This window comes from Balaenoptera physalus (assembly GCF_965194825.1).
Source record: "Balaenoptera physalus genome assembly, chromosome: 9".
Lineage (NCBI taxonomy): Eukaryota > Metazoa > Chordata > Mammalia > Artiodactyla > Balaenopteridae > Balaenoptera > Balaenoptera physalus.
The window spans coordinates 35,757,221-36,910,653 of NC_138888.1; the positions used below are offsets into that span (position 1 = coordinate 35,757,221).

The window sequence follows — 1,153,433 nt, forward strand, 5'->3', positions numbered from 1 at the left end:
AGTGCAGGTTCAGTAGCTGCGGTGCACGAGCTTAGTTGTTCTGCGGCATGTGAGATCTTCCCAGACCAGGGATTGAACCCATGTCCCCTGCATTGGCAGGAAGATTCTTAACCACTGCGCCACCAGGGAAGTCGCTATAATTAATATCTATATGCTTTTTGCAGGCTTTCTGCTAAATTGTGCAGCTATGGTAATAAATAAAATAGTTTCTGCCCTTAAGGAACTCACAGATGCCCAAATAAGTAAAATACAGTATAGTTGGTAAAATAATGCAGATATTCAAAGCGCATGATAGCATACTCGTGAGGGCACCTCAGATTGCCTTGGGTTAAGGAGGCTTGGTCTGGGAGCATGTCTTCAAGAAGGTGGCACCTATAGGAAGACTTAAGGGTATAGAGGAGTCAGATGAAGCTTCAAAGGAGAAGTAGAAGTTATTTCGATAAAATGGGAATGAGAAATGGTAAACAGAGGGCAGAAGGGACAGAATGAGTGAGGATGGAGGAGAGAAGCAGGAAATTACAAGCGTTGATACTGCTAGAGGTAAGAAGAGGTGAGATACGAGCTGTCAATGTGGAGAGGAACAGAACGGTACTGACCACCACTCTCAGACCTCTGGCCTTTATCCTGTAGTCCAGGGTTTAAAAAAATAGAATGCATTCAGAATAGAATGGTAGGGCTTCCCTGGTGGCGCAGTGGTTGAGAATCTGCCTGCCAATGCAGGGGACACGGGTTCGAGCCCTGGTCTGGAAAGATCCCACATGCCGTGGAGCAACTAGGCCCGTGAGCCACAATTACTGAGCCTGCGCGTCTGGAGCCTGTGCTCCGCAACAAGAGACACCGCGATAATGAGAGGCCCGCGCACCGCGATGAAGAGTGGCCCACGCTCGCCACAACTAGAGAAAGCCCTCGCACAGAAACGAAGACCCGACACAGCCATAAATAAATAAATAAATAAATATTAAAAAAAAAATAGAATGGAAAATACCAGAATGAATCACATTTATTAAGTTTTTTTTAACTTTCAGTTATATTTTTGTGTTGTACTGGAACATGATGTAATGCGTATTTCTAAGGTACAGTTCTTAATGTGAATAAAAAATGTGTAGCAAAAAATGTTAGAAAGTACAATTCTGTTCCTGTGTATAGGCCTAGCATAAACATGCATGTATATTTAACACACGATACGATACGTATACAAGAATACTCATAGTAACACTAATCATAATAGTCAAAAACTGAAAACTGCCTACTTGTCCATGGATAAAGTGCAAAAAATTTTTGATATATCCATACAATTGAATTTTATGTAGCAATGAAAATGAGTGATCTATAAACACACACACTATTAATAATTACCATAAACATTTTATTTTTTATTTATGTACAGTTCAAAGTGTGACAAAACTAATTTAAATAGTTGGAAATCAGGACACCGGTTGCCATGGGTGCAGGCCAGTGAGGGGTGCATGGGGTGGAGTTTAGGGGTAGGTAGGGGACATGAGAAGGGCTCCGGGATGCTATGTATTACTTACTTATTTTTTGTTCTGGGAGTTGGTTACCTAAGTGTGTTTATTTTTTTCTGAGGAATTTCAGAAAGGGAAATCTGGAAGCGAAGAAGAGAATGAATCCCTACAGAACTAAGAGAACAAGGAAAGTGTCATACCAGGAAGTGAAAGGAGTAGAAAATTTTAAGAAGATAATCAATAGTGCCAAATAAAGAGGGGGCTTCAATAAAATATTGTTTGAAAAATATCCCCTTATTTTGTCAATTAGAAGACAGTAAATGACTTTATAAGAACTTTTTAGAAGACAGTAAATGACTTTATAAGAACAGTTTCAGTAGATTACAGAGGATATTAAACTGTAAATGAGAGGTGAGGTAGTAGAAGGAGAAAGTCTATGTAACTTAATTGTCACTTCCTCCTTATCACTCCAATATAGATTGAAAGAAATAGAGGGCTTACAATAGTTCTTCATGAGCTATGGACTTGGTAATTGCCCTTTCTTTGTTGCTTTGAACCAACTCACGCTTTGCTGCTGGCTGCACCTTGTCCCCTTGATCGATTGGATTCTCTTTTCTCTATCCAGGAACCAATAAAAGAGTGAAAGTGGGGGAAGCCACTCTTCTTATAATTACATCATGACCTTATTCTCCACCATACCATCACATAAGGCTGTACAAGTATATCATATTTACTGACTTGTTGGATAACTAAAAGGGATCATTATTATTTTTTAATGACTATTCTTAATGTTCAAAGGCAAAGTCACAAGAACTTAAGTTCTTCATAGGGGATTCCCTTGTGAGAGTCCTAAATTTCTAATCTTGTACCCCTGTTCTCAGGTCTTTGCTTCCTTTTGAAAGGCTCATCCTTCTTCCAAATCACCTTTATGCAGCTCTCCATCACCTCTCACAAAATTCAATCTCCTGGTTATAATGCTTGGCCCCTTCCAAAAATCCATCTTCCTCCACCAGCAATTGCCCAAGTTTGACATATAAAGTTAGACCAGAGTTTCTCAACAGGGATTCTGCAGAACTCTAGGGTTCCAAGATATGTCAGGATTCTACAAGATTGTGACTGAAAGCAAAAATCATCTCTTTTTTAGGTCCTGCATTTTACATGATAGGAGCACTAAGGATGATGTGCATTTACTAAGCATACCACCAGCAATTTTGTTAGTGGTCATCAGCACCATATGGGAATGCATGGGAGGAACATGTTCAAATAGTTGAGTATTTAACTTTTGATGTGACATGGAAGAGGCCATTAATAATTGGTAAGCATGCAGTTGCTGATAATGTAGGTTCCTTTATCCTGGTTTACTGCCTCCATCATCCTCTTAATGTGCTGCCAGTGAATATTCAGAGGCAAACAGGCTCTTCTGGTGTAAAAAAATTCAAGGACACTTCTTATTCTGAAGAAGACAAGTGTATATGCAGTGACTTGGCTACTTCCCTGACTCTTTGCTACTATTGCTACTGTTGCAAAATGTGGAATTTGTAGAAGAGAATTTTATTGTAAAATGTTTGTATTTTTGCAATTTTATAATTTAACATTTCTTTATGCCTATCTCATTTATTTATGATGCCCTATATTTTATTAACGATTGTGTTTTGTTTGCTGGTCTAATTAGGCAATTTTTAAAGATGAGTCAGGACAGAAGTCCTCTTATTTCAGTTGGAAGTGAGATATTTGTGTGCCTACCTCAAATTCGATAAAAAATTGAGTGTTTGTGTAGCACAACTTTCACATAAAGACGTACAACACTTTTTATTCATCTTTGTCTATTAAATTGTCTCATTACATTTTTTATTTATATTTCTTTGACATATGGATTGAGTAGCTTTACTAGTCAACATTGTTAATACATTTCATGTTATAAATAACACTAATTAAAATCAATTTACAGTCTTTATTTAAATTAGTTGCTGATGGGCAACTGTCAAATTAAACATACATACACTCATCCACACACTACACACACACACACACACACACATTTTCCCAAGGACAAATATTCATTCTCATGGATAGTAAAGTTAAACTCAACAGGGAAAAAAGAATATTTTTCTGTGTCTCATAATCTGCAAAGCTATCTCTCTACAATGAGGTAGTTCTTTGGATTATGCTTCCTTGTTTTCCACTCCCATACTGTGCATAATTTCTTGTTAAGATTTCTTCTCTTTGGATAATAAAACACCATTTTTGAAAACTAATTTTTTGGATAGAAAATTATATGTTCTTTTAAGTGTATCAGCATAACATTTGAGGGACTTCCCTGGTGGTCCAGTGATTAAGAATCTGCCTTCCAATTCAGGGGACGCGGGTTCCTTCCCTGGTCGGGGAACTAAGATCCCACATGCCACAGGGCACGTGCTGCAACTAAGACCCAATGTGGCCAAAAATAAATAAATAAATATTTTTAAAAAACACATAACATTAGAAAAGAAATAATTCCTATTGTTATATGTCCTGATCTGTATATGGAAAGTTCATTGGCAAGTTCATAAAATGGCAATTCCACACATCCCTGGAAAACAATAATTATACTATTAAAATTATCCTGAAAGTTCCTAAATTGGTTTTTATTCATCTAATAAAATGTCAATTATTGGGCTTCCCTGGTGGCGCAGTGGTTGAGAGTCTGCCTGCTAATGCGGGGGACACGGGTTCGAGCCCTGGTCTGGGAGGATCCCGCATGCCGCGGAGTGACTGGGCCCGTGAGCCACAATTGCTGAGCCTGCGCGTCTGGAGCCTGTGCTCCGCGGCGAGAGAGGCCACGATGGTGAGAGGCCTGCGCACCGCGATGAGGAGTGGCCCCCCCTTGCCGCAATTGGGGGAAGTCCTCGCACAGAAACGAGGGCCCAACACAGCCATAAATAAATAAATAAATAAATAAAAATAAATAAAAATTTTTTTAAAAAGTCAATTATTTTTAATAGAATGTTATTACTAAATGCTTTTTATTGTATTATTTTTATTGATTTTTATTTAAAATAAATAAAATTTAAAATTTGTGTATAATATTTATAGTAATTCAAGAAGAATATTAGATTAAAAAGAATACCTCATTTTAAGATTCTGCTAGAAAAGAATTCTCTGTATTATTATAGTTTTCATAATCTGCTTTATTTATCTATTATCTATCTACCAGCATATGTGAATACATGTGTGTATATATATATATATGTGTGTGTGTGTGTGTGTGTGTATATTTATGTTCTCTCACTAATAATATTATTGGAAACAGTGGAATAGTTTAAAATGAATGGAATAAACTGCATCAAGTCTGCACTTTCATGCTGGTTAAAAGTTATCTATCTGTAGTATAATATTCAACCTGTCTTCCTACTTCTCCTCAATGCAAATTCTCCTCTCCCAAAAAAGTTTCACTCTTTTTTCTTTCCTCTGTACATGCATTAACAAGAGTTAGAAGAAATCATAAAAATGATTTAGTCTAAAGCCAGCATTGTAAATATGAGAAAAATGAGGCCAAGAGAGGAGGAATTACTTGTCTAAAGACTCATGTCTATTGATGAGAATCTAGAGTAAAACTCAACTTTCATGTATCACATCTAAGGTTCCTTTCACTGAACTCAACCTGGGTATCACACTTACTCCCACTTGGATGCCTTTGCTCACTCTGTTCTCACCACCAGAACTTCTCATTCTCTTTCTGTTTTGTTTAAGCAAAACTGAACTCTTTTGCCTAACCTTCTAGTTTACCCTGTGTCTGCTTTGACCAACTTCTTAATGTACCTATTACCTATTTCACAGTTTCTTGATTATATGAATAATATAATATAATTTATATAAATAGAATATATTTTCAATTCATTTCCATTTTTTAGCTATGTGAGCTCAATTTTAAAAACAGATAATAGCAGTAATGTTCGACTTATTATATGCTAAGCACAACCCTAATAGTTTTACATGCATGTATTTCCTTTCATCACTTCAACTGAGAAACAATTATTATCTTCATCTTATAGGTGAGGCAGCTGAAGCACAGGGGACTGAAATAACTCATTCAGCTTCACACAGAAACATGTTAATTTTGCACAGAAGCCCTATCATGAACTACCATATTTCACTGAGTTTTAACATGAACACTTTCCAATACACTTTTCATCTCTAAATTTGGGATGAATGTTATAATCAGTAGTATTTTTAGTTGTGCCATAATTTAACTGGCAACATTTTCTCTCTTTTAGTGGTACATATGTCAGTGCATCTTATGAGAGACGATATCTTAAATTTGAGGAAATATGGTACTTCTTTTGCATCTCTCCACAAATCAAGCGCTATTCACAAGTAAACACTTATAGGTGAATTAACACCTTAGAAGATAGTGAATGTGAATTAACCTTAATCAAGAGGGTCAAGTGAAAGATGGTTAGGAACAGAAGATATTATAATATCAGTTTATAGTTTGAAGATCCTTTCTTTGCTTGCTGACCTTGCATTATCAACAAATGCTTTATACTTTTGGAGGTGGAGACAAAATGTCAGGAAAGATAGACGCCAACAGTGAAACCCTCCTCACATACACATTAATTGGAAATCTTGTATTGAGAACAAATTATTATATGGAACCATTCATGTTAAAGGTAAATGAAGAATTTAAAAATATATCATATGTAATGAAAGTGACAAAAGAAAAAGAAAGATTGAAATAGTACACTCTTAATTTGAAAATTTGGAATTATTTGAAAAGAGATGACAACCAATGACAATCAATAATGGTAATCAAGCATCTCTGTTTCACTATGTCCTATTATTTCTTAAAATAGAATTAATTTGAAAATTGTCAGAATTCCTGGTGTTCTTAGAGCAGTGAGCAGTGAGTTCTTGGTTGCCAAGAATTGTCTGTTCTTTTAGAATTGTTCAAAATTGTAATGTAAAGGTTGTACCTTCTTTTTGTCATTAACTTCCATCTCGTGTTGTTTATAATAATTCATTAAACTCTAAACATAATAAAAATTAATTAACTGCAGTCAAAGAAGAAATGTTAATTAACAAAATATCAGTTTTGTAAATATTGCTTTATTCATAATTTTTCAATTTTAATGTTTTTATAATTTTAATACTCCTTTGAAACACACAGTATAAGATTTTTCTTTTTAATCTGAAATAAATTACTTTTGTTGTAGATATTTCCAGGAAGGCATTATTCAGAGAGAAGAAAACATGACATGCCAAAAATTTTTGATACCTAAGAACTTAACTTTTAATCAGTGCGTGACCAAAACCTCTTAAAAAACAAATCACTGAGATTTGAGAGAAGTATAAAGAAAGAACTGATAAGAAAGAAAGAGAAAATAAGAATTTATTTTATTTGATGTCACTCAAACTGTATTTTTTTTAAATGTGGTTTAAGTCAACTATGGTTACTGCTAATTTGAACAGTATGTATGACTAATTAGTTTTTGTTTAATAGGGAGTGAAAGTAATATATTTTTTATAATTTTGTTGTGATTTTGGAGATATATATATATATATATATATATAAATGGAAGAAAGAGAAAAGGAGAGAGGAATGAAGACATAAAATATTCTTTTTTAAGGTTACAGCATCTCTAGAAATTGGGTACTATAAGTATCCTCCTTTAAATATGTATACACTGAGACTCTGAAATGTTAAATAATTCCTCCAAGTTCATATAGATAGAGAGAAGCATGTTGAAATCAATCTCTGTAACTGCAGAGCCAGGCTCTTAATCAATATGCTGTTCAACAGGTATCTGCAATGGTGGAGGGGAATGCTTGCTCTAACTACCTAAAAACTCCACATGCCATTAAAGTAGCTAAATTAAAAGAATAGCCAAGGGCTTCCCTGGTGGTGCAGTGGTTAAGCATCTACCTGCCAATGAAGGGGACATGGGTTCAAGCCCTGGTCTGGGAAGATACCACACGCCTCAGAGCAACTAAGCCCATGTGCCACAACTACTGAGCCTGCGCTCTAGAGCCCGCGAGCACAACTACTGAGCCCACGTGCTGCAACCACTGAAGCTCGTGTGCCTAGAGCCCATGCTCCACAACAAGAGAAGCCACCACAATGAGAAGCCCGCACACCGCAACAAAGAGTAGCCCCCGCTCGCCGCAACTAGAGAAAACCCACGCGCAGCAACGAAGACCCAGTGCAGCCAAAAATAAATAAATAAAATAAATAAATTTATATATAAAAGAAAAGAATAACCAATTGTTAATGAGGACACAAAGTAACTGGAACACTCATATATGTTGGTAGGAATGTAAAACAGTACTATCATTTCGGCTGCCATTTTGCAGTTTCTTAAAAAGATATATATAAACCTCCTGTATGGTCCAGCTATTCTACTTCTTTTTATAATGAAAGCATATATTTAAGCAAAGACTGTACACAAATGTTCATAGCAGCTTTGTCTGTAACAACCCCAAACTGGAGACAACCCAAATGTCTATCAACTGGTGAATGGATAAACAAATTGTAACAAATCCATATAATAGAATAGTACTCAACAGTAAACAGGAATGAGCTATTTATGTATGTAATGATACAGATAAATCTCAAAATAATGGTTTCATCACTCCAGAAAATGCAAACTAATCAGTAGTGACAGAAATCAAATAAGTTTTTGCCTGAGGATGGGAGTGGAGGGAGGTATGAATTACAAGGAGCACAAGGAAATTTGGGGGGTAATGGAAATGGGCATTACTTTGATCATGATGATGGTTTAACCGTTTGCATGTGTTAAAACTCACCAAGTGTGTGCATTTAACTGCATGCCACTTATAACTCAATAAAGTTATAAGATTAAAACTGCAGAGATAGGGCTTCCCTGGTGGCGCAGTGGTTAGGAATCCGCCTGCCAATGCAGGGGACACGGGTTCGTGCCCCGGTCCGGGAAGATCCCACATGCCGCGGAGCAACTAGGCCCGTGAGCCACAACTACTGAGCCTGCGCGTCTGGAGCCTGTGCTCCGCAACGGGAGAGGCCGCGATAGTGAGAGGCCCGCGCACCGTGATGAAGGGTGGCCCCCGCTCTCTCCAACTGGAGAAAGCCCTTGCACAGAAACGAAGACCCAACACAGCCAAAAATAAATAAATAAATTTATTTAAAAAAAAAAAACAAAAACTGCAGAGATATTTCCAGAGTCTTTGTGCAAGAATGACAAAAAATTACTATTATAATATTTTAGGAATACATTTCCATAGGAATTATATTATGATGACCCCAAGTAGCTCTGGTTCAGTTAGCAACTTATTTCTAACAGGGCCTTCTCTAGACCCACCAGGAACCTGCGGGGTATGCTTATAAGGTTTGGGAGCCCCCAAATATTTATTAATCACCTACAATATGCCTAGCATAATTTGGAGCCCAGGTGACACATGGCTATGATTAAAACAAGTAACTAGCTTAGCCTCAGGGAGCTCATAGTTTTTAGATAATAAATTGATAACTATTGAAATCAATTTAGTTGATTGCAAACAGCTTTTTAAAAAATGAAATAAAATAGACTATGGTGGAATAGAATAGATCAGGGTGCATCACATGCAGCAGGGCAAATTACGTATGGTAAAATTCTTAGTTCTATATAGGTATATATGTCTATACTGGGTTTATATATCAACTGTACTTATATAGACGATAATAAAAAATTTAATACCACTAGTGCTAGTAGAGGAGGCATGAATGTAAAAAATAATATAGAAAGGAGTAAAACAGATCAAGTAACAGAAGTACACAGAGAAGGTACTATGTACCTTTTTTTTTATCCCAAGGAGGAAAGAGTTGAAGAAGTTGATAAAGAAACAGATGGCGCTTCCCTGGTGGCGCAGTGGTTGAGAATCTGCCTGCCAATGCAGGGGACACGGGTTTGAGTCCTGGTCTGGGAAGATCCCACATGCCGCGGAGCAACTAGGCGCGTGAGCCACAACCACTGAGCCTGCGCATCTGGAGTCTGTGCCCCCGCAACAAGAGAGGCTGCGACAGTGAAAGGCCCGCGCGCCGCAATGAAGAGTAGCCCCCGCTTGCCGCAACTAGAGAAAGCCCTCGCACAGAAACGAAGACCCAACACAGCCAAAAATAAATAAACAAATAAATAAATTTATTAAAAAAAAGAAACAGATGAACAGAGTTGAAGAAGAGACTTGCATTTTTGAGTATGATAGAGTAGTTTATAACAAATCAAATTTCCCACTGAAAATACCTACAAAGATGAATAAATAATCCTTTCAAATCTCTTTAAAGTCATGGAGAGCAATCAAGGCAACCTGGTTTTGGAGAGAAAGCAAACACATTGAGATCAGCCCAGCATTTACTATCGCTTTTCCCCTTCAGGTATTTGTGGTTCAGAAGCAGTGATCCAAGAGCTCAAGCCTAAAGTGGTAATTCAAACATTTCAACTGTCTCACAGGGTCAAGAACACGCAGTTGGAGTTCAGGGCTATCAAGGCAGCCAGGACTTGAGAGACCAAAATTCCAGAAATAAGGGAACACAGATACATGAATGTGACGTTGTGCATTCCTGTTTTTTTGAGGAATTTGCTTATTTCAAAGGCCAAGACAGTCACATTGAAAGGAACAGGTAAAAGGCTAAAAATCAAACCTGAGATTTTTCAGCCTTAACAGGAAGGAGACACAAAGAGGAGAGATCCTGGTAAACACTCCAGGCTTTCACTAATCTATGAGGATAAAAGTCAGAAAAGTAATAATCTTTGAGAAAGTAATGACTGGCAAGGGGAGCCAAGATGATTTTTGGAGCACTAGCAATGATAATTTCTTGATCTGGTAGTACTTACATTATTACCATGTTCATTTTGTAAAAATTCATAAATACATTTGTGATATGCATCCTCTTCTGTGTGTATGTTAACTTTTGAAAAAATGGAAAAATCAGCATCTCATCTTAAAAAGATGAAGTATTGCTAAGGTAGTAACAAAGAAGGACATTTCACCATATCCTTTGTTTATACAAATAAGTAAAGTGTATTTGGTCTGATTTGTCATCCAGACAGGGAAAAGAGTTTGAAAAAAGATGAAAATTTAAAGAAAACTATTTTTATATTTCTCCCTACTATAGTAATTGCATTATGCTTATTTGATGCTTTCATCTAGAGAGTACCCAGTGTTGGAGAACTAATTGGAAAAAAAAAAAAAAAAAGAATGCACTAAACTGACTATACATTTTTAGTATTGCATTTATATAAAAGACATGAATGTCATTTAAAATAGCTGTGGAAACCAGAATAAAGAAAGGTCAGAAGATTAACACAAACACAGGAGGGAAAACTAAAGCTTGAAATGGGCCAGATCTTTGAGTGGGCCAGATCTGTGTGAGAATGCTGTATCATCCAAGAAAATTTTTTATTGCAACATATATCTTATTAGAATCCTAATTGTTTTCAGTCTCCAGCAGAGCAGTAATGGCATGACAATGTTTTTATATTTCTTAAAGAAGTCTTCTAGATTTCTCTTGGAGAGCTGTCTTTAACATTTGGTTTACTTTTGCAGTGGCAATATTTTTTCCATTGTTTTGCATGCTAAAACAGCAATTGATTAGTACAGAAGCCTTGAGCCAAGTTCTGCCCTAGGATATGTATGTGACCCCCACTAACTTCAAATAGAGTTGCACGCACACATCCTGGAGTGGAATTTGGCTTTCTTCCATGATAATCAATGAGAGTCATTGAAATAGATGGGAGCCATGCTTGGATAACTGACAGCTAAATTTGGTCCTTAGGAATTGAAACTCATCTGAACATTTTCTTTGGAAAAAAATAATCAAAGGCTAAGATTTATAATAAATCATAATTCCTGGAATTGAGTAGTTTTATCACCAGTTGAAATCTTACAGTATGTATCTATAAAAGCACTCTAATGATAGAAAGTAAGATTGTAATATATTTGCCATATAATCCTTTGTTCATATAATAATGATTGAAATAAGAAAATAAGGAGACAGGTGATTTTATAAAAAGCACATTAATTGTTGTAAGAGGAAATGCTACTTTTTAAAGTTTTAAAAACTCTAGAGAACATCTTTATATGTAACAGTATCTATTGGACTCCTAGAAGCTTGTGATTGAAAAAGAAATAATTTTTTGGAGTCAATTTTATAAAGCTGGTTCACAAAATGAATAAAAAAGATAAGCTAACTTCCATTCTTATTCTGCTGCACTAGTGTCACCTGAGGGAAAGCTAGCGCTCTGTCTCCAGGGAGTACATAGTTGTCTGTGGTGTTTGTATACTTAGGGACATTCTGAAAATGATACTGTGAGGAACTGACTCTCTCTTGATTTGGACTTATTTCATTAACATACCATCACTTGTAGACAAGGGCAATATCTTTCTGAAGGTAGCAGTTATTTTCCTGGCCCAGATTTAAAAGGATTTTTTCTCAAATTTTCATTATGAAAAATTTCAAACATTCAAAAAAATATGAAAGAATATACAATATACTCCTATAACCTCCCTCTTATTCTATGATATTCTATATTTCCTCACTCTCTCTCTCTTCCTTTCCTTCTACCCTCTACCTTTCCTTCTTTTCGTCCTTCCTATCCCATCTTCCTCTCCTTCTTCTTTTCCTGGTCATTTTTTCTGTTAATTCTCTGATGAACCATTTGAAAATAAAATGTAGACATTGAGATATCACCCCTAAATATTTCAGCATCACTTCCTAAGAATAAGGATTTTCTCCTACATAACCACATTATTATAATGACATCTACAGAAGTCATTAATTCTCTCATAATATTAATTCTCTAATATCATCTATAACCAGTCAATATTCAATTTTTCCCAGCTGCCCCCAAAATGTCTGATGGCTATTTTCAGAACCAGTAGTCAGTCAATATTCATATATTGCTTTTGGCTATTATGTCTCTAACATACAGTTATCTTCCCTACTTTTTTTCCCCTATGATATTGACTTTTTGAAGAGACCAGGTCAGTTGTCCCATAAAACATCTACATTTCTGAATTGGTCTAAATATGTTCTTATAGTATGATTAACTTATTCTTCCACACCCTGTATTTTCTGTACACTGGTAAATGTCAGATATATAATTACAAAATTTAAATGAATTATTGGTTTAATCTGTGGGCTGCAATAGTAAAACAATCTGTAACATATAACAGTAACATTGTTTTCCACTTATGTCACAGAGTCTAAGTATTCAAGCTCTGCTTACCTTTCTCTTTTCAGGGGTACATCAACATGGTATTGATGGCATGCTTGTGGATTGGATTGCATGGGTTAAGGACCATGTATTATTTGTATTTGCCTAATATACCATTCCCACTCTTCTAGTGATAGTTATGCCCTTCCTCTGGGAAACTGACTTTCCTCCATACCATGTGTTTCTGATAGACCAGCCAATCAGAGAACTCCATTCCAACACCATCCTTAAACCTTAGCCCATGGTTTAAGTTAAACCAAATAATTTTCTCTCCTGAGAAAGACAGGAGGATATAATAAATACTTCAGTGTTTGAGGACCATATGGCCTCTGTCACAGCTACTCAACTCTGCCCTATAGTGCAAAAGCAGCCATAAACAATACTTAAATGAATGGGTGTGTCTATGTTCCAATAAAACTTTATTGACAAAAAAAACTTTACAAAAATAGGCAGAGTTCTTGGTGTTGACCCATGGGCAGTAGTTTGCTGTTCTGGAGAGGCAATCCATGAACAGCTGAGCTTGAAATTTTCCTGGATCAACAAGAACCAGCTGTTCAAATCCTACCTCTACTTAAAAAAAAAACAACTCAGCTTTATTGAGATATAATTGACATACAAAATTGTTAAAATATTCAAAGTGTACCTCTTGGTCATACATGTGCACATTGTGAACAGATTCCCCTCTTCTAGTTAATTAACACATCCATTACCTCACATATTTTTTTAAATTTTTTTGATGAAAACATTTGTTTTACTCTCAGTAAATTTCAATTATACAATACAATTTATCAACTATAGTCACTATGTTTTACATTAGATATTCAGATCTTATTCCTGTTATAACTGAAAACTTTTACCATTTTACCAAACTCTTCCCATTTCCCCCAATCTCCAGCCCCTGGCAATCAGTTTTCTACTCTCTCTCTCTATGAATTTGACATGTTTTATGGTTTGGTTTGGTTTTTGAGATTCCACATAAATGATACTAAAAAGTGTTTGAAGTATTTGTCTTTCTCTGTCTGGCTTACTTCACTTAGAATAATGCCCTCAGCGTCCATCCGTACTGTTGCAAATGGCAGGATTTCCTTCTGTCTCATGGCTAAATAATATTCCATTGCATATATAAACTACATCTTTATCCATCCATCTTTTGACAGACACAAGTTATTTCCATAACTTAGCTATTGTGAATAATGCTGCAGTGAACATGGGAGTGCAGATATCTATTCAATATCTTGTTTTCATTTCCTTTGTATATGTAACCAGAAGTATGGTAGCTTTATTTAAAATTTTTGAAGAACCTCCATACTGTTTTCCGTAATGGCAGCACCAATTTATATTCCTACCAATAGTGTGCAGTGGTTCCCTTTTCTCCACATCCTAGTCCACACTTGTCACTTGTCTTTTGATGATAGCTATTCTAACAGGTGTGAGGTGATATCTCATTGTAGTTTTGATTTGCATTTTCCTGATGATTAGTGATGTTGAACACATTTTCGTGTACCTGTTGGCCACTTGTAATGTCTTCTTTAGAAAAGTGTCTATTAAATTCCTCTGCCCATTTTTTAATCTGATTGTTTTTTGCTATTGAGTTGTATGAGTTCTTTATACATTTTGAATATTAACTACTTACTAGATATGTAGTTTGCAAATATTTTTAATCCTGTAATTGTCTTTTCATTTCATTGGTGATTTCCTCTGCTGTGCAGAAGATTTTTAGTTCGATGTAGTCCCACTTGTTTATTTTTGCTTTGGAGTCAAATCAAAAAAAAATTTTAAAAATCATTGCCAAGACTGATGTCAAGGAGCTCACATGCTCTCTTCTGAGAGTTTTATGGTTTCAGGTCTTATGTGCAAGTCTTTATACATTTTGAGTTGATTTTTGTGCATGGGGTAAGATAAGGGTCCACTTTCATTCTTTTGGTGTTAGTTTTCCTAACACCATTTATTTAAGAGGCTGTGTTTTCCCCATTGTATGTTCTTACCTCCTGTGTCATAGATTAATTGACCATATAAGTGTGGGTTAATTTCTGGGCTCTCTATTCTGTTTCATTGATCTATGTGCTTGTTTTTATGCCCATACCATATTATTTTGATTCCCATAGCTTTGTAACATGGTTTGAAATCAGGAAGTCTGATGCCTTCAGCAATTCCACTTCTGGATATATATCCAAAAAAAACCCAAAAATACTTATTCGAAAAGATACATGCACACCAATGTTGATAGCAGCATTATTTGCAATTGCCAAGATATTGAAGCCACCCAAGTGTCCATCAACAGACGAATGAATAAAGAAGATGTGGTATATATACATAATGGAATACTACTCAACCATAAAAAAGAATGAAATATCTCCATTTGTAGCAACATGGATGGACTTGGAGGGCATTATGCTTAGTAAAATAAGTCAGAGAAAGACAAATACTGTATGATATCACTTATATGTGGAATCTAAAAAATACAACAAACCAATGAATATAACAAAAAAGAAGCAGACTCACAGATATAGAGAACAAACTAGTGGTTACCAGTCGGGAGAGGGAAGGGGAAGGGGAAAAATATGTGTAGGGGAATAAGACGTATAAACTATTAGGTATAAAATAAGTTACAAGGATACATTGTACAACATGGGGAATATAGCAAATATTTTATAGTAACTATAAATGGAGTATAACCTTTAAAAATTGTGAATCACTATATTGTACACCTGTAACATAAAATATTATACATCAACTATACTTCAATTAAAAATAAAAAAATAAAAATATTATATTTTCCTAGTGAATTGACATTTTTCTTAGCATGCAATGTCTTCTGCATCTCTAGTAATTCTTCTTCCCCTATAGCCTACTTTCTCTCAGATTAGTATAGCTACTAGAGTTTCTTTTTGATTAGTGTTTGCATATGTGCTTTTCTATCCTTTTTACTTTCAACCCTTTCTTATATTTTTATAAGCATCATTTATTCCTGTTATTATTATTCAATCCAACAATATTTGTCTTTAAAATGGAGTGTTTATTCCATTTAAGTTAACGTAATTACTCATATATTTGAGTATCCAATCATCTTACTATTTTCTATTTTCTTCTTAGCTTCTCCCTTTTTATTTCTTATCTTCCCTTAGATTAATAAAGAGTCTTCTATTATTATAACTTCCAATCCCCTTGTTAATTATAGTTGATTTTATGATTCTTTTAGTAGTTACACTAGAAACTAGAAAATGTAAAAATCTACCTTTAATTAGTACTTCTGTCATTTTCCAGGCACCTCTCATCTTTTGTGTTATTGATGTCATGTATCTAGTTTTACATAAATTTTCCATCTCACACAGTATTATTATTATTATAATTGTTTACATGGTTGTTGTTGTTTTAAATCATCAATATTCATTTTGATTTATTCTCCATATTTACCCTTTTCTAACTTCTAATGTTTTTTTTGTTTTCAGATGCTTTCATCTGCAATATTATTTCTTCTGACTGAAAAACTATCTTTAGTATTTCTCTTAGTGTGTGTCAGCTGGCGACCAATTCTCTCAGTTTTTGTTTGTCTGATCTATCTTTATTTCGCCTTCATTTTTAAAAGAATATTTTAACTGGATGAAATCATTTTACTTCAACATTTTAAGATGTAATTATATTGGTGTCTAACTTCTATTCTGTGATTCCAGTTACAGCAGATCATTTTACAATGTCTCATGTGTCTCTTGTGTTCTGTTATGGAGGATAGGGAAGCAGAGTTTAGTGAGGGTTTTGACCAATCTTTATAATCATTCTTGGGAGAATGGATCATCTAAGAACAACTTCTCATAGTAAGAAATCATAGTATGAAGATAGAATATATATTTTAAATGTGGAAATGTTTCAATCAAAGGAATCTATAATTCATGGAATTTGGGGAGTACAGAGGAAAATCTTTCTTGGCCAAGTAGTTGTCTAACATTTGAGTATACTCTGTATCTCCACCCCCTTTACTCACTCAGAATGTTTCCCCACAGGTAGCCTAGACTAGAGTGAAATAGATGGACTCAACATTGTGTAGTAGCATCTACCCTCATATACCATCCTTATTTTTCAAGTAGTTCTATATTTTCTCCATGATAAAAAAAAAAAAAATTAAAGGAAGAAAGAAAGCAGGCCACAGTAAACAAAGTTATTTTTTAACATAATGCACTTTAAATTTTCAAAGCTTTAATCCTATTCATAGTTTCTAAGACTTTTTCTTTTAATTCAGATTCCCTTAATTTTGATGCTAGGCAAGAACGCTCTAGTCTTGTGTTCTTAATTCATAGATCAAAAAAGAAATATATAACTTCTGTTTATTACAGTATTAGTTTTCACCTAACACCCTAATCAAAGAAACTTTATTTAGTTCCAAATGGCTATTTTCCGAGCTATAAATACATGTTTTGTAAATGCATCCTTGTCCAGGCCTTTGTTGCCTGAGCACATAAATGGCTGCTGCAGACAGTGCTATAAAAGAATTAGAGCCTGGGGCTGGCAATTACAGTATAGGACAATCTTGTTATTTATTTATTTTTTTAGTGCCTTGAGAATTATTTCAACTTCTTTTTGCAGCTATAAGATTGGTTAAATGTATAGAAAAAGAGATCTTGTAACTCAAAGGATTTGGAATCTTAAACTTTTGTATTTGATTACATTTGAATGCAATTATGGAGGCTTGTAATGTAATATTTTCTTTCTACTGGATGAAAATTACAGATATGTAATATGGGTTTACTTACCTGATTGCACATTAACTCTAATACTCTCAGATAGCCTGCGGCATGGGCAAAAATAAAAAGGCTGTGTTGTTTGGCTTGGAACGAAGTCAGGTATATCATTGGTTAAACAATCTGCCTGTTTCCTGCAAAGATGCAGCTTTAATGTAGAAATGGTGCAATATGTATGGTTTGCTTCAAAAGAGAGAGAGAGAGAGACCATCTTAATATCAGAGCAAGGAAGAAATAATCCATAATAAATTTGCAGGTCCCAGATGTTGTAAGTAAATTTTTGATTGGTAAAGATTTTTCTTCACCAAAGCCCAGGTATTACATGATTAGATAATATGAAAAGCCAAGCCTTTGACCTTTGCAGCTAAACTTACAAACTTGAAGATTTCCCAAAGAATGGAAAACCCTCAACTCATTATGGAAAAGGGAAATCCAGAAATTGAATAGTTCTAAAATTATCTCCAGGACCAAAATTTAGAAACCTTAGAATTTAGGGACTTAGGAAGTTCTCCTGGTGGTAAAAACAAGCTGTAGTAATTATAGTATTAGATCAAATAAGAGAAGAAATAATATCTGGGCGTGGAAAACACTTAAATGTACTTATGTGGCATAGGAAAAAAATGTATTGGTATTTACTGTATACAAAGAACTGGGTTAAGTTTTCCGGGGAATTAAGATTTGAGGGACAAATGTGGCTGCTGTCTTCGAAGTGTCACAGCCTGGAGAAGAAAACATGTACATAAATAATGTCCACAGAGTAGATGGTGATGAATATTGCAGCAAAAAGACAAACCATCAGCAAATGGGAATGGTTGGCTATGGATACTAGTTCTGTGTTTTAATATATGTTGAGGTTACAAAATAGTAGGCAATTTTGCATCTCATTTCTTACACCAGCATCTGACTGGCACATGGCTGCTTCTACTAAGTATCCCTGAGCTGAATTTGGCTTGAGGATTGAGTTATGTAAGAAATAGGAAGGTTATTTATTGGACTTCAAAGTCAGAAGTAAATTTATCTGTCTACTCTTAATTCTTTTCTCCTTGTTTGACATTTGTGACTATTTATCTTGACTTTTACCTACGTGACAACTATGTGAAACCTATTTCTATGTGGCTTAAGGTTCTGAATGCTACTCCTTAGGAGAGGATTAGCATGTCATCAGAGTAGAACCTAGACAGCAATGTGAATTCTGAAGAATGACACGGTGGCAGATTGAATAATTAGAAATCTTTCTAAGAAGGACTCTGCAGAACATGAGTCTCTGGCAGGAAGGAGTGCTCCACCACTCATTTTTCCTTATTATCACTTGTCTCCATGTTTAGTTTTGCATCTGCACTTTTGTAATAATATTGACTGTTCTGGTAAGAACTTACTATCTCAAAGAAATATCGCAGTAAACATACACATCTATCAGGTCAGCCAAAGACCAAACTTAACCACATGAATTTAATTTCAATCTAATGGTGGGCATGATATTTAGCATTTTTGTTTTATAGGAGATCTAATCCTTCCAACTACAATCTTCCTCTTTCTTTTGCTCTTCTCCACAAACAACTAAAAGCAATAACAAAAAACACATATAGGTATATCCAAAATATATACATACTTGACTTGAATATAGCTATTTACAAAAATAAATCTTTTAATAACAATTCTAATATTGTGTACTTCTGAATAAAGAATTCAATAAATGAACATTTGAGAAAATCCGTAAATTAACTTTTTCTTTTTTTGGCCACACTGTGCAGCATGTGGTATCTTATTTCCCTGATCAGGGATCGAACCCATGCCCCCTGCATTGGGAGAGCAGAGTCTTAACTGCTGGACCACCAAGGAAGTCACAGTAAATTAAATTTGAATCTAAGAAGACTAGAGCTTAAATATTTTACATGCAATAAATGACACTCATTTATAAATGGTTTTGCCAATCGTGAAAAAATTAAATTCATGATTGGAGCTTTAAACAATGAAAAAAATTCTGTCCTTTTATCCCATCATGATTGTCCTTACATCAGTATTTATTGGACCATACATTTTACCAAGAAGAAAACTGTGGGACACTGGGATATCTTCCATGATCAATTAAAAAAAAATCTAAGAACTATAGAGAAGAAAGTCAAAAACTGAAATACTTTCCCTTCCCCTATGCATTTACCTTCATAATTTATATCTTTATTATTAAAGATAATAATAAATTTGCAACTAAGTTCCTGGAACTATTTCTTGAGTTATTTGATAGATAAGTGATGTTAAAGAAAATATACCTTAATTTCTTGCTGACGTATTCATTAAACGGTGTTTACATTAGTGAGAGACGGCATAGTGCCCGTGTTTAGAATCCATTCACCTTGTAAGATGACAAGAGAATAAAAAGATCACAGAGCAGGCACATGGTTTTCAACTGTGAAGTTCCCTGGTGTTGCATCTCAACTTCAGTGTTGCCTGAGTTTGAGGACAACTGATAATTGGAGTAATTTGATGGCTCTTATCGTCAACTCAAGCAATAATTAATTTTGTGCATGAAGAGATCAAAGGGCAATTAGGTCTTCATTTTCAACCCAAAGAATAAGATTGGATGTATTTTCCTATTATCTCAACTTTTTATTTTCTAAAACTTAACATGAATTTTGCATCAGGGTATGTTTAACTGCAAGTAATAGAATATTTGGGGTGGGGGAGGAAAAAAGGATTCTGGCAGTTCTAGGTTAGTACATGACTCAGGCTTTTTCTATTCTTTCCTTTTACTTTTCTCAGCATTTTGGCTTTTTATCTTTCTTCTAAATTTTCAATTCAGTCACAAGATCACTGCAGCTGTTTCAAGCATCATGGTTTCCAACAACCAGGAGAAAATAAAACAGACAGAAAAGAGGCCAATTTCCAAATATTCTCTAATTTATCAGGGAAATACATCTTTCCCCTGTTACTCCTAGAGCTCTTTGCACAATATTTTATATCTCATTTTCAGAATTAGATATGACCTATATGTATGTGTTTTTCATGACTGGTTGAGACCAAACATGATTTACGTCTTGGAAATAGGGGAGGGGCTTACGCTGTCAGAACACAATGCTGACAGATGAATACTTGAACAAAAGAATAAGTTATGCACATATGTGTGGGGAGAGGCTAAAATGATTTGACTAGATCACTAACAGCATCTACCACAGATAACCAATTAGGGAGTAGAATTCTGTGGGATATTAAGATGGGGAATCTTATTAATTAATATTAAATTAAAATAAATTATACAGTTATTTTCTCCCTGGAGTAGTGTCCTTCTGCTCCAAAGTCTTATGGCATCAATACTTGTTTAATGGCTGCTCTTGCACATATTGACAATTCATTTAGCAAAGAGCCATGATGATATCTAAAACTCCATGAAAAATTAAAATATAAATAGAATACAAAAAAATTCAAGATCATTTTCCAATCTCAGATGTATTGTGATTTTAATGTGGGGAAAATTTTTATGTAAGTATTTACCTTATTGGAAACAGAAGTTCCCCAAACTTCTTTTTGCATAATATGGAAGGACTCTTCTAAGTGGCCTCTAAACTCTAGCAACAAAGTGGAAATTCTCCCACTTAATGGGATTCAAAAAAAAAACAAACCTGATAGCCCACTTCTATCTGTAAGAAGTAAAATTCAGCAACAAACTACAGGTGAAAATTGTAGCAATATTCTTATGTGTGTATGTTTGTTATTTGGGAGAAGTTTGTTTAGTGCTTATAAGGATTTGATTGATTACTAGTTTAATGTATACCTAATATATAGATATTCTGTAGTACTTCTTGAATCACACATCCAGTAATCAGTAGTTGATTTAGTATTTCAGAATGTCATGCCAAGAGAGGGTACATAAGTTTTTAAGATCATATTTAAAAAATCAAAATATTTGTTGAGTAGCCCAGAATTTATTCCTTTAATTTTATTAAAGAGACATTATTAGGGCCTGAGGAAGACCAAATTGGCCTCAATTTTATGGGTACATATTGTGCTATTTTGTCTTGAGACAGTAGTCAAGGCCAAAGTTGAATTGTTATCCTCACCTGTATAATAAAAGATAGAGTGTACTAAGGTGATGGAGCTAAGAAATCCCAGGTTATGAATTCTTTATTTCTCCATTTTGAGCCTAGATTTGAAAAATGTAGTACATAGTCTTGGAAGAATGACAGTCATTAATATAATTAGATCTAATGAGTTTCCAAAATATTTCAATTTAGAATGGGATGGGGTATTTTTAATGCATAAAATGAGTGTAATTCTATAAAACAATAATTTTCAAATGTATTCAAACATTAATTTTCTCATGAAATCTTCCTTTCTTCCTTAATTAAAATATATTTTGATTCTGCTTATCGTTAACAATTTTATCAGATTGCAAAATTTCAAACACCTAAAATGTCAGAAGTGGTTGGGTACACAGAGGGAAAATCTTAATTAAGAGAATTTATATATTCTCTTAATTTATAAATTTATAAGTTGTTAACAATTTATAATATTATAATATTTGTTTTAATATTTAACAACTTATAAATTGTTTTTATAACACTAACTATTATAAATTTTGTTGTCAATATTCATGCTTTTAGGTGGACAGCAAAAGTTTATGTTTGACTGAAAAATAATCTATGGTTTCATTCTAGCTTTTGATTGGCTGTTAAATTGCATTCTTATCTCCTTTGTAATCCTGGTATTGAATCTAAAACAAATAAAGGTATGTTTTCAAGGCATACATAGTCAATGTTCACGCATTCCTTCAATAAACATCATGTTCATATAACTATCAAATGCCAAGTATTATGGATACAAGACAAAGCATTGTGCCGGCTCTTGGGTTGCTTATAATTACTAATCTGGGCCAAAGACACCAGATAACTATTTAGAATACAGTGTAATAAGTGCTGTGATAGAGCTGAGATGCATGTTCCTGTAGAAGGCCAACAAATAATTGTATGAGTCAAAAGGCTCTCATTTATATGCAGGATAGCACATTTGGAAAGGTATTAACAAGTAGCCACAGGAATAGTTTAAACTGTTGACATACAGGATGACTTTTACCTAATAATACGGGGCAGTCTATTTCTGCTAGGACAAAGGTGAGAGATGTCAGTTTCAGGGGTCATCTCCATAAAAGCATATTGACAGAGGATTAGACACAGCATTTTGCAGAGAGATATCCATATGTGAGTTCCATAAATAGATATAATCTAAGTCAAAATACCTATGGGAATTTTGGAGCAGACTCACAGAGAACATTAGTGTTTCAATACAAGTTAATTCAGTATGGTATACAGCTGGCAAAGCAGAGGGCTTTTGTGCAGGGAACTGAGAAGGGAGATTAATAACAAAGTGGAATCTTATTTTCAGCATGTTGGAATGTAGTTTTGATCTCAACATACATGTACATAGCTGATTTTTTGAAATTTTTAAAATGTAACTTGTTCTTGCCAGTAAGAAGTGAATGAATGTCTTTTATTATTAAAGTAACTTAACTCTTCCAACCAACTGAATTCTTACATTATAAAGAGATATACTGAAGTACTGCTGCTGTTTTCAAAATACTGCTCACACTTGTTAGAAACAAGGAAACGTAATTGACAGTGTGTTCACATAATATTTTTCACAGAATAATGAAGTTTTTCGGATTTCTAAGACTAAATCTTACTTTTTCATAAGACTTGTCTTTTGAATCACACTATTTTTTTCTCCCCTGCAATAGTTATTGAATAGAATTCTGACATGGATCTGTTTCTCATTCTCATTCCAGCCCTGCTGTTACTCTTCTAGCTCCCATTCTCTCCCAGGATTGGAGTCCTATTGTCATCCTGAGTCCTATTCTCATCCTACATAGGACCTAGGACTCTCCACTCCACCAACGATGCCTCTTCTCTAAGGATGGGGGTAGAGGGCTAAAGATAAACTGAGAAACGTGAACACAGCTCTAATGTGTGGCATCCCATCTGCACAAAATGAGGATATGTGAAATGCAACCATAATTGCTATCAGTGATGAAAAGCAATCATTTTTATAATTACCCAGCAATAAACTTTAATATACTTTCTTGTGGAAGAATAACAGTGGAGTCATTGACTGATGTTGGTCTCTGAACTCTGCTTGGGAAACTGCACTAAATGGTACCTAATGACCTTAGGGAGTTAACAATCCCCCAAACATGGGTAATTTATTCTCTTCTCAGAGCTGTTCTCAAACATTTTTGAAAATCAAAAAAATTTTTCCATTTAGTTATCCCTAATGACGTGTTATCTCCTTTGTCCTCTTGTGACACCCAATGACCTGGCAATGAGCAAGAAGATAAAATAAGGTGTCCTACCGTGACTGCAAGGAAGCAAGGAAGCAAACAAACAAAAACCCTTACTAGAGCTGATGCCAGCTAGCCAGTTAGCCATGACAGAGAGGATAAGTGAGAAACATTGTGGAGGTGCTGGACAGAAGAGTAGGGTAGAGTAAACTTTAACACTGAGGGCAGTAGTAGTTTAAGAACAAACTTGTTTAGGTGGACAGGTTTGCTTAGGTGGGTTCCCATGTTCCATACCCCTAGAGTATGTCAACAGAGTGAAGAAGATTCTTCCCACGAGTAGATGGATAAAATCTGTGTGGCCATTCTGAAACTAAGAGATTTTGTTTCATCTGGGTAGAGATTATGCTCGTGGCTTTGGCCTCTAGACGAATGCAGAGGAATATTCTTGAGTAGCTATCCATTTATTTTATCATTTGCCACACTGTGTATTGCCATTGTATGAGAAAATCCTTTCTGGTTAAAATGACTGCTTACAAAGCAGCATTTTATATCTTTTCCCATCTGTGAGGAATTTGTCACATCTTGATATAAAATCCCTCGTTGCCTTAAAGTTTTTAAGACCAAACACATTATAGTTCTAAGGGCATGTTTGTTCTTGTCCATCATCTTTTTTTTTTTTTTACTTTTAAAACCATGTTTATTTATTTTTGTATCAGAATATGCATGACTTTGTTCTGACTTCCTTTTTTCTTCTCCCAAGATAGTCTGAAGAATCAGATACTGGATCTCAAGAGGCTTCCTCAAACTATTTTAGAAATGCAAGAAGAAAATGTTTGGCTAGCCCTCATTTGTTGACTTGCCCCAGCGAGTAAGGTTGGTAATAATTGCCCATTACAATTCCAACTAGAAGATAGGTCTCTAGGACTATGGAAACTTGTACCACCAAATATATTCTATATCAAGGATCACGAATATTCTATACGTAGGAGTTTGATGGTATCACCTAATTATGTTTCTTATCTTTTCCTCACTTATAACTTCTTCTCTCCTATTTTTATCTGCTGTGAAACTTCAAAATGTTTTCAAAACCATTTCCATAAAGTCATATAGTCATTCAGTACTGTAGGAGAAAAAGTTTCATATTTTATTTCTAGAATGTGATTTGCTAAGAAATCCTAACCTTGACCATTTCTTTATATTTTGTTCATGGAGTTCAAGTAGAACAGAGAGAGGCAGTCCTTAAAATTACTATTAAATATTGTTAAATTGAAAAAGTTCTAAGCATATAGTTTAAAAGCAAGTATTCATGAATATTTAAAATGTATTTAAAAGTCATAGAACTGCCAAATTTTATCTGGGGAAAGAGGCATTGAGCTCATCATCTCACACAGGGCAGAAGCCCCTTATACAGAGAACAGATCAAACGTGTGTTTGAAAGACCTGAGGTCTATAAAGGCAGTTCATTCCAGTTGGGTGACAGCTAATTATATAAAGGTCTCCACAGAATGAACCAGAAGCTGTTTCCTTATAGTTTTACTTGTTGATTCTGGTGGGCTCTTTTTAAATGATAAGAAGCAAAGCTGTTTGCCATCCTTACCATCTTTCCCCACACGATGTTCAAAATAAAAACACTTAAATCTTTTTTTTTTTTTTTTTTTTTTTGGTACAGCTTATAGATACCTAACCATTTTAGTTCTCGAGTTGCTCTCTGGTGTGTCAGTATTCTTAAATAAAATGCTCCTAATTAAATATTTCATGGCGGTTTCTGGGTGTTTGTAACAATCGAATATGGGATGTTCCCCTTGGGAAAACTAATTATTTCCACACCAAGTGGTAGAGTAATAGCATATCAGAATTCTATTGGTGTAGTCTGCTTCATAGCTATGATGTATATTTTCTCTAAAACCACACTCTTCTCATGTTAAAATATATATACTCTCTGTAACCAATCAATTCCACTTCTAAGAACGTAACAAAGGAAATAATCTGAAATGTCAAATTAAAATATTATGCACAAAAATGAAATTTTAATATTAAGCACAAAAATATATGGATATAAACCATTTAATTGTCCAATGATAGAAAATATTGAATGAATCCATTCAGCAAATGGAAATCCATTCTATGGATATTATGTGGCCAAAAGAATTATTATGGAACATGAACATTATAATCATATGATAATAAAAAACAATAGAAGAATATGTATGATAAGTATAGAAATATATATATTATATACATAGAGAGAGAGAGAGAGAGCGCATACACACACTATTCATTCCAAAGATACTGAAAATAAAAACCAAAATTATAGTTATTTTTGTATGTTATACTATTTCATTTTTTTCTTCCCTATATTTTTATACATTTTCCCAACTTCTATAATTAGCAAACATTACTTAGAAAAATGAAAGATCTCCAATAAACTTTTATTTTTAACTATTGGACATTCCTATATGGAACACAATTTTTTTCAGATGTTTTTATGAACAAATTGTTACTCCCCCTATGTCACACCACTAGAAAGTTTTTGGCTTCATCACTGAATCTCTGAGGTTAACAAAGTGGAGGACAAGGCAGCCATACCACTTGCCCTAGGCAGAGTCTTGTCATGATGGCAAATGGATCTAGTTGGGCTTGCAAAGTACCTCTGAAAACTCATGTGTTCTGCCACTTTATTTTTATTTCTTTATGGAGAAAAGGAGGAGGTGAGAGAGTGACTGAGAGAGAGAGAAAGTGGATGGGGAAAGGCATGAGACAGAGTGTGTGGTAAGAAGGACAAAGAGAAAGCTGATTGCAACAGCTGCTCTGCTTATCTGAAAGTTTTAACTTGACTCTTGTTCACATCCCAGGTGACCAGCTAATAAAAATAATTTAAGCTTTAACAAAACAAGGGTAATTTATAATGTGAAAACTGTAGTCTGGCACTTGTATCAGCACCAGAAACAAGGTTTCTGAAAGTTCCTTAGGGGAATGGAACTAGCAGGGACATACAATTTAATAATAGCCTTCTTTCCACTCAACCACCCCATCCCAGCCCCCCACCCCCTGCTGCCAACTCTACCTCAGCATCGAAACCTTGAATCAAACATATAAAATTCTGTCTCACTGTAGGATTCTCCATATTGTTTTTAAAGCAACCCCCAAATCATATTGTTTTTCCTCTTTACATGAAAATATTTTAAAAATTCAGGCCTTAATATTGTTTTCAGTAAAATTATCGCCACTGCAAATCTAACATTATTCAAGAGACCCAGAGTTTAAGCAGAAATAATTCAATTTTTGAACTAGAATATTTATTGTATACTTCAAAATTCTACTTTTCTTGGAATCAGGGCCTCTTGAAAAGAAAATGTCTTACAAAAAAGACAGATTTTAATATTTTTCATCCTCATTGAATTAGAGCAGAAATTAATTTGCTAAATGGAAAACTACTGTCATATAACATATTGCATAAATGAACATACACTTGGAAATTAATCAAAACAAGCACAACATCAGCATCATAGCAGTGTCATGCTTAAAATGAACTTACATTTTTCTTCTGCCTTGAGGATACACAGATTGTTTTGTTTTAATGGCTTCCAGCCATCTCTATTATACAGCATAAAGGCTCAAAGGGAAAAGCAGATTTTAGTCCTCAGAATAACAACTATAAGGAAGGAGTTTAAAAGTGCTGATGAAGCAAATGTTGTTGAGTTAGTCTGTCTACTTCACAGTTGAGTTTAAGTCATTGTGGGACAAATATTTAACTATTGGAGTGATTGTCTGGACATTATCTAAAACCTAGATGAATCCTGGGCATCTCTGAGGATGCATTTTAAATGACAGGCATAGTTTGCTTAAAGGAAGTCCTTGGTAGAGTTACTAAGAGAGAAATTAACTCTAGTATTAGAAGGCAATAAGTTCAACCAATCATTAAAAACTCAGAATCAAATAAGTTCTAGGAGGCATATGGACTTTTCACTCGGAGGCAACTTGTCTTTCTCTGCAAACTCAGCTGCTGAATTCAGAGTGAGAAACAGAGGATCAAGCATGCTTCTGTCACATAGCTACTGTGTCACCTTCATTAAATCATTTAACTTTCTGACCCTAAGTTTCCTCATTACTGAAATGGAAGTCATAATAATAATTGTCCTAATTCATAGGACTGTTCTCAATATCAAATGAGGTAGTGAATGTAAAAGTATTTCATAGCTCCAAAAAATAGGGAAAATTTTATTCACTATATTAAGGATGAATTCACGTGCATTTGTGCATAACTTTTTATGGATATTTGATAAGGAACAAGAAGGCTAGAATTCTGATTTGGAGTTGGAACACTTGTATTCAGATCCAAGCATTGACAATAACTAGTTCTGTTACAAGGAGCAAGTTAGTGAATTTAAGCCTCCATTTTTATAGACCTAACATGAGTTAACAATAATACTTGCCTATTATACAATCTGAAGATCAAATGACACAATATAAGTAAAAACATTGTCTAACATTACTGTTATCATTGTCATTACCTTTCAAAAATTCTCTTTTGATGATCAAAGACTAAGATAATTTCTACCCAACATGGACCTCAGTTAACTAGATTTGGCTTCCCTCCCCTCCCCTCTTTGTTGAAATTACGTCTCCAATGCAAATTATATTTCTTTTTGGAAACTGTAAATCTTCTACCCAGAACTTTGTGTTTTGTTTAATTCTTTTCTTTATACGTGGTGGCAGAATAATTTTTAGATGATTTACCAAATTCTTAAAGATAATTTAAGGAAACACAATAACTGACAAAATTATTATATTAATGGCAGAGCAGAAGAATCTATGGGAACAGTGTGTGTTTCTGGGATGCCATCCCTCAAACAGCTTGATGCAAGAGCCCCAGCGCAGGGGCAAAGGAGTGAGGTCAACTGGGTTCTAGCTTGGATGTGACAACAGTTCACTGGGACTTCTTTTTTTTTTTTTAATTTGTAAACTGAGAGAATTAGAGTGAATAGTACATAGGACCTTCCTGCTTTGACATTTTCTTTAACCCTTAAAGTCTAAGCAGTTTGCGGATACTTAGGGATAAAAGGGCTGTGACCATTCTAACTGATCAATGTAGTTCAACTAAAAGGCAGAGCTATTTGACTGAGAGCTAAAAGGGTTGCAGCTGCTGTTTGACAATGTTTTAGTTTTGACTCGGAGAATTTACTTTTCAAAACTGCTTGAAAATTTATAGCGATCTACTTAATAATATCCTCACGGTAAGAAAAAACTCATGTGGGTTCCAAAGAAGCGCTACTTAGTTCTAGAAAGAAACTTAAGTTCTGGAAGAATCTGATTCAATAACAGTGAATCAGTGAAGATAAAACAGGGGTTTTCAACTTAACATCTTTTGAAATGGGAAAGTTCTATTTTATGGTGTTTGTCTACTGTAAATTATTTCAAATCTTTGAGAGCAAAACACATGTGCAAATATAGCTAAAATTAGTGATTACTTATTTTAGTGTTTACATACTTAATGCAATTGCAGATATGCAAGGGTTAAATTCAGCAAAGAGCTTCTATTTCTTCTTGATATTATACAAGGACATTGCTGGATATTTTTCATCTTAATACCCCAAATCTTAAGTCACATAAATATGTTAGAAACATTTAAAAACAAAATCCAAGTGAAAATTGTATAATATGAACATTTCTGAATTTTACAATTTTAAATCCCTTCAAATATAGTTTATATTTAAATTTAAACTTTAATTTGGTATCTTTTATCTTATTTGATTTACCCCAAAAAGCTAAAACTTAGATAGTTAATGATACTGATTTTTAGGGATAAAATTATGAGCTGAGCTGTAATTTTCCAAAAAAATTTAAAATAAATTACATCAGTGTTTTAATCCATAATATGAAATAGTTGATAATTATATATGGAGTGTCTTGGTCATTCAATATGCAACATTAAAATTCCTGGAGCCTTTACTTAAATTTGGATCATCTAATATGCAATAATATGCTATTATTTCACTTTTTGCCTAGCTTACGGGAAAAGACAATGATGTCCTTAGTTGCCTAATTTAGATAAACATTTCAAATTTCAGAGCCACATATTGACTGCAAATAATATATGAGACCAAAAATTTGAAATAAAGATAAATCTTCTGAGTTAAAAAATTGTTTTATTCTCTTCAAGATATTTCTCTCAATTACCATATAAAAAGAAGAGTAATTCTAGCTACTTAATCTATTAGTGTTGTTTTTTCTGTTCTACTGGTTTCTGCTTTCCTTCAGCCTTACTGTCCAGGAAAAAAGTAAGGCATGGAGCTAGGGAAAGGCTCCCAAAGAAGCTTGGATAGTGAGTTTTCCCCACCAAATAACAAACCTTCAAACGTTACAATAATCATAATAATAACAATAACCCATTAACCACTGTTCAGAGAAGTTTGTGGAAATAACAAAATGGAAAAGTTGCCTTAGGTTGGGTTCCTCATAAATACTAAAAAAAGGTATTGAAACTCTATGAATTTATAGTTACTTTTTGCTCAGTATCTCCCTGAAATGAATTACATATACATACATACATACATACATATGTACGTACATATACAGGCAAATACTTTGACAACTGAGACATAGAAAATTAAAGGATAAAACCTTTAATTCAAAATGTGTGGTCATTGGCTATATTACTGAGATATAATAGTGGAATTGCTGTCCAAGATTTAAAAGTTTCATTCTATTGTATTTCATGATAAGAAAAGTTCTTGGCTGTAAGCAGAACCAATCAAATCTAGGCACTGATCTCCTTCCAAGAGGTTTTTTTACAAAAGGAAAGAGAAGTGTTTTTGATAAGTGCCCCTCATGCTCCACAAGCCTTAACTGGAGAAGAGCAAATAGAAACAGCGTTTTACCTCAATGCTATACATAATCTATGTAAGTCAAGGCCTACACAGTAATTTCAAATCTTTGCCTTTTTAGAAGTCTTAAGCTGTAACATGGTAACATGGTATAGCAAATTGTTGTTCAGGTATTATGGGGAATGAATATGCAATAAATTATATACTGTTCCTTTTGGCACTCCCAACTTCTTGATAATTAAGATACAAGGAAACACATGTCTTGGGCGTGATCACTGGAAATCAAGTTCTTAATTCTTTTTTGAAAACTGATGAGTCATTATGTAGAATTGTCTCAGTGGGATAAGGGGCTTTTTACCATGATCTTCTTCAGATTACTTAAAGGTACCATCTCTTAAAAATATAACACTACTTGTTTTAGGAATTTTATACTAGGCTTAATAATACAATACAAGGATTAATCAGATAAACTCTTTAGGATGTTTAAAATCACTGTGAATAAGATAAAATTCATTTGAGTTGCAAAATATTCTCTTTTAATTCTGACTGAACAGGGGTCATACATTAATTATTACTCAATTTGATTTAACTAGCTTATTACATGCTTTAGTTACATTATAGTCCATTCTACTTGTATTTACATTTGACCCCTTTGTGTCTATTCAGTTCAGGATTAGATATGATAGTGGTCTTTTTATTAATTTAATTTTGCCTCAGGTGATTGGTCTAGCAATTGATGGTTACCAAATACTCCTGTCCTCTGGCTAGAGACTGGGTCTTGGATAGGCAAGCCTGACTTTGGGCTAATGCTACTGGGAGAGAGGCCTGCTCAGATCTTTGAAATGAAGACAGATTCTCTCTTGTTTTTTCTCTCTTCTCTCTCTGTCCCTCTCCCTTTTTCTTTTTCTCCCTTGCTAAATGTGATACATTTAAAAAGACACATTCCCCAGTGCCTGTGGGCCACCATATTATTATGTCAAGGGAAGTAAAATTTACACTTAGGAAGTAAGTTATGATATTGTTGAGAATAAAAGACATATAAAACAAATGATTAATACAACACTATAAGAAATAAAAGAAGGAAAATATAAGTATGTTTGTTATTATTTATGTCAGGATTTACTTAGATGAAGACTTGAATTGTTTCCTACAAAATACATGTAATTTGAATAATGGATAAAAAGAGAGCTAAAGCAATCCTAGGAAAGTGGGGTATGAAAATGGGATGCAGACTACAGGATCGAATGAGGATAGTGAGGAAACTGGCTTGATTCAAGCTATATCTTTGTGTTGAAGTGTTTAGATTGACAGGGAGAGAGTGCCTTCTGAATTCCTGACTTTATACTTAGTGAACATTAACTCAGCTGTTAGTGCCCCTGTTGCTGGCAACTGGTGGTGAGGGGGTGGAGAATATGTCAGTTATGCTTCTGTGTCACTTCTTTGGAGAAACTGTCCCTCTTTCAGATGGTAGAATCCTGGTAGGACTGTAATCATTAAAACTTGCCAACAGCCATAGGAATGAGTTTATCACTGAAGCTGGACCAATTATTGTTCTGAATTATTTTGGACACAATCATCGTTCCAATGATGGCATGTATCTCAATCAGAGAAAGGTAAAGTATTTTTCAGGGACTGATACATAGACATTCGAAGAAAGAACCACTCTTCCCAGAAAGATAAAGGTCTGGTTCTGCCAGGGTCCATTTTGCTTACCATATGGAGAAAGTCAGCCCACAGAGTGAAGCCAGGCAAAGCAGGAAAGCAGGGAGATGGAGAAAGTGAGATAACCCTAGTGCCCACATTTGAGCTTCTAGTTCCAATTGTGCCTGCAGGCAATAAGTTCTACTGTGATTTCCTAGTTACATGAAGCAATACATTCCCTTTCAATTTAAGCCAATTTGGCTTGGGAGTCTGTCACTTAAACAACAAACAGAATCTTAATTAGTACTATGATTCAACCATTGGAGAGAGGATTGAAATATTAACAGAAGCACAAACGCTGATCATCACCAGACAGTACTTTTGTTTTTATTCATATATTATTAATACTTCACAAATAAGAATATGAGGTTGAGGGGGCTTGGTGGCCAAGAACTGGCTTAAGGTAATCAATTGCATGTCACTTGGAATGGCTTTGATATAATGGAGAAAAAATTAAGGAATCAAACACCAGTATAGCAGGAGCTCTCCATTTTGCTAATCTAATAAATGAATACAAGACAAAGTGGCCATTTTACATTACTGTCTTCAGTCTCACATTGTCACTTGAGAGACTATTTTTTAATAAAGTTTTAGGTTTTAGGAAATGAAAATATGACTTTTTAAAAAATAAAGATATGTTGGAAACAAAGAAATTAACATTCGGGTTGTTATATAAGTCAGATTCTGCCTTCTCACCTCTTGGCTCTGTATATATACTATCAATACACCAGATAATTTCAGTGAGTCCACTGGGTGGGTGAAAAACATCAGCCAAAAATAGTCTGGCTATCTGGCACCAAATAAACAAAATGACTGTTGATGGGACAAAGTTTTCCCTTTTCAGTAAGTAGTTGTATCATTACCCTAACAGTTAAATAAAAGATGAGGCAATTTCTAATGACAAGAACATATAAAACCTCACACTGAAAGGTTCGATTTCTTAGCAAGGAAGTTTTGACTCCAAGAAAATTTGGCTTCAGGTGTGTTGTGTATAATGTGTATGTGTTTTTGAGAACAAATTTCAAACTCTGTACTTTTTACTGGTGTGTAAACCTGTACTAAATAACTCAAGAAACATTTAAATCCAAGCTGAAAAAAACCCTCCCCATTGCTAATGTACAATTAAAATACCCAGTCCCAGCATTGTTGTAATCACAATGCAATTTGAAACCAAGTGTGAAAAGATCTACTTTGGGGGATGGGAGTTTGAGAGCTGCCAGGGGACCTGCTCCTTTGGCAGTGATTAACAGTTTGGTAATGAGGGTCTGTTGTGTGGGGTTGAGAATCCAAACACTGTGTCAAATGGTTAGCTGCTCTTTTAGTGACCCCAAAGTCCACAGCAGCCCTAGAGCTGAGAGAGAGGGAAAGAGAAAGAGAGTGAGAGAAGCTGGAATAGCGTGACAAAGGATTCCAAAATTCTTACCTTTACACAAAGACACAGGATTGTTTTCTGTTCTGGTGAGCACACCAATCCCACACCCTCTGCCTCCAAAAAAGAAGCACTGCTGGCGTCATCTGATAGTAATAACAAAATAACCCAAACAAACAGAAACAGAGATACTTAGGACAACAGATTCAGGAGTTGAATCTATTAACAAAATGACTTTTTTAACTAAAAAAATGCAACTTGAAAAAGAAATAATGTTTAAATGTGGTTTTCAAAATAGCTTAACAATACATTCAACTATCACAGAAACTTTCTCATTTACCCATCAGTTTTATGCCTTAAAAAGTTATCTCTTAACTCAACTTTGTATAAGATAGAGAAAGTGAAAAAAAAACTAACTCCTCAGGAAAATCTGAGGGGGAAGAAAAGCTAACTGAGAACTTCAATGTCTTTATATTGATTGGCTTGAGGTCAATCTGTTATGAGATGTCTTGGACATTGTATCCATAATATCTGTGTTTTTTTCCCTAGCTATACAACCAGAGCTGTGTTGTTCATAGAAAGACAGAAATACCTGGGCATGAATTCCTTGTCTGTTAATTAGTGTGACCTGGGGGAACTCATTTGATTTTGGTTTCCAATAATAATACTATAATAATACCTTCCTCTTAAAGTTATTACAAAGAATGAATGAGATAATATAGTGCCTGATACATAAAAAAATCATGATTAGATACCAGGACCATTTCTTCTCCCTTTTGTCCTATTCAACTTAGGATAGCTTTATGATTATTATTAATTTGGTTGATTTTGTGGTAAAGTGAACATTTTTCAAAATGTATTATCTTTTAGTATGAAGTTACACAGTTTATTTACAACTGTACTTCGATGTATTTCAAATTTTAATGAAACAAGGAACACATAAGAATTTCAGCCTCAGCAATAAAAAAACGGAAAAAATAATTTGCAGGGTAAATATATCAATCATCAAGGTCCTTCTGTTAAAACATGTCTGTAAACAAAATTTAGTATAAATTTTAACTGAACGTAAAATGTGAATGAAGAAAGTACAAGACTCACATGGATGTGTAAACCCCAGAAAATGTCCAAAGTGGATTTTGGCTAAAATCATCTGGACAGTTGCCTGGGTAGTACAAAGCCAAAGCAAAGAGAAGCTGGTCCAAAGGAAGCCTAAGTACATAAACATGAAACTACTGAACTCTGAGGAAATTAGTGAACAAGTTAAATCCTGATCCAGGAGCTCTCTGGTCATTTTTATCAGGGGGATGGATATTCTCCTCAAAGCAAGCATCTGGTCTTCATGTTTTGCAGAAAGGTCTAAAGCTGGTGGGGCATGCTGATAGTGGGGGAGGCTAGGCATCTGTGGAGGCAGAGAATATAGGAGAAATTTCTGTAGCTTCTCAATTTTGTTGTGAACCTAAAACTGCTCTAAAAATCAAAGTATGAATATTAACAAAAGAAAACTCGAAGAGTATGAAGAAGGTAAGACAAGCACGGGCATATCCAAACACTGGTTCCCTTTCCTTCCTTAAAACTGTTCATTTATGAATTAATTAAACCTTATTACATTTTACAGAAGTTAGACATTTTCCTAAGGTGGAATAAATAGGCATCACCTTGAAAAGGAAGTTTAAATTTATTTTTGTAGTAAAAAGATTTTTTAATTTGCTCTCTAACTTGAGGTTTTTAATACTGAGCTCATAGACCCATTGGTCTGGACATGGAACTCAGGATATCTGCGATGGGAAGAAAAATTTCATTTTTGTTTTTCCTATCCTCTTGAATTGTTAATATGGTGTATCATAGCTATCTTTATAGCATATTATGGTTGTTGCAGATATGTTGAAATACCACTTGTGGTCAGTCATTGTTACTTTGAAATTATGGTATTTATTAGACTGCCAGTGGGGTCCACAGCAAAAATAAAGATAAAGACCCCTGCAGTAAACCCATATATTTACATATCTTTCAATTCATGAAATATGTAAACTTGGTGGATATACTGGGTTACTAAAGGAAGGGTGTTTCTCTGTCCCTTCCCCCAACATATTCTAACCTAAACATTTACCAACTCATTCATATTGTCCTCTATAAAGCAATACATTTCAATAATGAAGACCATGAGGCTAGGGACTGCTTCTTCTTTTAAAGCCCTAAAAGTGCCTTGAATAGTCTTAGCATAGAGTTTGATTATGGAGTAATGGCAACAGTTCCCCTAGGCAAATCTGCAGATTGATTCTGTTCCTTTAAAACCCTTTCTTCCCATACAGTGTGCTCCAGCCTGCCAATCAAAATTTGGAAAAGAAGAATGCAGAAATTTAGGTATTTATTTTAAATCTCAGTTGTTTTCATGATATATAAGAGAGCAAGATAAATGAGAAACTTTGTCTTAGGCTAATTTCGTCAAGTGGATAAAAGTGCATAAATGAGATTATCCTGGAGAGAATACACACTGAACAAGGTGTTATCCCCTAAAAATTAAAGAAATTCTGTCACATTGAAGAAAAACTGTCCCCCCATTATTCACTACATACTGAGTGGAATGTGTCATAACTTTAATCATGAAAATGGTGCAGTTAGGGTTGACTTTTATAGTGGCAATAAATATATTTTCAAATCCAACCACTAACTAATTATGAACTCAAATACTCCAAAAATGCCCCATGCCTGTCACATTGCAGGCAATTGAAGTATTTTCAGAAATTTAGCATTGGAAAGAAACATCATTTTCAGCAGATGAATTCTTGATAGGGTTTTTATTTTGTTTAGGAGGGTTGTTTGCTGCGGAATGAAAAGAACTGACTGTTGACTGAGAATCTCAGGATTAACTTTGTTTCCAAACAAGTGGCAAGTCACTGAACCTCTCATGTGTGATGAAGAGATAGGTCCCGTCAAGGTCTACTAAAACTCCAAAAGTACATTGTTTCTATGACATCCAAAATAGAGGTACCCAAAAATCTTTGTTAGAAACCTCCGCTCCCATGACGTATTTTCATTAAAAAAATCAAAAACAGCTAAGAAATGTATTTTTCAATCTTATATAGGACACTCAATCTTACTCAATGTTTTATGACCCTTTCCTTATATTTTGGGGGTAAAATTCCAGTTAGAGGAAAGTTTTTCTTCATAAAAGGGCTGACAGGCAGTGTGGTAAAACTAATGCTGTTGCTAGTCCTTCTCTGGAGACCAGTTTAGCTACACTTTTTTTTTTTTCTATGAGGACCCTTGAGATTGACCCTGGAAGCATTTTCATTTCCTCAATTAAATGTAGAGAAGAAAGTATGGCAGAAAACAGGGCTAGAATTTGTGTTTCTGTTTCCACCCACCTAATAATATAAGCTTGTATAAACAATTTTTCACTATTTGTTCTGAGTCAGCTCTCTGGAAAACAGATACGTATTATCAGTTGGCTAGTTCTAGGAATAAAAGAGGCTAAAAATCAAATCATTTGAGTGAATTTACATCACTGAATTACTGTGATGCAGCCTTTCAGTTAGTGACTTGTCTGAGTTCCTAACCCCCAAAATATCAAGTAATACAAATTCTATAAATCGAATAAATGCCATAGCTTTTTGCTTCTGCTTAGGATATCATTGAGGATATCACATCCATGAAGAAAACAAGCAAATGTAAAAATTTGGTTATGATGAAGAATATTCATGAGGAGCAATGTACTGGGTTGCGTTTTCAAACACAAACTTTGGTTACATGGGGAATCCAATGCCTCAAAAAATAAGTCAAGTATCATCATGCAATTAGAGTATCATGAAATATCATGCCCTTAATAACTTCCTCATGTTTGAAATGATATAACAGCTCATTGATTCTTTTATTCATGAGAGCTTGTCATGGACTCTAGGCACTGTGATACAAAGGTGAACAAGATAGACAAAATCTCTGCCCTCACAGGCCTTACATTATAGTAGAAAATTACAGACATAAATTAATAAACATTCAATATAATTACAGATAATAAGTAAAATGAAAAAGGAAAGCATCCCAGGAGGGTAGAGATTGAGCATGTGTGCAAAGGAGTGGAAGGTGAAGTGGACCAAGATGATGGAGGAGGGAACATTTCAACACTTGAGCAGAGAGATGAACAAAATGAGAAAGGGAGCCACGGGGAAATCAGGGAGTGAGAGAAGAGGAATTCCAGTGAAAGACAGGAGAACATGTCAAGGTCCTGAGGTCTGTTCAAGGAAAGGTCAAAGTGTCTAGACAAAGAACAGGCTGAGTGAGTGGGATAGGAGATAAGCCCGAGGAAAAGAAGGGACGGGCCACTGATGGTCTTTTAGGCCATCTTAAGGTGTTCCGTTTTATTCTAAATGTGATGAAAAATCAATAGAGGGTTTTGAAGAGGGGGGTTAACATTGTCATATTCATGCTTTAAAAAGAACATTCTGACTGTTAGGTTTGAAATATAGCCTCCTTATGTAGTTTATACTTTCTAAAAGAAGTTGTACATCTAAAATTTATACTATCATTAGAAAAAGCAATATAATGCTCCCAGCACCATGGTTTTATTTCATTGGTATCAACTATGGAAATATTTCATAATTATAAACAAAGATGTAGGGTAAACTAATGGATTGAGACATTGGTAACACTTTAATTCCACTATTCAATGTTCATCTGTTCTGTTTTTTTCTTTAAGCTCTATGCTGGTTTCATGAAATAGTGACATAATGTATTACTCCTCTATAATACAAATGGTAGGAAAGTATTGGTTGTAATTATCAATATTATGAGCGTCTTAGTTGAAAAATGGCTTTACAATTATTGTAAAAATTCTAAAATTTGCCTAGCTTTAATAGTCTTGGAAATGTCATTATGTAGACTTAGGAAATGAATGAAGTTAGGACATCAAATTGTAAAAAGGACCTCTGATTTTACTAGCTTATCAAATCTCTTCTGACCACCCAGTATGTGCCAAACATGGAGCTGAACTTTGGAGGTTGAAATCAATTAAGATACTGCTCTTTGCTTTAAGGTATTTGTGGTCTATGAACACAATTGTAGTGAGTGAAATTGAATTTCAACCTGAGAAAATAGGATAAGTAAACGTTTCATAAAAATGTGTGCAAAACAATAAACTCCCCTTCTTAGTCTTGTCTCCAGTAATTTAAATCTTTTTGCCTAACAGAACAGAAGAGAGAGACGTTCCAATCTGGCCATGTAGCAGGAAGCTGTGATGAGGAGGGGTAGCAAAAGGATGTCAAAGACGTGACAGAGAAGCTCTCAGGTTTCCATATAGGACAACACATCACTTAGATCCTCGATAAGGCAGTGTGATGTCATGGAAACACAATTTTCAGATCCAGACATACTACTCTCTATGAGACATTTGAATTGGGGCAGATTTGAGGCCATTTGAGGAAAGTGACGATAACAATAAATTCCTTTCCAGGTTGTTATGATGTGCAAGTAAGTTAACATAGTTCAAGTGCTTAACACTGCATTGACACAGAGTTGGTTAGCTCCTCTTCCAGCTGAACAGCAAGAGTAAACTTCCTTCTGTGGCACCAAACTAGTTGAGCAGTGGACAGCTCTATAGATATTCTCACACTCACAAAATTGCAATGAATGCTAGATCTTGGTTATATGATTCACCCACCCCATACAGGTGTTGGGGAGATTAATTAATTAATGCTTGTAAGGCCTTTATGATTCATAGGTCAAAGGCATTTGTGAATGCAAAGTTCCCTTATTAAATGTAACCACCTGCAGGCTCCAGTGCTTTCCCTCAGAAACACGGTGTGAGTCAAGAGATGCCTTTTTGGAAAGTAAATTTTCTCATCGTTTCCTTCTGCCACCACTGGAAGAAAAATGTGGTATTTCAATGGGAAATACTACCACATTGCTTGTTCTTGAGGGATTTCCAGGAGAAATACCACAAAAATGCTTTTCTTTGAGAGTATTCAGACTGAAATTCTTATAGATTGAGTAGATATCAACACAGCTCGTATGGGTAGTATATAGTCTGGTTTTGTTGTCATTGCTCTAGAAATGGTGCCATGTGGAAGTCCAAGGAATTCCTTTATCTGGTGGAGGATAGAGGGTGAAGAGTCAGCTAATATGAAAAGCAAATTCCTCTAAAACGTTCTGGAAAAAAGCAAACTAGAACTCCCACTTAACAAGGTGAAAAAATCACACAAAAGAGCAAACAAAGCAATATCACTTTAATAATTAATACATAAGCATAAATTTCCCAGAGGAGATTTATTTACTTTTTGAATGCTGATGGTGGCAACAGATTTTATATCTTCCTTCTACAAGTCCTCTTCTTTTCAATAAAGGATGATATTACCACCTTGGTAATTTGACAAGAAAATAGCTATTTTTCCCCTACCCTCCCTGTGAATAAAAAAAACGTTTTATTAATTTGAGCATAGGTAATGGGTAACTGTTGAATTAACCAGAATCATTTAGAGTAACACTAACCCTAAAATAATGGACTCCATCAGTCTGGTTGAGCATCTACTACACGTCGTCCACTGAGCTTGGCAGTGCGATATGCCAATAGGCAGGGCAATGAGAATAAATAGAAAGGGTTTTGTGTGTAGACACCAAAATTCACACTCTTAGCACTTGCCTTTAGCTGTTATATGAGGCTGGGCAAGTTGCTTAATTTTTCTTATCCTCAGCTTCATAGCACAAAAGATGGAGAAAACAATACAACCCCGTCCAATTGTTGGGAGGATTAGTATGAAGTGAATTTTATATAGAAACTGCTCTCAGACTAATAGTAAAAATGATGCTGCTGAAGATGAAATAATATGGTTATTCAGGAGCTTGTGTTTTATGTGGGGCAACAAAACAAACCCAAAAACAGATTTTAAAAATTAGGGATTATGTAACATATTGTAAAATATTGAATTAATTTCATGGCTATGATCATAGATTTAAAATTTTATGATTATTAATAATTAAATTTTACAAATCCAAGTTTGTTTGGTTTTTGTTTTGTTGTGTTATGTTTTTGGCTGCGCCGCCTCCCCGAGGCTTGCGGGATCTTAGTTCCCCGACCAGGGAACGAACCCGGGCCCCGAGGCAGTGGAAGCGCACAGCCCTAACCACTGGACCCCAGGGAATTCCCCCAAAACCAAGTTTTCAACGTGCTCACTTTTTGCAACTTTTTTTATGCCAACAGGTGAAATCTATCAAGTTTATTTTAAAATCGGGGGATTTATTTGGTATTGGTTGATTGGTTAGAATTTTGTTATATTTTGTTGCTTGCATTACCATTTCAATAATCTAATTACTGAGTAATGATATTAAGGTATGAAATTAGGATCTTTCTCCTCAAAAATGTGGTGTGAGATTCTAACTCCAGCTGCCAAATTCACTAAGACTAATTTCTGAGTATTCACTGAAGTAAGGGTCTGGATTAAAAATCTCCTTTGAGCTTACAGATGAGAAGTGATACTTCAAACAGGAAAGACCATGTTCATTCTCCGACACCCAAAGAACATGAAACATTCCATGTCTTTCTAATGCAATTGATGATGCCAAGTTACCCAACTTCAGTCTGTTCTCTTTAAATGAGATGGCTGTGCCTGTGTGTGTGTGTTTTCATTTGCATACCAGATCAGATTAGTTACTTGTAAGACTTGGAGCATCTATAGTTAGTTAAAAAGGCAAAACATAGGTCAGAATTTTTCTCTGTATTCATGTTACTAAAAATTCCTCTTCAGAATCTGAAGCTCAACCTTTTTTCTCTAACCCCAGCCTTGTTGGTGCTGCCACCTACAGGAAGATATGGTGGCAAAACGTGAGGCATCCATGCAAAATCCTGTAACTAAATTCACGTCCTTACTTCTGTCCCTACACTAACCTCTTTAAGCCACCCCTAGCAAACACAAAAAAATTGGTGCCCGCATATGCATGTATGCACACATAACACAGCCCCTCCCCAAAGTTTTCGCACCCAGGCATCCAAGTCCTGATGGCAAACAGTATTTAAATCCACTATAAGTCAGCATCCTAAATTGTAACTGTCTATGCTCTTCTTTGACCTAGTCTATATTTTTGAAAGTAAAAATTGATTTTCTTTTGTCTGTCTTATGTCTGGGTTGGATTTTTATGTCCACTTTTACTGAGACTGAAATGTCAATCTGGACACTTGGAACAATACAGCATGGGGGAAAGGGTTAAGGGACATGGTGACTAAAGCATTGGCTTTTTGCCAGAGAGATACAGGTTTCAATCTGACCTACAGTTCTATACAAAATGAATCGTCTTGTCCTGTCCCTAGGGGACAGTGGTCTATGTCAAAAAAATCTTCTGTATATAATTCAACACAGTAGGCAGCCCTGTTAAGTTGAAAGTTGAGGCTGTATTTGCAAAGAGGATTAAGTACTTTCCCCCTTAGAGAGGGAGAGAAAGGGTGGGAAACTTCTTGCTCAGGGTTCAATTCATTGGAAAGATTCACACCCTACTTGTTTGTGCCTGTCACAGAGAAGCTATGATGCCCATTTTTTAAAGCCTAGTTACAAATATCTATATTCATGTTGATTTTGCTTCTTGCAATTGATCTGGCTATACTCCTGGTAAGGAAGTAATTTGCCCCCAAACGCTTATGCCAATATTACCATGAAGAACATTTAATTCCCCCAGCTGCACCAAGGGATGCGCCAGGGTGGTAAATATGTCAACTCAGATGCCTGTTCAGTTACATTGGTGGTGGCTTCCTAGACAGCTCTGCTGAGAATTCTGGGGTAAAGCAAGAGCTTAGCAGGAAATTGTGTCCTGATTAAAATACTAGTTGCCAGAGGTGGGATCCGGGAAGGTAGTCCTGTGTATCTTACCTAGTTTGCTGTCTCTGGACTAGGTGCTATACAAATAGTTTAGGAAGGGTTAGCCTGAACAATAATTCTCCCACTAGAGGAAAGTCAATAGGAAATAGAGAAATATTGAAAATGGTGATATAAATGTAAGTGTATAACACATTTCCATCATTTATGGATAAGAAAGCAACTATGATTGGCAGGGTGTTCAGTGAAAATGAAATCATGGGTTTTATCCATTTTGATGGGTTGGGGGAAGTTGTAAGTGGGAGAGTATGTATGGAGCGAGGATACTGAACCACATTCCTGTTTAAGCCCTGTTAACAGATTTGCCCGCACTCTAACACGGCTCATTTATTCACACTGGCAGACACTTGTAAGACCACAGCCTGAGACTGGCCCACACTCTGCAAGATTCCTGTCTGAGTAGCAGTTATTTGAGTCTCTGCTCCCCTTTGGTACTGACATCTTGTGGCTACTGATTTGTCTTACCTTTATCTAGATCTCAGATACTCGTATATCTTCTGGTTCTGGACTCCCCAATGGGTTTCTAGTCTCCTCTTTGTCTTGGCAATGTATCAAGTTTTTGGTATCTCTGCAGTGGTCCAAATGGTGCACATATTTGATTTCTATCTCAGAATCTTGATTCTAATGCTTTGCATAGCCCCAGTCTCCTGTACAATGTCAGTACAGCATGTGACAAATTGGGAAGAGAGAGTCACTCTAGCAGAGGAAAGAGTTCAGGAAAGAGACAGAGGCAAAGTAGGGAGAGACAGCGTCAATCAGATGAGTAAATTAGCTTGGAAAACGTGGAGAGGACAAACTAGAAGTAAGGTCTCAGGGGAAATGTTCCGTGTGGTCCCATAAAAAGTTCAAGCAGACAATTAAGGCAAGCTTTGGTCAGATCCATTATGGGAAATAGAGACTATAAAAAATCATTTTCTCAAGGAACTTGGAAACTTGGTGCCTTAATGAACTGTCAAAGGAAATCCTGGGGGAAAATGGTGATATAGTGTCAGGGGACAGTGAGGGAAGGGAAAGGAAGGCATGATCAGGGAGCCAGGAGGGAAACGCAGTCGCATTTGGTAATGTGCCATGCTAATTCTAGGCTGCAATTCCCTGGGGCTCTGGTGACTCTTAATACCACCCACTCCTGAGTCGCTAGATTATTTTAGTGGCAATTAAACCAGGGGTGAGCGAGAGAGAGAGAGAGAGAGAGAGAGTGTGTGTGTGTGTGTGTGTGTGTGTGTGTGTGTGTGTGTGTGTTTTAATAAAGTAGGCTTATGTGAAATTGTTTCAGGGAAAAAACCATCCCCGGAGCAACATGAATTTCATTCCCAGGCCCCTTCTTTTCTCCCTCTAAAAAAAATAAAATAAAAGACTCTGACTGCAAGATCCAGTTTGAGAATGTCTGGTTTAAGTCCTGCTGTTAAGACCTCACACTTTCAGAAATTAATTGGGGCAATCAACATGCCAGGAAGCAGCAGAACAAAGCTGGAATGGCTTTAGTTAAATCCTAACTGGGAAGATGCTTCTTAAATTCACTGTTTCTTGCTTAACACATATACACATAAAAGTACCAGAATCTTACCCATTTCTCTAACCATAAATTTCTGAAGGGTCAGAAAAAATGAGATATTCTCCTGAAACATACAAACAACAGCATAGGTATGTGTTGATGGATGAAGCACCCAGTAAACAAGAGACTCTCCTTAAAAATAATTCTAAAAAGGCCAATTTATTGTCTTCCCTAAAGAACTTCTTAATAGAAGTCAAACTAGAAAGACATCAAGAAGTTTAAACATTTCACAAATGAAGGGTGTATTATAGTTTTTCCATTAAATCAAGTTGCAAGAAATATTGTATTTATAGTGTTATTGTAGTTCCTTTTAGGTTTGAAACTTTTTTGTAAATGATATGGAAAAAGTTATGGACAAGATTATCTCCTAACAACTCACAGATCTCAACAGACTTGGTATCTTCAACTAGCGGAACAGAAGAGTGCAAAAAAAAAAACTACACTAATTACAGAAAAAAAAAATCTTCAAAGTTGTTTACACATATTTTCAACTAATCTAAAACTTCCTAGAATGAGATACAGAAAAAATGCTTGGAATAAAATCTGAGGCCATTCACAGTTTGACTGAGAAGAGAGTCCCCAAATTAGTGTATTATCATTCATCAGGTTCTGGGGTCCCCACTTCATCCCAACCCATCCAGCAACATCCCAACCGCTGGAAATCACCAGAAGGCCCAACAGAGCCCTGAAATCTCACTCGATGCTTGTCCTGCATCATACCCACAGCAGGCAGAATGTAAATACCTTACAACTTCCCTCTCTAAGGAAGAAGTGGAATATCAAGTTGTTAGTGTCTCATTATTTGCGAAGAAGGAAAGAACCAACCGGCAGAGAGGAAAAAGTCCCAGACTCTCTCTAAGAGGAAGAGGAAAGTCCTTATAAAGTTCATCCTAGGAAAAGCACAGTAGCACCGTTTTTACTGAATCATATCGTTTACAAATGTCACCAAATGTAATAAGCTAGACACATAGCATCCTGGAGATCACATGGAGGTAAAACCTTTACCAAAACCAAAGAGATTACTGTGCTGAATAAGGTAATATTTGTAGTAGACAGCTGATCAGTATTTTAATTGTGGCAAAATAACAATAGTTTGGGGGAGAGGGGCAGCCTCTAAATCAGGGTAGATTTCCTATTTCTTTGCTAAGACCAAAGTAGAGTAAAGCAAAATAAATTCCAAGATTTTAAAATCAAATTTTCCTCCCTTTGTTACTTCAGAAAAGAGAATGTATTTAGAGCTGTTTTTTGTCCAATGGAAATTGGTAACGTTGTTTTGGATGGGAATAGTTTAGCTTTCTTTTATACTCATGGTGACCTATGATGTGAAGATAATAAGATATTTAGGTCATTCCTATGCTCAGAGAAGTCTAGGTTGGTCTTGGGTGTAGCTAATGACCTGAGAAATTGCTCTAAACTTCTGCTGTTTTCTATTGTGACTGCCTGGAACAGAAGCAGGAAAGGACTACATGATCCCCAGAGGACACCGTGAGAGAAGTTTACAAGGGGTCATGACACTGCTCTGTCTTGCCCACCAGAATAGGCATTTAGTTCTTTCCAAGGTCCTCTTGTTTCTGGTATTTTGTTTCTGTGATTCTGACCACCTCCTTAATGATAATTTCATGCCCCATATTTTACCACCAGCTTTTTGATTTTTGCCATCTACTTATCTCTCCATCTTCAGGTTTCTATAAGCCCTGCTTTTCTCTATTGACTTTCCATTCACTCAGCTTCTGCCCTGGTTTTGTCATTCCTACTTTCTGGGCAAATAACCTCAATGTCTTTGGTTGGGGAATTATCCCAAGCTCTCATGATACTCGGGACCATGAAACTATCTATGGAACCAAAACTGCTAGAGGATTTGTCCCTTCAGTTTCATAGCTCTATATTTCAGAAGTGAACATTGAAATCACTAAATTGACTAGTATTTTGAGAAATTTCCCTTTTAAAGCACTTATGTAAGTTTCTTTCTGCTCTAAAAATGTACACTTTCCTAACTTAGGCATATTGCAAAACAGAAAGGAATCATCTTAGCACAGCCAGCTTATTTGCTCATTATTGGTACTCATCATAAAGGTGGCCCACATTCAGAAACAGCAACAACAAGAAATGGTTTTGGTCGTAGAAAATGGGAGAAAATTGGGGATAAGATTTCAGCTTAGATTCCTAATGAATACACAAGTTATGATGGAAACTTGCAAAAAGAATTTCAATACTGCCTCAAAGTGATTGAAGGTTGCTTAATCTAAAAAAGTTATCTAAAAAGAGAAATTGTAGGAAAATCTTTCTGGATATTGATGGTAAAATCAAGATTAAAAGGTATAGTGCATGTATTTATTATATAATTAATGTATACATTTAGCCTCTCATGAAAAGTTTTCGATGATCTTGTCATGAAATTACTCAAGGTAGAAATTGTATTATGTATGGTAGAAAAGAAAGTTGTTAAAAAAAAAGGTTTTTATTATCTGTTATTTGTCAATATGCTGTTGAAATGTGCCTTGGTTGTGAAGCCAATCAAGTTTGCATTTTACACAATTAGCTTCTGTCTCCTTCCAAAGAGTAATTAATCCCTCAACTCCAGTTCTCGCTTCAGTTTCAGAGGGCCCTGTGACTATAAACCAGCTTCCCTTTCAAAACAGTAAATGATAAAAGACAGTCCCTTACATTTGCTGGTAAAATAAATTTTAGAGTAAATATATTATAATCTACTTGCATTTCTAATTTTTTAGACTGTTATTTGCTTTCCTACTATGACCACCGTCACCTATATCAGACATTTGGGGACACATTCCAGCTTATCCCATTTTATTTCTACCTCCAGTAATATACATTTCCAAAAAAAAAAAAATTAAGATTTACTGCAGTGACTTCCAGTGGTTTTTCAGATAAATCACAACTCCTTAACACAATCTAAAAGCCTTTATGATCAGCCTCATCAAATTTGTCCAGCCTCATTGTGGGCCTTTCCGCCCCTGCTCTCTTTTCACCAGCTTCTTATGTCTTTTTTCTCCTTGGACACTAAGCTCCTTTTTACCTCAAGGCTATTGTTCATATTGCTCCCAAGGATTGTTTTCTTTGCCCTTCACAGCACCCCTCCTATTCTTGATCATCTCCTACTCCTGAGTCAGGGTCCTCTGATATATCAGCTCTTTTCTTTGGACAGTGTAAGCACATTAATTAAAAATTATCTGAATAATATCTACCTCTTCTTCGATAATGCAAGCTCCATAAAGCAGGGACTATGTTGGTCCTGTACAATCCTCTATATTCAGTCTCATAAGTAGTGAGAACCCAACAGATACTTGTTCAATACAAAAATGAGCAAATAAAGAAAAGAGTGGAAGAAATGAAATGCATCATCTTTTTGTTAATAGAAATATTGCTTTCTCCCAGTGTTTTCACTTTCTTATGTCAAAGTGAAGAGGGGGCTGGCTGCAAGAAGATGTAATCTGTGTCAAAATGAGGTGGTGATAGATGCTTATTGAAAAGAAATAAAGAATCACGAGCATGCCGATCTAGTTGCCCTTCCCTACTAGGTCCCTAAGGGAAATATGACTATAGAGGATAAGGCCAAACAAGGGTTTGTGACCCAAGATTTTGGTGAGAACTTTCAAAACTCAAGCTGTAAGCAATGGAAGCTCCTTTTAGATCAGGCTAAATTTGTCTGGGTGGTCTAAAATTAAAGCAGTCCAAAACCCTTCATTTCTCTTTCCCCACCAATTCTTTTGGATCTTAGATCTCATTATTCCAGTGCCAGAAAAAATCAGTCAAGTGCTCTCAGGCATCAAGAAGAGAGTGATGAACAAAAGATAGTGAGTGGACACAAGGATCTGAGAGCATCTGTCACAAAGCCTAGGTGAAAGGAAGGGGCTAGAAGAGGAGCTCCTGGTGAGGAACTCAACTTTGAGAAAACATTACATTAGTCCTTGAGTACCTTTACAGAACAGAAGTCTAATTAATCTCCATTTTTCATAGACTCTCCAAAAGTGTGTGTGGTTGTTTTTAATCACACATAATATATGAAAGAATAAGAATGCTCTTAATACCTTAAATTCTATACTACTTTACATTTTCCTTTTTCTACATTATAGGAATTTGTATACTTCTGTCAAATGGATGAGTTTTATATTAGGAAGCTTTTGAGTATTTTTACTGGTTCAAATAAGTGGCCATAAGTGATAACTTGGCAGCAATATTTTCAGCTAAGGTCTCTTTTGACTTGTTCCTTCATTCACTGACTATTTACTGTCCTAAATGTTGCTGTCAGTACTGGCCATGGCAGTTGTGACTAAGACAATGCCCTGTTTTTATAAGCTTATGCAGCTTGCTTTTCAGGGATGGAGACAGCAAACAAACATATATATCAGGAAGTAATAAGCACTAAGAGACAACAAAGGCATGTAGAAAGGGGTAAACCGTAACTAAAAGTGACTGTGTATAGGGTCCTACTAAAAGTGTCCAGGAAAGACCTCGCTGAGAAAATAATGTTTGAGCAGAGATCTGAATGCAATAAGGAAGCAAGCTGGATGAAAACTCAGGGAACAGCAATCCAGACAGAGGGAACAGTGAATACAAAGTCCCTGGGGCAAGAACAAGCATGGCATGTTCAAGGAATAGCAAGGAGGCCAGCGTATTTGAAGAGTAGTAAAGGGTAGTATACAAAAGACCACATTAGGGAGTTAACCAGGGACCAGATCATACACAACTCTGTAGGCTAACAGATTTTATCTGAATACGCTGGGAAGCCATTGGACAGTTTATAGCAGGGAAATAACATGATTTGAATTATATTTTTAGAAGCTTTCTTTGGCTCCAGATGGGAAATAAAAGCAGAAGTGGAGATCAGTTATGAGGCTAGTGCAGAGAGGAATCAGAACGACCCCTAGGTTTTTGGCCTGAGCATGTGATAAATGGTGGAGCTTTTTATAAAGTTTGAAAATACTGACATTGGTCAGGGTAGAAATTCAAGGACTCTATTTTAGATATGTTAATTTTTAGATCCCTATTAGACAGCCAAGTGAACACACTGAGTAGGTAGTTGATTATATGAGATAAGGGTTCAGGGGAGAAGTCAGAACAGAAGATATAAATTTACATATTGATGGTATTTAAAACCATGAATCTGGATGAGATTGATGAGGAGAAAGATGAGATCACTTAGGAGATGACTGTAAAGAAAACTTAGTTTTTGGAGAGTGGGTACTCCAGTATCAAAGGATAACACCCACCCCCCATGAAGACCTTGACTTTGGGGAATGCAAGTGGTGTGAACATACCCCTCTTCAGCCCCTCAGGCATTCTGAGGTGCTTTCTATAAGGCTCTTCAGAGGATTCCCAGCAAGATAGAATCCCAGAGGTGATCAGCTAATGAACAGATCAAATATCGTCCTTCCCTCGTGCCTCTTTCACTTTTCCCAATGCCCCAGTCCTGTTCCTTGGGATCATTTGCCAAAATAAGTTACTACACAAAAGCCCTTGTCCCAGGCTCTGCTTTCCGGGGAACCTAAGTTAAATCACTGATATTGTGATTGATAATAAATATATATTTTGGTCTACATCCAAAGTTCCTGGCTCACAGCTCTCAAAACCCATGGAATTTCCTGAGCAATAACAGCAATGGGGGCATCTTTTATTACAACGTTTATTTAGTCTTTTGTCTTCACTTTCTGAAATCCTGAAATCGTTCCAGAGCCAAAAAGGTAAAATGGGTATCTTGTTATTCATAACAAGCCCCTCTCAACCACACTTGAGTTTATGTTAATGAGGTGACTCTTGGAAAGCCCCTAAGTAACTTAAGGATGGAAGGCTGGTTGCCAAGAGAACCAACCATGTGATTAGAGGGTTGGAACTTTCCTCCCACCACACTCATACCTCCAAAGAGGGAAGAGGGCTGGAAACTAAGTTCAATCATGAATGGCCAATGATTTAATCAATCAAGCCTACATAATGAAGCCTCCATAAAAACTCTGATCTACAGGGTTCAGGGAGCTTCCAGGCTGGCATACTCCAGACTCCATGGGGACAGAAGCTCCTGTGTTCAGAGCCCCTCTAGACCTTGCCCTATGTATCTCTTCATCTGCCTGTTCATTTGTATCCTTTAATGTCCTTTGCAATAAACTGGTTATCTAGTAAGTAAACTGGTCTCCTGAGTTCTGTGAGTTGCTTTAGCAAATTAAAAGACCCCATGGAGGGGGTCATGGGGACCTCCAATTTATAGCCAGTCTGTAAGAAGCATTGGTAACAACCTGGACTTGCAATTGGCATCTGAATTGGAGGCAGTATTGTGGGACTGAGACCTTAACTTGTAGGATCTGATGTTATTTCCAGGTAAATGTGTCAGAACTGAGTTTGATTTGTAGGTCACGTACAAATAGGTCTGCTGAGAATTGGAGAATTGCTTGGTGGTATTGGAAAACACACATCGCAGTCACCTACCATCAGAAAGATACACACTAAATTGTTTCCTCCGTGATGAGCAGGATCTTATGTTTAGCTTTTCACCATCTTTTCCTTGATTACTCTTCTAACCAACCACATGGCATTGGAGAAAGTTGTCCTGGTTTAGGGATTCAGACTCTAGCTGTATAGATACAGCGATTTTCTCTGGTGAACACTGATGGGTCCTTCTAGGAATAAGTAATAACTTGTTATCCTTTCTACTTATTTAGCCACATGATTTTACCAAGCAAGCCAATTAAGCCAGGAAATGAAAGAAAATGTGTAAAAATTAAAATTACAAGAAAAGTCCCAGTGACAGCATATCTACTTCCACTGGAATGGTAGATAACTATGCGAACCCTAAGAAGGGAAGGAAATGTGTTGTAGAGACTGGATCCTCTTTCAGCCCTGCTCCCTGGAGTCTAGCTCTCCCTCTCCCTGGGACAGCCTTCTGCTGTTCTTGGCCTTCTCCTCTCAACCAGCTCCAGAGAGCAGTTCACCAGAGAGTAGGAGAAGTGCTTCTTGGCTAACAACCTTTTCAGGTGGTTGGCCTCCAACCTGGACTATTGGGAAGGGCTCCTAGAAATGATCCTCCTGATTATTTTCCCAAGCAGCTGGTCTCTTCCCACTACCCATCTGGGAGGAGTAGACAGAAAGCAGTCAGAACAAAGAAGAACAGCACAGAACACTGTCAGGTGGAAGAGCAGCAGATCCCACTGTCAAGCAAGCATAATCCCTCTCCAGGACTTCTTCCATCCTTGCATCTGCCCACTAAGGGCCAAACTGCCTCCTTGGCCAGCCGGCTTACTTCATGATTCTTGGAAACGTATCTGTATCTTTCATAAAACATTACAGGGAACATCCAGAACATTCATAACATGTTCATAAATATAAATCTTTAAATGAAATAATTTTTTTCCCTTGGATGAAATGAACTTGTTGAAACAAGAAGCATTTGGCATTCCTCAGACAGCTTTGGATCATGTGCTGTTTAAGTAACTGTCAGTTCACTGCTGAGTTCATTGACACTTGGTTCTTTAATGGTGCTTATAGTGAATAATGCTGTCTGCACAGAAAGGGTAAAGGAAACAGTCAGACGAAATTAAAATCTTGTCTGGTGGATGGTGAAAATGAATATTCCTGATATGCTGGTTAAATTTGAAGCCTAAATTCGCTTTACATGCAATCAAAAAGAAGTCAAAATAATTATTTTACCCAAATGCTGTGTGTACAGGTTCAGTCTATTTTCATAAAAGAAAAAAAAAATTCAACAGATGGCTAGAAAGAGTAGTTTAAGACATCAAAAACAGCTGAGTAAACTTTCAATAGTCTGGGGTGAGAGAGACAGAAATAGAAACAAGCTTACATTTTAACATTCTAGCCCGTTATATATTTATTTGCGTTGGGGGTTCATTGAGTTATGTTACAAAATATATTTTAACATATATTCACTGATTTTTAAATGAGAAAATATAATTCAAAAGGAATGATATAAAGCATATAATTATAATCATACATATAATACATACATAATATAATAATAAACATAATTATAATCAAAAATCATTTTATTTTTTATAATTATTTTCTGTTGTAAATAATAAATTTAACCACATGTTAAACAAATAATATTGCTTTAATAGCCTTACCATTGCATAGAAGAAACAATACCCAGGGAAGGATATTTCTATATTAAAGATTATATAATAAGAAGGAGGAGGAAAAGTGTGTCGCTATTGATTTATAACAGCAATCTGGATTTGTTAAAAGTTGTATGGAGAATCTAACCAGGGTGAAATTTTCCTGGAAATTATGACCTCAAAACAGTTAAAACAGCACAAATGTTCTGTAAGCACACAGGTATAAGTTTCAGGAGGCTTGAGTCTCATCCCTGTTCAACCATTAACTTATTTTTGTGACTCTGTGACTCTGCTTAACCTTTCCAGGCCTCAGTTTCAATAATTCTAAAATGAATAGATTGAACCACAAAATATCTTAGTTTCCTTTAGCTCTAACATTTAATGATTCTAACAGAAAGAGTCAGCCTTATCCATATCATGAGTTGCAGTTTAAGGGGAACAAAAAAATTGTCCTCTCCCTGACCCTTTCCTTCCCATTCTTCTTCTTCTATCCCCAAATGTCTTCCTCACCATATGATTGTTACCGAAAACAGTATTAGAAAGAGGACCCATTATTGGCTATCAACACTTTATCTGAAATTAGTTTTAACTACCAGTTGTGGAGAAAACACATATTTAGTGAGGGGTGTGGCTTCCCCAGCATGCTCCATCCTGTGGATTGCTATCTGAGCTCAGAGCAGTGGGAGGGGCCAGGTACCTGGAACACTGGCCGATCAAAACAGTAGAGATGAGGGGAAGAAATGGAATGGGCACTCACCATTTTATTGCTTATAGCAACTACTATGACCAGTATTAGAATTCTCCAGCCAAAAGGAATATATTTTGGAGGGGGCCTCTAACACCCAGTCCCATTTTTACTTCCCGTTACCAAATATTTTGTCCACTGTTCATTGGAAAAATAAAAATATCTTAATTGGAATTGAGATCTTTCTTATGTTCCCTCTGCCATTCACAGAAAGCTCTAGCACCTTCTATGGAAGTACCCCAGTCAAAATTGCTATTAGTATTCAAAACATATCATTTAGTTCATGCAACTTACAACCCGTCAATATTTCTAATCATCAGTATTTATATTTGGAAAAAAATAAACTTAAATTTCCAAGTCTTGAAGTAGATCAGTTAACATCATTAAGATTCAAATACCTCCGACTCTTAATTATTATAGTTATTGAAGTACATTGGTTTAATCTGGCATTAATCATTCTTTTAACCTTGAGATTTATTATCCAATGTCCCGGTCTCTTTCATGAGTCCCACAAATTGATTTTTGTTGATGTGCTAACAGAGATCATCCAGGTATCTAAATTCTTGCACATTCTTATTCATAATGTTACCTTGTGGTTTTAAGCACTGTGTTAGGCCTAATTTCTTAAATGAGTGCTCTTTTGTTGTTGTTCTTGTTGTTAAGACACCACACTATTTTCTTAAGTCTATGGGACAACAATATCTAAATTTTACAGTCATCTAAAATTTGGCTCCTTCTTAATAAATCCAGTACACAAAAATTTAGATTTATTTTTAAAAAAGACAAATTAGGAAGTAATTAGGGATGTCACAAAAGAGGTATTTATTTTATAACAGAATTTCCTAAAAAATCTTTCAAATAGCTATGTTATTTAATTTACAGTAAACTGCTTTAATACTTTCCCAAAATCAATTTATTGCACAAAATAAGATGATTTTATTTTGAGATACCATTGTTTCTAAGCTTAAATATCACTAATAATAAATAGTTTTAGTTACAAAATAGGTCAAAAATTACAAGAAATCCTAATTGCTAAATAATATGACCACTGGGGATGAAAGAATCCCAGGGTTGTCCAAAGTATAGGAATAAAAAAAGGTACTAATTCCAGCTGAGTTTCTTTCTAATTTTAGCATATTTATTCCACCAAATCTGTTTAATTAACACATCACTTGGCAGTTTGTTATCTTGTATGAACATTTGTTAATTTTTACTGGATTCCATATGCAAAATTCCAAGTGATAGATTAAATGTGTTAATTGTATGAAAATGTATCTATTAAATCTAGCTTTTTGTCTACTTTCTCCACTCCTCACTTTTCTTTAGAAATATGTTGGAAAAAAAAAGAATTTTTACAGATTATTTTTGAAACAAAACTGTGTGTGACTTTGAGGAAGGCCCTGGTCCAGCAATATCTGTCTTTTTGTCCACTCCATTATGCTTTGAGTAGATAAGAAACAGTAAGTTAGGGGCTACATATGAGCATGGATCCAGATTCCCCTAAAAAATGACAGAAAGAGACAATTCTCGTATGGCTTAAATTCGACTAATACTGAAAACCAGGTTGCCTTATTGTTCTCTTCTTCATACCACACACTCCATTGCCTTCTCCTTGGCTTATTGGGTGGTTTATTCAGGGCCACATACTGAAGCCTGTAGGGCACCCATAAAAATGGTCTATGTGTAGTTCTAAAAATTCTTCCCAGTCTTTCATCACGCCTCTCTCCTCCCTCTTTCTCTCTAAAGCCTTCCAGAGATCCAGAGCAGGCAATCCTATCGACCCAGTGTCACAGCCAGCTCCGGCCACGTGCAAATGAAAAATCTGCTAATTTAAAAGATAATCCTCCATTCTGGATTTTCACGCTGGCACCTCTCTTTTCCTGTTTTTCCAGATAAACCGGGAAAGATATATACAATATTACCAAGCTAACCCATTATGGAAGTTGCAAAGTTTTATTTCCTGAGAAGAACCAAGGTTTAATTAGCTAAAAAGGAAGTGAACAGACGAATGATAAGTAAAAGTTGGTCTCTGTCTCTCGAGGGAGATTATCCTCAGTACCTCTGAACTCTATTATCCAAACAATGAAGGAATGGCGTGACTTGGAGCCTCCGATAATCTCATACTCATTATTGCTCATGTAAAGCTGTGAAGAGGCTGTCAGCTATTGCAGTGGCTTTGGCCTAAGGAGAGGCAAACCTCAAAAGGTTTGTGATTTGGAAGAAGCTCAGATATGCTTCCAGAACTTGGCTGCTTGTCCAAAGCTTATCCGAACTATCTGAACCTTTCAAGTCTTCAGAATTGGCCTGGACAGTTCTGGCTCTTTCTTACTGGACCTGGCTTGAAACTGCATAAGGATGGCCTTTTATAAAGATTTTTGGCACCTCTGGTTCTGATGCTGCTTACAAGCTACAAACTAAAAATTAACAAATCAAAAAGGCATTTTAATTATTTTAAAACCTTAGTAAGAGTTTGGAGTTTTGTGAAAACAATTTTTTTAATATTAACACTCTTTCAAGATCCTTTTATAATTATTTAACCATATGAACTAAGGTAACCAGTTGTTTCAGTTTGTCAAGAACTGAGAGTTTTCCTTAGATGTGGGATTTTTTCAATTCCAAAATGGGGGTTGTATCAGGTAACTAAGACAAGTTAGTCACCTTAATATGAACATTTCAACAGCAGACCAAATTCTGGCTAAAGTCCAAAGTAGAATGTAATGAATAACATATCTAGTAATGTCTTTTAAATTATACATTTATGTGTGTTAATTATTATATAATTAGAGTTTTCACCTTAGCCAAAGTCTTTAAAAGATAATTGTTTTCCTACTGGTTCTGTGGTATGAGATACTACCCTGTCTGGTTAACTAGTAGATGTAATAAAGGCATAATCTTACATAGAAACAAGTAATGTTATTAGGAGAAAAAAAGTATAATTAAGAAATTTTGGACTTTTACTCCATGTCATGACCATGAACTAAAATTCCATCTTAAGAAAATCAAAAAACAAAAGAGAAATTATATTTAAATAAAACTCCATGGAGTGTTTTAAGATAGTTTCAGGGGCTAAGATACAGTCTAGCAAAGAATAATGATCCTGAGATTATAAACTAGATCACTATCACTGAACTTTTACTTTGCTCCAGAGTGGTATCAGTTTAATATTTTCTTAGAACACACATGTTTTTAGAATCCATGCTCCATTATTTTACTTTTTGGTCCTTATAGAACAGAACTATGGAATTTCCTTTAAATGGTCTTCAGTGAAAGCCCTTTCTTCTTTCCCGTCTCTTTCCAGCTCGTTTCTTCCAAAGATACTTCAACTTTCTTTCCCCAACCATAAGGGCGCTGGGACTACACTGATCATGTAATTTATTACCCTCACCAACAACTTTTGAAAGTGAAGAGGGTGCTATTAGGGACTTCCCTGGTGGCACAGTGGTTAAAAATCCGCCTGCCAGTGCAGAGGGCATGGGTTCGAGCCCTGGTCCAGGAAGATCCCACATGCCGCAGAGCAACTAAGCTCGTGCACCACAACTACTAAGCCTCAGCCTGCGCTCTAGAGCCCGCGAGCCACAACTGAGCCCGCGTGCTGCCACTACTGAAGCCCGTGAGTCTAGAGCCCGTGATCCACGGCAAGAGAAGACACCGCAACGAGAAGCCCGCGCACCACAACGAAAAGTAGCCCCCGCTCGCCGCAACTAGAGAAAGCCCGCACGCAGCAACCAAGACACAACGCAGCCAAAAATAAAAATAATAAAATTAATTTAAAAAAGAGGGTGCTATTAATAATTAAACTAGGATAACAGGCATAAATCTGAGACTATCCAAAGCATACACTGTGAATTGTCACACCCTAAATCTACAAAGTGTATAGATGACCGCTGTAGAATTTGATTCTAAGTCCCTCATACATATCTTTATTTAATTACTAGTGCTCTCTTCTATCCCCTCACCCACAAACATAAATAAATTCTTTTTCCTTCCCTATGTATGTCCTAAATTTCTCTTGATAACATAGATTCTTCAATCAGCCAGTGTTCTCAGGAATCTCAGGAAGTGGGTCTGTTCTGCTCCTGTCATAATAATTGGGCTCTGCTCACTTGCCCTGCCTCACTCTCTCTCTCCTTCCCTGCTTTCTTGCTTTCTATACGTTTTATTTTTAAACTCTAGAATTTGGGTATGGTCATGGTATAGGGGAGGAAGTATTTTTCCATAATGATTACATTTTCCCTTTAATGACCTTTGGATTTTCTGGTCTTAAAATACTTCACTTTTTAAAATATCTTGTAAGTAACTATTTTTTTCCTTTTATACTCAGTCTCTTCTGTGAAATTAGAATGAACTCTCCAGTGTTGAAACAGTCTTCCTTTCACCTCTTAGTGTGAGAATTATAGTCTTTGAGACTTGTGAGTCCCAAAGTAGACTTGGCCCTTTTCTCTCAGGGGGACTTGTAACTTATATGACGTAACCACAACTTGTGGTAGGCTGCTCAGTTTTCCCTGTTCCTTTGTACATAAATTAGACCTCTTCCAAGAGCTCCATGATTTAGCAAGAAAAAAAAACCAGCCTCAATATCAATCCATAGTAAAAGGAAAAGCAAAAATCATCAACGTAGTCACTGCAAAATTTTTTTCAGTTAATATATAAGTAGTTGAACAGGAATTTCTTCTTAATTTCTATATAATGACTCAGTTTCATGATGACATTTGAGATGTATCATGATTAGTTTTTTTATTAGTGTCTAATATATTATTAAAAATCAATCTGTCTCTTCTTCTCTCGCATACACATTACACGTAAACACATAATGGAAAAAACAGTACAACTATATATAAGATAGATAACTAACAAGGACCTACTGTACAGCACAGGGAATTCTACTCAATATTCTGTGATAACCTATATGAGAAAAGAATCTGAAAAGGATGACTATATGTATATGTACAACTGAATCACTTTGCTGTACACCTGAAACTAACACAACATTGTAAATCAACTATACTCCAATAAAATTTTAAAACAATTCATATAAAATTTCAAACCTAAAAAAAAACACAAAACAGTACAGTAAGCCAGATTTCAAGGCTCTTGTCCCAGTTCTCCCTTTAAAATACCCATATATTTGATTTTGTTTACCTAGCCTCATCTTGGAGGTGACAATGGGGCTGTCTTCTGGGTTTTTATCTTCTGCTTCCCAGCCTCCTAAATGTTGTTTCCCTTGTTTCTCACATTCTTTGTCTTTGTGTACCCTTTCATAGTCTTTTGAATGGGTTTTCTGGTGCATTTCAATCCACCATCTTTAACCCAAAGTTTCAATTTAATTTCTCTGGATCTCAGTTTTTTCATCTCTAAATTGAGAAAGTTGGATCAATTTTCTCTGAGATCACTTCCAAATATTCTGAGGCTATGAACTCCAAATAATATGTTGCACAATTATTTTTACAGCAATTAAATTAACCTCAAAATTAACATTGCATTTGCTGGACCCTACATCACACTGCCTATAGAATAAAGTTTTAGTCTATCACTTAAAGCCTCGTATAACCTGATTCAATCTTTCCTTAAAAATAACAATGCCTCCAAAAAAAGAAAAAGGAAACATTACTTTCCATTTGTTTGTGATGTCGACCTCTGTAAGCCAACATAGTTTCTCAAACAGTTGCCAAATGTGATAGCACCGCTGTATCCCTAGAGCTTTGCTCAGTTCCTGGTCTTTACATATGTGTTGAATGCGATAATGAATGAGATAGGTCATTGTTCAGGGTCATGGGTTTCACCAGATAGAGGATATGATCTTAAAACGGATATTTCAGTTAGCTGAAAGAATTAGTGCACTTCCCAAAGTAATGATCTATTTACCAGTCCACAGAGTGGAAGGACCTGAAAAAGTATTTCTTGGATTAAAACCCTATATTTTCAATTTTTGTCTCTTCAGACTGGGAGAGAGTAGTAGGGAAGAAAGAGGAAAATATATTTGATTTAGTCATAAATATCCACTGTTCCCTACATTTTTTTTAAACTTTTTATTTTATATTGGAGTATAGTTGGTTAAAAATGTTGTGATAGTTTCAGGTGTACGGCAAAGAGATTCAGTTATACATATACATGTATCTATTCTTTTTCAAATTCTTTTCCCTTTTAGGTTGTCACTGTTCCCTACATTTTAAATAGCCACACTCTGTTTTGTATTCACAAAGAGGACAGGAGAAGTGAGCAGGGATGAAAAATATATACAATCTTCTTGACCCTGTCCCAGATTACTCTCCCTCTGCACTCCTGTGGGGCCTGAAAAGAGTCAAGGTTCAGAACAAAAAGGAATCAGATTTGCTATCAGATGGGACATGGTCTGCTCCTTACTCCTCAACTCAGTGTCTGCCACTTTGAACAGAACTTGGCCATGTTCAAATGTTGCATTTTGTGTGGCCTATCCACACAAAATGGTATCCCTCCTTCTAGGTGCCATTTGACCTGAGGGAGAGATGATCAGGACCAAAGTGTGTGATGACTGGCACATTATCCATGGCCTGGGCTTAGGTCCAATGGCCGTTGTCAAGCAAATTCAACTAAACTTTTTGTTGCTTTTAGAGCCAGTCTTTGCTTAGCTCTGTTACACAGACCTTAAACACTCTCAACTGTGGAGAAAGGCTGCCTTTCTGGCACTGGATAAAATGGCCTGGCGTATCAAGTGAGCTCTCTAACCCTTAATTGATAATGGCAACAAGTCATGCCAATCATTCAGGAACTCCTCATCCCCATCTCAAGTAACCTTGTGGATGAGGGCTGGCACAGCCCCTTGCCTTTCAAACATTTCAGATACTGTTTCTTGCTTTTTGGCGAAAACTCTCACTGATGCTGGAAGAAGATCAAGATATATCATGTTGTTGCTTTTTTCAATCCTGACTTTGCTTTCCTTTAGACAAAACGCTTCTTGATTTACTAAACGTGGGGGGAAAAAAATCTCCCCCTTCTTTTCATTTTCCCGTCTCATTGGGGGCTCAAGGTGATGTCAGGAATGCTATTAAGTGGCACCTTTTGAGATGGCATACTAGACACATGGTAGTCAGATCCATTTCACTGCACCTTAGTTAATGGGCTTTTTATGGTACACTTGTGCACATAGAGTTTATGGCTCTTTTCCTAAATTACCATTTGGAGGAGGGGAAATGTCTCTCAGCACAGCGTGATATTCTATTGTGTTCAGGCAGGGATACTATTTAGAAAATTTAGCACACCACTCATTTGATACCTCTCATTAAGGTATCAAAATGGAACCACCATACATTAATTTACAATTTCTCACTGAGTAAAAATATTTCAAGGGAGCATTAGCCTAACAGGCAGCCCTCCCAGGTGGTTTCTTGTCACCCATACAAAGCTGCTGTCACCCACTAACTCACACTGGAAATCTTAGAACCAAATGGCACAGCCACAGTACCCTCCCTGATGACCCCAAATAGGCAACTGTTTACCTTAGATGGTTTCATTTGCTTTTCTTGGGCCATCTGAGACTCTATCAATTCTAAGGCCAGATCAAGTTGTAGCTCTTTCCCCTCATATGATCCCATTAATCGAGAAAACTAAAGATTCCCCCTATTTCCTTGTGCCCTCATTCCCCAGAAAAATATTTTATTGCTGGAACAGGGAAAGAAAAGAGTGAAGTCTCCACACCCATCTTTGTCATCTCAGAAGTAGTCATGTGCTTCCCAAGGCAGAGCATTAGGGCTTGTTCTCTGATACCTGATGGCTGAATTTAATTTTGGTTTCCCTTTATTTTCCTTAATCACTACAGAGGACGCTATCATTTTATATTCAATGTTTATCAAAACGTTAAGTTTAGGCACTATTATTATTTTAGGAATAAAGAGATATGACAAATAGGCCTCTCCTAAAAGCGCAGGGTAAGCAGGGAAGAACTAAGGGGTTTTTAAGTGATAAGATGTTAGTTAAGTAGCAAGATTACCAGAGAAAATAAAAGAAATGGAAAATCTCCAGAACTGAGAGAAAATTGTGAGAGAAAAAGAAGGAGAAGAGAATGAGACTAAGGACTGATGATCTGCTAGTTGTATTTCAAAATGACAGAAGCAATTTACGTAGAAACTCTTGGTACCCAGTAAGAAACTCAAGTGTGCAACGGATAGGCTGACTGCCTAATGTTTGGACTCCACAGGCCTTTTTAATCATTAATATTAATAATTAAATGGCAATTCAAAAAGATTGCGCATATTTCTAATCACTTTTCTAATATGTTGAAGTTTAGATAAGTAGAACAAAATTACAGATGAAAAACAATCTTGTATAAGTCTGTCCATTCAATTCCATTAGACAAGTAATTATAAATCAAAAAGGGGGGGGGCTGAATAGAGGTGGAAATTTCTAAAAACTTTTTCTTAGAGTCCTTGAATTTTGGAAGGAAATGGTACAGTCATAAATATCACTGAGAGGTGGTTTGACCAGCTGTTCTCCATCTCCTCTGAGGGAGTAGGAGAAAAAAATAAGTTAATTCTATAAGGACATGATTTAAATTAAATAGATGGGAGATTTATCTTGCAGCAAGGGCTGTGGAGAACTAGAAAAAGATCACTAGGCAACCTTAAATGCCCCTCTGGTGATCTCTGAAATTGAGCTTAACCTTGCTTGGTTTGCATTTGTCTGGGAGTGTTAAGGTACGACGATGGATAACCTCTGTAACTTCTTGGGCTTATTCAGTGAGAGGACTTAAAATTCTATTTTATAAACCAGGGCCCAAGTCAGTGGGCATATTGTTTTTCTCTCTTTTGTATTACATGGTAGATGGCCTAGTCTGGAGGGTTAATTCTCTTCATCATTTTGGGTTAGGTTACTGGCCTTAAATGATTCACTTGGACTGATTCTGAAGCAGAATTTTTCAAATGGTGTTCAGGGAAATTTCTGTAGTTCAGGGTCAATTTTTACTGAAACTTTTCTCCTTTCAGCTTAACTGCTACCTGCCTATCCTCATCTCTCCTGCTTCTGTGTCTGTTGAGATCAAAGGACAAACAGTATCCTCTGAAATTTTTATCAGGGGTTTCCAGTTTTATATTATTAAGCTAGAATTTTTAAAAACTGTGAAAATGACTACCATCAAGACAATGATACTGACTTTTTCACTGAGGTAAAGCCTGAATATTCTGTCTACAACATGTGCAAATTATAATAACATTTATAACAACTTTAATGTAAAGTTCCTGGTTTACCAATTCCCCTAGGCAAAATTCATTCTTCTTTTAAAGAAGAATAAAAACCATCCTTCTGGTTTCTGCAAATGCTAGTAAGCCTCATTTATTGCTCCCTCATCAGATTTTCTCACATTCCCCACTAACTTCTCTCACTGTCCTAAACTCAGATTTTCTAATTGTTTCTTTTTGTCTAGAGAAGTAGAAAATATGACTTAAAAATGAATCAACAATCAATACAATTGATTTGTCTGTAAAGAATATCCTGCTTATAATAGAAACATCTAAAAAGGAAGTCATCATTTAAAATATCAAATACAAATTAATATAACTTTAATATATCTGCACTGTGTATCAGTGCTTCCTACTATAACAACCATTCATGTCACCTGAGGAGCTTACTGAAAACACAGATTTCAGGGCACCACCAGCAGGAGGTCTTCATTCCAGAGGTTTAGGAAGGAATCTGTGATCCTCCAAGTTTGGAAATCACAACCCTTGGTTAGTTCAGCACATGTTGTAGAATTTAAGATCCTAAAATCAGTAGTTAGCAACAACACAGAGAAAATACAATTAAGACAAGAAGCTTAAAAAAGCATTTTCTTAAATTTTTGTTTTCTTCCAGTATACTCTCCTCTTGACCTTCCTTCTACTTTTGGCTGAATAAATTAAATGCCTATGAAGTGGAAGAGATTTTTCTTTTGCAATGGGATTAGCCAGCAGACCAATCAACAATCAATTGACCTGTTTTCCTTCTCTTCCTGTTTGCATTCCAGGCATGTTCAAGTGATTAAGTACCATTTGAACTCTGGCTGGGAAGTAAGGTGATGACAGGACATGAGGAGAAATAAGTCACCTCAACACAGAGCCTGGTATAGCACATAGAAGTGCAGATGTTTACTTGTGTGTTTGAGTTAAAGAAAGCATTAAGTTTCTGATTCCTTCAAGTCTAAATGCAGACTAAATAGCCTTTGGTCATAATGTTAATTCATATAGTACAAAAGTTCATATTTTGGATTTTCTGTTAAAGAATCTCCAGTTTTCTGTATTTCAGGAGATTCTACAGTTGCACTGATTGTTAATTATTGGCACTTATGTATGAGGTACAATGGCCCCTAGCAATGGAAAGATATAAGAAGGAAGAGAGACCTGAGGTTTGACAAGAGGTATTACCTAATAGGTAAACAAGGTCAGAGAACTCTCCCAGCTACCGAGACTGGCCATGGAGGTAGTCAGATAACATTTAGCAATGGGACTTGGGCCAAGATCTCTTTTTTCATAGGTAGCAAGGCCATAGTCACTGGTATAGGGTTCAGGAGTGGGTTTCTAATTTCAAGGCTAGCAGGGAGGAGTGACAGGAAGAGGGGCTGGCCATACTCTTGCTGGGTCATTGCCATCACGGGGCACTGGATTCTGGGTATGGTTGGCAGACAGAGAGCCCAGTAATCAACACCACGACCCCTGAAAACCAAACTTTAGCAGAATAGAGGAAATGTGGATCAAGAGATGTGTTTTATTTCAGCATGTATTGAGAATGAAGGGTAGGATAACCTCTTGGTGGAAAAATCAGTGAGCCAGACTGGGAAAGACAGAGGCAGTGGAGTCAGTCAAATGCTGACAAGATGCCAAGTGTATGTGGACACTCTATAAAACCTTACGCCAATGGTATCCCTATTCCTGTTGGGAACAGAAGTATTTTTAAATGTCAGAAAAGGATATGAAATTCAGTTTGAAATTTTAAGAGGGAGAGAAAGAACTCAAAGCAGACTGAACCAATATTTTAAAAAAATTATATATGATTCACCCTTTAGGGCTAATGTGGCAAATTACATTTCCACTGATGAATTCATATATTGTCCTAACAATCTCTTCTTAACCATGACTATATACATCCCTACCCAAAATAGTTTGCCAATTATGTAGGGTAAAGCCCAGACTCCTCAGTTAGCATTCAGATATGTCTAGGCGATGATTCCAACCTCTTTTCTTATTTCATTCTTCCATAGACCCTATGCTCTGGCTCCCCAACTCCATTCTCCATTTCCTGAACAAATTTCACAACTTCACAACTTTGCTGCATTCAACAGTTCTGTTAACCAAAAATATGCAACTCAAATAGCAACAGCCTTCCATGGCCACCAATCAATGAAGACTGCTTTTTCTTCTGTGTACTTTGATTTGTTCACTTAATTCCTCCTTACAGTTAATTTGTAGCTCTCTTTTTCATAGTTCATTTGAGGCTTTAACCAAGCCAACCAGAAACTGAGCTCTTCTTATGAAGAGATTACTTTTTAGTCATTGTTATAATCTGCAGTGTCCAGGACAGAGGTTTGCACGTGGCAAGGACTCACATTTTAAGTTAAATAACCATCTGTCTGGTATGAATGTAAAATGTATATTCTAATTTTATTTAGTGTTTAAGGAAAGACACAGATCTCTTATTTGGAAATGAAGAAAAATACTTTATTCTCTAATGAATTACCTCCTTCTTCCTTAATGAAATACCTCCTTTGGATTAATCCTCAATCTGTGTTTTCATCATAACACATTAATTATAATTTTTTTTAAACTATGTTTAAATAATACTGCATTTACTCAAAGAAAAAGTCCCCTATTCCAAATGTAGCAGTCCATTCTAATTTTTGAAATACATGGCAGGAAAACTGTGTAGACTCCAAATTAAGCTACTGAGAGTCAAAGATTAGAGTAACCCATTGCCTCTTTTTCCATGAAAGTTTCACTTTTCTCCCTTTATTTCTCGTCTAACCTAGGTTAGAAAGGGAACGTTTCTCTATTCCATGCTTAAAATCCACTTTAGATTTTTTGGCTTCCTTATCTTTGATTTCTTTAGTTAAAGCAGTCTGGAAGCAGCAAGGTCAACTCTTAGGAGATGGAAAAGAGCATTTTAAGTTTAACCATATCTCTGTCTCTAGTCAACAGAGGCTCCAAATTAACGAGCTCTGAAGAGATCCAAGTCTAGTCCCTGCTGGACTGTGCTGTGGGACCTGGAGAGGGCAAGGACACCAACTGAATAATAGAGTGCCTTGGTGACAGTGGAACTTATTCACCCCAGGGATAAAAAAGCACCATTAAAAGCAAATAGCATCTAATTAGAATCTTCTTTTCATTCAGGTTTCTTCTGAAGATGAATTTTCTTTCATTTTATAATAGATTATAGATCCATCATCTGAATTCAAATTGCAATTGCTTTGTGAGACTGAGATGAGATAGATCACTCGGGTTCCCTGCTCACTGATGTCTGCACAAAAGAGTGATTGGAGAGGATACACGCAGAGCACTTTAAAAATGGTCACAAAATTGTTTTATTTATGTTTGTAAAATATATTCTCTCCAGAGAATTCTGCTCAACTTGGAGACAACAGCTCTTTCAGAGAGGTCTTTCTTATTCATATGTTCCAGCTGGGTTGAGCAAAATCTTGAGAAGACAAAGTTATACTTCTCAGGTTGATAGACTTTGCCAGAATGGCTCAGGGAGAGAAAGGTAAGAAAAGGTATTCTGCTTATTTGTTTATCCCAGAGTTGAAACTAGGAGAAAGTAAACAATTGCTTAAAAATTTTAAGTACTAAATCCACCAGCTATAAGAAGCTGTATATGTCACTAAACACATAATTCACAGTCAAGACAATCTGAATATCTCCCTGGAAGATGCTAATATGCAGTGCAGTTCTTTCAAAGTAGCTATTTGAAAGATATTTAGTGATTTAGAGATTGATTTTAAGTGTTTACAGTGTGTTAGGCAAATTACATATATATGTACATATATATGTATATATATGTGTGTGTGTGTATATATATACATATACATATATATATATATATATATATATATATATATATATATATATATATACTTTTTTTTTTTTTTGGCTGCGCCACACAGTTTATGGGATCTGAGTTCCCCAACCAGGGATTGAACCCAGCCACAGCAGTGAAAGTGCAAAGTCCTAACCACTGGACCGCCAGGGAACTCCCAAGGCAATTTACCTATATTTTAAAATTTAATCTGCATGGTAATCCTGGGAGTTAGGTATCAATAGCTCCATTTTAAGGAGGAATGGAGTAGGCTTTAAAGAAGGGAAGCAATTTCACCAGGGTCTCACTGGACACTGGGTTCACACATAGGTTGCCCTTTCTCCAAAGCCTGTGTTCCTTACACTACATCACACTGCCTTTCTAGGAAAAATAGTCTTCAGAATTATTGACTTATTTCATACTGCTTTCTTTATGAGAACACAAAATTACATCAGAGCAAATCTTCTCAGACCCAACCATTATGTGGAAAAGAATTCTATACAAACAGTAATTCTGTGAATGGAGAACTATAAGTAAATCTCCCATTAATATTTCCTAGTAGGCAATTTTTAAAACTTTTTAATTTCACTTAAACAATATAATCTTGATGTTCATTATGAACCAATCCCTTGGCATCCTGTTTGATTAAAAAGCAAATGAAAAGGCAAATCCAATTAAGTACTTGTTTCTTAAAGTTCTTTCTTCATTTGACTCCTAGACAACACACTTCTTTTCTCACTGGTCATTCCTTGTTACTCTCACTAGCTCCTCGTTGTCTCCCTGGTATTTTAACAAACAGGCTTAATCCTCTAACCTCTGTATTTATCCTCACTCCCTTTGCCAATAAATTCATACTTAGTAAAAGATCAGTCTGAATAGTCCCAAATCATCATTTCCATTCACGAACTTTCCCCTTAATCTTTTTTTTTCATCTACAAATACTTCATTATATTTTTTTAGTCTTTTAAAAAACATAATTACAACATCATCATAGCTCAACAAATAAATAATAATTCTAAATTAAAATTTAACAATAAGCCTACATTCCCCTTAATCTTGATACTTATAACCCAACTGCCTTCGCAAGATCTCTGTTTATGTATAGGCATCTCAAATATAAGATGTCAAAAGACAAATTTCTCATTCTCCCCCACCAAAATGTTTCTCTATTAGTTTTTTCTAATAAAAGACAATGCCATCCTTCTAGTTTTCAGCATCCTTGATTGCTATCTTTCTAACACTTTACATCCAATCTTTGAATAAATAGACATTACTGTCAAAATATGCCCAGAGTTTGATGATCTCTCCTGATCTAAGCAATCAATTACAGTAAAGATCTTTTTTCAGTAGCCTTCTGGCTGGTCTCCCTGCTTCTTCTACTCTTGCTCTTTCCAGTTTATTCTCACAAAGCAGTCAAAATAGATCTTTAGAAATACGAAACTTTATTTTTTATGTTTTCCTCTGCTCTAACCCCTTCAACGGCTCTGCATGTCACTCATACAATGCCCTTAAAAATGGCCCACAAGGCTTTGTATGTCCTGACTCCCTCTCCCTTTTCTACACTCTCCCTCGACCATGCCCAGCACAGGCCTATGTTAGTTTCTTCAGTTTACTGTTCCCACAGATCTCTCCATAACTCGCTCCTTCAAGTTCTCTGCTGAAATGTCCCCTCGTCATTGAAGCTGCTCCCGAGGACTGTGTATAAGGCTATTCTTCCCAGGGCTCAGCACTCCCTATCCCCTTACACAGCGTCATTTTTACCCTTTACGCTTTTCACACCAGACATGTTACACGTTTATCTGCACATAGAATGGATCCCCCAACCGTAAGCTAACTGGAGGGCAGGGACTTTTCCTATTTTTCAATACTCTTTTCCCAGCCACCAACAAGGAACAGTGCCTGCCACAAACAAGGTGCTTAGAAAATATTTAAAGAATGAATAAGTGAAGTATAACCAGTGAGATAAACAGGCAATCAGAATGTCTTAAAGTCTTTATTGGAAGTGGCAAGAATCTTCACATGGTCAAAAAACATAAACAGTTTAGAATATTTGGGACACAAGAGGAATAATGTGGCAAAAGAACTGTTGAAAAGCAAAAGTGGAATATTTTACATGGCTTCACTTTAGAACAATAGCTTCAAATCTAGGATCTCAGAAAAAAAATCATGAGCAAAATAACTTAGTTCATCCATTAATAAGCGTTACGCAAAATTAACAACATAACGAAATCTTTCAGTCCACTGGGTGTTATAATTTAACAGAAACCACTTTAGTTTCACAGGTCTTTAAGAGATTTAGCTGATGCTCATTCCAAGGGACCCTTAACAGATAACACACAGATAAACTGAAAATAGTCCAAAAGTTTCTCATTAGAAATGTAACTGGGAGCATTTTTATATAACTTTTAAAATTTTGAGCAAGGCCTGGGTACCAAATCAAATTTTGTCCTTAATAAGCTTTGAGACTCTGGATGGAGTGGCATACAATTCCTTGGAGCCATATTTCCTGTTTATAAAACAAGAATAGATAGCCATTCCTGTATCACGTGGTTGTTATGAGGATCAGATAAGAAACATCTACTAACACAGTGTGGAACGTGGAGTGGAGTCATCAAGATTCCTGAATTTTAGCCCTTGGTCCCCATGTACTTAAGTGTAGCCTTAGAGAAGACAATTGACCTTGTAGGTTTCAGCTCCTATATCTACAAAATCAAGTGGTATAGCTACTTGATCTTCAGGGTCTTTAAATTTTAAGATATGCTACATAGCCTTTGAAAAGCGTTAAGTAAACATGTGAATATTTGGTACTAAAACAAACAGCTGCAGCAAAAATGATGCTTATATCCTCTGTATCTACTCAAGAACAGTTTCTGTGGTGCTAAACCAACCCTGCCCCACACTCACACCTTCTGCTCCAGAGTTATCTACAACACTCAAGGTGTGCCAGTCACCCACATACCCACCCGCCTCAGAAAAATAGTTACTATAAATATTAAGATGGTGAAGCCATAAACCCATCTTGTGATTACTAAACTAGTCTATGCACTAAACAACCCAGCACTGTCGCAAGTGGATCACTTTTTTTTTTTTCCAGAAAATTATGATGCCAGCAATAGACAATGGCAGCTTCTTAAAAACATCATAATTAAACAGCTGTTGTAAATACAGGAGATCAAAGCTTTTTATTTAATAGTGAATAAATCGGTTTGTGACTCAGTTTCCTCATTTGAACAACAAAAAAAGATAATTTGTCATGTTTTAAAGATTGCAAGGAGACATATACTTCAAAATGACCTTTGTGTTTTGAAGAACAATAGTGTAAATGACCTTTTCTCTCACAGTCTATCAACTGTAGATCTCTTTGAAATGTTTCTAATAAAGTGATAATTGAAGCTCATTACTACTAAGTTATTGCATGATCCTAAAGAACACTAATAGTAAAAAATAAATAAATAACTTATAATCAGCAGTGTTGGCACAATGCGCATTTTATCCTTCTCCAATTGTTAAAAATGTGGCTCCCTCATGCAAAAAACCTTTCAGATGTACCTCCAACTTTTCATCTTAAGAATGGTTTTCTTGAGGTAAACCAATTGTGAATCATAGAATAATAAACACTCAGGAGCTAATCTTTATGGTTTGCCTATTTAGCTCATTGAAATGATCAGTGAAGATGCTAATTTTGAAAGTACAATGAATTCTACATTATGTAGTAAAGTCTAGATACTAAGGTCTATTAAGATTGGCAGTGATAACTATGGTTTCTGGCATCACCTGCTGTGAGGTTTTACAAAGAGTAGGGGGAGTAACAGATACTTCCCTGATCTCACCCTCATCTGTGAAATTTCTTTTAAGACTCTTAAATCCTAGCAAATAATTAGTTCTGCAATATGAATATAGCCTTTAATAAGGCAAATAAATAATCCAAGTACACTCTCCAACAACGATGGCCCCCTGAAATAGAATAAAGTTGTTTTAAATCATCTGAGTTGTTTTAAATCATTTGAGTTATGACGGTTATTTCTTTCATTTGTAGTTACATATTTCAAAGGAACTCCTTTTTTGGGGGGGGGGACCAATCTCTTTTAATGGAGACAATAACATCACAAACCTTTTGGAAACACTCAGAATGAAATCATATGTTTTTTTCTTTTTTTTTTTGGTTTGTTTGTTTCCTGTTCAAGAACTTAAATCTTCTTTTATTAACTGTCATGTTTATGAAGTGGCATTGAGGCTTGCCTTTCCCACCGGGCAGTCCCTCTCTTCCCTCCTCTTCTCCCTCCCCAGCCCACCCCCATGACTTTCACCACTCTTCTCCTGTGTTAATTTGCACACCTCACCTGCTCCCCTGTAATTGACCGTTGCTGTGTGTGTGGTATTTGAAGGGGCAGGGAAAGAATAATGAGAGGAATGTGCGTGTCAGCTTCCTTTGCCTGATACACAGCCATCAGAGCTGGGTTTCTGCCCTCTCCTCGGATTTAGTGAAAATACATAAGTAATGATCCTTCATAGCACTTTGAATATCATCCAAAGAACCCAAAGTGCTTTATAAATATGATGCCCTTGACACTAAGTGCCACTCATTATTCTCTTTTGAGAGAGGCAGAGCAGTCCTCATCCCAGAGGCCAGACTTTGAGGACATTCGGTGCTAGATCCTTTGACTCGCACATCTGGGAATGTGAACTGAGAAATCGCTACCACTCAGGCTCTGGATGTATCCTGGACTCAAAAAGTCTGCATGATTAAGCGGGTGAGCAGCAGACAACACCACCACCACCCTCCCCAGGCATTTCCCCTGATTAGCCTGAAATCCAGCCCATATTCGTAATGTGACTATTTTGGTCTGTGGGTTCATATTAGGTTCACAGATGAAAATAAGCAAAATCAAGGTCCAAAATTCCACTTGGAACCAGGAAGACTTTGAATTTCAACTTTAGAATAGTCTTTTGTGTTTGTGATTACCAGTGTGGGTTACCTGGGAATTTAATCGAAACTAAAGTATCTTAAATGAATATTGCATACAATTCTGAAAGTTAAGATTAACTTCCACTGACTAATATGTTGTTTTCAACTTTGTGATTTTGCCGGGAAAATGCCTCAAAGCAATATAAAAGTGTATAGCATCTGTTTGCTAGCTAATACATGGAGGGTCACCTCTGAAATTCCCAAGCTATTGTTTATGATGACATTTATCCTTTATTAGAAATGGTCACTTATATATACCTCAGCCAAATATTATGTACTGGATATTTGTATTAATATCCCAAATCCAGATGCAGAGTCTACATTCTTAACCAATCATCCTTGATATTGTTTGTGACATTTTAGGGATATTTGAAAATCATGGAGCTAGAATATCTTTTGCAAAACCAAAGAAATACAATAAGCAGTTATGAATTAATGATGCTCGTATTTTGACTAGTTAGATAGATTTTAATTTTTCTTTTCTCATTTACTTGAAGCAAACAATCTGGATGAAGAGAAAAAAAGACATTTCTTTTCAAAGTAAAGTATAGTGACATGACATTATAGCTACTCTTTATGGTGTGGCAAAGACTAAGAGTAAAGGGAAATAAAAGAAATTGTTCTTTAATGTATTAGGGATTTATAAAATCTCATTGCTTTATTCCACGGTCACTGTAACTTTTGAAAGTGAATGTGGTCGTTAACCATCTGGTTTACTACGAAGTTAACTAAAAAAGTGTCTCGGAAACGCCAAAACTGGCTTCAACTCCCAATGCTAGTTTATTGCTCCACGGGCCCTAGCATGTCTAAACTCAAGGGAAGACGGTGCTTGTACGGCAGTGCAGCACGGCAAACACCTGGAATATATTCTCCAGAGTGAAAACAGCAGGGAACTGACCAGAAATAACCTCTCTCATATTATTGCTTCAATTAGACCAAAACAACTTTCCCTTTGAAAACTTAATAATAAACACTGCAGGTCATTCACTTGTTTTGAGCCCCTTTGGGAGAGAGGAGCAGATGTATCCCCTTAGCTAGCCCCCTTGCTGTCATAGAGACAAGAGGCACAAATCAGGACAGATATTGATTTTAATTGGAACCAACAGCAGCTACATGCCATATTAATTTTCACATCTTCCTACAAAAAAATTTTTTTTAAATGTTGGTTTCTGGTTCTGTGAGGTTGATTAGACAGAGTGATATAATTAATGCATTTGTAGACTGAACAATACTTAAGCAAACTTAAGTACTTCTAAAAGTCTTACCGTGAACGAAAAGCATAGAAGAAAACATCCTTAATAAATTAGATTCTTGTTTACGACCAGTGAATGGGCATTTTCCTTAATAGCTTTCACTGGAGTCTCGAAAGATGCCACAGATACAGCGAGAACAAGCAGCAAAGAGAAACTTTTATAAACCTAGATGGTTTGTGTTGTTATTTTTCTTCCCTTAATTAGACTTGTCCAATGAAGTTGTTTCCACACAAAACAAAATTGACCTTCAAATGTGCCTTCTTTACCCTCACTAGATCTCAACATCCTCTAAACATAAAAGTAATGCCATTGTCTTTATGAAGAAACAAAATTTCCTCCCAGTTCTATCTTTCCCCACACAGGCTGGGAGGTGCAGTATGTTCTATGCTTATTCTACCCATATACAAATTTAGTTGCTTGCTGACCCCCCTCAGAGTAGTTCTCAGACTTTCCCAGGCTCCACATTTAGATATTCTGTAACAGCAGGTCTAGGGTGGGGCCCAGGAATCTGCATTTATAACCAGCACTCCAGGTCATTCTGATCCAGGTGATCCAAGTTTGGGAGAACACTGACCTGGCAGCTTTGAGCCTAGATAATAATGACACTTAAAGAGATGGAGACTAAAATGGTGCAGTCTCAACTCATTTATTCCCATAGTGGCAAAATAAACAAGCTGGTAAAATTGTAATCATAGATCTCAAAAGACAGCATTTATATGTGATTTAGCTTAATTCATTCAGCTCTCCAACTAATATTTATTGAGAACTATTGTTTGAGTAGTAATGTGCTGGGTATCAAGGGAGAAAATGTTCAACAGGAAAGAGAAGGTTTTCATTGTAATTCCAGGTTACTGAGATGGGTCTATAGTTTATGTGTGTGTGCTCTTATTTACAAGGTTTATATTAAAGAAGAGGAAAAAAATAAGAATAAAGTGAGTTATTTGGCAGGAAAAAAAAACACGAAAACTATCAATTTTTGTCCTCTTACCTTAAAAATCCATATTTTCAATTTTTGCTCTAATATATAGCATTTCCATCACATCTGCAGACAAAAGATTGTTTTAATAGACAGTGATATATCCTTACTATGTTATTGAAATTATGCCTTTGTGTTTAATGATAGAAAAATATTTATGCTGAATTGTAAATTAAAAAACAGATCTCAAAATACTATCTATGTATGCTAATACATTTTTGTGATAATAAATATCTATTGTATGCTAGAAAAAAGGTTCTATCCAGTGAGATTACAGATTATTTTTACTCTTTTTCCTTTGCTTGTCCATATTTTCTACATTTGCAACCATGTATTACTATTTGTTTACATATTACTTTAATACTAGGTTAAAAAAAATGTATTTTCAAGTTGACTGTTACATACCAGCTGGGAACTTGTGAAATAGCAAGGGTGCCAGAAAATAAGACCAGATACAGAACATTCTAGAAGGGAACTTCTTGGGCTGCTTTATCTTCCTCTTTTCTTCAGTACTCCCAGCCTTCCTGGAGAGAGTTGCAAGATAGGACTGTAATTTAGAGTTAAAAGATACGTTATAAATTAAATTAAAAGATATGGCTGAGGCTGAGGCAAACCCTAGATACAGATCTGGGACTAGTCAATCTCCACCAAGGCTGCAAGGAAGTGAATAAAATCTTATTTGAAAACCTTAGGCAAAATGGGTAATAAGAAACTGTCCCTGGGTTTGGAAATATCAATACTTGGAAATAGAAAATACTCACCCTTACCTATACTATATTTGTAAATATATCAGTAGTAATTTACAAATATGTGGAAATTTTCAGAGAAAGTTAAAAAATAGTCCTAACAAATTCTTATCAGGTTTTGTTTATTTTATTGCTGCTTTTTAAACATTTGAACTGACTAACCCTCAAGAACATACTATAGAATTAAGAAAATATGAATAAAATGTAAAAAAAAAAAAAAAGAAGAGAACCAAGGTAAAAAGCAAAGAAAAAGGATACTCAACCCAAGGGTCTTAATATTAGTTGGCTTGCATAAAGACAAAGGGAAAAAAATAATGATGACAACAACAAAACAATAACCACATTTTACTGAGCATCTGCTAAGTGCTGGACACTGCTGGGCAGTTTATATAATCATCTCCCATCTTGACACAACCCTGAAAGGAAGACAATAATAACCACATATACCCGTGAGGAAACAGAATTCAGAAAGATTAAGTGAATTGCCCAAGGCCAGTTCACATCACATAAGTGGTGGAACAATTGTATATTATACGATGTTTAGAAACATGGCTGAGCAACTCCATATTATACCATTCTGAAATGTTTAGAACATTAATACATATCATTGATATATATTTATTCTTCTATTCAATCATTGGACAAACCAGTGAAAAACAAACAGACAAAACTCCCTGCCCTCCTGGCCTTTCTAATTGGAAGAATATCAACGAGTCATTTATGTAGTATGGTAGATAGTGGTAAATGCCACGAAGGAGAATAAGGCAGGGAAGAAGCCTAGGTAACGTTGATGGGGGGCGGGGGTGGGATGGGGGCGTGGGCACCTCCTGGAGGCCTTTGTCTTCCTAAAATTGAGGTACCTTTTAATAACACTTTTTGAGAGGTATAGACATTACAGTACCTTGCTTATTTTCAAAGCAAGCTATACACAATCTTTCTTGGAGGGGGTGAGGGCTAGGGAAAGCTGTTTTCTAGTATAAAAATAGGCTACATGTGATCTGATAGTCCTTTTCCATATTATAGTCTTAAGAGTAGGATCTCCTCAAGAGGAATTCATAGTTCTTTTTACCTCTTTCTTTTGTACTCCTTTTTCTCTCGCTTCACTGATTTTAAGTCAGTTTTGGGAGCTTGGCAAGATCTGTTTGTGCCAAAGCTTCCTTGTTCTCTAAGCAGGTTTTCCCAAGCTCGGGTTTAAAAGACCCCCTGGAGAAGCACTACAAGACAAACACTAATTAGCGTAACAATTTATTAAGGAAGATCTTTGATCTTTTCTCACCTACCCAGTTGCCTAGTTCTGCTTTGTCTCCACAATTATAAAATGTGTTTACATAACTAATTAACACAACAGATTGAGTTTTACTGAGTACATGATAATAAGTGGTCCAAATGGTTTGATCTCATGATAAAGGAGGAAGTGTTGGGAATTAGCACTTCCTAAGAGATCCAAATGGGAGTAACCATTTTGAGTTCCCATAAAACAAAAGTTCTTAATGTTCCCAAATGGGACATTCTATTATAGTAAGGTTCAGTATTTGAACCCTCACTACAGAATGTTTTATAAGAAAAATATGTAAATACAGCAAATTCTGAGCTGTTTTCAGAGATGGAACAAGCTTTTAAAAATATCGTGTTTATTTTCCCCCTGTAAATTTTCCTATTAGTAACTCAAACTAATTTTAGATCAAGTATTTTGGGGAAAGAAAGTTTGCACTTTTGTTTTGTTAAACTCACATGTAAGAGATGAAGAGTTTATAGTTGTAAAGAAGCCCAGTGTGGAGATTATAAAGTCTTTTGTTATAAAACATAACACTAATATTATTCACAGCCATGTTTACTTGTAATTTTAAAGAGTTAGAATCTTCCTGCGTCAGTGGTCATTTAGCACCTTCTACAGTATATTTTAAACTCTAAAAACATTTCTTTCTGGTGGGAAGAATCTCATATTTCCAAGGGCAAGTGAAAGGCTAACATCAAAAGATTTGAGGCAGGGTCAAAATTCCAAAAATCTTTTCCTCTCCCAAGAGCAGGTGAGATATACAGATTTTTGCCCATCCTTGATTTCTGAATTTAAAATTCAGTTCATTCTTCTGAGAGGTTATTGTTTATGCACACTTGGAAAAACTCAACTTTCTGTGGAGAGAGAAAGATAGAGACTTGTGATTACAAAACAGTTTGACAACTTAAGTGCAAATGAATCAGAAACATGTGGATTAAATTTCCCTTGAAATACACATAATTTTTAAAAATTAGGAGGAAAGGGGCTTGGCAACAAGCATTTTAGTTTCTGCCAAACCCAAAGCGTTTGGAAAATAATCCAGATTGTGGTTGGGCTCTCTCCTTCAGAGTCAATTTTCAATACCTGAAGTTTCAAATCACCAATACAACATATACATATAGAAATACTTTAGCACGTCTATTTTTACTATTGTTACTTCCATATTATTTTAGGATCAATAGAAATCAAAGTGATTGTGAACAAACTGAATCAGAGGTGGGGAGAGATTCCTCATTACAGGATTGGCATACATTCCCAAAATAAATGGCGGCAAGCTTATTCTAAAGAATGCTGGCATATGAGTATCTCACACACTGGGAGAAGCAAAGGCATTCAGAGAAAAGGATAGTGTATATTTTAGGATAGTCACGAAAGTGAAGGTCCTGCAGGACACTAGGAAACCTAGAAGAGAGCATATCTTTAATCTATCATGATTTTTTTATACTATGATCAATATTACCGAATGAAAAATACCCTCAGGAATTCAAAGTCTCATCTATACTTACAGGAGATACCACTATCCTAATATTGAGCATTTTCTCTTGTAATTAGAAAGTATTTTTCCCCTTATAGGATAATCCAGACAGTATAAATCGTCCTGTTTACAGACAAGGAAACTTCATTCTTAAATGTCCTACATGCATGAAGCTTTGGATTCCCATATAGTAACTATTTAAAAATCTGTTGACTCCATAGACATGGAAAAGGAAAAAAGGGGAAAAGGAAGGAAGGAAAGAAGAGGGAAAGGAAGGAAGGAAGGAAAGAAGGGAAGGAAGGAAGGAAGGAAGGGGAAAGATAGCAAAAAGAAAAAAAAAAGGAAGAAAGACTGAATTCCTAGATTTTCTTTAAAGGCAGCTTTTGGAGAATTATAACAAAAAAGCACTAAATGTCCCTGGGGTATTTAGGAACAAAACTGCAATCTTAGCAAAGCAAACAGTGACAGCAGAAATAAAACCATTACCACCTATGAGTGCCAACACTGAACCAGACACGGTGGTAGGTGCTTCACGTGCATTGTCTGTTTTAATGTCAACACAAACTCACAGGACAAAAAGTTGTAAGCTAATTAACGCACCTAAGGTTTTAGGACTGGATTCAGAGTCAAGTCCTTCTCAGTCTAGAGCTCAAGCACTCATTCACTTCGTCTCTTTCCCTAACATGTTCCGCAGCAAGCCTCCCTCAATCCAAGACTCATTTGTTCAAACCCTTCATTATCAATTAGGAAACTACTATCTAACGCAGTTACTGAGGTCAGCAATGTGTCCTTCCCGAGAGTGCAGCAGGATCCCTGAAGCGAATCTTACCACACAGGGGTCAGCTGCCTGTACACTCAGAATATAAGAACACTTTCAAATTTAACACACTCTTTTCTATTTATTCAAAATCTGTTCTAATTTTATAAACAGCTGTCTTTTAGGAGATACAAATTAAGTAAGGAGAGTTAACATCATGTTAGTATGGAATAGAACTTCTTTACAGAGAACTTGGGATTTTTAAAGCCATATACATTTTAAAAAATGTATTTGCTCAGAAATCTCAAAAAAGTATATAATTTTCTTATATTGTAGTACTATATATTATTAATCTCCAATTGGGTGATAAGAGAGTATATAAATAGAGTATCAGATATTTAGCCTATTTGATCAGGTCAATAACTTTCAAATGTACCTACAAATCAGTAACACCCACTTTCTTCATAGGTTGGTCTATATTAATAATTAATTATTAAGGTCAGCTTTTTTTAGATTCAACTATTTGCTATTTTAATTCCCAAAACTATTCTAATTGCCACATGACCGAATTTTTACTAAAAAAGTTATTATTTAAGAGAATAAATGTATCTCTCTTGAAATAAAAAATTCTATAGATTAGAAAATTTTCAAATAAAATAATCTTTGGGTCACATTCCTTGTCCCAGAATATGTGCATTTTTGTCTCCCAGAAATACATAATAAAGCCAAATTAGTTCATAAAACCTGTGTTTAATGAAAAACTCTATGAATAGAAAATAATCATTTAAGTTCACTGGTTCAACATTTATTAAGTATCATTATTTTCAAGACATTGTACTGGGGATTAAGTAAATAAGATTTTGTTCTGCCTTTAAGGAAACTGAAACAGACCCAGCAATCTCTCAGTAGCATGTGTGATATAAGGATATATTCCTCAGAATAAAAGAAGCGTTCCTTTCCCCATATTTCACCATGCCCTCAGTAAAGTGTGAACCATTAGTGCAACTCTTAATTGAATGTATTAACTACATCTAGTCCCAAATGTTCCATTTGTTGCTGCTTCTTCTTACCTAAATTGAACCTGTAGAACCTAGGTTCAAACAGCAGAAAAGGAAAGCTGGTAAAGTAAAATTGATGTCAGAGAAAGAGTCAGAAAATACATTTGCTTGAGAGTTAAAATCACTTTGAGGCACTTCCTGTACTTTTTTGACTTAATTCGTTTAATAAGTATGTACGGCACGTCTCTGTTTTAGGCACCTGGGAATTAGAGATGAGCAAGACCGAGTCACTGACACAGCTTACATTCCAGAAGCACTTAGATAGCCTCCCTGTTTCCACCCCATTTGCCTTGGACTTTGCCATTGAGGCAGAAGAGAGCCTGGGGTTCACCTGGAAACACCCCCTCCCTTTTTTTTTTTTTTTTGCGGGGTCTTAGTTCCCAGACCAGGGATGGAACCCAGCCCCGGCAGTGAAAGTGCCGAGTCCTAATCACTGGACAGCCAGGGAATTCCCTGGAAACCCCCTTGTAAAGTTACTTTCTTACATTATCAAGCAGTAATGTTCATGTAATACTTTACTCAAAATAAAAACACTTGAAAATAAACTTTAAGATATTAAATCATCACCTGAGTTTTCTCTGAAGGACTCACAACAACTAAAGGTAACTTGGGGAGGCACATTCTTCTTCCTCCTGCCATGTGAAAGGCAAGCCCCTTCGAGGTGCCACCTGTGGGGTGTGGGACGACCAGCCCCCTTCTTCCACCGTCAGACTACAAGGCTCTTTCTTGCCATAATGAAGAGGCTGATTGATGGAGTCACCTTCCCCACTGCTGACACTCTTATCTTTCTCAGTTTAGCAGTAACAGACATGACCTGCTCCCTACCAGCTGGGCCCTGTGTGAGGGGCCCGTCCATCACTCCATGTCCCCACTCCATCTGTTCGCCCCTCCTCCAAATTTCAGCCCATATGCCTACTGGCAGCAACCAATATGTCTGTCTGTCAGTAGCTCTGTAATGAGACCAATTTATAAGGTCATATAATCCTGACTCGTAAGGAAGAAAAAAAAAGCCTGTCCCAGTTACTGAGAGAAAGTCACCTTTGCCTCTGGTTCTCATGACTGTGGGAGGTCATGTATGAAAAACCAAGAAATAACTTAAAATTAATTTCAAATGGTCTGTTTTCCACCAAATTTCCTTTAAAAGACACCCCTTCTGTTTTGCTTTATTTGTCAGTGATCTTAGCTAGAAGTTGCAAAATGAAAATATTGACCTTTAGGGAGGAAACTAAGGTCGAGAAACAATTTAGCTTACTCTGTCAAATAAGTGAACATTCTATTTCAATTCCAGTAGTGTTTGTGGTTATCAGCACACCCTCTCTCTCACTTGCATAGGAAGTTTATGCACAGGATTTCCAAGGACCTGTCAGTAAGAGTTGCATGTTTATATGGCACAGCAGAATTTTCCCCAGGAACGTTTTGTGCCTTCAGCTGACTAGTGCAAATTAAATTCTATGTCAGTTTTGCCCACAGGCTAAGAGCACCTCATTACATTTTATTGAATTCAAATAATTGCAATCAAAACATATGTAAGCACAATGCAACCAGTGAGTCTTTTTTTATGATATAAGCTGTCATGGGCAGTATATTACTTTTCTTTTCTACAAAGCATGGCACCTTATACCATGCAATTCCCTAGAGATTACACTCAACAACTATTAATTAGTTATGATATGTGAATGTTGCTGTGTTTAACAGGAACAGATGAAGACCAAACACTGGATTGAATTAAAAGCCTTCCAGGATATCTAAACTTGGAGAATTATCGGTTTGTGCTTTTTCGTCATTGAGGGACTCATGCTGACTGATCCAAAAGCCCCTGCTCAGCTTGGTTGCAGAGTTCAGAGTTGATTTCCTGGCTACAGTCATTCCATCCCCACACCCTGCCGCCCCTTCTCCATCACCAATGTAACCCTTAACTAAGAGGCAAGTGTGTGAAGGAGGCAGTCGGTGAAATGAATGCCAAACACTGCCATGCCTCAATGTTTTAAATTTTTAACTCAGCCCATTGCTTACACTTCATTTCTGTATTTCTGACCCCTAGAACCACAACTTCCTACTGGTAGAAATTATAGTTACCTGGTTAATAACTAAGCTTAATTCTAGTTAGTGTTGATTATGGGTCTGGTCATAATCCTCTACAGCAACAAAAAATGTTCAGTTTTATGTAGAATCAGGCACCCGATGAGGGAGAAAAATTACATGTTCTCAACGTGCTAATGCTGTCTTTCTTAGGACTTCCTTTTGTAATTAAGGAACATTTGTTAATTTGTATAAAATATGACAAAATTTAGAACTGGTATCTTCAAAGTTGGGGCTCTTTTTAGTAATTAATGTATATAATAATAATTAAATTTACTTTACCTAAAGCTAAATATTTTGTTTTCTATGTTAAAGTATTAAGCCCAGCATATGACTATTTCTTTTTTTTTTTTTTTGACCATGAATATTACCAGGCTTTGAGATTTTATTTTAATTTAATAAAAATAACCTATTTTCCTTCATATATGTCATTTGATTGGCCTACCATTAAAAAAGAAGCTTTTGTTGAATTTCCAGTAGTGATGGTCCTGTATAGATCTACCCATATTCTTTCACATAATTTCTCTTTTGATTGGCATTTGCAGAACAGCTGGCTGGGTTTGTTTTTTAGCCTATAGCTAAAGAGCAAAATCAATCAGCCTGAAATAGATTTCAGAGAAAAATACATAGAATATTCTATTCAATGGGTTTTGGATATATCTAAATCTCATCATATTTTTAATAAAAATGGGACTTACCTAATTTATATTTTAAGATTATTCATCATTGTAGTATAAAGAATCTAGGAGTAAAGTCTCTAGAGAGAAACTGGTGATTTGAAATTTAAAAATTGCTTTGCATCTATATTTTTGTCTCTAATATAGAGGCTGGAAAAAATGGGCAGTTGTGAAAAATTGACCTATAATCTTTTGAGTGTAACATTGAATAACGGAAGTATTCAGATATATGTAGGCAAAAGCTGTAGATGAAACTTGGAGACTACATAACTACATAACTACAAAAGGGGTTTGTTGGTTTCACCATAACATAGGGGACATATCAGTCTGCTTTCCTGAGACACAGCTTTGTTCAGGGATCCAGGAAGTTATGTGCGAGAGCTCAGGAAAGAAAGAAAAAGAAAAAGGAAAAAAAAGCAGGGACCACTTATGAGAATGAAAGTTGTGCCGTGTCTCTGGAAAGCAGGGTGCTGGGCCTCTGAGCTGAGAACTAGGGTTAGGAAGATTAGCAGAGGCTGGATAGGGAAGGTCCAGCTAAGCAGTTTGGAGTTGGTCCTTAAAGTAACAGCTTTTTAAGAGGATTAACATGATAGGGTTACATTCTAGGAAGAAGCCTCTAGTTGCAACACGAGAAATGAAGGAGTCTGGGGAGAGAATGGAGGTGGGAGAACAAGTACAATAATACTGTTTTGGCAAGAAATGTTGAGGCTCCTGAAGCAGTGTGAATGGAGACAGGGGACCCATTGAAAGCTATTAAAGAGTTAGAGTTATTAGGTCTTGGTGACTGACTGGATTTGGGTGTTTAGAAGAAACAGGAGGCAGGAAGGGATCAGAGGTTTCTGATTTGAGTAACTGAGAGATACTCTTCTATGGCAAGCAGAGGAAAGAACAGGTTTGGAGGAAAATATGCTAAATTCTTTTGGGATGTGTTGAAGTATCTATAGAACATGGATGCAGAGAAACTCAGTGTGCAGCTGAAGCTCTGAAAGAGGAGTGTGGGATAGGATTTGGATTGTAAGTTTCAGGCAGAGAGAAAATATGAAACCATAGAAGTACATTACATTGCCCAGATTTTCTTAACTACTTACTATAAACTAAAACGGGACTCAAAACACACTTCCCTGAATGAATCAGAAGCCCTTTCTTCTACTTATATCTCAGGTATTAACCCTGATCTACCCAAGGAAGGGTTTTCCAGGTTTGGAGGTGAACTGAAGAAAATGTCCTAATGTTCATTTCCCTAGTATGATATAGAAGGCACCATGTAGTGTATCTGTTGTTTCTGGCGCCGCACTCCTGTCAAATCACTCATGCTGTTGGGCAGCTGGAAAATGTCTTTGTGGTGGAATAAGTCAGACACGTAGCCACGGGAAGTTTTCCTAGCTGAGCAACTTGTACCAAGCCAACCTCATCCATGACATCTTCTCTGGAAGTTACCCTTCCATGCATCCACTCTAGAACATTAATAGATAGTTTAGCAGTCAAGTGTTTATTTATTTATGATAAATAAATATTTATGATTTTTTGATGTATGCACTTCCTTTCTTCTCCTCCTCAGACAAGTAAATTGTAAGACACTAGATATCAAGGACTGCCAAATCCAGTTCATTATCTCTGCTCCTTCTTTCTAGTTTCCTCACATTCGGACTCCCCACATTTAGTGGTTTACTATCCCCTTTTCCATGCAACACCAGCTTGAAGCACAAAGAATTTTAGAGGCTTCAATTTGCACCTAGAGGTACCCACCACATACAGCTTAGGGCGTTCTCCTTATCAGCTGCTTCAGGACACAGTGCCTCAAGACTGGCCTTTGGACTCTCAAGCTGTGCTTAGATCCAAGCTCCTCTCATGGATGTTCTGATATTAACCATCTAATTCCTGCTGGTGAGAGCCCAAGTAATACTTGTCTCCATTGCCACAGTTTGCAAGGCTAGAGATGTAATTTTATCCATTTCCAAGTTTCTGTCCAGTCCTCTAATTCCTCTTGTTTTTTCCAATCTTGGAATTGGAGCTCAGGATCTGTCCTCCAGCCCAGTTGCGTCTTGAAGTCTTGAAGCTTTGCTACTTGCAGACACATACAGTTGTCTGAGGACCTTTAAGATTTTTGTATTTTTAGGAATCACGTGGTCAAGAATATGGTCAACAATCTTATTATTCATTGCTACTCCTTTCTCCTCTCCCCTGGATGTTTGACATTTACTGCTTCCTCTCAGGACTAGTGACTGGAAGTGACAGTTAGAGTCCAGATATTTGCATCCATTCATTTGGATTCCTGAGTAAGGATGACCGGGAGCAGAGTCAGTAGGTCCTAACACCCACTAATCTTCAACAGAAAGGCAGCAGGAGAAACAAACCTTTGTTGTTTCCATTCACCAAGATTTTTTGGATTGCTAGCTGCCATAGTGTAAACTAACCTATCCTGAATAATAAAATCACCTTCCTCTCTTTGCTGTTCTTGGGTCACCACTCCTATTATGTTAATTGGCTACTTATCACCTCTGGGGTTGCAGATTACCAGTGCCAGGCTGACCAATATCTTGCCTTGCCTCCTGGACTAAATCTCAGAACAGAGGATTTGACTTAGAGCAAAGAGGAGTTTTCTTGAAATAAGAGCTTTAACGATTATAATTCTAGAAGTTAGAAAAGAGGAGATGGAAATTTTGTTCTTTGTGAATGCTTAAAAATGAGATAAAAGCTTTTGCACAGCAAAGCTTTTGCACTGACAAAATGAAAAGAAAACCTACTGAATGGGAGAAAATATTTGCAAATGATATGACCGATAAGGGGTTAATATTCAAAATATATAAACAGCTCATACAACTCAACAACAGAAAAAAAACCCCAACCCAATTAAAAAATGGGCAGAAGGCCTGAATAGACATTTCTCCAAAGAGGACATGCAGATGGCCAACAAGCACATCAAAAGAGGCTCATCACTAATCATTAGGGAGATGCAAATCAAAACCACAATGAGATATCACCTCATAGCTGTCAGAATGGCTATCATCAAAGAGAACACAAATAACAAGTGTTGGCAAGGATGTGGGGAAAGGGAACACTTGTACACTGTTGGTAAGAATGTAAATTGGTGCAGCCACTGGGGAAAACAGTATGAAGGTTTCTCAAAAACCTAAAAATAGAACTACCATATGATCCAGCCATTCCACTCTGGGGTATATATCGAAAAAAAAAGGAAAACACTAATTCAGAAAGATATGTGCACTCCAGTATTCATAGCAGAATTATTTACAATTGCCAAGATATGGAAGCAACTTAAGTGTCATCAACAGATGAATGGATAAAGAAGGTGTGGTATATATATACAATGGAATACTACTCAGCCATAAAAGTAATGTAATTTTGCCATTTGCAGCAATATGGATGGACTTGGAGGGAACTATGCTAACCGAAATAACTCAAAAAAAGACACATACTGTATGATACCACTTATATGTGGAATCTAAAAAATACAACAAACTAGTGAAATAGCAAAAAGAAACAGACTCACAGTCATAGAGGACAAATAGTGGTTACCAGTGGGGAGAGGGGATGGGGGAGGAGCAATATAGAGGTAGGGGATTAAGAGGTACAAACTATTATGTATAAAATAAACTACAAGGATATATTGTACAACACAAGAACTATAGCCAATATTTTATAATAACTATAAATGGAGTATAACCTTTAAAAATTGTGAATCACTATATTGTACACCTGTAGCTTATATAATATTGTACATCAACTATACTTCAATTAAAAATAAATAAATAAATAAACAAATCACTACATTAACAAAATAGAAATAAAAAATGAAAATAAATAAAAATGGGATATAGATTGGATCAATCTGGAATGACTTAAGGCAATTCTGCCTAAAAGCAATGGGATGGACTGAGGCTGACTACAAACAAAAATTCTGCTACTTAACAAGGGTCCCACTGAATAGTGCATCTCTACAATAATGGCTCATCATTGCAAAAACAGTAAACATAAAGTTTGCTAGACTTATTGCAGAAAAAAAATGTGCTATTTTCGCTAGATAGCTATTGTAGTGATGCACCCTCTAATAAGATGAATGTTAAGTTGATATAACTAATTAAAATCAGTATAACAAAAACTACAAAAGTATATTGGCATGCATGCCTCAGGGAATCACATGGCACCCCAGAGAGCTCACTCTGCATTGGAACCACAATGTCCTCTACATCAAGAAGACTTCAGGACTCTTGCCAAGGACATTGGCACACCTGAATTAACAGAAAAAAGAAGATGGACTGATGCATCTTCTAATGCCACTTCCTAGGAGGACAAGAGTGGAAAATACTAGTCTTAATCCTGCTCCAATCAGTGGACTAACTGTTTTCCTTCACTGAAAGAAGATAGAACCACCTTTCAAAAAATCAGCTTTGTTGAATTATAAATTACATTTTTAAAAATGTACAGATTTTAAAGTATAGTTCAAAGTAAATGCTGTGTGACTACCACCCCCATTAAGGATAAGGAAGAGTTCCACAATCCCAGAAGTTTCCCTCATATCATTTTGCAGTCAATGCCCCTCTCCTTGTTAACTGGACTTCTGTCATCATAGCTTAGTATTTCCTGTTCTAGAATGTCATATGTAATCATGTGGTATGCACTATTTTGTGTGACTTCTTTCTCTCCATGTAATGTTTCTGAGATTCATCCATGTTGTTAAGCCTATCAGTAGTTAATAGAGTTGTACTGCTGAGTAGTATTCCTTATGTGAATGGACCACAATTTGTTTACCCATTCACCTGCTGATGGACATGTGGAATGATTCCAGATCTGGTTATTATAAATAAATACATAGCAGTGAAATTGCTAAGTCATAAGATAGGTTTTTGTTTAACTTTATAAGAAACTTCCAAATTATTTTCCAAATGGATGCACAATTTTATATTCCTATGGACAATGTATGAGAGTTCCAGTTCATGTTAGTTTTAATTTAGTATTTCCTTCATTGACTAATGATGTTGAGCAACTGTTCATGTGCCATTGTATATATGTGTGTCTCTATATCTGTGTGTATCTCTGTGTCTGTGAATGTGTGTGTGTCTATGTGTGTGAAGTGTCTTTTGAGTCTTTTCCTCATTAAAAAAAAATCTGGTTATCATTTTGTTAGTGAGCTGTAGGAGATTTTTAATACGTTCTAGATGGAAGTTCTTTTTCAGATATGTACATCATGATTATTTTCTCTTATTCTGTGGCTTACTTTTTCATTTTTTTAAATATGTCTTTTGAAAAACAGTAATTTTTAATTTATATGAAACCCAATTTATAATTATTTCCTTTTTTTTCTTTTTTCTTTTTTGATGTCCTAAGAAAACTTCGCCTGCTCCAAGATCAAGAAGATACATCATGAAGATATTGTTCTATGTTTTCTTCTAGAAGTTTTATAGTTTTAGGTCTACAATATGTTTTTAGTTAGCTTTTGTGAAAAATGAGAGAGAGAAATCAAAGTTCTTTTTAAAACAAATATTTAGTATTCTAGCACCATTTGTTGAAAAGACTATTATTTCCACATTGAATTATCTTGGTGTGTTTTCAAAAATCAGTTAACTGTATATGACTTTATTTTTAGAATTTTTAATCCTGTTTCATTGATCTACTTGTCTATTCCTATGCCAATACCACACTATCTTAATTAGTTAGCTCTATAGTAAGTCTTGAAATCAGATGTTATAAACTCTCTCTGTTCTTCTTTTACAAAGTTGTATTGTCTAATCTAAGTACTTTGAATTTCTATATGAATTTTGGCATCAGTGTATTAATTTCTATCAAAAAGCCTGCTAGGATTTTGGTGAGAATTGCATGAATCAAGAATTGACCTCTTTAAAATATTGAGTCTTTTATTTCATCACTATGGTGTACCTTTCTAGTTAGTTAAATCTTCCTTAGTTTCTCTTAGCAATGTTTTATGGTTTTGAGGTAAGGAAAGATTGTGAAAAACTGTGGCAAAATATTTAACTACTTTGATAACATAAACAAATTCTTAGGAAAAATGTTTCAAAAACCAACATAAAAAGAAATTTTAAAAATGTAAATAACACTATATAAAAGACATTAAATTCACAATTACAAAGTCTCTTCCACAAGACTTCCCAAGGTCATTGACATCTCTGTATTACTTGTATGCTAGCCCACCCTAAAATTCATATGGAATCTTAAGAAACCCCTAATAGCCAAAACAATCCTGAAAAAGAAGGATGAAGTCTGAGGTCTCACACTTCCTGATTTCAAAATTACTACAAAGCTAGAGTAATGAACACAGTGTGGTACTGGCATAAAGATAAACATAGAGCATTGGAATAGAGATACCAGAAATAAACCCTCACACATATGGTCAAATGATTTTTGACAAGGGTGCCAAGATCATTCAATGGGGAAAGGACAGTCTTTTTAACAAATGGTGTTGGGGAAACTGACGGTCCATGTGCAAAAGAATGATGCTGAACCTTACATTTTACCATATACAAATATTAATTTAATTGGGTCAAACATGTACACATAAGAGCTAAATATATAAAACTCTTAGAAGGAAACATAGAGGGAAATTTTCAAGACATTGGATTTGGCAATGATCTCTTGGATATGACACCAAAAGCAAAGGCAACCAAGGAAAAAAATAGATAATAACACTACCTCAAAATTAAAACATTTGTGCATCACAGGCACTGTCAACAGAGTGAAAAGGCAACACATAGAGTGGGAGAAAATATTTGCAAATAATATATCTGATAACTCATTAATATCCAAAATATATAAAGAACTCCTACAACTCAGCAACAACAATAAATCAATTAAAAATTGTTAAAGGACTTGAAAATATATTTTTCCAAAGAAGACTCACAAATGGCCAATAAACACAAGAAAAGATGCTCAACATCACTAATGATTAGAGAAATGTAAGTTAGGACACAATGAGATACCATTTCATACCCATTAGGATGACTATTATTTAAAAAACAAAACAAAACAAAACAGAAAATAATAAGTGTTGGTGAGGATGTGGAGAAATTGGACCAGTCTTGCACTGCTATTGAGAATATGAAATGGTATAGCCACTATGGAAGACAATATGGCAATTCCTCAAAAAGTTAAAAAGAGATTTATTATATGATCCAGCAATTTCACTTCTGGGTTTATACTCAAAAGAATTGAAAGTAGGGACTCAAACAGATATTTGTACATCCATGTTCATAGTAACGTTGAAATATTATTTGGTCTTAAAAAAAGAAGGAAATTCAGGGAATTCCCTGGTGGACCAGTGGTTAGGACTGTTGCTTTCATTGCCAGGGCCTGGGTTCAATCCTTCATCAGGGAACTAAGATCCTGCAAGCTGTGCAGAGCGGCAAAAAAAAAAAATAATTAAGAAGGAGATTCAGACACATCCTATAACATGCATGAACCTTGAAGACATCATGCTAAGTGAAATAAGGCAGTCACAAAATTACAAATACTCGGTGATTGCATTTATAGAGGTACCTAGAGTAGTGAAATTCACAGACAGAAAGTGAAGTGTAGTTTCCAGGGACTGGGAAGAGGGGGAATTAGGAAGTTATTATTTAATGAGTACAGAGTTTCAGTTTGGGAAGATGAAAAAAGTTCTGGAGATGAATGGTGGTAATGGTTGCATAAAAATGTGAATATTCTTAAAGGCACTGAACTGTACACGCAAAAATGGTTAAAATGGTAAATTTATGTTATATATATTTTACCACAATAAAAATTTCTGACAGATTTCATCAGTGACTCTATCTGAAGCTGGAAGATTTCTTGGTGGGAAGAATTTTAATTATGAAATCAATGCCTTTAATATAGTAAAGTCCATTTAAATTTTCTATTACTTTATGTGTCAGTTTTGGTGGGTTGTGTTTTTCAAATAATTTTCCTTTTTTCTAAATTAACATATTTATTAGCATAAAGTTGATAAAAATATCCTGTTATGCTTTTAATGTCTCTGGGACCTGTGGTGATGGATACACTTTTATTCCTGATATTGGTAATTTATGTTCTCTCTTTTTTTTTGATAAGTTAGCTAGGATTTCTGCTTTTTATTATTTCTTTTCTTCTATTATTATTGTTGTAAATTTTTAAAGTGGAAGCTTAACTCACTGATTTAATCCTTACTTCTTTTCTAATATAAGCTCTTAATGTTATTAATTTTCTTCTAAGAACTGGTTTGGTTCCATCACACAAATTTTGATATGCTGTGTGTTAATTACCAATGAGTTCAAATTGTTTTCTAGTTTCCCTTAAATTTCTTTGATCCATGAATTATTTAGGTGTGTGTTTAGTTTTCGAATATTTGAGGCTTATATTATTATTGATTTCTTTTTAACATCTTTATCTGAGTATAATTGCTTTACAATGGTGTGTTAGTTTCTGCTTTATAACAAAGTGAATAAGCTATACATATACATATATCCTCACATCTCCTCCCTCTTGCATCTCCCTCCCACCCTCCCTATCCCACCCCTCTAGGTGGTCACAAAGCACCAAGCAGATCTCCCTGTGTATGTGGCTGCTTCCTACTAGACATCTATTTTACATTTGGTAGTGTATATATGTCCATGCCCCTCTCTCACTTCGTCCCAGCTTACCCTTCCCCCTCCCTGTGTCCTTAAGTCCATTCTCTACATCTGCGTCTTTATTCCTGTCCTGCCCCTAGGTTCCTCAGAACCTTTTTTTTTTTTTTAGATTCCATATATATGTGTTAGCATACAGTATTTGTTTTTCTCTTTCTGACTTACTGCACTCTGTATGACAGAGTCAAGGTCCATCCACCTCACTACAAATAAGTCAATTCCGTTTCCTTTTATGGCTGAGTAATATTCCATTGTATATATGTGCCACATCTTCTTTATCCATTCAACTGTCGATGGACACATAGGTTGCTTCCATGTCCTGGCTATTGTAAATAGAGCTGCAATGAACATTGTGGTACATGACTCTTTTTTTTTTTTTTTTATGTTTTTAAAAATTTTTTTTTGGTTTTTTGGCCTCGAGGCATATGGGATCTTAGCTCCCTGACCAGGGATCGAACCCATGCCCCCTGCATTGGAAGGCAAAGGCTTAACCACTGGACCGCCAGGGAAGTCCCCCATGACTCTTTTTGAATTATGGTTTTCTCAGGGTATATGCCCAGTAGTGGGATTGCTGGGTCACAAGGTAGTTCTATTTTTAGTTTTTTAAGGAACCTCCATAATGTTCTCCATAGTGGCTGTATCAATTTATATTCGCACCAACAGTGCAAGAGGGTTCCCTTTTCTCCATACCCTCTCCAGCATTTATTGTTTGTAGATTTTTTGATGATGGCCATTCTGACCTGGTGTGAGGTGATACCTCATTGTAGTTTTGATTTGCATTTTTCTAATGATTAGTGACGTTGAGCATCCTTTCATGTGTTTGTTGGCAATCTGTATATCTTCTTTGGAGAAATGTCTGTTTAGGTCTTCTGCCCATTTTTGGATTGGGTTGTTTGTTTTTTTGATATTGAGCTGCATGACCTGCTTGTAAATTTTGGAGATTAATCCTTGCCAGTTGCTTTGTTTGCAAATATTTTCTCCCATTCTGAGGGTTGTCTTTTCATCTTGTTTATGGTTTCCTTTGCTGTGCAAAGCTTTTAAGCTTCGTTAGGTCCCATTTGTTTATTTTTATTTCCCTTTCTCTAGGAGGTGAGTCAAAAAGGATCTTGCTGTGATTTATGTCAAGAGTGTTCTGCCTATGTTTTCCTCTAAGAGTTTTATAGTGAGTGTCTGGCCTTACATTTAGGTCTGTAATCCATTTTGAGTTTATTTTTGTGCATGGTGTTGGGGTCTGTTCTAATTTCATTCTTTTACATGTAGCTGTCCAGTTTTCCAAGCACCACTTATTGAAGAGGCTGTCTTTTCTCCAATGTATATTATTACCTCCTTTATCAAAAATAAGGTAACCATATGTGCATGGGTTTATCTCTGGGCTTTCTATTCTGTTCCATTAATCTACATTTCTGTTTTTGTGCCAGTACCATACTGTCTTGATTACTGTAGCTTTGTAGTATACTCTGAAGTCTGGAAGCCTGATTCCTCCAGCTCCATTTTTCTTTCTCAAGATTGCTTTGGCTATTTAGGGTCTTTTGGGTTTCCATACAAATTTTGAAATTTCTTGCTCTAGTTCTGTGGAAAATGCCATTGGTAGTTTGATTGGGATTGCATTGAATCTGTAGATTGCTTTGGGTAGTATATTCATTTTCACAATGTTGATTCTTCCAATCCAAGAACATGGTATATCTCTCCATCTGTTAGTATCATCTTTAATTTCTTTCATTAGTTTTTCATTAGTCTTATAGTTTTCTGCATACAGGTCTTTCGTCTCCTTTGGTAGGTTGTTTCCTTGGTATTTTATTCTTTTTGTTGTAATGGTAAATGGGAGTTTTTCCTTAATTTCTCTTTCAGATTTTTTATCATTAGTGTATAGGAATACAAGAGATTTCTGTGCATTAATTTTGTATCCTGCTACTTTACTAAATTCATTGATTAGCTCTAGTAGTTTTCTGGTAGCATCTTTAGGCTTCTCTATGTATAGTATCATGTCATCTGCAAACAGTGACAGTTTTACTTCTTCTTTTCTGATCTGGATTCCTTTTATTTGTTTTTCTTCTCTGATTGCTGTGGCTAAAACTTCCAAAACAATGTTGAATAATTTGGTGAGAGTGGGCAACCTTGCCTTGTTCCTGATCTTAGAGGAAACAGTTTCAGTTTTTAACCATTGAAAACGATGTTGGCTGTGGGTTTGTCATATATGGCATTTATTATGTTGAGATAAGTTCCCTCTGTGCCTATTTTCTGGAAGGTTTTTATCATAAATGGGTGTTGAATTTTGTCAAAAGCTTTTTCTGCATCTATTGAGATGATCGTATGGTTTTTCTCCTTCAATTTGTTGATATGGTTTATCACATTGATTGATTTGCATATATTGAAGAATCCTTGCATTCCTGGGATAAACTCCACTTGATCAAGGTGTATAATCCTCTTAATGTGCTGTTGGATTCTGTTTGCTAGTATTTTGTTGAGGATTTTTGCATCTATGTTCATCACTGATATTGGCCTGTAGCTTTCTTTCTTTGTGACATCTTTGTCTGGTTTTGGTATCAGAGTGATGGTGGCTTTGTAGAATGAGTTTGGGAGTGTTTCTCCCTCTCTTATATTTTGGAAGAGTTTGAGAAGGATTGGTGTTAACTCTTCTCTAAATGTTTGATAGAATTCGCCTGTGAAGCCATCTGGTCCTGGGCTTTTGTTTGTTGGAAGATTTTTTTTTTTTTTTTAATATTTATTTATTTATTTATGGCTGTGTTAGGTCTTCATTTCTGTGCGAGAGCTTTCTCTAGTTGTGGCAAGCGGGGACCACTCTTCATCACGGTGCGCGGGCCACTCTTCATCGCGGTGCGCAGGCCTCTCACTATCGCGGGCTCTCTTGTTGTGGAGCACAGGCTCCAGACGCGCAGGCTCAGTAGTTGTGGCTCACGGGCCCAGTTGCTCCGCAGCATGTGGGATCCTCCCAGACCAGGGCTTGAACCCGTGTCCCCTGCATTGACAGGCAGACGCTCAACCACTGCGCCACCAGGGAAGCCCCTGTTGGAAGATTTTTAATCACTGTTTCAATTTCAGTGCTTGTGATTGGTCTGTTTATATTTTCTATTTCTTCCTGGTTCAGTCTCGGAAGGTTGTGCTTTTCTAAGAATTTGTGCATTTCTTCTGGGTTGTCCATTTTATTGGCATATTGTTGCTTGTAGTAATCTCTCATGATCCTTTGTATTTCTGCAGTGTCAGTTGTTACTTCTCCTTTTTCATTTCTAATTCTATTGATTTGAGTCTTCTCCCTTTTTTTCTTGATGGGTCTGGCTGATGGTTTATCAATTTTGTTTATCTTCTCAAAAAAACAGCTTTTAATTTTATTGATCTTTGCTATTGTTTCCTTCATTTCTTTTTCATTAATTTCTGATCTGATCTTTGTTTCTTTCCTTCTGCTAACTTTGGGGGTTTTTTGTTCTTCTTTCTCTAATTTCTTTCTTTAGGTGTAAGGTTTGGTTGTTTATTTGAGATGTTTCTTGTTTCTTGAGGTAGGATTGTACTGCTATAAACTTCCCTCTTAGAACTGCTTTTGCTGCATCCCATAGGTTTTGGGTCATCGTGTTTTCATTGCCATTTGTTTCTAGGTATTTTTTGATTTCCTCTTTGATTTCTTCAGTGATCTCTTGGATATTTAGTAGTGTATTGTTTAGCCTCCATGTGTTTTTATTTTTTACAGATTTTTTCCTGTTATTGATATCTAGTCTCATAGCACTGTGGTTGGAAAAGTTACTTGATATGATTTCAATTTCCTTAAATTTACCAAGGCTTGATTTGTGACCCACGATATGATCTATCCTGGAGGATGTTCCATGAGCACTTGAGAAGAACGTGTATTCTGTTGTTTTTGGATGGAATGTCCTATAAATATCAATTAAGTCCATCTTGCTTAATGTATCATGTAAAGCTTGTGTTTCCTTATTTATTTTCAGTTTGGATGATCTGTCCATTGGTGAAAGTGGGGTGTTAAAGTCCCCCACAATAATTGTGTTATTGTCGATTTCCCGTTTTATTGCTGTCAGCATTTGCCTTATGTATTGAGGTGCTCCTATGTTGGGTGCATAAATATTTACAATTGTTATATCTTCTTCTTGGATTGATCCCTTGATCATTATGTAATGTCCTTCTTTGTCTCTTGTAGTAGTCTTTATTTTAAAGTCTATTTTGTGTGATATGAGAATTGCTACTCCAGCTTTCTTTTGATTTCCATTTGCATGGAATATCTTTTTCCATCCCCTCACTTTCAGTCTGTATGTGTCTCTAGGTCTGAAGTGGATCTCTTGTAGATAGCATATATACGGGTCTTGTTTTCTAGCCATACAGCCAGTCTATGTCTTTTGGTTGGAGCATTTAATCCATTTACATTTAAGGTAATTATCGATATGTATGTTCCTATTACCATTTTCTTAATTGTTTTGGGTTTGTTATTGTAGGTCTTTTCCTTCTCTTGTGTTTCCTGCATAGAGAAGTTCCTTTAGCATTTGTTGTAAAGATAGTCTGGTGGTGCTGAATTCTCTTAGCTTTTGTTTGTCTGTAAAGGTTTTAATTTCTCCATCGAATCTGAATGAGATCCTTGCTGGGTAGAGTAATCTTGGTTGTAGATTTTCCCCTTTCATCACTTTCAATGTGTCCTGCCACTCCCTTCTGGGTTGCAGAGTTTCTGCTGCAAGATTAGCTGTTAACCTTATGGGGATTCCCTTGTATGTTATTTTTTGTGTTTCCCTTGCTGCTTTTAATATTTTTTTCTTTGTATTTAATTTTTGATAGCTTGATTACTATGTGTCTTGGCGTGTTTCTCCTTGGATTTATCCTGTATGGGACTCTCTGCACTTCCTGGACTTGATTTACTATTTTCTTTCCCATATTAGGGAAGTGTTCAACTATAATCTCTTCAAATATTTTCTCAGTCCCTTTCTTTTTCTCTACTTCTTCTGGGACCCCTATAATTCAAATGTTGGTGTGTTTAATGTTGTCCCAGAGGTCTCTGAGACTGTCCTCAATTCTTTTCATTCTTTTTTCTTTATTCTACACTGTGGTAGTTATTTCCACTATTTTATCTTCCAGGTCACTTATCCGTTTTTCTGCCTCAGTTATTCTTCTATTGGTTCCTTCTAGAGAATTTTTAATTTCATTTATTTTGTTGTTCATCATCGTTTGCTCTTTAGTTCTTCTAGGTCCTTGTTAAACGTTTCTTGTGTTTTCTCCATTCTATTTCCAAGATTTTGGATCATCTTTACTATCATTATTCTGAATTCTTTTTCAGGTAGACTGCCTATTTCCTCTTCATTTGTTTGGTCTGGTTGGTTTTTACCTTACTCCTTCAACTGCTGTGCGTTTCTCTGTCTTCTCATTTTGCTTAATTTACTGTGTTTGGGATCTCCTTTTCACAGGCTGCAGGTTTGTAGTTCCCATTGGTTTTGGTGTCTGACCCCAGTGGCTAAGGTTTTTTCAGTGGGTTGTGTAGGCTTCCTGGTAGAGGGCACTGGTGCCTGTGTTCTGGTGGATGAAGCTGGATCTTGTCTTTCTCGTGGGCAGGACCGTGTCTGGTGGTGTGTTTTGGGGTGTCTGTGACCTTATTATGATTTTAGGCAGCCTCTCTGCTAATGGGTGGGGTTGTGTTCCTGTCTTTCTAGTTGTTTGGCATAGTGTGTCCAGCACTGTAGCCTCCTGGTCATTGAGTGGAGCTGGGTCTTAGCGTTGAGATGGAGATCTTTCTCTGTTTGATATTACATGGAGCCGGCAGGTCTCTGGTGGACCAATGTCCTGAAGTTGGCTCTCCCACCTCAGAGGCCCAGGCCTGCCACCTGGCTGGAGCCCCAAGACCCTGTCAGCCACACAGCTCAGAAGAAAAGGGGGAGAAAAAGAAAGAAAGAAAGAGAGAAAATAAATAAATAAATATTAAAATAAAAATTTTAAAAATTATTAATACTAAAAAAAAATTTTTAAGTAATTAAAAAAAGAAAAAGAAAAAAGAAAGAGAGAAGAGAGCAACCAAACCAAAAACAAATCCAGCAATGATAACCAGCACTAAAAACTATACTAAGGAAACAAAAAAACAAACGGACAGACAGAACCCTAGGACAAATGGTAAAAGCAAAGCTATACAGGCAAAATCACACAAAGAAGCATGCACATACACACTCAGAAAAAAAGGAAAAAAAAAAAAATCTATATATAAAAAAAAAAAAGGAAGAGAGCAAGGAAATCAATTAACAAATTTACCAATGACAATAAACTCTAAATACTAAACTAAGATAAACATAAAACCAGAAACAAGTTAGATGCAGAAAGCAAACCCCAGGTCTACAATTGCTCTCAAAGTCCACCGCCTCAATTTTGGGATGATTCATTGTCGCTTCAGGTATTCCACAGACGCAGCGTACATCAAGTTGATTGTGGAAATTTAATCTGCTGCCCCTGAGGCTGGTGGGAGAGATTTCCCTTTCTCTTCTTTGTTCACACAGCTCCTGGGGTTCAGCTTTGGATTTGGCCCTGCCTCTGCATGTAGGTCACCTGAGGGCATCTCTTCTTTGCTCAGACAGGATGAGGTTAAAGTTGCAGCTGATTAGGGGGCTCAGGCTCACTCAGACCAGGGGGAGGGAGGGGTGCAGAATGAGGGGCGAGCCTGTGGCGGCAGAGGCCGGCGTGATGTTGCAACAGGCTGAGGCGCGCCGTGTATTCTCCCGGGGCGGTTGTCCCTGGATCACGGGACCCTGGCAGTGGCAGGCTGCACAGGCTCCTGGGAGGGGAGCTGAGGATAGTGACCTGTGCTTGCACACAGGCTTCTTGGTGGCTGCAGCAGCAGCCTTAGTGCCTCATTCCCATCTCTGGGGTCCACGCTGATAGCCGCAGCTCACACCTGTCTCTGGAGCTCATTTAGGTGGTGCTCTGAATCCCCTCTCCTCGTGCACCCCAAAACAATGGTCTCTTGCCTCTTAGACAGTTCCAGACTTTTTCCTGGACTCCTTCCTGTCTAGCTGTGATGCACTAGCCCCCTTCAGTCTGTGTTCATGCAGCCAACCCCAGTCTTCTCCCTGGGCTCTGACGTCCGAAACCCGAGCCTCAGCTCCCAGCCCCCACCCACCCCGGCGGGTGAGCAGACAAGCCTCTCAGGCTGGTGAGTGCTGGTCGGCACCGATCCTCTGTGCCAGAATCTCTCCGCTTTGCCCTCTGCACCCCTGTTGCTGCGCTCTCCTCCGTGGTTCCAAAGCTTCCCCCCACCACCCCCTGTCTCCGCCCATGAAGGGGCTTCCTAGTGTCTGGAAACTTTTCCTCCTTCACAGCTACCTCCTGGTGCTGTGCAGGTCCCATCCCTACTCTTTTTTCTCTGTTTTTCCTTTTTTCTTTTGTCCTACCCAGGTACGTGGGGAGTTTCTTGCCTTTTGGGAAGTCTGAGGTCTTCTGCCAGTGTTCAGTAGGTGTTCTGTAGGAGTTGTTCCACATGTAGATGTATTTCTGATGTATTTGTGGGGAGGAAGGTGATCTCCACGTCTTACTCCTCCACCATCTTGAAGGTCTCCCCCTATTATTGATTTTTATTTAATCATTTATTGTCAAAGAACCTACTCTGTGTGATTTCATTTCTTTAAAATTATTGACACCAGTTTTATGGCACAGCATGTAATCTGTTTTAGTGAGTATTTCCTATATGCTTGAAAAGATTGTGTATTTTGCATTTATTAGGTATAGAGTTCTATATTTATCTATTAGATCAACTTATTTGATAATGTTCAATTTATACTCATACTGATTTTGTTTTTGTCTGTATGAATGACTAATTATTGAAAGATTATGCTAAAACTTCTATTTTCCCCTTTAGTTCTTTTTTTGCTTCATATTTTATTAAGCCCTATTTTAAGATTATAAAATTTTGTGATATGTTTTATCTACAATCTACAAAGATATTATCTTCGTACTATCTTTTATTATTAAAAATGGTCCTCTTTATTTCTGTTATACATGTCTCTTGAGACTACTTTGCTTGATTTTTAACATAGTCAATAACTTGCTTATTCTTAGTGTTTTATGACATATTGTTTTTCAACATTTTACTTACAACCTGTGTTTGTCTTGGTTATCCTTCTTTAACTAGTTTGACAGCTTCTATATTTTTATTGGAATGTTAATCCATTTATGCTTAATGTGTAGCAAAGCCTACCACATTGCCATTTGTTTTCTATTTATTCCCTTTGTTTTTTGTGAATTTTTCTTTCTTTTCTGTCTCATTTTGTCTTTATTGAGTGTTTTCTAGTATTATTACACTCTATCTTTTCTATTGCCCTTTAAGCTATACTTCATTATCTCATTTTTAGTGAGTGCTTTAGGAATTACAATATGTATTCTTACCTTATTCACAGTTTGCCTCAAATTTAAGTTATATTGTTTTCATTTATTGTGAGAACCTTATTACTCTGTTTACCTGCTTTTCTGCCCTTTTGTTCTATCTTTATTATATATTTACCTCTCTATATGGTATAAAATTCACACTATATTGTTATTATTTTACTTTAGTCATTTGACTTTTTAAAAATAAAGAAGAAAAGAATTTTATATTTACTCATATGTTACTATTTCTAACAATCTTCATTGCTTCCTATACATTCTAATTTCCTTCTGGTATTATTTTCTTTTACCTGAGAACTCCCCCTAGCATATCTTGTAGTATGGGTCTACTGGCAGCAACATCTCTCAGCCTATGTTTATCTAAAAATGCATTTAATTTACTTTCATTTTTGAAAAATATTTTTTGCTGAATATATAATTGACAGTTCTCTTTTTTTTGTCTCTGTAAATATGAATATTCTATTCTATTTTTGTCAAGCTTCTATTGTTTCTGATGAAAGGGCTGCCATTATTTTATCATTGTTTTCTTTTATGTAATATGACTTCTGGCTGCTTTTGAGATCGTATGCCTAATTTATAACAGTTTGACAAATTTGTGCTTAGAAGTGGTTTCCTTGGTAATAGTTCTGCTTCAGGTTCACAGAGCATCTTGGATCTGTGGGTTTTATGTCTTATCAAATTAGAAGGTTTTCAGCTATTAATTCTTCAGTTTTTCTGGCCTGTTCTCTTTTTCTGGGGCTTCTTAATACTGTTCAATATGTCACTGAAAGCTTTTTTTTTTTTTTAATCTTTTCTTTGCTTGAGATTGGATGATTTCAATTGACCTGCTTCAATGAAGTCACTCTTTCTTCTGTTTTGTTCAATTCTGTTAGTCTCATCCAGCAAATTTTATATTTTGGATATCATATTTCTCATTCTAGCATTTCTATTTGGTTGTATTTTTCTCCAAAAACTCTCTAATATCCCCAATTACTTATTTTTTTTACCATTTTATGCATCTTTTCCTGTAGATTCTTTAAAACATTTGTTATAGTTATTTTAAATTCCTTTATTGACTATTCCAACATTTAGTTTATTTAGAGTATATTTCTCCTGATTTTTTTTTCTTGACTACAAGTCGTATTTTCAAATTTTTTTGCATGTCTTATAATATTGTATGTTGGATAGTGTATCTAAAGGAACAGTAGGTGTTGCAGTACATTTTAAAAAGATATCATACACCTAAACACATATTATATTATGTTATATCATAGAATATCATATTACATTATATATCATACATATTTTCTCAATAAGGAACACTATTTCCTATGTTAGACAGTAGGTGGAAAGGCTGATTTAACCATGGATTTAGCTACTTTGGGTCAGGGTTGTGAATTTAATCCCTCAAACAAAATCTTAGAATTCAAGCATCACAAGTCTAACATGCTGTCTCTTTGCTTTTCATTCCAACTCCAACTTTTTCCACAGCTATTGGGATAATTGTTGTTGATCTTATCAGACATTGAATCAGGTAGGGTTTTGGTTGCAGGTTCAGCTAGACTCATTTTCCCTCTAGCATAAGGTGCTTTGAGTGTGATTTCAAGCCTTTTGCTCTAGGATTGCACATTGAGACCAAACACTGTCAGATATCAAATCTGCAAGCTCTTGAGTCTGCTTGACCTCCAAACTGCAAGATGGCTAGATTCCTAGACCTGAAGATAAAGATTTCAATACTACTGGATGTCAAATATGACACATCATGAAACTGCAAGACTATGAGACTCTCAGACCTTGAAAATGTGTCTGCAGAACCTGAAATTGTTCGGTTTGTGAGAGCACAAGCTTTTCAGATCACAAGACTTCAAAACTGTAAGATTGTAAGATCACCAAGATGACAAGTCTGAGAGATTGTTACTTGGAAGAATGACCTCTGGATTTGGAGCTTCTCAAAATTCAAATCCAATAGGCCAGCCCATAGGATTAGGAAAAGCTTATCAGATTTCTCATTTGAACAAAGAGCATCATTCTCTGGCAGCATTGCTTTTCTAACTGCTTCTAATCACAGCAATCTTCTGTTCTTTGCTCACCCATCTCCCTGAAGTTTTGACTAAGTTTTAGTAGTTTTAGATTTCTTGGTGTCCAGAGCTCCTCATTAGTAGGAATTTTTGGCTTATCCCTTGGTTTCTTGTTGTTTTGGTGGCCATGAAGACCTTTCATATCCTTCTACATCTTAACTGGAAGCAGAACACCACTAAAGCTATTTGACAAGGTGAGAGATGTTGAGAAGTTATGTCAATAGCTTCCATTTGTACCATTTTCCACTCTTCCCATCCTGCTATGTTCCCTTGTCCTTTGGCTTCTATTCATTTCAGCCAATGGGAAGAAATTGGGATATTTATTCCCCTGCTTGCCTTGCTGCTGAGCTGCCAAAGGTTAGACAAGTTCCTCAAATGTCAGAGTTCCTATGAGGCAGCCCTTTCAATATTATCCTCTCTGTCCTCATATTCAGGAAGCAGCTCCCTTCTTCATCCCATGGGATGGTAATAACATTCTGCTGTTACTAACTCCAGGGTACTATTCTCTCTCTTGTAGTTTCCTATACCCTGCCCAACCCTTTGTAAGTATTCCTCACAGTACTTGCCATTGTGTTTTGCTGAGACTCTGACACAGCGAGTTTCAAACAGTGTCTTAGAGCAGGAACTGCTAAGATGTATGGTGAGGGGAAAAACAGACTCTTAAAAGTAGAAACTAGAACATGACAATAGATGTGACTTTTGAAAACCGGGGTTGTAGAAGTGGCAAAAGCACATGTAAGTAATGTCAGTATAGTTCAACAAAAGTTTCATTTTGGTCATAACTTGTACCCAGCATGGTACAAAATGATGACACAAAACCGTGATACATGTTCCTAGGAAGCTCAAAATCTAAAAGAAGAGATGCCATTTAAGCAAATGTCACAGTGTACTATATGCAAAGAAAGTGACACTTGCATTAGAACTGATTACATGTGAGAATTATCCAAGGGTCTTTTGGAGAGCAGTCCACAGACCAAACTTTGAAGACTCCTGAGTTTGATAACATTCCTTTCAGTCTTACTGTTTAATGATTAGAAACGATGACGTAGACCTGAATTTATGCCCCTTTCTTACCTGACAATTAGACTCAGTTTAAGAGGTATAGCAGATGGGTGAATTCTCAACTATCATAATTTTTCAACCTTGAAAATAAGTACAAACAGTTCACCAGCACACATTCATCTTTTTCTTTTTTTTTTTTTTTGACTGGTGCCTCCCTCCCAGGAGGTGCACCAGTGGGAAAATGAGTGGGATCAGAACTCTTTTCTACTCACCCAACATAAATTATTACTTTCCATTGGAGAATGGTTATTTGCAAGGTTGCTGTAAATCTTGCAAATGAGTGTTTGCAAGGCAGCAGAGAGCAGGCTCTCTCATTCCCCAAAAAAAGATGGGGGAAGGGGGCCTAGGAAATCATCTCTAACTTCCCAGATTAATAGGCAGAGGGACTTCATAGCTTCAGCTCCCAAAATAGCACGAGAGGAAGGCAAAAAAATAGTTAGGCATGCTGATTGCATTGTTACAACTTAAATTGTACTCAGATGCGAACTCTGACGTGCCAAAAACAGTGAAGGCCCAGCCTGAAAGATCAGAAAAGTGACATCTGGTATTGGATGCCCCAGCAGACATGACTAATGCCATTGGTATTGTGTAGATTCTGCCTTTACTAATTTAATATTCAAATATGAGGGTCAGCCCCACGGTGCTCAGCAATAACAGAAGACACAGGCATCTCAGAAATCACCTCTTGCCCCCAGTAGGGCTATTTGGGGAGACTGGAGGTCTATCTTGTGGGCTGACCAGGATGAGCACTGTTATTTCCACATGTTCGTTAAGATCCTTTGGTTTCATGGCTCTCACACATGGTTGAGCTATGAGGGAGCCCTGAGAACTCATCCATAACTTGTAATAAATAAATAACCTCCTCATAGTTTGCCCCTTGGATATTTGCTTTATGCCAGAACATTTTAGTTTTACACATACACATGCATGCAAATTTATTTCTCCACCGAAAATAGAAACCTGATGTCCCCCCATAACTTTTACTGCTGACACTCAAGAATACCACATTGGCTTGAGGCTGGGGAGTATTCTGACTACATCAACAGAGGTACCCCGGACCCCATGTGGATCTTTCCAATTGTCAGATTTATCAACTTGGCAAATATTTACTGAATACCTGCTAAGTACAAAGCATTGTGCTGCCTTCAGTGGCAGTTACAAAGATGAATTTTAAAATGGCATATAATAACTGTGCAAATTGTCATTTAATCATGCCTTCATGATTCCAAAGAAAAATCAGAACTTTTGAGTAGCTCTGGGCCTTCCTGGCAACCTCCGAGTGCCATTAAACAATAATGCAGCATTTAGTCTTGGAAACATAAAAATGATAATAAGAGCTACTGTTTATTGACTGTTTGCTATAAGTAAAGCATTGCACTAGTCCTTTCACATGTAATATGTCAAAAATCTTACAAGATAGGTAGGAAAATCATCTCTGTTTTACAGTTAAGGAAACAGATTCAGAGAAATGAAATAGCCTATATAAGATCACACAGCTTACTAAGAATTGAGCGAAAACTCTACTTTTAGATTACCCAAATCTAAAAAAAAAAAAAGACACCAACGAACTTATTTACAAATCAGAAACAGACTCACAGAGAACAAACTTATGGTTACCAGCGGGGAAGAGTGGGGTGGGGCGGAGGGATAGGTTGGGAGTTTGGGATTGACATGTACACACTGCTATATTTAAAATGGATAACCTACAAGGACCTACTGTACAGCACAGGGAACTCTGCTCAATATTCTAGAATAACCTAAATGGGAAAAGAATTTGAAAAATAATAGATACATGTATATGTAAAAATAAAATAAAATGTAAAAAAAGAAAAAAAGTCTACCTGACCTCAAAGCTCATGCATTTTCCTCTATTTTTTGTTTTGTCATAACCTCTAATGCAGTAACCTAAGTAGTTAATCTTTCAAGATTCTGAGATACTCACCCTCTCACCCAGATAAGCATATGGAAACTCCCAAGGTTAAGAATCACTAAATTTCTTAGGAAATTTTGTAGAATTGTATTTTCTGTGTTATTACCAAAAGTAACACTTTGTTTTTCACTTGACAAATATAAAATTCTACATTAAAATTTAACTAATATCCACAGTCTTTCTCCTCCCTGCTCCCTACCTTTCCCAAATGCCCAGCATCTATATTCTGCGTGGATTCACTGTACTTGACACACTGTCTCACCAGAGCCCATTTTTTGTAGGTGATGTATTTAGTCTTTTACCCACAAATCTCTTTTCTTTGGTTTCCTGGAATTCTTCTATAATTTAGAATGTAATATTTTATCTCTGTGATTTCCGAGGAAAAATGCAAATACCCCTCAGAGGGTTAGCTTATTAAGTTCATGATACTTAACTTCCTAGCACAGTTTAGATTTTATGAATAGCCAGTCACCTCAGCAAGAACCTGAGAGATCCAGGCTAAGGAAATTTTAATAGAAAATGAGTCCAGAAAGCTCTGGGTCAAAGAGAATGAAGCCCACTTGCAAAGAGCCACTGAGTGATCTAGAAACTCCACTGAGGGCCCTGGATACACAGAAGACACTGAGCACGCTTTTGGGAGTAAAGGGGAGCACACGGGTTCAATGGGAAAAAGAATGCAGAGGGAGGAGAAAAATCAAGGCAAATTTTAAGAAATTGTATTTTGGCCTGCAGATTTCTATCCTCTCGTCTTTGACTTACAGTATTTATGTTGCATTTATAGTACAGTTAGTTCTTGTGAACCTGAGTTAAGCACTTTTAAAAAAAATTATTATTGCTTTCCTTTTAATTTTTTCCCTGAGATAAGGAGTATAGACTCCTTCAGGGAGGGCACGGCTGGCGCCCTCCTTGACAGGGTCCCTGACTATCCCCAGGTGCGTCTGGTGACAGTGATACATCGGGACAATTCAGGGAATTCAAAGCATTCTCCTGCTTGAGGATCCCCACCAGCTCCAGACACGGCTGAGGCTTTGGGCAGGCCTGGCGTGCAGGCTGACCACAGGGACGGATCATTCCACACTAGGAGAATCTGCTTGGGAGAAGAACGAGTCCTCCACTCAGAGATGAGGCAAAGGGGAGACTGGGCTATTTTTTAAGTGGGTGTTGGAGGGGGAATTAGAGGGGGATGGATTGGAAGGGTTAGTGGATTGCGGGTTAGCTTTTAATTTTACGTGGAAGTGTCAGTTAACAATACTTAACAAAAGGAAATTAAAAGCCTGGAAGCAGTTGAGGTTTTTGTTATTTCTGAAGTTACGAAACACATCAATATTGCACAGGCCTGTGTTTAATGTGGTATAACAATGCGACAGCCTTTGTGGATAGGCTCTGGAGCCCTTTGAATGGCTTCCATGAGCAAATCAGCATTCTCTTTATTACTGTGACCCTTGGATTGTGTGTGCCTATGTTTCTGGCTCTTAGAGGGCATAGTCCCAAACGTGTCATGAAATGCACTCAAGCAATGTGTGTTTGGGGATTTGAGGGAAAGAAGAAAGGCCTGGCTGGAAATGTGGCTGTGAAGTTGAGGATGGGAAGAGTCCAGGATTGACTCAGCAAGTGACAGTTAGAAACAACAAAGTGACTGATGATCATTCTTGTGATGAAATTGCCGCTCAAATCCCAAATCATAGCCAAAATATTACCATGCAGTTGTATTTAAATATTTAACTACATATAGAATGTGTTGTGAATGATGGTACAGAGAGGAGGGCTTCTTCACAAGCTTGGTTAGATTGAGTATCCAAAAAAAAGACGCAATCTCTCAAACCCACTCAACTAACAAGTGAGTGTCAGAGCTACTTTAAGCTGTAGAATGTAGCTTGTATTAACATTTATTAACTTTGTATTACTTCTGGGTTTTTTTGTACCAGGAACTCATCTATATGTTTTAATTATAATTACTCATATAAACCTCACAATGACCTGATGGGGTAGATGTTTTTATCCTCATTAAACAGAAGAGAAATGGAAGCAAGAGAGGTAAAATAACTTGTCCAAGTTCACATAGCTAGGAAGTTAGTAATGTAGAATTCATTCCCTGACAGACTGACACCGGTTCCCACACACTTAACCATCACCTCTACTCACAGCTACCCCATATCCTATTACTTAAAAAGAAAGCGTTCTTAAACTGAGAGAAAAGTAAATGGACTTCTACATTACTATATCATACATGTACTTGTCGGACGACAAACTTGACAATTATAAACAGCTTCTTTAATTGAATAATGATTTTCAAATAAAGTTGTATTTTGTTATCTATACACGTTTGGGAATGCTACCTCGATCAGCACCCCATAGGGGTGTATGGTTTCCCAGAACCCATGCATCATGCAAGGTTCCTCCAGGCCCCAGCCCTACGTGATGAGGACGAACATGAAACTCAGTTCTAGGGCCAGGCCCCTGATGATATCCATGGGCCCTTTCCTCTCACACATTCTATTATTTTATGCTTTCTGATGCTCAACAAGTGTTTGCTAGGATTTCCCATGTCCTTAATATTCCAGAAGATGAACCCCCTTAAGCAGTTTTGGATCCTACAAAAGACTGATGAACCAAGAGGGTATGAAGTAGTGAAAGAGGTAGGTAGACTCTAAGGAAAGCATCACCAGCCTGGGTCAGCATTACATTTCTCCCCATTCTCTGTTGAATTTTGTTTAACAGAAAAGGGGAAAAGGCTGAACATGTGTTTCCTTGGAGAATGGCTCAGATTATACAATAGAAAATTATTATATTGTTCCCTCGGTGGGAAAATAACTTTCCTGTATACTCAAACTCTAAAAGAATTTGGCTTTAATCTAATAAAAATCATGTATAATGAACCTCAGTTTTTTTCTGTACCTGTTATTTTCTTTGTCTTTTAGGGGTGTGTGAAAGGCGGATGAATTCCTAACCAATATTCTGAGGACAAACAGAAGGAGAAATGTTAAAATATATCCATTAGTCCAACTATTTGTTGAATACCTAAAACGTATTTGCTGAAGATAAATGATAGGAAAAAATTTTAAGCTTATTCATTTTCCCAACAAGTGTTTGCTAACATGAGATTTTTAATAAGATCGTACATAAAACTATATTCCTTATTATTTAAAAAATATTTTAAAACTTGGTGATGGCAATTTCTCTATTTACTAGAACATGTAATCTTTCCAAAGAGACTATAAAATCTTACCAGCCTATTACAAGGCCCTTTAAATTGACCTTCTTTTTCACCATCTGCCCAATGTAAAAGAGCTTTTGCAGCTACCTGTCTTTGTGTGAGCACTTCTTTATTAAATAAACGTGCTATGTTCCTCATTAGTAAAGGAGATGGAATATCATGGGTTAAATGTTTTCTATCAGGTCATTAAAAATGAGAGCTTAAAGCAAATTCAATTTTGGCAGAAGGCAGAATCAGCATTAAAAAAAAAAAAAAAGGTAAGTGACCTGCAGCAAATATTCAGTCTACCAAATTAATTTAAATTAATTTTTAAAGAGAAAGAAATATAAGGATGTCAAGGAAAGTTTACAATGTGACAAGGCAAGCAGCAGTCAAAACAGTTATTATTAAGTGTAAGGAAAAAGACAAAAGAAACAGAAGAGGTGGTGGAGGGATTTCCTTCCGGTCAGATGCTTGGCAGTCCACAATGTCCTATAGGGACAACGGAAAAGATTGATGACATTGGAGAGACTGAAGAGGTTGACAGGAAACACTGTTGAAGAGTAGTGACTACAGGGGAAAACTTTAAGTTACCTATCTTAAGAACTGTATGAAAAAAATAGCATAGCATTCATACTTAACTTGCAGTAGAGGAGAAATAGCTCCACTTTAACCGATGTTTTTCTCATGATTCACTATGTGCAAAGTGCTCTGAGAATTCGAAGTGTAGTCCTCATCATCAAAGAAAACATTAATAAAATAATATCTTTACTTATGCATAAAAGCTTCAACTCTGAGCTAACTTGTCTTACCATAGTTTAAGAAATCTTGTCACATTCAGGAAACCACACATAGGTCAAGTGGATTCCATTATGACGTTTAGGTTTTGGTTAACAAATCCCATCCAAGTCTTCCTAAAACTCCTACAGATGATACCTGCACCAGAGTGTCCTCCGTGAATCCATGTTCCAACATGAGTTTAAAGCAAACATTCACAGAGAGTGGTGTGGTGTACAGGAGAGAGTACTGACCTTAGAAGCTGAAGGCATAAGTAGTTCGGTCTCCAAAACTTATTGCTTGTGTAACTTTGGGCAAGCTCATCTCTGAGGCTCAGATTTCTTATCCTTAAAAATGAGAAAAATGATGTCTTCAGGTTTCAAGATGGTCAAGCACATGGTCCATTATACAGCTCTGGTTATATGAAGATCAGTGAATGGCAGCTGCTACTGCCCTTCTAGGAGAGTTAACCCTGGTACAAAAATAAAACTGGCATCTATGACATCACTGAAATTACCTAACTAGATCATACTCTTAAGCAGGACTGGATACGTAATTTACAGGGCCCTGTGCAAGATGAAAATGTGAGGCCTCCTATTCAAAAACTGTTAAGACTTACAACACTGCTTTAACAGAGCATTAAACCAAGCATGGAACCCTTCTAAGCTTGCTGCCCTATGTGACTGCACAGGTCACATACCCATAACACTGATCTTACTCTTAAGTGACCCTTGGAAATTTCAGACCTTGCTTCAAAAACAGCGATAGATAAGTAACCAATACCTATTGGTAACCAATATCTCTTGCTTCAGTAGATCTAATAATATTCCAATATCCATACTAACAATCTGGATATATATTGCAAAAGAAAATTGTCAGCCAGTTTCTCTTTCCTAGTTCTGTTTAGTGCCTTGGGTCAAACTTCCCAAAGAAATGCATTTAAGACTCGAGTGTTGATGAGAAAAAGCTTCCATCAACCCTTCTTCATTTTGTAGTACAATCGACCCTTGGAAGCAGAAAATGAATTAGAGAAAACAAAATAAACATTAGAAAACCTGAGGCATTCTGGACAATGATCAGAGGGGAAAATGTGTCAACAAATGTAATTCTGTTTAGGACTGCAAAATGAGAATGCAACTTTCATTAATACTCTGGGTGGAATCCAGGCCTTTGTCTGATTGATATGGAGAATCCCAACTGTGAGGTTGGGAAAGAGATGGAGATTTATGCACACTAGTATTTTCTACAGTTATGTTCATGACTCCAGAGGCTCAGGAAGATTTAATAAATCAGATAAGTAAATAAGCAAAAGAAGCATCCTATGATCACTACTTCATGCAGAGTTTCCACTATTATCCAAGAAATTTCCACATGCACAGCAAGGACAGAAGATGGCTCTCTTGTTACCCACTATCTGAAGAAAAATGTCTAACTTTGATAATGATGTAATATGGCTTTCACCCCCTGAACTTCAGAGAAATCTATTTAATCTTTTTCAATGTCCCCTTATGAGCAAAGATGTATTTTCCACTTTTAATGTTGGTTGACTAGCTTGTGAATGCTTTATAAGGGATATGTCACTGCTTTGGTTTGGGGTTTTTATGTGGTAAATAATTTCAGCTGTGAGAGAGCCTGAAAAATAACTGTACCACTTGGGGAATCATTTTTTTCTTTTTTCTTTGAAAGATAGAGAGAAAGAAAGAGAAAGAGAGAGAAAGAGAAGAAAGAAAGATATGATACTCCTGAGCCCAGCAAACGTCAACTGACAAAAACAAAATGCTTAAGGCTTTTAAAAAAGGGTCACTGAAATTCTGTTATAATTTAAAGAATCATAATGTCATATGGTTTTGAACTGAGAGGCTTCAAAGAAATCATAGGCCAAAACTTTACTTCATAGGTAAAGAAATAAAGCCCAGGGAAATTAATTTACTTACTAAACACTGCTAGTTTATACACTCATTCCAGCTTTCTAGTTACATTCCTGTACTTTTCCTACAAGACCTCCCTATAGAGTTCATTTCAGGGAAAGCTTTAAACAGAACCTCTTCTCCCAGACAATTATGTCCGACCAGGTTTATAAACATTATCCCTGCTAATTCACTCATTTGTTTATTTATTAAATAAATTAACTAAGTCTTTCAAAGACTATATCCCAAGCCCCATGTTACAGTTGGGCCTGAAGCAGAGACCCTGCTCCTGATTGCAAGAGATGAAAAACAAGGGAAAAAATAGAGATATCAAAATGAAGTACAATTAGTAGCTAGGGAAGCCCGTGAGTTTGGCGTGAAATACAGTGCGTATGGACAATGCACGGTAACTACATAGTTAAAGACAGAGAGAAGTTATCCTGAAATTGAGGCATGGATTCTGGAGCCAGGTCACCTGGTTTCAAATCTCAGCTCTGCAGCTTGCTAACTCTGAACTCTTAGAGAAGCTACTTAACATTTTGATGTGCCAGTTTCCTCCTTGGTAAAATGTAGATTAATAGTAGTACATAGCTCATATGGCAGCTGTTAAAAGAATTAAAAGAGTTGATCCATTTGATGGCCTTTAGAACAGTTGCTGGCAAATGGTCAGCACTGGATGAATGTTAGCCTTTTTACGAAGTTACAGGACCTAAACTTATCCCCTGAAATTACTTATACTTGCTCTACAATTGATTGTATTGTATTTTTCTAGCTTCAAAATATATGAATAATAGTATTTAAATCATATCATCCTAAACTAAGGAATAAATAGCAGAATTTTTAAAAACATAGAAATCCTGGCTTTTCTTTATGATTTCTAATAGCATATTTATCAGCCCTAGATCATGAGTACTGTATGTGGTTATTATTTTCTCAAAAAGAAAATGCAAACACAACATCAGAATGTCTTATCAGTTGTCCAGGGCAACTCTTTTTATAAAATAATATTAAAATAAACAGGGTTTATTTTATGGTACAGAACTCAAAGACTGGAGACATCAAAAGCCACTGTGCGCTGCTCCCCTGCATGTCTGTACCCAGGTCGCATAAACAGGAAGCAGCTCTTGCGGAATGGAAGGAACGTGGGAACTAGAGTCAAACGCCTGGAGCCTCAGGGCTGGCTCTACCAATTGCTTGCTTGCTGGAGCATAGGAAGCTGCTTAAACTGTCTGGGCCTTAGTTTCATCATCCTGAAATTGGGGATGATAATGTGAGAGCATAATTTATGCGAAGGTATGTGAAGCCATGAATTTGTGACAAAACTATAAAGCAGTATAATCACTAGTATAGTCAATTTAATTTCTTTTTACTCATTTTCTAGGCTTTGGACTGAGGCAAACTTTTTAGGTTAATAAAGGATGTAAACGTACATGTATAAACAGAGAAAAGGCAAGCAGACAGAGAGAGAGAGAGGGAACTGCCAGCCTTTCTGTTTCCATCTCTATTGCTTCCTAGTTACAACCCCACCCCTTTCCTCTAAAGCAGCAGGAAGTGATCAGATATCATTATTTACATTTTGACTGAGGTTGATTCACACTGAGGTGTTATCTCTCTTAGGAGTTTTGCATTACAACATTGATGTGTTACCTCTCTTACTTATTTGGCATTTGATCTCCATTTAAAAGCATTCGTTACTTTAAAGTGAAGCCACAGATAGATCTGCTTCAGCATTTTGGAGTGTCAAAGTGTAATTCAGAAGGGACTTCAGAGGTACCTGGGGCGAGGGAAGCAGAGTGTCAGTTCCTTCTCCCCCTCTTCACACTCCTATCCTTTGGTCTTAATGTCTCTGAATATTCTGGCCACACACTTCCTCTGTGCTCAAAGTCAGATCCTTTCTTCTGATGTTCTCTCCCCTGGGCTTACCTTCCTGCTTGGTGTACTCCTCCCTATAGGATAAATGGCTCCCACTTCTGGCTCAATGTTTCTGCTAATGAAAATCACCAGAACTTACGGCGCCCACCTCCGAATGAGCCTATGGAGGCAACAGCCCTCTTATTCTGGAGGATGAGAACCTGAAACAGGATCGCATAAGGGGTAGGAGAGGACAGAGGCGTTTATTGGCAAGATTAGAGTTGATGGGGGTCTCAGGCTTGGAAAAGAGAGCAGGCGGCAAAATTGTGATAATGTGATGACATACGTTTAGTTTGGTACTACATGATACTGTGATAAGAAAAAGTACTGAACATCTTGAAATTGTCTCTAATACTCAGCCTCATAATGGTGTTGGGGTATTGAGGTGAGGTGCTCTATACTTGGTGGCTTGTTCTCACCAGCAAGTGTACATACATAACCCATAACCTTAGGGGCAATGTCTACATTGAATCACTTTATGTTTCTGAAGAGGAAATACCAAATTGCTGGGAGTGCAATGTCTAGTGCTGATAGTGTGCTGGCTGAGATGAGGGAAACAAGTTCATGATGACCTGCTGTGAAAATAAGTCCTCTGTTGTACAGAGAAACTGATTGCCCACCTCTGTGTTTAGTAACGGAGATTTCATGTAACTTGTCTTAAAGGCATGACTGTAGCATCTCTAAAAAGAAGTTATCAGGATCTTTCTGATAGCTAGCCCTGCTACTCACCCAGAATGCCACACAGGGCAGTCAGGAGTTCTCTGATTTTGTTTGTTTGTTATTGGTTGGTTGGTTAGTTTGTTGGTTGGTTGGTTGGTTTGAGTGGACTTTTTTCTCTTTATTTTTCTAAATTTTTTAGACCGTTAGTATGTTGAGAGTTTTTGCCTACTTGAGATTTGTGTTGTTTCTTCACTCTTGTTTTTACTGTTTGGTTGTTTTCTTTGTTCTAAGTTTCTGTGTGTTTATTTGATTTCATATCACACATCTTTCATTTATAAATGGAAATGGAAAGTAGTAGTCAGGAGAAGGCCACCTCCTGACTTCTAGGGTCAGAGGATAGATACTTGTTTTTCCCTTGGTGCCACCTTTCAGATGCCTAGTACTGACCTTAAAGGAGGCTTTCAATCTTTAATCATTAAGCAAGGAAAAATGAACAGTGCTTGCTAAAGATCACTGATTTTAGAACTCAGAACAAATCAAGGTCAAATTACCAATGAAGAAAATCAATATGACTATCTCCAAAAGTAAATTTAAGAGAATCAGTTTTTCTTGCAAGATAACTAAGGGCTTCAATGAGAGAATACATAGTCCCCAATACATACAGTTTTCCTAATAATCTTCCTAAGGGATGACATACTAGTAGTTTAACCAAGATGTTTGAGTGCAATATATCAAGTTTAATGTTCAAGAAAAAGCAGCTTAGCTTGAAAAGGGTAAGATTAGCCAGGACATTTATATTCACCTCTTTTCCTTATTCACCTTTAAGACATTCAAAAAAGTAAGCTAAATTGCCCAAGGCCTGATAACTAATAAATAAGTAATTGGATCTGGTGTCAAAACTTGGCCTATATAATTCTAAACCAATGCTCTTTCTGCCTTGATGCTGGTGGAAGAAGGTCTTGTAAATCTCGTTAAATCCCTGCTTTAAGAAGAACAAGGTACCATTAAGGCAGATTGGAAATTATTGATTTAAAGCTCTTGAGTTAATTTACCCACTTTCACTAAGCAAACTTCCAACCCATTGCTTAATAGACTACCCAACAAATAACTCTGTACCATTGATCACTCCTGTCCAATTGAACTTGCTAATATTAGGATAAGAAATAGTGTCAGATGCCTCTTGTTCTCCACTTCAGATCCCTTTAGCCTCACCTCTCGTTCCAGCCACCCTAGTCCACCACTGCAGCACAGACTTTTCATCAGCTTCCCAGGGGGCTTCCATACACTTGCCTCATACAAAGCCTCCAGCTTCTTGTTTCCTACACTCAGCGTATAACCAGACCTAAAGTAATTCTAGTGGCACATGTTCTCTTTCTTGATGGGATGGACTACTTAACCCTACAGTTGAGTGAAATTTAATCTTGTCAGCAGTATCCGGATCAGTATTATATCAGTGTAACACAGAAATCTATTCAAATTATAAACAATACAAGTAAAAATATTGAGAACTAACTGGTAAGATAAAAACCTGAATATTTTGTACAAATTATAATCACTTGTTTAAACGATTTTTCCTTTATGCCTTCTTCCTTGGCAATAAGAACAATGCATATCATTAAATGTGCATCACTTTAACTTAGTAATAACTTTTGTTGGTTTCAACAATAGATTCCATAATGTATATAATACTTTATGCTGAGAGGGCACTACCAGAGAATTATAAGAAAAAAGTCAAGGGCTGAAAGTACCATCGTTTGTCTATATAATTTCTTCTAATTTTCCAGTGTTTCAGTGACTATTGCTGTATAACAAACCACCCAAAGTCTGATGAAAAACAGCCATTATGTTATGCTCACAAATTCTGTGGGTTAGAAATTCAGACTGGGAATAGCAGGAATGGCTGACCTTTGCTCCACAATGTTTGAGATCTCAGCTGGGTAGGCTTTAAGGCTGAAGTGATTCAATAGCTGGGACTAAGATCATCCAAAGGCATCTTCACTCACATGTCTGGTGGTTGGAGCTGGCTGTTGGTTGGAACCTCAGCTTGGCTGAGGACCAGAGAATCTGCATGTGGCTTCCTCATGTAGTCTCTCTCTATGAGCTAGTGGGGGCTTCCGCACAGAATGGTGGTTGCTATGTCCCAAGAGCAAGTATCCCAAGAGAGCAAAGGGCAGGTGCGTGGCATTTTTATGATGTAGCCACAAAGTCACTTAGCGTCATTTCTCCCATACTCTATTAGTTGAGGCAGTCCAAAGGTCTGCCCAGTACAGGGAGAGGAAACATGAACTTCACCATTCAATGGGAAGAGTATCAAGGTTTTGAGGGCAGTTAGAAATGTGATCTGACTTTTGTCTGACTGCCATTGTGAGGAGAGCATGGAGGCCATCTTTGGAAAATACAGTATGTCACAGTCCAAACTCTGGCCATAAAATTTCACATCCCTTCTACACTCGCACATGGCAGATGCACTCATCTCTTCCCTGAGACTTCTTAGTCTCATTCTATTTTGGCATCTGCTTAAAATCTAGTATTTCCTCGTCTAAATCAGGTCCAGGTGCAAATGAGGCTCCTTGGGTGCAATTCCTCAAGTATAGCTTCATCACTAACACTCATCTTGACCTGAAGACTTGAGAATGAAAGAGTTGTGTTATCTGCTTCCCAAATACCCAATACTCAATAATGAGACAAATATAGGATGTCCTTTTTTTCACACTCCCATTCAAAAAGGGGGAAACCAGGAGGCACACAGCAATTATAGGTCCACAGATATTATTCTCACTTTACCTCTCCCCAACAGTTTCACCTGTACAAATACTGTAACAGTATTAATTTAGTAATATACCAATATTATATGAACATTTTTCACTTAAATACTAGCATTTGATCAAAGAAGCCAGAAATTAAACGTAGTAAACAATTTCTGTATTCTTCAATTATTGTATCAGATAGTCACTATGTTAGCCTACAGTGCTTCATTGTGCCACCCTAAAATGTCTTTCCCATAGATTCCATCAATTGTAAAATCATGTGACTTAATAATATACTTAAAAATTTGAATATATACCCTCTGGATACATTCCTTCTTAATCTAATGTCATTTAAAAAATATTGGAATAACTTTAGATATCTCAATGTGGCAGGCTAAAATCTACAAGGGCCCCCAAGATTCCTGCTCTAATTCCTAGGACTATGAAGAAAATGGATTTTACTCTAGTGATTAGGTTATATCATGTGGTGTGGTTGAATTTAAGAAAGGGAGACTATCTAAAAGAGCCTTACCAAATCATGTGAGCCTTTTAAAAACAGGGAGTGCTCTCTGGCTGGTAAAAGAAGAAAGAGACAAGCTGTGACTGGCCTGGCAAAAGGACACATCCATGTTGTGAACCATCTCTGGAGGCCATATGTAAGGAACCTGAGAGGGACCTTGAGGAGCTGAGAGCAACCAGCACGGAAATGGGGACATCAGTCCTCCAACTGCAAGGGACTGAATTCTGCCAACAACATAAATAAACAGAAGGGGGGCTTTTCCTGGAGCCTCCAGATAAGAATTCAGCATGGCCAGCACTTTGATTTCACACTTGCAATAGTCCGAGTAGGGAACCCAGCCATGCCCTGCAAACTTCTGATCAACACAACTGTGAGCTAATAAATGGATGCCATTTTAAGCCGTTAAGTTTGTGGTAATTTGTTATGAAGCAATGGAGACTAATATAGTCATCCAGGAAATGGGAGTCTTAACTGAACAAGGGGTTGTGGATGAGCTCGAGATAAGTAAAGGAGGTGATATGGGATAAAGCAGAACTCACACTGAACTAACTGTCCTTCCCTGCCCTTCTCTCCTCTTACATGCACAGGCAAATTCCTTCACAGTGTCATCAGTGGAGCAGAGTGGGCTGTACTGAGCAGGATATTCACGGGCTTGGTTCTGTCAGACCTGGTGTCAAATGATGGCTCTTCCATGTGACCTCAAGTTAGTTACTTGACTTCTCTGGACCTCCATTTCTCCAAGTGTAAATGGAGAAAGCATCTCCTTAAAGGTGTATTTGGAGGGAATAAATCAGGTAACATATGATAAACATTCAAGTATTTATTTACTCAAAGGCATTCTGTGGAAGTTTCAACCATACAACATTTAACACAAAGGAGATGCTTAGGGAGACCAGGATTCCCAAGTCATTTGGAGAGCAGCACTGCTGTGCCGCCTTCCTCCATTTTTATTTCCTAGGATTCCACTTGCTTAAAACATTGTGGAACAACAGGGAGAAAGTCTTCCCAATGAGCCAACATGTAGTGATAAGATTAAGTTCCTGGGGGAAGGGACCCATGTTTGTTGGGCAGTTAGAAATGTTATCTTTTATTTGACCTGAGTGAAGTGCCTAACACTAGATTTTTAAGAATCAAGTACAATTTCAGACGTTTATTAGTTCACCTGTTTTTAACAAGGAATTTTTGTTGTTGATGTTGGTGGTGGTAGTTATGCTTTGTATTTTAAATAAACACGACATTTTGTGTTACAACTCTCCCTTCATATACTAAAGTGTTAAAGAAGTGCTTATAATTCACATAAAGAAGAGACCATCAATAGAAGGAAAATGCTAAACTTTAACTGTCTGTCTGACTATGTCCTCTAGTTTAGATTATCTTATCTGTTAGAATAAAAATTATATCCTTTGGCAAAAAAAAAAAAAAAGTAGAAGAAGAAGAGAAACATAAAAAGTGTAAATTGAACTTTTGCCTTGTGTTACATCTCCGCTGTTTACCAAAATCAATTTATTTCTGTTTGTTTTACTGTCTATCTGCTGAAAACATATCTGAATCCAACAAAATGTGAAACATGTGATTTTAAATAGTTTGAGAAAGGAAAAAGGAAGCATCCTGTTAAATGTTAAAAATGGGTTCTGTGGTAAATTGTATACATGCACCACATCAAAACTAAATCGAAGTTAAAATAAATAATGTTACACTGAAAGTTGAAAGAATATAGCAAATCATAAAGATGCTTGTATACTAATTGAGAGTATTTTAATTGTTAAAAGATTTAGAGGAATAAACATCTCAGATGGGAACACAGTGCTGAAAGATCAGTGCCGGTTCTGGTTTTCCTTTCTAGTGGCTTGGCACGGCGGCTGTGCTGAGCTCCAGCCTTGCCTTCAGAAACAGAAGCAATGCTGTTCAAAGGATTAATCAGTGGCCCATCCATAGGAGGCCTGGGGACATCCACATCCGCAGGCCCAAAAACTGTTACAGAAAACTTGTGCCCTCAGCCCTTGTTGAGTTGCATTTCCGTCAAGGCAGCAGTTCCTGGAAGGCATGTCCTTTGGGGTTAGGCTTGGTTTGTTTCTGTCGCCCTTGTCTGCAGTGCTATTGACCTCGCCAACTCCTCTGTTCCTCTCTTGTTTCTGTTGCTATGAGTCACAATGTAATACAGCAGTATGACATTTTCCAAACTGGTCTCTTTTCTTACTCATGCTGATCTATATTACATGGTTAACATGGCTCAAGAAAAAAATGTTGTCTTCAGGAAAGAAAGCGTTTAGTTGTATATCCCTTTTTCCAGTTCTGGTGAATTCATATCAATTGAATTGAAGTGCATTTTACAATATAATCTACTAATTTTTGAAGTATGTATAAAACTCTTCTGGGATTCAATGTAGATCTATTAACATTGGTCAGGCTTTGGGTATTCTGGGAAACAAAAATATTTGGGTGTGTGTGTCTTCTAAATTTATATCATATTAATTTTGAATTCACATTCTTTTTCTTCTTTCTTCAAAATTTATCTCATCTTCACCTTCAAGGGTCATGTTAATTGTTAAGTATAGTCAACTAAGACACCAGATAGAGAAAAAAGTCAAGTATTTGTTATATAAGTGGATAATCTATTAAATAAATAAACACCATCAGACATTTCTAACGTCCACCTATGGTATGTCAAGAATTTCTCTAGGGTTTGCATATAATACCGTATTCAGTCCTTGAAGTAACACTATACGATAAATATTAGTATCTCTATTTTATAAATTAAAAAATTAACTTTAGATGTATTAGTTCATTTGCTCATTTTTTCCCCTAAAATATATGTTTTGAATAGCTACTCTATGCCACACACTGGGCAAAGATTTGGGGATAAAATTGTAAGCAAAAATCCTCACGGTTCATTCTCTCATTGGATTTTCAAAACAAAGCAATAATAGTGTTACAGTTATTAGGTAGCAAATCTAATATTCAAGTCTAGTTCTTCTTGATGCCAGAGCCAGGGATTCACCTGCTTTTCTTTATCAGCCTTTCTCACTAAAGGAGAATAAAACTGGTGTCAGAAGCGAATCAGGCATTTTACATATGACCCCCAGTTGTTCCAGATACAGTAGATCCCAAGAGGACAAAGAATGCTTTTTCCTCACTTAGGATCTAGTCCTAGATTCTTAGGAGCATGGGTTTAATATCATCTTCAATGGTTCCATTATCCAATGGAGTGCTCGTTTCAGTTCCAGTAATATCTTTAGTCAACCATTTAGTTACCAAGTAAATAGGTCCAGCAGTATAGATTCTCAATGCACTCAGTAATTAAGGATACTGTTGATGAAAACACTTGTTAGTGTTAGTTTTTATATAAACAATTCTTTTAGTTGTAGTTTCATTTTTGGTCTGTTGACTACATTTTAAAAGATTGCTTATGAAAAGAATGGATTTTTTAAATAGGATCATAAATCTAGAACTTTAGTGTGACCTGAGTCCTCTTCTGCACTTATTTTCCTGACAAATAAATCAATAATCAATGTCATACATAAGTCTAAGTCTAATTTAACAAAATATCTTAAGAACTATTTTATCATTTCTTCTGCACTCCACAACAAGTTCAGGATAGGGAAATAATTCCATCCCAGTTGTGGCACACGCCGGTCAAAAGTCAGGAGACTCACATATTTTGGGGTGATATGATCATTTAGTCACCTATTCACAAGTGGGTTAAAAAAGCACACACAGCTAATAGCAAGTGACAAAGAGAAACCAGAAGGACCCAACTTTGATTATCAGAACCTACCTATTTTCTGTTCCTAATAAAGAACATGTCAATGCTTGCTAGAGGCCCAGATGACCACACCTCATTGTTTCAGGGATGATTGATTAGTGCAGGGTCTTGCTGACCCAACCCCCTACAAAGGAATACCTACCTTCCATTGATAATAGCCACCCTTAAATTTCCTTGGAGGTAAACTGAAAACAGCACCGAAGGAACTTAGAAAATATTTATGCATGCAGTCTTTTGATTCCAGAGCTTGAATGGTTTTGTCTGGTTATTGAAAAGACCAAACATTCTGGAATGAAATTTTGGTGGTTACATGCATGTCAACTTACTTGCTGCAAATAGACCAAGAATATATTGTAAGAGCTGTACATATCACGTACTGGTTCGGCTTACTTTCCTTCCCAGAATTTCAAGAAATGCTGCTCTAGTCTCCACTGGTGCTCTGTTAGTGCTGTTGCAAGACTGAGAGCTACCCTCTCCCTCCAAGCCATGTCAATTACATCAACCTGTATCAGTAGATATGGCACCCCTGAGTGGTACAAAATGCTGCAGTACTCTGACAGTGCGTTTACAGCCAGGTTTGAACACATCATGAAATATACGCCTCTCTTCACTAATGAAAATGGAGCCACATTTGCCTGTTCCTTCAGCCAGATGGGGTTATGATTGGTGTGTGCTTGCCTTTTACATTAATATTTGATTCCATAATAAGAACCACATGAGACAATTTCAGTTTATTAGTTCTTCAGTTGCCAAAATGGCTTTTGTACAAGTAATAAAATAAATAAAAATATTTCCCCTGTGTTTTTTCTTATAAAATACACTTGTTATGTAAAGGATAAGCACATACCAGTCAAAACCTGATCTGGCACAAGCAAAATTGTCTTGCTTTTTCTTATTTAATAGAAAACAAAGGAGACATATTTATTAGTTTCCTAATAGCATGGTTGGCTCACACTGGCCTATATGTACACATCAGATATTGGAGACATTTATCTAGAAAGAAATGGTTTATGCTGACATCTTGGTAAAAATTTCAAAACCTAGTTACTAATAAAAATACATTTCCAGGGAAAGCATAAAATGAAGGAAGTGAAAAAAGTGAAAAACTGCTTGTCCTCTTGGTAATTCAGCCACTATCTCCTCCAGGGTTCAACCCCTAAAAAAGCATTGCTGGTGCTGGGCCTTATCTGCTGCACCAAGAAGTCCAAAGTGAACCATGCTAGCGTGCCTAAGGCCAGTGGTCTGCCATTCATTGAGCCTAGACTCAGATTTTAAGTTGAAATGCTTCCTTTTGAGTACAACTTGAACATAAGTCACACCACCCTCAAACTTGTCATTAGTCATCAGTTTACATAAGTCTTTCTTATTTGGAATATTTAAGAACCAATTCATAAATATTCCCCTTTAAAACATGAGCGCTCAACAGCGCAATGACATAGGAACAGATCTGCAATTGAAGCTGGTTGACCATCTTCTTGGCCATCTTTCTGAGGAAGTACCTATGAGCAAACGATATTAATGGGGAACCACTTTACCTCTGCTAAGACATCACACTTCCATAAGCTGATATTGACCCTCCACCAAGCTTATGAAATCTATCAGAGGTCTTGCTCCTTCATTTCCTATTTTCAGTATTCAGAGACCCTGAAAAGCAAAGAGAGGGTTACAGGGAGTCTTCTGTAGTAAGGCTGGACTTACTAAAGAAAACAAGTGAGTGCTTGAGAAATGACTCTTTCCCCAAAACTGTTCGTTCTTGCAAAGAAGAGGCTACACTACATAAGACTTGAATTATACTGCATAAGACTTGAATTTAATTAAATGGTTGCAAGAAATACTTTATAAAGCTAAACTTCACCCGTCATTTTTAAAAGAATAAAACCTGTCCATGTTGTTTCAATAAATTTTGGTAAAGAAAATTCCGTTTGCTTAAACTCTTCCATTCCCTGGTTTGATCACTTTCTATCATTCTATGCTGAAAAATACAGAAATATTTTAAAAACAAAAGCATTCTTCTACCTGGACCTTATAAAACCCAAATATCATATAAGCATGAACATCTGTCTTAAAGGAAAAAAAATAAGGACATGTACTCTTTAAAGAAGCCCAATAGATACTTTTATCATCATTGTCAGATTTGTAATTGGAAAGATATGGAATATATGAAAAATGATTAAGCAATGTAAGGGAAATGCAGTTTGTTGGGGTAACAGATATATTGCTTTAGCTTCAGTGTTCTGTGTTATGTAAGTACAAATATATATATAAATACACACATATATTTACATATATATTTATTTGTTTATTTATTATTTAATGAGAATAGTGCAAGAGGTGGAAAAGATAGAGTGTACCTGAGTGAAATATCTTAGAAGAAAAGAGTTCTTTCCAATAGGTTTCAAGATTGAATAGAAGGGATAGAATTGATCTGAGTCATTTTCCCACTGCTTCATGGAGCAGACTCATAAAATGAGTTTGATGGGCACTGAGGATTAACTTTGACCTCTCCATGGCTTCAGAGGGTCCAGGTCAACTTGGAGAGACTAGAAGTGTTACTACGCAGGGGAGAGCAACGCGATACAGCCCCAGTGCTCCGTCTCACGCAGCCAGCCAACAACAGCCTTTCACAGCTATGTTGCTTCTCTTTCTATGTCAGGGTTAAGGTCATTTTTAGGGCATGGTGAGGAAATGTGGAGGCCAGGGCTGTCTGCACCACACCTGGACTGTGAGAAACAGGGGGTTTCAATTTCCAGCCTCTGGACACCACACAGCCTAACATTTACCTGCCTGTCCTCACCCCAGTACACAACAAATATAAAAATAAAATCAGACATTTCAGACTAGCAAGATCAAGGGTGGACATTCCTGAAACACAGTAAGGCTTTCAGAAAGAGGTAAGCAATAAAGGCAGAGCTTTGTTATTTAGCTATAGTCACGGTCTCCTATGTTTATTTTGGGGGGTGAGGGAGGGTTGGGGGGTGAATGTGTAGAAACTGAATTTCAATTATTATTTTGGTACACATGGGGGCTGAAATATTGAGCTATTTACAAATGTACAAGTTACTGAGGACTGAATCTGCAAATATAAGCAGTTTCATATCAACTGTAGCTTATTCATGTATTTCCTTTATTAATGGCTCAGTCACTCTCCTGGAATACAAGATAGAAGCAATAAAACTGACATTGGAAGGGAAGTAAACAGAAGCAAGTATTTTACTTTAGGATTCTGGGGCTAGTGAACTCATTTCAGAGAACAGAAACCTAATAATCGAAATCACAGCTATGAAAATAGCATTAATAAAAGTTAGCGTTGACTGAACAGTTATTCTGTGCTGTGAGCTGTTTTTATGCTTTACATATAGTAGCTTGTCAATTTTCATTGCATACCTATGAGTCATTATTATTATTATTATTATTGCCATTTTAATATGATGAGAAAATTGAGATGGTTTTTTCATACTTCATATGATTTTCCTACACTTAACCCACAAAGTGGCTGCATATTCGTAACGTGTTCATGGGGTTCAATAACAGCAAGTGTTATTGCCCCTTTTACAATGAAGGGAATATGTTACTAGTGGTGCTTGGACTTCTCTGAGATTTTTTAAATGTAAGTTCTTAGATTTACCATGCTATGCTAATTCAGAAGTCTTTTGATTGGAAATAATAGAGAAGAACTAATTACCCTTTAGAAATACTCCATAGATTGGTGAGATCCGTGCCACGTATAGGATAAGAAGACAGCTATCAATAAGGCATGGTTTCAGGGGCACTGGAACGTTTGCTTACACTCAGAGATCTTCCTTCCAGAGCAAAGAGCTTAAGCTTTCAAATCAGACAAAGCTAGAATCAAACACTAATTTTATCATAGTTACTGTGACCCTGAACTGAAGTTTCTTAATTCATCCAGGAGTTGTCATGAGGATGAAACAAGGCAATGAGTATCAGTGCTTTGAATGTGACGAGTCTAATAATTTTGTTTTCCTTTGTCTTCCCCTTTCTTCTTTCTCTTTCCTATAATTTAACATGTTAGAAAGGTATTCTCAAACTCTGAGTGAAATAAATATATGAAAGTCTTAGAAACTGCCCTTGAGGAACTCACAATCTAATGTTATATTTTGTGACCTAGTAGAAAAGGCAATGTGAGCTCTGAAACATTTTGAGTATTTTTCCTGGCTAACAATAGAAATAAAAACCTCAGGAATTGACACAAATATTTAGCTATACAAAATGACACCTCATTTCACATTGTTTTAGAAAGGAGAAATTGCAATATCATAGTATCAGTCGATGGTGTTTATTATCTCTTGGTCTTTTCCTGTTTCTCACCATGTTCCTATAAAGTTTCTGATAGTTAAAGAAAATTTGGAGTCTTAGAAACTGACTTTCATTTATAACCTGCTGATTCACCTAGATCAGGTTACTGGGAAGAAATCCAAGTTAGACCTCCTGACCTACCCGAAACAGCATGAAGTATGCCCTGCCACTAAATCCTGATTCCTGTGTACCTCACCCTGTCACTAAATATGATTTAGAGGAACCTTTAGAAAGTCAGGTATAAGGATTTAGTGCTTTACATGTAAGTTACAGCTGCTGGACTGGCTTTTATAGTAACGTAAGTAAGTAATTTATTAAATGGTTCAGTCATTAGATATACCAGACCTTGAAAACATTCTTGTGAGGGAGGCTACTTTGAGTAGTGAGAAGATTAGCATTTCTCAGCAGCAAGTATTTGTGACAAGATTAATGAGGCACAGGGCAGATGGATTTGTTTCCCTCTTTGTGTCTGCTCCCCTGGTTTCCTTGCCCTTTATTTGTCTTTTCCTCTGTGGCACCTGCTGTCACTGACATGGATGAGATGCCAGAACAGCATTCCTTTACTTCAACACTCTTCACACCTTTTTCTCCCCTCTTCTTTCTCCATGGGAGGTATTCCTTTCTCCTCATCTGGGATTGGCAAAGGACATTATTTCAGTTTCTACAAGAAATGTCTGGCAGGCATTTTCACTTTAAAAGGAATCATAGAATTATGAAAAAGATCAGAAACACTCTCAATGGCTTCTTTTATATAAGAAAAACAGTTACGTTGGAGATCATTTAAAAATTACACATCTCTTCTAACGCAGCCTGCATTTTCCTTCAGAATTAACACCACCCCTATTGTGTCCATTTTGTCTTTTAGGAGGATATAACTTGCTTCATGTACTGACCATTTGATAGAATGTTTATGTTCCCATTTTCTTTCTCATGTTCTCAGGCTCAAGAGACAGACACTGTCTGCTTTGTGAGCTTACTTCTCTTCAAAAATATTTATATCATGTAGACTAATAACAAGTGTACTTTCTTTTAACAAAGCCTCCAACTTTGCTTCTGTTTGTTCTTCTTCCAGCTCAATTTCCCCTGATGCCTTCCAATAAGTTGCCATCCTTTTTATCCACAGAAGTCTCCTAAGTGTGTCCTTTACTTTGATAAAACACACTTTTCACATCTTATAAAAACCAATGCAACAGAATTTCCCATTTGTGTTTTTAGAATCTGCCAACAAATTTTTATGATGATCCCAAGCACTAGTTATTTTTAGGTCTAAAGTAATGGCCAAGATATTTAAAGGCTAAGAGATGGCAAGATCTGTGGCTGTGCAGTGGGCATTCCTGCGCCAGATGAGGGCCTGGGAGTCTGGAAAGTTGGGAGATCAGCAAAAGGCACATAAAATACCCGATTTCTACAGTTAATGAGGATGTTTAATGTATATTTTTACAATCTTCTAATTTTATAATTTTGGGTTTAACTTTTTTTACTGACTTTATCATTCTTGATTTGACTATAAGCCTTTTAATATAAGCAAAATCTATAAGTAAGAACCATGAATTCAAAGAAATAAGTTATTTAATTGCAGCAATTATGAAAAAAAAAATCCAGTTTCTTAGAAAATTTCTTATTTACTAGGTACATCTATGTACCTCAAAGCATCTGCAGATGGGGTCATTCAGGGGGTGTTCAATTAGTACTTGGCCAAAACCACAAATGGGATTTGTTTACATGGTTATAGACTCCAGAATAGGAAAAAAAGCAAATAGATCAAGTAAAGTAAAAGTGGAGTTTTCTCACTTACAATGACCAATGGGGCCAAGGTGGTAAAAAGGGAAAGGATCTAAAAGTTACAGAATTATCACTGCAATATATTGAATAATAAAGCCAGCACTGGAGTCACATTTTGTGGCTAAATTGCCAGTCCTCTCAGATTTCTCCATCTGTAACTAATAGTACGAATCACTTTGTAAGGCTATTATAAAGGTTGAATGAAATAATGTATCTAAGTCTCTTGGAACAATGATGGATAATAGTTAAATCATAAACTATTATAATTAACTTAAAAACACTGATTCCTTTCTCAAAGAGTATTTTCCATGGATAAACATAACAAACACAAGAAAGGTAAATAATCACAGATAAGCAGAAGAGTAGGAAAATAATAGTGTTGATAAGAATAAAGCCTGGAATGGGCTGAAAATCAGAAGAATGGAAGCACTTTAGAGCTACTGGGGCTCAAGGATTAAGAAAAGAAAGGAATAGACCATTTGATTGAGATAGGAGGGTATGGTGTTTAAGAAATTGTGAGAAAACCAAAATTCTCAACTCCTATTTCACTCTGCCTTCCCTATGAAGGGAAGAATTTTTAGAATTATTATTTCTCATTTAAGACATATTCTTAAACGAGAAAAGGCAGAATAAACATTTTTAAGAGGAGGTGGAAATTCAAGATGAGTTAGAAGATTGGAAAAGATCCCCTAGCTGATTTTATGTTAATAAAATCTCTGGGTTCATTCAAGATTTGTATAAAAAGTTTTATAATATACCTGACCCTTTCTCCTAACACAACTTGCTTCTCACACAGCCATGCCTTACACAGTATTTTGATTCACCTGGAATGCCTTTCCTTAATTTTTCATTTGGAAAATGCTATTGTTTAGACAAGAATCTAGGCAGATCTAATCACTCCCTGGCCACCATCCCGTCAGTGCATGTTTCTAACATCTGTGAGAATGTATTGCAGTGATAAGTTATATGTTGCTCAGTTCCTGCTGTCCCATTGGGATCTTCCTAAAATACAGACTGTTGAACCTTGTGTTCTAAGATCCTACCACAGAGTATGGCTCATAGTCAGTATTCAGTAAATGTTAATTTGACTTGATTTAACTTAAAGAAAAGGAATGGTTGCAAGAGCTAAGGACTCTTGACGAGAGAAGACTTTCAGGAATGGGATGGAATAACAACTATCTTCAATAAATAACAGGTATTACATGAAAGAAGGAGTAACTTTGGAGGACAGAACCATGATTAATGGGTCAAAGTTAAAATGAAATAACTTTTGACCCAGTATGAGGCTGAACTTCCTATCAGAGTTCTCAGTCGGAAGGGGTTATCTTGCATGGTAGCGAGTTCTCTGCTAGGAAATATGCTTGAGGTGGAAACTGAGTAATCTGTTTGGGACATGGTACAGCTAGTTCTTGCAGAAGATTAAGGTTGGATTTGAAAATCTTTAAGTTTCCTTATATAACGCTAAGATTCTATGATTAGCTTCATATTTATTAATGTCTCAGTTGGAAAGTCAGATATTGTAATAAATTTCTTCTTTCCCAGAGACTCTGCTTATCTCAGCTGTCATCTTCTCCCAGGTAATAATCTCTTCTACAAGTTTGTGAAACTTGTTCTTCACTGCAGGCCCTATTTTTATTAATGTTTCCCTCTCAAAAAAACCTGCCACACCACAGGTACCCGCCATGCAGACTCAGAAACTTGGCACCTCTGAAACCCTATTGCAAAGTTTCCCCTGCTTTGTTTTGCAGTCTTAACTTAGCTGAAAAAAAAAAAAAAACTAATATGTTTAGAAGACTATTTGTATAAACCTGAGTAATCAGAAAGGGGCTCAGTTCTGTAGACAACAATAATAATAATTAAAGTTGGCTTCTTTCGTGTCTGGAATTCCAACTGGGACAAGTTCAAAGCTTTGGTTTATCATCACAAAAGAGCCACAGAGCCCTCAAGAGCCCTTTCTGGGATTCCAAAGAAAATCTACCAAGGCAGAAACTTTTTCTTCAAGTTTTTTTTTATTAAAAACAAATAAAGGCAAACACAAACACATTCCAATACAGAAGCACTTCTGAAGAGCCACAAATCCACAAGGTTCCAAGCCTCTGGCTAGTCCAATCCGTTGCTGTAAAATGCTAGACATAATTTCAGCTAGCGTGGGTCTGCCCCATGCAATAATCAAAGAAGGCAACACTACCACAAAAATCAGGCCCTCTTCTACATTACCACCTACCTTTGTTTATGTCTGCAGAGTTTGTATTTTCTCCTTTTTAAAAAAATTTTTTTATTGTTTCTTGCATGTTTCTTGTTAGATTTTTGAAGTTAATATTTTTATTCTATCTTCAGCTCTGAACTATAGCACATATGTTTTGTTTATCTGTATGGTGGCAAGACAATTTCATGATTTGCCCACAGCTTACAAACTGATCAGTGGGGTCTGTCTCCATGGTGCCGTGACTAATGGACATCTGGAATTGTCAGTTGTGCCTTTGTGAGGTTGAGCCGTGACTTGAACTAAAGCTACAATGTGAGCAGTCATTTGAACTTCCCTGCCACTTGCTGGATAAAAAGGCAAGGAGAGGATAATCTGTAGTATGAAGAAAATTTTCCATTCTATTAGCTTACATATCTCATCATCTGATGTAATGCTTTTACCAATTTTATGCATCTAGTAATGTAGGACATTATTATAATTAATTGCTTGAGTTATGTATTGTGCTGTATTCCAAGGTTTCTTCTGTTTTGTTGTAGTCTGGAAAATCCTCAGAGTAAACTTTAAAGTAAATGTAGTAATACAACATAATTAATTATAGCAGTTTCTCTTCAAAGCATTATGTGTGTCTTTAAAAGAAATGGTATCAGAATACACTAATTTGAGGTAATATTAAGACAAGCAAATATATCCACATGTATTTCTTTTTTGGAACTAATGTGGCAGAATTAATAATTATAATATCTGACATGTATATTTACCATATACAGCACTATTACTTACTCATAATATATTAACCCATTTAATTTACACATGAAGTAAGTTCCACTACCATCCCGTTTATATATAAATAAACTGAGGTCTAGAGAGATAAGTTTGCCCAAGATTTGCCCAAGAATAACTGAAATGCCTTATTTGAAAATTGCCTTTTCAAATAAGACATTCTGAGGATCTAATGTATAACATGGTGACTATAGTTAATAATATGGTATTGTATACTTGAAAGTTGCTGAGAGTAGATCTTTAAGTATTCTTACCACAAAGAAAAAAAGTTACTTATGTTAACTATGTGAGGTTGTTAATTATGTGGTTGTGTTAATTATTTTGATCTTGGTAACCATTCTGCAAGGTATATGTATATACCTTGTATATGTTTATACACTGCTTATATATGTTTATACACTGCTTGCCAAGATTTGCCCAAGAATAAATGAAATGAACTGGAGTCTGGATGTTTGGGTACTATTTTCATATCCAAAACTTCCTAATGAATGAAAGTAAGGATTCAGCTTGAGTTACACATGGGCTTCTACTACCAACTGCTGGGCTTCAGATACACCTGTCAAACAATGAAACAGGCCTGTTGGAAAGATAGTTGTACCCTCTGGAAAAAAATTCGTACCTAATCTGTTGCTGTAGTTCAGACATACCAGTGAGTAGTATTGGTGGAGTGGCTTTCTCAAAGACTTAACACAAGATCCTGAGTAAGTTCCCTGGAAAGGATTCCCCCTGAGAGAAAGTCAGGCATGATGAACTTGACCCAGTGACTCATTTCAGTCACAGGAGAAGAATAGACTTGTGAGTCTATCATGGGGCCTAATATCTGAACCCAAACAAAAGACACAAGGGCCCCAAATAACGCTGCTTTGGACCATATCAGAGAGAAAAACACAAAGGAGAAAGGGCAGCTTTCCCAATTTGGCACCTACTGCCAGGTGGGCTCTGAAGAGGGGCCAGCAGAGAACTGTAGCATCTGCAAGAGCAGGTAGGAATAGGCTGCCCAGCATAGTAAGGTGGAGACTGTACAGTACTTTTGAGGTTCGGTGTGACAGCGCCTCAGATTTGATGGGGATGGAATTGCTGGAAATACATTGGGGCCCCCAAGAATTGACAGGTAAGACTTTGATAGAATGTGACGGTTCTGCTCAAGCAGGTCTAGAGAAAGTGAGAAATCCTGTGTGAAAGGAGCTCAGGAAACACACTGGGTAGTGACCAGCCAGAAAGAGCCATGTTAGGAATTCGGAATTTCACATTTTAATAAAATAAAACAAATTTAATAAAATTAATCTGGAAACAAAAGTGTAGTACATATATAACCTCAAGATAAAGGATTTCCTTTAAATTAAAAATTTAAACTAAAAACGTGAAAAACCTATTCCTTATGTCCTTATTTTACTGAGGACTGGTGAACACTTCATCACAGGCCTGTATAAATTCACTGAGAGGTGTTTGGAAGCAACTAATGTGATGGTAGTTCTGCTGGATCATTAGGTCCACCACATTGAAACTTCAAAAGCTCATTATTACCAGTGCCAAGAGATTATCAGATTTTGAGAGAATGAATCATGTTAAATTTAATACATGTAAGACTGTGGTGGATATCAAAATGCTGATGTATCATCGCAGAACTCCGAGTCCTTTAGAGGGAGAAGGCATGCTTCTCTTTGTACAACTGTACAGATGAGAAATCTTTCTTGAAGCCCACCAGCAGACTGCCTTTATATCTCACATGCCAGGATTGCTTCTGGTCTAAAGAAGCCACTGCCAAGGGGAATGGGAATCAGTGACCAATGTAGACAGTCAAGATTCGCTCCTTGCTTCCAGCCTCTAAGAAGCTCATGATCACTAGCAAGAAGATAGATGCCTGAAAAAAATGTGGGGTATTATTAGGGAGGCAGTCGAGCAAAAGTGACTAAAACAGAAAGCTAAATAATGATCAGATATAATTTTATTGAATTCCCAGGTGCAACCTTTGTAACAGGAATAAGAAATGTTTAATATCAGTGTGATCTCCCTGCACATTTCTATTAGACAGACACTTGTTTGGTGAACATGGGTATAAGCAATGTATTGTTTCATGGCTTCAGATTAAGCTAGGTAGATATGTCCATCTCACAGTGAGGATGGTATTGACAATGGGACCTAAAATCCATTAGTTACAATTACCTACATTCATCTGAATCTTAAAAATATCTCTGCCATTAGAAATGGAAATATTCCAGGTAGAATAGCCAACTTCCATTTCCTTGGACTCTCTTTGGATAGATGTTGCCAACATATACATCTGACACTCACCTCTTTCCTATGTGTCCAGGAGTGACAAATTCCTCTTTCTGAAATGTTCACTCTTTTCTTAGACATATTACCATATTCAGATAGGTTACCAGAGACTCTTACTTCACCTGACATACTTTTTGTACATTCTGTTGATTTGATAGTTTAATTCAGACAAATTTTTAATAATTCAGTTCCAAGCTCTTGGAGCTCACCTAATTAGATCCCAAAGTTTTATTGTAGTCTCCTACAGTAGTAGACAATAGAAAAATATTGTAGAAACTTACAGAGAGTATTGTAATTATGATTATGGCAGGCAGGAATTGATAGGATGTTTGAGAAGAAACAGGAGAGCCAGGTAAAAGGCTCTTGTAATTCAAGTCATGAACCAATGAGAGTTTTGAATATGGAGGCATGAGTAGTAATAAAAAAGAGAAAAAGGAAACACAAGGGAACACAGTGGCTATAAGGCTAAAAGTAGCTGCATAATAAAGATATTTCTTTTATATATTTATATTAAACATCAGGAGTCACTGTTGTTCATTAGTTAGGATCCAAGGTCTCAGAATGGAGGACACACCAGTCAGAAACGTACCCCTCAAACACGCAAGTTGGTATACAACTGACTAATAACCTATGTGGATGTAGTGCGTTCCAGGACGCTCTGTACTATCAGGCATCCTCTAAGCCTATAGGAGCACCACCATAGGTTTCTGGAATGGATATATGTATTCCGGGGCAATCAGCAATATCCAGAAACTGGCTTAGGTGGGACCTGCAGCGAATGAAGAACATTCTTTATTCACTAAGCTTAACTGTAGATTCTAGAATATTGTTCCTCCTATAATGTCTATAGATGTCCAAAAGTTAGACCATGAACACTAACATTCACTACATATTTCAGAGGATCATAGCAGCCTAATAGTACAACAGCACCAAAGAGCAGTGTTGAACACTTGCACAATCCAAACACTGGCAAAAGAATATTCCAAATGTGATCTCTTAATTTTTCTTTCTTTTATGATAAGGCCAAATTTGTTCTCTAACTTGTTACAGTTTTGTCAAAATCCTCTAGTAGGAAGAAGAGGTTCTATTCCATTTTTTGTACTAAAATGCTTACCAATCTGGTCCCATTACATGAAAATTAAAAATTTTCATTTTTAATGAAATTTTAACGAGGTCAATTTTATCGAGGCTAAGAGTGGTTAATTGCTTTTATTCATTCATTCCCTCCTTTGACAAGTATTTGTTCACATCATACACCAGGTACAGTTCTTGCCCCAACTCACTCAGCTAGTGAATGACTGAGTCAGATCTGCCTGACTTAAAAACCCATGCTCTTCCCATTCTACCATGTTATATTAAAATGGCACCTTTTAAAAAAATCTAAAGTAGCACAATCAACTAAGTAAAACAGTAAAACGACTTACTATTTAAAAGAATGATATTCTCACAAAACCACATGCAGACAAAGTCCTGTTTGCCATACATTTATTTTACTCTCCTGCTGGCCAACACCGCAGTCCTTCAGATTAGAAGATTTGGCTGCACTACAGAATACACACTGGAAGTCAAGCAACCCCAAGGCTCCATTAAGGTCATTATTCTTGTGGATTTCTTTTCCTCCCGCAGGGACAGGCATATCAATTTTTCTATATGTTTTGAAGAGCTTAGCCACATGATTTTAATCATTTCTCCCAGGTGGCTCTTAGAACTTGCATGGTGGCCCTATATATTATCCAACAAAGGACAGGTTCCAGTGTGGTTTGATGAATGAGCAGGAGACCAAAATCGGAGAACTGAAATTCTCTTCCCCAAGGAGTAATAGTTTTACCTTCTACTGCTTGGGGATCCTAGGGAACCTGAATATTGAGAAACAGTGTAATTTAAGGTTTTGAGCTGGGCCACAATTTGAGATCATCTAATAATTTTTAGCTATTTTTTTAACAAATGTTCTTGTTTCGGTAAAACCTAAGCTATGTTTTTCTTAGCATCTTTCCCTTCAATTTTTAAATATTCATATATTTTAATGGAAATTTATATTAATTTGTTTACCGTTAACTTATCAAAGTATATTTAGAAACATATTTCCCAATTGGCTTTACAATAATTTTTATAAACTTTAGAATGAATACACACACACACACACACACACACACACACACACACACACGCACTCACGAACGACATGTTCTCTTCCCAGGAAACAAAACAAAAAGAAAACACACAGCACCAAAAAGTTCAGGTTGGGTTCAGATCTCAAAAGCCACAGGTTCCAAATAATTCTAAACTTGGATGATGGTTTCTTCCATCCAAGAATGTGTCCCACATGTTATTGAATGGTGCAACCACATTAACCACAAGTTTAACCTAGTTCTCTTGTACTTTTTAATTGATTTCAGCCCCAAACTTTTCAAAGTGTAGACTTAATTGAACTTCTCTAAAATATTGCAATTAAATGGCATTTTTTTCATCTAACCACTGGCATGGGAGGCAATGTCAATCATCTTTCCTGGGTATCGAAAAATCTCTCTCTCTTCCTATTCATTTCCAGGCAATAGAGCTAGGCGATTTTATTCTGGGATAATATTCTCTTATCTTTTCTAATAGATCTTCCTATCAGCACACTTTGATCACTACATATGTTACTTATCAAATATCTATTAAGCCCCTGTTAGAAGTAGAATGCTTATTTTAACAAAAGTTAATTCTACAAATACATACAAATTGTCTACTGTCTGCCAGCAAAGATAATTCACTGAATGATATGAAAGCAATTATAATGTCAGAGTTGAAAATCTGTGGTATTCATAATGCTGCATCTCCCTCCATGGCTATGATAGACATTGTTAATCAATCAGGTACACTTTCTTGTTGATCTTGTGCATGACATCTGAATTTTCCTCAACAGTGTTCCAGAAAGCCACCGCCTAACTACTGGGGTTGGTACTGCAAATATAAATCTATCTCATACTACATGCAATTACTCTGAGTGCTCTTCATCTCTTACCTGTGTGTGCATTGCTGGAGTGCAGTGATAATAATCCATATAAAATTATTTGTACTGTCTGGATGTTCCCATCATATGCCTATGCAGTCCTTCTCTTTAGTACATATTTCCTAATAACTGTCATTGGCCGTACCCACCACTGCTTTTTTCTAGAGTTTCTTTTTCTCATTGTTAAGATTAGGAAAAGCAGAAACAGAAACAATACCTATCCAACGAAGTGAAAGTTTAAGTCTGTCATATTTATATAAATAAAGAAAAACAGATGAATATGATGTGTTAGAAAGACTAAGGCATTAGGAGCCAGGAGATCAGTATCACTTACCCCTAATTCTCCACGTGTCGCCAGCTCTCTGACCTTCGCTGAACCATTTTTCATTTGCTCATTCATCAGACTAATATTCAAAAGAAATCACTATGTGTCAGGCACTCTTCAAAGGCCTTTGTTGACTCATCTGAAAAATGAGGAACATACACTTCTCTCAGCTTAAGATGTAGACCAGACCAAGACTATTATAGTAGTTCTGCTTCTTGGTTTTTTGGAGGGGTTATTGTTTGGCACTGATCTAGAACCAGCAGATTAAGCCAATTAGGGAATTAGTCTTCATTATACTCCCAGGAATGTTTTCTAGTGATGACCTAAGGGAACATTCTGACCATTTCAGTATTCAGTTCCTACTTTTTCTTTTTTTCCTCTTCTGTTTTAACATTCTCTTCTCACATTTGGATTTATTTCTCCTCTCCTGTACTAACCTGGACTAAACTTCAGAAACACCAGGTCCTCTCCAGTATTTTTCATCTTCCCCCCCCCCACCTATAAATAATTTATCATCTCTATTGTTCAAATTAACAAATCCTGTCAGCTAAACAGATTTGCATTGGGCTACATGATACCTCCCAGACTGCCAGTTATTGAGATTAAAAAAAAATAAAGATCATATATGCCCACAAGGCAAATTTCAGTGAATTAACAACTCAAAGATGATATCCAAGCTGAGTTACAGTAAAATCTACAGTTAGTGAAATATGACATTTCAGAATACATGAGATATCATAGAAAAAGTAGTTAAGTATGTCTTACAATAATAAATAAAAAAAGAATGGAAATTAACGAATCAAGAATTTAGTTCAATAAAATAGAATAGTAACAAAAAATACTGGCCTATAAAATTTGAAAGAAAAATATACAGTAGGTTGAACACATCAGTGAATGAATTAGAATAAAGAATATATCATGCCTAAAGTTAAAACATTAGAACTACACTGTCCAATATAGTACACTAGCCACATGTGGTTATTTAAATTAGTTAAAATTAAATACAATTAGATACTTAGTTTCCTCAGTCTCACTAGCCACATTTCAAGTACTCAGTGGTTACATATAGCTAGTGGCTACCATATTGTGCAGTACAAAATATGGAACATCTCCATCATTGCAGGAAGTTTTATGACAGTGCTGTTCTAAAATTTAAAAAAAGTGCAAAAGCACTTACTAACACAAGCATTAACTGTGTTCTGATCAATGCAATTAGAAAAGAAAAATAAAGAATATACATTTTTTTCAGAAGTGAAATTGTATTGCATTGAGATATAATGTCATAACTGAAAATTTCAAGACATTCATTCAGGAAACTATAACCAACAATAAGAGAATTCAGTAAGTTGGCTGAGTATAATATCAATATAACAAAATCAATAGCCTTCTTACATAAAAACAACTCTTATTATGTAAAACATAATAAAAGAGAAAAGAACCCACCATTATAAATGACAACAGAAAGGATGTAACACACTAAGAATAAACTTAGCAAGAAATGTGTCAGAAGTATAAGAAGAAGGGCTTCCCTGGTGGCGCAGTGGTTAAGAATACACCTGCCAATGCAGGGGACATGGGTTCGAGCCCTGGCCCGGGAAGATCCCACATGCCACGGAGCAGCTAAGCCCGTGCGCCACAACTACTGAGCCTGCGCTCTAGAGCCCCCGAGCCACAACTACTGAAGCCTGTGTGCCTAGAGCCCGTGCTCTGCAGCAAGAGAAGCCACCTCAGTGAGAGGCCCACGCACCACAACAATGAGCAGCCCCCGCTCGCCACAGGTAGAGAAAGCCTGCGCGCAGCAACAAAGACCCAACACAGCCAAAAGAATAAACAAATAAATAAATTAATAAAAAAACATAAAAAAAAGAAGTATAAGAAGAAAACTTAAAATATTACTAAAGAAGATAAGTGTAAATATGTGTTCTGTTCTTTGATAGGAAGACCTTAAATGTGTAGAAAATGTTTATACTTCCCCCAAAAAGTACCAAATTGATTATTTTAAATACATTTAAAACTTTATTTTCAAAAATGAATCTAAGTGATTCTACAGTTTTTAATGGCAAAATAAATAGGCAAAAATAGGTGGTAATGTCTGACAGAGGAGAAATAAAGTCACAATACTTTATCAGATAACCAACTATAATGGAAAGCTTTATTAATTAAAGTAGGATTCATACTGAAATATCAATATACATATCAATGTAATAGAATACTGTGTCTTGATGTAGACCCAAATTTGTGTTGGGATTTCTAAAATGACATAGATGGTATTCACAATCTGTGGTCAAAAATGAATCATTGGGGGGACTTCCCTGGTGGCGCAGTGGTTGGGAGTCCACCTGCCAATGCAGGGGACACGGGTTCGAGCCCTGATCCGGGAAGATCCCACATGCCACAGAGCAACTAAGCCCGTGCCCCACAACTACTGAGCCTGTGCTCTAGAGCCCATGAGCCACAACTACTGAGCCCGTGTGCCGCAACTACTGAAGCCCATGCGCCTAGAGCCTGTGCTCTGCAACAAGAGAAGCCACCACAGTGAGAAGCCCGCACACCGCAGCGAAGAGTGGCCCCTGCTCAGCACGACTGGAGAAAGCCCATGAGCAGCAACAAAGACCCAATGCAGCCATAAAAAAAAAAAGAAAGAAAAAAAAAAAATGAATCATTGGGGGGAGGGATAGATTGGGAGTTTGGGATTGACATGTACACACTACTATATTTAAAATAGATAGCCAACAGAGTCCTACTGTATAGCACAGGGAACTCTGCTCAATATTCTGTAATAACCTAAATGGGAAAAGAATTTGCAAAAGAACAGATACATGTATATGTATAACTGAATCACTTTGCTGTACACCTGAAACTAACACAACACTGTTAATCAATGATACTCCAACATAAAATAAAAATTAAACAAGAAGTGAATCACTGAATCAATTAGCTGGGAAAAATAGAAGCCATTGTAAGATACAATTATTCACTACCTCAAACCTTATGCCAAATAAATTTCAGATGAATCCAGGAATTAAGCATAAAATTTGAAACTATAAAACTATTAGGTCTCAATATGAGACTGATATCTCTAGTTGATATGCAACATACAGAATCCATATATAAAAATATTGATGATTTATTTACATAAATTTTAAAAATACTGCATGAAATAAATGTGATACTAAAAGCAAAAGAAAAATGATGAACTGGGAAATATATGAAACACACATAAGAGATAAAGGGCAATTTACTTAGTATATAAATATATTCTATCATCAATAAAGACAGACCCAATAATCCAATGGAAAATTAGGCAAAGTACATATACCCGTGATGGTCAGTTTTATGTGTCAACTTGGCTAAAGTCCCCTGTTATTCAGACACTAATCTGTGTTGCTGTAATGGTATATTGTAAATGTGATTAACATCTGCAACTAGCTGACTTTAAGTAAAGAAGATTACCCTCAGTAGTCTAGGAGGGCCAGATCCAATCATTGGGAAGGCCTCAAGAGCAGAACTGAGGTTTTCCTGAGAAAGAAGAAATTCCACTTGTGGACTGCAGCTTCAACTTCTACCCAAGAATTTCCAGCTTACCCTGCCTTATGGATATTGGACTTGCCTAGTCAGCCCCTATAATCACATAAGCCAATATATAAACAAACAAACAAAAGGCGGGGGAATGGATGTGTCTCTTTTTCCTTCAGGTTTTGTTACTTTGATAGAATCCTGACTGATACATACTTACAAGTGGAATTTCTTGGTTGCAGGGTATAATGTAGTTCAACTTCACTAACAACACTGACTATTTTCCACAGTAGTTCTTTCTATGTATTTGAAAAATCGGATAGTTTATAAAAATTATTTTAGGAGATTTTATATTTTAGATAATATTCCTTTGCTGGCAATGTGTGTTGTAACTATCTTTTTACATACTGTGCCTTTTTAACTTTTAGAGGTTTTGATCTAAAGGTCATGAGTTTACTATGGTCTGCCATATCCATCTTTTCTTTTGTAGTTAGCACATTTAATACTTTGCTTAGGAAATTTTTCCCTATCGTGATGTTATAAAGACATATTCCCTACATTTTCCTTAAAATTAAAAAAAAAAATTATCTCTTTAGTCAATCAGAAATTGATATTTGTGTATGGTTTGGGGTAGCATTCCAGTTTAATGCTTTCCATACGGATAATCAGCTGTTCCAGCATTGGTATTTTTTTTAAATTAATTAATTAATTAATTTACTTTTGGCTGCATTGGGTCTTTGTTGCTGCACACGGGCTTTCTCTAGTTGCAGCGAGCGGGGGCTACTCTTCGTCGAGGTGCATGGGCTTCTCATTGTGGTGGCTTCTCTTGTTGTGGAGCACGGGCTCTAGGTGCGTGGGCTTCAGTAGTTGTGGCACACTGTTGCACACGGGCTCAGTATTTGTGGCTTGCGGGCTCTAGAGCGCAGGCTCAGTAATTGTGGTGCACGGGCTTAGTTGCTCCACGGCATGTGGGATCTTCCCAGACCAGGGATCGAACCTGTGTCCCCTGCATTGGCAGGTGTGTTCTTAACCACTGCACCACCAGGGAAGTCCCCAGCACTGGTATTTCATAGTCCCTCCTTTCCCCTGTCATTTGCAATGATGTCTCTGATATATATTCTTTTTCATACGTTAATGGGTCCATGTCTGGGCTCTTAATGCTAATTTATTCATCATTTTTAAGCTTATTCCAATACATGAGAATAAATCTCAATAGCTGGTTAGACAATTCCCCCAACATGATTCCTCTGTTTCAGATATATCCTGACTATTCCTGGACCCTTGAACTTCTTCATAAGTTTTAAAATCTGTATGTCAAATTCTTCAAAGAAAAAAAAGAAAAAACAAAAAAAAAATCCAGTTTGGATTTTCTTCATAACTGCATTGACCACATGTACCAATTTGGGGAGAGCTGATATTTTTCAAGATGTTGAGCCTTTCTACTTATAAACATGGTAAAATTAGCTACTGAGTTAAGTCCTCTTTAACATCTTAATCCTCACTGCTTTCTTTTTCTTTTACCCTTGCTAATTTCCATTTTTTAGTGAGAAAATCCATAATTAAAAATTATGTTTGTTATAATTAATGCAGTCTCTAGTTGCAGATAGGTTGGAAGGAACTTCAGAGTATCTAGTCTACTGTATTGCTGGAATAGAAAGTACAATTCTTATCTATCAGATTAACTCAAAAATCATGATCATTTGTTAGTAAATGTTTCTTTTAAAAAGGGGAGGAAGGGGCTTCCTTGGCGGTGCAGTGGTTGAGAATCTGCCTGCCAATGCAGGGGACAAGGGTTCGAGCCCTGGTCTGGGAAGATCCCACATGCTGCGGAGCAACTAGGCCCGTGAGCCACAACTACTGAGCCTGTGCGTCTGGAGCCTGTGCTCCACAACAAGAGAGGCCGCGATAGTGAGAGGCCCGCGCACCGCGATGAAGAGTGGCCCCCGCTTGCCACAACTAGAGAAAGCCCTCGCACAGAAACGAAGACCCAACACAGCCATAAATTAATTAATTTAAAAAAAAAGGGCGTGGGAGGAAAATGCTCCATGCCTCGACCTAGGACTTAATGATTAAAAACAGAAAATAAATAAATAAAAATAAGCATACCAGGCCCTGAAACAAAAGAACTGTGGAGAGGAATGAAACCTTCTAAGAAAAGCAAGAAGTCCTCCAGTTTAACCTCCCAATTGATATAATAATACTTTTGACAGCATACTGTAGATGGCTTTCCAACACTCCAAAAACATTTTACAGTGATGTTCAGTTTGAGTTCTAGAACCATATTTAAAAGATTTTTAAAAAAATATTTGAACCATATTCCTTTTCCTGGTAAACTTATTGATGTAATCCTATTTTCCAAAATAAGTGAAAACACAACTGAACATTTGCCTGAACCTTCAGTACTACAATAATGATGACACCATGGAGATACCATGCCAACACAGTATATCATTTAAAAATCAGAGTACAACTGCATCTTATTTAAAAATTGGAAGATGCTTTCACATCTTTAGATGTTATGTTTCAAATCAATCAGCATATGAACAGTATACTTGGGACAAGCAACAGTTCTGAGCCTACCCTTCTTAGAGAATGCTGCTTAGACCATAGAGAAATATAAACAGAAATAAATCTCTGATTTGGAAATGACTTGATATATTTTATATTAGGTGAGAAGAAATGGAAGTCCTAATTAGAAATGGCATCTGTTTATTTAATAGTCTACATGAAGGGAAACTATGGAAATATGTCTGGTGTTCCAGTGGATGTATAATAATCAGTGTATCCTGACTTAGAAGAAAAACTGAAATTTCAAACTTGAAAGAATAATATGATCCCTATTCTATCAACTAAACATCTCAGGCTTACAACCCTTCTGAAAGTGGTATGTTTGAGGAGCACTGCGGACTCTCTGATGCTCAACCAAATTCCATCTGCTTCCCATATTTCTTAGCCCCCCTTTCAGTTCAGCACTAGCACGTGACCAGTCTTGAAATGAAAGAGAAAGAGAATGAAAGGAAATGAAAGAGAAAGGTATATATATATATATATATATATATATATAAAGAAAGAGAAAGGTGTATAGATATATATAATGAAAGAGAAAGAGAAAGGTATATATATATATATATATATCACTTCCAGGTTGAGGAGATGAAAACCCCATCAATGATTTTCCTGTATTTCTTTCCCTTCCCCAACAATAAACACCTATATGTTTCAGAAGGTGCTGCTACAAAATGGGGGAGCCTCTGTAAACCTGGCATACTAAGTAAACCTATGCAGACTACAGTTCTGTTTATGTGAGTAAGCATAAGATAAAGCACTGAGATTTGGGATTAATTTGTTATAATAGCAAAATCTAGCCTATTCTGATTAATATTGAACAACTACTAGATCCAATATTATTTTTTACAAATTGAAACAGTTTTCAAAATCTATGGTGAGTCCCATAATGAGAAAAATACTTGAACTTTTTCCTTTAAATATTTTTTCAAGGTGGATATAATTCTACATTACATAAAAAGTATTGAATTCTAATTTATGTGCTTTAATTCCACCAATGCTCAGATCCTCACTTAGTCTATTACATCTGCAAAATGGATATGATAACTAATATTATTTGAGAATTATTGACTCATTGGGGAGCCAAAGACCCAGGTACGTAGCATAGTGAGCAAGGCAAGACAGAGTGGGGTCCTTGGGTGGAATGGACCTTGGCAGTGCTCAGGGAAACTGAGAGACAGTTTTTCTGTGCTGCTCTAGACTCTGCCCTGATGGTCTTATCCCTTTCACCTCTGCAGCTTCCTCTCTGACCCCTCTGGCTGTAGTCCCCATGTCCACACTTCCCCAGCCACTGTGGAATTTGGCACAGTCATTGCACTAAAGCCACAAAGGAACAATGTACACCTGTTACTTACTGTAAGCCACTGCCCACTCATGAACATCTTAGGAAAGATAAGGAGGGCCTGGAATAGTTATAGGCCTCAAAAAACAGGAGCCAATATAATTTTTAATATCAGAAACCCCAAATCAGAATACAAATAAGTGGAAATCATCAAGTATCAAGTACAGCCATTCCTTCAACTAATATTAACTGAACATCCACAATTTGCTAAGCACCATGCTCAGCACTGAATATAAAGTAATAAACAAGACTGAATTGTTCATCATTCTCTGCTCTCCTAGAGGGCCTCAGAATCTAGTGGGCACAAAACAAACCAGAGATGAAGAGAAAAGAGAAAAGTTAAACAATCCATGTTGTCCTTCAGGGTAAATATTTATATTAATAGAAATGAATCATACCACTCTGTTAACTAAAATCTTTCAATGGCTTCTCATTGTACAAAAACAAAAGATGAATTATTTACCCCAACCTGTAAGTCATTTTGTGATTGGGTCCCTACCTATTTAACCTCTCTAAGCATCTGTTTCTTCATCTGTAACATGTTGATAATAGTATTTACTTCATAGAAGTTTTGCGAGGATCAAGTGAGATAATCTATGCATTGTGTCTGGCAATAGAAAGCACACAATAAATGTTAGCCAATAATATTGTTATTATCTCTCCTACCTTATCCCATGACTTCCTTTCCTCTCACTGTACTTCACCCACACTGGCCTCTGAAAACTGTTAGACTAGGTCAAGTTCTTGTCTACATATGGACTTGACTTCTAGTCTCTGCCTGGCTCTTGGTCTGACAGGCTTCTTCTCATCCTTTACATTTCAACTTAAATTGTCACTTTCAAGACTCCACCTAAAGTGTTCTCCTGCCCCTGCTTGTCTCCATCATAGTACCCTGTTTATTTCATTGGACATTTAATTATCTGAATTTATTTCATTTATTTGAGAACTTACTCGCTTTATTGCATGTCTTGCCCAGTAGAATTAGGCTCCAAGAGGCAGGGAGCATTTGCCCTGACTTGTCTGTTGCTGTATCAAATATGCTTAGAGTAATGCCTTGCACATAGAAGTTCTTTAGCAAATATTTACTGAATGAATTACTAAATTCACAAATAAATCAGAAGTTCTAATTAGAATAAAGTCTAGGAAGATGTTTTTAAAAGAGCTGAATTCCAAAAAAAAAACACATAAATAGATAAAACAACCTCAAAGTTTTGCCTTTCTCACTAAAGGATTGGTCAAGAAGTGGATTGCACAAGGGTAATAGAACTTCTGCTGTCACTTGAACAAAATCTCACCCATAATATCCAGGTTCTGATTTTAGAGGTTTCAAATCATTAATATTAGTAGATACTTAAGTAATTATTTCTTACAGGTCAATTTAATAGGTACTGAGACTGTGAAGAAGAATGAGAAATCACAAGGGGATTTTGATATAATAGAAAAGAAAAAATATTTATTATAAAATCAGTAAAAGTAAAGGGTGTTAAAATATAAGGTAGTCCTGTCTTAGGCGGTGAAGTACAGTGACGTGGAGATTGCAAGCTGAAAGATTTGACCTTTGCACAAACACTGAGTGCTGAGGAAATGCAAAGTTTGGGCAGGACCCGGAAGGACACGTGCCTTTGTATGTGGACAGAGAAAGAAGAGGTTGGGAGAAGAATGTGAGCAACCTGGGCATCCATATGATACATGAGGGATTATCAGTAGACAAACTAACCAATCTATCTGGTGTTAAAGCTGCACTGACTAAACACTTCCTATTAGACAGTAAGCACCCAAAACAGCAGGGCACTTCAGCTAACATTACCTAATAAAATTGGTAATTCTTTTCATCAGGTATTTATTGAGTACATACTATGTAAAATATTCTATGATTAAAATTGAATAATGTGCCATAGTTTGTTAAGTATTTTCATATCAATTATCTTAACTCACAATATACAGTTAAGAAGATCATCATTTTCTAGGTAGAAGAGCTAAGTCATTTTTCATTTTTCAAGGTCACCAGTTAGTAAATTGCAGACTTATGAGAGTGATCTAGAATATCATACTTTATCTAGTTCAGTGCTCTTTTGCTGTTTCATATCTGTCTCTCAGTTGCAGTAAATATTTATTCCACTTCAAATACTGTAAGTACCTGTGTGCAGAATGAATGTATCAGTCACAGTATTTGCTTACATGATTTAAGTTTATATTTTCCAACCAGTTAAGCTGTTATTATAGCAGAAACATTGCCCTAAATTTTTACTAAATTTCTTAATGAGTATGAAAGAAAAAAATATTTAACTTCAGCAGACATATTTGTGACCAAAGATTGAATTGCTAGAAATTAGGTGTTTCAGTTTTCACTAATTAAAAAAAAGTACAAGAGGGGACTTCCCTGGTGGTCCAGTTGTTAAGAATTCGTCTTGCAATGCAGTGGACGCCGGTTCAATCCCTGGTCGGAGAACTAAGATCCCACATGCCACGGGGCAACTAAGCCTGTGCGCCACAACTACAGAGCCCATACACTCTGGAGCCCACATGCTGCAATTACTGAGCCAGCGCACCACAGCTAGAGAGAAGCCTGTGCACCGCAATGAAGAGCCCGTGCGCCGCTACGAAAGATCCCACGTCCCACAACTAAGACCCAACACAGCCAATAGATAAATAAATAAATTAATTAAATTAAATTAATTTTAAAAGTACAAGGGTATGAATGCTAAACAACTGTGAATTTAATGAGGATAAGTAATTTAGGAATGTCATGTTACAAAGTTAGCCTATAAGAAACTGATTTGATGTCAGAAGTATAATTATACTAATACAAATGTATTATGCTGTTTAGACATTTTTTTAAGAAAAACTCAAGAGTTTAGAATTTCTACTGTTTTAGTTTTATTTCTGTTTTTATCACCCTGGACATTTACACATTCAATTTTACCAAATTTTCACTTGTATCCATCTTAAGGGTCATATTTTGCTCAATATTTTACTATTTGACATTAGCATTATTATTAAGTCAAATCCCTTTATTTCCCATAGAAATCTATAAAATCAAGCAATTTTGAAGATTTTTAAACACAGGAAAATATACCAAATGGTAATTTCTATCAGTCATGATATGAAGATACAAAATAATTACAAATAGATACTGCTTTAATTGAATAGGGAGTTATCGCAAATATTTATATTCCTGGTGACATTTACTCCCTAACAGTTTTCTAAAAATTATTACAGTGTCTTTTGTCCCAAAATTGGAAAAAACTGAAAAATTGACACATGCAAATTTCTTTATTGACTACTATTTTAATGCCAATGTGAACATTTTGTTTTATGCACAACACTTTTCTTTAGGGTGCATTTAAAAAAATAAAACTGAAGGATTCTGTATCTGTTTCACTGGTGATGACAAGTATGTTAATTGCTTGCAGATAACATCTGTTCTAGTGAAATCAAGATGCAGAGGCTGGGTTGGATCTGTGGTGCTAGCAGCTTTCTAAAGCTTTGTCTGGGAGACCCACTGCATGCATTTCACAGACTCTCCAGGCAGCTGGAGGGCTTTTGAGCTTTTTTGAGAAACTTCCAGCAATTGAAATAAAATCTGCCAGGAATCTTGGGTCATCGAAATGTCTCTCTTTGAGCAGTGGACTCACCTTTGAAGCTTCAAGATATCCACTGACCATGACGCCTAAGTGTGCTCTGGCTAAAGCAAGTTCAGGGTGAGCTGCCAACCTCCTGCATGCAAGAGAGGGCCTCTGACTTCCTTCTCTGTTTACAGAGCAGAGTGAAGGGCCCCTCTAGAGGGAATAGCAAGAGCCTAGTCGATATAATGTCAGATATAAAGGACCCTTATGCTCAACAGGCCACATTTACCATTTTACAGGGTTCATGGACTACAATTGCTTACCAGATGTGCCTATGGAGTTGCTAACCATGGCAACATGATGGCTCTGGTCCCAACCTTTTCCGGGCCCTGCATGTTTGCTTCTCCTCTAAGCTATGAGTTTGTGTAGACTCTGATGTACTATTCCTAGAAAAGCCAATGCTACTCATCAATGGATCAGACAGTCATGCTGTCTTGTGCTTTGCTGGAGACACATAGGGTCAGGCCTGGAATGTCCTTTTCAGTATGTGCAGACCCAGAAGACTACATCAACCAAAGCTATGAGGTTAGGGATCTCACTGGGTCTGCAGGTAGACTTATGGTAGTGTAGTTTAAGAAATTTTTAAAATTTGTTACAGGTTATAGAGTTTAGAAAAAGGAGACCAGAGACATGGATGGAAAAAATGAAGAAAGCAAGCACATGAGACACCTGAGAAAGAGAATAGAGACAAAATCACAGGAGTAATAAAAGTGAATGCAGTGAGAACAGAGATAATAATATGATATGTTTACACTATGGTGGAAAAATTTATTTTAAAAATTTACTTCTAACATGGAATTCCTTATTGCCAATACAAGTTTTTAAAATATATTTTCAGTGTGCTTTAACACATCCCATTTGTATAAAAGGTAAAGATGTAATAACTTAAGATAAATGCATTCTGACTTTGTAATCTAGGAGAAATAAGCTCTTTCCACTAGTTCATTTGAGGACCCTCCCTATGTAATAAGCAATAGAACAGCAAAATCATGGTGGAAAGTACATTTCCTCACATGTAGAAACACTTCACTCTCGCATGTTTTCCTGTCATTGCTCTGAACTCCTTCAGTGGATAAATAAAAGCAATCATTTTTACAAACTTAGTGACACTGAATAAGATATACCTATCTGTTAAAAAAAATATAGACGTAAACATCAATACGGTTACCAATAGTGTTCTCAGGACTGTAGTTCCAGAACACTTACTACAGAACAAATTAAATTCATTGATTGGGAGGTGGCATAAAGGGTTTTTGTCTCTGCAGATGGAAGTGAAGAAGTCAGCTTCTGTTGGCTGTTTTTGGCAGCCTACTTTCTAGACTTCTACAGCAAAAGTAAGCTTTATTCTTTCAAGCAAATCCAGCATCAAACAATAAATTTTCAGCCATCTAACACTGTATTCATAAGAATTAACAGGAAGTTTGCTTTTTTTAATGAGTAATTTTTTAAAACTTCAGGCATTTATTTAAATTTAGAATTTTAAAACACTTCAGAAACCTAATTATAAATGTATCTATGGTTTTACAAAAATATAGATTATATATGAACAAACACACAATACATGGTCGTAGAATTTTATCTTTTGATTCTTGTTGGGTGATAGCAATCTCACATAAAACATAGTTGTTAGTTTTTTAAAGAATATATTTATTTGTATTTTTCTAGATAGAATGCCTCAAAATGAGAAGGTTCAAAATAGGCATCAACGTTGCACCTAGCAAGAGAGAGTGAAGCACTTAGAATTCTTGCCTTCATAATTCTATACTGCTTATTATCATTTCTCTACTTTGCTCATATAGTCAAGAGAAGCTATTAAGTTTTTCAGGATGGTCATTTTCAATAGCAGAAGAGAAATTATGTTGCCTGTTTGTGCTATCTTTTACTGATGACTCTTCAGTGGTTATACAGATAATATTCTTGTTCTCTTCCTATCAATCACCAATTTTTTCTGACATTTTACTACTTATTTAGAAAGAATAAGAGCAGGAATAATTTGATAAAAATTTAAAATAGGCTATATTTATGAAATATTACACACTGCAGTAATTGGATAATACAAGTTATTTTCTTTATAGCTAGATAAAATCATACTTGTTTTTCTTATCAACATAAATGAGTAAAAGCTTAGTGTTGGTATTTTTGTGAATTAGGGAGTGACTTTAAAGAAAAAACAAAAGTGCCAAAAATTTTAGACCAACAAACTACATTGAAGCATAAAAATTAAAAAAGGAAAAGATAAATATTGACAATTATCATTGTCATTGAAATTATTCAACAAGGATAGAGATGTTTTAAACTCAACAGAAATAGATTAAGTTGGGAAGGCCATGTTACTGAAACCAAAACAGTTACAGATATTTATTTATCTCTAAAAAAATTACTAAGAAAAAAATCTTAATGTGTATGAGTATAAATCCAGTTTATAATCTGATTTTTTAAATCCTGTAAGTTTTTTTTACAATTAGATTATTGTTCACAGCTCCTTAAACTGAACCAATTGAAATGACTTTTAAGAAATCATCCATTTCAGACTTTTAAAATTAAAAATATTTTGAAAAGATAGTTTCATTTTAAAGATGGTACATATAAACATAATTCATTTTTTTAAAAAAAAAAAGTTATAACCTTTTGTCCTCTAGAACTATGTAGGCCAGCAGGACTCACCAGGCATGTTAATCCTGCCAAGGTAGCTCTTATTTCTCCTTTGTAGAATGTATCCCTCTTCTAAGTAATAAACTATTTGCTCAGTAAGTGCTTTCCTAGTAGACAGTGCACAGCATGAGGATAGGGACCTGGGGTGTTAGTGAGTTAAGTTCCTGGTCCAGAGTAGGTACTCAACTACTATTTGTTAAGGAGAGGAGAGACGGAGAGGAAGAAAGAGGTAGAAGCGGAGGAAAACAGATAGCCTGTGAATATTGCGTGTTAGATCAGTTTGATATCAGGGATGCTCAGTCATCCATCAAGAGAAGAAAAGGGGAGAAGTGCCACTTTCTTTTGAAATCTGATGTGAAAGGCAATGCATTAAGACAGGAGAGAGAGGGAAAAAAAGATTCAGAGCATAACACCCCACAAAAGGAAAACTGGGCTGAAACACTTTAAAGGAAGAAACACGAAGGTTAGAACAGGTAAGACTCAAGAGTAGGCAGACTGTGTACTACCATCAAGGCGAGGATGAATGTAGGAAAGAAGTAAAGAGTCGCTTAGATCAGTGGTCCATAGGCTAGTTCAGGCCCACACTTTTACCTGTCCATGAGGTAAGCACAGAAATGTGAAAGTAAGCATTTAGAAATGTTTATACAATTTGATGGAATAATTTTGTGCTTGTTGAATTCAGTGAAGACAGACTTGGGTTTATATCTGTACATTTTCTATTTGATTTTAGGTGAACTAATTTTAATTGTATGTTTAAAATCTGAAATGGTAAGTTGAAAATGTACAAAATAAATGTTTAAAAATAAAAAATTATAAAACATTTAAAATTTAACAACTAGCCTTCACCAAAGACAGCCTGAGAAGCACTGACATAGACAAAATGTTGGATTTTACTGCTTCTTTCCACCTCCTTTGTGGTTGTACTATTCTACTGTCTTAGAGCAAGTATGCATGAATGTCCTCTGCAAGCTTTCTCACCATGAAAAAATAATCTTAAACATACTAATTGGGAATTATTTTAAAGAGCTTTCTAATTTGTGGCATGTGACAATATATGAAACTTCAAGTAGAATAAATACAGAGGCTTTTGGTTTAGTTTCAATACACAAAGTTAGGGCATTGTCACCACGTGGGCTTAAAACTCTTTTCTGCTCAATTGTTTCTATAAATATTTACATAGAACTATACCACTTTTCAAGCACTTGCAAACTGTGGCTTGCTATGTTATAGGTACATGAAATGTTTCTTTCAGAAAAAACTTGCAAGCAGAAATATTGAGTTTTAAAAATCTACTTAAAGTTCTTCTCCAATTTTCCCCTTCTGTAACAGCACTCTGTATTATAAGTCCAGTTACACCCTTTATTTCCTTAAAAAACTTATAACATATTTCAGACAAGCAAAAATATATTAAGAATGGCATAAGAAGCATCAATATATGTAATACTGAGCTGAATGAATTAAAGTTACAAGTGGAGTTTTGAAAGGGCCCAATAAGCAACATCCTTTCCCCCAGCTGAGTGCAGAACCAAGTAAAAGACAAACACAGAAGTCAGAAGCAGATGAAAAGGCCACCAGCTTTTGATCACTCCCCTGACTGGAACTTCTGACAAAAACAGAACCTGCTCCAACCAACTTACCTTGCGAAGGAGAGCAAATGGTCATTCTTTCTGAGACAGACAGATCTGAAGAGAAAGGAGAGAGAGAGACTGAGCAAATCAAGTACAACTCTTTCTTCTCAAATCACCAATCAGATAACTAACTCCTATTCCCTTTGGGAAAAATGTGTGAGCAGGTAGAGAAAAGCAAGCAGTCAGCCTTATTCTAGAGGTCCCTAGACTTGAAACCTTTACACCTGGGAATGGAAATTTCTCTTCAACATAAACAATGGCCCCCAAATTTTCTTCTACTTTTACTCTATACATAAGTATACCTAAGAAATATCGTGTACTGTCTTTGCACTTTTAAATTTATTTAATTTTAAACTATGTAACTTTAATAACTTAAATTGAAATGCACACAATGGATTATGTATTTTATTTTGATTTTTTCTGGCCGCACCACATGACATGCAGGATCTTAGTTCCCTGAACAGGGATTGAACCTGCGCCCCCTGCAGTGGAAGCACAGAGTCTTAACCACTGGATCTCCAGGGAAGTCCCTGGATTATGTATTTTCTACAATGGGGTTCTGATACTGATTTCTTGTTTTTTTCTCACAGAAGAACTAGGAAAGATTTCTTAGTTCTGGCCAAAATAATATTGTGAATTGTGGTTTGTTTAGTGGTGCCCTCTTTTTGAATTTCCCAATTTTAGCTCATTCATTTCTCTGTACCTCCCTCTATTTAAAAAAAAATTAGCTTGGTTAAGATATAGTTCACATACCATATATTTCACCCACTTAAAGTGTACGATTTAATGGTTTTCAGTATATTCACAGATAGGTACAGTCATCACCACGGTCAACTTGAGGACACTTTCCTCACATCAAAAAGAAACACTGTACCCTTTAGATATCATGCCCCTATTTCTCCACCCCACTCGCATTCCTAAGCAACCACTAATCTACTTTCTGTCTCTGTAGATACCCCTATTCTGGATATTTCTTATAGATGGACTTATACAATATGCGTTTTTTGGGGCACTAGCTTCTTTCACTTAGCATATGTTTTTAAGGTTCATCCGTGTTGTAGCACAAATCAGTAGTTCATTCTTTTTATGCTGAAAAATGCTTCATTGAATGGACATAGCACATATTATATATCCATTTGTCAGTTAACAGATATGTAGGTTTTTTCCACCATTTGACTGTTTTGAATAATGTTGCTATAAACATTCATGTCTAAAATGTGTCTCCTACAAAGAATATACCATTGAATCTTGTTTTTAAATTCAGTCTGACAATCTCTGGATTTTGATTTGTTTAATCCATTCACATTTAATGCTATTATTGATATAGTTGGATTTACATCTGGCATTTTACTTTTGGTTTTCTATGTGTCTCATGTCTCATGTTCCTTTGTTTCTCCTTTATTGCTTTCTTTTGTATTCAGTAAATGTTTTCTGATGAAACATTTAAATTTATTTATTGATGATTTTTAAATTACAGACACACACGCATATACACACACATACACACATGTTATTAGTGGTTGCTCTAGGACTTACCACATATATCTTAACTTACAGAATCAGCTTTAGCTTTATACTGGCTTGATTCTATGTCTTGAGATATAGAAATATATAACTCCTATATAATTCTATTCTCTTTCTTCCTTTTTTGTGGTATTATCGTTACAGTCTATTAATGTTATATATTACATTGATTAATATTACAAACCCAATAATACACTAAGCCAGATACAGCTTTGTTCCTATCCACCTCCTTTATGCTGTTATTGGCAAACCTATTACATTTTTATAGTTATAGGTCCAACATTACATTATACACATATTATTTTATTTTGTATTTCTATTTTATTTTATTATTATTATTATTTTTGGCGGTGCTGCATGGCTTAGGGGATCTTAGTTCCCTGACCAGGGATTGAATCCAGGCTCCAGCAGTGAAAGTGCCAAGTCTTAACCACTGGACTGCCAGGGAATTTCCTATACATATTATTTTATACAATTGCTCTTTAAATCTGTTAAGAAAAGAAAGGAGAAAAATATGCCTTTATCCTGGCTTTAGTAATTACATAATTACCTTTACTGGTGTTCTTTGTTTTTTTGTGTGTATGTAGATTGAAATTACCATCTAGAGTCACTTGCTTTTAGCCCAGAGAATTTTGTTATTTCCAGAAAGGCAGATCTATCAGCAACAAATTTTCTCAGTTTTTACATATCTGGGAATGTCTTTGACTTTTATTTTTGAAAGATAGCTTTGCTGGATATAGAATTCTTGGTTGACAGTTTTTCTTTGAGTGTTTTGAATATGTTACCCCACTGCCTTCTATCCTCCATTGTTTCTGCTGAGAAGTCAGTATTAATCTTATCAGGGTTCCCTTTTAAGTAGGGTGCAATTTTTCACTTGCTGCTTTCAAGATTTTCTCCTTGCGTTTGACTTTCAGCACTTTTACTATGATGTGTTTGTTCACAACACATGTGAACATGTGTGGATCTCTTTGAATTCAGTCTATTTGGACTTCAGTGAGTTCCAGGATATGTAGGTTAGTATTTTTTTTTTTTATATATATAAATTTGGGAAGATTTCAGCTGTATTTCTTCAAATATATTTTTCTGCTTCTTTTCATCTTTCCTCTCCTTCAGGTCCTCCCATTATACATATGTCAGTGTGGTTACCGGTAACCCACATTTTTCTGAGGCTCTGTTTATTTTTCTTCATTCTTTTTTCCTTTCTGTTCTTTTTCTGTTCTGTTCTATCAATGTATACTCAAGTTCACAAATTCTTTATTCTGCCAATTCAAATCTACTTTTAAGCTCTTCCAGTGAATTATTCAGTCTAGTTCTTTTATTTTTCAACCCTAGAATTTCTCTTTGGTTCTTGTTTCCATTTGGTTCTTATATTTTCTATTTGATGCAACATTGTAAACATACCTTTCTTTACGTCTTTGATTGTGTTTTTTTTTTTTTTTTTTTTAGTTATTTGAGTATATTTGTAATGTCTACTTTGAAGTCTTTTCCGGTTATATTTGCTTTGTCAAAAATTTCTCGGGGCTTGTGTCTTTTTTTTTTGGTTGGAAACTGGACATTTAAGATAATACATTGTAGCAACTCTGGATACTGTCACTCCACCTCCTGGTTATTAATATTTGGTTTTTTATCTGTTTAGTGACTGGCTGGATTATTATAATGAAGTCTATTTCTTCCTTCATTGTGTCAAGTCTCTGTTGTTGCTCCTGAGGAAAGCACAGCTTTGGATATGTCCACAGCAATCCTCACATGACAGTGGTTTTTTCAGAGTTCATTTTCTCTTTTTCCCTGGCCACATCCAGATGTTTAGCTCTAGTAATTGTTGGCTGACTGCTGTATTGTTTTCAACAATGCCCTGAGGCATAAATTTCTCTATACATGATTCCAGTCAAATTTTTTCTCCTCTGAAGGAGCAGTTTCCAAGGTCAGTCAGTGTGAAGATTTGTTCTGACTCCAGAAAGTTTCCTCTCAGTTCTCTTTCTCCAGTTTTTTTTCCAGAAAATTGGCCAGTCTATAGTTTAGCCTGCATCTTCATTGAATCTATGAATCTCCTCCCAGTTGACTTTCACCACAACTGCCACTGTTTTTCAGAGCACCCTAAGGCTTGAACTTCTCCATGCTCTATTGCAAATGAAGTCAGTTTTTTGGGAAGAGATTATGAGCTACCTCCTGATTCTCCCCCTCCCTCCAGGTAAAATCTCTGAGCCGGGCCTCTGGAGGTAGGGACAGTAGCACACTTCTCTCTGAATGACATCTCCCTTTTAAGAACTGAGAACTTGGAGATGGTGGGTGTTGTAGCAGCCTGCCTTGGCTTGCGTCTTCCAACATGGAACCATCACCTTATGGACCAAGGGAAGGTTGACTGGGACTGCAGTATTCTCAGTGTTATTTGGCCCACTCTGTTTCATGACTGGGGGCTGGGTAGAAGAAGGGAGCCCTCCCCTCTTAACCACACTGACCTGGAATTTAGCCCTAGCAATAGGATGACACATGCTGATGTCTTACCCCTCCTGGGAAAAAGTCCTTCAATTGGAAGCTGGTGGAAGAGGGAGCCCTGTGTTCTTGGCTGCACCAGTCTGGAGTGGAGTTTCTACCTCTCTGAGTTGAAATAGGGGAGGAAGAGATCAGTCTCAGTTCAAATACCACAGACTCTAGATTTTCTTAACAAATGTTTGTAGATTGCCTTGAATAGATGTTTCTTCATTTGCTGTAAGCTCTTAGGAACATTTTCAGAAGCTGTAAATGGCTGTTCTGTTTTCTAATAATTCTCATCAGTGTCACTGGGGAGTGTGCTGCCAAACTCCTCATGCTGTCATGTACGCCACTCCATTTTAAAACATTTTAATAATGGTATTATACTGTATGTATGCTTTCACAAGCAGATTTGTATCTTAATATTTTGTTTGATAGATTCAACCACATTGATTTTTGTTGCTTCATTTTAGTCATTATGATATTCCATTGAATGATTATAATACCACTGATTTATCTATTTTCCTTTTGATAGATGTTTAGGCTATTTCTATTTTTATGATTACAAACCATTCTGCAATTAACATTCTTGAACACATTTCCTTGTAGTTTATATTAAAGTCTTATAATGCATATAACTAAGATTACAGTTTTGGGGTTTTAGAGGATATGTATACAAATATCACCAAACTGCTTTCTAAAACATTTATATAAATTCGCCCTTTCACCAGTAGTGATATTAGTTTTCATTTCTCCACATTCTCACTATCCCTTGGTGTCTTCAGAATTACAATTCTTATGTGAGTGAACTAATAATTCACTGTGGTTTTAATATTCATTTACCTGATTTCTAGTAAGGCTGAACATATTTTCATATCTTTATTGACCATTTATGTTTCCTCTTTTGTGTAACACATAATTTTTTATTGCTTAGCATATTATCTATATTGAAAACATTTTATGTGCACTTGAAAAATAAATGTGTATTTTGTTTTTGTTGGGGGTATGTCCTATATATGTTAGGTCAAGTTGGTTAATCAAATCTTCTATATCTTTCCTGAATTTCTGTATTATTATTATATAAATTACTGAGAGCAGATATTGAAATATTATCCAACTTTGCAATTCTGACAACCTTTAATCAATCGTTGTTCTAGAATGCAGTTATTTGGAATAAGATTGCTTCTTTTGAGACTTGCTTTCTAGCTTTGTTAAGTCAGATGTAAGAAAGCCTTAATCTATAGCTAATTTAGCCCAACTTCTGAGGTAAGATTCTTCTGAGGACTCCAGCTGATATCTTGTGTATCAGGAAGTCTTTTCACTCTGATGAGTGGGAATAGAAACTATTCCCAGCCCTGTATGTGGTTGAGGATTGTTCTACTTCTTTCAGGCCATTCTTTGCATGAGCTGGATATTTTCCCCACTGTAGCAAAACAGTACTCAGCCAAAGACTCAAGGGGACCCTTCTGCAGTTCCCTGGAGTTCTCTTTCTCTCTGTCTGGATCTCTTCTCTCTCTGATATTTCACCCTACAATTGCTAGCCACCTTGTCCTGCCTTTACTAAACTCTGTCTCCTCAATTCATTGAGACTCCTGAGTTCTCTTTGGGTTCCCATTTCCTGCACAACTCCCCAGAAATATTCTACATAGTAATCTGAGATATTCATAGGATCCATCTTATTTGTTTGCCTGTTGTACAATGTCTGAGAAGCATTGCATCATATCTGTTCCATTTGTCTTCCTTGTTAAGTTGGGAAGATAAATCTGGTTCCAGTTATTCTATTATGGCCAGAAATAGAAATCTCTTAAGTATCTCATTCTTAAATATACATGGAAAAGTATGAATTTGCAGACATCTAAAGAAAGTCTATAACATGAAAGAGAAATACAAAAAGAACAAAAAATAAGGACATAGGAGTAAGCAGAATTAATGCAGGGTGAAAAACGTCAGAAAAAAAAGTATAAATCAATATCCTTAAAATAATAAGGGAATGTAATGCATCTATAAAATATCTGAGAAAAAGCTAAAATGATCTAATTTAAAACATGCTAGTTTTTTTTAAACTTTAGTACAAGAGTTAAAAAATAAAATCAGGGACTTCGCTGGTGGCACAGTGGTTAAGAATCCACCTGCCAGTGCAGGGGACACATGTTTGAGCCCTGGTCCGGGAAGATGCCACATGCCGCAGAACAACTAAGCCTGTGCACCACAACTACTGAGCCTGAGCTCTAGAGCCTGTGAGGCCCAACTACTGAGACCGCATGCTGCAACTACTGAAGTCCACGTGCCTAGAGCCCGTGCTCTGCAACAAGAGAAGCCACCGCAATGAGAAGCCTGCACACCACAATGAAGAGTAGCCTCCACCCACCGCAACTAGAGAAAGCCCACCCACAGCAACGAAGACCTAACACAGCCAAAAATAAATAATATAAATAAAAATAAATTTAAAAAAATAAAATAAACTACATTTTCTAGAAAACAAAGCAAATGAAGAAATAGGAAATTGGATGAAAATGGTAAAATATTTAGAAAAATCAATCCAGGATATCCACTATCAGGATAGTAGGCGTTCCAGAAAGGAAAAAGAGAAAATATAAGGAAGATAATTTCAAACATACAGAAAAAAATTCATATATGAGGGAAGCGATTACCCAATTTCTAATGACTTGGCTCAGTAAATGCAGAAAAAGTACCAAACTAATGCACATTTTTATGCAATATCACAACACCAGTGATAAAGAGAAGATCCAATAACTTCTGGAGAGAATAATGTGTTTCATATGAAGGACATATCAGAATGACATTTTTCCAGAGCAAAACTTGGTACTATGGGATAATGAAGGATCTAAGGGAGTATTTGGAAACATTTATGAATAGAAAAAGTTATATAAGTTAAACATTTATGAATAGAAGAAAGTTATATAAGTTAAAAAATGAGACAATTATTAACTTCAGAGAAAAAAGGTCGCAAGAGAGAAAATTCAATCATAGTATACTATGAGTTTACATATTCACAGTAATGAAAGTACATTATTAACTAATAATTATGGTATGCTATATTGGGAGGTGAGAATCAGCATGAAAGAGATTTACATTCTTTTTCAAAATAATGAGAAATTTATTTCGGATGTTAAAATTGATACGTCAAGGAAAAGAAGTACAGTCATGTTATTTAGGTTTTGAAAAACGGAGAAATAAAGGCTAATATCAAAAGATATAACTAAAAGAATTATTATCCCTTGTAGGTAGTCTATGGGAGGGCAATCCTGAGGACACTGCTTTCAAAAAAATCCTCTGGTACTAATTATGTGCATGAATTACTTTGAATAAAAATTAAGACATACATAATTTCAATAAAATATTAAAAAATATTGACTCTGTATCCTGTGTCTTTGGGGCAGACTTAATCCTCTCTGGAGATTTTAGCCAAGAAAATTCATGTACAATTCCTTGTTTGTCATTTTTTGTTCAGGGATTTATTTTTTGTTTTTAGCAGAGCTACTAAGAGATGAGACAACGTGTCTCCATATTCATTTTATTTATGGTGCTCTTAAAATACCAACTAAAGAAAGTATAGACACATGCCACACCCAAGATATTTTCAAGCATGTATTTTGTTGTTCACTTTTATTCACCACCCAACTCTCATCACCTCTACTCAATATCCCTTCCAAATTTCCTGGTTGCTCTCTTGAGATTGTATTAGTCAAGCCATTCCATTACTAGTTGCTGCACCCTTCGGTGTGAACAGGGCTCTGTGTCCAGTGCAATCAGGGCTTGTAGCTAAAGAGCTCATTTGGACTCTGCTTCACTTGGTCCCCTTCCAGCTATGTTCTTGGCTTACTTTACTTTGGTGGTTGAGAAATTACAGGGACCATAACATTTATCTTTTCTTATCTTACCTGAATCTTCATATATCTTACTGACTAAGACATGTTCTTCTGATTTAGTACATCTTATTGCTATTAAAATAACAAAAAAAAAATTCCAAATATACCTAATCACATTATTATAACTTTCCTTCACACAATCTCTAACCAAGCATATTTTATAAAAGTATTGCAAAACAAAATATAGTTTACTTTTGGCCAATATTATTCATCACTAAGTAGCATGATAAAGGAATAATTATCATCATCACAATATTATTATACAACATTTTTCATGGTTTAAATGCTTTCTATGGACCAGTTAAGAAATTTCTTTCTCTATGTTAAGTAATTCATAAGCATTCTCACAATAGCGCTGTAATGTAAGTACTGTCCCTATCTTATAGATGAGAAAACTGAGATTTAGGGATATTAAATATCTTCCAAAGGTTACAGAGTAAGTCAGAGGTATAGCCAGGAGGTACAAATTCCTGTGGAATCATACAGACTGGAAAGAAAACTTATTCTGCCTGTTAGGAATATAAACGTTTTGAAAACGAGTCCTTAAAAAAGGTGATACCTGAACTGAGTCCTGAAAATAAAGGTTGAATAAAATAAATAAAGAATAAATAAAGATTGGTAAGATAATGTGTGCCAGAAAAAGAGAACAGCAAGAGCCAACATGTAGAATATGGCAACTTAGGGAAGTCACAAAGAGATCAATATGACAAAAATATAGACTGTGTTAACAAAAGGGTGAAGTTTCATTGGAACCCAGCCATACCTATTTGTTATGTGTTGTTTATGGCTGCTTTAACACTATAAAGGCAAACTTGATTAATTGCAACAACGTCCATTTGGCCCACAAAGCTGAAAAGTGTTTGCTATCTGATCCTTTAAAGAAAAAGTTTGCCAACCCCTATTTCAGAGAATCAGTTAAGTTTTAGAGCAATTAAAAGTAAGAAAAAAATTATTTTTACCCTCCTTTCTCACCTTTACAGCATTCTTTATTTATTTGTGTAGATCCAATTTTGATTATCATATTCCTTCTGTCTGAAGATTTCTTTTAAGATTTCTTATAGTGCAGGTCTAGTAGAAGATCACTACCATCCAGTGATGAGCCGGGTTACCAAAATGAGCACAGTCTCACCTAAACACCACGGCTAAGGCTACCTCTGTTTGCTTTTATATACCTCTTAGATCATAGCTCTCCAAAGTTTTTGCACACCATTTTTAAAAACTTTTATTAAAAATATTTAAACCTGCAAGGAAAGTTTAAGAATGATACAATGAACTCTCATGTACACTCACCTACAGTGACCATCATTAATATTATTTTGCCACACCTTCTTCTCTCTACACACAGACACACACACACGTTAAGTATCAGCTGAAACATTTGAGAGCGTCACATATCATGACTTTTCACCCCAAAATATTTGTGTTCTAAAAAAATGGGACATTTTCTTACATAAATCATGGCACTATTAAGTTCAGAAAATTAAACATTAATACAAAATTATTTTACCTATTGTCTCAATGTTGTCCTTCATAGCATTTTTTTTTTTTCTGATCAAGTATCCCAGTGCAGAATCATGCATGTGTTTACTTGTTATATGTCTTTAATCTCCTTTAATCTACAAGTCCTCAGTCTTTCTTTGTGTAGTGCAAATGTCTGACATTAAGCTTTTGATTGCTGAGGCGTTCATTTCAAAGGCATCTATCTTGAATAAACTATTGCCAGCTCTATGATGCAGCTACTAGCAAACACGTCTAGGTAAGGAACGAGGTTGATCCTATCAATGAACTTCCCCCTCTATAAAGTCCTGAGAAAGACAGATCATTGACAGCTTAAAGCCATCCCACTTTTCCCTTCCTGTGTCCTAATTTCCACTCTTATGCTTTAAATTCAGCAATAAAGAGTGAACCCATGAAACCCTAGCCACTCCATCCTTGCGACCCTAACACAAACAGAGCCCCAGGTCCGTGCTCCCTCCCTCTCTCTCTGCCTGTGACCTCTCTGTGTGCCCTCAGGCATGCCATGTACCCTCCAGGACCTGAGAGTAATAAATCTTGTTATTTAAAGTTCCCTGGTAGCTTTGCTGAGATGTGTCCTGTGGTCATAATAAGAACCACAAGGGCTAGTCCAGCCACAACATTGGCCTTGGTGGTGGGGGGCGGGTAACGTTTGTGGGACTTGCTAGAGTAAATACAAGGCCCGGGTGAGAGACTCAGGATTCCTAGCCAAGAACATCACTATCAACAGACTAGGAATGACACAACACTATGTCTTTCATAAAATGACTTTTTTAAAGAATACATGCCAGATATTTTGTAGAAAGTTCCTCAATTTGAATTGTCTGATGATAGTTTTTTCATGATTAGATTCAGATTATGACTATCCTGGCAGGAATACTATATAAGTGATGCTGTGTCCTTCTTAACATAGCATATCAAGAGGCACACACTATTCATTTGCCTTGTCATCGATGTTAATTTTAGTCACTTTGTTAAGACGGAGCCTGTCACATTTTTTCACTGTATAAATGTCCTTTTCCCTTTGTACCTACTAAACAATATGAGGGGGGTTTTTTTTTTTGAGACTACTCCTCAAATATATTCACCTAATGATGAATGATCTGCCAGAGACCTGGTTTCTCAACTTCTGGCCATACTCAGAACTGGTTAGCAAAAAGTGGCTGTAAATCCTCAGTGCCAATACACCATACTCTCTAGGGCTTTTGTTTCTTGCCTTTTCTGTCTTCACGTCTGTTTCCTAAGTCCCTTGAGACTGCAATAGATTTCACACTGAATTTCAAAAGATTTTAGTTTCGATTTCAGCCTCTTACATAGTCTTAGAATATAGCAAATGTCTTTTGTGGAAAATGGTTATGTATCTGTGGACTTCAAACCTTCAATTTTGTCTCTCTATCCCCAAGTTACTTCTAAAGGCTACATTGGTTTCTCCTTCTTTTAACGGTTGCTCTCTGTCTGAGCCAAACCACAAACTTCAGCTCACACCAAGAACTGGCAGATTCCCTCATATAAAAAATCAGCTGCTATTTATCTACTCACCTCTGAATGTTTTTCCTCTCTATATAATTTAGACCAATTAGTCCTCATAGCTTCCACAGTTCCATGATGCATTTTCAAAAGTATTTTTTGTAATTTATCCTTTTTCCTTGTTATGAACTGTGTGAGTATAGGCTTGACATAACCTTTAAATCCTACTTAGAAGTCCAAGAACAATCAATTCTTACTTGCATCTGATAACTCCAATATCTGCATCTCCTGTGGTTCTGTTTCTATTGGCTGTTTTTCCTCTTTGTTCTTTTGTTTTCTGTCTTTATTTCTGCTTAGTAATATTTTGACTAAATGACAGACATTTTAAATAAAAAATTGTAGGAATAATTGAAAGTTCTAGATGATGTTGTCTTCTCCAAGAGAGGATTCATTTTGTTTTAGGCAAACAGGCTGAAGGCAGATAACTTTAATAAGGAATTAAATCTTTTCTAAATTGGGCCTCATTCTTTAGGAGGGTTGGTCTTGTCTGTTTCTCCCTTACTTTTAGAGGACAGCCCAGTAGGAGTCTCATCTGGCAGCTTGGATTATATGTCAGATCCTTCTCTTTGGAAGGTCCTAAAGTCCAACTTTTGTTTCCACATTCTGAAAGGACTGCTGGAGACTGCTCAGTTTCTCAGCCTCTCAGCTGCAGCTCACAAACTGACAAATGTCAAGAGGAAAAGTAGTGTTTTTTTCTGTTATACCACCCTTGAAAAATATTTTTTTCTGTCTTTACCACCCTTGTCTCTGGTATCTTTGACCTTCCCTGAGATCTTTATGCTTAGCTCCCCAGTATCTCAAAACAGGTTGGATACATGTGTGTGCATGTGTGTGTATGTAATTCTTGCTCTTACATTTATGCTCAAAGCAAAGATTGTTCTGTCACAAGCTACATTGCCATTTCTGATAGCATGAAATCCTTGCTTTTGTTTGTTTGCATTTGCCTGATATATATTGCCTACTTGCACACATTTTGTTTACATTTCTTTTAGCTTTTAGGTGTGTCTCATATACATAGCACAGAGTTAGGTTTTGCTTTGTGAACCAATCTAAAAGTCTTTTTAAAAATACTTTGTCTTTTCTCATAGTTTTCTAATACTGGCCATAAAAAAACAACACCTGATGTTGTTTCAACATCCCTACTATGACTTGTATTTTTCCTCTGACCTTTTAATTAGCTAAAAGTATTTGTGAAGATAAAGAGATGAAGTCTATAAATTGTATCATCTCATTGTCTTGGGGCTTTAAAAGCCCAGTGCAGGTACTCATTTTCAGTTTCCACTTTGAATAGACTATGAACCAAATAAAAGTGAGATGTTAACAGGTTTGATCACTAGCATAGGCAGTAACTTCACTTAGAAACAGATATTCTTCACCAGCTTGCTTCAGGTGCCAACACAAATATTGAAGAGAAACCCTTCAGCAAAGGGCTGAAACTTACTGCCACAAAGCTCCCCACTTATGTGTAAAAGAAAAAATAACAATAACCATCCTTAGCATTATTAATGCCATATACAGAGCGACCTGTTCAGTGTGTGGCAAATGATAGATCCGTTATATATAACTGTTAGTGTAAATTTACAGATTCAGAAACCAAGTCTCAGAGATGACAAGTGAACTTCTTAAGGTCAGTTAGTACGAGGCAGAACTAAGATTCAAATACAGCTCTGTCCACTCTACCTCTCTCTGAAAATGTTTTCTATAATGACCTGGAATCTTCTTCAACACATTTGTCCCAGCTATAGCTTTCAAAACACTAAAAATATGTATAATCTCTCTTTAACATAACAGTCTAAAATATCTGAAGGTGGTTACCATATATCACAATAGTCTTTCCTTCTCTAAATTAATATTCCCTTTCTGGTAGTGCACCTTTAATATCACATGTGGCTGACTTTAGAGTCCACTCATCAATCTGATCATTCCTCTGGACATGTTCCCAATTCTCCATGCCTCCTTCTAAAATGTAACATCTAGAAAGTATCAAAACAGTCCAGTTATGTTGTCAGTACTGAGTACAAAGTAGACCATTTAGAGGTCTAACTATTAACTGGGGATGATGAGGAATTGCTGTATCTTGGCTGAACTCAAGTACCAGGAAGAGAAAAAAAAAAAACTTAGAAAAAATATCTCCTTTCAGTTGGGTCATAATATTCTGCTTCTGACAGAAAATGGTCCAAAATAACCACCACTTTTACTGAATTCTGAAGATATAAATATGTTGGTTATTCTGCAAGAAGGCACCAATGTTGAACCCAGGAAGTTCATGGGACAGTCACTATGGAGAGCTGTTTTTCTTGAATTTACAAATAAACCTGTTACTTCTACTAGGGACAGGGAAATCCCTGCTGCATGCCTCCTATAGGTTAAGCACAAGTTATGCTATTTAATCCTAAACACAGTCCTAAGAGTTATGGATGATTGAGCCCATTTTATGTATGTCGAACTGAGGGATGGTAGAGTATCTTAGCATTCATTTATTTATCCTCAGAATAGAAATTGGAGATTTGCCCAAATTCGTGCAGCTAGTAAGGTGTAGAGCCCAGATGCCACCTTAAGTCTGAGGGACTGTCCCTTGAATCCATGTGTTTTCCTACACATCAGGTTACTTCACAAGATGTGGTGCGTATTCTCTAAGATGCTCTCCAATGATTTTCTGCCTCCTGATATTTGTATTTGTGTTGAATTTCCTCCTTTTGGGTATGGGCTGGCCCTTGAAATGAATAGAAAATGGCAAAAGTGATGGAAAGTTAGTTCCAAAATTAAGTAATAAAGAGACAGTGTCTTCCATCTGGGGTACTCCTGCTCTTGCTCATTCAATCACGCACTCTGAGGAAAGCTAACTGCCCTATTGTGAGCAGCCCTGTGGAAAGGCCCATGTGGCAAGGAGCTGATGTCTCAATGAAGAGCCAGTAAGGACTTGAGGCCAGCCAACATCCATGTGAATGAGCTTGAAAGCAGATTCTCTCTCAGGGAACCTTTGAAATGAGTGTGGTCCCAGCCAACACTTTGACTGTAGCCTGTGAAAGGGGCTGAGCCAGAGATCTCCAACAAAGCCATGGCTTGATTCTGGACTCATTGGAATTATGAGATAATAAACGTTTGTTGTTTTAAGCTACTAAGTTTGGGGGTGATTTGTTACACAGCAATAGGTAACTAAGATACCATACTAAAGCAAAGAGAGTCAGTGGGAAAGAAGCAGAATTGCATGAAATCACTGATACCTGTCTTTCACCCACCAGCCATGGAGTATGCTCTAAACATTGTCCCAACTTTGTGCTTCTTTCATAGCTGCTCTAACTACATTCCCAATGGAGTTGAGGCCCACTCTATATATGCATTAAGTTGTGCTGGTTCTAAAACTTTTTTTTCTTAAACCTGATACCAAGGATAAACTTCTCATACTCTCTCATTGCTATCGTTTACAAATATGGCTGTTAAAATGTAAATGTATCGTCTTAGTGACTATGGATTTTTCGATGCCTGTTTTATAAGAGAAAAAATGCTTGGATCACAAGCATTTTGAAGGCTGTTGTCATGGCTTTTATTCACCAATGTATTTCCAGTCCAGCTCACATGGTAAACACCTATGAATATTTACATAGAACACTATCTTACTGACAACTTAATTGTGTTTAGGATTAAAATTAATAAATATGAACCACAATCCAATTGTACTTTTCCTGTTCTTTCTTCTCGGAAGCAATGCTGCAAGAAATTGACACATTCAGTTTGGCCAAAAGACTTGTCATAAGTATTCATGTGCCCTTGCCTCCACCAAACGGAGGTCCCCTCCCAAATTTCATGTACTAATACACAGTTTTCACATAGTACTTACAACTCTTCTTATGAAGAATAAACAAAAGAGAAGCAAATTAAAAATAGGCTAAATTTAGAATTTGATAAAAACTTAAGATGTAATAATTAACTACAGAGGTAAATATTTTGAGTCGGAAAATGCGTGTGCTAGTTGAAATCTCATTATTTAGAAAACTTCATTGTAATGTATGAGATAAGCTGTTAACAAATTATGAATGACTATTAAACATGCCTAAAAACTCAGAAAGTTTTGACTGAGAATAACTTCCTCCCAGGGAATGTAAAGCTAACATAATTCCAATATACCAGCAAAATTTAGAACAGTTATTTTTATCTTCGAAGAACAATGATGAGCATTATAAACAAACATGTTCTCCATTTAAACAAACAGTTCTAGCCTTTCCTTATTGGGACACATACTGCTATTTGTCCACCAATATCCATAGTCTCTTTATTCCTAGGAATCTCAATCCTTTACTGGGCCCATGGTTATTTGGAGAAACGGTAACATTTCTTAGCCTTTCTTGCAACATGGTGCAACCCTCAGTTTTGGCCAATGGGTTGTAAAGAGAAAGTTCAAACAGTTAGGGAGTGTTCACCTCTTTCTCCTCGCTTCTGATGGATAGAAAGGGTGGAGTTTCAAGAACCATCTTGAAACATGAGGGAAACGTTCTAATTATTAGGATCTTTGGTACTGATTTCGTAGAACCCTGGACATGTAAGTAACATATCCTTCATTGCCACCACATCCAACACTAACCTCCCTCCAGTGAGCCTTGGGGAAGCGTGTCCATGGGAACTCTGCCTCTAATCCCCCGTGTCTATCTGCTGCTGCGCCACACTCCAAAATTGCTTTCCTAAAGGCCTGAAAGATAGTAAGTAACCAAATTACCCACTTACTGGGTGGGTCTGAATTAGTAGATACTCATTTCAGTTTACCTGGGCACATGAGGTCAATATTCTAATCAAAGATTTGAACAGGATAGCAGAATAACTTGGGAAAAACTCCCTAATATGTGAAAGGAAAAAAGAAACTTTAAATATATAAAATGGAGGGCTTGTTTGGGTAATAACATTTGAACTAAAGTGTAGTCAAACTTCTCAGCATGAAGATGAAAGTTGTTTTTTTTTTTTCGTGGTATTCAACTTGAGAAAGATGAACATAATTTTCCAGGGGCTTTTTAAGGCTTTTAAACAGTAATAGTTTATGACATAGTGTAAATACAGAGATAACTAAATAATAATTTTGTCTAATTTTGCTGAAAGTTTCCCCCAAAATTTTGAAGTGTTCTTAGAAAAACCCACATTATGTTTTCCTTTTTCAATAACTAAAGATTAAATATATGTTGATGGTTCTGTTTATTAAGCTTTATATTACCTTTAATATCCTTTCCATAAATCTCTTGTTTTATACTTATCTTCCATTTACACAAAATTGGACCTGGTTTTGTCCTTATTTTTTCTCTTATTTTTTTCATGTATCTGGAAATTATATAACAGCCCCATCCCAGGCAGCAAATCCTTCTGTCCTCTGGTAGAGACTGTGGCACTGCTTATGGGACTACTGAGCTAGTCTGTGTGTCTCCTGATATTATTCATCACAGAGTTTTGTGCCAGTTTTTGTCTCCTAGGCCTTTTCAGTTTACATTCCTCATTCAAAGAGATGCCAAAAAAACAGCAAGAAAGCATTTATTAAGTTGGACAGTGAGACATTACAGAAATGAAGGAACTGGATGGATGAGTATTTATCTTTACGAGGCCCCAGCAGCAAAGCTTGTTAGATGCCGGCAATTGCTTGGTTTCATTTGGTGTTCACACCACTTTCTTCCCCCTTCAGTGTGCTGCAATCCTCAGAGAACTAAAGAAAGGACCGTGAATGTATTATACACATGTAACCATTTCTGGGAATGAGTAAGTAGAGACAAAGTCATGCATTTTTTAAACTAAAATCATGACACAAATCTATGGAAGGAAGAAAAGAAAGTGCATTCTTGAATGTTTAGTAAATCAAAATTCATGGTTTACTAGAATATTTGGGTTTAATTCCTTACCACAAGTTGAGAACTGTATAAAAAATATTTCACATGGCTTCTGTAGCAGGGATGGAAGTAGAGCAGCAGTGTTAATGTTTCGTGGTTTTGGTGGGCTTCCATGGCTCAGCTTCTTCTCATCCTCATCTGCCTGAGAAGCCAGAAGTCCCTTCTCATTGATACAGTAAGTTCCAGGCTTCTGACACTGTCAGTAACTTCTTACTGGTTAGCATTAGGAACAAAGTCGTATTTTTTTAATTATAAAATGCATATCTGTGTATCTTCAGCTATACTGAAGCTCCTGCACGTCGAAAGCAAAAGCTTCTTGGACTTTGAGATCTTTGACATCATTTCTGCTTTTCTAGTCCAAGCACATTGGCTGCCTGGAAAGCTAAAGTTAAGCAGCTCAGACAAGGAAATATATGGAGACAGGTGAAGAATGCTGCTTTTTTATCCTCTGACTTTTGTATATCTCCTGGGGCCACTGGGGAGGGATGTTTCATTTTTAAAAATGTTTTGGTTGGTAATTTTGGGATTTCTTTGCAATGCTTACACTCAATCTCATTTCTGTAGTCAGGTAATTTGCAGACCTTGTGTACTTTGGCCTCAGGGAACTTGAGGAAAAATATCTTTAATTGGTACTGGCAGAAATTTCTGGCATGAGATTTCTCTAGTGTCAAAATTGAAGTTTTTCCCAGGAACTCACAACTAGATTGAAAGCTGATGGAAGACAAGGGCTGACTCTAATATAGTCTTATGTTACTCAAAATGTTTAGTATGTTAGTTACTCATGAAATATGAGCCATATATGAGAAATTTATTGATAAAAGATTATAACCAGAGTTTTTTTAAAGGGTAAGAAAATTTGCTTATTACTTGAGCAATCCTACTCAGAGCTAGTTCATCATTCATTCATTCAACAAAAATGTGTTAACATCTTCTGATGTAAAAACAAAACAAAATTTTAAAATGAGTATTAATTTAGAGAATGGCAGTTTAAAGAAGATAAGACATAGCCTCACTCTACACAGTTTTTAATTCGGTTAAAAGGTGATTATTTGGGTAAAATAGAAATCATATAAATACTGTAAAGCCTTGTGATTTATCAAAAAAATTCTACTGGAAAAGATAAATAGCAGAGGGTAGTCACAAATTTCTTACATCTAAATGATATTGGAACTATAAGTGCATACCAACCACAAGTTGTAAAATAGTGATGTTTGGAATTAAATTTCCAATTGGAGTTGATTAAATCTGCTTTTGGCCTGATTTCAATGAGATGATTTCATGTGGAGCATTAGGGGTTAATTTTGAATTACAAATGTAACAAAAACCTGAAGAGAGAAAGAAAAAATAAAAATTGGATATGTACGACTACAAGAGCTAAGGATTCCTCACAAAAGATAGAGATGGCGAGGCACCAGTTTTCAACAGTTGAGCACCTTCATTGATCTGAAGCTGGTGAGCCCCACCGCCCATCTCTCCCTCCAGTCTGTTAGTGAAGAAGGCACACACTTATGCACAGCCTCAAAGAGGTGGAAGTTAGACCCAAGGAAAGCTAGCACATTCCTTCTTTGAGGTTGTGGACCTGACCCCAAGTTTAATGGTTTTGGGGTTGAGTAGCTAATGAATATTTTCTACCCTAACTGTGGGGGGGAAATGAGATTAATCATGAAAGAATAACAATTGATTCTTCCTCTTTTCTCCTTCTTTCTTTTACTGGCCTTTATCTTCTTTCACAGTGCAGTTCTTGCAGGCAGGTTGGGAAAGCAGCCTCTCATGAATGGGAAGGTAAAATATGATATATTTGTGTGTATAGATTCAGATAAAATAAAAGATGGGAGGGGAGAAGCATATCAATATAGAAGTCCCTCTTGCTGTGCACAAATCACAAATTCAGTGCAAAAACATGAACAGCCATAGTGAGGATTCCCAGAAGAAATCACTTTCATTCCCACCATTCCCAATCCCTTTTCACCTCTCTATGAAAATACCCCTAATCTACATTCCAAGAGACAGAAAATTGTTACATTCATCAAAAATCCCCTCTTGCTTCATGCCATCAGACTGAGGATGGGAAAACAAGCTCAGGGAAACGCTTATGAAATTCTTTGGAATGCAGCTAAATATAGGAAAACATGAATTACACTGCTCCATGTAAGTAGTAATTCACTGGGGAAAAAAAATTGTGTCTGAAACCAAAAAGCAGTTGATGATTCTTAAATTTGGCAGCAGAACCATGAGAGCCTAGGCCCTGATCTTTTTGGAGGATCGTTATTACTGATATGAGGGTTAAAAGTCATTAGTTCCCTCAAGTTAACATGCAAAATTTTTCTTACACTTAATTTGGTTTAATTGACTATATCATTTTCAGAACCTTGAATTAATTTCAGTCACATATAGCAAGAAAATAGATAACAATACCAGAAGTGGCGGGAAAAAGAAAGTTATTGAAGGATATGTACTCTGCCAGGTGCAAAATCTTCCCTCTTCTCCTTCTTTCTTTTCTATTATCCATTATGGTATAAAGTAGCATAATTGTGTGTGTGTGTGTGTGTGTGTGTGTGTGTATAACAAGGAAAACAAAAACGTTCTCCCTTGTATTTTCACATTTAGATAAAAATCTGCTTTCATGTTGGATTTGTTTCTTCAGATAATTAAAACATTCATAAAAGCAGGTGCTAAATCAGTCCTATTAGAACAGGGGTCCCCAACCCTTGGGCCACGACAGTTACTGGCCCGCGGCCTGTTAGGAACTGGACTGTACAATGGGAGGTGAGTGGCCAGCGAGTGAGTGAAGCTTCAACTGCCGCTCCCCATTGCTCCCTATCGTTCGCATTACCGCCTGAACCATCTCTCCCAACCTGTCTGTGGAAAAATTGTCTTCCACGAAACCCGTCCCTGGTGCCAAAAAGGTTGGGGACTGCTGTATTAGATTATATGCAATTCTACACCCAGCCTTGTACACTACAGTATGGCTATACGGTCACTAATTATGTAGTAATATAAATGGTCTGGAAGAAAAGCAGTCCATTTTTAAATCAGGTAGTGAGAGACAGAGTAACATGTACATTCTAGAGGAGATGCTATAGAAGAAGACAGGCTGATAAACCTGAAGTGGTGTTTGTTAGACCACAGTAAAAGAAGAGAGACATAGGAAAACAGCAGGCAGACAATAAGGTAAAAACAAAAAGGAGCAGAGAATGTTATTTATAATAAGGGTAGGGGTCGTCCTGGAGTGTTTAGGATTTGGATTGCTGTAAAAGAGGAATTGAGCCTTCTAGCTCCAGAATGGATAAAATAAGGCCTGGAAGTGGAAGCAGACTGATGACTGAAAAAGAAGTTGCATGTTGGAGAGCAGTGAAAAAGAAGGCTGACTAACTAGGAAGACGCCAGATGATGGGTGATTGTGAAAGCCAGGCTGAGCAGATTCAACTTGATATAATAAGAAATGAGAAATCATTGACACAGCATATAGGAAATTTTTTTTTTAAAAAAGGACTTTATAGATATACAGACCTTACCTATTTGATTTTGAACAAATTATCTAATCTCTCTGATACTCAATTTTTTTCTTCCGTAAATAGCATAATACAGTTGACCCTCAAACAACTCCAGAGTTTGGGGCACTGACCCTCTGAGAAGTGGAAAATCCCAGGATAACTTTATAGCGTGCCCTCTGTATCCAAGGTTCTGCATTTTCAGATTCAACCAATTGTGGCTCAGGTAGTACTATAATATGTATTTAGTGAAAATAAATCTGCATATAAGTGGACCCGGGTGGTTCAAACCTGTGTTGTTCAAGGGTCCACTGTCATCTATAGTGTGCTGTTGTAAGGATTAAATATGCTTACTTATGCAAAGCACATGGCTTATTTTAATAGGTACACAATGATTATTAGTTCATCCTTCCTTTCCTCCTTCCTTTAACAGAGTGTTTTAGAAAGTGGAATATTAAGACAATTATTTAGTTAGTGAAGACTGTTAGAAATTGAATTTAATAGAAATAATCAGTAGATAAAAGTATAGAAAAGGTCAGTATTTTAATATGCCTATTGGCTAATGGACTTTTTTTTAATACATTTACTTATTTATTTTTGTCTGTTTTGGGTCTTCTTTGCTGCGCGCGGGCTTTCTCTAGTTGCGGTGAGAGGGGGCTACACTTCGTTGCGTAATGGACATTGTTAATAATTTATCATTGTCTCTAAGACAACTTGATTATAACAACACAAAAAAGTTCCTGCTCATTTCAACCTTAACAGATAGTTCATTTATGTGAATGGTGTCCTTGTCATTTATTTGATTGGTATCTTTGTCCTTTTAGAAAACATAATAACAATGTTTGGTTTTAGGAATATTTGAGTGCTATAAATTATCCTTGCCAAGAACCATTTCTGTATTCTTTGAGCCTTAACAAATCTAGTAAAGAGAACTATTCCTGCTTTTAGCACAAAACATTTCACCATTAAAAGGGTGACCTGCTTTTAATAAATACCAAAGTTATTGTTGGCTCTAAATTCTCTCTATGCAAATGAATGAAAATTTGTACGTATGCAAGTTCTGAAACCTAATGCAGACTGTAAAATGGTCCAAATCCTCTAGCAACTCCTTTTGTCCATACAAATGGTGTCAAGAGAACTCAAAATATATTTCAGAACTTTCACACTGTCTTTGTTATAGCATACCTTTCTATTGTTATACTTTTGTTCAGCTAGGAGTGGAAATAGTATCAGAATTTCATTAATAGAAAACTGACTATCTATATTATAGGAAAGAAAGCTGTTATCAACAATTCCAATATTTTAGAAATCATAGAGTACCCTGGAAAAAAATAAACTGGTAGGTTAATTTTACTAAATTGATATCTTCCCTGGTATCTACTCAAGTGAATTTATATTGAATATTATTGAAAGAAATATTTTGACTTTCAACTTAACTTTTAGTGGTAGAATTAGGCTGATCTGTCTCTTGTCTTAAAATAAATGTTTGCATATTAAAGTAGAAATATTAAATCTGCCATTGAATTTTTTTTCCACACCTCTTGTGGAGAGTCTGATACCAACCTTCCACAAAGTGGATATTAAAACATCCCTATTCTAGACTGAAAGTCCAGTTCCTTGATTAAACCTGCAGGGTGTACATGACATAAGCTGAGATAACCATGTTCTTTCCCCTGGGAATGTAAAAGTAGTACATAGAAACCACATTAAGTTAGTGGTAGGTGCCAGTCATAGAAGGTTATGGAGCCTCAGGTCATATTTCTGGGCAGCTATAAAGGATCATGTGAATACAGTAAAACCAGTTCTGTGAACAGAGAAGCATGAAATAGATGTCCACATATATAAAGAGTCATATGGCCCCAGCTAGAAAGAAGTCAAGAGACTAGCATCCTTGGTTCTTGAACAACACATCAGTCCCTCATTACAGAATCATTTTTGGCTCAGCTCACCCTCCTTCTATTTGGATTCCATGATGTTTTCTTGGTTTTCTACAATATATCTCATTTACCAAATGTAGCTTGAGAGATTTTTTTTCTTACAGTTATATGGTACCTGAGTAACATAAAGGCAATGAGTGCCTCATAGATCTTCCATTTTTAATATGCTACAGTATGGTGCAAAATAATGCTACATAGGGAAAAATTATAAAATTAACATAAAGGTCAAAATTTTACATAATGTCCTAAGCATTGCTTTTCATCAGTTCTCCTCCTCTGTCTCATCCCCTCACCAGCCCCCTGATTCCTACACACAGACACATACACATATATACACACACACCTAGATTCTAGGAAATTCAGGGAAATTGAAACTAGGTGGTCCTGTCATGAGAGTCATGGAAAAGTCAATATAGTAGGCCATTTTCATTCCCAATAAAATAAACACTGGAGCCTTGGGAGAAACAGCAGATTTTATCCATCAATTTATTCCACTCTAGACAACACAAGAGAGTCCAATGTGCATTCAAACTTTGGGACATCCCAGAAATCTTATGACTGCGTCAGTTCCAATCTCTGGGATCTCTCTAACCCTCACTCTAGTTTAAGAAATCAATTGTGCTGTGTGGGAGAAACACAAAGTGAGTAAAGTTTGCAAATCTAATGAAAATGAAATTACAAGTCCACTTTTTTCCAGAATTTTTTTTCTAAAATTAATAAACTAAAGAAAAGAATGATTGAGAGAGATTCCATAAAGTAATAAACAAGGCATACAACTCCAGCATCACACATTGCACATTATGAAGCATTCACAGATGAACATATTTTATATCCTGTATTATGGCTCCAAAATCTTCCAAACTTTGGAGTTTCTAGTCCTCATGTTTTATCTCCAAACATGACTTACGCTATTAGAAAACTGTTTACCTTTCACCCATTTGGGAATGAAGGCTTTGTTGTTGTATTAAAGTCATAGAATCACAAGAAGTCTAGTGGTTACTGAAAATTATTGTGATTGCCTTGTAATAGGAAAATTTCCAAAGTTCTCCCTTAATGTGGTTGCAATTTTGAATATTTGATGTGAGAGAGTCAGTGTGGTAAAGATACAAAATACTTAGATTTCTTTACTAGAATAAAGACCTGGAGGAAGAGTCTTGAGTTGTGCAAACAATTTGTCTTGGTTGGTGCTTAGAAGCTTTATACAAATGTAGAAACACTAAGAAGAGATCATTTTCCTCGTCTTTTGAATGTAAAATATTGGAAGGGAGTTTTGTTTGGCTAAATCTTCAAAAAGCGAGTATCACTTGTGTGTAAACAATACCAATCCAACAGAGGGAGCTAAAGGCACACAGGGATTGAGGAGATGGCAAAGACAATTAGGAAATTATAGTCGGGTACATATTTTAATACCTAACTCTCAGCCTAATCCTCCCTCAGAAGGACCCAATGACATGAGCTGGAATGGACAATTGATTCAGAAGCCAACTGCCTTGCCTTCCCTTATTACTAAATCTTTATTCTTCTCCTTTTTATCCTACTCTTCCATTTGCTTCTCCTGCTTTCTTGATGCAGTTTCTCTCTCTCTTTTTCTTCCTTTTCCTACCTACTACGTCTGACAAAAGCTTCCATGGCTACTATTTATGGCCATTATTAGTGCTTAGGCTGTAGTATAAGTGCTCCTGTGCCCATTAACTGTCCATATTCCTTTCAATTCCAATTTTTGTTCTCAGTTTGTAGTCTATACTGCAGACTCCATGAGTAAAGAATGCAAGGATGAGAAAGGTATTCTAAAGTTATTGGCAACTTCAGGCTACTCAAACAAATCCAAAAGGATTGACAATCAGAGTAGCCCTGTTTAATAATAGGCTGCAGATCAGACAAAGATTCCAAAATAAACTAAAATATATCTGATTAAAAACATGCTTTTGAGCATGATGCTATATTTCAAATTTCACCTATTTGTATCATTTCCATTTTAATAGTATTGAAATCTGGAATATGACCATCAAAAGAGAAAATATGACACCTGCTCTCAAACACTGTACAATCTATATAAGTATAGGCACCTCTTTTCAAGACCCTTTTTAATAGACGCTTACATATAAACATATATATATGCCTAAGAATATAATTTTGCATCAAGGCAAGTCCTGGATAATTATAAAGAAAATAGTTATATGGGTTTATGTATTAACTAGTATTTTATCATCATATCTCTTTAAGGAATTTTAAAATTTTACTCTCACCCCCAGGGGACTGTGTCATTATCAAGGCATTGCAAAATCCATAGTGAGGGAAGCCTGGCCATTACTAAAAGCATTTTATTTGCTACCCTCTGTGGATAAAGGCTGAGAATGAACTGTTACAAATGAAATTTAAATAGGTTTTAATAGAGGTAATGGGATTCAAGAGTGGCAAATACCTAGAAGCAGCTTTTAAGAATCAAAAATAAGGTAAGTGTGGTTATCATACTACTCTTCATGGCTGGATCACTAAACAGAAAGGTTTTAACTACAGGGATCTTTGGCAGTAGCTAATTGATTACTGGGACTCTAGGAATAAATGTAAAGCCTGTCTTCAGTCCTCATAACAGATAGTTACATTCTCTTAACCCTGCTTCATGATTTGATCCAGGCTGTAAACCCAGAATTCTTTAATTGATAGGTAGACCATATACTCTTGAGGAAAAAACCAACATTGTGCATTGTTATCTTCTTTTTTTCCCCAACTTTATTGAGGAGTAATTGATGAATATAATTGTATATATCTAAAGTGTACAACATGTTCATTTGATATATATATATAAATTGTGGAATAATTACCAAGGTCAAGAAAATTAACACATCCGTCGCCTAATATCTCACATAGTTAACTCTTGTGTGCGTTTGGGATGGGAGGGTTGAGAATGCTTAAGATCTACTTTCTGCAACTTTCAACTATAATACCATATTACTAAAATCATCATGCTATACATTAGATCCTCAGAACTTCTTACAACTGAAAGTTTGTACCCTTTAATGTACATCTCCCCATTTCTCCTTCCCCTAAGCCTGACAACAACCATTCTATTCTGTTTCTATGCAATCAACTATTTTCTTTTACATTCCACTTATAAATGCCATAAATACAGCATTTGTCTTTTTTCTGTCTGGCATATTTCACTCAGCATAATGCCCTCCAGTTTCATCCATGTTGTCCAAATGACAGGATTTCCCAGATATCTCTTTGAGACACTGATTTCTTTTCTTTCAGATATATAACTGAGATTCAGATTGCTGGATCATATGGTAGTTGTATTTTTATTTTTTTGAGGAACCACCATATATTTTCCATAATGGCTAACACAATTTTATATTCCCACCAATCGAGTATAAAGGTCCTCTTTTCTCCAAATTCTCACCAACATTTATCTCTTTTCTTTTTGATAATAGCCATCCTAAAAGGTATGAGATGATATCTTCTTGTTCTGATTTCATAACCCTGATGATTAGTGATATTGAGCATCTTTTCACATACATATAAGCCATTTGGATGTCTTCTTTGGAAAAAATGTCTATTTTCCCCCATTTTTAAATTGATTATTTCCCCATTTTTAATTGAATTATTTGCTTTTTTTGCTATTGAGTTGTATTAGTTCTTTCTATATTTTGGATTCAGATATATGGTTTGTAAGTATTTTCTCTCATTCTGTAAGTTAGCTTTTTACTCTGTTGATTGTTTTCATTGCTGTGCAAAAGTATTTTAGTTTGATGTAATCCCACTTGTCTATTTTTACTTTTGTTTCCTGGGCTTTTGGTGTCAAATTCAAAAAAATTATTGAGAAGACCAATGTCAAGGAGCTTATCCTCTGTGTTTTCTTCTAGGAGTTGTATTTAAAGATTAGGTCTTTAATCCATTTTGAGTTAATTTTTATGAGTGGTGAAAAATAAGGGTCCAGTTTGATTCTTTGGCATGTGGATATCCAGTTTTTCCAACAAAATTTATTGAAGAGACTATCCGTTCCCAATTGTGTGTTCTTGGTTCCTTGTCAAAAATTAATCAACTGTATATATGTGGGTTTATTTCTGGGATCTCTATTCTGTTCTACTGGTCCATGTGCCTGTTTTTATGCCAGTACCAGCTCTTTTGATTACTATAGTTTTTTAATATAGTTTGAAGTTAGGAAGTGTGGTGCCTCCACCATTTCCTCCTATCTTAAGATTGCTTTGGCTATTCAGGGTCTTTTGTGATTCCATAAAAACTATAGGATAGCTTTTTCTATTTCTGTGAAAAAATGTCATTGGAATTTTAATAGAAATTACATTGAGTCTGTAAATAGCTTTAAGTAGTATGGATATTTTCACAATATTAGTTCTTCCAATCCAGGAACATTGGATATCTTTCCATTTATTAGTGCGTATTCTTCTTTTCTCTTCAGCTGACTTTGCCTTACATGCCAAACAGATTCCTACTGAATCTGAATAAGATTTCTTATTCTGATTTGAACTTCCCTTTCTACCTTCTGTAGCTAAATTCTACCCATCCTTAAAAAGACAACTTAAGTTTTATTTCTTCCATGAATCTTCCACTTACTCTAACTCACAATGTCTGTGCTTCTCAGAGGCTCTTTTTCCACTCATATTTTCTGAGTTATCCCATGCCTTTCAAACTTGACCATGTAGATACCCAACTGGCAATCTAGAGATCTTAGAAACCACAGAATATACTTACATACTTTCATGGAAATTATTTTTTCTCTAAGACTTTGAGGGCAGAGAAACAATAGAAAAAAACTATTGGATATATTGTAGACTGCAACTATCACGTGATATTTAAAGACAAAACTGGGGTTTCGAAGACATTTCATTCTACTTAATGGCCACTTCTGGCCACATTGCCTGAGGATGTCTATTCTATTTCCCTTTGCCATTTGTAAAGGTTCAATAAAAATTTGTGGAATCCTGGGATTCTTTTACTCTCTTGTCCTTGTCTGCAGAAAGTTCTTTTCCCATTCCTTTTTCAACAGGACTCTGAAACCCTAGAATCTCTACAGGATTGTAGAATGCTAATATGAGAGGAGCAAAAATAACTGAGCATTGCATTACATGAGGAAAAGCAAGCGTCTGCTACTGAACTCTCATTAAAAGTCAGATCAAGTTAGGTGTTTTATATTATGTTGAAACATGTGAAAATGTTATATTTGTAGGTCAAAAAATGGTAAATTATCAGCAGATAAATTATATAGTTCAACCCAAAGGTTTTCTTTCTCTTTTCATAATGCCTGAAGTCTGACAGAAATTTTAATAGAAGAAAACTAGTTGCATCAAGTCTATGAATCTTTCACATACTCTCAATTTCTTTCACGTTTCCTTTCTCTTCTCTCTCTCCCCTATTCCTCTATTTTATTTCAGCATTTAAAATTTTTCAGTTTCATCAATCAACCATCAGGGCAACATTAATTGTGGGTTTTCACTTTCCATTTGAATATATTAATGTGCAGTCTACAATGGAACTCAAAATTTATGACATCTGCTAGCTCAACACATCAGCTCACACTTAGCTTACTTTCAATGGCACCACATTTGTTCTCTGAACCAAATCAAATTTTGATATCCAGTCCTCTAGGATAATACCATGAACATTACCTTTTTGTATAATTAATACAAACCATTTTTTATTAATACGATTTGCATACTGAGTCAAGGTGAGGAATCATGTTGTTATCTATTATGAATCTCTTTATCATAAGTTATTAGACTGTCTACATGTTTAATATCAAAATAGAGAATATCCTCTCAGTCCATTCCACCAACCATGAAAAAATAGCTTAAATTTGCTGACAGGCAAATTAATTTAATACTTTCAAATCCAAGTGAAATATTTTTCCATAGTGTTTTTTCAGCATTTACAGTACGTTTGAGAGTATTTCTCAGATAAGTTCTATATTTCTTTTTCAATGCAAACCTCACAAATGTTAAATTAAATAACATCATGATATGTCAAATTATTATGATACTACTATTATTTTCAGACTTTTTATCTGAGTAATGATAGATTTATTAAAATTCTCATAGATTAAAATTTCCCATCATGCAAGTTTTTATTAAGGTTTTAATTCAAAAATTTAGCAGAAAGAATCATAACATTAAAATTAACCTTAAAGAAATCAGGGGGTAAATTTCGGTTGTGTGAGTTTGGGTCAGAGTTCTAGGAGGCTTCTTAAATTATGTTATTTATTTATTCTATAATATACTAACATATTTAGACAATTTAAAAAGCTAGATTACTTTCTACATTTCATATTATGCAAGTATAAGTTATTATTATTAATCTTAAAATATATATATGATAAATTAATTCATGTAATTATTATTTTAAAAACCAGTATACAACAAAATTTGGGGTGTCAAAATTTACTCAGAGAAGTTTTTTTCTAAATGTATTTTGTCACTCCCATATTAGTCCAATGTTAGCAAACTTAATATACCTTTGAACATTTATCATAAGCAGGATTTATAAGAAAAAAATTTTTTCATGAATTCCTGGAAAATCATTTGCTGAATTTTAGAAATTGTGTGCATTTTACACATTTGGAAAATTAACTATTTTTTGTGCATAACCAACCCAAACTTCTGGTCTTTTAAGAACTGACTATGTCTAAAACAAATTGTCTATTTTATCTTAAAAAAATATGAAGGCCAATCATAATCGACAATTCACCAGGAAGAAACCAGATTTCCATTTATTTTCCAAAAACTCACCATGACTTTTCGGTGATCTTAAGTGACCAAAAGATCTAGGAAAATTTGGTTTGTGAAAAAAAAATACACTAGAAAGAATCAACAGAATAACTGAGGCAGAAGAACGAATAAGTGAGCTGCAAGACAGAATGGTGGAAATAACTGCTGAGGAGCAGAATAAAGAAAAAAGAATGAAAAGAATCAAAGACGACCTTAGAGACTTCTGGGACAACACTAAATGCACCAACACTCGAATTATAGGGGTCCCAGAAAAAGAAGAGAAAAAGAAAGGGTCTGAGAAAATATTTGAAGAGATTATAGTGGAAAACTTCCCTAACATGGGAAAGGAAAGAGTCACCCAAGTCCAGGAAGCACAAAGAGTTCCCATATAGGATAAACCTTAGGAGAAACACACAAAGACAAATATTAATCAAACTAACAAAAATTAAATTCAAAGAAAAAATATTAAAAGCAGCAAGAGAAAAGCAAAAAAATAACAAACAAAGGAATCCCTATAATGTTATCAGCTGATTTTTCAGCAGAAAATCTGCAAGCCAGAATGGAGTGGCAGGATATAATTTAAGTGATGAAAGAGTAAAACCTACAACCAAGATTACTCTACCCAGCAAGGATCTCATTCAGATTTGAAGGAGAAATCAAAAGCTTTTCAGACAAGCAAAAGCTAAGAGAATTCAGCACCACCAAAGCAGCTTTACAACAAATGCTAAAGGAACTTCTCTAGGCGGGAAACACAAGAGAAGAAAAAGACCCACAAAAACAAACCCAAAACAATTAAGAAAATGGTAATAGGAACATACATATTGATAATAACCTTGAATGTAAATGGATTAAATGCTCCAACCAAAAAACACAGACTGGCTGAATGGTTACAAAAACAAGAGCCATATATATGCTATCTACAAGAGACCCACTTCAGACCTAGGGAAACATACAGACTGAAAGTGAAGGAATGGAAAAAGATATTCCATGCAAATGGAAATCAAAAGAAAGCTGTATTAGCAATACTTGTATCAGATAAAATAGACTTTAAAATAAAGACTGTTACAAGAGATAAGGAAGGACACTGCATAATGATCAAGGGATCAATCTAAGAAGAAGATATAACAATTATAAATACGTATGCACCCAACATAGGAGCACCTCATACACAAGGCAAATGCTAACAATGATAAAAGGAGAAATCGACAGTAACAGAATAATAGTAGGGGACTTTAACATCCCACTTTCACCAATGGACAGATCATCCAAACAGAAAATAAATAAGGAAACACAAGCTTTAAATGACACAACATACCAGATAGATTTAATTGATAGTTATAGAACATTCCACTCGAAAGTGGCAGAAAACGATTTCTCCTCAAGTGCACATGGAACATTCTCCAGGATAGATCACATCTTGGGTCACAAATCAAGCCTCGGTAAATTTAAGAAAATTGAAATCATATCAAGCATCTTTTCTGACCACAACACTATGAGATTGGAAATCAATTACAGGAAAAAGAACCTGTAAAAAACACAAATATATGGAGGCTAAACAGTGCACTACTAAATAAACAAAAGGTCACTGAAGAAGTCAAAGATGAAGTAAAAAAATACATAGAAACAAATGACAATGAAAACATGACAACCCAAAACCTATGGGATGCAGCAAAAGCAGTGCTAAGAGGGAAGTTTATAGCAATTCAATCTTACCTCAAGAAACAAGAAAAATCTCAAAAAATCTAACCTTACACCTAAAGCAACTAGAGAAAGAAGAACAAAGAAAACCCAAAGTCAGTAGAATGAAAGAAATCATAAAGATCAAAGCAGAAATAAATGAAATAGAAATGAAGAAAACAATAGCAAACATCAATGAAACTAAAAGGTGGTTCTTTAAGAAGATAAAAAAAATTGATAAACCTTTAGCCAGACTCATCAAGAAAAAAAGGGAGAGGATGCAAATCAATAAAATTAGAAATGAAAAAGGAGAAATCACAACCGACACTGTAGAAATACAAAGGATTATAAGAGACTACTACAAACAACTATATGCCAATAAAATGGACAACAACTAAGAAATGGAAAATTCCTGGAGAGGTACAATTTTCCAAGACTGAACCAGGAAGAATTAGAAAATATAAACAGATTTATCACAAGTAATGAAATTGAAACTGTAATTTAAAATCTTCCAACAAACAAAAGTCCAGAACCAGATGGTTTCACAGGTGAATTCTATCAAACATTTAGAGAAGAGCTAACACCCATCCTTCTCAAACTCTTCCAAAAAATTGCAGAGGGAGGAAAACTCCCAAATTCGTTCTATGAAGCCACCATCACCCTGATACCAAAACCAGACAAAGATATCACAAAAAAAGAAAATTACAGACCAATATCACTGATGAACATAGATGCAAAAATCCTGAACAAAATATTAGCAAACAGAATCCAACAACACATCAAAAGGATCATACACCATGATCAAGTGGGATTTATCTCTGGAATGCAAGGATTCTTCAATATACACAAATCAATCAATGTGATATAACATATTAACAAATTAAGGAATAAAAACCATATGATCATCTCAATAGATGCAGGAAAAGCTTTTGACAAAATTCAGCACCAATTTGTGATAAAAACTCTCCAGAAAATGGGCGTAGAGGGAACCTACCTCAACATAGTAAAGGCCATATATGACAAACCCACAGCAAACATCATACGCAATGGTGAAAAACTGAAATCATTTCTACTAAGATCAGGAACAAGACAAGGATGTCCACTCTCACCACTCTTATTCAACATAGTTTTGGAAGTTCTAGCCATGGTAATCAGAGAAGAAAAAGAAATAAAAGGAATACAAAATGGAAAAGAAGAGGTAAAACTGTCACTGTTTGTAGATGACATGATACTATACATAGAAAATCCTAAAGATGCCACCAGAAAACTACTAGAACTAATCAATGAATCTGGTAAGGTTGCAGGATACAAAAGTAATGCACAGAAATCTCTGGCATTCCTATACACTAACAATGAAAAATCAGAAAGAGAAATTAAGGAAACAATCCCATTTACTATCACAACTATTTACTTTTTGCTATCGCAAAAGGAATAAAATACTTAGGAATAAACCTACCTAAAGAGGCAAAAGACTTGTACTCAGTAAACTATAAATCACTGATGAAGGAAACCAGAGATGACATAAACAGATGGAGAAATATACCATGTTCTTGGATTGCAAGAATCAATATTGTGAAAATGACTATACTACTCTAAGCAATCTACAGATTCAGTGCAATCCCTATCAAACTACCAACAGCATTCTTCACAGAATTAGAACAAAAAAATTCACAATATATATGGAAACACAAAAGACCCCGAATAGCCAAAGCAATCTTGAGAAAGAAAAATGGAGCTGGAGATAACAGTCTCCCCAACTTCAAACTATACTACAAAGCTACAGTAATCAAGACAGTATGGTACTGGCACAAAAGCAGAAATATACATCAATGGAACAGGATAGAAAGCCCAGAGATAAACCCACGCACATATTGTCACCTAATTTATGACAAAGGAGGTAAGAACATACAATGGAGAAAAGACAGCCTCTTCTTTAAGTGGTGCTGGGAAAACTGGACAGTTACACGTAAAAGAACGAAATTAGAACACTCCCTAACACCATACATAAAAATAAACTAAAAATGGATTAAAGACCTAAATGTAAGACTGAACACTATAAAACTCTTAGAGGAAAACATGGGGAGAATACTTTTTGACAGAAACCACAGCAAGATCTTTTTGACCCACCTCCTAGAGTAATGGAAATAAAAAGAAAAGTATACAAATGGGACCTAATGAAACTTCAAAGCTTTTGCACAGCAAAGGAAACCATAAACAAGACAAAAAGACAACCCTCAGAATGGGAGAAAATATTTGCAAATAAAGCAATAGACAAAGGATTAATCTCCAAAATATACAAACAGCTCATGGAGCTCAATATCAAAAAAACAAACAACCCAATTAAAAAGTGGGCAGAAGACATAAATAGACATTTCACCAAAGAAAACATACAGATGGCCAAGAGACACATGAAAAGATGCTCAACATCACTAATTATTAGAGAAATGCAAATCAAAACTACAATGAGGTATCACCTCACACCGGTCAGAATGCCATCATCAAAAAATCTATAAACAATAAATGCTGGAGAGAGTGTGGAGAAAACGGAACGCTTCTGCACTGTGGGTGGGAATGTAAATTGATACCACCACTATGGAGAACAGTATGGATGTTCCTTAAAAAACTAAAAATAGAACTACCATATGACCCAGCAATCCCATCACTGGGCATATACCCTGAGAAAACCATAATTCATAAGGACACATGTACCACAATATTCATTGCAGCACTATTTACAATAGCCAGGACATGGAAACAACCTAAATGTCCAACGATAGATAATAGGATAAAGAAGAAGTGATACATATACACAATGGAATATTATTCAGCCATAAAAAGGAATGAAATTGGGTCATTTGTAGAGACGTGAATGGACCTAGGGTCTGTCATACAGAGTGAAGTAAGTCAGAAATAGAAAAACAAATATCGTATATTAATGCATATATGTGAAATCTAGAAGAATGGTACAGATGAACCTATTTGTAGGGCAGGAATAGAGATGTAAACATAGAGAACAGACATGTGGACACAGTGGGGGACGGAGAGGTTGGGACAAATTAGAAGATTAGGTTTGACATAAATATACTACCATGTGTAAACTAGATAGCTAGTGGGAACCCGCTGTATACACAGGGAGTTGAGCTCAGTGCTCTGTGATGACCTAGATGGGCAGGATGGGGGGTGGGGTGGGAGAGAGGTCAAAGAGGGAGGGAATATAGGTATACATATAGCTGATTCACTTCATTGTACAGCAGAAACTAATACAACATTGTAAAGCAATTTTACTCCAAAAAAAAAAGTTTAAAAATAAGAAAAATAAAAGCCTGGAGTCACAGTTTGGGAAAGCAGAAAAAAAAAAAAGTCAGTTTGACATGATGAGGAAAATTTTTGTGTTGGAAGTATTGACAGTGGGAAGGAGACTGATTAAAATTAACCAAGCCAAATCGTGAGAGAGCATGGTCAAGGGACAAAGATTGAGAAGACTCAGCATGCAATACTGAAGAGAGAAATGCTATTTTTTGATAAGCACTAGCCAAAGTAGCTTCTTTAAATAATTAAATTAACTGTTAAGTCTGAACATAAAATGAAAACCACTTTAATTTAATGATGAATAATCTCAGAATATTAACATGCTTTTATTTTGTCTTTAATTTTATTTTAGAAAGCTTTGTAACATGTCATAGACTCTTCACCCCACATTTAAAATTTTTATAAGAATTAAAATCAGCTTTCTAGAGTAGTTAATTGTCCATATATAAAAAAGGAATACAAAGAAAGACAGTAGATATCATTCAAACCTTTAATAAGTTTCACAAAATGAAATCCAGCTCTTGATAAGAACACATTCATATTTGAGAATGTTGTGAGAATCAATATTATAAAATTTGCTATTATTCATCTATATTGATTTATTTTCTTATGTATCATCTCACTTAATTGAAGTAGAGTGATGGCTTCTATTATAGTATATTAGAATAGTACTTTAGACTGCATTTCAATTTTATGAGCTATTAATGTCTGTTCATTGTAAACTGATATATTAGAGACATATTATAGATACGCTTGTATTTGGCTTAAAATTTTTCTTCTAACTTTATCCATATGTAGAAATAAACAATTATCTACAAAGAGATTAAATTTTTAAAAAGAAGAGGAGAGAGTGAACAAAATTCCATCCTTGAAAAGAACCTTCAAAGATAGCATTTCTTTTTTCTGTTTTTAAAGGATAAGACTACTTAATTTAAAAATTTCCTGATCATTCTTTTTTTTTGTTTTCCTCTTTTTCCTCTGTCTTTATTCATTAACTGTGTTTCTTAGTAACAAGTCTTTGCTGTATAATAATTTTCAAGTTTGCTACAAACTCTGTTTTAATTTGCTAGTAATCTGAGAAGACAACCACAGCTGCAATTTTGAGGCAGACAGTGATTCCTGATACTGACAGTTTTCCACAAAAAAAAAAAAAGGAAAAATAACTATTCCCACAAGTTTACCGCAAATAGTAAGCCTGTGGCAAATTCTAAAATTTGCATACAATTACCATTAAGTTGAACAAAAACATAATTATCCCTAACAATAGCTGTCTTAAAGTGCTAAAATAGGAAAATTTAGCCAAGTCCAGATGTATAACATTTTATGAAATATTTTAATGAGAAGACTTTAATGGAAATCAACAAATAAGCCCAGTGTTCCTCAAACTGGGGTCTGTGGATTCTTCAGGGAAATATAACTACATTCTTAGCACTCATGAGTCCTCGAGTTTGAGAACCACTTATTTAAATCAATTAGTGAACAGTTCTGATATATATGAAATTTCTTAAAATTGCATTCTTTAAAGAATAATTCATATTTAATCTTTTACCATAATACCAACAATGTGCTCAGCCAGTATTTAAAAGTTAATAATTTCAATGATAAAACTGTATATTTAGCATTTTGAGGGACTGCTTAAAATATGGTTTTAACATGTGAGTAATTTCTACCAAAGTAGAGCAACTAAATAAAACTAGATAATTGAGCCAATGTTTATTTTGAAAAATTACTGATTCCAGGTAAAAATGCCTGGATAAAGACCAAATTCACAGGGTTAGAAGGTCTCTCATCAAGAGGAATGTGAGAGGTGACATCAACAAAATGGCAGAATAGGATGTCTCAGTCTACATACCTCACAGAAACACTGATTTAACAACAGTATATGGATCAAATACCTTTATGTGAGAAACAGACTCCAGTTAAGAAGTTGCTGTTCCACAGATAAGTACAAAACCAAGAACAGCTGAATTGAAATGGGTAAAAAAAACAATTTCACTTTACCTGTGCCAACCTCTCCCACAAGCCTGTACAGCTCACACCAAGAGAGATCAATTTGGCCCACAGTTTTGCCCTGGAGGGAAAGAGAGAATGAAGTGTGCATTCAGTATCGTAGGCTTTTTAGTCAACTGGCTAAGGACTGGTTTCTGTCTTACTTCACACAGAGCACTGACAGAACTGGCAAGTCCAGATGTCTGGAGGAGCTAAGAGCAAAGAAAAGGGGAGGACAGCTTACGCCTGCCAGCAGAGCTCTGTGAGATTGCAAGAAGATGCACAACTCTAAATATTTCCCCTGTGAGTGAAGGAAAGGAGTGAAGTGTGAGCATCCATAGATAAGGTTTGAGAGGCTCCCAGAATGTCTAGCTAGGCTGAGTGGTGAAGGTCTTTATCTATCGAAGCCAGCCCTTAAAGATGAGGGAAAGGTGGCTGTTTCCTTATATGTGCAGACTCCAATGCAAAGTTACAAGGAACATGAAGAATCTGGGAAATATGATACAACCAAAAAACATAATAACAAAGCAAAATAACAAAATAAATCTTCACTAATTGACTCTAAAGCAATGGGAACTATGAATGACCAAACAGAGAATTCAAAATAATTGTCTTAAAGAAGCTCAGTGAGATACAAGAGAACATAGACAACTAAGTGAAATCAGGAAATGAGAATATGAACAAAATGAGAATATCAACAGAACCAAACAGACATTCTGGAGCTAACGAATGCAATAACTGAACTGTAAAATTCAATAATTTCAACAGTAGGTTAGTTTAAGCAGAAGAAAAAAAACCAGCTACCTCAAATACTGTTCATTTGAAATTATTCAGACAGAGAACAAAAAGAAAAAAGAATGAAAAAGAGTGAAGAAAGCCTATGGAACTTATGGAAGCCATCAAGTAAAATAATGACCTCATTATGGGAGTCCCAGAAGGAGAAGAGGGAGAGAGAGAGAGAGAGAGAGAGAGAGAGAGAGAGAAAATGGGACAGAAAGATTATTTAAATAAATAATGGCTAAAAACTTCTCAAATAGGATGAACTCAAAGAAACTGACATTAGGACACAATCAAATTGTCAAAAGTCAAAGGCAAAGAGAGAATCTTGAAAGCAGCAAGAAAAAAGTGACTCTTCACATACAAGGGAACTCCCATTGAGATCTTCAGTGGATTTTACAGAAGAAACTTCACAGAAGAAAATGGGATGATATATTCAAAGTGTTGAAAGCCAAAAAAAAAAAAAAATTCCAACCAAGAATATTATATCCAACAAAACCGTCCTTCAAAAATGGAGAGATAAATACTTTTCCAGACAAACAAATCTGAGGAAGTTCATCGCAACTAGACCACTAGACTTGCCTTACAAGAAATGCTAAAGGTAGTTCTCCATGTTGAAATTAAAGGGCACTAATGAGCAATATGAAAAAAAATGAAAGTATAAATCACATATAAAAGTAAATATATAGACAAAGAATACTGTAATCCTGTAATGGTGGTATGTAAATCAATTTATTTTTAGTGTAAAAATTAAACGAAAAGATTAATATAACTATAACTACAAATATTTGTTAATGAATATAAAAGATGTAAATTGTGATATTAATAACATAAAGTATGTGAGGGGGTATAAAAGTCAAGAGTTTTTGTATGCAAGTTAAATAGTTATTTGCTTAAAATAGGCTGTTATAACTATAACATGTTTTATGTAAATCCCATGGTAACCACAAGGAAAATACCTTTAGAAGATACACAAAAGAAAAAGGGAAAGGAATCAAAGCATATCATTACAAAAAAAAAATCAATGAATAAATGAAAATATAGAGAGAAAAGAAAAGGGGAATAAAAGAACTACAAGACAGACAGAAAAAAATTAACAAGATGGCAAAAGTAAGCACTCTTCTATCAATAATTACTTTAAACACAAATAGATTAAACTTCCCTTAAAATAAAAAAACATAGAGTGGCTGGATGGACAAAAGGACAAAACTCAACATATCCTGTCTACAAGGGATTCACTTTAGATTTAAAGACACAAAAAGGCTGAAAGTGAAGGGATAGAAAAGGATATTCCATGAAAATGGTAACTAATAAAGAGCAGGGCTGGCTATACTTATATCAAAAAAAAAATGATTTAAGTGAAAAACTGTGACTAGGGACACGGTAGGACATTATATAGTGATAAACTGATCAATTCATCAGAAAGATGTAACAATTATACATATATATGCACCGTACATCAGAGCACCTAAAATACAAGGCAAACATTTACGGAACTAAAGGGAGAAATAAACAGCAATACAATAGCAGTAGCAACTTTTTTTTTTTTTAATTAATTAATTTATTTATTATTTATTTTTGGCTGTGTTGGGTCTTCGCCTCTGTGCGAGGGCTTTCTCCAGTTGCGGCGAGTGGGGGCCACTCTTCATCGTGGTGCGCGGGCCTCTCACCGTCGCGGCCTCTCCTGTTGCGGAGCACAGGCTCCAGAGGCGCAGGCTCAGTAGTTGTGGCTCATGGGCCCAGTTGCTCCACGGCATGTGGGATCCCCCCAGACCAGGGCTCGAACCCGTGTCCCCTGCATTAGCAGGCAGATTCTCAACCACTGCGCCACCAGGGAAGCCCAGTAGCAACTTTTTAATACTCCACTTTCAATAGTGGATAGAACATACAGGCAGAAAATCAATAAGGAATCAGAGAACTTGAACAACACTATATATCAAATGTACCTAATAGACATATACAGAACATTCCACAAACAGAATAAACATTCTTCTCAAGCACACATGGAATATTTTCCAGGATAGATCACATATTAGGTCACAAAAGAAGGCTTAACAAATTAAAGATTGATATTATACCAAATATCTTTTCCAAGCACAGTGGAATAAAACTAGAAATCAACAGTAGAAGACAAATTAGAAAATTGACAAATATGTGGAAATTAACACATTACTGAAAAGTCAACAAATTTTAAATTTCAGTTCTAGAAAGAGAGGCTTGAGAGTAGAGGAAGGCAATATCCAAAGAGTTAGTGACAGAATTTTTCAAAATTTCAACACAATTCCTCAGAATAAATAAATGATTAATTAATAAAATGATTCTCAACATAATAAATAAAAATAAACCCAAACTGTATCAGTCATCTTAAGCTAAATTATACTGCAGTAACAAATGACTAAAAAAATCTTAGTATCTTACAACAACAAAGGTATATTTCTTGCTCATGTAACATGTCCATTATGGGTTTACTGTGCCTTAGGTTCATGTGTGCACTCCAAAATCTAAATTGTTGGGCATTTCTTCCCTGGGGCATTGTTGGTCTTGTCACAAAGGGAAAAGAAAATAGTGTAAAAGCATATAATGACTCAAAGTTTCCACTAAGCTATTGCACATGTCACTTCTGCTCCCATTTCACTGGCTGAAGCAAGTCACATGGCTAATACTGATTTCAATGGGACAGGGATGTATAATCTTCCCACATTAATGTAATCTACTGTGTTCTCATCTAGAGTGTATTAATTAGTATCTATTTGGGAAAACAGAAACAAAACTATTGCAAACAGAAGTATATAATATAGAAAATTGTTTACAATGTGTTTGAAAGCTAGAGGAGCAAAAGGGAAGGTAGTGTTATCTAGGTGTTTCTGTTTCTGTTTCTGCTGGTACCACTAAGATACAACCATACTGCCAGAATCCAATAGCTCATACTCTTAAGGACAGTGAAATATCTGGGAGCCCACATTCCTACTGTTGGTGCTGCCAAATCCATGCTACAATTGTTGCCTGCTACTCTTACTGCTAGAGATTGGCTCCTGAGGGTGCTGGACAGCAGACGCTGCCATTGTTGGAACCAGAAGCCTGAGGTACTGAGTTCGTCAGAGTGCTGCTGCAAACACGGCCAGGACAAGAAACAGAGGAATGAAAATCAAAGACAAAGAGGATATAAAAGCAGTCAGAGAGAAAAGGCACACAAAGGAACACTTAGATGAGAGCAGACTGCTGAGAACCACAATGGAAGCCAGAGACAATGCAATAACATCTTTAAAGGGCTGAGGAAATATAAGTATTAACTTAGAATTCTACATAAAGCTAAACTCATTCAAATGTGAAGCTTAAATCAATATATTATCAGGAAAACAAAGGCTAAAAGAGAATTAAATTTTGCAGACTTCGCTGTACTGTAGGATGAATTCTAGTAAGAAGAAATTAAAACCAGAAGAAAGATTACAAAAAGACATTTGTAAAAATATTGGCAAATCTAACCATGATTTGACCAATAAATGCAACAATAACAGTCACTATAGATAGATTAAAAATAAGATGGCAGGCGAGAATTCTACCACTGAACCACCGATGCCACTGCTAGAAGCCCACGTACCACAACGAAGAGTAGCCCCCACTCGCCACAACTAGAGAAAGCCCGTGCACAGCAACAAAGACCCAATGCAGCCAAAAAAAAGCCAATTGTTTAAAAAAAAAAAAATCACATATTTGGGAGATGAGAAAGAATAATGAGGGTAACAGACACTAAAACATCCCAAGTTTATTATATACATAGAAATGTGGAGATAGCAATATTTTTAACCTATATTTAAACCAATTGTTTCCTAAAACTTTAAGAATAACAAATGAAGAATCAAAAATAAATGTACAGTTTCAAAAACAATAGAGGGAGAAAAGTAGGTGAGGTTACCACCTAATAGAAATTAGGATAGGAGGGAAAAAAAGATATCAATTTTGTTGTATTTGGCTCCATTTATAACCCATGTACAGTGACTTAAAATAGATTATTTTTCTCACATAACAAGAAAACAAGAGGTAGGCAGCTACTAAGTACTGTTCTAAGGCTAACCATGTCTCTACTATTCTTTTGGTTATAAGATAGCTGCTGTAGCTACAGCTAGCACATCTGCATTTCAGTAAAAAATTAAAAATATTTGGAGCTACATAATATTTTATTTAATAAATAAAATGTTTAAAAAAACACTACAAATGAAAACATTTGGGTGCAACTAAAGCAGTGCTCAGGACAAGTATATGGCCTTGTTTCTTTTAGAAAAGGATGGGGGCTGAAAATTAGCTAAGCATTTAAATATGGAAGTTTAAAATTGAAAAAAAATTAAAGTAGTAGAAGGAAATAAGAAGGAATGAAGATAAGAGAAGAAATTAATAAAATATAAAATATAAAAATAAAACCATAAATTTTCATAGAAAAATTAATAAAACTCTGGGAAAACTGATTTAAAATTTAAAAAGGTACATACACACACAATATTGAACATAAAAAGTGAGAATTAATAACTACAGGTAAGAAACAGGTAATAGAATACTACAAACAGATTATGGCAGTAAATTTTAAAACATGTATAAAAGGATCAAGTTCCTAGAAAAATATAATTTATCAAATTGACACAAGTGGAAATAGAAAACACAAAGTATTGCTAACAATTAAAGTAAGTGAAACTAGAAATTCTTCCTCTAGGACTTCATTCCTACAAAGTGTTCTGATAGATCTCAAGAGCTAAGAATATTTTCTGCACAGAGATGATATGTAAAATAGAATTATAAAAGTTTTACACCACACAAACAGAATTATTCTTAAAAGCAAAATATTGAAAACAACCTAAATGCTCAACAACAAGCATATAATTACGAAATTCTGGATTCTTTTCCTCAATAAAATATTAAGTAGCCTTTTAAATATTGCAAATTTTTCTTTCCTTCTTACATTGCATTTTCTGGTAACCCTTAAATTCTGACAATTTTTATTACCTGTTAATTGCCTGGTATTTCTTATTTGAGAAATTTAGCATGTGTTCATTCTTGAGGTGCGGCAGTTAGGACAGAATTAATGCAGGCTGGAAATGCTGAGTATAAGGTGACAAGAGGAAGCAAAAGTTGGGTAGCAGCCTAGAGTGGATAGAGCATTAATGTGACAAACGACAACCAGGATGCATGTGAGAACATATGAGCATTCCTCCTGGACCCCAGAACTACCTGGGGAACGGAGCCTGCTCAAAGACTTCCTGCTAATTGAAAAATGTGAGATTCTGGGCTATTAATACTTGGGTATTAACGTTAGAATCTGGAAACCTCTCTTTTACACATGAAAAATGCTTGCAGCTTAGTCCTAAATGAAAAATTAATCTGATACTAATAATGATCATATGTTTTTGTATTGATCTGATATCATCATGATCATGTTTTTAAAGCCTATATACAAAAGGACTTTATTAGAAGGAGACAACATCAACATGGTAACAATACTTGCATGTGTGTGGTCAAATTGACACTTTTCTTCCTTCTTTTGATTTTCTTTATTATTCCAGGTTTTTAAAATCAGCACATAAAGCAATACTCATTAGAAAAATTTCAAAATGATCCCATTGCCCAAAGTGGGCAAAAGAGAGAAAGGAAAAACCCTTATAGAATGGTGCCTGACCAGGCACCCTTCCCAAAAGTGAATGCTCTACACTATGCAGCCTTTTACCTTTGACCTAAAGAAATAAACAAAAACTCAGTTTGTGCTGAACCAGTTTTACTTTTAACTTAGTCTTAAGCATGATCCGTGCTGCTGGCTGTTTGCCTCTTATAATGCATTTTCTGAAATAGTCACAAAAATATGTAACACAAACATTATTTTTCAGAACCCATCATTCATAAGATAACCATAATGAATTCCTCTGTAACAGACTCTCAAGGAACATTAAATTTTCACTCTGAAGTAAAATAGAAGCTTGTATTACAACAGCCTGGCAATTTTCTGACTGCATTCTGGTGGTTGCCAACAACTTTCTTATCCTGGGCTCTGAATTCAGGACCAAATGCAAACCACAGAGAACTACAGAGACCCCAAGCTGCACTGCTCCTGGTGGCAAAAGAAAAACTTGACTGTTGGCAATTAATAGAACAGAGGGATGTCACATTCTCACCACTCCCACATCATGACCAAGCAACGCGACTCTGCATTTAGAGTATTGGCTGGAATTGTAACAATGGCAAATATTGACATGGCTTAGTGCTTCCCACAGAAGTATCTGGCAGAGTTAAAATATTGGTTATTGTTGTCTATTTAGGCCACCAAGCCTTTGATTTTTCGAGCTAATGTTATTCAGTAGAGAGGAACTGGTCTACATGATACTTAATCAAAAACAGCAGCTACTGAAATACTGACCTTAAAACACCCCTAGTAATAGCATCTCTCTTGCTCTAGTTCTGTGTGTAGGTGACTGTTAAGAACTCTTGTTCAATTGCTCCAGAGGAAAATCATTGATAGATATATATGACCTTAAATCATACCTAGTTTTATATAAATATGCTACTTCCTCTCCATCTGGAGAACAGTTCCATAGATTTCCTTATAATTAGATATTCCATCGACATAGAGCAGGTATGTTTTGAAACAACTAACTTAATCCCTGCACAACCTTTAAAAAACACAGAACTGTCTTTGGTGTTTATAGTTGTGGAGCAAAAAATCCTTACATTTGAAATATATAACTTTTAGTTGTTTTAAAATTAATTGGAATTTGAAATAAACTATTGAAGTGTTATTACAGGGAACCACATTAATGGGTAGATAAGAATATATATCAAGCTCTATATTTATTTTTTAATTTATTTTATTGAAGTATAGTTGTTTTACAATGTTATGTTAGTGTCTGCTGTAAAACAGTGATTCAGTTATATATATATATATATATATATATATATATATGCTATGTATATAAAATATAGAGCTTGACATATATATGTATATATTCTTTTCCATTATGGTTTATACAGGATATTGAATATAGTTCCCTATGCTATACAGTAGGACCTTGTTGTTTATCCATTCTATATATAATAGTTTGCATCTTATCAAACTCTATATTTAAATGGATGCTTCTAAATTGTTTGAAGAGCTCTTTCTGAAAATATTTTCTTTTGCCTAGCAAAACCTTTTTTTTTTTTAACTGATAATGTAAAGGTAATTTTTTCCTATCTAAATTACAGGTATTTCAAATTTACAACAGTTTTCCTTGCAGGGTCTTTCATGTTCTAATCCTACAATCACAGTGAATCTCTTCCATGTGTCCTTATTTAAAAAGAGGTTACTGAGATCACAGATAATCACCAAATATTAGTCAAATAATAATTGTAATTCTCCAGCCATTTGTTTCTATGATGACTTCTAATTTCAGTGAATCCATGCTATACTCCCTGAATTTAGGAACTGTAATCTAGTAAAATATTAAAACTCATGATTTTAGAATGAATACTTTTCTAGCTCTCCCAAACCCCGTATATCTTATTGTTTAAAGAGGGATGAAAAAACATTTTACTCTACTTCTGAGTACTCTGTTGCCTGAAAGTATCTGAAGTGCAAAAGCTCTAAGTGCCTCATGTCTGCTTCGGAGCAGAAACATTTTCAGTACAGTCTGTTTCATACCCAGGCTTAATACTTAACAGATTGCCTGGTAGTGCAATCACCCTTCTGCTTGCAGAAAACCAAAAGGTTCCAATGACATGAATGACACTGTAAATCTACACAGCTATTCATTTCATACTGACTTTCAGTGCTCTTAACCTCATCAGAGAGCCTGATAATCCTCAAATAATTTTGTTGCCTTTTTGCACTGTTGCCTGGTAATGAAAACAGAGCCCTCGTTCCAGCCATCAGCGTTCACATCACCCTTTGGGAACACACACACACACACACACACACACACACACACACACACACACACACATGTTCATACACATACTAGATATGTTCATATGACTCTGTTTATTTGGGGGCCTTGATTAACTTTTCAGATCAAATCAGATCATCTCTTTGGGTCCTTTGCCTTTGAGTTCAATAAGCTAACTTAACAAATCACATACTTGCTTAAGTCTTTTTTTAATGAAAAGAAAATGATATGGAAAAAGTTGACTTTTTAATATCATTAATCTATAGCTAACTCAGCTTGCTGTCTTATGCAATACCACGAGAAACAGCTGGGCCCCACTAACCAGAAAGCACTTTTATGGTTTCTCTTAAGGGCCATTAAATCAATGTGATGAGAGCACAGCTGGACTGGATCCTGAAAAATTTATCAGATCCCACACAATACATAAAGGAAGCATGCCGTGCTATTGCAGACTCGGCACCAGCCCTCTTGCTTAGACTGCAGGTGGAACTTAACAGAAAAAGCAAATTCCCCTACTGAGCCCTTGAAAATCTGATTTTTCCCCTGTACCTCTCCCCTCTGTGTGGGTGTCTTCTTAAAATACCAGTTACTCATGCAACTATTAAAAAGAATTTTCTGGCTGGATTTATTGGCATGACTAGGACGTACAAGGACCTGCTTGGCTGTCCCAATACAGCTTTCAACACCAAGAGTCATGTTTTTTGCTTAATAAATTTTAGCACATGGTGGGTCCAAAACTACAGCTCTTATGAAAATTTAGAGAGCACAGTAACTGAATAAAGGCTTTCAGTTAAGGGCCAATGCACGAGTAACAACTTTTACCTTATCAAACTGAAGCAAATAGGACAACTGCCAAAAATATGCATCATTTTTTTTTCTTTTCTAATTTTAACTCAATTTTCTCCAATGCTCTATGTATACTGAATGAAATTGTAAAAAATCATTATTATGTAAAGGGTATGGAAAGATTTTGTAATGGACCAACAAGCACATATTAGGTAAGACAGTGAGAGAATTTAAAAATAGAAACTAGACCACTCAAATCTGTTGACAATCAGGCATAACTGCTTAAGGGGTCCAACCCCATGATCTCTGTTCTCTTAATCTATATCATAATGAGAAAGACAGAAGCATTATATAGCATGAATTTAAATCTAAACTATGAAATCATATCGCCAATTTTATAACCCTAAGCAATGTATTTAATCTTTGGAACCTCAGTTTCCTCAACTCTAAAAAGAAAATGATTAGATAGAGTCTCTCTCATCTGAGAATTAGAAGGAAAAAGTTAAATAATGCATGTGAAGTATTTAGTTCAGTGTTTGGTATATAGTTATTGCCTGCTGTATCTTCTTCTCTTTCTATCTTTTCCTCTTCCTCTTCCTTTTCATTATCATCATCATCCCTACCATCAATTTTCACTGTAGCACTCATCACACCCACAAGATTGTGAACTCCTTGACTGTAGATAAAGTATCTTACTTATTTCTACATCTCTCATAACACATTTAATGTTTAATGTATGAAAGCATTATTTAATCAAGCCTTGAATAACAGATCACTTGCGGTGCTCTGCTGGATGAAAATGTCCCTCAACTTAACATCAAATCTCATCCCTAACATATGGCTTGAGAATTTTCCATGCTATAGAACTGACAAGTTCCTTTTAAAATCCACACTTGTCAAAATATAAATTCTTATGCTATACTTAATAGTGATTATCATATATCATGGATGTCCATAAGGACATATTTTTAGCAAAAGATCAGATAGTAAATGCTACATCATGACATGATTAAATCAACTGTTCTTATGTAACATAGCCATACTAATCGTGGCCACACTCATATCTGTATGGTTTGAGGAATCTGCTCTAGGGTAATTTATTGTCAGAACAGAGGTATCACATGAAATATAAAATAAGAAATAGCAGCTAAAAATCAACCAGGAAAAATCAGACAAATAACTTAGTAAGATTATCTTCCAGAAAACACTAATGATATTTTGCCTATTATGGGCAGTTCAGGAACATAGATTTTTTTTCTTCTTCTTTTTTTTCCTTCTTATATTAAGATCAAAAGTACACTCCTACTTCCTTTCCTCTCATAGTTATTTTAAGCTTAGCCAGATATAATAAGGACACCCTCGAGCAATAACAATGAACAAACTTAAATTTCAGAGGTTTACATTTTTTATTCAAGTTGAATTTTCTTCAGCAACTTCCAGAAAACTCAAGTTAAAACTACTTACAATGAACTTTTCATGCCTTCTTTTATAATACTCTCCTACCACCCTCCCAACACACAAACATATCATATGGCAGCTAGAATACTAGAGGCAAGATACATATCTTGTGACCTTATAACCTCTACAAATGAGGGTCCAGCAATCACAATGTTCTTGCATATAACATGAAGATTCCTTTTATTTATAGTATAGTTTTGAATCATACAAACTCTGGTTTTAACCATCTGAGTACTAATCATTCATGTATGATTTTTATGTTTATAACATAGTTTACCCTATTTAAGTTTGGCACAAAATGAAGGATAAAACCCAGGCCTGTTTCCAATTTCAATCTAGTTAGTGTCTCAGAGTACTCTGAGTTTGGGTCTTCCTATGATTTTCTCATTTCATGCTACAGCATTTTATGTGAATTCTATATTCTGTCGCCATCATAGCTCAACAGCTAAGGAATAGTTGAGGAAAAGAAAGAAGTAATTGAGTTACAGTATAGGAATTAAAATCATTAAATAAAAATTAAGCTGAATTTTCTCAAATTTACCACCCTACAACAAAAGGGCTCTGTCAGTCCTTTGATGGTGGTAATAATTAAGCATCTGATCCAGATCAAAATAATATTATGAATAATCAGTATCACTGTCTTCTTTTTCACTTGAATTAATCCACCAAAGTCCCCATCAAACCCAAGTCTGGACAATTTTATAGATTTGCTATTTTAACTAAGATTCTTGTTGGCGTTTAGAACATTATTAAAAAGTAATGGGGGGCTTTCCTGGTGGCACAGTGGTTGAGAATCTGCCTGCCAATGCAGGGGACATGGGTTCGAGCCCTGGTCTGGGAAGATCCCACATGCCACGGAGCAACTGGGCCCGTGAGCCACAATTACCCAGCCTGAGCATCTGGAGCCTGTGCTCCGCAACAAGAGAGGCCACGATAGTGAGAGGCCCGCGCACCGCGATGAAGAGTGGCCCCCACTTGCCACAACTAGAGAAAGCCCTCGCACAGAAACGAAGACCCAACACAGCCATAAATAAATAAATAAAAGTAATGGGTAGTGCCATTCATCTCCTTCTGTCAGCCTGGGGTACTTTGGAGAAGTGCTCCTCTCAGTTAAGGGATGTGGAACTAAAGAAGGAAAAAAGTTGTGTATCTGAATCAGCAGCAGCTGACACAGCCAAGGGTTCTCACTTCCACCTCCTTTCTGGTTCAACATGCAGAATTTTTGAGACTAATGTAGAGGAATAATTAAAGGCAATAGTGAGCTTCCAAATGGGCCCCCTTTGGAACTACATAAGCCTCCAGAATCCTTGTCTAAGCCATGAAGGCCACACCACGTTTCTAGTAAGCCAGTACTACAGCAGGCTTCGCAAGATGTCTCAGCTCTTTCCTCTCCACTTGATTAAAGCTCAGCGTTATTTCTCCTGGAATACCCCTTCACTGAAGTAGTCTCCAACGAGGCAGCTGTACCAACTGCTCTGTATCTTCATCAGTCTTCATTTGAGATCCCTAATTAAGGACCTCTGCCAACAAGCTGGGAGATGGCCAAGATACCTTCTGGCCCGCAAGACCACCCACTGATCCACAGGGGGCCTACCTCCAGGCAGATGCAGACCCTCCTTAGAGCCATGGCTAAGGGAGGACAGACTGTATTCAGCCCCCATTGTCATCCTCAGCCCAGTGCCCTCGGGCAGAGAACAAGCTCCACAAGTGACTGCAGAGGCCCTGCTGCCCAGAGGTAATTTTAATCCAATCCATTAGAAAACAATGCCACAGGACTTCAGATGGGCCATGCTTTCTTGGAGGAATATTACAATCACTGTCAGTGCACCACGCAGCAAAACGGTGCACTAAACTTAGCCTGGGTTAAGTAAATGCAGTAAACTTAGCCTGGGTTACTAACCAGAGCATCAGATGGAGTGCGCTCCTGAAACAACCACCCTATTTGCTCCCCAGTAGAGTGGAGCAACTCCCACAAAGAGCAGAAGATAAGTCTGTAATGATAGAAGATAGAGTGGGAAAAGCTGTAAAGGAAGCACCAAAAAAGTACCTCTGTAAGCATTTTGTAATATTAATCTAAGTTCAGCAAATTCTCCAAATATTGAGAATTTGCTTTTTGGATACAGTCACTAATAATGAAGCAAGATGGTAGCACTAAAAATCTCATATCTTAGCCTGGAGTTGCTTAGGAGCTGAGAACAATAATTACCAATAGCTCTCCTCCTTTCAACACTCTGGAGATGAGAGTTCAAGAAACTCAGCGTGAACAGCTACTATGTCTCTAGAATTCCCTGTCACTTTCTGAATAGTGTTGATGAAATAGATATGGTAAGAACATCAAACAAAGCATCATACCTCATGGAAGATCTGCTTCCCGAACTATCCTGAAGCTAATCCTGGGACAAATATGGATATTAGAACACTGAAAGAAGATTACATGAATACAGAAGGAGAGAAATATGTCAATTCTGCAAGAATTGTGTCTTCTGCCACCAAACTAGATAAAGAAAACCTTATTTAACATCCTCAAGAAGACTACATTCTAAATCGGTGAGGAATCTAAGGAGTTATAATATCAGCACCTGAATTCTTGAACAAGGTAATTGTTGACATCTGCCTGAAGGCAAAGGGAGTGAGGGAGGGAGGGAGAGAGGGAGGGATGGAGGGAGAAGGAGAGAGAGGGCAGGGAGAGAGAAATCCTCAGCAAGTTGTTTAGATTTAATATTTTGGTCTCTTTTTGATGTTGTTATTGCTGCTGCTAACAATATATTACTGACTTCTTTCATAGTTGCTGTAAATGAACAAACAAATTAACCAATTAACCTTAACCTTTTTCTTTTGCTGTTTTAACTACTGTTCCTTTAGGTGGCTCAGGAAAAGAGCACATTTGGACAATAACTGCCATTCATTTTGCCTTTTTGTGTCCACGTAATATTTTAATGAAATGCTCAGATTTGGAATATTTTAAGTGTAACTAAGGTAGCACACAAAAGACATGCATGCATCTAGATTACCTGAGTTTGATAATAATTTTGGTATTCATAACATTATGAAGCTGGAAGGAAACTTAAAGGTCAAGTATGTTTTGAAACATAGTTGGTCTTCCCGTTTAACTTGAATATGCCTTGAATTCTCTCAAAATCTATTGGCAGCATTCCAGTATGGGCCACCATTAACTCTCACATGGACTATTCTCTCTTGCCATCCTGCAAGTCAATTGCTCCCTCCTCTCAGCACCTTTCCACTGTCATTTTCTCTCCCTGATACATCACTCACCCTTCAGGATTCAACTTAAATATTATCTCCTTTAAGTTTTCCTGATCTTCCCTCTCACTCCTCCGCTCTACAGCACTTGTCCTCGATTTTAGCCTATCTTTCATTCACTGGTGTGTTGGAGCCAAATCATTCTAGTTCGCCAGACTCAATTGTGAACATTTATTCTCAATTTCATGTTCAGTAACCACACATTGGCAGCTTGAAACTGGCCAATGTGGAAGTATTTAAATCACATAAATTGGAAAATGTTACAAATTAAAGCTTCTTCCCTGCCTCCCTCCTTCTCCACTGGTCTTATTGTTCCTATTACATATTCACAAAGAGCTTTTAATTATTCATTATTATATATTTTATTGTGTGATCTTTGTTGACTATTTTTTCTGCCTTCTCGTTAGATGGTAAATTTCACAATATCACAGACCTTATCCCTTACTGCTAATTCCAAGCCAGTGCCTAGAAAATAGTATATGGTCAATAAGTGTTTAATAAAACACAAGTCACTATTTACATAAAATACTTATAAAGTATTCCAAAATTAATAACTTATTATTGTAAAAATATTGGAAAATACCACATATGGCAAATAAAGTAAAAAAAATGCAGAGTCTACCACAGAAGCAATCACTGTTTAGATTTTGGTGAACATCATTTAAGACTTTTTCTTATTTACAAATATACAGTATGGATATATGTGTGTATTTTATGATTTTTACACAAATTATTATGTTTTAAAATACATTAAGAATGGTTCTATGTGTTGTGAATATCTTTCTATGTTTATCTATCACCTGTTTATCTATGTGTATATATATATTTACATTACCAATTTAATGTCTTTTGTTTTTTGTTTTTTGTTTTTTTTTAAATTGTATTTATTTTTTTATACAGCAGGTTCTTATTAGTCATCAATTTTATACATATCAGTGTATACATGTCAATCCCAATCTCCCAATTCATCACACCACCATCCCCAACCCCCCACGGCTTTCCCCCCTTGGTGTCCATACGTTTGTTCTCTACATCTGTGGCTCAACTTCTGCCCTGCAAGTCAGTTCATCTGTACCATTTTTCTAGGTTCCACATACATGTGTTAATATATGATACTTGTTTTTCTCTTCCTGACTTACTTCACTCTGTATGTCAGTCTCTAGATCCATCCATATCATAACAAATGGCCCAATTTTGTTCCTTTTATGGCTGAGTAATATTCCATTGTATATAGGTACCACATCTTCTTTATCCATTCATCTGTCAATGGGCATTTAGGTTGCTTCCATGACCTGGCTATTGTAAATAGTGCTGCAATGAACATTGCGGTACATGTGTCCTTTTGAATTATGGTTTTCGCTGGGTATATTCCCAGTACTGGGATTGCTGGGTCATATGGTAATTCTATTTTTAGTTTTTTAGGGAACCTCCATACTGTTCTCCATAGTGGGTGTATCAATTTACATCCCCACCAACAGTGCAAGAGGGTTCCCTTTTCTCCACACCCTCTCCAGCATTTGTTGTTTGTAGACTATCTAATGATGCCATTCTAACTGGTGTGAGGTGATACCTCATTGTAGTTTTGATTTGCATTTCTCTAACAATTAGTGATGTTAAGCAGCTTTTCATGTGCTTCTTGGCCATCTGTATGTCTTCTTTGGAGAAATGTCTATTTAGGTCTTCTGCCCATTTTGGGATTGGGTTGTTTGTTTTTTTAATATTGAGCTGCATGAGCTGTTTGCATATTTTGGAGATTAATCCTTTGTCCGTTGATTTGTTTGCAAATATTTTCTCCCATTCTAAGGGTTGTCTGTTCATCTTGTTTATGGTTTCCTATGCTGTGCAAAAGCTTTGAAGTTTCATTAGGTCCCATTTGTATACTTTTCTTTTTATTTCCATTACTCTAGGAGGTGGATCAAAAAAGATCTTGCTGTGATTTATGTAAAAGAGTGTTCTTTCTATGTTTTCCTCTAAGAGTTTTATGGTGTCCAGTCTTACATTTAGGTCTCTAATCCATTTTGAGTTTATTTTTGTGTATGGTGTTAGGGAGTCTTCTAATTTCATTCTTTTACATGTAGCTGTCCAGTTATCCCAGCACCACTTATTAAACACACTGTCTTTTCTCCATTGTATATTCTTGCCTCCTTTGTCATAGATTAGTTGACCAGAGGTGCATGGGTTTATCTCTGGGCTTTCTATCTTGTTCCATTGATCTATAGTTCTGTTTTTGTGCTAGTACCATATTGTCTTGATTACTGTAGCTTTGTAGTATAGTCTGAAGTCAGGGAGTCTGATTCCTCCAGCTCCGTTTTTTTCCCTCAAGACTGCTTTGTCTATTCGGGGTCTTTTGTGTCTCCATACAAATTTTAAGATTTCTTGTTCTAGTTCCATAAAAAATGCCATTGGTAGTTTGATAGGGATTTCATTGAACCTGTAGATTGCTTTGGGTAGTATAGCCATTTTCACAATATTGATTCTTCCAATCCAAGAACATGGTATATCTCTCCATCCGTTTGTGTCATCTTTGATTTCTTTCATCAGTGTCTTATAGTTTTCTGAGTACAGGTCTTTTACCTCCTTAGGTAGGTTTATACCTGGGTATTTTATTCTTTTTCTTGTAATGGTGAAGGGGATTGTTTCCTTAATTTCTCTTTCTGATCTTTTGTCGTTAGTGTATAGGAATGCAAGAGATTTCTGTGCATTAATTTTGTATCCTGCAACTTTACCAAATTCATTGATTAGCTCTAGTAGTTTTCTGGTGGCATCCTTAGGATTTTCTGTGTATAGTATCACGTCATCTGCAAACAGTGACCGTTTTACTTCTTCTTTTCCAATTTGGATTCCTTTTATTTCTTTTTCTTCTCTGATTGCCATGGTTAGGACTTCCAAAACTATGTTGAATAACAGTGGTGAGCGTGGACATCCTTGTCTTGTTCCTGATCTTAGAGGAAATGCTTTCAGTTTTTCACCATTGAGAATGATGTTTGCTGTGGGTTTGTCGTATATGGCCTTTATTATGTTGAGGTAGGTTCTCTCTATGCCCACTTTCTGGAGAGTTTTTATCATAAATGGGTGTTGAATTTTTTCAAAAGCTTTTTCTGCATCTATTGACATGATCATATGGTTTTTATTCTTCAATTTGTTAATATGGTTTATCACATTGATTGACTTGCATATATTGAAGAATCCTTGCATCCCTGGGATAAATCCCACTTGATCATGGTGTATGATCCTTTTAATGTGTTGTTGGATTCTGTTTGCTAGTATTTTGTTGAGGATTTTTGCATCTATATTCATCAGTGATATTGGCCTATAATTTTCTTTTTTTGTAGTATCTTTGTCTGGTTTTGGTATCAGGGTGATGGTGGCCTCAAAGAATGAGTTTGGGAGTGTTCCTTCCTCTGCAATTTTTTGGAAGAGTTTGAGAAGGGTGGGTGTTAGCTCTTCTCTAAATGTTTGATAGAATTCACCTGTGAAGCCATTTGGTCCTGGGCTTTTGTTGGTTGGAAGATTTTTAATCACAGTTTCAATTTCATTACTTGTGATTTGTCTGTTCATATTTTCTATTTCTTCCTGGTTCAGTCTTGGAAGGTTATACCTTTCTAAGAATTTGTCCATTTCTTCCAGGTTGTCCATTTTATTGGCATAGAGTTGCTTGCAGTAGTCTCTTAGGATGCTTTGTATTTCTGCAGAGTCTGTTGTAACTTCTCCTTTTTCATTTGTAATTTTATTGATTTGAGTCCTCTCCCTCTTTTTCTTGATGAATCTGGCTAATGGTTTATCAATTTTGTTTATCTTCTCAAAGAACAAGCTTTTAGTTTTACTGCTCTGTGTTATTGTTTTCTTTGTTTCTATTTCATTTATTTCTGCTCTGATCTTTATGATTTCTTTCCTTCTGCTAACTTTGGGTTTTGTTTGTTCTTCTTTCTCTAGTTCCTTTAAGTGTAAGGTTAGATTGTTTATTTGAGATTTTTCTTGTTTCTTCAGGTAGGCTTATATAGCTATAAACTTCCCTCTTAGAACTGCTTTTGCTGCATCCCATAGGTATTGGATCGTCGTGTTTTCATTGTCATTTGTCTCTAGGTATTTTTTTGATTTCCTCTTTGATTTCTGCAGTGATCTCTTGGTTATTTAGTAACGTATCATTTAGCCTCCATGTGTTTGTGTTTTTTACATTTTTTCCCCTGTAATTGATTTCTAATCTCATAGCATTGTGGTCAGAAAAGATGCTTGATATGATTTCAATTTTCTTAAATTTACTGAGGCTTGATTTGTGACCCAAGATGTGATCTATCCTGGAGAATGTTCCATGCGCACCTGAGAAGAAAGTGTAATCTGCTGTTTGTGGATGGAATGTCCTATAAATATCAATTAAATCTATCTGGTCTATTGTGTCATTTAAAGCTTCTGTTTCCTTATTATTTTCATTTTGGATGATCTGTCCATTGGTGTAAGTGAGGTGTTAAAGTCCCCCACTATTATTGTGTTACTGTCGATTTCCTCTTTTATAGCTGTTAGCAGTTGCATTATGTATTGAGGTGCTCCTACGTTGGGTGCATATATATTTATAATTGTTATATCTTCTTCTTGGATTGATCCCTTGATCATTATGTAGTGTCCTTCCTTGTCTCTTGTCACATTCTTTATTTTAATTTCTATTTTATCTGATATGAGTATTGCTACTCCAGCTTTCTTTTGATTTCCATTTGCATGGAATATCTTTTTCCATCCCCTCACTTTCAGTCTGTATGTGTCCCTAGATCTGAAGTGGGTCTCTTGTAGACAGTATATAGATGGGTCTTGTTTTTGTATCCATTCAGCAAGCCTGTGTCTTTTGGTTGGAGCATTTAATCCATTCATGTTTAAGGTAATTATCGATATGTATGTTCCTAAGGCCATTTTCTTAATTGTTTTGGGTTTGTTTTTGTAGGTCCTTTTCTTCTCTTGTGTTTCCCACTTAGAGAAGTTCCTTTAGCATTTGTTGTAGAGCTGGTTTGGTGGTGCTGAATTCTCTTAGCTTTTGCTTGTCTGTAAAGCTTTTGATTTCTCCATTGAATCTGAATGAGATCGTTGCCGGGTAGAGAAATCTTGGTTGTAGCTTCTTCCCTTTCGTCACTTTAAGTATATCATGTCACTCCTTTCTGGCTTGTAGCGTTTCTGCTGAGAGATCAGCTGTTAACCTTATGGGAGTTCCCTTGTATGTTATTTGTCATTTTTCCCTTGCTGCTTTCAATAATTTTTCTTTGGCTTTAATTTTTGCCAATTTGATTACTATATGTGTCGGTGTGTTTCTCCTTAGTTTTATCCTGTATGGGACTCTCTGCGCTTCCTGGACTTGGGTGGCTATTTCCTTTCCCATGTTAGGGAAGTTTTCGACTATAATCTCTTCAAATATTTTTTCGGGTGCTTTCTCTCTCTCTTCTCCTTCTGGGACCCCTATAATGCGAATGTTGTTGCGTTTAATGTTGTCCCAGAGGTCTCTTAGGCTGTCTTCATTTCTTTTCATTCTTTTTTCTTTACTCTGTTCCGCAGCTGTGAATTCCACCATTCTGTCTTCCAGGTCACTTATCCGTTCTTCTGCCTCAGTTATTCTGCTATTGATTCCTTCTAGTGTAGTTTTCATTTCAGTTATTGTATTGTTCATCTCTGTTTGTTCTTTAATTCTTCTAGGTCTTTTTTAAACATTTCTTGCATCTTCTTGATCTTTGCCTCCATTCTTTTTTCGAGGTCCTGGATCATCTTGACTATCATTCTGAATTCTTTTCTGGAATGTTTCCTATCTCCACTTCATTTAATTGTTTTTCTGGGGTTTTATCTTGTTCCTTCATCTGGTACATAGCCCTCTGTCTTTTCATCTTGTTTGTCTTTCTGTGAATGTGGTTTTTGTTTCACAGGCTGCAGGATTGTAGTTCTTCTTGCTTCTGCTGTCTGCCCTTTCAATTTCATGTCTTTTGAATGTACCATATAATTTTACCAATACTTCGTTTGGGAAGAATTTGAATTTTTAGATATAATCAATAAATTTGTAATCAATATTCACATCTGTCTTTCCTTTTATAATTCTTTGAAAATTTCCTTAACATGGAGTACAGTGATTACTGGCTTAAATAGGTTTTTCAAATATGAATTTCCAAATTACCTTCTAGCAATTAGATTTCTAACTTCATTGCATATAAGGGTTTTTTTCCTTCAAACCGTCTCAATCACTAGATATTGCCTGCATGTCTCCCATAGAGAGGAACCAAAAATAAATCTAGCTTTAATTTACTTTTCTTTAATTTGAAGTAAGGTTGAGTACATTTTTCAAAATAAAAAATTATAACCTAAAATAATAGAAAACCCCAGAAGATAACCCATCCTGTTATTTGGAGAATATACTCTTTATCTCTCCATATAAATCTGCTAAATTCTTTGGAGGCAAGACACTCTGTCAAGATCAGTTCTGAAGATCTGTCTCTGCAATTTTGATGAGAAAAACAAACTTGATGAGAAATAATACGTTAAATGGGAATGATAATTTACTCCTTAGTGACTAAGTAGAGCATGTGCAGAGAATTTCATCAACTAGGAGGAACCAATGGCGACCTCCATAAGACGTAGACTTCAGGGCTACTGCCATTTCTGGGAGCTATCCAGGGTACTGGACTGAAGTTCTGTCTGACCTAAAGGAGCAGAGCTCTGGGTTTCTATGATTATAATCTCTGTTGTAGTTCCACCTTGACTTCCCAAATTCCAACTACCACTCCAAAACCAAAGATATTCTGTACACAAGTAAGTTAAAAAAATCAACCAACTGATTTTCTCAATCGTGTCTAAGGAGATTTTGCCTAATTGTTGTGTTTACTTGCCTACTACTTGTTCCTATAACCTGTCATTTATGTCCCCAAATAGACAGCCTGATTCCCTAGCTGAGTATCTGAAACAAGCACTTTAGTAGTGACTGCCATTTTCAATGGAAACCTTCATCTAGCCATTGTTCACATCTACTTGTCAGGAAAACTTGAGAAGTCTGAGCAGGTTTGCAAAGACCAGAAAAACTCCCATTGCCACATGGGTCTTCTTTTTTCCTATTTCACCATCAGCAAATTATTTCCCCATGACTTCAATTATTGATATTATGTTCCCTTCCTTTTTATCCAACATATTTCCTTACTGCCTTCAAGCTTGCCTTCTCTGGCTCTTTTAAGAAGTATTCATTGTATTATATCAGCATTTCAAAAGTCTCCTTAAATATTAGTCTTCTTCTGAAAACTGGATAGAAGGAGGAACATATGAAGTGTGGTGAACCCATGGGTTGAAACAGTTGTGAGTGTATTTCACATATTAAATAGCTAAGAAGACTTATGGCACCTCTAGAAATTTGGGTCTTTCACTTAATAATGACAGTGAATTGGTCCCCAAAGAGGGTTGAAGCCATTGCTTTAGGTAACAAGACATTTTTTGCTTTGTTTTGTTTTTTTAAACTAACTGTAGAATGCTTGTCTTGGCCTTTTTTAGGGGCAACTCCCGAAAAAGGAGAGGAAAATAAATACACTCATTGTCTACTCTTTTATATGAAGACCACAGCAGCTATATTTTTACTTCTAGCAAATAACCTAAGAGAATAGATCTCTTTACTATGTCATGCAGGAATCCCCCACATAGCCAGCACCCCACTCAATCATGCCAAAGCAAAGCCCACCAACTAAAATGTCTAACAACATATATGGAACCCATAATCAGCTTTTAAAATCTTACTCTTGCAAAAATGAAAAGACAAAAACGTATAATAAAAAATCTGACAAAACCTAGAATAAAAAGCATAGAAGAGGATCCTGGAAGACAAAATTCCTCTGATTAGGATAATATTGCATTCATAGAAAGGAATGACATAAATAGCAGGATATGAAAATATTAAGAAGGACTTTTAAAAATTTAAAGCATTTACAAAAATAAAACTTTCTAAAAATAAATAAATACATAAATAAAAGATTTTTTAAAAATCATGACATTTCAGAATATTAAAGACAAAGAAAAGATGCTAAAATCTTGCAAGAATGGTTAATGAGGAATTTTTTTAAAGGTATCAGCCAATTAGTAAGTTACTGTAAAGACTTTCGGGACAAGTAAGGAGCCAGAAAATCATCATTGCATAAGAAGGTGCTTGAAAATACATACCATCAAAATGAGATGGTTGACGAAAAAAGAGAATGACATAAGATTCATGAAACAATGAATTCAGCCTAAAAAAGCCATCAAAAGAAATCACAGGATGACAACTGCATCAGTCCTTGATAGTAATTGGTGCAGACTGGAGCACGTCGACGGATGTATCTGGGAAAAAGTCTTGGAATACAAGGCTACTTAACAGATTATATGATATAATGAAGTTCTAAAATTAAAAAATGGATGAAATCTGACTCAAAGGCACGTATATTTTAAAGCTAGCTATACATATTTCCACAGTTGTGCCAATTTACAGCTTAAATTATAGTGTAGATGAGTTCCAATTTGTCACACACATGCCCATATCCTGGGTATTACTAATTTAAAATACACATTTAAAAGCCTGAAATTTTAAAAATAGCCACAAACTAAAACTAAATTAAAATTAAAAGGAAAGTACAAGATCATTTAAAAACCAAGAAAATAAAGTACAATTAAATTGGAGATTAAACTAGGAGAAGATAATTCTTCATGACCAGATAATTGTTGCAGGGGGCTGTCCTGTGTGTCATAAGATGTTTAGCAGCATCCCTGATGTCTACCCACTAGATGCCAGTAGCACCCTCCTTGAGTTGTGGCGACCAAAAATGTCTCCTGACATTGCCCATGTCCTCTGGGGGGCAAAGTCATCCCTGGTTAAGAATTATTTTATCCTTATCATCTCTCTATCTAAACAAAAGTTACAATTTATAACACATTTATTTGAAAGAATTTAATTAGTAAGGTTATACATCTATTTGACAATATTTTAAAAGCTTTCATTTTTTTAGCCACATTGCATACTCCTACTAATCCAAACTGATCTTGTACTCAATTTGTTTTAATTAAAGACCTTGCCTGTGTTTATAGAGGTTAATCCTTCAATGCAGAGAGGCAATGATGTGAAGATGAGTATAACTCTGCTAAAAAATATTTTCTGTGTACCTTAACTAGCTCTTAGTTATGATATTCGGATAGACATGATTTTTAAGATATATTTAGAGACTATAAAAATATTTAGTTATTAATTTTATTCTCACATTAAACTATTAGATCCAAAAAAAAAGAATTCACAGTCAAGGTCTCAAGTGCTGGGATGGCTTAAAAAAGATTTTTTTTTAACTTCAGAAGTAGCATGTGCTGCTTCCAACAAGAGGTGTGTGTGTGTGTGTGTGTGTACATATTTCCCTTCTCCCTATTCCAAACTCTTTCTTTCTTTGGAGACTCACCATTAATAGTTTGGTATGACCATTTCCAAACAATTTTCTATGCACAAAGACATAGGTATCTTAATAGCTCCCATGTAGAAGAATTATGAAAAATTTCAGTTTCTATGCTTTCCTCGTGCACAGGTTTCTCTATTAGACAAACATATAGATTCCAAAAATAATTGTATTCTCCTCTTGCCACTCCAAATTTCTCTTCTTGGGAAAAAAAGAGTGGAAAGAAATTCAAGAAAACCTTAACAGAATCATGTTTGAAAACCGGTGCTGTGGCTGATTGTTTTTTCCTGTTTTTCTACTGTTCCACACTACATTTCAAATGAAAACCTAAACATTTTTAATATGAAAATAGTACAAGTCGTCTCTAAAAGAACTGTCAAATAGTAAAAAGAAAATACAAAAAGAAAAAAAAGAAAGTTATCCACATATTCTACAGTTAAATTTTTTAGCGTTTTACTTAATGAAATATATTTGTAGCCAATTAAAAACTATCACTTTAAACCTCTCCGTAACATTTTTTGACCTGAGTTGTATATGCCAGAAGTCTGAAGCCAAAAGCAATGGAGCCAGTCCAAAGATAGACATTTACAGACAGCTCTTGTCAACACAGTGTTTCATTTTGTTTTCCCCACACACATGCACCTCTAATAAGCTTTACAAATGCATGTTAATTCCCCTGTGCAGAATTAAAGCAACAATCACATTCCCAGATCTTAGGAAAAGGAAAGTTTTTCTAGTACTGCTACCCAGTGGTGACTCATAAAGTTTCTAAGAAAACAGGTATTTTAATCTCATATCTTCCTTTCCACTTCATGTTCTCTTCCCCGTTCTCAATCAACTTTATAACCATAATCTTGTCCTCATATCTGTCTTACCTCGTCCTTTAAAATCCAGCCTTCTGTAGACTGCCCATCCAAAAAAGATTTTCTCTCCTCTGCATTCCTGAAAAACTATGATTTTTATAATACTAATCCAGAATTAAGTTCTATTATGATATTAGTTATTGTTTTAATATTACTTTTCCCTCTTCAACTTGATTATAAGTTCCTGTAAGTAAGACTCTGTTAGGTTCTTCATTGTTTCTCCCACTACATTCTCCCACAACATTGCTAAACATTCAGGTTCTGCTAAGAAAATTCTATGTGGAAACTTCCATTTTTTTCAAAAGTAACTTTCTTGTCTCTTTCTGGCGTCTCAGTGCCTCTCCCTCTTTTCTTTGCAAAAATTGACCCCTAGCTTCTTCTTGGCAGTTGCTTTGCTATTTGCTTTCATCTGATCAGATAGAAAGGCTGTAAGAGGTAGTCAGCAGGATAGGGTGGGTAGGACTTCTCAGATGTCTGCATTTTACTTTCTATGAATGTGGATGCATTTTTCAGGAGGATCCCTTAGAGGGCGTTCACTAGAAGAGCTATGCAAGAACATGCCACATTGATTAACCCCTCTAATATTCAGTTTCCTATACTTTGAAATAATAATAATAATAATAATACCTATCTTCCTTAGCTGTCAGGAAGATTAATTCAATAACAATATTTAAAAGAATTCAGCAGAGTAAATGGCCCAGAGTTAGCATTATTACCACCGACACTATCATCATCATTATCGCCATCACAAAATCATAAAATAGCCATACGCTCTGTCTTTGCTGTGAAATGGTTTTTAAAACAGTATTATCTATACTTAGTGTCTTCTATGTTCCTCTTATATAATTATGTTTTCTAAGAATAGACTCCAAATGTAATTTTCCCAGATGTCTCTCCAAAAGAATTGTAGGAAGGTCTTAGTTAAACGTACCATAGCCTAGAAAAAATGTCAAGTCACTTACCCAGAAGGTCTAGTGTTTGCCTGGGATTGCAATGTGAGTTGTTGGGACTGAGTATTAGGTTGTCTAATTCACAGAACACATTTTCTATGTGTGGGAGGAAGGTTGAAGGAATAGGAGTGAATTTAAAGCACTGCCAAAACAGTAAAAAATGAATCTGCCTGTCCAAAAAGTAAGAGGTAGAAAAATGTACTATTTGAAAAGCAAAGAATTATACTTGGAATATCTATTAAGTAATATATACAATTACATTAATTTGCTATTTTAAATAAAATTAAGAATTAGTGAGAAAATATCACATCCAATAAAATTGTTTCAAATCCACATAAAGAGCAGAAATTCAAGAAAATGTTCCAAAGTTTTGAAAACGCCTAAAGCAATTAAAAAGACCTAGCATGGTGAAGATACTCAGCTGATACTTTTACAAATTAATATTATAGTTATACAAAGCAATTTTTCACATTTTAATAGGCTAAAATTACCAGAGTGAAATGCATATATTTTAGGTGTACAATTCAATAAGTTTGAACAAATGTATACATCTGTGTAACCAATCAAGACACGGAACATTGCTATCACCTCAGAAAGTTTCCTCCTGGCCCCTTGTACTTAATCTCCATTCCTCATAAACACAACTCTTCTGATTTCCATTACCACATATTAGACATGCTGATTCTTGAATTTAATGGAAATGAGATCATGCAATAGGTACTCACCAAAAGAATTTTTAAACCTGACCTTAAAAGAAACCAAACCAGTTCAAGTAACTGTATTGTGGCAGTGTTGTTATTATGATATGTGAAATGTAATGTTTGACCTATCACAAATACATTTCACTAATATTTGTTTGTACATTGCCCCAGATTATGCCATATTATTTTCTTAATTCTGTTACTTGCATTAGGGTAGGAATAGCTAAACAAATAAAGGTTAACATAATACAATGCCGCAATTTAGGGCGTTCAGTGGAAAATCCTCCTCACTGCTGCAGAATATATGAATCATGGTAGTCACTTTCAAAACTACCCAAATTTGTATAATGCCATAAAAGGCATAGGCAAAAATGGGTATTTGCTAAACAAGTAACCTGAGGAACCTCACTTGTGTAATGACTATAAAAGTGTCAACAAAAAGACACTAAAGGGGCTTCCTTAGTGGCGCAGTGGTTGAGAATCTGCCTGCCAATGCAGGGGACACGGGTTTGAGCCCTGGTCTGGGAAGATCCCACATGCCGCGGAGCTACTAGGCCCGTGAGCCACAATTACTGAGCCTGCGCGTCTGGAGCCTGTACTCCGCAACAAGAGAGGCCACGATAGTGAGAGGCCCGCGCACCGCGATGAAGAGTGGCCCCCACTTGCCGCAGCTAGAGAAAGCCCTCGCACAGAAACGAAGACCCAACACAGCCATAAATAAATAAATAAAATTAAAAAAAAAAAAAAAGACACTAAAGGTGTACAAAGTTTAATGCACAACATGCAAACTCAAGTGAAGTGGGAATGGCGTAGCACTGGGAATGGAGCCCGGTAGGGAACGAGGGTGGGGCAGTAGGGAGAACTCCATAATGAGGAATACAAATTGATGCTGACAGTCCTCAAAGAACCCAAGTCACTCTTCCTAACCTGTCACCATCCCCTTCCCTAAAATGAAGGCACACGGAGAAATCTTTGCAGAGGAAGAAGGAAAAATATCAGAGACTCTTAGAACTGGGGTGGTGGTTTTGGTAGAAGAACCATTGTAATCAGAAAGTATGTCAATAAGTTAGATGGTTAATACAGGGCTTAGCCCCTGGGAGTGGACATTGATCATGAAGCAGAGAATAGCCCTGTAATCAAGAATACAACCATCCCCCCTTATCCTCGGGGTATATGTTCCAAGACCCCCAGTGGACACCTGAAACTGTGGATGGTACCAAACCCTATGTATGCTATGTTTTTTCTTATACATACACACCTATGATAAAGTGTAATTTATAAATTAAACTTTAGGCACAGTAAGAGATTAACAGCAATAACTAATAATAAAATAGAATGATTATAACAACATACTATAATAAAAGTTATGTGAATGTGCTCTTTCTTTTTCTCTCTCAGAATAACTTACTGTACAAATTTAATGCCTTTTCCATCTTAACTAAGCACTTTTCACAGTGTAGCCTTAACTTTCCCAGTTTGAGGTGTGACAGGAAAACTAGCACAAATTTCTTTTTCCTTCCTCACAAATTTCATGGATAGAAGACTCATTCTTACTATAGCTCTTAGCAACCTCAGCATACATTTTTTTTTCTTTCCACATTGAATTGAGAAGTTTCACCTTTTCACTTAAAGAGAGAACTTCACGGCTTCTCTTTGGCCTATCCAAATTGCCAGCATCACTACTCTTGTGCTTTGGTGTCATTATTAAGTAATATACGGGTGACTTGAAAAAAAGCACTGAGATACTGCAACAGTCTATCTGATAACTGAGGTGGCTACTAAGTAGTGACTAACAGGCAGGATATGCCGGACAAAGGAATGATTCATGTCCCAGATGGGACAGAGCAGGATGGGTTAGATTTCATCACACTACTCAGAACTGTGATCAATTTAAAACTTATGAATGGTTTATTTCAGAGATTTTCCATTTAATATTTTCAGACCACAGTTGAATGTGGGTAACTGAAACCTTGGAAAGCAAAACTGCAGATAAGGGAGGACTCTGCACTGACCTTCCAGATTCTAGGATGGCAAGCACCATCCTCCACTCCTCTCATATCCCCATTCAGTTTGGTTTTCTTGCCAATGCCAATGAATTATATATATATATATATGCTTAGTGTACAACTAGTAAGAAACGAACGTTTTAGCAGAATTTTAGTATTCTCAGATTTAATGTTCATTCTACATATTACATTATGTTTTTTCTCAAGAAATTGAACTTGATTACCAAGACCAGTACCAGTGCTAGCCAGCAATGCTAGCAAGCTACACTTTGCAGCAGCAGTTTCTAGGAGTCCTTTGGTGTGTGTTTGGGTGATGGTTGTGGGAGTGAGGACAAGCAGGGGGTAGAAGAAGTGGCAGTGGGTAGGGAGTGGATTAGGCTAAAAGGGTTATTGCTAAACAAGTAACCTGGGGAGCTTCATGGGAAGATTATGACTGTCAAACATGGTACATAAATTTGGTTCATTTATATGCTAGGACATCTTAGAATTACAAAAGCTTTGCTAGCCTAAACTTCTCTAAGGTAAGACCGTAAAAATAAACACCAATATTCCTTGTTTCTAACTCATCATTAATTATAGCTAGTTCAAAAAATATAAGCACTTGTAAGTGTAATTGAAAACTTGAAGTACCCCTCATTCACTTTCTAATTTACACACCTAAGCAAAGATTCAATTTAAACTTGAAAAATAATCTCAACATAACTTCATAACAGCATGGAGATCAAAGATATTTATAGAATCATTAATATTGCAAATATCGTAAGCTGCATAACACTTAAAGTTAATACAACTTTGGAAATGTTTTAAATGTGGTTTCACTGCTCTTCTCTTTACTGGATAGGAGCCATTTTGGTGCTGACTTCTGAAATCAAAAGACAAATACTCTACATTCAAGAGGAAAACCAGAATGATCTTTTGTTTAAACAGCCTTTGATCTTTTCTTTAGAAAACCTTATACTACAAAATAAAAATCCCATTACCAAACACCCCAGAGATTGGTTTGTACCCTCCTGCAAAGCTACCATATAGGGGAAATGGAATTTGAAATTGTTTTGTCCTTTTCTTTCTCAGATGTAGATCACAAGGACCCTTAGAAGGCAGCAAGCAAAAGCATTTTGAAATTAAACGACTCGTTTTATTAAAGCAAATTTTACTGTGAACTAACAGACATTCTTAGCCACAAACTCTCACATAACACCTCACTGTTTATTTGTTTGAGAAGGAAAGTAGAAGTTTCACCTTCTTGAAAGCTAAACTGTGTACAGCAGGAAAGCTGCTTTCTTTAAAACAACCGTGACACAAAGTTTATAAGAAAGATATTTTTCTAACGTTTAGTACATGGTAGCAGAATTTATCTCAGGGTGGAATTGTGTTTATTTATTTTTAATGGTGTGTACTGCACTGCATCCAACCTCTCCTCCACTAGAAAGAATTCTCCGTGTTGCTCACAGATATACCACTTTCAAAGAGGTAGCTGCTAGCTTGGAGCAGCCCGGAAGAGAGTGTGCAGAGTAGTGCTGCCATGAATGGGGTTCCCGAAAGTCCCTGTGCATGGGCCACTTTCATCCCAGAGGCTGGACTGGTTTAAGAACTTCACTTAATATGTATGTTACCCAAAGGGCTTATTAAAAGAAAAAAATTGTCCAGAAATTTTGGACAATCTAAACTGAAATTTCATGTGATTAATAGTACTCTTGCTGCTTTCTGCTCCCAGTTTAAGGCTTTAGCATTAGATATTGGTCCCAAAATCTAAAATAATGATAAAGTTGATGATATTGATTGGATCTCTATTACAAAGTAAGATGACCCAGGCTGAATTTAATGGTAACCTACTCTGCTATAAGCCAGTGTCTCTGTGTGTGTGTGCACGTGCACAAATGAGGAAAATAAATATTGCTTAAAGATCAATTCTCATCTGGGTTTGTCCACTTTGTATACTAAAAACCTGACTGAAATGAACAGGTACAATGTACTTAGTCCAGAATTCTAGAAATGATGGTGACTCTTACCTTAAGACCTTATGAATAAAATCAAATAAATCATTGAGAATGACAAATCCAAATTACAAGATCAAGAAAATAAACATTTTACTGTACTATTTCAGAATAAATATACCAAACAATGCCTGAAAGCTATACAATAGAGTTCTGACATAAAGTTCCTTCTTCACTACAAATCTGGAGAAAAATTTTTACACAATGTGGCTAAGTGAATAATCTCTCTTCTGGTCCAGGTTGTATTTCTTTTTTCTAAGATTTGGCTAATACTCATCGATGTACTGCATGAAATTGTAGCAGGACAGTTCCTGCTTTATATTAAGCCTTCAGTTTCATTACTGCTTTATGAACTTGTTCAAAGTTCACCTTAAGTATAGCTTTATCACTTGATTTTCAAGCCATCTAGCTTTCTCCTTTAGGCTCTGAAAAATACCAGTTTTTCTCTGTATAACCAGGGACATTAGCACTCTTTCTCTGTTCTCCACCAGGATGTAGAAATGGGGAGGGTGGCATTCCACTTGTTTTGTTGGAAGAGTAACTCTCTGGGAAGTTCATACAGAAATGTTAATATTCTATTTTGACCTTTCGAATTACTATCATGTCACTCATAAACACATCACATAGGACCAAATAATAAATCCAACAGAAATAGTGGTTTTGCCTAGAAGATTATGTCACAGTGGCCATTTTTCATTTACCGAAACTAGATTACTTAAATGGGCTCAGCATTTGTATGTTAATGTAATTTAGGTAATCATAAGCAGCAAATGAAAGCTGGATTTGACATGGCACATCTAAAGCATTTTGCTCTGGTAGCTATTTTGCTTTACACTGATAGGATTTTACGAAGTGCTATTAATTAAGATTCATAGTTAAAACCATTGGTGGTATTTGTAAAGTTAAAATAACAAAGTGATATTCAACCAAACCATCCTGGGAGACCTTTTGATACTAATATACATTTCCATTTTTGTTTTTACTTACAGTGTAATGTTCAGGTTGGTCTTGCTTTAAATAACAATGATTTTCTAGAGAATATTCATTTAAAAAAAGAAAAATGTATAGCATACTATGAAAGAACACTTACTTGATATTTTTTGTTATGGTGAAGCTTGTTTTTATTACAGCTATAGTCACGTCAATACGAAAAGAGAATAGTAAGGAAGATAACGCTAAAGTATTTTGCCCACATGGCTATCGCTAAACCATCTGCTTTATCCATGAGTCACCACAGGTCCATACTACCATATCTTTAGACGAATGTTTCACCCGATGAAACAGGGTCTAAACTTATTATTTTAAATATCTAAAAAACAACTGGCTCCTACAAATCAACTTAATTTCCTGGTCCAATTATAACTTTGATACCACTGAACATACTTCCACTTGCAACAAAAACAAGTTTCCCAATAATACAAAAGTAAAAAAAAAAAAAAATAATAAATAAATATATTTTTGCTGTCATTGTTATACTTTTTTGTGGGGTAATAACTTTAAGACCGTATTTAGAATAGAACATGTGTATGTTGGCTAAAAACAAAGTTTGATGTATAAGTTTGAAATAAGTACAAAATATACAAAAGATTTTTTAAAAACCTTAAAATCCTTGATTTTTGCAATAGAGAGTTATTATTGAGACTCCTAACAAGGAACATGATAGTGAAGATGACAGCAACCCCCTAACCCAATCAGGGAGTCTTTGGTAAGCAGCCAATATAAGGGGCATAATATATAGATGCTTATTTACAATATTAACTAATCTTAACTGAATAAAGCTGAGTAACGCCTTTAAGAAATCATCACTCTGACAACCACATTTAAAAATCCAGTCACAGGCATTTTAAATTATTTTTTACAACTAAAGAGAAAAGTCTTTGTTAAAGGCAATTCTATAAAAAGAATACTCAAATCAGTACTTGTTTTCCAATTGCTTGAGGCTTCCATAAAAACCAGTTTCAAAATAGGAAAGTAAAATTTCCACAACACGATGAAGATTGATGACCCAGAGGATGGAATCAGCTTTCGGTCTAAAAGAAAACTTCATGCTCAAAAAGGTATACTTATTGGTTGTGTCAAACATTTTAATATACTTATATACTATTCCATTACTTAGTTCTTTTACCTTAGAGTTAGAGAAAATCATGGGGAACCAATAATTTGGACATTTAATTGTTCTTTGATTAAAGAAGTTTGAATTCCTTTTTCACCACAATAATTTTTAAAAAATACTTAAATAGTTGGTTTATTTAGTAGATATTATATTGAGACAAGACAAAGATAATTTAAAAATACATGGTAAAATTTTAAATGTTTTGCTTTTCTCCTTCCATTACAAATATGTTAAGTGAAATTGAATTTGAACATTGGATGAAGAGAGTTGATTATGAGAATGAGTGGTTTGAAATTTATTTTAATTTATATGAGATGGAAGTGACAGCATTATGGGTAAAATAAAGCCTATCACTAACCACCAGCAAATTGTCCTTTCCCTGAGTCCCTGTCAATCTACAGTATCATGCAACGGCTGAACCTCTCAGGAAGAAGACAAGGTTATCAATACTTCTATCTAAATAGGTGAAAAATGTTCTACAGCACATTTGCAGTACTAGTCTCAGTGCATTGTTTCACTGACTGTCTCTGCACGGTATCGAGAAGAGAAAAAGTAAGTTGCCATCTGAATGTGTATATTTATATGAAACACTGTGTACTCAACAGATTATGACACCTAGACCAAAAAGCAAGTAGAAGTTGTTCAATGTTGAACCTGAAGTGAGTGTCAGTTCTCTCCAATTCAACCCAAATGTCTGAAGTTGACAAATCCAATGAAGAAAGAATCCTATTCATTAGCCAAGAAGTATAGTAAAAAAAAAAAATATCCTGTTGGTAATTATTTTAAAATACTGCTTTCTCTTAAAACACACACACACACACACACACACACACACACACACACACACACAAACAAACACTCTATGGAATATGATGCAATTTCTATATGAATTCACAGAAATTTCTTGGGGTATGTATTAGTCAGGGTTCTTCAGAGAAACAGAAGCAATAGGAAATATGTAAGGGAGAGATTTATTATAAGGAATTGAGCGATACAATTATGGATGTGGGTAAATCCCATGACCTGCAGGGTGAGTCAGCAAACTGGAAACCCAGGAAAGATTGAAGAGAGGCAATTTAATGGATGATTCTAAGGCTCAAAGAAGAGACCTAGACTCTAGATAAAAAATTTTGAATCAATATATGGAAATTATTTGAAGGCACAGGAAAGAATGAGATTACATTGGCAGAGAAGGTACAGGATGAAGCTTACCCGTTCTCCAATATCTGGAGCCAGGATAGACAGAGGAGGAACTAGTAAAGATTTCTGAGCAGTAGTAGTGAGGGAGGGAAACCAAGAATGTCAGAAGCCTGGAGAGGTATGAGTTTTATCAAAGAGGCAGAGTCAGCCTTCACAGGTGCTTCTGGGAAGTGAAGGAAGTTGAGGATAAAAAAATTGCTGGCTCTGGCAAAATATAAATAGTCACCTTGATGAGAGCTATTTCAGGGCAGCAGAGAGAATAAAAGCTTTATTGGAATTCTGACACTTTCACTTCGGGGTCCCTGTGCCAGAGATGTACTAGGGATCCCGCTGTCCACGTCTCTCTTCCCAGAGCCAGTAGGCACTGCCACCCTCCGCAGCCAACTCCATCATATTGAGGCCCTAGTCTTCCGATTTCAGGAGCTAGGCGACCCCAGCACCCTGAGCTGATTCGGGTCCAGCCAGAGAGCAATGACCACATTCTACCTGGCCAGCACACTGCGCCCCAGCGCCAGCCGCAGCCCCACGCCTTGCCCCTGGAGCAGCGTGTACACCACACCCTCCCCGGCCTTTACCTCAACAGTGAGTTCAAGAACACTGGCACCAAGGAGAAGGTGGAGCCGCAGGAGCTGAATGACGGCATCTCCTAACCTACGTCGCCAACGTGCACTTCATGGCACAACAGAATGCAGGCCCAGCTCAAGGGCTAGGGACGTCATGCCTAGGGACCTCTATAGAAAGGAGATGCAGGAGCTGGGCCAGAGGTGAACCTGTTTACCAATGACAGGTAGGCACAGCACGGCAACCTGGCCAAGGAGGTCATGCAGCTCTGGAAGAAGTTGCAAGAGGAGATGCTTCAGAGAGGACCTCAGAGGGAAGAAACTCAGAGCACTCTGTAAACTTTCAGACAGGAGGTTGACAATACTTCTTTGGCACTCCTTGACCTCGAACATAAAGTGGATTCCTTGCAAGAAGAGATTGACTTTTTAAGAAAACTGTGCAATGATGAAAGCTGTGAGCTGCAGGCCCAGATTTAGGGTAGCATGGGCAAACTGGGGTGCATGTTTCCAAGCCAGAACTCACGGCTGCTCTGTGTGATATGTGGCAGGAGAATGAAAGTGTGGCTGCCAAGAACCTTTGGGAGGTTGAAGAATGGTACAAGTCCAAGTTTGCTATCTCTGTGAGGCTGCTGATTGAACTAAAGCAATTATGTCCTGTGGCAGGTGCAGCAGGGGCCAAAAGGGTACCAAAGCCAGGTTCATCTCTTACCTGGCAAGTGCATGGCTTATACTACCCAAAGCAATCTACAGGTTTAATGTGATCCCTATCAAATTACCCATGACATTTAACAATAGAACAAATAACCCTAACATTTATATGGAACCATAAAAGACCCAGAATTGCCAAAGCAATCCTAAAGAAAAAGAACAAAGCAGGAGGCATAACCCTCCCAGACTTCAGACAATACTACAAAGTTACAGTAATCAAAACAGCATGGTACTGGCACAAAAACAGACATCTGGAACAATGGAACAGAATACAGAGCCCAGAAATAAATCCACCCACCTATAGTCAATTAACTTTTGACAAAGGAGGCAAGCATATAAAATGGAAAAAAGTCTCTTCAGCAAGTGGTGTTGGGAAAGTTGGACTGCCTCATGTAAATCAAAGAAGTTAGAACACACCCTCACACCATACACAAAAATAAACTCAAAATGGCTTAAAGACTTAAACATAAGACATAACAGCATAAAACTCCTAGAAGAGATCATAGGCAAAACATTCTCTGACATAAATATTACCAATGTTTTCTTAGGTCATTCTCCCAAGGTAATAGAAATAAAAACAAAAATAAACAAATGGGACCTAATCAAACTTACAAGCTTTTGAACAGCAAAGGAAACCATAAAAGAAAATGAAAAGACAACCTACAGAATGGGAGAAAATATTTGCAAATGATGTGACCGACAAGAGCTTAATTTCCAAAATACACAAACAGTTCATACAACTCAACAACAAAAATACAAACAACCCAATTGAAAAATGGGCAGAAAATCTAAATAGACATTTCTCCAAAGAATAAATACAGATGGCCAATAGGCACATGAAAAGATGCTCAACATCACTAATTATTAGAGAAATGCAAATCAAAACTACAATGAGGTAACACTTCACACTAGTCAGAATGGCCATCATTAAAAAGTCTACAAATAACAAATGCTGGAGACGGTGTGGAGAAAAGGGAACCCTGCTACACTCTTGGTGGGAATGTAAGTTGGTGCGGCCACTATGGAAAACAGTATGGAGTTTCCTCAGAAAACTAAAAGTAGAATTACCCATATGATCCAGCAATCCCACTCCTGGGCATATATCCACACAAAACTATAATTCAAAAAGATACATGCACCCCTATGTTCACAGCAGCACTATTTACAATATCCAAGACATGGAAGCAACCTAAATGTCCACAGACAGATAAATGTATAAAGAAGATGTGGTACAATGCAACTAGAGAGTATACTAAGTGAAATAACTCAGAAAGAGAAAGACAAATACCATACGATATCACTTATACGTGGAATCTAAATATGACACAAATGAACCTATCTACGAAACAGAAACAGACTCACGGACATAGAGACAGACTTGTGGATGCCAAGGGAGAGGAGGCTGGGGGAGGGATGGAGTGGGAGGTTGGGATTAGCAGATGTAAACTATTATATAGAGAATGGATAAACAACAAGGTCCTACTGTATAGCACAGGGAACTAACTACATTTAATATCCTATGATAAACCATAATGGAAAAGAATATTTTTAAAATGTATATATATGTATAACTGAATCATTTTGCTATATAGCAGAAATTAACACAACATTGTAAATCAACTATACTTCAATTTTTTTAAAAAAGTGCATGATTTAAAAGAACTAATAGGCCTCTGGAGCTCCACATGCATGAAATGGAAGAGAACTTTGCTGTGGAAGGTGTTAACTACCGAGACACTCTTGGCCTCCTACAGAATGAGATTTTCCTGTTCTTCAGAACAGGAAAGAAGATATTCCTTGCCACCTCTGAGAATATCAGGACCTGCAAGATGTTAACACAACTTTGATTTTCAGATCATCACCGAACAGGAAACTGCTGGAAGGCAAGGAGAACAGAGTTTCTCTAACTCTCCCAAGTTTTTCTTCTCTGAACCTGAGAGAAAGCATTCTGGATTCACTTCTTCTGGTTGACAGCCACTCAAAACGGACAATTCTGATTAAGAAGGTTAAAACTAGAGATAGGTTTTCAATGAAACTTCACAGCATCACGGTGATATTGATGAAAATCGCACATACTCAAGGCAACAATATATTTCCAGCAAGAATAAAAAGAGAAATCCATATCTTACAGAAATAGCTTTCTAATGCCCTTATGCCATTTTTCAGTAGCACAAGATAGATTTGGAAGAAAAATAAGCCCTAGTTCTTAAGAACCAACACTCTCAAAGAATTTAGAAAAAACGTTTACAACATAATCTAGTTTACAAAGAAATCTGGTGCTACATTATCTCTTAAAAAATACTTTGAATACCATTGAAACTTCTTTTTTTTCCCATCAAGTATTCAACCAACTTGTTTCTCCTTCAATACATCTTTGGAAAAACAAACCAACAAACAAGCAGGAAAAGAAAAGATTTTATTGGAATGGGTTGAAGAGAGAATGGAAAGGAAGACAGTGGAGAGGGCAAGAATAAGTTCACTTTTTCAGGAGTTTTACTGTTAAGAAGAGACTCCCAGAGCAGTAGCTGGGGAGAATGTGGGGTCCAGATATGAGCTTGGTTTTTGTTTCTGTTTTTTAAAGATGAGTGATATCAAGATGTGTGTGAGCTAATTCTGTATCGGGAGAGAAACTGGTGATGTAGGTGAAAGGGGGGGTGGGTGATATAATTGCAGGAGCAAAGCCCTTGAGGAGAAAGGGGATGAGGTCCAGGGTCTAAGGGGGGAGATGGCCTGGGGAGCAGAGACACTTTCTCTTTCATAACAGGATAGAGAGATGAGTAAGTAAGTGCAGGTGAAGGCACATTTTCAGAACTGGTGGTGGAAACATGAGATATTATTTTCATCAGCTTACATTTGTTTTCTCTGTGAATGTTCTGAGAAGTCATCATATGAATGTTAAAAGGGAAGAGCTTATTAAAGATTTGAAGGAAAAAAACCTGGAAGGTGAACTTACGAGGAGAGTATAGTGGTATTCTGTAAGTGTTGTAGCATCCCTTCAAGATTTAGATTAAGTCCAGTTTGAGCACTTCTGTGCTTTTCTTTAGCCAAGTTTTGCTATTCAAGTGTACTTAGAAAGTAAACAGAAAATGTGTTTCATCAGCTCCAGGTTTTGTCAGATGTGTATGATGACCATGGAATCTAAGAGTAGGAGGATAAAGGTGAGATCATAAAGAAGCAAAGTATCCATACCTGAATATTTGATAATTGACTTTATTTTCTCTCTGCTGTCACACATGTATTTTCTAAAAATACTAGAAAGCTGGCTCAGATATTGAAAAATAAGCAAGTTAGTACGCGTGGCCTTAAATCTTATTCCAATTCAAACTTTGCCTCAAGTTATTTGAGCACAGACTTTGAATATCAAGATAAATAGCCTATATACTTTGTGCTAAACCATTTAGAACACAGATCATACAGATCAATTGAAGAATGCATTTATAAATAGAACTGTTTAAACAATGAAAATTGGAAGGAAGAAGCTAGAAGAATGACAAAAAAGATAATACAAAAGCAATTAGAGCAGATTCAATAAAAGGAGATAAAAAGGAGACAAAGGCTATGTCTAAATAATGCCAAAACAAATAGTTGATAAGAGAAATATCTAGTCAATCAGCTGGATGTTTTGTCTACAGGGAACCTAGCAACTGACTTGACTGATTTCTTTTTTCACTGAATTGACTGAATGAAGTGGTTGTTTTGGAAGCATGTTGACATATACATAATGACAGAGGCAGGGAAGAAAAATAAAGGCTGTATTTGGAAAAGAAAAAATCCCTGGGACTCTAAATGATAGGTGATTAGATGAAAATTGAAAAAACAGCAGATTTGTGGGAGAATGAATTTAGTTGCATAAATTTGAATTTGAAATATAACAAACAGTAACTTATTTTCCAAAATTACAGGAGACTTGTTTGTGAAACAATGGAAAACTTTTAAGACTAAAAAGATATAGAGATTGTAAAGTCTCCACTTTTCATCTCTTGCACTGAATCCTTCTACATTTATTACTTGTATTTCCTTAAAGTGTAATTTATCCTCATTGAGTTATAATTCAATTTACTATTACAATAGGGTTCATTTTCCCACCCTTCCTACTTTTAAATATAGATGTTTGAGCTGTTCCCCCTAATACTATATGACTATACTAACACTGATAGGGATAGAATAGGATACAGATAGTTGTAGAAGTCTCAGTAGGGGATTATAGATAGAGAGGGAAACCTAGGAAACTTTGGGAGACCACTGTAAGATAATGATCGCTCAAGAAAGCTATCGCAACGTCGTGGAATGAAGCAGTCTTGCTTAACTATAAAGCCATAAATAAAAGCATGAGATATGCCCCAGGTCATTAGGTGAAAGAAAAATGTTACCACTCTTCTACTGATTTTAATAAGTGCTATGACAGTCCTAGTTTGACCTCATAGGGTCAGACACTCATCCGCCCCATAAGAAGGACTTAGTGATGTAAGCCTGACGTCCAATCGAACAAGGCGGTCTTTTCCCCCTTCCCCACTTTCCTTTGATTATAAAATTGTAGCCCACTTAATCCTTGGGGCAGAGCCTCCTCACCTGCCCGCTTGCATCTCTCACAAGTGTCCTATATTAATAAATCTACTTCTTGCCTATCACTTTGCCTCTCGCTGAATTCCTTCTGTGCTGAGACACAAAGAACCTGAGCCTCAGCAAGTCCAGACACCAGGTGAGTGATTCTAATTAAAAGACCGTGGGTTCAAGTCCCAATCTGAGTTTTGGCTGGGTTCAAGTCCTGACCGTGTGGGTTTGAGTCCCAATCTGAGGTACACAGTTTCAACACAGCCATCGGAGTCAATATATGTAATTTTTATTTTGTCAAATGGGTGTATGGGAAGACATTTTACAAACTAGCATGAAATTTTAAAATATCAACTCATAAATTTTCCAATGGCAAAATTACCCCTGAGAGAGCAATTTCTATTTAGGAAGAGATACAAGTCATAGTATGCATCATTTTTAATATATTCTATTTGAGAAGTGATAAATTACTAAAGGAGATGCATCACCCTCTTAGGTCACATGAATAGTAAGGAGAATGGAGAAAGATGCTCAACACAGTAAAATACTTTAAAAGAAATACTCTTTTACGACATCAACATTTACATATAAATGAAGTTTAGACACACACACAATTATTTTTTCCTTCTTCAAATCTATCAAATCTGAGATCAGAAACTCTTTATGTATATTAGATGAAGATTTACAGATTTCACAGGAAATAATATATCACTCAATTAACTCTGTAGTACAAGTGAGACCAACACTATGTTGAACTTTTGCTGCTGTTTCTGGTTTATCTTCCTGGATATTTTATTCTAGATTCTCTTAAAATGGCTCATTTCCAATCATTTTTTAGACTCCATCAAAGAATTATAAGGAAATAACTTGACAACAGGCATCAAACACATCGATCCTGAACTGTTTTTCCAGTGATCATTTGTTGGCCTCTGCCTCCTAAGGATCTGTTCTGTGAGGTTCTGAGGCACTGTCTGCATGTCACCCAGAGCAAGTTCTCTTTCAGAATTCCCTTCTGTCCCACTCTGTAACCAATATCCTCTTACCTCCTGGGAGGCCATGTGGCCTATTGGGAAGAGCACTGTCTTGAAAAACACACAGATTCTGGTTTTAATCCTGGTCTTGCCATTTAATAGCTTTATGATTTTGGAGAAGTTGCCTAAATTTTCTCCTTGGAGTCAGATAGATGATTAATGGGTTAAATGGGATAGCATATAGAAAGCAACCAGTACTTGCCTGATTTTTCTTACGGTTTTTACTTTGCATCTTTAGACCATGACAGATTTCAAAATCCATTTTATAAAGTACTCTACAAAAATGTAAGCTGTTTCTTTATTCATAAAATAATTATGTCAAATTTGTTAACAAGAAATCCCTATGTATGTCTTACAAAGAATAAATTCATGTTTAGTAACAGAAACTGGAGTTCAACTCCATCTTGCTCCCCAAAAATAGACTCATATTTTTTTTTTTGCCCAAAATGCCCCTATTCAGATTTCCCATGTTTTTTTAAAATAATCTTCAGGTAAGTAGTTGCACTTATCATTCAAAAGTGTAATAGAGACTAATACTTGGAGCTCAATACATTTTGAATCATCATGTCTAAATTAATTACTGCTCAAACTGAATCCAAACAGATATTGCAATTTCAATCTCTGAAGGCTTCCCGGCTTCCCAGCCTTGTACAAAATATAAGATTTTTCACTAACTCTTATACAAAATATATGAGTAATTAGGGAATCATTTCTACTTTCTTAATCAGATGCTTAACTAAAAGTTTGTACCAAATATGATATAAATGACATACTTATTTAAATAAAGGGCATATCATTTTAAGAAGAAAAAATCAAAAATCTTCACAAATTTTTTTCTTTTTTGAGACAGTTTTTAAGTACTAACTTTTTCAAAAGATTTGAAATGATTTTAAAAGCAATAGAAATGTTTTCTTCTGTTAATTTGCTAGATCTCCCTTCAAACTCTCTTTATTTTCCAAAGTACTGATCATAAGTAACATCTTCCATCCATCACAGGCTGTCATCTGAGGAGGAAAAACAAGGAATGTTCCAAGTTTGTTTTGAGAGTACTGTGGAAACAAGTTGTTTAGACAGAGTAAGAGGTGTTAAATAGGAAAAGCAGCCAATCTTGAAAGAGAGGTGTTGCCTGTGCATTAGGGCAAAGAAAACAATAAACAAACCAAAAAATCCTTCAGAATCCATCCTGCTCCTAATAAAAAAGTAAAAATTAATTGAATAATTGAATGAAATTCTTACCTCATCAATCAGGTGAAAAAGTTCAAAGTTAAATAAACTTTTGGACATTTCTCTTCTTCAGGCAAGAGACAAATATGACGACAATTTGGCCACACTCTTTTGGTAACTGAAAGGTATGTGCTCAGGAATGGGATATTATAAAAAATAAATTCATTCCCAAATTTTGTAACCACCAAAAAGTACTATGGATTTGGGTCAGATTAAGAAAAGCCATCAGATAACATTTGTATAAGATCTATTAAACAGTGACAGAAATCCCTACTACCCTCTACTCCCCACCACTTCACATAAACAAAAGACTAGAGATATTTGAAGAGATTCCTTATGTATGTATACACATACATGATTGAGCTACAATAAAAAAAATCATCTAATTTTTCAGCTGAAAATCTACTTTTGCAACAAAGTTGCTAGTCTGCATCTGTCCATGTGAAGTTGGGGAGAAATTCAGGAAGGGTAGAGAATTTGAGTATATGGCAGAGTAGAGAGACAAGGCAGTATATAGAAAGAAAAATGCAATGAGGCATCCTGCACTCTCCTTTCTTTGGGTGGCAGTAAATATGTGCTTCAATGATCAGATGAACAATATGGAAGGTTACTGAAATTTACTTTGGTGTTCCACCAAGAGATCCTCGTGAGAGTTTAGGGATAAGTAGCCAGAAGTGAGATGATCTAAGAAATTGTACAGAAGAGATCAAGCCAGAAAATAATCTTCCTCATCTCTGAATGATGAAATGAAGGATTTCCCAAAGGTACCTCCAAAGAACCAACTCATGAGACACTTAAGAGACCATCATTTAAATGCCTGCCACAAAGAGGGCTTCAAAGGAGGAGCAGGACAATCAACAAAGAGGGGAGTGTGCTTTTCTCCCTAAACTATTCCTCTCTATGTCTGGATAAAAATGGACCCAAAAGAGGGAGAGAAGGATGAAGTAAAAAAACAGCCCTTACTGGTGCCACCACTGGTCCTTGGCCCAGGGTCTAGTATTAATTTAGGGAGAAAAGGATATGAATTTGAAGTTCTAAACTGGATTAATTAGACTGGACTAGATTTTTTTTTATATTGTAAAATGACCAGAAACCTATGGGATCCACTCAAGATATCATTGAGAGATGGGAAAAGGAGATTTGTCCTCCTATGGTCAAAGGTAAAAATTGGAGGGAAAAGAATCCTGCTTCATGTTTGCACCCACAAGTTTAGACTGTTCAATAAAATGGTCACTTTAGTTGAGTAGTCAAATTTAATTATACTCCAAAAAACTTGCTCTTCTAAATTAAAGTTTATATATTAGATTGCTGACTAAGGTTTTTTTGCTTCTCTTAAAACATTTAATAAGAGAAGCCCTAATAACAAAAACCAGTGAAATAAAACTCCAGGTCCTGATTCCATTTGTATTTCATATTATTCCACATGAAATTGGTCCCTTGGTCACTGACTTTCTCATACTGGTTTTTCGATGATAGATCACATATATTTGCATTAATGCTTTTAAAAAATTCCATGGAATTTGTTTATTGTTCTTATTAATGTTTTTATTTTGAGTCATTTTATCAAAATGTGCTTACATAAAAGAGGAACAAGTATAATACACTTATGTAATTCGAATTAAAAATTATTTTTAAATTGAGTGTATTTTTGAGGGTTCATAAAAGAAATTGTAGTAGTTTAGGAAGAAGAAAAGGCTTAACTAAAGTTCAATGCATTGTGTAATATAAGTATTTTATTAATGAGTAATTATTAAAAACTTCACAATTTCCATTTTTACTTTAAAAATTAATTGAAATTAGATAAAGGGGCATCTCATATGATTTTCAACTAAATTTTTACAGATTGGGAAGGTTTTATAAAACTATATAAAGTTCGATCTATTGTCTGAAACTAGTCAGCTGTTACATAATTTTGTAGCTTGCTATTAACAATCCTTTATCCAGAAAAGTGTCCTAAGATAATGTAGCAAAGTAAAACCATATGATACCAAAATTGTATTGATCGGTTCAAAGGAAGTGAGATAAGAATGCCCCAGAAACAATTCTAGACACGAGTTCTGCTCAGAGCAGCTTGGTTCTGATTGACATTTTTCGGTAATGAGAAAGAGAATTATTGTTTCTTTAGTTTTCTAAATTCCCTGGACTGGATCTACCCTCAGATAGAGAGGTCTATAGACAAGGTAGATAGGTAAAGAGATAGACAAAGATAGAACTACAAACACAGATACAGATATAGAAGCTATAGATATAGATATGGATATAGATATAGATAGGTATAGGTGACTGCCACTAATGATCAATGGAACATGTCCAATTTTTTTAAATAACGTCCAATTTTGAAGATAGTTTTTGCTTCTAGATATGCTGTGTTTGTTGACTAATTCATTGATCAAATTTGTAAAAACCAGGTGTTTGTGAAACAAATGGCCATTTTAATTGAAGTCATAGTATGAGCATATATATGGGAGACAGTATCTCAGAACATAGAAAAAAGATTATGTAAATACTACATAATAAAAGAGTTTTATTGCAAAGATATGGATCCTAAGTTTTCATTGGTATTTTTGACATATAGAATATCAGGATTTTTCTATTTAAAAAAAAGAACATTTACAACATTCATTCAATCAGCCAACAAATATTCATTGAGTGCCTACTAGATACAAGTTGATATTTGAGGGCTTGATATATCAGAGGGGAAAAAGTAGACAAAGATCCCTGCCCTCATAAGACTTACATTCTAATAAAAGGAGTCTGACAATAAGTAATTTAGCTACAAAATACGTAAATGATACAGTATGTTAGATGGTGCTGAAGCCAGGCATGGGAGTCAGGAGTGTGGCAAGTGGGAGAAGGCAGGTAGCACTATTCAATAGCATGGTGAAGTTAGGCCTTACTAAGTAGGTATAATTCAAAGAAGGTAAGGGAGTCAGTGAAGAAGATATCTGGTGGAAAGAGGATTCTAGGCTGAAGGAACAGCTAGGGCAAAATTCCTGATGCAGGAGAAGGACTAACTCGTTGAAGGTAGAAGCCTGGTGGAATTGAAGCAGAGTTAACAGGAGGATGGTTAAGAGATGAATTGATACAGCTAAGGGCTTCATAGGTCATTGGAAAGACTTTATTGAAAGGGGGAGCCATTTCACAATTTTGAGCAGAGGAATGACATTATATGACTTCAATTTTAAAAGATTCACTTGTTTAAAACTCCTGTGTTGATGATAGATAGAAGGACAAGAGCAAAAGCAGGGAGACCTGCTTAGAGGTTACGGCAGTGATCCAGGTAAGAGGTGATTTGGACCAGGATGGACATAGTAAATGCAATGAGAAATCACTAGATTGTATTCAGAATGTACAGCTAAAGGTGTTTGTTAATGTGAAGTCTGAGAGTAAGGAAGCAAGGATGAATCCCAAGGCATTTGGCCTGCACCTGGAAGGATTGAGTCACCACTTACTAAGAAAGGAAAGACTGAGTGGAGCAGATTTAGGGGAAGATCAGAAGCTCAGTGCTAGGTTTCAAATGTCTGTTAAAATCCACTGGAGATTATAAATGGTCAGTTGGATATGAAATCCAGAGTTTGGGACAGAGACCATGCTGGAGATAAACTACTGGGATTTGTCAGCATATAGATGGTGTTTATAACCAAGGGACTAGATGAGTTTACAAAGATAATGAAAGAAGACAGAGAAGTCAAAAGGACTGAGACTAGGACACTGCAAAATGAAGAGGTCAGAAAGAGGAATCAGCAAAGAACAATGAGAAAGAGCCAACGATGAGGAAGGAGGAATCCTAAAACAGTCAGATGTCCTTAACCACACACTTGGGAAAGTACTAAAACTTATAATGAATTAGTTTAAATCCCAAAATCCTATATTTAAAAGTAATGAATTAAAAACAGAAAAATTATGAGGAAACAATATAGTATTTCTCTTTAGATATTATTCTAAGGTAAATAAAAAAGCACTTTACCAGCTAACTTTTTTTTCCAGTTAAATCCAAACATAGTGTGTGTCTGTTTTATGTGATTTTATCTAATGCTGTTACCAATAGCCTGAATAATGGGGGCAATTTCCAGTGAGTTAAAATATTTAGGCTTCATTATAAAAGCTAGGGGGGAAAACCCAATACATGCATTCAAGAAAGAAAAATAAAATTTTCAAGCATCTCTGACTAAAAACCATGAATCAAAAGGGAATAAAATAATAGAACTGTAGCCTTGGACTGAAAGAGCCAGTGCACAAAAAAAAAAAAAGAAGGGAAAAAAAGCAATTCAAGTCAAAAGGAAAGTTTAGACTCAAGAAATCTGAAATACCATTTATTAAGTTTGTGCAATATCTATTAAATGTTAATTAAGTATCTGTTACTGTGTCAAGTAAATGTTAAATGTTAAGTATGTGCCATACCTATTAAATGTACTAGGCAAAAAAAAAATGTACTGGGCAACACAATTTTAATTAATCAACACAACAACTTTATGAAATTTGTTATATACTCCATATTTTACAAATAAATTCATTGAAAAATAGACACAATAAGTAACTTTTGAAGGATCCACAGTTAAAATGGCACATTCAGGATTTAAACAAAAAGCACCCAAAGCTATTTGATTCAGGCAAAGACGACGGTTTCCTATTTTCTATGTTGTTTAACTTTGTGTTTCCATGTGAAAGACCAGAGAACTTCCTATGCAGAATATAATTGGAGTACTTGGTACATTGAGTTATAAATCAACCCAGTGTTCTTAGTAGGAGAGCCCAATAAGTAGGAATAGCACTTACTCCTTGAGAAAAGTCAGATTAGACTAACACCTCACTACGTTGCAGGATTACTATTAACATCCCTAAACCAGAAGAATGTACATTGTGGTTTCTCTGTTATGATTCCTACACAGTTAAAGAGAGGAGGGAAGGAAGGAAGAGAAAACTACTTTAAGGAACAAGTGGATGCTATTTATTTCTTTAATTTTTCATTAGAGAAAAAAAATTGGCTCCCACAGATTACTACAACTTCCTGCTCTCCATGTTTTATTTACAGGTATGATAATACACTCAATTTTGTTTCCCAAAACAGTAAGTTCCAGAATAACACCAAATAACAAAAATTCAGTTTTTTTCATAATTTACAGACACTCTCCAGTTTTATATATACATGTATATGTATATTGTGTGTATATACATACTTATACACATGTATATATGTGTATATATATATATTTATATGTAATTTATATTTATGTAACATTTGCAACCAAGGAACATGGATTTGTGGTTAAAAACAGAAAGCCTGAAGCATAAGTTCAAAATGAGGAAAAGTAAACATGATAATGAGGGCAATTCAGAACAATCTGGGATCACCAAGTATTGTGACAAAAGCATGGTTGGTCCTGAGGCTACCCACTGTATACTTGACTGTAGCAAGGATGACATCACTATCCCAGCCACAGCTAGGGAGTTAGGAGAAAGCAGCAGCCCTCAGTCTTTGAAATAGACTATGTTTGTAGATGCTAGTGTAAAATGTGGACATTATTATTGAGGAGATGCAAATGAGCACTAACTTTGCTCAAGAAGACCCTGAGCAATAGCTGGATAAAATCATTACATATATTGAAAAGCAAAGCTTCCATCATACAAGATAAGTTCTAGAGATCTGTTGTATAGCACCATGCCTATAGTTAACAACACTATATTATACACTTAAAAATTTGTTAAATGGGTAGATCTCATGTTAAATCTTATTATAATATAAAATTACATCTATAATCATATTTAATATCCCATCATGCACATATAGAAGGAAAATAGCCAGAATTTCCTAGACTCTTAATCTCCTTTGCTGCTTCTTTTCCTCCTTTACTTTATGATACTGTATTGGAGTGCCCAGGACTTATTCTTCAGGCTTCATTACTTTTCTCTCCATTGGTCATCTCATCCAGTCTCATAGCTTTAAATATCATAGTATTTAAATTCCAAATTTATACTCTCTATCTAAATCTTTCTCATGAACACACGCTTTAGCAAAGCATTGCACTAAAACTTATAAGACCTGGACTCTAGACGTCATGTTTTAGAAATAAGAATAATTCTAAACCACAAAGCATAGTTTGCTCCTCCTTTAACTAAAATCAATGACTGCTAATTAACTAAAGGTTTAGGTTCAAATTTCTTGGCATCACCTATAGTTTCTTTTAAAATTTGATCCATGTCTACCTTTCTAACCCAGTCTACCAATTTATATAACAGGTATCCATTGCTCTGGTCTTCACAACACACTTACAGTTTCCTAACATTATCACACTCTTTCCTTCCTGCTTACCTCTGCATGTACTATGTCCCCTCCTTAAAACTCTCTCTCCCAATTGGTTTTTGGTCTTTAAGAATCAGTGCAGGAATCGTAGAAGTGAAAATAATTAACACTTTTCTTCCTTATAATTTTTTATCCAAATTTTGTACTGTGAATCAAATTAATTTTATAGTTTATAAAAACATTTTGTAGGCTCAGGTAACTTAGCATCTCCTCCATGAAGCATAAAATTCTCTTTCTCCCCTTATTATAGTACTTAGCATTTTTATGTGATTGTTTCCTTACTTATATTTTTAGTAGACTGAATATCCTTAAAGGTAAGGGATCTCGTTCCATTATTGGTTCCTGGTTGTCATTCTATACCAATCATTTTGACTAGGTCTTTGTTTAAAAATGTATCCACTATAGATTTAAAACTATTAATTATCTTAAAGAATTCCTCTAGTATCTTGAGTTTTATCTTGAGTTTTGATTAGTGGGGACAAAAAGTATTTTGAGTAACTCTTTTTTTCCTTTTTCTTCTTGTCATATTCCTTATACTCTATTCTTTACCTGGAAAGAAGAGAATTTATTATGAATATTATTGTATTTGATTTTGAGTTATTCTTTTTAATGAAATTTTGAGGTAGAAATGTTAACATTCAGCTTTTAATTCATCTGCACATGATACAAAGCAAACTCAAATACAACTTTTTTTGGTTGACTCATAGCCAAAATAAGGAATTAAACAATTAAAAATTAAAACCACTTCTTAATGATTACTTTAATGTTATACATAGGACTACACAAACAACTTTTATAAGAATTAAATTATACCATAATCCAATATCTATTATTCTGTCTCATAATTTAAGTTTAATATTTTTGGCATAAATATGATACTATGTTCTTCCTTAAACTATATGGCTAATACTCCCTGTCTTATTCTTTGTCCTATCAACTGATTTTCACATTTATTTAACTTTTTATCAGTTTTTAATAATTGCTTTTATAGATACATTTAATAGCTTTAACAATCATCAGTAACCATCTGTACCAGTTTTTCTTTGCACTAATAAATAATATTTACACTTTTACCAAATGATAAAATTTCAACATATAAAGCACAGAGAGGAATTTACAGAGCATGATGACAGAATAGGAAGCCCTGGACTCTCCTTTCCCCCATGGATATACCAATTCAATGACAATATATAGACAAATTCTCTTTGTGAGAAATCTAGAAACTAGTTGAGAGTCTCAATTAGTCACCCTAGGTGACAAGAAAACAAAAAGGAAGACTGCAAGAGAGAAAAAAATGGGAGAAAAGAACTCCTAGAGAGGCAGAAAACATTCAATGAAATGGATAATTATTTTAAGTGTAAATGGATTAAACTTTCCAATCAAAAGACATACAGTGGCTAAATGGATTAAAAATCAAGATCCAACTACATGCTGCCTACAAGACAATCACCTCATATTTAAGGATACACACAGGATGAAAGTGAAGAGAGGGAAAAAGATATTCCATGCAAATGGTAACCAAAAGAGAGCAGGGGTGGCTCTACTAATATCAAACAAAATAGACTTTAAGTCAAAAAAATGTCACAAGAGACAAAGAGGACATTAAATATTGATAAAAGTATCAATTCATCAGGAAGATATACCAATTATAAATTATATACCCACCCAACTTCAGAACATCTAAATATATAAACAAACATTGACATAACTGAAGGGGCAAAAAGATAGCAATACAATAACAGTAGGAGACTTCAGCATTCCACTTTAAATATTGGATAGAACATCCAGACAGAAAATCAGAAAGAAAACAGTGAACCTGAACATTATAGAGCAAGATTAAAAGACATATGCAGAACATTTCACCCAACAGCAAGAGAATAAACATTGTTCTTAAGCACATATGAAACATTCTCCAAGATAGATAACATATTAGGTCATAAAACAAGTCTTAATAAATTTAAGAAGATTCAAATCATACCAAGTATCTTTTCCAATGAAAACAGAATGAAATTGAAATCAATAGCAGAAAAAATCCTGGAAAATTCACAAATATGTTTAAATTAAACAGCACAGTCCTGAACTAATGGGTCAAAGAAGAAATTGAAAGGGAAATCAGAAAATATCTTGAGACAAATGAAAATGAAAACATGCACACCAAAACATATGGGATGTAGCAAAAGCAATACTAAGAGGGAAGTTGATACTAATAAAATTCCTACATTAAAAAAGAAGAAAGATCTCTTGACTTGCCTGGTGGCACAGTGGTTAAGAATCCGCCTGCCAATGCAGGGGATGCGGGTTCGAGTCCTGGTCCAGGAAGATCCCACATGCCGCACAGCAACTAAGCCCATGAGCGACAACTACTGAGCCTGAGCTTTAGAGCCTGCAAGCCACAACTACTGAACCCACGTGCCTAGAGCCCATGCTCTGCAACAAGAGAAGCCACTGCAATGAGAAGCCGGCGTACCACAATGAAGAGTAGCCACCACTCGCCGCAGCTAGAGAAAACCCACGCATAGCAACGAAGGTCCAACACAGCTAAAAATAAATAAATAAATAAATAAAATTTAAAAAAAAAAAGATCTCAAATAAACAACGTAATTTCACACCCTGTGGAAATAGAAAAAGAACAAACTAAGCCTAAGTTTAGAAGAAAAGATATAATAAATATTAGAGCAGAAATAAAAAAAATAGGGAATAGAACAATAGAACAAAATCAAAAAAACTAATTATTGGCTTTTTGAAAAGATCAACAAAATTGACAAACCTTCAGCTAGACTAAGAAAAAAAAAACAGAAATTAAAAGAGGCATTCCAACTAATGCCACAGAAATTAAAAAAATGTTCATAAGAAACTACTATGAACAATTATACATCAACAAATTTAATAAGCTAGAATAAATGGATAAATTCCTAGAAACATACAACCAACTATAACTGAATCAAGAAGAAATAGAAAAATTTAAATGACCAATAGCAGATAAGGAGATCTAATCAGTAATCAAAACCTCCCCAGAAAGAAAACTGCAGGACCAGATGGTTTCGCTGGTGAATTCTACCAAATATTTGAAGAAGAATTCATGTCAGTCTGTCTCAAACTCTTCCAAAAAATTAAAGAGGAAGGAACACTTTCTAATTAATTTTATGATGCCAACATTACCCTGATACTAAAGCCAAAGACACCACAAGAAAAAAAAAAGCTACATGCCATTATCCCTGATGAATATAGATGCAAAAATCCACTACAAAATACTAGCAAACCAAATTCAACAACACATTAGAAGGTTCATACATCATGACCAAGTGAGATATATTGTTGGGATGCAAGGATAGTCCAACATATGCAAATCAGTAAATGTGATACACCACATTAACAGAATGAAGGATAAAAATCATATGATCATCTCAAAAGATGAAAAAAAGCATTGACAAAATTCAACATCCTTTCATAAAAACTCTCAACAAACTATACATAGAAGGAAATCACATCAACATAATAAAGCCATCTATGAAACACCCACAGTTAGCATTATACTCAATGGTGAAACTGAAAGCTTTTCCTTTAAGATCAGGAAAAGGAAAGGAAGAGCCATGTTTTCAGATGACATGATCTTATATGTGGAAAACCCAAAATATTGCCTCAAAAAACTTTTAGAACAAATAAACAAATTCAGTAAAGTTGCTGAATAAAAAATCAACATACAAAAATCAGTTACACTCCTATACACTAAAAGTGAATTATCTAAAGTGGAAATTAGGAAAACAATGCCATTTTCAATAGCATCAAAGATAATAACATATTTAGGAATAAATGTAACTAAGAAGGTGAAAGATTTGTATGCTGAAAACCACAAAACATTGATGAAAGAAATTAAAGAAGAGACAGATAAGTGAAAATGTATCCTGTGTTCATGGATTGGAAGGATAAATATTGTTAAAATGTTCATACTACACAAAGTGATCTACAAATTCAATGCAATCTCTATCAAAATCTAAAGGCATTTTTTACAGAAATAGAAAAACAATCCCAAAGTTCAAGAACTACAAATGACTGAATACCCAAAACAAATTTGAGAAAGGAAAAAAAAGCTGGAGACATCTTAAGTCCCAATTTCAAAATATACTACAAAGCTATAGTAATCAAAACAGTATGGTACTGGCCTAAAGATAGATGTATAGACCAATTGAACAGAATAAAAAAACCAAAAATAAACTCATGAATATGTAATTAACTGATCTGTAACATGGGTGCCAATAATACACAATAGGGAAAGAACAGTATCTTCAACAAATTGTGTTGGCAAAACTGGATAACCACATAGAGAAGAATGAAATTCAACCTTTATCTTATACCATACACAAAAATTAGCTCAATGGATTAAAGACTTAAACATAAGACATGAAACTGTAAAACTCCTTAAAGAAAATATAAGGAAAAGCTTTGTGACAATGACATGGTTTTGGCCTTAGCAATGATTTCTTGGATATGACACCAAAAGCACAGACAGTAAAAGCAAAATTAGACAAATGAGACTACATCAAACTAAAATGCTTCTGCACAGCAGAGGAAATAACAGAGTCAAAGGCAACCTATAGAATGAGAGAAAATATCTGCAAACCATATATTTGATAAGGGCTAAATATCCAAAATATATAAAGAACTTATACAACTCAATAGCAAAACAAAACAAAACAAATCATGTTAATTAAAAAATGGGCAAAGGACCTTAACAGACATTTCTTCAGAGAAGATATACAAAAGGCCAACAGGTACCTGAAAAGATGCTTAGTATCACCAGTCATTAGGGAAATGCAGATTAAAACTACAGTGAGTTACCACCTTACACCTGTTAGAGTGAGCACCATAAAAAAGACAAGAGATAACAAATGCTGGCAAGGATATGGAGAAAAGGAAATCCTTGTGCACTGTTGGTGGGACTGTAAATTGGTATGGTCACTGTGGAAAACAGTATGGAGGATCCTCAAAAAATTAAAAATAGAACTACCATATGATCAAGCAATTTCATTTCTGGGAATATATTCAAAAGAAAGAAAAACACTAACTCGAAAAGATAGCTGCACCCTCATGTTCATAGCAGTATTATTTACAATAGCCAGGACATGGAAACAATTTAAGTGTCCATCAATGGATACAGAAGTTGCGACACATATACACAATGAATATTAGTCATCCGTTAAAAAAAACAAGCAAACCCCAACAACGAGGAAATCCTACCATTTGCAACAACATGGAGAGACTTCAAAGGCATTATGCTAAATGAAATAACTCAGACAGAGAAAGACAAATATTGTATGATCTCATTTATATATGAAATCTAAAAAAGAACAAAAACAAACAAACTCATAGAAAAAGTGATCAGACTTGTGGTTACCAGAGGCAGAGGGTGGTGGGGAGGGGAGATTGGAGGAAGATGGTCAAAAAATACAAATTTTCAGTTATATGGTAAATAAGTACTAGGAATGTAACATACAACATGATGATTGCAGGTAGTGAGGTATCTGTGGATCACACTGCAGGGGTCCACAGAAAACAGGGTGGAAACACTGAAAAGGAATGTGGAAAGAGTACTGGACCCGGAAACAGAAAATCTGGGTTTTCAACCCACCACTGAGCAGCAGTGTGGCCTTAGGTGAGTCACTAAACCTTTCTGAGTTCTCCTCGTCGACAAAAAGAAGAAAATGATACCTGTCCAGCCTACCTCACAGAGTAATAATACACACCAAATAATAGAAATGTATGTTGAAGTGCTTCATCAATGTTAATACACTATCTGAGTGCAATCTCTAATTATTATCATGAATATGTTTTGGTGTCACAAAATAATGTATCACACTTTCAGTGTTTCTATGAGAAGACAACAAAAATACCATCATTTATTGAAGAACAACCTGAGGTAAAAAATTATGAGTTGACAACACCTAAGAGAAAATAAAAATATCAAGTAACAATCAGAGAAATACATTCTATTTTGGCCAAAATCCTGACTGCAAGACTGTCAGTATTAAGATAATTGCCTCAATTTTCCACTTGGTTTTGTAAGTGAAGACTCAATTTGGGTTTGCTAAAATGACAACATCAACAAAAAATAGCCACAAAAATGCTAACAGAAAATAAAATGTGACTATCAAAAATCAAGATGAAACCAAATATAATGCCTGGTCCACATTCACCTATAGTTCATACTGAAGTAGAATGTTAGATTGACTCTTCACTACAAAGTGATATCTGATATTAAGAAAGTAGCACATATATTACCTCTGTCAATTTTAAGGCTTTGTCATCTAAAGTACTGTAGTATTCAACATAAGGATATTCATTGCTGGTAGTGGAGAGGCCACAAACATTGGCCCCCCCTCCCTGCTCTACCCTTACAGTTACTTTCCCTCTCCCCACTTTCTTCCTTGTTCCTGGGGACCATAATGGAGACTGTGATGCTTCCCAGCCAACTCTAGCTCTTGCTCCTTATTGATCTTTTGGTATGCTTGGTGTAGGCTGGCAATAGCAAAGTAGATGGAGACAAGGGAGAAAGGAAAAGAAAGGCAAATGCAAGCAGTATTTTTCTTTTCTTAGTCTCTAGCCCAAATCCATTGAATTCCCTCGTCTTTCCTCTGTACCCCCATCATATTTCACACACATGCCACATAGCACATCCTCCCCAATTTCTATCTAACTCCACATACAGACTCCCTCAGTTTTCAAGGCATCATTTTGTCTTCCCTGAGATCCTCACCCTCTTTCTCCATGGAACAAGTGTCTTAATCTGTATTCACCAGAACTGTACAGCAAAATGTCTTTTCAGATTTTATTATGTGGCCAGTCATGCAGGTTATTTAATTCAGCAGCAAGTAACTTAATACACATTTCAGCTCTTACAAATATGCTGTGAGGAAATTATTATTACATTTATTTTACAGATGATAAATACGTTAAATAACTTGCTCAAATTGAAGAGTTGCAGAGTTGAGTCAAATTTGTACCTGGGTATGTATCATTCTAGTATGTTTGCTTTTCCCCAGGGCCTCCCAGTATTTTACTTCTCGGTACAAATTAAACAGTTTTCTGCAGACTGCCTGGAAACCTACCCACTGAGTGTAACACTGTTTCTATGGGAAAATACATTCAAAGTTTCAAATCACCAATTTACAAATGATAGTTTAGCCCACAATCAGTTCTTAAACTGTGGATTGCCTGAGCTACCAGAGTGTGCAGAAATATGCTCTTAATCCAAATGATGAATCGTGTGGCTAAGAACTGGTCTAGGAAGCAAGCACAAATTTTCTCTGACCTTTGGGTCTCTACCTTCTTCTGCTCTGCTGGTGAACCCTTGTTTTTCTACAAAATAAAAGCTCATTACTCCCTAAGGTCTCATTTCCCTTTTGAAATAGGGCAAGCTGAAAAAAAAGTAAATAAGTTGTACCAACTCTCCAAATTTTGCCACAAACTAACTTGATAAGGAAGGTTTGAGAGTTGAGTAGGAAGCTTGACTATCTCCTCCAATGCAAATAAAGTTGAAAGCCTTGATTTTCAAACTTTAGTGCATACAAATCAACTAGGGATCCAGTTAATATGTGGATTCTGATTCAGTAGATCTGAGATAATGTCTCATTTATTTTTTTTCATTTCTAACAAGCTCCCAGATGATTTCATGTGAAGATTTTTCTGACTTAAACTATCAATATAGTAGCTGTCAATTAATATTTGTTGGTTTTAATTAAGTAAAAATACTACACCTAACATAAAAATCTTATATAATTGAGACATACCACTCCAGCTGACTTACTATAGTCTTTTAATGAGTACAGTGTCCCTGGATAACCATGTAATGATATTTCCTAGCCCATTCAACTTGATGATGTATATACATTTCTAACTTGCTTGCTCAGAATTTTTTCTCCTTAAAGAAAGAAAAAAAAACCTGTGTTTTGATACTTTCTGGATTATATGTAAGTTACCAAATGGAGGTTTTTTCTTGGAGAAGAAGGCATGAGAAACATGCTGGGAAAGAAAACTGCTGACTATAATATCTCAATGCCTATGTGAAACATAAATGCTTAATCTACATATATGTCAACTCAAAAACCCACATTTCTTATATGGCCCCATAGGGCTTTATTGATGCCTAGTCAGTTTTTTATTGCTACTGAATAAAGTCTTTCTGACATAAGTATTTGACCTCTGACACTATCAAGACTCTCTCTTGGTGGTCATGAGAACATAAATTCTCTCACACTTCAGTAGATGACGTAGAATTTATTATTTGGCAGAAACAGACAGCAAAAGTAGTTGGTGGAGATGGATATTGTATGGACTCTACATGTGACTTGATTAAAGTTCATAGAATTCAATTTCTTTTATAATTTCAGCAAGTTATGCAAGTAAAGAAAGACTGTCCTGAATGTCTTTAGCAATATGTAAGTTTTTGCTCTACATTTGATGATGGCTTCTAATTCTTGAATACAAATTAATGCCAACTGATTATGAATACCTGCATTGATACCAGCATATAATTTATTTACTCCTGGTTCTGTTAAATTTGGAGGAAGCCTTATTTTTCTCATTTTTGTGGCCAGGTTAACAATGCCTTCTTTAAAATGTGACCAAATAGGCCACACAGAAACTAAAGTATTTACTTTGAAAGTATACATCTTTTACTACAGGTTGTCTCTACAATTATAATCCATAATTTTAAGCCTTGAAATAATAATAATACCTTACATTTGTGTTTACATGTCCCCACATCAGTTTTTCATCCATTTCCTTATTTATCCTAGACATTTACTGTAGATTTACAAAAGCTAGGAAAGCCTGTTATTGTTTCCTCTCACACTAATGGCATTTCACCCACCCATTAGTGAAACATTAGGCAAATCAGTTGGAAAAAGGAATCTCCTATTGTCCAAACCTATCCTCTGTTACCAAAATACCAAAGATCCTGTTTCTCTCCAGTTTTATTTACACATTAAAGGCAGGAGCCAAAGGTTAAAAGGAGGTCAGTTACGATGATCTATTCTCACATTATGAACATTGATATCTATCTGCTTTTGTTTCTTCAAAGGAGAATCACTGTCTTAGACCAATAGTAAATAAAATTATAATTAGTAAATAGCAGAAAAAGATAAAAGAAATGCCTAATATCCTGGGCAGTCAGTGGTCTCACCTTGTTATCTACTTGTCTCTGGTTGTTGTTATTTTAATAGGCACCTTTGATTTCTGATGCAGAAAAAGGTACTGTAATGCCAATTGCTAATGTTTAAAATTATTACTTAGAAGAAGTTGCAATATAAAATAGTTTATTAGGTCCTGTTTTTCGACTTGTCATCTTAACTGCTTTCACCTATTTGAAAATGCTATTTATTGACATTTCATCTGTATTATTTCCCTAAAAGCCATTCATTACCTCTTTTATTTTTCCTTAATAGGTCTTATTTTTAAACTCTTTCATATTCTATTCTCTATCCTTCAGATTCAGGATCAGATTAAAAAACGGAAGAATCACCTAATGTCTTTCTCTCTCTTGATATAAAACAAAAGATATTATAAGACACCTTTGGAGATGGAGTAAGCTTTAGATTCTGAAACTAGATAAAAATAAAAAAAAGGCGGGGGGCAGGGAGGCTCAAATTGGTAAATCAATCTTCCTAAGAATTTGGTAAGGTTCTTTGGATGATATCTTTACAGTATTTCTAAGATTTAAATAAACTTATATATCTAAAATATAATAAATAAAATTATCATACTAGTCAAAGTAAGACAATAAATATTGTATACTTTCAAAACATTTTATCAGTGATTTACTTAGAAATTTTTAAATGCTCCCAGGAAATGGTTTTTAAAACTTCATATCAAACGCTGCAAATAGGAACCAATAATGATGAGGCTCTGATAAGGCCAAATGATGAAGGGCAGAGCATCAGATCAAGAAGGCAGCAGATGAGCACTGAGATTAATTTCATAACTCCTCCACAAGAATCAGTATGAAGGTTTCTACTTCTGCTACCCTCTTGCCAAGGGGACCCTCTTGGGGACTTTATATTCAGTGATAGGGGTTTCTCTCTGTCTATAGTAAGAATGCATAACAGAGAACTAAAACAACTTTAAGTCTAAATCAAGCCTACTTTTCCCCCTATTATGTTACTATTACCTAAAATAATTCCAAAGAGTGGAGTGATAAGCTAGGGCACATGCAGACACTTGATTTGCATTAATCAAGATCACTGTCTCCAGGCTTCCCTGGTGGCACAGTGATTAAGAATCCAGCTGCCAATGCAGGGGACACGGGTTTGAGCCCCAGTCGGGGAAGATCCCACATGCCGCACAGCAAGTAAGCCCATGCACCACAACTACTGAGCCTGAGCTCTAGAGCCCACCAGCCACAACTACTGAGCTCACGTGCTACAACTACTGAAGCCCACGCACCTAGAGCCTGTGCTCCGCAACAAGAGAAGCCACAGCAATAAGCCCATGCACCGCAACAAACAGTAGTCCCCACTTGCCGCAACTAGAGAAAGCTCGCACGCAGCAACAAAGACCCAACACAGCCAAAAATAAATAAATTTATTTTTTAAAAAAAGATCAATGTCTCCTAGACTAGATTTGAATCTTCTAGGAAAGTGCTCTATGCCTGTTTGGGATCATAGATATCTTTGATAATCTGATGAAATCTATATGTCTTGAATGCAAATGTCCTAAAAATTAACTACTGAACATTTCAGTAGCATTTCTAGATTCCCGAAGACCATGATGCACAGACTGTGGATTAAGGAGAGCTGGAAATAGAAAGGAGACAAATGGTTCATTTAAATATCTTTGATATTTTATTTATGAATCTTTGAATATAACTTTCTTCTCAGATATGGTATATTTTCTAGCACAAGTCATAGTTTGTCCAAATACATTCTCCATAAAATGGATAGCCCATTCATAAGTCTCATACATTCTTTTATTTTTTTTAAATAGATCTTTATTGGAGTATAATTGCTTCACAATACTGTGTTAGTTTCTGTTGTACAACAAAGTGAATCAGCCATATGCATACATATATCCCCACACCCCCTGACTCTTGAGCCTCCCTCCCACCCTCCCTATCCCACCCCTCTAAGTCATCGCAAAGCACTGAGCTGATCTCCCTGTGCTATGCTGCTGCTTCCCATTAGCTAACTATTTTACATTTGGTAGTGCATATAGGTCTATGCTACTCTCACTTCACCCCAGCTTCCCTCTCCCCTTCGTGTGCTCAAGTCCATTCTTTATGTCTATGTCTTTATTCCTGCCCTGCCGCTAGGTTCATCAGTACCATTTTTTTTTTTTTTTTTTTAGATTCCATATATATGAGTTAGCATACGGTATTTGTTTTTCTCTTTCTGACTTACTTCACTCTGTATGACAGACTCTAGATCCATCCACCTAACTACAAATAACTTAATTTCATTTCTTTCTATGGCTGAGTAATATTCCATTGTATATATGTGCCACATCTTCTTTATCCATTCACCTGTTGATGGACACTTACGTTGCTTCCATGTCCTGGCTATTGTAAATAGTGCTGCAATGAACATTGTGGTACATGACTCTTTCTGAATTATGGTTTTCTCAGGGTATACGCCCAGTAGTGTGATTGCTGGGTCATATGGTAGTTCTATTTTTAGTTTTGTAAGGAACCTCCATACTGTTCTCCATAGTAATTGTATCAATTTACATTCCTACCAACAGTGCAGGAGGGTTCCCTTTTCACCACACCCTTTCCATCATTTGAGCTCAATATCAAAAAAACAAACAATCCAATTTAAAAATGGGCAGAAGACCTAAATAGACATTTCACCAAAGAAGACATACAGATGGTCAAGAGGCACATGAAAAGATGCTCAACATCACTAATTATTAGAGAAATGCAAATCAAAACTACAATGAGGTATCACCTCACACTGGTCAGAATGGCCATTATCAAAAAGTCTAGAAACAATAAAAGTTTCATACATTCTTATTAGACTGTATGGGAAGTCTAATATGTATGGGAAGGACCTTAGACTGGTCCTGCCGGGAAGCTTACTATCTGGGAAGTTGAAGTTCAACTCATGCAGTCACACAGGTTTTGTTTTTATTTTTAACTACTTAATTCTTTTTGTGAGAAAACAAGCAAAACCCAGAGCTATAAGTAGGGAGCTTAAAGTTGTGAAAAAATAAAACTAATAAAACAAACCTTTATAAGATTAAAGAGGAAAAATCATATGACTATCTCAATAGATACAAACAAGTATATATCTCACATATATTCATGAGTTTTAAAATACTCTCAGCAAACTAGGAATAAAAGGAACTGAATCTGCAAACCCTGCAGCTACCATGATACTTAGTGGTGAAATGGTAAAATATTTACTCTAAATTGGGAACAATGAAAGAAAAACACTCACATCATTTCTATTCAGTGTTGCATGTGAGGGTCTACTCAAAGAAATAAGGCAAGAAAAAGAAACAAAAGACATAAATATCAGAAAAAATAAGTAAAACTATATTTATAGATGATACAATTATATGTACACAAAATCCAAAGGAATCTTCATGACAAACAAAATTCCTACTAAGTGCAGTAAATGAATTCATCAAGGTCTCAGAATATATAGTCAAATACAAAGATCTGAGTATTTCTATATACAAACAACAAACAAAACATAATTAAAAAATTAATTCCATCTAGAATAACATTAAAAATAAATAAATAAAATTTACTTTATTTTAGCCAAAGATACAAAAGAATTGTTTAGAAGATTCAATATTGTTAGAAAATTCAATATTATAAAGATGTCAATTCTTCCTAAACTATTCACAGTGCAACTCTGATCAAAATCTCAACAGGCTTATTTGTAGATACTGACAAGATTATTCTAAAATTTATATGAAAATCTAATGATCTCAAGTAGTCAAAACAATCTTGAAAATGAAGAACAAAGTTGAAAAACTTGTACTACCTGATTTCAAGATGTTATAAAGTTATAGCAATCAATACAATGTGGCATAAGGATAGATAGGTAAATATAGCAGTAGAACAAAATAAAGATGAAATAGAAGCATACATATATAGTCAAATAATTTTTTTACAAAACTTCCTATGTAATTCAGTAGAAAAAAAGAATTTTTTAAATGAGTGGCACTGGACCACTGGAAACTAGATAAAGAAAAAATAGAAACTTGATTCATACTTAATACCATAGCCCAAATTTGGGATGGCTTACAGACCTAACTGTAAAAGCTAAAAATATCAAGCTTCTAAACGAAAACATGGGAAAATATTTTTATATCCTGGAGATAAGAAAAGATTTCCTAGACACACAAAAACATCAATAACCAGAAATGAAAAAAATTATAAACTAGACTTCATCAAAATAAAAAATGTTGTTCAATAAAACACACCATGAAGAAAGTGAAAAAGCAAGTATGAGGCTGGAAGAAAATATTCGTGACATGTGTTCTGAAAAATGACTCATATCATGATTATATAAAGAGCTCATAAAAAATAATAAAAAGACAAGCCATCAAATACCAAGACGGGAAAAAGTTTTGGACAGACACTTCACACACACACACACACAAAGTATAAACAAACAGCCAATAAACACACATAAAGATGTCCAACATTGTTAGTCATCAGAGAACTACAAATAAAGCCATAGCTAGTTACCACTACATGCTCAAGAGAATGGCTAAAATTAAAACAATAATTTAAAAAAATTTGCAACACCAAATACTGGAGAAGATACAGAGCAGCTGGATCTCTCATTCACTGTTGGCAGGAATATAAAATGGTACAACCACTATGGAAAATTGGTACTTTCTTCAAGTTAAGTATACAACTACTCCATGACCCAAAAATTTCACTCTTAGCTATGAAGAGTGAAAATAAAATAAAAAAACATGTCCACAGACACCTGTACTAGAATGTTATTGGAGGTTTATTCATATTAACAAAAATTGGAGAAAAGCCAAGCCAACAGGAGAATGGATACACAAGTGTGGGTTATACTGTATACCCATACAATGGAATACCACTTAGCAATAAAGAGGAGAAAACTACTGATGCACAGGTGAATCTCAGAAACATTATGCTGAGGGAAACAAGCCAGAACAAAAGAGTACATACTGTGTGATTCCATTTTTATGAAGTCCAAGAATGGCCAAAACTAATCTATGGAATGGAAATTAAAACACTTCTTGTCTGTAGTTGGGAAGGGCAAAGAACGAAAAGGGACATTAGGAACATTCTAGTTGATGGCAATGCTCTATATTCAATTGGTGTGTGGGTTACATGAGTATATACTTTGTCAAAATTCACAGAACTCTGCGCTTAAGATCTGTGCATTTACTGTATAGTTATACTTAACTTTTTTACATGAAGTTAGAACTCTAGGATAGCAAAGAAGAGCTTCTTGCACCTGGTTATTTTTTTTCTCCAAAAGTGGTAAAATTGGCAGCTGTGTGTCCTTGTGGGGAATTTTGGAAAGACTAGGAAACTATAACTCAGTGGTTCTTAAATTGGCTGCACTTCGGAATCACCTGGGGAGTTTTAAAGAGCAGCGGTGTCTGGGTCTCACCCTCAGAGATTTTTATTTGATTGGTTTTGGGGGTGGCCTAGGCATTAGGATTTTTAAAAGCTCCCCAGGTAATTCTAATGTGCAGCCAAGATTGAGAATCACTACTAAAACTGTTACTGGAAGCACGCTGCACTGCCTCTTGCTTCAGGTAAACATTTCCAAACAGATGACAGTATTCTTTGTCATTACAAAGTCTCATGTAAACCATGTCAATTAGCATATTCCTGTTCATCATATTACTATGTCACTGTGATTCCCATGTACATGTAAAACCAAAAGAACACAAACAATAACAAAAAAAGAGGTAGCACTTGATTTCATAATATCAATAAGCTGGGATCTCCTGGCCTATGTTTTGCCCCTTGACAACTACTCCCATAGCATCCTAAATTCTTCCATTCATAGTATTGATACCTATTAGACTTGTAATATGTTTCTTCCACCATCTTGAAACTTTTAAAAAAGAAGTGGCCATGCGTATCTTTTTAACCACTATATCCACAGTACCTGACATCGTATGGAGGTTCAACACATATACATTGAGTGACAGGATAACCTCCACTCACTTGGCACTAAGTTGCTCATTGGAATGATGAGTGTTTCTCTCATCTCCTGCTCATGATACAGTAGAAAATAAAGACATGCTAAGCTATTCTCCCTTTTACTCAGGTCCATGGTGAAGAAGTAAGAATGTGGTAGGAGAAATCTGTTTCTACACCTGTACAAGACTCTATGTTGTCTTAGGGATATGTGAACCACCAATACTACAAGTCATGGCTGAGTGGAAAGAAAAAGACTGTGGGGTCTGTGAAAGGGGCAAGTGGGGAAGGTAGATTGTTTGGACTGCTGTTAATCGTGATTTACTATTCAGCGGCTATTGACAGGGCACAAGCAGCTCACTTCCCAGAAAGATAGGCATGCAGTCCATTCTTAGATTTCATAAATTGCCCAAGAACAACACAGCACATCGGCATTTCATGGGGAGAGCTCTTAGAACAGACAGCATAATTTAATGCCAGCAAATAGAAATGTCTAGCACAGTTTAACACTCCTTAACCTTCACCTCATTAGACAGCTGTCCTGCCATTTATTGTTCTTTCTGTTTTCTTGGTGTTGTATTACTAGTAGTAACTAAAGAAAGAGTGCTGATGCCGCCTTATGGATCTACTTCCAATCATGCAGACTGGGACAAAGCCACTGCAGCGTCGTAAGTAGAATGCTCCAGGAATCAATGCGGGGACACATTTTCTGGGGTGGGAGATGTACACATTTGCAGCTTTTCAGCTCTTCAGCTTTTCCCATACTGCACATTGTGAATGCTTTGGTACCAGTAATCATGATGGCTGGATGAAATACCTGGCTTAGCCCAATCCATCCCTCCTACACCACTCTCAGCCAAAATGGCAATCAAAGACTGCAAAGAAATTGAAATTTTTATTTTAGAACATACCAAATATTTCCTTTCACTCAAACGAATGTCTTAATTATTATTATTAAGACTAGCTCCTTGAAAGAAATGTCAGAATGCTACCCATGTTATTTATCATTGATAGTTTCAGTTAGTTTCTTGGCATTTTCTGGAGTTAACATACGCCTTCTTAGAAATAACAATATAGAGTGAAGGGATGATTATTTCTAAGACTAAAAATCTATGCTGTGGTGATATATATGGGGTTTTTTGGGGCTTTTTTTTTTTTTTTTTTGGTATGTGTTTTGTTTTGTTCTTAGAACAATTCTAAAGTAATGAGCCATTTCAGAAGCATTACATATGTTCCACTGGCTATAGTACAAAGAAAAGCATCCCATATTTCTAATATATAGTACATACTGTGGCCTGGGTCTATCCCAAGAAAAAGAAAGGTGAAATAATTTATAAGTCAAGAAGGACTCATAAGAGTGAAGAAGGCATTCAGTGTCTGTTTATAAGACTTGTATTGAAATAACCATGATATAATGGTTAGAATAACATGGAAACTGCGACCACATTTTTCTAAACGTAAGAGTAGGATTTTTGCTTTAAATCCATCATCACATAAAACATAATGAAATTTTAAGCAATAATAACACCTTAGTAAATGGCATGATTATTGTTATTGAGAAACAGATTGAAGCAGTTAGGAGACTGTTGGTTGACCTGAAACATTTTCTACGTAAAATGTAAACGTGGAGGCAGTGACCAAATTTAATTTAATATGACTAAACCATTTGAATAGAAAGTGAATACTTCTGTGCCAGATTCTAACCTGAATAGTTAGGCCAGTTGTATTAGTTATTTATTGCTGCATAACAAATTACCCTAAAACTTAGCAGCTTAAAAATAAGAAACACTTATTGGCTCAGTTTCTGTGCGTCAGGTATCCGGGAGCAGATTACCTGGGTGTGCCTCTGGCTCAGAGTCTCTTATTCTCATGAGCTTGCATTCAGGAGTCTGCAGGGACTACAGTCATCTGAAGGTTTGACTGAGGAAAGAAATCCACTTCCAAGCAGTCACTCACATGCCTGGCAAGTTAGTGCTGGTTGTTGGCAAGAGGCCTCAGGACATAAACCTCTTCATAGGGTTTCTTAAGTGTCCTCATGACATGGCATTTGACTTTTCTCAAAGCAAATGATCCAAAAGGAGCAAAACATAAGCCACAGTGTCTTTCGTGACCAGCCTCAAAAATCACAAATCCCTCATTTCTTCAGTATACTTTTAGTTACATAAGACAGCCATATATCATGTGGGAAGAGGCAGCACAAGGGTGTGAATATCAGGAAGCATTCAGAACCATTGGTGGCAATTTGCAGATGTTTAGTAGGATTCCTGTCCTCTACAGACTAGATCCTAATAGCAACTTCTCCCCTGCATCCCAGTTTTGACAACCAGAAATGTCTACAGACATTGCCAAATGTCCCCTGAGAAAGAAGCCACCCTGAACTGAGTACTACTGGGCTAGAATAATGAAATGAATCTAACAAAATGAAACTTGCCTAATATAAATACTTCATGAGGTAAAGAATGCACTGTCTTTCTGGTTTAAATTTTTATGTCTTGTGCTGTTGGATGAATAAATAAATGAATGAGTAAATAAATTATTAAAAACCCAGTTCTGAACTTATATTTAAAAAATAGAATAACATCTCTTCAAGACGAAGAAAATCCAACTGAACAAAAAATGTTCTGTGTAAAAGACAAAATTCAGTTCAACATGAGTCGATATTAATATCACTCCTGAAAACCAAAACCAAAGCAAACAAACAAAATGAATGCAATGTTAGGATGCATTAATAGAAGTGGAATATCCAGAACAAGTGCCATGATATTACACTGACTAAAGTATGGCATTCAGTTCTGTGACACACAAAGAATAACACACATCTCAAGAAAATAACAGATTAGAATGATTCTAGGAGTAACTACAGATGAAGTTTCTGAAAAACATGTCATAAGATGAATGGTTGAAATAAATAAGGTAGTTTAGCTTTAAGAAAATGTTATGCTGGGGGAACAGGAAAATTTCAGAGATCTGAAAAATAATCATGTGATTAATAAATTCTGTGTATTCCAGAAGACTGAATTAGAATAAATGTATCAAGTTTTAAAGAGAGGTTTGGATTCAAAGGAAATAAGGACCTTTTAAAGATAGAGCTTTTTCAAAAATGCAGTGGTCTGTCTTAAAACCTCATGACTAGCTTCTATTTCTGAGACTCCATGAGTCTTTAATGATCACATTAATAATATCCTCAAATTACTCTGATATTCAAATAATGATGATATCCACATAGCTATATTAACTGTACTGTGATCAAAATAAAATATTCAAAAGATATCTAGATTCAAAATTCATTTGCTGTATTTTTCTTTAGAAACAATTTGAAATCTTTAATTATAATCATTGGTACAATAAGAAAGTCAGCAACCTTTTTTAGAATTTCTATAAAATGAAAGATGTTTCAGTCTACCTTCACTGACTAAACAATGATTTGGTAAGAAATATCAGCAGTGAGTAACCAGAAATAACCAGAAGTGGTGAGCTAAGCTAAGGAATGATCTGATGTGCAAATGTTGGAAACAAAACAAAACAAAACCCTGGAGATACAAATGGAAGCAGAAGGGAGTAAGAAAGAGCAGTCCTCAGACACCCACTCAAAAGCACAGGGCTTGGCCTGAATCGCCAGGGTTAGTTCCCAGAGAAGAGAGCTGTATATCAGACCCTCCTGCCTAATCCTGTTACAGCAGCTCAAGGCTTCACTTGTTCAACTCAGCCCATGTAGTCTCCTCTGGTTTTAAAGAAAGTTGGCCTATTAAAGACAGAAGGAATGTTTTGTATGGACCAGGCATTCCTCAGGTCTCCCCAGAGAGGAAGATTTACCTCTGCACAATAAACTAGGAATTTCCTTGAGGACAAGTGGGAATTATTACTCTGAGTTTCTTAAGATTATTTCTATGATTGGCTTCCAGCAATACACTTCAACAGTGACCCAAGTCATTGATAGATTTATTTAAAAGAAATATTAGAAGCATAGGAGGCTTCACAAGAAGCATTGCTTTCCTATAAGTCATTATCTGAAGATTTTTAGCTACCACCATTGCTATAGTATCTTCAAATACCCCTACCACTGTCTGTTCAAACCCTACTATGTTCTATCTTTTTTTGACATTGGCCTCAACTGCATCTATTTCACTGCTACGTTGTCAGCTGAGTCTGTACTGCTGCCCTGTGGCAGCTACTGTAACATCTACTAAAAGTTGCTTACTGATGCCAGAGAGCAGCATTTCTTCTCTTCACACTGAAATCTGCATTGCCCCTAAACCTAGACACATACATAGACCACCTGACTACCACCACTAAAAAAACTTTTTTAGTACAGATGTTTTACCAAAAAGGAACTATGGACCCAGCAGACTGGTCTTCCTATAGATATTGCAGAAACCAAGAAATATTGGGTTCAACAAAACACAGTTCTTTAGTATGCTATTATTTTTTGTTCCAAGAAAAAAAATAGCCAAAAGAAATGAGAGGAAAACAAATTAGCTGCCTTAAAAAGAACACAGATTTTTTTTTCTGCCTATAAGAAACAAGATACGGAGGGCATATAATGACATAAATTAAAGAGAATCACATATGTTGAGAAACTCAGTAAGGTCATGCCTCAAAGATGGATTCTGTCCCCACTGTCATTTAAATCTCACTGATTCTTTGGCAAGGACAGAATTGACAAGAAAACTATAATTATGCCTCCATCGTAAGGAACTTTAATACTTCGTGGAATGAGGAAGAAGCAGAAATTACTGCTTCAGACAAATCTTTATAAGATTCAATCAGTGTTAAAGAGTGCTAAATTTTGGGAGTTGTTTTCCAAGGCTAACCTCTGAATCTATTGACATTTGTTTATTAACAGGACAAACTAGTTACTAACCAGACTTAGGAATGCATCCCGAAGAATTAAAGGCTCCTTTTAGTTGACAAAGTTTATTGTGAATTCAGTATCATCTACCCTTAATCCCAAAGGATTCCTCACACCTGGGCAATCACCCAAGTGTTATTTAAATTCATGTCTCCATTTAATTAACTTATGCTATACGTAATGAAAACTAGCAGCCCACCAAATAATTTTACTTCATAAACATATCTAACAAGTGGAGGAAGGAATTTTTGTTTTTTTATGACCCAAAGTTTCCACTCAATGTCTCAGACAAGGCTACTTCAACACGTACAAAGGATGACTAGGAAGAATGAGACTCTCATAAAAGCAGAATAATATCAGTCAGTTTTTCCTTCTCAAGTAACAATATTCATGTCATGTGCTTGCCAAAACCCATTCATTTTGGAAACATTTTTCTCTTGCTGTTCTCTCAACATGCATCTAACAAAATACAAGTTTGCTAAACAACAGGATAACTCCAGTGGTATAATATATAACAATGACAAAGAAAGGAATTCCCCACACACACACGTTATGTCATTGGTCTTAAACCAAACTCAGCCCAGACCAGCCTCATTTTTTAAAACCATATTTAACAGGACATCAGGAAAATTTCCAAAGACAAAGACAGTACATGTCCTAGGAGAACCAGCAGTTTTTTAATCAGCAATATAACATTCTCAGAATACATATGTTGTGTTGATCCTGTGAAACACGGCACTTACTAATAAGAGCTGAGAAAAGCAGGGGAAACCCTGTGTGACCACCCTGCTAAAGGTTCCATTGTGATGGCTACTTCAAATCAAAATCAAAATAATAATTCTCAAATGGTAAAAAGTAAACACAGACTCTCAGGAAAAGTACACAATGTGAGCCATGTTCAGTTGCTGAAACTTCCATAGTAATAATTTTCTTCTCACAAACACCACACAAGAATGGAGAACTTTGACGTAGTAGGCAAGTCCTGGGAAAGCTGAAAGGATCTTTCTACCCAGCAGAAAAAAGCAAAGGATTTTTAAAAGTACCATTTTCTGTAAGGCATTGTTGTTTTAAGTATTAACTGATATTGTACGTATAAAATACATAGTTATATATATCAAGAATTTATATAATAGGAATTTAATAAATGATAGTGTTATTCCCCTAAATATACTACTTAAAATGACATATATTTAAGCTGAATCTTTTTCTTAGTTTTAAAAGAAAAATCAAGGATCTTTTAATATTAGGTAGCACATAAAACAGAGAGATCCTCAATTGTTTCTCCCAACAAGGAAAATAATAACCACGTACAGTGTCTATGGTAACTGTGTCAATGTGTAACTTATTTTTAACATGTTGATCTGAGTTTCTAAACTCCTAGGTCTAATGAAATAATTTAATTCCCAGAGTCCCCACATGTATAAAACAACATGAGGGCTTCACAAGTGATTTTGAGAGTGAAAACAATATAGTAAGAAAAAGCATACACAGTCTCAAGTTCACTGCTGGTATTAAAATCTATATCTAACTCTAGGGTCCCTCATTAACTTTAAATGTAAGTTTCAGGGAAAATTCAATGGAATTCTGGAGGAGCAACAATTTCCAAAGAATTTTAGAAGAACAGAATAATAATTTTTTTTAATAGTTTCTTTTATTTCAGAAACTGAGGCTTTAAACAGTACATACAAGGCTTATCAAGTATTACCTTATTCCATGTGACTTTGTGTTTTATCTGAGTACATATTTTGCACCTGTCATATGAGACAATTTAGTCTGCGAAAAAAATCAAAGTTAGGTTTTGAATAACAACATCATAATTCTAGTAGGATGCCCTTCTAATATAAATCCTTCCTCTGTTACCTAAAAATCAATGGCTCATTCTAAATCAATTAAATAAAGCATCCATAAAACCATGTATATTTTGCCAATCAAATATCTCTCATGATACATTTCAAATATTTGATTTATATGTTAAACTATATTACTTAATCACAGAAAGTATCAGCCTTAATTTGAAGCTACAATGAATTCAAGATTTAGTGGAGGAACAAGTATGAAATGGTTTACTAAACTATCTTACACAAATAAAAAGAATATTTTTAAAACTACTGAGTCACAGTGGAGTCTCAGGGAGCATGCTTAGAAAGGAAGAAGACATGATGAGTTTTTCATCCTGGTGAGCTCTATCCACAAAGGCCTGAAGAAAAGGAAATTGACTTGAAAATTGACATGAGAGATTTCAGTTAGACACAAGAAAAAATGTCCTAGTAGTAAACATCATGAAACCATTGAATGTTAATATGCGTCGCTATTCTTTCACATTTGATCAAAATTTATAGGTCAAATCATATCTGGCTTGGTGTTCAGTATTATTTCACATAAATTAAGATGATCTAATTTATAAGTATTTACAAGCATTCACAACAAAGGAATTTAAGAAAGTATTTTGAAGTCACTTTCAGCCATAAACAAACAAAATATTTGTGGTGATCTTTCCTCTGGCTGGGTTAAACCCTCCCTCTGAGCCCTGCAGCATGCTGTACACATCTCTATCACTGCATTTACCAGATTATCTAATGATTTACTTAATGATGTACCTGGTTGCTCAGCTAGATTATGAGCTTCTTAAAGTATACAACTATGTCTTAATATGTCTTGTATCCCCAAGGTTTGTGGTCTAATACAGATTCAATAGTTATTGAGCTCAGAATGTAAGTATAAAAGATCTACATGGGGGGAAAAATATGCCTATCACCCAAACATCTGTAGCAAAATGGAAAAAAATGTCATAATCCAATGAAAAATAGATGACTTCCAAAAGATATATCTGGGCTTTTATAATATCTATTTTATAACAGAAGACACCTTATGATTTGGTGATTTTATTTAAACGTTAATCTGGATCATAATATGCTATTCCACTTAGGAAAAAAAAAAGCAAAAAGGAAAGCAGTTGCCTTCATCCAATTTATATGAAAATACTTATAGATATATTTTATGAAGAATGTACATAAGGAGAAAATATGTTTTAAACCCACAAAATAAATATATTTTTTTTAAGCTAGATAGAACTTTAGAAATAGGTGACTTCAGGTTCTCATTTTAGAGTCGAGTAAAAACATTGAGAAACACTAAGAGGCATAATGGATGGGCCTCTGTGCAAATCTCAGCTCTGCAGGACTATGACTCTGGGTAAATTATTACATTTGCAATTTAATTAATCATTCTGAGCTTTTAAAAATAAAATGGGGTTAAAAATATTTTATAGGATGTTGTAAGGGTTGAAATGAAAGAACACACCAGGTCCATAGTAAGAGCTTAATACATGTTACTTATGAAGGAAAATACATATTACAGAAGAAAGAAATTTATTAGTTATTGAACCACTGGCAAATTACTTTTATCCCTCTGAATCTCAGTTTACTCATCTGTATAATGAAAATAATCAAACTTACTGGTTTAGGTTGAATAATGACCACCCAAAGATATCAAGTTGTAGTCCCTGGAGCATGTAAATGTTACCTCATTCGAAAAAATAATCTTTTTATATGTAATTAAGAATCATAAAATTAAAAGATTAACCTGATTATCCAGGTAGACCTTAAATACCATCACATGTGTGCTTATAAGACAGAGTCAGAGGGAAATTCCACACAGAGAAGAAGATAAACAAAGAGGAGGGAGCAGTGTGAAGATGGCAGCAGAGATTAGAGTGATGCAGTCAAAAGCCAAACAATGTCTGAAGCCACCAGAAGCCGGAAGAGCAAGGAACGGAATCTCCTCTAGAGCCTTCAGAGTAAGCATGACCCTGCCAAAAGCTTGATTCCAGGCTTCTGGGCTCCAGAATTATGAGAGAATAATTTTTTCTTGTTTTAAGCCATCAGATTGATGGTAATGTTATGGCAGCCACAGGAAACTAATATAGGTGCCTTGGATGATTTTTGCACATACAAATACAAGCCCATCATGATGGGAGAGGGGGCTGCAAACATCACCCACCCATACCTATAGTACAAAAAACTCAAAAGGGATTCTAAATTCTGACCAGATAAGTCCCAAAGAGTCAGAGTCAAAGAAACTTGAGCAAGTAGGGTTTATGATGGGGTTCTAAAGCTCCATATGAGATCAGACAGTCAGCTGTAGGAATATCAAGGACCATCAAGAAGAAACAGGCAGGAGGGAAGCTCATCTGAGTAAACACAAGACAGTGAGATGATATTTCACCTGTTCTCTGAAGTGTTCCCATTGGTTTGTTGCAAGGATAGGCTATATTCATTTCTGTAGGGTCTAAAAATCAGACCCATTTACTGCTGGGGAGATTAAATCTCAGGATGAACAATTGAGGAACATAACTATTTCATTAAAGTCTGCATATGACCGTTAGGTCCCCCAAAAAGTGGTAAATAAATATAATAAATAGTGGTGCAGTTATTACTGTGATTATTATAACATCAAGTTATAATCTGTTATTAACATATTAATGGAAAAGTAGAATAAAAAGAAAAGCTGTTCTGTCCAGAACTCTGTGCTCTCCATTTCATTATGCTGTCATCTATACTCTCCTTTATTTTTTTTTATTTTTATTTTTTTTAAAGAGGAACTTTATTAATTAATTAATTAATTTATTTTTGGCTGTGTTGGGTCTTCGTTTCTGTGCGAGGGCTTTCTCTATTTGCGGCGAGCAGGGGCCACTCTTCATCGCGGTGCGCGGGCCTCTCACTATGGCGGCCTCTTTTGTTGCGGAGCACAGGCTCCAGACGCGCAAGCTCAGTAGTTGTGGTGCACGGGCTTAGTTGCTCCGCGGCATGTGGGATATTCCCAGACCAGGGCTCGAACCCGTGTCCCCTGCATTGGCAGGCAGATTCTCAACCACTGTGCCACCAGGGAAGCCCTATACTCTCCTTTATTTTTCATACAACTTATGATATGGCTTTAATCTACTTTTCTAATCTCATTTCCTGCTACTCTTCAACAGATACATACACCCTGTGCTCTAGCCTACCTCCTACACAAATAGCTTCTGAATTTTAACATCTGCAAGTCTACAGTCAAGTTTTTAACAGCTCCCTCTGCCTGGGATCTTCTACTTTCCTCACTCTTTACTTGGTGAAATCCTGCTCTAAGAGATCTTCCTGGTCATTGTCTTATCACCTCCATCACATTCCCAGTTTAACTGACATCTCCTCTTCTGTGCAAGTATCATAGCTCAGTCATTTAACCAGTGTTTACTGTAGGTCATCTATGTGTTCTGTTCTTTTCTTTTTCTTTCAAGGCTTTATTATATGATTGTTCATATAATAGTATATAATACTATTCATATTCATATATGATTGTTCATATAATAGTATAGCTTGTAGTCCCCGTTAGTATGAGTTCCTCAATGACAGGTATGCTCTTTTTTGTTGTTGTTGATTTCCAAAGCAACTAGACATTGCTTTGTCTAGGGCAGACATTCAGATTTTCCAAATCCACCTAGAGTTTCAGACGTGGATGGTAAACTTAAAGCTTTACACTCGACAGAAAGCCAAAAAAGAGGTCTTTGAAGAAGAAATAGGAGTATTGTAATATCAGGCAACGTAACTATGTTATACTCAATCCAAAAATGTACTTGAATTTTCCAAGTGAGAAAAGTCCCAAGACAAGCTTCTTTACTAATTTTTTTAAACGAGCAAGTACAATCATTTAAAACATGAATGTTATTTCTGTACTTTCAGTTACTAATGCTAGCCTATCAAATATCAAGTAGAGTACTCGCAGAGAGAGACAACAGCAGGAGATTTTACTTGCTTGTCAATACGTTTTGGAAACACCGGAGCGCTCAGAGTAAGGAACCAAGAAGCCTAGGTTTAAGAGCCAGTTTGTTTACACTGGTGAGTCTATCTGCAGCGTGAGTCACAGAGTACAGCCAGGGATGACTGAGAAGAGAAGAGTGTGAATAGAATTTATCTGTACAAGCCCCCGAAGCACCCTTGGCATGATTTGTGTAGATCTGCAGTTCTGGGAGGAAGAGGCATGCTGTTACTCAGGCCTGAAGCCCATTTCAGGGAGCTCCAGAGACTCTCAGGTTGGCCTCCACCCTTAAAACCTGAAGTAGAGGGCTTCCCTGGTGGCGCAGTGGTTAGAAATCCGCCTGCCAATGCAGGGGACACGGGTTCGTGCCCCGGTCCGGGAAGATCCCACATGCCGCGGAGCGGCTAGGCCCGTGAGCCACAACTACTGAGCCTGCGCGTCTGGAGCCTGTGCTCCGCAACAAGAGAGGCCGCGACAGTGAAAGGCCCGTGCACCGCGATGAAGAGTGGGCCCCGCTCGCCGCAACTGGAGAAAGCCCTTGCACAGAAACTAAGACCCAACACATCCACAAATAAATAAATAAATAAATTTATTTATTTAAAAAAACAAAAAAAAAACCTGAAGTAGGACGGTCAGTTGCCCAGATCAAGCCTATGGGAATGAGTCAACTTTTCAAGACCTACAGGAGAAAAAAAAAAATTTAGGAAATTTGTCCAGCCTTGAAAAGTAAGAATGAAAATAGGCACCTATTATGAGAGCACTGCAGGGAAAAAAAATCTTTCCGCATGGACGTCTATTCTTCAGTAAGGATTTATTCCTAAAAATCAGACCGATTTACTGCTGGGGAGATTAAATCTCAGGAGAAGCCATTTAAGGACTCCTGGAATAAGATTCATACAAAAATTAAGCAGGGGAATTCATGAGTAAAGAGGAATACCTTAACATCACTAAATAGTCTAGACAGAATAGTAATAGCATGCACATTCTTTTTTTTTTTTTTTTTTTTTTTATTTATTTTTGACTGCGTTGGGTCTTCGTTGCTGTGCGCGGGCTTTCACTAGTTGTGGTGAGCAGGGGCTTCTCTTTGTTGCAGTGCACGGGCTTCTCATAGCGCTGCCTTCTCGTTGCAGAGCATGGGCTCTAAGCTCGCGGGCTTCAGTAGTTGTGACACACGGGCTCAGTACTTGTGGCTCGTGGGCTCTAGAGCGCAGGCTCAGTAGTTGTGGCACACGGGCTTAGTTGCTCCGCAGCATGTGGGATCATCCCAGACCAGGGCTCGAACCCATGTCCCCCGCATTGGCGGGCTGATTCTTAACCACTGCGCCACCAGGGAAGTCCTAGCATGTACGTTCCTAAGTAGTCCTTATTCTGTATTAACAAATCATGTAAATATATAAGATTTAGCAGGTACTTTTCATTCAAATTTTCTCAGAAAATACAATAACCAACCTCTCCTTAAATTATTCCTCAATCACAGTAATTTGTGTCAATCATTTCTTTCTAAAAATGGCAATATACTGTTACTATAGTTAAAACCAAGAGTGGAAGCTGCCATACATAGGTGTGAATCCCCCTTCTGCCACCTACTAACTTAGGACCTTGGGCAAGTAACTAAATCTTTCTTGAGTTTCAGGTTCAGTTGAAAATTAAAAGAATAATTCCTAAATTGAAGAGTTGTTCGAGAATTAGCATATGTGACACTATTGTTAGTATATCCAGCACATAGTAGGCACCTAATAAAAAGTAGTTCTCATATTATCAATAATTAATTATGCTAATACTAGCTGTAGTAACAAATAAGTCCCCAGATTCCATGGGTTAACATAATAGAAGCTTATTGCATATTATCCAATTCAGATGTCCCTCACTGGAGGAGGAGTTTTTTCACTATGGTAACTTAGGAACCCAGGCTGTTTCCATTCTGTGGGCCACTCATTCCCTAGGATTGGAATCCTTTGTTCCAATTAAGCAATAAGGGAAATAGGCTGGAAAAGTTTCAGCCACTATTTTAAAAGCCCAGTCTTATAGTGACAAATATTACTTCCATAGATATTTCATCAGCTAAAATTAATCATATGATCCACCTGGGTGCAAACAGGATTGGACAATGTAGTTCAAGGTGGAATAGCTTGCTTCTAGTGGTAACTCAACAGTATAGAAGAGGAAACACAAATTCCATGTGGACCACTAGCCACCTCTGCCACAGTCAACACCTTTGACTATTAAATATCGTTGTGCACTTTTCTTTCCCACCAGAACACAGTCACCCCTGCCCCAGGATATGTAATTCCAAGTTCCATCCAATCACAGCATCCAGCTCAAAATCTAGGAGTTCTGAGAAATACACAGCCATCTCCATCAGATCCATATGTGGCAACTCATGGTCTGGTAACCTATGAATCAAAAAGCAAGTTGTCTTCCTTCCACACCCCTGATATCCAATATACAATGTTGCAGCAAGAACAGGATAATCACCATAAAAACTCCCACTGGCAAAAGGGAATGATGGAAACACATGGTATCCCTGGTCCACAGCAATCATGAAATCCTGCCAGGCAGGCATTGTGAAGACCTCTACCCTGGCAATGATCGAAGTTCTCTGATTAGTCTCTGGATCAAAATTCCCTTGTCAATACAATTCTTTCAAAGTTAGTAGGCTTCTGATCTGTTTGCTTCTAGTGAATTCCATGTGTCAATAACGGCAGCCAAAGTTCTTTTATCTTCACTACAGAGCTGAACCCAACTGTTTAGTTGAAGTCTTAATGAGACTTTCTCAATCTTATCTCATCCAATTGGGGTCCAGAGCCTTAAGCTTTTCCAACCCTTGTGAGGTCTGAGATTTCAGGATTTTATCTATTCCCTTTTATTTATGCTCTCAAAACCCAGTCAAGTTTTGCCTGAATTCATCTCTTTCTTATCTTATCTTATAAAATGCAGCAAGTAACAGCAAATACAAACTATACTATTCTGTTTTCCAACTTCTGGCCCTAGAGCCACAGGCTTGGAAGGCATATGGCCTACCTTCAAAGTCATCACAGGCAACATTTTATCACAAGTTCTGCCACTGCAAAACATGCATCTCCATTTCCCCAGCCTCTAATAACTCTTTTATCACCACCCAATCTTGACGTCAATCCTACATATTTATGCTTTTTGAAAGCAGCAACCCCATTTCCAGTACCAATTTGGTTAGGTAATACTAGCGGCTATAACTAAAAACAATTTTGTTAACAGTAGATGTTCATTTCCCAGAAACATTCCAATTCTTATTAAATGATAAATCTGTGTCCCAGTCTTATCAATCAAGTGGTTCTGCTAGCAGATGGGAAAAACTATATAGAGATGCCCTGTCAGCTTCTTAGAGCCAAGGCCTGAGTGTGACACAGACCATTGCTTCTCATATTCCAGTGATAAGAATGAACCATATAGCTATACCTGGATGCAATAGTAAATGTGAATTATAGTCCCTGGCTGGGCAGCGATCTACCAGACTATCTACCAAAGGGAGAGCATGAATTTTTGTTGATTAGCTAGCTTTTGGTTTCATAAATAATTAATTAATAGCACTAATATTATTATTATAGAATAACTGATCATAATACAAGAGCAGGATATAGGATATTAGAACACAGCTCAACGTATTGAGTCTTTCTAACCTGTAGCCAGAAACAAAAGATTTTTAATTTCTCTAGGAAAACAATTTTCCTTTTAAAAAGAGGTTAGGCTCTTGAGATTCATCAGGGAACAAATCAAAGGTCCCTGCCCTTGTGAAGCTTATACCTAGCAGGATGTTTAATATTTTACAGATAGCATGAATCCTGTAAACACAGTGTTAATTTTCGAGGCAGTATGTCTTTAAGATTGGGGTCAGCCCCAGTCTGCCCATTCTTATCCATACTCTGCTTATTAACAGAACTGTATCCTTGGGCAAGACATGCAGCCTCCCCAATCTCTAAAACTGAAAAAGTAATATCTCTCCTTCTTACTTTATACATTTGCTTCAAGGGTCAAAAGTGATATTATATGTAGAAAATCATTGAACATTCAGGTGTGTTAAGAACCAGTGATGAATAACCTGTAGGCCATCCAGCTTTGAGAAACGGAGAGATATCTAATTCAGGGTAAGAGATTATAAATCTGTCCAGATTTTAAGATCTTCTTTCTCTAACCAAAATTCTTGGCATGAATTTATTTCATTCTTTCTTATCTCACAGTCATTCCATTAGAATTTCTGCCAGCACCCATGTCAAAATATACTAGTATCTGGATACTTCTTACCACTTTTATCACAAAAATCCTCATTTAAATACCCATTATTTTTCACAGGTTAGTTTCAGCGACCTCCTAACTAATCTCCCTGCTTCATTTCTCTCTTATGGCCGCTGTCCTCAGGGTAGCCATACTGATTTCATTCACTGTTTGTCAGAGTTCATCATGAGTATTCCTCAAAAGAGACTTATTTTCCTCAGAAGTGGTGGATAAATAATATATTCTCTTCATCCTTTCACAAAATCTATCCAGAATCCTAACATTTTTTACCACCTTTACTGCTCTCATCCTGGCCCTGAGCCTTCTCATCATTCCCATGAATTGTCACAATGGCCCCCGTTTAGGTGTCTTGCTTTCATTTTGCTCTATAGTCCATTCTCTGCATAACAAGGAATTAGACTCTTCTGCTCAGAATCCTTCAGTGATTCCAGATCATGCCAAATAAACTCTGAAGTCCTACCCATGTCCATCAAGACACCTGTGATCTTCCCCCTGGCTCCCTCTCTGGCCTTATCTCCTTCGGTCCTCCCCCTTTGCTCACTCTACTCCAATTCGGCCTCTTGGTTTTTTTCTAGAACACTGGCTCAGGTGTGGCCTCACTGCTGCTTCCTTTTGAAATCTTGGCTCCCAGATATTCACAGGGCTTTCTCTCTCACTCTGCCCAGAAACAAAAGGAGGCCTTCCCTGACCAGACCCATAGAAAGGAACATTTGTTTGGAACTACCATTCACTATCTCCTTATCCTGGTTTATATTACATATAGAATTTATCCCCATTGCACATGTGTTGTATTTATTTGTTTATTGCCTATTTCTAACTTCCACCAAGAATATAAGCTACAAAGAAGAGATTTTGTCAGTTTTGTTCAGTCACTAGAATAGTACCCAACACATAGCACATGCTCAATAAGTAACTTTTAAATAAATAATTGGTCTTTGAGAATATCAATTCCTATTCACACTGTTCTGTTTAATAAAGTATGTATTCTAAATTATAAGAGAATGATCCCCCCTTGCGCACTCCCCCCTGAGCACCCCCCCACCCCTGGATTCTGCAGAGATATTTTTATTTTATTATTTTTTTTAATTTTTATATAATTTTTTAAAACATCTTTATTGAAGTATAATTGCTTTACAATGGTGTGTTAGTTTCTGCTTTATAACAAAGTGAATCAGTTATACATATACATATGTTCCCATATCTCTTCCCTCTTGCATCTCCCTCCCTCCCACCCTCCCCATCCCACCCCTCTAGGGGGTCACAAAGCACGAGCTGATCTCCCTGTGCTATGCGGCTGCTTCCCACCTACCAACTATTTTACATTTGGTAGTGTATATGTGTCGATGCTACTCTCACTTTGCCCCAGCTTCGCCCTCCTACACCATGACATCAAGTCCATTCTCTATGCCTAACTCTTTATTCCTGCCCTGTAACTAGGTTCATCTGTACCATTTTTTGTGTGTGGTTCCATATATATGCGTTAGCATACGGTATTTGTTTTTCTCTTTCTGACTTACTTCACTCTGTATGACAGTCTCTAGGTCCATCTACCTCACTACAAATAACTCAGTTTTGTCATTAACATATATTTTTGAAAGTAATTTTTTCTCTCAGAATTTGGTACTTAATTGTTATTGCTTCTTTGTGTCATATAATTACTGGAAACTCCTCACCAGATTTTGCCTAATTTAGTTACTCCTGTAATTAAATTTTCTGTTGAAATTCTTGGATTTTTGCTATCAATTGCCAAATATAGCGCATTTCAAGAATGCAATATCAGCAAGCAAACAAAATTAGCTGTAAGATAATCACTGCCCCCTTCCCAAAACAGAAAAATGAAGAATACATGGCAGATTAGCTCCCAAAATATACTCTCCATGTCAGAAACCTGGGCTCTGCATGTTAAAACACAAACTCTGACATTAATAGAGTCCCCAGAAGACAATGCTGAAAAGACACTGGACTTCTGCTTCTGGGAGCCACATTGGCTCAAGTGTTATGAGACCATTAAAATCACTATTTGAGGAATGAAACAACTCATAGGTTCTAGATTATAGATAGCTGTCCTTTGGAACACTATTTTAAAATTTAGAAAAGTTGGGAAATATTTTATCCCCCAGTAAGAACTAAACAAAACAAAAATCTATGAGAAAATGGAATGGAAAAAACCCTTTCTATTTGTCTAAGTAATTTGATTACTTTGGAACTCATGTTGTGAAAAAGAAGTAATAAAACAATTAAAGGTACAGCTGTTCTAGCCATACACTTCTTAGATGGGATTCCTACAAGCTGGATCAGAAAAAATAAAAATTCTGTTGACCAGGCCCCTTGCTTCCTTCCAACCCCTTTGATGCTGTTTACCTATTGGCTCAGCTCCTCATTTTCCCTCCCATCCCATTCAAAATCACCCCTACCTGATTTTGTAGCATACCAAATTGAAAATGCTTCTGGGTTGGTTTTTTTTTCTAGTCTCTTCCTGATGTCATTTCTTCGCAATCTCATTATATTTAGCTATCTAAAATATCTAGCTATATCAAATATTTTTTCCCAGTATGGCTTCTTCAGCATTGACTCACTCTATCTCCCTCACTGGCCTATATACACTCAGCTGATTTCAATATCCCCTGTGATTCTCAAAACAGAAGTTACAAGAAAGCCACATCAAAGGAGCTTTGATATAATTGAAAACATTTCCCTTTTAATATATATAATTCATTCGTGCATCTAGTTAATAAATGAGCTTTCTGTATTTGGCACTGTAAGGCATATAAACTCATGGAAGACATGGTTTCTCCACATCAGCACAATTATAATTATGTCGGCAAGAAAAATGCTCAGAATCTATCTAAAAGGTAGTGTCAGATAAGTGCTATAAAGTGGTATGAGCTAGTTCTTATAAAGGTACAGAGGACAGAGAAATTTCTCTGGCTGGGATAATTATGGGCAATAGCAAAGGAGAGGCAGACTTTTGGTTCAGCCTTAAAGGAGGGCTAGACTTTTAACAGAGGACTTCATAATAGCTGAGAGATAGGTGTGAACCAGAGAAAAGAGTTGAGAAATTGCCAATTTAAGTGCCCAGAGAAGGGTGGTTAATCTACACAGACTCAGGCTTGCTTCCTGATCTATGGTAATAAAATAAAAATGTCAGACAAGAGTGACATAAATGGCAAAACCCCAGGTAAATAGGTTGGGATTTAGCATAGGATAGTGTTGTTTAAACTTTTTTGTTCACAAACTACAAAAGAATTTTGAAAATTAGATACCCCCTCACATATTTTTTAAGTTAACATCTAAAGTAGTCATTACAAATTGAAATAGTTGAAGAGGATAAAATTTCCAGATAATTATATATGTTGGCTTTTAAAATAATGTCACATCACTCTTTTAAACATATCCAATAAAACCTGAGTGACACTTAGACATATACAACTATCATCCATTTAAATAAACATGGACCATCTCTTCTTTAAATTTTACATTGTTCATATTTTGTCTCGAACTTATGTCAATTCCCCTCTACAACATAACTTTACCTAATACAGCTATATGCTTGAAGGTAGCATTGTTATTCCAGCACCATAACCCTTCTCTGACAAAAAAACATGAATATAAATAGAAAGCAATGGAATCTATTTCCCTTGTATTTGAAGCCTCTAGGGTTAAAATTTAGTGTTCTATATTGAGTTATTAATACTAGTAGTAGTAAACAATTTGTCAAAACAGCATACCTAGATTACAAATGTTGATAAATAATTATTAAACATAAAAGCAATTTCTTTTTGAAATTACTCCCTCAGTGACACAGGTTTTCTTCAACTGGTTCATTATTAAAAAGTAAATATCATTTTTACTAGAATGAAACCAGGCACCCATCAATTCTATCCTATTTTTCACCTTTAGAAAGGTAGCATAGGAAAAGTTCATAAAATAAGGAGATGGGAATGGAAAAGTTGTTTTCATAGCAATGTCACAAACTTCTTTGAACTCTATCAGTGTTTCATGCTAAAATTCACATGGTGATCTATCAACAAAAATCATTTTTAATGATCTACCAGCTGACAACAAGATTAGGTTTTCCTTCAGTTTTGTTGAATAATAGGAAACCACCTGCCTTGAAAAAAGGATGGGGGAGATCTAATCATGCAAAGAAGCCCTGTGACAGACTACAAAATTAAAGAGCAGGACCCAAAGGGCACTTTCATCCCTGTGTATCCAAACTGGAAAGAATGTTCTCCTATCCATTTCAACTCACTTCAATGTAAATGCCAGCTGCAGCAATAGCAGAAGCAGCAGTACAGCCATTTGTGAATATAAGTGATAATAATATGCATCTAAATGCTTAAATTAGTGAAGATGAAATAGAGTTTGAGTCATCTTTGTCATTCTATATAAGATAAAAACCACTGTTAAATTGCAAAAAGGAAATAAACACTTCTTTATGAAAGCTTTCACATTAAAGAGAAAATGTATTTCTATAATTTTTTTTGAATTTCAGTTATCTTTAGTTTACTCCTTTCCAGGAAAACATAAATCACACAATTACATTTTTTTTTTTTTTTGGTTGAAAAGGTGGTTTACAATGTGCAAACAAGATTCCTCTGTGAAATTTATTCGTGCCTTCAGAACTACCAAGAGAATTGAAAATAAAAGCAAACCAAAGTCCCATAGCTAAGTTGAGCCAAACTAATTCTGAGATGTGCTCCAAACTTAGAGCAGACAATTTTTGAGTGAACTGTATTTGAAAGTTGGCAAAATAACTTCACTCCTCTTCCAAACAGAGAACAATGAAATTTGACTTGGACCAGTAGTCTCATACATTCTTACTTTGTGACTAATTCAAACTAGTTTCCCACCACCTTACTCTGAGAATTATTCATTTTACTAAGGATTAAAATGTAGCATTTTTATTCCAGCACTTTTTACAATATTTTAAAGAGATAGACATGGACTCCCTAGAAAAAGTAAAATGAAGCAATCTAAGGAAATTTTACTTCCAAGAAGAATAACAAAATATGTGAAAGAGAAATAAAACTATGGCGAGGAAATGTGGCAGCATGCAAACTGATTTACATTTCCTTCTATGCCAATGTGCTAAACTTTCCAAATTAAAGGCCCTCTGGGGTACTTTCCAACTGAGTGCTCCCAGATCTACCAACATTATCAACTTAATTGAATTTTCTTTGCAGAAAACTAGCAGGATTTCCATTGTAGACTCAACTAGATCTCTCAGTAAATTCCAATATCGAAAATTAAGGAAATGAAAGATGAAAAAGTAAAAATCCATTTATTGTTAATTAATGCTTATAAAATCCATATTTTAGGAAATTGAAACTTTTCATATGAACCAAAAAAACAACACATAACTGATAACTTGGGGCAGTAAGTGTAGCGTGTTTTTTACATTATTTTTTGCACTTTTATGAAATTAATTTCTCAAAGGAAATAGAAAGAAAAAAAAAGGAAGAGTAATACATTGCCCTCCCAATATCTAAATATGTCTAACACAAAACATATGCACAGACACTTTCTCGTCACTGAAAATAATTCAAAAAGAAAAAGAGCGTATGTCTACGCAAAGATTCAGAGATGATAGGTTTGATTTGATCAATTTAAAAATACTTCACCATAAACCATATCAGATCTGCATCTGTCTGTGAATTCATTTGATAAGGTTCTAACTGTGGCATTGATTGATGCTATTCTACCAGAGAAATTAAAAATCTTTGTTCTGGGTTATACAGAAGGAAGATGTTAAATAGATCAATATATGCGGTGCTGAGAGAGCTATTGGAATTATACACCTCTGGAGGATTCCCTTTTAATTAATCAGACTCTTCACAGAAGGAATCCTGAAAGAAAAAAAAAATCCATATATCCAGATATTATTCATTTGATTTATGGAAAACTAAGAAACATGAATTTGCCTAAAGTTATTTTTAGATAAAATTGAAGTTGTTGGAGAACACTCAGTAGTCTTAAAGCACTCAGAGAAATGTAAAACAAATGAAAGATCTGTTATAAAATTTATATTGCATGTAGAGATATCTGATATAAAAACGCTGAAAAAAAGTATGAATTAGAATAGAACAGAGTGACACAAATGTAACTAAGTTTTGAGTCTGATTCCAGCATAACTTTAGACAGACGGATTACCCAATTATATTTTCAAAATTCACATGTTTAGTTCTCTTTAAAAGTACATATCCAACAAAAGAAACGATCATAGTTTGTCTTACAAAAAGAGAAAATAAATATCTCACACCACAGAAGAGATCGCTAGGGCCTTTCAGTGATTACTGTATTTCAGAAGCCTTGAAGAAAGATATGGATATAATTAAGCAAACACAGCTCTGCACATTGACTGGTTCCACCATCCTCTGTAAGTATCCCGGGTTTTCGTTAATAATGTTCTCAGAAAAAAAAATCTGTTTCAATTTCTGTGAAAATACGTTCAGTCCCGTGTGTGTATCTTGGTTAGTGCTCTCAAAACATTCAGGTTTGGTGCCCTTCCAAATACTTTTTAAAACCCCACTGCTCCATGACACTGATGGATTTAAACACAGGGGACTGGTGGCAAAAAAAAAGGAAGGTGTAGTGATTGAACACTATACACAGTTTCCAAGGTAATCCAAGTAAAAGCCTTAAACCAGCCAACATGAGATAATTCAGAATCTCATGGTTATTGCCAAAAGTAAGGCTTAACTTATTTTAATTATATTCATTTTCTGTTGTTGTTCAGAGTTTCTCATCAGTCATAAGATTATAGCACAGAGGAAAAAAAAAAACCTCTGATCATGTTTTACCACAGAGTTATAATTCATGTCGTCAATAATCCAAGTCATGTGAATGAAACACATGCACTAATTGAAAAATAGCTAGGACAATACCATTAAATTTTTATGTGGACTAATTTCTAGCTGATAACACACACTTCATGTATAACTCCAGACTCCCACCAAACCAAAGAGATGTCCCAGCAGGGAATGCTTGCTTACCAGAGAAAAAAATACTTTAATGACAGCACATAATGTATACCCCATGCACAACCCACAGGGAAGTCTGATTTCTTTTAACCCCTTTAGATAATCCACAGTCAGTGGATTAGTTGTTCTTGTATGCTTCTGAATTCTGAGAGTTTTCCTTATGTTTTTTATCCCCTTATTGACCTCAAGTTACAATTTTTAAGGTATCTGTATCTTATAATTCTACAGAAGTTCTGAGCATTAAAATAGTGGACACATTTTACTGTGAGTTTTAACTCGTAACAGTAATGTTTTCTGTTTATTGCACTTTCTGACTATATTTAACTGGCTTATTGTTTGCTAAAGTAAAAATAGAACAGCCAGACTTGTCTATTCTAGCTATCGAAGTGAATTTGGCTAGCTTAGGGTTCTCTTAGTTATTCAAATCTAAGGCCTTGGGTGTAGTTGGAGGTGGAAAGGAAAATCACGTTTATATGCTGAAGAGAGTTCACTTAAGAATGTGTTCCAGCTCTAGATTGGCAAAGGTAGCCATGCTGCAAGGGCTGATTGAAAACCTCAGGATTATACAATATGTTATCTTCTGTACCAGAATAACATCCCTCACCCACCACTGGGCCATGTCAGCTCTAATCTGGGGCCTCCTTTAGAACAGCTTCCTGATTTGTAAGGTAGCTGACTTGGAGACAAGGATATCCTTTGTCATTACAAAGAAAAACTATTTATCTTCTGTGAAAACTGGCAAGTAGTGGAACTTTGTGTTTTAGTCCACCTTTGACACTCACACTACACTTTTTATCTCAGTACTTAAGCACTTGTGAAAATACATCATTGACACACCCCTGGTGTGAGGCAAACAGTAGAGTCATTTGGCAGCCCTGTGAAAATGGGTTATAAGAAAACTGGAAGATGCTTATCTTTCATATTTACTTTTCTTCCAAGGCCTTTTAGGTGCTTTCTGTCTTGTTCATTCTCATAGCGTTTGCCATAACAGTGAACACACACTGTTTGTTGTGGTCTTACAGACAGACTGGTTTAATCACTCTGCTCAAGCCAGAAATATCATATCACATATTAAGTCTCCTCCTGCTCTTACATTGAGTAAACAGATATAGGGCCTTCAAATTTTTAAGTTACATTCTTAAACAGTGGTATGTTGCTAAGAACTTTGCATTTATCAAGGGTGACTGTACAGCATATCTCTCAGGGACATTTTAAGTGTGATCCTGGTTGATGGCACGGGATGACCAGGCAAACAAGCAGTGCTCCTGGGGTGAAATGCCACATTTAGGTGACCTCTCTTCACTGTCACTCCTTTACCAAATGCTATGAACCCCTTCATAAACTTTGTGTGTTTTGACAATATCCCCTTTCTTCTCTCACATACCATCCTTTAAAGTAAAGGTGGGAGAAAATCAAAATGAGTTATTCCATGAAGAAAACATATCTGAGTACACATTCTACTCTAGGAGAGATTGTGTTAAAGAAGTTAGTCAGAAACCATCCATTTATGTCTTGATGGGGAATAAAATGTCATTCAGAGCAGCTCAATACTTTCTGAATTCTCAGTCCTTAGCCTGTTCTCAGCCCAGCCTTCTTCTTGGGTGGCTATCTCAAAAGACCTCATTCTTCTAAAACAGGCTTTGTTTCTATTCTTTACTTCAGTTCAAGTTATCTCCCTGCCTCCCTCCTTTCTTCCCCTTCCTCCACAGCATTTCTTGATTAAGAAAATAAATCTTTTTCTTCCTTCTTTTTTTTCTTTCTCCCTTTCATCCTTCTTCCTTCTGCAGCATGATGGATGTGATTCTAGATCCCAGGGATAGGAAGATTAATAAGACAGGATTTGCCATTTTCTCTCCCTGACTGGTGTCAAATGACTCCCTGAGATTTCCATGGACTTCCACAGCCATAGACTCAAAGGCTAAGCCAAGGCATTGAACCATAGCTCTATTCAACTCAGCACAATCATGAAGCCTTTGTTGAGTACTTACTACATACCTGGCCCTCCGCTATTCACGAAGAATACTGAAATTATGGTACAGTGAGAGAGGCAGGCACTTAATTAAAATAAATACAGTAAGTGTGATAGAAAATTATATGGAAACCTGTAGGAAATAAACAGGGACCACGTACGGAGTTTTGAAGGAGATGACTACTTGATCTAACTCTTAAATAATGACAAATGGTTAACCTGAGAAGGTGCAGTGAGCGAGGGGGAACATACTGTGTATGAGCATTATTCACAAGGGAGATAGCATGAGCAAATGCATCACGGTAGGAAAAAACACCATGGTGGAAGCAGGCAATCACAAGCAATTTGGTGTTACTAGCACAGGTCACAAATTGATAATCTTGAGCCAACCTTCCCCTGAAGACGTACTGCTCTAACACAAATATATTCAAATGCTTCACGGGGGACTTGTATACTGCAGATTGCCATAGTTCCCAGCATCCCTACTTCTTATACTCAGTCCACTTCACTTATTGAAGTTAACTGTCTAGGCCCTGAAAGAGGGTCTAGAAACATCATAATAGTGGCTAGATTTTATCTTCTAGGTAATGCAGAACCACCTTAGGAAGGAAAGTGATATGAACAGCTGAGAGAGAACATTTTGTCAGTTGTATAGTAAACAAACTGAAGGCAGGGAGACCAGGCTCAATTTACTTTGCCTAAACCGAGGAGGAACATGTGATTGAGACCTGAATTAAGGCAAGAAGAAATTAAGAAGAAATGCAGATTGAATGGGGATTCAAGGAATATTTTACAGGTTAAATTTGGCAGAATGTGGATGAAGAAGGGTGAGCAAAGGAGACCCAGTGGGAAGACAGAAGTAGAGTTATCTTGGACAGGTTTATTAAGACAAAGAATGCAAAAAATTATACAACAGCTAAGAGAGCACAGAGTAGAGGGTGAAGGCTTCAGTGGTAGAAGGGAGAGAGCACGTTTACAGGCGTCACTTCTTTGTGACTTATCAAAGCTAGCTAACTCCAATAACTACATACTAACGTCTAACTTCCCTTTTTCTCCAGTTGTTACATACAAGCCTTGAGCCTTGCATTTGACTTATTGTCTAATTGCCAGCTTGAATCCTGGCCAAACATATACCCATTTCAAATTAGCATATACAAACACATTCACTTACAGGGCAACCTCTTCTTCGAAATATAACCGAAGACAGCCCCCCAGAGACTCTCACTGGATAAACTAAAGCCAGCCTGATATTTGAATAATTACTGTAAAAAGTTTTACTAAAGACTTCCACAACTATCATATAATATTTTAACAGCTGAGGAATATGTAATAACACAAACCTAATGCAACATTCTACAGTGACAAAGTTCTCATTTAACTTATGATAATGAATTATCACATCTGATTAATAGTACCATTCTACTTAAGAACCTGTTATGGTGGTAGAACAGAAAGTTAAATTGTTTCTATTTCATATTTTATATTGTTTCAGTCATAGCCAAAGAAAATTGAAAGAGAGGTATTCACAAGTTCATGTTGAATATAGCTCCGTTTAACCATTACAAAGTTCATGGAGAGTACAGGAAGTGAACTACTTATTGCTTACATTGAAAGGAACACTTGATGTACTCAGCCCCCTCCCAGATAGATGTCTAAGCTGCAGAGAAAAGGAAATAAAGCAGATATTTCTAATACTAATTAGTTTGTGCTATATAAACACTTTATACTGAGAAAGGGCTTTGTCATTTGAATTTAGGGACATTTCAAATCTATGGCTCTTACTAAAGGAGATAACTTTTGACAAACACCATTGTTTGATTTGTCCTTTCAATGTTAATTCTCCTGTGCTGGGCTTCTTAACTCTTGATTTATGCACCACTCTCAGTGAGTAACCAGGTTATTTATACTACATGTAAAGTTAGATGAAACGATCATTAATATCCAGTTCTTCAAAAGATGATGATCCCTAGGAATTCCAATCAATGACTCAGAAAGTAGAGGTACCCTCCTCTTGTTGCTAATCAAGTTCATCTTCCAGTTACAAGTGGGAAAATGTTGATTAGTGTACCCTATAAATTATCAAATGGTATAGCACTAAATTATTCAGAAAGAGAAAAGATAGATTTTCCAGGGCAGGAGAAGCAGCTTTTTTCCTTTCACAGAAAATTCTAGCAACATTATGATAAATTCACATTTATTTATAAATTGTTGATACTTCATATTTCTCTCAAAGTATCAGACATCTCTTAAGATAGTTGTTCAAGCTTATATAACGCTAATTTCAACTATTGTTCTTATCTAAATCTAAGCCAATGTCTTCACAAACTTGATCCTAAAATCTGTGAACTCTAGGCAGCCTTTGCCCAGTTACATGGCTCTCAGTTTCCAGGTCAAGTCAGAAAAGCTGACATGAACAAGCCTCTCCGTGTTTCCTTCATTTCTGGCAAGAACTTAGGAGGAAAAAAAGTGAACAGGGTAAGATTAGAGTCCCTTTGAACCCCAGTATGATCCGAGACTCTGGTTTGAGTGAAAGTGGCTTCGGGTGATGATGTCATTTACACATCAATGTCTGTTTCTCCTGTTATCATTGTTCCACAGGGACTGTTTCTGTTAGAACTTCAAAAAGTCCTTTATGGTTTACAAGTGCGTGCAAGCTATCAACAGCCGGTTTCCTTATTTGTCCTTTTCTCCCTTGGCTCTTTTTCTTCTCTTGATTATTACATTAAAACAGACTTGAGCTTACTGGGTAGTTCTGTTCTAATAATGCTAGCACACTCTGCTGTACACTGGTAACCTCACAACACACTCAGCACTTACTTGGACATTATTCTGCAGCTCAACATAGCTGATATTCATCCATCCTTCGGCCTTGGCATCATTTCAGTAACCTTTTTTTCGTTGTTGTTCTGGCTAAATGATCATGTTTTATAACTTTTTCTAGCATGATTTTTTGGTACAATTTTCTCAACATGATTTGTTAGCATCAGATATAAAAATGAACAAGTCACTTTAGTCTTTTTCATCACCCTATTTATTTTGTCTTCTTAATGAGATGTATCACCACCTAACTGACTTTCACTTTCAAATCTCCTTCTGTCCTTTTATTTTCTAGACTCCCCAACGCACCCACACATTTAAGCATTCTTTACTAGAAGAATGCTACAGCTGGTTGTTTCGGTGCTTTAAACTAAAATTCTCTCTTAATAATATCAAGAAAGGAAAACTAAAAATTTTTAATTACTTTCAAGAGTAATGTCATGGAAACTTTACCTGTTAGAGTGTAATGTGAGGAAGGGTAGCCTGACCTATTGACAGATCTTTGTTACCAAAAAATCATGAGAGTCACTTATTGAGACTACACATTGGATTCTTCAGATATATTATCAATGAATATTGCAAAATAATTCAAATGAAGAATGTATACCTTTCATTTGAAATCACCCTAAACCATTAATAAATAAATCTAAAATAAATTCATTCAGAGATACTGAACAGTACATCAATCTTCCTCCCCTGTACATACTTCTACAGATTATGAGAAGGAAAGTGAAAGTGAAATAGATAAGGTGCTATGAGAGATGGTCAATGGAACCATAACTCTGCTTTTCTGAAGTACATTTCCTAGACTCAACATCACCAGAATCTCATTATTAAAAGGATCAAGGTCTACGTTTAAAGATCTTGTAATAGGTCAGACCATGCTGTAAATCCCTCTGGAATGAGGTAAGCTTATGTAGAACAAGATCATATATCTGTTTTATATTGAATGTTTTTAAAGAATGGGCTCCAATGAGTAAATCTCAAACTACTTGTTTTGAGGATGCAAAACACATAACAAAATACAACGTATCAAAATTATTATATCAAAAATCATAGTCAGAAGCATTGTTGCTGAGCCAGCTAATGAGGGCCTCTGCTCTGGCTCTAACTATGCCAGGTGGCACCAATATGAATAGGAGACAAAGATGTTTCATTTCCTCCTCCTGGAAAATCATTACAGCCCATCTGCTAAGCTTTCTCGTCTCTAGTAAACATGATTTCCAGATTCTTACTTGCCCTGTTAGCAAATCTTACAGCATTAAAGAATCTCTTCTGTCTTGGGAGTACTAAGAACAACTATAGTACAATCATGTCATTTACCAGCAAAACCTCAAAATTTCAGCATAAATATTGATAAAATTAGAGATGCTAAAGTGGTTGATATCAAGTCACTGATAATCAAAAGATGCAAATAAGAAAGGATAGCAGTACTGTGACCTAACCAGAACTATCTCAGATAATGTATATACAGAGGCCTAACATAATCCCTGGCACAAAATCTAACATCTCCCATCTCCCATCTGAAACAGCCCTCAAAAATGCTTTAAACTAAGAAGACATTGAGTAGCTTTTATTTCTTCCTTGTTTGAGAAAATTAAATAGCTTTAAACAAAAAAGTGTTGTTCAATTATTCTGCCAACCTATAGCTTTTAATTCAAGCATTTAAATCAAATTAAACAACTGAAGTATGATCTGAATAATAGCTGGGACTATCTCAGACTCAAGACAGTTAGAATACAATTTACCTCTCTACAAAATAATTATAAACTTCTTAACTGACATGATTTACTGCTCACCAGAAACCTGAACTCAAATGTATATATTCTTCAAAGAGATACAATAATAATAAAGTAGTTCAGGAAGAATGCCACCTACTAAAACAAAAGGATGATGGGGAAAGAAATGAGAAAGTTTAATGGGAAGGTAGATATTTCTGAAATCTGAAATGGCACTTTACATTACCAGAATACACTTCGATAAGAATCTTGGCCCCAGGCAAATTGAACCATGAAAAATCAGCTCCCTGAATGTTCCTGTCAGAGGCCAGTGATGGAGGGATCCCTGTAAATTCTTAATCTGCTTTTTTTTCGGGGCAGGACAATATAGCTTTGCTGAAAGGAAGGTCGAGCTGCTGAACTTCCACAGTAGGTAACCCAGAAAGCAATCAAGCTGAGCTGGCAGGGAGTGGATTCCCACTGAACTCTGTAGCCAGGGCTTTTCTCCCCCTCTGCAGGTACCATACAGAAGGGAAGATTCCTAGGACCTGTGGCTTAATTTCTCTGGCTACCGCGCTAATCGCACGCATCTTGTAATTACTGTCTTTCTTTCTTCCTCCAGACTGTCATTCTTCTGTCTCTTTGCTCCATCCCACAGGCAGGCAGTATCTGTACAAAGGCCGAGCTAGTTAGCCAGCCACCTGAGGGAACTCTGTACCTCCACTGCGCTCACCCATGCCTTTTCTTCCCCCTTCACTTTTCACCCCTCCCAGCCTCCCTACTAAAGAATATTTAATTTGCATTCTTTCCCAGCTAACACAGAGTTAAAGGGAATTGCTTCAATAAATGAGACGCCTGTGCAGAAAAGCCTCAGCAATCTTTGCATTAAGTCTGGATTCCTACGGAAATAACCACATATCTCAGATACAGCCAGGATACCACAAAGAGATGCCCTCAGCTGCCTCGAGTGGTATCAGAGCTAGCACGGCCACGCCATAAGCATCTTAACAAGTGTGACCTGTAACTCTTATCCCGACCTGAACACTGGAAGGCTTTTCACATTGATTTATGGCTTTTCAATGGTCACAACTGAGAATTTTCTAGTCAAGCTTGTAAAGAAGTTATAACAATATGTGTGACTATAAAATTGAACAGGAGTGGGGCTTGTGCCTTGCCTACCAGGCCTAGTTTGCTTTCCGTGGGTCATGAACATCCTTCTCAGTCTATGTAAGTACAGGAAGAGGCTAACAAAAGAAAATTCAAAAGGCTCTGGCTTGGAGAGCCATATACATCTTTCAGTGTCGTTGCTGTGTGTCTTCCTAGGACCCTGGGGTAGGTGTGCTAACCACTTATGTAAAAGATTGATTGGTTTCCAGTCCTGGAGCATCTGGAGGCATTGTGGAGACAGTTTATGGTAGCCCTGGAGGTGCAAAGCACCTCATACCGTGCTGAGGTGACCCCATTGGTAAAGTGTTAATTGGCTCTGAAGGGAGCCTCATCTGGTCATCCCAGATGGAGATGCAGATTTATCTCCCTAGATTGAAAATACCACAAAAATGCCAAGCCACCTTCTGAGAAGAATGGAATTGATGCTAGGCAATAACAGATTGTCAATATAATGAAAGGTTAAAGAGCAATCAAATGACTTGTACTTCCCCCATTTACTATAATGAACAAAGCTGAAGTGCTCACAGAGCATAAAAGCCACTTAACTCAACCGTTCTGTTTAATTTTGAAAAATATTTTAAATGCCCATGTCAATCAACTCTTGGGTTGTGGTCAAAACAGTAAAGTATACTCAATAATTATAAATAAGTCAGAAGGAAAAATGATGCATATAGACATAGTTTAATTCACACTAGACACCGCCTGTATGCTTTAAGTCAATCATCTAGAGCTCGCTTAGAATAGCATATACCTCAGGAAGACATTAAAGTGCCTTAACTCTGGCTTCCCCTAAAACTAAGCCTAAGAATTAAGAACCAGTTGTTGCTTAATTTTAAATATTACTGTTTTCTTGTTAAACCTCTAACTCCTCAGGTTTGAGAAATTATATCGTAAGACACCTGACACAACATCATCAATGTAAATGATTACAACAAATCTTGACATGTGGCACTAGGCTCAGAATACGGAAGCGGTCATCTTTATGCTCAAAAAAGAATTAGAAAATAGGTAAAGCGGTGAGAATACATCCTCTTCCATTGAGAGCACCTTTCTTCAAAAAATGAATTTCATTGTGGCTGGAAGATAATGATGATGATTCACAACTATTACTTATCCCTCATCAGTCACTGAACTAAATATTTTCTGTAGGTTTATGAAATCTCTAGCATCACAACCACCCCTCAGAGTAGCTATTATTAACCCAATTCAGGTATCTAGATCTCTAAAATCTTCAAAAGGTGAGAAAATATAATAAAATGTTTCAAATATTGATACCTTTAAAGAATTTCTTATTCTGCATTACAGAGTAACATTACTTATGACTCTTTGCTAGTACAAGTACATGTCTGTTTTTCCATTTTAACACCAGACTGAACATGTGGGAAAAGAGCCACAAGTTTAATCTTTACTTAGGTGACTTGTGAACAATACTTACAATAGAACAAGCTATACTCAGCTCTTGGAGACAGATGGGATCAGCTACCACTGAGAGAACAGAGACAAGTTGGGACACAAAACCTCGACTATCCCTTTGACCCCTTTGATGTTATCTGCACTCCAGCTTGGATTTACACAGTGAAAGGGCTGGTACAATCCTGTCTGTTACTGCTGCTTCAATATGCTTCAGGCAAGCTGGCGAGGAAATTTTCCTTACCTTGACTATTCCGCTCAATAGAAATTGTTTGGGAAAGGCTTTAACTTGAAAAGTTGATGTGGAATTTGATCAGTATGCTAGGCTCACCACAGAGGTTTAATTATTTAGTATTCTGTTTGTTCATGTGAAGAAAAATTAAATGTGTTTGTTTGACATAGTTTCTCACTGCTGCACAGCCTCAAAAGCAGCGTAATAACTAAGAATGGGACCACTGAAGGCTGCATTTTCTATGACCCGTTTTCTCCTCATCCTTATATACAGGAATTCATTTTAAGAAATAGTTTCTTGTTTTTTGGTTTTATTCCCTGCAGAATTAAAGTACTTCTTCACTCATCTAAGTATTCCAGAGAAATAAGTATTTAACATCTAGATGAGTTTTCTATATCATTGAAGCTTACCCCTGTTAAAGCCAAACTTTTTTAAAAAACCAGTTTTGATCAACATTTTTCTAAAACCTCCATCTGAAAAATTAAATCTTTTGAAATTAACTTGAATAAGAACTAGAGAACGTTCATATATAATCAGTCATGTCCCTTGTAAAGTCTTTCTAAATACAAACTGTATATATTGAATCTAATTTTCCCAATAAAACAATAAGCCAGTTTTATATCCTTTACCAAAGCCCCGAGGTTGATTGAGGCAGCATCATAATCATGATCACTCACACACTTTAAAACAGCAACAATAACGAAAACAAAAACAAATTTAGGATGTTACAGAAACTTAAAATAATGTACTACTCTATAATTAATGTTCACCATATACTGTATTAAGCTCATATTGTTTTGTCTATAAAAAGAAAACATGAGATAAAGTAACACTTTCAATCAGAACAACTTTGGGGAGATTTTATAGCAATCATCAGGGAGGGTTTTACCAGGGACATGAGACTAGTTACAGCACTTTTTAACACAAGCTCCAGAACACATATTGTGTTGCCTTTTAACATTCTCATTGCATGTTTCTTTTATGTCAAGTGTAGACATTCAAGATAAAATCATTTTTTCCACCTTTGAAATAAATGTTTTTTATTCTTATACTGCCCTTTCATCAGTATAAGCAGCTTTACCTTGTGCCATTATGAAAGTGAGTACTTCATATGAAAATCATATTTGCACTCAATTTTATATCATTTGGTTATTATTATTGAATCGCCTTTATAGGCAACTCAAAAGAATGTGATATTGGGGTTTCCCTGGTGGCGCAGTGGTTGAGAATCTGCCTGCCAATGCAGGGGACACGGGTTCGAGCCCTGGTCTGGGAGGATCCCACATGCCGCGGAGCAACTAGGCCCGTGCGCCACAACTGCTGAGCCTGCGCGTCTGGAGCTTGTGCTCCACAACAAAAGAGGCCGCGATAGTGAGAGGCCCGCGCACTGCAATGAAGAGTGGCCCCCACTTGCCACAACTAGAGAAAAGCCCTCGCACAGAAATGAAGACCCAACACAGCCATAAATAAATAAATAAATAAATAAATAAAAAGCATGTGATATTGAATTTAACCATAAGTCCACAAAATCAAAAGTCTTTGCCTCTTAGTGAAGCACTTTTGTACAGCCATTTTAAAGAACTATTAAAGCTCAGTTACGTTGCGTCATTCTAAAGTACTGAATTATTATGAATAGTCCAACCAGACCACAGAACTGGATAGCCTATGAGAGGCATTAAAGGTAAACAGGAGACAGTTTTGGGGGGGGTTGTTTGTTTGTTGGCATTCCTGTTCACATCTTTTAAAAAAATCACATTTTGGGGAACTTCCCTGGTGGTCCAGTGGTTAAGACTTTGCCTTCCAGGGCAGGGGGTGCATGTTTGATCCCTGCTTGGGGAGCTAAGGTCCCACATGCCTCAGGCCAAAAAACCAAAAACATAAAACAGAGGTAATATTGTAACAAATTCAGTAAAGACTTTTAAAAAAGTGGTCCACAATAAAAAATCAAATTTTGTGATTATGATGGTCTAATTTTGAAGATGACTCCTCACAAAGGAAACTAAGGTAAATGCCTTAAATACTTATATACCTAAAAAATATTCACAGATAATATCAAGAATCAAGAAGGAAATAGACCAGTTAACTTAAAGCTACTATCACTAGGAATCCTTGACAAACTAAATGCCCAGCTGCAGAAGCCAAATAAGTTAACCATTCAGCCACCACAGATTGTCAGGGGGTGTTTCCAGAAAGAATCACAAAGATCTATAATCCCTTATAGAGTCTTGAAAGTATTGAAATCAAAGTACTGGTTCTATGCACTGCAGATATATACTGTTTTAATTCCTGTACAAGATTCCAGACAACCATGTGTTAAGTTTAAAAAAATCTGTATTTTTGAAGATGGTACAAGAATTTGGAAAATATCCCCCTAATCTTTGTCTTTGAGGGAACAAATCATTCTAAAACACAAAGGAAAAAATAAACCAAGACAGAAGCCAAACAGAAAAAATTCAGAAGTAGCAGAAAGAATAATCAAAGTCAAAAAGTTTGAGAGTGAAGAAATGTGACACTATGACAGATATAAAAGCAACTGAGGTTAAACAATATTAGAGAAAAAGTATGACAGAAATCCCTAACCTCCAGTTATGGCAAGACAGAGGTATGCCTCAAGTTCTCCTGCTAAAAATATATAGAAGTGCAAAAAATAATAATATAAAAGTATTATAATTATTTTGCTGAGTTTTCAAGAAATAAAGGGGAATACCTAGGCTAAAAGGAAAAACAGAAAAGGAGGAACTGAACACAATAGCAGTCAGCTACATCTGTGATTTCTATAATACAAGGTGGTGAAATGTAGGTGAGAGGGTTAACATGGGGGTGGTAGTCAGTATTTCTAACCCAGAGCTTTTGGTTGTAAAGTTTACACATGACAAGGAGAAGAGACATTGTACCCCCCTGAGGGAGGAGTTGGAACACATGAATAAAGGCAGGACCCTCAAAGGGACATGTCCTTGGTATAAGGATGGACCAGAGAAATTGTGCCCACCACCACTGGGAGATATTGAGGTAGGTGTTTCTGTCATGACTTCGGATGACCAAAATAAAATTAAAAAGTAATAAAAATAAAAGCTTCTCTGAGAATTCTGTACATGTGCCCCATGTTAACTTGAAGTTTAAATTATAATCTCTTTGTGATCTGGAAAACCTTAAGTCAAGAAATGAATTTTTAAATTTATTTTGGGCTCATAATAACACTGAGGCACATGGAGAATGTGAAGCCACTTCAGAGTGATAAACCATTAATTCAGGTCACACACAATTCCCATTGATAAAGTCACAGTGAACATAAGTCCACAATTAAAAATCACAAAATGCATAAGAAAACAAACACATGATAATGAGCTAGAGTAACAGAAAAAACAAAAAAGCAACCAAGAGGATTAAAAATTCAAGAACTTGAGATGGCAAAATAATCAGTTAGATATTATAAAATGTGTTTTGTTTTTCCAGTTTTATTGAGATACAATTGGCATACAGCCCTGATAAGTTTATGGTCTACAACATAATGATTTGACTTACATATATCATGGAATGATTATCACAATAGGCTTTGTAAACATCCATCATCTCATATATATGTACAAAGTTAAAGAAATAGAAAAATATTTTTCCTTATGATAAGAATTCTTAAGACTTACTCTTAACAGCTTTCATTTATAATGTACAGCAGTGTTAATTATATTTATTATGTTGCACATTATATCCTTACTACTTCTTTATCTTATAACTGGAAGTTTGTACCTTTTGACTGCCTTTATCTAATTCCCCTTTCCCCCACCTGGTCTCTGTTAACCACAAATCTGATCTCTTTTTCTATGAGTTTATTTGTTTGTTTGTTTGCTTGTTTTTGAAGTATAATTGACCTACAACACTGTTAGTTGGTACACAACATAGTGATTTGAATTTCTGTACATTTCAAAATGGTCACCACAATAGGTCCAGTCATCATCTGTCGCCCTACAAAAAAAAAAAAGCCCTACAAAAGAAAGATATGGCCACTGAAATTTAAAAATAAATAGCAGAGTAGACATAGTTGGAAAGAGGATTAATAAACTGGAAAAAACAGTTCTGAGGAAATTACACAGAACAAGTACAGAAAGATTAAGAGACAGTAAACACAAAGAAGAATTTAAGAGGTATGGAACATAAGATGAAAGGATCAGCTTACTTCTAATAGAATTTACAGAAGGAGAAAAGAGATAAATGATAGGAGAGAAAATATGTAATGAGATAATAGCACAGTTTCAAGAAGGAGCACAAGTCCTATATTGCATAAATAAAACTGAGTTCCTTTCTAGACACATTGTAATGAAACTACTGAAAACCAAAAATAGGTGTTAAAACAATACTGAGATAAAATAAAGATTATATATAAAATAATGATATTTAAATTCATAACCAATTTTTTACAACAACAGTAGAGAGTCAAAGACAACAGAAAAATAGCTTTATAACACTGGTGGAAAATACCTGTCAACCTTGAATTCTACAACCATATAATAATTGTCAATTACTATTGAAGATAAAATTAAGATGTTTTCAGTAAAGACTATGCTTGTTATTCATTATGATCACCAAAAACTGCTAAAGAATGCACTTCAGGAGTAAGGAGAGAATAAAAGAGAGAATTCAAATTAACAAAATACAAAATGAAAAACTAGAAAATATCCACAAACACAGCAATTAAAATAATAATAAATATTATGACACAAATATAAGCCAAAATTGGTTTTGTGAAATCCAAAGGAATAAACAGAGACTCAGTGCAGATCACTTAACCAGCTTTCTGGGTAAAAGAAAACTCACAAATATTAATCAACCCACAAATATAAATATTGTCCTCCACTCTCAGTAACCACCTAGAAATATAATAAAAACTAAGATGCCACTATCAAATGCAACAAAACAATAAACCATCTACAAATTAATACAGCAAAAATCCTCATGGAGAAAATTTTTAAAATCTTTGAAATGGCATAGAAGTGGTTCTTAATAAATGGAGGGATATAGCAGTCATACAGAGCTACTTGCATCTCCTAGCCTATGAGCCTGACCCTCTTCATGCTTTTTGTGTTTTTTAACTGATGTATAGTATTCAATTACAGGAAAATAGATGTTTAATTATGGACCTATAGGTCCAAACCCAGTACTATAAAGGTATTATCCTTGAGTTCATCTTAAATTTTAATACTTTGATTTTCAAATTTACTTTTAAATAATGTGGAATTGATACTTTGTGTATTGTTAAGATAGATGTGTAATTTTATTTTTTTTTACTTTTGAAAAATTAGTTTTCCCAGCATCATTGATTGACTATTTCATCCTTTTACCACTTATTTGTAGTTTCTCTTCAGTCATAAATTAACTTACCATGAAGTATTTGTTTGTTTCTCTTTCCTTTTCCATTGGTTTTAATGTTTACTCCTGTACCAATAGCTCACTTTCTTAATTATGAAAACCTTACAAAAACCCTTGATGTTTCTCACAAATTATCCTGATCTATTTCTTCTTTTAAAAAATTGCCTTAGTTATTCTTCATCTTTAGCTCTATTTTACAAATTTTTAAGAGGAGCTTATCAAATCCTCTCCTTCCCCCACAAAAATACTTTTGTGATCTGAGTGAAATTACATTTAATTTATAATTAATATGGAAGGAACTCACATCTTTAGAAGATTGAGTCTTCCAATTTGTGAACACGATATGGCTCTCCAATTGCTCAGATTTTCTTTAATGTACTCAATAATTACATTTTTTCTAGAAAGTACTTAGAGGTTTTGTTGCTATGTGAGTACTATATCTATAACATTTTCAAATTAGTCATTACTAGTGTTTAGGAATTCTGATGATTTTATTAAATGTTGGTCTTCTGTATATGTACAGCAGTCTCATTGAATTCTCTTATTAGTTCTCAACATTTGTCTGTAAGTTCTTTACATCATCATCACCAAATAATAACTTTTTTCTCTTATTTTCCAATAAACTTTCCTATTTTTTTGTTTTTGTTTTTCTTTTCTTATTATTTGGGCTAGGGACCTACATTGAAATATTTAATAGAGCAATGATAGCAGGCATCCTACTCTTGCTTTTGCCTAGAACTCTTGGTAAGGCTTCAACATTCCCAATATGATGATTTTTGACAGATCTATAGAATCACTATGTTGTGCACCAGGAACTAACATAGTGTGGTAGGTCAATTATACTTTAAATGAACAAACAAATGAAATCATAGAAAAAGAGATTAGATTTGTGATTACCAGAGGCAGTGGGTACAGGTAGGGGAAATTGGATGAAAGTGGTCAAGAAGGTACAAATTTCTAGTTATAAGAAAAATGAATACCAAAAATGTAATTACAAGATGATAAATATAATTAACACTGTGGTACGTTATATATGAAAGTTCTTGAAAGAGTAAACCCTAAGAGTTCTCTTCACAGTGAAAAACTATTTTTTTCCTTTCTTTTCTTTTGTATCTATATGAGATTATGGATGTTCACTAAACTTATTGTTTAATCATTTATTATGGTAATCATTTCACAATATATGTAAGTCAAATCTTTGTGCTGCACTCCTTAAACTTACACAGTGCTGTATATCAATTATATCTCAAAACTGGAAGAAAAAAATAAAATAAAATAGCAATACTCAGCAAATGGGATCAAGGGAATTTTTTTCAAGCAATAAATGTGCTCTGAAACTGGATTGTGGGAATGGTTGAACAACTGCATAAGTTTACTAAAAATTATCAAACTGTACACTTGTAATGGGTGAATTTTATGGTATGTAAATTGTAACTCAATAAAAAATGTTACAATTAAAGGGACAAAAAGAGATGTGCTATCAAGTCATGAAAAAACATGAAGGATCCATAAATGCATATTAATAAGTGAAAGAAGCCAATCTGCAAGGGCTATATACTGTATAATTCCAACTATAGGACATTTTGGAAAAGGCAAAACTATGGAGACAATAAAAAGATCAGTGGTTGCCAGGGGTCAAGGGGAGGTGGGGTGGGAGAGATGAACAGCAGAAGACAGAGCATTTTTAGGACTGTGAAAATACTCTATATGGTATTATAATGATAGATATATGTCATCATACATTTGTCCAATCCCATAAAATGTGCAACACCAAAAGTGAACCCTAAGGCAAACTATGGAATTTGGGTGATTATGATGTGTCAATGTAGGTTCATCCTTGGTAAAATATGTACCATTTTGGTGGGTAATGTTGACAATGCAGAAGGCTATGTATGTGGGGTACCACGGGATATAAGGGAAATCTCTGTACCTTCCTCTAAATTTTGTTGTAAACCTAAAACTGCTCTAAGAAAATAAAGTTTTAATTTAAAAAATCAGTTATTCACCATATTAAAGGGTAAAACAGAAAAAACCTTATGACAATCTTAATAGATGTGGAAAAATAATTTATTAAATTCTATACTTGTTAATGAAAGAACCATATGATCTCAATAGATTCAGTAAAAAGCATTTGATAAAGTTCTATACCTATTTGTGATTTTTTTAAAAACTTCAGTAATTAGAAATAGAAGTGTACTTTACTAATCTGATGAGGGATCCAGGAAAAATACAGTAAATATTAAAATTTGAAGGCAACTGAACAGGGGTAAGGAAACAATATCAATTATCAGTGCTTCTATTCAACATTTTACTGGAAGCCCTAACCGATTCAATAAGGCAGGAAAGAAGATATAGAAATGCAAGTCATTACTCAGAGATGATTTGATTATGTCTGTAGAAAATCCAGAAGAATCTACAAACTATTAAAAGCAAGGTCACTAGAAACAAGGCCAAAATATGACAATTGACTATATTTCTCTATACTAGAAATAATTGAAAGATATAATTTAATAGAAAAACAATACCATTTACAATAATATCTAAAACATCCACTACTTAGGAACACACATATAAAAACATTGCAAGACCTTCTACTTGAGAACTACAAAATATTGGTGAGAGAAAATAAAGACAAAAATAACTGGAGGGAAATACTATATACATTGGTTGGAAGACTCAGTATTGATAAGATGCCAATTCTCTCCCAAATTAAGTAATCCCTTTCAAAATCCCAGCAGGTTATTTTGTGCAAATTGACCCTTTATTCTAAAATGGAAATGGAAATGTAAAGACTTAATATAGCCAAGGCAATACTGAAGAAGAAAAACTAAACTGCAAAAATTATACTACTAAATATCAAAAGTTATTGTAAAGCTAAAAATAATGACAGTAATGAATTAGCACAATAATAGCTAAGTAAACCAATGGAACAAATTAGAGAGTCCAGAAACAGACCCACTCAAAAATACTAACCTGGTTTGGATAAAACCCTATTGCAATTCAGTGTAAAGGATTATCTTTTCAATAAGTGGTTCTGGGTCCATAGGAAAAGAAATTAACCTTAATCCCTATGTAATATCATATATAAAAATTTAATCAAGAACCATCAAAATCTGAATGTGAAAGGTAAAACAATAAGGCTTCTAGGAGAAAACATAGAAGACTATTGTTATGACGTTAAGGTGTGCAACCACTTCTTAAACAGGATATAAATTGCACTCACCATAAAAGAAAAGATTCGATAGTAAACTTATATCAATTAAAATCTTCTATTTATTAAAAGTCACCAATGACATAGTAAAACCACAAGCCATATACTGGGAGAAAATATTTGCAATATATATCTGACAAAATAATCATATATATATATACATATAGAATGAATGTAAATATATAAGTAAAAACAGACAATACAATAAAAAGTGGCAAGGAGACTTCAATAGGAACTTCACAAAGTAGTATATCCAAATAACCAACAAGGATATGAAAATATGTTCAATATTGTTAGTCACCTAGGAAATGCAGGTTAATACCAAAATTTAATACCATTACATATTCATCATAGTGCTAAAATTAAAATGACTATACCAATTGTAGTGACGATGTGGAGTAATTTGAACCCTCAAATGTTTCTGATGGAAATTTCAAATTGGTTCATCCACTTGGAAAACTGTTTGGCAGCTTTACAGCAAAATGTGCCTAACATAAGACCCAATAATTCCATTTCTATATATTCACCAAATAAAAATAGTGCTTACTTATATCAACTACACAATTCAAAATATTCAAAAATCCAGAATTCCATATTTGAGTTCAAATAATCTGAAATCAGAGACTTCAATGAAGTATATCCCAATAAATATGAGAAAAATATAGGGTGCGGTAGAGAGAAAACAAATACAATGCTGAAGTAATGAAATAAAAAAAGTAGTCATAATCACAAAGGAGAAGTCCATTAGACATACTTGTAATACATGTATGCAACAGTAGTGCAAACTGAGGCTGGCTCTATTTGACCCAATGATCTTATTACCAAGCTATGTATGGTGGTTGAAACTTTTGGTATTCTCTTGTTCCCTGGGGTAAAGAAATTTAGAGTATAAATGTTTCACCTCTGGTAAAATATAACACATTGAATGTTAATGTACTTGCTGGAAGGCACTCACCTGGCTTTAGAAGATATGCTTATTTTATTGAGGAGATCATATATTGCCCTCCGAAATGCTGGACTGAGAAAAATCAAGCTTTGTCAAATAGCCCAAGAAAACTATGGCATCCAGTAAATTTAAGAAACATGCAAGTCAACGTACATTCTCTGAAATAAAAGTTTTCTACAACAGAAAAGGCATTTAATGCTAGGGAGTTTGCCCCCAACATTTGGGGATGTTTTTAATGAGTACTTGCAGAGTGTTCATCTTCCCATTCATTTTGTGGTATTTGAGGTGACCTATCAATAACAAATTAAATATATTATGATTCTAAAGAAATCAGCATTTCTTAGATTCCCAACTAAACTTTAGTGTATTATTTATTTAGCTGAACTCTCACTCAAATTAACAATCCCTATGTCTACTGGAAGTCATGAGGTAAGTGAAATGGGGGTATCAAGCAATTTGTCCATGGCCACCCACATAGTTGTCCTGACCAGTATAAGTTAAGAAAGCTTTACGATTCCCTACCCGCTGTTCATAAGACCACAAGACCATACCTCATAAACCAAAATGGTGAAATTAAGTATCATAAATGAAAAGAATATTTTTATTTCCTCTAACCTTTTCCTTGTTACCCTGGAATTCCTTTTCTCTGTATGTCTGTGTAGATAAAAAACTTTTTTTTAAATAATAAAGTTAAATAATAAACGGTTTTCTTTGCCCTATCTTTTTGTCTTATAAAAACGGTGGTAAGGAGGGGGAGTGGGGTGAGGTAGGAGGATAGGAAGAGAACTCTAACCACCACTAACCCTTACATGTACGCTCGGGATGGGCCTCTGGTTCACACCCGTGTCATCAGTGCACGGTGGGAGGTCAGTTTGGTCAGAAGAGTACTTATTTTTAAGACATTGAAAGCTATATATTAAGTGGTTGTGTAAGCAGTAATAGGAAAAGCGTTAGGAAAGTTTTCTCAGGATGTTAAGAAAAAAAAAGGTAAAAAATAAAATAAAATGATGGAATCTGGAAGAAACTTCTTAAAATTATAGTGTTCTCATGTAACAAGTGGAAGATTATGTATTATAGCAAAAACCTGAGAGGAATTAAGATCCAAATATAAATCCTTGCTTGCTAAAAAGAAAACCAATCCAGAAAATGGGATTTGAAAATGTAAGGGAAAGAGGTCTGTGTTCCCTTTCTCCCATACCACTTGCCTTTCTTAATATGCTGAAGAATATTTGGGAAATAAAAGTACACATTTTAGAGACCGCTAGAGTACAATCTAGAGGGGAAAAGGAAACACAGATGTGTCCCCTAATGTTTCTGGGGCAGGGCAAACAGATGAATGATAATGACTACTAGTGGGAGAGAGAATTTGAGGGGAAAGAAGATGAAGATGATGAGGTCGCTTTTAATGAGGTAGAATCAAGATACTCATGGACTACCCAGGTATGATATGTATGTAGCAAGTTGGTACATGTGAGGGTCTGGAGCCCAGGACAGAGATTGGTGTTGTAGATAAAAACTGTAAAGTTATTTGTTTAGAGTTACTATCTGATGACATAGGGTAGAATGGTGTTGCCTGTATAGGAGGTCAAGTAGGAATAGAAATGGATTAAAGACACAGAGCCCTAGGACAACCACCTTTAAAGGGAAAGTAGAGGAAGAACAGCCTACAGTGAAGACTGGCAAGGAGAACCAGAGAGCAAAGAGATAAAACTAAAGAAGTGTGACACATAAACCAAGCGACAGTTGTTCCAAGGAGGAAAAAGTACACTGCCTGCAGCAGGGCCAGGACTCAAATGTATGCAGGATTGTCTGAAGAGGTGGTAGAAAGGGACATGAGAAAGTTTATCCAAGAGATTTTGGCTAAAGAAGAGAGGCCTTTCTTCACATATGCACCCTGTCAAGAGAGAGGCAGCTGCAGAAGCCAAAGGAGTTTTCATTAGGAACTCTGAAACATGGAAGACCAGCTGGGCTGCTTTTCATGCCCAGATAACAAAGTGAGAAAGAGCCAAGAAGATGCTCCGACTTCACAAATTATAGCATGGCTGTGGGACATTTGTGATATCATCTTCACACAGACATCAAGGGTCCAAGGAGGACACCTAGCAGTGAGCACTAGGTAGGGAAGTCAAGTCTCTTAAAAATGCAAATGACAGAAACCCAACTGCAGCAAGCTTAAGCAACATGGCCTCTGTGGCTCACAAACTAGGAAAAGATTCGGGGACTCACATACTGCTTTCAGAGCACATTTCTTTTTCTCCAACCCTAGTTTCAGCTGTCTCTATAGGGCTTCATTTCTTTATCTTCAAATGGTTTCCTCCTTGTACTACAATTACGTGCACGGATTTGTGTGTTTGTGTGTGTGCATTCTATTTGGAAGGGGGTGGAGACAGATGGCTTCTGGCAGACCTAGGTTCTTCTTCCAGGTTAATGACCTAGACAAAATATGGGTATTTCTCTTCCTACTTTATTATTTAGTAATCCCAGGGAAATCACCAATTCACTCACATTGGCCACTTCTACTAAATAATTGTCCGACAGTTTGACTGAGTAAACTCCCCTCCCCAAGTCAAGGGAGTTAGGGAGAAGCTGTCCCCGCAATGGAAGAGCTGGATGTAGAAGAATGAAATATAGGTTATTCCTGGAAACATGACCAATTGGCATCCACAGCCTGGTGAAGCCAGGGGAAGCTTGTATTAAGAGGGTTAAGTTCTGGCTGGGTCAAGTAAGGCAAGAATCGAAAAGGACCTGTAGAATTAAGCAATTAATGGTCATTGTTCATCTGTAGACTAAGCAGCTTCAAGCAATGGTTAAAGCAAAAGCCAGATGGCAGTGATCTGAGGAGTAAATGGGAGGTGAGGATGTATAAACACCACCAGAAAGGACTCTTTCTAGAATCTAGAAACTTAGCTATGAAAGAAAGCAAAAGGGACATGCAGAATCAAAAGACGATTTGGGGGAATTAATTTTGAAACATCTTGTAAATGTTATCATTTAAAAGTTTCCTAAAACTACAGTTGATCCTTGAACAACATGGGTTTGAACTATGCGGGTCCACTTATACACTGAATTTTTTCAATAAATATACTGAAAAAAAATTTTGGAGATATGTGACGATTTGAAAAAACTCACAGATGAACTGTATAGCCTAGACATATTGAAAAAAATAAGAAAAAAATAGGTATGTCGTGAGTGCATAAAAATATATGTAGAAACTAGTCTATTTTATCATTTTTTACCATAAAATATACACAAATCTATTATAAAAAGTTAAGATTTATCAAAACTTACACAAACACTTACAGACCATACATGTGCCATTTACAGTTAAGAGAAATGTAAAAAAAAGTGTAAAGATATAATATTAAATCAAAACTGCATAAAGTTAACTGTAGTACACACTATAATAATTTTGTAGCCACCTCCTGTCGCTATTGCAGTGAGCTAAGTGTTGCGAGTATTCACTTAAAATGCTGTGTGATGATAGTCATCTCAGCATGAGCAGTTCGTCTCTCCAGTAAATTGTGTATCACAGTAAAAACTGATCTCTTGCAGTTCTTGCATAATTTTCATTGTGTTTAGTGAAATACTGTAAGCCTTAAATAACACCATGGGACTCAAATGAAGTGCCACTAGTGATGCTGGAAGTGCTCCCAAGAAGCAGTCATGACATAAGCTGGATTGCTTGATATGTACCATAGATCGAGGTCTACAACTTTGGTTGCCTGCCATTTCAAGATAAATGAATCCAGCATAGGGACCATTGCAAAAAAAGAAAAGGAAGTTTGTGAAGCTGTCCCCGTAGCTATGCCAGCAAGTGCAAAAACCTTGTACTTTTTGCAAAATACTTTTTTACCTTGTATTGAAAATGCAGATTTTATGTGGGAGCAGGATTGCTATAGGAAAGGCATACCTATAGTCTCTAATATGATTTGAGAAAAAGCAAAGATATTATATGAAAACTTAAAGCAAAAGGAAGGTGAAGGATCTAAAACTGGAGAATTTAATGCCAGCAAAAATGATTTGATAATTTTAGAAAGAAGTTTGGCTTAAAAAATGTCAAGATAACAATAAAAGTAGGTGCTACTGACCAAGAGGCAGCAGATGAGTACAGCTTTTTAATGCAGACAAAAATGCCCTATTCTGGGGGAAAAAAAGGCTACAAAGGACATTTATTAGTAAGAAAGAGAAGTGAGCACCAGGATTTAAAGCAGGAAGGGTGATTCTAGGCTGACTCTACAGTTTTGTGCAAATACAGTCAGGTTTATGATCAGGATGGCCCTTATCTATAAAGCTGCTAACACTGAGCCTTGAAGGGAAAGAATAAATACCAGCTGCCAGTCTTTTGGTTGTACAAGAAGACCTGGACAATGAGAACCCTTTTTCTGGATTGGTTCCATCAATGCTTTGTCACTGAAGCCAGGAAGTACTTTGCCAGTAGGAAACTGCTTTTCAAAGTACTTTTAATATTGGACAATGCCCCTGGCCACCCAGAATCCCATGAGTTCAATTGAGTTCAATACTGAAGGCATCAAAGTTGTCTACCTCCCCTCCAAACACAATGTCTCTAATTCAGCCTCTAGTCTGGGGGTCATAAGGACCTTTAAGGCTCATTACACCCAGTACTCTATAGAAAGGATTGTCAATGCTGTGGAAGAGAACCCTAATAGAGAGACCATCATGCCAGCCTGGAAGGATTACACTATTGATGTTGCCATCGTTGTTACAGAAAAAGCTGTGAAAGCTACCAAGCTCAAAACAATAAATTCCTGCTGGAGAAAGCTGTGTCCAGATGTTATGCATGACTTCACAGGATTTATGACAGAGCCAATCAAAGAAATCATGAAAGAGATTGTGGATATGGCAAAAAAAGGTGGGGTTGAAGGATTTCAAGATATGGATTTTGGAGAAATTCAAGAGCTAATAGACACCACACCAGAAGATGTAACAGAAGACAGCTTGAGGGACTTCCCTGGTGGTCCAGTGGTTAGGACTCAGTGCTTTCACTGCCATGGCCTGGGTTCAGTCCCTAGTCGGGGAACTAAGATCTTGAAAGCAGCATGGCATGGCCAAAAACAAAAACAAAAAAAAATAACAAAAAACACAAAATGACAGGTTGATGGAGATGAGTGCTTCCTAACAAGTGCCAGACAATGAGTGAGGAAGATGACGAAGAAGCAGTGCCAGAAAACAAACTGACATTAGACAATCTGGCAAAAAGGCTCTAATTCTTCAGAGCCTTCTTTTACAACATGGGCCTTTCTACGATATGGGTGCTGAAACTAAAGCAAAAAGTGGAAGAAGAATTGGAACTGCATGAAAACATTTTTAGAGAAATGAAAAAACAAAAACATCAGCTGTATCTCCATCAAGTCACACAGAGTGTGCCTGTCCCTCCTGCCTCCCCTTCCTCCTTCTCTTACACCTCTGCCATCCTTGGGACAGCAAGACCAACCACTCCTCTGCCTCCTCCTCCTCAGCTTACTTAACATGAAGACAATGAGGATGAAGACCTTTATGATGATCCACTTCCACTTAATGAATAGTAAGTAATCATCATGCCATAGGTAATAAACTTACCTGTTGTGTATGTGTGTGAGCGTCTTTATGTGAAAGTCTAATAACTGTATGGCAAGAACTGGCTGAGATGTTTTTGTACCATCCTCCTCCTCCTCCTCCTCCTCCTCACTTAAGTATTCATGTGTAGAACATCGTGTGCAAGACGTATTGAAGTGGATAACCTATCCTTACATAGGTATAAGTTGAGTGGTGCTTAATATAAATTCAATAATGTGTTGGTTTTCTCACTCTTTTATAACTTTGCTTTCAAAAAATTACATTACCATACCCTATGCCTCTCTCTCTCATATTTGGAGAAACTGCATATCAGCCTATCATCACAGGTAAGTTGGGTTTTTTTAATGTAACAATGTTTCCAATACTGTATTATGAACATGACTGTAATAATGTATGCCATAAAAATTTTATAACGATTCATTTATTATGAAGCAATCGTATTGCTGCTTCTGCATTATCAATGCATGTCATTATAAATTTTCATCTTATTTTTTCATTTTTGATGTCTAGTGTCAGTAATACGTATAACATCTAGTGTTTTGTACCATATAAAACAATGTTGATGTAGGTACTGACAGACAATTCATCTTGCAAACAGATAATGTAAACTTACAGTATTGATAAGTACAGCACAGCACTATAAAAATATTTTCTCTTCCTTCTGATTTTCTTAATAACATTTCCTTTTCTCTAGCTTACTTCAATGTGAGAATACAGTATATAATACATATGACTTACAAAATATGTGTTAATTGACTGTTTATGTTATCTGTAAGGCTTCTGGTCAATAGTAAGCTATTAATGTTAAGTTTCCGGAGAATCAAAAGTAATAGATGGATTTTTGAATGTGGGAGTTGGGGGGTTGGTTCTCCTAATCTTCATGTTTTTCAAGGGTCAACTGTGCTACTATCACAATTATTTTCTTCACACATACAATTCAAACCTTTACACTTCAGGCTGTAGATTCCATTAGACTTTGCTCAAATTGTAAATGCAAAATTAAGCTAGTCATTTAACCTCTTCGAGTCTGCTTCTTTATTTGCAAAATGGAATAATAGTACTTAACACTGAGTAGTGTATGAGAATTAAATGAGATTAGTGTATTATTTGCCAGTAGAGAATTATTAAAAATGGTTCAATAATCTATCATAAATTTGCTCATATAAACATAATATGTCATCAGCTCAGGGACTAAAAGTTGAGCATTAAAGAAAAACCATTAATAATTATTTTCATTTTATCAAGCTCCTTTTCTATTTGTTCCCATGGAAACCTATTTCGGATGTGATAATATACAGTTTTGCCATTTATTAATGCTCTTAATAGTTACCAAGAAAGATAGTTTTTAATTCTATCAGTGATTCTTTTAGGGAAGTAAGCAAATTTTATATTGACATTGTGCACAACTTAAGGGACAACTAGTGTTTGTTCAATAATGCATTGGAGACACAGAATGTTGGCAAAATCAAGGTTAGTGGGCAAAATGTGACCCAGACTATTGAAGATAGGCTTGAATGTTCTTTAAGTCCCTGTTGTCCTCATGTTTGGAATCTGGTAATACTGTATTTTTAGCTTTTATTTCTCTAGTAAACTTCTTTGGTTTTTAATTCAGTATAGTTCCTTTTCTTGCTTCCCATATATAGAGAACTGATTTAGAAGAGCCACCCATTTAAACTGGTAAGGTTTCGCTTACCCTCTTTTACCCATATGGCTTTAGATACTTCCAGAACTCTGGTTCTACCGATCACACAGATAGATATATAAGAACAGCTACAATCAATCTCTCAACGCAGCTGTCTTTAAGAATGAGAAAAGATTATCTAACTTATGAAATGTCTCCTTCAGAAGAGGTTCAAGTGCACTGATCTTTTCTCAAACTGAGATACTGTCAGTGCTGCAGTATAAGAAAACACAGATGGGAAATCTTACACACAATCCCAAATCAGAATTGCAAGGTCTTTGGAAATCAGAAATAGGGTTCTAATGAAAGCCATTTTTCAATCCTCAAAGTAACATATAATGTGATTTCTCTAGTAAAAAGACATTCAAAGTGTATTGTCAATGCAGAATGAATTTCATGAAATCAAATACACAGTGATAGAAATATTGCCTCCAGATGAGTCATGCTAAACATTTTGGACAAAAGCACTGATTTTCTCATAATTTTGAGTCAAAATGGAGTTATAAAAAAATAGATCATCACTAACATTAATAGAAAAACTTTTAGAACCTTTCAGTAGAAAGCTAAAGGACATGCTGACCTTCATATTGCATGGCAGTTTAAATTCTTGCAACTTAATATTTTAAGAAAAAAATAACACTGGGAAATCATCACAAAGCTGCAATTGACTACAATGCACAAGACAAACAAATAAACAAATGTCAAACTATCCTCCAGTTAAGAGACAACTGTCCCTACTGGGTGACCTGAACATGATTTTACCAGATAGGAAAAGTATAAGTTCTGATGGGAAAAAGTTAATCACATGTTTTGTTGTTTTGTTTGTGTGTGTGTGTGTGTGTGTGTGTGTGTGTGTGTGTCTTTTTGTTTGTTTGTTTGTTTTTTACTTCTATAGGTAAAGTAGAACATTTTACTGGCAGTAATGTAGAAAAAACAGAAATTAGAGCCAGGGATTTGAGTTCTGGTACCAGCTGTACTGCTAATTCACTATGTGACCTTGCATAGCTCTTAACATCATGATGACAATTTCCTTTTATCTATAAAATTAGGGAGTTAGGAGGCCTTCAAGATGGTGGAAGAGTAAGTCGTGGAGATCACCTTCCTCCCCACAAATACATCAGAAATACACCTACATGTGGAAAAACTCCTACAGAACACCTACTGAACGCTGGCAGAAGACCTCAGACTTCCCAAAAGGCAAGAAACTCCCTATGTACCTGGGTAGGGCAAAAGAAAAAAGAAAAAACAGAGACAAAAGAATAGGGACAGGACCTGCACCTCTGGGAGGGAGCTGTGAAGGAGGAAAAGTTTCCACACACTAGGAAGCCCCTTCACTGGCGGAGACTGAAGGGTGGCAGAGGGGACGCTTCGGAGCCATGGAGGAGCGCGCAGCAACAGCAGGGCAGAGGGCAAAGCAGAGAGATTCCTGCACAGAGGATCAGTGCCGACCAGCACTCAGCAGCCCAAGAGGTTTGTCTGCTCACCCGCCGGGGTGGGTGGGGGCTGGGAGCTGAGGCTCGGGCTTCAGAGGTCAGATCCCAGGGAGAGGACTGGGGTTGGCTGCATGAACACAGCCTGAAGGGGACTAGTGCGCCACCCCTAGCCAGGAGGGAGTCCGGGAAAAAGTCTGGAACTGCCTAAGAGGCAAGAGACAATTGTTTCGGGGTGTGCAAGGAGAGGGGATTCACAGCACCGCCTAGACAAGCTCCAGAGATGGGCACAAGCCGCAGCTATCAGCGCGCACACCAGAGACGGGCATGAAACACTAAGGCTGCTGCTGCAGCCACCAAGAATCCTGTGTGCAGACACAGGTCACTATCCACACCTCCCCTCCCGGGAGCCTGTGCAGCCCCCCACAGCCGGGGTCATGTGATCCAGGGACAACTTCCCCAGGAGACCACATGGCATGCCTCAGGCTGTTTCAATATCATGTCGACCTCTGTCTCTGCCGGCTCGCCCCACACCCTGTACCCCGCCCTCCCCCTGGCCTCAGTGAGCCAGAGACCCCTAATCAGCTGCTAATTTAACCGCACCCTGTCTGAGCAAAGAACATATGCCCTCAGGCGACTTACATGCAGAGGCGGGGTCAAATCCAAAGCTGAACCCCAGGAGCTGTGCGAACAAAGAAGAGAAAGGAAAATCTCTCCCAGCAGCCTCAGGAGCAGTGGATTAAATCTCCACAATCAACTTGATGTACCCTGCATCTGTAGAATACCAGAATACACAATGAATCATCTCAAAATTGAGGCAGTGGACTTTGGGAGCAATGATATATATATTTTTTTCCCCTTATTCTCTTTTTGTGAGTGTGTAAGTGTATGTTTCTTTGTGTGATATTGTCTGTAGAGCTTTGCTTTTACTATCTGTCCTAGGGTTCTTCTGTCCATTTTTTTGTTTGTGTTGTTTTGTTTTGTTTTTGTTTTTGTTTTTTTGTATAGTTTTTAGCACTTGTTATCATTGGTGGATGTGTGTTTTGGTTTGGTTGCCCTCTTCTTTCTTTCTTTCTTCTTTCTTTCATTTTTTTATTACCTTTTAATTTTTTTATTTTTAATAATTATTTTTTATTTTTTACATTAATAACTTTATTTTATTTTATTCTTTCTTTCTTTCTTTTTTTCTCCCTTTTCTTCTGAGCCATGGGGCTGACAGTGTCTTGGTGCTCCGGCCGGGTGTCAGGCCTGTGCCTCTGAGGTGGGAGAGCCGAGTTCAGGACATTGGTCCACAAGAGACCTCCCAGCTCCATGTAATATCAAAGAGTTAAAGCTCTCCCAGAGATCTCCATCTCAATGTTAAGACCCAGCTCCACTCAACGACCAGCAAGCTACAGTGCTGGACACCCTATGCCAAACAACTAGCAAGACAGGAACATATCCCACCCATTAGCAGAGAGGCTGCCTAAAATCATACTAAGGTCACAGACACCACAAAACCCACCACCGATGCACACCTGCCCACCAGAAAGACAAGATCCAGCCTCATCCACCAGAACAAAGGCACTAGTTCCCTCCACCAGGAAGCCTACAAAACCCACTGAACCAACCTTAGACACTGGGGGCAGACACCAAAAACAACAGGAAATACAAACCAGCAGCCTGTGTAAAGGAGAGCCCAAACACAGTAAGTTAAGCAAAATGAGAAGACAGAGAAATACACAGCAGATGAAGGAGCAAGGTAAAAACCAACCAGACCAAACAAATGAAGAGAAAATAAGTAGTCTACATGAAAAAGAATTCAGAGTAATGATAGTAGAGATGATCCAAAATCTTGGAAATAGAATGGAGAAAATATAAGAAACGTTTAACAAGGACCTACAAGAACTAAAGAGCAAACAATGATGAACAACACAATAAATGAAATTAAAAATTCTCTAGAAGGAATCAATAGCAGAATAACAGAGGCAGAAGAAAGGATAACTGACCTGGAAGATAAAATAGTGGAAATAACTACTGCAGAGCAGAGTAAAGAAAAAAGAATGAAAAGAATTGAGGACAGTCTCAGAGACCTCTGGGACAACATTTAACACACTAACATTCGAATTATAGGGGTTCCAGAAGAAGAAGAGAAAAAGAAAGGGACTGAGAAAATATTTGAAGAGATTAGAGTTGAAAACTTCCCTAATATGGGAAAGGAAATAGTTAATCAAGTCCAGGAAGCACAGAGTCCCATACAGGATAAATCCAAGGAGAAACATGCCAAGACACATATTAATCAAACTATCAAAAATTAAATACAAAGAAAAAATATTAAAAGCAGCAAGGGAAACACAACAAATAACATACAAGGGAATCCCCATAAGGTTAATAGCTGATCTTTTAGCAGAAATTCTGCAAGCCAGAAGGGAGTGGCAGGACATATTGAAAGTGATGAAAGGGAAAAACCTACACAAAGATTAGTCTAGCCAGCAAAGATCTCATTCAGATTCGATGGAGAAATTAAAACCTTTACAGACAAGCAAAAGCTAAGAGAATTCAACACCACCAAACCAGCTTTACAACAAATGCTAGAGGAATTTCTCTAGGCAGGAAACACAAGAGAAGCAAAACACCTACAATAACAAACCCAAAACAATTAAGAAAATGGTAATAGGAATATACATATCGATAACTACCCTAAATGTAAATGGATTAAATGCTCCAACCAAAAGACATAGACTGGCTGAATGGATACAAAAACAAGACCTGTATGTATGCTGCCTACAAGAGACCCACTTCAGACCTAGGGACACATATAGACTGAAAGTGAGGGGATGGAAAAAGACATTCCATGCAAATGGAAATCAAAAGAAAGCTGGAGTAGCAATTCTCATATCAGACTAAATAGACTTTAAAATAAAGACTATTACAAGAGAAAAAGAAGGACACAAAACAATGATCAAGGGATCAATCCAAGAAGAAGATATAACAATTGTAAATATTTATGCACCCAGCATAGGAGCACTTCAATACTTAAGGCAAATGCTAACAGCCATAAAATGGGAAATCGACAGTAAAACAATAATAGTAGGTGACTTTAACACCCCATTTTCACCAAAGGACAGATCATCCAGACAGAAAATAAGGAAACACAAGCTTTAAATGATACATTAAACAAGATGGACTTATTGATATTTATAGGACATTCCATCCAAAAACAACAGAATACACTTTCTTCTCAAGGCCTCATGGAACATTCTCCAGGATAGATCATATCTTGGGTCACAAGTCAAGCCTTGGTAAATTTAAGAAAACTGAAATCGTATCAGGTATCTTTTCTGACCACAAGGCTATAAGACTAGATATCAATTACAGGAAAAAAATCTGTAAAAAATACAAACACTTGGAGGCTAAACAATACATTACTAAATAACCAAGAGATCACTGAAGAAATCAAAGAGGAAATCAAAAAATACCTAGAAACAAATGACAATGAAAAACGACGACTCAAAACCTATGGGATGCAGCAAAAGCAGTTCTAAGAGAGAAGTTTATAGCAATACAATCCTACCTCAAGAAACAAGAAACATCTCAAATAAACAACCTAACCTTATACCTAAAGAAAGCAATTAGATAAAGAAGAAAAAAAACCCGCACAGTTAGCAGAAGGAAAGAAATCATAAAGATCAGATCAGAAATAAATGAAAAAGAAACAAAGAAAACAATAGCAAATATCAATAAAACTAAAAGCTGGTTCTTTGAGAAGATAAACAAAATTGATAAACCATTAGCCAGACTCATTACGAAAAAAGGGGAGAAGACTCAAATCAGCAGAATTAGAAATGAAAAAGGAGAAGTAACAACTGACACTGCAGAAATACAAAGGATCATGAGAGATTACTACAAGCAACAATATGCCAATAAAATGGACAACCCAGAAGAAATGGACAAATTCTTAGAAAAGCACAACCTTCTGAGAATGACCAGGAAGAAAAAGAAAATATAAACAGACCAATCACAAGCACTGAAATTGAGACTGTGATTAAAAATCTTCATACAAACAAAAGCCCAGGACCAGATGGCTTCACAGGCGAATTCTATCAAACATTTAGAGAGCTAACACCTATCCTTCTCAAACTCTTCCAAAATACAGCAGAGGGAGGAACACTCCCAAACTCATTCTACAAGGCCACCATGACCCTGATACCAAAACAAGACAAAGATGTCACAAAGAAAGAAAACTACAGGCCAAAATCACTGATGAACATAGATGCAAAAATCCTCAACAAAATACTAGCAAACAGAATCCAACAGCACATTAAAAGGATCATACACCACAATCAAATGGGGTTTATCCCAGGAATGCAAGGATTCTTCAATATACATAAATCAATCAATGTGATACATCATATTAACAAACCAAAGGAGAAAAACCATATGATCATCTCAATAGATGCAGAGAAAGCTTTAGACAAAATTCAACACCCATTTATGATAAAAACCCTCCAGAAAGTAGGCATAGAGGGAAGTTACCTCAACATAATAAAGGCCATATATGACAAACCCACAGCCAGCATCATTCTCAATGGTGAAAAACTGAAACCATTTCCACTAGATCAGGAGCAAGACAAGGTTGTCCACTCTTACCACTATTGTTCAACATAGTTTTGGAAGTTTTCACCACAGCAATCAGAGAAGAAAAAGAAATAAAAGGAATCCAAATTGGAAAAGAAGAAGTAAAGCTGTCACTTCAGATGACATGACACTATACATAGAGAATCCTAAAGATGCTACCAGTAAACTACTAGAGCTAATCAATGAATTTGGTAAAGTAGCAGGATATAAAAGTAATGCACAAAAATGTCTTGCATTCCTATACACTAATGATGAAAAATCTGAAATTAAGGAAACACTCCCATTTACCATTGCAACAAAAAGAATAAAATACCTAGGAATAAACCTACCTAAGGAGACAAAAGACCTGTATGCAGAAAACTATAAGACACTGATGAAAGAAATTAAAGATGATACAAACAGATGGAGAGATATACCATGTTCTTGGATTGGAAGAATCAATATTGTGACAATGACTATACTACCCAAAGCAATCTACAGATTCAATGCAATTCCTATCAAATTACCAATGGCATTTTTCACAGAACTAGAACAAAAGACTTCACACTTTGTATGGAAACACAAAAGACACCAAATAGCCAAAGCAATCTTGAGAAAGAAAAATGGAGCTGGAGGAAGCAGGCTCCCTGACTTCAGACTATAGGACGAAGCTACAGTAATCAAGACAGTATGGTACTGGCACAAAAACAGAAATATAGATCAATGGAACAGGATAGAAAGCCCAGAGTTAAACCCATGCACATATGGTCACCTTATTTTTGATAAAGGAGGCAAGAATATACAATGGAGAAAAGACAGCCTCTTCAATAAGTGGTGCTGGGAAAACTGGACAGCTACATGTATAAGAATGAAATTAGAACACTCCCTAACACTGTACACAAAAATAAACTCAAAATGGATTAAAGACCTAAGTGTAAAGCCAGACACTATCAAACTCTTAGAGGAAAACATAGGGAGAACACTCTATGACATAAATCACAGCAAGATCCTTTTTGACCCACCTCCTAGAGAAATGGAAATAAAGACAAAAATAAACAAATGGGACCTAATGAAACTTAAAAGCTTTTGCACAGCAAAGGAAACCATAAACAAGATGAGAAGACAACCCTCAGGATGGGGGAAGATATTTGCAAATGAAGCAACTGACAAAGGATTAATCTCCAAAATTTACAAGCAGCTCATGCAGCTCAATAAGACCTAAATAGACATTTCTCCAAAGAAGATATAGATTGCCAACAAACACATGAAAGAATGCTCAGCATCACTAATCATTAGAGACATGCAAATCAAAACTACAATGAGGTATCACCTCACACCAGTCAGAACGGCCATCATCAAAAAATCTAGAAACAATAAATGCTGGAGCGGGTGTGGAGAAAAGGGAACCCTCTTGCACTGTTGGTGGGAATGTAAATTGTTACAGCCACTATGGAGAACAATATGGAGGTTCCTTAAAGAACTAAAAATAGAACTACCATGTGACCCAGCAATCCCACTACTGGGCATATACCCTGAGAAAACCATAATTCAAAAAGAATCATGTACCACAGTGTTCACTGCAGCTCTATTTACAATAGCCAGGACATGGAAGCAACCTAAGTGTCCATCGACCGATGAATGGATTAAGAAGATGTGGCATATATATACAATGATACATTACTCAGCCACAAAAAGAAACAAAATTGAGTTATTTGTAGTGAGGTGGATGGACCTAGAGTCTGTCATACAGAGTGAAGTAAGTCAGAAAGAGAAAAACAAATACTGTATGCTAACACATATATATGGAATCTAAAAAAAAAAAAAAAAACTGGTAGGGGCAGGACACGGGTAGAGATGCAGACATAGAGAATGGACTTGAGGACACGGGGAGGGGGAAAGGTAAGCTGGGACGAAGTGAGAGAGTGACATGGACTTATATATACTACCAAATGTAAAACTGATAGCTAGTGGGAAGCAGCCACATAGCACAGGGAGATCAGCTCGGTGCTTTGTGACCACCTAGAGGGGTGGGATAGGGAGGGTGGGAGGGAGACACAAGAGGGAGGAGATATGGGGATATATGTATATGTATAGCTGATTCACTTTGTTATAAAGCAGAAACTAACACACCATTGTAAAGCAATTATACTCCAATAAATATGTTAAAAAAAAATTAGGGAGTTAGTGGCAACTAGATAATCTCCAAGGTCATTTTTGGCTCTGGCATTTCATGTAGAAAGGTGCCAACACTATCAAGAGTGGTATAAGCCAAAGAATGAATAAGCGACCTCAGATACTATAGCCACATAAATAATAATAGCATTTTTCAAGGCCATAAAAGGCCTATGTCAAAGAATTTTTATATACTATTATAATTTTTTAAACTATCTTGCAGGGTAGTAATCCACATACAAATGAGAGAATTTAAGCATGAGAGAGGTTAAGTGATTTACCAGAAATTGCTGATAAGCAACAAAACAAGGCTTCAAACTTCAAAGTGCTAGATATAGAGCCATTGTTCTTCCCAACATATCAAATATTTTGCCCAGCTTAAGGAGATAGTTGACAAGGCCTGATTAAAAATGACTCTTTGTATTCTAGCCTTTATACATTGAGAAAATGAAATCGGACTGCAACTCATAGATTCATAAGACCTTTCATTTCTCAATATAATATTTCCTGGTAATTACAACCAGTATAGAGTTGGGTGTCACTCATCACTTGTATTACTGAGAAGACATTCTCAAGTTTTGAATTTTAAAAGCAAATATTATTGTTAAAATAAAATCAGGTTAAAAATAAAAATAAGTAATTCTAGAAATATTTAATTTCAGAACTTTTTGTTATTTTTTTTCATAAACAGATGTTCAAAAGGACTGGTTGCCTGCAAAGTATTCACCTTCCACATGCCACATATAATGTGATTATGAGCCTTGTATGATATGCAGGCTGGTGTAATACAACCTTTCCCTTAACAGCATGCACCTAAAATTTGCTTTTGTATGTAGGAAAATAAAATTTATGGAACCGGATAATGTAGCCATTTTATTTCAAACTGCTTTATTTTTACTATCGAGGACTAATAAAATATTCAATGGATTCCACATTTACTTTTAGAAATCTTTACATGCCTCCCTAGTTAGAGATCACAGGTGAATAAACAGCAAAACAAGTGAATCAGAGGAAATAGATGCCTGTTGTGTTGAAAGGTAGTGAAACTTTTTGCATATGATTTAAATTATAAAGTATTTGCTTCAGAAGATGATACGATATTCTGGCCAGTGTAAGAATGATAGTAATTTACTATCTTAGAGACTAGAACCTTGGAGAGATGATTGTCATAGGAGATAAAAGATGAGAACTCTTTCCACTGGCCCTAAAAACTCTTTTAGGAACCACCTGTTATGAAAATATTCTAAACCTTTTTCACTCTGGGACACATACAAGAAGACCCTATGCCCTTAGTGAGAAAGATATATGAAAGCTGAGTCACAGTGTGGTCTCTCAGTAATTGGTTCAAACCCTCTCCAGAATTTCTGAGCTTTTAAACCCACAAGATTTTCTTGTGGAAAATTACAGTATTCTGGATCCTTAACAGGAGTGTAAAAACATTTAAGAGCCTAATTGCTCTGGTAGGACTCCCAGCACTGTGATGAATAAAAGTGGTCAGAGAGGACACCCTTGCCTTATTCCTTATCTTAGAGGAAAAGCTTTTAGTTTTTTAGTGTTAAGAAGATGTTAACTGTGGGCTTTTTATATAAGGCCTTTACTATGCTGAGGTAATATCTTTCCATTCTTAGTTTGTTGAGGGTTTTTGTCATGTAAGTGTGTTGAATTTTGTCAAATGCTTTTCTGCGTCTATTGAGATGATCATGTGGTTCTTATACTTCATTCTGTAAATATGGTATATCATATTAATTGATTTGCACATGTGGACCCATCCTCATATCCCAAGGATAAATCATGATGTGTGAGCCTTTTAATGTGTTATTGAATTGGGTTTGCTAGTATTTTATTGAGAGTTTTTGCACCTATGGTCACTGGGGATATTGGCAGGTAGTTTTTTTGTAGTGCCTTTATCTGGCTTTGGTATCAAAGCGATGCTGACCTCATAAAATGAGTTTGGAAGTATTTCCTCCTCTTCAGTATTTTTGGGAAGAATTTGGGAAGGATTGGAATTAATACTTTTAAAAATATTTAGTAGAACTCACAAGTAAAGTCATCTGGTCCTGGATACATAAATAAAATGTGGAACATACATATAATGCAATATTATTCAGCCTTAAAAAAGAAGGAAATCCTGCAATATGTAACAACATGTATAAATCAGGAGTACATTATGCTAGGTGAAATAAATCAGTCACATAAGGACGAATACTGTATTATTCCACTCATATGAGTTATCTAAAAGAATCAAACTCACAGGAGCAAAGAGCAGAATAGTGGAATTGCCAGGGGCTGGGAGTGGGGAAATATGGAATTGCTATTTAACCAGTTATATGAATTTTCATTTAAGCAAGATGAATAAGTTCTAGAGAGCTTCTGTACAACATCGTGCCTAAAGTTATCATTACTGTATTGTACACTTAAAATTTTGTTAAAAGGGTAGATCTCATGTATGTTAAATGTTCTTACCACAATGAATGAATGAATGAATGAATGAATAAGTGAATAAACAATTAAAGGAATAGGTGTCAAGAATAGATCTTTGACTTACAAAAGATAAATATTATATATTTTATATACATAATTTCAAACCAAGAGTCAACATCATGTTTTTGGATAGTAATCCTAGAAACATTTCTGTTAGAATCAGGAACAAGTCAAACATGTTCATGATCACTGTAAATATTTAACATTGTTTTGGAAATACTTACACAACTTAAATAACATATACTTACACAAGAAAATATGAATTTACACTATGAATACTGATAGGAAAAAAATTCAAGAGGTTTGGTAACTAAGGACTAAGTTCTCTTCCTTCAAGAATGTTTATAGTGGATTGACTAAAATGGAATAAAAGCCACGCAGTAAAGCATCTATCAATTGCTTCCATCTCTAGTAGCATGTAGTGGCTTGCTCAAGAGCCAGTTCCTAAAAAAACTTCCTATAACAGATGGAACATTATAGAATGCACTACTGCATTTCTGTTTTGCTAAGTTAGATTGCTTGATTCTTCGTTTTTTTCAGAGCAAATGTTCTTCTGAATAGGGTCAAATGTTTAACAGAAATTGGCAAGATCTCATATTCATCGTCATAAGACATCCAGGGTTTTGGTATCATGGTAATTCTGGTCTTATAGAAAAAGTTCAAAAGTATTCCCTCCTCTTAGATTTTTGGAAGTATTTCTGAAGAACTGGTATATTTCTTCCTCAAATGTTCAGTAGAATTCACCAGTGAAGCCATCTGTACCTGAAGTTTCTTCATGGAAAAAAAATTAACTAAAATTTCAACTTCTATAATAGATACAGGGCTATTCAGATGATCTTTTTCTTCTTGAGTGACCTTTGATAATTTGTGTTTTTCACAGAAGTTATCCATTTTACCTAAGTTGTCTAATTTATTGGTATGAAGTTGTTTACCTATTATTTTATTAATATCTGTAGAATTGCAGTCATCTTTTAAAGAAGACAATGCTTGTCTTTGTTATTTCCTAAACCATAACCTAAAAGTCAGATTTTACACGTGTGTCAATGAGAAGATACTTATATGTAAGTCACACTCATAGATAGGCTACTTGCCGCCATGTACAGCCCAGATTTTTAGAACTAAAGTATTCTACTAACATCTAGGGTTTTGGTCTTGTGAGTTCAACCCAAGTAGAATAATGACAGTGTAGAAGGGAGCATAAAGGTTATGTGATTTAACAAGAGAGGAATGTGTCTGTACGCATAATGTCACACAGTAAACTGCGAACAGAGCCACAGCTAAAAATAATGACTCCAGACTTTATACTTAACTTCTTTCCACTATGCTATTTACTAACCTTGTTACATTAAACTGTCATAGTGTTACCCAAATTTAATATCCTACTACAAAATGAAACATTTTATTTTTTTACTTTATTTATTTTTTTATATAGTTTCCTGTGTTATACAGTAGGACTTTGTTTATAAATTCTGTATATAATAGTTTGCATCTGAAAAGCTAATTTTAAATCACAAAATGCCAGCTCATGTTTAGGTTCCCAAGGAAGAGTTTTGGTTACTGATAACTTGATTAAATCACAGAGACCTGGTGATTTTATTTTCTGTCTTTCTTTCCTTCTTTTTTTTATTAGTTATCTATCTTATACATATTACTGTATATATGTCAATCCCAATCTCCCAATTCATCCCACCACCACCCGCCTACAAGCTTTCTCCCCTTGGTGTCCATACATTTATTCTCTACATCTGTGTCTCTATTTCCGCCTTGCAAACTGGTTCATCTGAAACATATTTCTAGATTCCACATATATGCATTAATAGACGATACTTGTTTTTCTCTTTCTGACTTACTTCACTTTGCATGACAGTCTCTAGGTCCAACAACGTCTCTACAAATGACCCAATTTCATTCCTTATAATGGCTGAGAAATATTCCATTGTATATATGAACCACATCTTCTTATCCATTTGTCTGTCTATGGGCATTTAGGTTGATTCCATGACCTGGCTATTGTAAATACTGCTGCAATGAACATTGGGGTGCATCTGTCTTTTTGAATTATTGTTTTCTCTGGATATAGGCTCAGTAGTGGGATTGCTAGGTCATATGGTAATTCTATTTTTAGTTTTTTAAGGAACCTCCATACTGTTCTCCATAGTGGCTGTATCAATTTACATTCCATCAACAGGGCAAGAGGGTTCCCTTTTCTCCACACCCTCTCCAGCATTTATTGTTTGTAGATTTTTTGATGATGGCCATTCTGACCAGTGTGAGGTGATACCTCATTGTAGTTTTGATTTCCATTTCTCTAATAATTAGTGATGTTAAGCAGCTTTTCATGTGCCTCTTGGCCATCTGTATGTCTTTGCAGAAATGTCTATTTAGGTCTTCTGACCATTTTTGGATTGGGTTGCTTGTTTTTTTAATACTGAGCTGCATGAGCTGTTTGTATATTTCGGAGATTAATCTTATGTCTGTTGATTCGTTTGCAAGTATTTTCCCCCATTCTGAGGGTTGTCTTTTCATCTTGTTTATAGTTTCCTTTGCTGTGCAAAAGCTTTGAAGTTTCATTAGATCCCATTTGTTTATTTTTGTTTTTATTTCCATTACTCTAGGAGGTGGGTCAAAAAAGGTCTTGCTGTGATGTATGTCAAGTGTTCTTACTATGTTTCCCTCTAAGAGTTTTATAGTGTCCAGTCTTACATTTAGGTCATTAATCCATTTTGAGTTTATTTCTGTGTATGGTGTTAGGGAGTGTTCTAATTTCATTCTTTTACATGTACCTGTCCAGTTATCTCAGCACCACTTATTGAAGAGACTGCCTTTTCTCCATTGTATATCCTTGCCTCCTTTGTCATAGATTAGTTGACATAGGTGCGTGGGTTTATCTCTTGGCTTTCTATCCTGTTCCATTGATCTATATTTCCGTTTTTGTGCCAGTACCATATTGTCTTGATTACTGAAGCTTTGTAGTATGCTCTGAAGTCAGGGAACCTGATTTCTCCAGCTCCGTTTTTTTCCCTCAAGATTGTTTTGGCTATTTGGGGTCTTTTTTGGCTCCATAAAATTTTTAAGATATTTTGTTCTAGTTCTGTAAAAAATGCCATTGGTAATTTGATAGGGATTGCATTGAATCTGTAGATTGCTTTGGGTAGTATAGTCATTTTCACAATATTGATTCTTCCAATCCAAGAACATGGTATATCTCTCCATCTGTTTGTGTCATCTTTGATTTCTTTCATCAGTGTCTTATAGTTTTCTGAGTACAGGTCTTTTACCTCCTTAGGTAGGTTTAGTCCTAGGTATTTTATTCTCTTTCTTGCAATGGTGAATGGGATTGTTTCCTTAATTTCTCTTTCTGATCTTTTGTTGTTAGTGTATAGGAATTCAAGAGATTTCTGTGCATTAATTTTGTATCCTGCAACTTTACCAAATTCATTGATTAGTGCTAGTAGTTTTCTGGTGGCATCTTTAGGATTTTCTACGTATAGTACCATGTCATCTGCAAACAGTGACAGCGCTATTTCTTCTTTTCCAATTTGGATTCCTTTTATTTCTTTTTCTTCTCTGATTGCCAAGGCCAGGACTTCCAAAACTCTGTTGAATAATACTGGCGAGAGTGGACATTCTTGTCTTATTCCTGATCTTAGAGGAAATGCTTTCAGTTTCTCACCATTGACAACGATATTTGCTGTGGGTTTGTCATATATGGTCTTTATTATGCTGAGGTAAGGTCCCTCTGTGCCTACTTTCCAGAAAGCTTTTATCATAAATCGGTGTTGAATTTTTTCAAAAGCTTTTTCTGCATCTATTGAGATGATCATATGGCTTTTATTCTTCAATTTGTTAACATGGTGTATCACATTAATTGATTTGAGAATACTGAAGAATCCTTGCATCCCTGGGATAAATCCCACTTGATCATGGTGTATGATCCTTTTAATGTGTTGTTGGATTTTGATTGCTAAGACTTTTCTGAGGATTTTTGCATCTATATTCATCAGTGATATTAGTCTATAATTTTCTTTTTTTGTAGTATCTTTGTCTGGTTTTGGTATCAGGGTGATGGTGGCCTCGTAGAATGAGTCTGGGAGTGTTCCTTCCTCTGCAACGTTTTGGAAGAGTTTGAGAAGGATGGGTTTTAGCTCTTCTCTAAATGTTTGATAGAATTCACCTGTGAAGCCATCTGGTCCTGGACTTCTATTTGTTGGAAGATTTTTAATCACAGTTTCAATTTCATTACTTGTGATTGGTCTGTTCATATTTTCTATGAGTTCCTGGTTCAGTCTGGGAAGGTTACACCTTTCTAAGAATTTGTCCATTTTTTTCAGGTTGTCCATCTTATTGGCATAGAGTTGCTTGCAGTCGTCTCTTAGGATGCTTTGTATTTCTGTGGTGTCCATTGTAACTTCTCCTTTTTCATTTCTAATTTTATTGATTTGAGTCCTCTCCCTCTTTTTCTTGATGAGTCTGGCTAAAGGTTTATCAATTTTGTTTATCTTCTCAAAGAACCAGCTTTTAGTTTTATTGATCTTTGCTACTGTTTTCTTTGTTTCTATTTATGATTTCTTTCCTTCTGCTAACTTTGGGTTTTGTTTGTTCTTCTTTCTCTAGTTCCTTTAGGTGTAAGGTTAGATTATTTATTTGAGAATTTTCTTGTTTCTTGACATAGGATTGTATTGCTATAAACTTCCCTCTTAGAACTGCTTTTGCTGCATCCCTTAGGTTTTGGATTGTAGTGTTTTGTCATTTGTGTCTAGGTATTTTTTGATTTCCTCTTTGATTTCTTCAGTGATCTCTTGGTTATTTAGTAACGTATTGTTTAGCTCCCATGTGTTTGTGTTTTTTATGTTATTGATTTCTAATCTTATAGCGTTGTGGTCAGAAAAGATGCTTGATATGATTTCAATTTTCTTAAATTTACTGAGGCTTGATTTGTGACCCAAGATATGATCTGTCCTGGAGAGTGTTCCATGTGCCCTTGAGTGTAACCTGCTGTTTTTGGATGGAATGTCTTTTAAGTATCAATTAAATCTGTCTGGTCTATTGTGTGTGTGTGTGTCCTTTAAAGCTTGTGTTTCCTGATTAATTTTCTGTCTGGATGATCTGTCCATTGGTGTAAGTGAGGTGTTAAAGTCCCCCACTATTAGTGTGTTACTGTCCATTTCCTCTTTTATAGCTGTTAGCATTTGCCTTATGTATTGTGGTGCTCCTATGTTGGGTGCATATATATTTAGAATTGCTATATCTTCTTCTTGGATTGATCCCTTGATCTTTATGTAGTGTCCTTCCTTGCCTCTTGTAACATTCTTTATTTTAAAGTCTATTTTATCTGATATGAGTATTACTACTCCAGCTTTCTTTTGATTTACATTTTCATGGAATACATTTTTCCATCCCCTCACTTTCAGTCTGTTTGTGTCTCTAGGTCTGAAGTGGGTTTCTTGTAGACAGCATATATATGGGTCTTTTTTATCCATTCAGTGAGCCTGTGTCTTTTGGTTGGAGCATTCAATCCATTCACATTTAAGGTAATTATCAATATGTATGTTCCTTATACCATTTTCTTAATTGCTTTGGGTTTGTTTTTGTAGGTCCTTTTCTTCTCTTTTGTTTCCCACTTAGAGAATTTCCTTTAGCATTTGTTGTAGAGCTGGTTTGGTTGTGCTGAATTCTCTTAGCTTTTGCTTATCTGTAAAGCTTTTGATTTCTCTGTCGAATCTGAATGAGATCCTTGCCAGGTAGAGTAATACTGGTGGTAGGTTTTTCCCTTTCATCACTTAAATATATCATGCCACTCCCTTCTGGCTTGTAGAGTTTCTGCTGAGAAATCAGCAGTTAACCTTATAGGAGTTCCCTTGAATGTTATTTGTCATTTTTCCCTTGTTGCTTTTAATAATTTTTCTTTGTCTTTAACTTTTGTCAATTTGATTACTATGTGTCTCAGCATGTTTCTCCTTGGGTTTATCCTGCTGGCACTCTTTGTGTTTCCTGGATTTGGGTGGCTATTTCTTTCCGCATGTTAGGGAAGTTTTCAACTATAATCTCTTCAAATATTTTCTCAGGTCCTTTCTCTCTTCTTCTTCTGGGACCCCTCTACTGTGAATGTTGGTGTGTTTACTGTTGTCCCAGAGGTCTCTTAGGCTATCTTCATTTCTTTTCATTATTTTTTCTTTATTCTGTTCCACAGCAGTGAATTCTACCATTCTGTCTTCCCGGTCACTTATCCGTTCTTCTGCCTCAGTTATTCTGCTATTGATTCCTTCTAGTGTATTTTTCATTTTGGTTATTGTATTGTTCATCTCTGTTTGTTCTTTAATTCTTCTAGACCTTTGTTAAGCATTTCTTGCATCTTCTCAAGCTTTTCTTCCATTCTTTTTTTGAGGTCCTGGATCATCTTCACTCTCATTATTCTGAATTCTTTTTCTGGAAGGTTGCCTATCTCCAGTTCATTTAGTTGTTTTTCTGGGGTTTTATATTGTTCTTTCATCTGGTACATTGTCCTATGCCTTTTCACTTTGTCTGTCTTCTGTGAATGTGGTTTTTGTTCCACAGTCTGCAGGATTGTATTTCTTTTTGCTTCTACTCTCTGCCCTCTCAAAATGAAACATTTTAGATAAAATAATATTCTAATTTGTAAAATAACACAAATTCAAATTATCTTTTTTTGAAATTAAACTTCATACCTTCAGTGTGTATGGCCTCCACTTAAACACATGTCAACCAACTAATCCAGCAGTTGATTTTATAAGCATTTGTCCTTTCAAGACTGCCACATAGCTGATCTCATTACATCAGTTACAGGCAAAGCAATCAAAACTTTTACATATTACAATGGAAGGGTTGTTACTGTTCTTTTTTTTTTTTTAACACACACCACTGCTTTTTATTTTTTAATGTCTTTATTGAATTTGTCACAATATTGCTTCTGTTTTATGTTTTGGTTTTTTGGCCACAAGGCATGTGGGATCTTAGCTCCACAACCAGGGATTGAACCCGCACCCCCTGCATTGGAAGGAAAAGTCTTAACCACTGACTTCCAGGGAAGTCCCATTACTGTTCTTTTTTTTAAAAACAATTTTGATGGAGAATATTTTATATATCAGTTTTATTTTATGTCTGATAATGTTTAAAGAAAACTACTAGCTATTTAATTTAAAGGAATGAACATAGAGATGGATAGAGATAGAGATGATAGAGGGAGAGGGAGAGAGAAATTGAGAGAGAAAGGGGTGGAGGGAAAGAGTGAGGAAATAAGAGACAGTTTTTATTTACTTTCAACATGAACTAAAAAAATGTTGAATGATGTTCTGAAATGTTCTAAAGAATCTAAACCAAATCAATAAAATGCGTCTTCAGAGAAGCTAAAAACCTTTGGGTTGTATTTTTTATCAAGTTAAACTTAGTTATAGTAAGTTACATAAGTAAAATTTTATGACAGGGACACTAGAAAGATGTCCCTCCTGCTCAAAATCATTTCCCTTACTGATATCTGAATGTATATTAACAGTCCTCTCTTTATTAAGGTTTTCAACATCCCATCTCTCTTCTTCTTTTTTTTTTTTAATGAAAAACTCTCCTAGGAGGGATAGCATGCTAAGTTCCTAATATTTTAGTAAGAAAGAATCTACTGGTCAATTTAGTTACCTTACAAAGTTTTTGAAATGAACCTGCTTCTGGGTTATAATTCGTAGGGAGTATAACTCAAGAATGTCACCACTAGAAATCTTACAGATCATTGAGTTGGGCCTTCTAATTTTATAACTGAGACTGTCTTAAATTCACATAGTTAGTGGAAATTTTTCATTACATTACAACTCTCTATAGCTGTTATTTAAAATACAGGTTAAAGCTGTATGACAGCCATCATTCTTTATGTGGGAAGCAGCCTGACCCAGTGGAAAATGTTCTAAAAGGTAAAAATGTAACAATGTGGCTACAATACAGCTACTTGAAGATACTGTTTACATTTAATCCTCACATAGACATTTTTAGCTAAGTATTATTATCCCATTTTAAAGATGGGAAACTAATCCTCAAAAACTACATAAATGTTACATGGTCACACAATTAGTGTTAGATTCAAGATTCAAATCCAAGTCCGTCCAGCCCCAAAGCCAGGATTATTTTTTTGAAAGAAGTTAGTATTCTAACATACTTAGTACCCAGCAAATGCCACTACCCTATCCCTAACGTATTACTTCAAAAACAATCACTGAATACCCACTACGTGCCATCCACTAAGATGGCAGTTAAGAAATGAGAAAACAGACAATAGATATACTCTGAGCCTTTAGGGAATCCTCTTTCTAGTGACAAAGACTCTCTCTTTGACAAAACTTTAGTCAGTTTCTTGTAAGTCCTCTAAGCCTTGACCTTGGTGTCCATCCTTGTCCTTGTCAGGCTTGTATTGCCTAGTTGTAGCAAGATCTTTGCTAAGTCAGTTCAGAGAGAATCCCCCACCCTTAATATCTGATCACTCTCCATATCCGATCAAATTGCTCATCCCCACCCATGATATCTGATCATCTTGGCCTGCCTTCAGCATGAATTCTGTTCAGTTGGTTTGACTAGAATTCCCATTTACTCCTGATATTTCCTCTTAGTAATTTTCTATCCACTGACTCCCATCCTACACCTTGACTATAAATCCCCACTTGACCATGCTCAATTAGGAATCGAGACTGGTTCTATACTGAGGTCACTTTTCTCCTATTGGAACAGTTTCTGAATAAAAATCTATTTTTCCTGCTTTAAATATTATCCAACTCTGGATTTCTTTAACACAAGTAAGGAGGTAAACATAGAAATAAGCTATAACGATATAATAATTTAAATGCTGAGTAGGAAGAATGACACTTTTAAGCACACTGCAATAACACTTTCAAGCACACATAAGGGGGTGAGATGTTAGGGAGAACATTTACAGCCCAGGCTGGAAAGATGGAGAAGACTTCCCTTCCTTAACATACTTGCATTACACAAGAAAGTAACTGTGCAAACATAGATAATAAATTCAAATTCCCATGATTTTCAGGCCAAATTCTTTGAAACATCAATTTGAGTATTAAAGAGCCTTAGAAAACAATATTGGGTACATTGGTACTCAACAAGAAAGACTTTAAAATAAAATCTTATATTAAGGGTGTCAAGTGTAATTCAGGATCCCTTACTTAAGCAAATTTAAAACAAGTCCCCACCTCCTGAACCAAGTTGTTTCCACATTAGCACATGTGGTTTCAAGTTTAGAGACTCTCATGATAGATATAAATAACAAATTAAGTTACAGAAAATTTGGTTTAAATTTTTAAACTCAGAATTGTCATCACTTGTATGTTTTTCCTCCAGTTTGAATGTGAACAGCAATCTTGCATCTTTGTTGAAAACACAACAATTACTCACAAAAATAAGATTTATTTATTCAAAAACAAATAATTAAAGTTCAACCACTAAAGAATAAAGCTTTCCTTTAAAAAAATGATTGGAAAAAAGGACATATTGACATTGACAGGACATTATTTTCAGGCACCTAATAGTGGTTAATGCTTACAATTAGTGTTTTGGTCTGAAAGAGATAATCATCCTAAAGTTCCAATATTTTAAGGGAATTAGTGAGAAGCATAAAGTTAGGGAGAAACAGAAACTGCTTAATGACCTGTTGAGTAATCTCATTTCATACTTTGGTTGTTATATGATTTGAATTTGCTTACAACAGGGCTAACTCACTGACTTGTTCTTGAAATTATTAAGATAAATTTAATTCCTCAAAAAAAGAATGTTGCAAATTAGCTGGAAATAGACAAGATATTTTGAATACACCATACCTTATTTGACCCAACTCGTGTGTTCCTCAAAAATAATTATAATTTTTGTTAATTTTCTTCTTGATAAGTCAATTCACAAATTGCTGTGTGACTTCTATATTTAAAAATCCTTTTGTAAGGTAAATAATTGCTCAGCCCTGCTTCTAATACATTAAATATGATGGGTATTTTCTAATTCTTATTTTTTAGTTCAGCTTTTAAAGTAAATCATACCTGCATTCACAAATCATTACCCACCTTTTAACCTTTACTCTCACCATCCTGGAGTTTATTGATTCTATATCATTTTGCTTTACATTGCTACTAGTCACCTAAAATGTAGACATTATAGTAAAGTTTCTTCATATAAGGATTAGAAATCTGGGTGTAAAACAGCAAGCACAGAGAAGCTAAGGAATCCATTGATACTGGATGAGTCAGTGAAAATCAGAACAGAAAGAGTTTGAGTGTGAGATATAAGGTAATTAAACAGCAATAAAAATGATTTAGAAATAAATGACAAAAATCATGGTACAGAAAATACATGTTATAGAAATCTGGACATAATGGAGATCACCGTGTAACAGAATAATTAGAGAAAACATCTTAGAGAATGTAGTTTCACTGGTCAGTGAAGAAATCCTAGGTAGGTATTCACACAAATAAGGAGACTACATCATTCATCACTTCCTGCTTACATCAAAAAGGGGTCTCATCGAACTCGGAAATTGAGGGAGGACAGGAGAAAGAGCTGTGGTAGTTTGCAGAGACAGAAGATATGAAATATTTTTAGAGAAGGGAGAGAAATTGGACTAGGGACATATAGTATGATTGCATAAAAGCATTAAGCACCCCCTTGAGGATCATGGCCATGAATTTAAAGTGATACCAGTCAGGGTGTCAAGCCACATTCAGCTGCACAGATGCAAGTGGGAAATGTGTGGAGACTTAGGTTTAAACAGGAGTGTAATTTTGCCAGAAGAATATAACAAAAGTGCAATAAAGTCAATGGGCAAGGAAATGATTAACACTGACCAGAAAATGTAAGCTCTGTAAAGGGAAGAAAAGGTAAGTGAGCTGCAGGTATATAATGGTATTCCCAGTGGGGTCAAGGAAAGTTGAGATAAAGATTCCAGATTAAGCATAAGGGAGAGGAGTTTCAAGATGGTGGAAGAGTAAGACATGGAGATCACCTTCCTCCCCACAAATACATCAGAAATACATCTACATGTGGAACAACTCCTACAGAACACCTACTGAACGCTGGCAGAAGACCTCAGACCTCCCAAAAGGCAAGAAACTCCCCACGTACCTGGGTAGGGCAAAAGAAAAAAGAAAAAACAGAGAAAAAAGAATAGGGATGGGACCTGCACAGCACCAGGAGGGAACTGTGAAGGAGGAAAGGTTTCCACACACTAGGAAGGCCCTTCGTGGGCGGAGACTGCGGGTGGCAGAGGGGGGAAGCTGCGGAGCCATGGAGGAGAGCGTAGCAACAGGGGTGCAGAGGGCAAGGCAGAGAGATTTCTGCACAGAGGATCGGTGCCGACCAGCACTCACCAACCCGAGAGGCTTGTCTGTTCACCCGCCGGGATGGGCGGGGGCTGGGAGTTGAGGCTCGGGCTTCAGAGGTCAGATCCCAGGGAGAGGACTGGGGTTGGCTGCGTGAACACAGCTTGAAGGGGGCTAGTGCGCCACGGCTACCCTGGAGGGAATCCAGGAAAAGGGCTGGAACTGCTGAAGATGAAAGAGACTTTTTCTTGCCTCTTTGTCTCCTGGTGTGTGAGGAGAGGGGATTAAGAGCACGGCTTAGGAGCTCCAGAGACGGACGGGGGCTGCGGCTATCAGTGTGGACCCCAGAGATGGGCGTGAGACGCTAAGGCTGATGCTGCAGCCACCAAGAAGCCTGTGTGCAAGCACAGGTCACTATCCACACCTCCCCTCCAGGGAGCCCGGTCAGCCTGCCACTGCCAGGGTCCTATGATCCAGGGACAACTTCTCCAGGAGAACACACAGCACACCTCAGGCTGGTGTAATGTCACACTGGCCTGTGCCGCCGCAGGCTTGCCCTGCACTCCGTACCCCTCTCTCCCCCCGGCCTGAGTGAGCCAGAGCCCCCTAATCAGCTGCTCCTTTAACCCCGTCCTGTCTGAGCAAAGAATAGACGCCCTCAGGCGACCTGCATGCAGTGGCGGGGCCAAATCCAAAGCTGAACCCTGGGAGCTGTGTGAACAAAGAAGAGAAAGGGAAATCTCTCCCAGCAGCCTCAGGAGCAGTGGATTGAATCTCCACAATCAACTTGATGTACCCTGCAACTGTGGAATAACTGAATAGATAACGAATCATCCCAAATTGAGGAGGTGGACTTTGGGAGCAATGATATATATATATTTTTTCCCTTCTTCTCTTTTTGTGAGTGTGTATGCGAATGCTTCTGTATGTGATTTTGTCTGTATAGCTTTGCTTTTACCATTTGTCCTAGGGTTCAGTCTGTCCGTTTTTTGTTTTTGTTTTTTGTTTTTTTAGTATAGTTTTCAGTGCTTTTTATCATTGGTGGATTATTTTTTGCTTTGGTTGTTCTCTTCTTTCTTTCTTTCTTTTAATTACTTAAAATTTTTTTTTAATAATTGTTTTTTATTTTAATAACTTTTTTATTTCATTTTATTTTACTTTATTTTATTTTAGTTTACCTTTTTCTTTATTTTTTTCTTCCTTTTATTCAGAGCTGTGTGGATGACAGGTTCTTGATGCTCCAGCCAGGCGTCAGGGCTGTGCCTCTGAGGTGGGAGAGCCAAGTTCAGGACATTGGTCCACCAGACATCTCCCAGCTCCACGTAATATCAAACCGTGAAAATCTCCCTGAGATCTCCATCTCAATGCCAAGACCCAGCTCCACTCAACGACCAGCAAGCTACAGTGCTGGAAACCCTACGCCAAACAACTAGCAAAACAGGAAGACAACCACACCCACTAGCAGAGAAGCTGCCTAAAATCATAATAAGGTCACAGACACACCAAAACACACCATCAGACGTGGACCTGCTGACCAGAAAGACAACATCCAGCCTCATCTACCAGAACACAGGCACTAGTTCCCTCCACCTGGAAGCCTAGACAACCCACTGAACCAACCTTAGACACTGGGGGCAGACCAAAAACAACGGGAACTACAAACCTGCAGCCTGCAAAAAGGAGACCCCAAACACAGTAAGTTAAGCAAAATGAGAAGACAAAGAAACACACAGCAGATGAAGGAGCAAGGTAAAAACCCACCAGACCTAACAAATGAAGAGGAAATAGGCAGTCTACCTGAAAAAGAATTCAGAATAATAATAGTAAAGATGATCCAAAATCTTGGAAATAGAATGGAGAAAATACAAGAAACGTTTAACAGGGATCTAGAAGAACTAAACAGCAAAGAAACAATGATGAACAACACAATAAATGAAATTTAAAATTCTCTAGGAGGGATCAATAGCAGAATAACTAAAGCAGAAGAACAGATAAGTGACCTGGAAGATAAAATAGTGGAAATAACTACTGCAGAGCAGAATAAAGAAAGAAGAATGAAAAGAATTGAGGACAGTCTCAGAGACCTCTGGGACAATATTAAACACACCAACATTCGAATTATAGGGGTCCCAGAAGAAGAAGAGAAAAAGAAAGGGACTGAGAAAATATTTGAAGAGATTAGAGTTGAAAACGTCCTTAATATGGGAAAGGAAATAGTTAATCAGTCCAGCAAGCACAGAGAGTCCCATATAGGATAAATGCAAGGAGAAACACTCCAAGACACATAGTAATCAAACTATCAAAAATTAAATACAAAGAAAAAATATTTAAAGCAGCAAGGGAAAAACAACAAATAACATACAAGGGAATCCCCATAAGGTTCACAGCTGATCTTTCAGCAGAAACTCTGCAAGCCAGAAGGGAGTGGCAGGATATATTTAAAGTGATGAAAAGGAAAAACCTACAACCAAGATTACTCTACCCAAAAAGGATCTCATTCAGATTTGACAGAGAAATTAAAGCCTTTACAGACAAGCACAAGCTAAGAGAATTCAGCACCACCAAACCAGCTTTACAACAAATGCTAGAGGAACTTCTCTAGGCAGGAAACACAAGAGAAGGAAAAGACCTACAATAACAAACCTAAAAACATTAAGAAAATGGTAATAGGAACATACATATCGATAATTACCTTAAATGTAAATGGATTAAATGCTCCAACCAAAAGACATAGACTGGCTGAATGGATACAAAAACAAGACCCGTATATATGCTGTCTACAAGAGACCCACTTCAGACATAGGGACACATACAGACTGAAAGTGAGGGGATGGAAAAAGACACTCCATGTAAATGGAAATCAAAAGAAAGCTGGAGTAGCAATTCTCATATCAGACTAAATAGACTTTAAAATAAAGACTATTACAAGAGAAAAAGAAGGACACAAAACAATGATCAAGGGATCAATCCAAGAAGAAGATATAACAATTGTAAATATTTATGCACCCAACATACGAGCACCTCAATACATAAGGCAAATACTAACAGCCATAAAAGGGTAAATCGACAGTAACACTGTCATAGTAGGGGACTTTAAAACCCCACTTTCACCAATGGACAGATCATCCAAAATGAAAATAAATAAGGAAACACAAGCTTTAAATGATACATTAAACAAGATGGACTTAATTGATATTTAAGGGCATTCCATCCAAAAACAACAGAATACACTTTCTTCTCAAGTGCTCATGGAACATTCTCCAGGATAGATCATATCTTGGGTCACAAATCAAGCCTTGGTAAATTTAAGAAAGTTTAAATCATATCAAGTATCTTTTCTGACCACAAGGCTATGAGACTAGATATCAACTACAGGAAAAAATCTGGAAAAAATACAAACATATGGAGGCTAAACAATACACTACTTAATAATCAAGAGATCACTGAAGAAATCAAAGAGGAAATCACAAAATACCTAGAAACAAATGACAATGAAAACACGACAACCCAAAACCTATGGGATGCAGCAAAAGCAGTTCTAAGAGGGAAGTTTATAGCAATACAATCCTACTTAAGAAGCAAGAAGCATCTCAAATAAACAACCTAACCTTACACCTAAAGCAATTAGAGAAAGAAAAACAAAAAACCCACAAAGTTAGCAGAAGGAAAGAAATCATAAAGATAAGATCAGAAATAAATGAAAAAGAAATGAAGGAAACGATAGCAAAGATCAATAAAACTAAAAGCTGGTTATTTGAGAAGATAAACAAAATTGATAAACCATTAGACAAACTCATCAAAAAAAAAAGGGAGAAGACTCAAATCAATAGAATTAGAAATGAAAAAGGGGAAGTAACAACTGACACTGCAGAAATACAAAGGATCATGAGAGATTACTACAAGCAACTATATGCCAATAAAATGGACAACCTGGAAGAAATGGACAAATTCTTAGAAACGCACAACCTTCTGAGACTGAACCAGGAAGAAATAGAAAATATGAACAGACCAATCACAAGCATTGAAATTGAGACTGTGATTAAAAATCTTCAAACAAACAAAAGCCCAGGACCACATGGCTTCACAGGCAAATTCTATCAAACATTTAGAGAAGAGCTAACACCTATCCTTCTCAAACTCTTCCAAAATACAGCAGAGGGAGGAACACTCCCAAACTCATTCTATGAGGCCACCATCACTCTGATACAAAAACCAGACAAAGATGTAACAAAAAAAGAAAACTACAGACCAATATCACTGATGAACATAGATGCAAAAATCCTCAACAAAATACTAGCAAACAGAATCCAACAGCACATTAAAAGGATCATACACCACAATCAAATGGGGTTTATCCCAGGAATGCAAGGATTCTTCAATATACATAAATCAATCAATGTGATACATCATATTAACAAATTGAAGCAGAAAAACCATATGATCATCTCAATAGATCCAGAGAAACCTTTTGACAAAATTCAACACCGATTTATGATAAAAACCCTCCAGAAAGTAGGCATAGAGGGAACTTACCTCAACATAATAAAGGCCATATGTGACAAACCCACAGTCAACATCGTCCTCAATGATGAAAAACTGAAACCATTTTCACTAAGATCAGGAATAAGACAAGGTTGCCCACTCTCACCACTATTATTCAACATAGTTTTGGAAGTTTTAGCCACAGCAATCAGAGAAGAAAAAGATATAAAAGGAATCCAAATCAGAAAAGAAAAGTAAAGGTGTCACTGTTTGCAGGTGACATGATACTACACATAGAGAATCCTAAAGATGCCACCAGAAAACTACTGGAGCTAATCAATGAATTTGGTAAAGTAGCAGGATACAAAATTAATGCACAGAAATCTCTTGCATTCCTATACACTAATGATGAACAAACTGAAAGTGAAATTAAGAAAACACTCCCATTTACCATTGCAACAAAAAGAATAAAATGCCTAGGAATAAACCTACCTAAGGAGACAAAAGACCTGTATGCAGAAAATTATAAGACACTGATGAAAGAAATTAAAGATGATACAAATAGATGGAGAGATATACCATGTTCTTTGATTGGAAGAATCAATATTGTGAAAATGACTATACTACCCAAAGCAATCTACAGATTCAATGCAATCCCTATCAAACTACCACTGGCATTTTTCACAGAACTAGAACAAAAAATTTCACAATTTGTATGGAAACACAAAAGACCCCGAATAGCCAAAGCAATCTTGACAAAGAAAAACGGAGCTGGAGGAATCAGGCTCCCAGACTTCAGACTATACTACAAAGCTACAGTAATCAAGACAGTATGGTACTGGCACAAAAACAGAAATATAGATCAATGGAACAGGATAGAAAGCCCAGAGATAAACCCACGCACGTATGGTCACCTTATCTTTGATAAAGGAGGGAAGAATATACAATGGAGAAGAGACAGCCTCTTCAATAAGTGGTGCTGGGAAAACTGGACAGCTACACATAAAAGAATGAAATTAGAACACTCCCTAACACCATACACAAAAATAAACTCAAAATGGATTAAAGACCTAAGTGTAAGACCAGACACTATCAAACTCTTAGAGGAAAACATAGGAAGAACACTCTATGACATAAATCACAGCAAGATCCTTTTTGACCCACCTCCTAGAGAAATGGAAATAAAGACAAAAATAAACAAATGGGACCTAATGAAACTTAAAAGCTTTTGCACAGCAAAGGAAACCACAAACAAGACGAAAAGACAACCCTCAGAATGGGGGGAAGTATTTGCAAATGAAGCAACTGACAAAGGATTAATCTCCAAAATTTACAAGCAGCTCATGCAGCTCAATATCAAAAAAACAAACAACCCAATCCAAAAATGGACAGAAGACCTAAACAGACATTTCTCCAAAGAAGATATACAGATTGCCAACAAACACATGAAAGAATGCTCAACATCATTAATCATTAGAGAAATGCAAATCAAAACTACAATGCGATATCACCTCACACCGGTCAGAATGGCCATCATCAAAAAATCAACAAACAATAAATTCTGGAGAGGTTGTGGAGAAAAGGGAACCCTCATACACTGTTGGTGGGAATGTAAATTGATACAGCCACTATGGAGAACAGTATGGAGGTGCCTTAAAAAACTACAAATAGAACTACCAAACGACCCAGGAATCCCACTACTGGCTATATACCCTGAGAAAACCATAATTCAAAAAGAATCATGTACCACAATGTTCACTGCAGCTGTATTTACAATAGCCACGACATGGAAGCAACCTAAGTGTCCATCGACAGACGAATGGATAAAGAAGATGTGGCACGTATATACAATGGAATATTCCTCAGGCATAAAAAGAAACGAAATTGACTTATTTGTAGTGAGGTGGATGGACCTAGAGTCTGTCATACAGAGTGAAGTAAGTTAGAAAGAGAAAAACAAATACCATATGCTAACACATATATATGGAATCTATAAAAAAAAAAAATTGTCATGAAGAACCTAGGGGCAAGATGGGAATAAAGACGCAGACCTACTAGAGAATGTACTTGAGGACACGGGGAGGGGGAAGAGTAAGCTGGGACAAAGTGAGAGAGTGGTAGTGTATATATGGACATATAAACACTACCAAATGTAAAATAGATAGCTAGTGGGAAGCAGTTGCATAGCACAGGGAGATCAGCTCGGTGCTTTGTGACCAGCTAGAAGGGTGGGATAGGGAGGGTTGGAGGGAGGGAGACGCAAGAGGGAAGAGATATGGGGATATATGTGTATGTATAACTGATTCACTTTGTTATAAAGCAGAAAGTAACACACCATTGTAAAGCAATTATACTCCAATAAAAACGTTAAATAAAAAAAAAAGATTCCAGATTAAGAAAGTTGGAAAGGTGAATGTGATAAACATAGAGTCCTATGCATGAAATTGAGATTATTGGGTGATGACTTCTGTCCCTTGTTTCTGGGACAGACATATTCCTCCCAAGAGAAAAACTGCACCATAGAATGGTCTGCAAGGCAAAGTATATACTTCATCTTGTAAGAAAGAACCCCATCCGTCTAGAGTGTTTTATCCCAACAGGAGCCATAACTGAATCTTTAATAAGCCATTTCTCCTTTCAGTTAGGACAGCCACTACCAGATGATGGTATAGGTGAGAAGACCAGTTAATTTCATGGGCATTAGCCCGTCAATGTACTTCCTTTGCTGTGAAATGAGTTCATTTCAGAATGGTATGGAGAATGTCATGACAGATGATAAGGCCTTCTCTGAGTGCACAAATGGTATTACTGGCAGAAACATTACAGAAAGGGAAGGTAGATCCATATCCAGAATATGTCTTTATTCCAGTGAGGACAAATATCTGCCTACTCTGTAAGGAAAAGGTCCAATGTAACCTCCTAACAGGTGGTTAACTGCCCAACCCTCTCTGTCAAGGATGGTATAGTGGTCGAGCTCCAAGGTTGAACATCTCAAGGGACAGGAAATGGAAGCTGTCAGATTCAAAAAAGCTAATCACAAAAAATGGCACACTGTCACTTGCTTCACATTCTATTGGTCAAGTAGTCACAGAGCGCAGAATCAAGGGAAGGGAACATAGATCCCACCTCTTAATGGAAAGAGCTACAAAGAATTTGAGGGCCTTGTTTTAAAATCTATACATTAGCTTTATTACTTAACAAAATAACATGAACATCTTTCCGAGTATATATATATATTCAGTCGTTCCCCAGGCACTCAAACTGACTCTTGTTTTTTTTTTTATATTTGGAAACACTAATACAGTAAACATTTTTATACATGTATATTCATACTCTTATTTTTTATCCCACAAATGGGATAGCAGGTCAAAACTGCATATTCAAAAATTTAACATTAGCAAGTTATTTGCCAAAAAAACTGCAGTAATTTACAGTCCTAACCATGTAGACTCTGCTCTTAACAGCCTACTCAGTACTAAATGTCACATATTTTTTAAAAATTATAATCTGATGAGAAAGCAAAACAGTATCTCCTTTTATTTCATGGTTTCTAGACTACAAATCATGCTAAACATATCTTTATATGTTCCTTGGTATTATGTTTTCCCTCTTTTATTCTTTGTCAATCTAGCTAGAAGTTTATCGATCCTTTCAAATTAGACATGCTGGTTTCACTGCTTTATTCTTTTTTGTTTTTTATTTCTTTGATTTCTGCTCTTTTTTTTCTTATCTATGTTTGTTTTAGGCTTATTTTGTTCTTCTTATTCTAGTTTCTTAACATGAAAGCTTGAATTATTGATTTGAGACCTTACTTCTTTTCTAATGAAAGCATTCAGTGCTATAAATTTTCCGCTAAGCATTACTTAGCTGTGTTCCAAAATTTTACATGTTGCATTTTCATATTCAATTCTATTCAAAATATTGTAACCCATGTCCCCTGCATTGGGAGCACAGCGTCTTAACCCCTGGACTGCCAGGGAAGTCCCTGTAATACACCTTTAGATTTCTTCTTTGTCCTGTGATTATTTCGAAGTGTGTTGTTTATAAGTTTTTGGAGACTTTCCTATAATCTTTCTGCCGTTGATTGCTACTTTAATTCCACTATAATCTGAGAACATACTTTGTGTGCTTTAATTTTTTTTTAACTTGTTAAGGTTTTGTGACCCATAATATGGGGTATCTTGGTGAATGTCCCATGTGTACTTGAGAAAAAAATGTGTATTGTGCTGTTGTTGGATGGAGTATCTTAAAATATCGATTAGATCCAACTGGTTGCTGGTATTGTTTAGTTCTTCTATATCCTTGTTGATTTTCTGTTTCTATCAATTATTGGGAGGAACATTGAAGTCTCTAACTATAATTATGGATTTGTCTATTTTTCCTTTCAGTTCTGTCCATTTTTGCTCTGTTTTGGGCTATATACACATTTAGAATCATTATGCCTTCTTGGTATATTAAAATTTCTATTATTATGTAATATCCCTTCTTATTCCTGGTAATTTTCTTTTCTCTGAAGTCTGCTTTTCTGATATCAATAAAAACACACCAGCTTTCTCATATTACTATTGGTGTGGAAGTCAGCTTCTAAAGTGGCTCTCAATGATCCTACCACGTGATATTTATTCCCTTTTGTAATTTCCTCCATTTGTGTGTGGGTGAGACATAGTATTTTATTCTAAAAAATAGAATATGGCAAAAGATGGAATGTCATAGATTAGGTTATAAAAGACTGTGACTTTTATGTCTGTTGTTCCTTCCTCATTCCTGCTATTTGAAGTTCCATTCTGTATCATTTCCCCTCTGTCTGAAGAATTTATTTTCACTGTTCTTTTAAAGCAGGTCTGCTGGTGGCTCTTGTCTTAGTTTTCCTTCATCTGAGAATGTCTTTATTTTACCTTCGTTTCTGAAGGAATTTTTTGCTGAGTGTAGAATTCTGGGTTGAGAGTTATTTTCTTTTAGCACTTTTCAAATGTTGTCCCACTTCCTTTTGACCTCCTAACCTTCTGATAAGAAATTCACAGATGTTCAAATCATTATTACCCTATAGGTAATGCATCATTTTTTTCTCTGGCTGATTTCAATAATTTTTTCATTGTCTTTGGCTTTCATCAGCTTGATTATGTTTCTGGGCATGGATTTCTTTGGGCTTATCATGCTTGAGGTTCACTGAAATGCTTGAATCTATAGATTTATGTCATTTGCCAAACTTGAGAATTTTTCATTGTTCTGCAAACTTTTTTCAACACTGCACTCTTTCTCTTTTGGGGACTCTCATGGCATGAACGGTCAACATTTTATCACTGTTCTATAGGTCCCTGAGCCTCCTTTCATTTAAAAAAAATCTTTTTTCTCTCTGTTCTTCTGATTACATAATTTCTATTGATCTATCTTCAATTTCACTGACTCTTTCCTCTGTTGATAATAAGAGCTTTTCTCATTATTTCTCATTATTGGTTACTCTATTTTTCATTTCTAAGATTTCCAATTGGTTTTTCTACATACCTTCCATTTCTTTGCTGAAACTTTCTACTCTGCCTTTCATTGCAAAAGTGTTTACAATCGTTTGCTGCAGCATTTTTATATTAAGATGTTTAAAGTTTTCATCAGATGATTCCAACACCTTTGTTATGTTGGTTTTAACCTCTGTTGCTTGTCTTATTGATGCAAATTGAAATGTTCTTAGTTCTTCATATGTCAAGTAATTTTGGATTGATTCCTGGATGCTTTGAATATTATATTATGAGACAGCAGTTCCAGTTTAAATCTTATTGAGAGTGCTGATATTCTTGTTTTAGTAGGCAATTGATCTGGCTAAATTCAGACTGTAAGTTCTAACTCACCTTCTGTGCCCTATACTTCCAATTTCAGTTCAGTTTTCAAAGCCTTTGATGTTTTGTTTGTATCTTTCACACATATGCACCAGCTAGTGGCCATTCTGTGATCTGGATGGTGGTCTGTTGGTAAGTTCACTTCTCAAAGTCTTTAGTATAGTGATTAGGCTCAGATCCAAACATGCACAGCTCCAGGGTGAGCCCAGGAGTTAATAATCAACTTATGGAATCATTTTCCAAAGCACCTCCCTTTCCATGGTTTTGTCACTACTTGCCAATTCTCTTGGGCTTCCCCATTCACACTTCTCACTAGAAAGCTGGAATTTTAGTTACTCCACCCTTCCACACACTTCTGTGATTGCACTGACATCTAGAGCGAAGTGCTAAGAGGACAGAAAGGGGGCAAAAAAATGATGGGGGAGTGTGGTCAGTGGAAAGGGAGTTTATCCCACCTTCTTGGATTAGAGAACCAACTCTGCTACTTACTAGATGTATGATATCAGGTCACATTACATAACTGTCTTTAGACTTCAGTCATCTTGTGCATAGAAAAAGGGTTTCAGATTTGGAATGACAAGACTCATCTTGAATACTTAGTAAAAATGCTGACTTCAGGGGCTTTACCATAAGATTTTGATTCAATAAGTCAGGCCTACAAAATTGCATTTTAACAAACACCCAAAGTGATCTAATGCATGTTCCTTAGCAACTACTATTTTAAAAATGTAGTCAAATATTCCAATTTCCTTCTGGTTTTATCTTGAGACTTTTTCTTAGAAAACAAACAAAAGCAGGGCTAAATTTTTTTTTAAATTACACATAGTTTCAGTGTCCTTGGAACTTGGTCACAAAACTAATGAATCTCCTGACTCAATTTTTGAAGTTGATAGAAATTTTCATGTGTTTTAAAGACTTTTACTTGAAAGGCACCACTAGGCATTGTGAGGATTTCAAACATAATATGCTTGGGAATTGCAAAAAGTTATTAGGTTGAACCATAGGGATTTGTTTATATTCAATCATTTTTCATCTACAAAAATAACAATTTCCTATTATTCAACTTGGATCATTTTCCTTTAGTTTGCCACTTCCCATAATTTAGTAGGCATAATTTCTTTCAGTATTTCTGTCCTTTTTCCTAGATTAGTGAGCAAGACTATTTACAAGAAGGCTTGATGGATAGGAAATTATTCTGAGGTTTTAAGGTCATTACTTTTAAGAGTTGAGAAGGGTATGTTTGTAGTGAGGTTAAGATCAAGTTTAGTTATTTTCTTTGTGAAGTTGTTTGCTAGTTTCACCTAATCCACAGTCTCTTCTGACAGAGTAGAAAAAATGAATAAATCTGCAGGGTTTAATTGGGCCCTGCTATATCAGTCAAGTATTTTCTTAAGGGTTTGAACTCTGAGTTATCTTACTGGTTAGCCAGAAGTTTGCTTAGCAATAGTCTAAAGGGAGACAGGATGAACAAGGTCACAGTATTTGGAAGGAGCAAGGAGATCATCTATTTTTTCATTCTATAAATATTTATTGAGGTTTTGCACGGCACCACTAGGCACTGTGAGGATTTCAAATATAAATAAGATCCAGTCTTTGTTCTCTAGAGGCTAACAATTTAGTGGGAAAACAGACACATGTACAAGTAATACATTACAAGGTAGATTGTGTGATAAGGGTTATAATTTTAGTAGCATTTCTAATGAAATAAATATGTCTACTCATTCAAGCAGCATCCAGTGGAGTTACAGTATATTTGTTCTTACTTTTCTTTTTAATAAAACCCAATAAAAAGTTGTGATATCTTTAAAAGCGATCAAAGCGGGTTTGCTTCTTACACAGATTATGAGGTAAATATTTGCAATTTAAATCTCTAAAGATAACATTGCATTAGTTTGACTCATTATTCAGAAATTGTAGTTCATGCTTGGGAATTTATAGTAATGACAAATAAGACGTCACAGACTTTCTCAGCAGAGCTTTTGGTTACCAGCAAGATAGTTTTAATTGAATATTCAGTTTGAATATTCAATTTGAATCAATAATAAAAGAATACATATTGATACCCTGTTCCTCTAATTATCCTACTTTTGTGGGAAAGGGATGCGTGTAGACTTAGTGTCGTTTTATTTCTATTATTTGGCTTATTTCTTTTTGTCTTAGCACCTGCTTTGAGAGTGGAGCCATCATTTGTAGGGAGTTATATGACTGTCATGTTAAAATCTTTTACAGTACCAGTGACAGCAAAGCCTACAATATATGGATGCTTCTTTGACCCTGGGATTTAACCAGAGGATCTCAACAGGTTTTATAGGCATTAAGTAGTCAAGCCTAAAATCAGCTCTGAAGCATGGATATTACACAGGGTTGATGTTATGAACCAGAGGGGCACTAGGAGAAATATATTTAAACAGAAAGTCCTTGGGGAACCATCAAGCTGAGACTGAACAGGACTGTCTCTCTCCTGTGAGCAGGGCATGTGTTAGTGCCAATGTTCTCCACATTTGTTTTGCCTAAAAATCATTGAGGCGATTTGTTAAAAGCACAGTTATCAGACCAGAACTTCTAAAACCTGGGTATTTTTTTAATATACAGATTCTGTTTCAGTAGGTGTGGATCAGACAATACTTTAAGCACGAAAAGCCAGCACTAGCATCACTCAAAACCAGGAAGTCAGAGTGGGGCCTTACTTGTTAAAACACAGATTGCTGGGCTCCAAGACAGAGAGGCTGGTTCAGTAGATATGGGATGGAACCCAAGAATTTACATTCTTAACAAGCTCCCAGTCAGTGGCTGACGCTACTTGTCTGAGGCTCACACTTTGAATAACACTGATCTTGATTGCTCTCCAGAACTATCGGGGTCTGAATATTCTTGTTTTTAACATACTCCCCTGGTACTTAGAGTGAACATAAAAATTTGAGAACCATAAAGCCCATAGAGACTGACCCTGGATTAGGCAGCAAACATACATACCCCCAAAAGCCAGGTGTTACTTCAGGCAATGTCAAAAGGCACAATACAAGAAGTGGAACAGTGAGTGAAGATAACAGGTGAGTGTGAACACAAAGGAGCCAGGCTGACCTTGACTCCACTTCCAAAGTCCTAGCACTTCAAGGCTCAGTAGTGGTAGGTAGTGGGATGGGAAACCAAAGGACAAAGCCAGATCTCAGGACTTAGCAGAGAAATGAGTCATAGGGTGACAAGCTAGGGAATCTGGAACATAAAAGTATAAAGTAGTTTGGAGCCAGCTGCTCGGGACCGACACCCAATTGTAAGTTATACTGGCTGGCCTGACACCTTATCTGGAAGAGCTGAGACAAGTTGATGTGGACTTTCAAAACACTGTGTCTATTTCTTTAGACACTAATGCCTACACACCCTTCTTTCTGTTTTAACTTGAAAATCCTTATAGTTTACAAAACATACTTCCATTCTCTATTTAATCATTCTTCCTTCTTCACCCATCAAGGTACCTGTCATTTTCATCATTTTTGTTCCTATTTGTCCCAACTTTTTTTCTGCTGATGTTTAGAGCACAATTGCTAATAATATTTTTCAAAAAATAATTCTACCCTGGACACTAAAGTTCCCAAATTGTTCTTAGATATTTTACGTGGCTAAACTTCTAATTATTTCCCAGACTAAAGTCTAAGACAACCTACAGCATCGCATGTTTAAAATGCAGATTCTTGGGTATCACCTATCAACCTGAATCTCCTGGGGCAGATCCCCTTGAACATGCTTTTTTTTTTCACATCTTTGAGTATAATTACAATGTTGTGTTAGTTTCTGCTATACAACAAAGTGAATCAGCTATATGTGTACATATATCTGCATATCCCCTCCATCTTGAGCCTCCCTCCCGCCCTCCCTGTCCCACCCCTCTAGGCTGTCACAAAGCATCAAGCTGATCTCCCTGTGCTATGCAGCAGCTTCCCACTAGCCATCCATTTTACATTTGGTATTGTATATATGTCAATGCTACTCTCTCACTTCAACCCAGCTTGCCCTTCCCTCCCTGTGTCCTCAAGTCCTGAACATGCATTTTTAAGGGGTTCCCCTTGAAATTTCTATGCACACAGAAGGTTGGGAGTTAGTTATTATTGCTCTTTCCACTCTTTCTCTCCTCTGGGTGGGCCTCAGCTGTTATAAATTTAGTAACCTCAGTTATTCCTTTCAGGTGAATAATTCAAAAATAGATTCTTAAAGACACAAGATCTATATCATTCCTGGATATCCTAAAACTACTCAAAAATAGGGGGAGAAAACATTAAAAAACACTTAAACACAATGAACAATTTTTTCTGTGTTAAAATATACAATGTAAATATTGTTTTAGACCAGATCTTCATAGTATCAGACCAAATAGAATTATATTATTGGATACATAAAGGGAAAAACTACCTCCAATGTTAATTTGCGGTAACTATCAACACTGATATCTAAGAACACAAAAAATAAATAAAAGCAGATATAAAGCTGAGTAACATTGTCCTCTACTTTGTAACCCAGAACATCATGTTCAGTCATTTATTTATTTATTTTTGGTTAGGTTGGAAGGATAAGCCCATCACAGTAGCCTCTGGGCACATTTACAGCATTTTAGAAGAGACATTCTACAGTTTCTGTATAAATTCTGAGCAGCTTAAAATGAATACTAGTTCTGTTATTTAAAAGGATTTCTGGTTTGTTTCAACTTGAAAGTGATTTAATAGGAGGCCCACAGAGAAAATCTGTCTCAGTAATCAAATTATAACAAGTAAGGATTAAAAGTATTAAGAAGTTTAAGCAAAATTTTCAGCGGCCCTGTTTTTTCCCCTGGTAGGGGGTGGGGCTGAGGTGGAGGGTCACTTGAAGTTGACTGTGGGGATAAGTACAACAAAATTATAAAAAGGAAAAACACAGAAACTGCAAACATTTTTGGGTTCATCATGCATCTCCAGCAACAATGTTTTTCAAACACTTGGGTTTGGCCAAACTCTAGCAGCCTTTTTCCCAAGGACATTCTGTCTCAGTCTACTACTTTCTTTCTGAATTTATAAAGCCAACTATATTTTACAGGTAAATTTAATTTACACTTTAGGATTCATTTGTACTTAATTCATCAAAGTGTTTTGTTGTGTGGGCCACTGGATTTTGGAAAAGCCTTGTGATCTTTTTAATAGACGTTTAGAACAATTTTTTTTTCCTTTCTTAGAAACAGGAAGTCACTTTGGCCAAAAGCAAACAAGGTTAAACTCCAGAGTGTCCGATTTGGGCTTGACATTTAGAAACCACAGATTGAAATGGGTTTTGAGTTAGGCAAAACATTCTTTCTCTTCTTTATTAGGTGAGAAGAAAGCATTTAGGGTAAAAGCAAAATTATTAAAGTGGGAATGCATTGCTTTAGTCTTTTATAAACAAAAATAAATCCACACATTCTTTTTCTACTTAAAAAAAAACACATTTCTTTTAAAAAATTTGTAAACCTAGTAATTTCTGATATGCTTTTTACTATATACTACATAAACACATAGTACCTATAGTAAATTTATATATGTATACAAAACACACATACATTTATAAAGTTATAAATATATTAATAAAGTTTCTATTAGTTAAGAATTTATTTATCTACTGCTTTTGTAAAGTGACTAAATTGTATTATGTAGGATATAACAAAGGCAAAGGATCTCAAAAGAGCATATGGTTGAATTCATAGACTCCTAGCAGGTCAGTGCCCCAAATATACAAAATGATTGCTAATTAACCTGCTTTTAAAACTCTTCAAGAAAAGAGTTCAAATCCTCTTGCAGTCATGAGATAAGATTAAGAATAAACTTAGTTTTTTAATCTTTCCAAACCTCCAATAAAAATAGAGAAGTTAGGGCTTCCCTGGTAGTGCAGTGGTTGGGAGTCCACCTGCCAATGCAGGGGACACGGGTTCGAGCCCTGGTCTGGGAGGATCCCACATGCCGCAGAACAACTGGGCCCGTGAGCCACAATTACTGAGCCTGCGCGTCTGGAGCCTGTGCTCTGCAACAAGAGAGGCTGTGATAGTGAGAGGCCCGCGCACCGCGATGAAGAGTGGCCCCCACTCGCCGCAACTAGAGAAAGCCCTGGCACAGAAACGAAGACCCAACACAGCCAAAAATAAATAAATAAATTTTTTAAAAAAAGTTTTAAAAAAAAAATAGAGAAGTTAGAATAACAAAATAAAATTTTATGACCAACACCTACAGCAAAATTTGAAGAAAGGGTATTCCTGCACCCCCTAAACTCGGATCTGCCATCAGGCACACGTGGTATCAGCAACTGTATGGGAGAAAGTGGAAGGAAGAAAGAAGTACTTCTGATGAGTGTGAAATTTAGAAAACAAATTCCTAATAGGTATATGCCCCCAAAATGAGATGTCCTCATTTTTGTGTAAAAAGCTCAGTGAGCCAATTTAAAAACAGCAGACATGCCTGGGAAGGGCCTTCAGAGGCTATGATTGATAGGTGAGTTCAAGGGACCACAGAATGGACTGATTGTACAGGGGAGTCTCCATACCAAGAACTTTCCAAATTGACCAACCTAAGGCCCCTTTCAAAAAAAATGCCCAACCTAAGGAGAACACCTGAGAGGAGAAACTAAACAGAGCTGGGTAGGAACACTAAGGCAAAGGAAAAAGAAGCTCCAGAAAAAAGTATGGGGGAGAACGCTTGAGGCATGAAGCTAGGAAAGCTTTCTGGACCATTCTGTTCTTTGAGTACAGTGAAACAATTATCACTTAAAACCAGCAAGAGGAATGAACTGTGGACAGAACCCATGTAAAGTTTTTGTAAGGAAAAGGAATAATGAGCAGAATAATATTCATATTGACAATAAAGGCATGCCAGAAAACATCCCACAAAACTGATAAAATATTCCCTAATATTTCAAAACAAGCTAAAAGAATTTCAGAAAATAATAGAAACTGTGAAAGAATGCCAGAAGAATTAGAAACACTCAGAAATGAGCTGATGGAGAGAAAAAGAATATTTGAAAAGAAAGAGGAAAGAACTCAAGAAAGACTTAAAAATAAAAGTAAAAATCGTTTCAGAAATGATGACTAAACTAGAAGGAACATAGGAACAAATAAATGGATTTGGATAATGGGTAATGCCCTTGGATACATTTGAAAAACAGAATATAGGAAAGAGGAGAGTAAAAGAAGATATAAAAGTGAAAAAAAAAAAGCAATAAAACAAATTAAAAGAAAGTGATAGAGGGAAAAAGGCAAATAAAATACACCCTTTATGTAGTAGAAGTCCCCAAAGAAGACATATAAGCAAGAGAATAGACTCAATACTGAAATGTAAAATTCAGGAAAACTTTTCTGAAATAAAACAAAATCTTTAATCTGTAAACATATTGAAAAGGCCCAGCACATACCTAGAAAAGTTTAACCGAAAGAGACCACATATTATTTTAGTAAAACTAACTTTAAAAAAAGCCCTTTGAGAAGACTCAGATCAATAGAATTAGAAATGAAAAAGGAGAAGTAACCACTGACACTGCAGAAATACAAAAGATCATGAGAGATTACTACAAGCAACTCTATGCCAATAAAATGGACAACCTGGAAGAAATGGACAGATTCTTAGAAATGCACAAACTGCCCAGACTGAACCAGGAAGAAATAGAAAATATGAACAGACCAATCACAAGCACTGAAATTGAAACTGTGATTAAAAACCTTCCAACAAACAAAAGCCCAGGACCAGATGGCTTCACAGGTGAAGTCTATCAAACATTTAGAGAAGAGCTAACACCTATCCTTCTCAAACTCTTCCAAAATATTGCAGAGGGAGGAACACTCCCAAACTCATTCTACGAGGCCACCATCACCCTGATACCAAAACCAGACAAAGATGTCACAAAGAAAGAAAACTACAGGCCAATATCACTGATGAACATAGATGCAAAAATCCTCAACAAAATACTAGCAAACAGAATCCAACAGCACATTAAAAGGATCATACACCATGATCAAGTGGGGTTTATCCCAGGAATGCAAGGATTCTTCAATATACGCAAATCAATCAATGTGATACATCATATTAACAAACTGAAGGAGAAAAACCATATGATCATCTCAATAGATGCAGAGAAAGCTTTCGACAAAATTCAACACCCATTTATGATAAAAGCCCTGCAGAAAGTAGGCATAGAGGGAACTTTCCTCAACATAATAAAGGCCATATATGACAAACCCACAGCCAACATTGTCCTCAATGGTGAAAAACTGAAACCATTTCCACTAAGATCAGGAACAAGACAAGGTTGCCCACTCTCACCACTATTATTCAACATAGTTTTGGAAGTGTTAGCCACAGCAATCAGAGAAGACAAAGAAATAAAAGGAATCCAAATCGGAAAAGAAGAAGTAAAGCTGTCACTATTTGCAGATGACATGATACTATACATAGAGAATCCTAAAGATGCTACCAGAAAACTCCTAGAGCTAATCAATGAATTTGGTAAAGTAGCAGGATACAAAATTAATGCACAGAAATCTCTTGCATTTCTATACACTAATGACGAAAAATCTGAAAGTGAAATTAAGAAAACACTCCCATTTACCATTGCAACAAAAAGAATAAAATATCTAGGAATAAACCTACCTAAGGAGACAAAAGACCTGTATGCAGAAAATTATAAGACACTGATGAAAGAAATTAAAGATGATACAAATAGATGGAGAGATATACCATGTTCCTGGATTGGAAGAATCAACATTGTGAAAATGACTCTACTACCCAAAGCAATCTACAGATTCAATGCAATCCCTATCAAACTACCACTGGCATTTTTCACAGAACTAGAACAAAAAATTTCACAATTTGTATGGAAACACAAAAGACCCCGAATAGCCAAAGCAATCTTGAGAACGAAAAATGGAGCTGGGGGAATCAGGCTCCCTGACTTCAGACTATATTACAAAGCTTCAGTAATCAAGACAGTTTGGTACTGGCACAAAAACAGAAATATAGATCAATGGAACATGATAGAAAGCCCAGAGATAAACCCACACACATATGGACACCTTATTTTTGATAAAGGAGGCAAGCATATACAGTGGAGAAAAGACAGCCTCTTCAATAAGTGGTGCTGGGAAAATTGGACAGGTACATGTAAAAGTATGAAAATAGAACACTCCCTGACACCATGCACAAAAATAAACTCAAAATGGATTAAAGACCTAAGTGTAAGGGCAGACACTATCAAACTCTTAGAGGAAAACATAGGCAGAACACTCTATGACATACATCACAGCAAGATTCTTTTTGACCCAGCTCCCAGAGAAATGGAAATAAGAACACAAATAAACAAATGGGACCTAATGAAACTTAAAAGCTTTTGCACAGCAAAGGAAACCATAAACAAGACCAAAAGACAACCATCAGAATGGGAGAAAATATTTGCAAATGAAGCAACTGACAAAGGATTAATCTCCAAGATTTACAAGCAGCTCATGCAGCTCAATAACAAAAAAACGAACAACCCAATCCAAAAATGGGCCGAAGACCTAAATAGACATTTCTCCAAAGAAGATATACAGATGGCCTACAGACACATGAAAGAATGCTCAACATCATTAATCATTAGAGAAATGCAAATCAAAACTACAATGAGATATCATCTCACACCGGTCAGAATGGCCATCATCAAAAAATCTAGAAACAATAAATGCTGGAGAGGGTGTGGAGGAAAGGGAACACTCTTGCACTGTTGGTGGGAATGTAAATTGATACAGCCACTATGGAGAACAGTATGGAGGTTCCTTAAAAAACTACAAATAGAACTACCATACGACCCAGCAATCCCACTACTGGGCATATACCCTGAGAAAACCATAGGTCAAAAAGAGTCATGTACCAAAATGTTCATTGCAGCTCTATTTACAATAGCCAGGACATGGAAGCAATCTAAATGTCCATCGACAGATGAATGGATAAAGAAGATGTGGCACATATATACAATGGAATATTACTCAGCCATAAAAAGAAATGAAATGGAGGTATCTGTAATGAGGTGGATGGAGTTAGAGTCTGTCATACAGAGTGAAGTAAGTCAGAAAGAGAAAAACAAATACAGTATGCTAACACATATATACGGAATCTAAGGGGAAAAAAAAAAAAAAAAAAAAAAAAAAAAGGCCATGAAGAACCTAGTGGCAAGACGGGAATAAAGACACAGACCTACTAGAGAATGGACTTGAGGATATGGGGAGGGGGTGGGGTGAGATGTGACAGGGTAAGAGAGTGTCATGGACATATATACACTACCAAATGTAAAATAGATAACTAGTGGGAAGCAGCCGCATAGCACAGGGAGATCAGCTCGGTGCTTTGTGACCACCTAGAGGGATGGGATGGGGAGGGTGGGAGGGAGGGAGATGCAAGAGGGAAGAGAAATGGGAACATATTGTATATGTATAACTGATTCACTTTGTTATAAAGCAGAAGCTAACACACCATTGTAAGGCAATTATACTTCAATAAAGATGTTAAAAAAAAAAAAAAAAAAAAAAAAAAGCCCTTTGCGTATCTAAACAAAAAGACAAAGTCATTTATAAGGAAAAGAAAACCTGATTGTTGTCATGCTTTTTAACAGGAACACTTTATGACAGAAGACAATGAAATATCTTAACATATTTGAGATACTCAAGGAAAGAATGTGTGAGCTAAGTCTTTTATATGCAAAGTGACCTTCAAATAAAAATGCTGAACTTTCTATGAACATACAGGAATTCAGGAAATACTGCCGTATGGAGCCCTTCCTGAGTAATCTACTAGAGAACAAACTTCAGACAACTAAAACGACTAGAGAGTCCATGGCATAAGGACTGGTTGGTGAGAATTCAATACATATTTACCTGTAAAACTGAAATTAAATGATGGATACAAGGAAAACATTGTAGTACGTAATGGCTATATGTTCTCATGATGTACACACAGCACAATTATTAAATGCAGGGAGAAGGAAGAAAGAATATTGAAAATAAAATAAACTTGCTAATTACCTTAAATAGCTGCTATAAATGAAGGTATCACAGAGTTAGAATATCATTAAACCTTCATGAAATAATGCATGTAGACAATAAATATTAATGGCAGTTAAAACCATAAAGAGAAAAACCAGAAAAAAAAAAGCCAGACAACATGCGCCTCCTGATAAAAGTACACATGACCATCAATGACATATTTTTGTTATCCAAAAACAAAAAGAAAAAATCAAACCTGAATTTGAAAGTCTTAAATCCCGTTAGTTGATAGAAAATAAAGAAGAAGAAGAAAAAAAAACATGTTAAATAACCCCACAAGGGTACATTGAGAAAAACCCAGACTGTGGAAAATTCTCCAAGACAAATTAAAGTGGGTTTATAGATCAAAAGGGACTTAAGATACCTGTCAAACAATTGCAATGTAGAAACTCTGTTGAATCCTGATTTGAACAATCTTAAAGAATAATTACAAAGCAACTGAGGAAATATGAACACTCTTTGGATATATAATGATATTTAAAAGTTAATGGGGAATTTTAAATATGTTGCAGTTCTGTTTCTTAGAAAATAATAAACAACTGACTATAAAAATTTCTTCCTTATCTATCACATAGTCATATTATTTAACCTACCAATATGCTAACATAAAATTACAGTAGAGCACCATGGAGCCATTAACATATTACATTGATCAAATAGAAACTTAGAAGTCCTGTAGTTAAAATAAAAAACTGAAATGTAAAGTTTGTCAGATGAGATCTGATCTAATAAATGATTGCCCGGCCCCAAACATGTCACTTTAAGGATGTTCAGTGATGAAGCTTTTAACTTCACTAATTAATCTATTCCATAGAAATAATTAGTCTTCTATTAAACTATTTTTTGTGTGTGTCTAAAATAAGCCCTCTTTGGCTTACATTTGAATCCATTTCCTTTACTTGGCTTTCTTTAAAATGGTCATATCAAGACAGACTTGGAATTGACTACTTTTTTGTCAGTGACCACTAGATGGATTTGAGAAAGGGCTTCAAGGAGTAGATGTAAAGTTTAAATCAGATAGTATTTAAAATGCTGGCATGTGGGGAATTCCCTGGCGGTCCAGTGGTTAGGACTTGGCGCTTTCACTGCTAGGGCTGGATTCAATCCCTGGTCTGGGAACTAAGATCCCACAAGCTGTGCAGCACGGCCAAAAAAAAAAAAAAACCATAAAATTGTATTAATAGCTGTATCCTGCAGGATCCTAACTCACAGAAAAAGTAATTCACTATACTAGTTTTAGAAGAAGGGGGTTAAGTTAGGCAGTTTACAGAATCTCTGGGAGAATCAAAAACTGAGTTTCAATACTGCAGAGCCAGGAACAGAGAGCATCAAAGAAAAATGTCCAAACCTCCATGAGTTATTCTAGTGTACCACGACAGCTAGCCAGATATCACCTTGTTGCTTAACACCTAAGACACCACGGACCTGTTGCAAGAAACTCCAGAAACTTAGACTTCAGTGTGTCTTAAGAGCCAAGTGCCATTATCAGGATTGGCAACTGATCTGATCTCTTCAACAAAAGCATTACTGCTCACTTCTGTCTCAGTTGAGTGTATCTACCTAGGTCACAAGTAGAACACTTGCTGCAAAGGATTTTGAGAAATACAGCTTTAGCCTTCTAGATTCTGCTGTACAAAAGTTATGCTAAAAGGGAGTCAACAGCTTACTAGGTGAACTAAAATAAGTGTCTTCCATTGTTTTCTAAAATACTTAAATTCAGTCTATGTGTTCCTTCTTTAATTCAAGCTCTGCTGACTCCTCTAAACTTCCTTAAAGGGACCATTCTTTCTGAATATCTTTATCTTTACTAGGCTTCTTCAGTCTTTCTAAATCCTCTCTTTAAATGTTATTAAGCTTGTCCCTATATTCTAATGTGTCTAACTAATGCCAAATAGAGGAGAAGGATGACTTTTTAAGAAGGCATACATTGGCTAAAATATCCCACTGTATTCTGACCTTTATGAAAATAAATTGACTTTGCAAATACATGTTTGACTTGTTTGGTATTTTTCTTATGTAGCCATCTATAACATAGTGCATATATAGTAGCATATATTTCTTTAATTAGATATATAGTTTGGTTTTAGATTTTTTTTAAGGTCATTAAGATAGATAATTATCTTTTTAAAAGTATTTAAGGTATGTTAAATGCTACTTTTAAAAAGTATAAAACAGCATATGTATCACCAAATTATTTTTTCAAAAATAACAACCCCCAAATGACAATTTTGCTATAAAACAGGGCCAAGTTCCAAAATTCATATTCTTTAAAATGAAAGGTCTGGGACTTCCCTGGTGGCACAGTGGTTAAGAATCTGCCTGCCAATGCAGGGGACACAGGTTCGAGCCCTGGTCCAGGAAGGTCCCACATGCCACAGAGCAGCTAAGCCCGTGTGCCACAACTACTGAGCCTGAGCTCTAGAGCCCGCGAGCCACAACTACTGAAGCCCATGCGCCTGGAGCCCGTGCTCCGCAACAAGAGAAGCCGCCGGGCTTCTCTTAGATAGGAGAATAGATAAATAAAATCTGTTGAGGACCATGAATTGAAGGATAGAAAAATGTGGAAAGAGATGATGGTAGGAGTGAAGGAACTGCTTGAAGGCAAGGATGAATGGTTTGAATAGGATACAGAAGATAATGAAGAGCAAATGGTTTAATGATGCCAGGAGAACAACATGATCTTGGTTATAAAATTCTGAAGTGTCCTGGAGTATAAGAAGTGGTTAGAAAATATTTGGCTCCATTGCCCTAAAACAGGTATGTTTCAAAGTTTTCCAGTTTTAATAAATATAGGCTGTTTTTAAGTGGCCAAATAATCAATTTTGTACAAATATTCATGTACAAATATTAGTAGACAGTTGTTCAGAATAGTGGCAATCAGTTGATGGACTGAAACTAACCAACATGATAAAGAAATAAACATTAAAATCAAGGGAGGGAAGAAAACTGCAGAATTATAAAGTGTAGTCTTTGCCCCTAAGAACTCCCAGAGCCACCCTCATAGAAGGTAACAATGTTCAATAGGCCAGAAAAAGATTGGCACTTTTCAGGCTTCCTTCATGCTCTAAGATTATTGGGCCAATGTCACAGACAATGACCAATCTCTTTCAAATTGTCCCAGAGGGGTCTGGAAAGCAAAGTTCAAATCTTTGGAGAATATTTCCATCCTTATGATGAACTACAGGCTCTGTTTGTGTTTACCATATGGGTTTAGTCTTCAGTTAATGAAAAGATAAGCAGCCTCAGAAAACATATGGTACATATTCCACAATAATTTAGAGAAATTATGCAATATATCTTCCATAGAATCTACAATTTAACAGAGAATAAAAATCTAAGGTATAGTTGCACGAAACTTGCCAGCATCAGATTGTTCTTAGGTACAAGCAGATATATTTATTTCACCATTCTTAACAGGAGAAAAACTGCAGACCATCCAGTATAGTTGGTATACTGCATTTTTTTCTCCTTTGAAGACTAGAGAAATATATTCTTTTGCTAGCCATAATATAACACACAATGTACACCCTTTTGTACCTATGTAAGCCACCTTCTTCACAGCATGAAATAGTTTAAACAGTTTTTGTCTATTTTGCTCTGAAGAAACCTATGAGATAGTGATTCTATCAATTGATGTTGAAATATTCTGCTTATTTAAAAGTCTATCAGTATGCAAATGCCTTTAATAATATTTTCAATTATTCTTTAAGTCCTAAATCACAAGCACGATTTTAAATCATAATATTTTCCTCTGAATATTAAAAAAAGACAGTTTACAAGGTATGTCTATGTAGTATACTGAAGAAAGTATATTTGGGCACCCAAAGAGGGTGAGAAGATCCCTTTAATTTACAATGTAGAGCAACCATGGTATTTTACAGCAGGCATTCTTTTTTACTTTTCTCCTTGTCTTTATTTTTAGTCCTTATGATGTTTTGTTCCCAGATGTAGGAATGTAGCTGAACAAGGGCTGCTGCTAATTACTGAGGAAATATCCACATGAAGTCCAGATGTTAATGTGTGATCATTTTTTCTATCAGCAAATAGATTTCTTTCTGTGTCATGTTGAGATCAGATAAGACTCTTCCTATACTTTACCTTGGTCATTTGGAGCCCTTACTTTATTTAGTTTTCTATCAGTCACTTATCATTCACCTACACTCTATATAAATCTTATGTCCAAATGAAATAACTTCATTTATATTTCTTATTTTGTTCAGAAAAGTCTAATCTAGGTTTCCATAGGAAAAGAACCTTTTAAGAAAGATATTTTATTTGCAATTTATAAAATAAAATGTTGAAACTAAGCACAAAGTGAATGTCTGGAGAGAAAAAAAATAAAGACTATGTTTTGCTAGATGCTAACATCACATGTTTTCTTCCAGAGTGGTTATTAATAATAGAAGAGCAAAACAAACCCTAAATTAATTATAGAGATTTTTTAAGTCTCTCTGCTGGAAGAAAAAAACAAAACAAAACAAAACAAAAAAACAGTCAATCTCACAAGGCTTGCCAATGGATCAATACATGATCACTTTATAAAAATGTTTTTATAGTTTAACTCAAAATTTATTTATTGAGTCTATACTTCAGAGCAATATAGCTGTTTAAATAGAGGCAGTTACCACAATGTTTTCTAAGGCTAACCTCCTATTGTAAACTGACAATTGTAAAAAGTCAATGAGCTTAAAACTGTTATGATAACTGCTACAATTTTTTTTTTTTTTGATTCTTGGAAACATTGAAAAATACTTTATTAAAGTAAGTCTCAGCTACTCAGTAGATACATAAATTTCTTTCCATTTGTAGACAAAACTGGGTGAAGAAGTCCAGGAGACACCATAATTTCAAACTGTATTTCTGCTCAAACTAAAGTTATAACATTGCAAATCTTCCCACCAACCAAGGAGCCAAAAAGGCTGTTCATTGTCTGATTTGGCTCAAGTAATGGGAGCCATTGTGTTGGCCTTCAGCAGAGTTGGTGGGAAACCAATTTCAACTGGGTCAGATTCAAAATTTGAGCATAATACTGATACTTCTGATTGTTTTATGTAAGAATTTATGACATGGAAAGATTTTATTTTGAGAGATATTTAAAGGTAAACTGGCTTCACATTATTTTTGAATTTTCTAACAAATTTAACTTGATTTTGCCATGCCAGGCAATTTTCAACATATTTGTTCATGAAACTTTGCTTAAAGGAAATGAGCCATTCAGTCACTCAGGGAAAACTTTTGGCATTAAAATAAAGTCATTATCTGCAGACTTACTCATATACAGGTTAACTGCATGTGTTTTACTAATTAACGAGCCAAACACTATGAACGAAAAAGGTTTAACATGCATTATAGACTTTTGCATCAGGTTAACATTAGAACACTAAATTTCCAACTGTAAACTACCACTTCTTATATCTTAACAAATAACAATCACGTGAATTAATCCATTAATCTGGGACTAGAAAGATAGCAGGCCATGTGCCTAAAAGAAATGAGATGGTATATCTAAAAGTTCTATTTTCCTATTAGTAAACTGATATATTTAACAGGAATAAAAAATTAGTGGGAATATCTGTTTGTTTTTTGTTTTTTGTTTTTCATTTAGCCTAATGGCATATGGTGAAAAAACGGGGGGGAGTTATGATTAGATATTACAAAATATGAGCAGGGTTTTAAATATTTTAAAGTAAAGTAAAATCTTTATGAGGTTATAGATCTTTTAAAATATTTCCAAAAATGGCCATCTTTGGTATTATGCTTCACATTTCAGGAGCTTGAACCTCAATCTGCATCCCAAGAATATGGAAGTATTTGCAGTATTAGATTTCCTTACAATGCCAAATCTATGTCTACAATTTAGGAAGAAATAGCATATCTGGTGGAGGCTAGTAAGGAAAGCTTGGGTTCACAGTCCTCCCTAATGATGGAGCCCCTAAAAGACACTAATTATTAATATAGACGTCATAGAAATTATGTTTCAACTCACAGGATCACGATTGTTCACTATCTTTATGGAGCACTAACAATCTAAAAATAAATATTAATTTTGGCAGATTGAAAGTATCGTATTAAAAATTACCATTTCCTTGATTGCTCAGTTTTATAGAACCATAGAGCAAAAAAAAAGTCTTTCTAAAATGATTAGTATGCCTACCTGATTCCAGACAGGATTACACATAGATTATCTATTGAATGTAGTTCGTGGGGGAAAAAAAAATAGAGAAAATACTTCGAATGAGTTATGATCATTTCTAGCCCCCAAAATTTTATTGTTAGGAAATACTTCGCATGCATCATTATGAGCCTTCTTATCCACACTAACTCCAGAACACTAAACTCTGGACAATAGGGTTGGTCCTAGGATGAATCGTTTCAACTGATTGTACTGAGTCATTTATAGGCCAAGTTTTTAATGTTAACACAAAAGCACTGAAACATTATTTTTATGTCAGGAAAAAAAAGTATTATTTATTTCCCCAAAATTTCCACTGAATTTGTCAGTATATTTTTTTAAGAACAGAAAGATGAAACAGTTAGAGTATAAAGATTAATCTACATAAATAAAGTGAAATATTAGCAATGTGGCCTTGTGGGAAGAGCAGTGGTCCAAAGATTTCCAGATGACTCTGACTAATAAGTCATAACACTTTAGGCAAGTGACTTGGCCTCTCACTTACTATGTTTAAACAGTGAAATTGGAATAATAATGGTTATCTGAGAAAATTAATTACATAAGTAATACAAACTACAGAATTCATAAAGATGTTAAATCCACCTTTTTACTCAATAGCAGGATATGGTCTTAAATTAACTACCTAATTTCCACAATAGATATGGTATTCTGAGAAGTCACAAAATTTTACCAAAGCATCTAGAATTTCTCCCTCCAAATAAACAGATGTAAGATAAATGGAGTCTAGCAGAACATCAGAGAGTCAGAAAAACAAAAGATATTGTAACCATAATGGCTGAGAGGTTAAACACTCTATTGGTATAAAAAGCAAGTTTAATATGAAAATAAATATATAGACTTTCATAAAGACAAGAAAGATAGTGTACTTGTCATTTTTTTACACTTTCATTTAAAAAGCTTTATCAAATTTTAGGTTTCCCCCTTCTGAAAGAGGCATTGAAAACAAAATTTCCAAAGGCCAAGAGAAAACTATTGAAAAGACAGGAAGCAATCCTTATTACACATAGTTAAAGGTGGGATGGTTTAAAATGAAGAAGAGTATGCTTTAACCTACTCTCTTAATATAAAAGGTCATTCTGAAGAGCATATAACTGATCTGTCTACACCGTAAGATGAAAGTATTTTAAAACATTGGCAGAAATACTTGTAAAATTTAGCACAATAGGCCACAACTGGGATTATTGTATAATGTTTCATTACGTGGATAAGCATTGAAACAGACTAAGACAAGGCATGTAACCAGGATCTTTAAGAAAAGAAAAGGTAACAATTCATCTTGAATGGTTTGGCCTTACCTTTGTTAAAACTTGGGTACTTGGCCATTGACATTTGAAATCACTTCCGGTACTTGCAATTTATAGTTTATTCTTAGGAAAAGAAACGGACATTCTTAGATTGACTGTGATTTACAATTTCTTGTTTTATTACACTTATTGTACTTCTAACACACCATTTTCTGCCAAGTTAATTGCAATATTTTAGAGGAAGATGAGAAGCTCTGTACTCAATAATGAGCTTAATGCCAACTAATCACTTTTAGCAGGGCAGTTTTGACACAGATTAGCTATAAAATGATTGAATTTCTAACTTAGTTTAATACACACAATAAATACTAGTGGGTTTTCATTTCTAAAGGTAAGCATAACTGCACATGTCTGGCCAGATATAATTAAGTCTGAAAAGCTGAAACATTTTAGCCAGTATTCAGAGAAAGAAATGTAATAGTACGTGTCCATTATTAAATGTTACATACCCTATAAAATGCCACAAAAGAGACATTTCATTTTTAAAATATTATTGGTTATGTTCAAAATGACCTTCTAGACCATTAGGTAAAATTTGTTTCCTTGGAGAGCTGAAAGTGATATAGCCCTCGTCATCTAACTGCTGATCTCTTGGTTCCCACAGATTCCAGAACTAGAATTTGGCCTGCTGAGTTTTGGCAAGCCTTATGTTGGTATCAAGCAAACTCTCTTCCAAAAAAGTGTTGGATAGCACTACCATAACTCTGAGTTGTACTGAAATCCAAATGTGAATTTCCTGGAACACATATGGGAACATGTAGTCAACAGATTTCTGAAACTGCATACCAGCACTTTGCTTTGCCTCTACAAGTGCTTGCCTATCTTGGAAGAAAATCTATTAAAATCTTTTCCAATGGATTCAGAGAGAAAATACTGCAACTAAAATGGCCACTTCGCTAGCTAGTCAGCTTCAAAGTTTTATATCCTGACTCTCATATAAAGCTGGGTGAATATAAAATGTTTATTACGTATATACGAAGGCATACTTCCGATATAGCAAAAGAGTAGATTGACATTAACAGAATCACAATCATCATTATCCTCTATGCAAATTTCCTTAAACTCAGCCTTTTTGCTTCCTATAATTAGGAAAAGGTTGACTCTTAAGACTCAAATTTGCTATTTTCTCCTTTTGTCCAATTAGAGGTTTTTGCTAAAGGCTGTTTTACGTTGCATTTTCTTAAACTACCTGACTAAAACATTGGTTTCCAAACATTTAAAAAACTTTTTACTTATTCATTTCCCACCACCTGCCACCTCTTATTTCTAAAGAAATTCTCTTGTTTCTTACCTGAACATGTTCTCTACTCTTTAGATTTCAAGCACCACAAAGTCAAGGGGACAACCCAGGCACTTTCTAATGTGTCAAACCAATAGTCTGAGAAAGTCAAGTTAACTTGAGGAATGCTTAATCTTCTTTCCACAGGTAAACAATGAGTCTCTGATGGATGCTGAGTATTCTACACTCGGAGCCTCTCAGGTAATCCTCGGCTTCTTTAATTAAGACAAATCCTGGTACAGCACCTAATACATAGTAAAAACAGGGAAGGACAGAGGGAGTTAAATATGGAAATAACTTTTCTAGAATCTGAGGAACTGCTAAATATAGTAGAAATGATACCTCTCCTCAGAATAAAAATTATTTAAAAATAGGAGCATATATTTTCCTAAATGAAATTTGTCATGCATAATCTAAAAAACATAAGTGAATTTTTGAAGATAACAGACCAGTACATAGAATTGACATTGATAGAGATGCGCCTCAAAGGAAAGAATCAGGACTGACAGGCCTCTGATGAGCAAGCTAGGCAAATTTACATGAATCCAGTACAGTTGGTACAAAGTCACTGTTTTCTCTTACCACTTCTACCCCCAAAGTTTTTTTTTTTTTTTTTTAATGTGTTTTACTCACAAAATGACCACTTGGTAAAATGCCCCATGATCTGAAGTAATAGAGCAAAATGTTATTTTAGATCGATTTGAACCACGTTTATGGCAATGGCTACGTAATGGATGGAGAGAGAGACTGTCAACATGCGAAAGGTCCCAGGTAGAGCCTAGGAAGTGTGCACAGCTCAGATTCAAATAGATGTGTTCAAGGCTGGCAGACTTTGGGTAAGCCAGAAAAATGTTTATTTGAATGAGAGGCAAAGGACCTCCTTGGACAGAGTCCATTTTAATGGAGGAGAGAACCAAGTTCATAGACTAGGACAATAAAAACAACTGAGTTGGTCAATGAAGCTGATACTAAGTGTGATAGTGAGTACAATAAAGAGTCCACTACTAATCAGATTTGCCTTCTGACTCATCATGATATATGAGTTTTAGGGAGATAGAGACTACAAACTGGAAAAAAAGAGCTGTTAAAAAAAAAAAAAACAAGTTTGTAAGATGTTGACATTCAAGCCAATCCTTGAGTATATACCCATTGCGAAAAAAATAGTACTAAGACAACAGAAAGATATACTCCTCAATGGCCTTGCAGCATTGTGGGGTACAGGATATCAGCTATACCCTAGCTCTGTGGGGAACGAGATGCAGCACACAGCTAACATGCCTGCAGTGGCAGTTCCCAAAAGCAATGATATTGGGGATGGAGAGGGTAGACCATGACTACCTGCGGAGGCTGAAAACTTGTTAGCATATGTATGTTAGCCAGCATAATTCTCAGATATAAGCAAGAAAAACTTTGAATACAGTCAAGTCTCAAAACAGCAGATGAAAATGAGAGCCAAGGAAATACTGTTCATTTCTAATAATCCATCTCTATACACCCTCCTCCAGGTTGCTCTGGCCTGGAACAACATGGGCTGTATATTTATCATACATATTAGCTAGGGCTTAGAAGTAGTTTAGGTTACAAGAACTCAGGAAAAATCTGATTCTTTGCCATTTCCAAGTAGAGCAAGCAGTTTGTTAGAAGCTCATAAAAACTTATTACTTGATAAACTCACTAGCTTCATTTTGGAGCAGGGGATTAAATCAGAAAATTGACTAAAATATCAAATGCTCTTAGCATTAATCACTACTTCCTTATTAAAATTCTTTCCTTGGTTTCTATAAACCTGATTTTTATCCTAACTTTCTGGCCCTTCCACCTTGGACTTCTCAATTTCTCTTTCTTCAGCCTTAAGTGACCATATGCTCCAAAGTTCCATCTTTTGTCCTCAGATCTTTCTCTGTATATTTTCCCTGGGAGAGTAAAGTTTAACTTAACAACGTATGTGCTGACGATTTTCTTACATAGTTAATATAGTTAAGAAACAATCATTAAACAAGTTTTCAAATGTCAGGGGAAAAGTGAGGATTGGGAAACTGGTGAGTAGAAGTAAAAGTAGGAGAAAGTTCAGGTAGGTTAAAAAAAAAAAAAAGAAAAGAAAAAGTGTGCTTATACCATGGTGTCTACAATACCTTTTAGATAACTGGGCTGTTCAAAAGACAATTTACATGAAAGCGTTAACATTCTTAACCAAGGAGAGGCATTTGTATTCTTTTCACCAGTATAATCAGGCCCAGTGTGTGTTTGGAGAAACAATCCCCAAATCTCATACATTTTGTTTAGCCAGGAAAAATCCTTGAAGGATGAGGGAATCTCAGCCATTGTTCTGTTTTATTTCACTGGTTCAATTGCACATTTTTAAAAAATATGATCCAACATTAGCAGATTCAGAAAAAAACACTGGGGTCAGAACACTTGGGAGGTAAAAGAGAAAGTCAGTGTTTAATATGCCAAACTCAGGCCCCAGAGGAAGGTCCTCCTTCTAATCATCCAATGGGTTAGAAGATTATGTACTTTAAATCAACAGGTGTTTATCTCATAAAATCCAAATATTATACTTTTAACAACCTCCTTGGCTGCCCTTAAGATACTTAGGATAAAATAGGAGGAAAAACTCTCTTTTCCCAGAGGCAATGATTTCAGCTGGTTGACCAGGTCTGTGTGCATGTGTGTAGAATAGTGGAGAGGAAGATAAAGTGAAAATGTGGTCTTTCTTATTTTGCAAAACATTCACTAGAAGAACTGAAGACATCAACTATACAGATGTCAACATTTGGCCTCTTCCAGCACCCATTGCTCTGAAGAGAGTTCAAATCCTTTCCAAATCAGTGGGAAGATTTGGTCCTCACCAAGACCCACAGTAAGGAAATCTTAGTCAGTGCAAGCCACGTGTTCAATGCCTAGCAAAGATACCGGCAATGAATAGTGTAAATATGTAAATTACACTGACATGTCTTTTACATTTTATTTGAATATATATGTATATATATATATATTCATATATAAGCAATCTTATAATACTGAATTAAAGTTTAAATATATTCTAGGAAAATAATTTTTTTCTGTATTGAGCACTGGCTCATCTGACTTAAGAGAGTTATAAAATGCCAAATTGAGTTTTACTTATATTTCCCTTAATGACTTATTTGTAAGTTAAAATTTAATATTTACTGCATACCTGATATGTTCAAGACACTGTGCTAATAAATCAAGTGTGGGAGGAAGCAGGAGAGAAATAAGATGTGGTCCCTGCATGAAACAGCCCACCATCTATTCCAGATACAGACACAGGTCACTAACCCTAAAGCCAGCATTCCATGATAAGTGAGATAACAGGGGCCACAGAATACTGTGGGAGAACAGATACATGAGCTGACCTTGGAATTTGAGTACAAGTCTTCCCTAAGTGAGGAAGGATATTGCAGGCAGAACAAGCATGGTCAAAGGTATGGAGGCATAAAGAAAATGTACCAAAACGTAAATACTTCTTTTTCTCTTTGGCAAGAGAGGAAACAAATTTGGGGGATGAGTAGAGGGGCATTTTCAGGATTGTTTTTCCTCTGTTTACTCTGGGGAATGCTTAGATCCCTGTAGAAATTGTCTGACACATATTTAACCTGCAAAGGAAGAAATACAAATCACTAATAAATATATTTTAAAAATTCAACCTAGGGGATTCCTTGGTGGCGCAGTGGTTGAGAATCTGCCTGCCAGTTCAGGGCACACGGGTTCGAGCCCTGGTCTGGGAGGATCCCACATGCCGCGGAGCAGCTGGGCCCGTGAGCCACAACTGCTGAGCCTGCGCGTCTGGAGCCTGTGCTCTGCAACAAGAGAGGCCGTGATGGTGAGAGGCCCGTGCACCGTGATGAGGCGTGGCCCCCGCTCACCGCAACTAGAGAAAGCCCTCGCACAGAAACGAAGACCCAACACAGCCAAAAATAAATAAATAAATAAATAAAAATTAAAAAAATTCAACCTAACTGGATAGCAAAGAAACACAAATTAAAATAAGATATTTACTTTTCACCTACTGAATTAGAAAATAAAAGAAAATAATACTCTGATTTGGCAAGAGTGTGCAGAAAATGGACATTTTTGTATATTTCTTTGGCTATGTCCTAAGGAAATAATCATTAATCTTCAAGAAGATATAATAACAAAGAGAATCATGGGGAAATTATTTAGTTAAAAAAAAAAAAAAACTTGGAAAAAAACTAAATGTCCAACAATAAGAAACAGGTTAAAAAATTAGTGTACAAACCTATAATAAAATATTGTGCAGTCATTAAACATACTAGAGAATAGTTAATGAGATGGATTTACGTTTACCCTTTATGTTAACTGAATAAAATCATGTCTATGTATATATAGAGACAGAGAGCTATGAGAATACACACAAAAATAGTGGCATAAATTATATCAGTGGTAGATATAACGATAGTTTTTGTTTTCTTTTTCTGCTCATCCACATTTTCTAAAATTTATAAAATGAGTATACAGTGATTTTATATCAAGAAATATTATGCATCCAACTTTACAAAAAGCAGAGGCACAGTTATTGATTCTTATATTAGGACAAGAGCAGAGTACTTAATTGTCGTGAGCACAGTCTTCCTTCTACCAGTGAAAGGAAACATTTGGAAGAGAAAGAGGCCTTTAGACTCTCCTCATGAGTAAAAATCACTTATTATAGTGTGAAGTTATTGACCTCTCTCATTTTCCTAGTCACTCCATGTAGCAAGGCTGAGTGCTCCCATGTGATTGTGTGGCCACCCACAGAATCTGCCCCACACCCAGAAATGAATAGACAACTTCCAGGGAGTTCTCTTTTCTCCAAAATTGCCTTCCATTTGATCATTTTGTTAAGGACCTAAGGGAACACATTAATTCTTTGAAGTTGCTAGAGTATGTCTATACCTATACCATGGCATAAAACAGATGTTCAACCAAGTAGGGGGAAATGTTCAATTCTATGACATTATTCTTTTAACGTACTTTTAAATATAGTCAAACTCTCTGCATTTTTCCTCAACATTTAACAAGCCCTGTAGTTTATTGATTACAGAGGAAGTATGATCTCTTGCAGTGGGTTTAGCACGTGACTAAGAAATAAAGGTCAGGACTTCCCTGGTGGCACAGTGGTTAAGAATCCACCTGCCAATGCAGGGAACACGGGTTCAAGCCCTGGTCCAGGAAGATCCCTCATGCCTCAGAGCAACTAAGCCCATGTGTCACAACTACTGAGCCTGAGCTCTAGAGCCCATGAGCCACAACTACTGAGCCCGTGAGCCACAACTACTGATGCCTGTGTGCCTAGAGCCCATGCTCCGCAACAAGAGAAGCCACTGCAGTGAGAAGCTCACACACCACACGAAGAGTAGCCCCCGCTTGCCGCAACTAGAGAAAGCCCGCTTGCAGCAACGAAGACCCAACGCATCCAAAAATAAATAAATAAATTTATTTAAAAAAAAGAAATAAAGGTCAAGACAACATATGTGCATATGTGTCATTATGCAGGTATGTGGGAAAGTGAGTGTAACCCTGATAATCAGGGCCTTGTGGCAAATAACATAGAAATAATGCCAAGTTTTATAGTTTAGGAAAAATATGATTTTCCTAAAGAATCTTAATGTTGCCAAAAAGTAAGCTTTTCTCTTGGGGTGAGACTCATTTTGCTAGTTCAGAGCATTTGGTAACTTTGATAGGACAAAGGTAAGATAATACCAGTATGGTTTGGTTTTAAAAGATCTATGCTCTTCCTCCTTAAAATGATAGGAGAATATAAATTAAAAAGCACAGTTTTATTTTTGACATTCAATAGTGAAAAAGTAAAGATAGTTTCATAAAAACAAGCTTGTTGATTTCAACAAACTCCATCCATTAGTGTACAGTGAGTTCTGCTACAACATACATATGTATTCCTAAAAATCTTCATTAGGAAAAATTGTTCAACAAAAACACAGGACTTATGAGGAAAATGGGGTGAGTGGCACATTACTCAAAAAACTTTGTTAGCATAGAAGACAAACTTATGGTTACCAAAGGGGAAAGGAGGGGAGGGGTAAATTAGGAGTTTGGGATTAGCAGACACAAACTACTATATATAAAATAGATAAACAACAAGGTCCTACTGTATAGCACAGGGAATTATACTCAATATCTTGTAGTAACCTATAATGAAAAAGAATATATATATGTATAAATGAATCACTTTGCTGTACATCAGAATCTAACACAACGTGAATCAACTATACTTCATAAAAAAATAAAAAATAAAGTTGGAACTGAAAAGGCAAAAACAAAAAACAAAATAAAACAACAAAAAACTTTCCTAGTTATACATTTTAAAGAGATAGAGACCATTCATATGGATTTTATGCAATCCCAGTCAAAATCCCAGTAAATTTTTTTGTGGACATCGAAAACCTGATTCTCAAGTTTATATGTAGAGGCAAAAGACTCATAAGAGCCAACACAACAGTGAAGAAGAACAAAGTTAAAGGGCTGATGCTACCCAGCTTCAAAACTTACTATAAAGCTACAGTAATCAAAATAGTGTGGTATTGGTGAAAGAATATACAAATAGATCAATTGGACAGAACAGAGAGCCCAGAAATAGACCCCCATAAATATGGTCAACTGATTTTTGACAAAGAAGCAAAGGCAATGCAGTGGAGCCAAGACCTCAACAAACGGTGTGAGAACAACTGGACATCCACAAGCAAAAAAATGAATCTAGACAGAACTTCAAACCCTTCACCAAACTAAATCAAATGAATCCTAGATTTAAATGTAAAATGCAAAACTATAAAATTCCTAGAAGATACTATAGGAGGAAACCTAGATGGCCTTGGATATAGTGATGCCTTTTTAGATACAAAATCAAAGACAATCCATGGAAGAACTAATTGATAAGCTGTACTTCCTAATAATTAAAAACTTCTAGTATGTGAAAGACAATAACAAGAGAATGAAAAGACAAGCCACACACTGGGGGAACATATTGACAAAAGACATGTCTAATAAAGGGCCATTATCCAAAATATTCAAAGAACTCTTAAAACTCAATAAGAAAATAAACAACCTAATTAAAAAATGGGCCAAAGACTTTAACAGACACTTCACCAAGGAAGATATATAAATGACAAATAAATATATGAAAAGATGTTCCACATCATATGTCATTAGGGAAATTCAAATTAAAAAAATATAAACTTATTGGCATAACCAAAATCCAGAATACTAACAACACCAAATGTTGTTGAGGATATGAAGCAAATGGAACTCTCATTTATTGCTGTGGGAATGCAAAATGGTACAGCCACGTTGGAAGACAGTTTGGTGGTTTTTGCAAAATTAAACATACTTGTCATACAATCCAGTAATTGCACTTCTTGATATTTACACAAAATTTTGAAAAATTATGTCCACACAAAAACCTGAACATGGATATTTAGAGCAGCTTTATTCATAATTGCCAAAACTTGGAAGCAACCAAGATGCCCTTCAGGAGATGAGAGAATAAATAAACTGTGGTATATCAGACAATAAAATATTACTCAGCACTAAAAAGATAAGAGCTATCTAGCCATGAAAAGACATGGAGGAAACTTAAATGCATGTTACTAAGTGAAAGAAGCCAATCTGAGAAGGCTACATCTTGTATGAGTCCACCTATATGACATTCTGGAAAAGGCAAAACTATGGATACAATAAAAAGATCAATGTTTGTGGGGGCAGGGCAAGGGGCAAGGCAGGAGGGAGAGATGAACAGGCAGAGCATAGAGGGTTTTTAGGGCATTGAAAATAGTAATGTATTATAATAAAGGATATACATCACTATACATTTGTCCAAACCTATTGAATGTACAACACCAAGAGTGAGCCCTTAGGTAAATTATGGACTTTGGGTGATTATGATGTGTCAATGTAGGTTCATCCTTGGAAAAAAATGTACTATTCTGGTGAGTGATGTCGATAATGCAGGAGGTTCTTCATGTGTGGGAACAGGGGGTATATGGGAAATCTCTGGACCATCCTCTCAGTTTTATTGTACATAAAACTGCTCTAAAAAATAAGGTCTTTAAAAAGAATATAGAAACCTAATTTTAAAATGGTAGCATTTGTTAAATGGCTAAAAAGTATATAGTATTACAATAAATACGGTACTTTACTTTGAAAAAAGACTTGAAGTTTTCTTGTGCAAGTGGGTATCTGAAAGGCTAAACGTTGTGAGTTATTATGAGCCACTGGAATAAAGTTTATCTGGAATTGGACTGCGAGTTTTAATATAGGTTTAGATGGATGTGGCTCATAATACACAGAGTAAACTGAGTTAGTTAGATGTCTGAAGTGTCCACATGTGTGCATTTTGTGTATCCTTATGAGGCTTTGTTTAGATTTCCCAGAGAATGCATAGCTCAGCTGACACCTTGATTTTGGCTCAGTGAAATCCATATCAGACTGTGACCTCCATAACTACAAGACAATAAATTTGAGTTGTTTTAAGTCACTAGGTTTGCGATAATTTAGTGGCAATAGAAAACTAATACTCTATCGGACATTTTTCTTATTTTATTCATTTATATATCACGTGTCTCCCCTTACTAGAATGTAAACTCTACAAGGGCAAGAGCTTTGTTTATTATATCATTCCAGTTCTTAGAGCTGTGCCTAGAACACAGTAAGCACTCAATAAAATTGAATTGAGTGAATAACACAAAATTGCATTTTGTCTGCCAAAGAATTTTATTCTTTCCGTAGACTTCAAAACTTTATGCTTTCTAACTGGAAAAGGAAAAGGAAATGTTTGGCAGAGATAAAAGTGCATTGGCCATTTTAACCTCAATATCAGAGGATTGTCATGCTTAGCGTTTGCTATACTAACAATATGTTCCTTCTCGTTCTGATTCAGCTCCCTTATAAAAAGGACATATCTGCCTCGATATTTACAATCCTTTTCCAAGGCACATGCTGTTAGATTTTAATTTGAGTCTTTAGATCTCCATGTAATGTATTAACTGGAGAGCTGACATCATTATTTTTTTTTTTTTTTTTTTTTTTTTTTATTTATGGCTGTGTTGGGTCTTCGCCTCTGTGCGAGGGCCTTCTCCATTTGCGGCAAGCGGGGGGCCACTCTTCATCGCGGTGCGCGGGCCTCTCGCTATCACGGCCTCTCTTGTTGCGGAGCACAGGCTCCAGACGCGCAGGCTCAGCAATTGTGGCTCACGGGCCCAGCCGCTCCGCGGCATGTGGGATCTTCCCAGACCAGGGCTCAAACCCGTGTCCCCTGCATTGGCAGGCGGATTCTCAACCACTGCGCCACCAGGGAAGCCCTGACATCATTATTTTTAGAGCTATAAATGGTGGTGGAGCTGCCATCAAATTATTGGAGTTTATTTGGAATTGAAAAATTATTTCATCATTGGTTATTTTTCTAGGGATATGTGAAAAATTCCTGGAAATACTAACTTTAAAATACATTTCAATATTTGTAGGTTTTAGCATGTAAATATAGGGACAACTTTGCTTCTATTTTTAGTCTAGTAGACACCATTTATGAACTTTCATGAGACGGATTCAGTAGCCCATATCAAAAACAATTCCAAGTTTCCTTAACCACTGACATAATTTCCCCTGGGCCCATATATATCCAGAGCTGGGCTGGTGGGATACAGAGTTGAGAAGACTGAGAGGGGGTGAAGGGCTTTCAGCTTAAAAGTTATCTTTTGTTGACTAGAAGATTCTCATGAGTTCTGTTCTCATAGATTACACTTACTTCTAATCAAAATCTTATTGTCAGTGATTGATCTCAGTCTTGTCTATATCCAATGTTTATAATCCAATGTTTATATCCTGGTCAAGTAAGGCATATTGAGAGAGAAACAAACAACAGCAGCAACAAAAACAAAAAAAACTCTAACCTTAATTAGATTGTCAATGAGAAATTCAAAACAGAACATTAAAAAGGCTATTTGGAAACATTAAACTTAAATATTAGAAACTTTATTTTGTCTCCAAAAGCCTAAGTTTAGGCAATACTTTTGGTAGACTTTGGGCTTAACCATGAGAATCAATAACAAGAGACACATTGGGGAGATATAAACCACCCATGTTATAGTTGTATTTTTTTAAAAAGAGGATTGCAGAACACAAGTTTCAATCAATGACTGTGAACACTAATTCTCTCAGATGTATAATTTCAGTTTATTATTTAAAATTTGTTAAATTCTTCTATGGCTAGATCAGTTATTTCTCCTTTCATAGTTTATCTGAATAAGAATATTAAATAAAACACAAAGAGAAGCTTTTTGCACCAGATTTGCTCAGAATCTATTCCAATTCAAGGACTCCAATATAATTACTCCCCTTAAGCCCAGGGCCATAAGCATCCTACAAAATTTCCATGTAGCAACCTTCTTGACTCTTGTTGACTCAGATTAGGTACTTCAAACTCCACCTGCCATCCACCCTCTCATAACCTTTTACTCTCATGATCTCTCCAATATTCATCACTTTGGCTTCATACTAGAATTTTTCCCCTCATTCTATCCATTTTGAACTTACGAATTCTGGCTGGTTTCCCTTTCTCTCTCTCTCTCATTCATATTCTTTTTTTTTCTCTCTCTCTCTCTCTCTCCCCCTTTCTCCTTTTATTAAATTAATACTAAAAATTAAACAATAAAGCTGTTACCAAAAACAAACAAATCAACAAACAAAAACAACAGCACTAGCGCACAGATGGTTGTTTTCTTTTCAGGATTCCAGTCTCAAGAATTCAGCAGGGGCTTCCCTGGTGGCGCAGTGGTTGAGAATTCACCTGCCAATGCAGGGGACACGGGTTCGAGCCCTGGTCTGGGAAGATCCCACATGCCACGGAGCAACTAGGCCCGTGAGCCACAACTACTGAGCCTGCACGTCTGGAGCCTGTGCTCCACAACAAGAGAGGCTGTGACAGTGAGAGGCCCGCGCACAGCGATGAAGAGTGGCCCCCGCTCACCGCAACTAGAGAAAGCCCTTGCACAGAAACGAAGACCCAACACAGCCATAAATAAATAAATTAATTAAAAAAAAAAAAAGAATTCAGCAGGATAAACTTGCAGCTGATTCATGTAGATAATCCCAAAAGATGTTCCTCTTCAAGTCTCCTAGTCTATTTTTACTGTGAAGTTGGCCCATTTCTTTTAAAGAATGGTCAGCTAGTGACTTAAACCATCATATTCACTCTCTTATGGTTCAGAAACTTCCTGGCACATCATTTGATAATCTTTATATTCTGAATACTTTCAAGTCACTTAGTGGGATTTTTCACTCTGGTAATTAAGCGGATTGGTTTAAAAAGAAAGTAAAGAGGGGGAAAGGGTGATGCATACATAGGCTTTGCTGGAATTCATTCTGGATTTTCACAGACAATGGAAAGGACTAGTGCCTGGCAGAAGTCATTAGCTTTGCTATATGCAATATGGACAAAAGAATTACTGCAGGCAGTTAACTGCTTAATTGCTGCTACTGCTTTGGAATGGATTTATTGAGATATAATTGATATATCATAAAATTCACTCACTTAAATCATCACCATAAGCAGTTTTAGAAGATTTTCATCACCCCAGAAAGAAACCTCATGCCCATTAGCAGTCATTTCCTATTTCCTTCCAACAACCCTCCCCTATTCCCAGCCTTGGCAACCACCAATCTAGTGTCTGTCCCTCTATAGAATGATGCTTATTCTAGACATTTCATACAAATGAAATTCACACAATGTGTAGTGCCCTTTAAGACTGGCTCTTTTCATTAAGCATAAAATTTTCAAGTCTCCGTTCATGCTATGGCATGTATTAGTACTTCATTCCTTTTCTTACAATTAATAGACTTTGTATTGTTAAAGCAATTTTAGTTTTATTGAAAAATTAGGTGGAAAGTACAGAGAGTTCCCATATACTACCTCTCTCATTCCTCATACACAGTTTTCTCTATTATTAATATCTTGCATTAGTGAGGTACTTTTGTTAAAACTGATGAGTCAATATTGATACATTTTTAACAACAAAAGTTTATAATTTACACCAGGGTTTACTCTTTGTGTCATACATTCTACAGGTTTTGACAAATGTATGATGTATATGCACCATTACAGTCCCATATAGAATGGTTTCATTGCCCTAAAAATTCTCTGTGTTACACTCATTCACACCTCCCTCCCTCTCTCTTCCAAACCCCTGACAACCACTGATCTTTTTACTGTTTCCATAGTTATGCCTTTTCCAGCAAAATATAATACTTTGCTGAAAATATTCCACTGTAAGACAGGTATTTTCCAATGGTATGATATACTGCATTTTACTAATCAATTCATCAGTTGATGTATGAATATTTATGATTCTATATCATGGCTGCTTTGTATAGTTATGTACAAGTACATGTATGACATCTGCAAACAGTGACAGTTTTACTTCTTCCTTTCCAATTTGGATGCCTTTTATTTCTTTTTCTTATTTGATCACTGTGGCTATGGCTTCCAATACTATGTTAAATAAAAGTGGTGAGAGTGGGAATCATTGTCTTGTTCCTGATCTTAGAGGAAAGGTTTTCAGATTTTCACCATTGACTGTGATGTTGGCTGTAGGTTTGTCATAAATAGCCTTTATTATGTTGAGATATGTTCCCTCTATACCAACTTTAATGAGAGTTTTTAACATGAATGGATGTTGACTTCGTCAAATGCTTTTTCTGTGTCTTTTGAGATGATCATGTGCTTTTTATCCTTCCTTTTGTTAATGAGGTGTATCAGTTTGATTGATTTGCAAATATTGAACCATCCTTGTATCCCTGGAATAAATCCCACTTGAACGTGGTGTACAATCCTTTTTATATGTTGTTGAATTCAGTTTGCTAATATTTTGCTTAGGATCTTTACATCTATATTCATCAGAGATATTAGCTTGTAATTTTCTTTTTTGGTAGTGTCTTTGTGTGGTTTTGGTATCAGGATAACAGTTGCCTCATAGAATGAATTTGGGAGTGTCCCTTCCTCTTCAATTTTTTGTTACAGTTTGAGAAGGATCGGTATTAGCTCTTCTTTATATGTTTGGTGGAATTCCCCTGTGAAGCCATCTGGTCCTGGACTTTTGTTTACTGGGAGTATTTTTTTAATTATAAATTCAATTTCACTATTGGTGATCAGTATATCTATCTCTTCTTGATTCAGTCTTGGAAGGTTGAATGTTTTTAGAAATTTGTCCATTTCTTCTAGGTTGTTCAGTTGGTTGGTATATAACTGTATAACTGTCTGTAGTATGTTCTTATGATTTTTTGCATCCATGTGATATTGTTATTTCTCTTCTTTCATTTCTTGTTTATTTGGGTCTTGTCTCTTTTCTTCTTCATGAGCCTTGTTTATATTTTTGAAAACCAGCTCTTGGTTTCACTGTTTTTTTTCTTTTTTTTCTTTTTTTTTTTTTGGTCTCTATTTATTTTCTCTGATCTTTATTAATTCCTTCCTTCTGCTTTCTTTGGGCTTTGTCTGTACTTCTTCTTACAGTTCCTTTAGATAGTAAGTAAGTTAGGTTGTTTATTTGAGAGTTTCGTTTCTTGAGGCAGGCCTGTAGCAATATAAACCTCTTAGGACTGTTTTTTTGGGATCCTATAGATTTTGGAAAGTTGCATTTCCATTTTCTTTTGTCTTGAGGTATTTTTCATTTCCTCTTTGATTTCTTCATTGACCCATTAGTTTTTTAGTAGCATGTTTAGTTTTCACATGTTTGTGTTTTTCTCGTTTTTCCTGCTGTAATTGATTTCTAGTTTCATACCATTGTGGTCAGGAAAATGGTTGATGTAATTTCTATCCTCTCAAATGTGTCAAAACTTGTTTTGTGGCCTAGCATGTGATCTATCCTGAAAAACATTCCATATGCGCTTGAAAAGAATGTGTATTGTGCTGTTTTTAGATGGAATGCCTATAGGTATCTATTAAGTCCAACTGGTCCATTGTGTCATTTAAGACCACTGTTTTCTTACTGATTTTCTGTCTGGATGATTTGTCCATTGAGGTATATGTGGTGTTAAAGTCCCCTACTACAATTGTATTATTGTCAATTTCTCCCTTATGTCTGTTAATATTTGCTCTACATATTTAAGTGCTCCTCTATTAGCTGCAAATATGTTCGTGTGTGTAATATTTTCTTCTTGTATTGATGCTTTTATCACTATATAATGCCCTTTGTTTTCTTTTGTTATGGAGTTTGTTTTAAAGTCTATTTTGTCTGATATGAGTATTGCTAACCCTGCTTTCTTGTCATTTCCATGTCCATGAAATATCTTTTTCCACCCTTCACTTTCAGTCTGCATGTTTCTTTCACTCTGAAGAGGGTCTCTTGTAAGGAGCATATTGATGGGTCCTATTTTTTTTTATCCAATCAGCCACCCTATATGTTTTGATTGGCTCATTGAGTCCACTGACATTTAATTATTGATAGGTATGTACTTATTCCCATTTTGTTACTTGTTTTCCAGGCTTTTGTCTTTTCTTATTTTTTTTTAATTTTATTGAAGTATAGTTGATTTACAATGTTGTGTTAATTTCTGCTGTACAGCAAAGTGACTCAGTTATACATACATATATATATATATATATATATATATATATATATTCTTTTTCATATTCTTTTCCATTAGGGTTTATCACAAGATATTGAGCTATACAGTAGGACCTTGTTGTTTATCCATCCTATATATAATAGTTTGCATCTGCTAATCCCAAACTGCCAATTCTTCCCTCCCCCACTCCCCTCCCCTTTGGTAACCACAAGTCTGTTCTCTATATCTGTGAGTCTGTTTTGTGAGTCTGTTTCTGTTTGGCAGATATGTTCATTTGTGTTGTATTTTAGATTCCACATATAAGTGGTATCATATAGTATTTGTCTTTCTCTTTCTGACTTACGTCACTTAGTATGATAATCTCTAGGTCCATCCATGTTGCTGCAAATTTCATTCTTTTTAATAGCTGAGTAATATTCCATTATATATATAATATTCCATTTTATATATATATCACATTATAAATACAATATTCCATTATATATATATCACATCATATATATGGATGGATTATATATATGGATGGATATATATATGTGGATATATATATATCACATCTTCTTTATCCATTCATCTGTTGATGGACCTGGGTTTTTTTGTAGTTCTCTGTTTTTCCTTCTTTTTTTTCTTCCCTTATGATTTGATGACTTCCTTTAGTGGTATGCTTGTGTTCCTGTTTCTCTAGTTTTTGTGTATCTATTGTAGTTTTTTGATTTACGGTTACCAAGGGGTTCACATATATTGACCTATAATTATATCTACTTCTTTTAAACAGATAGTCTTTTAAGTTCAAACACTTTCTAAAAGATCCACATTTTTTAATCTCCCTGACATTTTGTGCTTTTTGATGTCATATTTTATAACTTCATGTTTATTCCTGATAATTTACTGATTATTGCAGTTATACTTAATTTTACATTTTTTTGTCTTTTAATCTTTGTACTAGCTTATTTAAGTGGTTGCTCCTTGACCTTTACTACATATTTGCCTTTACTAGTGGGATTTTCCTTTTCCTATAGATTCTTACTTCTTGCTATAGCCTTTTCTTTTCCACTTAGAGAAGACCCTTTAACATTTCTTTTAGGGTAGATTTAGAATTGATGAACTCTCTTAGTTTTCACTTATCTGAGAAGTTTTTATCTCTTCTTTCATTTTAAATGATAATCTTGCTGGGTAGAGTACCCTAGGTTGCAGGGGTTTTTTTCCTATCAGCACTTTGAATATATCATGCCTCTCTTTTGGCCTGCAAAGTTTGTTTAGAAAAGTCAGCTAATAGCCTTGTATATAACTCTTTGTTATTCTCTTGCTGCCTTTAGAATTCTCTCTTTAGCTTTTGGCATTTTAATTATGATATGCCTTGGTGTGGGTCTGTTTGGGTTTATCTCATCAGGGACCCTCTGCACTTCCTGTACCTGCTTATCTGCTTCCTTCTTCAGGTTTGGGACGTTTTCAGCCATAATTTCATCAAATACGTTTTTAACACCCCTTTCTCTTTCTCCTTCTAGGACTCCTATCATGCAAATGTTATTATACTTATGTTGTCCCAGAGATCCCTTAAACTGTTCTCATTCTTTTGTTTTTCTTTTTTGCTCTTCTGATTGGGTGATTTCCATTATTCTGTCTTCCAGATCACTTATGTATTCTTCTGTATCATCTAGTCTGCTGTAATTCCTTCTGGTGTGTTTTCCATTGCAGTTATTGTATTCTTCAATTCTGACTGTTAATTTTTATATTTTCTAGTTCCTTGTTAAATTTCTCACTTATTTATCTATTCTTTTCCTTAGTTCAGTTAGCATTCTTATTTCTAGTGCTTTGAACTCTTTATCTGGTAAATTGTTTATGTTCATTAATTTTTTTCAGGGGTTTTCTCTTGCTCTTTCAATTGAAACAAATTCCTCTGTCTTCTCATTTTGCTTACTTTTCTCTTGTCTTTATGAAATTAGGTGAAACAGTTACCTATTTTGGTCTTGAAGGGGTGAGCATCCCTATAGAGTCTGCAAATGCCCAGTGACTTTGGTGGGAGAGCTGGATTGACATGAACACAAGTTATGTCTTTCCTCAGGGTGTGTTGGTAGCTGTCACCTTGGTAGGAAGTGGAGATGGAGATGGAGTGGCTGGGGCCAGAGCCAGGTGTGAGCAGGGGCTTCTCCTCTTTTCAGTGGCTGTCACTGCCCTATCAGGGGCAGGTACCAAGTTGCTGGGGCAGAAGTGCTTAGGGTCAGGTCTGAGCTGGCTCTGTTCCCTTTAAGTGTGTGCTCTCCCCGCTCCCAGCACTGGCACCCTCACCTGAGGATAGCAGTGCTGGAGCAAGATTGGCTGGTGTGGGTGCTCAGCATGGGTCAGGGAACAGGCTGTGGCACTGGGCCACAGAGAGAGATTGGGACTGCTTCTGATGCACTGCCTGTGTTAGCACCAATAATGCTGCTCCTACCATGCTCAGATGTCCCTCGAGTCTGAGCCACATTTGTGTCTCACAGCCAAGGTCTCTCCTCAGCTGCAGCAGCCCTCACCCCAGTGTCAAGCTGTGTCATGAAGCAAGTGAGCCTGGAGCAGTTGCTCGGCTTAGGCTAGGAGGCAGTCGTGCAGCAGTTGTGGGAAACTGGCCAGCTACCCGTACAGTTTTAATCCACCCTCTCCACCCTGTTCAGAGAGTAAGCAAGCTTGTGTGTGCTCTTTACAAGTGGAGTCCAGGCTTCCCACCGCCCTCCTGTTAGTCCCACAAGCCCTCCAACCAGCCAACAGGACTTGTCTTCCCAGTGTCAGAACCCAGGGCTGGGGGGCCCAATATGTGGCTTTAACTGCTCACTCCACAGGAAGGATCTCTGCCCATGTAATGTCCCTTCTTTTCTGAGTCCCCTCCCAAGGGCTCAGGTCCTAACCTGATCATGTCTCTTCCCTTCTAACCTAATTATGTATGTATCTTTAACAGCCTTGGCTGTACAGGAGTCTCTCTGCCAGTCTCCAGTTAGTTTTCAGTGAGAACTGTTCCACATGTAGATGTATTTTTATGTGTTCATGGGGGGAAGTGCATTCCACACCCTCCTACTCCACCATCTTGATGTTACTGTAGTCTTTCAATTTCTTTAGGTCTTCTGTTTCTTTCAACAATACTATGTAGCTTTCAGAGTCTGTTTTACAATCCTTTGTTAATTTGTTAATAATGTAATTATTTATTTTCTTTCTTCACACATTATAATAATTCATTCTCTGTTATGCTCCCTCCTTTTCGGTCCCTTGCACAACTTATATCTTCACTCCCCCATGCTCAGTAGGTCCATTATTCACCTTGTCAGTGGGGAAGAGTACTTCCATGAATGGATGAATAATTTGCTATGTCTCTTGGTGTGTAATCCCAAACAATAATGCTTTCCAATAAGGAAATATTCATACTAATTTATAAAAGTTTTATATCTTTGCCTTTAAAAATATACTCTTTTCTTTTAACTAATTACTCATTAAATGAGCTCATATACCCCCAGATAATTAAGAATTGGACAAAATACTTTTGTGCAACTTCCCAAGTATTCTCTGCTTTATCCAGTACAAAATGGGAAATAAATGACGGCACATACAAATGACAGTAAAATATTCTATTTGAAGCTAAGTTGATATCATTTGAGCATTGGCAAACTCTCATTTAAAAAAATTAGGATCTGCTGGGATGAAGTAATAAGAGTGAGATTTCCAAACCCAATACCTTTCCATTTACTTGACATTAGTCTCATATTGATTTAAAGAATCATTCGATCTTTTTTATAACAGAAAAAGGAAAGAGAGGAACTAAACAGAAGCAAGTACAATATATTCAGTGGAAGGGAGGAGTAGGAGACAGTTTAGATAGTAAAGTTCATCTAAGGGGAAATACTAAAGAAATTATGAATTTTTAGCCTTGAAAAGATTCAGTTGATTATATAATTGTCTTTATATATTAAACAAAGTGTAATTATCTGTGGGTTTCCTCTTCATTGGGAGAGAAAATGGCAACAAGAAAATTATATTTCAGGAAAAATAGTTATTGTAGGTATAAAGGATACATTGACTTTAAAATGATTAGAAACTGAAAATAAATGATATAAAAGTTTTTAAATGTTTTCTAGTGAGGACTATGATAACACAGTAAATGGATATCAGCTGTCTTCATGAGTGGCTTAGGCAGTGGTGGTAAGTTTCAAGCAAGATGGCTCTGGCACCTTCTTCTATCACTAAGGTACCCCAATTCATCTGCATTATACTCAGTTAGCTTTCAAATAGTGGTTATATTTTTAAAGTGTAATACTAACCCCAAATTCATTATCAGAGTTATTACTAAGTAAAAAAGAAAGCAATCACACACACAAAAGCCTATATACATGGCACTTTATTTCCACATTCTGTAATCCATTTAGCTATAAAAATAGTCCTTATTGGAAAGTAGGAAAGAATAATTTTTTTATAATATATTTGTTAGGATTCCAAAAATATTTTAATACAGCAATTCTTCCTGTGTCTAATGTGTTTAGTTACAGTAGCCATGGAAAAACCTCAAAAAGTGTTAGATTTTGCAGATTCAGCACATTTTAATTTTAGAATCAAAAGAACAGCCAAGAATCTAATTTCCTACCATAGCACTTGGAGCTGAACATAGCATTTGGAGCTAAACACCAGAAAAATCACTTCTCTAGAGCATGACTTCATAGCATTACTGTTTTACCCAGAAGAAGATGAACAATCTGTGTTATCTGATACTAATAATAGATGATTATTTGGGCTGCATAATTATCCAAAGTAAAAACACACAGGTCTACAGCCACTGAGTCTTATTTTGGCTATTAGCAATTTCATTAGCAAATTTAGTGTCCAATTTAGTATTTAGATGACTGTTATTGGACAAAGCTATAACCTGTCTTAATTTGCATGATGTTCAGATGAATTCAATTAAATTAAAAATTCAAATGCAAAATATTTTAACTGAACCACTTAGGTAATTAATGCAAGACAATATTTTTCTCTGTAGATAAATTAGCTGAACGTTCTTATATATCTCACTCTCATTTCAATAACATTAACGTGATTTCTGCTTGTCTTTCATCATCCCTTAAAAAATGATGAAACCTTTTATTTACGATTACTTTTTTCCAGTAATATTGTAACAGACTCAGGACCTCGTGGAATATAAATAATGGAAGTGAAAACTTGTAGTGCAACATCTTCTAAGAAAGCTTCTAAGAAACCATGAAAGCTGCATAATAAGGCTTTCACTAATTCTCTATAGCCCTAAAACAAAATATTCCAGTAGAGCATACAATAAACTTCTCCTTTCCTCTACAATTATATAATTATCTCCAATTCACCATGCTAAAAGAGGTTGCCATAAACTAACATAAAGAGATATTATCCAGTACTTTATAGGGTAAAAAAAAAAGGCGAGAGTGGAAGGCAGATGACAGTACATATATCTGAGGGCCATTTATCCACTTATTGTGCCCTTCCCTCCTTCCATCTTATTATATTGGTATGATCTCTATATTGTTTTATTAGTGCCAAATAAACAATAGAACAATAAAGTGTTCTATAAAGTAACAATGAAAAAAAAATTCTTCTCACTTTGGATAGCAAAAACATAAAGTATTAAGCATAGAGATTGTCTCTTTTATTTGCACTGACCAAATATAATGGTGGTTAAAAGTTCAAGATTTGGTGTTAGATAAACCTATTTTTCAATCCCAGGCATTTCACTTATGGGCTCTGTAAATTTGGGCATGTTACTTAACTTCCATAAATCTTAATTTTCTCCTCTAAAAATGGGACTAATAATAGACCCTACTTCAGTTAAGGACATATTTAGTCTTTCATTAATTTATCCAACCAATATGTATGCAGCACACACAATGTGCCAAGCACTGTAACACTTTCAGGAAAATGAGGACAAATAAAGCAGCTAAAATCCAGTCTCTATTAGGTTTTATTCTAATGAGTGTATACAGGCAATAAGCAATAAACTAAAAAATATACACAAGGCAAATGAAGATCCAAGAATATAATCATGTGAAACAATCAGCCCAGTACCTGGAACATAATCAATAGTCAACAAATACTAGCAATAGTTATTATAATTATTCCTACTAAGAGACATCTAGGTGATATTACTTCTGGAATGAAGACATGAAGAATTCTGCAGACTTCTCCCCAGAAAACAACCACAACTGGTGAAATTTATTTTAAAACAATTATTTAAAGTTTCTGGAAACTGTCTTAAAGGAATAGAGGAAAGGAAGAAGTATTTATTCAAAAAAACTCTACTAAACTCAGTAAAAAGAGTGAGAATCTGTGGTACTTGAATCATAACCCACTCCTTTTTCACCAATCTCCACCTCGGTATGATGGAACCTCCACTTCAGGCAGGTACAGCCAAGATAATAGGGCTCCCTTTCCTCTTTCCCATTCCATGTTATCTCCCTGGGAAAGGTAGGCCACCCACATTTCTGTCTCCCGCCTCCATGTTTCAGTGACTAAATGCCAAGCAAATGCAGCTGAGAGGACAAAGACTCCCTTCCTTCACTCAACTCTAATTTGTAGGGTGGAGTTCACTCCAGGTATTGCAGGCTAAGAGTCCTTGACCTTCATCAATAGCTTTTATCCAGATCACTCATTGGGTGATGGTTCCATGCTAGCAGAGACAAGCTCAGAAAACCAGAAGCTACCACTCATATCCAGCACCCTGCTCTTAAAACTGGGGTATTACTCTAAGGTACCAGCTGCAGAGCAGAGGTGCAGAAATATTGTCCAGAGAGAAAGGCAGGTCATAGGGGTGGGTGGGATAGGGAGGGTGGGAGGGAGGGAGATGCAAGAGGGAAGAGATATGGGATCATATGTATAACTAATTCACTTTGTTATAAAGCAGAAACTAACACACCATTGTAAAGCAATTATACTCCAATAAAGATGTTTAAAAAATAAATAAATAAATAATAAAATAAAATTATTAATGGGAAAAAAAAAAAAAAGAACGGAGAGCTCTAAAGTTCTGCCCAGAGGAACTAACTTCATTTGAAACACAATGTGGAGAAGTTTAAGCCTAATAGTACTCTCAAAGACAATGGAGGTTTTGGTGATAAACAATTAAGAGGAAAGTGATAACTTCATGCGAATAAGCTAAATCATGGACCAGATAATTTACTCACATGGACACATTTTAATCAAAGTGTCAAAAGCAAAAAACAAAGAGAATATCTTAAAAATGGCAAAAAAGAAGTGACTCACTACATACCAGGAATCCTCAATAAGACTATCAGCCTATTTCTCATTAGAAACCTTGGAGGCCATGAGGCAGTGGGTTGATATAGTCAAAGTGCAGAAAGAAAAAATAAAAGATCAAACAAGGAGCCTATATCCAGCAAGACTCTCCTTAAAAATGAGGGAGAGGGAGTTCCCTGGTGGTCCAGACATTAAGACTTTGCCTTCCAATACAGGGGGGCAGGTTCGATCCCTGGTGGGGGAGCTAAGATCCCACATGCCTCGTGGCCAAAAAACCAGAACATAAAACAGAAGCAATACTGAAACAAATTCAATAAAGACTTTAAAAATGGTCCACATTAAAAAAAATATCTTTAAAAAAAATGAGGGAGAAATTAAGACATTCTCAGATAAACAAAAGTTAAAGGAGTTGTTTTTTAACACTGGGCCTGCCCTGCAAACAAATGCTAAAGAGAGTATGTCACACTGAAATGAAAGTAGTCAATAACTCAAAGCTGTATAAAGAAATAAAGACTTCCAGTAAAGGTAAATATATGGGCAATTATAAAAGCTAGTCTAATGGTAATTTTGTTTTGTAACTGTTTTTAATTTTCTACAGAAGTTAAAAGATAAATACATTTAAAAAACAGTTATGAATCTATGTTTGAGGGTATACAATATATAAAGATGTAATCTGTGCCATTAATAACAGAAAGGAGAAACATGGAACTGTATAGGAGCAGAGTTTTTATATGCCATTGAAGTTGATATAAATTCAAATTAGACTGTTATAACTTCAGGCTGTTAAATGTAATCCTCATGATAGCCAAAAAGAAAATATCTGTAGAATATATACAAAAGGAAATAAAAAGGGAATCAAAAGATTTCAATACAAAAAAATCAAGTAAACACAAATGAAGTCAGTAATTGAGGAAATGAGAGACAAAAAAAGCTATAAGCCGTATAAAAAACAAGTAATAAAATAGCAGAAGTAAGTTCCTTTATATTAGTAATTACTTTAAATGTAAATTAATCAAATTCTTCATCAAAATACAGAGACTGGACGAACGGATTTTTTAAAAAGCGTGATTCAATTATGAGCTGTCTAAAAGAAATCACTTCAGATTCAAAGGCACAAAGAGGTTGAAAGCAAAGGTTGGAAAAGATATTCCATGCAAATAGTAACCAAAAGAGAGCTGGTCTGGCTATACAATTTTCAGACAAAATAGACTTTCAATCCAAAAAAGGTTTCAAGACCCAAAGAACATTGTATATTAATAAAAATTTAAGAAGATAAAACAATTATAAACATTTATACACCTATTAATAGACCCTCAAAATACATAAAGTAAAAACTGACAGAATTAAAGGGAGGATCATTCTACACTAATAGTTGAAGACTTCAATATCCCATTTTCAACAATGGATAGATCAATCAGACAAAAAATAAGTAAGGAAATAGAGGGCTTAAAAATCACAGTAAGCCAACTAGACCAAACATACACATACAGAACACTCTACCCAACAACCACAATATACACATTATTCAAGTGCATATGGTACATTCTCCTGGATAGACTATATGTTAAGCTAAAAAACAAGTCTCAATAGATTTTAAAGATAGATATCCAAAAAAAAAGATAGATATCATACAAAGTATCTTCTCTGCCCAAAGAAGGGGTAAAGTTAGAAATCAGTAACAGAAAACTGGAAAATTCACAAACATGTGGAAATTAAGGAACATACACTTAAACAATTGGTCAAAGAATAAATCAAAAGAGAAATTAGAAAACAGAAATAAATAAAAACAAAAACACAACATACTAAAGCTTATGGGATGTAGTAAAAGCAGTGCTCAGTGTAAAATTTCTAGCTGTAAATGCCTATGTTGAAAATCAAGAAAGATCTCAAATCAACAACCCAACTTTGCAACTTGAGGGACTAAGAAAAAAAAAGAGCAAACTGAACCCAAGGAGCAAAGACAGCACAAGGAAGGAAATAAAACAGAGTAGAAAAATAATAAAGAAAATCAATTGAAACAAAAAGTTATTTTTTTGAAAACAAATCAACAGAACTGACAAACCTTTAACTAGATAGACAAAACAAAAAAGAAGATTCAAATTACTAAAATCAGAAATGAAAGTTGGAACATTGTTCCCAATTCTACAGAAATAAAAAGATTATAACAGAGTACTATGAACAGTTGTACAGCAAAAAATTGGATAACCCAGAGGAAATGGACAAATTCCTAGAAATATAAAACCTGCCAAGACTAAATCACAAAGAAATAGAAAATATAAATGGACCTATAGCTAGTAAGTAGATTGAATTAGTAATCAAAAATCTCTCAACAAAGAAAAGCCTTGGACCTGATGGTTCCGCTAGTAAATGCTACCAAACGTTTAAAGAAGTTCTAACACCAATTATTCTCAAAATTTTCCAAAATATTGAAGAGGAGGGAACACTTTCTAACTCATTCTATGAGACCAGCATTATCCTGATACCAAAGCCAGACAAAGACAGCACAAGAAAACTACAGATCAATATCTCTTATAAACATTGATGCAAAATTCTCAACAAAATATGAGCAAATAAATTCAGCAATATATTAAAAAGCATTATTCACTATGACCAAATGAGATTTATTCTTGGAATGCAAGGATGGTTCCACAAAAATCAATGTAATACACCACACTAACAGAATGAAGGAGAAAAACAACATGATCTTCCTAATTCACACTGAAAAACCATTTGACAAAATTCAACACCTTGTCATAACAAACTCACTCAACAAACTAACTACCTCAACATAATAAAAGCCATAAATGAAAAACCCACAACAAACATAATACTCAGTAGTCAAAGACTTAAATGTTTTCCTCTAGAATCAGGAACAAGGCAAAGATGCCTGCTTTTGCCACTTCTGTTCAACATAGTACTAGAAGTTCTAGCCAGAGAAGTTAGCAAGAAAATGAAATAAAAATCATAGAAATTGGAAAGCAAGAAGTAAAATTATCTCTGTTTGCAGATGATATGATCTTATATGTAGAAAACCCTAAGTATCCTACCAAAAACCTGTTAGAGTTAAATAAGTGAATTCAGAAAAATACCAGGATACAAAGATCATCTGCATTTCTCTACACTAACAATGAACAATCTGAAAAGGAAATTATAAAAAACAATTTCATCTACAATAGCATCAGAAAAAATAAAATACTTAGAAATGAACCTAACCAAGGATGTGAAAGACTTGTGCAATAAATACTACAAAGCATTGCTGAAGGAAATGAAAGAAAACATAAATAAATGGAAACACATACCATGTTCCTGAATTGAAAGATTTAATATTGTTAAGATGCCAGTACTACCCAATGCAATCTATAGATTCAATGCAATCCATGTCAAAATCCCAATGATGTTTTACGCAAGAATAGAAAACCTATCTTAAAATCCATATGGAATATTAAGGGGCCCCAAATACCCAAAACAATCTTTAAAAAGGAAAACAAACCTGGAAGACTCACACTTCCTGATTTCAAAACTTAATATAAAGCTACAGTAATCAAAACAGTGTGGTACTAGCATACAGACAGACATGTAGAACAATGGAATAGAACAGAGAACCCAAAAATAAACTTCCTCATATATGGTCAAATAATTTTTGGCCATGGTACCAAGACCATCAACAGAGAAAGGACAATCTTTTCAACAAATGGTGCTAGGAAAACTGGATATTCACCTGCAAAGAATGAAGTTGGACTTTACCTAACATCGTGTACAAAATTAATTCAAAATGGATCAAATAGCTAAATGTAAGACATAAACTATAAAACTCTTAAAAGAAAACATAGAGCAAAACGTCACAAAATTGGATTTGGCAATGATTTCTTAGATATGTCACCAAAAGCTCATCAACAAGAAAAAAAATTGACAAATTGGACTTCATGAAAATTTTTAAAAAGTGTTCATTAAAAGACAATATCGGGGCTTCCCTGGTGGCGCAGTGGTTGAGAATCTGCCTGCCAATGCAGGGGACGCGGGTTCGGGCCCTGGTCTGGGAGGATCCCGCATGCCGTGGAGCAGCTGGGCCCGTGAGCCACAATTACTGAGCCTGCGCATATGGAGCCTGTGCTCGGCAACGAGAGGGGCCGCGATGGTGGGAGGCCCGCGCACCGCGATGAAGAGTGGCCCCCGCACCGCAATGAAGAGTGGCCCCCGCTACGCGATGAAGGGTGGCCCCCGCTTGCCACAGCTAGAGAAAGCCCTCGCACAGAAACGAAGACCCAACAAAGCCATACATACATACATACATACATACATAAAAAGAATGTAAGCAGACAAGAATAGCATTGAAAAAAAAATTAAAAAAAAAAAGACAATATCAACAGAGTGAAAGGGAAACACAAAGAATGGGAGAAAATATCTGCAAGTCACATACTTGACAAGTAATTCATATCCAAAATATAGAGAGAATTAAAAAAACAACAATCTATTTTAAAAAATGAGCAAAAGACTTGAATAAACATTTCTCTAAATAAGGTATACAAATGGTGAATAAGCACATGAAAAGATGTGCAACATCAGTAATAATTAGGGAAATGCAAATCAAAACTACAATAAGACAACACCTCACACCCATTAGAATGACTACTACCAAAAAATCAGAAAATAAAAAGTATTGGCGAGAATGTGGAGAAATTAAAACACTTGTGTATTTTTGGTAGGACTGTAAAATGATATAGCTGTCAAAAAAAAGGATGGTAGTTCCTCAAACACTTAAAAATAAAATTACCATATGGTCAAGCAGTTCCACTTTTGGTTATATACCCAAAAGAATTGAAGGCAAGGTCTCAAAGAAATATTTGTACACCCACGTTCATACCAGCATTATTCAGCTAAAACGTGGAAGCAACCCAAGTGTCCATTGACCAGTGAAGAGAGAAGTGAAATGTATTGTATAGTATAAACGTATAATAGAATATTATTCAGCCTTAAAAATGCTACAACATGGATGAAACTTGAGGACATTATGCTAAGTGAAAGAAATCAGACAGAGAAAGACAAATACTGTATGGTATACTTAGGTGTGGAATAAGAAAAAAGACAAATCTGGTATAATTCCATTTATATGAGGTATTTAGAATAGTTAAAATCACAGAGTCAAAAAGTAGAATGGTGGTTGCTGGGGCTGGGGGGAGGGGGATGAAAACATTGTTTAATGGGTGCAGAGTTTCAGTTTTACAAGATGAAAACAGTTATGAAGATGGATGGTGGTGATGGTTTCATAACATTATTAATGTATTTAATACCACTGAACTATACACTCAAAACTTATTAAGATGGTAAATTCTGTTATGTGTATTTTACCACAAGAAAAAAGAAACTGCAAAAACTAATGTCTAAAAATAAGAGAGAACAATCTGGCGGCATTGTGGATAATGGATCATAAGAAGGAAAAACAGATACGGGAAACCAATTTTGATTTGCTAGAGCTGAGTATTATGGAACTCAAAAGATTAAGCCATGAAGACAATTGGTATAAGTTTATATATACAAACTTCATTGCCCTCACAATGTAATCTAGTTTGAGTAGATTGGATGAAGCTGAGTTTCAGAGAAGAAAGAGAAATGTACCCTCCTCTCTAGGGACATAACTGGAAGGAGAAGTGGTGGACAACAAATCCCTAGAAATGGTTTGGGGAAATCTGTGCCTGGTTTCCTAAATGAAGACTAAGGAGATACAAACCTCATGGAAAAGTCTTCCATTAAATAAAGGAAAAAAGTATGGCTTCAGTAACATTTAAAAACTTAAACAGCCCCATCTGCAAGTGTCTCCCATACAGTCCCACATCGAAATGTCACGGCAGCAGCAGAGATGGCTGGAAATTATCCTGTGCTGGAAGGGAGTTGGAAGCAGTCTTGGCATCCATCAGTTACAGACTGACAGGTAAAATTTAGCAAATGCACGCACAAATATTATGCTACAGTTGAAAGAAATAGATCATATAAACAAAGAGCTACAAAGAAGGATCTTAAAACAATAGGGTTTAGGGAAAACAGGAAACAGAATGAGATCTACAACTTTACCATTCATATACTACTCATCCACTCCCCTCCATAATTATCAAGTCTACAGAAACTCTTTGAATGCTTGCTTTTCCATCTATTCATTAAGTAGATATTTAAGACCCTACTATGTACCAGCCCCTGGGCTATGTGCAGACTATTCAGCATTGAATAAGACATATTGTATACCCTCAAGAAGCTTAAAATCTAGTAGCAGATGCAGAGAAGTATATAGTCAATCGCAATGCAATTGAGTAATTAACTTTTATTCATTCTCTTACCTTTTTCATCCTTTTTTCCAGGTGACATGTCAGTTTAGTAAATGATAAAGGAATTTTCCAACTAAGAGGCACCGTATTAGTGCCTAAGAGCTCAAGTGGCTATAATAGCCTCTAAGTATGTCAGCCAAGTGAGCAATGTCTTATACATTATCTCTTAGACAGCTGAAACTCATTAGCTGTCTTGGACAGTCCCATGAAATACGCCCTCCACCCAAACATGAACAACAGTAGGTCCTGACCTTAGTCAGAAAACAGACAACCAAATGTCCTGTGTGCTATCCATCTGGGGTACTCACTACGACAACAAGAACCACTTCAGAAAACAATATGTTGCATTTGATAAAATAGAAGGTGCTGGAGGGAAGAGGCCATCAGTTCAGTGAAATTAGATCCAGCTGCAAGCCACTCAGGCCACAGTTATCTGTAAATCGCTTTTTTCCCTGCCTTGTACATTATAGCAATCTACTACAGATCATAAGAGCACAGCCAAAAGCCATATGTTTGGCATCATGTGGACAGCATCTGGTATTTTTTAAGATACAACTAAAAACGTTGAAAACACAATAAAACAACTGTCATTCACTTAATGCTTGTGCTTATATCTCAGCTCATGGATGGTTTTATGAGAAATAAACAGTTGTATAAAGTCTCAGTTTAGTCACCTTCCTTTATATATTTCTTTCCTTGGTGAATCACACTTTCGTCTCTCATTTTGGCTTGGTCCAAGTGTACTTTTATATATATGTGTATGTGTGTGTGTGTGTGCTACTGTAGAAGGTGAAGCATTGCTGTATAAGCAGAATGAAACTGTCTTTTAAGATAGCTTCAGCCAAGTAGTCTACATGATAATAAATATTATTCACACTCAATTCTGTTTACTAAAAGTCAGTATGAGTCTAGCTAATATGTTTCATAATGTCCAGAATTCAGGCGTATATTGGAGTAGTAAGGGAGAAACACATGTGGTTGGCACTTGGGAAAATGGACATGGGCAAGGTTGTTGGCCCTTCTGAATGATACATGAACTATCATTCTAGATCCAGTCTACCCTCTTATTTGAAAACTCATTTAAGTATTCTGACAAGTATACCTGTTAATAATTGGCAGCCCCAAAGCAGTTTATGTAAACCTTGGAGGAGTTGTAAGCCTCTTAGTTACTGGTTTAGGAAGACACAGCCCCTTGTTAGAACAAATTAATGACATTGACTAATTCACTTCTTCTCTGCATCTGTTCATACAGTAATGCTGTTAGCTTTAAAATTCTAAGGTAGGGACATGTTAGCTTTCTCACTTTGGATGCTCATTCGTAAAAAGGATAAGTATACTAATTGCCTTTGAAAACATTTAATATGTTGTTTCATATGCTGAAGATGTTAAAGTTATTATGACAGGTTTATAATTTTAGTTAGAAAACCAAGGTTAAAAAATAGAAACTCTCTTCTGTAGAATTTGTCTGTAATTTTGAAAATCAAAGTACACTGGATACTGAGGTATACAAAATCAAGGAACACCACATTTAAATTTATTTGATTCCTCCAACCACTTTTTCATACTTCAGATTTCTTTTCTCACTGTGATTTATTTGGGAGAGTAGCCAGGATGTGGCCTGGTCTGGGGCTACATAGATTTCATATCCAAAAAAGATTTTGGTAGAGTTCATTGGGAGCTAGTACAAAAAAAAAAAAAAAAGGAATTAGGATAGGTTTTTAGTAGAAAGTAGAAAGGTTCAGAATTTACTTGTAAGGAGAAAAACTAGAAAATCATTTTATTAGTTTAGTTAATTCATAACTAAAATTAACTACTCATACTCTGGACTTATTCTTTAACTAGACACCAAGTTCCTTACCTCAGTTATATCTAAAGAAATCAGTCATTTAAAAAGATGTAATTTATCTGTAGTAAATTATAAGTAATTGTTTTTAAATTAGTGGTAATGTTTAATAGTGTTACTACATGGGCTAAAATCCAAAAAGTTTGCTTCATTCAAGTGGAGAATGTCATTTCTAATCTTGTTGCTTCCCACCTTTATGCTTCCACACACTTCATTTATATACTAACCATAGTACTTATCAAGATGAACGTTAATGACTATTAATAGACTATTGATTCTTCTAGTGTCTAGTGTCAAGGCCATGTCTTATTCATCTTTGTGCCCCTAGTATTGGCTGGGGGAAAAAAAAGGCATTGAATGAAAGAATAAATTATTTGAAAACAAAAGGAAAAGCCAGTCAGTTTGGAGACTGTTTGATGTACACTGTCCAGCTATTTAACCTATTTAAAAATATAAACACTAATCTGTTTAAGGTTCTTGCCCTCCTGAAGCATAGGCCCATTAAAATGGCAGAACACAGTATAGAGGAATATGTGTACACTCACTGACCCAGTATAGAGGAATGGATCCAAATAACAGTGAAAACTGATTAATGGAACTGATGACCATTACGTTCTAAGTGGAGAGTCTAATACGGTCAGTACAGGGCATATTGAATAAGGCACTTTGCTTCTTCAACTCAAACAGCCACTGCTGGTTTGAGAAAAGAATGGGGCGCTGCAGTAGACTGACAACATTGACAACATTCCCCTCATAGGAATTTTCTCTCTCCATTTGCTATACACTGGAAATTTGTTCTGTAACTGGGAGGCAGTGAAACAGTATGACTGAAGCAGATTTCACAGGTAAGAAAGAAGAAAGTTTTTGTTTCTTATCTGACCACCTAGACAGGATTTGAGCTCTTATTATTAAAGGGTAGATGCCCAAACAGAAATTAATTAAATTTAATGTAGATCATGTGCATGGTAGAAAAACAAAAAAACAAAAAACAAATTGTACAGAAAAATCTCACTCCTTAGGTAAAATCACTTTTACCTTTAATAAAATCACATATTTCAAAAGAATGTGTTTATACTGAAGTTTCTTGATTTATGAAGTTTATGTATTATTAATTGAATTTTGGTTGTATGAAAGTTTATTAGCTTATTTACAAAACTATCTCTTCTCCTCCTTCTTCCCAATGTGGTAAGTGGACAGAATGATCATGGGGAGGCAGGTACGGAAGATGGGGTGGGAAGGTGTATGATGGAGGAGTATGTAGTAGATGGTACCAAATGCAGCATTTTGAGGAGATGCCAAACTAAAAACTGGGCCAACTTCCCAAAGACATCATCAACACAAAGAGCAAATCAGAGGGAAAGATCCTGGAGCAAAATCAACAGAATAGAGCCTGGGAAGCCCAGTCAAGAGAAAAGATGAGAAGCAAAACTGGGGGTGGGGGAGGTGGTGGGAAGGGAGGGGTGTGGACAGAGAGAGGTGCAGTCTCTGCACCCACAATAACCCCTGGCAACTCCTACAGAGAGCAGAACTGGACATTAGAAAACCAGCAGAAAAAGAAGAAAAAAAAAACCAGCAGAAAAAACTACAGTAAACCCTTGAAAGATTTTTTTCTTAGATCACTTCAATCTTGAAATAATTTATGAAAAATATGTTGGAAACACTGTAAAGTCTATTACCAGATAACCAGCTATCCTGGTGAAACTTAACATTTGGGAGACCTGGGGCAAGAATATAAATGGAAGCCAACATACTATGTATATTCTATATATTTAAAAGTTATAAATCAAGGCAACTTTTAAATAAGATATAATCTATCTGCTTACTTTGACAAATATAATTTCATAACAGAAAGAAAATGTACAAAGCTAATCTTTTTTATATATGACTGAAACTCAGCAAAATAACAGAGAATTAAATTTAATAAGTATTATAGCTGTGTAAGTGGTCTGTGGATGGACTGAGTAATAAAATAAAGAAAAAAATCCATAAATTATTTTTTTAAATCATTTTTCTCACCTTCATTTCAGCAAAATCACTGTTACAGTGATACAGTCAAGATTTTTACAGTCTGTGCTATTTCTAAAGTAATCATTTAACAGTTAAAAATAAAACATTATCAAAATATAAATGTATTCTTATAAAAATGTAAATTAAGGTAATTTCAAAAATCAAAATATCAAAATTATCCTACATGCATATTTTCAAAAACATTTTCTTCTAAAGTATTCAAAATTATCTATTGGAAGTGAAGGGCAAGATACAAATTGTAATTCATATTAAAATTATATACATGAAATATTTGAATAATGAGGAAATTTTATTTTTGAAAGTGTAATTAAATGTATTAAATATTTTAATAAAAATGAAACTATTAGCAATTCTAACACTCAGTAACAATGTAGTTAGAACTTATATCTTGCTTTAGGCATATTACATGTATACCTACATACATAGAAATTTAAGTGAAATATGATTAAATATTGCACAATATTCTTCAACTCCCTCATACAAGTGTTGTAAATATGATGCTAATTTGTGAGTACTTTCAGAATCAAATTGGAACACAAAAGCAGCAAAAAAACAAAAATAGATGTTAGGCACTACTGGTAAATGAAACTTTGTTAACAAGAATTGACTTAATTTAAGTTATCTAAAAGATTTGACAAGTTAATTTATCTAATTACCTAAGTGCTTCTTCCACTCAAATGCATAATGGAGGTGATAGCTAACACTATGGTGGTAATCATAGCGCAATAGGGAAGTGTATCAAATAAACACGTTGTACACCTTACACGTTATATGTCAATTATATCTCAATAAAGCTAGGGGGGAAAGTCTTTCCTATACCCTGAAGCCATACCAATCTCCTAAGAACAGCAGCACAATCCACAAACTCACCACATTCAGATATAGTTACCTTTTGTTTCAAGAACACAGAGCAAAAAAAAAGTGGAAAACCATTTCCCTGGGACCTGAAAAATGTTAGTCTTGAGAGTAGATGTTCAGGATGTTTAAGGTTCCTGGTTGCTATATCAGGGCTGGACACTAGATTATGTGTAACAGAGGTGCCCATATGTACTTTAATAAATTGTGTGTGTTTGTATGTTTGGTCAGTAATCAACTAGATCTCTAAAGCAGTGTGAGGGCGAGGGCTGAGGCCCCTCTTGCCTAGTTCTAAAGGTGGTACTGCCAGCAACAGAAGTGACTCAGATGCCAGTGAAGGTCCTAAGACAACATATAGAGCTAATATCACTGCTAAGAGTAACTCTTAAACGTTCCTATATTATTGTTATCATTATGTCGGGACAAATTAAATAAACAAAATTAAATAAAGTTTATGAAATTAATAAATTCAACAGTGGCCTGTGGAGGCCACTACTAGTTTACCCTGGACACTAGATGCACCATACTTGGTGCATAACAGAAGCTTAATAAATACTTATGAAATAAATTAATGAACTATTTTGTGCCTACTATACATTATGTGATGAGCTAGCATTAAGACAGGCGGTGCCCCCTGCCCATGACCTCATGGAGACACCTGCCCATGACAAGATTCACACGCCAGAGAATTTATCAACCTCTTCAGTCCTTTGAATGACTTCAACAGCTCAACCTAAAGCAGAGAGAACCCCTTCTGCCATGACCAGTGTTAGAGACAACAGCAGGGCCATTGCTCAACACTAAGCTCATAGGTGGGTTTCTGTATTAAATCAGTACCAGATCTGAGGTCTCATTATTTCAATTCAATACACAATTTGAGAGCAGCCCAGTGAATCTAGGAGAATGTGTTTCAGTACTATAACAGCGTTATTCTAGCATCAGCATGGACTTTGGCTCCTTCTCTCTCTCCCTCTGCTCTCAAGCTTAAATCAACTGCCAGTTTCTGTTCCAAATTGGAGTTGTGCCATAAGCATTTCCCCTGGCAATGAGTCACTTCACCCATGACTTTAGGGGTTGGTGGCACAACCCATGAACTCAATCTGGAGGATGGGTCATTTGAAACTGGTAATGAAACTAGTTTCAGTTCATGAGCTTCCAAGCTTTGACTGAAATATTTAAATCCATCCATCCAAGTTTCAGACAATTTATAGGGACTTTAAAAAAAGAAACAGAAAAATAAAGATTGTTACAATAAAATGAAACACATTTTTGGAAAATGCCTACTTTTATAACTGTCAAAGATTATAGTTTTCATGGAATTATAATTGTTTTGATTTTTCTTTCTCCAGAATAATCACACTTACCCAGACTGCCAGCCCAGGTAATTACATGAGTATGTCGACTCATTTAATGACAGCATGGAGCTTTTACCAGTTATGAGTAAATAATGTATTAGTACAACTGGAAGTGATTTGCAACAAATTTGACTTATCAAGCAATACCGAGTTTAGCACTGATAAATATTAGTAAAATGTTGGATGGAATTCAGACCACATTGGTTGGAATAAATCAGTGTAGGTTTCGGGGGAAGCAGAATAGCATAATAAAAATCAAGAGCATTAAATTCACCTAAAAGGCCAAGCTGACAGCACTGGAGGCCAGTATCTTTTCTTTATTCCCAAGGCACATATAATGTAGATGTCAGGCTCAAGAATCAGTAAAATCTCCTCCAGCATTCTTCTGATAAACTTACCCATTTTCCATGAAGGAACATCTTATAAGGAGAAAAAGGTAAAGTTTCCACCTCATAATTTAAGATTTAATCTTAAAATTTTTCAACAAAAGAATTGTTTCCTGGGATTATGGGCACCTCCACCTCAAGTTTCATCATTTGGCACTCCTTGGAGACAGTCTCTTACCTGTATAATCCACGTCCCGCCAGAGAGGACTTTGTAGAATAATGGTGCTCTGCCTATGCTTAGTGAGTGGATTTATTAGTTACTATAACTAATTCTTTTTTCAGCACTAAGTTTTTTATTTTTCAATCTCAATAATAAGAGTTAACACAGGATTAGCAATCAGCATAAAAAGGCCAGATACTGAAGTGCCAATTATTTACCTACCAAAAAGAAAATGCTCCCTGAGACATAACAATGTAGTAAAATAAAATGTCTATTTCTTCTACATTTAATATAAGGTCAAAATTCTTTAAGTTTCTATATAAAATGTATTTCCATTTACAACACTAGTAGTTAACCTCTCCTGCTTCTTCTTTATTCACTTATTGATACTTATACATGAACTTTTCCCATCAAGAATATGAGATGGATTTCCTTTTCCTCCGAGGAGTATAGCTATGGGAATCAGTAATAATATTTTCAAATTGTCACAGAAATATGCCTGACATTCTGCATTCTATGGATCTTGTTGTGTTCACACAGCTCTGAGGTTTTGGACTTCAGTTCATACATTCAACATAAGATAAATAACTCCTCCCTGTTTTATGCACCCAGTGTGCACTGGGCAATCTATCACAGCAAGAAATGAGTCCTGAAGCACTATAATAAAATATCTCACCATCATAGCTTTATTTTATTCAGGGATAGAGTGTTTAAGGCCAGTACATTATTATTTGTTTTGTTTCCATCTGTACTGGTTGAAATAAACTTAATGTTAGAAAGAAGCTCAAGGGACTTCTCAACTTTAATGGCCCTTGTATGTGGAGTTATATAGCTAAGTGTAAAACTACTAAAATGAAGTTGGTGTACCATGGTTTTAAGGTACTATAACAATTACTTGGGAATTGCATCCACGCTGGGAAACTCCACAAGTGATCAATCATCCTGGGCTCTTCAGCAGAAAAGCACTAAATAAATATATTTAAAAAGTGTATCGATGTATGGAATCACTAAAAGTCAGCTAAAAAATGCTTACATGGCTAGAAATACAAAAGAATCAGAAACAACGATGGGGGGCAGAGTCAAGACGGCAGTGTGGGAAGACGCAGAGTTAGCATCTCCCCACAAGTAGGGTGCCTGCCGGCTGCTAGCTGGGAATCCTGATGCCCAAGGAGACAGGAGGAACCCCAAAGTGAACCAGATCTTGGTTCACGAGCCAGGGGTCGGGCCAAAGCTCCTGCGGTGGGAGCTCCAAGTCTGAACCACTGGACTAACAGAGAACCTCAGACCCCAGGGAATATTCATCAGAGTGAGGTCTCATGGAGGTCCTCATCTCAGCACCAAGACCAAGCTCTACCCAACAGCCTACAAACTCTAGTGTTGGAAGCTTCATGCCAAACAACCAGTAAGACAGGAACACAATCCCACACATAAAAAAGAAAGGAAAGAGAAAGAAAAGAAAAGAAAAGAAGAAGAAAGAAAGAAAGAAAGAAAGAAAGAAAGAAAGAAAGAAAGAAAGAAAGAAAGAAAGAAAGAAAGAAAGAAAGAAAGAAAGAAAGAAGGAAAGAAAGAAAGAAAGAAAGAAAGAAAGAAAGGAAGGAAGGAAGGAAGGAAGGAAGGAAGGAAGGAAGGAAGGAAAGAAAAGAAAAGAAAAGAAAGAAAAAGAGACAGTAAAAAAACATGTCACAGATGAAGGAGAAAGATGAAAACCTACACAACCAAATAAATGAAGAGGAAATAGTCAATCTACCTGAAAAAGAATTCTGAATAATGATAGTAAAGATGACGCGGAATCTTGGACATAGATAGGAGGCATGGGTTGAGAAAATACAAGAAATGTTTAACAAAGATCTACAAGAACTAAAGAACAGAGATGAACAACACAATAACTGAAATGAAAAATACACTAGAAGGAATCAGTAACAGAATAACTGAGGCAGAAAAACGAATAAGTGAGCTGGAAGACAAAATGGTGGAAATAACTGCTGAGGAGCAGAATAAAGAAGAAAGAATGAAGAGAATTGAAGACGATCTCAGAAACTTCTGGGACAACATTAAATGCAACAACATTCGAATTACAGGGGTGCCAGAAGAAGAAGAGAAAAAGAACAGGTCTGAGAAAATATTTGAAAAGATTATAGTGGAAAACTTCCCTAACATGGGAAAGGAAATAGCCACCCAAGTCCAGGAAGCTCAGAGAGGCCGATACAGGATAAACCCTAGGAGAAACACACCAAGACACATATTAATCAAACTAACAAAAATTAAATTCAAAGAAAAAATATTAAAAGCAGCAAGGGAAAAACAAAAAATGACATACAGAGGAATCCCCATAAGGTTATCAGCTGATTTTTCAGCAGAAACTCTGCAGGCCAGAAGGGAGTGGCAGGATATACTTAAAGTGATGAAAGAGAAAAACCTACCTCCAAGATTACTCTACCCTGCAAGGATCTCTTTCAGATTCGACAGATAAATCAAAAGCTAAGAGAATTCAGCACCACCAAACCAGCTTTACAACAAATGCTGAAGAAACGTCTCTAGGCAGTAAACACAGACAAGAAAAGGACCCACAAAAGCAAACCTAAAAGAATTAAGAAAATGGTAATAGGAACATACCTATTGATAATAACCTTGAATGTAAATGGATTAAATGCCCCAACCAAAAGACACAGACTGGCAAAATGGTTACAAAAACAAGACCCATATATATGCTATCTACAAGAGACCCACTTCAGACCTAGGGACACGTACAGACTGAAAGTGAAGGAATGGAAAAAGATATTCCATGCAAACAGAAATCAACAGAAAGCTGGAGTAGCAATACTCATATCAGATAAAATAGACTTTAGAATAAAGACTGTTATAACAGAAAAGGAGGGAAACTACATAATGATCAAAGGATCAATCAAGGAAGAAGATATAGGACTTTGCTGGTGGCACAGTGGTTAAGAATCTGCCTGCCAATGCAGGGGACACGGGTTCAAACCCTGTTCCAGAAAGATCCCACAGGCCGTGGAGCAACCAAGCCTGTGCGCCACAACTACTGAGCCCGCGCTCTAGAGCCCGCGAGCCACAACTGAGCCCGCATGCCACAGCTACTGAAGCCCGTGCGCCTAGAGCCCGTGCTCCACAACAAGAGAAACACCGCAATGAGAAGCCTGTGTACTAGAACAAAGAGTAGAGCCCGCTCACCGCAACTAGAGAAAGCCCAGGCACAGCAACGAAGACCTAACACAGCCAAAAAATAAAACAAATAATTTTTTAAAAAGATTAAAAAAAAAATAAGCTATAACAATTATAAATGTTTACGTACCCAACATGGGAGCACCTCAACACATAAAGCAAATGCTAACAGCCATGAAAGGAGAAATCAACAGTAACACAATAATAGTAGGGGACTTTAACACCCCACTAACACCAATGGACAGATCATCCAAACAGAAAATAAATAAGTAAACACAAGCTTTAAATGATACATTAAACAAGATGGACTTAATTGATATTTATAGGACAATCCATCCAAAAACAACAGAATACACTTTCTTCTCAAGAGCTCATGGAACATTCTCCAGGATAGATCATATCTTGGGTCACAAATCAAGCCTCAGAAAATTTAAGAAAATTGAAATCATATCAAGCATCTTTTCTGACCACAACACTATGAGATTGGAAATGAATTATAGGAGAAAAAACTGTAAAAAACACAAACATGGAGGGTAAACAGTGCACTACTAAATAACCAAGAGATCACTGAAGAAATCAAAGAAGAAATACAATACATAGAAACAAATGACAACAAAAACACGACGACCCAAAACCTATGGGACATGCAAAAGCATTTCTAAGAGGGAAGTTTATAACAATTGAATCTCACCTCAAGAAACAAGAAATTTCTCAAACAATCTAACCGTACACTTAAAACAACTAGAGAAAGAAGAACAAAGAAAACCCAAAGTCAGTAGAAGGAAAGAAATCATAAAGATCAGGGCAGAAATAAATGAAATACAAACAAAGAAAACAGTCGCAAAGATCAATAAAACTAGAAGCTGGTTCTTTGAGAAGATAAACAAAATTGATAAACCTTTAGCCAGACTCATCAAGAAAAAAAGGGAGAGGATGCAAATCAATAAAATTAGAAATGAAAAGGAGAAATCACAACTGACACTGCAGAAATACAAAGGATCATAAGAGACTACTACAAACAACTATATGCCAATAAAATGGACAACTACAAAGAAATGGACAAATTCTTGGAAAGTACAATTTTCCAAGAATGAACCATGAAGAATTAGAAAATATAAACGGACCTATCATAAGTAATGAAATCAAAACCATAATTAAAAATCTTCCAAAAAACAGAAGTCCAGGACCAGATGGCTTCACAGGAGAATTCCATCAAACATTTAGGGAAGAGCTAACACCCATCCTTCTCAAACTCTTAGAAAATATTGCAGAGGGAGCTACACCCCCAAATTCATTCTGCAAAGCCACCATCACCCTGATACCAAAACCAGAAAAAGATATCACAAGAAAATTATAGACTAATATCACTGATGAACAAAGATGCAAAAACCCTGAACAAAATACTAGCAAACAGACTCCAACAGCACATTAAAAGGATCATACACCATGATCAAGTGGGCTTTATCCCAGGGATGCAAAGATACTTCAATATATGCAAATCAATCAATGTGATACACCATATAAACAAATTAAGGAATAAAAGCGATATGATCATCTCAATAGATGCACACAAAGTTTTTGACAAAACTTAAAAACCATTTATGACAAAAACTCTCCAGAAAATTGGTATAGAGGGAACCTACCACAACAAATAAACCCCATATATACAAACCCACACCAAAAATCATACTCAGTGGTGAAAAACTGAAAGCATTTCCACTAACATCAGGAACAAGACAAGGATGTCCACTCTCGCCACTCTTATTCAACATAGTTTTGGAAGTCCTAGCCACAGCAATCAGAGAAGAAAATGAAATAAAAGAATACAAATTGGAAAAGAAGTAAAACAGTCACTATTTGCCGATGACATGATACTATACATAGAAAATCCTAAAGATGCCACCAGGAAACTACTAGAACTATTCAATGAATTTGGTAAGGTAGCAGGATACAAAATTAATGCACAGAAATCTCTGGCATTCCTATACACTAATGCGAAAGATCAGAAAGAGAAATTAAGGGAACACTTACATTTACCACTGCAAAAAAAATAAAATACCTAGGAATAAACCTGCCTAAGGAGGCGAAATACTTGTACTCAAAAAACTATAGGACTTCCCTGGTGGCGCAGTGGTTGAGAATCTGCCTGCCAATGCAGGGAACACGGGTTCAAGCCCCAGTCTGGGAAGATCCCACAGGCCGCGGAGCAACTGGGCCCGTAAGCCAACTACTGAGCCCGCGCGTCTGGAGCCTGTGCTCCGCAACAAGAGAGGCCACGATAGTGAGAGGCCCGCACACCGCGATGAAGAGTGGCCCCCGCTTGCCACAACTAGAGAAAGCCCTCGCACAGAAACGAAGACCCAACACAGCCAAAAATAAATAAATAAATTTTAAAAAAAAACTATAAAACACTGATGAAACAAATCAAAGATGACATAAACAGATGGAGAAATATACCATGTTCTTCGATTGGAAGAATCAATATTGTGAAAATGACTATACTACCTAAAGTAATGTACAGATTCAATGCAATCCCTATCAAAATACCAATGGCATTCTTCACGGAATTACAACAAAAAATCTTACAATTCATATGGAAACACAAAAGACCCCAAATAGGCAAAGCAATCTTGAGAAAGAAAAGTGGAGTTGGAGGAATCAGTCTCCCCGAGCACAAACTATACCACAAAGCTACAGTAATCAAGCTAGTATGGTACTGTCACAAAAACAGAAATATAAATCAATGGTACAGGATAGAATGCCCAGAGATAAACCCACGCAAATATGAGCATCTAATTTACAACAAGGGAGGCAAGAACATACAATGGAGAAAATACAGCCTCTTCAATAAGTGGTGCAGAGAAAACTGTACAGCTACATGTAATGAAATTGGAATACTACCTAACACCATACACAAAAATAAACTCCAAATGGATTAAAGACTTAAATGTAAGATGAGACACTATAAAACCTTTAGAGGAAAAAATAGGAAAAACACTCTTTGACATAAACCACAGCAAGATCTTTTTTGACCCATCTCCCAGAATAACAGAAATAAAAACAAAAATAAACAAATGGGACTTAAACTTAAAAGCTTTTCCACAGCAAAGGAAACCATAAACAAGACAAAAAGACAAACCTCAGAATGGGAGAAAATATTTGCAAATAACACAACAGACAAAGGATTAATCTCCAAAATATACAAACAGCTCATGGAGCTCAGTATCAAAAAAACAAACAATCCAGTTCAAAAATGGGCAGAAGTCCTAAACAGACATTTCACCAAGGAAGGCATATAGATGGCCAAGAGGCACATGAAAAGATGCTCAATGTCACAAATTATTAGAGAAATGCAAATCAAAACGACAGTGACGTATCACCTCACGCCAAACAGAATGCCCATTATCAAAAAATCTAAAAACAATTAATGCTGGAAAGGGTGTGGTGAAAAGGGTAACCTCCTGCACTGTTGGTGGGAATGTAAATTGATACAACCACTATGGAAAACAGTATGGAGGTTCCTTAAAAAACTAAAAATAGAACTACCAAATGACCCAGCAATTCCACTACTGGGCATATAACCTGAGAAAACCATAATTCAAAAAGAGACATGGCGGGCTCTGCTGGCTGCAGCTGGAGTGAGACCCGGGAGGCAGCAGCGGCTGGATTCCAAGGGATGGCAACCAAGATGGCGGAGTAGAAGGATGTGCTCTCACTCCCTTTTGCGAGAACACCAGAATCACAACTAGCTGCTGGGTAATCATCGACAGGAAGACACTGGAACTCACCAAAAGATACCCCACATCCAGAGACAAAGGAGAAGCCACAATGAGATGGTAAGAGGGGTGCAATCACAGTAAAATCAAATCCCATAACTGCTGGGTGGGAGACTCACAGACTGGAGAACACTTATACCACAGAAGTCCACCCACTGGAGTGAAGGACCTGAGCCCCATGTCAGGCTTCCCAACCTGGGGGTCTGGCAACGGGAGGAGGAATTCCTAGAGAATCAGACTTTGAAGGCTACTGGGATTTGATTGCAGGACTTCAAAAGAACTGGGGGAAACAGAGACTCCACTATTGGAGGGCACACACAAAGTAGTGTGTGCATCGGGACCCAGGGGAAGGAGCAGTGACCCAAGGGAAGACTAAACCAGACCTACCTGCTAGTGTTGGAGGGTCTCCTGCAGAGGCAGGGGGTGGCTGTGGCTCACCATGAGGAAAAGGACACTGGCAGCAGAAGTTCTGGGAAGTACTCCTTGGCATGAGCCCTCCCAGAGTCTGCCATTAGCCCCACCAAGGAGCCCAGGTAGGCACCAGTGTTGGATTGCCTCAGGCCAAACAAGCAACAGGGAGGGAACCCAGCCCCACCCATCAGCAGTCAAGCCCATTAAAGTTTTACTGAGCTCTGCCCACCATAGCAACAGTCAGCTCTACCCACCACCAGTCTCTCCCATCAGGAAACTTGCACGAGCCTCTTAGATAGCCTCATCCACCAGAGGGCAGACAGCAGAAGCAAGAAGAACTACAATCCTGCAGCCTGTGGAACAAAAACCACATTCACAGAAAGACAGACAAGATGAAAAGGCAGAGGGCTATGAACCAGATGAAGGAACAAGATAAACCCCAGAAAAACAACAAAATGAAGTGGAGATCCACAACCTTCCAGAAAAAGAATTCAGAATAATGATAGTGAAGATGATCCAGGACCTCGGAATAAGAATGGAGGCAAAGATTGAGAAGATGCAAGAAATGATTAACAAAGACCTAGAAAAATTAAAGAACAAACAGAGATGAACAATACAATAACTGAACTGAAAACTACATTAGAAGGAATCAATAGCAGAATAACTGAGGCAGAAGAACGGATAAGTGACCTGGAAGACAGAATGGTGGAATTCACTGCTGGGGAACAGAATAAAGAAAAAAGAATGAAAAGAAATGAAGACAGCCTAAGAGACCTCTGGGACAACATTAAACGCAACAACATTCGCATTATAGGGGTTCCAGGAGAAGAGAGAGAGAATGGACCAGAGAAAATATTTGAAGAGATTATACTCAAAAACTTCCCTAACATGGGAAAGGAAATAGCCACCCAAGTCCAGGAAGCACAGAGAGTCCCACACAGGATAAACCCAAGGAGAAACACGCCAACACACACAGTAATCAAATTGGCAAAAATTAAAGACAGAGAAAACTTATTGAAAGCAGCAAGGGAAAAATGACAAATAACATACAAAGGAACTCCCATAAGGTTAACAGCTGACTTCTCAGCAGAAACACTACAAGCCAGAAGGGAGTGGCATGATATACTTAAAGTGGTGAAAGGGAAGAACCTACAACCAAGATTACTCTACCCGGCAAGGATCTCATTCAGTTTCGATGGAGAAATCAAAAGCTTTACAGACAAGCAAAAGCTAAGAGAATTCAGCACCACCAAACCAGCTCTACAACAAATGCTAAAGGAACTTCTCTAAGTGCGAAACACAAGAGAAGAAAAGGACCTACAAAAACAAACCCGAAACAATTAAGAAAATGGTCATAGGAACTTACATATCGATAACTACCTTAAACGTGAATGGAATAAATGCTCCAACCAAAAGACACAGGCTTGTTGAATGGATACAAGAACAAGGCCCATATATATGCTGTCTACAAGAGACCCACTTCAGACCTAGGGACACATTCAGACTGAAACTGAGGGGATGGAAAAACATACTCCATGCAAATGGAAATCAAAAGAAAGCTGGAGAAGACATACTCATATCAGATAAAACAGACTTTAAAATGAAGAATGCTATAAGAGACAAGGAAGGACACTACATAATGATCAAGGGATCAATCCAAAAAGAAGATATAACAATTATAAATATAGGAGCACCTCAATACATAAGGCAACTGCTAACAGCTATAAAAGAGGAAATCGACAGTAACACAATAATAGTGGGGGACTTTGTAACACCTCACTTACACCAATGGACAAATCATCCAAAATCAAAATAAATAAAGAAACAGAAGCTTTAAATGACACAATAGGCCAGATAGATTTAATTTATATTTATAGGACATTCCATCCACAAACAGCAGATTACACGTTCTTCTCAAGTGCACACAGAACATTCTCCAGGACAGATCACATCTTGGGTCACAAATCAAGCCTCAGTAAAATTAAGAAATTGAAATCATATCAAGCATCTTTTCTGACCACAACGCTATGAGATTAGAAATCAATTACAGGAAAAAAAACGTAAAAAACACAAACACATGGAAGCTAAGCAATACGTTACTAGATAACCAAGAGATCACTGAAGAAATCAAAGAGGAAATAAAAAAATACCTGGAGACAAATTACAACAAAAACACGACGATCCAAAACCTATGGGATGCAGCAAAAGCAGTTCTAAGAGGGATGTTTACAGCAATACAATCCTACGCCAAGAAACAAGAAAATTCTCAAATAAACAATCTAACCTTACACCTAAAGGAACCAGAGAAAGAAGAACAAACAAAACCCAAAGTTAGTAGAAGGAAAGAAATCATAAATATCAGAGCAGAAATAAATGAAATAGAAACAAAGAAAACAATAGCAAAGATCAATAAAACTAAAAGCTTGTTCTTTGAGAAGATGAACAAAATTGATAAACCTTTAGCCAGACTCATCAAGGAAAAGAGGGAGAGGACTCAAATCAATAAAATTAGAAATGAAACATGAGAAGTTACAATGGACACCACGGAAATACAAAGCATCCTAAGAGACGACTGCAAGCAACTCTATACCAATAAAATGGACAACCTGGAAAAATGGACAAATTCTTAGAAAGGTTTAACCCTCCAAAACAGAACCAGGAAGAAATAGAAAATATGAACAGACCATTCACAAGCACTGAAATTGAAACTGTGTTTAAAAATCTTCTGACAACCAAAGTCCAGGACCAGATGGCTTCACAGGTGAATTCTATCAAACATTTAGAGAAGAGCTAACACCCATCCTTCTCAAACTCTTCCAAAAAATTACGGAGGAAGGAACACTCCCAAACTCATTCTATGAGGTCACCATCACCCTGATACCAAAACCAAAGATACTACAAAAAAAGAAATTTACAGATCAATATCACTGATGAATATAGATGCAAAAATCCTCAGCAAAATACTAGCAAACAGAATCCAACAACACATTAAAACGATCATACACCATGACCAAGTGGGATTTATCCCAGGGATGCAATGATTCTTCAATATACGCAAATCAATCAGTGTGATACACCATATTAACAAATTGAAGAATAAAAACCATATGATCATCTCAATAGATGCAGAAAAAGCTTTTGAAAAAATTCAACACCCATTTATGATAAAAACTCTCCAGAAAGTGGGCATAGAGGGAAACTACCTCAACATAATAAAGGCCATATATGACCAACCCATAGCAAACATCATTCTCAATAGTGAAAAACTAAAAGCATTTCCTCTAAGATCAGGAAGAAGACAAGGATGTCCACTCTCACCCCTATTATTCAACATAGTTTTGGAAGTCCTAGCCATGGCAATCAGAGAAGAAAAAGAAATAAAAGGAATATAAATTGGAAAAGAAGAAGTAAAACTGTCACTGTTTGCAGATGACATGATACTATACATAGAGAATCCTAAAGAGGCCACCAGAAAACTCCTAGAGCTAATCAATGAATTTGGTAAAGTTGCAGGATACAAAATTAATGCACAGAAATCTCTTGCATTCCTATACACTAATGATCAAAAATCTGAAAGAGAAATTAAGGAAACACTCCCATTTACCATTGCAACAAAAAGAATAAAATACCTAGGAATAAACCTACCTAAGGAGACAAAAGACCTGTATGCAGAAAACTATAAGCCACTGATGAAAGAAATTAAAGATGATACAAACAGATGGAGAGATATACCATGTTCTTGGATTGGAAAAATCAACATTTTGAAAATGACTATACTACCCACAGCAATCTACAGATTCAGTGCACTCCCTATCAAACTACCAATGGCATTTTTCACAGAACTAGAACAAAAAAATTTCACAATTTGTATGGAAACACGAAAGACCCCGAATAGCCAAGGCAATCTTGAGAAAGAAAAATGGAGCTGGAGGAATCAGGCTCCCTGACTTCAGACTATACTGCAAAGCTACAGTAATCCAGACAGTATGGTACTGGCACAAAAACAGAAATATAGATCAATGGAACAGGATAGAAAGCCCAGAGATAAACCCACACACAAATGGTCACCTTGTCTTTCATAAAGGAGGCAAGAATATACAATGGAGAAAAGACAGCCTCTTCAATAAGTGGTGCTGGGAAAACTGGACAGCTACATGTAAAAGAATGAAATTAGAATGCTCCCTAACAGCATACACAAAAACAAACTCAAAATGGATTAAAGACCTAAATGTAAGGCCGGACACTATAAAACTCTTAGAGGATAACATAGGCAGAGCACTCCATGATGTAGCTCACAGCAAGATCCTCTTTGACCCACCTCCTAGAGAAATGGAAATAAAAACAAAAATAAACAAATGGGACCTAATGAAACTTAAAAGCTTCTGCACAGCAAAGGAAACCATAAACAAGACAAGAAGACAACCCTCAGAATGGGAGAAAATATTTGCAAATGAAGCAACTGACAAAGGATTAATCTCCAAAATATACAAGCAGCTCATGCAGCTCAATATCAAAAAAGCAAACAACCCAATCCAAAAATGGGCAGAAGACCTCAATAGACATTTCTCCAAAGAAGATATACAGATTGCCAACAAACACATGAAAGGATGCTCAACATCACTAATCAGCAGCAAAATGCAAATCAAAACTACAATGAGGTATCACCTCACACCAGTTAGAATGGGCATCATCAGAAAATCTACAAACAATAAATGCTGGAGAGGGTGTGGAGAAAAGGAAACCCTCTTGCACTGTTGGTGGGAATGTAAATTGATACAGCCACTATGGAGAACAGTATGGAGGTTCCTTAAAAAACTAAAAATAGAATTACCATATGATCCAGCAATCCCACTACTGGGCATATACCTAGAGAAAACCATAATTCAAAAAGACACATGCACCCCAATGTTCATTGCAGCGCTATTTACGATAGCCAGGACATGGAAGCAACCTAAATGCCCATCTACAGATGAATGGATAAAGAAGATACGGTACATATACAGAATGGAATATTACTCAGCCATAAAAAGGAACGAAATTGGGTCATTTGTTGAGACGTGGATGGATCTAGAGACTGTCATACAGAGTGAAGTAGTCAGAAAGAGAAAAACAAATATCGTATATTAACACATATATGTGGAACCTAGAAAAATGGTACAGATGAAGCAGTTTGCAGGGCAGAAATCAATACACAGATGTAGAGAATGTATGGACACCAAGCGGGGAAAGCGGCGGCGGGTGGGGATGGTGGTGTGATGAATTGGGAGATTGGGATTGACATGTATACACTGATGTGTATAAAACTGATGACTAATAAGAACCTGCTGTATAAGAAAATAAATAAAATTTAAAAATTAAAAAAAAAAAGAGTCATGTACCACAATGCTCATTGCAGCACTATTTACAATAGCCAGGACATGGAACCAACCTAAATGTCCATCGACAGATGAATGGATAAAGAAGATGTGGCACATATATACAATGGAGTATTAGCCATAAAAAGAACGAAACTGAGTTATTTGTAGTGAGGTGCATGGACCTAGAGTCTGCCATACAGAGTGAAGTAAGTCAGAAAGAGAAAAACCAATACCGTATGCTAACGCATATATATGGAATCTAAAAAAAAAAAAAAAAATAGTACTGATGAACCTAGTTCCAGGGCAGGAATAAAGATGTAGACATAGAGAATGGACTTGAGGACACGGGGTGGGAGGGGGAAGCTGGGGCGAAGTGACAGTAGCATCGACATATATACACTACTGAATGTAAAATAGCTAGTGGGAAGCAGCAGCATAGCACAGGGAGATCAGCTCGGTTCTTTGCAGTGACCTAGAGGGGAGGGATAGGGAGGATGGGAGGGAGGCTCTAGAGGGAGGGGATATGGGGACATATGTATGCATATGGCTGATTCACTTTGTTGTACAACAGAAACTAACACAGTATTGTGAAGCAATTATACTCCAATAAAGATCTATTTAAAAAAAAGAAAGAAAGAAAAAACGGCATGTATCATTCACATACCCACTCCTAGTTTCATTCCAGCAGGTTAACAATTAGAAGTATTTTGGTGGAAAAGTTTGTTTTCTTTGAAACAAAGGAAGAGATAATTTGTAGCACTCAGACCTTAAGGGTGCTGGGTACAGCCAAGGCTGTAGCTAATTTGGGGTTTCAGAGATGGAAGAGCATCCCCTGGTTATTTCATACCACTTCCCCCTTTGAAGGAGTTCTTAAACAAATGTTTACCTTGTCGTCATGTGTAACTTGGGCAATATGTTCTGAATATTATGGGGTTATGTGCTCCCCACTGTGGGTTATTCACAAAATTTCCTGAAGTTGTGCAAAGCAAGTTACTGTGTGTGAAGGTTCTCCAAGGTTCTGGTTGACTTATGTTTGGAATAAGTCTTTTGTTGTTATTTGCTTTCTGACAGAGGAACTGGAAATTGTCTGTAGTTTGGAACTGACTTAGTGTTGTTTGGATAGTGCTTTTAAACTGAGTGGTGTGTTAGCATGTGGTTTACTTATGCAAAACAAGTCAAAAGATGGATTTAAAGTACATTTCTTAAAGTAGGAGTGTTTTTGAGAAGAGTTCCCAACAGTCCCAATTTTGTGGTACAACAGACTCACACTGGCTAAAAAAACCTGGCAAGGTGCTTAACTATCACGTTCTGCAACCTGAGTTTAGCAATGCTGCAAACACTGTTACTAAGTTTGTTTCTCCCTTCCTCCCCCTCTCCACTTATTAAAAAAGGATAGTTTATTTAAGAACCACATTTTGAAAATTAAGTAGACAGTGATAGCACTTGCCTGCTACTACATTTACCGAGGATTAAAATATAGATTTTCAATAGCAGAGACTCAAACCTAGCTCTATTCTGTAGCAAATAATTCCGGACTGTTTCCTTTATAATGCGAGGCTAGGGAGTAAATAAACCGATGAATATGTAAAGCAGTGAACAGTTAATTGGGGATGCATGTTTCCATAAAAGGACACACCCTTTATCTTAAATTGTGAGTATCTCTGTAACCATCTGTATAACTTTAGTTGAAGAATAACAGTTTAAATGTGCTACTCTTTGTGAATAAAGGTCTAGGTCAGAGGGCTCTCCTGCTCTCCCCAGTTCACGTGCCCCCCTTTCTGCACACAACTAGGGCGAAAGACCCTGCATTCTTTTATCCTCTCTCCCCATATTCTGAAATTTAAAAATAAAATTTAATTAAAGAATGTATTTAATTGATGTACTGCTGAGCTCCTTCACCAGCAAAAATAGAACATCACCCTTACCTAAAGATGTGTGCACACAGGCTGAAGTACACACATCGGATAAATTAATCTTGTGGCGGTTTTGTCACAATGAGAACCAATGCACCAAACACAGCCCCATCCCAGACACACAGAAGCACCAGGGTGCTCCCATCAGCACAAGGCGCCTCTGTGTTCTTGTCTCCTCTCTCCTTTTATTAATTAATGGCACTTTACTTATCATGTGGAACACTTTTCTGCTGTCAATTCCTACATTAAGGAAAAGTATTACATGCCCTTCAGTTTGCCTTTAGGGAATATTTAAGTGTTTTAATAATACAGCTAGAAACATGATTTGTATGGCAGAATTAGCCACAGAAATTCTGACAGTGGCCATTCCTAAGAAATGCCCAGTTCCAGAACCTCAGTTGTAGTATCTACTCGGGTTCTGCTCTCTTAGCTGTCCCAGCCCCTGCCCTGTTAACTCTATTACTGTTCATAGGATATCTAACTGGCTGAATTGCTACCTCCCAACATTAGTGACAGGAATGACAAAAGAAGCTATTACTAATGTAGTATGTAGTGTTATAAGGTAGGTGGACTCTCAAGTCAGGAGTATGTTGACCTTGAAAGATGCCCATTCTGTCTCAGAAGGAAGGTGTGCTGCCTGGCATACTTGTATGCCTAGGTCCCAAGAACTGGTCAGGGATGTGAAAGCCACTAAGGTATAAATTTTTTCAGCTATACAAGGATACAAGGATATATACAAGGATACATGGTTATCAGCTTGTGTAGACGAGAAAATCCTTCCTATTCTGCACCAAGTTCTTATTTCCATTTATTCATTCACTCATTTATTCAGTCACTCCCAGCACCAAGCAAGACTCTTAAGCACAGCCATATCAGAACTGGGTTAGTATCTCAGCCAGTTCCAGCTTCAGGACATGCATGCTGTGTTTACTGATAGCTTCCTATTATAAGCCACTACAATTTGAGACCTTTTCAGTGCTAATCAAGGCCACAGTGAGAACTAGTTCTACAGGCCCCTGTATAGAACAGGAAAACCAGATCAGAATATTTTAAATTTCCTAGACTGAGTAAATTAGAAAAGACTGGACCCTTCATTTGCCTCCTCAAAGAGGTAAAAAATTAGACTCATCAGTGAATGGGAATAAGGTAGCCTTTGTAAGGCTTGCATAGAGCTAAAGTAATGATGAGTGAGAGAGAAAAGGGAAAAATCAGAAATGAATGGTATGGGGAAAAAACAGGAGAGGAAAATGGGCAAGAAACAACAGTGGAGGAAGTACAGTAGGAGAGAAAAGAAGTGAAGAGCTGTGAGACCCAAGACAGGCACTCACCAACTCATTGACAGGAAAGGGGAAATATGTGGAGAGCAAAAATGGGATGGACAAAGGGATGAGGGGTAGAGAGCATCCAACTTCTCACCAATTCTCTACTTCCACCTAATCCAGGTTGCTATCATCACTGTGGACTATTGTAATAGCTTCCTGACATCCTCCTGGCCCTTGCTCCTCTATACTTTCTATTAAGAATCAGAAATGAACCTTATAAAAGGTAAATTATAGTCATGTCACTTCCCTGCTCAAAACATTCCAACATCTTCCCTCCCCACTCAGAATAAATTTCAAAGTCCCTATTATGGCTTCAGCTGACACCCATTATCTGTCCTAACTCGTCTTTTCTTCAGCATGTTACAGGCAGGCTGACTTTCTCTTCCTTGAATACATTAGGTTTATTTTCTTCTTCAAGGCTTTTGTGCTCCAAACAGATCTTAAGGCTGAATCCTTCTCATAATATAGATCACAGCTCAAAAGCCATTTTGACTGTGTCTAACTCATAGATGGAACTCAATAAATGCCTGAACAAATGTGAATTATGAAAGCTTCAGCATAGCATTAACAATTGAAGAATCTGGGGAAAAAAGAAGACTTGGTCAGTGGGAATGTTTGTTTCTCCAGGTGATTTAGGAATATCTTGTAGAAGAGATTAATTTATATTCATCTAGATCACAGAAATAGTGTCAATGTATGCAAATAACAGGAACATTCCAGCCTAATAAAGAACTTCCTAAAAATTAGAACAGTTTATACTTCATTGTATTTCCTCAGTACTGAACAATTCATATAGCAAATAATCAACAAAAGTATTTTAAAAATGAATGAATGGAATTATTTATTATATACCTGAAGTTAATTTTGTTATTTAAATTCCAAAGTGGTGGCAGTGCTAATGATTTGCTTTATTAAGAATTCATACAAGACTCTTATTTCACAGCATACATAACTATCCTAAGGTCAAGACTTATTTGTTCTCAGATCTGTACTGTTGGCTCTCTGAGCTATCAGCTCTCACTTCAGTGCTGATGAATGTAAGCTCAGTTGCCATGAACCTGTGCTCTACCAAACTTAATCATCCAGGAGGCAAAATTTCCAAGCCATGTCTATACCTGTCTTTTCTTACTTGTCCTGCATTCAAGTGGCATGCTGCATTAGGCTGGCATTGTCCAGCTGCCTGAATAAAATCTCAAATCTGATAAAAACCAACAGAAAATTCTTCCAAATCAAATTTTGCCATCTTATTTCTAAGTTCAAAATGATCCAATTTTTAAAAGTCACTGATTCTGTTTTTAAAGAATATGTTCCATATTTAGAATTGCATCAGGTTTTTAAAAACATCTACTTCCTGTGCATCTTCACCAGTTCTTTCTATATTAACTGAAATAGGCAATGTTAGCTCTGATGACTATTACTTTGGGCCAAATTTTTTATTTTTATTATAGCTCTTATTAATCTAATGACTTTGTTTTTCCACCTATGTACTTTTGCAAATGCTATGCTTCTTGAGGATCCCACAATTCCTTCCCTCGCCCCCACCTTCCCTGACATCTCCTCTATGCCCCTTTTCGACTCAGGAAAAAGCTTTAGCTAATCTTTGGGGACTTCCTTAGTCACGCAAATTCAGAGAATCCTCCATTTCTTAGAACTCCCAGAGCAAGGCCTAGACCACTAATTAGGCAGTGTGCTAGCTAATCTCCAAAGATGGCCTCCAAAAATACCTCATTACCTATCTGCTGTTCCTCACATCAAGAGCTTATTCCCCCACCCCAACCCACCAGCACGGCTGGTCTTGTGACTGCCTTGACCAACAGGGGGTTAAAATGGATATTCTGGTACTTTTGATCCAAGGACTTAAGAGTACTCAAAGTGTCTACTTCCTGACTCTTGGAGTCTTAATCCATGATGTAAAGCTGCCCTATTGGATAAGGGGGTCACATGAAGATGTTCTAGGGGATGAGACATTATGGGAAGAAGGAATCAACTTGGAAGAGACCTGAGGCCCAGATACATGAGTGAAGAAGTCATCTTGGACACCCTAGCCCAGCTATCATCTGACTGCAACGGTATGAGATTTCAAGTGAAACCAGCAGAAGAACAGCCCAGCTGAGCCCCAGCCAACCCAAAGAATCATGAGGAACAATAAAAGTATCACTGTCTTAAGCCATTACGTTTTAGGGTGATTTGTTATACAGCAAAAACCAAAACAGGCAATATGTTAGCAGCATAGACTTTTATGGCTGGAACAGCTTGAAATATTAGTGAAGTGTCCTGTGTCATGAGTTATTCTCTGGGTTATTTGCTCAAACTATAAACTTCTTAAGGGCAAAGAATGTGTTTTAATGGTTTTTATGTCCCTCACTCTCTAGCATAGTGCCCTAAAAATACTGGGTGCTGAAATAATATTTATTATCTTGTCCACAGACTAAGTACCTTAGAGACCCAGCGAATTAATTTTGGCTCTCAAGTTTTAGAATAAAGCTAATTTTGTTATAAAATCATTTCCTTACATACAGAAAAATCTTTGTGAACATTATTCACAAGATTTCAGAATCCAAAAACATTATTTTAATATCATTTATATCTTGTACCTTTATTATTTTTCATATGTGAAGAAGCATTGTTTACAACTATTAAACTATTATTCAACTATAATAGTATAGAAAAATATAATTACTTTGAAGCCTTCCCTAGAAACCAAAAAGAAAACTGACTCAGCTACATCTAGAAATAAAGTAACATTTAAAATTCCAAATGACTCAGAGTAACATTTTATTTTATTACTCAAGGGCATAGAATCTATATTACTGGTAATATCCCAAAGCACTTTAGAAGACTTATGTGAGTAACAATGAAATGATTGCATTTCCAGAAAGACACTTAGCAAGTTTATTGCTGGTTCTTTCTGCACTTCTTCAGTGATTCAACCTTTTGGCTAGACATTTTAACTTCTGCATCACTGGAGGCTTATCCAAAATATATTTCAAATAACCACATACCTTCAGAGCATCATTCTTAAAATTTTTAGGAATATTTCACCAATTCAATGATCTCACTGGCTAAATATCCTTAGCTATACAATTCTGCACCTACATCACATATCATTTGGGGGTAAAAGTGTACTAGGTACACTGATAATCTACCTGGCTATGTTTATTTCCTATTATTGAATTGTTTTAAGTATACTGGTCATTTAGTTTGAAAGGTACTTCACCTGGGATAACAGGTGGTATTAGAAAGCAAGAGAGTAAAATGACACACAATTTTGAAAATATAATTTAAGATGTTAAATGTTAAAACTATAAACATGAAATATAATTTTTTTAATTTAAAGATGTTTGAAACCACATATTTATATATTAGTTTTCATATTTATAAGTTGGTCCTCAGATTACATGTATTTCCTACACTTTCTCACTGGTAAAATCTGGGTTTCCTCTGGCCACACAGTTTGAGAAAGCAATAGGATCAAAAACAGTAACAAGTGTCCTGACTCTGTATTCAAACAGCTAAAAGAATGCCAGCCTAATATGTAAAGGTTTTTAACTTAATGATTTCATACATTTTTTTTGTAGAATCAGTGGGTTCTACAAAATAGCTCTTCTGCCAGAGACACATACCTAATACATGCCTCTTCTTCCTTTAATGACAAAATCTTGATTGTGTTCAGAGAAACAAAGTGCCAAAAACACTAATACTTGGGAATAAAATTTAACCAAGGATGTGAAAGACCTGAACACTGAAAACTATGAGATATTGAGGAAATAACCTGGAGATATAAACAAATGGAAAGAGATATCGTGTTCTTGGATTGGAAGAAGCAATTTTGTCAAAATATTCATACTACCCAAATTAATCGACAGATTCAGTGCAAGCCTTATCAAAAGCCCAATGGCATTTTTCACAAAAAAATAAACTATCCTAAAATTTGTATGGAACTGCAAAAGACCCCAAAAAGCCAAAGCAATCCTAAGAAAGAAGAACAAAGCAGGAGGCATGACACTTCCTGATTTCGAGCTATATTACAAATCTATAGTAATCAAAACAGTATGGTATCAGCATAAAAACAGACACATAGACCAGTGGAACAGAAGAGAGAGCCCAGATATAAACCCATGCATATATGGCCAACTCATTTTTGACAAGGGCACCAAGAACACACAATGGGGAAAGAATAGACTCTTCAATAAATGGTGTTGGAAAAACTGGATATCCACATGCAAGAGAAGGAAACTGAACCCCTTTCTTATACCACACACAAAAATTAACTCAAAATGGATCAAAGACTTAAATGTAAGATCTGAAACCATAAAACTCCTAGAAGAAAACACAGGGAAAAAGATCCATGACATTGGTCTTGGCAATGATTTCTTGGATAAGACACCAAAAGCACATGCAAAAAAAGCTAAAACAAGTAGGGCTACATCAAACTAAAGAGCTTCTGCACAGCAAAGAAAACCATCAATAAGCTGAAAAGGCAACTTACAGAACGTGAGAAGATATTCACAAACCACATATCTAATAAGGGGTTACTATCCAAAATATATAAAGAACTCATGCAACTTAATAGCAAAAAAAACAAATAACCCAATGAAAAAATGGGCAGGACCTGAATGGGCATTTTCCCGAAGACATATAAATGGCCAATATAAAAAGTGCTCAACATCACTAATCACCAGGGAAAGAGAAAACAAAACCAAAATGAGATCTCACGGCACACCTCTTAGGATGGCTATTATCAGCAAGAAGATAACAAATGTTGGCAAAGATGTGGAAAAAAGGGAACCTTTAACACTGTTGGTGGGAATGTAAATTGATGTAGCCATTATGAAAACCAGTATGGCAGTTCCTCAAAAAAGTTAAAAATCAAACTACCATATGATCCAGCAATTCCACTTCTGGGCATATATTTGAAGGAATTTAAATCAGGATCTCAAAAAGATATCTGCACACCATACTCATTGTAGCATGATTCACAACAGCCAAAATATGGAATCAACCTAAATGTCCTTCAATGGATGAATGGATAAAGATAATTTTATATATTTAATATAATTCAGCCATAAAGAGAATGAAATCTTGCCATTTGAGAAAACATGGATGAACCTAGAGGGCATTATGTTAAGTGAAATAAGCCAGATAAAGACAAATACTGTATTATCACTTATATGTGGAATATAAATTTTTTTTTTTAAAGCTGATTTCATAGAAGCAGAGAATATAATGGTAGCTGTCAGGGCTGAAGGGAGAAATGGGGTGACATAGATCAAAGGGTTCGAATTTTCCGTTATAAGTGCTTAGAATCTAATGTACAGTGTGGTGACTATACTTGGTAACACAGTACCATATACTTGAAAGTTGCTGAAAGTAGATATTAAGCATTCAAGAATTCTCACCAAATAAATAAATAAATAAATGAAAATAACTACGTACAGTGATGGATGTTAAGTATCTTGCTATTGGTAAGCATTCCACAATGTATATCAAATCATCATGTTGTACACTTTAAATATATACAATTATACTGGTCAATTATTCCTCAGTAAAGTTAAAAAAATAATTTTTTCCAGACTCTACTTCAACCAGAGGTAGTCATATGACAAGTTCAAGTCAATAAAATGAAAAGCTTTTTCTCTCCTGATGCAGGCACCATCCTTTCCCGTTTCTTCATTTTTCTTCTAGTATGGAACACAAAAGTGATATCCAGAGATACAGCAGCTACCTTGAAACTACTGGAATATGCATGAATATGAAGAAAGGCCTTCACCCCAAGACTGAGAGGAAAGACAAAAAATCCCAGGACTTCGATGAAATATTTAAGCCATTGCAGTTTCCTAAACTGCTCTCTTCCCCCTTTTTGTCTAAGCTGCTATATTTGGGATTTCTATAGCCTATATCTTAACATGCCCAAAAGTCCTCTAGATCATGGTTTAAATCAGTTATAATTTACCAATGTCTACTCCTAACTAAATGTTGAAATGACTTTTAGACACTAAACAAAAGACTTTATATAATTTTTTTTCCTTTGTGAGTTCTTCCGGATCTAGTATCTCCTCTTCATTTCAGAGCTTCGAGCCTTTTGTGGAATCACTTCACATCTGATCCATTTCAAAGTAGTTTCACTGTCTATTATCTCTTAACCCACTCACAATTACTAGAATAATCTCCAAAAAACCATTTTCTTTCCTTACAACCCCATTCAAAGAACCTCACTGACAATCCACTATCCCCGGCACCGACTCTAAAACTTCTGGCTCAAGTTTTCCACCATTTGGAAATCTTCCAGACAATCTCTTCAATCTCATCATACATGCCCCTACACTCTAAACTTGGGTTCATCTTATGGTTTATTCCTTCCTCCTTGTCTGTGCCATTTCCTATGTATTTTCTGCCAACTTTCAACCCTCCATTATCCTTTTCCACCAAGTCTGAATTTGGTGATCTCTGTGATTACTATGACCTTGATTTCTAAAATTTTATTTGCAAATATTTAAGTAAATTCTATATAGTAAATACTCCCAATTAAATAAACTTCTTGAATGCAGATCTACTGTCTCTCTTTCACTCTGAGTGCTCAGCATACAGCAAGTACTAAATAAATGAACATGTCCAACATGATTATTTGAGTGTATGGTATACATTAACAAATCCAGAAACTATTCACAACGCGACACTCAAAGATGTTATTAGATCTCAAAGATACCATGCAAGTATGGTTTATTAATACCTAATTTAATCCACTTAGAATCTGAATTGACCAAAAATATACAAAGATCACAGAAAATAAATGAGTTCATTTTATTAGAATAGGAATGTTCTTTCCCTCTGGGCAACCTGAATGGTCCAGTTACAAGAAAAATCTAAGAACAGCTGTTTTCACAGTACAGGGTGCTCTATGCACGAATTTCAGGGTTAGGAGCATTTAATCAACGTACCAATCTGTCTCACCAATACACCCCCTCCCACTCCTCAAGTGCTCTATACTGGGATTTGTAGCTAAGAATAAGTATGGTATATTTAAATACTATATGACAATTTTAAAAATAGAAATTTTAACAGTTTAACTTACAACTAAAACCTCAGTTAAGTTTTCTAAAATAATTAAAAATTTTATATAGTGTTGAAAATTGCCATTATTTTATTGATATTAACCAAACTATGTAAGGAAACTAATGAAAGACATGTATTCTTTTTATATTTTGGACTTCATAATATAAAGACTAAGGTAATTTCTTAAAAATAACTATAGAGTAAAATTTTATAAGAAAAAAAGTTATCTTTAAGGATCTAACTTGAACTTATAATACAAATCAAATGTAACTATACTATACATACATCAGATTGCATTGTTTTTCTCTGCATAGAAAATATTTCTTAAAATAGCAACTTTATTTTCAAATTTGAATTATTTTTAGTATTTATACTTTACAACTGCAAAGTCTTAAAATTTAATGTCAGTAGGGATGAAAATGAGCGTTTTTGCTCCTCATTTAAATCTTGGCAGCCTTAACTCTCAAAACTCAGATATAAAATTTGATTTAAAAGCCCACTAAGAACAAATTGCTTAATCAGAAATCTGGACTTCAAAATTAAGGTATTTCGCCACTCACAAAATACAGGGAAAAGAAACACATATGGCCACAAAACATAAAAATGCTCATTTTCATTTAATGCTTTGTGGATCAGAGTTAGGGAGAAGAAAAAGAGACATGTTTTTCTTGCTTAACCAATTACTGAAATCCCTAAACAGTAGCTTTGAATAGCCTCTTTTCATCATAAACACACACAGATAACATTGTTTCTTTACACTGTGCTATCCTAGTTGTGGTTTGATCCCAACTCACATATATCTCTGAAAATGTATAATTAAGTCACAATTCCATTTTAATTATCCCTGAACCCCAAGTTTACAATATTTAAAGATTAGGCTAGGTGATCTAAATTCATTATAATGCTACCACCCCAATAATCTGTGCCTCTACCTGAAAATTAAGAAATTCTAGGGGCTTCCCTGGTGGCACAGTGGTTGAGAATCCGCCTGCCAATGCAGGGGGCACGGGTTCGAGCCCTGGTCTGGGAAGATCCCACATGCCACGGAGCAACTGGGCCCGTGAGCCACAATTACTGAGCCTGTGCATCTGGAGCCTGTGCTCCGCAACAAGAGAGGCCGCGATAGTGAGTGGCCCCCGCTTGCCACAACTAGAGAAAGCCCTCGCACAGAAACGAAGACCCAATACAGCCATAAATAAATAAATAAATAAATTTTAAAAATAAAATAAAAAAATAAAAGAAGAACATTTAAATAACCAAAAAATCATAAAAAAAAAAAAAAAAGAAATTCTAGTCATTTCACATCACTCAGATCTCAAGACCCACCAGGATCTTTTTCTTCAGCCTTTTTGTCTGTTTGAAAATTGTCCAGCACAGGCAATTTTGAGAGTGATTATGAGCACCAAATTACTTCTCTCTGAATCTTAGTTTCCTGATTTACGTTTAAGCACGTAATTGTAAATAATATCTATCTTCCAGGCTTCTAGTAAAAACAAAACACCTCAACCATCATGCCAACAGGGTGTCTTCTGAGCTGCTTTAACTCAGTCACAATTGCCTGGATACTAAATTTACTTTATATATCCCACAGTATTTCAGTAATTCTTCTTCATGCCTCTCAATCCTGGTCAAGTGGGTCAAAGAGATTTGGAAGGGAACGAGATAAGAAGGACATTAAATTTCCTTGATCCAAGTTTTCTTTGACATGTAATAATGTGTAAAACTTTATTCACCCATTCACAAGAGAGCTGATTCTCATGAGAAAAGCAACCTTGATAGGAAAGTTACATTTAGAATGGATAGTGGGTGGGGATAGCACCAGACATAAAGGGTCATGTGGTCACCAGAATTGGGATGCCTGGAAGCTCAGGGCAGGAGGGGAAGAGGAAGAGCTATTAAACACTGAGGAAAAAATGGTGTGACAGTCCTGTGGTGAGACTGAAAGAAGCAGAAATTTTCAGAATTCATAAATAGAAAAAGTAAAATCTGAAGAAAAACTTTAGAAGCTTTCTGGGTAAAATGCTACAGAAAACTGAATACTGTGCCTTTAAGAAAGCCTAAAGTCACCTTTAGGTAAACTTTTAAGACAGGTTTCTATTCCTTTAAATGTGACACAGTAAAGATGAGACCAAAAGAGGCTGGGTTTTAAGGTGTTAAGCGATGGTGTCTATCGCTCATCCATTCAACAAGTATATATATAATTGAGTGCTTAATTGATGCAGACACGGTAGTACACTCTGCAGGGCTACCATGCAGAATTCTAGACCTCAGATTTAGTACCAGATGCCTCTAGGAGGCAGCCTAGAACTAAGTCTAGAGTGCATTTCACCATGCCTGTCAAACTCGTAGACTCAGGATGCAATGGACTGAATGTAAGACAAATAGTGTGCACTATTATGGTTCCTGGTACAGCATTATAAAGGAAAAAGAGACATTACTGAGGTAAGTACAATCTGAGAAGGTCCTTTTTGGTGCTGAATATACAGAAAAGCAAATCCTATATAGCACTATTATCTGTGCACCATATGAAGGAAGTCTAAGAAACTCCCTTAGAGTTGCAAATTGGACATGAGTTTTGATCCAACTTACATGGATACAGGAAATCTTAAGATATTTCAGTTCCTTTTGGATGGGAGAGGTGAGGTTGATGGGAGATATGCTTGAACGGGCTCAAATACTTTGCCCTACTTCTATTGCCCAAGACCAGATTCTTTAAGAACCTGGCTGCTACTATTGAACTTGTAATTGAGCAAGCTTTGTAACCAATGATACAAAGCTAAGTGCTACCAGAAACTTGAGAAAATTTTGGAAAATACCATGTGGAGAAAGAGAACATAACTGAGTCATAGCTAGAGCATGCACTAAAATTGGCCAGGAATGTCAAAAGAAGTGCCAATTTTTAAGTGTTCAAATGGACTGTGAACTCGAATAACTACAGAAATGCAGCAGTTAACATAAGTAAGGCAGGCCTGACTAAGTGGAGTGAACCAAAGAATGTCTTCATCTGAAAGAAGTTATTTAGGTCCAACTGACTGTGGCTGTTTTATTGCCATATTGTGCAATTTTTCAAAAGAAGCCAGAAATTAAATTTGCATGTGGAATTTAATTATTAAAATGTAATCAACTAATTCAATGCTTAAAAACTACATGGGTCAAACAAAACTTCTCTGTAGGCCAAATACGGTACCTGGGACACGGTCTCTGGTTATTCCATTATAGATGGCCAGCTGTGAGTCCAACAAAGAATCTTCAAGATGAGACTTAATAGATACAGGCCATTCTTCTTTTAAAATATATTTCTATGTTTTGTTTTTTAAAATAAAATTTGACTATACAAGCCAAAACTGTCCCAACTTCACCAAGATGTATCCTTGAAACAACATCTCCCAGCAGTTTTTCTCTCCTTATTATATTTACCTTTAGATAAGAACAGTGATTCTAGTATGAATCTTAACTCCAAAAAGCTTGTTTTCAGTACAATTTCTAAAGAAAATCATAGGGGAAAAATCAGAGGTGAAGACAGAAGAACACAGAAAAATTGAATGCAACAGATTTAACAAAAGTTATCAGTAAAACAGCTTCTCTCTTTTGGCCTCTTATACAAACACAATTAAAGATATTAGAGAGCTCAGGAGTATTATAATCACGTGTGGTTCATAGACTTAAGATTGCCTTAACACAGGATATACTGGCCAGATTGAACTCTTATTTGCACACAGACATTTCTGATCAATAGACAAAGATTTTGAAGTAAAAATAAATAAATAAATAAAAAGGGGAGAAAATAAAATTAGTTTTATAAAACAACTCCAACTCTAGAGAGAAAAAGAAAACTATTTCAAAAACAAAACCAATGATATTACCAACTTTTTGCTTAGGAACAATTAAGATAATGATTAGATGGTTTTTAAAAATCTTTTGTAGGTATAATTTATAAATGGAAATTATTTGCATTTTCCTGGAACACTATCTTATTCATGAAAATATTGGCTAAAACAATTTAATAATTTAACATATAATGTCAGTGTGAAAATTAGTCTTTTTCACTTGAGTTTTATTAAAAACACCTTTCTACATATTAGTTTCATGCTAAATTAGATTTACTAACTTCTGTTTCTGGATGGCTTGGAATTAGGTAACCAACTGTCCCAGTTCGCCTGGGAAAGAAGTTTCCTGGGATGCAGGATCATCAGTGTTAAAGTGGAACAGTTGGACAAACTGGAACAGGTGGTCATCCTAGTTAGAATACATTTATGGCCAAACAGTGTTCCCTCTGAGAGCAAAACAAAACTAGATAATATAAAGAAACCATTTATGTGAAGACAGATGAGATCTGCTAAGGTAACAAAAAAGGGAGATACTACAACTCCAAACTTGAAAACCTTACAAAAGGTGAGCTAGGATTTGCAGCTGATTTTACCTTGGAGGCATTTACCAATTCTAAGCAAAGGAAGGAGGTTGAGACTCCAGACTGCTGTAGCAGAGTTTTTGACAGCAATCTAGGACTTTCAATTACAAGGGGAGTTTTCCCTTCAGGACATTTACAGAATTCTTGTCCTACGTGGAAAAGACTCTGAAAAGTAAAGCAGAGTTTTTGGCATTCTCATGTGTCAAAGATTAGCATTCAGTACATGCCAGAAGAGGGAACACACACACACACACACACACACACACACACACACACACACACACACACACACACACACACACACACACACACACACACACACACACACACACACACACACACCCCACCCCCCCAAGCTCCCAGTTAAAAGACCTGGAGGGCCAAGGGTAATCAAGAGGTGAACTAAGTTTCTTTAGAACTTAACCTTGAATCAACATAGCCACTGATTAGATTAAGGTGATCCGCCATCACTGTTGGCATAGTGGAGGAAAGAATGACCCCAAGGAGAATTTTTTTTTTTAACAAAATATCCAATTGAGCAAAATTTATTAGGCATGTCATGAGACAGGACCTCATGAACAAAAACCAAGTGAAAAAACAAGTAACAAAGGAGATAATCCAATGTTGGCATTAACTGACACCACCTTAAATATAATTACCATATCAGAATAAAGGATAAGCAAAATAGATTTAAAAAATATTAAGAATGTCATCAGATAAAGCATGCAAGGGGGAAAAAATCTGAAATTTAGAACACCTTAGATGGGTCTGAGAGCAGATCAAACAGAGCAGACAAAATTAGTGAACTCAAAGACAATGGAACAGAAATAGTCAAACTGAAGGAGAAAAAGTGTAATGTAAAAAATAGAAGAGTGTAAGAGATGCGAGGCATAGTCAAAAGTCCAATAATAATACATAATTGGATTCCCAGAAGAGGAGAAAATGGGGCAGAACTAATATTTGAAAACAGCCAAGAATCTTCCAAAACTGATGGAAGACATTATCCCACAGTTTCAGAAAGTTCAAGAACCTTAAGCAGAATAAAACAAACAAAGCAAAACCTAGGAAAATTAGTCATAGTAAGATTACTGAAAACCAGAAAGAAAAATCTTTACTAACAGAAAAAAGATATATTGCTTTAAGACTTGCAAACTTCTCAAAAAAATATGGATGCCTGAAGATATGGAATAATATTGATATTTGTGTTATAATAAGCCAACCTAGAATTCTATACATAATGAAAATATCAAATTTAAAGGTAAAATATTTTTTCAGACAAAAACTGAGAGAATTTATTATCAAGAAACATACACTAAAGAAAATATTAAAGGAAGTTCTTCAGGTGGTTGAAAAAAATGAAATTGAAGAAATGATAAGCAAAGAAAATGGTAAATATGAAGGTAGATATAAATACTTACTAGATACTGGTAGTATCAAGTAATACTAATAATAATTCTAATGTCTTATGTAGTTTAACATATGTAAAATTAAAAGGCAGAAGTAGATAAATGGAGTTAAAGTGTTCTAAGGTTCTACAGATAGTCAAAGGTTCATGTTATAGCCTGTAGTAAAAGACTGCACAAATAGCTGATTAACAAAGGATATATTACAAGTCAATGATGCATATTATAATCCCTCGTATAAGAATATATAACTAAGGTAACTGAAGGTAAAATGAATCATAAAAGTTAATTCAAAAGAAGACAAAAAAGAAAAAGGCACTGAAAGCAGCTGGGTCACAGAAAACAAATAGTAAAATGGTAAATATAAGCCCAAATGTATTCACATTAAATGTAACTGGACTATATACCCCAATTACTAATATTATCATATTGGATAAAAAGAACAAAACCCAAGTATATGCCAATTATGAGAGATACATTTTAAAGAATATAGAATGTTTCAAAGTATCATGATGGAAAATATTTATCATACAAATACTAACCAAAGAAAACTCATAGCTAGTCAGACACATGGAACTCTGAGACTCAGAAAAGGAAATTGCACATAGTCAGAGGTGACAATATCTCAAGAAAACAAGGCAAATTGGTTTTACATGTGATAATAAGAGTATCTCAAAACTGTATCCCTCACCACATGGAATCAGGATAGTACTGCACTTCAATGTAGCTGATATAAATAAGGAGGAAACTGCAGCATGTCAATGGGTCCATTACGTTTTATTGATAATATTTAGAAATATTCGTTGGATAACAAGATTTGACTATATGCCTCATATAAGATAAATGATTTTAATGACAAATTAATGAATATCTATCCGTAGAGTAGAGAGGGGCAATTCATTTATCTACTTGATGGAAACTCTAGTAACCATTTCTTATTATATTTTGTTTAAATACCCAGTGGCTAGCCTACTGCCATGTGTTTGTTAAATGAAAGAGCTGGGTAGCTACAAACTTACACGTATTTGGGCAACCATGGAAGCACAACTAGCAAGGAAAGCGGACTCTGAAGTAGCAATTCCTCTTCTTTTATCTGAAATTTTGGCAACTTGAATTTACGCAATATAGTCAGATTAGGAGAATTATCTAAAACAGGCATAGCAAATTTTCTGTAAAGGGCCAAACAATAAATATTTTAGGCTTGCGGGACATGCAGTATTTATTGCAACTACTCAACTCTGCCATGATTTGTAGCACGAAAGCAGTCACAGATAATAGGCACATGTGTGCCTATATTCCAAAAAAGCTTTATTTATAAAAATTTTGATCTAGAGCAGTTCTCAAAAGTGTGGTCCCTGGATGAGCAGCATTAACATCAGCTGGGAACTTGTTAGAAATACAGATTCTCAGCTCCACCCCAGATCTATTAAATCAGAAACTGAAGGGAACTGGACCCAACAATCTATACTTTGCAAGTCCTCTAGGCGATTCTGAAGCTTGATTAAACTTGAAAACCACTGATTAGGGAGCATGCTGTCATGAAACTCAAATCCAGTCTCCTCCTGGACTGCATGTGAAGATTTAAATACCAAAGAAATGGAGAAACCAAACACCCATCCTTAGGTCCCATACCTACCCTCATGCTCAGCAACCAAGGCCTAAAAGCAGTTTAAGAATAGAGTGGTGCAAACTATTATGTATAAAATAAACTACAAGGATATATTACACGGCTCAAGGAATACAGCCATTATTTTATAATGTTATATACAATGGAGAATAATTTATAAAGATATAGAGTATAATCTATAAAAATGTTGAATTACTATGTTGTACACCTGAAACTAAAACACTGTAAATCAGCTATACTTCAATCAGAACAATAATAAAATAAGGAAGATACTAACTCTAAATACATTAGTTCTAATTGTCCTAGAAACAAAATTCCTTAGTTCAGCTATTATTTTAAAATAAAGTCAAATGAAAAATAAGATTGATATTACATACGTTTACAGAACGCTTGAGTATTACAGATTCTAGTTGCATTTTTTGTTCAAATTTACACTCATAAGAAATCCTAATATTTACCTATAATTATCTTTACATTAAATAATTTCATATCAAAAATGTGTATTTATATCACAAGTAAGACATTGAAATCTTGGCACAACAATGCTTTAAAAGAATTATTAACTTTTATGTCAAACTAAGAATCCACGAGGCCTTCTGTCCAAGATGTACTACACACATATATTCTTTCCCTCCTTAGACTCCATTAAAATAATAAAGTATAAAAACGTATAAGCCAAAATTGAAGAGCTAAGATGTAGACTTCAAGAGAGTTCAAGCAACTTCTAGATGCAAAGAGGACATAATGAGTGCTGAGGAAGAGTCAAGAAAGAAGCTACAAGCAACAAGAGGAGTAGAAGATGCTGCAGCAGAGGCAGCTGACCTACCCAAGCAGAACTCTGGGGCCTCTCCTGAGTCCAGATTGCCATATACAAAGGAGGATGAGTGAGACGGGGCAATAACAAAATGATTAATTGAAGATCTAAATGTGGGACAGTTTTTTCTCAGAAAATTTATCCCAGGGCGGGCAAGGGGTGGGGGAATTCTTCTCTAATGAAATTACATAAATTACAGAGAGATAGGCCACTAGGATGGGTGTGGATAGTTCGTGACAAAGTTCTCCATGTTCTGAATTTTTGGAGTTCCCTGGCATAATACCTGGTTCTCTGCTCACTAACCCACTTACCTCCAAAGAAAGCTTGACAGAAAATAATCCCTGCCTATATACACATTATCTCTTAAGTCTGTACCATATCACAAATAGTGTTATATATCAGACTCAGAAGTTTCATTTTAATCTAAGATGATAAACCACTGAAAGATTTTCAATAGAAACATGACATGATTGGGTTTACATTTTATTGAAAGACAATTCCAATACGGTGGAGATGGACTAGAGACTGGATGAAGGTAGGGTAGGAAACTAGAGTCAAGGATACCACATAGGATGCTGTAATAATGCAGGTGTTAGGTACTTATTTCCTGTATTAGATATTGAATGAAGAGTCTGAAATGAAGTGGTGGGGATGGAAAGGGGTAGGAACAGACTTAAGATTCAAAGTCAGATCTTGGTGACCTATTTGGTTGAATAAGGGAAGGAGACAGATGACTTTGAAGGAGAATGAGTTTTAGTTGGTTGCAGGTTTTTAGTTTAGATAACTGCAAGAATGACAACATCATGCAGTGCAACGGGAAATAAAGGGTTTGAGGGAGAGGTTGAGTTCAGATTTGCACACATTAATAAAATAACCGGAGTTAAGGTTCACCTTATCTTGCCTACAGCTTTGTTTCTGTATGTCCTGTACACACTAGTTTACTAGTACAACAAAAATGATGCATGCCTTAAATAAAGGAGCGCTATAGGAATTCAATGGATAGATTTGAGAAGGCTTACTAAGGAGGTGGTAAGTTGGGTTTTAAGGAACTTAAACCTGTGAAGTGGGAGGCATTCAAAGAATTATAATTGCACCTGAAAGAGATATGTTCCCCCCCAAATGGATAGGAGGATAAATACAATTTCCCACTAATTTATATTATAAAATGTGATACGTTCCTTCAAAGAACTTATGTGTTCCAAGCCATGTGCTGGACAATAGAGGAAGAGAAATGCTAGTCAACTATGTACTGGATGCTAGGCACATTTTTAAAAAAATGTATAAGATAAATTCCTACTTCAGGCTGGTGGTAGGTTTCTACATCTGCCAATGCACACCAGACAGTACAACAGAGGAAAATAAATAATGCTGGGAAGGGCTGAGGCATTTTCCAACATAAAGAATATCAAAATGAGCAAGCCAAAGCTGCTTAACAGTTGGAGGACCCAATTTTCAAAAGAAAAAAGTTTCAGTTAATCTCAAAGGGAAATTATTTTGTAAGTACATTTCAAAAATCTCAATCTCCTTATAATAGGATATCCTAGAACTTTCATTTTATATTTCCAAATTGTGCTAAACAATTATAATTATGTAATTCCAAAAAAAATGATTTTATTCAACATATCATCATTAAATAAAATCAAGAGCGAACTCCATGTTGGGCACTTTTCAGAATACTTCAAAACTCTGAGGAAACCAGAACACAAATTACGAGTTAAGCAGGACAAAATTCTGATTTACCTAGCAAGCAATGATTTAAATATTAATGATATTAAGAATTATCTATTCTAATAGTAAAATTCTAGGTGGAATTATATCCAAAATAAATCTAAATGGATTTGTGAATCATTAATTAGCATTCTCAAGCCTATCTACGAACCACAAAAGCAGTACTTTTGGGTATTCTGGCATTCATCAGGGCCAAAGGTATACTATAAAACTCTGACAAATTCCAAACTGGCACTGGGGTTAATGAGATCATTTTATGTGACAATTTTCAAGCAGATGAATTTTTTTCCATTCATAATATTAAGAATAAAATATTTTACTTAGCTATTGGTAACTTCATTGAAGTCTTTACTTAAATAACTATTAGGACTCCTATTTTTCAAGAAGATAGAGTAAACATATATATGTATGTAATATAAGTCAAGACAGAGGACTAGCTACAAACTTAGGACCAAAGGAAAAATACAGTGCTGAGCTCCCTGGGTTTTCTTGTTGTTTTTTTTCCTATATCAGACTGGATACTAGAAAAGCTGGCAACTTAGAAACGCCAAAGGCCACAGACAAGAGGGGGAAAACAAAAGCACCCCCCCAAATCTACTCTAACCAGAGAACAAGGGGCATCCTAACAAGACAAAACATTTTCAGACAATAACCACTTTATTCCCACCAAACACCAGATAAAAACTGCAGCCCCTACTCCACACCCCCATCAGCAATGGTCAAACAGACAGCTTAGGTTTTTACTCTTGCCAGGCCATAATGATGCACTCTCAACCCCCCTACCAGGGTGGTGTAAGAGCAGCCAAATGGGAAACTAGGAATTTCATCCACACCCAGCAGTAACAAGGCACCCCATCCTTCCCTTGTTTGGAAGTATCAGAGACCTACCAGAGAGGCAGCATTTTCACCACTCAGCAGTAACAAGCACATACCCTCACAGTTTCAGCAAAGACAACATGAAGTCCGGTATTCTACTCTAATGATGTGGTAAAACAAGGAGTTGTCCATTCCCCTCCTGATTGGGTGGTATCAGAAACTAGTGGAGTGGGGACTTTTCACCATTGCTCAGGGGTAACATGGCCACCCCCCCACAACATCAGTGGAATACAGGTATTCCAAACAAAGTGGCCCAACCAGGATGGTACCAGCAAAGGTCTAGTGGAGAGCCTGAACTCCCACTTCTGCCCAGCAGCAACAAGGAGAGAGAGCCCCCTCCATCCTCACTGCTGGTTGTCAGAGGCTCAGTGGAGAACATGGACTTCTACTCCCAACAGCAGTAACAAGGCAGTGGTTTCATCCACCAGAATGGTGTAAGAAAATCTGTGATACCACAGCAAAGATATAAAAGATATAACAAATGGAACTTTGAGAACTAAAAATTATAATAACTGAAAAAAAACCCTCAATAAATCAAAGGCATAATATGGAAGACAGAAGAAATAATCAGTGAATTAGAAAATAGAACATACAAATTATCCAATCAGAACAACAGAAAATAGACCAAAACAAAAAACCCAGGCTCCAGGACTTTGTGGATTTAAAAAAAAAAAAACTTACATTTGTGTCATCAGAGACCCAGAAGGAGAGGAAAAAGATGATGGGCTAAAGGTACTCCAAAAAAAAGCAATGCCTGAGAATTCCCCAAATTTGGCAAAAAACAAACACAAAGATTCAGTCACCTCCAAATAGGATATACCCAAAGAAGATCTATGCCAAAACACATCGTAGCCAAACTTCTAACTGCTAAAGACATAAAAAAAAAAAAAATCTTGAAAGTAGCCAGAGAAACAATGCATTAACTACACAAGAAAAACATTTTAAATTACAACAGATTTTTCATCAAAAAGCATGAAAGCCAGAAGGAAGTGATACATTTTTTAAGTGCTAAAAGAAGTTATAAAGCAGAATCCTTTATCCAGTGAAAATATGCTTCAGAATGAAGAGAAATCAAGACATTCTCAGAGGAAGAAACAAAAATCTGTCACCAGCAGACCTACCCTAAAATAATGACATAGTGAACTTCCTTTTTCATTTTTTCATTATTTTATTCATTGATTGAAAGACTCAACATAGCATAAAGATGCTAATTCTCCCCAAATTGATATACAGGTTTAATGCAACTCCTATCAAAATTCCAGCAAGGTTCTTTGGTAAATACAAACAAGATTATTCTAAAATGTATGCAAAAGGCAAAGAAACTAGAAGAGCCAAAACGATTCTGAAAAAGAATCAAGTGAGAGGAATTATTCTTACCGAATTTCAGGACTGATTGTATAGCCACAGTAATAAAGACTACGTGTTATTGGTGGAGCGACTAAAACAAATCAGGGGAACAGAGAACCTAGGAATAACCCACACAACTATGACTGACATATTTGTAAAAGAAGTACAGAAAAAATTCAAAAGAGGAAAGATACTCTTTTCAACATGGTGCTGGAACAGCTGAATAATGAGGGATTTAAATGTAAAACAAGCTATGAAACTTGTAAAAATATAATACAGGAGGGTAGAAGGAGCTTCTGACTGTGGCTGCCACTAGGCTAGTGTTTGTGTCCCCAGAGTAAGCCACAGCCACCCCCAGTCTCTCCAGGGTGACTCTCCAAGACCAGCAGCCATGTGGCTGACAGGGCCTTGGTGCTCCAGCCAGATGTCAAGCCTGAGCCTCTGAGGTGGGAGAGCCAAGTTCAGGACACTGGACCACCAGAGACCCCCCCAGCCCTACATAGTATCAATTGGCGAGACCTCTCCCAGAGATCTCATCTCAACGCTAAGACCCAGCTCCACGCAACAACCAGCAAGCTACAGTGCTGGACGCCCCATGCCAAACTAGCAAGACAGGAACACAACCCCACCCGTTAGCAGAGAGATTGTCAAAAATCATACTAAGTTCACAGACACACCAAAACACACCACCGGACGTGGTCCTGCCCACCAGAGAGACAAGATCCAGCTTCATCCACCAGAACACAGGCACCAGTCCCCTCCACCAGGAAACCTACACAACCCATGAACCAACTTTACCCATTGGGGGCAGAAACCAAAAACAACGGGAACTATGAACCTGCAGGCTGCGAAAAGGAGAACCCAAACACAGTAAGTTAAGCAAAATGAGAAGACAGAGAAATACGCAGTAGATGAAGGACCAAGGTAAAAACCCACCAGACCAAACAAAGGTAGAGGAAATAGGCAGTCTACCTGAAAAAGAATTCAGCGTAATGGTAGTAAATATGATCCAAAACCTTGGAAATAGAATGGAGAAAATACAAGAAACGTTTAACAAGGACCTAGAAGAACTAAAGAGCAAACAAATAACGATGAATAACACAAGAAATGAAATTAAACATTCTCTAGAAGGGATCAATAGCAGAATAACTGAGGCACAAGAACGGATAAACGACCTGAAAGATAAAATAATGAAAATAACTACCGCAGAGGAGAAGAAAGAAAAAAGAAATGAAGACAGTCTCAGAGATCGCTGGAACAACACTAAACACACCAACGTTTGAATTATAGGGGTCACAGAAGAAGAAGAGAAAAAGAAAGGGACTGAGAAAATATATGAAGAGATTATAGTCGAAAACTACCCTAATATGGGAAAGAAAAGAGTCAATCAAGTCCAGGAAGCTCAGAGAGTCCCATACAGAATAAATCCAAGAAGAAACACATAAAGACACATATTAATCAAACTATCAAAAATTAAATACAAAGAAAAAATATTAAAAGCAGCAAGGGCAAAACAACAAATAACATACAAGGGAATCCCCATAAGGTTAACAGCTGATTTTTCAGCAGAAACTCTACAAGCCACAAGGGAGTGGCAGGACATATTTAAAGTGATGAAAGGGAAAAACGTACAACCAAGATTACTCTACCCAGCAAGGGTCTTATTCAGATTCAAAAGAGAAATTAAAACCTTTACAGACAAGCAAAAGCTAAGAAAATTCAGCACCACCAAACCAGCTTTACAACAAATGCTAAAGGAACTTCTCTAGGTAGGAAACAAGAGAAGGAAAAGACCTACAATAACAAACCCAAAACAATTAAGAAAATGGGAATAGGAACATACATATTGATAATTACCTTGAATGTAAATGGATTAAATGCTCCCACCAAAAGACACAGACTGGCTGAATGGATACAAAACAAGACCCGTATGTATGCTGCCTACAACAGAACCACTTCAGACCTAGGGACACATACGGACTGAAAGTGAGGGGATGGAAAAAGACATTCCATGCAAATGGAAATCAAAAGAAAGCTGGAGTAGCAATTCTCAAATCAGACAAAATAGACTGTAAAATAAAGAATGTTACAAGAGACAAAGAAGGACACTACATAATGATCAAGGGATCAAACCAAGAAGAAGATATAACAATTGTAAATATTTAGGCACCCAACATAGGTGTACCTCAATACATAAGGCAAATGCTAACAGCCATAAAAAGGGAAATTCAGAGTAACACAATAATAGTAGTTGACTTTAACACCCCACTTTCACCAATGGACAGATCAACCAAAATGAAAATAAACAAAGAAACACAAGCTTTAAATGATACATTAAACAAGATGGACTTAATTGATATGTATAGAACATTCGATCCAAAAACAACAGAATACACTTTCTTCTCAAGTGCTCATAGAACATTCTCCAAGACAAATCATATCTTGGGTCACAAATCAAGCCTTGGTACATTTAGGAAAACTGAAATCATATCAAGTATCTTTTCTGACCACAACGCTATGAGACTAGATATCAATTACAGGAAAAAATGTAAAAGATACAAACACATGGAGGCTAAACAATATGCTATGAAATAACCAAGAGATCACTGAAGAAATCAAAGGGGAAATCAAAAAATACCTAGAAACAAATGACAATGAAAACATGACGACCCAAAAACTATGGATGCAGCAAAAGCAGTTCTAAGAGGGAAGTTTATAGCAATACAATCCTACCTCAAGAAACGAGAAAAATCTCAAATAAACAACCTAACCTTACACCTAAAGCAATTAGAGAAGAACAAAAAAAAAAATCCCAGGGCTTCCCTGGTGGCGTAATGGTTGAGAGTCTGCTTGCCAATGCAGGGGACGTGGGTTCGAGCCCTGGTCTGGGAAGATCCCACATGCCGCGGAGCAACTGGGCCCGTGAGCCACAACTACTGAGCCTGCGCATCTGGAGCCCATGCTCCACAACGACAGAGGCCGCGATAGTGAGAGGCCTGCACACCGCGATGAAGAGTGGCCCCCGCTTGCCACAACTAGAGAAAGCCCTTGCACAGAAACGAAGACCCAACACAGCTAAAAATAAATAAATAATAAAAATAAAGGAATTCCTTTAAAAAAAAATCCAAAGTTAGCAGAAGAAAGAAATCATAAATATCACATCAGAAACAAATGAAAAAGAAATGAAGGAAACAATAGCAAAGATCAATAAAACTAAAAGCTGGTTCTTTGACAAGATAAACAAAATTGATAAACCATTAGACAGACTCATCAAGAGAAAAAAGGGAGAAGACTCAAATCAACAGAATTAGAAATGAAAAACGAGAAGTAACAACTGATACTGCAGAAGTACAAAGGATCATGAGAGATTACTACAAGCAACTCTATGCCAATAAAACGGACAACCTGGAAGAAATGGACAAATTCTTAGAAAGGTATAACCTTCCAAGACTGAATCAGGAATAAACAGAAAATATAAAGAGACCCATCACAAGCACTGAAATTGAAACTGTGATTAAAAATCTTCCAACAAACAAAAGTCCAGGACCAGATGGCTTCACAGGTGAATTCTATCAAACATTTAGAGAAGAGCTAACACCCATCCTTCTCAAACTCTTCCAAAATATAGCAGAGGGAGAAACACTCCCAAACTCATTCTATGAGGCCACAATCACCCTGATACCAAAACCAGACAAAGATGTCACCAAAAAAAAAAAAAAAAACCTACAGACCAATATCACTGATGAAAATAGATGCAAAAATCCTGAACAAAATCCTAGCAAACAGAATCCAACAGCACATTAAAAGGATCATACACCAGGATCAAGTGGTTTTATCCCACTTTACTGAGGAATGCAAGGATTCTTCAATATACGCAAATCAATCAATGTGATACACCATATTAACAAAGTGAAGAATAAAAACCATATGATCATCTCAATAGATGCAGAAAAAGCTTTCGACAAAATTCAAAACCCATTTATAACAAAAACTCTCCAGAAAGTGGGCACAGACGGAAGTAACCTCAACTTAATAAAGGCCATATATGACAAACCCACGGCCAACATCATTCTCAATGGTGAAAAACTGAAACCATTTCCACTAAGATCAGGAACAAGACAAGGTTGCCCACTTCCTCCACTATTATTCAACATAGTTTTGGAAGTTTTAGCTACAGCAATCAGAGATGAAAAAGAAATAAAAGGAATCGAAATCGGAAAAGAAGAAGTAAAACGGTCACTGTTTGCAGATGACATGATACTATACATAGAGAATCCTAAAGATGCTACCAGAAAACTACTAGAGCTAATCAATGAATTTCATAAAGTAGCAAGATACAAAATGACTTCACAGAAATCTCTTGCATTCCTATACACTAATGATGAAAAATCTGAAAGAGAAATTAAGGAAACACTCCCATTTACCACTGCAACAAAAGGAATAAAATACCTAGGAATAAACCTACCTAAGGAGACAAAAGACCTGTATGCAGAAAACTATAAGACACTGATGAAAGAAATTAAAGATGATACAAACAGATGGAGAGATATACCATGTTCTTGGATTGGAAGAATCAACATTGTGAAAATGACTCTACTACCCAAAGCAATCTACAGGTTCAGTGCAATCCCTATCAAACTACCAATGGCATTTTTCACAGAACTAGAACAAAAAATTTCACAATTTGTATGGAAACACAAAAGACCCCGAAGAGCAAAAGCAATCTTAAGAAAGAAAAATGGAGCTGGAGGAATCAGGCTCCCGGACTTCAGGCTATACTACAAAGCTACAGTAATCAAGACAGTATGGTACTGGCATAAAAACAGAAATATAGATCAATGGAACAGGACAGAAAGCCCAGAGATAAACCCACACACAAATGGTCACTTTATCTTTCATAAAGGAGGGAAGAATATACAATGGAGAAAAGACAGCCTCTTCAATAAGTGGTGCTGGGAAAACTGGACAGCTACATGTAAAAAAAATGAAATTAGAACACTCCCTAACACCACACACAAAAATAAACTCAAAATTGATTAAAGACCTAAATGTAAGGTCAGACACTATCAAACTCTTAAGAGGAAAACATAGGCAGAACACTCTATGACATAAATCACAGCAAGATCCTTTTTGACCCACCTCCCAGAGAAATGGAAATAAAGACAAAAATAAACAAATGGGACCTAATGAAACTTAAAAGCTTTTGCACAGCGAAGGAAACCATAAACAAGATGAACAGACAACCCTAAGAATGGGAGAAAATATTTGCAAATGAAGCAACTGACAAAGGAGTAATCTCCAAAATATACAAGCAGCTCATGCAGCTCAATATCAAAAAAACAAACAACTCCATCCAAAAATAGGCAGAAGACCTAAACAGACATTTCTCCAAAGAAGATATACAGATTGCCAACAAACACATGAAAGGATGCGCAACATCACTAATCATTAGAGAAATGCAAATCAAAACCACAATGACCTCACAACGATCAGAATGGCCATCATCAAAAAAATCTACAAACAGTAAATGCTGGAGAGGGTGTGGAGAAAAAGGAACCCTCTTGCACTGTTGGTGGGAATGTAAACTGGTACAGCCACTATGGAGAACAGTATGGAGGTTCCTTAAAAAACTAAAAATAGAACTACCATATGACCCAGCAATCCCACTACTGGGCATATACCTGAGAAAACCATAATTCAAAAAGAGTCACGTACCACAATGTTCACTGCAGCCCTATTTACAATAGCCAGGACACGGAAGCAACCTAAGTGTCCACTGACAGATGAATGGATAAAGAAGACGTGGCACATATATACAATGGAATATTACTCAGCCACAAAAAGAAACGAAATTGAGTTATTTGTAGTGAGGTGGATGGATCTAGAGTCTGTCATACAGAGTGAAGTAAGTCAGAAAAAGAAAAACAAATACCGTATGCTAACACATATATATGGAATCTAAAAAAAAAAAAAGGTTCTGAAGAACCTAGGGGCAGGACAGGAATAAAGATGCAGACGTAGAGAATGGACTTGATGACACGAGGACGGGGAATGGTAAGCTGAGACCAAGTGAGAGAGTGGCATTGACATATATACACTACCAAATGTAAAACAGATAGCTAATGGGAAGCAGCCACATAGCACAGGGACATCAGCTCGGTGCTTTGTGACCACCTAGAGGGGTGGGATAGGGAGGGTGGGAGGGAGACACAAGAGGGAGGGGATATGGGGATATATGTATACATATAGCTGATTCACTTTGTTACACAGCAGTAACTAACACAACATTGTAAGCAATTATACTCCAATAAAGATGTTTAAAAAAAAAACTGCAATAACAACAAAAAAGGGTAAATTTAAAAAATAATACAGGAGAAAATCTATAAGATGTAGGGCTTGATGAAGAGTTCTTAAACATGACACCAACAGCATGAAAATAAATAAATAAAAAATAAATTGGACCTCATCAAAAGTGAAAATCATTGACCTTCGAAAGATACTGTTAAAGGATAAAAGGCAAGCTACAGAATAGAAGAAAATATTTGCAAACCACATGTCTGACCAAAGACCTATACCTAGAGAACTCTCAAAATTCAACATTAGAAAAACAAATAGAAAATGGGCAAAAGAAATGAAGAAACATTTTACTAAAGAGAAAAAATGGATGACAAACATATGAAAATATGTGCAACATCATTAGCCATTAGGGAAATGTAAATTAAAAACCATGATGAGACATTCGTAGCAGAACAGCTAAAATAAAAAATAATACCAAATGTTCATGAGAAGGAGAAAAAAATGACTCTCTCATAAACTGCTAATGGGAATACAAAATGGTACAGCCACTCTGGAAAATACTTTGGCCATTTCTTTTTGAAAAACTAAACACATACTTACCATTAAACCCAGCAATCACATTCCTGGGCATTTTTCCCAGAGAAATGAAAACTGTATAAAAACTGGTACACAACTGTTCACAACAGCTTTATTTGTGATAGCCAAAAACTAGAAATAATCAAAATATCCCTCAATGAGTAAAGCTGTACAAACTGTGGTACATAAATACCATGGAATATGATGACTCAGTAATAAAAAGGAACAAATTGCTACATGCAACAACTTGGAGGATCAAGAGAGTTATGCTAAGTGAAAAAAGCAAATTCCCAAAAGTCGTAACCTGTATGATTGCATCACAATGGCAAAATTATAGACATGGAGAACAGTTTAGTGGTTGCCACGGCTTAGGGATGGTGGGAATAGGAAGGGGAGTGTTGTGTGTGCAGTGGACATGGGGAGCTGGCTGTAATTTATAAAAGAACAGCAAGATGGAGAAGTCTGTGATGATGAAATAATTCTGTATCTTGACTGTAGTGGTGGTTACACAGATCTCCAAATGTACTAAAATGGTACAGAATTATACACACACTGTACCAAGTCAAATTCCTGGTTTTGATATTATACTGTAATTATTTAAGATGTAGGCACTGGGAGAAAACTGGAGATAGAGTACATGTGGACCTCTCTGTACTATTTTTGCAACTTAAAGTTGCAATCTATAATTATTTCAAAATAAAAAGTTAAAAACACAACTATTAGATGATATGCGATAAACTTCTAAAAAATTTCTTGGGGGGGAACAAATACCCATCTATTAAATCTGTGTGAGTTGAAGAAAATAAGTCAATTTGCTCTGTAATTTTTTTTTGGTTTTGGAGGGAAATAGGTTTTTGAAAACACCCTGCTGGTGTTTACAGTTGAGAAATTATATTTTTACAGTATTGGCCTAAATAAAAGTAGACTGCATTGCTTATGCAAAGGCATTAAACAGTTAAAATATTTAAAATACACCTAGATTTGACTGCACATTGTCTTCCTTCAGAGATTAAATTGATTCCATAGTTAACTGTGGCTAAATCTAAATACTTATAAACTTAATTCTAAGAAATACATCTCTTCAAGCTACTTCACACACTAAGATTTCATTTTTGATATGTAAAACATCTGCAATACCAACAAAAAGGGAAGTAGCGTGAACTAAAGGCCACTTAAAATGAAACAATTCCTTAAAAACAAAGCTTATATAGCTCTATGTGTATACTTGAGATATTTCAATACCAGCAAAAAACATACAAACACACACATCCTTCAGCTAGCCAATATTTTAATACACAATATTAACTGCTATATAAAAAGTGCTTTTACGATCTGTTACCACCTAAAATAATACATCATATAATTTTCAAAAATGTGTTCTTTGACTTCTAACCTCTGCTCTTCTTTAGAATTACCTGTGAGGGGGAGAAAATGAAGATTCATATTATACCTATGCCAAATAAAACACAATTCCTCAACAAAAAGTTTAAAAGTCCTATGTGTATAGTATGCAAGTCTCTGAATTTATAAAACCCAATTTGGAATGTGATTAGGGAATCTTTTGCCTTATAAACGGTTTTAGACTTCTCTAAAATAGTATAATTCTCTCAAAGAATGTGAAACATGCCTAGATTCTCAAAATCTGGTTTTATAATAGTCACTTCTAGATGTTAATTTCTTCAATTGTGCCAAAAGTGTCCAGATTAATGGCTCCCAACTTGAGGTTTATAGACAATTTAGTAATTCGGAGAGTTAAGGAATGTTCCAAAACTTGAAAATCCTATTATGAATCAGGCATTTAACAACTATAAAGCAATACAAATCCACTGCAACACCAAATTTCTTGTATTCAGGCTGGAATTATATCAGAGACCAAGACTAGTCATCTCAAGCTGAAAAGCTTGTTAGGTAGATAATTTTTAAGACATGAAGCCCATAAGAGAAATTAAACAAAATGAGATCTTAAGTTGTAAAAGACAAGGAACATTAGAGACCAGAATATATCCAAAAATATTTTAAAGAACTTACCTACTTTTAGGTAAGTACACTTATAATTCATTAATAAAAACAAACCAACCCTAAATTTAAGACACACACATACACTCTTCAAGTTCTTAAGCCTTGCTTTACCTGCAGAAAGCACTTATATCAACTTTAATAGTACAGAAACTTGTTGAAATGTTTATAGTTGTAAGAGAATTTAAAGCCCCTTAAAAAATGCCAAGGCATGCCCATTTCTAGGCTTCCACAGAGGTCACAAAATAGGTTTATACCCTAGGCCAGTACTTCTCTGTTCTACAAGAAGTTAGTATAGGGACTGCAAAAGAATACTATGTACTCAAATGAATTTACAAAATTCTAAGTATATTATACACCCAAATTTACAAAATGCTAAATTAAACAGAGTTCAACAAATTACTGGTATATTTCTCATAACCTTTCATAACTTTACATAAATATAGTTATATAAAGACATTACTGTTGTGGGAAGTTGGATAAGGTACAGTGGAACTGTCTATACTATTTTTGCACCTTCTGTGAGTCTATAATTATTTCAAAAATATTAAATGTTAAACAAAAAAGCCTATAAAGAGGTAAACTGTCAAAAATAAGTCTCTCTCTCACATCATCCTCCAGTCAACCATGTGCCAATTTCTTGCATATTCTTACAGAAACAAGCTCTCTATACATAACATTGTGACTATTCAAGGAGGTATAGTATGTTAGGTTATATAAACTTATCTGACCCCAGAAGCCTTTCCTATTGGGGCATCTATTAACATCAAGTGAAAATAATCTTGGGAACATATATGGAAAAAACTCTGCCCTAGGCATCATACTATTACATTATACAGAAATATCAGTAAGAAGCAATCTTCTCTGCTTATATAAGCAATATGATTAAGAAGTCACTCAAATCTCAAAACAAATGTAGAAAAATCATTAGCTAAACTTAAAATGATCAAGAAGAAAGTTTTGATAAATTTCAAGGTAATAAACCTTCTCAGCTATATATAGGCTACTACATATCTCACAGATTAGCAGTCAAACATTCATTTTCCCCTAAATGGCAATAAAGCAATGGCCATGAATCTTTCCATCAGAAATCCATAATATACATAATAAAAAAAAATCTAACTCTGTAATTAAAACCCGTGAAAAGCCAAGCATCAACTCATTCAACAAAACTGAATAAGGAATCTAAACCAGGCAGAGGTGACGAACTAGGTGGTGTTTTAAGGCAACTGTGCTCAAGAAAAGAAATTCAGATCTTACCTTTGCTGCAGCCAGTACATGCTCCTTTTTAATGACTCCACACTTATTCTCACAAGCATTTGTCCGAGCCTCTTCTGCTAATCGATGAACAAGGAGTAAACAGTTCAGATGCACCTTTAAAAGAGAAAATGCAAAAGGATTTTTAAGCTCAAATACTGATGTTTGGAAATAATGACTTTTAAAAAGAATACCCCCGGGCTTCCCTGGTGGCGCAGTGGTTAAGAATCCACCTGCCAATGCAGGGGACACGGGTTCGAGCCCTGGTCTGGGAAGATCCCACATGCCGTGGAGCAACGAAGCCCGTGAGCCACAACTACTGAGCCTGCACTCTACAGCCCACAAGCCACAACTACTGAGCCCAAGCGCTGCATCTACTGAAGCCCGCGCACTCTAGAGCCCATGCTCCACAACAAGAGAAGCCACCACAATGAGAAGCCCACGTACCACAACGAAGAGTAGCCCCCGCTCGCGGCAACTAGAGAAAGCCACGCGCAGCTATGAAGACCCAACACAGCCAAAAATAATAAATAAGTAAAAATAAATAAATTTATAAAAAATTTAAAAAATTAAAAAATAAAAATAAAAAGAATATCCCCAATTTTAATGCTGTACTATTTACTACTGTGATTACATCAATTAACCTTTATTTAAAGTAACAGAATTCAGTTTAATATATGTCCATCTTAAGATTCCATAAAAAAGAGACTTAGTTATTACAATACATGAAACAAGTCTATGTAAAGCTGACCAAAGGCTATATATAGACAATAACATTACTCTAAAGGATCATTATATCAAAACTTAGGTAGGTCTCTATTAAGAAAAAATATTCCTGTTTCCCATTCCAACTAAATTTAAGTTTCCAATATAATTTAAAATTTCCCCCAAATTAAAAAAACATATCAAATATTGTACTTAAGGCTAGTCATCTCTCATTCTACAATCCAAGGTATAAAGATTTTGTAACCAGATATTTAATGTGAAATATCTAATCAAAAACATGTTAATAATTGAAATTTTAAAAGTTTATCGCATTTATATACAAAGGTCAAGTTACTTGTCTTCCAACAACATCAAAATAATCATATCTACTATTAATAATCTTAAAATTTCTTAAAAAGTAGCCTTAAACTACATAAAATAAGCAGACAATACAAAATTCCAAAGTCCACAAAGAACTGTAATTATATAAGATATTAGCATTGTGGGAAGCTGCATAAAAGGTAAGGGGAATTCTCTACTATTTTTGCCACTTCTTGTGAACCAATAGGTATTTCAAAATACAAAGCAAAAAGTCTGCAAAAGGATAGACTGACAAAACTAAGTCTCTCTTCCACATCATCCCCCAGTCAACTATGGTTGCCAGCTTCTTGCATATTCTTATAGAAACAACTTCTACATATTAGCGAAACATATACATGTACCATAATATATGTGTACATATAACATTATTTAACCTCACTATTTCAATATGTACATTTTGCTAAATATTTTACTCAAAATTCACTACCCTAACCAAAAAGGGCTACTCATTCTATATGCATATATATATAGCTTGAAAACAGCTGAAGTAGAGCTCAAACCCAAGCAAGAGAGAATGTAAAGTGAGTTGCAGTCCTATCTCATTTCTCCCTCTAGTATCACATCTAGTGCTCTTTTATTTAAATTACTGGTAACATCTCTATCCATTGCTTCTGCCATGTGCCTGAAGTCACTACCAACCTAGGTCCAATTAGATAGTCTCTTTAACATATAATTTATTTGATCATTTATATAATAGTACACACTCTTTGCAGTGAGAACAATTAATTAATACATAACACTTGGCAGAAGCAAGAAACTAAAATCCTGCAGGCTGTGGAATGAAAACCACATTCACAGAAACAGAGACAAAATGAAAAGGCAGAGGACTATGTACCAGATGAAGGAACAAGATAAAACCCCAGAAAAACAATTAAATGAAGTGGAGATAGGCAACCTTCCAAAAAAAGAATTCAGAATAATGACAGTGAAGATGAGCCAGGACCTCGGAAAAAGAATGGAGGAAAAGATTGAGAAGATGCAAGAAATGTTTAACAAAGGTTTAGAAGAATTAAAGAACAAACACCTAGAAGAATTAAAGAACAAACAAACAGAGATGAACAATACAATAACTGAAATGAAAAATACACTAGAAGGAATAAATACCAGAATAATTGAGGCAGAAGAACAGATAAGTGACCTGGAAAAAGAATGGTGGAATTCACTGCCATGGAACAGAATAAAGAAAAAAGAATGAAAAGAAATGAAGACACCCTAAGAGATCTCTGGGAAAACATTAAACGTAACAACATTCACATTATAGGGGTTCCAGAAGGAGAAGAGAGAGAGGAAGGACCCAAGAAAATATTTGAAGAGATTATAGTGGAAAACTTCCCTAACATGGGAAAGGAAATAGCCACCCAAATCCAGGAAGCACAGAGACTCCCAGGCAGGATAAACCCAAGGAGAAACATGCTGAGACACATAGTAATCAAACTGACACAAATTAAAGACAAAGAAAAATTATTAAAGGCAACAAGGGAAAAACAACAAATAACATGCAAGGGAACTCCCATAAGGTTAACAGTTGATTTCTCAGCAGAAACTCTACAAGCCAGAAGAGAGGCCACGATACATTTAAAGTGATGAAAGGGAAAAAGAAAAAGCTACAACCAAGATTATGCTACCCAGCAAGGACCTCATTCAGATTTGACGGAGAAGTCAAAAGCTTTATAGAAAATCAAAAGCTAAGAGAATTCAGCACCACCAAACCAGCTTTACAACAAATGCTAAAGGAACTTCTCTAAGTGGGAAACACAAGAGAAGAAAAGGACCTACAAAAACAAACCCAAAACAATTAAGAAAATGGTAATAGGAACATACATATCAATAATTACCTTAAATGTAAATGGATTAAATGCTCCACCCGAAAGACACAGGCTCACTGAATGGATACAAAAACAAGACCCATAGATATGCTGTCTACAAGGGACCCACTTCAGACCTAGAGACACAAACAGACTGAAAGTGAGCGGATGGAAAAAGGTATTACATGCAAATGGAAATCAAAAGAAAGCTGGAGTAGCAATACTCATATCAGATAAAACAGACTTTAAAATAAAGAATGTTGCAAGAGACAAGGAAGAACACTACATAATGATCAACAGATCAATCCAAGAAGAAGATATAACAATTATAAATATATATGCACCCAACATAGGAGCACCTCAATACATAAAGCAACTGCTAACAGCTATAAAAGAGGAAATCGACAGTAACACAATAATAGTGGGGGATTTTAACACCTCACCTACACCAATGGACACATCATCCAGACAGAAAATTAATAAGGAAACACAAGTTTTAAATGATACAACAGACCACCCAGATTAAATTGATATTTATAAGAATATTTATCATATTTATAATAAATGGATATTTATTCCATCCAAAAACAGCACAATCCACTTTCTTCTCAAGTGCACACGGAACATTCTCCAGGATAGATCACATCTTGGGTCACAAATCAAGCCTCAGTAAATTTAAGAAAATTGAAATCATCTCAAGCATCCTTTCCGACCACAATGCTATGAGATTAGAAATCAATTACAGGGAAAAAACATAAAATACACAAACACATGGAGGCTAAATAATATGTTACTAAATAACCAACAGGTCACTGAATAAATCAAAGAGGAAATCAAAAAATACTTAGAGACAAATGACAACAAAAATATGACGATCCAAAACCCATGGGATGCAGCAAAAGCAGTTCAAAGAGGGAAGTTTATAGCAATACAATCCGACCTCAAGAAAAAAGAAAATTCTCAAATAAACAATCTAACCTTACACCTAAAGGAACTAGAGAAAGAAGAACAAACAAAACCCAAAGTTAGCAGAAGGAAAGGAATCATAAAGATCAGAGCAGAAATAAATGAAGTAAAAACAAAGAAAACAATAGCAAAGATCAATAAAACTAAAAGCTGGTTCTTTGAGAAGATAAACAAAACTGATAAACCTTTAGCCAGACTCATCAAGAAAAAGAGGGAGAGGACTCAAATCAGTAAAAATTAGAAATGAACAAGGAGAAGTTACAACGGACACCATGGAAATACAAAGCATCCTAAGAGACTACTGCAAGCAATTCTATGCCAATAAAATGGACAACCTGGAAGAAATGGACAAATTCTTAGAAAGGTATAACCTTCCAAGATTGAACCAGGAAGAAACAGAAAATATAAACAGACCCATCACAAGTAATGAAATTGAAACTGTGATTAAATATCTTCCAACAAACAAAAGTCCAGGACCAGATGGCTCCACAGGTGAATTCTATCAAACATTTAGAGAAGAGCTAACACCCATCCTTCTCAAACTCTTCCAAAAAATTGCAGAGGAAGGAACACTCCCAGACTCATTCTACGAGGCCACCATCACCCTGATACCAAAACCAGACAAAGATACTACAAAAAAGGAAAATTATGGACCAATATCACTGATGAATATAGATGCAAAAATCCTCAACAAAATCCTAGCAAACAGAATCCAGCAACACATTAAAAGGATCATACACCATGATCAAGTGGGATTTATCCCAGGGATGCAAGGATTCTTCAATAAAAAATCAATGTGATACACCATATTAACAAATTGAAGAATAAAAACCATATGATCATCTCAAAAGATGCAGAAAAAGCTTGACAAAATTCAACTTCCATTTATAATAAAAGCACTCCAGAAAGTGGGCATAGAGGGAACCTACCTCAACATCATAAAGGCCATATACGACAAACCTACAGCAAACATCATTCTCAACAGTGAAAAACTGAAACCATTTCCTCTAAGATCAGTAACAAGACAAGGTTGTCCACTCTCACCACTATTATTCAACATAGTTTTGGAAGTTTAAACCACAGAAATCAGAGAAGAAAAGGAAATAAAAGGAACCCAAATCGGAAAAGAAGAAGTAAAGCTATCACTGTTTGCAGATGACATGCTACTATACATAGAGAATCCTAAAGATGCTACCAGAAAACTACTAGAGCTAAGCAATGCATTTGATAAAGTTGCAGGATACAAAATTAATGAACAGAAATCTCTTGCATTCCTATACACTAACAACGAAAGATCAGAAAGAGAAATTAAGGAAACAATCCCCTTCACCATTGCAACAAAAAGAATAAAATACCTAGGAATAAAGCTACCTAAGGAGGTAAAAAACCTGTTCTCAGAAAACTATAAGACACTGATGAAAGAAATCAAAGATGTCACAAACAGATGGGGATATATACCATGTTCTTAGACTGGAAGAATCAATATTGTGAAAAATGACTATTTTCTATGACTATGACTACCCAAAGCAATCTACAGATTCGATGCAATCCTTATCAAATTACCAATGGTATTTTTTTTTTTTTTTTTTTTTTTACAGAACTAGAACAAAGAATCTTAAAATTTGTATGGAGACACAAAAGAGCCCGGATAGCCACAGCAATCTTGAGGGAAAAAAACAGAGGTGGAGGAATTAGACTCCCTGACTTCACACTACACTACAAAGCTACAGTAATCAAGACAATATGGTACTGACACAAAAAGAGAAATACAGATCAAGGGAACAGGATAGAAAGCCCAGAGATCAACCCACGCACCTATGGTCAACTAATCTATGACAAAGGAGGCAAGGAGATACAATGGAGAAAAGACAGCCTCTGCAATAAGTGGTGCTGGGAAAACTGGACAGCTACATGTAAAAGAATGAAATTAGAACACTCCCTAACACCATACACAAAAGTAAACTCAAAATGGATTAAAGACCTAAATGTAAGACCAGACCAGACACTATAAAACTCTTAGAGGAAACCACAGGAAGAACACTCTTTGACATAAATCAAAGCAAGATCTTTTTTGACCCACCTCCTAGAGTAATGGAAATCAAAACAAAAATAAACAAATGGGACCTAATGAAACTTAAAAGCTTTTGCACAGCAAAGGAAACTATAAATAAGATGAAAAGACAACCCTCAGAATGGGAGAAAATATTTGCAAACCAATCAATGGATAAAGGATTAATCTCCAAAATATATAAACAGCTCATGCAGATCAATATTAAAAAAACAAGCAACCCAATCCAAAAATGGGCAGTAGACCTAAATAGACATCTCTCCAAAGAAGAGAAACAGATGGCCAAGAGGCACATGAAAAGATGCTCAACATCACTAATTATTAGAGAAATGCAAATCAAAACCACAATGAGGTATCACCTCACACCAGTTAGAATGGGCATCATCAGAAAATCTACAAACAACAAATGCTGGAGAGGGTGTAAAGAAAAGGGAACCCTCTTGCATTGTTGGTGGGAATGGAAATTGATACAGCCACTATGGAGAACAGTATGGAAGTTCCTTAAAAAACTAAAAATAGAATTACGATATGACCCAGCAATCTCACTACTGGGCATATACCCAGAGAAAACCATAATTCAAAAAGACACATGTGCCCCAATGTTCATTGCAGCACTGTTTAAAATAGCCAGGTCATGGAAGCAACCTAAATGCCCACCAACAGACAAATGGATAAATAAGATGTGGTACATATATACAATGGAATATTACCCAGCCATCAAAGGGAACGAAACTGGGTCATCTGTAGAGACGTGGATGGACCTAGAGACTGTCATACAGAGTGAGGTAAGTCAGAAAGAGAAGAACAAATATAGTATATTAATGCATATATTTGGAATTTAGAAAAATAGTACAGATGAACCAGTTTGCAAGGCAGAAACAGAGACACAGATGTAGAGAACAAATGTATGGACACCAAGGGGGGAAAGCGGGGGCGGGGATGAATTGGGAGATTGGGATTGACATATATACACTAATATGTATAAAACTGATAGCTAATAAGAACTTGCTGTATAAAAAAATAAAATTAAAGAAAAACACACAATACTTAACTCTCCCCAACAGTTCACTAAATGTTAAATAACTAGGTAATGTGGTGCTTTAAATTATTATGCGGAAATCTTTAGTGGATTGTTATAGATGCTTAAGAATGTTTTAGTGATATTTGGGGAAAGCAGAGGAGTTTGGGAATTTAAATTTAACATGATAAAGAACCTATGGAAGGAGATATTCTTTTGGTACTTTTTTGATGCACTGTCTTGTTTAATTCTCACAAAAACTCTGAGCTAAATCACCCAATCCTGATTCTTTACATTATACCATGTCATTTAAAATTTCTTTAAACTTCCAATGATATACCATTTCCTTCTGCAACAAAAGTACTCCATAACATGGCTCCATTTCCTCCGTTAATCTGTATTTTCTACTTCTAAAGCTAAATATCTTCCAGATGCCTCATGAAAAATTCCAAATTCCTTAATACTAAACCCCACTTGACTAGGCTTTTCTAATTTCATCTCTCACCTTTCCCAACTTTCAGTTCTATACTAGGTCTTTTGAACTTCTTTCAGTATTCAAATACAAGTTTGCCTACAGCCATGCTACTGGTTTATAGACTTCTCTAAAAAGCCCAATTCCTCCCAATATGTAAGGTTATATAGATCCATGGCACCCTGAACTTCTTATCACTGTACGTACTACATACATTAGGCAGCAATTTCTCACCTGTCTTCTTCAATGTACTATAAGGGCAAAACCATGTCTATCTTCCCAGACATTATATCCCCAGTGACCTTTAGCCCATGGCCCAATATGCAGTAGGTTGTCAATTATTATTGCATGAGAAAAAGATCTATCCATATCTCCCCAAATTAGGCAAAAAAATTTTTTAGCCAATCCCAAATAAACCACACTCTGTTTTGAGGCTTGAGTCCTTTACTCTTCATGGGCATGAATCATAGATACTGAATTAATATTACTTTTTTTTAATGTCAGAATTTTTTTTTTAAACAACCTATTTCTCTGTAATAAAACAGTTAATTGAGTGGTGTCACTCAAGTGCACTAAGGTTTAAATTAAAATGGTCAGAACAAAAGCAAATTTTATGGTTTCAGCTAGACATTCAATCCTGAAAGCCATTCCATCAAGAACTTACACTTTGGAAAAATAAAAAATCAGCTTGCTTGAAAGGTAAACCAAAAGATAATTTACAAAGAGGTATCCCTTTGACAGTCACAGGTGACCAAAAGACTGGGCCAGCCTGACTTCCTCCCCACTTCCTCACAGCACTTCTGAGTTTTACATAAACTGTAAGTACCCAGATATTTGCACAATATTCCTTAGTGATAAATCTAAAAACTGAGTCACAAGAAAGCCGAACAATTTGAGATTAACATACACTCACCAGTATTGGCCCTGCTGATATACAATCAAATAAGTCATAAAATAAAACAACAATAAAAAGCCAGTGCAGAAGAATATGAAGTAACACAAGGAAGTTATAAGTAAAATGTTAGAAATATCAATCCGCATATAGTCATCATCACTCCCAACTTTAATTGTACACTCAGAATGTTCAAGGTATTATGCTAAACACCAGGAATACAGTAAGTTCCCAATTCAAAGTTCCCAGTCCAATGGGAGAATGAAACCTAATTAAAGACAAATGTGTTACAGTAGATGATACTGGAAGGTAAGATTGATCCTTTCTAAGACCATGAAGGAAGGCTTCACCGAATAACAGCCATTTGAACTGAATTTTGAAATAACTGAAGTTTGAGAAGCAGAGTGGAGTGAGGACATCTTCAAACAGAAGAACTATCTTATGCAAAGACATCATAAAAGTAGATTAGTTCTGTGTTAAAGATAATGGAAGACACAAAAGGAGATACGTATGGTTCCTTCCCCTCAAGAAGCTGCATACCGCACTGGGAGACAACACTGACATATAAACCTTAGAGAACAGTGTCAGCGTCCCAGTAGCTAAACTGTATGATGTACACTCTTACGGCTATCAAAGTTCAGAAAAAAAAAACAGACTACCTTAATTGTAGAGAAGTTTATGGATGATGTGGGACACCTGCTGGGTAAGATAATTAAGTACCAATGGCAAGCAGAAAACCGTAAGTAAAGAAACCAGAGTGATGCATGGCATATACAAGACGGTGAAGGAGAAATAATCAAAGCCAAAGACAAGCATACAGTCTAGTAATAGATGGTAGCAAAAAGAACTTCCATTCCCCTACCACTGCAAATGCTTAGAATTTCACCTCCCCTTCTTTCCTGTACCACCTGGATCCCACTCCACAATCGAGTCCTCCTGTCCAGGGGTCACTTGGGCCAGGCAAGTGTGGATGTGGGAGGAATCTGACTACTTGAGAAATTTCTGCCCAACAATCTACACCAACTGGTAGTATCCCAGATTCTAGAGCAGGTACATTTCCTCCCCCCTCCATTTATTGAGAGAACCCCAGCACCAGCGAAAACTTCAGAATAAATTACCTAAAATTCTTTTGAAAATCAATTTCACTTTAATACAGCTCACTTGTGCCACCTCAATCACCACCTTGGGGAAAGGAGGGTAATAAAACAGTATATATTGTCTTTTCTTACAGGGTCTAAAAAAAGGAACAAAAAAGGACAGGAGATATTAGAAGGGCTACTTTTCCAAGGAAAAAAAAGTTGTTTTGCCTCAGAGAAAGGATAAGTGAAGACAATTCTATAGTAATTTAGCAAAAATAGAAACCCTAAAATTAGAGGAGGCAGTAGAGAGTGGCAGAGGCTGTAGAGAAAAGAGGTGGGGCGGGGGGGGGGGGGTACAATGTAGCTTAAGAAGAGATGGAATGATGTATTGTGAAGCCACCCTCCATGCCATATATCCCTATTATCCACAATTCTTCATCCTTGATCTCGGGGAAATTAGGTGCCCACCTGTAGTGGCTCCTTACTCAAAGAGCTCTTGTAACAAACCACAGGAGGTGCCTCCTATGGTTTAAACCTAGGGAAACAGTGTTCATTCTGCTAGAGGGATATATATTCCAGGCATTCAACATAAAAACTCTTAATTTATTTCAAAACAGAAATATTACACAGTGGTTTGGTTGTGGTTATTTATCATGTGAGCATTATGCTGCAGTTACTATGAGTCAGAGAAACTTTTAATGGTTGGGCTTGAAAACTAAACTAACAGGTGTTCTATTTGTCTAGGAAAACGAATTCACGTTTGGGAGCATACTACTTACAAATAAACTTTTGGGTCAGGGTTCTTTAGTAAATAAGCTAAAGTAGAGGAAACGGCAATATATTTGTTTAACAATGTAAAAAGAAGGGGAAGAAAAGAAGGCAAGGAGAAAGGCACTTTTGAAAGGCATGTCAGTAATGCCTTTTACAATATTTAAATGAAAATAACCCAGCCTGAATTCCAAAATCTATTTTTTTTTTAATGTATCCTTTGAACCTTTGCAAATTACACTAAGCACAGTACCAGACTGTGCTCCTGAATAGCGATATTGAAAAACTATAAGCAGGAACTTAACGTTAGTTTTCTCCTTAAATTGATGTGGCTAATAGCCTCCTGTAAAAAAAGGTCAGGATATCTACATTTCAGAGGACCCCAAAACAACTCAGCATCAGGAATACTAACTGATATGCCAGGCTGGGGCAAACCCGCCCAGTTTGCTGCGAACACCTCAAACGTAGGCCTGAAAGCTAGACTGGCTGGGGGCGGCGAAATAAAGGCTGGGGGTTATTTCCCCTGTCTCCGCCCCACTTCCAGTCCTAGAAGGGACAAAATCTCACCAGTAGGTCGCTATTTGTCTCCAGACGGAGGTGAGGCTTCCGTTGCTTGAAGACGCGCTTTAGAAAACCGCGGGGAGCCTTCCGCTTTATCAGCTTCCTCTGCGAGACTGTTGTCGAGAGCGCCATCCTCTCCCTCCAGCTCGGGCACCACCCGCCTGAGCTTCCTAGGTCCTCCCTGCGGCGTACTGCAGCTCACGCCCGCGGGGACACCGAGAACCCCCGACTCCGAAGCTTCTACAGGCCCTGAGACCAGGCCGCAACGTTTGAATCCGCCGCCAATTGAGCGCGCCTGGCGCCCGGTAGTGACGTCAGCACGCTCAAGCCCCGCCCCCCTCGGCGCCTGGCTGTTGATGGAACACACCCTCGGTGAGCGCCCCGTGACGTAATAGACGGGAGAGGAGTGCGGCTTTAGCCTTTAGCACTAGCTCTTTGAAACAATTTCTCCAGTGTTCGATAGAGACGTTGGGAAATTGTGGAAAATGTTGGTATGCCAAAGCAGCCACACTTACTGTCCCAGCTTTCATTCTCTACTGAGCCTAATACCAATGAAAGAAAAAGTAGATGAATAGAAAGAAGTCTATGATGTTTCATCAGGATTCTTGAAGAACCAGTGGCTTCCTAGCAAGGCATGCTTTTCTGATATTAATAGCTAACGTTTTTCACTTTTACGTAATTTTATGTTATCTTATCTGAGGTCTTTTCATGATTCAAGCTTTTCTTTACAAATGCTGCTCCCTTTAATTTTAAGGCCCCTACACTTAACCTTGCAATAACTTCTGTTGTAGTTTAAATGCTACCTCATTGAATCCTTCTTTTCCAAGCAATTAACTCTTCCATCTTCTGTGCTACCCCTGTAAGTGGTTCTCAGACATCATCGTGCATCACCTGAAGCACCACCCCTTGGTTTCTTGGTTCAGTAGGTCTCAATGGGACTTGAGAATTTGCATTTCTAACAAGTACTCAAGACATGTTGGAACACTGTTAGTCTGACCACTCTGAAATCACTGTGATGTTATTTGTAATTACCTCTACTACTAATGCTGTAGGAGTTGTTGTGTTGTGCTTTCAATATCCACATAGATCCTTCTATCTGGCCTCCCACTTTCAAGATCTCCTTTCTGCCAATAATCTTATCTTTCATCCTATAAGCCATTTACATCTGTGGTCATACACTAGGCCTTGTCATTACTAATACCCTTCCATATTCTCAATTCAGTTGTCTTACTCTTCAACCTTATCTCTGGAACTCACTTCCTCCAGTATCCCCACTTCAACAATTCTTACATGCTACTGGATCACTGTCCTCTCTGTCTCTACCATGTCCCTAACCTTAATCTATTTTTTATTCTCCTTCCTGTGGCCTATTGTACATCACCATAATATCCTCTTGCATTTATCCTTAACTCTCTAGTCAGGCTCTTTTTTTCCCTCATACTCAATTGACAAAAACCCAACCCTGCTTATGTTAAAATCTCAATTCATTCTGTATTTGCATCTGTACATTGATGTTGTCTTAAGAAAAACATGCAAGTTTGTGTCTGGTCTCAATGTAAATACATGACCATTTTATTGAGCCTCTAAGTACTGCCTGCAGTCTTTTGCTGTTTCTGAAGTCCATTCATTCACCCATTCTCTTCTTCAAGTCTCCCTACACTCCCTACCCCATCCTAACCCTCAGTTGATGACATTGTTTTAATAACAAAATAGAAGCACCCCATAGAGACTTTCCACATGCTCCCACCACATCTACCCATCAATCTCCATCTGCTCCCATGGATGAACCATCTGTCTAAGGCCAACTAATCCACTTGTGCCCTAGATCCCAGTTCACTCCCTTTCTTAAGGACATCCTCTAGCGAGTCTCCCCTATTTTGCTTCATGAATTTTCCTTCTTTGCTGAATTTTCTTTTCATCTGCATAAACACATGCTATAATATCTCCAACCTTTTGAAAACTCTTTCTGGATCTTATATTTAGCAACTTCCTTTTCATTTTTTTCACAGAAAAACTAGACAGGATTGGCTAAATTTTATGTCTCCAATTCCTTTCCTCCCATTCTCTCTTGAAGCCACTGCAATCAGACTTTAGTACCTATCTCTCCACCAAAATTATTTTGGTTAACATGATCAATAACACTTTTAAATCCAGTGGTCATTTCTCAGGCTTCAGTTTATTTGACTAACCAGGAATATTTGTTGGGTTTTATGATTGTTTCCTCCAAGAAACATTTTCTTTAATTGGATGCTATTCTCTTTTGGTTTTCCTCCTACCTGATGGCCTTTTAGTCTCCTTTTCTGGTTTCTTTGTGTTTTTTATCTCTAAATCCTGGAGTATCCCAAGACTTAGTCCTCAGATTTCTTCTCTTCTCTATCTACATTCACTCTATGACCTCCATCCAGTACCATGGCTTTAAGTACCAAATGTACATCTCCAGTTGATTCTCTTCCCTAATCAGACATGCATATTCAATTCTTCATTGAACTGGAATTTTTTAAAGTCATCTTAAATTTAACACATTCAAAATTAGCTCTTGATACATCCCTGTACCCCCAAACTGATTCTCCCACCATCTTCCCAGTCACAGCTGATAACACTTTCATCTTTTCAATTACTCAAGCCAAAATCTTGGAGTCAACCTTGGCTCCTCACTTTCTTTCCCCCCATATTCAATTTTTCAGCAAATTCTGTCCCCTCTACTTGCAGTATCTTATCACTTTTGGCCAAGCCACCATCATCTCTCACTTGGATTATTGTGCAAAACCCTCCTGTGTCTCAGCCTGTTTCTATTTATCCTCAACAGAAGAGCCAAATTTAACTCAGATTATGTCACTCTTCTCCCCAATCCCCTTCCATTTCCCTCAAAATAAAAGTCCCTACAATGACTTATGAAGCGTTATCTGTCCCCTAAATGCAAAGAAACCTATGAATATACAGTTAACTCTTGACCTGATCTCCCACAATTCAGCAGCTCACTCTCTTCCAGCTATATTAGACTCCTTGATTGCTCTCAGACATACCTGAAATCCAGCAGATATGCCAACCACCCCCCCATCAGGTGTTTACACTTACTATTCCCTCTGCCAAGAATATTTTTCCCCATTCATCTTCGTAAGTGTCTCCATCATCTTTTTCAGGTCTCTGTCAGTATCACAAAGACCTTCTATTTAAAATAGGAACTCCACACATATGTACTTAGAAACACACATGTGCACACACATACCCGGATCCAGTAGTGTGCAGAAACTGACATATATTCCCAGCTCTTGTGTTCAGTGACGTTACATCAGTAGCTAGAAATTGGTCATGGTAGAAGGATTTACGTCACGGGAACTGGCAAATTTTGTTTTTTTCTGGAAAGCAAGTGGTTAAACATTTACCAACATAACACTGCACATATCCCTGCCAACCTGAACATCCTAACACTTTCAGTGGGTTATTTTTCTCTGTAGCACTTTTCACTATCTAATATTAGCTTCTGCATATGGAAAAATGTTATTGTAGCTCTATCTATATAATAGAAATAATTGGAGACAACGTTAATAAAGGGGGGAATGGAAACACATATTGTCATATGTATGTTTCCTATTGCTATTATCACAAACTTAATAGCTTAAAACAAAGCAAATGTATCATCGTATAGTTCTACAGATCAGAAATCCTAAAATCAAGGTGTCAGCCTTCCTCCTAGAGGCTCTAAGGGAGAATCTGTTTCCTCGCCTTTTCCACCTTCTAGGGGCCACTTCCATTCTTTGACTCAAGGCCCCTTCCTTTATCTTCAAAGCACATCACTGTACCCTCTGTTTCTATCAGCACATCTTTTTCTGACTCTGATCCTCCTGACTTCTTCTAAGAACCCTTGTTATTAAATTGGGCCTACCCAGATAATCCAGGATAATCTTCCCATTTTAAGATTCTTAATTTAATCAAATCTTCACATTCTCTTATTCTCTAGTTAACATTTTCAGATGCTAGAGATTAGGGCACTGACATCTTGGTGGAGAAGGGCATTATTCTGCCTACCACAGGCTCTCTTCCTGGACTTAATTCTAGAGTAGGGCTGTTCAGTAGAAATTTCTTCAGTGATGGATGTGTTTACCTTCTCTGTCCAATATAGTAACACGTGGCTGTTGAGCATTTGAAATATGGCTAGTGTGACTAACAATATTAATCTCATTTAAATGTGATTAATTTACATTTAATAGCCATGTGTCACTAGTGGCTACCATAGTGGGCAGTGCTGTTAGAGCAAACTAATAGGTAACTCTAACAAGTCATTCTCTGCAATAGTTTTGTAGGTTGGTAGAAGCCAAGGAACAGGAATCAAAGAGAATTTTCAATTTATCTGCATTTTTCATAACTTTTACAATGAAAATACCGTTTTTAAATTTTTTACATATTTAAAAGAATAGTTGAATAGAATATGAGGGTAATAACTGTATTTATCCCTGTAATGAAGCATGTCCTTGTACATTATCTTATTTGATCTTAACAAAACTATGACATTAGTAAGGATGGTATGGATGTTATTATTTCTGTTTTACATTAAATTAAATGGTCATAGAGTTTGAGTAGCTCAAAGTAGAAGAATTTATGTGGAAAATTTAAGGCATTAACCTGTGTTTTAATTTTCTGATATGTCATACTGTCTTTAAGTGTAAGAGAAGCATCTAAATTCTGCTTAGTTGCTTTCCTAAAATAAAGTTTTTTATTTATTTTTTTATAGACTTTCACCTTCATTTACTAAAGAATCACAGAGGAGGGGCTTCCCTGGTGGCGCAGTGGTTGAGAATCTGCCTGCCAATGCAGGGGACACGGGTTCGAGCCCTGGTCTGGGAAGATCCCACATGCCGTGGAGCGGCTGGGCCCGTGAGCCACAATTACTGAGCCTGCATGTCTGGAGCCTGTGCTCCACTACAAGAGAGGCCGCGACAGTGAGAGGCCCGCGCACCGCGATGAAGAGTGGTCCCCGCTTGCCACAACTAGAGAAAGCCCTCGGACAGAAACGAAGACCCAACACAGCCATAAATAAAATAAATAAAAATAAACATAGAATAATCATTTAAAAAAAAAAAAAGAATCACAGAGGAAAACATTGGAAAATTTCATCATAACCTAAATTTTCAAAATGGCCTCCTTTTCTTTTACAGTTTTTCGGTAATTTAAGTTCCTTTGATTCAACGGGTTAAAAATCATGAGGCAGCTAACCCTATCCCACACAACTAGAATCTTCCCCCAAAACTGGAAGTGCCTTGAGTGATGACAGCACTTGACTCCACATCCAGGGAATGTAAAAGGGAGACTAGATAGGAAGGACAAGATCTGGACAGGATCTTGACACCAGAAGGATAAATACATCCCTTTCTTTATCCCAACTTGTTCTTCTTCTAATGTAAATTTTGCCCTCATCTGAAAAGGGCAAGGCCTCTTTGATACTGCTGTTTACTTTGGGAAGACAAAAATAAAATGTATTCAAGGAAAATTATTGAAGGATTTCCCCCCTCTCATGCTATTCTAAGGACTTGCTGTACATGAGAAACAATTATATTAAGCTATCAAGAATTTTTGTCTTTTGTTGATGACATTTGTTGGTGTCTATTAAGATTCTTTTTAAAACAATGATGCACTTGTTTTTCAGAATCTGTCCTAAGGAAATTACCCCTAAATATAAGGTACATTTTATGCACAGAGTTTTTAAAAAATTTTTTTAAACATGTCTAATGTGTAAATTTGGGTGCATACATTCAGTTAAGTATTATTATGGCCATATTAAAAATGACATTTATGAAAGTTGTTAATAGCCTAGAAGAAGGTCCATGTTAGGGCCAAGTGGGAAAAAAATACCTACATACCAAATTAAATATAATATGATCCCAAGAATATTGAATGCATGCACACACACACAACACTGGGAGGAAACATACCAAAATATGAACAGTTTTTAGGTATTGGGACTATGGATAATTTTGTTTCATTATTTTAAATGTTAACCAATATTCTGTAATAAACATACTTAAAACAAGAAATAATAAGATGTTTCATATTTTAGGTAATTGATGTTGTATATGGTTTAAGTGTTTACTGAATGAATTTCATTAAAATACATTAAAAATTTCATTAAAGTACTTCATTTAAAATACATTAAAATAAAGAAAATTATTTACATTAGAAAACCTAAAAACTTAATTGACAATACTTTCTGTTGTTTGACATAATCTTGGAAAACAATTTGATTTTACTTTTCATAAATTGTACTAATGCATACATATGGAATATGTTACTAGGTAATGTATTACTCTGAATCAACATTTTTGGATCATTTTAAATGAAATGAATGACTTAGAAGATTATTTCTGACTTGTACTTTTGTGCTTATCAGCAAAACGTTACAAAAAGTGTTGACAGTAACTAACACTATTTAGGTTGAATCATAGTTTGCAAAAGGTTTTGACACATTGTGTTGTTTGGTCCTTAAAATATCGTGTTGATTATAATAATGATTAAAATAAAAATTTCAATCAGCTAGATGAAGCACAGTTGCCAAAAATTTCTGTAACTTTAAAACACCTTTGTCAGGGCTTCATTCATCATTTGCGAGATACAGAATTTCACAAAATTTTGGAACGTGCACTATTTCAGTTTTTTATCAGTCCAGTGGTTTATAAGACAAATTACTCCAGGAGGTTTGGAAATTTTCACCTAACTTGTATGGTCTCTTAATTAATATTCATATTTCAAATGTTTAGCTCAGCTAAGTACATCTGTTCTTCCCCTCTTCCCCTCACTGATTACCTCATTTTTTAGATTGCATATGGAGTGGTTACAGGGATACAAATCTCTTTTCCAGTATTGATGAAAGATATTGGCTTTGAAACGAATTCTTGTTATGAATGCCAGAAAATTTAGACTTCTTGATGTATTTTCCATGATAAAAGATGCCTTCGAAGTAGGACATAGTAATCCATAAGAAATGGATATTAGGAAATACTAAGTGGAAATAAAAATCGTAACTTAGAGTAAAATCTACATTGCTAACAATAATTTTTCTGTAACATTTTATTATCAGTTTATACACTATGAAGAATAACTGCTACTAGAACATTATTTGGAACAGGATAGGGCAAGAGAAATACTGCAATCTAACAATTTTACTCAGCTGGTAATAGGCCCATATCTAATCATCAGTATTTTTTTTTTTTAATTTCATGACTCCAGAGAGTTTTCAAACTGGCAACGCTTTCCATGAATAAATTAATAAGAATTCTGTAAGAAAGCTAAATGACATCAATTGGTTAATTGTCAAGAAAACAAGAATAAACTAACCATTTATTGCCAGGTAATACTTTTTGTCTTAAATCCCTAAAAAAGCCATGACATTTATCTGGGGGGAAAAAAAAACACAAGAATTTTTAAGAAAAGGAGGAAAATTTCAAATTACTTATTATTTAGCAACTTTTATTGGAAAGTTAGAGGAGAAAGAGACCAAGGCTATAATGAAGAAAGTAATACACTTTCCTCTCCCACTCCAGGCTTCCCAGTCTGGATCAGGCATAAGGGAGAGAGAAGCTTTAAACTGGGTAAGAGTTCAAAGTTTTTATTTTTTCTCTGGATTGAATTGCAATGATGGGATGATTATGAGACTAGACTAGACTTTTTATCATCAAAACAGAGGGGCTTTTAGTTTATTACCTAAGAGAGACAGTAAAATCCTGAGATTTCCATCTAAGAAAGAAAAAAAAGAACACGTTTGGAGGGAGAACGAGAGAAGGGATAAAGTTAGTTTCTGCTTACACTTCATCAAGTCTGTCTTTTTCAGTCAGTTCAGCCTTAAAATATATAAAAAAGAAGTTTTATTCTTTGTATTTACCACGTGTCAGGAATTGCTCTGAACACCTAACAAGCAAGATTGAATTTAATCTTCTCTAGGCCTTTAGAGGTTAAGTGCCATCATTATCTTCATTTACATGGAAGGAAAGAGAGACCCAGAGATAACTTTCTAAAACTTGCACATTCAGTATATGGTGGAAATGAAATTTATCACCCAAAAAACTGGAAACATAAAATGCCCAGTTAAATAAATGTAGTGTTTCCATGGAGTGCCATGCACTCACTTAAAATAATGATTTTAATCACCAGGTAGAAATATGTAATTTGCTTTATATCTTTTGTTTAAAAAAAGCTTATTAAAAACGGCTAGAAGAAAAATCACAAAATGTGAATAAAGGGTATCAATTTATGGGTCATTTTTTTCTCTGTAATTTCTTACTTATTTAATGTGGTGACATTACTTCTCTATAGGAAAATACATTTATAATAAAATGGGGAGAGGAATTCACTTTTTAAAATTTTGATCAAATCTAGTCAAAGTGATTTATATTTTAAAAATTGATTTAAATGAGGTTTTTCGTACAGCTGACCCTTGAACAACATGGGTTGAACTACTGGGGTCCACTTATACGTGGATTTTTTTCCAGTAAATACGTACTACACAATCAGATTGAATCCATGGATGTGAAACATCCGATAAGGATAATTTACCTACTGTAGTGACCAGGATTTTCGACTATGGTGGGTGTCAGTGCTCTTAACCACTGCATTGTTCAAGGGTTAACTATATTATGAGACTAGCAAAGGCAGTAACAAAAATGTCTTACTCGTTATGGAAAACTGATTTTTTAACATGGACACATCCTTAAACTTGATCTTCTGTAAGCACATCAGTGCTCCAGCAAGAACAAAGGATTAAGTGGAAATGAAGCACATGCCCCTTTCTTTAGGGTCAGTATGTGAAAGTCACATATACAGTTGGCCCTCCAGATCAGCAGACGTGGAACCAGCCCACTGTACTGTGCCATTTTATATAACGGACTTGAGCATGGGGAGTTTGGTATCTGCGGGGAGGGGAGGGTCCTGGAACCAACTCCACCCCCTCAACTGAGGGACAACCATACCATATCATTTCTATTCCTCTGGACAGAACTCTGATACATGACCACACCAAGATGTAAGTTGGGGTAGAAAATGCTATTTGTATTTGGGCTACAATGTACCTAGCGAAAAACCAAAGAATGTGTAATAACAAGCAGCCTCTGACACTGGAGGTTTTCCTGGAAGTCAGTATGAGTAGAGATTAAAATGGATTTTGAAGTCAAATAAACTGGAATCAGAGTACACATCTGCCACTTATTAGCTTTGAGAACTTGGGCAAGTGGCTTAATCTCTCTTAACATGAATTATATTATCTTAAAAGGGGGAAATACCTAATACTATCACTATAGGGTACATTTCCCAGATTTTGGCTACCTTACTGTTTTTGTAGGAAATAATTATTGTGTGACTCTTGTAAAGCTGTCCTCACATGGACAATTTTCTGTTTATATCAAGTGCTCCCATAATGGTTTGTCATTATGTTCTCTAAGATATTTTCCTACCAAAAATTAATTAAATATTAAGTTATATGATTAGTTCAATTATCATAATCATACACCAAACATAAAGATGTGCTTTAAAAGAAAAAAGCTTGTATTTGACTGCACAGCAGATGATGACAGCAGTATCCTTGTATTATCCTCCAAGTTTCTATCCTCTCTACCCATTTACCTCTGTACATAAATTTATAATGCAAAATTAGAGAACATGTAAAGAAACTAACCAAGAGCAGCAAAAACAAGAGAAGTAACAGTCACCTGAAGTAGAGCCTGAAGAACATCAGATGAAGAAATGACTGAATAAAGATATAAATGTTTAAAATTTTTAAATTAAAATTAACAAGTCATTACCAAAAACTGAAGCCAGCCATATTTTTAAAAATTAAAATAACAATACATTTTAAAAGAATATTATTTTAAATTAAATAATTAAATAGGACATTAGAAACAGCAAAATAGAAAAGTAGTAACTTGTAAATTGAGGAAATTATAAAGTGATGGAAAAGATGAAAGAGAATTTTTAAAATATGGAGAAAAATTATAGGAGTTCCAGGAGGAGAGAATAGACAAAACTGAAGAGAAGAAATAGTCAAAAGATAATGGCTAGAATTTTCCAGAACTGAATTTTCACCTTCAAGAAACATGCATCTCAGGCAGGATAAATAAAACAAAATCTACACCTAGAAACATGTTAGAAAAACTGCTTAGTATTACCATTGGCAAAGGAAATATGGTAAATGCATCTAGAGATTAATCACAGCCTACAAAAGAAGAAAATTAAGCTAAGAATATAATTCTTGATAGTAAGCATGGAAGCCAAAAGATAGTGAAAAAACAACTTCAAACTATTTAAAGCTAATAACACTCAATGTAGGATTTTATAACTAAACCATCATTCAGAAATGAGGGCAATAAAAAAGACATTTTCAGACAAACAAGAAAATGATCATTACCATCAATAACTTTTACAGAAAGAATGCCTAGAGGATGTCCTTCAGGAAAAAAGAAATTAAAACCAGAAAGAAGAAATTGTATATAAACAGTAATACACAAGTGGATAAATCTAAACAAACATTGATTCTATAAAGTAATAATAATACTCAATTTGGGAGAATTTAGTGGAAATTAAATCTTGGACAACATTGACATGTGAGATAGAAGGAAGGATAATCAGAATGAAAATATTTTTATTTTTTAATTTTTTTTATTTTTGGCTGCATTGGGTCTTCATTGCTGCACGTGGGCTTTCTCTAGTTGAAGCAAGCAGAGGCTACTCTTTGTTGCAGTGCGTGGGTTTCTCATTGCGGTGGCTTCTCTTGTTGCAGAGCACAGGCTCTAGGTGTGCAGGCTTCTGTAGCTGTGGCACACGGGCTCAGTAGTTGTGGCTCACGGGCTCTAGAGCACAGGCTCAGTAGTTGTGGTGCAGGGGTTTAGTTGTTCTGCGGCATGTGGGATCTTCCCAGACCAGGGCTCGAACCCATGTCCCCTGCATTGGCAGGTGGATTCTTAACCACTGCACCACCAGGGAAGTCCAGAATGAAAATATTTTAATGTTCTATTGGGGGAAGGAAAGTAGAAATATTGGACAACTTTATATTTTATTAAATATGTATATTAAAATATTAAAGCAATGTTTTTAAAAGAAGAGGAATAGGAAATATAACTTACACACATACACACACACACACACACAATCCAAAGAAAGCAGAATTAGCCAAAGTCAGAAAGTACAAACAGCAGCATTATATCCACAAGTATATGAGACAATAGAGCAAAAATTTGAAGGAGAATCAAAATATCAGTCTTAAAACAATTAAAGATAGAATAAAAGCTAAAGAGAGTTATTTAACTGGAAAATAGATTTAAGGAAATTACCTAGAATGTGGAACAGAGATACACTGTATGTAAAATTGTGGAAATTACTCAAGGGAAGTTAAGAGATGGTGAGGTTAGAATGAAAATGTCCAACATAAATTAAAAATGAGTTTTAGATTGAGGAACTAGAGAGAATAAAGGAGAGGCAATACTTTTTAAATGCCTTAGAATTTTCCAGAGTTGACAAAAGATATGAAATCTCAGATTCCTAAAGTAGAAGCAGGAAAAAATAAATTAATATACAGCGAATGCACCACAGGAAAACTGCAGAAAACCTTAGAGATAGGAAGATATTAAGAGGAGAAAGATGAAAGGGAACGTTTCTTAACTTTTTAAAGGAAGATAGTGTAATTTTAATATAAAACTAGATAAGGACAATAAAAGAAAAAATATATAGGAAGATCTTACTTATGAACTAGACAGAAAATTCTAAATAAAAATCTTACCCAAAAAATCAGCAATAGATTGAAAAATATATTTAACCCAGTAATATAAGGATTATTAACTTTGGAATAGCTACTAATAAAAATTTATCACAATGACACATTAAAGGGGAGAAAATATCATATGAACATTTCCATAGAAGTAAAACAACTTTGATAAAGTTAATCACATTCATAACTTAATAAAACTACTAGCAAACTAGGAGTAGAAGGAAACTTCCCTCCCTGAGGAAGGTTATCTATCAAAACTCACAGCAACTTTGAAACATTATAAATAATTCCTTTATAATTCAGAAGCAAAGATGGTGATATAGACAATCACTGCTTCTAGTCAACATTATATTAGATGATCTTTCTAGTGAAATAAGGTAAAAGAGTTATAAAAAATAGGTTGTAGAAGAAAGAAAAATTTTGAAAACTGTCACTATTTGTAGAAAATATTGTGAGAATGCAGGTAACATCCGTGAATAAAAGAGGATAGCAAGTTTGTTTGATATGAGCTTAGTATATAAAATCAGGAGTGTCAATGTACCTGAATAACAAATAGAAAAATATACTTTTAAAAAGTTATCGTCTACAATGGTAACAAAAACCGTACATTTCCTGAGAATAAATCTAATAAATGAGACACAATTACTTTTATGGAGAATATAGCTAAACATTACTTAAGGCATATAAAAGTTTTAAATAAATAAATGCTATAACATGTTTATGAATAGCAATCATGAATAATAAAAATGAGTTTTCCCCAAAATTAATCCATAAAATTAATGCAATTTCAATCCACGAGATTTTTGTGGGACCTAACAAGCAGACCCAAAATTTAAATGGAAAAGTAAAGAGTCAGGAATAGAAACTGAAATAGAAAATAAACATAGGAAAATATGCCTAAAATCTTGGGAATATAAATTTAAGTAACGATGAGATACAATTTCAGAATCATCAGATTGGCATAAACTACTAGGTTGGAAAATATCAAATTCTTGTGAGATGCAAGGAATACATTCCTGGAGAGATGGTAAAAAGCAAAACAAGATGCATATACTCTGCTAAGCCAAAATTATTCTGGGTTTCTGCCCTTGATAAACTTTCACATGCATGCACAAAGAAATATGCACAAGGATGGCCACTGAGCACTCTTTGCAACAACAAAACTTTGGGAAAACACAACTACATCTCAATAACTGGTTTACTCATGCAGTGGAAGAATGCAATATAGCTATTAAAATTACTGAAATAAATTTACATGTATTAATAAGGATAAATTTTAAAATATAATGTATAAAAATGGAAGCTGCAAAAACTTACATGTAGCATGATAACACTGATATAAAAATGTTCAAATATAAAATGGCACTATAGTTTTACATAAATAAAAAGGCATATATAGCACACAGTGGAATGACATACCAACTTCAGGGTAAGTCATTGCCTCTAGAAATGGAGGGAAGGATAAGTGATGGGGTTTTAGCTATTTCTATTTCTTAAAAGAAACAAACAAGGTACTTGCAAAGATTGAAACAAGTAGGACAAAATATGAAAAGCCATTTAATCTCAGTGGTGAGGACATATTCTTGTATGTTTAATATTTGATAATTAAATTTTTAAATTCATACATGTGTATAAAGCTGTATGTACATAGATTTTTATGGCAGCATTGGCTGTAATTGCAAAAAAAGTAGAATCAATCTGAACATCCATAAATAGAGAAATTATTAAGCAAATTATAGTATTGAATACATCATACCCAGGAGAGCTATCAAAGTATAAACCTATATGAACGTGTGTTTGATTGATTGCATTGATCGCCCCAATTCTTTACTCTTCCCATCAAAGGCAGGGCATTCTGCCCCACTCTTTGACTCTGAGCTAGACACAGTACTCACACTGGCCACTGAAATGTTATCAGACAGAACACAACCAGAGATGAGAAAAGTTCTTGTGCATTGGGACTCGCTCTCTTGCTGCTCATCCCTGGGCTAGCTTGCTAATGTGAGGAACACCTGGAGGAGAGTTGAGTCATCACTATGCTGACCATCCTATACCAACCTGGCCCCTCAGAGCCTCCAGCTGACTACAGATAGATGTCTGAGAGAATCCCACTGGGATCAGCCAAACTAAACCCAGGTCAGTAAAAATGCCTAGCCGACCATAGACTTGTGAGACAAAATAAGTTGTTTACAACTTACTGTTTATTTACAAAAATAAACAGTAAATTACCAAGGAAAATTCTGGTTGGAAAAGGACTGTCATGGAATATTTACAATGTCATTTTCTAATCAGAATTTTTCCTGATAATGTATCTTTTTGATAAAAGAACTGAAACAATTCTCACCATTACTTCCCCTTAAATGTCTCCTTCCTTACTTGGCTCTAAAGAGAATTGTTTTGACCTGAAACAAACAGACTGCCAGATAGTTCTCCAGCAAAGATGGATTTCTTTGGAATGAGCAGAGAGTTGCAACTTGGGGTCTGCAATCATGATGAACTACATGCAAATCCCCTCAGGGCAAGGGAAGGAGCACACTTTATAGAGGGGGAGAAAGGAGGCTGGGAGGGCTGCAGAGAACACAGAGTCCGTGGCGTTTCATTGGCTGAGTCCTTGTCAAAAAAGAAGAGGAGTCTTACCTCTTCCTGTTGGGCTCTGTTTTTGTCAAAGGGCATGAGAGCTTCCCATTCTGGTCTCCCATCTCTATTTAATTGAGGTTTCTGTTTATCTTTTTTTTTTTTTTTACAGGATTGAATGTGCATTCAGCACTCTAGTTACAATTAGTATCTAGAAATTTACATTTGCTAAAAGTTTAGAGTTAGAAAACCTCAGCTTACATCAGAAACATATTTCTGTAAGGACCAGTTGCTTCCAGAATATAACATTTTAACAAGCAGTTAAAGAGAATTATTAACAGAGTTTTAAAAAGCCTAAAGCAGCTTCTTCACATTAAAAATGTAAATAAAATTTACAATTGTAGAATCATAAAATTGGAAGAATCCACAAGAGATTGGTTTTGACACATGATAAATAAGTTCAAATTTTAAATCAGCATTCATTTTAGGATATGAGTTAATATGTGCATCACTTTTACCTCTGCTCTCTATTTTATTAAAATACTATGCTATCCAGAGTAGAGTCATGATTTGCTTGCCAAACTTTTGCAAAGCAGGTACTCTCTTAGCAAACAAATAGCAGACATGTTTTTCTATTTAGGTAAATGTTAATAATCACAGCTGGTTTGGTAATTCAGTTATTTGGCAAAGACATTATAAACTACTTGAAAAGAAACCATCTGGCTTGCAGTTGTAAAACTGAAACCAATTAAAACACTTAAATGGCATTTTGTTTTTCATTTTAATCTGTAAAAATATATTTTGCAAGTTCTAATAAGTGGTTGATATTTCTCTATTACTTTTATAATATGAAGCTGACTCTCAAATAACTTTTAAGTTCAACAAAGCTGTTTCTATAATTATTTTATTGGGACACCTGGTAAGCTAAATGATAAAGAATATAAAATATAAATGCATTGATACACATAGACACAAATAATGTAATACACAGAATTTATCTGTATCAGACCTGATAAAATAGAACAACAGATACCACTTCACAAGAACTGATTGGTTAGGTATAGACTAAGAACCTGAAAATTCAGTTAAGGGACTATCTCCGTGAAAGAAAGAAAGGAAAGGAAGAAAGGAAGGGAGAGAGAGAGAGGAAGGAAGTGAGGAAGGAAGAGAGGAAGGAAGGAAAGGAGGGAGGAAGGGAGGAAGGAAGAAAGAAAGAGAGGAAGGAAGAGGGAGGGGGGAGGGAGGAAGGAAGGAAGAGAAGAAGGAAGAAAGAAAGAGAGGGAGGGGGAGGGAGGAAGGAAGGAAGGAAAGAAGAAAAGAAAGAAAGAAAGAAAGAGGGAAAAAACAGAACTCAAAGATTGTAATCAGAAATATACATTTTTCCCCACCCACTCTCCCTTAAAATTTATTCAGTGATATGAGCTCTTCACTTTGCCTCTGGAATAAAGCACAAGTAGCCCATGACTCTTCTTCTCACTTTCAGATAATAAAAAGAACTATGACCACTCCGGGTTTGGTTCTATAATGAAAGCCTGGATTTGGTACTTAGAACATCCAGTCTCATGCTACAGTCGAAGTATCCGACCACATTTAAAATTAGAGCTACTTCCAGTCCCCCAGATGGTGCCTGTAGGCCTGTTATAAGCAAGAAGCCAGTAAAGCAGGGAGGGATACTAATTTTGTATCTTTTTATCTCTGATTCTTCCCTTTAGGTCTCTCCTACACCTCCATCTTGCTAACCATGATTTTTGAATCTTCCCTCCAGAGGCAATGTGAGAGGAAGGACAGGGGATGAGCTGGGGGCAGGAAAATTCTTACTTGACTGCCACTGTCTTAACTTGCCTTCTCTTTCTCAAGGGCTGGCAGATGTTCAAGGTCAACACTTTCTCCTCCGGGGAAATTCTGTATTTGTTTGAAATGCCCTAGCCTACCCTCTCCCCATTCCAGGTGGTCTCTGATCTGCAGTTCCCCTGACTGGGGCAAATGCGCTCCATTTCAGTGGTTGCTTACTTCTCTGCCATAATGAGTCTGGTGATTCACCTCTAACTTCTCCTCTTGAGGCTTGTTTGGCCTCTCATGGATGTTCCTTGTACAGTATCTAATAAAGCACCTGCTCAGCTCTCTCTCTCTCTTAACCTCATACAATGTGCGGAAAACACTCAGGCATCCTTAACCCCACATACCTAATATAATGTGACTTTCATTGCAGCCAACCACTCCCTTACCCTCTTTATTTCCCTGTGACTCCCTAACTGCGGGGCCATAGCTTAGCCTTTTTGAGTAATCCTGTTAGAAATCCTCTCTCTCAAGATGAAGAGGGAATCATAATTTTGTTCAAAAAAATCCTTTTCGCTAATCTCCTCTCCCTTTCTGCTTTCTTTACTATCTATATTTCCAATGAGAGTAAGCGGTTTTCAGAGTCAAGACATCCTTTTACAGACACTTCCTTTGAAAAATTTCATCTTGGCCTGGCATCTCACTTTAAAATCTCATAACCCATTACATTCTAATGTTTCAGTTAAATTTTCTCTTTAACATTTGGCCTCAATAGTGGTGCTTTCTTTTTTCTTTTTTTTTTTTTTTTTCATAATAATCCCTTGCCAGAGCAAATATTTAAATGTTGTACAGACACAATATTTCCACCTTTAAATTAATAGCACCGTTACAAATATTTGACACCTGATACAAATCATCATTTTTTCTATAATCTCTATTAGATGTTACAGAATGAGGAATAAAAGGTTAATAAAATAAAAGTGATTGGTTTCTTTTTGGAGTGGCTATTGCCACTGATGGCCTGGTATCCCTGTCATCATCCTTTGAAAAACAGTCCCATATCTTGACCACAGAGGTTATCATGTGACCCAGGCTGGATCACTTATAATTTGCTTTAGTTGTGGCCACAGGGATTGGTCCAGGGATGGGTATATGCGGCAAGGTGAGCCAGTCAGAGTTCTTCCCAAGGATTTTTTTGCTAGAGATGATAAGAATCTTTCTTTCCTCCCTGATTGTGAAGCTCAAAGTCTGAGACCCCAGAACTTCCCGCAGCCATGTCCCTAAAACCCAGAAAGAAGCACAGATTAGAGGGAGAGAGTTTCTGACATCCCTCAGGCTATCCTAGCTCCTGATATCTTCCTTTATGTGGTCTATCCCAGCTTCTTTCCTATAAATTTCCTTTTTCACTTAAGCTAGTTTGAGAGCTGTTTCTATCACTTTTAATCAAACACAATAGATTCTTGATTATTAATTTCACAAAGTGTGTATGGTATCTGGGATCTTAAAGTGTTTAAACCCAAATAAATAGGATTAAGCTCAATTTTAAAGGCATAGACTACCATTAATACTAAAAGTAGCTACAATTATTCTAAAGGCATGGACAAAGAATAAAACTAGACATTCCACTATTAAACATTCAAAGGAATGAAAATGACAGAAGCAATGAAAAACAATAAGCATATTTTTTCAATTTCTTGATTTTTGTGATATCTAAGTGACTGATGCTCCTGTTTCTTTTAGGTCTTTGGGGGGATTAAAGGTCAATGTAGCAAACTCAGATAAACTAATTAATAGTTAATGAGAGCATTGTTTTCAATTATAAAATATATATAGTAGGAAGAAAAATATGTAAATGTCTTCTCAACAAAAACAAAAACATAAGAGGACATAAAGAGCATTAATTACCTAAATCCAAATATTTAAAATATATATATCTGCTATTACCTGTTTGTTACTCTTCTCATTCAAAAAAAGACTTGAAGTTGCAAAGGAGCAAGCACTTGTTTTCCAAACTTCCAACAATTTGAACACTCTTTTCAAAGAGCCTCAAAAATACTTAAGACACACTGTGTTCATGGAATCATCTTATAAATAATTTCTCCATTATTACTTGCTTCTGGATTCAGATACTTTTCATAGAAAGAGTAAAAGGTGAAGTCCATTTAATTCTCTCAGAATTTAGAAACATTATCACATAAGCAATATCGTTTCATATTTAAATAGCAAGCTGAACTGAATTATATTTCTCATTTTGCTATTAAATGAATTTTAGATTGTGAGCCTAGAAACAGGTTCACGTAGAGTGAAGATCAAGAGTTCACAGGATGAACCTCCTAGAGTAATGGAAATAAAAACAAAAATAAACAAATGGGACCTGATGAAACTTAAAACCTTTTGCACAGCAAAGGAAACTATAAGCAAGACAAAAAGACAACCCTCAGAATGGGAGAAAATATTTGCAAACGAATCAACGGACAAAGGATTAATCTCCAAAATATATAAACAGCTCATGCAGCTCAATATTAAAAAAACAAGCAACCCAATCAAAAAATGGGCAGAAGACCTAAATAGACAGTTCTCCAAAGAAGACATACAGATGGCCAAGAGGCATATGAAAAGATGCTCAACATCACTAATTATTAGAGAAATGCAAATCAAAACCACAATGAGGTATCACTTCACACCAGTTAGAATGGGCATCATCAGAAAATCTACAAACAACAAATGCTGGAGTGGGTGTGGAGAAAAGGGAACCCTCTTGCACTGTTGGTGGGAATGTAAATCGATACAGCCACTATGGAGAACAGTATGGAGGTTTTGTAAAAAACTAAAAATAGAATTACCCTATGACCTAGCAATCCCACTCCTGGGCACACACCCAGAGAAAACCATAATTCAAAAAGACACATGCACCCCAATGTTCACTGCAGCACTATTTACGATAGCCAGGACATGGAAGCAACCTAAATGCCCATCAACAGACGAATGGATAAAGAAGATGTGGTACATATATACAGTGCAATATTACTCAGCCATAAAAAGGAACGAAATTGGGTCATTTGTAGAGATGTGGATGGACCTATAGACTGTCAGACAGAGTGAAGTAAGTCAGAAAGAAAAGAACAAATATTGTATATTAACGTATATATGTGGAATCCAGAAAAATGGTACAGATGAACCGGTTTGCAAGGCAGAAATAGAGACACAGATGTAGAGAACAAACGTATGGACACCAAGGGGGGGAAAGCGGGGAGGGGGGTGGTGGTGGGATGAATTGGGAGATTGAGATTGACATATATACACTAATATGTATAAAATAGATAACTAATAAGCTGCTGTATTAAAAAAAAATAAAATTCAAAAAAAAGAGTTCATAGGATGAGTAACTTATCTGTGATTTAGGGTGCCAAATTAATTTTCTCCTAACTACTTTTCATCAGTTCATTTACTCACTCACTTACTCATCACATATTAATTGGATTTTTTAATTTAATGAGTGTACAATAAGAAATTTTCCATGTCGTTCCATGATCCCATACAGAAAATGACCAGGCAAACTCAGGATATACATTAAAATGTGGGCATGGCTCCAGTGCAAGTGTGTGTGTGTGTCCAGGGAAAATGTAACAGGATTGCAGAGGAGGGAGACCTAAATTTAACTCAGTTGAGGTGGGATTAGAAAATTGAAGAAAGCTACACAGAAGAAGTAACATTTGATTTGAGAAATGAATTCAATTTTCAGTTTAGGCATGAAAAGCTTATGGCTTGTGCAGAAGTGGTTTTAGTGACCAAACTACTTTTTAGGAGTCGCTATAGTTATATTTACATAGTTAGCGGGAAGGATGCTGGATTCCGGTTGGAGGGGGATAGTTCAATGTAAATAGTAAGTATTCAGTATAGGCTGAGTGGAAGGTGGTTGCCAGCTGAGCCACTTGAAGTCTACCAGGACTTCATAAAACATGTGGGGCTTCTTAATGGGGACCTTACATTTCTTAATGCATTGTTTAATTTTTTAAATTATATTTTATGTTAATTATGTTAATTATAAATGGATATTCTTGAAGTGCTAATTTGTCCAAATATACTGCTAAAATTAAAAAGTATTTTTATTAGACATTTATTTTAAAGTAGTTTATTTTTGGAAAGAAGACAATAGTTTGCCAGAATCTTATCATTATAAAGTAGCTTTTGTTGTTAAATAGAAAAAAAGTCCTTAAATCAAATATAATAATTTATCTTTTAAATTTACATTTTCTCTTTGTAAAGCAGAACATTCAGAACAGAAGAAACTTCAAACTCTATTGTCAAACAAACATGTATCTATTACCTTTCATATGTTTCTCATAATCCTTTTAACTATCCGAGACAATTGTCAAAGCTATTTATATTTAAACAGGGTTTTGCTTCCTCCTAGTTTAAGTTCTCCATCTATTTGATCCTAAAGTGAAATGGTGAATTTGTGACATCAAAACCCGATCTAAGGCAACCATTTATTATTGTGGTCAATCACGATTTTATGATCTCACTGTAAGAAATAAGGGGAAAAATGCACAAAAGAGAGTACTTGTACAAATTGTTCTAACAGTAGTAAAAAATTATTCTCATAGCAAAAGAAAATAATAGCTAACATGGTTGCTTCTTTATTATAGTCCTCAGTTTCTACATTCATGGAAGTATAAAACATCCTCTTTTTAAAAATTAGCACCATCACTTTTTTAAAGACCATATTCTTAAATATGTGCAAATATATGCAACTTGTATGAAAATCACCATGTAATGTTCCCATTTGATCAGATTAAATATTGAAGTTTGTGGGGGGACAGCGAGAGGCAAGAAAGGAGGTGAGTTGGTCATATCTCCCAGAACTCTGAACCACATTTTTGGCACCTAAAACAAAGACAAACGTATTATCCATTGCTGCAGTACTTTCCTAGGAATGTACTTTATGCACAAGGGTCATATATTTGTATTTTTCTCTATTGTAATGGATTAAGTTTGAATCCCATAGCACTATGATATTTGTATTTACAAATAGAAACCATATTTATTCTGAATACATTTGTAACTAAGTACACAATTTACAGCTTTATCACTTGTTTTATGAGTCCCTTTGGCTTGGCACAGAAAAAAAAATAATTAAGTCTGTGGATTGCAGGGCCTGGTGTTTATTTATGCAGAAACTGCCTATTTATTAACATTAAGCATCTCCCATTTGGTCTCAAAGAGATGTATAGCTACATGGAAACAGAACAGCTTTCAGTAGATGATTGCACAACTACAGATGCTTTTTTCCGACACTGTCACAGCTGAGGAGGTCCAACCAAATGAAAAACAGTTCTGATGAAGTGAGAAACAGAAAAGCGGTACCATGCAAACGTTATTACATAATAAAATGCAGGCCAGCACACATTTTTTAACTTTCTTTATTAAATTTATGTGAATCAAGAGGAAAGGGTGAAAAGTATATTTACTGATGATAAAAATTATTCTCTGGATAATTTCAGTCATCTCATTTAAAACTTCTTCTTTATAAGTTTTTAGTTTTCCCTGCTTCCTTTTAGCTCTCTATCATCTACTCCAAAGTTAAACTTTTTGGATTTAAAAAAGAAATAGAATTTGCAGGTGGCATGTTCCTGAACAGACAGTCTAATATCATGATGTTACAAAACACTTAAATGAAAATTAGTAGGCTGTCCTCACTAATCCTAGCCTTAATATATTTTCAGATGATTCATCTTAACCTGTTTCAATAGCCATGTTAGTGTGTGTGTCTATCCTGCTCCACTGGGAACGATGCCAGCCAGAAAATGAATTAAATCATGGGATGTGTTATGATGCTATCCCTGAAAGATTTCTAGCCTAAGCTATACACACAGCATTATACCACAGGGAAACAGGCACCCCAATAGATTCTTACAGTACATGCAGATGTGTGTTTCTGATTATGCATAGCTAGAAATATTGCTTATCCTTCTGATGTGCTAATATAGAGACAGATACAAATATTAGAATTAGTAATTGTAAAACATATATAAATGGATTAAGTGTATTCATTTCATGCTACCAAAAGCATTTTTTCTCCACTACTTTGTATATATGCATAATTGTATACATGTTTCTGTGTGTATATATACAAAGTTTTGCCATGTATTCTACTGTTTTAGTTAAAGTAATTATCTCTAAGCATATTTCCTCATATTCAATTAGTGTACCTACACTGGGATCAAAAATAATTTTTGTTCTTTTCATTTTCATTAACATTCATTAAGTGCTTATTATTTGCCAGGAAAGTGTGTTGAATGTTTAACATATATTATCTCACTTAATCATTACAATAACCTTATGAAGGTGGTATTTTTACATCTGTTTCACCAATGAGGAAATTGTGCACCTGAGAAACTGGAGAATATGTGAGACAACTGATTAGTTAATAAGTAGGGAAGCCAAAACTCAAATTCAGGCTCTAGTTCCAAAGCCATTGCTCTTAACCAGTATTTCTTTCAAGTCAGCTAACCAATCAACTAACTCAATATATTAGCACAAAAGGGATATAAAAAGGATTCCAATTAAGTATGTTTCATTAAAAGATTGTAATAAATGAATAGAACACATTCATTTTAACTAAATGCAGTAGGAGGGAATGTATTGCTCTACTGAGTCTCCAGCCCTAAATGTCTTCCTGTTCCCTCACACCAACATTCAAAAATATTTGAGAGAAATTTAAATCTATCATAGGGTCTGAGCTACTTTGATGCTTTACATTCCTATAGCATTTCTTTAAATATTATTAATTATTTAAATTTCTATGGCATTGTTATTTGCTCAAGTTAAAGTCACCCAAGAATGCTTTGCATACTGTTCCTTCAAGAGATTGCATCACACATTTAATTTCTGTACAGTGAGTTCTATTCTTCTGTCATATATTTCCCCTTTTGCCCTTTGTACTCTCTTCAGAGGTGCATCCAAAGATAGAGAAGATAGGAATGGAATGAAAAGGGCCGATTACCATAAACTTCAGAGAAAGCAGAATAAAATATTATCAAAGTTTGTTATTTGTTTGGATTTACTGGTCATCTGTAGTGTTGTTTCTAGCATAACCATTTCTAGTTCTTTTCCAGAGGGAGTAAAAGAAAATGAAGCCAGCATTTATTTTAATATAAGTAAATCCAGAGTCAGCCCTTCACATAGGCAAGTAATATTTGAAGCTCCAATCTACTGGACTTGTTAAAGTTCCCATCATCATTCTTTTTTATTAGACAACAAAAGTAGGTGTGATCTTCACCCAGCATACATAAACAGGTCAATAAAACATACTTTGATTCTACAGCCAATGAGACTGTTTTTGACAGAGTAAGATAGAGTCAATTCCTTTTTCAAAACGTGGGAAATCAGCTAAATAGTACTGAACTTGTAAGGCTTCTTCTTTCTTCCTCTACTCCAAGTGAATCTATATAACCCTTTTCTCAAGGACAGAGAGAAATCATGCAAAGAGAGAGAGCAGTGCAAAGAAAGAAGGTTAAATTTCATAGCAGATATTTTCCAACTTGAGTGTTGGAGAAGAGTAAAAATATTTTTATGTTGTAATTTTGCACATATATTTTCTGTAGCAATCTGGGAACAATAGTAGCTTCAGTCATAAAAATGCAATTAAATGTGACTGATATTGAACTCCAAGCAATAGCAGATCAAGGGATTATGAATTCTTTACAGTAACTATAAAATCATGATAAAATAATGTAATCATTCTGACATTGTCTAGCCTGAGACACATTGTTGAAACTAAAAGAGAAAGAGTACATGACTTGGAGGCAGTATGATAAATGAAGGGTGGAATCTAGACAAGAGTAGGACAGAGCTTTCTCATAACACATCCAAACAAAAGTCTCATCATTTCATGGGAATGAAAAATTAAAAGTTAATACAAATTTGTACTATCAAAATTACAAGTGTTTGTACCCTTTGAACTGGGCTACTAACTATAGGAGTTGACATATATACATGGTTATCCACTGTGGTATTCCTGAAACAACAAAAGATTGGAAACAAACCACATTTCCATCAAAGGGCACTCATTTTCTGTATGCATACAGTAGAATACTAGTAGCTATAAGAAATAGTAAGGAATCTCTCTATGCACTGTCTTAGTCAACTTGGGCTGCTATAACAAAATGCCACAGACTGGATGGCTTAAACAATAGACATTTGTTTCTCACAGTTTTGGAAGCTGCCAAGTCCAAGATCAAGGTGCCAGTAGATTCGGTTCTTGGTGAGAGCCCTTTTCCTGGCCTGCAGACAGCCATCTTTTAGCTGTATGCTCACAAGGTGGAGAAAGAGAGTGACCTCTGGTCTTTCCGCTTCTTACTAGGACACTATTCATTATGGAAGCTCCACCCTCATAACCTCATCTAAACCTAATTACCCCCAAAGGCTCCACCTCCAAATATCATCACATTGCGGGTTAGAGCTTCAACATATAAAACAGGGGGCACAACATTCAGTCCCTAGCAGGACTAGATAAGGAAAGCTTTCCAAGATCTATTAAGTGAAAAAAAGCAATGTGCAAAACCACTTTATAGACTGCTATGTGTTTAAAAGGTTGAGCAAAATGAGAATATACATTTTAGAAGCTCAGAAAGCTTATACTGGAAACTAATAAAAGTATCTATCTATGGAGAAAGAGTGGGAACTGGGAAGATAAAGAATTGGAGTACTTAGTACTTTTTAATATCTAAATAATATAACTATTAAGTAACTATTTTATTTAAAAACAGAAGGGAAAGCCAGTATTGAAATTGGGCATTGCCTATAAATTGCAGTTGAATTTGTGACAAAATTCAACACCCATTAACGATACAACTCTCAATAAGCTAGAACTAAAAGGAAAATTCCTTCACCAGATAAAGACAGTCTAAAAAAATCTTATAGTTAATATAAACTTAACTGTGAAAAACTAAATTCTCCCCCACCCCAAGATCAGGGACAAACCAAGGGTGACCAATCTTACTCCTAATAAATACTGTACTAAAAGTCTTAGGGAAATAAGGCAAGAAAAAGGAATTTAAAGAATACAAATATAAAAGGAAGAGGCAAAATTGTCTTTATTCACAAATGAAATAATTGAGTACGTAGAAATTTAGAAGGAATCAACAAAGAAAACTATGAGAATAAGTGAATTTAGTAAGGCTATAGGATATGAGTCCTATGAAACAAAATCAGAATATATAAAATCAATTGTATGAGTATATGCTATCAAAAAAATGGAAATTCAAAATTATAAAATATCATTTATAATAGTAGCATAACCATAAGATAGCTAGGATAAGGTTAGCAAAATATATAAAAGACCTGTACCTGAAAATTATAAAACACTGCTGAGAGAAATTAAAGAAATATGAAGTAAATGGATTGGCATGCCATATTTATTGACAGGAAGACTTACTACTGTTAAAATGTCAAATCTGCCCAAATTGGTCTATAGATTCAATGCAATCTCAACAAAAATACCAGCCAGCTTTTTGTAAAAATCAACAAACTAATTCTAAAATTCTTCTGACAACATAAAGGAACTAAACTAGTGGAGCCAAAACAATTTTTTAAAGGATCAACAAAGTTAAAAGATTTATTCTACCTGACTTCTACACTTACTATAAAACTCCAGTAATATAGACAGTGTGGTATTGATGTAAGATTAGACATATAGACCAATGAAACAGAATAAAGAATACAGAAATAAATCCACATTTTATGGTCAATTGATTTTTTTGCAAAGATTCCAAGGCAATTCAATGCAGAAAGGGTAATCTTTTCAAAATACAGTACTGGAACAATGGAATAGCCATATTTAAAAAAACAGTAAATAAGGGAGTCTTGACTCTTACCTCACACCATATATAAAATTAACTGGCAATGCTTCATAGGCCTATTATAAGAGCTAAAACTATATAACTCTTAGGAGAAAAGAGGAGAAACATTTGCTCTATTGGGCTAGGCAAAGACTTCTTAGATTGTACACAAAAAGGAGAACCATAAGATAAAAGATTGATAAATCAGACTTTATTGAAATTTTAAACTTCTGCTCTTTCAAAAATGTTGCTAAAAATAAATAAAAAGGCAAGCCGCAATAGGAAAAATTCAAAGGACTTATATCCAGAATACATAAAGACCCCTTACAACTCAGTAATAAGAAAACAAATAACTGAAGTGAAAGTGGACACAATATTTACACAAACATTTCACAAAAGAAAATAATCGCCAATATGCACACAAAACAATGCTCAACATCTTTATTCATCAGTGATAGCCTGGAGGTAGGGATGGGATATTGATTACAAAGGGGCAAGAGAGAATTTGGGGGAGAACTGATGTGTTTTATGACTTCAGTTAGAATGGTGGTTACATAGATGTGTAAGCATTTGTCAAAACCAACCAACTGTATGCTTCAAATAGGTATATTTGATTTTTTGTGAATTGTATTGCAAAATTTGGTTTTTAAAAAAAATTACAAAATAAGGAATCTATAATGTGAAGAGGGGGAGGAAGGGTAACCAAGGAGATAAGAGAAAACCCAGGAGAATGTGTGTATTGGACACCTCTTGAACATCACCTAAAATACTCTTGGCCACACCTCTTACTACAGCCACTGCAGCAGTGACCAGCTCTGTGCAGTCTTTGACCAGCTTTTCAAGTTGCAACCTGAAAGCTCCTCACTTCAGCCTGTGCTCTGGTCCTATAATTTCTTGCTCACTCTGGCACACTAAACCACATTGGCACTAACAATTTCTCTACCCAAAAGTGTAAGGAAGTTAATGTTCATGGAGATATCTTGACCATTAAGGTATGACAGACAATGAACAAATGTAGTCAGTTTCAAAATGTATTACCTAAGCTCCCATAGAGATGGCCAACCTGGTAATATATCTTTGTGTTAGCTTTTCCTCATTTTTTGTTTTATTCCTCTGGTTCCTCACTCCTTCCCTGGGATCATTTCACAATAAACTGCCTTCATACCAGCTCTGCTTCCAGGGAAACACAGGCATGATAGGAAGTCAGGTAATAATAAACAACGATAATAGCTAAAAGGTATTATGTGCTTACTATGTGCTAGATACTACTTTAAGATTTCTATGTATATTAACTTATTTAAATCTAACAACCCCATTTTCTATATGAGACAACAGAAGCAGGAAAAAGGTAAGGAATGGACAGGAAAGTGGTCAACACTGACAAACGTCACTAAAAATTATGAAATTCAATGGATTTTACAAATAGACTATTATTGATGAACTTTATGAAAACAACTTCAGTGGAGTAATGAGAACAGAATTCAGATATGAGGAGACATTTCTTTAACCTTAACTGAAGATCAATCCTCAGTTGTGCAGCAATATGAACATCATAACCTTTGGAGAAATAGTAAGAAATACTGTGGTGGATAAGCTTAACAAAGCCTTCATTTCCACTCAGATTCTAAGCTTTTCTAAATGTTTTCCACACAGTGAATTTGATATCGAGAACTTGAGTTTTCGATATCAAATTGCCATACAGGAATTTTTTTCTGGGACTTCCAAATGTATGGGTACTGTAGTTGAATAAAGTGGAACAATAATAAAATGTGTTGGTGATATAAGAGAAACAGTAGGATTGAATACAATAGTAGTTAGAAGAAATCCAAATATCAAGGCCAACTTTGATGACCTTAACCCATTTATCATGATAGAACATTTGTATCCTAGAGTGAATTCACCAAAATAATATATTTCAAATTTTAGTGTTCTTTGTAGCAATGCTGGATTGTATACTATTGTTTCTCCACAAATGCTCGATAAAAAAATAAAAGTATGAACACGAATTCCAACAAAGGACTATAGGCTACATTGTTGGTCATAAGTAAACTTCAAGACTTTAAACTTTCGGTAAATGAGTGTGTCACGTTTATAAGGAATTTTCAAAGTTATAATTATTAATCATCTTTTTCTGCTGTATAATTCAGTAAGCTGGTGATAAGCTACATAGTTCAAAACGCAACAAGTTCTAAACACTCAGCCTCAAAATCTTGGCCCCTTGCTTTGACTCTAATCAGTGCAAAGTTCAGTTTTGAAAGTCAGCCAGTATGTTCAAATAAAATCTCAATAAATAACTCAGCAGCTGATATTTGTAGTAGACTCATCACAAGTGGTATCTATCCTCCATCTCTGTTGGCACAGCATTCCAGCTGATATTCTCATCATAACAAATGCTGTCATTTATCAGGTGTTCATCACATCAAAATGAAACTAAACTTGAAAAAATCGAAAGCAAAACTTCATAGTACGTCTGTACATGCTAGAAATAGGAAGATGCTTTGCAGGAATAAATATGTGCTGGCAACACATCTCTTCTCCTATTTCAAGGACAAAATTGAAACCATACTTCCATGGGGTACAAACATTGATTGCTATATGTTCTTATAAACAGAGAACTACAAACAGTACTGCAGCATTCTCTTGATCCTCCTTTTCTTTTATGTGAAGTCCAAAAATGCATCAGTTAAAGGAGGCTTCTGAATTCAATTCAGAACACAGACAGGGATTCATATGTCAAGAATAGAGGCAGAGCATACTCTAGGTAAGAGTAAAAACAAACAAAACACAGTTGTGTTCAATTTGAAAGATTTAAAACTATTACTCACTAATGGGTATGAAATGAGTAAGCACAGATTATAGATTATCTCAAAGTTTCATTTAAATTGGGAGTTTCATCCTTCCATTTCTTTTCCTCCTTCCACTAATGGTCAGGCCTGGTCATTCAGTCCTACGCAGCCAAAGTACTTCTTAATCCCTCTCCACTTAATTCCCTTCAGATGCTTTATCATCACCTACAAGGCACTGCATTGTTTAGCTCCTACCACCCTTTGAAGCCTCAACTCTCAGCACTCTCCTTTCTCTAATAAGCCCCGGCCACACTGAATCTCAGTTCCAAATGCTCCCGTAGTCTGTCTTCTTAGGATATTAGCACGTTACTCTCTCTGCCTGAACAACCATTTCCATTAGAGTTCACCCGGCTAATTTGCATGCATGCATTGTTCAGATTTTAATTTCTATGTCACTCACTCCATGAAGACGACCCCCCCAATCAAGATTGTCTCAAGAATCCTATCATGTTCTTTCATTACGTTCTTTGCTTCTTTATAGTACTTACGTTTAGAGCCAAATCATTAATTTTGAAATTATTTATTAATTGTTTGAGTGTAGGTTTCTTAAAGCCTGATATCTGTCTTGTTGGTCATTGGGTCCTAAGTACCAAAAGTAGTGCTCTGAATACTTACGTGCATGAAAAATTATTTGAGAGGGAAGGAAAGTAGGTAGAGAAGGAGGGAGAGAGGGATAAAGAGTGGCGGAGAAAGAAAATAAGAAAAGGGGAAGGGAGAAAAGAGAGAAATGGAAGGAGTGGGAAAAGGAAGGAAGGAAGAAAAGGAGGAAGAACAAAATGGAGGAAAAATTGAGTGCCTGTTAGCCATGTTCTGTTGTGTGAAACCAGAGGGAAATTATCAAATGTTATATATAAGGATTCAATCACCAAGTGGAAAATCATGTTTAAAACTGATCTCAAGCAAGTGTCAAAGGTCCAGGGAAGAAAATCAGAGAAGTTAGAACTCAAATAGCAGCTAGTGGGAGCATAGAGTGTGATGGTAATTTTTATGTGCCGACTTGACTGGCCATGGTGTGCCTAGGTTATTTCCAGGTGTGTCTATGAGGGTGTTTCTGGATGTTATTAGCGTTTGAATTGGTGGACTCAGTAAAATATACTGCCCTCCCCAGTGTGGATGGGCAACATCCAATCCACTGAGGACCTGAATAGAACGAAAAGCAGAGGAAGGAAGAAGTCACCTTTTTTTGCTTCCTGCCTACCTGCTTGAGTTGGGACATCTCATCTTCTCTGGCCCACAGACTGGGATGTAAACCACTGGCTCCTCTGATTCTGAGGCCTTTTGACATGAACTGAATTATACCACTGGCTTTCCTGAATCTTCAGCTTACAGACAGAAGATTGTGGACTTCTCAGGCTCCATAATCAAATGAACCAATTCCTTATAATGAATGAATGAATGAATACACATACACATATGTGTCTTACGGTTCTATTCCTCTGGAGAACCATGACTAATACATAAAGGCAGAATCCAGGGAAGGAGAAAACAAGGAAGGGCCAGTGCCTGCAAAGAAGATTTTACACACTGTCTCAGATTTTATTTTTATGATGCTTGGTCCATAAACAGGCCTGCATAAAGTAACTTTAGGCCATTTTTTTCCATCTGGATTTTGATTCTGGCCAGCCTCAACAATTTGGTCAACATGTACTTTACCTGGTTGTTTGTCAAATGTTAGACATGTGAATTTTAACTTCCAGTAAAGAATACAAGTTTTTAAATTAAATGTTATAGATCCAGAAATATGGTCAATGAGATTGGAACTGAGCAGGACCCTGTGGGGCTCTAGGGTACAACTTTATGAAAACAAAGAAGGATTCTGAGAATAATTGCACTCTGTAGTTTCTGTTCTCCCAAGATGGCTGCTATCAATTCTTTCCTTCTCTATCTGTACATGCCACTCCCCTATGGAGAGGTGAAGTTTATTTCTCCTTCATTTGATTCTGGGCTGACCATGTACTGATGTGACAGACAGAATGCAGTAGAAGTGATAATCTGGGACTTCTGACCTTAGACTTTAAGACTGGCAGCTTCTGTTTCCTTCCTCTTGGAATTCTTGCTCTTGGGAAACCCTCCCACTACCACCATGGGCCCAACGGACTTGCTATGAGAAGCCAAAGGCAGAAGGAAAAACCATATTGCAGAGAATGGAGTCACTCAAGTTGACAGTCCCCACTGAGTTTCCAGCCAGCCTCCATAACTAGCCATGTGAGTGAGCATCTTGTATGTTCTAGCTCAGTTGAACTCCAAGATAAGTGCAGCATCAGGAGACATCACGTAGAACAGAAGAACAACCCAACTGAGCCCAGTCAATCCACAGAATGATTAAAGATAATAACATGGTTGTTGTTTTAAGACACTAAGTTTGGGTATCATTGGTTCCACAGCAGTAGATAAACAAAAGCATACAACCAAGAAATTTATTTTACTCTAGATTTAACCACCACAGAAATATATGCTACAAACTTTGCATATTGTATACAGAAGTTCTGATTTGCATTTTTAGTTCCCCTTATTGATTAATTCATAAATATCTTCAAACTCTTTAAGAGTAAATATTCTGTTTGGGTTCATTCTAGATTTTGTGGAGTCTCTGCTTCCCCAAGTTCTGTTGAAGTCCTGCAATCAAATCCCAGTAGGCTTCAAAGTCTGATTCTCTGGGAATTCCTCCTCCCATTGCCAGACCCCTAGGTTGGGAAGCCTGATGTGGGGCTCAGAACCTTCACTCCAGTGGGGGGACTTCTGTGGTATAATTGTTCTCCAGTTGAGAGTCACCCACCCAGCAGTTATAGGATTTGATTTTATTGTGATTGCGCCCCTCCTACCATCTCATTGCCGCTTCCCCTCTCTTTTGATGTGGGGTATCTGTTTTGGTGAGTTCCAGTGTCTCCCTGTCGATGACTGTTCAGCAGTTATTTGTGATTCTGGTGCTCTTGCAAGAGGGAGTCCTCAATTTTTAATTTGCTGAATTACTGTAGCATTAAAAAGTGTCAGTGCCATGATTTCTTTTACTGATTTTTTCATACAACAGGCATTCAGCAATGTCAACTGTGCAAGGCATATAGTATGTGCTCTCCAAGCAATGAAATATGATAACCTACCCTGAAAGGGGCTTCTTTAATAACTTTCTGGTTAACTCTTCCACAAGTCTCTTTTTCTCCTAAATTACTAATGATAAGTGAATGATACTGCCTTCCACTCAGGCACCAGATTCAGAAGCCTGGGAGGAGCTTTTTCCCTTATTGTCTCTCTTCTACCCTTACGTCAGTTCAGCATGGCTTCTTTTTTTCTATATCTCATAAATACTCCTTAATATATTTCCTCTTGTCAATACTTACTATCTTACTTTCAACTTTTATAATTTCACCCTTGATTATATCAGTAGATTGTATATATCTCTTCTTGTCACCAGCTTAATCTTTCTATCTATTGTCTCTACTGCTTCCAAATTGCCATGTCTCACAAAGTAGGTCTAAGCATTTCTTCCCCCATTTGAAATCCTATAACACCCAAACATCTTTCTTATAACATCCAAAAATTTTACCAGAATCTTACAGGCTAAAGTAAGGCAATTAGATCCTATTTTAAGTGCAGTAAGAGTCACTGAAAAGTTTTATTCAGGTGCATGTAATAATCTGATTGACATTTTAATGAAATCATTCATGCTGTGGGGAGTGAATAATAAGGTGGAAAGATTGGAAGTAGGGACATTATTTAAGGAGGCTAGCAGTCCAGGTGATAGGGTCCAGGTAATTAGTCCAGGCATGCACTAATGTATGGATTGTAGAGATGGAGAAGTGAACAAATTCAAACTAAGAGAAAATAAATTTCTGCTGTTTAAGCCACTGGGCTTATGGTATTTTGTTATAGCAACCTGAGCTAATACAGACATCTTAGTAGGATAATAGTTTAATTTATTACCTGATGCTTACTTTTATCCTTTCTCTAACCCCTATTCAAACAGCCATACCATTCTGTATGCAATTGAATCAAGGTAAGGCTCTGATTGTAAAATCCAGAGAAAAGAAGCAGACTTCCTGGCTTTGGGTCTTTTTAGAACATAGAGGATTCCTAGCATAGATAAAATGTGAGAGATATAATTAGGCAGATCAGGCCTTTGCTGCACCATGCCTTACCCAGTAGCCAGAAAAGAAGAGATCCCTGGAGATAAAAAGGAACAAAGAGGGGCTTCCCTGGTGGCACAGTGGTTGAGAATCTGCCTGCTAATGCAGGGGACACGGGTTCGAGCCCTGGTCTGGGAGGATCCCACATGCCATGGAGCAACTGGGCCCGTGAGCCACAACTACTGAGCCTGCACGTCTGGAGCCTGTGCTCCGCAACAAGAGAGGCCACGATAGTGAGAGACCCGCGCACTGTGATGAAGAGTGGCCCCCACTTGCTGCAACTAGAGAAAGCCCTCGCACAGAAACGAGGACCCAACATAGCAATCAATCAATAAAATAAATAAATCTTTAAAAAAAAAAAAAAGGAACAAAGAGATGGAAGTGATGAGAGTAGAAAGGTTGTGGTATGGGTCAAGAGGACTAGACCTAGATGGGCCACATGGACAGAAATGGGGATTAGCTCATCAAAGGGCCAGTGAGGAGCATTGTAAGTCTTGTAGGAACCATGTGAAAGTCATCATCTGATGAGTGTCCTGGCCTACTTTTATGCAATCACTGTCCATCCCTTGTGCCCATAGATTATGCATACTGTTCTTTTCATCAATGTCTAATAAAGGTATCTCTTCAATAGTCCCTGGTACTGCTCCCAGCCATTGCTCAGCAGGAGAGGTGCCTGTTAGTGCTTCAGATTTTGTTTGATCCTTCTCTGATTTACCCCATATGGACAAATAGACATATCATTTTGAAATATTCTAGTGACTCACAATACTTGAGAAAGCCCTAGATACTGAGTGGGGAGATGGTGATGTGGAAGGGAAGACTTCCCACACCTGTAGTGAGTGGAGTGGAATGCAAAACGAGGCCATCTTGTGATGCTTCCTAAACTGAGTCAGTGGTGAAATACATTCAAATAAGTTGTTAGATATGAATCTGAAGCTCAAGGGAGTCATGACACAACAGAAAAATATAGTCATGGAAATGGATGAGATCACATAATAAGAGAGTTCGGCCAAAGAAAAGGTAAGACCCAAGTCCTGAAGCACAACAATCGTTAGAGAGAGCACCAAAGAAGAATGAAAGGAGTGACCAGTGTGGTAGGAAAACAACCAGGAGAACAGATACAGAAGCCACAGCCAAAGAGGGATCTGAGAAGGACCTGGATGTCATGTTGTATTTTGCTGAGTTGTCTAATAAGATGAGGACAGAACAGATTTTATTGGCTTCAATGACATAAAGATCAGCATCAGTGAAGATATGGGGATGGAGCCAGGATGGAGGAGATTGAAAAGTAAAGGAAAGATGAGGAGGTGGAGGCAGAGTGTGTAGACAGTTTTTTCAGTAAATTTGGATATAATATGGCTCAAAGAAATGGGTTGGTAGTTAGGGAGGGTGCTTAAAGGATAAGTTTCCTTTCTTTCTTCCTCCTCCCCCACCTCCTCCATCTTTTGGTTTTTCGACATGGGAGATGCTGGAAGATGTTTAAGCTGGTGGGAATGCTCCAGCGGAGAAAGATTATTAAGTAGAAGAGAGAAGCAATAGTAGAGATAAATTTCTGTACAAGGCAAAAGTGCAGGCACTTGCCTTTGACTGACGGAGGGACACTTCTTCCAAGATAATAGGAAGGAGGAAGACAAAGATGGTGCAGATGTAGGTAGCCTTTAAGTTTGGTGGTGGGAAAATGAGGGAGTTATTAGAGGGTCTTCTATTTTTTTTTAACAAATGAGGAATGATTACCAACAGACAGTGTGTATTTAAAAGGTGGGAGAAGAGGGAGGATTAAGGAGAAGAGAAACTGGTAAGAGTTGTCTAACAGAGTTCCAAATTGAGTCTAAAGAAAGACATAATAGAATTACTGAGTATCGTTGAGACCTTATTTGGAGTACGTAATCACAAATTTAAAATGAATCCACTAGCCTAGTTGTGTGATTTTTCTCCAGTAGTGGTTTGAGTCCTGAAGAGATAAAAAAGGATGGATTTTTTTTCAGGCATGTGGTGGAGAGAGAAAGGCAAAGAATCTGAGGGTATTTCACGACTATACTGAGGAGATGACTCTCCTCTGAGATAACATTACCTCTTGTGCATACTTTCAACATACTTGCTGTTACCCAGAACTGTGATTGTATGTTATGTACATGCTTTGTTATTAGACCATGAGATTATTTTGAATAGTCTGTATTTCACCTTCACAGTTTCAAAAATCAATAGGCACTAAAATGTTTGCTGAAGGAGTTCATAGAAAAACCTTGGGAGACAGATCGATCTAGAAAAAGACATTAGATTACTTCAAATTCCACAAGATAGAAGGTGGACTGAAGCACCTGTTTCCATGGAGAACCTGAAATGATCAAATTTTAAAAGAAGAAATATCATCAGGGCAGAAAACACTGAAAAAGTATGAGGCCCAGGAAGAGCAGTGATCCTTGAAGACTAATGCCTTCGTCAACATGGGCAGGGGTAATGTAACTTTGAGAAAACAATCCTCTGATGGTTAACGGCTACACGATGTTTCAGCATGCTGTGGTTTCAGGGCTAAGGAGCGTTTTACAACCACCAAAAGAAGCTCCTTGATATAATACAGCAAGTTAAAATACGCTGAGCACAGGATTTTAATTACAAGGGATCGTAATAGCTTACTTAGCTTGTCTGACCACAGGGAAAAGTAGTTCAAGGGAATGCTACAGGAAACTGGACACTGGAGGAGGTGGGGTGGGGAGAGTGAAGTGTCTACACAATAAAATCAGTTCACTTCAGTAGATATTTATTTAGTACCTACTGTGTTTCAGGCATTGTATTCAGTTTTAAAACTTCAAAGTATACAGCTTATGTCAAAACAACCTGCTCTACCTAATCAGGGGCAATGTGTTTATTGTTTACACCTCTGTGTGTATAATAAATTATATTTACTTACATTCTATGTCAACTTTCCCCAAAAAATGTTCCTTAGAATATTAGAGTCCCATGAGATATTAATAAATGTTCTGGGGAGAAGAGAGTTTCCAAACACAAATAACTTATGGAAACATTAGGTTAAACAAAGTTAAATGGGTTTCTTTATGGCAGGACTTCTAAAAGACTTTAAAGGGCTAATATGTGTTAAGTTTTCTTAAGAAAGGGGGAGTAAAATTATAGTTAAGCATTGTCAAACTTATTTGATTAAGAACTCTTTTCATGAAGCAACTTTTAACACCTCAGGGGATTGGTGTTTCATTACTAGAGAAATTCAAAATTGTATAATATTTTATGTATTATATTAAATATGTAAGGTGTATATTATAGATGTATACTCATATGTGTTAATTACCTTCTTTTCCAATTCCCAGCCCAAACTTTGAACAAACTGTGGAGATATTTTACCATCTGTTTATTTTAAAAAGATAAATCTTTCATCCTAATTAAATTTAGTTATTCTAATCAACAACAAATAGCTGTATTTAAAATTATACATATTCTTAAAAAGTTTATAAAAAGGACAGTGGAGTAAGAAAGAAAGCATGAAATATTTTCTCTCAAACTAGAGCACCAAGTAAACCTTTTTCAAGTCCCAGGGAAGGTACATTTCAAAATATCAAGCTGAGTATTTTACAATACAAAGAATGTTAAGATTATTTCAAAGTTTTGGACATTCAGTGAAACAATACTATGCCTTATCCAGAGACTTTTATCAAAAAACATCATAGTGTTCTACAAATATTTCTTAAGTCTGCTTACAAGTAATTTTCAAAACTCATTATGCCCACAGAAACTTGGTTTGGCCAACATAGTTGGACCTGTCCACATGTACTAATTTTAAGTTTTTATCCCTCTAGACATCCCCATGTTTCACATGTTACATCAGCCATGTTCAGCTGTGTAGAACTAGCTAAAGTGACCAAAGAGGTGTGGCAATTAGACAGTTAATGTAAATGCACGGACTGTCCAACCGAATGATTCGGGAATCCATGTTACATTTCATGATTGAGTTACCCTCAGGGATTATATTTAACATATCTTTCACTTTGGCACAATTGGCATGGACTTAAAGGCAGTTTATAATGAAAGTAATTCAGAGTCAAAGAGAGGGTCAATGAGGTCCTGAAGAGTATAAAAATAATGATACTCTGAGGAAGCCCATAAGCAGGCCATTTAAACAAAACTATGGAAGGATATGGAAGAGATTATATACCATATATTCCTTTTTAAACACACTGAGTTTTTAAAAAAATTATCATTAGTGATGAAATACCTTTAATGGTTCCCCATTATCTGCAGGATCAAGTCCAGACTTTCTGACCTGGCAAATAAAATCTTTCACCATGTACTTTTTCCGTCTTCTTCCCTCTCATACTACCCCTTTCCTAATTTTTCGTTTCCTGGGGCTGTACTAAGTTTCTTTTTGCTCCTCAAAAACACTCATTTTTTTGTTCCAGACCCACAGTTCTTTTTATCTAGGATTCTGTTCCTTCTCTCTGCTGTTCAAGATTCAAGGTGGATCTCACCTCTTCTCTGAAGATCTCCCTGATTCTCCAAGGCAGTTTCTTTCTTTTTTTTTCACCCACAACAATTTGAATATTTCTCATCTGTGACTTTTTTTTTTTTTTTTTCTCTCTTACTAGACTGAATTCCTTGGAAACAGGAACAAACGACTTACTCATCTTTGTGTGTCTATCACTTAGGCCAGTGCCTGGTCTACAGAGGAACTCAACCAATGTTTGATAAGCAAATATTGAATAAATGCTTAAATGAACAACTTGAACTAAAGAACAGTCCTGACACTTTTTATTATTTAGCTATAATTAATGAGTAATTTGAGATATAAACAGATAGTACATACCTGAAATCACATCATCACTTCCTAATGATACAATTTTGTCAGGAGTATAAGTATTTTCCTCTCCCTGCTTTAACTCTATCTAAAATTATATTTTACCAAAAGACACAGAAAAGAACTTCAACCGATTTTAGCTTTAAATTTTCTACAATGTGTTAACAATCTAAAAATTTCCTCAAATTATGTATTAGTTCTTCAATGACACAAAGAATATGCAAATTTAGAGACTGTCTTAGCTCAAGTTACTATAAAAAATATACCATAGACTGGGTTTCTCTTAAACAACAGAAATTTATTTCTCAGAGTTCTAGAGGCTAGAAGCCCAAGATCAGGTGCTAGCTGGTTGGGTTCTGGTGAGACCTCTCTTCTGGGTTACAGACTGCCAACTTCTCCTTGTATCCTCACAGAGTAAAAAGAGAGTGAGCTACCACTCTGGCTTTTTTCTTTTTTTTCTTTTCTTTTTTTAATAAGGGCATTAATCCCATTCATGAGCTCCACCCTCATGACCTAATTAACTCCCAAAGGTCTCACCTGTAAATAGTATCACATTGAGGATTAGATTTCATCATAAGCATTTTGAGGGGCCACAAACATTCAGTTCATAACAGAGGCCAATGTCTTTGATTTTGCTTCAATTCTTCTTAACAATGACAATGACTAAGGTAGTCTTGTTCATCACAATGTTCCCACAAGACAGAAATGTAAAGCCTAAAATTATCTCCAGACCTTAGTGTGAGTTTCTCTAATTCTAACTCTAAAGCTTTCTGATTCTTCTCTTGGATCTCCCAAAGCTGTCATCTCCTAATTTCCCTGAAATGTCACAAGACTCTTCATTTTCCCAAAGATGAGGCTATTACAAGATTGTCATCATGTACTCAGTCTTACTCTACTAGTTACATGAAGGTTACGGTGTAATCCCACTAGTTATCCTCATCTGCCCTAAGCAGTTCTGAAAAGCCTAATAGCTTAAAACATTTGTCTAGAATATGTGTTGAATGTTTATTCTGGATGGTATAATTTTAGAATTTAATATTCATTTAGAGTAATAAGTGGGGAAAGTATAGTGGAACAGTTAAAGCTATTGGTAATAGAGTCAGTATGTAAAGCCAATAGTCAGCTGTGATAATGTACTGATACTGTAAACTCTCCTCATGCTAAATAATCAATTCTACTATGAGTCTAGCACATGCATATGTAAGTGAATATATAAGAAGCATAAGAATAATGACCACAGAGGTGATGATGATGTTGAAAATGATAATAATGACAAGGATAATCCTCTACACAGAGAACTTAAATTATGTCACTAAGGTTGCACATGCAGTACTTTCTCCGTGGTGGAAACTTAATAAATTTTTGCTTTATTTGAACTTTCTTAGACTCATACTTAAATTAGGAAAAAAATTACAAATATTTGTGGAACTTCCTGGAAGACATTTTATTGTAAAGACTGTGAGGGACAAAATAAACTTTTCTACCTTATTTCAAACCCCAAAAAGCCCATGACAATTCTGGACATATAATAGATACTCAAGAACTAAAGTTTATCAAATGTTGAATAGCAAATATATGCCTAAAAAATTTGCCTATTAGAGCTAGGGGAGTAGTACATCTTGTCTTACATTTCCTTATATATTAGTCTTTTAAGCTCTTGGAACTAATATTTTTTGGTTTTCACAGTATGCCAGCAACTATGAAAGGACCTGACTTATTGATAATTTGATTTTGGCTTAGGAACAAATTACAACTAACATACCATGGGCTTGGTTCACTAGATAGAGCCTAACCTACTAGCAAGCATCCACTTTTCGATGTAATTAATTATTCTCTCATTTTAACAGAAATAGTGAAACTTCTGAAATCATGAAATTTATTTCTTGGGAAAATATCTCTGAAAATGAAATCAACCCCTAGTTGTCACGATGGGAGTGAAGTCTAAGCATGGTATTGAGTGGAGCATGTGGGTATAAGAAAACATATCCTGGTGAGACAGGGGTTCAGGATAGTGCTAGTGAGTTTTTTTCCTCTCCACATCCACATTTCACAAAATTCTTTTTTCCTGCTGTATACTGATAGTGATCAGGGATGAAATATAAGTTTTAGATAAATTATGAGAGCAAATAGCAAATTTGCTGATGGCTCTATTGTGTGAATGATTCTACTGTATTTTCTTTTGGAAATAAGAAAGTAATTTGTGAAATTACTTCAATAGGTGTTTTAGCCTGGCAAAATTATAAGTAGAAAAAAAGTAAATATTGTAAAGATGTTAGTTTATAAGAACGTATTCAGCAAACATATGGATCTCAACATAAATTTATTTGGGAAGAAGTCAGGAGCCTGTAGAAACATGTCTCTAAAACTGCAGGTGGCATATTACTAGTTAAGGCACAGGAATAATTTTTTTTATCATGCAGCAAGATTTTTTTTAATTTGGAGGACCATATAACTTTGCATAACGTGAAGTAAACTGGAAAGGCAGAATCTTTAGACCATAACCCCTTACATATGTTATCCTCCTAAGCTAAAGAAACACATGAAGAAGGCTAAAATAACATTCAGCCCAAAATTAAACTGGTTGGAAGAAACTGCGTTGGTGAGAATACCCAAGGGAGAGACAGTACAAGTTTTCAGGTGCCAAAGTCAAACTGCCCTTGAACTTAGGGCAGTGCAGTTGATAGGGTAATTAAGCCAGGCTTATTTACCATTCTGCAAAATGCAGGGCACCAAGAGGCCAGATTTCCTTGGCAGATGTATATGAAAGTGTGCATCATGGTAGATCTCTTTTGAGACTGGTTTAATAAATATTTTAGCTAAAAGTATAAAAATATATTACTTCCTATAACTGTGAATTTAAGGTTCTGCTAATAACATAACAAATATGCATAAGCTCTTTCATTTTTACTGCTGAGTGTCAGTTAATATGGTGTTCCTTTCCCCTAATATCATGACTCTCTCCCAGCTTTCCAGACCAAGGCATGATGACATAAACACTATGGAAAAAAAATCTAAGCACTTATGCCAATATTTGGAAGAATGAGAACATTCTTCTCTTACCACATTGCTAAATGATTGATGAACATTAAGTCTTTAGTGGGTGAGATGAAATCTGAAAAGTGAATTTTTTAGAAAGCCAAGTGGTTGAGGGCAGGGTTCCATCCACAGATGATAGTGTGATGCCCATTATGAGTTGTATAGGAAGTGAATGGTGAAGATTTTGTGGGCAACATTGTAGGTCATGAAGAAGAGCTGGTTAAAGGTGCAGAAAACCAGGCAATCTGGTTTCAAAGTGGCAACAACTACAACATTAAAGAATTAGAGCAAGCTATTCTGGATTTTTGAAAGTATGCTAAGGCCCTTCAATATGCAGATGCAAAGCTACTAACACATAAATGTATGTCATAATTAATAAACAATATGTTAGCTACTTTCCAGGAAATGCAAAAATAATCGCCAAGAGCAAAATGGTACTGCCATTCATAATATTCCTTAATAACCTAGCATTTCACTAGCCGCTTCCCTTCTGGTATCCTTCCATAAAGTGTTTTACCATTTTATCCCTCCTATTCTCTGCCACCTGCTTCTTCCATGAAGGTCAATGTGGCTGCCTCTGCAGAAGGTCAGAAGGCCATTGTTGAGCAGTTGTGACCCACTTTTACCTGCTGTACGATACATTTCACCATTGCTCTCACCCACTCTCGACATGCGTTATAAAAGAGAAATTCTCATTTAAAGTCACTATTGTCAAATAAGGTTAAAGTTAATATTACAAAATAATAATGTTTGTTATGTCATGTACAGTTTATTTTATGGCACAATTTATGTAAAAGCTTTGGAAATGGCTTCAGCCCTGTATTAATAGAATCGTGAATGGTCAATGTGATTCACAAATTTCCAAGGATATAGCTCAACGGCACACACACTAGAAAAGAATAGCAATTAACCTTCCCTGCTATCCTTTTGGAATGAAAATAGAATCTATGCACACTGTCCTTCCCTTAAGTTTTATAATCCTGTTTTCAATTTGTGAATGGAAACCATATTCCTCAGAACATAAAGTCCTCCTTTACATCATGATCCACAAAAGTCGTACATTAAAATGCTTAAGTAGAGGACGGAAGTATTTCTACAGCCTGAGTATTTCATTTTAGTTGATACTGTATTTTCATAACTGTTGGATTTTAGGGGTAAATCAAGATTTCTCTTTATCTCCAAACCCACCCATCTTTTATCTCCACTTCTCTCTCAAGGAAGAGCAGGATTGGTATAACTGGTCAAATTCCCAGACCTTACATTAGTTACATTTGCATTGGGTAGAGTGTTAAAGGGGATAAAATGTAGAGCTTCCTTAAATGTGGGCTTTTTGAGTGCGTCCTATTCTCCCACGTAGCTTTGTAAAACAGGAAGCACTGGTGCCCCAGTCCACTCTGCTCTTGGAACTGATGTAGGCTCTCTCATTCATTTTCGTCTCCCCTATCTTCCTTGCCCCTTCCTCACCCAAGAGCAGCAAGACCAAGCTATTTAGGTTGAGTCTGCAGAATGAGGTAGGAACTAAGTGGTATATTAGCTATCAAACTAAAACATATGAAGAGAGAAAGTGATCAGCTCCTGTGAGAAATGAGAAAGTGATTAGGGTAAAGTGATTAGAGGATTTTTAAGTTTTGCTATGTGTGACGCAATGTAATTTCCCCTTTGCCACTTCCTCAGGAGATCTGCAATAAATATCCACCTATTTTTAAAGTTTCGTGTAGTTAAATTAGTATTTCTTTTAGACACTGTGCTAATACTGGCCTAAGACAAACCATTTTTCTTCCAGTTTTGTGGGAGAGCCTGAGAGCTTGGCCAAATACTGTTATCCAATTTTAGCGTTTCTTGTATTAGCCATTTGGATTAATGTGTTCTGAAAACTCAAGTCCAACATCATCATTATTGGTACAAAAAGTACTAAAATATAGGGATGATGTAAGTTATTCTACTTTAGAAGGTGGGGGAGTGCTTTTCTATAAATCATACTTAAAAAATTTTTCCATATATTAGTTATGGTTATTTAGGAAGTATTTTAACAGCACATAGCAATATGACTACATCCCATCCTTAACTAAAAGTTGTATATATTTATAGCATATTTATTCTGAATTCTGATTAAGCAGCATTAAAATTAAGAAATTAAAAAATACAACTCTCATTTGGAATCACAGTCTGCCCTGCTTGCCTTCATAATGGCGGTCAATTGTGTACATAAACCAAAGAACAGACCATGGCCTCATGAGTTTCTAAACATTTCAGGCTCCTAAAGGATTTTGCTTGGAAAATAAATTATGTTGATGTAAATTATTAAAAAATTAAACTCCCAGCTTGATAAATATAAAATCTTAATAAAAGATTTGAGACCTTACCCTGTGTCAGCCACAGATCTAAGTGCTGTACCTACATTATCTTCTTTAACCCTTTCAACAACCCAGCTGAGGTAGATTCCATTTTGACTCTATTTTACAGATGAGGAAATGGGCACACAGAGGTGAAAAAGCTCACCCAAGGTCACAGTTGGAAAGGAACAGAGCCAGTAACTAAAGCAGTTTAACTGACTGCCGACCCAGAACACTTAACTATTACCTTATGAATGTTGACTTCTAAGAATTGTTTAAAATAATTTCTGGTCCCATAGATGTATCTATGGTAATATATAATAATACCCATGTCAAAACCAATATTTGATATGGGTACAACTATTAAAATATAACGTATTTAGTCATTTTAAAAAAATCTAATACTATGCCAGTTATTGATTCATTACCTCTCTGCTCCAAATTCACCCTTTTTGGCATGCTCTGTGAAAACGGGCCTGGATCCTTTAAATACTTTGTTCTTTGCCAGCTGGCACTGAAGCTCTCTCAGTAGAGGGTGCTGGAGAGGCATGGCAGGAGGAAAAGCGTTTCCTTTCTTAGTTTCCATATTCTCACTAGGCAGGAACCCACAGCACCACAGCACCAGGCTCCTACAGTGCGGCAGCTTCCAGTCGTCATCAGCTTTCCACAGCACAGCCCTCAGGTTTCTGATGAGACACCTCCCCGTGAAAAGCTTTCCCCAGCACACAAAAGGGTGGATTTCTAGCACCTTCCACGAGTGTGGCATCATAGTGACTTCTTGGCCATCCAGTAAGCCATGTCTCTGCACTCTCCAACAAGACGTGTATTTCAAACTTAAGAGAACGGGGATTTTTCATTGAGTATCTCTCAGGCTTAGGAGTAGAGTGCTTGCTTCTTATATCTGCTATTCATATATTCTTTAGAGTTCTCTCCACTTCTTACTTAGCCAATCCCACACTACACCAATCCCTGATATAGTTAATAATCTGTTACTTTAAACTTTCTCTATTCAAATTACTGTGTGGTTTTTCTCTCCTAATGAGATTCTGACAGAAAGAGACACTTATCCCAAATGAGAAATCTTATTGAAAGTACTCTTGTGACAAGTGATTAACTACATGTATTTTATTAAATTAAAAAAAATACTTAATAGGAAATACACACAATAAAATATTGTTTACAAATAAATGTGTAATTATTTTATTTATAATTATTAATTTACCTGAAATGTTAAATGGAATAATCATCAATCAAGTTGAAATCTGTAATATTTTTATCTTATAAAAAAGAAGTCTTTTGCCTATTACTTTGTTTCTTATTTATTACAATATTTAATGGGAGGTAAATAAGGGAAATACCTGGCATACTGATTATGACTAAATATTATAAAGCATTTAGGTTAATAATTATTTAAATTTATTCAAATAAACCCAAATATACCAAATTTAATAGATGTATGCTGTAATCATTATCTGACTCTGCAACTTAATATGTATTTGAATGTCTTTTTTATTTTGACCATAAATATAGCCTGAGCCCACATTTCACAAAGCCTTGGGAGTCTTTCAAGCCAAAAAGAAATAAAAAATATTAGTGGAATTTAATTCCTTTCAGCCAGTTATGCCTAGGGAAATACATATTGGAATGTAGAAAGTCAGTTCTCTTGTGTTTGAAGTGAAAAATTAATCAGAAAGCAGCAAGTTTGTGGAACTAAGTAATACATCTATTGGTAACTTTAAAAATCCATAAAATTTATGTCTAAGGAAAAGTTGGCAGAGAGCAACTGATTTTCAAATATGGTGAGTTTCATCACAGGTCTAGCCTATTCAGTTACCATGACTGAAATGCAAATGTCTAGGAGTGCTTACTGAGGAGTTCATTGCCCACTGAAAACATATGACTCTTAAAACTTCTGTTTATGCATAGAAGTGTAACTTTAAGGATTGGAAAAAATCTATGTTAACAAAAGCTAAACTTTTCTGAAACTTAAGGCCACCCTGTGCTCTGACTTTCTCAGTCCTCATAAAATAAATCAGGTCTTACTTTGTCATTACTTGGAAGGAAGACCACCAAAGAAAATCCAAGGTGTGCCTACATGCAATGATTCAGTAAATAGGCCTTTTTGTGGAATCAACATTTAATATTACCTTCAAAATAGTGTTCAAAGCTGTCCCAACCACACACAGTCTACATGGACTGCTTTGGTTCTCTGATTCTGATTTAGACTTTGACCCCTTGGAGATTGTGCAGAAGTCAACGATTAAAAGTGAAAATGCTGTAAGATTGATTCAACTCTAAAGGTGCTAGGAAAGTAGCCAGTTTGGGTGTAATGTCTGTGTGCAGATCATTTCTCAATGGAATCTTTGCTCCCTCAATTGGTACTGTTAGCTTTAGGCAATTCACTTAACATTTCTGATCCTTGGTTTCCTCATTTGTAATACAGAGATAATAATTTCAACTCATAGAGTTCCCATGTGGAGTAAATGAAATAATCTATGTAAAGTGTTCTGCACACAGTAAATGTTAGTTTTTTTCCCCACTCATCCCCATTCCTGAGAACATATTTTTGCTGAACACCAGTTCAAACGATCTGGCTAGAGTAAGGTAATAACAAAAAGGAGGTGGAAAGGAAGGTATACAAGCCATGAAAATTAGAACTAAAAATTGGGGAGACAAAAAGAGGACAGTGGAGGGTAATGTAAAAGACAAAAAGAATTTTTTGCTGTTCTACTCAAATTATTTTTTTCCTTTTTTATACACTGGGCTTTCTATCACTCACTGTATTACTTGACAACCAATAAAAACTTGCAAGAGAAAGCAAACAATATACTTCATCAACAATCAAAGAACATTTTACCGAACAAACCACTGGTCTCAGGTGGTGTTTTTTATTTATATAATACAGGAACCTTCTAGGTTAGTAGGCAAAGAAATGCCTGTGTGATGCAAAAGATTCTGATTATTAGAATGCCTTTACTCTGTTTTAAATTATATGGCATAAAACCAGTCATGCTAACATTCTGGAAACATACACATTTCAACATATGTATTATTTCATTTATTCCTTTTTCATAAAGTGTTTAACATTAAAAAGACCTCACTAATCCATCGTCAAGAGTTAACTTTAAGACAATATCAAAAAAGTCAAAAAACTTATTTTAAAGTAAGTCAAGTCTTATAACACCTATATTCAAGGAACAAGATATAATATATAGAAAATTTTTTAAAAAAGAAGCCACTTGGGGCTTCCCTGGTGGCACAGTGGTTGAGAATCTGCCTGCCATTGCAGGGCACACGGGTTCGAGCCCTGGTCTGGGAAGATCCCACATGCCGCGGAGCAACTAGGCCCGTGAACCACAATTACTGAGCCTGCGCGTCTGGAGCCTGTGCTCCGCAACGAGAGAGGCCGCAATAGTGAGAGGCCCGCGCATCGTGATGAAGAGTGGCCCCCGCTTGCCGCAACTGGAGAAAGCCCTTGCACAGAAACGAAGACCCAACACAGCCATAAATAAATAAATAAATAAATTTAAAATAAATGTGATTTGAATAAAATATAAAAAAAAAGAAGCCACTTGAACATGCAATTCTGAAGGAGGGTCACTTACTTGGTCTGGTTTACTTTGGGCCCAGAATTTTGGCTATAAAGCAAGCTCTGCCCAGTCCAAGCATCTATATAAAATATTTACATATGCTTTTAAGTAGGAACTTTATAAGAATGACTAAAGGATTAATGACTAAACCAATATTCTATAACAGTAGTGATTTATGTTTCTAATTTGTACTTTTTAACTTCATTAGAGTATTTTTGCTTTACATTGTTGTGTTAGTTGCTACTGTATAACAAAGTGAATCAGTTATATGTATACATATATCCCCATATCCCCTCCCCCTTGCATCTCCCTCCCACCGTCCCTATCCCACCACTCTAGGTGGTCACAAAGCACCAAACTGATCTCCCTGTGCTATGCGGCTGCTTCCCACTAGCTATTTATTTTATATTTGAAGTGAATATATGTCAATGCCACTCTCTCGCTTTGTCTCATCTTACCCTTCCCCATCCTGGTGTGATCAAGCACATTCTCGACGTCTGCATCTTTATTCCTGTCCTGGCCCTAGGTTCTTCAGAATCTTTTTTTTTTTTTAGATTTCATATACATGTGTTAGCATTCGGTATTTGTTTTTCTCTTTCTGACTTACTTCACTCTGTATGACAGATTCTAGGTCCATCCACCTCACTACAAATAACTCAATTTCATTCCTTTTTATGGCTAAGTAATATTCCATTGTATGTATGTACCACACTTTCTTTATCCATTCATCTGTCGATGGATGTTTAGGTTGCTTCCATGTCCTGGCTATTGTAAATAGAGCTGCAATGAACACTGTGGTACATGACTCTTTTTGAATTATGGTTTTCTCAGGCTATGTGCCCAGTAGTGGGATTGCGGGGTCACATGGTAGTTCTATTTTTAGTTTTTTAAGGAACCTCCATACTTTTCTCCATAGTGGCTGTATCAATTTACATTCCCACCAACAGTGCAAGACGGTTCCCTTTTCTCCACACCCTCTCCAGCATTTATTGTTTGTAGATTTTTTTTTTAAATTTATTTATTTATGGCTGTGTTGGGTCTTCGTTTCTGTGCGAGGGCCTTCCCCAGTTGCGGCAAGCGGGGGCCACTCTTCATCATGGCGCGCGGGCCTCTCGCTATCGCGGCCTCTCCCGCTGCGGAGCACAGGCTCCAGACGCGCAGGCTCAGCAATTGCGGCTCACAGGCCCAGCCGCTCCGCGGCATGTGGGATCCTCCCAGACCAGGGCCCAAACCCCTGTCCTCTGCATTGGCAGGCCGACTCTCAACCACTGCACCACCAGGGAAGCCCCTGTTTGTAGATTTTTTGATGATGGCCATTCTGACTGGTGTGAGGTGATAACTCATTGTACTTTTGATTTGCATTTCTCTAATGATCAGTGATGTTGCGCATCCTTTCATGTGTTTGTTGGCAATCTGTATATCTTCTTTGGAGAAATGTCTATTTAGGTCTTCTGTCCATTTTTGGATTGGGTTGTTTGTTTTTTTGATTTTGAGCTGCATGAGCTGCTTGTAAATTTTGGAGATTAATCCTTTGTCAGTTGCTTCATTTGAAACCACTTTCTCCCATTCTGAGGGTTGTCTTTTCGTCTGCTTTATGGTTTCTTTTGCTGTGCAAAAGATTTTAGTTTCATTAGGTCCCATTTGTTTATTTTTGTTTTTATTTCCATTTCCCTAGGAGGTGGGTCAAAAAGGATCTTGCTGTGATTTATGTCATAGAGTGTTCTGCCTATGTTTTCCTCTAAGAGTTTTATAGTGTCTGCCCTTACATTTAGGTCTTTAATCCATTTTGAGTTTATTTTTTTGTGTGGTGTTAGGGAGTGTTCTAATTTCATTCTTTTACATGTAGCTGTCCAGTTTTCTAAGCACCACTTATTGAAGAGGCTGTCTTTTCTCCATTGCATATTCTTGCCTCCTTTATCAAAAATAAGGTGGCCATATGTGCATGGGCTTATCTGTGGACTTTCTATCCTGTTCCATTGATCTATATTTCTGTTTTTGTGCCAGTACCATACTGTCTTGATTACTGTAGCCTTGTAGCATAGTCTGAAGTCCAGGAGCCTGATTCCTCCAGCTCCATTTTTCTTTCTTAAGATTGCTTTGGCTATTTGGGGTCTTTTGTGTTTCCATACAAATTGTGAAATATTTTGTTCTCGTCTTGTGAAAAATTCCATTGGTAGTTTGATAGGGATTGCATTGAACCTGTAGATTGCTTTGGATAGTATAGTCATTTTCACAATGTTGATTCGTCCAATCCAAGAACATGGCATATCTCTTCATCTGTTTGTATCATCTTTAATTTCCTTCATCAGTGTCTTATAGTTTTCTGCATACAGGTCTTTTGTCTCCTTAGGTAGGTTTATTCCTAGGTATTTTATTATTTTTTGTTGCAATGGTAAATGGGAGTGTTTCCTTAATTTCAGATTTTTCATCGTTAGTGTATAGGAATACAAGAGATTTTTGTGCATTAATTTTGTATCCTGCTACTTTGCCAAATTCATTGGTTAGCTCTAGTAGTTTTCTGGTAGCATCTTTAGGATTCTCTATGTATAGTATCATGTCATCTGCAAACAGTGACAGCTTTACTTCTTTTCCGATTTGGATTCCTTTATTTCTTTTTCTTCTCTGATTGCTGTGGCTAAAACTTCCAAAACGAAGTTGAATAATAGTGGTAAGAGTGGACAACCTTGTCTTGTTCCTGACCTTAGAGGAAATGGTTTCAGTTTTTCACCATTGAGAATGATGTTGGCTGTGGGTTTGTCATATATGGCTTTTATTATGTTAAGGTAAGTTCCCTCTATGCCTACTTTCTGGAGGGTGTTTATCATAAATGGGTGTTGAATTTTGTCAAAAGCTTTTTCTGTTTATTGAGATGATCATATGGTTTTTATCCTTCAATTTGTTAATATGTTTTATCACATTGATCAATTTGCATATATTGAAGAATCCTTGATTCCTGGGATAAATCCCACTTGATCATGGTGTATGATCCTTTTTAATGTGCTGTTGGATTCTGTTTGCTAGTATTTTGTTGAGGATTTTTACATGTATATTCATCAGTGATACTGGCCTGTAGTTTTCTTTGTGACATCTTTGTCTGGTTTTGGTATCAGGGTGATGGTGGCCTTTTAGAATGAGTTGGGGAATGTTCCTCCCTCTGCCATATTTTGGAAGAGTTTGAGAAGGACAGGTGTTAGCTCTTCTCTAAATGTTTGATAGAATTCGCCTGTGAATCCATCTGGTCATGGGCTTTTGTTTGTTGGAAGATTTTTAATCACACTCTCAATTTTAGTGCTTGTGATTGCTCTGTTTATATTTCTATTTCTCCTGGTTCAGTTTCAGAAGGTTGTGCTTTTCTAAGAATTTGTCCATTTCTTCCAGGTTGTCCATTTTATTTCCATATAGTTGCTTGTAGTAATCTCTCATGATCCTTTGTGTTTCTGCAGTGTCAGTTGTTAATTCTCCTTTTTCATTTCTAATTCTATTGATTTGAGTCTTCTCCCTTTTTTTCTTGATGAGCCTGGCTAATGGTTTATCAGTTTTGTTTATCTTCTCAAAAAAAACAGCTTTTAGTTTTATTGATCTTTGCTATTGTTTCTTCCTTTCTTTTTCATTTATTTCTGATGTGATCTTTATGATTTCTTTCCCTCTAATGACTTTGGGTTTTCTTTGTTCTTCTTTCTCTAATTGCTTTCTTTAGGTGTAAGGTTAGGTTGTTTATTTGAGATATTTCTTGTTTCTTGAGGTAGGATTGTATTGCTATAAACTTCCCTCTTAGAACTGCGTTTGCTGCATCCCATAGTTATTGGGTCGTCGTGTTTTCATTGTCATTTGTTTCTAGGTATTTTTTGATTTCCTCTTTGATTTCTTCAGTGATCTCTTGGTTATTTAGTAGTGTATTGTTTAGCCTCCATGTGTTTGTATTTTTCACAGTTTTTTCCTGTAATTGATATCTAGTCTCATAGCGCTGTGGCCAGAAAAGATACTTGATACGATTTCAGTTTTCTTAAATTTACCGAGGCTTGATTTGTGACCCAAGATATGATCTATCCTGGAGAGTGTTCCATGAGCACTTGAGAAGGAAGTGTAATCTGCTGTTTTTGGATGGAATGTCCTATAAATATCAATTAAGTCCATCTTTTTTAATGTATCATTTAAAGCTTGTGTTTCCTTAATTTTTTTCATTTTGGTTGATCGGTGAAAGTGGGGTGTTAAAGTCCCCTACTATGGTTGTGTTACTGTCGATTTCCCCTTATATGGCTGTTAGCATTTGCCTTATGTATTGAGGTGCTCCAATGTTGGGTGCATAAATATTTACAATTGTTATATCTTCATCTTGGATTGATCCCTTGATCATTATGTAGTGTCCGTCTCTGTCTCTTGTAATAGTCTTTATTTTAATGTCAATTTTGTCTGATATGAGAATTGCTACTCCAGGTTCCTTTTGATTTCCATTTGCATGAAATATCTTTTTCCATCCCCTCACTTTCAGTGTGTATGTGCCCCTAGGTCTGAAGTGGGTCTCTTGTAGACAGCATACATACGGGTCTTGTTTTAGTATCCATTCAGCCAGTCTATGTCTTTTGGTTGGAGCATTTAATCCATTTACATTTAAGGTAATTATCAATATGTATGTTCCTATTACCATTTTCTTAATTGTGTTGTGTTTGTGTTTGTCTTTTCCTTCTCCTGTGTTTCCTGCCTAGAGAAGTTCCTTTAGCATTTGTTGTAAAGCTGGTTTGGTGGTGCTGAATTCTCTTAGCTTTTGCTTGTCTGTAAAGGTTTTAATTTCTACGTTGAATCTGAATGAGATCCTTTTTGGGTAGAGTAATCTTGGTTGTAGGTTTTTCCCTTTCATCACTTTTAATATGTCCTGCCACTCCCTTCTGGCTTGCAGAGTTTCTGCTGAAAGATCAGCTGTTAACCTTATGGGGATTCCCTTGTACGTTATTTGTTGCTTTTCCCTTGCTGCTTTTAATATTTTTTCTTTGTATTTAATTTTTGATAGTTTGATTAATATGTGTCTTGGTATGTTTCTCCTTGGATTTATCCTGTATGGGACTCTCTGTGCTTCCTGCACTTGATTAACTATTTCCTTTCCCATATTAGGGAAGTTTTCAACTATAGTCTCTTCAAATATTTTCTCAGTCCCTTTCTTTTTCTCTTCTTCTTCTTGGACCCATATAATTCGAATGTTGGTGCATTTAATGTTGTTCCTGAGGTCTCTGGGACTGTCTTCAATTCTTTTCATTCTTTTTTCTGTATTCTGCTCTGTGGTAGTTATTTCCACTATTTTATCTTTCAGGTCACTTATCCATTCTTCTGTCTCAGTTATTCTGCTATTGATTCCTTCTAGAGAATTTTTAATTTCATTTACTGTATTGTTCATCATTGTTTGTTTGCTCTTTAGTTCTTCTAGGTCCTTGTTAAACATTTCTTTCATTTTCTCCATTCTATTTCCAAGATTTTGGATCATGTTTACTATCACTACTCTGAATTCTTTTTCAGGTAGACTGCCTATTTCCACTTCATTAGTTTGGTCTGGTGGGTTTTTACCTTGCTCCTTCATGTGCTGCATATTTCTATGTCTTCTCATTTTGGTTAACTTACTGTGTTTGGGGTCTCCTTTTTGCAGCCTGCAGGTTCATAGTTCCCGTTGTTTTTGGTGTCTGCCCCCAGTGTCTAAGGTTGGTTCAGTGGGTTGTCTAGGCTTCCTGGTGGAGGGGACTGGTGCCTGTGTTCTGGTGGATGAGACTGGATCTTGTCTTTCTGGTTGGCAGACCGCGTCCGGTGGTGTGTTTTGGTGTGTCTGTAAACTTAGTATGATTTTAGAAAGCCTCTCTGCTAATGGGTGGGGTTGTGTTCCTGTCTTGCTAGTTGTTTGGCATGGGGTGTCCAGCACAGGAGCTTGCTGGTCGTTGAGTGGAGCTGCGTCTTAGCGTTGACACAGAGATCTCTGGGAGAGCTCTTGCTGATTTTTATTACATGGGTCCAGGAGGTCTCTGGTGGTGCAATGTCCTGAACTTGGCTCTCCCACCTCAGAGGCTCAGGCCTGACAGCCGGCCGGAGCAACAAGACCCTGTCAGCCACATGGCTTTTTTCTCTTTTCCTTTGTGCTTCGTCTAGTTTCACTTGCTCATTGATTGCAGCGTGCAGAGGCCTTGCCCTGGGCACTGCAGACCAGAGTTCCTAATGTGAAATGGCTGCACTGAACCTCAGCTCCATGGGTGCGTGGAGACGCGCTGCTCCTGGCACTCCTCTAATTTGTACTTCTATATAAATTAACTATATAACATTCAGCATTCTGATAGTTGTCTCTAGTTTCTCCTAAGGAACTGGTGATAATCTATACCCAGTGTGGGTCTGGAAATAGTCCTTGTCCCCTCCAGATCATCTTTTGAATGTCCTGTGTTGTTCTTGTCTAGTGCAGTCTGGCCTTTACGATTCTTCTTCTTGGTTCTGGGCCCTAAGCAGTGTACACAGAAAACTGGTCCTACTTTTCTTTGACTCTCAGACAACTGCTCTGAGTTTGCATTCTCTCTGAAAGTTAAGCGTCCTACAGCTGTTTTACTTGTGACCTCCTTGAGGTCTTGTTTTTCAAGCTGCATAACTTTGGTGGAGAATTTTTATCCTCTCTTGCTAGGTAAAATAAAATCATGACCTTCCTAGAGTCATAATTGAAAATGGATCCCCTTTTTACTCAGCCCCTTGACACTTCACGTGCAATCCATTTTACACTCTTTGACAACAGTGTTGGTCCCTAAATGCCCAACGTTATATGGATGACATATGTAAGATGTTAAATCCAATATTGTGGTAAATAGCCTATAAATTTTCTTTTCAGCAGATTTTAATAGGATACATTTTTACTATATTTATCAAAAATATATTTTTGCCTGTGATTTCTCTTGGTATATATCTTTAATGGCCATTAACATTCTATAAGAAGTTTCAAACATGGGTTATCTATATGTAAACCATTTGGAAAATAAGAAATAAAATGATTGGAAGTAGAAATTATTAAAATACGTCAGTCTTGCCCTCACGTTTTAGTAAAATTCCTGAAATCTATGTCCCAAACCAAAACCATGTGATTTACTTTCTATGGGACAAGACTTTATTCTTGAAAAAAACGTGTGCGGAGAACATGTTTGGAGCCAATTAAGAGACTATCCTTCAGGAATACTTGTTTTATGTGTATACAAAATTAAATCAATAAATATATGAAAAATGCAACCAAAAGAATCAGAAAATGACAAGCTCTGAAAAGTAAGAACACATGATTTGCTTTTCAAGTATTTACAAACTCACAGAAAGGATAAAGGTTGAAAAACGTGAGAGAATAACAAAGTGAAATAATGATACATAAATGCATATTATTTTTCTTGGCAAACAAGATATGAGGGAATAAATTCAGAATGCTATATGTGACTTTAATATGTTTTCCTTTTAGTCCATGATCCAGTCTAGGATCATGTATTGCACTGAGGTGTCATGTTCCTTGAGTCTCCTTTAATCTGGAAAGGTATCTCTGCCTTTCTATGTCATTCATGGCATTGACATTTTTGGAAAAGATGTATATTAGAAACCATGGGGTCATTCTGATACCACCAACTACAGTCCAACCTCACAAGGTTTCTCCTTGCCATTCCTGTTCTATATTTTGTCACCCTTCCTCCAAAGTGAGAACCCTGGCTCCCACCATCAACACATGTACCCATTTGCCTAATTCTTTAATAACAACAAGTAGTTTCAGAATTGTGTAGAGTTGGAAGTGTCTCTTCAGAGTAACTTCCTAAAAATGGGATTGCTGGGCCAAAAGGTAAGAGCATATATAGTTTTGTTCAATTCTGCTTTATCTCATATCAAGATCTAGCCTTCTGATTTTTTTTGTTTGTTTTTATGTGCCTTGTACATTTTTTCCCATACCTTTATTTCCATTCTTTTTACTGTCTATATGTCTCCTATAAACATCGGTTGCTTTATCAACAAATTTGAAATTCTTTTTTCCATTAATAGGTGATTTAGACCCATTCACATTTTTTATATGACTGATATGTTTGTACCAACTCTACCATATTATTTTATGTTATAATTACTTGGTTTACAATGTTGTATTTACCATTTTTCCTTCTCCTAGTGGTATGACTCTTGCTATATTTTAAACTTTTATTTGGTGTAGGAAGTTTATTTTTGTCCTATATGCCAAATTTTGGGTTTTAGCACCCAATTTTCACAGAAAGTTAATGACAATAAGCAATGAGTACTTCGGTTAAAATTGTTTCTGAACGCTAACAGACACTTTTATAACAGATTACAAACTTAGTTTTAACAGGACTTGGGAGTGTAGGCCAGCTACTGCAGCAGGATGTCCCAGCTGAGAAAGAATGAGGCTACAGTCTTGCCCAAATTTAAACCATGGCATTCATGGACCAAATTCTTCTTGATTGCATCAAGCTCAGTTTGCAAATAAATGATCTCAAAGGATGAGAGTTCAGGACATTTCACATAACCTGTCTGTACACCCCCTTACCCCAGCCTCTTCTTTGCTCCCACACTGTTATTTTGATACAGCTAAAAGCTCAACTCCAGTCTCTCCTAATGAGGGAAGCGTAACACTATCCAGGCATCTCCCAGCACAGAGATCCGAATGTCATTGCTCTGCACAGTCTGATTTATATCAGCTTGGTTAAAAATCACCCACATGCTGGAAACCCCCTGTGGAGAGGTGTGCACTGGCCCCAGGCCATAGCCCTCTTCTTTTTCTTGTTTTCGTCTCCCTGGCCTAAATCTGTAGTTGGAGGGACCTGCTGTGTATTTGTGAAATTATCCTCACAGGGACACAGAGAAGAACTTTGGCCTCCTTGAAATAGTTTACACCTAACTTAGTTAAAGGAGCATAAATGATGGGACTGCCTTGTCCCATCAATAAGAAGCATCACTTGCAATATTTTTCATGCAAGGTTTGAGCACACACAGCAAACACTTTCTATCTTCTGGGGCTAGAAAATCTCTGAGTAAGAGATTATTTTTGACAATATGGTTCTAAATCCCTGGGAAAAAAAAAGTCAGGGCAGATGGCCTGGAGCCAGCCAGGAAACCCTTAATCACCCAGAAAAACAAGGAACTGGAGAGGTCATTATTCTTAGTGGGCCAGACTATAAAACAACGTTTTTAAGTCTTCAGATTTATAGCAAAGCACCTTGAAATATCTCAAGCAATTATGAAGAACAAGACTGCTCCAAAAGGCATTATGCAAAATTTTCTTGTTCATTTTCCTTAAACAAACAGAACTGCCTAACCATCTCCTAACTCAGTACAGAGTTTTCCTATTGTGTCTCTCACTGGATTCTTTCACCACTGTAGGTTGAGCACAATGACTAAATTAATCCTAAACATCATAATAATTTAATGGAAGGAGAAATTAACTGGGGACAAGATGCACACACATTCATTTTCAAGCACATAATTTGGCTATAATATCTTCCACCTGCAAGTGTAAAAAAACCCGTAAGAAACACTACAAGGCCTTCAGGTGGGTGGGCCATAATGGACCACGAGTGAAAAATCCTAACATTAAAGGCAGCAGTAGAGATTAATCAGAAAATGAAATTAATACTCGCTGAGCCCTGCAATGTGTCAGGCTTTCCAGTAAATCCCTTTATAATATCATTATATCACATATACATTAAATCATTTCACACTTACAACTGTGATACAAAAGTTTATTATTCATGTTTTTACAAATGAGAAAACTGTGACCCCCAATTGTTTACACGACTTGCCCAAGCTTACACAGCTGGCATGTGGCAAAGTTAAAATTCATTCCCAAAGGCTATGCTCACTCTGGAGTTCCAAACTAGCAATGGGCAGGCTGCTATGGGAAACCGGGCCTAAAACTTGAAATACCAAAATATGTAATAATATTTTACCACAATAAAAATCAATCATAATAATAATGAACTACTTACATGTCACTCTTATTTCCAGTACATTTTCACCAACACATTCATGATACTGTTTTATCTGTACAAGTAAAGGAGGCAGAGTGCAAAAGAAGATTGTCTATAATCTTTAACTCGTTACCTGTGCTGTCATGAATCTAACTCAGACTATAAAGAAACTATGATTAGGCATGAAAGGAAGTCATTGTAAAAGAACAATTCCCTTTTAGATACAGGATGAAGCCAGGAAAAATTGGTGAAACCTCTAAAAGCAGTCAATCACTAAGGCAATGAAAATAAAATTGGATTCTGTTTGAGACAATATTAACATGCAGTTTAGAATAGTAATACAACATGAGAGGAAGAGACATTGGACCTCATTTGTTTTATTCCTTACAAGATAAAAAGATGGATAGCTTTTATAAAAAGGAAACCCCACACAGAGAACAGTCTTATATTAAAGAATTCATACCTAAAATAAGAAGAACTGAAATAAGGGTTTTGCATCAAGCACAGAAATAGAGAATTTCTGGGATGTCTAAGTTAATAAGACCTTAAAATGCTTAAAACAACACAAGAAAACTTGCCACTAGCTGTTAAATTATTGGTTAAGTACAAAAGCCTTACAGTGAGCGCACCCAGGCAGGTACGTTAGAAAGCTCTGACGCTGAATGGGAACATGGTAAGAAACTACTTAGGTCATAGATTAAAAGTTTATTATTCACATTCTAAGCAACCAAGTAATATTTCTGATTTTGGAGTTTCTCAGGAAGGCAACACACTCTCTTGAAGAAATAACATCCACTAGAAGTCAGACAAACTGTGTTTCAGTCCAGCTAAATCACCCTACCTGGGCAATAGTTTCTTTATCTATAAAATATTTTAGGGCTTCCCTGGTGGTGCAGTGGTTGAGAATCTGCCTGCCGATGCAGGGGACACGGGTTTGAGCCCTGGTCTGGGAAGATCCCACATGCCGCGGAGCAACTAAGCCCGTGTGCCACAACTACTGAGCCTGCATGTCTGGAGCCTGTGCTCCGCAACAAGAGAGGCCGTGATAGTGAGAGGCCCACGCACCACGATGAAGAGTGGCCCCCGCTTGCCACAACTAGAGAAAGCCCTCACACAGAAACGAAGACCCAACACAGCCAAAAATAAATTAATTAATTAAAAAAAAATTTTTTAAACACTAGATTATTGTTTATATTAAGTAATAATTATTATTTAAATAATAATTAGGTTAGAGATCATCTAAGATCATTTGCAATGGTAAAATTCTGATTGTGAGCTATATTTTGGCAATAAAGAATTTTTGTTTAAAAGAGTGACTCATAATTCTGAGTTCTTTAGACTCTGTTACATGAAAGGAAATCAGGCTAAAGGTTTATGGAGAAGAGATCACTTTTAGAGACAACTCCAACAAATTACAGACATATGTTCCTTTTAACCTTAATATTTACAAAGTTATACCCTGCCAATGTGGCTTAAAAAAGAACATATAATATCTCTAGAACATAATTCTTTTTTCACAACTAGCATACAAAGGTGAATATTATTGATGGTAAAGTCAAATTTCCTGGCTCTGAGCAAGGATCATTGCATTTGTATTAATTAACCTGGTAAATTTTTGTCAAATTAGTAAGTAACTGCTGTTAAAAAGAAAAAGAAGATTAAATTTATCAGGTAAAGTTATACATAAAAGGTAAAAACTATAAATTATAAAACTATAAAGTGATATGTAGTTAAGGTTACAGGAAAAATTTAAATACAAAGCTTATAAATTATTAGAAGAAACACATACCAGTCAATGTGAAAGAGAATACCTACAGATAAAATTGTGAAGATTCTTTATGGGAACAACAAAAATAGAAAGTTATAACTTAAATTATGCTGAAAGAGTTAAGACCACATGTCTATAAATCAATAAATCAATACGGGTTAAACTAATATTTTAGAGGGGAAAAAGCTCTCATTTTGGATCACAAAGTAAAACCCTAGTAAATGTTATTTACGTTAAACACAAATTTTAAAAACTGATTCAGAAAGCTTAATAAGGACAATTTTAGACACAACATTTTTAAAATGTACACAAAAAGAAAGCAGAGTATGGTAACCAGAATTCTGAGATAGCTCCCAAGATTTCCTACACCTATGATCAATTTTACCCCCATGATTATGTTCTGTGGCACAACTGGCCTTAAATAGAGAAATTATCTAGGCTGGCCTAATCTAATCACACAACCCCTTTCAAAGCACAGTTTTCTCCAGCTGGTGAAAGAAGACTTAGAGACCTGAAGCACTGGAAGGATTTAATGCACCTTTTTTGGCTTGAAAATGAAAGGAGCCACTTGGCAGCCTCTAAGAGATGTGAGCAGCCCCCTGCTGACAGCCCAAAAGGAAACAAGGACCTCAGTTGTACAAACACAAAGAACAGAATCATGCCAACAAGAATAAACTTGGAAGCAGATTTTTCTCCAGTCTCCAGACAAGTACTAAGCCCTACCTACACCTTGATTTCAGCATTGAGAACCCAGCAACACTGTTCCAGATTTCTGACATACAGAAATGTGAACTAATAAATGGGTGGTATTTTAAGCCACTAAGGTTATAGTAATTGTTATGCAGCAACAGAAAACTAATATAGAGGAAACTATTTTAATATCAATTTAAGATTGAATTTAAGCCATCAGATAGTAAACAACAGCAAAAAAGACACCTTATTACAGAAATGAATATATATTCACAATGAATATATAAAGCAGGTATGAACACATAACAACAAAATAACCTGCTTCAACATTCATAGGGAAAAAAACTACAGTCAATACAAAGATAAATATATATAAACACATTAGTAAAAGTAAACTTCACCTCTTTCAGTCCCTATTGGATCAAGTGGACAAAAACTAAATAAAGATATAGAAGACCTAGTAACATAATTGGTGGAATAGTTCTAATTTGATATACTTGAACTCTGTTTCCTAAAAGAGATAATATAATTTCCTTTTAAGTGATTGTGAATGGGGTTTTCATTTTAATTTCTAGTTTTAATTACTTGTTATTAAAAAATTTATCTGTGTTTGAATAACATATGGCCAATTTTTGTGGATTCTACATGATCACAAAAGAATATTATTCCCATTATAAGTGTACTAATGTTAATTGAAGTCATCAGTAGAAATGAAATAATCTCACAAGAGAGTAGAAAATGATAAAAGGATCTAGAGAGGTGCTTGAGGAACCCCTGTATTTGAAGAAAGGAAGAAATGAGGGGCTGAGAAGATGTTTCCAGATAGGTAGAAGGAAAATCAGGAACTTAAGCTTCTTACACATAGCAAAATTCTCAGGAAGGAGATTGTATGAATAATATCAAGTGCTGCTGAAAGTTCAAGAAAGGTTAGGGATTTTAAAAGTTCTATTAGATTTATTGACAACGTTATTGATGACCTTAGCAGGAACATTTTAGTGGAGAATGTGAGGAAATGGATATGGCAACTTTTTCCCAGAAATTTGATAACTAAAGGAGCAAAGAGATTGGAAGTAGCTGAAAGGTAAAGTGGTGTCAAAGGAGAATTATTTTTAAATAGATGCAGAAGATCTGAGCATATTAAATGCCTGTGAAAGGGATGTAGCAGAGAGATAGAGAGAGAGACAGAGAGAGAATGAGAGAGATAGAGAACAAGAGAGAGAGAAGATTCATAAGAGGGAAGGGCTAATGGAAGGGTATCTTGAGATGGAACAGCATGTTCACTCAAAGGTCTCTCAGTGTCTAGATGTGAAAAATAAACAAGGCTGAAGATTAGAACCAGTACTTGTGGCCAAAATGGAAAAGACAACTTCAAAGGTGGTAGATTCAGATTATTCCAAAGGCCATTTTGGAGGGTATGAGCAAGAAGCATTTTTTCGTGGCATATTCTTCAGTAGTATCCGTGTCCTTACCATGGTAGAATTGGAAAACTGAATTTGAGAATTAAACAGACACAGGTTTATATTGTCCTACACCACATTCTAGATGTTTGATGTTGGACAGACCTCTACAAAATTTAAGTTTCTCTTCTGTAAAATGTGGATGGTAATTTCCATCTCACAATACTAGGTAATTAAGGGGATAAACATATGTGGCATATAAAAGATGAGGAAAAAATACTAAATATACACCAACCATTTCCCTCCAACATACACACACCTAAACTCTTTAGCTATGTTACACACCCTAGTTTTGACCACTATGTCTCACCCAAATTGTATTGTTTGTCAAGCATAAATCTAATCTGAAATTGATATAACAATCTGGAATTGAAACAGCCATGATATACCAAAAAAAAAAAAAAAGACAGAGATTGAAAAACAGCTACATACCTAGTTAGCAAGATAGATAGATTAGTAGCTACAGGTAATATTACTTTAAATTTTCCTTATTTAGGCAATTTTTAGTGGACCTTTGAAAATAGTGTTCTAGAGTTTTCCATAGTATTTCACTGTTGTTTCGTATCTTAATTTTTTCTTTTTTTTGGTTTAGATGCTTCAGTTTCATAGTCATAAGAGTACATGAGAGGGGGAGGAGTCAAGATGGCGGTGTGGGAAGACACAGAGTGAGCATCTCTCCACTTCTAGGGAGCCTGCCGGCTACAGGTGGGGGACTCTGACCCCCAAGGATACGGGAGGAACCCCAGAGTGAACCGATAGGACACAGGGGGACCAAGGTGGGAGGAGAAGTGGAGGCCAGACAAGATTGGCGCCCCTGAGGCAGGGGAGATCAGGAGAGGCAGGTGGGAGGGGCCATCCAGGAGGAGCGGGAGAGGACTGGAGGGTGATTGCCCCACTCACTGGGGCCCAGGGAGCCTGCTGAGCTCCCAGGCTGACCCCCTGCCATCAAAGGCACCCCCTTCCCCCCCCACCACCCGCATTGGTCCTGGGGGCATAGGAGGGAGGGCGGGGAGATCAGGAGAGGCAGGCGGGTGGGGCCTTCCCATACCCCAGAATGAAGGAGCAGGAGAGGAGAGGAGAGGAGGGCATTTGCCCCATCCACTCGAGCCCAGGAAGCCTGCTGGGCTCCCAGGTGAGGTCTCCTGCCCTCTCAGACCAGGGGTGGGGGGCACGCCTACACCCCATTGTTCCTTGAGCCTAAGCCCCACCCCCACAGCCCCCAGGACCTTTTCCAGCCCTGTGGGTCCTGAGCGCTGGCCCCGCCCACCATCCAAACCTTGCCCTTGTTTAGGCCCCGCCCACCACAGCCAAGGCCTTCCCCCACCATCCTTTTTTTTCCTTTTCCCTCCTCTTTTTTACTTTGTGGTACTGATGTACCTCCCCTTTGTTGATTCATCTATATTTTTATTTTTACATTCTTTCTAACATATCTGTTAGTATCCTAGTCTAATTTTATTTTTTACTTTGTTATTGTTCTTTTTTTTTTCTTTCCCACCCCATGTGGCTTGTGGGATCTTGATTTGTGAGCCCAGGGTTGGGAGGAAGCTCCTGCAGTGGGAGTTCCGAGTCCGAACCACTGGACTAACAGAGAACCTCAGACCCCAGGAATATTCATCAGAGTGAGGTCTCACAGAGTTCCTCATCTCAGCACCAAGACCCAGCTCTACCCAAGAGTCTACAAACACCAGTGTTGGAAGCCTCAGGCCGAAAACCAGTAAAACAGGAACACAATCCTATTCATTAAAAAAAAAAAACAAAAAAAAAGAGACAGCAAGAAAATATGTCACAGATGAAGGAGCAAGGTAAAAACCTACAAGACCAAATAAATGAAGAGGAAATAGTCAATCTACCTGAAAAAGAATTCAGAGTAATTATAGTAAAGATGATCCAGAATCTCGGAAATAGAATGGAAGCACGGATTGAGAAAATAAAAGAAATGTTTAACAAAGATCTAGAAGAACTAAAGAACAAACAAACAGAGATGAACAATACAATAACTGAAATGAACAATACACTAGAAGGAATCAATAACAGAATAAGGGAGGCAGAAGAAAGAATAAGTGAGCTGGAAGACAAAATGGTGGAAATAACTGCTGAGAATAAAGAAAAAAGAATGAAAAGAATTGAAGAAAATCTCAGAGACCTCTGGGACAACACTAAATGCACCAACATTTGAATCATAGGGGTGCCAGAAGAAGAGAAAAAGAAAGGGACTGAGAAAATATTCGAAGAGATTATAGTGGAAAACCTGCCTAACATGAGAAAGGAAATAGTCACCCAAGTCCAGGAAGCACAGAGAGTCCCATACAGCATAAACCCTAGGAAAAACAAACCAAGACACATATTAATCAAACTAACAAAAAATAATTTCAAAGAAAAAATATTAAAAGCAGCAAGGGAAAAACAAAAAATAACATACAAAGGAATCCCCATAAGGTTATCAGCCGATTTTTCAGTGGAAACTCTGCAAGCAAGAAGGGAGTGGCAGGATACTCTTAAAGTGATGAAAGAGAAAAACCTACAACCAAGATTACTCTACCCAGCAAGGATCTCATTCAGATTCGATGGAGAAGTGAAAAGCTTTTCAGACAAACAAAAGCTAAGAGAATTCAGCACCACCAAACCAGCTTTACAACAAATGCTAAAGAAACTTCTCTAAGCAGGAAACACAAGAGAAGAAAAAGACACACAAACACAAACACAAAACAATTAAGAAAATGTTAATAGGAACACACATATCGATAATTACCTTAAATGTAAATGGGTTAATGCTCCAAGCAAAAGACACAGACTGGCAGAATGGATACAAAAACAAGACCCATATGTATGCTGTCTACAAGAGACCCACTTCAGACCTAGGGACACATGCAGACTGAAAGTGAGGGGATGGAAAAAGATATTCCATGCAAATGGAAATCAAAAGAAAGCTGGAGTAGCAATTCTCGTATCAGACAAAATTGACTTTAAAATGAAGACTGTTACAAGAGACAAACAAGGACACTACATAATGACCAAGGGATCAATCCAAGAAGAAGATATAACAATTGTAAATATTTAGGCACCCAACATAGGAACACCTCAATACATTAGGCAAATTCTAACAGCCACAAAAAGGGAAATCGACAGTACCACAATCATAGTAGGGGACTTTAACACCCCACTTTCACCAATGGACAGATCATCCAAAATGAAAAAAAATAAGGAAACACAAGCTTTAAATGATACATTAAACAAGATGGACTTAATTGATATTTATAGGACAATCCATCCAAAAACAACAGAATACACTTTCTTCTCAAGTGCTCATGGAACATTCTCCAGGACAGATCATATCTTGGGTCACAAATCAAGCCTCAGAAAATTTAAGAAGGGGCTTCCCTGGTGGCACAGTGGTTGAGAATCTGCCTGCCAATGCAGGGGACACGGGTTCGAGCCCTGGTCTGGGAAGATCCCACATGCCGTGGAGCAACTGGGCCCGTGAGCCACAACTACTGAGCCTGCGCGTCTGGAGCCTCTGCTCCGCAACAAGAGAGGCCGCGATAGTGAGAGGCCCGCGCACCGCGATGAAGAGTGGCCCCCGCTCGCCGCAACTGGAGAAAGCCCTTGCACAGAAACGAAGACCCAACACAGCCAAAAATAAAAATAATAAATAAATAATAAATTAAAAAGTTAAAAAAAAAAAAAAAAGAAAATTGAAATCATATCAAGCATCTCTTCTGACCACAATGCTATGAGATTGGAAATCAATTATAGGAAAAAAACTGTAAAAAACACAAATACATGGAGGCTAAACAGTGTGCTACCAAATAACCAAGAGATCACTGAAGAAATCAAAGAAGAAACAAAAAAATACATAGAAACAAATGACAATGAAAACACGACGATCCAAAACCTATGGGATGCAGCAAAAGCAGTTCTAAGAGGGAAGTTTATAGCAATTCAATCTCACCTCAAGAAACAAGAAAAATCTCAAATAAACAATCTAACTTTACACTTAAAACAACTAGAGAAAGAAGAACAAAGAAAACCCGAAGTCAGTAGAGGGAAAGAAATCATAAAGATCAGAGCAGAAATTAATGAAACAGAAAAGAAGAAAACAATAGCAAAGATCAATAAAACTAAAAGCTGGTTCTTTGAAAGGACAAACAAAATTGATAAACCCTTAGCCAGACTCATCAAGAAAAAAAGGTAGAGGACACAAATCAACAAAATTAGAAATGAAAGAGGAGAAATCACAACTGACACTGCAGAAATACAAAGCATCCTAAGAGACTACTACAAGCAACTCTATGCAAATAAAATGGACAACCTGGAAGAAATGGACAAATTCTTAGAAAAGCACAACCTTGTGAGACTGAACCAGGAAGAAATAGAAAATATAAACAGACCAATCACAAGTAATGAAATTGAAACTGTGATTAAAAATCTTCCAACAAACAAAAGTCCAGGACCAGATGGCTTCACAGGCGAATTCTATCAAACATTTAGAGAAGAGCTAACACCCATCCTTCTCAAACTCCTCCAAAAAATTGCAGAGGGAGAAACACTCCGAAATTCATTCTAGGAAGCCACCATAACCCTGATACCAAAACCAGAAAAAGATATCACAAAAAAAGAAAATTACAGGCCAATATCACTGATGAACATAGATGCAAAAATCCTGAACAAAATACTAACAAACAGAATCAACAGCACATTAAAAGGATCATACAGCATGATCAAGTGGGATTTATCCCAGGGATACAGGGATTCTTCAATATACGCAAATCAATCAATGTGATACAACATGTTAACAAATTGAAGAATAAAAACCGTATAATCATCTCAATAGATGCAGAAAAAGCTTTTGACAAAATTCAACACCCATTTATGATAAAAACTCTCCAGAGTGTGGGCATAGAGAGAACTTACCTCAACATAATAAAGGCCATATGTGACAAACCCACAGCCAACATTGTTCTCAATGGTGAAAAACTGTAACCATTTCCACTAGGATCAGGAACAAGAGAAGGATTTCCACTCTTGCCACTCTTATTCAACATAGTTTTGGAAGTCCTAGCCACAGCAATCAGAGAAGAAAAAGAAATAAAATAATACAAATTGGAAAAGAAGTAAAACAGTTACTCTTTGCCGATGACTTGATACTATACATAGAACATCCTAAAGATGCCACCAGAAAACTACTAGAACTAATCAATGAATTTGGTAAGGTTGCAGGATACAAAATTAATGCACAGAAATCTCTGGCGTTCCTATACGCCAACAACAAAAAATCAGAAAGAGAAATTAAGGAAACACTCCCATTTACCACTGCAACAAAAAGAATAAAATACCCAGGAATAAACCTGCCTAAGGGGGCAAAAGACTTGTACTCCGAAAACTGTAAAACACTGATGAAAGAAATCAAAGATGACATAAAGAAATGGAGAAATATACCATGTTCTTGGATTGGAAGAATCAATATTGTGAAAATGACTATACTACCCAAAGCAATCTGCAAATTCAATGCAATTCCTATCAAACTACCAATGGCATTCTTCACAGAATAGAACAAAAAAATCTTACAATTCGTATGGAAACACAAAAGACCCTGAATAGCCAAAGCAATCTTCAGAAAGAAAAATGGAGTCAGAGGAATCAGGTTGCCCGATTGAAACTATACCACAAAGCTACAGTAATCAAGACAGTATGGTACTGGCACAAAAACAGAAATATAGATCAATGGTACAGGATAGAATGCCCAGAGATAAACCCATGCACATATGGGCACCTAATTTATGACAGAGGAGGCAAGAACATACAATGGAGAAAAGGCACCTGCTTCAATAAGTGGTGCTGGGAAAACTGGACAGCTACATGTAAAAGAATGAAATTAGAACACTCTCTAACACCATAAACAAAAATAAACTCACAATGGATTAATGACCTAAATGTAAGGCCAGACACTATAAAACTCTTAGAGGAAAACATAGGCAGAACACTCTATGATATAAATCACAGAAAGATCCTTTTTAACCCACCTCCTAGAGAAATGGAAATAAAAACAAAAGTAAACAAATGGAACCTAATGAAACTTAAAAGCTTTTGCACAGCAAAGGAAACCATAAACAAGACGAAAAGACAACCCTCAGAATGGGAGAAAATATTTGCAAATGAAGCAACTGACAAAGGATTAATCTCCAAAATATACAAGTAGCTCATGCAGCTCAATACCAAAAAAACAAACACCCCAATCCAAAAATGGGCAGAAGACCTAAATAGACATTTCTCCAAAGAAGATATACAGATTGCGAACGAACACATGAAAGGATGTGCAACATCACTAATCATTAGAGAAATGCAAATCAAAACTACAATGAGGTATCACCTCACATCAGTCAGAATGGCCATCATCAAAAAATCTACATACAATAAATGCTGGAGAGGGTGTGGAGAAAAGGGAACCCTCTTGCACTGTTGGTGGGAATGTAAATTGATACAGCCACTATGGAGAACAGTATGGAGGTTCCTTAAAGAACTAAAAATAGAACTACCATGTGACCCCGCAATCCCACTACTGGGCATATACCCTGAGAAAACCATAATTCAAAAAGAGGCATGTACCACAATGTTCATTGCAGCTCTGTTTACAATAGCCAGGACATGGAAGCAAGCTAAATGTGCATCGACAGACAAATGGATAAAGAAGATGTGGCACATATATACAATTGAATATTACTCAGCCATAAAAAGAAATGAAATTGAGTTATTTGTAGTGAGGTGGATGGACCTAGAGTCTGTCATATAGAATGAAGTAAGTCAGAAAGAGAAAAACAAATACCGTATGCTAACGCATATATATGGAACCACACACAAAAAATGGTACTGATGAACCTAGTTGCAGGGCAGGAACAAAGAGGTAGGCATAGAGAATGGACTTGATGTCATGGTGTAGGAGGGCAAAGCTGGGGCAAAGTGAGAGTAGCATTGACACATATACACTACCAAATGTAAAACAGTTGGCAGGTGGGAAGCAGCAGCATAGCACAGGGAGATCGGCTCAGTGCTTTGCGATGACCTAGAGCAGTGGGATAGCGAGGATGTGAGGGAGGCTCAAGAGGGAGGGGATATGGGAACATATGCATGCATATGGCTGATTTGCTTTGTTGTGCAACAGAAACTAACATGGTATTGTGAGGCAATTATACTCCAATAAAGATCTAGTAAAAAAAAAAGAGTACATGAGAACTGAATAATCAGATAGAATTATGATTATTTTAACAGTAAAAAAATTTTGAATATTTTCCATGAAGCCAAAATTTGGGGGAAATTCAGGAAAATATTTTCAATTATTAGGATTCAGGTATAAACCTCAGATTTTAGGGATAAATTTAGCCAATAATAATGCCATAGGGGGAAAATATTACCATTATGCAATAGTAAGTATGGTGAAATGAGTCTATCGTCACAAGATTAATTATATGTTGAGGACAAGATTCATCATTCTCCTTGATTAAGGAGTTCCACAGCAAAAGCCAAAACTTTGTAACTCATACACATATAAACAAGACCACATAGCACACACTCAATAACTATATATTGACATGCATACAGGTGTACATGTGTATATGAATGTAAATGTGATCATATAATTCACATTTTGACAAACTGAACTATAAATTCATTCAGCAGAAAAAGAAAAGTGTTTATATAAAATGAGATTTGGTGCAAGCCTCTGAAAGTTAACAGAATGAGGTCTGAGCCTTGGCTTCCCCACTTACTAGCTGTATTAGTCAGGATTCTACAGAGAAACAGAACCAATAGGATGTGTGTATATATATAGAAAGAGATTTAATTTTTAAGGAGTTGGCTCACACAATTGTGGAGACCTGGAGAGTCCAACAGGGGATGGGAAGGCCTGCAGGCTAGAGACCAGGAAAGAGTTACAGTTAGAGTCTAAAGGCAATCTGCTGTTGGACCAGGAAGAGCTGATGTTACAGACGAATCCGAAGGCGGTCTACTGGCTGAAGTCCCTCTTGCTTGGGGAGGGAAGTCTTTTGTTCTACTCAGGTCTTCAACTGATGGAATGAGGTACCCACATTATGGAAAGCAATCTGGTTTACTCTAGATCCACCAATTTAAATGTGAATTTCATCCAAAAGCACCCTCACAGAAACATCCAGAATAATGTTTGACCAACTATCTGGGCACCATGGTCCAACCAAGCTGACACATAAAATTAACCATCACACTAGCTGTGTAGTCTTGAGCAAATAAACAGCCCTCTCTGAACCTCAGTCTCTGTAAAATTAGGTTAATAATATCTACCTCTTAGAGCTGTTGTGAGATTATGCACATATAGTTAACACATAGTAGGCGATTAACAAATTTTAGTGTGCTACATCTACATATTCATATGTTCAAAATCCCTCAATTGTAATTGGTGTATTTAAAGTGAAATGAAACTGTAAAAATGAAAGAAAAAAAAAGTGTGTTTTGAATATGTGTAATCCTCACAGTTGATAAATAACAACACAGTAGAGAATAATTTATTCTTGTTTACTCTCTGTGCTTACAGTGGACTATATTTTACGGTGTTCTTACAGCTTGATTGAAGGCTCCATTTGGTGTGATGCCCCAAACCAAACCTAGGTATGTGTCAATGATCAGTGACATGCACTTTACCATTTGAAGCAATCATATGCTGTCAAATTCTTACCTGTGTCATGTAAAACCAGCAGAGTTTCACTTTTTTAAAGATGTTTCATTATATTTCCCAGACAAAAACAAAGAAATATTAATGACCTTTCATTTGGAAGATTAAAATAGGATTTTTTAAGGCTGAATGAATGCAGCCACATAAAATAGAAGCTGCTCATAATCCCTAACCTTTGCTACAAATTTAACCAAAGCCTCTTTCTGAGGTTTGAGGAAGTTCAGTGTTTCCCCTCAATTATTCTTCATTTTTGCCTCTCTCTGCAGTTTTGGGTTCCAGCTGGAATCAAACATACCCAAATACCCCAGATGAGACTGTTCTCATAGAGATGTCCAGCCCAGTTTTCAAGACTTGAGAGGTTCAGATAGTTCAGATAAGGTTTGAGATCAGCAGCCAAGCACTTGGATGGTTATCTGAACTGAACCTTCCAAGTTTTGCCTGATATTAACTCCTATAACTGGAGATAAATATTACCTCTAATTAGCTCTTCATTTCTTAGGCACATCTGGATCTCACACAACATTAAGATATTACACATCTGACATTTTGCATGTTTTTGTGGAGATTTTTGTTTTGTCATATTTTAGTTATTTAAATTACAGTCAAAAGAGGAAATAAAGAAGTGATAACTGATTCATTTCTATTTTTGCCAATTACACATATTATTTTATTAAAGACATACAAGTTTTAGATCTAGAAATGGGGATCACCTAATTCTATGGCAGATGGGGGCATAGGATACAGAACAATGATTCATTATTTTTCCAATATAACCAGCATGAGTAATGTTTCAGAATCCAGATGGAAAATGAAGAACATTAATTTGTTTTTATTTAAAATTTTAAAAAAACAAGCATAATTGCTCAAGATGGAAACTAAGCTGAACACAACTTTCCTTTCCTACTAGAGAGCCCAATAAAATGATAGTGAAGGATAAACCTTTGACAGTGAAGAGAATAGGAAAGGGATAATAGCAGTTAGGAGGCTGTAAAAAATGGATGCAAATCAGAAATAAGATGGAAGTGTGCTGACGTGGTCAAAACAGAGCAAGGAAGGGGCAGCCCAGAATATACAGGAGGGGGTTACAGTAAGAAGAAAGCTGATCTTCTACCCAAATGCAAAATGGTTGTAGGCACAGGATCAGCAGATGCTAAGTCAGTTGTGAGAGTGCGAAAGGAGGCCAAAAATGTGGGCAATGTTAGTGTTGTGATTGATCTGCCACAATCATTGCTTACGTTATCAATGATCTCATTTCTTTCAAAGCATAGCACTACCCTGAAGAACCCCAGTGCGAGTCCATCTTCCAATTAGTAGGTCTTATTCAACATCTAGGTATGATTCTCTACCCACGAGGGAAACCTCTGCCTCTGTTGTAGGAGGAAGAAAAGGGAATGCTGTAGACCAAGGTCAAGGCAAAAATTTACAAAAAGTAAATCATCTAGAGGAACATATCACAGTTTAAGAAATGAGTAGCATTATCAGACTGTTGAAGAAGAGAAACAGTCCTGCTTCTGATAACTTTACTATTTTTTTGTGACTTATAAGTATTCCCTGACTAAGCCATTGGCTCTTGTTTTGAGTGACATACAGCAGTGTGAGGCAGTGAGAGACAGAGGAGCTAGGTTCTTGTGCTGAAGCTGTCAATTAACTAATTAATACTCACACAGATATCTCTGGGCCTGAGTGTCCTCAACTTTAAAATGAGGAAAGGGGATTGGTAGGTGAATTTTCCTCTAAATTCTCTAGAGCTCTGACAGTCAATTATCCTGAAAAAGATAAATAACCAACACATTTTATAAATGAAAAGAAAAAAGATATTAGAAACTGAAGGCTATTGAGCATGATTATAAGGTTGAAGGTTATTGAGCATGATTATAAGATTCTTTCATGAATCTTGCTCAAAAGTCTGTCAAGACTAAAAGAGGGCTTAGGGTAACAGATATTCTTGAGAGGCATAAATAACCAAAGAACTACCTGTCTCACCAACTACAACCAAAGAATTTAATCTAATAATATTTATTAAGTACCAAGTATGTGCAATTATTTTGTTAAGACTAGGAATATAGCTGCAAACAAGGTATTTTCCCTACCCTCCCGGTGCCTACCAACAAATGTAGAAAAAGAGAAAAGAAGCAGATGATATGTGATCAAGGCCATGATGAGTTAGTGTAGGGTGCTGTGGAAGCATAGAGGGAGAGTATGTAACCCAGGCTTAAAGTGTCAGGAAAGGCTTCCCAGAGAAAATGTTGTAGAAGGTGAGACAGGAGTTAGTTCAGCAAATAGTAGGGAAGACTGCTGGAAAAAATGGTTAAGACTGATTAAGCAGTTTCTTGCATGTTATCTCTGTATGACAACCATCAGTTGAATAGGTGGACATTTTAATGGCCCATTCCATGGATTAAAGTAAAGACAAACTTACTAAGCAACCCACATTTACTTTACCTTTACTACAGAGAAGTGTTACCCTGTAGCAATTTAAAATTGCCTTACTACATGCTACAGATTAAATGCTTTTGTCCCCCAAAATTCATATGTTGAAACTTAATCCTCAATGTAATGGTATTGATACTGTGACCAGAGGTTCTTGGCCTTCCCCAATCAATGGAAATTGACTAGAGGCCAAACAGGAAATTCAGGCAAGGCTTTACTGGGGCCTCTGCTGCAGCAGGTGGGGAGCAAAAAAAGTAACAGGTTCCCTTGCTTGCTCCCAAGGTGGGGCAGCTGGTTCTTTATATGGGGTGAGAGTAGGGGTGTGTCCAGGGGTCCAGCCGAAGGGGTGGCTTAGGTGTTTTGCCCACCCCTCTGGTGTTGCTGAGTGCAGGGGGCATGCTCAGTACACTGCTTTTGCTCCCAGCTCTTCAGAAGTGGCAGTTGGTATTTTTTTTGTCTTTTCGTATCTTTTATCCAGAATTTGGCACAACTGCAGGTGCATGTAGGTATTTTTAGTCCCATATTGTTTCTTTGTGTTTTGTTGCTGGAGGTGTTTGTCCAGGTGCAAGCATTGCAGCACTTGCAGCAAAGGGTCCCAGGTCCCAGCCTGACTCAGTATTTGGAGATGGGGGCCTTTGGGGTGATTAGGTCATGAGGGTGGAGCCCTCATGAATGGCATTAGTGTCCTCACAAAAGAGACTCCAGAGAGCTCCCTTGACCCTCCCACCATGTGAGGACACAAAGAGAACACGGCCATCTATGAACCAGGAAGCAAGCCCTCACCAGATACCAAATCTGCTGGTGCCTTGATCTTGGACTTCCTAGCCTCCAGAACTGTAAGAAATAAATTCCTGTTGTTTATAAGCCACTCAGTCTAAAATTCTTTGTTATAGCAGCTCGAACTTACTAAGACACAGTGTAATGTTCTGATGCATAAACTCTTCAAGGGAAGAAGACCACAGTCATGTGAAGAGATGAAGGGGCAGAGAGAGACAGATGTCAGAAATGAAATTTTCCTGCTCTGTTAAAAATCAGATGAGGAGAGAGTTTTCCAATAAGACAAAATATTTCATTATAAGAAATAGCAATACCTAAAAAGGTCTGTTGAAGAAAAGACAAACTAAATTAAAAAGACCAAAAACTAAAAGCCAGGATTGCATTGCCAAGATATATACAAAAAAATTTCTACTTATAAAGTAAAAACTTGTAGAATTAAAGGATGAGCAATATAAAATACTTAAAATCTTGCAAGAAATCTTTTAAAACATGTCAGAGACTATGCCTGATCTCTGCCACTGCAAGAGGCTTTGAAGGTAGAAGTTCCAAACATCAGACAGAAAAGAGTGCAAAAGCTACAAAAAGGTTTTCATGGGGATTTGGTAAACAAAAGAGGGAGAATTAGATGAAACAAGGAACACTGGACTAGAACTTAAAGATCTCTGTAATAGACATGGAAAAATTGCCATACACTTTCCAAAAAGCATTGGCAAAAGATCCAAAGGGTAAAACACATTAGAAAACCTGAGTTAATTCCATACATGGGAAAAAATTTAATTTTTTAAATTTTTAGAAGAAAAATACATGCATAATATTTCCAGAAATATATTTATTTCTTTGATAATAAGGAAAGAAACACATTTCATAAATAAAATATTTTAGAAGAACAAATGGGGTAATAAATGTGAGAACATTTTGCAGTGTATGAAGTAGAACACAGATGTAGAGCATTGTCATTAAAATACATGCTGTTTGATTCTCAGGTATTTATCATCTATAGGTAAAACTCACCATGTACTGTGTAATAGTGCATGGTGGAAAAGAAATGGAAAAGGAGAAAAGAAAAAGATTGTATCTTGTAAACCTCAGATAGCTCAACAATTAATTATCAAATTACAGACAAACAACACGGCACATCTGCAATCACTCAGAAAGTCAAGCTTCATCAGATTAATAGTTGCAAGATATGGCTGCTGGTGGTAAGACAATTATTTATTAAAATAAAACCTCCTTTCAAGAATTTTTTTTTTGTTTTGGTAGCATAAAATTGTCTTCAAGTTAAATTCTAACCAATAGAACTTTCTTAGATATAGTCATGGCATCTTTGCTTTTCTTCCCCATTGCGCTTTTCCTAGACTCTCCTCTTTGTATCAAACTACTTCTCTGCTATCCAAGAATAAAGATAGAACGGGGGCAGGAGAGTCATGCCTTTTGTTCTTCAAGTGTATCTATTAAGCTGCTGATTATCCCAAGCTCTAGTCCAGGTGAACAAGAAAGGCAAGGTCCCTGTTTTAATAAATCACACATGGTAGTGGGAGAAATAATAAATGGAGATGGAAAGATAGATAGGTAGGTAGGTAGGTATAAATGTGAAGAATATTAGAAGAAAATGCTATGCAAAGAATTAAAATAGAGTGACCAGAAGACTATTTCAAACAGGGTAATCAGGGCAAGCGTCTCTGAAGAATGGCCAAATCTAAAGTATAGCAAGGAGCAGGCCATGTAAAAATTAGGGAGGAATTAATTCATGTAGAAAGAAAAGAGTTAGTGAAAAGGCCCCAAGGTGAGCAAATGTTGTACTTTTAAGATGTACAGAGTGGGACTGGAATGTTCCTGGGATAGCGGATGAGTGGGAAGATGGGACGCTCCTAGTGTGGGGTTGAGGAAAGATCATGTAGGATTTTGTAAGGCAGGGAAAGGCATTTGGGTTTTATTTTAAGAGTAATGGAAAGCATTTTTGGGTTTTTAACAAGTAAATAGTAGGATCTGGTTTACATTTTAAAAAAATGACCCAGCCTGCTCTGTGGGACAGAAGAGGAAGCCTGAAGACAAAGTAGGAGGTACTAACAGTGCTCAGGTGAGAGAAGATAGTGACACACTAGGGTGTTTGTAGAGCAGACAAAGGAGACAGATTTGGAGTTTTTTAAAGGTATTTTATTAGGAAATATGTCATTTAGTGCAATATGTCAAATTGAGATACACCAGAACAAAAATAAGGTCTAGAAAGTGTACCAACATCATTTGCCCATAGAGTTTTCTGTCACAGAGTGTCTTGTAGAATTAGAGTTTAACAGAGAACTAGTAAAAACTGAAGAATCTACTAGAATCATCTAACTTGCATGTTGGACAATAGACCAATTACCAGTTTTCTCAGAGTGGCAGGAATTATCTGATTTTGAAGACCTAGTGTTTCAGATTATCCCTCTGAGTACAGTTTGGTGGTCCCAGGATCAGATATATTAAATTGTCAAAATTGATAAGGATAATGAAAGCAAGGCTGATGCACATTCTTTTTTTTTTTTTTTTTAATATTTTTATTTATGTATTTATTTGGCTGTGCTGGGTCTTAGTTGCGGCATGTGAACTCTTAGTTGCAGCATGTGGGATCTAGTTCCCTGACCAGGGATCGAACCCAGGCCCCCTGCATTGGGAGCGCGGAGTCTTAGCCACTGGACCACCAGGGAAGTCCCTGATGCACATTCTTGAGTACCTGCCTTTGCCAGAACTGTGCTCTGTATTTTTTCATGTATTCCTAAGAACCCTGGAGGTAAGTATTATTATCCCCATTTAATAAGTGAGGCTTAGGGAAGCTGAATAACTTACCCAGGTTCATAGCTAGTAACAGAGCAAAGATTCTAAACTGCCTAAATCAAGAATCCAATGCCTTTCCACTGTATTACTCCCTTTATCCTTTTAGTAGAAGGCCTACAATTTCTAGCAAACGTTCTCATATAGTTTGTATCCATGTGATGCCAAAATATTCAATCAAAAAAAAAAAAAGAATAAACTAGTATATTGTATTTATGTCAATGTCTTAAAAATAAAACCATATCAGCCTAGTGAATATTTTATCAAACTGTATTTTAATTACAAATTTTTTCAGTCAATTTTTCAAAGCTGTTAGTCTCATTAGAGAAATCAGTGCTTTGAGAGTGGCCAGAATAAGTGTTGGCCCAGGTATTTTCCCTCTTTTTTATACATAAAATCAGTATCCCATAAAATCCTCACCTTTTTTCCCAAATCCTCACCACCTTCTTCCTTCCCTAATGACCTCCCAAACTGTGAAGCTAGAGGAGAAAGGGTTTAAAGTTACTTTAAGAGATGAGCCTACAGAAGTGGCCTTCTATGGACCTCAAGTGTTTGCTCTTCAAAATTGTTGCTCTAACACACTGCCTCTTTTAGTATGATGCCATGTTCACTTCAGCTAGTACTTCTAACCTTTAAAAAATTATGCATAGTGAAGATTCTCAATTAAGAATATATATTCTGTGACTCTCGTCTATAAAAAGAATGTAAAAAGTAATGAATAGTAGATAGTGAATAGTAATGCCTCCTTTTTTCCCCTTTTTGTATTTGAAAGAGCCAACAGGGCTCCTGTGTGCAGGAACACTATACAAATATTTATCTTTAAGAAAATCTGACGGACTCTTGTTAAAAATGTTTGCTCAGATTCAATGTCTTTTCATGCTCCATTTTCTTAATTCGTAAAGATTTGGTCCACATTCGTCTTCCCTACCTGAATCATTTCCAAAACCTTTGCCTCTAAATTTCTTCCTTCCATAACTTCTACCCAAACTGGGATGCCAAAGGTTGAAACCATTTTTCAAAGAAAAGGTTTTAAAACTAAACTTGATGTTATGTCCTTCTTTTCCAATCAAAACAAACAAACAAACAAAAATGATCTCTGCTCCTGGATTTAAAAACATTATAAAAGACACTTGGGATGATTTGACCATGGACTTGATATTAAATGATATTAAGCAATTACTGCTAATTGTATCAGGTGTGCTAATGCTATTGAGTCCAAGCTCACTCTGCTCGCCACCCGACAGGCCGATGAATCAGAGACGAGGTGTTGAGGCAAGGAATATGACTTTATTCGGAAAGCTGGCAGACCGAGAATAAGGCAGACTAGTGTCTCCGATGAACCATCTTACCGGGGTTTGGATGCCAGTTTCTTTTATAGCACAGAGAGGGGGAGGAGGTGAGGAAGTAAAGTAAAAAGGCCGTACGTTTTGCAAATATCCCTTGGAATGGCCAGCCTCGGGGAGGGGATGTGTTAATTTCTTCTTCCTTGCAGCCATCCACAGGTGGGCAGGGTCAAATTGTCTCCCTGTGAGCTGAACAGAGACACTTTAGTTTAACATTCAGGCAGAGGGGCAGGGTTCCCTGAGGCAGGCCATTATGTATGATTACAATAACAAAAGCAATAAAAAGCAAAGGTTAAAGTCAAAGAAACAGATCAAACATGGAGTCTGGTTTAGCTCTTCCCTGTTACACTAATGGTATTAAGATCGGAATAGAAAGCATCTTTATTCTTAGAAGAAGTATGAGAAAATAGTGATGGATGAAGTTTTATCATGTTCTTAAATTACTTCTAAATAATTCAGAAAAAAAAGGTCTTACACACTTACAGAAAGTTAAAGGAAACATGGCAAAAAAATGTACTGTTGAATCTAGGCAGTCAGTATATGTGTTAATTAATTTGGTTAAAAATGATTTGGTCAAAAAATACTGTGGAATTAGAAAACTTTTGCTTCATGTGGCTAAGTGGCAAATCAAAAGTCAGTGATATTTGAAACACAGGAAAATAATCCCATCAAACTATAGTAAAGGTCAGTCCATAAATTAATTTGCATGCCCATCTTCAAATTTTAACATAATCATGTTATAGAATGTTGTCTGTCACAGTGCTCTCAATATACCCACAGATCACTAAGGGATCTTGTAAAAAATGCAGATTATGGGTCAGTGGTTCCAGGAGGATCTGACAGTCTTCATTTCTAACAATAATGCTATCGCTGCTGGTCCACGAACCACATTTTGAATTGTAAGGGTCTGTATTATGCCAAATAACCAGTGAAAGTCAAATGCAAAGAGTACCTATTTCCCACCAAGTTGTTTATGGATGATAACGTCTTTCCCATGCAGAGGCTTGTAGATACTCTATGGGTCTATATATTTGGGATCGTGGAATCAACATGCACAAATAGCTGAGATTTCCCTTTTCGTGCATATGTCCATCGACACGGAGTTGTACTCAGTACTGCCCTCTATTTAGATTAACTATATACTGTGCAAATATAAGTATAAAACAAAAATTCAACTTTAGTATAATTTTATATAATGTTCTAAATGGAAGATTAAAAAATGTGTATTATTCTGAATATTTGGTAAAATTCTTCTCAAAGATTCAATATTTTTAAGGCAAGTCTTTAACATTTGCTCTTATATTTTGGAATTCTATTAAATTAAATGTTTACCATTGATTATAATAGTAAAAAATGTATATTTTTATTAAATTACCTTCAGTTATTTGTCAATGCTATATCCATGATTCCTTTAATTTTTCGATAAAATTAGTAAAATTTGACAATCTACTTTTAAAATAAAGTTATATATAATAGTTTATATATAAATTTACTCACAATAGTGCATGTGTGTGTGTGTATGTGTGTGTGTGTGTATATATATATATATATACACACACACTATTGTGAGTAAATTGGAAGCATATTATGTATGGCTTGATGTGCCTGAGAATGTTTTCATCCTTGACATAACTTAAAGCTTTAATGGCTATGGCAGATTATATTTTTCCAAAAATGGAAACACCTATACAAATCCCATCCACGTGCTCTTTTTACAATGAGGCTGACACTCCTTCCACGAAAAGGTGATATCTATGTTTCCTCTTCCTCCCCTCCCTTAGATCTTCCTGGGAGCTTGTGACTGACCAGACCAATGTAATACATCAAAAGTGATACTTTGTGACTTCCAAGGCTAGGTCATTAAAAGGATACAGTTGCCATCCAGCTCTCCAGATGCTTGCCTTTTGGAATCCAGCCACGATTTTGTAAAGAAGTCCAGGCCACAAGGAGATACCACATGTGACTGTTATAACCAACAGCTCCAGCTAGACCTAGAGCCAACATTCAGCATCAACTACTAGACATGCAAATGAACAGGTCTTCAGATGCTTCTAGCTTCCAACTTTTGAGTCTCCTAGCTGAGACCCCAGACATCATGGAGCAGAGAAAAATCATCCCCTCTGTGCTGTGAATTCCTAACCAACAGAATCTGTGAGAAATAATACATGATTATTTTGTTTTAACCCACTAAGTTCTTGGGTTTTGTTACAGAGCAATAGATGATTAACATACATTTTGGTATCTGGAAGTAGGGTTGCTGCCATAACAAGAACCTAAAACTGCAGGAGTGGCGTAGAAACTGCATGATGAGCAAAAACTGGAAGGACTTTGAGGAGATTGTGAAAAACCTAAAGAGTCTTGAACAACTGATGTGGAGTCTGAGAGTCTACTACAAGGTTATTAGTGAGGGCAAAAATGAAATAAAGAAAACGCTGTTGGAAAAAGAAAGAGGATCTTGGTTATGCTGTGGCAAAGGGTTTAGCAACATTGTTGACTATGATTAGATGGAAATATAAAAATTGTAACTAATGAACTCCTGAGCCCAGGAGATTTCCAGGCAGTGTTGAAAGTGCCCCCTGGCTGCTTCTTCTGCTCATAGTAAAATATAAGGCAAGAGAGAACCGAAAGGAACGACTGTTAAATATTTTAAAAGGCAGGATTTGCAGCCTCTCCAGTCTGCAAATAATGTGCAGTCTTTGGGATCTTGGAACACAGAAGGAATTCAATTAATGTTAGTTTCTTTCTCCTTTCCCCGTTTACTTCATGAAGAAATGTTTGAAAATGCATAAAGAAACTTAGAAGTTGGTATGACAGTACGTTCAGTAGTCTGAAAACGTTCAATAAATAAAGTCATTCTAAAATCCTAAAGACAGGCTTCTTGAAATTGTCTTGAATCATTTATGCATCACTAAAATGATCCCTTTCTTAAAAATCTTTTCTCCACCTGCTCATAGATTCTTGGTATTTCTTCTGTTCACTGTTTGGTTTTTTTCACTTCTTATGCTCTGTAAAGACAAAAATCATCTTAAGCAACTGATGAAGCATTGTGACTATGTTAACCACAGCCACGAGTTTGCGGACACTCTTCCCATTGAGAGGTTGCCTCGGTCCCCTCTCCTCAAGTTGTGGTGGGCTTTTTGACTTCTTTTATCAATAGAGTATGTTGGACATGATACTATGTGAGTCCCAAGGCTAGTGCATAAGAGACCATGCAACTTCCCCCTTGGACTCAGGGAACACTCACTCTTAGAGCACTGAGCTGCCTTATAAGAAATCCAATTACCCTGACGCCACCATGATGGAAAAGCCACATGTAGGCCCTCTTGCTGACAACCCCAGGTGAGCCTTACCCTCAGCTGTCCCAGTCAGACAGCAGACGTGTGAAGAAGCCATCTTCAGAGGGAGCCTCCCACTCCCAGCTGTCCCAGCCCTGACATCTGAGTCACCCCCAGCTATCTGAGTCCTTCCAGCTGAGATCCCAAATGTATGGAGCAGAGAAGAGCAGCCCTTTCTGTGCCTTTCTGAATTCTTGATCCTCAGAATCCATGAGCATAATAAAATGGCTTTTACTCCACTCAGTTTTGTGGTAGTTTGTTACATAACAATCACCAACCAGAAGAAGCATTTTCAGTCACCGGCATCTTATTCATGCATTTAACATTTATCAAGGGCCTAATGAGGCAAGACATTGTACTAGCTTTATCTCAGGTTGGATGAATTTCTCTGATTCCTTCTGGAGATCAGGTTTTGCTGGAAGTTGTATTGTGGAGGCACTGGACACTGGGCAAGATGCTAAATATATCCGGATGCTAGGCATGAATAAGCTGAGGGGCAGCACAAAGGACAGAGGATAGAGGACGAATGGGAACAAGAGAGAATAGCGGCCCAGAAAACCCAAAAATTATCTCAGATTTTTTTTCCCTGACCTGATCTGACTGTGCAAATTGATATCTGGCCCAGAAAGCCACCCTGAAATGGCAGAGGTACCTTGGTTTCATCCAAAGAGTGACCTAGTTACTAAAGACAATCAAGCTTCATTCAGTAGTTATTTCTGGATGGCAAAGATAGATGGTTTATCAATTTAGCACATTTGTCATAATGACTAAGGACTGGAGTTTAATGTAGCATAACTTTATGAAATGAAATAAAACACTGATATTTCACTTTTCACAAATATGTGTGAATAGTCAGATATAGTCAAAGACTCCTCAATCATGTACAATATAGAGACATAATTACTTCTCAATAGCTTTAAAAGCCTCTGTAGAGAGTGTCTACAAAAGGCATTTCTGAAAGAGTGGACTAAAGGGAGGAAGACAGGAAAAGCCTTAAAACTGTAAAAATAAGCCTCCATAAAAATGTGTTGGATGCTTGCCTCATCCAAAATGGAAAGATGTAGATATAATCTTTTCTTGGAAAAATCTTTATGTGACCATTTAATGCTCTTTATATATCATGATCCTTTCATTTTAAGTTAAAGCTATTCAACACGACACAGTCTATTTTACAGTCTAAGTGATTATTAAATGTCTCTCCCTTCCCTTGCTCATCACAACTTCTTGAAAATAGTTTACACTTGTATCTGCCGCCGCTACTCCTCTGTACTCCTTACTGAGAAGGGGGTTCCCTTGCGATCTTACTTGTGTTCCTGCCATCTATGGGAGTTGCACGCGTTGGGTCTCTCCCCAGCTGCAAATCCAATGAACTCTTAGTTCTTATCTGATCTAGCATTTACCTCTGTTACCTATACACCTTATTACCTAATAGTACATATATATCATTAGATATGTAATTTTTAGTCAATGACAAAATAATGTATACTTATTGCAAAAAAAAAAATTGAAAACTATACTGAAGAGTATAAAAAGTCCTCTCCTCACTACCCCTCCATCCCACTTGGGGGAACCAATGCTCACAGCTGAGGCTCATCAGACCAGACATTTTTCTGTGCACATCTAGTATATAATCTAAAATTTCAAATCCAAACTGAAAGAGGATTTGAGACTAAAGAATAAACTATCCTTCACCCTCAATCCTACTCCTCATTTTTGATAACCACTTATACAAATTTATGTTTCTTTTGGTGGTTATATCCATAATGTTTATATTTATTCATTTATTTATTTATCAGTTTAAACTATATCTAACTGCTACCTATACCATGAAGAATGAGGAGTTTTGCTGACTTACACTGCTTTCTCATTTCCCTATTCCCACAAGGATTTCACACCTTAAACTCTAAAGGTCTATTTTTATTTATTAAGTTTTAAAAATTTGCTAATGTGTGTCTTCAAATAAAACACAACCTTCTATTTCTTGACTCATCCATTTTAGGCACTGTCTCATACTTTGTAACATCTGATTTTATATCATTCGTCTTCTCTTCTTAGAACTAAAAGTAACTAACTCTGCTTTGTCTGTAGGTTAATCAAAAAACCCCAGCATTTACAATATTATAATTATTTAGATATAGCTCCCTGCAAAATCAAACAGTGACTGGACAGTGAGTGGAGACGGGGATTGCAGGGGCCATTAATTTTGTTCAGCTGGAAGGAGCACATAACTAACAAACAGGGAAGGGGGCAAGGCACATTGCTTATGTTTGTTTATTTTTATGATGCTATACTTTCTTTTTATCACTAAGGTCACTTAGCTTCTTAATCACATTTTATTACAGGAAATTATTTTTGGAGCCATCTTATTCCCTGTTCTAATTTGCACTCTAAACCTACTATGTCACTGTCATCCTGGAATTATTTTTCCTTTTTTAAAATCTTCTGCTACCAATCCTAATATTTTTATTGATATCTTGTTCTGAAAAAAAATAATGTAGCAAACCATCTTCTCAATACTCTTAAGACTGCGATCTAGCATTTGAAATTTTCCTCCCTTGGACTGACTTGCAGAAGACATCTCATTTTCAAGAAAATCTCAGGGAACAATAATCTTACAAGTGGTGTTGGAGTAGATTTCTTTTCACATAGAAATTGAAGTGAAAATTTGTAATCTCAGTTAATAGGCAATATTGAGTAGTTGCAATTTTAGTATTTGGAAAGCATTAATATTTTATAAAGAATGACATTTTACTTATTACTAGTGTTTGTAATAACAAGATTATTAGTTCACTCAACAAATATTTATCAAGAACTCAGTTTGTTCTTGGCAGTTTTCCATGTTCGGGGGATACAGCAATGAAGAGAGCTCCTCACAAATTTTATTCCAGTGGTGAGGCAGAGGCAAAAGATAAGAAACATATAAATAATCGAATAAATTTTTACGTACGTCAACTGTTGATTGATGCTAGGAAGGTGGGATAGAGAGTGCTGGGGAATGGAGGATGGGGATGGAGTTTTAGGTAGGCCATGCCTTGGGTGAGGGGGCTTGTTTTTTAACCTTGTATAGTCTCTTTTTGTTTTTTTTGTTTGTTTGTTTTAATTTTTTAATTTCAAAATAATCACAAAGTTACAGACAAGTTGAAGGTACAACACAAAGCATATGTTTTTCTGAATCATTTGAGAGTGAGTTGCTGACTCAATTTTCTATCACTTCTGAATGCTGTAGAGTATGTTTCCTACAAAACAGGGATTCTACTACACAACCATAATATAAAATAGATTAGGTATTCTGTTTCATGGATCTCATTTTCTTTTCCCTTTTTCTCACATTCCTTTGTTGCTTTGTTGGATAAATAGAGAGTAAGTCTTCCAAAGAGGATGGTTGACAGGCAGTAAAATTTTCTAAGTCTTGCATATCTAAAAACGTCCTTAGTTTACTGGAACTCTTAATTGATAGTTTGGCTGAGCATTTACTTCTAGATTACAAATCGCATTTTTCTCAGACCTCAGTCTTCAAGCATATAGTGTCTCTGATGAGAAGCTGGATTTCCATTTATTAGAGGCAGTAAGTGGAGGCTTTTGGGATCTTTCTACTTTTCCTGAATCTCTGTCTAGGTATGGTTTTTCTTCTTCATTCATGTCCTCCTCATTCTGTGTGCCCTTTCAAGCTGAGGATGCATGTGTTTATGTCTCAGAAATATATTTTCATCCATTATTTCTCTGATAATTTCCTTAAAATAGTCCCTTTTCTTTCTGAAACTTTTTTTGCCAGATTGTAGTTCTCCTAGATAGATCCTTTAAGACTTTAAAGTTTTCTTCTATACATTCCTATTTTTCTTTTAGCCTAATTTCTTGATTTCCTCAGGTTTTTTTTCCAGCACTTCTTTTTAATTTTTCTTAATTTCAGACATATTTTAAAATTTCCAATATTTCTTTATTGTTCCTTAGTATTTATGAAGATATATATGAAATTATATTCTGTGTCCTGAATAATCAGTTGCTTTCAAAGTTGATTCCCTGGTTCATATTGGCACTGTGCATATGTACGTATGATTATTTTTCCTCTAATATGATATGTGTCCATTTAAACTCATGAACTGAGGACTACTTACTTGGTACACGTTGCTGACCTGGTTTCCCTCTGCTGGCATGCAGTTCTCTTCCCCACCAGGCCTCTCTTCAGTGAGACGATGGACTGTGAGCTCTGAGCCCACAGACAGCTTTCCTTTAAACTGTGTGCGCGGACAGCAGGGAGCAAGCTAGGCCCACACCACCTGGGTTTTATTCTGGGAATCCCAAACCAATTCCTTTGGCAAGCAGTGCTTACGGAACAGGTGCTAACTTGTACAACCGGCTAGAGACAAACATCAACCTTGATATCGGAGCCACACCCCCTCGTGAAACTGGAGCTTTTATCTCTAGGTTGGAAGCATTCTGGAGGCACCACCATTAGGGAGCTTGGCTCCTGCCTCCACAGCAGCCTCTGGGTGTGCACATCTGGCTGTGCTTCTGCTCCTGTATTCCTTAATATATCACATATTTTCCATCTTCCAGAAATTCATTGAGGTTAATGGTTTGCGTATGTCTCTGCCTCATTGGAGAATTGTTATAAATTTCTTACCCTTGGTACTTTTAAATTTTATTTTAATGGGATTTCTGGAAGAAGAGATATATGTATGTGCAACCTGTCATCTTGAACCAGATGCCTCACTTCCCCAGTTTCAAAGTCCTCTCCCCCCAGCCTGCTCTCTGCCATTTCTCTGACATTTATTGGTCCCAGTTAGTTCTGCCTTCTTTTCTTTGATTCCTCCCTGAAGGTTGATGCTCCATCCTTGTCTATCTCCTCTTTTTCTTCTATTTGTTTTCTGTGGATGATTTTCACTCACTCCCATGAATTTAACTACCACTTTAAGCCAGTGAACCCGTTATACATGACAGCTCTTATCTCTCTTCTGGACTCCAGTTTTGTGTTTTCTACTCACTACGGTCATTAATACCATTTTAATTTTTTCATCCAATCAGGAAATGGCATACAATCAATCCTATTGTAATTAATTAATTAATTAACTGGTGAATGCTTAAAGGATCTAGAACTGGTTTTAAGATAATCTTTCTACTACACCATAGTATTTCCCAATTACTTTTCACAAGTTCAATAATTGATGAATTATTTGCTCATCTTGGTGTGAGGCCAACCCTGGGGCTTATCTTTACAAAAATTTTTATATAATCTATTTTCCAGTAATACAATATATTCAAACTTCATATATGCCTCCCTCTCAAAAATTGGTTCTTTGCTTGGGAGGAGCAAAGAACCACACCTGTTTTCAGTTTCCAGTTACAATATAGCATTGTAATTCTATTTCTAATTTCAGTTATTATAATCAAACTTCTGTTATATCAAGTTTTTAAAGCTAAACACTCAAAGCAGAAGTTTTCACTTACCTAATTGGCTACCAATACAAGAATAGATTCAATCCATCTGTCCCTAAGTGGATATGTGTATCTCTGCAAGTCTGCCCTTTGTTTTGGGTTTAAATTACCCTTTTTAAGCCTGATTTCTCATGGAAGAAAAGCTAATAACATTTACTCTTCTAGTCTGAGCATTTCAACTATAATAACTTTTGATACTAGGCATAGATTCTATCCAATCTGTCAGAATGAGGAAAAGCTTCAAATTAGCTAAGATTCCCCACAACTATGGATTCTTTAGGTGCTGAAAAACAAACAACAAAAAAAGGTTTTTTGTCCACACTGCCCCTAATAAATTGGTGTAGTGTAGACAGTGATAGCTCTTGTTCCAGTTCTAATCACTAATGGGTGCAGCCAATCTGCCCCCACAATCAAGGGTTCCAAGAATGATTACTCACATATTCTCCCAATTACATCATAAAACCTTTCTTACATTTGAGAAACTGTAGGCAGATAGAATTTTCACAGATTTGGAATCATACGTCAACATTTCCCTGGATATTCTAAATAGAAAACACTTCATATGAATAATAGTAGTAATGTTAATAAAAGCTAAAGTATTTTGAGGGCTAGGCACTACTCTAAGCTCGTTACATAGACTATTCCATTTAATTTTTGCAATAACTTTTTGGGTAGTTCTTATTATTACTCCATAAAGAATTGAGGCTTAGAAAAGTTAAATGTCTTGCCCAAACTGTTTCCCCAGTTCATATATGATAGAACAGCGACTTGAACACAGGCAGTCTGGTAACAGAGCACACTTTTTTAACCACTAGGCAAGGATATCAAACAGATTTCATCTTGTATGTCAACTGTGATTGATAGTGACTACATGGAATAACTGTTGAAAAAACTTGGTCACCAGACTCCAGGTGACAGAGTGCCAAAATGAGCAAAGATGTCAACTATGAGCACATTAAATTTGTGGACCTTTTTCTAGGTACTTGCCCTCCTGGGATATGTGAAAGAGAGAGAGAGAGAGAGAGAGAGAGAGAGAGAGAGAGAGATTGACTGACTGATTATTGACCTGTGTATTTATAAACAACTCTCAGAAAAAGCATAATTTAGGTTAGAGAAAGTCACAGAATGTACCAAACCCTGTCAACAATTTGTCTTTCTCTACGTTAGCTTATAAGAAAAAACTACTAGTGAGTTGAATATTTTCTTTTTTTGGAACTTTATTAACCTTTGTTTCAAACTTTATTCCCAGGCTTCTTCAGCTTAATTAGCTGCAAAGAATGAATTTGTATTAAGCAAAAACTGAAAAGAGCTGCAGTGTCCAGGGGCTTGGGCTTAAAAATATTAGAGATCTAGATTTTTATCAGATCCATAAACAAAATTTTAAAAAAGCAGTCATAATATAAAATAGCAGCTCCCAGTAACTTCTTCAAGACTTACCTTCTTCAGAAGTTGACTCAATTCCATTTGCTTCTTTCTTGGAAGCCTCATCAAAATTCTCCACAAGATCTGGAACTTCATCATCATCATCCTCTCCAGTAGCAAGTGGTGCTTTTCCATCCACAGATTGTTTGGGCAGAGCTTCAGCCAGTCTCCTTAAACTGGTCAGACTGTCTGCGCCAAGCTAGTTTAAGATGCTGGGTAGCATTTCTGTCAGCTGCTTTGTCTCAGCATGGCCTGTAATGGTGAAAGTGTTTGCTGCCAGAGATGCCTGCACTTTAGGGTTGTTAAAGTGAATCACTGTTCCTTGGTTTGTGAACATAGTCACCTCTTCAATACCAGAGATATTGTTCACCCCTAACTTCTTTAAAGAGAACTGACATTTTCTGTCATCTTCTGTGGCTGTTCTATGAACCACCTTCTTTCTGCGAGCAGTTCCTTTCCCACCAATGCGCACTTGTGCCTGCAGTTTGGTGAGTTTCTCTTGGTTCATGATAGCTTCACCTTGTTGGAGCAGAAATGGGGCCGTGCAGGGGACTAGGGTAGGCGATCAGGGGGTCTCGGGCAGACCAGCTCAGATAAGGTGCACACACGCGGGGACGCAAGATGGCAGCTAGAGTGATTTGAATTTTTGTTCTACTTTATTTTCCTTCTCCCACACACTTATGGAGTTTTTTGTTTTTGTTTTTTAATGAAAGAAGTAGCATAAGGGAGAAAGATAAGAGACAAGATGCTTAGAAAACCATCCCTTGGATGACTGAATCAACTGGTTCAATTCCAAGGAAATATCCCAAAAAATAGAGATTTTAATTTTCTTTTCACAGGCTCAGATAGGGGTAACTTGTATAGACAATTAAGACCTAAATGTGGTGGGATAGTACTTCTGTGATATTCACCCATGTTCCTTTTTTCCTTCCAGAATTTCTTGCTTTCCTTTTCCCTAATTTGAGCAGATCGTCTGCTCCACGTTCCTTGACTTAGGGTTGATTTAAGGAAAGTTTTCCTAGTTGTTGTTAAAGAGATTTTTTTTTAATTGAAGGTAATCTGACTTTTATCCAGACTAGAAAATCTTTTTTCCAGCAGGGGAGATGGAGAAAGATGGAACAGAGGTCAAATGAGAGCAAAAACCTCCCTGGATCCCAGAGAGAGGATCTTGTACCCCACTTCTCAGAGGAAAGCCCAAGGGAGACAGAAAGATCTGAGTGTTTATGGAGCACTGAAACAAAAGGTACCTGGTTCCTAGGAAAAGCTTCCAGAAACAACAAACTGTCTATACTTGTTCTAAGAGTTGTTTATAGATACACACGTCAATAATCAGTCTATCAGTCTGTCTCTCTTTCTTTCTCTAGGTAGACAAGTACCTAGAAAGGGAAAGGCTCTGTTACACCTTCAGTTGAAGAGACCATGAACAGCCTCACAGAGATGGCTGAGAGAAGCAGAAAGATTCCTTGCTCCTATGAGTGATACAGAATCAGGAAAAAGAGCCCTCACAACCAAAGAAAGTATGCCTAGGGAGCTGAGGACATCTTGGCAGCAAACCAAGTGGAGTGATAACTTAGGACAAATTAGGAGAGTAGATATCTCATTTGCTATCTCCATGCAAATATGACAGAGAGGGCTTCCCTGGTGGTGCAGTGGTTGAGAATCTGCCTGCCAATGCAGGGGACACAGGTTCGAGCCCTGGTCTGGGAAGATCCCACATGCCACAGAGCAACTAGGCCCGTGAGCCACAACTACTGAGCCTGAGCATCTGGAGCCTGTGCTCTGCAACGAGAGGCCGCCATAGTGAGAGGCCCACGCACCGCGATGAAGAGTGGCCCCCACTTGCCACAACTAGAGAAAGCCCTCGCACAGAAACGAAGACCCAACACAGCCAAAAAATTAAAAAATATAAAAATAAATATTTTAAAAATAAATAAATAAATAAATAAATAAAAATAAAAGATATTCTAGGGCACATGTATTTTAAAAAAAAATCTTAGGAGAATGCAAAGAGATCATAAGCTATTCTTCTAGAAAAAAAAATATGACAGAGAGACCACATGGATCCCCTCTCCCAATGTCTTTTATCCTCTCCAAATTCTTAGATATATTCTTAAATATATATCCTAAAGAAATGTGAAGGAGGGGAAATCCCAAATTAATGGAAATATTCTACCTCACTATAAGAGAAAGAGAGTGCAACATAGAGAGTAAGCTGAATTATATAAAAATTTTAAACATATATATATTTTTTAAATAAATTTATTTATTTATTTTTGGCTGCGTTGTGTCTTCGTTGCTGCACGTGGGCTTTCTCTAGTTGCGGCGAGCGGGAGCTATTTTTTGTTGCGGTACACAGGTTTCTCATTGTGGTGTCTTCTCTTGTTGCGGACCACAGGCTCTAGGCACGTGGGCTTCAGTAGTTGTGGCACACGGGCTCAGTAGTTGTGGCTCGTGGGCTCTAGAGCACAGGCTCAGTAGTTGTGGCACACGGACTTAGTTGCTCCGCGGCATGTGGGATCTTCCTGGACCAGGGCTCGAACCCGTGTCCCCTGCATTGGCAGGAGGATTCTTAACCACTGTGCCACCAGGGAAGCCCTCAACTTATATTGTTACACTCAATTTTATAGTCAGAGATTCATCCCGACTACATCTATTTTTACAATCTAAGAAGTGATTAGGAAGAATGGGTGTTCATAGTAATTAATGGTAGAATAATTTCTTACCTTATAGTGACTGAATACAAGTTAGATACAAAGAAGTAAAATTAAATTTATATATTAATCAAGTAATCTAATAAGGTAATAATAGATTACAAGAATGTGAAATCATATTCATGATGAAGTGGAGCCCACATCACTCAAGGACATAAACATTAGACCAAACCAGGCAATGAAAGGTTTCAAGGAGAATCCATCACAGAAGGGCCTGTAGTTTGTTTAATCTTGCCTTTCTATACTATGTTCTATATCCTATACCATATTAAATACTTAAGGGCTAATGCAAATATTTTCTAAACCTAAACTTCCAAACAAGAGAAAGTTTACTTCCCAAGTATAACTGGGTAAGTCCATTCAGAGGAATTTTTACTCAGGTCACAAGTGTCTACCTAAGGAATCAAAGTAATAAATTATTGAATAAGACCCCTGTGGCATGTGCAAATACACATACTTCAGGTACCAACACACTCACACAGAATAATTTAACAAGCTCTGCCTACAGAGCCAAGGCAGAGAGAAGGGGGACTCAACTGTCAAGCATATTTTCGACCAACCAAATTCCTGCAGATGATTCCAAATAGTCAGGCCAAAGAAAACAGCTATCCTTGCCTAGTTGGAAGAGATTGGTTAGAGCCAGTAAAACTGCTAAGTACTACTTGGTTGCCAGGGGAAAAAAAAGTGAATTTGTTAAGCTTTGAAAGCAGGGACTCAATTTTGTTTAAAATATCCACTCACCAAAAAGAGTCTTTAAAAAGTAATGTAGTATTCAGGCATTTTGACACTTGCTCTTTTTCTAAGGACATAGGAACATGTTACAGATAACCTAAGTTCTTAAGGATGCAAAATTATGATAATGTACTCAACTACAAAGTAAAGAGCTTTACCGAAACTCTGGTTTAGGTGAGCTCATCTCTAGATACAATCATGAGATAGAGTCTCCTCCTCAGTAAGCCATGACTCTTACATCATAACGGGCATCTGGCTATCTTCTAATTGATTGTGTGAGGGTCTCTTGCTTCAAATGGCCCACCTAGGTATTCATACTATATGCAGTATTCATGTTCTGAAGCTGGATCAGGTGGAACGTGATATTAAAATATTTACAGTGGTACTTTAAATATTTAAAGTGGTACTTCTCAAACTTTCTTACTGAAATAATTTTAAGGACAAGGAAAGTAAGAACTCTATAGGCAGACCCAACAGTTTTCATCCACATGTTGAATTTCTTTGAATCCATTTTTTGTTTTTTGTTTTTGACAATTCATGTGGATATCTTGCTCTATTCCACAATATTTTTGTAATATACTTTAATGTAAATATAATAGAGGGTAAAATTTCTGTCTCAGAAAGATGTATTGTGTTGAGCCTGTGATTTCAAGCACTGATCAATACATCAAGACTACACACTAGCTTGGAAAGCAAGGCTTTTGGGTCATTTTAAATTATTAGAGGTTTAATCACAGTCTTTGAAGAAAGCATGGATAAAATAGGTTGTCATTGTAATTGCTACTGATATGATTGAAAAAAATATATACTCATTTTTAAAGATTTAAATACTGATATTTACAGAATATTACATATTAATAAACATATCCCAGTTTCTTCAGTAGCACAAATGAGTTGCAATTACTGGTTAAAATTTCTGAAAATACAAAGAACAAGGGTGATACAGACTATCCTTGTAAATCTGGTATCTTTTCAATTCCCTTTTAGAAGTACATGCATTTATTACATGATTCCTTATCCCTGGGGCCTGTTCTCAGTCAAGAGACAACCATCTTACTCAATAAAACAAATTCTAATGAGTTGTAACTGCTAATTGATTAATATATTTAAATTTAAAAATTATAATTATTGTGTGATTCTGGTTTTAAAAGTCACTTAAATTATTTAATTAAATAAATATGAAAACAGTAAATAAAATCCCACCTTGCCATGGAAATTTTGTAGACATTTATCTTTCTGGGTAGATAAAGATCTAAAATTTCACATTCTGTTTTGAAAATTTTTTCAAATTGTGTGTTGAACTTTTAACTAGGGCATCCCAGGGTCAATGTCTTAAGCCAAGGAATGTCTCTAATAGGGCAAGTCAGTAGATGAGAAATTTGGAGACAAACATGCCTTTTGGTCAACCTCAAATTAGGCAGCCTGTCTCCGCATTAGAGATGTAGATAGGACTATATATGGGAGAAGAGGTTCACTGGAAAATGAGATGACAGTGATAAGTTCAGAAAAGTTAGTATCTTCAGAGCAAACACATACAACAATGATAATATAAGAATTAAAGTAAAAATGACAATGAAGGAAAAGTAATTATCTTATTTTGTTCTATAATATCTCTACCTTTCAATACCATATGGAAGGTTTTATTATCATCCCTATGGCTCAGTCTACATCATGGCTCTGTGGTCCATAGGTACTTTTTCTTTTGTGGTCCTCTTCCTTTTTAAGAAAATATTAAAAATTATATTTTATGACTGCAGTGGAATAAAGGAAAATATAATACAGGCTGGATTCCATTATCATATATCCATTATTATCATATTCATTTTTTCTCCTGATTTTAAAAGAAATTAAAATTAAAATCTTTTTGTGGACCCCTAAAAGTATTGTAGGCATAAGGTACTACTGTGCCTACTGGCTAATATATGTCAACCCTGCCTATAGCAGATAATGCTAGTTAATCCCCCAAAGCTATTCACCTTCTTCTAGAATAATGAAACCCCCAGTTTTTAGCCAGGCACATGGCCATCCAAGATAAAGTCTACAGTTCCCAGTCTCCCTTGCAGCTATGTGCGGCCAGATATCAAGTTTCATCAATGGAATGCGAGCAATGGTCACAAATTCCAGGTCGTGTTCTTTTTCCCTGCATTTGGAATTCAGCTGTGGTAAGAGTGAGTCAATCAGGGGACTTCCCTGGTGGTCCAGTGGTTAAGACTTTGCCTTCCAACCCAGGGGGTGCGGGTTCAATCCCTGGTCAGGGCACTAAGATCCCACATGCCTCGTGGCCAAAAAACCAAAACATAAAACAGAAGCAATACTATAACAAATTCAATAAAGATTTAAAAACTGGTCCACATCAAAAAGAAAAAAAAAAATCTTAAAAAAAAAAGAGTGAGTCATTCAGGCTATGGAAATGGGGACAACACTCTAGGGACACTGGAACAATCAGACAGCAAGAGCCTGGGTCTCTGATGTCTCATGGAGCCTTGATGACTTCCCAAAGCAGTCACAATACCAGCCCAGAGTTTATATGAATGAGAAATAAATTTCTATTCAGTTCTATTCAGTTTAAGTCCCGGCTATTTGGGGACTTGGTTACATGCAGCCAAACCGATATTCAAACAGAATCACCTTTCACACTGAGGAAACTGAGGCACAGATGTGATTTTTCTCAATGTGATTTAGTACAAACTAAAACATAGCAAAGGTCAATCCTGACCTATCCATATTCAAAACCTATGCTCTATTCACTGCCTTCCCATACTGTCTTCTCCCCGAGTCTGCCATGAGCCCCACCAAAGAGCCAGGTAGGCTTGAGTGCTGGGTTGCCTCAGGCCAAACAACCAACAAGGAGGGAACCCAGCCCCACCCATCAGCAGACAAGCAGATTAAAGTTTTACTGAGCTCTGCCCACCAGAGCAACACCCAGCTCTACCCACCACCAGTCCCTCCCATCAGGAAGCTTGCACAAACCTCTTAGATAGCCTCATCCACCAGAGGGCAGACAGCATAAGCAAGAGGAACTACAATCCTGCAGCCTGTGGAAAGAAAACCACATTCACAGAAAGATAGACAAAAGGAAAAGGCAGAGGACTATGTACCAGATGAAGGAACAAGATAAAACCTCAGAAAAACAACTAAATGAAGTGGAGATAGGCAACCTTCCAGAAAAAGAATTCAGAATAATGACAGTGAAGATGATCCAGGACATTGGAAAAAGAATGGAGGCAAAGATCGAGAAGATGCAAGAAATGTTTAACAAAGACCTAGAAGAATTAAAGAACAAACAAACAGAGATGAACAATACAATAACTGAAATGAAAAATACACTAGAAGGAATCAGTAGCAGAATAATTGAGGCAGAAGAATGGATAACTGACCTGGAAGACAGAATGGTGGAATTCACTGCTGTGGAACAGAATAAAGAAAAAAGAATGAAAAGAAATGAAGACAGCCTAAGAGACTTCTGGGACAACATTAAATGTACCAACATTCTCATTATAGGAGTCTCAGAAGGAGAGGAGAGAAAGAAAATATCTGAAGAGATTATAGTTGAAAACTTCCCTAATGTGGGAAAGGAAATAGCCATCCAAGTCCAGGAAGTACAGAGAGTCCCAGGAAGGATAAACCCAAGGAGAAACACACCAAGACACATAGTAATCAAATCGACAAAAATTAAAGACAAAGAAAAATCATTAAAAGCAACAAGGGAAAAATAAATAACATACAAGAGAACTCCCATAAGGTTAACAGCTGATTTCTCAGCAAAAACCCTATAAGCCAGAAGGGAGTGGCACAATATATTTAAAGTGATGAAAGGGAAGAACCTACAACCAAGATTACTCTACATGGCGAGGATCTCATTCACATTCGACAGAGAAATCAAAACCTTTAAGAGAATTCAGCACCACCAAACCAGCTCTACAACAAATGCTAAAGGAACTTCTCTAAGTGGGAAACACAAGAGAAGAAAAGGACCGACAAAAACAAACCCAAAACAATTAAGAAAATGGTGATAGGAACATACATATGGATAATTACCTTAAGTGGGAATGGATTAAATGCTCCAACCAAAAGACACTGGCTCGCTGAAAGGATACAAAAAAAAGACCCATATATATGGTGTCTACAAGAGACCCACTTCAGACTTAGGGACAAATACAGACTGAAAGGAGGGGATGGAAAAAGATGTTCCATGCAAATGGAAATCAAAAGAAAGCTGAAGTAGCAATACTTATATCAGATAAGACAGACTTTAAACTAAAGACTGTTACAAGAGACAAGGAAGGACACTACATAATGATCAAGAGATCAATCCAAGAAGAAGATATAACAATTATAAATATATATACACCCAACATAGGAGCACCTCAATACATAAGGCAAATGCTAACAGCTATAAAAGAGGAAATTGACAGTAATACAGTACTAGTGGGGGACTTTAACACCTCATCTATACCAATGGATAGATCATCTCTATACCAATGGATAGATCATCCAGACAGAAAATTAATAGGGAAACACAAGCTTTAAATGACACAATAGACCAGACAGATTTAATTGATATTTATAGGACATTCCATCCAAAAACAGCAGATTACACTTTCTTCTCAAGGGCTCATGGAACATTCTCCAGGATAGATCACATCTGGGGTCACAAATCAAGCCTTGGTAAATTTAAGAAAATTGAAATCATATCAAGCATCTTTTCCGACCACAACGCTATGAGATTAGAAATGAATTACAGGGAAAAAAACATAAAAGAACACAAACACATGGAGGCTAAACAACACATTACTAAATAACCAAGAGATCACTGATGAAATCAAAGAGGAAATCAAAAAATCCCTAGAGACAAATGACAATGAAAACACGACAATCCAAAACCTATGGGATGCAGCAAAAGCAATTCAAAGAGCAAAGTTGATAGCAATACAATCTTACTTCAAGAAACAAGAAAAATTTCAAATAAATAATCTAACCTTACACTTAAAGGAACTAGGGAAATAAGAACAAACAAAACCCAAAGTTAGTAGAAGGAAAGAAACCATAAATATCAGAGCAGAAATAAATGAAATAGAAACAAGGAAAACAACAGCAAAGATCAATAAAACTAAAACCTGGTTCTTTGAGAAGATAAACAAAGTTGATAAACCTTTAGACAGACTCATCAAGAAAAAGAGGGAGAGGACTCAAATCAATAAATTCAGAAATGAAAACGGAGAAGTCACACGGACACCGCATAAATACAAAGCATCATAAGAGACTACTATAAGCAACTCTATGCCAATAAAATACACAACCTGGAAGAAATGGACAAACACTTAGAAAGGTATAACCTTCCAAGACTGAACCAGGAAGAAATAGAAAATAGGAACAGACCAATCACAAGTAATGAAATTGAAACTGTGATTAAAAATCTTCCAACAAACAAAAGTCCAGGACCAGATGGCTTCACAGGTGAATTCTATCAAGCATTTAGAGAAGATTTATCACCCATCCTTCTCAAACTCTTCCAAAAAATTTCAGAGGAAGGAACACTCCCAAACTCATTCTACGAGGCTACCATCACCCTGATCACCCTGATACCAAAACCAGACAAAGATACTACAAAAAAAGAAAATTACAGACCAATATCACTGATGAATATAGATGCAAGAGTCCTCAAGAAAATATTAGCAAACAGAACCCAACAACACATTAAAAGGATCATACACCATGTTTAAGTGGGATTTATCCCTGGGATGCAAGGATTCTTCAATATACGCAAATCCATCAATGTGATACACCATGTGACCTAAATGAAGAATAAAAACCATATGATCATCTCAATAGATGCAGAAAAAGCTTTTGACAAAATTCAACACCCATTTATAATAAAAACTCTCCAGAAAGTGGGCACAGAGGGAACCTACCTCAACATAATAAAGACCATATATGACAAACCCACAGCAAACATCATTCTCAACAGTGAAAAACTGAAAGCATTTCTCTAAAATCAAGAACAAGACAAGGGTGTCCACTCTCACTACTATTATTCAACATTGTTTTGGAAGTCCTAGCCATGGCAATCAGAGAAGAAAAAGAAATAAAAGGAATACAAATTGGAAAAAAAGAAGTAAAACTGTCACTGTTTGCAGATGACATGATACTATACATAAAGAATCCTAAAGATGCCACCAGAAAACTACTAGAGTTAATCAATGAATCTGGTAAAGTTGCAGGATACAAAATTAATGCACAGAAATCTCTTGCATTCCTACACACTCACAATGAAAGATCAGAAAGAGAAATTAAGGAAACAATCCCCTTCATCATTGCAACAAAAAGAATAAAATACCTAGGAAGTAAACCTACCTAAGGAGGTAAAAGACCTGTATGCAGAAAACTGTAAGACACTGATGAAAGAAATCAAAGATGACACAAACGGATGGAGAGATATACCATGTTCTTGGATTGGAAGAATCAATATTGTGAAAATGACTATACTAGCCAAAGGAATCTACAGATTCAATGCAATCCCTATCAAATTACCAATGGCATTTTTTACAGAACTAGAACAAGAAATCTTAAAATTTGTATGGAGACACAAAAGACCCCAAATAGCCAAACCAATCTTGAGGGGAAAAAATCAGAGCTGGAGGAATCAGACTCCCTGACTTCACACTATATTGCAAAGCTACAGTAATCAAGACAATATGGTACTGGCACAAAAACAGAAATATAGATCAATGGAACAGGATAGAGCGCTCAGAGATAAACCCACACACCTATGGTCAACTAATCTATGACAAAGGAGGAAAGGATATACAATGGAGAAAAGGCAGTCTCTTCAATAAGTGGTGCTGGCAAAACTGGACAGCTACATGTAAAAGAATGAAATTAGAACACTCCCTAACACCATACACAAAAATAAACTCAACCTGGATTAAAGACCTAACTGTAAGACCGGACACTATAAAACTCTTAGAGGAAACCATAGGAAGAACAGTCTTCGACATAAATCACAGCAAGATCCTTTTTGACCCACCTCCTAGAGTAATGGAAATAAAAACAAAAATAAACAAATGGGACCTAATGAAACTTAAAAGCTTTTGCACAGCAAAGGAAACTATAAACAAGACGAAAAGACAACACTCAGAATGAGAGAAAATATTTGCAAATGAATCAATGCACAAAGGAGTAATCTCCAAAATATATAAACAGCTCATGCAGCTCAATATTAAAAAAACAAGCAACCCAATCAAAAAATGGGCAGTAGACCTAGATAGACATCTCTCCAAAGAAGAGAAACAGATGGCCAAGAAGCACATGAGAAGCTGCTCAACATCACTAATTATTAGAGAAATGCAAATCAAAACTACAATGAGGTATCACTTCACACCAGTTAGAATGGGCATCATCAGAAAATGTGCAAACAAAAAATGCTGGTGAGGGTGTGGAGAAAAGGGAATCCTCTTGCACTGTTGGTGGGAATGTAAATTGATACACCCACTATGGAGAACGGTACGGAGGGTCCTTAAAAAACTAAAAATAGAATTACCCTACGACCCAGCAATCCCACTCCTGGGCATATACCCAGAGAGAACCGTAATTCAAAAGGACACATGCACCCCAATGTTCATTGCAGCACTATTTACAATAGCCAGGACATGGAAGCAACCTAAATGCCCACTGACAGATGAAGGGATAAAGAAGATGTGGTACATATATACAATGGAGTATTACTGAGCCATAAAAAGGAAAGAAATAGGGTCATTTGTAGAGACTTGGATGGACCTGGAGACTGTCATACAGAGTGAAGTAAGTCAGAAAGAGAAAAACAAATACCGTATATTAACGCATATATGTGGAATCTAGAAATATGGTACAGATGAACCGGTTTTCAAGGCAGAAATAGAGACACGGATGTAGTGAACAAATATATGGACACCAAGGGGGGAAAGTGGGGAGTGGTGGTGTTGGTGGTGGGATGAATTGGGAGATTGGGATGGACATATATACACTAATATGTATAGAATAGATAACTAATAAGAACCTGCTGTATAAAAATAAGTAAAATAAAATTAAAAAATAAAAAATTTCCAAATACAGATCCAGTTGTTTCCTTCTAACCCTCAGGATATAGGTTCATCCCTCCTGGGTACTTTTTTGCCTTATCAGTGTGTCCATCAGGGTGAACAGGACCCCTGCCCAAACAGCTACTTCTGTTCTTTGAATACACGAAACAGTCTAGTTACTAACTGAATTTCACTTTTTAAAAAGTAAGATATTTCATATATACACCTGAGTCTTGGGTCTTTTCTTTCAAAGCAGCCAGGAAGAAAACAAAGTTTTCTACTATTGTATAAAAGCCACATTCTATTTAAAAGGGAGTCTTTCAATGAGTCTGAAATGGGCAGGGGGGTTCTTCCATTCACTGTTCATTAGTGTAAACAAAATGAAAGAACACAGATGGCACTTGCTCCCTGGGGAATCTCTTACTTTATTTAGGCAAGTCCAGATCATCTTAGAAGTCTTTTAAAAAACTGAGTTTCTCCCTCACATATATATACATGGAATATGCAGCATTCAGCTATATTTACTATATTTCCAATAATAAATATTTTCAAACCTCCAACTTTTTTTTCATTTTAGATATAGCAATAGGAGTATCACCAGAAGATTTACATTGTGATTATATATTTTTATCTCCTAAGATCAAAGCTGATCCACAAAGACAGAAAACCTCTAACCGAAGTCTATCATTGCCCATCCTGTCACAAAGACTCTCTGGTGGCCAGAGCCAGAGCTTGGTAAAAGAATGAGAGGCAAAGATACTCTTCTCTCCAGGAGTAGCCCCCAAAGTGGCATTAAGGAAGATAATTTGTTATAGTGTGGGGAAAAATATTAGAACTTTATCTTTTATCTAAGCAATAAGAAAGTAACTACACTTTATTACATGGATCAACACCATTCCCCTTATTCAGTCAGTATGCAGAGACTTCTACCGCATGCAATGAGCAAGATATCTAGAAATAAAAAAGGGACTAGTTTCAAAACACATCAGGGGTGACAGCAATGTACTGCCTCATGTGCTTGTTTCCAGTGTATTCTATTGTTATAATTTTTGTGGATCCAGTTAAATGAATTTAAAAATTATTGGGTTTTGAATGAATCTAGCCTCACAAAATGTCAAGTAGATTAAAAAGTTTCAGCAAATAACCCATGGATTGAAAAATGCTAGTAATTTAAATACAAGCAAACCACCAGAAAATGGCAAAATCAGTATTTCAGCTCCTAGTATTATTTTTTAATCAGCCACATTATATATTTTTAAAAAACCGTCTAGTCCTGTGTAAGAAGATCTGTCTGAAAACTTCAAAATTATCAAGAACGCTATTTGAAATATGGGTTTTCTTTCATTATTTTTAACAATGAACAGCCACAATTTTCATCACACAATGAGCCACAATGAGTCTCATGTTAAGGCACATTGTACATTAAGATATTAACTCATGATGTAAGCATGTAAAATATAGCATAATCATTTTTTTCAGCAATGTTTAAAGCCATGCTATCCTCAAGCCACCAGTTTATAACATTTTACTAAACTTAATGATCAGTATTTAGGAGCCACTTTTGTGATTCCTTAGTTAATAGTGAAAGCCACATACAATTGGGGAAACACTTTCTCTTCCTAATAAAAATGTATGATACAATTTATAGAAATCAATATACTGAACAAGCTACAAAGCACTCCTTTATCAACAAATAGATTTGGAAGGTGCATAGAAAGCATTGTTAAAGATCTGGCCAATCAACCATCAGATCACGTTATGAAGTATAAGAGGTTTGCTTTGAGTTGGATGAGCAGAGTAATATTCCCTCATGCACAGCTTATAGTATCTGTCAGATTTTGTTTAAATGAAATACACAAAGAACTACTTCTTTTTATAAGCTATCAAAGGAAAGATGAAACAGAGAAGGTAGATTCTCAATAGTACAAAAATTCTTTAATAAAACAATGCCTTATACAACTGTATAATACAGTCATTGCCATTGCTGAAGCCACTGCCTCTACTAGAATATAAGACTTCAAGGTTAAGCTTACAGAGATAGCCCTGTACAAGGGACTGCTTCCCGCCTCATTCATAAGCCAAGTGTGGTAGCAAAGAAATGAAAGCCAGAGATGCCCTTCAAGACATAGGATGTCAAAAGTATGATAAGTTCTGTAGAAATAAGCCTTTTTAAAATAATGGAATTTTTAGAATATACTGCATGAGGTAGGAAAAATCAAGAAAGTCTTTGGCTCTCAAAGTTTTGCTTGTTATCTCACGGCAAAGTTCTTAAAAGAACTGTCGAACTTAAAGACAGAATATATTTCTTTAAATGTGTAAAATTTGCCAAACTTTTTACTGTGATTATGATGACTGCCCATAGTGTCCTCCCAAGAAGATTTTTTAAAAATATAAACACATATAGTCTGCCTGTTGGATTTGAAGTTGGATGAGTGATTACTTTTCAAAAGCAAATCTTGCAATGGAGACAGCATTTTGAAAAAGGTATTTGGAAATATTTCTACTCTTACAGAATTCTATTACTAAAAAAAAAAAAAGTGTCATCTATTTGTAAAATGTCCCTAAATCTTTTCTTTACATGTTGATTGGGCTGGAAAATGTCCAATACATTTAAAGTTCTTCCAAACAAAGACTTCTCAGCAAGTTTTGAACTCCTGTTAAAAATGTTAAACTATAACATTTTTTATTAGTTTACAAGAACTTATTAATGTCCGAGAATACAGAAATACGGTATACCAAATTTCATTAAAAGATTATATAATTGGAGAATGCTATTTAAAACATGAGTATCTTGATTTAGAAACACAGCCCAGATGTGCTACATTGGAGCCACATAGCTTCATGAATTATCTATTTCTTACTGTAACAGCCATTAAATCTGCCAGAAGATGCAGTAGGCATTAAAAGTACCAGAAGTAACTTGAACTTAGAAGCTGACCACGGAAGAATCACTGCATTGCAAAGAGTTAAACCAAGATTTTCAGTGTTAATGAGAAAGAAGTTATAGTAGCTACAGGAAACCCAAACCTGTATAGTCCTTTTAACTGTCATGCCCAAATGCTTGTGAAACTCTGAGGGCTTGCTTTGGTTTATTGGAAATCATTAAAATGGTGCACTCTCCCCAGCTGATATTAATAAGGCCACACCATTCTTGCTGCCTGCAATGCCTCTGTGTAATTCGCTGCTGCCCCCAATTATCTGTGGGCGATCTGCAGGTCTGTGGAGGGGGTTCCACATGGGCAGGCGCTTAATGAACACACTGGCTTATAAACACAGGCTAATCTCTCCCACATGAGCACCTGAGGAGGATCACAAGTGACAGCTGTTTAAATTTTCAGGGAAATTAATGACCCCTAAAGAGGCAGCGCTTATCAGGCTTGGAGTAGGTTTGATAGAGGAGAGTCACCACGGGGCAAAATGTTTATAATCGTCCATAAGTGCCTCATTCTATGGCTTCATCTTGGGAACTTTTATTGACACGCTCTTTTCTATTAATGCTTGTGTTGGCAGAGCATCTTGGTTCAATCTGTTCCTGATATCGGGCTCCTACAGCCGCTAATGAGCATCTCCCCATCCTCAGATCGCAAGCCATTTAAAATGATCAGGACTGTGGTTGGCATCCTGACCACTTAGGGAAAATCCCATCAGACACATACATTTTTTCGGTCCACAAGGCTTTTGTAATGCATCAGCTCAGCCCCAGAGCTGGGCCTCGCAGAGGGAATGGGGAATAGACTGGCCACACTGCCTGGGGAATAGGGCAGGAACAGGTAATTAAGTGCAGATTGGCCAAAGGGCCAGAAGTGACTTTTAAAAAACAGATCTAGAGGGAAACAGCACATCGCAAAACTCAGCACCCTCTTCTCCTACTCATACACATATACCCCACCCCCTGCTCTGGTGTTTTATGGCTTTTATGTATCTTTACAACAGAACACACTACATTGTTCTCAGTTGTTTTTACATGCCACAGACCCCAGGATCACTTAACAGGAAGTAGTCTCATTTCCAAGGGGGGGGGGGTGGTTTTGCAGAGTCTAGTGTCATGTGAAAGGAGATATAACAGAGAGGCAGACAGACAGATAGAGACAGAGACAAATAGAGATGAGAAACAGATACGCTGGCCTGTGAATAGTGTTAAAGTGGGAAGGCTTAGCTAAACTAAAATAGAGGAGGGGCTAGCAGCGTCAGGTAACAAAACAGAAGCACACTGTAAATATCTTCTGGGGAGTTAATTTCAGAAGGAAGAAGGGAATTTTATTAATATTAGAGAAGGTGAGATTAAACTTCTCTTCAAAACACACCATCGGATTTTTATGCAATTTTCTCAAATGGTTAAATAGCCAAATGTTCTACAGAGGTACGTAAGTATGCTCAAAATCAGGCTCTATGGTAGAGAGGAAAGATCATTCTGCTTGGATAAGATGCTCATATATCTCTCTGGCTCATTTCAGTGGGAGTCTCCTATGTTTAGCTGAGATTTAAACTGGTCCTGGCACCTAGAATTCTGGAGTACCAGGTACTGACAATGTCACTCAGAAAAGACAACCTGATCTCTCAGATATATTCCTCTCCCCATGGAGAGGAAAAATGGCACATTTGCCTGCTTTTTCTATGAAGGAAACACTGAAGCCTGGACTATAAGCCTTTATTGCAGAGCTATTTTAGTCCCTTGTGAGGTTTTGCTAGTTATTTTAGCATTTACCTGAGGATATTTTAAAATAAATAAATAGTCTTACACTTTGGTCCATTAAAAATGTACCTGTGTAAATTAGGAATTCAAACTAAAAAAAAAGTATGCTAGCAACAAATGAACACATGAATGCAAACAATTTCTTCTGTATTACCATGTTTTATTGAGTTTTATTTATTCTTCTTCTATTCCTAGTGAAAATATGTCCCAGATATGTTATTCAACTACTGTAATATTTGTATTCCTATAATAGGCAGCAAACTTCATTTGATAAACATTTACATGTAGGAATAATTATAATTCATCTCTCTTTGTTACCAAGGGAAGAAAAGTAAGAAAAATTACTCTAATGTGAGCACAGAAGATATTGTTAGCAGGTAATATGACCGTTTCAGCAAAATACTAATGTTTACCAAATGTTCATTGAATACATAACAAACCATATCCTTAAATAATTGAGATTGGAGTTAGTAAGGTTTATTTATTTCTTTGCTTGAAATTCTGTATTTTGAAAAAAGTATTTTCTGTATTGACAAAATAAATCCTAATAAGTCATGAATCAAAATCACAAATTTATTTTATATAATATTCAAAGGCTAGTACCTCACTAATAAAAACACACTCAAGCCTCCCCCTCTTATTCCTCTTATCCCATGGTTAAAAAAAACCAAAAAACAAAACTAACTTTTTTGCTTTACTCTATTATGTAAAATACTAGTTTTGGATTTTATTTTCATAAAAGCCCAAATGAACTTAGAGATTCAGAGATAATTATTCATCATCTTCTCAAACTCATTTAATAGTCCAAAGTAACATTACCCAAGGAAATGTTTTTCTGATTGAAAAAACAGAAAGCATAACAGACTCTTGCAAACCAAAGGTAAAAACAACCAGAAAAAGACTTAAATAAGATCAGCTTTGTTTAAAGTTTCTGTTTCAGGATAACATTTGGCTACATAGACTTGACAAAATCATTCTTTATCTACAGTGTTTTTATATAAGGGTGGTAGAAGTGGACTCTTTCAAAAGAACAGAGGAAAAAAAAAAAAAAAAAGACTGCTGGTGTATCAGCTTCTGGCCAGGGTCTTCCTGAAAAAAAAGTCTTCATTTTTGTTATCTTCAGGGAGTGAAACTCTGGCTAGAGCAGCAATTGGCTTCACTCCTCTCTTTTGGGAGCAAAAGCAATGATAGAAACATGGTTAACCGTTTATTCCTAGAATTCTCATGAATGTTTAGGTCCCAATGTGGACAAAGAAGAAGAACATAGAACTCTAGGTGGGGGAGGAGGAAGTCAAACTTCCCAGATTCAAACCCTGGCTTCCTCACTTTCAAGCAAGTTGCTTCTCTCTATGTCTGTCTACTCATTTATAAAATGGGAATAATAAATGTGGTAGACCAATATTTTATCCAACCACCAGTATTTCTGATTCTTTTCCTGCCAGGCACCTGAAACGACTGTACATCTCTGCCCCTTGCCATTAGACATGGCCAGGTGACTTGCTTTGCCCTGGTGTGACACTTCTGGACAGAAGCATTTAAAAGCTGGTACATGATTCTCCATCATTTATCCTCCCTGATGCAATAATTGTGGAAGCATGTGTCAAGATGGGGCATTTGACCTGGTTCCCTGAGTAACTATGATAAAGACTTCTACCTGCTAACCATAATTATGCGTGAAGCGTAAGCATGAAGCATTAGGTGATGTTACCTCTGGATTTGAGGGTTATCTGTTACCACAGCATTGCCTAGCTTATCCTAACTGACAGAATAATCCTACCTGGTTCATAATATTTTTGTTAAGGATAAACTGAGTATAAATCACTTAGAAAAACACCTAGAACATTATAAATGCTTCATTTATTCATTATTCAGCAAATATTTGAGTACCTACCATGTACCAAATCCTATGCTAGGTGGAGGGAATATGATGAAAGCAAAAACAAAAAGTACCTATTCACATGGTATTGACCATATACTGGGAAAAGCAATTGTTAGTCGAATGATGACACAAATATAAAACTGCAACTTTGCAAATCGGAATCCCTAAGGAGCAGATGGCACAAGAAAGCGTATGAGATAACTGACCAAAGTAGGGAAGTCAGCAAAGGCTTCCTTGAGGATTTAGCTTAGATCTGGAAATCACAGAGTGATGTTAATTAGGGAAAGTTGGGAAGGAAGAGCCTTTCTTGAAGAAGCAACTTGTATGCAAAGACCTGTGCAGGTGAGGTGCACGGTACCTACAAGAGACTAAAAGTCTCCAGCTGGAGTGGTGACTAAGGGAAAAAGAAGTACAAAATTAGGATAGAGGGTGGTAAGGGCCAGGCTTTATAGGCTAGTGAAGATTTGGGTCTTTATCCAGAAAACAATGGGGAGATGTTTTAAGTGGGAGAGGATTACATGTGGAAAGGTCACTCAGGCTGAAGAGTAGAGAGTGGATTATAAAGGTTATAAGAGGGCATGGTGAATACAGAGGTTAACCAGCTAAGAGGCTATTGCTAGAGTTCATGCCATAAATAATGAAAACTTGTAATAATATGGTGGTAATGGTGGTGGTAGAGATGGAGAGAAAAGATAGATTAGCTGGCTTTTAAAAATATATATCCTTTCACCTAATCTATTGTAAGCAAAAAAGGGATATATCTCAAGGTATTAGGTAACTTACAGAATTTCTAAAAGGGTCAAATCACCAAGATGTAATGCTCCACTGCCAGAAACATTGCAACAAAGAGAAACATCCAACCACACAAGACTGATTGCTCTAGTGGAACTGTTCTAGTCACAGCCCTCAAGATGCTAAGGACCAGATAGTACAACTCCTGCCATAGCCGCCCCAGAAAAACCAATCATCTCCTCAACATGCTTGATAGATGGTCTGTATTTCTCATACACAGCTGCCACTTCTCACTGCTCATCTTACCAAATTCACATAAATTCATCTGTCTCACAGAAGCTAAGTGTCATGAGAAATCTCAGCTACAAAGAAAAATAAATGTTATCTTTAGCTTGTCATCTTTGAAAGTATAACGAAGGCATATTAGATGGGGATAGAGTAGATGTTGAATGAATCAGACTAAAGTACTTTCCACAAGGAAGTGAAATAAATTGGAATTTTTGATGCACTGGATATAAAGTATAAATCTGAAAAAGGTATAAAAAAATGACTCCTAGGTTTTTTGCTTCTCAACTTGAGGGATAATAAATGCTATTCACTGAACTTGGCTCAAGAGTAATGAACATGAGTCTGGTATCGGGCACACTGAACCTGAAATACCTTTGAGACAGCCATGAGAAGAGGTCAAATAGACAGTTGGATATGCAAGAGAAGGTCTTGCTGGATATATAAATTTATGAGTCATCTGGTGATAACTGAAATCATGTTGAATTAATTTTCTCCTGCTTCATCACAAATTACTACAATTTAGCAGCTTAAAATAACATCCATCTATTATGTCAGTTTCCATGAGTCAGGAGTCCAGGCAGGGATAAACTGGGTCCTCTGCTCAGGGTTTCACAAGGCTGCAGTCAAAGTGTCAGCCAGGACTGCAATCTAATCTGAGGTTCAGGGTCCTCTTCCAAACTCACTGGTTGTTGGCAGAATTCAGTTCTTTGTGATCATGGGACTGAGACCCTCAGCTCTTAGAGGCCACCTAATGTTTCCTGCCATGTGACCCTCTCCAGAACATGGCAGTTTGCTTCTACAAGGTCAACAAGAGAGCTTCCAATCTCTCTCATTTCAAAGCTCTCTCAATTCAAATCTCTAGACAATTTGAATCTCTGAATTTTCAAGGGCTCACTCGATTTGGTCAGGGCTGACCAACCTAATATCCCTTTTGATTAACCAAAAGCCAACTTATTAGGGATCTCAATTATATTTGCAAAATTCTTTCACCTTTGCCATTTAGCATAACTTAATCATAGGAGTGAAATCCTCCATCATGTTCACAAGTCCCACCTATACTAAGGGGTGAGGAATATACAGCATGTGTATACTAGGGGGTGGGAATCTTGGGGGCCACCTTAGACTTCTGCTTACCACGCATGTCCAAGGGTGAGATATCCTAGAGAGAAAGTATAGAGTGAGAAGAGCACAGCACCTAGGAAAACAACAATTATGATTTCCTGTATTTAATGATGAGATAGAAGTATCTGAGATTGAGATAGAGAAGTAGAAGCTCTATTATTTTTGTTATAATTTAACATCCAACATGCTTAACCATAACACACCCAAATATCTGAAATAATTGATCTATTTCAGATTTTGCAACTTAATAAAGAAGTTTGATATGACTGAGGTTATCAATATTTTAGACTCGTAAATAGAGTAAAAGTCAGAAATGACATAATAAAACCTCCTTCCTTTACCAATAAGGATATGGATAATAATGATTTTGCCCAAGTCATTCAGCCGGTGAAGGGCTGAACCACAGATCTCCTGACTCTGAAATCAGTTTGTTTATTTTTTTCTTTAACTATTAAGTCTGTTCCATGAGATTAAGATTGGTCATAAAGCTTTATGCAGAATATTATAGTCAATAAAATTAAAGTTATTTAAGAGATACAATTCCTTATTTTATCCATACCTTAGGATACAGCATGGAAGCCCTAAGATTCTCTGTTTTCTAGAGACAATCCTCATAAAATTCCCTCTCTCATCTTACCAATTACACTTTCAAATGGCATGCAAAGGGTCATACAAATATACCATTTTATAGTATATTGTTAACATACTCTAAACTGATTATTTGAAAAGATTGAAAATCTTTTTCCTTACTGTTCCACGAACTTTTCCTCAATAATTTCCCTTATATAACTCATCCAAGAAGCCATAAACATTAGTTGATTATATATTATTCTATTCTATGGCAAGAATGTTGTCCCCATTTCTCCTGCAAACACTTGAACTATGTTGTAAATTCCTTTCTATTGCAAGTATATTGTATCTATTTCTGGTTAAAACATTTGAATTATGTTATAAATTATCTATATTAGTCTCCTCCCAGTCCTTTATTTATATGGCACTCAGTAGCTATTTGTTGCTCATCTGTGGAGGACGAGAATGCTCACTGACTTGGAAACAGACAATAGTAGATATGAGTCCAGCATATAACAACCCTGTGGTTTTTGAGCAAGTTGATTCTCTGTATCTGTTTTATCTGTTAAACACGTATAAGAATGCCTAACTTGGGGCTTCCCTGGTGGCGCAGTGGTTGAGAATCTGCCTGCCAATGCAGGGGACACGGGTTCGAGCCCTGGTCTGGGAAGATCCCACATGCCGCGGAGCAGCTGGGCCCGTGAGCCACAACTGCTGAGCCTGCGCGTCTGGAGCCTGTGCTCCGCAACAGGAAAGGCCGTGATAGTGAGAGGCCTGCGCACCGCGATGAAGAGTGGCCCCTGCTTGCCACAACTAGAGAAAGCCCTCGCACAGAAACGAAGACCCAACACAGCCATAAATAAATAAATTAAAAAAAAAAAAACTGAGCAGTCTTTTAAAGAATGCCTAACTTATAATACTTTATGATAACTTAATGACAGATGTTATGTACTCCATAGAGTACATCATAGATTCTCAGTGTGTTGACCACATTCCTTCCATTGCTTCTTGGTTCTTTCATGGGCAGCTATAGCCTTCTGTCATACTTGTAGACATTTTTGTAAATAATGGAGCCATTCTGTCCTTGTTTGCATTATGTATGCTTTATAAATTACTCCATTTTTCATTAAATAAGAACCAGCTTTCTTATTGAGTCTGAATTTATCAGTCTTTAATAAAGTTTTACACATCTGAGAAACATTATACATTCCCATTAGTAACCATTGTTCCCTTATTGAGTTCTCACCTGAGAGTGGGATTTGGCGTGGGAAAAAACAGTCCCTAGAAAAGCCTATAAGAAGCTCCAAAAAGGGGAGTGAGGAAAGCAGCATGTGTAGTCTGGAAGCCCTCTGGGTGATTCAAACATCTACCCCCAAGTATGTGCTGCTTATTCTCCTTTCCCTCTTCCTCACTGAGGTCCCTAGATACTATTAGTAAATGTTCTGATGCATGTATTATTGAGAGTAAAATAAACTCCAGAGTACTTTTTCTTCTTTGTGGCAAATCATCACTCACCAACAATCCTTTGTTTCCATTAAAATTGGTCTAAGCTGCTTTTCTTTTTCTATATTCAATCTTACAATGGCCTGACCTCATTTACTTTTTGAGCCAGGAAGATTTATTTTTCTATTTCTTTAATCAGTGTCTTTCATTTAAGGTTAATGTTCATTTTATGCACTTTGTATTCAAAATGTTCATCTTCATTCAAACTTGTTGTGACAATAACAGTGATTATTATCTTTTATTTTTCAGCCCTTTGGTATCACTTACTAATGTAATGCACTTGCTGGCAAACAAAGACAGGTTTCAGTTGTTCTTCATTAATTCTGATTCTTATTTGCAAATCGAGTTTACACACACTGACGGCAGCACGGCCATGAGGTACAGCAGCCTCACTGAGATACCTCTTCAGTTTACTGTTTTAAAGGAATGTGTGTTAGATATTTAATAGGCTTCTTTTTAACAGCTCGAACACCAACTCAAATTGCCTTTATACTAATAGGAAATTAATGGCTCATGAGATCTGAGAAGCCCAGAGATTTGAAAGAAGAGCCAAAGGGAATCAGGACGACTCTGAGATCTTCAGTGACTTAGAACTACTAACTCAATGTCCCTTGCTCTGTCCCTTCTCTATCTACCTGTCTCTCATCTGTTTGTCTCTGAGTGGCTTTATTCTCCCCTACAGAATCAGTAGCTTCTTGCTTTCTGCTTCACCTCCTAGCAGCTGCACGGCCCAGATACAATGCACTACACATGCAGCTCCAGACAGAACAATTCCCAGGAGGCCTCTAACTGGCTCAGGTGGGTCACTTACCCTTCTTTGGACTAAATCATTTTAGACTGGGGAATACAGCAATGCAATTGGTCATGTGTTCACCGTTGTGGATACAAGGCAGAGCACCACAAAAGGAAGCCCTACCAGAATCACTTGATTACAAGTGGAGAGAATAAATTCTCAGAGAAAGGGGTAAGTACCTTGGACAAAAGACATCGTATCCATCACAGATATTAAACATCATAGACGTGAAAGTTAACATTAAATTATATGGCATGAGACCTTCAACTTCTCCTGTCAAGAATAGAGACAAGGATACTTGGCTAAAAGATACTGTTTTAATATATTGGGACGGCCAAAAAGATCGTTTGGGGTTTTGTACCTCTTATGGAAAAACCTGAATGAACTTTTTGGCCAAACCAATACATTTTATTTCCTCAATGAAATAATTCTTACTTTGTTACACTCAAAAAAAAAAAAAAAAAAAAGAGTGTAGGTAAGTTTCCAAATCAAAACAGAGTTTAATTCAAAGTTATGCTTACTTAAGGTGAATTTCCCTTAAAGACATGACTAGTGGTCAAATATTCTCTCATTGACAAGGTACCCAGAAGCCTATTTACAAACACCTGTGTGCTTTGGTAGGAAGCCTTGCTTTGGCATAGAGACCAAATCCAAGAGGGGACTAAAGAATCCCAGAAGTATTATGAGTTCTGAACCAGCAGCACTCAGCAAATAACTCACTGCAGATTAAAATTAGCTTCTCCACCAAGGCTGTAAGCAAAAATATGACATGTTTTGAGTGTTAGATGACTAGGTACAGCCAGGCTTCATATAATCTTTTTCACTTGCCAACCCTACAAGATATTGAGAATACCAGGAACAAGATAACTGAACAGCTCTTGTGCTGTGAATTAAAGTAGAGCAATCCAATCCTGGCTACTCAAAGTCTGTGGTCCACAGACTGGCCACATCTGTATTACTTGGGAGCTGGTTAGAAATGCAGAATCTAGGGCCCCAAAGACAAGATTCCCAGAGACATTAAAGTTTGAGAAGCACTGATCCAGAGTAAACCTAAGGGATGCAGGCATCAGCTCAAAGGCAGGCTAGGTTATTACGTCAAGCAATCTAGACTCACCTGGACTTTGCCAGCCTGACAAAGAATAATCAGAAGTATGACATTTTCTAAGTTACACTTCAGGTTTTAAAAGGCAGAGTTCTGAACAGAAACAAATCCCAAAAAGAATATCAGGGATCACTGTTATTAAGACAGTATTTTAAGGGGACACACCTACACACTGACACAGGGAACCACAGTTAATAACAGTGTTTTGAGTGGGAAGCTCAACTCCTGTGTGTGTGTGTGTATACACATGTTCACACATACACACATGTTCGAGTGTGCTATCTATGTGTCTGTCTGCAGTTTCTGCCATCTTCCTTTTGCCTCTCCCATCCCCATCTCCTAGATGTCCTCCATAACTGCCGTCTTCTAGCACAACTTTCCCTCCAACTTGTGCCAGGAAGAAATAGACACAAGGATACCTGGCCAAATAATATTGCTTCAATTTATCCTTCACTATACCCCTAAAAAAGAGTCTATGTATTTCCTAAATCAAAACACAGTTTAATTGACTATAATTCAAATCAATGTTATGATAAAGTAAATTTCCCTTAATGACTAGTGGACAACCATCTTTGAAATATAATGTGCTCCTATCTTAACTTTTTAAAATAAATTTTTTCTACCTTTTTTCATCCTTGGAGATGAAAATGAAAAATGGCTGAGTCTTCCTAGTCTATCTCCCCTCACTATAAATGCACTTATTTCAAACTTGTGTATCTGTTCAAATCTAAACTGGGGTCTGAGTACTCTAGCACTAAAATCCTATTAAATTATTGTTAATTGATAACTGCAAAATTAAAATAGAATTTTCAAGGGAATCCTAGTACACTGTTGGTGGGAATGTAAATTAGTGCAGCCACTATGGAAAACAGTATGGAAGTTCCTCAAAAAATGAAAAATGGAAGTACTATACAATCCTGTAGTTCACTCCTGACTATACATCTAAAGAAAACGAAAACACTAATTCGAAAAGATACATGCACCCCAATGTTCACAGCAGCATTATTTACAATTGCCAAGATATGGAAATAACCTAAATGTCCATCAACAAATGAATGGATAAAGAAGATGTGGTATACATATAAAATGAAATATTACTCATCCATAAAATAGAATGAAGTTTTGCCATTTGCAACAACATGGATGGAACTTGAGGGTATTATGCTAAGTGAAATAAGTCAGAAACAGAGAGACAAATACTGTATGTTATTACTTACATGTGGAATCTAAAAAATAAAACAAACAAATGAATATAATAAAACAGAAACAGACTCACAGATATAGAGAACAGACTAGTGGTTAGCAGTGGGGAGAGGAAGCGGGGAGGGGGAAGGTAGGGATAGGGGATCAAGAGGTGCAAACTACCATGTATAAAATAAATAAGCTAAAAGGATATATTGTACAGCACAGGGAATATAGCCAATATAATAATAATAACTTTAAATGGAGTATAATCTATAAAAATATTGAATCATTATGTTGTATACCTGAAACTAATAAAATATTGTAAATCAACTATACTTCAATTTAGAAAAAGCAGAGCATGAAAGAAAAGGGGCAAGAGTAACAACGATCTGACCCCCAGAAGAAACACAGACGATCCAGAGAATAGAAAAAAGTTTAAATAGATCAGTTAGGGAATGAATGCTGAAGACCAGCTTGGCAGATTGCTTCTTGGTAAATGAGTATATAAGTATTTAATCTATACTGCTCTAAACATAGAAATGATGGATTAATATATTGATAAAAAAGGGGGTGGCTTTCCTGGTGGTGCAGTGGTTGAGAATCTGCCTGCTAATGCAGGGGACACGGGTTCGAGCCCTGGTCTGGGAAGATCCCACATGCCACGGAGCAGCTGGGCCCGTGAGCCACAACTACTGAGCCTGCGCGTCTGGAGCCTGTGCCCGGCAACGGGAGGGGCCGCGATAGTGAAAGGCCTGCGCACCGCGATGAAGAGCGATCCCCGCACCGCGATGAAGAGTGGCCCCCACTTGCCGCAACTAGAGAAAGCCCTCGCACGAACCGAAGACCCAACACAGCCAAAAATAAATAAATAAATAAATAAAGTAGCTATAAAATTAAAAAAAAAAAAAAAGGGGGGGGGGGAAAGACACATATAGGTTGAAACGTTCTATGGATCTCTATTGATCAGAAACAGAATAAAAATGCAAAACAGTGAGGAGGACAGAAGTTGCAAGCTGGGTGGATAGGCCTGCTGGGCTAGGAAGGCCACAGGGCACAGGCACAGCTCCTGTTACTTGATTTGTAACTGGTTTTGCCACATCCCCAACATTACTGCAGAGTGGTGACTCTAAATTGTCATTATGAGACCTGCTTTGATCTGGGGGCCCCGTGGGCCAGGTAGAAGCAGCTTTAGATCAATTCCAGGGTAGGAGGTGGTAGTGAGTACAGAGAGAGAAAGGGGAGGTACATAGGTGTATAACTTGACATAAAGTTTGATAAAAGTTTAAGATAAGAATTGAGAAGAGTGGAAAAAAAGCTGGAAATGGGGAAGAGCCTATTCCATTGAAAACAGCTTCAAATGGAAGCTGGGGAAAGACTGGGTGCCATGAAAATTGTTTGGGAAGTGTTACGTAGGGTTGATGAGCCAGAGAATTAGGCGAACATGAGTGATGGAAAGCATGGGAAAGAATATCAGGAAGGTAAAGCAAAGAAGCAAAAGAAAAGACAGAATACAGGTGGGTGAGAGCAAGTGGGATGGGGGTATGCCTACTGGGATTAACTGTGAAGTAAGTAGGGAGTAATTAAGGGCCAGGAGTGGGTGAGAGGAAATGTGAAGGTTCTATAAGCCCAACTAAACTATATAACAAGAAACCTCATATTCTGAGGAAGATGCTTCCAAAACATGGCAATGTCACTTCGGCAGACTCAGGGAACTGGAATTCTTATGAGAGCTGTGTAATCTATGCCATTTTGGTCCAAATGAATATAACAAGTATGTTCTGTTTCATTTCAGCATTTAAAATACACACCAATTCAAGGACTATGAGAAGGTCTGCGTTAGCAGGGAAAATGAGAGGATTTATCTTTTAACCGCTTTGAGTGGTCTTTTTTGCATAGGATGGTTCTGAGAAGAGCTCTGAAATGAGGAGGAATAAAATCAACTATATTAATTATAAGTGACAAACAGGAAAAGAGATACGGAGGTATAGTTAAATAATATTTCTGCTGTAGGTTTTGTAGATACCGCTTATCAAATTAAGAAATCTCCTTCAGTTACCTAATTTGCTAATTTTTAAAATTATGAATAGAGATTAAATTTTTTCAAACCCTTTTTCTAAAGCTATTGAATGACTGTATTAATTTTGTCCTTTAACATGTTAACGTGAATTACGTTGATTTTCTAATGTTAAGCCAACCTTGCAATCCTGGAATAAACTCATTTGGTTATGAAAAAAAAAGTAGAATTTTCATCATTCATTAAAATATGTATATTTTTATATATATAAATATATATTTATATAAAATTTAATATATATATTTACCAAATTTCCTCAGATGTCTTTTCTTAAAAAAGAAATGTTTGTTTAGATTGAATGGAAAGAGATGATATCCCTAGCTATTAATATTTTACAATAAACATTAACAAATCCAGTTACCATAAAGATTCTAGCAAAAAGCCAACAGGTTTAGACAACTAGACCTGCCCAACTTGCTTACTAATCCCTGGCTCAAACAGGTCTTGGTATAGCTGGAGACAAAGCTATAGTATATGATATTGTCATTAGTTGCTACATAGTGTACACAGTACATAATGTTGGCAGAAGCTTCAGGCAGAAACAATGAACCATAACTCACCTCCATCAACACCCAAGGAAATGAAATTTGGCCACCACGAGACAAGATGGGCTCTTGCCAGCCTATCATATTAAGCTGTAATTGACCTACGGAATCAAGATCTGTTAGGAGGGAACACATACATCTAAGTACAGACAGGATGATTTTATAAGCTTTCAACCTTGTCACTGCCCTCTAAGGTAAAATTCAGAGCTAAATGGACTGTATCCATCAGGATAGCCTGTGGTGGTAGGAAAAATGGAAAGAATATAATACTCATAGGCCTTCTAGTATATACAGTAACTTCTCTTCCTCAGTGGTTATGAGAGAGAGCCATAGTCTAACAGCAGAAAATAAGGATCTGTTCTGGAATCCTTTCATCAAGCTGGCAAGCAGTGTGCCTCACAGATGGGGGCTTTGCCACTTCTCTCACACCTTTATGCAGTAGCAGCTGAGCTGATGCACTCTGCACCTGCCACAGCTTCTGGAGAAGTTTCTGAGAAAGGCCAAAGAACAGTAAATTATAGCTGACTAACTAAAAGTACATGAAGACGATATCTTCAATGGGAAGAAAATAATATCCTATTGAAACTTTCTCTTTAACACATGGTTGTTTCTTCAATGCCTATAGTTTATAAAGAAAAATAATAAAAAGTCATAGATTTCTTGAGCATGGAAACAAAGTTTAGCAATAGATGATTATTTTTGGTTTGCTTTTCTCTTGTTTTGACTGAATTTTTTGCTGTTATCTGTATGTATATTTTGTGTTTTTTAATTGTAGTTGTTTACAATATTATATTCATTTCAGGTGTACAATATAGTGATTCAACATTTTTATAGATTATACTCCATTTAAAGTTATTATAAAATAATGGCTATATTCCCTGTGCTGTACAATATACCTTAGTTGCTTATTTATTTTATACATAGTTTGTGTCTCTTAATCCCATACCCCTATCTCACCCCTCTCTCTTCCCTCTCCCAACTAGTAATCACTCACCTATATCTGTGAGTCTGTTTCTGTATTGTTATATACATTCATTTGTTTTATTTTTTAGATTCCACATATAAGTGATAACAGAGTATTTGTCTTTCCCTATCTTATTTCATTGAACATAATACTCTCTAGGTCCATCCAAGTTGCTGCAAATGGCAGAATCTCATTCTTTTTTATTAATATTTTTGCTCTACAAACTTAATCTAGAAAAATTAGAATGTATCAATACGCTAAAAAAAAAACTTATCTCACCACCCAGAGATAATTACCTTGTGTTAGACAACTTTGTAAACTTTTTATCTATGCAGAGATTTTTAAATGTATCATGCTGTATATAGTATATTGTAATATAATTTTAATATTTAGTAGTATACATCTACAGTATCATTTTAATGGCTACTTCATATACCATCAAGTAGCATGTAATTTATTTAATTATTCACAGATAGACACTTAGATCATTTCCAATTATTTACTATTATTATGAGTAATATTGTAAAGTACATACAGTTTTGCACCATTTATCCTGTGGTGGAATTACTGAGTTAATAGGTATGTATATTTCAAGGTTTTTGAGATACAACAGTATAAGTTGGTTTTGAGGTAAGCCTTTCATTAACACCATATAAATTGCTTTTCACTGCCAAAGAGATGGATTGCTCTCAACCAGTGGTGACCAGGGTGGGCTGAGGTAATAAAACAGACTCTTAGTACATCTGGAAGGTCTCAGATAAAAGGCTACACTTTCACTAATATTTCTACTCACCCTTTTGGAATCTTTCTTATACTCTTAAAACGGTTATGGAAAATCCAAGTAGTCTTCCCTAACTTTGAAGATGGTGTGAAGGGTAAGTCTTAGCAGAACCAGCTAGATAATTTGCAAGACTCACTGCAAAATGAAAATGTAGAACACTTTGTTCAAAAATTATTGACAATGCTAAGATGCAACAACAGAGCATTAAACCAAGGCCAGGGCAGCCCTGTGCAAGTGTACAACTCTCAGGTGCAGAAAATGGCCCTAGGCTCGTGCTCACCCAGAAGTTATCTGCCATGATCACTTACTTGGTCATACACCACCAGTTTTCAGATCATCTTTTTCATTCCTCAGACATTCATGCCTGAAGAGCAGGCAGAATTCTTTATGTAATTGCTGATGTAACCATTTGTTACTTCTTAATAATATGCGACTACACTTTCCTTACACTTCACATAGGGGAAAAAAGCCTTCATTCTATAAATGAATAATGTCCTCATCTGTCAGTGAACAGTTTAAATTTACAGTAAATGCCCTTAACCCAGTAAAGATGAAGCTTCTATAAAAATAACACTGAAACACAAACCTCATTCACTAATGCTATTTTTCCACACCCTGCAAATATGTGTATGTTTGTAAGTATATGTTTTAAATCAACAAACACAGTATACTTTAACAAAAAATAGTTTTTAATTTAAAAAGTCCTGGTCTGTGTATTCACAATGAATTAAAGAAATCAACACAAAACTAAAGAAAATCAGGCAGTGGTCTGAAGTTTGGCAGCCAAGAGACATTTTATATTTAATGCCTTCTTTTTCTAGTGCTTTTGGCTTGGTTTCCATGGAAATGTATATTTGCTGCAAGCCAAGATTTTTTGTGGTCTTAACTACAGGAAAAAAAGTAGGAATACATGTAGATACATAGTCAAAAGAAATGTTGATTTGAAATATGGGTGAGGCACATGCAAGCCTTAGAAAGTGAATGAAATTCTGACTGGCCCATCAAGTTCCCAATACTCTTTGAGAGTAAAACAGTTTCTAAATATGGGTATATCAACCTAAAAAAGACAGAATATACATTTATGTGAACAACAGTATGTTAAAACAGGCTTTAGGTGTAATCTTGGACTTTGATTACTTATTTATTAAACAGACCTTTATGGGGTACCTACTTATATCAGGTACCATGTTATGCACCAGGGTTACAGTGGAGTTTAGGTTAGTTCATTTCTGTGGCTGGCAAAAAGGTTAAAGAATGTTAACTTATTCAGCATTCAGCCAGCATTTATAGGGCATTGTCTCTGTGAGGACTTGGGCAAAATACAAAGACAAACATAAAAACAAATAAAGACTATTTTTATGGGGTATAAAATGGAACAGTGGAGGAGAAGGTAGAACATTCATAATTACAATTTAATGCTATAGGATAAGGCTCCATTGAATGGGCTATACATGGCCACAGTTATACTCCTTACAATTTAATGCAGAATATGAAAGAACTCTAAAATAGAGTAGGCAAAAAAAGAAATAACAGAATCATGTGAGTAAGAAAATGAGAGAATGAAGAAGAGGACAAATAATTTAAGGAAAAAAAGATAAGCAAAGAGAGAATAGAAGAAAAAATTTCTTGAAGTGTAGAGAAGAAGAGGAATAAGGAGAAGAGGACCAAGATATAAATTATCATGAACAATCAAAGAGACTGGGGTCAAATGCTTCAAGGAGGAGAGAAACAGAGAAAAATGGAGGTCTGTGAAATATCATTTGAAAAAAAACAGGACAGTAGGCTTATTCTATAATTTCCTGGGTCCACTGTGGAATTGAAAGAATTAGAACCAATCCACAGGGAAAGATATCTGTGGAAAGGCTCTCCAGTTCTTGGAAGGCGATGGTCCCATATGGAGTATGTAGGATAACAGCACATAGAACAGGCAGCATGCGGAACGTACAATCTAAAGATTGCATTCCTTATAACTGCCAACTTTTTACACCTTTGTTTTATCTAAGGAAAATAATCCCAAAGAATAATTTAGAATAAAATCTATGTCAAATTTTTCCTATTAAGGTTTTCTTTTTATTAAGAGAAGCAAATTTGAAACATAACCTTCATTATTTAAAATCAATGGCCAATATTCAACATTTTTATGATGAGCACTGTCATAGCTGTCCCAGATATAGAGAAGCATTTGTGCATGGACCAAGTAGTTACCAAGGAGATTGAATCAATAAATATATCATTTGTTACAGATGCCAAGATTTCTTATGGAATATGATATTGGCAGGCAGCTCATTTTGGATAGTTACTTGAGTTTTCATCTAAAACCATGTTAGCAGACAAATCCCCACGATCTCTGTCTAAACACTCCCTATTCTCAATGCTTTTAAGAATATGTGTTTGCACCATTATCTAAAAACCACTGCCTCAATAGAGAGAACTACTCTCAGTCAGAAAAATCAGGACAAGCCAGTGATGAGTCAGTCTTTCTTTATTAATGTGTATTAGATCAGAATGGAGATTTAAACCCTGAAGAGTCATATTTTGTCACTACATATGTTGCTTAGCAGTGAACTCGTAACTAGGTATAAACTCCAGAGATTAAAACATGGTGGTGGGTCTTTTTAATTTCTGACTTTTTGTATTTTAAAATAACATAATACTGCTGTTCTCTGGAGGAGAAGAAGGTAAACACTAAGGCCAGAGAATATTATTATAATTACAGTCTACCACTCGATGTGGTTCTCTTTTCTACTATATCAGCCACACACATACCCCTTCAACTACCACCACTGACACCATCAGGACTTTTTGCTAGTTTTAATTTCTCCTTGATTTATAGGAGATTAGCAACCCATAATATATATCCATAACAGTCACTGTTTTCACTGAAGTAAAGTTTTGTTCTGTGACAAACTAAATTCTGTAATTTAGAACACACTTTAAGAGCTCTGGATGATTCTAACACATTTGGACTCTGAAAGCGACTTCAAATCGTTCCAACTTGGGAGAGAAGAAAATGTGAACATTGGGATGTGTATCTGATCTTTGACCAAAGCAAACATGATCCTTGAGGACGTTCAAAGAGCAGTCTGTAGAGCCACAGGCCTAAGGATTGCAGAAAATAAATCACCCAGAGCATCTTTCATCTAAATACAGAACTGAAACGGAATGTTTGTCACCAAACATATATATATGGATGTTTCTACCACAGTGCTTTTCCTATAAAGCAGGTGCTCATGACATCAGGTGATTGTGACAGGATATTAGAAGTGCTCAGTCGTCAAGTCCTTCATTGGCTTTGTGCTCACATCTGTTATAGGAACTTTTCTCTGTTAAGCCATTTTTATTCCCAGCTGCACACCAATTATTTAATGGATGTTCACTTACATGAACATGCTATAGAAAACCATCCTTTGTTTCTCCTCCTAGAACTCAAAGTACTTTGGTTAAAGTCCTCCCAGTATTAGTGTCATTGGATCCAGAAACACAAATTCTTTAAACATGGGGAGGGGGGGTGAATTGGAGGGTGGACGTCGGGAAGAGCCTTCTTTCTTGGTAGTCTTAGTTACACATGTCAAGATTCTTGGAGGTTATGGTGCTTAAATTTTGGAAGGAAACACTGTGCTCTTCTCTTTCATGATGATGATTTGAAGAATTAACTGTAGAGATCCTTCACCCTGAATAATATCCCTAAGGTTTCTCAGAGAGAGAGAGCTTATGACAGCGAGTAGTTATTTTTTACCGTCTCTCTACCCATAATGCAGAAAGTTCTCACATTTGGTCTGCAAATTGCATTTGCTGAATTTCTGTGGCAGCCTGTCACACAAAGAAAGAAGGGTTTTTGTAAACTGAGATTAACTAAATAGTGTGGTCTAATCCTGCCTAGTTTGTGTTTATGCATGCTTCACTGTGGGATTTACAGCCTTAGCTCATAGAAAGACAGAATAAGCGTGGTGAACACAAAGAAACCAGGCTTTGTGTTTCTGGAATTAGGATCAGGTTCAGGTAGGAATCCATTGGAAGGTTTATCTGAAAACAAGATACAGAAATAGAGAAAAGAAGAAGAAATCAAACTTCTTCTTAGCTTTCATAAAGACCCACTTTAAATTATCTGAAAAAAGAAACAGCAACAACCTTACATGTGCTCACTATAAGAATGGACACACTGACAATTTTTTTTTTTTTTTTTGATAGAGAGCAGTTCTCAGGCTCGTTCTTTCCCTACAGTGGTTTCCTCCCTTTCTGGCCCTAAGTTCCTGAAACCAGAAGCACCACCCCAGTATTAGAGGTCTATTTTTTTCCTCTGCCATGCATCTGGAAGATTCTTGTACTTATAACCCATCAGACTTGTCAACGAAGAGATGGCAGTAATTGACAGAGGGCAGTGACTGTGTCCTGAAAGGTTAAGAGTAGAATGTAAGCTATGTCTAAAATGTTCCCACCAAGTCTATTCTGTCTTATTAAGCTGCTTCAAAGACTGCATTCATTCTTCTCCACTCAAGATCAAGTTGACTGATAAGGAGTTTTATTATTTCTTCTCACCTGGATAAGAAATAGTCTACTTGTTATGAGAGGCCCTTTTGTTAGACTGGTGTATGTCCTTTGTGTTCATGTTTTCCCTTAGTCCTTCATTGCCTTCTGGATTTTACAAGCTTGCACCTTGGGAGAGCTGAGGGCAGCTGGGGAGCAGGATTGTGATACCTCTAACCACACAAAAGTGATAGGATATGACGCTCATAGGAAAGAAGTCAAAAAAAGAAAATCTACATATTTGTGTCCTTATTGCATTCCTATTCATAAATGATCTCGTCGGTGATATAATAAAGCTGATTTATGTGGAAGGAAAGGAAAAGGAGCAGGTCTGCTTTGTTTGAGACAGTGAAAATAACGGATAAAATGATCTAAGGAACATGCAGAAATCTTTATGGATTGGACCAGTCATTAGAAATTGCACTAATAATCTCCCATAATGTGAAATACTATGTAGCCTTTAAAATGTGTGATGATCAAGGACATTTAACAAAATGGGGAAATGTTCCTGTTATATGCTTAAGTGAAAAATATAAATTAGAAAACAGTTTGTCAACCTCTGCATAAAACATGGCAGACAATTCACTTACATTTGTTTCAATCTGAAATCCCATTCAAATTACAATAAAACTTTTTTCTAAGGTATAAATCCAAAAAGTTGTCTAGAGCAGATTGGTAGTCCACTCTAGGTTCTAAAACCCATATTAATTACATTTGTTAATGTATCTGTAACTCAGTGAACGTCACAGGGTTGAGATGAATAAGATAAGCTTTCAGGGAGTATGCAAGAGGAACGAATTTTATGAAGAAATAATTGAATTGTCATATAAATGATCAGTGACGTGTATCATCAGTGAAATTGGTAAGTAGCACAAAGGAAAGAGTGACCACTCGACATTTCCACTGCTTGGAAAGGAAGGATCTAACATCAGGCACCAAAGCAAACAGAGAATAAAAAGCAGCTATGCACACTCTATGCCAAGTACTGTGCTTTTAGGTACATCAACTCATTTGATGCTCCCAAAACCCTAAAGTGATGAAACTGAAGCAATGAAAATGTTAAATGATCTATCCATGGTCACAGAGCAAGTACGCATCAGAACTGAAATTTGAAGCCAGGCAGTGTTCATGTCTTTTAAATGCTACATACAACATACTGCCTCAACTATGCTAGGGTATTAGATATATGGAGACAGTGTGGTACACTGAGGAGAAAAGTGATTTGATGACTAGGTGGACCAGGGTTTGAATCCTGGCTACATTACTTATAATCTTGAGCTATTCTCTTAATCTCTCCAAGGAACTAATTTTAGTCCTCAATAAAATGGGGCAATAAAAACTACTTAAAGAAAGCCATTGTAGGGTTTAGAGGCTATGTCCATCAAGTAACTAACACAAGACCTTGGCCAAGTGAAGACACTGATAAGCTACTCTGCAAGAAAAGCACTTGCTGCAACATAGCCCTAAATTGACGAGTACTACAGAAATACAGATGAGGTTAAAAAGAGTGCCAGCTATCACACAAGCTCTTCCAGATACCAGGGTCCTCTAACAAAAGTGATTTAAAAGATAAAGTGCTGTGCAATCTGTAAAAACATAATACAGTTATCTATATCTCATTAATGACAAGAGTAAAAGATGTACATAAACACCAGAGATTAGAAATATATAAACAAACAATGAATGTTTTGAGGGACAAGTAGGAATTTGGGATTATTAATGTTAAATATTTAAAAAAATTTTTGGCCACACCTCGCAGCATGTGGGATTTTAGTGCCCGGACCAGGGATCAAACCCGCACCCCCTGCAGTGGAAGCACGGAGTCTTAACCACTGGACTGCCAGGGAACCCCCAAGGATTATTAATGTTAAATTATTATACATGAACTTATCTTGCAAATCTATATAATATGTTATTATATTGCTAGACCAGGACTATCCCAACCCTGCTCGACCACAAAAAAATTCAGAGAATCAATGTTAGGAACTACAGGCAAAGTAAAATCTGTTCTTACATTTATTGGCCATTTAAGGAACAGAAACCTCAGTACCTGATGCAGGTACATGGGGCCTCATTTTCCTAGCCCTCAGGGAAATAACTAAGTAAAAATTTTCTCATTTTCTATAAAATTTTATTGGGAAGCACAAAAGAAGATTTGAATAAATAAAGCAATAGGATGTTCATAGATTTATTTTTTAAAGAACTGTAAGATATTTTTGCCTGTCAAATTGACAAAGATTATAAAGTGGCACCACCATCATCTTCTTTAGGATTTGAGGCACTCATAAACTTACTGATAAAAGAAAATTCAAAAGAAAACACAGGGACTTCCCTGGTGGTCCAGTGGGAAAGACTCTGTGCTCCCAATGCAGGGGGCCCAGGTTCGATCCCTGATCGGGGAATTAGATCCTGCATACATGCCACAGCTAAGAGTTCTCATGCCACAACGAAGATCTACGTGCTGCAACTAAGACCCAGGGCAGCCAAAATAAATAAATACACAAATAAATAAATACTAAAAAAAAAAGAAAACACAAATATATCTTTGTGAGCATTTGTAGACATGAAGTCAAACACAATGAAAAAGCTATATCATGAATGTTCCATTGTAGGGATGGATGTTCTGCTTAAGCTCTACTCGGGCTTCTTAAATTCAAGACCAATGATTTCTGATCCTTTTGTCCTGGTAAATCTCACAGCAGGAAACACTAACATTCATCATTGTTAAGTCATTCATCAAGTCATCATCACTGACTTGCAAATTACATTCAGAATTAGGGACATCTTTCTCGAAAAACTTCATTGCCTATTTGATGTGTTTCCCAAAATCTCTGAATGGGAAATGTTGACAGGGATTTTCCATGGTTATTTCTCCAATTTTCTCCTTCTACAAAGTAACACACACACACACACACACACACATACACACACACACACACGCACACACACACACAGAGGAAACTCCGGAAAAGTCATTGGCTCTCATCAGAGCTGTACATTGAGTGAGCTGAGTGGCCACAGGGTTTGCCTGCTGGTCAGCTTTACCACCCACTAGGCACTCCAAATCCATCATCACCAGGCAACTTTACACACCTTTTTCTTTTATTGATACATTTTGCTCCCTCCCCTGCAATGGCCTCCCCATTCTGTACTAAGTAACTCCTTTCTTTCAAGGATAAAGAGCCTATCTTTACTACCCAGGTTAAATTAAGAACTCATCCTGCCCTAATGTTTCCATTGCACTTATCACATTGTATTGTAAAAGTACTGGGCTGTCTCCCAAGTACATTATACGATCTTTAAAAGAAAGGAGTCTCAGTCGTCTTTGTATGTTCAGTATCTAGCAAAGTGCCTTAACTTGGCAAAGGCCCCAACTCTGGCTGTTCAGTGAGTAAGAGAATAAATGCCAGTAACAACACACATGGGAATACCATGAAGCCCCCAGGATCCCTGACATCATTTCTTAGATGTCATCCAGCTTTCCTCTTCATTCCCAAGGAGTGTCTTTCCTCAGTAAGGTCCTTCTTTTCAAGTACCTCTCATTTCAAGAAAGTAATTTACATCTCAGGAGAAACTCCCACCCCTATGTTCCTCCCTGCAACCCTGTAGGATATATATAATTGTAAAGATGAAGCTGAAGCTCAGAAAACTTAAGCCATTTGTTTGTGTGATCAAAAAGCCACAACAGAGCCAGTAATATATACTAATAGGACCAGAACTCTTTTGTATACAGATCCAAAGCCACTCATACTGCTTTCTAGTATAGCTTGTTTCCAGGTGCACATGTATGGTTTTGTTCCAGAAATCCTCAATGTGTTTCTGTGGCATTACAGAATAAAAATACCCAGGTGAAAAAGACTGACTTGGCCAAATCTGTGCAATTTTCTCTGCCTGGTGTTTGGAAAATGCCAGGATAGGAAGTTGTTTAACCAATCATATATTATAATCATTAAAAATAAAATTAATATATTCTGAAAAGGGTTAATTTGGTTCTCTGGGGCTGTATCTATTTACATATGTGAACTTAACATCACAAGAAGCTTTATTCATCTCTCAAACAAGAACAAAAATCCTCAGACCCTCAAGTTTCAAGTAACTCTATGCTATGGCTGTGAGGTTTAAGAACAGAGGCTACAGACAGATTCAGCTGTCAAGTTTGTAAACTTTTCCTACCATCTATTATTATTTTTAAGTCATTTTTGAAAATTGCTAAACTGATTTAACTTTCAAATCATTACATATTTTTTTAATGAATTAGTGAAGCAAACGTGACATCCTGGTAAGATTTGGAGACTTTCTGGTTCTTAGTTTTCCTTAATCAATCAGCCTTGAATCTCAACTGAGAGGCAAAATTTTATCCTCGGAATTCATTCTTGTTTCACTAATGAAGGTGCCTCTGACAGGCTACCAATCTCTAAGTACTCAACAAACTACCTTAGCCATAAGTGTCTTATGCTCAGTTCACCTTGGCTAAGACTCTGATACTAATCAGAAGGAAGATTTTAGTTTATGATAAGATTGACAATTTAGTGAGCACCTATAATATGTGAAGCACCATCCTGAACATCTTCTAAATAAAACCTCATTAAACCCCACCACTGCCCATCGGACCCTGCATCATTATACATCAGGTAACTGAGCCCATAGCGGGTAAGCAACTAGTCTGCATTCAACTAACTGGTAAATAGAGAACCAGAACTCTGCTCTATCTGACCCCACAGTACATCTCTTAACCCCTTCACCAAATCATCCTTTCAACCTTTTGGCACTCAAAGGCTCTGCTTTCAGTCTCTGTGTGAAAGAAACCAGAAAGAACCAATCCCTAAATATTAATTAATTGATTGATTGATTGATTGATTAAATGTAAAAATCTACAACTCCTATGACTTTTGTTTTTAATCAGAAGGAGAGAGTTGTTTCCTTTATTTTTTTTTTAACCTTTCAAATTAATTTCCTCCAGGGAGAACAGCTGGCTGATATGAATATAACAGCTAGATTTACTAAGAGCATTTGCTCAACTGTAAAATGTACCATTGATTCAATAAAAATGCCTTTGTGAGAAGCTCAATCAGTTGTCAGATTTATTTTGAAATTGGTTGTAAGATAACACATGTGTTTGGGAATCAAGAAAATATGGTAAATAACGCTAGCTATCTGGTGGCTAACTGAACGAGTCTTCTGTTTGCAAACTGTCTACATGCTTCTTAAAGGCAAGAACTTTGTTTTACCCATCGTGAACTCTAAATACATAGCTGTTGGTAAGTGCATGATGAATAAACATTTTCTAGAAAAAAAAAATCACATAAATTGAATTGTTCTGAACAGAAATTTAAACTTATTTCACAATAGCACCAAATTAATTCTAGTTGCTCCACATCCTTACCAACTTACAATTTGGGAATTGTAAAACTGTTTTATTTTAGCCATTCTAGTGGGTACAAAATGATATCACATTGTGGTTTTAAAGTGCATTTCCTCATTACTAACAGTGTTGAACCATTTTTATGTCTATTGGTCATTCTTATATCTTCTTTTGTGAAGTGCTTGTTCAAGACTTTTGCCCATTTTTTTTACTGAGTTGTCCATTTATTGTCAATTTGTAAGAAATCTTTAATTTGTAGGAAATCCTTATCTATTCTGGATGTGGGTCATTTGTCAAACGTATGGATTGTGAATATTTTTTTTACAGTCTGTGGTTTACTTATTTATTTTTTGGTTGGTGTCTTGATAAACAGATTGTTAATTTTGATGAAGTTTATTTTATAAATTTTTTTCTTCCATAATGTGTGCTTTATGTGTCCTAAGAAATCTTTGTTTACCTCAAGGTCAAAAAGATATTCTCCTGAGTTTTCTTCTAGATGTTTGATAGTTCTAGCTTTTACATGTGTAAGTCTATGACCCATCTCAAATTCATTCTTATTTATAGTGTGAGGTAGAGGCTGAGGCTTACAATTTTACACATGAATACCCAGTTGTTCCATCCCCATTTGTTGAAAAGATTTTCCTTTGCCCAGTGAATTCCTCACTGACTGGGTGCCTTAATGGAAAATCAATTGACTGTATTTGTGTGAGTCTATTTCTGGGCTCTATTCTGTTTTATTGATATATTTAATTTATTCTTCCACCAAAGCTTCAGTGTCTTGATTATTGTAGCTTTATGATGTGTCTTGAAATCAGGTAGTATAAATCTTTGTACTTCGTTCTTCAAGATGGTTTTGTCTATGCTAGATTCGTTTCATTTCCATATAGGTTTTAGAATTTGCCTACTTTTTCAAAAGTTTTAAAATTTATTATTTCTTTTAAAAAGTTTATTTGGACTGTGATTGAGATTGAGTTGACCCTGTAGATCAGTTTGGTGAAAATGGGCATCTTAATGTTGAGTCTAACAATCCACAAAAATGGTATTTCTCTATTATTTTAGGTTTTCTTTCATGTCTTTTAGTAACACTTTATAACTTTCAAGGTAGGGTCTTGCACATTTTTCATTAGACTTATTCTCAGGTACTTTGTTTTGTTTTGTTTTGTTTGTTGCAAGTGAAAGTGGTACTGCTTTCCAAATTTTGTTTTCTAATTGTTAACTGCTAGTATATAACAAGTCAGCTGATGGTTTTATATCAATCGTATATCCTGCAATTTGGCTAAATTATCTTATTAGTTCTTGTAGTCTTTTTGTAAATTCCATAAGATTTTCTTTATACATGATTATATCATCTACAAATAAAAACAATTTTAATTCTTCCTTTCAAATCTGTATATACTTTTTTTTCTCTTTTTTTATTATACTGGTTAGGACTTTAGTTGAGTAGAAGTAACAAAAATAGATATCCTTGCCTATATCTCAATTCTAGGCAAAACTATTTAGTATTTCACCATTATATAAAATATTAACTATAGGCTTTTTTATAGATGCCTTTAGCAAGCTAATAAAGTTTCATTTTTGTCTTAATTTGCAGAGTATTTTTTATCTAAAAAGGGCGTTGACTTTCTTATTAGATGTGTATTTCTTCTTTTATCCCTGAAATTCAAAATTCAGGGTTATTTTTCATTAATTTTATCCAGCAGTCTATGAGTTCTTGTGATCAGAAAACTAAAGATCATGAGGGATTCATTCAAAGAGCCAAATGCAGAATTTGGAACTGTTTCAACAAATATAACATCAAGGAAAAAAGTGATTAGACATTACGAAGGTCTACGGGGGATATTTAACAAAATTCCTACAACATACTTGAAAGACTCCTAGGTAGTAAGAAGATAATTTTGCTATATACTAGGGTAAGATTTCTAAGTTAATATAATTAAAATAGCCATTATGCTAGGTGATATTTAATTGTAATTTTTCAATGTTCAAGTCTACATTTTGCAGACACCTGAAAAATGCAAAGAAATTTTTTTTTTACCTAACCTCTGAAGCCTCAGTTTCCTCCCCTGTGAAATGTGAATGATGATCCCATCTCACAGGGTTGCTGTAACAACACCCAGTCTAGTGCCTAGCAAATGGGGATGGCTATTAATCCACCACTAACTATTATTATTCTCAGCCTGTGAGGATGGAAGGTGGGGGTCCTGTCCTGAGATTAGCTGGACACAGTCCCAGTCCTGGAGCTTGACCTGTCAAAGAGCAAAGGTCTCCACCACCCACTCCATCTGCCCCCCACATAAACTACATAAAGCAATAGGCATTTGCTCAGCTAGCAGACCCTGGGGCAGGAGGAGAGAAGAAGCAATGCCTGTAACCCCCATAGGAACATTCTACCCAGTGGCCATCCTGACAGAGAATGAAATAGGAGGTTCTTGCTGGGGTCCCTTATCTGGGTTCTCAGTTATGAGGGTAATGGAGGTAGGATGTGACCACCTGGCACCTAGCCAGCTGCAGAGCCCTCCCCAGGGCTCCAGGGGCCCCCAGGGCTGAGCAGGACAGACCACATCTCTCCTTGCCCCACCCCACCCACTTTTAGCCCTCCATGGGGGTGGCCACTTTCACAAAGCATTCCCCTCCACCCTTTCCCCTTACCAATTGCTCCTCTGTCCTTTCCAGTGGCTCTCCACCCCGGTCCCCTTCACCTTCTAAACCCAATTCCAGCAGCTGTGAAAGTTAACAAACCCTTTCACCCAAATTAATTGATTTTATTTGAATTTTACATCCACTTAGCGAGACAGTCAGGAGCAGATGAGAAACTGTGGCTTAGAGAGAGGAAGTGACCAGATGAAGTCACACAACATAACAGATGCTTCCTAGTCGCAATGAAAATATTACATTGCTTTCTTTTCCAAAATCATTATTTGGTATAGCTTTTTAATTTAATATCCTACTTCTTGCACCATAATACATTCTAGGAATTCAGTTAAACTTTTTTTTTCCCTTGAGAAAGCCATAATTCAAAAAGAGACATGCACCACAATGTTCATTGCAGCACTATTTACAATAGCCAGGACATGGAAACAACCTACATGCCCATCGACAGATGAATGGATAAAGAAGATGTGGTACATATATACAATGGAATATTACTCAGCCATAAAAAGAAATGAAACTGAGTTATTTGTAGTGAGGTGGATGGACCTAGAGTCTGTCATACAGAGTGAAGTAAGTCAGAAAGAGAAAAACAAATACCGTATCCTAACACATTATATGGAATCTTAAAAAAAAAAAAAACAACTGTTGTTTTTGAAGTTTCATTTAGATATTCTTGTAGATCCCAAAGAAATGTAGTTTTGCAATTTAATGAAGAAAATCCTGCTGTATGCTTAAGTTAGATGAAATGAAATAAAGATATAGTTATCCTGGGCCCAGGATACATGTGTCTAACCAAAATAAATGGAGATGCTCTGTCCTCTGTCTTATAAACCAGTAAGCTGCCTGTGTCATGTTTTCTGGCAAGCCATGGAAGGCCTCATTACCTCACAAAAAACAAAACAAAACAAAGGAAAAAAACCACAGGACCCAAAGTCTCGCAATTGAAGTTAATCTTTGGGATTACAGCATCTCCTTCAGAAGACTCTTTTAAAAATGCACATGCCAATATGGAGGGCTAACTAAACCCTAAAGCTATTACCTTAAATTATGGTTTCATTTATTAAATCAGCAAGTGTTACCCTGGGAAGCAGAAAGGAAGACAATAGAAGAACATTAGATAGGAAAATTAAGTATTAACGAATAGGAGAACTTTTTTAAATTAGAAAAGCATATCAGTAGGAGAAAACAAGTGACTCTCAGAATACACAGGCTCAGAAGACTTGCAATATTTATTTTTAGGTGGATGTTGAGGGCAGCCTGGGGCTAGGACATGCAGAGGAGGGCTGGCTCCTCACCAGATCATTGCCCACCATTCCAGAAGGTGAAGGGTCTCCAAAAAGGAGAGTAAAGAACACCAAGGGGAGATTTGGGATGGCATCCTGAGGAAGATTGAAAGAGTAAGATAAACTTTGCTGACCTTAACAGCTTAGCTAAGCCAGTCCTACTGACTTTACTCCTCACTTAGAAATAAATGATATTACCAAATAAATATTTCAAAGCAAATCTAAGTTATCTGCAGAACATTTTGAATAAAGGTGACTTATTTCCAGGGACTGTCCCAAGATACTTCCCCTACTGACCTACTACGTTTTCTCCTCCTTCTTGACCTTCAACAACTACAGTTAGAATCATTCCCTTGAATTAGAACAATTTTCCTCAAACTTTAGTGGGCCATGAAGAAAGAGATAATTTCAAGGATTCCAATGTTGATACTAGATATACTTAGTGTTTTTTAAATATGTGTGAACATAAAACCAGATATAAATATTTTATATTTATAACTCTTAAACTTTAAAGTATAAAGTCAATTTAAACTATGAAGCCAAATACAACTTACATTAAGTTAAATGAAATAATAAGCCAATGAAAATCAAATTTACAACCTTAATTTAAAGGTTAAAGGGTTTAATTTAAAGGGATGGACACTAGTTGCTAGTCAAACATCGATATACATTTATTCCTATGGCATCAGTTCTTTTGAGTCCAGCATGCCTGAAGTATAGGGCACTGAATGGTGGCTCAATTTCTCCATCACTAGTCTCTACATGAAGGACTGTGAAATCGTCTATAGGAAATACGTATCACAATCGATAATCTGAGACAGACAATAAATTAAAAATTTAATTTCTATATCTCAAATTACTTTCTGAGTGTAAGAAGCCCATTCCACCAGGCTAGCAGCACAAATAAAACCTCAGACTTCCAGGAGATCACCCCCTGGAATAGTGCCACGGGGTGTTTTGTTGTTCAAATGCATCAGGGAGGTAGGGAGATGGACCCAGCTCTGGAACATCAGTCCTCACAGATTGCCACTGGAAACTCCGTCACTCCTTTCTGCTTGATCCTAAACAAGCTACCGTCCGTGTGCCATGCTTTGGGGCAAGAAACTCTTTTCTGAGGTTACATATGGTCTGGCTTCACCCTACTAACTATGCAGCCTCTCCTCTTGGGGAAAAACTTCTCCTCCATAGCAACACTATAGGAGAGCCAGGTACAGTTTCCCCTAGTTCCTAGAATCCACGTATCCTACTGAATCCTCCTGCAACGCTCACAGGGCCTATACTCTTTCCTAGATACCTTCCTCCAATTCAGAGAACCAGAGAAGGTCTGAATTCTGAGCCGGAGGGAGAACTGAGAGAAAGATACACAGAGAGAGAGAGAAGGTCAGCCTCGACCACATTCCATCTCCACCCAGTTGGCTTGCCACTGAGCTTTAGGTGCTTCCTCTTCAAAATGAATAACAAATGAGATGATGTATGTAATGATTCTGGCACAGTGTAGCAGTTCAAAAATATATAATTACTATCGTTATTATACTCTGGACTTCAGAGTAAGAACATTGTCTCCTAAGCTGCACTAAGCAATATTCATTAAGCTGTGGAGAATTAGAGCCAGATCCATAGCAGCTACACAGTAGATACTTAATGTTCTCCTTGCCTTCAAGTACTCTGATGAAGGAAGAACTCTAGACTATCTAAACTACAGCTGTAGTTTAGAGGGGTGTAGAAAGAGGTAGAAATAAAAATTCCTTGGTTCTTGACCCAGTTTGCACTATGTATTTGCTGTGGTTCATAAATTAATCATTTGACTGCTCTGAGTCTCAGATTACTCCTCTTTAAGGCAGAGACAAGTTTTCTATTTCACCTACCTCAAGGATTATTATAATGCCAAATAAGGTGTGTTGGGGCACTCAAAAACGTAAGAAATCAGCAGTGATTTTGAAAATCAAAGTGATATCTTGTCCAATTCCCTTATTTTACAGAGGACAAGACAGAATCCCAGAGAGCTGAGACTTGAACTGAGGATTAAAGATGCCTCTCCCAGGGTGTGGGCATCAACCATCCCCCAAACTCTCTCTCTCTCTCTCTCTCTCTCTCTCTCTCCCTCTCATTAAACAGACAAAGCACCAAGTAAACAGTAAAAATTAATCTAGATTTCTTGTTTAAAATGCCAAGGTGATTGAGTAGGACAGTAATCAGAGTTTACAGTCAGGGAAGGTTTCATAAAGATGAGTTCCCACAGCAGGTGCCCCTGCAGCTCACAGGATCTCCTTTCAATCCCCTGTCCATGGCCATTGTTTATGAGCACAGCAATAAACTTCCCCAGCACTTAGCACTCCCTGGGACCTCTTTAAAGGGCTCCCCGCTCTCCTACTATGTCCAAGAAGGCTAATTAGTAAGCCCATCTCAGCTCCTTTCCTGGAAACTTTAAGAGAACTGCATACTTTGTGGACCCATCAGTCGTTTCCTACTTTTCATGAGGTGGCTTATTTTGGTCAATGCGACACCCTGACACCTCAACCCACTCATGAAAACTCTCACCCTGGCTCCTTCGGGCCTTGTTTACAGGAGAAAGTTTTACTCTCAGTACTTTTGATTTGGAGCACTATTTGGAAAGACTCAGCTCATAAAGTCTTAACAGTTCCTTTGTTGGCCTTATCATGACCTGAACATATTGTTAACAAAGCACCCTGTTAATGTTTTGACCACAAGAACTAATGTGTTTGGGGCTGATGGTGTTGCCAACGTGGAGCTTGCTCCTAAAAAGGGAAAGTTTTAATTCTATTTTCAAAATAAGTCATCTCACCCCTGCTATATTAGGAAATGCCATCAATCAGTCCAAGAAGCCTGCAGTTTGGGGGTGAGTGGTGTTGGGGGAGGGATGTGTGAATTTTCTTGTTGTTAAGTCTTCCCAGTGTCACCAACCTCATCACCCTGCAGGGGGGTAGGTGAAGTGCAACATCCCCAGTTTTAAAATGGGCTTGAAATTGGGCTTTTTAATTACAGAACATATAAAGGCATTCTCAGTGTGTGCAGCCAGGCTGATCCTCAGTGACTGGGCAGAGACTGTAAAATAATAAAGGTGATCTGAGGGTCAAAAGACACAGACAATGATTCGATTCATTTCCTGAATAGGCACTCTCAGCTCAGGACGTGGCCTGAACACTAAGAGTCATAAAAATGATTCCTCTAAGAGTGAATTTATAAAGCTGTCTACCTACCTGCACCAGGAGTGAAAGCAGAGATCTCACATCAGGAGGAAGGGTATTGCCCTATTACAGGTGCCCAAGGGAAGGAGTTTAAATCCTCAGAAGAGGAGCCATATTACAGGGCAAGGGGCTCAAGCAGGCATGCTGTCTCAAGCACATACCACAGGGGAAAATGACATAAGAGTGCTCCCAAAGGAGACTGCTGGAGACATCAACAATCAAGTCCCATTAGCCCATGTGCAAGGCAAAGCAATTCTGTTCCAGATCCCCCTGAGTGGTAGGGGGAGTCCAAATTCTCTGGAGAAAAAGACCACCAAAAAGTGGGGAAAGAAGAAATCTTGCCCCAAACAGCAAGGCTCTGGGCATAGATTAACTTCCTTAACACTTCTGCTCTGTTGGGATTTGCAGATCATCTAAGGATACCCTTGCCTTACTAAACAATACCTCTTCCTTCCCCAAAAGCTTTCGCTCGATCCTGTAAAATCATATTCTTTCCCTCTCTTTTGTAGAAACTTTTTCAACCCCATTCTGCTTTGATGAATCTGTGCATTCTAGAGTTTATGTCAGTATGTAATACTTCAGTCTATAAAGTTATAAAACTTTCATGTTTTACATGCCTTATTTATGAGTTGGTTGTCTCTTCCTTATCTCCATCAGTTTGTAAATTCATTGATAGTAGAAACTGTCTACAGTTTCTTCTAAATTTCCCTCCTTACCCCAAGGAGTCTGCTCTTAAAGTGTCTGTTGTCCAACAGGATGACTTGCTGTGTTTTTGGTGGATCTTATTTCTTACCTCTAAGAAATAAGTGTTGACAAAAAGTCATTAAAATGAAGGAATCAGTGAAGAAAAGAAAATAATAGTAGTGAGAACCCTGGCTCAGTAAGCTGTCTCAGTTGCCTCAGTTCTCCTGAAAACAGGCCAGATCGCAGAATACTCTCAACTCACAGGATACTGACATTAACCAGTCTTGGGAAATACTCCCTGCCCCACTCCCAGGGCCAGCATGGCTGACAATCTTTTCTATTAGCTACCACAATCACAATCCCACAGGAACAATGGTACCCTTCTCTTATAGGTTAGAGTTCACCTTGGTCAATTTACATTCCTGAACCTTTTAAGATTAAGTCTTCTTGCTCCATGGTCCAACCCACAAAACACTTTGATAGGTAGGAATCTGTATTAAGGTGAAAATAGTTGGTAATGACCTGAGCATGACCCAAGATGCCTAAATTGAAGAGAAATTTCCCCATCACTGGAAGTAATCAAACAGAATTTGGGTGATAATATTTAGCGAAGTAATTGTCATGGGAATTAAAAAACAGGGACAGGAGTGAGACTACAGGTCATCACATGCATTTCCAACTATTAGGGCTCTGGATTATGAATCTTTCTAACAAAAAGAAGATAGAGGATTTAGGTGAGACATTTCTACCAGCTCAGGTATTAAGCCAGAAGGAAATTTCATCCATATACAAAACTTAAATTCAAAGTAGTAGTTCAAAGAAGTAATTGAGGATGAAAATACTTCTATTGTTAATCTTACAGAAGAGATTCAAAAAATAATCTACGGCAAAATTCCAGTAACATCAAGCAATGAAAGAGTTTTATGTCTTGAGCCAGAACTAATCAGTAAAATATTCCTTTTAAAAAAACTCATCTTTCTAAATGTGTGTCCTATTTACGGAACAATGAGCAGTTTAAATCTTGAGAAAATTGTGTTCTTGTAAATTCTTATTACGTAAATAATGAACATAAAGTAAAATATAATTTGTTTAAAATTTTCCAAATAAAAGATTTTATTGCATAGGGAATGCCCTTTGCGCTTTAAACTATTAAATTAAATTTTGTAAGTAGTTGGGTTTTGTCATTCAAGCCTTGTTTCTGTTACATGAAAAGACAATGGGATAGATCTTTAACAGTCAGATTAAGACAAGCAATTTCCATAATTTATTAACCATATAACTCTGTGGCCAAGTGACTGAAGATTCAGCACCTGTCTCAGACTCATATCACTACATGCATATGCAATTGTTGAAGAGAAATAAACAACTACTCATTAATTTTACAATTGTTTGAAAGCATATGTATCCTTCTTGCTTCTACATGTTATAGCTCTGCACTAAAGTTGTTCCATTCTCTAAATTAATCAATTTAAGAACTAACATTTTAGGAAATATTTTGTTTATAAACCTAACGCTAAAGTTCCCATGCCAGTGTTTCTTTGCTGTAAACATGATAAACTATCCAATGAGTGAAGGTAATATCAGGTTTACCTAGCTAATGGCAACAATTACTATGGTTTGGGTTTCAGGGAAAAGTCACGTACTAATGGTACACAATATCTAGCTCTCAGGTGCACATTTCATTTTGAAAGGCATAAAATATAGTGGTATGTATTTAAAAATTTTAAATACATATTCACAATAGGTAATCTGTGCAGATTATCTAAGATAACCAAATATTTCTCAAAATATGATTTCATAGGTCAAAGATCAAGAAATACAATCACTGATTTTTTTCTAATAAAGTTGTATTTTATCCTATTTCTTTCATTCCAAACTACCTTTAATCACTTTATCACATAGTGTATTCTATTTGAACAAAGCAGGTTTGAATTTTTAGTACTGATTCAAGCATGTTGGTTCTTACTTTTACAAAGTTTATAAAAATTCCGTTGCCCTTTCTGGTATCAAAAACAGTTTTGACAAAATTCTATCATTTACAAAAATTATCTATAACTGAAAAGAAACTCAGAAAAGCATAAGTCTTAATTTGTGTTTTTTAAAGTTTTTTTCCTTAATTATTATAGATCAATAAATAAAAATGTGTTCATATTTTCAAACATTTAGATTTCATGATATTTCAGAAATGAGAAATTTTAAATTCATTTTCACTTGTTTGAGTGCTAAATGAATACCTTTGAAAAGAGAACTATGTTCTTCGTCTTTACTTGTGAATTGTCTTAGTTAATCTTTGTTGTTTGTTTAGTCTTAAAAAGAAACCTTAAATTAGAAATCTGGCATTTAATCTTTCAGATGTGTCATCTAAAGATACCTATCCTGGTTAATATTGTTTACTAGAACTGTCCTGTTTTGAGGGGGTTTTTTTCATGTTAAGTTTGTCTTTGGAAAAATGAGAGATTAAAAAGCATACTGTGAGAATGAATAGCTAGCAAAGTAGGAAGAAACCAGGCAGTTGTGTTGTCCTGGAAGCCAACAAGAACGTGTTTCTAAAAAGAAGACATGATCCACATTGTAACATGCCATTGATTCGCTATAGTAAGAGTATTCTGATTGATTCAAATTAGTTTAAGCAAAGCCTATGTGTATACCCATTCTCTTTCAAGCTCCACTTAAATAACAATAAAGAAATAAAAAGAGAACTGAAGCCACTAAAACATAGAGAACAGAAGAGACCACAGCAAGTGAGCAATATCAACAAAATGTTGGAAGATGGAAAGTTGATGGATAAACAGTGACTGACTTAGCTGAGAGGAGAGAGCCCCAAGTTTACAGAGGGAAGGCAGTCCACAAGAAGCAACATGATTCCTACTGCAGTACTTAGAAAGGATCAGGTACTAGAGGAGTTCCTCTGGAGGGTCGGGGAGCTGAAGACAAAGTAACTGGGTGAAAACTTGTATAAGGAAAAGACAGATGCCCCAAATAACTTCCCAATCCCATACACCTTGAGAATGCCCCTCCCACACTCTAGTAGAAAATAAGAGGAAAGAGTAAAGAGAATTCTCTAGAGAGTTCATAACAGAGAAATTTAGTAGATTTGCCAGGCAGAGCTGAAATTGGAGCTGAGATCCCAGACGAAAAACTTAGAATATTACATTACAATGTTTATACTAACAGCGGGACTCCCAGCTCTTTCTGCCATTAGGTCCTAGAAAGCTGCTACCCAGGTTTATGCTCTCGGAGCAGGAGAAAGGAGGAAACCACCTCGGGCCAAAAGACCTACAGACACCAAAGAAACAGCTGGTTCCCTGGTTTCTACCTGGTGACCCTAAGGACACATGTGCCATGCATACTTAAGCTTCCCATCAATTCAGCTTTCAACTAAGATCAGACAGAAGGTAGCATGAAAGTCAAAGTCCAAAATGAATAAGCAGAATAAAGATAACTTAGGAGAAAGAGATATGCTGCATGGAGAAGAGAACAGTTGCAGCTTTGCTTCCCTGGGAAGCAGACTCTAAGATGGAGTTAAGTGGGCAGGATGCTTACTACAGAGTATCCTTGGAAGGGACGAAAGCAAGAGTGGGCAGAGAGAAATCAAGCTGCAAGGGCAGACCCATGACAGACTCAGCTTCAGTCTCAGGGGCTACAACAGCCTTTCAGGGTTATCCAAAGTTGGGTCACGATGCCCAAGCATTCATACCTAGTATGGAACACTCTTTGGAGGTGGGCCATCCCAGAAAGGGGAGTGATCTTTCATGAAGCATCTCTCTGCAGCTGAGATGATCCTTGAAGGGCCCACAGCTGAAGATTCTCTCACACCACTCCCAGAAGTGGGGGCAACAGGTCCTTCCTTGGAGGGGGACCTGGGTGCCGCATCCCATTTGCCACCACAAAAACATCAGAGAAATTGTAATAAATATTTTTAGAGTCTAAAAGAAGCTATTTCTACATCTAGTGAAACACAAAAAAAGAATGCTATGGAGGTTTCGTTTTTTGTTTTTAACGCGGAGTATTTTGAGAACACAAAAGAGCTCTTGAAATATAAAAATATAATAATGGCAGGAATTCCCTGGTGGTCGAGTGGTTAGAACTCGGCACTCTCACTGCTGGGGCCCAGGCTGGATATCTGGTCAGGGAACTAAGATCCTTCAAGCCACGTGGTGCGGCCAAAAAAGAAAAAAAAATTTTGGAAAAAAAAAATTAAAAATTTAAAAATTTAAGAAGTATATAATGACAGAAATTTTAAAACAACTCCACAGAAAGGGTAGAAGATAAAGTAGAGAAAATATTCCAAAAAAATAAAATAAAACAAGAAAGATTTGGCAAATAGCTTGAATAAAAGGAACTTGAAAAATTAGAGAAACAATTCAGTTCTAATATCTGAATAATGGAAGTTCTAGAAAGAGAGAATGGAGAAAATGAAGCAAAGAAATTATCAAATAACTAATACATAAAAATAACACCAAAAAATCACAAAGGGCATGTGTTTCCAGATTGAAAAGTCCCATTAAGTCTCCAGAACAATAAATGAGAGGAAAAAGGATATATTTTTTGTGTGAAATTTCTGTACTCCAGAAATAAAGAAAAGATTCTAAAAACGTCCAGAGAGAAAAAGTAAATCCCATGTGCAGCATTATTAATTAAAGTAACATTGGGCTTTATAACAACAAAGTGGAAGATAGAAAGTAATTGGAACAACATCTTTAAAATTCTGAGGGAAAATAATTTCCATCCAAAATACCATAAGTAGCCAAGCTTTAATAAAATACGAAGGTAGAAAAAAATACATTTTCCTCTCATCCAACTTTTCTTAGGAAGTAGCTGGAGAATGAATCTCCCAAAAAAGGAAAGAATAAACCAGGAAAAGCATGTGATTCAGGAAACAGGAGCAAAGACAGAAAAGGATAAAGAGAATCCCCAGTTTGATAGTGAAGGGAAAACCCAGGACAAGAGCTTAGCAGTAGGCGTAGGGAATGGCTTGTGGAATTGAGGAGACAGCCAGAGGGCTTGGGGGGTAAAGGTAGGGATGGTCAAAAAAGGAAACTCATGTTTTGATTCTGTTGAGAGGGGCTGTATACTTCTCTCTGCGATTTAAAGGATGAATCAGTACTAAGTACATACAAATAAGTTAATGAAAAAATGATGCAGCGCTTCATTTAGGAAAACAAAAAGTTGAAAGGTCAGAGCACCCTGCTTAGCTTAGCTGTGTACAGCATTTATATAGTCATAATAAAGTTGACGCTGAACACAGGTGAAACTAAAAATGATGATTTGACTATATTTAAAGGATGAGGAAATAGGAAGTATACGTCAAGTCTTGTGGAGAGAATTGACAGGGCTGGATTCTTTCCTACTATAAGTGGAAGCAATAGAAAATATCTAAAACTTAATCACACATATACAAGAAAGTACTGTATAAACATGTTATTTAGACATGTGGAGTTATATGCCAGAAGAAAAAGCTAAATAACTCAAAAGTGGTTTTATCTGTGCATCAAGAGTTGGGCATAAAAAGTGGTGGAAAAGGATATTGCTGTTTTTCATCATAAATTTTCTATTATTTGACTCTATACACTATATATCTGCATTAAATACAAAATAAAAGATTAATTAAAATTCCTGTTTCTATAATAATTCTACATATAATCCCTTTGAAAATTTTGATCTATAATGCTGCAATTCAACCCAAGAGGAATGATCCCAAGTTCAAGTATTTTTTATGATATCTGGGAAAAAAGAAATCTGTGAACTGATGGTGTTTGCACAGTAAAGTTGGCTTTAATGATTTGATTTCCCATCTTGGCTCTGATGAAATACAATAATTTTGCTGGACTTGACCCATTTTACCATTTATCTCATCTAACTTTTCTTCAGCCACCATTAAACAAGAAGAAACAGCTGTTGGAATCTAGGTAAATGTAACTTTAATTTTGATTTCTCTCCAAATTCTACATTTAACCTGGGTGAGTGAATGAAGGGCTGAAGGATCATCACATTCTCATGTTATAATTTATGTTTATGTCAGGCAAGGGAACACTGTTCATATATCAAACTGTCGAGTATTGTCACCTTAATAGAGTAAACAATTAAAAAGAAGAATTGTAACCACCATTTTAATGGGCTTCTTGTTCATTTATTTCATAAAAAAAAAAAACTAAAATTGATTTGTGAAAATAAACTACCCATACTTTGCCCCTTTCTCTCTTTTTAAAGTGATCCATCAAACAGACCATCACAAGTGTTCAGTAAATCTATTTTATTTCCTGTATTTTAATAGGAAAATTAGAGAATGGATCCAAGTGGAAAAAAGGCCGTCGTCTGGGTTCCTGTTATCTCTTTGTCACCCATAGGGCATAGGAGATTTTCAAAGTTCTTAAAATTGTACATTATTAAAAAAAAGAACTGGGTTCCTATTTTCCAAATAAGATAACCCACCACCTCCCTCAAGTGGTCAGTTGGATTAGTTTTCTGTTTCCAGAGCTGACTTGTGGTTTATTTCCAAGAACTGTAGAGTCATGTATAATGGCTGGGCCAAATGGATTCTTTTTCTTTAATAAATTCTTTGGCCTTTGGGATAAAGGGGGAAGGTTACATTGAATTGTGCTAGTATTTTTAACTTCTCTATGTCAAGATAAAAAGATATTTAACCAGGGGCTAGCAGTTGTTCACGGGGTCTCCAACTCAGGGCTGCCCTCCCTCCAATCCTCTCCTCTGTTTAAGGGCTTAATCCAAACTCCATCATTTCTCATTACTTAAGGTCTTGTACCAGTTTTTTTTTTTCCCCACTGGACTAGAGGTGTTAATTCCTGCTTCCTGAACAAATTAGCCTTTCAGTGATTACCCACCACCCACCAAAACTTGTTTAGTAATGTTATTTCCTAACTCAAACTGAATACTTTTAAAAATGTTTCCTCAGTTAATCTCTGAGAGGGGTAGGTAGGGAACGAGAACAGAGACTGAGGCTGTCTTTCTGATGAACAACAGTGAATGAAATTCTCATTAATATCTGTAGTCAAATCAGTTCCGGGGCATTTAGTACCAAAACTTCATTTCAGGAGACACTTACAAAAGTCACTGCTCTAAGTCATTAGGCTAATTTCAGTTCTAACAATTCCCCAGAATAAAATATGCCAACAAGAATGCCTGTGGGGTATTAACTTGAAAGAAAGTACATGAGTTGATGTTACCATGTAGTTACCATTCAAAAACATGAACTTTGCTGTCCCTGTTCATGCTTTTGGATGGTAACTAAGTGAAATTCCTTTTCTAGGAGGTTCACTCCTCAGGCTTCTAGTAAGATTGAAAGGAATGAAAGCAGTCAGCCTCGAGCCAGGTATAAAAGCAGACACAGTTGAATAGATTTTTGTTGCCTTTAGTGCCTAAACAATGCTTATTCAAAATTTTCAGGTTGATTTAGATAACCTAGAAATCAGCTAAATCAGATTTTGGGGGAGAGGGGTATTTCTAAGCTTTTTCTCTTTCAGCCCTAAACAGAAGATAAACTAACTCCTACTACAAAAATGGTCAGCCTCTCTGGTATTTTTGGCTCCTCATCTGACTTCTCAATGAAGCCAAAAGCCTAGGCATGAAAAAATGTCCACACGTGCACACAAAACATACTAAACCTATGTCAAAAAAAGAGCCAAGTGTGTAGGAGTGAAGAGAATCCTGGACACTTTAATCTCAAAATAGACCAAGCTAGAGCAAGGTCTCATTCTTCTATACCTTGGTCTACTTCTGAAAAACTGCCTCTTGACAGGAAGACCTGGGTTCATTATTGTCACAATACTATGAGTTTGAGACTGTTGATGGACACAAGAAAAGTAATTAACAATATAAAACATTCCAAAATATATGTCCTACTGTCTGAAGATCATGTATTAATATCATGATTGGATAATCTGAGGCCAACCTGGGAAAGCTGCCTCAACCTTGCAAACATACCGTTTTCATACAGTGTTCTACAAAAAATCACTTATCTTTACTTGTGTTGGGGCTCAACACAGTGCATCATTCCTCTCATTCACTGTCTTTGCTTCTCACTCTCTTGCTTCTCAGTTTGCTCTTGCACTGTAACTGTTTCTTCTAAAAACCCCCAAAGCACAATTATAGCATAAAACTGCAAAGGTGGCTTTACCTTTCACCCACAAAGATCTAGAAGGGCAGGATCATTCAAGGTGGGGATATACCCCAAGGAGGAAATCCCTTTATCTAGATAAAACTTTAATTGAAGAGTTTTCACTTCTACTCAAGAGGTCTGTGATAATCAAAAGAACTCAATACCGTTTCTATTTTACAAGAAGGGAAAATTCACTTATATTAACTTCCAGGGAACTGATATCTTGATTCATTTTTTTGTGTAAAGTGTTATATAGGAAAGTGTGGTTAGGGATAGTATTCCTTAAGGGGCTTGAGGTTGAGACAAACATCAGCGATTTCCTCATTTTATGGGTAGAATGCCATAATGAAGTTTCCATATTTTAGTAAATTGAAGGTCATGGCAGCCAAACAGATGTGAAGAAGTACAGATTCAAAATTCATACCCTAACATGTCTGGGGGCTTTTCGTGGGCTTCCTGAGGTTTAACCAACAAAGACTCTAGATGTGTCTGAAATGAGACCATTCCTTTGTTTTCTGTGACTTACACTGTTCTGGGTTTGGAATACTGGCTTAATAAAGAAGAACTGAATGCTTGTGGCCTATTGCCTAACCCAGAACCCCGCCAACGCCATTCCTGACAGTAGCCTCTGGGGAACGGGGGACAGTGGGGAGTGAGAGGCACAGAAAGGTGAGAAAAGAAAAGGCATTGCCTGGGCCAGTACTCCAAACTTAACCTCCTGATTCTGGGGTGGGATGTGAGATTCTGCATGTCTCATAAGCTCCCAGGACCACATTTTGAGTAACGAGGACCCTGGATCAGGGCTTCTCACGTTACCTATTAAGAAGGAATAGTTCCCCCACCCACCCAATCCCATGCAGGAGCTTGCTCCTATTTTTCTCAGACAAGAGAAAATTTTCCTGGGCCAGAGAAAGAGCCCACAATAACACACTAATCACTTCTGCAGCACACGAACGACCAGATGCACGGCCAGAAATTCTGCTGCGTTCCAGGATGGGTGTCTGAGAAAGAAGACAAACCAAGTTCCTCACTTTACTGCTTGAGGCCACACGGCCTCTGTAACACATTGGGGAATGTTGAGTTCCTTTGGTTTTCCTGAAAACAGCCGCTGACGCTAGCTTGTATTTAGAGTAGGATTTAAAATCCTCCACAGACTATTCTTTTCAAAGAAGCAAATCATGAAGTTGACTTTCCATATGCTTCTCATCTCTGGGGTCTCCTCACCAATTGACTCCTCATCGTGTGTTTGCCCCTGCTGCCTTTCAGTCTCTCCAGATGAAATTCAAGATTCTCCTGTAACTGTAGCAGGACAACTCCCCAGAACAATGACCTTCCAAATAACCTCCTCATTCCTCTCATGTTCAGAGAATGGGGAAGGGTGCCAGAGAGCAATGTGAGGGTGAACGAGGGCCAGAATTGTAATTTATATCTATGACCGGACAGAAAGGTGGAAACGGAGAGAATGTTACTCAATGCTTTTTCCCCCACTGTCTTAATCTCTCCTTAAGGATGTTTTGCCAAGACAAAGCATATATTTTACATGACACATCTCCCATTTAAACTTCTTTGCCATAAACAGGCATTTCAAACTTAACAAGGGCAAAAGGACCCTTTTACTAGAATGTTAGCTCCTTGAAGGCAGGAATTCTGTCAGCTCATTCACTGCTGTACCTCCAGCACTCAGAACAATGCCTGGCACGTAGTAGGTGCTCAGTAAACACCTGTTGGTAGCTGGCTAAGAAATACACAATACTTTTATGGCACATTAGAGCTAAGAAATAACTGAGAATCACCCACTTTAAAAACTCATCTCTTCGCGATGAAGAGTGGCCCCCACTTGCCGCAACTAGAGAAAGCCCTCGCACAGAAACGAAGACCCAGCACAGCCAAAAATAAATAATAAATAAATAATAAATAAATTAAAAAAAATACATCTATGCGTTTAAGGGAAAAAGAAGCAAGGTGCAAAATGGTACTTATGATCCCATTAAAAAAACAAAAACAAAAAAACTCATCTCCTTGGGGTACCCCTGGGCTGCCCAGTACCCCTTTTCCTGCACCACCTACCAAGATCTGACATCTTTTTACAGCATCCCATGTTCTGGACTCTCCCTTTGACTCCACAAGCAAAATATACCTCTCCTGCGTCCCCTCCTTTCAGAGCTCTTTCTAAGAGCAAAATAATCCAACCTATTAATCCATGAACAAAAAAGCATTTGGTCTTCTCAGATACCTATTTGCACATTACCAATGACACTAACTAAAAGGAGAGGCTCTAAAGATGGGACCTTTAAGCCTGCAAAACAAATGTAGGGGAGAGCTTTATTGCCGATGTTTTCGCTACCTTCAAATAGCACTAGGTAGTGCCACGTGGATTACTTTTTCTATCCCAAGTGGAAGAGGCTCCCAAACAAAGGACGGCTCCTCCTGACACACCTGTTAGGTTTCTTCTTTGAGCAGGACTCTGGTTCAGAGACGTGTGAATCAGAACGCTGACCGTCCTCTCCGCCAGCTCTTGTGCTAACAAGTCAGGCAACTCAAATACTTGAACCTGACAACTAGACAAAAAAATAAGCCACCCTGTTTCAAACTTTGAGTCCATTATTTCATACTTCCTTCTGCAGCCTGGAAACAATGGAAAAATCCCACCATCCAGTGAGAAACCACGTGACATGGAATGGCAACTGAAGTTTTCATTAACCCACATCAAATTCCAAATGTTCTCAGAAGAAATCACATTCTAACCAGCACCAAGCCTACTTTTGTTGTTCTCTAAATTTTCCACAACATTAATGAGGGTATGAGAATTTTCATAAGCCTCAAGTATGTTCTAACTAAAGTGGTAACACCACAATTCAGCAGCAGCCTCAAGAAAAAAAGCACTAGAAGTAACTTATTAAATGCTTCAGAGTTTGTTGGTCCAGATCACTGGTTCAAGCTAACTACTTTTGCTATCTGTTGATGTACAGATTGACTCAAAAGCCATGATTATAAATTTAGAAGGTATTAATAATTTACAATCAGAAAGATTCCAGACCCATGAAACTGATGTTTGCAAGAATCAGTCTTATCGTTAAGATATATTATATATATATACATACATATATATAGTTTTGAGTTTTGCCAAGACAAATTGTATATTTTACATGAAGCAGCTCCCATTTCAACTTCTTTCCCATAAATAGACATATATATGTATGTATACTTACGTATAATACAACAGGTATTGTATTAAATGTAAGATGGAGTTATCTGCTATTTTTTTTCATGTAGCTAAATTTTAACATCACAAAACATACCTCCATCTGACATCATGATTTCAAAGACTCAGAAGATAAAAAATAACCTAAGAATTGAAGTAAGGAAAAAGAATAGTTCTGATTTGTTTGATTTCCAAGCTTAACCCATATTTCTGCACCACCTACCACTCAGGTACCCCCAATACCACCACCTCCTCATCCTATCTCAACAGAAACCTGGGAAAGATATTTTCTATTTAGAAAGTTCTAAGAAAATGGGGAAACTTGACACTTTTATATAGCTTTAGAATATAGATTATTTTTTAAATGAGGGGTAATTTTTTTTAATTTTAGAACTTTTTTCCCAAAATCAAATAAAACAGCCATACTGGAATGTCCCAATTAAGTTTTTGATGGAAAGCTCTTCAACTTCCTCCTCTTTACAAAAGAATTGAAAAACTGAAGAGATGTATCAAACAACGTAAAAAAAGATCTTCTGTCCATAAGAAAAATATGTCAATTTAGAGATTTCTTTATTGAGAAAAAAATGAATAGTAACAGAGTGGCTTGAAGAAGTTGTTGCAGTGATTCCCTACATTAGTTCTAAGTAGGACAAAGATGCAGCAGAAGGGAAACAAAGTAGTGCCAACATTAGGGAGACATGTTTCAATGAGAGAGAGGATACAACTGAAGAAAATTTTCCTACTTCACAATTTTGACCAGGGCTATAATAAATCTTTGAGGAAATATTCATTGAGTCTTCACGAGACTCTGAGCAATGTATGAAGTAAGAACCCCATAACTACCAGAGACTCTCTGAAGACCTGACATAATGAGGCCACAGCCCAGCCTTGACTAAAGATTCTGCTTGGGGTTCTGTCACACTGTGGGAAAGACAGATGTCCAACCAGATCAGTATTTCTCCGCTCACATAACTTCTTGGAGTAACACTCAAGTAACAGACCAAAATGACATCTTATTCTGCTATATCTCTTCTTTGATGTGACACCTCAGAAATTCCCCACGATGACCGAATTTGGACCCCTCAGCTAAACTTGATGCAGAAATAATTCAGGACATGAAAACTGAGAAAAGAAGGTGGTGTACTTACTAAGCGAAAAATGTTTAAGGAAAATACATTTTTTCTTTACTCTGATCAAAAAATTTGATCACTCCAAAAATGTAATCATTTGCTCATGTTTCTCATTAAGCACTGGAGAAAAAAAATAACCTTAAGGAAAAGTAAACAATCTTTACAGAAAATTCCTCAAGATCTAACTTGGAAAACTATAACATAAAAGATTTCCCCATAATGGTATAACTTCCACTCTTGTGACAAACTATTTGATGACTATTACTTCCCCGGTTCTCACACTAAAAATATTTTAATGGACATTTTAGGAAAAAAAAAAAAATCTGTTGGTTTCAATTTTTCTTAAATCAGCTATAGTTCAACAACCTAAAGTAATTAAAAGTAAATGGGAACTTAATGTTTGGTAACCCAATCATAGCCTGTGGCTAATTGTGCTGACACAGGCAACACCAAATTATGATGAAATGAAACCATTCTACTGAAATATCCACCCCCATTCCCACGACTCAGGGTACAATGTCATATCTATCACTCACCAGGGGTTCCTTCCTTCTTGTTACCACAAACACTCCCATTGTCAGCAGAAGTCTGACCGAGGCTTGAGGAAAAAAAAAAAAGTGAACCTTGCTTTTTGCTCCCACAAAGCTATAAAAATGTATATAGTCACCTTCAATAATTATCTCCTTAACTCCTTATCCTCCCCAGAATAATTTTTGGTGGGTTTAAGTAGGTAAAAAACAAATAGTTTGGAGTTCTTCTCTTCCCATAGTAATTACTTCCCATCCAAAGGAAAGCAGTGCTAATGGTATCAGAACAGGAGGTAAAAGTTTCAGTAGTACACCTGAGTGGTTCTCAGTAGGCTCATTAAAATCATCTGGGCAGGAACAAATACCATCCCCAGAGTTTCTGAATTAGTTGATCTGAGGAAGGACCCCAAGGCATTGGCCTTTTATCAAAGATTCTTGGGTGATTTTTACTGTGCCCTGTGAGCAAGGTAGTTTTCACTTTATTTTCCCACTTACTGTCACTTATTAAAATAAGTCTGCGCTTATTTTCAGCAAAGTTAAAGCTGGAAAAACCCTTGAAGATCACCGAGTTTGCTTCTCAAACCTCCATGAACAGACAAATCACCAGGGGATCTTGTAAAAGTGCAGATTCTGAGTCAGGAAGTTTTGGGGAGGCCTGAGCTTGTTGTAGTGCTAACAAGCTCCCAGCTGACTCTGATGTGGCTAGTCAGAGGACCAGAGTTTGAGTAGCAGGGAAGTTCTTCCCCCCCTTAGCTTTCACAGATGAAGAAAAGACCCAGAGACACAGTGGCTTCTTGAAGGTAACACAGCAAGTAAAGGGACAAAATAGCATCAGGGCTGACGTGACGACTTGCAGCCCAGGGTCATCAAACAGCAGAAACCACGTGGAAAGAACATTCATTCCTTAAGAGACAAACAAACTTCTAACTTTCTATAGAAAACTGGGGGAAATTTTTATTTCATAATGGGATTTTGGCAATTTAGAGTATAAAAAACTGATTTACAATGTGGAGTTAGTGTAAAGAAATTAGGAAGAAAACTGTAATTAACACAAGTAAGAATCCATATTGTGGTTTGTTTTTTTTTTTTTTTTTTGGTTTGGTTTTAAGCAGGAGGCATAACTAAACAGTAAGAGAAGAAAACAAACTGAAAAGAAGAGAGAAATTAAGCAGACCATGTAAAATAGCACATGAATGAGGGCACCAAGAGGGAGAAAATGAAACAATAGACAGAAAATAAAAGAGACTGGGCTGACAAAAGGAAAATAAGAACAAAAGTAGAGAACTGGAAAATTAAACACAGATTTTAGAATAAAAGGAAAATGCAGCATCATACAAAAAAAAAAAAAGAACAGAAAACCTAATGAGATGGAAAGATTCCTGGAAAAAGACCATATAAAATGAATTGCAAGAGAATAGAAAGCATGGGAAGGTGAAGCATTTAAGAGAGTTAGAAACAGGGACATGTATAAAAAAAAAAGTTGTCTCATTTAGTATTAAAAACCAGAAAACAGGTTGCATTTCATATATCATGATTTTTATATTTTTTCTAATCATATTTGCAAAAAAATATATAATTTCTCCATAACCAGAAATTATAATTTCTCTGGAACCTGAAAGAAGTCTTGGGAGAGGAAGCAAGAACTCCTCTCAGGTGACCATATCCTCTATGGAGAAGGAGTTGAAGAGAGAATAAAAATTAACTAAGTCCAAGAGCATCCCGTTTTTCTTGTCCTGTGTAATATTACAAGACCCAGAAACTTTCTTCCCTCGCTAGGCGACCATAACGGGATACAGGCTCCTTTAAAGCCATAGTTCCAGGCACTAAATACCAACACTACCATCTTCTGGGAAACATCTCCCCTTGCAATATATCTACAGACTAAATACGTACTGCCTACCTAGTTCTGGTGGTTCTGTCTGTCTTTCAGACATGGGAAACACTGAACCAAGTTATTGTTGAATGTACTTAATGGTAGCTCTAGGGAAGCCCACTTATTTATACATTTTCACTGGCCATTTCCACTCACTGGCTGTGGCTCATTTCCAATTAAAAAAAATTTTTTTTTTAATTAAAAAAAAAAAAACACTTCAGAATCCCAAGGAAGAAAATGAAAATTGTTGAAGCTTGCTTTCCTTTCCTATGGACCAGGCACTGCAAATTCGAATGCCTTCAAGGACGGGGCTGGTCGTGTTAATAATGAGTAAAGTTGGCCTGTATTAATAAGAGCACATGCCCGCCTTAAATGTGGCTCCAGTGTGTTGCTGCCATGCAGAAATGCAGGCCTGGTGCTGTCACAGGCTCGTTTTATAAGAAATACAGATTCTTAGGTGTAATCTCCTGATTTCTAAATGTTGATAACTAGTTTTTGTTTTGTTTTGGTTTGGTTTGGTTCTGGAATAACTATTTGCAATCCTCCTTTGGATTCTGCATTTTCTTTAAAGAAGGTGGAAAGTTGTACCAGGGGGTCAAAAGATAAAGGGGTAGACATGATGGTATGGGACAAGGGTATTCACCACAGGTAGACCCCCCCTATAAAATAAAGCAAGAGTGAGTCATACTTTTATAAGACATCTTTTCATCCTAGGAAAGTGGTAAGATGGCAATTGTCTGTGATAGCCTGTAGGATCGGTGGGACGCTGTTGGCAAAACATTAACCTACCTACTAGCATTTGTTCCTATAGTTCTCCTATACATTGGGACCATTTTCTTTCCACTTACCAACGATAGGTCATTCATGTCAGTTATAGGAATAATTTGGTTCTTGGATTTTGACTTGAAATCCCCTGGGTGAACTCTTTTTATTTGGAGTCAAAGCGTGATGGAGAAGCCACAGAGAAGAGGTCACCCTGGCACTCATTCTGACTATGCAGGTTGTCTGGGAGGCCCAAGGTTGCCAGTGGAGGTGGAGAATTTCCATGGCCTCATTGTTCAGTATCCATATTCACTGATAAAAAGAGATGTGTTTCTTAACGTGATAACCTGCTCCAGAGTCTCCTGGGGCCCCACTGTAGCTGATTTCCAGGAGGCCCACATCAGTCTTCCAAAACACATCTGACACCATCCAGTGCACATTCCAGGTGTAAATGGGAGGCACTGACCCAAGTCCAAAGAAAAACAAAAATCATCTAAAACCTCCCTTCTTTGCAACATCAGAGGCCTTTGAATGATATGTTTAGATTCTCCCACGCTGGAGTTCCTCCAGACAGGGTTGGAGAGCTAAGTAACAGTTGAGTATCTCAGCTGACTGATTAGACATCAGCAAACCTGCCTGCAAACACATGTCTGAGGTGTGAGAAAGAAGGCTGGCCTGCTAAGAGTATAAAAACTAGGAAACACACTTCTGTGCTGATCATCTGCATAAATTTGAGAAACATTAATGATTAAACACAGACATAAACACAAGAACATTACCTTCTCAATATTCACCGGTTCCCACGTTTATTTTGTATCTAGACTGTCCACAGAATAGCAAATTGATGTTTTAAGAACTAAAATAACAAGTTTACCAGGTGGTAGCTATCAATGTTTTTACCTTTTGATTCACCTTGGTTTGTACCTTTGTTTCAAAAGTTTGCTTGAAAGAAATCATCTAAATCAGTTTCCTGACAGTGTCCTGTCTCCCAGTTACTTCTGTTAAGCTTTACCTAAAAGAAGGCTGTTGGTTGGAGATGGAGGTGAAGTTCTAATTATCATGTGTCTTTAACACCTTTTATAGCTCTCAGCAGAAGTATTAGTAACAAACAGTAGTGTCCGTTGTGTTCAGGTTAAGATTAAACGTATCTGGTCGTGTCTGCGGGGGTGTTAGCAGGAGGATCAGGAGAGAAAGAAGCGGTTCTGCCAAGAGAACAGTTGACTAATGAGCCCCCTGGAAACAGTTTATGCTAAGCAGCCGGGTGAACAGCAGGTAGAACAATGCCCAGACGCAAAGCCTGTCCATGGTTGAGAGGGCTGTCATTGTTTACCTCTCCATTACCATTTCTGGCTTCCTTCCAGGCCTCCATGGACTGGGGCATGAGTTCTAGAAAGATAGGGGCTCTTCGTTCAGGAGAATAAGTTGTTTCCAAAAAAAAAAAAAAAAAAAAAAAAATTCTGAGATACATTGGGTGAGGTACAAAGGTATGAAAAATAAATTTTCCCCAAATCAGTCAAGTTCAGCATGCCACTGACATGGTCATAGTCAAGTGTGCATCAGTAATAAATAAATCCCCCCCCCGCAAAATATATAATAGCTTTTTGTAAATTGAATTGAGTTGCCCCAAAAGATAGGTCAAAGTCCAAACCCTTGGTAGTTATTTAAAAATAGGGTCTTTGCAGATGTAATAAAGATATAAAATTAAGATGAGATCATACTGGAGTAGGGCAGGTCCTTAACCCAATATGACTGTTATCCTTATAAGAGAGGAGAAGAGACACAGAGACAGAAACACAGGGAGAGTGTCATGAGCCAATAGAAGCAGAGACTGGAGGGATGCAGCTGCAAGCCAAAGAACACCAAAGACAGATGGCCGCAACCTAAAGCTAGGAAAAGGCAGGGAAGGATTTCTTCCCTACAGGTTTCAGAGGAAGCACAGCCTTGCAGACACCTTGATTTTAGACTTCTATACTTCAGTGTTGTGAGACAATAAATTTCCATTATTTTAAGGCATCCATTTTGTAGTTGTTTGTTATGGCAGCCCTAGATAACAAATACATGAGTCAAATACAACAAAAGCTGATTTCTCTCTCACATGACAGTTGAAGGTAGGTGGTCCTGGTCAATAGGCAGCCTTCCTCCATACTTAGTATCCAAGCTCTTTACATCTTGTGGCTCTGCCAGGGCAGGTGCCAGCAAACTACAGCCCATCCACTGTTTTGTAAATAAAGTCTGATGGGAACACAGTCACACTTACACATTTACCCACTGTCTTCGGCTGCTTTTGCACAATAACAGCTGAGTTGAGTAGTTGTAACAGAGACCATATGACCTCAAACTCTGAAATATTTACACGCTTGCTTTTCACAGAAAAAATGTACAGAACTTTGCCCCAGAGCATCATCGTCATTTGCATCTAGCCATCACAAAGGGAAAGCGAACGCGGAGGGGGCACAGCAGGCTTCCCAGAAATGGCACGTATCCCTTCCAAGTATCTAGCATTGTCTAGAAATCAGTTATGTGGCCACAGCAATTGCTAGGATGACTGAGTAATGTAATATAGCTGTATATCCAGGAGGAAGAGAAAACAGATATTTGGGGAACAATTAGCAGACTCTGCCCCTGGGCATCAGTGGAAGATGTCTCCCACATCAATGCAGTAGCAGCAGCCATGAGAGGCCACCGATGTGGGGTTTCATGGACTCCAGAAGCTTTAAAGAAGACATCACCAAAGGGAATCAAAGCTGGGCAACAAGGGAAGAGGCAGAAAGATGTCCCATGGTAGTTGAGAGTGCTGTGTTCCAGAGCATACAGGAGACACCACCTGGGGACTTCCAGTAGTATCCGGTGAGAGGAAGAGACCTTTGTAGGAAGGAGAAGTGCCACAATAGCAGGTGGGGGATAGACCCAGAGAAATTGCTTTTTCCCTGCGATTGTCACTCTGCATTTGCTCCAAGCTTGATGTAATCTTGGCAACCTAGTTTATACCAAATACAAAAGTAAGTAAAGCACATCTAGAAATTGTTTTAATTGTTGTACCATTTGGGAAACCTTATCTCCTATCTGCCTGAAGTTTTCGGAATCTTGCATATATATTAATGATCCGGGTATGAGAGTGGCACTAGAGAGTATAGTATATAATCGATTTAGGCACTATAAACATCAACAATTTCCAATGTCATAAAAAGACAATCAGACATTATGTGCCTCCTGTAGTCTTCCCAAACACCACCTCTATTCTTGCGGAAGAGATTGAACTTGAGTCTAATATTGCCTCTGGATCCAACTGCCAATTTGCAGAAAATACAAGAGGACAAAGGAACATACTAAACTGCACCATGAGTATGCAATCAACAAAATCCAGACTGTGGGAAACTTTACAGATCCAACAGTCCAGGTCTTCAACAGAAACAAGGAAAAGAAAGAGGTAGAGGGAGGAACCATAGATTAAAACAGTCTTAAAAACTTATCAAATTTTAAATAATGGGAAAAACTAAACTCTAGTGTCTAAGGATGCACATTTGAATGTCAAAACTAAACATACACACAAGGAAGTGATTATAAAAGTCAGGATAATAGTTACATGTAGCAGAAGGGAGGGGTGTAGCATAGAGAGGGAACTTTTGTGTGGCTGGCAAAGTTCTATTTCTTGTCATAGTGATGGTTACAAAGGTGTTCACCTTAAAATTTATTAAGAAATTCATTAATGTATACACACATTCACTTGCAAGGGTGTGTATCTGCATTTTATTTTATAATTTAAAAATGTAAAGTCTAAATTATAAAAGAAAGAAATGGCTGAGTAACAGCAAGGTAAAGAAGACTATAGTGACTCTTTCACAAAATATACTGTTCATTAATAGAAATCCAAATATGAGTTTCATTCCTTTTCATCAGACCCATCTAAAAAACCTCCACGGTAAACTGGTGACTTAGGGATGATGCTGTTATAATGGGTATAATATTTTTGCACTATTAAACCAATGTAGTTTCATCCCCGGTAAGCCTTACATCCTCATGTTCCTGTAGTTTTCCCCATATTCCCCACACCCCCTTAATTCACTGGAGTTCACTGCTTCAAGAAAAGGGCAACATACAGCCAAGAACAGCAGTCATCAATCAGCTTACAATTTTACAATACGAGATTTTACATTCATAGCAAGACTACTGCCTGAATGCAAAAGCTTTCTTGAAGAAGAAAATAATTTTACTGAAACTTCCCAAAGCTGAGCATCTTGTATATAAAAATCAAGCCTGAAGGACTCAGATCAAGAGTTAAATGGTCTAGAGCAGAAAAGAAAGAGGCTATGACCCAGAATCAATTTCTAGAAGACAGAAATTGTAAAGGAAAAACCATTTCTGTGCTAGAAGAAATAGCAAGAGCAAGAAAAAGAGAAGGACAAGGAATCAGATGTGAGAAGTCCGCTTCCCAACCGAGTGCCCAGGGGTCAAATCTCAGGGACAGAGGGTAGCACCCACTTAGGTTTGGGGGCACCTGAGGAGCCATTACTGAGCCTCTGCTTTGCAGGGCAGAGACTGGACCCAACACAAACCTTCCTTAAAAGCTCTACATTTGAAATGACACAGCATTCAAAATGGCTACAGGAGGGTGGTGAAATACAGTCTCTGCAGCTGAGGAAGGTGCCTATATGTGAATTTTAGGACCAGCCCCAGGGGGTTCACACACTCCAGTGAGGGGTGGAGAAAGAAACCAGAAGTCCTAATGGGGAATACTGAGGTGCTCAGGACCTGAGTCCAAAAAGGACCCTCCACACTGATCAAGAGTCTCAGTATCAAAGGTGCCTAAGCGTAAGTTACAGAAATGATCAGGACGCTCAAAGAGATGAGTCACGTGCTGGAACCAGGCAAGTCAGGCACTGCAGCGTGAGACCAGCATGGACTGGGAGGACAGCTGGTCCACTGCCACTGCCATGATGGTGACGACTTCTCCCTTGCGCCCAGACGCCACTGAGGAAATGGAAAGAAATCCTTCCAGCTGCCCTTCGCTGAAAAGCAACCAAGCTTCGAAATGAACGGTGCCTAAGATATTTAATTTTGGCTGAAAATCATTGGATGAAACTGAGAATACTGGGCTGGGAGAAATTATCTTGTCATTGTAGAGCAGGGCCTCACGAGTAAAACTGAGACTCTAATTCTAGAAAAGAAAATCACATTTCTGCCTTCTTAAGTTGTGGTGTATAAACTTCAATCTGCTACAATAGATAGAAACTTTTCCATACTTGGGTTAATGCTATCACCTGTCAAAAAGTCATTTCGCCTACTCTTTAAATTTCCACTAAACACACACACACACACACACAATCACACACACAATCACACAAGCTTTGCTGCCTTTTAGCACTGATATTTGACCTATCAGGACAACAATACTCTCATAAAAATTGCTAAGAAAACTAAATATGACACAAAGAAATTTAAAATCGCATGAACTTTATAATTCCATGTGTTAGATGACAATACACTATAAAGGTTGAAAGCTCATTAGATGAGTGGTAGTAGAAAGATCTGGTTTTATTTATTCCCAAATCAGGAAGCTTTTAAAAAGAGGCAGATATCAAGGGAAAGTTTTAATTGCCAGTAACCTAAGCGTGGCATACACTCCTCTCTAGCGCTAGTGGTACTGATGTGGAATAAACATGTTTGGCATCTGCCAGGCAGTCTCAAACACATCAGACTGCACATGGAGCTCCAGTGTCATTGCAGTGAGAATGACTCACTGACAATAGCCCAGCCTGCGTATGTCACTGGGAAAGGAATTCTGGTCACACATCGGGTCTTTGCAGCCACACTCACACACACAGATAACAATCAGCAGCAGGACATCATTTAAAAATACAATGTGCAAAACATGCAATGTGCAATACATTGCTGAAAAAGTTAAATTAGGCATTAATAAGACGAGATGGTTAGGTGGGTGAAGACTGACAATTTGAATGTTTTTTTCTCACTTTATCATCTGTGATGTGGTTGTGTGCAGATTTGGTTTAACAAGTTTATAAACAAATCAGTCTGCCCTTAGCAACTAAGAGGTTAACCCAGCTAAATAAGGAAAGCACAACCACTAAACGGTTTCCTAGTATTTTTTAAAGAAAGACTTAAAGTAGCAGTAGTATCTTGTAGCTACGTAGCTATATTTTTTATATTATAATTTTTTTCTGTTATCAATATTTATTCATTTTGTGGTTTTAGCCAAAAATGAAATATACCAATATATTTTGTTAACTTTACTTCCCATTTTTTAAATTGAAATATAGTTGACATACAATATTATGCTAGTTTCAGGTATACCTACTTAGTGACTTGATATTTGCATCCATTATGAAATGATCACCACGATAAGTCTAGTAACCTTCTGTCCCCATAGAAAGTTATTACAATGTAACTGACCATACTCCTTAGGCTGTATACTACATCTTCCTGGCTTGTTTATCTTGTAACTGGAGGTTTGTACCTCTTAATCTCCTTTACCTATTTTGCCCCCCTCCACACCCCTCCCCTCTGGCAATAACCTGTTTGTTTTCTGTATCTATGAATGAGTCTGTTCTCATTTTGTTTTGTTTATTGTTTTGTTCTTTACATATTAATCTTATGTCAAGTGTAAGTACATTATCAAAATGTGGCTTTACTCTTACAGGAATTTCAGAACTGAATGAAATAACTAAGACAAAAGCTAGATCAGACAACTTCATTTTTAGTTTACTTCAACGGCAAGAGTTTTGCCTGTTGATTCCTACGAATTAGCAATGTTTGGACTAAAACACACTTTAAGGACATGTTTAAGCGTTTTATGTTTTATATTTAAATTCATTTTATTATTCTTAAATAAAAAGTTCTTAGACCTTTTAAAATGAAATCAGTTGTCCCAACAGGGTTTGCATAAATCTCATAAATGTTAGAGGCTTCTTAAAGGGAAGACATTCATGAACTTTCGTCTGATATTTCCAAGATATAATATCATTGAACAATTAAATAGATTTTCAATGCTTCCAATTAATATGTTTGTAGATCTCTGTGAGGTTCCTACATTTTTAACAATATCTGGAATTGTGAAAATCATCTAGCATCATTCCCTCCATTTTGCAGATGAAGAATCTGAGGTCTGAGATATTCAGTTGCATTCTTTGGGTCAGAAATGGGTTTAGACTCCACGTCTGTGAAAACCAGTCCAGAGACCTTACACTCTCTTCCATAACTGACTCAGGTACGATTCTTACATCACTCTTCACTATTTGAATTGTAACAGCAGTGACTGAGGACGGGCAAAACGTGCATGCGTTAAGACAATAAATTAAGACAGTTTTGAAACAATATCCAAATCACCACGACTGCCATCTTTCTCCTTAGACTAATATGCAGAACCTAAAGACCTGGAGTCAGAGGTAGAAAGAATGTTTAAAAGCAACCTCAGCTCCAGCACCACTCCAAACTTAGGCCTGAGGAATAGTTGTTCTTATTTCTTTTGTAAAGTATTCAACCTTGGAAATACAGTAAATACCACTCTCTATTCATTGTAGTCTCTTAATTCCCATTGTCTTCTTTGAGCCCGAGGCAAGTGTGTCTCAGTAATCTTTCCATTCAGTAACCTTAATCTGCAATCTCTCCTCATAATACCAGTAATCCTTGGATTTCTCCCAGGGAGGAGGGCAGTGACTTCCCAAGTCAATGTCTTGTCCTTTTCTCAAACACATTATCAAGTTAAAGATAATTCTCTTTACCCACTTAGAGATTGAAGTATACTTACGTCCACTGTCTGTTTATTCATTATACATTTTCTTAAGTATGCTGATTGATTTTTTTTCAGCCATTTGATGAAACTACATTAATTCAAAAAGAACCAGTACACCACAACCTAATCCACATTTTAGAATGCCATAAAGTTTCATTCAGCACTTTTAAACTTTTCTGTGTGGAAACACATACCCCACCACCATACTGCCCTCATCCCAAAAAAAGGAGAGAGAGAACACAAAACCTGAATATATGCTGCCTGCAATAGAAAAAAAGAAAGAAAGAAAGAGGGAGAGACGGAGAGAGGGAGGAAGGGAGGGAGGGAGGGAGGAAGGAAGAAAGAAAAGCTTTAGTGAGAAAAGGTTATAATAGTGAATAAAAGGATGGGAAAAGGTGGGAGATAGCAGACAAAAGTGGTCATTTTTTTTTTCAAGAAATTGATGAAAGAGGGTATTAAGAATATGGGAGAAGTATAAGGAAAGGTGAGAGAGAAGTATAAGGAAAGGTGAGAGAGAGGGTGAGCAGATTCCATAATGCTGACTGTCTAACCTAAGTTAACAATCTTTACTTGGGTCTACCCTGACTGCTAAGCCTAAGGCAATAATTATAGTGAGAAAGTTAGCAATTTCATGTAAGATATAGAAGAAAGTAAATAATGAAGTTCCTGAAGAGAAAGAAAGAAAGGAAAGGGGAAAGGAGAGAGGGAGGAATGGAGAATGGGAAGAGGGGAGGGAGGGAGAATGGGAAGCGGGGAGGAAGGGAGAAAGGAAGAGGTGGAAAGAAAAAAGCATTAAAGTCAAATAACTAGGAATCAAGGATGTTTAGTTCTTATGTTAACCCCTCAACTTACTTGCTAAGGGATCTTAGGCAAGTCACATGACAACTGAAGCCTCATCAATAAGATGGAAAATTAGATAGTTCTTTTTCAAAGCAGGTTTGAGGTGTTTTAATTAGTAAGAAAAAGTGCCAGTGCCAACCTGAAGTGCTCCATACATTAAAATATATGAAAGCCTATTGGAATGATAAGAAAGAGGAAAATAATGCTGATGTATATACAAATGCCACAAGGGAAAATAAATACTCTTTCAAAGTTGAACAGGTAGAAAATGAGAACTAACAATTCTGATGAATTAAAGGGTCTGCTTGAAAAATCAGATGTGGTGCTTTTACTCTGGCCAAACATTCTGAAAACAGATCCTGAGTCTGGTAATAGCGCTATCACTCAAAGTACCCAGGGGGGAAATGGAGCTACAACTTAACGGAGCTGAAGTGAAAACTAATCCTTGTAAGCCAACAGTCGCTTGGCCAGACTCAAAAAGCAGAACTTTACTTCTTAGAAGGTTGCTGGTGACCTAATGAGAACCCCAAGTTATCAGAGTATTTCCTCAGTCGGGAAAGGAGCAAGAATTCAAGAATGAAAACGTGTGATGTACTTAATGACCACTGAAACACTAATGTTTTCTATGACAAACTAGGGTTTCTAGAGATGGGGAGGAGGTGCAGTAAACACAGATTCATGCTTTCAAGCTTGTTTCCTGGGCTTTCTAGATGACAGAGAAACTGCTATGTCCTCATATTAACAAGTGTTATTGAGCACCTACTAGTAACCAGACTCTTCGCTGAGCACTGCAAAACCAGCAATGAATAAAATGGTATCCACGCTTACGTTTTTGTGGTATGGGATACAGTGATTAATATATTGTGATAAGGGTTACAAAGGGCATATAAACAAAACACCTAAAGAAAAACAATGTAGTCTTGCTTGGAAAGTAAGGGTTGGGTTTTCCTACATTGTAAGAAGTATACAAGTGAAAATTATAAAATATAACTACTAACACAGCCAGGGCCCCTTTTATCACTTCAGAAGAAGTCAGGAGAGATGTTTCTGAATCACCTAGTCCCTTGTCTATCAATAAGGGCACTACTAGCATTTCACGTGGGACAATTTTTCATTGTCCTATCAAGAGCACCGTGGAACATTTGATATCCATGGTCCCTACTCCCCAAATCCAGCAGCACCCCATCACCCCAGTCACTGTGACAATCAGAAGTTCTCCAGTCCACTTTCAAACGCTCCATAGGGAGACAGCATCTGTCTCCACTGAGAACCACTCCCCTTTCCTGCCCTTTTTCTACACTTGTGCTTAAACAACATGAGCACCAATGAACTAAGGTAGTGGAAAGGAAAAAGACTTAGCTTCAGTTTGATAAGAGTTTTAATCCCAGCTCTACCATTTACTATTAGGCAAGTTAGTGAGCCTCAGTTTCCTTGTCTGTAAATATAGGTGATAAAGCACATTTTAGAGGATGGTTATAAGGATACGGTTAAATAACACAGGTAAAACTGCCTCAAAAAGTATCTAGCTTAAAGTGGATGCCCAGTGAGTTTATCCCAACAGAGTTACAAAAGTAGAAAAAGAAGAAAGAATGTTCCTTAGCAAAGTAATTTGTTTAGAAGTTGACTAATTCTGGAATTCCATGGTAGCTACAACAACGCTAGAGTGACAACAGTGACTGTGCCAGGCAAAGGAAGCACAACTGGAAGCTGCTCCATCAGCCTTTCTGGACACAACATCCTGCTCCATTGCAAACCATCCGTTTGGCTCTCCAGAAACACTGGCCCGAACTCTTAAGAGATGAGCACTCACCAAAACTCTGTTTTGCAGATTCTGGTCATTTAAAGGTGAGAAGTGCTACCAGATACCTTCTACTTGTTTTCAGCTCTGCCATAATACTTATTTTACGGTTTGTAAAGCACAGCCACACCCAGTCTCTTACTTAATTCTCACAGCACATGTCAGTGTAGTTCACAGCATCAATCTATAGGGAATATTATCCTCACGTTACAGATGAGGAAACCAATAAAAAATAAATGAATCAAGCATTATGATAATAATTGTAGCAGTAGCTAACATTACGTATTTTTAATGTTAATCACTATATTTATTAAACAATAAATTAATAATGCAAATATATTAATACCTACATTCATAATTAATAGTCACTATTATTATCTATTATCAATCTCATTTAATGGTGATTCACTATGTATCAATCCTTCTACTTGGTGACTTAAACTTTTAATCTTTAAAAAAACTTTGCAATAAATCCTGTTATTATCCCTATTTTACCAGGGAGAAAACAAGCTTAGATAGCTTAAATAACTTACCCCAAATGTTACAGCTAATAAGTCGTGGAGACAAAACTTCAAGTCATATCTGTTTAGTTTCAAACACATTAAACTATATTGCCTCTCCTAATATACTTCCAAGCGATGCTGAGATACAGTGGCCAGCAGAATCTTTCATTACAGGGGCTTTCATGGAAAATAAAGTACTTTTGGAAAGAATTATGTAATTAAATAGATCACATAACCCCCCCCTACATTTAATTAAGGAGCTAAAGGTAAAAATGCGTTTGTCATATTTTCTGTCCATTCTACACTTGGGTGGATAGGCTGGGCGTTGAAGGAGACCATGTTGCTTTGCCTGATGAGTCCATGTTGGTCAGGATACCATGGGCTGGCTGGCCAGGCTCTGGTCATGAACCAGGCTAACTGCGAGGCCCACGGGGCAACACCAGGAGTGGCAGCAAACAATATTTCAGTAGAGTACAAACTAAATGAATAAATCACTAGGTACAATTTAATGTTACCTCTCTAAATTTTATCATACAAAGCATCATACAATCTCAGGATTTTTTTTTTAAATGCCTCCCTAATCTTCCCTTTACAGCTGCAAAGAGAGAAACTCTGGTTATGTTTTTAACTCGCTGCATTTTTAGGGTCCTCAGCACACTCCCCCCACCGCCCCTGCCCCCCCTCCCACCCCGACTCTCTGGATGGTTCCACTTCTTTTTAAATCCCCACCTCCGAAGCTTCCTTCACAGTTGTGACCATGGGGAAACGCTGAGGATACGAGGTAACTGTAGGGATGGAGCATTTCGGTAGCACCATGTCTTACTACAGTAGACTACTCATTATCATTTCCTTAATCAGCGGAGGAACAGCCAGCACAGACACTAGATGTTGCTTACTGTTTGTTGAAATGCAATGCTTTTCCTTAGAAATTTAATGTTGTCCCTAGGAATATAAACTCTTTCTATTTGCCTAGCATATATGCAATAATGCAAATATAGCTTTCAAGAATTAATTCCAAGATGGTATTCTTTAAAAGCAACAGCTGAATAGTAAAATGCCCAAAATTCTTAAGGATTTAAAGTGATATAATATTATGAGCATATTTATTATTTTGGCACAGGTAACAGCTAAAAAAAATTCAATGAAATTTAATAAAAGGCCTCTCATAAAAAAGAAAAAGAAGAGAAAGAATAAATGCTGCCAAATAACCCAGAAAAATAGGTCGGAAACCCTGCCATTTTTTGTTATATGCTTACTCATACTTTGCTCCCTGACCTCCTTTCTCTTGAACCTTAAATCCCCTTTTGTGTATTCTAAATTCTGTCTACTCTTCTAGGCCCAATTCAGTCCTCACCTCTTCAGGGAGGTCTTCTTTTCCCCATCTGCTGGTCCACATAAATCTTTTCTTCACCTGCGTGCCTGTAATTGAAAATATGGTTATTATCATACAGTTTAACACTTAAAAATCCTTTAAGTATGCTCTAGGTGATTAGCATCTGATAATTTTAACCTGTAAACAAAATATAAGCACCTTGAAGTTATGGCTAATAGTTATTAATAACATAGACAATCATAATAAAGCCAGCAGTTACTGTTTACAGAGAACTTATTAAGTGCCAGGCACATATAAAATGTCATTTAGTTATCACAACAATCCTGTAAGGTAAATACTATTATCTCCTCATTAAATACGTGAGGAAACCAAATTATAGTTAGAAGACCATTTTGCTAGAAGAAGACAAAGCTGGAATTTAAATCCACTGCCTAATCCTGCCACTTTCTTTCCCTCCAGAGCAAGTAGGCCATATTACACAAAATATGTCTCGTGATTAGGATACTAAGTGTCTTTACTAGAGCTTGACAACTTCTACCAGGAAAGGTAGAAAATTCCCAAAATGCTGGATTAAGGATGAGGTTGAATTCATAAGAACAATAAGCAACTGTTATAATTCCTTCCTTATTTTGGAAAAACTCTAAAAGTCCAAATTACCCCAAAGGTCACAATGAACAAATGCATACTTGCCATTATGTGTATCTAAACTTAGTCATTGGTACATAAGAAAGCAACCACTGGTCATTTTGGTGAAGGTTAGGTTCCCCAGAGGTAAAACATTGAAGGAAAAAACCGTTAGTAACTTATAGTTAGCATAGTTAGAAGAGGATCTTAATGTTTTTTTTTAAAAGGACCACACTTAGCTAAAAGAAGGAAATAGAGAGCTAGAGATACCCAACTATACAAAACACAAAACGGAAACGAAAAGAGAATAACAAACAAATACAGAAGGCCAAGTGAGAAGGCTGTAATCTAACCTGAAAAGGACTAAAGGTGCTACTGTCCCTGAAAGCCTTTCCTTACCCTCACCGGCAACCTTCCCTTTACTCCTGGGTAGCCCCTTCTTCTGGGAACAAAATGCCTGGCAGCTGGAGAAGCAGTGCTGCCAGGTCTACGACAAGGATAAACTGCCTGTTCTCCACTGGGTGCCTGGTGCTAAGTGGAATGTTGGCTGTAAATATCCTGAAGCCCCCTCTCCCTTTTCCTCTCTTAAAGCTTCTCCCAACCTGCTAGCCCAGCCTTCTCCTCTCTTTTCCAATGTGGCTCCTGTACATTACCTTCTACTTCTATCCTGCATTCTCTTCCATTGCCCACTGCCCTCCTCTGTCCTGTGGAGTTAGGGGAGGTGAGGGACAGACTGAGGAGACTTGAAATCCCAGCACTCATGGATTCAACTTCCAAAATGCTAATTCACACTTAAATGTTAGTGCAGTGTTTAGGTAGTGTTCTGTTGATTCACACCAGAAGGTAATTTCTTTTGAACTTTTCAAGCCTGTTTCTTCTGATTTCTCCTTTCTAGAGGACTTTAGTAGTGGTATTTATTTGATCTTCTCCTACTATCTTTAAATTACTTCTGTTTTCTTCCTAAAGCCAGGACCATAAAGATACAATACTTTTGTTGGCAGTCTTTAAACATTATCATGGAGATCTGTATTTTTTTTGACATGGAAAGATGATCACTTTAAAGTGAAAAATTATTTTAAAGCATACTCACATAAAATAGTCACATATCAAAGAATATAATTATATAAAAACCAGAAGATCTGCTTTAAAGTGTTGAAAGTCTCTGGTTGGTGGGAAATTGGCGATTTTTCCTCCCATTTTCCACATTTTCTTGAAAAATAATTTTAAAGAAATATACATGCATAGCTTGATTGACCAAAAAGAAACAATCAAACAAAAAGAATGAAAAAAATTGTAATCCTTTATTACCTTCCTGACAAGGAAAAGTGTCTAAAAATTGGGTGGACAAGCGGGAAGCAGAGTGTAAGAATGTAGACATCCATCTGACAGTGAGACAGGGAGCTGGTGACAACACTCAAGTAAAAACTGGGGATGTTGTCATTGTTTGGAAAGCTTTGGGGAGAAGCAAATTACTGTGTATTATAGAGAAAAGCCTTTCGTTATAACAGCCACTCCAGCCATACAAACTGCTTCCTTGCAGCCTCATTAATGTTGGTTCTAAATAACTCACATAATCCAAAAAGGGGGAAAGGAAAAGTTGGGGCTGTAACCAAGACAGGGCTGAGATGTCTCTTCGCAAGGAGCACGGAGGTTCTCAGTGAGAAACGAATTGCCTAAGAACCTCCAATTTGGATGTTAGTCCCGTGTGAGTGATAATAACCCCATCAAATCCCCAAGAGGAAACAGCTATAGAAATAAAAGGAAAACACCACAACAATGTTTAAAGCTGAAGAACACAAAACACTGGGCTGAGCCTTACAAAACGGAACAATGGTCCAAGTAAACCCTAAACAGCGGGAGCGCCAGACTGTGAAATGGAGAAACAATGTGTGCTGGAGTGGGACTGAAGACTCAAAAGCATCTATTAATTCAAACAAGATCAAAACAGAAATCAATCTATTCATGGGATTTCCAAAAGATCATTAAAAACTAATTACTTTCTGTCTACCTCAATCGCTTTGTTGCTTGGCTAGTAGATTGTTCTTCCTCACTCTCCATCTAGATGGCTGTGGAATAAAACGGGGTGTTCCAACTCAGATCACAGGGAGTCAAGGGGCCCCATCCTGAAGCCCAGAAACTAATTTGAGGTATTTCTAAGCATTATCACAGACTCTCCACATATCAGCACAAAGCTTATGTATGCAACCAAGTGACACCTAATCACGTAAAGTGATGTCATGTGTTATTCCAATTTCCAGAAAAAAAAAGAAAAAAAGGATTATGAGGAACATGCTGAAATTTCTCAAACTTTTATACATAACCTAATTTTGAAAACAAAAGTCAAACCCTTCTTTTCTATGGCTCTGGTCAGTGACTTGGCTTGTTGGTAAATCAGTTCTATTGTTCAAAAGAGGCTACATGACAATAACAGAGACAATTCTTATTTCTTCTCCAAATCTGATGCAATTATCAAAAAATAAAACAAAAGAAAATCTTATGCCACTCAAGCAAATTTATTCTGTCAAGTGACATTATCCAGACAATTAGTATCCTAAAAAAATAATAAAATAAAAAACTTCTAACAATATTCATTTTAATTTGACCTTGCTAAATAATTCCATATCCTTTCAACCTAAAAATTTCCACTTATTTTCCTTCAAAATAAAACTGATTTTTTTCTTGCCCACACACACACACACACACACACACACACACACATTGTTTTTCCCTAGGAGAAGATTCAATGTGCTCTTAGTTGTTTCTTGGGAAGCTAAGGGGATTTCAGTGATCCACAATTATATTTGTAAAAGAATAAATGTCAATAGTCAGAAAAAAATCATTTTTTAGAATTCTGTTTGCACATGAACTTAGAAAATGACCAAGGATAAATGTGATGAAATATGATCTTGGACACTAAGAACCCCTCTTTCCTGAATGTTTATCTATTGTGTGTTTTTGTGGTAAAATACAATATATACAATATCAGTGCCTGAATTAATACCTACTTAAAAGAGAATAGCTTCTATTTCCTTAGTACTCTATAATTTTCAAAGTTTACTGCATATTAATTAGTTTCTCATTTGATAGCCACACAATTTCTCCAAGACAGATCTTTCATATGGGAGCATACTTCTTCCCATTCTACAGTTAAGAAAACTGGAGCTTGGAACATTTATGGGAACTACCAAGGTGATATCATTTGTGAGAAATAGAGCCTGGAACAGAACAGTCTCCTGTTAATGTAGCTACTGAGAAAAAGAGGAATTAATAGATACTGAGAGTCTTCTATGTGTTAGACACCTTACTGGTGCTTTAAAAAGGATTTTCATTTTATCTTTATAATAACTCTATGCGATGGATTATTATTATTCTTATGAATGTGTATACCAAAATTCAGAAATTTTGAGTGACTTCATCAAATTTACCCAGCTGAAAATATGGCAGAGCTAGAATTCCAGTGTGGATTTCTGACTATACAATCCATGTTCTTTCCATTATTTTTTGATGCCAATTCTACCTACAAATTGGAAGTTACAGTCTTTGTTGCACAAAATTCAAATTTAATTGCTTAGAAAACTCCACTCATTTTAACACTATCTATCACATATTATTCTTTTCCAGGGGTGAAGAGTTAGGTGAGATATAGAAATCTGCTGGTCACAAAAAGGTCAGAGATCCCCACCGATAAAATTTAAATTTATTACTAGGTGATACAGTTTAACTTTCTTGAGGAGAATAATGCAAGGAAGTATAAAAAGGACACAAACTTCTGATCTCGTAATCTTGTATCTTTGATCTGAAGTTGTAGTCAGTAAGACAAATGGTCCTGCTAGGAGAAATTGGAAGCTCTTTCCCTGGTAGGGTTTAACAGAGAAAGGAATACTCAAATTGACAAGAAAATCGAGACAGAAAGAGTCTTGGAAAAATGAAGTCTAAGGCAATGCTACCAGAAAGAAAAAGTTACTTAACTAGACTGGATTTCACTTACGCTCAATATAAAAGACGCTTATCTTGTTAAGAACTTAAAGATAAAGGGCAAAACCAATCAAGCGTTGCTAAAGAGAGGGTGTTGAGCTGATACTGAATATAACCTCCTTTTCCAAAAGAATGATTTTAGTTAGTTAACTGTGTGTCCCAAACTTAACAGAACACCTAGTTTAGCTTCTTGACTTCATCTCCTGAACTTTTCTTCTCACATCACCTTCACTGTTTGCCAAGCTTAGGGTAGAGAAGTTTCTCTCCATGCCAAATGCATTTTAACTTTTGCAGCAGCAGAAAACCTATAGATTTATGGCTGAACAATATCTTCAGACCTGCTACTTTCATACAATCACTAGTAAGTCAGCAAAATCATCCTCACTGATCTAAGATGTGTGTAAAAACACAAATACTTTTGACTATTTAACTTACTTATTGAATTGATTAGAACTATAATTAACTAGGTATAATCACTTTTTGTTTGTTTTGCTTTTAATTAATCTGGCCAGTCTACTTGTTTGATAACTCAAATTAGACAAAGTAGTTAACTTTACACTGTTAATTAAGATGATGAAACAACAGCCCAAAGCCCCAGATTCAATTCTAATTGCTTATACATAGAGGAAAACTCTTAGGCAAATAACAGTTTTCACTAAGTACATTTTCTCTAAAGCAGAGGGATATATTAATAAAAACCTATCCCTGTAACTTAACACACACAAACTTTGGATGGAGGCTAGTAGAGTCATTATATACTTTAACATAGCTACCCCTATGAGATAGCAAGGTATTATTTTCAATTTTATTGGTGAGGAAGTACAGAGTTTAAGAAAATTAGAAGCATTTTGGAAATCTCTGGTTCTTGACTCTGGAGTTAGGGGTGGCATTATTTAAATGCATTGCCACCTGGTTTAAAAAAAAAAAAAGCAAAATGTCCTACAGTTATTTGATGGCAAAATAACTTACTTCATTGTAAACAGAACAAAAACTGGTTGTTTTGTTGCTACAAAAGTTAAATTTAACTCAGCAAGAAAAGCAATTTATCTACTTCTAGCTGGTGATGTGGGAAAGAAATAATGCATCTTTCATTTTCAGGTGGCAAATTTTGCATGCTTAGATGAACACTTAGCTGAAATGGACAATTTTCCAGAAAAGATATGTGGATCACCAAACCTGACTCAAACAAAAGTGTTAAAAAATTTCACAAATCAATAACCACTGAAGAAATTAAACTAACAGCCAAAATATTGTAGTTCAAAAGGCACCCAACCTAAGTTTATACTTGGAATTTTATCACACCCTTAAGAAACAGGTATTTCTTATATTATATAAACTTTTCAGAGCAAAGAAAGAGATGACAAGTCATCTGATCCATTTTACTGAGCAAATATAGCACTGATACCAAAACAAGACAAAACGTGAGAAAAGAAATTATGGTCCAATAACACTTATAAATGAAGATATATACACCTTGAATAAAATACTAGCAAACAAGATTCAGAGATGTATTTTTACAAATTAAATATTTTTATTTATATCAATCGATACTCACTGGTATAAGTACCATATACTTTTAACAATATAGAAACATAACACACATTTTTATACTTTACTATGAAATAAAATCTTATTAATTTTTACTGACTTCTCAACTGAAATAGATTTTTACTCATATGTTCACTCAAACATGAGAAGAAAAGCAGAGTGTTGACAACTCAACTCACTCCAGAAATGTTGATCAAAGAATTCTGAGGCATGTGAATTGAATTGTAGAACATTTTTCTGTTGTTGTGAGTCATTCATTTTCACTGGATATTGAGGCTCAATGGACAAAATTTGTTTCAAAGTTGCTCAGTTCCTCCCTGAAATGATGAGACTTTAACATCAAGTCATTACTGATCTGAATGGCTTTATCACCCTCATAACTATTCAGTGACACTGCCCAGTATAAGGCATATACTGACTTTCTTGAAATCTCTTCAGGAATATCTTCAGGACTTGAACTTCCTGGGAAATACTAGACAGATGGGCAATCCTACTACATGTTGCAGAAGATATAGACAACAGTAGCTCCCCATCTCCCTGAAACACAGCAGAAGGAGCATTGAGAGACAGAGCAGGCAGAAAACTCCATGGAAATGCAGGTGGGAAAAGAAAAGGCAGCCTGAAGGTCCCAGTTTATAGCTCTGCATCAACTTCAGAAGGAGTGTAGAGCTCACTCTTTGTATATTCTCCTTATTTTTTTTTTTAAGTTTGAGTAAATGTTTATTGAACTCAATCTGTCCTGTCACCTAATTATGGAGCAGCAAAAGGAATTCTGTTTAAATGAGAGCTCCAGTGAGTTATATCTGAACCAATGAATAATAGAATCTTATTATTCTAAGGGCTAAGAGGACCCCTAAAAGTCACCTTGTCCAATATCTCCAACAATGCCGAACTTCTTCTATTGATACAGTGCCCTTGTGTCAGCTGGTTATCCAGACTCTATTAAACACTTAGTGATGGGAAGCTTATTACCTCTGGAATTAGCTTGTTTCATCACCAATAACCTCAGAGTTTAAAAATTCTACAGTTTAGCAAAAATTTATCCTCCTTTAGCTTCCACCCAGAACAAGTCTGTTAATCCCTCTTTCAAATATTTCAAGACAGTTCATGTTCCCCAAGTCTTCTTTTTTTCAGGAAAAACATCTCCAGTCTTCCAAATGTGACTCACATGATGTGGCTTTGACTTCTTTCTCCATACTCCAGGGATAGCCTGACCACTGCAGAGTCAAGCAGGTCTATCATCCCCCTTGTCTTTCAGTCTACATTATAGTTACATTAGTTCACACAGCTCAGGATACAGTCATTATATGAGTGGCTTTAGCACAGTGTAGACTAAACCCCCTTAATCTTTTTTATACTAGCTGCTGCTAAGCCAGACCCCTCCACCCACTACCCTGAGGTCATGCAATTAGAATTTTTTAGACTCAAGTGGAGAGTTGGTTTATTCTGCTAAATTTCATCTTGTTAGGTTTGACCATTGCTCCAGCCCTGTCAAGACCTGAATCCAGGTTCTGCCATCCATTGTGATCACTACCTTTCCCTGTTTTGTGTCACCTGCAAACATGGTGAACAAGCAAGTCAGTGACAAATGTCAAATGAAAAGAACTTTGTGACAAGCCATCAGAGACCTCTTCCCAAATTCATTCCATGCCTGCCCCTGCACTTTACCAGTACCCAGCTTGTGTTTGTGTGCTATTATTCCTGCTTTCACTGTGCGAAGTCAGGCCAGAGTTCTACCTGGGGCCTTAACTTACTTCCCATCTGGAAGGCCTTGTCTTCATCAGCTCATCCCATAGTCAGCGCCAAATGGCCTGAGTGGAGAGGCCTTTCTTGAGGGCAGTTTCCTCAATCCTCTCCAAGTAATATATACTGAGCAGAGGTAAGATGCTTTGAAGTATTGGGCCTGGGAGGGCCCACACCCCGCTTTCCAGAACCCCCATATGGGCGCTCACCGCCCGCCCACACAGCTCGAACAAGGCGGGGGGAGCGCTGGGGCCCGAGGCCGAGCTCTTCGCTGGCGCCGCCTCCCGGGACGTGGTCTCCATGGTCGTTGCCGCCGCTACCGCACAGAACCAGCAACTCCAGGCGCACCAGGCCTCGGGCGCTGGCATCTTGGGCTCTCCTTATTTTTTGAACTTGCTTTTATCCTTTACACTAAAGAAGATATTTTGAGCAATACGTATTAAGACATTTAACTGGGAAATAAAGATTTAATAGATGATCAAATTTAGCAGCTTGGCCAAAGCATATTTGTACTTAGAAGAACTAAAAAAGGGCAAGAAAATAACATGCTTCTTCCAAGTGAAGTTTGGTGGCTCTCAAAAATATTGTACATTCTCATTTTTCATCCAAACTTAATTATTTTGTGGGTTCCATTTCTGTTTCCAGCAAAACACAACTTCCTAGTACTGCGGAAGAAAAGACTTATAAAATGAGTCTTGTGGAGCTCAAATAGCTCTTAAAAACAATATCTTGATGACTTAAGTGTAAATGAGCCAAAACATATGGATTAAATGTCCCTTTAAATACACATGGCTTTAAAAATTAAGGGAAAAAAGGTTTTGGCAAAATGTGTTTCAGATTTGGTTGAGAGAAAACATTTGAAAGAAATAGTTTGAGGGACTAGACTAACCCAAAACATACCTGAGCTCTTCTAACCTCCTATAGTGCAACCAACTCTAAAACATATGGGTTTTATACTACAATTCCCCTACCACACCCACCCTGAGTTCTGAGTTCTTAGCTTTTCTTCCTATGTTGGAAATCATTAAAAACAGTCATGGTATCATTAGAGTGTTGAAGAGACAATAACCTACTACTGTGATCAGTTACAGTCATATAGAGTGAATGGCTTATTGGTCATCACTCTCCAAAAATAACAATAGTTGTTTTTGTTTCAAACTCCTAATATATATTCCATATTAACCCCTATTAGACAGTAAGACCACATCATAGATACACATTGAGATAGATATAAGACCCAGCCAGAATATGAAATGACAGGATATCCATGTTGTGACTCTGTACTTAACCAAGGTCAAGTAACAGGCAAAAGGTCAATGGGAGAAACACCACACCACAACTTGAATCGTGTCAAATAATTTTGAATAGTTCAAAATGTACTCATTTGATGCAGATGACTAGAAGCAAAAGCAACTGGCCAATCCAGAAGTGGGTCCATCAAGTGACAGGTCCTAGAACCTGTGCCACCCATGTCTTACGTTTGTCTTCAAAGGTGCCACTTCCCACACACAGATGATAGTGCTATCATTAAACTCTGCAGTCAATGAGATTTACTTCTAATGTGTGGTTGGGGCTAAAACCATTAAAAATTGGTAGGTATCAGATAGACAAACCATTAGCTTTATGAATTTGTGACGTCATCTGTGTTGTTATCCCATTTTTTTCCACATAAACCCATAGGATCTCACCATCTCTAGTGAAGAAGCTAGAACGGTTATTTATTGCCACTCTCTCCCAGGTTACATTTGAAAAACAACCAGCAACACGAATAAATGACCCTAGTCATTATGCTAAGTTGCCATAATTAGCAAGCACCCTCATCTAAGCAATCTAGTTGTTATGCCACTAAGGTATATTGCATTTATTCAAAGACTGAGGGATTTTTTTCTGTATTTTCCACCTTTTATTGAGTTTATTGTACATAATTAACATACAGCAACTGCGTAAATTTTAAGGTGTACAGCATAATGATTTGACTAACATATACTGTCAAATAATTACCATAATAATTTTGTTAACATCCCTCATCTCATACAAATACAAAAAATACGAGAAAATTTTTTTTCCTTGCGATGAAACCTCTTAGGATTTACTCTCTTAACTTTCATACATGCCATACAGCAGTGTTAACTATAGTCATCATGTTATACACTACATGCCTAGTACTTATCTATCTTATAACTGGAAGTTTGTACCTTGTGACCACCTTCAACCAATTCCGGCTTCACCTGCCCCCAGCCTCTGGTAGCCACAAATCTGATCTCTTTTTGAATGAGTTTGTTTTTATTTTGGTTTGTTTTGTTTTGGAGTCTATATATAAGTGAGATCATACAGTATATGTCTTCCTCTGTCTGACTTAATTCACTTAGCATAATGCCCTCAAGGTCCATGTTGTCACATATGGCAGAATTTCCTCCATTTTTCTTTCTTTATTCCTTTCTACTTTTATTTATTTATTATTATTTTACTTATTTATCATTTATTTTATTTATTCTTTTTTATTGCTGAATCTTATATATATATGCAAATATATATATATTTATCTATCTCACAATTCCTTTATCCATTCACCCATCAATGAGCACTTATGTGGTTTCCATGTCTTGGGTATTGTAAATAATGCAATTATGAACATGGGGGTGCCGATATCTCTTCAACATAATGTTTTCATTTCCTTCAGATGTATTCCCAGAAGTAGAATTGCTGGATCATACGATAGTTCTACTTTTAATTTTTGGGGGAACCTCCATACTGTTTTCCATAGTGACCATACCAGTTTACAATCCCACCAACAGTGCACAAGGGTTCCATTTTCTCCACATCCTCACCAGTCTTTGTTTTCTCTTGTAGAAGACTGAGGTTGTATCAAATCTACTGAGGTAGATCAAATCTACCTTCCTAAGACCATTATTGAGGACTTCCTTTAAGAAAAAGAAATGATAACCAATGTTTAAAAATGTGTCAGAACAAAGAGTTGTGACCTGAAACAATTTGCTAGAGAAACAATGTCTAAAGAAACAATCCAAATTGCAGTATGCTATTAGGGGCCTAAAAGAAAATTCAGGAACCTGAAACCCATGTGGTGGTGGAGGGGGTGGGAGGGGAGGTGAATGTGCTTTCAGTGAAAATGATAGCCTCTCTAACATGTGACTAAAACAGACTGACAGGGCAACTGAAGAGATAAATGGTGGATTTGTCTCTGGGAGGGTCAGTCTGGCCTCATTCCCGTGCTAATTTCCTTTTAAAGGCGTGGTGTAACTGCAGCTTTATGTGTTGAGTTGAGGATTTACTTGAAATATACTTAGACATACTGCTTCTACCCAAGGGAATTGATGTAAGTTCTTAAAATTCCTGCAGTTCTTCTCTTGGGGAGCAAACACTCTATAGCTAAATCCCATAATACGCCACCTTGCCAGTACTGCTAAGCCCCAGATCAGTTATCTCCTCTGTGGACTGGGGTCTGTGGGAGTGGAAGTTTTAAACCTAAGAGTTATCCCGACTGTGACAGGGTCAAAATTTGCTGTAACAGCAATTCTCTTGTCCAGGATGAAATAATTCCCGTATATTTTATGCCTGTCTGTTGTCTTCAGACATGGAAGCTATTATTATCCTTTCTGTGGTAGATTTTTTTAAGTATATTCCGCTTTGTTTTTCCACAGGTTTTAAGGGCTTTTCAAAAATGTGTTCGTCCACGTCTGCTAAAGGAAATATATATAAATATCTATAAATATCCATGTAAATAGACTTGACTCCAAGAAATAACATTTCCCACTGCATGCTGAGTAATTTACAGCAATTCTCCCAAAGGCTAATAGATAGTCACCAAAATTGTTCACATGATGTCTTTCAAACTTATTCATGGAAAATACTCTGATGGTGGCTTCCTCTTATGGAAGAGCTAAGGTTCAAATTTACCTCAGATTCGAGCACTCATTCAGAGTCATTTGTCACTGCTAATTTTTTCCCATGGAACAGGACCGCCTATGGGGAGAAAAATCCCTCTGCTCTTCTAGAGGAAGTCTTGAGAGTTGACTGCTGTGTGGTTAGCAGGAAGGCTGTGGTAAATGTTGAGAACCACCATCTCATAATCATATGTTTGAAGCTTTAAATCATGACTCTGTCAAAATTCATAGTTGGAAAATTGTGGATCACTTTAGAGAATCAGAGATGTGCTGCAGACTAACAATAAAACCAGTAAAATGTACTAGGAAGCTCTACATTTTACCCAAGGTTTCTTTGGCAGAAATGTCATTACATTCTCCTCTCTGAACACCTTGAAGAACACACCCTAGAGTCAGAAGTCCCAAGTTCACATTCTGGCTTGGCTACCTGCTGGTACCTTATTTAAACTCTCAAGTTCAACTGACCCTTTGATTTAAAAAATCAAATAATACTGATAAAGGATTAAAGGATATTACATGTATTAAAGGATTTTGTATGCAATGAGTTTCTTTGTGTCAGTAATCATGTTCTAAGGCAAACTGTTCTCAGAATACCTAGAACACCACATCAAATAAGACTGCAAACTCTTTAAGACCAAAGGCCCCACTGTTGTTTCCTTCATAGCTTTCTCTCTCCAACCTTCAGTGGAATATATTTCTTCACATTCACGAAACTAGAACAGAGCTCATCACAGATCAAAATGCTCAATAGATTTAATTAAGCTTCTAACGTATTGAACTGAAATGACTGACCTTCCATTATGGCAATGTAACATCATGCCCCAAGCCAAAATAAAGGTTCTGGAAGATCAGTGCATTCTCATGCTGAACCTTCCATTAGACTCTTAGACTCAGATACTCCAAAGACACCATCTCTTGTGCCATATGTCTCCATCCATGCTGCTGATGAGTTCTATGAACATGGAAATGGCAAGGCCAAAGTCTCTCCCAGAACACAGGACAATGAGCCAGGAGCCAAAGTTTGGTTGTGTAAAAGCAAACATGCTGAGCATCACAGAGTAGGAGATGAAGATAGCAAATTGTGAACCAGAATGAGTGAGTGATCAACATATTCTAAGAACAGATGGAAATACAACTTTATATAATGCTTCTTGAAAGAGGAATGATAGAAAATAGATTTAAAACCCATATTGGGTGTACTCCCTGTGCCAGGCACCATGTCAGGAATTCATTTGTAATTTTAACAGTTGGTGATGAGCTAACATATTTTCAGCAAAGTAGCAAAATAAAAGAGCTAACATTAAGTTGGTGCTGCTTCTGCATCACTGTTTGAATACTTCACATGCATCAACTCATTTAATTCTGATCACAACACTAAGAAATAGGTATTCCCCATCTGATAAGTTAGGAAGTTGAGCCACACCGAGGCTAAATCACTCGTCTGCAGTCGCACACATTGTAAAGAGGGTAGAGAAAGGGAACAATGTCTGCCATAGGGGGAATCTCTCAACTTACTCTCAAGGAATATTAGAGCTGGTAGGGACTAGAAATCCAGTGAATTTCAGCTCCTTTGTCTTATGGATGAGGAACCTAAGACCAGAAAGACTCAATGCTTGCCCCGATGCAACATTGCTAATTGGTAGTAGAGCTGGGACTAGATTCAAGGGTTCTCTGTTCTTTCGCAACTCTGTATAAGCGCAGGAGACAGTGGCTCCAGACCACAGGAAAAGGCTGGCCCCTCTTTAAAACTGTGTTTAAAAAAAAAAAATCATATGCATTTCCTTTTCAGCCATGCTCCGACATGTCCAGAGCCATCAGGTTTGTCATCTTTTCACATAATGGTAGTGATCTATAACTTCCAAAGTGAGTTCATCACAATCTCACAGGAGCTAGTTAATGAGTGCTAGCATATTAACTGCTAGACCAGACTTGTGGTGAATAAATGGAATGAGCTTATGATAAAAATCATTTAAAACCACAAACATTTATTGAGAATCACTTCATGCAGGAGAGGGTAATAGGTGTTGTGGAGATTACAAAAATGTACAAGACAGATTCCTTTTTGTCATCCACAGGGGGCAACAGACATGTTCACAAATGGCCGCTCCCTAGTCAAAACACAGGAAGTGGTCCAGGAACATGGAAGAAAATGGAAAGAATTCAGATTGAGAAGGTTAGGTAAGGCTACGGGGAGAAAAGTTAATAAGGCTGAGGTTCATCCAACATGATAGAGATGAGAATGAATTATTCAATTATAAGTCCTCCTAACTAGATTGTCCAGATTTACCATATTCTTAACTCTCAGCAATAATATGAAAAGAGTATTTATATCTTTTTTCTACTAATTTGGAAGGAGAAAAGGAAAAAGGAAGAGGAATAAATGTTATTTTTAACCCAGAAATTGTGGCCAAAGCTGACATTTGTTATGTTCTTATCTTAATCGACCAAGTGATTAATTTGTGGGGGGAAAAAAGCCAAATTTATTTCAACGTGTTGTGGCACTTCTTGACAAAAAAAAAAAAAAAAAAAGACGTCTAATCTGCTATATGAGTAAATAGAACATAGTCATACATTAATATTTTATTATTCCCATTATAATAAGCAGAAGTAAATAAATTCCTAGGTTATGTAAAAACATGCCACAATACTGTGATTTTAATTTTTTAATGTGCAGGAATCACCTGCCATGACAATTTCAAACACTCTAGTGTCTCAGGATAAAAGGAAACTTTAAAAATCATCTGGTCCAACCATCCCATCAATGAGTCAATCCCTTCTACAACATCCCCACCAAGTGGTCATCCACTTTATGCTTGGTTGCTTAGAGGTCCAGAATATTCTCCCTGGGCAGCAAATTTCAGCTTTAAACTATTCTTCTTAAAAAAAAAAAAAAAGCTCAAATATGTCTCCCTAGGTTCCTACACATTGACCCATCTTCAATTCCGTGGAGTCATCTGCCCTCTCTTCCACATGGCAATTTGATGGTTCTGGTGATAACTACATTCCTTGTCCTCTCTCAAACCATCCCCAAGTCTTCTCTTCTCAACCTTTCCTCACATAATATGGCTTTGGGTTCCCACAATTTATCCTAAAGTTTCTCGTGGTGACACCCTTTAGCTTAACTACCTCCCCCTTATTTGATGGTGTGCAGGTGGAAACACAATGCCCAGAAGTGGACTGAACACTGCAGGGAAGAATGAGACCAGCCTCTTTCTTGTAATATTGTCCTCCTACTTCCACACCCTAGGATCATATTTGCTTTTATTAATCTCGTATCTCTTGAAGGAATCAGGCAAAATATAAGGGCACCATATAGTATCTAAAGAACAAAGATTTATTTATTTTTCCTAAGGAGGTGAGGAGAATCAATCCCTCTTCATGAGTTTCCATAGGTGGAAACCAACCATAAAGTTTATTTCAAGTGTTCAAATCTATCTTAATATCTCAAGAGTGCTTTGCTCAATGTAACTATCATAGGATCCTAGGGTTACAGGATGTCTGAACCCCCTTTTTTGATCTTGGGAGGGGTGGGCCTCAGCAGGGCTGAAACAGCTAACATTCTGCAGAGATGCAGGGGCAGAGTGAACAGTTCTTTTGAACCACCAAAGTTAATAGGAGGCAATAGGGACTGGAGGAATAAGCCAGGCTAAAGTCTTTAAAGAATATTCACAGCCAACATACCATGGAGAGCAAATATGAAGACTGGTTCTGAAGGGAGAGCATGAAATTGCACAAATGGAGTCATGAGTTCAGAACTGTGTGGAGACTACATGAAAATGAAAACAACACAGAAACAGTTTGGAGGGGGCTATAGACCAGATCAATTGTGGACAGTGATCTGGCCTAAAGAGCTGGAAATCAGGTAGATTAGGGATTTCACAGATACCTAAGAAGGCTGAAAACCTGTTCAGAATCCACAACCTAGTCATTAACAAATACTGGTGGAACAAATATTGAAATACATTTAAAAATATATACAAATAAATACAGTTATATTTAGGGATATCTAACTAATAATAGAAAAAGAATATGATTTGGGAAAAGTAATAGTATGTCTCATGTCTTTGAAAGTTACGGATTAACTAAATATTCCTTAGGAATATTTTAAATTTTATTTATTTATTTATTTATTTTTGGCTGTGTTGGGTCTTCGTTTCTGCGCGAGGGCTTTCTCTAGTTGTGGCGAGTGGGGACCACTCTTCATCGCCGTGCGCAGGCCTCTCACTATCACGGCCTCTCTTGTTGCAGAGCACAGGCTCCAGACGCGCAGGCTCAGTAGTTGTGGCTCATGGGCCTAGTTGCTCTGCGGCATGTGGGATCTTCCCAGACCAGGGCTCGAACCCGTGTCCTCTGCATTGGCAGGCAGAGTCTCAACCACTGCGCCACCAGGGAAGCCCCGGAATATTTTAAATACAGGTCTCCAATTTCCTAATTTCCAGAGCATGTAGAAAACTCAAATGCCCACAGAGGCCAGGCAAATACTGTAAACGTGTAAAACAGACAGGTGTATTACAATGCGAGGTTGTGGGGACCTTGGCAAATGAGACAGATCATACCCTATCTAAAGAGGTAAGCCCCTGGAATTCCATGGTGGTCCAGTGGTTAGGACTCTGCGTTCTCACTGTGGAGGGCCAGGATTTGATCCCTGGTCGGGGAATGAAAATCCCACAAGCTGCGTGGTGCAGCCAAAAATAAAATTAAAAATTAAAAATTAAAAAATAAAAAATAAAGAGGTCAGCCCCTATGAGTTCTGCTTAACATTGCCATGCAGGAAGGTGGCCCGATATTGCAGCATCTTTTGATTTTTCTAAAGAAGTTGGAAATCAGAATGTGTACGTGTGTGCATGCATGATTATGCACGCTTGTGTATATGTGTTAGAGAGAAAGAGAAGAGTAATCCTAGTTTTTAAACGTTAACCAGATATTCTAATTTATTTTTAGGACTCTGCACTACACTGAAGATCCCAAGAGTTAAAGAGGGTAAGTTACTGCACAATAGTTAAGCTGACAACTATGTGACTCCATTCTTAAACTGGCTCAGCACATTATAAACCCCAGTGAGCAACGGAGGTAGCTGTTGGGTGACCTCAATAATAATTACTAGGTTGGCTTCCCTGGTGGCGCAGTGGTTAAGAATCCACCTGCCAATGCAGGGGACATGGTTTCAAGCCCTGGTCCGGGAAGATCCCACATGCCACTGAGCAACTAAGCCCGTGAGCTGCAACTACTGAGCCTGCGTTCTAGAGCCTGAGAGCCACAACTACTGAGCCCACGTGCCACAACTACTGAAGCCCGCGTGCCTAGAGCCTGTGCTCAGCAACAAGAGAAGCCACTACAAAGAGAAGCCCGCGCACCACAACGAAGAGTAGCCTCCGCTTGCCGCAACTAGAGAAAGCCCGCGCGCAGCACAAAAACCCAACACAGCCAAAAATAAATAAAAATAAAAACAAATAAATTTATTTAAAAAAATAATAATAATATTTACTAGGACAATGCAGAAAGAAGTGTTCACGGCAGACAACTGGTAGATCTCTATGTTGTAGGTTCCTTGAGAAGAGGAACCACGCCTATTTTGTTCTCCACTGTTTCACCAGTGCTAGCACAATACTTGGTCCATAGTAGACCCTTGATAAGTAGCCACTGAATGAATTAATATATGAGATTCAACACAGACAAGAGAAAGCATTAGTAAAGGAGTCAATTATCATTATACTATTAAATTATTCAGAGAGATGTTTATAATCATATCATTTAGCACCCTGAAGTAAAGCACACCTAGCAGATGAACAATCACAAGAAAACAACAAACAACAAAGCAAGACATAGAATCAGGGAGGAAAAAATAAATAACTGGAGATATTTCTGGCTAAACACGAAATTGAAACACGCATTTATCCACACTTCCTCCTAAAATCTTTCTATGTGAGAGGAAAAGAATTAAAGGAGTTTAAACCCCAAAGGACAGAATGAACCAAGGAGGATTGAAGGTAGAGAAGAATGAGCAGCAAAATCTCAGACACTGGAAAGTGGATGGGCAGATGACTTAGCCAACAGGAAAAGGCCAAAACCTGGTGCCTACGGAGGGAGATTCAAAAAGAAACAACTCCACTTATGACACAGAGCCCTGGAAAAGCTCAGGAATCATCACATCAGAGACACCTGAGTATGCGGCCCAGGGTGTGACTCAAGAGGATCGGTTGAAGATTAGTACAAATAAGGTGCAATTAATCAACCCAGTTCCTTTCTGCTGTATATAACATGGTGACTTACCCCCAGTCTGGGCAGAGGCAAGAGGTTAATTTCTGAAGAGGTTTGCAGCCCTGAGGAGGAGGGTGAAACCCTGTAGCAGCAGTTATCTGTTAATGGCGATAATGCTTTGTAACAAAGAACCACAAAACCACAGTGGTATTCAACAATAACAATTCATTGTTTATGAATATGGAGTTAGCAGGAGATGCAAACACATTGGGAGATTGATTGCCTGATCTAGGCTCACTTGGGCTAGGATGACCAGAGTGACTCTATACTGATCTACAAGCCTCTCATCTTCCAGCAGGAAAGCTCAAAATGTCCTCGTACTGATGACAGGTATGAGAGAACAGGCCAAAATTCACAAAGTTTTTGGAGTCCTAGGCTTGGAAAGGCCACACTTTCAATTCTGCCATAATCTATTGCCCAAAGTAAGTAACAAGCCAGCTCAGATTTAACTCATGGAGAAAGAGACTCCACCTCTGAGGTGAGAGGAACTGCAGAGTCATACAGCAAAGGGCATGAACATAGGGATGTATAAAGAATTGGTGCTGTTATTCAATCTGTCACACCTGACTAAAAAGTGAGGACAATTAGGTAGAAGTCTGCATACTGAGGAGTGAGCCTCTCGCATTCCATGCCCACATTCAGCTCTGAGAATGCTAGCATTCAACCTTATACCTCCCAAACAGTGTAACATTCTTCTTCAGAGACTGAAAGAGAGAAGAACTAAGACTGGGACATTTTGGGGACTCCCGCCTCCCATGAGAAATCTGATTTACTCCCTTAATCTTCTGTGAATCACAATGTCAATATACCTTTTTATTGTCTCACAATTATGAATGGACAACCTAGGTTCACCAGATATTTGAAGAAATCTCCTAACACAAAAGGCAGAAACAAACAAACAACAACCGAAAAAAAGCAGAGGAAGAAGAGACAGTGTGGAGAAGAAAAAAACTTAAAAACCTGTTAAATAATCTGTCAAATTATAAATTAAAAACTATAATAGCTAAAATAGATATTCAATCAAAGTTTAGTAGATTATTAGGTTTAAAAAAGACTCAAAAGAAGGACAACAGACAAGAGGTAGAACATTAGGAGAGAAAGAAGAAAAAAGTCTGATAGATCATTAGAGGAGATTCAATATCTGAAAGTTAAGGGCTAGTTACAGGAAGACAGTCCCTGAAACATCAAATGACTTAGCCATAATGTACAGATCTGGTAATCAGAGCAAATTACACATTTTCTTTATTTATTAAGATCAGGGAGATCCAAGAGGGAAGAGATATGGGAACATATGTATATGTATAACTGATTCACTTTGTTATAAAGCAGAAAGTAAAAAAAAAAAAAAAATCTCATCCACTAAATACTTAATATCTGTGTATTTGATTAGACATTAATTATATCCAATTAAAATATACCTAACGTGCAACATTCTATTAGAAACCACCTGACTAAAGACATTTTGGGCTCATTCAGACCAAGGATCTGTAGTTTGAGACCCCTAGTAGTAAGTATATTTATACTAAGAATCTAAACACAGATTTTTTTATGACCATTATGTTTTGAGTTTTAGTCTTCTCAACTGAAGAATAAGTACTGTGGAGTTTGTGAGGGTGAATTTGTTTCACTGATATTTATATCTGTGGAACTTTCATTGTTTGTCATCATTGGAATACCATTTTGTACATTAGCATTTGGTCTGTTGGTCTTTGTTTGATATATTAAAGGTTATTGATATTAAAAAAAAAAACAAAGATCAGATAATCTAGTTACTTGGTTATCCACACAGGCATACCACTTTATTTCCAATATATGAAATGCCCGTGTTGTAAGTAGAGGTGGAAATTACATTAGAAAGTAAAGATGTTCCATTATCAGGAAGTTCCTGTGTTTATTTATATGGTCAGCAGCAACTGAAAAAAAAATCAGTGATGTCAAGATTGAAGGACAAGACTTCTTAGGCAGAGCCGTCACTTTCCTTGTCTATTTGTTGGGAGTGTTCAAGTCTGTCACTGCTCACAGGATGCTCCTTATCTCATTTGGGGTCTGGCAACCTTTTCAGCACACTGTGTTCCTTGACTAGTGCTGTTAACAAGTCCAAACCACTGTGAGGCACAAGTCTCCAAAGTATACGCTCCCTTCCCCCCCCCCAAAGAGGACACCAGGGCTACAACAAAAGCTTCATTTCAATATTGGAATACTTGGCTCAGCATGGTCCTTGAAGAGCTCCATCTTTTAAATCAATTGATTAGGAGTTGCTAGCTTTGGTGGACCGCTTACCATGTGCCAGGCGCTGTTCTAAATGCTTGGCAGACATACACTCATTTTATCCTCAGAGCAGCTCTTTGTGGCAGGTATTTTATTATTACTACTATTATTATCATTAGTTCTTGTTAAAGATAAGAACCTCTCTCAGAAACAGAGAGGGTCAACACAGCAGCAGGACGTTTAACCCAAGCAGTTTAGCTCTGGAGCCCACTAAACTCTCCTGCTTTGAGTATAAAAAATTCATACATTACATACTTATAGCTAAATAGGCTTTTAACTGCAGAAATTTATTCAATAGTCCATCTCGGTGTTCCCTCACAATTTTCAAAAGGGGCCACTGTTTGGGGGCCTGTATTATGTGAACAGTAATTTCAGAGCAACAGACCCAGAAATTAAGTAAATACTGCCCTGCAAATTCTAGGGAGCTTAGCCCTGGTTTTCCAGGAGGGCATAAATTGTCCAGGACATGATGGATCCTCTGCCCTCATGAACGTAGAGACTTAAATCTGTGTGCCAGACACTATGTTAAGTGCTTTCATGCCTAATTTCACACAGTCCTCACAACAAGGCTGGGAGACAGCCATTAATTAACCTCACATGTTACAAATCAAGAAACTGAGGCATGGAGAGGATAAATTATTTACCCCACTGCCAATAAACGTCAAGGTTAGGTTCAACCAGTTCTTTCTAACACTAAAGCCCACATCATTCTTCCACATTATAAAGTTAAATAAAACATGGTAGAGAGCCCTGGTAACTTAAATCATGAGAAGTTTGTAGCTCTGCACTCCATGTTTTTCATCTATAAATAGTTTACTCTAGAAAGATACCTCATGGAGAAGTTTTGAAAAATTCATTGTTACCTTTACTTGTAGTGACTTTTTTGAGCTGATAGACGGGCATCATATCTAAATTGCATGAAGGGAGGAAGGGAGAAGGGAGACATTGGGCCAGCCAAATTAACACCTGATTCATTAAATAGATAAGTTTAATTCTGCCAAGATGGGCAAGGCATGGGGAATAAAAGATAGTAGTCCTTGTGCTTAAAAAATTGACAATCTAATAGAAAGTTAATGTAAAAACACACTATGTGTGTCATGGAGGCTCAAAGGAGGAGGGCGATCACACTCGTTGGGGCAGCAGGAGAGGCTTCAAGGAAGAGCTCTCATGTAACTTAGGCCTAAAGAACATGAGAGGGGATAAGTGTGAGATGCATTCCAGGTGGAGGAAAGACCACCAAAATGGTACCAAGACAGTGAGTACAGATCCCCTCCTCAGATATATCAAATGTGCCTGAAACATGAAAAGCAAACCAAACTTAGGAAAAAGAGTTTGATGACCCAAGTCCATGTCCAGTGAATAAATGAAACCATTACATATATGTTTGGGCTGAGACCTAACTCAAAGCTTCCTCTGCTTTTCACATGTATCTGCCATTGTCCAGTTGTAAGAAAATGGCTTAGAAAACTAAACTCCATCCGATTTGTTTTTAATCTCAAATTTGGCCACAGCAAGCTATAATACTATCCAAAGTCAAACATTCGGTGCCAAATTTCATCCTATGTAGACATCTTTATGTAGACTTATAGCCCTTGAATATAAAGGACCCATACATAAGGGAAAGTCTGACAGATCTTTAATTATCCACTGGGAAATTGCTATACAGCAATAGACAACCTCCTCAGAGGACACTATATTTTAGGTTTATAACCTTGACACAAATATTCGCTTTTGGATGAATTTCTTAATAATATTTTTTTCTGTTTCTAAAGTAATAAATGACCATTGTAGAAAATTTGGAAATTACAAAAGGAATAAAGAAAAATGACAACCACTAATTAAAATTCTATTCTTTTATCTATGCATATGTATTTTATATGCTTGAGATCATATTATTAGTATATTTTTTATACTGTTTTAGTCATATCCATGACATAAATTCATTCTCATAGTATTCATTCTCCTATTAATAAACATTTAACTTGTTCGATTATTTTTGCAATTATAAGTAATGTCCCAATGAACATCTTTGGGTCCAAATTTGCTCACTGCTGTTTACTTTTTAGGATAGAGTCCTGCAATTGAAATTATTGTTTCTATATATATGAATATTATTTATCCCCTTGATAAATATTTCCAACTTGTTTTTCCAGAAAGATATTCTCAATTTACACTCAGCCAGATGCTCATGGGAACATTCCAAAGGCTAACACAGGGCATAGGCATATTGAATCCTCATTCATAAATTCAGGACATCTGATAGAGAACCAGGCTGACTCTCATCGGCACAATGGCACTTCATTTTCCATTCTGTGCATCATTTTTCTTCTTCCAACATGTTTTCCCTGCCAGCCATCCAGTTTTCTCATCCTACCCTCTCTCTTTTGTCAAAGGAGAAAGGATCTTAGATGTCAAGCACACTAAGGTGTCAGGACCTTTCCCGAGCTATTGCCATATTTTAAAGAGAATGGCCTGGAAAAAACAGATTTAACCCACTTAGTGACACACTATTTGTGAAAATTTAGAGCTCAACGGGAAATGTACTTGGGACAAAGCGTTCAAGATTTCTCAAATCACACCACATAGCTTTTAAGGAAAACTGGACCTGTTCTTACTGTAAAGGACAAACCTTTGCTTCGGGAGCTTTTACTTTGCAAATGACTACATTCCCATGTTTATCTAGGGACTAATGCTTGTGCTGAAAGTCTCATCAGAAAGGACTCTCTTAGGTCAACCTTCAGAGGGATCACACGACCAAATGTAGGAAGTGAATGGCATATATTTTGACTCAGGGATTTGGATTCAGAGCTCTGTGGTAATGAAGCAAAAGTCCACGTCTGTCAACTTGGTCCTTTCAGAAAGTATATAAAAATCATACCTACCTGAGGAAATGTTTATAAAAGAGATTTGGCAGCCTAAATAGTTGTCATTTTTCTATTAATGAATACATGCAATTTAGATTTAAGAAAAGGGAAAAGAAATGTCTCCACAGTGAATACTGGTTGAAATACAATAGAGATCTTCCTCTGAGCTTTGCCTTACAAACACAGTACCTTCTATAATTTTTCATTTGGTAATTTCTTAATAGTCAGAATTTCTATTATGGAGAAGATAAGGAAAGTTTGTTTTCACACTCTTCTTAAAGAATCAAAAGAAAATCCATTAGAGCTGAATTCAATTCTTGAGTCATGTTTCTGAAAGCTAGTAATTTCTTCAAGAAATAGGAAGAAAGGAAGTAAATTTGTCCATCTTCCTAGAAATCAATGCTCATTTTCTAAATGCAATCGCTTCACCAGCCCTTTACCCAAAACCTGCCAGACATCAACATTACTACAGCTACCTACTCCATTCAGATGATAGAACTTCGTTATGACTTGTATGCCTATTTGTTCAGTATTGTTTTGAAAGATTTTGTTGTGGGGAGGGAGTTCTTTGTTTTTTTTTGTTTTTTAATAACAAACATGCGATTCCCCCCTCCCCAACCCAGGAACTTTTAGAACTCTTAGAAGATAAGGTAGCATCCCCTGAACTACTAGAAATTACTAAGGACTGACAGCCACTTAAAGTGTTATCGTCTTCTGAGAGGGCCTGCTGCTGCTTTTGTGGGCACTATCTCCACAGTAGCAGGCACTTAGTCATTCAATGTTATTTGAAGAGGTTTAAGAGGTGCTACAGCTGCTGCTTCTCAGGGTTCTATTTTTAATTGGGATGAACTTAACTGCGGCCTGAATCTCTTCAAGAGAGAGACTCTTAGGAAGCATTTATGGTAAATCTACTGACAGCAGTGGAATATAAAGATAACTCAATAATCAAATCCTCTGAAAATAAAGCCCTTTACCAGAAAGTCAACCTGCCTAGAAGAGTTGGGGAATTTCCAGGCTCTTAAGAGTTCATCGTCTGTGAGGTAGAAGAAATGCATATTATAACTTACATTTTGCATTATAGAATAGGAAACTAAGGTTCAGAGTGGTTAAGTGAAATGCCCATGGTCACACAGTTAATAAGTAGTAGTACTTTGACTAGAAACTCTATTGACTCCATTTTCAGTGATCTTTCTCCTATTCACTGCTTCCTGGTGGCAAATATTTTGAAGGGTTTATTATCATTGTTGTTTTTTTTTTTTTTTTTTTCCCAGTCAGATGGTAGGGTTACAGTTAGTCATCCATATTCCTTTTAAGTTAATGAATGGTCCTGCAGAATAATCACAGGTCAGAATAAAAGGTTCAGTTGAAGGTCTTGAAGGTCTCCATTACACTATGCACTGAAACTAACATAATCAACGTAAGAATAAACTAGACAATATTAACAATGTGGCTCAACGTACCCATTCAAGGTGAGAAAAAAAGGATGATTGTTTCCTGGATGTTATCATACAATAGGGAAACCATTTTCAGGTGACAAACAGGAATTGACTCTCCCTTTCAAAGAAGGTACAGAGCATCCCTTCCAACACCTTAGAGAGTGCTGATCATACAGAGAGACAGACTCATCAAAGAATAGGCAGAGGAGGTTCTTTGGATTAGGAAAAGAAAGCTGCAGTATTGCTCAGCCAGTTCAACAGATATTAAGACTAAAAATTTTTCTATAATTAGTAATAAGCATCAGAAGCAAGAAATAAAGATCTTTTTAGAGGCCAGGAGATATAGAATTCATGGTAGAGGATCTAGGCTGTATTAAATTTCCCCTAAATATACTGGCGAATAGTTATCCCATTTCTTTAGCATGAATATAAAAATTTAATATATAATCTTGACAGTTGGTGCACTTATGGCAAAGTAGCACCCAGACATTCTTAAAGTTAATATTTGTGGTTTCAGTTATTGATAAGTAACCCCACCAAAATTCACCTCTGCAATTTTTTGGCGTAACAATCTGAATCACAGGCTTGAGCCTGTGATTCAGAACCCTTCTAGGGTTGAACCTCTAGACTAGCTGTTGATCCTAGGTTCTGCATCTTAGTAACATTTGCTTTTTCTTTACATTGTTGCATATGCAAAAATATACTCAGGAGGTGATTATATTTGTTCAGTTTTAGCACAAAATAACTCCAAAAAAAGTTAATAATAGCAAAGTCTCAAGACAATGAAACAGCATAAGAAAGTGGTGTGTGAATTTAACTCTCCCTCATTAATGCCCAAAGTTCACTCATGACAGTATGTGAGTCACCTCATTGCTTATATAAAAATGGTTTTAACGTTAAATATATTAGATGCGGTAGGGATAATTGGACCAAATAGAACCCACCTTATTTTTAGAGTTAAGATACTGCTGACCAAAATAAACAAATCTGAGAAAGCAGAACCTAAATTTTTGACTTAATGAAACATATCCAAATGGATTTACTACATGTTATGTAAGAACAGATAGGATGGTCTACTCTTAGCAGTAGGAGGAGTGAATCGCACATCCAAAAGAAGATTAGCAATTTGCACTGCCCTGTGATTAAGGATGAGACCACAAATACAGAAAAGAACTGTGGGCCTATAGGAAGGAAAGGGGATGGAGGACATAAGGTTTGTATTACTAACAAATGTCACTGTGGATTACTATGGATTCTTCCTTGCTTACCATTTATCTCTGATTCATACTCCCAGAGTTTCTCAGCTAAAACAGATCAAGCAAAATTATGAAGGACTGTACCCAGTGTACTTTCATCCCCCATGTCTGTCCACCTCTTCTTCATTCTCGCATCCTCTCCCCCAGTTTTGGCCCCTAGGAAGATTTCCAGCACACTAGCATTGCCCCAGATGGAGACAAGCTACCTGAGCCTTCTTGTTTTTTGCCTCCCTTGAAAGCCCACCTCATTGTAGAGCCATACTGGTTAAACTGGATAATCTGAAGACTAATTTGAAGTAAGGCAATTTAAGAGTCAGATCCAGTCATAGAAGAAAAGAACAGATATTGCACACAGTAATTTAATATAGGAAACTGGTTAAACAAGTATTGAAAGATTTTTTTTCTTAAGACACTAAAGCAACACAGGTAATAACTACAGGAGATTACAGTAACCTAGAATCTTGGAGGAGATGCCCACAGGCTGGGATCCACACCTGATTGCTGCCAGTTCCTCTCAGAGGGTGCAGTGAGACTGATTCTGGGAGCACCCAAAGAAGCTGGAAACTAATACCTCCTGCCACTCCAGGGCGAAAGGTCAGTGCTGGGGTGATGCTGAAGGAACAGAAAGCAGACAGGAAGAAGCAAGTTCCTCCTCCCTCCCACAGGGTCTTCCTCTAGCACCCCCAAGGAGCCAGATGGCTAAAAATTGTCATTTGTAGATTCCCAGCCCCAGCATCACCGAGTGGAATATAAAATGGTATCTGGAAGGTAAGAAAATAGATTAATAACCAGCACAGGTGAGAGGTTAAGTAATGATTTAATGCCTTTTCCCCCTTGGGTAACATACATTCTAACTGCTTTACCTCAAACAGCAATATGAATACTGTCAGATTTGGGCAAGGCTAGAAGAGACATAAACATATTTTGAGTGCTGAAGAAAGTTCTTGAACTTTAAATATGAAGTGGCTTCATTCTCTGCTTAAGCAGTTGTTCTTAATTTCACTGCACATTGGAATCACCTGAGATTAGAAACAGCAGCAATCACTGAAGCTGGAGAGGTAGGTCTGGTGGTGGGACTGGTAGGGAGAGGAAGCTCTGTGCCATGAAGGCTCCCCAGCTGCAGCATAGAAAAAGCTGATGCCCTCGGTAAGAGTGGTCAGAAGATAGATGTTTAGACCATGTTATTACAGCTCCATAGTGATTTAGGGGGCAAAGTATATGGAAAAAAACACGCACGAAGTAAGAAATGCTTGACGGTAGGAGATAGGGTTGACACACAAAACTTTTGGAGAAAAACCAAAACTTTAAGCAAAAGGAATGGAAAATAAAATAATACAGTGTAAAAATCAGTGCCAAATGTGAGTTGCTATGCAGTATGATGCCATTTAGGCCACAGTAGACTTTGTTCTTCACAGAGTTGCTATTTATCAAACCTGTTCACGTGTGTGCCTTCTAGAACTATTGTTGCACAGCTGACAGCAAATACTCTGCAGAATAAGAGAAAACATTTATTGAATGAATGAATTTACTGAATACCTACTTTTAAGTGTTGAATTAGACATTAGAAAAAAACAAAGATGATAAGACATGGTTCCCAGTGGATGAGGCAGAAAGGACTTTAATGGCAACATACGTATGTTGCGTAGTATGAAGGAAACAAAAGTCAGGGTACACAGGAAACTCCTGCTATGGTACAGGCACTGTTTTAGCCTCTAGCAATAACACACAGGCCCTGTCTTCAAAGAGTTCACAGTCCAAAATATCTGGTCATGCAAAAAAACCCTAATGTTGGGACTTCCCTGGAGGCGCAGTGGTTAAGAATCTGCCTGCCAATGCAAGGGACACAGGTTCAATCTGTGGTCTGGGAAGATCCCACATGCCATGGAGCAACTAAGCCCATGCACCACAACTACTGAAGCCTGTGCGCCTAGAGCCCGTGCTCCACAACAAGAGAAGCCACTGCAATGAGAAGCCTGCGCACTGCAACGAAGAGTAGCCCACGCTTACCGCAACTAGAGAAGCCTGTGCACAGCAACGAAGATCCAATGCAGCCAAATTAATTAATTAATTAATTTAAAAAGAAAACCTAATGTTAACTGGCACATACAGTTAAACATGGTATCTCATGACCTAATCATCACACAAATTGGTACCCTGATAGAGAATGTCCCTAGCACCAATATCCTACTTTTCCCTGGGAGATTCCACTAGGATTCTGGATGGTTCAGATGTTAACAGAATCCCTTTTGGGTGACCTCTATATTCTAGCCTGCAATCAGCTCTGAGCACTTCATTCTGTGCCTAGGTAAGCTTGTCTAGAGCAGTTAATTCAAACTTCTATTGGCTTAGACCCACATTAAGAAATACATCTTCGATTCACAGAAAGATAGACAAAATGAAAAGGCAGAGGGCTAGCTACCAGATGAAGGAACAAGATAAAACCCCAGAAAAACAACTAAATGAAGTAGAGATAGGCAACCTTCCAGAAAAAGAATTCAGAATAATGATACTGAAGATGATCCAGGACATTGGAAAAAGAATGGAGGCAAAGATCGAGAAGATGCAAGAAATGTTTCACAAAGACCTAGAAGAATTAAGGAACAAACACCTAGAAAAATTAAAGAACAAACAAACACAGATGAACAATACAATAACTGAAATGAAAAATACACTAGAAGGAATCAATAGCAGAATAAATGAGGCAGAAGAACGGATAAGTGATCTGGAAGACATAATGGTGGAATTTACTGCCACGGAAAAGAATAAAGAAAAAAGAATGAAAAGAAATGAAGATAGCCTAAGAGACATCTGGGACAACATTAAACACAACAACATTCGCATTATAGGGGTCCCAGAAGGAGAAAAGAGAGAAAAAGGACCCGAGAAAATATCTGAAGAGTTTATAGTCGAAAACTTCCATAACATGGGAAAGGAAATAGCCACCCAAGTCCAGGAAGCACAGAGAATCCCAGGCAGGATAAACCCAAGGAGAAACACGCCGAGACACATAGTTATCAAACTGACAAAAATTAAAGACAAAGAAAAATTATTGAAAGCAACAAGGGAAAAATGACAACATACAAGGGAACTCCCACAAGGTTAACAGCTGATTTCTCAGCATAAACTCTACAAGCCAGAAGGTAGTGGCACGATATATTTAAAGTGATGAAAGGGAATAACTTAAAACCAAGATTACTCTACCTGGCAAGGATCTCATTCAGATTCGATGGAGAAATCAAAAGCTTTACAGACAAACAAAAGCTAAGAGAATTCAGCACCACCAAATCAGCCCTACAACAAATGCTAAAGGAACTTCTCTAAGTGGGAAACACAAGAGAAGGAAAGGACATACAAAAACAAACCCATAACAGTTAAGAAAATGTTAATAGGAACATACATATCGATAATTACCTTAAATGTGAATGGATTAAATGCTCCAACCAAAAGACACAGGCTTGCTGAATGGATACAAAAACAAGACCCATATGTATGCTGTCTACAAGAGACCCACTTCAGACCTAGGGACACATACAGACTGAAAGTGAGGGGATGGAAAAAGATATTCCATGCAAATGGAAATCAAAAGAAAGCTGGAGTAGCAATACAAATATCAGATAAAATTTACTTTAAAATAAAGAATGTTACAAGAGACAAGGAAGGACACTACATAATGATCAAGGGATCAATCCAAGAAGAAGATATAACAATTATAAATATATACGCATCCAACACAGGAGCACCTCAATACATAAGGCAAATGCTAACAGCTATAAAAGAGGAAATCAACAGTAACACAATAATAGTGGGGGACTTTGTAACACCTCACTTACACCAATGGACAGATAATCCAGAGAGAAAATTAATAAGGAAACACAAGCTGTAAATGACACACTAGACCAGATAGATTTAATTGATATTTATAGGACATTCCATCCACAAACAGCAGATTACACTTTCTTCTCAAGTGCACACGGAACATTCTCCAGGATAGATCACATCTTGGGTCACAGATCAAGCCTTGGTAAAATTAAGAAAATTGAAATCGTACCAAGCATCTTTTCCGACCACAACACTATGAGATTAGAAATCAATTACAGGGAAAAAAACATTAAAAACACAAACACATGGAGGCTAAACAATACGTTACTAAATAACCAAGAGATCACTGAAGAAATCAAAGAGGAAATCAAAAAATACCCAGAGACAAGTTACAACAAAAGCATGACAATCCAAAACCTATGGGATGCAGCAAAAGCAGTTCTAACAGGGAAGTTTATAGCAATACAAGCCTACCTCAAGAAACAAGAAAAATCACAAATAAACAATCTAACCTTACACCTAAAGGAACTAGAGAAAGAAGAACAAACAAAACCCAAAGTCAGAAGAAGGAAAGAAGTCATAAAGATCACAGCAGAAATAAATGAAATAGAAACAAAGAAAACAATAGCAAAGATCAGTAAAACTAAAAGCTGGTTCTTTGAGAAGATAACAAACGTTGATAAACCTTTAGCAAGACTCATCAAGAAAAAGAGGGAGAGGACTCAAATCAATAAAATCAGAAATGAAAAAGGAGAAGTTACAATGGACACTGCAGAAATACAAAACAGCATCATAAGAGACTACTACAAGCAACTCTATGCCAATAAAATGGACAATCTGGAAGAAATGGGCTAATTCTTAGAAAGGTATAACTTTCCAAGACTGAACCAGGAAGAAATAAAAAATAGGAACAGACCAATCACAAGCAATGAAACTGAAACTGTGATTAAAAATCTTCCAACAAAAAAAAAGTCCAGGACCAGATGGCTTCACAGGTGAATTCTAAACAACATTTAGAGAAGTGTTAACACCCATCCTTCTCAAACTCTTCCAAAAAATTGCAGAGGAAGGAACACTCCTAAACTCATTCTATGAGGCCACCATCACCCTGATACCAAAACCAGACAAAGATACTACAAAAAAAGAAAATTACAGACCAATATCACTGATGAATATAGATGCAAAAATCCTCAACAAAATACTAGCAAACAGAATCCAACAACACATTAAAACGATCATACACCATGATCAAGTGGGATTTATCCCAGGGATGCAAGGATTCTTCAATATATGCAAATCAATCAATGTGATATACCATATTAACAAATTGAAGAATAAAAACCATATGATCATGGCAATAGATGCAGAAAAAGCTTTTGACAAAATTCAACACCCATTTATGATAAAAACTCTCCAGAAAGTGGGCATAGAGGGAACCTACCTCAACATAATAAAGGCCATATATGACAAATCCACAGCAAGCATTATTCTCAATGGTGAAAAACTGAAAGCATTTCTTCTAAGATCAGGAACAAGACAAGAATGTCCACTCTCACCCCTATTATTCAACATAGTTTTGGAAGTCCTAGCCATGGCAATCAGAGGAGAAAAAGAAATAAAAGGAATACAAATTGGAAAAGAAGAAGTAAAACGGTCACTGTTTGCAGATGACATGATACTGTATATAGAGAATCCTAAAGAGGCCACCAGAAAACTACTAGAGCTAATCAATGAGTTTGGTAAATTCGCAAGATACAAAATTAATGCACAGAAATCTCTTGCATTCCTATACACTAACAACGAAAGATCAGAAAGAGAAATTAAGGAAACAATCCCCTTCACCATTACAAGAAAAAGAATAAAATACCCAGGTATAAACCTACCTAAGGAGGTAAAAGACCTGTACTCAGAAAACTATAAGACGCTGATGAAAGAAATCAAAGATGACACAAACGGATGGAGAGATATACCATGTTCTTGGATTGGAAGAATCAATATTGTGAAAATGCCTATACTACCCAAAGGAATCTACAGATTCAATGTAATCCCTGTCAAATTACCAGTGGCATTTTTTACAGAACTAGAACAAGAAATCTTAAAATTTGTATGGAGACACAAAAGACCCCAAATAGACAAAGCAGTCTTGAGGGAAAAAAACGGAGCTGGAGGAATCAGACTCCTTGACTTCAGACTATACTGCAAAGCTACAGTACTCAAGACAATATGGTACTAGCACAAAAACAGAACTATAGATAAATGGAAAAAGATAGAAAGCCCAGAGACAAACCCATGCACCTCTGGTCAACTAATTTATGACAAAGGAGGCAAGGATATACAATGGAGAAAAGACAATGTGTTTAATAAGTGGTGCTGGGAAAACTGGACAGCTACATGTAAAAGAATGAAATTAGAAGACTCCCTAACACCATACACAAAAATAAACTCAAAATGGATTAGAGACCTAAACATAAGACCGGACACCATAAAACTCTTAGAGGAAAACATAGGAAGAACACTCTTTGATATAAATCACAGCAAGATCTTTTTTGATCCACCTCCTAGCGTAATGAAAATAAAAAAAAATAATAAACAAATGGGACCTAATGAATCTTAAAAGCTTTTGCAAAGCAAAGGAAACTACAAACAAGACAAAAAGACAACCCTCAGAATGGGAGAAAATATTTGCAGATGAATCAACGGACAAAGGATTAATCTCCAAAATATATGAACAGTTCATGCAGCTCAATATTAAAAAAACAAGCAGCCCAATCAAAAAATGGGCAGAAGACCTAAACAGACATTTCTCCAAAAAAGATATACAGATTGCCAACAAACACATGAAAGGATGCTCAACATCACTAATCATTAGAGAAATGCAAATGAAAACTACAATGAGGTATAACCTCACACTGGTCAGAACGGCCATCATCAAAAAATCTACAAACAATAAATGCTGGAGAGGGTGTGGAGAAAAGGGAACCCTCTTGCACTGTTGGTGGGAATGTAAATCGATACAGCCACTATGGAGAACAGTATGGAGGTTCCTTAAAAAACTAAAAATAGAATTACCATATGACCCAGCAATCCCACTCCTGGGCATATACCCAGAGAGAACCATAATTCAAAAAGACACATGCACCCCAATGTTCATTGCAGCACTATTTACAATAGCCAGGTCATGGAAGCAACCTAAATGCCCATCGACAGATGAATGGATAAAGAAGATGTGGTACATATATACAATGGAATATTACTCAGACATAAAAAAGAACAAAATTGGGTCATTTGTAGAGACGTGGATGGATCTAGAGGCTGTCATACAGAGTGAATTAAGTCAGAAAGAGAAAAACAAATATTGTATATTAACGCATATATGTGGAACCTAGAAAAATGGTACAGATGAACCGATTTGCAGGGCAGAAATAGAGACACAGATGTAGAGAACAAACGTATGGCCACCACGGGTGGAAAGTGATGGGCGGGGGTGGTGGTGGTGGTGGGATGAATTGGGAGATTGGGATTGACACGTATACACTAATATGTATAAACTGGATAACTAATAAGAACCTGCTGTATAAAAAATAAATTAAATTAAATTTAAAAATTTTAAAGAAAAGAAATACATTTTCATCAAGACAGTACATATATATGTGTGTGTATATTAAAAGCTGAGACAAGTTTCATAAAATAACACATCATCATGGCATGAAGGATACTCCAATTTTTTTCTTTTCTATTCTATTTTAAAATAGTTTTCAATGGACTAGTCTTTTTATTTTTTCCCCCAGATATGTAGTCAGCTCCTTGGGGAGTTATTTTGAAACTCAAATGGGTGAGGGAAAAATGCTTTTGGAAACTCGTACTACTGTTGAATCTATTTATTAAAAGAACACAAAGAGGCTGGGGCAAAGGATTGTCTCCCTACATTTGATGTAAGCTGAAAAAAGTACAGTATTACTGCTGGTGAGAAAGGTGAACCAGATCAGGAACCTACCCCATTGCCTCAACCACTTATGTAAATCCAGGCAACTCAAAAATGATTGATAAATACCAATGTAACTGTTCCTCAACTAAACTAGCCTCATATATTGGTCTTTGATTTATAAATAGGAAAACCATGCAATTTATCTTTGAAATAAAGACACCAAAAGTGAAAGAGGACCCTATTAATAAATCAGAACTGCTGGGCAAACAGAGACATATAGTTCCTCTAGAGGAGGTCAAAATACTATAGCTTGCTTCAGATGCATATGGAGGCAACATCACACCCCCAAAAGCCACTTTGTTTATACTTTAGTTATAGCACTTAGCACATTGTATGGTGGTTGTTTGTTTAAATGCCTAACTTCCCAAATGGAATGCGAGTTCTTCAAGGACAGAGAGGGGGTTTCACCTCTGTTTCCAGCTGCAAGCCTACTGCCTGACTAGTTGAGGCCATATGTTCAATAAGTGTATATTGAATGGATTTGATAGTCTAGAAATGCATAGCCTACTTCAGTAATAGGTTATTGGGCTCTAGCAGACATAGAAAAACAGAAGAGATGAGGAGATACTGATTCAAGGGGACTCAGTTTCTTTCCCTTACAACGGAGGAGGACATTAAATCTCCGGTTTAGTGAAAAATCACAGTAAAAGCCAGAGGGTGAAAGACAGACAATGAAATAGAGGTAAGTAGGCAGCTAAAAATCAGTAAAGGATTTGTGGTAGAAATGGCAGATGAGAGAATGCCAATAGAGCCTAGACATAGTTGCCAGCAGCCAAGCAGAAATTGAGGGTAATTAATAAAGTTCACATTTTTAGACAACCAATTATGTACCCAGTGATTGTTATTACTACAACAAATGATCGTTGCAGATAGCAAGGCCAAGCTATCTGTAACTTATCCCACAGCTAAAATACCCTGGAGGAACTCTTGGCTGGCACTTAGCCAAGCTGTGTCAGTTGAGGGAAACTCCATATCTCCACTCTGTCAGAATGGAACAGGCCGTTTGAGGAGAAACAGTATTCAAGTAGAAAGCCCTTGAAAAAACAGAAAAGACAGAAAGAATTTATAGATCCAAAGACGCAAGTTGATGTAACCACAGGAACTATTTCACAGATCTGGAGAGGCTGAACCACTCCTGCCATTTCTAGTAGACCTCAGTAAAGGGTTGCTGACTGACTTATCAGTTTAGTCAAGCTCAGTTCTGGGGTCCAGAGATGTACATCCCTCTACAAATAGCCCAGTTCTCCAATAAGCAGGTGGTGGCACCAGTTCACTAACCAAGGGGGGATGGGAGGAATAGTTAACACCAGGCAAATAGTAGTTCTCATGACACAGCAAATCCCCCTGCAGAACGTAGCCCAGTTTGAGCTTTTAATTCTGGATTTAGAGCAAGGCTGGTATATATGCCATCTTTTGTGCCTTCTCAGTTTAGCATTCAAAAGCTTGAAGGAACATAAAATGGAATGGAAAGAAACTAAGAACCATCATTCATTGACAACTTACCCTATGCCAAGCACCCAGGCACCATCTTGTATCACACCATTTGAGATTCAGAGCCACACTAGAAATTAGGACTCATTATCATTAATTTATATACAGAGAGCCAAGAGACAGAGAAGCTACTTGATGAAGATTTCACATACTAAGTAAGTTGCCATACCAGGTCTCTGAACCTGGGTTGTTTTGGCCTCAAAACTCCATTTGAAATTTCCCCAAAGTTATACAGGCAGGTGAAAAGGGAAGCCCAACTCACTCCATTCAGTCTTGAGATGATGCACCCTGCAAACCCAGATGGCAAATTCCCTGTGTGAGCTGCAGAAATAACATGTGAAACTTGCAGTTTATTATTTCTGTCTTACTCTTAAAACACATGGTGGCCACAGCAGTTGGAAATAAACAGGAGGTGACGGGGTCCTGGGAAAGTGAGCAACCATGTAATTAGCAAAGTTAATATTGTGCAGTTTCCATAAATAACATGCAGTTTACTTTTGCTATTAAGAGACATTTAATATTCAAAAGTGTAGGGGGTGTCTGAGGTAGGAAAGAGATGGTCTGACGTACATGTTAAAGGGAAAAAAAACTTATTCTAAGAAATTTTATCTTTATTTTTGAATGACATTTACATCCTTAAAAAAAACCCTCAGGGTTTCCCTCCCAGTTTGAGGACTGGATTATTTGCTGCACTGGTTATGCGAAGAGCAGAGTAAGACTTCCACCTGAAAATCTGCCACAGAGAGGGCAGCTTGTTATTATTATCCAAGACAGGGAGTCTCCTCATCAAGACTCCTCCCCATGGGGTCTGAGCTGTGGCAGAGGAGGATTAAAGTGTTAGGTCATGCAGTCTCCATGGTCCCTCCCAGCGTTCTTGGAAATGGCTGCAAACCATCCCTAAGCTCTATATTTAAGTCTTCGCACCTACCTTTTCTGGGAATGCATTATTCAATATTTCTGTTTTGGAAGTATTATCTTTTTCCATTTTGTGGCTTTGCTATCTAGTTTCAAGCATAAATTCACTAAGCAGAGTTGACATTTAATTCCAGGGTCTTGTCCAGGGGACTATAGACTTGCAATAAATGTTAAATCATGATGACAACAACCCTAGATTCAAATAGCAGTGTGATCACAATGAAACACTTCTTTTTCCCAATTGCATGAGCCCTGCAAAGCTTTGACCCCAAAAATGCTTTATATACACACACGCATGTGTTTCTATGGGTTTCCATTGCCCCATTTTATGTTTATACAACTCTCTAGGAACATTGCTTAAATTAAATGAATAGGAAATGTCATGGGAGAAGAAAGGGATTTTAAAAAAGGAAGCTGAAAGGGAACAGAATTACAGAGGCAAGAACGGGCATTTTTTTTAAAAGCAATCATTTTCTTTTTTTTAAATACATCTTTATTGGAGTATAATTGTTTCATAATGTTGTGTTAGTTTCTGCTGTACAACACAGAGAATCAGCCATATGCATACATATGTCCCCATATGCCCTCCCTCTTGAGCCTCCCTCCCACCCTCCCTATCCCACCCCTCTAGGTCGTCACAAAGCCCAGAGCTGATCTCCCTGTGCTATGCGGCTGCTTCCCACTAGCTATCTATTTTACACTTGGTAGTGTATATATGTCCATGCCACTCTCTCACTTTGTCCCAGCTTCCCCTTCCCCCCCGACCCGTGTCCTCAACTCCATTCTCTATGTCTACATCTTACCCAATTTTTTTTAAAGCAATTATTTTCTAAAATAATTTTATTCTGACAGTTCTTTAACAATACGTATTTCATTGAGCATTCTGGTTTTCTCCTTCTACTGTCACCCAACTCAAATGTATGGAAAGAAAACCATGTTTCTCAGTCTTAAGGTATTTCTTGGAAGGGTATGGAGACCAGACCAAATCATGCTATGTGTTTCTCAGCCCCAACACATTGCGCAAATGATATGTGATTGAAGGATAACCTTGAAAGAGAGAAATTTTCATAAAATGCAAAAAAACCCTACCCCACCCAATAACAGTGCAACCCTAAGGTGACTGTAGCTTGGTTGAGGTGAATACAACTGCTCACACTGATTGCCTAAATGCTGATTATGTGCCTCAGATCTTTAACAGCATAAGCCATCACACTTGGTCCACAGATCCTGTGCCCTGCTTCTCCACCAGCTGAAATTCTCTGTTTCTTTTCCTCAATCTCTAAGACCAGACCAGACTTTAGGCTAAAAATTTCACTAGTTCTCTAGCCTCTCTGTCAGGAGTCTCCTTCAAGTGATACTTAGTACCAGCCCAGACTTGGTTTGTAGTCCAGTTCTACAGTCTTCTGATTTGTTTCCCTGGGCTGGAGTACCAGTCTGTGCATCTGCTTAATGCCCCAAGCCCTTGACAGCTGGGTCCTCATCTGCCTTTCCTTTTCTAATTTTCTTCTCTATCTGTGCCACCCCCACTTACACACCTTCCCCATTTCCCCATGACACATACAAGCACACACACACACACACACACACACACACACACACACACACACACACACACACACACATACACGGGCTGCTGGTAGACCCAACTGTCTGCTGTCTGGACACCTCCATCATTTAATATAATCCCCAAATGTTCACAAGTAGCACTATCCCTTACTGCCTTCCAGGAGATGATGTTCTGCCAAACTGAGCTTCCTCCATTTCAAGGAAGGTTGCCGTTTCAGATGTCAGCCCTTCCCACTTAGCCTAATCTTGCTGCAATGAATTGGGCCTTCAGACTAGATAGGAAGGCATCTATTTTCTTGTCCAACAACAGCTCAGAGCTAATTGATCACACCCCCCTATTCCCACCCCAAGAGCAATTGCTCTAGCAATTACTCTGCTCACCCATAATCTGAATCTATGGTAAAAATCATATTTTGTTTTAACATAGAAATATTTTGATATTTCATGTATCTATTAAAGATTCACCAAATACCAAGACACTTCCTAAGTACCAACAGAAGCACAACCTGAGATTCTGGTGACAGGGGTGGGATTTAGGTTAATTCTCCCTAAAGGAATATCTCAGCTGAATCACCACTTTTTGCAATGTGTTCCTGAGATTTAGAGATCAGGAAACTAGATTTTTCAGAATATTCAAAGTTGCTCAGGTAATGGACCTTCTTTGAAACAAATTCCCAGAAACCAGCATCTAAATCAAATTTTAACTTTAATCCATTGAAAAATTGCAACTTTACACTAAAGAAACCTGTTAATATCAGCAGTAATGGGACAAATTAGTATCATGTGCCTCCTGACACGATGCACTGAGAAGAACACAACTTTGCTTCAGTGTTATTCCCCCCCAAAGTGTATAACTTCAATCCGATCATGAGGAAACATCAGACAAACTCAAGTTGAAAGACAGTTCACAAAACAGCTGACCTGAACTCCTTTTTAAAATGTTAAAATGGAAAAAGACAAAGAAACTGTTCCTGACTTAAAGGGACATGACAACTAAATGCATCATGTGATCCTAGGTTGGTGCTGGAACACACCCTCCCAAAATATTTTTATTGGTACAACTGGTGAAATATAAATAAAATCTATAGATTGGACATTAGCATTGAATCAGTGTTAATTTTCAGAAGATAACCATTATAATGTGGTTATGTAAGAGAATTTACTTATTCTTAAAAAAATGTACACCGAAGTATTTAGGGGTATAGCGCCATTGTGTATGTAACTTATTCCCAAATGGTTCATAAAATAATATTAAGTATCTAAAGAAAGAGAAAATGATAAAAACAAATGTAAAATATTAATAACTGGGGGAGACTGAGTAAAGGAGTATGAAGTTCTCTGTACTTTATTTATAACTTTTTTGAGTCTAAAATTATTTCAAAATAAAAAAGTACTAAAAAATATGTAATCCTCTATAGCATAAGTTTGTCCTCTTCTAGCGATCAGAATGTGTGAATGACCCACCCACATCACTGCCCATTAACAAGGCACCTGAGAAGACAATTCAGTTCAACAAGAGCCAATTGTGTGACTAAGATTCCCTCAGTTCCACTCTTCGTAAAACTCCATGTTATTCCTCTTTCCACATTTAACATTCTTTCTTCGCATCTTCCTCCTATCTTCTCTGTTACACTCATGCTTTCTAAGGCATTGCATTCAATGAACTACAGTGTCAGAGATGGAGTGCAATGCAATGGGTAAGAGCAGGATGTTAGGATGCAATTTCTGGCTCTTCTGTTTATAGCAGTGTGTCCCAGGAAAATGATTTTTTTTTTTCATCTCTAAAATGAAGGTGATACTAGTTCTTACCTCATGATACTAGTTCTTACCTTATTTATGATGATTAAGTAAGATTAAAATGTAAGATGCCTGCCATATAGTAAGTATTCTACAAATGTTACCTATTTGTCTTATTAGGTTAAATATATTGAGGACCTTAAAGAAAATGAAAATTTGACTCTAATAAATGAATAATTGGTGCTATCCATAATGTGTTCACATTGTTAGGACACTATGGGCTAGAACTCAAAAGGGAATATGAATTCACGCAACTACATAGCCATGACTGAATTAAGAAATGCCCCAAATCCAAAATAATAGAAGGCATGAGCATAAATAAGCAAACTAATTCCATTATAGAGCTGTGACAAATCTAAAACAAAGTAGAAATTACAGGCAACAGCTTAAGGAAAAATAAAACCAAAAAAACAGTACTTTGCCTCCCAGGGGGAGACTTTAAAAAGATAGGGAAGAATATTTGATTATGAGACAAAAACATGTGTAACTTTCTCATTTCCTGCTCACGAGATGCTCTGGCTGCCATTATTTAAGCTGTTTTGAGGATATATAATAAGAGACTAAGCAGATATAAATGTTCAGCTGGACGATTCTTTATAGCTCCTTGGCACCCCATGCCAAACATTAATAAGGTTTACGAGAAGCCAGTGAACGCTGTAAATTGCTCTGCTTCTAATCTGAATCATGCTGCAGACTTCATTTGTTTCCTACATGCTGATCTGACAATGAGAGATAAATCTGATAAAGTTCTCTGACTTGGAAAGAGATTTGTTTTCTGTCCAGGGAATATATCTCTGTGAGGAAAAGGTTATTGGGCATGGAGCCATGGGCAATAATATGTGTACCTGAATGCCCCTTTGATATTCTGAGTGTTGTCACACAGGATACTTTGCTTATTCAGCCTTTTTAAATGGTCTTGAAGGAATGTTTTTGTGCAACTACCTCAGCTGCAAACCTGCCTGCAGTGAAGTGATTTAGGGCTGAAATGTTATTAGGTAAGCCATATTTGACCAGCAAAGGCTGGGCGGCCATCACTTTAGATCCACTGTCACCCCGAACTCTACTGCTTATTTATGTTTTTAATATTTAGGGGGTAAATATTTCCAAGACACATATTCCAGTTCATACCTTGTCAGGGTATCCTGCAAGCAGGTCAAAGAAAAGGCAACTGGCTTCACCTTGATTTTCAAGTAGTATTTCAGACAGTTTTGCATTCTTGACCCTAAGTAATATTCTTCCTTAAATAGTAGTGTGTTATATTATAATTGCATGTAGGCAAAGTCATAACTGACAACTACTGGGATAAAAATTTCCATGGGAAAAAAGAGATACCAGACCCTTTCTATAGAGCACTGTATTCTCATTCTTTCTCAAAAGCCTGGAATCACAAAAGCTGTATTTCAGAATAACAAGAAATTGAAGTGACACTCTCCATCCAAAATGGTGAGGTTCTTTAAATATCAGAGATACTCTTTTCTTTTAATGCAAAGATCTCAAAATATGCCCTGAAAAGCTAAATAAATGGTTAAATTAAAACTGAAACAAATTTTACATAGGACAGTAGTTACACTGCCACAAAGGAATCTGAATTTCAACACAAAAGTAAAAACTATAGCAAGTACTGATGTATACACCAATACTACTAATAATAATTAAAAATAAGTCATAGCCCACATTTACTGAATATTTACTATATACGAGCACTGGGCTAAGCACTTGACATAGATGATCTGTTTGAATCCTCGTTTCTACCCTAAGAGATAAGTACAATTATGACCCCCACCATGCTATACAATTATGACACCCCCCCGCCATTCAACAGATAGAGAGAGTGAGCTTAGCAGAGGGAATATTCCACCCAAGGTCACAGTGATTTTAAGATGTATGCCCAGGTCTCACTCCAAAGCTCAAGTTCAGCACTCTGCCATACCACTTCTATCTTCTAATTCTGTCCTGTTTCTCCAGCAGCAAAACTCTTTCCAGGACTGTGAGTACTAGTGATGCCGTAAAGCTAGCAATTTCTTAAAAGACCAATCTGGAGTTCTAGTGAGGAAGAACACTAAGATATAAAAATAAAGATTCCAACTGGACTGGGAATGGACACAGGGAAATTCGAACATCCCAATGATGGCAAGTAGCCCATTTGTTGGAAATTCAACAAATATGTATCAAATACCTACTGTGTGTCTGGCACTGTTCCAGGCACTTGAATTCATGGAGGAAACACACCTTTGGATTCTCTGTGTTCATTCAATGCTTTTATTATTGAATGCTTTTATTATTATTTAGTATCAGGTTCTATACTAAAAGCCAGGGTTTCCAAGTTAAATAAGACGCAGCCCCTGGTTTCCAAGACCTCACAATCCAGTGCAAAACCAACAGACAAAAACCAGGAGTGCTTTGTTCTTTACTACTATTGTGCTTTCCCCTAAAAAATGAGAGTTAACCACCCACATTCAAGATAGCACATCAAACCTTTGAGATATATCTTGTTGGGTTTCCTAACTGCCCTTTAAAAGAAGCAACATGCCAAGAACCATCTTCAAGCCATAGAATCAAAATGAGTGACAGCTAAAAGGAACCTTAAAAATCACCCATCTGTACCTACCAATTTCTGAGGAAACTGAGGCCTGGGACTCAGGAAGCCACTCGCAGATCCCATGTCATCTGGCTCCAGGGACTTTGTCCTTCCCCAGTGCGTCGCGCTGAGCTACCTCCCTCGTGATCAACCAAGTCCCTTCTGCCTGCCAGGAGAAAATGAAAAGTTTTATTACTCATAATTTTGGATAGGTTGTAATACTGTGGGTTTATATGAATTCACTCAAAAATTATACTCAATAAACCCCAGTGAGCAATTTAAAGGCACGATACCACCCCCCACTCTTGCTGGGAGGGCAAGGTGATGATGGCACAGAAGGGAGGAGAATGGGGGAAGCTCATAAATTATGAGAAGCAAAGGAGTGATTTCATCAAAGTGCCAAGCCCAGTCCATGGAATGTTTCAATTGTATAAAATTTATAGTTTTCTGAGGGGGATGATTTACAGGCCCTAATTTTCCACAATAAAAAGCTCAGTGGGGATTCTGTGAATGAAATATCTTTTTAAAAATAAATAAAAAATGTAATTCAAAATGAGGGTCAATGGTGCCATGTCTGGAGAATAACTCCTTCTCGGACCAGTTCCAAAAATGAGTCATGGGAGAAAGACCCTATAAAACATGTGTTATTTTAAAATGTATAGAAAGTTGTAATAAATAAGCAATATGCAAAAAAGCATATCTGATACAATTTGTTCAATCGATAGGATTATATCTTATCATTAGATTTTCAATGAAAAAAGAATAAGTGGATAGTAATCCAAGGATTTTAATAAAAGTTAAAGTGTTTAAAGAAAAGAAGAGAAAGGAAGATGGAAAAAGAAATCATTAAAAATAATTAAGAAAATGTGTCTTATATCCAGAGAAAAACAAAATGCAAATATGTATTGGATCTGACAAATTTGATCAATATGGAATCAGAGCCTACATTTCTTGAGATAATTCTCAGCTTCTCCCTTCAGTGAGGCCCTCCACAGGGAGTACATTAGGAGCCTTCCCTCTGCCCACAGATGCAGCCAAATGCTAGTCCTGTGAGCGAGGAATGGGCGCAATGAGCCACAATCCAACCTCCACCCCACATGTGTGTTTCTCCATTCTTCATAGCTGTGGCTCCACCTCAGCTTCCTGTTAGCAGCTGAATCCTCCACTAGGTTATATCCCGGTCCTTTCAGGCTAAGGTCCTGACAAACTAGTTGGACCTTTCCAACTTCTCTCTCTGAGAGACTGAATGAACCGCAACCTTAATACACTCAGATCTTTGCTGCCCACTCCTGGATAGATGACATTGTATCTCAGCTCCAGCAAGAGTGAAGTTCGAGTTGACCACACCACTTTGGACAGTGATTATTCACAGCAAGTTATCTCCCTCAACACACACCCCTAGTTGATTAATTCCTGGGCTCTGTCTCCACCAGCCAGAACTGACTATGAGGCCAAGGGCATTTCACTATTGATGGTGATGATTTAGTAGTTAAAACAAGATCAGAATTGGATTTCTGAATTCTACTTCAAGTACTATTATTGATTTGCTAGATGAATTTGATAGTCTCAAATATTTGTGCATTTTCTGCTTCTCTCACTTTTGCAGTAGACAGACTCTAAGATGGGCTTCTCATGATCCCCAACTCGTGTTGTTCAAGCCCTTGAATAATTCTATCCCCTTGAGAGTGAGCAGGACGTGTGACTTGCTTCTAACCAATAGAATATGGCAAAGATGATGGGATTGTTACATTATGAAAGACTCCATCTTACTAACGGACTCACTCCAGAGGCTCTCCGTTGCTTGGCTTTGAAGAAGGGAACTGCAATTGTGGAAGAGGATCTATGGATGAGAACCATGTAGCATGGAACTGGGGGCAGCCTATAGGAGCTGAGAGTGGCTCCATCTGATAGCCAACAAGAAGCTGGAGACCTCAGTCTTACATCCACAAGGAAGTGACTTCTGCCAACAACCTGAGTGAGCGTGACAGCATAACCATCACCACGCAAGCCTCCAAATGAGAACTGAGCCCCAGCTGACACCTCAGTTGCAATTTTACAAAGGACATAGTCAAGATGTGGCCAACTTCTGGCCCACAGAAATTGTTAGATCACAATGTTTGTGGTAATTTGTTAAGCCCCAATAGATAATGAATACAACTTCAATTCAAATAAATTTTAAAAATGATTACAATGACAGTGTGGTGGATGCTATAGAAGCCTTATTTTTATGATTCCTAAGACAAAGCCTCCAACTTTGAAGGAGTTTACAAGCCAGATGGAAAGATTAAATGAAGTTAAACAGTATTGTGTGATAAGTGAGAGCTTAGGGCAGTTCATAATTAATTGCCATATAAATGAGGCAGGGACAAGTGTTCTAGGTGTTATTTGGAAAGACAGGTCACTGGGTCCCAGGAAGAGTTTCTGATGGAAATTGAGCCAGTCCCACAATTCTTGCAGGATGAATAGGGTTTGCCTTGGCAGAGGTGAAAAGTAACACATTTGTGACTCGAAGTACACCTCCTTTAGAGAATGGTTAACACATCCCCATCTCTGTAGAATGAAAATGCAATTTTCTATGGGATCAACAATTTTATGATCCTACAATTATATGACCTTGACAAGTTATTTTATCCTCGAAACCTCAGTCCACTTCACTGTAATTCAGGTATAAGAATGGTATCTCTCCATTAAGTTGTTTTGAAAGTCAAATGAAAAAAAAAGAATTAAAGTGCTTAGCACATGTAAGTGCCTGATAAATACTTGCTCTTTTATTACCAATAGGACTGTTAATACCTGCTAGAAGAAGAGACTGCAGTTCAACAGAGAGCTCTCTTTTCACCAGATCTTTTAGCCAGCTCAGAGGCAAGCTAAGAGTCTCAGCCTCTCTCCCAATACTGGGGCCATTTCAAATAAATGTTGCTTTCCACTCTGGCTTCCTGCCTTGTGTTGTTAGGCACTTTGATGGCAATGAAGTTTCCCTGTACTAAACCACGAGTGACTTGTGGACAAAGGCCTATTTCATCTTAACTCGCACCAGGTCCCAAAAAAAGCTGTGCATGTAGTAAATCCTCCTAAAGGGGTTTTGTTTTGTGTTTTTGTTTTTTCAATGATGATTAGGGCAGCATCTCAGGAGTTGGGAGGGGGTTGGGAGGTGGTAAAGACATTTCTTACAATTCTAGCCTCTATCCTAGGTCCTTTGAAATACTTTGCTTGAAGTTCCAGAATTTAAGCCTACCCTGTCCAGCCGCAAGGAATTTTCCTGGCCCAGTTAGTATATGTAGTTCAACCTTTTATTTTTTTGTAGCATATCTATTGTCTACCACTTACACATTCTTCTCTTCTTTTCTTTCAGGATCCGTCTTGAGAAATGTTCCCTGCTTGCAAGTTTCTCCACAATAATCAATTGCTATAATCAATAATGACAGCAATAACCTGTTGAGGTCCCATCGATTTGTATTTTTGCAAGCTCTCACTGCCTCCATGGAGAAAGCATACAACATCTCTATCATACTAAAAAGTCAAATTTAGACTGCATTACATCTATTGAAAATTTATAAATATGAGGTATATGTGAGTCTTCTGGTTAGGTGATGGAATTTACAGTCTTCCTGTTGTTCGGTGCTGACACTGGAACGTAAGTACCCAGGAGTTTACTTGGGAAAGTTACATATGGTCAAATATTACGCATACATTTGGCATCCTGGTGTATTTGAAAAGCAGTGTGTCTTCACACAGACAATTGGCATCTGGCTTGACTGTTGAAGAGTATAGAGGGAAATAGAGATGCCAATAGGAAATCAAATGAAAAGAGAAGCATGGAGAATGGCCTTTCTCCCAACCAAAAGAGAAATGGAAACACTATAGCTCCATCAGATAATCAGCTGTCCAAGTCTGAAAATTCAGTGTACCTCTGGGGTACTTTTACTTAAAATTAATCCAGAATGTTGTTTCCTTCAAATAAATGAAAAAGACCTAAACAACAGAGTTGATTTATTTTGAGAATTAAAGCCTCCAGGAGGAGGATGTGGTGGTGAATGCATGAGTTCCATCTCTGTAACTTACCAGCTGTGTGTCCTTGGGCAAACTGTAACCTCTCTGCACATCGGTTTCCTCATCTATAAAATGGGAACAGGCACACCTGCCACTTGACTGCATCAAGTAGTTGTGATTTGGAATTAGATCATGTAACGTATACAGACGGTTCCTGACTTATGATGATTGGACTCCTTTTTTATTTTATGATGGTGCCAAAGCAATACACACTCAGTAGAAACTGTACTTCAAATTTTGAATTTTGATCTTTTCCTGGACTAGTGATGTGCAGTATGATACTCTCATGATGCTGGGCAGTGGCAGTGAGCTGAAGCTCCCAGTCATCCACGTTATCAGGAGGGTAAACAACTGATAGACTTACAACCATTCTGTTCCCACACAACCATCCTGTTTTTCACTTTCAGTAAATATTCAATAAATTACGTGAGCTATTCAACACTTTATTATACAACAGGCTTTGTGTTCAATGATTTTGCCCAACTGTAGGCTAATGTAAGCGTTCTGAGCACATTTAAGGTAGGCCAGGCTATGATGTTCAGTAGTTTAGGTGCATTAAACGCATTTCAACTTATATATTTTCAACTCCTGATGGATTTATTGGGACAAATCTCTTCGGAAGTTGAGGAAGATCTGTATAGCCTCATAAAATATTATTATTATTATTAGCTTCATGGAATCATTTTGTAAGTGGGGAATACATTATAATAAATACAAAATTATTATTAACTGTAATAAACATTTGTCGGCCAAAGAGAATACCTTCTTCTGGGAACTTCTGCCTCAGATCCCCCCTGCCCCTCCCCTAGCCCAGACTTCATCTGTAGTGTGGAAGCCACCATGTTGGTATAGGATGAGTCCTCCTGGCCACAGACGATTGGGACAATGTTCCTGAGGCTCAGTCCCATTCTTACCCTCAGAGTATGTTAAGTCACCCCCACATCTATACAGTAGATTCCATTAGCAAATTTTGTTTTGCTCAAGCTTGTTTAAGTTGGGTTTCTGTCACCTGCAACAAGAAAGGTTTCTAAAACCATAAGGAAGACAATAATGAGATAAGGATACAAAGAAAAGGGGAGAATTTCAAAATGGGAAGACTATCAAAAAGAAGGAATGTTAACAGATAAGAAATGAGACTGCCTAGAGTATCTGGCTACAGCTGTTGAAATCTCAGCATTGTGACTTACTAGTTATGTGACATTGAGCTAATCACAATTTTAATCCTAATCTATAAAATGGAACTAGTTTGAAATGCTTATAAAATTTTGGGTACAAATGAGATCCTTTCTCTTATTTCACCAGATAGGATTAAAACGAACTCAAGAATCTTATACTGGCTTCATCTTCTACTTCACCTTCTTCCCCTTCCCCTGCATTATCTGAGAACCCCAGGTTTACAAAAACCAATTAGGAGGGTCACCTAACTTCCAATCCAAAGCATGCAGAAAGTGCCATAGGTTGCAATGGCCTCTGGAAAAAAGGGAAAACTGTCAGCAGCACTACCCTCTTGGCACCGCACTCCACCCAGGCTGCCAGACCTGCCAGGCACATGCTCAGCTAGGCCCTTCCAAAGTCCCTGCTGCTCTAAAGGCTCCATGCCCAGACTGGTACAGAGGCCCATCTTTTCCAGACCCACAACCACATGTTTCTTTCCAATCCCAAATATCACCTCAGAAGTCTGATTGATTTCCTTTTCAATCTCTGGAATTAAAAACAACAACAACAAAAAAGTCTTAGGCCATTTCTTCCCTTGATTCTGGAGCTACCCATGTACCACCCTCCTTCATTAAACCTCCTTCCCAGAGTAGCTACCTGGTCTGTCTTCCCTTGTTGAAGTACCTCCACTTTAAGCATTAACCAAATTATCCTCCCTACCCTCTTCCTGGAGACCAGGAATTTGGAATTCCTCTCATAGCTCAGATCTTGAGGCTTGTTCCCCTTCTAAGACCATGAGCTCCCTGAAAACTGGGAGAGCATTTTTATTTTTCTTTGGGTCAAACCATACCCACCACCACCAGCGACCAAAACCTAGCCAAGTGCCAGGCACATACTCAGCTCTTAAAAGTGCCTAATATGAAACCGCAAGATCTTTACCAAAAAAGAGAGTTGGTTTGTCCTGATACTCCTCCAGCTACTTCCTCGATCATATCGAGGTGTGGCTCACTCTTCATGGGCAGGGGTCAGTCTTCTTGTTGACCTCAGAGAGGTAAGTTATGCTGCCTCCCCTTGCATTTTTGTTTTTGGCATCAGATGAGAACAAAGAAGCATGAAATGGAGGGTATAAGGTGTACTCACATGAAGGGCAATGCCTATTTTCATCATGATTTTCAAGCAGAATTAGAAAAGACAGCTTCTGTGCCTCCTTTTTGATAATATATTTTGCATTCAAGTTTGACTCTCCATGTACTATTTTATCCTCTACTCTTACCCAAGAAACTTTGTAAACATCTTATCTTTGGTCTTGGTGTCTTCACTGTAAGCAAAGAGCTTAAAATAAAAGGTTGGATCGTATAGACATTGTAGAGTCCTTTGGACCTGATACACAGTTTCCACATCATTTTACATCCATAAATTATTATGGTTGTGCTTCAGAAGTGAAATTTCTGGAATTACAACATATTCATGAATATAAATCTAGCTTTTGTTTTCCCTCAAAAACTATACTTCAGAAATGAGAGAATCATCATATACTGAAGACCTTACAATATCTCTCATACTGCAGGGCACTTTCTCAATTGTTTTAGTTTGAACAAAAGTAATGTTGGCTGAAATTGTATCAGACAACGCTTATAGAGGTCACCTGAAAGAACTGATTTTTAAAAATTAGGTAGGAGGCAAAGAAACTTAATACAGATTTAACATTGTAAGTAGGCTTTTTGAAAATAAGTTATTATAATACAGAAATTACAAATAGCGTAATATTTCCAGTATCGGCATCATATACTAAATCGAACAATGTTATAACTCAATAGTTAGGTGCAGGTAAATATGAAATTGTTGGGAAAACTCTGATAGGTGATTCAAAGGTTCTTCTAGTGATAAAAAAGTGATGTTGAAGATGTATGTGAAGCATTTAAGTGAAATTGTTTCATGAAAAGTAAGTGTGGAAAAAATCATTTCTAAATCAATATACTAGTTCATGTATTATTTCATATCAACATATTGACTCTAAAATCAATATATTATTTTATTTCAAATATGCATGAACAACTTATTAATCAATCATTATTACAGGCACAAATTACCTATTTTATCTATCCCTAAAAGAGCTATGTGTTCAAATTGGCCACAAAACTGATTTTATTATCTTTTCATTGGAGAAATGAAAAATGGCCTAATACTTGGCATTGTGTAATAATTAGACTTACACAATATATCAAAATGAAGAGAGATTTAATAATATCTACAGGTTTTTTTTAACTAAGATCGAAACCCTGCCCTCCTTGTTTTTGCACTCAGTGTTGCAAAGATGTGGGAAGGATTTCACAATCCTTAAAGTATTTCGTTTTCTTTTTCCTTCTCAAAATATATTGAGAAAAAAATTATCTTACTTTACCTTTATTACGTCTCAGATGTTAAAGAAGAATCTGATTTTTCTAACACTCCCAAATACATCCACTAAATTTGACTTGCTATCATTATGACTTAACCTAAGTTTTCATTTCATCAAATGTAAAACTGGGAAGAAAATGGACCCATCCTCACAGGACTAGCATAGGTTAAATGAGATACTGCACATAAGCCCAGCCTAGTTGACATCAATAAATTTTAACTGCTATTATTATCAGGAAAAGTACAGGGATCCAACTTCCCATGCACGAAGTTGATCAGAATTACCTGGCAGATCTCAGCATTAAGTCTTGTTTAGCAATACATAGAAAGTCAATTACATACAGTCTATTAGTTCTTATATCAACTCACAAGCATGTGGACAAATTTTGAGTAATGAATAAAATTTATTTTCATTTTGACAGAGATATGTGGAACAAGACATCTAGACAGAGAATTTTGCTGAACAGGTGGTGTGACTGGATATAGAGAATGTGAAAGTAAAGGCTAAGAGGTATGGTATTAATATTACACCAAAGAGTAGGGCTTTACTGAAATCTGGGGAAATTTGCCCTCCTGAATTCAAAACACAACACATTCGAAGCAGAATACACAAATGCAATATATTCTTAAAAGGCAACAAAATGATGTGCATTGACTACAGATAATTTAAGGGTGCTACCAAGTTCCTAGCAGTGAGAAGTAACTCCCAGAAGAGGGAGGTTGGGAAGCAACTCCTCGGTAGATTTAATGCTACGTGAGCAGCTGCCTAATTTAATTATCTGCCAGCTGTGTCTGGCACATAACTGGTACTCAATACATACTTGTAGAGTTAATGAATGTTGAACACCTACACTTTCTAAATTAATTAGTAGTTTAAACCCATAAATTTTTTACCCATCCCTTTAAAAAAAAAAAAAGAAATCCCCTTTTTGGACATTTCTTAAGCTGCTGAAACATGAAAGAGCAAAACAGTGTAGGCATCTGTTTATGTAGGCCCATTTGATCAAGAGGGAAACTGATCACTAAAGTGAGGGACTGGTACATATTAATATTCCTTACTGGGCTTCTACTAACTATACTGTTCTCCAGCTTGTCCTGCCCTGCCCCCTCCTCTCTCTCAATCTTGTTTCTCAGATCTCTACAGGAAGGCTAAAGAAAGGAGATGATTGCAACTATGTTGGTGGAAAGATAGAATTGCTGCAGAAGAGAGAAGCAGGTTGAGGCAGGAATGCAAACGGGTTGTATGGCACCTGTGGCCTATATGGAGTGATACAGGCACACTTATAAAAAGCTCAGACTTTTATGGAACCCAAAGTAACCACCATTCATTTCTTTGCATTCCAATAATGCATCTGACGCGTACTCTTAATTAAAAGGCAAGTATATCTAAGAGGAATATATATGAATAATTGAATAATTCTTTTAAATTTAAATAGCACCCAAGACAAAGAGAAGACAAGTCGTACGTAATGGGAAGTTCAGAGTGGGCAAGACTGAGAGGAGGCCTTATAGAGAAAGTTTCCATAGTGCAGTAAGGAACACCTGTGCAGAGGCTGTGCCGCACCTGACTAGGGAAATGAGGGCAGCAGCAAAGAGGACATGGAGGGGAGCAGAGACAAGAGTGAGTGGACACCAAATGCAATACGTAATTACCCCAAATAATAGCCTAGAGGGCAGGGGAGGCAGAAGGGTTCTTCAATGAGAGGAAGGAAGGACAACTCCTCTGGGGTGGCCTGCTGAGTCTAGAGGTGTGATCTGTCCAGAAAAACAGTGCACAAACTCCAGACTAGACCACATGCCCTTCCATTTAGTGTTCTGGAAGAAATTCTGAATAATTCTCAGGTCATTAAAATCCAGGGAAAATTTCAGGGAAATTATCCTACCCAGCACTTTGTAAAACCACTTACCATAAGAATAAACAAAGAGAGCTTGGAGATGTTTCTTTAAAAGGATAAGAGGCATTTTTAAGTGCTTCCCTCCACTTCCTCTCCTTACTGCCCACACTCCTCAGCCCTTGCCCCAAGAACACACACATATTGAAATGTAAAGAAATTAAAGTGTTCAGAAATAAAGAGCTTAAACAAATTTTAGTCTTCATAAGCCAACTAAATCTCTAGAGGCAAAAGAAGATGAGATGAAGAAATCTTGGCTCAAGTTCAGATTTTTTTAAAATTTCAATTGATTAAAAAGTTTGAGAACACCCAGGATATTACAAAAAAATTCATGAACCATGCTTCAGAAACCATTAAAAATATGGGAATGTTTCACACTCAATATGCATGCAATAAAATAAAGATTATGTCATATTTCTCAGACAAGTACCATAATATACTATTGCCCTAAGGAAAGGAAAGTTAAAATGATGTAAAATGCTCCTTTTATTCATCAGCTTGGCACATTAAAAACGTATTCTCTGGAATTTTGCTTTCCCTTGAGTAGTATTTAAAATAATTATCATTTATTACTATATGGTCTTTTTAATACAGAATGGAGGTCCCATGATGTAAACATTATTTATTGCTGCTGCTTTTTAGCAGCTAATGAGACACCGTCAGTGCTAACAAACAGAGGGTGAGTCAGGAAGATTACCTTCCCAAGAGAGAAAGTTATTTTCCAATCTAGATACTCTATTAGAACTCTGAAGTTAATAACTTTTCTTCTAACAATACCATCAGAAGGTTCCTCTGTTTCATAGCCATCACCGTCAAATCACACAGTTTGGGGAAAACATAAACCCACTCATTTATGTATCTAGTCATCTTTAGTTTTGATACATTAATGTCAAATAAAAGTTAAGCTGTTTGAGAGGAAGAAAAGCCTGCAAGTCGGAATAGTCTGATGAAACAAATAACATTCCCTGTAATTACAAATGGTTCCAGCCATTGACTGTGGTTATAAACCCCAAGCTTATATCTGTAGCAGTGACTCACTGCCTTGTGTTCTGTTCTCCAAATTCTAGCCTTTCATAGCTCTGATATAACAAGCCTCTTCTTAAGGAAATTCTCCAAGAGAGCTGGATCAATTTAAATCAATTTCATATTAATAGGTAATGCAAAATAGCAAGAGAGATCCCAGATGCAACCCAAAAATTATTTATAGAAGAAATATGATTGTGAAGTCATCATTTGGTGAATAGTTACTGAGCTCCTACTACATGCACAAGACTAGGCATGATGGGGGGTGAGGGGGGGAAATACAAAGTTTAATAAATCCCATTTCCATTTACAGAGGTTTAAAGACAAGGCAACAAACAGCAACAATGCCCTCATGGTCATGATCACCATGCTAGCTAAAGTATTTGATTCTCATGAGAAAGAGACTGAAATCTAATTCACATGGGCTTTTGAAATTAGAGATAGCATGACGTCTATAAATAATTAGTTAGGATTAAGAGGTTCTAGAGTCTAACCTCAATCTGCTACCAATTGAGAGTTGGAGATAAGCTGATTAAGGACATAGGAAACATCACAAAGGGATCACCAGGAGGGTATTCCATTGTGCAGATCCAAAAAATACAGTTTTGTGGAATTACCCAGAACTGATCAGGCCCAAAGGAGACTGAAAGTATCAAGACTTAGAATAGACTGAATTGTAAACTAGAACACTACTTTACCTATTTGCACTGATCAGGTTACTTGCCAATGAACCTGGAATTCTATGGGTGTACTGGACCAAGAGAAAAACTACACTAAAAACCAAAATACTCTACTCTGTAGTCAAGAGTTAATTTCCAAGACAACCAGAATTCCCCTACTGGTTAAATATAGCAAACTCTTCTCCCTTTGTTGGCTCATCATTTGATGCAGAAAAACCTTGGCCTGGGAATCAGTCACTCGATGTCTGATGTCACCTTGACTCCAGTTTTATCTCTTCTTTTCTCCCACACCTGGCCATAACCCCCCAAAAACCAAGCTCCAATCACACGAAATCTGTCATTCTTTCCTTAATAAGCCATGCTTTCTCATGCCTCCATCCCTTAACAAATGGTTCTATTTAGAAAGTTCTTCTCCCCTTCTCATACTGTAAGACTTGGATTAAGTATTACCTCCCATGTGAAAATTTTTCTTATTCCTTCTTTCCCACTTAAACCTGGGCCCAGAAGAGTTAATTGCTCCCATTACAATCTGTTCATATCTCTGTTATAGCAGGTATCCCATGCTAAAATAATTATTTTTTACGTTTGATTTATCACCCCCTCCCCCACCTCAAATAGGTCATGAACAAGGACAAGGACAGAGACCACATTGCTCAACTCTGAATATATGGACCTAGCATTTGGCAGACTCAAAAAATTTTTTGCTGACTGAATAAGTGACTCTACATGAAAAGCCAAGTTGGCATTGAAAAGTTATATGGCAAACAAAGAAAAAAAGCAAGGGAATTAAATATTCTTAATGAACAGGAGGTCATCCAGCCATTCTAGCATTATGCAGTCAACTCCATTCTAGACCATTACCTCACACAAGGACCAGGGTGACCACAGCTTCCTCTCCCTTACAGTATGTTTAAAACCTTGACAGATTACTGCAAATAACGCAACTCTTCATCAGTCTTCAGTAGGCAATACAACTGAAGAGATTACTTTCCAGGTCTGTACTTCTCAGTGAAGGCTTCATGCTTAAATAATCACATAGGAGGGCCAGTCTCATCCATTACACGTGGATTACCACTAGTATCTGTTTACCAACACTGCTAGTATCGACATTCCTAGCATGCTGTTTTTAAATTCTATAGGTGAATGCTATAAGCTCAGAGACAGCCCTAACTGCATGGAAAAGCATGATCTTGAAGAAATAACTTAACTCTCTGTGTTTTATGAGTTTATCTTTAGAGAGTAGAAATATCATAATGAGAGTTTTAGAAGTATCTTAAACATGAGGAGATTTAGGCCATAAAATTAATTACTAGAATCTAGATCTGATTCTCAATCCAAGCTTCTTTAGCTACCTCAAAAGGCAGATCTCCACCTGCCTCACAAATTCATTGTGAGGGTAAAATAAGGCAGAATGTGTTGGTGGAATAAACATACGTGAGAGTTCTTTGAAAAGACTCTACATAATGTACTTGTTTTTAATTAAGTAGAAAATAGACCACAGTTAATGTGACCTACAGTGTTCACCCCAAGCCTGTTCTTGAACATTCAGCTCACACATAGTAATTAAAAGGTACAAAAAAGAACCATCGTCTTTTTTCATTCTATATTCAAACCCAGGTCAGGCCTATGAGATCCCTGGCATTCTCCATGCCCATCAGCCAGGGAATAACCTTTCCTATGACATGTCTACTGTGTCCCAAGGTTTGGGCATAAAGCCTTTGGAAGACACAACAGACCAAGGGTTTTCTATTTCTCCATGACAAAATCACAAGTATTGAATCCCGGCAACCAGGGCAGTAATTTTAAAGCTCCTTGAGACTATGTCAACACTGACATATAAATATATAAAATATATAACATTGCAATAATTTTAAATGAGAAAATTTCCCTTCTAAAGGAACATCCCTCTCCATCCTACTAGATGTATGCTCTTCTTTGACAGAGTTTCTACTTCCACACAGGATTAAAGGATACAACCATGCTCAAAATGACACATGAGAGTTTATTACTCTGAGAAGCACAAACAAAATTAAATGACTATGAATATGAGAATACCACCTCCCCAGGCATACTTCACAAAAACATAGTAGTCAGAGAAAACTCAACAGACAGCTCTACTAGTTTGCTTAGTGATGTCCCATGTATACCATCACTTTTTCCATTCTACCACTTAAATAACCATGAATCAAGGAAAAACTGTTCAAGAACATACCACCCTGAAAGTCAGCTCAAAAACAGTTCCAGAAAGCATTCAGTCCTCCTGCTGCTTACATCACACTTTGGAAAAAACTCTAGAGCTAGATGAAGCATCCTGGATAAGTCTACTAACTCAGAAAATTTGCAATTATTCATTGCTAGTATTTAGAAATGTAATTTATTTTTATATATTGACTTTATGTCCTATGAACTTGCTAAATTAACTTAGTTGTAGGAGATATATATGTTTTGTAGGCCTCAAGCTACTCAAGTACCTGATTAACTGTACTCTCCCACTAACCTGTGTAAATTCTGTAATTTAACTCTCTAACAGAGTTCCTCTTATTTTCTGTTTCTAAGTTCTTAAGAAAGTTGCAGCACCCAACTGATCATCCAGTACTAGGGGGAAAAAAAAATATGTCCTATTTTCTGTACTAGGGTACCAAATGAAACAATCTTGGCCAGTGTACTGAAGCCTGAAGCAGCATTACCCCTAGTGTGTCTGGAACCCAGTTACACTCAGAAGAAAGGAGTTATAAGTCCTTTCTACTGGTCTCCAAACTTCTCATCCTACATACTTACATTGGAATTATCTTTATAGTTAATTTATCTTGACATTCCAAATATATAACATACAGAGAGTGTGCAACAAGGAAAGAAATCTTATAGTGTAGAAAACCAGAGCCAATGGCGTTTACATCTTCCTCTCAGGTGTCTGAAGTTCAAAGTAGGCAATGTGATGGAGTTGACATGTTAGGAAAAATCACTAATTTGTTATGTGTTTTTATCTTACCCACATAACTCAGATTTGTGATCAAACAAATGTGAGGATAACTCATAAAACTCTCAAAATTATACTTGGACTTTTAAAAAGATAATTTAACACCTTTCTGGGAACATATCTCCCTCTTTCCACCTCAATTAAATAAGCAATGTGGAAAGTATTTCATAAGTAAGAAACAGTTCATGGAGCAGATTAAAATGTAAGATTCCTTTTCACACAAACTCTAGCACATACGAGATTTGAGTGAGGGGTCCAGAGTACATTGGGGTAAACTTAGAACTCTTGTACAGTTTCTAGAACTGTTTCATTTGGCTCCACCAAGATTGGCAGAGCTCACATACTTTGAGTCACAAATTAAGAATGTGTCATTTTTACTTATTTGTGAGAATTCCGGTATCCAGTTGATCAGCTAACAAATAAATCTTTGGAAGTAGAAACACTGAATTGGTCAAAGTCCCTGAAACTTCTAGAAATCACCAAGACAAATGCAGAATTTCACAGTCACCACAGACTCAAAATATCATAACAAAATGGTACAGATGAACCCGTTTGCAGGGCAGAAACTGAGACACAGAAGTAGAGAAAAAACGTATGGACACCAAGGGGGGAAAGTGGCGGGAAGGGGGATGGTGGTGTGATGAATTGGGAGATTGGGATTGACATGTATACACTGATGTGTATAAAATGGATGACTAATAACAACCTGCTGTATAAAAAAAAATTAAATTTTAAAAATTTCATAACAAAAATAAAGAAATAAACAAACATATGGACCAGCCACCACAGCGAAGAGCAAAAGGCCTCAGATTGTATTCACTGTGTGCTTCATTTCCTCTAACAGTTAGAAAACCAGGTGTGGTACTTAAATGAAAATGAAAACTAAATCTGCACAGAGAATTCAACCACTATGAGCAAGTAATTATGATTAATCACACCAAATAAAGTTTTTATAAGACTAAACTTGAATCATCTGAATAACTACCTTAACTGGCTATTTGTTTCTTGCACAGCTTCTTAAATTTTGAGATCATATGATTGTATATAACTTAAATGCTTCTTAGGACTTGTAAACACAGTGATGAGTTATTTTTAACTTCTCTCTTCTGAGTAATTTAAAAACATGGAATATGAATTAATAAGTTAAGAAGCCAGAATTTGAGCAAACTGAAAAAATCTCAAGATATTGAATGAATTTCCATACAGTCATTTTAAGGCCAGAATATACTGATGGAAAGCAATTAATGTGTCATCAAAATGCACAATATTCTGTAGACTGAGATAACTGTTTGAGTTTTAACATTTCAACCCCAAAGAAGGTAACCAGTGCTCCTTAGGCTTCTATGTAAACAATCAAGTTGCCACACTAGATTACCATGCCCTTTGAGGTTGAGGACCCTCACAGTGCCAGGCAGATGGGACCTGACCCAGTGTACCCAAGAGACATTGCCCCAAATATCTCTCCTCAGTGTGAGAGAGCACATCTGTTTCAAAGGAAAGCTTTGAAGAAGATGGATTCAGATGCTGTTTCCCATATTAACAAACTAACACCCACACCCCACATATATGGAGTCTCTCTCAAAGTTGTTATTTTAGTCACAGAAATTGCACAGATGAATGTCAGGATGAACCAGTCTTATGTACTAGAGCAAACAGTGATATAAGGATGTCTTGGTTTACTAAATTAAATTAAATATCAAGAGATAAACAGATGACATGAGATAAAGACTTACATTCATACACACCCACGTACATAAGCATTGCTACCAATGGCACTGTAAATCAACTAATTGCTTTCAGAGAAGGCTTTATCTTTGATCAACAGTAAATGTGTTTATTTGTATATGTATACCTATATTTCCCTTAAAAAATTTTTTTGGGGAGGCAACAGGTTTTCAAGCAGAACAGAATTCTAATCAGAAATGGATGGAAGCTTCGCTCTACTTGCACAGCATGGTCTTTTTGGTCAATTCCAATTTGTCTAAATCGCAATTCATTCAAAAATTCAACCATCCATCTCCTGAGCACATACCCTGTGCTAGGCACTGTGGATAGACAATCAAGAAACAGTTCTGCCTCAAAGAAGTTTCCCAGGAGAGACAAGTGAGAAAGGGCTGTCATGAGAACTGTAGAAACTAACAGAGAAAGTCATGAGGTCTAGGCTGAATTAGGGAAACAAAGAAAAAATGTTATTTAGTTCCCTGGCAGGTAGTAGTGAAAAGAGTTCAACAAGGGGAAAGATGCTTGAGCATCTTGGAGGATTAGCTGGAATTTGACAAGTAGACATGACCAAGGATAGCAGGGCATAGGGCCTGGTAGTGCAAACAGCATGTGCACATTCACAGAGGCAAGAAACAGCACAGCATGTTCAAGAACCAGTAGTTGAACTGTCATTGGATTTAAATACAGAACAGTTGTGTTAATATATTCTATAATTTCCTTATAAATAAACCATACATTAAAGCCACATTGTGGTTTTTCCCCATCTTTTAATACTGAGAAAAAAAATCCCATGAATTTTCTTTGAAATTTTACAAGATCATCCAAAACACATTCTAGGGGAAAGTTACAAACACAATTACAGTAGATATAAATTCACAAATGACTTACAGTTGAACTTCAATAGGAAGAAACTCCTCCAATTTATTTCTTTTCCATCACCCTTGGATTTCAGGTTAAGCATTTAATTCAATTCTTTGCTCAGAAGCACCATATGGTAGAAGTTATTCCTGAAGCACAGTGCAAAGATTAAGAACTTTGGACCTGTTCCCACCTGGGTTTGAATCTTGCCTTTGTTTCTCAGTAAGTATGTGACCCTAAGTTTCTTACCTTTTTGAGCCTCCGTTTCCTTGTGTTATACCAACACACGCCTCAAATGGATAGTCTGATAATTAAATGAGATTATATGTAAAGAGCATTGCAGAGAGTCTGGCATGTAGTAAGATTTCAATAAATGATTTAAAACTAAGAACAAAACAAGACAATACAATACTGGTCTGTAACTGCAAGCAAGATTAGGAGTTTATGTAAGCATCCAAGTAATTGTGAACTAATTCTCATTTTTGAGAAAACAGCTATTTTAGATATTTAAAAGGATGTGGGTTTCAGATGAAAATGGTTTGGGGTTTGGTTTTTCTAGCAAAGTAAGTCAATTCTCTTTTTTCTTCTAAGTGTATAGAACCAACCTAAACTTCTGTTCTCACTAAACTCCCTAAACTTCTTGAATTTTGGTTGTACCAAATTCTCTTTAGTTAAACGTTGCTTGTATTGTTTATTATAAATAGATGAGTGAAAGAAAAAGTACCTATACACCAAAGAAGGGGATATTGAGATATTTGAGAAGCCTAAAAACTCATGAACAGCATGGCACACTTAAAAAAGGCAACCAGTAGAAGCCCACAAGAGCAGTTTCCAAGAGCACCTTAATAATTAGCACTGTCAATTGACTGACTCTTCAACTGATGCAATTGCACAGTGTTTTTTAAATCTGGCTATATTAAAATCACCTGGGGATCCCTTTATGCTCCCTTGTGCCTTCTGGTTGAATTGGTCTAGATAGCAGCCTTGGTGTCTGCATCTCAAAAATTCCCCACTCAATTCAAATGTGCATCCAAGATTTAAAACCACTGGTGTGGCATAATGCCCTCTTATAATACTGAAAACAAGAAAGAGAGAAAAGAAACTATTTGTTATATACAGGGACACTTGAAGATGGTCATGTTCTGATTTTTGGTTCCGTTAATAATTTTGCAAGGGAAAAATAATGTCATAAAATGTCTTTTGTTTAATTTAATTCAATTTAATGGCAATGTTTACTGAGTGCTTGCTATGTGCACTGTACATTGTGCTAATAACTGTCAGAAATATTTTTTTAAAGTCAGTGACACTGTTCTTGGCAGAGGCAATAATCTGATTGGGAAGACAACATTCACACACAAAAACATAATTAGTGATAGCTATAACATAATAATATGAATAATTGAATGGTCTGATTCTAGAGTCTCAGGAAGGTCAGGAGAAATGACCAAAGTGGCTAAATTTCTAGGGAACGCTTCAAGGACACTGGGGGAAAGTGACACAGATCTTTAAAAGGTAAGAATTGTAAAAGCAGAGAGAAAAGGAGAAGTTGTTCAGCATTTCTTTTGGGGGATGTACATTGGGAAGAATCCAGTTTTCAAGTCATCTTTCTAGCTGGGCTTATTTATCATTGTCTAGTTTAAAGGCATACCCAGCCTGCCCTTGGCCTCCAACAAGGCTCTCCTTTCTTCACAATTTGGTGCCTGTGTAGGATATGAACAGACACACACCATGATAAAATGACAGCCATGGCCTCTTTCTGCAAAGAAAAAGTCTCTGATATCAGTTCATAGGGAAAAGCAAAACCAAAAACAATGGAACAACCCTGTAGAAATCAAGACATTTTTAACACTCTTGAGTTTATTTCATTTTCACTCACTCCCAAGTGGGTTTCCTGACATTTTATTTTCTTGGCTAATGTTCTTTAGTTTACCATTTGTCTTCAGTCTACAGTCTTGCTCACTGGATGTGGTTGTGTCCTGCCTTTAAAATGCTAGCAGTATTTACTTTAAAGGTTTTAATATTGGTTGAGGATTTTTCTTCTTTAATTTGCAATTTGTGGTTGGGAAATGATCTGTTTAATATTTTCCAATATAATATTCCTTCTTGCACTTCAGTGGGTCCATTTACAAAATATTTAATGTCATTTGTGTCTTTGAAGAACAGTGTATTCAGTTAGAACAAAAGCGAGTTCTTGCATTGAGCTTGTGATGGTTTATAATTGGAAAACTACTAACAACTAGGTTTGTGAACTAATATAGAATAGGAAATTTTTGGATGTACACTCTATTCCTTTTATTCATTAATTTATTTACTCAACAAATGTTTACTGAGACACCTTCTCTGCATCAGGCACCAGGTTAGGCACAAATAAGGCTCAGCTCCTGCCTCCAGAAAACTTATGATTCTTTTTGGGGTGGGGAGGAGACAGAAAAATAGAGAGTGCAAACACAATGTGAATAATGGCATGACAAAGGTAAGCACAGGGAGCCATGCTTAGGTAAGCACAGGGAAGCCCAGAGGGAGGATAATCCCATCCCTGAGTGGTGCCTCAACTGTAGTAAAAGCAAAGGGTTTTAGCTGCACAAATAAGAGAGAAAAGTCACCTCAGGCAGAGGAAGCGGTTTGTACAACGGCCTAACGTCACAAGAGATCATGAAGCTCAAAGCATGGAAGAAGTAACCCAAGATAAAACTGAAGAGATGAACAAGAACCAAGTATGGAAGTATGTGGTACCAAAAAAGCATGAACTTAACTCTACAGACAATGAGGAATCACTGAAGAAGTTTAAGTAGGAAGATGCATGATCTGGCTTAATATGTCTGTGATTTGGAGAACAGACTGAGGACAAGGAGAAGAACAGATGAAACAGATGCAGTGATCTGAGGGAGAAATAAAGAGACTATGAACCAAAAGAGTAGAAATTCATACGTAGAAAAAGGGATGAATTTGAGAGGCAGTAGAAGATAGAATTGACAGAATACATGGAATGATTCGATGAGGATACATATGGGAATGGAAAAAAGGCAGTCAAGGATGATGTCTAGGTTTCCAGCTTGAGCAACTGCCCACTGTGGCACCACTAACTAAACATTCCTCTCTTACACTCATTGTGGCTTAAGGAAATTTTGCCCAGAACTAAGCTAAGCAAATGTGTTTAAGTAATAATGGGAATTTAAGTAATTCACTCATGATTCAATGCATAAAATGGGAAAAATTTCATTTGTGATTCTATTTGGATTATATTTGTATTGAGTATTTCTTAATTTGAATCCATTACTTTTCAATAAATCAGCACAGGAATTAGAGACTAGAAAATGTACCCTTCTCATGTGAGTAATCTAAGGACATTTTCCTCCAATTGTGAAAACCATAGACCTCTGAAACCATTTGTTTAACCTCTGAGACCAGAAAAGGGACAACAGGCAGGCATCACCTTGAACACAGCCAGGATGTCAACTGACTGAAGAAATCCACTGTGTCAAGGATTGGCCTATTGTAGCTTACTGATGCTATAGGCCTTCATGAGTACAAAGAAGACATGGAGACACATTCAGGGCCACAAGGAGCAGCCTTCCTCATATTAAATATGTTATGCTACCTCACAAATCAAAATTTTTCTAATGTTTGATATGCTTAGAAAATAAAGGAAATTGAAATGGCAAGAGACTGAAGGAAAATGGTAAATGGGCCTGGTCTCCTATGAAATAAGAATGGGTAACTACCTATTGCATGAATAACTAATACACTAATGCATGAATAACTAATGACTAACTAAACCACTTCCTGGCATATGTTAATCAGTACTATGTGTCAGGAACCAAGTCAGATTCCTGCTCTAGTGGAACGTATAGGCTAGTGAAAAAGACAGACATTTAACCAATGATGAAAATCTGCTGAAAATTTGGAAAATGGTACCGAGGACAATGGAAGTAAACAGTGGAGGACCTCACTTAAGGGATCAAATCTAGTGCAAAGGGTCATAGAAATCTCTCAGAGCAAAATCTCTGTGAGCATATTCATGCTCAGACTCAGGTAAATTGGGATCAGGGAAAAGGAAGAGTACTCCAGGAACAAGGAAGGGCTAGAAACTACCACTGATAAACTCAATAATGTGCCTCGGAGAGCCTCATAGAGAGAGATGATGATGGGATATCAGTTTGTCAAGGTCTGAAAGCGTATCAGATAAGTGAAGCTCTCTAAATAAGCTGAGGCTTCCAAAAAGAATGATCAGCAAAAATCATGGTTAAAAACAAGATCAGTGGATGAGAGTGAATCTTTCACCTGCTTCTGCATTATGCATTGAAAACAGTGATCTCTGAATTGAAACCTAGAGAATAATTTAAATATGAGGATATGAAATTCCAAAATGTTAAAAAATAAAATGAAATAAGAGTCTCTTGGTTCATTTCTAGAACACTGGGAAACCTGATATAAAGTAGATCAAAATTGATAGTAGTTAAAGAATGTCAGAGAACACAGGACATGCCTAAAGACCAAGTTTCAAAATGAAAAGCAAATTATAAAAAATGAACATGATCATAATTTGGTGCAAGATTCCACAGTGTGGTAACCAAGTCTTCAAAGAAAAGAACACAGAGCGAATGGTTAACTGATATTACATTATTACATTTATATTAACAATATACAATTGATGTTACAATTCCTAATATTGAAAATACAATAAATACCCAATAACATATTGACAATATATTACAATATAATATATCACAATAATATCATCTATTGTATTATCCAGGTTTCAGAGAAACAGAAACCTGCTGACATATTTATATGTCAGAGTCACCCCTAAGTAGGGGTATAATGATGCAGCTGTCCAACTTCGGTGGTATTGGCATAACATGCAGAACCGTCTGTAAACTATGCTCAAGATTTTTCTTCTTTGTTCAGCTGGCTTTAAAGAACTCCACTGGAGGTCACAGGCGTGAATCGAGGATGAGGACTCAATTTTGAGAGTCTGAACAACATGCTAGAGCAACTTACCAGTACCTTCTAGACCTGCCCGAGCTTGGTTTCTTATATATCATTTTCACATGATGATAGACTGCGCTGTACACACCCAACTTCGTGGGTCAGACAACATCCAGTTCATGATGGGAAGCTCAAGCCACATACTCACTTGGTGTCCCGTGGTTGAACTTTCAGTCTTTACATGGTGCAGTAGCAAATCAGTAGCTTTTTCAAAAGAATAATTACTTGTAGAGGAAGGCACAGATCTGCATCAAAAGCCTAGAGATCTACCTGCCAGAACTCCATACAGCATCCCTATGTGCTATGTACACATTGTCACTGGATCTCCTGGATCACAAGGCTCAGGTGGTGGAGCAGGCCCTGAGGCTGGAATCGCTGCAGAGCCTTCTCGTGCTCTGGTTCACATTCAAAACTGGCAGCCTTACGGCGTAACTCTGCACATAGCTAGGAGCATGCTCAAATGTGGTATATGGGACCTCAGTTTTTTTTTTTAGAAACCACACACCAAGCACTGTACCTCTTTTTTTCATGGCGGATGGTGCAAGGTGCAGCAACTTATCTTTCACCTTACTCTAGACCACTAAGCCCCCAGAAACTTCACTGAAATGTTGGGCCTCTGAATTTTTGTGGGATTTACGTCCCACTCTCTCGTTTACACATTTTTTTTACTAAGGCATCTGATTTCTACTTTCTGCTCCTTAGATACAATCAACATGATATTATGTAGAACACCAGTGTAACGTTTTGTTCAATGTCATGACAATCTATTTCTCTGCAAACTATCTTACAGCAGAGAGCAGAATTGACATAGCCCTGACTCAAGAGTGTGAAGGTCCACTGCTGGCTGTGCCAGATAAAAGCAAACTGCCTCTGGTGATCCTTGCAAAATAGTTTGGAGGGAAAGGTATTATTCAGGTCAATAGCTATATTCCAAGCTCCAGGGCCTGTGTTTATTTGTTCTAGTCATTTTGGGACAGCAGCTGCAGTTGAAGTTACCACCTGTTTAAATTTATGATTCACAGTCATTCTCCAAGATCCAGTCAATGTCTGCATAGGCTAAACAGGTGAGTTAAATGGGCACGAGAATGGGCACTATGCACCTTTCAAGCCTTTGATAGTGGCACTAATCTCTGCAATTTCCCCCAGGGATGTGATATTGCTTTTGGTTTACTATAGTTGTAGGGGTGGGAAATTCCAGGGGCTTCTACTTTGCTCCTCCTATTGTAATGACCCTTTTTCCATGGGTCAGAGAGCCTAAGCAGGGATTCTGACTGCTGCCAATTATACATTCCAATTTCTACAACTATACATTCAGGGGAAATAACCACAAAATTGGTCAATTGAACAACTGAGCTCACAGTGAGTTAAGCTTGGGCTCAGATTTCATCTGTCTCCTGACCACTGAAAACCCCTATTTTAACTGGTGGGCTATGGTGGGTAGTTTAGGTCATAGGAATTAACATAATTAAGAGCCAGTATCTAGTAATTCCTGAAAGACCTAGGTATTTCTTTTTCCTTTTCCACAATGCACCTTCATTCTATCAAATGGCTGCAGGTCCCTTTGGGAAAAGACTTGCAGGAAGTCCATGGTATTTACTAGAAGCAATAATGAAGTGTCCTTGCTCAAGGGGGCCTGGCCTTTCCTTCAATCAAGGGACTCTGAATCTGTGAACTGGATTAGGTTAGAAAACTTGGTGAGTGGCCTTTACTCTCCACTGTGGCAACTCAGTCAGGCTTTTGGCTACCCGAACTAGAGTTTTTCTATTATATAGATCAAGCAATACTCTAGTATACTGCTCATTCCTATTTCATTCCTAGGGACACCATGATCAATTAGCCATCACCAAAGATCTCTGCAGTCCAATGCACTCTGATGATTACTATGTCCCTGCTGCCTACACCTTCAGTAAAAAGAAACCCCATATCATGGGGAGAAAAAAGAAGGAACTGTCCTATCGTGTCCTGGGATTTTCACAGTAAAAATGATTCTCTCTTTGGCTACCTCATGCAGGTCTGAGATTCTGATTTATTCTACCTTTATGGTCCAGGAACTCCCCAGTCAAAAAATTAACAAGCAACTATACCTTTTTAGGGTCATAGTTTGCTCATCTGAAAGATGTAAATAATATTTACCTCCCTCAAATGGTAGTTGTAAGGATTAAATGTGATAATGTATAAAAGTAATACATTTCATGATGCAGAGTATATAGAAAACATTTGAGGAATATTAGCTATAAGAGAAGAATATTATGCATCAATTCTACACACAAAAGTGCACCTCAGCCACCATACACTGTCCAGAGTAGCAGGACAAAAGCATGCAAACTTCCAGATGTCCCCGGGTCAGTTTTTGCCACTTGTCTTTTCTGAAGCAGCTGTTCCCCCTCAAGCTGACTGAAGTTGTATACCTTTGGCTCCTCTGGCAGGGCTACGTGCATACCCCTCAGTGCTGGCCGAGTTTGTCCTCAAAGCAGCTTGACTCTCTAACCTTAAGTAAACTCAGCGATCCAGGGCCTATGACAAATGCACAGTAAGGACGACATTACGACAGAGGAGCTGCTTGATTTATTGTGCCTTATGAAATAGAACCCTCCTCACATCATGGGAATTAGTGATGGAATTTTTAAAAGAATAACAAAATGAAATCATGAACGGAAGAAAAAAATGCCCGGATCCAACTCAAAAAAAAAAAGTTTCTAATAAAAAATGCAAACCAGATGCAGTTAGAGATGACTGATAATTAAGGATGATAAATGACTAATGTTTTCTATTGAATTATCCGGTGCACACTATTGTTTCTACATGAGGGAACAATTTACATATGGCTGCTGGGATATCTTTTTACCTAAATTTGATTTCACAGGCAATTCTCCCAATCCCAAAGTGCCCTCCATCACTGAGTCCTATACTTCCCTCAGGAAAGTGACTATCTTACCTTTCCAAGATCTCTTTTATAAGAATAAGAAAGAATAGGATAGACTATGCATAAATATTCTCTCCAATGAGCATAAAATGTACGCAACGAAGCCCCAATAAGTAGGATACAAATGCTGTTTCCTTGGTGGGGATGACACACTAGCATGAGGCTTCCCATATTCCCAAACCAGTCTACCTTGTGACTAAGGGTGTATATTGTTCAGGCACACATAGCGGGTGAGGTGCACGGTCTGTGATTAAACCTTTCTTAAATCCCAGAACAATCCCTCACTCTCACTGTCAATATATCATGACCATAGTTTGTTTTCTGAGCTCCTAAAGAGTTTTAGTCTATATCACATAACACAGTTTTAGTGGTATGCTGCCTTTTACTAGTAACCATTAATCTGTGCTAGTATTATCTCAGCAACTAGATTACGATAAGGTAGGGACTTGATCCACTGCCCCCATCCACTTAGTACCATGTGAGCATGAAGGGTATCCTCAACAAATACTCAAAGGATGTGTGCTCCATCCCATATGTCCATATATATGCTAATACTCAACTGAGACGACTAGATTCAACCCAGACTTGGTTTATGTAACTTCAGGATTTTTTAGACATGAGGAGATTATGTTAACCACATAAGAAGCAGAGTTGTAATGAAGAACAGGCTAATAGTCAAATGATTAACACTCTCTCTACCCCTAGAGAATCCCACTTAAAGTTTAACATTAGCCTTTCACAGTTGAAGTTGCTATAGATCAAGTATTGTCATTTGAAGTTTTCAGCTGAGTTGTTAAGTCTCCACTCTAACATAGGGAAGAAAATAATGTTTACTTTATATACGTTGAAGGAAAAACAGCCCCAATCTGGGAAGAAAAGAAATGTCTTCTAAGAGGAAACTTGATTCCTCCCACTCACCCCTCTAGGGCCAGTAACACTTTCTGTCCAGCCAGTAAGAGGATTTTGGTTTAATTCAACTTATTACCTGAGGAAAATCTATGGGGAGGGATTTAGGGGATTTTTTTCATGTGGATTCTTATTCAGTTCATTTAACTATCTTGGACAATAAAACTTTCTTTACATTTGCTGCCTTGCTTGTAAAAGAGGAGGAATTCTGTTTTCCAGGTAGAGGTTTCCAGCAAACTTTAACAGATCAGATGAAAGAAACTACATAAGAAAGGAAAGTGATCTGTTGGAGCCTCTTATCTCATTTTGGTTGTCCACGTGTCTTGTTTGATTTCCTAATCATACTCTTCAAAGCCCAGATGTTGCACATCTGAAACAGAGTATGTTGGACACTGTGGTGATGACAATGTTAAAGGAAAGTCACTCTTCGGTTCCACATCAGACAGCCAAATTGCTCTGTTAGTTTTAAATTTAAAAATTGGCCCCAGCTGCTTCAACTTCTTTTGGCTCCTGACTGAGAACACTAAATAAAGATAAATAATTAATCAGCCTATTGGAAAGAAAGTAAGCAAATGTCATGTGATTTAGAGACTGAGGTTACAATAGTTTGGGTCACCAGAAAGTTACTGCGTATCTTCTTTCAGACTTTTCTGCAGAAGTGTTGGGTTAAATAGGACAGACACCTGGGCCAAATCCCCCGACACAGTCTGCAAAGTTTGGTTCTGGCTATGGGATCTATACCTTTGTGGTATTGTGGCCAGAGAAAACATTACTCAGATTTACTTTAGATATTTGCAAAACATTCTATTAACTAACAGTCTGATTTTTGTGGCGGTGATAGGGATGGAGGGGAGTTTCTCCCTTAATATTCTTAAAGCTGATTTAAATATTTGACTTGTCACAAGTGGAAATAATTAACTAACAGAATTAAATCCATTTTGACTCAGATAGTAATCAGCCAGCTAGTAATTATAACAACTAATAGTTGAACTAGGATTAGAAGAAACACATATAGGACAATTAGTCACTCTTCATTTATATGGTATCTATATTACAAAAGCAACACTTCTGTGATATAAATGTATGGGTTATAATTATCAGTACTTTCTTAGGCAACTGCTAGTTATTTGGGTTTAAAGACAAAGGGGTATAAGGATGCTATTTTGGAGTTTTGTAGAGTGATAATAACTAGCTCTTCTCTTTTAGTTGCAAGTTACAGAAACCCAACTCATCCTAGCTCAAACTAAGGGAATACGTGGCTTACATAACTGGTAAAGCCAAGGCATGAATTGGCACTGCTCGTTCCAGGGGTTCTATCAAGGTCATCCAAATCCTGTCTCTTTTCTCTTGCTCTACAGTTTCTTTGGCTTCATTTTCAAGCAGACACATCCAATGATGGCACTGTATTGGCACAGTTATTGGCATTATAGGCGTATAGAGCACTTAAAGCTAGGGAGGCCTGAAAGAAGGGCTCTCCTGTCTCATGCTGTCTCTGCTTGGTCAGGTGTAGGGCACATGCTCAGCCCTGGAGGGAAAGGAAAGGTCAAGCCAGAGCTATATGAACCAAAACTGGAAGACAGCTCGTTCTCATAAGGAAATGTGGGTTCTGCTACCAGATGAGATAATAAATATCTACAACCTGTGTCTTCTTTTCCTCAGTTTTTCCCCACCTCCTACTCCTACCTCATCAACTTTAGTAGCATATTAAGCAGGCAGAAAAAGGGGATGAATGAAATCTAGGCCAAGACAACTAAGACTCATGTGTCTTTTCCATCTTCCTCCGTCTTTGCAAGAGTGACCTTGGAGACTCTGTGGTCCAGATGGGATGGGACCAGATGGAGAAGCTCTCCCCGACCCAAATTGGACTCCGTGTGAGAAAGAAACAAACTTTATTGCATTAAGTTACTGAGATTTGGAAATTTGCATGTTGCAGCACCTAGGGTTAATTACCTAATATATTACTATTTCCTAGCAGTAGAGAGATGAGAGGTACCATTTAAATAAAGCCTTACTTATGGATCTCACATAGTCATTTACTCTCTGACTTCTTGAAAATGGAAACTTGAAAGTTTCCTTTAATAAGAGAGTTAAAAGCAATTGTTTTAAGGTGTCCTGCATATGTCTCCATGATTAATTTATTGACAGTGTTTTCTTTATACAGAGCATTTAATTGGCATTTAGCACTTAACTTAGGAAACTTGATTCCCAAAATACGATGTTCTGTTTACATTTAAATGATTTTTTGAGTTTTTATTGAGAACCTTTCTAAAATGTATTATTCCTCTTATCAGCCATTATTTTTCAAAAATTAAGAAAATTTTGATGATATAACATCACCATGAAAATTGATTATTTGTATTTACTTCAATAAATGAAGAAATGGATTGAATGAGCACTGACCTTCAGACTTTTTCTGGCAGCCTGTCTTGAAAATAATTCTTTAATTACTTGCTCTTTGTATTTTTCCCCAAATTCTGGTTCAGGTAGGATCCAGTTAATTAAGGATTCTGCCTATTTAAGTTCCTATTTATCTGGGTTTCACTGAAATAAGAAATTAAGAAGTTGTTATTTTGGATGCAGTGTAGAAAACAGTGTAGAAAAACAGACATTGTTCCAGGGATCTAATAGTAAAAAAAAAATGGGATAACCGCTAGACCCTAATGCCTTTTCTCTCCATTGCAATGGCCCTTCTGATAATTTCTTTTAGCTATAGGTACTATTCAAACTATTTTAGCTTATATATACTTATCCCCACCCCAAGAAGTCCATTTTGCTGAGAAAAACCTACACATCATTTATCCATTCAACAAATAGTGTGCTGCTATAATAAGTAGTCTGTGCCAGTGGGGCACAGGATTATGAGCAATTATGGTGTAATAAGTGCTAAGTGCTGTGTAAGCCATATGCACAGGAGTACATGCAGCAGAAGCGTAGACAAGACCTTCTGGCAGAAGAGATACCTCAGCTTGTCCTCGGGACTAGCCTGGTAAAAATGCAAATTTAGGGCACTGAGGCAAAGAGCACAGGCACAGAAGTAGAGAGAGGAAGAAGGATTGGCTGTTTTTACTTATTAATGTAATCAGCCTTGGAATATTCAGGAATACATTTGCAACCATGGGCATCTTTACAAAAGAGGATTTTAAGGCACAAGTTGTGCCTTTTCTCTTGGAAGGACAATTCACAGCATGTTGCATGAATCCTTGGTTTGAAATCTCGTGCACAAATTGATCCCAGGAAGCTGAGATATGGCATTGTTACCCCTGCAAGGACTGTTAGGATCCCCAAGAGAGCTAGCCAGAGGGCAGGTGGAAATTCCGCAGGCTAAGCTGATTGGCTCCACGGGTTAGCATGCAACTAATAAGAATGAAACTGGGCCTCAACACTGTGCGGACCAGTGAGCTTTCTGCCGATCCCCAAGTGTGGGACCTCTGACTGTGGAGTGGAACTTTGTCCCAGCTGTGTCAAGACCTAAGTGTGGTACAGATCTGCCACCCTCATGAAAACACCACTTAGAGACCATATTTTCTTGTGGATAGGTCGGTAATGTATTTTGATATGAAGGGTGGCCTATATATGAAGGATATATATTTTATTCATTTCTCCATCACAAACATCATTGCTTAGGGAAACTACAGGGGATTTCATTGTATTTTTCACCTTTCGTTTGATCACGATCATTCCTTATCAATCTGTATCTAGTCACCAGATACAGGTTCGTTTTTTTAAGTGTGATTAATTCACATTTACCCTTCCTTGTTCTGGAAGGATTTTAGGTAGTTTAAAAGATACATAAACACAGAAGGATAGCATACATTAAGAGTAAGCGATGAGAGACGTGCTGTATAAAGAAAAAAGTGGCTTATAACACAGTTACATACTAATGTGCCAATTTATTAGAATAGAAATTTGTATATATGTATAGAAAAAGACTATAAAATATTCTGGATTTGTTGTTTTTGCTTTTCCATATTTTCCAATTAGTCTAAGATAAACAAGAACAGTTTTACAATTATAGTCTTTTTTATAAAGTACATGAGAAAGGAATAGGAAACACACTCACACACACACACACATACACACACACACACACACACACACACACACACAGGCAAAAGCACATATCCTGTAAGTTACCTGACTGACTAGTCACAAATAGGGCCCAAACTGTCTAATAGCTACTGTGAGCGTGGAAACTTGGTTAGCAACAATTTCACACTGTTTAAAAGAAACCAGTTGTTCAGGAAAAACACTGATATTCCTGATATTTATATCCAAGAAAAATATCTCCCTAAGACACTAAAAAAGAATATAATAACATACTCATAATAAAAAAGTATCAGTTTATTACTTAACCAGTCAACTTTTTGATACTCACTAACTGTACACAGGATAATAGAATAGGAATTATTTTATATTCATGTCACATGAACTGAGTATGAGGCAAGGAACTATTTCCAAAGTGGGTTTATGTTGTAACTTTGCAATTCATGTTTCCATTTGAGAATGGATAACAAGAGTGGGTCGCACATAATGTCTCATTAGAGGACTTCATTTATTAACTAGAGAAATGAAGGAACTTGCCCTAACATTCAAAAATAGAAAATGGAATTATCCACGTGTATTTGGTGGCAAGGTGCAGTGATTCAGACTATATTTTATAAGAGAATGGTTTCAGTAATCTCTCGTTGAGTCCTCACGAGCGAAGACTCAGGGAGAGTGCTCATTCTCCTGGGTTCAGAGTGAGCAAAAATCCTTCTGAGGTGGTACTCAACTGGGGCACACAGCGTTTCTACTATGACACAAATCTGCATTTCCAACAATGTTCAGGATCCAGCCATCAATGGCTACAGGGAAAAGCCTCCCAAAGAGGCACAGAGCCAGAAGGTTACTCCTAGAAATCCTGGTAAGGGGAACACTAATACCCCTCAAATAGGATCCTCTATGATCTGAGCCCCAAATGCTCAATCATTACATTCAACTTTTATAAAGATTGAGGAAGACAGATAATTTCTTCTCCCAATTCTGTATAAATTCTAATTCACATATAAAGTGTACAAAATTCAGATTATTTCTATCTACACAAAGGCTATAATTTAACAGATGAGTTCTTGGCACCTAGTTTAAATTTAAAATCCAATGTTTCAACTTAATAGCATTTATTGAACACCTATTAAACTTAACACATTCTATTAGGTGCTGTGGCATACACAAAGACAAGAACACAGGGCTTCCCTGGTGGCGCAGTGGTTGAGAATCTGCCCGCCAATGCAGGGGACACGGGTTCGAGCCCTGGTCTGGGAAGATCCCACATGCCGCGGAGCAACTAGGCCCGTGAGCCACAACTACTGAGCCTGCCCGTCTGGAGCCTGTGCTCCGCAACAAGAGAGGCCGCGATAGTGAGAGGCCCACGCACCGCGATGAAGAGTGGCCTCCGCTCGCCGCAACTAGAGAAAGCCCTCGCACAGAAACGAAGACCCAACACAGCCATAAAATAAATAAATAAATAAAATTAAAAAAAAAAAAAAAGACAAGAACACAAGTATGTGACTTTCAGAAATAATAGTGTTTTCTTTTCAGAATATAAGTGCTGAAAGTAATTATCAGGCTTCATGCGCTAAGTTCAACATTGCTACATGACCTTATACTGAAGAACAGCATTAGTTAATCCTTAGAACTCCCCAGGAACAATGAAATAAATATTTTTATCAGCTGGGATCCCAGCAGATGCTATTAGATATATCACAGTGGTTTTTACAGTGGTTCCTAAACCGGCACTAGACTAGGTGCAAGTGATTCAAGGAAAAAGACACAAGACACTAAGAAGTGTTCAGATCACAGAGCTGGATAGCACGGAGCTGGGATTGTAAATTAGACCCTTGAAATTTGGTACCTGCCCCAGCAGCATCAGCATCACCTGAGAACATCAGCAGTGCAAATCTCAGGCCCCATCAAAGACCTACTGAGTCAGAAACTCTGGCCTGGGGCCCAGCAATCTGTGCTGTGACAAACCCTCCAAATGATTCTGATACATGCTGAAATTTGAGAACCACTGATATGCCAAGATGTGGAGAAAACTTTAGCTGACACTTGATTTTTCCAGCTGTGGCCATTATGTTCTGAACCTGATCTGATGTTACATCTTAACACTAAAGGCCAATTGTAATGTGACTTCTAATCCCATATTCTTCTCCCCAACTCTTGGAAGAGTTCATTTTAGCTTCTGAGAAAAAAAATTCTCCTTCACTGATCAGTATGCCAGCTTTTATTCTTAGAACCAGGCCTGCATTGAATTATCTGCAGAGATTTCAAAGATCTTTAATAGCCCACCAACATATGGGAAAATAAACTACTGACAATGTGTCAATGTTTTCTTTTGCTTTTTTTTTGCTTTGCTTTTCTGTGATTGAGTTACTGAAAACAATGCATAGCTTTTGCAATCCTGAGGTCTGTGGACTTACAGAAGATCTACTAAAAATGTCATAAATTCAAAGCAATTTGGTAAAGGAAAATAAGAATTCAAGCTATCACACGAATACCAATGGCCCAAGTGGCTTATGATTAAAACATGACATTGGGACTTCCCTGGTGGCGCAGTGGTTAAGACTCCGAGCTCCCAATGCAGGAGGCCTGGGTTCCATCCCTGTTCAGGGAACTAGATCCCACATGCATGCCACAACTGAGAGTTTGCATGCCACAACTAAGGAGCCCGTCTGCCGCAACTAAGGAGGCTGCATGCCGCAACTAAGGGCCCACCAGCCATAACTAAGGAGCACACGTGCCACAACTAAGGAGCAGGCAAGCTGCAACTAAAGAGCCTGCCTGCTGCAATTAAGACCCAGCACAACCAAAAAAAAAAAAAAAAAAAAAACCATGACGTCTACTTTACATGATTTTTACAGCTAATTAGAAAGATTTATGGGCATCCAAAGGAAGCCCCCCAGAGGAAACAGGGCTGCACGCATTGATTAATGATAACCAGTTTTTACTTAAAGTGGAAAACTACTACACTCCAAACACTCATGTCTGTCAATGAGAATGACTATTTTTTCTGAAGGGAAAGAACTGATCAGAATTGAGGGCATAATAAGGCCATAAATGACACTCACTTGCCTACTTCCTCCATATATTCTTCACCAACTCAAGTCCCATCAACTCCACAAAGCTTCACTCACTGGCATTTTATTTCCTTCTTTTACAGACCGAATTATTGTAGCCTGTAAGTCAGAGTGTAGGGCTGAATTATCAAAGTGGTTGGAAGTCAGACCAGTTTGGATCCTCCACTTAGTAGGTGTATGGTTATTAGGCAAGCTCAGCCTCTCTCGGCCTCAGCTTCCCCATCTGTAAAAATGTGGGAAATAATACTACTAACATCACAGAACTGTTGTAAGAATTAAATGTAGTAAAACATATAAGATGCTTAGCACATTGTTTATATAAATGCTGAATAAGTGGTGCTGTTATATTGCCATTATTGTTCAAATTTGGTTTATGTGTGATGATGTAACCAACTAGAATGTTAAGTTCCTGGAAGAAAAGCACTAGGTCTATGATTCCTGTAGGAAAAAAGGGAGGCGTGGAAAAGAAAGGGGGAAAGGGAGGAAGGAGAGAAAAACCATACAAACTTTCCCACCAATTGGATGATTCCTGGAATTCTACCTTCAGAGCTTCATTCCTTTATTTTTGGTTTTTGATCTCACGAATCCATCTGGTTTTGCAAACATCTCTCCCTTAGGATGAATGTAAGATCTGAAAGTCAATTTTTATTCAAATTTTGGAGAAAGAGAACATGTGAGAATACCAGGTACGTGATATTGGGCCAAAAAACAAGGGAAGAGGGTGTCTGTGCAGCAAGGATAAGCCTTGCAGCTTCCAAAGTTCTCTGGACCCTAAGCACAAGCAGCAAACTGGAAACTGCTATGGAAGCCAACATGTCTCTTGATTCTGATATGGAAATCCTAGACAGAAAGCAAGAGAAGTGAAAGTTCCTTCGTTCTCTGATGGGCAGCACATCTCCATCACTGTCTCCAGAGATTAGACCCCCTCTCCTGACTGAGTTTCCATCCAGAATTCAGAAAAGGAAAGGGACCCATGGCTACTATTTATTGTGTCATCTGTTGTGTTTGCTTGTATTTTGATCCATGTGGTTCTACTTTTGTAGGACTCCCTAATTGCCCCCAAGCCCTCCCAGAGCGATCCATTGGGAAGTAGCCATACCTTAACTCCTCTATTTGACTCTTCAGAAACAGAGGTAACTTTAACAGGGCATTTATGACAGATCCTTTTCTGTTTCAATGAAACTAGGAAGAAACCTGCTTCATTTACAGAAACCAAAGGTATCACTATTGTCAATCTCTCCCTCATGTCCACAGTTACGGCCTTCAAAAACAAAAGAAAAACTGTTCCTTAGAAGTTTCCAATAACCAGAGAAGACGATGCCTTTGAATGCTGGCAGGTCCTAGATGACAGGTTCCGGAAACAGAGACACCCTGCTGGCAGCAGCAGATGGAGAGCTCCCAGCATGAAGCTGTTAACAAAGGGGAGCTGGGATAACATGCAGCTTCGCAGCTTGCCAGCTGTCTCCAATTGCAGGGCTCAGACAGGTCCAAAGCAACTAAAACAGCAAGAACGCTTAGGTACAATTCAATGTTGAAGTTTTATTGTTTCTTAAGAAGTTTGCTTCTTTTAAGAAAAAGAAACTATGTAGAAACCACAGAAACCCAAATGATTATTGCTTTAGGGATGTTTTCAGAATTCTCCCAGGAACAGTAAAGGTACAGTCAGTAAAAGTTTGGCATTTTAGTGGTTGCTCACAGCTTTGTCTCTTTGGCATCACAGACAACACATCTGCTCAAAGGAATTTCCTATATCTGATCACAAACTACCAAGCCATTGGTTTACGGCTGCCTATCATTTGTATCCTAGTCCTGCTATGTGTTCAGTCAAGCACAGCCTTTCAGGTAGTTGGGGCAAAGCAAGAGAAGGGAGGAAGGTAACTCATTTACTGAACATCTTCTGTGACTTGGCATTGTTTGGTGCTGATAGAGACCCTTCACTCTTTCAGTTATCAAGGAATTAGAATGATTGGATTTCACCAGCTTCCAGGCACACACCTTGATACCTTAAATTACAGTGACTCCAAGTTCTCCCTCCCCAAACTGGCAGACTCTCTCCTTTTCCTGTGGTCCTCTTCTCATGTGTCCAAGAATCCCCAGATATGCTGACTCATCTCCTAAATGAGTCCTGGCTCTTCCCATAGGTCAGGAACTCCAACAGCCCTCAATTCTGGATAACTCCACAACTGCTGGTCTGGAGGTTGGCTCCTACAAAAGCCAATGCCAGACCGCAGTCACCACCATCATAGCTGTAGTGCCTGGAATACGGTCACTCACAAAGTGAGAAGAAACAATTCTTTTGGGATCCACTTTGTAAAACTGGAAAAAAAAACCCCACAAAAATGAAAAAAAGAGGGAATGAAGAAAGTCTTTCAGTCAAAATTCTAACAGACGCTTTTGTGGGACTTGATGAGATGATTTTTAAATTCATAGGAAAATGCAAAGAGTTAGAAATAGTCAAAATGCTCTTTTGAATAAAAACAAAAAAGAAAAGAGAAGATGACTTGCTTTTGCAGATATCAAATATCAAATCATATTCTAAGGTTACAGTGACTGAGACAGTGAGGTACTGGCCCAAACATGCACAATTCTATCTATGGAACAGAAAAAGCCTTAAGCAGACCTGTGCATAAATGGATACTTGGTTTATGTCAAATGTTGCCCTGCAGAGCAGTGGGGAATGGATGATGTTTTAAATAAACAGTGCTAGGAAAACTGGATATTTTAACAGAAAGAAAAGAAAATTTGATCTCCTTAACTCACACCATACACTAAAATTATTTCTGAGTGAATCAGAGCTCTAAATGTGAAAGGCAAAAGAACAGATTTTCTAGAAGATAATGTAGGAGGCTAACTTCATGACCTGACTTAGGAAAATACAGTATTTCTAAAACAGGACACATAAAGTTCTCACCATGAAGAAAAAAACTGTTGCATTTATATGTAACAAAAATGAAAACAGCTGTTTATCAGATAGTAATGTTAAACAAGTAAAAAGCCACAAATTGAAGAAAGGTTCAGACTCAGAATTTTTTAATAACTCCAATGAAACAATTAAAAAAAGATGGACAACACACCGCCAAAAATGAGGCAGAGACTTAGACACATCACAGATGAAATCCAAACGATCTATAAACATGTGAAGAGGTGCTCATCTACTAGAAATCAGGAAAATAAAAATTACAAACAATAAGTAATGGTTACACAATTCTGTGAATATACTAAAAATCATTGAACTGTCCATTCAAGAAATGAGTGAATTGTGTGGTATGTGAATTCTATTTCAATAAAACTATTATTAAAAAAAATTGTTGAAACACAGCACACTTAGCACACACTTACCAAAATGACTAAAATTAAAAAGATTGTATTGGTGAGAATGTGGGCAATTAAGTTCTTAATCACTTCTGGTGGGAAGGTATATTGGTACAACCACTTTGGAAAATAATCTGGCATAATCTGTTAAAGTTGAAAATACGCATACAGTATAACCTAGCAAGTCAACTCCAAGGTATAAACCCGACTAAACGAATGTATGCGTCTATCAGCAGACACATAAAAAAATATTGGCAGCCGCATTATTCATGAATGCCAAAATCTGTAAATAACCCAAATGTCCATCATTGCTAGAATTGATAAATACTGTAAACTATAGTATATTCACACAGCAAAGAACATGAACAAACTTTGGTTAGATGCAACAATATACATGAATCTTACAAAAGTGTTGAGCAAAACAAGCTACCAAACCACGGTGTTTGAAGATGCACTCTTAGGTGGTAAATCTCTAAGGTAAGCAATGAAGCGCTTACCTGAAAGTCAGGGTATTGATTCCATTTAACAGGCACCAGGGCAACTGTGTTGGGAAAGTGGCACATGGATGGCTTCCTGTTTGGGCAATATTCTATTTCTTGATTTAAGTGATGGTTACATGAGTCATGTGCGTTTACTCTGTGATAATTTATTGAACAATATACTTATGTTGTACACATTTTACTATGTATATTTTACAAAACAGCAATTATTTTAAAAATAAAGTTTTGAAGGGAGTTGCTCAGGGCCCCCAACATTCCAGCCATTAAGCAATGCACCTTGTTTTCACCTTGGCTAGTGGAGCCAATGTTCTGGCTGTTCAGGTAGAGGGCACTTCAAGCCTCACCTCTACTGCACCATGTAGTTTGCCCTTTGTCTCACCCTCAGGGTAGGTCTGACAATTAACCCGGGGTTTCCATCATCTCTAGGCAAGAGAATGTAGTATTCCGATTGAGGAGTATATTCAGTCCACAGAGAGTCACGCCAAACAGCATGGGCCTGTGATTCACTCACTACAAGGCAGGAGAGGATGAATTCTGGCCCCCAGGGCACCCCTGGCTCACCCTGGCCAGCCGGCAGAGGCCAGCCTTGATACTGGCCTGCAAAATGTGTTTCTTCCAGAGGGCTTCCTTGCTCACCTACTTTTACAGTCTGGCCTTGATCTTGGTCCCTGGAGCCATCCAATAAGGGAGGAGGTCTGAATCCTAGTCCATTTCTCTAAGGAGTCTCCACTCCTGTATAAACGTAAATGTGCAGGCAACTCTGCCCAATACCATCTGAGTTCCACCTGCCCATAGTCTGAGCATCTGCCTCAGCATCCATCCTTTTTTACCCACAATAAGCTCATGAAATAGGTACTATTATCCTCATTGTACACATAAGGAACAGCTTCAGAGAAACAGTACAATCTGCCCTTGACTGCAGAGCTAAAGAGTAATAATAATATAATTTTGATGATGAAGTATTATCTTTTGAGTACTTACTGTGTGCAGGCACTCTCCTAAGCACTTTACATGTGTTAAATTTATAATCCTCACAACAGCCCTATGAGATAGGTACTATGATTATTCCCATTTCACAGTTAAGAACACTGAAGCCCAGAGAGGACTAAGTAAGGTGCTGATAGTAGTGAACAGAGGCATCAGGAATTAAACCAAGCCTGCTTAATCACAATTTAGCCAGTGGTTGTCCAGAATTAAAGGAGAGATTATTTTGTTTTCTGGTTTGGAGTCTTCCAATGTACCAAGAGAAGGTCACTGTCAGTGGATAAAACACAAAGGGGGCATCCTTTACACTGCTGGGTAGCAGGGCTACATGAGGACTCAGGCTGGTGGGATTCAGCTCAGTCCTGCCTGCATCTTACAGGAGCCCTGTAGCTTCTCCAGGCCCAGGCTCAGTGGACATGATGAAAGAAGAAACAGTACTCTAGTTAATAGATTCCCTTTACAGTACTCTAGTTAATAGATTCCCTTTATAGTAGGTGGTCTTGTCAAGCTATTTACTTAACAGTAAAAAAAAGAAACTTCAGATTCAATTATTTGGGTTTTTAGAGCTCCTTTTCATAGGCAAATAGTTCATGTCTTTTTGTGAGTGAACTATGGTCAGTGGTTTCTAGCTTTGGGAACTAGTTTCTACCCTTTCACTTTCTCCTTCTGTCATCTCTGTCCCCTAGTGAGTGTAAGTGGTGACTCTGTACTTATCCGCAGATGAGGATCTCAGCTGAATCTAGATGCTCCTAGACTCAAAGCAGGGGCCCCACCCCCGCCCAGGGGATCAGTCTTCACCTCCAAAGTAAATGCAAGTTCTGCTCTAGTATCAAGTTAATTATCCTTTGTAACTATCCCTGCTCTGCATCAAAGGTAGTAAGCAAACATAAAACAAGTCTTTGAAACAAACAATTAAGAGACAGAATGAGAACCACTGAGCCTCCTAACTTACATGATTCTTTGGCCTGCAGAAGCCATGTTTTTGACCTGGTGTTTGCTCTCAAAATAGAATTTGCTCCTTATGGTTTATTGACCATTATTATCTTGTCAGATATTGTCACAGTTTATTAAACACAAAGTTTTAAAAGATTGTCTCCAATCTTTAATTGTGACTTTCTTTGTATATTGGAGGCAAATTAATTTTTTCTTATAACACTGCCTTTCAGCTTCAGGAGGCAAGCTGATTGGGAAATGCAGTCTAATAGCTCTTGCCTCTATTTCCCCTACACAACCTCAATCCAGGAGCCCACGGCTCTGGGTGACTCTGGCAGCAGTGTAGTTAATGTACTCTAATTCCCATTTTGAGAAGAGAAGATACTAATCCTTCTGGAACTGTTCCCATGTTCTTAAACGGGGTCCGCAGAGCTCTGGTTTAATCCAGGGTGTCAGCTGGCACATAGGCAGGCTTTCAGAGATGCCTTGGGCTGTCCTCAGATACCCCACAGGTCAAGGGTCCCAAATTGTTGCCTGGTCCCTCTGTCCCTCCACTGCAGGCCCACCTTTGCTCAGGAGTCAGCACCAACATCAGCCGTCACCATCACCTCCTCCCTCCCCTCCTCCCATGCTTACAAGCTGCCACTTCTCCCAAAGTATCCTCTCCAAATGTGGCCAACCTCTAGCTCTTTCTAATCCACTGGCTGAAGGAGACCATCAGTGGCATCTTCAGGAATGTTATATCAAATAATATTGCAGGAACAGCCATGTCAGTGAAGCCAAGCAGGATCCTGTGGGGCTCTCCTGGAAACAAAAGCCTTTCCATGTCCCCCATTTCTTGTTAGTAGGGAAAAGGCTTCAGCCTCCTAAACCTTCCCTGAGTTCTAAAGGGCAGATTCAAATAATTACTAATTAGGGGAGCAGTATTTCTGAGTTCTTCTACAGGAACTAAGGCTCCTATCCAGGTGGAGGATGATAGCTTCAGGCTGAGCATAAGCGCGTGGACCCAGAAGTCTGCTTCCTGCAACACCACCCTGTTACCTCACTACCGTCCAATCAGAGCAAGGTCACACACACTGCCTTCCTCTTCCCAAATTTTGCCTATAAAAACTCTTCCCTCAAAATCAGTGGCGAGTTCAGGTCTTCTGAGCACAAATCACCATTCTCCTACCTTGGCCCTGAAATAAAAATTTATCTGCTCCAAACCCCGATGTTTTGGTTTGTTTGGCCTTACTGTGCATCCAGCACACAAACTAGGGTTCAGCAACATCAGTAGGATGGTCTCCCTCCTTGCACGGTCCCCTCTCGACCCACCTCCCCATGTTCTGATCCACCATCTCATCCCTCACTCCTACTCCTAGAACTCTGACCTCAGTTCCACTCTGATGAAACCTTCAAGTCCCAGACCCAGAAGGCTCAAATCCTCCCAGCTTTCTGGCCTGGACTCTAAAAGCTTTTGCTCAGTGATTGTTTATTTTTCCTTGGCTTGGAATGATTTCCAATGTCATTAAGAATGACAACTTCGGTCTAGAGACCCTTGCCACTCAAAGTGTGGCCACAGACCAGCAGCATCGGGCTCCACCTGGAAGCAGGATGGAAATACAGAATCTCAGGCCTCACCACAGACCATCTGCATTTTCACAAGATCCCTAGGGGATTCACATTAGGCTTTGAGAAGCTCTGGTCTAGAAAACAGAAACCTCTGTTCTAACACAAGTTTAATTTATTCTTTTTTTTTAATCCCCAATTGCAGGATGTTTTTACAAAATCAGAACTGTTGCAGAAATATTTTCTTAATTTAAGTTCCACTGAATGTGGTTAATTAAAAATAAAAGCTAATAAGACTTTCCACATTCTCAGGAAAATTTAGTGTTTTTGTATATAATTTCTACATTGTATAACAAGGTTTAGTCTATATAGCTAATCCTTGACATATCTCCCCATATTAATTTACACACAAAGTTCACTGAGTCTCTAATTTATTTTTAACTAAAAATAAGCTTTTCTTGTTTTCATGTTATGAAAGCAAAACATGTTTTTATAGAAAAATCAGAAAAACACATAATTGGAAGGAAATAAAACAAATCAATAAAATAAGATAAAACTACGCAGAGATAACCACTGTAAGACACTGCAATATTTCTATGTATATGTAACATCATTACAAATAACAGATGATAAAATGCAATCACATGGTACATACCCTTTTTTCATTTATCTATCATGGACAACACATGTCCAATAAATATTAATCTACAATATTTTTTAAATGGCTGAAGAGTACTGATTATTTATTTAGGACATTAAAACAACCAATGTTTCACCAGGATCCATTTCTATTTTCTTCCAAAGGCATTTAAAAAATAAGTAACTACATGTTAGCTATCCTCTGGGCTTGATTCAATTGATTGTTTATAAAGCAGTATCATTTATTCATTTGATTAATTTGTATCACCTTCAGTCCTTTGTGTTCACTAATACAATTAAGAAATACATCTGGGGCTTCCCTGGTGGCGCAGTGGTTGAGAATCTGCCTGACAGTGCAGGGGACACGGGTTCGAGCCCTGGTCTGGGAAGATCCCACATGCCGCGGAGCAGCTGGGCCCGTGAGCCACAATTACTGAGCCTGCGCGTCTGGAGCCTGTGCTCCGCAACAAGAGGCCGCAATAGTGAGAGGCCCGCGCACCGCGATGAAGAGTGGCCCCCGCTTGCCACAACTAGAGAAAGCCCTCACAGAGAAACAAAGACCCAAGACAGCCATAAATAAAAATAAATAAATAAATTAAAAAAAAAAAAAAAGAAAGAAATACATCTGTGGGAAAAGTGTGTGAATTTCTATGCAGCTCTATGAATAGATAAAACCAAAATCTGTCCACTAAGTAACATCCTTTGATGGTCGTTAAGTGGATTGGCCTATACTAACAGTATTGTTTTCTGTACAATAGATTGATAAGCTATACATGTGTTCTTTCTTTCCCTGGGGTTAATTTTGAACTCACTTAGGATGTACTAAGCGCACATGAAAACCAAAGTCATAAGTTTAAAAACTAAAAAACACACTGAGGTTAAGGTTGAAGTTGCCACGGAAGTATCACCTACCTGTATCCTGGTGATTACTGATCAATATTAGCCTTTGCAAAGACATACATATATACAAAAAACTACAACAAGGTACAGGATAAAAGTTATAAATAACATTTAAACAACCTTAAAATCTTTTACACCTGGCTACAGAACACAACCCAGTCAATGAAACAAAGTGGAAAGTTGTGGTGATTCATAAGCACCATCCCTCCTCATTAAAAACAAAATTGGTTTTCCACAACATGAAACATATTTAGACTCCTTTGCTCAGCCAGAGTTCTTTGGTTTGCATCAACAGAAAGGAACTCTGGCTATCTTAGGCAAATAAAAATGGACTATATTGTAAGAACATGGAATAGCAAGAGAAGAAAAAGTTGAACAGCCAAGCCTCAGACAGGATGGTAATCCAGAAACTCCGGGATCTAGGCAGCAATGGTCCTCTCAGCTCTTATGATAGAATAAATGAGCTTCAGTCTCACAATCAGAGAGTGCCTGATTGGCCCTGCTTTGGTCACACACCAACTCACTTGGTCACTGGAGGGGAGAGGACCTTGATTGACAGCCCCACCAATGTGGAGGCCTCTGATGAGGAAGACGTTATTATGAAATAAAAGGGAAATGGGCCTCTGGGCAGGCAAGACCAACAGCTGTTCACAACAGCCATTATCCTCTAACAGTGTAATGACTACACACTGGCTATTGGCGGCAAAGAAGGACACCAACAAATTCAAGTATCAGACTGAACTGGTTACAGGCATCAGCAACTGAAAGAACTGACTGATCCTTGGTTCATTCTGAGGATTGTGAAGCGTGTAGGGAAAAGAAAAGAAGCCTGTGATTTACTGATGTATAATAAATGGTTTTGGAGAGAGTAGGCCATTTTAGTTTAAATAAACAAATAATTAACCTTGATAACAAAAGTTTACGAACTATGTTAATGACTTTAGTCATCTTTCTTCTCTGCTATTAGACAATAGTTGTTACATATGTGGTATTAATGGAAACTTGTTTTGAGTTTGGAGCAGTGCTTATCAAATTTTAATGTCCATATAAATCACTTGGGGATTTTGTTAAGATGCAGATTCTGATTTGGCAGGTCTGGCGTGGGGCCTGTGATCAGGCATTTCTAACAAGCTCTGGGGTGATAACAGCAAAGCACCAGAGGGCTGAGCCTCCCCCTACCTTGCGGCTCCCCCATGGCCGTGGCCGTGATTCTCCTCTCACATCATGCAGTCCTTCATTAAGCCCCTGCACTACTCACCAGCACTTCCAAGTGACAAGAGGCTACTTACCTTTTGGCAACTTTTAGAAAGATATGGTGAGGAAGAAGATTGAAACTACCCATGAATGTGAGTCTTATGGATTTCACTTATATAAGTTCAATGGACTGAATGTTTGTGTCCCTCCCAAATTCATTCTTTGAAATCCTAATCCCCAATGTGAGGGTACTAGGAGGTGGGGCTTTTGGGAGGTGCTTAGGTCATGAGGATGGAGCCTCACGAATGAGATTAGTGCCCTTATGAAAGAGACCCTAGAGAGCTCCCTTGCCCCTTCTGCCGTGTGAGGACACAGCGAGAATATAACAATCTATGAACAGGAAGTGGGCTCTCACCAGACACCGAATCTGCTGGCACTTTGATCTTGAACTTCTCAGCCTCCAGAACTGTGAGAAATAAATTTCTGTTGTTTATAAGCTACCCAGTCTATATTATCCTGTTATAGGAGCCCAAACAGACTAAGACACCAAGTGATTCCCTTTCCCTGAGCACAGAAACTACAATCCATTTGTCCTCTGATCTAAAAGCAGACCACAGTGGTTTATGTTGCATTCTCAAAATGTTGCTCAACTCAGAAATCTAATATACTGACTTATATCAGCCCTTAAAATGGGGCATTGTCTGTCATCAGAGTTGGCGGATTCATTTCTGGATCAAAAGAAAAAAGGGAAACTTTGAAACAAATCTATTGTGTGCTTGCTGGACAGAGCCCAGGCCTTGTCCTCACCTCTGGCAGTGACTGGCCACATCCTGTGAGCAGGGCCAACCCAGACCCTCCGGATGCTGTGAGGTGCTTTTATCTGTACCTTGTCACAGATGCACTGAGTGACAGAACATGGAGTGAATGGTCTATTCTCTCTGTAGAGACAGAGTCAACAGTGTTCTTGTAGCACACTTGGCCTTACTTGCCTGAAGGAGAGTGAGGGCACCACACACACCCCCTCTGGCATTTCACTTCCCTCAGTGGACAGCTTGAGCTGGAGAGCCAGTGATAAGATAAAAGTAAAACAGAGACAGCGGATGTCAGGTTCTGAGGCGAAGCATTATTTTTAGAGCTTGTAGGTAACAGAGGAGCTAACCCTAAGGGGAAAACAATTCCTCAATTTTAAAATTTGAGTTCTTTACCTAAGGTTTTGAATTTAAGAAATATGACAAAAATCTTGCAACCAGGTCTAGGTTGGGTCTACAGCATGAAGAAAGGAAGAAAAAAACAACCTGCTCACAAAAAGTAAAAAGTGACAATGCATTTGAAGTAAATCCATAGGGTTTATATAGTTTTTCTCTGAGTCTTGATGGTCCTTGTCCATTCATTCTCACTAGAATGCTGGTGAGCAGAGGGCTCGTGAAAACATCATGGCCAGCAGAAACAGTGCTCACCCACATTTCCATTGACCATGATTTTTTTCCTTCCTTTCCTCCAGATAACTTTTCTGAATATATTCTCAGAGCTGTCTCTGGACATGACAATGTGCAGTTCTATGTCAATGGAGAAAAGTTTCTTGAGAACAGGATTTAATTGCATACAACCAGACAATATGATTAGGTATTAAGAACACCAAAATAAATGGGCCAGAGGCCTTATCCTGGAGAAACCTATAGTCCATAGGAGAACAGAGTTAATAGCTATTGGCAGACCGTAATGGTCAAAAGTACAGACGTCATCAGTCAAATGCAGGTTCAAATCTAACATTATTCACTGTTAAACCACTTACTTCATTTAGTCTCCATGAATTTCAGTTTCCTCATCTGTAAAATGGCATAGGATGGCCATGAAGATGAAATATTCCATAAAAAGCACTTATTACAATGTCAGCCTATTAAATATTTGGTATATTCGAGTAATTATTATCATTAGCATTGCAGCTCACTGAATTTCCTCATGCTCGGCCTCTACCTTCTATCCTCTGTTTCTCCTACTACTCATGTTTTTGGTCTGTTTATAAGAGCTGTCACAGACACTCATTTTAGCCACACAATCCCTGGTCCAAAATACACTGAGAGAATAGGGAGGAACACCCTGAATTGTGTGATGTATGATTGGCTTGTACCACCTCTGGGATCTTTCTGGGCCCAGAATCTTAAAAGTGAAGAGAAACTTAGAAATCTAGTAGCTAACCCTGTTTATAGTAGAGCTGTTACCTGCCACATCTTTGGCCATCAACAGGGAGATAGAGTGGTGCTGATAGACAGCAGAGATGCAAGGACTCAATACATCCAGAGGCATAGAAGGGAATAACCTCAATACCCAAGGTAGGCTCCTAGACCCATCTGAGGCACGATAACAAAAATCCAGCCAGCTCCATCATCTGCACTGGCCATATCCTTTTGAAATACTACTGGGGAGATGGAGCTGCCCAGCTAAGCCTCTCAATCCTCACCTGCCCTTTAGCAAAGATGCTCTAGTAGAAAGACTTTGAAGACAACCAGGGCCATAAGGAGGTAATCTCTTAGGCCACTAGGGCTTGACCTATGTGCCTTGAGTTCCATTGCTGTGAAAAAGCTAAAACCATCTCACATACAGATGGCAGGTTTGATTGCCTGAAGACAGTGGTGTAAATGACACATTTTCTGTGTTTTTCCTGAAGACTAATTGCTCCCTGCACAGAAACATTTTAACTATTTTAATTATCACCAACCCCATTACAAAACTCCTGGTGTCTGTGCATTTAAAGCAACTTTAACCAAGCTTGTTTTGTTCACTGGTCACTATGATTTCTCCTAGAATTACAGTGTTCAGAGCTCTGATTTATATTCAACACTGACCAAAAAAGCCACCAATCCCTTCCAATCAGTGGGGACTCTAAACTTCTCCAGAGATCCCCTAACAGAGCAAGGAATAGAAACAGTATGTCCACCCAGATATCCCAACATGATTCACCAAAAGACTCTCCCTGAAAAGTATCTGATTTTTCCCTAATATATGGAAGATAAATAACTTCAAAGAAAACTTAACACATAAGACTTAATTCCCAGCACCCGAAAGTCAAGACATAAACCACAGACACCATCAGGCAGTTACCTGTGGAATAAACTTTATTTCCTGCCACAGAGGGACGGAGAAGAGTAAAGAGGGAGATAGGGGGCAGTAAAGTCTTGCAACCTTGGACACTCTCCCAGGCATCCAGGGGCTTTGCTTAGGCTGCTTTGTAAAGGAAAATCAATGCTCAAAACAAGTTTATCATTTATTGAGTATGTACATATTAATAATTCTCTTAAAAAAAAAAAGTCTACGAAGGGCATAAGATGAGGGATCCTTTGATAAAATGGCACCAGAATTCACTGACCAGAGGACACCGGTCTCGTCCACATAACTGCAGGGCTATTTGTCACTACACAAGACTCAGTGGGCTGCCTACCCAAGCTGCTATCTGCACTAGACACAGCCTTTCCGGGGCCAGGTGCAGGCACACACACATCAAAGCCCGCCTTATCTCCGTCCCTGCTTCTTATCTTCTGTGGATAAACAAGGGCTCCAGCCCGGGCTCTCAGGCCAAGTCCCCTTCACACATGCATATTCAACGGCACACCGGGTCCGCATTCCTTCCAGAAGTACAACTTCCTCCCAAGTAAAGGGCACGCCTTGCCTCAGGGAGGATGGTGACATCCACCCTGAAGAAACAGTCCTCCAGCAATCTATCTTTTCTCCCAAACCCACATGTTTTTCAAAGTAACCCTGACCAGATCTCTTCTCGATTGGAAACCACTCCACGAACCAGAAAGGAATTAAGCAGCCCAGGAAATAAGCCTCAGCTGATCCCAAAGGTGGCCGATCAGGCAGCTACAAAAGGAGTCGCATTCTTTGGTTAGTTATGCACCTAAGAAAGGGCACTGCCTCCACTAGGTCATGGGAGAACTCAAGAAAGAATCTGAAAATTGACAGGAAATAAATCCATCCTTTCCCTTTCCCTACTGAGCCCAATAGCCCCTCCACGTCTCTTCATTGGAAGTTTTGAAGTCAAGTGAAAGACTTTCTTGGACGATAGCCTGGAGGATTTGACTCTTTCCCATGACAAATATGCCTGATGGGTTTAGCTCTAGGCTCTGGGTTTTCTCTTCCCTTACAGAACAATCTTTTAAAATGCATTTATACACATCATCTCAATAGACTCTCATTCCAAGGGAGATAGCTAAGGAAACATTATTATTATTTTTAGGTTAACAGTGAGAAGTAGACACAGATGAAGTCAGAGCTGTCCTGATGGTGCTGGGAGGGACCCTCTCACTTCTGGTTCTTTTGTTACCGGCAAAGCCCATCAACAATTCCTGGGAAATAAAAATAGAATCCAGGTAATAAAGTCTAACCTTTTGTTTTTCCTTTTCCTTTGTGCTTGGTCTAGTTTCACTTGCTCACAGGGTGCCGCGTGCAGAGGCCTTGCCCCGGCCCTTCAGACCAGAGGTCCCGGTGACAAAAGGCTTTGCAGACACCTACCTCATTCGGCCACCTTGCGCAGAAGCGCTGCGCTCGACACCGCAATTCAAGATGGCGGCGGGCGTGTGCGGAGACGCTGCCCGCCCCGCCCCCGACCCCGCCCCCCCATCCCCCGACCCCGCCCACCCCATCCCCCGCCCCCGCCCCGTGACCCGGAGCCCCAGCAGCACAGCGGCGCCTGCGCCAGGGCCTGACCCGTGAGAGCTCTGCTCCAGCCCCTCCCCCGGCCAGGAGAACCCTGTAAAGCAGCCCTGATCACGGCCTGTCCGGGAGGACGTAGACTCTAGAGCGCGAGCTCTCACCTCTCCAGTCTCTGATCAAAGAATAAAACTGTCCTTTGCTTCTGAACCGAACTCGGTCTCTTTCTCTCAGCTCAAACGACACCGGGCAGGAAGACGCTTGTTGGGGTCCAACTGGAAAGGGTCGGTCACACTTTGTTCTTGCCATGTTCCACATGTGTGTTGCAATGATGGCTTCACATTTGGACTATCCTATGTTGTTTGACATTGAGCTAAGCCATCTGTGACAGTGGTTGTCTCCAGGGCAGGGAGCTGGGTGGCTGAGGCACCCACGGGGAGGGAAAGAGGGGAGAGGGAAACTTTTCACCGGCTATATCCTTTTAAACTGTTTTGAATTTTAAGCCATGTAAACTTATTGCCTATTCACCAAATTTAAAAAAATGTTTAAAGGACTGTGGAACTCTATAGAACACAGAGGAAGCATGCAAAAGATAATTGTAGAGCTTTATAGGCGGAAACATGAACATTTAAAGAAAATGGTTAAGGGATGAAAAGAAATATACACTAAGGGACTTCCCTGGCAGTCCAGTGGTTAAGACTCCGCGCTCCCAATGCAGGAGGCATGGGTTCGATCCTTGATCGGGGAACTAAGGTCCCACATGCCCCACGGTGCAGCCCAAAAAAAGAAATATACACTAAAGGAGAAAAACTTTCAATTCTTTTAAGACTGACTATATCTCCCAGCCTATCTCCCCACCATTCCTAACCTCACTAGTTCCTCAGCAAGAGAACAGTATTATATTGAAAGTGGCACAGTCTAGCTTTGTGTTTGATATTTTTGCTTGTTTTTTTTTAAAGTACCAGAGTTTGGAACTCAGAATATGATTTTTAATAGTGTAACAAAAATTAGCTTAACCAAAGACTATGTATATAGCTTCTCAGCCCAAGAAACAGGCTTTTTATCATCTTTTTGTCCAAGGTGGTTGGTATACATTAGGCATTCAGTAAATGTTGAAGGAGAAGCAAGAAGGGAATGATGGAGGGGACTGGAGAGGAAAGAAGGATGACAAACAAATGCCCTCCCTCTCATCCTCGTTATCGACGGGTTTTTAAGGGTCATCAGAATTTGGTGACAAAAAAAAAAGAAAACACACTGTATGCTCTGGGTAGGCTACTTCAGGGAGATGGGAAAGACAAGTGCTCTGGGTTCTGAACAATTTTCCTTCAGGGAACACTCCAGGTCTTAGACATCAGAACAATGGACCCCAAGGCAAAGCTCTGAAACAAGGAACAGTGTTTGAATCACAAACCGTTTTTTATTTATGAAAGATTCCTTGAGGCTGATCAATAAAATATCCTTTATGTCTATTGCTAGGATTTCACAATCATGACACTTCAACAGCTCATTTGTCTTGGAGTGAAGAAGCAGCTCCCGGAGACAGGGTTTGTGTTTGTCCTTGGAAATAAGGACAAACGAGCCGGCAACTCAAGTCTTTATTTTCGTCAGCTTGCTCTTCTGCAGGCTTACACCATCAGCACCGTGTGAAGAGTGAAACCAATAAAAAGCATCTCCCTCAATGCAGGAGGCCAACTCAAGACTGTTTCTTGGCTCTGAAGCAAGGGTCTGTCAGTCAGGGTCAGGGAGGTTTCTGCTGCATTTAGCTGGGAAATCTTTCACACAGTGTAACTGGGAGCCTAAGATGAAGAAACTGAGGCTCCCAGGTAGTAATGCTTTGCTTCAGGCCGCCTTAAGTATGTGGCTTGCCCCACTGAGCGGTCATTAACTGAGACCCAGAACCAAGAAAGGGACAGACCCTAGAGCAGGGGCAAAGCCACAAACTCCACCACCATAGGACCTTTGTCAAGGAAGTCAAGCATCTCAGCCACAGGGTGCCATTTTGCAAGAAGCTACAACTTCCTAAAGAGCCTTGACAACAGTATAAAGGGAACGATCATGGTAGGGAAGGAACTTCTCCCAGTTGTTCAAGCCCAGACTCTGTAGAAAGGCATGTAAGTCCTTTATGATCTGGCCCTCATTTCCTCTCCAGCTTCATTTCTCTTCACCCAACACTTTTAGTTTAGCTCCAAGTATCCGAACGACTTGAACTGTTATCCAAATGTGCTTTTCCCTCTGCCTGGAATCCCCCTCTCGCCCTCACACAACCTGACGTCAGCTGGCAACTTGCACTGCTTCTTCTTCAGGAGTCTACTTAGATGTTATCCTCTCCCACCCCTTATATTTTAAAATGTAGATTTTATGATTATTCAAGTAAGCTGAGACCAACAGATTAGAATATGATTGCCATTGAAAAGATAGTTTGTTCCTCAAAGTTCCCAAAAGAGAGCATGTCTTGCCATGCAGGGGCACACAGGTTGGTCAGAAGGCAGAGGGGAGTGAGGGGAAAATGTGGGCAAGAGCCTTTGCTGGGGTTCCCACAGGAACAAACTGTGAAGTAGGGTAAGCAGGCTTGGGATTGGCTAGTTTGAATAGTTTCAGTGGGCTCTGGGGTGTAAGGTCTGTCCCTAATTGTCTGTATCTGGCCCTTGAGTGATTATGACATGGGAATAGTGGCCCAGAGTGTAAGGGGCTGAGAGAGGACGTAGGGGTATATGGGCTCTGAGCTGCTTAGTCTGCATATGAGAGACACACTAGCAGGCAAGTCCTTTACCGCCTCTAGGAATTGGCTGGCCCTGGAAGGAGTAGTCTCTCCAAGATCAGCAAGGTCCCACATGTCAAAATATCAGAAACACATGGTTAATACACCCTACACTATTCGAAGTAGTTAAATGCTCCTCTTACATTCACCATGGACTAACCCTCTGGTAAGACTGGCGACTATTTGAATTGACTACTTACCTCCTTGTTTACTACCACTTGTAGCCCCACGACTATAAGCTTATTGAGGACAGGGGCTGTGTCTTTTTCATTGCTAAGAATGGCAACAAAGTATACAGAGATCAACTTGATAGGCTTCGAGGTCTAACCCTTGGTTCTGGTGCACTAGGTGACATCACCTGCTGCAGGACTGAGTCTCCTGGACCACTCACAGCTCGTGGAAACGTGTCACGTCTTCTCCGAGAAGCGTTGCTCATTACACAGCACTCATCTTGCCCTTCTTTCCTCAGGAACCCACTTAGCATCATGCAAGTTCCTCTCTTCGGGTTTAGAAGCCAGACTGGAGTCAAAAACAAAGTTCTGTTGTTTTCAGGTTCTTGATCTGTTTTTCGAAAACTAAGAAAGAAAACAAACTAACAAAGGCATAAATCAAAAAATAAAGTTTTATTCTCTATTTTGCTCCAAAAGATAAGACTGTTTGTAGAATTAAATGTCAAGGGATCTTATGACATTTCCTGGCAGAATTTGTGTGAAGCTTTCGACCAGTTAGTTTAATCCAAATTAGTAGGAGCTTCAGAAAAGGCTTTTGGCCCGTCCTCAGCTGGGAAGAGGTTTTGTCATGAACTCTGCCAAATGCATAAGTATATATAAAAAGGGAGTAGAGGGAAATTGGGATTTTGGCCCAACTTTTTTTAATAACGAAGAAACAAACAAAATCCCCAGTTTAATTAAAAATTTCCCCATTCTGGCCTACCCTTTAATTTTTATGTTGCTACCCAAAAGTTATTACATAGTTACTTAAAAAAGAGAAAGGGGAAGCATTTTTAATTTTAAAGGATAAGGAGAGGAGGAAAAAAACTCTTGAGTTTTTCTTTTTCTATATCCAGAGTCCAAACAGCAGTGGCCTGTGTTTCTTTAGCAGGTTTGTCTTACAGGCAACTAACAACAGCCTATCAGTTTTTAAAGTTCTAATTCTATGATGAGGCTCACTAATGTATACAACAAATGGAGTACATGCACCCATCCAGTCGTACAGAAGCACATCACCCCAAAGCCCGTGTTGCTCTCTGCAGCTTCTAGTAGTACAACGTAGTAATTTCATCTCATTAGTAACTCGAATATAAATTTCTTGTAATAACTTTGGAATTGCCTGATCCAGTCTCATGGGTATTGGGTCGTGCCAATTCTCTTTGCTAAACATACATATCATGCAGGGGGACAATGCAACACAACGAACCTTAGCACCGTATGGGGTATCTTCACTCAGTAGTTCTTTGTCTCATGCAGGGATCTTCTGCTCCTCACGTTTGCAATCACTATCCAGCTTCGGCCTTGAATACTCAACAGCCTGCTGTGCAGGTCTCTGTGCCTGTTCCATAGGCTTCTCAAGTTCAGGATGTCTGTCCGATCCTAAACACATCCTCTTTCCACTATTTTCTATTCCAGTTTGTGTCATGCCATCCATGCAGTCACCCAGTAGGAACCCTGGACATCGTCCATTACTCATCCCTGTGCCCAGTCAATCACCAGGACATGCTCATTTCATCTTCTTAATATTCTCCATTCAATCTTTACTACCACTGCTCTAGTTGAGATCCTTACATCTCTAACCTGGATGGATGACTGCAACAACCTTCTGACAAACATCCCAGCTTCTAGTGTATCTGCCTTCACTCCAAACTACTACCACTGGAGTGATGGTGATAGACCAAGCCTGATAATATCTCCTTCCCACTAAAAATCCTGAGGTAGCTTCCCTTCCTCCCCCAGAGCAGAGGGAGGCAAGGTAGAAACCCCTCCTGCCATAATCTCTAGCCTTACTTTGTTGATTCCCAGGTCACACATCACCCTTCAGTGATTCTAAACCACATGTAGCTCCCCTACACACCATGCTCTTTCTATGCCTTGGCATCAACCAATCACCAGCAGGCAAGCCTTAGAACACGTATAATAGGGAAAATAGAGTAGCACATACAACTGCTACAGGGAAAAGCAGTTACCACTAAAATAAAATAGAAAACAATTTTTGTTTACATTTTTTGGGATCTAGAGGAAAATGTAAAGAGAAGAAAATTAAAGATAATAAATCAGCTGAAATATTGATTTCCCGGCTTCAACATCAGGAATAAAGCATACTAGGTAGAGGAGTCCTTTTGGACTGGACTGTCACAGCTCCCTCTTTGGTGCTGGTTTTGGAAACCTTCCCAGCCTGAGACTCAAGCTACTAATCAACAACTGTCTCTGAGTTGAAACCCACCAATTAAAAGACTTAGGTGTCTGACAAAGGACAAAACACTGCACTAGTCAGAGCTCACTCTGGAGCAATTTACTAAGCCTTTCTGAGAAGGCTTGGTAAATGACTGCCAGAGAAAACACAGAACAATGTAGAGAAAATTTCCAAAGCTCAAAAATTCCAGATGCCTGTGGATGGTAGGGAGCATGGAAAGTCTACCAGATACCTTGACTATCAGTCCATGGTTGAGTGGCTTTTGCAATGAAAGGTATAATACCATTGTCATACCAAATGGTCCAGAAAGCCAAACATGTGACACGAATTAGTCTCAAGGGCCAAAGTGACGTGGCTGGAGTCAACTGAAGAACAACACTGTAACCCGAGAAAGTGCCAACAGCTCTGAGAGTGGGGCAAAGATCTAAAATAATCAATCGGCCAGAAGCAGGCTGGACAATACTCCATGCAATGTGGTCTCCTTCACCACAAGGCAATCAGGTCTACCTTTGGCAGGAGTCACAAGTCTGGCACCAAATGGTAACTCCGCATCAGAAACATAGTCCTTTACTTTGTGTCCTGTCTATATAATGGTGGATGTGCTGCCATGTGTGGGACAATGATGGATCCAGGGAACAATGACGGCAATCTGGGTGGTGCCAGCCCAACCAACAGCTTTATTCTAGTTGGTCTCATCAGAGAATGACCCAGACAGCTCTGTCAGCAGCCACAGTCTGTTTCCATTATTTGTAGCCCCTAAGGAAGGGTATCTTTAATCACCTAATCTGTAGTTTCCCAAGCGACAGAACAAACGGTAGGTCATTAGCAACAGCCTAAAAGTCACTAAAAATGTAACAAGGCTCAGCAAAGAGGGTATTGGCTGGAGTTATGAGAGTAGCTTTTTCTGCCCATGGACCAGGCCAACCACATCCATTTTCGGGTCTGTGTACCTGGCGCTGAGTTCGAGCAGCCACAGCAGTCCATTGGACACCACTGGGTTTCAGTTTGGCCAATCCATCAGTGAACAAGGCAGAAGGCATTTAGAGGAAACTCCTAATTGTAACCTAAAAGTATTTTTAACCCACCCTAAATGTAACCTTTATGAATCAAGGACACCATTGAGCCACTCCCTTTGTTTCAGGCAGTGGAATGGGGGGTAAAACTTTCCCCAAACAGGATAGCTGCCACCTTTTCATCTAAATCCAAGATGCAACAAGGGCTAAGCCAGCTGCATTCCTGAATATACCAATTCCATTGGACAAGTGAGGCTTGTTGGGCCCTTCTATCTTGGTAGTTGTGAGTCTGTTTGATCCACTCCACTTTGGAAGTATCAGGTTGGATGGCTCAGGTGTTCAGTTTTGAAAAGAGCCCAGTAGTCAGCTGATAGTTAGCAGACTATTAGCTAGAATAACAGTCAGAAGAGGGAGGAGGCAGGGGAGGTGGAGACACTATCTTTATCTTTCAAGGTGCTCACACTCCACCAAAAGACAGTCTACGATGCAGGGGGTCAGTGCCCCCTTTAGTAAGGTATACAGAAATGCAAGGCATCTATGGAGAACTGTCTCCCAAGAGGTAAAAACTATAGAAAAATAATGCAAAAAGAAGTTTTGCTGTTTGTGCTGGAAGCACTCAGACTTGTGGTGAGATACTCCAGTCCATGATTTATAAATAAACAGATATTAAAGAGGTTTTACAGATTTTTAAAGCTCACCAATACCAGCTCTGACCATCCTGATCCACTTCACAAATGTACAACACATTAGATACAATACTTGGGCAGCCCATCAAAGCCCAACCCAAGTACCATTTCATTTCCAATTTTAATTTTCTCCTCAGCCACTTTAAAAATCTGACTAACTTCACACATAAGCCCAGCTAAGCTCCACTGCTGGATGTTAGACAAAATAGAGTTCTTCTGATAAGCCCTCAGGAGAAAGTCAGGAAGACTTGATTAAAGGAGAGATTTTAAAGTCATAGAGGTCAAAGCAGATTCCTTTTTAGGTGATTCAGTTTGGCATCATGGTGATATAATTATCTTAGTAAGAACATTCAAATTCTAGAACAAAAATATACTAAGCACGTCCTAATATCCCAAGAAATAGGGCTAGCAGTTACATAAAGTGAAGCTGGCTTATCTTAACATTCATCTTTTAAGCCTATTTTGTTCCATGGCCCAGGCTTCTTAAGAGACTGCCATGAGAATTTAGCCTCCATCCCCCTAAGAGCCTGTCTACAATGGCTTATAAAGCAAGGGATAAGAGCCAAATTCCAGGTTGGCCTCAGTTATGTCTAAATGTCAACTTGCTTATCCCACATAGTGAAACATATGAACATCCTGAGGCAGACCTCTATTAAGGGAATAGAGTCAGGTTTGCCCAAAGGACATCCAGGAATGTGCTGTCTCCATGATTCTATGGCTAGATAGAATCACAGATATGTTTATCATTCCATTACAATTCTTTACACTCTAGACCTTATGTTCTTAAACCACTCTGTTTTAGAGACGATCTCAATGTTTTAGTAAAGTACAAACATCATCAGCCTAGTGTTATTGTGTCCATGTGTATGTTCTGGATTAAGGCACTTTTCTTTTTTTTGGTTTGTATTACAAACCACATTACTTGATAAATATCTGAGAAAAATGGGAGTGGGTGAGTTGGAAATCAAAGTAGACTTTGCTTATTCTATGAATACAATCCTTCTAAGAAAGAAAGATTCTTACAAGTGTTTAGTTTTCTAAATAACTTTATAATGGAGAAAACCCATGCTCTTGTAAAAAGAGCCAAAGTCCTTATTCTGGTATAATTTACTCCCTTTTGGTCAAACAGGCAAATCAACAATAAGGTCATCAATATTCTCAGCAACACCAACCTCCATTTCTACCCCTATGTTCCATTAATGAATTTATGCAGGGCCAGTGCCTTCTTTAGTATTAGAACCATGAACATCAGCTTAGTTCCACTGTGGTTTTACGAGGGAGATTAGAATGGTGTAGAAAGATCACTTCCCCCCAAAAATGTCACCTTTGATTTTCTACACATAATGTTTTATTACATATCTCTTTGGATTAGCAATACTTGATAATATTTCCAGCATGGGTTAGTTCTCTTAACCCAAAAGGACTAAGGCCTTTGATTCAAGAGTCAGATTTGCTTATATTGGCATCTAGATAACACAAACTTAACATCTAATTTCCTGATGTTAAAAAAAAAAAGTCATCCCTGATTGTTTAATTATAAGAGTATAAAACATATTACCTTAAAAGTTGTTTCTGTCCCAAACTTTTAAAGCACATTTTTCATCCAATAATGTAAACACATTCACTACGATGCATTTGGTATGTTAACTCATACTCTACTTTTCCCTACCAAACTTGAAATAAAGTTCTTTAGTTGTAATCACCATTCTTCTTAAATATGTAGGGTATATCAAATTTTAAGTGAGTTTCCGCCATAAGGAAATAATGGTAACACTGACTTAACCTCCCAGAGTTTAAACAGTTTGAAAATGTTTCATTGCTCAATCTCTGTACTTAAAGAATTAGTCATAAGGAAGTTAGTGGCAAACAGGCCTAGACCTGGGTCACCCTGGGCAGGAAGTGGCTAGAAATTTGTAGATTTGAAACTTTTTTTAATCTGTTGGCCACTTTGGCTAAATACCCCAAAGACCTCCTATTCCACTATTCCTTCCCAGCTATCACAGCAAAAAAAAAGAAAAAAAGAAAAAAATCCACCAGAATGGATAGGAAGGAGGTTACTTATGATGAAACACCACTAAGACAGTTACATCCGTAACCGTCTGTATTTTACGGATGTTTTAATATATGCCAGAAACAAAATTATAGTCTGTCATATTATAAACATTAAATAGGCCAGCCCACAGACCACCTAGGGTTCACTCACAGATTACACTGTAAATTCATACTACAGGACTACCTAAAATGTAGGCATTTTGCTAGGTGATATTCCTGCTGGTAAGTGCATGAGGAATACACATAAAACTAAAGCAATCCCGGAAATGATCTTCTCCAACTTATGCAGAAGTAGTAAGATCCTGATGCCAGAAAATAAAGTCTCTTTTTTTAAAATAAGAGGGCGTGTTACCTGCACTAAAATCAAAATCGGTTGAAAGTGATCAGGTTTCTTTTTCACTTCTGAGTACCAACCTTAAAACAACTGCACAAATGCACACTCTGAGTCCAGTGACATTTCAGGAATGGGAAACTGAACTTATTGATATATATGAAAATAAACCTCACAACAATGAAGAATTAAAGATTAGAAGGCCTCCACTAATGGTAATAAGAAATAATTTGAAATATTTTTTTAATGTTGGATAATTTTTAAGAACAAAGTGACTAAAATTAATGTTGCAGCTTTTCCAGATCTAATTTGGAACTAATTTGGACTAATTTTTGTGACAACCAAAAAATGGGGCAAGGCTAAAATCTCATTCCAAATTTAGTCAGCTACAAAGTTGCAAACTCACCCCCCATATAACCTCAAAAAATTTTAAATAAGTCAGTTTACAACAGAAATACTGAAAATAAATCATCCTTGAATACTTTTAGATTTTCCCCAGTGTACCACAAATCACATCCAGAAACCCAAACAAAACAATCACTGAAATGTTTGAGATCTGCTGCTGAAATTCAGAGCTGCAGGACAAGAAAAGGAGGCAGAACTAAGCGGATGGCCTGCTCTCTCTCTTGGCTTGGGCAGCACTGGTCTTCTGGAGGTCCTAAGCTATGCACGTTCAAGTTGTGAGTCCATAAAAGCCAGCAGTAACACTAAAATAATAATAATAGCATAAATAAAAATAGGCTCTGGTTAAAGAGAGAGGATTCGTTTACTGCCGTCCTGCTGAGGTACTCTGATCACCGAGAGCAGGAAAGCTATTAGCATCCTGAATTAATGGGTAGAGTGGTTTTCAAACAAGATATTTTCATGATGGACACAATGTGGACTCAGCAAAGTTTCTCCTTCAAGAAAATACAGCTTCTATTTCAAAGAGCTCTGATTAGACTTAATACCATTAGGGAACCATCAGGGATTTGTGTTGTTGTTACTGCTTTTAACTATCAGTTACTTTCTAAACCAAAAATTGTGGGTAGTTAACTTGACCGACAGTCAAGGTTTAGGAATGCAGAAGCAAATCCAAGGTACAGACGAGCTTCAGATGTGGACAGGCCTCAAGGAGTTTGGAATCTTTTTAGGTTGTCAGGTCCTAGCCTTTCTCATCATCACCATTATCATTGTGATTACTTACTTGTCTGGGATTTATAAATAAAAATTCATTTCCTTCATCACATCCCCTCCGTATACTACACGATTTTAGGAATCCTCAGTAAGCTTTATTAGTGACAGTGTAAAACAATTACAATCAAAAACAAAATTAAACAAGCCTACCTAATGAATAAATTCTCAAACACTATTAATGCCTATAACACATCCAGCAGATATCTGTTTAAAAAGTCAACACCATTTGTAAATTAATTACCAAAAATATAACTGTTTTCAATTTCCATAATACTTGAAAGCATAAATATAAAGTTCAAAAGACCACATCCAACAAAATAGTCTATAAAACAAAGCTAATGTTAAAAGAATTGTTCAGTTGACTTTATAGCATTTATTTTGTTATATAAAATTATTTAAAACAGTACATTTCCTGTACCATACATGAAAGTTCACATCCAGATGTCTTTTCTATCAAATCCTTATTCTTTCTCCATCGTCAAAATCCTAATTTTCACTCCTGGTTCGATTTTTCTTCCTTGGCAATTCTTTTTGTTACCCCACTGAAATATTTCTCACGGAAGGAATTATGACCTTGGTACGGCAGAAAGTGATCACTCAGCAGATGTGAATACTGGTCCCGGTTCTGATTGGTTGGAAAATACAGAAAATAAAGATGTTTGAGTTATTTCTTTCGTTAGCCAGCAACCAAAGCAGTCATTTACTTTAAGGAAAATCTCACTCTCTGGTACACATTTATTTTCCTTTATTACATGAACGAGAAATACACCACCACTTTATATCTGTATCATGCCTGGGTATCCAAAGTGTTTTCACTTACTTCACCTCATCTGATCCACACAACAGTCCTCTGCACAGAGAAGACAAAAACTTTTACTGGGAAAACAGAGACCCAGGGAATGCAAAGAGAATCATCCGGGCAACTCGAGTTGGGACAACCACCTGCATCTTCCGATTCCTAGTTCAGCACAAACTGAAACCGTCTTTGACTATAAGAATTATCAAGCAAGGAAGCTTCTACTCCAATGGTGTACAATAACAAATTATTACATTTGTATGATGTCATACAGATCAGTAAAACTGTCTGGGGGTACATGCACGTTCAGTTAATGAAATAAACTATTCCTGGCAACTTTAAGTAACCTCAGTAGATGAAGACACAGGATAAACAAGCGATTTTCACACTTTTAGACTTCAGAGACAGGTGAGGACTAGTGCTTAGACTGACATTTGGAAACTGGAAATATTAACCTGGGATAAAATGTCATGTTTCAGCTTAGAAAACTGAGGATAAGAAGACTGACAGACAACACTGAGACATCAGCTTCTCAGCCAATTTCACTAGCCACCTTAAGCTGTGGAAAAAAAATCTAATTAGAAATAAAATCTCATTTCCCGTGCGTTTCTGTAAATTCATATTCAAATGTACAGGGATTAATGTGATTTTGAGAATAGGCGGGAGACATAATTAGAAAATATGAACCTTAATTATTTATCCTGGTTTCAGTATCAAAATGATATCTACAAATATATCAGCAATGTAACAATCCTCAAAATATTTTTGTATTTTTCCTCATTCCTGTATGAGATGAATACTTTCATTCTCTCCCTCATATCTAATATTAATAAAAGCCCAGGTTTAGCCAAAATAAAATTATGTTGGTTGATTTGTTTATTCAGAAACTATTTTGCCCCAGAATGCTTTTTTTTTAATTACACAAAAAAAGAAATTATTAAACATGCCCAGATTTCCTGATTCATTTAAAAAGAAAAAAAGTGGCTATTTAAATTTTATGGCACTAAGTATACTACAGTTCCAAATTCTTGCAAGCACGTGAAAGCATGCCAATGGTTACTAACTTCAGGCTATATAATCCCCAAAAGATAAAAAGTTAAAGAATACCAAATGAAAGGTAGTATTTATGGGGTATTTATTATGGGCCAAAAACCATCCTAAATGCTTTACATGCACTAGCTAATATAAACCCATCAGCTCTAAGAGATAAGTACACTATTATTACCATCTACAGATGAGGAGTTATTTAAGAGTACAGGCCCAAGATAATACAGCTGGTAAGTGACAGAGCTAGGATTTGAACACAGGTCTACCAGACCCAGGGACTACACCCTTTGACTATAACATAATGAGGTTTTTTTTCCCCAAAAGAGCTAACTCTTTCCTCAACTCAAGAAGCAGGAGTATCTCTGGGAATAAACATGTGATGAACAAAGTCTTCCCAGAAAGGAAGAGACCTGGATCAGAAATGCTATTAACTTAGTTCTAGCAACTAAGAGGATTATTTCAATGACACAAAATTTTCATACTAGAAGGAGATATAAGGAGCCACAGGATGCCTGAGGGATACCATAACCCTAGCAGTACTGTCGACTGGACAGGAGGACTCAGCGCCCACGTCTCCAGGCCGGACCTGGGAGAGCAGCAACACAGGGCAATGGTCCAGCATTTAGCCTTGCCTTGTGCATGCCAACTTTTATCAGAAGTCTGACTGAAGAGTCATAGGAAAGGAAGGGACTTGCCATCATCTGCTCTTCCAGGCGTTCTACATTCTGTCCTTATATCAAATAAGATCACTAGAAAACTTGCCTACTTTCTGAACTACATTAGCTTAATCCTGGCAGAAATACCTTTACTTGGTTATGTGTAAAGCTATGTCCAGAAGCGACATCTCTCCTGCTACAGTACTTCTCACAGCTCTGCATCATTCCCCACCCAGTCATCAAAATCAGAAACCTGGGTCAAATCGCTCTCCCTTTTCTTCTTACATTAAGTCGGTCCTAAAATCTTAGATTCTGCATCCTGTATTTCTCACATCCACTCCTCCTCTTCATCCATAACTCCAGTACTATAGTTTAAGCCTTCCTCATCTCTCCTTGCTTTTTTTCTAAACTGCCAGTTGCCTTGCCTTTGTGGCTCCCTCTCTATTCTCCATAATGGGATCAAATGCAACTTATTAAAATGCAAATCTAATATTCCAGCATTCTGGCTAAAATCCAAATGAGTTCAAACTTTCCCCAATTCTGAGGCTTTTCCCTTAACATTTCCGAGTGAGATTCAATTGCACATCCGTTTGCTGAATGTTTTCTCACTTTCCTCTTCTGTACAAGAGGGATCAGAACACTGTCAGGCAGTGAGATCCTTCCCAGCTTTGCCCTCTGTCCTCTCTTCTCCCTGTGACTCCTCTAAGCCATGCAAGAGCACCTCTACATCTCAAAATGCACTGCAGACTACTTCAGTGAATGTCCTGGGGCTGCAGTGGTATGACAGGACAGAAATGTGTGATCCCAGAGTGCTAGCTTAAAAGGTAGAGGCATGGTAAGACAGCTGAAGACCAGGATGGGCTGGGGACTGACTCGGGCTCAGTTACTTGTGTGCCTAACCCACCTAAACTGCCAATTAGGCAGCTCACTGGGGGAAGCAGGAGAGAAAAGCCGAAGCACAATGGAAGGTAGGTATCCTCATAGACCAAAGTGGGAGCTTAACCAAATAGTTTGTCTTCGACTTAAAGGATATATAGGACAAACTGAGGATGAAGAAGAGACTATAAAGACCAGAGGCAGAGAATGAGAATGAACAGCAGAAACCTGGAAAACCCAAAAGTAATGATTAAAACCTATGCCAATTAATGTTTATCAAGAAAACATATACTACCTATGGCATTCTTTATCTAACTAGTTTAGACTTCAAGATTCGCTCAGAACATATAGTAGTAAAAGCAAAATAAGGCCCTAACAGACCATATATTCAGTGCTACAGAGACCCAGTGACAGAGAAATACATGCTACGGGAAAAGTGGGGAAAGACTATTAACCTTCGAAATGCAACCTCTGGGGGCTGGGGGAAATCCTATTTATCTCCCAGGGAGTAGAGAAGAATCAATGTGAGGTATGTGTTTGGGTCCTATACTGGAACGCCTCTTTCTATAAGATTGATTGCCCCCTAACTGTGAAATAAGACATTCATAACAAAAACTCCTGGAGAACCCAAAAGCTCCAAATCCCTTGTGCAGCCAGGGACCTGGCAAGAGCCATTCTATTACTAGCAGCGTTAAGTCCTGCTTCGGGATAAGCCAGACACTCCAGAGACTCTGGCTACCATTTTCATCTAAGTGGAAAAGACATGGTTCATAAAATGTTCCACATAAAACATTCAGTACATTTATGGTCCACATATTATCACATACATATCATATATGTAAATATCATTACCTATGAACAATACACATTTAACATATACTCTGGTCCTTATGAAAAATACCATTTGCAGCATTCAGAACTTATGTTACCTTGATGCTGAATAAAATGGCAAACTCGCTATTTTTTTCTCTCTTTTCCCTCTCTCTTTCATCCTATCTTTAGTTTAGTTTGCCAGGGCTCACACTTGAGATGATGATATTCAACTCTACATATTTTTCATCACCTTTTGATAACTCTTCTCTATTCACATTCCCTGCCCATCTCAACCAAGAATATCTGCAGATTTTTTTTTTTTTTTTCAACTCAGTATCTCAAAGGCCAAGGGTTTACTTAAGAGGAGAAGAGTATCCTCAAGCAACACAACCCTTGATGTCCCTCACTAACTCAGTCTTGCCCCAATGTTTGATTTCTGGTTTCTCTAACACTTCCAAATCTGTCTATCACTATCAGTCATGATATCATCTATGTATCATAAAACCTGAGTTCTGCCAATCTTTAGTAAGCAAGAAATACTTCATGGAAAATAAAAATACACAGAGAATTAGGAAATGCCAAGAAAGAAAACTATGGCAATGAAAGCTTACAGACCACCTTTCCCAAATTTCATAACTACTGGTTAAATTTTGGCACATGGCAGTACTTAAGGAAATATGAATAAAATATTAAGATTGTTGATTACACTATCTACTGTTTATCATTTTTATAACCAGAAATCAAGAACTTCTGTAGGAAAATCTGTGCTAGCTACAGATGGCTACATAATGGAAATACACAGCTTTCAGACCTATCACTTAACTTTGTAAGACAAACAGCAATTGTAAATATGACGAGAAACATACAAGTTCTGATTCAAGAAAGCAACTGATACATATTTGCAACTATGTGTTTTACATAAGTGAATTATTTAATTTTCTGCATCTTTTCACAGCAGATTATTATCTAAATTTTACAGATATGAAAAGAGACTAAAAGAGTTTAAATTATCTGCCACAAGTCACACATCTAGTAAGCAGTATTTCCAGAATTGTAGACTAGATCAGCCTTCAAAGCTCATGCTTTTTCCGTCACACTTTTTTTTTTTTAAAGTAGAAATTACATCAAAACAATGGTTAAAGAGTTAACTTCCCACATGGTAGATTAGTGGGTCGTTCAAAATGGAGTTTGACATTTAGAGGACGTTCTTCACGGAACAGCAACATATTTGGTAGCACATATTTCAGATCTAAACTTTTAGACAGAACTCCTTTAACCACTGTCCCACCCAGCCAATTTCCTGTCCTATCAGTACTGCTAATTCTAAACATAAACCACTCGAGGAATTTTAACACACTTGCCAAAAAAAATCAAAGGAAGCTTTACAATTGGTAGTGTACTTTTATGTGTACAGTGCCCTCTGCTGGCTGAAGCAGATAAATCCTTCTTTATAGTATTTCCTGCAGTGGATAAAGATAGTTCAAAGCAGAGCTGACCATCATGCATCCGACAGTCAGGAGCACTCTATCTCCCTCGCTGTCTCTAAGTCCTGATTGTTGTAAACGTCTAGAGTTACAGAGCAGCAACGTGATGGCCATTTTCCTTCAGAGGGCACTGGCATTTATTCACACCATTTCATTTTTAGAAGAATAGTGTGGAAATATACAAATACATATTTACCTTAGTGACTATAAAGTGTATCATTGTCATTTATGTCCATTTGCAAATTATTCTCGAGAAAAATAAAGGAAAAGTACATAAACTAGACCTTATTCAAGTTAATCTTTATTTTTACAAATAACTCTACATCAAAAGTAGAGCATCAAAAAGAACACAGGAGACATTAAAAGGAAAGTACTTCAGACACTTGTAATTTAATAAATGTTAATCTAAAGGGGAACAAATTCTCAAGAAAAGAAAAAAAACTGTATGTTGTGTAGTTACATCTGAAGCTGACACTTTGAATGGAACTAATGACACTCCGGATTACACTGGGAGAATACATATATGTAAGAGCGTCCTGAACATCATAAAACTGCTCAGACTTTAAAGAAACTAAAGTTGACAACTCCATTTAGGTAAAACTATCCTTCTAATTACTGCCTTCTCCCAGAAATCTGCCATTCTTTGTTATCATCTCCTCCTTAAACAGAAGGAAGGTGTTATGATTTTCCACAGTATGGCGATTCAGCTGCTTTTTTGGTTTGCTTCTCATGAGAAATGAGGCCTAGGTATGATGGGATTAAAATGTTTCTGTACCACTGACTTTTGAAAAGTGATATCAGGGTAATGATAAAATTCAGTGTATTTTGAAACAGAAAACTTTTAGCTAGCCATAACTATCTATTCCTACTCTTCTTTCAAATGGATGATTTAAATGCTGTTGAATTTGATTGTTTTTATTCTAGAGGGGCCCAGAACAATCACTGAACAATTACTATTCATTCCATAAATATTTACTGAGTGGTAAGCAAAACAGTCAAGCTCCGTGAATTCACAGTTATATACTAGCGGGAACAGACATTAAACAATGTATACCCAAACATATATTTACAAACTATGATTAAACACTGGGAAGAAAAGGGTACTATAAGAATATAAGGAGACACCTAGTTAGATGGGGGAGAAGAGAATGGATAAGAAAGGCTTCCCTAAGGAAGTGACATTTATCTGAGACCTAAAGGATGAATCAAATTTACTCGTAGAAAGAGAGGAGAAGAAAGCATTCTAGGGAACACATTGTGTTCTAGCGAACACAATGAGGGAGGAAACACAATGTGAAAAGACTCAGACTAGAAAGAGGTAAGTAAGTACATTCTGGGAACTGAAAGCAGGCTAGTGTGGCGAAGGCTTGCAAAACTAAAGGGAAGGTGGCACAAAATGAAACTGGAGAGACAGGCCAGAAGTCTAAGATCAGGCCGGCCTCGAAGGTTATGCGAAGGATTTTGAATTTTAGTCTAAATTTCACAGAAAGTTATTGATGACTTTTATGCAGGGGAGTTTCGTTATCTATTTACATTCTGAAAGATATTCTGGCTACCGTACAGGAAATGTAATGGTAGGAGAAATTCCAGAGGCAGGGAAACCAGCTGGAAGACTACTGCAGTAGTCCAGGAAAGCGGCACTGCACCATGTCCTTTGGGAAGCAGGGAGGAAGGATAAAAATACATGCACCTACTCAGCTACCCCAAGCCAGATTTCTAAAAGTTATCCTTAACTCCTGTCTCTCTTGCCTCAATTACTCAATTAGTCATTAGGTCCTGCCACATCTACCCCCCCGGAAGCTCTCAATTCCACTGTCTCGCCCACAATCTCCAGTTTCTACCTTTCTTAGTTGACAGCCTCATCATCTTCACATGACCATGCCAGAAGCGTCCAGGCTGGCATCACTGGCATCTTTCCATAATAAAAACTTGCCTGCATGTTAAAGCCCGGGTGACCTTCCTAAAACAAGAACTTCTGCCACTCTCCTAACTCACATTCCTCAGGGCTTGCCATCACCGATAGGATAAACTTGAAACTCTTTGGTATGTAAAGACCTTCAACACTAGGCAGGCCTTTGGTTTCCCACTTCTCAAGCCACTCCTCCCCACATACTTAGTATTTCAGTCATGCCTAAATGTCTAGGGTTCCCTGAATGCACCATAACCCCGCTCATGTCTCTGTACCTTTGCTGAAAATGCTGGCCTCTTGACTCAAGCACCATCTCCTCAGGTAGGCGCTCTCTGGTGTTCACAGAGCAACGTGCACTGATCACTACAGAACCAAACACGTTATGCTGGAATGGGTTGGGTCATCGTTTCTCCCACATGCAAGTTCTCTAAGGATAAGGACTCTGTTTTATCAGTCTGTTCTGTCTCAACACATGACACAAATGGTCCCATAAACACATGGTGAGTGATGAAAGCCATGGCTTTCCCCTCAGGGAACATGCAGTCAAATCAGAAAAAGAAAACATACAAAAATATGAAAACTACATGAATGTAAAAATCAGTAAAAGACAGTTTTCCTTCTTATTTCTCATCCTACCTTTTCCATTCACTCTCAACAAACACTTACATCCTTCTTTACAGAGAAAAAAAAAGGAGTCATCAGGTATGAATTTTCTCAACTTCCTTGCCCGCAGCCCCCCTCTACTACAAACCGGATCCCCTTGCTCAACTCTACAGTCTGTCTCATCACACCCAACCCACATTCTAACTGAAGCCAAAATTCTCTCTCACGGTATCCCTTTACTGCCAAAAGAGTTACTTTCAAAGAATCCCCCGACAATATACCTAAGAATAATCATCAATTTATAAAAATTACTGTTTAAAAACAAGAGCTTTCCCCTAGAAAAGGTGTCACTTTGGGGATGAAGTTGAAAACCATCTGGAAGAAAACCAAATGGCTTCTATTTTAATTATAGGTCAGGTTTAAGTTGTCCTTTCACTTACTGACAGCTCCTGATAATGAGATAATGATTTCTTCTACCTCACTAGTATTAACCTTAAGTCATTTATATTCTCAAAGTGGCAGCAGTTTATACAAAACAGCAGTTTCACTGCAAACACTTGAATACAAATGGCTTACGAACTTATTCTATGATAAGTGGAAAACCAATGATGCTGTCATCGTAAGTAAAAGCCATCAGACTGGTGATGCTCACCTAATTCTGTCGAGGATTCATGAAACAGATTAAAGGTATAATACACATTCTTTAATAAGGTGAGAGGAAGAAGGCAAAGAGATGGAAGAGGAAGACAGTGAGTAGATTTTCCTTCTTATAATCAGCAGAGAGTGAAAATGAAATGTAAATGACAGTACTGAACATAATGGACCTCAGTTCAGCTTCAGGGTAATTATCCATGTCCTGCTTTTGTTTAAAAATCCTGCTCCCCTTATCAAAGCTTCCCAGTGTTCTACATCTGGTACTGGACAGTAGCTATAGAAACCACCTGTGCTAAAGTTATACAACTATAAACAGCACTAGGCCATTTCCAAACCAAGGACAAGCAGGTCAAAAGTCTGGCATCCAATACTATTAAGGAAAAAAAACCTCTAGCACTATTCTTAATGGGAGCAAGGTAAGGGTTGGAAATCTTCATCCCTAAACTAGGTATTTACATATAACCTGTACTTGTAAAAAGTTTAATTACTCTGTAAGATATTAAGTTACCTAAAATTTGTTAAAATATTTTAATATATATAAAAATCTTTATATCTAGAGTTTTGAAAATGAGTGACATCTAATGATTGAACTTTGACATCTGGCACTCAACACATAATTTCTTTCTAACTAAAAAAAACCATCATGGATATTTGTGCTATCATGATGATACAGAACTATGAATACTTTCTACATACTCGCCACTAAAACCTATAACTCCGTAAAATTCAAAACTTAACCTCAAACATTAAAATACAGGCCAACACAGGGGATGAAAATGTAATGACAACTTATTAGTTACTATATCTAAAAGTCAATTAAAGTTAAGAAGAACCTTACTTACCCTAAGCAGCAGAGGATGAGTAACAGACCAAAACACGCATAGACATGAACATACATACTCTTGCTTTAACCTGGAGACAATTCATCTCCTAGGTGACTTCTTAAAATCATCAACAATCCATTAAAAGAAAAATTAATTAAAATACACATGCATTTATATATGTAAACATCAAAACCAAACAAAATTATTTTGCTTAGGGATGAATTCGAGAGTGATAATATTACAAAGGAAAGTAAGGAAGTGATTACCATAAAAGTCAGATTAGTGGTTTTACCTGCAGGAAGAGGTGTTTATGATCAAAAATAGCCACAGAAGGGGGTGCTCCAATACTCTGTAATTCTGACCTTGGTGGTGGTTACAGAGATGTTTACCTTACAATTATTCATTAAACTGTACCCTTAGGTTTTGGGCAAAAAAATACACATTAAAATCTCAGGGTTGGGTTCTTGGTGGGTCATGGAGTGAGAAGAAGACACTAGTTTGTGTCTGAATTTGAAAAACACTAGAAAGATAGTTCTAAATTAAATAACCATATGATAAATAAATAAAAATACAAAAAATAGAAAATGTGTCATTTGAGAATTGTAAAAAAAGCTCCAGAGGATTATGCTGACTATGAACATAAACCTCCCATTTCCCTAAACTATTCATGCCTTGGACTCCTAGATCATACTTGATATTTTGCAACTGACCTCTGCCTAAGATTCTGTAACAGCAGTTAAAGACTGTTTTACTGCCATGGTTTGAAAATATGAGCATTAGAGCTGGAATATTAAGATGGATGCTCTCTCTGCCTTCAGAAAACTGTTTTTTTCCTGCAAATAAAAGAGTCATATCCAAATAGCATCATAAGTAGAAGGATCCAGGTATCTTAAATGATTCCTTCTTGGAGCTAGTAGGGGATAGACTTTTGCTTTTTCTTGCTTTACCAGAAATAGTAATTTAAAACTATTATGACAGCATTAATTTAACAAAAAATCCAGTTTGGCAAAGTCATTTAGTTGCAGAAGTATAAAAGAAAAAGTCAAGTGATGACTCTGTAAAATTTAAATTCAAGGAAAAGTACCATTAACAGCAAAAGTAATTCATTCAGAACTAAGTAGATGGCATGATCCTTAAAACTGATTTAATACAATATGATATGCAGCATCAGGCTTCTTTCTGTTTTTATAAGCCTTTTTAAAATATCTCAAGTTGAAATATAATTTATAAATAATACAAATAGCTTCCTTCTGATTTCTAAAGCAAAATAATTTAAAAGACCCTCTCTTTCTCCCTCTCTCTCCCTTGCCCTCTCTCTCTCTCACACACACACACAGAGACACACACACAGACACAAATTTTGATGGTAATGAATACTGTATTGTACTACGACCTAGACTCAGTTCTTATCCAACTATCATGTTCTGACTTAGTGTCACCCTGTCTTATTTTTCTCACTGATAAATGAAGTAGCATCTATTGCCCACCAGGCATGTTATAAGATTGAAATACTTCATACCTAATCTCTAATCTTTCATAGCTCTAATCAAAAGGAAAATACCCAACCATCCTGGCAAGAGACAGGCAAAAAACAAAGTATTTCAGAAAGAAAGGTCAACAGGAAGAGACCACCTTTAATTCAAATGGCTGCCAAAGGAAAAAAAATTGACAACATCGATCCTGGGAAAGGATAATGCATGATGGAAACAGGCACAAGCATTACGTCAGCAAAACACCACCGTTTATGATTAGCAACACTACTATCATTCTAATATGGAAACTACTTATACAAAGACTAATTTCTTCCACTTCAAGCCATTCATAAATCATTTTCTCAAACAAGTGACCTCAGTTTCTCTTCTCTCTCTTCCTCATTTAAAACACTGTTGTTGTTGTTTTAATGTTAATGGTTCTTTTCTCCCTCCACAGCTTTAAAATCTTTCAGTCCTTTAGTCAAGTCTTTCAGTTTTGGCCACCTTCCATTCTGATTAATGAAGCATTCATAGGCTTCATGTTACTGGACTCTTTCATTTGGTCCAAAATAAAAAATTACATTAACTTTCATCACCTGCTACTATGACCTCCCAATATTCTCTACTTTAAATCGTGTGAACTATACTGGCTAGCTATAAAAAAAATAACAACTGATTTACACAATATTATAACTTTAGTCTAAATTAATGTCCATATGGTATCTAAAATTAAATTTATCTATACTTCAGTACTTCTCAAACCACCAGCAGTGTAAAGCAGGATGTCAAGTAAATAAGCCACAAAACAAATAGGGCACATGATGGTCCATTTAGTGCAATGACAATTTAAGATAATTTTCTTATATTTAACCAAGTACTATAGCATATAAAAGTTGCATGAATGTTTAAAAAAAAAATTTCAAGCAAGTCTTGAAAATGGCTGCTTTGGGTACCCGTTTGTCTATCCAAGTACATTGGTATAAAACACTGAGAGAGTATTATTTTGGGTACTTCACTGAAGACAAACTACTACACTTGATTTCTGAACTGTTCTGGACAACTCTAGAGATCAGCATTTTTCTCCTAAGAATTTTATATGAGAAAAATGTTTTATAGGAGTAACCACTGTGACCACAACTATATACAGCAGCATTGACTACATGTTGTATCAACAGGAAAAATAAGATCTAGTAAAAACAAATCACATTCTGCCATGGCCCCATGAGTGATGAGAAAAAACTGGCTTTAAAAGAAACTTGTAACATGCTACTCAAGAACATTTGCCTTTTAATCTTAGCATATTCTAAAGGTAGAATTGTGTTTTGGTAAAGAGGCAACATGATCTAGAAAAAAGGATAGAGAATTTCAGGGACAAAGAGGAGTTTTGGTCTCAAATTGGCCACTTCCTATTTAAGTGGACTGGGCTAGGCCTTGGCCACTTCCTCATCTCTAACAGAGGCAAAATAATAAGGTCAAATGGATGTGAAACCGCTGTAAAAAATAAAGCATTAAAACAGTGTTATTTGTCATTCACTTAGCTTTCAGACTATATCAACAGGGAATAATGACAGAAAACTAGCTTTCCTTAATCAGGCATCTTCATAATTTTAACATGGTTAGCAAGAATTTTCTCCTTTACTACTAATGTTCAGTAAGTCTGAAAACTATAGCCAATAATGTAAAGATACAAAGCTTTATGAAATATCTATATTCTTTAGATATTTTTTACATTTATAACTTATGTTTACATTTTAAAAGGGAGGGGGAGGGAGAACACTTTATAACAACACATCCAGTGGGTCAAAAGTTATACTGAAGTTAAACCTAACAAGTAACAAATCAAAAATGAAGAGACACAGTATACAAAAGTGTAAAAATCTAAAATTAATAGTCTTCCACTGCCAAAATCAACAACACTGAACAAGGTCGAGAATAATTTGTTAGATGTGCATGAGAACTGTTTGACAATTTTATGTCATCACTTTCATTATAAAGGACTGGGATCTTGCTGCAATTACATACACTCCTCTCCATACAAACAGAAGGTAGAAATGAAGTAATTAATTAAAAGCCAAACACGACTAATTTAACATGACAAAGTAATTTCAGTTATAATAAACTCCATACAAGTTAAAACTCACTGATTAAATTTGATCTTATAAAGTGAAGGCCATTTCAAAATATTACTTGAGCAACAGGCTTTCCTTGTTTTATAAATTAATTTGAAAGGACAAAAGTAAAATGATAAAAAGCAACCAAACAAAAATTAACACTGCCTTTATAGGTTTAAAAATATCTAAGGTGAGTGCCCTTATTTATCATTTTTAGATAGGAAAAAGCATTGTCAGAAGCATTCTTAGATCATTCTCTATTTCTTCTTCTGTGTATCAAATTTGCTTAGGGAAATATTATAAATCTACCAAAAAAAATATACTAGACTTTCTTAAACAAATTAAACTCAGGGAAAAGCAAATGTGAAATTGTCCACAATGGGTCTTAATTTTGTCACTAAAACAGAAATGACTGGTTTATTATGGGGCTCCATTAATTATTAAAGCCTTTTCTCTAGATTTTTCTCCTTCCAATTCTTTGGAACAGTGCTTCAAGCCCTCATAATCATCATATGGTGCAAGTACTTTTTATGGAGGCCACAAAATAAAGATTGCTGATGTCATTCACTGTACTTTCTAATATCAAGACTTAAAACTGCAAAATTTATAGGTAATATTTGTTTTTTAAATGTATTAAAATAAACATTAAATAACCTAACTTTATACCTCAACAAACTAGAAAAAGAAGAACAAACAAAGCTCACAGTAGAAGGAAGGAAATAAAGATCAGAGAAGAAATAAGTGAAATAGAGACTAAAAACATAATAGAAAAGATGAATGAAACTAAGAGCTGGTTCTTTGAAAAGATAAATAAAGCTGACAAGCCTTTAGCTAGACTCACTTGAAAAAAAAAAAAAAAGACTCAAATAAGTAAAATCAGAACTGAAAGAAGAAACTTTAAACTGATACCACAGAAATACAAAGGCTCATAAGAGACTACTATCAACACTTATATGCCAACAAATTACACAACCTAGAAGAAATTCCTAGAAACACACAACCTTCTAAGATTGGGTCATGAAGAAATAGAAAATCTGAATAGACCAATTGCTAATAGAAATTGAATCAGTAATCAAAAACTTCCCAACAAACAAAAGCAGAGGACCAGATGTCTTCATTTGTGAATTCTACAAAACATTCAAAGAAGAATTAATACCATCTTTTTCAAACTCTTCCAAAATATACAGGAAGAGGGAACACTTCCAAACTCATTCTACGAGGCCAGCATTACCCACAACCAGACAAGGATACCACAAGAAAAGAAATTACAGACTAATATCCTTGATGGATATAGATATACAACTCCTCAACAAAATATTAGCAAACCAAACTCAACGATACATTAAAAGAATCATACACCATGATCAAGTGGAATTTATTCCAGGGATGCCAGAGGAGTTCAATACAAGTCAATAAAATGTGATACACCACATTAACAAAAGGAAGAATAAAATTATATGATCATCTCAACAGATGCAGAGAAAGCATTTGACAAAATTCAACATCCATTTATGATAAAAATTTGTATGGAACTGCAAAAAAGCCCAAATAGCTGAAGCAATCTTGAGAAAGAAGAACAAAGCTGGAGGTATTATGCTCCTTGATTTCAAACTATATTACAAAGCTATATCAATTACAGCAGTATGGTTTTAGCATAAAAACAGACACATAGATCAATGGATGAGAATAGAGAACCCAGAAGTAAATCCATACTTTTATGTTCAATTAATTAATTTATGACAAAAGAGCCAAGAATATACAATGGGGAAAGGACAGTCTCTTCAATAAAGAGTGCTGGGAAGACTGGACAGCCACATGCAAAAGAATGAAACTCTATCCTCTTACATCATACACAGAAATTAACTAAAATGGATTAGAGACTTGAAGAAAACACAGGTGGTTTCTTGACATTGATCTTGGTGATGATCTTTTGGATATGACTTTAAAAATAAGGCAACAAAAGCAAAAATAAACAAGTGAGACTACATCAAACTAAAAGCTTTCTGCACAGCAAAGAAAATCATCAACAAAATGAAAAGGCAACCTACCGAATGGGAGAAAACATTTGCAAATCATGTATCTGATAAGGGTTAATATCCAAAATATACAAAGAACTCATACAACTCAAAAGCAAAAAATTAAAATAAAAAAAAGGGCAGAGGATCTGAATAGACATTTTTCCAAAGACAACATACAGATGGTCAACAGGCACTTGAAAAGATGCTCAACATCACTAATCACGGAAATGCAAATCAAAACCACAATGAGATATCATCTCACACCTATTAAAATGGCTGTTATCCAAAGGAAATAACAAATGTTTGTGAGGATAAAAAGGAAAGGGAACCTGTGTGCATTTTTGGAAGGAAGGTAAATTGGTGCAGCCATGATGGAAAACAATATGAAGACCCCTCAAATTAAAAACAGAACTAACATATGACCCAGCAATTCCACTTCTGGGCATTTACCTTATGAAAATGAAAACCATAATCTGAAAAGATACATACACCCCCACATTCAGTGCAGCATTATTTACAACAGCTGAGATATGGGAGCAAGTTGTATGTTCATCAATGGATGAACGGATAAAGCAGATGTGATATGTATAATAGAATACTCCTCAGCCATAAAAAAAGAATGAAATCTTTCCATTTGCAACAACATGGATGGACCCTGAGGGCGTTAAGCAAAGTGAAATAAGACAGAAAAAGACAAACACCATATGATCTCACTTATATGTAGATTCTAAAAAACAAAACAAACAAAAAAACGAAGCTTATTAAGACAGAGAACAGATTGACAGTTGTCAGGGGGTTACAGGTGGGAGACAGTGGAGGGGGTCAAAAAGTACAAACTTCCACCTATAAAATAAATAAGCCATGAGGAGGTAATGTACAGCATGGTAACTAGTTAATAATAGTGCATTGCATATCTGAAAGTTGATAAGAGAGTAGATCTTGAAAGTCCCCATCATGAGAAAAAAAAATTTGTAACTATGTATGGTGATGGATGTTAACTAGACTTACTGTGGTGATCATTTCATAACGCATACAAACATTGAACCATGATGTACAGATGAGAAATATGTCAATTATACCTCATTAAGAATGCTAATGTCACTCACTTTACTTTCTCATTTCAAGCCTAAAACTACAAAATCTATAGGTAATATTTGTTTTTTATACGTATTACTCATGTGGCTGGCACATAAATGTTAGCTATTATTCTTATTATTACTAATTCAAATAAGTACACTAAGTGCTGTGATTTCTAAGGGCCGTAATGTTACTATCTGAATTATCAAATGTCTTACTACTTCCCTCAAAATATAAAAGACATGAGAAGTGACTGGGAGAGTATGAAAAAAGCATACTCTAACATACAACAGAAGGCTTTTATTCAATGTGACAGATACTGATAATCAGTGTTATGCACTGAATTGTGTGCCTCAAAATTCGTATGTTGAAGTCCTAATCCCCAATATTTCTGTACTTGGACATAGGGCCTTAAAGGAGGTGAATGAAGTTAAATGAGGCCATCACTGTGGGGTGGCAATCCAATAGCACCAATGTCCTTATAAGAGGAAGAAACATCAGCAGTGTGTATGTACAGAGGACACAAAGAGAAGACGGCTGTCTACAAGCTAGGAAGAGAGGTCTCATCAGAAAACAAACCTGCTGGCTTTGGACTTCCACCCTCCAGAACTGTGAGAAAATCAAGTTCTTTTATTTAAGCCACTCTGTCTGCAGTATTCTGTTATGGCAGGCTGAGTAGACTACAGTTAATTTAAAAAGTCAGTAAAAGCAGGAAAAAATTAAAATGCTTTGTTAATATATTAAACATCTTATTTCAACTTAAAAAATTGTATATTCAGGGACTTCCCTGGTGGTCCAGTGGTTAAGACTACGCTTCCACTGCAGTGGGCGTGGGTTCAATCCCTGGTTGGGGAACTAAGATTCCACGTGCCGCGTTATCAATCTTTTGATACAGAATTAAGACCTGCAAAGATGCCCAGTTTTGGCTTCTGTAAAATGAAGCAAGAACTTAGACTCTTACAAAGCAACCTCAGTACAGAAACCTGGATTGCAGTAACTTTTTTCCAACCTGTTATAGTTATCTCAACCATTTCCAACACAAGACTCTAAATTTTTTAGCAATTCACTTTGTCCTATCTTTCTAAAGCATTCATATTTGTTTCTACAGAAATGACAACTTTATTCTTCCATTCATATTTCACTGGTCTAACTAGTATTTAATTAGATTATATAAATGCCATAGCAAATATAACTGGCATAAACAGCTCACAGGAAAAACACAAGTGACTCACAATAGACAATTCATCTGTAAGTACAGAAGTATACAGATATAGTAGAGACCAAGTAACTCACTAGCTCAAAGTATCTGACCTATTCTAGGCATCACGCATTGTGTTTTAGAGCAGGAATAGCCAGTACTGGTTAATCAACTGAGTTTGAAATGAGGTTAGTTAAGAGGGCTTCTATGGTACAGTCCTCCCTTGGCATCCACAGGATATTGGTTCCAGGACCCACTGTGGATACCAAAATTGGCAGATGCTCAAGTCTGAGAGTCGGATCTCGGCATCCACGGGTTCTGCATGCTCAGTTTCAACCAACTGTGGATCGTGTACCACATTTAGGATGCACAGTTTGGCTGAATCTGTGGATGTGGAACCCTCGGATAGGGAGGGCTTATTGCATATCCAAATAAATGGTGGCCATTTTAAATGATCGCTTTGGAAGGTTGTCACTGTGTCAAATAATTTGAAAACTCCTCTTTTGGAATTTCTGAAAACTGCTTATGTTTTAAACGTTTTATGGTAAACTGTCATCCTTGGAACGAGATTTGACTTCCAAAAAACATTAAGTGACCTGTCTGGTATAAAATGTGAGCAGCAAAGTCCAGGAATATAATTTGAAGAAAAGCAAGGTGTACTATAAAGTAAAATAACTGTGTAATATATTTCTTCTTTAAATGTAAATCTAAAAGTTTTAAGAACATGCTGAATAATTATGACATAAGTATACTGAGTACAAGATGCCACTCCAAGAATATCTATTTGCATATAAACGTCTAGTATTTGTTTAAAATGACTATCAGACACTCATTTTAATTACATCACATATACCTTTACATATGTATGTATGTGTGTACACAAATACATACATACACATATACATAAGAGTGGACACCAATCAACTTTATACACACCCACACACACACATATGTATATGTATATATACACATAGCTTAGCCTTCAGAAATGCCCTGATACTGGAGCCCAATTATTGAGGAAATTTTGTCACATTGAAGATTCTGAACCTTACTCTGTCATAAAAATGAGTCACTAAAATTTTTGCATCAATAAGTGACTTAATGAATGCAGTGTTTTAGGAAGATTTATTTAACATGTAAGAACTAGAGGTGTGAAAAATGGAAGGAGAAAGGTAATTTAGGAGATTATCAGCATAAACCAGGTATACGGTAATAAGGGTCTAAATTAGAGACAGACAGGAAATGGAAATTAAAAGGACAAAAACAAGAAATATGTAAAATAATATATGCAAAAGGGACTGTACAAACATTAGTTTTTATTATTGTGAAAGAACCCATAAGCTGTGAAGTAGATGAAAAAAATCAAATGCAGAGTAAGGATGAGTAAGACAAAATCCTCAGGCAGTAACATCCTGTTCTTTTCCCCTTGCCCTACAAATCCAAAACAAAGATGGGGCTTACTCAAATTTCTAGTGAATATGGAAGAGCTTTAGTTGTCAATCAAGATAAGTACAGCCCAAGGAGCATTCTGTAGATTTAATTAAGCTCCATTATGAGGTATTATTCATATCAATTCTGATCTGGATATGAAGGAACAGATGTTTTGTTCTTTCTTCTCAAGCTTAAATGAATTATGTGTGGGGGAGAAAGAGAAAGAAAATGAGAGAGAGAACACATGTCGGACCCTAACAGATGGGGGCAAATTACTTTCTCCTTTATACAGAGTGACATTTTCTCTTTAGTATAGTCTGCAATCAAGTAGGTTCTGCTTTTGGAAAGAAACAGTAACTAGTACATTGCTAATTAGACAATGGTTGTTTAATTAAGAGTGCTCTGTTTTATAACTGCGTTAGCCCAAGGATGTCAAATAAGCCTGAAAAGTAAAGGTCAACTTTTATTTCTAGCCTTCAACTTCTATATTCTATTCCTACCCTCTAAACTCCACCAAAGGCCACAAACCTGTTCAACTTTTGCCTCTTCCTGAACTCGTCGATAATTTTTTAAAAAATCAAGGACTAACATTTCCAAACTTCATTAGAGGAAAACTAGAAAAATCTACTTCTAATTCTTCCAGAATTTATCTGAAAAATACTAGGGTAATTTACCTCAAATTCCTTCACCTTTTCCATCGTTATCAAGCGCCTTGATGTGTGACTGGAAAGCTTCTGCTCACAGTTGCTGATGAGTTTCAAGCAAGGGTGCCAGGGTACCATCTCTTCAGTGTATCTGAAGAAAGAACAGCTGACTGTTAGGAACACTCACGTGTGCGCCCCGCAAAGGGTCACCATGGGGGTTATCCAGGGCGGTATGGGACGTCCTCCCACTACATGCTATACCATTTTATTTCACATACGTTAATCGTCCATATAATCCATAAACAATCTGCATTTTTAAAAAGCAAAGTATTTAACATTACCACATCCAAAGAAAGTAGTTTAATTTTTTTACCTGTATAATGAGGATGAGAGAGAACACAAGTATGTTTTATTGAAGAATGCCAAGCATTTAAACCACAAAAATACAAGATGACAATTCTACCCTAAAGGATCCCACAAGAGCACATAAGACAGACAGAAATACATTCCACAACAACCCCCTAACATTCATGAGGGACTGATTCAACTGGGGATTTTTATAAATTCCCAAAGTAAAGTCCACTACAGCATATACCCCTTTAAAATGAAATGTCCCTGCAAAATTTTTTATGACATCTTGAGACCTCTATTAACCTTGTTATATAAGATTATTCAGATAAACTACCACTAAACTAAACACTACAGATGACATCAATCCTCTGCCATGAAATAAAACCAAAGTTATGATAAAGAGCAGTGGTGCCTGCTGCTGTACAGCACATGTACTTAGTGAATGAAGATGACGACACCTAGAAAGCAGGACAGTCAGGGTGCAGTAGTTCAGAACTTCATGTCTGATAGGTTGTTGGCACTAATCTTGGTAGAAGAAACAGGTAACAAATGTGGGGGAAACAGTTATGGAGCAGAATTCAGAACAGCAGGAGAGAGGGCTCACTAGGTAGGGGCACCTTTAAGAACACTGTGACTGCCAGTTTTTATTTTTCCTTTGCAAACCTTCATATGTTTCTAGATAAACAGCCTGCAAACATTTCTTATACGGGAAATCTTAAAGCTCTGATCCAAAACGGGAAAGGTGCTGATCAGCGCTTCCTGTAAAGGACCACCATCCGACCAGCCAATTCTAATGCATCAATACTGTCTTCCCCACCACTCGTTCACTCATTTCTCTAGGTCCCTGTGACCTTCAACAAGCTCTCCCTCATTACCTTGACCACATGCTCAAAACTTTCAGCACCCACTTACCTAGCAACATTCATAATGCACTTCACTTCATTATCAGTGGAAGGAATTCTCTTGAAGTCATTCTCTGCCTCCCTCCTTAGGCCTTTCCAACAAATAATGGCCATTTCAGATTTCATCTCACCTAATAATTCTCTAATGTTCACTATACAGTCAGAAATGTGCTCCTATAACATTAAGTTGATGTCAAATTTGGAGTCTTCATACAAAGCATTTATGATATGAAAGAATACATTCTACACCATAGTTGACAGACTTAAGTAATGGTAACAAAGAGAAGATATAGTTTTGACCTTAGGCTTGCAAACATCAGGGTTTATAAATGTCTGAAATTGTCAAATTTAGTAATGTACCCTTTTTTAAAGAAAAAAAATCTTATTTCTTGGCAAAGGAAAAGGTATTCTTATTAAATTTTATTTATATACCTTTTATTGACAAGGTATTTTTATTAAAATGTTTCTTAAATGTATACAAACATAAATTCCTCATGCTTATATAATTTATATAACTATAAAACCCAAAACAAATTTATAAATTAAATCAAAGTACAAAACCAATACAATTTTAATTAATATTTATGACATGAATAATGCTAAACTGGTGAAACTAAGTCACTGGCATTTGGCTTAACAGCAGAAAAACATTTACACGTTCTAGATTATTTTTTGACTTGATCTTTGAGTTTAAGCATGAAAGGACATCATTTAGGTCATCATTATCATTAACAAACTTGTTTTTAACCACTACTCTATTATATGAATGAGCCAAACAATTTAACAGTGTACTCCCAAAATATCACACTAAAAAATAAAAAACAGCAGTTAAAAATTATTTACTATATATTTACTAACATATTTCATACTAATGGACTGTTTGCAATCTGTTAAGTAGAAGCTATAAATCTGTACTATGCCTAGACTATTATGATAGTATGGTATCTTATCTTAATTCCTTGTTTTTAGTACTATTCCCCTATAACCTAAGCATCTATTTAAAATCTAAATCAGCCAGAATAGGTAAATCCACAGAGATAGATAAGTGGTTGCTAGGGACAAGAGCAGTAGTGACTGCTTATGCATACAGGGTTTCTTTTTGGGATGATAAAAATGTTCTAGAGGGCTTCCCTGATGGCGCAGTGGTTATGAATCCACCTGCCAATGCAGGGGACACGGGTTCAAGCCCTTGTCCGGGAAGATCCCACATGCCGCGGAGCAACTAAGCCCATGCGCCACAATTACTGAGCCTGCGCTCTAGAGCCCACGAGCCACAACTACTGAGCCCGTGCACCACAACTACTGAAGCCCGCACGCCTAGAGCCCATGCTCCGCAACAAAGAAGCCTGCGCACCGCAACGAAGAGTAGCCCCCACTTGCTGCAACTAGAGAAAGCCCACGTGCAGCAACGAAGACCCGACACAGCCAAAAATAAATAAATAAATAAATAAACTTATTTAAAAAAATGTTCTAGAATTAGACAGTGGTGATGGTTGCATAACTTTGAGGTTATATTAAAAACCATGGAGTTGTACACTTTAAAAGGGTGTATGGTATACAAATTATATTTCAAGCTTTTTTAAAAAAGCCAAAAAAAAAAAAAAAAAAAGTGTATAGGTCCCTAGCTTTTCCATCAATCAATTTTGACAGTCATTTATTTTCCTGTGAATCTTCATGACTCAAGCTAACTCTTCCCAAATGTCATTAGAGTTTCACTTCGCATTTGAGAAACAGATTTTGTGCTGATTGGAGCACTTACTGAAAACAATTTAAAGAATCACTTTTCTGTTTCCTGTATGAAAGATGAAAAACAACATGTTCTGTTCTGTTTTGTGTGGCTCTGAGCCACCACAAAATTCATTTTATCACAATTAAAATTTATCCCCAAATCTTACTTTGGAGTACTTTATTAGACTTCTTCACTTTGTCATCATTTTTATCACAAGCACTAGCAGTTGGATTTCTAGTAAAGGACATCCTTCACAAAGAAACACAGTTTCTAATCACTTCAAGAGCATTATCTGTGTATAAATGACAATTAGAAAACAACACATAGGGATATGTGGAACCTGGGCAAAAAGCTACACTCACTCAACAGCTTAGCAACTCCTATAATATCAAATAGACGAGTTGAATGTATGCCCTGCCCAAATCAATGTTACACAGATCTTCAGGGTCATTTGCAAATAGTTGAAATTGTGAATAATAAACTCACAAATACCAAAAGTCAAGAATAATTTTATGTGGTAAGTCTCTATGAGTAATAAGTAAACTACTAGGAGAGCACATATGAAGGATTGATGAATTCTGCTTAGAAGGTTTCAGAAAGTGTCACAGAGGTGGTAACAATTAAGCCAGGCCTTGAAAGATGACTAGAATTTTAGGGCTGAGGAAAGAAGAAACAGTATATCAAGCAATGGGTACAGAATAAATAAAGGTTGAAGGACATAACATATACAGAGTGTCTTGATGCTGGCCCAAAGTACAATATACTAGAGTGGGGAGACTCTGCACTAGAGGAAGCAGAAGTTTGTTGAGTAGCAGTTTCTTCACCACAATTTAAATTACCAAATAGTGAGAAAATCCTTTTTCAATCATCAGTTCTGACAATTCTTCACAAATAACTAAGCTGTTAGGTAGTATTTTGTTTTTATCGTCTTATACCTTTCAAAATGTCTTGGGTTTTAAAAAAAATAAAAATGTTCTGGGTTTAATGAATAATACCTTAACTTGATTATAATGTGCAAGTCTTATTTTTAAACTTCAATCATATAACAGGATTTGGCTGAGTAAATTAATTCAATAGTAGGACTAAAAGCCTACATTCACTATACCAAAAATACAAAAGTTTTCAAATTAAGCTGTGCTAAGGTACAATTTTTAAATGAATTCTTTATTCCTAGTCTAATAAAAAGCTATATTTGCAATACAACATAACCAAACTAATTCTAAATTGTTTAATTCAGAAGCAAGAATATTATTTCAAACTTTTGCAGATGACTTTAAAGTTCATCTAATACTGTGTTATTTTAAAAAGAGTAAATACTTTGGATTATGTTTACTGCAAAAGTGAAAATAGTTCATTCCCTAATATAAACTCAAGACAAACTAAGCTCATTAATAAGATCACTTTGAGTTAAGGGGAGGAGAAGGCACAAAAGAAGTCTAGTTATGAACATCAGAAGACCTGACAAATAAGTCAGGGAAGTAAATGCCATAGTAGTCTTTCCATGTGTGTCCTAGCCTGGATGAAATTTCTCCTTTGATAAAACATCTAAGGTAAAAAAAAAAAAAAAAAGGGACAAAAACATGCTTCCCTTTTTTACTTCTAAAAAATCCCTTTGGTTATATGGACTTGGAAATTTCCCCTTGTCGAAAATTATTAAAAGAGAAGTCACAAGAAATATCCAGTGGCCATTTTTTAAGGTCTTCAGAAATACTAAAATAGTTGAAAGTGCCTCCAGTTTCACTTTCTTTAAAAAATAAATAAATAAAAAAATTACACAAGATATTCATAACCACATTTAATTTCAATTATAATTAAATAATAAACTACAAAATAGTGGAAAGCCAGAAATGCCAGAATATAAGAAACACACAAAAACTAATGAGGATATTTCAAAAGGACAGAGGAGCCACCTCAGAGGGACTCCTGCTGATCATAAATCTGGGACAATTTGAACAACAAAATAATGATAGTAATAAATTATAACCCAATGAATAATATAGGAATCTATGACTCCATACCAATATAAATTAATAAATTAATGGGAGGGAAGGGAAAACTAATCCTTATAGTAGAATGCCAACTTAAAATGCAGAAGGAATGATGGAATAGAAAAGTCACCATTATGGTGGTTGTCAACAATAGAGTTGTCAATGTGAGTAGTCACCTGATGAAGAACAAGATATTGGTGTAATCTTGTGATACCTCCCCCTGGGAAATAGTAATCGAGAAGAACATGATAACTCACAGCAGAGAAACCTGACAGAGAACAACATGACCAGATGATCAAGTTTAAGACATCCAGTAGAGGTTGGCTCTGTGTGCCCCACAATGCAGTGCACTAAGAGCACAGTATCATTTTTGTGGTATTTCTACCAAGAGCATTGCCTGAGTCTGGTCAAGGAAGAAACATCAGATGGACCGGGTTAGGGGTCAACCTTCACAATATAAGCCCTGTACTCTATAAAACTGTTAAGGACACAAAAGATAAGGACAGATTGAGGAAATATTCTAGACTGGAGGAGAACGACATGATGGGTCAATGCAGTACATTTTCCTAGATAGAATGCAATCAGTAATATCTGACTGGGGTCCATGATCTGGACAGCAGCACTATCAATGCTGATTTCCAGACTTCAGGGGTTGATGGTGATTTGACAACAATGCTCTTGCTTCTGAGAAATGCAATGAAATATGCAGGAGTGATGGGGCATCATATCTGCAACTTCTCAAATAGTTCCAAAAAAAGATTAATGATAATGGGCATGTGATTAATGTAATGGGTGAGGAAAGGGGGGTAGAGGAGGTGTATGTTAATAGTTGGAAATTTTGGATGGGAGAGAGATGGGAGTTTTTTGCATTTGAAACTTGTCTGTAAATTTGAAATATATTTCAAATAAATTTTTAAAAATTCCAGCTCTGAAAACTTGAATTAAAACAAAAAGACAAGTTAGTTTGCTGCTGGAGTTCAGCTTGTCTAAGGCAGAAACCACTTTAGAATAAAAATAAACAAATATGCTCTTCTCTGAAAATATTAATAAAACACCATCTATCACTTCACATACCAGACACCTGAGATCTTGGCAAGATGTTGAATTATGTGAACAGCACTAGGAATAATAAAAACAATAAACTAGCTAGCTTTTAACTTTAGACAAGTCATTTCACTCCTTGGAATTAATTTCTCTTATTTCCAGAATTAAGAAATAATTGATTTCTTAACAGAACATAAGCCCTGTGTTAAGGGGTATGGGTATGAATGTGTACAGTCTTATTAGCTGATAAACAAGATGCAAAACTAAAGTTAGGTCATGGCTTCCCTGATGGTGCAGTGGTTAAGAATCCGCCTGTCGATGCAGGGGACATGGGTTCGAGCCCTGGTCCGGGAAGATCCCACATGCCGTGGAGTAACTAAGCCTCTGCGCCACAACTACTGAGCCTGTGCTCTAGAGCCCATGAGCCACAACTACTGAAGCCTGTGTGCCTAGAGCCCGCGCTCTGCAACAAAAGAAGCCACCCCAATGACAAGCCCGCACTCCGCAACGAAGAGTAGCCCCGGCTCGCTGCAACTAGAGAAAAGCCCGCGCGCAGCAACGAAGACCCAATGCAGCCAAAAAATAAATAAATAAATTTATTTAAAAATAATAATAATAATAAAATAAAGTTAGGTCATGGTAGCTCCCAATGAAACATTTATAAAAGAAACAACAAAAAAGCATAGCTTCCAACTGCTGAGGGACCATCCACCATTATGAAAAGACAAACAAGATATCACTGGTCTAAAATGCTTTTTGTACAATTATGTATAGTAAATATAGAAATTAAAATAATTTCTAAAAAAAGATATCTATAGCATATTGAACAAATAGCCAAATTTTCAGCTTGACACTGCCTTTCAAATCTAAAGATCCTGTTTTGTCAACACATCTTGTCTTTCATTGTTGGTGTACACAGCTCTGTTTATAATTAATAATTACTGAATAATAAAACCCAAACCAATAATGTTGAACCTAATCAGGGTTTTAAATATATGCATAGCTCTTAGTTTGTTTGGTCTTAGCTTTTAAAAAAGATTTTACTGCACTTACGGTGATCATAAGAGCCAATATATATTCAAGCTAACTAGCAGTTGATAGATGAATCACTCAGCTAAGTTGTTAAAATTTATCTAAGTTTATGGCCTGGCAAAAGAGCTATTGAACACACAGGCCCCGAGCTAAGTATGGTATACAACAGGGGCAAACTTTTGCTCTTACAGGCCAGATAGTAAATATTTTAGCCTTTGTGGACCACATGTGTTTCTGACACATATTCTTCTTTGTTGTTTTTTTCTTTTCTAACAACCCTTTAAATAGGTAAAAACCAGTCTTAGCTCAAGTGCCTTACAAAAACAGGCTGAAAACCATATCAGGCTCACAGGCTGTAGTTTGCCAAACCCTGATGTAAAATAAAAAGTTCAAAGCAATTCAATCAATAAGAAGAAGGGGCCTGTTTTATGCAGCGTGTTGGTAAATGAAGGCCATCATACACATTAAACACAAAGATATTTACTCTGAATATGATTAGAGACAGGGAAAAAAAGTATGCTAGATATACAAATACCATAAGAAAAAGTAAAATTATTTAATATTTTAAATAATTAAAAGTAAAATTATTTAATATTACATACTCTGGTGTGTACACTGGTAACCAATAGACTAGTCTTCCACCTAATACGAGGGTCTCAGCTGCAAAGTTTAACAGGTCAAAAAACATATCACTCAGATGATAACTCAAGGAAACAGGAACGTGGCTTTCTGGACTAGACAAAGAAAACGAAATTTCAAAATCAGTGAAAAACTTAAAAACCAGTGAAAAACTTTAAGACTATTAAACTAAGCTAATTAAAAAAAAGCAATATGCTTCTTCCCAAAGTAGTAACATACCATATTTAACTTTTACTTACCATTTTTCTATCCCCTTTGGTATTTCCTTCTGTGAACCTGTTCTTCTTGTAGACTCTCTAATACCATATGGAGCTAGACAGAAAACAGAGGTAACACGGATAGTCAAAAGTCACCTAATCACCACTGCGAAGCAGATGGACATCATGTGCCTCCAGATGTGACACCCTGAGAAGGACACATCACCTATGCAATATTCCAGCTGAGAATGAATAACAAGAGGGACATTCTATTTAAAACACTGGGAGGGCAGGCAAGCAGGTGACTGTATTCTTCAAAATGTCAATGTCATAAAAGACAGAGAAAGGTCGTGAAAATGTTACAAATTAAAGGGGGGTTAAAAGATATGACTACTAAAGGCAATACCTGACACTAGGCTGGATACTGCACTTCAGGGAAAAACATGCTATAAAGGATATTACTGGGTCAATTGACAAAACTGGATGAGAAACTACAGATTAAAGAATTAGCGATTCACTGAAATTGGTAACTGTACTTTGGCTATCTAAGAGACTATCCCTATTCTTAGGAAATATACACTGAAGTATGGGTAGGGTGAAGGGCCATGATGTATACAACTTACTCTCAATTGATCAGGAAAAAAATTACGTATTTTTATAAATACACATAGAGAGTGAGAGCAAATAATAAAGTAGATTATTAATAAAAAGTCACTCAATTTTCAAAAGTATATTCATACTGATATTCATACTTGCTAATTTTTCTTTTGTTAGATTTGAAAATATCTAAGTTACCAAAGAACTGAAAAGGTCTGAGATGGAAGGGTTGAGATACTATATGCCACTATATACAGATTTACTGCCAAATACTATAGAAAAGGCAGATTTATTCTTAGATAGGATGCCTGAAAAGCCCAAGAACTCACATGGCATGAGAAAACAAGTTCTCATGCACATTCTTGAAGCTCAGTGGGTTCACAAGCACAGTGGGTCACACCCAAATTTCTTGTAACTCTAGAAAGGAGATGCCAGTTACAACGGGCACAACAAAAAAAAAAAAACATAAAAGCTTACACATAGAGAAATGGGAGATATCTGAAACTTTCTTCTTCAAATCTGATACCATAATTGCAAATGACATTTTGGCTCCAGTTGCTATACTAATAACCAATTACGGTCAAATATAAAACTAATATAAAAACAAATTTATGTCTTAAAAAATAAGCCAAAGAGAAAAAGGGATGACAATTTAATACATATAGTTTAAAAAATCAAAACCACTGAGCTAAATTGGTGTCCTGCCCTACATTCATAATTTTTTCCTTCTAACTATGTGAAGAAGTCAGGGGTGAGGGGAACACTAATACAAGTTGGCTTTTTTTGTTGTACTGATAAATTCTGTACTTTAAATGTAAGTGACTTTAGGAACCTAATCCTACTCCTACTTTTGTATAAAAATAAACTTACGATCAGTGATGACTGCATCAAAATATGTGCCCTTCCTCCAAGAAGGTTTAGATGCATCTGAAACCAGGACATCAAGGTAATACTTCTCTAAACCATACTGACGAAGATTTGCCCTAATGTTTTCATCTGGTCCTCTCCATTTCTGGTTTTTCCTACTAGCCTTTCCTGAAGGGAAAGAAAAAGGAAGACAGAACTAACAAACAACATTCTTATCTCGTCATTTAGCTAAAAGTAACATTTAACTTATCTAAACCTATATTTAATCAAATAAAACTTGCTTTCATTTAAAATCTTAATTTTATTTATACAAAGAACAATTACTTTTATTTTAACTTATTGCAAAAAATATTTTGAAAAGTAAACTGTACTGATGTCTAACTATCCTTTCACATAAAACTGCCTTAAAACACTCATTCAATAATTAATGCATTCAAAGCATACTAATAAAGATACAGAGTTAAACAGAACATGGTCCCTTTCCTCTAGCAGTGTACAAATACTGAGGAATTAGATAAATGGAACAGAAATGAAGAGAGCTAACTTGGCAAATGCAGGAGCTGTGACCATGGACAGAGGAGGTAAAACGAGAACACAAGAGATGAAAAGTTAAAGTGGGGGGCTCAAGGAAGAAGTTCAAAAGTTTTAGTTTAGGAGACATGAGTGGATGATGATACCATCAGTTAAGATCTGAGAAACCAAGAGGAAAAGAAAACCTAGGAAGAAAGATGAGATTCATTTGAGATATATCAGTCTTGATATATACCTTGAGGTACCTACAGAAGCTTCAGAAAGAGATATTCAGCAGGTAGTTAGAGGCCAGAATATATATACTTGAGAGATATCAGTATATAAACTTAAGTTAAATCTATAAGAATGAATGATATTTCTGATTAACCTAGGTGGTAATTACATAAGTGTTTGTTCGATAATTACTCTTGTTATTTTAATAAACTCTTCTGTATTATGATCTACTTCACAATAAAAACAAAACTTAAAAATCAAAAGAAGAAGAATGACATGACTCTGCACAATATGATAAAAGGGGTCAACGAGAGATGCCTGGAGAAAAGCAACATATAAACAGACACAAGAAAACTGCAGGGCCTTCAGGAGACTGAGGTGGAAACAAAGAAATCAAAGTACCACCCAATGAAGCCACTGTCTAGGAAACCAAGGGATGCATTATGAAGGTCAACACTGCCAAATACTGTAGATCTGTGGCCTTAGTAAGATTTTTCAGTAGGCATGCAAGCTGAAAAATAACAGGCAGAAGGCAGTTAGAGATGAAGAAGAGGAATAGCAAATAAACTAGTCTTTTTAAGAAGTACTTTGGGGGACTTCCCTGGTGGCACAGTGGTTAAGAATCCGCCTGCCAATGCAAGGGACACGGTTTGAGCCCTGGTCCGGGAAGATCTCACATGCTGTGGAGAAACTAAGCCCACGTGCCACAACTACTGAGCCTGCCCTCTAGATCCCGTGAGCCGCAACTACTGAAGCCCTGGCGCCTAGAGCCCGTGCTCCGCAACAAGAGAAGCCACTGCAGTGAGAAGACCACGCACCGCAACAGGGAGTAGCCCCCGCTCGCCACAGCTAGAGAGAAAGCCCACATGCAGCAACGAAGACCCAACACAGCTAAAAATAAATAAATAAATAAATTTATTTTAAAAAAACTAAAGAAGCACTTTGGGGACTTCGCTGGTGGTGCAGTGATTAAGAATCCGTCTGCCAGTGCAGGGGACATGGGTTCGAGCCCTGGTCCGGGAAGATCCCACATGCCAGGGAGCAACAAAGCCCGTGCACCACAACTACTGAGCCGGCGCCCTAGAGCCTGCAAGCCACAACTACTGAGCCCAAGTGCCACAACTAGTGAAGCCCGTGCGCCTAGAGCCCGTGCTCCACCACAGAGAAGCCACTGCAATGAGAAGCCCGTGCCCCATAACGAAGAGTAGATCCCGCTCGCCACATCTAGAGAAAGCCTGCACGCAGCAACGAAGACCCAACACAGCCATAAATAAATAAATAAATAAATAAATAAATAAATAAATAAATAAATAAATAAATAAATTTTTAAAACTCAATCTCTTAAAAAAAAGAAAAAGAAACACTTTGGTAAAAGGAAGAGGAAAACAAAGTAGTATAGCTAGGAGGGTCCCTATAGGATTGATAGAAAAAGTTTTGTATTTTTAAAATAGAAGAAACTTGGAAGTATTTGAGAGTATAGTAAGAGATTAGAAGCATAGGAAACAGAGGGCATATCTAACAGCATCTTGGATAAGCTCTGAGGAAACTCTACCTCAGTCAGAATTCTACCCAAGTAGACTGAAAGGTTATCACATAACTTTTAAACATAACTCTAATAAATAAAAATTCAAATGAATTATATAGGACAATATCCTTAAAGCAAACATACTGCTTCTACCAAAAGCAAACAGGAATAATTCTTCTTAGCACTTTGTCTACTCTAACATACTGCAGACAAAGACTATCTTTTTCTGGTTAGCCCATTTAGGCGAACTTTATAAAATGTTACTCATTCTCCTTATAGTACTAAATTCCTTATAGCAAGGTAGGAAAAAAGTTCATCAAATACAATATATCAAATTACTTAAGCAAAAGAAAATAAAGTCTAATAAATTCTCACCTATATAATAATTTACACTGGGTGAGTAAAAGGAAAAGCATGTTTTATAGGCTGATTCTAGTTACAACAATGAAATACCAGCATAAATACAATTTCAAAATCAAAGAAACTTTACATTTTTAATACTATTCAGCTATGAAGAAGTATTTTCAGTTTGATTCAATTTCATCCAATCACACTTCATTAGCAAAGCTTCTAGATTTTTAAAGTATTTTCCAAAATTGCCTCAAAAGCAAGCAGATGCTTATCTCAAATTACTCTCAGTCTAATGCAGAATCTTTACTATTACTGTCACCTTAACTGTCTCAAAGATGTTTTGGTCAGCTATGAAATTAAAAACATGTATGGTATTCAAGGACTAGAAATTAGAGTATACATATATGACTGCTGAATAAAAGAACGGTGATAATTTTTAGGTAGAAACTCTATGTTTTACTAACATGAATATGCTAATTAAAAATGACTAGTCCCTCTCCAACTTCCTTCCCAACCCGAAAGTTTTACAACCTTATTGATTGCCTAGTTTTTAAAAATCTAAGACCAAAAATAGCTCTGAGAGGAGGGATTTTTTCCTACTCATCTTTGTGTTTCCCCGGGGGGTCATTTTGCTCACACTGGATCACTTCATAAAAAGCAGATACCCAATGAAGTCTTATTGTTGTAAGAATAACTAAAACTACATCACAACTCTTTAACATTAAAAATAGACGTATATTCAGACTATACTACAAAGCTACAGTAATCAAGACAATATGGTACTGGCACAAAAACAGAAACATAGATCAATGGAACAAGATAGAAAGCCCAGAGATTAACCCACGCACCTATGGTCAACTAATCTATGACAAAGGAGGCAAAGATATACAATGGAGAAAAGACAGTCTCTTCAATAAGTGGTGCTGGGAAAACTGGACAGCTACATGTAAAAGAATGAAATTAGAATACTCCCTAACACCATACACAAAAATAACCTCAAAATGGATTAGAGACCTAAATATAAGACTGGACACTATAAAACTCTTAGAGGAAAACATAGGAAGAACACTCTTTGACATAAATCACAGCAAGATCTTTTTTGATCCACCTCCTAGAGTAATGGAAATAAAAACAAAAATAAACAAGTGGGACCTAATGAAACTTCAAAGCTTTTGCACAGCAAAGGAAACCATAAACAAGACGAAAAGACAACCCTCAGAATGGGAGAAAATATTTGCAAATGAATCAACGGACAAAGGATTAATCTCCAAAATATATAAACAGCTCATTCAGCTCAATATCAAAGAAACAAACACCCCAATCCAAAAATGGGCAGAAGACCTAAATAGACATTTCTCCAAAGAAGACATACAGACGGCCACGAAGCACATGAAAAGCTGCTCAACATCACTAATTATTAGAGAAATGCAAATCAAAACTACAATGAGGTATCACCTCACACCAGTCAGAATGGCCATCATCAAAGAGTCTACAAACAATAAATGCTGGAGAGGGTGTGGAGAAAAGGGAACCCTCCTGCACTGTTGGTGGGAATGTAAATTGATACAGCCACTCTGGAGAACAATATGGAGGTTCCTTAAAAAACTAAAAATAGAATTACCATATGACCCAGCAATCCCACTACTGGGCATATACCCAGAGAAAACCGTAATTCAAAAAGACACATGCACCCGAATGTTCATTGCAGCACTATTTACAATAGCCAGGTCATGGAAGCAACCTAAATGCCCATCGACAGACGAATGGATAAAGAAGATGTGGTACATATATACAATGGAATATTACTCAGCCATAAAAAGGAACGAAATTGAGTCATTTGTTGAGACGTGGATGGATCTAGAGACTGTCATACAGAGTGAAGTAAGTCAGAAAGAGAAAAACAAATATCATATATTAATGCATGTATGTGGAACCTAGAAAAATGGTACAGATGAGCCAGTTTGCAGGGCAGAAGTTGAGACACAGATGTAGAGAATGGACATATGGACACCAAGGGGGGAAAACTGCGGTGAGGTGGGGATGGTGGTGTGCTGAATTGGGCGATTGGGATTGACATGTATACACTGATATGTATAAAACTGATGCCTAATAAGAACCTGCAGTATAAAAAAACAAACAAAACAACTAATACTAAACTTTCATTGGGTTATTTGTATGGAAATATGTTAATATAAATGTTTCAGACATTACATGAAATTCCTAAAAATCTTGTATTTGTATTTGTATGGAAATATGTATGGAAATATGTTAATATAAATGTTTCAGACATTACATGAAATTTCTAAAAATCTTATATTTGTATTTGTATGGAAATATGTATGGAAATATGTTAATATAAATGTTTCAGACATTACATGAAATTTCTAAAAATCTTATATGTTCTGGTATAATGTTATAAGTAATAATCCTAGTTATTACTTTAAAATGTATATCTCAGAAATAACTAATTTTCTTGTCAACTGCATTATTATGAACTTTCATCAAATCTTTTACCGTGGTCATTTTTAAGTCTTTTGTCATTTACAGACAGTTCTGGGTGTACTCTGATGATTTTGCAAATATGTTCCTATAAAAGGGTTTCATCTTCAAGAAATTCATGGAAAAGACTCTGACAAGTACAGGTTTCTGGTAACTGACTGTACTGCTGAACTGAATGAATAAGCATTTTCAGAACTCTGATGAAAAACTGATGAACTCATAAAAGTGCTAACAAAAGATCAAGATGAAAAAAAACAATTAATTACATGGGACTGAGTGAACTGATGAGGATGAGTATAATTTTTGTGACTTTCTGTCTGAATTAAAAAAAAAAAAAATCCCACAAGGACTCAGAGGCAAAGAATATACAAATCAATTTTCACTGCAAAGTAAAGGAGCTGTTACAGTGGAGGATTACTGGACTGAATGTCAATATTATGACATAGTATGAGTGTGTTTCATGTTTGGTAATTGCAATCATTGTTGTTTTTGTTGTGGTCATCCATGTACAATGCTTGGTGTCAGTCTATTTATCTCTTGTAAAAATAAAATACAGTGTGTGTGTGTGAAAAAAAAAAAAAAAAAAAAAAAGAAGAATTATAACCTGTGACTGCTAAGAAGAGCCTAAAAAACAGGAAAACTAAATGTAATATGGTTTACTGGAGGGGATCCTGGAACAGAAAAATAACATTAGGTAAAAACTATGGAAATCTGAATGAATAAATTTGAATAAAGTGTGGAACTTAGTTAATAATAATGTATCAATAGTTGTTCATTAATTTTGAAAAATATATGATACTAATATAAGATGTTAATAATAGGGGAAAATGGATGTAAGATATAAGGAGACTATCTTTACTATTTTTCTGTAATTTTAAATCTAATATTAAAAACATATTTAAAAAAAAAAAAAATAGACGTATAATGCCATATATAACTATTTAAGTATCTTAAAGGCACATTTGGTACAAGAGCAAAGACTGTAACACTGTCTAGAACCACTACTCACCCAAGCCATGAACGGTGTTGTAGTCTATGTCTGTCCCATATACGTATGCACCAAAATGAGCAGATGCTATCAGAAGGCCACCTGAAAAAAATCACACAATTGTGATCTGTTAACCAGAAAGTCCCAGACTCTTATTTCTTCCCCTATTTAATCTGATCCAAATTCTTACAAACCAGCTGTAGGCAGAGTACCCTAGAATGACATTGGTTCTGGCCATATTTAGTAGGTTTCAGAACTGAAAAAACAAACCCCTAAGCTGTGCTCATCACACTGGTCACAAAGCAGGGAATTAATATATGTCCTGGCATTATTACTTTAAACAGCACTACTTTGGGAAAATTATCCTTTTTTTGGTCAAAATAATGTGTATTTAGACATTTTCATCTTATTTTGAGAAGTCTATACAAAAGCATCTTGCTCCTTTCTTACAATGAACATACAAGGCTGCTACACAAAGAGCTGGCAATAAATAAGTCTGACAATTGGGCTTAATTCTCACTGAAGTCAGAGTTTCAAATAACTTAAAGAGGGCATAATTAATATATGAGATTAATTCTTACAAAAATTAAAATATGAGGACAACAAATAGTTACTCCTATTATCAGTGAGGTAATTATCTGATTTTAAACTGTAGATACAAATTTCTGAATAACTGTTATCAGACATACACAAAAATAGGTAATACAACGAATTTTATGTTTACTTAGTGCTGTGAACAAAGAAAGAACAAATGTCCTAACACAATTTGACTAGACTAAGTAATTTGGTAGGTGTGACCAGTTCACATATGAAGGAACATCCTTATAAAGATTAAAAATTAATGAAATCCTTTAAACTAAAAGGTATAATATTTTTAAATTGTTTAAGAATAAAAATTCACAAAGTTAAATATCTTAATAATTGTTTTTCTCAATGAACTTCACTTTTTTAATTATCCAAATTAAAAATGTTCTTAGTACTTGGGTAAGTCCTAATAGCTATACTGCAGAACGATCTGTCAGCCAAACTGAAATCAGAAATATACAGAAAAATATTCTTAGCCTATGCACAAACTTGGATATGGGGAAATAACTAGGGCTCTTTCCATTATATCCTTTTGAAATGTAATCTCTAAAATTAAGATGGGTAGTGCCTCCAGAGGGTCAAGGTCTATAAATTAATGTGTTCCTTCCATAGCCATTTAAAACATAGTTTGGTAACACGTACTTAAAAATACTTTGCTCAATGAAAAATATTATAACTGACTACTACCTAATGGAGCCATGAATAAGAGAAATGGAAGACTAAAAGTACAGCAGAAACCAAAACCTAGGTTCCCTCATACTAACTACAAAAAGCATTTGTTTGAGGAGGTAAGGTTAAGTAAGACCTCATAGTTCTTAGCCTATAAATGGAACAGTCCATATTTAGGAAAGGTACTATATTTAGTAATGACTTGAAATACAAAAATCACTTCACCCAAATTACGAGGAATTACTACAATTCTGCCAATTAAGGCAGATACTCACCTAGAAGAACTAGTTGTCAAGGGGAACAGAAAAGCTTTCCTGTGTTCCTTAAACAGAACCTTATCCATTTGGTTAGAGTGAGTTTTGAGAAGACCCAATTTAGAGTACACTGCTGAAAGGAGATGAATAATCTGTTAGACTACATCTGTTAGTTAACTTTGTGCCCTTTAAAAGCTTTTCAAGTTTCAAATAAAATCACTATAAATTAGCTTCTCTGAACTGGTCACTGGGTAATCACTGTTAATCATCCAGTTGTTTTTTTCAATTAAATTGAAGCATTTTCACGTTTAGTTATACCTCAGTTGGAGTTTCCTTGGAAGCTTTTTGGTGGAAGAAGCGGTGATAAAAAAGGAGGGGGTGAAGTGTTGAGGGGGCAGATAACATGACTCACCCGATTTCTTATTAGCTATCAAGTGTAAAAATACCACATATGTGATCTAGACTAGCAAATCAGTATTTTAATGTTTTATTACCTAAATAGTAACCAGTTTAAGGTTAGGGTAATATCTTACAGGTAAAAGGACACAATAACTGAACTTTTATGATATAGAAACAAATTTATGAGTTTCATCTGTAGAGATTTAAGTGGAAAGCCTTATAAAAATGTGAAAATGAGAACTGGGCTTTGGTTTTGCCGAAAGAAAAGAAAGAAAAATTGTAATACTATGTCACCTATGTAATCCTTAAAAAAACCAAACAAACAAACAAACAAAAACAACTCATAAATTAAGCTAGCAGCTGAAGCAAAAGTATATTGCCAGAAAACAGAAATTCTACCAAACTATGCGACTCAGGAAAAGGGGTCTACAAAGAGTTGTGGATAAAATGGGAAGCAGAGATTTCCACAAAGACCTACAGAGATCCATTATCTCTCTCCTAACTTTCTCTTTTCCTCCTCATAGTCTCCTCCCAGAGGTAGGACAGTGGGTTTCTCAACACCTTGCTCCCATGTCTATCATCTGCAATGACAAAATTTCAAAGTTTTACTCCTTTCCTTAAACCTATGAGCCATTTGAAGGTAGAACAGGCAAGGAGTACACAATAGTCTCCTGGGTATATTCTCAACTACTAAAGGAGTGGACTCATTTGAGAGAGGGGAAAGGGAAAAGCAATCAGAGCTAGGGCTGCAGAACTACGTCACTGCACCTACAGACATCGGCACACACTTGTGCCAATTATTTTCACTATGGACAAAGAATTAGAAGTTTACAATTTTAACCTTCAATTACCTTGCCTGCTGCCATAATTTGCCAATAGTTGCAAATTATGAATATCTTGGAAATCAGCCAAAGAAGGAAATAGAAAATGAATTCATGGCCAAATTGTTCATCATCACCATTCAATATTAGCTATAGCTAACATCTTTCACCAAAAAGGTATCTAAGTGCTTAACAAAATAATTAAAAAATGATAAACAGTATGGTTAATTGACTGTCTTCCATCCATCATACAATTTCATAAGAATTTCATATACATATATTACCTCATTTAACCTCACAATATATTACTTATTACCATTTCACAAATGATGGAATTGAGGCCCAGACAAGTAAAGCATCTTGCTCAAAGTCACATAGTAAGTGACAGAGTAAGGATTTAAAACTCACTCTCTTTGCTCTTATAGTACACTATACTATACAACCTCCTTTAGTGTCAGCAGCAATTGAAGTAAGTATTCATTAGCCTACTAATTAGATACACAGAAGTAAAATTTGTTATTAAACAAATTAAATTAAGTAAGGCTGCACACTCAGTTAATAAGAGTTGTATACAATTCACGAGTCTCGTATCACATCACAGGCAGGCCTGTGCCATTACAGGTATTCAACTTATGCATGCCGATCATTCCTTTAGCAATGTTCATATTAGAACAGCAGTACTTCCTAATTACTGACAGCTGACCCATGATATATATCTTCCCCCTTGAGAAAATGGAGATGTACAACTTAAAATAAATGTTACTATAATGAGAATCAATGTATTTGCTAAAATGGAAATGAAAGTGTGTTTCTGTAGCTCATAATGTCATTCTAGACAAGAGAACAGACTGTCTAAAAGAAAAAGGAAAGGTATTTAGGCAGGAAAAGATTATATCTCTCCTTTCAACTTCCCAGAAGCTTTCTAACCTACTCTATAACCTTGAGACTATCACAAGCCATAAGTAGTCTGTGGGTAAAGCCTTCAGGAAACTAATAAACATCAATTTTGTACCTTTAGAATGGAAAAGGGATATCATACATTTGAATTAAAACAAAAATACTAAAAAAGGAAAAAGGAAAAAAATATCATCCAATACTTTATGAAAAACTATGACCATGGAGGAGGGCACAGGGCTACTTATTTCTCCAATCCTTCAGAAGGTACTACCCATCGAAGAGACAAAAGGTCCAGGAAAGAGGACAAACTGCTTAAGAACTGTGCCTATTCTCAATTATTAGCCATTACCAGTTATAAAACAAAAGCACCAAAAACTAGCTAAAGTCTTAAAGCTATGCTTAAACAACAAACACAGATTATGAAATGTATTTTAGCAGCATCTTTGCAAAGATCTTCCTCTTGCAATTTTCCATTAACTGTCCTACATATTGCAATTAATTTTCCATTAATTGTCCTATAGAGTATAAACGGTCAAATGACCAAGATATGCTACCCACCCTAAGGAGCAGCCTTAAAGCAAATTAGGGGCAGGTCTGCTCACCCCTTACCACACTGAAAGTAGTCAACACCTTGATTGCTATGGAAGTTAGCATTTCATAATATGCCCAGCCTCGTCTACATCAAGGGAAGGAAATTTTACCCATACTGGTAACTATTTTTAAACTTTATGGTCTGGTCTATGAGTATGTGTGCATACTAAACACGTACATGTATGTATCTCAAAGAATCACTTCACAGGAAAAGGTTTTAGAAGTCCAAGAAGAAGATTAAGAATTAATAGAGGGTTACCATTTGGAAAAAGATAAATTAAATCCATTCCTCACGGCATATAAGAAAATAAACTCCAAATGCATTCGAGATCTAAAAGGAAAATAATCAAAACTACTAAAGTACCAGAAGAAAACAGAGCTGAATTCCTCTATAACTTGGATACAGGGGGAAAGTTTTTGCCTGGCAAAAAAACAATTACATGCAAAGTCAGAACATAAAGGGCAAACTGGGAGAAAATATTTTACATATTTATATACATAAAACAGGAAAAAAGGGGGAGAGTGACTAAAATATAAAGTATTTTTAAAAATGGGGGGGGAATCAAAAAGTCTACAGAAAAATAGGCAAAAGACTTGAAGATAATTCCAAAAAGGTTATAAAACTAGACCTTAAAATAGAAAAAGTGATTAGATCTCACTTGTAAGAGAAATACAAATGAACACTTCACTGAGATAACGTTTTCACCCAACAGATTGGCAAATTTCAAAAGCCTGACAATATACTCTGCTGTGAGGCTGTGAGGGAACAGGGGCTCGTATATCGCTGGCGAGAAGGCAAAATGGTATAATGGAGAGTAATTTGGCCACATTTAACAAAACTACATACGCTTACATTCTTCAACCCAGCAATCCTAATTCTAGGAATTTACCCTGGAGCTATACTTCCAACACTATGAAAGTATATATGTACAGATTATTCACTGCAAGCATTATTTGTAACTGTGAAATATGTGAAACTACCTATATCCAAGTTTAGGTGATTGTTTGAATAAATTACAGTACATAAACCCATGGAGTACAACTATAAAAAAGAACGAAGATAATCTCTATGAACTAAAGGAAGTGATTTCTAAGAAATACTGTTAAGTGAAAAAAAAAAAGAAATCTGTAGGGTTAGACCAGAGTTTGTAGTATATGTGAAAACTCACAATTTCTAAAATATGTATATGTTTGGTTGACCCAAAATAAGGAACATTCTGGATAAAAAATAAAGAGAGGAGGGATAGTATTCTTCAAAATTGTAAGTTTTATAAAAGAAAAAGTAAGATTTTGGATATACTCCACATCAAGGGATCAAAGAAATGTTAACAACAAAATACAATACCTGGAAAGGAAAAAAGATGGTATAAAGGGACATCAGTGGGTCAATTACCAAAAATGGAATACAAACACTAAAGTACTGTATTAATAGTATATTTACTAACACTGGAAACTATACTGTGGTTATGTAAGAGAATATCCTTATTCTTAAGAAACATATTCAAGTCTTTGAGAGGTAAAGGGATGTAATGGATGCAACTTACTTTCAAATGATACAGAAAAAAAATACCTTGTATATAAACATAATGAGAAAATAAATGATAAAGCAAATGATGCCAAATTTTAACAACAGTCTACTCTGGGTCAAGGATATGTATGTGTTCTTTCTTCTATTTTTAATCTTGTAACTTTTCTGTAAGTTTGGCATTATTTCCTGTAAAGTTCAAAAAGTTGGGGAGGCACTTAGGATAATGAGGATAGGAAAGAAAGGAATAGGTATAATAGTATGTTGGGGGTGGGATATATGAAGACAATGGTGGAATAGCAGAAGAGAGACTCACTAAGATTAATTCAACAACACAGGAAATAATCCCACCAGTTAGAATCTCTTGACCTTGATTCTATGTGCTCCTAATGACATGGGATTGTATTCCTCAAGTTAGTTGATGGTACCATAGCTGGCTGGCAGATCCTAAGGCTGAGAGAGGCAGCATTATGATAGTAAAGAGCACGAGCTCTGGAGTTAGACTGCTTGAGTTTGAATCTCATGAGATTTCTACACTGTGTAACCTTGACCAAGTAACTTAACCTCTGTCTGTGCCATAATCTCAGGAAGATTTTTTTAAGCATCTCAATTTCAGTAGTTGTAAGAATTAAATTAGATAGTAACATTATAGTGCATAGCTAGTACCTGACATGTTTACTATTCAACAAATAGTAGCTACTGCATCATCACTGCTTACAAAGTTACTGATGAGTTTCTGATGGGGAAAGACCACTACAGGAAGAAACTCCAACCATGCATAATTTGTTCCTAAACGATCTGAATCATAATGAATTTAGCCAGATGAACCTAAATGTGAGTACTCCTTAAGTATAGGCAAGATGGAAAAAAACGGGTTGAAGCAGGAAAACGTCTTCAGAGTCAGATGAAATAAACTTGGACTTTTAGGACTTCCACACAAAGTTAATTATGAGGACATCCAATCAAGTGCATACAGAACCCAGGTCATAGCCTCAGCAGCCAAGCTCTAGTCCATTGATACTTAGTCACTTTTCTTATTTTCAAACTTCACATATGAACCTCCACAAACCAAAGGCACATTATTTTTTTCCATGTAAGTATATAATTATCAATTTTAAAAGATGAACACTTTTTAAAATTTTGCCACTCAAGTCTTTCTTCCCCCCAAGAGTTTTCCTTTTTTTTTTTAATTGAAGTATAGTAAGAGTTTTCCTACTTAAATAAACTATATAGCTTTACAACATTTCTACAATGTATGGTATACTTCCCTTAGTGGTTTACTTGGGGAAAAAAAACCCACAAAATTCTTTCAGCATCCTCTTTGGATGTGGCAAAAGTGTTAAATATTGGCTACTATACAAATATGTGGTTGTCTCTTATCTAATGATAAATAAAAGATTATTTTATCTTTTAGCAAAAATATTACTATGACCTTAACTAATATAAACAAGCAATATCTCTATACTAGTTTAACAATTAAATAAAAATACCTGTTCCAACAAATGGATCAAATACAATATCATTTTCTTTCACTTTTCCGTGGTTGGCCATGATGAATGATAAACCAGCATCCATGCTTGTATTTCCAATAAAGTGTCTCTTTTTGACACTGTATGACTCAATAAGCTCTCTCTGCCCATCTGCAATCTAGATTAGAGATAATTTTCAATTTGTGTAAATGTACAGAACAGGTTTAAGATAATTATTCACAATAAACCCACAGTATCTTGATAATGAGAACTTCTTTCCATTTACCACTGCTTCACATAAATATGTGATTAAGGCAGTTATGGACAAATACCTTTATTTCTTAGTGTGTTCCCATTTACTTTTGCTTTTCAAAGCAAATTTGAATTGAATTTGAATGCAATTATTCCAGGGCTTGGTGGTGAGCTCTAGCCACCTCTTTTTTTCTCCTAAATAACAATATTCTGTAACATAAGCCACAGCTTCCTGCCTCAGAGAAGTGGGCAGAACTGCTCTGCAGTAATTTCATTTCTCTTCAGAATGGAAACCTAGATCAGAGAGCTCCACAAATGAGAATCCTGCTATCACAGCACTCTGCCTTTTCTCTGCTTTATTAAAAAAGCAGTTCACACTTTCCAGTGAGTCTTAAGGCTACCTGGGCCCCATATCTAACAATCCTCTTGCATTTCATCAGAATCTCTGGAAAAACAAACAAAACACACAACCACATATTTTCCACTGATTTTAATTCATACAGTAGTTCTGACTCTTCAGCTCCTTTAAAGTTTTACATATAAAGAGTCAAATCCAAAGGCCTACCACTTAGCATTTTTTCTTTTTTTGCAATTTTTATTGAAGTATAGTTGAATTACAATGTTAATTACCGCTGTACAGCGAAGTGATTCAGTTATACATATATATACATTCTTTTTCATATTCTTTTCCATTATAGTTTATCACAGGATATTGAATATAGTTCCCTGTGCTATACAGTAGGACCTTGTTGTTTATCCATTCTATATATACCAGTTTGCATCTGCTAATCCCAAACTCCCACTCCTACCCTCTCACACCCCTCTCCGCCTTGGCAACCACCAGTCTATTCTCTATGTCTCTGATTTTGTTTCTGTTTCATAGAATAGGTAAAAAGAACACTTGCTTACCCATCTACCAAAATAGATATTATGTGGATTCTCAGGGATGCAGTTTGGGTCCAAACCATAATCCTCCAAGATAGAGAATATATGTTGTGGCTTCTTTAAATTCACTTTTCCTTCAAATGGCAGAAATTCAAGTGCCTAAAAAATAAAAGTAATTCTAATGTCCTATAAAAATTTAAAAGAAAACATAGTGCTTATATAATAAAACCAATCTTGTAAGTCTGGTATCAGCACTAAATAAGACAAAACATGAAAAGTACTTAGCACATAATGTGGTACAAAAGAAGCACTTAGTAGACATTGCGGATATTATATATCAACAGTGGCTATATTACATTAATCTCATAGGTTTTTGGTTTTTGCTAAATTCACTTACATCTATCCGTTTGACTTTTTCTTCTTGTGTCAACGTTTTATTAAATGTGTGAATCTTTATTTTATATGTAGAATCTGAATGCAGAAATGGAACCTAAAATAAGAGCAGATAAATTCTTTAAGCTTAGTAATTCTACAGTATCTACAGATATGCTTACAGAAAACCACATTTCACTACGCACCATCTTATCCACAGGGTAGTTTTTCAAAGAACTATACAGCTCCTCTGGAGACTTTCCATGACCCCATAGTTCAAATATAGACCTAGGAAATAAATGATTGACATTAACCTCAGTAAAAAAAAAAAAATGGGCTCATTCAGTAATATGTAACAATTATTTCACTGGTTCTTTATGCTTGCTCCACTAAAACAATTATTGCCTATGTTTTCTAAGCTATAAATGAGAAATATGCATCCTGGAAACAAATATAGCTTAAGTCTAAATTAACACAGAAGTTGAACTTTACACAGAAGAAGGAGAATTTATAAGTCAAGATTTTTTGAAGTTTTCATCATAATCATTTCATCATTTTTTTAAAATTTTTATTGGAGTATAGTTGATTTACAATGTTGTGCTATCACTTCAGCATTTTTTAACTAGAACACAAATGATTCCATAAAATGACTTGTGATTTTAGTGAAACAGTAATAAAGGTGCAGGAAATTCAATCATTTCCATTGTCTTCTGAATAAAACAAAAGGAAAAATGACCAGATAAAAATGTTACCATTAATATTTAGCCATTATTTAATAACATTTAGTAATAATTACTTTTATGACTATTACAAAAACAAAATTCTTACTATGAAAAAATCTCAAGCGTCTATCAATTTCAAGGAACATAAAAAATTAAGCAAAATTTCATTGTAATCAATCAAACAATTCTTAGAATTAGTTATAATGGAACTTGATCTACATATTAGCACAATTTTGTGCATCTGAATTCAACTACTTTATGATTGTAAGTAATGCTGCCGTTAGGACTGAGTATACTATCTTCTGAAAATGAATTCCTCCCTTCCCTTGTAATGAATTATAGAAAAAGGGCCTCTACAGTAATACTACCCTTACTTAGCTAAGTAAGAGCTAACAATATAACTCAAAGTACCAGGGACTGTTCCAAGGCCATTTAATATTAATTCATATATTCCTCACAGGAATCCTATTAGGGAGCTGCCAGTATCATCATCCATTTAACCAATGAGGAAACTGAGGCACAGAAAGATTAAATAACTCTCTCAGGTCATACAGCAATTGGTGAAGCTAAGATTCAAACCCAATCCATCTGACTCCAGAATCCATACACTGCTTCTCAGATATAAATATGCAAAAAGACAGGAACTCCAGGCCATTCAGGAAAGGCACAGACAATTCCATAAATCATAATTATCCCTAATGAACCATTATACAGTAATTTATAGGAACTAATGCTTGTAGTGATAACCTAGAATCAGTAAAAATGAAATAATACTCCCTACCCTCTTTTTCAGAAAGAATTTATATAACATTAATAAATTTATATTTAAATGGCAAAATAAAAATATTAGATATATAACATCACAAGCTTCAGTTATAATTGGAACACTGGAGTAACACCTTTTGTGATTTAGATTTGAGTAAATGGTTTTCATATATATGACTGCACTATTATGATCCCTATTTTAGAGATTATAAAACTTATATGAATTGCCACATCTCATGGGTGCTATATAAATAAGCATGGATGTCAAGTTACTAATATAACATCAATATGACCTAAAATATTTCACTGATTATAGCAGTAATAATGAAACCTTCTGACAAATAGAAATGCTTTAAGAAACTATGCTTTGAGGGAAGAAGGGTAATAGAATGGGGAAAGATACACAAGGAGCACCAATGGTTTCTGTCATGGTTTTATTTCTTCAAAAAAAAAAAAAAGCTGTGGCAAATATCTCAAAATGTTGAGATCAAACAAGGTAGGTACCTAGGTGTTTGTTATATATCACTGCTTGTGGTATGTTCAAAATAGTTCATGTTAAAAATAAGTCAAATAAAATCAACTTTCAATCCCTATTCTACCACAAAAAAATTTGAATTTAAGTTAGCTTTGAATGCACAGTTCTAAAAGTCTATTAGTTCCAGAACAATTAATGCTACAATTAGAACTGTAAATTTTATCCTCTGAAAATGAATTCCCCCATTTCTATTAAATTTATAGAGAGAAGGCCTCTGCAGTAATACTGTTCTTACTTAGTTATCACTTAAGGTATAACCATAGCTATGCAAAATATACAGAGACTAAAAAGCAGCCAGGGACATTATTTCATAATGTTATACAACTATTACACAACTATTTATTGTACCATTACTCAAATACATTCATCAGAAGATATGAGTTTTGAAGGAAGTATACAAGTTCTGGTTCTCAAGTAGCTATTTTAAACCTATAAGCTTTATCTTTGGAATTCAAACACTTCTTAGAGCCATAAATTTTAATACGCTAATGTAAAGTAATAATTATTCAAAGGATAAGTTTCTTAGTTCTGTTTCCGCTTTCTAGTCATTTTTATTGACTAAGTAAGACCCATCAACAAGCCTCAATTTATGAGATTAGATTCAGCACTGCAGTTAGTTTTCAATAAGATAAATTTAATATGGGGGTTGTAGTCTATTCAATAATATAGCAATTATATACTATGCTATAAAGTATTGCTAACCATGCTAACAAAACTAGATATATGTAAGTTCTTATTTGCACTGCATTATTAAATATTGTAATTTCTAAGCAAAAAGAAGTTTTCAGAAATGTTTGGGGGCAGGGGGGCATGTAAAAAAAAAAGCAACTCAAGGATAACATAAGTTGTTCAGTTTTCAAAATGGTAGCTAAAAATGCAGTTTAATTTTCAAACCCAAAGATAGAATTTTCCAACAATAAAAAAAAAATGAAAGAAAGAAAAGAAATGAAAAAAGAACAGATACTAATGATAAAAGCTAGAAAACACTCAGGCAGGATAAATGAGGATGACATCATTATATTAATCCATATCAAGATATGATAATCAGAGTTCCTCTAACAAATAAAACAGAAAACATACTTTATGGTAGTCCTCATTTTTTGTCATCTTACACTTCACCAATCTGTTCATCTAACTAAAAACCATCTATAAGAAAAACATTTTTAGGTTTTCAATACTTTGGTTATAATTAAATGTGGCATTTATCCTATGTAATAACATAGCATTTACATCTTATACCATATGCTTGCTTAATGCAGAAGTTTAAAAAAATTATTCTAAATCAAGTGTTTCTGCATTTCACCACTGAAATTCTCTCACCCTCAGTTTCAGCAGATAACTCTCCTCTGTTCTCCTACCACCATCCAGTGGCAAATACATGTAACTACAAGCTAAGCTGAGCTCCCCCAACAATCAACCCCTTCTACCTTCTGCCAACATAAGCAAAAAGTAGGACAGAGTAGTTACGAGAAGTCTGGTTTACACTCATGCAGGAGGACACTATAAGTTTTTCTTACTTGGCACACACTGTCCGTTTCATTAAGTTTCTGGCAATATCTTCAGAGGGGATGCTAAGAATCCAAAAAGGAGACTGAAAGAAACAACAATATATGGTTTTATGGCCTCATATGCTTTCGTTTAAGAAGTCAATAAGGAGAGATTCCTATCTGCTACTTTTATGTAAGAATATCTGATTTGACACTAACCAAAATAAAAATTGCTCCAATAGTAAAAAAAAAAAAAAAAAAAAAAAAGTAAATTATTTTAATAGGTAACCTGTTAAGATAATACAGTACAATATCAGAACACTTTTATAAATGACTGTATAAATGAAAACATCAGCAAATTTAAGGATATTTAAACTTCAGGTTAATTTTGTATTTGCTCTTATATAGTTTGATCAAGAATTAATGAATATTTTACCCCAAAGTATAATTTCAGAATTTTTTATTGTTGCTAATTATTTCTTATAACACAGCTATTTTATTTTTAACTACTAAGTAATGTATTTCTTTGAATGATCCCTTTTTTTTCTAGGTAGTTGTGGCCACCCGAGGGGGTGGGAAACATAGTTATTGTCTCTGCAATAACTATGATGGAAAATATACAGTATATTATTAAATTATCATTTATTTTTATTATTTTATCTAAGGAAAAAAGTTCCAAGTGCATCAGCGGGTTTTAATACCCAAGATTATAGGCACTTCTGTGCTCCACCCAGATAACCACTTGCCAGAATGCAGCAAAATGTAGCAGGATCCTAACCTCAGTTTAACACCCTCACCCAATTATATCCATACTCTCCCTCTTTTCCTCCTCCCTCAATAAGTGAAATTCATTCAGGAGTACAAGTCCAACACCAGGGGACTTTCAACTTAAGTTCTCTCATCTTTTGTGAAAAGTCCTCCCTGCCACACCCAGCCTTTATTCCAATATTTACACTACCCTACAGAAAAATTCAAAATAATCCAAACAGGAAAAAAGATGGTCATCTTAGTATTATTTTTATTAGGAAAAATTTTAAAGCAACTTGAATGAAATGAAATCATTAGATAAATTACAGTAGAGCTAATCGATGGAAAATATTACACAGCCCTGTTAATAATGAAAGCTATGCAGAAATATGTGCCTATATTAATGCTATCAAATGAAAAAGAGATGCAGAAGTTCACTGGTAGCATTACCACTGAGGGGAAAAAACGTATATGAAAAAAGACTAGAAAGCAGTATCCCCAAATTATAAGTCATGTCAAGGAAGAATTGTGAATGATTTTTCCTTTTTCTATTTTCCAAACTCCTCTAATACACTGATAAACTGTCAAATACAAAATATATAAATAAACTCACAATCTCACACATGCACAATTACAAATTTTAAAATGAGTACCAATATAAGCCTGAAATTCAGCTAAATTCTAAATTCTAATTATACCTCATCAATAGAAGACAGCCCTTTTCCCAATGAAGCGACACATATAAATTATGGGATAACTGTTGAACTACAATTTAAAAACTAATAAAATAAGTGAATACTGGAAATAAATCTAACTTTCCAAAACCAAAATTTCTCCAAAATATCCTTTTTATTCAATTGCCCCTAAAAACAGACACAAGTAACCATAAAAATATAAATTTAAGATTTTCAGTTCTTCTCTTCAAATCCAAGATTCTATTTATAAGGATACTACATATGGTCTAATGAAAAATACAAATTCAACTTACCTTTCCATAAGTTTCCTGACTACTGGTGAACTGACCTCCAAAAAGTGAAAGCAGAGACTTTATTTCCTATGTTGAAAATATCAGAGAGAGAATACATTTTAACACAGGGAACTTAAAATCTATTAAGATGCAGTTATAACACACACACACACACACACAAAGAGCGGATTATCTACCTAATGTATTTAAATGTCAATACCAGACAAATTACAACTCTGGGTTCTAAAAAAATTTTACAGTCACAATCATGGTAAGTAATTTCTAAGAAATTTTAGAAAAAAAAAAAAAGCGTTGCCAAAAAACTTTGAGAAAATGCCCTGATTTTTAAAAGGAAAAAGCAGATTATAAAAACAATAGATTAGTAAATCTGACAATGGATCAATACAAATAAATTAGATGATTTGAGGATGTTCAGAAAAGAAATAACATGTTTGTAATGATGTTTAGAATTCCTGTGTCTTCCCTTTGAATATTAATATCATAAACATTTTCTTCCTTGGCATCAGGATTACAAATTTTTCAGTAGGAAACAATATACTTTATGTTGGACATTTAGGTGTTTTCAATTTTATCAGTTTAAAACAAAGGTAAATACTTATTTTCACAAATATATGGCTTTTTCCATTTGAGATTGTTTCTTTAAGGTAGCATTACTATACTCAGAGATGTGAAAATTTTTATGGCTTCTTAGAGTATATGTGGCCAAAAACACTTTTTTTTTTTTAACATCTTTATTGGAGTGTAATTGCTTTACAATGGTGTGTTAGTTTCTGCTGAGTAACAAAGTGAATCACCTATACATATACATATATCCCCATATCCCCTCCTTCTTGCATCTCCCTCCCACCCTCCCTATCCCACCCCTCTAGGTGGACACAAAGCACAGAGCTGATCTCCCTGTGCTATGCAGCTGCTTCCCACTAGCTATCTATTTTACATTTGGTAGTCTATATATGTCCATGCCACTCTCTCACTTCGTCCCAGCATACCCCTCCCCCTCCCCATGTCCCCAATTCCATTCTCTACATCTGCGTCTTTATTCCTGTCCTGCCCCTAGGTTCTTCAGAACCTTTTTTTTTTTTTTTTTTTTTTAGACTCCATATATATGTGTTAGCATACGGTATTTCTTTTTCTCTTTCTGACTTACTTCACTCTGTACGACAGACTCTAGGTCCATCCATGTCACAACAAGTAACTCAATTTTCTTTCTTTTTATGGCTGAGTAATATTCCATTGTGTCACATCTTCTTTATCCATTCATCTGTTGATGGACACTTAGGTTGCTTCCATGTCCTGGCTATTGTAAATAGAGCTGCAATGAACGCTGTGGTACATGATCCTTTTTGGATTATGGTTTTCTCAAGGTATATGCCCAGTAGTGGGATTGCTGGGTTATATGGTAGTTCTATTTTTAGTTTTTTAAGGAACTTCCATACTGTTCTCCATAGTGGCTGAATCAATTTACATTCCCACCAACAGTGCAAGAGGGTTCCCTTTTCTCCACACCCTCTAAAGCATTTATTGTTTGTAGATTTTTTGATGACGGCCATTTTGACCGGTGTGGGGTGATACCTCATGGTACTTTTGATTTGCATTTTGCTACTGATTACTGATGTTGAGCATCCTTTCATGTGTTTGTTGGCAATCTGTATATTTTCTTTGGAGAAATGTCTATTTAGGTCTTCTGCCCATTTTTGGATTGGGTTGTTTGCTTTTTTGATGTTGAGCTGCATGAGCTGCTTGTATATTTTGGAGATTAATCCTTTGTCAGTTGCTTCGTTTGCAAATATTTTCTCCCATTCTGAGGGTTGTCTTCTTGTCTTGTTTATGGTTTCCTTTGCTGTGCAGAAGCTTTTAAGTTTCATTAGATCCCATTTGTTTATTTTTGTTTTTATTTCCATTTCTCTAGGAGGTGGGTCAAAAAGGATCTTGCTGTGATCAACGTCATGGAGTGCTCTGCCTATGTTATCTTCTAAGAGTTGTATAGTGCCTGGCCTTACATTTAGGTCTTTAATCCATTTTGAGTTTATTTTTGTGTATGCTGTTAGGGAGCATTCTAATTTCATTCTTTTACATGTAGCTCTCCAGTTTTCCCAGCACCACTTATTGAAGAGGCTGTCTTTTCTCCATTGTATATTCTTGCCTCCTTTATCAAAGATAAGATGACCATATGTGTGTGGCTTTATTCATCTCTGGGCTTTCTATCCTGTTCCATTGATCTATATTTCTGTTTTTGTGCCAGTACCATATTGTCTGGATTACTGTAGCTTTGCAGTATAGTCTGAAGTCAGGGAGCCTGATTCCTCCAGCTCCATTTTTCGTTCTCAAGATTGCCTTGGCTATTTGGGGTCTTTTGTGTTTCCATACAAATTGTGAAATTTTTTGTTCTAGTTCTGTGGAAAATGCCATTGGTAGTTTGATAGGGAGTGCATTGAATCTGTAGATTGCTGTGGGTAGTATAGTCATTTTCAAAATGTTGATTCTTTCAATCCAAGAACATTGTATATCTCTCCATCTGTTTGTATCATCTTTAATTTCTTTCATCAGTGTCTTATAGTTTTCTGCATACAAGTCTTTTGTCTCCTTAGGTAGGTTTATTCCTAGGTATTTTATTCTTTTTGTTGCAGTGGTAAATGGGAGTGTTCCCTTAATTTCTCTTTCAGATTTTTCATCAATAGTGTATAGGAATGCAAGAGATTTCTGTGCATTAATTTTGTATCCTGCTACTTTACCAAATTCATTGATTAGCTCTAATAGTTTTCTGGTAGCATCTTTAGGATTCTCTATGTATACTATCATGTCATCTGCAAACAGTGACAGCTTTACTTCTTCTTTTCTGATTTGGATTCCTTTTATTTCTTTTTCTTCTCTGACTGCTGTGGATAAAACTTCCAAAACTATGTTGAGTAATAGTGGTGAGAGTGGGCAACTTTGCCTTGTTCCTGATCTTAGTGGAAATAATTTCAGTTTTTCACCATTGAGAACGATGTTGGCTGTGGGTTTGTCATATATGGCCTTTATTATGTTGAGGTAAGTTCCCTCTTTGCCTGCTTTCTGGAGGGTTTTATCATAAATGGGTGTTGAATTTTCTCGAAAGCTTTTTCTGCATCTATTGAGATGATCATATAGTTTTTATTCTTCGATTTGTTAATATGGTGTATCACATTGATTGATTTGCATATATTGAGGAATCCTTGCATTCCTGGGATAAACCCCACTTGATCATGGTGTATGACCCTTTTAATGTGCTGTTGGATTCTGTTTGCTGGTATTTTTGTTGGGGATTTTTGCATCTATGTCCATCAGTGATATTGGCCTGTAGTTTTCTTTTTTTGTGGCATCTCTGTCTGGTTTTGGTATCAGGGTGATGGTGGCCTCGTAGAATGAGTTTGGGAGTGTTCCTCCCTCTGCTATATTTTGGAAGAGTTTGAGAAGAATAGGTATTAGCTCTTCTCTAAATGTTTGATAGAATTTGCTGGTGAATCCATCTGGTCCTGGGCTTTTGTTTGTTGGAAGATTTTTAATCACAGTTTCAATTTCAGTGCTTGTGATTGGTCTGTTTATATTTTCTATTTCTTCCTGGTTCAATTTCAGAAGGTTGTGCTTTTCTAAGAGTTTGTCCATTTCTTCCAGGTTGTCCATTTTATTGCCATATAGTTGCTTGTAGTAATCTCTCATGATCCTTTGAATTTCTGTAGTGTCAGTTGTTACTTCTCCTTTTTCATTTCTAATTCTGTTGATTTCAGTCTTCTCCCTTTTTTTCTAGATGAGTCTGGTTAATGGTTTATCAATTTTGTTTATCTTCTCAAAGAACCAGCTTTTAGGATTAATTATCTTTGCTATCATTTCCTTCATTTCTTTTTCATCTATTTCTGGTCTGATATTTATGATTTCGTTCCTTCTGCTAACTTTGGGGTTTTCTTGTTCTTCTTTCTCTAATTGCTTTAGGTGTAAGGTTAGGTTGTTTATTTGAGATGTTTCTTGTTACTTGAGGTAGGATTGTATTGCTATAAACTTCCCTCTTAGAACTGCTTTTGCTTCATCCCATAGGTTTTGGGTCATCGTGTTTTCATTGTCATTTGTTTCTAGGTATTTTTTGATTTCTTCTTTGACTTCTTCAGTAATCTCTTGGTTACTTAGTAGTGTATTGTTTAACCTCCATGTGTTAGTATATTTTACAGATTTTTTCCTGTAATTGATATCTAGTCTCATAGCGCTGTGGTCAGAAAAGATACTTGATACGATTTCAATTTTCTTAAATTTACCAAGGCTTGATTTGTGACCCAAGATATGATCTATCCTGGAGAATGTTCCATGAGCACTTGAGAAGAAAGTGTTATCTGCTGTTTTTTAGATGGAATGTCCTATAAATATCAATTAAGTCCATCTTGTTTAATGTATCATTTCAAGCTTTTGTTTCCTTATTTATTTTCATTTTGGATGATCTGTCCATTGGTGAAAGTGGAGTGTTAAAGTCCCCTTCTGTGATTGTGTTACTGTCGATTTCCTCTTTTATGGCTCTTAGCATTTGCCTTATGTATTGAGGTGCTCCTATGTTGAGTGCATAAATATTTACAATTGTTATATCTTCTTCTTGGATTGATCCCTTGATCATTACGTAGTGTCCTTCTTTGTCTCTTGTAACATTCTTTATTTTAAAGTCTATTTTGTCTGATATGAGAATTGCTACTCCAGCTTTCTTTTGATTTCCATTCCCATGGAATATCTTTTTCTATCCCCTCACTTTCAGTCTGTATGTGTCCCTAGGTCTGAAGTGGGTCTCTTGTAGACAGCATATGTACAGGTCTTGTTTTTGTAACCATTCAGCCAGTCTATGTCTTTTGGTTGGAGCATTTAAGCCATTTACATTTAAGGTAGTTATCAATATATATGTTTCTATTACCATTTTCTTAATTGTTTTGGGTTTGTTATTGTAAGTCTTTTCCTTCTGTTGTGTTTCCAGCCTAGAGAAGTTCCTTTAGCATTTGTTGTAAAGCTGGTTTGGTGGTGCTGAATTCTCTTAGCTTTTGCTTGTCTGTAAAAGTTTTAATTTCTCCATCGAATCTGAATGAGATCCTTGCTGGGTAGAGTAATCTTGGTTGTAGGTTTTTCCCTTTCATCACTTTAAATATGTCCTGCAACTCCCTTCCGGCTTGCAGAGTTTCCGCTGAAAGATCAGCTGTTAACCTTATGGGGATTCCCTTGTATGTTTATTGTTGCTTTTCCCTTGCTGCTTTTAATATTTTTTCTTTGTATTTAATTTTTGATAGTTTGATTAATATGTGTCTTGGAGTGTTTCTCCTTGGGTTTATCCTGTATGGGACTCTGTGCTACCTGGACTTGACTATTTCCTTACCCATATTAGGGAAGTTTTCAACTATAATCTCTTCAAATACTTTCTCAGTCCATTTTTTTGTCTCTTCTTCTTCTGGGACCCCTATAATTCGAATGTTGGTGCGTTTAATGTTGTCTCAGAGGTTTCTGAGACTGTCCTCAATTCTTTTCATTCTTTTTTCTTTATTCTGCTCTGTGGTAGTTATTTCCACTGTTTTATATTCCAGGTCACTTACCCGTTCTTCTGCCTCAGTTATTCTGCTATTGACTCCTTTTAGAGAATTTTTAATTTTATTTATTGTGTTGTTCATCATTGTTTGTTTGCTCTTTAGTTCTTCTAGGTCCTTGTTAAACGTTTCTTGTATTTTCTCCATTCTATTTCCAAGATTTTGGATCATCTTTACTATTATTACTCTGAATTCTTTTTCAGGTAGACTGCCTATTTCCTCTTCATTTGTTTGGTCTGGTGGGTTTTTACCTTGCTCCTTCATCTGCTGTGTGTTTCTTTGTCTTCTCATTTTGCTTAACTTACTGTGTTTGGGGTCTCCTTTTCACAAGCTGCAGGTTCGTAATTCCCGTTGTTTTTGGTGTCTGCTCCCAGTGGGTAAGGTTGGTTCAGAAGGTTGTGTAGGCTTCCTGGTGGAGGGAACTGGTGCCTGTGTTCTGGTGGATAAGGCTGGATCTTTTCTTTCTGGTGGGTGGGGCCACGTCCAGTGGTGTGTTTTCAGGTGTCTGTGAACTTATCATGATTTTAGGCAGCCTCTCTGCTAAAGGTGGGTTTGTGTTCTTGTCTTGCTAGTTTTTTGGCATAGGGTGTCCAGCACTGTAGCTTGCTGGTCGTTCAGTGGAGCTGGGTCTTAGCGTTGAGATGGCCATCTCTGGGAGAGCTTCTGCCGTTTGATATTACGTGGGGCCGGGACATCTCTGGTGGTCCAATGTCCTTAACTCGGCTCTCCCACTTCCGAGGCTCAGGACTGACACCCGGCCAGAGCACCAAGACTCTGTCAGCCACACGGCTCAGAAGAAAAGGGAGAAAAAAAAAAGAAAGAAAGAAAGGAAAAACTAAAATAAAATAAAGTTATTAAAATAGAAAAAAATTATTAAAAATAAAAGAGCAATAAAAAAAAGAAAGAAAGAAGAAAGCAACCAAACCAAAAAGAAATCCACCAATGATAACAAGCACTAAAAACTACAGTAAAAAAAAAAGACATTCAGAACCCTAGGACAAATGGCAAAAGCCAAGCTATACAGTCAAAATCACACAAAGAATCATACACATACACACTCACAAAAAGAGAAAAAGGAAAAAAATATATATATATAAAAAATTTAAAAAGGAAGAGAACAACCAAATCAATAAACAAATCTACCAATGATAATAAGCTCTAAATACTAAACTAAGATAAACATAAAACCAGAAACAAATTAGATGCAGAAAGCAAACCCCAAGTCTACAGTTGCTCCCAAAGTCCACCGCCTCAATTTTGGCATGATTCATTGTCTATTCAGGTATTCCAGAGATGCAGGGTACAGCAAATTGATTGTGGAGATTTAATCCGCTGCTTCTGAGTCTGCTGGGAGAGATTTCCCTTTCTCCTCTTTGTTTGCACAGCTCCTGGGGTTCAGCTTTAGATTTGGCCCGTGTCTGCATGTAGGTCGCCTGAGGGCATCTGTTCTCCGCCCAGACAGGACAGGGTTAAAGGAGCAGCTGACTTGGGGGCTCTGGCTCACTCAGGCCGGAGGGAGGGAAGGGTACAGAATGCGGGGTGAGCCTGCGGCAGCAGAGGCCAGCATGACGTTGCACCAGCCTGAGGCGTGCCGTGTGTTCTCACAGGGAAGTTGTCCCTGGATTATGGGACCCTGGCAGTGGCGGGCTGCACAGGCTCCCGGGAGGGGAGGTGTGGATAGTGACCTGTGCTTGTACACAGGCTTCTTGGTGGCTGCAGCAGCAGCCTTAGTGTTTCATGCCCATCTCTGGTGTCCGCACTGATAGCCATGGCTCGCGCCCGTCTCTGGAGCTCATTTAGGCGGTGCTCTGAATCCCCTCTCCTCGTGCACCCCAAAACAATGGTCTCTTGCCTCTTAAGCAGGTCCAGACTCTTTCCCGGACTCCCTTCTGGCTAGCTGTGGCACACTAGCCCCCTTCAGGCTGTGTGTTCAGGCAGCCAACCCCAGTCCTCTCCCTGGGGTCTGACCTCCGAAGCCTGAACCTCAACTCCCAGCCCCCACCCACCCCGGGGGTGAGCTGACAAGCCTCTCGGGCTGGTGAGTGCTAGTCGGCACCAACCCTCTGTGTGGGAATCTCTCCGCTTTACCCTCTGCACCCCTGTTGCTGCACTCTCTTCTGTGGCTCCAAAGCTTCCCCCTCACCACCCCCGTCTCTGCCAGTGAAGGGGCTTCCTAGTGTGTGGAAACTTTTCCTCCTTCACAGCTCCCTCCCAGAGGGGCAGGTCCCATCCCTATTCTTTTCTCTCTGTTTTTTCTTTTTTCTTTTGCTCTACCCAGTTATGTGGGGAGTTTCTTGCCTTTTGGGAAGTCTGAGGTCTTCTGCCAGCATTCAGTAGGTGTTCTGTAGGAGTTGTTCCACATGTAGATGTAATTTTGATGTACTTGTGGGAAGGAAGGTGATCTCCACGCCTACTCCTCCGTCATCTTGAAGCCACTCCCAAAATACTTTCTTAAAGGACTGTTCTAAATTATAAGGTCAGAGTATCACTTTGCCTTCACTACTGCTCAGTTGGATGTTGTACTGTTTTTGTTAATTAAGTAGATTAAAAAATAGTACTTTTAACTTGTTATTTTAATTTTTTGATTACTAGCACAGAAAATTATTTTTACTATATTTGTTTACAAGCTGTATTTGGAACCATTCTTTTTCTAGAAACTAAAATCATTAGTAATGTATTAATTTATGATTAAAAGACTAAAAGATGAATAATAGAATTTTACCAAATGTCAGGAGTCCCTTTAGAGATTAACTCTGCTGTCTTGTCCAGTTAATTAGATGAATAAATATATGTTAAATTAAAAAAAAGAAAAGTGATGAACTAGGGAGCATCACTGTGGATTCATTATGTACATGTTATGGTATGTTAACCTCCTTCCTGGATAAAATTACAGAACTAGAAAGAGAATACAAAAGCTACTTTAAAACATCAGGTATGCAAACTGAAATCTGTTCAGATAGTACATACGGTCTATGAAGCAATCACTGTGTACTGATAAACACAGGATGATTATACAAACTTTACGATTTATACTACTAACAAATTTTGCCTCCCCAAATAACATAAAGCAGGTAGAATCCCACTCCTCTGTATAGGTCTTACAGAGGAGTAAACCTAATGAGAGATAAGTGTCCCCACTGCGGGGTGCCTACAATCCCCTTTCATCCCAACTAGGGGAAGGAACGTTTAACACCAAGCCCACCATGAGCCACAGCCACCATGAGAGAATGTACACCCAGACCATGAAAGTCCTCTCCCTCATGACCAAGAAGAATGGGAGCTTTGAACAACTAGTACCTTCTCTGTTTTCCCTTTTGTCTATGCAACAAATCATTTTTTTAATCCCTGGCATTAGAAGGTGCTGAAATCAGTTGAATCACATGGACAGACCAAGAACTAGCACAGACTATCAGTAAATCACTGAAGGTAGTCCAAAAGTCATTTTGCAACATGGGTGACACAAATTTGAATAGGAGGCATCACTGGACCTCAGAGTCAGACCACAATTTGTTCTTCAGTTCTTCCAAATAGCAGCTGTGTGATTTTTTTTTTTTTTTACAAGACGCTTAACTCCTTTGACCCTCAGTTCCCCAACCTATAAAACAGGAATCAGCTACCTCACGAGGTAAGGTCTGTAAAGAATGGAGCAAAGAACCTAGGCTGTTATTAAAGGAATCAAGCTGATGATGACCAACACTATCCTTGAAGTCCAGTGAGTCAAGAAATCAAGCGAGACTGACAAAGTTATAATACTTAAAAGAAAAAAATGAAGTTATAGATTGTCTCTTGACCTAGAATGATTATTGTTCATTCTGTATTAAACCATATTATGAAATCAGCTTTACATTTAAAACAGGAAAGTTTGCTGCTCTTGGAATACATTGTTAGAAATTAGCAACAGGTTAAAGCACAAAGGTTCTAAGAGGTTTTTTTAAAAAGTGAGGATTATTGGAAATCTTATGGCATAGGATTAGCACCATTACCTAAAATCTAAGCAATGATTTAAAAGTGAAAGTAAATGATAATCCAAGTTTCAAATTTCAAAGCAAAACACATATTAAACTACAACATCAACCTACTTGGAAAAATCAAAACACAAGATTTTTATTCATCATATGGCAAATTCACTTTCCAGTTGAGAATCTTTTTACATCAGGAACAGAAGAATTTATATTAGACATTGGATATAAAAATATGGCATGATCTGATGCATACCTGATGCATTAATTCACATGAGCTTTTCAGTTCTTTAGCCACTTTCATCCATTTAGTTTGCTTCAGAACCAGCAATAAAACCCAGGGCTCTGAACTTTACTTTTAGTATAATAAGGCAGCTGCCAACTAAAACTGGCCCTGATTAACTGCATAGAGGTAAAACCAGACCACATTTGCACTCAATCTTTCATTTTAAATCATGAAGGCAGCTACTCATTATAGCTTTCCTGCCTAGCAGTTCTCATACAGTAAATGGGTCCAAAAGTGTAGACTGTCCTTTTGATTGCCTTCCCTGAAGAGATCCTACTTCACTCAATTCAATATTTATTAAAAAACTAATATATGCAAGGCACTGAGCTATGTAAAGATAAATATATATTTATCCTGAGGGAGCTTAAGCTCTACTAGAACTAACATTTAATCCAGTAACTGAAAAGTGAGGTGTACAACAGTGAGTGCCCTTAAAGAAGCAAAGAAATATTGTACCAGAGTACAAAGGAAGAAAAGATTACTTCAGTTTTAGAAGAAAAGTTTCAATGGAAACTCACTTAAGCCCTGAAACACAGGGAGAATCTGTACAGAGAGAGGACTTTCACTTCCAATGATGGTAAACTAGGTGATTCAGATTAAGCCTCATGCTGAAAAGAATTTTAAAAAAACCCTGACTTCTGCTTGAAGGCATCAAGAGATTACAAGAGGGCGGCTTCCCTGGTGGCGCAGTGGTTGAGAGTCTGCCTGCCAATGCAGGGGACACAGGTTTGAGCCCTGGTCTGGGAAGATCCCACATGCCGCGGAGCAACTAAGCCCGTGCGCCACAACTACTGAGCCTGCGCATCTGGAGCCGTGCTCCGCAAAGAGAGGCCGCGACAGTGAGAGGCCCGCACACCGCGACGAAGAGTGGTCCCCGCTCACCACAACTGGAGAAAGCCCTCGCACAGAAATGAAGAACCAACACAGCCAAAAATAAATAAATAAATAATAATAATAATAAAAAGAGATTACAAGAATTACCAAGCCAAGATCCAGGAGAGGACAGAAATCTCAAGGTGCAGCCACTCTCTCCCTGGGACATTTACCAATTCCAAAAGCAGCTGTGAGGGTGGACAGCCCTTTTGACAGCTTAATGGAGCTAGAGGAACAAAAAGAGTATAGGGCCAACAATGAGAAGGAAAGGAAGTTTGATAAACTACCCAGTTTAGATTGGCATCCCCAAAAGCTACACACACTAGCAGTATGTGCAAATCAGAACAGAAACAGAACTTAATGGCTGGAAACAAGTTCAAGTGATCCTAGTGTGTTAATGCTCCTATAGTCTTCAAGAGGATTTACATCATCCTAGCCCTCAATTATTTTTTCAAATAAATTTTCAAATATATCTGGCATATATTCAACAAACATCCAGCACACATATGAAAAAGAACCAAGAGAAACAATACATAAAAGAAACAGACCCACAGGACCCCTTTTTTCAATTACATACTTTAACATAACTGTGCTTTCTATATTGAAGGGGATAAAAGACAAAATTTAGAATTTTGGTAGAGGATTAAAAAAAAAGGAAATAGCATATTTGAAAAAGAATCAAGTAAAAAATATAAACCTGAAATAAACAAATATGTGGGCAAATCTAAATGAATATTGACTATATAAAATAGGTAAAATGAAGAGTGGGATAGGAAAGACCCAAACAAGAGGGCATCATTCAGGGAATAATGGGGAAGTCTATTTTGGCTGCACTGTTTCTGGGAGGAGGGGGTGGAAGGGTACAGAGGAGAAAACCATGCAACTGCAGGCCTTGAATGCCAGACTAGAGTTTCAGCCTTGGGACAATGGAGAAAGAAAAGAGGGCTGAGCTTTTGGAAGATTAAACTGGCACAGGGGAAAGATACTAAGAAGAATTTAAGAAAGAAAAAACAGGTAAAACCAGCGAAGACTAGGGATGCTATTTTTAAGACTGCAGCCTAACCACTCCATTCTCCCTGCATTATCTGACTATAGGCACTCACCCTCCTTGGCTTCTCTCTAATTCCACCCCAGTATCCTCTAAGTGGTATCCTTTCTCTTGTACTCCAGAGCTATCTTTGTAAAACACAAGCGCAGTGGTGGAGAATCTGCCTGCCAATGCAGGGGATACGGGTTTGAGCCCTGGTCTGGGAAGATCCCACATGCCGTGGAGCAACTAGGCCCGTGAGCCACAAGTACTGAGCCTGCACGTCTGGAGCCTGTGCTCCACAACAAGAGAGGCCGCGACAGTGAGAGGCCTGTGCACCGCGATGAAGAGTGGCCCCCGCTTGCCGCAACTAGAGAAAGCCCTCGCACAGAAACGAAGACCCAACACAGCCAAAAATAAATAAAAATAAATAAATAAATAAATCTAAAAAAAAAAACAAACACAAATGATCGGAGTCACTTAGTGATTTAAAAAGAAAAAATGTTTGTCACTTTCTGGCTTAAAAAGGAAAAAAAAAGTCAATGGCTCTCCATTAAATCTAAAACAAAATCCAAATTCCTTCCAATGGTTTCATAACACTCCAAAATCTGGATCCTACCCACCTCTCTAGCCTCAGTGCCCATTACTTCATCCTCCTTCCCCTCACATCTCACACACAAACCACCATAATCAACCATCCCTTTGTGCCTCTACACTTGCTTTCGTTTCTCACTGAAATAGACTTTCTGGTCCTCTTCATCCCCAGAATATCTCCCTTATCAATTAAGATCTAATTAAAATATTACTTCTTCCATGAAACTCTATGTCCTTGCACCCCATCTTATCAACGCACCTGCCCAGCAACACATTAGTCCCGAATCAATGCCACAATCTTCCTTCAAAACTCCTAAGGCCAGTGAGTGGAACACAACTGAAGAAAATCACAGAATCTTGGCACAATTACAAATACATGCTCTTCACCCTCAGCTGGGTTTTCAGCCTCGCTCTAACACCTGAGTTCTTCTCTACTCAACTGTTGTAGCTCATCAGCTCCCTCTTTGCTCTCAATGATTATTTCAGATTTTACTATTTTTCTCAATTTCTCCATTCAATCGCTTGGTCCCCCATCTTTCAAGAAATAACCTTGACTCATTCATTACCTAGAAAACAGGCCCTCAGGCAACTATCCGCACCCATCTTAAGCCTCCTCTGCCCACGCTCCCCTTCTACTGAAAGGCCAACACCTCCCACTGTGTCCTTATATCCATTTTCCCCTTCCCTTCAGCCTACAAACATGCCAATTTCTCCAAGAGGGATAGGGATCCTCCCTTGACTCTAGGGCCCCCTCAAACTGTTAACCAATCTCTTACTTTCCCTTCTTATGTTAAGAGCAGTCTATCTCCCCTTCCTCATTTTCCAGTGACCACTAAACCAAGCAATCTGGCTTCTTCGCCTAAAACTACACAACCACTCTAGCAAAATCCTAAAACTTTACCCTTTTGATTTTTATGGTCTCACATACTTCCTATTCTGACACTTGCCTATCTTCTTCATGACCTCCTTTTCCCAATTCCCCTTAATATCAATGCTTCCAAGTACCTGCATTTGGCCCACCACTCTTTTGAAGCTATGCTTTGTCTGAATAATTTCATTTTCTCTCCTAGAGTTCATATACAGAAGACTCCCAAACATTAATTACCAGTACATGCAGCTCTATTAACATCTGTGCATACTCATATTCACTGTCTCCTGGTCATCTCCATTTGATGTTACACAAGCATAACAAATTCAGCATAACCAAAATTTAAATCATACAGCTGCCTGTGCTCTCTATTTTAAGTGGAAACACCCTTATAGCCATCCCAGGAATCATCCTTGATTGGTCCCTCTTGCCCCCACCTTCAATCAATCATCAAGCCCTGATGATTTGATCACCTAAATATTTCCCCAGTCTATTCCATCCTCTTACCCCCTGCCCTAGTTCAGGCCTTCTTAATTTATTAACAAGACTATTCCAACAGACTCAACTCCTAACTCCTTATTCCTCTCAAATCCATCCTCCGTACTGCAGCCAAAGTGATTTCTTTAAAAAAAAATCTGATTCTGTCACTTCCTTAAAATTCTTCAATAAAGTCCCCTTCTAAGATCCAGAGTATTTAAGGCTTTGCATTTTCTGAACCCTACCCTCCTCTCCTGCTCTCTTCTTGTCATTCTTTGCTACATATTTGGTAATCCAGTAATAATGAATAGCTTGTAATTCTAATTTACTTATGTCTCTCCTTGGCCTGGCTAACTCCTACTCTTCTTTTAGGTTACAGTTCAAGTGTCATGCCGTCCTGGAAGCCATCTTAATGGCCAACATCACCCACCCCTCAGGTGGATCATATTTCCCTTCTATATGCTGCTATTTCCCTGCCTATCTATCACTGCACTTACCAACGTTATTTCATAGTGCTATGTTTATGCATCTGCTCACCCCTTAGCCTAAACAGTAAACTCCTTGAAGATAGAAACTTTGTCATCGTTATATCCCCAGCGTCCAGAATATTCGATTACAGATACTCTGAAAATGTTTCTTGAATGAATAAATAAAACAATTTCCCCAACTTTTCCATCATCTAACCCTACCACCCACCATCACCACCACTACGCCAACGCCCACGAAACCTGACCCGCATATTCGACACTTAAAACACTACCCTGAGTACTTCTGTCTGCTGTCTCGATTCTCTAGATGAAGAGCTCCAGGAGGGAGAGGACCGGTCATATTCACCTGCCTGACTCCGGTATCTGGCACATGGGCTGAAGAATGAATGAAAATGCTTAGCAAGGCTGAGAGGCTGTCTCGGACTTCTCTCTCACACCTTACGCAGAGCTCAGACCAATCCCAGGGGCCGAGGGACTCGGGGGACGCGTGATCCCCCCGACAAGCACAGACCCCCAATGCCCGCGGGCTTGGACTGCGTGGGTCGCCTCCGCCCGCACACCAACCTCCACCCCGCCGTCCTCTCCAGAAGAAAGAGGTGGAGGTCACTGCGGCGCTTACCGGCAGGCGGAACTCCAGGTGCTCCTGTGCCATGAGCAGAAGATATCTGTTCACGGCTCCCGGCAACGCCATCACATCAGCCCACGGCGCGCCTGCGCCACCGAAGGTGTCTCACTCTTTTCTTCCCCTACAGACCGCTTCCGCTAAGGCGGAGCCTGAGGAGCCAGAAGCGGAAGTGGGGAGCGTCGGTGCTGTCCGGAGGTTCCCGGCTTGCGGGGTTTGAGCCCCGCAGCTCCAGGAGAAGTTTCCTTCGCTGCCGGGTGCGTTCTGTTTGAGGTCCCGGTGTACCAGGAGCTGGTGTGAGAAGCTGTGTTGTGTTCAAGAGCAGGTTGCGAGGAGACAGTGTAGTTCCAATGATCCTCCACCTGGAATGTACTTTTAACTTCCCCTACAACTCCTGAAATTCTAGGTCTTCGAAACTGAACTGAAATTTCTGTTTTTTCCCTGCAGACTTCTCTAACCACTCCAGGCTTTGGGGACTGACTTAGCTGGACTTAGCTATACTTATTGAAGTATAGTTGATTTACAATGTTGTGTTAGTTTCTGAGGTACGGCAAAGTGATTCAGTTATACATATATATATTCTTTTTCATATTATTTTCCATTATGGTTTATTACAGGATAGTGAATATAGTTCCCTGTGCTCTTAAGTAGGACCTTGCTGTTTATCCATTCTATATATACTAGTTTGCATCTGCAGTTTTTTCAAAAACTTGTATTGGAAGGGGCAAAGAGGTTCAAAGTCTGTCTTCTGGAAAGATCCAAAGCTCCATCTGCCCACCAAGGCAGATCTCTTAGAGACCTGGCTCCTCTTGTGAGATTACTATTGTGTAAGCATTGGAGCCTCTGGTATAGGCTGCTGCTTATTAAAAAACCAGAGGTATTCCTGGGAAGGACCAGGAATTGGAAAGGAGAATTTTGAGTTCTGGTTATAACAGGTCACTACAGTGTTGAGACTAGTAGGACACAGTCAGTGAAGAAAGGAAATTAGCAACTTAACAGGTCCCAGTGGCAGAAGTCACGTGTAATGTCAAAGTTGCCCATACATCTGACTAAACATCTATCACTTGAAAAGGGTTTAGGTGTCCCTATGGTTTAGAACCATAGGGATTTGTGAACCAATGAGAGGGAGAAAAGCTCTCTTCATACATAGTAAGACTAGATTTTTGCAATGAGTAAAAAACAAGGGGGGCTTCCCTGGTGGCGCAGTGGTTGAGAATCTGCCTGCTAATGCAGGGGACACGGGTTCGAGCCCTGGTCTGGGAAGATCCCACATGCCAAGGAGCAACTGGGCCTGTGAGCCACAACTACTGAGCCTGCGCATCTGGAGCTTGTGCTCCGCAACAAGAGAGGCCGCGATAGTGAGAGGCCCGCGCACCGTGATGAAGAGTGGCCCCCGCTTGCCGCAACTAGAGAAAGCCCTAGCACAGAAACGAAGACCCAACACAGCCAAAAATAAATAAATAAATAAATAAATAATAAAAATAAAGTAATTCCTTTAAAAAAAAAAAAAAAAAAAAAAGGGGTTTCGGAACAGTTTGGAGAGTAAAGTTTTATTGTAACAAGTCATATAAGAACTATGGAAACTTCACTATAGTGAAGCATTCCTGAGGGAGTTCTATTTCACAAGATTCCAGAAGGGTCCTCAGCATCTTCAGTCTTAATGAAGATAATTCAGGAAGAAGAGAAGAGAGGAAAAAACACTGGCTGCTCTCAGGAAACAAAACTGAACAAGTTGGGACTCTGAGGCACCTGTTCAGACATAAGCAACTGCAATGGATTTAAATATGATTCAGCTCCTTGAGGTCAAATTTCCAACAAGCAAGAACTCCAGAAGTGGAGAAAAGTAGATCTCATCCTCTGGTGAAAAGACTCCCCAGAACAAACCTGAAGCCCTAACTGCAAACTAGACCAACTAATTTGCTTCCTGTGAAGCAAGATCTGTGCATAGAAAAAAATGTGAAGGAAAACAGGCTGGAGATTCAGCCTTCTCTCCTGGTCATCCTTAAACTCTAATGCTGCCACAATTCTAATAATCAAGGGTTATACATTTCCAGGCACATGTAAGATGGCAGCATAACTGAGTTAAGCTAGAGGAGACCAACTCTCCCCAGTCTGAGCAACTGTATGAAATGGAAACAGCTTTCCAAAAGGAGCCTAACCTAGGGCCTGCCAAAATTAGGGATGCCTTTCCTCTTTGGGCCGGTCCTTAAATTGATTCTTTTGTTCGCAATGAGATCGAGATTGCAAGATACCAATAATAGTATCAGTCTTTTATTCCACTTCAAATACAAGGCCATGCAAGACCTGGATATCATCTACGCTGCTCCGGGCTTCAGCTTTGTAGCTTAGGTAGCTTTGCACATCTTTGAATGGAATGCCATTTACTACTTCTCTTGGGCAGAAGTGGTGTATTAGGGATAAGTTTACAGTGCATTTACTTCATCTGAGCCAGATCATTTGTCCTTCCTCTTTTCCTCCTCATTTTCCTTCTCTCCCTTCCTTCTTTCCTTCCTAAAATAAAAGAAGCAAATATGATTTCTAAAGAAAGGCTTTTGACAAGTAGTTTGCAATATTAAGTCTCAAAGTAGGTGTGCAGCTTTCCTAGGAAAAAACACACAGATTCTTGCTTAAGCACAATTCCCAATAATCACCATCTCTTGCTCCTAGTTGCTTCCCATGAGTAGGAAAATAATTATATATAGTATAGATAGCCTCAAGTCCCATAAAAGGGATTTTCCTGAGCGTCTACTATAACAGGGCCCAAAGAAGAGTTTTATTCAATCCCCTAGGGCACAGGTTCTCAAATTTAGCTGCACATTGGAATTACCGGAGGAGATTTTAAAAATACAAGGCCCAGAATCTATCCCCAGAGATTCAAATTTAATTTATCTGGTATGTGGCCTGAACATAGACATTTTTAAAAGCTCCTCAGTGTTTGACTTAATCTGCAGTCACCAGCAGCATCAGTATCACTTTGGGAACCACTTAGAAATGCAAAATCCTGTCCCGCCCCACCCCTAAATCAGAAACTCCAGCGTGGGGCCCAGGAGTCTGTTTTAAATAAGCCCACCAGGTGGTTCTAATGCACACTAAGATTTGAGAATCACTGCCTGGGAGAGAGCTGTGTGGGTGGATGGATGGGCTCTGATTCCCTGGTACCACAGATAATAGCATGTTTTGCTTTCTTCACACCCACTTTGGGGAGAGAATTTATGTGATAAATTTGCAAAATGCTGCAAATATTTTTCTCAGCAGAAGATATAACAAGAATATTCCTGTCTTACTAGTCAGAATGAGAACCTAAGATAATCTCCTTAGCTGAGAAAATACCTAGTATAGCCTCCAAAGTTAGGTGATTTCCTGTGGACCAGGCATGTTGACTAGAACTAAGGCTTCAGAGGAAGTTTTTAAAATTCCAGAGTGAAAATAAGATAAATGTATTCCAAAAGCAAGGAGAGGAGAAGTAGAGGAAAAGAGAGTCAACAAGATGGCAGGAGCTAGACGACACTTTCCCCTTGCCCTGCAAAAGTTTGGTTATTAGGTGTTTGAAATGCTTGGCGTGGGTGGATTTTTTTGAAACTCAACGAGATTTCACACCTGAGTTATATTGGTCATGGATACTGCCATGAAGGACATAACGTCAGGGGGATCTTGACATCTAGGTTACACTCTTGATTTTTGGATTGAACGTTGCCTGAAATTAGGGTAATCATTGTGTTTGATCTGATTTTGGTTTGTTATGGTAACGTTTTAAGGGACTGAGAGATTAATATACAACATTTACTGACTAGTAATATGGATCAGTCACTGGGTTAAGGCAATGGGAATACAAAGATAAAAAATTAGATCCCCCAACCCTAAAACAGCTCTAAATCCAGTGGCAAGAAATATACCATTATTTCCTGGCTAGACTGTGTAAGGTCTATGCTAGGAAAATGCCATGGGTCACAGCTGAAGGAATATTTACTAATGCTGTGGTTGGGGATGGGAAGTATTAGAGAAGACTTCCCAGAGGAGGTAAAATTTTTACCTGGCCTTTAAAGGTGAACAGGTTTTCAAAGGTGTGCTCAGTTTAGTTAAAAGAGTAAAAATGTCTGGCATGTGGAGTATAAGTACAGGAGACAAAGCTGAAAAGGCTGATGAATAATCTTGAGGGTAAATGGTGAGGTTTTCATAAGCAAGAAAATTGCATAATCAGGTCAGCAATTTAGAAAGAACTCTGATGGAGGCTGTGTTAGAAAGGAAGCAACTGGAGGCATGAAGCCCAGTCAAGAGATTCTAGTAATATTCAAGGCAAGAGAGGATGAGTGTCTGAAAAGGCAAAGACTCTGGGCACTTAAAGGAATGAACTGATTTCTGTTTTAGGTCCCTTTAAGGCAACATCCTTATGCCAAAACTTTTTTGTGTCTATCTGAGGGGAAAGTGTTTGGAAATTGTGGGCCTGAGAGAACACTCAGGCATACATGTTCTATTTATTGAATGTATAAATATGTTGAGAATAGACTGCAGGGTGGGCAAGGACAAAAGCAGGGAGAAAGTGTGGAGGCTAACTGCAATAATCTAGGTAAGAAACGCTGAGAACTTGGCCAAGATGACAGCAGTACAAGTGGTGAGACGTGGTCAAATTCTGAATATATCTTGAAGATACTGCTGACAGGGTTTACTGATGGGTTAGATATGAAGTGTGAGAGACAGGAGTCAAGATTTTTGGCCTGAGCAACTGAAAGATTGCAGTTGCCATTAACAAAGATGGGGACGACTGAAAGGAATGGGTAGGAGAAGGAGAAATTTTAAGCTTGAGATGCCTGTTTTATATCAACAGAAAATATAATACATGTATCAATACCTGAAAGGTATTTGACTTTGGGATTGGTTTAATTAATGGATGATTGTTAATTGTGGATCCATCTCTACCTAGGTGGCTTTAAATAACTAATCGTACAACAAGGATCTGATTCTTCTTAGTCAAAGGTACACTTAGCCATTTTAATTAAGTTTATTTAAGGTGAATCAGAGATCTGGTTTTTTGTATTTATATTGCTAAAATAAAAGCTGACTCATAAACAGATGAATCAACAGGTATCAGCTTTATTTTAGCAACTTAGAGTACTGGGCACTTAATGAAAGTGTGGGCATCAACTTTTGTAGATGACCTTTTGACATCAAAATCTAGAAATGTATGTGTTGCAATAATAAAGACTGCACTCTTGACTTTGGGTTCTTATATGAAAGAAGAGGTATGTCTACATCTCTTGACAGTGAACCACTCCTACTTTAGGATTAGCCAATTTATTAAACATCTTTCATTTGAACCTCTGTTTATAGTACTGCTGAAAAAGTCCAGATGACCAAGTGGGATTTATCCCAGGTATGCAAGGCTCGTTCAGCATCTGAAAATCAATTAATGTAATCCATCACATCAACAAACTAAAAAAGAAGAATCACATGATCATATCAATAGATACAGAAAAAGCGTTTGACAAAGTCCAATACCTATTTATTATTAAAAAAAAAAAAAAACCTCTCGGGCTTCCCTGGTGGTGCAGCGGTTAAGAATCCGCCTGCCAGTGCAGGGGACACGGGTTCCAGCCCTGGTCCGGGAAGATCCCACATGCCACGGAGCAACTAAGCCCGTGCACCACAACTACTGAGCCTGTGCTCTAGAGCCCGTGAGCCTCAACTACTGAAGCCCGCACACCTAGAGCCCGTGCTCCACAACAAGAGAAGCCACTGCAATGAGAAGCCCGTGCACCGCAACGAAGAGTAGCCCGCGCTCGCCAGAAATAGAGAAGGCCCGCGTGCAGCAACGAAGACCCAACTCAGCCAAAAATAAATAAATAAATTAAGAAAAAACCTCTCAGTAAACTAGCACTAGATAAGAACTTCAAATTTGACAATTTTTACAAAATATCTACAGCTAACATCATATTTAATGATGAGAAACTCAAAGCTTCCCACTGAGATCTGGTACAAGGCAAGTGTGTCCCCTCTCACCACTGCTTTTAAACATTATAACTCCAAGGTTTAGCTAATGCAATGAGACAATAAAAGAAAATTAAAAGTATACAAATTGGGAACAAAGACATAAAACTGTCTTTGTTCATAGGTGACATGATCATCTATACAGAAAATCTGAATCAATGAAAAAACTACTGAAACTAATAAGTGCTTACAGGGCTTCCCTGGTGGCGCAGTGGTTGAGAATCTGCCTGCCAATGCAGGGGACACGGGTTCGAGCCCTGGTCTGGGAGGATACCACATGCCGCGGAGCAACTAAGCCTGTGAGCCACAACTACCGAGCCTGTGCGTCTGGAGCCTGTGCTCCACAACAAGAGAGGCCGCGACAGTGAGAGGCCTGCGCACCGCGATGAAGAGTGGCCCCCGCTCGCCGCAACTAGAGAAAGCCCTCGCACAGAAACGAAGACCCAACACACCCAAAAATAAATAAATAAATAAATAAAAAAAAAAAAAAAGTGATTACAGCCAGGTGGCAGAATACAAACTTAATATGCAAAAGTCAATTGCTTTCCTATATACCAGCCATGAAAAAATGGAATTTAAAGTTATAAACACAATACCTATTTATATTAGCACTCCCCCCCAAAATGAAATACTTAGGTATAAATCTAACAATATATGTACAAGATCTATATGAGGAAAACTAAAATACTCTGATGAACAAAATCAAAGAAGGACTAAATAAATAGATACTCCATGTTCGTGGATAGGAAGACTCAATATTGTCAGGATGTCAGTTCTTCCCAAATTGAGCTATAGATTCAATGCAATTCCAATCAAAACTCCAGCAAGTTATTTTGTGGATATTGAAAAATTGCTTCTAAAGTTTATATGGAGAGGCAAAATACCCAGAATATCCAACACAATATTGAAGAAGAACACAGTTGGAGGACTGATGCTACCCAACCTCAAGACTTACTATAAAACTACAATAATCAAGATGGTGAGGTACTGGTGAAAGAATACAGATAGTTCAATGGAATTAGACTAGAGGGCCCAGAAATAGATCCACATAACTATAATCAAATGAACTTTGACAAAGGAGCAAAGGCAATACCATAAAGTAAAGATAGTCTTTTCAACAAGTCGTGCTGGAACAATTGGATATCCACATGCAAAAAAAATGAATCTAGACCCAGACTTTATACCCTTCAAAAACGTTAACTCAAAATGGATCACAGACCTAAATGTAAAATGCAAAACTATAAAAGTCCTAGAAAATAACAGGAGAAAACACAGATGACCTTGAGTATGGCAATGACTTTTTAGGTATAAAATCAAAAGCACAATCCATGAAGAAATAACTGATAAGCTGGACGTAATTAAAATTAAAAACCATTGCTCTGTAAAAGATCATGTCAAGAGAATAGAAGACAAGCCACAGACTAGGAGAAAATATTTTCAAAAGACATAACTGATAGAGGACTATTATCTAGAATATACAAAGAACTCTGAATACTCAACAACAAGAATATTAATAACCCGATTAAAACAATTGGAAAAAGATCTTCTACCAAAGAAGATACAGAGATGGATAATAAGCATATGAAAAGATGATCCATATCATATGTCATCAAGGAAACACAAATTAAAACACAAGTGAGGGCTTCCCTGGTGGCGCAGGGGTTGAGAATCTGCCTGCTAATGCAGGGGACATGGGTTCGAGCCCTGGTCTGGGAAGATCCCACATGCCGCGGAGCAGCTGGGCCCGTGAGCCACAACTACTGAGCCTGCGCGTCTGGAGCCTGTGCCCCGCAACGGGAGGGGCCGCGATAGTGAAAGGCCCGCGCACCGCGATGAAGAGTGGCCCCCACTTGCCGCAACTAGAGAAAGCCCTCACACGAAAACTAAGAGACCCAACACAGTCATAAATAAATAAATAAAATAAATAAAGTATTAAAAAAAAAATACAAGTGAGATACCACTACATACCTATTAGAATGACCAAAATCCCAAACACTGTCCACACCAAATTCTGGCAAGGATGTGGAGCAACCGGAATTCTCATTCATTGCTGGTGGGAATGCAAAATGGTACAGCCACTGTGGAAAACAACTTAGCAATTTTTTACAAAACTCAACATACACTTACCATATGACCCAGCAATTGTGTGACTTGGTATTTACCCAAAGGAGTTGAAAACTTTGTCCACATAAAAACCTGCATATGGGTGTTTAGAGCAGCTTTATTCATAATTGCTAAAACTTGGAAGTAACCAAGATGTCCTTCAGTAGGTGAATGGATAAACTGTGGTATTGCCAGACAATGGAATATTATTTAGTGCTAAAAACAGATCAACTATCAAGCCACGAAAACACATGGTGGAACCTTGAATGCATAGTACTAAGTGAAGCCACTTTGAAATGGCTATATACTGTATGATTCTAATTATATGACATTCTGGAAAAGGCAAAACTATGGAGACAGTAAAAAGATCAGTGGTTGCCACGGGTTGGAGGGAGAGGGATGAATAGGCAGAGAATATAGGACATTTAGGGCAGTGAAAATACGTATAGTCTGTATGATACTATAATGATACATGTCACTATATATTTGTCCAAACCCATAGAATGTACAATACCAAGAGTGAACCCTAAGATAAACTATGGACTTTGGGGTGATTATGATGTGTTAGTGTAGGTTAATCATTTGTAACAAATGCACCACTCTGGTGGGGAATGTTGATAATGGGAGAGGCCTTGCATGTGTGGGGGAAGGGTATAAGGAAATCTCGGTACCTGTCTCTCAATTTTGCTGTGAACCTAAAACTGCTCTAAAGGAGTAAAGTCTTTTAAAAAAAAATTTTTTTTAAGTCCATAGGCAAAATTTTACACAGTATTTTTCCATATTGATTTAGCAGAAATTTAGCTAAGTAAACAGTTTGAAATAGTTCATTATTAATAATTTTACAATTCTGCAGTTAAAAAAAAAGTATCACAACATGCATAAATAATGCTCTTGATACTATTTTAAACATTTTTAAGACAGGTTATGAATTAGCTTTGTACTGAGCTAATGTTATAGATGACTAGAGAGTTACCAAATAATTGAACTACTGAAAAGGCTGAGTGAATTTTGTCATAATTTGATTATTAATCTTTACAAGAGAAGAGCCACTGAAAATGTAAGGTTCCAAGGGTTTTCCAACAAAGGAGAAAAACTTACTATGAGAGGGTATAATCTCATATAAATTAAATCAAATGGCTAATCACATTTTTAAGAGGTCCATAAGCCATTTGAGAATTCCTTAAATACCTTACATATCGTTATCATAATACGGTCAATTATATCACTATAAGTTCACATAGTACAACATGTTGCACATGTTGAAAATTCCTTTTCTGAAGCTGATCACAGTTGAACTGATTTATTGAAACATGTAACTGCTAATCTGCGTGGGTGCTCAGCAAGCTACTTAACAAAGCAGTGCTGAAAAACCTGTAAATCTAATTTTGAGAGCCCATAACCCCTACTTCCAAATTCCTCTCTCCACCTTCAGTGAACAAAATGGAATTTGGATCTTCAGTTGTTAAGTAAATAATAATGGAAGCAGAACGCAAGGAAAGTACATGTTGGTCTCTCAGCCTAAACTTCCACTACCTACCTGCCTAACATTGAGTCTCAAATACTCAGTTCTACTGCCACCTGCTCTCAAAATTGTTTCCCTCTCCACAGCCTCTGCTATGGACATTTTTGTACTTAACATACCAAATTGTACTCACTGGTTTTGTCTGATCCTCGTATTAGCAATTAAAGGCAGACTGTCCTTTCTCACTTCTATATTTCCTGATCCTGGCAGTGTCTGGTACATGTTAAATGCTCACCGAATTTTTTAAATTTTTGGCTGCATTGGGTCTCCGTCGTTGTGCGCAGGCTTTCTCTAGTTGCAGAGAGCGGGGGCTGCTCTTCGTTGTGGTGCGCGGGCTTCTCATTGCGGTGGCTTCTCTTGTTGTGTAGCACGGACTCTAGGCACAGGGGCTTCAGTAGTTGTGGCTCACGGGCTCTAGAGCGCAGGCTCAGTAGTTGTGGCGCACGGGCTTAGTTGCTCCACGGCATGTGGGATCTTCCCGGACCAGGGCTCGAACCTGTGTCCCCTGCATTGGCAGGTGGATTCTTAACCACTGTGCCACCGGGGAAGCCCACCAAATGTTTTTTGAATGAATTAATGAACAAATGAACTAAACAATATTGATTCCAGAGGTTGTAACTAAGTATTTCATTACTTAAAACTATGTTTAATATCATCCCCCCAAAAAAAGGAAAAAAAAAAAAACTACTCTTCTCAGCCTGTTTCTAAGATCAATACTTTAATCCTTATGTTCATTTATATTCATGTACATGTCACAGTTATACACTGGCACAATGTAAGATTAGCTTTCAGTACTTATTTTTCATTCACATTCACTATTGTTAGTGTAGATTAGCACCAAAAGACAATTCCTAAAGAAATATGTCTCATGAAATGATTTATAAATATACTAATGTTGTTATTAAAATAAATTTTCTCATCCAGCCTATCTCTACTTTCAAATCAGGACTTTTTCCTGATAAAAGACAGGTCTAACCACTTTTTAATTCTGATTTTCCTTTGGTACAATAAACAAGCCATAAAGCAACAGTTTCTGCCAGTTTTAATACATTAATGTAACCACTTATGTTTCTTCCCCATTTATGTTCTTACAGGTAAAATTCCATTGCAATGAATTCTCTTGGATAGCCAAATTGATTGTTATAGCAAATTCACTGTTATAGTGAAATTATTTTATATATATTACATAGCTTCAGGATCAATTTATTACAAAGATGCTAGGATTCAAGAAGTGAAAACCAGTATCTGAAACCTGAGTAAAAAGTGACACATACACAGTTCTTTCCATCAATAAGATCAGAGATCACTGTGTAGTATGGTACTCTTTATTTTGAAATTTTATGTGTAAAATTATAGAACAATCAAGAAATAATTTCTCTTTCTCCTTCATATAATAAAGGCTCCAACAAAGTACTTTTTATTCCAGTTTATTCTTCATAAATAAATCACTATTACAATTGACTATCTATTGAGAAATAAAAATGTTTGAACTTTAAAAAAAATACAGAGCCCTTCTTGATTAACAGAATTTGTTTTAATGGGATTTTATCTATAGTATCTTATACCTTAGACAAGGAACCACTAAAACAAAGTCAATGGCAAAATATTCATATAACTATATCACAGATTTCAGGAAACAAACATTAAGAAACAATTTAAGACTACCCAGTAATAGCTTCTCATAAAACCCAATTGTAATTAGACTTCAAAGAGACCAGAATATTAGTTTATGTTGAGCCAAAATTAGGAAAATCTTCCACTGTTGACATTTTCACGTTCTTAGTTTGTCAATCAAATAATCAGGCTGTAATGAAAACATAACACATTTTTTTATTCTAGTTATCATAGTCTACATGAAATAATTCTACTGGCACCCCTATTATAATAAGCCACAGCAGAAGAACTGGATACTACATATTCTGTTCCTAAAAATATCTTACAAAAAACTCTCAACATAATAGTTTTCAAACTATAGTAAAGGTGTTTATTCTATACTGTATATAAATAGGCAGATTTTTATCCACATTGCCTTTTTGTTAGATAGTTTCAATAAGGAAAATAAATATAATACTAAAGACATGGAAGAACCTGAAATGCATTTTACTAAGTGAAAGAAGCCAATCTGAAAAGGCTACATACGATATGATTCTAACTACATGATATTCTGGAAAAGGCAGAACTGGAGACATTAAAAAGATCAGTGATTACCAGGGATTAAGGGGGAGGGAGAAATGAATAGTCAGAGCACAGAGGATTTTCACGGCAGTTAAACGATTCTGCATGATACTACAGTTGTGGATATATGTCATTATACATTCATCCAAACCCACAGAATGTACACCACCAAGAATGAACCCTAATGTAAACTATGGACTTTGAGTGATAATGACATATCAATGTAGTTTCATGGATTATAACGAATGTATCACTGTGGTGTAGGATGTCAACAGTGGGGAAGACTGCGAGTATGTGGGGACAGAGGGTATACGGGAACTCTGTGTACTTTCCATTCAATTTTGCTGTGAACCTAAAACTGCTCTAAAAAAATAATAAAAACAAAAAGAATAAAAAGTAAACTAAAGCCTTCTAGTTACATCATTTCAGATACTTTTCTCAATCATTATATATCTGAAAAATTATGTAAGATTTCAGAATAAACGTTAATATTTTTATCTTGATTTTTTTTCAGTCTCATAATATATACTTAAATACCTAGATTTAAGGAGAGTTCAGATTCCCAGGATGAACCATTAACAGATCTCATAACTTTGTTCATTCATTTTTTCCCAACTAAAAAATCATGTAAGGAAATACAGTTTAAAAAGTATAAAAATGTATTTCTAATTATTTTTTACTATAAAAGCATAGATAGTGTAGAAACTTAGAAATACAAATAAGAAAAAAATATGTTTTTTATCATACTGATTTTTTAAAGAGACCACACCAGCTTCCTACAAAAAGTCCCACTTTTTAATTTCAAATATATACACCACATCCCTTAAATATATTTTTAATAAAATAAAATCATCTGGACAACAAGTTGAGGAGAGAGATAATAAGTTTGAAATATGAAGTTTGTAGAAATCAACTGCTTTTTCATTTCTTGTGTACTATGACTATAATAATAATCTGCATTAACTAATGGTAATTACTTAATTTGCAATTTGATGGTTTTTCAGATATAGCAACTATAGGTCACCTTATCATCATGGACACATAAAATAAGAAACATAAATTACTAGTCAAGTGGCCCTGGAAGGACAGAGTCATTTAATAACTAAAGCTTGACTGTCAGGTTACAAGCCAATAATCAGTTGAATTCTATTCTACTTTTGCCCTAGTAAAGCAGAATTCTGCAATTTTTTTAGGCTCAAAGCCTCAACTTCAGATCTAGTAGCTGATGCTACTACTTGCATCAATTTCTGCAATGAGGTTGATGATGACAGAGGCAGCAGATAACATTTACTGAGCCCTCACTATCTGCAATGTACAGTTTAAGTGCTTTACATGTTAATTATTTCATCAATCCTCTTATCAACCCTAGATGTAGGCACTATTACCTATACGTCGGTAGTAGATAAAAAAACTTGGGCCTTAAAAAGTTTAACTAACTTGCACATGGTCACTCAAGTAACTAACAGAGCCACAATTCAGAATTCTGAACTATTAATGCCATGAACTTCTATATCATATCCTCTGTTTACAACTGAGAGACTTTGCCATAGTATCTCTTCCTACAGATTTGATGACCTGGAAAAGTACCCCAAATTAAAAATATTATTTTAGATATGTGCAAATAGAATGTTAAAACAGATGATCAAGTCTATAAGAGGTGTAAGTGCCCACTGTTGCCAAGAAAAGAAAAACTACAACAAAAAGGACAAATATTTTAAATATTTTTGATGCTGCTAGCATAACAATAATACTTACTGTGATAAACCAATAGGAATTCACTTTATAAATCAATTTTGATAAGAAGCTAAGCTGATCGGCTGGTGCCAGAACATGAAGGTGCAAATGGGAAATGGAACAGAATGGTGGCACATGGAAACCCATTCTGAAACAGCAAGGTAAGAGATAATTAACAAATTAGTTCTACAATAGTTTAAAACTACATTTTCAGGTTAAAACACATAAATATTAAAGATATTCAAAACAGGTTACCTAAGGTAGACAGATTACCACTCAAACATCTCTTTCACTGTTTTTCTTTATGAACTTGAGAGTATTCACTCAGTTCATCTTCATGTTGAAGTTCACAATAAGATAAACTCTTCATTGAGAAAGGCTTTCACAGAATATTATGCCTCTGTATAACCCTTATGAATTCTGAGCTGGCAGTATGTCTTATTACTTCAGTTCTTATCATATTAAGCTTTAACTCTCCTAAAAGATGCCTCTGCAGTGAATCTTAAAATTACTGAACGCTGAAGTAGAAGTAGGATTCCTTTTTCCAAGACATAGCCAGTAGATGGCGCGCTTTCTCCTTTAATGAAGTGGTCATTTCCTTACCCTCACTAAAAAAATTTTATCATCACTTAAGTTTCTTGAATACTAAAAATAAGTTAGATGATAACTATTCATAACTATTTGCTTTATAAAATATTTACAGGAGAATTCCTTTGGTAAAATAATTTTTTAATATGATTTAACCTCTTAAAAATCCATTTACAAACAGTTTTGTAAGTCTACTTTGTAAGTGGAGCAAGGCACACCTGTAACAATAATTCAAGCCTAGAAATATTTGCCTGTTCAAACTAGAAGTAAGTCTCAATTTTTAAAAAAAGACTAAAAATGACTGGGAATGTGGGAAGAAGGCAAGGAGAGGTGCTATAATGCAGCAATACAGGACAGACTGTGGAGTCAGATCCGTAACATATTGAAAAGCTTCTACCACCACCCAGAAAAGGAGACTAGGTTTTCCCTCTATGAAACAGGAGTCATATAATGGAATCAAGTAATCTAAAAGCTAGAAGTAACTCAAGGGTTCACTCAACCTTTTCATTTTAAAGATTTTAAAGATGGGGAAACCAAGATCTAAAAAGTTGAAAAGACTTCCCAAGGTCACAAAGTTAGGCAGTGAGTGGTAGAGCTAGAATTGAAACTCAGGGCTCTTGACAACCAGTCCAGTGTTCATTCTTCTAATGAGCACTTCTATGACTGGGAAGGGAACGTGCTGATTTTGACCACAGGGTCTCAAATACCATCTGTTCCTTGTCATTATCACCCTTGGATATAGTTCATAATAGTTTTCACAGGATTTTCACACATTCAATCTCATTTTAGACTACAAGTAGGCAGAGCAGGTATTATCTTGGAGAGTTTAAATGACTTGTCTAAAGTAACACAGCCAGTACAACTATAGTAGCAGCAAGTAACACTGGTAGCATTAGAATTCAGGCCTCTGAATTCCAGTTCAGAGGTGTCAGAAGTAATCACTATACCTGCCTTGGTACTACTTTGATCATACAAGGCAAAATCGAAACCTTTTAAAAAGAAAAAATAAATAGATTAATTAAAACAGTTACCAAATTGAATATTGTATGCTTTTACTCAAACTTTGGTTAATGTCAGAGTTCAGTTCAACAAATTCAAGTTACTTTAATGCTAGAAGGGTAATAATGTATTTTTAAATCATATAGAATAAATTTTTTCTAAGGAAATTCAATTTACTCACAATTTTATAGGAATGCACATATTGAACAAAGAGGACTAAGTAACTAATTTTACCTACCCACTGCTTCAATATACTTGTCTGTCCAAAACTAAAAGTGGTGATTATTAGACGATGTTGAGATGTGAAAAAAAGTTTTTTAATTAAATTTACCAATGAACAATATATTCACTTTCAGGAAAACTGCATTTAAACCATGAATTCCGCCATCTCTACTTTCATTTTCCTGAGGAAATAACATTTCAGAAAAACCAACTGCATACAAATCAATTTTCACTGCAAAGTAAAGGAGCTGTTACAGTGGAGGATTACTGGACTGAATGTCAATATTATGACATAGTATGAGTGTGTTTCATGTTTGGTAATTGCAATCATTGTTGCTTTTGTTGTGGTCATCCATGTACAATGCTTGGTGTCAGTCTATTTATCTCTTGTAAAAATAAAATACAGTGTGTGTGTGTGAAAAAAAAAAAAACCAACTGCATATATTGGTTTTTATCTGGAAGTATACATACCTCATATTTTTGAAGTCAGTGAAATTATTCCTTTCAAGAATGGTTTTTCCAACAGTTACCATGTTCTCAACTACAAAACAGTAAAGAAACTACATTACACTATAGGAGACATTAAGTTCACTACCTAGTTATTAACCCGAACTTTTAGGGTCCTAGTAAGAAGTCGTATCAAATGGATACACATTTAAAGACTCATCCAGTAGCTCTAAGTTACTAAGAAGTTTGCTTATCAACAACTGAAATGAAGGTTCAACCCATCACAAACTATCACACATGAGCTGACTTTGAACAGCTGCTGAGGGATATTATCAAGTGACTGTTTAGGACATCTGATCCTACTGAGGTCTAATTCTAATCATAAGGAAACCAAGTAATTAAACAAAAACTGTTTGAGTTAAGAGGACAAGAAAACTTTGAATTTGTCTTTGAACTCAAATTAGGAATATGACATCCCTTCATGTTGGCCCAGCCGTGACTAGCTAAATGTTTGTTTTGGCTTCCAAACTCTCATTTGCCTTAGCATCTTTATTGTCTCAATGTTTTATGGCCTTCCGGTGGGAATATACTTCTCCATTAAAAAAATTTTGGTAACCCGAGGTCTTCAAAGCACAATGCCAAACTTTAGATCTCTTTTGTTTCTGAATGGTGTAATCAAGCATTTGAAAAGAGAAGAAGTGAGAGAATCTGCAGAGGACAGTTGTTATAAGGAGGCTTATAAAATCATTGCTAACAGTTTACTTCTCTAAGTCAGGCTTGAGTGGGAAGGCTTCCATGACAAGGCCAGTACCACAAGGTCAAAAAAAAAGCTCATGTTACTTCGAGCCAGACTGTATCTTGTTTTCTTTTAAAAATACTCCCAAGATGCAGGGGTTGGGGGGAGGGGTAAATTATGAGGCTGGGATTAACATATACACACTACTATATATAAAATAGATAACCAACAAGGATCTACTGTATAGCACAGGGAACTATACTCAATATTTGTAATAACCTATATGGGAAAAGAATCTGAAAAAGAATATATATATATGTGTCATTGAATCACTGTGCTGTATACCTGAAACTAACATGATATTGTAAATCAACTATACTTCGATGAAAAAAATTTTTTAAAAAAAGAGATGGTAGAAGCATGCTGCATTCCATGTAACAAGATAGAGAAGGATTTTCAGCATCATAAATCTAGAGACTTTAATTGGATGACAAATTAAACTGAAAATAATCAGAAGAATGTTGACTAGTTTCTGGTTCAGTATGGAGACTTGTGTGATTATTCAATTTGCTTTTGCTTTCAACATAAAACCATCCTTGAAAGTATAACTTGAAAAAAAAAATACTCCCAAGATGCCAAACATTTGAGTAAATAAAAAAGATTGTTTTTTATTTTCATTTCTTTAAAAGACATATGATTATTTAACAGCACCATGGCATTATAAAGTATATAGATGAAATATAAATGACAATAACACAATGTGTTGCAAAGTTTCTCACATTTTACATGAATTGATACAATGTTAACTCTAAGTAGGCTGTGATAATTGCAGGATGTGTATTTTAATTTCGCTAGAACAACCACTTTAAAAAAATACAAAGAAAAATAGCTAAAATGGCAAGAGATAAAGTGGAATACTAAAAAATATGTTTGATCAACCACAAGAAGGCAGGAAAGAAGAAACAGGGCAACAACAACAACAACAAAAATGGGACAAATAGAAAACAAATGGCAAGACAGTAGACCTAAATCCAACTATGTCGGTAGTTATATTAAATGCTTCTGAACTAAATGCTCCAATTAAAAGAGATTTTCACATTACATTTTTTTTAAAAGAGTCAGACCCAATTATATTGCTATCTTCAAGTCTTTAAATATAAATATTCAATTTGTAAGTAAAGGATAGAAAAAAATACCCAATGCAAACAATAAGTAACAAGAAAGTTGGAGTATCTAAATTAATGTCATACAAAATAGACACAAGAAGTATTTCCAGACATAAAAAGGAACATTTTACAATGATAAAAATGGATCACTGAGAAGACATGACAATCATAATTATGTATTCACTTAAAATCAGATCCAAAATACATGAAGCAAAACCTACTGTCTCCTTCCTATTTCATTGATATCTACTCTACTATTTCCTTCTTTATACTTTATTTTGATCTGATTTGCTTGCCTCTTTCTAGCATCCTAAACTGGAAACTTAGGTCATTGGTTTTGTACCTCTTTTTCTAATATAAGCACTTAAAGCTATAAATTTCCCTCTAGGCACTTCTTCAGCTACATTCTACAAATTTTGTTATGTTGTATTTTTATTACCAATCAGTTCAAAATATTGTCTTTTTTTACCTATTTATTTAGAAGTTACTTAAAAGTGTTTTAACTTAAAAATATTTAGTGCTATTCTAGATTTTATTATTTATTTTAATTCCATTGTCATCAGACAATGTATTTTATATTTTGATCATTTGAAATGTATTGAGACTTATTTTATTGTCCAGAATATGGACTATCTTGGTGAACATGTGCTCATAACAAAGTGTGTATTCTATAGTTAGGTGAAGTTCTGTTAATGTCAATTATAGTCACAGTGCTTGAGAGTATTATTAAGCTCTTCCATATGCTTATTATTTTCCCAACTTTATAGACTGTATAAAAATATTAATTGCAAGGACTTTTAAAGTTTTATTATGGAAATATTCAAATATACACAAAATCAGTAAAAACAGTACATATAATGAAATCCCAAACACCCACCATGCTGCTTCAAAATTAGTTAACATTTGATTTGCAACTGTTATAAAAACTTTTAACAAGAAAAGAAATACTAGAAAAAGAAAAGCAAGCATAAACACATTTCTCCCTCCTTAAGAAAAACAGTATAAAAGGAAATACTTAAGGCTATGGTGGCTGTTGCCTAGTACTAAATACTGCGTGTATATTGGCCTCCCTCTGTTGGAATGAGCATGAAACATACTGATAGAACTTAAGATGACTAAGGAATTTCACAATATCTAGAAAAAACAGTTTAAAAACTGGTAATTCAGTAGTCTAAACACTAATAAACCACATATCGAGGTTTTCATCAAAGAGATTTCTTAGTCACCTTCAAAAATCTGGCCCAATTTATCTATCTTGCCAGCTACCTTAAAGTATTGACCAAACATCCCAGACCCTGATGACAATGGCTATTGAAGCAGGTTTGAAGTAAACTTAGCAATGTCTTAGTAAACCGTAGCTGACAAGTCACAGGAAATCATGTATAGGAAAATACAGGATACGCCTGTAAGAGACAAGATTTCAGGATCTCTTTTTCAGAGGCTAAAAGTTCATCACTAAAATCTCATAATTAAACTTTGGTCCTACTTCATCTATACAGGAAATTACAAGGCAGGAAACTACAAGGCACGTACCAATATGGTCTCACTCTCAGGTAATATGTACTCATATGCCATACTATAACTTATTTGTTTATAACTTTTTTAAATTAATTTTTATTGGAGTATAGTTGCTTTACAATGTTATGTTAGTTTCTGCTGTACAGCAAAGTGAATCAGCTATATGTATATATATATCCCCTCTTTTTTGGATTTCCTTCCCATTTAGTTTACCACAGAGCACTGAGTAGAGTTCCCTGTGATATACAGTAGGTTCTCATTAGTTATCTATTTTATACATAGTAGTGTATATATGTCAATCCTAATCTCCCAACTCATCCCACCCCACCTTGCCCCCTTGGTATCCATACGTTTGTTCTCTATGTGTGCATCTCTATTTTTCTTTTGCAAATAAGTTCATCTGTATCATTTTTCTAGATTCCACATATAAGTGATATTATATGATATTTTTCTCTTTCTGACTTACTTCACACTGTATGACAGTCTCTAGGTCCATCTACGTCTCTGCAAATGGCACAATTCCATTCCCTTTTATGGCTGAGTAATAGTCCATTGTATATATGTACCACATATTCTTTATCCATTCTATTTGTTTATAAGTTTTCATATTATCTTTCACTTTCAGAATCAAGAAAGCCATCATTTAAAAAGCATAAAGAGGCATTATCTTTTAGAGATTTTAAAAATTAAATAACATGGCATCTGAGATTTGCTTAAAATCCACTGTGGGAGAAGGTTAATACATGTAAAGAGATTGGCCACGAGTTAATAAATGTTGAAGTTGGGTGATAAATACATGGAGATTATACTATTTTCTTTCTTTTTGTATATATTTGAAATTTTTCATAATGAAAGTTTCAAAAAGCCATAATGCTCCTTTATCACAATACCTGGCTAAACTGTTTCTTTTCATTTGTCACTGCCATCACTGATGTCAATTCAAGATGATATAACCATGAAGAATACTGCCATCAACTTACCCAGTTCTATTTGATCTTTCTTTAGATATCTGCAGTTTCCAATATGCATCTTTGGCACCACAAGATAATGATGAGGTGCTGCTGCCTTGGTATCTTTGAAGCAAACTAGGTCTTCATTCTAAAGGAAAATGTCATTTGTTAGTGAATTTTTAAAAAGAATTTCCTAATGCTGTTCTGGCATGTCTTAAACATCATACATAAATCTCAGTCTGATAGGGAAATTGTGCTTATGTTACAACTAATCTCCATTGGACAATTTTGTGATTATGCATTATGTCCATAAAGACAAGCTTTAGCTTCCTTCATGAGATGCTCATTTATTCCAGAGAAGAAAAAGACTTATATAAAATCAATTTCAGGAAAACAATTATGAATGAAGTTCATTAAAACTTCATTACCATAATCCCAGAGTTTTTTTTAAATTTCATTATATATTTCTCCATCTCTACCCTAAGGTTTTTCTACTCCTAATATGTACTTTTAAAGGTTCTACCACAGAATCATAGCAAGATTGATAAATTCTTTTTTACATTTAATTTTTTTCCAAAGTGCCATTTTCTTCATTTATAACATCATCTAGCATCTATATATCCAGGGGTTACATTTTTAAACATTTTTTACAATAATTATAAATACTTTTTCTTTATGTTTACTTGCCACTTTATAGCATTAAAAAGACTGTGAAAGGGCTTCCCTGGCGGCGCAGTGGTTGAGAGTCCGCCTGCCAATGCAAGGGACACGGGTTCGAGTCCTGGTCTGGGAAGGTCCCACATGCCGCGGAGCAACTGGGCCCGTGAGCCACAATTACTGAGCCTGCGCGTCTGGAGCCTGTGCTCCGCAACAAGAGAGGCCGCGATAGTGAGAGGCCCGCGCACCGCGATGAAGAGTGGCCCCCGCTTGCCACAGCTAGAGAAAGCCCTCGCACAGAAACGAAGACCCAACACAGCCATAAATAAAAAAAAAAAGACTGTGAAATGCTGAAACAAACTCTAGTATACTGTACTAAGTTATGTGTCCAGTCCATTATATGTATGGTATCAGTTTTCTGGTTTCTATACTCCACACAGTAATGTAAGGAAAAAAGAAAAGGAAACAAAAAAGTGAGTCTTTCAACCTATTAACATTTGAGTTTCAAGTTTTTTCGAGAGAAAAATCTATATTCCCTAAATAACGTTATTCAATATCTTATATTAAAAAATTAGTCAAAATTAAATAAAATCAGTATCAATAAGCATAGTTTCCCAGAATGCACTGTTGCTCATTAGTTCCCCATTCCAAGAACTAAAATTCAGTTGGAACAAGGGCCTCATATCCATGCCAATGATCTTGATTTCAATGAGAATAATGATGAAAGGCAATTGTACATACTGTACCACGAACTTCCTTACCAGTATCCATACTGCTCATCTAAGCTTCAGGTGACTGACAAATTGACCTGCAGTGAGACCACAATTCAGTGAATGGGACTTTTTGTCTACTTTAGCCCCCAGCAGAGCCATGACTGAAACGGAGGGCAGCAAAAATACGGTATTACATGTCCCTTTCCTACCTCAAGGCTTCTATAAAATGTCCACAATATCACTCTATTAAAATATTGCTTAAATATTGATTTTGTTGCTGTCCTCATTTACATACCTTCAACCAAGAGCTGCTAAACTGTGGAGGCACAGCAACACAAAAATCTCGATTATTTTTCCAGCTATTGAGTGTAACCTGCCTATAAGATGAGAATAGAGAGGGGGAAAAATTGTAACTTTTAAGACCTTGAAGTAAACAGTGATGGGTCAACTGAATGTAGCATGAGCTATGAGGAAAGTACACAAACAAGAAATGAATTGAGGTGCCTGCCTACAGAAACAGGGATTTATGCTGTGTTTAAAGAATATGAGAATCCTCTTGCCCCCAAACTTTGAGGAAAAATCTATAGCAGCTGTTGCTTTGTGTTAATATATCAGGAAAATGAAAGGAAAAGAATCTGTTACTCTCTTCGGCTGATGCAAGACAAAGGTTTGAGGATGAGATAGAAAATTTAGTAGAAACAGAAAATCATGAGAGGTGACTAGGGATAATGCATGCAGCATACTCCCCCCAGTGCCGAGAGGAAATCTTCTGATATACTGGGGAGCGTGATGGGTTTCCTGCAATTCAGGGACAGAGACTCAGACCAGGTGTTGTGTGTGTGTGTGTGTATGTGCATAGTAAATTTACGTAAATATGTATACATGTGTATATATATGTATGTGTGTGTTATATACACACACACACACGTGTGTGTATAGTCCCAGAAGGTTGGTTGACTTGGGGAACCCCAAGAGCTAACCCTAACCCTAAAATAACAAGCATGACAATTATTTCCATTTTTATTACGGTTTTTCCGTCTAGTAGTAACTTTAAATATTCATATCCATGGAATGTTTTAGAAAGGGATAAGATCGAAAGGGATAAAACTGCAATGTTTTTGAATGTTTAAAGTTTTCCATTATTTACTTAATGCTTCCAGCTGAGAAACAACTAGTATCGGAGGTCAAATCTAGTACAACAAAATTGTACTTCCCAGACTGATTCATAACACAACAATTTTATATGTCTTTATTTCCCCCTCAATTATGGCATTAACTTTTAAAAAATCCAGAGGTAATTCTTTCTGGTACAGAATACATCCCGATTAGAATTATTTTGAGATAATATAGCTGAATTCTACCTCAAAGCAGGAGTACCACTTCTTTAGATTCATGGAACTACAAAGTGCCAGTCTAAAGGATAACAGGAGAAAAACATTAAAGAAGCTCTTAAAAATCTGCTGTCTTACATGACTCAGCCGTAAGAATGAACAAAATGCCCAGTTCTGTCTTCATCTCCCAAAACCCTATTTTGAAAGGTTCTGTTTACTAAATGTCATGTGTGAATATTTTATTTTCCCAATTCTCGTTAATTAAAAAAACCTACCAATTGACATAACTGTCATCATCACCAGTAGATAAAATTCCTGTCAAAAGCAAAGAAACGACGTTTTATTTAGCCTATGCAATCAATGATTGAATTAGATTTCCATTAAGCTTTCTAAAATACTGAAACTGGCTCTCTGATGTCTCTCCTCATTGCTACTACTGATCTAGCCAGTATTTAGACTCTTCATTTAAAAGAAAGACTGTCCTCCCATTCCACAGATAAACAGGCAAAAAATATGAAATGATATTTGTACAAGGCTATTCTTTGCAGCATGATTTATGATAGCAAAAGACTGAAAATAACCCAACTGTCCATTAAATTCAACTAAGACTGGCTGAATAAATTACAGTAAATCCATACAGTGGAGTATTGTGTAGTTATAAAAAGGAATGAGGAAGATCTTTATACACTTATGAAATCATTTCTGGAATAAATTCCTAAGGTAAAAAAGAAAAAGCATGGAACAAGGTTAAGCTATCTTTTGTGTAAGAAGGTGGAGTATAAATATAAACACACGCATACATATCTACTCACAAAGGAAAGATAAACCAAAAATATTTTTTTTGGTTTCTTACGGGGAAAGAGGTACAGGGTAGAGATAACAAGAGAATGGATACTAGACTTCAAATGTACTTTGCTGTACAACTTTGATTTTAAAAGCATGTGAATATTTACCATACATTTTTGGACTCAAAAAGAAAAAAAAAAAAAAGTAGTCCTTAACAATGGAAAACAGAAATGAGTGAACCTAACTATATGTCATGTTGGTAGCATAATTACACAAAGAAAAGATAATTTCAAGTGACTAAAATACAGAATTTTGACTACTTATACCTAGTGACACCCACTAAAAGAGAATTTTTCATTTCAATTCAGATCATAGGCAAGCTTCTCAAGTCTAGGACATGCCATATTCATCTTCGAGCTCCAAGTGAGTAACACATATCAATAGTAAGCCTGCAAAAACTGTTCAGTAAATGGCAGTTGCTTAAATAGAAAGATAAAACTACCGATATTCCCTTATCTACCCCTTAAAAAAATGGTGTGTCATTAGGGTTTTCATATACTTTTCCACAGAAATGGATGACCTTCGGGCTTCCCTGGTGGCGCAGTGGTTAAGAATCCGCCTGCCAATGCAGGGCACACGGGTTCAAGCCCTGGCCTGGGAAGATCCCACATGCCGTGGAGCAACTAAGCCCGTGCGCCACAACTACTGAAGCCCGCATGCCTATAGCCCGTGCTCCACAACAAGAGAAGCCACTGTAATTAGAAGCCCGTGCACCACAACGAAGAGTAGCCCCCACTTGCTGCAACTAGAGAAAAGCCCGCGCAGCAACAAAGACCCAACTCAGCCAAAAATAAATAAATAAATTTATATTAAAAAAAAAGAAATGGATGACCTTCTTAAAGTTGGAATTATGGCCATTGTTTGATTATAACAGCGTTTCTTAAACTTTTCTCATTATCACCCTCCTAAGGAACATTTTTAGACTTTTTCCTAATTGCCCTCCCATGATATGTTAATATCACAAATATATTGTGTATCTCTCACGTCCTATATGGCATAGCTGTACTTTATATATAAAGAGTAAACCATATACTTTCCTCCTTCACCTCCTTCAGGGCTTCATTCAAATGCCACCTTCTTAGTGCAGCTTTTCCTGACTAAAAATTTAAAATTGCATCCCTTTTCTCCTTTTTTGTTCCCATCTAATGAACTATGTATCAATATTTTGAACTATGTAGCAATATCTATTCGCTATATAATATTTTACTTATTATTTTGCTTACTGTCTATTTCCTGTGAGTAGAATGTAAGCTCCATGAGGACAGGGATTTTTGCACATTTTATTTACTGCTATATCCTAATGCCTCCAACAGTGCCTGACACACAGAAGGCACTCATTCAAATACTGAGTAATGGATGAGTGACTGAGTTTCCTCTTTCTCAGGGACAAAGCTCTACCACCCTGGGCCATTTTAAACCTCTCTCCATTGGCACCTTCCCATTAGGATTTAAACGCACCAAAGTCTTCACTGTTTTAAAAAGCTTTCTCTTGGGCTTCCCTGGTGGCGCAGTGGCTGAGAGTCTGCCTGCCAATGCAGGGCACACGGGTTCGAACCCTGGTCTGGGAGGATCCCGCATCCCGCATCCCGCATGCCGCAGGGCGGCTGGGCCCTTGAGCCACAATTGCTGAGCCTGCGCGTCTGGAGCCTGTGCTCCGCAACAAGAGAGGCCGCGATGGTGAGAGGCCCCGATGGTGAGAGGCCCCGATGGTGAGAGGCCCGCGCACCGCAATGAAGAGTGGCCCCCGCTTGCCACAACTGGAGAAAGCCCTCACACAGAAACGAAGACCCAACACAGCCAAAAATTAAATAAATAAATAAATGGGAAAAAAAAAAAGCTTTCTCTTAACTCCATCTCCTCCTGTAGTTACCTTACCTTTTCCTTTCTCTTACCTTACCTTTTCCCTTCTCCCCAAGACTGCCAAACTTCCTTCAAAAGTTGTATTTGCTGTCTTCAATTTTTTATCCTTCAGGTTCTTATCAACTACAATCTGCCTTCTGCCTCACCACTGCACTGCAGTTGCTCTCCTCAAGGTCAATGACCATCACTCTGGGGACAAAACCAGTTCTGATATCTAAGTTGCCCTCTCTGCAGGCATATTGGAGAGTCACCTAACCCAGATTCGAGGATTAGGGAAGGCTGATGTTGCTGCCAATTCCTATCTTCCTGACATACTCCCTTCTCTTAGCTTTCCTAGTTATCCCTCTGTTTCTCTCTCCTCTTTTCAGGTCCTCTTCCTCTGCCTCTCTCTTATGATGTTAGTGTTCTTTACAGTTCTGTGTGGGGAGGGGCCCCTTCACTTCTTACTCTACATATACTTCCTAGGTGATCTCATTAATTTCCCTCTTTTCAATTTCCATCTATAAGCTGACAGTTCCTATAATCTGAGCTAGAGATGCATATCTCTGCAAGTGTCAGACGCCTAAATATCCTTAAATTGATTGGCTTTTCTTCATTCCCACTACTACATCTTATTTCAGGCCATCATCAGGCTGGATTACTTCAACAGCCTCGTAACTGATCTCCATGCCTCCAGACTGGTCCTCTCTAAATCATTCTACAATGGTGTCAGATAATCTTTCAAAGATCAAACCCTTTCATATAACTTCTCAACCCCTTTCTTCCAACCCAGCATTAACAGTAGCATTAAACACTGTAGAGCTTCCCTTCACTCTTCAAGTAAAGCCAAAACTCCTTAACATGAATTACAGTAGCCTTAATAACATGGCCCCTTGTCTACCTCTCCAGCCTCATCTTTCACCACTCATCCCCTCAAACTCCATGCTCCAGTTAGACTGAATTTCTGTTCTCCTGTGGCAGAAACCAAACCTCCGAAGGTGCTCTTTACCAGGGGTATCTTCTCTCCTCCTCACCTGACCAATGCCTACTTACTTTTTCATGTCTCACTTCCTCTGGAAAGCCTTCCCTATCCTTTCAAATCTGGGCCAGATGCTCCTCCCACCAGCCTTGCAAAATACTGCAGGTGGTAAAACCATCTCACCATACAACAGGGAACTGTTATCAGCTGCCTCTTCTGTCCCTTTAGATTATAAAATCCAGACAGGGACTATCCTTTACCTTGCTCACCAATGAACAATGCTTAGAAGGAAGTCAATTTACTTTTAACAAATGAATGAATGATTACTACAAAAACAACAACAACAACAACAAAAAACCACAAAGAAGCCCAGAATCTTTGGAGCTGAGTCTTTCAAAAGATGTTTCTTTAAAGGCAAGTCGAGCTGGTGGAAGAAAGTGCCTACCAGATCATCTGTTTTAAAATATCTGGACAAAGTCTTAATGCTCTGAAAATGTCCACATATCCTAACTGATAACATTTCTAAGGAACTGGACCCTTTAGTGGAAATCAGAATCTATTAAGTAATAGTTTGACCTCCGACCCACTCCTGCCAGCCTATTTTCAGTCAATATAACAAACAGGCTTTTCACAATTACCATTATCTATTTTCTACTGGTTTCTCTTCAGTACCAGTATTAAGAGTGCGGAATGTAAAAGCAGTGTCTAGAAAGGCGGGGGGAGGGGGGGTCCCTTTAATAAAATCAGAGGCCATACATGGCTACTGTCCACTAAATACCTCGGCAGCTGCAGAGAGACTTTACCACTACATTTTCTCCCCTTAGAATAGCAAAGAGGTGGCTGGTGACACTCCCCGCGCCTAGAGAAGCAAGTCTGTCATTATCACTAGGACACCCAGCCTCCCCCAGCCCCATTTAACAGGACCCTCCCCACCCGATCCAGGAGCGATCGGGTCCCCGGTCGCGCGTCGCCGCCAACCTCACAGTACAGGAGTTCAGTGCTGGGATCCTGCTGCGCCGCGATCCGGCAGAACACGCATTTGCTATTGTAGTTCTCGAGCTCCGGCGACTCTGCGGCGACGGCGGTGGTCTCCGAAGGGGACCCCAGAGGTTCTGCAGCCGCCGCTGCCTCAGAGTCGGCACATGACTTCCTGAAATCGCATTCCTGCTCCTCCGCCATCGCCTCCGCTCCAGCGCCGCCGAGAGCCTCAGGATTCTCCCGGACAACAGGGCCTACACAGTTAGCCTCCCGCACCTCCTAGATTTTACCTCGAGGCGTCGCCCCTCGCCTGGCGCTGGGGCGGACAGGGAGTTGGGCACGCGCGCTGATCTCGGGCTACGCTAGACCGAAGGCGACTGACTAGCTGCGGAGCCGCAAAGCCAGAGGCTCGCCTGCACGCCGGCTGCCACCAGGGGACGTGCGAGGACGCCACACGGAAGAGCGGTCGGCCGCGGCAGTCGCCCATCCCTCTGCGTCTCGTTGGTAACTACGCAGGACTTCCGCCAAAACGCAGGCTCGTGCCCCACGTCGCGGTGACGTCACGGGAGCGCCCTGTCCTCGGGGCGGAATGGAACCTGTTGACGGTACTGAACGTCGTTTCCCTGAAGCCTGTAATGTAAGGTGCCCCAAGAGTGTATAACGATGTCTTAAAAAAAAGTGTTTAAAGTTTAAGTTTTTAAGCTTACAAATTCGTAGATTTTAAGAGAATGAACAAAATTTCTAGAACTTTGTTTTCAACAAGATCATATTTGATGCTTTGCGTACGCATTTTCAGCTATGATAATTTTAGGTGCTAAGCTCAAAATGTGAAACTGAACTTCCCATCTGTCTTTAATTGTTGTTGTTGTTGTTAACAGCACCAGCTAGATCAAAATAGCGCGCTTTATCTCATTCTTCATACACGGGTAAGGCGGAATCCTGTAGTTTATAGTCTGAAATATTCCGGAACTTTACTGCCTGTGGCTCATTATGCCTCACCTGGACCACTGCGATATCCTTCCAACTAGTTTTCCTCCTTGAGTTTTCTGCCACTCAGGCAAAAACCGTGTGTTACCAACCCAGGTGCTTGGACTCTTTATAGCTTTTCATAAGGAGTCTCAGACTAAACTTTTAAAAGGCCTCTCAGGGCCAGGAAAGCCATGCCAAGGGATTATCACAGATTTTGCCTAACAGATTTGGATGAATTCCTCCCTTTTTGAGGTTCCCCCCAAAATACCTTGAAACTCTTGCATTTGTTTGGAGGTGGCCTTCCTTATATATTGGATAAAGTTTCTGGGACCCTCTGAGTTTCCAATTTCTGGAGGGTTCAGGTAGAGAGAAAATATAAATGTTTCAATTCTACTTAGGGGTGTAATTTACCAAACTGCTATAAATCATTATTAGCTTGAGGGGAAGGGTTTCCTTGTATCAGGAGGACACAGAATAAAAACCAGTAATATCTCAGGCGAGACCGAAAAATTATAGCCATATCCATCAGTTTCCTCAATCCCATGTAATTAATAGTTTTATAGAGCCATCTGGTTTACCCAGTTCAGCGGTATGATATGAAAGTTATCAGAAACTTGTACTTGTCAAAAAGCCCTTTCTATGAACCTTCCTGAAATGAAGCATTTTTGTTTTTCTAAATTTATTTTATTGAAGTATAGTTGATTTACAATGTTGTGTTAGTTTCTGCTGCATAGCATAGTGACGCAGTTATGCATGTATGTACATTCTTTTTCATATTCTTTTCCATTATAGTTTGTCACAGGAAATTGAATATAGTTTCCTGTGCTATACAGTAGGACCTTGTTTATCCATTCTCTTTGTAATAGTTTGCATCTGCTAATCCGGAACTCCCAATCCACCCCTCCCCCACTTGGCAACCGCAAGTCTGTTCTCTTATGTCTGTAAGTCTGTTCCTGTTTTGTAGATAAGTTCTTTGTGTCATATTTTAGATTCCACATATAAGTGATATCATATAGTATTTGTCTTTCTCTTTCTGAATTACTTAGTATGATCATCTCTAGTTGCTGCAAATGTCATTATTTCATTATTTTTTATGGCTGAGTAGTATTCTATTGTATATATGTACCATATCTTCTTTATTCATTCATCTGTCAGTGAACATTTAGGTTGTTTCCATGTCTTGGCTGTTGTGAATAGTGCTGCTGTGGACATAGGGGGGGTCGCACCTGTCCTGACGATGTCCCTGGTGATACCTGCGATTGCTTTGCTCACTTACCTGTTACTTTCAAAAACTTGCTTCCCATTCCCAAACCCTGGACTTGATATAGTTCCCTACCATGGAAGTGGGAGGAGCAAAACAAAGTATTTGAAAATTGTCTGGAGTATATGTCCTGGTGTGGGAACAGGCAAAAATATAGGCATTGTGTGTGCACAGACAGAGCTGCTACCAGGTGGGGTTCTGGATAGCTCCCCTGAGAAACAGCAATTTGAGTTGTGTGACAATAAACTAATTTTAAATTTTATTTGCGAAATGGAGTGCTCTTTTCTAATTTCAAAAGGTCACCATATGGGCCAGTAGCACCCCTGCTTCAGAGCAGGCTCTGGAGTTAGACAGCTGTACAACTTACCATCTGTGAAGACATGGGCTAAGTTTTTTATCTTTCCCTGAGAGAGAGATATATATATATATCTGAAGCACTCTGTTGCACACTTGAAACCAACACCTTGTAAATTAACTACACTTCAATCAAAATAACCAATATTGAAAATAACATACAATATGAATGTAAGTCACATTACTGTTATCAGTAGCAAACATTTATTAAGAGCCAACTCTGAACATCATACCATACTAAAACAAGCCTTTATTTGTCTGTGCTTTCCTCATCGCTTACTGATCCATTTCTCTGCTCTCCTTTGCAACCAAACTCCCCCCCAAAAGTTGACTGTACGCTTCCCAATCCCTCTCCCCCTCGTCTCTCACACTGTCTCCCATCAAGCTTTCACTGCCATCATCCCGTCCAAACTATTCTGTCAAGGTGACCAATGACCTCCATGTCACCAAATCTAATTGTCTCTTCTCAGTGCTCATCTTTTCAGCAAAAGTTGGTTATTATCTTCCTCTTGAAAAAACTTTTTTTTCCTCTTGTTTTCCAGGACACCACACTTTCAGCTTTCCTCCTACTTGATTGGTTGTTCCTTCTCCAGTCTCCTTGGCTTCTTCCGCTTCTTCCAAACCTCTCTCATCACTAATGGGCTTTGGTCCTAGGTTTTTCTGTCTCTCTCTCCCTCCTTCTCTCTCTCCTTCCCACTCACACATAAAAAGCTGTACATATTTAACATATACAATTTTTATAATACTCTTCTCTTTAGCTATACTCACTCCTTTGGTGATCTCATGCAGCCCAATATCATCCCATTAGTCAGTGACAGAGCGGAGACCCCAGCCCAAGCAGTCTAACGGGAACCAGTGCTCTTAAATCATGGTACTTTGACATGTACATGTGTTCAGATATGTCTAGTATGAGTCATGTTTATTAAATATACATATGAATTTGTAAGAAAAATGCCTGAAAGAATACATACCAAATATATTTGCATTGTGATCTCTGGATGCGTAAATTATGTCTTGATGTTTTTCCTTTTTTTGGTTTACCTGTATATTTTACGTCTTCAACAATGAAAATATAGTACTTTTGTCATAAGGAAAACATTTTAACAGATTTTTAAAATTCAGGATTCCAAATAAACTTCATTTCCTTTAATCATTCTCTGTTTCATAAATAATCTCATTCTACAAATTTTTGAGTTGTTCAACCCTGATGTCAAAAGCCATGAAGCATTTTTAGGCAGATTTCTTGGTGTTTTGGGGAGAGACAGACAGTGGAGCTACTACAACCATATGTCTGATACAGTGCAGTATTTAGTCCATTTTGCGGTGAGGATATGGAAAGTGTGTTGGTGAGTTTGTCTTAATCTTATAAAGTATCATCTCGACAGTAACACCCCTTTTCCACATCCTAAATAGAAATTTCCTGAACACAAATACAAAAACCTTCTCTGGCTTATATTTAGTAAATAGGAATAACTTTTTGCTGTTTCACCAGTGTCTCAAGAATTTTAGATTATTCTGAAGGTAAAAGAAAAGTGTGGACACATTACCCTCTCCTTAAGAAAAACAGTATAAAAAGGAAATACTTAAGGCTAGAGTGGCTGTTGCTTGGTACTAAGTACTGCATGATTTTGGCCTCCATCTGTTGGAGTGAGTGAGATGTCTAACAGGCAAAAGAAGGGGAGGAAGGACTGCTTGTGTGTGGGAAAGGAGGGAAATTTCCAGTTTCCGATTATTAAACTGCCTTATTTAGAGCTCACTTTGAACAAATACTGGCAAGTGGCCCAGAGTCCCGACTTGTGACTGTTTGAGCTTTGCTGAAGGACTTTAAGGGAAGTCCTGATTTGTTGTGCTGAAGTGGAAACTGTGTAAATTATTTGTAATGAAGAGAATGATAAAAGAAAAAAAAAATCCCCTCTCCTTATAGCAACTTTCCCATTCCTGCTGTTTCCCTGGTAAGTTATTTTGTTTACTTGCCTACAGAATATAATGCAGACACTTCTGCTTTTTTTCATAATACTTTCCTGAGAGCCATGTCTTCAAAGCATTGAAAATAATTTCTACTTTTATCAGAAATAATATTACACTTAGACTTTGCATTTCTCATAAAGAATTCAGCATAAACAAAGTTTGATGTGACTAACACCATAATAGTACTCCCTTACCTTTGTCTGGCATTTTGCAATTTTCTAAGGCACTTTCATGTATGTAAATTAATATGATTCTCATGACAAATCAGAGAAGTAGATTTTATTACCCCTATTGTAGAAATGGAGAAAATGAGACATAGGAAGATGAATCAGCCTACTCACGATCATTTAGTTGGTGGATGATAGAGGGATTCAGACCTTTAGTGGAACCAGACCAGAGGCACTTCCTTTCTCCCTCAAATCAATAGAAAACAGCTACCACGTAAATCAGCCCACCTCCATTCTCTTGAAGTTAATGTAAATTTTCTTGTCAAATTCACACCTGTATTTTTTCATAATCTCAAGGCCAATAAATCTCATCTTCACCATTCATTCTTTTTCTTTTTTCTTTTTTTTTTTTTTTTAACATCTTTATTGAAGTCATTCTTTTTCTTGTTAAAAAATTTTTTAAATTTTTCTTAACTGATACCCAAAGTGTCTTATGCTTCTTTTTCCCCTAACGTTTTTCCATCTCTGACCTCTTTGAATCTCTTTCCACTTTAAAAGCCACAGTTTCTTTGTAAGCACCCTAATCTGTATCCTCAACTTCCTCACAGAACCATACCTTCACCTTCTTGCCTTAACTGAAACCTGGCATTCCCCCAAGGATATCACTTCCCTTGAGTATTGACAAACAAAAACTGCTTTTTCTCCCCACCTTCCAGCATGCTGAGAGAGCTTTGGAAGCAGTGCTGGCATTCTCTGGCTTCTAACTGCCACTCCAGGGGATCCCATTCCCACCTGTATGCAGCTCCCCACCCTCTGCGCCCTTTCGAGTATCACGCTATAGCACGAAGCATAATCACGTCGTGCACCAGCTTCTTGGTCACTCCCCCAGATTCACAGAGAGCTTCAGGACCTGGCCCACAAATGCTGCCAGACTCCCACGTTATCTCAGACAACCTCAGCATCCGTGACTCATAGCTTCTCAATCACACAAAGGAATTCCAGTGCCCTTTGCCTCCATTCCTCTTTAACGCAACTCATTCCTGTGGCAAAATCCTAACTTGACATTTACCCAGATGCCCTGAAAACCTAAGCTTTAATGACTCTTCACACCTCTGAAAGCACCTGTCCTAGCAACTTCCTGACTTTTTAGTAATTTCTGTTCTTGATCTTTCTTCAATGCTTTCTGTTGCATTCCTCCCTTCACTTCCTTCCCTACACAGCATAAACCCCAAAAGCCCATCATTTCCCAGAATTGCTTCTGGGCACCCACCATGCCCTCCCTCTATTTTTGCTGTACTGCCACTAACTTGCTATCGCCTATGGTTATCTAATTGGTTAAAGACATGGGCTGGGGAGTCAGACTCCCTCAATTTCTACCATTTAGTAGTGATTCCACCTTAGGTAAGTCATTAATTTTTCAGGGCTTCCGTTTCCTCAATTGGGAAATAATAATAGAGTACTTATCTCATGACCGTCACAAGTTATTGTAAAGATTAATTGCGATAAGATATGTAGAGTGCTTAGGATAGTACCTGATGCATAAGCGCTCAATAAATATTTACTATTTGGATTGACCAAAAAGTTCATTTGGGTTTTGAAAAACCCGAATGAACTTTTTGGCCAACCCAATATTATTACAAATAAACTGCTTGATGCTGCTTCTAAAAAAAAAAAAATCACATAATCAAATTAGTAAGTGCCAATACATGCCTAAATCTGCAAAGCAAAACACAAATCAAATATTTTTTCACCTCTCTCCCTAGATATTGCCCACTTAAGGGAGATGCTTGAGAAAATACCCTTGTAGGGCCTGAGGACCTCTGATACCATCATGTTATCTATTTGTCCTCCTTATCAAAGGTAAATGGGATTAACAGACTGACTAATGTCTGTTATTCTTAAGGTAGTAACAACAAGGATTTTGTGTGACCGCTTCCCAGAAGACAGACTAGAAGAAATAGGCATAAGATGTGAATAAGACATCTCACAAAGGAGAAAACATAAATGGCTAAGAAATACATTAACAGATGCTCATCCTCATTAATAGTCAGGGAAATACAAATTAGAACTACAATGAAATAACATTGCACATTCTTGAAATTGGCAAAAACTAAGAAATCTAACAATATCAGATGTTGGACAGAATATTCTAATAGGCATGTAAATGGTACAATCACTTTGTGAAACATTGAGGGGTTATCTTGTAAAGCCAAATACTCACATACTCCATGGACCAGCTGTTCCATCCCAGTGAAGCTCTTTCTCATGGGCCTCAGGACAATGGTTAGAGCCAGACAAAACTGCAAGCAACTCTGTGCACTGACAGGAGAATGGATTAAATAGTGGTATATTGGTACATTCACACAGAAGAATATTAAACCCACACACAAATGAAATATAGCAGCAATAACAACATGAAAAAATCTTAGAAACAATGTTGAAGGGAAAAGAAAAAAGCACATCTCTAACAAGTAAATGTATATATTGAATAGTATAATGACATTTTACATCTATTAATCCATTTAATTCTCCTAACATCTCTTTGAGGAAGGTAGTATTGCTTTCATTTTACAGATGAGGAACCTGAGGCACAGAGAGTTTAAGTATTGATAACTTGCTGATAAGTGGAGGTTCCAGGATCTAGCTGACATTTACTTCATGCTTACACAGTACCACACACTTGCCTAGATTATTATTTTATGAAAAATGCTCCACATAAAATGTCTTTGATTTTTCTGCCTGATTTAATCTTTCTTCCAAAATCAACACAATGATTTAGAACTGGAGAATCCAGTTTATCACATGCCTTTGCACTCTTTCAACCTTATCACAAAAGTGCAAGCTCACTGGATAGTTTGATCTTCCTAAAATGGTCTTCTGAACTATTTTCTAGATTTCACATGTGGAAACAGAATGTGACTCACTTTCAATGCCCTAAATTAGCCCTGAGGCCTGGAACTTCCCTTCAGTCTACACTTTTCAGAATGCCAGTAACCAAGAGATCTGAAAATGAAGGAATTCGTTTCCCAGGAAGCATCCACACACACCACCACCACCACCCTACCCCCCAGAAATCTCTTCCTCAGTCTTTACTTAATACCCCTAAGACCCAAAGGGCAGAACTTGAGCAGCTAGAGGAAGAATCATTTCTTCTTGCCTCACAGTCTTAAGAATAATGCTTGTAAACTTGTGACTAAGCACTATATAGCAGGGAGGGGAGGAGAGCCAGGAATCCAGAACCTTTGTTTTATTCCCAGGTTCTTCTGCTTAGCTGTGCAATGCTGGGCAAATTCAAATTCAAATTCTCTGGGGTTCATTTCCTTTAGTTATGCACTTTGCTCAGTGACAAACATTTATCAAATGCCTCCTAGGTGCCGTGCACCCTGCCAAGCACTGGGGCTATAGGGGTGCATAAGACGTCGTTAGCCACAGAGGACCTCCCAGCCATTAAAGAGCTGTCTTTCCAGAGTGGAAAACTATGGATCTTGGTGCCTGAGGTGGTTAAGCAGAGTGTGGGTAACCTTGTGGTGGAGATGCAGAGACTACACAATGGTCAGCATACTGTTGTGGTTAAGAGCTCAGCTCCGGGGTTAGTCATAACTATACATATCCTGGCTTTAACCCTCATGAACCCTGTGACTTCAGGCAAGTTACCTAACCTCCTGAAGAATCAGTTTACTCATCTCTAACACAGAGATAATAATTACACTATATTCGATTTGAGGATCAAATATGATAAATTCATATAAAAAGGAGGGTGAAAGTCATGATAAATAAATGTTACCTGTCTTCCTCATTCTCCTCTTCATATTATTATTGTTAATACATCATTTGTTTCTCAGCAAGGCGTTGTTGCAGGGTTTGGAGATTTAGAAGTCGTCCATCAATCTTGCTCAGCTCTAGCTAACTCACTGGAGGATGGTACTTTAGATGGATATTCAGATCTTGTCCCAAGACCTTTCCTGAAGATGTTGACATGTGTTAATGGGATGATTACAGGCCAGTGCAAAGTGAAGTTGACCTTGGAGGTGGTTACTTCTAAATGTTCTGAAGTATGGGGGATGGTGTAATTAAGCATAGAATAAACAAGAGGATGCATTTTAGATAAAGTGAGGATGTGTTAATACATTCTATTGGGAGAGGTTTAAATAAAGTGAAAATCATGCTGAATAAACTTGACTTGATCTAAAAAATTATGGTCCAGAAATTTTATCAGGAATGAATGATGAATATGACTACAAAGAAATTGTAATTAACTTCTCATGTATTAAAAATGCATGTATTTCAAAAATATAAGCTGAGCGAAATATTTGCTATATTTTGTCATCTATGTTTATGACAAAGGGCTAATTTTGTGAATATACAAAAGAAATCTTACAAATCAGTAAGATGACGAATAACTCAATAGAAAAATGGATAAAGGACTCGGACAAAATATTCAGGAAAAAAGACACAAATCTGGCCAATACATGTGGGAAGATGTTCAACATCATTCATGATTAGAATATGAAACTTAAGATAACATTCAGCAAAGATTAAAAAGAGATCAGTATAACCAATATTAGTGAGAGTGTGAGGTAACTAACTGGCATACTCATACACAGTTGGTGTAAACTAGTATAACTTTTATGGAAGAGTAATTAATATCTTTTAATATAAAAAGTACATATACTCTGACTCACTGCTATAAGTTATCTTACAAATATACAAATTCATAATGCACAAAGTTCTATATGCAAGGATGTTCACTAAGAATTATTTGTAATAGCCGAAAAAAATCCATTAGTGAAGAACTGTTTAAACAATGACAGATCCATGCAATGAATAATGAGGTAAGTCTACCTATATCGATAAAAAATGCTGTTCATAGTATATTGTTAAATCAGAAAGACAACTAAAGAACAGTGTGCATAGTATGCTTCTGTTTATATGAAGAAGATATAAATAAGGATATATGCGTAGAAATGCCCTAGAAGGAAACACAAGGAACTTTTGTGGTTGTTACCTCTGGGCATATAGGGGAGGAAATGTTTGTCTTTTACTGAATTCCCTCTGTACTGTTTGAAAACTTTACCATGAACACGTATTACTTTTATAATTAAAGAAAGAAACAAAACCTCAGTTTAAAAATTCTAAATAGCAAATGGGAACCATTGAATATGTCTGAAAGTAGTTTTCATAACTAAGTTGCTCTCTTAGAAGATGAACTTTCCTTTGCAACTCTCACATCATTAGTTGATTCCTCCATTCAAGGGAAGTATTTCTTCACTCATTTATTTATCTAACCCTTAGCAGTGCTTACTTTACGTCAGACACTATTTTAAGTGCTCTAATCATGATACAATCATGGGGTGGTTATTATTATCCCCATAATGGAGATCAGGAAAATGAGGCACATAGAGGTTAAACTACTTAACCAAGGTCACATAGCTAGTAAGCTCTAGAGCTGAGATTCAAACCCAGACTGTCTGGCTCTAGAGAATCCATGCCTTAATCCATGTTTTGTTGCCTTTCGAAGTCTTTAGAAGCTTTGAGTTCTACCTGGGTGATCTGGTTGTATGATCTGCTGAGAGGGACATATGTCATATACCCCCCACCTCTCCTTGGGACACCCCAGGTCAAACCTACCCACTTTTCTGACCCTTTGGAGGATCTAAGAGGGAAACAAATGCTGTAAGAGAACAAGACTAGGCCTTGCTGGGTATGGAGTAATAATGGGGCCTTTTAACAGCTCTCAAGGTCAACACAGTACCTCAACACAGCATATCTTTGTAGAAATATTCTTACTGTTAATTGGAATCTTCAGAGATGAAAGGGCTGATCTCAGTCAGCTGTTAGGTAAAATGTGGCTGATCCACCAGCCTGTAGAGATTGTGGTTAAACCATGGACTGCTGTGGGGATTAAAGGCTGAATTGATTGGCTGAATTCCCATGTTTTCAAAATATGTCAAGGTAAGGAGGATTTTTTAGCTGCAGAGACATGAGAAGACATGCCTTATCATCCAAGTTTGTTGAATGTGAATGTTTCTTGTAGGTGTTTCTTGTTTAGCATATTCCTCAGTGTAACCTCAGAGTTATATTAAGCTAGATCAAGGTTACTTTTTGTAACCCTAGAAGTGGAGTGGTTGATGAAATGATGGGCTTTTGTTGATCGGGAAATAGGACACCAAGATTATCTAATCGTCTCTTTTCTTATGCCTTTTGATTGCCCTTCATTCTAACAGGCTGATATTGAAAACTCTCTCCACAGGCAGTCAGGTTCTCTGGGTGTGCATGTGGCCATTGGGCATCCCAGCTGGCAAGCTTAATAAGGAAGATTGGTTACTGACTAGAACTGTTTGAGGCATTTTGGGCAGTTCATTATTCCTTGATGATTCTGAAACTGGTTGCACAATTCTGTGTAAGGAGTGAATTGTTTTTCCTTCCTGTGGCTCATTGTGATTGTGATGGGTGCCTGGTGAGGGGTATGGCTCCTATAGGACTGCCATGGCAGTAGAATGTCCAGTAGGGCAACAAAACACATACTGATGGCCAAGGCAGGAAATGTTTATTTGAGACAAGGCCTGGGCACTGGGAGAGGTTTTTCATTATTTTTCATTGAAGACGAGGATCAGTAATCCTATAGAGATCTAAGTTTTCAGTGTGATCAGGGAACTGAACCCTCTGGTCACTTTATTAGTTGACGACCTAAGCAGTGAGACACAATGTTACTTTAGGTGGTACCACGTTTTGTAAGGATCCATAATGGCAGGGACAAATCAAAGTACCGAGAACTAAAGGTTCTCTGTGGTGAGGGAGTAACAGTCTGAGTTCATTGCTGATGACATAACGATTTGGCTGTGCCAAATCTTGATCTCAAGTTGTGCTGTTCAACATGGCAGCCATTGGCCACATGTGGCTAAACTTAAATACTTTAAGATTAAATAAAATTAATAAGGTTAAGTGAATAAAATAAAAAATTCAGCTCCTCAGTCATCCAAGTCACTTTTCAAGTGTTCAACACCAGTATGGTAAGCTAGTGGCGACTGTAAAGGACAACGCACATTCATGGAACAGTTCTATCAGAGTAGAATGTTCTGTTGAGCAGCACTGATCTAGAAAATAAATAGGTCTCCAAAGATATTCTATCAAAAAACACCATTTGGATGCTTGCTTGACCATACCATGGAGTCTCTGTCTGGTTTTTATTCTGAACCACTAGAGATCTGAAGTAGAAGGGTGGAGGCAGTAGGATTTTAGATTTTGGTGTGAATTGTAAAGTCTCATTTTTTCAGTTAAGATACCTTTTGTTGGCAGATCACTATGGATAATGGTCATAGGCAAGGAGGTAGGAGGATGCGATGCTCTGAGGTTAGGGCTTACCCTGAATGAGGAGTGTGTGACCTGATTGGGCAGAAGGAAGTAGTCAAAGGTACCTTTAATACTTGCACAAAGGGCCAGTACAGCTGTTTAGTTTCTGGAACTTCCTTTGGTTTCTGACCTCCGTACCTTTATCATCTGATTATATTGGTAAAAATAGGTTAGGCATCCTAAGAAGAACATGAATCTCAGCTTCCCTTTCTGGTTTAAGAGATTCTTATTGCCTTCCTCAAAAGGCAAGTACTTCTTTTATTAGTCCTGTTTCATATGCCTCTAAAACTTCAAAAGGATTTAAGGAAAGGGAAATCAAATGAAGGCCAATAATACTTCTCACACTAGTTCAGGGTGTTCCTGGTGGCTTGTAGCATGGGGTTGTATCTAAATCATTTTCAACAGAGTCTGGTGAGACATTTGGTTGCCCCCTCCCGTCCACATCTCTTGATGTAGACTCATGAACTGAGGAATTGGCAAGGAATGAACACTGTTTGAGGTCTTCATCTTTAGGGGCTAGGAGACAGGATGTCAAAGAAAATCAGAGGGTAAGGTAAGGTGTCTCTCATGGAAGTTAGGAAGTAGGTCAAGAGAGAGATGTTAAAAAGAAAGTCACTATTCAAAGAACAGCTAGGATTAAGAACAGAGAAACTGCTAGACAGAGCCAAGAGTTTTCTCTAGTAACTGTAACAGGAGCAGTTTTCATGAACTGATGAAAGAATAGGAGAGTGGCTACAGGGAACAAAGAGGGAATTTCCAAGGCAGCAATAAAAACACGAGCACTGGACCTTATTTATTTAGTCTTGGATATTTCATCATTCTCTCATGCAAGTAAAAGCTCTAGCATGCAATAAATACTTGTTGAATGAATCCTCAGGAAAGAAAGTCACACTGAATGCATAAATTCCTTTATTGAAAATATTGGGCTAGCACTGCATTACATATATTCAATATCCATAAATGAAGGGCCACACATTTCTGATTGGACAATACTGTTTTAAATAGAGAACACAGCATCTGGATATGCTCTCACAAGTATAATATCATGGACTAAACTAGGTAGGAGTGAACTATATGCAAAATGACCATTTCGTTAATAGCATATGGTTGCAAATGGCATAAATGGTAAACGTGATCATCATGAGACATTCCTGGTATCTCATACCAACACATCATTTAACAAGCAGATTAAGGTTAAACTGCCAATAAGTTGTTAATCAAGAGTTCTCAATAGGAGAACTTGGGTGAAAGTACACCCAGGCTATAGACTTAAGATTTTATAGCGTTCATTTAAACTTGCATGGAATGTGGGTGGAGTAAAGTAACTGTTGATCTGACAGGAGGCCACTTGGCAATTCGTTTGTTCTCTTTTATAAATAGTCTAAAATAAGAGAATAAGCTAAAGGAAATATTCTGCCAGCTTAAGGCCAACATTCTAAGAACTGTTTACTTCTTTAAAATGCAGGTATATAAACACTACTTTTTATTAATTTTTCCTTCAAAGATCACGGGGTATGTAACTTATGACAGACCACTTTCTCAGCTTTGGCTATTATTTAACATTTTTTTCCATTAGCAGTCTTTGGCTTTCATAAAAGTCTGACAGTCAATAATATTTGTTAAAATTTAACAAGTCTTTATTATTAACTTTAATAAAAGAGTGTTTTATGATGTGAAAGTGAGTTGATATTAAAAAACAAGTTTTTATTCCAATTTTGGTATGAATGTATTTCTTTGCATTGATTTTTCTCAAAAGAGTCTAGAAATCAAGACAATTGGGATAATTTGACATTTTTTTCATTTGATATAAAATATACAGAAATTAAAACAGTCTCATTTCAAACAGAGGCCTGTTCATTAATGCAAAAACTTGGGGAAAATTATGCAAAAAAATCCAATAAAAATACAATTTTTGTTATTAACACGTGATTTTATAAGAAGCAAAACATTTTCTTTTCAAAAGCAGGGTTTGTTCTAAATCTAGGATCATAAAGGTATACATTTCTGTAAATATCAACTTATGACTGAGAGAAATAGCTTATTCTTCTTTACACAATTATGTTCTGAGTAAATAACTAAAAATGTACCTTTTGAATGACTAAATGGAAAGCTGGCCTGCAACAGTCAAATCAATAAACATTGGTATTGAGTTTTAAAAAATTCAGAATTATGTGTGTATATATATGTGTGTATACATATATATATTTGGACATTAAGCAGCACATACATATACATATCACCCTAAACAATCAGGGCAAAAAAAATTTAATATAAAACTATATAAATCAAATGGGTTTGTTGCCAAAACATAGCACAAAATGTGTACATTTCTTTATTTCAAGATTTGACATATTAAAAGAAAAAACTGCCAACACATTTCAGACAATATACTAGAAATAATAAATAGAACAGTTTTTAAAAATCATATATTCCCTTTAAGTGCTGCGCACTTTGAATTTTTCTAAATGAGACTAAACTTTTCCATGGCAAACAATAGTATGCTGTACATTTTGGTAATGAAAATTATATTGATAAATATACAAGGAATGTATATATTTCCACAGTATTTTCTTTTTCACAGTTACCAAAAATAAAAATTGCATTCAACTCACATCTATAAATATTCTGATTCCTCACTGTATGGATCTGAAGGAAGTGAGAGTATAAAGTCTTTCAACAATCTGGACTTCAGATTTCTTTCTTCATCGTCTGCCTTCCACATGTACCTTTCAGAATCTCTCTGCAATGTGATCACACGCTGAGATGATGGCAGAAAGAAAGCACTATGATGGGATGAGGCAGTCTGGGCTGGGGCTTGGTCTTCCAGCCAGCTTTCGCAGGCCTGATTGAACCCAGTCTTTTTAATGTTGTATTTTAAGGCAGTCTGAATTTCACTCAAATGTCCATACCTCGATATCTTGAACTATGAAGTCTTCCTTTTTGGAAAGAATATCATTATTAAAAGTGCTGCAGGAGTTGCTTCTTCCATGGTATAAATCAGCATCTAGCCATAAACCAAATCGTCCCCTGAAAAGGTTAATAAAACAAAATGGTGAAAACATTTCAATTTTATGTGCACACTTTCTGTCCTCCCTTGCCCCAACTTCTTTCTTTTATGCTATAGACAGACAAAAGCCTAAACTGCTTGTAAAACAAAAGGTACGTTTCCTTTATTTCATTTAAATGACCCATCTTTCCTAAAAGACGGGTGGCAGTAGTCCCTCATTGAGAGACATAAGTAAGTGATTTTATCTTCAATTCTTAGTGTCATGTGTTAGACCACACTGTCCTAAATAATCGAAGCACATGGGCTAGCTAAAATCCCCTGACACCAAAGTTTCAGTTACCTGGGTCAAAACAGACTCACTCAGGTCAGGTGGTAATTAATAATAACAACAACCTTACCCTCCACCACCAAGTTCCAAAGAACTTATGTCTCCATTGATAAAGTATGAGTTTTCTCCACTCCACTTAAAGACCTTAGGGCAGAAACACAAGACAGAGAACAGACATTTCAATCTGGAGAATTCGCAAAGAGGGAGTATCAGCATAGTACCTGTGTGTGTGCAAGGGCACTACCCATTGGCTGAGGAAGCTGACTGCCAGACCTCTCCCACACCAGGATGAGATCTCCAAAGGGGTTATGAGGTAGGAAAGACCTCTCAGGCACATGTTGGCTCTGACTTGCAACCCCTCCCTGACCTTAGACCATGCAAAAGAGCAGTTCCCAAGGCCTGGGGAGGGAATCTAAGCAGTTTCTGTGCTGCAGTCATGAAGTGCTGGCCAGGCTAGAGTGAGGCCAGAGGAGGTTACAGGATGGGACAGCTGCTGCTCCAACCACAGCCCCCCACCTCCAACCCCACCGACGCTCCTGACATTGTGACACCAGGAAGTTGGGTATTTCTTTCATCTAGGTACCTTGAAGTTAGGGCTAAACGTGTAGAGAAAAGTTTCGCCTGTGCCATAATAGTGATCACTGAACTTGAAAGGATGAGTTGCGTATGCTCCAAAAACCTGTCAAAAGAAAACAGAAACCTTATCTACTTTCAACCAGAAACCTCCCAAAAAAAAGACTTTCTGAAATATTTTAGCACAATCCTATTCTGAGATCTCATTATATCTCTTTCAGCAAAGATCATTACTAAATCAGAGTTCCTGAATAAAAAAGACCACCATCAAACAAATAAAATGTCCCCAGTTCTCATTAGAACCCAAGTGGCTTAGAGAACTTATCTGTCAAAGGCCAACAATTGCTCCAGTTTTAAAGGACTTCCGAAGTCCACTATAGAGACAAATTTCTTTTAGTGAATACAGAGGACATACTGGAAACATTAAATAACAAGATGCATCTTGCACGCAGAAATGAGTGGTTGAGAGAATGAAGGCCTATCTCTGATGTGTTTTATAAGTAAAATGGTGGCCAGAGATTTCCCTGGAGAAAATAATTTTTTCTTTCCTTTGATTCGTAAAAATGAGTTTTCAACATACTTATTAAAACTGCATCCTTAACATGACTGATCCAATATATCTTAGTTCAAAATGGCTTTTAAGAAAAAAGTAACAATTCCATAATACTGTGGGCTTTAAAGGTGGTTTAGATGTATCTGAATCAATGATTTTTCTATTATTTCTTATTGGGGTTGGAAGGAGGAGTGTTTTCAGAACACGCGTGTCCACTGCTACAGCTTCCTGTTCTCTGCTCAGATCCTGACCAGTGTGTGCAGGAGTGAGGACTGGCAAGAATATATATTCTGGAAATGTCCCTAGGTGATTCTGATATATCTTCTCCAAATCCCACTTGAGAAACAATGTGGTTTTTTTTTAAACATTTATTTATTTATTTGTTTGTGCCAGGTCTTAGTTGCGGCATGTGGGCTCCTTAGTTGCAGCTCGCTGGCTCCTTAGTTTTGGCATGCGAACTCTTAGTTGCGGCATGCATGTGGGATTTAGTTCCCTGACCAGGGATCGAACCCGGGCCCCTGGCATTGGGAGCATGGAGTCTTAACCACTGCGCCACCAGGGAAGTCCCAAGAAACAATGCTTTAAATGGAGTCTACCTGAAAAATGCCTTATAAGTTTTCAAACTAATTTAAATTGGATTATCATCATCATGGAATCTCTTCTTTACCAAGTACACTCAGTTCCTAGCTCCTTGAAATACTAAAAATTAGGTAGAGTAGAAGTCTAGACACTCTTTCTAACCCGTGTTCTTCATACCAAAACCTGTCCCTAGAGCTGTTAAGAACAAGGAAAAAACAGTAACAAATTTTCTTAGCAATCATGGAAATCTGTTTAAGCACTGGAGATATGATGATACTAAGAAATTACTGTTAATTTTTTAGGTATATAGCGTTATGGTTATGTAAGAAAATGTCCATTTTATTTCTTTCTATTAATTAACTTAGGAAGAAATTGTAGAATAATGGTATTGTTGGGTCTATACCATCGAAAATTTTAACATGTTTGACAGTAACAGAACAAAGGAATCCAGGGGAATGAATGAAGATAGCCCAAAGTGGTAAAAGGAAGGTTAATATGACAAAACCTATAAATGTATAATTGCTCTCCTTTCTTCTCTCAGCTTTCTTAGTAGATAAAAATTATACAAACAACTATGTAACAATTTATTGTTGAGTTTGTAATATATATCAACATAATATAACAAAATTACCACAAAAAGTGGAAAGATGTAATAGAGCAATATAGGAGTAACATTTCTATATCTCACTAGAATTAAGTTAATATAGATCGGACTCTATTACCTGATGATCGTTCTATTATTTTCCACAATGCTTTGTGGTATAAATTACTCCATGGTCTCATTCAATTAAATTTGGGCCCCTTTGCAGGGGTAGTTTCTGTGGCCAGTCTATGAAGTTTATCCTGACTCCAGGAAGGCTCTCCTTAGCTGTCTCTTTCCCCGGTTCTCTCTGGTAAACTAGATGGTCTACAGCTTAGTTTGCTGCCTTCATGAAACTATCAGCCTCCTCTTAGTTGTTTACCACCAAAATTTTCATTGTTCTCTAGAGTGCCCCTTGGCTTGACCTTCCCCATGTTCTTCTAAATAACGTCAGTTCCTTTGGGGAGAGCTTCTGAGCTATATGTTTTATGGTCCGCCTCTTCCCCTGGAGCTGGGGGCTGGACAGTGGCCTGCTTTTCTCAAAGGTACAATCCTGTTTTATGAGCAGGGTGCTGGGCAGGGGCAGTAGCCACTGGTCTTGGCTCCGCTCACCTGACATGGAACTTCTGCCCTATGTGCTGGAGCAAGGGCAGTAGAGACCCCTGTATTCTCGGCCTGCCACGCAGAAGGTAGAGCAACTGTCCACTGAGAAGGGGCTGGTCATAGGAAGAGAGCCCTGAAATTTAGCCTCTGAAACAGAGATCTTGGGTAGGGGATAAGACGTGCTGGGGACCTGCCCCTAGAGGAGGCATATCATAGTCTTTGCCTGGGAGCTGGCGGCTGAGGGATCCTCATCTTGTCCACACGTGCCCAGAAGGAAGTTTCTGTCTGAACAGGGGTTGGGGGAGGGAGCAGGCTGTGCCTTCAAATGCCACAGAATCTCACTATTATTACTGGGCTTCATTAGATTTTCTTAAATAAATGGTTCTTCACTTGCTGTATGCCCTTAGGGCAATTTCCAGAGACTTTAAGTGATTGTTGTTTTTATAATTCCCACCAGTAATGGTTGTTTCACTGGGGATTGATTCTGTAGAACTCCTCATGCCTGCCATTCTGCATGTGTAATGCTTTTGTATTAGAACTTTATATAATTCATTTCCAGATAAATTTACAGGTGTTGTTCTATCATGTTCCCAAACACAGCAAAGCCGCATCCTTGCCTTAGGGGTAGATGGGGTGGGGAAAGCAGAGTTGGTGTCCAGGTGCCTTCAAATAACACAGATGCCTCCAGGGCACCAGATCCAGTAAGATTATACCTCTAGACAAACAGTGTAATCTTCAGGTATAGGCAGGCCTCCTTTACATATCTGCTGATAGGAAGCTGAGTAATACTGTGCATCATCAAAACCTGCTCTGTGAGGCCAACACATTCCCCAACAAGTCATCTTTTGGTAAATCAATAGAACTAATCTATACTTATGGTGCAGGTACGTGTGTGTGGTCTAAAACCATCTAGCCCTATCTCATCTAAAAAGTAGCACCTAACTTTGCAAACATTTCACTAAATCCCTAAGTAATTCCATTTTAAACCTTTGTTATTATTATTTAAATTTTTAACTTGACTCTCCCTACTATTCAGCTTGGACTATGATTGAATAAAGTGTTCTCAATCAGTAAATAACAGTAGTTAACAATGATAATAACTAAACTATTCCTCACAACTCTTAACCTACTTACAGGAAAGATCACAGTTGAGAAAGACAGTGCCTTTAGTACCCCCCTTCTCTCTGCTAATTTTTCCCAAGACAAATTATGACAGCAAAAATCTATTTCCCCCAAAATGATCCCAATTATATGGCTTCTCAGCAAGCCCCCCAATGCTTAATAGTGCCCCACATCTAACAGACACTCATTATACATTTTCTGAATGGATGAATAAATAAATGGTTGTCAAGTAAACCCTGTTTCCAAATGCCAGGAAGAGAAAATAATGACACCTACATCTTAAAAGTGTAAAGAAATTTCTTCTTGCTATAATACAGACCAAGTTGAAATGAATAAAGAGCAGACTTGAAAGATGCTTTCCTTTTGTGAAGCAGAAGTCTGCCTGGATGGTACACGAAAGAAACCTGGACAGATTCCACTCATACTCCAGGCTGACCGAGGGAAGAATTATTAGCCTAGGGGAGATGGGGGTAATATCTAGATTTCACCAGTGCCTCCAAGACCGACAGCAACGTGGGTGAAAGTGCACTAAGCAATGGTCCAGAGCATTTTCTCCTGTTTCGTAACAACTGGGCCCTTCAGGTACAACACACCATGGCCTTAACTGGCTCTCCATCTCAGCAACTATGCAGGCAAGGTTGGTGGGCACTACTTCAGCTACCTGGAAGAAGTTCTGGTATGGCACTGGAACTTCTTTCTGCAACTATCTCCAAATCTAGATTTGACTTTTCTTCCAGCTTCTCCAGTTTTAGGTTACAGAATATCATTATAGCTTCCTACTCCATGATGAGTACAGGAAAAAAATTCCTTAGAATGTGACTATTTGGAGATGCGCTCCATTTTCTTTTTTAGAGATGCATTCTGAAGTATGTAGAGGTGAAATGACATAATAATTGGGATTTACTTCAAAATACTTCAGGGAAGAAAAGCCAACAAAGGAAAGAATGAAGTGTATGTGGCAAAGTCCTGCTAACCGTAGAATCTGAGTGATGACAGGTCATTGTATTTGTCTCTCTACTGTTGTGTAGGTTTGAAAAGCTTCATTAAAAAAATCTTCCTCTATAAGAGGAACAAGCCTCACCTGATTATCCATATCTTTGATGACCAATAGGACAGGACTGTCTAGTGATGCTGACTTCCGGTAGAGAGTTTTCAAGCTGGTCCCATGCTCTAATGTGCTGTATACGAGTCTCCATGGATACCCCTGTACCCTTGCTGGAAGGCGTCGGGCCAGCTGTGAATCCAAAGATGAAGATGTAAATACACAGTCTGCCTACAAATCACTCATGAACTTGTAGCACAAAACAGATGCCTGTGGCTCAAACTCGATAATTACACTACTTCCATATTGCTCTCCTATACTCTAGCAAATATTTGCCACTATAAACCAAGAAGGGAAAATCATCCCTTGGCAGGGATGCTCCCCAGAGCATGCATTCCCTCTCAGGGATGGTCCTGAAGGGTCACTATGCCACTATATATTTGAAGATATAGCACCTAGCTTGATAAAGAGGTATGAATTAGACACATGCTCTCTTGTTTACATTTCAACCTGACTTTCACCAAGCAGTTCATGTTTCTCGAATTGTTCTTTCTAAACCTTAAAAGGCTCAGAGCTGCTACTGACAGCTGTAAATTCCCACCAAAGTGAGAACAAGAAGACACGGGTGTTTTATGCTAGTAATCAGATGTAGTCTGTCCTCATTACACTTGTATCTTTCACTTACATTAATATTTAACTTAAACTTGGCTGCCATAAATATCAATAATGCATATCTCTTCAAAAATACACACAAAGGAGGCTATATAAAATGTTGAAGTCCTCAAGAATGCTTGACATAGTTCTAGAATCAGCATGAACTCCATCCCTGTAACTGCTTGGTCAAGTCGCTTAGCTTTCCTGGGCCTTCACAGATGGCATTTGTAAATTGAGGGACTTGAACTTGATGATTCTTTAAGGTCTCCGAAATTCAGGCTTCTAAGCTGACTGATGGGGGAAGTACAAGAGGTCCCTTACTAAAGTTCAAATACAAGCACATAGTATTTCATAAAAACTCAAGTAAGAGATGTTCAGAAAATAGAAAGTAAACAAAAAAAAAAGTACAGAAAAAGGAAAATTACTCCTAGTGGTAGGTGGTTTTCATAAAGCAAGTAAAGTGTACTTGCTATATGACTTTTACTGAGCTCAATAAATTGAAACCATCGGAACTTTGCGATAATCATTAGGATAAATTTGGATCCTTTTAAAAGACATTAGGACGGGGCTTCCCTGGTGGTGCAGTGGTTAAGAATCTGCCTGCCAATGCAGGGAACACGGGTTCGAGCCCTGGTCTGAGAAGGTCTCACATGCCGCAGAGCGGCTAGGCCCGTGAGCCACGACCACTGAGCCTGCGCGTCTGGAGCCTGTGCTCCGCAATGGGAGAGGCTGTGACAGAGGCCCGCGCACCGCAATGAAGAGTGGCCCCCACTTGCCGTAACTGTAGAAAGCCCTCGCACAGAAACGAAGGCCCAACACAGCCAAAAATAAATAAATAAATACATTTATTTAAAAATAAAAAAGAATCACCTGGGGAGTCTTCTAATACAGATTCTTATTCAAAAAAAAAAATACATTAGGACTATAGTAGGACACTTTAAAAATTGTTTTGAAGACAAGGAATGGCTTTTTGTTCAGGTTTGGGGAATGGATGTAGGTGTCTGGCCAAGTCCTCGCACTCCCAAGAAGGTGGCAGGGATGCTGCCTTTCAGAAGCAGAGAAGGGCCCTGGTTAGGCTGCTGGTGTTCTTCCTTTAAAGCTCGGCTTGTGCTTCACCCCAAGTGAGAAGAGCAAATGTCAGGGGTGGGAAATGTGTTCTAAGGTTGGGGAGACACCCATCCTAAGTCCCCAGGAAGAGCCCACCTGCTCGACGTGCATGTTCTCCAGCAGCGCACTGCGGGGCTGCAGGATCGGCAGGGCTGCCTCATCCTCATCTTCGTAGTAGCTACACGTGCTCTTCCTGCGTTTTGCCTCCTCAACGGTGATGATCTGAAATGGAGAAGACAAATAAACCAAGAAAAACGATATTTTTGCTTTTCCTTCACCTGCTATAAAGGACCTCAGGTACACAGTTGCCTGTAACAGGTAGGGTTTTAGCAGCAGGACATAAGTTGAGCCAGCACTTTGGGGGAAATGGCTAATCACAGTGTCCATTTCAGAGCAAATGGAGAATTTAACACAGTACAGCTACAGCACTTAATATGTACAAATTAAAGTCACAAGTTTTCCAGTTTTACTATTGCTCAGTCATCAAGTAAGAATTATGTATAACTCCACAAGCGACTTATACCCTTGAAATGCCCTAAATTATTCTCCATTAGCCTGCCTCTAAATTTGAATTGTTAAGGGACTAACAGATATCATACTATGAGCAAGTCTTCTATAAATAGGGAAATTGGGAAGATAAGGATAGTCCTTTAATCAGGAATCCTAATGTTTTCTCTCAAGGCTGTTCGTAGCAACCAACCCTGACAGAAATAGCGAATGATAACATCTACGGAAAGCAACAATACAAAGAGACACGAAGCTTTAGTCTAAATTACAATTAGGTATGATTCTTTATGGAGAGTTGAGAAACCATCAAAATAATCTTTCCTTCAAAGCTGAGAACAGAAACATGATGTTGTACACAACATTTATTATTTCATCATAAATACACTTATAAACTACCAGGTTAAAAATCTTTTTTCTTTTGCCTCTCTGAAAGTCTGGATAAATCACTAAATTATTTTGAAATTGAAGGATACAGACAGAAGGTGACTAATTCACCAAAATTCCTGAGTACAAATATTAATGACTTTTGCATCATAGAGAAAAAACATTTACATTACATTTAGTGAAGGTTGTCAGACAATGACTACTTATTTCCAAAATGCTGTCATCTGAGCCGGATTTACAGGTAAGGAAATTAGCCCTTAAATTTTACCATCTTCTCAAGGGGCATTTACTTAAAGAAAACACTGTTGAAGAATCACAGATCCAGCATTTTAAATGTATTAAATAAAGCACATATTTTGGGGGAACTCTACATTTAACACAGGTACAAAGTGGGGCTGTGGAATGAAAAAATCAGTATAGAGTTTTGACTCCAAAGGGAAAAGGCAAACTACACCATCTCTCTCTCCAAAGTGAATAAAATACCTGCTCTGGCTGAAATATCAGCACGATCCTTTCTAATTAGAAAGAATTTCAAAGCATCTGAGCGGCAGAGCTTGGAGGATTCACGGGCACATGAGCCCTCAGGACTCCAACATACCTTCACAAAAGGCTCTTGGTCCGGTCTGGCACAATAGAAAATCTGAATGTCCAGGGGCAATCTTCTCATCGTGAAGTAGTGGGAACTGCCTGCTTGCTCTCTAAAGAGGTGCAGGTTTTTTCTCTTATCTGCCTCCACACCACTGTTACTTACAGCCACACTGAGCTACAACTGTTTATGCAGTATCTAGTTTCCTGCATGATTGAGTTTCTGTTTCCCTTAGGAGAGAGTTCAATCTTTCTACAGGAACACACCCAAATTAGGATTTAGAGCAAACACACACTTCCTGTTAGGCATAGCTGTGAGGCTGTAAGAAGACACTTTCACCTTTGAAACGGTGGTTTCCTAACAGCACAACAAAACCTCAGTGTTTTGTGTTTTTTTTTTCTTCTTCTCCGTCTTGTACTTTTCTTCCCAATTGTCCTCCAGCTGGCTGAGCTAGCTTTTCTAGCCCTGCCTTTTCAGATTTTTTTTTCTGCATCCTAAAGCGAAACCTTCATTTTAAAAGTTTATGTGTGTTCCCTGACATCAGTTTGAATCTCAAAAGAAAGATGAAAAGGAGCCTTTACCAGAGGTAGGTTCATTACGCTTAGAACAATGGTGTTTCACTTCAATACCGTCATGTTTGTTAGGTATGAGAAACTTCAAAGAACTGAAAGAACATCCGGTTTATATGAGGCTGAGAAAAATGTTAGTTTAGATTCAGTTTTTCTAAAGAGCTGGCAAAGTAATATTTACCTTTTAACCTTTCAAAATATTAATCTTAATGACTAATAAGCATGATGAGTCCTCCTCTACTGCCCAGATCAGATATCAGCGGGTTGGAAAGAAATGTAGATTACCACTGGATCAATTTTCAGGGATCTTTCTGTGAGTTTTCCAGATCGAAAATGGCCTCTTGGTCTCCGGTACCCCTGGGAGATCTGGCGCCACTACACAGCTCATCCAGGGTGTCAGTTCTAATGAGGCTCTGGGAGATAATTGGTGACCAGTCTCAGGTCAGCCAGAACTTATTCTCAATGCAAGAGCCTGGACACAATCTAGGGCAGAATCGCTTGGATTTTGTGCCAGTGAGACAGCATTCTTTTCAGTGCCTGACACTTCATGACAGCTAACATTTACTGAGTGCTTTCTATATGATGGCAAGTGCCAGGTGCTTTGCCAGGCATGTGGCACAAACAATTCCAATATATCATTTATCAGCTTTTCAAATTAGCAAAAGTTTTAAGAAAGGGATAATAGAAATAGTACTTTCTGTTGCCAGAAGCACAATGAGAAGAAGGGTATTCCTCACATTTCTGGAAAATTGTCATCATATAAAAGATTAGGAGCCTTAAAAAAAATCAATACCATTATACTAAGTAATATCACTTCCAGGAAATTAGGGGAATAGTCAGAGTTACAGATCATCTCATCCTTGTGAAAAACTTGAACCAACACGATTCCTAAAAGTGGGGAATTGTTAAATAAATTCTGATTGAGGTTTAAAATATTATGTAACCATTAAAATGAGGCTTCAAAATCTTTAATATGATACAATTCTCACAAGATGTCAGGTGAGAAAAGTCAGATACCAAACTATACATAGAACATTATCCCATTTTGCAAAAATACTCTCCCCACCCTTACCCCCTAGAAAACACCCTAAAATAGAAAAAAAAGAGTCAAAAAAAATGTACAAAAGTGATAAGTGTGGTTAGATATTATTTTCTAAATGTTCTGCATTGTGCTTTTCTGTAGTTTCCAAATTTCCTATAATAAAAGCAGGTGTTACTTTTATAAAATTAGGAAGTAAAGCTTATTTAAAGAGCTTGGGTGTGGAGGATGGACTAGTGGCTGGGTTGACTGGAGGTGCCCTAGAGTTTAAGTGAAGGGTGCAGACAGCTGACTAGGGCAGTGGTCCCCACCCTACGTAAGATCAGAATCAACAAATTCTAACTAGAGATGACTGACTACATATGATGATGAAAGAGAAGAATCTGGGTTGATATCTAGGCTTCTGGCTTGGGGCACCACTAATTAAGATGGGAATACATGAGAAGAAGCAAGTTTTGGGGAAAGATGAAGAGACGTTTTGGACATGCTGAGGGTCAGACACCTGTCAGGGAAGTGAAGGTTCCTCTTCCCCACCCACAGAGAAGCAATTCTATCACAGTGGCCTGGCCTTAAGGTAATGCTAGTAAGCAGAATTTGCTCCTGCATGGGAGGGAGCTTGGACAGCATTCTTCTCCTCATTGTACTTTTGGACTTTCTCTTCCATGTGGCAAGAAATAGGGATAACAGTCCAGTCACCTCTCTCTCCAGTTATCTTTTCTTTCCATGTCCCAAGTGTTAACAAGTACACTAGGAGCTTGCAACAAGCCAACCCATTTCTTCCTCCTTCTCCATCCCTTCTTCTTTTCTTCCTCCTTCTCCATCCCTTCTTCTTTTCTTCCTCTTCCACTACAGGTCTAGAGACACCTTCTAAAGGGATTTTCCCTCTCATTCTCCTCAGTGGCTCAGTCTGAGTGGCTCACTCAAGCCCACTCTACCCTAGATCCGGAAGGAGACCTTTCTCTCTCTGCATGCCCCTTTAGCTCCTTTTCCTCTGGTGCTGGTAGGTGTGGCCTTTTCTCCCACAGGAGTTGTCAAGAGCTGAGATTCAAGGTTGGGATTAGTGGAAAGATGCAGAATAGGCCTAAAAGAGGGCTGCTTCAGTTCAAGATATTCAGGCCTAGTCGGGAAAGGATTAAATCCCCAGTGAAATTTAAACCTTCTCTCTGGCCCTCCATATTGGGCAAGAGACCATAGCCTCACTAAGAAAATACACATTTCCTAGCTATGCTTCCTCTGTGCGCCTATCTCATGGGGGTGGGGGCCTCTTGGGCACAGATGGTTAGGCGAGGAGGACGGGAATTGATATTCTTTGACGCCTTGGCCAGAATGCCAGTGTCACACCATCTCTGCCTCGTGGAGACCCAGTCATGCCTGTGGGGCGTCTATGTGCTCTAGAACAGCAGCCTGGAAGAAAGGTGTGTGGAGGAGACAGAGGTGGGAGTCAGCAGCAGAAACCTCGAAAGCCGATGAGCTCGTCCAAGGAAGATGTAATAGACGAGAAGAAAAGAGAGCCAAGGATAAACTAGGGAACACCATGAGAAAAGGGACAAGCAAAGTATACTCAGAAAGACTGGCCAGAGACAGAAAAAAACAGAGTTGATATGAAGAGCCAAGGGAGGGAGAGCCTAATAGGCTTAAATATTTTTAATCAATGGTTTCAAACAAGAAGCTTATGAACTGTGGGAAGACAAACATGCAAACAAGTAAAGTGCTGAGCAATACACTACAGAGCTATGAGCTACGGGCTGTGGAAGGACAGGAGGAGTAACTCTGGCTGAAAGCATCACAGAAGTGACAAATGAGCTGGACCTTGAAGGATGACAGGAGTCTGACATGGAAAGCTGTGTGTGTGCATGCACACATTCGGGCTGGGAGGGAGTGAATGAGAAAGGGACGAGTGAGGGCAAACACACATATGAAAGGACCTGGCATTCCAGAAGGAGCTAGACCCAAGGGGCAGGCCTCATCACCCTTAATCATCCCAGTCTGACAGAGTTCCAGCCTGGGAAGATCTGACTGCCCACTTGACGAATCTAAACCCAGACTGGGAGTATTGCTGGAGAAAACCCGCCCTCACTGCAGCCTGGTGCCAGACCCCACCAGGGCTTTCAATACCAGACAGCCATCCTACTGCAGTTCTTCAGTTGGTATTTTTCCTAGTCTCTATAGCTGCTACTTCAGACCTTCTCCGTATTCCTCTAAGTCTTCCCTCCTTCACTTCTAGGAAATGCTCCCTCCTTCTGCTGCAAAGAAATAATCAAATGAGCAATGCCACAATTTACCACCACTGAGTCTACATTCTATATGCACACATCCTATTCTTTTCTGCTGCCCGACCACCTAAGACCAATTCTATCCCTACCCCCACATTCCCGGCCAATTCTCGGGGATGCAGCCTCCCGCTTATTCCCTCTCCTATTCCCTTATCTCCTGTACCTTCTGTTCCACCGTTCCCGCTGACCTCATCCAAAAGGTTACAGTCTCCCTCACGAGAGGGAAAACCTCCCCACCCTCACCTCTTCTTCCAGCCTTTCATCTCATTTTTATTCTCCAAAACCAAATTCGAGTTGTTTGCCCACCTTTACCAGCTCCACTTACTCACCCCCAATTCATTCACTGAACATTGGTAGCTACATTTTGAAGCTACCACTTTAATGAAACTGCTTTTTGTCAAAGTCACCAACTATTACCTCCTTGGTTTTAAATCCAAAAGACATAGCTTAGTTCTTACCTTTTGACTCCTCTGCAGCATTAGACATTTTTGACCACTACTCCCCTCTTGAAACATTCTCTTCCCTTGGCTTCTAAGACATGACTTTTCTTGTCTTCCATGCCCTCTCCTGGCTGTTCCTTCTCAGTCACCTTTGTGGGCTCGACTATCTTTGGCCCCTTAGTGCTGGCATCCTGAAGGGTTCTCTCCTGAGCCCTGCTCCCTTGCCAATGGACACACTCTCCTAGGCTGACCTCACCTACACTCACAACTTCAACTTTGCTAATCACTTCCGAAAGTATATCTTCAGATTTTTTCCTAAGTTTTATTCTCAGTTGCCTCTTGGACATTCCACAGACGCCTCAAATTTAGATTAAAACCAGAACACAGAGCATTTTCTGCTGAATCTAATCCTCTTGCTATGCTCCTTGTCGCAGTGAAGGGCAGGTACCTCGATCCCTCCAGTTCCCATTCTAAAAACCAAGAGATCAACCTTGACATCTTCCTTACTTTCCACATGTAATTAATTACTCTTAAAACCCTGTTTTCCTCCTTCTAACTATCTTTCAAAAGCACTCAATTTCCTCTATCTGCACTGCCACTCTTTCAGCAACTGTTATCTCTCAACATTGATTACTGCAAGAGACTCCTAATGGGTCTTCAAGCCTCAAGGGTTGTCCAACTCCATGAACATCTGCCAGCAAGAGCAAGCTCTCCAAAATGTGTATCTGTATTTATTTCTCCAGGCTCCAAACAGCTCCTACTGGTTGAAGCTGTTTGAAGACAGCTCAAACTGCTGCCTTCCTACTGCCCTTAGGAAAATAACCAAACCAAACCTATGACAGTTCATAGGTCCTTCGTGATCTGCCATTTCATCATCTCCAGCTTCGTTTCTTGCCACTCCCTCAGCTTTGCACTCTATGATCCAGCTACACTGAACTCTTACTAGTTCGTCAAAAGCCCCACACTCTCTGTTTCTCCCCTGGGTCATTCCTCTACACAGACTTCTCTCTCTGGCCAGAACATGTTCCATGTTCCATGTCCCACTTTCACCCCAATTGCCTGTCCTCCCACTTCTGATCTCAGCTCAGATTACTCCTTCTGGGTCGCTTTCCCTGATCCCCTAGCTCCATTCAGGTGCCTGGGTACATGCTCCCATAGCACGTGGCACTTCACCTACAATGGTAATTATCTCACTATATTGTAATGATTATCTATACTCCTTGATGCTAAATTCTACTTATCTCATCCACCGTGCCCCTAACATGAGAAGGGTGTGGTAAGTGCTCAAAAAAATTATGAACAGTTTTTTAGGCCAAATTAAGAAGCTTGACTTTCATCCTGTACGTAACGGAGACCCTGCAGCAGTTTCAAAAAAGAGAAGTGAAATTACTGGGTTGTAGGGGTGGAGATGAGGTCTTTCTGACACACATAACTAGCTTCAAACAGAGGAATAAGGTTTTTTCCCCATGTGATTTCAAAGAGACACAGGAAATCTGACTTCTTGCCAGCCAAGAAGTTATTGGAATTTGGACACAAGAACATTTTGTTTGTGGACTGGACTTTAAGGGACAGTCTAGCCCTCTCTTGAGTCTCACCTCCCAGCTCTTGGTGGTCGGCTCACTGAAGAAGTTGTCAATCATATTCAGTTCTTCTTTTTCCACCACCACAAAGCCTTGCTCTTTGGCATCTTTCCCATAGACGTCAGGAGACCACTGAACAAAGAATGTGTACAAGTGATCCACCCTGAAAAACATGTTCATCACAGGGGTTAACACCAAATCTACTTTCCTGGCAGGCACCAGTAGGAACTTGGGCATGTACAGCTATCTTTTTCCTGCTTGGCAAATCCATTTTGCTAATTGGGAAATCTCCCATGTTGAAGATAATCTCTGCTAATGCATTCCAAACTTTGAAAATAAGTCAATAAATGGAAGCTAAAGTCCACAGACACTGAAAAAATGTCTTTGAATCTGAGGGAAAGATCAAGAAATGGGACATAAATGTAAAAAACAATGAAATATTTACACCAAATGTTTTTTCCTCATTGGGTGTTCATTTATTGGACACCTGTATTCATGGGAAAAAAATTAATCTGAAGCTTTAGATGGGAACAAAGATAAGCAATATTCCAATGGGTCTTATGTAGATTGAAGCATTATTATATCATAATTTTAATAAAATATCTTTAATAACTAGAAAATATCAGGGATAGTATTAGCTGTTATTTTAACATTAGAAAGAGACAATTTTATTGATATCGGAATGCAGTTTGCTTCCAATAGCTCTGTTCTCTTATACATATTTAACATCTGAAGCATCTTTCCAGACTTGATCAATAGAGAGGTGGCTAGTTCCTGAGCAGAGGGTGGGGCTTTTGGTCCCAGCACCTACAATATCCTCCCACCCCCTGCCCATGTAGAACAGTCAAAAGCTCTCTGACCTTAGATTCTACACCTGCAACCATCACCGTGGGGGAGTGGAAGATAGATAGGATCAAATGATTCTTAAAGTCTTTTCTAATTACAAACTGGTAATTTCAATTTGAGGCTACTGTTTGGGACAATGTTAACTTACTGCTAAGTTTTTAAAAGTTATAATTGTAAAAATATTATAACACAATTGCTATAGATTGAATGTTTGTGTGCCCCTAAAATTTGCATGTTGAAATCTAATCCCCAGTGTGATGGTATTTGGATGTAGGACCTTTCAGAGGTGCTTAGGTTATGAGGCATGATTGGGATTAAAAGAGACCCCACAGAGCTGGCTAGCCCCCTGTGCCATGTGAGAACACAGTGAAAAGACCGCCGTCTATGAACCAGAGTGAGCCCTCACAAGACACCGAATCTGCCAGCACCTTGATCCTGGACTTCCCAGCCTCTAGAACTGTCAAGAATAAACCTCTTCTTTATAAGCCACCCGGTCTATGGTATTCTGTTACAGCAACCTGAACAAACTAAGACAAATATTAATTAAAACAAAAAAGAAATGTCACTATAATTCTAATATTCCCATCGGTCAAACTGTCTTTAGGTTTCTATAGTCCTATCTGTTCTTGAGCACATGTACACAGTTTTCTTTCCATTGTTATCAGGGCTAAGACATAATTGTTTGTTATATGTAACATAAAATAATGCATATTTGCCATGTTGCTAGCCCTTGTACTGACTTCTAAAAAAAAATTATTTATTTATTTATTTATTTATTTATTTATGGCTGAGTTGGGTCTTGGTTGCTGCGCGCAGGCTTTCTCTAGTTGCGGCAAGCATGGGCTACTCTTCGTTGCAGTGCGCGGGCATCTCACTGCAGTGGCTTTTGTTGCGGAGCATGGACTCCAGGAGTACGGGTTTCAGTAGTTGTGGCACGCAGGCTCTAGAGTGCAGGCTCAGTAGTTGTGGCGCACGAGCTTAGTTGCTCCACGGCATGTGGGATCTTCCCGGACCAGGGCTCAAACCCGTGCCCCCTGCATTGGCAGGCGGATTCTTAACCACTGTGCCACCAGGGAAGCCCCTTGTACTGACTTTTAATGCCTACATTTCATGAAAGTAATAAACCATAATTACCCAAATTCCTATGCCTTTGGGATATTTAGGTTTTTTCCATTTCTTTGATTATACAAACAACGTTACGATGAACATCCTCATGATCTATGCCTTTTGCCACCTTTTGAATTATTTCCTCAAGATTAGTTCCCAGAAAAGGGATTATTAGGCCAAAGGGCATGATTTTATAACTTGTGATTCATCCTGCCAAACTGCTCTTGAAAGGGTGACTAGTTTACTCTGACACGAGCATTGCAGTTTGCATCTAAGTCTCCTAACAATCCTGCTTATCCTTCTTTTTCTAAATGAATTTAATATATATTTTAAGTTTTACCCGACTCACTTTGCATTTCTTTGAGTGGTAGTGGGTTGAACATTTTTTAAAAGTTTTCTTCCGGGCTGCTTTCATGAATTGGCTCCTTGTGATTGTGGAGTCAATGTTTTTCTTTTCAATATGTGGGGGCCTTTATATAATGTAAATTAACCACTATCAAATGTATTTCTAAGCTGTTTTTTCCTTTTTATATTAATTATGCCTTTTCTTCCATAATATAGAATTACCAGTTTTCATATATTTTATACACACACACACACACACACACACACACACACACATCCTCTCAGTTCCGTTTCTCTCTTGAGATCCTTGACTAATACAATGGACTACTCTGAAAAGCTGTATAAGAAACTGATCAAAATGGTTATCTCTGGGGAATGGAATGAGGTAGAAGAAAGACATATTACATTTTATATATATATATATAGATATATAGATATAGATATATAGATATCTTTCCATAAATTATTTAAATTTTTGGACTAGGTAGTACATTTTATAATTTGAGAATTAAAATTATATTTCAAAAGGCAAATAATGAGAAGTTTCCATCTCACTCATATCCCTGTCCGTCACATTCTGGGTCCACCTTTTTCCCCTATAGTTGACCACTTTATTATTTCCTTGTGTGTTCTTGTAGTGTTATTTTTGTAGATAGAAATAAATATGAATATAGATTCTCTTTGTCTTTCATTTCTACAAAAGATAGTACTATTCTCTATCTAGCTTTTTTCACTAAACAATATAGCCTGGATATCCTTCCACAACAGTACAGAGATGGCTTCCTCATTCTTTCATAGCTACACAGTACTTTACTGTGTGGATTTATCATAGTTTATGTAACCATCCTCTCCAGCTGGACACTTGGGTTGTTTCCAAGACTGTGCTTTTATAAACAATGCTATGATGAGTAACTTGGTATGTCATTTTTGCACGTGTACAGGTAGAGCTGTAGGACATATTCCCAGAAGTGGGACTGTGTTATCAAAGGAGCAATTCACTTATGCTTTCTATATATAATACCATGTTGCTGTTTTTAGGGATGGAATCATTTTTTGCCCTCCTACCAGCAATATGTATACTCTTTTGAATCTCTGAACTATTATTAACATGTAGTATGACATTTCCTATTAAAAGTTAACTTAGAAAAAATCATGACTCCAGAAAGCTTTGATAAATATATAATTCTAGTGCTTCCCTGGTGGCGCAGTGGTTAAGAATCCGCCTGCCAATGCAGAGGACACAGGTTCGAGCCCTGGTCCGGGAAGATCCCACGTGCTGCAGAGCAACGAAGCCCACGCGCCTAGAGCCCACGCTCTGCAACAAGAGAAGCCACCGCAATGAGAAGCACACACACCGCAACAAAGAGTAGCCCCCACTCGCCGCAACTAGAGAAAGCCCACATGCAGCAACGAGGACCCAACACAGCCAAAAATAAATAAATAAAATAAATAAATTAAAAAATATATATATATATATAATTCTAACTCTTTTAGTTTTCTAACACCTAAAATTTAGTCCATCCTAACTGTATTTTAGAAAAAAGTTGAGAACCAATATGCTTCACTTTAACTTTTGGAAAAGGACACATTTATTACATGCTTATCCACATCAAATAAAATGGCTTCCTAAATATTTGTTGGCTAGCTTATTTGTGAGAAAGAGGAAAGCAGTCCCTGATACGTGGGAGCTAGCCTGCTCCTATCGGCCAGGCCCCAGTGTTGGGAGAAACTGGCCTGGCACTCACAGCTAGGCCCTGGTATTCTCCCGTTGAACATTAACAACTTCACAAAACATCAACTTCCGGCAAAGCCAGTCTATCACCATGACGAATCATGACAGAAACGAGACCACTGGGGTCTGATATCTAAACACAAACATTGTCCAACCACAAAAATGACCAAACATCTCTCTAATCTGGCTAATATAAATGACTGTGCTTCTTTACCAATTATGGCACTAGCCTCTCTAGTTTTTCCTCCTTCTACATAGGATTTATAATATATTCAATCACAGAATGACTTTTGCTTCCTGACAGCTTCCAATCTAGAGCAAAGTCCCACTTTTTTAAGTTATCCCTCGAATCACCTAACATAAACCTACATCCTGTGACCCCTTTCAAGCACCCTCTTACTGAGATGGCCCTCGGTCCCATGCAGTGCATTCTCCCTCGTTGCAACAAGTCAACCCAACACATTCAATTTCAGGTGTGTTCCTGGTTGTCCCTGGCTGCAGCGCATCGCTTCCTTCAATAATACTCCCTGTGTACCCACTATGTGCCAGTGACCCTGACCTTGAGGAACTACCTTCTGGAATATTAGGGTTGGTGGAGATATAGGATATCATTTAATCCAACTGACTCTCCTTAGAGGTAAGCCCCCTTAGATGGGGGCTCTGAAGTCTACTATCAGCATCACAGCCAGGACTAGATCTCCTGAGGTGGCAATCAGGGTTCTTTGAACCACACTACAAAGTCCTCCCCTTATCCCACACTGATTTCTGAATTGTTTCCCACTTAACTTCCTGGTTATGACACAAGACACATTTTTATCACTTTTTGAACCTACTTTCCATGAAGCACTGCTCGTTTATCCTCTAACATTTTACTCTCAAAGGAGAAGTCATTGTACAAGCATAAACACTGAAAAAGCATCCCAAGAAATGCTGAAAGCTCATGCTGACATATACCCCTGTGTAAGACTGCAAGGGAATGAGGGATGAGGCACAGATTTGAAGTTAAGATTTCATTTCTTCTTAGATATTATAAGAAAATATCAATTGTGAAAACTGCAGGTCAATACAGATTTTAAGGTGAGATCCGATCTTAGCAATTGCCAGTCACTTCCCTTTTTGGTGACAAAGACATTAAGTTGCTTGGGGAAACCATCTGAGCAATCCTTTTTATTATGTAGATGCAAGGTGAGTAGGACTTATTATTCTGGAGGAAGTTATAATTGAACATTCCCTGCTTGAGGAAGACAACTCGTTCCTCCAACCCACTGGGCGGGTGGATGGGATGGAAGGTGGGTGAGAGAGAAGATCTGTATAAGAAGGAGGATGTCCTAAGAAGGAGGAATTGTGTGCCTAATACCTCTCTTTCAAAGTTCAGGATTATCAGAGCATCTCTGATGAATTAACGTGGTCCTAATACAGGTAAGACCTTGGGAAAGGATAATACCCCTTCTTCCACCCCATCCTTCTTGACGAGAAACTATTCAAGGGGGTGGGGGGAATGGCCTGGTCTAGACTCATGACCCGGGATCCACATGAATGCCATGGTTATCTTAGGAGCAGGTGAATGTGGGCATGGTGTGCTGCTGGGAAAACAGTGGGCATACTATGGAAGGAGATGGCTACATATGTCATACACATATGTGTGAGTTCCCAGGAGCTGTAACAAGTGAGGGGCTGGGGGAAGGTGAGTTTTGGCACAAAGTATTCTTGCCTGCCCTGTGCCTTTCTCTCTAGAAGAAATATGTCAACCCGGGGCAAGAATCTGGGATGACCAAGTAAGAGAGGATTATTCCAAATCTCTTCTCTTGGGACTGCTGGATTTCCAGTGAGTGGTGAATCAGGCCTCTGGGATCGTCTGTTGCCAGAGTGAGTGGCCTATTTTGCAGCAAGGTCAAGAGCAGCTAGGGCCAGCACTGGGCTTGTTGAACTTACCACAAAAGGAAATATCTAGAAAGGAGGGAAAAGGCATTCTCAAAATACCACAGAAAAGAGGGTCAAAGTCATAACAATTTTAATGTTAAACAGAGAAGCAACCTTCTGTTTTAAGCAATGCTGATGAAATATGTCAGCTACCTGAAAAGAAAAGACGTGATTCCCTGCCTTGAGGACTTCACATTGCACAATAGCTCTAAGAGGCAAGTGTTACTATGCCCAGTTTAAAGATAAGGAAACTGAGGCTCAGAAGATTAATGTGCCCAAACAGCCCATCTCTGGAAATGTTCCAGCCAGTCTAAGCTGACTGCCTCTTCTTTTGTGAATGCTGAACCCTAAGGGGGGTGGTACATTTTTGTACCTGTCCACAGACAGAGGTCTCATACTATAGGTCAACTACTTCCTTGGCTTTGGGTTTTATTAACGAAGCTCAAGTAAGTGTGAGATGCCCTGAGTGGCCCTTAGGTCACGTGCGGCCCACCCCCCATTCCTGCTTGTCCACGTTGCACGCACAGGCGCCCATCACCGCCAGCACTGCGCTCCACGCTTGGGGAACATCGCGGGGCAGCCGCCTCGCCTCAGCCACGCTCCTGGCAATGGTTCTCCACTGGCTGCAACAGGCAGGGCAGCAGCCCTGGACCACCTCCCACCTCCCTCAGGTGGTGGGCTTTATCTCTGCAGCCAACGAAGTCGCCCCAGCCTCGAGAAGCCTCAGGTGAGATGGCAAACCTCCGAAGTATGTTCTGCTATGGGGCAACCTGATGGGAAGTGCTCGTGTCTCTCCTCTCAGACATCCAGGGCACTGGCACACCCCAGTTTCCCTCAACTACAGCCTCCCACATAAAATCTCCTCATTCTCTCATGTAGAGAGGGCCCTCACGCTATGCCTCTGGGGGAAAAGCGGGAGTGGACAATTAAAATGGCCTGTTCCACAAGAGAAAATTAAAGTTCACTTGGAGCTAATCTTATTGCTTAATTCTTAGGCCCCTGGAGACCAAAGAGAAGAGGATGTGACTTCATCTTTTCTCCTTCTAGATTAGAGTGGCACTAAGTTTATTTAAGTTTATCTAACCTAATTCTTGGAATGGCTCTTTTTGGCTAACTTAACTGGTTTTTCCTGGTGGTTAGTTCCCAGAACTGAACCCTGCCCTCTGGAAACAGGCCTAAAGTTCTGAAAATTCCCCTCCTAGTCCCTCTGGGTTCACCTCGCCCACTCCTTCCTCCTGACTATACCAGTTCCACTCTCACCTTGACCCTCAGCCCTCCTCTTTCCCCAGCGTTAGCCCCTCCTGGATTCACACACCTCCAGGCCAGTCTTTCCACCTCACCTGCACCGCCGCCCCCTAGAGGCACACAGCTTTGATCCTTCCATTGCACTTGCCCTTCCAAATGCCTGCCCACAGAAACAAACATCATCTTTCTAACCGCTCTCTTGGGATGATGCATGTTGCTGAGTTTGCTTATTGGCGCTTAATGGATCCACTACAAGTCAAGGGCACCTAACACTGGCCAGGAGAACTCCTCCCTCGTGGGATTCTCTACTCCCCTCTAGCTCTCTTCCTTCACTGCTTCGCACAGCAGCTATTCCAGACCTCTACTTTCTCAAGCTCTCACCCCCGCTCTCCTACCCACCCACCCTCCCTGAACAGAGGACTCTCCGTTGTACCATTCTAGTAATGCACTCCCCTCTGCTCACCTCTTAATGACCTTTCTCTTCAGAAGAAGGAACTACTCTCCCGTTCTAACCCTCCTCTCTGAACTTTCAACAGCCCCGCTCCTTAGTGGATTCCCTCCATTATTCCCACCCCACTCCTCCATCCCTTTATCTCCTTCACCTTAATCCACAAACTTACTTGCACTTCCTTAAAAAATAAGCCTCAAGATTTTGTTTCTCCCTAAAGCCTCCTTCCTATACCTCATCTTCCCTTCAGATTGTACTGTTAACATCTGGGTTATGCATTTTTTTCCAACTCCTTTTCATTCCTGATTTTATTAACCTTTTAGTATATGCCCTTTCTTAAACCTGCCTCAGATACTGTCTGGAAGGAGGCAGGGTTTTTAAATCTTCTTCCCTCCTTCACTACTTTAGTGAAGCTGATTTCCTCAAACTCGACCTATTGTGAGTTCTCAACAGTATCTCAGTTATCATTTCTCTTGATCTCTGAAAACCTGTTGATGGCTTTTTTGAAACTCAGTGACTCACCCTGTGGTCTCCATGAGTCACTGAGCTTCTGGCTTCAGTTACCTCAGGACACTATCTACAGCCTCTGGCCAAGCCAACACGATTACCAGTAATACCACCATGCTAGCTACTATGTGGTCATGAAGCAATAAATGCAGTAACATGTGTGAGCACGGAACTCACAGGTCAGGTACTGGGTCCTGGAAAAAGCTAGTACTTAAGGAAGAAGCAGTAGAAGTGGTCCTGGAAGGAAGCCAAGAGAAAGTGGCAGGGAAGTAGAAGTGAGCTGATAAAATGCAAATCTGATCACTTTACCCAGCTGTGTAAAATCCTTCCAACATCTCCCTGTAGGTTTTAGGATAATTTCAAACTCCTTAGGCCAATCTCCCAAATGTGCTCTTTGCTCCAGCCATATGCTCTTGTATCTCTGCTCCAACATCCATTCTAATTATTATTATTATTATTATATACATAATTATTATTATAATATACAATAATTTTTATTATTATTATTATTTTAAGAAGAGTGATGACAAAGGTAAGCCCAGTGGAGAATCATTTCACACTGGGGTCAGGGACGGCTTCCCAGGGGCCAAGGGCAAGCTGAGTTTGTTTGTTTGTTTGTTTGTTTTTTGGCTGCGTTGGGTCTTTGTTGCTGCGCGGGGGCTTTCTCTAGTTGCGCTGAGCGGGAGCTACTCTTTGTTGCGGTGTGCGGGCTCTAGGCACGTGGGCTTCAGTAGTTGTGGCATGCGGGCTCAGTAGTTGTGGCACATGGGGTTAGTTGCTCCACGGCATGTGGGATCTTCCTGGCCCAAGGATCGAACCCATGTCCCTGCATTGGCAGGTGGATTCTTAACCACTGCACCACCAGAGAAGCCCCCAAGCTGAGTTCTGAAGTAGGAGAAAGAGCCAGTTACTGGAGGAAGAGAAGTGGCATTCTACTGGAGGGGACATGCGCAAAAAGACCTGGCATCTTAAGGGCAGGGTGATGCCGGAAGGAAGTCAAACTGGACATGGCAGAGGGAAAGAGGGGCAATGCAATCATGTCACTGGTGGCTTCTGACAGAGGATTCTGTGATAGGGAAAAGCTGCTGAGATGCAGTGCCTGCCCAGAGTGATCCAGGCCCTGCCCTAGAGCAAGCAGGTTGAGAGAAATAAACAAAAATTCCTAACACAGTTCCAACAATACAGCCAGTGGGCATCTGAGCTGGGATGTCCATGTTGAATAGAAACTCATCAGGCAGGGGAAGAATTCCTGACAGGTAGAATGAAAGAGCAAGTTTTACTCTTTGCTAATGGAATGGCAGGAAAGGAAAAAAAAAAAAAGAGCCAGAGGGGCCGGGTCACTGGGTCAGAGAAAGCCCTGGGCATGAGATAAAATGCTTTGACCTTATCCTGAGGCCACTGTTTACCGAAGTGCAGCAGGGGCAGCTCCACTGACTTCAGGGGATACACAGAGAAACCCATTTTCATAGTTACGTATTTATCTAAAGAGTATTAGGAGGAAATGCAACTAGCATATTATATACTTCAGATTTCACAGATATTACTGCTCAGGAAAAGCCTAAGTAAAAAAAAAAAAATGATTTGATCTAAATCCTTTGAAGACAACTATTAAGTAAACAGTAGTACAGATGGTTCGCAGATACGGGGATATTTGGAAAGGAAGTGAATGACCAAAGCCTGAGAAGCACCACTAGGCAACACCCAGGACTCCAGCAGGGAAGAAGCCTGGCCAGATCTTTAGTTTAGAAAGATTGCGGTGGAGCCAAGTAGGGAAGGTCAGGAAGAGATAGGACTGACTAGAAACAAAGGCTCTGTGGAGAAGGCGACAAGGTGATCCAGCCATGAGATGATCAAGGCCAGAGCCCAGGCGAGGCAGTGGAGATGGGGAGAAGGTTGCCATCCACACTCCTCCAGGCACAAAAATAATCCCCACCCATCCAGCAACTGGTAATACCAAAACCCAGCACTCAAGCTTTGTTCAGGTTTTCTGTCTAACTACAAATTTGGGCTTCATCAGATTTCTTCAGAAGCCTCAAGGCTCCTTTAGAGATTCACCCCAAAGGAGACACCATATTCAAGTTACAAATCCCCATTTAGCAGATAAAGTTGTCATCTCTGAAGAAGAAATTATTTGAAGGTAAGTGATAAAGGTCCTCAGAAGGCAGCAGGCTTACCTTAGAGGCAACAAAGCACTGCCAATTATAGCAAAGGAAGCAACAGCAGCAGTAACAACTAACTTTCATTTAGTGCATGGACAAGCTTATTTGTTTCTCATGATAACCTCAGGAGGTAGCCACTGTAATTATCTGTCCTATTTAACGGTGGAAGAAACAGATGCTTACACAGATTAACTAACTTGCCCAAGGCCACACAGTATGTTAGGGGCGGACCTGGTATTAACCTCAGGTCAGTTCGTGGTCCCTACCAATATGCTTCACCATTTCCTTTATGGTCAGTCCCTCTGTCCTGGTTTTACTATTTCATAAAAGCCCATCACTGACAAAGCTGTACGGTTGAGGGATATAAAAACTGATGACAAATCTGAGTTGATGCTTGGAACAAAACATTATTCTAACTATTCATAGATCAGGTGTATGGGCTTTAGGTATGATTGTAATCTATGCTATCAAACAAGACTACTAGTTACGGTGGGATTTTATTTACTGTTGCTTTTTTCCCTTTTTTTTTTTTTTTAACATAATTGTGAGGTAAAGTACAAAAAGCACACATTTCTAAGTTAAAGACCTGACCTCCCAAGTTGGTGCCACTTGTTATCAGCTGGAAGCTTAGAGAAAGGTCCTTAATCTCCCTGAGCTTCTAAAATGAAGATAAGAAAACCTAGCTCCTCATATAGGTATCTGGAGCATTAAATGTATAAGTTCATTCTACTTTCGAACAGACCTTTTAGAAAGTCCCTTCCATGTGATTCTCTAAAATCCTGCTACCACATAAACCAACAAACTTGACCAAAATGACCCAGAAGCAGTTAGGCACTCTTGTCTTATCAAAGGTCACCTGACCGGTAAGAAAAGAAATTGGAGCAATACACAGCAAGATATAACCCCTAAATCACCCACTTGATTTCAAAACTATAAGCAGGAACCACTAAATAACTTAATAACTATTTCATTAAAAATATACTTCAGAGTACATTATGGCACAGAGAATAGGAAATAAGATAAGGAAAGGGAAGAAGAGAGAAAGAATGTGACCTAGAGAATACTGAACTGTATACGTATGCAGTCCCACTGTTCACTTGTATTGATTGTAAACTAAAGATATTTCAAGGCACTTTGGCCTAAAACCTTCCCAGGCTCCTCCATTCTGAATACAGCCACAGAAACCCAATAAGGCAAAGCACTCTTGACCACAGAGGTCGTTACTAGAAAACTATCACTTTTTAAAACCCACCCTCAATGGCCTGACCCAAGGTCCTTATATGAAAGGGGTCATTTTAGGGACTTCCCTGTCAGTCCAGTGGTTAAGACTCCGTGCTTCCACTGCAGCGGGCGCATGTTCGATCCCTGGTTGGGGAACTAAGATCCCGCATGCCATGTGGCGTGGCCAAAATAAAAAAAAAGAAAGGGGTTATTTTACTTGCTTGTAGGGCCCCTTCTAGAGCCAATATTCTACAACTCCAGATGAAATCAACAGTTAGTAATGCCCTGATGTAATGCCCATTCTTAAAGGTTCTTTGTGTGTCTATGAAAGGAAAACATTATTTAAAAAGCACCAACTAAACAAGCTTCTTTGTTCTAGTTCACCAAAAATAATAGGAATCTTTTGAGAATCACTATCAAAACAAAAGTTATAGTTACAAAAAGGATCACTCAAAAATAAGTAAAAACTGGGACTTCCCTGGTGGCCCAGTTGTTAAGACTCTGCACTCTCAATGCAGAGGGCCCGGGTTCGATCCCTGGTCAGGGAACTAGATCCCGCATGCCTCAACTAAAGATCCTGCATGCAGCAACAAAGATCCCGCGTGCTGCAACTAAGACCCGGCACAGCCAAATAAATATATATTTAAAAAAATAAGTAAAACCCAAAAGTTTATGTTAATATCAACGCTGGAGGCCTTCAGCTGGCAGCCTGTGGCTTGGATTCAGCCGCGGATGGGTGCTTTTTAGACTGCTCACCATTTTTTTTTCTTAAACAGTGGCTAACACCGTAAAATTGGGGAGATTTGACACACATAATCCATAATTCAATTTCTTTTGAAAAAGATGGGAAAATGTAGCAACACCAGGCTCACGTTCCCACATAATAGCATTAGGTTGGAGGTCGTGAGTTACCGAGCAGCTGATTCCCAGAGCAGGTAGTTAACACTGGCCCCTGAGCTTCCCTCCCTCCATCCTTCCATCTGGCCCCTGCAAATATTTAGGTTGCAATAATCACTGTTTCTGCATACTTACTCCCAAACGCTATGTGCAGCACCCATTGGCAGGGACTAATTATCCTGCAGTGGAAACAGGCGACAAGCTACTCTCCAGAGCGCTGGCGCTCGCTCCTCCACCAGAAAGCACAGCCACGACAGTAGAGCACTCGCTTAAAAAGGGGGTTATTTTTTCACGTGCTTAGGTCTGACTATAGAGTCACTGATTAACTCAAGGCATTTGCCAAAGCTGGTTAGTGAAGTTACTGATGGGTGGCTGCCTAAGAAGGTGCTTCTGGAAAACGATGACGAAATTCTAGAATTTTAAGTCAGTGAAACAAAGGTAAAATGACCAGGAAAAGAATGAGAGGAAGAAAGATCACTTCAAACCATTTTAAAGTGTTAAAAAAAAAGAAGTGAGAATATTTATATAAGTAACTAATAATCCTATCACTTATATTTGTTCAGTAGTTTCCTCAAACTTAGAACTTGTGTTAAACACAAAGAGAGAAAGATAATTCCTTTAAGGAATTATTCTGGAGACCTTTTTGAATTTTGTCTTTATTAGTGACATTCTCACTTTAAAACATCATTATAAGACTACAGTATGACATAAAAATCACCAGGTTTGTATTCTGAAATATACCTAGCTTGGCTAAGTACGGCCTAAGTTGTTCTAGAAACTATAGTACTTTAAAGATTATTCAGCACTATGGTCTTCTTGTCACAGACAGTTATTAAAGATTTCAATTTAGCTCTGATCCCATTAAAAGATAACTTTTGATCAGAAAATCGGGCATTAACTATGGTTAACGATTTCATGGTAGAAAACTAGGTCAGTCTGTGATTCCTTTAATTCACCCTTTTTTCTCTAAGGAAAATGTAAAGAGCATTTTGCTTAGTCTTCATGAGGGTCCTTAGGACTTGGCTATCTTCCCATTGTAAAGCGAGTTTAATAGGAGAATCAATTTTTTTAATGATTTTACTTCTCGTTAACAAAAGTAATGCATGCTCACTAAATGCATGCAGATAGAATATTTAATGGCAGAGAAGGATACTCTTAAGTAAAAGCAGTTTACAAAAGAGTGTGTGTATATCTATATATACACAATTGTATATATATATATATATATACACTATTATTACATTAATCCATCCATAGAAAAAGGCTGAAAGGCTACAAAAATAAAGATAAATTGTAGTTATCTTTGTGTAACAAAATTATAAACATTTTGTTTTCTTTTTGCTTTTTTATATTCTTCTAAATACTATATAAAGTCTATGCATTATTTTAATTATAAGTGATGTTATTTAAGCATTTTTATCTATTAGACTACAGGCTAATTTATTCACGCACCCATCCAACTAACATTTAGGAATATATTATATTCTAGACCTTATGCTGTTTCTAGGACACAGTGTCATAAGACTTGGTCCCTGCCCTCAGAAGGTTAAAGTCCAGTAGGAAAAAGCCACAAGTAGTCCACATTTGTAGAAGAGTGTATGATAAGTGTTATGATAGAGGTGAAAGTATAGGGGAGCGGCATCTAAACCAGACAGGGGAAGTTCTTAGAGATGATATTTGAACTAATTTGTGCACTTAGGTGGGGTGGGTAGGGGTGTGGGCACGCAAGCAAGCAGCTAATAAGTCTGATTCATGTTTCTTAACACTGAAACACAGAAGGGTCATAATGGGAGCAAGAGATCCTAGAGATGTTAAATGGATAGAATAAGCTGGATGTGGTGACTGAGCAATGTGGGGAGATGACTGAGAAGCAAGATTATGCCCATATTCTGGCTTTGGGGACTGAAAGGCTGGTGGTACCAGTTACTGTGATGGAGAAAACAGGAAGCAGGAGTTAGGGGGACAGTGGCAGGGACAAGGATGGAAATAAGGGGACTTCCCTGGTTAAGACCTCGTGCTTCCACTGCAGGGGGCGCGGGTTCGATCCCAGGTCGGGGAATTAAGATCCTGCGTGCCGTGGGTAAGACTGAAATCCTAAGGAAAATGAACAAAATTTTTCTTAAAAAAAATGGAAATAAGAAGCCCAGTTTAGGGCATGATCTGTTTTGAGTTTGTTTGATCCATGGATGATCCAAATATTGAAGGTTACTAGGTATATATGTGTTTGGGGCTCAGTAGAAAGTTCTAGACTAAAGATAGCTGGAAATGATTGGCACATAATAAAAAGAATTAGGCGCAGGCAATTGTATATACAATGAGGAAGAGAAAGAGTCATTTAAAGGGTAACACTTAATGAAGAAACAAACTAGGAAGGGATGATAGAAGGAAAGAAGGTGTGAAAGAAATGAGGGATGGTCAATGGAGTCAAATGCTGCAAAACGTTAAAGTCAAATAAGAACAAAGTAACGCCCATTTGTTTATCACAAAAGGGAGAATGCCTTGCAGATTCACCAATCCAAAGCAGCAGGATGCTCAGGGAAGGACCTGGGTACTTTGTATGTTTAAAGGCTTCTAGACGACTTTATTACAAAGCTAAGTTTGGCACCCATTGATCTAAGCCATAAATTCTTTGTTAATGCCATATACTTTCATATCTGTGAAACAGAATACACTCCGCCACAGGCTTCAGTCCCCAACACGCCTGAATCTAGAAACTGGGGATGACCACTCCTGTGAGGGGAAAAGGTGCCGGACTTCACTTCCTCTCCCCAGTGCCTCAGTACCTGAGGGTTGTTCCCCTGTCAAGTGCAGGCTGGGAAAGGGCTGTAACTGTCAGTCTAGGGAGGGATCACTGCAGGGTGTATTGTTTGGGGAAACAAGGATTTACACAGAGAAAAGAAGGGAACCACCTGAATTCAAGAATATAGTATTTTTAGAGGTGCCAAGCTAGAAAGGTCCTAGACTTACTGCGAAAAGCCCACAAAATGACTAATTAGAGTAAAACCCCAGATTCAGGCAGATCAAGAAAAAGCTAGAAAGGTAGGTCAGTCTGCAAAGAGCTTTTAAAAACAAACAAGGGGTTTAGACTTGAATCCTGAAGGCTTAAGATATTTTGGGGGCAATGTGACGAGATCAAAATATCTTTTTAGAAGATGTGGCCATAAGGTACAAAATAGATTTTAAGGGGGGACTTCCCTGGTGGTCCAGTGGTTAAGAATCCGCTTTCCAATGCAGGGGACGCGGATTCAATCCCTGGTCAGGGAACTAAGATCCCACAAGCCATGGAGCAACTAAGCCCACGTGTCACAACTACTGAGCCTGCGCACCACAACTAGAGAGAAGCCCGCACACTGCAGTGAAGATCCCGTGTGCCGCAACTAAGATCTGATGCAGCCAAATAAATAAATAAATATTTTTTAAAAAATAGATTTTAAGGGAGTAACTAGAGAAGCGGAAATTATAGTTTACGTATAAAGTGCTGTGTTCACAGTAATAGTCATATAAAATAAGGTACCTGGATCTTCAGAAGATGGAATATTATGTGGTTTTTTGTTTGTTTGTCTGATTTTGGTCAGATAACCACTGTAGCACATAAAAGTTCATTCTAATAATAAGCCAATGCTAGAACCAGCCTGAACTAAGTTAAGACATCTAGTATCAGAGAAAGGACATTTTAGTCAAGCTCTTTATTTCCATACAATGTTCTGATTAGACTACTTCAATTCAATTAATGGGCACCCATAGAGTATCACCCATAAAATACCAGTCACTTCCTCTCCCCATAACCGCTGAAATATATCTAGCCAGACGGAAGGCACTTTATCAAAGTCCGAGTTGAATAAATTTGAGGATACTGCAAATTTTCATTTCCTCACTAGCCAAGAAATGACTTTGACTGTATGAAGTATCCCTTTCCCATTCCCATTTCAGTGATTTGTTAGCCCAAAGAGTATAATCAATACAGTTTCGACTACTTGCTCTGGAAACTGGTTATGAGAATGGGATTTGAAATCAAAAAGATTTGAGTATAAATCCTGGATTTGATATTTGCCGGTTTGAACAAGATGTTGAAACTCAGTGTGTCCCAGTTTTTGTATTTGTAAAATGGGGAATAATGCCACATGGTTCACAGAACCATCATGAGTATTAAGTGAGATAACCCATGCAAAATAGCATCCAGAGTACCGTGCCCAGCTCAGAGTCAAGGAGGGCATCGAGTGCCCTGCCTGCCCTCTTGGCTCTCTGACTTAGAGTGGGGAAATGGATAGTTCAGCTGGTGAATTAGTTTCTTTGATACTCCCCTCTGAGTTTCTAAGAGTGGCAATCCTACTTTAGAGGATGAAGATATCATAAAAGCATCTTTGTAAAGGTAGGTGCTCAACCAGAATAATCTGATGCATTTTACAAAGTTGCAATTCAAGCACCAGAATTACATCAGGGTCCAAAGATGCTTAGACCCATAGTTTGAAAATGAATAAGATTTCAGATAGATAGCACATCATGAAAAGCTCAGTACTCATGACTTTCAGAATTTATTCTAAATATTCCAAAACTAAGACAGAATACTTTTAAAGACAAAAGGAAAATACAAAGAAGAGTTGAAATGTAGATCCTGACTAGGATCTGACATCAACCAGTCCCTCCTAACAATGTAACATAGCTTTCATGTCCAAAAGGTTACATAAAGTGTCTTTGTGTCTTTGGCTGCTACTTCTAGAAATGTGAAAAAGGGAAATAAATCTCAATTTGTATTTACTATAGTATAAAACCAACAAAGATTGGACTAAAATGGTCTCTAGATAGATAGATAGAGATATCCAAGTATCTCATAAAATTAAAATGTGATTAGAGACAGATTTTTTTTAAAAAAATCAATTATATTCCATTATATCAGTACAAGGAAAAACAGTAAAGAATAGAAAATAAAATTAAGAAATTCCTACAAAATCCTATTTAGAAAACAGTAACTATGAGCATGAAACTCTAGATAGAGCTAAGGACTAGCAATGAAACATATTTAATATGAAATACTTATTACTTACTTATCCATGGGATGAGCTTTCCACTGAATATCTTTGGGGGAAATGCTGACCTAAAGAAAAGGCACCCTTCCTAAAAATGGGGGCTTGAACACTTGGTTCTACCCTTTGAGGTAGGCAACCATGGAGAACCCTGGAGAGAGAATACACACACTTGCAGGAAGTACCTACTGCTCACAAATTGGATCTGAGAAATATGCATATGACATGGATAGCACCTTTTAAAAGGACAGACACCTGTGTGCTCATGGGTACATAACTTAAATTTTGTAAGTATTAAAAAAAAAAAAATCCCAACCATTACAAAGTGCTTGGGAGCTTCAGTTATTCTTGACATTATGTAAGGAAATACCACGCTTTCTAAAACAGAATCAACTTAACATATATGATGAGTTTACTCTAAATGTGGGCAGGCACAAAATGTTAATTATCCCACGTAAACCAAAGGGCTTGTTGATCTCAATTAGAAGCAGATTACAGAAACATGGTATTTTAGAATAATTTTTAACAAATATATATTACAAAATATAAATATCAAGGTATAAATTGATTTCTCATTAAAAGAGTCACACAGAATAAAAATCCCCAGGCCACTACTGACTTGACTCCGTAACAAATGTTATATAACAAGTGTTCACTCAACTTTAAAATAAAACATTTAAAAAGCTACATTTGCTTCCTTTCTCTTCTACCAAATGGACAAAGAATCATACCGCTTAGATTTCCCAGTATGTGGGGCAAAGGGCACTCATGCTGGTGGTGTATAAATTGCCACACACTTTCACGTGCAACCTGTATTTAAACGCCTTAAACGTATCCTTTGGTTTGGTAAGACAACCTGAAGACTTTTACAAAGGTGTTTCATATAGCATTGCTTATAATGGAAAAAAAATTGGAATAACCTTCTATACAAAGCAGAAACATAATTAAATCAACCAGGAAACATAATGGGGGCTACTAATTATATTGTTCATATACATATAATAGTATAGTAGTACATAATGTGGAAAATATGCATGACATATTAAGTGGGGAAAAAACCAAATTGCAAAATAGATTCTACCTTCCTCTCCCCTCCTGCTTATCAGTATGTTCAAGTGTTGCTAAAACTATCTTACATAATTATTTTCAAGTTTAAACACATTTAAAAATACCCACGGGCTCTCTCTTTCCCCCTTCCCCTCTCTTATTAGTTTACTTATTACACAAATCACACTAACCAATTAATTCATCTTGGATTAAACATTTATATATGATTTGGTAAATTCTACATAATTCCCACTGTTAACTCCATTTCCATCTTATTTATTTTAGAAGCTGGATATTATGAAATCAATTATTATGAAACATTTCAGAGATTGAGGCCATAAATAATTGAAAATAAGAAAACTTTTAATTTGAATAGGAATTATTGGTTCTTTCTAAGAAAGGAAATATCTCAGTGTTAAGAAAGGAAAAAAGACAATTGTATTTTTTATATAGAAGAGTATCCAAATGTTTGGAATACAATCTATATTGTCTCTAGAAAGTGCGAGGAACTGTTTTCATAAGTCTTATTTATTTATAACTAGCCCAGTGCCTGCCAGGACGTACACACTCAGTAACTGTGCAACTATGATCTAGTTACTTAACCCTCACCACGACCCGTTTTTCAAATTAGGAAATCATGTTTCAAATGGATAATGTATCTCATTCTAGGGCCCACAATTCCTAGGGATTCTCATTCATCTCAGTCCAATTTGGGGGCTCATTATCCCATTGGCCAGAGCCGGGCAGCCCAAGGCTCCACACCTCTTCCAGGGCAGGACACGATTCTGTCTTCTTAGACATCAGATAGCTTCTGGCACAGGCTCGCACAAAGTAAAGGTGCAAAAAATAGATGCTTGTCAATAACAACAACCTTATTGCCTGTGGTACTTTATCAATTTAGGATTATCTTCCCCAATTAAATATTCCTTTAGGAGCAATATTGTTGGGTTTTTTTTGTTGTTGTTTTGTTTTCAAATTGAAGTATAACTTACAATATTATATTAGTTTCAGGTGTACAACATAGTGCTTTGGTGTTTTATACATTAGGAAAGGATCACCACAGGAAATCTAGTTACCATTTGTCACCATACAAAGTTATCTATTGTAGATTTCTGATTTGTGGTTACCATGGGATTCATGTATGTTGACCTATAACTACATTTACTTGTTTTAAGCAGGTAATTATTTAAGTTCCAACACATTCTAAAAGATCTACATTTTTACCCCCCCCATTTTGTGTTTTTGATGTCATATTTTACATCTTCATGTTTATCCCTTAACTGTTTATTGTAGTTATAGTTGATTTTACAATTTTTTGTCTTTTAATCTTCTTACCGGGACTTCCCTGGTGGCACAGTGGTTAAGAATCCGCCTGCTAATGCAGGGGACACGGGTTCGAGCCCTGGTCCGGGAAGATCCCAAATGCCGCGGAGCAACTAAGCCTGTGCGCCACAATTACTGAAGCCTGCGCGCCTACAGCCCGTGCTCCCCAACAAGAGAAGCCACTGCCATGAGAAGCCGTGCACCACAACGAAGAGTTGCCCCCACTCACCGCAACTAGAGAAAGCCCGCACGCAGCAACAAAGACCCAACGCAGCCAAAAATAAATGAATAAAATTAAAAAAAAAAAATCTTCGTACTGGCTTATTTCAGTGGTTGATCCACAGCCTTTACTATATATTTGTCTTTACTAGTGGGATTTTTCCTGTTCTATAAATTCTTCTTGTTGAAGCTTTTCCTCTTCCACTTAGAAAAGATCCTTTGACGTGTGCTTTTAGAGTTGGTATAGTATTTATGAACTCCTTGCTTATCTGAGAAGTTCTTTATCTCTCCTATTCTGAATGACAATCTTGCCAAGTAGAGTACCCTCGGTTGTAGGTTTTTCTCTTTTAGCACTTAAAATTTATCATGCCACTCCCTTCTGGCTTGCAAAGTTTCTGCAGAGAAATCAGCTGATAGCCTTATGGGGATTACTTGTACATGACTCTTTTTCTCTTGCTGCCTTTAGAATTCTCTCTTTAAGTTTTGCCATTTTAATTATGATGTGTTGGTGTGGGGTCTCTTTGGGTTCATTTTGTTTGAGACTCTCTGTGCTTCCTGTATCTGGATATATGTTTCCTTCTTCAGGTTTGGGAAGTTTTCAGCCATAATTTTATCAAATACATTTTTGACCCTTTTCTCTCTCTTCTCCTTCTGGGACCCCTATAATGTGAATGTTAGTATGCCTGGTGTTGTCCCAAAGGTCCCTTAAACTGTTCTCATGTTTTTCTTTTTGCTGTTCTGATTGCATGATTTCCATTATTCTATCTTTCAGATCACTCATGTGTTCTTCTGTACCACCTTGTCTGCTGTTAATTCCTTCTAGTATGTTTTTCATTTTAGTTATTGTAATTCTTCAGTTCTGACTGGCTTTTGTTTTCTAGTTCCTTGTTAAAATTCTCACTCTGTTCATCCATTCTTTTCCCTAGTTCAGTTAGCATTCTTATTACTAATGTTTTGAACTCTTTATCTGGTAAATTATTTATCTCTCTTTCATTAGTTGTTTTTTCAAGGGAGTTTTCTTGTTCTGTTGTTTGAAACAACTGTCTCTGTCTCTACGAAATTAGGTCAAACAGTTACCTATCCTGGTGTTGACGGGATGCCCTTGTGTGGAAGCATCCCGACACAGTCTGCATGTGGCTTTGGTGGGAGAGCTAGATATGAAATGAGCACAGGTCATGTCTTTCCCCAGGGTGTGCTGGCAGCTCTCACCTTGGTGGGAGGTGGAGCTGGCGATGGAAGCAACAGAGCCAGAGCCAGGTGTGAGCTGGGGCTTCTCCTGTGCTCAGTGGCTGACACTTCCTCACTGGGGGCAGGGGCAGGTCCCAAGGTGCTGAAGCAGAAGCACTGAGGTTCAGGTTTGAGCTGGTTCTGTCCCCTCTAAGTGTGTGCTCTCCCTGCTCCCAGCATCTGCACCTTTGCCCCAGAGGAGAGCAGCACTGGGGCAGGCACCTGGAGTGGGCCGGGGCAGCTGCTGGGGCAGTCCCAGCATGCCAGTCAGCGCTCCAGACCACACTCAATCTGCCGGCTCCATGAGCACCAGGAATGGCTCCTCTTTCTGCATTCAGAGGCAGTGCCAGGTCCAAGCTGGCTCCTTCCCCACAGCTGTGCACTCTCCTCGGCAAGAGCAGCCTTAGCCCTAGCGGGGAGCTGCATCAGAGAACAAGAGGGGCTCAGACGTGCACTGGGGTGGTCATGAGAAACTGCCCATGGGAAACCAGTCAGCATCCTGGGCAGCTTCATCCGTCTGCTTCCTCCGCCTTGTTTCAGGAGAAAGCAAGTGTGTGCGTGCTCTTCAGGAGCAGAGTCTAAGTTCCTCGCAGCCCCCCTGCTATTCCCACTGGTCTTCAAACAAGCCAACGGGTATCATCTTCCCTGTACTGGACCCCAGGGCAGGGGCACCCAATATGTGGTCCAAACCACTCATTCCTCAGGGAGGATCTCCCAGCCCATGTAATCTCCTTCCTTTTCTGTGTCTCCTCCTAGAGGCACAGGTCCTGACCTGATCGTTTCTCTTCCCTTCCTGACTTTGTGTGGATCATTTTTTACAGCCTTGGTTGTACAAGAGTCTTTCTGCCAGTTTCCAGTTTGTTTTCAGTGAGAATTGCTCTACATGAAGATGTATTTTTGATGTGTTCGTGGGGGAAGATGAGCTCAGTGTCTTCCTACTCCATCATCTTGAACTTTAAAATTATTACACTATTATTGACTATATTCCCTGTACTGTACATATATCCCAGGACTTACTTTATACTTGGAAGTTTGTACCTCTTAATCCCCTTCACTTATCTTGCCAATCCCCATGGCAACCATCCAGTTTGTTTTCTGTATCTGTGAGTTGGTTTCTGTTTTGTTATGTTTGTTCACTTGAATTGTTTTTTAGATTCCATATAAGTGAAATCATACAGTATTTATCTTTCTCTGTCTTACTTATTACACTTCGCATAACACACTCTAGGTCCATCCATATTGTTGCAAATGGCAAGATTTCATTCTTTTCTATTATGGCTGAGTGATATTCCATTGTGTTTCTTCCTTACCCATTCATCTATCGATGGACACTTAGATTACTTCCATACCTTGTTTATTGTAAATAATGCTGCAATGAACAATGGGATGCATATAACTTTTTGACTTAGTGTTGTTTTCTTCAGATATATACCCAGAAGTGGAATTGCTAGACTGTGTGGTAGTTCCTTTTTTAATTTTTTGCAGAACCTCCATACTGTTCTCCATAGTGGTTGTACCAATTTGCATTCCCACCAACAGTGCACGAGGCTTCCCTTTCTCCACATCCTCCCCAACACTTGTTACTTCTTGTCTTTTTGATGACAGCCATTCTGACAGGTGTGAGGTAGTATCTAATCATGATTTAGAATTTATTTATTTATTTTTGGCTGTGTTGGGTCTTTGTTGCTGCGTGCAGGCTTTCTCTAGTTGCGGTGAGCGGGCGTCTCATTGCGGTGGCTTCTCTTGTTGCAGAGCACGGGCTCTAGGCGCTCGGGCTTCAGTAGTTGTGGTGCACAAGCTTAGTTGCTCCGCGGCATGTGGGATCTTCCCAGACCAGGACTCAAACCCGTGTCCCCTGCATTGGCAGGCAGATTCTTAACCACTGTGCCACCAGAGAAGTCCTCTAATGATGATTTTGATTTGCATTTCCCTGATGATTAGTGATTTGAGCATCTTTTCACATGCCTATTGGCCATCTGTATGTCTTCTTTGGAAAAATGTCTATTCAGATCCTCTGCCCACTTTTTAACTGAAAATTTTTTTGATACTGAGTTGTATGAGTTCTTTATGTTTGAGTTCTTCATGTGTTTTGGATATTAATCCCTTATCAGACATATAATTTGCAAATATCTTCTCCCTTTCAGTAGGTTGCTTTTCCATTTTGTTGATCATTTCCTTCACTGTGCAAAACCTTTTTAGTCTGATGTAGTCCTATTTGTTTATTTTTGCTTCTGTTGCCCTTGCCCAAGGAGACATATCCAAAACAATACTGCTGAGACCGATGTCAAAGAGCTTATTGCCTATGTTTTCTTCAAGGAGTTTTATGGTTTCAGGTCGTACATTTACATCTTTAATCAATTTTATTTTTGTATGTGGTGTAAGAAAGTGGTCCAGTTTTCCCAGCACCATTTATTGAAGAGACTGTCTTTGCCCCCATATTCTTGCCTCCTTTTTTGTAAATTAATTGACCATAAAAATGTGGGTTTATTTTGGGGCTCTCCATTCTGTTCCATTGATCTATGTATGTTTGGTGCCAGTATCATACTGCTTGGATTACTGTAGCTTTGTATTATAGTTTGAAATCAGGGAGTATGATGCCTCCAGCTTTGTTCTTCTTTCTCAAGATTGCTTTGGTTATTTGGGGGGTTTTGTGGTACCATACAAGTTTTAAGATTATTTGTTCTATCTCTATGAAAAAGACCATTGGAATTTTGATAAGTATTGCATTGAACCTGTGGTATGGACATTTTAACAATATTATTCCAATCCATGAGCATGGGATAGCTTTCCATTTATTTGTGCCTTCCTTGATTTCTTTCGTCAGTGTCTTATAGTTTTCAGCATTTAGGTCTTTTACCTCCTTGGTTAAATTTATTCCTAGGTGTTTTATTCTCTTTGATACAATTGTAATTGGAATTATTCTCTTAATTTCTTTCTGATAATTCATTATTAGCATACAGAAACAACTGATTTTTGTATATTGATTTTTGTATTCTGCAACTTACTGAATCATTTATTAGTTCTAAGAGGTTTTTTTGTTGTTGTTGTTGGACTCTTTAGGGTTTTCTATATATGATATTGTGTTATCTACAAATAGTGACAGTTTTACTTCTTCCTTTCTGGATGACTTTTATTTCTTTTTCTTGTCTGATTGCTGTAGTTAGGACTTCCAATACTATGTTGAATAAAAGTGGCAAGAGTGGGTTACCCTGCCTTGTTCCTGATCTTAGAGGAAAAACTTTTCAGCTGAAGTGAGTCTTTTGTATGCAGCATATAGACAGGTCTTGTTTTATCTATTCAGCCACCCTGTGTCTCATGATTGAAACATTTACTGCATTTATATTTAAGTGATTATTGATAGGCGTGTACTTATTGCCATTTGGTTCATTGTTTTCTGGCTGTTTTTGTAGTTCTTCTGTCCCTTTCTTCTTCTCTTGGTCTCTTCCCTTGTGGTTCAGTAATTTTCTTTAATGCTATGTTTGGGTTCCTTCCTCTTTATTTGCTTGTATCTATTGTAGATGTTTGTTTATGGTTACCATGAGGTTCATACATATTGACATGTGTGTGTATGTACATGTATATACATATGTATACATAGGCATACACATACATGTACATATACATGTGTATATATATATACAGTTTATTGTAAGCTGATAGTCATGTAAGTTCAAACATATCCCAAAAGCACTACATTTTTACCACTCCCCTCCATGTATTATGTTTTATGACATCCTATTTTACCTTTTATTTTGTGTATACCTTAACCATTTATTGTAGTTATAGTTGATTTTACTCCTTTTGTCTTTTAACCTTCACAGTAGCTTTTTAAGTGGTTAATCCACTGCCTTTACTATATATTTGCTTTTATCAGTAAGATTTTTTTCTTTCATATATATTTTTATTTCTAGTTATGGTCTTATCTTTTCTGTTGAAAGAAGACCTTTTAACACTTCTTGTAAGACCTGTTAGTTCAGTAGTGATGAGCTCCTTTAGTTTTTGCTTGTTTGCTCTGTATCTCTCCTTCAATTCTGAATGATAAACTTGCCAGGTAGAGTATTCTTGATTTTAAGTATATTTCCTTTCTACACTTTAAATATATCCTGCCACACACCCTGGCCTGCAAAGTTTCTGTTGAAAAATCAGCTAATATCTTATGGGGCTTCCCTTGTATGTGACTAGTTGTTTTTCTCTTGCTGCCTTCAAAATTCTCTTTAACTTCTGCCTTGTTAATTACATCTTGGTATGTATCTCTTTGGGTTCATCTTGTTCGGGACTCTCTGTGATTCCTGGACTTGGATGTCTGTTTCTTTCCTCAGGTTAGGAAAGTTTTCAGCCATTATATCTTCAGATAAGTTTTCTGCCCCTTTCTCTCTTCTTTTTCTGGGACCCCTATTATGCAAATGTTAGTGCATTTGATGTTGTCCCAGAGGTCCCTTAAACTACCTGCATTTAAAGTTTTTTCTTTTTGCTGTTCTTATGGGGTAATTTCCACTATATTATGTCTTCCAGATCACTGATCTGTTCTTCTGTATCATCTAATCTGCTGTTGATTAGGAACAATAGAGAGGAATAGTGAAACATGTTTGTGAACTTATGTCAACAGGAAAACATTAAGGAGCTGTGGTGCATTGCATGAGCCAAAGAGACCTGCCCATGAGAGTACACTGTCACACAGAAGGTCTATGAGAGCATCTTATGACCTAGAAAGAAAGCCACTGCTAGGGCGACTTTACTCTGCTGCTGAAACTCCAATGATATGAACACCCATTAAATAGAAAGGCAAGAAGAAATGCTCAGTTTGATGTAGCAAGGAAATCCAGAAATTATCATCAGAGTGAGAAAAGCACTGCACGCCACTTCCTAGCTCCTTAAGGACTTCACTGAGCTTAAAGTCCTGAAGAATTTCATAAATTGGAAATAAAAATGAACTTTTATTTCTTGTGCACTTGGAGTTCTGGGTGGGAGCTAACTATAGAATTTCTTCATCTTTCTCTATCTTAAACTAAAATGTAGCTTTTCTTAAGGGTAGGTAGAGATGGAAATACATAAAGGAACAACTGAAAAAAAATTCCTAACATCTACACAAAAAATCATTAACATAGTGAGATAATGTCTCCCAGAAAAATCTTTGGTTAATTAATGATTAGCTGAAGAAAGAAAACTAAGAATGTCAGGTTATTTGTTAGCCAAAGACAAATAAATCATGGACACTATAAAACACAACGTAATAGAATTCAACAAGTGACCTACTTTAAAAAGCTCACAAAAACCATCTCTGTATGAGGTCAAAGAGAAGTACTATTTCAGCATTACAGACTTATTCTGGGTTAAAGAATGACAGTAAAATAACTACATGTGTGAGATTGCAAAAAATTTACTCTAGAAGATTCCTTGGTATTCACAAGTCTCATTAAAGATAATAAAATTGAAAAATCCTAATGTCCTTATATTATAAACAGTACATTTCTCCAGAGAAAAAAACATATGATAGGTAGTTTTCCTGACGGATGAGGAATCCACATAACCTAAATGTGGCTGAAAGTTTCAGTGCTTTGTTTTCCCCACCTTTAAAATCAGTTTGTCCATCTATGACATCTGATTCTAGAACTCTGATTTTAACAGGGTTTCAGAAATTTATTATTTAAAAATATTTCAACAGAAGAAATGTGAAAGACACACATTTTCTTTGTATCTCCTCAGTGTCCCTAGTTTAAAGTTTCGTGGAGATAGCACTGGGGCTGCAAGCACAGGACAGGAGTGTATTTTGTAAGTAGGAAACAGATTATGTTTAACGTCTATGTAAACATGGGTCTGTGTCTAAGACAGAAAAAATATTAACAAATTTGTTCATTAAAATCCTATTAATTATCTTTACATTAAACTATGATTTATTAAAATCAGGCAACTCGATGGGAATTATCATTCTGGGTACTAATCAGCCAGAAGGTGTGCTCGTGCTTGAAATTTAATTTTGCTTTATTAAAAATTCATGCTTAGGAGTTCCCTGGCGGTCCAGTGGTTAAGACTCGGTGCTTTCACTGCCATGGGCCCGGGTTCAATCCCTGGTTGAGGAACTAAGATCCCACAAGCCACACAGTGCAGCCAAATAAATAAATGAAATGACCTCTTCACTACTGAGATATCAGGGGGAAAGTTCATTTAAAAAAATAAATAAAAATTCATGCTTATGGAAGCTCAGTGAGTATTTGTTCTTGGTAGGTATGTTAGCCAAAAAGTATGCCTTGATGACTAGTTAGGAGAAGGAAAAATGTGTGGATTTAACAATTTTGAAAACTAATTGCAAGGCCTTTGTAAAGAAATTCTTATTCTATTACATACAAAAGAAAAACAATTTTTTCTAAAAATAATGTTTCCTAAAAATCTCTATTATAAAGATGTCTTCAGTGATGTACTGCTGAAGAATGTCTATGTCACTATCCCTGCTATCCTAGACTGTCACATCACCAATAAATTTTCTTCTTTGGCAATTTAAAAATACAAATCTCTTTAGAGGTATATAGCCCCTCGAGCGCACCCAGGTGATCTCATGTTACACTTCTCATGCTGCTGAGTCACAGATACTTTTCTCCATAAGGCGAAAGTAATCTTTAGTCCCCCCAGAATAACAGGCACTTTAAAATTAAAATCATGCCTCTCTATTGCACTTGGGGTTTGGATCTGCTCCATCATATTCCTTTATTCCCAACAGAATAGCACTTCCAATTACTGGCACTTTAGAATATCTCAATCTTCCTTCATTTAAAATTCAACTGGGTAGAAAGTTTTGAAAGTGGTTCGGCACACAGTACCTATGATCTCAAATTTGCTACATTGAAAACACCCTTTAGCAGAAAGCTACTGAAATAATATCCTTCTAGAAATTCTAAAATGTACAATTAAGAGAAACCTATTATTCAAGAATAAAATTATTTCAAGATTAAATTAAAAATCAAGATGCAAGTAGAATCTACTTGACCAACAGAATTCCCATTCTAGCTCACACTCACCTCTCCCGAGGAACAGCAAACCAGTACTCTGGTTGCTTTCTTCGTTTGCCATACTGCTGGACCATGGCTGCAGTGTGAGTGGCAAAGGACTTTCTCATTGGTTTTCCCACTTTAATGCACAGAAACATGGGTGGAGTCTTGCTTTTCTCTTCTTTTGAAGGAAGTATATCTGAATCACACATGAAGAAAATTTCCTCATTATTGACGATATTGGTGATAGTTGGCATAAACATCATACAACATTGTCATATTAGGACTAATTAAATTTTTCAGATCTTCTTTAGCACAAAAGGAAAAAGCTTTGGACGTTTCAGGTTTGTCTATATCACATGAGATGCTACAAACTAGGAATAAGGATAAAAACCAACACACAAAACAGCAAAGGGTGGAGAATTGTGACAACCCACAGGAATACATATTAATGAACAGTACTGAGGACCCAACCATACCATAACGCAATTCAGTTTAGAACTGAAATACCTTCAAAAACCTTTTAAAACTCCTTTAAGATTTAGAAATTCAAAGTGAAAAAGGAAAGTTACCTGAAAGATGTAAAAAAGCGAACTACTTTTGAAATAGAATTCTATGTCATAGTTTAATGTTCAAAATAGATAGCATATGTTGTTAATATTTCCCAATTACAGTTGAGCCCTGAACAAAACAGGGTTTAGAGGCGCTGACACCTGTGCAGTTAAAAATCTGTGTATAACTTTAGAGTCGGCCCTCCATGGATTCAACCAACCATGGATGGCGTAGTACTGTATTTCGTATTTATTGAAAAAAATCTGTGTATAAGTGGACCTATGCAGTTCAAAACCTTCTAATGTAAAGATATACCCTACTGAGAAAATACTGTTCTCAAATAATTATACTACTTTTTCTATTGCATGTACAAGTTTTAGGAAGGCAGCTATACAGGCATACCTTGGAGATATTTGTGGGTTTGGTTCCAGACCATCACAATAAAGTGAATATCGCAATCTAGTAAGTAACACAAATTTTTTGGTTTCCCAGTGCATATAAAAGTTATGTTTATACTATACTGTAGTCTGTTAAGTGTGCAATAGCATTATGTCTAAAAAGGTACACCTTAAAGAATCCCTTATTGCTAAAAAATGCTAACCATCATCTGAGCCTTCAGTGAGCTATAGCAGTAATATCAAAGATCACTGATCACAGATCACCATGATAATGAAATGAAGTCTGAAATAGTGCAAGAATTACCAAAATGTGACGCAGAGACATGAAGTGGGCAAATACTGTCGGAAACAAGGTGCCCATAGACTTGCTTAACACAGGGTTGCCACAATCTTCAATTTGTAAAAAAAAAAAATAAAAGAAAAAGAAATGCAATATCTGTGAAGCACAATAAAACAAGATATGCCTATACAACAGAATATAAAGAAATTAAAAATGGCTTACCTTCAATGGGTACCTGAATTCTCTTTAAGAGCCATAACTGAATTTCAGATTTATTATCCATTTGTGCACCTTGGCAGCTGTTGTCCAGAGTAGATTGCAAAGAGGAGTCTGGATACGCTTTATTCGTATTTTCTTCTGTAGAAGAGCCTCGTTGCAATGGAAGGGGTGCTCTCTCTTTCACCCAGGTTTTAGCTGGCTGTTCACTGCCCTCAACTGGGGGATCACCTGCCTGGGGAAGAGAACTGCTAAGAGTGATGTCTATTCCCACTGGCTCAATGCTTTTGCCATCACTTGATTCTGCCTTCTGCAAGTTATCAGGTAACTGTGACCCTTCTTTGTTCTTATTAAGGTAATATTCAATGAGTTTAACTTTATCTAGATCTTCATGGATGTTCAATGTGTTTTCCACCTGGCTTTCTGGGGAACCAGACTGCTTGTCCACCTCTGGCATTATATCTTGCTTCTCACAGGTTTCTAAATCTAGGGTCCCCTTCAATTCAGCATCACACTCTGTTCCTGAAAAGTTCAGGGCTGACTGCACCTGCATTTCCGTAGTAGAACTGATTACTTGTGATTTAGTCTTCCTTAGCTCTGCTGGGTCAAGAGAAAGGCACTCCTTTGAGGTGTCTCTTTTGTCCGTTCCACTATCATTTTGAGAAGAAACTTCTTCCAAGTCAACGAAGTCGTCTTCTTCTCCTAAGAGAGAATTTTCTTTGGCTATAGATTCAAACGCAGCCTGAGTGTCAGAAAGTTCCTTGCTAACTTTAGCTACTGCAGTAGACCGTTTGATTGCCTCTGCAGAGAATCCCAGTTTCTTTAACTTGTCTGACACAGAGCTGTCTGAGGGCTTCTTTTCTGTGTATTCTGTTGACTTCTCCAAAGGTCTTGTTGTTTTGGAATCTGAAGTGATGGTTCTCTCTCCATTCTGCTGCCGTTTTTCTTTGTTGAGAGATTTGAACTTACTGAATGGGTTGATATCCTTTTCTGAAGCCAGGTCTTCCCATTCTCCAGGCCTGTACAGAGGACAAAGATCCTGAGGTAGGTCACTGTGGGGGGAAAAACGGTGGGTGCACATGGAATGTTAAAAACAAAAACAAAAACGAAATGGATGAAAGGCAAAAACCAAAACAAAACCCAACCAAAAACCAAAACATAAATATATTACAACTTAAATTTATGTTTAAAGGACTTTAAAATAAGGAAATGAAATCCAGAAATTGACTTCAAAATGAAAAATAAAATCAACTATAAAAAGTGGCAAAATAAAGAACCATGACAGTTGCTCGCATATCCTATTAGAAGCAAATGAATGGTATTTGAGGTCATTTATGAACATGGAGATGTCACCCACCAGATTTTTAATGATGAAATAATGTTTCTGATTTTCATGAAGGACAAAGGAGAGGGACTGTTTCAGTACTATGACTAAAATTCCTTAGATATTCAAGGCTTTTCCTTTTTTATAAAATAGTACATAAACCAACTACATTAATTCTGAATGGCTCATTGACTGAGTAGCTACTCATTTAACTGCTCTATAAAATGACTGACACTGAACCATAATTTTGGAAGATCCGATGCTTCCAATAAAAGACATCCTTCTACTCCTGAAGGAGATGCAAGAGGATTATTTCCACTATTATTGTGGATATATAGCACCTGCTCCATTTTACAGTTTAAAATTTTATAGTTACCTGGGACACAGTCAATTGTTTTTCCTTAATAACAGATGCTTTACTACCCAGATTTGAGGTTTTATCAGTTACTCATTGCCATAAAGTAAAATTGATATTGTAATAAAAGAGTTAAGAAAGTTATACTAATTATTGTAAGTAAGAGCTCATTCAATTTACTTTTCTATAAAATTTTAAACTGGGACACAGTTAATTGTTTTTCCTTAATAACAGATGCTTTACTACCCAGATTTGATTTACACAGAAAATATTGATTAAACATGCTCTCCAAAGTGCAAAATAAATTGTCAAGAAACACTTCTTTAAATCTGTATTTCTGCTTACCTCAGTGTCGATACTGGGTTAAATAAAACACAGAGGTATAAAAACCCTATTTAAAAATAACATTTTTGGATTTCAGAAATAAATTTTCTAAAAAGGCTAGATCGTATTCAGGTAATACTTTATTATTCTGGCTTTGAAATACTTATGACAATACTCAACTCAGTGCCAGGAAGTTCATGTTACTGAACTTGAACTGTCTCCCCAAAGTTACTGAATAAATCACTTGCATGGAACATCCATGCTTTTTCCGATACAAAATAAAAGCCTATGTAGTTGTTAGGCTCTGACAAATGCTTTAAAAGGCCTCTAATTCATAATTCATTACAATTCAATAATCATTCATCGAGCCCCTGAACGCCATATGCTAAAAGACAATTGTGACAGTATCTCTGCTCTGCAGGAACCTGCACATACAAAAGTGTTCAGCTCAACATGAGCATCTCAGGAGATGTTAAAGATGCTTCAATCCTAGAGTCCAATAAGTTAGTGTAATGTAGTATAATTTCCATTTTCAGACCCAAAATTTCATTTGGCACATTAAAGGCCAAAGTAAGTCCTGTAACAAAGAAGCCCAGCTTTTCACATACTTAACTAGCAAATTAATAAGCAAAACCATCTTCCATGAACACCTAGGCCCCTTCCTCATCTCTTCCTTCTCGAGCTACCTTGACCCCCACAAAGAATGCATTCGACTGCACTCTAATCAGCCTCCTATATTACCTTCTTGTCTATCCCTCCCTTCTTGTTCTACCTAATCCAAGCCGGGATTAATTCAGCCATCTCTTTTTCTGCATCACAACTGCCAAGCTCTGCCGGGGCAAAGCACATAGTGGTGTCAACTGGCTCTGCTGTTAATTAATGTTTTCTAGACTCAGCCAGAGACCTAATGCTGACCAATAAGCCTTTCGGTGGTTCTGTTCCTAGTCTCCATGGCAGCTGGAGTTACAAAATGTCTTACACAAAATATATAAAGCCTGAAGGTGAGGATGGAGAGATTTTACACATGCACACACACACACACACACTCTTTTAAAAACTATTTGCACGTGGCAGCTGATAATTTGCACTTCTTGTTTTACCATACAACTTCAAATAATGAAATTTAAACTACTTTAAACAATTGATGGAATTCTGAGGTCAATACCAAGTTCATTTCACACTGATTCCACTACCACATTCTATTTTGCTCATTGGTGCACATACTGTTCATTAGCCTAAGAAGTCTTTATATACCTGCATCCATGGTAGCAATCACTGTACAATTCTGAAATAATTTCAACATATTAGGAGCCAATTCTCAACTCCTCTCTCTCCCCCCATCTACAGCATTAGGCCCGGATCATGAAACACAATCTCACATTTAGAGAAATCTTTCTGTAAGAATGTACCTTCCCTATTATTAAAAGAATACTTAACATCCTAAGCTGAAGATATGTAACAGTATTACTCCACTAGAAGCCATCATTGGGCAATAAATGCCCCTATCTGCCTGTCTATCCACTTCCAAACTTAACTGTATCTTTACCTACTCTTATCTTCTTTCCTCTTGTCACCCCATGTTCACAATTTCTTCCCAAAAGTAACTCTTTCACTCCCTCTCCTCCTTCTCATCTAAGATTCCAAGGTAGCTGGACACTCCTTCACGTGGTTCTCATGGAATGCCGTGTGCATGTCTATATCTACAGTGCTGTTCAATTACCACTTCTCTCCACCTGTCACACCCAGTAAACTGCAGGACAGGGGCCGTGACCCACTTATCTTCATATCCTTGCCACACAAGAGACGCGCACTAAGATGCATTAGAAGCCTCAATCTGCGTGAATAAAAGATTCCCACAGAACAATGATTAGAGTTTCAGATGTGAACTGAAGGTTCAAATAAACAGCCTATGCTTATTAGGTATCAGGTTATTTTCTAAGAGTTTTGGTATATCAATGCTTTTAGATCTTGTAACAGCTCTGCAAGCTGAAGAATACTATTAATTCCATTTTACAGATGAGAAAACCGAGGCTCAAGATTCAGTCACTCATGAAGGTCGTGGAGGCATAAGTGGCAGAGCCAGGGAAACCCAGGTATCATCATGCAGGACTGCCTGGTCTGCTACACTGCCTCCTAAACCTCTAGGCACTTCTGCCAGAACTTGGAAACTACCCAGTGACCATGCTCCAGTGGTTCCTTCAGTGGCTGGGAATGTAAGGGTCTAGTGGATCAGATGCTAAGGACTGTAGAAGTCCAGGGGAACCTGCTGGCATAAACCCCTAGGGATGGTGTCTGGGTTAGTTCCCTAGTTACCTTCCCTTCTTTTCCTGAGTCCAAGGGGCTAGCTTCCCTTTGTCCTGTTGGACCCACTGCTTTGCCTTTACCTTGCTATCACTGAGAGTTTCTAAAGAGTTTTACTGCTAGCACATATATAGTATACAGAAATAGGCACACTGGCAAAATGACAGAAAGAGTCAGATTATCCCTACAAGTGAATCGATTCTCTGAGTTTTCTTAAACTCTTTCTTCATGGGGAGCTTCTTTAAATCAAAAAACTCAGTTTTAGAAGGCAAAAGTAATCAGGACTAAAGTAATATCCATCTACATTTCAGAGACAAAACAAACTACTATGACAGCCTTTGCACACCACTTAAGGTATTCTGGCTACAGGGGCAGTGCCTCTGCACGTCCACGCAAATCTCTCTCCACACGGGATTAAGGAAATAACACGAGCTGGGAAGATTGCCTATCCTAGAATTTGAATGAGGAAGAATGTAACTCTGCTTACCAACTAAACCAAAGAGAAAATACTATTCTCTTATCGATATTCAGACAAATATTTTCAGAGAAACTTCATTTATTCTTTCATAAATTAAGAACATGCATTGCTCTTCAGAACAATAAGCCAAAGAAATACCATTTTTACGTGATTTTTTGATTTGAATGTTTCACTCTTCCTTATTGACCTTATCATTTCCATTTCCTCTCCTTTTTCTATTTTTTAAAATTTAGTGCACAAATATTCTACCTTCAAATTCACCTCTACACAATCTCTCACTCCTGCCAATGCCCTCACTTTTTAATTGCATTTAATTCTCCCAATACCCCTTTTTCTGGTAAACAAAGAAAGATCTCTTACGATGGCAAGGCATCTTTGATCTTCATGTGGGAGATGTCATTGTAGAGCGCGATGGAAACAACCTCTTCCATGGGGCAAATGAGGCCGTACTCCTCACACCCATTTTCAATGACCAGGGGATCGGACTTATGAGGGTCAAACATGATATTGTTAGGAGTAACGATCATGACACCTCCGACCACACCCTGAAGAAAAAGACAGTACAGAGTCGCTACAGGCAAGATGCAACCACCATAGCAGCTTCAATGAACTTATGTTGCCATTCCATTGACCTTCTGAACCACGGTATCCAACAGGGCAATTGCATCCCCTCTACGAGGGCTGGAAAAAACAGGCTGACGAAATACAACGTTGGGTGCGGCATGCTGAGCAGAGAAACAGGCTTGCCTCGCTGTGGCAATCAGCTGAGCCTGGTTCTAGCATGGCTGCCGCAATAGTACAATTGTGGTAGGATCTTGGGTCTCACATGTATGTCTCAGATTTGCCAACTCCCTGTCTGTAAAATGAGAAGGGCTGTCCCAGGTACCTTCCCAATTGAGAGCTGGGTACTCTACAATCCACTCAGCACATATTCACTACCTGTCCAGCAAGTGCCTGGTACTGTGCTAGGGGAGTGGCTGTACTTCTAATATTTTGCTCTAAGATGCTTAGAAAGCCCACATTCAGCAAAATTTGACACAAATAGGAGTAGGAAATTTTTGCAGACAAAAGTGAATATATCCAAACTATGGAAACCGAAAGCAAAGAACAGTAGCTTGGTGGGTACTTAAAGTCTGAAACTTGGTCAGTTTACATGGTAGACCCTGTTGGCCACAGGGATGTTATCTACCAGGGACAGCAGGACATAAACGACTCCCTTTAGGTAAGTTATTTATTTTGATACTCTTAATGAGTTTAGTGATCACCTTGGCAAAAAGTCTTGCCTTTCAGCATTACTTAGTCTTGGTTGCAAAAGTTTCAAGTGCATATCAATAATGTATTTTCCTACCATTTGAACCTGGCATGAAGTTTCTACTATGAGCACAGGAATTCGCTTTATATCAATATCACCCCTTCTTCAGAGGCTCACAAAATGTCAGATTTGTTCTTTATACAAAACACCAACAACCAAAAAACTGAAACCACGATATAACAGACATTTTTCATACCAGAATTTCTAGCGGCAAATAGGTTGAGAACTTAACCATCTTCCAGGTTAGGTGCTAAGCTCTTCTTTTAATACCCTATTAGTTAAATTTTATTATTGTTCCTACTTTATAGATGAGGAAAAATGGAAGCTTAAGAAATTCAAATACTTTGCCCATCGTCTCAGAGCTAGTGGTGGCAGAGTTGGAATTTAAGTTCAGTGAGCCCGACTCCAGCATTTGCTCTTAAACACATTCTATACTGTCTCTCTAACAATTTACGGGCTAAGAACTGAAATATAAGTAATAAATCCAAGGTCACAAAGAATCACATTTCAACGTGATGATTATTATTCCCTCAGTAAGTAAAATGCCAGGCATCCAAGAGGGGAAAACTAATGGACAGTTGTGAAATCTTAAAGCTGAAACTTTGGGTAAGATATTTTAAAGTAGCCTGCCTTCAGTAATTTGGAACTAGTTTAGTTTTCCATAGACTCCAAGAAAAGGAAACAAATTGCATAGCCATATACCTTTCCATCGGTGAAGTAGCGACAATTCATTTTTAAAAATTTTACCACGCCTGGCTCGTCCTCTTCAGAAGTGGATGATAAGACTCTCTCAATGGGTTTTAAGGCCTTTCTTGCTAAGTCAGCATCCTTAAGAAAGCAAAAACTTCCAAAATCAAATAGAAGCACTTTTTCAAAAGATTATTCATTTATTTGAATAAAGCCATCTACGTTCCCTGTAAGTAACCTGTTCCTATTTAACTTGAACATAAAAAAAGGCATATGTCTTTCAACCTTCAAAAATATCACCCAAATCAAACTAAGATTTTTAAAAAGCACGTTATGTATGAACCCATAAAAATGCCTCATCAAGTGCCTTTAGAAAATACCTTAAATGAAAGAATTTATATTGGACTCATGGTTCAAATTCTTTAGAAAAAAGAGTAAAGTAGTACAGATAAATTATTGGTCTCATTGAGAGTTTAACTTCATACTTCTACATAAATAAGACATGCATTTCTGCCTTTGAGACCTTAAATGTGAACAGGTTTCTTCTCTCAACTAATGACAAATTACTTAACCCCACCACCTTGTCGAGGGAGGAGAGTTTCAGATGAACTCTTGTGAAAAATAACATGTAGAATTCTGCAATAACTCAAAACCATTGTTGAGAAACATGAACTTCAGCGCATGAATGAAATACATACAGGCAGTTTATCATATTCTGCATCTGATGATGAAGCAGAGACAGTAGCACCAGGACTGGATGAAGATAACCTTAAGGTACTGGAAGGAAAGTTGGCATCTGGCACAAAAAGAACCTGAGAATGGGAAAGACAAGCTAGGTGAGTCCCAGGAATCGGGCAAACCACAAGGCAGTGTTTAGAGCAATTACTCTCTGTACAGTATCATGCTGGGTGTGTGACTAAGACCTAGCTGGCTGTCACAGAACTCATGAGCCACTTGGGGTCTTCCAGACTAATCCATGAAACTATACTCAGCAATATGAATGTGTGCAGGTGTGTGCAGTGCAAAGGGTATTGAACACACTGCAGGAGCTCACAGAGGGGAGAGGAAAGTGGGAGAGTATTCTGCAAAGGCCACATGAAGCAGCTGGGTCCAAGTGAAGCCTTGGACAATACATAGGATTTGGATAGGGAGGGAAGAGCCTTCCAGGGCAGGGTACTAATAGTACAAGGGAATAGAGGAGAGAGCCGCATGGCATGCTTCTAAACATAATTCCTGTGTCAGGAAGAAAGGGGACACATCTAGGCTTCCTAACTCTAAGCAGGCCCTGAGTGTTAACGCAGTAAGGTCCTTATATGATAAACTGTACAAGATAGTATCAATGTACAAGATAGTATCAATAATCAAAACTTTCTCTTCCATCACTGTTTAGGTTATCTAAAAAAAAGTAAAATAAAATCCCCTAAATTGTACTAAATAGCTTGCTTCTGTAAAATATTCTGGTTCCCGAAATGTTATTGTGATCCTGTTATTCAACACTCTTTTCACGCGACATGGCTACATTCTGGCATTATATCAAAAACGGTCTTAAAATGACCTCTAATGTTATAAAACATAATTCAGAGCAAATCATGTAACAGCTGTTCAACAGTGTTATTCACTCTTCTCCAACCTTCCAGTCATCTCTCTATTTTAACTTTAGTTATTTTAAATCTCTCTTCAATCCAGAAAAAATGAGGCAACAACAAAAGACACATTAAGATAAAGGTGGGAAAATCATCATCAAGGAGAAATAAAATGAGGACTGATTATACTGAAAATGTGCTCCAAAGTTACCAAACATTCACGGAGAAGTGGGCCATAAAACTGGCTCTAAGTTTCCAAATAACCAATGCAAAGAGATAGACATCATGAATTAACAGAATTCAATGTCCATAAAATAAAAACAAACCAGTTTCTTAGAAGTACAAGTATTCTCCCATGAAGTCTCATTAAAAAAAAAAAGTGTCTCACGGTGAACTCTTTGTCCTTGATGACACACTGACAGTAAATACAATAACCAGTTTTGGAGGACTGTTCTTCATAACAACTTCAAAATGGGTCAGTGGAAAATGTCAGAAGTTTAGAGTTCCATAAAAGCAATTTACAGAAGGCTAAAATTACATGGTCTTAGTATACAGCTCTTATTTATCGTATGTATCTAGGCTAGAGGGATGGATAGATGTCATTTCTTCCAAACAATTCTCCATTAATATTTTTTTTGCACCTGAGCTCTTGACAAGCAGTAGGCAACATAGTGTGAGATTCTACTGTCTGACATTCTAAATGTCAAATCAAAGGGATAATTCCTATGCATAAACAGTTCACTGCACTGTAGATAGAAGTAACAGTTGAACACTGGGAAGCTCAGTCAGAATATGTCTTACTTCAACATGGAAGTGAGCCTGGATCACTCTTCTCAGTTCCTTATCTTTGCCAGAAAAATCATGAGTAGAGCTAGATGCTGGGACAACTAACAGCACATAACTGTTTAGTTATATGAGGGCTACACAGCACAGTAAAGGCTAGAAGGGACATCCGAGATAATGCAGCCCAACCCCTCATTTCAGAGATAAGGAAACCAGGGTCAAAAAAGGAAGTGACTTACCCAAGTCAAATAGTTACTAAAGCGGCAAAGGAAATGAAGCTTTGGGGCACCTATTTCTATCTTTTTACCCTTAAGTAGGCATATTAAAACAGTTCCTATATCTCCTATTAACTACTGGACCTTAATCCAGTTCACTTAGTAAATGAATAAGGAATCATCCTAAATTATTTTACTAAGTTCCAGGACTACAGTCTTCAGCCTTGAATTAGTAAGCCTAGGTTCACTGCTATGGGTCAGTTACACATTATGCAGCGATACCCCAGATTATAAGAAACCCAATAAAAGTGCCTGAAATCTAACTTTCCTAGAGATAAAAATTTATTAATTTTTAAAAAGTTTTAATTCATATTTCCCCTCAATTACCTGGTATCGGCAATATAGTAATATCTCCTTTTGACAAGGACATAAATACCAAAAGCATGATAGTACAAACTGGCCAATTTATGGTCTGTTGGTTTCATTTGCTGCCCTTGAAAGAAATGCAAAGAATACCACCATTGCCTGAATGAAGTTATACTTAGAAGAAGCAGTATACATCCTGAATAAAAATGTCACTATAATGTAGAGATGCAGGAACATGGTCTAGTAAGTCAACAATGGAACCGGAATGTGCTCATGGCAACCAAGTAGTTCTATAGATGGGACTGGAAACTTGGCCTCAGCAAGGATCTGCCTATGACTGGGCCATTTACATTTATTGGCTAAGTGTAGTTTTCAAGTAGAAAGATAAGAATATCTTATGCAGAAGGTATTTAAAAAATTGCTGGATTAACCGAGAATGGCAAAATTATATGACATGTCAATTTCATTTAGTTTAACAAAGTACTAAAAGCCTGGGAAAAAATGTGTGGCTTTTTTTTTTAATTGAAATATCATTGATTTATACTATTGCATTAGTTTCAGGTGTACAGCAAAGTGATTCAGTTATATATATTTTTTTCAGATTATATTCCACTATAGATTATTTCAAGATATTGAATATAGTTCCCTGTGCTATACGGTAAATCCTTGCTGCTTACCTATTTTATGTATAGTCATTTGTATCTGTTAATCCCATACTCCTAATTTGTCTCTCTCTCTTTCCCTCTCTCCTTTGGTAACCATAAGTTTGTTTTCTACATCTGTTAGTCTATTTCTGTTTTGTATATAGACTCATTTGCATTATGTTTTAGATTTCATGTGTAGTGATATCATATAGTATTTGTCTTTCTCTGTCTTATTTCACCAAGTATAATATTCTCTAGGTCCATCCATGTTGCTGCAAATGGCAATATTTCATTCTTCTTTATGACTGAGTAATATTCCACTGTGTGTATGGGCACTTGGGTTGTTGTTTCCATGTCTTGGCTATTGTAAATAGTGCTGCTATGAACACTGGTGCATGTATCTTTTTGAATTAGAGTTTTTGTTTTTTCTGGATATATACCCAGGAGAAGGATTGCTGGATTATACAGTAGCTTTGTTTTTTAAGGAACCTCCATACTGCTCTTCATAGTGGCTGCACCAATTTACATTCCCACCAAACAGTGTAGGAGGGTTCCCTTTTCTCCACACCCTCTCCAGCATTTATTATTGTAGACTTCTTAATGACAGCCATTCTGACTGGTGTGAGGTGATACCTCATTGCTGTTTTGATCTGCATTTCTCTAATAATTAGCAATGTTGAGCATCTTTTTGTGTGTCTGTAGGCTTTTCTTGATGGTCCCGCTGAATGTCTCCACCTTTGGCTGGATTGACTTCTTTTGTCATGGTATCAAATCAAGACCAAAATGACAAAAATTTTGCCTAATTTAAAACAAAACAATGACCATAATGTACCCCAGGAGTGGACTAAACTGAAACTTGCAATTCTAAATTAAATATTCTAAGAATATCTGTATGAAATTCTACAGGGAAAAAAGTTACATTAATTTAACTTCTCTTGATGGAAACATCTATAACACAAATGATAGTTTGTCAACTGTGTTAATCATTTGCAAAGCATTCATCTCTGAACAGTTCATAAGTACCAGGATGCTTTCAGAAGTCTTGGATCTAAATGGAAGACTGAACCAATGCACATTATCACTGATGATAATCCTGTGACACTAAGAGTGAGTCATTAAAAATGGCAACAAAAATAAATGCAAAATTTCTAAAGTAAAATTCAACAAGAAAATCATTACCTGGCCTGGAACAATAGTATGTGTGAAAAGCTTATTCAGTTCCACTAGTTTATTGGGAGTGATGTTAAATTTCAGTGCTATGGAGTTTAGGGTGTCCTGGCTTCCAGCCTAGAATAATCAAACAAACAAGATTCAATACACAAAGCAAAAAGCAAACAAAACCTTCCTCTTGATAGTCAACATTAATCTATTTGTGATATGAGTGAATAAAAATGTAACACATACATCCAAATGTATTATGAAAAAAGCGAATACATTCTCAATTCTTAACAAAAATGTCTTAGATATTATTCATTTCTGGGCTCCCTTATCTTCAAATTTCACTGTCCACTAATAGATTTCTAAACTTACTCTGGCACAACTTAGGTGTATGGAGTAGAGGGCGCGTGAGGTATAATATAAAGCTAAGAAGAAAAGAAACATTACAGACAGTACCACTCCTAGGGGTAAAAGGACTACTTTCTCTCTTTGCATTTTTCTGTCTATTTGCCTGTTTCTTTACTGCACTTCAGGCTCCTGGATTGTGGCCTGTTAATGGCCTTTTCCCCCACAGTGCCTGACACATAGAAGGCACTTAAATATTTGATGAATGAAAAAAGTGCAAGGCAGGGAAATCTAAAAGAACTTCAGATTAGCTACAAAAATTGTTCACTGACATTAAAAATGACAATTTCCCATGGTCAGCCAAATTAGTGTTATTCTCTAAATCTATAAAACCTGTGATATGTCTCAGGTGTACATGTTTCTTTCCTTCTCTAATAGAAGGGGAACAAGAATAAAAAGGGCAGTAAGAAGATGTGAAACTTCAGTGAAAAAGCTCCACCCAAAAAGAAGTCTGCTGCCTCTGGTAAGGTCAATATCCCAGGACAGGCTCCCTCTCCAGGGTCACTGGATGGAACCTGTTAGTGGGAGGTCATTCTGGCGAGTGTCACTGAGAAGTTCCCAACTATAGCCCTGGGTCAACGCCGGTGGCTGACCCTGTAAGCAGAACTGGCTCCACCAGGGGAGCCGTGAATTATAGGTGGAAATTTGAGGTGGCTGCAAGAGGTTGTGGACAGGTACAAAGGTACAGATGTAGAATTCAACTTACCACTCACTGCCCTTAAGTGTCAAAAACCCACCAACTAGATGAACTGTCTCAGGCTAACCAAGTTCATAGTTACCGACTGCATTAAAATTACCTCAAAGTATTTCTAGAACAAGACATAAATACGTATATTTTTTAAAAATCATTGAGAACTTAACCTATGCCCCTACCTTACCCTGAGCAAAATCACCTGTACTAAAGTGAAAAAACTTCTTTAAAATATATTTTTTTAAAATATATATTTACATAATATATTCAAATCCGGGGGGTTTCAGGGTTTAGCATCAGTATAAGACACAGATTGATAATATAGACTAGAGCCAGACTGCTGGACCTGAATTCCAAATCTGCCACTTGCCAGCTGTGTGATCTTGGGTCATTTGTTTAACTTCTCTGTACCTCCGTTTCTTCATCCAAATTGAGATACATAATTGTAATTTCTAATTCAAGAGCACTTACTTCATGGCAAGTGATCAATAAATTGGCTTCATATTTTTACACAAAAACTTGAAGATACTATGTATAGGGGCTTCAGGAAAGGAGAAAAATTTTAACAATCTGCCGTTATTACACAAGGATAGGACATACATATGGAACCAAGTTACAGACCCTGGGAGGGATACTGGTATCATTAACTGTTTGAAACTAAACAGAATGCTTGAACATCCACAGCTCTGGGGCAATATAAGCAATCGGGTAAGTGGTTCTGGTCCTGGTCCTCTAAACACGAAGTTATGGATCACCTTTTATTTCCGACGACAAGTGCACAAAGTAACTTGCCAACTAAGACTAATCTCCATAACATAAATCAATCAGGTGGACAGATCTGAATTACTAATTTGATCACCTGCATATATGAATTAATTTGGGGTTGATTTTCTTTACTCTCACTGCATTATTTAGTACATCCTATGTGAAGCATCTCCTAGCAAAGATACTTCTCATTTCCTTGGAGGGGCTCGTGAATCACACTGTAGGATACACACATGGCTTTAGAATTAATATTGTTATTAATGATAAATAATCCAACACTTCCTCAGTGTCTTCTAGGAGGTAAGGAACTGTGCTAGGTGTTATGGGGATCAACAATATATTGTAGACAGTGGTAATGTGAGATATATAATCACCCCCAAATCCTTTCTGGAAAGGACCAAGCCTATAAACCATAGAAAGATGCCAAGGGATGTTCACAGAGCACTGAGCATGAAATGCTGGTGCCAGGGCTCTTCAGTGTGATGCTATAGAAGCTTGGAGAGGATTCACCATTCCAGAAGAAATGGCAGGGAGGGACAGGCCTTGCTCCTTGCCTTATATAGGGCCTGGCATGACACACAAATAATGAGTAGAAAATAAATACACACGAGGAAAACACAGGGGCAATGGCAACAGCACTTAATTTCTTTCTAGAAGTCAGAGATCACTCTTCAGCAATGCTAGCTCAAAGTGAATTAAAACAGATCTATAACTGAGTGCACACTTTATGCCAGGCCTAGGATAAGTAGACACAGCTCCTGGGCTCCAGGAGCTCATGGCGCAACGAAAGAGACAAGCACATTAATGTGGAGGTGCAGTAACGGACACATGCATTGCATTATTCATGTGTTGATTCAACCATATGGAGGCCTATACCCTGCAAGCACCAGAAGTAGAGTGGTGACCAAAGAGGGACCTAGTCTCTCTCCGTGGGTATATGAATTAAGGCACAATCTAGATATAACAATCACACTAGTGAATCAATATTGTTAAACTGAGATAAACTATGTAAAGGAACGTGATTCCATGAGAGAGAAAAATGAAGGGATCTGGCCTAGACTTGCTGGATGGTCATGGAAAGGAAGACTGAACATGGAGAGTAATGGGAAGAAGATGTTAAGGCTAAGGTTCTGGTTTGTAGAAATGTATGGGTGATGGAGCCACTGCTTCTTGAACAAAGACCAAGCACGGAGGTCTAAGTTAATGTTTGAGTAGACAACTGAATCTTTGGTTTGGGAACTCAGAAAGCATGTCTGGGATGGACATCTAAAATTGGTCATCCTTGGCATATCAAAAGGTAATTCAAGTAACAGGTATACCCAGGGAAAAAATAAGGAAGGAAGAGAAATGACTAAGGGGCAGGATGTGTCAGGGAGAAATATTATGTAAATCTAGTGGTATGAACAAACTTTCATTCTACCTGTTTATACTTACAGTGTATTCCATAGTACCCTGGGGCTTCTGAACCACCATCTTCTTTTCTTTTTTATCATGTGTTTTGTTTTGATTGTCATCTGAAGAATAAAATGTATATAAGTGAATGATTTCATTTTCAGAAATTGAGGATAGGGTAATCTACAGTATATTAAAACCCACTTTTGAATTGACTTTGAAAAAAAAAAGATTAAAAGAAAAGTGGACTAAATGTACAAACAGACCAAACTCATAAAAACATATTGTTCATCCATGTGTACTTGAATAAATGATTAATGTTAACTGTGATCAAATAGTACAAATAACAATGAGGTTATGCTTTATAGTTATTCAAGTATTCGTTTAAATGATAATGTATAAAGACGAAGTTAAAGTAAAACTAGTACAGTCATGATATAAATGATGCATAATGATGTATAATGTAAATCAGTACAGCCCTTTTAGAAGGTGATTTGTTAATATGTAACAATAGCTATAAAAATGTTCATTCTTTGACTCAGTAATCTTTCCCTTATTTATCCTAAGGAAAAATTCAAAAGAAGAAAAATGCTATGCACAGCATATGGTTACTGCAGTATTATTTATAATAATGAAAACTTGTAAAGACCTACATGTTCAACAACATATTAAGTTGGACCACAGATTTTGCTATTTTTAAGGGTCAAACTGGTCAATCTGATAGTTTGGCAGCTGCATATGATTCAACCTAATTGTTATGATTAAATGCATCAACCCAGACACTGAAAACCAGAGAGACCTATATCAATGGATACAAATTAAGTGACAAAAAGTACAAAATTGAATTAACTATGAAAAGATGCTCTAACTTGTATGAGATCAGAAAAATGCAAATTAAGACGTAGCATCATTTTACATCTATTAGCGTGGCAAAAATCAGAAAGCTGGATAATTCTAGCGTTGGCAAAGATGCGAACTGCTACTAGCAATGTAAACTGGTACAGCCATCCCAGCAAATTAAGTATATATGTAGCCCGTATGAGTCAGCAAACTAACCCACAGATATACATCCTCTCCCAGGAGATATCATGAAGTAACCTGCTGGAGGGTACACCGAACAACAGTATCTGTGGCAGTGGGGAGCAGGAGGGTAAGCAAAATATATCTAATTACTGCCTAGAATCCCAGCGCAAAACAAGCCAGAAGTATACACTGCGACATGTTTACATCGAGAGAAACAGAATGAGAGGTACAGAATGGTATCATTATGTATATCTTAAAAAGCTGTCCACAAAACAACTACACTCATTTTTCAAGGCCACATCCAGACAAAAGCCTATACACACTGAACACAATAGAATGGAGTGGAGCGGGGAGAGAAACGGGAGTGGGGAGTGAGGATAAAAAGGAGCTCATGAATAAATAACGAAGGGCCCAGCTCTGACCAGTGATGACAAGCCACGCACTCTGAAGTGTGATTAACGCATCCCTCTACATCCGAGGTCCTACAACTCCCCACACCCACACGGAAACCAACAATATCATTTCAACTACACAACAAATGTGGGTGAACTGGATAAGAGCTGGAAGGTAACACAGAAATATGAAAATAGTTCATTCACATGGGATTTACTGCCTTTCAAGTATTTCCTTTACCTTATTTTAAATTAAGAACCAAGAAAAAAAATAGATGCTGCTATTAGTATCCTTTTCTAGTCATTTGTAGAACCAGAGACACCCTGAAAAATCCCTCTGCTGTAAAAAATGACCTCCCTTCTGTCAGGTGACCACATCTAAATTACTTCAGGAAGGTGAGCCTGTACTGACTGTGGTTTTCAGATCTCCAAATTCTGCAGATCAGGAGATTCCACAGAGCCTACTGAAAAATCCAATCACAGTATTCTACAACTCTTATCATCTACCTGGTGTTCATTCTTGTTAATATCTCAGCTCCACTCTCTGTCCCACACTCCTGCCCTTCTCTTTGTCACCATAAACAGCTGTCCCTTTAGGTTCTCGTGCTTTCAGCACAGTCTCTGCATGTCCTTCTGTAGGTGCTTCCTATTTCTAGAACCTAAGCTGCTGTTTCCCATCTGTGGCAGCTTCAGCCCATGCCCTTCCATAGGCTGTGCATAATCATCTCTGGTCCCAATGGGGGCACTGTTGTAAGCCACCAAATCATGAGAGTTTCCATACTGTTCAGCTGCCAAAGAAAGACAGGTGCTGGCTGAACTTTCAGGATAAACTTAACTATGTACACCTGAATTAGTACAAAAATTACTTTCCTTTGGCACAAGTAGGTAGGCCAGAAAAATGGCAATCACAGTAGTATTATTAAAAGAAAACAAAAACCCGCCGGAGTCTAAGATTTTGAAATACTTGAGGTAAAGATCGTAATGTACCCATCTTTGAGCATCCTGTGCCTTAATATGATACCCGTTATATATGCTTGCATGAACTTTCCAATATAGATCAATGAGCCTGACAAGTTTGATGGTGGGTAACATTTTCACTGATAGAGCATCACACCAGGAAAATCATCGGAACCAATCAAAGCCACGACCCGAACACTAAGTTTTACAGTTGACTGAATACAGAAAGCAGAGAAGTAACTGGCACATTCTAAGGACCCAATGTCTTCATATCAGTATAGCCCAAGGAAAGGCTTCATATTACTTCCTAAATATTTTCTTGCAGTAAGTTTTCAAGATGGCCGGCTGCGTGTCTCAATAAGCGAAGTCCTGGATACCTAGGACCCTGGATGGGTTCTGCAGCACATGGTCCACAAGGCACTGGGGAGAGCGGGGAAGAGACCCGAGCCTCCTTGGAAAGAGCTACTTTGCTGTGCTTGAGGAGGGGCTCCGCCTCCAGCACTTCAGGTGAGGACTCATGGCCATCCACAAGGATGGAATTATCTCTCAATGACACCTGACGCCTCTGCTTCAAGCTTTAGGCCTCCTCAGGCCCTTTACACCTATCCAAATTCGGATCCTTCCCCTGCTTACAAAAGCCTGAAGCAAACGATGTAAAAGTATCTACTGCCAGAGGAGAAAATTGGCCAGGTCATCCTCAGAAGCCATTCAGAACAAAGCAACTATACCTCCTCTTTGCCCCACCTTTGAAAAGTTTCAGAGCCAGTTTTTCCCACCCAGTAAGAATGTAACTGGGACAAAATTGACCAAAACCCTAGAAGAATGAAACATAAGCCCTTTTGCCTAACCTGTCTCGTTTCTCATAAATCCTGGAGGGGCTGAAACAGGGAACGGGGAGAACCCGTGTTGACCTCAGGTGGACCTGGTGCCCTGCCCACAGCCCTGCTTCCTCCTCCCTTCCCAGCCCACAGGAGGGCCAGGGGTGTCTGGAAAACAAGGCTCTTGCCTCCTGCATCTGAGGAGATGCTAGATATGTTTACAGAAAGACTCTTCTCTCTCCATGTGTTGGGGCTAAAAGAAGGTGATGTTCAGGAGAATGTCCAGGGCCTGAAAAGGCATAAAAGTCGGATGTAAAGGAATCCTTTCACTAGGTGATCTGTGAAGTCGTGGAGGTTACAACTGCCAAGAGAATATCCGAGGTTTGAGAACAGAACCTAAGGAAGGCTTAGATTTGGGGGGCGGGGGGGCGAAAAGAAGTGTGGCTGATTGGCGGGTGGGGAGGATTGAAAAGAGAGGAAAATGAGTGTAATGTCACAAAGGCATGGAAAAAAGTTAAAGCAAAGTAGTACTGACACTGTCAAATGTTACCCTGAGGATGAGAGATGGAAACCTGGAAACAGGTAACTGGGAGGTCACAGAGGTTCTGAGGTGAAAAGTGGAGGGATCTCAAGACAGATGGTGTTAACCCTATCAGTAAAGTTATTTGCTAAAATGTAAGGAGGTGAAGACAGAACTGGGGGTTTAAGGGGTTGTGACATTTGGAAGAGTTATTGTGGCAAAGATCAGGTTTTAATAAAATGAATACCGAAAGAAGCAACAAGAAGAAGCAGTAAGGGTTCCCCCAGGGGTGGATCTCAACATCAAGGTGACAGACCATGCAAGAAATAAGCAAATCCCCTGCTGTCATGGCCACCTCTGGGATTAGGACATGCAAGCAGGGCAGCAGGAGCTCGAGGAGTGGTAGGTGAGGGGCACCGAGACGGGGTTAGGAGAATGACATGATGTGTTAGCTTCCTATTGCTACTGTAAGACATTACCACAAATCTAGTGGCTCCAAATAAAAAATAGACACAAACGTACTCTTACAGTTCTGTATGTTCCAAGTCTGACGTGGGTCTCACCGGCCAAAATTCATGGCGTCAGCAGGCAGTTCTTTCCGGAGGCGATAGGGGAAGACCGGTTTCCTGGCCTGTTCATGTCAGAAGTAGCCCACTTTCCTCAACTCAAGGTCCCTCCCTCCATCTGCAAAGCCAGCAACACCAAGCCATGTGCTCTCATGCTGCCGTTTCTCTAGATCTTTCTCTTCTGCCACCTTCTTTCACTTTTCAGAACCCTCATGTTTATACTGGGCACCTGGATAATCCAGGATGTGCTCCTCCTTCAGGTCAGCTGATTAGCAACCTTAATTCCATCTACGACCTTAATTCGCCTTTGCTGTGTAACCTAATAGGTTTTGGACATTAGGACACGGATATCTTTTGGGGAGGGTGGGAGGGCACGAGGGCATTATTCTGCCTACCACAGGTGGAGAACAGGTTTATGGGAAAAGATAAAAGAGGTTCAGATCCAAAGAGGGGATTTTTGAGGATTCAAGTAGTGATCTCAGGTGTGAATGTGAGTGTGCTGGGGAGAAGGGGGATAGGGGAAGGTGGATGGCGGTGTTCAGGAATGCAGCTCTGGTTATATGTTTCAGTTCTGGAAAAATTCCAGCAAGAATGAGACAATGTCAATGTCACTGAAACCTGAGCATCTGGCTCCTGGCACAGACCACTGGGGACTGAGTGAAGTCAGGACAGTGGACATTATCCATTACTGTACTTGAAAACAGAAACAAAGAGATACCTGTGAATTCCCTGGATCTTGATTCCATAAGCTCTACATAGATAGAGGAAGGATAGAAAAGTCAGTGTGTAGCTTTGTTTTTTCTATTATCAACTATCTGAACAAGCACAAACAGAACGTTGAAAATTATCAGGTTTTCAAATTATATCAGAACCAATTTTTCTCTGGCCTTACATCTACCGGGTGTGTGTGCCCCTTCTTCCCTTACTCCTCTTGAACAATCAATTCTCTCCCTTCCTTCCATCTCTATCATAAGACCATCTGAGTAGGTACACGAAGCTGAAAGCACAGGACCCACTACACACTTGTCTGAAGAGGAAGGATGGTTTCCATGGCATCCAAAAGATGTGGATTCAGACAGCAACAACTGTCTATGTCTCTCTAGATCTAAGAAAAGGGTACCCTGATTTGTAAACAGGAAAATCTGTTTCCAATGACACACATAGCCCTAAACTGGGAACAGATGCATTTGGTTACGGCAATCTGATGATATTAATCAAAGTCAGGTCATGTGCCATTTCCCTTATGTCACCCAACATTTTTCTGATTATTATTTGGTTTTGGGGTCAAAACAAGCTGGGTTCACCAAGCAACCCTCATAGCTGTGCAATGTTAAACAAGTCACTTGAAATCTTTGTGCCTCCGTTTCCTTATCTGTAAAATGGAGACCTCACAATGTTGTTCAAAAGATTAAATGAGATAATGGGCACAGTGTTTATCTCAGAGCCTGGCACAGAGTAAGTGTTTAACAAATGCAATTAATAATACTGCAGTCAACATAAGTAAACAGCAATTTGAACAGAGTAGGGTGTTAAAAGAATTATACCATAAGCAAAAGGTTTCATTCCAGAAATACAGGAGTGATATAGCATTAATGTGACAGATGATTATAAATTGCTTAAAGGAAAAAAACCATATCTGATCACTCTGATACATGTCAAAAAATCATCTGATGAAATTAAACAGCCATTATTATATTTTTAAAAAGAATAAAATTTTTAAAAATCCAACCGTTAGAAAACTAAGAATAGGAGTGAATTTCCTTAACATGATGAAGAATGTTCAGTTGCTCTTTGATATTAATGAGAAATATGCTTCTGAAAAAGCAATGAAACCCTAAAGGTTGTATACCAAAAGCAATTTCCCCATAAGAACGAAAACTAAATGACTTCATGACATCACTTCCAGGACTGCAGTGCCTGGTTAGTTACCTAAATGCAGCCTGAACTAACACACTAGTGAGGCCGCCACCCCAGCCTTCCAGAAGATTCCAGGGTATGCAGTGGGAGGGATACCCACAGGCACTGCACAAGCTCCACCCATTCTTTTTATTCCTGTTGTTCTATGAAGACAAGTGCCTGAGAGCACTTCCAGCAAAGCTTTTAAGGCTTCTGGGCATAGTATCTCCCAGTCCACTAAATTACAACAAAGAGGCTAACCTAATGTGAGGCAAGGCTAAACCACAAGTACTCAAGGTCATAAAAATAAACTCTGTAGTGGAGATGAAAGCAGAAGCACTTCAAACATAAGGAGACAGCTTGGAAATCCCGAGGAGGAAGAGGGAACCCCTGCCCTTTACTGGAGGCCACCTTTTAGAGCCCTGAAAGGCAACATGTGTGCAGAATGGACTCCATGTGCCCACTTGTTCCCCAATGGTCTCTAGAATTAAGCACTATAAACACTATTCTAAATCCTCCTAAAGCATGCCTGAGTAAACAGATGAATTCTTATAGCAGAAACCAAAAGCAAATATAAAAAGTAAAACACTAACTAAAATAAATACAGGAATTCCTACTATCATAGTTTATACTCCACTTTGTTCTGGAATCTCTAGTCATAAAAAAGTTTTAAATACTGAAAAGAAAGAAATGAAAATTTGATTATTAGCAGATGAATTAATTATCTGCCTCAAAAGCCAACATCATAAAAACATCCAGAAATCATAAAACTGTTCAGTAAGGTGACCAGATGTAGCAATCTTTTATACTTGTGATAAAAACTATTTGGAAAAGTTCCAGCATAATGGTATCAAACAAGAAAATATCTAGGAATAAATACAGCAAGATAATGGCAAGAGATATATAAAAAAAGTTTTAAAGGTTCTCTGAAGTATATAAATGGAAGCTTGAATACAGGGTGGTGCATATAATGTTCCTAAATAGGAAACATCATTCTTGTGAATATTTCACTTTCTCTTCAAATTAATTTTTAAATTATATGCGATTTAGGTCAAAAATTAAAAAACATTTTGGAGAAGGGAAACATGTCAAACTGTTAACCAGGAATAAATATATAAGACTAGAAGCTAAATACATTAAGACTATCCAAAATTATTTTTGAAAGAGAAATGAGGGTAGGTATACTGTATTGTTGTTAAAACACACAATTATAAAGCCATAGCAATTAAAACATTGTGGTGAAATAACTAAAAATCAGAGCTGTATTGAAAGAATTTCATGTAAAATAAAGGAAACTTTATAAACCAGAAAAGGCTGGGTTTTCACATAAATGTCTAACTTATTGCTATAGAGGAGACTCTGGCATCAGGCAGACAGAACAAGTCCTTGAGTGCCCCTGGCTCACTGTGTTACCTTGAACAAGTGACTTTACTTAATGAAAGCAGTTTCCCAGGGAATGCCAACTGGACTCTCACAGAGAGTTCCTGTAGGGATTAGATAAGGCAATTCGATCAGGTAAAGCACTCCACAATGTGCGGAAAAAGGGCTCAGGAAACCTTACGGATTATTATTCAATGATGTTGGTGAACACGAACTAACATTTAGAGAAAAACCCAGATCACCCTCAAATCAGTGCAGAAGCATCAAAGATTTAATAGTAAAAAGTAAAGTCATAAATGTCTTTGAAGAAAATACAGGACTTGTCTTTTTAAAGAAGTCACATCTTCTCTATTACACACTTCTCTATGCACACTTCCCATATTATTGACCTGCCTCCGTCAAGAGTGCAATTAAAACATTCCATATGATTATTTAGGATTCTAAGGGTAACTTCTGGAATACCTGATCATAAACTGTTAACAATAAAAGTTTAAACAGCTGTGCCCTGAGGAGCCGTCCTCTCCCGAGCCTGGAGAGGGTGGGAACATGAGGAAGAACTCTGTACTCAGTGTAAACTCCATGTTTCATCCTCAGTCGACACAAAGGGAAACAGCTTGCGGTAGACTTTATTTTCCTTCCTTCAAGCACATCACAGGCACAACAGTCCTTGATTAAAATGAGTCACACTGAAGTAAAACCTAGACTGTAAGAAGGGCAGAGGAGTTGTCTATCACGGAACGTTTTACCTCAGAGCCCAATGCCACCCTCAGCTCTGAGCAAGCCCTCAACTGTCTGTAGAATGAATGGAAGGTAGCTATGCTCACCACTGTACCACCTATGCTGTACTGTGGAATGAATGAACTAGTCTCACGCTGACTCTGGGGAACCAGGTTATTTCAGTTGTTCTCTCAGCATTTGATTTCATTGTAAAACCAGTGAGTGCTCTGAATGTAACTACCTAGGTGACTAGGTCAAGTAGTGAAGCCCAGAGAGAACTTCCAACCTTATCATCACTCATTATAGCTCAGGGGAAAAGGTAATTCCATGTACAGTCAACTTTTTCTTCCTTACTAAGATACAACAATGCTCTTGAGGCAGTGGACAAGACACTAAAATGTGATTTAACTTTCGCCTTATTTTTCTCTCAGAGTTGATTCAGGAGAAGCAGAAAGATGGGGGAGGTTTCACTCGGGCTTTGGTACCAGAGACCTTGGCTTAAACCCTGCTTCATGCTGAGCTGTGGTGGGAGCTTCTGCAACTTTTTCAGCTTCTAGATTTCCTCATTTATAGAATAGGCTACTACTGCCTGCAGTAGATCGTGATAAGTAGACAGTTAAAGAATGAAATAAAGCATCTAGCCCCCAGGAGACACCCACCCAGAATCCCCACAGATTCCTTCTGCTCTCCCTCGTGTCTGGTGCTGCTTCTCCTCTCCTTCTCACCTTCCTTCCCACCCTCTGAAAAACTCTTTCAAAATGTCTTTTTTCTTTTTTATAAATGGATCAAGGGCTTAACTGAGTGAGTTTAAGCTTTAGGAGAAAATTTAGGAAACATGAAAACCAATTCTATATGAATCAAAACTATCTGTGGTCATTTTAAAATACAGTTGAATGAAAGAAGAAAATACCAATCACCCATTTCACCCCCATTCAGAGAGAAACAATGTTTGCATTCTGGTAAATATACTTCCAACAGCTCTCCTTCTTTTACACAAAGATGGAATTGTAGTCTATACACTATTGTCAACCTGCTTTTCTACTGTAACAATATTTTGTGAAAATTTCCCACGTCATTAACTGTTTTTCTTCATCATTAAAAAACGGTGGGACTTCCCTAGTGGTCCAGTGGTTAAGAATCTGCCTTCCAATGCGGGGGACGTGCTTTTGATCCCTCCTCGGGGAACTAAGATCCCACATGCCGCGTAGCAACTAAGCCTGCACACTCTGGAGCCCGTGCGCCACAACTAGAGAGCCCGCATGCCGCAACTAAGACTCGATGCAGCCAAATAAATAAATATTAATAAGTAAATAATTATTTTTTAAAAAATATATTGAAAACAAAAAAATGGTGCATAGTATTCCATTTAAAGTTATTTTAATTTTCCCACTATTTTAAACATGCAATGATAGTCGCTGTGGTCAAATCCACTACGCTCATGATCATTTCCTTAGGGTAAGCTTCTGCAAACAGAATTGTTGGGGAAAAGGGTGTGCAAAAGTAAAGCTCTTGATAAAAATGGCCAAACTGCCTTCCAAAAAGATCCGACCACATTCCTCCTATCAGTGTTTTCCCCTTGCACTCTCCCCAGTTCACTTCTAATTTGATTTTTCAAAATCACTCAAACTGAAAAATCACTAACCCTATTTAGTCTAATCTGTTGTCCTTCCCTTGGCCCCAACCACATCTGAGTGTTTCTCTAAAAGTGAGATTTCTCATAATACGAACGTGATATCACACGACGGACTGAGCAGGAAACAAGACTTGCAAGATGCAGACCACTATAGTCATAAGAGGAATAGACTCTCAGCTGGAACTAATACAGCAGGTTTTGTCAAACACAGCTGCTGCACTAAGTGACTAGAATGGATTACAATATACTGCATTAACGGGAGGGCTGGAGCTGTGAGGCAAAGGAAGGAGGTTCCCTTGAGCGAAACCCAGCCAATTAGCAGGGCCTGGGGGCTGTGGGAATGGGGAGACGTTGGTCAGAGTACAAACATCCAGCGATAAGATGAATAGGTTCTGAGGATCTAATGAACAGCATGGTGATCATAGTTAAATACTGTATGCTATACTTACAAGTTGTTAAGAGAGCACTTCTTACATGTTCTTACCACATAAAAGAAATGGTAATTATGTGACCAGATGAAGGTATTAGTGAATGCTAGGGTGGTAATCATTTTGCAATATATCCATGTATCAAATTAACACATTGTATACATTAACCTTACACAATTTTATGTCAATTATATCTCAGTAAAGCTGGAAAAAAGAATTATGATGCCTTTTTATATTCCTACTTATAGTCATGTTTACAGTCATTATTATGTATTTTTAATTTTATGTTTTATTAGTTGCAATGCTGACCACCAATTCTTTTATAAAATGACTTTTTCAGGACTTCCCTGGTTAAGAATGAGCTTGCCAATGCAGGGGACATGGGTTCCATCCCTGGTCCGGGAAGAACCCACATGCCTCGGAGCAACTAAGCCCGTGCGCCACGACTACTGAGCCTGTGCTCTAGAGCCCACGCGCCGCAACTGCTGAAGCCCGCGCACTCTAGGGCCCACATGTCGCAAATACTGAGCCTGCATGCTGCAACTACTGAAGCCCATGCACCTAGAGCCGCAATCCACAAGATAAGCCACCACAATGAGAAGCCCTCGCACCGCAATGAAGAGTAGCCCCTGCTCGCCACAACTAGAGAAAGCCCGCACGCAGCAAGAAGACCCAACACAGCCAAAAATAAAAAATAAATAAATAAATAAAAATGACTTTTTCATTCTTGAGGACTACATTTTGACATGTGTCTCAGAAAAAAACATCACTCCCTCTCAGTAACTTTATTTTAAGAAAGGTATGATACAAAAGGTATGTTTCCTGAAACCTTAGTATGTCTGAGGATGTCCTGTTGTCTTTGAGTCTGAAAAACAACTTTTACTTCACAATTCTGAAGGAGATTTAATTCCTCTGGTGTTCACTGCTGTGGAGAAGTCTGTGCCTCTCTTCTCTGCTCCTTTGTAGGGAACATTTTGTTAAGTTTTTTGTGGTTTTTTTTTTTTTTTTGCCTGTTTGTTTTTACCATTTATCCATAACCTGTAAACATTTGCCACATTTAAGTGCAGAGTTTTCCCCTTAATTTTGCTTAAATATGATGAGCTATTTGATTTCAAAAGTCAGATACGAGTTTCAGCTCATGAAAGCATTCTTCTTATCTTACACTGTGTCTGATTACTGCTTCCATTCCCATTGTTCTGACCTCCTCACCAAGAACACCTTTGATTCCTAGGCCCTTCACTTATGCCTCCCATATCTGTCATCTTCTCTCTTAACGCTTGCATTCTTTCTGTGATGATCCTTTGCATTCTGGGGGCACTTGTCAGATTGGACCTGTTCACCACCTAGGCTTTCACGGTATGACTTCACTTTAAACATTAGTCTGACTTCCTTGATGGCCCCAAGAAGCACAAGCCTAATTATTTCCATCCTAATAATTTCAATTTATTTTATACCCAAGTCTCTGAAGTCTTTATACACTGCTTGATTAAAAAAAAATGAATAAGGTTCTTGATATTCTCTTTCCACATCAAAGTCCATTTTAATCCTTTAATTTGAGCTCTAAAGCACTAGAATGATCATTACTTTTGAACAGAAGAGTCATGCTATTGTATGTTTGTGGTTTGACCTACTTTTATGTTTAGGAATTAATTTATCAGAATAGCACATCTTTGGCTTTCTGAACTTGCTAAGTGAAACAAAGATAAGCAACAGATAGGAAATCTTCACACACGTGTTTAAAAAATACCCTAAGAAAAAGTAATCTGTATGAGGAAAAGTGTCAGAGTTGCCATCATGAGAAGTAATTCAATAGTTGGTTACTTTCATCCTGTAGCAAACCCCAAAAATGTTTAACGAAGGAAAAGTGGAGAATTTCATTTATTTTACTCTTGTTAAGTTCCTTTTGAACTCAGGAGGGAAAACTATGATGTGAAATGACTTAGACATTGCAGATTTATTACTGAAAAGCTAAATTCATTCTTTACACTACAGAGGTTTTCTCTCTAAATAAATCTTTATTGCAATAACCACAAAACTGACCAAACTCTTACCTAAGTGCTTTCTGTTTGTTAAAATAACCTCCCAATTCTCTTACAATATCTACTTTACTACCCAGGATTCTTAGTATTAACCTTTTATATTAAAACACTACAAAAACATAGTGACATATTTTATCCCAATTTAGGCTTGCCTCCCGTATTTATAACATTTCTCTATCTCTTTCAGGTCTTACATCTAGATATCTGTGTTTCAGTTAAAGAACTTCCCACTGAGACATTATCCACATTTGTAAAATTCCCATTCCTATCTTCTCCACTTCCATAGAAGCAAAGATGTATACTATTCTAAGATTAAGGAATAATGTATTCCTTTAATGTAAGAGAATTTTGAGATATAATTCATGCAACTTAATATATTTTGATACTGTAATATGGACCAAACATCTTTTGAAACATATGTAAACATTCCTACTACTTGTGTCAAACTTAACTATAACTTAATAGCTAATTTTGAAAAATACATTAACATTGTTAAAATATAAAATTATAAAAATATATTATCAAACAATTCCTTAAGGGTTTATATAAATAAATAGAATAAGTGAATAAGGAGCCCTATATATCAGTAAATACAAGTGCAAGCATAGAAGGGTTGAGTTCACTTATGTTAGAAGTTTTCGTGTGGAACGTGTGCCCCGTGCTACACTAGGTGCTAGGTCTAGATTTATCTGATGCCATCTGCCTCGATGTAATTAATCCACTTCCTTTCTCCTACTTCCCTTCTCAAAAACAAAACACTTTTTGAATTGGCACCATTTTGTTACAAGGCAATTCTAGTGACTCAGTCTTTCCATAACATCTTTTATCAGTATCTTAGCTGTAGTGTTTTTCGAAGTGGTAGGAGAGAGTAATGAATTACTACCCAAGGCTTACATGAGGCACAGATAAATCTAATTTAATAAGTAAAAAACATTATTTTGTCAAAATATGCTTCCTTAAATCAGGTAGGTAATGTTATAGATGTGGAAATAGATACCTACAGAAAGTAATCATTTTCTTTTATATTGATGATAGAACTTTACATTTATCTAATGTTCTTTTTCTAAAGCCCTTGGGTTTGCTCTATTACATTATTCAGTTCTCTATAATGTTCTGATTAATATTAAAAATAAATTTAAACTGTGTAATGTGCAAAAACATAAAGAAAACAAAACTCCTTTGCAATTTCTGTACCCAGAGAAAACAATAATCAACATATTGTTATGGATCCTTCCAGTTTGTTTTTCTATAAGTTATCATTTGTCATCCATTAACTTTTTATTTATTTATTTATTTTTGGCTGCGTTGGGTCTTTGTTGCTGTGCGCGGGCTTTCTCTAGCTGCGGCGAGCATGGGCTACTCTTCGTTGCGGTGCATGGGCTCTAGGAGCGTGGGCTTCAGTACTTGTGGCTCACGGGCTCAGTAACTGTGGCTCGCGGGCTCTAGAGCACAGGCTCAGTAGTTGTGGTGCATAGGCTTATTTGCCCCGAGGCATGTGGGATCTTCCCAGACCAGGGCTTGAACACGTCCCCTGTATCAGCAGGCGGATTCTTTACCACTGCGCCACCAGGGAAGTCCCTCCATTAACTTTTTGTTTTGACTTTCTGTGCGTTCCCTGGATTACTTCTTTTACACATATTTACCTCACACCTTTAAGAAGCAATTTCCAGGCCTTTCACCTACAATCCAGGTCCCTCTAGACAAATCCATTTGGTACCTCTAAAATACCTCCAAACACAAATTTATTATTTTCCTTCTTTCTTCTTGAGTTTTCCAGTTTGTCAGTTCTTGACTCTGTTCTTTTTCTCCCTGACACACTACATTGGTCACCAAATACTGCTGTTTCTATGAGCAAATCTCTCCTTAGGGTGCTGTTTCTCTTCTGCCCCAGTCTCCAACCTGCCTTCAGGCTCACTTCCACCCATTGTCCTTAGATTTATCCTCTTAAAACAGACAGTTAATGGAGTTCCCCCAGCAGCTTCCCACTGATACAGGATAAAGTCCAAATCCTTAATGTGGCTGACAAGATCCTCCCATTTTAGCATCTCTCCTCCCCAGACTAGAGCCACCAAAAGAACTTGGACTAGAATTACTTTTGACTTGAGGTCTAATACTCCACCTAGTGGTACGGGACAACATTCTGGGATGGGAATCTAGGAAATATGCCACATCAGCCCTATGAGATCAAGCAAACCTGCCAACACAGCTGTCTGTCAGCTAGAGTCAGATGCGAAAAGGGACAAGGAACCCTGGCACTCAATGGCCCACCTAGTAGTTTTCTCTAAGCACTGGATTCTCCTAAGAAAATGCCTCAAACCTCCAAACCATTGTTATCATTGCCATTCTTGAGAGAAAATGAAAAGCTACAATGGCATCTCTTTACTTAACTGTCACCAAATAAAATCACAGGATAATTCTGACTCAACTATTGTAATGTTGCCTACATACTTCCAGAATTTTCATGAAACTCAGACAAATCACAGTATTCGTTCATCTATGTACGTCATCCATTCAATGCACATTTAAAGAGCACCTGTAATGCAGATACTACACAAAGCTAATAATACAGGGTCCAAGCCAAAGCAGCCTGTAAACAGGAGAGCAGATAAATAAATCCATGATGACAATGCAAAAGGGAAGTCTAACCTGTTCAGGGACAGGGAGGGCTTCCTGGAAGAAAAGATGACTGAGGTGATTTGGTGAAGTCTAGTAAGAGTTAGTTAGGTAAAGAGCAGAGTGAAGGGTACTGTTTCACATTCAAAGTGTTACACATGCAACAGAGTGCAGCACGTTAAAAAGCTATCCCAAAGCAGCATCTGCAGTTAGTACAGCATCATGAAAAAAGAAATCTCAATGGATAGGATTCTATCAACCTCCTTCAGGGAAACCCTACAGAGCAAAATGTCTCCATTTAAAAATACTTCTTAAGCAGCAGCATTTAAAGTAGGATGAGAAAAGATAGTATTTTAAACTGCACAACTGTAAAAACCACACATTTTCAAATGTCCAATGTGTACACTGTAAAAGATGTGAAATGCAACTTTCCTTACTCCTCTTTCCCTTTTAGGGATAATACTCAACACTTAAAATTTTAAGAGGAAGTTTATTAATCACACAGAAGTCTCTTTCAATAGGTTGACAGTTACAGCTTTTTATAAAATGCTGAATGGCTTCACATTAAAAGCATCCATGAAGCTATGTAATATATGACATAATCACGGGAACCCACTGGAATACTACAAACCACAGGCTTTCCACTGCAGATACCTCATCTGCCTCTGTTGGAGCAATGCCAGCAAAACCTCATTTATAACCATCCCAATGGCAGCCCACCTTTATCTTTGATGAGCACTAGTAGAGAGTTATATTAACACAGAGACAAGATCTGTCCCCCGGTAACTTTGGCGTCAACTGGGACCAAGTGCCTGCTACCAGCCCAGGTTTCATATACTAGACTGCAGTTTGTTCTCAGAGACCTCCTTAGTCTTCTGTCTCTGAGCCTAGCAATCTCAAGTACACTGTAACCCATGTGCCGCATCAAGTTTCATCTCCTGGTTCCCTTTCTTTGCATTCTTTCTTTTTTTTTTTTTTTTTTTTGGCTGCGCTGGGTCTTCGTTGCTGCGAGCGGGGACTACTCCTCGTTGTGGTGCGCAACCTTCTCATTATGGTGGCTTCTCTTGTTGTGAAGCATGGGCTCTAGGTACACAGGCTTCAGTAGTTGTGGCCCACGGGCTCAGTAGTTGTGGCTTGTGGGCTCTAGAGCGCAGGCTCAGTAGTTATGGTGCACGGGCTTAGTTGCTCCGCGGCATGTGGGATCCTCCTGGACCAGGGTTCGAACCCATGTCCCCTGCACTGGCAGGCGGATTCTTAACCACTGCGCCACCAGGGAAGTCCCTTTGCATTCTCTTTTGAACATACTCCAGGCCTGCGTGCGATAGGAGCAGTAGGTATGAGATGGATGGTAAAGTAAAGCAGGGTCATCACCCCCATCGTGCTAGACAAGCCACCTGTGCTAATGCAGCTGCAGATGCAATGACCGTCCTCAGAAACTACATGATACTGTGGACTCATTTTAAGATTCCCCTCAGCTACAACTCTCAAGTCATCATCATCGTGGTCTTTTTTTTTTTAACCAGTGGATGCTAGGCCATTTCTCCTCCATTTCCTATTGCCTAGGAAACAGTGCAGGCATTTCAATCAACATTTTTATGGACATGTCTATAAATATTAAGAAAAATATTTCTCATACAAGGAAAGTGACCATTCATTTAATAAGTATTTATGAGCAGACACAATGTGCTAGACACTGTGTTAGATGCTGGGAACATAAAATTAAAGAAGACACACCAACATTATTTAATTGTTATTCCCTTTAAACAAGATTATATATATATATATTATATATATCTTTACACAAGATTTATATATATTTATATAAATATAAATTATTATATAATTGTTGTTCCCTTTACACAAGATTATATATTATATATATATATATATATATATGTACACACACACATAGTAGCTGCTCAATAAACTGTTACTATTATTATATATTATGACCAGTTACAAATTATCATTTTTTAAAAACTATTACAGATTTTTTAAATGAAAATACTGCAAAGTTGCCACCAATACTCACCAATACTATAATATCTCTTTAGTTCTGTACGCCTGATCTCCTTTAACTGATTACTTTTTCTCTTTTTTTTCTCATCAGTAATATATTCCTCTTCCACAGCAATGTTGCACATGTCTTGTTCTAAAATGACTGTACTAGCATCTTCTTTTCCAGAATGAGTCCTTGTAGCCATAGCTGAGGCTGTCTCTGCATTTTGTTTGGCTTGCTTTTTCTTTTTCAATCTAGGGATGAGAAAAAAAAAAAAGGAAAAACATTGGAGAAATAATTTGCTAAGAGAAATCATATTAATTTCATGCTACTGGGCTTTGAGAAACTAATTAACTGATATTGAAAACTCTTTATATTACTGTTAATTACACTTTCCTGTTATTTTTTTTTAATCACTTAAAAATTCTTATGTGGAGATCTGTGGCCTTTCCTCAGTTTTATATCCTGCATACTTATGTCTCAAAAAAAATCACTGGGAAATGCTTTAGACCTGAGGAAATACTAGATTCTTCTATAGGCTATAAAATGTTGGGTATTTTTTATCAAGATATGCAGCTACCCTACTACAATGCCATGTTTAGGTGTTACATTTTTTTTTTAAGTGTTTCTGGTTTCAAGGGTACCTTTGGACTGATGGGCAAGCACATTTATAAAAATAAATCCTTTATAATTGGCTCACACACTGAGTAGAAAGGTTTGGCAGGGTATGAACTGGTTCAGGTCTGAGTAATTCCTTTCCTTTACACATATGATAGTAGTCGTGAAGAAAGAGCTGCATTTCCTGAGATAGAAAATGCCACAATGATAACATATAGTTGTTATGATTACTAATATATTAGCTGACTGATATATTAGTTAACATATTTGATGTTTTCAATTCTTCATTTCTAAGTCAAAGACGTATAACAGAAGAAATTTATCATAATTCACTGAAATCCAGTAACTCAAAATATTTTCCAGTTGATGTATCAATCTGGTTAACCGACGTGTCACTCTGTACTCACTAGTCCTTCTTAAGAATGTTTTTACCGCCCCAGAATGTAAAGAATAAGGGCCTTGGCCTCTACTATATGTGGCAGTCTGGTCATATATAAACATTTTTAAAATTAGGATCATTTTCCCCCCTTCTATCTTGGCACAGTTGGCGTTCTCACACACGTCTATTTCCTTTGCTCTCTTGAGCATCTATACAATTTGATGTTGGGCAATGGATGAAATGTTTTGGGAGAAAAAGGAGATAACTGTAGGATCAAACAGGGACTAAGGTTTGATTTTATGCTGATTTGCTCTGTAATGTTGGAAAAATTAATTTAACAGTCTAAAGAGGTCCCTCACGAAGGCTTAGCTGTCTAACGGGGTCTTTTATTAGGATCAATTGAAAAAATATGTGTCAACAGTAAAATACAAACAAACAGAAACAGTAGAATATACCCAAATGCAATCACAGGATGACATGAGAACTAAGCATGGTATAGTTCATGCTTAGTTCAAAAAGTTCATGGTATAGTTCAAAAACTCAGCTTTTGAGATAAAGGTACCATACCATGTGCTAACAAAACATTTCAACTAAGCTGTTATTCACTGAGCAGCCAAGTTCTTATATTTTCATTAGCTAATAAATGAGTATATGGCCAAGGAGAAAGGAGAGCTGGAAAAAAATCATAAATGAATATATTCCCCATCTCTTAGCTTAGCTCCCTCTTTAGGTTTACTTGTTAAAAAAACAAATAAGAACACAAACCAAGCAAAATTGGAAACTCATAAAAAGGAATTATATCCAGTAAGCATGTTTTTATTTTCTATCCTCAGATTTTAAACTGTTTTTTTCTGGTGAAAGAGTAGGTGGCTCTTTGCAAAGGTGAGTCAGATAATGCTCCTAATAAAACAATTTCTCTCTCGATCAAGATTTCTGTATGAGGCTGAAATTAATATGCAGTAACCTGGATATCACACAGAGATCAGCTCTTTGCTTAGGGAGGTCTATGCAAAGAGCTGATCGCTGTATCCAGAACGACATGCTGATCTTGTTCTGATATACTGGTTTAACAAAAACATGCTTGAGATGAACGTTACTGCCCACTTCCAAAAATGATTCCTTCCAGGGAGGAGAGAAAAAGAGACTTCAAAAATTAGTTCTGTGCAGACTGAGATATGTTGCTGCTTCTTAATCTCCTGAATTTTTCTACTGTAAGTTAATTTAAATGTCCTCATTTCACTGTTCCCACTATAATTAAACTCAGATCTAGGGCACATGTTTTGATGAACAGCAGCACTGTTGGAGACATCTCATTAGAGACTGATTTTCACACGTGGAAATAACAAAATGGGATACATTGTTTCATTCATTTTCCCCCCTTTCCACACAGACCATTATTGTCAACCCATACAGCCAAACATAGTTGTTATGTCAGAAAGAAAAAATAATGCTAGATAATAGCAATACCAAACTTGTTTAACAGAAGACAGTACAATTTAACACTTCAGTAATTTTACAATCAGCTACATCTTTTGCTTTGACTAGAGAACTCATGAGAATTTGTTTCTCTGGAGGTTATCAATACGAGTGGAACATTCTGATCTTCTAACTGGAAATCATATGTGAGTTCTGGAAGCCCACTGTAAAATCCTTCCCCAAAGCATGGAAATACATTGTTAACACTTTTCTAAGGGGGGATAACTGCCAGTCTGATAAATGTGGTATAGTTAATGCTCTTCAAACATTCCTTTTTAGGGCTTTTATCTTTTAAGCCTTCCCTTTTGTTCTTCGAACCAATATCATTCTAAGACATTCTCACAAAAGGGTTTTGTTATTACTAAATTGAGATAACTGGAAACAAAAAGTTACATAAGAAAATAAACTCCCTTTATTTCACCAATGCTTTTTTTTTTTTTTTGGTTGTGTTGGGTCTTCGTTTCTGTGCGAGGGCTTTCTCTGGTTGCGGCGAGTGGGTGTCACTCTTCATCGCGGTGCGCGGGCCTCTCACTGTCACGGCCTCTCTTGTTGCGGAGCATAGGCTCCAGACGCGCAGGCTCAGTAGTTGTGGCTCACGGGCCCAGTTGCTCCGCGGCATGTGGGATCTTCCCAGACCAGGGCTCGAACCCGTGTCCTCTGCATTGGCAGGCAGATTGTTAACCACTGCGCCACCAGGGAAGCCCTCACCAAAGCTTTTTTAATGGCCCCAAATGTACACATTTATATGGTGGACTAAAAAAATTACCTGGGTGGCTTCCCTGGTGGCGCAGTGGTTGAGAATCTGCCTGCCAATGCAGGGGACACGGGTTCGAGCCCTGGTCTGGGAAGATCCCACATGCCGCGGAGCAACTGGGCCCGTGAGCCACAACTACTGAGCCTGTGCGTCTGGAGCCTGTGCTCCGCAACAAGAGAGGCCGCGAGAGTGAGAGGCCCGCGCACCGCGATGAAGAGTGGCCCCCTCTTGTCACAACTAGAGAAAGCCCTCGCACAGAAACGAAGACTCAACACAGCCAAAAATAAATAAATAAATAAATAAATAAATAAATAAATTACCTGGGGCTTCCCTGGTGGCACAGTGGTTAAGAACCCGCCTGCCAATGCAGGGCACACGGGTTCGAGCCCTGGTCTGGGAAGATCCCACATGCTGCAGAGCAACTAAGCCCGTGCACCACAACTACTGAGCCTGCACTCTAGAGTCTGCGAGCCACAACTACTGAGCCCGCGTGCCACAACTCCTGAAGCCCGCACACCTACAGCCCATGCTCCACAACAAGAGAAGCCACCGCAATGAGAAGCCCGCGCACCACAACGAAGAGTAGCCCCCGCTCGCCGCAACTAGAGAAAGTCCGCACAGAGCAACAAAGACCCAATGCAACCAAAATTAATTAATTAATTAATTAATTTAAAAAAAATTACCTGTCAAGTCATCTTAAACAGATGAGTGATTGAAAATGGTGAGACATATTTAAAATTTGATTGCTGTGAATCCAAAAAAAACCCCAAAAAACCAAAAAACTAAAAAACAAAAAACCTTTTGTGATGCTCATTTGTCTTTTTTAAAAGTAGATCACAATTTCATAAAACAAGTGTTTATTACACAATCTCCTCTCACTACTGTAACCAAGCCCTGTCAATTCTATTTCCTAAATCTCTCCCTCTCAAATACACCTCTTTTTCTTGGTCTCTGCTCCCATGGAACGATTTCAGGCTTTCATCATTTCTCTGACTGAACTATTTTTTTACAATATAATTTATTGTTCTTTGTTTTATTATGAAAATAATATGTGTTCATACTAGGAAATTTTGAAAATGCAGAAAAATAAAAATAACACTTAAATCAAATGAAATGCTAACACTAAGAGGCAATCACTGTTTGGGGGAGAAAATGTAAAGGTAGGGGCAATTACACTAGGCAGACCTTCCCCAAGGGCAGAAGAATGAGGCAGTGTGGCTCACCATCGCGATTCTGAGCTTCTTATACGCACCTTTCCATAAAGGATATTAAAGGACTATATAAAATAAACAAGGACCTACTGTATTGTACAGGGAACTATACTCAATATCTTGTAATAACCTATAATGGAAAAAAATCTGGAAAAGAATATATATATGTATGTATGTACGTATAACTGAATCACTTTGTTGTACACTTGAAACTAAAACAACATTGTAAATTAACGATACTTCAATTTTTAAAAAAGGAATACTAAAGGGCTTATTTTGGAATCTCTTGGCTCTTTTTACATTAAAATTGTGTGCACTTGTAAGACATATGCACACCTCACTTTTTCCCCCTACTTTTATCCTAACCCAGAGATAGCAGACTACAGAAATAAATAAGGTGATACTGCTAAAGAAAGCATTTTTTAGTAGCTCAATGAAAACTGTTTTCCTCTGAAGCTTTTTCCTTTACTAAAGGAAATAAGTTTAGAGCACTGGCGGTCATCAAAGCCAAGGGCCTGGAGCAAGTTCCTTTCTTTGTCTCTGTGGAGGTCTCCCCTGTTGCTTGCTGACCGCCAGTGGAATGTAACACAAAAAGGCACCAAATGGAGAGAGGAGGCTTTCATTAGCACTAGAGTGAAAGCTTCATGAGGGCAGGGACTTGTTTAGGTTTTGTTAATGCCATACTCCCAGGGCCTATGCATGGTACACATTAGCTATTCAATAAATACTTCTTGAAAAAATAAATAGATAAATGAGGTTACATTCTGATTTGTTTGAGATCTGCTCTCCTACAAACATGCCATTTCACAGCTTTCTTTGATTAGCAACATGTTCTCAAAAATAAACTCTCATCTCCTTATCTAGATACTTAAAAATATATTAGCCACATATAATTAAAAATATATTAAACTATAGACTTATTTCATTAATATTAACTTAGTGGCTCTCTATGACTCTTTCCTTAATTCCATAATTTGAGGTCCATGTGTTTCTATAAAAAGTGCCATAGACATAAATATCTAGCACAGCACAGTCTAATATGGTAGCCACTAACTAGCCACCTGTGGTTATTAAATGTAATAAAAATTAAATAAAACTTTAAATTCAGTTCTTCAGTTACAAGAGTCATATTTTAGGAACTCAACAGACGCATGTGCTAGTGGGTACTGTAGTGAACAACACATGTATAGAACACTTCTGTCATCACAGAAAGTACTGGACAGTGCTGACCTAGAGCTGACTCAACAGACAGCCCTATTAGCAAGAGACTAGAGGAAAAGACTGAAGACAGAAATCGTTTCATATTTAAAGCTTATCGAGTGTGTGCATAGAATACGTCTACAAGGGTATAACAAAAAATTTGTAAAGTGAGTTTCCAGCTAAAGAAAGGTAGTAGCTGTGGGGAAAGAGAGAGTAAGAAAAATTACTTTCCACTTCTCTTTTATATATTTTGGATTTTAAAACATGTACAACATCTAGTCCCCGCCAAAATTTTTTTAAGTATTTAGTCTTTGAAGTCTCCTTCCTACAATAATTTAACACATATATTGTCACATTTTTAAAATTGAGTTCTACTTTTTAAAAAAGATTATTACGAAAAGTTTGAAAGAGCTTTCTTCAAACAGCAACTACTATTGAGTTGACTAATGAACCAGCCACTGTGTTATGTACTTTATAAATATTATCCTATCCTCACAAAAGGCCAAGGAGGTAGGCAATCTTATCTCCATGTTACAGATACGAAAAGGAAGCCTGAGAAAAATGAGGGCCACTTTGCAAGGTCACAGGGCTTGGTTAAGTTGTGGAGCAGGAATTCACAATGGCCACAGGGCCTCCAGGATCTCTCCTAAAGGTATGTTATGGCATATATATACCTTGACTTTAAAATAAAATCCACTGGACTTCGGAAATTCTCTGAACTATTTGAGGGAGAATGGTTTGGCAACCTGGTGGGCTTCAATGGAGAACATGCTCACAGGAAGGAAAGAGGTTCTGGGCTTGGCTGTCTGACAGTCAGTTGTGACCTTCTTTGGAAATAAGATAAACTCTCCAGGACTTCTAAGGTAAACAAAAGCAAGAGGTTGACATGATTTTCAAGGTCCTGTCTGCCTCTAACAGTTGGCTGAGCTTAGGAAATGTGCTAAAGCTCTTTTTGAGGTTAAAAAAAAAAAATCTTTTAAATCCAAACTAAACCTTCCTAAGAGTCTGCACTTTCCTGTGCTCCCTCACATCTGATTACATATTCCACTGCAGAGCTTCCAGCCCTGGGAAAATCCAGAGGTTAAGAAAGAACACCCTTCATATACAAAGGATGTTTAAAAAAAAAAAAAAAAAGGCAAAGAAGCTCTGCTCTACAATTTGGAGCTAATATCTCCATGAAGAAAAGTAGAAAATGTCAAAACTGAGCAGCCATGGAGGCAATATAATCTTCTTTTTCTTTTGCCTTTTTTTTTTTTAAGTTTTTTCATTTTTTAATTTTCTTAAGCATACCCCTTGGTGTCTCATTTCATCCAGTTACAGGTAAAGAGGGGATGAGATTTGGTCTGTGGAACTCCAGAGAACATATTAATGAGCAAGAGGAAGTCACAAAAAAATAAACATTAGTTCAATATAACTTTCTAACAGAGCAATCCAATAGTGGAACTGGCTGTTTCACCAAGAAGGGAACTCCCCGTCACTGGAAGTATTCAAGCAGGTCAGGTCCAAGTTGTGACCTCCCAAACTGCATGTAATAGTCCTGCATATTTTTTTATTGGAATATAACTGACATATTATATTAGCTTCAGGTGTACAACATAATGACTCAATATATGTATATAGTATGAAATGACCACCATAATAAGTCTAGTTAACATCCATCACCACACATAGCTACAAATTTTTTTTTCTTGTGATGAGAACTTTTAAGATCTACTCTCTTAGTAACTTGCAAATATACAATACAGTATTTTTAACTACAGTCACCATGCTGTACATTATATCCCCAGAACTTATTTTTATAACTAGATATTTGTGTCTTTTGACCACCTTCACCCATTTCACCCACCCCCCAATACAGTCTTCTTTGATACAAATTTCTCCTCAAAATTGCTTCTGTATGGAAATAGGAGTATTAACATAAAAGATGTAGATGTAATATTATTTCATTTAAAAAGTTACAGAACAGTATTATAGTATGACCCTATTTTTGTGAAATAAAACAAAAAATAAAAGAAAACCCTCCAAGACCAACAACTATTCCATTTAGCTATATATGTACATAGGTTTAGATATATAGGTATGGAAAAATGGTTGGTCAATGGGGAAAGAGAGAAGAGGGGTAACTTTTACTTTACACTTACATAATTTGGCGTTGAATTTTTTTATACAGCAAGCATATATATTAATTTTGTAATTATAAGGCAAATACATTTTAAAAAACTAAACATCTATAGCTATGACAACATTTTGCTAAATCTCGTTCAGAGGTATATTATTTTTTCTGAATCCAGCTAGCACAGTAAATTGCTGCACTGCAACCCCAATCCCCTTCTTCATCAAGGCAGAGCTGGTCTGTGGCCCTCAGGGGACCTTCTCTTAGTTCTTGATCTTGGCTGTTCCACTGCAACCTTGTCATTGTACTGTTCTGACCTTCAGAGCCTTGGCTGTTTTTTCCCGGTTGCCTAAACCAGGCTCTTGCCATTTCCAGACTCAGGGAAATGGGTGTTGCCACAGAATAAGTACGGCCTGTGAGGCAGAAACATCTGCGTTTGAACCCTCATTATTCTTTATTAGGTATGCATCTTCAGGCAAGTTACTAAATCTCAACTCAGGTTCCTTGTCTGTGAAAGGGAAACAACAGCCTCAGATGGGGTTTTTTGATGATTAAACTAAGTAGTACACAGAAAGCTTACCTGTACTATTAAACACAACCTGTTCCTGGCTCTCAGTAAAAGCTCAATAACCAGATGTTCCTACTTGGTTGTGCCACTGCTGTTGTCACTACTTGGGGATTTCTCAAGATCCAAGAAAATGAGGTAACATATAAAAAGAGTATAACACAACAAAGAAGGTGTCTGAGAGATTCTAGACATTCTTCTTCTCACTGTACATAAATATTAACTTTAGTTAACTGTGCTATGAATTTAGACACCAGCACAAAGCTATTTATTATTTCTGGGAGAACATCACTTCTGGTATTCCATTTCATTTTGTGATTTCACAAATGGAAGGTCAGTTTTCCATTTCCACCGCAAATTCCTAACTGGGATAAATGCCAAATAAAATCAAACTTAAAGCCGGGGGCGGGGGGGAATCATTGAAAAACAAAACAAAACAAAACACTCACCTAATGAAAAGTCTCTCTTGGAATTATGATCAAATAAAACCAAAAAGTTCAGGCGTAATCCCTGGAAAAATCTGTAGATGTACCTGATTCTAGTGCCACCCTTTGAAATGTGCATTCATTTTTTTCATTTAGTCTAATTTTGATCCTGAAATCCCCCTCTCCCCCAGGAGAATTCATCAGTTCAAATGGAAAAACTTTGGTTCCATAGAACCAACACAGTTAGAAAATGAAATCCTTTGGCTTTGAATTCACTAACCAGCAATACAACCATCCAGATGAACACAGGTAACAGAATTTCCCTTGGCTTCAAGAAACAACTGCGTTCCAATAAAGACTGCTAAATACAATGCCAATCAGGGACACGCCACAAAATTTTCCCTTTACTAGGATTTCTTTGTACTATTTTAACAGTGGTGGAATCAGCAGATCTGAGGGGACTCTGGTAATCAAAGTGCAGGTGCCAGGAGTGGACGTAAACAAATTGTCACACTTTCAGAGAAGGCTTGGGGGGTGGCTTCATAAGGGACATTTCAGAGAACCTTACATGCTCCTCCCAGTACCAGGATGACAATGGTACTGCCACAAAATGGATGCCTACTGTGTAGAATGTTTGCCTTGTATTTATGAAACAAGACAGGCTTTTGTTGCATATATAGCGTGCCCGTGTGGGAGTCCGGTTCCCTTTTCCAAAAATCAGGATGCTGAGTCACAACCTGAAAAAGTCACATGGGAATCAATAGTACGGACAATAGCAATATATACCTCAGCCATAAACTGAGGAAGGGAACCAGAAAAGGGAACTTGCTCTGGGAGATAAGAGAATTGCATTCTCCTAAGAGTAATCGGCAAAGTCCTGTAAATATAATATAATATTTAAATATTAGGAATTTTACTGCTTATCAGTCAAGAATAAGCTGATAAACACCGCAATACAGAAATTAACCAAAATCTGCAAACAGAAGCGTTAAGAAATGACTAAGTATTTGGCAGTTTTTAAATTCCCTTTTGCTTTATAATGGTATTATGTATGTAGTTTATTTAACTTAATATCATCAAATTAACCAGCTGTATTAGCTTCCTATGGCTGCTGTCACAAATTACCACAAACTTGGTAGTTTAAAACAACACACACATATTCTCTTACAGTTCTGAAGGTCAGAAGTCCGAAATCAGTCACGGGGCCACACTACCTGCAGACACTCTTTCCTTGCCTTTTCCAGCTGCTAGAGCTGTATTCCTTGTGGCCCCTTCTCCCATCTTCAAAGCCAGCAGCACAGTTTCTCGTTTCACTGTCACACATTCTTCTCTGCAGTCAAATCTCCCTCTGCCTCCTTCTTACATGAACACTGAGATTGCATTCAGAAGCCAACCCAGATAATCCAGGATAATCTCCCCATCTCAAGAGCCTTAACCTAATCTTATCTTCAAGGTCTTTTAGCCAGAGAAGGAAACACTCCCAGGTCTAAGGATTAGAAGCTGGATATCTTTGGGGGTCATTATTCAGTCTACCACACTGGCTAAATTAGCTTTTGCGTCATAAATAATTGTAAACTGAGCAGCATATCACTGTAGTGTCTTAGTTTCCCATGTCTAAATCATTTCTGCATCTATGCAATGTGTTGTCTACGTTACTTGAAAAAGTTCACTCCTCAGTGACCGGCAGTAAGCAAATATTTCTCAAGAAAAAATAAAAAGTTTACTCAGGACCATCTTGAAATCTAAAGGTGCAATGAAAACACCACAAGCATGAGCTCTCATTTTATGTTGGGTGACTGCAAAACAGACTCTTGGAGGTGGAGATAGTGGAAGGAAAATTTTTAACAGGCAGGATTTCTAAGGAGTTCATCTCATTTTCACATCTGATTTCTTTGATCTTCACTGAAAACAGGTATTCACTCTTTATGACCAAAGCCAAGAAGTCCTCCAAATATTTTTTTTTTCTTTTACTAGAGCCCCTTAGCATGCCCAGAAATCTTTTTTTTTTAAGTCAGTTAACTATTTTTTAAAATATCTTTTACTCAGAATGAATCATATGCTCAGACTCCCCAGTGACATTTACAGAAAAGAGCATTGGGATATATATTTCAATGACATATATATCTCAGCATAACAGCGACATATTTCAGTGACACAATTCTGAAGAAACAGAAAATTTTGATTTATTGAAGTCATTTAAGCAAAACAAGCAACTAATTAAAGAATACTACTCTGAAAATTTTCAAGCAGAAATACGAAGATGCCAGGGATCTTGTTCTCAGATTTTAACCTAAGTCCCTGTTAACTGCTTAAACTACAGAAACATGGAGAAAAATAAGGCTGAAAAAAGACAATCCTGAAAAAAAATCAGTTTAGTATATAAATTAACATTTTCCTGAAGGTCTAGTGCGTGAAACACAACATTTATGATCAGCAGAAATGGCCTGCTTACAGAAAACAGTTAGGAGTGGCATAAAATTATAACATGCTCTAACTCAACTTCTCTCACCCTTCCGACTTTTAAAATATATTCTAATAATTTTTAACTGCTTTTAAACAAGTTTAGACACACACATATCCTTTTATGATAACGTTATTTCAGTGTCATAAACTAGACACGGGATCATAACTCCTCCTATCATTATAGGTACTTTCAGAAAGAATAACCTTATATCAGGCATGAAATTTTTTGAATTATTTTGGCAGATGCCCATAATTTAGTTGGTTTACATCCAGTATGTAGATGTATTTCTTCCAATTAATATATACTGGTCATGTCCTTGGGAAGTGACACTGCTCAAAAATAAAATTCAGGGAATGGGAGACTAGTAATACCTACTTTGAAATTTTTCCCTACTGAAATTAGTGTAGAACTCTGGGGTAATTCACTTGTGTGTAAGGGTGAACCAAACATAGATTTTTGAAGAAAAATCCTGGCCCTGCTTTCATGTATTTGAGGGCCCATCTTCCAACCACACGGCAGTCTTGGTCAGGGTCTTCAAAAAACCTCAACAGTGGTCGTCTCTCAAGTACACTAGTTTGCTTGTAACCAACCAAAATAAACACCTGTGGTTTAATAAAAAATAATATTTGATCTTTTTCTTCCTTTGGTTTCTGGCACAGAGTTCCCAGAACATCTGGTATCTCCTGAGTGATGAGAATGTGTCTGTATGCTAATGAGATGACTCTGGTATGCGTGGGGAGGAGGGGTAGGGAGTGAGGGGGCCCAGACAGCTTCAAGATAGGGCTTGGTCACCAGAAACACCAAGGCTTGATTAGAAGCTTGGAACTTTCAGCCCCAGCCCCAGACCTTGAGAGAGGGGAGAGAGTGGAGGGGCTAGAGATTGAGTTCAATCACCAATGGCCAATGATTCAATCAATCATGCCTACCCCGTGAAACCTCCGTGAAAGCCCTTAAATGACAGAGTTCAGAGAACTCCCAGGGTTGATGAACACATCAATGTTCTAGGAGGGTGGCACACCCAGAGAGCACACGGAAGCTCTGTTCTCCCCACCCACATACTTTGCCCTACGCTTCTCTTCCACTGGGCTGTTCCTGAGTTATATCCTTTATAATAAACTGGTAAATGTAAGTAAAGTGTTCTCCTGAGTCCTGTGAGTCATTCCAGTGAATGAGTAGGGGATCATGGGAACCAAATTCATAGCCAAGTTGGCTGTATGTATGGGTTGACTCGGGATGTGGAACTTACAAGGAGCATCTGGGGTGAGGGCAGTCTTGAGAAACTGAGCCCTTAAACCTGTGTAGTCTGACACTTACTCAGAGCTGTCAGTGTGAGAATTGAATTGAATGGTTGGATACCCAGCTGGTATCGGAGAATCCAAGAATACCAGATGCTAGACTTTGCCAAAGAACCAACCTTCAGCACAGCAGAGAAGATGGAGGTGAGACTGATAAAGAACTGTGTGAAAAACATGCAGGCTCCCCCTTCCTCTGATGAGAGTTGAATGATTGAACACCTGCTGGCAAGTTCTGCTTGGCCCACAAGCACTTTCTAAAAATCCAAATGACCTGATGGTGAGCATTTAAAATGGGGACATCTTACATTAAAATCCAGATTTCAGGCTGACCTTGAAGAATCAGAAGCCACAACAGCACTGTACTAGAGCCCCACATGGCAAAACAGGATGGAGCAGAGCGAGAGCAGCCCCCCTCCTCTGAGAGGGCACGTGCCACGCGGTCACCAGTCTCTTCCATCCGTGCAGCACCTCCACGCTCAAGGCTGACAGCCACCATGTAGCATGCACTCATTTACATCACTGCTATGGTTCCTAAGGTCACTGTTTGCATTTTGTGCTACAGACAACATATAGTTTTATTCTTAGGTCAATTCAGATCATCAGGAAGCTGCAGTCTTGGACTCCACTGTGTTGGCCTACTGCAGAACGTCTTTAAGTCACGTTTTGGCTTCATATCCTCTCTTTTCACTCATAGTCGCTGCAATAAAATGCTCTTATGGATGTTAAAGACACTACCACTAAATTTTTAGTGTTCCTTTTATCTAGGACGTGCAGCCTATGTAATTTCAGAATTAAAGGCTAGGAAGGGCTTTGTCACCTGGGGAACTGGCGTGCTCCGCTCATGATTAGGGAGAACTATGGAAAGGAGTCCCTTTATATCACTAACCATGAAGTAGTCATCCCTCAGTATACATGGGGGATTGGTTTAGGACCTGCAGCCAGATACCAAAATTCATGAATGTTCAAGTCCCATAGTCGGCCCTCCATATCGGCTAGTTCTGCATCCAAGGCTTCAACCAACCCTGGATTCTATATTAAGCTTTTGATCCACAGTTGGGTGAATCCAGGGATGCAGAATCTGCAGATTCAGAGAGCTGAGTGTATTTATTGAAAAAAAAAAATCTGCATATAAGTGGACTGAGCAGTTAAAACCCATGTTGTTCTACGGTCAACTGTAGTTCTGAGTCAACTACACAACTAATAACATGCCATTTAGTGTTCTATTTTTCATCTCAATTTATATGTTCCCTAGCCTTGACTTTCAGTTTTTAATTAGTATTTTACAATTTTTTTTATAAGGGTAACACAGAGAAAATATATGAATATGTGGATAATTGCAACCTCATTCCTTGTGCTACCTCCTAAGGGAAACTCTGGGTTTGATTCTCAGCTTTTTCCCCTTTCCCTGGTTCTGGGCTTATTGACACAAATGTGAGAAATAAATTAGCAGGAGGAGAGAAGTGGAGAAGAATATACAGTGAGAGAGGAAATAGAAGAAAAGATACCGGAACTTCCCTGGTGGCGCAGTGGTTAGGAATCTGCCTGCCAATGCAGGGGACACGGGTTCGAGCCCTGGTCTGGGAGGACCCCACATGCCGCAGAGCAACTAGACCCACGCACCACAACTACTGAGCCTGCGCTCTAGAGCCCGCGAACCACAACTGCTGAGCCTGTGTGCCACAACTACTGAAGCCTGTGCGCCTAGAGCCCGTGCTCTGCAACAAGAGAAGTCACCACGAGGAGAGGCTTGCACACTGCAATGAAGAGTGGCCCCCACTCGCTGCAGCTAGAGAAAGCCCGCATGCAGCAACGAAGACCCAATGCAGCCAAAAATAAATAAATAAAAACAAATAGATTAATTAATTAATTTTAAAAAAATAAAGAAGAAAAATACCTAAAAAAGAAGGTGGAAAGAAGGAGAAAGGTAAGGACTGACTGGATTTGAGGAGACCCTTTGTGTAAATTTCAAGACAGAGAAAGTTTGGGGAGATAGCTGACAGCCATGTAAAAGTTCAGAGAGATGGGCAAAGAGGATTTTTTAAAAGTTCTATTATATATAATGCATTTACTCCCCTTTTGGATGTTTTCTGAGAGGTGAACTAAGTATTTGAATTATTTTCAATTATTTTCACTGTCATACTTATTTCTTTTTTTTTTTTTTTAATTAATTAATTTATTTATGGCTGTGTTGGGTCTTTGTTTCTGTGCGAGGGCTTTCTCCAGTTGCGGCAAGCGGGGGCCACTCTTCATCGTGGTGCGCGGGCCTCTCACTATCACAGCCTCTCTTGTTGTGGAGCACAGGCTCCAGATGCGCAGGCTCAGTAGCTGTGGCTCACGGGCCTAGTCGCTCCGCGGCATGTGGGATCTTCCCAGACCAGGGCTCGAACCCGTGTCCCCTGCATTGGCAGGCAGATTCTCAACCACTGCGCCACCAGGGAAGCCCCTTATTTCTTTGACTATGACTTAATGCTGGGACTGGACCACAACAGGTCTGCTTATATATATGGGTTACACAAATGTAGTTTTTATAAGGTGCCTCAAATCTCTATGGAATAAGATGGGGCATGAATGAATGAATGAACAGATAAGAAATAAACAAACTTCAGTGCTGCAATGATAAAGCAGGCTAATTATAAGTTATCTATGTCAAATTCCACAAATTGTTAAAATCCTTGAATCCCACCATGTCACATAGACTAAAAGGGACTAATACGACAAGTGAAGTTGCTTGATACCCTTACAATGACAGAAATCAAACTCTGCCCAACACCAATGTACTAATTTAAAGAATATAAGGTGCTCTGAGGGGGACAACTACCCTGAAACCTAACAACTCCCCTACCACTCGAACACCTGCCCATTTCCCCAGATAAAGAGAACTGGACTTTTCCATCATTCACTCTTCTTCATACTTAATATGTCACTTGGCACACGGAGGTGAAACAAAATTCATTATATGCCATTAACTGAGTAATCAAACCACCTTCTCTAAGAGCAGTCTTTACCAAGAAACTTTCACTTTGATTTTATTACATTTTCTTTTTGATTTTTTAATAGTAGTTGATAAAAGGCAAGGTAATTTCATATAGATTTGCATTTGTTTATGTAGTTTTAATTGTTCTGATCTGAGAAATTCCTTTTAATTTTCGTACACATTATGGAACTCTTTTACACCTATGTAATATTGGAATAATAGTCATCCAAATTTCCTGTGGATTTCCATGTTCCTGTGTTAAGCCATAAGAAAACTCAGCTGGACTTTATTTTGGCTGAGATTGAAGAAGCTTCTGAACAAAACCAAATTATAATGATAACAATATTTCATAAGATGAGGGAAAATAAATATGTTTTTAACTATCACTGAGATGCTCTGCAGGGAGTATACTAGCTGCAGTTCAAATGAAAGTCAAACAAAGGAAAGTTTCATTGCTGTTTATATGGATTAGCGCAAAGAAGCCCCAATCAGTAAAAAGCAAGGCTCAATATTTAACCCATGTATTACACATAACAATTTCACAGCAACATGAGCAAAAACTAAAATTCAGCATTTGTCAACTATTATATCCTTAGTAAAACTATTATACACACAAAAAATAAGGAGTTCTTCATCAATATATATTAATTCCTCTATATTCAGATATTGTTTTAGGGGACTTGTGATGTTAAAGCACTAAATTGAGTTTTCAGAATTCTACATAAAGCTGTCACAATATTAAAGATTCTAAAATGGTAAAATAATAATAATTTAAAATGATAAAATAATTACCTAAGCTAATAGAAAATTTATCTTTTCCATCTTGTTTTCCAAGAAGCACAAATCATAAAATTTCAGGTAGGAAAGCTCCTTAAAAGTCATCTCACTGAATTATCTATCCAGTGATGGGATTAACTATTATATTTACAGACTCTTTCCAAACACTCCAGTGCCTAGAAATTCACCAAGACTCAACATATATCATTCTTCTTTTTAAAACTCAACTCCAGTGCCTAGTTCAGTATCTGATGCACTATAGATAATTGTAGTAGACTTTTGTTGACCTCCCTACAATCTTTTCCTCCTTGTTTTGCCATCAAGCACCAATTTTCAATAAATATACCCTTCCCCCACTTTTAATACCATATCTGGGTAGGGTTCCACCCCAGCTCCAGGGACGAAAAACACAGTTGGTCCTTGAACAATATTAAGTTTGAACTGCACAGGTCCACTTACATGGGGATTGTTTTCAATAGGTAACACTACAGTACTACATGATCTGAGGTTGGTTGAATCTGTGGATGCAGAACCATGGACACATCAGAACTGCAGATATGGAGAGCCAACTATAAATTATATGTGGGTTTTTGACTATATGGAAGGTTAGCGCCCATAACTCCTGTGTTGGTCAAGGGTCAACTGTATTTAACCCAGGCCAATCAAAGCACTGAGGCCCCTCTTGCACAGTTGCCCAGAACCAGCACATGATCGAAGCTGGTCCAATCAGAGTGAACCTCAGGACTCACGTGGACTACAGGTAACACACTCACTTTGCCTACTGTTGCACAGGGGAGATCCTGTGTTGTCAGTGTTTATCAAGTAAATCCTGGGAAGGAAGACAAAAGAATGGAAGAGCTTATATACAGAGAAACTGAGTCATGACGACATTATTTGGGCCCCAAATCAAGGTATTCTTTAAGTCAAATCTAAATCCCAGGACTTTTTAACTTATGGGTGCCAGTAAATCCCCCAACTCCTTTCCCCCTAAGCTGGTTTGATCTGTTTTCTGTTACTTGACACCACCCACCCCTCAAAAAGAGAGTTCAGACTATTATGTAAATTTACACGTGAATGACCCCCAAATGTGGACTGGCTGAGCTGAGGCTGGATAGCAGCTGGGAAGTTCGCCATCTTTGTCATGTGACGATAAAATGGATGTCTGCTGTATCCTAAAACTAGATCATGTGTCTATCAGGACTGCATCATTAGGGGACTTAAGAGAATTTTTAGGATTCTAGAGTAAACTGTCTACTTATTTAGCCTTCAGTAAGGTCTTCCAAAAAGAGACAAGTTTGGGCTGTAATTGATCTGCTGAAAGTAGAGCCAGATGAAAATACGATTTCACGAAGAGAAAACCTTTGTTTGCGGCTAAGAGTGTGGTGACCTAGAGTCTTGCAGAGGTGGGAAAGCCAAATTATCTGCCCCAAACTAAAGTCAGTACAAGGAAAGTAGGGGACTTCACTATTCTTTTGTTTAAGTCTTTATTGAATTTGTTACAATATTGTTTCTGTTTTATGTTTTGGTTTTTTTGGCGTGAGGCATGTGGGATCTTAGCTCCCTGACCAGGGATGGAACCTGCACCCCCTCCAATGGAAGGCAAAGTCTTAACCATTGGACCGCCAGGGAGGGACTTCACTATTCTGAGATGAGGATTTGTGAGAAGCTGATCTTCCTCAGGCCCCTTACCTCCAGTTATTCCCTCTGCCAGACACACGTGATGATGGCCCCATTGCACAAATGCAGCAGAAATACAGCCCAGGGCTCCTAAGAAGGAAATCAATAGTGCCTCCCCAGCTCAGGTCACTGGTTTTCACTGCCCTGAAGCACAGACACAGAGGGTAGTGCTACTCTCAAGGCTAAGGAGATGGGATGAGTACCAGCCCACAGCTGAGAGACCAAAATTCTCAAGCCGAATTCTATCTTCATCCAAAGACCATGGCTCTGCCAAGTCTACGGTTCTGGTTTCCAGCCATGGTGTTTGGCCAATGAAAACAGAATGAAAGCCTGCTAAATTTTTTAATGGAATTGTATTGCCAGGAAAAGAAACCCTGATTTGTCAAACAAAATGGACTTGTAACTGCTCAGCTCCCAAAGGAATCCCTTGATCCCCAAATCTTTGCCATCAGAAGATGGCTACTAGAGAAGTCCGGCTCCCAGAAGGCTCCTCCTCCATGCTGTCAAAACAGTGGATGAGAGTAAGCGGCTCTGAGCAGAACTGGGGCTGCCCTAAGGCTGTCCAGGGAACCGATCCGCCGCCAGAGCAGCAGAACCTGCCCTCCGGCCGAGTACAGCAGACCACTGGCCACCGTGTGTGCCTTTCCCAAACCGGAGTTTTTTTATTTTTATTTTTGGTTTTTTCCAAATGGGAGTTTTCACTTAGGGAGACTCTAAGCTGGACAACTAGATGAGCTCTTTCCCACCCAGGAAGGTGTGAGGCTGGAGCTGAGGCAGTCTGCTTGTCACCACATAATGAGGGTTCAGAGCCACCCTGGCAGCTCCCTGTGGGGTCCGAGAATGGAGAGGAAACAGCTGAGAGATGTAGTGTATGAACCCACTTAGTGCCCTGTCTACTCTTGGAGATTTTTTTCCCACTTGCATGAAAAGGAACACTAAACAATGACGACTTATAAGTAAATCAATGGCATTTATAAAGTTCTGCGTGAGACTGAATGCCATATTCCACCTCTGAAGTTTCTATCCATTGGTTTGACTTCCCGCTTGCACCAGAGAACTAAGATTTCTGCTCCTTGTGGCAGGCCTTTCAAAATGTGAGACAGAGAGCACACCCAACCCTCACACCAAGTTTTTTTTCTTCTTCTGACTAAATACCTCCAGTCTTTTCCATTTCTCTTCACACAAGATATGCGTATGCTCCTACCATGCTCATTGCTCTCAAACGAACACAGTTCAGTGCCTGCAGAATCTCGCCTGGGCATGGGCAGGCAGGCATGGAATCTGCTATCCTCTCCTCAGGGTGACACTAGCTGCTTAGGGCTGTCACAGCACACTGTCCAGTGTGGAACAGCCTCTTAGAAAATACTGGTGACTGGATGGATGGTAAAGGAGGAAGGGAAAAAAGAAAGGAAGGAGAGAAAGAAGAAAAATAAGAAGGACATAAAATGAGGAAAGACAAAAAAGACAGGAAAAGAGAAGGAAGGAAGGGGGAGGGAGAAACTTAATAGACCAAGACATCCCCAAGTAGCAACTTTTAAAAGCATGTGTTTTACAGCAGAATGGTAACATCCTATGAGAAACACTGCTTGTAGCCGCATAGCACAGGGAGATCAGCTCCGTGCTTTGTGACCACCTAGAGGGGTGGGATAGGGAGGGTGGGAGGGAGGGAGGGAGATGCAAGAGGGAAGAGATATGGGGACATATGTATATGTATAACTGATTCACTTTGTTACAAAGCAGAAACTAATACACCATTGTAAAGCAATTATACTCCAATAAAGATGTTAAAAAATAAATAAATAAAATAAAAATTTAAAAAAAAACACTGCTTGTGGGAATGCAAACTGGGACAAAATTTTTGGAGGGCAATTTGGAGTAATTATCGAAATTTTAACTGTACATAGGCTTTGATGACTGCTAGAAGTTTATTCTACAGAAATATTTGCACAAAAACACAAAGATATGTATAAAATGCAATTCAATGCAACAATGTAATAGCAAAAAAATGGAGCCATCATGGAAAGATGTCTATATTATATATAGCATTAAGTTTTCAAAAAGGAAGCTACAGCAAGTAAGAGAAAACATAATTATATATGCATGCATATTTCTGAAAGGATAGGCATGATTCTATTACCCAGGTTACCTTTGAGGAACAGAAATTGCACAGGAGGGGGGAAAAAAGAAGGTCAGAGGACTTTAAAAATCATGTGTGCTACACTCTTTTATACTGTTTGAATTTCTTATTGTTACCACTTACTGCTGTTTCAAATCATGAAAAAAAGGGTGAAGAGGGAACTCTGCTCATTACTCCGTAATGACCTATACGGGAACAGAATCTAAAAAAGAGTGGATATATGTATATGTATAACTGATTCACTTTTCTGTACAGCAGAAACTAACACAACATTGTAAATCAACTATACTCCAATAAAAATTAATTTAAACAAAAAAAAAATGAAAAAAGGGTGAGTCTCTGCCATTAGTAAAAACCGTGTTCTTTCTCAATTACTCTTCTGTTCCTCTAGTCCTTATTTCTCATTCTAACAAGAATAATGCTTCAGTGTGCAGTGCCCTTGACCAGTTAGGATACCAAGCTTCTTGATGGCACAGATGAATTACACACTCATCCCAGCCAGCGACACTGCAGTCACAGAGCAGCTGGCTTCAGGAAATGCTCCACGCAGGGTGCAGCAGAGATGGAGCCAGCAGAGGCTGGGGGCTGTGAGGCTCCAGTAGACGATTTCTAATTCTGGTCTCATCTGACCCTTCAGCTGCAATCAACACTACTGACCAGACATTTTCTGGCCTTCTTGACACCACCTCCTCCTGGTGTGGAGGGGTCTCTCCATCTCAATCCCCTTGTGCTTGTGTTCAGGAGGAAGGTCGCCGGCGACAGGGAGGTGGTGCCCAGGTGAACACTGATGAGATCAGAGAGACTGGCAGAGGCTGGGACACACAGGCTTTCTACCAGAATAAGGAGTTTAGAGTTTATTTCAAGAGCTATGAAAAGCCATTGGAAGATTTAATGCAGAGAATGAGATGATCTGATTTGTGTTTTAAAAGTTTTTCTCTGGCTCCTACATGAAGAATGGGTTGTAAAGGGCAAGGATGGAAGTGAGGAGATCACTTAAAGGCTATGGCAGCAATCCAGAAGAGAGGTGATGGGAATTAGGAGATGAAGTGGATGGATTTAGGTTATGCTCTGGAGGTAAGGTCCACAGGGCTTGCTAATGGATTAGGTATGGAAAGTGAGGGAAAGAAGGTTAAAACTGACTCCTAGATTTTTGGCTGAAGCTAATGGGAAGCCTTGCTTACTGTGATGGGGAAGATCAGGGAGGGAGCAGGTTTGGGACTTGTCTCCTCACACTCTCTTCTCAGAAGACTCACTGCCCATGGCTTCCATTTTTATTCCCAAACTCCTGACTCTCAACTTTATACCTCCAGTTCAGAATTATGCTCCGAGCTTCTTCCCTGTGGATCCAATCACCTACTCCACTTTTCTATGTGCTCTTCTCACAGCACACCAAACTCAAGATGACCAAAACTGAGCCTGAAAGTTGCCTCCCCAAATCCTGGTTTCCCTGAGGTGAAACTTACCACTGTGTACTTACTGGAGTACATACCACTATTCATTAAGCTGTTTACATAGAAACCTGGACCCTGCATTCTGCTCCCTTTCGATCTCCACATTCCACCATTGCTATTTCCTACTGATTTTACCTTCCTTCTACCTTTTTTTTTTTTTAAATAGTAATCTTTTATTTATTTATTTTTTATTTTTGGCTGTGTTGGGTCTTCGTTTCTGTGCGAGGGCTTTCTCTAGTTGCGGCGAGCGGGGGCCACTCTTCATCGCGGTGCGCGGGCCTCTCATTATCACGGCCTCTCTTGTTGCGGCCTCTCTTGTTGCGGAGCACAGGCTCCAGACGCGCAGGCTCAGTTGCTCCGCGGCATGTGGGATCTTCCCAGACCAGGGCTCGAACCCGTGTCCCCTGCATTGGCAGGCAGATTCTCAACCACTGCGCCACCAGGGAAGCCCTCCTTCTACCTTTATACAAGCTCTCCCTCTACCGAGAATGCATCCCATCACCCTTTAGCTACCTCATCCCTATCATCCCTCAGAGATCAGGTCAAACATTACTTCCTCAAGAAAGCCTTCCCTGATCCTCAGACTTGGTTAGGTCTCCCAGCTATAGACTCTCTGCTGCCATCTATCAATACTTTCTCTTTGCAGCACTTAGCAATAGTGTAATTGAGTAATTATTACTTCAATTAGCTGTTTAATAGCTGGCTCCCCCCATTAGAATGTAAACTTCATGAGATAAGGGACAGTGTCTGTTTTAGTTATCACTGAAGGCTCAGTGCTTTGCACAGTATCCAGGCTATGCAACAGAACCAAAATATACATTTGTGGAATGAGTGAATGAATGAATGAAAATTCCCTAACTAGCCACTAACTGACCCTGGTTAAATAACAACCTCTCAAGACTCAGTAACTCATCTCTACCAAGAAGTTAGCTTAAGTGGTTTTTAAGGTATTTTTTAGCCCTAAATATCTATAAAAATAAAAAACTAAGTAAATAACAAGCATAAACCATATGGAGATTCATTATTCAGAAAATAAAAAATCTTCATTATGTTTTTTTGAAATTTCTTAGAATTTTCTTATAGCTGCAGAGGACTATTTTATGTCCACATGTATTTAATAAGTATTATTTATATCAATATTTTTAAGTCACTTTAGTTGTATCTAGTGATTTCAGATAAGTGTTTCATGAGAGCTTGCTTTCCATGGTTAAAGCCAAACAGGTTTGTTTATTAAACACAAAAACAAAAATAACCCACTCACAAGTTCCTTTTAATACTCTCCCACTGTGTATCAAAGTACATCTTATTTTTAAAGATTCTTTATCGTTTCTCGATAATCTGCCTACCAAATATTTTTGCATGCATTATGATTTTTAAAGAACAATGAAAACTTCACAGCTTAACATAACAGTTTTTTTTTTTAAAGGGCCATTATTATTTCTCAGAGGAAACAATTTTGTAGAACCAACAAAAAGGAAGGAAGAAACAGAGGGAAAGAGGCCCTACTTATGCTAGTGACTGCTCTATAATTTCTCTACAGGAAGAAGCAAGGGGCAGAAATGAGATTTAGAAAGCTTAAGGAAGACTTGGGGACTTGTGTTAAAGCTGCATCTTTTATTAGGACTACACATTTCTTTGGGGTGGCATGGAGGAGTACTGATGGCAGTGGCATGAGGGAGGATGCCAAAGCCCCCAAAGCATCCTGCCTCCGCCCAGAATGACAGCAAAGGCCTGCCCCACTTATTTCTTCTAAGCGTTTTAGTTGTCTGCCTAGACAACTAAATATTTTATGTGTCTGTGCGTGATCTTCACTATGAGCACATTTGTCTTTCCTGGTTTCTGCTTTTTCCTTCATTTATCATGTTCTCCACGATGAGGTCAAACTATGAGAATCACTTAAAATTTATGACCTCGAATTAATAAGTCACTAAATTTCTAGGACCAACAGTTTTACTCTATGGTCACACAGATTGGAGCAAAATTTTATCTTGAAAAAAATTAGTTTCATTAAACACAATTTCTAGAAGGTGGAAAATAATTTACATAAGATGCAAGAAAGAAAGTTATTCAGTGGCTCCAGAGAGAAACTGAAACTAGTAACAGAATTTTGGTGGGCAGAACATGTGGCAGGGGAGAGAGCAGGCTCAGAGACCATGCCACATTGGGGACACAGGATGATGACATCACACTGGTGTGAGATCTGGACCAGCCTGGCTGTGGAAAACCACAGAAGCTTCTGAGATCCTAGCTGTCCTTCATGAGTCCTGCCAAAGAACTTCCCATTCATAGCAGCACTTCCCCAGGAGGTAAACTTGGTGCTGTGTCTCATTATACCTGGTTGTGAATTCTGCGTAGCCCATCAGCCAAAGCTGATTTAAAAAACTCAACTTCTAAGTCAGAAAGAGAATGACAAATACCATATGATATCACTTATATGCGGAATCTAAAATATGATACAAATAAACATATCTATGAAACAGGAACAGACTCACAGACATAGAGAACAGACTTGTGGTTGCCAAGGGGGAGGTGGGTGGGAGAGGGAAAGATTGGGAGTTTGGGATTAGCAGATGCAAACCAGTATATACAGGATGGATAAACAACAAGATCCTACTGTATAGCACAGGGTATATTCAATACCTTGTGATAAACCATAATGGAGAAGAATATGAAAAGAATATATATATGTATAACTGAGTCACTTTGCTGTACAGCAGAAATTAACATGACATTGTAAATCAACTATGCTTCAATTAAATTTTAAAAATATTAAAAAAAATTAAAAACTCAACTTCTGAGCATCTTTGGTACCCTAGACCTTCATGGGCCATAAATGAAGCCTCTTTACTGACCAATGACAAATGGGACTTGTTAAAACTAATTGTTTGTGGGCTTATGGACTCATTCTTCCTCTCCAGAATTCAAACTTCAATCCTTCATTAGCATTACCAATGAATTAGTGTGTGACTTCTTATCTAGCAAGTAATAAATTAATTCAGTGCTTGTCTTATTGATTGCTATAATAGTTAAAAGAGAAAGAGTAAAGTACTGGGGGCTCCCTGTAAGGGAGGGGGGTTTGAAAGCAACCAAAATTTGACCAGGTTGGGTTAGTTAGGACAAAGTGGCAGAGAACCTCCTAACAATTATCAAAACCATCAGTCAAGAGGAACTTGTCCAGACACATGGTCAAGGGATTGATCCACAATGGAAAAAACCTGAAATGATTCTCTAGTGACTTGGAAGTTCTGGGTAGGAATCTTGTGGATTTGGGTCTTCAACGATGTTTTCCCCTTACCTTTCAGCTGAAGATTGTGACTGTAAATCAAAAGGAAGATATCTAAGTATACAGTAGATAGTGCAAGACAACTCACCCAAATGATCTAAGAAAATCTCTCTCAGTGTCCCAGTCACATGCAATCCCATGCACTTTCATGTGACCATGCATCTACACCGTCTTCCCTCCTTCATTCTCTCTTCATGGTGTCTGAAGACAGCTCAATGTCACCTCTTTGATGATGATGCCCAAGCTCCTTTGGACAGTCACTTCTTTTGCCCCACACTCATAGCACTTGGCAGTCACACCGGTTCCAGTACTTATCCCATTGTTACTATCTTATAAGCATCCTGTTATTGCACCAGACCATGCATTCTTACAAATGTTTGCTGAGGGAAAGGAAAGATGAGTATGACTTCAAGGCCAGAGTCTAAAAGGGAAATGGCTCAAGAGGCATACGTTCTTTCAAAACAATTCTGCCAACTCCATCACAGACGAGCCTGTTGAAGAGGCAAAGCAGAAAGCATCTCCAGAAACAAATGTTTCCTGATGAACCTATGTTTTCAATGGGCATAAATAAGGGATGGCAGAAAGGCACATAATGAAACTCAAACAAAAGCAAAAAACAAATGACACAAACCTATAAGAACAACAATGGACAGCTGAAGATCAGAATGAATAGAAGTTTGTAAACAATGCAAAGGAAAAAGTAACAAGGAAATTCTATGGATGTTGAGAGGATGAAGGGATGAGAAGCAATAGGCCCGCTGCCTATGGCACCCAGGATGAAGTTAACTTACAAGAGAGAGAAAGTAGATCTAGTCCAATCCTATTTTGCAGCTCTATCAAACAGACTAGGTAAAAAACTAAAAAGCATAGAGCATCCATGGCTAAAAAGAAGATGAAATCCAGGATGAAGTCTCTAGCCCTATAAGAAGCAACTCCTTGAGTGGTAGAACCGTTACCAGTAAGAATCACGGAAAAAGATTAAAAGAAAAAAAAAAATCCTGGTTAAAAAAAAAAAACAGAGATTCTAGAAATGACACACTAAAAGCAACTCGATACCAACTCCCAAAAAATAAACTGACAGATATTAGACAAATCATTTGTGATTACTTAAAGATGAATTATTGGCTGCTTGGAGCCACCATTGGTATGCTAAAATGAGTGAATACAAACTAAAATAATTATCTTTTTAATAGGGCTGCTAGATTTGGCATATTGATGAACATGTCACAGGAGGCAGTATATCAAGATTTCACTAGGGCTCTTGAAAATGTCTGTTGCTACCTTCTTAAAAGTAAGATGGAAATAGCTGAGCTAGAGAATTTGGTTAAGTGAACTTAGAGAAAATTGATTTACAGCAAGTAGAAAGACTTAAAGATAATTATTTAACTACTAATTGTAGTAGTTAAATACTGAATATGCCAGACTGCATAAAGCTCTCCAATCCAGCATTTTTATCGACTATTTGGATAAGGACATAGAAGGCATGCTGCTCAGGTTGTATAATTTGGCCCAAGCTGGAAAGGACAGCAAATAGGTTTGATGTTGAAAATCAGGCTTCAAACTTCCTGGTAATTGAATAATGAATGGAAAACAAGATAAAATTAAAATTACAATTCACAAGGAAAAACACTCTTTTCCCTCAGTGTGAATATGATTGTCAACAAACTAATGAAATATGATGCTGTATTAACAAAAGTAAGGATAACAAGTAATATTCCTATAAATACATTATTCAAGACCATACCAAGATGGTAAAGAATCTGAAAACTATTTTATGTGAAGAGATTTAGAAACTTAGGATAGTCAGCCTGGAAAAGAAAAGGTTCAGAAAGAATATGATGTTTTCTTCAAATATATGCGATGCTAATATACAAAAGAGGGATTTTATTTATTTTGTGTGGATCCTAAGTAACTGGGAATGAGAAGAATAAGTTGAAAGGAAATAAATTTTAACTAAAAATTAAAAAACAACTGTCTACTAACAAGAGCTTTTCAAGCAAGAAACAAGTAGCCTTGGGAGTCCCTGGGACATTCCTCTGGCTGGCAAAACTCAAATCCAGGCTGGAAAAGGCCTATTTGTCAGATGCAGCGGAGTTGCCGGCCATGGCTTGGTAGCCCAGATGACCTTTGTCTTTCAACTAAAAGATTTTATGTTTCTGAACTTAGACATGGTGCCTGTAGTAAGATGAAGAGTGGAAGAAAAGGAGATATCAAGTTTATATAAACTTGACACTTATTTAAGGAAATGCTGTCTTTTCTTTCTGATCTCTCTATCACTTCTTTCACGCCCCCAGGACATTACCTAGTTACTATATTACCTGGTGCTTCTACATCCCAGACCTACTCTTAGAGAGGGGCTGAAGTTTCTCATACGATGTGCCTATAAAAGAAACTGTGTACTAAAAGAAAGTCATGGAGACACATTAGATTTCTGAACGCAGGAAAAGAAATTTCCCAGCTGTTATCCAAGTCATACAGGCTCTCCACTGCACATTATTATTTACTAGCAGGAAGATTAGCTAGTGCCTTGCTTTCTGTACACAGAAGAGGATACTTCAACAGGCCCAACCAGCCCTTCTCATCAAACATACTGTCCATCAAGTTCCTATACAGATGTTACTGCCCACAGCATTAACATTAGCATTTTTCATTTAAAATAGACATGAACGATTGATGCTCACCTACAACAGAATAATTATATTAAAACATTAATATTTTAAAATTCAGTCACTTTTAGTTTATTTTTAAATCCATATTGGTAAAAAAAAAAAAAAAGTTAATACCACCAAGGTACTCTAATTCCAAGCTGGTACATCTGTTTCTTAAAATAATACCCAAAAGTTCTATAAACTTAAACACTTAGGAATTCTCCAACTACTTTTGGATATATACTCCAAAGAGGGCACATTCTAATAAATTATTTAAGTAACTGTTAAAAAACCTTTTATGGGAAAATTTCTATAAAGTTTTCAATGAAGATATTACAACTGGACATTTCTATTATGGAACAGATTTATTCTACTTTTATATTATACTTGGAGGGTGCTATGGGGGTAGTGGTTCATGAAGGCTTTGGAGTAGGACACAAGAAGGAAGAATTCCTGGCTCCATTACTTGCTAGCTGTATAACTTGGGAAGTCACTAAACCACTCTGAGCCTGTTTCCTCATCTGTCAAAATGAGGAAAGTACCATCATCTAGCACAGGGGTTGTCCTGAGATTTAAACGAGGTCATATCTGTAAAGCTCCTGGCACACAGTGAGCGATCAGCAAAGGAGAGGGTGGTATCATCAATATACACAATAAAGTCGTCACAGACCCTGGATGGACAGGGTACAGGCGACCTGGTGTGGCTCATCTCCTGCTTTATTGCTTTGCTAATATTCTCATGACTTTACACAAGGGTCAGTCATTAAGTTAGCCTCTCTGAGGGACCCCCCTGCCTGAATGATCATATCCATTACCTGACAGACATGCTCAAATAGCTTCTCTTCCTCCTCCATCTTCAAAAACGTACTCTTCCTTGACCTCCACATCTCCCTCCTACCATGGCCCTAATTTTTGGCTTCCCTTCCCAGACAAGTTCCGAGAAGAACTGCCTAGAAGCTCTGCTTCCACTCTCTTATTCCCCATTTACATTAAACTGGCTTCTCCCATCATGGTACTGCAACTGCTTTTATTCAAATCATCAGTGACTTCGAAGCGGCCAAACTTAATGGATACTTTTCAGCCCACATCTCAATTTACCACTCTCTGCTTTCAAAACTTCTGATCATTCTCTCCTTCTTCAAATGCTTGCTCTGTTCTCCTGACTACTGTGATTCCACTTCTGCTGGATTTCATCCTACTAGATCACTATATGTTGGGTTTACCCAATTCTGTTCCCCATTTCTTCTGTTCTCTTTTCACTTTACACTCTCCCTACATGATCTCATCCATTCCTATGGCTGGGGCCAACAACTCTTCAATTTCTATCTCAGCCCAGACCATTCTGTTTTCACTCCAGATTCACATACCCAATTAACTGCACATACAATGGTTCCACTGGGATGTCTCATAGACATCTCAAACTTAACACATCCAAACTTAAAGTCTTGAGATTCCCTCTCAAAATTGTTACTTTTCTAGTTTTCCCATTTCATGTCATGGCACCTCCATCCATGCTTAATCCTTATTCCCAAACATCACCAACAAGGCCCTGAATGACCCACCCTTCTTGTGCTATCCTCGCTAAACGTACTCTCTTCCAGCCACACTGACCTTCTTGCAGATCCAAGAACCTGCCAAGCTTTTTCCCACCTTAAGGATGTGAAGTCTAAGTGTTTCCCCCTACTTAGAATAGTCCCTCCCTTCCTTTTTCCCCAGTCCTTCTCCTAAATACATAGATCATGTGGGAAATTCACTCTCATACCCAAGATCTGCTTAAATGTCATTTTTCTCCAGAGTTCTTTCTTGAACATCACTCTTGTCTAATGTGGATACTTCCCTTGCAATTCTTTCATAACATCCTGTTATTTTCCCTCAGAGCAAACACTGCAATTTCTATTGACATATGCATTTATGTGTTTCTTTAATGTCTTTGTGAAAAGTAATCTCCATAACAGCAAGACCCACATTTGCTGTGTTTGGCACTCTGTCCTCTGGGCTTAACAGGTGCAGGCACATAAGGTCTGTCTGAGATATAAGCAATGCATAAAGTTCTCCTCCTAACACAACACTATACTTCATTCAATGATAAACATCAAATGACTCTAATAAAGTCTTACCTTTGATTAGATCAGAGAACTAGGGGATGTCTTAAGTATCTACTTGTATCAGATAATATAAAAACCAAATTCAAAATTAGAGAAAGATTTTCCTATGCATTAAAAATAAACAGGAAGGTAAAGATTACATAGATTAGGTTTATAACTCAATCAATTTTATAATTTTAAGTTTTCAATGACCTGTTAAGACAGTGCAAATTTCACTTAAAGATAAATACATGTGTTAATAACTATTTCTTTTATTTAAAAAATCCATATACTCTTATAAAAGAAAAATTATGTTTTCATATATATAATATGGACATATTATTCATTTTTACATTTAAAATACATCTACTCTTATAAAAGAAAAAATATCCTGAAATCCTGATTACATAAGCTCAGAGTTGCAGTTAAAAAAAATCAAATTTCTCTCAGTATCTAGTGAAAGCAGTTGATTTAGCAAAGTAAAAGGAATTACCCCCCACTTAAAAAAAATGATGGAGCCATTGAAATGGAGATGGCTCAGTCCCCAATGACCTCACCAGCATCTGCTTCAATTACTTTCTGAAAATGAAATAACCAAATTACCATTCAGCTTTCTGCTGTGCTAACAAAATTAATCTGAAATATCAAAATTCATCTGCTTTAAATTATATATTACACAACTTCTAAACCAAAATCTCCTCAAGCTCTAAACTGTGAAGAACAAGCACTAAGGTTGTCATAATCAACAGTAACATTTTCACATACACAGGAAAAATTAATGGAAAGATTAATGACCTAGCTCAAATCAGCCATGACAGTAATTTGATTCAAATCATGCCACCTAAAAAGCAGGATCAGTCAATTTTGAATCTATTCTGCCTCGTACAACAGATGTGTTCTTGAACATGTATGTGCAAACTGTATTTCAAATGCCAGAGTGATTTAGAAATATAATTAGGTTTCATGGTTGCTTTTTTTCTAAGTATAGAAAAGAATATTTTAAGCACGAATAACTGGTCTCTAATTTAACCATTTCCTAAGTTCACAGGATCGTATTTTGGCCATCTAGTTTGTCAAGTATTCCATAAGTACATTAATAAATACCATTTTTAAATTGTGATGTACTCCATAGCCTTGTTTTCTGGTTCTTCTATATGTACATCATACTCTCTGTTCACACCTAAAGAAACCTTGTCTCAAAACCACCAAGCTACATTTCTCATTTCAGTACATGATATATCCACCTCAAAGTCACCTTTGATTCTTCTCCAAGTGAAATCAGTTGCACGGTTCTAGTAATGGAACCATTAAGAAAAGCCTTCCTTGCTCTCCACCACCTTCTGCCTCAGCAGATGCTAGATCATGTCTTGCTTTGGGAAGAGATCCAGGTCCCCCAATCCAACTAACATTTTCCCTTCTCATCCCTAGGACACTCAGATTCATGCTCTGTGGTGCTGACTCATCCATCTGTTTTATTTGGTGCCGAATCACATTTGCAAACCATAGGCCACCCTACGTCTTGCCCAGTCTCTTTAAACCTGGCCCACTATCCTTTTCAATACTGTTTTCATTTACATGTGAGAAGCAAAAAGCTAAAAGTAGGCAAGCCTGCGGCATGTTCACTGGCATAATATACCACAAAATGAGTACAGAAAAGAAAAATGGGACATTAACCATTTTGGTTATGCAAACTTTATTTAAAATGGTAAATGAAGGAAGAGGGAAGTAAAAATGCATGAACACATGCCCTGTGGCACAAGAACCAGGTCATCGTCTTTACAACAGAAGTGACCAAGCTGGGAGATTTTCACCTGTTAGGGCCTCCAACTCTGACTTAGAGAAGAAATAATAGGGGAATCCTTGATATACCCCCAAACTATAGAGGAAGGTCAGGAGATTGCTGACTTTTTCACTGGTATGTAGGGACTTACAAAGTTTCCTTGAAAGAGCAGAGATTCCTTAACTTGTTCCAAAGTTCCTAATAATTCCTCTACACTGAAAATCAGAAAATATCAGTTTAGTACTTAAACACATTTAATTATTGTATCATTTAGATCAGTGAGTCCTACTTATGGGTAACTGATAAGGTTCTATGAAATTCAATTCAACATAGTTTAATGAAGAATATGACATAATAATTAAGATTGTGGTCTGTGAGGTCAGGCATACCAGGGTTGAGTCCTAGATCTGCTACTTCATAATTATGTGACCTTGGGCAAATTACATCTATGATATAGCTTAGCATCTTTGTCTGTAATTAGGATGATACCAGGGTAATTATGAGATTAGACAAGTATACAAATCAATCTCTGTTAAATAGTACATGTTGGTTATCACTCAGAGTGGGTGACTGTTAGGTGCAGGGCATGAAGCTAGACCCTGTGAGGAACACAAAAACGAAAAAGAACTGACAATAAATAACACGAGCAAATAAGGCAGAGAAATGAGAGTGCTACTGGGTGTATCCAAAGACAGACTATGTTAAGGGCCCCAAGAGAAGGGATAAGGAAGCCTAGCAATGCCTTGGCTCAAGTGGCAAGGGAGGGCACATCTAGTTATGTGCGTGGGTGGTGGTGAAGGATTAAATGAAACAGGAAAGGCCTCAAGGAGACAATGTCATAATTAAAGATGGGTGTGCCAGAGTGATGGTTTTGACATCACTGTAAATAAAAAGAGGATCGTGAAGGGCAGTTCTTTGTATAATGAAAGCAAAGTTCTGAGGGGGCAAAGAGTAAGACATGTATAGAAAATCGAAGTAGGAGATAAAGACAGAAAGGTAGGAATGAGCCATATTGTGCAGAACCTCAAATTCAAGAGAAGAATTGGGGATGCAGAAGTGACATATCTGAAGTGTACCTCAGGAAGACTAATGTGGGAGGATGTGAGGGAGGAAATGCAATCAGCATTTGACTTATGAGTTAGAGGGGGTGAAGACTGTAGGAATTTTCAGATATGAATTTGTGTGCGTGTGGGGGGCGAAGGCAGGAGAATTTCTACTAAAATCACCAACATGCCAGACTACAAGCATAAGCGATAAACTTTCAGAGCTGTGAGCACAGAGCATTTTCTGGTTCAGAACTCAATTTTCTCTGGCTGAAAAGTTGTTGTACCAGCAACAGTGAACGGTTTCAAATGCATGTGACAAGAGTATCTTGAGCCAGTCGTGTCAAATTTAAGTCTAAACTCAGGAATGAGTTCAGCTGAAGTCTTTCTTGACTGTCAGCAGCAACATTTAAGAAGGAGGGAGGTGGCTTAAACCATGTACTTTTCACGTGCTTTGGTCTTTCTGTGTCTTGGAGTCATGTCTTGGGTCTTTCACTGATGGCCATGACTAGAGCATGGACAAGTTTCAAGGGATAGATAAACTCCCTGAAATGTACACAAAATTTATGCTTATATATTTATTCTTGCTTTTTCTCAATTTCTCATTTATTCCTATATTCCTTACTTAGGCAGCATGCTTTTATATTAAAATTCATTAGTGCTTACTTTTCAATAGTGCTTATTACAAAGACTTTATACATTTTAATTCAGTCAACCCTCTCAACAATCTTAAAAGGTAGGTACTATTATTATTCTCATTTAAGAGAAAAGAAAACTATACAGCTCCACATAGTAAGTAGTCTTACAGAGAAGAAACCTCCAGGAGGCCCCAAAGTGGAAGTTGCCTAAGCTTAGTTCCATCTGGTGGTTTTGTTGAATTACAGTTTCCTTGGGTCTCGCTCTAGGATCTGGGACAGTCCAGATCGGCAAGGGAATTTCAGGTTAAACAGAGACATGCTTGTCATTTATCCTTAAAATTAGTTAGACCCACTACACTGCACTGTGGGAAAGTATATTTATATAACAAGTACCTTATGTACAGCTTTCTTTGAACAACTGGTTAATGTGTGTTAGATCAAGGAAATTTGTTTTTCAGTGAGGAAAAATAACCTCACTGCCAGTATACTAAGCACCAAAGAATTCTCTAAATCAATGAGTCGTTGTTCGATATGGCCCACAATAAAAAGAAATTTTTAATTGTGATTCAATATAAACATCCTTATAAATATTTAAAAGAAAATTTTCATGAAATATTATTTATTCTGACTACATACAACACATGCTGATATTTTCTATTCAGTCTAGCTCAGTCCAGATTGATCTATCCTATTCCATTCCATTAAAACAATGCTGGTTCCTATCCACTAAATTGATTTCATGATGCCCCAATGGGTTGGTAACCTACAGCTTGAAAAGCAGTATTCTCCATGGAATTAAGTCAAGTAACTCTGCCTGTTCTTTAAAAATGAAGCCAAAAGCATGAGTCTAACTGTTAATGGCTAAATGTTTATATGCATTTTTTTTTAATCTGTAAAAAAAAAAGTTAATGATTTCCTGAAAGCATTAGCAGGTCAAACTTGGCCATGGCTGTTTTTCCCAGTAATGAGTGACAAGCAATATGTAAATATTCCCTTAAGAGCCACTTGATTTGAATTCAAATCAAGAAAATAGGAAACATAAGCCTGAAACGAACGACATTACAGCTCAGGCAAGAGTTTACTTGGTAATTAGTAATATTTTCCAATAAGGCACACACAGCTTTTTCACAGGAAATGGTTTTAAAATATTCTCAATTTTTTTAAGATAAATAAAATTCCTGAATACTGAAAAATTTATAGTGACAAAACTTAAGACTCACAAACCATTTATATCCTACATTAAAGAAGCTGTTTTAAATATTCTCAGTCTGTCAGTTGGTCAAAAAATACTTAACACTTGTTACATGTCAACCAGTACTTAACAAGGCACAAGGAAAGAGCACTGAACTATTGCTGAGTCCCTTCCCTCCAGATGGCCCATCTGGGGGGGCAATGACTGTAAACACATAAACAGCAAATAGGAGCTCAGAAGGTCACACACGAGACTGTCCTTGGATAGGCCTATGGATCTCTACAGGCATGTGTCCCTAACAGCGCCAACAGCCCTCTAGGATGGTTCTTAGAAGCTGAAATCAGATATGGTTTCCAATAAAGTTAACTAGAACATTTACTTCCAAATCCATATACAACTTCCCCTACTTATGATGCTATGAATATGTTCTAATTCCCCTCTCAGACAAAGTAAAAATTAATGTTTAATGCTATTTAAACCGATACAACATGGAATGAAGAAAAATAATCAGAGATACAGACAAAGCAGACTGGGGTTCAGGGCCCAGACCCTGCATTTCAAGGCTAAGTGATTGGAGGCAAGTTATTTAACCTTCCGAACTACAGATTCATCATCTGCAATTCTATCTACTCATAGGATCATGGTGAGGTTAAAGTGAGGGAATGCACAGGAAAGCACTTTAGAAAGCACCACAAGTGCTATTACTATTAACTTTAGAATCGGTAGGCATAGTAAAACTGAGAAGATATTAACCAAATATTAAGAAGGTATAGAGTTAACATGTACCAAGCACTGAAAATGGGTCTATTTGCTTTTCATACACCGACTCAATTAAACTCTGCAATATGACAATATCTGAATCCAACAACTGGTAATAATAGAGTTTTTCCTCAAATCTGGGACATACTAAGTTTCTTCTCTAATGGTCCTTGGCTAGCAGGAAAAAACAATTAGAGACTGTTAATTAAAGGAAGGGCAAGAGTTCACACCACACCACTCCACCCAGGTGGTATATGCATTCTTAGCCCAGCTGTACCGCAAAGAGAGGGCTCTTCCCCTAAAGTTCAAAGACTGCCTCTGTGGGGCTGGAGCTGGAGATCAACTGGCCAGACACATCCAGGTGACGCCTTCCACTGGATCTTAGACTCTGTACTTGACCAAGAGGGTAAGCTGAGATTTTCTGTCCAAATGTTATCTCTGCATTCATTTCTATTATGGGCAACTACTCTTTTTAGACAAGATGCAATCCTAGGGTGTAAAGTGGATCACTGTAATGCAAACCACTGACTTACACAGGTGGGGTTTACAGACTGCATGTTTCCTATTGCCTTGGTTGGTTAATAGTCTGACATTAACCATATTACGGATGGATAAAGTATATAAGACATGGATTATGGGATGTCTTCAAGTTATAAACAAGTTGTTTTTAGAAAAGGTCACTTAGATCTTTGGAATCCAGGATGCATTTCTGCACAGTAATTTACAGTGGTATAAATTAATGTTAAGCTGCCAGGACTGCCCACAGAAATCTACTCAACCCACAATGTGAGTAGCATGAGGTCAGGTAACCTGTGTTCCATGGGTGCCATTCTGCCACTGAGCTGCCACATGGCCCCGGGCAGCATCTAGAGCATAAGCTGTGGATGGAGAAGGACAGAGTTGGGCTCAAACGCTGCCTCACCCACCTGCTGTGTAATCTCATTGAAGTTATTCAAACCCCTTGAGTCTAAATTTCCACAGCAGTCAAATCATATTTGGGGATGAAACATACATACAAAGAGCACAAAGGGACCTACACAAAAATCACTAAGAGGGTACTAAATTCTGCAAAAGCCAAATAATGTCAAAATGAGCGTGGAAGAAGGGAGCCCTTGCAGCACTTCTGAAAAAAAAAATACCTGCATTCTAACTACAAGGGAAGAAAGAGGGAGCAGGGGCCATACTGAATAACGATCACTCCAGAGGATAGTACAGAAAGTATAATTTGCTTTAATAATTCAGTTTTTCATTTGGTTTCAAGACTTGTCAAGTATCAAGGAATTAATACACACATATATAATGTACTAATTTTGTACATACAAATTATTTGCAAAAGCATGGAAAAATGTCTCATGAATCATTTGATCTGGAATAAACAACTGGTATAAAACACTGAAGATGGTGAAAACCAGGTGGGGCAGAGCCAGGAGATCCTGAAAACTCCGTAGGGCTTATCCAGAATAGATTTATCTAGTAGTGATGCTGAATCACATGTCCATGTAGATCTACACAGGCATATTTCAAGATAAATTATAAGAAAGAAAGTATTGGGTGATCCTCAAATCACTAATTTCAATCCAAATTTATTAAAATGGGGCCTTTTAAACTTAACTTTGCTTTGATGTTAACTTCAGAGAGAGAGAGAGAGAGAGAGAGAACCATCAACAAAGGGGGTGGGTAAAGGATTATTTACTACATACAATCATACAATGTTTATGAAACCACAGGGTAAAATAGTGCACCACGAAAACAGACTATTTAAACACTCAGAAGGGTAAAGGGATGGGGGGGTGGTTAAAAGCAATTTTTAGGATTTCTGATACATATTGTGGTAGCAGGCAGAAATCAGGGCAAATCTTCCTTTTGCTCTCCTCCGCACACTAGCAGAGATTTGCGTAAGGTGGTATGGCTGCACCCTTGGCCTGCCTCTTTATATTCCTCCCTAGAGATCTTGCTTGGAGGGCCCGTATACACACACTCCAGAGCAAACTGCCCTAGGTTGTCAGAAGCCAGCTTTCAAGCAGGTCCAGTTGGTGATTTCACTTTATGGAATTCCACAGTTTAGTCAGAGGCAGTTGAAAAGATTTATAACTTTGGCTGCCTCTTTTCTGATAATAAAGTTTTTGGAGTTTTTGTTTTTGCTTTTTGCTTTTAATAGCTTGACCATTTTGGGCTGCAACTGCATTACAATAGCTAAACTGCAGGTTTATCTTTTTTTTCTCTCTCTCATTTCCTAGTAACTAATCACGGTGATTTACTGTTTTAATAGTACCACTGACTACTGGCCTTGTCCTGCTATCCCTATGCTCCTAGGATCACTCTCCATTTTTGGATATGTTTTTCTTTTTCACTGCTAGAATACTTTTCACAAGAGGTCAAGGCAAGCATGACAATTAAATTTTGTATTTCTGAGTTGGAAAAAGTATGCTGTTCTTCCAGAAGTTTCATCTTGCATTCTCAGTTTAAGGGGCTCCCCTCACTCTACATCTTAGGAACAAGACGTGGTTAACTCTGAGCAGGTTGTTCATGAACCACAGTCACCTTTACTGCTGGAATCAGTTTGGAAGCAAACTGAGAAGGCACTACAGCTTTTGAAATCACTATATAGAGCATCCCTAGGCAAAAAAAAAAAAAAAGAGAGAGAGAATCTTGACCTAAATTCACATCTTATATAAAAATTAACTCAAGATGGATCACCAACTTAAGTATGAAACATAATACTATAAAATATTTAGAAAAAAATGAAAGAAAATCTTCAGGACCTAGGGCTAGGCAAAGAGTTGTTAGACTTGATGCCAAAAGCACAATCCATAAAATGAAAAACCAATAAATTGAATCATTAAAATTAAAAGTTAAAACTTTTGCTTTGCAAAAGACTGTTTTAGCAAGTTGAAAAGAAAAGCTACACACTGAAAGAAAATACTGGCAAACCACATATCAAAGGACTAGTATCTAGAACGTATAAAGAACTCGCAACACTGAACAGTAAGAAAACAATCCAGTTAGAACACAGACAAAACACATGAAAAGACATTGTGCTGAAGAAGATGGACAGATGGCTAATAAGCACATGAAAAGATGTTGAACCTCATTGGTCATCAAAGCAATGCAAATTAAAACCACAATGAGATATCACCATACACCTCTCAGTATGGTTAAAATAAAAGAGAGTGACAATACCAAATGCTGATGAGGATGCCAAGAAACTGGATCATTTATACATTGCAGATGGGAAGGAGTAGAGAATGGCATAGCCACTCTGGAAAAGAGTCCGGCAGTTTCTTATGAAATTAAACATGTACTTATCATTTGACTCAGCCATTCCATTGAGCCTTCATCCCAGATAAATTAAAACTGATACTCACAAAAAAATTTTTACACAAATGATCCTAGCTTTATTTGTAACAGTCCCAAACTAGAAACAACCCAAATGTCCTTCAATGGGTGAAGGGTTAAAAAATTGCGATACATCCATAACACGGAATACTACTCAGCAATAAAAAGGAACAAACTGTTGATACATGCAACATCTTGGGCAGATCTCAAGTGCTATGATCTGAATGTTTGTGTACCCCCAAAATTCATATGCTGAAACCTAATGCCCAGTGTGATGGTATTAGGAGATGGGAGTCTCTGGGAGGTGACTAGGTTATGAGGGGCAGAACTCTCATGAATGGAATTAGTGCACTTACAAAAGAGGCCTGAGAAAGCTCCTTGCTGCTTTCACCACGTGAAGTTACAGTGACAAGGTGGCCTTTGATGAACCAGGAAGGGGGTTCTCACCAGACATAAAGCCTGACCATGATGGCTCCCTGGTCTTGGACTTCCAGCCCCCAGAACTGCGACAAATAATTTCTGTTGTTTATAAGCCACTCAGTCTGTGGTATTTTGTTACAGCAGTCCGAATAGACTGAGATATCAAGGGAATTGAACTAAGTGAAAAAAAAACCTCAAAACATTAGATACTGTATGATTCCATTCATATAATATTTTTGCAATGACAAATTATAGAGATGGAAAACAGATTAGTGGTTGTCAGGAGTGATGGGCAGAAGGAAGAAGGTGAATATGGCTACAAAAGGGTAGCACATGGGATCTTTTTGATGGAATTGTTCTGTATCTTCATTGTGATGGTGGCCACACAAATCTACACGTAATAAAACTGAACAGAACTAAATATACACACACACACACACACACCCATACACAAATGAGTGCTTCAGTGCTTGTAAACCCTGGTGAAATCTGAATAAGGTTAGTGGATTGTATCAATGTCAATTTCCTACTTGTGATATTTATTATACAATAGTTACATAAGGTGGGAAACTGGATGAAAGGTATAAGATATCTCTGTATTATTTCTTAGAACTACATGTGAATCTACAATTATCTCAAAATAAACATTTAGTTCTTGTTTATTCTAAGTGTCCTATCTTTCTATGGTTCACCCATTAGATGCCTGATTTCTTCCTTCCCCAAACAATCTTGCTACTCTCTGGGGTCCTAATAGGAAAAAATAATTCACTAAAATTAGTAGTATAACTCTTGTTTTCCAAAAATTCCTATTCATGGTTTACTATTACTAAGTGAAACATGTCCTTTGGATACAACCCTATATTTGAATACTGACTCTCACACTACATGAAACGGACAAAATACTTACTTTCTGAGTTACCTCATTAATAAAACAGGGAGAAAACCTATTTCACAAGTTTATTGTGAAGATAAATAAAATAATAAGTAAAGTACTTGGCACATAGTAGTTCCTTAACAATCTAAAACCTAGCTTAATTTCTGAATAAAAACATCAACGAAAAACTTTGTTTTTCAGTTTCCAACACTTATATTTGGAAAACAGGAAGTGCACATTTAACAAGCATATTGGGGCTGGGGATGTGGTGAGGCTGAATTAGTTCTTAAGAAGTATTTCAGTTTAGGAGACCATAATGATCATTTTAAGCCTATGTTCTCACTCTGAGTTTGAAAACATTCCAGCCATCAAAATGATTTATAAATGTTTTAGTGTACCATTCATGTTATTATGATTAGTGAGTGGCTGCCATACAGATGTTTAAATCTGTAAATAGTAACCAATAATATAGTAGATTACTCCTATTCAGATACCAACACATGTACATATGATGGACGAGTTCAAGGTTTAAAAATGACAGGTACTACAATGATCCAAGGTCATCCATTCCATTTACCTACAAAAATACTTTTTAGTAATAGACACCCCACAAAGTAATAAGCTTTAAATATGTCATAGATTTTTAGTTATAACTCAACTAATTAAGCTACAGAGCAGCAGGAACTAAGTACTTAGGATTTAAAATTCAATGTAGGTTGTTAAACACGGGATTCTGAGCAATCTGCAGTGCAACGCATATAGAATGTTGGATTCCCTGAGCAGCACTGGCCTGAGAGAACTGTCAAGGACAGAAAGAGAAGAACCAATCAAATGTGACTTCTCTAGTGTAAATAAGAAAAAGGATGAAACAAAGTGCATTTAACTTCTACTGGTTACCTGCTCTGTTTATGAACAGTCACAAGTCACAAAATGCCAAGTAATACTTAAGAACAAGGTCCCCTCAAACGTTTTTTAAGCACTGATATAAATTTGCAAAATGAATGCTTACCGAGCAAAGTAACTTTGTTTCCGTTCCTTCTTCTCTTCCTTCGTATCCATAATATGCAATCAAAAGTGCAAAATATTTGAAAAATTCCTTTTTAATCAATGAGTCATCACCCTGTAAAAAAATAACAAAGTGACTGTAAATTAAGAAGTTTATAACGGCCAATATGAAGAATGAAGCAGGGTGGAGCTACATGGCCCCAACAAATGGAAGCTAAACTTTAACCAGTAAGCATAGTCACATGAGTCATACATGAAATACAAATGCCCCCGCGGGAAGGGGAGGGGGGCAGGAAACTACAATTAGAATGGAAGAGTTAAACTATAAAATAAAAAGTGGCTGGAAAAATAAACTGAACTATTTTCCTCATAATTAACAATTATTTCAAAATGTGCTAAAACAAAAACCACTGACTTTAGAAGGCTTTAGGCTAGCTATGCAGAAGCTAATTTTTTTTTTAATATTTGAATTCATAATCACTCTTTTGAAGCCATTAATGACATATGTCTCATACATAATGAGGAAAAATGGATCACTTAGGTGTTTTACAAGAATGTTCTTTCTTTAAAAACAAAAATAAATCAGTATTCTATTTTACTTCGGAAACATGCCAGCGAGTACATCCCACTTGAGCAAATGTGGAAATGAAAGTACAAAGCCTCAGGAAGCTATTCTTCAGAATGGCTTTATATGCTTGTCTCTGCCACTCCTTCTTTCCCACCCCTGCAACCCTCACCTATGTTTCCCAGAAGCAACCCGATTTAAACCTGTAATAAGAGGTTGTCTCCAGATCAATCTTCCTTAAATACCACTTTCATCATGCCATGCCCCTGCTCAAAAATTCCCAATGTCTACTTACTGCCTGGTTCACTAATCTAAACTGTCTGCACAGCATTCGCCTTTCCTAAAATCTGTCTTTTCACCCTGAATGAGTCTCAAAGTAAAAGCAAAGAATTTTCATTAATCAAAATTATTTATTAATCCACCTCAACTCCATAAACAATTTAATTCACAATATATATTACAGGGAAGGTACTGTGATAAGTATCAGAGACCAAAGATAAATAAAACATGATATTTGGCCTAATGAAATTCATTGTCTTGCAAGGGAGACACTTAGGATTTCAGGTCAATGGGATACAAATCACTATGAAGAAGGCACAGGGCCTAGAGGAAGAACACTTAGCCTTATGCAGGGCCCACCCCACTGCAATCCCCACATACACCAAGATCTCAAGGATGAGTATGGGTTCCTGGTTACACGGTACAGGAAGCAAGTCCAGCTTGAACAAAAGCAAGGAGACACAATATTTCTCTGTTGCTCCAGGATCAAATGTGAAGCAGGGCAACAGCGGGAGATGAGGATGAAGACATGGGCAGGACTGGGGTCATGAAGACCTTTCATGTCACGCTGAAGAGCTTGAACTTAATCCTAGCTATGCGTTATGCGTTGCCACCCCCTTCCCTGCACCTATGTCAGCACCTATGTCACTAAGTGATCATGCTGACCCAAGGGCACCACTCCCGGCAGACATCACCAAAGGGAAGGAGGGAGCGTAACATATACAGATCACAGAGGATGGACTTGAGAGGATTGAGAACGGGGAAAACAGACGCACTAGAAAGATATTACAGTAAAACTAGTAGAGAGAGGAGGGCCCACGCTTTGGCCAGCAGTATTTGACACAGAAAGAGGGGGCACAAGTTCAAAAAATATTTAGGAGGCAAGTGAGTTCAGATTTGGTGACTCATTCCATGTAGACAACATGGGACAGAAAGGAATGATAAATGCCTTCCAAGTTTCCACTTCAGGGACTGGGTAGACTGTGAAACCACAGATATGATACAATCTACAGGAAGTGGCATGCATTTGGAGGGGGGAGCAGAAACAGATGAAAGATCAGCTTTGGACACACTGCCTTTGAGCGCTCATGGGATAGTCAACTGGAAACATTCACCAGATGTTTGATTTCATGTAAAGCACAGGAGTGCAGTGAGGGCTAGAGAAAGAGATTTAGAAATTATCAACATATGGTTGTAGTTAAGGAAAAAAGAAAAAGAAAAGAAAAAAAAAAAACCAGTACAATGATAACACCCTGCAGGTATGACAACTATGCACAGGGTCCTGTATGGAAACAATGGATGACACAGTTTCAACTCTTACTGCTTTATCTCCATGTCTTTGACATGGTGGCGCCCTCAAGGGATTTACCAACCAGTAGGGAAAATAAAGTGAGTGTCAGGTCAATGGGATACAACCGTTAAACTAACTCCACAATAAAATGTGGAGTTAGTAACCTGGAGCTGTCCAAACAATAACACTAAGAATCCGAAAGACACAAAGTTCAATTTTGATTGAGGTGACAAAGTAAACCTTCTAGGGTGGTGAGGATTTCAATAAGTAAAGAGGAAAAAGAGACAGCATTGCAGAAAGAGGGAATACCTGAGCATAAGTATGGGCATGAAAAGGGCAAGATGGGCAGAGTAGCTACTGGGCAGAGAAAGGAAACCAGCCACGATGCTTACCTTCTGTTAAGTCACTATTTCAACGTATTATCCCCATGTTCTCTCTTTTAATCCTTACACCCACAATATGAGTTAGGTATCCTTACTTCCATTAAACTGAGGCTGAGAGATACTAATTTCCCTAGTTCAACATTACCAGCCTTGGTGGAGCAGAGATTTAAATCCAGTTTGGTGTACATTTATTTCAATGTCTTTCAATAACCTTTGGAGCCAGAAAGCATTTGGAGATGAGTTAGAAAGAGTGGTCTGGAATCAGCAGCTTCCAATGCCTCGGCGTAGACTCTACAGGTTAGGACAAATGTACCTGGCCATGAGTGGGATGGGGGTCACTGAGACCTCCAATAGGACTGCCTCAGTGGAGTAATGGGGATGGAAGCCATGCCTCAGTGAATGAGGGAAGTACTCATTCAAGAACTGTGGTAACAAAGAAAAGACAGTGGCCGAGTGTCCAACTCTCATAACCTCCATTTCACATGTGGCCTGAACCCACTGGGCTGCTCCCCAACTCTATACCTTAATCCTTACTCTTTCCCCAAGCTTGAGGTAACCTTGCTACACTCCTCCTTCTGACCAGATCCAGCACAAGGGCCCAATTCTGCTTCCCCGACCACTCGTGTGCCCTTCTCTCTCGGCCATATAAGCGTACTTCACGTGTCACTTATCGCTCACTGTGAGGCACTTAATCGTACGCTGTGTGACAATGCCACTTCACTTAGCCTCCTCAGCCCCAAACAAACCAAAGTTCCTCCAAGTCAAAAACCATCATGTTTCATACTTTCCTTATACTTCCCTAAATACCTAACACAGAACTAGGCAGAAAGGCCACATAAAAGCTAAGCAAGGAATTAATCCAGTCCTGGGGATAAGATCAATTACATGGCAAACTGATATCAATCCAAGGATTCCTCCCAAATTAACAATTATTTGGAAATGGAGAGTGTAGATTCAAGCCAGCCTCTCTGGAACTCCAGATAGAATTAGAACCCTGGCTTTCTGCCCTGCCCTGGCCAGGTGGCTTATTTTAAAGTTCCTCTCCTGCATGCCACCATATGTGATGATCTCTGTTTATTAGATTTCCCCTCATGAATAAAAATGAAGTCATAACAATCTAATTGGAAAATTTTTATATTGCAAGCTGAGCCAGAAACTAATATGTGGTTCTAGTGGAAAAATATTGACAAAAATAAGTACAAGAGAAAAAGATTAAATGATCCAAGAACTGACATCTGGTGCTGCTGTGTCTGTTTAGAACTGGCAGAGCCCTTTTTCCATTTTCTATTTGATAAATTAAAAAAAATCCAAATCTTTGGTTTCTTTTAAATTTCTGGGAATTTATACATTTCTTAAACAAGACAGATGCAGTTCTTTCAGGTCTAGACACACCAACAGATTGACCAGAAAGAGATCAGCAAAGGATGCTATAAAAATGATTTGCACAGCGCACCACCCAGCAGCCTTCATGCTTCAGTGAAGAACCAGAGCTCCTTTAAATCAATCTCTAATGAGAACTACATCTTCCATTATAAGTGGTTATAATGGGCTTCTTAAAAGCCCTTTTTTCATTTAATGCTGACTTTCTCCTCACATCAATAAACCCCAGACTCGTCCAAACACTGAATTACAAGAGTCTCCTGCATTTACGGTGTATTACATTTACGGTGTATTACAGAATTACAAGAGTCTCCTGCATTTACGGTGTATGAGGGAACACAAGATGTATCTTCTATCTAAATATTTTTTTGTAATCTTAAATCAGGATGGTCAATTTAAACCTACATTCAGTTCATTATTCAAAAAAACAAAAAAAACAAAAAGAAACCGGCACATACAAAATCCTTACTTCATAAGAGCTGTGTTGAAGACGAAGTATTTTCTGTGTCACCAGCAAATGTTTGATGCTCCCCATGACGCCACTTAGAAGGGATTTAAGGACAGAGCTACCAGACTCCCTAACTACATCAAACCAGCGTGGACCCACACAGCCCAGGGTGGCTTTCTGGCTTCACAGCTACACTGCAGCTCCTTGTTCATTCAGGTATAACCAGCGAGGACTAGAAAAACACCAAAGCACCCATGGTGTCCATCAACTGTTTCCCCAACAACAGGTTTCCTATTATACAAATGAAACAATGAAAACAACATGCTTTAAGCCTTGGTCACACTAAATTTGGCCACATAAGGAACAGACCAAAATGTACCGTTCTATGCAGACATTTCCTCCTAGAAAATACTTAGACTTATACTGAAATATGACAGGTGTTCAGTCTTTCTCAAAGCCATACTGTCATCTAAACACATAAAGGGTATTCAAATATCAGTGTTAACCAAGGTCAGAAATTTGAATACTCTTTTGAACAAGAAACCTGGGAAGAAAGACACAGAAATAGAACAAAAGTCTGCCACAAACATGTAGGGGGAGCATCTAGGAGATAACACCCCCAGATAAACAAATGTGTGTCACAGAAGCAAAGCAACAGAAAACAGAACTTAATGGCAGCAAAGAACTAAAAAGTTATGCCTGAATCAAGATGATGATCAAGGACAGGCCAGTGGTCTATCACTTGAATGAGACAAAGGCAATGGATGGCAAAATGACTGGAGACCTCATCAACTCTTACTCCATTATTCTTTGCCTAGGGAAATGAAATTAGACCTGAAAAGAATTAAACAAGTGTGGGTTTCAGTGCTCTTTTACCTAAGATGAGTACAGAGGTTTCATCAAATCTCCTAGATACTCTAAATAAAGAACCAACTCTGGGCTAGACAGATCACTTTATAAGTTCTCTCTAGGAAGAGAACGTGCAAATGAGATTTCTAAAACATCACTGGCAGGGTCAGGAGTTGTTGAATATGTGGAAAATGCCAAAAGCCTGACAAGAGGCAAATGCTTTTTAATTTTCAACAAAATAGAAAAGGGAGTGTGCAAATTACACACTGGAGAACATCACATAGATCCGTAGCAAAACTTTAGACATGATCATTAAAGGCAGCTTGGCAAGGACTTAGAAGAGGAGGCAGTGAACCCTGAGATCCAGAATGTTCACAGACAACCAACCATTCAGCAGAACAACAACAACAAACAAGCAGACCCCTTTTTGAAGCAACTACCGTGGACCAAGTACTCTGCTGGAGATACAAAGATGAAGACAGAACTCACAGGCCAGGAAGCTCAGGTGGAACAGGCAACGGACACCCATCAGCTGGTAAGACGAGTGGTCCGATATTGGTGGGTACAAGGAACCACACAGCACAGAGTGGAAGCAACTACTCTGCCAGGAAGGGAAGGAGGGTCAGGGAAACTCCACAGATGATGGCAGAGCTGGACTATGAGGGAGGAACAGGAGTTTGATCCTGAATGCAGAAGAGGTTGGTCTCACTAGGCAGAATGAGGATGTACGAGCCATCGGGAGGGAATACATGGTACACAGGGAGGCCTGCGTGGTCTGGTGTGGCTCTCGTATAGGGCTGGTAGAGGGGAGGAAGTTCACAGAATGGTGGCCTCGCCAAATTATACTGACCTAATTTCCCTCTTGGACATAGTAACTGTTCTAGTGCATCAAGGAAATTAGGTAACCACTGTGTAACTGTACTTAAAAGGCACTTCGTAAGTTTCTCTTCATCTGCTTATGAATAAGATTGAGAAATGTGGCCTAGACATGGATGGATGCTTCTATGATTAGATGCATTACAGAAAGCACTGAACCACTGTACCAAGAGGTATGTGCTGACCAACTGACTGGCCTCAACCCGGAGCTGGGAGCTGACCTCCAACTTCAACCTGGAGGGAAAATGTTAACAGCTTAATGCAGTGTTCGTCCTTAAGCCTGGTCCTCATCAGTAAATTCACCACTGACTTGAATGAAAATAGGGGCCTCATTAGACTTTTGGAGGGATAAATAACATCCTGGATAACAGCATTTCAATTCAGACAGACGTCAGCTGTCTGTAGATTAATTTGGGGTTCTACATCTGGGAGAGGTGCTAAGGAATGAGAGAAAGGGAGAACCCAGCATGAGCACAAGTAAATATGACCTGCAGTTTGAGGTGACAGTAAGATCCACATACCCAGGGGTGCGATGCCACTGCTTCCCAACCCCTCCCACCCCACCTTGGCAAAAACAAAACAAAACAAAACCACTAATGCAATCAACCCAGAATAAAAAAGACTATGGTGGTCTGTCCCACCCTTTTTGAGGATTAGAATATATCAAGATTACTGCACTTAGCTCTGGGTCTCCCACTACCGTATAGGAGAAATATAAGGAAACTGGATCAAACAGAATGATTAAGTAACATAAAATTAAACTTTAAGAATAGTAGTCAAAGGAGCTGGTCAGGGTTAGCATGGAAAGAGTTGGGAGGAAAGGACAGCTATTTCCAAATACCTCAAGGATCTTATCCGGTAGAGGATTTAGCCCTGTACCAATAGAACTTCAAGGGTGTGCCTAGGACTAGGCACCGGATATTGAGGGAGAGGCGTCTTGGCTCAACATAAGGGCTTGATGCAAAGAGCTGTCTCCAGAGACAGCAGCTTCCTAATCGCCAAAGATGACTGAGCACAAGCTGGACAACCATTTTGTGGGGTCGCTGTAGACTGGCAGTTCTCAACCTTATCAAAAAATCAACACCCCTCACCTAAATAAATACAGTTGCCCCTTGAACAACAGGGGTTTGAACCTCGTAGGTCCACCTATACTCATATTTTTTCAGTAACTATAGTACAGTCCTACAGGATCCTCGGACATAGAGGAACTGCATATACAGAGGGCCCACTGTGAGTTATACACATTTGTTTACCTACATGGAGGATTGGTGCTCCTAACCCCCCACATTTTCCAATGGTCAACTGTATATAAGTATTTTATAACATGCCCTTTATAATGCTGAGATGAAGTTGATAGATAATATAACCCATTTAACACACTGAATTTTATGAAGTCGATGTAATGCCCCAAAGGAAAGTAATTGATAACAGGTAGTTCAATATGTAAATTCTCAGGTTTCAAAAATCAATATAATGCCAAAAGAGAAGTAGCTTACAACAGGTAAGTTATAAGTTAATAATTTATAATAATAAAGTAAATTCTCAGGCACAATTTCATTAGAAGACACAACAAAACACTCAGATGCTTATACCAACTTATTTAGGGCAAGTTTAGCTATAGGTGAAATAAGATCAGAAATAATTTCACTACATATGAGAAGTACAGGAAGATGAAAGAGCAGAGGTGAGAGGATGGGAGGGGGTGGGTAATGGGTAGGTGGGAGTGCACAGAACATTAGAATAAAAACTAGTGCTATAAATAATAACCAGAATTTCTATACATAGTAATTTAGAACGAATCTCTTTCTTTTCTTTAGAATGTCCCAATAAATATTCATGTAGGTCCTACAGATGACATGAAATTCGAAATATAAGGACAATTATTTGTTGTCTAGGACTGTCCTGCTCATTGCAGGGCACTTGGCACCTCTGCTTCCCCCAACTAAATGCTAGTGTCCCTCCCCAGGAACCATGCCAACCAAACTGCACCCCAGCGGGGAACACCACACTCACTGAAAACCACTGTTACAGAGGAAAGTCAAGTTCCATGGATAAACTAACATATTTAATTAAAATTTTTTAATTTCAAAAATTCCTTCAGGGCTTCCCTGGTGGCGCAGTGGTTGAGAATCCACCTGCCAATGCAGGGGACACGGGTTCGAGCCCTGGTCTGGGAAGATCCCACATGCCGCGGAGCAACTAGGCCCGTGAGCCACAACTACTGAGCCTGAGCATCTGGAGCCTGTGCTCCACAACAAGAGAGGCCGCGACAGTGAGACGCCCGCGCACCGCGATGAAGAGTGGACCCCGCTTGCCGCAACTAGAGAAAGCCCTCGCACAGAAACGACGACCCAACACAGCCAAAAATAAATAAATTAATTAATTAATTAATTTAAAAAAAATTCCTTCAAAGCTGAGATCTTACAAACTCCACACACCTGAGTCGTTCTCTGTTTTCAAGATTCTCTGTGCTTTACCTGACTAACCCCTCGGACTCTTATTATTAAGGCAGCACAGCACCCTTAAAGCAGGACAAGCCCAGTTGGAATCCAGACTCTAGCATCTCCAAGGTATGTAGCCTTGGGCAAGTTACTCAATTTCTCTAGACCCCAGTTTCCTTATCTGTAAAAGGCCTGGTATAGAGATGAAATGTGTCCAAGAGGTATCTATCGAGTCTAGCACCCCATGGAACAGAAAATTCTCTCCACTGAGCTTTCAACAAGCCCAAATGTTCCTGTGTTCATGAAAGTTACACCTACCTTCATCAACACCTGGAGAGCCAGATTCAAATTTGCCCCTAAACAGAAACATTAGATCATGAACTAACTCAAGCTAGGCAGCCCGGGTGAATGAATGTAGAGATGACAGCAAGCAGCAACAGTTAAAACATTTATTGAACATTAACCATATGCACCAGATTTTTTTGTTCAATGCTATTACACACACTGTTTAATCTTTATGACTATATGAGAGTTCATATTCTCAATCCTTTTTAGATAAAGAATCTGAAATTTAGAAAGGCTGAAACATTTATTCAAGGTCAAACAGCCATAAAAGTTAGAGCCAGAATGATCAGCTTTATCTAATGCCAAAGTCAGAACCACTCATAATGGCCTCTAATGAGAGGCAATATTACTACACAGAATTTTCATGTCAATTGCCTGGTTCTTTCCAGATTTACCCACCATTAAAAGAACAAGAGGGTGAACACCAGTTTTCTGGTCAATTGTCTTTTAGGACATCGATCCTGAACTGTATTCAGGTTAGTCACTGCTATTCATTAATAAATGCACTGCACTGAACATGTTCAAGCATTTAATAAACATTTATGGCACTGAATTAGACTTTTAAAGAGCTAACTGGAAAGCACATTCCCTTAATTCACTAAATTAAGTGAATTACCTCTTAAGTTTTAAGGACAGAAGTAACAATATAACTTTGAATATGCCAGAAATATTTCCCTTAGCAGTTGGCAAATTTTTTTTTGTTTCTGTTGTTTTGAAAAGTAATCTTCTGCCAATCCAATTATTTCCCCGCTGAAAACGAAATTAGTAAATACAAAGAATCAGAATTTAAAAATGGAATTTTTGGAATTTTGATCTTTTTAAAAAATGTTCTTTATTGATTTTAAGTTACAAAAGTCCCTTTTTTTTTTTAGGGGCTAAAACTGAAGGTTCTTTTTAGAACTAAAAATTATGATTCTATAAACTTCTACCGAGGTTTTTAATATACTGCATGCATTCTCTCATTAATACTTATAAGGATATAAGAATTCAGTCTTGTACAGTTTTCTACCTGTACACAAAGACAAATTAAACAGGAAAAATACGCAGAAAGTCATATAAAAAGTTATTGGAGACAATGAAAACAGAACAGAGTCTGCTCTGCTGATCTCACATCTCAACCATAAGAGGAAACTTCCTCTTTCTCACCGTTAGTCACTATTTATTGGTTGTCTGCTCTGTGCATATGATTGTCCCTACCCTCACAAGAGTTGAAAAAGATCTGATGCCTGCATCCCCACAGAGGTAGTTTCTAGGGACACCCCCTACTATTGCTCCAGTACTGTAAGATCACTGCAGATCATCTCTAAGGTGAGTCTAAAGGTGGTAGGTTCCAAACAGCATCAATAAACAAACAGGTGACATGGGAAGAAAAGTTTGTCTTCAATTACTTCTGGAATTCATTTTAATATTATTCGACAGACCCACTGCTAAAATCCTAGGATCTCTGGCCTATTTGACTTTTTTTGCAGGTATCTTCTAGCCCTGGCCAAAAAGGAATTTAAAAAAAAAGAAAAAAGTTCCACAGTCTTCTGGAGTCTCTACTAGTATAGAACTCAAGCCTATTCCCCAAGGTCTTCCAGAGAGTAAGCACCAATGTGAATCACTACACCAGCTGCCTTTGCTCACAGCAAATGCCATCACTGCTGCAGGGGTTCTGGTCTTGCATCATGCCCCAACTCCTTCAATTTTAGGACAGAAATAAGTGTGGCCAGTGGTTACTACTAATTATTATTATTATTATTATTATTATTATTATTATTATTATTATTATTATTATTATTTGATGGAAGGTATCTATTTGATGGATCTGAATTAGGGTTAATTGATGCAAACAAAACCAATAAAATTTGATGGATGAAAGATGTAATAAATGGAATGCCTTTCCAAAGAACATACAGTATATGGACTGCAAACACGAGTTTCCAAGAATTAGAGTGTCTTTTGAGACTGTGAAGAGACATGAAGTTCACTTTACCAGGTGAACTGCCATTTCACTGAGGAAAAGTCACATGCTTCTTTGTTCTCATGTGGATGGTACTGGCAATTGAATGTTATTTTCAAAATACACTGGCATATACCCAATATGTGTAAAAATGCAAAATAAAAAATAATTGAATTATCACCCTTTTTAATACGCTTTCAGCATATTTATTTACATGGAATGTACAGGTGGCAATAAACAATTTACACTTACTCCAAAATAGTGCCTTGTCACATACTGACAAGCAATCTCTTCAATCAGTAAGCTTACTAAGAACCTGTTTTATGCCTATCACTGTACAATTTATCTAAAACCTATGCATATAAAGAGGACTCAACACACTCTGAGAAAACTTCGATTTTTGATAAGGAAATAAAATCTACAAAAGTAAAACAATCAGAAGAAAAGGATATGATAGAAAGTAATGCCAAATAAAATTTGTTATGCACAGAGAAGTACCAACGGAAAGAAAAGGGTCAGGTCACATAGGCCAGTGTTCTTAGGGAAGGTGTTTGAAGTGGGACAACACCAAAAACCACCATTCCGGTTATAGTTCAACAGTGCTACCCAATGAACAGTCATGTCTGTAAACCAGAAAGAGTTTTATCCTTAATGAAAATGTTCTCTATCAGAGCATGCGCAAGAGGACTGGAATTCTACCCTACCCTCGGATGCGTAAGGCAAAAATGGAGAGGCGCATGTAGTGCTTTGGTTGGTACGGCACAAAATGTGGGAAATATTCAAACGTGGGTTCAGGAAGAAGCACAGTGAAAAGTGCTACGGGGCAGGAAATCTGCTCAACACAAAATTAAACCAGCATCGGGAAGTACTGTGACCTCTTCTTTGAAAAAAATTATGCGTATGATATTCAATTCTACTTTTCCAAGAGATTGGGTTAAGAAACCAACTCTATGGTTTAAGTATGTTTTCTTTTAAAGGTTTATTAAGTTGTTTGATATAAAAGTTCTTGCAGAATTCAAAGGAAAATGGGCTCGTTGGCCATTTGGCCAGGCTGGATTGTTGTACTCAATTAAGCACTCCCGCCTTGTAAGAGAATTACACATGCAAACCCTCTGCTATGCCACTTTGTGGTGCTTTGCACTAGTACACAGAGTATTCTTCTCTACCCAGTTGGCCATGTGGCTTGTTTTAACCAACAGACTGAGGACTAACAGTGTACCCATTTCAACTTAAGGCTCTAAGAGGCCTGGCAAGTTTCTGTTCTCCACCAAAAAAGTATGCCTCAGGTAGTGGCTTTCCCTTCTTCAGCACAGGTCCCAGAATGAAGATGTGTGGAACAGACCTGAACTCCTACCTCAGCTTTGGAGTCCAGCCCAGCCCTGCTGGACCCACCCAACAGTAGCCAAACCACAGTCAACCTGCAGATTCATGAATGTGAAATAAATATTTGTGGTTCTAAGCCACTAAGATTTGGAGGCTGTTATGCAGTATTATTACAACAAAAAACCCAACACATCTTTAGAAATATCCTAATCCACAAATTACTTTGTGAATTTTTACCAGGAAGATCAAAACCACACAGTACATGTTACTATCTATAGCCATAATTCTACCGAGGCCTGGAATACCAAAGCCCAGAGACAGAAGCAACCAATTAACAAAAACAGCCAAGAAAGCATCCCTTCCTTCCAGTTGTCATTTACCTCATAACCAATGTGCATGGCTATGGAAGTTTAGCTATAAGGAGGCATCACTTGACACCAAGCGTGACTTATGTACATCTTGGTACATTCACCTACAGACTTTGATATTATTTATTGTTACGGATGAACTGTGTCACATCACCCCCCCCCAAAAATGTTGAAGTTGTATCCACTGTAACCCAGGATGTGACCTTATTTGGAAACAGAGTCACTGCAGATGTAATCAGTTAAGAGGAGGTCATACTGGAGTATCGTGGGCCTCTAATCCAATATGACTGGTGTCCTTATAAGAAGATGGCCATGTGAAGATCAAGACACACAGGAAGAACTCCACGTGAAGACAGAAGCACAGATTAGTTAGGCAGCTACAAGCCAAGGAATGCCAAGGACAGACAGCAAATCACAAGAAGACAAAAGCAAGAAAGGATTATTTTACAGGTTTCAGAGACATCGTGGCCCTGTCGACACCTTGATTTTAGACTTCTACCCTCCAGAATTATAGACAATGAATTCCTGTTGTTTTAGGCTACTCAGTTTTTGGTAATTGTCAGAGCAGCTCTAGGAAACATTCACTTATCTTAAATCTTATACACTATCACTGTTCCAAAAGGATACTACCTCAAAAATATTATTACTTCCCCATCATGTCTATTCTGCCACTTTCTCATATAATTTAAAGGAAATGTTGGCATATGATTGAGAGTATCGGTAAATATTATTTTGAATATTAGAGCAGAAAGCTCACATAGTTAACATCTGTACCCAGGAGACAATTCAAGCACAGCTTATTGAGTAGATGGACTAAGAACTGACCTGATTATCAGGGAAAATTCTTAACATAAAATGAGTTTTGAAATCTTCTGAGAATGTAGCATCACCATTGTGGCATGCCACTCTTACCACACTTTAGCAATTTTAATCTAACAAACTCATACTGCTACATTTCTCACACACACTTATGCTATCTTGTACCATTTTCTAATTAATGGCTCCTCATGCCCACATTCCTTTCAATCAGACTGTACGCTCTCAAAAGGAGTGTCTCATGTTCTACATGTATGAGCAAGTGTGCATGTGCACGCATGCACGCACCCACGGTGACATACATTACAACTTCTAGTTCAGGTTAGACATAGGATTTTTGTTTAATAAGTTGACTTTTTATTTGTTATGGCTAAATACATAACAGAAACTGACTTTGGTTATAGAACAATAAGGTCTTACCTTTTATTTAGATTAGTGGTCTCCATTTTCTAAAGTTATATTCCACGTCAATAAAAGCACCCGAGCATAAAATCCTAATACGTATATTTTTCACATAAAAAATGTCTTCTGCACTAATACATGCATTATAAAACACATAACAAAATAGAAGTCATGAAAAGATGATACAGACATTCTAACAATTTCTTCCCATACCCTCAAGGGGCTCATGAACCCCACTGGAGAACCACTGGTCCAAACTATGAGACCAGACACATGAAAATATTTCCTAGGATTTGGTCCTTTCTAGGAAACACAAGACCTATGAGAATCTAAAATATTTACAAACTTTAAACACATTCTCTGGCAAACTCCTGAAACTCTCTTGATCAAACAAGCAATATTTTACAGCTGATGATAGTTATCCTTGCAACTAGGATTAGTCTGTATATTACTGGACCCTAACTGTAAATGCATTTAGTAACTGTGATGTTCTTTGCAATTGAGTCCTTTAGTTTTTAGACTTTAGGAATGAAAATCTATTATCAAAATTTCAGGCAAATATCTGTAAGACTGAGAGAACCAAATGATATAACATTCTGATCTTGAAAATAAAAGAATGAGAAAGATGGGCAAAGAGGAAGATGGAACAGAAAACTCATAAACCATCTCCTAAGAATGTTATCAACACAGCAACATCCAGTCTTCTTGTGTTCCATGTGCATGCATGTGGACAACCATGTGCTAGAAACCTGAAGGGCATAGAGTAATACAATACACAACCCCTACAAGCTAACTGTAAGAACAACTAAGTCATAAAGCAAGCCTATATTTAATTTGCAATACAAGATGCTACCAGAAAACTACTAGAGCTAATCAATGAATTTGGTAAAGTAGCAGGATAAAAAAATTAATGCACAGAAATCTCTCGCATTCCTATACACTAATGATGAAAAATCTGAAAGAGAAATTAAGGAAACACTCCCATTTACCATTGCAACAAAAAGAATAAAATACCTAGGAATAAACCTACCTAAGGAGACAGAAGACCTGTATGCAGAAAACTATAAGACACTGATGAAAGAAATTAAAGATGATACAAACAGATGGAGAGATATACCATGTTCTTGGATTGGAAGAATCAATATTGTGAAAATGACTATACTAGCCAAAGCAAACTACAGATTCAATGCAACCCCTATCAAACTACCAATGGCATTTTTCACAGAACTAGAACAAAAATTTCACAATTTGTATGGAAACACAAAAGACCCCGAATAGCCAAAGCAATCCTGAGAAAGAAAAATGGAGCTGGAGGAATCAGGCTCCCTGACTTCAGACTATACTACAAAGCTACAGTAATCAAGACAGTATGGTACTGGCACAAAAACAGAAATATAGATCAATGGAATAGGATAGAAAGCCCAGAGATAAACCCACACACATAATGGTCACCTTATCTTTGATAAAGGAGGCAAGAATATACGATGGAGAAAAGACAGCCTCTTCAATAAGTGGTGCTGAGAAAACTGGACAGCTACATATAAAAGAATGAAATTAGAACACTTCCTAACACCATACACAAAAATAAACTCACAATGGATTAAAGACCTAAATGTAAGGCAAGACACTATAAAACTCTTAGAGGAAAACATAGGCAGAACACTCTATGACATAAATCACAGCAAGATCCTTTTTGACCCACCTCCTAGAGAAATGGAAATAAAAACAAAAATAAACAAATGGGACTTAATGAAACTTAAAAGCTTTTGCACAGCAAAGGAAACCATAAACAAGATGAAAAGACAACCCTCAGAATGGGAGAAAATATTTGCAAAAGAAGCAACTGACAAAGGGTTAATCTCCAAAATATATAAGCAGCTCATGCAGCTCTATATCAAAAAAACAAACAACCCAATCCAAAAATGGGCAGAAGACCTAAATAGATATTTCCCCAAAGAAGATATACAGATGGCCAACAAACATATGAAAGGATGCTCAACATCACTAATCATTGGAGGAATGCAAATCAAAACTACAATGAGGTATCTCCTCACACCGGTCAGAATGGCCATCATCAAAAAAACTACAAACAATAAATGCTGGAGAGGGTGTGGAGAAAAGGGAACCCTCTTGCACTGGTGGTGGGAATGTAAATTGATACAGCCACTATGGAGAACAGTATGGAGGTTCCTTAAAAAACTAAAAATAGAACGACCCAGCAATCCCACTACCGGGCATATACCCTGAGAAAACCATAATTCAAAAAGAGTCATGTGGCACAATGTTCATTGCAGCTCTATTTACAATAGCCAGGACATGGAAGCAACCTAAGTGTCCACTGACAGATGAATGGATAAAGATGTGGCACATATATACAATGGAATATTACTCAGCCATAAAAAGAAACAAAATTGAGTATTTGTAGTGAGGTGGATGGACCCAGAGACTGTCATACAGAGTGAAGTAAGTCAGAAAGAGAAAAACAAACCACCGTATGCTAACACATATATATGGAATCTAAAAAAAAAAAAAAAAAAAGGTTCTGAATAACCTAGGGGCAGGACAGGAATAAAGATGCAGATGTAGAAAATGGACTTTAGAACACGGGGAGGGGGAAGGGTAAGCTGGGACGAAGTAAGAGAGTGGCATGGACATATATACACTACCAAACGTAAAACAGATAGCTAGTGGGAAGCAGCTACATAGCACAGGGAGATCAGCTCAGTGCTTTGTGTCCACCTAGAGAGGTGGGATAGGGAGGGTAGGAGGGAGATGCAAGAGGGAGGAAATATGGGGATATATGCATATGTATAGCTGATTCACTTTGTTATAAAGCAGAAACTAACACACCATTGTAAAGCAATTATACTCCAATAAAGATGTAAAAAAAAATTTGCAGTACAAATAGTTAAGTGCCAAAATAAACTGAAATTAGGGGTAGAGCAGATGTTTTGGAAAGTGTTGATGGAATTAAGTATCAACCTGGTGCAGAATATTGGCTTTTAAAGGAAGAAATGTGTAAGGAAATTCAGATAGAGCGGGCAGCCAAAAGCCTGAAGGCAGGAATTACCCCATGTGCGTGAGGGGTACCGAGGACCCTTCTGACCCTACTAAAGTGCTGAGTTTATGCAGGTGAGGAGTGGGAGATACGGCTGAGTGCCTGCAATGTGGAGAGGATACAGTATCATTATCACCTAAGCAGCGTTCTCTGGCTTAAATTTCCAAGAGAAAGCCACTACCATGAAAAATCTCATAAATCATTTCACTTACTCTACTTATTCTTGAGGAACTAGCCTTGGGGCTGATCTATACATAAAACAAGCAAGCAAGCTAAATGCAAGAAAATACCAAGCAGATGGCGTGTGGGTGAAGATGTGGAGGAAGTGAAATATTAGCAGCTTTGAAAAGAGGAAGAGAGAGTAAAATATGTCAAAATGAATATGCATCTGATACAGAGAAGTCAAGAATATAAGAATCCTATGATATATTAATTTTAATTATTTCTAACAATTATCATTGTAATATATACAGATAACAAATAAAATGTGAAAATAGAAATTGCCTATGATCCCAGCAATGGAGACAAAAGTCTCAATATTTTGTCACTTTCCTGTCTTTTCTTCCGTGAAGCTGCATTTTAAAATCAAATTAGGGTCTTTTTGTACATACTGTTTGGTATACCATCAAAAAAGACTCCATTGTTGGATTTGTCTCCAATTTTTACAATATCAACCTTGCTAATAGCTAATACTTATATAGTTGCTTACTCTGTGACAGAATTCCAAGTGCTTTACATATATTAACTTATCTAATTCTCAATACAATGTGAGAGGTGGATACTATTATTATCTTCATTTCACAGATGAGAAAATCAAGGAGAAATTAACTTGCCTAAGTTCACCTAGCTGACAAACGGTGGAAAAGGACTCCAAGCCAGGCAACAGGCTCCAGCAGCCCTGCTCTTAACCCATCTACCATACCACCTGCCTCCCAGAGACAATGTGCTCACCACTGAAATTAAGCCTCATCTCTGATTTTTTTAGGATGTACTCAGAACAGAATCACGAGTGCCAAGGGATTCTATGAGTTGAACTGCTCTCCATCAAAGGCATAATACCCCCATATAACCTCTTACCATCTGTGAAAAGGGAAAATGACCCAACTTCAACTTGCCAGCATTGTTATGGACTTTTACAATCTAATTATAGTCTGCATTTCTTTGATGCAATGAAGTTGAATATTTTTTCATGTTTTGGCCATTTGTAGTTCCTGTTTTGTGAATTTTCTATTCCTGCCATATAGATTGTTTGTGTCCCCCATCCCCACCCCAAATTCATACGTTGAAAACCTAATGCTCTAGGTGATGGTATGAGGTAGGAGCTTCAGGAGGTGATTAAAGCACCCTCATAAAGGAAGCCCAGAGAGATCCCTAGCCCCTTCTATTAGATGAGGATACAGTAAGAAGTCCATGACACCCTGAAAGAGGGTTCTCACTAGAACCTGACCATGCTGGCACCCTGATCTTGGACTTCCAGCCTCCAGAAACGTGAGCAGTAAATTTCTGCTGCTTCTAAGCCATCCAGTCTATGGAATTTTGTTCTAGCAGCACAAATGGACTAAAACGATTCCTTCCTAGAATGTTTTTTAAAGAGTTAAAGTGTGTTAAATTGAAATTATTTTAGAAGATATCAGAGGGTTGTGAACGAGCTGTTTCAGTGGGAGCCTAGAGACCGGCAAGTATTATACCTTGGGGGAATCACCAGGAACCAGGGCTGAGGACTCAGCTGTAAATACCTGGGACCATAAGGGTTGAGCAAGCCCTCCCAACAGACTAATAGCCTAAAATTGTGCTTTACAGCATACAGCAGGGGCTGTACCTATTGGATGGCTGGAATAGTCATTACTGCTACTCAAGACACACTCAATTCCTCATATCAACATGTCTGGGTAAACAAATTAGTAAATTTGATGTTTGCTTAGTGAGGTCAGAATTACAGAAGGAAAATGAAAGATTTCAAGGGATCTCACACCTATGGAGCAGTCTTACAGATTTTCCCTATCCTACATGGCTAGTTTGGTTAGTGATCAGAATCATCCACTAGCCAGAGGATTCCACAGGAACAGTGCTGAAAAAAGGCTATTAAATTCTTACTGGCTAAATCCTCTGTTAATCAGTCAACAGCAATTTACCTCGTGTCAGGCACTTTGCAATAAAATCAAGCACAGAGGACGCCCTCTGATTACTTGGCCTGGAAAGAAAAATACCATATTCACATACTTAGGAGTCACTTCGTAGGATGGGCTACTGTCTCCAGATGGTTCATGTCATCCATCAGGGTTGGTGGTTAATACTTTCGATGTTTAAGAGTAACACCACATTCGGAGGGTTTCACTCCTTTATGTACCAACTACAGAGGCAAACCCAGAGGCAGAGGCAAAAACAAACAAACACTCTCTTAGGTGAGGGCCATAATAAATATGAACTTGTGTTAACAGTGTTAACACAATGTTTCGAGAGAATTAGTAAAATAAGGCAGGGATGCTAAAGAAAATGATACAGACACGTATTCTACGGAGGATGGGGGGGAGCGGAGTAGAGGAGGGACGAATAGTTAAATAAAAGCTTCAACCTTGGGGTTTTTTTTTTTTGACCAATCATAGCATGTTATCCAAAATCATAATTAATTTTTACTAGAAGGGCAATTTTGCTATTTATGAGAAATGCCTGTTGCCAGTATGGAAGCCTACTTGGGATACTACATTACATGTGGAAGGCTCCATGAGTTTCTAGAATCTCAACCAAGAATGGCCCCTAGAGATGACACCACAACTGAGTGTGGCTTGCTAATGAAAATAGGAGGACCGAGTGTTCCATGCAGAGGAAACAGCGTGGAGAAGAAAAATCATATGCAGCGCATGTGCAGGAAGTGACAAACAGTTTTATGGTACCAACATAGAGATTCTGAACTTGGGGTCCATAAACAACGACATGTAGGCAAAATGGTGTGTTTAGTGTGTGATGAGACCATGAACTTTCATCAGATTTTTTTAAAGGGTCCACGATTGGGGATGGGGAGGTAAGTTAAGAACAACTGTGAGTCAAATGCATGACAGGGAGGGGCAGGGGACAAGAGATGAATTCCTCAGGGCCCAGGAGACCAGGCTAAGTAAGATTCACGGAGGACTCCTTCCTGCGCAGGATGGGAATCCTTTAGAAGGTTGAAAAGGGAAGTTTAGAAGGAAGACTGGCTGAAATGTAGGGGAAAGTAAAGTGCAGGCAACAGTCCAAAGCATCTGAGGAGCCATAAAGAACAGTGGGAATGGAGAGAAGGCAATTAGAGAAATGATTAGGTGATCAAAGGAGCAGGCTGAATGTTCACATTTGCTTGTATGTGCACAAAATGTCACTGGAGGATTCTCAATTAACTGATAACTCCGGTTGCCAGTGGACAGGGGAAGCATGTAACTAGGAAAGAGGATGAGAGGGAATCCTTTCAGTGTTTACCCATTTGTACCTTTTGAATCACATGAAGGTATTGCCTACTACAAAAATAAAACTTTTTTTAAAAAAGACTTTTAAATCTTTAAAAAGATTTAAAAAGAATCATTACCGGAATGATATGCCTCTGTGTAAAACTTTGCCCACATCTCTCTCCAAATCCCCTCCTCAATGTTCCAAGTTGCACTTTTGAATTCAGATTATTTTTACCTCAAAAGCTCCTGGACTGCACCGATCACTATCCCTTGAGAAGGGCCAGTCTCTCTGTGGACCGGGGTGATAAATGTATGAAAATGAAGTTGACACCATACAGATGTAAATAACTATTTACGTGGTTAAATTCAACCAACTTAACAGGTAGTTGTCAAAATACCAGAATGAAGAAAGTCTGATCAATTAACTCAGGGAGCTCAATCTTTTAAATTTTATGGTGAATAAAAGAGGCTCTAGGAAGAATCTCTATGATTTATTAAAACAAAGATGAATCAAATAAATTACTGATGTGAAAGAGGTCAGATGTGAGGTCCAGTGTGGTGAGTGTTAAGCTAATTTAGGCTAGCCTTTTGGCTAAAAATGACTTTTTTTTTTTTTTTTAATTAAATAGAATGAATCTCCTGGTCAATCCAGAACTGACTTAAACTGAATGGTTTTACCAATCTTAAATCAGTCAATAGTAGACATAAATTTAATAGTTAAAAAAAAGTGGATCTTAGTTTTGCAAAACTATGTAACATTGTTTTCCAAAACATTTCCATTGTTTTCTATATAAGCGTAAATATACTAAACTTGCAATATTTGTTCAAAGCATATTTAATGGACCCTATTAAACTTGTTAATCAAAACATACTGTATCCATAGATCAATTCTGCACATGTTTCCATTTATTGGTTTCATGTTTTATATTTTTCCTTGTTCTACAAAAGATGTGAGTCAGCTTAATAAATTCAATAAAATGGGAAAATATACTTAGATTAAAAATATCAGAAGAAAAAAAAACAATGTAGAACAGAAATTCAAAACCAAAGGGAAAGTTAGAACATCAATAATAGGCCATAGGTTTTTACAGGGTTATTAAAATTAAGTTGTAAATTTGACTCTGTGTTTCCTAGTTGCCAAATCAGAAAGGGAAATATAATCGACTATCTAATTCTATTTTTGCATGATGAAAAATGGACGCTCCATAACTGTTCAGGGGAAGTAAAGCTTTTCTCTGGCATTTAGAGTTGAATGGAATTTCTTGCAAGAGTCTTCAAGCAGGAGCTGTAGAAGGAACTATTATCTTAATAACCACATCTCTTAAGTAACATAACAGTAGGTTTCTTGTGACTGTCTTTATTAATAGAATGCTTCAGTGTGAGCACAATTTGGGGGGAGGGGTGCAAAGGATGCAAAACAAGGTAACCAAAGTATACAGTTTCTGAAGATCTGGCTAGACTCCTGGCATAACACCTAGAATCGGAGGGGCATGGGTGGACATTATGGCCTTTGTTCAGCCAACTCTCTATAAACATTCTTTCAATTAAGCTTCTGGTCAAATTTATGAGCAGACAATTCATTGTCTCTGGCATTCTTTGCCATTTTTAAAGGGAGGTTAGTATACAACAATTATTCTTCATCCACTAGTTCCCTGTATTTGAAATTCCAGGTTATACAAATTTTCTTTTCTATACTTTTTCTGCAACCATAACAATTTTGGTTCTAACATATGTGAAATTGAGTGGATCTTACTGGATATAAACAACAACAACAAAAATCATGGGCTGGGACAAAAAACGGTGGGATAAAAAAGGGACAGTAAGGGACATTTAGCGAGGAAGGGATAGGGGGTTTGGTAATAAAACCTTAGGAAAGATATAGAAAAGTAAGATAGAGTAAATCTAGGTCTTAGGATTTCATTCCAGTGGTGCATGTGGAGTCAGGGTACTGGGGGGCTCACTTGTCAGGACCCAAGTAGTGAGTCATTCAATTGCAGGGGCGCTGTGCATTTGGATGCAGGACACACACAGAAAAATGCCTCTTCCATTCTGACATTAGGAACTGATTTCAAGGTCAAGAGTGCTAGCACAGTCAAGCGCTCAACTTCTCTTTGTCAAATGAACAAATAAGTGTTTATTATCTGCAACAAAGTAAAGAGAGTTTACTATAACCGTAGGGGAGGGCTCTTTTGAGAAGTTTAAAGTGAGCAAGGAAGAACAATATAAATTAACAGCTCAATATCCTTGACTACAAATATAAGATGTGTAAAATGTAATTATCTCTATTTCATGGGAGAATTTTTGCTCTGTTTGAATAAATCATAACATATTTTTCATAAGCTCCCTCCCACTGCTGGTTCCCCCAATCTCACTACCTTTTACATAAAAGTGTTATTTCCTCACCATCTAGGAAGAGCCCAAGTAGGCTGGAGAAGCAATAGTAATAAACTAGGGCTTAACATAGTTTTGTGAAAATAAGTCTTTTGGGTAATACGTAGTAAGGATGGTGAAGAGGTATTAAAATGACAAAAGAGAAAGAAAGAAAATAAGTGACTGGACCACTCCCAGATAATTCTGGGAGTTAAACAAAGTGACTGAAAAAAGGTTAATACTGACTCAGAAAACTTACGTAACAGGAAAATAAAAACAAAACAGGAAATATTGTATCACAGTGCAAAAATAAAGCAAGTGAAATGTGATGCAGTTATCCTTGATTATTTCAAGATAACATAAGATTTAAAAGCAGAGAGGCACCAAACCTTCCAAACCTGCAATGTCACAACCACCCTGGGTGTCAAACTTGAAAACCGATATGTTTATATACTGAGGAAAACCATGCAGTTGAAAATGTGTATCTATACCATGTATTTTGAATCATTTAGGAATCACAGACACTTCTAAATGCTTTATTTCCACTTTTACCTGTAATAAATACATTATAATTAGGTCAGCCACAACAACTCAACTCTAAAATGAGTTAATATGTCACTTATTAACCAAATCATTATTACCTCTGGAGTAACCTAGAATTTCCTTTAAACATGAATTGTACTTTTTAATTGTGTTTTAGAGTTTAATTAAAATAAGTTTGATTACCAATTAGAAAAAAAAATTGCAAGCTTAGAAATGAAATTAACTTATATTAAGAGTTGGGGAGAATTACCTTATTTAATAACACATTAAAGAAGGAAAACATATGGTCCTAAAAATGTCAAAATTCAACTTAAATGCTGGGATAACCGAATTTGACTATTTATACAAAGAAGTAATTTTTAAAATCCAGTTAAACTTCAACGGCCACAGGACAAACACATTTTAATCCTAGACTGTCTTTAGATGAAGCTTGAAACACAGTTCATTCAACAAATAACTAATGAGCGCCCACTATTCATCAGACTAGGGGATTACAGGACTGAACAAGACGAAGACTCTGTCCTCCTGGAGTTTACACCGGTTCATTTTCCAAAGCTCTAAACCTTAATACGTTAATAAAATTGGCGCTTACAATGATCCACTTTCCAAAACTCTAAACCTTATTGCTTAATACGAAATTTAAAAATGATGGCCTGTGAAGAGATAATCTTGCCAAAAGCTCTGATGTATGAACTTTACACTTGGGAGAGGAGAAAGAATTTATAACCAGCTTCTCAGAAATACAGACCTTATTAACATCTAGTTGAAAGCTAGGCTGCGCCCAAGGCTGCCTCTGCTGGCCGACTCCGTGCACCCTTCCAGCAGATTCTCAACTCCCTACACCTGTATCAAACTTGCCACGCTCTTCACGAAAGCCGAAGGCTCCCAAGTAGGCAGCACGAGAATTCCTCAGCCTCATCTATCTCTTGAATATTTGACTCCTAGAGGAGCCTTCTCTAACTGGCCCTAAAATGTTGACTGTAAGGGTTGGAGACATCAATTTTATATATCAGCCAGCCAACTCTGAAATACACAAAAATCCACAGCGACTTCTCTATGCTGCTGAAATAACGCTGTGCGTGGCTACATATTGAGAGAAAACAGGAAGAACGCATCTGTTCATCAAGCCGAAAAAATACGGTGACATATTTCCACCTGAGCTGCTGAAAATTCAACGGTATTTCCCCCTTCACCCCCCAGGAATCCACACAGCAACCCATCCTCCCCGCCCCTGCCCGAAGAGCGCACCCCACCGGGCCCTGGGTGTGGGCGGGGAAGGGTCAAGCTCTCCTTCGCCACAGCTGGGCCTCCCGGGCTCAAGAAGAGGCTGTCAGGTTAACAGGGGGCTGCGCCCAACGCCATTAGGACACCTCCGAGGGCTGCACCGAGCTCCAGCGGGAGGCAAGTTTGGCGGGTCCTGGCCCCGGCCCCCCGCCCCTACCCAGCGGCAGCATCAGCAGCGGGAGGCTGCGAGGGCTAGTCCCCGCCTCACCTACTTACCTACAGGGCGGGGGCGCCAGCTCTTCGGGTCCGGGAGAAAGGCAGCCGGCGCACGCATTTCTGGGAGCGGTGGCCTCTGCCGCTCGGCGCCTGGGAGCGCATCCTCCAGGGTGGGTGGGAGGAGGGGTCGGGGGAGGACCTTGCGGTGACGCGATGCTGGGGCAGGAGGGAGGAGCGCCCAGGAGCGCGCCCCGGGGGACCGGCGTCCGGTGCTACTGGACGCGGCCGCCGCCGGGACTCCTCAGGCCTTTCCCCAGGCGCGGTGCCTAGCCAACCCTGCAGATGCACCCGCGGTCAGGACATCGGCCAGGACAGGCTGCCGGGCCCGGCCGGAGGCGGGGAGCTGCGGGTGGCGCGACGCGGGGCAGACGCCCACCTCTAGCTCCGCCCGGCCCGCGCCACGCTCTGCGCTCCTCCGCTGCGGCGGGGGCCGGGGAGCTCGGCGGCTCCGCTCGGCCGCTCGGGCTGCAGCTGCGGCATCCTCCCTGCCCCGGCGACCTCCGAGCCGGCGGTCTGGGCAGCCGCGCCACTCCCTGGCGGCTGCAGCCTCCGCTGCCCCGGCGCAGCCCCAGCCCGAGCCCGGCGGCTCCGCCCCGGAGAGCTGCGCGCGAGGCCTCCGCAGGCCTCAGCCCTTTGTGACGCTTCCAGGGAGCGAGCTCGTTGCGACTCCGGCGGCCGGACGCCCGGCGGCTAAGCCTGGGAGGGTCTTCTTACCTCTCCCCGGGCTGCATCTCCTACAGCTGGCTCGCTGTGGCCACCACTATTCGTGGGAATAAGGCTCTGAGAGCAGAGCTGGAGTTAAAAGAGTGTCTCCCCGAGCTTTAAAACCTTGAGTTTCCTTCCAGTTCGGAGACCACTGGTCACAATAAATTCATCCTTCTGTCCTTTCCGGCGTTGTGTTTCTCAAAGGGGCCCACCATCTCCTCCCCCCTCCCGCTCCCATCCTAGGCACAGCATCCCGGATGCTGCCAAGTTGCTATCATTACAGCAATAGGGACGTAGCAATTGAGCCCTCCAGGACGACTCTTGGCAAAGACCCGAGAGAGCCTGGGTTGGGAAGATTTGCATCAGCTGCTGGGCAGTGCCTGTGAACTTCCCATCCCCATCTGGGAGCTGTTCCTCCTACGGTCCCATGACCAGCACTGCAAGATGACTAGGAGGATTTGGCCGTGAGGTTTTACCCTTACGCACAGAAAAAAACTTCATGGTGGAGCCTGCAGCTGGTGCGATAACATTGGTGTGTCAGAGGCCAGACACAGGCACACTAGATAGCGGCCTCCTCTGGCTCGTTGATGCTGCTTAAGCTGTAACAGCCTCTCGTGGAAGACTGAGCGAAGCATTTAACAGTGATGGCTTTGGGATTTCAGTTGCAAGTGGTCATGCTATATTATCTTGCAAAATATGGAATAATCGCCCATGATATACTGAGCATGTATAAAATTGGACCTCAGGTTTACATCTTTTTGGTTTGAATGTGAAGAACTGGGTATTTTACTCTTTTTTCTTTAGGCATTCATTATGCTATCTGCAAATTATTTCCAAGGGAAAATTAGGCTTCTAAGGTGTAAAGAGCTGATTTCATTGAATCAGAAGAGCATGGTTTGGGATCACCAGAGAAAGTGAGCTGCTCTCACACTTCTTTGATGATTTTGAAATCTAAGATGAATTTTTTAAGAACAGGCAAAGAAGAGACATGTTCCATAGCAGTACAAACTGATAAAATTGCTAAGACTTCTTGAGATGAGTTCTTTTAAGTAAAGTGGACATCCAGTGGGGAGCAGGGTAGGAGCTGCATTGTGTATGGATCAGGAAACACAGGGCACATGACTTGGTTACTTCCAGAGACTCTGATTTGATCTAGAGCCCCAGTTTATTTTCAAAAGTACCTATTATTATTCATCATATCTAGCCCCATATTCAGAACGAATTGACTATAGGAATCTATATGTATATATGTGATGAATAAGTGACAAAACAAAGTCACTTAAAGAGAATTTGGCAGTTGCTGAGTCTCACATTTGTAAAGAGGTCTGCTTTAGACTGTAGTTTCTGCATGAAATATCCGTTGAGTTGCAATTCTTGACTGTTTCCATCCTTTCACCACCAAGAGTTCCCTTTTGTTTTTCTCTCTATGGACCCCAGATTTTGTCAAGAAAATAATTAAGCAGTGATCTTTTTTTATTAGGCAAAGATATAACTATGTGTTTTAAAAGTAGTAACCATCAATTATAAATGGTTTGTCAGCCTTTCAAAAACATTGCTTATAATTTAAGGATCCTCTTTACCATCTTCATGAACTGCTCTAGGACTGCAGGCTGTATCATATGCTTATTATAACATTTTATTACAATGAAAGTCATGGTAGAATAAAGGTTTCTGCTCTACAGTTTAAAGAGGGAGAAAATTCCCCCTTACTGATTGTTCATTTATTCTTTTTCATTAACTCAGCATTTATTGATTTGCCTAAACCTTGTCTTTATAGAGAAATCCAAAGAAATGAAACCATTTCCTTATCCTCTAGATCTGTGCTGTCCAATACAGTACCCTCTAGCCACATGTGGCCATTTAAATTTAAACTAAATTAAATTTAAAATGTAGTTTTTCATTTCACTAGCCACATTTCGAGTGCTAAAGAGCCACACGTGGCTAGAGACTACTTATTGGACAGCACGGAATAGAACATTTCCGTTATTGCAAGAAATTCTTCTGGATAGCACTGCTCTAACTAGAAGGTGAAATTTTAATTGGGAGAATAAGATATAGTATATAAAGTTATTTGGGAAATCTTAGTACACTACAGATCAAACCTCATTAGAAAGTGTACTTCTTAAGAACAGGGTAATCTCTAAGAGTTCGGGCTCTGGCTTCAGACTGCGGCTCCATCACATGCTGACCTTGGGTAAATTACTTAACCTCTGTATCTGTAAAAGGGGGATGATAATAGTACCAAATTTCAGGGTGGATATAGGGATTAAATGAGATAATCTGTGAATGATGCTTAGGCTAAAGTCTAGAACGTGACCTTCAAGAAAAGTTAGGTATTTTTATAGCAATATACATTATTATAATACAGGTTTTCTTTTTAAAAAATTGTATCCTTAGCACCCCTCACTGTACTTAGCTAATAGAAAGTGCTTGGTAAATGCTGAGTTGATGAAAAATTATAATGCTACAATGATTTTATGGATATGAGGGCCTCTATTAAAAATGAAAACTGATCTTTCTATTTCTGTTGAAGGGTAGAGGCCATTTTAGGGCAATTTAGGCAGAATTGTCATCTCACTTTTTCTGGGGTAAAGAACCCTGTATGATGAGACTTTGAGGGTAGACAGAGAGAAGCAGAAAGGCCTTCAGCTCTTAAAGGAAGAAAAGAGAGTCACTTGCCCTCCTTTTTTTTGCTCCTCAGGGCAGGAATTGGATAGTGGGAGACAACTGGATCCCTGAGTTCAGGCATCAGGTGTTCACCCAAGGGACTTCCTGGAGGAGGTGGGTAGGAATTCCACATCTTTGGGAACATCACCAAACAACAGCAACCATTATTGCAAATGTGTTCTGTATTTTTCTTACATATCTATCCAAGAATAGTTTTGTAATGAAGTATGGCTAGTATGTCTGTTTCTAACCACAGCACTGGTAACCTCTCATGAAACTGGAGTTCCAGAAACACTGGCAAATACTGCTGCAACACCTTGTCAAAATGAAAGCTCCCTGGTAAGTAATGCGCTCACAACTACAGAAAGAATTGAAACTTCTTTGGGAGTTTTCTCTGTAAAGATGTTGAAGAGATTTTTGTACTGGTTGGTGAGTTTAATCTACCAGCACCAAGAAAGTTCATTCTCTAGTGGTTAAACCCATCCTGCTTTTCCTAGCACAAAGAGAAACACACCTCCTTGCACACACCTGACGTAGGCTAGTTGAGACGCAGGAGTTCCATGGGAGGGAAACACTGATGACATCTTGGAGGTCTGTGGGGAGCCATCTTGCACCTAAAGAGGCAGAATAGAGTTCACTGTTTAATAGTGTTGAAGGCAGTAGCTCATTTTCACAACTGGGGTCATTGGTCCAGAACATCTTAGATACCATCTTGAGTTTTGAGAAGAATGTAAATAGGTTCTTTTGTGGATAGGCCTAGGTTCAGTGCTTCTCTCGGCTTGTTATGAAGAAGAGGTAGAAATCTTGTCTAAACAGGAGGTAGAAATCTCCTTGTCATTTGAAAAGAGAAAGAGCCTGCCAGAGTGTATTGAGAAAGAAATACTGACATATATAGGAACGGATTGCTGTCTCGGTGCCTGTTAGTAGGTAGAACTTATGGCTGCTTATTTGGAATAAGCCCCCCAAAATTTGTCCTTTTCTTTTATTCACAGTTAATTAAAAAGTATGTACCCTTGGACAGTTTCTGCTGCCTTATTTCTGCTAAAAATAGTCTATTCAATAGCTTGAGAATTCTTTTTTTAAAAAAATAATTTCTGAAAAACTTATTTAAATAATCTAGTGCTAAGATACAGTGCTAAGATATAATTTAAAATTTTGAAATGAATCCCTAAACTCAAAGTGATGTTAAGTGGTGATTGTTTATTGGACTTAATTTGAGTGAAAGAAAATTACAGTGCAATAAGCTGAAAAGGGAGTTTTTCGAAGGAAATAGAGATTCACCAAAAGTTGCAAAAAATGTACAGGGAAGTCCCAGGTTTTCCCCCCCGTTATCCCCCAAAGATAACATCTTGCATAACTACAGTAAATATCAAAACCAGAAAATGACATTGGTATGATCTTTAGAGCTCATTGAGATTTCACTAGTTTTACACATGTTCTTGCCTGTGTGTGTGTGTGTGTGTGATTTCTGTGCAATTTTATCATCGGTATAGATTCTTCTACCACCACCACAATAAGCTACAGCAGCGGTCCCCAACCTTTTTGGCAGCAGGGACCGGTTTCATGGAAGGCAATTTTTCCACGGACCGGGTGGGAGTGGGGGAGGGGATGGTTCAGTGGTAATGTGAGCGATGCGGGGCAATGGGGAACGGCAGATGAAGCTCCACTGCCTGCAGCTCACCTCCTGCTGTGCGGCCCAGTTCCTAACAGGGGGGTTGGGGACCCCCGAGCTACAGGACTGCTGTATCACTCCTACAAAGGTACCACACCTATTCTTTTACAGTCACCCCCATCCTCCTCCCCACCCCATCTAATTCCTGTCAGTCACTAATATGTTCTCATCTCTATCATTTAAAAAATTCTAAATAAATGGAATCATACAGTGTATAACCTTTTGGATTGGCTTTTTAAAAAAATTCAGCATAATTCCCTTGGGATCTATCCAAGTTGTTATATGTATCAATAGTTTGTTCTTTTTTTTGATAAATATTCCATGGTATGGGTGTACCACAATTTAACCATTCACCCACTAAAGGATGTTTCCGTTGTTTCCAGTTTTAGGCTATTATGAATAAAGCTACTATACACATTCATGTGCAGATTTTATGTGAACATAAATTTTCATTTTTCTGGTATAAATGCCTAAGGGTACAACTGATGGGTGCATAATTAGTTTTATAAGAAACTGCCAAACTATTTTCCAGAGTGGCTGTACATTTTACATTCCTATCAGCAAAGTATGTGCGATAACTAACATGTTTTTAATGTATTAAATGAACTTATTAAATTGAAGTATAGTCAAACGTTTCTTTTACTATCCACTACTCTACTAACTGTAATTGCTTGTTTACTTGAACCCTGCCAGACTAAACTTCAAGATCAGGCATCCTGTGCCTAACATAGTGACTTACATATAATAGACAGTCAATAAATATTTGTTCAGCAAATGAACAAATTAATGAACAGAAGAATAGCTGAGTGAGGTTGAAATCAAATTGAAAAATTAAATTGCCCATAAATTATAACTAGAACTGAATTTGAATTGGATGCCATGATTTTTCTTCCAATATGTAACATTTTCAAGTCAGAAATTGGCAGTCCATAAGGTAAGTCATTTGTGGGTCAGTTAATAAAAACTAAATGCCAATTATGTGGCACCAAGGTTATTTGTTGTAGTACTTTGGTAACAGCAAAAAATTGAAAATAATCTGAATGACCAATGATATAAAACTACTTTAATAAAATCTCTATACAGTGGAATATCATGCAGTTATCAGAAATAATGAAAAAACTCTTTATGTAAAGAATGGACATGCTTCAAAAGAAATTAATTTAAAAAAAGGTTACAGAAGAGTATGTAGAGTAATGCCCCTTCTCATGTAAAATTTTAAACAAGGAAATTAAAAGAGAAAAGATACATGCGTAAAGATGTTAATTCTCCATAAATCAGTTTATAAAGTAGAGGGTGTGCCTGCACCATCTTATGCTAGAAAGTAAAGAAATGCTCAAAAATTTATAGGGACATGTCAAAAGAATACAGGAGCCAGCTTAAAGGGACTCCTTCTGGCCATATTTGGAACAATTTAAGTATTAATAATGACAGCAGTAGATTATAACACATTGACTAAAACCACACAAAAAAAGAATATGAGTCCAAACTGATATTTTAAAATTAAATAAAGAATAAAAAGAGGGAGGACAGAAAGGAAAGTTCTTTACACGTGAATGATAAAATAACACCGTTTTGCAGTCAACATAATAGTAATTGATTCAGGCAAGCATCATCGGTGGATGCTAAAACCATTGGGCGAAACTTTGCGGAGGAACAGAAAATTCATACATTTTCAAAGTATTACTTCCATGGGTGATATTTGCTTTTTTTTTTTTTGGTATTTGTTAATTACAAGTGTAAAGGGTAACTTTACAATGGAGGAATATGGCAGACACCTTCACCGAATGATCAGACTTACTGTGTTTGTTTCCTATTGGTGCTGTAAAAAAATCACCACAAACTTAGTGGCTTACAACAGCACAAATTTATTATCTTACGGTTCTGTAGTCCAGAATTCTGACATGGGTCAGAATCTAGGTGTTGGCAGAGCTGCTTTCTTTCTGGAGGCGCTGAAGAGAACATTTTCCTTGCCTTTTTCAGTTTCTAGAGGCTCCTTGAATTCCTTAGCTCATGGTCCCCTTCCTCCATCTTCAAAGCCAGTTAAAGGCTGGTAGAGTCTTCCTGGGATCACATCACTGGGACTCCAACTCTCCAGTCTCCCTCCTTGACTGAAAAGGACCCGTGTGATGATTTCTGGCCCACCCAGATAATCCAGGATAATCTCTTTCTCAAAATCCTTAATTTAAACACATCTGCAAAATTCCTACTGCCACGTGAAGTAATATTCATATATTCTGGAGATTAGGACAGGTACAATCTCTGTGGGAGCCATTATTCTGCCTACCACATTTACCATTAGAGATAACACAATACATCAGCATTATTCGAATTATGATATAATGCACTGAGAAGGACATATCACTTAAGGTAGTTTTCCTGACAAAAGAAATATTTGTCTAAATTGAGGGACTTTCTGAAGCAAATGTCCTCCACTATTCAATGCTGTAAAAAAAAAAAAAAATTGGGTAATTGTTTCAGATTAAGGAGACTACAGAAACTTGGCAATTAAATGCAGTGTATAATCCTTGAATGGATCCTGGATAAAAATGAAAAAGTATAAAAGGTGTTAGGACAATTGAAAAATTTGACTATGAACTGTATCATAAATAATATTGTATTAAATTTAAATTTTCTAAGTGTGATAATTGTATTGCTTGTTTTTAGGAAATATATGGTATAGTTTTTCGAAGTAAAGTATCATGGTGTCTGCAACTAACCTCAAATGGTTCAGAAAAAAGATCAAGAGAAAGCAAATATGGCAAAATATTGACAACTGGTGAATCTAGATTAGTACTATAAAATAGAAATATAATGCAAGCCATATATATATATATATCAATAATTTAAAATATTCTAGTAGCTAGGTTAAAAACAAAAAAAGAAAGTGAAATTAATTTTAATATTTTAACTCATATTCAATTAGCATTTAAAATTTACTCAATGTAAAAATTATTAATGAGATATTTTACATTCTTTTTTTTCCATACTAAGGCTTAAAAATCCAGTATGCATGCAACACTTATAGAACACCTAAACTCTTACTAGCCACACTTCAGTGCACAAAAGTCACACGGTGGATGCTGGTACTACTAAATTAACACAGGTCTAGATGAAGGGTGTATGTGTGTTCATTGTTCTATACTTGGAGTTTTCTGTAGGTTTGGAATGTTTCAAGATAAAAAGTTGGGGGAAAAGGAAATAGATATTTCTAGGAAATAAAAAAATAAAATAAAATTTAAAATAGCATAGACAATTTCTAGGAGGATACAGAAGAAACTGGTCAACTCTGGGAAGAAGAAATGAAGAGTGATAAAAGAGTGATGGTTCTCGCTGTACCCTTTCGTACCTCTTGTACAAGACTGTGACTAAACCTATTAGAACAAATTTAAATTATTCTGAAAGTAATATCTACTTTATCTTTTAATTCAAAACCAGATGCTCTTTCATGCTAAGCTCTGAAAACCCCCAGTTGAGAGGTAGACGCTCCACCTACTGCACTCGAGTTCCTAAAAATTCCTTGATATATAGGAAAGGGGTGTGGGTCCCACCTAAAATATAGTAATTGTTTAGAAATTTCTTCTGGTGATGTTTCCATCTTTACTTATTAGTCTTAATAAGTCATTTTAATCTTCCTGTTTGCATATTATTAAATAATTTTAGATAAGTTTTATCAGTAATCTAAACTCCATTTCTGAGTTGCTGAAAACAAGAAAAAAAATTCTAGCTCAGGCTCACCTAAATTCTAGGTGATGGACGAAGGCTGTAATTCACAATGGCGCCGGAGGTTGTGCGCAAGTTCATTACAAATTTATATCTGCTTTACTTAAGCCTCCTTCCATCTTGCAGCGGAGCGGGGTCTCTAGGGTTACATTTGTCCAACTGTAACGGTTGGCGCTTTCAAAGCTGAGTTACATCCTATTGTCTTCTGCTCGTATTTCATGAGGGCTTCCGAACTGAGGCTGGGCTGGAAGGTTTCTTGACTCCTTTGGTAATTGCATCATTTCCTGGCCGTTTCTCATACATAATGCGGAGAAGGGAAGCACTTGCCCAGATAATAACAGTTTGAAAAACAGGAGGATAATGGAAACAGTGCGTTTTAACGGTTTACTCCGATCCGGGTGCAGATGCCCTGGTTCTTCACTAAGCAAATTACCCACAGCCCTCCCCGCTTCGTTAATCTGACTCTCAAATAAGTAAATTAAGTAGTCGCGTCCTAAAGGCCACGAGGCCCTTCATCACCCGCACTTACACAGTATCTGCTCTGTTCAAGCTCTACACCGGGAAACGCTCTCCGCCCGTGGCAATCTTACCGTTAGATTTAGTAAAATGTTTAGTGGGATTTAACATCTGCGTGAGAGGGAAAGACAGAAAGACATACACAGAGAAAGAGGTTAGATTTAGAAAGAGCAGCTACATGATTGAGAAAATGATAAAGCAAATTGCAAGGTTCTGGACAGTACTTTAACATTGTCTAGGTATAGATATTTACATGTTACATAATTAGGATGAAATCCCAGGACGTCTTTTCCAGCACGGCAGTCGGAAGAGGATTCGATTATGGAGGATCCAGCCTTTCCCCTTAGGAGCCGCCGCGGAGATCGCCTGAGAGCGCAGAGCGTTTGCCGGGTTTAGGCAAGTGAAGAAATTCTTCATTTCTTCTTCCTAGAGTTAACCAGTGTCAACAGTTTCTCCCGTATCCTCCTAGAAATTGTCTATGCTATTTTAATTTTATTTTTTATTTCCTAGAAGTATCTATTTCTTTTTTCCTCAACTTTTTATCTTGAAACATTGCAAACCTACAGAAACCCAAAACAGGAACGAAGTGGGCAGGGCTTAGCGGCAACAATCTTTTTTTCTATTGGCCAGGTTTACGTGGCGATTTCTGAAGACACAAATAAATCGAGAGAAAGAAGCTACCAAGTTCCCTGGTGGTCTAGTGGTTAGGATTCGGCGCTCTCACCGCCGCGGCCCGGGTTCGATTCCCGGTCAGGGAAACTAATTTTCTTGCTTGCAAATGTGTTATGATGGTTGTTACCAATTTTTTTCTATTATAAAAATTCAATTAGCTTTAAATATTATTGAACGTAAGATTTAAAATACGCCATACCTTTTTACAGATATTTGCAATCAAATAAACAACAAAATGATCCCTGATTCTAAAGTACTCTAAATACAACTAAGTCACTTATAAATTTGCATTTTCCACCTTTGAAAATAATTTGGATGTGTATACAAGCATTACTTTATTGAGCCTTTGTTAATCTGGAGCTTCGTTTGACTAATAAGAGGAGGAAAATAATTTTAGGAGGGATTATACCTATTTTGCATCGTGCTGAGAGTCAAGTTTCATATATTCAGATTATGTGCTTTGTAGATTGCGTATGTTGGAGCTGTTCTTATCCGGTTCTTCTTTATGAATCTAAGATCTTTTCTGAGATATATTGTTGGTTAATTATCAAGTAGCTGCTTTATATTTTCTGTTACTAACGCACTGTAGTAATTACTTTACCTGTTGTATTTTAACTTTTCTCAAAGACCTTCACGCAAATACGGCAAATTTCTTGCATCCAGTGTGTCGATTCCCTGTAGGTTAATCATATAGGTCTTTCAAAAATAGTTAAGTATCATTTGGAATTCTTACATTCAGGGCAAAGAAGGACTCTGGGAATTCCCCAAAAGAGAATATGGAAATGTTGGAGTCAAAAAGAAGATAAAATGGTGCTATATAGACATTACATTTATTTTAATCCTGAAATTTCAAAATCATTCTAACCTTTGCTAACTTTTAAGCTACTGGGTTTTTTTGACCATTTCATTTTAAGCCTGAAATTTCACAAAAGCATAGAAATAAACTAAGAGCTTAATTACAGCTCCTGTGGCTTTGTCTTACTTTCCTTTTAGCTGTGCTGAGACTAGTTTGGAAGAGGAAAAGGAAGAGTATTTATTAATGGTCCAGGGGGTAGGAAAAAGCAGAAGTGTTTAAGGAGTCTTTCACTGAGGAATTAAGACAGAAATATATTTGTTATTATTATTGCCATTAACAAAAACAAAGGCACCATTCCTTGACTATTTGCTATGTGGTAAGTACTTCAAATAATTGAAATATGTAATGAGGGAAGGGAGAAAGAAGTGGATATGAGAATGAAAATAGGACTGGAAAACTGGTTCCCAAAATAACCTAGAGGCTAGCAGGATTTGGAAAGCCTGAGAAAGTGGGAATGGGCATTTAATCTTAGGGGATCCAGGATGACCAAGGCCTGGGCATCCAGGATGGTTGTACCAGGCTGGCTATAGAAGGGCACCTGTGCTAGGGAACAGTGCAGGTCCAGGTAAGACAGGTTAGTGCAGCCAGATTATGGAGGACCTTAAGACAATCTATGGAGTTACAAAGGGAATGCAAGAAGCCTTGGTATTTAACAGGATAGAAAAGCTTAAGAATAATAGGGAAGAATCAGTAATGACACTGTGAGTTGTGTTCTATGTGGTTAGTAAAGTTGGAGTGGCACGAAAAGTGGTAGGGAGGTTGAGGTGGGGAAACAGACTTGGGACAGAAGTTAAGTTCGGTTGGATCCCAGCTGTGGCAGCACAGGTAAATGGTGGTTGGAAATACTGGATGGAACTTAGGAAGGTAGGGATTTTGGAGCTATTAGCTTAGAAGTTTGAGAAGATGTGAGCTCTCTCAAAAAGAGAATCTAGAAAAAGGACAGAAGACCAAGGAATAAACCAAGGTGAGAATATATTGTAGGAGAATGGGAAGAAGTAGAATAACTATAAAGAAAACAGCAAAGGAGCAATAAGAGAGTTTATAACCAGATCAGAGAAATTCAAGAAGGAAGTAGCAGTGAAGAGAATAGGATATTGTAAAAAGGTCAAGGAGAAGATGAAGGAGAGTAAGTAAAGATGCGTGGTGAGACACGGCTGTTGGGTTCAGAATAGACCAGTGGAAGCCAGACCACAGTAAGCAACTCTGTCTAGGAGGCCATAGCTTTAAACATGACTCTACGTGCTGAGGGTCTGGACTAGTGTGAGAAAGAGACAGCAAACCTATCAATAACTAGATATTGCAGAAGAGCAAATATGGAGAAGAAAAAGAGGTCTTAGGAAGGCAAAGAAAACACTCTTGTTCAGGAGCCAGAGACTGTGAAATAATCCTGTCTGCCAATATCAGCTGAGTTACCTTGGGAAAGTGACTCAGCTTCTCTGAGCCTCTGGATCTTTTTCTGTACAATGGAGATGCTACTGGCTCCCATGCATGCTTCACAGAGTTATTGTCACTCATTCATTCATTCATTCATTCACTGATTTAGCAAACACTTCTGTAATTCTTACTCCATGCCAGTCACTGTTGTAGGCACAGGTAAAAAAGGGCAGTAAGACTGTTTATCACAGTTGAGTAGGAATCAAAGGGGAAAATGATTAAGGTTTTGATTATGGCCTATTAATTTGGAAAGGGTGTTGATTCAGAGAGAGGCACAGCAGGAAGTCAAGTTGCATTTAGGTTTGGACTAAAGAGAGGGCATCCAAGTGAAGCTGTCCTATGCATGGGTTGACATTTTTGACTAATGATGATAGATTCTGAGGAGATTCATCTTGGAATTGAGAATTGAACCCTCAAGAATGGAAATGCATGCCAAGAGATTGAGTACAGCAAAATGAAGAGCGGAGGTTTGCAGGCCTGACTGGCTAGAGGAGGACAAAGGAGGAAAGTCTGAAGGAGCAGAGTCAGGATAAGTCAAGGTCAAAGAAGTCAAAGAAGAAAGAGTCTGGAGATTGCAGGGTAGTCATTAATAGTAGTAGCATATTTCTCTTGTTTGATTTATTTTTTTAATGGAGTTTTATTTTGTTATGGTTAGAATAATTTTGTGTTTTATCTATTCTACTTTTTTTATGTATATATACCACTATTTATTTATTTATTTATTATTTTTTAAATGTAATTTTTTTTTTTTGGCCACGCTGCACAGCTTGGGGGATATTAGTTCCCTGACTGGGGATTGAGCCCCGGCCACCACAGTGAAAGCCCTGAGTCCTAACCACTGGACAGCCAGGGAATTCCCTCTACTGTTATTTTTAGTCAGTTTTTCTACATGACATTGTCATTTAGACGCAGAAATATATCATATAACCTACACATAGTATGAAATTACTGCTTCATAGAGCCAGAATATTGTGTTCCATTTCTGTGCTTTCGAAGAGTGGGGAAATGCTGAAGAACTGTCTGCAGAAATACTCGACATATGAAGAGGCTCCTTAAGGGTAAAGGAATAGAAATTATTTAACCTGCACAAAATATAGCAGGGGTTATTTGCTGTATACCAAAAATATATTTCTGGACGTGTCAAATTACTTTATTTAAATAAATAATCATCATTCATCCAGGGTTGGGGTACTACAGTGGACCTTGATTGGGCTGACAAATACTAGAATTATAAAGGATGTCTGAGAGTAACTAAGGTAGGAAGGAAGGGAAGGACTTTCAACAGCATCTAGTACAGTGCTTGACATATGGTTGGTGCTAAATCAATGAATTAAATAATCAATTAAACCAAGAAGTGGATTGCTAGGACTTCACTTGAAAGCTAACCCCTCATAATACTATTTTTTATGAATCACACCGCTATATTTCTGCTGAGAGCAGAAAGCGGAAAAAGAATTAAACTGAGTCATCCTGAATAATGTCTATCTCTTATTGTGTTCTTTTAGATGAATTCCTAAATTATTTCTATGAATTTCTATAATATACATAATATAATATATAGTACTTTTAATAATTTGTGTAAGTTATGGTTTTGAATGCTGAATCCACAATATTAGAATCAATTCTTACAATTATCCTTGCTTTGTAGTTTAGGAAACTTAGAAAGTTTATAACTTATTTATAAGTTATACAAGTATGTCATACAAGTATGTCGGGGAAACAGGATTCCAGCCTGGATTTGCCCAGCCTAAATCCTGTATTCTATAAGACTCCCCAGCTACAACAAATTTTCTGGTGGCACTATGGAGTGTTCTTTAGAGCAGTCTTTACAAATAGGGTGGTTCATGGGGAGTGTTCCATAGAAGGAAAAAGGAATTATATGATATCTCAAGTTCTATTTCAAATGAATAATTGAACTCTATGCATTACAATTTTGGTGAGAGTCAATCCTAGTAGCTGCTTATTGGAGGTTACCAAATTCCCCAGAAAGTCGGGGAAAACTTTCAATTAAGAAATAAATTTAACAGCAAACACAACATACTTGCATTTATTGGATAACCATGTTGATTTGTGAAAGTGTTTCTTTCTTCAGTATAATTTTTATTTAATTAAAACTAATCTTTGCCACATCTCCATGTTGATCACTATTATCTTATTGACTTAAATAAAAATGGTTCTTTTTTTCCATTTTCCTCATTTAATGAGTAGGCTATAGAAAAAAATGTTTTTACATTAGTTACATAAAAGAAAAGAAATTTAAATTTAAACCATGGACACACTTGATCAATTACTTTTTTCTGCTTATTACATCCTCTGAATTTTTATAATATATGTAACATAATATACGGTACTTTTAATAATTTCCTATTGTTTTGTGTAAGCTATGGTTTTGTAAATTCCTTGAAGTTTGAGTTCATAAAATGTACTTCTGTCTTACCAAGTGATAATCATATAATTGGTGCTCAAAATTGTTGTTTTTTGGTCTTGATTATTAGTATGATCCCTGAAAACAATAATGATAGTAAGCCAGGAGCTTCATGAGGACAGGGTCTACATCATATTCATCTTTGTATCCTCTAGACAATGACACTACTTGGCACATAGTAGCAAATCAAATGACTCGAGTGGATAAATGAAAGAATGAGGCAAAAAATTGAAACTGGCACTTTTCAGAAGAAACATGGTCACCAATAAACCTTTGAAAAGAGCACTGACTTCTTGTGTAACCAAGAGATGCAAATTAAAACAAAAGAGATTCCGATTATACCCATAAATTAGCAAAAATGGAAAAATCTAACAATATCAAGTGCCGGTAAGGATATAGACTGAAACTTGTATACGCTAAAGGTGGGAGTGTAAATTGGTGTGATAAAATAACTTTGAAAAATAATTTGTTATTATCTAGTAAAGTTGGAGGTTCTCATGCCCAGCAATTCAACCCCCTGGGAGAAATCCTGCACGTAAGCTCCAGAAGACATATACAAGAATGTTCACAGTAGCACCATCATAATAGACCCAAACTGGAAGCAACCTAAATGTCCATCAAGAGTAGAAGAGCTAAATATATTGTGGTATAGTCATAAAATGAAATACTACAGAGCGGTGAAAACAAACGGATCACAGCTCCTCTTATCAACATGATGAATCCCAGAAAAAGACTACTTAATTTAAAAAGCAAATCAAATACAGAATGATCTCATTTCATATGCAGTTTTAAAATGCTAAATGAAAACTATTGCTTATTGATATGTACATGGATGGTAAACTATAAATAAAAGCAACATAGTGGGTGTGCCTGGTTAATAGAGAAGATGGAGAAAGGATTCAAAGAGAAGCGCACAGAGCTCTTTCAAAGTACTGGTAGTGCTAAGCTGGGTGGTGAGTACACAGGTGTTAAGTCTCCTTTGATTATTTATAACACATATATTATACCATTTTTCTCTACCAATTCAATATTTAATTAAAATAAAAAACAAAAAGGAATGAATGATAATGTTTGAATAAAGTCTTTGGGATAATGACATGCAAGCAATATTTAGATGAGCAAAAATTCCACTCCTCTCTATTGCTGTAGTTTTTTTTTTTTTTAAACATCTTTATTGGAGTATAATTGCTTTACAATGGTGTGTTAGTTTCTGCTTTATAACAAAGTGAATCAGCTATACATATACATATATCCCCATATCTCCTCCCTCTTGCGTCTCCCTCCCACCCCCCCATCCCCCCATCCCACGCCTCTAGGTGGTCACAAAGCACCGAGCTGATCTCCCTGTGCTATGCGGCTGCTTCCCACTAGCTATCTAGCTTATTTTATTTTATTTTATTATTTTTTTAATAAATTTATTTATTTATTTATTTATTTTTGGGTGTGTTGGGTCTTCGTTTCTGTGCGAGGGCTTTCTCTAGTTGCGGCCAGCGGGGGCCACTCTTCATCACGGTGCGCGGGCCTCTCACTGTCGCGGCCTCTCCCATTGAGGAGCACAGGCTCCAGACGCGCAGGCTCAGTAGTTGTGGCTCACGGGCCCAGCCGCTCCGCGGCATGTGGGATCCTCCCAGACCAGGGCTCGAACCCGTGTTCCCTGCATTGGCAGGCAGAGTCCTAACCGCTGCACCACCAGGGAAGCCCAGGGAAGCCCAGGGAAGCCCCTGGCTATCTATTTTACATTTGGTAGTATATATAAGTCCATGCCACCCTCTCACTTCGTCCCAGCTTACCCTTCCCCCTACCGGTGCCCTCAAGTCCATTATCAACGTCTGCGTCTTTATTCCGGTCCTGCCCCTAGGTTCATCAGAACCATTTTTTTTTTTTAGATTCCGTATACATGTGTTAGCATACGGTATTTGTTTTTCTCTTTCTGACTTACTGCACTCTGTATGACAGACTCTAGGTCCATCCATCTCACTACAAATAACTCAAATTCGTTTCTTTTTATGGCTGAGTAATATGCCATTGCATATATGTGCCACATCTTCTTTATCCATTCATCTGTCAGTGGACACTTAGGGTGCTTCCATGTCCTGGCTATTGTGAATAGAGCTGCAATGAACATTGCGGTACATGACTCTTCTTGAATTATGGTTTTCTCAGGGTATGTGCCCAGTAGTGGGATTGCTGGGTCGTATGGTAGTTCTATTTTTAGTTTTTTAAGGAACCTCCATACTGTTCTCCATAGTGGCTGTATCAATTTACATTCCCACCACCAGTGCAAGAGGGTTCCCTTTTCTCCACACCCTCTCCAGCATTTATTGTTTGTAGTTTTTTTGATGATGGCCATTCTGACCGGTGTGAGGAGATACCTCATTGTAGTTTTGATTTGCATTCCTCCAATGATTAGTGATGTTGAGCATCCTTTCATATGTTTGTTGGCCATCTGTATATCTTCTTTGGAGAAATATCTATTTAGGTTTTCTGCCCATTTTTGGATTGGGTTGTTTGTTTTTTTGATATAGAGCTGCATGAGCTGCTTATATATTTTGGAGATTAACCCTTTGTCAGTTGCTTCTTTTGCAAATATTTTCTCCCATTCTGAGGGTTGTCTTTTCATCTTGTTTATGGTTTCCTTTGCTGTGCAAAAGCTTTTAAGTTTCATTAAGTCCCATTTGTTTATTTTTGTTTTTATTTCCATTTCTCTAGGAGGTGGGTCAAAAAGGATCTTGCTGTGATTTATGTCATAGAGTGTTCTGCCTATGTTTTCCTCTAAGAGTTTTATAGTGTCTTGCCTTACATTTAGGTCTTTAATCCATTTGGAGTTTATTTTTGTGTATGGTGTTAGGGAGTGTTCTAATTTCATTCTTTTGCATGTAGCTGTCTAGTTTTCCCAGCACCACTTATTGAAGAGGCTGTCTTTTCTCCATTTTATATTCTTGCCTCCTTTACCAATATTGCTGTAGTTTTTAATGGTGTTTTTTTCTGAAGCAGGAAAGTTCCAGGCAGGTTGAAAACGATAAATGTGAAAATAAACCACAAGGTGGCGTCCTAGTCTCATGTGTCTCATTCAGACACGTTTAATCCAAGTAACCCATACTTACCTTGGAAACGTTGGATATAGTCAAAACTTAGAGTTTACTGTATTCATAAGGAGCAATAGAGGATTTTTTTTCTTTTAGCTTCTTTCTTCTCATTTCATATGCTTGATTTTACTTGCATATGTACTGTGCTATCAGATTAAATTTGGGGGGAAGCAATTCAGATAAACTCAATACAACAAGTATGCAGGTCTAGCATATGACATTTATTCATTCATTCCTCATTCAGTCAGTCATGCATTCATGTATTCAGTCACTGAACTAACATCCACACATATTTTTTTATTGAACTTCTCTTCTGTACCAGACACAGGGCAAAGAGGCCCTGGAAACAATGATGAACAAAAACATAGTCACTACCATTTGCTTTCAGTGTAGCGGTGGAGACAGATTAATCATATAATCACAAATTTAAATTGCCACTGACAAATTCTGCGAAAGAGAAGTGTGTGATTCACAAGATTCCACAATATGGTTTTGAACCAGTTGGAGATGTTCGAGGAGTGATCCATCTCTCGAGATCTGAAAAATAAGACGAGTTACCTAGGTAAGAAGGAGAGAAAAGAACATTGTGAGTAAAAGGAACATGTGCAAGGCCTTGTAGCAGGAGAGAGCAAGGAAAAAAAGGGCTGGAAAAAAGGGGGATGGCTGGGTAGCAATTCAGAGGTAGCAGAGATAGGTGAGGTCTAAGAAGTGGGCAGGGGACAGATCTTGCATGGTCTTGTGGCTTGAGGTTAAGGATTTTGTCTTCATTCTAAGAGCATTAGGGAGGCACAGAAAGGAGGGTGGGAGCAGCTCAAAGTCCCTGCCCAGTCACTGGTGAGTCAGTAGCTTCGTCAGGGTTTATGACAGATTCTGCCCTAAGTGCTAGACAGTGGCACGACTCTGTCCGCCTATGTGTGATTAGCTTTTTGATAGTGAAGGACATCATTTAAAAACAGTAATATAATTTCAATCTCGGCTGCATTTATTAGATTTAAGATTTTTCTTTTAAAGAAACATGACTCCATTGTATTTATTTTGGATCAAACGGAAAGCCATTGCTTTTTGAAGACAGGAAACATAAAGTGTGCTATCTTAACAAATAAATAGATCTATTTAGCTCATCCACAACAAAATAAAAACCCTTGGCACCTAAAATATAAAAGGGATGAAAGAAAATGTTTCGTTTATGGTCATACTGTCTCAGAAAGAACCATGTATTGGCAATTAGGAGACCTGGGTTAGGAGATGACTGTGGGGAAAGATCATCGAACTTGACTGAGCTTCTGCTTTTTTCACCTGCTAATGAAGCACTGGTCTAGGTTATGTTCTTCCAACTCTGAAATTCTGTGAATCTCTAAATATATTCAAAAAGAAATATGTACGTGCTATTAATTTAAAGAGAATGGGTATTGGGGGACTACCTGGGCATGTATTTGAGTAAAGTTGTGTGAATGGGACCGAATGAGACTTATTTTGGATCTTAAGAGTTTTTTTTTTTTAACTTTTTGGCCACACCACGTGGCACATGGGATCTTAGTTCCCCCACCAGGGATCGAAACTGCACCCCCTGCCGTGGAAGCATGGAGTCTTAACCACTGGACTGCCAGGGAAGTCCCTTAAGACATTTTCAACGGACTAAATTTGAATAAGCTACACTACCATTTATTGATAGTATACCATGTGCCAGGTCTTATGAACATTATCTCATTTAATCCTCCAAAAATCCTTGTGAGATAGGTGTTGCTTTTTAAATCCTATTTTACTGATGAGAAAAACAAAGCTTACACAGATACAGAAATTTGTCCAGAGTCACACAATTAATACATCTCAAGATGTATCCAGATCTGTCTGATTTCAGAACTTGTCCTTTTAGTCATTATACTATTTATTATACCCACTGAAGAGCTGAGGTTTTACAAATGACTTATAAATATTGAGTAGAATAGAGAGACATTGACTAGAATTATAAATATGGAGTTCAAGTTATTTGTAAGTGATTTGAATAAGTACCAAAATTTTTAATAAGCTCCCACATCTTAAACAAAACTGCTTAATAGACTTGATTTAGCTAAGTTAAACATGCAGTGTCCTAGATAGGGCTGTGAAGCGGCACTATCATTTAGCAAACCACCTCCTTGCTAATATGTCTTTACTGTATCAATAGGGGATATGCCTACAGAATTAAACTTCTAATCTGTACATTTAAAAAGAACAATTAAATAACTTTTACAATTCTCTCACTTGTCATATCCTGAAAATAAACAGTGGTGAACTTTTTTTCTCCTTCTGTCTCAAGCTCCTGATACCCAAAGCAAGTAAGCTGCCTGCTGGACCTCGGTGTCTTGAGAAGTGACTAAAGGCACTTACATTGAGTTATTGCTCCTGTGTTGTTTTGTCTGTGGCTCCTGCTGTTGGGCACGCTTGGGGTTTGACAGTCACATCAAAGCGGTAGACTGTGTTGTAAGAGTAGTCAGCGTGGGCCAGATAATTCATGGGTTTATTGCTGAGACCTGTTCCCATGATAGTCATGGTCAGGTGGTACTTGGTGTTTAAGTCTGTTCTCTTGGTGTAAAACATATGCCTTAAGCCTGCTGAATGACTCAGCAGTTGTTGACTCATGGATATTTTTTGGGGGGCTTTCTGAATTTTGAAAGGGGACACAATGGCCCATCAAGCCTCCTTATTGTAGCAGTAAAGGATGTTTGTCGTCATAGGCGATGCTTGCCCACTGAGCTTGACTGTACCCTCATCTGATGTCACCAGGCTGTCTGTGAGTTTTGATGTTACAGCACTCAACCATTTGTACTATGCTATGCTTATCTTTCTGCTGTCAGAAATATGTCAAAATAACAAAATAAATTTAACCGTGGCTGCTTGTGAGACAAAAAAGTGACTGGCTTAGTTCCTGTTTAGGAAGTGGCTGGTGACTGTGACTGAGAAGTGTGCTATGATGACAATAAAATATGGCCTGTGTGCCTCTGTGTTTTGCCCTCCTGACTGTGAACACGTCTCCGTCATCTTGCCAGGCCCCAAGGGAAGCCTATTTAAAGCAGCTGTGCTGGGACAGACTGGCTAGGATATGGGAAGAGGCCAGCCATTGCTGGCCCAGGAGAAAATTTACACAAACAGAGCTACACGAAGCTCTCGTCGTGTTGTTTTGGTGGGAAAAAAACAAAATAAACAAACAAACAAAAAACGCTGTCTTTGGGTTCTCTGCAATTAAGGGAAAAGGCTAAAAAAAAAAAAAAAAAAAAAATGAAAGACCTAGGCAGCAGGCAGAGTTTTATAGTTTTACAGTATGATAAATAATATTCAGTTCAATAGCTTATAATCAGGAAAGAAGGGGTTAACTCAAGATGCTCAGTTGTTTTAGGAGTTTATGAGCAATATAAAATTTATCACCCTACTTATACAAGTGAAACATTATGAATAACAGCCATTCTTTGCAAAGTAGTTTTTCTTCCGCAGGAGAAAATTTGACTGTTTTCACAGCAATGAAAACATAAAACTATTACAACGCAAGCTTAATGCACGAAACTTTAGAGTTAACTTGCCACTTTCTATCCCTTAAAAAATAAGCTTATAAGGCATTCTATTACATGCATATTCCATTTCATATGCATAAATCTCTTCATTCCCACAGACTAACAGAATGACAGCAGAGGTCAAGGAAACAGAAATATTCAGTTCTCAGAAGACTAAGAATTTAGAGGCATATAAAAATATATCTCTGGATATAAGATTTTTGCAAAATTATACACATATAAACTGTTAACTGCTATAGAAAGCATGCTTAACTGCAGGCCGAAGAGTTTAGGTTAGTTAAAAACCCCTTCCTGATAACAAGACTTGTTAAAGTGAATGGATTACTGAGCAGGTCTTCATAGGCCAAATGAAGAATGTTGTTTTATGACATGATGGACCTGGAATGTATAAACATGCAGAATAATCCAGCATTTTTCCCTCAAAAAAACTCTTATCTTTTATATCTAATGGAAGACAGGATTTTTTTTCAAACTCAATTTACTCAGCTATCTAGTCTTAATATGTCACTATTTTGCCTCACTTTTGTCAACCACCTTGACTGAGATTATAGAATATTTTTGGTAGATTTAACAGAGGGTAACTTCACTGATTAAGATAAGTAATTTAAAACTTTATTAACTCTCAACTGCTTGACAGGTGAAAGTTAAAACTAGGGAACTGTCAAAATAATTTCCTTTCATGTTGCATTACAGAATAAAGTGGAGTTTTTTTTATCCTTTCATATATTAAAAGGGAGAGATGGTGGAGATTTTTATGCTAATTTACTCGTATTTAGCTCAAAGTGATCTCAGGCAGGTTGAGATTCTTGGTTAGTCTGAATGAGTGAGTCCAAAAGTACTGCCAGAAGCCACAGCCTAGAGGTCAAAGGTATGGGCTTAAGAATCAGACAGGCCTGGGCTGAGTCACAGCTCAAACTGCTAGGTATAACCTTGGACAATCAACCTCTTATTCTCTAATTCCTAATATGTAAAGATAATAAGACTATCTACTCTATAGGAGAGTTAACCAGGCTTAAGTGAGGTAACAGATTTCAAGCACTTAGCATGGAGCTTAGCACAGAGAACCAAACAACATTAATAGTTAGTACTACATTTTATATCCGTTTCTAGACATGTGACTTAAACAGTGTGTGTTGGTTCTGTCAGTTCTAAAAGAGGACCTGATTCCCTAACCAGCCAACCCCATTCATGTCTGTTCTTCTAAAGTTAGATGTGAGGGAGAAAGTGCCAACTGGGACCTAAGGAACCATTTCTCATCTGCCTCTGGTCCCTCATACAAGTTTGTCGATGGAAGCCAAGGGACTTTTCTTCTTTTAAAGATCTCTCATCCAAGTTCAAAGACTAATCCTTCCTTCCAAAGAATATGAGCTATAGTCACAGTTTATGATGTCATATTTGCTGTAATGCTTTGTTGTAGTTGCTGAAATGCTCACAGCCTCAGTTATTGCTTAGATCTTAAAAGAATTACAAGGGGAAGTCAAACTCCATTCTTCAGTAAAATGCAGAACTAGGAATAGTCCCATTGGGCAATAAAAACATGAAAAGCTTAAAAAATATATATCTATCTTTAGATCATTAAGCCATTACAAAGTCAACCCAGATTCTTTGATTTGACTAAGACCCTATGCTGGTATTTTTAAAGTAAGCTAAATCACCCACATTTTAATCTATGTATATTTCTAGCCATGGATTTTAAAAATCACATTCGAATATAATATTATAGTAGTGCCTCAAATCCAAGATACAATTTTGAAAAAAAGTTTTACACTTTGGAAATTGGGATGTGTAAAGTTATTTCATGGTGGTACTTTTCCTTAAAAACTGACCTTAAACTAATAGTGTATCTTGTAATCGATGGAGTCTTAGACTTACGAAATTATGAAATTCTAAAATTATCTTGCTTTGTGATGATGTTACCTGAGGTGATTACTCTTACTTTGTGTTAACTTAATTACTGGCAAAGGCACAAGATGAATATACAATAAGGAAGATAATTTAAAAGGCTTCATTAAGACTGATGATACATAAGTACATGTGGATCATACGACCATCACTCTAGTTAATATTTGAACTATTTTATCTTTGAACATTACTTTAAAAGTCCCTCAGGGACTTCCCTGGTGGTGCAGTGGTTAAGAATCCGCCTGCCAATGCAGGGGACACAGGTTCGAGCCCTGGTCCAGGAAGATCCCACATGCCGCGGAGCAACTAAGCCCGTGCGCCACAACTACTAAGCCTGCGCTCTAGAGCCCGTGAGCCACAACTACTGAAGCCCGCATGCCTATGGCCCGTGCTCCGCACCAAGAGAAGCCACTAAAATGAGAAGCCCGAGCACTGCATCGAAGAGTAACCCCCGCTCGCCACAACTAGAGAAAGCCTGCGCGCGGCAACGAAGACCCAACAGCCAAAATGAAAAATAAATAAATAAATTTATATAAAAAAATAAAAGTCCCTCAGATTTCTCCAAATATGATAGGAAATATCATATTTGTAATTGCCAAAGATCCCAAGGAGAGAAAAAGCTTCCCTGGCTAGTTCCTAGGAACCCCTTTCCTCATTCTCAGGGCACCTGCTTCTTTTGAGGGTCCCTATGAATAGCTAAGGTGGTAGTCATACCCATCATTGTCAGGCTGTGGGATCCCATAACATTAGAAAGCTGATGTAGACAGCACAATGCTAGGCACACAGTAGTTATTCAATAAATACTTTCTGGCTCAATGATGTGAAATATAAAACTGGGTTCTAATTAGACATACATATAGCTTTCATCATTTGGGGAAAACCAAATTTCTAAAATAGTCCTCCTTTTTCTTTTTTTTCCTTCCCCCCCCCCCCCACCAAAAATCCTTTGAGTTAATTTTGGGACTAACTTTTACACAAACAAAATCCACCAAAAATCAAACCCTAAAAGTTCTTTTCCCTTGAACTATAAACAACATTTTTCTTTTTTCTGTTTTGGTAGTGAACATGAAAATTACCACAACTAAAGGTGAAACACCACTTTCACAAAACATTGGGTCAGAGATGGAAAACTCAATGGTAAAGTTAATAGAGTGAAATATGATGTTAAAAACTGAAGATATGAAACATTGATCAAGAACCAATGAACTTTAAACAACTGAAATTACTGACAATGATGATCTTTAGGAACACTGACACCCTTAGCAATTATGTAGCATGTTGGCTGGCAAATATTTTAATCAAATGATTTGAAAAATAATAACCCATATGTAACTGGGAAGAAAAAAAATGTAAGAAAAAAAAAGGAAGAGGATAAAAAGAAGAAAGAAGGGGATTTATCTTAAAATATTTAATCCAAAAAAAAAAAAATCCCGATCACTAAAATAGTTTACATTCCAAAAAAAGAAGTTATTTGAATGCTGACATTACAACAGGCACAGAATCAACTATTAGATCCTAAATCAAAATTATTTCTATGCCTGCTATCCACAAATCATGATTAAAAAGCAAACTCCAAATACCACTAAATTCATTTTCTTATTTGTTACTTAATTCTATCAGCGCTAAATGACAATAGTCACAGAGCTTACAGACAAGGGGAACAAAGGTGATCTGTTTTTGCTCATTTTTTCACCCACTTATAGAAAAAAATTAGATAAACTATATGCTTGATTTTGCAAAACTAAAATAATGTAAGAGGCTCCCACTTTTTCCTTTAACTTTGAGCATAATTGATAAGCATAAGAGAAACATTTAAAAAAAATTCTTCTCATCTGTTTGGCCCAACAGCTTCAGAAACTCTGAAATAGTCTATTTTAGGCTTCACTGAAGAAGGAGGGATACCTGCATAATTTCTACAGCATCAAAAGAAATCTTGAGGTAGGTACAGAGGATTTATCATCAGGAGGCATATATATATATATATATATATATATATATATATATATATATATATATATAAACAAATAAATATATATATATATAACACACATATATATACACACATACACACACCTATCATGCATGCATGTGATGTTTTAAAAATACTCTATAAATATTTCTGAGTTCCAAAATGTATGACACATTCTAGCTTATTACCATATGTTCGGTATACTGTTATTTAACCTTCTGGTATTTGCGCTTTTCCAAGAATGGTTAAGAATAAAAGGCAGAGGAAACTGATCACTTCCTGCCTCCAAATGATGTCATACTCACCTATGCTTAATTGGTTTACAAGCTCAAATACATGCTATTTTCAAGGCTGTGAATTATATCAAATGAGTTTGAAAGAGAAAAAGAAAAGCCATGGCTTAATTTGTTAGTGAAACAAGGCCTTGCTTGAAATTCACGTCAACTTTCCATTCTGCAAAGCAACTCATCCACATAAAAATGGTCAAAAAAGGACTTCATTTAATTAGTGATATGTAGACTTTTGCATAGAAAAAGGTTACAAAGTAATACAAAAAAGACTAGGTACAGTAATTTTAAAACAAATATTTAAAAGTATAATTTTGCATAATGTTTAACATTCTCATAATGTTTATTGCTTTCTCCACACAGCAGAGAAATGAAGTGCATAATAATACATGCTGTGTCTTTGTCTTTCAAACATAAATTCTCACGTGCTCAATTTCAAAGTATTAAGAGATTATTTTGTCATTAAACAAAATAAAAACAACAAAACCAAAACACCATTATGTAGCACTAGTCTAGGCATGGACAAAAATAATTTATGTACATCCCATTGCATACATTCATCTTGATTTGGGATCAAATACAATCACAAGCTTGACAAAGGACATTTAAAAATCGTGGCTTTTCTCTTCCCATTGTTCTCTCCCTGCCTCATCACTTCCAGAAATGCAACTTCTCCCCAAAAGGTGACAAGACTAGATTTTACATGTTATCGGGATGAAATGAAGAGGATAAATATGCAAAAATAGTCCAAATGAAACTGAATAAATTAAACTTTTACAAACTGGAGAGTTTTCAAGTTGGCATGAGTCAGATAGCCTCTGGTGGGCACACAGTAGGCAACTGCTTCTAGGTGCACTCTATAAATGCATGTTTTATATAAAGAAGCACCATATTTTGAGCCATAAAAAAAAAAGTGCCTGGGGGTTTGCAGGCAGGGCAGAAATGCTTGTTAATCTGAGCACTGACGTAATAATTGCTTATACTAATACATTGTTAAATGTCACAACTTGGCAAGTTTGTACAAAAAAAGCAAACTAAGATAAAACTAGGTTTCTCAACTTGAAAATTACTTTCAGCAATCCTTTTGGCCAATAAAAACCTGTTGATTTCAACAGAGTGCTCTTTTCTGGTATTTGTACTAAAATGTCTGCAGCCTAATGCAAGACTTCTGTCCCTTATCCTTTCTTAACCTAACCTCTATGCTCTTCTTTACTTGTGCAACGTTGTATGTTCAAAAGAAAACTTTACTAGCTCAGGCACTTATGAAACACGAATATTTTTTTTTCCATTTAGTTTCAAGAAAATTCAGTCAGGGCATTTTTCTTCCCCAATTCAGACATCGTGATGCACTGCTGGATGGTTCAGTCCATATATTATTTTCCAGGAGACTTCTAAATGAAAACAAGTGTGACATTTTCAAAAGTTGCTGATGTCAGTTACCAAATTGCCTTAAACCAAAACAGAGAAAAAAGATAATACCACATTTCCACTTCTGAGGTTTGTGTCTCAAATAGCTTTATTGTTCCTTTATGGATCCGCAGACATCTGTATGGCTACTTTCAGGGTGCAGAGGTTTTAAGCTGACTCTGAAATGAAGGACATTCAGTTACTACTGCAAGAAGTTCAATGAAAACTTAAAAAGCTCCCACTTCTGTCCCCCAGGGTCGGTAAGGTTTACTGTTTGTTCCACTGCTTGTCTGCTGAGGGCTGGACGTGGCTGATACCGACAAGGGAGGGCTGATGGCTGTGGCAGCTGCCACTGCTGCAGCTGCGTTTGGGGGGAGCATGGGGAACGCCCCAGCGAAGGACAGAGGGAAGCTGTGCGCAGCTGCCGTGGCTGCTGCAGCGGCCGCGTGGACAGTGGCTGAGAGGGACAAGAGAGAAGTGGAGAGAGGCGGCACACAGGGGGCGACACTGCCTGTTGACGGCATCCGAAGGGCAGAGTCTGCGTGGGCAAACGTGGCCGTGAGGAGGGTGGAGCCGTGGGCGGGAGGCACTTCTGAAGTGGTGGAGAGGCGGCAAGGCGTGGGCTCCGAGGCGTGGAGTCCGCTGGGTTGGAGCAGGGCTGCCGGAAGGTGGTGGAAGGCCGCCGCCCAGTGGTGCGGATGCAGGGGGTGATGGTGGTGGGCCAGAGACGAGGTCATTGCCGCCGCCTCTCGCTGTGAGGCACACGTGCTGAGATGAGAGACCAGGCGCACCCGCAGTGGATCGGAGGAGTCCAGGCCTTCCACAGAGCTCAGGTACCTTGCCACTTCGGTTAAGCACTCTCGGAATCCAATGCTCATGAAGTCCATGGCAAGAGCGTGGGCGTCAAAGTAGCCTGAAAGGAGGTTTGAGCAAAGCGGGGGCCAGGAGAGACAGTGAGAGAAAGAACGATACAATTATGAAGAGTAGCCACAACCTACGTTCCACCCTGACCTTCAGAGATTTAAGTAGAACGACGATCCTTTCTGAGAACGTTGCCAGCTATTTATGGTTGTAATTTTTGCAGAAGTTAAGAAAGTGCACTTTGCAATTCACATGTGTGACAACTCTGGCAATGCTATGTACTGCAGTTGTTCCTGCAACCAAATAGCACAGTGGGGAAAAGAATTAAGAACATCTGTGTTTCAAACATTTCCAGAAAAAAAAAAATCGTGTCTCTTCTTTTGTATTGTGGGATAGTGAAATTTTCTAGTAAACGTTTCCACGGTATAACAGAGTACCAGTCTCTCTGTCTCTGTCACGTGAATTGGAGATTAAAGGGTTTATCTGAAACATCCTTACTCTCTTGGCATTTATAACCGAGATGTGAAATGCGTATGAGCAGTTTGAGGACTTTTTTTAGAAATGTGCCAGAACTGCTTAATAAATTCATAAATGCTTCTTGACTCATAGTGTTTTTCATCAACAAAATGAAAACACCATTACTTTGTATGGAAAAAAGTTAAAGAAGCAAAATGATTTTTAAAAATTTGGTTACTAATTTGAAGATCTTATTTTTCTATCAGGTAATATAACATTACTATAACTCCTAGTTTTCCTGAAGTCCAAATATACATTTCTTTCATTGGTTAGCTTACTTTTTTCTGGCATCCTTCCAGGAAAGAAATGTATATTAATTGTGTCAGTGTGCATGCACATACCCTTACACCTAAGGTTACTACCATTAAAATGGCTAGAGCTGGTCACATTTATGAGAATCCCTTTTTATCCAAAGATAACACATTAGAATAGAAAATAGTAACATCTGATTAGTATCAGTGCCCATTTAGGGTACTGATAATAATCAGACATTTGGGGAAATGTCACTACTTTGAATAAGTGATCTCTAATGTGTATAAACGTATCCTTTTTAGACTTTTTTTCTCATTTGCAACTTTTTTTTAAAACAATTTTCAAATTAAAATTTAGTCTACTCACTTCGGGGATGTGTATATACATAAATGAGAAATATCACATTCAAACAAGGTTATTTTCATCTAAGGCATTTACTACATTCCCTTTTTTATGATTTTGTAGATCGAAGTATTACCTGTTTTGTTTATCATGTATTAACAATTAGACTAGCACTTTGGAAAATAGTAGTCACAATATTCAAAGTCCAAGAGCTAGAATTTCAACAGAAATTTGGAAGTCCCAAAAAGAAATTTGAGGAAAACATATACACCATTAAGAGAGTAACAACAACAGCACAAAGCTGACATAAGAGAATATCATGAAATGTGGAAGATCAGCAACAAAAAGAGTCATCATCCCAGGACTTCAGCATGGTTAGCAATAAAGCCCCTGGCATTAGGAGGGAAAGTTCTTCCTGAAGAAGACACCTCCAAAGAAAGACTTCCCATGAGAGTCCTCAGGGTTCTCTGCAAGGCTTTGCAGACTGCTGACTTCATGAGAGAAGGGAGATAATCATCAGAGTAGACAAGAGTCCGGAAACCCAGAGGGATCTAGAAATTTAGGTTACTCTACTAAATCCTCTCTAGAAACTCCTGTAATACCAAGACAGACTAAAGAATGGACCAACAGAATTGTACCCCAGGAGCTTCCAAGAATCTTCATGAGTCGGCATGAAGTAACTGAAATTTGTGATTTGCCAGCTGTATGTGGTTGTATATGGGTGAGTTCTCTGTTGCATCTTAAGGAATATAAATTATGTAATTCCTATACTGTTGCTGAATGCAGAGGGAAATGACGATGAGCAACTGTTTCCTGCGACCGCACCTTGGGCCAATAATCATAGCACAGGGGTCCACACCACTTCCATCACTGCTCTCTGGGCTTTAAGTGAATAAGCTCACGACAACCTTACGAAGTGAACACCATCACTGTCCTCATTTTACAAATGAAGAAACTGGGGCTCAGAAAAGGTCAGTCCTTTATCTAGGGTCACAGACCAAAAAAAAAAAAAAAGAGGGGCTTCTCTGGTGGCGCAGTGGTTGAGAATATGCCTGCTAATGCAGGGGACACGGGTTCGAGCCCTGGTCTGGGGAGATCCCACATGCCGCAGAGCAACTAGGCCCGTGAGCCACAACTACTGAGCCTGCGTGTCTGGAGCCTGTGCTCCGCAACAAGAGAGGCCGTGATAGTGAGAGGCCCGCCCGCACGCAGCGATGAAGAGTGGCCCCCGCTTGCCGCAACTAGAGAAAGCCCTCGCATAGAAACGAAGACCCAACACAGCCAAAAATAAATAAATAAAATAATTATTAAAAAAAAAAAAAAAAGACAAGAAAAACGAGCCAGGATTTGAAACCAGGCAAGCCAAATGCAGTGTCTGTCCTTCACCAGTACATTTTGAGGCCCCCATAGCAGCTGTGAGTCTTTAATAATTCGAGCCCACACTGCCAGCCCCCCTTCTTCAAGGCCCACACGTTCTCCTGCGAGGTGACCTCTCTAATGAGCTGGCAGTCAGGCGACTTGTATGGAGCTTGCTCGGAAATGTCTGTTCACAAACTATTTTGGGATGAATTTTAGGACTGTTCAGGTAGCCAAGAATAGCAACCAAGATGGAACTTAGTGTTTATAATAAGGCATAAGAACAATATTACTCTTTAGAAGTATAGCTCATGCCAAATATTTGAAACGCTGATAAAAATTCTTAGCCTTGTGGCTAACAATGCCAAGGGAAGTAAAGCAATCAAACAACTTTCCCTGCACGATCACTAACCCGATCAGTCCCCTAACATCCTGAGGGAGCAGGTGTAGAGGCAGAATCCTGGGGCGGCGGGGGGCCTTGAGGGCTCACAGTGCTAGTACAGGTCTCCCTGTGCAGCCCAGCACCTCTGTCTCGGCTTAAAGGTGGGTCAGTGGCCAAGCTGGGCTGGATCACAGGCTTCTAGAATTTCATCCAGTTCTCTTCCCTATTACGTAAGAATATTTGCAGCCTATGCTGAGGGTTACACTTTAAAGAGTAGAAATCACAATTCCATACCCATTCAGGATGGTTATTCAGGCAGGACGGCTCCTTGAGAAGGTACAGCAGAGGGTAAGTCACACCGTGTGTGAGGGTGTCCCTTTACAATGATCACCTCCCCACCTGACACAGGTAAAGGATGGTGAAGGTCAGGGCTGATGCTCCACAGGTCCTCAGCTGGAGTTAAACACTGAAATACTTCTGTACCAATTGATAAACAGCTATTTCCCTCCAATGCCCTGCCCCTGTCCTGATCTAGGGCAAACTCTGATACTACGTAATAAAAGGCTAATGCTGAGCAGAGATAAGCGTTCAGGGTGTAGCTGCAGCACTTAGCCCCTGTGGTACCCTCTCCTTACCCAGTTATCAAATATATGGAACAGCACCCTTGGCTAAGATGAATACCAAAGGCCTGCCTGAAGGGTGAAAAAGATATAAAAGGGCAAAATCAAGTCTGAGTGATGTGTGAGAAGTGGGATAATGAAATCTGAATGAATACTACATCGTTTAGGATCTCAAATCCATTCATAGCATGAAGTGAGGGTCAGTCCCTGACCCTCTGGACTGTTCTTCCCTAAATCACTATCCAGTACAGAAGACATCTCTCCACAGCACTGGGCCCAGGGCTCCTGCTCCTGTTTGCTCTTCACAGGAAAGACTGCTCCATCAGTGGTTTCCAGGACAGAGATTCACTACCTGCACTTCAAATGCTCTGTGTGGTCTAAATACAAAATCAACCAAACTCTGAAAACAACAATGAAAATTCACTTCCTTTGGAATAGCTGCATTATAGTGAGTCCTATCCCTGATTTAACGGGGGACTGGGGAGAGGGAAAGAAGAAGAGAAAAAGATTGCCTCTAACCTCCTGTTTATGTTTGGATGTTTGTGTGTTTGTTTTGTCTTTCTGTACAAATTCCAGCATGCACTTCTGAAAGTCCCAAACAAACCTCTGACCAGGCTGCTGTGAATGAAGCTTTACTCCCACAGTATTATAAAAGCAAACACAAGCCCAGGGTCAAGTGCTTCTTTTGTTCCAGAAGTTCTTTCCCACGAGTTCAATCCTGCCATTAGCATTGATTTCCACGGCTTTAATCTGGGACCTCCTATCTCAGCTCGTTAAAGAACTGTTCAACTATGACTTCCTTACAATCTTAGGGAGAAAAAATGAAAAGAGAAAGGTAGAAGGGGCGGGGGGTGGGGATGAAGTCACCTACTTACCTTTACCCCCAGTTGCCTGGAGCATCTTTAAATGATCGACTGTCATTTGCAGTATTTCAGCTTTTTCTAACTTTGCAGATCCCTGAATAAACAAATAATAAAATCTTATAAGTCCTATGGAAATGAATTTGGAACAACTTACCCTGAATTTTTAATTTTCCCTCTCACTAGAAAATTCTAAGTTTAACTTTTTCACAGAAAAATATGAATTCTTCCGGAACTTTACATGAAAACACTAATTGCATCACACCTAACGACAGATATTTGCCATTTTAACTTTTAAAGACTAAAAGGCATAATAAATAATTTTTAAACACACAAAAATAATTATACTAAGATCACTCTACCCAAACTACTACAACTGCAAAAATCTCAAACTGCATCAAACTGGTTAATAATATACTTTATTTTATCAGGGGATATACAATAGTCTTATATAATGCTGAAGTCTAGATCAGTTGAATCCAACTCTGGAGGAAAAGCAGACAGGATCTCAGCAAATTATTGTTAAAAAGCATATTTTTCAAAAATAGAAAATTCTATTACGTCTTTAAGGTAATTCATACTACACCACTGTAAGTATAGAACCAAAAGTGCGATGGGAAGACTTTCAAGGGTTTTTTTTTTTTTCCCCAATAATTACCAGCAGGTGTCACTGTAAATTCCAAGATCATAAACAAGGAAGCATAATCTAACTTTAATCTAATAAGCATCAAAAATGCTTAAGGATATTTGAACCCTTTAAAATAGTTCTTAATAAAATTGTCATTATATTTTTATGCCCCTCCCCCATTTTAAAACAAGGCAACCTCTGGAAACCAACTGAAATACAAATGTGCCACTTCAAACTGTCTCAGAGGGCTGTGGGTGGCTTCTAATTTCTTGGAAGAGCTAAATAATTAAATCAGTATGTTTTCTTGAAAAGGAAACTGCAGTTTATTTCAGGTTCCTATGCTTTACTTGTTTTGTGAAAATTGTCAGCACCCAGTGCATGGTGAGAGTGCCAGAGTGATTTAAACTGCTTGAAAGAACACTCTTCTAATTACATTGTGACAGGGCCAGCTCTCTAGGGTTGGTCGCCAAGCTCAGCAAATGGGAAAGCCTGTGTTTATGGTAACTAACTGCCAAACTACTGAGGTTTGCTTTTAAGGTTTAAGTCGACATTTAAGAAAAAAAATCTAACGAACTCCACCCCCCCAACCCCCCGCCAAAAAAATCACCAAACCGTTTCTCATAACTGTAGACATTTCAGCACTGAAAGTAAAAACGTCACTGATTACTGATATTTTCATTTTCAACGTATTGTCATGGGAAATGCTAATAATCAAAACTACAATTTGCCCATTACATTTAGCTCATTAAAGACAGTTTCAGCATATAGAGCGGTGCCTTTTTTCTCCTAAAAATGTATAGTCAATAGCATTTGACAACTTGTACTTCTGTCAATGTTCAGTTTTTCCATGAATATGTACAGTAGTTTCAGTGAAAGTGACTAATAACAAAACTGCAGTTTCTGGATAATTTCCAAGGGCTTTGTAGGGCTTGCTTTATAATGTTTGTGGTTCATGAAGTAAACAACAAAATGGAATAAACAAACAACAGCTGTCTTATACCCTATTTGAATTTAATTGAAAGTTATTTTCAACAAGGGTATGATGCCATACTCTTTGAAAGATGCTCTTTGAAATCTATCAGCCACGGCGGCAGGAGGAAAAACACAACTCTTCCAAAATGAAAAGGAAGATTTAAACATTTGGCTTCCTACTTTACTAAGTGTGCAAATCTTTTTTTTTCCCTTCCTTCTTCTTTTTTTTGTAAAGGAATACTTTAATTCTGAAAAGGGGAATTTATGGCTAGTTTGATTTTTACCAAACTTCCACAAAGATGCCTCAAAACAAACCTCATTCTATTAAGCCAGGGATTAAAAATGAAACCAAGTGGTTTTGTAAATAAATTTTGTTAGTATTATTGTTTAGGAAATAGAGCTAGAGGTGTTACTTCCTCGGCTTTGATTATTTTTTAAAATAAAAAGCTTACTTTTTAAAGAATAGTTTGAGACAAAAATGAAATTTCAAATAGATATCTTTTCTGAAGAAGAAGAATACTACATACAGCTCAGTTTTAAACAAAACCACTACTGGTATTCACAGAAGGAACAGAGAGAGCATGAACATGTTACCCTTAAGGGGAAAATAAGCTAGAGAATGGAAATGTTTTTCAACTTCATGATGGATTATGTTTTTAATAGTTTTGCCACAACAAAGCATTTTATTGAAATAGCTGCTCTGTGCCAGATCACGGCACATACACCATTATTTTAATGAGCTTTAAGAAGAACCCACGTTGCCAGATGAGAGAATCAGCTTTTTTGAGCTCACTGGTGGGGTGGTCAGGATGGGGGGGCAGCTTACTTGTTTTTCAAAAGCGGTTGGCACCAGTCGTCTCAGCTCAGATAAACTGTTATTTATCCGATCTCGACGCCTTTTCTCTATTATCTATCCGCAAAAAGCAAAACAACAACAAAAGTTCATGAATACACAAATGATAAAATTACTTGTAATGGAAAAATACAACTGCTACACATTAGGCTGGATTACATGAAATAAAAAGACAAAAAAAAAAATCACATACCCCTCTCCTTTTCTTTCTTGCCATAATCTGAGATGTCGTTGTTGGAGAATTCGATCTAATCACAGAACTAGTACTTTGTCTACGAAATAAGAAGAGTTTGTCAGGTGCTGCATTAACATAACAATTGTTTTCTTCTGGGTGCTTGATGGCACCCATTAAATATTCAGAGTGACAGCACCGTTCAGATCAGCATTATTTTATTTTTAATTCTTGCTCTTTACAGACTTTGCTTTCAGCCCTTATATCTCTTTTCAGATAGGAATCATGCCTTTTTTTCTTTTAATTTTAATGAGTAATCCAGATGTCAAATCCACTGGCAAAAACATCCCTAAACTTTTACTGAGCCTCCCAATGAAATAATTATGGGCAGTCAGGGTGAGAAGTTAGATATTAGTACTTCCTAGTTCCACTCATGAATGTTTCTTAAAAGTCAATTAATCTCTAATAGCATCCCTCCTCCTCCCTCTGGTAAGACCCACTGAACAAAGCAAAGCTATTTTAAAATAATTACTATCAAACAGATATACAGCCACCACATGTCAAACTGTTGTCCCTAGATGCAGTCTTTAAAATAAACAGAAGTTACCTTACTATTTCAAAACTCCAAGTAGTCATACAAGAAAAAAATGACAAATTCAATGTTTTCTATATTAATCTTCCAAAAGAATGACCCCAAATTAAATATGCCACTAATAGAAAAATTAAAATTAGATCAACTACTAGGTAAATGTTTTACTTTGAAAATAAAACTCTAGGTGAGTATCTCTCAGCCTTCAATCTAAGCTTAAAACTCTCAGAGTTGTAATCCATCTTGAGTTTGCTAATGAAAAAATATTTTATATCAAAAGTTCAATCAAATCACTTTATTGTCACATAATTTTTATGATCCTTTCTAGTTTGTATCTGTTTCTCTTCATAATTCATGGATACTCTGCTTCCTCATGTTCTCAAATTCTCCAGGTTCCTGTTATTTGTTCTCTTTCATTATAGAAATATTGCACACACCAGGTTCTTATTACCTCACCTTCTCACTTCTGGATCTTATTTCTGAATTAACTGTTCCCCTCATTCCCACCCCCTTCTCAACTGGTTTCACCTTTCACATGACATCTTTTGTTTTTCGGATCTCATTTTTTAAGATGACACAACACTTTAATAATTAGAAGATACTTTGCAAACAACGTTTCAAGTAAATATCTTTGCTTTTGCTGATTCCAGGCTAAGGTTTGTACATATTAGAATAATAATATTGAAAGAAAACCAGTTTTCCAAACGTAGAATTTTACTCTTTGAGTGACAGCTGCAGATAAATAATTAAGGTGCTTCTGGGGATGCCAATTAGAAGCAATTATCATTTGACCCGCCTTGGCACTAAAACGCCTCCATAACCTCCCTCTGTCACTGGAAAGTGGAGGTCTGGCTTCCGTGATCACGATCTCAATCTTCTCCAGACTCAGGAACAAGCAAAGAGATGATGCCTGAAACGATCCTTCATCTGTCACTCACACTCCCGTCAGCAAAGTCACATACGATCAACCTGGAAATCTCAGCCTACTTAGCCTTGACATCGCTAATTGCTTTAATGGCTCCAAAAAGCAAGTCATCTTTTAGTCTCTTTAAAAATAAAAAAAATCATTTTTTTCTCTCTTCGCCTGGCCCATTTTGAAAGTGCTCCCAAATGCAGTTTCGGTGGCGGGGGCGTCGCCCGTCGCCCGGGCGTGCCAGTCCGCACGCCCAACGCTGACAGCCGGGGACCCTCCTTCGCCAACCTCTGCACACTTTCAGCCGCCCCACCCCTAGAGTGCAAACCCACATGCCTCGCCCCACCCGAACACGCGCTCCGTGAGCGCCCACCCCTGAAAGTTTTTCGGGCGAAACTTTCCCCGCTCGGTTAGAACGCGGCGGAGAGGAACCTCGGGATTTCCAAGGAGCCGCTCGTACACAAAGCTCCCCGATGCCTCGGGCTCCGGACAGCTCCCGCCGAGCCCGCGCTCACCCCGAGTAATTGTTCTCGCTCCCCACGTCGATGGTCTCGTCCATGTCGCTCTCAGAGGTCGTCTCCTCGCAAGGGCGCTTCATCACGGCGAACACCGCACGGGGTGCAGCCGGGCCGGAGCCTCGGCCACCGAGCCGGACGCAGCGCCCTCCCTGCTTGCCTCCTCCCTCCCGCCCTCCCTGGGCCCGGGCAGGCGCGGCTCGGGCGGCGGCGCGGTCGGCTCCTCGCGGCTCTTTCCCACGCTGCAGCCCAGCTCGGCCGCAAGAGCCGGCGCCGGCCACGCCTCCCCGCGCGGGCGGGGCCCCCTCACCCGCCTCCAGCGCGCAGGCCCCCGCAGCTCCGCCGGGCACCGCCTCCTCGGGAGTCAGCGTGTCCCGGGATTGGCCGGAGCGGAGGGGCGGGGCCGCGCTCGCCGAACCCCGCCGCGGAGCTCCGGCTGAGGCGTGGGAACGCGGCCGCGCATCTGGGGCCCGGGAGCTGAGCGCGGGTGGGGAGAGGCGGCGGCGAGCGGGAGCGCGAAGTCGCTACCTCTAGATATGGAAGCGCGCGGACGTGGGCACAGGGGCCGGCGCCGGCGCCGGCGCGAGCGCGGCGGGGGCGGGGGCGGGCTGGCGAGGGGCGGGCTCTGGACCTCGGGTTTTGGCGCTCCTCCGCACCCCGCCGTCTGCCGGTGAAGTTTCAGCCCTGTGTTTAAAGAATAACCCCAAGCGCGTGGCTGAGTGTGAGCGAGCGTGTGTGACGTCGGAAGGCGCCGTGGCTTAACCGAACCGCCCCACTCGGCTGTCCCTTGTCTGGACCAAAACTGCTGACTGACTGACCCTGGCGGTCACATTTGCCCTCTGGGGTTTTCGAAAACCCTAAATCAAAGTTGCTTTTCTCTTTGGCAACTCCCAAGGCTACTTCCGCGGCCTCTGGGCTGTGAACAGATAAGGACGCAAGTTTCCCCGACCAGGTACTTAACAGCTGGCGGTCGGAGGGTCTGAGAGACCGGCCACCAAACGATTTTCGATTTGCACCTAATCAGTTCTTTGCATTTGGCCACTGAGGCTGTGGATAATAGATCCCGCTGAGTAGACCGTGGGCTGGAGTTGTGTCTACTCTGGTGGCAGGAAGGACTAGAGCAATGATGAGGGTATTTCAGGACACAATTTTAGTAGTTTTTCAAGTTCGAGTTTTTCGGGCTTGGATTATCCAGGTAATTGCAATTCTCCACACTCCCTGGTTTGGGTAGTCGCAGAGGTAGAGTTAAGTAGAATCCCGGACGTGAAAAAAAAAAAATTGCGCTTGGAAATTTAATTTGTTTTCTAAAAGACGAATGCGTGTTCAGTTTTTAGTGCATTGGACAGCGTGGGTTGTATAAAACTCTAGATGTGCTTGTAAAACATGTTTTCAAGCTGCTCTTTCCCTCCATGCTCTGAGGTATTTTTTTGAACCGGCTACGCAGTTGTGTCTATCCGAGGGCAGCGGGAGGCGGTGGGCCCGCCGGGGCGCCGCGGTACCGGGAGGCGGGCGCCGGGTTGGTTGGGGTCGAGCTCGAGACTCCACTCGTTGCGCCGGGACAGCTCGGTGCTTAGGGCAGAAAAGCCTCTGAGAGAGAGGCGTCAATCAGTCGCCACAGCCCTACGCCACGACGGAGTCTTAGTTTTCTGGGGATCTGCTTAGCGCGTCCCCCTCTGACACTCCATTCTCTCCTCACACAAGACCGGCGCGGGGCGGGGAGGAGAAGAGGAAGGGATGAGACTTGAAAAGACGGGGCCCGGGTCTGGGCAGGGCAGGGGGAGAGCGGGAAGGACCTGCAGTCCGCGGGTTAAGCCCTCGTTAAACCACAAAACCCCTTCCCCACACGCCCTCGTCTCTTTTGTGCGGTCCCCACCGCGGCGCCTGCAATAACCGTGTGAACAGAAACCCGAAACGTTCCGTCCTGACTTTTGAAACTTAACACCGGGCAAAACACACAGTCTTCGGGGGCCGGGCGGGGCCTGGTGGGGATGCACCCGGTCAGCTCGAGGCCGCGGGGGGCGGTGACCCCCCAGCTCGGCTGTGGGCCTCCCCTCCGCGCGGGTCTCCGGGCCTTTGCTTCGCTGCAGCGCTGGCTGCCTGAGCGCGCTGCGGGGAGCCGAGCGGGCTCGCCTCCCTTCGGCTCTGACCTCCCCCGACGTCACTCGGCTCTCGGTCCTCACAGCCCGGCTAGGGAAGAGCCAGATCTGCGCGGGTCGCCCGTCCCACCTCCCCGGCGGATGCGCCCGCGGCCAGTCCGCGCAGGCCACGCGGGGACACGCCGCCTCCGGCCTGGGGCGAACTCAGCCTTCACGACTTTCAGCGAAGGGTGCGCATTTTTCTGAAAGCGAATGTCTACAGATGCAATTAACCTTGGCCACGCGATCAAATTAGCGGGCGCTTCGAAACGCCGGGGGCAAAACCTGAGATCATCACTGAAAAAAAAATTTAAGAGTTCTTTCTCACTATCTTACTGTATTTAATTATAATAATTGCGAAAAATTGCGAAGAGGGAAATGACTTGCTTGAAATAAAGTTGCAGCTGGTTAAAGTTTTTCCATATTTGTCTTTGAAGACTTAACCACTGTACCATGCTATAAAGAAAAATACGGCAGGGACGTTCGAAATGCACACGCAGATTTACTGTCGCTTAAAAATACTTCTTAAGCAAAGAGGGTCATATTTTAAAAACGTTTAGAACAGTGCCTGGTACGTGGTAAGCGCTCTATACGTCTGTTAAATAAACAAGAAGGCATAAGGCAAAAGACCTCGGCGTTTTGAACATGACCAAATTAATAACATGCTAACTTATCTGCAAGATACTTGATCGCAATTAGGCAGCAAGAGATTTTTCAATTAGGTCTTTTATTCCCCTCGAATATCCCATTTGCCTATGCCCTGGTCAGGCGCCTTGTCTAACACTGAAAGTGCTTCTCGGGTCAGAGGCAGAAACGGAGGAAACTCTTTAAAACGCCCCAGCATCATTAAAAACGGTGGTGGATTCTCTGGAGTGCGGGAGCGAGGTGTAGGGGTGGCGTCTGCAGAGAGAAAGAAAAGAGAATGAGAAAACCGCGGGATTTCAAGCTTCATCGCCCCTCAGCGACATCCTTTTCAGTGAAAGTTGGTTGAAGGCTTAGGAAGAACTCGGGCAGAAGAAAAGATGTCCGCGCGCAGAGCAAACCACAGTTCGTTCCTTTTCAAAGATTTGTACAATGAGATAATTAGACCGAAAGATACGAAGAACTTCCCTACAAACGAAATGCCATTAGGAAAGAAAGCCCAGAAAGACAGATCTGAACGAAATGGAGGAGGGAAGACTCAGCTGTCTTCCCGAAATTGGTCCTTTCCTCCCTGTTTTGTCCTTCTGGGATTTAAGTCACTTACTGACGTGAGTGAGATGTCGAATGCTGAGATCTGGAAACATCAAGCTCAGTGGTCCTGATCTGCCTCCCCAACTCTTCCCTCACTCATTTAATATAAAGTTACAGTTTTTGCACCTGTGTTTTATACATCTGGCCATTTTGACCCTGTTATAGCTTGTCCCACAAAATTTGAGTTGTGTTGCATAAATTAATGAAGTGATTACTTTGCAGCATTCTAAAATTCTCCTTGCAGCATTTTTGGAAGGAAAGTAGGATTTTTTTTTTTTTTTTAATTCTAGGTCTGCTTTTTTCCTCATTAGAGCACTCTGATTTTTCAAGATCAGTGGTCACACTTTGTTACTTGTTACTTCTCTGAATCCTTTGAGGTACTGCTTACAGTTACTTTAAAAAGTGTCAGCCACTCCAGTGTTTGGGTTCGTTAGAAAGTCACTAAGACATGACACCACTTTAAAAAAATGTTTTAACTTAGCTTCACAGTGAAATACAGGCAGCTCTGTTATTTAAAGACCTTTATGTTAGTCTGAGAAGACTAAGTGCACATAGTTCATATTGAGAAGTCCAATATTTTGCCCTTTCTGAAATATACTTACACAGCTTTCTCTTGCAAATGGAAGACAAGCAGGTCGCCGCAAGATGTGCTAGTCTATTTGCAATTGCTGGGGCAGGTGACATGCACGTGCATCTGTGGGCAGCCTTGCTGGGCTGGCTTCCCTGACTACAAGGCTATTGTGAGCTGGCAACACTTTAAAGTGTGTGAGAATGCTGCGCCCTGAGAGTGGAGGCCAAAGGCAAGATCCTTGTAAATTTCAATACCTTTCTCAACATCAGTCTGGCAGCAGGCAGGCCAACCTAGGGTCACTGTGTGACACATATTTGCAAGCTAGTAAAGCAAAACAAAGCTGAAAGCAAGGGCAAATTTAGGCCCACCAACCTTGAAGTCATCTATAAAAGGGAACTGCTTTACCAGTTAACAATTATCCTTGCCTGGTTACCCACAAAAAGTGCATCGTTTTTTCTTGGCTTGCCCCAATAGGTGCTACTTATTTTTTACATCAGAAGCTTCAAGGTAGGAAGTCTAAGACCCAAAGGCCCCTTTCTTGGAGATTAGAATGTTTAAATTGATCTCTGTTATTAAGGGGCAATTTATTTAAAAGCTTTTATTTCATGAGTGATGTTATTAGTACCTAGCACATGCCCAAGGAGGAAGGCTGGTTTTATTGCAGGACACTGGAGAAGAGGGCTGTATAATTAAGTAACTAGTTTTCCATACCCCTGTAAGCAACAGTCAAAAGATAACTAAACTCACTATATTAACTTCCTCTTTGTGAGTGTTAAATTGATGTTGGCAGGCTTTTCTATTAAGGAAATTCTTTTAAATTTTCATTTTCTTGAAGTTGGTTTGATTGAGAGATTTTTTTCCCCCTCTCTCTTAGGAATACAATAAGAAATATTCACTCCTCTCATGGAAATCATCTTTTAACTAACTTCATCCCCATCCTCTAGAATAGAATAGTGCCTGACACATAATGGATACACAATAAATGGTTTGTGAATGAATTTCTTGTCAAAATTAATGAACTCCTTGCTTCTTTCCATATATACAGAATTTAGATACATCAGAATAATAAAATGGAAATAAACAACCGTGAAGTAAAAAAAATCATGAAAAAAATTGAAAAGAATATACTTAAACATGAGCAGGAAACCATTTGCTGTGAATGGGCCCTGAGGTCACTCCTGAGCTTCCTGGAAGCCAAGTCAGAAGAAACAGAGTGAGTTTTCTAGTTCTTGTAATCGGAAAAGAGGAAGCACATTATTTGTCAAAAAAGAAAAAGTTTATCCAGCTGCTGAATTCTAAACAAGCTACGTGATTGCCTTTTTCACAGATTTAAAATTTTTATTTTGTTTAAAACAATTATTTTCTTTGTCTAAAATTCTTCCCCAAGTATCTACATTAATTATTGCATGAACATTCGTATTATGTATAAATGAAGACAATAGTTTATCTCCTAATAGCTGAATAAGTCGTTTTCTATGCTCTCACGATTAATAAACTGGCATTAATAGGACCAGTGCCTCACAGAGTTACAAAAATGTGGATTCTCCATAGGAAAATTTCTTTCAGTTTTAGAAAAAGTTAAATCAAAGATTAATGGATCTGGTTGGTTGGTATTACTTGATGAAAGTGAAAGAGACTCTACAGGTTTCTGAAATATCAAGTGCTATAGAAAAGTTTAAGACTAAAAGAATTTCCCAGTATAATGCAAATGACCATGTATATTTTTCTTCACGTTTTTATTAGGATACTTTTATTAGATGTGTGCACATTTATGCCCTTATCTGCTTATTTTTAAATTGATAGAGACTTTATGGGGAAAAAAACCCCCTCATAGATTGGAAATAAGAAGTTGCTAATTTTAGATTTATTGTAGAAAAATTGAAGGCTATTTTTGGACCTTCATGTTTTGTAAGCCTATTGAAGTAGTAGTATGTTACAAGAAACAGAAAAATAGCAAGTTTGGCATCTATTGTTTGAAGGGACAGCACAGAAGTTGTTTTTTTTTTCTTTCTGGCTTTAGACTTCAAAATAATTTAATAACGTCATAATGTATTGGGAACATATGACTAAAATTTTTTAGAGATAGATTTTGGTCTTAAGTAATAGCTCATTCCATTTCTAGGGAATGAATAAAGAAAACAGTTCTGTGACGAACTGCAGTATTCATCAGGGCAGTGCAGTCTGTTTGGAAACAAAATGTCATGGTGCTTAGTAGAGAGCAACCATGCTCAGCTGCAGCATGGAGAAGCTGTGCACTCTGCCTTGAATATGTAAGAAAGGTACATGGAAAGTACGTTTCCATAGCATTTTTAATCTGAGACTCCTAGGGCATTATTGAATCATGAATCTAAACTCACAGCACTGCAGTACTTGTCAAGGCTGGCTATCAGGATTTTGCTAGAAAAACAGTCTCAACAGAAGCATTAACAGAGTCTGAAAATAGAAGGCCAAGTTATGGATAGAAAACAAAAAAACAATAAAACGGTGTATGTGGGTGTATATGTATCTGTCTCCCTGTATACAAGTGGATAGATAAAAGTATCTGTATCTAGACAGATATAAAAGGCACACAATAATTAAAGGTTTTTTAATTGACATGACTTGATCGTTAGTTTATAAAAGGCTATCGTAATATCTGGCACTGACCAGTAGCTCACATCACAGAGGAAAATGCTGCATTTTGTAATTAAACCACCATTTGTAACATGAAATTTACAAATTGTATATTTTTGTGTGTATTTTCTCCACTTTTAAAAATTACATTCACTGTATTCCAGTTTATATTATTTTAGATACTGAAATATGTTATCTTTTATCTATTCTATCATCTACATTTAAAATTAGTTTCCTTATGCAATTTAAAAAATGTGGATCCTTAGAAAAGCAGACTAATAGTTGAACCTCTTGGTGCAATGTTATGTTAAAGCTTTTGTTATGTTAAAGGGTTGGGAGAGTGATTCTCTCTGGTGTTCAGGTGAACAACTGAAAAATCGTGTTCTCTGTACATGAACGCATGGAATATTGATAAATTAACTAACTATATACTTGCGTGCATAGCTTCTAGTTGAAATAACAAAGGTTTGAACAAAATTTAAAATGAAAACATACTAACCATAAATTTATTTTTTTGTGTGTGTGCGAATTGGGAAAAGGATGTCCATACTTTAATTTTAACAACGAAACTCTTTGTTCTCATTCAAAAATGTAGTTTGCGAACTAATACATTAGGAACATCAGAGTGGGGACTAAATAAACAGAACTGAGGGAGGAAATGATCTGAAAATAAAGCCAAAGAGATTATAGACAGAAATCACTGACAGAACTATTAGTGTGTGTACTTGAAATTAATAAGGCTAACTCATTAACCATGGCTTGATTTTTCAGACTGTGCCCCTCAATTTGTCTGTTCTCATTTCCAGGCCACTAAGTATTGAACACCTACTTCGAGTAATGCTCTCTCTCTGTTAAGCAGTGTGAGTGATACCTGGTGAGTAAGCCTCAATTCCTGCTCTCAGGAAATAGCAGGGGAAATAACACGGCAGTCTAAACGCAAACAACTGTTACCGAGATGGGATGTAGTCAAGGCCAAAGTAAAAGGAAAACTGCACGCTATGGGCACAAAGAGAGAGAAGATTCATTTTTAAAGGGAGATCGAATCAGAGGCAGTGCCAAAATTTTTGTATAAGATCAGAGGTAGCAACCCTGTTGGAAGGGTGGGAGTGGCCCAAAGACTTTTGTCTTCAATTTCTGTTTATACGACAATCACACTATTCTTATTTAGATATTATGTTTATTGAGATGTCTTTGTATTGCTCTTAAGCATTATGAGAAGGGGAGGTTTCTAACCCCTTACCTCTCCTTTGGTGCAATCATAGGATTAAGGGAAAAAGTGAGCAGAGCCTTGAAGGATGTCCAGAATAACTACACTCACAAATACACTCTGCTGGAGAAGGACCAGCATTTGCAAAGACACCTGAAGAGTGCAGGCGGTTCTTAGGGGAAGATGGATGATCCTCTGCTGGAGTGAAGGATATGGAGGAAAGGTGGGTGGAAGGGAAAGAGTTAGTTGTCTTGGGAAATGAATTAAGCTGTAGCCAAGTCCTGGTGGAGCTTGCATGCCAACCTGCATGTCTTGAAGTCATTTGAGAGTCACTGGAGGTTTTTAAGAAAAGTGACATGTTTAGAACTATAATTCATTAGATTGATCCAGTCAAGTTTCTTCCTTGTTTTAGTTGTCACTACTTTGAATTGAAAACATTATAATAGAAGAAAAATTCCAGGACAATTTGTCTTTATAAATGGAATTCTTCATCTTTGTTGCTCAGTGCAAGTCATTTAGCCACCAGAAGAGCATTGTCAGGTAAGACTGTTAACTGAGTCCTGGGGAAACTCACTGCTTTTAATTGGTTTCCTTGGGTTTATTTAATATGACCCAATTTAGATGAAAGAACATGTTCACTACCTGTTTTGTGGAGTATTCACAGAATTATGCCAGGACTTGCACATCAATATTTATAGATTTGTTTTACAACCTGTCATGTCATAATTAAAATCATCACACTATTATACTCTCAAGGATTAAGAGAACTTTCTAAAGTGAGGTTTTCAGCTTCATTGACTTCAAAGTAACACATGGCACATGAACACTGCTAGCCATCTCAGATTTATCCAGATTGAATACTTCCAGTGGAAGATTGAGCCCTGATTCCTTCTTGCTACTTTCTTGCTGAAAGAGAGAAATAGGTTACAGTTACTTTTCTACAGGGTGCCATAAATAAACATTCAAGGATGTTACAATTCAGGTGTTATTTAACGATTTTTAGACTAGTAAAATTACATCCTTCCCTGAAAGGCCTTGTTGAAATGAAAACAACTTGCATTTAAATATTGGATATGCAATCAGTAAACGGCAATAATGTTTAATAACGAAATGCAAGACAGCCTTAAAATTGTGATTTTCTTTTAGTCACTGCATTGCAGGTGAGAATAAAACAAGGCTTCTATTAGTGAACAAAGGTTAGCAAGATCGGGCTCTCGATGAAGTTGAATCAGAGCGGAGAGCTTGCAGTGCAGAGACTTCCCTTCAGATTATACTTCACATTCAGCTTCAATCCACTGAACAAACATCTAGTGTGCTCATTAAGAAATTCAAAAGCAATGTAACATGTGATTTTTGCCCTTGGAGAGTTTACTATCCAGAGAATACATTAATGGTTTGAGTAACTGCCATTTATCAAGTGTTTGCTATGTGTCAGACACTAAGCTATCAAAGCACTATGTGGATTAGTTTATTTAATCCTCACCAGAACCCCTTGAAGTAGGACAATCATTGCATGTATGTATGTATGCATGCATGTATGTGAATTTAGATTTATTTATTTTTAGTTTTTTCTTCCAGTTTTATTGAGATATAATTGACATACAGTGCTATATAAGTTTAAGGTGTACAGCATAATGATTCAATTTATATGCATCATGAAATTATTGCCACAGTAAGTTTAGTGAACATCCATTATCTCATATAGATACAAAATTAAAGAAATCGGAAAAAAATTTTTTCCTTGTGATGAAAACTGTTAGGAACTACTCTCAACAACTTTCATGTATAATGTACAGTAGTGTTAATTATATTTATCATGTTGTACATTACATCCCTAGTACTTATTTATCTTATAACTGGATGTTTCATTATCTTTATCTTACTGATGAGGAATCAGACCCAGTGATGTTAAATAACTGCACAAGTTTTATGGGTCTTAAGGGATAGGTAGAGTCAGGTTTGACCCAGGGAATCTAATTCTGGGCTAGTGCTCTTACCCAGTACTGGACTTTGCCTCTGAGAAGGATTTATGTGACACAGACACAGACTGTGCAAATCGATAGAAGTGACACACTTTAAGAAAAATTTGTTTCCCAATGACCATTTCTAAGTGTGTTGTTTGGAATGCCAAAACATTTTCTCATAGAAACTGTGATACCTGGTGGTTAGTTTTTTGTCTACCCTCAAAAAGCCTAACTACTCCATAACAGAGCCAGGAAAGTTTGTGGTTAAGAGCATAAGCTTTAGCATCAGACACCAGGGGGACTTTCCTAGCTCTGCCACTAGTTGCATGGCCTTGAACACACTCCTTTTTCTAAACCCAGGACCTCATTCATGGGGTTAATGATACCTAATAAAAGGGTAAAGATCAAATAAAATAGTGTCAAGTACTCTTAGAAATGTGCTTGACACAGGGAAAGAGACAGATATTATAGCTGATTAATCATGGGTCCTGAGAACAGAGGACAAACTTCCTTGCTATTTTATTTCTTTATGAAAATTAAAGCCATCTTTTATTGCTTTTATATTATAGTAGCAATACATGTTCATTGAAGAACAATTAGTAGATTGTGTTAGTAATAATAACATTTAAATTGCCATTTAACCTGGCAATCACAGACAATCACCATTAGTACTTTGATAATTATTCTTTCAGTTTTTGTATTTTTTCCTTTTCACAAAACATGGGATCATTTTGCCTAATAATATTTAATAACCTGGTTTTAAACCTAAATATATATAAAATGAACATTTCCCTCATTTCGTTAAATAGTCTGTAACATTTTTTTTTCCTGATAGTGTAGTATTCTTTGGTATGGATGTACCATAAATTCACTTAACGATTCCTTATCACTGGACATTTAAATGTTTATAACCTTTTTTCTATTATGAACAATGCTGAAATAAACAACCTTGTAGGTTAAAAATGTGTATGTGTTTTAAATTATTTTTTATCTAAATTATTAGAAATAGAATCAGGTGACCAAACGGTATTCACATTTTAAACAGTTTTGGTATTTCCTGCCAAATTATCTTTCATAACAGTTCGACCAATTTATATCCCTTCCAGCAATGTGTGAGAAAACTCATTTCTTGAATCATTGCTAACACTAGATAGTTTGATAGTTGCCAACCTGATGGGTGAAATAGTATCTATCATTTTAATTTTAGTTTTTTTGATTATTAATGATGTAAGATGTTTTTCATAGTCTTATTGGTTATTTGTAGTTTTTTATGACTGTTGATACACTTTATTATTCTCTTGAGGTAGTTGTCCTTTTATTATTGAGTTAAAAGTGCTAATTATAAATAAAGGCACAATGTTGGTCTCATATATTACAAATATACATATATAATATTTTCAGCTTCTCATTTTTTATTTATTTATTTATTTATTTATGGCTGTGTTGGATCTTCGTTTCTGTGCGAGGGCTTTCTCCAGTTGCGGCAAGTGGGGGCCAATCTTCATCGCGGTGCGCGGGCCTCTCACTATTGCGGCCTCTCTTGTTGCGGAGCACAGGCTCCAGATGCGCAGGCTCAGTAATTGTGGCTCACGGGCCTAGTTGCTCCGCGGCATGTGGGATCTTCCCAGACCAGGGCTCGAACCCGTGTCCCCTGCATTGGCAGGCAGATTCTCAACCACTGCACCACCAGGGAAGCCCTTCTCATTTTCTTTTAAATCTTATTTATGCACCTTTTGATGTATATGTACAGAGGTTTTTACTTTTTCATGTTTATCAGTATTTGATGTTTTTTTCCAGTTAAAAAAATTTTATTCAATCTAGAATTTATTTTGGTATATTTTATTATATAGGGATGAATTTTAATTCATTCAACAAACCTTAACTGCATGCCTACAACGTACCAGGTATGAGTTTGCTTGGGGAATAATTGCTGTGTAAGGCAGGCAGAATTCCTGCCCTCAGGAGGCAGTTCCTCCTCAAGTGGCTCATTAATTGATGCTCATACATTACTTTCCTCTCACTGACTTAAATTCCTCCTTTATTCCATACCAAATACATGTGTATAATCAGGTCGGCTTATAGACTTTCTACTTGATACCATTTATTTGTTTCTTTGTTTCTGTGCCAGGATCTCACTGTTTTAATGATCATAATTTTAAAATAATGCATTTTAATAAATAGCAAGGCAAGGACTAATTTCATTCCTCTTGCTTTGTTCTTTAATTTTTTTCTTGACTTGTCCCTTCTTATTTTTTTACTATTTCTTTTATTGTGGCATAACATGCATAACATGAAATCTTCCCTTTGAACAATTTTTAAGTGTACAATTCAGTGGCATTAATTATATACACAGTATTGTGCAACCATCGCCACTCTTTTTCTAAAATTTTTATCACCTCGAACAGAAACTTTGTGCCCATTAAGCAATAACTTCCTATAACCCTCCTCCCCCAGCCCCTGGTAACCTCTAATCTACTTTCTCTCTCAGTAAATTTGCCTATTCTAGATATTTTATATAAGTGGAATCATACAATATTTGTCCTTTTATGCCTGGCTTATTTCACTTAGTATATTTTTAAGATTCATCCATGTTGTAGCATGTATCAGAACCTAATTCCTTTTTATGGCTGAATAATATTCCATTGTAGGTAATACCATACTTTGTATATCCATTCAGCTGTTGGTCGTGTCCTTTGTATTTATACTTCTGGAAGAACTTTAGAATCATTTTGTCAAATACCTCTCCCAAATCCTCTAATGTCTTCTTAACATCCTCTCATATCCCTTTCTATCTACCTTTTATTCTATTAATCCTATCTCCCCAGGTTACTAGTACTGAATGCCTTCATACTGGCCCAAGCCTAGCACTGTACCTTGATCCTTGAACTTCCCTCAAGCTGCCCCATGCTTCAAAATTAACTACTTTCATCTTCATTCTCCTAATAAAAATGGACAGTTCCTCAGTGCAATTGATCTCACAGAAGTATTGGGAAAACCATCTGAATTATCCCTAAATTGTGAAAGTTAGATGCCCCTTGGTGGAATGTGTATTTTAGGAAAAGGATATTTTATCCTTTAAATGAATTTAAATGATTTGCTATTTTTAAAAAATTCCAATAGCATAACAAAGTATCTTTTAAAATTTCAGTCTACAGGAGGGTAACTTACTTTCGAGTTGAGAGCTTCTTGAGTCTGCCTGCCCATCCACAGTATCTTAAGGCATTCCTGTTTTGTCAGATACTTTCTGTGTTTTCACTGATGAACTCAATAATTTTCTTTCCTTTTGGAATTCCAACCATAGTCATGACTTTATTGACCCCAGTGATGGTAGAAGTGTTGGAGGTGGTTTATGTGTCTGATTGGCAGTGGGTAGGTATAAATCAGGTACTATTTTAAAATAGAGGCTTCCTGTAAGTAATCAAATACTAAACTGTATATTCTGGTCCACAATTCAGGGATGGAAAAGAGAAATGAGGGCTTGCATGGTATGAGACAGCTTCACGGGTATTTCAAGAATAATTTATTTGAAAAATATATGTTTCTTCGGTTCTTTGCAAAGGTAAGGACAAGCTCCTAAAAGAAAGAAACTATTAGATTGATGGTGTTTATTAGTCCACTGCTGTATGTGTAATGGAAAGAGCAATGGCTTTGGAATCATGCAAAATTGGCTTAAGTTCCTGGCTCTGTCACATGGTAGCCTATGTTATCTCAGCCAGATTAATGTTTCCTCTAAGCCTTAGTTTCCTCAACTATAAAATATACCTCACTGAGATGTTTTAAAGTTCAAACAAGATGAATAATGTGAAACCTCCAATGTGTAGTCCATTGTATACCCTCAGTGAAGATCAATTTTCTTTACCTTCCTTCCCTAAATAACAACAGAAGTGTCTGTATGGGGGAAAGCATTTGTAGTACTGAATGTAAATCCTTCTTGGTTAATAGCTGAATAAAGATAATGTCTTAATTTTTCAAAATACCTCAACTTTCCTATGTGTAGCTTTCATTTCATGCTTCACTAAATTATGGTGCTTGCAAAGCACCTTGAACTTTTCCAGTACAGAGCACACTGTAAGCAGGATGGAATTAACATTACCCCTGGTCAATAAAGTATCGTACCTACATTCTTACTGATTGACACGATACATGTTTATACAGTTGATGTCGCCTAGGGACATATTCTTGCCTGAGTCCTACAGCAGTGTTTTGCCACCTGTAACTGTGCTGAATAAAAATGGTCCCATCTATCATTTCTGTAGCTTTTCCTCATAGAAGCAGTCTTGATAAGGATATGAAATCCAGGACATCATAGCATCAACAATCTTTTCCTCTTCAAAGGCATCTTTCAGACCAGGCTCTAGCAGTCCCTTGCAAACATTAATTATATAAATCATACACACTATTGCTTTGTGGGAGGTGAAGTGTTTAGTAAAAATGATCGTCTGAACACAGGTTGGCTGTGTGGGTGCAGGACAGAAATTTGGAAAGTGGAAAGTGAGTGCTCAGTGTGCATTCATGGCTGATACGAAGTCAGCTGCATGCTTGGCTCATCCTGGGTACGCTTCTGCTAGGTTTTTGACTAATATATAAAATTCAGACTATTCTTTGTTAGAGGGAAATTTGTGAGTGGTATGAGCTACCTGAACACTAATGATATTAATTCTTAAGGTTAATTCTTGTACTGCATACCCAGTGGCACCCTGAGGTCTGGGGTTGAGTGGCTCTGTGTCATAGGATGAAGAAACCACCCCAGATTGAGCTCAGATTGAGTCCAGGTGGCTCGGTCTGACTCCTGTAGGGGAGTGAATGGTAAATAAGAAATTTGGAAGCCCCTCATCAGAGTGTATCTTCGTGCTAGAGAATGATTTAGTGGAGGATTGAGCTTTAAAGTTAATACCAACAGTGTATAGGATTTATATGATTTATGCATATATATTAGTGTCTACACTTTTTGTTCTGTTTTATTTTTATCATTGCTCCTAATCTGGGGCCCTCGTATCACTCATGATACACAATGGTAGTCATGAATATATTTTTTTGGTGAGGGGGGGCTATTTCTAAAAGCCTAAGAGAAATCATATATGGTATTTATTTAAACTTTAATAATATGTCTTAGGCTACCAGCAATTATATTACCTATTTATTTATATCACAATGATACTTAATAGACTAATAAAAATATCAACCTAGCACAGCACCTGGTATATGTAAGTACTCAGTTAATATTTGCTAGATGAATCAGAATTACATAAACCATTTTCCATAGTTGAAATTCTTGCTAATTTGACTCTTTGATTTGTTTCTGATAAACTCATTATTTCTGCATTCATTTCTGCATTTCTGTTCATTAAAAACATAATTTAGAACAGAAGGGTTGTTTTTTCTAGTGAAAATCTTATACTTTCCCATAGTTATACTTGCCCAAAAACATAAGCGCTGCTGTGACCGTTTGCACGAACTACCTGTAGTGAACATCAGTTATCTTCTGGTATATTATATTATCTTCACCTTTTCCCTCCTTCCTTGCAGTACTCAGATTTTCCTCGAAGAGTCACCCCTCCTCATTGTGTAGCAGCTGTTAGTTGCGTGGGATTGAACTGCCTTCAGTTCAGGAGTGGGACCTGAATTGGTATAGACCAATCAGTAGATTGCACCGAAAATTCAATCTCAAGCAGGTTAGGAGATGTGAGTAAGAGCACATGAAATCCACCTTCCTGGGAGACTTGTTTTGGAATCATGAGGGAAGCCTGAAGATGACATTATGAAGAAGGGCAAAACCAAGAAAATTGTAGAAAAACAGAGGAATGTTCTTGATTGAGCTACACCTGAACCCAGTCCTAACTCTGAACTTTACTGTTATGTGAGTCTCTTTTGGTTTTTAAACTAGTTTGTAAGAGGTTGTCTGTTCTTTGTAAGGGGAAAAACAAAAACAAAAACAACCACCTTAATTGATATACAGCCTTATCTTAATTATATTATTTTACAAGTAAGTGTTAAAAAATACTAGGTTCTCCGCAAAATATGTTAACTTTTTGCTTTTAGAGAGAGGCACAATTAATTCCAAAAGCACAATAATTTTCCTCTGCCTAGAAGACAAAGATACATTTATGTATTTTAGATAACAAAACCACTAGAAAAACAGGTTGAAGTTTATGAGAAACTCATAAATATTGTCCCTTTTTTTCTTCCACCAGTACCCAAGATGTTATGGGGTTTTGCATGGCACAATTCGTCTATTGTTACACGCACCTGAAATTTATCATTGCACCTTTTAGGCATTGTTCATTTAGGAAAAAAACCCTATTATGAAGGAGGTTGGAAAAAAAAAATCATGTCAACAATAAGTCCATTTAGGTAACCTTTGCAGAGTTGGTGTTTTTTTTTATGTCAACAAGTCTTTTGCTTTATATTCTGCCTTGGTTTCCATCATTGTTCATTTCAAAAACCTCCCCAAGTCAGATTTTTCATGAAGAATCATTTAAAACAAAATATATCTGGAATTCTACTTCTCATGACCTAGTTGTATCACAAGAGGGATCAAAGAGGTTTTGTTCTGTTTCTATAATCAGCTATTTCTTTGAGAGGGCAGATTCATAAGAGTTTGAATTATGCTTAGAAATGCATACAAGGCAAGCAGCTACATGGCATTTTAATTACCTCCCTCCACTCCAGTGGAAAAAAAACCAGGCATAAACAGATGTCTAAGTTAAATTCAGTTTGATTCTCTTAACATAGCAAATAATTGGACTGTTTGCTTTCTTCCTAGGCTTTTTCTTTTTTCCTGTCTTTAGTCTGTTTTCTCCCCAGCTCTTCCCTTTTATTTCCTAAGCATTCACCTTTTGCTAATGTTAAGAGAATTTCTACTTGACAAATTCTTTTCCTTGATAGACGCTATAGGACATAGTATTAATACTCACAAAGGGAACAGATGGCTGCCTTTGGAATCCACCAATTATAGTAGTACCTTGCTTAATCTGAATTGACTAATTAAAATCCTCAATTAACTGGAATTGATAATTCAGCATACACGACCCCTGCGGTGACCTCATGATATAGTGAGCTTGCTAGTGAGTATTTAGAATTATTTTCCTGCCCTTTGTTGTGAGGACACGAAGACAAAAGGCAAGGTAATTGACTCGTTTAAGGGATTTATTAAAACTCTAAAAAGATCAAACCCCAGTACCCTAGGTTTGCTGTGAAATCAGGATACATATAACCTAAGTTTCCATATTTTCAACATATACCTGTGTAACTTTAGATTAATCACTGGTACTTTGAGATGTTCCATTTTTCCATTCAGTTTGATGAGCATTTATTAACCTTTCAAAATATTCAATATACTATGCTGTCAAGGCAATAAGAAAAAAAATGTTTCCAGTTACCATTGTTGTCTAACAAAATCGCTCCAAAACTAATGGCTTAAAATAACAGCAGTCACTTTATCATGATCATAGATTCTGTGTGCAGGAATTCAGGAGGGCTTAGATGGGTGGTTACAGCATTGGGTGCCTTACATGGTTGCACTCAGACAGTGGTCGGAGTTGGAAGAGGAGGGAGCTAGAGGAGCTGAGGACTCTATTTTCCTTCAAGTAGCTTCAGGGCCTGTCACTGTGGTCTCCCTGAGTGGGATAATTTGGGCTTCCTTACAGCATGGAGGCATCGAGGCAGTTGGATTGCTTACATGACAGCTCAGAGCAACAGGTTAAGGTAACAAGGCAGACACTGTATCACCTTTTATGACCTGGCCTTGTAAGTCATGCAGTGCCGTTGCTGCCACATTTCATTGATTACAGGTGTGTCAATAGTCCCTTCAAATTCAAGGGGAAGGGAATTAGACTTCGTACCTCCTTGAGAGAGTGGTAACTTTCTAGAAAAGCCTGTAGGACTCGAATGTGGTCATTTTTGGAAAATATAATTTGTCGTGATGAATGAGACTCCATATCTTTTCCAAAGAAACTCATACCCTAGTGGATAGAACACAATTCCAAAACTGTGCAATGAGGTATTCCAGGTCTCTGGAAAATTCATAGGGTAGCTGCAGGATACTTTACATTTTTGAGGGAAACAATGTGACATCTGTAAGATATCATGTGAATTACTACTCTTAAGTAGCTTGGATTTAATAAGTGGAACTGTTAAGCATTTCTTTTGCCCTAGTTATGCCATGAAAAAATTACAAAGATACTAAAAGATTATAGAGGCAGAGAAAGTTTAGGAACCTCTGGGATGAAAAACAAGACATAGGCCTTCCAACTACAGTCTTAGCAGGCCCATAACTGACATTTGTAAGGTCTGGGGCATGATAGAAATGAAACTACTAGCTTGTTCCTTTCTTTTCCCATTACAGCATAGGATCTCCCCCTTTATATCCAAGCCCTGTACCTTCTCCCCTACTGCAGTAACAGCTTCTTTTTGGCCCTAGGAGTGAGCATACCAATGGCAAATCAGCTCTCTGGAGGAAGGACCAGGGTAAGAGGCCCGTGCAGAAGCAGATTCAGTGTGGATTTAAGCAAGTAATTCTGGAGTCCCAGGTATGTGATTTAGGAAAGGAGACCAGGGCTCTGGATGAGCATGCCCCACCGGGCCCACAGACCTCCAGCCCATTTGGAGGGGCGTGGCTGGAGGGCCTTCTAAAATTTCAGGATCCTGGGCAAGGCTGGGACCAAAGGAAGTACTGAGACTCAGCACAGAACCCAGCATATAACTGGTCCTCAATATATATGTGATGTATAAATTAATCCAGGGCAGATTCTGATAAAGTGTGATGTCAGAGGCAAATATTGGCTGCTGTGAAAACTGTAAACAAGAACCATTAATTTTGGCTAGGTATCTTGGAAAGCCTTCTGTGTGTGTTACCTTCAAGGATGAGGGGTCGAAGAAGTAGGGGGTGGTGGCACAGTGGTTGGGAATCCGCTTGCCAATGCAGGGAACATGGGTTCAATCCCTGGTCCAGGAAGATTCCACATGCCACGGAGCAACTAAGCCCGTGTCACAACTACTGAGCCTGCGCGCCACAACTACTGAAGCCCGTGCGCTGCAACTACTGAAGCCCAGGAGCCTAGAGCCCGTGCTCTGCAACAAGAGAAGCCTCCGCAATAAGCCCATGCACCCCAATGAAGAGTAGCCCCCCCGCTCACCGCAACTAGAGAAAGCCCGCGCGCAGCAACAAAGACCCAACACAGCCAAAATTAAGTAAAAAAAAAAAAAAAAAAGAAAAGAAAAAAGAAGTAGGGGGAAGTGGGATGGGAAATCAGGAAAAGGCAGGGATTAACAAAGCTGCTAGAGGCAAGCATCAAAAGAAAACTATGTTCCCTGTCAGGGTGAATCTGGGTTTGATGGCTTCCTGAAGCATATAATAATTTGAGGGGCCTTCTTTCAAAAAACGAATACAGAATTAGGTACAAAAGACACACACAAATTACAATATAGGAAAGTTCATAAAGTCACAAATACAAAAAAAATCTGAAAAGAGCAATTTTTAAATTAACTGTATGCCACACCTCTATACTACTTTTTAAAAAATACTGTTTTGTCTGTATACTCTTTGCTTCTTTACTAAATATCAATTTTATGTTCTGTAGAGAGACAAGAAAGATATTTTAGTCTTGACTGAATATTTTTAAAAATTAGTAGTTTAAAAATTTTAGCACCATCGTTGTTAGTAATGTCGTAAATTTTTACAACTGTTGTCAAATTGGGAAAACCTTTTATCATATTGTTGAACTGTGATAGACCTGCTCTCTATTTTTAATATAGTTAAAGGTTTGTTCCCTTCAAATCTAGAAATTCTGATAAATTCTGTCTCACACAATTAGCATAAACTGTGAGAAATATGGACCTTTTATAATTGTATGCACTGCTTTTTAAAATATATTCCTGACAAGAGAAAACATCTGTTTTGATAACATCTTGATGAGACCCAAATCCTCTGTTAAAATTTTACGCACTTGATATTTGAAAGGATTTTCTATGGATTAGCTTCTGGTTCCATACATTTCAACATCATCTCTCCACCATCACATGCTGTCAGAGCTGAGCTATGAAGGAATCACCGTCTGGCCCTGAACCTTTGTGTCAGGAGGCCAGGAGAGTTGACACAGTGGGCTGTAAGGAGATTCTTAGAATCTATACTCTATACTTGCATGGGGATAGCTGGTGACGACTTTCATGGGAGTATCTGTGAACCATATACATATATGACAATGTACTGAAACTATATGTATCCACAGCTGAATCAACCACCCCTTAATCATGTCCTCCAAAGTCACATGGCCACCCAATGTCACCTAGTAGGAGGAAGTGCTGGAGTGGAAAGAGACAGTGGCCTGAACCAATTGCTGTTAAAAAATATTTTACTTTGCACATTTTACAAAATCAGGTGCCCATGTGAACACAATGCTATGGCCCTCTCAGGACATGAGAAAGGGCCCATGCAAATTAGGCACTTGAAGTTTAAACTTCATTCACTTAAATCCAATTCTGCTCACCATTCTCTCTATATTCACTAAAGAAGAGAAGTAGCCCAAACTGAGAAAGTGTGTTTTGTGACAGAACAGACACTGGCCTGGAATCTGGAGGACAGGAGCTTTGTCCCAGCTCTCCCAGCTCTGTTCCTTTGGGCCACCCTTTAGGATTTACTTTTGTTATCTGTTAAGTTTTGGCCCTTCCTCATCTGCAAAAGGAAGTGAGAAATTGGAATTCCAGTTATGGGACCCTTTGTGGCCCCACCTGGAAGGTAAATCATATTAAATTATGCCAATTATGTACATTTTAATCCATATTGTTTCCATCAGTTAATACTGCCATTTCCATAACTCACACTAATGTCATCATTTATACAGTGATCAAGAATTAAAAAATAGTTTATCTCGACCATAGAGAGGTAGGTGTAGCACAAAGCACTCAGGAGAAGGGAGAACAAACAAGGTATCATTCTGGATACCATCACTCAAAGTACACTGGAACATTTTTTTCCAGTTTTAAAAATGTTGTCTTTCAAGAAAATTTGCAAAAGTCACACAAGCTCCTTATAAAAACAATTCAAATGCAGAAATTTATATAGCAAAAAATAGAGATCTCATCCCCAAATTTCACTCCTGAGGAGAATTACTGCTAACAGTTTAGACAAGTGTAGCCTTCCAGAAGTGGTCTATGCCCACACAGTGGTAATATGACATTTTGAAATATTAACTGAGGTTTTTTTTCCCCACTGTATTTCCTGGTGGTCCTGGCCTTTCACCCATTCCATAAACTAGCACATTCTGCATTCACTGCCTCAGGGAAAAGATGACCCAACTGAATGCATTTAAAAAAGGAAGTCAACAACTTTTGAGTTGCAACATTTTGAGCCCTTGTGGGAATAGAAAAAGGCTTAGGGAATAAAAAGAGATTTGGAAGAACATATGGTAAGTCAGAAGAAGCCTTAGAGCTTTCAAGACTAGATAAAAAAACTATCAATTCTTGGGAGAAGAGAGAGATTTAGAGAGGAAGAAAGGACCTCTAGCTGCTTATGCAGCTTCATTCTGAAAATTAGAAAAAGGCCACATTTTGGTGAATGAATTACAGTAAAGTGCCTTGTTGAGCAGATCCTTCCCAAGGGCCGTGGCTTAGGTGGCTGACAACACTTTTATACAAAGACAAAAGCCGCTCCTTCTTCCAGCGGCCTTGGCCTCATGCCAAGGGTCTTGACTTTCTAGATTTCATCCCTACTCATACTCAAGCAAGTACCTTTGTGCAGTGTTCAAACCATACAACCGTATGCGGCATCCTTTTTTATGGGTTCCTGGGAAAGAAGGTCCTCTGCTCTGACTCCCCAGCTCAAGTGAACTTGGTGGTGGAGAGACAGAATGCAAGCAGGTTTAGTGAATCTGAAGGTAGAGAGGTTGTGCCTGCTGTCCTGGTAGACCCTCAGGCAGGGGTGGTGTCAAGGCCCCAGGAAATGCCACTATGGTGTGTCTAGACCCATTGGACTTCAGACAGTCTCTCAGAATTTCCTACAGTATAGCATGAATGAAATGACTCTAGGGAAGGGCGTGGAAGTAGCCAGGAGAGCCAGACTCAGGAAGGGGAGGATGTAGAAATGACTGGAGTGATCCTAAGATGGGTGACCAGACAGGGTGAGAATGGATCCTAGGATCCTTGATAGAGGACAGAATCAAGGACAAGATGTCTCTTCACCCATATGTGGACCCTATGTAAGCCTTCCTGGAACACAACTGCAATATCAGGAATTAATTTCTATTACCACATAAAAATAAGTTTAAAACAGAAAATAAGTTCATCGTTTTAAAAAAGTTACCTTTCTTGCATATTTGAATTTGTGAATCGAGATTCATACTTCATTAACTTTGTAATGCTAATAAAATTGTATGTACACTTGACAACATATTTTGAACAATCTTCTTGATGAGCACATATTAATCAACCTCCTTAAAAAAATCCCTTCAAAGTATGGCTCAGTGTAGCATTTATCTGACCATTTGCTGGATGTTTAAGTTGTAGTTATCAGTGTTTCACTCTTATGAACAATGCAGCAGTATTTATCCTTTTACATAAACCAACTATTGTTAGCACAACCTCTGTGAACAATTTTTTTGTGTACCTAGATGCCAGGTATTGAGAGAATTACATTCCAGCTGGAAATACACACACACACACACACTATCAATATGAGAAATCATGTGCTAAAATTCATGTTCAGTTCAATTTTTTTAGCACCAATATCCCTTTTTTAAAAAAATTATTTATATTTATTTTATTTTTGGCTGTGTTGGGACTTCGTTTCTGTGCGAGGGCTTTCTCTAGTTGCGGCAAGCGGGGGCCACTCTTCACTGAGGTGCGTGGGCCTCTCACTATCGCGGCCTCTCTTGTTGCGGAGCACAGGCTCCAGACGCGCAGGCTCAGTAGTTGTGGCTCACGGGCCTAGTTGCTCCGCGGCATGTGGGATCTTCCCAGCCCAGGGCTCGAACCCATGTCCCCTGCATTGGCAGGCAGATTCTCAACCACTGCGCCACCAGGGAAGCCCAGCACCAATATCCTTTTATCAAGTGAAATATTATTTTGTGGCAAGTGTATACCTTAAAGCTATGAAGTGGAGGCACTCTGCATGGGTGGAAGTAGAAGGCTAAGAGATGTTCTGCTCTGACCAACTCTCTCCACCTCAGTGCCTCACCTCTTCCCTGCCTCTGCCTCTGAGTCATTTCCAAGGTGTAGGGATGATACCTCACCCCTTTCCATGTTCAGGGGTCAGGAATACCACAGACAAGATTTAGGATGTTGGCCTGGAAAAGGCAGGTAGCTTAGGTGTCTTTTATGACTTTTTTGACTCTTGTTCTGTGATTTAATATCAACTGTTGTGAGGTTAATCGTGCTCTCCTTTGTGTTTCCATAATACTTAGTATATAATTCAATTACAGCACTTACCATATTGTTCCTTCCTGAAAATACTGTTCCAGAAGAGGAACATTTCCTTTAGCTTTAAAACCTGTAGAACTTATCCATAAAACTTGATGAGTACTAGTTTTTCCATCAAGGCTTTCTGAGTGAATGAATGAATGAGTCATACACATTTTGCACAACGACTTAAATATAGTGCAGACAAGCTTTTCTTCAAGTATATAGATACTTTTAAAAAAGTACAAATGTTCCTATTTTAGTCTCCCTTAGTCGTCTTTAGACTGACTATATAGGTGTCTAAGAGTTCCTGCTTTAGAATAGATTTATAGAAAAGGATTGGAATTGGCCCAAATGTCTCACATCATATTCTTGCAGCCACCTTTGGTAGATGACATAATGAGAGCAGCATATGTACCTATAACAACTACTACTGTGTGTGAAGGATGGATTTGGTACATGTTAAACAAAAATGGGAATATGTCTGCTTTTTACATCTGACAGGAGAATCAAAAGGCTGCCCACTCCACCCAAACTTTCAATTTTGTTACCACGATGTGTGGGTGGAGGACCCCATAGAATGCAACACAAAATGAAGTAGAGAGCATGTGATAAATACACAGTAACTAATGGAGGGATGGACCACAAGAGGATAATAGTCTTTTTTCTTATGTGTTTTTATTTTGACATAATTTCAAACTTACAGAAAAGCTGCAAGACAATTTCAAAGGATTCTCTTATACCTTTCACCTAGAGTGTCAAAAAGATAAAAACTGAAACTTGCAGACATGATGCCACTTACCCCTAATTATTTCAAGTGTATATCCTGAAATCAAGGACATTCTTTTACATAATTAAATGTAATCATCAAAATCAGGAGGTTAACATTGATACATAACTATTATTTCACACACAGTCAGATTTTTCAAATTGTCCATGTAATTACCTTTATAGAAAACAAATAAACAAAAACACAACAGCAGCAAAACAAACAAACAAAGCCCCCTGCTGAATCTCACATTGCATTCAGTTTAGTCTCCTTTAACCTGGAACAGTTCTTCAGTCTTGCTTCGTATTTTATGACACTGACACTTTAAAGTGTGTGGCCAATTATATTTTGTTCCTCACGTTCCTCAATTTGAATTTGTCTGATGTTTCCTCAGGATTAGATTCGGGGTAGGCATTTTCAGCAGGAATTCCACAGGAGTGATGCTGTGTCTTTCTTAGGGTATCATACCAGGAGGCATGTGATAGTGACATGCACCGTTACTGATAATGTTTAATCATTTGGTTAAGGAGGTGTCTGCCAGATTTCTCCACCGAAAAGTTACTGCTTTTTTCATTGTAGTTAATAAATATCTTCTGGGAGAAAATTTAAGGCTATGTAAATACTCTGTTACTCATCAAATTCACACATACTAGTTTAGTACCCATTAATGATTCTTGCCTGAATCAATTATTTCAATGATGGTTGTTAATGGTGACTTTCCAAGTCCATCATTTCTTCTATATTCATTAGTTGGTTTTGTACTGTAAGGAAGAACTTTCTCTTCATATGTATGTGTGTATGAATAGGACTATGGACTCATGGGTTCTTATTTCATTCAGTGGATTATAATAAGTTACTGTTGTTATTATTTCGATGCTCAAATTTCCAGATTTTGACTAGTGGGAAGTTCTTCGAGCTGGCTTCTTTGTCCTTTTGGTATGCCTCCACCATTCTTTGAAGCACGTCCTTATTTTCTGCCACAAAAAGATTTTCCAGACTCAATTTGTCCTTTCCGTGCCCCAGACTTGTTTTGTTTTGGGAATGGAGAATGGGTGTCACTGCTTCTAGGTCTTCTGAGTAGACAGAGCTGGGAAAAGCCACAGGAATCATTTAGACCTTCCTTCTTTCCACATTTGTAACTTTGTCAGTGAGAAATCAGGCTCCCACTGACCACTGTATATTTACTTATTTGCTTAATCCTAGAATATACGAAAATAGTTTCATACCTTTATGTCAGTGATAGAAAGAAACCCTTGCTGACTGCACTTCAATAATTGTTAACACTTTTTGTCTTTAGCCTGCAGGTATATAGAAGGTATATAGTCCAACTATTCCACTTAAAAATTACTTGAGTTAGTTTTCTCCCCCGTCCCCCAACTGGTTCATTTGTTTGTTTCTGTTTGTATTCCGTTTTAGTTTCTGCCCATCCTTGTTTTCTTGAGTATATAAAGAAGCATTCACATGATTCCACAAGTCAGGATTGTATAAAAAGTGGTATAATTTCCTACTATTCCTTTTATTATTTTCAGCAATATCATTAGTTTCTATTTTGTCCTGTGTTTCTTTATGTGCAGATGAGTAGTTATATGTGTATTTTCTAAATTTCTCTTCTCTCTTACACAAAAATAACTTACTATAAATATGCTTCTCTTTTTTCATTTAACAATATATCCTGGAGAGCACTCCATATTGGTTCCATAGAGATCTTACTCATTCTTTCTTACAGTTGCCTAGTACTCCATTGTGTGGATGCATCATTGTTTATACAACTGCTCTCTTGTAAATGGGCATTTAAGGCTGTTTCCAATATTGAACAATTATAAACAATACTGCAATGAATAATCTGAGTAATATTGTACAGATATATTTTTATAGTTTTGGAGGTGTATTTTCAGGGTCAATTCCTAGAAGTGGTATTGCTGGGTCAAAAGGTAGACACACATGTTATTTTTTTAGATATTGCAAATCCCTGTCCATAAAGGTTTTGTACACACCCCTTAGCAATGTATGAGAGTGCCTGTTTTAAATTTTTGCCATATGCTGGATGAGAAATATAATCGCACTATAATTTGAATTGACATTTATTTATCTTACCATGACTTAGGTTGATTATATTTTAATATTTTTATGGGCCATTTGTATATTTCTTTTGTTGAATTGTCTGTGTTTTCTGGGGACAATATTTAGTTGTCCCATAGAATAAATGGAGTAAGTGAAATAAACATGCTCATTTAAAACAGTTTTTGAGAGAGTAACCAACTTTATATTCAGAGGATTGTTGGTTTCCTCATCTGTAATCCATTGTCTACCACTGACAGGACTCTCCCTAAGCTATCTCAGAGAGAGGGGAACCTACCTTGTTTAAAAGGATATCCAAAGCGGGAAGTTCCGTTAACAACTAGAGACATTGTTCTGATGCTTGCAATTGAGTTTGGGAAGTCAGGGAAGAAAGAATGAAAATAAAAGCTGGTTTTTCCACTTAGTAGGGTGGTTGAATTAGCTGACCTTTAAGGTTCTTTTCCACCCTGAGTTTTATGATTCCATGAATCATTCCTCTGACTCAGGCAAAGTTAACGATGAAATGGCTGGGGAGGTGTAGGGGTCAGAGGTGACCTGGAGAGGTGGTAAGTGGGTGAGAACAAGGGGAAGAAGGGAGAGATTTTAAATGAGAATACAGAGTTAAGAAATAAATAATTTTTTTTCTTCTTTCAAAACCTGGTACCAGAAGGAGGAGCAAAAATGTCCATTGGCAGAAAGGAATATTGAGTGGATAGGGAACGGCAGGGGGGGTGATAGTGTGGTTGTAGTAGGGGATGGATTCAGAGAGCTGGACAGGATTTTAAGGATGAGTTGCATGACAAAAGTGTCATCAGCCACTGTGCCACAGGGAGAATAAACCAGTTATGGGGGTGCACAAAGTCCTTAGAGTGATTTTTCCTTCTTCCAATTCCAACTGCTTTGTATTTACATATATTAAAAAAAAACTGCTTTGGATGAAACAAACTAAGGTAAAACCTATAACATTTTCTGAATAGAAATAAATGCACTGCATTTTGAAAAACTATTTCAGATTTTAAGGCCTTACTTAGAGGAGAGACATTAAGGGAGAAGTGAAAATCTTCTATACATCAAGGTATTTATAAGAAAAGATTGAAAGTATCTTGAGGTAACAATGTTATTTAGCTATTCAATTGTAGAAGATATTTTCCTTCAGTTGACCAAGGAGAGGTTGAGTTTGCAAATCATTGTATATGAAAGTAGACATGCCATTTTCATTTTGTCTTAAAGAAATATTTGAAATAATGATATACAAAGGCGAAGAAAGCCTGGAGAATGACTTCGGTGACTATGGCACTATGGTCACTTAAAATGGGTATATAATGTTTGCTTATTATAGCAATGATGATGTTGATAATGATGATGGTTATTATGATAGTGATAATTAATGAAAAGACTCACTGGAAAGCTTGAGCTTCTTTTTTGCTGGTATGATGGAATCTTTCTATCACCACAGGGTTGAAAAAAATCTGAGAGTGGAAATTCATGTGCAAGCAGCACCAAGGTAGCATAAATAAGGAAATGATGTTCCCTTTTAAATGACCTCCGTGGTTCCCTTGTTCTTCTGTGTTGGTTTCACTTTGCTCAACTTCTGAATGATTGAGCTGCAGAAGACAAGTCCTTAGTGCTCTTTGATCAGTGCTCTCATGCTTTTTCTCTCTCTCCTCCTATGAGAATGTGCTTTCAGGACTTTCTTTACACTAGGATATATGTGTCCAATAAGTTTAACATGCTATTTACCTCATGAGTATTTATAAGAGCAGAAGCACTAAGAAAAAGGAATAAACCTCTGATTGTAGAATCTCAGTCACCAGCTACTGGGAACATTTTTGAGCAGATAGGAATCTCTAAAAATGCTCCTTAACTCATACCACTTTATCCATCCATTCATTTCTCAAATATTTATTAGACACATAATGGGTGTGTTGCAGGTTGTGTTCTCTGGAAGCATCTGGAGTCCAAGATATTTATTAGGCATCAACACCTATGAAAAGAATGGGACAGAAGCAGAATTGGGCCAAGAGAGAAGTCAAATTGCAAAGTAGAACTGACAAGATCTCAGCTCATTGAGCAGGGAGCTCTGAAGTCAGATTGCCCATTAGAGTTGTCTCAAATCAGCTTCAGGCCTTTATCCTCCAACACCACTCTCCTCTCCTTGCTCAGTTACTGGATGCAGGCTTCCGGAAAAGGCATGATTTCAGGTGAGGCAATTATCTACAGCTGAGGCCAACCTTGCTGTAGCTAACAGCTGGAGGCTGACCCCACTCTCAGCAGCTGGGCAGCAAGTCTTTCCTTGAAGGGGCATCTGGGAGGCACATCTCTGTGCCAGACCCTGGGCTAAGTGCAGGGAACAAGTAGGTAAGGAAGACACAGTCCCTTTGCTCGAGGAGAAATAATTCCACCTGATCTATCGATGGTTATCTCTGACTAATTTTTTTCTTAATAATTCTTGATTGCCCAAAGCCCTGGATGAGGAGCTTTCCTATTCATGGGCAAACAGTAATGGTGTATTGAAAATAGCACAGAGAGACCTGGGTTAGCCCTTGGAGAAGTCACGTTTCCTGAGTCTTCATTTATTTATCTATGTGATGAATATCACAGTATCCTTTAGAGAGAGTTCTAGAAATTAGACAAGGTATTTATACATTTCCTAGCAAAGAGTTCTAATACTTAGTAAGTGCTCAATAAATGGTAACTGTTATTACTACCCTCCTCATCCTCATTGGATTGATGGCCACCACCATCAATCAGCCTTCTCTATAAATCCATTATGATGGGCTTGAGTCATCTTTTCTGTCCTTCATTTTGACCATGACGTATCTTCTCAAATACGTCTGAGTCCTCACATCCTATTTCAAAGCTCTTTAGCTCTCTGATTCTTATGAGTTTACTAACGTCTATTTCCCCCACCCCTGCTACTTATATTTGCTCCTTTCTAGGAAAAATTTCCTTAATGCTTCTACTCCATCCTTAAGTTTTATCTCCTTGGCTACAACTCATGTCTAGAAAGCTTGTACCCTTTAGTTCAGCAGACATTCTTACACATTAAAACATTCTATATTTTTCATAAATTTCTGCAAGATGACTGGAAAAGAGCAGCAAATTCTCACTGACACACATCCTTCATGATTCCTTTTTTAATACTATTATCAACTATATCTTACTGCATATGTTTTCTACTTGGCTTACATGCAGCATTCATAAAAATTCATTACCTGGGTAAAGCTAGAAGTAATCGTAGAAAATTTTGGCCTCATCTCTCTCATTTAGAAGATGGGGAAATTGTTCCTAGAGAAGTTAAGTTGCTCATATTCACACAGCTAGTTAAGCAGACACTAGAATTCTGATGATTAAAGTTGTTTAACTCTATGCTTCTGTCTATTCTTTATTTTCTGTGCCAATAATGCCATCTTAAGTTTATATCCCTAAGGTATAAATAAATGAATCAACATAGTCAGCAGAGAATTACTCTTTAAGAGCTTAATAAACACATGAGGGAAGATGATTCTCACTTACCTTTTGTTTTCTCAATTAGTCATCCCAGAATGAGGGGAGATGGGCCAGTCTTGAGCAGTAAGCTAGCTGTCTTTGTCTCCATCTTCCCTTCTCCCCTCTCCACACACCTCTGCCAGGAACCCTACAATGTTAGCTAGGCTGTCTCTGTCAGGTGATGCTTTGGGAAGAATTGAGGTCCTTTGCTTACCTTCAGGTTCTGACCGTCCTGCAATCCTGGATCTCAGATATCAGTTTCCTGAGACCTTTTAAGATGAGGGCAGGACCCTATACTGCAAGTCTCAGAGTAGATATGAGAATCTATAGGTCCAGCAAGTGCTCTTAAAGGTGAGCTGCTCAGAGGAATGCACATTTCACCTGGAATAGAGAAAGGGAAATCATTCCAGTGGTATGTTCATGAGGAGGTTTTGTTGGCAGTTGGATGGACACATTTTAAACACGTGAATAATCCCTGGAAAACAACTCATGGAACTAGTGACTTCAGGGGCTGTGGGGTTTTCCCTTTGTTCAAGTTCTGGGTCATGGTGTTCTTTGCTGACAGTTCAGTGTATATTCAGAAAAATTCAGTTTGGCTTGGACCAATTCCAAACCACAGACCTCCTTTGCATTCCTGCCCTCTCTACTGTGTCCTTTGTGGGATTTGTAGAGGAGGACAAGACAGTCTGGAGAAAAAAAAGATTTTATATTTATTAATTATAATTATAAATTTGTCAAGTTGGGAAGTTTATCTTCTTTTTTTTTTTTTTTCCGACTTTCACATTTTATTTTAATTAACTTACACATTAACAGGCACACGTGGCTGGTGGTTACTGTCCTGGACAGCGCAGATCTAGCAGACGGCCTTTCTGAGGCCGCTATGCTCCCTCTGACTGTCCCTCTGTCTGCCCGTATAGCCTCACTGGGTGGAAGGTGGGGCCTGGGTCCTTCTCTGCCCTCTGTCTCCCAGGCTCTGCCTCTCCACTTAGCTCATGGCTCCCCTGACCCAACAGGGCTCTGCTGGCCCTCCCAGTGGACCTTCCTTCCTCCACTTTCTCGGCCAGGCCATCATCACCATCATCACCATCTCCATCATCACCGGGAAGTTTATCTTTAAGTCAAAAGTTAGATCTCAAAGACCACGTGAGAAATTACAGATTATCTCAGGTGTTTCTGAAAGATGCAATTTAGGTTTACAGAGCTCCCTCTGAGTAACTCAACAGGTGTCACATGGGGTATCCTTTCAACACAGTGGCTGTTTGGGAAATTTTTTTCTTTAATTTTTGGACTCATAGGTTCAGCAAACATACCTTTTCCATTTTTTTAAAAATTAAAAAAAATTTTTTTTTAAACATCTTTATTGGAGTATAATTGCTTTACAATGGTGTGTTAGTTTCTGCTCTACAACAAAGCAAATCAGTTATACATATACATATGTTCCCATATCTCTTCCCTCTTGCATCTCCCTCCCTCCCACCCTCCCTATCCCACCCCTCTAGGTGGTCACAAAGCACAGAGCTGATCTCTCTGTGCTATGCGGCTGCTTCCCACTAGCTATCTATTTTACATTTGGTAGTGTATATATGTCCCTGACACTCTCTCACCCTGTCACATCTCACCCTTCCCCCTCCCCATATCCTCAAGTCCATTCTCTAGTAGGTCTGTGTCTTTATTCCCGTCTTGCCACTAGGTTCTTCATGACCTTTTTTTTTTTTTTCCCCTTAGATTCCATATATATGTGTTAGCATACTGTATTTGTTTTTCTCTTTCTGACTTACTTCACTCTGTATGACAGACTCTAACTCCATCCACCTCATTACAAATACCTCCATTTCATTTCTTTTTATGGCTGAGTAATATTCCATTGTATATATGTGCCACATCTTCTTTATCCATTCATCCGATGATGGACACTTAGGTTGCTTCCATGTCCTGGCTATTGTAAATAGAGCTGCAATGAACATTTTGGTACATGACTCTTTTTGAATTATGGTTTTCTCAGGGTATATGCCCAGTAGTGGGATTGCTGGGTCGTATGGTAGTTCTATTTTTAGTTTTTTAAGGAACCTCCATAATGTTCTCCATAGTGGCTGTATCAATTTACATTCCCACCAACAGTGCAAGAGTGTTCCCTTTTCTCCACACCCTCTCCAGCATTTATTGTTTCTAGATTTTTTGATGATGGCCATTCTGACGGGTGTGAGATGATACCTCATTGTAGTTTTGATTTGCATTTCTCTAATGATTAAGGATGTTGAGCATTCTTTCATATGTCTGTTGGCCATCTGTATATCTTCTTTGGAGAAATGTCTATTTAGGTCTTCTGCCCATTTTTGGATTGGGTTGTTTGTTTTTTTGTTATTGAGCTGCATGAGCTGCTTGTAAATCTTGGAGATTAATCCTTTGTCAGTTGCTTCATTTGCAAATATTTTCTCCCATTCTGAGGGTTGTCTTTTGGTCTTGTTTATGGTTTCCTTTGCTGTGCAAAAGCTTTTAAGTTTCAGTAGGTCCCATTTGTTTATTTGTGTTTTTATTTCCATTTTTCTAGGAGGTGGGTCAAAAAGGATCTTGCTGCGATTTATGTCCTAGAGTGTTCTGCCTATGTTTTCCTCTAAGAGTTTGATAGTGTCTGCCCTTACACTTAGGTCTTTAATCCATTTTGAGTTTACTTTTGTGCATGGTGTCAGGGAGTGTTCTAATTTCATACTTTTACATGTACCTGTCCAATTTTCCCAGCACCACTTATTGAAGAGACTGTCTTTTCTCCACTGTATATGCTTGCCTCCTTTATCAAAGATAAGGTGACCATATGTGCGTGGGTTTATCTCTGGGCTTTCTATCCTGTTCCATTGATCTATATTTCTGTTTTTGTGCCAGTACCAAACTGTCTTGATTACGGTAGCTTTGTAATATAGTCTGAAGTCAGGGAGCCTGATTCCTCCAGCTCCATTTTTTGTTCTCAAGATTGCTTTGGCTATTCGGGGTCTTTTGTGTCTCCATACAAATTGTGAAATTTTTTGTTCTAGTTCTGTGAAAAATGCCTGTGGTAGTTTGATAGGGATTGCATTGAATCTGTAGATTGCTTTGGGTAGTAGAGCCATTTTCACAATGTTGATTCTTCCAATCCAAGAACATGGTATATCTCTCCATCTATTTGTATCATCTTTAATTTCTTTCATCAGTGTCCTATAATTTTCTGCATACAGGTCTTTTGTCTCCTTAGGTAGGTTTATTCCTAGATATTTTATTCTTTTTGTTGCAATGGTAAATGGGAGTGTTTTCTTAATTTCACTTTCAGATTTTTCATCATTAGTATATAGGAATGCAAGAGATTTCTGTGCATTAATTTTGTATCCTGCTACTTTACCAAATTCATTGATTAGCTCTAGTAGTTTTCTGGTGTCAGTTTTGGGATTCTCTATGTATAGTATCATGTCATCTGCAAACAGTGACAGCTTTACTTCTTCTTTTCTGATTTGGATTCCTTTTATTTCTTTTTCTTCTCTGATTGCTGTGGCTAAAACTTCCAAAACTATGTTGAATAATAGTGGTGAGAGTGGGCAACCTTGTCTTGTTCCTGATCTTAGTGGAAATGGTTTCAGTTTTTCACCATTGAGGACAATGTTGGCTGTGGGTTTGTCCTATATGGCCTTTATTATGTTGAGGAAAGTTCCCTCTATGCCTACTTTCTGCAGGACTTTTATCATAAATGGGTGTTGAATTTTGTCGAAAGCTTTCTCTGCATCTATTGAGATGATCATATGGTTTTTCTCCTTCAATTTGTTAATATGATGTATCACGTTGATTGATTTGCATATATTGAAGAATCCTTGCATTCCTGGAATAAACCCCACTTGATCATGGTGTATAATCCTTTTAATGTGCTGTTGGATTCTGTTTGCTAGTATTTTGTTGAGGATTTTTGCATCTATATTCATCAGTGATATTGGCCTGTAGTTTTCTTTCTTTGTGACATCTTTGTCTGGTTTTGGTATCAGGGTGATGGTGGCCTCGTAGAATGAGTTGGGGAGTGTTCCTCCCTCTGCAATATTTTGGAAGAGTTTGAGAAGGATAGGTGTTAGCTCTTCTCTAAAAGTTTGATAGAATTCGCCAGTGAAGCCATCTGGTCCTGGGCTTTTGTTTGTTGGAAGATTTTTAATCACAGTTTCAATTTCAGTGCTTATGATTGGTCTGTTCATATTTTCTATTTCTTCCTGGTTCAGTCTCGGCAGGTTGTGCATTTCTAAGAATCTGTCCATTTCTTCCAGGTTGTCCATTTTATTGGCATAGAGTTGCTTGTAGTAATCTCTCATGATCGTTTGTATTTCTGCAGTGTCAGTGGTTACTTCTCCTTTTCATTTCTAATTCTATTGATTTGAGTCTTCTCCCTTTTTCTCTTGATGAGTCTGGCTAATGGTTTATCAATTTTGTTTATCTTCTCGAAGAACCAGCTTTTAGTTTCATTGATTTTTGCTATTGTTTCCTTCATTTCTTTTTCATTTATTTCTGATCTGATCTTTATGATTTCTTTCCTTCTGCTAGCTTTGGGGTTTTTTTGCTCTTCTTTCTCTAATTGCTTTAGGTGCAAGGTTAGGTTGTTTATTCGAGATGTTTCCTGTTTCTTGAGGTAGGCTTGTATTGCTATAAACTTCCCTCTTAGAACTGCTTTTGCTGCATCCCATAGGTTTTGGGTCATCGTGTCTCCATTGTCATTTGTTTCTAGGTATTTTTTGATTTCCCCTTTGATTTCTTCAGTGATCACTTCGTTATTAAGTAGTGTATTGTGTAGCCTCCATGTGTTTGTATTTTTTACAGATCTTTTCCTGTAATTGATATCTAGTCTCATAGCGTTGTGGTCAGAAAAGATACTTGATACGATTTCAATTTTCTTAAATTTACCAAGGCTTGATTTGTGACCCAAGGTATGATCTATCCTGGAGAATGTTCCATGAGCACTTGAGAAAAATGTGTATTCTGTTGTTTTTGGGTGGAATGTCCTATAAATATCAATTAAGTCCATCTTGTTTAATATATCATTTAAAGCCTGTGTTTCCTTATTTATTTTCATTTTGGATGATCTGTCCATTGGTGAAAGTGGGGTGTTAAAGTCCCCTACTATGATTGTGTTACTGTCAATTTCCCCTTTTATGGCTGTTAGTATTTGCCTTATGTATTGAGGTGCTCCTATGTTGGGTGCATAAATATTTACAATTGTTATACCTTCCTCTTGGATCGATCCCTTGATCATTATATAGTGTCCTTCTTTGTCTCTTGTAATAGTCTTTATTTTAAAGTCTATTTTGTCTGATATGAGAATTGCTACTCCAGCTTTCTTTTGATTTCCATTTGCATGGAATATCTTTTTCCATCCTCTCACTTTCAGTCTGTATGTGTCTCTAGGTCTGAAGTGGGTCTCTTGTAGACAGCATATATATGGGTCCTGTTTTTGTATCCATTCAGCCAGTCTGTGTCTTTTGGTGGGAGCATTTAATCCATTTACATTTAAGGTAATTATTGATATGCATGTTCCTATTCCCATTTTCTTAAATATTTTGGGTTTGTTATTGTAGGTGTTTTCCTTCTCTTGTGTTTCTTGCCTAGAGAAGTTCCTTTAGCATTTGTTGTAAGGCTGGTTTGGCAGTGCTGAACTCTCTCAGCTTTTCCTTGTCTGTAAAGGTTTTAATTTCTCCATCAAATCTGAATGAGATCCTTGCTGGGTAGAGTAACCTTGGTTGTAGGTTTTTCTCCTTCATCACTTTAAGTATATCCTGCCACTCCCTTCTGGCTTGCAGAGTTTCTGCTGAAAGATCAGCTGTTAACCTTATGGGGATTCCCTTGTGTGTTATTTGTTGTTTTTCCCTTGCTGCTTTTAATATGTTTTCTTTATATTTAATTTTTGATAGTTTGATTAATATGTGTCTTGGCGTGTTTCTTCTTGGATTTACCCTGTATGGGACTCTCTGTGCTTCCAGGACTTGATTAACTATTTCCTTTCCCATATTAGGGAAGTATTCAACTATAATCTCTTCAAATATTTTCTCAGTCCCTTTCTTTTTCTCTTCTTCTTCTGGGACCCCTATAATTCGAATGTTGGTGCGTTTAATGTTGTCCCAGAGGTCTCTGAGACTGTCCTCAGTTCTTTTCATTCTTTTTTCTTTATTCTGCTCTGCAGTAGTTATTTCCACTATTTTATCTTCCAGGTCACTTATCCGTTCTTCTACCTCAGTTATTCTGCTATTGAACCCGTCTAGAGTATTTTTAATTTCATTTATTGTGTTTTTCATCGTTGCTTGGTTCCTCTTTAGTTCTTCTACGTCCTTGTTAAATGTTTCTTGCATTTCGTCTATTCTATTTCCAAGATTTTGGATCATCTTTACTATCATTATTCTGAATTCTTTTTCAGGTAGACTGCCTATTTCCTCTTCATTTGTTAGGTCTGGTGTGTTTTGACCCTGCTCCCTCACCTGCTGTGTGTTTTTTTGTCTTCTCATTTTGCTTATCTTACTGTGTTTGGGGTCTCCTTTTCACAGGCTGCAGGTTCGTAGTTCCCGTTGTTTTTGGTATCTGTCCCCAGTGGCTAAGGTTCGTTCAGTGGGTTGTGTAGGCTTCCTGGTGGAGGGGACTAGTGCCTGTGTTCTGGTGGATGAGGTTGGATCTTGTCTTTCTGGTGGGCACGTCCACGCCTGGTGGAGTGTTTTGGGGTGTCTGTGGCCTTATTATGATTTTAGGCAGCCTCTCTACTAATGGATGGGGCTGTGTTCCTGTCTTGCTAGTTGTTTGGCATAGGGTGTCCAGCACTGTAGCTTGCTGGTCGTTGAATGAAGCTGGGTCTTGATGTTGTGATGGAGATCTCTGAGAGATTTTCGCTGTTTGGTATTACGTGGAGCTGCAAGGTCTCTTGTGGACCAGTGTTCCGAAGTTGGCTCTCCCACCTCAGAGGCACAGCCCTGATGCCTGGCTGGAGCACCAAGAGCCTTTCATCCACATGGCTCAGAATAAAAGGGAGAAAAAAAGAGGAAGAAAGAAAGAAAGAGGATAAAATAAAATAAAATAAAACTATTATAATAAAAAGTAAGAAAAAAATTAAGAAAAATTTATTAAGAAAAAAAATTTTAATTTTTAAAAATAAAAAATATGAAAAAACTTATTAAAAATTTTTTTAATTTCTAAAAATAGGAAATAAAGAAAAAATTATTAAGAAAACATTTATTAGGAAAAAATTTTTTTAAGTAAAAAAAGAAAAAAAAAACAAAAAAACAAAAACGGACGGCCCTAACCCTAGGACTAATGGTGAAAGCAAAGCTATACAGACAAAATCTTACCCAGAAGCATAGATATATACACTCACAAAAAAAGGAAAAGGGGAAAAATTAATATATCCTGCTCCCAAAGTCCACATCCTGAATTTGGGATGATTCGTTGTCTATTCAGGTATTCAACAGATGCAGGCACATCAAGTTGTTTGTGGAGCTTTAATCCACTGCTTCTGAGGCTGCTGGGGGAGATTTCCCTTTCTATTCTTTGTTCATACAGCTCCCAGGGTTCAGCTTTGGATTTGGACCCGCCTCTGCATGTAGGTCGCCTGAGGGCGTCTGTTCCCCGCCCATACGGAACGGGGTTAAAGGAGCAGCTGCTTCGGGTGCTCTGGCTCGCTCAGGACGGTGGGAGGGAGCGGTACGGAGGAGGCGGGGCGAGCCTGCGGTGGCAGAGGCCGGCGTGACGTTGTACCAGCCCGAGGCGCGCCCTGCGTTCTCCCGGGGAAGTTGTCCCTGGATCACGGGAGCCTGGCAGTGGCAGGCTGCACCGGCTCCCGGGAGGGGCGGTGTGAAGAGTGACCTGTGCTCGCACACAGGCTTCCTGGTGGCGGCGGCAGCAGCCCTAGCGTCTCCTGCCCGTCTCTGTGGTCCGCGCTGATAGCCGCGGCTCGTGCCCATCTCTGGAGTTCGTTTAGGCGGCGCTCTGAATCCCCTCTCCTTGCGCGCCGCGAAACAAAGAGGCAAGAAAAAGTCTCTTGCCTCTTTGGCAGCTTCAGACTTTTTCCCGGACTCCCTCCCGGCTAGCACCGAAGCCAGAGCCTCAGCTCCCATCCCCCGCCCGCCCCGGCGGGTAAGCAGACAAGCCTCTCTGGCCGGTGAGTGCTGCTCGGCGCCGAGCCTCTGTGCGGGAATCTCTCCGTTTTTCCCTCTGAGCCCCTGTTGCTGTGGGATCCGCTGATAGCCGCGGCTCGCGCCTGTCTCTGGAGTTCGTTTAGGCGGCGCTCTGAATCCCTTCTCCTTGCGCGCCGCGAAACAAAGAGGCAAGAAAATGTGTCTTGCTTCTTCGGCAGCTGCAGACTTTTTCCCGGACTCCCTCCCGGCTAGCACCGAAGCCAGAGCCTCAGCTCCCAGCCCCCGCCCGCCCCGGCGGGGGAGCAGACAAGCCTCTCGGGCTGGTGAGTGCTACTCGGCACCGATCCTCCGTGCGGGAATCTCTCCGCTTTGCCCTCCGCACCCCTGTGGCTGCGCTCTCCTCCGTGGCTCTGAAGCTTCCCCTCTCTGACACCCGCAGTCTCCACCCGCGAAGGGGCTCCTAGTGCGTGCAAACCTTTCCTCCTTCACGGCTCCCTCCCACTGGTGCAGGTCCCGTCCCTATTCTTTTGCCTCTGTTATTTCTTTTTTCTTTTGCCCTACCCAAGTACGTGGGGATTTTCTTGCCTTTTGGGAAGTCTGACGTCTTCTGCCAGCGTTCAGTGGGTGTTCTGTAGGGGCGGTTCCACGTGTAGATGTATTTCTACTGTATCTGTGGGAAGGAAGGTGATCTCCGCGTCTTACTCCTCCGCCATCTTGCCTCCATTCTCCATTTTTTTTTTTTGAAGCCCAGACACTGCTTTTGCTCATTAATTGATGATAAATTGGTTTATATTATTAAGAAGTTACTAAGAGTATAAATGCTCTTTGTAATTCTCAAGAGGCATAGAATTTTAACTTACTCTTCTTCACAGTTCCTAAACAATAAAAACATCATGGCACACTTCTTGTTATAAACATCTTTTCACAGGGGTGGAATTGTGATTAAGCAATGAACTGTCCCTGCCCTCATGGAGTTTAAAGTCTGGAGAGAAATCAGACATTGAGCAGGCATTTATGTACCAGGAAGACAACACCTCCGTAAGTACTGAATGCTGTTGCTTAATAAGATTACAATTGAACACCAGGTAAGAATGATTAGAAGTGGCCAAAAAGATAAATGCACATACGAATATTTTAATCTGTGTTGAATACAGTGGTGATTGCTTGGCAACTCTTACTTAAGAGGGTTGGAGAAGAAAAGTGAAAAATTTTTACAAAGATAGCTATTGTTTTTAAGTTTGTAGTTTCTCCTTTCTCAGAAGAAACCTAAATAATGGCCTTTAGGCTTTGGTTGGGGCATAACTATTTAATCTGGTTGTTCCTGGAATGGCCTGGAGGCGGGGGGTTCCCAGTGGGCAGGGAGGGAATGTTGGCCTGGGTTCATTTTTGCTTGCACAGATTCAAAACACTTACTTCTTTTCAGAGACCCTAAAGATATTTTTTATTTAGAAATATAAATTAATAAATAGGAACAATGGAAACTTCAAGAAAAGAGACTGTATTTGAATATCAAGAAGCCTGTATCAGTCAGATCTGCTAGCCTCTGGAATAGCATGTCTCAGGAAGTATGAGAAACCCTGTTGCTTGGTATCATTTCAAACTGGAGTGACTAATCTGATACTAAAACAAAAGAAATCATAGCTTGCACCAACAAAAGAATAAATGAAAAGATAAAAGATTTGGTAAAGATTTTCTACTTTAAGTTTTTTGCCATAGTTTTCATATTTGACCGACCATTACCAGCATAGTAAAGATAATCATTTCCTAGCTTAATAGGTTTCTATTGGATATATATTCTCATAAACACATAGCACAATAATAAAAAGCAGGAAATTTTGAAATCATTACATGACAATAAAATTATAGTGAGGCATGTACTTGCTCTGCACATCTGGAATAAATATTCCCCAGAATAAAAGAGACTATTGGGTGAATTTTCAGTCTGTTTTAATTCCAGAAGCTCATGGTGGATATGCTGATTAGAATCCTCTTTTGCTTTTGTAATAGATAGAAACACACAAATGTGGCACCACAGCATCAACTGTAAAGTCATAGCTGGAGTCCGCTGCCATTTCTCTAGCACCATCCATCCCAAGCACTTGGTATCATTTCTGAAATTCAGCCCAGGATGCAACAGTCAGATTCACTGCATTATATACCTTCAGAATGCATTGGTTTCAACTTTTTAACAGTTTAGATTTATTATTATTAATAGAATGAATGTAGGAAGATATTTGCTTCTATATAGTAAATGTTGAATGAAAATAATTTTGTTTTTACTGGAAGAAAAAAAGATGAACCTGACAAACATCCAGATAATATGTATCTGGAGTATGTTTCATTAGCACAAGGAAGTTTTAGCATGTAAACAAGTTAGAAAGGATACAGTCTTTCAGGTGAATCAGGAGATAGTTCTGAAGTATCCAGACCAGGGTGTGGACTACAGCAGGCCAGGGCAGTTGGTCAAATTCTAGAAATAGAGACTGGGTTGGTTGCTTCAGGTAGGAAGCTCTGAGGCAGGGAAGAGCTGGGCCCCTGAGCAGGAATGGTCAAGCATGTCCTATAGGCAGAAGTCAGCAGGCCCAGTTTCTGGGAGGCGAGTGGATCAAGAGACACTCAAGGTGAGCAGTGAAAAGAAGACAGAAGCGATTTGTTCTCGGCCTCTTTTTGAACTTCTGCTATGTGGGTGGGCCAGGGCTTGCAGGTGTCTGTAGCCAGGAGAGAAGGACCTCGCTAAGATCAGCTTTCAGTTTTCTGTTATCCTCACCCCTTGTCTCAAGCTATTCAGCAATATTGCATCTTTAATGGTTAAGCTCTGGGGCAGGTGGCTATTTGTAAGCCTACTAATTAGATAAAGGGACTGATTTGCACCAGGATGCAGATAATGCATGGAATTGTGCCAAGACCCACAGCTCAGGAGTTTATGACCCCCAGCTACCATGGCGACCACAGCTATTCAGTTGGAAGAGCCTTTTTGTTGTGGGATAGTAGGCAGCACACAGGGCAGAGCATCAGCTTCTGTGTGGTTTGAAATAGAAAACTGAAAATGGAAAAGAAGAGACAAATAGGCAAGAGGGCATTAGATTTATACCCAAATGGGTATAATATTCTGTGGGCTCACTTCCACCTGTTTATTAGAAAAAGCAGGACCTTTCCTTGAGGGCAACTGTCTGATAAGCCGGAGATTTGGAAAGAAACATGTGTTTGTAGATCTTCTTGCACTATCTTTACACTTCACAACCCTTACCTCTGTGCCTTTGATTTCTTATTCTTATCTTTATTTTTTCCAAATGTTTTGTTGTATTCACTAAGCAGAACATATAGTAAGCTGCAACCTCATGACTCCAGAAAAAACAGAGATCTATTTTCTGGTTTTAATGTGTGTAATATAATCATATATTCTAGAGCTGGAAGAGGCTATAGAGATAGATGGTCACATGCCCAGTTTCACTGGGACTGTCCTGTGTCCTGGTGCAATAATTAATAGTTCCCCTTTTCATCCTTGAAAGCAACCTGGTTGGGGGCAATGATTATCCTAGTTAGAGATTATGTTATCCAACTCTTCATTTTGTAGGTAAAGACCCAGAGTATTTAAAAAACTTGAACACCAAGCTGAAGAGTTAGAACTCTTGAAAATGGAGACAACTATTATAAAAGGGGAACATAAGAGTGAAATGAAGAACTATTGAATCTAGGTTGGATCGGGAAGAAAATAAATCCAGAAAAAGGCTGAAAGATGGGGAAGCAGGAGAGGGAGGGATCAGGCGCAGGAATGGAGAAAGCACAGACAGATTAAGAGTCACGGAAGTAGCGAACTGAAAGGATAGGAAGTTGTGGTCAAAGACTGGGATATTGAATTTGTGATTTCAAAGGTGAAGCATTAATAGTGTGGCCTGGGGTTGTGGAAGCCCCAGCAGGAAACAAATAACCCATGTAAGGATTAACCGGAGAGAGTTTAATAAAAGGACTGTTTACAGAGGTGTGAGCAGGTAAAACAAAGAAACAAAAAAACCCAACAAGGGATGGTGATACATTCAGGAATGAGTGGAGACAGAAAGCCATGCCATTCTCATCCCTAGGCTTAAAAAACCAAGGAGAGGGAGTGGTGTTATTGAACCCTGGCTGGTGTTGTAGCCATGTGAGAGGTACTGTGCCTAGGAGCTCTGGTCATAACTAGATGAATGCAGCTATTGGCAAAACTTTGGTTAGAAAAGGATCACTGTCTCCTTCTACTCTTGGATCTCCTGCCAAGGCCTCCTGTTGGTTAAGTCTAAACAAGAGGCAGAAAGAAGCAGAGAAGCTCAGAAGATGGATCTGACAGGCACTGAGAAAATAATCAACACTTTAAAGTGTTGTGAAAATAGAGAGTTGCAGCAATTGTCTGTAGATATTGGCTTCATCCAGGATGATAGTGAGAGAGGGGGTGGAGAAAAGATGTAATATTCTCTCCCAGAATTTTATATATATTCAATATCATTCTGCAGAACTATAATATATGATAACTGATTCTCAGAAATATGACCAGAAGGCAATCTAAGATTTTGAGGTCTCATAAAAAGTAAAGCTTATTCAGATAGTTTTGGTGTTATCTGTATTTTGTATTCCTATTATTTACAAATTATAAATCCTTGTGTAGGCCATGATAGAGTAAAGGGCTGGATATACATTCCACCTTAAACAATTAGAAAAGCAGAGAAAATATATGAAGCAATGGTTTTTAGACATGGTCAAGGCAGCTGAGGAGAGTGATCACTGAGAGAAAGGGAACAATGAAGAGAACTCTATGATTTCCACAGTTTACTGCTTGGGAGAGATTCCAGGCTGCAACCCAGGGAAGGGAATCCAAAGAGATCTTAGATAATTTTCTAAATTAAAAAGACAGAATTTGCAGTTCGGGAGACCAACATGGCTAGAATTTACAGAGAAAAATGCCAGAAAAAGGGAACTACCAAGTGAAAAAGAATTCAGAGAGATTTACAGAGGGGTTCCTTCAAGCCTTTGAATACTTTTATGAACATGCATATGAAGAAACTCTTCAGGCTGGGAAAAGAACCATTGCAAAGGAGTAGGTAGAATAATCTCTGGAGCTTAGACAGATTGGGAATAGTTCAGGTTTCCACCAGCCAGAGTAGAAAGATATTCTAATACATGGGGCATCAGGTAGAGTTCTTAAAAAGGACCAAGTTAGCTGTAGACTAAAGGCTGCTCTGGACGTACCCTAACACATTTTAAAAGCAAACCTTGACAGAATCAAACTGATTTCAAGCAACAAAACTGTGTCCCAGAAAAGCTTCATAATATTAAAAGAATACAAAAAATCCAGCAGCTAAAAATATAATATTTGCTAAGTCTGTCATACAAACAAAAAGATTATCAGACATTCAAAGAAACAGGAAAAAAAAGTAGTGCTGATGAACCTAGTTGCAGGGCAGGAATAAAGAGGTAAAAATAGAGAATGGACTTGAGGACATGGGGTGGGCAGGGGAAGCTGGGGCAAAGTGAGAGTAGCATCAACATATATACACTACCGGATGTAAAATAGTTGGCTGGTGGGAAGCAGCAGCATAGCACAGGGAGATTGGCTCAGTGCTCTGCGATGACTTAGAGGGATGGGATAGGGAGGATGGGAGGGAGGCTCAAGAGGGAGGGGATATGGGGACATGTGTGTGCATATGGCTGATTTGCTTTGTTGTGCAACAGAAACTAACACAGTATTGTGAAGCAATTATACTCCAATAAAGAACTATTAAAAAAAGAAAAAAGAAACAGGAAAATATAACCCAGAAGATCATCACTAAAGTAAAAAACTCAAAAATGACCCAGAAGTTAGACTTAGCAGATAAAGGTAGTAAAACAGCAATTATAAATATATTCTTATATATTGAGAAAGATAAAGGACAACATGAACACAATGATCAGAGGAAACAGAAGATATAGAAAAGACAAAAGTGAATCTTCTAGAGTTGAAAAATACAAGTCTGAAATAAAAAGTACAATGGAAGTAATTAACACCACATTAGACACTGCAGAAGAAAAGACTAGTAGTGAACTCAAAAACATAACAATAGATTCTATCCAAATTGAAACACAGAAAGAAAAATGACTAAGAAAAAGTGAACAAAGCATTAGTCATGTGTGGGACATAATGTGAGACAATATCAAACCATTTAACGTACATGTTACTGGACTCCCTAAAAAAGGATGGCAGAAAAATATTTAAAGTAATAATCAATCACTTTATCTACCAATATCTACCCTCCCTTTCCTTCCTTGTGATCAAACAAGTGACAACAGTCAAATCTCTTACCACACAATCCAGAAATTACACTCCTTGGTATTTACCCAGAGAAGTTGAAAACATATGTCCACACAAAACCCTGCACATGTTATTTACAGCAGCTTTATTTATAATTGCCAACACTTGGAAACAACCAAGATGTCCTTCAGTAGGTGAGTGGATAAATAAACTGTGGTGCATCCAGACCATAGAATACTATTCAGCTCTAAAAAGAAATGAGCTATCAAGCCATGAAAAGACATGGAGGAACATTAAATGCATATTGCTAAGTGAAAGAAGCCAATCTGAAAAGACTATATACTGTATTATTCCAACTACATGAGAGTCTGGAAAAGACAAAACTTATAGAGACAGTAAAAAGTTCAGTAGTTGCCAGGGGTAGGAGTGAGGAGGAATGAATAGCAAGAGCACAAAGGATTCTTAGGACAGTAAAAATACTCTGTATGATACCATAATGATGGATATGTGTCATTATATATTTGTCCAAACCCATAGAATGTTCAAACACATTTTTGTCCAAACCCACTCTTACGACACCAAGAGTGAACCCTAAGTAAATTAAGTGCTTTGAGTGATTATGATTTATCAATATAGGCTTATCAGTTGTAACAAATGTACTACTCTACTCTGATGAGTGATGGTGATAATGGAGGAGGCTATGCATGCATGTGTGGAAGTAGGGGATATATAGGCAATCTCTGTAACTTCCCCTCAATTTTTCTGTTAACCTAAACTTCTCTAAAACTATGAAGTCTTAAAATAATTAGTATAGTAGATTTAAACCCAACCACATTGACAATGATATTAAATGCAAATTGTCCAAACTAGATTTTTAAAATAGAAATACAATATGAACCACATACATAATTAAAATTTTTCTAATACTCATGTGATGAATAAAATGTATGAAAATAATTTTAATAATTTATTTCATTTAACCCAAAATATATAAAATATTTCAATATGTAATTAGATAAATATTGAGATATTTTCTATTTTGATTTCATGTAAGACTAAGTCTTCAAAAACTTGTTGTATTTTACACTTGAAGCATATCTCATTTTATGATAGCCATATTTCAAGTGATCAATATCCACATGTGGTCAGTGGCTACCATATTGTACAGTGTATGTCTAAATACTCCAATTAAAAGTCAAAGATTGTCACGTTAAAAAAAAGTAAGACTCACTATATATCCTTTATAAGAAATCCACTTTGAATGTAAAGATAGATAGCATAAAAGTCAAAGAATGTAAGAAGATATTCTATGCAAACACTCATCAAAAGGAATTTGGAGTTGCCATATTAATATTGAAGTAAATTTCAGAATAAGGAATATACCAGGGATAAAGAGGGACATTTTAAAATGATAAGTGGTAAATTCATTATGAGAACTTAACAAGCCTAAATGTTAATGCACATAACAAAAGAGCTTCAAAATATATGAAATGAATCTGATAGAAATGAAAAGAGAACTAGATAAACATACAAATATAGCTGGAGATTTTAACAGTCTTCTTTGTCGATGGAATAAGTAGACAGAAAACTCATTGAGGAAAAGGAGACTGACCAACACTATCAGCCAAATTGACCTAGCTGACATTTATAGAACCATTCACTCAACAACAGCAGAATAAATATTCCTTTCATGTGCACGTGGAATATTCACCAAGGTAGATCGTATTCTGAGCCATAAACCAAATCTCAATAAAATTAAAACATTTGAAATTATACACAGTATGTTCTCTAATCACAATGATTTTAAATGAGAAATCAATAAAAGGTAGATATCTATTTGAGGAGTCTTCAAATAGTTGAAAATGAAACAAATCCATTAAAAAAAAATGGGCCAAAGAAATTACAAAGAAAATTAGAAATTATTTTGAACTGAATAAAAATGAAAGCACAATTATCAAAATATGTGCAGTGAAAGCAGTGTTTAGATAAAATTTTAAAGCATTAATTTCTATTAGATACACAAGAAAGTTCTCAAATCCATGATTTAAGCTTCTACCTTAAGAAACTAGGAAAATAAGAGAAAATTAAACACAAAGTAAGCACAGGAAGGAAATAATAAAGATTAGAACTGAAATAAATGAAAGAAAATGGAGAAAAATCAATGAAACTTATGATGTTTCACAATAATTCCACTCCTAGGTACTTACTGAGGAAAAATGAAAACATATGTCTGTAGAAAAATTATATTTGAATACTCAAAGCAGCAGCTTCATTTATAATGGTTGACAGTTGGAATGAACCCAAATAGCTATTAGTTGGTGAGTGGGTTAACGATGGTATATCCACACAATGGAATATTACTCAGCAGTAACAAGGATTAAGCTACTGATACATATAACAATGTTGATGAATCTTAAAAGTATTATGCTAATTGAAAAAAGTCAGAAGCAAAATTTAATTTTATATGATTACAGTATATGAAGTTCTAGAAAAAACAAAACTAGTGAAAGAAAGCAAATCAGTGGTTTCTGGGACCCAGGGATAGGGTTATGGGATTGGTAGCAAAGTGATAGGAGCAAATTTTAGGGGTAATGGAGATATTCTATATCATGATTATTATGGTGGTTACATGAGTATATACAATTCGTCATAACTCATTGAATTGTTCGCCTAAAATCAGTGAATGTTATTGTATTTAAATTGTACTTCGATAAAGGTTTCTTAGGAAAAAGAGAAACTTTGGGCTACAGATGGTGTTTTACAAGTTAGCTTTTAAAAATTATATGCTTACATGCTTATTTAAAAGAAAAAAAATCAAACAGAAGGGTATAAAATGAAAAGTAAAAATCATTTTCTCTTCAAATTCCCACTTCTTGGGGGCATTTTACTAAAAATTTCTTATGGAAATTAAAAAATTTTTCTATGTTATTTCTATTATTTGTTATAAACAAACATTTATCAGATGTGCCTTATGCTTTAAAATTTTTCTTTCTTTTCTTCTTTTCTTTCTTTCTTTCTCTCTTTTCACAAGTAGACTCCTATTTTATGAGTTAAAAAGTTTTGGACACAGAGATAGGTCGATTTACCTTATTCCTTCTTACTGGCGGTATGTTCTTCTATTGAATGGATTATTCTAATTCATTTAGTCGTTCCTCTACTATCAGATATTCAGACGTCTTCCATGTTTTGCTAGAATAAAAATTGCTACAATAGATACTCATAGGTGTGTATACATTTTTGTATCTTGTACCTAACCATGTAATTGTGGGGCCATTGTTTATGCAAATTAAAAAATTTGATGAATATGGTCAAATAGTATTTCCAAAATCTTACTTACTCCAATAGTATCTATTTCCTTGTATCTACACAGATTCTGGGAATTATCAAACTTTCTCATCTTCACCAATCTGATAGGGGAAAAAAATGCTACCTCCTTGTTTTTTACTAAATGGTATTTTCCTTGCTACCAAACAGAGCACAAGATCATAAGACTGTCTGATACAATAAATTTCAGAATAACCGTATCTGCCTTCTAGAATTTTTGATGAAGACCTAAATGGCTCTATGTGGACAGCTGCTGAGAGGTACTACCTGTTGTTTTCAGGAATCCCTCCTCTTTTCTCTTAATGATCATACTGCAGTATGTTTTCTGTATAGACCTACCACTTTAGATCTTACAGGAGTAGAATATATATCCACGTGTCTCTTAGAGTTCATGCTTTTAGTCTCTTCTTTTAAATGCTTTTGCTCTCCCCAGTGTTCCTTTCCCGCATGGGTATTTAATCATGTATATAACAAACCAGCCTTACATGTGACTCTCCTAGTAATGCCATATGGTTTCCCTGAATGAGGATAGATGGAGGAATTTATGGACTTTGATCAGCGCACTATAACAAATACAATTATGGCATGGGAAATTTCCTACTAGAGTTCAAGAGAAAATGGGGTAACCCCCTCCTCTGGATGATTTGTGTGTCTGAATGAATCAGGAGGTTTTCCCCAGATCCCATCCTCTTTCATATGTAATCATGGAGATGATGTGCCCATATGCATTACTGGTGAAGGATTTCTCTCCACCCCCATTGCCAATCAAATAATCACTCCTTTAAAACAGAGGGAATGATTTAGCAGTTCAAGTGTTGGCTTTGAAACATTTAGACTTGGTGGCATCTTTCAAAGTTTCATCAGGATTGACTTAGTCCTTCATTCTGGAAATATCACAACCACATGGAATTCTAAGCCATTACAGAAGAGCTCTCTTTCTAAGAAACTGCAAACTTGGGGGCCATATTTTCTCTGAGATTATTGTACATACAAAGTATCATTTTCTGAATTGTGTCCTTATGAGACAAACTAAGAACCATCAGATTCTGATCTTAGTTATCCCTGGTAGGTTTCAGAATTTTAAATAGAGAATATAAACTAAATATTTAGTTGAATTCTTAACTCACAATGCTATCTGCATTTTCATACAGAGTGCTTTTATGCTTTTTATGGTTCCATAGTTGTCCCTGTGAATAAATAAGTCACTTTGTTTAGGTAATTTGCCATTTTAGTGTTGCTTTCTGAAACTCTAGCAAAATTTAGCCTTTTGTTTAATCTGTGTTCTTAAAAAAGGGAAAAGATGGAAGCTAAGTAAGTTTCAAATCCAGGCCACCCAGATAGAATTCCTGCTTTATGCATTATTTCCAATGAAGGGAATTATCAGGGAGTTGGATGCCCCCTCAGCCTTGGCCTGGCCTCTTTGAGGACCATCACTGTCATTATTGTGACCTAAGCCTCAGTCAAAGAATTCTTTATTAGAGAACGGAAGAAGTCTTGGGAGCTCACAAAGCAACGTCATATGTAGCACAGTGTCCGAGGGAGGCGTGCAGAGGTGGGAAGCGAAGGGTAAAAGCAAAGGTCACTGAAATACAAGGAAATGCCTTTGTGTGAGAGGCACAACCTGCTGTGTGATTGCCAAGATCTCTCTGGAGAAGAATCAACCAAATTTGTTCTCATACTTGATAGGCTAGGAAGGATTCTCATGGGTGTGTAGTCCGAAGGTGGCTGGGTCACTGAGAAACACAGAAGCCCACTTAGCCCAGACCTGAACTAAAACAATAAAAATACAGCAGCTTGGCCCTTTCTTTCATGTTTCATCTAAATGTCAACAGTTCTGTGTCTCTTGGCAGCCCTGAAGCTTCAGCCCCTGTTGTCCCAGGAGTTTGGCATCTCCCAAAGTTGGAGAGCTGTTCGGAAAATCAGCCTCTGCGCTCCCACTCCGAGGTGGCTATATCCCTGACCTCCTGGGCTCCTGGGTAGTTTCTGATGTGTTTTTCTTCTGTACGATGTGCTTGTGTTCTTGTTGTTTGGTGAGTCTGTGGCAAATCCTCCCAGCCTTGGGAACAAAGAGGTTCTGATAAGAGTCTCTTCAGTGGCAGATCTCTATTAAATACATGGCTTTTCTTTTTGTTTGCTTCTAACACCCTGCTGGTTGCCAATGGCACCGTGTCGCCCTAGTCCAAACTCCACTGAGGAGTGATATCCTTTTTTTTTTTTTTTATAAAGCAGTCTGTAGGTCTCAATAAGGACTCTTTCTTAACATCAGCCACCATCCTGTTGAGAAGCCTGGGGAGACCATTTTAATTGACCAGAACCTAATCCAGTTGTTGATCACAGAAAATGAATGCTTTTAGGTTGGTTTCCCTTTGCACACTTTACAGAGCTAAAGATTAAATATACAAGCACTCTGTTACTAACATATAAGGAGACAAATAATTTCAAGGTCTTTTTTCATTTTGAAAATTGGATGGAATTCCAAGCATCATGATAAAAATATTCTCTGTGCTAATAGAGGGTTCTGTGGATCTTTAATTTTTCCCTTATATAAGTGACATTGATGTAGCATGGACAGATGGTTAAGGGCTCCGTTTAACTGGAGCGAACTTGGAGACTTTTTCTAGTTACTCTGAGGCTTAGTCTTCTCATCTGTAAAATGGGGATACAGACAGCACCTATCTCCAAGAGACATTATGAAGATTTAATGAAATAATCCATGCACGATGACTTCCATGTAGTAAAAAATGTTAGCCACAAAAGTTTCCTTAGTATAAGTATGCAGAAATTTCATAGCTGGCTAAATGCATTTGATTAAAATAAACATATAAAATTAAAGCTTTAAAAAATTACAGGGGGGAAAATTATAGTTGTGGCCCACATTCAGTGGGTTGTGTCATTATGCTAGATAAAATAAATACTTTTGTTGTCTCCCCACACCCTCTCCCCCACCCAGGGTTGATGTATCTGGTGTTTATTAACTCATTAGGGAGAAGAGGGAGTATATATGACTGATTTTGCTTTTTTACTCCCTTCTCTGAGTCCATACCTACTGTGCATAGATCTCTCTTAGCACTTACTAAATTGTATTGGGATTGTGCATTCACCTGTCTGAATTATCCACTAGGATGAGAGCTTTTTGAGGACAGAGACTGTGTCTTATTATCTTTGTCTCGTGAGCAAATTTTATAGCACTTGGCACATGGTGCCATGGTAGGTCCTGAATAAATGTTTCATGACTGACCAGATGTATTTTTAAGGACTTTCTGCCAGCTGATAGCAGTACTTAGCTATTATTAACTACAACCAGAAAAAATTTTTTTAAATAAAATAAAGCATAAAATGTGTTCAGGCTGAGAAAATATTATCACAGTGACAAATATATCATGTTTTTAATATCAAATAACTTAAAAATAGTTTTAAAATTTTGAAATATTGAGTTCAGAAATTAAAATAATAGATGCCTATATATCTATCACTAAAATTAAACAAATGTAAATACTTTAGCTTTCTCTATATCTTTATAAAAACATAATGTTAAAGATAGAGGCCTCCCCCATCCATCGCTCCTCTCTACTCATTACTTCTCCTTCCCTTCCTCTCTGGAGGTAACTGCTATCCTGAAATGGTATATATTTTCTCTGTGGTAAAAGTGCAAAACTATTCAGTTGTTTGTTTGTTTGTTTTAAATAGAAGTAGAGTCTTTTCAAATACAAAGTCTTTCTTAAACTTTCTCTTTTTTTGGTGACATGCTTTTTTTCTCTCATCTCAAAAGACCATGCTAACTAGGACAGCGGAAAATGTCACAGCCCCTCTGGCTAGAGAGCCTGATTAGGGAGGGGTGCAGATTTAAAATTAAACATAACTATGCCCTGACTTTTGTTTGCTTAATAGAAAAGTGTGATCTAGGAATTTAAACACCTTGCATTTTTGGTCTCAAAACCACCAGTGACATATCTCAGCACTAGACACTTCATTTTTCAAAGTCTACATCAGTTCTGGAAATAGTCACTAACCTCCTTGTCATGGGTGCATAATAGTTTTTCTGCCTGAAGGAAAAAAAATATTGATTTTGTTCATTTTTTAAGTGATAGACCTCTACCTATCTTCTTGAACTTTACCCTCACTGTGCGCATGTAACACAGCAGAGTACACGCCAGACTATATAGTCCATTTGATACAACTTGTTACTCCCTAGATTCAGATTTTTTAAAAATTGAGGTTTAATTCACATATCATGAAATTCACCCTTTTAAGGTGTACAATTAAGTGCTTTTTAATATATTCAGAAGGTTGTCCAACCATCATCACTAATTCCAGGACATTTTCATTATCCCAAAAATAAACCCCATAACCATTGGCAGTTACTCCCCGCTTCCCCTCCTCTCTTTAAGCAACCACTAATATACTTTCTGTCACTATGGATTTGCCTGTTCTGGACATTTCCTATAAATGGAATTATACAGTCTGTGACCTCTCGTGACTGGCTTCTTTCAAGGTTCATATATGTTGTAGAATGTATCAGTACTTCATTCTTTTTTATGACTGAATAATATTCCATTGTAGATCACATTTTGTTTAACCTTTCATCAGTTGATGGACATTTGTGTTGTTTCTACTTTTTGGCTATTATAAATAGTGCTGTTATGAACATTCATGTACAGGTTTTTGTGTGAACATACATTTTCAGTTTTCTTGGGTATACATGCCTAGGGGTGGAATTGCAGGGTCATATGGTAACTCTATGTTTAACTTTTTGAGGAACTGCCAAATTATTTTCTAAAGTGGCCGCACCATTGCATACTCCCACCAGCTAAGTATGAATATTCTAATTTCTCCACATCCTCAGCAACACTTATTATTGTGTCTTTATTACAACCATCTAGTGATTATGAAGTGGTATCTTGTGATTTTGATTTACATCTCTATAATGACTAAAGATACTGAGCATCTTTTCATGTGCTTATTGGTCATTTGTATATGTTCTTTGGAGAAATGTCTATTCAAATTCTTTGCTCATTTATTAATTGGGTTGTCTTTTACTGTTAAGTTGTAAGAGTTCTTTATGTATTCTGGAAACTAGATCCTTTTCAGATATATAATTTGTAAATATTTTCTCCCATCTTGTGGTTTATCTTTTTCCTTTTTGATAGTGTCCTTTGATGTATAATATTTTAATTTTGATGAAGTCCAGTTTATCTATTTTTTTTCTTTAGTTGCTTGTGCTTCTGGTGTCATATCTAGGAAGCCATTTCTTAATCCATGGTCATGAAGATTTAGTCCCACATTTTCCTCTAAGAGTTAGATAGTTTAGCTCTTACATTTAGGTCTTTGATTCATTTTGAGTAAATTTTTGTATGTAGTATGAAATAGGGGTCCAACTTCATTCTTTTTTTAAGCCTCAGTAACTTTATTTTTTTTTAACTTTTTATTTTATATTGGAGTATAGCCAATTAACAATGTTGTGGTAGTTTCAGGTGCACAGCAAAGCGACTCAACCATACATATACATATATCCATTCTCCCCCAAACTCTCTTCCCATCCAGGCTGCCACATAACATTGAGCAGAGTTCCCTGTGCTGTACAGTAGGTCCTTGTTGGTTATCCATTTTAAATATAGTAGTGTATACATGTCAATCCTAAGCTCCCTAACTATCCCTTCCCCCCCGGTAACCATAAGTTCGTTCTCTAAGTCTGTGAGTCTTTCTGTTTTGTAAATAAGTTCATTTGTATCATTTCTTTTTAGATTCCACATATAAGTGATATCATATGATATTTCTCTTTCTCTGTCTGACTTCATTCTTTTGAATGTGGATATCCAGTTGTCCCAGCACCATTTGTTGAAAAGTCTATTCTTTCCCCCATGAATGTTCGGTACCCTTGTCAAAATCAACTAATCATAATTGTTTAGGTTTATTTCTAGGCTCTCTATTCCATTCCATTCCATTGATCTGTTTATCCTTATGCCAGTATCACACAGTCTTCTTTACTGTAGCTTTGTGGCAAGTACTGTAGCTTTGAAATTGAGAAGTATGAGTCCTCCAAATTTGTATACTTTTTCAAGATTTTTTGGCTATTATGAGTCTTTTGTATTTCCATATGAATTTGGGGATGAGCTTGTTAGTTTCTGTAAAAAAGGTAGCTGAGATTTTGATAAGGATTGTGTGGAACTAATTTGGGGAGTATAGCTATCTTAATAGTATTAAGTCTTCCAATTCATGAACATGCAATATCTTTCTATTTATTTAGAAATAGAAAGATTTTTTTCTTTAATTTTTTTCAATGATGTTTTGTATTTTTCAATGTGTATGTCTTACACTTCTTTTGTTAGGTTTATTCCTTAAGTATTTTATTCTTTCTGACACCTTTATACATGAAGTTGTTTTCTTAATTTTATTTTCAGATTGTTTATTGAAAGTGTATAGAAATTTCTATATATACTATATTGCATGTAACCTGCAAATACATATAATTTTACTTCCTCCTTTTCAATCTCAATGCATCATATTTCTTTTTCTTGTCTGATTGCCCTGGTTGGAATCTCCAATACAATGTCAAATACAAGGGGCAAAAGTGGATATCTTGACTTAAGGGGAAAAGCTTTCAATCTTTTACCATTAAATATGAGATTAATTGTGGGTTTTTCATAGATGCCCTTTATCAGGTTGAGGAAGTTCCTTTCTATTAGATTTTTTTTTTTTTTAATCACAAAAAGATACTGGATTTTTTCAAATGCTTTTCTGCGTCTATTGAGTGATCATGTTTATTTTTAAAAAATTTTGTCCCTTATTCTACTAATACAGTGTATTACGTTGATTTGTTTTGATATATTGAACTAATTTCACATTCCTCAGATAAATCCCACTTGGTCACGGTGTATGACCATTTTTATATGTTGATTTCAGTTTGCTAATATTTTGTTGAGAATTTTTGCATCTATATTTGTGAATGAAATATTGGTCTATAGTTTTCTTTTCTTGTAATATCTTTGTCTGCTTTTAGAATAATTTGGGAAATCCCTTCTTTCTATTTTTTGGAAGTATTTGTGAAGGATTCATGTTAATTCTCTTCTTTAAACATTTGGTAGAATTCACCAGTGAAGCCATTTGGTTCTGGGCTTTTCTTTGTGGGAAGTTTCTTGATTATTAATTCAATTTCTTCTTTGTTATAGGCCTGTTCAGATTTTCTATTTCTTCTTGACTCAGTTTAGTTAGACTGTGTCTTTTTAGTAGATCGTCCATTTCACCTAGTTATTAATTTGTTGGCATGTAATTGTTCATGGTGTTTCCTTATAATCCTTTTTATTTCTGTAAGACTCATTAATATCCCCTTTTTCATTCTTGATTCAGTAATTTGAGTCTCTTCTCTTTTTTCTTGGTCACTTTACCTAAAGGTTTGTCGATTTTGTTGACCTTTTGCAAGAGCCAACTTTTGGTTCTATTGATTTTCTCTATTTTTCAATTCTCTATTTTTTTCATTTCCATGCTAATATTTATTATTTCTTTCATTTTTCTCACTCTGGGTTTAACTTACTTTTTCTTTTCTGGTTTCTTAAGGTAGAAAGTCTAGGATATTTATTTGAGATTTTTCTTTTTTTAATGTAAGCATTTACTGTTATAAATTTTATTCTGAGCACTGCTTTCATTGCATCTCATACATTTTGGTATGCTGTGTTTTTTTTTGTGTGTGTGTGTGTGTTTTATGTTTCATCTCAAAATATTTTCTAATTTCCTTTATGATTTTTTCTTTGACTCTGGTTATTTGTGGTGTGACAAAAGGAAATTCATTTCTCATTTACTTCTGTTGTGGCCATACATATTTTGTGTTGATTTCAATCCTTTTATATTTATTGAGACTTGTTTTATGGCCTTATACATGGTCTATCGTGGAGAATGTTCCATCTGCACTTGAGAAGAATGGACATTCTACTATTGCTGGATGACGTGTTCTATAGATATGTTAGGTCGAGTTGGTCCATAGTGTTGTTCAAGCCTTCTGTTTCCTTTCTAATCTGTCTAGTTGTTCTATCCATGTTTGAAAATGGAGTATTGAAGTCTTCAACTATTATTGTTGAATTTCTCTTTTCAGTTCTGGTAGTTTTTCTGATGTATTTTGGGGCTCTGTTGTTAGGGGCATATAATTATATAGATTCAGATTAGGAATGTGTCAAATTGTGCCAGATGAAACAATTGTATATGGACTCATATAGTTTCAGAGCTGGAGCCCACCTTGGTCCTTATCTAGAACTCTTACAGATGAGAAAAAACTGAGATACACAAAAATTAAATGAACTTCCAAAGTGATACAGATACTAGTTATTCCTGGAGGCAGGGTTAGAATTAAGGTCTCCTGACTCACAGACACTCATCTCTACTAATGCCCAATAGCAGCCACGAGCTTTTTTTGAAATGGTATACATATATTACCTTATTACTAACCCTAGAAAATAGTCTTTTTCAGTGTAAAGAGACAGATGAAAAGCTATTTGTCCAGTTTTCCTCAAATGGAGAATTTAATATAGTCAATATTAAAAAATCTTAAAGAGAAACTACATGTGGAAGGAATGTGGCTAAATGATGATAATGGATTTTAGGTTCCTAATGGAAAATCTGAATTTTTAAAACATTAGATGAAAGACAAAATTCAGACTAACCTATGTCAAAATAATAGAATGTAATGGAAAAGTAATCAAGGTATTAACTAGCTCTTGCAATCCAGCCATGTTATGTCAAGAAAGATATTAACCTAAACAAAAATTTCAATTATTGTCACCTGTTGATCTGAGTTAATGGTTTGTTTTTGGGTTGCTTGTTTGTTTTCAGCAGAACTTAGATCTCTGGGCTAGCAAAAGCCAATTAACTCAAATTTGGAAATGAAATTTCCTACTAGGAAAGAAAAAAGACAAAAATAAAGAAAACAGATGTAATAATAAGTTTTGAAGTAGCATTAACTTTGATTTATTTCCCAAGATAACTGTGAATATTTCTTTTAAAATTAACTTTGTTTTCAATAGTCTATGATTTCAATTAAATGCATTAAAATTTGTAGCGATTTAAATCTCAAATACCGTTTCCTACCCGTACCCCTGTTTTTTTCAGAGACACTTAAGTATAGTTATTGGCCTCGTATAGCTGAAGGTGTGTCTTTTTCTATTCTGTAAGTTAAATAGCTTCTTTCCCTAGAGGTATGGATTTAAACTAAAGTCAGTGACACATTTCATGTATGGCTCACAGTTGTATTTATCGTCTCTAATTATATTTTTTATACTCTTTTTTTTTTTTAGTCTTAAGCACATAATTCAGATTTGAGTTTTTCAAAGTTCACCAATATGTTTATATTCCCTTGCTTTTGTGAACTAGCACTTTTTTGCCCAAGTGACTTATTTGACATACCATCATTCTTCCAGTGATCATTTGTAAGAACCTGAGTGGACAACAAGAAAGCCCAGTAAACTTAGGACTTTGGGGGAAATTTGGCTAAGATTGAAGGTGTATAAATAAGGGATTACCCTTCATTTGTTTAACAAATATTAAAAGGACTCCTACTATGTTGTCAGGCACCATTCAACAGTTAACAAAACTGACAAAGTTTCTGGCCTTGTGGAGCTTATATTCTAGTTATGGGGAAAAGATAGTAAAGAAATAAGCAAATAAATATGTGTCTGGTGTTAATAAGTTCTAGAAAGAAAAATAAAGCAGGTCAGGGGAATAATATTTGAACAGAATGTATGTTTAAGGAAGGCCTTTCCGATTAGAAGTCATTGATCTGAAATCTGAATAAAGTGAGAATTGAGCTAAATGGCTATCTTGAGATGAAAAAGCAAGCCTTTGAGGTAAGAGTTTGCTGGGTAAATTCAAGGAGCAACAAGGAGGCCAGTGTGGTTGGAGATGGAAGAGGTGAACCAGCAGGTGAAAGCAGAGAGGTAACAGAACCAGGTCATTTTGGGTCTTGCTGCATATGGTAAGAACTCCCAGTTTTCTTTGAGTTGGGTGGGAGTCTTGAAGGTTTTGAGCAGAGCAGTGACAAGATCTGGCTTAGGCTTTAAAAGGATCACTCTGGCTTTTGTGGGGAAAATGCAGTATAGGGGGACAGGCGTAGAAACAGAGAGACAAATGGGGAAACTATTTAATATTCCAGGCAAGAGATGGTGCTGATTTGGACCATGATGGTAAAAGGGAACGTTCTAGCAGGGAAATGCTAAGTACTGTTAGTTTGGGTTGGTGAGAAGGAAATGGAGGTATACAGCAGCTAAGTGACTTTCCTTACTTCTTTAAGTTTTGATTGTTTATAGAATTTACAGGAACAATGTAAAGATTTATACTAAAATGAACACTTGACTCTTCATTACCTAGAGTAAGAAATAAAAATATTGGCAGTACCTTGAAAGCCTTTGTGATCCCCTTCCCAATCATATCTTTTTCCTGCCTCCCAGAGTTAACCATCATCCTGCCTTGTTTTGATCATTCTCTTATACTTTTTTATAGATTTACCAGTGATATATGTATCCCTATACAATATATTGCTTTGTTTTGGAAAACTCTGTGGCAAGCACAAACCTAGCTGCATAGGGGAAGGATAATACTGCCACTGTGAGATAGAGGCTTCTGGGAGAAGATGAGTGACCAGGACTGTATGGTCACAGTCTGGCTTCAGCTTTTCTGATAGTTTGCAAGACCCCTCACCTCGAGAAGTCTTTGGGCAAGGTCTTGAGTAACTGTAGGGAAACACTAGGCTGGCATACTGGAGTTGGGCCAGCAACCAGGACTGTGTTGGGGGCTGGGTTCTAGATGTCCAGCAGGAAAATGATAGTGAAGTGAGTTGCTGTTTATTTTCTGCTTCTCAGCTAATCACTGCTACTAAGCTTCTAAGCTTACCTCCAGCCCTTAGGAGCAGGTCAAAGCAGAACACTTCTGTGGAGTGAACTGAGTGTCTTCAGCTGATCTAGGCTGCAGGGCATGGAGTGGAGTGGAGTAACTTACTCAGCACGTAGTCAGGAGAAGCCAAGTATAGATAATAGTTTCTTCTGGCTCATGCAGACATTCTCAACTCATGATGAAAAGAAGATATGATTGCCCAGTCTTCAACGTGGGCCTGTATCTTGAGTCACATTGTTCCAGTCTTAGCTAATTGCTCTGTCCTTCCTGCATAGCTATCATCCTGGGATCTCCCTTCACTAACCTTCTTGAGATTCCTTCAATTTTATCCTGCTCCCTGCATCCTATGTTTTTTGAGGTTTGAGCTTAACTCTACTATTGTTATATTCTTTTATAATCATTTAGGTTAACCAACATACCATTTGCTGATGCTCTTTATCTCTTCTTATATCTTTATTTTTCCATCTGGGACCATTTTCCTTTTGCCTGAGAATAGCCTTCAGAATTCCTTTGATGCATGTCTGTGAGTGGTGAGCTCTTTTGGAGTTCTTCTTCCTATTTAAAAAATGTCTTTATCTTCTGCATTGAGAATCAGCAGTATTTTTTAAAAAATTTCCATGTGAACATTTATTGACCTTCACCTGACTTTCTTTTTTTCAGTGTTACTTGTTTGGACCTATTTGGCCCTGCATGACTGGCTCTTTTGTGCCACATTCAGCCATCTGGCTCTACTGAAATGGGAACTTCAGCATCTTTTCATCATTCCCACTCTCATTCTCTCTGTTCCATATGGAGGGTTTACCTCCTGATCTTCTAGACTTTCTTGTCCTCTCTTCCTCTTACCTTTTGACCTCACTTCACATTCTTCTCTTCATTGGTCTTGCCCTATTCCTTCAGACCAGGCTTGGCACAGTTTTTTGGCTAGGCTCTTGACTCCCTCCCTGACTGTCACCCAAGTTCTCTTCCAGCTCTGCTGTATCTAGCCACTGTGGATAAATCTCTCTCCAAGTTAGGATTGGATCCTGGAAGCTCTGACTTCAGTACAATTTTTATGGGTATAACTTTTGGTGGGTTAGTTCAAAAAATTCAGATTCTGGTTGATGACACACTTAATTAAAAAAGGGACAGAGAGGATCTTGGGGTGGAAGGGAGAAGTTGCTTCACAATTTATCAAGGTAGAAATTTAAACATTACTTAGAACAAACCAAATGAAACTCCCAACATACACGTACAAAACCTTGTTTAAGTAGGTATAAATTTTATCTGAAATATTTAAGCTGTTTTCCTGTATTAGGGATTTAGGGCAAAGAATTTTTTTTTAAATAAATTTATTTATTTATTTTTGGCTGTGTTGGGTCTTTGTTGCTGCACGCGGGCTTTCTCTAGTTGCTGTGAGCAGGGGCTACTCTTCCTTGCGGTTCGCGGGCTTCTCATTGCGGTGGCTTACTCTTGTTGTGCAGCATGGACTCTAGAGGCGCGGGCTTCAGTAGTTGTGGCACCCAGGCTCAATAGTTGTGGCTCACGGGCTCTAGAGCTCAGGCTCAGTAGCTGTGACGCACGGTCTTAGTTGCTCTGCGGCATGTGGGATCTTCCCGGACCAGGGCTTGAACCCGTGTCCCCTGCATTGGCAGGCGGATTCTTAACTATTGCGCCACCAGGAAAGTCCCAGGGCAAAGTTTTATTATTTTTAAGTCTCACTATTAAGAAGTAAAAAACTTTTTCTTAGAATAATTAGATACGATTATCCTTGCAAATTTATTGAATCATTGGAATTAGAAGGTGAGTTGGGAAAGATGTATCATGAAATAATTTTCAAATTATTACAAATGATTAAAACTTGATCTAAAATATATATTGTTCAGAGTACTGCTACAATGATCTATCTTATAGTAGATTTATTTGACTGATAGTATGCTTTCAAATAAAAGTCAGTTTCTTTCTGAGAAAAGCATTCTACCAAGAAAGTAACTTTTATAGCAGGTGTGAAAAAAGAAGTTGCAACTCAGTTTGTGACTCTGATTTTCTGTGTGTTTGAAGGAATTACTTTATTGGCCTGGATCTCACTTTCCTCAGCTATAATATGGGGAGACTAACTGTTGCAAAGTGTTATGAGAACCTTAAGTGGAAGATAACTATCAAAGTGCAAAGAATAACCAGACATTTCACTGCATTTGGGTTCATCTGATTTTGAAATTTGTGCTCTTTTTTCCAGTTTCATAGAGGAAACACCATCTGCATATTTCATCCTGTTGTGATGAATTATAAGAAGGGATATGGAAGTCAGCTCTGAATTTCCTTTTCTTTTGGTGTGTGTAAACCAGTCTTTAATGTTATTACCCTGTTGTTTTTGTGGTTTCCTTTCCTCTACGTCAACTGCATTCGTGTGAAGGGCTTTCTCCAAGATTAAACATTTGCCTCATTGGCAGCTTTTCTGAATTTTCATCTGCCAAACTCTTCACATACAGACTACATAAAGCCAATTTTTATTTTTCAACTGAAAACATGACGATGTCCTGACACCTCATCACTGTCAGGACCTTGACAGGGAAATCAGGCAACTGTTATAATGCAGTGTTGAATATGAAGATAAAATTGTGATGTGGGGAGGGAGATCAAGAGTACTGAGGGGAAGTTCTTTTTATTAATATTAAAGAGAAATCCTTTTTATCCAGTGGTCTGATTGGACAGAAAAATGGTGTCAGTGATAATAAGGCAGAGATGCAAAAGTCAGGCAAGCTGAGAATAGTGGGTGTGTCTGGGGTATTCCTCTAGTCAAGAAAGCCACTGCACTTTTGGAAACTGGAGATGGTCTCTGAATTTGTGAGGTTACTGCAGCAGCTGGGAGGCTGAGTCTGTGGGCTCAGAGGTATGTGCAGAATGTGTTTGATCAGTTTCCCCACTTGGGGTTGAAGAAGGGGGCATAAAAAGGATATGATCGAAATAGGCTGAAAGTATGAGTCGAGTTCTGGGGAATAAATCTCAGCTTGAATTTAGATTCTAGACAATTTCCCTGTTGAAACCTTTTGCTATAGAAAAAGTTTGATTTTTTGAAATTTTCAATATGTGAAAAGCACACAGGATATTTTAGTGGCTCCATAAGCATTTGCAAGTCTCCTATTCTTCCCCTCCCTACAACATCTCCTGGAGTCTGACACCAGCTCTGCCCTTTGGGGAATATAACATGGAAATAAGCATGATGACGATCTTCATGACTTTATTGTATCCTTGACAACCAAGAGATGTTAGTCAGAAATGGCTTTCAGAAAGCAAGGATTGGAAACCTCAGGTTTTCTTTTGAAAGAAACTTTGGTAGTAGCCTATTTATAAATTTTATTGCTTTTATCCTGCCTTTCCTCATGAGTTCAAGGAATCCACGGACGTTTTCTCCTGCCACATACCCAGGCAGTCACATAGCCTAATGCCAAGGGTATCCTCACGGATGTAGATCTTTATTCCGTGGGTGAACCACCAGCCCAAGCTCGCCTGGGATGTTAACGGAGAGGCTGGGACCAAGCCACAGCCCGGTTCTCAAATTCTGTACAAATAACTGTCTGCAGCTCCTCTAAAACATGTGGACAGCTGATGCAAGGTATTCTTGTGGGAAAAAACCAAAAGGGCGGTAATACGGCCAGGTACTTTTATTTGTGCCAAGAGTGCTCAAGTGGAGAGGTTATTTTGTTGGACTCTGGAGACCTGAGTTCTTGAACTAATTCTGTTACGAGAATTACTGTACTGGTGCTGGATGAGTCGCTTAGTTGTTCCATGGCTCAGTTTACCCATTCAAAAATGAGCCTAGTGATGCTTGATCTGTCTCTTTGAATAGGGTTCTTTTGAGGATTAAAAAAATGATGTGAAAAGTGAAGTGTTATATGAGATGTAATATTTGGCATTGGCACCATATTAAACAAGGGCAATGTAACAAAATATCTTTTCAAAGCAAATTTGCATTTAATAGGTTCTTGGTAAAGTTTGTCAAATGAAAGGAATTGCAGAATGTTGGAGCAGGAAGAGCCCTTGGTAATGATGGGAAACCAAGACCCAGAGGACTTAGCTGGCTTTCATAACTTATTTATGGCTGGGTTCCTTGTCATGCCCCCTCCATGTTCCTGGCTCCTGTTCTATTGCTTTTTCTGATATAACACATTGCATCTCTTAGGCATGACCATGGTAGCTTATACCCTAGATGCAGAATTAAACAACACTGAATTCTAGTTATGGGTAATATTTTTGAAAGGTTTTAAAATTACCTCCACAAGCTATTTTAAACTTCTTTAACCTGTTTTTTTTTCCCCCCTATTGCTCTACCCTCAGAGAAATACTTTAAACACAGGCATGAAGAAACAAACATTTACTGGAAATTAATTATTGTTTCCATTTCAAAAAGTTGTGAAAGGATTATAGAACTCCCCAAGATTTACCCAAGTTGGTTTCTAAGAATATTTTCCTATAATTATAAACATGCAATTATAGGAGTGGTTGGGAGGATAATTTCAAACTCTGTTCCTCTTGTTTCTTCCTAAGGGCACAAAATCCCATTCAACAATACAATGTTTATTATTTTAAAATATTGATGTAATATTAAAAGATATTAGCAGGAGTAGGAAATGTAAATCTTGTAAATGCAATCAATTCACATTCATCAGAGTCAGGACTGTATAATATTTATTTAATTTTTAAAACTTTATAAATTACATATAGAGGATTTGAAAAGGAATCAAGGAAATGCTTTATACTTATTTCTGGCCAAACTAGAAGCAAAATGTATTTGAAACATTCAGAAATGTTCATTTTCGGTTAGGTTCCATCTACATGTAGGAGAGCCAGATAAAGTTTACATGCATCGCTGATAAAAATTCATCTTGTTAAACCTCTTTTAGCTCAATGAACTATATGCCAGTTTTGATTCTTGATCATGAGGTGATTTTAAACACAGTAGTAATGCCTCCTTAGTCCTATTCAAGCTACAATCAAGCAACTGTTTTTTGCTTGATGATTTAATATCATGTAGCACTGGCAAATTAGGAAAATAAGCCATATAAAGAGGTAGAAAGGAAAGTATTTACTTTAATTGAAGAGGTACCATGACCTGTACACAACATAAAAATTAATATCTTATTCACTTAAGTACACTTGGGATTTTTTTGTTGCTCACTAGAGATAATGAAAAGTCTTGACCTCCTAAAAATTTTGTTGAGAGAGAGAAAGACATTAATTTAAATTAAAAAAAAGAAAGAAAGAAGAACAAGCTAGAAACATTGGTATTTCTTTGTTTAAAGTTGTGAGGGAAAACACACAATAAGACATTTATAACCGCCACTGCATTGTTCAAAACATTGCTTCTTGGATGGATCTGACTCAGTCATGAAGTGAGTTCACAGGACAACTCCCTTTTGGTGTGGCAAGAACAGAAGGGAAAATAAGCGAACGTTCACAAAGGCACTTCAAAAATGAAGATCGTACCACAGAGGCATTTATTTAAAAGTTTATATATTCTAAGCCCTTTTAAAAACACATTGAATCTACGAGTGTTTTGTCTGGGCTGTTATTGAGCCCCACAATTTGAGAGTTCAGTTGGCAACACTTGGGCGTCTAAGGCCCTATTCTGCCAAGGTGAGTACTGACAAGGGGGCACTCCCTCAGCTTTACACTTGGTTTCCACTTTTCAACTGGAAAACCATGTCTGGGCCACAACACATTCAGCAGCTGGGGCAGAAGGTGTCTGGATGGTCACCATCTGCTGTCACCTAATTGACTGAAGCCCTTGGAATCTTCAGGAATGTGGAAGCAGTGGGGAAGGTGGATATTAGCAACGCTTTTGAGACATTTCCATAATTTTCTTGGATAGCTGATAGAACGAGATTCCAGAGAGAACAGACAAAAACTAGCAGTAAAATGAGAGGAGATAATGTCCTGGGCTAAATATAGTCCTAAAGGCTCCATTTCTAGATAGAGGGTTTTATATGCCACTTGGGAGTTCTTTGGCATTCTCAGTGTTCTGAGGCACTTGTTTCTTGAGCCAGTTGAAATCAGCCTTGAAGTCTTCCCATCCTCTGTGTTGGGTAGCTTTCTGTTCTTTAGTTGAGCAAAGAGACAGTGATGAAATCAGACTGAGTGTGGCATTCAGAGCTTTGAGTGAGAAATAAAATCAGAACAAGTGTTACCAGAGCCAGGTGTGTAGAAGATTGACAGTGAGTCAATTTTGAGGATATACCAAGATCCCACCACATACATGGTTTGTATATTTGGAAGATAAAGCAAGAACAAATGATATGGGAAAAGGAGGCAAATTTAGAGAAACAAGTAAACACTGAAATTTCTTCTGGGAGTGAGGACTATCAATTGATAGCAGACGCTGTTATATCTCCTTAAGCTGCTGTAGTTAAGGTTCTATATCAGAAGGTGCTGAAGGAGCTAGAAACCAGATCACCAAGGTTTTCTTGTTGGTTATCCTGGTTTTAATGTATTCTGGAAGGTATACTTAACATCACAAACCTCTATGACACAAGTATTTCCTCCACGTTTATGGAAGAGGTGTGTCATAGTTTGGGTTCTCCAAATACAGACTCTGAGATTTATTATGTACAGTAAATGTGTTGGGAAGTGCTCATGGCAACAATACCTTTGAGGGGTAAGGAAAGCAGGATTAGGCAGAGAAGAAGCTGAATTATAATGCTTTTGCAATAAAGGCCTTGGCTCCTCCTACCGGGAGTTCTAGAGCTGGAGTAGTCCTTGTGAGTTATTCCAAACTGGGGCCAGGATGTGAGTTCTGAATAAAAGTCAGTCACAGGATGCACAAAGAAAGGATTTTTATCCCTATTGTGCAGATAAAGAAAAAGACTCAGAGTGGTAAAGTAAGTGCCTAAAGTTACATAGCCTCTAAGTGGAATAGCTGGCGGCTGGTCCTGTTACCACTGAACTCCAGACCCATGGTCACAGCCAGATAATATAACACCTCTGGCAGAAGAGGGCGGAATATGGTCTCCCACTGACCTGACCTAAGAAGTAAAATAAATGTGCCTCTGAGGTTCTTTAAAATTATCTGATGTGCATATCTTTTGGTTTTGTATAATACAGATAATAGCACATACTTCATTAAAAATTATTTTTTATTGATATAATTTTCAAACATTTTCTTTGCCACTACAATTTTCCTTTTTAACTTATGGTTTAATAGTAACTTCACATAAAACTCTTAGGTCTTATGTTAGCTGATCTTTTCTTAAAAACAGACCAGGAAAAAAATAAAAATAAAAATAAAAAAAAATAAAAAAACCAAAAAAAAAACCAGACCAGAAAACCATCTCAATGTTTGTACTGAATACTCTCCCTTGAATTAATGTACATCATAATAAATTATAAACATAATAAACATTGAACTTTTAGAGTTTTCTACCCACTCCACACAGAAGTTTTATGGGTTTGAGTAATTGTGGCCAGAGCATAAATGTGGAATCTATGGTTTCGAGAGGTAGTGAGATTTGCCTGAGGTTACATAGCCCGTGCAGGTGATCCTCACGTACACCTTTCTGGGATACGAATATCCTGTGTGCTTCTTATATGCTGCCTCACCCTAAGGAACATTCCACCATGGCTCCATGGTATCTAGGAGGTAACGTGTTGTACCATATGAGTCAATGGAAGAACCAGGGCTAATGTATTTTCAATGTGAGAGGCACAGCCAAAACCACTGCAAAGAGACATTGGAATTCTAATCTCCCATGAGTTCTTAAGAAAAATAATTGCTCTGGAAAGGCATTAAGAGTTTCAATTGAACTCGTTATCTATTTTCTTTGGATGAACTCTGCTATTAGTAAACGTTACCTGGGCTCGGGCACCACATTAGAACCAGTAACAGAAAATATAGATCATACAACTTGTGAGAAGCATGAAGCAGGCATGGGTTTATCTCAGTGCTTCCATAAATGGTGACTTTGATTCTAGTTACACGAAGCCTTCTTGATTATTATTATTTGAAAGGGATCCAGCTAAAACAGCATTTGCTTGGATTCTTGGGTCAACAATTTCACTTCCAGTGGCAGAAAATATACTACATAAAAGGATTATGTCTATTTTTTTAACTTTCCTTTCCTTTTTGGTCACTTAGCCAAAGTGAGGTCTTGGAAAATATTCCCCACATGCTCAGGTGTGGGGAAAAAGTGTGTGTGTGAGAGAGAGAGAGAGTGCGCACAAGTGAATTACCTGCATCTGAATGTGTTACAACAATAAGCATGGCTTGTTCAATAGACCAAACCTGTTAGGAACAGCTTTGAGACTGGCTAAGGTTTGGTTTGGGCTGCCTAATAAGTGTTATTTGAATGATGTGTGTATCACATAGTGAGTGTTGGGAGCTGAATCCTTGGAAGCAGTGGTCCAGGCTGTGATATATCTATGGCAGGATTCAGACTCTGTCTTCTTCAGAGAGGTTGTCTCACACAGTGCTGATGGCTCTAGCACACTACTCAGTCTAACCTCTGATGGGGCCAGGTAGTGCCACCTTTGCTGGGGATAATGACCAAAGATATGTTGCTGCCAATAATTAAGATAAACATTTTTAGAACAGATGGACAGCACAGGAAAGGCGACTGACAATTCCTAAGTTCTATAGGGGGACTTGAGGTTACAACAAAAGCAGTTTTTGGTAGAGACTGAAATGCCCATGGTTATGCACATAAAGTTACTAGATGTTGCCAAGAACTGAGAGCTCCAATTTTATTAAATAACCCAGGACATAGAATATCAGCATTAGAAGTCTTATCATTTGACAAATTTAATCATTTTGAAGAGAATTATTAGGTCCTGGGGATTGAGGGCCACAGAAAAATTTCAGGACTGAATCAAATAATTGTGTTGTAGGTTGCAGTACCAAAAACTTTAAAAATGTCCTTGAACCTGGTTGAGCAATTGTTTCTAGGAATTTATCTTAAATAAATAGTTAAAAATATGTGCAAACAATTTACTACAAGAATTGTCTTTGAAACTTCTCATGAGTTAAAAATTGGAATAAATGAAGTATTGAAAATGAGGAACTTGTTAAATAGATTATTGTTAATCCACATAAGAGAATCACATTTCGTCATTAAATATGATGGGATAGAAATGTTTATTTTTTCATAAGTTTTTAAAAAAATTAATTAATTTATTTTTGGCTGTGTTGGGTCTTCGTTGCTGCGCACGCTTTCTCTAGTTGCGATGAGCAGGGCTACTCTTTGTTGCAGTGCGCGGGCTTCTTTTTGCTCTGGCTTCTCTTGTTGCAGAGCACGAGCTCTAGGTGCGTGGGCTTCAGTAGTTGTGGCTTGTGGGCTCTAGAGCACAGGCTCAGTAGTTGTGGTATGCGGGCTTAGTTGCTCCGCGGCATGTGGGATCTTCCCGGACCAGGGCTTGAACCCGTGTCCTCTGCATTGCCAGGCGGATTCTTAACCACTGCGCCACCAGGGAAATCCAGAAATGTTTATTATATATATATATAAATGTAAATATATATATGTATTACTTTGAAACATTTCAAATGCACAGAAAATTTGGAAGAATGGTGCACTGAATATCTGCACCATACATTCTCTTTCTCTCTCCCTCTCTATTTATATATGTATATGAGCATTCTTCCCTTTTGCCAACCCTACTGTAAGCAGGCTGCCAATATCATGACACTGTACCTCTTAGTACATCATTCATCATGCCTCTCTAAAGAGTGAGAGTATTCTCTATCACAACACCGTTACCACCCTAATAAAATCATCATTAATTCAATGACATCATTTACAAACATTTAAATTATCCTAAAAAAATTCTTTATTTTTTTTTTTTCTGACCCAAACTCCAATGAAGTTTCACTCATGGCATCTTCAGTTCCCCTCAGTCTAGAACACTGTTCCTCTGTCTTTCCATGATATCAACCCTTTGAAAAGTCCAGGTCAGCCTTCTTACAGAATGTAATTCTTCTTACAGAATGACTCACATTCTGGATTAATCTGTTTCTTCATGATTAAATTCACGTTGGACATTTCAGGCAAGAACACGTTATAGGTGATGTGTGTACCTCCTACTGCATTTTGTCAGGAGGCACATAATATGAGGCAGTCGCATTACTGGCAAAGCTTGACTTGGCTGGTAAGTGCCTTTATTTAAAGGCACATTTTCAATATATTGTGGGCTGATATTTTGAAGTGCAGATGTATGTTTATCAATATGGAATGATGTTTATGCTCCATTAAGTCTAGATAGAAAATTACAGACTGCAAGGATCCTAATTTTGTTCAAAGGATTTTACACACACACACACACACACACACACACACACACACAGACACAGAGAAAGGTCTAGAGGGATATAAATCCCAAGACATTTATAGTAGTTATGTCAAGGTTGTATGACTATAGGAGATTTTTATTTTTCTCTTTCTTATTTATTTTTCTTAATTTTTATAATGACTACATTTAACTTGCATATTTTTAATAAAATGGATTGGATGCAACTGACGTTTTACAGTCTGACTATTTTAAGTAGGTGAACATTGTATGTGTGTTCTTTTACCCCTCCCTGCTTTGGTGACAGTAATGTTAAATACTTTGTCTGCACACTTGGAGCTACTTTTATTATTATACCAGATACTACTGGGCATATTTCCCTAGGAAGGAACCGTTAGATTAGTTCAAGGACAGAATTCTCATACCTCTTTCCAGAATTTCAACATGTATATTTTAATAAGTACAGTGTACTTTAATGAAGACACTTCATTTTATACTTTAAAATAAAGTCATCACAGAATATAAAGCACTTGTTTATTTCTTGCTTTAGGATAGCGTAAAAATGCTGTGATTTGGGCCAGTACTTATGAATTTGCCTTTCCAAGTGATATATACAGTTGTGGCCTAAGGTCACTCGCCCTCTTGGCAAATGTCCTCTGGCTATTTGAGTAAAGGAAGTAACCTTTATTCAGCACAATCACAGGGAGCTGGTGAGTCAAGGAGGCTGAACCTAGACTCATCTTGTCTGCTGATGCATTAGTGTATGCCAGGTGGTAGGGCCACCAAAGACCAGAGGCTTAGGGCTCTGGGGCAAGGCTCGGAAACCCTGGGGCAAGGCTCAGAAACTGTCTTGGCTGAAAGACAGAGTTGAAGACGGCCAGATCACAGCCTCCTGCCACCTTTGTTATGGATACGCAGCATGTTGTTGCTGGAAGCAAAGGCTGCCACTGGCGTTCCAGGGAAGCTGACCAGGCAAGAGGCAGTGATGTTGGGTTCTGTCCTTGGGGAAGTCTTCATTTCATCCCTGGGAAGGCAGACAAACTGGTGCAAAAGGAAACCCACACCTAGTAACTGATACACAGCAATGACGTCCTGCTGGGGGATCTGTAGAACAGGGCTAGATGGAATTCTGCATTCCATTAACCGTAAGCAGGATGTGAGGGATTAAAAGGGAGTTGGAATGGGCAGCACAAGTCTAAAAATTATCTATTGGAATCACTGATATTTTCCACTGAAAACATAAAAAGCACCCTTGGTATATACTGCAGGAATAAATCATCTGGAATACTATTTCTGGGGAATATAGTAAGGTTAGCACTAGGCAAAACTGATGAGTAGGTGGTGTGATTTTTATAGTACACTACTTCTGTTTTAATGCCCATCTCCACCAACCCTGGCATCCCATTTTTCTTAGTGCTGTATTCCTTTCCATTGAAGAATCTGTTCTCTATTTTATACCTTGGAATTCAAGGAGTAAATGAACTTTGATAAACCTTGGTGGAGCTGAAAGAACTCTAGACAAATCTTTAGAAGACCTGGGCTCAAGTTTCATCTCCATTACTAACTGTTTATATGAACTTGGGCAAGTCTCTTAGCTTCTCTGAGCCTCAGTTTTATCATCTGTAAGTGGGAATCATAATCCAATATTTAACCTAGGTCTTAGTACATAGTCAGAGAAAGGAAGGAGATGAGAACTACTGCTTGCTGGGCATCTCCTATGTTCCAGAATCTGTGCTGGGCTAATTTGTGTAGCAGAGTCTCAGCTTGAGCCCAGGCTATAGTCACCATTTGGCGTCTGCAATGTCTAGATGTGTTTGGTGACCTGGTAAAATGGATTTTCCAGAAGCTTGGGGGAACTGAGAAGCATCCAGAAAGAGAACTTACCTTGAGGGAGGAACAAGTTCAACAGACAACTTTGTTCTCTAACACATTATTAGCAGAGAGGAGTTTCTAAGTAAAGCACAGTGCTTATCACTCATAGATAGATACCTAAGTCCAGCCTCTCATCGACTTACATCTGAAGTCTATGAATAAGTGGAGCTATATGTGAAAAAAAGACAGATCTTGAGGAAGCATGGCATTCTCTCTGCGGTAGTTTATATCCAAGATGGCCACCATCGATCCCTTTCCTTCCTGTATGTCATTCCCCTATCAAGAGGTGGAATCTGTTTCTCCCAACCCCTTGAAACTAGACTGACCTTAGTGACTTGCTTGATTAATAGAATGTGGCAGAAGTGATATTCAGGGATTTCTGAGACTCAGTCATAAGAAGCCTTGGTGCTTCCATTTTGGGTCTTTTGGAATGATCTTTCTTATAACTCTAAGCATCCAGGTAAGAAGCACATCTCAAGACCATCATTCATGAAAAGTCCAAGCCACATGGAGAGACCCTGGTGACATCATGTGGAGAGAGTCCAAGGAGCACTGAGGCACCAGATGTTTGAATGAAGAATCATTATAGCAGAGGACTCTTAACTCCCAGCTACCCCACGAGGATGCCATGTGATCACAGAAGAACCACACAATGAAGCTCTCCCCACAAAACTATGAGCAAAACGTAATGGTTGTTTTAAGTCACTAAGTGGCCTTAAAAGGAAGACTGTGTGTGTGTGTATGCTTCAAGTGTCTTAGAAAAAAGTTTGAAAGCTATTTTTGTAAAATAAAACACGTTTTAAAATCGATTTCTGTGAAATAATGTAGAAAAACTGTGGTCGGGAGTGAGGGGATGGTTGAGTTGGGCACTAATGGAAGAGGACAAGCAGCCAGCTATGAACATTTTAACCATGAGCTTCTCGTTATGCTCGGGCTTCCATAGGAAAAAATTTTATTGATAAATTAAGACATGAGGCCAGTGGTATCTTGGGAGACTTTTGGATAAGCTTTCCTGGATTCCTTTAGTCAGTTCAAATCAAGAAAGCTTTGAGAGAACCTAGCTCCTTCATGTCCAGAATTGGCCCTGGCATTCCAAGTTATATAGGAATGGGGATATATTGATGTGGGTTGAGTATATGGATGCAAAGGGGCTCTGGGGCAATAGGCAAACTCTTTATAAGCCTATGCCTTACTTTATGTATTCAGAATAAGAGCTTCTTTATTATGTAGGAGACCTAGCTGAATGGGAGGTCCCCTTATGAGGGGGTTAAAATGAAAATAAAAACCACATGAAAATGATTGACTGTAAAGGAAGGCATCATATCGTTTTGGCCAAGAACTTGGTCCTTGTGTAAAAGACCCAGGACATGACCTCAGCTGTGCCGTGGCCAGTGTACTAGATATAGACACGCAAGGCCATGGACCCCCTGCTATGTGGGTTAGACTCATTGACCGACAGCGCACAGACTGTGCTAGCCCTGCTACACCCTGGGAAGGATGTGGTCCTATAGTTCAGGAGTGCCACCCCTGGCAAACGGCACTTCTGTTTAGGGATTGAAGGACTAACTAAGAGATAATTTGATAATTTGGTTGCAGTGTTGGAAGTACAAGGGAGTCAATGTGCTGAGTGTCTGCAGATAGAGAGATACATTTATTCCAGGGGTTGTGGAGAGGTTATCACAGCTCTTCTATATTACAAGTTTACTTCAGCTTCTTTTTCAAGGAAGCTTTCTCTTGCTAGCTGGGTTAGCTGTGGAGATACACAAGTCCTGAAGCAGGAGACTTTTGGGCAGTAAGTGGATACAAGGAGGTGATTATTCACTGAAGTGCATTTCTTATATTTGACCATGCTTTACCCTTGGGTATTGTTGAATCACTTTCTTCTTATTAGTCATGCAAATAATCACTCTTCATTGGAGAGTCATGGTGTTCTATTTTTCGGTGATTTTAATGTTTTAAAATAGATTTTCAGTAACTTAAAAACAGTGTGTTTACAGGCTCCAGGTTGTCTGCCCACTTGTGAGTGGGGTCTTGGGTCAGGTCACTCAGATTCTCACAGGATTCATTACTCACCTACATTGTGGTCTGCAACGTACACCGTTTGCCAATTGGAGGTAACTATATAGCAGGCTTTTGTCTGCAGTGAAGGAGCAGGAAATCAAAGGTACAACTACTTCCTGACCAATTCAGCTCTCTGTCATGGAGTAGATGTCCGTTTGATTACTTAAATAGAGAGGGAGAAAAACAAGTTCCAACCTCTGCAGGCAAGCATTGGCTAGGACGCCATCTGAACCCTTGTGGGACCACATGTCAGGCCTTGTTTTTACCCAAGTCCATTGAAGTGTAAGAGAAACTTTCTATAGGAAATAAGCAATTGAATATGTTCATTGTCCGAACAGGCAGGGAGCTTTGTTAACAATCATTGTACAAAATGGGGGGCAGTCAAAACTGGATTTTCTCTTTATGCCTAATATCCCTGAGATCAGTACTGGGACCCAGGGCAAGCCCTATCACACCTCCTGCACTATGGTTTGAATCACAGGTTTTACCTCTCTGAGGTTTGAATCCACATGGATGGAAGGCAAGGCTGGTCAGGTCCACACAGCCCAAAGTACAACGAAAAGGCAGCATGCTTTCTGTTCACACACCTTCTAGAAAAGCAGATAAAATATCTGCATTAGGACATAGAGAGACCAAGGCTTCATGTAATAGGGTGACGGGTAACTATGTGGACATGCCAGGGATGTCTGTCTCGGGCAGAAGAGAGATATAGAAAACTAAACACTGAAATTTACACATACTTTGCAGAGAAGATCAAAGAGCTGGGTCTCAGATGAATGTTACTGTTTGGTTTCCGTGCAGAACTTTGCCAGCCCTTTGAGGTTACTTCTGCAAAACTTCAAGTGAAGAAAATAAGAAACCAGCAACTCAGGAGAGATGCATGAGAGACACAAGGGATCTGAATTAACTGGCACAGTATCTGGTGGATGAAGATCTAAACTCCAAAGTCCTACGACTGAGATCCCTCTTTCTGACATGTTCCGAACAAATTTAAGGAAGGACAAAAATTATTCTTTTGAAGGAGAGGTGTGGAAGGAGATAGAAAATAAAGAATGGAAAGAGAGCAAGAAGCTTCACTGAAAGCTCCCATTCAAGACTTAGAAGCAGAGCGTATGGAGGAATTATACCCGATCCATCCACTCATCCACCCTTCTTTACATCTGTCCATGGAGGAAAGAGAATAACAGACCAAGACTTGCTGCCACACACCATCCTTTGAAAGCAGTTTGCTTATTTTAATGCTTCCCAGATGGATGCTTTAAGAGATTCTACGTGTTCCCTTCAAAATGCAGTGTTTCGGTTATTGGGGTGGGGAGCGGGAAGCGGAGGATTCGGTGTAAGGGCCGGTATTTAAAACTAACAGCCTTTTCGTTGTTGTGAAGCAAGGAGGAGAAGCCAGGAGTCAAGGGGTGAAAGGACACTGCTTTCCTTCTCCTTTAATGCCGGGACTGGGGACACATTTGGTGAAGCCCAGTGGGGAAACGTATCTCTGTCAATGTTGTGTGGATGAATAGAGAGCTTTTGTCTCTTAGGATGTCAGTCCAGCACCTTCCATCAGAATTAAGTTCACTCAAAAATTTAAAGCACTCCACCCCTACCACCTCTCCTACATCCCTGAAGGATTATATTACTGTAATCAAAGTAACTCCAGATAGAAAAGGCCTTACAGGTTATCCGGTTCATCCTCTGTTAGTGCAGGGTTTCCTCCTTCAGCGTGGCTTTTACTGTTGTGCTGTGTCTGGTTTCCAGTGTCCTGCGTGAGGGAGTTTCCCGCCCTTCCCCGGGGAGGCCGTTCTTTAATCCAGCAGTTCTCACCGCCAGGAAGTCTTCTCTGATACCCATCTCTAGTTTTTCCTTCTTCAGCTGGGTCCCATTACCGCCAGGCACTGCCTTTGTACCAAGCCTCCCTCTTGGTGGCGGCATGCTGTTTCCCACCTTCGCGTCCACACGCATTAAAACCCCTTTAGTGTTGTGCACCCTCCTTTACGCATCTTGTCCTCCCTTCTGGAGACGGCAAGGTCTCTTTTGGGGATTCCTTCTACCCTGTTTTGTTTGTATCTTTCCTCATATGTGACCAAGGAATAGAAGCCTAATTTTCATAATAAAGTGGGGTGTTATCAAAAACTTGTTTTTGTAACTTTAGTGATTTTAATTTTTTCCTCCCAAAACCAATTATGAAGCTCTTGTGTGTTTCCTCAAGAGGTTTAATCTTCACAGATCAGCTTTGTTATACACTTAACGATGACAATTTCGTGTTTGTAGAAATGAGAGGAAGATAAATTTAGAAAAGAGATACACATGTTTTTAAGCAATAAGATGCAAAGTTAACCTTAGGGGAAGAACCTGCAGAATCATCTGCAGTGTGGCTTTGTTAGGCTATGTGTTGTCAGGGATCTTGAAGTAAATGTCTTTTTTGTCATTAGCAGGATGGTCTCAGGGGCTGTTTGGTGCTACCACCTCACAGATTGGATGACCTAGAGAATGACGCCCTGAGTCCAGAAGACCAAGGGCAACTCTAGATTCCTGAGTCTTTCCAGGCTGTCCCAGGTGGACTGTCTAATCAGACAGGTTCTGTGCAAGTGTCTGATGTGGAGGGAAATCCTCCTTTTAGGAGGGAGAATGTCAGAAGACATGGCAAGTCTGGCACTGTTCTAATTAAAAGTCTAGGCTCTGGAGGCAGACTGGGTGTGTCTGTGTGAATTTGGTCAAGATACTTAATCTCTCTTTTCCTTAGTTTTCTTATCTGTAAAAGGAATTAATCATAGATTATTTCATAAGATTTTGTCGGGGATTGAGGTAATGCTTGCAAAACAAAGCACAGCATTTGGCACATAGTAAACACTTATAACATGTTCCAAGTTCACCTAGAACATCTTTCTGAAAGTTGAAAAAGGCTTTGCCAAATTATGTGCAAGGATGCTCTCATAGAATTGTTTATAATGGTTAAAACAAATTGGAAATAACCAGTATATCCAATAATGGAGGATTGAAGTCTGGAAAATTTCATTAACAATTTAAGTTAATTTAGAAGAGCAGAGTACGAAGCTGTACAAACAGTAGGATCACAATTTTTATGCAAATATACAACATATATCCATCAAAAAAGACTGGATGTAAATGCACCAAAATGTTAACTGTGGCTGATCCTTTTTTTTCTATTATTAGCAGATATTACTTTTATTTTGCTATTTTCAGAAATAGAATGTTTAATTATCTGGGGAGATATGGTCACTGTATATAACCTATATAATTTATGTTTTTACTATTTTAGAGTAAGGAATCTCCTTAGTCTAAGCCTCTGCAAAGCCCTGCTGCTTTAGATTCAGCATCTAGACATGCTTTTTTATAATCAGCAAAAAGGAGATGTGTAAAACGATGTGCTTTATCAGTAGTGTCTTGCGGGCTGTTACTCCATGACTCTTAGGAGGTGGCACGGGCAGGCCTCAGTCTTGCTGGCTCCTGGCCTCTGAGCTCTCTCCACTCTCTTTCTTGGCACCTTCTGAGTCACCTTCTGCCCAGGGCAGACCTTGTCCCCTCCTCTGCAGAAAAAAGAAAGGTTATTCATTCACTTTTAAATCAACAGATCTGAATTTGAATTCTAGCCTTGACACTTGAGAGTCTCAGGTCCTTGAGCATGGGGAGAGAAGGAAGCAGAGTCTGTATGTATGGGGTGTGCCAGGACGCACTTTACATAAAAGTTAAACTAGGGACCAAACAGCTGTGTAGGGTGGGACAGTCTTCTCACTCCGCGTCCTATGCTCTTCTCTCTGCATCTAGCAGTTGGCTTCTTGTGAATCTTTCTTTTTCTTTTTTTGCCTACAACGTGGGAATAATAATGAGGGGATTAAACGAGGTAACCTGTTTGGGAGTCCATGGAACATGATATATGCCTAGTTCAGAAGGGTGTGATGGCAATCTTGGATGAAGAAACTGAAAGGGGTTGACTTGGAGCCAGGACAGAACTTCAGCGACCTGATTCCTAGGTTGGTATTCTCTTTACCACCATGGGCACACACACTCTCGGACATATACTGTTATTATTTCCATGAAAGAAAGAATTTAAAAGTAAAAGCAGTGTCCTCTTTTTTTTTTTTTTTTCTTAAGTAGTACGTGTTCAAGTCAAAAGGAATTTTTGACTCAGATAAAGCTTTTTTTCCCCGCTTAGTCTACCCTATTTTGTGTTCCGAGTCGTATCATAAAAGATATTTTTAAGTGAAAGAATTGACTGATGCTGATGGATTTACAAGTGGAACCATATGTCAAATTACACCTCATGAGCTAAGATTTGAACTCCTTGTGATGTTTTTTTAGTCTTCGTCTTGTTTGGCATATTTATTCACATAAGCAGAATGGTCAGGGGCTGGGTGTTTTCTAGGATTTGCCAAGCCCTCAGACTATCTGCTGCGTGCTCCGAGACTAAAGCCCAGGGATGTACTTCCTGCAGCATCAAGGTAGGTGACCTGCACATTTTCTGGACCCTGCTCCAGGCTACAATTTAGCCAGTTTCATTTTCTCATCTCAGACTAGGAGACATTTGACAAATTATGTTTTGCAAATGGTTATTTTGAGTAGCTGAGATGCCGTATTTGATATGGCCCATGATTGTGATGTTTATATTATGAGCAATATCACTTTCCTTGTTTTTTATTATAATCCTTTTTTCCTGCCCAATTCAAGATGGCTGAAGGAGTGCTTCTGGCCCCTGCAGCGACTAAGTGCTGCAATATGCTTTCTGTCTGCTCCCCTGACCTCAGGAACACAAAGTAGGCTTCTAAAGATTCCACTGTTTGCTTCAAGCCTCACGCTGGGTCCCTGCTGTTGACCACATTTTGAATGTTTTTCTTATGATTTTTCAACTACTTCCTCGGAAAAAAGGTTCATTTCTGGAATCATCTGTTGGTAATTAGGGTAACCAGCTACTTGTCTTGTATTATACGGTCTGGATGAAGATTTCGTGGGTATTGGTGTTCCAAGTCACCTTTGTATTGTAGCAGAGTATTGGTTCATTGGGAGAGTTTGGGAATCACTTAGCTTCTATAATCTGGAGGCTCTCGGTCAATACATAGTAACGTTGTTGATAATGATGATAATTGGAATTTGTAGTGATTCATAGTTACAAAGCAACTTGTGAATATTCATTTATCCAACAGAAATTCTGTTTATCCAACAGAATTCTGGTTATACAACAGAATTTCCTATTAAATTAAATTGCTCAAATTCTGTTTATCTAACAGAATTTTCTAAGGTCTACTATACGCTAGGTACTCAGGATTTAAATATTAGTAGAACATGGTCCTACTCTCACAAAGTTCATAAGGAAGTAAGATACAGTAATTTATTTGGTCCTCACAATAATCCTGTGAGATAGGATTTATTTTTTCAGGTATGATTATTTAGGCTGGGAGAAGTTATGTCGATATTGTCACATTCGAAGGAGGCCATGCGGATCCTCAAATCTAGGCTTCTTTGCTCCAAACTCTTGCTCTTTCCCATGAGCCTAGGCTCTGGACTCAGACGTCTGCATTCTCATTCTGAACTCCACCACTAATTAGCTGTGAGACCTCGCAAAATTACTTAGCCTCTTTTAGCTTCAGCCTCTTCACCTGTAAAATGGGGGAAATAATCTTCTTGCCTCCAGTGTTATTGTGAGGGTCATAAGATAAGCACGTGAAGCACTTAGCACAGTGCCTGGTGCTTAGTAAGTCTCAATAGATACTACCTGTGATGGGAATAACAAGAATCATCATGATTACAGCTACAGTAGGAAGCTTGCCTGCTAGACATTCTTATAAGCTCCTGGAGAAAAATATCATGTTTGCAGAAGAGCAGTGGGACCAAGAAATTTATGTCAGTTTCCATTTTTTTGCTAGTGATTATGGCTACATATATATATATATATATATATATATATATATGTATATATATATAATCATTTATTCAATAATGAAATACTTATTAAGCATATATTACGTGCCAGGCATGGATCTAGGTGCTGGAAGCTTACATTCCAGGAGCTATTTAACCATCTCTTGAGAGATGGTTATTTTCAATATCTGCATTTTACATGCAAAGGAAATAAGACTCAGAGAGCTGTATACTTACAATTATATATAACATCTCTTTCTCTCCCTCTCTCTCTCTCTCTCTGTCTCCCTCTCTCTCTCTCTCTCTCTCTCTCTCTCTATATATATATATATATATATATACACACACACACACACACACAAACACACACATATAATTTGCCTGCAGTCACCTGGCTAGTAAGTGGCAGAGTCAGAATGCTAATTCAGGCCCTCTGCCACCAAGTCCATTGCTGCTTCTATTACTGTCTAGAGCAAGAGAGCTCTTTCATTCTAGAATCTGCTTTCCTTTCTTTGATGAAGGGATGGAAGTGACCATAGAACACCATACATGTTATGCAAATCTAAAGTTTTAGGTTGCTATAATTAGAATTTATTCAGAGAGGTCCAAACAAAATTTTTTTAATTTAAAAGGATAACAGATTAGATAAGAGGTGATATGGTAGATGCCCCTCTTTCCAAATAGATTCACTCTATAGACAGGTGGATATTTATCCTTAAAATCACCAAAGATATTCCATAACCATTTTTTCCCCTCACAACCAGTTTCACTGTCTAATAACAAACATGCACAGAAATCCCTTCTTTTTGTACAATGTAAATATCTAACATAAACTTGAGCAGTCACAGGCTAAAGTGAGGCTTTTACATGGCACTCAGCATGTGTTAAACTGAATTAAATTCTTTCTCATTCTAAAGCAGTGGAATTAAATATCAGCTGATCTACTCTCTTCTCATAAGATCGTCATTTATATATAATACTTAAAGCAGGCTATTTAATCCAGATTAGTTCTTTCTTTTGGTAAATAAATTCTGAATCCCATGCTTTTTCCTTTTGGCAGTTATTTATTATTATTATTATTTCACCATTTTAAATTTATCTTTGAGATTTAGCACCAGTCACACACCTAAGGTCTTAATTTCAGCCCAAGGATTTCAAATAGAATTGCCCCCTGTCTGGACCTGTGATTTCTCCCTCACAGCTTGAGGCAGCAGAGTCCTGGAAGCCATTCCTGAAAGTGTAGGCTTGCCTAATGCACTTGAAGGTGGAAGCTTGAGAGTCAATAGATAAATTGCAGGGTGAACCTTTAACACCTCGAAGAACCGAAACTTACTAAAAGATCACCTGGAGCACAGGCCTGCTTCATAATTCATTCATTCATATTTATATTTCTCTACCTGGCCTTTTCTACAGTGCACCCTAGAAACCTGTAACCAATCTGCCCACTCACCATATAGTGGCACTGAGTTCCAGATAAACATGGTGGGAGCATCGCGAAGCTCCTGTGGTTGTTTTGAATCTTAATCCTGAATTCTAACCTTCAAAACCAAATGAATTTAAGTAGCATATTTTCCCTATTACCTGTTTCACTGATCAATATCTCTAATCATCCAGGTACGAGGCAGACCCTCTGTAGAACATCAGAGTCTTCCCCCACCACTTGGCCACACACACCCAAATATATCTGAATCCCACTTAGACTCAAGCTCTGATCCTGGCTACATGGTCCCAATTGGACAATAAACTATTTATAACTATTTTTAGGGAAAACCACTTAACTGTAATATCAGTGATCTAAAACCATTTACATGTGGATAAAATGGTACCCCTTTGGGGGCGGAAAAATGGAAGAAACAAAACCATTTCTGAATTTCAGGATGATGAAATAATAATAGTAGAAAATGGACAATTCTGCATTCCATATAAATGAAACTTCTACTTAATGAAAACCTCAGTGAAATGCCACATATTGTTACAGTAGATGAACATTTATATAAGAGACAGAGAAGTATAAACCCTATGATCTGTTACCTATTACACATCAAACTTGTACTTTGCAAAGGGAGATTTAAAAAAATTCATCCTGGTGTAAAGTAATGGAGAATCTTTCTCACAAGCATTTTCTCTGCCTCCCAGTGACATCATATTTTGAGAGATGATCATGGACAAGCATAGAGTTGATACACTTATCCATCTGTGCTGAGCCGATAGGGATGGGTTCTAGGAGTGAGTGGATGGAAGGGACAGCTGCCCTTGATGAGCAGAACGGAAATCATCACTCAGGCAGTAGCCAGTGAAAGCCTTGGGTGGATGCTCCTAAAACCCGAGTATCCATTTAAAAATTAATTGCATTTGACATTGGAAACACACATCATGGATCTCATGTGGATGACTTTCCTTTGAGGTCTACAATGCTCACTGCTGTGCTGCAGATGTGCTCAGCCCCTTGTAACTACAAAATGTAATTGGGATGATCCAAATCTTTATAGTTGGATGATGAGAACCAATCATCAGAAATCAGGAAACGGGGTGAATCTGAAAGTTCCATGGTATGGGGAGGCTCAACTCCCCAAAGTGTATAATAACACCCAATTAGTCTCGAATACATTCTCACTTTGATGGTAGCCGCCACAGTCATCTGTAGTAATATGAAGAATTATTCTGGGTTAAAGTGCTGATTTTCCCTGAGAGCCTTCTTTTGGTCATACTAAGTTCACGTATTCCTTGCTCTATTTCTTTGCCTTCTCATCTTACTTATAGGCTTATTGATTCAGTGCTTAAAAACTGCAAGTTTAATCCTACAAGTGGAGATTGAAATTCTGTGCTTGCTTTCTTTTCTCAATTAAAAATTTGTGTGTGTGTGTGTTGGTAGACTAGTATTTCTTTAAAATTAAAAAGGAATTGTTTCCAGCTTTATTGAGATATAACTGAAATTCTGTACTTTAAATAACATTTTTGGGACTCCTGCGCTGCTGCTTTTCCCTGTTTTGACCCTGTGGTGTCGTATCGCGGAAAGAGATAGGGGGCTCTCTACTCTCCACGCATACCAGTCATCCTTTCAGAGACTTTGTGCTATTTCTCCAAGGCAGCCCAGCATCACTTGGCTACCACCCTGGGCTCTCTACCACTCTTCTGTTGTATGTTGTGATGTTATTGGACTTCGTGTGTGTCTCTTTTTGGCGTGGCTTGCTGAACCCTGAGCAGGTTGTTTTTGGATAGTTTGAGAATTTGGCAGACTGCTGTGCCAAAATATCTTTATGTCTTGAATTGGATGAGAAAATAAACTGTAAAATTTTACTTAGTGATAGTCCTATGCTTCAGTGAGTTTACAAGGTGAGTCTGCAAACTCAGTGTTCAGCGTTCCCCTTCCTTTCTGTTAGGATGATAACACCATTCCTCTCAAGGACAATCATTGGAGCAATTAGTGATTTCGTTATTTCGACAAAGTAAAATTCCTCATCTTTGCATAAACTCTAGCATTTTTTTTTTTTATTCTTGGTGTACCTGAGGCTTTTACACTGATTTAGTTAAATAACCCCATCAATGATATAATATTAAAGTCTTCGCAAAATTACAGAAAGAAAGAAGAAGAAAGAAAAAAAGAAAGGGAGAAAGAAAGGAAACCCTTTCTCCCTGCCAGCCTCCCAATCCCCAACACCACCAAAAACTTCCAAACTCCTCAATTTGCTTTCCATTAAGACAGTGGTTAGACAGCAGCTGTTTAGCTTCTTAAGAGAATACACGATATGGTAATAAACATCATTTCAGAAATATGCTTTTTGTCCACTTTACTAGGAAGCACAATAATGAGCTCTGCATGTTCACTACACTTTTTACTCCAGGCCCTGATTTTAATGAGGGGGGTCACTGCAATTCGTTCCCTCCCTACCTAGCAAATGGAAATGTTTGTTTTGTCTTTCAATTCCAACCACCCCTGACTTGAATTCTTCTATGCTGTGCATTGCAAAATGCTCTTTGAAGTTCATGGTGTCATCCATTTAGAATGAACCATAGGTCGGCATGTGCAGCTCCTGTCTCCAATTGTGCTTGGTGTCCCAGTTTCTCTGGGGAAGGTTCAAACCTGACAATAACCTTCACTTATGGTATAGAAATCCATGCATAATGCTGGGCTTGCCAGATGGAATCTAAAATTTTATGGCAGCTTGCTTGCTGTTTGTGTAGGAAATTCAGTTTATAGGGAGATAGAAGGGTGATGATTTTAATGCAATCAAATGTCTTGCAAGTACTTCCTGAATATCTCATGTTATATGCTCAGCTGGCTGTGTGTAATAATAGATGTGGCTCCTCTTTCTCTATAGCATTGGGCAGTCCTGGGGAAAGTGGAGAGAAGACAGATTTGGTTTAGGACAGTTGTTTGTGGGTGGAGATGTATGTGGAAGGGAGAAGGAATTGGAATTTCAGGATGCCCCAGTGTATTTTTCAGGACTCTATTTGGGAGCCCACAGAAGCAACCAGATATATCCTTTATGATAATGTTGAGTCTGGACATCTTAAAAGTTACAAGTAAAGTATTCTTTAGGAGACCATGCACTTTGCTCTATGTGGGCATAGTGCTTTATGGTTTACAAAGCTCTTTTTAAAAGACTTTTTTTTCCATTTTATCCTCACAACATTGTTCTGAAGTTAAGACTAATATTTCTGATTTCTAAACAAGAACAAAACATGGGTTTTGGAGAAGTGATGTTGGGTTGAGATTCCTGTTCTGCCATCTCATCTAACCTCCCTGGGGATTGAACAAGACAACATTCAAAAAGTGCCTGGCACACAGTAGGGGCTCCATAAATATTTTCTCTCACCCTTTCTTCTCCCTCCCATCCTTACCAGCTAGATAGGTAAACTTCAAGGAAAGAGGTTGATTGTAAGGCTGAAGATAAGCACTATTTGTATACTGAATAATCAAAGCCCTGGGTTCTTTAAATTTTGTTCTGATCATAATCAGGGTAGTACAGAATGGGCTTTCATTAAGGGTGAAATTAGTCATTGAAGAGAAGCATACCGGCAGGCTCCAAGTAACTTGAGGTATGTTGCTTGAAGATTTTTTGAGATATCATTTATGAATGAGTTGATGAATTTTATCAAATAATTAATTTTTCTATTGTAAATTTAAGTCTGTAATCCCCTTAACTCTCTGATCTTGAGGCCCTCATTTATAAAGTAGAATAGTCTGACCAGTCATTATTGTGTTGAAGGAAACTCTGAAAACTGTTTTGCCAGCCCCTTCATTTTACTGACAGAGGGAACATAACTGGTTCAAGGCCAAGCAGAGGAAACTGGACTCGAATGCACCTCTCTGTAGCCATATGACTTCTTACCCCTGGGCTAATGCACTTTCCATTATAAGTTGCAGGGAAGTCAACTCATTTCTGTGTGTTAAGAAGTGGTTATAAATTTTAACGTGTGGACCTTATCTTTTTTTTTGTACAAACAAACAAACCGCTTTTTAAAAATGGTGAAATTCAAGAGACAATTGTGAATTTAAATACTGAGCAGGTATTAAGGAATTATTATGATTTTAGATGTGTTCAAGGTAGTGTGGTTACATTGAGAAAACTATAGAGCTTATTTTTAAGAGATCCATAATGAAATATTAATAAATGAAATGATATGTCTGTGATTTGCTTCATATCATATAGTGGGGGTGGAAAGTGAGGGGATAGGAGTAAGTACAGAAAAAACAAGACTTGCTGTGAGTTGATAATGGTTGAGTTGGGTGATGGGTACATGTGGGTTCATTATGTTATTTTATTTTTATACTTGTTTGAAATGCCCCATAATTTTTAAAAATTTATATGATTGGTTATATTTTTATATACACTTGGTTTGTCCACTGTTAGGCTTTCCATTTTGTCTTCTGATCTTGTACGCACCAGCAAACATTAGTTTCTGTTTATGCTTTTCCCAAGAAATTGGTTTGCTTTTTTCTGAAAGACACTGTGAATCATGGAATTAATTTGTTGCCCTTTTTGTTTTGGATGTTAGAAAGCTTCGGACAAAATGTGTGACCTACCACATTCATTTATTCTTTCATTCATTTGACGGAGCTGAGGTGTCGCTGAGATGGCCTTCTTTGTTTCCTACCAAGTTTTTCATGAGCAGGGATTCTAGAGAATTAATTTTGGAGGCTACATGGTGCAGTGGTTAAAATTCCAGGAATTAGACTATCTGGGCTCATAACCTAGTTTTGCCACTTATCTACAGGTTAGCTTCTTTGAAGCTCAGTGTAAGCATCTGTACAATGGGGATAATAATAGAATTCACCTCCACGGTGAATGTGAGGGTTAAATGAAATAGGGCTTTTATTGCCCTTAGAGACCGGATGTAGTACATAAAAAACACTCAATAGATTTTTCTTTTATTATCAGTCAATAATTATTGAGTACCTTCTATATGCTAAATGCTAGGCTGGGAAGGGAGCTTGCAGTGGTTTCCTAACTTCACTTTGGGTTATCTCTTAACTTTGTCACATTTATTTTTTAATCCAATAATTTTGAAGTTTAGCTTTTCCTGTTGTATTTTATGTATTTTTTAAGCATTCATAAATTCTTTTTGAAATAAAGTAGCACATAAATAAAAATATTGCTTCTGAGATTATGTTTATGTCTAACTCTAGGCATATTTTAGGTAATATTTTGATGAGTAAAGTATTTGTTAATGGAGCACCCCCAGTAACCATGTAATTGAAAACTCAAAAACACAGTAGTGGGAGAAACAAAATCTGGAGTCAATGAATGCTGGAATTTAAGAAAGAGAATTGCTTAGTTTCTAAGTTGAAATTTCTCTATTAGTTGGTACTCAGCTTTCCCTAATATAAATCATTTTCTTCATATCTTCCACACTTCTTATTTAATTTTGCCAACTTTTAAAAATGTGAGCAGGGAAGTCAAATGTGTCATTATAGCAACAGATCCCTAGGGAGTTAACAAGATTTGACCCACATATTATTGTGCAACTCTTCCTCCTAATATGAGGTCTACACTGTATAACAGATATTAGTTATAGGATACATACACCCCAATGTACATAGCAGCATTATTTACAGTAGACAAGATATGGAAGCAACCTAAGTGTCCATCAACAGATGAATGGATAAAGAAGATGTGGTACATATATACAATGGAATATTACTCAGCCATAAAGAAGAATGAAATTTTGCCATTTGCAACAACATGGGTGGGCTTGGAGGGTACTATGCTAAGTGAAATAAGTATGACAGAGAAAGACAAGTACTGTATGATATCACTTATATGTGGAATCTAAAAAAGAAAACAAACTAGTGAATATAACAAAAAATAAACAAACTCATATATAGAGAACAAATTAGTGGTCACCAGTGGGGAGAGGAAAGTGGGAAAGGGCAAGATAGGGGTATGGGATTAAGAGGTACAAACTATTATGTATAAAATAAGCTTCAAGGATATATTGTACAACACATGGAATGTAGCCAATATTTTATAATAACTATAAATGGAGTATAACTTTTAAAAATTGTGAATTACTGTATTGTACATCTGTAACTTATATAATATTGTACATCAACTATACTTCAATTTAAAAAAGGAAAAAAAAAGTAACTACGATTAGTTAGTACATGGTATCAATGTTAAATTTCCTGAGTTTGGTAAGTGATAATCATGTCCTTACTCTTAAGAAATGCACACTGAAGAGTTTAGGGGTAAAAGGACATGATGTCTCCAATTTACTCTCAAATGGTTGAGAGACAGAGACAAAGAATGGGAAAAATATGTAAACAATTCATATATCTGGGTAAAGGGTATATGGAGGTTCCTTGTCCTACTAATTCTTACAGCTTTTCTGTATATTTAAAATTAGATCAAAATAAAAAGTTCTAAAAAGTAACAATAGAATTTTTTTACTTAAAATGTGAGATGTTTTTAACAGTGATGTTTCAATCTAGAAGTTATTCCCTCCCCACCTCTACCCCCGACACATAGCACTGTTAAAAATTCGCTTTTCTGTCCACAGGCAAGGGAAAGTGCTTGTTAACACTAGTATACTCTGGCATTCAATATTAAACTTAAATTGGGAATGGAACATGGAAAAAGGATGCAGAATATGTCAAGTTTCTGGCATTTCAAGGCCCAGTGAACTCTTAATGGTGACATCACGATCATCGGAAACCAGTTACAAGGATTGTCCTCATTTTACAGGTCATAGAGTTAAAAAGTTTAAATGAGTCATTCTAGTGACCCTCTCCCATAGAACACAATGTTGTGGTGACAATTCTAGAAACTACAAGCCATATCCTCACTTAAGTTCATTATGATGTTTGTGCTGGGCAGAGGCAAAGGGGCTCCTTTACCCTCCACCACTTTTTCCAACAGCGAAGCTTCTTGTGTAAATTTCAACCCACATCTGAGGCTTTAGATCAAGAAAGTTTCCCCAAATGGTCTAATTACCTGATCTTGTTGCCTTTGGGAAGATATACTGTGAGAGTAAAAACAATTTTCACTTGACATGAGCATTGCTACTCATTGCTGTGCATTGAGCTCTTTTAATATCGTTGTGTGTAAGGACTTGCAGGTGGGAGTCTACATCAGGGTGGGAGTTCTTTGAAAATACATGCAAATGGCTGGAAAAATTAGAGCAGAGTCTTGGATGTTGTAAGTTAAAATCACAGTGAAAGATTGATGAGTGGCCATTTCAAGCATTTATTAGAATAATGATAGCTCCACACATATGAAATAAAAATCTATTTTATGAAATATGCTATAGGAGAAATGAAAGGGAAGAATGATGCCTGATTCCTCTGATCAGGTTGCTTGTGGTTCTAATGGGGATACAAGATGAACACACCTAAGGCAATAGAGACCAAATTGGTGGACTGAAGAGCACTAGTCCTGGAGGTTTCAGGTTGGTCCCTGATTAACTGTGTAATCTCAGGAAAGTTCACCACCCTCACTAATCTGCAGCTGTGTAATCGCAGGAAAGTTCACCACCCTCCCTAATATGTAGTACTCTTATTTGTGAAATAAAGGGTTGATCAGATTCCCTTCTAACTCTAAATTTTACTTTTAATAATAACATTATAAAATTCAGTCTTTCAAGCATTGATGATATTGTTAGAAATTTGTTATATAGTGAAATAATTTTTCAAGTCTACTAGTCTTATATAAATTACGTCTGAGATTTTTAAAGTTAAAGAAGGTCAGTCTCCTAAAGTTTTAGTAATTTTTACTCTAGAAGGCGAGGAACTCTTTGGATTTATATTTTTAGCTCATGTTGGCATTCAAGCCCTGACTCATTCTATTTGAAAACAACATTGCTTTTTAAATGCCAGAATATGAAATATTTATAAGGCATATCTACAATGATTGAATAAACTATTAATATAATGCTAACACAAATAAAATGAGGTGCATGTTATCACAACCCTAGAGAAAGGAAGCAAATTAAAAAATTCAAATAAGTCAGAGGAATCAGAAGCTCCCATGAGAGGTAGCAGAACAATAATTACAGTAGTGACATTCTGAGAACTTGAGACTGGCAGGGTGTGTGTGTGTGTGTGTGTGTGTGTGTGTGTGTGTGTGTGATTGCTCCTCCACCAAAACCAAAGAGAGAGTTGACAAATCATGCCTGTTACTTCATAGTTTCATAGTTACTTCTTTGTGTTACAGATTACAAACTTTGGTCTGTCTTTTACTGATTTTCATGATACGGATAGGCCCACTTTAAGGAATTCTGATCTGTGAAAATCCCTACTTACAAAACATATCACTTCTGGAATGATCATTTCTTTGACAAAGTTACTTTACACAGCCAGCCTTGTAAGCACATAGAAAGTATGATTTGATTGTCAAACACATTTGCTGTTTAAATTGGAGTATAATGTAATTGTTTCTTGAAGAACCCCAAATTGAGCAAACAGACAAAAAAACCAGACATCAGAAAAGAACACCTTCAAAACTCAGAAATGCTAAAATATAGAATTGCTTAGTAAATTAATTATTTAGAGTCTCAAGACAAAATTATTTTTAAATGGCAATATATTAGGTCCCTTAGACACAATTCTGAAATACAAAAGTCTAGGAAAACTAGGGTTTTTTTCCACCTTTATGTGATGGCAAAATTTAAGCTGACCTGAACAAATTTGGTAGAAAACCTGACTTGAACTGATGTGAGTCTATTTATAGTCTTATTTACTTCACTTAGTGTGAATATTTGTGCTTCTTGCTGCAGAAATATTAATGTGTTTGATTACAGGGAATGACGCCAGCCTTGGCTGACTTGTTATGTAACATGCAGCAGATGTGCTGTGTTACCTTTGTAAAATCCCCAAATTCTCAAGTTTGAAATTCATATGGCCACATGGATTTCAGCTGAGGGACTATGGAAAATAATATGATATGATATGATATAATTCTTTGAGCTTCCATTGACTCCTTTATATAGATTCATATAGAATTTATATAGATTAAAAAAAAATCAATAGTTCACACTAATGCTGTAAATTTATTTTTATTTATAGGTATTTATCCCTTGCCTCTTTCAGCTTCCTGAAGAGTTGACTCTAAAATGAATTTTTCAATATAAATCATATTTTCCTATGGGTTACTTTAGTTCCCAAAGATAACAGAAACCCACAGATACTACCAATATAGGATGTATATGACTATATAAAGAGCTTCGGTTTCATTTTACAATAAAATAACTTTAAAAAACTTACCATACTTATAGGATCATACGATTAAAGGAGGAAGTTAATATTATGGTGTTAATTAAAACAAATTGAAAAATCAAAAATATACTTAGCCTATTTCTCAAAATCCAAAAGTTGTTCTTGGAGATTCAGCTGACATGTGAAAGAGATTTGCTCTCACCTCGTGAAGACTTGCTTGATATTTCTATTATGATTCCGAAATGAATACACACATTGGAAATATAAAATGTTTAGTAGCTTGCCACAGGAAGTAGCACACATTAAAAATTTTTCTTTTGATCCTGCTGCCAACTTGCTGAGTGACCTTGACCAAGCTAAATTTCTCTCTTTAAAATGATAGGTTATTTCTAATTTCTTTCCAGATTTAAATCTATAAATCTATTTTTCCACATTTCCCTCTAAAAAGTTTATGATGTTCTGGTTAACTAAAAAATAACAACATTCTGATATTGGCAAGGATTTTAGAAGCACCAAACCTCTTCAGCGTGAACATGCAAATGAGCTGTACTGCCCAGGGAGAGGCTGAAGGAGTATTCAGCGGGCCCACAAGAAGCTGTGCCAAGGATCAGCGCTCAGAGCGCTAGAAAGGCAGTGAAGCGAAGAGCTGTGTACCCTCGCCCTGAGGGGGAAGGGCTGACATATATGGGTCACCTGGAAATGCTAAATAAGACGAGTTCCGTTCTTTCTTTGGGGACCTCGGATTACAAAAGGGAAAACTGAAGAAAAGCTGGTTGTTTATAGAGTGGGTGCTAAGTGTACAGGAGAGGCGAAAAGCTTTTCTTGGAATAGACAGAAAACAAATGCCTATACTGTAGTTATTTTTCCAGGGCCCTTAGAACCACAGTAGAGCAAAAGATCAGAGATTTCAGTTCTTGGGAAATGTGCTAGGGGAGCCTCAGGATGTAGTAGAGACTTGACCAGCCTGAGGCAAAGCTAAGGAAAGTGTGTGGTGAGTTAGATTATTTAAAGCCTGCAGTCAAAATCAGAGCGACTAAGCCATGATTGAGAACAATGAAAGAATAAAAGGATTTCTGTATTTTTTGAAACCTTTCTTTAAGTAGCATACATCACCTTTTAAATCTTGCCATTATATGTGGACTATGCTTACATGTAATGGAGAATAGAAATATTATCAATCATGTTAAAGTCAAGAAAGAAATAGAAGTCAAGTATTTGTGAGTCACGTGGTTTGACGAGGCTTTCAGGGAAGAGTCAGAGTTGGGGCTCTAATGTTCTAGATAAACATGTACTTCGCTATCACGTGGCCCTGTTCCACATTTGAACAGAGCCTATTCTACTTCTGCTCACTGTATGATTGGAATGGCTTTTATGCCTGGTTATTGCATTTCTCCATGTTTTTATGGATAATTTTCCTCTCTTTCCCAGTATTACCAAACAACTTTGGTAATTGTCTGGATTACCAAAACAACTTCTTAGATGGCCTCTTTTTCTTCTACAAACTGAGGAAAGTCAACTATACTGCTGAGATTTTTTTCCTATCACAGCAAATTGCTTTGTCCTGACATCACAAGAAGGCCATACTCCTCCAGGCAGTGAGAACAAGTTTCAGGCAGAAAGAAAGTAGAAGGTCCTTTTCTGCCAGACTATGTCTTTTTATGAGAAGGGTGCTTTCCAAGAGACTTTGGTCATGTTTTATTTGCCAGACTGTATCTTAATGCCCACCCCTAGATGCAAAGGAGGCTGGGGAAACGCATGGCTGCCCCAAACAAAAATTTCCCTTAATTCTTTTGGTAAGGAATTAAGGGAAATTTACATTAGGTAAGCACAGTTTGTGATTGATACACCTTGCCAAAATTTCCCCCAGGTTTTGTTTGTTTGTTACTCTATGCCTATATGATGCTTGTCATGTAGAGTTTCACAAATTTTAGTGAAGTTAAATTTATCAGTCTTTTCTTATATGGCTTCTGTGGTTCACTGTATACTTAGACTGACTTCTCAATTCTGTTTTTTTAATTAAAATTTTTATTTTGAGATAATTGTAGATTTGCATGCAGTCGTAAGAAATAATACAGAGAAATTCCATGTATCCTTTACTGTTTTCCCCAATGGTAGCATCTTACAAAATTCTAGAACAATATCACATCCAGGATATTGACATTGATACAGTCTAGATACAGAATATTTCCATCACCATATGAATATTTGTGCTTTTTGCTGCAGAAATATTAATGTGTTTGATTACAGGGACTGACTTGGCTGACTTGTTATGTAACATGCAGCAGATGTGCTGTGTTACCCTTGTAAAATCCCAAAATTCTGAAGTTTGAAATTCTGCCCTAATCTTTATTATTTCTTTCCTTCTGATTGCTTTGGGTTTATTTTTTCCTCGTAGTCTAGATTTTTTAGCTGGGAGCTTAGATTATTGATTTGAGACTTTTCCTCTTTTCTAATATAACCATTTAGAGCTATAAATGTCCTTCTCAACACTGTTTTAATTGTGTTCCACAAATTTTGATATGTTGCATCTTTATTTTCACTCAGTTGAATGTATTTTTTTCGATTTCCCTTGAGATGTCCTTTTTGGTCTCTCCCCATTCAATTTTGTAAAAATGTACAAGTCAGTGGTTTTTAGTATATTCACAAGGTTTACAATCATCATCACTAGCTAACCTGAGGCTATTTTCATCATCCAAAAAAGAAACCCCTACCCATTAGCAGTCATTCCTCATCCCCGCTCCCTCCAGCCCCTGGCAACCGCTAATCTATCTTCTGTCTCTATGGATTTGCCTGTTTTGGATGGTTCATATAAATAGAATCATACAGTATGTGTGTCTGGCTCCTTTCACTTAGAATATTGTTCTTAAGGTTTATCCATGTTGTAGTATGTATCAGCACTTCATTACTTTTTATGGCTGAATAATATTCCATTGTTTGGATATACCACATTTTGTTTATACGTTCACTAGTTGAAGGACACTGGGATTATCTCCATCCTTTGCCTATTATGAATAATCCTGCAATGAACATTCACATACATGAATGTTTTTGTATGAACACGTATTTTTAATTCTCTTGGATGTATCCCTAGGAGTGGAATTGCTGAGTCATATGGTGTCTATGTTTAACTTTTTGAGGAACTAACAAACTGTTTCCCAAAACAGCTACCCCTCCTTTCTGTTTTATAAATATTTTTGGCACATTTTCTTCTTGGACTTTCATTGCTTCTTTTACAAATATATTTAAATCTTACATTTATCCTGAATTTTGTTTTGAATTCAGAGGTGAAGTAGGAAAACAAGTAATTTTTTCCCCCAAAGTGGCTACCTATTCATCTGAGCTCTGTCTTTTCATCATTGGTTAAAGATGTCATATATACTAATTTCTCATAGGTAATTAAGATCTTTTTTTGACTTCATGCATTTTGTTTCATTAATCTAATTGTCTACTTAGGAACCCATACTATATTGTTTTAATTATTTTGGTTTTCTTATGTACTGTAATTTTCAAAAAAGTTTTCAACTCTTCTTACTTTATCCACTCTTCTTGACTTGATTAGTTCATTTGACACTAGGAGTTCTTGGGAAGATTCACTTCTATCTCTGAAAAAAATCAAGTGAGAAAAGGTTTCCAGGGTGAAAGGAAGATGGTGTCACTTGCTTTGCTGGAGAAATTATGGAATATAATATTAATTTAAATATTAGTCCTTTTTAGCCTGAGATCTTTCCTGCTTGTTGCCTCATCAATTTACCATTTAGGTGGTGAGTATTCTGACAAAGGATGGTCCATCTAGATTTCAACAATATATCTTTCTTTCTTTTTTTTTTCACACTCTGGACATTAGGCTAATTATCCTAAATTTTGTTTACTTCTACATGATTTAGGTTTATGGCTTGAAGGGATTCTCTTAATTCAGGACTCAATTCTCTGTGAATGATGAAACCAACTCTATGAAAAAGAAGTACATGCAATTTATTAAACATTTCCCTAAATTAGAATAATAATAATTTAATAATACTATTGCCTACTGTTCAGCTGTTACATGCTGACATATATAGATTATACCCAGATTCTATAGGTACAGTCCCTCTACTCTTTCCTGAGAAGCAATGTGCGGCCATTATTAGTTTTTGAGCAGGTCAATTATTTAATGGAAGTCATTACATTTTACAAAGAAAATCTGATAATTGTACATGAAAGAGATGGAACAGAAGAGAAGCTGGACACACGGAGGCCATTTAAAATGTTACTGGCACAACGTGCTTTATGGCCTTGTGGTGGTAGTAAGAAAAACAGGGTTGAAAAATAAGGCAAAAGGAAATTTGAAGGTAGAGTCAAAGGAACTTGAAAATTTGAGTTATTGGCCACTTGGAATATAGTACATGGAGGTGTTATCAGTGATTTTTTTCAAAATTTACCTCTTCTAGGAGGCCTGTTTACATGTTGCTTCACTCAGTTTTTGCTTGTGCTTTATTGCTTTCCAATTTATAATGACATTTTATACTGTGTTATGCTGTTGCTTTCACAAAATGTCATGTTGCCTCATGCTTGTGGGTGGTTGTTCCTAAACTAGTCTATATGCTCCTCAAAGGCAGGGATTATTTTGCTTATTTCTTTGTATTTCATGGAGTCTAATGCTGCTCTTCTGCCTACAACAGGGTTTTAATAAATATTGTTGACTGTTAGGGTGACCTAAAGGGGAAAGAGAGTGTAAGACGAGGGGAACTGGTACAACACAGGAAGATTCAGGAAAATAGACTGGATTCCCATGCTTCTTTCTGATGACAAAAGTAGAAATAATCAAAGGAGACCCCCTGTGTGAAGTGGATTCTTCTAGAGCAGACCACCCTGCCATTTCATCAAGTCTGGTCAGTGTCCCGGGGAGCCCTTTCTTCAGGCTACAGCCTGGTGTGCAGCACTGGGCCAAGAGCCTCCCACAGCCTTCATTAACACATGGGCAACACACACACACACACACACACACACACACACACACACACACACACACACACACCCCAACTGGTTAAAAAAAAAACCCAACCCAAAAAAACTATAGCAAGGAAAGGAGACTGTTTATACATTTCAGTTCCTCAACATCTGTGGCTGTCATCTGTTTTTGGTTTGGTAATTTTTATTAAGGCAAAGTGGCACATGCTGTCATAGGAACGGCTCCAGCTCACGCTCCCCAGCAGGTCACCGGGTATCCCCTGGTGTGCTGAGACATGATATGTTTTCTGCCAGTGGATGAGGTGGAGGGAAAGCTCTGCTCAGCATTAATTTCTAGTTCCACACGGAAGCAGACAAGCCATGGGCAGACATGTGAAATGCAGAGAACAATTACTCCCTTTAAGGAGTTTGTCCATTAATTTTACAAATAATTATTCAGCACTCGTCCCTCACAGTGATTTTATTTCCCTAAGGAGGTCAAGATAGTTGGCCTGCTATCAGGAGGGTGACCTCTGGGCTGTGATCTTCCCTTGTGGTCCATTCACATGCCCAAGCTGTTCCTCCATAACCCAGTCTGCATCTGGGACCAAGCTGCCTGGGTTTGGGGGTGTGGCCTGTGGTCAAAGAACAAGATTCACTTTGCAACAAAATCAGTGGTTCTCAGGTTCGTTAGTACCAAGTATGTGAAGTGACCACAATGATTTGGAAGTAGAACCTGGCCACTGAACTTGATCTCTGGCAAACTTTGGGATGAATTCACATTTTTATATGCTTTGAAGGAGTATCTGGTGGTAGTTGTGGCAATATATGTGGATCTTCTCCCAAGAATGTCTCACTAGACAATAGTGAAGGATAAAATAATGTTGCAAACACATTTTCCTAGAGTGGCTGATGTCACTGACTTTGAGAGTGACCGTGATTCTGCCCAATGCTGAAAAAATGAGAAAACAAGGTGGAGTCTGAGACTAGAGATTGCTAGATACATGGCACTCTCTCTTGGTGACCTGCAGGCTACAAGGCAACATTATACTGTCAGAAGATGAGCAGTGGAGAGTTCTAGACAGAGCTCAGCAGGGGCCCTTTAATGACATAAATCTGCTCTGGAAGGGTGGGTTGGGTAGCTTGGCCTGAGCTGTTTCCTCTTAAAAGCAAGCAGAAGCCTTTTTGCCAATGTCTGAGAAATTGGGCTATAGCCCATCTATTGATGCTCTGACAGTGAGCTTCATAAGATTTTTGGACTCCAAAAGCTGAATTTCTTCTAAAGACTTCCTGTACGTAGCTCAGATCCTTCAACCGAAGACTGTGATTCCACCACTTTCTTGATGCTCATAGTGACTTACCCAACTTGCCTGCTTGATCCTGCTGTCTCTGTCACTCACACTCTTTTGACCTCAGGCAAGGGGTTAATTTCTCTTTAATTCCTTCTCTGTAACTCATGGAAAAAAGACTGTCCTTCTGGAGGCAGGGAAAAGAAGCAGGATTGAAACTCTCAGTTGCACATGGTTGTAGTGTAGATAAAATACATAAAGTACATACTGTAAAGCTCTTCCAAGATCGCCTCCTCAAGGCTGATGTACCCCACCCTGGCTCCTGGGGATAACAGCCACAGATGGTTCATATCTGCTCTCCTCTCTGGGAATTGCCCTCCATAGCAGAGAACTGTCTCACCCAAGGTTACATCTCCTCCCAAAGGGTGAAATAAAACCAATGCTTGGCTTCTGTAGGGATTCATAGGCCAGTCCCCTTTGCTTCATTTTGGAACAATTTTGAAGGGCCTTCCATCTCTAGAGCTCACTGTAGAATCTGTTGAAGTTCACTTGTCACTTCACATGGATCACCTTCTCCCTCTGACTGATCCTACCTTTTTTACTTCCTGATAGGTATCTCTTCGGAGAACATTCTGCATGTAACATTCCATTTTTAGACTCTGTTTCCAGTGAACCCAGTTGAAGACAGTTGGTACCAGGAATGGTCATAGGAAATAGACTCTAAGAGAAGAATTTTTTGCTGACTCAATGGCAATGAAGACCCCATTACTACTTGCAGGTAGAATATATATAGTCCCTGCTATGTTGTCCTGGTGCAACTATTAAAACTTTCAGTGGTGGTAAACTGGATTGGGATATTGGTGGAAGGAGATATACTGGCTGGTACAATACATTGGCTGGTATTGAGAAGTATGACAGGAATTGTAACTATAGGGACTTTGGAATTGGATGGCTGTTGATTAGCACCACTGATTCATCAAAGAGGGATAATGGCAGGCTTAGGGTGATTAATTACCAATTCAAGGCACACTGTGAAAATTAGAGGGCCTCTTTGGCAGCATTTAGGGAAATCCTAATCTCTTGCAGCTGGAGGGCAGAGAGAGAGGAGGACCAAGTTCAGGACTTAATCATAAGAGTACTGGAGCTTCAGAAAACTGAACTGAACTGAACTCACATCCTGGCAGTTCTCCTGAGCAAATGTCGGGGCCTAACTAGGAGAGGAGTGGAATCCTGAGACCTGGGCTGAGGACATGTGCATAAATGCAGTTGTGAACTTTGAAATTTCCAATTCCCTTAAATCTTCTGGGCTTGCACAAATGATGCATCTTCCCTTATTAAAGTGGCTCTACTTTGCTTGAAGATCATGCAGAAGACTCAGTGATGAGGAAAATACTTGCTCCTCCCCTCCCCGCCCCCGCCAATATCTACCCTCCCTTTCCTTCCTGGTGATCAAACAAATGACAACAGTTAAATCTCTTACCACACATTCCAGCAATCATGCCCCTTGGTATTTACCCAAAGAAGTTGAAAACTTCTGCCCCCACAAAAACCTGTATGTAGATGTATGTAGAAACTTTGTTCATATTTGCCAAACTTGGAAGAAACCAAAATGTCCTGCAGTAGGTAAGAGGATAAATAAATGATGGTACATCCAGACAACAGACTATTATTCAGCACTAAAAAGAAATGAGGTATCAAGCCATGAAAAGACATGGAGGAACCTTAAATGCATATTACTAAGTGAAAGAAGCCAGTCTGAAAAGGCTACATCCTGTATGATTCCAATTATATGACCTTCTGGAAAAGGCAAAACTATGGAGACAATAAAAAGATCACTGTTTGCCAGGTGCCATGGGTTGATGAGTAGGGGTTGTTAGAATGAATAGGCAGAGCACAGAGGATTTTTAGGGCAGTAAAAATATTCTGATACTATATGATGGATACATGTCATTATACTTTTGTAAAAACCCATAGAATATACAATACCAAGAGCGAACCCTAAGTTAAACTATGGACTTTGGTTATTATGATGTGCCAATATAAGTTCAATAATAGTAACAAGTTGATTACTCTGGATCTCCTTCACCCCAGAAAAGGCAGCAATTCATCTTTACTGAAATCTTCACATATTCTGAGGTATGAGTATGCCTTTCCTGCCCACAGAAACTCTGCTCAGTACCACTATCAGAGCACTTACAGAGGGTTTGATTCATCAACATGGAATACTGCATAACACTGCCTTGGACCAATGGGCCCACTTTACAGCAAAAGATATGCACCATTGAGCCCGCGATTATGGATCCATTGGTCCCATCACACATAGAAGCTGCTGACCTGAGAGTGGTGTCATGGCCTTTTAAACACACAAGTGAGATGCCAGCTTGGAGATAATACTCTCTGAGAATGGGGCATCTTCCTCCAAAATGTAGCATGCAATCTCAGCTTTAGGCTCTGTGTGTCTAGAGGTCCTAGTTCCCAGAGGAGGCATGTCTTTACGAGGGAACAGTAGGAGTGCCACAAACTTGGAAGTATGGCTGACATCTGGTCTTTCCAGGTTTCTTTTGCCAAGAAACCAACAGAAAAGAGTCACCATCCTGGCAGGAGAAATTAGACCTGATCCTCAAGAGAAGGTAGGGCTGCTGCTAGATAGTGAGCACAGAGAAGACTACGTTCAGCGCTCTCACATCCAGTTGCAACGGTACATGGACAAGTATATCAGCCATGGCTGAGGAAACGCATGGTGATCAGAAATAAGGGTCTGGGTCGCCATACCAGGCAAGTTGCCTAGACTAGCAGAGATACCAGTTGAGAGTGAGAGGAACCGAGAGTGGAAAGTAGACCAATGCTGGGAATATTGGCTGCTGAGGGCTCATATCTGTGCCCTTATAGAGTTGAGCTGGCAGCATGGAACTGCCTCACCCAAGGATATATTCCCTCCCAGAGGGTGGTCTCTGGCCAATGACTGCTTCTATGGACATCTAAAATCCAGCCCCTTGCCTCAATTTGGGATAACTGTGAAGGCATTTCAGCTCCAAAGCTTCCTGTGGGATAAGCTGAAGTCTCAACTGTTACTTCATTGTAGATCAGCTTCTCTCTCTGCATGATCCTTGCCTCCTTTCTTCCTTACGGGTGTATCTCCTGAGAACGCTCCTCAATAAATCTGCTGCATGCAACTCTTCACCTCAAAATCTGTTTCCAAGGAACCCAAGTAAAGATGATATATAAAGCTCCCAGCACTGTGCTGGGACATAGGAGACATCCAATAATTGTCAGACTCACCTCTTTCCCTCTGTTACTTATTTCTTACTTGAAACCACAGTCCTTGTCTGTAATCTTATAAACATATATTCAATAGTCATGATATAATGGATCCTATTAAGAGAGAAGGATGAGAATGTGGCAGCTGTCACAAATCCCAGCGCTTCACAGGCCAAACCAAAGAACAACCACAGTCCTGAGCACCCTTCATAGGTCAGGTGTTTTACTACTCATGTTGCATACATGGCCTATTTAATCTTCTGAGGTGGGTATGATTCCTCCCACGTAGAATCCGTCCACTTTCTAGTATGCCGTATTGCTTCCTCAAAGCCCTCTCATTTTACAAATAGTTGTATTTTCCTGGCAGCAAATCATTGCCCAGTAAATCACTACTTGCAGCGAGCACTCCAGATTTTCTGCACCATAGTGCATAATGATCTTCGAAAAGAGGTATGCAGTACTGCATCCTAAATCTGAACTCCTAAGGTATAAAGGATAAACAAGAGAGTGAGCTATTCTTCCTAAACTTGAACCCTAATAAAAACAATCATGGTGTTAGAAAGTCAGACTTTTTCTGGTGGTGGTGGTGGGGAATGGGGTTGGAGCTAATACTCCCTGGGTTCCTTGGCTGAACAGGAATGGTGTAATTACTTATTGCAACATTTGTTAGCAAGGACATATGGAAGGATTAACGGCAAGAGTCTTGGTTTTGGATGGTCTTCCTAGAGAATTCACCACAGTTTCTTCCTCTGTCTTTTCACTACATCAAATTCTGATGGGCCATATTTCACTGAGTAATATGTGCCTAGAGAGCTATTGGAGGATCTAGAGAGAAACGTGTTTCGGTTTGTGACTTACAGCAGGTGAGGAACTGCAGAGAGAAACAGAGAGACAGGAACAGAGAAAGAGAGATCAGTGGAGGGGAAGGAAAGGATGGGAAGGGGAGGGGAGAGAAAAAGAGACCCAGTGGAGGGAAAAAATAAGTCCTTGCCTTCTCCCCCTTCATGCCCAAAGGGCCCGTGCTGCTGCTAGGAGCACTTGGCAGGCTGGTACAGTTAGCGACAGCAGTGAGAGAGCTGTGGCTCAGGGCCAGCGGGAAGCGGGCTACAATGGCAGACGGCGCTGAGCGTGGGCAAGGGGGCTGGCAGAGGCTGGAAGGACTGGAAGCAAATTGTTGGATCTAGCACAGAGATTTGGTAACTAAAGTTTAATCTGTGGGGTAAGGAATGAGTGACTAAAAAATCCTCTTGAAGCTGCTATTGGATTTTGAGGCGCATGTGTTTCTGGCACATTTGCTGAAATGAAAAAGATATAAGATTACAGGGCTGTACATTTGTGGCCCATGTGTCTGCTGCGTGGACAGCCCCTTTTTACTAAAACAGAAGAATCTGGACTCTCCCTCCCCCTGCCAGGCCAGCTTCCCCTAGTACATTTGGATAAAAGTCTGCACTCTTCTGCTCGGAGCCAGGCCAGGTGCCAGCTTGCTTCTCTGCTGTTGCCTCCACTGTAACCCCGGCCTCTGCTGCCTCTGACACTCCTGGAACTTGGGACAGTCTTTCTCTTGCTTTGTTCCCCAGGGTACTGCTACCACAAGGCTTTGGTGTATATCAGGTTTCATTGAAGGTCTGGGACAAAGGAGAGTGTTCACAGAATAGGCGATGACTTGAAGCCCCTCAGAGCGTGTTCTTGCCTACGGTCTTCACCGGCAGTCGTGGGGCTGGGCCTCTTCTGCCTTGACTTCTTGTCATGTGCTCTTCTTTTTCCTGTTCCTGCTCTGAACTGTAGTCCCTCCTCACTCCATCTTCAGGCGCTGCGATCAAACAGTAGGCCCAGTTTCCCTGCTTCCACCGTGGCTGATCTTCCATTGGATTAGGGGACTTCGATTAGTCTCTTCACTCTGTCCAAAGTCCCCCTTGTAGTGAGGCTCTGACAACAACACATGTCACTCCAAAAGCAGGTTTCTAACTCTCAGAGGCAAACATGAGTCCTTGATATCTAATTCTTCCCTTGATGTTTCCTCTGTTCACTTTTCTTTCTCCCCTTGTGGGGATGCTGAGCACTCCAGTTTATATCAAGCTAACCTCCATGGACCAGTGCTGGGGCACTGGTTCCTCTGTGAGCAAAATGGGACGTCTTTGACCAAGCATCTTCCCTTTCAACATCTCATGCTAGCCTAGAACAATTTTTAAAATATATATATGTATATATATCTATATAATCGATATAGATATGTAAGGTTCTTCATTTAGTTCAGGTTGTAGTAGAAAAAAATTGAAAAGAATTTAACTGTCCATCAATACAGGAAGGATGGATTAGATTATGGTCCATAATAAAATAAAAAACTATGCAACCTTTAAAAATAACAAAAGGTCTCTATATTTGCTTATCCTGAATAATATCAATGATTTACTGTAAACTGAAAAAGCACTTTCTAAATCAAAAAGTAGAATAGGATAAAAAAAAAAGTACCTCCTCTTTCTCTCTTTCTTTCAATGTAGAGATATCTTGATAAATAAAGGAAAAAGAAAAGGAAGGCCACAAGCTGCTTCTGGGAGAGATGTGCTTTAATATCTTACTTCATAAAATTTTTCATGGCAGTGATTGAGGTGTGGAATTATGAATGTCTCTTTTTTGTTTTTCATATTTTCAAGTAAAAACATTTACAAATATAGTATAATATAAAGCCAACTGGTAAAAACAAAGGGATCAGGTTAAATATTCTCTAGATACTTGCAAGTTTTATTATTCTGAGAATACGTATGTCCATATGAGGAAAAAATAAAATTTTAAAAATCTGAAGTGCTTAAAATAATTCCTGGAATATTTTAAGCACTTGCAACATGTAAATCTTATCCAAAAATTTAATTGTTCATTTAGTGTGTTCTATTGCTTCTTATATTCTTTTTTATTATGATGACGTTTGAAGATGTTCATTAATTTGAAAGTATTAGTGAAATTAAAATTTTTCTGTAAAAACTTTGCTTAATAATTAAATGTATACTTATATGAATCATTCTTTCTTGATTTGTTTAGTATCTAGCCAAGCACATGTATGGTGTTTAGCAATCTTAATTCAACCAGCAAATTCACACAGCATTTCTGTGATCATGGGGTGGGGGCTCAGGAAGGAAGAGACAGCTCCTAGCACTGGGCCCATAGATCAGCAGTCTCCTCCTGCTGTTTTCACCACAGGTAAGAGCCTTACTACATGATGGCTGGAGGTTTGTAGCTTGATTGTTTACCCTCTTCTTGTCCCATCTGGGACCACTGTGTTTAACAGATAAGTAAATGGGCATGAGGAGAGAGACAGGACTAATCTTTAAGAATGTATCCATCAGTGAAGTCATTCACTCTCTACTACAGGTCTTTATCACATTCTCTGACTACCAGACCATCCAGTTTTGATCCTACGTGAACCTATGTAATCCTAGGTCTAGCACTTTGACCCACGCTGTTCAACCCACAGTCTTCCCGTATATTCAAAAAATACTAGATTTGGCCCCTTAAGAAACTGAATTAGCCCTTTCAGATCAAGACAAGAGTCTATTTATTTCACAGAAGCAGTAATTCAGCTACTGTTGTCCTGGTGGCCTAAAAAAGTCAATGCCGCTTCCAGAGGTGCCTGATTTACTCCCTGGATGTAATTTATGTACTGGGAAAATCTGATTTGGTGAGTCTTTATTCTGTGAGGCTCAGAAGCAGGTCAAAATTGAGAATTCACCCCATGACCTTGGAATTTGTGGCAAGGATGCAACACCACTCAAAATGGAAATAATAAAGCCCTCACATTCCGGAAGAGATATTTTTGGGTGCATTTTTCTTGTTCAATTTTGCAACCCTTGATCAAGGGAAGAGTTTCTCTAACATGAGGCTGCTGCCAGCATAACAATTCATTCCCACAATATCTAATGTAACTTAATCACCGTGTGACAGTTGCTGAATAAAAAACTGATAGCAACGACCCATACCAGGACCCTCTTTTACTTCTAGAGCACCGTCCCTTTCCTCTCACTCATTCTCTTGTCATGTTCGTTTTCAGTCTGTCCAGGGAATGTTAGAGATTTGGAGTTAAATGTGTATCAACACTTAGGTGGGAAATGTTCTCATTTTTTACCTTGCCAAAAATGACTGACAAAGTACAAACCAGGAGAAGATGAAAAGGTTGTAGTCTGTCACCAGGGAGTCTTCTCTTAGGAATGCTTTCTCCCCCAATCTCCTCCACTACCCTGCCCTTCCCTCTTTTAGCCTTGATTTTAGTGTTTAGAGTTTTTGTTAGTTAACGGATGGTGTTTTTTTTTTTTGAATTAAGCATTATAGGAAAGCATGAAAAGAAATAGAATATGTGGTCCCAGCTCTCAGAATACCTGTAATCAAAGGGGTCTGTATCCTGTAATCTTTTCCTTTTCTCTTTTGAAAAATTTAAGGGTAGTCACTCAACTGTCCTCCTCCCTTTTGTGGGTCTGTTGGGGAACAGTAATATCATCACATTTTTTTTCTCATCAGAAGAATGTGGAATAACTCAGAAATTAAAAAAAATATTAATTAGCAGCAGCCATGTTTGAATCAGGCAGAATCTCATACAGTCTTGGGACTGACAGCTTGGATAACAGGGAATTTTGACCAGCATGGTCAACAAGGGGTAGCTGGCAACTTTTTTTAAGCTAGAAAACCCCAAATTAAGCGTCCCGTGGTTTTGTCACCAGGCTGTATGCTGACAAAGTGAATTTCTGAGCTAGGTGGTTCTCTATTTGGGGCAGTCAACAGTGTTCAGCAATCTGGACTTTCCAGAACACCAGTGACAAGCTGGATGCTCCAGGCAGGAAGCTGGGATACCAAGATCCAGGACATGCAGTGCACAAGGTACTGAGCCAGTACTGAGCAGGGCACAAGGTTCAGGATGAAGTTTCCAGCCCTTCAACTATCTCAGGACTACATAAACCACAGTGTGCCTATTTCTTGCTCTGTTGGCTGGAGAATGTATGTATGTGAACATTTTCTACACCTTCTACTCCATTTTTGCCATGACTTATGTGCACTTGGGCACTGTTCTCCAGGTAGTAATGATGTATTTAGGCTAGTGAAAGAAATCATTTTTCTATCTCCCAGGAAATTTAAGGGATGATCCGCATAACTCTTTGATTTCCTTATGGTGCCTGGCATGTAGTAGGTGCTCAAAAATACATTGGTTAATTAAATCAGTGATTGAACAAATAAAATCTGGAGAAAGAAACTTTCTCTTTGTTTGCATTTTTTAAAATTTAATTTTTATTTTATATTGGGGTATAGTTGATTTACAATGTTGTGTTAATTTCAGGCGTACAGCAAAGTGATTCAGTTATACATACACATTTATCCATTCTTTTTCAGATTCTTTTCTCATATAGGTTATTACAGAATATTGAGTAGAGTTCCCTGTGCTATACAGTAGGTCCTTGTTGGCTATCTATTTTATATGTAGTAGTGTGTAAATGTTAATCCCAAACTTCTAATTTATCCCTCCCCCCTACACCTTTCCCCTTTGGCAACCATAAGTTTGTTTCGAAGTCTGTGAGTCTATTACTGGTTTGTAAATAAGTTCATTTATATCATCTTTTTAGATTCCCCATATAAATGATATCATATGATATTTCTATTTCTGTGTCTGACTTATTTCACTTAATGTGATAATCTCTAGGTCCGTCCATGTTGCTCTTTCATAGCTCTAGGATCATCATCCTCTCCTTTAAATGAGCAGAGTATCAGTTTCCTTTTAGTTTAACCCTCTGCGTACATTTTCCTTTCTTATTGACACTTATTGGTTAGCGACTATGCTTTGAAGTAGTAAGGAGACTGACGAAGAGATGGGTGAGCCCTGCCACATTTAGGTTTGTTGAATATTGTAAACTGCTTTGAGTTCAGAACAAGCCAGAGCATGTTTTGCAAAGCACTTTCCCTCAATGTTTTAAGAGCATGTGGCCTTAGATGGAAATTTAATCTGCGTGTTCATTTACATGTAACTCATCAAAACATTTTAAACAGTCCTTTGAAGTCTGCAGAGCCTTTTCAATCCATCTTATGGAAACTTTTCAAGCATTTTGGGGATTTTCTTGGGAAGCTGTGTTTGGCTAAGATCAGGCATACTGGATACTGAAGCCACTTACCCCCCAAATATTTCATATTGATCTAAATCCCATATCTTATATTCACAGGAGCTCCATTACTGTGCCAACCCATTTCTTCATTTGTAACTTGATGTCACTCATTAAACTTTATAGAGAGAGGGGCAAATAATTGAAACTTGATGGACAAAAACTGAACATAGTTTTTGGTGACATTCTAATGAGGAATAAAGTTGCCATGGACAGCTGGCCAAAAGGAGAAAAAAGTTCATTTGGTTTGAGAATGACTAGTGTCCTATTAATTGATGAAACTCAATATTCCCAGAAACATTTGTTTAGTTTCAGTTAGATCCATAAAATATTGACAGATTTTTGGCAGAGAGTGGCATGGTCATGTTTGCATTTTGGATAGGAAGTTGTTGCAGCCGTGGAGGATTGATCCATGGATGCCTGATTTAGATGCAGTCGTCTAGGTGGTGAGGTAGAAAGGCAGACAAATATTCAAGAACATTTAGAAAGTCAACTACCAGGACTGGAGAATGATTGGCTAGCTTGGGTGAGTAGGTGGATGACAGTGATAATATGAAGAAGAGCAGGCTTAGGTTGATAGAGAGATGGTGAACTCAGTTACAGACATCATATAAATTGAGATATTGAAATGTAAGGAGGTATTGGACTTAGGATTATGAAGCTATGGGACGAGACTTGGGCTGGATAAAATTTAGTCAGTTACCAGCTTATAGCTGGGTAGTCATAGATGAGAAGTGGGTGAGCTTACCTGTGAAGGTTAGCAGACCAAGTTTGTAATTGTGGAGATAGAGGAGAGATGGAGGAGGACACAGCACAAAACAAAGGGAGCGTTATTTTAAGCTGAGGAAGAGGACCTTGCTTCGAGAAAGGAGAAACTGAAGAGTTAGGGTTGAGATGGGATTTCTCAGGGAAAAATAGTAGGGACAGGGTGGAGAACGGGGTCCAGACTAGGTGGAGTTTTGTTGTGTGGGAAAGAGAGCACATTCTCTGAGACCAGATGGAAGAAAATGAGAGAGAGGAGGAGGTAGAATTCTAAGATGGATGCATATGTATGTACGAGTGTGTGTGCTTTAATTTTCTCAAGAAGTGGTAGACAACGTGGTTGGTCAAAATTATAAACAGGAGCATGCTTGAAAGATGAGAAAGCTTGAGGAGAATAGCGAGTAGTAAATATATATTGATATGCAATAAAACATATATGTAATATTTGCTCAGGGAAATAATAGGCAACTGGCCCAGCACAGGTAGAAGACCTTGAATTAGTCATTTGCAGTGACTCTTTTGGTTGCAAGTGACAAAAAGTCAACCAAGTCTTAAGGAAAAAAAAGAATATATATTAGCCTACATGATTAGACATCAAACAGTGTCCTCAGGAATTTTCAGGCTCTGCTCCAGTCTGAGTTGTCCTAATTCTAAAGCAGGTGGTCCTCTGTGGTAGCAGCAGATCCAGACTTTCATTATATTTGGAAGGATAAGATTGAGTTTGAGATGCTAGAGTTTATTTAAGATTTCTGATATGGAACACTTCTCAGGGATAACATATTACAGAGTCTGGCCATGCAGATAGTTAATTAAAGTATGGTAGAGATGGAAGTAGTGTCAACTGAAGAAACCAAGGAAGTATGAGGCCAGGGTCAGGAATCCTCACAAGGACATGTTCAGGATGATGCTGGAGTTGGGGTAGGAAGGACCACTTTGAAGTACTTGAGTGAAAGAGAGTAGCTGGGAAGTTGCTAGATGACAATAAAAAGAAAAGGTGGTACAAGCTATAAACAGATGGCATAAGCAGGTGGCTATTTTTTCACCCAGTGAGGTAAAAGGTTAAGTTTAAAGGAGCACTAGGAGTTAGGAGAATGCTGACTTCCAAGTGATAGAAATCCAAGTCCAATTAGTTCAGGTTAAGGAGAATTTACCAGTAAATGTGGCCAAACTGAGGAGAGGGTGTGAGTAGATGGAGTTGCTCCTGGGCCATCAGAATCAAGGATGTCCCCGCCAATGGCACTGTCTTTCTCTACCACTCATTTTGCATCTCTTTACCTTTTGGCTTCTATTCTCGTATTTTTCAGCTTTGCTACATAAGAAGAACTCTCCCTCTTCTCTTAGCTCTAATGCGAAAATTTGGGGGAGAGAACTCTGGCATAACCCAGTTGAGTGCCCATTGTTGGGTCTAATACTGTGACCAGTAATGTGGGGAGGCTATGATTGGTCCAGTTAGGATCACGAGTCCAGTCTTAGGCCAATCACTGTGCCTAGGGAGGTGGGACCTGTAAGACCGTTTTCAGAATAAAAGCCCAAGATCTTAACCATGGCCTGTAGGCCGTACCAGCAGATTCCCTGCCAGCTCTTCAACTATGTCCCCATTCCTGCCACAAAGGTCGCCTTGCCCTTCCTTGAATGTGTCAAATGTGCTTCTGGATCAGGATCTCTGCCTCTGCTGTTCCACAAAAATACTTTCCCTCCAGCTGCCTGTATGATTCAGTCCCTCATTTCATTCAGGTCTCTACTCACATATCACCTCCCAGAGAGGTCTTCCCCAACCACTCCATCCAAAACAACACCCCTGAACCATCTAATCTCTAGCCTCCCCTGCCTGTTTCTTTGTAACATCGGTTACTTCCTGACATATTATATATTCGTTTATCTTGCCTCCCCCAAGAGAATGGCAGCCCCGTGGGAGTCGGGATTTTGTCTGTTTGGTTTACTTCTGTATATTCAGCACCTTGAGTGGTACCTGGCCCCCTCTGCCTCAAGGTGGGAGAACTCTGCCAGGAGATTTAAGCTGTAGAGCTCCTCTGCCTGCAGTCAGGGAAGGACCACATCCTTGTTCAGCTCCACCCCCTTCCCTGGTCTGCTTCACTCCCTCCATTACAAGAATTTCCTGAGACTGTCCCCACAATAAATCAGGTAAAACTGAGTCCCTGTTCAGGATCTGCTTCTGGGAAACCTGACTTAATACATTTATATTAAAGTTACCTATTTTGCATGTTATTGACTGAGTTGGAACATAAGTTGGAACATTATGTTAAGTTGGAACATAATGAAATTTCCTAAAATAAATAAGGAAAATACAGCCTGTTTCTGAACAATAAAGTTGGGGATCTGGTAGGGGGAAGAATATGCCAGCAGATGAGGGGTGGTGCCACTCTTGGCAGACAAAATATTCCAGTTCTCTTACTGGTCCATGGAACATGGAAGACCGAATAGAAACATCTGCTCCAGATGCTCCTGGAGGAAAAGCCCAGTTTTAATGAAGGCAAAGGAATGAAGAAAGTGAACATTCAGTAAAGAAGTCGAGGGTATAGAGAGTTTTGTTTAGCTTGGCGTGGAGGATAGAGGGAAGAGTGAAAGGTTTGGAAGATCAGAGAGGAGATAGAGGAGAGGAGAGGAAGTAGAAAACAGTATGGAGATGAGAGTTGAAAGTGAAGAGACTTTGGAGGGTGTTATGTTTTGGGTGGTAACAAGCTATGACAGGGAGGGGATGGTACTAATTCCAAATGGTGTTAAATCTGGGCCTCAAGGCTTTCGAGTCAGCCTCCTTTGGGGCTGGAGTGGGCTGAGATGGCTGTGAACCAAAGGTCTTGGCCTCCTGGTGTCAAGCTTGCAGCTCTGGGACAGTCGGCAGGCAGCCTCTCAGGAGAGGTGGGCCCACAGTGCCTGGGAGGAGGAACTAAGAGTCCTCCATTTGGGTAAAGTGTTAGTAGGTTTTGCCCCATATATTAAGTGTGGAAGATGAAATAGGAATTAAAACTATCATAAGCACTAACTTAGCACTAAATTCAAGCGATTTTCAATCCTTCAAATGATGGGGTTGTATTACTACAGCCAAAAATTCTTTACCTGGGATCTAGAATTTACTTCAGAATCTAACAGAATTTCTGAAAATTCATGCAAAATATTGTATATATGTGTTTTTGTGCCTATTTGGGAGAGAGGATCTCTAACTTTCATCAAATTCCTAGAAGTTTCCAGGATTCCAAGTGAACAAAAACCATTGTTCTAACCTCAGTAGATGATCATACCTCTCTTCTGGTTCTTTGGGAGATTTGATGTTAACTCCCTCTCTCTGGCTACTTAGATGACATTGACATGGGAATGCTGAATATGTACAGATTTACCCTGTTATATGTGTTTTGTTTGGGACATTACTAAATTATTTTGCATTCCTTTCTAATCAGCGGCTGGATGACAGGGAGAAGCATTCTGCAGATGGTTGAGTAATGAGGCAAAGACTCTATTTTAAAATGTTCAGTAGCTAAAACATAAAGCAGGTAACTCTAATATAGTTGTCTAAGTGAGGTTGCCTAAAGACAGATCCTCAGACAAGGATTCAGTTGTATGTGACTTATTGATCAGCATTTCTCAGGAAACACTTGTAAAGGAAGGAGGGAAGCAAGATAAGGAAGGGGAAGGAGCCAGGCTATGGTGTGATCCTTGATCTAATTGTGGGAATTTTAAATCTCACTGCAGAGTTGCCCCACCTTGAGGCCAAAGGGCCAGGATTTGTACCTTCCTATCAGTCTTTGGCCACCTGCTGGGGATGGCGGGGATGGTAGCGATGCTTGTGGTGGAGCCCCCTGTCATCAAGGACATGATGCTTCCCAATAATTGCAAATGTCGAATCAGTCCAATGTACCAAGTGGAAGACAAGATCAGCTACACTTTATTTTAGCCATTCCAATGGCCTGGGGGCTGAGGAGGCAAGTCTGAGGCCTCCACAGCACATGGAAGCAGGCCAATGGGAAGCTGTCAAATGTTGGTTCCAATTAGTCTGAGGTTAGCAAGAGGTTTAGCTTCATTCCTGCCTAGAGGCAGGGTGCTAAAACTCATGTAAGGCAAATGAAAAAAATAACGAAAACTATACATATAGGGCTTCCATATAAAATGCTTTCATATGTCTTATCTCCTCTTTGAGTTGGTATCCAGAGGTAGGTAGCAATTATAGTATCTTTCCCCCATTCTACAGGTCATTATGGTCAGTGACCTGGTTACTAAGGGGTGAGCCTAGATTTGAACCAGAGTTTTCTGGTTGTTACCTAATCCCCTTGTACCCAGACATTGCCTGTGAAGTACATGCAACATGGATGCTCGAGGGTGCAAGAGATGGAGAAAGCAAGGCCTCAGATCATTCTATAGTTGAATGAGGTCAGGTATTTCCTGATGTATATTTTTTTCCTTTCTCGATAAACTGTAAGTGGAAGGACTTTTCAGTGCTTTGACTTTTACCTCTGGAAACTTGAAAAATTCTGGACATTACGTTAGTGTAGATATTACACATTTATGTTTCCTTCCTGAGCTTCTACAAAAGACAATAGTGTAAAAACCAGAGACGTGAGATTGTCACTTGGCCTACTCTTGGCCGACCCTACCCACTCTCACTACTTCCCTCGGCCCCTATGACCTATACCCACGATGGGGAACTTGAACTGAGATCCATAGCCTCATCTCAGCTTTAGGAGGGCTGTGTGCGACAACTGGAGAGGTTCTTCTCCTCTCGAGTGAGACACTGAGGCAGAGAGGTTGACGGAGTCCTGAGTTTTCAAAGACAAAGATGAGGCTGCCACATAGCTTTTAATGTCATGTGACTTGCAGGATACTAGTTAAATGAATTAGATGTGACCCAGAAGATTCCAAACTCTGTGCTCAAACTTGGCTTTATGTTAGAAATACCTGATAGAGGAGCTGATTAAAAGACTATGGTGATGCCCAGGCCTACCCCACAGAGATTCTGAGTTCACTGATCTGAGGTGAGGCCCTAGTATCTCAGGTGATTCTAACGTGAGACCCGAGTCAAGAAGCATTGGAAAGTAAACAGTTTTTTTGCAAAGTAAAAATTTATTTATTTGTCATTCCTTCTCATCCATGCAAAATTTCCAGGATTTCTAGGAAAATCAAGCTTCATTTTAGAAGTGCAATTTATTTAAAAAGAAAACAAGCTGCTTTCATATTTCACAAATCCTTTTGGGAGGGCAGATTAAAACGGGTGATAATTTACTCTGCTGTCTTAGAATGACCCTGGAGAACTTCAAGGTGGGACAAGAGTCATGAAGTGGTGAGTGCTAACAAAATGTTCCCCACTTTTTACTCTTCCCTCTCATACACTCTTTGTCTCTTGCTGTTAACTAGTGACATTTATTACTAAGTAGAAGTTTTTGTAATCATATTATTTACTATTTTTTTGGAATGGAGTTTTATATTCTTGCATTCAGTTTTGGATAAATGAAAGATTAAGAAGACCTGAGTTGAAGTCCCAACTTTTCCTCTTCCATGTTGTGTGGTCAATGGGCAATTTCCTTAAGTCTCTAGTCTTTGATATCCTTGTCTATAAAATGGGGACAATAATAATTATCTCATTGGTTGTTGTGAAGATTAAACTGGATTATGTATGAAGACTGTTTATCACTGAGTAGGGAGCCTTGCCTTTAGTGAAGTACCAATAAGTAGCAGCTATTATTATTGTCTGATGAGTTGTTAGCTTTCCCACTACAGCAAGTCAAAATACAGCAGCCAGATGCCTAACAATCTTAGTTTGTCCGAGTCCTCCTCCCCACCTGGGTTCTCTTTAAGGAACTTGAAATAATATCTCTCTCTGTGCTCCAATCCCTTCCCTCACCCTACAAAATTTTTGCCATTTTCTTATGTGGCTCTCAGTTTCTTCTGAAAGTCAGTATTGCTTAATGGAAAAACTGTCCATTATAGCAATTTCACTTAATTGACCTCATTTTCCTCTTTTGAAAACCCAATACTGGTTTGTATTGAGTGAGTTTTTCCATTCCTTATCACCAGCTTTGGGGACACATATGACTGGGACCTGCCTACTAAATCACACGTGCCCTCCTTTACATTTCAAGGAATTGTATACAGCAGTCAGCAGGCATAACTGATTTCTTGCTCCTCAAGAATGGTCTTTCTTTTCACCTTTCAGATGTATTGTCTTGCCCGTCCCCACCCCTGCACATAGGCACATCCTATTCCTCACCTCAAAACCAACTTTTTAGTAAGATTTGCCACATAAGGCCACCGAAATTATGCTTTTTACATAGCCGGGGGCAAACTATGCACACAGACTAGGGTGTGAATAGTGCTCCTTAGAAGTTTGCTATGTATTACGGTATAACTGTATCCTTTAATATGCCTCCCTTCTCATAGATTTATCAAGAGATACTGTTTTCCAAAGTGGTTATACCATTTTACATTCTCACCAGCACAAGTGTATTAGAGTTTCAGTTCTTCCACATTCTCACCAATACTGGGCATGGTCAGTTTTCCTAATTTTAGCCCTTCTAATAGGTGTGTAGTGGTATCTCACTGTGGTTTTAAGTCACATTTCCCTAATGATCAATGACGTTAAACATCTTTTCATGTGCTTATTTGCTATTCATAATTTTTTGGTGAAGCTTCTGTTCCAATCTTTTTCCCATTCTTTAAATTGGGTTGTTTGTTTTCTTAGTATTGAGTTTTGAGACAGACAGACATACACACACATATATACCTTCTATATACATATACCTTTTATATATATATATGTATTTGAATTTTGATGTCTTCTTGCCAACTTGTAAATTCCTCTGAACAAGGGAGTTCCTTAAGAACAGAACACATTATAATATGTAAATCTACGGTATCCGGTTGAGATACAAGTGCTTGATGGATTCTTCCTAAGCATTTCATGGTGGTAAAGACCAGTCCACATGTCTCTCTCGCACATTTGGAGACCATGCTACACAGAGTCAAACATTTTTTAACGTTAAGACTGTGGATTAACCTAATCCTATTTAAAGAGCTCTGTATACATAGCATACGTTATACAAATTGCAACAGAAGTACTTTTAAAGTTTTTTTAGAGAATGAAAATTTAGTAGTTTCCCCAAGGGAAGCATTTGCTTCCAAATTATTAGCAATCTGCTTGGAGTACCAGTTTAATATTTCCAGTGGACTGTCTTCACAGATAATTTTAAGTAATAAATAATTTTACAGGAACTAGTGTCTGTTTACCAAATGTAGAATGTGTCAGTTGGTTGTATTGCCAAAGGGTAGAATCATGGTTTCTGAAAATAACTTTAAGAAGTTCAGACCAATTGGCAACCCAAACTGAACTATCTTACAGAACATAATGTCCTTTGTGATAAATGTCGTTTGAAAAGTGAACAAGAATAATATATTAAACCGGTCCTAGTAACTCTGCCCTTATCTCTGGTTGACTCAGTCATGTGCAAGTTGGTAGCAGCAATTCCCATAAGCTGTGAGAAAAGATCATTCTCTTGGATCAAATGATACCACATGCAGCATTGTGGCATACAATACTAGTACTTTGAATTTGACTTTGATTTCATTTTTAGACATAACAGACAATTTCCAGTCGGTCATTGGCACCTTGATGGATATCCTAGTTTTTCTTCACTCTTCTGGTGGGCTGTCAGCTAACCAAACCCAGGACTTCCACTCACTGAACCACCCAAGGAGATGCCAGTTTTGTTTTATCCTCTGACTCTGATGTCTCACAACCCAAGATCTTTCTGGTTGCAATTTTAGGTCTATTTTTTTTTTTCCTTTGGTCTCATTCTCAGAGCCCAGCTGTTTCATTCTACCTGAACAGCATAGCTTCATGTAGGAGCTTGTTAACTTTGCTAGCTACATGATTGAATGCTCAACCCACTTTATGAAAAGGAATTATTTTGTTGAAGCTTTCTTATTTTCATAATATGATTTACATATGAGATTCTATGTTTGTTTTCTGTTGTTTGGAGGCTAAATTAAACCACCAGACTCTTACAGTAATCACCACCATCCCGTAGCAATTCATGGAGTGTTTATAAGTCCCAGACACTTTTCACATGTTATTTTTAATCTTGACAATAATTTTGTAAGATAGGTCTTAATTCACTCATTTTACAGATGAGGACAGTAAATTACTTGCCCCAGATTACACAGACAGCAAGTGACAGAGTTTATTATTGTTATTACCAGTAGCAGCAGTATTTTTTTTTTAATCTGTTAAAGCTTTGTGCTAGAATTTGGAAAAAATAAATGGTGGAAGCACTGCCATCGTTATTATTAATATATTTTGAAAAAGGTTTATGATACACTTGAGAAGGTGGTGTAACTGAAATCATTTACATGTTTAAAAGACATGAAATGGAGATTGAGGGCTTTAAGTTCACTGGAAGCTTCTACAAATCTCTTGAAGAATCAAGTATTTTGACATCTATTATCACCAATTTTTCCACTTGGTAAAGAGAGAATAGGTTTGTTTACTTACATACACGGGCTTCCAAAACTTGTTACTTTGGATCTTTTATCTTCTGGATTGAATAAATATTCTTTTTTTTTAAATTAAGTTTTAAAAAAATTTGTGATTTTACAAATTTCACAAGCATATATTATTTCATGTATAGGTCTTGGAAAATGGCCACTTAGAACAGTTACACTCTTTTCATTCAGATACAAATAAAGAGGGCAGATTCTAAGATAATCTTCTAGTGAAGTATATTTCAGGATTTGGGAGCAGATAAAGTTGTTATAACATGGATATGATTGTTTGCAGGAGCTGGCAAGGTCAGGTTAGAAATTGATACCATACAAAATTTATCAATTCTACTTACGTGCAGAAATGAAGGAAATTAATATTGTGTTACTGGATTGTGATAAAAGTTTATAAACAGTGAGTATATAAGCGTTACCAAATTCAAGAAGGGCATAGTACTGGGGAAGCTTTTTTTTGACTAATTGATATGCATTAAGCATTCAAGTTATGCTCTCCACCACCCCTCCCCCCCAAATCAGTGCTATGACACTGTATGAGGGCACTTGTGAGAAATGCATTAAGAAATCCTTCTATCTTCATGACGTCCTATAACGTCTCTTCACAACACTTACCAGTTTTAAATTATTCATTTATTTGAGTGATCAGTCAACCAATGGTCAGCTCTCTCACTGGACTGCAAGCTTCTTGATGGCCGGAACCACATCTGTTTTGCTTACCATTGTATCTGCCTGGCAAGGTTTCTGGCACATGACATCTATTCACTAATATACTACTTGTTAAATAATTGTTAAATGAGTGAACAAATTCTTGTTCTGGGACTATAGTTTGAGAAGGAGGCAAGCTAGACATTACACCTATGTAACCCTCAGCCTCACAAAGGGGAAAGGGGACAGTGCTGATGGCTTGTGAGCCCCAAGGATCTCCATACCCCTTCCAATTCTTGCCAGCGAGTAGAAGAAGGAGGGTGGGATAAAGCATCTACAATGTCCATATTATGGTCAGAATGAGGAAAAGTGACTTTCAGCCTTTCAGAGAAAATGGGAACTTCTTCATCTGAGTTGGCGTCAATGTCCCAAGGCCAGGGTATTTAGTACCCTTTTTAGGAGAGGAGATGTGAGACTCCTCTATTATAAACTCCTGTGGGGTCACCTCTCTTCTGCTGTCCTCCTAACCAGCTAAGGTGGGTTCTGGGCAAGCTGTTAGGGATCCCCTTTCACTCCCTTTGAAAGAGAGGAAACAGAATTCTAAGTTGAACATAGAAATCAGTATGAAAGTGGTCTCCACATGTGGAATTTTATAGCTATCTTAGGTGAAATATTGAGCACATTTTTTGTATATTGAGAGACAGTTGGTTGGCAACAGGAAGCCAACTTGAATAATAATTTGGCCCAACTGAAGAAGGATGTGTGAAAATAGTGTTAGCTTTCAGTGTAGAAAACTTTGTATTGGAGAGAGAGACTGTTTATATTGGTTTGTATTTATCTTTTAAAGGACATGATTAATTCTTAAAATAATGAACAAAATAATAAACATAAAATAAACCACGTAAGCTATAGAAAAACCCAGTTTTCTTCCCCTAACATATATTTAAGCAAAATACATAGGTAGGCATCAAGCTTTAATCCCAATGAAGTTCTGGCAGCAGTAAAGTCATGCATTGTAACTTGGTATGTGATTTCAATTTTAAGTGATCTCATTATTAAAAGGCCTTTGAAATAATATGTCAAGGAAAAGAGGAGATCTACAAGAACAGAGAAAGCAATGAATTCCCTCTTTGGAGAATACTTTGCCTCAGATTGCTGAAGTCTGAATCTGGGAAGAATGAACAAGAACCTGGCTGATTCCATTTGCCAGGGAGCTGCAGAGTGAAGAAAGCTGACCCCAGAGGCTTGAAGTTCTGAAGAAAGGACTTCTGGACTCTAACAGCTCCCTCGTGAGACTTTTGTTGTACAGTTTCTCCCTCTATCCCTTTATCCAGGTTGTCATTTTTACTCTCACTAGACCCAATTGATGATTTCAATGATTTCTCCACAATAATCCTTGGGTCCTGGTTCTGATCAGCAAGCTAGATGCCTGTTTCATTTTTTAGATATTCCCTTGATTGCTTCCTGGTTCCCAGTCTCCATATTTTGCATTTTTTCCTAAAAGAACAGCATTTGCCATATGCCATATCAATCCTATAATTGATCCAAGTCCTTTTATATTTGATTATACTGCTGAAAGCAATGATAGTGTCATTTCTTCTCTTTAAAAAATTATCTGTTTTCCTTGTGTGTCTGTCTGTACTCCAACACAGCTGGAATCCTTGAATCTGTGATGCTCACAAATGGGCATGTTATCTGAACAAATAGATACTCATGTATATCCATGTGTTATCCTTATCTGAAAATTCAGTGGCCAAGATGCAATATTCACAAATTCTAATTTCCCAAAGGAGGGGATTTATAGACCTAATAGTTGACAATTTCACTCCTCTACGTGTACTTCTTTGTAATTCTGTTTGGGTGTAGGTTTTCCCCAAAATAAGCCATTACGATAAGAAATGTTTAATTAAGTGAAATTAATTGATAAAATATTTATAAATTAATTGATAAAATATTAAAATATTTAAAATATTCAATTAAAAAAAATTAGAGTAGAAAGAAGACCTACAGGTGGAAATTGATATAGAATCAGAATTTTCAGAATGAGAAAGAATTTTTGAGCATCTGGTTTTACTTTCTCATTTTTCAAAGAAATTAAGTGTCTTGTTATTTCTCAGTTGTTGGGCTAGGAATGAAGAATAGACTTGTCCAAATTTATATAGTTTTTAGCATCAGAGCTAAAACTAGACTGAATTCTCCAAACTCAGTCATCATGCTATTTCACCAGCTAAACACATCATGGATTTCTCAGGTAAACATGCTATCATTCTGTATAAGCAGAGAGGTGGAGATGGGGATAAGTGTAGGTAGTGTTTGAATAGTGGGACAAGGAGGTTTATAACTATATTTCTCCTATCCTTTTTTTTTTTTAATTTTTTAATTTTTAATTATTTATTTATTTATTTATGGCTTTGTTGGGTCTTCGTTTCTGTGCGAGGGCTTTCTCTAGTTGCGGCAAGTGGGGGCCACTCTTCATCGCGGTGCGCGGGCCTCTCACTATTGCGGCCTCTCTTGTTGCGGAGCACAGGCTCTAGACGCGCAGGCTCAGTAGCTGTGGCTCACGGGCCTAGTTGCTCCGCGGCATGTGGGATCTTCCCAGACCAGGGCTCGAACCCATGTCCCCTGCATTGGCAGGCAGATTCTCAACCACTGCGCCACCAGGGAAGCCCTCCTATCCTTTTTTTTACAAATAAAGTAAATTTTTGAACTCACTTAAGGAGGTTGTCTTGACTACATTTGGAAAACTGGATGATTTAAGATCATGTAACATTATCTAGGTTTGTGTAAAAGCCATCTAGGTTCAAGTCTACCCTCAAGTTGAAACCCTGCTAGTTTTCCTGAAAAGTATACTGATGTTCAAGAAATTTTCTTTTCTGGTGCCAATTAAAGAGGAAGCAGAAGTGAACTTACACTGAAAATGTGATTAGTAAGAACCACTTTTCTAAAACAGTAATCTTTTGCTTAATCAAAAAAATAGTATTGGTAGGGAGGAAAATGGTTGTCCAAGGGAGACATGACTCTTTAGATGATACTCAACAGTCTTCCTGCTCCAGGTTTAAATGCAACTTTCACCCCTTATCTAAGCGTTGTCTGAGTTTCGTGTACATTGAGAGTTCAAAACCGCTCAGAAATCTTCTCCTTTATTCTTAGTTTTTCTTTTAACCCCCTCTTCAGTCCCCATGATTGGCAGCTGTGAGGGGCAAAAATACCAGGCCTTCAACTTTGTCCAAGTTAAGTGAACACAATATTACATGAACAAGAGCGGACACGAGAGGTTTGCAGGTACAGCATCCAGAACCAAATCAGCTGAGCTTTCCAAATGGTTCCTTTGGGTTGATTTTGTGTCTATAAGCACATTTTTTAAAAAAACTAAACAAAAAATAATAAAACCAGGTTTCAGGGCATTAAGAAGATAAATTGGGGAAAATTTTTTAACCAAAACTAATTATGCTTCATTTAGATCTCATGAGCTATTGCTATTTGACAAAACAGCTGCAGTTTTAAGAAATGGCCAAGTGGGAGCTATATGCACTTTCCATGGTAGGAGTTGATTATAAATATTGACCTATTGCTCGAAGCAACACATTAGCCAGCCCTTTCTTCGATGGAAAAAATACATACATAGAATCCTTATAAAATCCCTATGGAATATGCCTGCTGGGGGACGAGGGCAGGGGAAGTGTAGGGTGTTGTATATATGTGTGTATGTGTAGGTTGACAGGGACACAGAAAGGCCTTACTACAGGTAGTCTGTGTTGTTGTAAGAACGATATGTTGAATATTCCTACATTCAAATTTGACGAATAGCAAATAAATTCATGTTATAACAAAGCTTTAAAAATGTTTTAATGTAAGTTTTTTAAAAAGATAAGTTGATTTTAAAACTATCCTAACTAGTATAGTTGCCAGATATATTATAGGACATTTAGTTAAATTTGAATTTCAGATAAATAGCAAGTATATTTTTAGCATAAGTTTATTCCAAATATTGCCTGGCACATACTTATACTAAAGATTTATCATTGTCTAGCTGAGATTCAGATTTAACTGGGTGTCCTGAATTTTTTTTTTTCTCTTTGATAAACTTTTTAGTTTACAGTAGTTTTAGATTTACAAAAAAGTTGCAAAGATAGTACGGAGAGTTCCCTATATTTCACAGCCAGTTTTCCCAATTAACATCTTTTACGCTAGTTTGGTACATTGTCACGATTAATGAATGAAGGTTGAATTTTTATTTGCTAAGTCTGGTAAGAAAATAATTAAGTAAATGTATGGAAGTCATTCCTTCAGAATCATTTAGTACTGCATAGCTTGAATGTGCTGTTTCAAAATAAGGGAGCTGTGTCAATAACACTTGAGAAAGTTGTGTGATCTGCTGCTGCGTCAATACCAAAAAGCTCATGCCCCTGATTTTTGTCTCTTTCTTGTTTTATTTTATTAAACAATTGCACTCCCAAGCCCTCACAGTTATATGCATTCACTTTGAGGGAGGACACCACATTTTAAGCTCTTCCCTTATCCTTGGAGACAAGAGCTTTGAAAAATTAGGACCATGTTTGAGTCCTAGTTACATAAAGTATGCTCCCCAGCAAAATGCGATGTATTGTTTCAAGCTGATTTTTCCCCGCTTTTCCTTGGGAGAAACGTACAGCATCTTAAACTAAAGCACACTTCAGCGGTCCCCCTGCTTGCTTGGTGCCAGCAGCCACGACACAGGGCTTTCATCTCCGCTTCAAAGTGTGGTGGAGGGAGTTTGGGGGATGGGAGTGGGGGAGAAAGGGAGGGCAAGTTGAATGCAAAGAGGGAAACAAACAAACAAAAGAGAAAAATGGGATGGGTGGGCAGAAGGAGAAGTCTCCTATCTTTCAAATAACATGTCCCGTCCCGGTGGCCGGGCTGGGAGATGCAAAACCTTCACAGTTTTCCCCTGTTGTGTATTTTTTTGTTACTGCCACTTCCCATGCTGGGAAGATTCTTGTCATCCCTCACATATTTTATCCACAGAAAAGGCTGCCCTGCCCTGGGCTTGGTGATTGAGGCTGTGCTCCTGGTGTGCCACTCTATCAGTTGTTCCCAAGGCTGTCTAGCCTGGGAAAAGCTGCATGGACACGTTCCAAAATCAGCATTACATGCACCATTGTTCTTACTCTCCCTGATTAGAGTGCACACAATGAAAACAACAGCAACAGCCTCGTTTTCTAGCCCTCCTCCCAGCACAAGGCAGTTCTTAGTCTGTTTTTCTTTCTCTGGGTCTTCCTACAAGTTAACCGCTTCACTGCTGGGGGAGTCCCAGACCTCACAGCAACTGCCCCGCGAGCTCCACTGTGCTTCTGGGAGGTCACTCGCAGCTCTGGGGCAGTGGAGGAGCAGGCAGTCTTGTTCTTCTCCTGGAAATCTGGGCAGAGTAACTAACTAATGGGCGAAAAGTCAAAAGCTGTGTGTGGTGCCCTGGGCTGGCTGTGGGTTCCTATTCCAGGATGGCCGTTCACAGCCTTGGGGTTGGCTAGGCACTCAGTTTCTCGTAAGCAATGTGGGGACAGATGTTAAGAGGTGAGTGGGGATCGTGTTTTAATTCTTAAAGCCACAAAAATCTGCATTAAATCTGTTGAATTTAGTTGTTGTGTCTCAATTATCTATATGAGATGCTTCTCGACCTTTGGAACTTTTGGATAAAATCTTTGCAAATATTTGCAAGCGTGTGGGGTTACGGGGGGATGACAATTTTTACTTTAAAAGCTATAGGGCAAATCCAAGTCCTTTTACAATAAATATTAAAATAAAAATCTGTTACCTCCCCCTCCCCCTCCCAAAAAAAAGAAAGAAAAAAAAAAAAAAAAACAAACTTCCAACATGTAACTCGTGACTTCTTTATTTAAAATAATGGACAATACCTGACATTCCAGTGAAGAATTTGGATGTTCCTCTGGATTATATTGTAACATAATTAACCTGACTTTTATTTAAGGGTGTGCGTGGATGAAGGGTGGAGAAGGCTTTGTGAGCATGTGTCAGTACATTCAAAGCAACAACTGAAACTCTTCATCAACTGGGCAAATATCCTGAGTCTGGAGAACTCTTCCACACGCTCAGAGTCACAGCTCTAATGGAGAAGGTCTTTAGTGCAGATGTGGAGACAGACATTATTTGCTGCGTTTCTGGTGTCTGTCCTGAGACCAAACATGATATACATTTATGGCCTGGATGGAGGATTGGTCATGAATTTGCCTTCAGCCCAGTCAGAAAGATGAAAGGCTGAGGTTCCCCTTTGAGTCACTATCCTTGACTTTTAAGTACTTATAGGAGATAAAACAGAGAATGACCCAAAGCTTGGTTAGTTCTTAGAAATGTAACGCTTCACTGCTGCTGTGTCAAGGACTCCTCCTGGCTGAGACTAGATATTACCCTCCTGCTACGTTAATAAAGATCCATAAGATTGCTAGTAGGAAACCACTGTCATTCACTGATCTGTACATGTGGAGAGGCTTCCTTCCTCTTCCTTCTCTCCCCACACCCCTTCCTCCACACAGGCCAGAGGCATGGCACAGCTGTAATTAACATAATACTGTTAGCCAATTTCTGATAAATGGCGTTTTGGGCCATGTATCACATTATTTCAAGAAGTTGATTCCTCCTCTTCCGTTTAATTGTTGGTCAGCTGTCTCCCTGCAACTACCTACATGAGTTTTTTAATGCCTCAAAAATAAAAAAAGTAAATAAACAAACAAAAACTCCAAATCAAAAACAACAAAAATTGAACCGTGTCACTTGCCTGAGGCATGATTTTTCTTATCAACCATAAAAAATCCCACAATGAGAATTGAGATAGTAAATTATAGGATCATGCATGAGGCAAGAGGAGACCCCTCTTGTTTGAGGGAAGCTGAGTTGGTTCTGGTTTCCAAGGTTATAAATATCCCTTTTTATATTTATAAAGAAAGCTTATTTTTTCAGACTCGGGAGACAGCTAGGGAGGAGATGCAACAACATGTCATTTTATAGGCTCTTTTTTCTACTCCTCAAATCTCTGAATATACACGTTTGTTGGAACGAATTAGACTATTTACATTATTACATTGTATCAATAGTGTTTCTTTCCTGGAAGTAGACCTGCTTGCTGGCACTTGCACTAATATCTCTAGCCCACTCTTTTTGAATACACGTGTAAGCAATTGCAGTGCAGAGATCTTCCTCATCCGTAACCTCAGTTTATCCTGAATGATTCTCAGCAGACATGAGCGGTTAGAGTCACCGATGGGGCGGAATGCAGGCAACAGCACAGGATTTGAAGCCGGAAGTCTTGTAATTTGACTTTCACTCCATCACTGGGTAACTCTAAGACAATCAGTGGTTTTCTCACGAGTCCCACTTCCCAGAACTGGTGTGAGGATTATATGAGATAATGGATAAAAATGCTTTATAAAGTATACTCAAATTTTACTTGCTAAAATCTTTTCATTGTGTGAAAAATGTGATAATGAGATTTACTATCGAAACAAATTGGTTTACAGTGTGTAAAATTTATAGTCTTATTTTTTTTAGCTCTGCATTAGGCATTATCTTCGAAGCTATTTAAGCTTACACACACACCATTCAAACATTAATGATATCTGTATTAGTTTCCTAGGGCTACCTAGTTTCCTAGGGCTGTTTTTTTTTTTTTTTTTTAATTGAAATATAGTTGATTTACAATGTTGTGTTAGTTTCAGGTGTACATAAAGTGATTCACCTAGACATATATATATATATAAATATATGCATATTCTTTTTAAGATTCTTTTCCATTATAGTTTATTACAAGATATTGTGTATAGTTCCCTTTGCTATACTGTAAGTCATTTTTTGTTATCTATTTTATATATAGTAGTATGTACATATTAAGCCCAAACTCCTAATTAGCTCCACCCCCCTTCCCCTTTGGTACCTAGGGCTGTTTTAAGCTACTATAAACAGGTAGCATAAAACGACAGAAATTTACTCTCTCATAGTTGTTAAGACCTAAAGTCTGAAATCAAGGTGTTGGCAGGGCCATGCTACCTCTGAGATTCTGAGTGGAGTCTTCCTTGCCTCTTCCTAATTTCTGGGGTGGCCATAATTCTTGGCCTTCCTTGGCTTGCAGCCAAGTAACTCCTGTCTCTGCTTCCATCTTCACACGGCATTCTTCCGTGTTCCTTGTCTTCACATGGCTATCTCCTTCCTATAAGGTCACCAGTCCTATTGGATTAGGGCCCACTCTAGTGACTTCATCGTGATTACACCTGCAAAGACACTATTTCCAAATAAGCTTGCATTCATAGGTACTGGGGGTTAGGACTTCTTCAATATCTCTTTTTTGGGTACACAGTTCAACCCATAGCAATACCCCACAAAACAACCCAGTTTCTCACTGCCTGGGGACCTGGTTGCCAGGCTGGAATTTGCCATTAATTAGCCAACTCACTTGTAGGTAAATGGGGGAGTTGGAATAGATCTCTTTGGATAGTTTTCAATGTTAATGTCCTATAATTCTATCATTTTAGTATTCTTCCATTAAGATTCCTTTCTAACCATGATGGTCCTTTTCACTCACCAACAAATCTGTGTACAACAAACCCCAAAGTCCAGCTACAGAACGAATGGGGAAACTTGCAGTTTCTCTGAGCCCATCCAACAGAATTATCCTTTCCTCAGTGTCATCACGGTGAACACCTCACTCCAGCCCCTCACTTTCTCTTGCCTGGACTGTTGCAGTAGCCTCTCAGCTGCCCCGAGTTTCCTCCTCCAATGTATCCTCCCCTAGGGGCTGCCAGAGTCATGTCACACCCTGGGAAACACCCTTTAGAGGCTCCCCATGGGTACTGTACAGGTTACAATTCCAGGCATGACACCCAGGGCTTTATAAGCAGGAATTGCTCACCCAGGCTCGTTTGTTCAAGAATTAACCTCAATAAATATAACCCACTCATTTTTCTCCCACCATATTTTGCATTTCATACTTTGGTGCATTATATTCCCTCTGTTTGTTAGGCCTTTTCCCTCTCTTTTCTGCCTAGAGGATTTTTATTTATCCTACAAATTCCAGTTCAAATAGCATCACCTTTGGGAAGCTGCTTCTGACTATCAGGAGTAGTCAGAAGTAACCATTCTTTTTTCTGTTTCACCATTTAGTTCATATTTATTTCTATTTTTGCACCTATCATTGAATTATAATGTGTGTGTGTTTATTCCTACTGGACAGGATGTTGCTTACCAGCTGGGGAGATGTTTTTGCCTCTGAGTCAGGGTCTGTACCTTCTTTATTTCCAGGTGTCAAACACATATTTGGTACACAAAAATGTTTTATTAAATTGAATTAAATAACCAGTTCTTGACATAGAACTGAAACCAGCAGTCAGGGTCACGTAGTGTTTTTATGTGGGTTGCTTTTGAATTAATGAAACAGTAAGACGTGCTTTGGCACAGCTGTCTGGCATACCTGGGTTAAGTTCTAGTGCAAACAGCTGCGTTGCTGTAACTTGCTGTAAAACACCCACTTCATACAGGGCCATGTGCTGTGGGGCCCATGGAAGGGAGCCAGGCCCAGGGCTGGCAGTTACCTGAAAACACTTGGGTTAAGTTTCTCTTGCCATGGCAGTTAGACAGCTTCTTGCAATTATTCCCTTCAATTGTCAGGCTTACCTCACAGGACATATTCTAATAGGGCTGGACTCCCAGACAGGCACCTTTTGCTTGCCACCTTAAATGTTTCACTGCTGAGAGCTGCCCCCAGGTTGCCTGGGAACTGCATTTCAAATAGACTAAGCCCATGTCACAGGACTGCAAGTTGTAAATTATCAAGCACATTCATAGACATGGTGACCAATTAAAAGAAGAGAACCCCAGTTGGGATTATCATTATGGGTGTGTTCATTTCTTCTTCTCTCTTGTTAGATTGGCCCCTTTCTAATCCTGCTGTAGAACTCTGGAAAGTGAAAGATCAAACTCCCCTAAACAGTTAGGCTGGGTCCAGGCAGGAAAAGAAAGGAGTAAAGGCTTGGACACTCCTGTGGATGATGGAGGAGAAAGCACACACATACCTCAGGAAGAATGGCAGCCTTGATTTTTGGCTTTAAATCATATGATGAATGAGGATAGTCTCGTTTCTATCCCCCGTTCTCTAAAGGGTAGATGAACGTGCAATTATCGATCTTCTTTTTTGTCAAGATGAGCATCCGAATCCCTACTTCTACAGTAGCACTTTCAAATGTCACTAATAAGTGACTGATCAGCGCTACTGCCTGTATTTGTGTTTGGCTTGATTCCATATTGAGATCGAAGCTCTCTGAGAGCAGGACCCACAGCTCCTCCGTTTCTCTCTTTCCTAACAGAGTTTCTTATACCTGATCACACATGAAAACTATTGAGATTGGAGAAACTTGAGCATAAATACTGCAGGTGTGTACCCTCGTAATCTAAGGGAAATGGACCTCTTAAAAGCAGCCAAGTAACAACAATGATTTTGGAGGAGAATCCTAATTTAGCAGGTAAGAGAGCACCTGTGGCTTTATTCTACTATTGCTGTTGGCCATGAAGGTACAATAATTATGCAATGTTTTAGAAGCATTATTAGGAATGACCAAATTGGAAAAAAAATAACAAATCACAGTGGATAAGTGGATCATTAGAGGTATATGTTACCAGAGAGCACAGGATTTACTTTATCTTACATGTTCCAACTTGGTAAGTGCATGGATTTGTTGAAAATTCTTACTATTAAAGCCCTACTAAGTGTAAGTCACTACGCTAGGTCTTATTTAAAAGGGTTAAGAGGACTTCCCTCGGACTTCCCTGGTGGCGCAGTGGTTAAGAATCAGCCTGCCAATGCAGGGCACACGGGTTCAATCTCTGGTCCAGGAAGATCTGACATGCCACGGAGCAACTAAGCCCGTGCGCCACAACTACTGAGCCTGCGCTCTGGAGCCTGCAAGCCACAACTACTGAGGCGTGCGTGCCTGGAGCCCGTGCTCAGCAGCAAGAGAAACCACTGCAGTGAGAGACCCGCACACTGCACTGAAGAGTGGCCCCTGCTTGCCGCAACTAGAGAGAAAGCCCGTGCACAACAACGAAGACCCAACGCAGCCAAAAACAAACAAACAAATAAATAAATAGGACTTCCCTGGTGGTCCAGTGGTTAAGACTCCACGCTTCCACTGCAGAGGGCACAGGTTTGATCCCTGGTCCGGGGAGTTCTGCATGCCACACGGTGCGGCCAAAAAGAAAAACAATAAATAACAGGGTTAAGAGAATCAGCACACTTGAGGTCTTGCTTCTAAAAGTTTTCTGTTCAAAAATGTAATGCTACAGGAAGGAACATCGCCTAAACACAGGCCTCAAATCGCTTGGCAAGGAGTGATTGTCAGGTGGGCAGCGTGGCCTGGCCCTCTCTATACTAGTGGGTCCCCAGTGATGTTTCTCAACTAACAAAGCTGACAAGATACAACAAGCTCGTGGTACCTACAGATCATTTCCTTCCTGTTGCAAAACGCCAGTGCTGTCTGACCGCATTTCACACACTGCAAACTGTTTCAGCACTCCATCCTAGTAGGAAGCCTGCCTATCAGGAAGGCCTAGGCATCCGTCCTATGAAATGTCAAAATATTGTAAATATTAGTGATGGGCCAGCCTCAGAAGTGTTGGAGGTTTAGTCTGGGAAAAGATCCAAGACTTTGTGAACTTATATAAACACTTTTAATCTTGAAAAATTCGTCTGCAAATCTTGCAAGAACAGGTTCCCTCCCAAGGCTTACAGTATTATTTTGGGTGGTGTACTTTACCTGGTATTTTTTGGAGAAATGTTTACTATTTATTCCTTTTCTATTTTTAGCATTCTTACCAAAGCAAAATGCACCAAGGTGTATGTATTTTATAAGAAAAAAATTGATTTTCACTTGGCAGAAAAATTATTTTATCTCTGAAAATTGGGCAAGAAGTTATTCACCAATTCTTACTAAAAATAATTCAACATTTCTGGCCAATTACAATGCATACATTATATTTAGGAAGAAAATAAACAGCATTGAGCCTCTCATGGTGGATATGAACAGATATGAATTGATATTAAGGCTAAAACAATACATTGTTAGCATTTTGTATATTGCATTTAATTCACGCTTATTTGGACATATGAACATAATATTTTCTATAGCATTCAAATACAATATGTATATGTGAATATTACATCTGGTCTAACACATCACTAAGAGTACATTTCTCAAGCCCGATTTATGTATAAACCATGGAAATGTGGTTTTTAAAAGAAGGTCCTACTGGAGTTCAGTTTCATACCTAGTAAAGTCTAGGGGAGGAGAGATACAGTGCAGAATCTCTCAACTGTGTTCTTTGGGACTTAAATATATATGGCATGAATAGTATTCTATAGCATAGGTTTTGGAACTGTAGCTAAGCACAGTTCTTTACTATAGGACTTTTCAGAACCTTTAAAATGCAAATTTTCAGTCAGATTTTTCAAGTGGAAGATCACCCTGAGAGACTAGGTGTTCATGAACCAAATTTGGGGGCATCATGGTATAGTGGAAAGTGCATTATAATTGGGGTTTTAAAAGTTAGATTCATGTCTTGATTCTGCCATTTAATTGCAGTGTGTTTTTTGGAAAGCTTCTAACTCTAAAACCAATAGGTTAGATGGAATGATCTTTAGTATTCTTTTCTTTAGCATTTTATACTAGGTTTCTATACTAGGGCTATATGCTGTTTTCTTTATTCCTTGGAGACCTAGCATAGTACCTTACACTTAGTAGGCCTTTGATAAATGTTGATTAAACTGAACATAGCCTTTTAATTTTTAAGAATCATTGTCAGCCAACTTTTTACTAGCTGTGCTGCTTTGAGCAAATCATTTATTCTCTCTGAACTTCAGTTTCCTCACTTATAAAATGTAGGCATTTGACTATTGGATTTCAAGTCTTTTTTATTGTTAGCAACATTATTAATATTCCTGGTAGCACATGTAGCCTTCTCAAATGAAACCTTACACAGAAGTTCAGTGCGTAAAACAGATCAAAAGTGGAGCTGCCCTGGTTCAGTGTCTGGGGACTCCACTATCTGTCTCCACCCTCCCCCATCCCAGCCTGCACTGACTTTTTTCCCTGCCCCTGTCTTCAGGTGTGTCTGAGGAGCCCCTAGGGCTCCTCTGAGCAACACTGATATTAATAATCTCTGAAGCTTCTTTTAGGTCAAACAACTTAGATTTTTCTGGGAAAATATAGAATTCTGATTCCCGAGACTAACAAGCTTTGGAGGAAATAAAATGTAATCAAAGCCCCCTCCCACCTTGGAAAAAATTTCACCCTTTTCATATACCACAGTCTGAAACAAATGAAACATAAATCAAGCATGTACAAAAATTAAAAATGACAGACCCCCATCTTGGCTTAAGTAATATATTTGAAAATCTAAAAGGGTATTTTTATTTCATTATGTATAAATGATTAAAAATCCATAAGAAATCTCTATCCTTGGAATAATCTTTATGTCAAAATTGAAAAAAATTATTGTACTTTCTCATGGTTTAATAGTCCCTCATCACTATAATTCATATAACCAAGAGCAGAAATATATAGATTTATAAAACCAAAAATGGAAGTCAGTTTATTAATTATCAATGCATGCAAGGATGGCTAAAAATTTAGCTTAGCATTTCCATTAATATCTGGTGAAATGCTAGGGAAAAAAATCTATTTCAAGGAAAAATAGCTGCTGAGAAATCACTAGGAGACATTTCAGTGACATTTTTACAAGAGACCTTAGGGCTTTCTTCCTGATGCATATTTTAAAAAATGAAAAGATAAACAAGACTAGGATCTGTGTCTGAATCAGTCTCTTGGAAGAAGACACTCTGGGAGATTCAAGGGTGATTGTCCCTGATACTGCAGTGGAGAGCAGCCCCGCTTAAAACAAGGGACCCCCAGGCTGTCTTCCTCCCCACATATGAGCTGTGGGAACCCTGTGTGTTTATGGAGTCTCTGCTTTTCTCCCTCTAGATAGAGCAGAGTTGAGGCAGGGTTAGTTGCGTCACTGAAGCAATCAACTTCATCCAGCCCAGTTTTGTCATCTGCAAATGACATCAAACTTATGTTAGGAGCTTGTTGATTTAAAAAATAATTGGCCCAGTGCTTTGCAGATGATATTTTTATATGAAATTTTGTACCAGCTATACTTGTGGACTGGGCTATGACATACTCAAGAGACGGACATTATTACCAGGTCACTATGGTATCCTGGGGAAATAGTTTATTCTACAGGTTATGATCCTGGAGTTGTGTTTAAAGTTAAAGTCTTGGACAGGGGAACAGAGCAAACACAAAGGATTCAGATGCCTCCAAAGTGAGGGACAGGCAAAAACAAAGCCCACCCAGGTCTGAGATTAAGGGAGAAAGGCAAAGTGGTTAATTCAAGAAGAAAACCAGACCATACATTTGTCAATTTTAATCTGGGTGTGCAAAAAACAAAAACCAAAAAAAAACAACAACAAAAAACCATAAATAAAAATCTGGAGATTATTGATTATCTTTTGTGCTAAAGAGGCAATGTATTAGAGTATGGTGCTTTCTGAGTACAATATGTGGAATTTAGAATATAAGAAGGGAAGGTAAGAATCTTTAAATAGTCTCCATGTCTTACCCACTGTTGGTAGGTTGTGTCCATTTCTGGGCTTCACGACTTGAGAGAAACAGAGAACTTGGAGGGTCTTCAAAGGTGATTGAAAGGATGAAAAATAAATCTTTGAAAAAGAGGACTAAGGAAATGGACATGAATTTAAAGGAAAGTGAAAGGAAAAACCCTTTGAACCCAAACATATTTAAATAATTTTAAAGACTTCATTTTAGCTTTCTGCTCCAGATTATTTCATAGGGAATTTCTGTTCAATAGAAGATCACTAATGTGTTATAATATTTTCATAACCAAAGTGAGTAACCAAACACAGCAAATGATTTTAAAGTAACTTCCAGAGGTACCAACCATGGTTTTGCATTAATTATTTGTGTAGAACGTGGAATTTGCAACCTTGTAGTCAATGAGAATTAAAGTATGTTTCTACCATGATATCTGTTTGATGGTTGGGTCTGCTCTCCTACAATTATGTTGTGTTCAGATACTGTTATCAGGTTAACTTCTCTATGTGTTAGTATCGATCTACAACAGACCAGTAGAAGAATAATTCAGAAATTTACTTTAAAAAATCTGTATAACAGAAACAACCCAGGTCTAAGAATTAGTTAGATGAAGCAAGCATCCAAGAGAATTAAGATTAGTTTCCTATGGATTTATGCAATACAGCCAAGATAGATGGAGGGTGCTCTACATAGATAAGGTTCTAGGTGGGGATCTTGGTTCTTGGTCCTTGGCCTTGAGCAAGGTGCTTAAAATTCTCTGAACCTTAGAATTATCATCTATATAGTAAGAATCACCATATAAATCCATGAACTTTTTCTTGATAAATGAAATAAAACTTGTCATAGGACTGATGCAAGGATTAAGTGAGTTAATTCACATAAAGTATTTCAACAGTGCCTGGCATGTAAATATTAGATAATAAATATAACAATAATAAATATTAGGTATAAGTTTTATTATTATCATATGAGAAAGAATCTAACACAATGCCCAGCACATTGTAGAAACTCAGAAGTATTAGTTACATCTAAATCGAATAGAATAGATTAAAAAGAAGTGGAGGGATTCTTCAACACAGAAATGAAATAAGGTAATAATGTAAAGGGAATACATTAGAAATGATGTTCATAGCATACCCTTGCCTGCTGGGGGCTGTTGTCATGGAGAATCATGTGCCAGTCCAGTCTGACCCTGGTACACTGGATGGAGGAATCTGATTCCATTTGGTTTTGCTCATATAGGAAGGATGAGCATATAGGAATCCTCATATAGATTCCTAGTCATGGCTGTGATAGATCACTTTAGGCCATTGGTCTCCAAGGTTGGCAGACTGAAACTTCCAGGGTGGGTTTCACAAGAACTCATTGCAAGTTGACTATTTAGTGGATACTTTCCAAATACAAAAGAGCAACTAACATTTGGGCAGCCTACCTCTCTGTCCAGCTGAATATAAGATGACCTTCTGAATCTAAATGTATTAAGTAGACAGGAATAGGAATAGTGGAAATATAAAAAGCCTTCCTCAAAAAAAGAGGAATTTGAGCTTAAAGACACTGAAACATGACAACCAGCAAACCTAAGAGATGACTCCAGTAATCTCCCCAGTCCTGATTCGTAATTCGAGTGGATATTTTAATCGTGGATCTGCATTATGCATCAGACCAAACATTTATCTTATTTTGGAAGAAAATAAAAAGATTTAAAAAAGAAAGGATAGGACAGTGAATTCTTTTTTTTTTTTTTAACTTTTTATTTTATATTGGAGTATAGCCAATTAACAAGGACAGTGAATTCTTTCTGCAGAAATGCTAATCACTTTAACAACAACATTTGAGAAACAGCAAGCAGAGATAATTAGAGCAGTCAGCGACGCAAAAAGTCAGCGAGAGAGTTTCCTCCTTTAACCCTATACCCAGAATTGGAGAAAATTCACATTGAAGTATTGTTTCCAAAGTGCCATTGCCACCATTCCAGCAACCCAGGGGAAAGGAGAGCAAAAACTGTAGCTGGTGCCTGTGGGTTTCCAGTCTGTAACACGGAGTTTCTTTTGCCACGCCTTAGACTCAGCTTCACCAATGTGGAGAGCAATGCCTGTATTGTGTTGTTAAACTTCCTACTCCCACAATCATAATAAAAAGAACCACGCCAAAGTGTCAGGACAAACAGTAGATAACTGAAAGCGCTCCCGTCAATCATTTGCAATCTGGTTGGCTTCCAAGTCTTGTCTAGGTCATATTATGACTCCTTTATTAGTGTTTAAGGTCACCAGGAGACAGGCAAGTGCATCCTATATCAGGAAGTGTAGTGAGCCTCGGGAGTGAGATATTTGGCTTTAGTAGGTACGGTGGCTATGACTCGGAAATCCAGGGAAATGAGTTAAGCTCGGTCAGACTCCAGGCGCCGTGCTGCCTCACAGCAGATAGAATGAAGTAGAATAATAGAAGCTTTCCTGCCATTCTCCACATTAAGCTGAATTCCGGTCAGCCCTTCCAGTTGAGTTTCTGGAGGCTGTTTTCTATTCAGCCCCCATGCTGCAGGCTGTAATTCACGGGAAGGGGCTCCAGGGAAAGGCCGGTCCCACGTTCAGGCTGGATGGTGCCAGGGGAGCCCTCCTGCAGGAAGACAGATTAAGGGGCAAGTATACCCATTTGGTGGGTGAGTGCAAAATTTAGTGCCTACATTAGGCTCCCAGAGAAATGACTGCCTGGCTGACTTAGACCTGGCAACCACACATAAACTTGAATACTTCCATTTCCACATGCTCCCTTACACAGTGACTAACCGTATCTGCTTAACTCTAATGGAGAAGGAAAGAAAGGCAGTAATGGCCATCTCTTCCACCCACTGGGGAGCCTGTGTCCTGGTAAGATAAGCGCTCAGCTTGTCTGGTATGAGCTAGGCTCATTCTTTTCACAATACGATTCCTATTTAAGGTCCTAAAAATTCAGATGACCTCACTGCAAGATGAATCGGTAGCTTGAAAAGTTTTCCTTTATGGTATGATAGTAAAATGCTGTCGTTAAGGGAAATGGAAAAGCTAGCAAATCAGTTCGAAAAGAAGCTTTCTACTTCTATAAACTGATAAAAGTAAATATCACAAAGGTGAAGTTGCCAGTGATGGGTTACTACCTTCTCACTTCTAAGAATTCCATATTCACATTAAGACCTAAAAGCACCACTGAAATATTCAACATGCAGAAGGTTGAGATGTAATGAGGCACTGTGATATTTGCAGTACTAGAGTTTATATAAATGTTCATACATTTGGTTTTGATGTTGCAAAAGACGAATGATTTCAAGCTGAGGAAACTGTTTTTAAAAGGAAGCAAGAAGTATTTTTGACTAATGCTCGTGCAGCCCTTTACTCTTGTCTGCTTTGCCTCCACGTGCATTTTTTTTTTTTTGTAAGTTAGCATTGACTTGTTATTTCTGTTCAGACTCTTAAGTTTTCAGAAACTTAAACATAGAGTCCTTTCTTAAAAAAAAAAAAAAAGGAAGAAAGAAGAATTGTTTTGGTTAGTCGACCTCTTTTTAAGAGGTGTTTCATCACCCTCCTCTCCCTCTCTGTGATGTTTCTCTGCAGCTCTCTGTAGGGTGGGGTTCTATGCTGGCTGGCAGAATGCTTATTTGTTAGCTGAATAGGGTTCATCAACAGACATTGATCAATATAGGTTTTCTTTATTTCCTGTGAATTCCAAAATGCCATCCAGAGCGTCTTTGTCAGGTAGGAAAACTAATAGAGCTACAGTTCACAAATCAAAACAAGAGGGCCGTCAGCAAGATTTATTGATAGAAGCCTTAGGAATGAAAGTGGGTTCTCAAAAGTCATCTGTGACAATCTGGCAACCTCTGAAACTCTTTGCCTGTTCACAGTTGACATCACTTGTTGGTCCACAAGGACAGAGCATCAGTGGGGAAAGGACTCTCTGAGCTGTTAGCTTTCAATGGACAGGGAATGAACGTGTGGCTCTTGCAAGGATAAGCTTGCTTGCCTTCTGAACGCCTCAGGGCCTCACAGGGTATCTGACACAAAGGAGGTGCTCAGCAAAGTTTTATTGAGTGACTGGTGAATGGAGATGCTGACTAAAGCCATGACCATACATCACTGATATTTAAAAGAAAGAACAAATGCAGAAATAAAATGGACAGTTTATCATTTGCAGATATAGCGATGGTCAAGATTATGTGCTCCTAAAGACCGCTTCCAGTGCTAAAACTGTGCAATGTTTTTAGTCTAATGATAGACTAAATTTTCTTCTCATCATGAGAGATATTTAAGCATTCTGTGGTCTTCTCTGAAGGACTCTGAGAAGGGCCAAGGCTTGAGAAGGTGGTATTAAGTTTCCTATTGGTAGGATGTGGAAGGGCACGAGTAGTGAAGCACGTCATTTTCCTGATACAGCAGGGCTTATTGAGTCAAGAGCTTGTTTTTAAGTCATCATAAAGAGACTGCACGCATGATGAGAAAGCTTCTCTTGGGGCCTGTTTATGTCTGCGTGTGCCACAGGAGTGGGAGAGGTTGTGGCATCGTGTGTGAGTGCTAGATGAAAGAGGTTTCAGAACTCTGCTCCCGGCGTCTAGAGACATCCACCGTGGACACAGACCTCAAGCCCGGGGACAGCGCAGAGTGTGTGGTCTTGCCTCCTGAGCAGTAGGGCCCCGCTGAGCACGCACAGCCCCCAGCAACCTGCCACCCCAGGCCTTCCACTATATCACACTCCAAAATCGTGACTATGGAGGGCTGAAAGCTCTGACATTTGGTCAAGTACTCATTTCTGGTCATTTAAAATTATGTCAGATAAATAAAATACAACTTCTTGATTATGGTCAGTGCTTGGGAGGGACAGATGGGCAGGCAGGGGGGAATTTTTATAATGACCTAAAAACCCATAAGGCATTCTGGACATCAAACATCAGTTACAAAGTACCACTCTGATGAGCTAAGAGTAAGTAAATCAGAACCAGATGGATTAAATTCCCCTTGAAATACATCCAGGATTAAAAATTAAGAGAAGTAGTGCTAGACACAGTGCATTGTTTCAAATGCTTGCCAGAGCATTTGAAGCAAACAAAATTCACTAGAGATATTTGACAGTTAAGTGACTGTTCGCCCACCTCTAGATTCTAAGTCTTATTTTGGCTGCATAAACAGTTGGAGAGGATTTTGTGTGTATGAAATATAAAAATGTTTACTGGAATACCAAGAGTGGGCAAAAGAGGAAAAATTCTTTCAACATGTATTTTATTTACTTGCTTAGGTATAAATAAGTTAACATGAAATTCCATAGAAGATGTTCATCAAGTTACAGTGCGTAGAAATGAACAGTTGCATATGTGCGCATACAGACTGGCCCAGGCACTTAATTAAAGACACTTGATCGTGTTTGACAGGTCTGAATGGGTACTTAAAACGCGCACACACACGGAAAGGCATCCACATTATCCATGTGATGCGTCCTGACCCTGACGTGTTGATCAGCCCTTCAGAGAGTTGCTTTTCTTAGTGATTACGCACTGACACATGACCCTCCACACGGGCTGCCTGTCCCGCTTGTGACAGCAGGCAGGGCTGAACTGAAGGAGCTTCTCAAGCCCGCTCCTGGCATCTCAGTGCCCTCTGGCTTCCATGCACAGGCTGCCAGATAAACAAACAAGGGGTTCCAATTTTATGCCTAGTAACCTCGGTGGTGTTCCTGCAGCAGGGTTTGCTCTGTTTATTTACTCACAAGGCTCCCTTGGGAATGTTTGAGGCAAAGGTTTTGGATTCCCAGACAGTCTGTAAAGAGATAGTGATTCTTGCCTTATTAGCCCTATGCATAAAAAAGCAGTCTATACATGGGTATGACACCAAAAGCACAGGCAACAAAAGAAAAAAATAAATTGGACTACATCAAAATTAAAAACTCTTTGGCTCAAAGGATGCAATCAAGAGAGTGAAAAGGCAATCCACAGAGTGGGAGAAAGTGTTTGCAAAACACATATCTGATAAGAAGTGAATATCAAAAATATATAAAGAACTCCTACAACTCAATAACAAAAGAAACCCAAACAATCTGATTTAAAAATGGACAAAGGACTTGAGGATACACAAATGTCCAAAGAGCACATGCAAAGATGCTCAACATCATTAATTATTAGGGAAATGAAAATCAAAACCACAGTGAGATACCATCTCACACCCATTAGGAAGGCTGCTATCAACAAAACTGGAAAATAAAAACAAGCGTTAGCGACGGTGTGGAGAAATTGGAACCCTTGTGAACTCTTGGTGGGAATGTAAAATGGTAATGCTGTGGAAAATACTATGGCAGTTTCTCAAAAAATTAAAAATAGAATGATTATATGACCAGCAATTCTATTTCTGGTTATATACCCAAAAGAACTGAAAGCAAGGTCTCAAAGAGATATTTTTATGCCTATGTTCATAGCAACATTATTCACAATAGCCAAAAGTGGAAGTAACCCAAATATTCATTGATAAATGAATGGATAAACAAAATGTGGTATATGCACACAATGGAATATTATTCAGTCTTAAAAAGGAAGGGAATTCTGACCCATGATACAACATGGATGAACATGTTGAGGACATTATGCTAAGTGAAATAAACCAGTCACAAAAGGACAAACATTGTATGATTATTTATGTGAGGCCCTTAGAGTAGTCTTGTTCACAGAGACAGAAAGTAGAATGGTGACTGGCAGTGGGTGGAGAAGAAAATGAGAAGTTGTTTTGTGAGTGTAGAGTTTCAGTTTTGCAAGATAAAAAGAATTCTGGAGATGGATTGCACAACAATGTGAATATATTTAACACTACTGAACTGTGCACTTAAAATGGCTAAGAAGGTGAATTTTATGTTATGTATATTCTACTACAATTTTTAAAAAATCAGTTTATTTGGGAGAGGGATTTTTAACAGAGCTTCATGGCACTCCTCATGAAGAGGCTCCAGCAACATCATGGAATGTCTTAACTGAAATCGGATGATTCTTAAAGAATATTAATGTTTCAACATCAAGAAATAATGTTGAAAGTAAAATTAAATTGCTGTTTTCTGTGTGTTTCTGACATGCATATATGGCAAGAAGCAAATCCAGTTCAGAAATAAGGAATTACAGAGTTCAAATGTTAGCTGTTGAGGAAAGGGAATTGGTAGTATACATTTATTACCTTAAACCTTCATGGTCCTAACAGTAAGTATTGCCTTCAGGCTATAGATATGACTGCTCTAGGAAGTAAGGTCACTTGGCCAAAGTCACACAGGTGATGAGTTGTGGAAATAGGATTTGGACCCAGGGCCTCTATTGCTACAATGCATTGTTACCAAGGATAGAGGTAGGCCTGGTTAGAGCTCAGTACAGTAATGGAGGCTGACATTTATGAACAAATTAGTAATGTAACTGACATATGAGCAACTGTGACTTGTAGTTGGGGAGACAAAATATATAAGCACTAGAGTCAGTTTATCAAGAGTCATCCACGAGGTGCTATGAGGCATGGTCAGTGCATTCTGTAGGTCAACCTACTGCAAAGCCAGGGCTGCAGCTGTGGTCCTCTGGGACCTCTCTCTAGCTGCTCCTTTCAAGTCTGGCCTACTTTGGCTGAGATTCCCCTGGGACTTGGTCAGAGTCTGATAACCAGAAATAGTGATCAGGATGTAGGCTCTGGAGCCAAATTGCCTGGGTTCAGATCCTGTCTCTGACTGTAGTTGTGTGACTCACGGCAAATTACTTAACTTCCCTGTGCATTCTTCCTCATCTGTAAAATGGGGATTATAAAAGCATCTTCCTTATAAATGATTTGAGGATTAAATGAGTCAATGCATATAAAGTACTGAAATAGTTCCTAACACATAGCAAATCCTTCATAAGTATTAAATATTATTTTATACCAATTGTTAGAGCCATATCACACATCAGGCATTGTACCTAGGAAATACTTCATTCTTTGAGGTTTCCAATAATTCAAATGTATCTACCTACACCAACAGAACAAATTCATTTATTATATAAATTATGCAACTTACAATGCATATAAAATTCTACACCTTAAGGGAACAAAACAAAACAAAAAACAGTATATGAACAAGTTTCAAACATGCCTACACATAAAAACATATTCTTAAACTTTCAACAAAATTGTAATGTTTCAGTAGTCTTCCTCAGCATTTAAAAATTTCTGCTTGACTTTTATATCGACCTGTCTCTCAAAAGCTAGAGCAGGTTGCATGGAGCTTCAAAGGTTGTGGCTTATTCCAGGTATACCTGGGGAGTGAGCTTTAGGTTCTATTTACTCTAGGCGAGATGATTTTGCACATCTTTTCCCTGAGTGATGTGATAAATGAGAAAGATCTCCTTACATATTCACTGGTGGCAGTGAGGATGGCAACCCTCCTCCCTTTCCATCCTCGCTCCCACACTTCTTCCCGTGGGGAGAAGGCAGTAAAGTCACCCAAGTGAACTTTGGGTTCTAATCAACCAACTAATCAAGCACTTTGGGGGATGGTGGTATATTGTGTGTGTGGTTAGGTTACGTTTACAGACAGTTGTCTACCAAGAGAAAGGTAAGAATTCTGGGACTAGAGATGTGATTAAGATTTTTCATTGCTCTCTGAGTTCTATATTATTATTATTTATTAAAAAACATCATCATTTTTAAGCCCTTACCATATCCCAGGTGCTATGCTAGGGATTTTTAAATAATATGGTATGTAACACAGTAACACTGTAAGAGAGATTTGATTACTCCCATTTACAGTTGAGAAGACCAAAGCCTACAGAGCTTAAATGACACAGCTGGTAAGTTTTGGAATCATTGGGCCAATGATCTGACTCTAAGAATGAACTCTCAACCTATATGCTCTACTGTTTCTCAGTTATATTCTACAATCATTGACAGGACTTAAAATGGGTTCAGAAAGCAGATAATCAGCTATCTAAGTCTCTATAACCAAAATTGTGATTATCCTAAGGAAGTAAAAAGTTTTCAAAGAAGATAAAATGACATCTTGTACATTTCAAGTTCGAGCAGAGGAACCACAGTATTGGAAGCGGCCTTCGAAGTCCCTGAAATTACTTTCCATTGCAAGAAAATCAGAAGACTGTTTGTCAAGCCTTTGTGTGAATACCCCCCAGCAGAGTGGAACTCACTACCATGTGTGGAAGCTGACATTCCTATCAGACAGCTGGGACTGTTGGAAAGCTCTTGTTCCTTCTTGACATAAATCTACTTTCTAGTGCCTTCCTTCCACTTTTTCTGGCTCTGCTAGAACCACACAGAATAATCTAACCTCTGCTCCTCAGGATAATCTCAATTTATCCTGTATACTTTGGTGTCCCTGTATGACTCAAAACACGAATTCTTCCTGGCATAGTTGGAGGCAGTGTAGTGTAGAGGAGGAGAGCATAGATTTTACAGTCAGAAGGTCTGTTCAAATTCTGGCTCAATCATTCATTACTTCTGAGATCCTAAGGAAGTTACCTAACTTTTCTGAGCATCAGTTTCCATATCTTCATAAAGATTTTACAGGACGGTTCTGAGGGTTAGGATGAGATGATCAATATAAAATGCTAGCATGTGGTAGGCACTCAATAAAGATTAGCAATTATTATAACTTAATCTTTTCTCTGGTAAAATGTACAAGTGTTTTGCTAACCTAGGTAGGTTAATCTCAGACTGTTGGTTAAACTAAAGCCTTTTCTAGTCCATAGTACATGGGCAAGTGACCTTTTGTGTGTTTAAGTAGTACAACAAGAGCAAGTTTTTCAGCCAGATGTCGGTAGTTATATTTGTTATTGTTGGTGTGGTTATTTGTGTGTGTATGTGTAGTTTCTCCGGATACATCTAACTAATTTATTTTGGCTACCCAAGCTATACACATCGATATTGGTCAAGTGTCCAAACAAACTGGGATCCTAGGGTCTTATATAGGTATTTGAGTTAGATTGTTTAAGATCAAGTTTTTAAACTCCCTGATAATCTGAAATCTCTCTTTAGAGAATTTCAGGGAATACCTGCCCTTTGCATAATTCCAAGTGGTTAGGAAGAGTTGAGTTGGTAGTGATGTCATAAGGCCAGTTTTACAGGACAAAGTTTTCTTCAGATAGATGTCTTCCCTTCCTTGTAGCTCAGTGCATGTTTCCTAGTTCACGTTACAGTAATGAATGCAGTTGGAATGGAAACAGCTAATTGCCCTTCCAAACTGTGTTCTTTTCTTTTTCCATAGTAGTAGAGCTGTACTGGTAGGTGACTGCCCCGTCAGGGCTGCATTCCCAGAGCCCCTTGCAACAAAGGTTGGTCATGTATCTTGGCTCTTACCAATGGCATGTGAGCAGAAATGAAGTGGACAATTTCTGTCTCACTTGCTTAAGTGGAATTCCCTGGCCTTGACCTTCTGCTCTTTCCCCCTTCCTCCAGGCATTGTGACCTTGGACACCTCATTTGGAAGATGGCAGAGTTGCCATCAGCCTGAGTTCCTGAATGGCCACAATGATCAGAACTGCCTGCTGGCTGAAATGCTGACTTTGGAGAGGAATACATTTCTTTGTTCTTTGAGCCACATGAGTGTTAGGTCTCTTCTTAAAGCTGCTTATTCACTTGCTTTATCTAATGCAGCTCTGAAATTCTGTTTAATTTGTATGGTCAAACGGTTATTTTTTTCATCTTTATTTGATAAGAATCAAGTATCTATTTTATTAGAGCCAATGTTCCAAAGAGAAGAGCAGACAAAAAAAATTTACTCTATGGGTCCTTTGCTCTAGGAATAACCATCAGAATTTTCAGTGAGTTCCCTCCTTGGGCAATGCCATCCCAGACCTAATTTCCACTTTGGTTAAGATTGGGCTCGTGTGCTAAAGAGGCAGAACAGCTAGGTATTTTCGTGCTCCATCCTACTTGTAGCCCCACAAAAACTACCCACCCCATAGAGTTTTTTGCTTGAGCTTTCAGACACTTCCTATAAGAAATTCTGTGTTTCATCCAACCATGAAGACTTTTTGCTCCTACTACTTCAGGCATAAGCATGGACTATTTTGGTACGGAAACTATTAGTTTTGGGGTAAAGCCCCGATTTCTCTGATCTGTGTTCTGGATCTGGCAGCTTCTGTAGGCTTTCCCAAAGAGCCACGACTGTAAGCCATGGCACTTCATCATTATCTCCACCCTGCTCTGTTCACAGGAAATCCTGTGTGAGTCTGGCAGGGCGACAGAGGGAATGAAGAAATCACATTCATCAGAACAAGCTGGTCAACTTCTTCAAGTAAGGAGTTTGTCTAACATCCAGTGGTTTCCTCCAGAAAAGATAGTGTACTTTCTTAACTCACTGATAAGATTAGTGCATAGAATCACTGTCTGCAGATCCTAGGCTGCTTTTCAGCTGTATTCTTCCTAACTTTTGAGCTTTTCTAGACATGCACAAAGTGCAAATCTCAATGTTCCCAATCTTTCACATACTAAGACAGCATATAATATTATTGTAATATCTTGTAATCATTTTTAAATGCTAGAAATCTATTAAACTCAATGTATTTTAAACTAACTTCTGATCTCCACGATCTGACTTCTGCTACCTGGTGTCTTCCCCATCTCTGGTGATGGTAATTCTACCTTTACAGTTGCTTAGGTCAAAAAATTCTGTCATCCTTGACTCTTCTTTCACTCCCATCTCACAAACAGTGCATCAGGAAATCCTGCCAGCTCTACTTTCAGAATTTTTCCAGAATCTGATTCCTTTGCACGACCTCCGCTCCTACCACTCTGGTGGAGCTGCCAACATCTCTTGCTTGGATTAACTGGCCTCCTAACTCTTCTCTCTCGCCCTCCTACCAACCCTCCAACACACACACACACACACACACACACACACACACTGTCTATTCTCAACAGGGCAGTCAGAGAAGTTCTTTTAAAGTGGAAGCCAGGTCATTCAACTCCTCTATTCAAAAACTTTCAGATGACTCTTCACTTTGCTCTGAATAAAATCTCAAGTCCATACAAAGACCTGTAAGGCCTTGTTACCTTTCTGACCTCACTGTCTACTACCTTCCCCCTCTTACTCAGATCCTGTCCCAGGGGCTTCCTTGTTGCTCCTGGATCACAATAGGCAGGCTCTTGTTATAGGGTGTTTGTTCCTTAATCCTTTCTCCTTGATGTCTGTTTGGATAACTCCCTTACTTTCTTTAAGACTTGGCTCAGATGTCTCCTCTTCAATAAGATCCACCATGACAACCTTATTTTTATTGCCACTTCCCCATCCACTTTCCCTATTCAACTGTTTGATAGCACTTATTGCCTTCTAGCATATGAGGTCATTTACTTACTTACTGTGTTTCTTGTCCCTCCCACTCACCACTAGAATATAAGCTCCATGAAGGCAGGAATCACTGATGTACCTTAAGCACCTAGAACAATGTGTGGCACAGAGTAGGCACTTTATATATGTTTGCTGGAAGAATGACTGAATGAAACCTACCCATGATGAGATTGATTCTTTGATGCATATGAAACAAACTGGGGTGCTCAACTTCTCCAGAGACTGAGGCTGCAGAAGTTACTTTCCTAACACGAGCGATGTGGCAGCAGGAAAGCCCTGGACCCTGAGGAGAAGACTTTCCTGAAAGTGAACCAAAAAGCATAGAAAGGAATCTTGAGATGACAGGCCTGGTAAAAGCTTCCTGTGTTACATTTCAGGAGGATTGACTTGGGGGTTGAGACACTCTGTTTTTGGAGTTAGGACTCGTCCTTGTTTTGAAGTAGAATCTGAGTGACTGAAAAAAGTGGTGTGGATCGAGTTCCCTGCCTCTGGCACAAATATTTCCTGGTCTGGTTTCAGGTATCCTTTTCCTTAGGTGGGTTTGCCATTGAGGGATTAAAATGCCTTGTGATTCAGAGCCTGGGCTGCCACAGTGCCGCTGACGCACGTGCAGTATCTTGGATCTGTATTCCGTTCCTCATTCACACTCACCTTTGGGCTGAAATGGTGAACTCGGTCAGTGGAACCAAATGCCTGAACCTGAGTGGCTGGGGTATTTTTGCTGTCTGTCCTCTTCTCTGATCCTGAGACTGCCCTGCCTCTGCCAGAATTAAAGTACGGTGAGAAGGGCAGAGAACAGAGAAAAGCAGTGGCTGGAAGAAGGTGAATAAATGGAAAGAACAGATGCGTTGAAACCGGGAGGGGAGGAGACAGGCCGGGAGGCGGGGGAGCCCAGTGTTGCACATTTGCTGTGTGTGCCCCTTACTCCCTGGCATTTTCATACATTATGCTCCCTGGTGACACGAGGAACATGCTATTTATTTTTTTCCACCAAATAGGGAAAAAGCTACTTCATCATTCATATTTGAAATCTTTGCCAATAGGGGAAGAAAATACTTTGCCAAAATGTGCAAGCACGGGTTGCTTTAAAAATGTAAAGATTAAAAGGCTCTCAAATGACCCTCCAACCGCTAACACATTTTCCAAGATATTCCACATTGGACTTGCAGCCTAACTGAGATGTGTTCTTTGATACGTCCAAATCAAACCCCTCCATACCACCTTCCTCAAGCTGGTTTTGGTCACCAGGAAATTTATGAACAGCCAATTAGCTTTGCTCAGTTGCCTCCTGAATATCTATACACTACAAGAGTAATAGTAAGTGTGAGGGAGCAATATATTGACAGAAGGTAAAAAAGCTTTTTTTCCAAAAAAGGAAGAATCTATATGAAAGAGACTTTCAGATCTTGGGAGTGCCCAGTAGAGTTCCCAGCAGCCTGTTGAAAGGCTCTGTGTTGTCTAAACGGCCTCCTATAGGGTAATTGCCATGGCAGCCCATATAAAAGGAATAGTGGAAAGGTGCAAAAGTCATTAGCAGGGAGAAATAGGAAGCAATCAGCAACAATTTAAACAAATTATTACCATGAAATTACACTCTCAGCTTGAGATAAGTGTCCTGGATCTGTTAAAGCTATATACACCTCACTGCTTTAAATGAGATGAGGAAAGTTTTCCTCTTTGGTAATTTATGAACTGTTAGACCATGATGGATTGTGATGCCTGAGTCGGGGGGGGGGGGGGGGCGGGGGGCGGTGGTGAGAGGAATGCCCACTTCTTCCCAGGCTTCCTTTAAAGACATATTACCTGCCCTGGGGGGCTTGGGCAGAGAGGCTTTTCCAATAGTCTCTTGGACAAGATGCTACCTTTTGGGATGAAATGGAAACCTGCTGGGATCGACTGTATTTTATTCAGAAGTCGTTTTGAGGAGAAAAGTCCAAGACTGTTTCCTGTACCGCCATGGGAGTGGGAACGTGGGCGTTGGCTGCCGGAACTCTCCTGGCATCTGAGCCCTCCCTCCCGCGGCCACTCAGCCATCGTCTGCAGGAAAAGGCTGCTTTCCCCTTTCCAACCTGGCCTTAGGTTAGGTCCCATCATCCTCTCCGGCATCTCCCTTGGAATCGGCATTTCAAAATGTCCTCAGTTCCCGGTGACTCAGACTCCAGTTGCTGTTTGCTTCTCCACCTACCAACCTGGAAAGCTCCGGATCCGGGTCCGCCAACTGCTGGCTGATGTCAGGTGTGTCTCCCGCCCCTGCTGCCGCATCAACAGCAGCTCAGACCATTGCGCTGGGAAGAAGGTTAGCCTCACTCTCTGCAGCACAGTTGTCTGTTTTTGAACCTCTCTCTGTGCTTGGACCCAATGGGCTACCTACCCCCCGGTGTGCTCCTCACAGAATCAAGCTGGTACCCTGGGCCCTGAGATGCTTGAAGTACAAAGATGGGTTTTCTTTCTGGCAGCCACGTCAGTTTCTACCCCCAGTGCCCAGCACCACAGTTATATTTGTTTCCTGGATGCATCGTTCCAGTTCTTGACAGCCAGCTCAGAGGTAGTGCTAATTCTGTTACAGTTTCCCTTTTTGCCTTCTTGTTTTAGTCACAAGGAAATTTGTAAGAAAATAAGCTTTGATTTTTTTTTTTTTTTTTTTTTTTTTAGACTTTAAGTTGAAACTTAGATGCTCACTTTTGCTGAGAAGTGGGAAGGGATGTGTAGTATACACAGTGCATAATGAATTCAGACATATGGAAGAGGAAGACTTTTTAAAGATATCATGAAAAAAGTTAATCTTGACGTCATTGTAATAGAGACTCTTCTTGTCTATACTCACAAAAATCTTAGAATTTTAAGATATTAACATTGAAAGGGAATGTAGAAATTATCATGTATAATTTCAAAACGAAAGACGATAGTACCATCTATACATACTTGTCATCCAGTCTCTTAAACCACCTGGAAACAAGGAACTTTCAGCCTTGCAGAGAAACCCATTCCAGTTAAAACCGCCTCAACATTGTTGGATAATTCATTCTCATATTTAAACACCTCCAAGTAATATCATTCTACTGTTTTGTTTTGCCTTCTAGAAATATGTAAAAAATTAATAGTGCAATCTTAGGGTTGAAAGAGACAGACAAAATCCTGTTACATATTACGATTCTTCACATCTTTTATACCAAATGATACCTCTCTGCTTCTTTCAATTCTTCAGTTATGTGACATGGTTTCAGACGGTTTTACATTTTGTTTTCATGGATTCAATTCCTATTAAAATTTGGTCCCCAGGAGTGATAATAGTTTCAGTCACAGTTCAATTACTAAGGAAGATTCATTAGATTAAAATAACATTGCTTATGAATCTGTGTTTTATTGCAGGCAGAAAGATATAGTATAAGAACAACATTAAAATAAAGATACCCATCACAGCCCAAGGTTGCAAGGGGGCTGGAAAGTCTGGGCCAGGCTCTAATTATCCCCCCTCTGTAAGGGCCATTCTAGATATGCATAGTTTGAGAACCATTAATCTATTCCAATGCCTTCATTCTAAAGAGAAATAATATTTGAAGATCACAGTTTTTAAAGATTTCCAGAGCACCAGTCTGAATGCTGAGCTCATTCTGCTGTGTTTGTACTCCTTAGGGTACAAGAAAGCAGAAATATCAGGTTATCAAATGGCCAAATCTATATAACTTATTTCTTTTCATCCTATTGAATTCAAATTCACTTGCATTTGAGTTCCCACTACATGCAAGCATTATCGCCACATCCATAATGATAAACCCAGGTGTTAAGACTAGCGTAATAAAAAAATACAAAAACGTAGAGTTTTTAAGGTGGGTATATTAGTCAGGGTCAGGGTCTCTAGACAAAAAGGGTCTCTAGAACCAGATATATATATACACATACATATATATGCATATCATATACTTCTCTCTCACATATATATTATATATATATATATATACTTTATATATATATGAGAAGATTGAGAGATTGATGAATTGACTCCCGCAGTTGTAGGCCTGTCAAGTTCAAAATCTGCTGGGCAGCCTGGCAGGCTGGCAACCCAGGAAAGAGCTGATTTTGCAGCTCAAGTCTGAGGGCCGCCTGAAGGCAGAATTCCCTCTTCCTTGGAGGCTAGTCTTTTTCTCTTAAGGCCTTTGACTGATTGCATGAAGCCCCCCACATTATGCAGGGCAATTTGCTTTACTCAAAGTCTACTGAGTTAAATGTTAATCTCATCTGAAAAAACCTCCACGGGGACCTCTAGATTGGTGTTTGACTGGTGTTGGCCTAGCCGGGTTTACTTAAAGGGTGAATATTTTACTTACTTCTTACAGACCAGCTTAACTACTCATTCCTGTTCCTCTGTCTTTCTTTTATTTCAAAGTTGTGTTTGTTTTTATTTTCAGTGTTATCAAATAGTTGTTTTTACTACTCTTGACTATTATAGCATTTCTAATTATTAGAGAACATTAAAATTTTAGTAACAGCAGCATTACGGCATTTAGTAATGCTTTGATATTCATGGCAACTATGTGAAAAACAATATTTTTCTGGGTAATGACTAAAAAAGGTAAGCTAGGTGCTTTTTATCACATTGTGTATGTGTGTGTGTGTGTGTGTGTGTGTGTGTGTGTGTATCACATATAAATATGTATGTGCTTTCTTCCCCCCCCTCCAGTTTTATTGAGAAATAACTGACATGCATCACTGTATAGCTTTAAGGCATACAGCATGATGGTTTATTTACATATGTTGTGAAATTATTACAATAGGTTCAGCTATCCATCTCATCTACATACAGTAAAAAGAAAAGACGGGGAAAAACTGGCGGGGGGGGGGGTGGGGCGGAATCTCCCTGTGATGAGAACGCTTAGGATTTACCCTCTTAACAACTTTCCTATATGGCAGTATTAGCTTTAGTCATCTCAATCATATTGTTGAGATCTCCCACATCCTAGTCTCTTGGGGAGTCCCTGGGAAACAGATGGAAATGAGAAATTGACTTAACTTTAAGGAATCTGGCATGGTAAAAGTACTACAAAAGAAATAGCGTCCCAGAATCTGAGGGCACAGGACAAAGGGTGACATGCGCTAATGGTCTCAGGTTGGCTGACTGCTGGAGAGGTCAAGGACACATTTATAGAGGACACGATGCTAAGCTGGGTGTTGGAGGATGAATGTCATTTCATCAGGAATAGGATGGGACAGCCTTCTAGGCAAAGGAGCCAGTGTAAATAATGTCAAGCAGGTATGAGGTGCCCGTGTGATGCGGGAAGGCCAGCAAGACCAGAATGGCTGGGAGGGTATATGTCGGTGAAAGGGAAGGAAGTGAGACTGAAAAGGTAGATGAGCCAGTAGTGTCTGATTGATGATCATTTCAATACTATTTGAATTTATTTTTTGCACATTTATTTCCTTGTTCCTTGATTTTTACAAAAGTAGTGCATGCTAATTGTAAAAATCCACATCTCTTTTAAGCTTAAGTCTTTTGTAATGTAAAGGTAGCCAAAGACCTAAAGGTTAAAATTCAGTGTTGTATTTCCTAAGGTCAGTGCAGTGCCTGATTTCAGCTGGTTTAACACAGAAGTATGCACATCTTTTACCTGCCATAGAAATCCTTACAACACCTCCTCTAACTGAAATAGCAGAGACAACAGATGAAAGCTAAGCAGCTTTTGGTAGAAAGGGATTGCCATATATTTGGATCTTCAGAGCTAAGTGTGTACAATTAAGTTCTTATCAGAGAGCCATATTGCATGGCCTTAAATAGTCAATAAAATCAGTTCAGCAGCAGCTTATAACCAATTAAGTACAAAATAAATGTTCTCTAGGACTGCAATAACAATTCTAAAGCAATTGGAAACAGCCATATTTGAAATTATTTTAATACATAGTCTTGAACTATTTTTAACATTTAAACCATTTTTCTGCAAAAAACAAAACAAAACATTTTTCTGTATTGGAAGAGTCCCTAAGAATTCATCCTGCTATTATTTGGTAACATCCACATTAATGGAGTAAGAATCTATCAAAAAAACACAGCGAAATATATTCTACAACTTTTATAAATGACTTTAATAATCTCCACAGAAATACAGGCTTTTGTGTCACTTCACCCAGCTATGCTATGCTCTAGCTTAAATCCCTTACCTCTTTTTATCAGGTCTTAAGAGAGACTGAGTGTATTGATCTGCATCCTCTGTAACAAGAATACCGTGTCTGTCTGTTACTACTACCTTTCCTGTCTCCATGCTAAAGAACACCAATTCATACTGGCCAATTGCTTAAGTATGATGTTCACTTCCCGTCGTCTCCCTCTGAGAGTGACACATGCACCAGTATGCTTTTCACAATTGAAGAAACTGAGCCACTGCAGCAAGTCAACCAACACAAGCCAATGCAGCAAATCTCTTTGAAGAATAAAAGTTTATGTCTTTACTCTCTAAGCTATGGACCCCCCACGTTAGCAGCTCCTGAGAATCACAGCTGTGGCATAATCAACAGGTACACCTGCTGACTGCTTTCTCTATGAAGTAAGTTATAGAAGGAATTTGTAGAAGTTGTAGAAGGTACAGTGGTAGAAGCAGACTACCAAATTCTGTTAGTGGTAATGTGTTTTAAAACTGTCACAGGGCCTAATTGCTATAGAATTTGTTCCCAGGATATTATTTGTGGAAAAGCTTCTATTTGTGGGGTCATGCTTCAGCGTTCTCAAAGGACACTCTTGAACTATTATGCAGTGTATTCATTTTTTAATGCGGAAGGATCTTAATTATGAAGATTTCAAAAGTCCCATTATGTTAGGTATTTTCTTAGACTCTAGGCGACAGAAACAGAAACTATATTGAATTGAAAAACAATTTCAGAGGAATAACCCATATCCTGTAGCATACTTAAGTAATTCAAGAAAAAGTCTTGACGCCGTCTTTCTCTCCCCCTATACCAATGCCCCATGATACTCATTCTCATTAGCTTTTCAGGATTATGATAGAAGGCTACTTTTTGAAAAGGAAAATTACTTGAGATGTGTACCCAGAGCTTCTAATAGAGATTTTGAATGTACCGGCATAGGAATTGAGAGTGAGGCGAGGGCAAGGGCATGTGTCCTGTGTGAGAAGAGGAGGTAGGAGGTCCTGAGCATGGTTCTTAGCCTCAAAGTACCAGGCGTCTCTCAAATGTGCTCTGACCTTGGTGCGTGTCATATGCAGTGTGCTTTGCGGAGGGAACAAACAGCGAAGACATGCTAGAGAATCCACCTCTAGCCATTGGAGCCCTTTTCTGTATGAGGTATTTCTCCTTAGTTAAGTAGAACTTGAATCGAAGGATCAGAATCCGAAGACTTCGTGGTCTAATTCTGGTTCTTCTAACAACAGATCGTGTGTTGCCCAGCTCATTTCAGTAGGCAGTGATTCTGATTCCTTTTCTTACATATGACTCCAAAATGGGATCGTGTGATCTACTGCCTTGCGTGGATGTAGCAGCCAAGGTCAGAGCCGTTAGAGACTGAGGGGTTTGACGTGCCTAGAAATGCAGCACAATCCCTATGCTCTTGTTTCTGTGATAACCCAGAGAAACAAGATGGCAGATTGGGCATTCCTTTCCATTGTTGGGGGTTGGGGAGGGGAATGAGCTGGAGGGTGGAGTGAGGGCAAGGAACAGGAGAGGAAGGAGACCTGGGAGGAGGAGAAGGGACTGGGAAGTGAGCCCAAGGCTGGTATCTGGGGAAAGGAGAACCAATACCTCTTTTGTTGTCAGGAAAGCCCTGGACACAAAGGGTGAGTTTGAGTTTCACTTTAGGTCAGTTCAGGGCATTGTGAAAAGGCAGTTTTCAGACAGCGAGCTTAACTGACTGACTCTGAGGTAATTAAATCACTACATTAGGCTGCTGACCATGAAAGCAGAAAAATACAAGCACACAAAAGAAGAAAACAAAAACCTTACATTTGTATCTCATTATATAATTAAAACGTTTACTGTTCCATGTAATAATTATGTGGCTTATATTTGATCATGATGACATTTCTCTAATTGGGTAAAAGTTTTACCCATTTTTCTTGTGGGACAAAATTTGGTTTTATTTAGTCATTTTTCATTCAGGCATGTAAGGCTTCCGTGCCATCTGACTTTGTTTTATTCTGGCTGGGGTTCTGGCACCTTCCGTGGTAATTTTCAGTTTTATTTCCTCTCTTCGGGGATGACTGTAATTGTGGACAGCCAGTTACCTGAAGAAAGGATTCTTTCTTTGTCCTCCATTTGCTTACTTAGTGTAAACTTTGGTTTTCAGACTCCAGAACACAAAGTAGGCGTCAAACCACAGCAGTTATTCTGCGGTGCTGAGAAGGTCCCTCACAGAGGACCTGTTGGCCTCTGCAGTTCCATTGTGACTGGCTCATTTTTCCTTTTCCATCATCATTATTGTGCTTCCTGTAGCTTTAGATCTTGATTATTCAGGGACTGACTGCAAATTATCCAGACATTTTCTTTTCCTTCTCACCTCTTATCTCCTCTCAATTTTTTATTTATCTATTTGTGTTTTGCCCTTTCACAGATGAACTCCAACAGTCATCAGAATCAGGAACATGGAAAGAAAAATGATACAAAGAAAAGCAGTCACATGTTGTGTTTGTTCACTGCTCTGGTTAATGGTGGTAGGAGAGAGTATGCTGAAATTTAGATTTTACTTTTAGCTGTAGAATTCAACAATCTATTGTCTGTTACTTCAAATAAGTACATGTTGTTGGGAGCAGGAGGTTTATAATGGTGTACTGAGAATTCTTCATAATCTAATTCAGGACAAAGATTGTTTCCTTTATATAAGGCGGTTGCCACTACTGATAATCTGTAGTGGGGCCTCCAGAAAGGAAAATGAACCAGCTTGAGCAGGGAATGAAATTTGCTAGTCATATAACATACTGTTTCTCTTGGGGGAAGGTCCTCTATCACTCCGTAATGGCAGAAGAGTATGTCCGATCGGAGGAAGCTCAGACCACAGAGGTGTGCCAGCCAGCCTGCTCCGCCGCATCCCGGGAGCTTGGGTGGGCTCCCGTGGAGGGAGGGGAGAAGGGAGACAAGTCCAACGTGGAGCTGGCAGAACTGGAGAAATGCTTAGGGTTTCTGGCCTAGTACACACCTTTCGTTCACCTTGGTCCTACTGAAGCCTACCCACTTCAGAGAGGACTCTTGGTATCTTTCAAGGTGACAATAAAAAAACGATTTTTTTCTTCCTCCGGTGTGCTAACAAGAAAAGATTAGAGTAGTAGTTCTCAACCTGGGACAGTTTTGTGCCCCCCATGGGGCATTTGGCAATATCCAGGGACACTTTTCATTGTTACAACTAAGATCACTGCTGGCACTAACTGCTTAGACGCCAGGGGTGATGCTAAATATTCTACCGTACGTAGGGCAGACCTGCACAGCAAAGCATTGTACAGCCCCAAATATCAATAACGCTGAGTTTAGGAACTTCCGGGAAGAGGCATCGATTTAGAGTCCTTAATCCCCTCCCAAGTAATAGATACACTTGTTGAAAAATGCTTTTCTGAAGATACTCATCATCCATTTCTCAGTGTGCTCAAGAGAAGAGAACAACTATATATATATTTAGGCAGGCCAGAAAAGTAGGACCCTGGAGGAACCTCATGAATGACATGGTGACAACATCTTCACATGAAGCCAGCTTATGTAGCGATCACATTCACCAATATGCACCCAGGAGAGTCCGACAGAGAAAATAAACATTTGGTGTGATTTGTTTTAATTCAGTTGGCATGGCATATAGTGGGTAAAGCAGTGTGATAGGTTCAGCCAAGGTTACAGAATGCTGGGCATACAGTAGTTATGAAGACAGAAGGTACCATTGATGCCAAAGACCCTTCACTCTATGGGAGAGAAAAAGACAGCTACATAAGGAAAAATAACAAAGGAGGTGAGGGTCCATGGGCACATGTAGGAGAGGCATGTGTTCCACACTTTAGGGGCTAGATGGGCATCATGAAGAAAAGGAAAGCTGGATAAATGGACAAATTGTAATTAGCTGCTCTTGGTGGATTGTAGCAGATATTCACTGAGGTCAGTAATAATCCCGTTTGGCATGGTCTATGGAGAGCTAGAACACACAAATCTCCTTTACCTTATCTCTGGAGATATTGATAGGTATTTTTCCTTCTTGTCACATTGTTTGGAAACGTGCTCTGTAGTGATTCATTTTAAGTGAGCTAAGATGCTAATTGTAGCATCTCTTTTTATTGTAGCTTTCATACTCATTTCATGCATTTGCTTTCTGCCTTCTCATTTTTAGCCTTTAAAGAATTTCAGTAATAATAAACTGTAATGTCTTCAGCATAAGGTTTTGCTGAATAAAATGTTCTGGCCCTCCACAGTCTGTTGAAGAAATACATAAAGAAATTTATTTATGTATAATACAAAAGGAAGCAAAAGTAGGAGATGCCTTCAGCTTGAAACAGAAGTAAGTTCATCCAGAGAAGTTCATATGTGATTCTTAATATAGAGAGATGATTTTTTTTAGTGTGGAAATAAAGTAATTTTTAACATTTAAAATCTGACTTTTGACCCGTATCTCTTGAATGCTAAAGTAAAAAAACTTTTTGAAATCATTTAGTTGAAGCTCCTGATTTTATATGTGATAAAAATGGGGACCAGAGTGGCAAAGTGACTTGCACAAGATCATCACTTACTTAATACCAGAGCCAACTAAGAATCCAGCGTCACAGTCAATGCCCCTTTCAAATGTGCCACATTATTAAAAGACTGGAATCTTCTAGTAACAGACACAAAATGAAATACTAATTTGGGGAGATTATCCTGGGAAGTTTAATTCATGAGTGAAAATTTAAAAATGAAAAGTCAGCCTATATCTACACTAGGCAAAAATATGAGACCCTGTGGATGTGTTGTTGTTCTGAGCAGATATGTATATAGATATATAGAGATACATACATATCTGAGGGAGGTCGGTATTTTTTCCCCTAAGGCAAACTTGTATGTAGCAAATGTTTATGAAAAAAGTCAATCTGCTAAACTCAATAATGATTCCTAAGGATTCATCTTAAAGCTCTTTCTCCCCCTAATTCACTGCATACTTTATTTAGTCATCCAGTGTCTTCACAGAAAACTCTTAATTTGTCGTAGCCTCAGGAGAGACACCAAAGCACCAGGCTCTCTATATTTGTTTCCTTGGTTGCCATAACAAATGACTACAAACTGGGCAGCTTAAGACAACAGCAATTTATTCTCACAGTTGTGGAGACTGGAAGTCTGAAAGTCAAGGTGTCGGCAGAGCTGTGCTCCCTTCAAAGGCTCATGGGTAGCTTCTGTTCCTTTTGTCTCTCAGCTTCTGGTGAGTGTTAGCACCACTGCAATCTCTGCCTCTGCTTTTACGTCACCTTCCCCAATGTGTCCTCTCCTCTTCTGTTTCTTATAAAGATGGCTGACATCGCATTGAGGACCCACCCTACATCCAGGATGATCTCAAGATCTTTATTTACATCTACAAAGACCTTTTTCCCAAAAGGTCACATTCATAGGTTTGGGAGATCAGAGTGTGGACGTATCTTTTGGGGAGGACACCATCCCACCCACTATAGTTACCTTTCCACAAACAGAACAGTCAACTGTGCAAACTTGCTGTTCCACAGTTAGGCTGACCAACTGTCCTGTTTTTCCCTGCATGAGATTTGCTGGCAGTGGAGTTTTCAGTGCTAAACCAGAGGAAGGAGCATCTCAGGTAAACCAACAGTTGGTTACCCTATAACGGAACAAAGGGCCTGCGTGACCAACATCCCCATCCTGGAGGCATGATGTCAATGGAGGAGAAAGCAAAAACCTCTGAGAAAAGGTGCATTGGCCCTACGGTGCCCCTTCTCCTTCTGACCTCTGCTTTGACAGCTGTGATGAATGACTCAGAGACTTCTGCTGGAAGGAGAGACCCTAGACAGTAGTTCTGTCTGTCAGAGCCACTCTCCAGACTTAATTTCTGCTCATCTCATTACCTGTGGCAACTCTGCGTTCTCCTCAGATCTTGGGGTCTCTAAAAGCAGCTATGGCAGAGGCAGCTGGCTGGTTACCCTTTAGCCACCTGGCCAGTGATACCTCAGAAGAGTGTTTCTTGTGGACCCAGCAATGATTTGCAGTGTGCTAAAATGCCCTTCCTTTTTCTCCCACCCGCTCCCTCATTAACCATCCCTTCAGCCTCCTCAGAGGGGAGTCAAGAGGAGCAGTGAGGAAAGCTGGGGCTTTGATCTCCTAAAAGGCAGTGTCTCTTTGTCCACTTGGGCCAGAGGTCACTGGGTGAGGAGCAGCAGAGATGACCTCGGCCCCAGGGCCCTCATGTCTCCCTCTTTGAAGAGTTCATCTCAGCCAAGGACAAGGAAAGAGGTCTGGCGTTTGCTGGCTGTGGAGTTGTCTGGGAGCCTCAGCCTTCCACCTTGTTCTAATGACTTCTGTTTTGAGAGAACAAGATAATCCCGCCTTCAAACCAACTTTATGAGCTTCTGGCACTACTCATAGCCTCTTCCGACCTGAAGCTTCATGGAGATAGGGCTATATCTGGTTGCATTTTAAACCCTATTTTATTCTCCATGCTGAAAAAGATAAGATTCTTTTGTGGGAAAAGAGCTGCTTTGCATCAATTTAGAGGCAGTAAATTAAAAAACAAAAGTAACCTGAATGAAATAATAGGATCAGGACATGATCTTGAGGATGAAATGATCACACTTTCTGCTTTTGTCATAGTTAGACTGCATCTTTTTTTTGTGGTTGTTTTTTGTTTTTTTGTTTTTGGTTTTTTGGATTGGATCTTTCATTTACACAAATTTTATACCTTTTCATGATTAGAAATGTTAATCACCTAATTCAGTACTTTACAAAAAATCTTTTGATCATTGCCACATGTAATTGTGATGGTTTAAAAAATCTATATGCAATAATTTTTTGTTGAAAGCAACATTTAAAAAAATTAGATATTCCTAAGAACCAGTTTCCATTCATTCATTCATGCGTTTGTTGCATCTTGATTGACGTATAGTACAGCTTCGTATACTGTTCTTAGTGGTTGCTTTCTGTACTACAATATGCATATGCAATTTATCATGATCCACTGGTATCAACTTATTTTTCACTTGAAGTTTCACTACTTCAGATGAAGTATGGAAACTTCCTTTCATTTAGGTCCCTTACCTATATAATTGTCTTTAGTTCCTTTACATACATTGACCACCACATCAGATGGTTTTATGATTTTTTTCTTCAAACATGAAATATGATACTAGAAACTCATGAGAAGGGTAGTCTATTATATTTACCCATTTTGCCTTTTATCTAAATTTACCCATTTCCATGTTCTATTTTTCCTTTCTGAAATTCCAAGTCTTCTTCTGTTATCATTTTCTTTCTGTATAGAGAACTGCCTTTAGCCATTTTTTAAGGGTAGGTTTGCAAGCAATTTTCTTAGTTTTTCTTCATCTAAAAAATGTTTTTATTTTCCCTTTGTTATTGAAGAATTTTTTCACTGGACAAAGACTCTGCCCTTGACAGGTTTTTTTTTTTTCCCCCCAGTACTTGAAAAACATTGTTCCACACTCATTGTCCTCTGTGGTTTGAAATGATGAATCCCCTGTAATGTGTCATTTGTTTCCAGATGCTTTCAAGACTTCTTCTTTGTCTTCAGTTTTCAGAAGTTTAATTATGATATGTCTCGGTGTGGATTTCTTTGGGTTTCTTCTATTTGGGGTTCAGTCTCTTGAATGTGTAAGTCTTTCTCCAAATTTGGGAAGTTTTCAGTCATTATTTCTTTGAATACTTTTTCTGCCACATTCTCTCCTCTGCCTCTGGGACTCTGATGATATAGCTATTAGCTCTTTTTTTTTTTTTTTTTTTAACATCTTTATTGGAGTATAATTGCTTTACGCTATTAGCTCTTTTTCCATTGTTCTGCAAGTCCCTAAGACCCTGTTCAATTGTTTTCCCCATTCCAGTTTTCTCTCTATTTTTAAGAATGGATCAATTATATTGATCTGTCCTCAAATTCACTGATTTTATCCTCTGTCATCGCTACTGTACTATGGAACTTATCCAATGAGGGTTTTTGTTTCTGTCATTTCTGTTTTTTCCATTCCTTGTAATTTCTATTTATTTGCTGAGATTTTCTATATTTTTCAAGTTTCAAGAGAATTAATAATTGTTTGTTGAAGCATTTTTATGATGGCTCCTTTAAAATCCTTGTCAGATAATTCCAATATTTGATTCATCTCAGTATTGCCATCTATCGATTATCTTTTCTCATTCAAGTTGTGCTTTTCCTGGTTCTGGTATGACTGGTGAGTTGTTGTTGTTGTTTTTTTTTTTCTTGGCATCGTGGAATTTTGTGTATTATATTATGAAGCTCTGGATTCTATTTAAGAAGGTAGTCTCAGTTGAGATGTAGAGTTTGAGGTCTGGGTGAGTATGTATGTTAAGCTTTATGCTGGACTTCACTGACATCATTCCAGCAAAATGAAGCACTTATTCATACTGTCTTGTTGCAGATAGGTGGGGTGGTACTTCAGTTTTCCCTTGTCCCACTGACACTTCCCAGAGGAAAGTGAGGCATGACCTTATTGTTTCTGAGTCTAGGTGTAAACTCATCTCCCCTGAGCCCTGTTGAGAAGAAGATGCAAGGGTTTGGGGGGGAGAAAGTCTGCTTGGAATTCTGCTTCCTCCTCTCCCCATACCCCTGCATCCTCTTCTCTGGTGCTTCCTGACAACTCTTACCACCTCACTGGTGCTGGTTGGGAGTGGAGGCTCAGCTCTTCACTAAACCCCACTGATGGAGGGAGAAATGAGGAACCAGAGTGCAGACCAGCCTTGCTTTGCCCTTTTTCATTCTGACTCATTGACGCCAGATGGGGAATGGAAGATTAGCTTACTACTCAGCCTGCCCAACACTTCCTGGCAAGGAAATCAGGTGTCCCGTTCATTCATTTATTTAAGTAGAATTTGTTGAACATCTATGACGTTTCTCAGACATTAAAGAAGATGCATAAGATAAGTAAGGAATCAAGACAAAGTTGGATCTCTTCCTTTGTGGACCTTGCAGTCTAATGAGTGAGATAATAATTAAAGAAATAAATTTCTAAATATTTAAATCAGGTAAAGTGCCAAGAGGACTTACAAAGGGAAGGGTAGAGAAGTCTTCACAGAGAAAATGATATTTTAATTAAATACTGAGTAAGTAGAAGTTAGTTTGATGAAGGATGTTCCAGGGAGAAGGAAAGAATAGTTGGTGCAAAGATCATGAATTAGGAAGGGCTTGGCACCAGGGCAACACTGTCAAATAGAACTATGATACAAGCAACATACTGTATATAATTTTAAAATTTCTAGTAGCCACAATAAAAAAGTAAAAGGGAACAAATGAAGTTAACCTCAAATATCCACAAATATTATCATTTTAACATATGATCAACATAAAAATTAATAAAATATTTTATATTCTTGTTTTCATATCAAGTCTTTGAAGTCTGATGTGTCTTTTACACTTCTAGCACATCTTGGTTTGGACCAGCCATGTTTCAAGGGCTCGATAGCCACACGTGGCTAGTGGCTACTATATTGGACAGTGAAGTTCTAGAGTATAATAGGTCTTAACTGAGTGATGGAGGTTGAAAATTCAGGCTTAATTCAGGGCTAGAGTCATAATTCCTCTGTCACCGGGGTGGTTGGACATGGGAGAGACTGGATATAGGGAGACTTGAACTAGGCAGTTACAACATGCCAGATGAGAGATGGTTAGGCAGTGAAGATGAAGACAAAAGAGTAGTTTGGAGGGATATTTCAAAGAGTGAATCCACAAGATTCAGAGCCTGATTTGTTGTGCTGATGGCTTAGGGTTTGGTATAAGCATATCTCCAATCGATGCTGGGAATACCAGAGTAGGAGCAGGTTGAGGTAAGAAGGAAGTTTGTTTTAGACAAATTGAGACTGAGGTGCCCATAAGACTTCTTAACTAAGACCTCTGGCAGAGAGAGATGAAAATTAGTGCTCATTCTGGGGGTCAGCACAGACAGGGCAGAGAGGAGGCCTTCATACATGTCTTTAGTTTAATACCAGTAACCCAGGAGGCAGGGAGTAAGAGAACTGACTCCACAAATGTCATCTTCATGCAACAACAACAGCAGCAATGAATCAACCATGTGTAAAACCACATTGAAAGAGACTAGAGAATCTATTTCTTGTTTTGAAGTCTAACAACAAAGTAGATGCTCATGTAACTGACAGTCGTTTTTAGGAGCAGCAAAGAGGGCTAGCTCACTTTTCAAAGATTTTTTCCAATCCATGAGTCAAAGGGCTGATGACAAAGAAGGGGTTGTGTGGCCAGCCCCCGTCTGAGACTTTTCTTCTGTTTTCCAGCAGTGCCGGCTTTTCCAACACTGTCTGCTGCTTTTACTCATCGTGACTCTGCCTTGGCTTAGTGACAGTTCACCAGCTGGGCTGAGTGGCCACAGATATACGGGGTATCATGCAGCCTTGACTTTTTAGGAGAAAAAACAGTATTAGAAAAATTAGTGTGGGATTCTGAATGCAGAGATCTCACTGCAACCCAGGAGCTCATAGGGGCATGGCATAAATATCCTCTATTATTGTGTTACTTGGGATGGGAGCCAGCAAATAGTAATGTGTATATTTAGGAAACATTTACTAGGATCCAACCTTACACTAGGAGCTCTTCAAACACTGTCACATTTAATTCTCACAACATAGTTATAGTTTTCTGCTTTTTAGTGATTAAAAAAGTTGAAGTTCAAAAAGTTGGGTACTTTGCCATAGATCACAGAGCAAAAAAAGTGTCAGAAACTCAGATCTGAGCCAAGTTTTAGCTGATACAAAAGCTCTTACTCTTCATGCTGCACTAGATTTTGTAAACCTGTTTGAGGAAGACTCACCATCTAAAGGCAAGCATCACAGCATGAGGGTCTCTTGTGTAACCACTGCTCGAGGGGACATGGTATCATGTAGGTGTGAGGATCTGATGATGATGTGGGCAAAGGTAGTTAGAAAATCTGTAGGTTCTGAGGTTTGACCCGCAGGATGAAGAGTCAGAAGAAAAAGTAAAATGGTGTGTAAAGGGGGTTTGAATGTTGGATAAAGGATGGTGCCCTGGGTGGGCAGAGGGCTCTGCTGGTGAAATATAAGACAGTCCTGGGACATTGAAGCACATGGGCTGAAAGATACATTCTGGAGCAACACTGTAGTACCTACTGAAATATTCTTCCACTGATCTGCAGAAAAAAAAAATCCCTTACATTCTTTGGGAGTAGGAAGTAAAATAGAGCTAGCAACGGTAAGAAAACTGAGAGTGGGGCACCTGATTTGAAAGCCTAGTTTAAGAATTGCAGCCAGTTCCAAGGGGAGACCTCTTAGCTCTGTGACCTTGGTAAGTTAGTTAACCAACCTAAGGCCCAAATTTCTTACTTGTAAAATGGAGAGAGTCATACCGACCCTGTGTGGCTGTTGTTGGGATTAAATGAGATAATGTGCATGAACCACTTGGTACAATAAAGTTACTTTCCCTTCACTCTTGCCTTTCTTCCATCTTTCCCTTCCTTTGTTGAACAGCACTTGTGTTTTGTAATCCAGAACCCTTACGGTCATTACTATTTGAAAATTTCCATATTGAATGCACAGGTTCCTGTTCAGTTAGAAACTTGTCGATGTGGTATGAAGAACCTCTGGTTTACAATCAGAATAATTAATGGTAACACCTTAGTTCCAGTTTTTCAGGCCAGAAACATTGGGGTCATCCATAATTTACCTCTCTCTCAAACCCCACATCCAAAGTTAACAAATCTTGTTGGTTTTATCTTCCAGATCTATTCAGAATCTGACCACCTCTCATCACCTCTCCTGCTACACCCTAGCGATAGCCACCATCACCTTTTATTTGAAATAATGCAGTAGATTCCTAATCAGTCTATTTGCCCACCTTGTTCCCCTTTGGTCCAGCCATTCTCAATACAGCAGCTAGAGGTACTTTTTTACCTTTTATGTATAATTCATATCATATATCAAATCTGTTGCAAACCCTCCTATGGGTCCTCCCTCATCTCACACCGAGTAAAAGCCAATGTCCCTACAATGGTCTGCAAGGCCCTACACAGTCTGGCTTCCTTATTACTTCTTTGATTTCACCTTTTACTACAGCTGTCCTCACCCCCAGCCAGTTCCAGCTACATTGGACTTGTATTCTTAGAGCATGAGCAGGCACCCTCCTGTCTCAGGGCGTTAGCATTTGCAGTTTCCTCTGCCTGGAATGCTCTGTGTGGCTTGTTCCCTCATCTTTTAAGTCTGGGCTCCAATGGCACCTTCTCAGTGAGGCTATCCCTGACCACATTATTAAAAATTACAATATTCCACTCTCTGTTCATCTTCTCTGAAAGTATTTATTACTCTCTAATATTCTACTGTACTTTATTGAACCCTAAATGCTATCACTGGAGGTTTGTATTATTATTTCATGGCCCATCGTAAAGAAAAAAAATCACCAAATAAAATACAACTCACCATCATTTAAAAATGCATACTATTATGTGAACTCCATGAGAGCAAGGATTTTGGTGTGTTTGATCATTGTCTAGAAGAGGGCTTGGCCCCTAGCAGGTCCTCAATGTATAGTTATTGAATGAATGTGTAAGACCTGTCTCCTGCCAAAAAGCAACTATGGTGATAAGACATCGACATTTAAAAATAAGCTTTGCATAATGAAGGTCAGTTCAGTAGCTGTGCCCCAAGCTCATGCTCTGGGAACCTCAAAGGAAGGGAACAGAATATTCTTGCTAAAGCTTTTATTTTAATTACAAACATACTGTGTAGCTAAACCTGATATGTGTTAATACATCTCAACAAGACCCACCTCCATTCTTCCCATCCCAGGACCAGAGAACATTTAAAAAGGAAAAGGAGAGAAGATTTAGGAGTAGGTTAAAGATTTATTTTCCTTCCACTCTACAGCACAAACTTTTTTTATTGCTCATGTGCCCACACTTGACCTCTTGTTTCCCTCTTTCACCCTGGACCCCTGTAACAGCTCCTTGACAAGGGCATCTAATCATTTCTAGCATACGACAACATTTGGTTCAGATTCCCTTATCAGCATTACCTTTTTTTCTCTCCTATTTGCCCCACCTCCACCTTAAAGGAGACCCGGAATGGACCTCAGAGATCAGTGACACGTCCACCACTTCTTCAAACACTTCATGTAGAAAATCTTTCAGAGATGTGATTGTGGGACCCTAGACCTGGAAAATACCTGTCATCAAGACCTTTACATCTGTTAAAGGAATTCATTCCAATGACATTGCTTGGCCCTAAATTTATTGCTAGAAATTTATACACACACACACACACACACACACATTTTTGGGCTTTTTTTTATACATTTAAAATAAATTCATCTAAACTCACTTATTTCCAATGGGCAATTATAAATCAGTTTATTTAAATAATTGAAGAACTCCAATTTGATTTCTCTCAATAGCATGTATTAAAGGTTTCAGTTAGATTTTTGAAAAGTTGGTTTTCTGCTTTTGAAAAATGTGTGGATAGCATTATAATAATTTTTAAATATGTTACATATATAAGATGCATTTTCATTATATACAATGTATATGCAGTAATCTGAACTTAAGTTATATCTAGTATGTATTTTGTTACTTCCCATTATAATTACCTTATTCATATTCAGGGTAACAGATCCAACTAAAATGAAACAATAACCATGGCTTTTAATTTTCACTTAAAAGGAAACTTTAAGCTGCTGAAAGTGTTGCCTTTTAAAATCAGAATTACTTCCAGATTTCTATAGTGCTCTGACTACAAAAATACTTTTAAATATATACAGTTATTGTGGTGGGAGAAAAATTTGAAATTTCTATCTTCTTATTGACTTTTAAAGACTTTCTTTGACTACAAAAATACTTTAAAATATATACAAATATTGTGGTGGGAGAAAAATTTGAAATTTCTATCTTCATATTGACTTTTAAAGACTTTCTTTATGATTCATCTGAAAAAGTAACACATTTTTGAAGTCAAGCTATTTTCTAAAGCTAACATGTAAATCCACATTAGCTTAGTCACTGTGATCCATGATCCTTAATCAGAAGTGAGTGTTAGGAGAATTCCTCACATATAAATGTGAACTTTCTCTTCACCAGCCCAATTTTCTAAATAAGATGAGAAAATAAAACACAATTAATGTATAAGCAATGTGTTCAATTCACACAATTCTTAGAGAATTCTTTGAAATAGACTTCTTTATTTTTTATGAAGTTACAGAATGAGAGACACATAGTTCTTAATATTCATTGTGTGGTTCTATGCTTGAATGGTATATTTTCTTTAATTTGTTTTCTATAATATAGCAAGGTGAACACCAGAATGGTGGCAGAAATTTGAAGCAATTTGAAATAAAATTAATTTGGGGTCATTAAAAAAATTATTGCATTACAGTAAAAGGTTTAAATTTGAAGTTTTCTTTATTGTAATAACCTCTGCTTTTAAAATTATTTTAATTTTATTTTTTAAAACACTTTATTGAGGTATGATTGACATAAATTATTTTAATTTTAAATCTACCTTCAACTTTAAATGATTTTAGATGTAGTTTCAACTGCTGCTAAATATTTTCTAGTCATATATAAAGAAATGTTTTATAAAGATAAGACAGGAATCAGATCCTAAAATTAAGGAGCATGTAACTTTTCTAAAATGATGTCAGATATAAATTTAAAAGAGAAAAATATTAAACAAGGGCACTGTGGTTAAATAAAGTGAATATTGAAGATATTTTAATAACAATTAAAGTATATATGTTTCTGGTAACTAGAAGCCAAAAACTGATAATAGATACACAAAAAATAAACAGAAAGATTGTTATACAGCAGAAACTAACACAACATTGTAAAGCAATTATACTCCAATAAAGATGTTAAAAAAAAATTAACGGAAAGGAATGCAAACAAAAAATACTGAAGAAAGTCATCAAATCACAAGGTAATAGAGCAAGAGAAGAAGAAAGGAAGAGAGAAGGACAAAAAAATAACCAAATTACATCTCTCTGTCAACTCCAAATGAGAATGATGATACCTGCTCCAGCACTGTGGTAAAAATTAAAGGAACCAATGTATGTGAAGAACTGACACAGAACCAAATAGCATTAGTTACTCCTATTATGAAGAGTCAAATAATTTTGTGTTCTAGGATTAATGCAGTTGCATCAAAAAGAATAAAACACCTAGGAATAAATTTAACCAAGGTGGTGAAAAACCTATACTCTAAAAACTATAAGACATTGACAAAAGAAATTGAAAATAATACAAATAAATAGAAAGATATACTGTGCTCAGGGATTAGAAGAATTAATATTGTTAAAATGTCCATAGTGCTGAAAAAAATCTACGGATTCAGTGAGATCCCTGTCAAAATACCAACAACATTTTTTCACAGAACTAGAACAAATAATCCTAAAATTTGTACGGAACCACAAAAGGCCCCAAATAGCTAAAGCAATATTGAGAAAGAAGATCAGAGAGGCATCACATGCACTGATTTCAAACTATATTACAAAGCTATAGTATTTAAAACAGTATGGTACTGGCACAAAAACAGACACATAGATCAATGGAACAGAAGAGCCCAGAAATAAACCCATGCTTACATGGTCAATTAATCTACAACAAAGGAGGCAAGAATATACAATGAGGAAAAGATAACCTCTTTAGTAAACGGTGTTGAGAAAACGACAGTTACGTGCAAAATTGTCAAACAAATATTTTTCTTACACCATATACAAAAATCAACCCAAAATGGTTTAAAGATTTAAAACGTAACACCTGAAACCCTAAAACTCCTACAAGAATACATAGGCAGTACACTCTTTGATATTGATCTTAGCAATATTTTTTTGGATCTGTCTCTGAGGCAAGGGTAACAGAAGCAAAAATAAACAAATAGAACTACATCAAACTAAAAAGCTTGTGCACAGTGAAGGACACCATCAACAAAACAAAAAAGTGACCTACTGAATGAAAGAAGACATTTGCAAATGATACATCCAGTAAGGGATTACCATCCAAATTATATAAAGAAATCATACAACTCAATATCAGAAAAACAAACAATCCAATTAAAAAAATGGACAGAGGACCTGAATAGACATTTCTCCAAAGAAGACATACACATGGCCAATAGACACATGAAAAGATGCTCAACATCACTAATCATCAGGGAAATGAAAATCAAAACCATGGTGAGATATCACCACCTCATGCCTGTTAGAATGGCTATCATCAAAAAGATAAGAGATAATAAATGCTGATGAAGATGTGGAGAAAATGAAACCCTTGGGCCCTATTGGTGGGAATGTAAATTGGTGCAGCCACTGTGAAAAACAGTATGGAGTGTTCTTCAAAAAATTAAAAATGAAACTACCATACAATCAAGCAACTCCACTTTTGGGTGATTAAGAGGTACAAATTTTCAGGTATAAAATAAATAAGTCACAGGGATATAATATATAGCATAAGGAATATAGTCAATAATACTGCAATAATTTTGCGTAGTGACCGATGGGCTAGACTTATCGACGTTATTACTTCATAATGTATTTGATTGTCAAATCACTATGTTGTACACCTGAAAGTAACATAATATCATACGTCAACTATATTTCAATAAAAAATTACATATGTTTCTCTTAAGCAAAGACTTACAGATATACTTTTCTGAAAGTTTTAAATTACCACAAGTTATCTTTTTTTAATATTAGAATTAAATAGCATCATCTATTACACATCTATTTCTTTTGCAGAAGAATTTTCTAAAATTTAGAAATCATACAATATTTTGTTTGCATACCAGATACATTTACTGAGTGCATGTATTTTGAGCAACAATATTTTATCTACTTATAAATAATTTAATTATAAAATACAGGATCCTTTAAGGTAGTTTAAGAAGGAAAACTATTTTCAAATTAAAATGTCAAATATTGATGCTATAAAGCCTGAATATAATTACCAATACATAAATTAATGGAAGTATGTATAAGGAAGAATCCCCCTCCAAAAGAATACTCCATAAAGTAACTATTATTTTCACCAAAAAGGTAAAAAGACACTCTGATGACTACATTGCTGAATATCCAATTGTAATTTTTAGAACATATCATGTAACAAATAACAGTTGGTAGACATGCTTTATTTTTTCAAATTCTTAAGTACATGTATTAGTAACCCTTTGCTCTCCATAATTTTTATATCATTTTTATTGATTGATTAGAAAAGGACTAAAAATTCTATAAATACAAATATATAAAGATTTTGATGACATAAACTAAGAATTGGAAACAAAATGCAATTTAAAATTAATTACCTTTCATTCAAAATGGTTTTATAGCCTATAATCATAAATTTAATAGCTAAGTAGCTTACTAAAACATGTCACTGTTATGGAGTCTTATTAAGTCTAACTTAATTTTTGAGTGTACTGTAGCACATTTAAAAATTCAACTGTCAAATATAGTTACATTTTAGTGATATAGTTATATATTTTAAAAACTAATTAATCTTTGCTGTTTTGGTAGTGAGGTTTTTTTTTGTTTTGTTTTTGTTTTTTTTTTTGGTTTGCTCTTTTTTTTTCTTTTTTCTTTTTGACCGAGCTGCGCAGCATGTGGGATCTTGGTTCCCTGATCAGGGATAGAACCTGTGACCCCTGCAGTGGAAGCACAGAGTCCTAATCACTGGACCACCAAGGAATTTCCTGGTTTGTTCTTTTTTGACTTTCTGTGAGCTAATGAACTCTTTCTAATTAACATAGCACTAATGCAATCTTTTTAAATTAACAATTTTATTGAGAAATATTTCACAAACCATGCAATTCATCCATTTAAAGTGTCCAATTCAATGGTTTAAGTATATTCACAGAGTTAGGCAACCATCCCCACAATCAATTTTAAAATATTTTCATCACTCCAAAGGTAACCTGTAACCATTAGCAATCTCTCCCTGTTTTCCCCCATTCTTCCTAGTCCTGGGCAATCACTAATTTACTTTCTGTCTCTATGAATTTGCTCATTCTGAACATTTCTTATAAATTGAATCATATAATATGTGGCCTTTTGCGACTGGCTTCTTTCACTTGGCCTAATATTTCCAAGATTCACTGAGCATTTATCACCACTTTATTCCTTTTCATTGCGGAATAATTATTGTATGGATATATCACATTTTGTTTAGTCATTCGTCAGTTGATGGACATTTGGGTTATTTTCACTTTTTGGCTATTGTTAATATGCTGCTGTGAACATCTGTGTGCAAAGTTTTGTGTGGACATATGTTTTTATTTCTTTTGGGTATATTCCTAAAAGTGGAATTACTGGGTCATAGGTTAACTTTAAAGCTAACTTTACCGGTAACTCTTACAATTCTGAGGACCTGCCAGTCTGTTTTCCAAAGTGGCTTCTCCATTTTACATTCCCACCAGTGGTGAAGGAGGGTTCCAAAATTTCCTCTACATCCTCACCAACGTTTGTTACTGTCTTTCTTTTTGATTACAGTCGTCCTAGTGGGTATGAAGTGGTATCTTACTGTGGTTTTGATTTGCATTTCCCTGATGGCTACTAATCCAATCTTAGTCTAAACCAGAAAGACATGCTTTCCAGCAACCAAAATACATTTTCCAGAATTTCAAACTTTTTTTCCCCAGAAAAATATGTGCATTAAGCATGTTCATATACATGTGATCTATTCTACTTAATTCTCAAAGTGTGAAGGTTGGATTGATGGACTAGGAGACTGTCAGACCAAGTTCTCATTTCTTTCTCTTTATGGACACATTAATCTTTTTCCTATACTCAATTCTAGAGCAAAAAATTTTTGGACTCTTCATAATAGGAGTAACTAATACTATTTGATTGTCAGTTCTTCACATACATTGGTTCCTTTAATTCTTATCACAATGCTGGAGCAGGTATCATCGTTCTCATTTGGAGTTGACTGAGTGATGTAATTTGGCCAAGGCTACACATCTAATAAGAGTTGCAGTAGACATTGAGGGTCTGCCTGATTCCAAAGCCTATGTTCATCATCACTGCCCCCTCTTAACTCTTAAATATTGTTGCTCAATTGGAAATGTCATTTGATATGGGTCTGGAGTATTGTTTTTAAGTCCTGTGTAATTATTGCTCAAGGGAGTCTTCAAACAGTATCCCACTGTGTGGTGTTTCCTACATGCAAGCGTTAATTGATAACTTGTTGTACATACTCTGGACCTAAGTCTATGTTAGGTCCTTTGAAAAAAATTGAAACTGCTACTTAATGAGCTCTTACCATGTGCTATATACTATACAAGGTCCTTGATATATATCATCTCTTTAAACTTGCACAACAAGCTCATTACATAGTCCTGAAGCAATTTACAGTCTAGTTGTTGAGATGAGACATATATTTGAGTGCACGAAATAACATTTAAAAAAGAGACAAATAACAGTACATGGCGCCATTAAGCAGCATGTGATTAATTTCCAAGTGAATCATATAGTGTGGAAGTCTCCCGCATTCCTTCTGGTCCTAATCCTTCTCCATCGTAGAAAGAACCTGAATCCATAGTAGATGGCCACACTCTGTCCTCTGCTGGAGTCAAAATTTCCATAATGGCACTGGAACACTTTCTTGGAAATAAATATAGCATAATGATTCTTTGTTTTATGAATACGGAAGTAGTCCTAAAGATGAAAACTCAGGAAATAAGTGAATAAGTTGGTTGCTAATGGCAGCCCTTGAGTCCCCAGCTTTGTGGAGGTTGGACTTGTCAGCGCCTTTCCGTCCAAGGCAAGGTGAGTGGATATTTGCCACTTTCCCAGAGGGTGCTCATTGGTTTAACTGAGTAGCACAGAGTGCTGATAAGTTATCAACACCCCAAACCCCCACTTCCACACCCCAGCCGGATGGGATCGGAGCCTCCAAACATTTGCAGATGGGTCCAGTTTGAAGTTATTCTCCCCGCCCCAAATCCTGAGTTTGCCATTGTTGAATTCAGTAGGGAGAAGTTTAAGATTTCACCGATTCATCTCTAGGCCTGTACCAGGGGCAGGAAATCTGGGGCTGGTGGTTGGAGTTAAGGGTTGGGCAGGGGCAAGGAACAAAGGCTTTCAAGACAGAAGAAATAGGGCCTGCAAAGGGCTCTGGACTTTCTAATGAGCAGGGTCTGAAGAGGATGAGTTTTGGTTTGTACAACACTCATCCTCACTATCATCCCAGCAACAGACTGCTGTATTGGAAAGATTCCAGTGTGCGGGGAAAGATGCCACTCTGGACCTTTCGCTGAGTACGCTTTCGATGTACTCTTCGCCAGTCCTCAGACAGGCCGTAACCGATGCCTCTAGAAAACAATTCGAATCATGGGGAAAATCTGAAAGCATAACAACAGTTTAATTAAGTGCCTAAATGTGAGAGTCAGGAGAAGATAACTAGCTGTCTTTTAAATTTTCTATAGATATGAATTATGATCATTTTTCAATGAGGTGCTTGTAGGGCTTCTAAAAACCAGCAGATGCTTTTATTTTCAGCTTTTTTATTCTTTTAGATTGCGGCCATCTTATGAACAGGGTAAGGCTCTAGATACAGCCTGGAAGAGCAGTACTGGGTATAGGGGAAGAGCACTGCAGCTAATTGGAAGCCTTGGGCAAGTTGCCAAACTCTCTGGCTCTCAGTGTCCTTATCTGTAAAATGGGGCATTAGTAGCACCTTAGCTGGTAAGGCTGTGGGAGGAATGAAGGGTTAGTACAGATAAGCACTTGGAACAGTGCCTGGCTCAGAGTAAGTGCTCCAGACATTTTAGCAGCTCTTAGCTCTTAAACAACATTATTATTATTATTTTTTTACTATTTTAATTTATCATCCATTTAAAATGGTTTCTCTAATTCTTTAACATATTTTTACAGCTATTATAACATTTTATTTACACTTGCTTGTTTTTTCATTTAATTTCTGCCAAGAAGTAAGTTGAATTGCATGGGCTTCTTACGGGCATTCACCGCATAAACAAAGCAAAATTTTATGTTTAACAAGATATTTCTAAAAAGTTGAATTCTGTATTTCAGACTCTTTTGCACCATTTGCTTTATTTATATAACTGAAATACAATTACCATTTTCATCTCTGCATAAAATAATTCATTTCGTTAATTTCAATTTACATACTACATTTCCAGAAATCTGCCCATTGTGGAATGCAAGGCACACTTAACAGTGACGTTGCCTGTAGTCAGGGCCTCTGACGGCAATTCTAAACCTTGTCTTCCAGGCACCAAGCAGTAGTGAAGCAGCAGCTGCTACTCTTCTAGTATTCTTTTTTCAAATATACTATGTTTATGGCTGTACTCACATTTTTGCTAATTTGGAAGAAGGGCTGGGGCAGGGTTTCTGAGTCAGTTAGCTTCCTTGGATGATTTGAAGCCCCTGGCAGCAGCTAACAAGCTGTGGCAGATTCATAGACAGCAGCAGCCTCAGAAAGGCCAAGAAAAAAAATCAGTAGAGCTTCTACGGTTTTTTCTTTTTTTTTTTTTAATGGGGACTGGTGGTAAAAGATACATAAAGTGAAGTATACTATTTTAACCATTTTCAAGTGTATCCTTCTGTGGCATGAAGCACATTCACAGTGTTGTACAATTATCACTACCATTCATCTCGAGAACTTTTTCTCCATTGCTTTTTGAGTCAGCCCTGCCCTATTTGGGGAACCTGGAGACTGAGAAGGGAGGAAAGCAGATACAGATTCATGTTCTCTTCAGGTGGAGAGAGGTTTTTTTCCTTTCTTCAAACCCCTCTTCAAACACAAAGAGAAAATACATGTACTTTAATTTTTTTCTTGGG

The 1,153,433-nt window shown here is 37.4% G+C and overlaps 5 protein-coding genes, 4 long non-coding RNA genes and 1 pseudogene across 39 annotated transcripts; 4 read left to right on the forward strand and 6 right to left on the reverse strand.

Annotated features, from left to right (window-relative positions):
- The first annotated feature begins 8,306 nt into the window (after positions 1–8,306).
- Positions 8,307–789,483, forward strand: LOC309666985. Its single transcript, XR_014267449.1, has 2 exons — positions 8,307–8,515; positions 789,384–789,483. It is a non-coding gene; the product is annotated as an uncharacterized lncRNA (long non-coding RNA).
- CENPW (centromere protein W) lies at positions 425,627–438,661 on the reverse strand (the record flags this gene model as incomplete). 2 transcript variants are annotated; one of them, XM_082475042.1, is made up of 3 exons in its annotated part: positions 438,350–438,657; positions 427,632–427,745; positions 425,627–425,770 (listed from the first exon to the last, which is right to left on the reverse strand). In XM_082475042.1, exons 1-3 carry the CDS (start codon positions 438,473–438,475, stop codon positions 425,744–425,746), a joined length of 267 nt encoding a protein of 88 aa, XP_082331168.1. In that variant the 5' UTR covers positions 438,476–438,657. The 2 variants fall into 2 exon arrangements, with proteins under 2 accessions (XP_082331168.1, XP_082331169.1); XM_082475043.1 differs by lacking the exon at positions 425,627–425,770 and having other exon boundaries at positions 427,628–427,705; positions 438,350–438,661.
- On the reverse strand, positions 524,889–525,633 carry LOC309666882 (transcription factor BTF3 pseudogene; annotated as a pseudogene). The gene has a single exon. The product of its transcript is annotated as a transcription factor BTF3 pseudogene (transcript).
- TRMT11 (tRNA methyltransferase 11 homolog) lies at positions 691,150–765,439 on the reverse strand. 10 transcript variants are annotated; one of them, XR_014267293.1, is made up of 14 exons: positions 750,351–757,050; positions 749,204–749,269; positions 747,499–747,572; positions 744,166–744,247; positions 743,985–744,077; positions 743,612–743,746; positions 742,472–742,628; positions 735,262–735,342; positions 729,137–729,301; positions 727,712–727,784; positions 727,436–727,567; positions 719,818–719,938; positions 708,031–708,182; positions 700,701–700,799 (listed from the first exon to the last, which is right to left on the reverse strand). XR_014267293.1 is itself a non-coding variant. In XM_082474787.1 (13 exons), exons 1-13 carry the CDS (start codon positions 764,025–764,027, stop codon positions 700,668–700,670), a joined length of 1,383 nt encoding a protein of 460 aa, XP_082330913.1. In that variant the 5' UTR covers positions 764,028–765,439; the 3' UTR covers positions 691,150–700,667. The 10 variants fall into 10 exon arrangements, 9 of the variants coding, with proteins under 9 accessions (XP_082330913.1, XP_082330912.1, XP_082330918.1 ...); XM_082474787.1 differs by lacking the exons at positions 708,031–708,182; positions 750,351–757,050 and adding an exon at positions 763,956–765,439 and having other exon boundaries at positions 691,150–700,799; XM_082474786.1 differs by lacking the exons at positions 708,031–708,182; positions 750,351–757,050 and adding an exon at positions 763,901–763,919 and having other exon boundaries at positions 691,150–700,799.
- Positions 765,479–791,823, reverse strand: HINT3 (histidine triad nucleotide binding protein 3). 2 transcript variants are annotated; one of them, XM_082475003.1, is made up of 5 exons: positions 791,444–791,823; positions 784,131–784,248; positions 779,755–779,824; positions 777,496–777,622; positions 765,479–766,469 (listed from the first exon to the last, which is right to left on the reverse strand). In XM_082475003.1, the coding sequence occupies exons 1-5, from the start codon at positions 791,642–791,644 to the stop codon at positions 766,437–766,439; spliced, it is 549 nt and encodes a 182-aa protein (XP_082331129.1). In that variant the 5' UTR covers positions 791,645–791,823; the 3' UTR covers positions 765,479–766,436. The 2 variants fall into 2 exon arrangements, with proteins under 2 accessions (XP_082331129.1, XP_082331128.1); XM_082475002.1 differs by lacking the exon at positions 765,479–766,469 and adding an exon at positions 774,977–775,369.
- A 12,581-nt stretch (positions 791,824–804,404) lies between these two features.
- On the reverse strand, positions 804,405–958,928 carry NCOA7 (nuclear receptor coactivator 7). 12 transcript variants are annotated; one of them, XM_082474556.1, is made up of 17 exons: positions 957,199–958,928; positions 951,566–951,651; positions 923,075–923,185; positions 882,526–882,746; positions 865,554–865,633; positions 862,280–862,387; positions 858,208–858,321; positions 857,525–857,650; positions 855,871–856,055; positions 850,735–851,780; positions 849,313–849,481; positions 821,054–821,201; positions 813,757–813,882; positions 811,939–812,091; positions 807,431–807,526; positions 806,918–806,991; positions 804,405–806,539 (listed from the first exon to the last, which is right to left on the reverse strand). In XM_082474556.1, exons 3-17 carry the CDS (start codon positions 923,122–923,124, stop codon positions 806,404–806,406), a joined length of 2,832 nt encoding a protein of 943 aa, XP_082330682.1. In that variant the 5' UTR covers positions 923,125–923,185; positions 951,566–951,651; positions 957,199–958,928; the 3' UTR covers positions 804,405–806,403. The 12 variants fall into 12 exon arrangements, with proteins under 12 accessions (XP_082330682.1, XP_082330683.1, XP_082330681.1 ...); XM_082474557.1 differs by having other exon boundaries at positions 956,445–958,928; XM_082474555.1 differs by having other exon boundaries at positions 951,566–958,928.
- Positions 815,532–848,186, forward strand: LOC309666946. Of its 6 annotated transcripts, none has more exons than XR_014267398.1 (5): positions 815,532–815,723; positions 825,542–825,656; positions 826,444–826,487; positions 827,516–827,715; positions 846,815–848,186. It is a non-coding gene; the product is annotated as an uncharacterized lncRNA (long non-coding RNA). The 6 variants fall into 6 exon arrangements; XR_014267399.1 differs by lacking the exon at positions 846,815–848,186 and adding an exon at positions 840,891–842,544; XR_014267400.1 differs by lacking the exons at positions 827,516–827,715; positions 846,815–848,186 and adding an exon at positions 840,891–842,544.
- Positions 862,395–879,256, forward strand: LOC309666948. The gene is made up of 3 exons (XR_014267407.1): positions 862,395–863,126; positions 868,209–868,390; positions 876,182–879,256. It is a non-coding gene; the product is annotated as an uncharacterized lncRNA (long non-coding RNA).
- A 14,384-nt stretch (positions 958,929–973,312) lies between the features above and the next one.
- On the reverse strand, positions 973,313–984,608 carry HEY2 (hes related family bHLH transcription factor with YRPW motif 2). Of its 3 annotated transcripts, none has more exons than XR_014267304.1 (6): positions 984,360–984,608; positions 982,364–982,442; positions 982,144–982,227; positions 979,733–979,814; positions 974,604–975,441; positions 973,313–974,509 (listed from the first exon to the last, which is right to left on the reverse strand). XR_014267304.1 is itself a non-coding variant. In XM_082474899.1 (5 exons), the coding sequence occupies exons 1-5, from the start codon at positions 984,440–984,442 to the stop codon at positions 974,756–974,758; spliced, it is 1,014 nt and encodes a 337-aa protein (XP_082331025.1). In that variant the 5' UTR covers positions 984,443–984,608; the 3' UTR covers positions 973,313–974,755. The 3 variants fall into 3 exon arrangements, 1 of the variants encoding a protein (XP_082331025.1); XR_014267305.1 differs by having other exon boundaries at positions 973,313–974,512; XM_082474899.1 differs by having other exon boundaries at positions 973,313–975,441.
- Positions 984,609–984,998: 390 nt separating this feature from the next.
- LOC309666950 lies at positions 984,999–992,866 on the forward strand. The gene is made up of 2 exons (XR_014267409.1): positions 984,999–985,311; positions 989,344–992,866. It is a non-coding gene; the product is annotated as an uncharacterized lncRNA (long non-coding RNA).
- Positions 992,867–1,153,433: the final 160,567 nt, after the last annotated feature.

What these genes read in the sequence shown, in the direction of transcription:
- TRMT11 (XM_082474785.1), bottom strand. Translation starts at nt 750,437, where the DNA reads ATGGAATATTACTCAGCCATAAAAAGAAAGAAAATTGAGTTACTTGTT. An exon ending in AGTCTGTCGTACAGAGTGAA is followed by an intron (nt 749,270 to 750,350) that starts GTAAGTCAGAAA and finishes TTTTCAACATAG; the next exon opens with GAAATAAAGTCTCTGCTTTC. An exon ending in CAACACCGTTCATGGCTTGG is followed by an intron (nt 729,302 to 735,261) that starts GTGAGTAGTGGT and finishes CTTTCCCTTCAG; the next exon opens with GAAAGGCTAGTAGGAAAAAC.
- HINT3 (XM_082475003.1), bottom strand. Translation starts at nt 791,644, where the DNA reads ATGGCGGAGGAGCAGGAATGCGATTTCAGGAAGTCATGTGCCGACTCT. An exon ending in GAAAGATCAAATAGAACTGG is followed by an intron (nt 779,825 to 784,130) that starts GTAAGTTGATGG and finishes ACTGTTTTGTAG; the next exon opens with TTGAGAACATGGTAACTGTT. An exon ending in ACTGACTTCAAAAATATGAG is followed by an intron (nt 777,623 to 779,754) that starts GTATGTATACTT and finishes TTGCTGTTTCAG; the next exon opens with AATGGGTTTCCATGTGCCAC.
- NCOA7 (XM_082474556.1), bottom strand. Translation starts at nt 923,124, where the DNA reads ATGGATACGAAGGAAGAGAAGAAGGAACGGAAACAAAGTTACTTTGCT. An exon ending in AGGGTACTATGGAATACACT is followed by an intron (nt 862,388 to 865,553) that starts GTAAGTATAAAC and finishes TGATTATTCTAG; the next exon opens with GCTGGAAGCCAGGACACCCT. An exon ending in ATACTATTGTTCCAGGCCAG is followed by an intron (nt 858,322 to 862,279) that starts GTAATGATTTTC and finishes TCCCATTCTCAG; the next exon opens with GTTCTTTTTGTGCCAGATGC.
- HEY2 (XM_082474899.1), bottom strand. Translation starts at nt 984,442, where the DNA reads ATGAAGCGCCCTTGCGAGGAGACGACCTCTGAGAGCGACATGGACGAG. An exon ending in AGCGAGAACAATTACTCGGG is followed by an intron (nt 982,443 to 984,359) that starts GTGAGCGCGGGC and finishes CTTATTTCGTAG; the next exon opens with ACAAAGTACTAGTTCTGTGA. An exon ending in CCAGGCAACTGGGGGTAAAG is followed by an intron (nt 975,442 to 979,732) that starts GTAAGTAGGTGA and finishes ACCTCCTTTCAG; the next exon opens with GCTACTTTGACGCCCACGCT.